At 39.4% G+C, this 1110160-nt stretch overlaps 2 protein-coding genes and 2 pseudogenes across 15 annotated transcripts; all 4 read left to right on the forward strand.

The window, feature by feature from the left end:
• Window positions 1-107365: 107365 nt before the first annotated feature.
• DLG2 (discs large MAGUK scaffold protein 2) lies at window positions 107366-920021 on the forward strand. Of its 9 annotated transcripts, none has more exons than XM_082844901.1 (23): window positions 108049-108077; window positions 163032-163085; window positions 208935-208997; window positions 241657-241707; window positions 295613-295737; window positions 332359-332528; window positions 385038-385174; window positions 399787-399931; window positions 402640-402778; window positions 434318-434473; window positions 500546-500614; window positions 551168-551324; window positions 610011-610113; window positions 773318-773432; window positions 847370-847546; window positions 858654-858729; window positions 893669-893768; window positions 905243-905293; window positions 906398-906499; window positions 910592-910764; window positions 912842-912951; window positions 917945-918036; window positions 919750-920021. In XM_082844901.1, the coding sequence occupies exons 3-23, from the start codon at window positions 208995-208997 to the stop codon at window positions 919854-919856; spliced, it is 2358 nt and encodes a 785-aa protein (XP_082701027.1). In that variant the 5' UTR covers window positions 108049-108077; window positions 163032-163085; window positions 208935-208994; the 3' UTR covers window positions 919857-920021. The 9 variants fall into 9 exon arrangements, 8 of the variants coding, with proteins under 8 accessions (XP_082701025.1, XP_082701029.1, XP_082701031.1 ...); XM_082844902.1 differs by lacking the exon at window positions 108049-108077 and adding an exon at window positions 117093-117105; XM_082844899.1 differs by lacking the exon at window positions 208935-208997 and having other exon boundaries at window positions 107366-108077.
• Window positions 327158-327773, forward strand: LOC309965918 (charged multivesicular body protein 5-like; annotated as a pseudogene). The gene has a single exon. The product of its transcript is annotated as a charged multivesicular body protein 5-like (transcript).
• On the forward strand, window positions 579768-580334 carry LOC309964866 (L-lactate dehydrogenase A-like 6B; annotated as a pseudogene). Its single transcript has one exon. The product of its transcript is annotated as an L-lactate dehydrogenase A-like 6B (transcript).
• A 129022-nt stretch (window positions 920022-1049043) lies between the features above and the next one.
• CCDC90B (coiled-coil domain containing 90B) lies at window positions 1049044-1104548 on the forward strand. Of its 4 annotated transcripts, none has more exons than XM_082844926.1 (9): window positions 1049044-1049391; window positions 1081718-1081837; window positions 1084465-1084568; window positions 1088647-1088748; window positions 1089743-1089784; window positions 1089881-1089952; window positions 1090045-1090098; window positions 1091930-1092044; window positions 1101754-1104548. In XM_082844926.1, exons 1-9 carry the CDS (start codon window positions 1049292-1049294, stop codon window positions 1101807-1101809), a joined length of 765 nt encoding a protein of 254 aa, XP_082701052.1. In that variant the 5' UTR covers window positions 1049044-1049291; the 3' UTR covers window positions 1101810-1104548. The 4 variants fall into 4 exon arrangements, with proteins under 4 accessions (XP_082701052.1, XP_082701053.1, XP_082701051.1 ...); XM_082844927.1 differs by having other exon boundaries at window positions 1090052-1090098; XM_082844925.1 differs by lacking the exon at window positions 1101754-1104548 and having other exon boundaries at window positions 1091930-1092805.
• Window positions 1104549-1110160: the final 5612 nt, after the last annotated feature.

Genomic DNA, 1110160 nt, shown 5'->3' on the forward strand with positions numbered 1-1110160 from the left:
CTCTGAAGGGTTCAGGCAAGTGAGGGAGAGAGCTATGTAAATAGACTACCATATAGCATGACAGCTGAAATTTATTCATCAAATTGTGCAATAAGAGAAATACTGTAGAATCAACTTGATTTGGAGGCATAAAGGGAGGAGCGGAGATGAATGAAGAGACCTCAGAGAGGGGAATGATGCTTAGGAAGAGTCTAACAGGATGAGAAGGATTTTGCCAAGCAGATGGGGTGAGGGAAGTCATTCTGAGCAGAGAAAACAGCTTGAGCAAAGCACAGATTCCTCAAAGAGCATAGCCTTTTCATGGAACAGCAGGAGGTTCATCGTGGCCTGAGCTCAGAGTACACATGGGTGAGTGGGAAGAAGAGACTTTGGAAAGGTCGAATGGGGCCAGATGGCTTGGCTTGCTAAGAAGTTTGTATTTTATTTGATGAGGGATGGATCACCAGTGTCACCGAAGGGTTTTAAGAAATGAGGATGGTAGGAGGGGGGCAGGGTGGGGAGGGGAGCTGTAGTGGGGAACGGAGGGAGAGGAGGGATGGAGAGAGGGAGGGAATCAGATTCAGACTTTAGGAAAACTGATCTAGTGGCAGTATGAAGAATATATTAGAGGTGGGCAAAAGTAGAGGCAAGGTGACACTTCAGGTGACTGTTGCAGTATTCTCAAACTCCAACAGACATCAGAATCACCTGGAGGTCTTGTTAAACCACAGATTACTGAGCTCTATTCTCAGAGTTTTGGATTCAGTAGGTCTGGAATGAGGAACAAGAATTTGCATTCTTAACAAGACCCTATTCTGAGGATCACGTCCATAAAAATGATAAGGGGCTAACCAGGACCTGTACTGCAGCAGTGAAATAGAAGTTGTGAATGAAATTGTCAGAGGTTGTGAATGAAATTGTCAGGGCCTCATTGATTAGAAGTACCCTTATGATACATTTTTGCATGCTGAGATTTTGCTCCGCTAGCATTTCTTTGCCTGAGGCATTTGATAATGCTGGAGGGTATTAGGGGAAATAAAGTGCACCAGCTGTTGCCTACCAAGGTCAGAGGGTATCAAAGAAACCGGGGCTCTCAGTGAATGTTAATGCAGGAAACTGACCTTGGGAATTTCTTAACTCAAATTCCTTTCTTGTGGTGGTTGTTAAATGAAGAAGTCAATTCAGGTTGCAGAGAAGAAATGTGTCCCCGGTCACAGGGCTGGTTATCTAAGGAGATGGGTCTCTGATGCAAGGCGCTGCTGCAGAAGAGACTTGCATTCTGATCCGTCCACATTCCCTGTGCTTTCAGCTGTATTATGGTCAAAGGGAAACAAATCTGGCTGCCTTTATGTTGTGTGACTATTCCAATTTTTTAAGTAAGCATATACTTTAGTAAGGTTTGTATGATCCTTGACTCTTGGTCAGATAAGATTTTTGTTTATTTGGTGCATGTGTTTGTTTTTAATCTGAACATGATCTCTCTAATGATCTTTTATTGTAACCACGGTTTCTTTTTCTCATAGTCCCATTGTTGTTCTAGGGAAATGGGCTTCATCTGCTGACTGTAGGAAAAAGGTTTCAATTGACATCTTTAACTCTGGGTGGTTACCTCGGGTTTCAAAGAGGCAGTTGATTCTTCCAGAATGTGAGGGTGTGGCCTGAAAGATCCAAGCACACTGTGTGTAATAAGGTGGCTGGGGAAAAATTTTATGCTCTTAATTAGGAATGAGATGAGGTAGCCTTCTGTCAGCAGGAGGCTCAGGACACAGGCCTGTAATTGCAATGAGTATAATGGGATTACCTCACATTGAGACGTGTTCTCACTAACGGGCTCAGAGCCTTCTCTACAAACCTGCACTAGTGTGGAGTAGAGAGTGTTGTAGTGGGATGTTTTGAAGAGAGAATTGATTGTGTAATTTGGAGGAGTTTTTCCTTCCTCCTTCCTTCTGTGTGCACGTGTGTGTCCATAGTGGAGTAGAGCATACAAATATTTGTGTCTCTCAATTATTGGGCTTCTAATGGAAGGGTTTTTGAGGGTTGTCTTGTATATGAGACAGTATATTCAGGGTGCTCCAAATAAGGTCCAGAATAAACATACTGTACTTCTGCAAGCACTTGACGTGATTGCCTAATATTACAGCTCATAAATATTTACTAAGATAAAGTATTATTACATTAGTTAGTGTAAATTTCTCCCAGGTATAGGGATAGATATTGACCAGATATTAAATGCAATGAGTGTTTTGAAAGCATATGTAGAACTTTGAATGCATTTTAATTTCAAAATAAGAGCAGGTTTGAGTTAATTAAGCACTAGGGATCTTATATGAGCCACCAATTAAGTAATCTCTCCCTCTCTCTGCCTCTGACTCCCTGCCACTTTTCCTGCTCTCTCTCTTTTCCCTCTTCTCCCCTCCTCCCCCCCGCCTTTTTTTTTACTTTATCATCCATTCACAAAACTGTGAGTACGTGTTGACTAGGGAATGTGTAAGGCACCGTGACTGTACCAAGACTGATAAGACAGAATTTTTGCCTTCAAGGAGTTTACATTTTAATGTCAGAGGTAGGCATGCCACTAATCAACCACAAAGCAGTTTGTATCTCCAGTTAAAAACCAAGGGTTTGGACACACCAAAGAAGAAACAAAGAATACCAGCCAGGCATAGACTATACTTTGCGGAGAATATTGAAAACAAAGTGATCATAAAGAACAAGGGGGACTTTAATAGGCAGAGGAAGGTAGGACAGCATTCCAGGGTGAGAAAACAGAGCAGAGAGACCGGAGCATTTTAAGGAAACTGAGTATATTTATTCTGGCTGGAGAGCTCAGTATCAGAGAGGGTACTGAGAGTTGCATCTGGAAGGAAGGGTTGGGCCAGATTGGTGAAAGCCTTGCACATATAATAAGTAGCTAGAATCTAATTCCATGAATAGAAGGAAAACATGGTATAATGAATTCAGAAACCACTTAGACAAAACAATACATAGTTTAATAATGGTTAAAAACACAGGCTGTACCAAGGTTTCAAGCCTAGGCTTTTGTTTCTTGCTTAAGTTTGAGAAATTTATTTAATGTCTCTGAGCCACAATTCCCTCATCTTTAAAAAGAATGATACCTCCTTCATGTGCTTGTTATAGAGACTAAGTTAAATGATGTATATGGAGCCCTTAGTATAGCACCCAGCTATAATTCTTAACCAGTATTGCTGTTTTTTCTTTTTCTCCTCTTTTTCCTTTGTCACTTAAGCTAAAAGAATTGTAAGCCCCTATGTCTTCATAGAAGTAGACTAGAAAGTAGCAGACATTTTATTCAGGGTCTTTTTGAGCCTTATGATCTGCTAGGGCTTATGGAATACACTGGTAACACAAAGATGAATAAGAGTCCAACAGGTAAATAAGGAATTGTACTACAATATGGTAGTGCTATAATGCAAACTGTTTATAAAGTGTTTGGAGCATGAACAAATTGATACATTCTAAGGGCTTATAGTCAAAAGAACACATTCGCATTATCTTACGATATAGTTACAAGAAACTTGGACATAACCCAACATATTAATGGACAATAAAGAATTTACATTTTGTGTAAACTAAAGGTCTAAATCAGGGTTGAGTGATACCCTAAAAGTACAAGTGGAGTGAGGGCTAAGAAAATAGGAAGTCCATTCCCAAATGATACAGGGTGCAAAAAGAAATTCAATTTTATGAGTTTAATCTAGGAAAACTTCCTGGAGGAGGTGGATTTCTAATGCTGCTTAAAACCTGGCAAATGATATATTGACAGATAAGGTAAGAAAAAAACACGTCATGACTTTATGAATTCTGGCACTGTTTTGAAGAAGGCAGAGGGTCCCAGTGAGAGGTGAAAAGGTGAGGAATATCTGTAAGACTATCTTAAAGAAGACCTGGAAAGACAAAGCTGGAGAGAAAATGGGCATGACTGGAACTGAGGCATGTGTATGGCACCCTAGTGAATGGCTTTATACTCAAAGAAAGTAATACAGAGTCTGGATTTTCAAAGTGTCTTGGAAGGCAAATAAATTATTGTCCTGGAGAAGGGGGGAAATGGTGATGATGGACCATCTATGGTAAGGAGAAGGCTGTGAGAGTTTGGGGAACTGATAGACTTCAGTTCATGGGAAAAAGGCAGGGACACTAGCATGTATTAAGCACTTGCCATGAACCAGGCATGACACTAGATACTGTTTATATTTTATCTCATTTCATTCTCACATTAATTCTGTGGGGCAGATATATTTATCCCTATTTTATAGGCAGGAAAACGGAGGATCAGATGAAACAACTGTATCAAGATCACACAGTCAGTAAGTGAGAATTAAGAAATCCAACTAGAATATTTACAATCAGAAACTTTAAATTCAGTATTAAGACAAAACCACAGCAATATCCTTCATCCATTCATTCATTCAGTAATTAATCATCCAGCCCTTACCGTGGGCAGGACACTGTGTCACTGTGTTTATCTTCTTGGTCTGCTAACTATGTAATCTTGGAAGAGCCACTATTCTGTGACTATTTTCTAAACTGTTAAATAGACTTGTGTGAGGATTAAATTCTGTAATAATCTAATGCAAAGCTCTTTCACACAGTAGCCACTCAGTCTTGTTAGTTGAATCCAAATTTATATGTCAACAATTACCAGGTAATTACAAGCCATCCTTATTTATTCCTCAAGGACACACAAAGATCAATATTTGGCATCATTTTATTAGTTTTTTTTTTCAGTTATTTCTGTTTATGTGCAGTACTATAATGGTGATGAAGCTGATGATAACAGTAATGTTAATAACAGTCGCAGCAACCTTTTATTGAGCGTGTACTGTGTGCCAGGACCTGTGTTAAGATAATGCTTTATATTGTTTAATCCTAAGCAGAAGTACATAAGTTAGAACTATTCCCATACATATTTTCTATGTGAAAACTCAGGCTTCGAAAGGTTAAGTAACTTTGCTGAGATTGCACAGCCAATAAATGGCAGACCAGGATTTCAAATCCCAGAATGTCTTGCCACAAACCACATGCTCTTAATCATTAGGTGATACAGCCTTATTATTTAACAGAATATGTTAGTGAGGCAGACCATCCTTTCTCCTGGTTAGTCAGACTTAGTGAACTTTCACTCTAACTCATGCTCTTTGCAGTTGGTTACTGGTGTTCTAAATGCTTTTACTTGCAGGAGACAGTTCCATCCTCTTCCTTAATTAGAAAGAAAAGAAAAGAAAAAATGGTTTTGCTGCACATCCATAGTTATGCCACAGCACACATCTACTGAAACACTGATTTTCTTGGACAGGAAATGTGAGATTCAGTTTCTTCTTGGTTGAGGAACACTTTTCTTAACAGCATTTAATGGTAGTCTTTCTTTTTCTCTTGCTAAACTATCCAGGAGTAATGATTGTGGGGTTGATTTTTGACATGTATCTTGGAGAGACTAAAATAGAACAAAGAACAATGAGATGAGATCAAGAAAGAAGGGATATCGGTGTCAAGGCTGGGACATAAAGTGGAAAAGGGAGAGTTGTATGAACCTTTATGTTTTAGGTTCTACACATTTCAAATTTGAGATTCAAAGTGAACAGGGAAAGAAATGGAAGGGGGTCATTTAATTTGCAGGAACCCAGAATGGTAATTAAAATCATTAGAGGAGGAGGAAAAAATAACAACAATAACAGCTAACATTTATTGATGGCTTATGATACGCTACACAAAGCATTCAACATGTTAATCATTCGGTCCTCTCAACACGTTTATGAAATAGGCACCGTGATCACTGCTTTATAGATGAGAAACTGAGTTTTAGAGCAGTGAAATGACCTGAAAGAGGTCACACAACCAGTGAAGCCAGAATGAAGCCCATCGCCGTCTGGCCTTAGTGTTGTAGCCATTAACTACCATCTCAACCATCAGAGTGAGTCAAACCCGAAGGTCCAGAAACAGGCCCTGTGACTCATGGGCCCTGGTCTCACCTGCTCCAAAACCCCACCTTGAGTTCATGGATCCTGATTTTCCCTCGTGATAACATGATCAATGATAATGAGAGAACTTGGCCTTTGGAGTTTGGCGGTCATTTCTAGTCGCATGATTTTCAGCAAGATGCTTTATTGTCTTCATCTATAAAATGGGAGAACATAATATAAAGATTATCTAAAATGAACGCTGAACTTTACACGGTGTCTTGTACTTGATTCATGTATATAAAATATAATCACAGTATATAAAATATAATAAAATGTTTTAACGCAGTACCTGGCTCCCAGAAGGTACTCAGCAAATGCTATCTATAGATTTGACATCGTGAGCCTTAGCCTCTGACTCTGGAAATATTCACAGGCACGTGCAATGACATCCATACTTCTACCCAAAGAGACAAGCCATCTGTCCTTACTAACACTAATCAACCTTCCAAGACAGGTTTTTGTATGCGACAATGCTACAGTAAATCTTCTTGGAATAACGTCTTTATTAAATAAAAGCTGTATGCCCTTAGGGAGTAGTGCACAGTGTATAATCCTCCGCTTTGCATATTGAAATTCAGCTACCAGACCTTGCAAAAGGAATTCAGAGGTATCTTAAAGTGGAGAATGACCTTCACATTTTTCATAAAATAAATGATTAATGTGGAGACTATTAATTCCACCCATACTCTATTCCCCAAACAGCTTTATCCATCCTGAAAAAGGCCTTTCATGTTCAAGGATAAATGATACATATTTTTAATACAATTTTGAAAAATCAGGTATGTCATTTATATTTGTTATGCATAATAAAATACATAATTAAACATTGCTCCATAATTAAGGCATTAAAACTTGGAAGTGGCAAGAAGCTACCCTCAAGCAGCATCCTGAGTTAGGGAGATTATATATAAATAGTTTCATAGTCTTAAGCGCTGTTTTTATTCCTGTTTCATTTTCTCCGAGTGTCATTGGATAGGTCAGTCTTGATTATATACTGCATTTGGATCCGTCCTTTAAGCAGAGGGATCAAAGGCCACTCACTTGAGCTTTTCAGATAAAAATCTAAGGAGCCAACATTTTAACCCACATATAACCCTGATCCATTTCCCAATAATCAAATAAAATGGATTTTATCATAGATATCAATAAGTTAGTCCAAGGTTGTGCCTCAATTTGTGCATCAAAACCCTATAGTGGATAAAGTAGGGAATAAGCCATTTCCTTTTGTGGTTGTGCGGCAACGGTAAAAGTAGACATTTCCGATTCGCCTACCTGCCTTTTGGATTTTTGTCAGCTGTGATGAACAAGTAGCTAAAACGGACTGTACTGAATACTTTATTAATGACGATGATCCCAATAAAGTAATAAGTAAACTTTTGCCAGATCCTGTGTGAAGCACTTTAGATATACCCACCTATTGAATCCTCACCATAGTCCTATAAGGTGAGTGTTGTTATTACGTGTTACAGATGAGGAAACAGAGGCACAGAGATAGGTAATCTGAGCATGATCTCTCTTAGAAGTTAAAAAAAAAAATAAATAATAGCAATGGCATGTGATGGTTGTTTCCTGCATGTGTAAGACATAGGTGTTCTCTTAGAACTGGCTGGGGTTTGCTTTGAACTTAGTGTTGATACCATGATAAAGAACACTCGCACATAATAGATGTTTTATACCATTGAATGGAATTGAAGGTTCCCAGCAAACTCTCAGCTAGTTTCCTCCTGGAGGGGTCATAATATCTGAGTTGATGATTATTCTGAAGGATAAAAACCTTCTGCATTACCATATCTGTCAGGGAGAACGATGGATAAGTGCAGAGGAAAGGTTCACTGAGATGCCCTCATCAGGGACAATCATATTCCTTCCTGATTTTCAAGTAATGCCTCATTTGATAGCTGATGTCAGCAGGTATTATGTCATGAAAACCTGTGACTGACCCCTGCATGGAGTTTACCAAGTGTGGAGGCTCTGCAAAACACAACAGGCAATCTGAGAACAGTGGATTGCACTTGACTGTGTAATCACATAATCCTCTGAATGCTTCATGTGTCTTGGGGATGAGTGCAATAGTGAGGGCGCATTACATTTCTGGAACTCTTTGCTGTCTATCCTTCTACTACCACGAAACTGTTCTACCTCTTTGTTTTAGTCCCTTTGGGCTGGTGACATTCTTCAAATATACTGTCTGTACTTAGAACTCTTCTGCCTTTGCTTATGTCTCTTTTTCTTCTAGAAGGCTCTTAACTATTCCTTAAGACCCAAGTCAAGTGTCACTGTGGACCTAGTAGTTCCATTTAGTCCACGCTCTCTGCCGTACTCCTTTCATATCTGCAGACCCAGGCAGTGGCGTGATGGTTACAGGTAAGCAGAGACAGAGGACTGAGCCAGGCCTAAAGGCCTTGCGTGGAAGAGTGGACCCAGGGCTGAGGCATCAGACAGCAGGAAGTAGATCCAGTTAATGAGGCAGCGACCTCTGAGCCTGATAAGGGCATTCATTCATCATGATTCAGTGTCAGGCACTGTCAGTTAGTGGAGATTAAAAGACTTGTTTCTAGTCTTCAAAGAGCCTAAACTAGGAAGAATCATAGACAGAGTGTGAGTTCCAGAAGTTATTATCTTGGGGATCTTCTGTAGACCTCACATGCTGGGCTGTGCTTCTGGCATAGAACTCCAGTCCTTAGAACAGAGGCCACTAGAGTAAGTCCTGGGAACCAGGGTGTAGGAGAATGGTTGGAAAACTAAAGCTTAAAATCATGGGGCCTTTCCTGGGGCAGGTGCTTCAGCTGGCAACAGAGCAAACTCAGAGCAGTCAGTTTGGAAGGATGGCTGGTGCCTAGCTCCATCACATGGGGCCGAAGACAGTATAAAACGCTCTTTGTTTTATGTTCCTATTGAGCTGGGATCTATTTTTTCCCCTAACTTTGTGTCAGTTAGTAGCTGTGCTACCTTGGGCAATTCTCTTAACTTCAGCAGCCTAGGTTGCTTCATTTAAAAAGAAGATTAATCATAATTGCTTCTCTGGGTTATTCTGAGTTCAATGGACATTTAACTGCCTGTGCAGTGTCTCATGTATCTAAGGTCTCAATTAATGGTAATATCATCATTATCATCGTCACTAGTACCATCACCATCACAACCATACATATTATAACCATGTGTTATGGGACAGACTTTAGCTAAGTACAGCTATAGGGTGCTAGAGATTACAGATGCAGAAGCAGGAATTCACACACTTCCCCATTATGACACTTACATCTAAACTTTATGTCAGTGCTGTGGAAATTCTATTTGTCTGTCTTATTAGATTATAGGTTCAAGTGCACAGCATCTGACATTTTCAGGTTATGTTGCACAAAAGAATGACTCAGCCAGAAAAAGAAGTCCAGAAATGTCTCCAAAATCTGTAGCAAGAACTAAAACTGGTCTACGGTTTGTTCATTGTTATTTACTGGGGCTTTTAAACTTGTATAAAGGAGGTATTAAGGAACAATTGTAGCATAATAATGATATTTGAAATATGATACTAAATGTTTTGTGTTACTATGGACACTTAGTTCAGAGCCATTGGATGTGATCTTATGCTCTCTGAACCCCTCGCCAACCCTAACTCCACCATCCATCCACCTTTTATTTATTTCTTCCACATTAATCTGAGAGAGAATAAGACAGAAATCACATCACCGGTGTTTTCTAAATTGTCTTAAATGGTGAGAGAGTCATTGTCTATTTTCTCATTATAATCAATTGAATCAGTGTATGACTAAGATCTCTGTGGTCCATTGATTTCAGTTTTATTTGTCATAACTGCTGCTGTCCATTCTTGGTAGATTTCTAGCTCTAGCAATCATAAGAAGGCACCTGCCTCCCTTGTTATTTTCTGAAAAGGTAATATATGTCCACAGAGCCAGCAAATTTGTATTCATAAACATCAGCATATAAGGAGCGGTTGTGTCAGGAACACTGAAAATGTGATAAATATTAATTTCTAAATGGGTATTTCGTCAAGGACTTTTAGAATCAGCGTTTCAGGTTTTGGAGTTTTCTAAATGATAGAAATAAAAGTTGGCGGTTTTTAATAGGGTCTTGTTTCCACCTTCAGAGGTCTGCTGATATTTTATGTTTCTACATGGTGTGATTCTACCCTTGATTATCAAAGAGCTGTGTTTTCTGCCTTTTTTACTGCATCGCTCTGGTTTTCATAGGTGTATATGGAGCAAGGGTGTGTGTTTACTTGATTTTACTCTTAGAAGTCAGTACTCACTATTTTTAAGTACAAAGATAAGAAAATGGCTTTCTATAAGTAAAATAAGTCCAATATTCTAAGAACTTTACTGTGATATACATAAGGTCTTAAAAAAATCCTTAAAGTTTAAGTGTTTAAAAGAAATGATGGTTCATACAGTGGAGTCATTGTTTGGTGTTCTGTCTTGTTTAGAGTGAGCTGCCAAAGGGTCCATCTGAATTGACTGAGCAACTTCAGTCAGGCCTCTAGCCTCTGGCAAAAACCCTTCCTTTTGGTCCATGGATATTTGACAATGGAACTTGAAATGTTCATGAGGAGCGGGGGGTTGAAGCCAGAAGCTCCCTGGTGTAGACCTGGGTTTGAATCCCTGATGCACCACCTGTAACCAGCTGTGTGACTTGGGTTGAGTCACTTAACCTCCATTTGTGAGATAGAGGTAACAATACCTACTCTACAGGTATTTTGTAAGGATTAACAGAAGCAACATGGGAGAGTGCTCAGCCATCGGGGCTCAGGAAGTGAGCTAGTCTCGCCTGGGAGCTTCCAGTCCGGTCTCTGCTGCTCATGTACTGTGTGATTTTTGTGGTCCCATTTTTCTGTTCTATAAAAAGATAGCATTTCATTAGATAGCCTCTCAAGTTACTTGAAGTTCTATAAAGTCACAATTCGAATTCTCTTGTCCAGAAAGGAAAAACTGGGACCTGCTTGTATGGGCTGTGCTCTGTCTTTGCCTCCGGACTTCCTGGTGGGGGGAGGGAGGAGGTGTAACACATCTGCAATAGGCACATTTTCAGAGAACCAGGGAAAAAAGTTGATTGCACTAAAACTAAGTTCAACATGTTTGCTTCGAATGGTTCAGAAAGCAATTTGGGGGCACGGTTACCATGTTGTGGCCCTGATAAGAAGGTAGAAAGATAAGAGATTGGTGTTGGAATCTTTACTAAGTGATCCTTACCCCTTCCTCACTAAGTGACATTGAAGAAGCAATCAGTTTGTATAAGCCTTATTTTCCTTATCTTTAAAGGAACAAAGATTGCCAATTTGTTATAATGATTAAATGTGGTACACGTAGCAAATAGAATGTGTAATGCACGAAGCACATTGTATGTACTTAAGAACTGGTATTTTCCATTTAATCATCCTGTTCATTTCCCTGTAACTGGCCCTCATGATTTCCCTGCCAACAGTTTCACTCTTACTTGATGTAAAGGTTTCAACCAAAGAGCCACAAACAAGGTTGAGATTCCACACTTGATACTGATTAGGATGGAGTGATGTTGCCAGGAAAATTCTGTGGAGGAGACAGAACCACTGGCATAGAGGGCCCTTCTAAGTCCTGCAGTGAATGTGATTCCTCCCGATTGCCAAATGGCTCGTCTGTTAACCATGCACTTTGGAGGAGGACCCAGGGAAGAATCATGGAGATATAAAGAGCGGAATGCGTTTTTTAGGGGGAGTGCGGGGAATTCAATATTACTGGAACATAATGTGCAAGGAAAGGAATAGAAGGACCTGAGCAGAAAGGGGCCAGATGAGGGAAGGCCTTGCAGAGGGTGAGTCATCGGAGGATTTTAAACTCCAGAGTGATGTGATCAGATTAGCAGTGAGATCATTCTGTCAGCAGTGTGGAGGATGAATTGAAAGAAGGTGAGACTGTAGGCTTAAGATCAGCCAGGGCCTTACTTCAGACATCTACTGAGAAATGACAAGGCCCTGAACTAAGGTAGCGGCACAGGAAAAAAGCTGGTCTGCAAGGTAGTTTAGGTATTGAAATGGACAGACTTGATGACTACCTGGATATAGGAGTTAAAGCAAAGGTGGCATCCAGGGTAGCTCTCAGGGCTTCAGTTTGGCCCATTAGGTCAGGCTACCTCTGAGATCCTAGAAGCCCTTGCCTCCATGGTATTCTTGCTAGTCCTTCTTGGTGGGAGAAGTCACTTCTTTTGCAACAGCTCCTTTGCGTTCTTGTTTATACCACACTCATTGCATGCCTTGCTTTATTCCTATTTGTGTGCACAGCCATCTCCCCCACTTGATTTTAAACTTGTGATAAAGCTCAGGTTTAATGAATCCCCAGTAAGGGCTAGTCAGTCGTCTTAATTATGTGCCGCATATCACTTGATTAGACAGATATATTTGGCATAGGTTCCATGTCTTCTTCTAGGCGAGAGATTAAATCGTTTTTAAAGGCCTTGGTCTCAGGAATGTCTCCTGTGGAATGCTACTTAGGACCCACTCGATGAGTCATTATTTACCATTTTCTGATTTCTTTCCTTTTCTTAATTGATTAATTGCTCTGGATCCCTAGACCATCTTCTCTAAGCTTATTGACACCCAGAAGAGAAATTCAAAAATGTTATTCTATTTGGAATAAATGAAAGCTGCTGTCTCTTCCTGGTTCTTTATATACTCCTGTGTCCTTGAAGGAGATTAGATTAATCAAATTCGATCTATTTAGTTTGAAAAGGTGCTGGCTGTGGGTTAGTATCAATACCTTCTTCCTAGTGCCTGCGTGTGAGTCTGTGATCCTTGTTTCACAGAACTCTGATTTGTGAAAAGCAGGACTGCCAAGGTGAAAGAGTATAGTGAAAAAGACACTTCTTGACAGTGACACCGGGAACTTGGACTTTGGCAGTGGTTCGGCCACAGGCTATCTGTGCAGCCTGGGGAAAGTCACTTCCCCTTTTGGGCTTCAGGGTCCTCATCTGTAAAATGGAAGTGTTGGACTAGAGCTTTAAATATAGCTCTCCAATATTCAAATACTGTTAGATATCTTAAAGTGGGCTTGATACCCCCAAGAGCATCTTTCACTATTAAGTGTTCCTGGTCCTACAGAGCAGAGACAGAAGCAAGGCAAACGTGGGTGGGTCCAGGATCTAGAAGCAGAAGGGAAAAAAGGAAAAGTAACCAGACCTAGGCCCAGAGGTTTTTGGGAAGCACTCCAGTTGAATAGGCAAGGTACAGAATCCGAAAGGTATAGTCTTAGAGAGCAGGTGGTCATCTAAGTAGTCAGATGGCAAGAGGGATAGGGGGGATTGTGGCCACAGCAGGCAGATAGTGAGAGGAAAGGAGGGAACCCAGGAGCATGTAATGCTCAGGAGTCAGAGTCATGGAAGTCTGTCAGGGATTAGCAGGGTCCTGGCCACCTGCCTGGGTTCATGGGCAGGGCAGAGATTAAAAAGGGAGAAAGGCGAGGGAGATAAGAGCAAGACAGAGCTCCAGGCTTGGCCAGCCTGACATATTAGGCAGGTCTCCAAAAGGGAGATTGCAGAGAGAGGCAAGACAGAAGGTGAATTCTCAGAACTGGGCCACCAGGTGGGGACTGAGTTGTAGAAGCCCAGTTATAAGAACTGGGACAAAAGGGCAGGACTAGATTGATAGAAGGAAGGTTACTGCTGAAGCCTCAAGTTTTAGAATTTGGGATACTGTGAGGTCTCTTCTAATCCACAGCTTTTAGGAAGCAGTGATTTCTCCTATCTTTTAGCTGCCCGTCTTCTACGAGTGACTGACAGTCTCCTTTCCCTTCCCTACCCTCTCCTCTCCCCTCAGTATCTCTGCCCTCGTCAGTTTCATTGAGAATTTACTAAATGCAAAGTATGTAGGAGTAAGGAATGCTCTCGGGAAAGAGAGCTAGGAACAGGAAAATGGAAAATCAAAATACAACGTGATAAATGCAGCAGAGAGATATGTGCAAGGTACAGAGAGCACTGAGGAGTTAGAAGCCAATTCCATCCAGAGGAAGTGAGGACCATGTCCCAGAGGAAGCACTCTGAACAGAGCCTTGAAGGGCAGGTGGCAATTTGCCAGGTAGAAAGGTGGGGAATGGGCAGAGGGAACTGGCTTTGTGTGTGGGCATGGAATGGACATGTTCAGAGGATATAAGGGGCTAAGTGTGGTGATAGCAGGCGGGTGGCGGGGTGTTCTTAGAGATCAGTGAGGGAAGTAGTTGGGGAATTTTCCAAAAGCAAGTGCACTAGAGTTGATGACAAGGAAGATAACATTCTTAGCAGAAAAGAGAACAAGATGGAGTATGGAGAAGGTGGTAACAGTGAGACCAAGAAGGAGGCCATTACTTACGGTCCTGGCAAGAGACAACAGGGATGGAACCATGACTGTAGCAGTGAAAATGAACAAAAACATCAGATTTACAGGAAAGAAGCAAGGAGCCCACAAAGCTGCAACTAAGCTAAGCAATTGCTAGGAGCCGGGAGCAAACAGCTAGGAAACAGGATTGAGTCTTTCCTTAAGTGTCTCTCTCCTAGTGAAACCTTCTCTGGCTACTTGTTCAATACATCCTCACCACATTCCCAGTCTCCCTTTCTGACTCTTTTTCTCCTTAGTACTTTGTAGTACCTATCATACCACATATTTTATTTATCTTGTTTGTTTTGTATCTCCTCCCATTAGAAGGCAGCTCTCTGAGGGCAAAGCTTTTGTCATTGAAGATCACTGTTTTACCCTATATCCCTAGCACTTAGAACACTCCCTGGCATATAGTAGACAGTAAACATTGAATGAAATCAAGGCACCAGCAGCCATGGACCAAAACTTAGAACGGAAAGACGTAGGATGTTTGACATTAGAGGAACACTAGAGACCAGACTAGACACTTTATTTTACAGAAGGCAGAAGTGACTGGCCCAAGGTGGCACACCGAGCGCGTCAAACAGAGAAAATGGGAAGTGGAGGGTCTGCGGGTGTGTGGCGCCTGGTCTCCCAGGGGCTGATTGACATGCAGGAGAGGAAATAAGGATGAAGGTGTCATGGCCTGGCTGGTGAAGAGACACTGAAGCTACAGGTCATTCCTGATGTCAATAAATGGAAACTTACCAACATAAAACAGATAAAGCATTAGATTTCCTTTTGTAACTGAAACATACTGAAACAATTGTTTCCTTCTTCCAAGGACTATTCTCATCCATTTTGTCCTTTGCTGTCCCTATTTGTGAATCCCCCCCCACCACACACACACACACATCAGGCATTGTTACAAGAATAAAGGATCCTCTGAATTTGGGCATCATATATCAATACTGCCTCTTTTCCATAGTATAATAGTGTTTCTGTTTCCTTTCTTTTTTCCTTTTTCCCTCAATAAACATCAGCTCTCAGTAAATACCAAGCCATTTGGCCTGTAAAATGTGAATGGCTTGGTTATTTTTCATATCTAGAAATGTTAAAAGATTCTAAAAGGTGTGAGAATTTGAAAATTTTGTCAAGAGTTAGGTTACTACTTTATTTTTCATCTGTCTGTTCATTTGTCCATTTTTTCCCTTCATTCACTTATTCTCTTGTTCAACATGTATTTCCTTTGCATTTACTAGCTATAAAGGGTTGGGTTGTTGGGAGTACAGAACTAAATCAAGGAGTTTACAGCCTGGTAAGAGAGAGAGGAAATCAGGCAAAACCACACTTTCAATAATTTAACAGATATATCTAATTTGTGTTCTACCTATTTATGTTTAAGTCAGGTAACAAATATTTGCCCAGTATCTGTGTATCCAGGCACTGTGTTAGGCAATGCGGATCCAGTAGGAAGTAAGACAAACCCAAGTCCCTGACCTTATAGAAATTACATACTAGCTGAGGGCGCAAACACTAAATGTTTGTGGTATGCACTACAATGAAAAATCACATGTGGGGTGCTTGCTTTGCCTAGGTAGTAAGAGAAGCTTCTTCAGAGAGGTGATATTTGAGTTGAACTCTAAAGGCTGAACAAAAATGAACTAGGTAAGGAGAGGTGGAGTTGGAGAGGAGAAGTCTAAGTAGAGGGAACAGCATGTTTGGAGGCCCCGAGACAGGAAGGGCATGTCTCATTAAAAGATTAAAAGAAGGCCAGCGTGGATGAGAGCAGCAAGCGGAAAGTTAGACTAGAACAGTATACAAAGGCCACATTGTGTAGAATGCTATAAACCACATCAAGGATTCTGCTCTTCTGCCTCAGAGCGGTGGAAAATCAATAAAGCTTATAAACCCAGGAAAGTATGATAAAATTTTGTATTTGGAGGATTGGAGTGAGGCAAAAGTCAGGGAGATGGGAAAAATAAAAGGGATGCATAAATAATACAAAAAAAATTCAGAAGAGTAGGATTACTTCCTCTGAGAACATTGAAGAGGTATTAATGGAAGAGGTGCCTTTGGACCTGAGCTTCGAAGAAGGAATAGGATTAAGGCATATAGGAATGGGAACTGTGAGTCATCAAGGACATTTTCCACAGAACGCCAACATTGGGAAGGTTAGGGAGATATGAAAGCACAGGTGATGATATATGGGGAATGGCAAGCCAATAATTCTGGCTGGAGTATAAGACAAACACCTGCATGACATGAGTGAGAAATAGATGGAAAAGCAGAAGTGAGGGTGGAAAGGTTTGAATATCCAGCTATTTAAATTTTATTATGTAAGTAAACAGGAGTCATTGAAGGATTCCAAGCTGACAAGTGCATGATCATATGTGTTTTCAGGGAGATTAATCACACAGCAAAGTGTAAGGGGGATTGGAAAGGATGGAGGTTGGTGGGAATGAGAACGGTTGGGAGTCTGGCACAAAAAAGACTAGGCTGGAGTCAATAAAGGCTTGAATGAGGGTGATGGTAGTGGGAATGGAAAGGATGCAAAAGATATTATGGTGGTAAAATGAACAGGACTAGGCAACTGATCGGCTGCTACAGAACGTGGAAGAGGTTTAAAGACTTCATAGCATTGCCAGCACCTCATTTTATTTGGTCTTCTCTACAAACCTTTGAGGTAGGTTATACATGTGGTGTCCTGGAATACAGACTGATAACCAAAAGATATCTTGCCCACATGCCACAAATAGCTGTGTTATTACTGTAGCAGTTTTTGGGTGACTCCCAAATGAACCGAGTTTTAAATGTTAACCTACTAACAATGATTTCCGTGTCCTATTAGCAATCAGTTGAACAATCTACTCCTACCAACAGAGGATATCTTCTGGAAAATGAATTTGAGAAATAGTAGATGTCTAAAAAAAAACAGACTGAGAACACTGTTTTGCAGCATTGCATGCTCTGGAAAAAAATAGTTACGGTGGGAAGGAATTTCTCCTTTTCTGTTATATAAAGCTTATGCTAAGACACATAAAATATATAACAAGTTCTGTGACTTATATTGCCAAGTTTTTTTTTTTAAGTGAAAGACTAATCTTAAAATGATTCAAATGAGAAGGCAGTGCCACTAGTGGAAAAAGCCCTGGACTTGTGATAAAATGAGAAAATTTTGAATTTATCTCCATTATTTATTAGAGATGTAAGCTGTATTTTCACTTAAGGTCTCTAGGTCTTAGATTTCCCAACTATAAAATGAAGATACCATTACCTGCCTTGCCTAAGTCATAGAGTTGTTAGAAGGATCAAGTGAGTTGATGTATGTGAGTGATACAATCCTAATATCATCAGACCTAGCGAGGTACTTCACTGTTAAACTTCAAACTGTCGCGGACCACATCTTTGAATCTCTAAACACATATCTAAACACAGGGAAGGGTGTTAGATAATAAAGGTTGATAGACGAAAAAGCTTGATCACAAATTTGCCAGTTCTTCATTAGAATCCCAAAATAATTGGTCATATTTTGTGTTATTTCACAGAAAGGGTGCCACATCTGCACTGTGTAAAGTGATGGTTTTTAAAAAGTGGTCCTTGGACTAGCAAAACTAGGGACTTTTTAAAAATGCAAATGATTGGGCTCATCCTGGTCATATACTGAGTCAGAAACTCTGAGGGTGATACTCAGAGTTTTGTGACTTAAAAGGCCCTTCAGGGAATTTTCATGAATGCTAAAACATGAGAACCATGGATACAGAGGAAAAAACCTGGACTCTGTGTTCAAACCCGGAGTCAAATTCAAGCTCTGACCTTTCATCATGCAATGACCTCGGACTTGTTCTTTATCAATAACTGCCCCAGAATTTCCCCACTGTGGCAGAAGATTAAGAGGGATAAGATAATATAGACACATTTTATCCTTCTTAAAACAGTAGCCTAGCCTATGGCTAGGCTGCCATAATATTTATTAGTTCTTCAACCTACAAAAAGCTTTTCTTCTTTGTCTCCTCCTCCTTTTTTTGTAAAATTTCTTTGGGTGGAAATAATGTTCAAAGAATTGAGTTTTTGGTTAAGCTGTTGGACCATAGAGAGAAATGGCTTATCTGAAAACTCCAATAATCTAGGGAAAAGCAAGGACAATTTTTTTTTTATTTTTGACCTTTAAAACATAATTTTCAAAGTGTAGAGGCTACTCCTTAGAAAAGTGCAATTTATGCTGTTAAAAATTCATATTAGTGTCTGTACCTTATGAAAGTTCATCTGCTTCAGATATACCGAACATGGAATTGAAAGACAGCTGCTATGAAAATGACTAGTTCTCTTCAAAAGTGTGTCTATAGCTCAAGTATAGTAGTTAAGTTCTTTGGGGTCACCACCTAAAATTACCCTGTTGCTAAGCATAAAGATTAAGACATGAGGCCAGGTCAGGGTCCAGTACACTTTTTTCTTCTGCTAGAAATGAGCTCCATAGATGTTTACATTGAGTCCTAACATATTAATTAAGAGTACCAAAGAAATCCTCAATGAAGCCACTTAGACACAGAGGCCAGAGGAGATTCGTCTATTCAACAGCTATTTATAGAGTACCTACCATGCATGAGGCACTCTGCTAAGCACTGGGCAAACAGAAGTAAGCTTTTAGAACAGAAGCAGTTCTCCTCATTGAAGGGACAGCGTAGCAGGAAGAAGGACATTAAACAAATGATCACAAAAATAAGTACATAATTATAAGCTGTGATAAGTCCTGTGAAAAAAACAGTACAGGGTGTTTGGAAAGCATATAAGAGGAGGATCTGTAAGTCTCTGCCCTTGAAGAGGTTACAGCTATCTTTAATGTGCTTTGCATCTTTTATGCTTGAAGTTGGTCTATGTTGCTTTTTATTGCTACTCATAGGACAGATTGACCAGAGTTTTACCTACCAAATAACTGTCCTGCTGCCTGACCTTAGGAAAATTACTTAATCTCACCAGGGTTCAGTTTTCTCAACCATAAAATGGAACAGAAATGCCAACCTGGTACGATTGTTATAAGGATTAAATGAAGGGAAAAACAGAACTGCATGTGCTTGGCATGTAGTTAAGTGCTCAAAGAATATGAAGCATGTTAGACAATAGGAGAAGGAAGAGGGTGATGGTATGGTGACAACGGTGATGATGATGAAGTAGTTGGGACAGTTAGTAATTTAAAATTCTGTACTCTTGATACTCAGGCTAATATTTGTTCCTTAGAAAAAGTTATATATAAAATAACCAAAATATTAGAGAAAATACTTAAATACACACACAAAAACAATATCTAAAATCCCCTGCCTAGTCTCTTTTTTGACTATATGTTGACAGAGTCCAGAGAGTTTTAGCATGAAAGAGTGAGAGGAAGGCACTTAATTTCAAATGCTGGTCTGCTCTTTTGGTGATAAAGCAGTGGTGATCTTCAGGTTTCTAAGATAACTGTCAGTGAAGGATTTGGAGAGGAGGGCTTTCTTGTGAGAGCGGACACAGAAGCATAAGAAGGCACATCAGACAAATTCACTACCATTGAGGTCCTGATGCATTCTCAGGATAGTGGCAAAGTGAAAAGAGGACTAAACTGAAGCCTGCAGTCCTTGCTTCCAGTCCTGTCTCTACCTTTCCAATGAGCTGTGCGGTCTAGATCATCTCTGTGAGCCTCAGTTTCTCCTTTTGTAAAATAGCAATGAAACGCAACATATTCAGCGAATGAATTTCATGCTTCCTTTATGAATTACACCTACTTTAGGTAGACCTAGTATCTTGTAAGGGATAGTGAGTATTGAATGAGATGATGTATATGAATGTTTTTTGAAATTTTAAGGTAGTAGTTAAACCTAAAATTATTTTTCATAATATTATTACCATCATTTGGACCTTATATTTTTACACGTAAATTTTCTGTCTTCCCAAAACCATTTATAAGCCCCTGGAGTATCAAGAGGTTGCCATATTTGTTTTAGTGTCTCCCAAATAAGTGACCAAAGCAAGATTTCCAAGCACATATTGACTGAGCTGTCGAGGATCTACCACATTTGAAGAAATCAGAAAAGCTGCTTGGAGAGACACAGGAGCACAACATTTCTAGTGGGTGACATGGCAACAAATCAAAGTATGTAGCTTTCTTAGATAAGCATACAGCCAAAGGTAGTGGGTGGGCCAGACCTGTTGAGCAAAGTTTTCGGGTTTGTCAATGAAGCCAGACTTCAAGCAAAGACAAGCACCTTGGACATTGGCGGAATCACAAATCAAAGAATAGTCATTCTCCACTTACTTTTATTCACTAAATAAACTTCTACTGAGTGCAAGAAAGGACAAAAATACCAGCATGGCTCCTACCCTCAAGGAGCCCACCACCTAGTGGGGGAGGAGAGATACATGCATGTAGTACAATTTGAGAAGCTCTGAGATGGAATTATCTATAAGGGACTAGGAAATTAGAAAGGAGGCCCCTGGGCAGGCCAGGGAAGGCTTCTCAGGAGGGGTAAGGCTTGAGTGTAGGAGAAGGAACACTGTCAGGGCACCGAAGGAGAGAAGGGCATTCCAGGCATTTTCAGTCCCTATTTTCATGTGAACAGCCTAAGGGAGGCTCAAGTTCTTGTTTAAGCCAAGAGATGTGTATCCCTTATGAGAGACATAATTAAGACCCCAATAAGTTAATTTGTTAGTGGTTCCTCCCTTTTCGTGCATACCAGCCCTAATTTATTCTTTACCTATAATATACATATTAAAAGGTGAAAATGTGAAACTGTAACTGAGGAAGTGTCATAGAGTTCTGAAAATGAATTCACTCTAGGAGTCTAAATACAAAATAAATATCAGCTCTTTAAGCTGCTTCTTTACTGAGTGTTTTGAGTCAGCAGTAATTCTGGGTATAGAACACATAATGTGCTTCATAAATGGGGCTGACCCAGAATATTGCAGCTGATGTTACAGCATAAATCATACAGACTCTTATTTTGCACAGTAAGAATTGTGTAAACCCACTGCCTGCTCTGTCCCTCACTGGGGTGTGAGTAATGTTTGTGGCTTATTTTGTTTGATTTACCTTTGCTCTTACCTAAAACATCTAGGAATATCAGCTACATTGCACTGCTTAACATAACCTTAAAATGAAAATATGAAAAGAAGTTTTAATCAACAAGGATAAGGTTGGGGGCCTTAAAATCCTCATTCCTACTGGTACCTGGTTTGAGGGATGGAAGCAGATACGGAACAGCAGTCCTTCCTGGCTTGCAGGTCATAATTAATCCTCCAATCTAGCATGAGCTCCACTCTCTTTCTTTATAGTACCACTAGTATCTGTCTTCTCTTTCTCCTATTCCTTGACATTTTTGTCCTCTGCTTTCCTCCCTGTTCTCCCATACCTCTGGTCCTGTCCACACACCTCTGGTCCTGTCCACACGCTCCCTTTTAAGAGCTTTCAAACATACCACCTGGCTGACACTCCCTCTACAGGTGATCTGATGAATCCACTACGATTACCGTGGCACCGTTATATTCCTTTCAATTCTTGTTATCATCTGGTTAAAAGAACTGTAGCAAAAGTGAAAGGAAAGCTTTCAGATCTGAGACATTTTAAGTAGGAGAATCACTTGGATTCTTATAGTCTGTTTTTTTCTAGATAAAATTCATTGTTATAAAAATAAAGCATTGTGAAGAAAGAATTCATGTATAATTGATTTCTGCATCAAAGCAAATTATGGTTCATTTGTCCCAGATGAAAACAGAACCATTGTTAATTTTCATATACTGACATAAGCATTTTCTCCTAAACTAGACTAGTAGTTATTACAACTTGCAAAACCTAGTAATAAGCCTGAGTCCTTAGAAGTAGAGAAGAAATTGAAAATGTCAGCATGACATTAGTGGCTCTACTGAATATTTTTTCTCATGGTTAAAAGGTAGTATATGCAGCAATGTAAGCTAACTTCTGTAACAGACGGTGGTGACTTAATGCGATGCAATCCTATAGCTCTCACATCAGAGTCCTGTGCAGTTGGTGATAGACCTCTGGACCACACAGCCCTACTCCTTCCACCTTTTTCACTGCCACTTTCATCACTTGACCTCCAAGATTGTCAAATAATAGAAAAAGAGGGCTTGGAGAATTGTATAAGAGGTTTCATGACAAGGCCTGCATTGGCCCATGTCATCTCTGCCCACATTCTACTGGACAGAACACAATCAATGTCACCAATCTCCTATCAAGCAATGCTGGGAAAAGTCATCAGCTTGTGGGTCCAGGAAAAAAGATAGCAATTTGGTGAATACATAGGAGTGTCTACGAAATAATTTTATAATTTATAATGAAGTGATTATTTTATAATTTATCAATATAATTCCCACTCCTTTTTCCTGTTTCAAAAATAAATCTCCCTCAAGAAGCTCTAATAAAGAGAGGAAGTATATATATAAAAGTATATATAAAAGTACAGACTTTGGAGTCATGTCAACTTTGGAGTCATGTCAACTTTAGTACAAATTTTTCTTTTGTTGACCTGTTGCCTTCTCTGAGGTCTTTTTCTTTATTCTTGAATTTTCTCATTCAATCGTTGGGAATCAGGATACCTAACAAGAAGATGCTGTGATGATAAAATGAGATAATGTATGCAAAATAGGAAGTTATGATAAATGATAGTTATTATTTGTATGATTAGTAAAAACAGTGTGAAGAATATTAATACAGGTGATATTTACAATTAAACCTCTTTCACTCCTTTGCATTTAGGACAGTTTCTTTCATTCAAACCACATTTTTGCTCCCAATCCCTTAAGCCACCCTCGGACAAAATGTACTGCAGTCACAAAATAAAGGAATTGGGTGAGGGAAGGAATGTCCCTAGTTGTGGTAGTTCACAGACTTTACAGATTTTTCATTTTGTTGGGGTAGGGGTTGTTAGCTGCCCAGTCCATGGGAATGTGATGACTGTCGTCCCAATGGCATTAGGACGACTCACTAGAGAGCTTGTTTTCACCAACTCTCTCGTCTCATCTGTACTGGGGAGGAGTCCCCATTGTACTTCTTAGGCAGAATGGCTTACTGAGGTTTTTCTCTCCCTAATTTCTGTGAAGTGCACTTTCTCCTTGATGTATGCCCATAAATCACAGACATTTGCAAAATAAGTAAAATATTAAATCTAAAGCTCAAGTGAATTTATCACAAATAATTTAAGTAGGAGAGTTCTCAGTCAGTGCCCATGCAGGAAAGCAACTGTCATCTGGTACAGGATGTTTCTTGCCTGGGGTTAAAAAAAAAAAAAATCAGAGTACAATTCCACCATTTATTGGTCCTAAGCATCTTTTATGAGAACTTTCTCTGAAGAGATACGGTTAAAGACTTTTGTTGCTAATGTTTTTCGTTTTGCAATGAAAACCAACTATGAAGATATTTAGCTCATGTAAACTTAGTACGTTGAATTATTCAGTCCCTCCTGGGAACTCTTCACTTAGCTGAGAGAATTTTTATGGGAAAAATGGAACTGTAAGTGAAATATATTTTCATTCTGGTTCACAAGTGGGATAATTAAAGCATTAAGTAAATTAAATATGTTGCTGACATCACATGGTAGAATGTCAGTGGCCAAGAAAAACTCAGGTCTCTTAATTTCCAGGTGCATATGCTCATATTTAAACAATTTGTCTTTTATTAGCCCTCTTATTGTTTGATATGCCATAATGATTCTATAAACATTATAGGAGAAGAATATGTGAAAGATTATTTAGCCTAGCCCAGTACCCTTGAGCAGCTGAATGATTAAACAACTCAAAACAGGGATTTGTGTTTCTGGTAATATGTTGGATTACGTTATTTGGACCACCTTCCCCCTCTGACCACAACTAAAAATGTTGTGTATAATAAATTAAAAAAACAGGGCTTCCCTGGTGGTGCAGTGGTTTAGAGTCCACCTGCCGATGCAGGGGACACGGGTTTGTGCCCCGGTCCGGGAAGATCCCACATGCTGCGGAGCGGCTGGGCCCGTGAGCCACGGATGCTGAGCCTGTGTGTCCGGAGCCTCTTGCTCTGCAACGGGAGAGGCCACAACAGTGAGAGGCCTGCTTACCGCAAAAAAAAATAAAATAAAAAAACAAACAAACAAAACTTCTTAAAAGTACCAGGCAACTAACAAGATAGTAAAGAATTATCAGGCAGAAACCTAAGTGAAGACAGGAACCCAGAGAGTTGGTGTTGCACTAAAGCTACTTCTGCCCTGAAGGCATTTGCTGAACCAAGTGAACTTGAACTTTGAAACTAATCAACAAAGACTTCAGATTGGAGTTGTAAGATATAAATTTTAAAATACTTATCCTCACTGTTTAAATTAATTAAAGACAAGCTTGAGTGAATAGTACAGAAAACTATAAAAACTGTTCCAGCAGATTTGGAAAAAAAAATTAGAGAACTTCAATAAAAGAAACAAAATTGAAATTAAAGACAAAATTGAGAAGTATAACAACAGATTAGTCAAAGCTGGAGAAACAATGAGTGAACTAGAAGATAGCTCAGAAGAAATGATCTAGAATGCAGAGAGACAAAGCATTGGAAAATATGAGAAGCTGAGAGACATTGAAGATAGTTGAGAAGGACTGATCAGTATCTAATAGGAGTTAGAGGATATATAGAATGTGGCAGAGGCAATATTTGAAAAGAGAAATGGTCAAGAAGTTTCTGGAACTGATAAAATGCACAGATATACATATTTAAGGGGATTCATAAATCCCAAACAGATTTTTAAAGTCCATGCCAGATATTGCATGGTGAAAATGCAGAACACCAAAGATAAAAGCATATCTTAATAATCGCTGGGGAGGAGAGACAGTGTATATCCCAACATATGTTGAGAAAATAAATCTCATTCTGTAATTTTATCTTTAAAAAGCAAAGGCTAAATAAAGATATTTCAGAAAAACAGTACCTGAGTTTGTCACCAGCAGACACTCACTAAAGGATTTTCTAAAAAATCCTAGGAAGAAGAAAAGTGACCCTAGATGGAAAATCTGAGCTGCTAAGAGAAGGGCAAATACAGTACTATATATGTGAGTTAATCTAAATGAATATCCATTTTATAAAAAAATATATATGTAGTAGAGTAAAAGTATTGAATAAGTTTAGATTTTGATAAGTATACATGTTATAATTTCAAGGGTCGCCAACAAAAACCCAAAAATACGTAGAGAGAAAAAATAAATCACATAATTTAGAAAATCAATGTAAAATGGCAAAAAAGTGAGAACTATAGAAATATAAAACAACTGGGACAAATCAAAAGCAAAAATAAGAATGTAGCTAGAAAGCCAAATATGTCACTCATTACGTTAAATATTAATGAAATGACTGCTATATGAACCAGATAGCTGAGTAAATGTCACAATAGAATGGTAAGAGGAATAGATAAGTCACCCAAGGAATACATTTTGTGTGATTCTGTGTATTTCAAAATAGGTAAAACTGTATTATATTGTCAAATAATGGAGGGTGGTAAACTCTGTAAAATAAGGAAATAATTATTAGAAGAGCCAGGGTAGTGGTTACCCATAAGCATTCAGAATGGGGAGTATTTGGGGAGTGGCCTTTTTTTTTTTTGCGGTACGCAGGCCTCTCACTGTTGTGGCCTCTCCCGTTGCGGAGCACAGGCTCCGGACGTGCAGGCTCAGCGGCCATGGCTCACAGGCCTAGCCGCTCCAGGGCATGTGGGATCTTCCTGGGCCGGGGCACAAACCCCCGTCCCCTGCATCGGCAGGTGGACTCTCAACCACTGCACCACCAGGGAAGCCCTGGGGAGTGGTTTTTTATGCTTGTTCCTTAAACTGTATATATATATGTTTTATATACTTTTCTACAAATGTATTTTTTATACATATTTCTTCCAATAAGAATGTTTCTAAAAGGTAGGCAAATAAATACACAAATGACTTTGTATACATCTTTGCTATGTAAGCGTTTCCTTGTGTTTCTTTATTATTTCTTTTGAACAGACTACCAGAAATGGAGATCAATGGATCAAACCATTAGCAACAGTGATTCAAAGTCAACCCTGTCTGATTTTTGGCCATTTCATCGAGTACACATTACATTCCACATACTGTTATTTTACCAAAAATTTTATGTCACCTTCTATTGCAACCAGGAATGCATGAGTACCAAAGCCTTTCTTTTGGCACCAAAACTGACCATTTAAAATATCCATTTCTAAGTTCACTTGGAATTACTTTGTATATTTTCAATGGTGCTTATGCTATGTTAAAAATAGTTTCTCATTATAAGAAGGTATAGTAGAGGAGCTAAGAATGTAGCCTCTGGACCCAAACTGCCTAAATCAATATCCTAGCTCTGCCAACAGAAGCTGTGGAAACATGGGCAAGATATTTTACCTGTTTCTCAGTTTCCTCATCTGTAAAATGAGAACAATAACAGGATCGATCCCATGGGATTGTTGAGAGGATTAAATGTAAACTGTCTAAAACAATGTCTAGCACATATTAAGTATTCAATATATGTTTACAAATACTTTATTATTACAAGCATAGAACAAAATGGATTTGACTTTAGCACAAATCACCTCCCTTGTAACGTTATACCTATAATTAGTAAAATACGGTATGGCCAACCTAAAAGACAAATATTAACCTGCTCCTTCAGGAATATTGACTAACTAATCTCCTAGACATTCTTCTTCCCTGAGGAGTTCTGGTGGTTAGTGCTGACCATGGGGAAAGAGTGTGAATCAGAGGGAGGATCAAGAATTTCTTATGGTCACTCATTTAATTCAATAATGAATAATTGAGCTATATGCCTGTCTCTGCAGTAGACACTTGGAATACTGCATTGTGCAAGGCACTGCACGCTAGCAGGAGAGAGGAAAAACAAACATTGAATCATCGGAAGAAGAGGCACAGGTGCAATGGGAGCAGGTTGACATCAGGTCCTAGTCTTATTTAAGACATCAAAAAGAACTTTCCAGAAAAAGAATTGACAATTAGCCCTTCCCAGTGTACAGATCTCTGATAGACTATCTCATCATTGATTCTTCACAAAGACCCTGTTATGAAGATAGCCAACCCCTATTTTACAAGTAGGGAAGCTGAGGTGCAGACAGGATGGCTGGCTACATGGAGTTGTTTCCCTCATTTCCAGAAATGCGCTGTGATTCTTCTGAAATGAAAAACCTACTTAGATGGCACTTAAGGTTCTCTTAGTTCTCCCTTAGCAGGCAAAGTCTGGAATCCATGGTGAGCCAAATTCTAGCATACCAAACCGTAAACAGCAAACAGCTGCTTTGACTTTTTTTAAAGCATTGACAGGAAATCCCGAGCTAAATTTAAATTGGGCTTTTAGAAAGACACAATTCAAGGAAAAATAATCAGCATCTAGTTTTGTTTGCCTTCCATTAAGAAGTCTCAGAATACAAACCAGCTATAGTTTCACTATTAAATGCTCAGAAAGTATCCAAGCAAATCCACATCTCTGGTGGCATTCCATCATTGGTCTGTCTTGGAGTTTGTTACCTTGTAATTATGCTTGAATTCATTCGTTTTTAGGTCATACTGAGACATACGTTGTTTGACATTTCTTGTTAAAATATAATGTAAACATGGTTTGTATAATAGAAAAGGTAAAATACCAAACTCATTTGTTTGAATTAGGTTATGGGTAAAAATAAAACCTAGGCTGTCTTTGAAGGGTGTTTTCACTCATTCAACCCCTTCTTTAAATAGGTAACCATTGTCATTGATTTCTTATGTATCCTTTCAGAGTTTGTTTATAATTCAATCACTTATTTCAGATTTGCTCCTTTTCACTGAAAGGTAACATAGTATAAATACTTGTCTGCACTTCATTTTTTTTTTTCACGTGATGTATTTTCAAGACCTTCCCATATTAGTACTTGTTTTTAGCACTTTCCAATGTGTGCATGTAGCATAATTTATTAACTAGCTCCCGATTGATAAGTATTTGGGTTGTTGTAATCTTTTGCTCTTACAACTAAACCTGCTGACATTAGTGTTCTCTGAATATATGAGCGCTTCTAAATTTCTAGCCTTCTGTGTGGTTAGGATGGGGATATGTGCCTCGGTTATAGCCAATGAGATAAGGGTAAAATTAATATAAGTAATTTCCAGGCCTGAACCTTAAAACTATTCTGTGTAACCCTCAAGTGCTCTCTTCTGACGTAAAGACCCCTTGGAAATCATGTGTTCCAGATGGTATAATTATAATATGAAGGAGTGCTGCCCCACTAGCATCTGACTGTGCTGTGACTGAGAGATAAGCTGTCATCATGTTAGGCCCCTGAGATGTTGTGGTTACTACAGCATCACCTATTGGGTTTTGTTTTTTTTTTTTTTTTTTTTGCGGTACGCGGGCCTCTCACTGCTGTGGCCTTTCCCGTTGTGGAGCACAGGCTCCGAACACGCAGGCTCAGCGGTCATGGCCCACGGGCCCAGCCGCTCCGCTGCATGTGGGATCTTCCCGGACCTGGGCACGAACCCGCGTCCCCTGCATCGGCAGGCGGACTCTCAACCACTGCGCCACCAGGGAAGCCCTCACCTGTTGTTTTTTAATACAAAACTATCTCTTCACATATGTACAAGTATAGTTATGAAATAAAGTCCCCAAAGTGGAATTTCAACTTTAACTTCTCATAATCTCTAAGACTAGGTTTTCATCAGACCCTCTAATTCATGCCAGTGCTTCTCATCTCCAGCCCTGGCCTCACATTCCATTGACACAGCCCTAGTTTAGACCCTTTCTGTTTACCACCTGGCAATCCCCTTGCTGCTAATCTTGAACTTTAACTGTCCATGCACATTGCTGCCAGATTAATCTTTCTCTCTGTTCCTAAAACACATTCATTTTTCCACGACCCTCTAAGAAAAAATCCTTTAAAGGTTACCAACTGCCTACAGGATCAGTTCTAGATTTTTTAGCCTGACATTCAAGCCCGCCCATACCAGCATACAGAAGATAGTTACCAGTACAATGTCTAGAGTAGGTATTCAATAAATGGTGGTAGATATTATATCCTATAGCCTCCAATGAAACATACCATGGATATAGCTGATATTCAATAGATAATTGTTGGCCCGTGGATTCTATTAGGAAGAATTCATGTAAGTTACACACTACAGGATTCCTTGATATGTTCTTTCTCTAACAGCTTGGTTTTAAGGTTCATCTGTGAGGGTGTTGCTTAATCAGAGAATTGGATGGCAAGGCTACAGAAAAGTAGCTCATATAATTTTCAGTTAAACATCCAGGGAATCATTTCTTTGTAACTGGGATGGATTGTGCAACAGTACATATGTCATCCAAGGATGGTTGTACCATTTAAGGCAATATTAAAAACAATGTATCGCACTGAATATTCATATCGAACATCTAGACCTAAATGATGCCGCTAACTCATAATGAAGTTGGAATAGCTTTTTTTAGCATTTTTAACCATAACATTCCAAGGCATAATTATTTGCATGTTGTTACCTCATGAATTTGAAGTGAGCCCATACGTAATCCTGTGTTTAAAAATGTTCATGAGTTGAATGTGATATTCGTTCAGAGCTAGCTGCATTTTTATAAAATAGGGATTTTGAAATACAATTTTATTTCTGTTGATAAAGGCTAGATGTTTATTCAAAAGAGAAACAAGTATTCAAAAATGTTGGTTATTTTTCATATTGATTTAACTAGTTTAAGTGAAGAAAATGTGTGAAATTGTTCTGGAGGATAAATCTAGTTGTCTTGGAAATTTTGAAGAGCTAAAAAATGAAAATAAGATATTGTCATGCTTAAACTGCAAGGGCTAAGAAAATAAATCAACTCTAAATTTCTTTAAATTTTGTTTCAGTGTGAACAAACTCATTATTAAGAAAGATAATATCAAGGACACAATGGATATAAAATAATACATATTATGTAATATATTTTTATTTATATTACATGTACAAAAAATCTGAATTCAGCGTTTTGTTATTGATTTGGGGCAGGTTTTTTTTGTGGTGGTTCAATTGAATGGGAATAAAACAAAAGTCAATCTCTCTCTCTCTCTCTCTCTCTCTCTCTCTCTCTCTCTCTCTCTCTCTTTCTCTTTCTCTCTTGCTTGCTAGTAATTTTATATTTGTCTCTGCTTTACAAAACTGTGCAAAGTAGCCACGTCCTAAAATCTCATTTAACAACTAGTCAGGTTACAAACTTTAAGTGACACAAAGAAATAATATACAATGAAATACTATTTCTATTGGGCTTTGCGGAGGAAACCTCAAAAATATTAGCAGGTTCTTATCAAATTAATCTTCCAGCAACATTAGTTATAGAGATGCCCATGGTGCTCTCTAATACTTTGCAAAAAGTAAAGTGCAAGTAAGGAGATGATATGTTCTTTCACAAAGGCTTTTAGAAGCAACAACGTAGTCTATGTGAAAGCTGTAGAAATTGTCACCTCCTTTCATGGATGCAAACGCTGTCTCTTAAACTAAATATTTCAGAAAAAAAAGTGGAAGCTCCGAGAGTCTAAAAATGGCATCAGGAATTTTTATGTTGTTAGCATAAATAAGGATACACATTTAAGCAGAAGCAAGAATGACTTTATTATGATTATTAATAACGATTTCTATAATGATGAAACAAATGGTTTCTACATATTTCTGTTCCCAATCCCTGACATCCTCTTTTATTTTCACCTGCTTTTCCCTCCTTGCTTCTTTCCTTTCTTTCTTATCTCACATCACACACTCCTCTATTGTGAGGTTTTCTTTCCTTTTCCGCTTTTTCTAGTAGCCACGAATGGGTTCTTCTAAACGGTGACATATCCGGAAACATAGCATATTGAAATAATTGCAATCTACAATGTATAGATTTTACATTTTAATAAATTAGGTAGCTATAAATTAAAAAGAAAAAGCTACCCTCTTTTCCATTACCTACCTCTTCTGAAAACAGCCCTCCTACTCACCCTTTCTACTTCACCAACACACACACACACACACACACACACACACACACACACACACACACACACACAGAGCAAACCAAAGAACAGTGGGAGGCATCCTGCTATTAGAACAGACTTTTAGATTTCCCCCTGAAGGCAACTTGGACTTTCTGACTGTGTTGAGGCTTCACCAGAGTATAGAAGAGCAGACTGAAGAACCATGACTGTAGCTTGAGCTGGTTTTAGGTAATACATATCCTTTGGTCTTATGAGTAAAATTAAACAGGGGAAAGATACTTGAATTGTAAGCAAGGCAAAAGGATACTGTAGAGACAGGACCTTCAAGATGGCGGAGGAGTAAGACGTGGAGATCACCTTCCTCCCCACAAATACATCAAAAATACATCTACATGTGGAACAGCTCCTACAGAACACCTACTGAACGCTGGCAGAAGACTTCAGACTTCCCAAAAGGCAAGAAACTCACCACATACCTGGGTAGGGCAAAAGAGAAAAGAAAAAACAGAGACAAAAGAATAAGGATGGGACCTGAACCTCTGAGTGGGAGCTGTGAAGGAGGAAAAGTTTCCACACGCTAGGAAGCCCCTTCACTGGTGGAGACGAGGTGGCAGGGGGGAAGCTTCGGAGCTACGGAGGAGAGACCGCAGCAAGAGGGGTGCAGAGGGCAAAGCAGAGAGATTCCCGAACAGAGGATCGGTGCCGACCAGCACTCACCAGCCTGAGAGGCTTCTCTGCTCACCCTCCGGGGCAGGTGGGGGATGGGAGCTGAGGCTTGGGCTTCGGAGGTCAGATCCCAGGGAGAGGACTGGGGTTGGCTGCATGAACACAGCCTGAAGGGGGCTAGTGTGCCATAGCTAGCCGCGAGGGAGTCCAGGAAAATGTCTGGAACTACCTAAGAGGCAAGAGACCGTTGTTTCAGTGTGCACAAGGACACGGGATTCAGAGCACTGCCTAAACGAGCTCCAGAGACTGGTGTGAGCCGTGACTATCAGCACAGACCAGAGACGGGCATGAAATGCTAACACTGCTGCTGCAGCCAGCAAGAATCCTGTGTGCAAACACAGGTCACTATCCACACCTCCCCTCCTGGGGAGCCTGTGCAGCCCACCACTGCCAGGGTCCCGGGATCCAGGGACAGCTTCCCCAGGAGAACACACGGCATGCCTCAGGTTGTTGCAACATCATGCCAGCCTGTGCCGCCACAGGCTCGCCCTGCATTCCGTACCCCTCCCTCCCCCCAGCCTGAGTGAGCCAGAGCCCCCTAATCAGCCGCTCCTTTAATCCCCTCCTGTCTGGGTAAAGAACAGTCGCCAGAGGGTGACCTAAATGCAGAGGCGGGGCCAGATCCAAAGCTGAACCCCAGGAGCTGTGAGAACAAAGAAGAGAAAGAAATCTTTCCCTGCAGCCTCAGGAGCAGCGGATTAAATCTCCACAGTCAACTTGATGTACCCTGCATCTCTGGAATAGCTGAATAGACAACGAATCATCCCAAAATTGAGGCAGTAGACTTTGGGAACAACTGTAGGCTTGGAGTTTGCTGTATGCAACTGACTAGTTTCTGATTTTTAAGTTTATGTTAGTATAGTTTTTAGCGCTTCTTATCATTGGTGGATTTCTTTATTGGTTTGGTTGCTCTCTTCATTTTTTTAAATTACATTTTTAATTTTAATATTTTTTTAATTTTAATAACTATATTTTATATTATTTTATTTTATTTTATTTTTTCTTTCTTTTCTTTCTCCCTTTTCTTCTGAGCTGTGTGGCAGACAGGGTCTTGGTGCTCTGGCCAGGTGTCAGGCCTGAGTCTCTGAGGGGGGAGAGCCGAGTTCAGGACACTGGACCATCAGAGACCTCCCAGCCCCACGTAATATCAACCAGCGAGAGCTCTCCCAGCGATCTCCATCTCAACACTAAGACCCAGCTCCACTCAACGACAAGCAAGCTACAGTGCTGGACACCCCATGCCAAACAACTAGCAAGACAAGAACACAACCCCACCCATTAGCAGGGAGGCTGCCTAAAATCATACTAAGTTCACAGACACCCCAAAACACACCACTGGATGCAGTCCTGCCCACCAGAAAGACAATAAACAGCCTCATCCACCAGAACACAGGCACTAGTCCCCTCCACCAGGAAGCCTACACAACCCACTGCACGAACCGTACCCACTGGGGGCAGACACCAAACAAAACAGGAACTACGAACCTGCAGCCTGTGAAAAGGAGACCCCAAACACAGTAAGTTAAGGAAAATGAGAAGACAGAGAAATATGCAGCAAATGAAGGAGCAAAGTAAAGACCCACCAGACCAAACAAATGAAGAGGAAATAGGCAGCCTACCTGAAAAAGAACTCAGAGTAATGATAGTAAAGATGACCCAAATTCTTGGATATAGAATGGAGAAAATATAAGAAATGTTTAACAAGGACTAAATAGCAAACAAACAATGATGAACAACACAATAAATGAAATTAAAAATTCTCTAGAAGGAATCAATAGCAGAATAACTGAGGCAGAAGAACGGATAAGTGACCTGGAAGATAAAATAGTGGAAATAACGACTGCAGAGCAGAATAAAAAAAAAAAAAGAATGAAAAGAATTGAGGACAGTCTCAGAGACCTCTGGGACAACATTAAACACATCAACATTCAAATTATAGGGGTCCCAAAAGAAGAAGAGAAAAAGCAAGGGACTGAGAAAATATTTGAAGAGATTATAGTTGAAAACTTCCCTAACATGGGAAAGGAAACAGTCAACTCCAAGAAGTGAAGAGAGTCCCATACAGGATAAATCCAAGGAGAAACACGCCAAGACACATATTAATCAAATTATCAAAAATTAAATACAAATAAAAAATAATAAAAGCAGCAAGGGAAAAGCAAAAAATAAAATACAAGGGAATCCCTATAAGGTTAATAGCTAATCTTTCAGCAGAAGCTCTGCAAGTGAGAAAGAAGTGGCAGGACGTATTTAAAGTGATGAAAGGGAAAAACCTACAATGAAGATGACTCTACCCAGCAAGGATCTCATTCAGGTTTGACAGAGAAATTAAAAACTTTACAGACAAGCAAAAGCTAAGAGAGTTCAGCACCACCAAACCAGCTTTACAACAAATGCTAAAGGAACTTCTCTAGGCAGGAAACACAAGAGAAGGAAAAGACCTACAAAAACAAACCCAAAACAATTAAGAAAATGGTAATAGGAGCATACATATCGATAATTACCTTAAATATGAATGGATTAAATGCTCCCACCAAAAGACATAGACTGGCTGAATGGATACAAAAACAAGACCCATACATATGCTATCTACAAGAGACCCAGTTCAGACCTGCGAACACATACAGACTGAAAGTGAGAGGATGGAAAAAGATATTCCATACAAATGGAAATGAAAAGAAAGCTGGAGTAGCAATTCTCCTATCAGAAAAATCGACTTTAAAATAAAGACTATTACAAGAGACAAAGAAGGACACTACATAATGATCAAGGGATCAATCCAAGAAGAAGATATAACAATTATAAATATTTATGCACCCAATATAGGAGCACCTCAATACATAAGGCAAATGCTAACAGCCATAAAAGGGGAAATCGACAGTAACACAATCATAGCAGGGGACTTTAACACCCCACTTTCACCAATGGACAGATCAACCAATATGAAAATAAATAAGGAAACTCAAGCTTTAAATGACACATTAAACAAGATGGACTTAATTGATATATATAGGACATTCCATCCAAAAATAACAGAATACACTTTCTTCTCAAGTGCTCATCGAACATTCTCTACGATAGATCATATCTTGGGCCACAAATCAAGCTTTGGTAAATTTAAGAAAATTGAGATGGTATCAAGTATCTTTTCTGACCACAGCACTATGAGACTAGATATCAATTACAGGGAAAAAACTGTAAAAATTAAAAACACATGGAGGCTAAATAATACACTACTAAATAACCATGAGATCACTGAAGAACTCAAAATCAAAAAATACTTAGAAACATATGACAATGAAAACACAATGACCCAAAACCTATAGAATGAAGCAAAGGCAGTTCTACGAAGGAAGTTTATAGCAATGCAATCCTACCTCAAGAAATAAGAAGCATCTCAAATAAACAACCTAACCTTACACCTACAGCAATTAGAGAAAGAAGAACAAAAAAACTCAAAAGTTAGCAAAAGGAAAGAAGTCATAAAATCAGATCAGAAATAAATTAAAAAGAAATGAAGGAAACAGTAGCAAAGATCAATAAAACTAAAAGCTGGTTCTTTTAGAAGATAAACAAAATTGATAAATCATTAGACTCATCAAGAAAAAAGGGAAAAGACTCAAATAAACAGAATCAGAAGTGAAAAAGAAGTAACAATGACACTAAAGAAATACAAAGGATTCTGAGAGATTACTACCAGCAACTATATGCCAATAAAATGGACAACCTGGAAGAAATGGACAAAATTCTTAGAAAAGCACCATCTTCTGGGATTGAACCAGGAAGAAATAGAAAATATAAACAGACTAATCACAAGCACTGAAATTGAGACTGTGATTAAAAATCTTCCAACAAACAAAAGCCCAGGACCAGATGGCTTCACAGGCGAATTCTATCAAACATTTAGAGAAGAGCAAACACCTATCCTCAAACTCTTCCAAAATATAGCAGAGGGAGGAACACTCCCAAACTCATTCTACGAGGCCACCGTCACCCTGATACCAAAACCAGATAAAAATGTCACAAAGAAAGAAAACTACAGGCCAATATCACTGACAAACATAGATGCAAAAATCCTCAACAAAATACTAGCAAACAGAATCCAACAGCTCTTTAAAAGTATCATACACTATTATCAAGTGGGGTTTATCCCAGGAATGCAAGGATTCTTCAATATATGCAAATCAATCAATGTGATACACCATATTAACAAATTGAAGGAAAAAACCCATATGATCATCTCAATAGATGCAGAAAAAGCTTTCAACGAAATTCAACACCCATTTATGATAAAAACCCTCCAGAAAGTAGGCATAGAGGGAACTTACCTCAACATAATAAAGGCCATATATGACAAACCCACAGCCAACATCATTCTCAATGGTGAAAAACTGAAACCATTTCCACTAAGATCAGGAACAAGATAAAGTTGCCCACTCTCACCACTATTATTCAACATAGATTTGGGAGTTTTAGCCCCAGCAATCTGAGAAGAAAAAGAAATAAAAGGAATCCAAATCAGAAAAGAAGTAAAACTGTCACTGTTTGCAGATGACGTGATACTATACACAGAGACTCCTAAAGATGTTACCAGAAAACTACTAAAGCTAATCAATAAATTTGGTAAAGTAGCAGGATACAAAATTAATACACAGAAATCTCTTGCATTCCTATACATTAATGATGAAAAATCTGAAAGATAAATTAAGGAAACACTCCCATTTACTATTGCAACAAAAAGAATAAAATGCATAGGAATAAACCTACCTAAGGAGACAGAAGACCTGTTTGCAGAAACTATAAGACACTGATGAAAGAAATTAAGGATGATACGAACAGATGAAGAGATGTACCATGTTCTTGGATTGGAAGAATCAACATTGTGGAAATGACTGTGCTACCCAAAGCAGTATCCAGATTTGATCCAATCCCTGTCGAATGGCCAATGGCGTTTTTCATGGAACTGGAACAAAAAATTTCACAATTTGTATGGAGATACGGAGGACCCTGAATGACCAGGGCAGTCTTGGGAGGGAAGAACGGAGCTGGAGGAATCAGGCTCGCTAACTACAGACTGTGCTACAAAGCTACAGTAAGCGAGACAGTATGGGACTGGCACAGAATCAGAAATATGGATCAGTAGAACAGGATAGAGAGCCCAGAGATAAACCCACGCACATATGGTCACCTTATCTTTGATAAAGGAGGCAGAAGTTTACAGTGGAGAGTAGATGACCTCTTCAATAAGTGGTGCTGGTAAAACTGGACAGCTACATGTAAAAGAATGAAATTGGAACACTCCCTAGCACCATACACAAAAATAAACTCAAAATGGATTAGAGACCTAAATGTAAGGCCAGACACTATAAAACTCTTAGAGGAAAACAGGCAGAACACTCTATGACATAAATCACAGCAAGATCCTTTTTGACCCACCTCCTAGAGAAATGGAAATAAAGACAAAATAAACAAATGGGACCTAGTGAAACTTGGGAGCTTTTGCACAGCAAAGAAAACCTTAAGATGAAAAGACAACCCTCAGAACGGGAGAAAATATTTGCAAATGAAGCAACTGACAAAGGATTAATCTCCAAAATATACAAGCAGCTCATGCAACTCAATATCAAAAAAACAAACAATCCAATCCAAAAATGGGAAGAAGACCTAAACAGACATTTCTCCAAAGAAGATATACAGATTGCCAAGAAACACATGAAAGGATGCTCAACATCACTAATCATTAGAGAAATGCAAATCGAAACTGCAATGAGGTATCACCTCACACCAGGCAGAATAGCTATCATCAAAAAATCTACAAACAATAAATTCTGGAGAGGGTGTAGAGAAAAGGAAACCCTCTTGCACTGTTGGTGGGAATGTAAATTGATATAGCCAATATGGAGAACAGTATGGAGGTTTCCTAAAAAACTAAAAATAGAACTACCATACGACCCAGCCATCCCACTACTGGGCATATACCCTGAGAAAACCATAATTCAAAAAGAGTCATGTACCACATGTTCATTGCAACACTGTTTACAATAGCCAGGACAGGAAGCAACCACAGTGTCCACTGACAGATGAATGGATAAAGAAGATGTGGCACATATATACAATGGAATATTACTCAGCCATAAAAAGAAACGAAATTGAGTTATTTGTAGTGAAGTGGATGGACCTAGAGTCTGTCATACAGAGTGAAGTAAGTCAGAAAGAGAAAATCCAATACCGTATGCTAACACATATATATGGAATCTAAAAAAAAAAAAAAAAAAGTTATCAGGAACTTAGGGACAGGACAGGAATAAAGATGTAGACGTATAAAATGGGCTTGAGGACACAGGGAAGGGTAAGGGTAAGCTGGGACAAAGAGAGTGGCATTGATATATATACACTACCAAATTTAGAACAGATAGCTAGTGGGAAGCAGCCACATAGCTGCACAGGGAGATCAGCTCAGTGCTTTGTGACCACTTAGAGGGGTGGGATAAGGAGGGTGGGAGGGAGACACAAGAGTAAGGGGATATGGGGATATATGTGTACGTATAGCTGATTCACTTTGATACACAGCAGAAATGAACACAACATTGTAAAGCAATTATACTCCAATAAAGATGTTTTAAAAAAAAGGACATTGTAGACATAAATTCATAATATGGTGTACAAATGTAATTTTGACACTTGATATTTATGGCACTTGTGTACTTTCTTGGGACAGGATTCGGGTCTTTTATTTATCTTTTGCATGTTCCACCACACCTAACCATGTCTTAGACATGGGCTTGCTATGTCTTAGTTGTGGTTCTTTGTCAAAGTACCTTAAGGGGCTAGTCAACAAAGCAAATCATTGAACATAGCTGGTTATTTATTTTCTTATGGGGGATTTGGAGTATTCTTCTTTTTCTATATAACTAATTTTTTGTTGCATTTTTGCACTTTTTGGTGTAAATGAGAAGTATCTCAAAAAGGGGGATTCATGCACAACCTGGAATAATCACTCATACAATCTAAAAATGAGTCATAGCATCATACCACTTTAGCATCACTTGGACTCAAAACTTATAGCACATAGAAGCTTACAGGTAATACCTTGTATTTCCCATATTACAATACTTTTCAATATTCAGGTGTTTTCCATATTGAATGGATATAGGAAGTATATTCTTCTAAGAATACACTTAATTTTATGTTGACAATGAAATATTAGACTAAGAAGGATACTCAGCATTTCTTGACTGGATTGAGGAAAGTTGCTACTCAAGTATTGTCAGGATTAAGATGTTCTTAATGATATTTTAATTGTAGTTCTAGTAATTTTTCTTTTGCTACTTAAAACACAATTCTTTTATTTGGAAATGTTCCTATTTTATGGTTATGCTAAGTGCTTTGCAAGGTACTGGAGGTTTGTAGGCAAAGATGTTCATTAGGTTCATAGTTAAATTAACAAAATGCCATTATTTTTAAGAAAAGAAGCTCAGCAAAGGTTAGAACTTGAGAAAGTAGGGACTGTACTCTCAAAAACTTACTGATTTTCATATTTAGCTTCCTTATCTGAAGAAATTAACCTAAATTCTAATGGTATTTAAAATGAAAGAGTCTAAAAAAAATGAAAGTCTAAGTCAAGTGAAAGGAAATGCTTTGTATTAAGCCTATATATGATTTCAACCTTGGTTGAATTCTTAAAAAAAAAAATACATTCCAGACTCAAAACTGTGGGCATGTATTGTAGGGAAAAAAAAAAAAGAGAGAGATGGGAAAATGCAAATGAAAAAATAGTTGAGAAAGAGATTAGCAATCTATAGCCAGGAATGAAATTGTTACAATAGCTTTTAACTTGAAGGAAATTCCAGGAGGTAATAGTGATGTGATAATTGATAACATTTTTTTTTAATATCTTTCCCCACACTTTTTATATTATGGTTATATTATTTAAATGATTAAAAATTTTCAACTCTATATTAGAGTTAGTATTTATAATGTTAAATTGAGATTATAGAATCTATTAATTTGTAACATTTATTTAATTCGCTTTCAGTTCTTAAAGTTAAAAAACAACATCAACAGTAGTAGACCTCATATTATGATCTTAAAACAAACTAAAACTTTTCACTGATATACCTGTGTTGTTCTTTTTTTTAATTTTTTTAACTTTTTATTTTATATTGGGGTATTAAGTTCTTACCTTTACTAGTGAGTGCTTGTATTACGTTGCTTAAAGCCACCTAACTTCTCTGTATCTCAGTTGACTTGAATGTCCTGTGACTAGTTTGGTATTTTTCAGTCTTAGAAGTTGATTATTGCTTGGGCAGCTTGGTTCCACATAACCATGATGAATGAAATTATTATATGGATATATTTATTCTATTTAATCATGTTCTGATGAGTTCAGTTATCTGAATATAAAATAGATGGACTGTGTAATATAATCATTTTCATATAAGACATCCAAAGAAATTACAGCTGTACTTGTAACACAGAGGCAGCAATAATACCTGCTTTGTAAGATAGCTGGGGGGATTAAATGAGTCAGTACATGTACGCGACTAGCGCAGTGCCTGTCATAGAATAAGCTTTCAGTACATATTGTATTTTTTAAATTATTGAGTTTATTATTATTATTTTCCTTTTTTATCTAGACAAGACTGGCAATTCTCAATTTTGATTGGAGATCATCATAGTATTTGAACTGATAAAGATGTTATGAGGAGAATTTTAATCATATATTCGAAGTGATTTGGCTTCCCTGGAAGAGAAATGAGCTAGAAATTGAAGGTTTCATTATAGAAGTATATTTCACAAACCTGTGGGTGTCGATATGGGATGGCATAAAGTTAAAGGCAGTGTGATAAGTGCATAAAACACGGAACCTACAGCAGGAAGGTGTGGAGGCCTAACTCTTATTCACTACCTGTGTGACTCTAGACACATAGATGTTTCAGAGTCAAGCCTTAGTTTCCATATTTGTAAAATACAGATCATTTTGCAGTCCACAAACTCCTTCTGAGGTTCTAATAAAGGCAGTATGTGAACATTTCAAGTACATTGTCTGGCATGCAGCAGTGGCTCACAAAGTAATTCATAATTTGTTTTTGTTAAATTAAACTTGTAATAGCTTAGTATTCTAAATGAAAGATAATGTAGTACCAAGTTTTTAAAATAAAATATATACTGGTGATGGCCCTAAATACAACCATTTCCCTATAATTATATTTTCCCTGATGAGCACATTAAAATTAATCATTGATGTTTTGTAAAATTTTTAGTTTTCATTGTAGATGATTTGTTGGCTTTATATTTTGTGTAGTTTATTTTCCTTCAAAGTTACTGCAGTTTAAAAAGCATGTGGGTCTCCAGTCCTCCATTCTCATTCCCTTCTCCCCTCAAATGAAATCTCCATCTAGACCTTGTCTATACTTACATTAGAGAGAATAAATTGTTTTAAGGAACTTATTAAAAAGCTAATCAATTTGGGCAAAGTGATTGGTGTTCTTGTTGTTAACAACTTAAATTCACTTGTGAAAGGTCCACTCATGATTACCTAGCCCCCTTTTTACTTGCAGATGTGAAATAATAACCAGACAAATCTGCCCTGGTGGCATAGTCAGCTGAACTTAGATATAGTTACAGTGCCCTCCTCCATGCCCTACACCACTCAAATTGATTATGCTGATGTTCAAGTTTAATGTCTAGATTTTAAGAGACATGCGACCACCACAGGTTGATCAAATGTCAGAAATTAAAATTAATGTGTAAAAGAGCAAGAAAACTTCTGGGTTGTTAATTCACCTAATATTTAATGAGGTCCGCTATGTAGAGGATGATAGAGCAATGCTTTCACAATCTGAGGGAAACTTTTCTTAATCTAGAATTCCATGACTAGCCAAAGTACCATAACTAGCCCAAGTACCAATCGAGTATAAGAATAAAGATATTTGTAATGGTATGAGCACTTGGAAAGTCTGCATCACATACACTCTTGCACTGGAAGTTTCATGAGCTTGTACTCAGTAAGGGAGTACACCCAGAGAGAGGAAGCCACAGGTGTAACGAACAGTGGCGTAAACTCAGAAGAGCAAGGAAGAGATAGTGGTGGGAAGTCTCAAAATGATGGAGGTACAAATGACCTGGAGAGCAGTTTAGATAAAGGTCAGAAGCTTCTAGAAGAAGCTCAGAGAAACAATGCCTTGATAGAATAAATGATATAATCAAGAGTCTGCAGATAACTGAAAGTATGATGGCAAAGGCAAATAATGTAAGAAAAAGACAAAGGCAGTTAGAAACTGTGGGGTGAGGGCTAAGGGAAGGATTATATTTTACAGGCCAACTACAAAGCAAACTATATAAGAAAGTAATAATTTTTTTTAAAATGTAATACTTTTTTTTTTTTTTTTTTTGGCGGGGGTACGCGGGCCTCTCACCGCTGTGGCCTCTCGCGTCGCGGAGCACAGCCTCCGGAGGTGCAGGCTCAGCGGCCATGGCTCACGGGCCCAGCCGCTCCGCGGGAAGCCCTAAAAAAGCACCAGGGAAGCCCTAAAAAATGTAATACATTTTTAAATGCATGATTTGTGGAAGGCATTGTTACAGTCATATGACAAAAAATAAATATCAACAATCTTGAAAATATAAACGTTCAGCTCTGACAGAAGAGAGAAAGAATAATAAAGTTGAAGGAAGAATAATGGGCAACTTGACACCTTAAAAATTGTGGAGTTGAGAAAGCCTACTAGAGTGATGAAATAAGATACCAATTTTTGAGAAATTATTTCCAGTTACAGAGATAACTGTTAAAATGACTAAAATAATATTACAAATACCAAACATCTGAAGAGAAATTGGGAGTAGGAGAGTAGTGTGACTTAAATCCTCATCTTTCGTAAGAGGAAGTCAATAGATGTTAAAATGGACAAATCAAAAATTAGAGGGCTTCCCTGGTGGCGCAGTGGTTGAGAGTCCGCCCGCCGATGCAGGGGACACGGGTTCGTGCCCCGGTCTGGGAAGATCCCACACGCCGCGGAGCGGCTGGGCCCGTGAGCCATGGCCGGTGAGCCTGCGCGTCCAGAGCCTGTGCTCCACAACGGGAGAGGCCACAACGGTGAGAAGCCCGCGTACGGCAAAAAAAAAAAAAAAAAAAAAAAAAAAAAAATTAAAGGTATATTCACATTGTATAGTAGTTCAGAGATAACCTAGGAAAGAATATAAAGTGGAAACACTTTAAATTCCTAGAAGAATGTCAGGAGTTGAAGAATGTGTTGGTGTGGGAGATTCTAAGCTTTTCTAGACAGTTTGTATGAAAATATAAATAGGTGTATTTACATGTGTTACTTTAAAATCAATAAGGATAAATGAAAAATAACACCTAAATTGGTTAAAGCAGAATGCTGCTCTTACTTAATTGCTTATTACCGCCTATGTTGCATCTCTGCCACAGTTAAATCCCTGGGGTTAGGCATTGAATTTCTTGTGGGTTACTCATAGAGTCAAACACAAGGATTACTCATTCAAAATACATACATCTTGACTACTGGAGCTTTTATATCAATTTTTTAATAACGAACACAAATTTCTGGGAGTATACAGGTCTGTTCTTTGTTAATTCAACTAACATTTATTAAGAAACTACTATTTGCATGGCTCTCCATGGACTCAAGTTACGAAAGTACTTCAATTTGTTGTGTACGTGTAAAGTTTATTATTTTGTCAGTATTCTTTGAGTGTTTATTATGTGTCAGGCACTATCTAGGCCTTGTAGATACAATGGCTACTCTAAAAGAGTCCTCGTTCTCTTAAAGTCTACTAGTTCCCCCTGAAAGGCACCGTGTACCTACTGCGTACTATGTGGTTGACTTATTATGCTGTGACAGTACTCTAAGTATCTGTAGAATGAAGGAACTTGTAGAATATTCCGGTTCAAATACTATCAAAGAGTTCATGAACCCTGGAATAGACTCTACCTTTCAGAAGAAAAGAAATGGGTTTTATGGAAGTATGTCATGCAATAGAGGTCTCTAAGGCCTGATCTTGAAGAATGAGAAAAAGCTTCCCACCCTTGTTCATAGCACTGAAATAATATTCATTTATGGTTGTGAGCTGTGGGAAGGTACAGGAATAAACATAAGGGTATTCATTTTTTATTACTAAAGCCCTATTAAGAGATCAAACAATTTTTGTTCTGTTAGATTTGGGGGATCTAAATGAGAGTTATGTATTTGTAAATTTGCACCAGTTTGTGTGGGAGGGTGAATGTTACAGGAATAATTGGAGAAGGCAGTGATCAGGATAGATAGTGGTAATTTTGGGGTCACATGCAAATTAGGAGTAGTATCCATAAATAGTTTTTCTTTAAATATACATGATTTTATATCCTGCCGTCTCCGTTTTCTAGAGCCTCCAGATAGACATCTCAGTTCCTCCATCCAATCCCTGCATCTGGCACAATGGAAACAGATGGAAGAATCCAAAGTCTCAATTAAAGCTGCCTTTGAATGTATAAAGAATTCCTGTTATGAAGTCTTGTGAATTAGAAACACTGTGCCGGCACTCTGCCACCATGTGGCTTCTGGAGTCATTGCAGCACATACAGAACTCAAAATCAGCACCTGTTCCTTAAACTTTCATTTGGGGCTATGTGTATTAGGTTAGGTTTTATGGGCAGACACTTTATTTAAAGGGATATAGTTATTCAAGATTCATGAGAATACATTAAGAATTAGCTTTCCAATATATATTTTGTGCAATGCAGATACCATATCATTGGCTGTAATTCTCTAGCTACCACAAAATAATGATTTCCAAATTGCAATTTTAAGTATCATGGAATCTTAGAACTGGAATAGTCCTCAGAGATTATCCAATCCAATGTTAGAATGCCTCTTATTATCCTTCTAATAGGAGAGGCTGCTGTCTCAGCTTAACCATCTCTAGAAGAGCTTGTTTAATTTTGCAAAGTTGACTATCCTAATCACCTTTGACAATGTTTATACAAAGAGTTACAAATCCAACTAACGCTGCTTGCATACAGCTCATATTTTTACATATAAACCACAAAAAGAATTATAAAAGGGTCTTATTTCAACTGCATTTTCCCAAATCTATTAGGTCAGCACCGAGTATATAATAGGCACTTAGTAAATAATAGCCCTATTCAGTTTTCCCATATTCAGTTTTTTAAGATGCAGGCTCAGAGTTTACAACTGTAAAGAAACTATATGCCCAATGACAAAATGCTTTCAATAGTTTATTTAATATTCTTCCAGTTTTACACTTTTACTTTAGTCCTTTATTTTATTTGTTGCAACAAAGAGTCATGGAGTACATCCTGTGTTAGATGCTGGAGATGCAAAATTAAAAAATATATAATAAGTGCTCTTACATTTTTGTCTATTGGAAAACAATTTATTTGAATATACAAATGTAAGTTGCTTGATGGAGATATGTGAAAAGTTCAGTCGGACCCCAATGAAAAGTAGCTTGAGTTGCTAATGTATTCATTTTCTATGCTGTGTAATAAATTACAAGTTTAATAACTTAAAACACTACACCTTTATTACTTCACAGTTTCCATTGGTTGAGAGTCCAAACACAGCTTATCAGGATTCTCTGCTTCCAGGTCTCATTGACTGCAGTCCAGGTGTCATTTAGGGCTGTAGCCTCATCAGAAGCTCAACTGGGAAAAGATCCACTTTCAAGATTACTCAGGTTGTTGGCAGAATTTATTTCCTTGTTGTTGTATGAATGAGGGCCCCGCCTTTTCATTGCCTGTTAGTTGGAGGCCACTTCGGGTATTAGAAGCCACTCATAGTTCGCTGCCATGTCACCCTCTCCAGAGGCAGTTTATAAAATTGCTGTTTGCTTCTTCAAGGCCAGCGTGAGAATCTCTCTGCAGTCTTCTAAGACAGAGTCTTCTATAATGTAAGGTAATCATGAGCAAAATATTCCATCATCTTTGTTATTTAATGTAACCTAACGAAGAGAATGACATCCTATCATCTTCACCGTATTCTTTTAGTTAGATACCAGTCACCACTGCTTCTACCTGAACTCAAAGGGAGGAAGGTATTACACAAAGGCCTGAACACCAGGAGACAGGAATTATTGGAGGCCATCTTAGCACGAGTCTGTCAGAGCTGAAAAAATTTATCTGGAGAGTCCGGGAAGACTTCTCAGTTAAGGGAGACTTCATCTCAAAGTGGACATTGTGATGAGATGTGTGATGTTTTCCATGTAGATTTAAAAAAACAGGAAAACAAACCACGCTGAGAGAATAGCTTTGCTGACATATGGAAGAGTGAAGGAAGATTGGACAGGTGGGCCAGGGTCAGATCACAAAGGGCCTCACTTTGTGAGTTAAGGAGTATACCAAAAGAAATGGGGAAAATGGGTGAGTACCAGACAGGAAGTACAGTGGTCAGAGGTCCATGGTATACATGATACATGCCATTCTGGCAGCAATATAGAGGACAGGTGGGAGGAGCATAAGAGGCAGGGAAATAAATTAGATGCTATATTCATTGTCACATGGCGGACAGCTGAAGCAGTAGAGTAGCATCTGGATACAGAAAATATTTAGGAAGTACAGTCACAGTATATGATATCAATAGTATAGAGTTAGTGGTAAGAGAGAATTTAAGGGTATTTTTGTGTGTATTTAAAGCCAGTAGACTTCTTTCAGGTGAAATATGACTTTTAATGTTTAACGGTTTCATAACTGAAGGGCACTGATGTGTCTGTAAATGTGCTAAATCCATTATATAAAACCGGACTGGTATTTTAAAGACAAGTGGCTATGATTAAACAAAATCTGTAGGATGAATTCTCTCACCTATAACCAGGTGCAGGGTCTACAATAGATAACCAGTCCCTACCTTGAGTGAGTAAAGGAAGACTGGAAGCTTCGTAATACTTCATCATAATGTCCTATTGGAGAGGAGCCGCTCGGTTACTTTCACTTGAGTCCAATTTTAAAATGAAGGTATAATCTTGGGTCATTTTATCATCAGCAATAAGCAAACATTATATTCTGCCATAGGACAGGGGAGGCAGCTGGAAAAGTATTCCCATTAGCAGAGATTGGCTTGATACCTTTTTCACTGTCTCTAGAGGAGTTTGATGAGAGCTACCTGGTGGCTTTACCTATATCTCTAAGCACTGAGAAAGGATCAGTTTGAGGGAAGAGATCTGGCACCCTTGTAGACATCTATATAGTGAGAAGGAGCTAAATTAGAGAGGCTTAAACTCATTTCTAGCAGAAAAGCGGATTTGTGGAAGCTGTTTCTTCTGCTCCATGTCAGGCTGCTCCTAGCTGAACATTGGAGTGGATATTTTTTGTCTTTTTGTCTGGCCAACATTCATTTTTTCTCTTTCTAATTGCACTCCACTTTCTTCTGCGGAATCACCTCTCTACCGCTGAGGGCAATTTTGTTGTGCCTCTAAGTCAAGCTACATGTCCCCATACTCCAGAAGCGGAAGCTAACCCCATACCCAGAGGCTGTAATCTGCCCCTTCTGCCAGATGGTGCCCTCTCTCAGAAGGCAGATAGACAATCTAAAATTCTGTTGGAATTTAATCATTCCAGCAGCTGCCTTTTCCATATCTTGTTCTTTTATCCTTTAGCTTTCCCACATCCTTCCAATTTCCTTTCCGATTAAGTTTGTCAGAGTTAGTTGTTTATAACCAAAGAAACCGATACAGTAGCTCATTAGCATTTCAGAAAGGAGGAGAAAATAGTGTTTATGAGCTTCTATCAGCTGTCAGACACTCTGTTAGATATTTTACATACCTTATTTTATCATCACCAAAGTGGCATGAAGTATAAACTTATCTTAATGGGTTGAATCACATTAATAAATTCTCTAATATTTAACTCAACTTGCATTTCTGGAAGAGTCAGTTTGGTCATGATGAATTTATATATTAAAATGTAGACATATATATATATATATATAGCTAGATTCAGTATGGCAAGATTTGGGTAAGGGTTTTTGTGTCTATGATTATAGTGGGATGCCTAATTTTAGTATCTATTAGTCTCAAAATTGAGTCGGTGAGTGTATCTCTTTATTCTGTAAAAAGAGTTCCTATAAGTTTGAAATGTTCTCCCTCTTGATTGGTTGATAGAGCTTATCTGTGTAAGCCTAATGTTTTCCTCATAGAAATATTTAAATTTTTTATTTGCTATCTTTAATAGTTTTAAGATTATTCGGGCTTTCTGTTTCTCTTTGAGTCAAGTTTAGTAATGATTTTCCATTTCTTTCAGATTTTTAATTTTATCGGGGAAAAGTTTTTCTTATCCTTTTAAATGTTCTGCTGCATCTATAGTTGTCTCTTTTCATTCCTAAATTGTTTATTTGTACGTTTTGTAATACCTTTTGCGTAACTTCAAGGGACATGATTAATATTGTATTATTCTATTTAAGTCAGATTCCCCTGATCATAATCCCAGGATGCATCATTTATGTAGAGTATAACATACATGTGGCCCCTGGAGTTATGCAAAGTGTTGTTCTGGTCTTTTCTTTCTTTTTTTTGAGAGCTCTTTGCAAAATTTTGTCAGTTTTATTGGCTTTGTTGATTCTCCTTATTGTATTTATTTTCTATTTTTAGTAATTCGTTCTTTTTTTAACTGTCTTCTTCCTAAATGTATGTTGGATTTATTATTTTTTCTAACTTCTTAATTTGGATACTTTGCTTATTGGTTTTCAGAGTTTCTTCTTTACTACTATGAACACCCAAGGCTCTAAATTTTTCTCTTTCAATCGTTTTAGCAGCATCCCACACATTTTGGTATGTAGTATTATTATTGCTGTTTAGTTGTCTTAACTCCTAAGTTATTTAGAAATGAACTTTTAAAATTTCCAAATATATGTGTTTTCAAAGCTATTTATTCCTGACATCTAGTTATTTAATGGTCAACAACATTGTCTTTGTGGTACAGATTATTGGACATTTGTTGAGACTTGATCTGTGGCCCAGTGAGGGATAAATATTTGTAAATGTTTCATGTTTTGAAGAATGTGTAGTCTCCTAACATATATTTACCTGGTAAATTTGAGTTAGTTTTTTCTGTGAACTCTGAAGGTATAATTCTACTCTCTTACAGCTTCCATTTTACTCCCTATCAAGTTGTGTTACTTTGTAGGTAATCCAGCTCTTCTTTCTAGCTGATTTTAAGACCTATTCTATATCTTTGGTGTTCTTTACTATGGTGAGTGTAGGTTTTTTGTTTGCTTTTGTTTTGTTGAAAATAAATACTGGTGGGGCTTATTATACTACCTAAATCTAGGGACTTGTATATTTCAATTCCAGAAAATTCACAGCCAACCTTTTTTGGAGCAATGCCTCTCTCTCCCTTCCTCACTATTGGAACTCTCATTAGAAGCATAATGGCAAGAGGCTTTGAATGCTCATACAAGTTCTGCTCTATACAAGGTGCCCAGGTGAGGGAAAAATTAAGGCCTGAATGTCATCCCATGCTCTCCTGGCCAACTTGTGTGCCTGAGGATCTGTGTTTGTCCAACTGTGCTGCCTCTTTTCTAATTTTCTCCAAGGTATTTTATGAGCTACCTGTGGTACTATATGCTGGGCCATTTTGTTCTATACTCCACTTTCTTAATTTTTCCGTCTCATTTCTCATCGTATAATCCTTAGTGATGTCTTCTAGGGAAACTTTCCCCAATCTATTTGCTAATTCTCTATTCAGTTGAGTCTAATCTGTTGTTTAGTCTTTAAAGATTTATTTTAAATGGCTATTTTTTCATTTCTGGAAACGTTATTGGACTCTTTGTTTGGATCTGCTTGTTATTTTTAGCAGTCTTTAGTGATTAACTCATACCTTTGATTTTCTCTTTTATGTCTTTGAACATATTAATGCATAGTTATTGTTTATTATTTATCCTGTGGTTTAAAGTGTTTGTATTTTAATCTGTTGTTTTCTTATGCTGACTGTCAGTCATGATGATTTTCTTAAAATTTTTATTATTGTTTAATTTTGAGCTCACGTTTTCTGGAGATTTACCTGTGCTAATTCTCTGAGGCCTAGGTTGAGGGTGATTTTGTAAAGGAAAAACATGTATGTTTTTCTTCCAGACATCTGGGGGACAATTTTTCAGTTACACGCTTACGTTGGTGCTTTTTTGTACACAGGTAGTAGGAAATTGAGCCCCAAGTCTGAAAAAAGGGCAAGGTTGTGATTACAGATTCTCAGGGGAGATTTTTCCCCCTTCCATTCACTGTCAATGCCAAGATTGATAAACATTCCTCACCATCTTTTTTTGTGGATATATTGGTATGCTTGTGTTGCTGTAACAAAATACTACGGAATGGAAATTTATTTTCTCATAGCTCTGGAGGCTGAGAAGTCCAAATCAAAGTGTCAGCAAATTTGGTTTCTGGTGAAAGCATTCCTCCTAGCTTGTAAATGGCTGACTTCTTGCTATGCTCTCACATGACCTTTCCTTGGTGATGTACATGGAGAGAGAGCTAGCCCTCTGGTGTCTCTTCTTATAAGGACACTAATTCTGTCAGATCAAGTTCCCACCCTTATGAGCTCATTTAACCTTAGTTACCTACTTAAAAGGGCCATTTCCAAATTTAGCCACACTGGGGGTTAGGGATTCAACACATAAATTTTGAGAGAACATAAACATTCGATCCGTAACAGCTGGATAGATACTTTCTTAGTAAACTCTTTCATTGAGGATATGAGCATCTGGGCTCCTAGTTTTATACAGGGATTTTTGCTCTGACCCCCTCACCTGTGTGTGCCCTAGGGTAAGTCTTCTGTTCTATGAGTTCATTAGAAGTGACTATTTAGGCAATTGGGAATGACAAATGTCTCTAGGGAAGCTAGCTGGTGGTTTCAGTACTTAGTTCTACCTCTGGATTCATTTGTGGCTTCTGAGAATTTCCTGTGGTTTCTGTTCAGATTAGTTATACAATCATCAATCAATGTATGTGTGTGTTTATATTTCATCCTATATTTTAAAACATTTTATCATAGAAGTTTTTGGACTTATGTGATGCACAAAAGTAGATAAAATAGTAGAGAAGGTATAACAAGCTCTCGTATACCTATCCCCTAGTTACAGTAAGCATCAACATTTTATCAAACTTACTATAGTATTTTTAAGCTACAATATCACACTATTTGACTAGACAATACTAATGTAACTCGACAAATAAAGATAATTTCTACATAATTAACTAAAAAGTTACCAGTAAGTCTTTAATATTATCCAATACTTAGTCTATATTCAAATGACTCTTATTATTTAAAAATATTATTCTATAGTTGCTTTGTTTAAATCTGGATCCAAACAAGGTGTACATCTTATCTTTTGTTTTTGTTGTTTCTTTAACTTCCCTTTAATCTAGAATGGTTACCCCCACTCCCACTTTTTAAAAAAAATTCCAAAGACTCATTGAAAATTAAGTCAGTAAAATTGCTTCTTATGGTGTATATAATGTTTCTCTATTTATAATTCCTATAAACTAGAAAATAGATATGAAGACTGGATTACATTTGGATTCAATTTCTTTAGCATACTTCATAGGTAGTGCTGTGTACTTTATATTGCATTAAATCAGACGGTACTGTCTGGTAATCATAATTTTAGTGTTATTGAGATGTAATTGGTGGTGTAGTTTTTGTCACTCTGACCGTTTCATTGTGAAGATTCTCATTAACATTTCATCTAATACTTTTACCATCTGTTGATGATTGTTACCATCTTCAGTTTTTTCAAGAGGTTGCCAATTGGTGATTTTCTAATTCTATAATTTTCTCTATATTTATTAGATGGAAATTTTCCAAAAAGAATTTTTGCTCACAAACTAGAGTTGTTAGTGGACTCTAAACTTAAGTTTGTATAGAAAAGAGAGGATAAATGTTTAATCTGTCTTCTTTACTTACCAATGATCATAGTAAATGGTTGCTACCCTAGTGCCTCCAGTGCTGACCAGTGATTTTGTAAATTTTGTTTAGTCTTATGTCTTCTATAATGAGGTACTTCAAGCTGCTTTTACAAGAGGGAATATAAATAGAAAATAAAAAAGCAAGAACACTTAACTACGAAATTACTACAATTTGGATTAGTGTTTCTTGGGTTCATGAAAAATTGTTGGACCTGCCATTTCTGAGATATAAGCAAAAAACTTTATATTGACAAAAAAGTAGTTCTTACTTTGATAAGCGTTCAATATTAAATTTCCCAGTCCTTTAAGTCTTTTTTTTCTAACACCTTTATTAGAGTATAATTGCTTTACAATGGTGTGTTAGTTTCTGCTTTATAACAAAGTGAATCAGCTATACATATGCATATATCCCCATATCTCCTCCCTCTTGCGTCTCCCTCCCAACCTCCCTATCCCACCCTTCTAGGTGGTCACAAAGCACCGAGCTGATCTCCCTGTGCTATGTGGCTGCTTCCCACTAGCTATCTATTTTGCATTTGGTAGTGTATATGTGTCCATAACACTCTCACTTCGTCCCAGCTTACCCTTCCCCCTCCCCGTGTCCTCAAGTCCATTCTCTATGTCTGCGTCTTTATTCCTGTCCTGCCCCTAGGTTCTTCAGAACCACTTTTTTTTTTTAGATTCCAGATATATGTGTTAGCATACAGTATTTCACTCTGTCTGACAGACTCTAGGGCCATCCACCTCACTACAAATAACTCAATTTTCTTTTTATGGCTGAGTAATATTCCATTGTATATATGTGCCACATCTTTATCCATTCATCTGTTGATGGACACTTAGGTTGCTTCCATGTCCTGGCTATTGTAAATACAGCTGCAATGAACATTGTGGTACATGTCTCTTTTTGAATTATGGTTTTCTCAGGGTATATGCCCAGTAGTGGGATTGCTGGGTCATATGGTAGTTCTATTTTTAGTTTTTTAAGGAACCTCCATACTGTTCTCCATAGTGGCTGTATCAATTTACATTCCCACCAACAGTGCAAGGCACTGTTCCCTAATGTCTGTTTAGGTCTTCTGCCCATTTTTGTATTGGGTTGTTTGTTTTTTTGATATTGAGCTGCATGAGCTGCTTGTAAATGTTGGAGATTAATCCTTCGTCAGTTGCTTCATTTGCAAGTATTTTCTCCCATTCTGAGGGTTGTCTTTTCGCATTGTTTATGGTTTCCTTTGCTGTGCAAAAGCTTTTAAGTTTCATTAGGTCCCATTTGTTTATTTTTGTTTTTATTCTCATTTCTCTAGGAGGTGGGTCAACAAGGATTTTGCTGTGATTTACATCATAGAGTGCTCTGCCTATGTTTTTCTCTAAGAGTTTTACAGTATCTGGCTTTACATTTAGGTCTTTAATTCATTTTGAGTTTATTTTTGTGTATGGTGTTAGGGAGTGTTCTAATTTCATTCTTTTACATGTAGCCGTCCAGTTTTACCAGCACCACATATTGAAGAGGTTGTCTTTTCTCCATTGTATATTCTTGCCTCCTTTATCAAAAATAAGGTGACCATATGTGCGTGGGTTGATCTCTGGGCTTTCTATCCTGTTCCATGATCTATATTTCTATTTTTGTGCCAGTACCATACTGTCTTGATTACTATAGCTTTGTAGTATAATCTGAAGTCCAGGAGCCTGATTCCTCCAGCTCTGTTTTTCTTTCTCAAGATTGCTTTGGCTATTCGGGGGTCTTATGTGTTTCCATACAAACTGTGAATTTTTTTCTTCTAGTTTTGTAAAAAATGCCATTGGTAGTTTGATAGGGATTGCATTGAATCTGTAGATTGCTTTGGGTAGTATAGTCATTTTCACAATGTTGATACTTCCAACGCAAGAGCATGGTATATCTCTCCATCTGTTTGTATCTTTTTTTTTTTTTTTTTGTGGTACGTGGGCCTCTCACTGCTGCAGCCTCTCCCACTGCGGAGCACAGGCTCCAGACGCGCAGGCCCAGCAGCCATGGCTCACAGACCCAGCCACTCCGCGGCATGTGGGATCCTCCCGGATCGGGGCACGAACCCGCGCCCCCCGCATCGGCAGGCAGACCCCCAACCACTGCGCCACCAGGGAAGCCCTGTATCATCTTTAATTTCTTTTATCAGTGTCTTATAGATTTTTGCATATAGGTCTTTTGTCTCCTTAGGTAGGTTTATTCCTAGGTATTTTTTTTCTTTTTGTTGCAATGTAAATGGGAGTGTTTCCCTAATTTCTCTTTCAGATTTTTCATCATTAGTGTACAAGAATGCAAGAGATTTCTGTGCATTAATTTTGTATCCTGCTACTTTACAAAATTCATTGATTAGCTCTAGTAGTTTTCTGGTATCTTCTTTAGGTTTCTCCATGTATAGTATCATGTCATCTGCAAAAGTGACAGCCCTACTTCTTCTTTTCCGATTTGGATTCCTTTTATTTCTTTTTCTTCTCTGATTGCTGTAGCTAAAACTTCAAAAACTATGTTGAATAAGAGTGGTGAGAGTGGACAACCTTGTCTTGTTCCTGATCTTAGAGGAAATTGTTTCAGTTTTTCACCATTGAGTACGATGTTTGCTGTGGGTTGTTCACATATGCCCTTTATTACGTTGAGGTAAGTTCCCTCTATGCCTAATTTCTTGAGGGTTTTTATCATACATGGTGCTGAATTTTGTTAAAAGCTTTTTCTGCATCTATTGAGATGATCATATGGATTTTCTCCTTCGTTTGCTAATATGATGTATCACATTGATTTTTTTGCATATATTGAAGAAACCTTGCATTCCTGGGATAAACCCCACTTGATCATGGTGTATGATCCTTTTAACGTGCTGTTGGATTCTGTTTGCTAGTATTTTGTTGAGGATTTTTGCATCTATGTGCATCAGTGATATTGGCCTGTACTTTTCTTTCATTGTGACATCTTTGTCTGGTTTTGGTATCAGGGTGATGGTGGCCTCATAGAATGAGTTGGGGAGTGTTCCTCCCTCTATATTTTGGAAAAGTTTGAGAAGGATAGGTGTTAGCTCTTCTCTAAATGTTTGATAGAGTTCACCTGTGAAGTAATCTGATCCTGGGCTTTGGTTTGTTGGAAGACTTTTCATCACAGTCTCAATTTCAGTGCTTGTGATTGGTCTGTTTATATTTTCTGTTTCTTCCTGGTTCAGTCTTGGAAGGTGGTGCTTTTCTAAGAATTTGTCCATTTTCCTGGCATATAATCACTTGTAGTAATCTCTCATGATCCTTTGTATTTCTTCAGTGTCAGTTGTTACTTCTCCTTTTTCATTTCTAATTCTATTGATTTGAGTCTTCTCCCTTTTTTTCTTGATGAGTCTGGCTAATGGTTTGTCAATTTTGTTTATTTTCTCAAAGAACCAGTTTTTAGTTTTATTGATCTTTGCTATTGTTTCCATCATATATTTTTCATTTATTTCTGATCTGATCTTTATGATTTCTTTCCTTCTGCTAACTTTGGGTTTTTTCTGTTTTTCTTTCGCTAATTGCTTTAGGTGTAAGTTTAGGTTGTTTACTTGAGATGTTTCTTGTTTCTTGAAGTAGGATTGTATTGCTATAAACTTCCCTCTTGGAACTGCTTTTGCTGCATCCCACAGGTTTTGGGTCATCGTGTTTTCATTTTCATTTGTTTGTAGGTATTTTTTGACTTCCTCTCTGATTTCTTCAGTGATCTCTTTGTTATTAAGTAGTGTATTGTTTAGTGTCCATGTGCTTGTGTTTTTTACAGATTTTTTTTCCTATAGTTGATATCTAGTCTCATAGCGTTGTGGTTGGAAAAGATATTTGATATGATTTCAATTTTCATAAATTTACCAAGGCTTGATTTGTGACCCAAGATATGATCTATCCTGTGGAATATTCAATAGCACTTGAGAAGGAAGTGTATTTTGTTCTTTTTGGATGGAATGTCCTATAAATATCAATTAAGTCCATCTTGTTTAATGTATCATTTAAAGCTTGTGTTTCCTTGTTTGTTTTCATTTTGGTTGATCTGTCCATTGGTGAAAGTGGGGTGTAAAGTCCCCTACTATGTTTGTGTAACTGTCGATTTCCCCTTTCATGGCTGTTAGCATTTGCCTTATGTATTGAGGTGCTCCTATGTTGGGTGCATAAATATTTACAATTGTTATATCTTCTTCTTGGATTGATCCCTTGATCATTATGTAGCGTCCTTCTTTATCTCTTGTAATAGTCTTTATTTTAAAGTCTATTTTGTCTGATATGAGAATTGCTACTCCAGCTTTCTTTTGATATTCCATGGAATATCTTTTTCCATCCCCTCACTTTCAGTTTGTATGTGTCCCTAGATCTGAAATGGGTCTCTTGTAGACAGCATATATGTGGGTCTTGTTTTTGTATCCATTCAGCCAGTCTGTGTCTTTTGGTGGGAGCATTTAATCCATTTACATTTAAGGTAATTATCAATATGTATGTTCCTGTTACCATTTTCTTAGTTGTTTTGGGTTTATTATTTTAGGTCTTTTCCTTCTCTTGTGTTTCCTGCCTAGAGAAGTTCCTTTAGCATTTGTTGTAAAGCTGGTTGGTGGTGCTTATCCTTAGTATTTTCATTGTTTTTGAACTTCTTGTTTATCCTTTAAGGTCAATGTGATCCTACATTTCAATGATTATTTTTCTAATATTTTTTCTAGTATTACATTCCCCCCAACCCCCCTGCCCTCATCCATAGGATTTGGGTTGAGATAAATAACAAGCCTATTCCTAATCTCCTTTACTCAACAAAGAATTAATATGTGTAATAAAGCAGTCAAATAGTGATTTGTTTTTTAAGTTATGCTAATAAGAATTAGAAAGAGAGAGAGAATTAAAGCTTCTAGAAGTGAATTTCTTAGCCTCCAAAGAAAAGATTGATGGTACTTTAAGCAAACTTAGAAAGAATACTTTATGAAAAAATTCATTAACATGCCTATTTCTCTTCCTGACCTTCATTTTATCAATATCTTATTATGTGGACAAAATGAAGATATCATCATAGTACAGAAAGCTTATTTAAAAGGTAAATGGGTCAAGTTTGTATGAAATAGCAATTATGGAAATAATCACAAACAAGTCACTGAACAAGATTTTGCTAATTAGGTTATACCCAAAGAAAGGCTCTGCATTAATGTATTTAACAACCAAGAAGGACACATTCTGGCTGGTCACAAACCATGTATGATAATCTATAATGAATATGAGTAGTCTAATGAAAAGGTAAATGTATTATGTAAATGACAAACTTGGGGCAGATATGTTGTTTTAGGTAGAAAGGATCTGGCCTCAATAATTATTAGTATTAAAATATGGGTAGCTAAGTCTATAATTTAAAAAAAAAAATTTCCATTAGTTCTTCCAAAGGTAACCTGTAGTTTAATATTAAACAAGATGAAGCTGTGTGACAGAGTTGTAATATTCAGTATATAGACAGAAAGACATGTACATAAAGTCTAATTTTAAATGCTTTATTAATAAAGTCTTGTATATCTACATAAAAGATGTAAAAATGCAATGTGTTTTTTGTAAAATGAGATTAACACAGCATATCATGTCATCAGACAAAACAGCATTGTCACTTGATAAGTTTTATGTATGCTGTTTCAAAGAACCAATTGGTAAAGAAAAACTGCCTGATAATTATGTCAGTCATTCACTCATTCATTCACTCAGCAAACATATGTCAAATATTATGTGCCAGATATAGTTTCAAGCTCTAAGAAAATAAATATTAATAAGACAAGGACCCTTCGTTTATGAGCGGACAGTCTCTTTGGAGAATTATGCACAGAAACAGTAGTAGTTGACTATGAAAAATGTTACATTGGAAATATAGAGGATGTACTTTGGATGACTTGAAAAGAATGAGGGTTCTTCTGCTGGGTAAGCTAGAAAGAGCTTTTCCAAGGAGGTAACTTTAGATTTGGATGTTGAAGGTTGAATACTAGTCCACCAACTGGAGAAATGGGGAAAATCAATTCAAAAGTAGGGAATCAATTACATTTGTAGAAATAGGAAAGTATAGAACAGCATGTGGGGTTCACAAGGAATATATAGTTCTGTGTGATTGGAGTAGAGAGTGCATGAGAGAGAATGGCAGGAGATGATACTCCATAGTATTGGGTAAAGATGGGGAAGATCAGGTGCCATGAGAAGAAGCTTGGGCTTATAAACTCCAGTGTTTATAGGCATCCAGCAAAGGTTTTGATGCAGTTTTACGTAGTCATCACTTCTGTGGTTTGTGAGGGATAGGATGAAGGTGGGGAAAGACTGTAGGCAGAAAAATGAGTTTGGAGAGTATTGCCAGAGTTGAACCCAGGTAGTGGTAGTTAGAATACCCCAAAAGGTGACAATTTCAGGAGTGCTTTACAACATAGAATCATTTAGACTAGAGGAACAGTTGAGCATCATGGGTTACAGAGAGAAATAATGAGGAATTATTCTAAAGTAGCCAAATTGGGTAGATTACAATGATATTGAATCAAGAACAGTTGGAGGAACAGATTTTAGGGAAAAGCTACCTGAGCCTCGTTTGGGGCATGTTGAGGTTTAGGGAGCTGAAGAATACCCAGGAAGGGCTGTGAGGGATGGGGGCTTAGAGATATCCTTGTCCTCATTAAACACATAATTTTAGAAGGGAAGCGTCAAACCATCTATTTGGGATTTGATTCAGCTTGGTGAACTTGTGTTGAAACAAAGGATACTTTCTCTGCTTGTGAAAAAAAGAAAACAGTAGTCAAACCTTATGAATATGGAACAAATGTGTTTTTTCTAAAGCATCAAGAAGCTCAAAGGACCTTTTGATGTAAATTTTCACAATGTTGGTATGTAAAAATTATCATCCTTGGGTTTCCATTTTGAATCCATGTTGTGAGATTAGGCCCAGGGTTACCTTTGATCTTGATTCATAGAGATTTAATGGAAGGTACACATATTTTGTTCAAACTTTAGAGAAAGACAGAAAGTTCTAAGGAGTTTTTGGGGATTTGGAGATTTTAAAGGCTTTTTAAAAACAAAAACCTCTTGAAAACAAAAACCTCCCAAAAATAAGTTTTTTTTTAAAATTTAGTGACAATATGACAATTCAACTATCGTTTACTTCTTGACAGTATGACAAACAGTTTTCCTCCATTATTGTTTCAGAATTTTTCCTCACAAGCACTTTAATAGGTATTTTTAAAATTTCCCTCTTTCTTATTTGGGATAAACAAAATTCAGAGAAATTAAGTGACATTATTGAGAACATTCAGAGTCAGTGAGACAGAATTTAAGCATTGGTCTTGCATGAGTCTCCTCCACAACTGATAACAGTTCAGTTTGAGGCCTCAGTTGCTTCAATCTCTCTCTCCCTGTCTGTCTGTCTGTCTGTCTGTCTCTCTCTCTCTCTCTCTCTCTCTGTGTGTCTTCTCTTCAGCTATTTTTCTGAAGTGTCCGCCAAAGTGGAATATGTAGTTATTAGCTCAGGTCATTGTTCAAATATGCTAGCAACTCTGTGGTTTCATCTTTTGCTACATTTTTGAGTACTCAGTAAGATTACTGATTATTTTGTAAAAGGCCAAAGTGTCTCTTCAATGAGCATTTGATAAGTGAATGTGAATGACTTAGTGCTATCAAAAGTATTCGATCAGAAACATAGTTGGAAACGAGGGAAATAAATTCTGCAGATAAATAACTGTAATAGCACAGGTCATTCAGCATAACTTTGCCTTTAGTAAAGCCTATGGAAGCTGAACACAGAAAAGGCTTTTTTATATGTGAATAAGGAATAGATTCCAAAGACGTACCACTAACAGAACTTGATTTGTACGTTTGTGACTTTTTAGAGAAACATGTATTTATAACACTATTAAACAGAATAGCCTTAAATCAAAAGCATAAAGTGTGGTTAGACTAGTAGCATCTGGAAAGAATCAATCCTTTTGCCTATAATGTTTCTAAGCAACCACAAATTGAAGCAATGCAAGGATAGTTCATGGGAAGTTAAAGCTATAATTTTCAGATTTCTACAATTTTGAATCTGCTGTAAGGCAAAGACAGTGAAAGCTAATGTACACATTCTGCTTTTATTAAATACAAATTTCATTTATTTAAATACAAAAATCACAGCTTTTTATAAGCAAAGGGACCTTTTCAGGAAGTCCTATTTAAGCCATTCTTTGTTATGAATAGTTAAAATCTGCATATGTAGTCCAGCATAATTACTTTGTGAACTATAAAGCAACACTGAAATTATGGTATTATTATTATAAAGCTATGAATTTGCTAAACATACTTCAGATACTTTCTGAACTTTTAAAATTCTAATTGGATTGAATCCAATCATTATCAAACAATACTTCAATGCACCTTTTTATAATATGAATCTAAGTGTAAGTCATTAATTTTCCCCTGTCCCCATTTGCATTTTATCAGATTAATTTAAATGTAAATATACTTTACACAAATTACCTCTTAAAATCCTTGAAGGTAAATCTCAAAGTTCTGCCACCTAAGAAGAGAGGAAAATACAGACTTTCCTATAGCATTCTCAAATAAAGCCATTTTAGAACACTGATTTCTCAAAAGGTCTTCCTTTTTTCTATGAAATAGGGTTTCTTTGTAACAGTGTAAAATGAGAGTCTAGCTGGTAGGAAATGAAATAAATCTTCCCCATATATCATGCAGGAAAGATTATTTTCTAATATGTAAAGTTATGGTACATTTACAAAAAATTTCCATATAATACAAAATTTTAATATAGGCTATCAGCACTTTTATATTAGATAACTAGGTGAGTTGACCATAAGAAGTATAGGAATATTATTTACTCTTTTTTTTTGGAGAGAGATACTGGCAAAGCATGTTCAACCATAAATTAAAAAGTAGTAATTGATCTTAGTAGTATATTGACTTTCACCAATAAATTAAGCAAAGTTTCTATGCTAGTATAAAAGATTGTGTGTGTTGCATGCAAATATATAGATACAGGTATGAATATAGATAGAATAGTTTCTTGACTAGGAGAAACATATTTTCTGATTTTTTTTTATCTATGAATAATAAAGTAGTGCCATATTATAAAAGTAATGTGATGTTTTTCTTTTTAATGATATGAACCAAGGGCTGAAAGAGACCAGTAGAAATTAATTAGCCCCACATCATTAACCTCCTTAAAGCTAAAGCCATAGACTTTGGTTCTTTGGGCATAAGGGGGCAAGTGGATTTGTGAAACAGCCAGAATGGAAAATGTGAAGATTGACTGAGGATGCAGTGGGCACATTTCTCCATCGGCTGGCCTTCCATAAAATAGACTCCCAGATATCCTCTTTCTACCACCTGCCCACACATATGATTACAGCAGCCTTCATTAGCACTTACTAGCTAAGTCAAAGTCCAATATTTTGTTTTGTGTCTTGGTTCCCTTATTCTGCTACAGGAGCCTACTTCCTATAATTTCAATTCACCAATAGTTTCTTGAACACTTATAGAGACCTAATAGTTGATTAAGGTTTAGTCACTGCATTCCAGAAACTGATACTCTTGTAGGGGAGAGTGGGATATATATATATTATTCATGCTAATAGAAAAGAACCCTGTCACCAAAGCAATCTTGAGAAAGAAGACCCCTGATTTCAAACTATATTACAAAGCTATAGTAATTAAAACATCATAGTTTTGGCATAAAAACAGACATATAGATCAATGGACCAGGGTAGAGAGCCCAGAAATAAACCCATGCATATATGGTCAATTAATTTACGACAAAGGAGCCAAGAATATACAATGGGGAAAGGACAGTCTCTTCAATAAATGGTGTCGGGAAAATCAGATAGCCACATGAAAAAGAATGAAACTGGACCATTATCTTAAACCGTATACAAAACTTAATATGAATTAAAAACTTGACTGTAAGACCTGAAGCCATACAACTCCTCGAAGAAAACGTAAGCAGTAAGCTCCATAACTAGGTCTTGCCGATGATATTTTGGATCGGACTCCAAAAGCAAAAATAAACAAGACTACATCAAAATAAAAATGTACTGCACAGAAAAGGAAACCATCACTGGAATGAAAAGGCAACCTACTGAATAGGAGAAAATATTTGTAAAGCACTTATCTTATAAGGGGCTAGTATCCAAAACATATAAAGAACTCATACAACCAACTCAATAGCAAAAAAAAAAAAAAGAAAAGAAAAGAAACAATCCAATTAAAAAATAGGCAGACTATCTGAATAGGCATTTTTCCAAAGAAGGCATATAGGTGATCAGCAGACACATGAAAAGATGCTCTACATAATTAATTATCAGGGAAATGCAAATCAAAACCACAATGAAATATCAACTCATACCTCTTAGAATGGCTATTATCAAAAAGACTAGAAACAGCAAGTGTTGGCAAGGAGAAAAGAACCCTTGCGCACTGTTGGTGGGATTGGAAATTGATGCAGCCACTATGGAAAACAGTATGGAGGTTCCTCAAAAAATTAAAAATAGAGCTACCATATGATCCAGCAATTCAACCTCTAATATTTATTCAAAGAGCACAAAGACACTAATTCAAAAAGACATATGCACCCTCATGTTCATTGCAGCATTATTCACAATAGCCAAGATAATGGAAACAACCTAAGTGTCCATCAACAGATGAATGGATAAAAAAGTGATACACACACACACACACACACACACTAGAATAATATTTAGCCATAAGAAAGAAAGAAATCTTGCCATTTTTGACAATGTAGATGGACCTGGAAGACATTATGCTTAGTGAAATAAGTCAGACAGAAAAACAAATTAGTATACAATCTCTCTCATATGTAGAATCTAAAAATTAAAAAACAAAACAGAACTAAGCTTAATAAGTAACAGAGAGCAGACTGGTGGTTGCCAGAGGCAGGGGACCGGGGTTAAGAGAAATGGGTGAACTGTTTTTGAAATTAATTAATTAATTAATTTAATTTAATGCACATGTTAAACTATTTTGACAAATTTACTCAAATTTTATTCAAATGCTATGCATATTTAATGCAAAGATACATGTGGTTCTCTTAACTATTTCCTATGCACCCCTTAGTAAAACACTAATGACTCAAAAAAAAGTAGTACGGAGGAGAAGAGGTTGTCTTCCAGGACCCCACAGCGTACCACACAATGGAGTAGGTATCCTGCCTTCTTTGTCACATCCAATTTTCCCAAAAATCTTATGTGGATAAGGGATTTCAGTAGTGTGCCAGAACTTAGACCCAGGTATGCCTGTCTGTCAATCTGACTCCACAAACACTGTACTATTACCTTGCTACTTTATTTCCAATCAGGAGAAACTGGGAAGGTTTCTCAGAGAGGGTGGATTATAAAGATGTAATTACATAGGTTTTTTTTTTCTTCTTTTAAATGAATAACAATTCAAGTTTTCGTTGGGATTCTAAGTACCTAATAAAGTTGAAAAAATACACCTCTCACCATGTGAGAGGCAACTCGGATCTATGAAATTGTTAAAAATTAAGTCTTTGAATGGATTGTGTATTTCAAGCAGCTTCAACATGCATAAGAGGAAGTGCATGCTCGCCAGGAAAGAGGAGTTTCTTCTTCCCAGTAAGAGTTTAGGTTCTTTTCTTGAAGGGAATAGACAAAACTCTCCCTTCAGCATTATCATAGTTATTTATATTGTCCATTTGAAATTTTGTTTATAGTGTTTTAGCAAAAGAATGAAAAAAATTGGCCCTATCATTTACCAGTGAGAAACTTAGAGCAAGTTAGTTTCTCTGAATTTCAGTTCCCTTATAAGTAAGGTGAGGGGATAAAGTTTGCCTCACATGTTGTTGTGAAGCTCATATGTACCTGCATATATCTGGCACGTGGTAAAGAATACATGTTCTGTTTCGTTTTATATGATTCTTAGCCTGGTAGAGTGGCCCAAGAGATGTCTTGGTACAGGGCTGTATACGGCTGTCCCATCCAGCGGTCTTTATGTGACATTATCAAATTTGGGAAAGGCGGGCTTCCCTGGTGGCGCAGTGGTTGAGAGTCCACCTGCTGATGCAGGGGACACGGGTTCGTGCTCCGGTCCGCGAAGGTCCCACATGCCGCGGAGCGGCTGCGCCCATGAGCCATGACCGCTGAGCCTGCGCGTACGGAACCTGTGCTCCGCGACGGGAGAGGCAACAACAGTGAGAGGCCCGCGTACCGCAAAAAAAAAAAAAAAAAAAAAAAAAAAATTGGGAAAGGCATGTTTCTAATGCTTCAACCATGTCTGTGGCATGAAGCCCTTTATTGCCTTGGCTAAATGCCTAATGGAAGAGAGAGACACTTTCCATAAAACAGTTAAAGGAAATGAAGCTGTTCTTTGTATTTTTTTTTCTTTAATTCCCTGAAGAAAAGCAATGTATGACCTTAGGCAAGTTCCTTTGCTTAGTTAAGCCTCAGTTTCCTCATCTGAAAAATAGAATTATCATATCTGCCTTGAAATGTCATGACTCCTTTAGAAGTGAGATGTTTTAGATGCATGAGAAATAGGAACTTTTTCTTCCCCTTCTTGTTGAAATCATTAGCAATTTGTAGGAACTTGTACTTATGAGAGATACAACAGCACAGTGGTTTAAAAAATGAAGTCCCAAACGTGTCAAACCTAAGTTTCAACCTAATTTTCCTACATGGTGGCTGGGATAACTTTTCTGGAACTTATTTTTTCTCATTTCTAAGTTAGAAAAATAGTACCTAAGTTCAAGGGTTGAATAGTTAACTACACTTATATAAGTTATATGATATATATACAAAACATCTAACATATTACAGTATAAAAATATAAATTTAAGTGGAATCAAGTTGGAGATTTCAAATGACCCTCTTAGGTAATGGAAGTGATAAATTGTTTAACAAGTCAAAGCCATTATAATGTGAGAAAAAGTATCCCATATGCAGAGACTTCATTCATTTCAATTTCAACAAACAATATTTGAGTGCCTAGTAGTTATCAGACAGAATACTAGACTCTGGAGGTTATAGAAAAAAAATTGTTAAGGCATGAGTTCTAGGTTATGTACAAGTATATTTTTCTCACTTACTTACTGAACACTTACCGTGTTTCAAGCACACAAAATAAAAATAATACTAAACATGAATTGAATGCTCATGAATAAGCTTCATTATGAAACTCTGTTCTAAGCTTTTCATGCATTACTTCATTAAATCTCCTATCACTCCTGATGAAGTATACCTTGTTTTTACCTTTAATAGATAAGAAAACAGAATCTTAAAGGCTAAATAATTTGTCTAGGCTTATACTGCAGCTAATAAAACACAGAATCAGAAATCTAAATCCTGAATTCCTAATCTGTACCTTAGACAGGCATGTTGACACCAAATGTATAATTTTCCTTTATGAATGGTACCATTTTTCCTAAATGAATAACTTGCCTTAAATAGAATTCATGTGATTTATTTGGTAAAGTGACAGTTTTGACAACATGCTTATTTTATTGACCAAATGGTCATTAATGGAACATTAAGTCTTTATTTTGTAAGAATGTTTACATAGAACACCACGAAGAGTAGGCAAACATAAAATACATCATTATTAGTAATCGTAAGATGATGAGAAAATTATCAAAAGGTAAGAAAGGAAGTTGTGACATGCTGAGCAAAAGGCCAATGCAAGGTATTTGGAAAAAACAAATTGAGCAGATTATTGCAATGTGTATTACATATCCTGAATACAATTGATCAAACCTTCAACCTCACTGAAAACACAAATTGACAGTGGTGACTTTGGACACTTTTAACAGTTTAGGATTGTTTTCAAAGTTACTAGCTGTATAGGCTGTGACAATACAATGAAAGCACAAAACAGCTTTGAAGAGCTTGGTTATAGGAAGTAAATTACCTGTCAGTGTCTGAGATCTTGTCTTTTCTATTTGCATTAACCAAGAAAAGTAGATACAGGGTAAGTAGAAGGAGATATGTGCATCTCCTACTGGCACTGATCAAAGTTTTCTAGAGTAGTGATAAGTGCCTCATTCCAGGAATAGATAACCATAGCCACAGAGACTTTGAGCAATCATCCTGTGCTTAGAATGAGACTTAGCAATCTACAGTTCATAGGCCAAATCTGGCCTACGACTGGTTTTTGTAAATAAAGTTCTATCGGAACATGGCCACATCATTCGTTTAGGTAGTGTCTATGGCTGCTTTCTTTCTACAATGTCAGAGTTGAGTAGTTGCTACAGAGAATGTATGGTTCTCAAAGCCTGAAATATTTACCATCAGGCCCTTTACAGAAAAATTTTGCTAACACCTGACTTAGAAGATTAACCAAATTCTGGAGTTTTCAGATGAAATAGATAAATTAACCATAAAACAATCAGAAATCATGCAATGTCCTCTTAAAATAAGTGTGTTTTTTTTTAAGTAGTTGTCATAAAACCCGTTTTTAAGAATCTATTAATATGGAGAAAGTGAATATTTCACCAAGGCTTTCCTGGAATTATCCTTGCATGTCTTATGAAATAAGAAGTTTTAAATACAAGCACTCTTTGAACAAATACTGTTGAGTAGATTTTGAGTACTAGTACCGAACTGGGCACTAGAAACACAAATTGAGTTAGATATAACCCATGTCCTTAAAGAGTTCACAGTTTATGGGGAGTTAATATTGTATCTTTTATTTAATTTCAGTTTCTTATAGATATCATATAGTTGGATGTTGCTTTAGTCAGTCCATTAATCTCTGCCTTTTAATTGAAGAGTTTAAACTGTTTACCTTTGATGTAATTATTTCTACAAGCTAGAGCTTCAATCTGCCATTTTGCTGTTTGCTTTCTATATTTACCCTCTGTTCTTTGCTCCTTTTTTCTCTTTCTCCTGCTGTTTTTTGGATTAGTTTTGATCATGAGGTGAATTGGTATTTTCTCTTATGTTCATTCTGCTTTGGGTTTGTTGAGCTTCTTAGATCTGAGGATTTATAGTTATCATTAAATTTGGAAAATTATTGGTCACTGTTTTTTCAAATAATTTTTCTTCCCTCTCCCACTTTCTAGACTCCATTTGCACATGTGTTAGAGCAAACTTGATATTATTCAGCATACCATTGATGCTCTGTTCATTTTTTTTCAGTCCTTTTAAATCTCTGTGTTTCACTTTGAATAGTTTCCACACTATTTCTTCATGTTCACTGGTTTTCTTCTTCTGTAGCATCTTAATTTATGGTTACTCTAATCCAGTGCATTTTCACTTCAGGTATCTAATTTTTATTTTTATATATTCTGTTTCCTTCCTCATCCTCCTCATCCTGTTCATGTTTTTCTGTACATTTTTAAGTATATGGAGCATATTTTTGTGTTAGCTTTTCAAACATTCCTCTAACTTCATAACCTCTATAATTCCGGCTCTGTATCTATTAATTTTTTTTTTTTTTTTTTTTTTTTTTTTTGCGGTACGTGGGCCTCTCCCTGCTGTGGCCTCTCCCGTTGCGGAGCACAGGCTGCAGACGCGCAGGCTCAGCAGCCATGGCTCACGGGCCCAGCCGCTCCGCGGCATGTGGGATCCTCCCGGACAGGGGCATGAACCCGTGTCCTCTGCATCGGCAGGCGGACCCTCAACCACTGAGCCACCAGGGAAGCCCTCTATTAATTTTTTATCCTGATTATGGATCATCTTTTCCTGCTTCTTTGCATGCTTGGTAATTTTTTTTTTCTTGGATGCTAGACATTTTGTACTTAATGCTGTTGGTTTCTGAGGTTGCTGTATCCTTCAGGCTATTGGATTTTCTCTGACAACTCTTAAGTTACATGGAATCGGTTTAGGGCTTTTGAGGCTTGCTTTTAATCTTTTTTTTTTTTTTTAAGGTAAGGCTTTCCTAAATCTATGGATAATTAGTGTTAATTTACCCTATAACTAGAGCAATCTCCTTCTTTTTCCTTTACCTGCTGCCCTAATAATATAAGGTCTCTCTACTCTGGCTGCTGGAAATGTGAAATATTCCCAGCTCTATGTGAGCCCTGGGAATTGTTCAGTCTATTACTTTTCAGTGATTCTTTCTCTGGTCTCATGGACCCTCAACCTATGCATGCCTAGATTATTATACAATCAGAGAATTGGCCAGAACAAGGAGGGTGCTTTTCAGATCTCTGGGGTGTTCTTTCTATCTCTCTCTCTGGTATCCTGCCGGCAGATTATACCTGCCTAGGTCACCCTAAACTCCATTTTCTATCTTCTCAATGCATGAAAGAAACCGAGCTCTGTTTGGGTTCCATATTTCTTCTCTCCTAGAAACTGCCTCCAAGCAATAAGCTGGGGACGTTGTTGAGCTTACCTCATTTATTTCCTTCCTTTTGGAGATCACAGGGATAGCTATTACCAAATGACTGAAAATTGGTAGTTTATATATTTTGTCTGATTTTCTAGTTATCTATGGTTGGAGGTAATTTCCCTAGTGACTAATTCTTCCTGGGTAGAGGTGGAAGTCACAATTATTGTAAATGAGTTGTGAGATATAATAGATAATTGTACAATATAGTCTTTAGGTCTCCAGAGGCACAAACTACTAATTCCCTAGAGAAGGTAGGGAAGAATTTATAAGGAAGATGTGACATTTGAGTTGACATTTGAGCCTGAAAGTATAGTTAGGAATTTGGCCCTTGAGCCTAATTTTTTTCATTTCTTTGTATTTAGCCAAATTAATTCTCCATTCCTTTCATTGATTGATTACTGCAAACCTTTACTTTCCAAGCCTTCTACCAAAATAGTAACACCTTACTCTTAAGAATTGGCCTTCCTTAAAATGAGATAATTTGTCTTAGAAGGTATTTTCTCCCTCATTTTCTTACCTTTCCTTAATAAGTTATCACCCTTCACAAGCATATTTACCCTCTTTCCTCCTGCTGAAAGTTCACCTGTTCACCAGTACTGTTGATTCCATCCCATTAATTGTTTTGGGTGTCAGGGAGTGGAGTATATTCCTAGGTCACCAATTATATTTTCTTTGAATATGAGTTTAGAAACCCTGATTTTTTTTCTCAGTCTTAAGAATTAACTTATCAAATATAGCAGGAAATTTACCGTGAAATATAAATTAACCAGGGCTTCCCTGGTGGCGCAGTGGCTGAGAGTCCGCCTGCCGATGCAGGGGACGTGGGTTCGTGCCCCAGTCCAGGAAGATCCCACATGCCGCAGAGCGGCTGGGCCCATGAGCCATGGCTGCTGAGCCTGCGCGTCCAGAGCCTGTGCTCCACAACGGGAGAGGCCACAACAGTGAGAGGCCTGCATACCGCAAAAAAAAAATAGTAATAAATAAATTAATTAACCAAATTTGATGGACCAAAATGCACAGATTTAAAATCAAATGTTTAATGTGGAAGAAGTGGAATAGGGTCTGTAATCTTGATGTATGGGGAGCCATGAAAAGCCCTAATAGCCCTAAGAAAAAAGGATGCCATTTTATTCCTCATTCAACCTTAGGGAAGGCTAGAGAAATTAGAGTAGGAGGCCAAAGTGTAATAAGCATTCCTTTTAACATCTTTTTAAAAAGAATCATTTGCAAGCGTCCTTGAGGATTTCATATAAGATGAAATTTCTTTTTCCTTAGTTCCATATACTCTCCAGAAACCAATGGACTTTCTCTAATTTAAAATATAAATTCCAGATGCCCTAGACAATCATTTTCAGGCAGCATAGCCTTTATTAATAAAAATAAGTATGTCTAGAAATGTATTAACTCTTTCAGATCTCCAGGACAACCTTAATGAAGTTTAAGTCAATAAATTCCTCAATAATCACTAGTAGCCTAAAAGAGTTAACACATCTAACAGAGACAGGGTATTTAGACCTTGTTCTTGAGTCTGCATCGAGATTTACTAAGCAGGAGGTTAACAGATTAGAACAATGCATAGTCGTTCATTTCTGAGTTTTGCCACTGTTTTAGAATATATATGTACCTCAGATCAACTTGGGAAAAGTTTTTAATTCTCCAAAAGAGAGTATTTTTAAAGGTTTATTCACCCTAAGGAAACATGTCACTGATTGGAAAGGGGATCATTTTGTTGGCAGTGGAAGGAACCTACAATTTGGAGTAAGCTATACCTGAGCTTAAATTATAATTCTTCTACTTATTATCATATATACTCAGATACCTATGTCTCCTAACAAAACCCCATTATGTTCTATCTCTCCTTCATGAAACAGACAAAGCAAAAAGAACAATGTAAGAGAAATTGCCTGGGTTCAAATCCCAGCTCTACTATCTTCCAGTTGTGTGGACTTGAATAAGTTGCCTGATTTACCTGGTCTTCAGTCTTTTCTTTTTTTAATGTACATAGAAGTGAGATTTAGGAGATAATAATATACATCTTATGGATTGTTTTTAGGATTAAATGAGTTATTACTGTATAGCAAAAGCAAAGCCATGTGTTTGGTGTATAGTAGTTGCCTAGTAAGTGACACTTTAAAAAGTATTATTAAACATAAATCATCCAGTTGTAAAATTGAGTATGTCCTAGTTGTCAGAGCTGGAATGGCACATTTGCTGACACTGTGCCTCGTCTCTTCACCATGTCCTAGCAGCCACTGATGGGCTGTAATGTGATAATAGCCAAGTCTTGTTGCTGGAGGGTTGGTAGAGTTATTTTTCCAAACAACCTAGAGAGAAGTTACAACTTCAGAGTTATCACTAGCTTCCCCCAGGCTTAATTTCAGAGGTGTTAGAGTTAAGAACAGCGAATCATTTTCATCTACTTAGTATCTGGCCCCCAAGAAAGAAAATGAAAGCATGGAAATTGGTATCACATACCAATGAAAAGAGAAGCTAGTTTCTAGTTCCATCTCCCAAAAAGAAAGACTGGAACTTGCTGTTTGAAGATAGAAGGTATAAGAACAAGTGCCCTTACTGAGCTCAGCATCATCTGATAGTGCTTCAAACAATGCCAAGTCTTAATGGGGGCTGAATTTAATAAAATGTCACAGTCAGCTTTTATCAAGGCCACTGTAAAGGAGATCTCTGCAGAAATGATCCAGAAAGAGTGCGTGTGTGTGTGTGCGTGTGTGTGTGTGTGTGTGTGTAAGTGATGGATGAAACGTTGAGTACCTGCTGAATGGGCAATGAGATAACGTATGCAGCAGCAGTTCTTTGGAGATTGGAAGGCACTATGCAAACATAGCAATTGCCTTTGCTAATATTATAGTAGTAATATTTTGAATTCTTTTCATTTCATTTATTGTCTGTTTCCAACACTGTAGATACACCATGGTCTTAATTCTTTGGCATGGCCAACTTTTAGAAAGTCATTAAAATAATGCTCCTGTACATTAAGAAGTTTGGGGAAAGATCTGCGTTTTGTTTAATGCCCTGATTTTTTAAAAAATGATTTAAAAAATAATTTTCAGAGTTTATATATATTGGCCTTGATTAATAAATACTTTTTAAATTTACTACTAATCATTTGAAAAATAATGCCTAGATTTTAAAAAAATGGCAGATACTCAGGTATAGTGGGTCTTTGTTGTTACTGTGTTAAATTTAATTTCTCATTTATTCATGTTGTTACCATATTTATTCGCATGCTTCTCATTGTAGTACAATTTATTCATTCATTTAACAAATAATTCTTGAGCACCTGTTCTAGGTACTAAATAGACCCTGAGGACGAACTGGTATACACTGCCACTGCTCTTAGACATGAAACAAGTATAAAATCAGACTGTGATAGGTGCTAGAAAGGTGGGGAACATGCTGCCATGAGAAAATGTAGTGGACAATCTGACCGAGTCAGGGAGGCCCAGGAAGACTTTCCTGCAGAGTGAAAAACACCCATGGGTTTAGAGTCAACATACCTGTGTGCCTTTTGATAAACTATTTCTGAACCTCATGTTGTTTACCATAAAATAGGAACATTGATGTTTATCTTGCATTCTTGATGTATGGATTAAATGTACAGCAGGAATTGCCTGCTACCACCCTCACCCCTCTGCAGTCCATTCTTTTTTTTTTTTTTTTTTTTTTTGCGGTACGCGGGCCTCTCACTGTTGTGGCCTCTCCCGTTGCGGAGCACAGGCTCCGGATGCGCAGGCTCAGCGGCCATGGCTCACGGGCCCAGCCGCTCCGCGGCATGTGGGATCTTCCCGGACCGGGGCACGAACCCGCGTCCCCTGCATCGGCAGGCGGACTGTCAACCACTGCGCCACCAGGGAAGCCCTGCAGTCTATTCTTTATACATAGTCAGAGAGATCTTTTTTAAAATGACATCCAGATATGTGGTGTCTCTGCTCACAGCAGAGTGGCTTTAAATCTCAGTAAAAATCTCAGATCTTTCCAATGGCCCGTAAGGCCCCAAATGAATTCGCCGTTTCTCCCTTCTTCTGCCTCACCGCCTACCATATCACCTTTGTTCCCTGCCTTGCTCACCACCTATTTCTAGTCACAGCAGTTTTCTTGCTACTCCTTAATCCCATCAAGCCAAACTGGTTTCTGCCCAATAGCACTTGCTCATTCTGTATTTGCCCTTCTCTCTTTGAAATGCTCCCTCCAAATCTTCACATTTCTTTCGGGTCTCTTGCTGAAATGTTATCTCCTCAGAATTACTTTTCCTGATCTCTTTATTTCAGTTATTTCCTCCTAGTCTCATTCCTACCCTTGCATTATCTGGTTCTCTTTTCCTTTACCCTGCTTTGAGTTTTCTTCATAGAACTTATTGATAAGGCTAATTGTTATAAGAAAACCACAATAATAATCTTTTCTACTAACGATATTTACTATTTGCCAGGCTGTCTTCTAAATTCTTTATACCTGTTAACTCATTTACTACTCTGCATAATATAAAGACATACATAATTACTATTAACCTTATTTTACAGGTAAGGGAATAAGACAGAGCAGTTATGTAACTTACCTAAGGTCACACAGCCACAGCCAAAGTGGTCAAGCAAGAATTTAGGGCCAGAGAGTCTTAATTCCAAATATCATGCTCTTAACAATTATGCTCTGCCGTCTCTCAGCTTGGAAGTATGCTAAATAGTTACTGTTTCCCTTGTGTGTTCTCTGTCTTCTTGTTGGCACCTAAGCTCCGTGACGGGGACTGTATCTGTGGGGCCTCAACACTGCCATACGTACAATGAACGTTTGTGCCTGAAAGCACTTCGGGTGGTGCCTAGCTACAGCTAGTCTTTATTATGTACATTTATGGTCATTACATTTACCATAACTGTACATAATGAAAATTGACATGCAGAGTTGGGAGTTATTGCCCCTAGAAAAATTATTGAGTCTGAAACATCTCAGGTGCCCTCATCCTCCCATTTCAACGTCCTTCACCCTCTGCTTTTGCCCCCACTGTCAGGTCTTCAGTGCCTAACGCCATCTCCTCCTTCCCCTGTTAACTTTCTCTTTATACATGACCTGAAATCTTTTACTTGTGGTATATAGACAGCTGAGTTATGACTTAGTGGTCTCAGTGAAACAAGCTTTTAAATGATTTCATTCAGAAAAAACATTCAATAAATATTTATCAAACACTGACTTATATTTGGCTGTGCAAGATGCTGGGGGAATAGGGTGAAAGTCCTGTTCTTCCCTTCAGGGTATCCTAACTCTTCTAGTCCATCCTCCAGCATAATTTTCATAAAGTGTCCCATTTGCTTCAAAATTTTAGAGGCTTCAGGAAAAAGACCCTTCGTGATCTTTTTTTTCTGTTTCTTTATCCAACCCCTCCCATATTCTAAATATACTACTGAGCCTCTAAAGCTATCACCACAGTGGATGCCTTTTGTGCCTTCACACCATCTCTTCTCTCCCTTTTGTTCTCCTGCATCACCTGACTCACTTACTTGCCCTTGAGGGCCTAGCTCAATCATTACCACCTCCAAGAAGACTTTGCAGGTCGAGCTTCTCTGCTGCCAGAACATCCTGCTCATGCTTGTATCATCCTTATCCTTTTTGCCAGGAGGCCCTATAGATTATGAACTAAAGCAGAGTCTATGTATTTATCACTCGTTGCCATGAAACATCACCTTGCACGGGGCAGAATTAACGCTTGCTCTATAATAGGTGCCCAAAACTTGTTTGTCAAAAGAAGGAAAAGAAAGTAAAGCCCCATTTAAATCAAATTGATGTAGTAAACCTAATGGTATAATCACCAGCTTCAGTGAAATTGGTGGGAGTAGAACTTTTCAGAGGAGTCCAGAATCTTCCCCACTGCTGGTAGGTACTGCTAGTTCCTGGGGCTGACTCTGGGTTGCAGAAGTGGGTGACAGGTCATGATGTGATAAACCTGGGGTGTTGACAGTTGGTTTTAAGGTCTGGAACTTAAATATCTGCTCCTGTTCTTCTAAAGACAACACTTCTAAGGTGTCAGTGAGAGTAATTTTCCACAGTTTATTCACTGTAATAAGAAATCTTTCTTTGCATTTCCAGCAAATAGCTTTTTTCTAATCTCGAAAGCAAAGTTATTCTGCCAGAAAGAAACTGTTTTGGGAGAAAAAGAAAAACTGTATTTCCTTCTCAAAATTAGGGAAATAAAAATAAACGTAGGAGGAGAAAAGGAGACCAATATGCCAGCAAGTATGATTTGTTTGAGTTTAATGCAATTTCATTGCCTAAAAGATTATAAGTAAGCAGGCTAATACACCTTTATAATTCACATAGTTAACAAATATTTATTGAATATCTATAATGCATTGGGAACTTTATTTTAGTGCAAAGACTTAGCTGCTAAAATCTTCCACTTTGAAACATTTTTGTATGTTTAATTTTATTTGGTATTATACTGTTTTACTTGGATATTAAAGAGGAAAGTGTTTATATTTAAATACTTTATGGAGGAATTAGAATAATGATTGAATCAGAAAGTTCATCAATTCAAAAACTTATTGAGAACTTATATTGTGCTAGTTGCTAATAATATAGTAGAGAATAAGCTGTACACAGCCTCTAACATCCTGGAAGTTATATTTGAGCTATATTTGAGATATATATATAGCCCAAATATATATATATATATATATATATATATATATATATATATATTTGGTTACTGTATCACAAAGGAGAAGTGCAATGAGTGTATGGGATCTTCTATCAGAGAAGTCTGACCTATCAGGGAGGTTGCAGAAGACAGCAAAACTTAAATGTGAGAGCTAAAGGATTAGTGGGAAGTGGTTTGTAAACTGAATAATAAAATTATGGAAGAAAGCTGTTACAAACAGGGGAATCAGCCTTAACAAGCATTCTGAGGTGGGAAAGAGCAAGGCTGTAGTGGCAGGAGAGCAGAGAGCCAAGCAGAGAGGAGAAAAATGAAGACAGAAACATATCGTATACATTTTGAGGTCTGCAATAAGGATTTGAGATTTACTCAAAGAGCAATGATTGCCATTTGAAATTTATTTTAAAAATTGTGTTTAACGAAACTATGGCTGGAAAAGTAAGCCCCATGATCTGGAGAGGAAGTAATATGGCCCATAGATGAGGAGCCTTTTAATTTTGACTAGAAACCATCGTAGAAGCTAAGAAATGGAAACAACCAATTTCTTTCTTCCACCCTCCCTCAGATTTCTGGGTTTTGCAGCTGGGTGAATAGTAGTACTAGTCACCAACAGAAGAAACACTGGGGGAAGATCAAATTTTTAGGGGGAAGAATGTGAATTTGGTTTGGGATATTTGAAGAGTGAGATATCTCTAAGGCTTTCAAAATGTATTGCTAAATAGATCCTAAAACTGTCCATTGAATTTGGTGCCATGGAAATATTCAATAGCCTTAAGGCAGGTATTGATAGTAGAAACCAGTTTGGAGTTAGTTGAGAAGCAAGTGGGAGATGACAAAATGGACAGAGTAGAGATAACTATTTTTGAGAAGTTTGGTTGTAAATAGAAGGAGGGAGACAGTGATAGCTGGAGAAAGAATGTTTTTAAAAATGGGACAGAGCTTTGAATACATTTAAATGCCCATGAAAAATATCTGGTATAATGGGAGAACTTGAATGTTCTGAAGCTAGAAAGAGGAACGATGCATATTATAAGGAAGAGGATAGAATCCAGAGTACAGGAGAAAGGAGTAAAACTCTTCTGTTTTCTCTTTAGTCATTCCTGAAATTAAAAATATTTTTGAGAACCTACTACCTACCCATCATTTTTATAAATACTTTGCTTTCCTCTTTCATAAAGTTCCATAAAATATGTTTTAAGGAACAGTTGCCAGGTGGAATATTACCCCTTCCCAGCATTTCAGGGAATATCTGAAATACTATTACCACAAAGTTATTTTGAGACATTAAAAATATCTTAACGCCTTGGTCTAGCTGATGCCTATACCAGCCAGTGAGGTGAGCCAGCAGATTTGTGTGTTACAAAATGGCTGCTGCTTCGCTTGCACCCTAAGTCTCCCACAGACTCTCTCCTGTGGTTCAGTCAACTGGAAATGTAAAAGAAATGGAATTCCGGGAAGTCTATTCAGTCTTTCCACATTAATACATTACCAAATCACTAAAACAACTTTATTGTATAACTTGGTCTCACTATGTGATTTATTTTTCTATCATTTCCCCCTTTTACACATAGGCACTTGAGCACTGTATGCCAAACAATTTGCCACATGCTTGACGTATATTTCCTCATTTAATCTTCACAGCTACCCTGTGGGGTGTGTTTATCATTACCCCTATTTATAAACAAGGAAACATCCTGTCTTTCCCAAGGTCCATGGTCTAGACTATGGTAGAGCTGTAATAGAAATCAAGGTTTCAGGACTTCTAGTTTGGTGCTTTTTAACGTAGTGGAAGAAAAACACATGTACTTCATGCTATAGGGGAAAAAAAAAAAAAAGGTCTTCATTTGGTTTGGTGGAACCCTAACCTCCATATTTTCTCAGATTGCATTGCCTCATTTGTTTAAAAAGATTCTATGAGTCAATACACCTTTCCAAAGGTAAAGTTCAGAGAGAGATGTTGTGTGGTTTAAGCACAAAGATATGCACTATCTGCCTCAAGCAATTTGTTTGATAAAACTTCATCTGAATTCAACAATCCTAATATTTTGGCCCTAAAATCTTCTTGCCTAAGAGCTGTCATTATTGAGAACTATGACTATATTTTAATTACTGTATGAATTTAGATATGAAGCACAGTGTGTCTGTTCTACTCCTCCTCCATCGTTACAGTCTGTTCTAATTAGCATTTCAACCTAAATCTGCTGAGGCAAGGTCCTTTTAAGTCTTCACCTCATGCCAAGAACCAGAATCACCACTTTCCTAGGATTACTGGCAAATTAATATTTCTGCTGACTACCAATTTGTCAAAATTGCAAGTTCTTTAGAAGGACAGTAAAAGAACAAATACTGATGGAGTGCCCACTCTGTTCCAGACTCCTAATTAAAATATATCAATAAATCAAATGTTATTATATATATTACCATCCTATGAAGTATCTATCATTAATATTTTTAAATTTAAAAGCAATGAAGTTTAGAGAGGTTAATTACTTTGCCACAGTAGATGAGTTCCATGCATTATTTATTTATTTGTATATTCTTTATGTATTTATATATGTATACATGTATGTATATCCTCTCTTAAGGAGTTTAACTTGTATTATAAATATGAATATAAAACACTAAGTAAAGTACAAATAAAATTAGGGAAACAGAAATAGGATATAATAAGTGTTTAAAATAGATGATGTCATCAGTAGCATTATATGTAGCATGTATGCCAAAGGGATCCTCTATATTTGTTAAAAGTAAATAAAAAACCTGACTCTGGGTCTTTTAGCAGCCAGTGAAAAGGAGAACAGATGATAAGAATTATTATTTACAATGCCCTAAGATTTGAAATAAACTTTTTTTTTTTCCTGGAGAAACATAATTTTTCCTGGAACTGAAAGCAAAGAGATATTTCCTGTTGTTCCTCACAAAAAGAGCTCTGTATAATAGAGTTTACAGTACCCTCAAAAACATCTTTATAACAAATACGATAATGAAATCTCTCGGGCTTAAAAAAATAAAATTCTTTAATAGATGTAGATGGGCTGATGCCAAAGCATGACTCTCTAAAAGCAATTCCTTGTCTTGAAAAGGGAGTGGGATGGGAATAGGAAAACATTGATTTCCAGATATGTTGCTCACTGATGGCCTAGAATTATCTCAAAGATAGATTTTAGAGTGTCTAGAAGACCAGATGAAGGACAAATTATTCAGTAAATATTCCACAAAAACTGTTTTGTTTAATCAAATTTTGATAAATACGAAATGGACTGAGTAAGAGATTACACCTGCAGTATGAGTATTTTGCATGGTGGTAAAAGCAAAGCTATATGGCATCAGCCAAACTAGGAGTAATAATACTAGAGAACATTTATTGAATGATTACTGTATGCTAGACTCTGTATTAAGTGTTCTACATGCATCATCTCATTCAATACTCCCCAGTCTTTTTGGAAGGTTTAGGGACCCAGTATTGACAAGGGCCTCTACCTCTGCATGGAGGTTGGCTGAAGGTGCTTCTGTGGTCAGAGGCAGGTTCTCAAGAAGTCCTAGATTCACTCTCCCACATAGATATAGGTGAGTAAGGCCTCAAGGCTGTATACTACAGAGCCGTGGTTTTTAGCCCATTTTGTGACACATACCCCTTTGCATATCTGATGAAAGTTATGGAGTCGTCCCTGGAAAAACACAAATGATTTATGAAGCCCCTGGAACACACCCATGAACTTTTTCAGGTTAAAAGCTATTGAAGAGCACAGCCCTAGTAATTTTAGCCTGGGTTTTTTTTTTTTTAAAGCCTGAATAATCAAAGATCTATCTTGGCTATATATATTTTTTAGTAAACCACCCATAGAATTTAATGTTACTTTAATAAAGCAACTACCTGGTATACTCATTGAGACAAACTGACTGGAAAAATCATACCTAGTTAAATAAATGAGAAGATATTGTGTGTAGCTCCCAAAAAATTACATGTTGGGGGAATCTCTGCCAAAGGTAACCACATTGGCTTATATTTATCATTGTGAATCCCTTCTGCAGCAATTACATAATAGGACTTTTTGTTAATTAAGTCTGATCAGAATTAATGAAGATAAAACCAAATCAGCTACCTGTGGAGGATATCTATATTTGTGGTCACTATAGCATGGCCATGTTAGAGCTGCCATGCATGCTTGTTCAGGTTGTACACTGCACAAGAGCTCCACAGCTAAGGGAGTATTACTCACAATATAGAGATCATAAATTTTTATATTTTTTGTGATAGCTTTTCAATAGCAACATTTCTTTTTCTAACAAAATATGAGTATTCAGATAATTTTTTAAAAGATAGAAATAAAATGTAAAAGAAAGGATACATTTTTCAAATTTCATAAAAAATACTTTATGGGAGGTAATGCCCCTATACCTTAAATATCCAGAACTTTATCTGGTCATTCAAGTTTGAATCAAAAAGAGGGGACTTATAATATACCTGCTTTATACACCACCCCCTTGGAAACTATTTTTTGATCCATCAATATTCTGTCTTCAATATCCCTATTCTGGCTTTATTAATAAGGTAAAGATCCTGTTTATATATTAGTAACTTGAGGTTTATAGTGAGCTCATGCATTTAGCTCATACTGCATGAGAAATGGCTATAGGAACTTGGGTTGATCAACCCGAAGAAGAAAAATTCAGAGGTAATATAATCAAAAACCTTTTCCGGAAGTTTTTTTTCCATGTATATTAATTTGCTAGTGCTGCCATAACAAAGCATCACAAACCAAGTAGCTTAAGCAACAGCAATTTATTGTCTCACAGTTCTGGAGGCTAGAAGTCCAAGATCAAGATGTCTGCAGGGCTAGTTCCCTCTGCGGCCTGTGAGAGGGAACCTGTTCCATATTTCTTTCCAAGCTTCTAGTGATTTGCTGACAATCTTTGGCATTCCTTGGGTTGTAGATACATCACTTCAATCTCTGTCTTTATCTTTACATGGCATCATCACTGTGTGTGTGTCTGTCTCTGTGTCCAAATTTCCCCTTTTTATACGGATACTAGTCATATTTGATTACAGCCTTTATTAATGACCTCTACTTTTACAAAGACACTATTTCTAAATAAGTATGTTCTACAGTACTGGGTATTAGGATTTCAACACATCTTTTTAGAGGGGCAAAATTCAACTCATAACACCATGCATACCATAAAAATTGGAAACACTCATTATTATGACCCCCCTTGAAGATTCACTACATGTGTTAGTATATTAAAGGTTCTGAGAAATTCTACATTAAATCTGAGTTAATTTTACCCCAGAGTTCTGTAAATCTTACTCTCTTCAGCATACCTATGAACATCCTGTGGAATATCTTGGATGGAAGGAAAACACAGACATGGGAGAAAAATATAGGATTTCGAATAAGGTATAGATAAAATTCCAATTCTGTCATTTCCTAGCTGTCTGATCTTTGGCAAATTACTTAACCTCTGAGATTCAGTTTTCTCACCCATTAAATGGATACAATTACTCCTACATAATAGCCATTTACCACAATTGTTTCTTTTACTAGTCTCTGTGATGATTTAGTAAAATGACTATCCTAGAACACATCAGATGCTAGAGAAGAGGTCTTGAAAGGTATAACATAACATCCTTATTTTAGAGATAAAGTCACTAGAATCCATATTCTCAATGGCAGAACCAAAATGAAAACTCCAGTCTCCTGATTAGATGCAGCTAAATAAATGGAAAAAATACTTGACTTACTTGCAGATCTGGGTTCAAATCCTAGCTTCATTACATGCTGGCTGTGTGACCTTAAGGAAGTTAATTTCTCAAGACTTCTGCTTACCTCTTTTTCTTCTTCAGCTAACTTCAACAAACATTCACTGAGCATCTACTATACAACAGGCAGTATGTAAGAGATGGATACAAAGCTTATTAAGACACTGTGCTTAATTGGGAGGAGCTTACAGGTTAGAAGGAAGGGTAGACTGTGAATAAATAAGTGAAATACTCTCTAATACTGGAATAAATGTGAGTACACATAGAAAAGAGTAGTTAGATCCATTTGTGAGTATTGAAGAAGGCTTTGCAGAATTGGATATGACTGAGCTGAGAATCTTGAAGGACAACATGACAAAATTCATCTTGGTGATTAGTTTCAAAAACAATACTCCAGCTGAGAAATAATATATAAACTCATGCAAATTTTTATAAAAAGAGATCCTATAGACATCCAATGATTGCAGTGATAAATCAATAACACCTTCAGAAATGTCATTTTCTTACCTACTTCTTAACCCACTGCTTTTTCATCTACAGCAAAGGTCAACGCATTTTTTCTATAAAGTTTCACGTGGTGCATATGTTTGGCTTTATAGACCAAACTGTCTCTGATACAAATACTCAACTCCGCTGTTGGAGCACAAAAGCAGTCATTGACAAACAAATAGCATGGCTATATTTCAGTAAATATTTACAACCCCCCCCCAAAAAAAAACAGGGGGTGAGCACGATTTGGCCCGTAAGTTGCAGTTTGCCATCTCTTATTCTGTACCATGAAGCCTCGTGGCTAATCCAGCTCTGCTAGCTCTACGGATGAATGTCTTATCACAAAGTATCAGAGAAGGACTATGAAACCTAAGGGGAAAAAGACAACAGAAATATAGATTGTGACACCATCTTTCAACATGTGATTCTCACTCTAAGAGGTAAAGTCTTCATGTGACTCTCTTGGGACATTACACAATCATGATCAAAAAATTTGATTTTTGTGTCCAAAAAAATTTTTTTAAGGTTTTTATTACAATTCTGTGGACTGTTGCAGAATCTAAAAGAATGGAAAATTATTAATTAATTATTAATTAGAAACAGGGTCGATGGCCTAAAAAGCTTAAACATCACAACTTGTATAAGAGTAAGATTTCAATGTGCTTTGTTGAGACTTAGTATTCACCTATGTATAGAACTGTTGTTTTATTCCAAAATGCTATTTTCACATTCTCCAACTATGCTTGTTTCAAAATTTCCAAATCCACGTTTCACATACAATTTCCTGCAGTAGTTTTCCAAAGTCAGCATAAAAATTGTTCCTGCTTGTCCACATTTGGAAAGATAATCTATGGGAAAACAAATGATCTGGCTGACATTTCTTTTCTTTTCCTCTCCCTTAATTGCCTAACGTTGCATTTACAGCACCTCCTTCAAGGCACTTGCTAATGCAACTGGATGCTTCAGCCAAAGTGCACTTTGGTTGGGGATCTCAAATATATACATAGCATTAGGATTGCTTTGCAAAGGATTGAAAAATAATATGATGAGGCTTGACTCTTTTTTTCCACTTTGACTTTTATTAAATTTGCAAGATTGGAATATCATATATTTCCAAATATACAAAATCTATGCATACTGTATAATCCAAATAAAAGGTTGTGTGTCCCATCCTAACCTTCCAGGAAGTGAAAGAAATAATGAATAGAAATGAAAAAATATGGCAAAATGTGATATTGTCTTTCAGCCATCAAATCATCTTTGGCTCTGAAATTTTGCTAACCTGAGTACTAATCTGGGTACCTCTCTTCTTCAGACGGACCACCTCAGGTGGAATAGAATCATTGGGAATGACTGGGAAGCCCTTTGGACAGAAAAGTTACTGTGATTAAATTAGAAGATGGAGATTTTTTTTCAGGTAGAAAGGAGTTTGAAACTGAACGTGTTCCCTTTAATAGATGAAAAAGACAAGTTTGTCAATGTCTGATTGCACTTCACTCAGCACTATCAATTCTTCAAATCCCTAAATGAGTTACCTTCTCTGCAAAGCTTTCTCCTCTCCAGACAGTTTGTTCCTCTTTATCTCAGCTCCCACAATACTTTCCATTCACTTTTCTCACTGTTGTGTAGCACTCTATTTCCATTATTTCTAGGTATGTCTTTCTCACTAGATTAAAAGGTGCTACAGGGTAGAGCATTACATTTACCCAGGTGCCTGGCATGCTGCATGTATTATCAGGAAGGGATCTAAAGCATAACATTTATTCTGAATGAGTACAAATTCTAATTCACAGGAAAGACCCAGGTTAAGCTTTTTGCGTGGCTCTGTTATTAACATGTGGCATTGTCAGTACTGGTGCCAAGTCCTATTATACTATTTTATACCAAATGAATATAGTGTTGGTGCCCCCACATTCCTTCTTTTCCTTGAGTCTGTTATCTGTAGGTGAATTGTTTTAGCAGTAAGATCTTTGTACTTACTTAAAAAGTAATCATGAACTAATGATAATAGCAACGGTTTGGAGTCATGTATTGTGCTAAGTGTTTTATATACAACTTCCTGGTTACTCTTCATTATAAAGTAGTAAATATTATCTACCCCAAGGCAGCTATGAAAGTCTTCACCTTGGACTAAACGATTAATGTGCCATTGGCCATTTCAGCAAACAGTTACTCAAAAGGCAATCCATTTAGTAGTTCTTCAACCCTCTACCCTGCCTCTGATTCACAAATTCTTAAAAATCTAACACAGAGACTCTGTAAAAGAGTGGAAATAAATAACAGTAGTTAAAAAATAAGCCCAGCTTCAAATCATAGCTTCTTTCAACAGGAGCCCTAGATCACACCTCTGCTGTATTATTACTTAATTTTAAAAGTGAAATGGACAATCCCATTCTGGCTGTGGTAAAACTGGAGCAACAAGTGAATAGAATCTACATTCATCCCTGGCCGGGATCTGGAGCTTGATCATTAGTGATACTCAGGGCACTGCCTTCAGAGTTAACAGTTGGCTTGGTGTGCCCCCAATAACAGAACACACAGCCAGCCCCTTGTGATGCACCAGGATTCTGGGCTCCAGGTGCTGGTAAGAAAGTTCAGGCTGAGACATCTGTATATGTTAGAATTTGGTAGAATGGAGGTGAACTAAGTAACTGAATGAGTAAACATGAATCCAGGTCTTTGGACCCCAAATGTCACATTTCCTCCACTAAAATGTTGTTTCTTTCAAAATCATGGCATGTTACTTTAAAAACATTGCTAATCTGCTATGATTCTTTACGCTAGTGAATCTCAACATAGATTAATAAGACAATCACTAGCCATTTTTAAAAAGGGACACAGAGATTCTGTGGCTGTATGATTCCAGATTCTGCCTGATTGACACTCCACTATCACTCGCTGCCCAAAGGCAAAACACAAGGCTGTATGGAAATGGATTTTTTCTTCAACCCTTACCTGTAGCAAGTGGGTTCACCCAGGGCTAAGATGCCTTGAGGTAGAGTCACCCTTGGACAGAGCTTTATTGTTCAACAGTGATTCTCAATCCTTTTTGCATATTGGACTTACTGAGGAGTTAAAAAAAAAAAAAAAACAACGAATGCCTGGGTACCTCCTGAGAATAATTAAATCAGAGTCACTGGAGAGGTGGGTGGAGAAGAAGCATTTTATATATATATCTTTTTTTACAAAAAAATATACTTTTTTTTTTTTTATACAAGTTTTCTGATTCTCATGTGCAGCCAGGGTTGAGTTCCACTTTACTTACAGGAACTGAATGCCAACAAAAAGAGGCATACTTACTTATTTCAGTTTATTACCTATTTCCTCTCTCCATTTTTCTCTTTTATTAGAGTAGTAGCCGTTTATATTCCAAAACCACAACTAGCACCACCACAATCATCGTCATGCACCTGTGATGCAACCAGGTTTTAATATATATCTCAGGAGCTAACAAGTCTTCAAGAATGGTATTATGGGGCTTCCCTGTTGGCGCAGTGGTTGGGAGTCCACCTGCCGATGCAGGGGACGCGGGTTCATGCCCCGGTCCGGGAGGATCCCACATGCTGCAGAGCGGCTGGGCCCGTGAGCCATGGCCACTGAGCCTGCGCGTCCTGAGCCTGTGCTCCACAATGGGAGGGGCCACAGCAGTGAGAGGCCCGCGTAGCGCAAAAAAAAAAAAAAAAAAAAAAGAATGGTATTATGATATCCAGCTTATAATGAGGAGATTGAAGCTCAGAGCAGTTTGGTAATAATCTCACAGCTACTGTGCAATGGATGGGGACCCCAAAGTCTGTGCTCCACTCTGTACTCTCCTTGCCAACCGTATGCTCCTTGAAGTTGGAGACCTGGCTTAGCAGTTGATGGATTTCCGTTTGCCTTCCTTTCCTGCTGAAAAATGTTCCTAATCGAAGATACTCTTCTTTTACCCATTTATCTGGATTGGATGCACTGTTCCTCCAGCCAGCTCGCCTTCAATCACGTGGAGCCCACTACTCCCATTCCCAAGCCTCCCCTACCTCCCATCTCCCTCAAGCAGCTGTGAAGCTTTCCACCCCATTCCAAGAGTGGTCCCTCTGATACCAGCCCCACACCTTTGATTTTCCATCTGCATCTTTTTGTCTTACACCTACCTCCTAATGTATGACTATTACCCAAAAGCTGCCTCATAGCCAGGCTTCCCTGGAGGGAACAGGAAGAGTGACAGATATCAGAGTCAAGATGCTGTTCAGGTCCCTGTTCCACTATTTACCAGCTGAGTGTCCTTGTGATATTACTTAGTTTCTCTGAACCTGTGTCCTTGTTGGTAAAATGGATCATACTACCTGCTTTTCCGGAGATCTGTGTGCAAGTTTCCTGGCACATGGTCTGATTCATAGTAGGCTCTAGGCAAGTATTTATTTCCTTTTTTCTCTCCTTTCTACCTTTTACATCCCTGTCTGAATAGTCATAATTAATGACCACAACAAATATTACTGAGGTGTTGCAGATCTACTAACATTTGTCTAGTGTTCCACTTATTTCCCTGGAGGATCTTTGAATTTAATGTAAATATACAGTGCATGCAGACCTAGGCTTTATGTATCTGTCCAGCAGAAGACTGTTCTTCTGAGGCAGTGTCAACAATGGAATTCTCGGAGATTAAGGCAACTGGTGGGACTTTGTGTTAAAAGCAATTTTAGATTATTGGCTGAGAAAATACTGCTGGTGTGGCTGCATTTTTCAGTGTTGCCTTCTTTTGTTACTACTAATTAGCAAATAAACCATACCCTCCTGAGAGATACCTCATTGTTTTCTTTACTTTTTCTCTGTGACCATATATCTGGCTGTGCTTACTGGGGGCCTTTCTATAATTGGATTCAAGCAGCTCAGTGAGTATACTAGTCCCCATGCATGCACAGACCTAATCTCTAAGTGACCAGTGTAGCTCTTCCATGAATGTATGGCCAGGAGATTTACTGATACTGAAGAAATTAAATTCCCCGTAATTATTTTTCTATACTTCATTCTCTGGAGAGCAAAAGCAAAGCTACTCACACGTTGATAAAATGTAGCTTATAATCTTCAGCTTCACGTATACCAACAATGCCATATTCATAAAAGTAAGGCCCTTCTCTAAAGGAGATTGTTTTAATGAGGGCTTCTTCCTTGAGAAGATGCTGGAACTCCAGGGTGCAGAGTTCAGCTCTGCTTTGTATAGGGTGATCTTGATGGAGAGACTGAGCAAAGAACATCACACTGAAGTCCAGCATTGGAAAAACTGTATATCGTTGCATCACATGGAGGTGGGAGAGATGATGGCATAAGACATGTGCAGTCAGCTGAAAGCAGAAGGGATCATCTTTTAAAATTCTTTGCCCCAGGATTTCCTTAAAAATAAAGAAACAAGCAAAGAGAGGAACAAATATCAACATGAATTTATTGGATGTCTGCTGTGTCCACTACAGAGGATAAAAAATGGCAGGTAGTTAACGTTTCTAGGTCTCAGCTTGGACTATAAAATGGAAATGATGAACAAGGTCCACTTCAAAAAGTTTCTTGAGGATTTAATGAAGTGATGGTTCTAATAGCAGTTGGCACATTAATACTTCATAAACACAGGTTCATTTCACGCTTTTATTTTTGCTTTTAACACAGTCCTAAGGAGTTTTATCATCTGGTTGATTATCCCATAACCCTCCTTCCTCTCAGATTGATTGAAGTAGAGATAGAGAGTTAGGGAATTCAATGCCAGCTGAAATGGTGCTGTGATATAGAGGGGGAAGGAAATACTATAACCCTCTGTAATATGTGGACATGGATGCTTAAGATGTCATAGCAGCTTTTGGATATTAAACAGAAGGGGAAATAAGCCACTATCGTCTGTGTAGATGACACTGTAATGTAATCCATTATAATAATAGATGTTTGTAATTTATGATCCTAGTTAGCAAATCCATATTAATAACTAATAAAACAATACTTCTATACATGAAGGAATATGATAGCTGCCATATATATATATATATATAAAGTTATTTAATTCTCACATGAACATTTCAAAGTATGTATTACTGACACTTTATATGTAAGGAAACCAAGGCTCATAGTTGTTAAGGAACTTGTTCAAGACTACAGTACAAAGAAAGTCACTAGGAAAATTTTAAACTATCTGGAAAATCTACTTACTGTAAATGCCTCTTTTTTGATACTCCAGAAAAAAGTGCGTTACAAAATATTAAACCAAGTGTTTAAACCCAATTACATATAAAAGATTTCAGAGAAGAGGATGATCAGGTTGCTTTCTCATATTGGAATTCATTAAGGAAATAAGGCTTGGACTGACAATCCGAGTAGATGATGAAGAGAAAGGGCATATCAGATAGAAAAACGGTCATAGACAGTTGCACCAAGGTGGGCGATTAAGATTCATGTGGGTGGAGCTTTGACCTGTACAAATTGGATACCTGGCTCAAACTTTGTTTTTGAAAAAATTACTCATGAATGAATGAATGAATAAATGAATGAACATCCCTCTTATTTACATTTTGGTTCTCAGATGCATGCTGCATATTGTGGTACTTCAGTAGACGTATGCATCCAGTGAGTTGTCCTTTTGACTTTCTATTTTCATATTTCTAAGTATGCTGCTAAAGTTTCTTCCCTTCCTGCTTGGTCTGTTGATATTTGCCCTCCATCCCTGAGGAGGTCCTATGTGGGTTTTGTACCAGATGCTGACTAAATTACCAGCTCTTAGTGAAACCCCTGGTCACTGTGCTGTAATAATATTTTACGAAGTGCTTTTTCTTTCTTGATATTTATGTAATGGAGAGAAAATCCCTTCGTTTCTGAGGTCTTAATGTGTGCTGTGGCTTCCGTCAAGTAAGTTCTTTCATGGGTCAGTGAACTGGGGAACTTGCCCATAAGCCTCAGAGGCTATTGGTAAGGCTAAAACAATACAAGGAATATGGGTTTCAAGACCACTATCAGAGATGAGAGACCTAGTCAGAGATACCAGATCATCCAGTCACTTACACCAAATTTTTCTTAGTCTATAAAATCTACTGAAAAGATATTTACTGATGTGAAACAAATATCAACAATATATTAAACATAAAAGCAGATTAAAAACAGCAAGCATAGTATGATCCTACTTTTGGAGAAAAAATTTATATCGAAAAAAGAATGGGAGGATAGTACCAAAATATTAAAAACTGTTATCTCTAAGGAAGGGACTGTGGGTAATTTTTCTTTTTGCTCATCTGAATTTTCACATTTTTCCACAGTGAATGCAATAGTTACAATAAGAGTAGTAAGGATAGCCAACTTTTATTGAGTTCTCATGATAGTGAGCTCACCATGGGCTCTGTCTGCTCTGAGGTCAGACCACATGGGTTTGGATCCTGGGTTCCCCTTTTATTAGGTGTGTTAAGAAATAGGCTAGGCTAGGTGTCTCACGTGTATTGTCTCACAATATCTTTCTGGGTTAGATACTGCTATAAAGCCCAATTTTATACGTAAGAAACTAAGGCTTATGGAGTTTAATACACTTGCCCGTGTTCACATAAAATGTGAACATATGAAAGCAATAGAATAAAGGTGAAAGAAAATTATCCTAATAAATATTGTCAGACTCAATCATGTTAATTACAGTGAAATCTCACAAATGGATTTTTATCAAGATCACAAAAAGTTTAAAGTGTCTGTGTGTGTGTGTGTGTGTGTGTGTGTGTGTGTGTAGTGAGAGGGCGGTGGGGGGGGATATGCTTTTGGAAATGAGAGGTACAAGGATAAGGACAAGAATATTCAGTTGGTATATACTCAGTTACATCTCCACTCAGCAAATTTATCTAGTCTGTCTTCTCCTCCTCCCCTCTTGCTACAGTCATCCATGCTCTGCATCTCTCCAGCCCAGAAGAGCTGCACAGCCATAGGCTTGCTCCAGGGTGGGAAGACTGGCTATCTTCCCAGACTTGGCTCCTGGTGAGCCATGCTGGTCATTTAATACGGTTGCTGACTCAGGGCTTAGCACTAGAGATGATAACCCGCCAGAGGGAGGGGAGTGATGAGAGCCAAGAAAATGGTTCAAAAATCAGAAGCCAGGAGACCAAGTCGATCCATGTGACTATCCTGGGCCTCAATGGTCTTGATAAGATCAAACTGTCTGTGAACATAAGGGAGCAAACTTTATGAGTCGTTGGTCACTCCATTGGTAGGTAGTCTTTTCTGGCATGACAAGCATGGTGTTAGGTGAGGGTTGAAAATGGTTAGAAGGAACTGAATTGAATCGAGTACAAAAGACACTGGACTTGCAGTAGAAGATTGGGGAACAGGGAGAGATGGGGCTAAAGATGTCAAATAGTTCTTCACCAAGAGGCTATAACAGCTATCCTCTGATTGAAGTAGCATTTAATCAGGGAAATCACCTTCTTTGATTTTCTTTTTTAATGTCTCCCATTGTGATGTGCAATGTTGAATGAACAGACAGGCAAACTCAGGATGTGCTTAGGGAACTAGCAAAGCATAGGCATTAAAAATTGAGAAAAGGCCCTATTGGTAAATGCACCCCAAATTTTTCAGTCAGAAAAATCTGGAAAGAAGCTATTTTAATTGCAGCATAAATATGAGTAACATTAATTAAAAGAGTTAAAATTTATTTTTAATTATATTAATGAGTCTGGTAACCTTTCCAGGGCCCAGAGTTATTAAACGTCTGAATCGAGCCCTGTCATTGCAGTGGGCTTCTTCATACTCATCTGTATCATCATCATCATCACCACCATCACCACAAAGAATCCTAAAATGTAAGCTCTTGCAATGTATCAGATAGTCAGAGCCCTCAGCGCATTACAAGCTTTCCCTCATTTAATCCTCACAACAATCCTGAAAGGTAAACATCACCCTCATATCACAGATGAGAGGACTGAGGCTGAGAGAGAGGTTAAGTGACTTGTCTGAGGTCCCACAGCTGATAGATGGTGGAGCTGAGATTCAAACCCATTTTTCTCTCCTCCAGGAGCTTTTAAGTATTCTGTGAGTCAAAGGTACATTATTAGCAACGTAAGGAATTAGAAATGACATACAAACTCCAGGTTTAAAGAGTGTGAAATGGTTGGAAAACCTAAATTTTCAGCACATCTATTTTGCTCTCAAAGGAGTGTCTCAGCTTGGATGTTTGGTACAGAATTCCTCAGATCTGTCAGTAGTGCCACCCTCTTACTGGGCAGATATTTCAGTAATTCCCACCTGGGCATGCCCTTATTATCATAATAAGAGAAGTCTTAGTTTTGTGGCTTTTTTTGTTTTTTGGTTCTTTTTGAGTTTATCCAAGCAGTACGGTGTTGCTACCAATGCAGTGGCCAACAATGCTATCAACTTCTTTGTACTGTTTTTGAACCCATGTGAAAATTGTTGTCCACCTTTTCCTCCCTCCCTTTCTTCCTCCTTCCCCTTCCTTCCTCTCTTCCTCCGTTCCTTCCTCCTTCCTTCCTTTCTTCTCTTTCTTGCTTGCTTTTTTTTTTTTTTTTTTTTTTTGCGGTACGCAGGCCTCTCACTGTTGTGGCCTCTCCCGTTGCGGAGCACAGGCTCCAGACGCGCAGGCTCAGCGGCCATGGCTCCTGGGCCCAGCCGCTCCACGGCATGTGGGATCTTCCTGGACCGGGGCACGAACCCGTGTCCCCTGCATCGGCAGGCAGACTCTCAACCACTGCGCCACCAGGGAAGCCCTCTTGCTTGCTTTTTTGCTTTATTCTTTTTTTTTTTTTTGTAGTAAAGGACTTTACTTAAAATATAAGGTTATGACTTGGTTCTGGCTAGCATCAGTTTTAAGTAATAAGGAAACATTTTGGGGGCTGTGAATTTTAGCTATTTGCGTTTTGGAATGAATTTTTTTTTTTCATGTGGAGCTGTGTTCATTTCAGATTGTAAATTAACTTAATGCATCCTGATTTGATTTGCCAAGCTGACCAAGAGCGGAACAGATTTTACTCTCATATACACCAGCTTTCTTGGTTGAGATGTTATTTCCTCAGGAAAGCTGCCCCTAAGGCCTCTCTTGCATACTCTCATAGTCTCTGAACTTCTCCTTTATCACCATTATCAAAGTTGTAGTTAAACGATCATGTATCTAGCTATTTATTCAAGGTCTCCCCGCTTAGTATGAAATCAACATGAGGGCAGGGACAATATCTACCTTATCCCCTGCTGTAAACTAAATGTCAAGCACAGTGTTGGGTTATAGTAGGCATGCAATTAATATTTATTGAGTGAATGAACAAAATTCTCCATCCCTAATTATTTCCTTATTTGATTTTTAATCTTGTGGACAAATAGGTTTCAGCTATGTCAATAGTTTGCTGCCTTTGAGAATTGAAAAGGTCAACAGGCAACGGTGGCTTGAAAGTGAACAGAGCCTGAGAAAACTATGTCACGTGTCCCTTCTCTCTGGTAAATTAACACCACTGTATCTGCTAGTGGGTGAGAATAGCAATTAAGTCGTGTGGAAGAAGCAGCAGAATGCACAGAAGCATCCCCTCAGACTTCTGTAATGTGTATGGTCACTAATGCAGGTCAGACCTCAGAAGTCCTAGGGTTTATCTCTGGAAAAATATGAGCATTGTTTACATAAAAGCCAAACATTTCAGGATTTCGACAGCTTTCCTCTATCCTGACTTTGTGTGAGATTCCAGGAGACTGAAACATAAGCTTAACATTATCTTAAGGAAGGAGATTTTGAGAATAATTTCCAATTCAAATATTGATTTTGTGAAGGTCCCAGAGTCTGTTGCTCTGGGAAACTGTGTTTAACAAATATTTCAGTACTGTGGGAGATGCCAGCCTGCAAGGCATGTGGAAGTATCCCGTGCAAAAATGTGATAGAAGATACCTCTGGGCATCACCTCTTTCTTCACCCCGGACCCCATCCTCACCCCCAACATACATACACTCACTTACACAACTCAGCTTATTTTCTCTGAACTCCACGATTCTTCTTAAAAGTGTCATTGTATTTGTGACAGTAACATCCTCAGGTACTTGTAAGCTTTAAATTATTTGTCTAAGACCTTATATGCTTAGACTAAGGTAATTCCCAGTATGTGTGATTATTAGGAGGATTAGAGATCTAAAGGCTCACAGAACTGACTTTCGGAGAATTGAAATGTAAAATTAAGTATTATGGATTTTAACGTTAAGATAACGGTGGTATCGTTACTATCATCCTCTTTTGTTTAGAGACAGATTTATTTTATCGTGAATGCTGTTCGCATGTGGCTTTCTTCATTCTCAAAGAGCTTGGCTTTAAGAGAAAAGTGTAAATAGCCTTTTACTTTCCTGTAACTGAATTGTACACATTAACTGCCAAAGTTACTAGGAAACAGAAGTGATTGCTTTAGATTACCTTTGAAAGGGGGCCAGCTCCTTTCTGGTCCGGTGGAAGGATATAGCAAAGATCAGCAATGTCACAAAGAAGAAACTGTCAACTGAATGCCAAGTCAGTCATGGACCAAACCCAAGTGTTGACACGGCCCTAGATCATAAAAGAACATATTTTAATCTGAGCCTAATTTAAAGCAAAAGCAGTTGCATTTTTCACTAGTTGGGGAACCATTTGGAATGCAGATGCTTAACAGCACAGTTTAATTTTCAGAGACCCTTTGGGCAATTTTCAGAAGACATTTTCTTGGACCAGGGCAACAGAGGAATATCAGTCCTTCCCATTTATCCTTATAGAATTCTTTGTAAAGAAACAGGGGCTTTGATGTGAATAGCCAAAAGACAGTGGTTAGGAAAAGTCATGGGGATATCTGAAAAGTGGGCAAGGATGCACATGGCATATGTAAATGATGTTCAAGTGTGCAAAACCCCTACTTAGCCACTCACGTGGATACTACTGGGTCTCATCAAGAGCCTGCATTGAAACTTTATAATCGAGACTTCCTGTTGGATCCTCCAACCTGGAACGATTTATTTTACTGCTTTTAATCCATTTTCTTTTCTACCTTAAAGGAGATTGATTTCTATCCTGAATAGTCTTGTGCTTTCTGGAGCTAAAAGGGGGCCTTCCCACGATGGCACAGTAACCGTATCAGTGGACAGGAGATGACCATTCATATGAAGGTCCTCCTTAGGTTGACTAGTAATTTGGTCCAGGTGGAATGAGGTGCTCTTTCTGATGTGCTGCCTGCCTAGTTGAAAAAGGCCACCTAGCAGATTGGATACAGGCAATAAGTTCCCTGTTGCCCTCCAGACAGATTACACATTACCTACTTAAAGGAGGGCAAGCAATACTGTTGTCTTCAATGGGGAATTGTAAAAATATGGAAGGAGAAATATCAGATAATTGGTTTTATATTTTTCTTTAGAAACAGATGATTATTTAGGAAATTGCAAAGAAAGTGATATACAATCTTTGCTGCACAAATTACACCAAAAGAACATATTCCAAGAATGAAATCAGTGACCTTTCTGCAGAAAAGAAAATATTTTATCGTTAACTGCATGCTAATAAATTTGTACCAGATGAATCCTCCCACATGTATTTTCAGTGTTGGTGCCTGGGCTCCAAGTGGGGTGTCTTAAGCCCAACACCAATTCTGCAGAACCCAACCCACAAATACTTTGCATATCGTGTTTCCTTTGTTGGCTCATGAGTGAGATCTAGAATAAGGATTTGCTCAAAAGGTCTCACAGTGGGCACTTTGGCACCAAGTGTACAAAACTACATTTCATTTAGCCCAGCAGACCTAAATGAATACTCACTGGCAGGTGTCAAAGAACTCCACCCCAAAGAAGCTGATCACTCATTTCTGCTTGGACTTCTCACCAACATGGGTTTTATATAATCAGAGTTTGCATTGTTTTCCCAAAGCCCCCCACAGCTTGATTCAGAGTTTAACCTTCAAAGTACTTATATTAGCTAAAGTAAGGTAGAAGACTCGTATCACTTTTATTCACCTTTTTTGTATGCTTTTGTGGTTTTTGTTTGTTGTTTTCGGAGAAAAGCAACATGGTGGAACAGAAAGCATCAAGATTTACAATCACACTAACTTGGGTTTGAATCATGACTTTACTATTTAATAGCTGTATGACCTTGGGCAATTACTTATGTTCTCTGAACCTCCATTTTTTCATCTATTAAAGGGAATAATATTTGCCTCTCAGGGCTGTTGAAAGAATTAGCTCTAGTTCTGTATATTTCTTGGCACATTCAGAGCAGATGATCAATAAATGGTAGCTGCAGCTGCTATGATTAAAGCTGTTCTACAGCCAGAAAGACAGGGGGTTTACATCAACTCAAGCCTCTTTCTCATGGCTGCAAGAAACCGCAGACGCTCCTGGACTTGTATGAGAAAATGTAATTAAGACAAAAACTTTATTTTCGTTTCAGCCATTCTTCAGATCTCTCAAAATCCTGATGAATCCTCTCCTTAGGATTATAAATAGGAATCGAAAAGGCAAACACACATTTTATGCTAACACCAAACTTAAAACCTTAAATTCTAGGTTCACGAAATGTTCCTTATCTTTTACCCAATTTTTGATGTCAAAGGGAGTGACAAGATGCTATGTGTACATCCTTAAAAAGGAAGTGTTGTGTGGGAAAAGAGGATGGAATAGTGGACAGATTTTGGACGGAACACTGAGTTTTGAATTGTGGTTCCAACAATATCACTTAACAGCTGTCTGACCCTTGACACACTGTTTCACAGCAATGAGCTTCTGTTTTTCTCCTGCCCTGCCTACCATATGGAGCTATTTTGAAAATTAAGAGAAATAAAGGATATAATGGTACTTCTGGAAACTGAAGTCCAACAGAAAAATGAGATGCTATTTTGCACAATTTTTTTATTCACAGGCTCCAGTGCTGTGTGAACCTTGATTTTATTCCTGGTTCCATTCCTTACTAATACTGTGACCATGGGAACATTATAGAATCTGTCTAAGCCGCTTTCTGTATTTAAATTGGCATCTCAGTGTTTACCATATAGGATTGTTAGGATCAAATGAAATACTTATGCTTGGGACACATTGTAAGTACTCAATAAATGGTAGATATGTTGCTGTTATCAATGATGTTATTTAGCACCTGGCCCAAGGGCAGAATGCCCTGACCAAAAATAGGAGTTGGAAAGAAGTTTAGGACCAATATGGGATCCTGACATTCAGTTGAAATCAGTTGACCTTTTTTGAGTGTCTCTATGTAGGCACCGCAGAATTTTTAAATGTCAGTATCTGCTACTTCTTATAATTGGAGTAGGGAGGGGGACGATGATAATGATGATTAGGAGGAAGAGGATAGATAAAGCTTGCTGGATGTTATTATGTGCCGGGCACTGTACTAAGTGCTTTACAGAAATTAATCCATCTTATTCTCACATCAATCCTATGAGATAGGAACTATTGATATTATCAATCTTATTCTTCAGATGAGGAGACTGGGACACAGAGAGGTTAAGTAACTTAATCAAGTCCTAAGCTAATAATGATCAGAGTTGGGACGTTTACTCAGAAGTCTGATTCTGGAACTCATGCTTTGTCTACTATGAATGAGGGAAAAGAAGTACATAAATGTTGTACAAAACTTTATCACATTATGTAAAAATATAGAAAAAATGTTCAAAATCCAGGGGAAAGTTCCAGCAGACTTCAGATATTTATGCAGCAATGAAAATGTGCTCAGCTGTGCCTTCAAAGGCCATGCTTCTAGCCACTATAGCATGCCATCTCCCTATTTGGCAAAATCTTATTGAAAGGGTATGAAATTGAGAAAATAAGCCAAAAAATTCACCATGCCATACCCTTTAATCATCTTGCTATGTGTTAAAAATAATAATAAACCTACATGTTTACAATAATAATATATTAAATCTGTATTTCTATAGTCAATTGGGAGGCATTATGATTAAACCTAGAGTTGTCGACAGGTCATCACTCACCAGCTCTGCTTGTCTTTCAGCAACCACTAAATATTGATGCATAGACACTTTAGTCCACCCCCTTAATTTCACAAATGGGGTCATTAAAACTTAATAAATTGTCCAAGATGAGATAGCTAGTTAGTGGCAGAGCTGGAACTAGAGCACATTTCCTAAACCCAAGTCCCATATTTTCCAAGTTTAATTCAACAAATATTTACTGAGCAATAATAATTATATTGTGAGGCAATGACAAGGAGGGTGTGAGTTTACAAATAGAAGATGGTCCTTGCTCTTCAGAAGCTTATAATCTAGTAGGAAAGGCAAACATGCCCACATATAATTATAAAACTCACCATAATGGAATGACTTCAATAGCAGGGAAGATCCCACATGCTGTCACTGTATGTCTCCCTTTCATCACTCAGCACACTTGTTTATTCAAGGAGTTCTGCCCTGCTAAATTGTTAGCTATAGTTCGCTAATTTATCCCTAGCATAGTTCCCGGTACAGCATAGGAACTCAATAAATATTTATTGAACAAAGTGAAAAGACACAAGAGCAAAATAATGTGGAATCACAGAGGAGGGAATGATTAATTAAATGTGAATTTGAAATGTACAGGCCAGAGCAAAGCCAATTAGGTAAAACTTTACTGAAATGTCAAGTCTCTAAGGAGAGGAGATCATTGAGCTGGAAGAGGGCCTGTCATTTCTATTAATCCATACCCCTGCCTTTAGGCCAATCCACAGATAAATTACCTCTGACAAGTCAGAATCTGGTTTATTTTTAACTGAGAAGTTTTGTGTATTTTTTTAAACTTTTTTTTTTTTTTTTTTTTTTTTTTTTTTTTTTTGCGGTACGCGGGCCCCTCACCGCTGTGGCCTCTCCCGTCGCGGAGCACAGGCTCCGGACGCGCAGGCCCAGCGGCCATGGCCCACGGGCCCAGCCGCTCCGCGGCACGCGGGATCCTCCCGGACCGGGGCACGAACCCGTGTCCCCTGCATCGGCAGGCGGACTCCCAACCACTGCGCCACCAGGGAAGCCCTTTTTTAACCTTTTGATAAATTTAGAAAATATTACAAATCATTCATCAGAAAAATAAGAGCATGTAAAACTTAGACCAAAGAAAGGCTGATTCCAGTTTATCATTCTTTCTCAAATTCTGAGTGTCACAGCCCCCAAAATCTAGGTAGATTGCTTCAAGGGGATCTCAGTGGTATGTGTCAGACTGTCCCACAGTCAGAGGAAGGTCCATTTTATATTTGTTCCAGTTTGATTCTGTGCATAGCATCATTCAACCTGACTCTTGTGTCTTATCTTTTCTGAGATTTATTTCCTCAGTTTGTGACTGCTTCCTCCCTCCTTTGCTTTCTTCTTTTTGCCCTTCCTTCGTTCGTTCCTTCCTTCCTCCCTTCCTTCTTCCTCCCCTTCCTCTCTCTCTCTCTTTTCCAGTCATGAGTCAATACCATAATATTAGTTTTGCACATTTTATTTTTCATACATTTCCTCTCTCATGAAACTCAGCACAGGGGATGGCACATGCCTGTGCCCTGCCTAGGAACTCCACACTCTCCCACACTACTTTGCCTGCTCCTAGAAACCAGGAAAGAGTCAGTAGAGCATCTAGCATTGGAAGAATGAGACCAGCACTTGGAAATAACACAGTCAGAATGTTACACATGTTAGACTCCCAAGAGTCTGATCAAAAGCCAAGTTTCCCCCCCCCACCCATTTAAATCAATATACTTTATTTAAATTGACTTTCAAGTTTATTAAGGCTTGGACAAGAGCACATTGTTGTCTTATATGCAATAAGCACAGTGATAAGTGCTGTAGTTACTGTATTAAGAACTAAAGAAGGTAAAGACAAGAGTATAAAAAATAACTATGAGTACAAAAATATGTTAATGGATACACACTACAAAAAGATGTAATTTGTGACATTGATGACAAAGTGTGGGAGAGAAGTAAAAATGTAGACTATTTATATACACTTGAAGTTAAATTGTTATCAGCTTATCAGGTTAAAATAGATTGTTATAACTGTAAGATATTTTATGTAAGCCACATGGTAACCACAGGGAAAATGCCTATAGAAGATACACAAAAGAAAATGAGAAAGGAATCAACTCATGTCACTACAAAAAGAAAAAAAAGTCAATGAAACACAAAGGAAGATAGCAAGAGTAGAAAAGAGGTACAAGAAAGCTACAAGACAGACAGAAAACAATGAACAAAATGACAATAGTTAGTCCTTCCCTATCAATAATTACTTTAAATGTAAATGGGTTAAACTTCACAGTCCAAAGACATAGAGTGGCTGAAAAAAAAAAGATTAAACTATGCACTGTCTATAAGAGAGTCACTTTAGACTTAAGAACACATATGGGCTGAAAGTAAAAGGATGGAAAAAGATATTCCAGGCAAATGGTAACCAAAAGCAAGCAGGGGTAACCATACTTATATCAGACAAAACAGACTAAGTCAGAAACTGTCAAGAGAGACATTATATATTCATAAAAGGGTCAATTCACCAAGAAGATATAACAATTATAAATATATATGCAACATCAGAGCATCCTAATACAAATCTTCCTTGACTTACAGTGGAATTAAGATATGTTGAAAATGTCATCAGCCAAAAATGCATTTAATATACCTGACCTACCAAACATCATGGCTTAGCCTAGCCTACCTTAAACATGCTGAGAACATTTACATTAGCCTACAGTTGGACAGAATCATCTAACACAAAGCCTATTTTATAACAAAGTGTTGAATATCTCATGTGATTTATTGAATACTGTACTGAACGTGAAAAACAGAATGGTTGTATGGGTACAGAATGTTTGTAAGTGTATTAGTTATTTACCCTTGTGATCACACGACTGACTGGGAGCTGTGGATTGCTCCTGTTGCCAAGTATCATACTGCATATCACTAGCCTGTGAAAAGATCAAAAATCAAAATTTGAGGTACAGTTCCTACTAATGTGTATCACTTTCACATCATAGTAAAGTAGAAAAATTATAAATTGAACCATTGCAAGTCAGAGATAGTCTGTATATGAAACAAACATTGACAGAACTGAAGGGAGAAAGGAACAGCAACACAGTACTAGATGATTTCAACACCCCACTTTCAACAACAGATAGAACACCCAGACGGAAGATCAATAAGGAAACAGAGGAGTCAAACAATAGTACAGTTCAAAAGAACCTAACAAACATATACAGAGCATTCCACCCAATAGCAGCAGGATACACATTCTTCTCAAGTGTTAAAGGAACATTCTACAGGATAGATCGCATGCTAGGTTACAAAATAAGGCTTAGCAGTTTTAAGAAGATGGAAATCATACCAAGTATATTTCCAAACACATGGAATGAAACTAAAAATCAGTGGCAGAAGGAAAACTAGAAAATTCACAAATATTTGGAAATTAAACAATACATTCTTGAACAATCAGTGGGTCAAAGAACAAAGCAAATGAGAAATCTTAAAATATCTTGAGAAACAAAAACACAACATACCAAAACTTGTGGAATGAGGCAAATGCAGTACTAAGAGGGTAGTTTATAGTGGTAAATGACTATATTTAAATAAGAGAAAAGGTCTGACATAAACAACCTAACTTAATACCTCAAGGAACTAGAAAAAGAAGAACAAACTAAATCCAAAGTTAGCAGAAGGAAGAAAATAGTTAAGATTAGGACAGAAGTAAATGAAGTAGAGAATAGAGAAACAATAGAAAAAAACCAACAAAATTAAGACCTATTTTTAAAAAGAAAAACAAAATTGACAAATTTTAGCTACATTAACTAAGGAAAAAAGAAAAGACTCAAATGAATAAAATAAAGAATGAAAGAGGAGAGTTACATTTGATGCCACAGAAATTAAAAGGATTGAGACTACTATGCACAATTATATACCAACAAATTGGATGACTTAGAAGAAATGGGTAAATTCTTAGAATTTACCTGCAAAGACCTACAACCTACAAAGACTGAATCATGAAGAAATAAAAAATCGGAACAGACCTATAAATAGTAAGGAGATTAAATCAATAATCAAAAACCTTCCAAAATGAAAAAGCTCAGGACCAGATGGCTTCACTGGTGATATCTACCAAACATTTAACAGGAAAAAATGCCAATCCTTCTCAAACTCTTCCAAAAAATTGAAAATTCAGAAATACTTCTCATGAGCCCACATTAATATGATACCAAAGCCAGGAAAAGACGCAACAAAAACACTTCGGGCCAATATTCCTAATGAATGAATGCAAAATCCTTCACAAAATAGCAAACTGAATTCAACAACACATTAAAAAGATCACACACCATGGCCAAGTGTGATTTATCCTTGGGATGCAAAGATGGTTCCACCTATGAAAAACAATCAATGTGATCACATCAGCAGAACAAAGGATAAACATCAGTGATCATCTCAACAGATGCAGAGACACACTGACAGATCTCAACATTCTTTCATGATAAAAATACTCAACAAACTAGGAGCAGAGGGAAATGACTTTAACCTAATAAAGGTCATAGATGAAAGGCCTATAGCTAACATCATACTCAATGGTGAAAAACTGAAAGCTTTTCTCTAGGATCAGGAACAAGATAAAGATGCCCTCTGTCACCATTTCTATTCAATGTTGTATTGCAAGTTCTAACCAGAGCAATTAGTCAAGGAAAACAAATAAACCTCTTACAAATCAGAAAGGGAGAAGTAAAATTATCTCTGTTCACAGAAAACATTATTTCATGTTTAAAAAGCCCTAAAGATTCCACACATACATGCACACACACACACGAAAATACTGTTAGAACTAATAAATGAATTCAGCAAAGTTGCAGTATGCAAAATCAATATACAAAAGTTAGTTGTCTTTCTGCATACTAACAATGAACAATTTCAATAGAAAATTAAGAAAACAAACTCGTTTACAATAACAACAAAAAGAATAAAATAGGAATAAACTTAACCAAGGGAGTGAAAGACCTGTACACTGTAAGCTACAAAACATTGATGAAAGACATGAAAAAGAGACACAAATGTTCAAAGATTGGAAGACAACATTTTAAAATATACGACTCAAAGCAATCTACAGATTCAGTGTGATCCCTGCAAATGTCCCAATGGCATTCTTTACAGAAACAGAAAAAAAAAATCCTAAAATTGTTGTGGAAACACAAAACACTCCGGATAGATAAAACGATTTTGAGAAGGGAAGATGAAGCTCACATCTGTTAGTATGACCAATATCAAAAACAATGACAGCAACAACAACAAAACCTAGAAAATGTATTAGTGAGAATGTGGAGAAAATGGGAACCCTGTGCACTGTTGGTGGTAAGTGGGAATGTAAAATGGCTCAGCTGCTGAGGAAAACAGTATGGAGGTTCCTGAAAAAATTAAAAATAAAAGTACCATATGATCCAGCAAACCTACTTCTGGGTATTTATCCAGATGAATTGAAATTGGGATCTTAAGGAGATATTTGCACTCCTGTGTTCACTGAGGCATTATTCACGTTAGCCAAGAGGTGGAAGCAGCCTAATTCTCCACTGACGGATTAACAGATAAAGAAAATGTGGTATATACATACAGTGGAATATTATTCAGCCGTAGAAAGAGGAAATCCAGTCATGTGCTATAATATGGATGAACCTTGAGGACATTATATGAAATGAAATAAGCTAGTCACAGAAAGACATACTTCATGATTCCATTTATACTATATGAGGTATGCAGAAGTAGTGAAATTCATAAAAGCAGGAAGTAGAGTGGTGGTTGGCAGGAGCTGGGAGGAGGGAAATGAAGAGTCACTGTGCATGGGAATAGAATTCTAGAATAGAATTTTAGTCATGCAAGATGGAACAGTTCTAGAGATCTGCTATGCAACATTGTGCTTTATAGTCAACAATATTGTACTGTACACTCAAACCTTCGTTTAGAGGGTAGATCTAATATTATGTATTTTTTCACCACAATTTTTTAAAAGGAACTAAAGGGGATGACTATTATGGATAATAAAGCTGTTTAATATTTTAACTTTCTAACTTGGTGGAGAGGAAGAGGAGATGTCATCGTGCCTTTCTGCTCCCTAATACATACTTGTAATATACTGTGAAATCAGTACACCTTTTGGACTATATCATTTTAAGAGGAACGTGACTTTGGTGGCTGAAGTTTGGGATTCTCTCCCTGCTTTACCACTGACTGGCCTCTGACTTGGGGAACCACTCCCCATTTTGTCCCATCTAGCCATAAAGGGAGAACAGTCTGAAAACACAGCTGTCAGGAAGAGCAGCTTTTATGAATGAAGATCTGGCTAAAATAAACAACAGCCATTTCTGTGTTTTAGTATTATAAGACCACTAGCAAATTTCTTCAAAAAGATAAATTCATACACTTACACCACTCAGCCACTGAAATGTTTCACATAATGACCTTAAGAACACATTGCTATTTTGTGTTTAAATTCAAAATGCTTATTGGTTCATTTTACACTAAGATGTAGAACATAGACCCAGATACCTATGTTGGAATAACCACTGAAGAACACTTTTATCTTCTTTCTTGCTTAATTTATTTTAATAAACACTAAACGCCTTTTGTGCTTGGTTCAGAGGATGCAACTGCAAAAAAAGAGCCATCTCCCTTCCCTAATGGCTGTTACTTACATTCTGTTTGAGGAGAATGGCACAAAACAAGTAACAGTGCAATTCTTGTTTTAATTGCAGTTGTCGTAAATTATAATAGAGGAGCACAGGTGCTAAATGAGTGTTTAATGGGAGGATGACTTAATCTGTTCTGGAAGCGGGTGGGGCAGTGTCCAGGGAATGCTCTCTTAAAAGGTGACATTTGAGTTGAGCTCTGGAATGCAGGGAGAACTCCAGAATTTCTGAATAGAAGAGGCTTTGGGATGGCAATCTGGTAGGAAGTAAGCTCTGGTAGACTTGTTTTGGAGCTGTGTTTCATAATGAGCCCACTCTTTTTAGATTGTATTCTGTGTTTCCTTGAGATGGCTTCTTGGAGGTTGTATCTTGATGCACCCTACAGAAGGGTGAGTAGAAATGAATTATGTGGAGGTGTGAAGAGGGAAAGAGAACACGATAGTTGGAGGGTTAAACAAGTTGGAGGGTTAAACAAGGTGTGAAGAGGGAAAGAGAACACGATAGTTGGAGGATAGTGAGGGATGGGTGAGACTGGGGAAAGCAGTAGAGGCTGGGTCGCACAGGGCAGGATTAAGGACCATGCAAGCCACTTTAAAGATTGTATTCTCTGTAAGGATAAAGATTCCCAGAAAACGAGACTTTATTCACCGTTATCAAGCAGGGTAGAACCTTATCAGATTCTCACTTTAGAAGAAGTCACCCTGGCCACTACATGAGCATGAATTGGAGTAAAGGTGGTGCCAGAGGCCAGTTACGAAGCTGTTTCACAAGCTTTACGGAGAAGTGAACGGTAGCTTAGACTAGGATGGTCATCATGGTGATTGAGAGGAATAGACAAAAGTAGAAGATACTTAACAGACAAATACTGTAGAGTATAACTGAATATGCCAGGTGGATCTGGAAAGAGTCACAGGAGACGTGACATTACTTTAATCTGGAAGGCTGAGAACAACTTCCTTGTAATACTGTGGTTCATCATTTAGGTTAAATTGTTAAAATATGTAAATTATAAATGATTATTACCTTTTATCAATATTCCTTTCAGATTCTCTAAGAAATGTCATATAACCTGTGTTCTTATTTCTCTAAAAGTGTTACAAAGTTGGTTAGAATAGAATAAATATGCATTTCCTGAAAACCGTTTGACAATGGCCTTTTCAATTCAGATTAATCCCCTCCCCACCAGCATCCACCCAAATCCAAGTGTATTAGTGAGAATTTGGGACCTTTAAAAATTTTTTTCTACTCCCTATTAAATCCTCTGTCCAAGTCAAATCTCTGTAGCAGTAGGGATGTGTCCTTGCACACTGTTAATTCATGCTTACTTTTGCCTCATAAGATTTATGATTAAACTGATATAAGTATTTTGGAAATAATTTTAGAACCTAAATTACCTTAACTATTCTGGGTTCTCTCTTATTTTAGAAGGTAATTGTGCTTAGTTCTGGAGATTGCCTAGGCTGAAGGTTTTAGATGTAGAAGAATATTCATTTGTTAGCATTTGTAACATCTCTAGTCTTTGCGGTCACAGGAATTCACTGTACATACTTTTCAAATCAAGAGAAATCGTGTCTAATACTTTATACCATTTTATGATTATTTAACACATTACTTGGGGCTGCTAAAGGGCTTTTCTGCTACCCAGCCGTCCTTTAGCAAGCACTTAGCTCTTCTTTCGTAATTAATATTTTCATTTCTCATATGCATAGAGTGCCTGCAGGAAATTTTATCTGGAAAAGAATCTGCATAGTGTTTTAGTGCAGTACAATTTATTTAGCAATTCATCTTTGATATTTATTTTTTATTAAACAAATTAAGCCAGGATTTTAGTTTTAAGCCCTTGCTTCAAAATGGGATTATATGAAATCATGTGTGTGAAACTTTTGAAAATGGTAAAGCACTATAGAATTTAAAGAATCTTTCATTCAATAAAAACAAATTTTAAATAAAATAAAATAAACAAAAACCTTCTAGTGGTTGTTCTATGGAGGCACTACCAGGTCAAAGAGAGGTCAATAAGATGTATCTCATCTAGGCATTGCTCTGTGCACCATATGCCCATGTTAAATCACAATGATAAGTAAGATGTGGACTTGTGCACCACTAATTCTCGTTTTGCCAGACTTTCATGTCATCCTATGGTCATTACAGTTGACCAATTACAGTTGATCGAATTGAATTATCTTTAATTAGTAGGTCTGTTTCATAGTACAGTGGGCTAGCTGGACATATTTATCTGTTTTAAGTGGTCTGTCCACAGACTTGGAAAGCCAAACGTCATTTTTGAAAAGGAAAAAATAACTGGGGGGGAGGGGGAGAGAGGAGGCTAGGATTATTTTATACGTGTTAAAGGGAAAGTACAATTTCAATAGTTTTGAAGCATGTTTAACGAAAGTTTGCTGTGGTCTTTAAGATCTTTGGAGGAAAGTCACATTAGTTAGGCAATATGTAATATTTATTTTTCTATATAGAAATGACATGCAAAGGTTATTAAAACAGCGATTCTCTTGTCTTTGTGATGGGAAGAAATAGCTGATTCCAAAGAACTCATTCATAACAGATTTAGGTCCCTATGAAGATTTATAATATCTTTGAGTAGTGCCCAGCCAGGAACTTTTCTGTCTTGCTGCAAGCTGCACACGCCATTACAAAATTATAACAAACTCACATTGACTCCTGCACAGATTGATTCTTATACTTGAGAGGCAAATGGATGAGAACAGGGCATGTATTCTCTGAAGATTCAATGGGCCTCTGAGCAATGAAATCTGCCTGAAAAACTGGAGAAGCATCTATGGTTAGATAAGATTGGAGAGAGCCAAACTTATCACTTCCTTACATTCTCATTTGGAGGGTGGTGGATTGCCATCTCACATCAAGTCCTACTGTACAGCCATGCATCATGGCGACACCAGATAAATATGAAGTTCTCTAGGGCTCTATTTGACCCAGAAGGTCATTCAGCCATTAGCCCTTGATTCAGCATAAAAAAATGAAGCGGGGCGAGGGAGGGAGGAAGAAGAAGAGAAAAAGAAAGGGAGAGAATTTTCTGCTCCTTTTCTCACTGTGTATCACGTGATGATCTATTTGCCTCAATTTTATGTTCGTAAGTATTGATAGTGATTCCTTGTTCCTCTTTCAGAAAGAAATATCATTAATGCCATTGTCATACCTACCCAACAGTTCAAGTCTTCACGTTTTTGTGGCAAATTTCCTTAATATCTCAAAATCAACAGTAAAGCCAACCTTAGAAAAATAGTTTGTTTCTGGAGCACTGCTGAATCAAATATTATTTTCTAAAAATGTTAATCAACTCCGTCATTCTTCTACTCTTTCCTTCTATTAGACATCCACCCAAGTATCTATTCATCCGTCCAAAAATGTATTTATCATAAGCCTGCTATGATGTGCTGGGCAGGCAGTGGGCTAGGAGCTTGGGAAAAAATAGTCAATAACAGACCCAGGCTTGCCCTCTGAACTGACACATATGGGTCATTATTATTTAGCAAAGGTGTTTTGAATGCTTACCGTGCCAGGCAAGGTACTTATACCAACCCCTTGCACAGAATTTGGGAAAGGTCTCTTTCATGCAGATACACGAAAAGAGAAATTCCTGCCCCTTCCTTTCAGGACTTTTATATATAACAATGATTTATCCAGCGAGTCCTAGTGCTGAATTGTAGGATATGTTGTAATCATGGCTTTTGAAACAAGCACCTTGTCGACTCAGATAGAAATGAGGTCTACACTGCCCCAGCACCTGGTTAGTCCACTGCAAAAGTGGGTCTGATAGCACCTGATGGTCTGTAACTAGAATAACTATATCATGGGATTATATCACACTTGTTTGGTGCTGCATAGGTGGCGCTGTGCTCCCCAATCAAACCAGAATTATTTCCTTAGGGATATGTGATAGGGATAGGCATTTTGGCAAGAGATATGGAAAGTTCCAAACAGAATAAAAATTTTAAGTGCTGTAGTAATTAGCCTTTCCCTTTCCTGAAAATACTATGCATGGCTTCTGCAAACATACTAAAATTTAAAATTTAAAACAATCATGTCCTCTTTGGAAGGCAATTGCTTTAAATTGGATAGATTTCACTCATTTTTTAGTGAAAGAATTTGAAAATTCTGTCTTTGGAAACCAAAATACTGGATGGCAGAATTAGATGTCTTTCACTTTAAAATGCAGACTCTCTCTGTGGTGAATGTATTTGTTGTGGTAAAGTATTTGAAAGGAAATCCTCAGAATAATTTGGGGTAAGGAAAAACACTGTGTCAAAATAAGCCAACCCATCAGTTTGGAACTTTGGGAATTGCTTTACTTTTGAATCAGAAAGAATTAATAATTGTTCATAGCATAAATAATATACGTTTGGACTATAATATATAATCATGTTCTAAAACACACTTCCAAATTTGAAAGCACTCTGGTATAATGCTGTGATCTAAGTGATTTTTCTGAATGAATCCATGTTCTTTAGAGTTAATACTGATCCTCTTATTTCGTTACCTCACGATTTGGTCTGTGTCTTGGCAAACCTCTCTCTAAATAAGTGATTCCTATAAATGTTGGAAATTGTTTCACAGGTTAACCTCCCCATCGTTTTACATTGCTTACGCTATATTGTTTCAGCCTAGATATACTCTTTCTGGAAAGAAGGGTCCTGCTAGTCCGATAAGAAGCTCTCTTTCCTGAGGTCTGTATTTTGCGTGGGGATCAGCTAGAGAGGGAAAAGCCAGAATGCCAAATTGCGAAGAGTACGCTTTACTGTGGGGCTTCATCCAAAAAGGGTTTGTAACAGTGTACAGTCCTGTAGCCCAGCTGTGTGGAGCATTGATTGCTTCTGCCTAGAGCAGGGATACTGTCAAGTTGCTCTGTGAGTTGAGTCATCTATTGACAAAGAGCTACCAGCCCGCAGATAATGCTGTGCGGAGCTGCTCCCACGATGCGCTGCTATAGCAGCTGTCAAAGATACTGAGGGAACCACGGGAGAAAAAAAAAAAAAAAAAAAGACTTTTACAACTGCCTGGAAGAAAGGGGTGTGAGGGAGGAGACATTCCTGTGCAGAGCTGACCAAAGGCAAGAGTAGGCATCAGTGCAGTATGAATGCATACCTCACCAAGCAACACAGCTGCAGCCGGGGGTCCGATGGGATGGATGCCGGCAGGAGCGCACCCACACTGCTCAGGGATGCCCACTGCGCTTGTGGCTGGCAGAGGAGTCCTCAGGGGCTCGGGTACAGTTCTCAGACTATGCCCTCCTCAGGACCTGGGGGCCCAGCTTCAAACAGGACCAAGCTGGTCACTTTGTGGGACAGTGTGCGGAAAAGCTCCCACAAGACGAGCACCAAGGGCAAAGGGACTTGTGGGGAGCATTGTGCCTGCCCACATGGCTGGTTCAGCCCAGCACAGGTGAGCCTTTTCCTTGTGACTTTCCCGTGAGTATTGGAAGAAACTGAGAGCGCGCTGGGGAAGGCTAGCACGGTTTGGAAACTTTTCTGGGTGCTCCTTGCTGACTGGGTACGCCTGTTTGGTAAATGGTAGGCCAAGAAATCCTGTAATTTTCACAGGTGTTTGTGGGCTCACACCTCTGTGTGGCCTGTGAAAGTCAAGGGATGCTGTGCTCAGTTTCTTTCAGTGACTTTTCCCCAAATTCAACTTCTCTAGTCCTCAGATGATTTTACTATTCTGCATCATAGACTTTAGCAGCACTATTACTTCTAATCATTGTTAACTTTTTCTATTCTGCCTAGCCTAGGGTTTTGTCTTGTTTTAAGGAAGAAAGAGAAAATGAACTTTAATCAGATACTTTCCATCTCTTTAAAGATAAAAAAAACATTCATTTCTTCAGCTATGGAAAGCAGCGATTTAAAGTATCCTATTCTAATTTTACTCTTACAATGCTGTATACCTTTTCAGTGATGGAGAAGAAAATGTGTTTGTACTAAATAATTCATTTTATAAACCAAAGGAATACAATTGGAAGCAAGCTAGACAATTACACTCAGAATAAAATAATGAAACATTTCATTTATTCATAGAAGCAATAAGGTTATTTATATTAAAAAGTATAACTCGTATTCCCCGTAACATATTTCTGAAGCAGATGTGCAGAGTCCCTTAATTTGATTCCTAGCTTATTCTTGCCCCAAACTACTAGCATTGTACCAGAAACCAAATTGGCTCATTTTTTCCTGTCTCCATCCAGAAGAGGGAAAACAACTTCCTGTAAATGCTATAAAATATAAATAAAAGGCACCTGTAATCATTGTCATAAATATAGAACTCTGTTCATAAAAATTCACTGAAAAGAGAAAAATCTGTGTTTGCAGAAAAAAATCCTCTCTTGATTTTAATATGATTTTAGCATAATTAAGAAGTGGGTATTGATCATGAGTAAAACGTTATGATCTGAGAGGTGTAGAGAACATTCCAATTTTAATATTAGGTTTTTTTTAAGTACTTGTAAGTATATATCACTAGATCTTAATGCTACATATACATAGCCTTATATGTGGCTTCTGATGCATTAATATCATGCATTTCAGCATCTTGATTTAAATCAAGAATATATTGTCATTTTAGAATTAAACTAGTTCACCTTGAAATGGAGCCTGATGTTTGGAAGCTCAGTTATTTTTTAAAGTTAACATGAATTCCAAACTGAATAAACAGTCAACAATTATGAAGTCCCTGTTCTTTAACAAACACATGTGTTTAAATGTCTTTAGCCTATATCTCTTTATTGATTATGTTAAATTCTCAAGGCTTACATAGGCAGAGAAGGCAAACACATCTAGCTTATGGATTTTGCACAGAGTAGAATATGCAAACATGCTTTATTTTTACAATTCTTTTTATCTAAGATGTAATAAACTTTTCCTCATTGCTCAAACCAAAATCTCTAATACTATATTATAATAACTATGCTCAAAAAATCTTGGTACATTTTTCATCAACCAAGGGAAACTTTTCCCTTCCTTGGTTTTTAACAAAGTCAGCCTCCTACTTGCTTAAATTTATAGCCATTTAATGCTTTAAAGATTGAAATAGACTCTGCACTGATAATTAAAGATCCAGTGACATATGAGAAGGCAATAAAATGAGGCAGCCACCATCTCCCATTATTCTTTTGTATACACATTTCTGTACATTTTTCTCTCTTATTCACATGTACTTTGTTACTTGCTAAGAACAGTTACTCCCCAAATAATGGAGAACCGATACCATATCTTTTAGGATCTTCAGTGTTGTGACACTCTTCTATCAACTGACTCTTCTACCCTTTTACCATCTTAGTCCTAAAAATGTGCTATACTAGATTGATCAATCTCTCTTCATTCCACTCCCGTGCCCTTTCAAATATATTATGTCGAATAATTTTTAATATGTCTGTATATGCACATGTGCATATATATATATTTAAATATCTCTATATTAATATAGAGATATATATTTAAATATATTAACATAGAGATATATATTTAAATATCTATATTAATATAGAGATATATATTTAAATATCTCTATAATATCTACTTTCCTGTATTAACACATTTTCATGTGTATATAATTATACATATATATATACATGCATATACATATACACATATAAAAATTAAAGTTCTATATTATTCTTTTCTCTCCTGGAAATTACTAGCTGTTCTTATAATGTTTTTTCTCTATATAAAGTATATTGCCTTTACTTGTGATAGGTACTCGAAAATGCTGCTCTATGTATATATATATCTGTATTCATTTACATATACATCTATAAAATATGTCTAATATTTGAAATATACAGATGTGTTTGTATTTTATGCCCATGTAAACTATCACAGAAACAAGAGTGTGTGTGTATCAATATGTGTCCATTAACACTAAGTCTGTTTTGAGAATTTTTGGATACCATTTTTATCCCTTAAATTAACTAAAGATATCCTGTGAATATTGTAAAATAAAAGATAGAGGCTAATGATAGTAAACATTAGACTCCTTGATAAAGCAGAAAGAAGGAAAGTGCATGTTTTAGAGTTGCCTAGGGACCCATATGTGGTACAGAACGTGCCTGAGGGCTATTAAGTGTCTGGGAGCTGGGATCTTGCCCTTGGAGATAGTTGCTGTGTTACGTGGAAATCAGCAGTGTGATTTCCGGCTGCTATAATACAGGGCCATGGTAATGACTTGAGTTCCTCCCAAGGCTCTTTGCCAAACTCCTGTTATTTGGGGGTGCTGTGTACTAACAGGACTTTGTCATTGTGTTATTCCTCAGCAGGAATAAAAAACAGCTCCTGCCCCTTCTCAAATAAGTTTTCATTCCATTTGGATCTGTAGAATTAATATAACCATAATAATAGGTAAGAAAATGGAAAATTATAGTGTCCAGAAGTGAGTTCTAGAATGCACATCCAAGATAATAGTATCGGCCTTGGGGAAAAAAAAAACAAAAAAAACACGTCCATCGCTGCTTATGCGGCATTTCTGCCCAGTGCAGACTGGTCTGGGGAGGCAGCACAGACAGTGAAGACTCAGAGACCAGGGTTCTATGCATTTGTTCTTTATTCATTCATTCATTCATTCTTCATTTCTTTATTCAACTATCATTTCCTGAGTACCTACTATGTGCCACTCTGTCAGGCCCTGTGGATATAATAGGAAACAAAGTAGATACCACCTCTACCATTATGGAGCTTACGACCTACAATAGTATACAATACTTAGCAAATATATCACTATATACACAGAATAATAGCGTCATAAATCAAAATTTGGAAGTGGAACAAAGTTCCACGGAGTGCTGCAAATTCCATAGTAAATGTGTATTCAGGATACAAAGGGACTACAAAGGAGAAAGACAAAAATATCCTTTTTTTTTTTTTTAAGAAAAGATACTGTATCTCTTTATGCCTACATTTCCTGTTTTGTAAAATTAGGATAAAAATAGTACTTAACTCATAGGATTATGGTGAGGAGTGATTAACATAATACATATAAAGCAGTTAGCACAGTGCTTACATATAGTGGAGACTCAATAAATATTTGTGGAATGAGTGAATCATAAATCCACAATAAATTTGGCTTCTATTAACCTATTCCTTAATTCACTATAACTGTTTTTTCTGGGAAGAGAAGAGAGGTGAATTAGTGAAGACTTCGTAGAGGTAGTGATACTTGAATGGAACTGAATTGAATCTTGAAAAAATGTGTGTTTATCAAGTCGGCAGGGAGAGATAAGCTTTGGGGGCAAAAATAACAAAAACAGAAACAGTTGTAACGCCCTGGTGTCTGTGTAGAACTGCTCTTAGTTCCGTCTGCCCACGGAGAGATGGGCAGGGGATGGGTCACAGAAAGCCTGGTGGGCCTTGGTGAGGTCTCTGCTGAGTCAGCAGCATTGAGCCACCGTAGGATTCAGGAGTTCTGCCACACCCTGTGTTAGGCTTCATGGTTAAGGAACCCTTCTAGGCCTCAGTTTCTCTGTTTCTAAGAAAACTGATTTTCCTAAATGAACCTCTGTATCCCTTCCAAAACTAATATTCTGTGGCTCTGTCACCTGACATCCATTAATGAATGAGACACACTTTGGAAAGGATTTATGCTTTAGAGCCAGATAATCCAAAGTTTGAACTTACTAGCTCTGTGTGATCTCACTTGCTTAACCTCTTTAAGACTCATCTGCCCCTCTGTAAAACTTAGAATGTTATAATCATGTTGCAGAAAAGTGTAATAAGAATTGAAAGTACTCTATCTAAAGAGCCAAGCGTGGCGCTTAGAACACAGGAATTGTCCAATTTAAAAAATGGTATTTATGATGACTAGTGATATCCAAATTATGTTTTTTAACCTGAAGAACATATCATCCATCGAATTAATTATCAGTCTTGTGGTCCTTTATTAGAGTTTCTAGTCTGTCCACTGAATTTTTTGATGCCTCGCTTATAGTGATGAAGGTTAGGCCAGGCAACTGTTCAGAAACACTTGACACAGTACCACGTTATGATGGGGTGTCATTTTGTCCTTCAGGGTTCTCAGAGGTTTACAGTGGTGTACACTAAGAAAAAAAATCATGTAAAATAGACTTGTTTTGATAAACTAGCATTTTCATAAGCTTGCATTCAGAGGTGGGTGATGTTAGATTTTCTCAGTACATACTGCTAGAAAAACTACATTTGAAGTATTTAGCCAAACTGTGTAAATCTTCCCTAACAGTCCCTCTACAGCTCCTCCAGAAATACCAGTTTACAGGAACTAGAGTGCAGAGGATTTTTTAGTCCAAGAAGTAGGGTTGCCCTAGGCTGAAATCTCAGGCTCAGCTTTTGTCTGGTTAGAAAGATCTGACAGTTTGTTTTAACTCTGTGGCTGCTTCTACTGATTCCTTCCATAGAGGGTCCCTTACTAAGGAAGAATAAGACTTTTTTAGTCTCTGGGAAAACACCAGCAGCCTCCAGGCAAGGGAAAGAACATAAGAGAATAAGAGGTATCACAGAAGGAATAAAAGCACTGAGCATGCCTTGGGCAGATCTGAAGCCAGTCAGTCAGCAGCACTCCTGGCACCCCTGCTACTGGATGCTGACATCAGCAGAGCCTTCTTCCTAGGGCAGGGCAGGAGAGACAAAGTACAGAGGGTGGAAAAGAAAAGACCAAAGGTGACGGTATTTATCGAATACTCTCAACACCCACAATGTGTAAAGCCCTGTGCTAGGGTCTTTACATTAATCATCACTTGGAATTCTTCCAACAACAGTAAAAGAGGGATTATATGATTCCCATTTTTCAGATATGGCAACTGAGGCTAAGAGTAACTTGCTCACGAGGGCACAACTGATAAAGGCAGAACTAGTTTCCAATAAAGTTCTATCGGACTCAACCTTTCCACCTCATCTTACAGAAAGGCCTGTTTGAGGTACACTGGAAGGGAGAATACCCTCAGAGACCTCTTTAATTCTTTAATTTAACAGGAAATTTCCTTAAGGAATTGGAGTGTTTTACATGGTTGGAAGGACTGACACCTCCTAGCAGAATCCCAGATTTCCCCATTCTACTTTGTTTTCTGGTCTCAGGAACCCTGAGTTGGTTGAGCCCTTAAAGAGCCCTTTACTCTGTGATCGAGGTTAAGAACTACGCTGATCTGAAGCAGTGGAGTAGATTCCCACAGCACTGATACCAGAATAAGATACCTGCTCTTAGAAAGACCCCATCATCTGTAGTTATTTGCCAATTGGATTTAATCTTGGCAATATTTATGGTAAGGAATCAGGAACCATGTATTTTAAACTTAATATAAGTACAAAATAAAAGTACATGTAGAGTTTGTCTTTCATAAGTCCGACAACATCATCTCACATTGCTGAACGAATGTGAATCTCATATGCATTGTCTACCTACCTATGCATCTATTATGCCAAGAATCAAATACCTCCCTTTAATACCACCATCTCCATTGGCCATCTTCTTAGTTTTGGGGTTTTCTTTTTGATATTGTTTGATCTGTTACAAATGTAGCATCACCTGATTTTATTCTCCATTCTCTACTTTCATTCCTTTAATTTCCCAAAGACATAGATAGATAGATAGATAGATAGATAGATAGATAGATAGATAGATAGATAGATATTTTATAATTATGTCAGAGCTGGATGGGAATTTAGAGGTCATCTAGTGTATTTTCCAAAGGAGAACGTGAAGCCTAGAAAAGTTAAAAAGACTTGCTCAAGGTCATTCAGTTTGTGGCAGAATTGGCCAGTGTCGTTGAACTCAGAATTCTTTTTACTGTTTCAGGCAGCTTTCCCTCTCTTACCTTTATGTGCTCCGCTTCACGAAGCGTAATTACTGACAAGAAAATTATTAAGCATGCAATTTGTTGATAATGCAGTGTTGGGCGTTATACAAAGAATTACATAAACCTAATTTCTACATTCTTATAATTCAGACCAGCAGTCCCCAAGAAGATAAGGAGAGAGACGAGCCATTAGAAATCATTTTACAAACGCATGGAGGGACTTATGTATTGATAATGCCTGGGAGGTGATACTGGCATTAGGAGAAGGGGGCCAGGGATGCTAAATGCACTATAATGTGCAGAGCAGTCCTGAAGAATAAAGAATGACTCCATTAATGCACAGTTTTTAACATTTCACTTCATATTCATGAAGTTTTTTTTTTTATTTTTAATTTTCTAAACCTAAAATCAAATTCAGTTTTATAAACAAAGTATTTTCTGCAAGGATTTAATAATCATTTAATATTCTAGAAATGTAACTCCTGTGTAAATCAAGGGATCATTGTACTTTGTTCTGTTAGGAATTTTATCAGGAGTTGGTTCCCAGTTTGGAAAATCCCTGTCTTGAGCAATATTGCTGATCCTGGTATTTATGTCATCGATACACCTCTCCTGTATCAGTTTACATTTGTAAATGTCACCTGCAAATACGTAATTGAAGAGACTTGAGGTCCTTTTAATAGACATAGAACCAAACATTTTAAATTGGTAACAGCACTTGAAATACAAATAGTTCACCAAATTTCAATAAGATTGTTTTAAAAAATATTTTCTTTGATTGCCATACCTTATATTTATTTTTAAAATGTTATCACACTATAAGAAATCTATTTTGTGAAAATTATGTGAAATTATTTAGAGTTTTCTGTTGTTTTCAGTATTACTCTGATATTTCTCCAAAGGTCATCTATACTCAGTTTCCCTGTAGGCTCTTAGGTGGCTGGGGTTCTCTAGTCCTCATTTTTTATCAAAGGACAGAGTCCCAAGATCTATTGAAGCACTAGAAGTCAAATCCAGTGTCTATCTTTACATGAGGGGTAATTCCAAATAGGGATAGAGAGGTGATGATGATGATAGATAGATAGATAGATAGATAGATAGATAGATAGATAGATAGATAAAGTTCCTCACCGGTCTGCCCCATATAAAGCAGAGAATTATTTTGACACTAAGTTATAAGTAATTATTTTGGCATTAAGTTATAAGTTTATTTGCAAAAATATGACACTTTTACTTTCTCCACTTTATCAGCAATCTTGTTAGATTATATTTCAACTAAAGTATTTCCTTTGCTCTCTTATTATATACAAATGAACCATTATTACTTCTTCCAACACTAATTTTCATATATGTCTACTCTTTCACTTTTCCTGTGTTTCTTGCAGATGTGATATCTGGTCTCTTTATTCCATTTAAATCTAAATTTATTCATTATAAGTACACGTAAACATGTGACTACTTTATTACATTTTCTAGTATAGTTGGGCTCACAGATTGCCATATTGAAAACATACTATCTTAACATAAAGTACTTTCTTTTTATTTCTTCTTTTACTTCAGTTAAGGCATTATTTAAAAATGTGTAGGCAGTTGTATTATCCATGAATTTCATTTCAGATGGAGAAAAGAGGGTATTACAAAACATGTACTATAAAATGGAAAGGCTGGGTAGAATTGAGAACACTGGTTAGATATTTGAAATTGTTATATGTATTGTTACGTGTGTGTATTTAGCTTGCCTTCTAACTAGACCAGGAGTCAGCAAAGTATAGCCTACAGGTCAAATCCAACTTGCTACCTGTTTTGGTATAGCCTCTGAGCCAAGAATTTTTAAAAATATTTTTGATCGTTGAAGAAAATAAGAATAATAATATAATTTTGTGAAAAATTATATGAAATCCCAATTATACTATTTATAAAGAAAGCTTTATTGGAGCACAGCCATGCTCATTTGTTTACACATTATCTATGGCTATTTTGGTACTGCAATTGCAAAGTTGAGCAGTTGTAATACAGACTGTAGGGCCAGAGAGTCCTAAAATATTTTCTATCTGGCTCTTTATAGAAAAAGTTTGCCAACCTCTGCACTAGACTCTCAGCTTTCTATTTCCTTCTGATGGAATGTCCCATTCTGCGTAACAAAGCCTATGTGTTACTTAAAGGTCTGGTTTAAGCACCCTCCTCTCTAATCCTTTCCAGTCTGTTTTAGCTCCTAAAACCTCTACTTAATGTGGTATCCTGCACAATTAGCACATTACCTGGCATTGTGGTTAGTTGTTTCCTTCTCGGTCTCCTGATTAGAGAGTGAAAGATTCCTCATATGCCTAACTCATAGTCACCAGCTGTCCATTCATCTCTTTGTGACAATTTTGTAGTATCACTATTCTGTTTTTGGACCCTGACTTCTCAGCTGCATTGGTGGCTGTGGAGAAGAAAGACTATGTCTTGTCTACCTTTATGTCTAGCTGGGCACCATGCACAATTCACCTATCACATTGTATCACAGTTATGAATAAGTATCTATCTGCTTCTCTAAGCCGAATTCAATTAGAGCACAATCTGTTTATTTACCCTTGTTCTCCCAGTAACCCAGCATGTAGCAATCAGTCAACTAGGTGTTGTTGATTTCTGAATGAATATTAGCACGGGATCTTGTACGTAAAGGTACTTAAGTTTCGAATTTGATTTATTATTATTATACTCATTATACGAGTGCCATAAGATCAAGAGTGACATCTTCTGTCCTTAAAGTAGCTCTATTTAATAACAAAGAGATTGTAATAAAAAGTTGTTAGCACAGATTTATTGCTTTGCATATTTGTCTTGTTTTTAGTTTGACTCAGATTCTTCTTTTTGGTGGTGCTGTTAAAATATAGGAATCACTGTTCAGAAATTATATTCTGCATTCAAGTGGGTCATGCTGTTCAGTGATGGAAGGTACTGAACTGCACTTTGAGTGGACAATCAGAAAAAGAAAATCTGATTCTACACAGTTTCTTTGCCTAATTTAGGAGTCACTTGCTCTCTAGAAGGTTGAAATAATGTCGTGAACTATTACTTTATAATTAGTTTCTGTACAGTCTATTGTAGATTACATGACCTTTTTTCTCCATCATTTTCGTCATTAAATATAAATGCTCAGAGTATAGTAGTTGGCAGCACCACATTAAAAATCCATAACTGAACACATTTGCACTTTATTCTGATAGGCTGTGCTATTTAGTTAGTGGTCAACATTGTTATAGTTCTTCAATAAGTAGTTTAAAAATGTACTGAGTTTAAAATTATATAAAAATTCCTAGATTTATATTACATTTTAGAGTGATTAGCAAATATATCTGCCTTTGCCAGACTGGGAAGGCAATCTTAGAAAATACTTTTTGATTCTGTTTGTATACTGATCATTCATTTCTCTGATCTATGTTATTTGTTCTCCATCACACATATTATTGCAATTCATTACAATGTTTTAGTTTTTTTTAAGACTTTATATTTTTAGAGCACTTTCACAGCAAAATTAAGAGGAAGATACTTGCAGTGTATATATTTTTCTCTGTTTTCAACTTGAAGTTTTTTAAAATAAAAATAAAGTCTAAGTGGATAATCATAAATTCTCTTAGTTTAAACGTGAGCATTTATATTACTCTTTTAAAATAATTTTATTATTTGGTTTTGATGTAGAAATAATACAAGTTTATGGTAAAAAATATTATTATAAGCTAAAGATATGTTTGAAAAATATTAAAATAGCTATAATTCCACCTAGAAGTAACCACAGTTAGTATTTTGATACCTTTTTAGTTGCTTCAATTGACTCTGCATATGTATCTTCAGAAAAAAAATGTAATATATTATAGTAACATGAGCTCACAGATGTACCTAAATATAAAGTATTGGTTATATGTGTCTGCTAGTGGGAAGTTAAGAATATAAAACCGTATTGCTTCTTTTACATTAACATTAATTATGAACATTTTTCTGTTAGTAAAATATTTTTCTTTTTGGCATAATTTTAATGACTGCCAAATATTACTGTTTCTACAAAAACTCACATTGTTGGACATTTAGGTTATATTATTATTATTAATATAAACAATACTGAAGTAAGTTTTGGCGTACATTAACCTCTAACCAGTTTTCTCATTAAGATATATTTTCAGGAAAGGAATCAGTGAGTGAAGGGTGTAAATTTTTTTAGGCTTATAACGTTGTTGTTCAGTCGATTTTTATTCAACAATTAATTATTGAACAGTTCCCAGATGCCAAAGCACTGTGTTAATCAATGGGGACATAATGGAAAACAAAAGAGATTGATTCCTGCCCCGTAGAGCTTAGAGTTAATTGCCAAATTGCTTCTAAAAGGACTTTACAAATTTATAGTCCTCCCATTCCAGGAGTGTGTGAACATGTCTTTCCTCCTGTACGCTTGATGGTTCTTTCTTTATAAAAAGCATTTATAAATTTGGTAAGCTAAAAATTGCATGCTGTTGCTTTTTTAATTTGCTTTTATTAGTTAATGAAGATGAATACTTTTCATGTGATTGCAGCCAACTTTGGACACTATTATGGCATCTTCTATAACATGTAGCATAATGATAATACCCAGTTGGTAATTTAATACATGCTTAATTTGTTGACTGGATGGATGATAGGATGGATGGAAGGAAGGAAGGATATATATGCAAATAGGCGAGTAGTTTCTGTTTAAAAGTTCTGATAAGGGACTTCACTGGTGGCGCAGTGGTTAAGAATCCGCCTGCCAATGCAGGGGACACAGGTTCGATCCCTGGTCCGGGAAGATACCACGTACTGCAGAGCAGCTAAGCCCGTGTGCCACAACTACTGACCCTGTGCTCTAGAGCCCGCAAGCCACAACTACTGAGCCCCTGTGCCACAACTACTGAAGTCTGCATGCCTAGAGCCCATGCTCCGCAACAAGACAAGCCACCGTCATGAGAAGCCCCTGCACCACAACGAAGAGTACCCTCGCTCACGGCAGCTAGAGGAAGCCTGTGCACAGCAACGAAGACCCAATGCAGCCAAAAGTAAAATTAAATTAATAAAAGTCCTGGTGAGAGAAATTTCCACCTACCCTAAATATAGCAGGGTAGTTCTTAATCATCTTCATGAGTGATTTACGCCCCTTTTTCTCCTGTCACTGTAACTCTTCCTTGTGTCTGTTCTCTAGAAGGAAAAGAGCTGAATGCTCTTGTTTTCACGTTGCTGTAGGTGAGCAAGATTGAATTGAATGACAGATGAAAAGGTAATTAGTACAACAGATAGAAGTAGGCAGACCATCTGACTGTGTAAACAGAGAATTTACTGAGGAGTGTAGTATGGTCATTAAATTGACAGGAAGAGATGTTGAAGAGGAAGAGTGATCTAACTGATCAGATGGGGAAGGGAAATATTCTGGAAATTTCCTGTCTATTTTATAGTACGTTTATATACGGTTAAGAATTTTATGAAATTTGTATGTAGACATATTCAAGGTTGAGTTGGATCCACATGTCTTAAAATGCAGGCAGTCTGCCCCTGAAAGTCAACCATAATATCTCAGAATGATTGTATGAAATTGTATCCTTTGAAACCACACCATTATTACATTGCTTATACCAATATTTAGAATTAAACTTCCATATGCAACAACTCTATGGACTCCCTTATCAAAACTAAGCACCTTCTGGCCATTCTAAAAAAAAAAAAAAAATGTGAAGCCAACATATCAGTAATGTGAGGGCAGCTGTTTTCTAGTATAAGAGAGCACATCATTTTCAAAGGACTGAATGGAAAGGTGACAGAAAAATTGGTTGAGGACTGTAGGTAGATTAAGGACAGAAACTCTTGAGTTTATGAAAGAGCCTAGCGTAACTGGAAGTTCCTTGTAGGCTTATAGTTATTATTTTTCCAATAAATGAGTCAAAAACAGGTAACAGTTGACATGATGATCCTGATCCCTTTTTGTGCAGAAGCTTCAGCCGATTTTTCATTACTCTTCTTCTTTCCTACCCCGCACTGCTCTCAAACCTGTTTTACAGTTCACTCAGTTTACCATGTTAGAATATCAGGAAGTCATCGTTAGCTTCATCACCTTCTACACCCAGGGCGATCACTAATTAATTGATGACTAGTTGATATAGAATTCTATCTTAGAGTGTCTCAAATATTTTCCCGTTTTACATTCACTCTCTCAGGGCTTGAGTATAGATGTGCGTTATCGTTCACATAAGATATTTGCAAGCATCAGTGGCCTCCCAGATTCCTTCCATCCATTCTAAGTGTTTTTGTCGCCAAATTTATCTCTACACTCAGTTCCGTTCGTAACATTCATTAATTTAAATAATTTAACAACTCCAGAGCACTTAAAGGTAGTGCTTCACTTGAAATGTACTCTAACTTCTGGAGAAGGCTAGTATGTCTGAAAATGTTAATGGGTCGTTTATATTGGATAACGTGTTAAGCAGTTGTTTATTTTTTATTATAGGATTTTTCAAAGCCTTTGGGGTTTTATATCTCCTAAAGGCAAGTAGAGTGTGCAGAGCATTTCTTAAGTGTGTGTGATGATGAAATCTCTTTTTCATGGATACATGTTTACCAGTATCTCCCTAAACATAGTTAGCCAAACACTAGTTTACAAAATAAAACTTGTTTCCCTAGCAAAGCATTAGAAGTTGTCTTCAATTTGGCCCCAACCTGCATTACCAACCCTATCCCCAGCCACTCCTATTGTATTCTGGTCACACCCCACCATTCACTGTTCCCTGATTCCCTGAAGCCACCATGCAGTCTCCTGCCAAATCTTTTCTATGTATCACTCTGTCTATAATGACTCTCCCTGTTTCTGTGTTTGGTAAAATTTCATTCATCATTCAAGGATCATCTCAAATGTTATCTTCTTTAAGCTTTTCTTTCTCTGTGGTCCTACTTTTCACTTAACAGTGTGCTTGCTTACATTTCTGCTTCATTTACCATATTGGAAGCTTTGGGAGAACACAAACCATGCCTTATTTATTTCTGCATCTTTACTGCTAGGATAGGGCCTGACATATTTTTTGAATGATTGAAAGAACGGTATCTTTAAAAATTGGTAAAGAGGAAATAGAGTGGTGTTAGGCAAGGCATTCTAGCGGGGTACTTCTTTAGGTAATACTGTGATCAGGTCCCTCTATCCTATTTTTGTCTCTCTTAAATCCCAGATAGCCATTCTGATAAGTATCCAGAGGGAATTGGGACTAAGAAGCTGACTCAGATTGGCTAAAATATACATGACATCACATTACGACAAAATCATTTATTTCAGTGAAAAATGTAATTGTCAGATGAATTGAAACACCCATGTTCATAAAATTCATCTGTTTATTCATTCACAAAGATATATTGATCATCTGTTGATGTTCAGACCTATTCTAGAAAGTTGAAAATATAGCAATAAATACAGTTGGCAAGATTTGGAGCTTATATTGAGAAATACATAAAATTAACAAACAAATAAGACTACTTCAGATGGTGACATACTATAAAAAAATAAACTAGAGCAATGTGATATGGCGGATGGGTTGGTGGAAGTGGGACTTCTTTGGATAAGACAGTAAAGTAAGAGAAGGCCTTAGTAAGGAGGAGACACTTGAATTGATATTTAAAAGATGAAGGTGGAAAGGGGACAATCTTATGACAATCTTCAGGTGATGTCACAAATAAAATACAACATGTTCAAGGACCGTAGGGTAGGAACAACTTTGATACGTTCCTGCAACAGAAGAAGCCTAGTGTGGAAAAAGAGAATATGGGGAAGAAGGACAGGAATGGAGGTTGGAGAGTGAGGTAAGGCCAGGTCATGTAGACTTTGGAGACTGTGGAAGTGAGTCTGAATTTTATTCAAAGTTCAACAAGAAGCCATTGGGTTATTTTAAATAAGGACATGACATGATCTAATGTACGTAGTGAGATGAGCTATGGAAGGAGGGGAAACTAGTTAGAATGTTATACAGCAGTACTTTCAAGGGAGAGATTATGATGACTTGACTGAGTAGCAGTGGTTGTGAAGATCCACTGTGTGACTTGAGGATATATTTTGGATATAGAGCAAGAAGATGGATTAACTAGCGTGGGTTTATTTGAGCCAGAATGTAACAAAATGAGACAGATAAGAAGTCAAGGGTAACTTCCAGGTATTGGACTTCTTTCTTTGGGGGTCAAACCATCTTCAAAATTTGTTAATTATTTTAACTCAGATGTCCAGATTCCTTCCCACCAGTAAGGTCCTAGATTGATGGACAAAAGCTTAACCATCTGACTTCCCTTTTACTTTGCTTCCCTTCTTGACCCCAAACCTCCTCCCAAACTTCTGGTTGATACAGTTTTTTCTTTAGAGAGGATAATGTAGTCATTAGTTCTGCTGGCCTGGGTGTTCTTTCATTCCTTTAAGGTGGCCTTGTGTGGCTGAGTTTTGATCTTATTAGGGAGGTCATAATTTACCTCGTGTTTAAGTTGGAAATTGGAAGGGTATCTTAATAAAGTCCCCAGATATTTACCACAAGGCAATAGATCATGGCTCACCAAATATCCGATGTTGACCCTCCTCTTCCTCTTCAGCTCTGGCCTTGACCTCTCTGTCTAATACTTTCATGAGAAAGATGTTTGAAATTTAATACAATTTAATATGTTAGATGATGAATATCATTTACCTAGGAAAGTCACCAGGTAAAGAGAGTCTGGATGGGATGTCGAGGAGGACATAAAGTAATCATTTGACCCTAAAGAAAACTATTTTAATTCCTTAGAGTATATGGTTGAAGCCTATGGTCTCCTTGCCCCCTTTTATTTCTTACTTTTCAGTTGAGCTATGAGATCATGAGTATATCCCTGGAACGCCATTTATTGGATTTATTAGAAATTGCCCCAAATATGAAGGAGAATTGATATAGGAAATTGAGACCATTTAAAATGGAATCCTCTCTCAGTTTCCTACCATTAAACTTCAAGTAACAAAATGATGCCATAGGTATGTGTCCATTGTTCGTTCTGAATCTTTTATTTTAAGAGTTGATGCTGGTTATTTTGCTGATTAAATTTCAAGAGTGTTTTTGGAAAACAAACAAACATTTTTCTAAGAGTTACTCTTTCTTTAAGCTTCAGTTTTATTTCAAGACAGTAATGAATGAGTTGTATTTTGGGGAATAAACTTCAGCCAGTGGGAACAGATAGTCCCTTCATATATTCCAGACCAATTGACTAAATTGATGTAGAAATTGATAAATCATATTTTGTAGTATCTGAAAGTATCCTCCTATTATGAGCTGCCTGTAGCTATCATGGCAGCAGCCTGTCATAATGTCCATTATCCCATCACTAAAATTACTGTATTGTCGACCCCATGGTAGCACTGGCCTTGACAGAGTGAATGAAGAGTCTGCTAAACAGTTCCTTGTTTCATATCAGTCTGTAACTGTATATTGCAAGGGCCGAGGTTTAATTCATACCTCAGCAGAAATCACATAGTGACAGGCTATGCTAAGTGATCTGTCTCTTCCGATTTGGACTCATGCTTGAATTTCATAACTCAGAGGAGAGTGAGTGAGTGAGTGAGTGTGCTGCAGTGGAAAAATACAGAACTGGAGGTCAGGAAACTTGGGTACTTGTAGCTGGGCTACTCTGGACTCTTTGAATCACCCTAGTCAAGGTTCAGAATGTTAGGGTCTACCTCTCAACTGGAGGAAGTTAGAATAGTTAAAAAAAAAAAAAAAAAACGAACACAAAAACCATGATTTATACATTTGACTGTCAACTCAGATTGCTTCATGATGGCGCTATGGACCATGGTGCTAAGAAGGATGGTGAGGCTGCATCAGGCCCCTCAGGAAAGAAGACAGTAAAAATTAGCACAGTCAGCCATGAATTAGAAAGAAAACAGTGTGACCCTAGATCTCTAATTTCTTTGATAGCCCTGGCATTCAATGTTACCATGTGCTTCATGGGAATGACATAATTGTAATAAATTATGATAGTAGCTACCATTTGTGAAGTTTTTCTTATATACCATTATCTTAATTTAATTTAACCTTCAAAATAATGCAGGAAGGTAGGTCATCTCATCCCCATTTTATAGATGAATAAATGAACTTCTAGAAGCAAAGTAACTTGCCTTAGTTCATACCTCTAACAAGGACCAGATTTATGGTTGGAACTCAGGTCTGACCCCAAAGGGCCACTCCTTTCATTGTTCTCTACAGGTTCATATGTAAGCCTGCATTTGTTGATGTTGACTTGACTTATGAGAGGCTGATAAGCATGAAGTTGTCAGAGAACTAAACTTAATTAGGTCACTACACAGTTGAAAATATAATCATTATGGATCTCTGCAAATTGAATAGGTTTGAGAATGAAGTAGGAACAATGTAGTTTTTAAAATAATTTACTTACAGATATTCTGGAAGCTCTGTTTAATTTTTTTTAACTTCTTAAGACTTCATAATTTCTTAATGGGAGTAAAGATGTCAAATTCTGGGATGAGTAAAACTTTTTAGCCTCCTTTGAAATTTGGAAGACAATTGAAGATGATTTAAGGATAACCCTCACTCCCAAGCTCAGGGTCCAGTGTGTCTGGTGTAGTTGTTCTCTCCAACAGAATGGAGGACGGATCTGTCACTTATCCCACACGATAGGTGACATTCAATAAGTCCTTCATAAATAATTGCTGAATAAAGAAATAGGATATTGGATTTCTAAGTTTCATCTCTTTATTTCTACGGTAGAGAACAAGAGATGTTCTTCAAAAAGCTAGCTCAAGTTACCCACTTTTCCTTATGCATAATAACTTTAAGATATAAACACATACTACTCAATAAATTAAAAACAGAGTGCTTGTTTAGCAGATGAACCTGGACCAGAGTTAGGCAGGCAGCTGTGACTTTTCAGTGCTGCTTTCTATCCACTAGAACTTGCCTCCTATCTGGTTACAGGATTACATCACTAGATGAATCATGTCATGTGGTATCTTTCTTGAACCCTTTATGTCCTAGTCTGTTATATAGGTGCTATTATGTGCGTATTCTTTTTCTGGTGGTGATGATGTCGGCACAGGGAAGGAGGGAGAAGCTGGTATTTTACAGGAGGTTTGTATCTTTTTTTTCTGCAGAACATCTAACTATTGCATGACTGGGAAAATTTGGCTTGTCTCTTAGACAATGCTTTTTAAATTAGGTGTGATTATTTCTGATGAGTTCTAGATTGGTCACATGGTCATCTCTTCATCTCAGCAACAGCTGAGCTTTAGCGTATCCCTCTTATTGGAACTCTCATTGTGCACCGCTTCCCCCCAGCCTCCGGCCCTGGGCCTTTATGATGTTTTAAAGTTGTGATTTCAAAGTAAGGTATGTTGGCCTTCTGTCTTATATTTCTTAGATTATAAGGGAATTTAGAAATCAATAGTGAATCAAGGACTAAATCTATTCACAAGGATCTTACCAGGAGTATTGGAACAGTCTTTAAACTGGCCTTTTGCCTCCAATGCACCACAAAACCCATCCGTTTCAAGCTGTCAGAATATTTCTAATACCCCCTCCTCCCACAAAATGTCTTGTCATTCTGCTTAAAATCCTTCAATGGCGTCACACTGCACATGGGATACAGTCCAAATTCCTTAAAGTGACAGAGAAGCCCCATAACCCACTGACTGACCAACTTTAAACCTTAAAACCAGTTTCTCCTCCATTTTCCTTCCTAAGTACATTACTCTCCTGAAAAAATAGTGTCACATTTTGAATACACTATGTGCACTCTCTTGTTTCCAAATTTCATTCTCTATCAAGTTTGAGGAGGCTTAGTAATTAGCACCTTTTAAAAATTTTAAGATTAAAACCAGATAAGACAGAGGTGCCAGATTCTGATAGAGATTTTTTTTAAATCAAATTTATTATTGCTAAAAGCGAGGTTGGAGGAAATGGCTATGGCAGGCAGTAAAATGGGTTTACCCAAAGCCTCTGAACTCTTGATTTACCCCCATACCCCAAACTGCCAACTTCTGCAGAGCCACAGTCTGCCTTGCTAAGCTTACCTTATAGCAAAAGAGAATGCAAGGCTCATGCAGCTTGGCCGGCTCCCAAGAGGAATAAGTGAGCTGAGCATCCCCAGTTCCTTTTTACAAACTTAGCCAGCAAAAAACTTCCTTCTCCTTGTGGGGATGGAGAAGGAGATCCAGAGCGTTACACTGGGGAAGTCTTTCTACTTGAAACCAATACTCTGAGCCTGGGAAACCCTTTATTCCTCTGTCTTTCTGTGGAATTCTGGCTACCCCTGCCCATCCAGCCTCAACGATATTTCTTTTTGTCTGTAGCTTTTCCTGGTCTGCGTATTCCCCATCTCCCCTAGACTCCTAACCAACTTAACTGTGTTATTTTCCATTACACTCCATTATAGTATGTGATGTCAATTTAGTGAAATGATTAGCTGGTCTGTGAAATCCTGAAGGTCAGGGGCTGTGTTATGCTTCACCAATACCTAAGAGTGAGTTTAGAACCTTGTGGGCACTTAATAAATAAAGATGTTTTCTAAACTACGTAGAAGGAAACTAAGTGAAAATTACTTACTTCGATGACCGCTTGCTAGGTGCTAGCTGGGATGGAAAGTTGTTCCTGTTAACTCACCTAATCTACACAACAACTCTGAGAAGCTGAAGGTATGACTCTCATTTTTCAGATGAAGAGAGAGGTTCACAGAACTTTGCCTAACTATCAGTGGAGCCGATATTCAAACCCAAGTTGGCCTGTTGTTCTTAGATGAACCCTTATACCTCCCTGATCCCTGGGTTATCTGTAAACTGAAATTGTTTTTCAGAATATAAATTAAACAGATATAAAAGTCATAACATAAGGACAAAAATCTCACACTCGTGTTTTTTAGCCTTTTAAAATAAGTTTTTAAATAGATAAGGGGGAGTATATATTTAGAAGTTAGCATTTCAATATTGATTTTTTAATGCTTTCACTGAGGAGACCTTGTGTCTCATATCATTGAGAAGTTATTAATGTAAGTTATACAACCTATGAATGGGTAACCCAGGTAGACTATAGGTTAGCTGTCAGTCAACACATTTAATTTTAAGATTTATGCATTGCCCATTTAGTCTTATTTGGCAATATTCCTTCTTTTTTCCTGACCTCATTCACTCTGTATTATCTTTATCTTTTTCCCATATATCTTATTGGATTTATGTCTTTAATCTGATATATCTGAGCTCACCCAGCTGACCTCCAGTCATTTTAGTCAATGTTTAGTTGTATGTGATAAAATCTACCTCATCTTCAAAATACTCGGAGTAAATTATAAGGAATTATGAGATTTTCCGGGATCATTTACTGAGCTGGTTGCTAACAAATTTTTCTTAAATGATAGAACAATAATAACTGATGTGTATTGAACGCTAACCCTGCGACGAGTATCCTGCTAAGTGCTACGTATGCATTTTTTTCTAGAAATCTTCACAACAACTGTGTGGGTTAGTCACTAGTCTTCCCCATTTTCAGATGAGACAACAAAACTTCAGAGAGAATTTAAGCAACTTACCCATGGCAGCACTGACTGAGTGGCAGCGTTAGAGTTCAAGCTTTTGCTGACTCACTCTCGATTCCTGCATTTTTACACTGTGTTACCAAAAGCATAATTCTCACTTTCTGGAAGCTGAGCATTGCCTTTAGAGAGAGACAAAATTGAACTGAATTCTGTCTTTACAAATAACAAGCTCTGCGACCCTAGCTCTGTTACTCAATCTCTCTACCTCCTTTATTTGCCTGTGGAATGGGCGCAATGCCTATATCATGGGATTACTTTATTAAAAGCCCTAGTACAGAAGGAGCTTAGTGTTGTACCTGGTATTTGGTGGATGTTCAGTAAATGCTAAATCCCTTTTTCTTTCCCTCACAGAGAAAAATAATACTCCCTATGTTTCCAAAGCTTTTCCATATTTTTTTATTTGAGCCCCTAAGATCCCTGGTTTAACAAGGATTATTATTTCTGTTTTACAGTAGAGAAAATAAGGGCTCAGAAAAGTCAAAAGGCTTAGTTTTGGTCATACACATCTTGTCAGGAACAGAGCAAGGGCTTTATGTTTCTCACTCCTTTTCAGTACACAATATTTACCTCTCGAAAAACAAGTACACTGAAGGCAGAAGGAAGGACATCGATAAAATCTAAAAGGTTCCGATATGAAAAAATGTTCTGCAAAAAGATATTTGCTCAATCTTCTAACCCTCCTTTCCCTGAGACTCAAAAATCTAGAAAGAACTCAGGAAGGAAGGGTAAGATCCATTAGGAAGATTGTTCCCTTTGCTCAGCGAAGGCCATAATTGAGTTGACATTTAATAGTATTTGCTTATTTCAGAGCTGCAGATACTCAGCTTTTAGTGAGGACTGTTTTGTAATAGGTTAGAGGCTACATTGCGTATTATCAGAATGAGTAAACTTAGTTGCCAAGAGTGATCTTGCTGATCCTTGTTAATGAAAAGCAGGGAAGTCCCCTTATAAAACGCATTGCTAAATGATGGATCTGTTTACCATTGCCTGTTGACCATCCAGCAAATGGCACTTTGAAACAGACTTTCTTCCTTTGATCACCACGTAGCACCCTAAAATTCTTAAAACATATAAACTGGAAGTAGAAATGGTTAATGCAGTCTGCTCAGAGTCCTGCAGTTTGCATTCAGGCTTTCCGAACCATTCCCATCCTCTTACTCATCATGCAAGTGAGACAGTCATGTGTGGATGGATCATCTCCCATAATTATCTAGGATTCTCTCCTTGCTTCTCCACTGGGCTCCAGAAAGTTGGAGGGTGATAGTAAAAGATTGCTTGTGAATCTGAACCTTAGGGTAAAGGCTCACTTACTTAGAATGATAATTTGCTCCTAGCTCTGGACCTCGAAAGATTACTTTTATTCATATTAAGATAGTGAGTCACATCCCATTCCCCATGAGCTGGGATGCAGAGCCCATTTTTCTCTCTCCATTGTATAGAAGACTTAAATCACAGTTTCTTTTTCAATCCCCCACTGATGGTACAATATGGGATTTTTCTGTATTAAGAAACATAGGTCAATAAAGGCCAAGGTTTGGTTGATTCTTGTAATTTTCCTAATTCCATCACAATAGCTTGGGCCAATATTCTTTCATTCCAGTTCTGTGACTTTACCGTAGAAGTAGTGTTACCTAATGGCTGTGCTTTTGTCTCCTGTCTTTGAAAGAGCAATTCTTTTGTTACATTTGAAAGGACTTAAAAATGAGAAACCTAAGGATTAACTTTTTAATTAGATATAATGATTAGAAGCTCTTCATCACAGCAGTTTTCCTTTCGTTATGAAAGGAAAGTTGACAGTTTCTGTTCAATTAATGTTCATTGAAATGTTTTTTAAATGAAATTATTGCTGAGTAAAAGGACATCGAAAAGCATATGACATGATTAAGGGCCTTGCTTTTTGACTTTTTTATGGGGAAAGACTGCTGATTTAAAAAGAATCCTGAAGACAACAAAACATTATATTTCTGCACAGGAGTAATATTTAAGTCTCAGTGCTTGTAAAACTGAATATCACAAAAGCTTCACCCCACTCTAAGTGTTTGCAATCCCCATGCTAACTGACCTTTGATCACATCAACATAGTTCAGTGAAATCAAATTTGCAAGGCTTATTTTGGTGAAACCCATTATTTGTGATGATGGTGCTGGACTTTCGACTTTGGAATAGTTTACCTGTTACTGTCTTGACTTCCTAGTATAATTTCAAATGATTTAGTTCATTTAATTGGGGGTTTTGCCATTGATGTATTAGCATTCCATATGCAACTTCATTTGGGGATGAATAGGCCAGAACCTCATGAGCGCTGAGATTAAATGCTTTCCATGACTCTGAGACTTGGATTTATCTCTTGTTCTAGCAGAAAATCACCTGGTTCTTGTAAATAAATCCTACCTGAACTCCCTGCATCTGCAGTACTTACCTCTCTAGTCTCTTAACAAATAGCTGTAAATATTCTTTCAATAAAAATTATTCTCTCCTTGTAGATTTTTATTGCCTGAAGTATCAAACAGATACTTATCATCCTTACCCTGGAAGCCTTCTGTACTTTCTCCTTCCTGATAGCATTCATGGTATTAATGATAATGATAATAATATTGATGACACCCAACATTTATTTATTATTACTTATTCTAAGAAGTGTTATGTATAAGTAATTCATTCAATCCTCACAATAATCCCAAGAGATTGATAACATTATTGTTCATTATTATGATTCCCAATTTACAAGAGGGGAAACTGAGTCTTGGCAAGGTTAACTAATTTTCCCAAATTTACTCAGTAAATAATTAATGCAGCAGACACAGACCCATTTATTGTCCCCCAGCAAGATTTTTTATTAATTGCTGTTGTTCCCTGCCTATAAGCTTTACTAGAATCAAGGACTGTCTCCTTCTTTATACTAGTTTTTCTTAATCCAAACTCTATGCCTTTGCTTTTTATTTTTTTTGCGGTACGCGGGCCTCTCACTGTTGTGGCCTCTCCCGTTGCGGAGCACAGGCTCCGGACGCGCGGGCTCAGCGGCCATGGCTCACGGGCCCAGCCGCTCCGCGGCATGTGGGATCTTCCCAGACCATGGCACGAACCCGTGTCCCCTGCATTGGCAGGCGGACTCTCAACCACTGCGCCACCGGGGAAGCCCTCCTTTGCTTTTTCATCTAATCCTTGCCCCTTGCCTGCCCTAGTAATCCAGGCTTACCTCTTATTGGCTCTCACCTGACCCCAGTTGTCTCACATAAGTTAGAAACCTCAAAGTCATTATTAATACTACCCTCTCCTTCCATGTGAAATAGACCAATAAGATATTTCTGAGTGTTTGTGCTCGTGCGCGTGTGTGTGGGAGAGGGAACGGGAGAGAAAGAGAGATGAGGGGGAGGAAAGGAGAGGTGGAGATAAGGGAGAAAGAAAAGAGAAAAAAGGGAGTGGGAGAGGTAGGGAAGGGGAGAGAGGCTGAGACAGAGAGACACTTATGCAAACAGACTAAAAGATGTTGCTACCCAGTGGAGATGTATCGATTAGAGGAAGGAAATGAGAGGGCAAACTTCCAGGGAGCTTTACTTTAGGGCCATTTTGATATCTTAAAAGAGTTGAGACAAGAAGTGAATCTGTAAAAAAAATTCTTTGGTGTTAACAGAGCAAAAGAATATTCCTAAGAAGACCAATGCTTTAGTCCTGGCCCTGCCACTATCTAATTGCATAATCATAGGTACATCAGTCTGGGTCTCAGTTTCCTATCTGTAAAATGGACACAACCATCCCAGCCTCATGGGATTGTTGTAAGAATCAAATGAAATACTTATATGATGAAGAAAAGGTCATGGAGATCAGATTCTTGAAGTGCTTATGAACTAGTGAAATGATAAATATCTGACATATGGACAGAGCTTAGCATTACACAGAAATAAAAATATGTTTAGGTAAAGAAGAAAGTTAATAGCTAATGATTATTTATTGGGTGCTTATTTTATGTTAGTCACATAAGCCGACTCATTTAATCTTCACAACAACCACACGGCATAAATACCATTCTCAAACCCATTTTACAGAAGAGAAAACTGAGGTCCAGCATGTAGAGTAACCTGATCAAGGTCAGACAGTTAGTTAAAAAGCAGTCTAGCTAGGATTCTAGCTCAGGAAATCTGACTCCAGATCTTATACTCTTAACTGTCTATCCTCTCTGCCTCTTCCATGAGCTGGGAAAGAATAGGCATTGCTTGCAGAGGAGAAGCCCTTTGCTGCCAGTAAGGAGATTGTACCACCACAAAGCCCACCAACACAGTTCCTTTCCATGGCTGAAGGGCACCTCTGTGTCAGGTTTACCTCTCAACAGTGTACCCTCCCCTCCCTCAGCTACTTCCATATTGGCTATCAAAGCACTTAGGCCATTAAAAAACGTTTGGAAAAAAAAAAATTGAGTAACTGTGCTGTATAAATCCTGCTTTTCAAAACCTTGGAAAATAGAAGTGTATTAGGCATGTTGAAAGTGCAATTTAAAAGACTTTCTATTTCCAGCTGAGATTTTTCTGCTTGGGTATGCTTAAGCAACATGGAAATAAAAGATTTCAATCAGGTATCCTTAGAAGTTCTTTCACGTTCTAGTTAATTCGGCAATGCCTACGTTAAGATCAGAGTATCTTAACCTGTCATGTGATTATTTTTCTCTAGGCCGTTTACTAGAGTGGACCACAAGGCTAAGAGTACCATAAAAGCAAATTCATTCCCGAGAGTTATTGATTTTTTTTCCCTCTCTTGCATTCCTATTACAACACGAGAAGCCCTAACCACCTCCCTCTTATATTTAATATGCCGTGATTTTTAAAAAGCATCATAGTGAGGCGTCACCGTAAGCCACTGTGAGGCCCTGAGCATTTCAGCCTTTGAGACAGTGCTAGGTCTATATTACTACTGCACATACTGCAAGGACAAAATGCAGTGGAGAATTTGGAAGGGAGAGAGGTTAAGTAATCTGAGAAGGTTAAAAAATGGTAATGGTAGTAAACTGATCTATGCTGATAAGAACTGAGAGTGTTAAAACCTAAGTTCAAGTCCCGTATCAGCCATTTATTGATAGTGTGATTTGCATGCCTGTCATTTAGCCATTCAGTGTATCTGTTACCTCAGTTTAAAGTGGCTGTGTTAATTCTGTCTATACATACACCATAAGGTTTTTGCAATAACCAGATTCATTCATTTATTCAACATACATTCATTAAACACCTATCTCATCGCTAGACACTGTACGTACAGGTGTAAAATGATAAACAAAAGAACTCTTCTCTGTCCATAATAGGGTGGTCCAACAATAATCTAGAAGTCACAGAAAAGATTTATAAACTAGCTTCTATGAAAATCTATGATGGAATATCCTGATCAAGGTCTAGGGCAGAGGTTATTAACTGGGTATGATTTTGTCCCCCCGGGGGACATTTGGCCATGTTTGGAGACCTATTCGGTTGTCACAACTCGGGGAGGGGAGTGCTACTGGCATCTAGTGGGTATAGGACAGGGATACTGCTAAGCCTCCTACAATGCACAGTAGAACTGAGATTTGAAGGATAAGTGGGAGATAATTCTGGAGAAGAGGTGGGAGAAGATTTGAGGCAGGGTAACTAGCACCGACATGAGAATGCACTTCATCATAGCCTAAGTGCTAGGAGCAGGCCTGTGGGGCTGGGGAAAGGAGGTGGGGGGAGGCAGCACAAGATGACACTGGTGAAAGGCCAAGGGGTGGGACCACGCAGGGCCGGGAGGGTCATGCTGAAGTGGATATTGTGGGTTCCTGTGCACCTGCCTTGAGCAACTGAGTGGAAGAAGCTGGGATTTACCGGATGAGGAAATGAAAGAGAAGCAGATTTGAGGGGGAGGAAGGAGGATAAGAGCTCAGAGTTTGAAGGCGTTTCCGTCTGAGATGTCTGTGAGATATTTGAGTGCAGATGACCAGCAGGCAGCAGGATATCCAATTCAGGAAAGAAATCTGGGCCAAGAATATAAATGAGGTATCCATTGGCATACTAATATTTAAATGAGTAAAAAGAGAGAGGGTAAAAAGTAAAAGGAAAGAGAATTCCTAGCTGTGAAAGTGCTTTGTCTTTCGAAATATGCTTTACACGTATAAGGAATTCCTGTTATTATAAACATCAAGTACAATGCTTTTAACATCCATCCATTTATTTAACAAACCTTTGCTCTCCTTCGTTATATGCTAGGTAATGTGCTAGGGCCTGGGGTAAAAAGATGAATAAGATTGACCTTGCTCTCAGAAGGAGTCAAGAAAGCAAGTGGGTGGAGGGGAGACAAAATTCTTTTCTTTTTTTTAACCTTTTATTTTATATTAGAGTTTAGGTGAAAAACAATGTTGTGTTAGTTTCAGGTGTACAGCAAAGTGACTCAGTTATACATACACATGTATCTATTCTTTTTCAAATTCTTTTCCTATTTATGTTGTTACATAATATTGAGCAGAGTTCCCTGTGCCTATACAGTAGGTCCTTGTTGGTTAGACGGTAAATTCTTAATACTGTCCTGTACATGAGTTTGTGTAGCTTTCCTTCTGTCAGGAGAGTCCAGAGGAGAAGGGCTGAGGTCTCTTGAAGTGGGCAAAGATGAGGAAGACAGATTTGATCTGCCCCGTAGTTCTATCCCGGGTTGGCCCTGGCTTTAACTCTGGCCTGAGGTTTACATGCTGTGACCTGGCATTCGGTAGAACTACGTTCAAAGAAGACCTGTTGCCCTGCCTGCTTCAGTCAGCTTCTCTGGGATCCTCTGCTTTCTCTCCCTTATAGAACTGGGCTTATGATTCCAGACTGCAGAGTATATGGAATAGCACTTTACCACAATGACTTGCATCTCTTAAGCACATATGAAATATACTGACTGATTGATCAAATATATAGCACACTTCTCTATTGTAAGATTTCTGGTATCCCACAGGTCATATCATGCCCTCTGGAACACTATTGCATACAGTAAAAGTTCATGCTCTCTTTTGTTTTGGTAAAGTCGCATGAGTCTTACCCCATCTAAAAAAACAAGTGTCACTCTTCTTAAATAGGAGAAAATGGGTCAGATATGAGCTTTTGATAAGAGCCATGGCCAAACTCACCAGAGATCTTTGGAAATACAGAAGATTTGGGTAAATATACTAACATATGTTTTTGAAGTTTTAATATGCTTTTATCTATTTTAGGCCCTATTAATAAAAATAATATCAAGTGAACACTGAAAGAGTCTATGATGTTCCAGGCTCTGTGCTGGCGCTGACTGTACACTGGCTTCGCTTTTCTGATCCTACAGTTTACTTGGGGAGACTAGAGATTAAAAGTAAATAAATAAATGTATTCCAAATTAAGATAGGAACCGTGAAGGAAAGAAACAGGGTTCAGGGAGAAAGAACATTAGGAGGATACACACTTAGACTGGGGTGTGGTTGTCAGGAAAGGTGAATCTGCAAGTACCTAAGTATTTTCCGATCAGTGGTCAAACGTGTGTTGAACAAAGAGCCAAAAAATATGAATTTATCTTAGGTCTTCTTTCTTTATTACTTACTTACTATTTAATTCTTACTTATTAAATAAGTTAAAATAACGTTAATTTCACAAAGAATAACAGTGATAACTGTATGCTAGGCTCTGCTCTAAAGTTTTATAAATATTAACTCATTTAATCCTCAACAGTCCTATGAGATAAGTACTGTTATCATCTCTATTTTATACATGAGCAACAGGAGCAAAGGAGAAACTAAGGAACTTGTCCAAGGTCACATGGCTGGTACATGGTGAAGCAAGTCACATTAGCCTCTGTGGACCTATTTATCTGTAAATTGAGAATAATACTTTCATGGGAATAAGATGGGTGCTGCATGGGAAAGTAATTTTTTAAGAAGTACAATGGTAGATTTCTATCTTTATAATTTTAATACCAATTACAATGTCACTATTACAATGATGTAGGCTCTGAATGTGAAATATTATGAGGAAACCAGAAATGTTAAGATGGAGGAGCCTACCCTCAAGAGTTTACTGTCTTACTAGAGAGATTATCAGCATACGCGATAATGTACAATTCAAAATTGCATGGGATATTTTTGCTAAATTTAAGGCCATAGTTGTAAATGCTTAGTTGAGAGAAAAATGGGATTGTTGAGGATTAAAATCTATCCATAGATCACTGAATTATAGCTCTGAAAGACACTTGAGAGATGATTGAATCTAACTTCTGTATTTTGTAGATGAGTAATTGAAGCTTGTCAAAGCAAAATGACTGAACCAAGATCTTACTGCTAATTAGGGCAAGAATCATAACAAAGAGTAAGGCCCCTGGATATGAAATCTCAGCCCTTTCCTCTAGTTAAACTTTTTTATATTCTTTGCTTCCCTTCCTGCGGGAAGGTCAGTGCTTTCTAACCCCCTCTCCACCTTGGGCAGATGGATCAAACTACAAGATTAAAACATTAAATGATAACAGAAATTGTCACTTTGGATCAAGTCCAGGAGATTGAGACTTTCTGATGGTTTTTCTAGGCACTTTTTAAGGAAATTTAAAAAATGACTTCAGTGAAGTCTATTGATATTCCTTCCATGAACTGCACATATTTAAGATGTACAAATTGATGTTTTGACGTATGAAACCATCCATTCACGATAATGAACATATCCTTCACCCTCAAAAGTTTCTTCATGCCTCTTTGTAATCTCTTCATCCAACTCCCTCCCCCTGCCCATTGTACCTCCCCATTCCCAGTTTCTCCTTTCTATCCCTATAGTTTAGCCTGCACTTTCTATAATTTTATATAAATGGGACCATACAGTGTATATTATTTCTCTTCTTTCATTCAGCATTATTATTTTTAGATTCATCCATGTGTTATGTGTATCAATAGGTCATTCCTTTTTAGTGCTGAATAGTATTCCATTGTTTGGATATATCACAATTCACTTATCCACTCACCTGTGGTTTCCAGTTTTTCGCTATTACAAATAAAACGGCTATAAATATTTGCATATAAGTCTTCGAACAAACATATGCTTTCATTTCTCTCGGATAAATATCTAGGAGTAGAATGGCTAAATCATGCTAGGTACATGTTTAAATTTTCAAGAACCACTGAACTGTTTCCAAAGGGAAAGTAGCATTTATATTCCCACGAGCAGTGTATGAGAAGTCCAGTCTTCCACATCGTTACCAATTCTTGATATGGTCAGTCTTTTTTAATATCATTCATTCTAATAATTAGTGTATTTTAATTTTTATTTCTCTAATAAATCACAGTGTTGATACTCTTCCACATGCTTGTTTGATACATATATATCTTCATTGATGGTGTCTGTTAAAATGTTTCGCTCATTTTTAATTGGATTGTTTTATTATTGAGTTTTGAGAGTTCTTTATATACTTTAGAAACAAATCCTGTGTTAAATATATACTTTATAAGTTTTGCTTGCATTCTATGACTTGTCTTTTCATTCTCTTAACAGTATTTCAAGAAACAAAATTTCCCATTTGTTGATGTCCAATTTTTCAATTTTTTTCTCTTATGGTTGTGCTTTTGGTGTTGTATCTAACCCTTAGATCAGAAAGATTTTCTATGTTTTCTTTTAGAAGTTTTATTTAGGCTTTACATGTAGGTCTATAATCTATTTTGAGTTTATATGTAGTAAGAGGTATACATCAAAGTTTGTTATTTTGCATATGGATAGCTAATTGTTCCAACATCATTTGTTGAAAAGATTACCTTTTCTTTATTGAACTGCCCTTGCACCTTTGTTGAAAATCAGTTTGCTGTCGATGTGTGGGTTGATTCCTGGAGTGTCTATTCTGTTCCATTTGTTCCATGCTATTCCAAGTTGTTTTGGCTACTCTAAATTCTTTGAATTTCCATATGATTTTAGAATTGGCTTGTCAGTTTCTCTAAAACAAACAAATAAGCAAACAAACAAATAACTTTGTTGGGGTTTTGACTGGGTATGCATTGCACTGAACCTATAAATTAATTTTCAGTGTATGACATCTTAAAAATAGTGAGTCTTATTACCCAAGAACTTCGTATCTCTCCATTTATATGTCTTTAATTTCACTGAGGAAGGGTTTGTGGTTTTATAAATTTATCCCTAAGTATTTTTTTTTATTTTTTATAAATTTATTTTTTTCACCTTGCATTTATTTATTGCTAGTAAAGAGAAATACAGTTGGTTCTTGTATACTGATCTTGTATTCTGCAGCCTTGCTGAACTCATTTATAAATTCTAAAGTTTACTTTAGATTCTATGAGATTTTCTACATAGACAGTTATGTCAAATATAAAGAAAGATACTTTTATTTTTTCCTTTCCAATATTTATGTCTTTTTCTTGACTTGTTAACTGTCTAGAACCTTCTAGACAATGCTGAACAGAAGTGGTGAAAAGGGACATCCTTATCTTGTCCTGAGATTTTTTCTTTTTTTCTTATCCAGGAATTGATACTGGATTTTGCAAAATGTTTTCTCTGTGCCTATTGACCATATGGTTGGTTAGTTGTTTGGTTATTTTCTTTAAATGTTTGTAATACGATGAATTATATTAAGTCATTTTCAGAGGTTAAACCTACTTGATTATGATGCGTTTACCCCCTTTATATATTGGTGGATTCAATTTGCTAAAATTTGTTTAGAACTTTTTTCATATATACTAATGAGGGCATATGAATATTTCCTTTTCTTGTAATATCTTCATCTGGCTTGGTACCAGGGTAATGCTGTCCTCAGAAAACAAGTTGTGAAGTATTTTTTCCTCTTCAGTTCTCTGAAAGAATTCGTATAGAATTATTTCTTTTTCCTTAAAGAAAATTCATGAGAAGGCATCTAGGCCTGGAGTTTCCTGGTGGTTAGGTTTTTAATTAAAAATTCCATATCTTTAATAGATATATGGTATGGCTATTTAGGGTACTTATTTTTCTTGAGTGACCTTTGGTAGTTTACATCTCTCAAGGAATTTGTCTGTTCCATATACGGTGTCAAATTTATTGGCATAAAGTGGTTTTTGAGATTTCCTTACTAGTCCGTTATTGGCTGCAGAATCCGTAGTGACGCAACCTCTCTTATTTCTGATTTTGATAATTTATTTCTTCTCTCTTTCCTCACTAGTCTTGCTAGAGGGTTATAAATTTTATTGATATTCTCAAAAAAACTAGCTGTTAGTTTTATTTATTTTCTCTATTTTCCCTTCTAATCTTTTAACTTTTCTGCTTTGTGATTTTAATTTGCTATATTTTTTTATTTTAATAAGGTGCAAGCTGAGATCATTAATTTGAGACCTTCTTTCTTTTCAAATATAGGTGTTTAGTGATATATATGTTCCCTTAACTACTGCTTTAAAGACATCTAAGAAATGTTGATATGTTGTGGCTTTATTTCATTCAGTTCAAAATGCATTCTAACTTACTTTTGATTTCTTCTTTGACCAATGGGCTATTTAAAAGTGTGTCATTTAGTTGTAAAATATTTTGGGAATTTTCAGAAATTGTTCTATTGTTGATTTCTAACTTAATTTTACTATGATCAGAGAATATGTTTTCTTTGACTTGCATCCTTTTAAATGTATTAAAATTTGACTGATGGCTCAGAATATGTTCTACCTTGGTAAATGTTCCATGAGCACTTGAAAAGAATGCTGTTGTAGGGTGAAATGTTTTTTAAAGGTATATTAGCCTAATTTGATGGATGGTTTTGTAAAGGTTTGCTATATCCTTATAGATTTTGCCTGCTTATTCTATTAATTATTCAGAGTAGGATAATAAAATCACCAACTATAATCATGAATTTCTCTATTTCTCCTTGTTGCTTTGGTTTCTCCAGAAAACCAATTTTATATCCTCAATTCATCAAGTCCACTGGGTTCCAACTGGATCCACTCTCCTGCAATGTGGCCTAGACATTCAAGGTTGTAAAAGGGGCAATCATAAGACTTACCTTGTTTGTTTCCTGTCTCTTAGAGTTCACTACTTTTTGTTCTCTGATGTCCATTTTTGAAACTCATTGTTTCATATATTTTGTTCAGTTTTTTTTTTCCAGATAGGAACGTAAATCTAAGCCCTGTTACTCCATTTTTATGGTCGTGAAGTTATATTTAAACCAATCACTAGCAGAAAGCATTCAGATGCAGACCTTTTGAGCATGACAATAGTACCAACCATATAAAAGGTACTTTCAGACACTCTGAGGCCTGTAATCTAATTTAGAGCATGGCCGTATATTTAGATATGATGGACATATGGCCTAGTGACTAAGGGTTTAACAGAAAAATGGCAGCCGTTACATATCAGACATTGTGCTGGCAGGAAAAAAAATACGTACAACATTCTACTTTGTGGGCAGAGGCAAATGCACACTGAGTGGTTCTTGAAAAGAAGCAGAGAATTGAAATTATATAATATTTATCTTTGTACTGTGTGTCTCTAGCACAGTGCTTAGCACATAGTAGAGCTCAATAAATGTTTGTTAAACTGAGCAAAATTGAATTATGTCAAATATTAGATCAGGTAAGACTCGTGGTGGACTCTATTTGAATACCAAAGGTAATAGACTTTAGAACTTATAGAAGTGATGGGACATGAGTGCAAAACACACTATATGCACCTAATAAAAACTAAATAGTTAAGCAATATGGCCTAAATGATTGAGCCACCTAAATTCTCCAAAAGTATATCAGTGTTCCTATTTTAAAGAGTGAGGAATAAATATATGAAATTTACTATCTCATGAGGTTTAGTTTCCCCGAATTTATGCACACTGATGCTCTAAGTATTAGTTAAAGCTAAGATTGATTAGCATTAGGAATAGGAAGCTACTGACTTTTTATTCAAGAGTAATAATTTTATTCAATAATTGTTACTTGGCTCCAGTAACAATCTTGAGTATTAAGCTTTCTTGGTGTCATGTTCTTTCCAAAACATCAGTAATGGTCTTTCCCACTCTGTGCCTTTGTTCTACCTTTTCTTACTCAGGAATGTCCCCTATCTATCTCTGCATTTCCAAATTTTACCCTAACTTCAAGCTCTAGCTAAGTGCTAAATCTTCTGGAAGCTGCCCTAATTTTCCCAGTTAATGTAACTTTTCTTTTTCATTGTTTTGTGAATAGTTTATACTACCTCTTTTATGGCACGTATCCTTTTTTAACTTGTCTTTTTGTTATTTGTGCCCATGTATCATCCCTTCAGTTAAACTCTTAAGTTCCTTAAAGACAAAATCAACATCTGATATCCATTTGCCCGTAATACAATGAAAAAGTATAGCACATGGGAGATGCTTGATATGCTTGTTGGACCAATAAATAAATGAATGAATGCATGACTCCAGGGGCATTTTTTATGTAGAGGTCCTACATGCAGAGACTGTGGATTCTCTACCCTTTTGTGAAAGAGTAGGAAAGAAGGACCTTTTAAAAGATGCTGCTTAAATGAAAAGCAGAAGGGATCTGTTGAACAAGAGATAGAAGTAGTCCAAGGCATGACAGAAGACCCAGAGGTTGGGGTCTGGAATAATGATGAACATTTGCTCAAGGAATTCAGAAAGAATAGATTAGAATTTTGGAGGATAACTTAGAAAACAACTTTTATTCTCCTGTTGTTTGATAAATATGGAACATCTACTAGTGAAGGAATATTTTCTGGGAGTTGTGGGCTGGCTAGTTGACAGTGCATGAGGGAGAAGCATGTGGCTGGGGCAGATGGAAGAGTATAAGGGCAGGAATGAAGGCAGAGGAGGGACTGTGGGTGTGAGTTGAACAGAACACCATGAATGAGAAAAAGAGAAGGTTGGTTGAATTGATATGGAAAAATAAACTGTCTAATGGCAATACCCTTATGGTGTGTACTCATGAAATATTAAGGAAAAACAATCTCCTTACAAATTAGCCCAGGTAGAAATTTTGAAAGATCAATTCTACTTGCAATTCCTTCAATTCCAAATTGAAAAGTAATTGAGACAAGGGGAAAACTTTGCCTTTGAGACTTTCACACCACCAAGTCATTAGTATGAACTAATCCACCATCACCAGGGTACAAATGCAGAAAAACTAGGTAACCCAAATCATGAAGCTCTTCTAAAAATAATACAGCAAAAATCCTTCATTTATGTTATCACACTGTTTCCTACAGTTTGTACCTTGTTTTACACTCCTTGGATTTTCTAGGTCAATTAAAAGCACAATTTATTCATTATGCTGTGTGTTGCCCTCAGTTTACCTCTTACCTCTAGAAATACTTGAATAAATATCCCCATTGTTGGCTGTGTAACTAGCCCTGAGAGCATAGATTCCTTTGGAACTTCAAAGTGCTCAGCACCTTACAAGGTGCATTACCACCTGCCTCAAGGATCCCACAGAGTCTGTGGGGCAGGGGGGAGGGAGGAGGTTAGTAGAGCCTTACCTTGTAGGCTTAAGTTAAGGAACACTCGGAATGTGTTGCTATATTCTGTTGTTCAGATTTTATTTAGTGCTTATACCTTTTTTGTTAAAGTGTGCAAGCAATTTCTCTGGGATTAACACGTTCCAATTATGTGTAGCCCACTCTCAGGTCCCAAGAATATGTGAAGGTTCAATTCTCCTGGCATTATTTATGTAAATTCTACCTGGAAGAAGAAATAAATGTGACTCTTACCTAATATAGAAGACAAGAGAAAGACCTTCTAATTACTCTTAAATTTTAATATAAATATTTGACTGCATTTTATGCTCACGAACTTTCTGGCTAGTCTTTAGAAATAATCCCAGATAAATAACTGTAGTTAATAAAGGCAGTAATACTCTCTAGACGGAAAATATATCACATCTAGATCATAACTAAACTGAGAGGAGAGTTGGATATATTAAATGACACTGTGAGAACGCATGTGTTTCACACAGAGCCGACAAGTGTACACACCTGCCTATGTACATATATGTGCATATGTAACCCACCCCTTCAATTTTACTACTTTTCACAAGCTGCTGAAATTCTACCTCCATGGCCTGCCACCCAGATCTTCTGGTGGAAATATTTTTTTACATCTCTCTCCCTCCTACTTCTTTCCCCCCACACACTTATGGTATGTGCAGTTTCGCCAGACCCATGTAAAGACAGGGGAACACTGATGGGATTGCTTTTCACAAGTGTGGGAACGAAAATCCTTCCCAATGAAAACATCTGTCTCTGTTCAAGTCATGCCCAGTTATCCCCCAAAAGAAATGTTCTGATTAACATTTTTTTTTAAGTCTTAAGATAGCAGTTTGTGTAGCAGATCTAATTAAGAAGTTTATGTAACAGATCTGCAGGGGTTTTTTTTTCCTCCTTCAACTGGGTTCTTTGAGCTCAGTTTGAGTGTTACTAGCTTTCGCCATGCAGCGGCAAAGTGCTTCCCGGGCTGAAAATTATCAGCTTCTGTGGGATACTATTGCTTCCTTAAAACAATGTGAACAAGCTATGCAACATGCATTTATACCGGTAAGGAAAATTTCCTTTTATTTTCCTAGGGATTCTTTTCTTTTTCTCCTATTTTTTCCTTTATAGCTATAGATAAATGGCATGTATTCTATGTATTTAAAGATGTGGTATCTTCTCTGTAGTTCTTGTTTGGGATAAACATGTCTCTTTTTGCTCTGTGTGAAATCTGAATTATTAATATGGTCAAATATTGATCAGTGAGAAAGAGTAAACAGTGGTCCAAGCAAACTTATCCCACTGAAGATAGTAGGTTCTAATCGTAACATGTACTAAAGAAAGGGCACAAGATTGATATTCTTCATATTAATATTTGAAACAGCTTACAGTGCATGTTTCCTGGTTGGTTCCCCCAAAGTACTTAGAATGGCTTGAATGTCTTTTGCAGTGGGTTTGATACATAGATCAGGAAGCCAAAAGTTAGTTCTTAGGTTTCGATTCTTTGCTTATCCAAGTAAAATCTACCATAAAACCTCTTCTGAAAAGCGATTGTTCCTTTAGTAGTAACATACTACTTAGAGATTTGTAAAAATGGCTTAGAAATTTGTTAAAAAAAAAAAAGTGCATAGATATATAAAATCAATTAATTGAGTCAATGTCATTGTGTTTTCCATTGCAGATATAATATTTGTGCTTATAATTATCCAACTAGAAGAACCAGGCTGGCTATATTTGATAGGCTGAGGTGGGGTAAATGGGACTTGGAAGAAGAATATAAAAATATTTGCTTCTTTAAATAGATCTATTTTGAAGGATTGAGATAATCTATCAGAAATAAGAGAACACTCTTAAAAATTAAGACCTGCAAAAAATTATTTGGAATTCCTTAAGAAAAACATTATTTCTGACATAGAAATAGTTGGATTCAATCTTCTTTGAAATTCAAGTTATTTTCAAGTGGCTCAAGTCACATGCCATATTTTTCTCTGTAACTGGGGAATCACCTGTTTCAAAGACTGTACTATGTTTAAAGTTCTTCTTATTGAATACTGTTCTCTAATTGGATCTCTGTAAGTTGATCTTAATTGTTAAAGACATAAAACATATAATTTTTGCAAGGATTTAAAACACTAATGGTGGGAAGCTTTCTAAATCAGATTAAGCTATAATTATTCTGCTCTGAACTGGAATCTGTTGTGTATAGTTTGCTTCTCCTATCTTTATTAAACTCTTCCTCCTTTGTTTTAACAAGAAGATTATGATACCCCTTGTGAAGCTCTTGTGTCTCCTCCTTCGGAGAGCTTGCTCTGGCTAGGCAGAATTATTTTCTTCTATCTCGGTTCCTTGCATACACCACTGATTTATCACCCAACATATTTTATTGTAAGTATTTTCTTTTCTGTCTCTCTAATTATATTGTAACTTCTTGGAGCTAAGGAGGAAAGGAAAGTAAGTTGGAGAAAGGAACTGATATTTGTTTCTTCTCTTATTTTCCTGTCTCGAACTCTTTGAATATAGGCAGCATCTATTCCTAGGGTCTAACACAGTGTTTGGCAAAACAAAGAGTGCTTGGTGAACATGTGAGGAATGAATGAAATCAACTAATGAGAGTCTCCAGTTCCAGCATTTCTAGTTACATGGCAGTTTTCATCACCAGCTTTGTCTATACTGACCTCATAAAATTATTTCTATTCAGATACATCTGGAGATAACAATAAACCTTGACTAAAGCATTGCCATGGGGTGATGGTGGGAGCGGTAGTGTGTTAGTGCAGGAGATAGACCTTTATGGGAAAAAGTAGCCTTGGATTCAATTCCCGTAGTCCATGGGCTACTCTTCTTCTATTCTCGTGTCTGTTTCCCCATACTGCAGGCATTCACAATTCAAGTTTTATTCAGGTTTGCTTCATTTTGACTGCTCTAAATCTTTTTCCAGCAGGTATTAGGAACTTGCCAGTCTCTCAACTCTTCTCAAATTTCTTCCAAGTCTTGCATTAAATGTATCATTATGTCATCATAATTTTACAAGGACTGCTTTTAGAAAACATAGACATTATTAAAATATTACTATCAGTTGAGAATAATTCTGTTTAAATTGAGCCTCAGTTTATTTCATTGTTAGAATATATAATTTAGATCTCAGGAAAAGGACTTCATTTATTCCATATTTTATGTACTTTTTAGGCCCAGTGATATGTACTTCATACACACACACACATATACATACATGAATATGTGGCGTTCTTGGCTAATGATGCCATTCATTATTTAGGATATCCAAATAAATCCTTAAAACACACATCTTTACAATGATGCATTAATAAGCATGTTAAGGAAGTGAAAAACTATATTGACTCAATCAGTTGCCTCCTTTAGAATAGACCTGGTTATCTTTTAAAATAAAGTACTTGGAAATGAATAGTATGTAGGAAGTGTAGGCATACATTGATGTAGCTGACCTGAAAACCTTCACTGACCTGAAAACTTCACAAGCTGTCTGTGCATCTCCTGTGAGTGTGGATTACTAACACATCATTAGAATACAGAGCCACCTAGATGGTCTGGACCATCTCTCACGCGTGCAATAAGCCATAGATCACAAGTGGTTTTTCGGTCAGTGCAGTTCCGTGTACTAATAATAAACCTGACATAAAATCTCAAGCTATAATACAGTCTTCCCTAGAGAACCTCCACATACAGCCTAAAATATACACTGGAGAGGGGAAACTTAAAGCAGCTGTTACCTGGATAGCGTACTGCCCAAAACACTCTGTAGAAAGAAGGAAGACAAATTATAGACTCTCGAAGTTTCAGTATTTGATTTCACATAACAGATCATGCCCTGTAATGATGAGGTGGAGATCAAATCTGGATTCTCAGGCTGGTTCATCTTCTTGACCCAAGAGCCTTGAGTATAAAACAGCAATGCAGAATTTCCCACATCTTTAGCATAAGTGCCGGCCAATGTAACCTAAATATTTATTGAATGAATGCCTAAGAAAAAGCTCTCTCATGAAGTCCTAAAAATTAGTTCCATCAATGGAACTGTAAGAGCATCCTTCTAGATAGTCAGTATCTTTGTATATCAGCAAATCAAAGGCTTTGCTGTTTTATCACTCAAATGAGCAGATACGCTTGTAAAAAACTGTCCCATGTTTAGTAGTTATTTTCATAGAGACTTGCCTGTGTTTCTATTCACTTATTAGTTTGTTCACTTCACTCAGATTTTATTGAGCCCCTACTATGTTCTAGGCATGGTCCTAGGCACAGGATAAGGACCTGAAGGTACACTTCAACCTCTTTGTGACACCATCACTTTGGAATAGAGACTGCATTACCCCTTGCCCAAATGGTACCTTACTGTCTTTTGTTGCCATGAACAAAGTTGATTTTCCCTGCGCTGGTAGTCATCATGTTTGGATTTGGTCTAATGTGAGGTTCATGCAGCTTGCCAAGCGTTGGTTCAAATACTAAAATGCATAAATCAGGAGAATCCCTGAGGATACTTACATGGAATTCTGCCCACCGGGAATTTTCAAATGGACACACAAATCACTCTAACACCAGATAAAAAGTGTTGAGTCCCTTAAGTACCCATGAATTACTGTAAGAGTTAAGAAAAGGGGTGCCGGGCTTCGTGGAAGGGTATCTCAGCTGAGTTGTGAAGATCAAATAGAATTTTGATATGTAGTCATGATGGTGGAAGAGGGCATTCCAAGTAGAAAGGAATAGTAAAGGTACTTACTAATGGTGTAATCGTGGTTCGTTTTCCATCTGATCATTCACTTAACCAATATTTATCAGATACTTTTTATGTATCAGAAACCGTGTAGCCTAGGCATATAGCAATAAATAGCACAAGTTCAAACCCTACCCTGAGGGCATTTACATTCAAATGGATGAGACAAACATTAAATGAATAGTTACATATACATCTGTACTGCACACTTGAATCCTATCCTGTGAAAGTTCTTCATAGCATTTCTCAAAATTGTAACTTAATATTGCACATATACATACACATATATATCTATGATCAGAATAGTACAACAACTGTAGATATTTTGCAAAGCCACTACAAACAAAACAAATAAATCATTCTTTCCCAAATGTTTTGTAGTCTTAAAGCACATGTTAATTTCTTTAGCAAACAGTTAGTACATCCTGTCTGACACATGCTGGACTTGATACTTCAGTATAAAAGTGATAGTATTTATTGAGCACCTATTGTGTGTCACGTACTGTTCTAAACCCTTCACATATTATTTCACTCAGTTCTGTCAACAGCTCTCTGATGTAGGCACTATCATTTCCATTTTACAAAGTTTACAGAGGTTAAGTAACTTCCTCATGATCACATAGCTAATAAATGGAAAGGCCAGGCCTTGAAACTAGTTATCTGGCTCCAGAGCCCATCTTCTTAATAGGTTCACTAGAATAAGGAGGAAACCACTGAAACCAAAACAACTGCAGCACAGCATGTTAAAAGCAGTAATCAAGGGATATACAAACCACAGTAAATGCAGCAAGGTGGGAGTGATCCATCTGCTTGGAATGGAGAGGAAAGATGACCAAGGAAGACTGAAAAGAGGAGAGAAGTCTTTGGATGGTTTTAAAATAGTGGTTTATCAGATGAAGGAGGAGAGTGAGTCTGCAACAGTAGGTGCAAAGGCACTTAGGCCTGAAAGAACAGTATGGAGTGAGGGATATTTATCAACTTTCCTCAAGTCCTGATCTTCCTCTTTGAGCATTCGGAAGGAATGTTGGGAACAACAAGGATGAGAGTGGGGTCATTTATTTAAGGTAAAGATCCTGTAGGTCAATCAGAAAGGAAGAACTGAATACTTATGGAGTCTTAGAAGAAAATCTCCGCCCACAGGTTAACACCTGTCTATGCCTAGAACTGAGGAAATATACGTGGAGAAGCAGAAAAAGCTTGTGCACAAATATGAAAGAATGAAACAAATGTAGAAAGAGAAAAGCAAATAAGAAACCAAGTGGTCCCAAAGAAGGATAATGAGAGAGATGAGTCCGCCAGAAATGGTGAGAGGTTGGGAGAGGCTGGACTGTGGCTTCCTGGGTCCCTCAGAACTCCCAGTTCTTAGTTCCTATCTATCAAGTGCCTAACTGCTGAGCTTCTTCCCCTTTTAACCAGATATGTTCACATTTTGCCTAAGCTAGTGCAAGTGGCTTTCTGTTCCCTGCAACCAGAGAACCTTCATTACAGCAGGGACTGGTTAGTGCCTAGTGGTCCAGGGACAGGATCCATCCCTACACGAACGGGCAGAACAACAGCTGGAGAAAAGGTGAGCAAATCGACAGAGTACATTAAGCCTCAAGGTGAAGTTCCATCCTTCAAGACTTAACTCACATCCCCTTCCGTGAGACTTACCTCATACTATGTAACCAAATGATATGCCTTCTCCCTCATTATTTCAACCCTGATTAACACTCCTTGAAGAAAACTAAGAGTAGGAAACCTACTTCCACATGGCTTTAGTCTATACTTTCTCCTTTAATCATCGCAGTACCAATATGAAATGGCCCCAATATTATTGTCTCCATTTTAGAGGATCAGTACCTTGTTTAAAATCATATAGATGCTAAGACCAGGAGAGAAACCAGGCCTTCTGACCCTAATCCCACCTGCCTTTCTCCTTCACACCCACCGTGGTACTTTGCCCTATTTCTCTTGTGATGTTTCTCTGCTTTGTATTAGACGCATTCGGGGGATTTCTCTTGTTTCCACAGGACACTGTAAACTCTTTGCAGAGCAAAACCATGTGTTTCCTCTTCCTAGATTCTGCAGCCCCAAGTACAGTGCCTTAAATATGATGTTTCCTAAACAAATCTGTATGGGCTGATTAATACTTAAAATGTAAGAACTTAGGCAGCAGTGAGATGATAATGAGGAAATAATTCTTCTTGTCTCAAATACATCCTTGAAACCTGTCTCCTCAGCTCAACCATCCCTTCCACAGACCCTGCCTCCAGCCCCTGAATGTCAAATTTGAACCATCATAAGCTCAGGTCAGCTCTAAATAGGATTTGTTCAATGATGAGTTTCAGTCCTAGTTCATGGTGTTCCAAGTGTGTTTTGTCCTTTCTGGATTCTAAATATTACTTGACTCATCATCCTCAATCATGCCAGATGCCTTTTTCTATTTCATTCCTCTTAGCCTCACTTTGCACTTCTGTCTAGTAATACCCCAGTTTTTAGTCTATTTCCTTCCAAAGAATATGAACAAGGCTATTAATGGAATTTCTATTAGTAAAGGAATAAAGGTGACACATAATCTATAGAGATGTTCAACCTAAAGGGGAAGGAAAGAACCGTATCTGAAGTGACCTGGATAATTGCAACAGCCTGGATCTGAATGAACATTTGCAGATTTGTGGTAAAATGGAATGAAATTGTCACTTTTGTTTTTGAACAAAAGGCAAAACTTGCCATCTTCTTATCTTCCTCTCTTGTGCAGTTTGCATTTCTTTGACTGCTGGTCTTGTGATTTCTGTGCATAGGTATCTGGAGTCCGTGAAAAATTAACGCCCAGTGCAGGATGGCTTCTCTTTGTATCAGTATCGCTCATTGTAAAATGTTTGTGTTGACTCATCAAAATGGGGTATTAGTGCAGATATATGTTATGGTACAACAGAGTAAGCCCATCCTCTGCTTCTCCCACTTTCCTCACCTACTCCAGAAATTACAAAACTAGGGCCCCAAACATATTTGTTACAGGACAGAAAAGTAGACAGTTGCTCGGGGTTAATAATAGCAGTCTTCCTACAAGTAACAAAACAAAATTAAAACACACACATATCAAACCCTCAAAACCTTTAATAAGCTAATACTAGAAAAATAGTACTCTTTTAAGCTTCGTTTAGATATTTTTATTTAGCAGGAACATGCCTAAGAACAATGGAGCTTCTAATGTTTATCTTGTGTAGACACCAGAAAATATACTGTACTAATGTTTTTACTATTGCTGCTGCTGAGACCCCCCACTACACTATTACTACTACCTTAATATTTTCCTTATCTTTTTTTATCTTACTGCAATTTTCAAAGCAGTGTAAACTAGATTCTCTCTCGTCGCAACTTTGTAAGGTAAGCAAGACAGGTTTTAATATCCCATATTGTTCATAAGGAAAGTGAAGTTCAAAAAATTGAAGTGGCTGGGGTCAGAAGTGGTTAAGTAGTAAAACATACTGTAGTAGGGCTAGAGTCTGAATCTACTGCACTTTTGCTCAGATTCAGAGTTTTAGCTTAAAAAAATCTAGGTCCAAATCCTGGCTCTACCACTTGCTATCTTGGGTAAATGCTTAACTTCTCTGTACCTCACTTTCATCCTCTGTAAAATTAGATATTATACAGATATTTTTAGGTTTGTTTGTGGTTTAAATGACATAATGTGAGTTAAACCCTTAGCAAAACAGCTAAGCAAAGAAAGTGACCAGTAAGGATTGCCATTATTAATGTTGCTGATTTTTAATAATTAGCCCAAATGTATCCTTTTACAAATTGTACAGGGTGTTTCGTTTGTTTGTTTTGCATAGGGTTTTTATATATTATCCCATCTGCTTCTTGAAGAAGCACATTAGGTTGACCAAATAATAATTTATAATCTCCATTTGTACATGAACAGATATTTCAGAAAGGCTAAATTATTTGACTAAGACCATCATAAAAGTAAGAAGAAATGTCTTAAATCTTAGATGACCCAAATCCTAAACTCTTTTTATTACTGCTTTTATGATATTAAAAATTAGGTTAGTATTAAAATCAGGAATCATCCAATTCTTATTAGTAGTTGAATGTAGCCTTAGAAATAATTTAGGGAGTTAAGTGACCTGATCAAGTTCTGCAATGGTTCAGCCGTCCCTAGATGCCTCATCTGCTGACTCCAGGTATAGGGCTGGGAGGTGCTCTTCCTATAACATAAAAGCATAACATGCAAATGATGTTTGTCAAGTTAAAATGGGCAAGGAGGGGGTCATGAGATGTAAGGTTACAAGCATTATATTCATAAGGAAGTCATCATCTCCTTTCCACTTGGTTGGGGAAATCCTTTATAAAACGAATGAAGGTTCCGAAGTATCTGAGTTTATAATTCCAGTGGACAAAGTGGTCTGAGAGAACAGAGGAGAGTCAGCCTGGGAGCCATCATTTCACTCTCCAACTTGTGACAGCGTCCCCATGTACCAGAGAACAACCTCCTCTCTGCCTTCTTTCTCTTCATTTCATTCTCTCTCACTGCTACCCTCTTTCCTCTAGCCCACTGCAACAGATAATATCCCTTCATCTTTCCTCTGATAGGCACAATTGTAGCATTATCCTAGGCCCAGGAGGAGGTAAACTGGCGAACAGAACCCTTGCTTGCAGAATAACAAAGGGTAAGAAAGCCACTGGAAAACTGAGAAACCCAAAGTAACATAGATATTGCCACTCTGGGGAGCTAAGGCAGCTGCGGGGCTAGGAACTGGGTGGCATTTTTGGACCTAGAGATTTGTAGGCTCTTGGCTGTGAAACAAAGAGTTCATTGCCTAGTCAATGACAGTATACAAACACATCTGCAAAATATATTCTTTGGCACCAGCAATTGCTGGCAGTATTTAGCCAACCTCTATTCTTCTAGTCCACATTCACTTCTCCTTTTTATCTATTCTCTCCCCCATGTTTTTCCTCATTGAAAATGATTTCAAATAAGACATTAATTTTGAAGAAAAAGTGGATAGAGGGGAGATTAATAGACGTATAGATGTTTTCAGCATTTAAAATAAGGGAAATTGATCTAAAATGTTGTCTACTCTGTTTTTTCCACAACGCGGCCCAAGTGCCATCGTTTAAAAGCAGGTATTGAAACATCTTCCAGGCCTAACATGAACATAAGAACATTATCTCTTACTAATGATGAAATAGTAAACCAAACTCACACCTCCTTTTCATCTCTCTCCCTTACATTTCCTCTCATACACACCCCAGAAAAGCATTCTAGATATGAAATATTTTAAGACTTTCTCCATGGCTGTTATGTTTTAAACTTTGAGCATATTATCTAGTATCAACTTATGATTGGTAGGGGAAAAAAATCAAGCAGACCTTAGGTGTTAAGAAACTTTTCCTGGAGTTAAGGCTTATCGAACATGGAGAAAGGCAAGAATGGAAGAAAGAGCTTGGTGATAATTCTCTGTTTCACTTCAAATCTTTTTGTCTCTTTAATATGGAAGAGAATATTTTGCCACTAATTGCATGGTCTTATGGCCAGAAAAGTAACTTATTCACAAGAAAAACAGAATACAGGCTCTAAACATGATCATACAAAATACAGATTATAAAAATGATCATAAGTGGATTTTTGAGGTGCCTTGTCTAAGACGTCAGAACCTCATCCTTTATCCAGTTCATTAGAAGCCACTTTATATTATTGATCTTTTCCCAACTAGACTTTTGTCTTTTTTCTGCATGCCTGTCTTAATGTCATGTCTTCAGACTTTCTGTATCTGAATGATAAAAGCAGAGATCATCACCATCCAGAAAGAAGACTTGTATAGCATCCCTGCCTTCTTTCCAGTATTTCCCAGCAGGTCCAAATTTATGATGAGTGAAATCAGATCCTTGATGAGACATAGACTCTTAGAGGTCATCCATCTCACTCTTTATTTCTCAAATATAAAAATAAATTGGGAGGCTCAGTGAATTGCCTTTTCACTGTGAGTTACTGAACGTGATGGGTCAAATAAATGTCCGGTTTGGGGTGGATCTTTCGGGATATATCTTCACGCTCATCTGAGAAGTTTAAGAAATTCTGAGGATGTCATTTTACTTTTTTGACAATCTTTGAGTCCTTAGCTTTTTCACCAGATCCCAGGCTTCCTCTCACCTCTCCAACTTCTGAAATATACGGCGGGGTAGTAAATTAGAGCAAGGAACATTTCCTCGCTCCACACAGGGTGGTGATACCACAGAAATATGGATTTGGAGTCAAAAAGAGTGAGCCTTGGCTCCTCTCACTTTTAGTCTAGTGACCTTGGGCAAGTTTTGTTACAGGTTCATGCCGCACTCTCCTTATCTGTATAATGAGCATAATTATAGCATGCAACTCATAGGCTTGTAATGAGAAGTAGAAAAGAATGAGTGTAAAGGAACAGCATATGGTAGACACTGAAGAATCTTTCTGTTTATAACTTTCCCTAACTTACATGCCATGGTTCCGAGTAGCATGGTCTGTAGCGCAGGGTAGCTCCAGATGCTATCAATAGCACCAGGCAGTGTGATACAACAGCTTGTCACCAAGGGGCAGCGTGCAATTACCCCTTTCTACCCATTTCACCTAATCTGTTGCCTCACAGGTTTCTCATGAATCTTCTCTCTTGTTGCTGTGGTTCTAGTTCCAAAGGTTTAAAAACTCATTAACAAACATCTTTTGAGTATACTGTATGCCAAGCACGGTTAGGAGTGTTGGTGGAAGTGGCTGGTGAAGAAATGAAGTAGGATGAGGGCCCTGCCCTCACAATGACTACAGTTTCATCAAGGAGATGCAAATGTCACACATGAACCACTTAGCCATCAACATACGTGTAAGAACAGAAAGAAACGTTCATTAAGAATGGCAGAACTTGGTGCTTTCACGTAATTCCTTTTCCTTTATATTTATAATTTAATGTGAACTGAAGTAGTACAAATAATGAATGTTTTAAAATTTGAGAGGGGCAGGATGGACAGATTGAGGCCTGCAGTGAGGATTGAGGAAGCATTCATGGAGAGTCTGGGGCTTTAGATTGTCCTTGCAGGATGGAGGGAGCTTGGTTAGGAAGATAAGAGAGGGGACCATGATTGGTTCAGGATGTGGGAGAAGGAAGAAATGTAAACAGTGACCTTATAGTAGGCATAAGCAAGGCGTTTGCTTGGAGTAGTGAGAGTCCTGGCCTGACGGAAGTAAAGGAGATGAGAGAAGGAAACTAAACAGCAATCACTGATTGATCACCCACTGTGTGCAAGGCCCTGATCCAGGTACCACAGAAGAAACAGGCCCCACCTCAGCCTGATGAACCGGCTTTGAGCAAGATTTGACAGCTTGCTCAGAATTCTGGTACCCTAAGTCTGGAAAATACAACGGGACTGCTAAGATTATAGCTCTTCAGTGGCTTTGCAAAATGGAGCAGATGGTATCCACATGGCTCTTTCCAGGAATAGCACCACGTGGAGTGAAACAGTGAATTAAGTAGGTATGGTTGTTGTGGCATGGGGCACATTGACTAAACCACATCTGAGATTTGAGCTAATGACTCCATTCTTCGTGCAAACTTCAGAGAGCATTTGCACAAATGAAGCAGTTAGATCTGTCAATGCTCAGTGTGAATCAGTGGGATTTGTGGCATCATGGACTAATAATGGGAAAAAGCAAGGGGCTCACAGTCAGAAGACCCAGGTTTGAATCTCAGCTTTGCTTTTCTCTAGATGTCTGACGTTGGGAAATACACTGGATCACTCTGGGGTTCTGTTTACTTACCTATAGACAAGGGAAAGTTCCACCAGTCCCTCTGGGGTTCTGTGAAGAGCAGATAAGAAAGCAGAGGTGAAGAGCTTAGCATATTTCCTGACACACAGCGGGTATTGGTCAATGAATGTTAGTTCCCTTTCCTCTGCCTGTGGGAATGAAATGATCTAGTGTGTGTGGACACACATCATAAATTATGAAGCATGATATAGGTGGCCAATCTAATATAATTATCTATTTGAGTTTGGGTGATGATCTACAGACCTAGTTTTGGTGAGTCTTTTATTTTAGCCTTTTACACTAACTGCAAAGAGGTATGTGGAGAGGGTGTAGGATGGAGGTCTGAAGAGTCTTCATAACAGCTCAAGCAATTTATATCTGTTTCTCCAAGTGGGATTGATTCTAGAGAAATATAGTAAGAAAAACTCGGTTTAGTTCTGGGTCTTTACTTTCTGTGCCTCATTCTCCAGGCTGCCCCATCTTTTCTGTACTAGGGATAAAGAGGTGCCCAACTCAGCCTAACTGAGGCCCTTAGGATATCATTCATATTTTGTAAAATATTACAGTACCTTGTATTTTAAGGGAGGATCAAACAGACATGTTATCACTTTAATCCAAAGGGAAGAAATACTAATGGTGTATTTTCAAAGATCAATGAAAGAACTTGTGTTGACTAAAACAGACTTCTGGCTACGTATCAAATTTTAATAGGGAGCAGAAGCAAATATTTTGTATGTAAGTGTTACCCACTTTGGAACTAGGCTGATAGGTTTGACTCTTGACCTTGCCGTTACCAGCTGGATGACCTTGAACAAATTGCTTAACATCTCTGTGCCTCAGTTTTCTGTAGAGTGAGGATATTATTTTTTTATTATTAAGAGAGTTCAGGCAAGCAGAGATGAATCAAGTTCAAGCCAAACATAAATCTGACATTCTTCCTTCCCATTTTCTGAGCCAGTCTGGTGGTAAGCTAGGTAGGTAATGATCCCTGCGTTTTATTAAGTGCTAGGGAGAGGAACCAGGGTATTAGCTTCCTCCAAAATTGCTCCCTTGAGATATCCTGCCATGACCATTAACCTGCAGTTATGCCTTGGCTAGCCAAGCCTTGGGCGCTCACATTGATCACTCACCCACTCACCTGGTATTGCCTCAGTGTCCTCACCTGTGAGGGGGGTTCCCCTATGTCACTGCAGGGTAAGGGCAAACCAGGTGACAGGCCAGAACCACTTGGCGCTGCTATTGGTGATGACTCAGATCAAATTGCACCCACCTGGCCGGTCTCGCGGAGAGGGAATATGAAAAGGGAGAGGAAATCCAGGAAAGCAAGAAATAACCACAGTAATAAATAATATAACCTTACATCTATAGAACACCTCTCTTTCTCACTTCACGTGCATTATTTCCCTAGCTAACTTCTTGGGAAATAGGTTAACTGGAAAATAGCATTGTCCCATTTTTTAAGCAGGGTTTTGAAAGAGATTAAGGGACCTAGAAACCCTCTGAGAATTGGGAATTGAATCTGAGTCAGTACGGTGAGAAATTTCTCTTCAGACTGGCAAAGAGAAACTAGCATCTTTCGGGGCAGAAAATAACTGCATTTTTCGGCCTTAACTGGAAAAACTCAGGAGAGGGAAGCAGGAGATGTTGGTGGTTACCAGCATAGGTTCTGGGGCTGGAAAGGCCTGGGTTTGACACCTGGTTGTGATACCTCTTAGATTTGTGACCTTAGGCAAGTGATTTAGCCACTTTGAGCCTCCCCTTCTTTCTTTCTTTCTTTCTTCTTTTTTTAAATGAGAGTGATAATGTTTTCCTTAGAACATCTTGGGAAGTGAATGCATTGATGTATCTTAAGTATTTATCACAACCCTGGAACATAATATTCATTCAGTAAATGCTTAATATTTTATTATTGTTATTCTTGTTGCTATTATCCTGTCTTCTGTTTTTATACTAAATAATTGTGAGCTCTGAGGCATGCCTCTCCCTTTCTCTGTCTCCATTTCATACTTGTAAAATGAAAGGTAGAATTAAATGATTCTTAAGGCCTCAGCTTCAAGTTTTATGATTCTCGAGTAGATTTGTTCTTCCTGTTTTGTTTCCTCGTCTCTCATATAACCATCAATATGTCTTTAATTTAATTTACCAAAGAGTTGGTAAATTTAAGAGTTGGTAAATTTAAGAGTTTGGTAAATTTAATTTACCAAAGAGTTTCTTTGGAGCTTACTCAAAGAAATCCTGATTGAGTCAGCCTGCATGTGCCTGTGCTTCGCCTTCTCCTAAGTCGTGGCAACTTCAGGCTTGTTCATACAATGCACTAGGGCCAGAGGGAGGAGGGGCAGGTTTTGGAACCATCCTGGATCAAGGTGGATGTCTAATTTGGCTTTCAGCTGGCCTCTGAGTTGTTGGTGAACAGTCAAAATTAGAATCTAAAGAGTTCTGGTAAAGTGTGATTCCATTCTGAAAGGCAGTAGAGTATGATTGTCAAGAGCATGGACTCGGGGTTGGGAGGAGGATAAATTAGGAGTTTGGATTAACAGATACACACTACTATATATAAAATAGATAAACAACAAGGACCTACTGTATAGCACAGGGAACTATATTCATTATCTTGTAATAACCTATAATGGAAAAGAATCTGAAAAAAATACATGAAAATGAATACATATATGTATGTGTAACTAAATCACTCTGCTGTATACCTAAAACTAACACAACATTGTAAATGAACTATACTTCAATTTAAAATATGTTAAAAAAATAAATAACATAAAAGTATATAGCTTAAAAAAAAAAAGAGCATGGACTCTGAGCCAGACTGTCAGATTGTTTGGGTTTGAAGACAATCTATTTACCAGATGTCTGACTTTGGGAAAGTTACCTAACCTCTATTTTCTCACCTGTAAATTGAGAATAACAGTGTCTCATTGGGTTATGTGAGGATTAAATAAGTTAATTGATATAAATAAGTGCCGTGTAAGTATTTGCCTTTATTATTATCCATCCCAGTGTTAACATATCAGGAGATCTGTGTATGGTGGGTCACGGTACCGTGAGATTCCAGGTAGTCATGATGCTCAGCCAGTGATGATCAACCAGGCAACTACGGATCCTTCAAGTAGGTAAATCCTGGTATCTCCTTCGAGTAAGAGTAGGACCCTACCTGCGGACAACTAGGGGTGTGTGGCTCCACCCAACAGATTGTGGGAAAGAAGGAGAAGGAAGAAAGGGTTTCAGTCCAGAAGAGAACTACAGGCAGTCAATTGAGGCAGAAGTCCCCCCAACCACATCACAGTTTTTAATTTCCAGAATGGGCCAACATGATGGAGGATTAGGGAGAAAACCTGATAAAAATAACATTGTCCTGAGTTCAGTCTTTAGCATACCAAATCAGTACTTAATGGGAGGTATCTCATTTCAGACCTGATTGGGTATGTGGGTAGTAACCCCCATGTTCTACTCCCCTGGTTAGGATCGGGACATGGTCTGATTGGGGCTCACCCTGATGACAGCCCTCTGTGGGAATTGTGAAGCTAAAAGACTGTTAATATGGTATCTTGTAGCATCCAATCTAAACCAGCTAATATTTATCTTGAGGTTCTGGGCTCTCCACCTCTCTCAGTGAAATCATATGCCCACACAAATGGACTCATTTTAAAACTGTCAGTGAGTTCCATTTTGTTTTAAGTTGTCATGCCACACTGTAGATAGAGCCTGTGTTACTTCTTGCATATTCAGGAGGCTTGTCCTTTAAGAAGATAAGCCAAAGATTCTAGGCCCGCAGAACAGCTCACAAGTTATTCTTGCCATATTTACCTCCTGTTAATTTGGCCTGCTGTCAACTACCTGCCTTCTACCTGCATGTTCCAGGTCAGCTGAAATCCTTGCACAATTCCTAGCCGCATCAACGTTACTATTCAGTTCGTGCTGTATCTGGGTCACTTGGCTGTGTGGGTTTCTCTTCTTCTCTACTTCGCTTCTTAAAAGTTTAGGTATAGGCCTGGATTCAGTCTTTTGACCCTCCCGCTGGTTAGCCTGTCCTTGTCGGACCTAAGCCTCGCAGAGTATGTTCTTTGACTGACTGGCTGCTCTACCACCCCTGCCGATACCTTGCTTGAAGGGTCTTCCTCTGGCTGGGTGACCACCCGCCCATTTATGTCAGAGGTATTTCACAGATCTGGCACTTAACAAGTATCACATCAGTTGGAATTAACGAACTTCTTTGAAAATTTGCATTCACTATATAAGATTCTTTATTAGTTACATTCTCTTAGTGGCAAGCAACAGAAATTTAGTTTCTCTTTTACTATCATAAGCAAAGTTATTGATGTAATATTCGGGTATCCCATGGAACCCAAGGACAGGAAGATGGCAGGAATTTATGAATAACTTGATCTAATAATTTAAATTGTATCAGTATCTTCTCTGCTTGCATCTGGCTTCTCTATGATTATCTTTATTCTTCCCTCTTGCTATAAACTATTTTTTTTTTCCACATGGAAGAGAATGTAATATAAGAGTCAAACCATTTACATCTTATAGCTGGGTCGTGCAAGAGAGATGCATTTTCTTAAGCCTTTATACTTACATGAAGACAAGCCTTTAAGCTTCTGGTTTAAAGGAGAGTTTTTTTGGGGGGGGGGGGGCGATTTGTATTTGATACTGAAATCTCTTTCCAGTTAATGGAAATAAGCATATTGAAGGGGGATGCTGGAATCTGCTAAGTCATCCATTTGACTTAGGGGTTCATTTAAAGAGAATATCCAATATGGAGAGAGAAGGTGTGTATGGCGAGACAGTGTGAAGTGTGGAGATGAAGCTTAGAGGGAATTATCAAAGTAACTGGGGAACTGGTTTTCAGACTCAGAAACCAAACTTGATCAAACTAGGCATGGACTCACATGATCTCAAAAGAGAGAAAAGAAACAGGAGTCAGGCTGAGCCAAGAGAAAATCTGACATTAACAGCTGGAGAGAAAAGCACATTCATGGGCCATACCTAGAACTCTACTGCACTCTGTGTTACTACAACTTGGGGCTTTTATTCTCTGCTATTATGTGCCATTGAGTACCTAAAAGATTCCAGGAAGCTTCTGGGAAAACGGTCTGGGGAGGGCTGTGGGGGTCCTGGAGCAGAGCAATGGGGAATCTTTAGAAAGTCTGATGTAGTGGGATATTGTGTTATTCAGAATAGCCCACCCTGGCATCTCCTTGGCACTTACATCAGGGAGTTGCCAATGTCAGATGTATGTGATGTATGTTTGTTCACACAATCCACACACGTTTGTTCATGCATTTTTTGTGACTTTTCTAGATGTAGGAATTAACTGTGCTTCTGGATCTTTTTAACACCAAGAAGGAGCAATGAACTTTCCACATTACATAGACTGTATTTCAGTGCATAAATGCATAAATGCTTTTACATCCTGCATTTATGAAATAATTAATTATTATTTCAAAAAACTGGATAATTAAGTGTTGGTGCCTGGTTAAAGAAAGAAGGTGATAGTGGATATTGGAAAAGTCATCACAGTTTTGTTGGTAACATAAGATATTTTGAGGTTATCTCAGAAATGCTCTCCAAAGCTTTCAGTGAGATATTACTTTCCTTTGTACTATACTTTATAGCTACATTTAGTCAGTAATCCTACGTATTTCCTGAGCTCCTTCTGTGTACCCAGATGCTGTGAAAAAATCTAGGAAAGTATACAATCCTTGTCATTGAGAGAGTCTCATTGGAAAGACCAAATTTACATACATGAAATGGAAAATAGCAATAGAAACATACAAAGTGATAAATGTCATTGTATAGGAACTGGGCCTATGCATAATATTTATTTCCAGACTACATTAATGTAATTTATAGAAGGAAAACAAGAGTAAGATGAGTTGAAAGTCCCAAATCAAATCAATGCATACTTATTGATCAAAGTGTAGTAGATAATAAGGGGAAATACAAGGATTGCATATGATACTCAGAAAGTTTGAAGTCTAATCAAGGAGACAAGACACAAATCTTTTGAGAGTCCTGGGAACCAATTAGAAAGCACAGAAGAAACATCATCAAAACTAAAAAACAAACAACAACAACAAAAACCATTAAGGAATTACCAGTTTGCTTTCAACATCTAATATGCAGGATCCTGTGGCATCTCTTACCTTCAGGGTGGTCTTTGCTTTGCCTGGGTCTTACTTGCTGCTCTTGCTAGAGATCTCAAATCACTGCAGGCCTCTTGTGGTGGAGACTCCTAGATAATGGAACCATAGAACAACTCAGTGTGGAAAACATGGATCAGAAAGGCTGGTGTGAAATCTCAGCTGTCATTTTCTCTGAGCCTCAGTTTTCTCATCTATAACATAGAGATAGTGATAATAATGCCTCATCAGTATGGTTTTGTGGAGATTAAATTAGGATATATATACATATATATATTCTTATAAATGGACAAGTAATATGTGTTTAATAAATGGTAATTTTCATGATCTAATCAGTTCTTTTTAGTGCAACTGTGCCACTAACATAGTATTGAGATCTCTGGGGCATAAACAATTCACAAACCATCCAATGGTATTTTATCCTTATGATAGTCCATCTTTAGGGGCATTAACTAATGATAGCATTTAACATTGATTCTGAAATTTATGTTTACAAAGCACATTCAAATATATCACGTCATTTATTCTTCAGACAACCTTTTTAGAAGGTGATTATTTCTATTTCCATTCTACAGAGAAGGAAAGTGAGGCAAAGAGAGTTAGTGGGCTTGACCCCAGATCAAATTACCAAGAAGTTGCTGAGCCCCCAAATCATATAATCAGGAAGTTGCTAAACCAAACTTGAGCCCAGGTCTTCTGACTCCAAACCTCATGTTCTTCTCCCTATACTACAGGCCTCTTAACAAACACTGTTTTTTGGTGAGGTCCAGTGGAAACTGTCTTTCTCCAGAGCCCCTATTTATCCACAAGGTACTTGATATTAGGAGTTAACAAATAAACCATGAATATTTAGTTGACCAACTATGCAGATACGTAGAACAGGGTCGTGTTTTCACTGGCCAGTGATTTTAGTTAAAACCTGGAATTTTGTTCTGTAAAATCTGCTGGATTGCCATTGGTTTTGCCATTAGATTAGGATTCCATAGGCACAGATTGACATTAAAAAGCTGTTAACTCTGTTAACTCCAGAGGGCATAGCTAATGAAATGTCCCAAAGTTGGGTACTTGCGCAAACTACCGTGTCGTATAGGACAGCTCTCGATTAATCATGATGAGACTATTTCCTCTATCTAAATGAAATCTGCAGTTTGGGAAGGAGATTAAAGATCCTTCAGGGCATGAAGGAAAAGTTGCTGTGAATATTCTAGAAACAGAAAATAAAGATAGATCTACTTAATATTCATGAAGTCAGATTGGTTGATGCAAATAGATTGCAATCTCTTATTTTCTCATGACTTGGCTTGTAACACTCCTGTATCAGTTTTACACAGATTCCTATTCAACTTTAAAAGGAATGGCTGTATTTTGGACAATTTTTTTAAAGAAACTTTAGCATATATAATATGATTTTCTGTCACCTTTGACAAATTTTTAATTTTCTGAGGATATCTAAAGTATATCATCAAAGGTGCATAAACGACAAAGAAAAGGTATGACACAGCATGAAAAATAAGTAAATATATGTAAGATGTCAATAAGTGAACCCTTCTATTTTGTTTTGTATACAACATACTCTCAAAAGCCAGTTTAAAGAAAAGAGTTACATTGTTTTAGGTTTAATTTTGATTCCATGAGAGAGAAATCAAAATTCTTTAGCACAGCCGTTTCATAAAGAAATTTTTAACTCCTCGCCAAATTTATTAGAAGTCCTTGCCTCTTACACTGCACAAATCCTCACTTCCTCACCTTTGAGTTCTGTTGCCTACTTCATTTCATTATGTGGTCAATGTAGCAAACATATATTTGAAGGGAGGAGGGTGAAGGGGACTCTGAGCCACTTCATTTATCCCCCCCACAACACCTGACATAGTGCCTATACAGGTTCTCAAGAAATACTGTAGAGCTCTTGGTTAAATAAGTTAACAGATCCTATCTCAGAATAGACAACTTGTTATTTAAAACTTTTTTCTATTTCTCTTTTTTAGGCCAGCCCTGCTCCTATAATTGTCAACACAGATACTTTGGACACGATTCCTTATGTAAGTAACATTTTTATTAAGACTATCTTTAAAAACCGATAGAACTCAATCAGCTGAATTTAAAATTTTGTACATATTCCGTTTTACCCAATCCAGATAATCTCGTGAAATGATGTGTAGCATGAGTTCTCTTTTGAGTTTTCTTTTGATATTTGCTAACTCACAGCTTAGGCATGCTGACATTTTCCTCTTTGATTCATTGTTTTGTAAAGCACAAGGGCCTATCATGAGAAAAATAAACCGCAGCCAATTGTGATCAAATAATGTTAGTTTCTTCAGTGGTTCCCTGAAAAGAGATTGAACAAACTTCTCTGGGTTTCTTAATAAAGGAATACTCAAATCAATTTATATGATAGAGTCTAGAACATAATAAGTGATCATTAAATATTTAATGGATTTTGCTAGGCTTCTAACAAGAATTGGAACAAAATTTTGGGAGGGTGAATTCTATCTATATATAATAAGATGTATGGTTTTATAGAAGCATGGGGCATGAGATAAAAAGCACAGGCAGATCAGTAAAGCCCCAAATTCTGTATCTGAAATATAACCACTATGATGGCCAAAATTCTTGACGACAGTCTGGCTGGGCAGGGGTGATGGGAAAGTGGTGCTGGGCCACAGTGGTATGAGTGGTTGACTTCATGGAGGTCCATAAAGTCATAAAGCTTTGTGAGTCGCCCTAGCTGACGGATAGAGGAGAGTGATTTAGGAAGATGGGACACAGATGCATGCAGACAGAAGGTTTGAAGCAAAGAGAAGGGCTGCAGGCATAATGCACAAGAACAAACAGATCCCTGGTCTTTGATTAAATGAGTACAAAGTGCTTGGTAAGTACTGGCTATTCTCAGTCTTAGACCCCAACCTCAAATGCCTACAAGGACCAAGCAAGTCACAGAAATAGATGGAGCAGGAGGCATGGGGAGAGAGGGGAATAGAGAGCATGTGATCTTCCAAAGTGAGAGCAGCTGCCACTTGGCTCCAGTGGGTGGGGACCAAAGGGAAATGGGATCAAGAGTTGCCTGATCATTCCGTTTCTCAAGAGAAATCAGAAATTTGAATTTTTATACAATTTTACAGGCAACTAATTCTCAAAAGTTCAAACCCTCTGTGCCAAAGTGTGTCTAGTCTAAAGGCTGCCCTTTGGGAGATACCTGCCTCAGAGGAACTGGAGGTCCTGAGCAGGTTCTGCAAGCCGGGACTCGGCCACAGGGGAGCAGAATGCCAGAAGTGGAGTGCAAGTTGGGACTTGATTACAGGGACAAGTGATTAAAACTGGGACGCAGGGTCAGGACAGGAATAACAGCGAGCTTGACTTTAATGCTGAATCACCTGAACTACTGAACTAGGGCTTCTTAAATCTTTCTGAACAAGAGTCATTTGGGGTCAGACTGGAAATGGGGTTAAGCTTACCGGTAGGAATCAAGTGGCCCCAGCTGTGGAAAGTAAACGACTCTGTTGGAAGGAAGCAAAGCAAATATTAAAGACACATAGTGTTCCCTATTCTATCTCTCACTCTTCCTACCCTTCTTTGTTTTTCAGACGTTTATAGTAGGATTATTGTATGCCTGACGCTGCTTTAAGCACTTATCAAATATTAACTCATTTAATCCTCGTAACAACCCTATGAGATAGGTACTGTTAATTTCTCCATTTTACAGATGAGGAAACTGAGTCATAAAGAAGTTAAGTAACTTTCTCAAAATTGCACAGTAAGAGGCAGAGCCAAGAATGAATCTAGGTATCCTGGCTGTAGAGTTTGAGATCTTACTTGACTCTGATCTTTCTGCTGCTTGTGTTTCCTCCTTCCCTCCCTCCTTCTCTGCCTCTCAGCTTGAGAACAAAGTTTTGTTACTTACTCCTCAGCAATGTGTAGCTTTGGGTGGATGACAAGTTGTCACAGAAGCTTAAATACCCTTGAGGCAGGGATCCATATATATATTAAGGGATTCTATGTCTTTAATATAATGAATCTCTTTACTATACCCATTGGCATCATCTAAAGCAGATGAGCAGTGCTTTGAAGTAGACATGGAGCAAAGAGACTTGACCGTGTTAAGTAGGACTGCTTTCTTGTGATAGACCTATATTTATTCAAAGCCTTCTATTAGGGTTTTCATGACTAACTTCCAGATGCCATCATGTACAAATAATTTATGAATAAGAATCTAAGGATTTTGAATAGACATGCTCAATTGGTAGCCCAACTGATTAGCTAGTAAAATCAGCCATGTATAACAAATTAATCAAATTGCTCTCATTCTCCTAAATATCAATTTTGTATCTGATTTTGAGTTCTTCAAAGGGATTTTTTAAAATTATCTTCAACTTTGTTGTACTTAATGCAAACCCTCTTTGAGCTTCCTTAAGGGTAGGATCTTTAGAGATGTTTGCTAAGTATGATGAAACTGTCCCAATTCTCATGGCAGTGTGTTGTTGAGCTATTCATTTACTCCTTCTGGACGTAAATTGATATATAAGATAGGAATTATAATATCTACCTCAGAGGTGTTAGTGAGGATCTCATAAGGTTATGTGTGTGAAATCATGCTTCATTAACTTCCAGTTAATGGGGGTTTATTTATTTATTATTTTATTCAATAAATACATATGCAGTAACATGTGCTAGACCCTGAGAGAATATTAAATATTAATATCTTCCCCCATGTGTGAGAAACATAACTATAATATGTATTGAAAAATGGCAGATTTAGCACACAAGCATTAATGTAGATCAATGTGCTTTGTGTCTGGACATAGGCCTAACCCTCCCTTTTGTTCCTGACTCACTGGGTGACCTTGAACAAATCACTGTTCCTTTTGCAGTCTATTTTCTCATTCCTTGGTGTTCTATACTTTGTTTTCCTCTTTTCTGTCACATGTTCTAGTTCACATAATTTCAGTTCTATTTAATGAAAAAACAAATTCAGAGTTCCCCAGAGCATTTCAGTCATGTTGCATAAGAACATTTCCTTCCTTAAAATATTACCTAAATGACAAATTTTAACTTATGCATTAAAGTCCTCCCCAAAAATAATTTCATTACAAGTAAATGTATTAATTTTGCCAAATAGCAAATTTGGTTTTAGAAATATATGGTCCTCTGTGAAGCCATCTGTTCCTGGACTTCTGTTTGTTGGAAGATTGTACTTTTTTTTTTTTTTTTTTTGGCGGTACGCGGGCCTCTCACTGTTGTGGCCTCTCCCGTTGTGGAGCACAGGCTCCGGACGCGCAGGCTCAGTGGCCATGGCTCACGGGCCCAGCTGCTCCGCGGCATGTGGGATCTTCCCAGACCGGGGCACGAACCCATGTCCCCTGCATTGGCAGGCGGACTCTCAACCGCTGAGCCACCAGGGAAGCCCCCTGTTGGAAGATTTTAAATCACAGTTTCAATTTCAGTGCTTGTGATTGGTCTGTTCATATTTTCTATTTCTTCCTGATTTAGTCTCAGATGGTTGTACATTTCTAAGAATTTGTCCATTTCTTCCAGGTTGTCCATTTTATTGGCATATAGTTTCTTGTAGTAATTTCTCATGATCCTTTGTATTTCCGCAGTGTCAGTTGTTACTTCTCCTTTTTCATTTCTAATTCTATTGATTTGAGTCTTCTCCCTTTTTTTCTTGATAAGCCTGGCTAATGGTTTATCAATTTTGTTTATCTTCTCAAAGAACCAGCTTTCAGTTTTATTGATCTTTGCTATCATTTCCTTCATTTCTTTTTCATTTATTTCTGATCTGATCTTCATGATTTCTTTCCTTCTGCTAACTTTGGGGTTCTTTTGTTCTTCTTTCTCTAATTATTTTAGGTGTAAGATTAGGTTGTTTATTTGAGATATTTCTTGTTTCTTAAGGTAGGATTGTATTGCTATAAACTTCCCTCTTAGAACTGCTTTTGCTGCATCCCGTAGATTTTGGGTTGTCGTGTTTTCATTGACATTTGTTTCTAGGTATCTTTTGACTTCCTCTTTGATTTCTTCGGTGATCTCTTGGTTATTAAGTAGTGTGTTGTTTAGCCTCCATGTGTTTGTATTTTTTACAGATTTTTTCCTGTAATTGATATCTAGTCTCATAGTGGTGTGGTCAGAAAAGATACTTGATACAATGACAATTTTCTTAAATTTACCAAGGCTTGATTTGTGACCCAAGATATGATCTATCCTGGAGAATGTTCCATGAGCACTTGAGAAGAAAGTGTATTCTGTTATTTTCAGATGGAATGTCCTATAAATATCAGTTAAGTCCATCTTGTTGAATGTATCATTTAAAGCTTTTGTTTCCTTATTTATTTTCATTTTGGATGATCTGTCCATTGGTGAAAGTGGGGTGTTAAAGTCCCCTGCTATGATTGTGTTACTGTCAATTTCCCCTTTTATGGCTGTTAGTATTTGCCTTATGTATTGAGGTGTTCCTATGTTGGGTGCATAAATATTTACAATTGTTATATCTTCTTCTTGGATTGATCCCTTGTTCATTATGTAGTGTCCTTCTTTGTCTCTTGTCATAGTCTTTGTTTTAAAAACCTTTACAGACAAGTAAAAGCTAAGAGAATTCAGCACCACCAAGCCAGCTTTACAGCAAATGCTAAAGGAACTTCTCTAGGCCAGAAACACAAGAGAAGGAAAAGACCTACAATAAAAACCCAAAACAATTAAGAAAATGGTAATAGAAACATACATACTGATAACTACCTTTAATGTAAATGGATTAAATGCTCCAACCAAAAGACATAGATTGGCTGAATGGATACAAAAACAAGACCTGTATATATGCTGTCTACAAGAGACCCACTTCAAACCTAGGGACAATACAGACTGAAAGTGAGGGGATGGAAAAAGATATTCCATGCAAATGGAAATCAAAAGAAAGCTGGAGTAGCAATTCTCATATCAGACAAAATACACTTTAATATAAAGACTATTACAAGAGACAAAGAAGGACACTACATAATGTGTCTTGGGTCACAAATCAAGCCTTGGTAAATTTAAGAAAATTGAGATTGTATCAGGTATCTTTTCTGACCACAATGCTATGAGACTAGATATCAATTACAGGAAAAAAATCTGTAAAAAATACAAACACATGGAGGCTAAATAATACTCTACTAAATAGCTAAGAGATCACTAACGAAATCAAAGAGGAAATAAAAAAATACCTAGAAACAAATGACAATGAAAACATGATGACCCAAAACCTATGGAATGCAGCAAAAACAGTTCTAAGAGGGAAGTTTATAGCAATACAATCCTACCTCAAGAAACGAGAAACATCTCAAATAAACAACCTAACCTTACACCTAAAACAATTAGAGAAAGAAGAACAAAAGAACCCCAAAGTTAGCAGAAGGAAAGAAATCATAAAGATCAGACCAGAAATAAATGAAAAAGAAATGAAGGAAACAATAGAAAAGATCAGTAAAAGTAAAAGCTCATTCTTTGAAAAGATAAAGAAAATTGATAAACCGTTAACCAGATTCATGAAGAAAAAAAGGAAGAAGATTCAAATCAATAGAATTAGAAATGAAACAGGAGAAGTAACAACTGACACTGCAGAAATACAAAAGATTATGAGAGATTACTACAAGCAACTATATGTCAATAAAATGGACCACCTGGACGAAATGGACAAATTCTTAGAAAAGCATAACCTTCCAAGACTGAACCAGGAAGAAATAGAAAATATAAGCAGACCAATCATAAGCACTAGAATTGAAACTGTGCTTAAAAATCTTCCAACAAACAAAAGCCAAGAACCAGATGGCTTCACAGGCGAATTCTATCAAACATTTAGAGAAGAGATAACATCTATCCTCAGACTCTTCCAAAATATAGCAGAGAGAGGAATACTCCCTAACTCAGGAATACTCCTAATGAGGCCACCATCACCCTGATACCAAATCCAAAGATGTCACAAAAAAGAAAACTACAGGCCAATATCAGTGATGAACATAGGTGCAGAAATCCTCAACAAAATACTAGCAAACAGAATCCAACCGTACATTAAAGGGTCATACACCATGATCAGGTGGGGTTTATCCCAGGAATGCAAGGATTCTTCAATATACGCAAATCAATCAATGTGATACACCATATTAACAAATTGAAGGAGAAAAACCATATGCTCATCTCAATAGATGGAGAAAAAGCTTTCGACAAAATTCAACACCCATTTTTGAAAAAAAACCCCAGAAAGTAGGCATAGAGGGGACTTACCTCAACATAATAAAGGCCATGTATGACAGACCCACAGCCAACATCATTCTCAGTGGTGAAAAACTGAAAGCATTTCCTCTAAGATCAGGAACAAGACAAGGTTATCCACTCTCACCACTGTTATTCAACATAGTTTTGGAAGTTTTAGCCACAGCAATCAGAGAAGAAAAAGAAATAAAAGGAATCCAAATCGGAAAAGAAGAAGTAAAGCTGTCACTGTTTGCAGGTGACATGATACTAAACAGAGATAATCCTAAGGATGCTACCAGAAAACTACTAGAGCTAATCAATGAATTTGGTAAAGTAGCAGGCACAAAATTAGTGCACAGTAATCTCTTACATTCCTATACACTAATGATGAAAAATCTGAAAGAGAAATTAAAGAAACACTCCCATTCACCATTGCAAGAAAAAGAATAAAATACCTAGGCATAAACCTACCTAAGAAGACAAAAGACATGTATGCAGAAAACTATAAGATACTGATGAAAGTAATTAAAGATGATACAAACAGATAGAGAGATATACCATGTTCTTGGATTGGTAGAATCAACATTGTGAAAATCTACAGATTCAATGCAATCCCTATCAAACTACCAATGGCAATGTTCTAGTTCACAGAACTAGAACAAAAAATTTCAGAATGTGTATGGAAACACAGAAGACCCCGAATGGCCAAAGCAATCTTGAGAAAGAAAAATGGAGCTGGAGGAATCAAACTCCCAGACTTCCGACTATACTACAAACCTATAGTAATCAAGACAGTATGGTACTGGAACAAAAACTGAAATACGGATCAATGGAACAGTATAGAAAGCCCAGACGTAAACCCACACACATATGGTGACCTTATTTTCAATAAAGGAGGCAAGAATATACAAGCCCAAGACACAAGTTGAGTTACAGCCTCTGCTCATATCCCATCTACTAACACCCCAGTGGCCAAAGTAAGTCATATTGCCAAATTCAAGGTGGAGGATGGAGTGAATATTTTCTAAACAAGAAACTAATTTACCCCACCAAAGCCTTAAATAAAAGGGCTAAGAATCTGTATATGTCCCATTGTAAGAAAAAATAGGTACAAAAGAAGGAATCTTACACTTTAAAAATATTGGTAGAAATAAACAAAGTGCCAAGGGGAACTGATTCAACTGGTATGGAGAGTGATTGTCTACATTATCAAGGATGTCTAAGGGAAAATATTGAAAATAAAAGGAACATCTAGCTAGTATTAGCAGTATAATGATTTTGCTTTCCTGTGAGCCATTTCGTTGTCTGCCACTTTATTTCCAGAGGTAGAAATAACAGTGGAGACAAGGAACTTTGTTCCAGAAATTCCAGGATTGTGTCTTTGAAAACCTCCCAAGAAAGTGAGAGAGAGAGAAAAGAGAGGAGAGTAGATGAGAGAAAAGAAGAAGGAAGAGTTAGGTTACAAAAATGTTGAGAGTCCTTAGTAGTAACACCCATTGTATTTGACTGCCAAGATCATTTATGTAAAAGCAATTTGAAAGCCACCATAATATTCTTACAATATTATCAGTGAGATTTTTATGGAGAGCTTTAAATGTGAAAGGTCACTGGATGAAAATAGAACCGTGATTCTGGGGCGGAGGACAAGAGAGTGATTTAAAGGGGATAAAACGACCCTAGGAAAGGCTGACAGTGTGAGTGAAAGATTGGTGAGAAGAGTTGGGGGTGAGAGAAAATAAAAGATAATGTGGATTCAGGGACACAGAGAAACAATCAGATTAGCAGTGAGTTTCATTTGGGAGCCAAAGAATGAGCTTGAGACCAAGAGGTGTTGTTAAAGAAGATTTAAAATGCATTTCTGATTGATCCCAGCGGCAAGAAGCTGAGAATAAGAACTCTGAGGAGGAAGTTGCCGTATTGCAGAAATGGGATGACCAAGCACTTGGTCATAGAGCTGGAGAGTTAGGCATTAATTTCTTTGAGTCACTTTGTACAAAAACAGACCCTTGTGATTTAGGCTACTCTTCACTTTTAATTGGATGGTTTTCCAGAATTATCCATGAAGGGAGAGAAAGCAGAATTGTTTGTTTCTTTGAACCATTCTGGCAGTGATTAATAATGGAGATAGTTTCGAAGAATTTGCTGATTTTAGTACATTTATTTTTCAGCAAACAAGTTTGTTTCTTTTGGTGGTGTTTCCCGTGAACACTGTTAAAACTATGTTGTTGATATTTTTATCTGTTGGATTTGTAGTATTATCCAGAAATGAAATATACTTACACGCCAGAAAACAGCTTAATATTGGCTTAACTATGCCCATGAGGCAATAGGAATTTAGCAATAGAGGCCGTGCTATCAATATTTGTTCCACAGTCAAACCTAGCCAACCTAAATCCATTTCTCAACTGCCACAGTCAGCAGATCCCTTTCCATTTGTTACTTTGCTCTAAAAGGCAAAAAGTGGAACATCTTTTAGTATTTCTCAAATATTAATGTACATAAGAATCACCTGGAGATCGTAAATGAAGATTCTGATTTAGTAGGTATAGGAAGGCTCCTGACAGTATGCATTTCTAATAAGTTTCCAGGTGAAGCTGCTGCTCAGTTGTGCATCACACATTGTGTAACAAGAGTCTAATGAGAGAGACTAGCCTTTGAATTCAGGAGCAACTGGGTTCTGAGCCCACCTCTGCCAGTTAGTACTTGCCTGAGTTAAGTCAGGCAAGTCAGGTTAAGTCAAATTATCCATCTAAGCCTGTGTTTTATTATTTGTAAAACAAGAGTAATAATATTTGCCTTTCAGGGGTTGTTATAAATATTCTTCCCAGTATGTAGAAGATGCTTAATAAATGTTCATCATAAGATTGGGGGGTGCCTTTGATAAAACAGAGCATGCCTTTGACTTAGTCATCTTGAACTGTTGAGACAAGAATGCGGAAGTCATAGCTAGTTCAGTGGTAGGGCCAATAGCAGTTATGTAGGTTCGTGGGCTGCCCTACATCTAGATCTTTACTTCTGAAAATGTGGCCCATTGACTAGCAGCATCATTATTACCTGGAAGCTTGTGAGTATAGAATCTAAGTTCTCACTCAAGGCCTACTAAATCAGAATCTGTGTTCTTAAGAAGAACCCCAGTGATTAGTATGCATATTAAATTTTGAGAAGCTTGGTCAATATGGCAGAAGCTTCTTTTTTCGGTTTGGATCCTGCTGTCTTTGTCCTTTCACCACACCTTTTGGTCTGCCCCTGGGGCAGCTGTCCTTTTCACTCGTTCACCTTAAATATATGCATACCTATAGGAAAAAGGATCAGTTCAGTTCAGCAAATAGACACATGTAGTGGCCAACTAGCATGTTGTATAAGCTTTTAGACCTGTGCTCTCCAAGGCAGTAGCTTCAAGCCTCATGTGGTTATTTAAATTTAATTAAAATAATATAAAATTTAAAATTCAGTTCCTCAGTTGTACTAGCCACATTTGAAGTGCCCAGTAGCCAGGATGGTTAGTGGGTGCCACATCCAACAATGCAGATATAGAATATGTTCATCATTTCAGGAAGTTCTATTGGACAGAGCTGTCCTAGGTAATCATAAGAGAGAAATAGAAGGGGAAGGGAGCTAATATTCATTGAAGGACCACTTTATTCTAGGTGTTTTATATATATTACCTAATTAGTCATAAACTTACCCTCCCAACTTTTGTGAGTTGGTTTCATTTCCTTCTTAGAATTAAATATTTTCAAATCTTCTAAATAGTCATCACTGTCCTAGGAAATTGTTGGGTATGTTCATGTGGAAGACATGGTCCCTGTCCTCATGGCCCTTAAGTGTTTGTCAAATTTAAAGGCTCTTATACATGACACACACGGAAGCAAATGCAAGCAATTACTAAAAGCTTTCTTAAAAGTTCACTGATTCTCCCATCAGTTTCTTTCCGTGAAATTATAAAACTCCTATTTAGACTGGAATAATTCTTTTAATTATTCCAGTAGAAGACCTGATCTACTTATTCATTCACAAACCTACCTCAATCTTTTTTCCCTGTGGTTCCCTTATAGAGGGCACTTTGCTGCCTACTCTACTCATCACTCCTCATCTGCTGGGAAACCTGTATGTAGGCTTGTCGTATTGGACCTAAGGTGGGAAGCAATGAGAAAATATAACAGTTGTCCAAGTGAAGAATGTGATTGATGGATGAGAGTCGCACACAGGCCCTTCTTTCTGTAATGGCTCCTTTGAAGGCACGTGCCCCATATACCTAGGCAAAGAAGCCACTGTTGCTCTAAGGAGCTCAGCCTGGCAGAGCAGGTTAAGAACAAGGGTAAATAATCCTGGGAAGGATTTATATAGTTTCTCTACAACATTGCTACTCAAGATGCAGTCTCTGAACTGGTAGCAGCAGATTTTACCAGGCAGATTACTAGAATTTCTGAATCTCCAGCTCCACCAGAGACCTAAAGAATCACAATCTCTGAGGGTAGGGCCAAGGAATCTATGTTTTTACAAGCACCCCAGGTGATTCTTATGCACACCAAAATTTGAGAGATGCTAGTGGACACCCAAAGAAGCTTCTGGATGCTAGACTGAAGAAGGGGTGAAGGGTAGGGTAGGAAATACTGCACACAGGAAGAATGAAATAAAGCTATAGGGACTCACTAAAGTACAATGTAACACAGAATTAATCTGAGCCAGCATTTAATCCTGGTGTTGTTGTTGTTTAATCATGTGGGATGCTTTTAGAAAGCATTGACTCTCATAGTCTAGTGGAATCTAGCAGATAATGCAGAGTGATAGCCTGGCTCACTCTTACTCATCCAAAAGGATTCAGCTTAGATAATGCTCCTTCTGGGAAGCTAAGGTTAGGCGTAGTACTCCCTGTTGCATGCTTCCACTTCAGACGCTGATTTCCCTTCATAGAATTTATCACACTACCTTATAACTGTTTCTTTAATGGCTGATACTTCTTCCTAGAGTATAAACATCATAAGCACAGAGAAAAATTGCTTCATCTTTCCCACCATTGTACCTTTATAACCTGGAACATTTTTGCTGGACTGGCTGGCTGAATAAATGAATGAATGGAGATGTGTAGAAACTGCTTTAAAGGAATATGCTGTAAGGAACCATCCCATTGGAGGAAGTCAGAGAAAGGCAGAATTTTAGCCAGCTCTTGAAGAATAAGTAAGACGTATCCAGGCAAAGTACGGAAAAACATTTCAGGGACAGGGAACTGTTTGGGCAATGATCAGACACCTGGAAACTCATATGTCCTGAGTTCTGTGTGGCTGAAGCATAGAGCAGTAGTATAACATGAGGCTGGAAAGGTAGGGCTGAGTCTGATTATGAAGACCTTGTTTGCTTGCTCTGAGTTTTGGACTTTATCTGGTCCATTAGTATCATCTAGCCATATATTGGGGAATTTGCAGACATCTTTTTTCACTACTCTACCTCTTGGACCCTGTCTGTGCCTGCTATGTGGTTGGTACTCTGAAATATATGTTGAATAAATAAAGCCAAGAAGCAATAGTGATCATTTAACAACAACGAGGGACAAGGTTTTCTTGAGCCTTTGCTATACTTCCTTATCTCCCTGCCATTGTTCACTCAGAAAGCCGTTTTCCTCCATACCCATATATTAAGATCCCATTAAATTGCCACCTGTATCAGCAAGCCCTCATCAGTCCCTCTAGGCACAATTAATGTCTCCTTCCTCCTTGATTTTATAGTATTTTACTCACAGAAGGTTGCCTGCTTTAGTGGAAAGAGGATGAACTCTGGGCTCTTTTGATCCTACCATATACTAGCCGGCTAACCTTGGAAAATTAACTTTTCTGATACTTTTCCCTCATCTTTTCCCTCAAGTAGAGAGTAGTAACTGTCTTTCCTGGTGTGTTATTTAATATATATTTTCATTTACATTTAACAGACACCAAAATAACAGTGCTTTTGCAAGACAGAAATGTATTTCTCACATATAACAGTCCATGAGTGAGTTGTCCAGAACTGAAATGTCTATTCTGCTCTGCAGGGTCTTATGTAGACTAAAGCACCTTATCTCCTTGCTCTACCACCCTTGCACATCACCTTTGTGCACATAGGCACCATGATGACCTACCAAGAAGCAGGTGAGAAGAATTACAGAGAGGTATGCACGGTTCCTCCCTTTCAAAGCACCTCTAGGAAGTTGTAAACACAATTTCCCATTGTATCCCCAGGGTTAGAACTTAGGCACAAAGGACACCTACCTGCAATGGAAGACGAAACATGTAATCTTTATTCTGAGCTGACTTGGGCCCAGGTAAAAATTGGGGATCCAATCGCTATGGAAGGAAAAGATATTGAATATTTGGGGACTACCAGTGGTCTCTGCCACACAGCATAGTTAGCTGGATTCTCCAGTGTGAGAGCTTTCTCCCAGGAAATGCTAAAGATGATCTATGAAGTACTGGATGCTTTTTCTTTATATTTTCTCATCATTTCTAATCTCAACATTTGAATATATTTTATAATAAATATAGCATAGTATCACAGTTGTACAAGTATATAGTTACTCTACAGATTAGCACATATAGGGGATGCATGGTCACAAACATTTTACAGATAGAAACAATCAATAAAAAACTATAGCAATCACTGGTTGGAAGCATTAGAGACAACAGTTAGATATTGCCTGACTCATAATAAATGTTCAACAGTGATGACCATTGTTACTGTGCAGAATTAGTATTTATGACATTCTTCCTTGTTTAATGATCATCATCATTCAATATTCGCCAAAATATTTAGCTTATCTTTAAATTTCAGGAATTATCTGAACTCAAGTCCATGCATAGAGTAGGATTTCAATAAAACTTGAGTTTGTCACTGTTACATTCTGTTGTATTATTCAAATTTAGTTGTTTTAATAAAGAATACATTTTTATTTCACAGTGTAATTTGTCAGGTAAAATTGTGTTTTAGTTTAAGCCACATGATCACATGGATTGAGATACAGGCTTCCATCCAAGAGTGGGGTGCCCAATTTATTGGCTTAATTTGCAAATGTTTAACGTGTTCATTCATAACAACTCCTTTCAAAGTAAAATGCTTTTAAAATGCTTTTTTTCTCACGTGCATTTTTGAAAGAAAATATAGGCAGTCATATATCATAAAGGAGGTCATGGTTAGTTAGGTGAGCTCAAATAGAAGAAAGAGAAAAGAATGATAGTTGAGTAAAAAGCAAAATCAGTAAAGGAAATGATAGCAGAGTAATAAAGAGAAATGGCTTAAAATCTTTACATTATCTTCCTTCAAGTTTCAGAACATTATCATGGGAATGAAGTTAGAAACCCCTACTTCAAGCTTTTTAAAAAAAAATAAAGTAGAAATACTAAAAGATTATTTCCTAGCACCTCAGGAGTTTTATGTGATGCTTAGAGTAGTTTATAATCATGCCTCTCCCTTGTTAAATTTTGTTGGACTTTTCTACACTGATATTGTTCAGGAATCAGTTCTTGGAGGGTGACTACAGTTACTTATTCTCTGGAAAATTAGGCAAACCCCGTGTTTCTTTTGTGACTATTTTAATATAAATCATTCTTTTGGTGCCCACACATCACTATTTGAATTTATGAAAATCTTCTTTCCATTGACATTCATCTCCCTTTGGTTCATCCCCAGGACACAGGCCCTTTTTAAAAAAGAACTGTCTTTTTCTTAGTGGCTAGTTGTCTTTCTGAGAACTCTACAGTATTGGCCATGGAGTTACTTTGGTTTTCTTTTCTGGCAGGCATAAATTCATATCTTTTTGGCTTACCTACTAGACCTATAACACTGAGCAAGTTACCTAAAAGTTCTGCACCTCAGTTTCCTCACCTATAAAATGGGATAATATCACCTACCTCATAGATTCATTCATTAAATGAAGTAATGAATACGAACCACCTAATATTGAACCTGGCACAGAGCAGTCAATTCCCTCAGATCTATGATTTTTTGTAGAAAAAATCCATCTTTAAAATAAGTAACATTTTGACCAAAAATATTTTTTTGAAGATTTGGTTTTTAAAAGATGCAAGTGATTCAGTCTCCTATGTCTATAACAACAGGATCTAAGTCAAAGCGGCATTGTCACACATGGATATATGCTGGAAGTCTTCTACCACACGGCTTTCAACGGTTGACTTCCCCAACTGTCTTCTCTCTTCTCAGTGTATTATATCTCAGCCTAAATTATTTCTCCTCAATTGTCGCTTAGAAGTTCCAGGTTTGTTTGAATATTTGATTAGCAAGATGAACTTTCATGAGCTTTTCCTTTGGTGAAAAAGCGTAGTTGCTGCTTCACAAGCAGCTTTAATAGCAATATGTTTTGATTATCCTGATTTCCACCAAGTGATCCAAATGATGTTTTGCCCAGAGGTGGTTGTTTTTGGAAACTCAGGAGCATAAAGCTCAAAGAATAGCATTCTAATGAGGTATTACGTGAAGGAAATGTAGTCAGGAAATAAAAAAGCCAGATCATTCAAGCAGCGTGCTGAGAGGAGCAGATAAACAATAGCCCATCATAATCAGTATCTCTTTAAAAACAATCTCAGGGAAGTTTTGTTTGTTTGTTGCTCTTAAACAAATTGCTAATACGTTTTCTGATCCCCTGAAGCAGTGATTCTCAACTTTAGCTGCACATTTTATCTGTTTGTGTGGTTTAAATATACTGATGCCTGGATTCCAGTAACAGAGAGTCCTTATCGGGCCTGAGTCTAGCTGGGTGTGAACACTGGGATATTGAAAACCTCTCCACGTGATTCCTTTGTGCAGCTAAGGTTGAGAACCACTGACTTCGAGTTGTTAAATGGAGAGTGTTGGAGGAGGGTGGAGACAAGATGGCAGAGTAGAAGGACTTGGGCTCAACTCCTCTCATGAAAACACTAAAATCACAACTAACTGCTGAACAACCATCAACAAAACAGACTGGAACCTACCAAACAAGATATTCTACATCCAACGATTCTACATCTAAAGATATTCTACATCCAATGATATGGTAGGAGGCATGCTTTCACGATATAATCAAATCCCATACCTGCCAGATAGGCAACCCACAAACTGGAAAATAATTATATCGCAGAGGTTCTCCCATAGGGGTGAGAGTTCTGAGCCCCACGTCAGGCTCCCCAGCCTGAGGGTCTGTCATCAGGAGGAGGAGCCCCCAGAACATTTGGCTTTGAAGGCCAGTGAGGCTTGAGTGCAGGAGCTTCACAGAGACTTCACTCTTGGAAGGCACACACAAGATTTCACATGCACTGGGACCCAGGGCAAAGCAGTGACTCCATAGGAGCCTGGGGAAAACCCACCTGCAGTTCTTGGAAGGTCCCCTGGGGAGATGGAGGTCAGCTCTGGCTCACTGTGGGGACATGGGGACAAGGACACTGCTGGCAGAGGCCCCATGGAATATTCATCAGTGTGAGCTCTGCTGGAGGTCACCATTTTGGCACCAAGGCCTGGCCCCACCCAACAGCCTGCAGGCTCCAGTGCTGGGACACCTCAGGCCAAACAACCAACAGGGTGAGAGCACAGCCCCATCCATCATCAGACAGGCTGCCTAAAGTCATCCTGAGTGTACAGCCTCCTCTAAACACACCCCTTGACACGACCCTGACCACCAGAGAGATAAGACCCAGCTCCACCCACAAGAGGGCAGGCACCAGTCCCTCCCACCAGGAAGCCTGCACAAGCCCCTGGACCTCACCCCCAGGGGGTAAACACCAGAAGCAAGAGGAACTACAAACCTGGAGCCTGAGAAACAGAGACCACAACACAGAAATTTAAACAAAATGAGATGGCAGAAAAATATGTTTCAGACTAAGGAACAAGATAAACCCCAGAAGAACAACTAAGTGAGGTGCAGATAGGCAATCCGCTGAAAAAGAATTCAGAATAATGAAAGTAAAGATGATCCAAGGTCTCAGAAAAAGCTTGGAGGCCCAGACCAGGAAGATATAAGAAATGTTTAACAAAGAGCTAGAAGATTTAAAGAACAAACAAACAAAGATGAGCAATACAATAACTGAAATAAAGAATACAGTAGAAGGAATCAGTAGCAGAATAAGTGAGGCAGAAGAACAAAAAACTGAGCTGGAGACAGATTGGTGGAAATCAGTGCTGTGAAACAGAATAAAGAATGAAAAGAAATGAGGAGAGTCTAAGAGACCTCAGGGACATTAAATGCACCAATATTCACATTATAGGGGTCCCAGAAGGAGAAGAGAGAAAGAAAGGGCCTGAGAAAACACTTGAAGATATAATAGCCAAAAACTTCCATAACATGGGAAAGGAAACACTCACATCCAGGAAGTGCAGAGTCCCATCCAGGATAAACCCAAGGAGGAACACACCAAGACATATTTTAACTAAATTGACAAAAATTAAAGGCGAAGAGGGGACTTCCCTGGTGGCACAGTGGTTAAGAATCTGCCTGCCAATGCAGGGGACACAGGTTCGATCCCTGTTCTGGGAAGATCCCGCATGCTGTGGAGTGGCTAGGCCCGTGCGCCGGAACCACTGTGCCCACACGCCACAACTACTGAAGCCCACACGCCTAGAACCCATGCTCTGCAACAAGGGGGGCCACCACAATGAGAGGCCCGCACACTGCCTCTAAGAGTAGCCCTCACTCGCTGCAACTAGAGAGAGCCTGCACGCAGCAAGGAAGACCCAATGCAGCCAAAAAATTTAAAAAAAAGAAAAAAAAAAGAAAGATGAAGAGAAATATTAAAAGCAAAAAGGGAAAAGCAACAAATATCATACAAGGGAATCCCCATATGGTTATCGGCTGACTTTTCAGCAGAAACTCTGCAAGCTAGAAGGGAGTGGCAGGATGTATTTACAGTGATGAAAGGGAAAAAGCTACAACCAAGAATACTCTACCCAACAAGGGTCTCATGCAGATTCGACAGAGAAATCAAAAGCTTTACAGACAAGAAAAGTTAAGAGAATTCAGCACCACCAAACCAGCATTACAATAAATGCTAAAGAAATTTCTCTAGGTGGAAAATAAAAGGCCACAACTAGAAACAAGAAAATTGCAAACGAAAAAGCTTACCAGTAAAGGCAAACATACAGTAAAGGTAGGAAATCATCCCTACACAAATATGATATCAAAACCAACAATCATGAGAAAAAGGGAGTGCAAATGCAAGATATTGGAAATGCATTTGAAATTAAGAGACCAGCAAGTTAAAACAATCTTGTATATATAGAGACTGCTATATCAAAACCTCATGGTAACCACAAACCAAAAATCTACAATAGATACACACACACAAAAGAAAAAGTAATCCAAACTCAACTCTAAAGATAGTCATCAAATCACAAGAGAAGAGTACAAAAGGGGAAGGGAAGAAAAAAGACCTACAAAAGCAATTCAAAACAATTAACAGGATAGCAATAAGAATGTACATATAAATAATTACCTTAAATGTAAATGGATGAAATGCTCCAACCAAAAGACATAGACTAGCTGAATGGATACGAAAACAAGACCCATATATATGCTGTCTACAAGAGACCCAATTCAGATCTAGGGATACATACAGACTGCAAGTGAGCGGATGGAAAAAGATACTCCATGCAAAAGGAAATCAAAAGAAAGCTGGAGTAGCAATACTCATATCAGATAAAATAGTCTTTAAAATAAAAACTGTTACAAGAGACAAAGAAGGACACTACATTAGGATCAAGGGATCAATCCAAGAGGAAGATATAACAATCGTAAATATACACCCAACATAGGAGCACCTCAATATATAAGGCAAATTCTAACAGCCAAAAAAAGAGAAATCAACAGTAACGGAGTAGTGGGGGACTTTAGCACCTTACTTACATCAAGGGACAGATCATCCATACAGAAAATCAATAAGGAAACACAGGCCTTAAATGACACAGTAGACCATATGAACTTAATTGATATTTATAGAACATTTGATCCAAAAGCAGCAGAATATACATTCTTCTCATGTGCACATGGAACATTCTCCAGCATAGATCACATGCTGGGCCACAAAGTGAACTTCAGTAAATTGAAGAAAATTGAAAATATCAAGCATCTTTTCTGACCACAATGCTGTGAGATTAGAAATCAACTACAAGAAAAACTAAAAAATACAAACACATGGAGGCTAAAATCAGAGCAGAAATAAATGAAATAGAGACACAGAAAAAAAAAAATAGAAAAGATCAATGAAACTAAAAGCTGGGTCTTTGAAAAGATAAACAAATTGATAAACCTTTAGCCAGACTCATCAAGAAAAAAGGGAAAGGGCTCAAATCAATAAAATTAGAAATGAAAAAGGAAAAGTTACAGTGGACACCACAGAAATACAAAGAATCATAAGAGACAACTACAAGCAACTGTATGCCAATAAAATGGACAACCTAGAAGAAGTGGACAAATTCTTAGAAAGGTACAATCTTCTAAGGCTGAACCAGGAAGAAATAGAAAATATGAACAGACCAATCACAAGTACTGACATTGAAACCATGATTTAAAAACTTCCAAGAAACAAAAGTCCAAGACCAGATAGCTTACAAGGGAATGCTATCAAACATTTAAAGGAGAGTTCACACCTATCCTTATGAAACTATTCCAAAAAATTGCAGAGGTAGGAACACGACCAAACTCATCCTATGAAACCACCATCACCCTGATACCAAAACCAGACAAAGATACCACAGAAAAAGAAAATTGCAGGCCAATATCACTGATGAAAATAGACGCAAAAATCCTCAACAAAATACTAGCAGATCAAAGCTGACAATACATTAAAAGGATCATACACCATGATCAAGTGGGATTTATCCCAGGTATGGAAGGATTTTTCAGTATCTGCAAATCAGTCTGTGATACACCGTGTTAACAAATTGAAGAATAAAAACCATATGATCATCTCAGTAGATGCAGAAAAAGGTTTTGACAAAATTCAACACCGATTTGTGATAAAAACTCTCCAGAAAGTGGGCATAGATGGAATCTACCTCAACATAATAAAGGCCATATTTGACAAACCCCTGCTAAACTCAACAGTGAACAGCTAAAAGCATTTCCTCTAAGATCAGGAACAAGACAAGGATGTCTACTCTCACCACTTTTATTCAACATGTTTTAGAAGTCCTAGCAATGGCAATCAGAGAAGAAAAATATAAGGAATCCAAATTGGAAAAGAAGTAAAACTGTCACTGTTTGCAGATGACATGATACTATACATAGAAAATCCTAAAGAGGCCACCAGAAAACTACTAGAGCTAATCAATGAATTTGGTAAAGTTGCAGGATACAAAATTAATACACAGAGAGACTTCCCTGGTGGTTCAGTGGTTAAGACTCCATACTCCCAATGCAGGGGGCCCAGGTTCAATCCCTGGTCAAGGAACTAGATCCCGCATGCTGCAACTAAAGATCCTGCACATGGCAATGAAGATCCTGTGTGCCACAATTAACACCCAGCGCAGCCAAATAAATAAATATTTTTTCAAAAATTAATACACAGAAATCTCTTGCACTCCTATACACTAACAACGAAAGATCACAAAGAGAAATTAAGGAAACAATCCCATTCACCATCATATCAAAAAGAATAAAATAACTAGGAATAAACCTGCCTAAGGAGACAAAAGACCTGTACTCTGAAAACTGTAAGATGCTGATGAAAGAAATCAAAGATGACACAAACAGGTGGAAAGATATACCATGTTCTTGGATTGGAAGAATCAATATTGTCAGAATGACTATACTACCCAAGGCAATCTGCAGATTCAGTGTGATCCTTATCAAATTACCAATGGCATTTTTCACAGAACTAGAACAAAAAAATTTTAAATTTGTATGGAAATACAAAAGACCACGAATAGCCAAAGTAATCCTGAGAAAGAAAACGATACTGGAGGAATCAGGCTCCCTGACTTCAGACTATACTTCATAGCTACAGTAATCAAAACACAAACAGAAATATAGGTCAGTGGAACAGGATAGAAAGCTCAGAAATAAATCCATGCACCTATGGTCAATTAATCTATGAGGAAGGAGGCAAGAGTGTACAATGGAGAAAAGACAGTCTCTTCAATAAATGGTGCTGGGAAAACTGGACAACTACATGTAAAAGAATGAAATTAGAACATTCGCTAACACCATACAGAAAAATAAACTCAAAATGGATTAAAGACCTAAATGTAAGACTGGATACTATAAAACTCTTAGCAGAAAACATAGGCAGAACACTCTTTGACATAAATTGCAGCAAGATCTTTTTTGATCCACCTCCTAGAGTAATGGAAATAAAAACAAAAATAAACAAATGGGACCTAATGAAACGTAAAAGCTTTTGCACAGCAAAGGAAATCATAAAGAAAACGAAAAGACAACCCTCAGAATGGGAGAAAATGTTTGCAAATGAAGCAACTGATAAGGCATTAATCTCCAAAATATACAAACAGCTCATGCAGCTCAATATCAAAAAAAATTTAAAAAAAAAAACCTAATCAAAAAATTGGCAGATCTAAATAGACATTTCTCCAAAGAAGGCATACAAATGGCCAGAGATCACATGAAAAGATGTTCAACATCGCTAATTATTAGAGAAATTCAAATTAAAACTACAATGAGGTATCGCCTCGCACCAGTCAGAATGGCCATCATCAAAAAGTCTACAAACAATAAATGCTGGAGAGGGTGTGGAGAAAAGAGAACCCTCTTGCACTGTTGGTGGGAATGTAAATTGGTACAACCACTGTGGAGAACAGTATGTGGGTTCCTTAAAGAAAACTAAAAATAGAACTACCATATGATCCAGTCATCCCACTCCTGGGCATAAATCTGGAGAAAAACCATGATTCGAAAAGATATATGTATGCTCCCCAGTGTTCACTGCAGCACTATTTACAATAGCCAAGACATGGAATCAACCTAAATGTCAATCAACAGATGAATGGATAAAGAAGATGTGGGGGCTTCCCTGGTGGCGCAGTGGTTGAGAGTCTGCCTGCCAATTCAGGGGACATGGGTTCGAGCCCTGGTCTGGGAAGATCCCACATGCCGCGGAGCAACTAGGCCTGTGAGCCACAAGTACTGAGCCTGCGTGTCTGGAGCTTTTGCTCCGCAACAAGAGAGGCCACGACAGTGAAAGGCCCGCGCACCACGATGAAGAGTGGCCCCCGCTCGCTGCAACTAGAGAAAGCCCACGCACAGAAACGAACACCCAACACAGCCATAAATAAATAAATAAAAATTTAAAAAAATAAAAGAAGATGAGGTACATATATACAATGTAATAGTACTCAGCCATAAAGAAGAATGAAATAATGCCATTTGCAGAAACATGGATGGACCTAGAGATTATCATACTAAGTGAAGTAAGCCAGAGAGAGAAAGACAAATGTCATATAATATCGCTTATACGTGCAATCTAAAAAGATGATACAAGCGAACTTATTTACAAAACAGAAACAGACTCACAGAGTTTGAAAACAAACTTATGGTTACCAAAGGGAAAAGGTGGGGGCAGGGATAAATCAAGAGTTTGGGATTAACATATACACAGTAATATATATAAAATAGATAATCAACAAGGACCTACTGTATAGCACAGGGAACTCTGCTCAGTATTCTGTAATAACCTATATGGGAAAAGAATCTGAAAAAGAAGATATATGTAAATATACGTAAAACTAAACCACTTTGCTGTACACCTGAAACTAACACAACATTGTAAATCAACTGTACCCCAATATAAAATAAAAATTAAATTTAAAAAAAAGAAGATACCAAAAAAAAAAAAGGAAAGCGACCTATATCGAAATGACAAAATTTGATGCCAGCACTCAACACTACTTATTATTTTGAAGGGGAAAAAAACAGTAACCACAGTGTGGACTATGTCATAAATCATCAAACATATTAAAGCATCTGGTCTGTCTAATCCATTGTGATTCTGGAAAGGCCTTCCAGTGGGAATCACTAGTTGAGTGGGCTCATTATCGGTAATAAACTCAGCTTGCCCCCTGTTAACTTGGTAACAGGCACAGCTACAGCTAACAAACCTGTCCTTGCCAGACACATGCCTCTAGGTTCAGACATGATCACATTAAGGAAATGCCCCTCCAGGGGTTGTTCTGATGACACATGTCATCATTTTCAGTTAATTAAAAAGAGAGACATGGCCTGTGGTTAAGCATTTTGACCTAAGGGCCCCCAGCAAAACTGAGAAAAGAAATTTGCAGGCCAGGTTACTGATGAAAGCTGGTCTGGGGTTGACCTTTAGGTAGGTCATTGTAGTAACCTGGGGCTAATTAGAAAGAGTCAAATATCTAGACTCTTCTCAAGTCCTCCAGAAGCTTTCCCATCTCACTGACAACCCATCTCACTGAACCTTCCTCTTATCTTAATAGCTATTGCTCTTAGTTGAAGAAGTATACTGGTCAAAAGTTTATTTAATTCAAGTTTATTTGATGGCAACTTGGGTTAATAAATGTCTGCTTTGATGGGGAAATGATCTGGTTCCTTTAAAGTGGAACATTTTGTTGACTCGGCCAAGAGCATAGACTTGGGGTTCAACAGAAGTGGCTTTTGAATTTGATTATCAACACTGTCACTTCACTACCTATGTGAACTTGAGGAATTTACTTAAACACTCAGAGCCTTGGTATTGTATGTGGTAAAATGGGGAAAATTGGAAATAATTTCACGGTACTGGTGAGAGAATTGTCTGAGCAATTTCATACGTGGTTTAATAAATGGGAAGAATAATAAACACTAATAATTTTTGAACCATATGCTGGGCACTATTAAAATTTTTTTCATGTGTTAATTTATGCAATCCCCACAATAACCCTGTGAAGTATATTGTTATCTCCACTTTACAGGTGAGGAATCTTAGGCAAGAGATAGATTCTTAACTTGTCCAAGGTCACACAGCATGTACTGAGGGGCCTGCAATAAGAATTACGTTATGCTCCCTGCATCTCAGTAGTTGTAATAAAATTTAATTTGCTGAGTTACTCACTTAAGAGACTGAGAAAGACACAAAAGCAGCGAAGGTCAGAGTATAGTTTTACACCTCATTGATAAAAGGTCAAAGAGCTACAAAGAGAGGAAAGTTGTTCTATCAATACAATGTGGTAAATAGGGGAAATTTGCACATATATAAAATATGTTGTGAAAGTTAAAACAAGCTGGGAGGAGATCATAGAAGAGGTATTAATGATGTCATTGTATGTAACAAATAATAAATAGGAATTGAGAATGAGAGATTGGGTGAAAATCCTGAACAACACACTTTCGTGTATTATTTTTTTTCATGTATTATATTTTATTTAATTCTCAAAACATTCATGAAGGAAGCAATATTTTTTAAAGCTAAGGAAACAAGATGCTTTGAGATCATGCAGTTCGTAAAGCTTGTGTCATTAGTAGATGGCAAATTGGACTTGAACTCAGGTCTTCTACCTTCTCCCACATAACTGGCTGTGTCATTTGGGGAAGGTCTTTATGGACACTGCTGGAGCTCACCTTCCTTGTCCTCCATCAGATGAGGGAGCTCGCCTATGTGATGGCTTTGGTCCCTTCAATTTTGTAATTTGTATTTATGATCTCAGGGGTCCACACTGCTGTTAGGTACCGTGATAAATTCATATAACAAACTTTTTTGAGTGCCTCCTGTATGTCAGGCACTCTTGAATTCAATTATTAGGAGCAAACAAATTTCTACTCTCTTGGAGCTTATATTCTAATCGGAGTACACAATAAACAAAAAGGAGGGCCTCCCTGATGGTGCAGTGGTTAAGAATCCACCTGCTAATGCAGGGGCACGGGTTCGAGCCCCGGTCTGGGAAGATCCCACGTGCCGTGCAGCGACTAAGCCCATGGGCCACAACTACTGAGCATGTGCTCTAGAGCCTGCGAGCCACAACTACTGAAGCCCACGTGCCACAACTACTGAGCCTACGTGCTGCAACTACTGAAGCCCACGTGCTGCCACTACTGAAGCCCCTGCGCCTAGAGCCTGTGCTCTGCAACAAGAGAAGCCACTGCAATGAGAAGCCCGCGCACCACAATGAAGAGTAGCCCCCGCTCGCCACAACTAGAAAAGCCCGCGTGCAGCAACGAAGACCCAACACATCCAAAAATAAAATAAATAAAATTAAAAAAAAAAAACAAGAAAACCATAACCACACATGGTGATTATGCCTAAAACAATTTAAAAAAAAAAAAGGATGTTGGGCTTCCCTGGTGGCGCAGTGGTTGAGAGTCCGCCTGCCGATGCAGGGGACATGGGTTCATGCCCCAGTCTGGGAAGATCCCACATGCCGCTGAGTGACTGGGCCCATGAGCCATGGCCTCTGAACCTGCGCGTCCGGAGCCTGTGCTCCGTAACGGGAGAGGCCACAACAGTGAGAGGCCCGCATACCGCAAAAAAAAAAAAAAAAAAAAAAAGGTTGTTATAAAGTAATAGTGCTCTGAAGAAAATAAAGTGATGTGATAGTGGGACTGGAGAGGGCAGTGGCTTCTTTAGAAAGAGGATTTGGAGACGGCTTCTTGGAGGAAGTGATGTTTAAGTTGTAACCTAACTACAAGAAAAAGCCAGAAATGCTTTCATTATTCCTGTTTTTCTTTTCTATTTTTCCCTCTACCTAGTCCCCAAAACCTGACTTTCATTTGCATTTTTTATTTCTCTTGCTTGCTCCTTCATTCCCTGTCTTAGTGAACATCACCTTTAACTCAACTAACCAAGCCATTTTACATTTCTAGGAGTCATCCTGACTTCCTTCTGCTTCATAGCACTTCCCTTATATGGTTACTAATTCTTACATAGTATGTTCGCTAAATATCTTGTCTCTGTCCCATATTCTTCATTGTCAAGGCCCTTAGTCCAGACCTCTTTACTGTCCAGGATTCCTGCAGTTGCCTCGGAACTTGTCTCTCGTTTCTTGCTTTTACTTCTTCTAGTCCATGTAGCTCTTTGCGTTATTATAAAAGCCAGTTATGGTCCCATCATTTAACTACCTGAAAACCTTTAATGGCCCTTAATTGCTTCATAAAATCTAAACTTTTTAGTGTGATATTTAAGGCTTTTTACTGGTGCCTGTCATCCCTTCCCAGTTCTCCCCACCTTCTTTCCCACAATATAGTCTGTGTTCCCACCTCACAGAAGTTCTCTTAGTTTCCTGAACACACTGTATTCTTGATGATTTCCATGCACATGTTGGTCCTTCTCTGGCGCCCTGTTTCCTAGTAATCTCCTTCCTTTCCTTCAGTAACTACCTCACATCTTTATTGAAGCCCTTCCATATTCCTGTATGTGTGACACTGAGAATTAGAATAAGTGGCATACAAACCCCAAATTAGAGCAGCAAAATCAGTGGGAAAAAAATCATTTTTCTCTCACATAAATGAAGTTGAAAGCTAGACAACCCATAGTTGATATGGGTTCAAGAGACCTAGAGTCATTCCATCTTAACTTTTCTAGCATTCGAGCACAAGGATCCCTGTTTCTTGAGCACCTCTTGGCTCAAATGGCTGCTCTAGCTCCAACCATTACATCACATTTCAGGCAGCAGGAAGGAACATTAAGAAGAGTGTGCTCCGGGCTTCGCTGGTGGTGCAGTGGTTGAGAGTCCGCCTGCCAATGCAGGGGACACGGGTTCGTGCCCTGGTCCGGGAAGATCCCACATGCCACGGAGCGGCTGGGCCCATGAGCCATGGCCGCTGAACCTGCGCGTCCGGAGCCTGTGCTCCACAACGGGAGAGGCCACAACAGTGAGAGGCCCGCGTACCACAAAAAAAAAAGAGTATGCTCCCTATTTTTAAGGACACTTCCAGAAATTACACGCAAGAGTCAACTCATTCACTGACCAAAGATGGTTACACAGCTACATCTAACTTAGAGAAGTTAACATTTAATTCTTTACTGTGATGACAGTTTCTAAGGAGAAGAGAATAGATATTCATAAGCAGCTAGCAGGCTCTGCTACAGTCACTCTGTATAGTAGTGTTCCTTATGAGGTTTATTCTTTTAGGGTTTATCTTTTAAGTTTTCATTCTTCTAACATAACCCATGCCTGCTATAGAATAGAAGACACCTGTTGTCATCTATTATCTGGACCTTGCCTTTGTCTACTATTAATTTCCAGGACTATTCATCCTCCTCAGTACCCATTCTATCTAAGGTTTGTCTGCTTCACACTTTTGTAAAATTGCATGATTTTTCCTTTAATTGGAATGTTCTATCCCACTCCTACCTCTAGGCTATGAGCACTCTCTGTATCTATCCCCTATCCATCTTCGGTTGATCTTATTTTCAATTATTTGTTCACCTACCTGCCCCCAACTAGACCCTGAGCTCCTTGAAAATACAGACTATGGCTTATTTATTTCTAAATCCTCAGCACCTAGAACGTGACCAGAAAAAAAAAAAAAAAAAAGTCACACTCAATGCATTCTTGAATAAATGAATGAAATGTGCAATGGAGGTATATATTCAGCCACTTGTTTCATATTTTTTCGCAAACATTTGTTTATTAATGGTATGTCTAATTTCAATCAGCAAGCTGGATACTGAGATACAGCAGTATGTAAAACAATGACTGTCCCTCCCTTAAGGAGTTTAAATTCACGATGAGGGAGATAGGCCATAAACAAGTAGCATAATTCTAGTTGTGAAAGAGATTAATACAAAGGAGAAGAAAACAAGTACCTATAATGCTGTGGGGCTACAAGCAGGATACATTTCAGTTATTCATAAACATGTTTAGTTCTTATTTTTGTTGCATTCTTCATGGAAAAAAGTAGATTAAGAAGTTTGTGTTCTGTCATGACAGATTCGTGCCTCTGAGTACGGTTATCACCAAGAGAATTGTTAATTAGCTTCTTTTTTGAGTTCAGTGACTTGAAAAATTATAACGTGCCAAGCTTTGGATATGGAGATTAATGTGACTGCTGACATTAATGGCTTAAAATAAATTATTGTGGTAAATTAAACTCAATTAAAATTTGTGGGATGTTCATTTCTGTTGACCGGCTAAATGTTTATAATGGGGAACCTTACTTATTCATAAATTATATTTATTGAATGCTCAGTACTGGGTGCTGTTTTAAATGCTTGACATTCATTCATTCATTGAGTCCTCACATCAACCATTTTAGATAATGATCTAACCGTCATCTTACAGATTAAAAAAAAAAAAACTGACACAAAGGTAGGTTAACTAATATGGCCAAGGTCATGTAGCTGGTAAGTGAAGGAGCCACAACCCAAGCCCAAGCAGGGTCTGTGCTTCACACCCTCACTGCTCAAAAGAAGAGCCCCCAGACAAGCAGCATCAGCACCACTGGGCAGCTTGTTAAAATGCAGATTCTCAGGCCCAGTCCAGAACTACTGAATCTGAATCTGTATTTTTTAATAAGATCCTCAGATAATCCAAATTCATATCAAAATTGGAGAAGCGCTGGTCTAAACCACTATTCTATACTACCTTAGACCAGCTTAAGTTTGGGTATACTCTCAAATGCCAAGTGTTTATTTAGTTCCCTTTGTATCTTCTTGTAGCCCCGGCCACATAAGTGCTTGCTCAGAGAATATGCACTTTCCATCTCTCACATTCTATATCAGAATGCTACATCCTCTCTGGGAATCTGGCTGCTTGTTGAGATTTAATTAAAATATTTGTCAAAAATACTGACACCATTGACCTCTGTTTTGCGAACTCCTTGGGTCATGTGGATTAAGAGAAATGCGGTATCATCTCATCATTAAAAGTGGTTATACTGTTACATCGGAAAAATTTGGAAGCAGGAGGTAACATGTCAACGTGAAAAGAATATTTTAAATCCTCCATTGATTTTCTCTCTCTGTGTTTGCTCTTTTTTATGACAGGGATACCTGCCAGCATCATTTTCGTCTTTCTCTGGTTTGTAACTTTTCCATTAAAAAGTAATTTGAAAGACAGTATGACCAGAGAGTTTTATCTGTACCTTTCTTATAGTACTTTATCATTTTGTCTCAGAGTTATTTGAGTGCATACCGGGGTATAGTTACAATCTCCAGCTTCTGTAGAGTATACGTGAGAAACCATGAACTGTACGAAGTGGTTTTCTTCCTTAGGTAATTCATTTGATCCTCACCACAATTTTCTCATGGAGATACGTTTATGATCCTCATTTAAGACGTGAGGAAACTGAGGCCCAGAGAGTTTAAAAGCATACCCAAGGCTCACGGCTTGTAAACAATGGAACTGGAGTTGAACTCAGGCAATCTGACTCCAGAGCCCCCCGGCTTTACCAGTGTACCAGCCAGCCAGGATTTCATCACAAGCAGCAAGTGTAGAAATGGGCATAACAGTAGTAGGATTTACACATTGTTTTTTGCTAGATCCTGAAAGGCAGTTGTTAACTTCCTTGTGTTTCTAAATTATAATTTTGGTCTCACAAAATTATACTTTTTAAATGATAAATGTTTCAAACATCTTATTGTTCAAACAACCCCCTTTTCTTTCATGCATCATATTGGATGAGAATGTGTAGCGTTGAATTAGAATAAAATGGGTGTTCGTTTTGAAGAACACTTAGCCGAAACTCAGAACCACTTGGAATTTTTTTCCCCCAGAATTGGCTGGCATGGACCACATATGAATTTGCAATACATAGTTAAGAGTAAAACTCTGATTGAAATCTGATTCCCTATTGGTAATAACTAACAATTGAGCAGTTGCCGAGAAGCATCAATTGAATAAGTGCCAATGAGGTTCAAGATAAAGGTGTCAAGGGCTAGCGTGCCAAAAACAATTAGTCTCTAAATTCTTTTGAATCATAGTAAGTTTATGACCAATGCAATTAAAAGAGGCATGACTGGATCTGACTAAAAAAGCAATAGAAGAATTCTGGAAACTGTCCCCAAATAGTCAAGTTCAATGGAAGCTGGAGGAGGAGTAAGAGACTGAGTCAAAAAAAAAAAAAGGTATTAGAGGAATACGGAAGTCCATCCTATCAATGAGGCAACCAGAAGAAGATGTCAGATACTTAGAAAAAAGCATTCAGGAAATAGTTTGTCATCTTAGTTTGAATTAAAATGAACATAAGATTTTCAAGTCTTCCCATATAGCACCATAGATTCAAGCCTTTGAGTCCAGATTTTGTGGTATGAGAAGGTGTAATTTACTCATTCAACATACTTTTTGTTGTTGTTGTTTTAATTTTTTATTGAAGTTAGTTAATTTGCAATGTTGTATTAGTTTCTTATATACAGCAAAGTGATTCAGTTATATATATATAACTTTTTCATATTCTTTTCCATTATAGTTTATTACGAGATATTGAATATAGTTCCCTGTGCAATACAGTAGGACCTTATTGTTTATCTCTTTTATGTATAGTAGTCTGTACCTGCTAATCCCAAATTCTGAATTTATCCACCACCCCCCTCTTCCCTTTGGTAATCATAAGTTTGTTTTCCATGTCTATGAGTCTGTTTAGTAAATAAGTTCATTTGTATCATATTTTAGATTCCGCATATTAGTGATATAGTATGATATTTGTCTTTCTCTGTGTGACTTACTTAGTATGATAATCTCTAGGTCCATCCATGTTGCTGCAAATGGCATTATTGCATTCTTTTTTATGGCTGAGTAGTATTCCACTGTATACACATAGCACTTCTTCTTTATCCATTCATCAGTTGATAGACATTTAGGTTGCTTCCATGTCTTGCCTATTGTGAATAGTGCTGCTATGAACATTGGGGTGCAAGTATCTTTTCAAATTAGAGTTTTCTCCAAATAAATGCTCAGGAGTGGGATTACTGGATCATATGGAAACTCTATTTTTAATTTTTTAAGGAACCTCCACAGTGTTCTCCATAGTGGCTGCACCAATTTACATTCCTGCCAACAGTGTAAGAGTGTTCCCTTTTCTCCACATCCTCTCCAGCATTTATTATTTGTAGACTTTTTGATGATGACCATTCTGACTGGTGTGAGGTCATACCTCATTGTAGTTTTGATTTGTATTTGCTTAATAATTAGCAGTGTTGAACGTCTTTTCATGTGCTTAGTGGCCAGCAGTATGTCTTGGCTTCTGCCCTCAAGATGTTTATAGTTTAATACGAGAAAATTAAACTGTGGTGGACAAATAACTATAACTCGTTATAGGTGCCATGACAGAAGCAGCTAAGTGGCTCACTGGGGACCCAAATATGGGGGTGCTCAATTCTCTTTGCAGTTTTCCATGATCTTCATGACCTGAGCAAATCTCATCCAATGCCTGGCTTCCTTTATATCCATATCGACTGTATGTTTCTCTCCCTAGGCCTCAGTCCCTCTGGTCACACAGAATTTGTTTTCCGAGTCATTCCACGATCTTTCCTAACCTGCATGCTTTTGCATATGTTCTCCTCTATGCCTGGAGTATCTTTTTTTATCTCCATCTGACAAAATCTTGTTCCTCTTTAGGGCAGAGCCTCCTGAAATGCCACCTTCTCTGTGAAGCCTTCCCCCTTCTCCTGTTAATTGCACCCTCCTCTGTGTTCCAGTGAAGTTTAAACTTAGCTCTGTTGTAGCACATGTCACATTATATTTGGTTATGCATCTGTAACTCCCAGAGGCAAAGATTCTGTCTTTATATCTGCCCCAAGATTTATCAGAGTGCCTGACGTGTATTGGGCTTCCAGGAAGTGATTTTGGTTTGGTTTGGTTTGGTTTTTGACACACAGAGGGATGAAATAAGTTGATTTAAGTCTTTCTGTAACCTATTTCCTTTTTTGGCCCATGATACAGATAGTCAGTTGATACATATTATGGTACATGTGCTCTTGGCAGTAGTACTTCTAATTGATTCTACACTGACCTATTTGAGGTTTAAAAGCGTGTTTGACTAAGGAGTCTGTGTTTGACCTATCTTCACATTGTTAGGGATTTATATGGCTTTTCCATTTCTGAATTAGAATGAAGGGTATCAGGCTGGTCCTGTATGAGTGCATTAACTTTCTTAAACATTATGCCTGATTTCAGGAGGTGCCTGTTTAAGCTAGGCAGCTCTGAAAAACTAGAGAATTTGTAATCTGCTGTTCCAAATGAATCAAAACCAATAAGCATAAGTTAAATAAATACCATCCTTAATAAGTAATAACACAAAAATATTTCTGTTAAAATATGCTTAAAACATGTTAGTATCCTAGTTGGAAGATTGCTTATAGGTCTAACAAAATTTTGAATAAAAATTGAGCAATAGGGCTTCCCTGGTGGCGCAGTGGTTAAGAATCCGCCTGCCAATGCAGGAGACATGGGTTTGAGCCCTGGTCCGGGAAGACCCCACATGCCGCAGAGCAGCTAGGCCTGTGCACCACAACTACTGAGCCTGTGCTCTAGAGCCCACAAGCCACAACTACTGAGCCCACGTGCCACAGCTACTGAAGCCCATGTGCCTAGGGCCCATGCTCTGCAACAAGAGAAGCCACCGCAATGAGAAGCCCATGCCCCACAGTGAAGAGTAGCCCCCACTCGCCACAACTAGAGAAAAGCCCGTGCAATGAAGACCCAACACAGCCAAAAATAAATAAATAAATTTATTTTTTTTTTAAATTGAGCAATAAATTTACATAGACTTATCATGGTGATCACTTTGAAATGTATAGAAATACCAAATCACTATGTTGTCTAACAGGAACTAACATAATGTTGTAGGTCAATTATACTTCAAAATCAAACAAACAAACTCATAGGAAAAGAGATCAGATTCGTGGTTATCAGAGGCAGGGATTGGTGGTAGGACACACGGGATAAAGGCAGTCAAACAATACAAACTTCCAGTTATAGGGTAAAGAAGTACTAGGGATCTAGCGTACAACATGATACATACAATTAAGACTGCTGCGTGTTATATGTGAAAGTTGTTAAGAGAGTAAATCCTGAGTTCTCATCACAAATATTTTTTCTATTTAATTTTCTATCTATATGAGATGATGGATGCTCACTAAACTTAGTGTTATAATCATTTTATGACATATGTAAGTCAAATCCTTATACTATGCACCTTAAGCTTATACAGTGCTGTATGTCAATTGTATCTCAATAAAACTGGAAGAAGAAAGCAAACAAACATGTAGTTTGCAATATAAATATGAGCAATAAGCTGACTATGCAAAGATAGTGTTTAAGTTTACATATTGATTTTATAAATATATTTTGGAGCAACTTCTCTAGGTAAAAGAGTGTGATTGATGCTGTGAGAAACATAAAGGTGAGAAATATAGAAACTTCATCCTCCAAGGAATCTCCATTGGGGGAAAGGACAAGGTTTGGAGGGAAGTGCACCTCCATGCCCCATTGCTGTGTGTGTCCCATCATGGTGACACAGAGCTGGTGGCAAAAAATGCGCAACGAAAGACAAAACTGCCTTGAATCATATTCTAGTGGAATGATCCATAGTAGAATATCCTTGGGAAAGGGAGGGAGGGATAAATTAGGAGTTTGGGGTTAACATATACACACTACTATATATAAAATAGATAACCAACAAGGACCTGCTGTGTAGCACAGGAAACTATGCTTAACATTTTGTAATAACCTATAGGGGAAAAGAATCTGAAAAACATAGATATATATGTATATGTATAACTGAATCAATCACTTTGCTGTCCACCTGAAATTAACACAAGAATGTAAATCAACTATACTTCAATTAAAATAAAATAATAGAATATCCTGCATAAAAACGAATAAGTCAGTTTGGGATGATTAAAAACCCTGACACAAGACCTTCCTTGTGTTGGGGAAATTGTCATCTCCAGATCCCCAGAGCAGGGTTTAAAATTGGAGGAACTGATGCTAATCTCTCTGAACCTAGCTTTCTCAGTTGTCAGTGAGGCTAATGATCCCTGCTGTACGGTTTGCATGAGTGTTTGTCATACGTATGTGTGTGTCTATGTAGAAAAATAAGGGAATGCATAAAAATCATACCGTAAGCTCTTAAATGCTATCCATATATTGTTGTTAATAAGTCATTCATTCATTCATTTATTACAGAAATATTTATTAAATACATTTACTATGTGCGAGACCTTATGTGATGTACCACTGCAGCAAAGAGGAGTAAGATACAGAGCCCATGTCTTCGTGGAGGTCTCAGGCTTGTAGATGATAAAGATATGTAAAAAAACAAATGAAACGCGATACGATAACTATGAAGAGGGAGTAAGAAGTACTGTGGGACACAAGCAAGGGCGTAATTAATATTGAGCTCAGTAGAGGCAAATGTTTTAATAAATAAATCTTTCTTTTAAAAAAAGATTTTATAAAAATCTTACTTATGTAAGAAATTTTTCAAATCTTAATGTATAGAAAGGAGTCCCCAAGGGAGATAAGGTTTAGGGAAGGGCAATCCATGGGGAAAGGAAAATATAAAGAAAAACTCAGGGAGATTGGGATTTACATGTATACACTAATATGTATAAAATAGATAACTAATAAGAAACTGCTGTATAAAAAAATTAATTAAATTTAAAAATTAATAATAAAATAAAAGAAAGACTCAGAGAAAGCTTAGCAAATGCAGTAAGCTGTTTCTAGTTTGGTGTAGTAGGAATAAGGTCTGCAAGCTGAGGAGTGGGGAGAGATGACAGAACAGGTGGTTGTTACTATAGCGGTATAGCATGATACAGTGGTTAAGAGCATTGGCTCATCCAGACTGCTGGGGTTTGAATTCCTGCTCTGTGGCCCACATGACCTTGAGCAGTGACCTTAGCTTCCTCCTCCATGAGATGGGGGTAACAATAGTACCTATCATAAGGTTGTTTGAGGACTACATCAGGTAATATATGTAAGATCCTGAGAAAAGTTTCTAGAACATCATATAGAGTATATGTCTTAGCTGTTACTATTATCATGATTTCCCCCAGCCTATTCCTAGGAAATAATGTATACTGCCATTGGTCCTTTATTCTGACTTTCCCATGTATTATTTTATTGAAGGACTCCCAACATAAAAGTGAGGCGGACAGTGAAAGAGCTTTGTCAGGCTTGGTCATTGAGATAGAGGCAACCCAGGATGGGGTTGCCTGACTCTTAACTGGCTGCTCCAACCTTCCTCCTGGCAACACCATTCTTCCTGGCTAAATTCCTGCACTCAGGAAATGACTACTCTTAACTTCCTCTAGCCTAGGTTAGAGCTCTCTGTTGCACCCTTCTTCAAAGTCTTTATAACCTTTCTGTTGAAATAAAGTCAGTGATGTCTGGGCAGCAGTGGGGATGGACATGTGGGAGGAGATGGGGAGATGAGTATTGTGTGGATGGAGAAGCTCTCTATCTTCCATTCTCCACTTCTTCCTGCCAAGGACCTGGACTCCTAGACCCTGACCCTTGACTAGAAAGGCAGGCCTCTGTAAAGGTGGGAAGAGACCACTCTTCTCTCACCTGGCCTTCTTGGTGGGTTGATATTAGAGTGTGCGTCAAAAAGAGGGTAGAAGGGTAGAAAAGATGATGTGACCTTTATATCCATGTATGATGAAAATTGTTGTATTTTTTTTTCCAATTAATGGCCTTAAGAGAGAGACCTATGTACCTCCAAAGCCTGTGGCAGGAGCAAGAGGCTCTATGGTGGGCTGGCTATAACATGGCCCACTGAACGCTGCACACAGGATAATAAAATGTGTGGATATCGGTGTATAGAAAAATACAGGGAAGTATCTTAAGAGAAGTTAAATTTCTAGAAATCTGTTGTTTAGACTTATCCACCCAGAAAAGCACATCTTCCACACTATTTTCTGTCTCAGGCAATTTCTTATCCAGAACAATAACATTTTGTTCAATTCTGTGGTGCTTCCTGGTCTGACCACCACTGAATCTCTCCTCATTGTTGGGTCATGTGTCCTAGTTTTACAATGCAACCTGATGTTTTCTATTGCCATCCCATCTTAGTATTGAATTAGTCCTTATAAGCTCTAATCATGCTCATCTTAATATTATTTGGGAGCTGAACAATAACAGATTCTAGAACATTTTGTCCTGTTCAGGAATCTGACCCTGCTGTACTCCTGCCACATTGGAGAAAGGTTTAATAGCAGAGAGATATGCTCAGGTTTCCCATTACACAGACCTGATGAGTTTCATAAAATATACCCAAGTATTAAACTCATTAACATCTTCATTATGCCATGCATTAGCCAAGGATTTTATTACCTTTTTTGTTCATTTGCAATCTCACCAAATTAGGCATCTGATCTTAGTATCTTTCCCATTAATAGGAATTAGAGAGGGTTTTTAGTAGTCATTTAATTAGTTTTAAACATATGTTTCTACATCCATCATTAAGCTCTAGACTGGATTTCTGTAAATTGATGAGAGTGGAGTAGGCAGAAGCTACAGCGTGGGACTTTGTACATGCCTACTGATCTCTCTGAGTGAGTGTCGGGCTCTCAGGCTGTACGACCAGAATACTGATACCCATCTCCTAAAGTTGTGGTGAGATGAGATTAGATGATATATGTGAAAATATTTTATAAACTTTAATGGACATAAGGAAAATTGGATATTGTTATTAAATAACCAAGGAAGAGAAGTCTGCTTTACAGACCTTTCTTCTCATTTGTGTCTTTCTTGCAATATGAACTGTAATTGAATTCTGAATTATACTCGTAAGTGTATTAAAACTTAAAAAAGATGTTATAGTTTGACATCTCTGTGAAATGTCATCAGAAATTAATGTATTATAAACACCAGCACTTAAAAATATTGAAATACACTGATTGCTATATTAAGACTAACATTGTATCAATGTGCCAATAGTATGTACCACTAGTTCTTTAGCCATTTATTTAACATTAATAGAATAATAACTGTAAATGTTAAGAGAAATAGAAAAATGGATATGGTTTTTTCTATGTATTTAGAATTGAATGTCATAGGAAGATCAAATTCATTCATTCATTCATTCATTCACTCAGCAAGCATTTGCTAAGTTTCTAACATGAGACAAATGTCGCACTAGTTACTAGTGATAAGCAAATGAAAAGAGAGAGAGTTTCAGCTTTCAAATGCCTAAGCTAACCCCAACTCCCAGTTCTCTTAAGAGAAAGCATTCTCTGATATTTCTTAGAAAAGTTGAAAGGAATCTTCTTGGCAAAAACAGGGCATGTAAAAGGAGTTTTCTTTAAATGTAGCATGTGAGCATCAAACTGAACAGGTATACGTAAGAAAACTTTTGATAGAAAAATATCCTGGAGGAAACTTAAAAAATTATTTGCTATTCAGCACTTTACATAAATAGCATTAATTGGGAAGATTTCCTTCCTAATATTAAATTTTAATGGTTGTACAAATACAGGCCTTTTTTTATTTCGCATAATCAGGCTGCTTCAGAGACTGCATGTGATACTATTTCAGCTAATATAAATTCTTCGTAATATAAATAGTATGCTCAATCCCCTTAACTCATTTGGTTAAGGGAATTGAGCATACATTAAAAATAATGTAATTTTTATACATTACTGGGCTTTTATTCCTCGTTCATTAGCAAAACTTCTTAAGTGTGTAATTGTTATACATGTGTTAGAAGATTGATATTATTCCCTGAGTATACTAATTTATAGATCAGCATTGCCCAAGTTATAGTTTTGTTTTATGCAACTCTATCTTAATTTTCAGTTGAGTTTGTTAACACCACAGGTGAAACATAGGAACCAATGGAATTAAGTTTTTGTGTATGTTTTGTGAATTCTCTCCTTGGGGTCACTGGGATATTTGAAAAACATATGGTTAAAAAATAGTAATAATCTCTAGCTTTTGTGTGAAGCACTGAGTATTAGAGATATATATTAAGCACTAACTATGTGCAGGTCTACATACTGTGTATAAATCAGTAATCTGTGGGCTACTCCCTTAAGGAGTCTAGTAGAAGAGATAAGAGAAGATATTACCAAAGTTCAGGGCCGAAGGTGATGAGTCTCTGCACAGAGCTTGGTACTTAATGAATATTTGCGGAATGAATAAATCAATGAAGTGAAAGAACACACAAAGAGAGATACTGACTAAGGAGATTATTTTTAGCAGCTGTCTCAGGGAAATTTTCAGGGTGAAAGCGAGACATTTGGTAGAGTGGTAGAATTTGGACATGAAGGAATTCCAGAAAGGAGGAGCAACATAAGGTTTTACCTAGATTTTTTTTGTTTATTGTTCTAATTGTTCTTTAGAATCTGAACTTATTATAAACAAACAACTAAAAATAAGAACCTAGTTACAGTACATGCAAAGGGGCAACTTTAAAACCAATACACTAAAAAGATTGAATGACTACCAAAAGAAACCCAGATGTGAGCTGACTGCAGGTCCTGAGTATTACAAAAACAAAACGTTAGCCGCAAGTCTCAATATTCCGTGCAGGCCCATGTATGTATCTCTGGGTGGAAGGAGAGTACTTGAACAATCTTAGGGATTTCTCACCGCCCTGAAGAAACTCATTGAAGGGTAAGCAAACATTTGCCTCAAGAGAGAGGAATAGCAAATAGTTCAGGGATCCTGGTACAATCTGTTTCTTTTTCCCTAATGATTTTTTATGATTTAATAAATACTTACCATGTTCCAAGTACTATATTCATTCTAAATAATAAACCCTAAATAATAAACTTAAAGTTTTCTTTATTTCTATTTTACAAATGAGGTAAAACTCAAAGATATATACTTAGTGATTTTTCAAAAATTATAATTTTAGTATCAAAACTAGGATATAAATATGTCTTTTCAATCCTCAAGTCCAAGCTCTCTCTACATTAGGCTATCTCCTACTCCAGAGAAAAAGTACAAAGGATTTAGAGGCAAAACCTTGAGTTCAAGTTCGGTTTCAGCCACTACTTAATGTTGTGACAATATCTAAGCCAACTAGAGACAGAGAACCCATTTAAGAAACTGTTATAACAGATCAGGACGGAGAAGATGTGTATGTGTAAGATATTACCAGTGAAAATAGAGATTGGAATAAATTTCAGAAATTCTCTGAGGGTAGAGTCAGCGTGTTTTGGCAACCAGTGTAATGTATTATCTTGGTATTTACAGTATTCATTATATGGTCTGTTTTTCCTGAAGTATGGTCTCTGGAACATTAGCTCTGGGAGAAACTACATAGGAGTTAAGGTAACAGTAGCTGCTGTACCAAACCCTGAGAGTTCAGGCTCTTAATACAACAGAAATACTTTTTTTTCACCTAACCGTCTAATGAAGGGTTTCTCAACCTTGGACTAGATAATTCTTTGTTGTTGGGGGCTGTTCTGTGCATCATGGAATAATAGCAGCATTCCCTGCCTATACCCAGTAATGTCATACCACCCCCTTCTCAAATGTGATAACCAAAAATATTTCCGGATATTGCCAAATGTCTCCTCAGAGACAAAAATCCCTGGTCTAATATATATTCTGGCTACTGAGAACTTTGCTCCACACAGTGATACAAAAGCCCAAGTTTCTTTCATCTTGAGGGCCTGCCATTGTCCTCAGTACCAGCTGACAGAGGAGTAAGAGATCATAGGGAAGGAATACCCATTTCTCAAAAGCCTTGTTTCGGGAAGTTACTCACATGATTTTCCCTTAAATTCCATTGGCATGAATCAGTCACATGGTCATACTTAGTAGCAAAAGGAGCCAGGAAATATACTCCTTAGCTGGAAGTTTCTTCCCATTCCACTTTCTACTATGGAAAAGAAAGCACAACTTTGAACAGCTAGCCATCTCTGCCATAGTCTGAACTAAAAGAAATTTCCCTAGTCATAGATGTTCGGAAAATCTTCAAATTATATTCCTCCATTAAAGACTCACAAAACACATTAGCACTTTAAAGTCTCTGAACAGTTCAGCATGAAATACATTTGTTCAGCTTTGTGTAACTTAATATGCCTTGAATGTATTTGATTTATAGAATCTCTTCCTTGCTTTTTGGGGTTATTTTGAGGTAATATCAGTGTTCTGCTGAACCCTGGAAAATGGTCATCATGTCTCTTACTTTTCCTCTTTTTCCTGCCAGTTTATTTCTGGTTCCTTTCAGAGGTATTAGAACCTTGACTAGACAATGGGCAGGAAGAAGCTCAAACGGGTAATGGACAGTTTGACTATATTCATTGATTTGTTAGTTTAGGAGACATTCTGCCTAGCCCCATCTATTGATTTGATATTGGCTAATAATGATCAGGCTTTTTTAGTAATTGAACTTCTTTCTACCGTTAACTCATTTTTTTAGGAGCTGAATATGAGCTAACCACTCATATACATACTGTCTCCTCCAGTTGTTACTTTATTTTGATGATTGCATAATGTCAGTTATTGAATGCAGAAATACAAAACCACTTTATTCATTATAATTCACTTATGTAGTGGGGAATCATAAAATTTTCACCATATTTAAGCTTCTTAATACCTGAACTACCACAGGCAATATCGTGTTCTCTATGCTGTTAATAACCCACTATAAAATCTCTCCACTGATTCCCTGTATCAGCCTTATTATATCCTTCATGCTTCCAATTGCACATCCCCTGCTTCTTTTATTCTCCTTACTATGTCTACACTTTGCAACATATGTCATAGTTTGCTCTGTTCCCTCTTCTTTGTCTTCATTTTCCCCCATCCCCAAATTAGACAAGTTTATTCTTTACATCTTTCTCTTTCTTAACTCATCACTCATTGGAACCCAGGTACATTGCAATTATGTCCGCTTTGTGATAACCCATTAGACAAACAAAATGCTTACATATAAAACAGAAATATTAGAGATACAGATTTCTATTACAGTGTGGTAGGCAGAGTTTTGGTACCCATGATCTCTGCCAATTGGTGTCATTCCTGTGTAGTGTCACTGCATTCCATGGCAAAAGGAAATATGCAGATGCAGCTAAGATTCCTAATAAGCTGACCTTAAGATAGATTATCTTGGATTTTCTGGATGGGTCCAATAGAATTACAGGATCCCTTAAAATCAGGAGAGGAAGTCAGAGAGGTCTGAAGCATGCAAAGTACTGGCCTGTCGTTGCTGCTTGAAGCGTTAAAAGACCACATGAAAAGTGTGAGAAAGAAATCAGTTCAACCAGTGAACCTGAACCCTAAGCTCCAGATGAAAACCACAACCCTGGATGATACCTTGATTTATCCCAGTGAGACTCTGAGTGTGGAATCTAGTCATGCCATGTCAGACTTCAGACCTAGAGAGATAGGAGGTAATAAATAACTATTGTTTTAAGCCACTAAATTTGTGGCAACTTGTTATGTAACGATAGAAAACTAAAACATAGGGAACAAGTCAGTTCTTTGCTTTCCAGAACAGCCATACTGGAATTTTTTAAGCAGTGAGCAATTGTCATACACTCAAATTATATGCTGGTTCAAAGAAATTGCCCAATACATTACTTTTCTAGATATTTCTACACTAAAAATGAGGTAATCCTGTTCATGACCAGTGATGGTGCTTCTTCTCTTTTCATGCCATACTATGCCTCTATTTATTCCCCTTCATCAGTGATTTTTTGTTTCTACTGTTGCTAGACCCTCTGTTGATATCATCAAACTTATCATGCTCACTAGTAACATTATTAGTGCTCCCCAGTATCCGGTTCTCCTCTCCTTCACGGGCATATAGAACAATACATTTCCTAGCCTTTCGGAGTTTAGGCAGGGTCTTGTGATTAATTCTAGCCAATGGGCTATGAACTGAGGTGGTGAAAAGCCCCCTCTTGACCTTCGGCTTTTAAGGAATGGCCTGGAGAACTGCTCAACTTTCAGATTTGTGTAAGAAACAAAATTTGTAGCATTAAGGTACAGAAGTTCAGGGGTTAATTTTGTTCAACAGTGTAACCTAACCTATCCTGACCAATACAGGTAGAGCAAGGATAAGTTCTACCCAGTGACAATATTTTGCTCGGTTTCTGGATTATTCTTGATTATATAGAAATCAAACCAAGACACTATGCCTAAAATCACATGAAAGTTTTCTAATTTGTGTTGAATGAAAATTCAGAATGTGATTTTTGAAAAGCAAAACTAAGTTTTGACAAGTTTTGGGCTTGTGTATTGATTAAAACAGGCACATGCTTAATTCCCCCAAGCAAAGTCTCTACTGTGATCCATACTCTTTTTCCTGTGATTTTCTTTGAAGCTGCTTCATTCATTTGAATTTCACCTTGAAGAACAGAGCATCTCCAAGACAGTCATTATTTCTTCACTGTGACATGACTAATAGCTTCTGCCATAGGTGACAGTTCTTTGCAGTCTTTCTATTTCTTTTCTTTTTTAAGATTTGCATTGAAATGTATCTTCTTCAAATGGATATGTTTATACCTATCCAGAATTAATCACATTTATATTATGTGATAACTCTTTTCAATAGATTACCTAACTGCCTGAAAAGATAGCCACTCTTAAGATAGAACGAAGATGATTTTCTCTCACAGTCAAGTTGGAAAACATCCAGACAGTTGGTGATCTGTTCAAAAAGGGGGATGAGGAGGAGAGCTGTAAATTGAATGTACTAGTTATGGTTCTTTTGTGAAATTAAAACTAGCTGAGCTTTAATTTCCAACCTGAGAATTCATAGGCACATACATTTTAAAAGCTGAGCTGAGAATGCACTCTGGCTAAATTTGATTTTATCTAACTTCCAGCATTAGTTCTCCATCTTGAGCTCCCAGAGCAGAGAAACAATGATCTACAAAGTTCGCAGTGATCAGGCTTGGGCTTTTGAAGGATTTATTTATTTAAAAAATAGGACAAGACACCAGGTTTGGATCTGAATTTATAGCTCAGCATTCATGTCAGTATTTGTAATATTCATCATCATCTCCTTTCCACCAATTCTACTATGTTTGTGCTTTTTCTCACTAAATATTAAATTTCTTTTATTTCTTGCTTGTTTTGTAAATTAGTATTTTATTTTGTTACTGACAAGAAAGAATAAGTAGAATAATAGTCTATTGGGTCATCTGACCTTTGTGTGACTAACGTAGCCAAACATATTAAGAACAAATGAAGAAATGATTGTAGTGAAATTTAAGACTATATTATTTTTGGTATGGTCCCCTCCTTTAAAGCTAGTGGAATAAAAACCACAATATTTCTCAAATTTTAATGTGCCCAGGAATCACCCGAATATCTTGTTAAAATTCACATTTTGATTCAGTAGGTCTGGGATAGTTCTGGAAATTTTGCATTTTTAAGAAGCTCTCTGATGATGCTGATGCTACTGATCTATGCTTTGGTCCTTACTCTAAGTAGCTTACCTCTAAAGCATTCATTCATTCAGTCAGTCAATGGATATTTATTAAGTCCCCAATATGAGCTAGGCCTTTTAGATTTAAAGATAGGACATTTCCTTGCTCTTAAGGAGCTTCCATTCTAGCAAAGTTAAGCTCAAACGCAAATAACTAATGAAAAATTTAAAAAGTAATGTAATTGAGATGACTACAAAGGCTGTAGAAGGTCAGATAGGGAGTGACTAATTCTTCTTGCAGTGCAGCAAGAAGGTGGGAGCAGGCAATGGAAGACTTCCTCTGACCTAAGACTTAAGAACTAGGAGTTCTTTCATTTTGAGGATTTATCTTTGCTGGAACAAGGCCTAAGGAATTCGTAAACTATGTGAGCAGCTACTCTTACAAGTAAAGAATACTAAGAATGTGGCTCACAACCTGACAGCAATTTCAGATGGGAACTATCCTCATCTCCCCACCGACCCGAAAAAATAAAAATAAAAAAGTGAAAGCAAGTACAATAGTTGAATTCAGTTAAATGACCAATTAGAAATGAGTCATTAACCGCTTATTTTCAATTCAGATTAAGAAAATTCAAATGCTTACTTGATGGTTTCTATATAGGTTTTAAGTAGACAAATGCTTTGACCTCTTGTCATCACCTCCTAAAAAAAATTATTTGCAAAGGTAGATTTATCTTTAAGTTAATATGCTTAAAGTTCATATGCTCCAGGTCATTTATTTTAACAGCCCTTTCTAAGACCCTAGGAAAACTTTTAGCAAACTTGTTCTTATAATTTTGTGTCTTTAAAAAAAAAAAAAAAAAGCTCCACGAAACCTGGCTCCATCCCTGAAAGCATACCTTCTATTGTAAGAATGATTACAGTTTTCGTGTTTGCTTTGAGGAATGTGTTCTGGCATCATATAATTGGTAAATGATATTTAATCAGTTTTCATACAGTTGAGCTCTGCAGGTAATAAACAACCCAAAGAAAGGAACTCTCCAGGGGTGATAAAAATTATCTCTTGCTCATGAATATTCCATTTACTCATTTTCTACAGATGGATGATTTCATTTGAAAGTAACAGAAAAACACAGAACAACCTGCATGAAGTGAACAGTGCTTACTGTAGATGGATCATAATGAAATCAGCACGTTGGCATAACTGTTGATGTGCAATGTAGTGAGCCCCTCTCCTTGAGGATCTATACAAATCCATCCTCTTTCCCTTATATTAGAATGGAAGTATAGCATATATTCTAAGTTTGGAAATATTGAAGCCATGTACTCTATTTAATTTTGAGTAATGTGTCTTATCTCCACAACAAACAAATGTCCGAATATAATTAGTCCTTTTCTTCCCTACACAGTTAAATTTGATTCTTATAGCCTAAGTTTCTTGTAGGTGATAAAACTGGATAACATCTTTTTTAAACATAGTCATAATATAATCCTAAGGAAGGTCTACTTGCTCTTGGTTAAAAATTTTGTTTCCTTTTTTTTAGTGTTATTTTTTGTCTAAAGCAATAGGGAAAATTTGGATAGTGGGCGTGCGCATGTAATATATACCTGTAGGCTTATCTTTTTTCCTTTTTTAACCTTTTAAAATTAAATTATTCAAAATAATTTTTGAAAGCTTCTCTTGCACAAGATGTGCCCTTCCAGAAGCAGCCAGTACTCTGATTTCTTTCTCCATAAATGAGTTTTGCCTGTCCTTAAACTCATATAAGTGGAATTATGTACATATGTGCTTTGTTCTGGTTTCTTTCACTCAACATGTTTTAAAGATTTATCCATATTGCAGTGTGTATCAGGAACTTGTCCCTTTTATTTCTAAGTAGTATTCCATTGTATGAATATATCACAACTTGTTTATCCATTTACCTATTAATAGGCATTTCAGTTTCCTATATTTTGCTATTGTGAATAAAGCTTCAATGAAGATTCTTGTACAAGTCTTTCTGTGGACATATGTTTTATTTTGGGTAAATATCTGAAAGTAGAGTTTCTAGATCGTTAAGTAGACCTGTGTTTGACCCTAACAAGAAACTGCAAGTGTTTAGTAAGGACCTGCCAGACAAATTTCTATATTGGTTGTTCCATTTTACACTCATACCAGCAATGTATGAGAGAGTAAGTAGCTCTGCATCCTCTCCAGCATTTGGTATTGTTAGTCATTTTAATTTTAGCCATTCCAGTGAGTATAGAGTGGCATCTCTATAGTTTTGATTTGCATTTCCCATATGACTAACAATTTTGAGCATCCTTTTATACATTTATTGCTCATTCAAAGTGTCAGTCTAAGTCTCTGCCCATTTTTTAAAATAGACTTCTTATTTTGGAATAATTATAGATTTACAAAATATTTGAAATGATTGCTCAGAGAGTTCCTTTATACCTCTCACCCAGTTTTTCCCATTGATAACACTTTATATTACCATGGTATATTTGTCAATATTAAGAACCCAACATTGGTACGCTACTATTAGCTAATTCCAGACTTTATTTAGATTTCATCAGTGTTTCCATGACTGTACACTTTCTCCTCCAAGATTCAGTCCAAGGTTCCACAGTGCATTTCTTCGTCACGTGATTCCATGTCCTCTAGTCTGTGACAGTTTCTCAGTCTTTCTTTCCTTGTTTCTTGTGACCTTGATGATCTTGAGGAATATTGACCAGGTATCCTGTAGAATGACCCCAATCTGGATTTGTCTGATTTTTTTCTCTTTCATGATTAGAGTTATGGATTGTTGAAAGAATACCACAGAAATCAAGTGTTCTCATCACATTATATGAGGGGATATATGATATCTACATGTCATTCCTGGCAATGTTAACCTTTATCACTTGGTTAAAGTAATGTTTCTAGGTTCTTTCAAGGGAGAGTACTAGGTAGTATTTGTATGTATATTATCGCATGTAACCATTATAATCTATAATTTGTATATCTTTTCGTTTGTGTGCTGAGTCTATATAAACAGTTCTTATTGATGTCTCTGACTCTAATCCAGTTTGATAGGATTTATTCTAGACTTCCTCTCTTTCTTATCTGTAACTTCCCACCCCCCTATCCTCTGACAGTGGGAAGCCTGCCTTCCACCATCTACCATCCTTTTGCTTACTTGTTTAATACCAGTGCACATGTACAGTAGTCTCAAACTTTTTTGCTTGAATTCTTGTGAGAAATAAATGTATCAGAATACAGTGTTTATGTACAGTATATGGGCCCTTTTCTTTTTAACCATATAGTTTCTGGTCAAAACAACATTTTCCAAAGTTACTTAGGTCTCCTCCTTTTTTCCCATTTAAAAGATAATCGTGTTGTTTACTTTTTTATTATCCATTTGTAAGGATTTTTTTATATATGCAGGATGCAGTTTGTTTGGGGATGTTTACTTTGCAAATATTCTTTCCCAGACTGTTACTTACATTTTTATTTTCTTTACAGTGACTTTTGACAAGAAGAAGTTGAAATTTTTGTGAAGTCCAGTTTATCAAATTTTCTTTTATGGTTAGTGCCTTTTGCATTCTAAAATACCTTTGCCTATCTCCAGGTCACAAAATTCTTCTTTTAAAATGATTTTTTACATGTTTTCTTCTATGAATTATATAGTTCTAGCTTTTACATATAGACCTTTAATCCATCACAAATTAGTTTTTGTGTATGATGTGAGATAGATGTTGAGGTTCAATTGTGCCTATACAGACATCTAGTTGATCTAGCATGATTTATCTACACTTTTTCACATCCGAAACCACATGCAGAATTTTCCTACCTGACTTTCCTCTACTCTGTTTATGTAAGTTCCAGTTTCCCTAATACTGATAAAGGGTTAGCGCTCCTTTCATACTGTTCAATCTTACCCCTGATTCTGATGTACCATTTATTTGACTCTTTTTACATAGTTGTCTTGGTTTTATGTCTGTTTTTGAAGAAGCTGTGCAATTTATTTACAAAAACATTCATGTTTTTTCGTATATTTTGATGTTACATTATCTATAAAATAATACTGTTGTGCCGGTTATTTGTTCCCTTGTGCTCTCTTAAAACTGGAGTAAACTGTCAGTTGTAGGCCCGTTCAGTACATTTCAGTTTCTTTAAAAATAAAATCAAGAAAAAAATCTGTTTACCTTTTCTCAAATACATTTCTCTAAAACTCTTGCTTCTTCTGAGAATTCCTAATAGACAAAAAATTTCAGTAAGGGTAGGCTCTAACTTTACTTCCTGCATTTTGCATTGAAAGCATTATGATATCATAGAAAGAGCGTCACAGGCTTTAGTTTCTGAAGAATGGGGATTAATAGACACTTGCTACCATTTTGTCCTGCATGACCTTGGGCTAGACATGTCCTCATGTATAAAATGGGAGTAATAGTATTTACTTCATACAGTGGGTGTGAAGCTTAAATTAGTTATTAAGCCAGACTATCTATACCTTTGGGTAAATAGAAGTGGTCCAGGAAGGTACTCAAACCAAAGGAAAACTATGGCTCATTTTCTTAGATCATTATGCAGAGGTTTTAGGGAGAAGTATATTAGTATCATATATATATTGTTTTAATTTTAAAGATGAAGTATGAGATAATAATTAACTTTGGATAGGGGCTAGGGAAGCAGTATGTAAGCTATACCACCAAATATTTTGTCTCCCAATTCAATCGTTTTGTAGCCATTACACAGTTTAGTGAAAATATTTGGAAACCTCTAGGTTGACCCATAAACAGTGTCCAGAATTGCTTGGCACACAGCAGGGGCTAACTAAAGCTTGGCTGTTATTTTAGTTACTTGAGTATATATCTAGCACATAATTCAGCTTTAGAAATTTTTTTAGTCAATAATGTGCCACACTTTTATTGTTGACATTTAGGTTGTTTTATTTTACCTTTGATATAGGAAATGTTATTAAAAATTTTTTTAAATCTTTTTAAGTCCCATAGTGTTGAAATATTCCCCACTTAGTGTATACATTTTTTTTAAATGTTAATAGTTTCTTGACACTTTGGAGGCTTTTTAGTGATTTACATTTGACATGACATGGGTGACATGGGAATCATTGCCCTGGTCCTGAGTTGAGCAATAGGTTATCCTTAATTTTTCTGGAGAACAAATAAAAAATGATAATGTAAATTCATTGCATTTTAACTATAATATCATAATTTTATGCATGGGAGATTTTTTGTTATGTTTTGATTATACATATAGACTACCTCACACATCATGGATCCTTCCTTTTCAAACATAACATGATAGGGGCTTCCCTGGTGGCGCAGTGGTTGAGAGTCCGCCTGCCGATGCAGGGGAGACGGGTTCGTGCCCTGGTCAGGGAGGATCCCACATGCCGCGGAGAAACTAAGCCCGTGAGCCATGGCGGCTGAGCCTGCGCGTCCGGAGCCTGTGCTCCGCAGCCGGAGAGGTCTCAACAGTGAGAGGCCCGCGTACCGCAAAAAAAAAATAAATAAATAAATAAAAAATAACATGATATAAGTCATTAGGGACCTATTCAAAGGGAAATGAGTGTATTAGGCATGTGGACCTAGAGATAATTTGGAAATCAACTTTCATTTTTCCTGTATATTTACTATACCTTAGATCACACTTAGTATCAAATTATTCAACATATGGTCCAAATCCTTCTATTTAAAAATAGATATTCATTTGAACTTCATTTTGATTTCTAACCTAGAAAACACACCATATACAGAAATAAATTTAAGTGACAGGATCAATTCCTTCCCTTTAATTTATGATAAACTACACTGGCAAATTAACTGGAAGTCAGTCTTCCTGAAACATCACTTGACTATATTATTTTAAATTCTTCAATAGTTTCCTGTTAACATCAGGATAAAATTCTGTTTCCCCAAATGGACTTAATACTTTGCAACTTATCCCCACTGTTATACTTCAGAGTTCCTCAATAGAATCTTTTTTTTTACACCTCAAACTGGCCTCATAATTATCATTCATAGTCTTTGAGAGTCATTCTGACATCTTAACACTTTTTCATGCAGCTTTCCTTGCCTAGAATTTCCTGTCTTCTCCTTTCAAATGGAGGCACAATGGAACAAAGGAGGATATTTCATAAGAAATATCTATAATATTGTAGTTCTTACCATAATTTCAACTAAGTCAGTCAGAGTCGTCTAATTTGACCTGTAAGTTACGGTATACAATTCCCTATAGAGCATAGGACCCAGAGCAAACTATGATATGTGTCTTTCCAAGATGAAATTCAAATAAAATGAAATATATGGGTTTAATCCAAAAAGGAAAAAAATTCCCAAAATATTCCATAGAAGACCGAGAGAATTAGTGGCCATTTTGCTCTGAGGATGGATGGTTCACTATATAAAAACATTTCACATTTATTCGTTATTTATTATATGCCAGCCACTGTTCTAAGTGCTCTTTTCATATGTTGACTCATTTTACCCTCACAGTCTGGTCCCGAGTTCCTCTTTTAATCACCAACATTCACTTCCTGTCCAGGTGTCTTTTCTCTGGGCTGCCTATATGTTAGTTTAGTATCTACGAATCCCAGGTCAGTCTACCGCTAGGAGATGGGGCTGGTTGTTTTTTCCTAAAATTAGTCTCCCTGAGTCACTGTTTAGATCCATGGTTGTATCAGGTGTTCCCCTCCTAAGTTCCTGCCAAATTTGGGGGCCTTGGATATTGTCTTAATTTATTTTTCTCCAGGGATGACTTTTTAACTAGATTGCATTAATTATGCTGTCATGTAGATGCCCCTCTATACCACCCATACCATAGGTGCTTAATAGATTCTTGTCAGTTAACCAATCAACTGCATTCATTGTCCACCACTTAAGAAATAGATACAAAAATCATTCTTCAGTGGATTAAAAATGATTATTTTAAAGCAAACATTCAATAAAGTAATTTATAACGTAGAATCAATTCTGATTTAATATGAGAATATTTGCTTCTTTCCCCCAAACATTTTCTGAAGAGTTGACATCACCTAAATAGCAATGTGTATTGCATTTGTCATGATTAGGAATGTTTACATTGGGGGCCTCTCAGATGTCAATACAGTTTCATTTATAAGGAATTTTTTATTAAAATTGTCTTTCTTTCCCAATTTCTTCTGATCAAAAGAGAATGTCTCTTTGGAGAAGGCCCATGTGTTCTTTATATGTGTGTCTTTTTTTAACTTATTAAACTGTTAACTTTATTCAGAAAGTATTTTAGATCTCTCTCACTTGGCAAGCCCCTAAATTATCTTACCATTACATGCAGGCCAGATTTTAAAAGTTATGCAGAAGACAATGTCATATTTATAATACTCATCCACTCTTGCTGACTTAAAATATTTCCTATTGTTTTTAACATATTAAAAACAAACTTCCTTTTTTACCCAGAGCTGGGAGGTATATGTCTCCTTTTCCCTGTTTTCTGAATCATACAGTTTCTCTACTGGTAAAGTACTAGTAAAAAGGAGTCCAAACTCCTGAACTCAGGCTCCCATGGGCAGCAATAGTACCTTAATGGCACACTTTGAACTAACCTAACCTTTTTATGTCCTTTTAAATTTTCATTTATGTTCTAGCAAATCTTCATGGTGTTATTAGAATGCCCCGTTTCTATAACAGGAACGGGCTAGTTGATAATAGTAGCTCAGGGAAATTCCAAGATGCTACTCCATGCTTGGGTTTCTTCATCCTCAGCTTGTTGGGGTTTTTTAAACTTTCAGTGGCAGATTTAACAGAAGGTTCTATGTACAAATTACAGTTTGTTCTTGAGTTGGCTGCCAGAACGGGAAGCTGAACTAAATGTCCACAGTCCTTATCCCCACTACCACCACTCTCCCTACCCACTTTGTAGATTCAAGTAAGACTATTCAGTTGTCAGTGATGAGTTATTAACTGATAATAGCCATCTGTTCCAGGATCCTTGCAAAAATTATTTAATATAAGCTACTTCTTCTAGCTAAGGATTTTCTTTAAGAAAATGCCATGAAAAGTGTGATCAAATATTTCAGAAGTTCTAACTTTGGATATTTGTAACAGCATTAACAACCAGCCTTTTTCAGTTCCCATTTATATGGCCCTTTAAAAAAAATTTCGGCCAAAGTTTTCTTAAGAAATGGGATATGTGTTATGGGGTATACGTTCTATGCAGTTTCTATTGTAATTTTTGAAAGGGGAGTAAGCCATCTTGTCCAAAGATTTGGTGGTCTTTCCTTTTATGGGGCAACCATATCCAAATTATTTTTTGCTCTTTGTTTTCCAGCTGAAATCACATACAGTAAGACTAGGAATGAAAGACTAAGACAGTCAATTTGAATAATTCTGTCTGGAGTCCTGGAGCCCTATCTTGCAAAGCTCACAAGACCGATCATTTTCCTTTCGTCTTAAAATTGAAATTTCTGATAATCGTGAATGTTTTGGATATTAAAAAACAAAAACAAAATGAAACCTTAGAGATCATTACTCAACTACCTAACATTATAGATTCAGAAACAGGCCAAGTAGAAGATTCAGCTTTCTCCAGATCGTACATTTGGTTGGCAGTAGAGTCGGGGCTAGGCTCCAGGTCTCCTGATTCCCAGACCACAAACCAGGCTGCAGTTTAAATGAACAAACTTTTAATGTTTTTACCCTCTTTTTTGCGTCTGATGTTCTTTGCCCTTCTCTTAAAATTGTTTCAAAGACTGCTCAGTAAATATTTAATTGAGCATTATCGTTATTTTAATATACATAATAATAATCGACCAGTATTTATTTTTCTCTTTATCAATAAGCCAGCGTCTCCCAAATATTTTTTGTAGGAGAGCTATTTCCTAATTGCATGAAGTCTTGAAAGGAATTTATCAATTGACAAAGAAGTGAGGGAAATCATTTTGGATGGCAAGAAATTTTTGAGTGTGAAGAAAGGCCACCTAGCTGCCCTTTCCTTTTAGCCCTAGAATATTGCAGATCATCGCAAATCTCCCAGCAAGGAATCCCTGGTAGGCTTCCAAAAAGCCCAGGCCGTTGCTGTTTCATAGAATATACTAGCCCATTTTCTTTTCTGAAAGAGGAACTTTCATGTTCTAAAAACTAATTTAAAGTGTCTGAAAATTAAAGCCCTGAATTATTTTAACAAAATTATGTGCCTTACATGCATAGTTTGAGTCGGCTTCTGGTTCCAAATCCAACTGTGTAACAATATTAAATCAGATCTATTTTTGAAACTACAAACTTAAACTTTGCTACATTTTCTAATCATGGTAAACTCCTTGTAGTCCAGAGAGTTCATCAGATACTTTCTCTTTATTTCCTCTTGGTGTTTATGTGCCTGGAGCCATTTATCTGGGCCTCTAGAGAATACTTCCCATCTCCTCAATTCTCCATTGTATTGTCTATTCATCCTTCAAGACTGTTTAAGCATTGCTACCTCTGCAAAAACTTTTCCTAGATACCTCTTGTGCTCCAGTCAGGTTATGTGTATCTTCTATAGACTCCCACAGCACCATCTCTTCACCTTTATCATGACACTTACCTTACTGTGCTGCCTGTCCTTCACACTAGTCTCTAAGATTTTAATAAAGTTCCTTAAGTCATAATACTTTAGCATTGATCATTCATTGGTCCTAACGTTAGCACTGACCCTCTTTAAACCTACATTGTTCAACATTTCCAGAACATGGTAGGCACCTAAGACATATATGAATGAATGAATAAATGAGCAAATTTTATTAATGGGCTTCATTGCACACCCTACTACATCTTGGTTCAACTTTGAACCTAGTGAAACAGATAATTCAGTGACACAAAAACTCTTTTAAGTTGGGCACTAAGGATTTTTACTGCAAGCACACTCAAGGCCTTGTTACAGTCTGTCTTTTCTTGTTTTTTTCCCCTAATAATTCTGCTTTTTGGCTTAGTGGGCTGCTCCTTTAAGGGTGTTTTTTGGCAAAAAAATAAGCAACTCTTTGCCAACACCTCCCTAATGGCGAAGTAGGAGGAGCAGAAGGGAATATTTAGGGAGAGCTGTGGCTTTGGGGTTGCAATTTTGAAGCCAGTTTTTTTTTATAAGGAATGATTCTTGTTTTAAGTTTTTACTCCAATATTAGCTCAGTGGGAAAACATTTTCTTGCAAAGCTTATGAAAATTTGTTGAAGTTCCCAAGTTTTCAGTGGGAATCCTGAACCAGGAATCAAAAAATATAAATGCTCACCCCAACTTCATAACTTGTTCACTGAACTTGGTCAAGGTACTTAACCTCTCTAAGCTTCAGTTTATTCATATGTAAAGTAGGGATAAAATCATTGCTTATCTCATAGTAAGATAATGTATGTGAGAACACCTTGAGATATTATTACGAAACAAGGATTTATTACTTAAAATGTGTCTGTAATTGAGGGATTGAAAATTTTAAAAGAATATAACTGCTTTGTTTTTCAGTCTAAGTGGCTCCCTCAAGATTCCAAAAGCTTTTTCCTGCTCTAGTAACTGAATCGTTGGTCCAAAAATTTGTTCTCACAAGACCGTTTGAATATTTGGATACTGGCAAGTTTATAGGATGCTGCATTTAAAATGAATCTGAATGTTGACCATAAACCAGCAAAGTAATTGTATCCTATTTGATATTGGGAAAGCCAAATGCTGTGGGCATTCTGCTAAGATTTTAGGCAGTAGTGGTTACACTTTAGAGTCTGTCTAAAGATCTCTTCTAAAGAATACGTGCCACGTTGCCAAGGCAATTTGCTTTATGTTGAGTACTTTCTGTTTTTTAACCCTATGTTTAAAGTGATCATATATATTACTAAAAGAATATTCCTGTTCTATCAGCTAATAGTTTTAAGTAGTCTGAAGGCCTTTACTGTGAAGCCTCCATAAAGATATCCTACATCAACTCTAACAGATAAGAGGTATAAAGCAATCAGTATTCTTTTTACCTAGAATAATGCTCATACGGGCAGATTCTGCTGATGACATACCAAGAATACTTAGCAAAAACAAGGGGAAAATTCACTTAAGGCTAGGCATAGAAAAAATGGGTTCTTGGTTTAAAATGTATTTTCTCTTTTGGTTTTAAGATGCCCAAATTCCAAAACAGCAATTGCGTGAAATAATCCTTGGTCCAGTTTGATTCGTAGCTCAAACAAGACAGAGGCATCTTTTATTCCTTGTGATGACAAGGGATAAAATCCATACGAGTACACTTCCTCTGAATCTTTATAGGCTCCTTGATTTCAAAGGAAATTGACAGACCACCCTCAAGAGACCTTTAAAACAAAACTCGTGCTCTGCAAATGGGAACTGCATTTTATCTGTCTTCTTTTGTAAGCCTAGATATCTGGGAAAGTATTATAAAGATAATGAATATAGTAGAAATACACCAGCTCTGTTCTTATCAATTTTTACTAAGAAAGAATGCTATCGTTTTATCACATTTTTTCAGTTGAAACATCGACATCTTAAGTATGTATTCTCTGTGTGTGTGTGTGTGTATATATATATATATACACACATATATATAATTTTATATGGGTATATGCATGTATACGCATATATATGTATAAATCTCCAAGGATAGATTTTGCATAAACATCAGTGTCAAGTGAAGTAAATGCCCGTAGCACTCACCATATTTCACTCCAGTTACAAGGATAAAAGCAAGTTGAAATAAACAACTGAGTGGTACTTAATTCTTTTCAGAAAGATATTTCTCAATAATTACTATTCATACTTACGGCTTTGTTACTAGCAGGTAATTTTAGCTTCCATTCACTTACTTAAGTCTTATTTATTTCTGCTTCAGAAATAATTTTCCAGCCTTAATGCAATTCAGCATAACACTGCTATTTTAATGAAACTGATGATGTTGGCAAATTTATGATATAAATATACTTTTAAAAAATTCATTCTCTATCATTTTAAATTTTATTTGGAGCCTGTAACTGCAACTGGGTATCTAGGTAGAAACAGTGTCCTCAGGCAGCATATATTCACTTACCTAGTATATATACAACTCTGTGAGCCCCTGAAGCAGATTTTAAGAACCCCTAGGTTTGGATCTGATGAAGTTCAATTTAAAATATATTTATTGAATATCTACTGTGCACCAGATACTCTGCTAGGTACAATGTATAGAAAGATGAATAAGAAATGATTCCTGCCCTTGGGGAGCTGGAAGTCTAATGGAATAGGGAAGTAGATAGACAATTGCAGTATAGTATAATTACAATAAGTGCTGCAAAGATGACAATGATGAAGATACAAATAATAGTGGAGGATTTTTACATCCATGTTCATGAGCAATATTGGTCTGTAGTTTTCTTTTTTATAATGTCTTTGTCTGGTTTCCTGGTTAGGAAATATGTATGTTCAGATTGTCTTTTTCTTCTTTTCTGAGTTTCGGCAGATTGCCTTTCAGGAAATGGTTCATTTCATTTAGCTTATCAAAGTTGGGGGCATAGAGTTTTTCATAATATTCCTCTGTTATCCTTCTAATGTCCATGGGATCCGTACTGATGTCCCCTCTCTCCTTTCTGATATTAATAATTTGTATCACCTCACATTTTTTTCTTATTTAGCCTGGCTAGAGGTTCATTGATTTTATTGATCTTTTCAGGGAACTATCTTTTGCTTTTTTTGATTTTCTCTATTGATTTCCTTTATTCAATTTCATTGATTTCTGCTGGGGTATTTTTTTCTTTCTTTCTTTCCTTTTTTTTTTTTTTTTTTGCTTGCTTTGTATTTAACTTACTCTTCTTTATCTAGTTTTCTAAGGTGGAAGCTTATATTATTGATTTTACATCATTTTTCTTTCTTTATATGCATTCAGTGCTATAGATTTCCCTCTAGTTACTGCCTTTAATGAATCCCACTAATTTTGTTAAGTTGTATTTTCATTTTCAATTAGTTCCAAATATTTTTAAATTTCTCTTGAGATTTCTTCTTTGCTCCCTGTGTTATTTAGAAGTGTGTTGTTTGATGTCCGAGTGTTCTAGAATTTTTCCAATTATCCTTCTGGTTTTGATTTCTAGTTTAATTCCACTGTGGTCTGAGAGCAGACATTGTATGATTTCTTTTTTTTTTTATTTGTTAAGGTGTGATTTATGGCCGAGAAAGTGGTCTATCTTGGTAAATGTTCCACGTGAGCTTGAGAAGAATGTGTAATCTGCTATTGTTGTGTGAAGTAGTCTACAGACGTTAATTGTATCCAGTTGATTAATGGTGCTATTGAGTTCAACTGTGTCCTTGGTGATTTTCTGCATGGTGCTGAATAGTGCATTTCTGATAGAGGGGTGTGAAAGTCTCCAACTGTAATAGTGGATTCATTTGTTTCTCCTTGAATTCTTATCATTTTTTGCCTCACTGTTGCTAGGAGCATACACAATAAAGATTGTTAGGACTTCTTGGTGTACTGACTTCTTTATAATTATATAATGCACCTCATTATCCCTAATGATTTTCCTTGCTCTAAAGTCTTTCTGAAATTAATATAGCTACTCTCAGTTTCCTGTGATTAGTGTTAGCATGGTATATTTTATCCATCTCTTTACTTTTAATCTCTCTATATATCTCTGTATTTAAAGTAGGTTTCATGTAGAAAATATGTAGTTGGGCCTTGTCTTTTTGATCCACTCTGACAGTCTCTGTATTTTAATTGTTGTATTTAGATCATTGACATTTATAGTGACTATTTATATTGTTCAATTAATATCCACCACCTTTCCTAGTTTCTGTTTGCTGCCCTTGTTATTTGTTTCTATTTTTTCCCAAACTTTTCATGCCTTTTTTAGTTTTAATGGAGCATTTTATATAATTACATTTTTTCTCATTTCTTAGCATATCAATTATTCTAATTCTTTTACTTTTTTTTAGTGGTTGTCCTAGAGTTTGCTCTATACATTTACTAATTCAAGCTACTTTCAAATAATACTATGCTGATTCATAGGTAGTGCAAGTACCTAATAATAACGAAATATTCCTAATTACTCCATACCATCCCTTGTATTATTTCTGTCATTCATTCTATGCATACCTAAATATATATATACATATATGTGTATATATATGTATATGTGTGTACACACACACATAAAAACACATAATTGAATATACTGTTGATGTTACTATTTTGACAAATCTGTTAGGTCAGTTAAGAATAAGAAAAATAAAGTGGTGTTTTTTGTTTGTTTTACTTATTTATTCTCTGATACCCTTTCTTTATGTAGATCTATTTTTCTGACCTATATAATTTTCTTTCATTCTGAAGAAATTCTTTCAGCACTTCTTGCAAAGCAGGTCTGGCAATACATTTCATCAGTTTTTCTTTTTTGTCTTAGAAAGTCTTTATTTCTCTTTCACTTTTGAAGGATAATTTTTCAGAGAACAGAATTCTGGGTTGTTTTTTGTTGTTGTTGTTGTTGTTTTCCTCTCAACGTTTAAAATATTTCATTCTATTCTCTTCTTGTTTGCATTGAGGGTAAGTCAAATGTAATTCTTATTTTTGCTCTTCTATAGATAAGGTGCTTTTTTCCTCTGGCTTCTTTCAAAATTTTTTCTTTATCTTTGATTTTCTGAAGTTTGTATATAATATGCCTAAGTGTTTCTGTTACTCACAGAGCTCCCTGGATCTGTGGTTTGATGTCTGACATTAATTTGGAAAAACTTCCCAGTCATTATTGCTTTTAATATTGTTTTCATTCCTTTCCCTGTTTCTTCTCCTTCTGGTATTACATGTATATTACATCTTTTGTAGGTGCTCCACAGTTTTTGGATATTCTGTTTGGTTGGGGTTATTTTTCAGTCTTTTTTTTTTTCTTTGCTTTTTCAGTTTTGGAAGTTTCTATTATCATATTTTCAAAGTTAGAGATTCTTTCCCCAATCATGCCCTGTCTACTAATGAGCCCACCAAAAACATTCTTCATTTCTTTTACAGTGGGTTTTGGGGGTTTTTTTTAATCTCTAGCATTTCTTTTTGGAAATTTCCAAGATTTTCCATCTCTCTACTTACATTATTTACCTGTTCTTGCATGTTGTCTACTCTGTCCATTAAACCTTTTAGAATATCAATTATTTTTTTAAAACTCCTGTTCTGATGATTCTGACATTCCTGCCATATCTGACTCTGGTTGATACTTGCCCAGTCTCTTCAAACTGTGTGTTTTGCCTTTTATTATGCTTTGTAATTTTTTGTTGAAAGGACATCATGTGCTGGGTAAAAGGAACTGCAGTAAATAGCCCTTTAGTAATGTAGTGGTAAAGTAGCAGAGGAGGGGTTAGTGTTCTATACTCATATGACTTGGTTTCAGTCTTTTAGTGAGCTTGTGTCTCTGGACTGTGAATGTCACCAGTGCTTTTCAGTTTTTCCCCCTTTCAGATGGTACTGAGTGGCTAAAGGGTGCTGAAGTTGGTATTTCCCTTCCCCGTGTAGATTAGGCTCTGGTAAAACCGCAGCAGGTTAGGCTCTGATAAAATAGTTTCTCCTGAGGATAGACCTTGTTAAGAAGAATAGAATGCTTTTACATGTTTCAAAATAGTTCCTTTTTCCCTCACCTGCTGGAAGCATGAGGAATTTTTCTCCACTCTTCACTTTGAGAACCTGATAGATTTACTAGAGGTAAAACTCACTTAAATATGGCTGTGACCCCAAAAATTGAACCTCTCTGGATCGAACCCCTGTTTAATCCTCAGATTTGTCCACACTGAGCCTCCACAATTCATCAATTACAGTTTAAGTTTTTCCTACCCTGGCACTGGTTCCTGTGGCAATTTCTGCCCTAGTAATAGTGATTCTCTCTATCTGCCCACCTGTCTCTCCAATTGGGGGGGGGGCAGCAGTTTACTCTGTGACCTCACTTCTCTGACAGAGTTGATTTTTCAGTTTGTTTAGCTTTCTATTTGTTATTAGGACAAAGTGGTGACTTGTGATTCTTAACATGCTAGACAAAAACTGGAACCTCTGGTGGATTTTTCATGTCAGTTGTCATACTTTTCAACTCCAGAATTTTTACATAATTTTATTTTATAATTTATGCATCTTTATTGATAGTCTATCTGATTATTCATTGTTGTTGTACTTTCTTTTACTTTTTTAAAGAGGATTCCTTTAGTTCTTTGCACATATTTATAGCTGCTTTGATGTTTTTTCTGTCAATTCCAACATCTAAGATGTCTCAGAAACAGTATTTTTGCTAATTATTTTCTTATGTATGGGTCATATTTTGCTTTCTTTGAATGTCTCATAATTTCTTTTTGAAAACAGGCCATTGAGATAATGTTATAGTAACTCTTAATTCTTATTTGCCATTTGCTGTTTCTTTGTGTTTGCTTGTTTGTATGTTTAGTCACAGTTCCTGTTTCTTTGTGTTTGCTTGTTTGTATATTTAGTCACATATCTGGGCTAGATCTGTAGAGTCTATCTTTCTTGAGGTGTATAGCTACTGATATCTCTTTTGAGTTTTCTTTCTTTTTTTTTTTTTTTTCTTTTTAAATTCTGGCATCCTAGTGTTGCCTCTAGATCAGCATAGCTTAGTGGTGAGCCAATGATTGGTCAGAGATTACACTGAAACACTTTGAGCCCGTAAGTCTTCCATCCTTTGCCAGTGGATTTGTGTATGGACAGGGAAATGTGTTTAAATTCAAACGGTTTACAAATATGCCTGAGATTTTATTTTATAATAGACCTATTATGACTCCCCTGCATATATGCAAGACCTCACATTCAGCTAGAGATGTGTAGATGGCCAGGACCTTCTCCAGTCTCTATGAATGACCTTGCACATGCACTCAGTCTTCCAGCCTGGCAGAGATCATTTGGAGCTATCAAGGCCTGCCATGATTCAACAGATTTTCCAGATATATTTCTAGCTAGTCTGGACAGCCTGTAGCTTTCGCCAACCAGTATTGCTAACTTAAGTTACTGCAGTGTTTACTTGTTCTAATATTTACCACCAAAATCACTATTGTTTCTAACAACATCCCTGATTATGAGGTTTGCCCACATGCTGCTCCAAGTGAAGCTGGTCCCCTGTGTCAGCAAAGCTTCTGTTTCATAGCCTTTCCTGCCCTCGTAGAATTATTGCATGCACAGAATTTGAGGGAGGGGATGTGTAAGAGCAGTCGCAGGCCTAGAACACCAGATTCCCACTGCTGTTAACTGAGGTTCTTGAATCAAAGTTTTTCAATTTTCTATATGCCCTTAGTCAGTTTTCAGAGTCCAGAAATGGCTATTTTTGGCAATTCTGTTTTAAAGTTGTTCTTTGGGGAGAGGATTTTCTGAGTACCTTACTCCACCATTCTGTAATGATAATGGATAGTGTAGTAACAGGTACACCTAGCACGTCCCAGGCTATTGTTCCAAGTATTTTACTTATTCTTTTCATTTATACTAATTCACCAATTCATCCAGTCTTCACAGTCCTATGAGATTATGAACTCTCTTTTACAGATGAGAGAACTGAGGCAGATATCTCACAGCTAGTAACTGGCAGAGTCAAACTCAGGCAATCTGGCTCTAGTGTATAAGTAACCTTACAATTTCTATATTTTATCAACTGGAGTATCGAGTGTATGTACTCTTGAGCACTGTGCTATACTTCTTATTTAATTTAAAATTCCTAACAACTTTATTGAAGTAAATAAGATTTTACTGAGGAGGAACTGAAGCCATGTAACTTCTTTAAAGTCACAACTCTTGTAAGTGGCCAATTTAGGATTAGCATCCCTGTCTGATTGAACCTAAAGCCAGAAGCTGGTAGCCAACACATTATATAATCAGGGCAAAAGATCTACACAAGTACTCTGTAAACACAGAGAAATGACATTAGCACAACCTGGCCTTTGTATAGGAGGGCTAGCGAAAGAAAGGCAGGGTTTATGGTAGCATTAGATAGCTGGAAAGGGAGAAGAATCGTGGAAGGTTTTTTGTGAAGCATAAATAGGAATTACACAGAGAAAACGTGGCAAACAAGATCATCCTAAGGTCATTAAGAAAAATGATAGTGGGGTGAAAATATGATTTTTAATTTCCCTTCATATCTTCTCCCTTCCTACAAACTGCCTTCAATCCTTGTGCTTCCCACCCAAGATTTACTGTCTGATTAATATTTGTTTACTATGCTTAAGCTATTTATGGAATTTATTTAATTTAATGTAACTGGGGATTTATGTTGGCACCCTTTTGAGTATTCCTGTTCCAAGAAGATATTAAAAAAAAAAAAAGGAGCAATGACTATGGTTAATCATGATGCACTGTTTAGAGCTTATACTATCATCTTACCAGTTAACACTGTGCCGGAACACTTAGAAGCCCTGGGGGGTGGGCAGACGAGTCCAGGGAGAGAAGGATTTGGTGCATCCAGTTTGCAGCCCAGAGGTCCCTGTTGTGACGAGCTGTTGTCAGCCACAGCGTCAGTGTGCATAACCACTTCTAAACGCCCGGATCCAGTTTAGGAAGCACTGATACAAATGTAGAGACTTGAGCTTTTAATTTTTTCTTTGAAAAATATATTATACTTTTTTTTGTCACTGTAGGTTTCTATTTGATCTAAGTTAATTGAATCTCACGGGGGAAAGAGGGGTAACTCAAGTCCTCTGTGGGAGTATTGTGCACAACTTAACAAATATATGTTAAGTTTTCCAAAATTTCCTACAAACAATAGGTATTCATCTCTATACCTGCCATTCTCCCTCTGCCCCAACACTCACATGTGCCTACACTGGTTTAGAAGAGTGAATAGGCAGGACTTAAAATATGCCAATGGCAGACCTAGGAAAAACTTTAAAATAATTGCAGTTAATATTTTTGAGGGTTCACTAGGTGCTAAACACTAAACCGTTACAAAATTGTATCATTCAGTCCTTATACAACCCAATAAGATAACTACCATCCATTTTGTAAATAAGGACACCAAGGCTCAGAGAGGTTAAGTAACTCACCCAAAGTTTTATAGCTAGAGAGTGAGAGAATCATGCTATGAACCCAGGCAATCTGACTCCAGAATTCTAGCTCCTAACCACCATGCTAAGTTGTTGAACCATGCAGAACTTACCATTTTGTAAGTCAGAAACAGTTAAACATCAGCAACTTCAAACGATTCAATCAGATTCTCTCTCACTTTTAGAGGATAAGCTATGTGTGTAGCATAAGGTAGTGGGATCAGCTCTAGATTCAGAGTCCAGAAAACCTAGATTTGTATCAAAACTCCAACATTACTAGGTGAGCAATGTTGAGCAACTTATCATCTCTTAGCTATTTATTCATCTATAAAATAGAGATATCAACCCTCATAGGACTGTTATGAGGAGCAAATAATAATGTATGTGAAAATAGTATGTTAATGATTAATGCTGCTGTTAGCATAATCTGAAAAAGATTACATATAAACAACTTGAAACCTTACAATTTCCATATTTTATCAACAGGCTAGGCGGCTGGGGACAGAAACAGCATTAATACTAGCTCCCCGTCATGATCCTAAGGGGATTCAAGAAAGGTGAAATAACATAAAGCAGCAGAATGAGCTCCCTTAGCATCTGATCCAGAAAGATTGAGCTGACCTTTTTTTTTTATAACAAGCGTACCAACGCATTTTTTCCAGAATCACAGAACTTAAAAAACTTCTTCATGTGATCTTGATGAAAGAGCAGATGAATTAGTGGAGTGATACAGCTCTCTAGCTCTTTTCCAAGGTTGTGAAGATACTGATGTACTTTTAAAATCAGGTGAAAAGAGATCATATGAGCTGGCAAAGAAGGTGGGGAAAGTCACTCAATAAATATTTGTTGATGGATGGATTGGTGTTGAAGGCTGCTGAAAGGGTGAGCTGTATTCAGATGAAAAGGGAGACAGCTTATTGTTAGCAAGTTGTGAAGTAAAATGATTAGAGAGAAATTAAGACAGTTTACTCCTTTGGAAACTGACAATGGTGAGTAGGACTTTCGAGTACAAAGGGATTTTAAAAGATTCATGACAAATAAGAATCCCTTCCCATAAGGTTCAGTTGATTTATTTCTTCAATAACTATTTATGAAATGGCTGCTATGGGCAAGTCATTATGATAGGTGCCGCAAAAGACAGTGTCTCATCTGTACAGTATATCAGGAAAGATAAAGCATGATGTAAGGAGCTGGACCGTGAGGAAGACCATAAGTACAGTGAGAGAGGGACTGTGCTATGTATGACCAGGGAGAAAGGTTAGTGTTTTAACATTAGACTTCCCTTGATTCAAACAATAGATGCTTCCATTCTTTCCTCACTCCTTATGCCACTCCTTTAATTTTCTTCCACAAATCTGGATTGAGCATATACTTCCCATCACTAAGTGATGAAAAAGATGAACAAGATAGTCCTAGTTTCATGTTACTTACAACTAGATAAACTCGGAGAAGTTGCTTAACTTAGAAACTTGGCTTTCTCAGTAGTAAAATTAAAGTTAAAATGTCTAGCTCTCAGGATTATTTTAATGTTTAGATCAACTGATCATAGTGCCTGGCACATAGTAGATACTTAAAACAAAAAAAAAGCAACAGTAGTAATAGTCGCAGTAGTAGTACTATCATTATTGTTACTATCACGGAGGGGTAATTTAGAGAATAGAGTGATGATTTTCAGAGGATTGTTAAGAAAAATCTTTTTGACTTTATAGAAGAGGCAGCCTTTGGCTGACAGAAATGGAAGCTTCCCACATCCCCAAATAGAATCTAGCTCTATGAGGGTAGGGACTGTGTTTTGTTTACTACTGTATCCCTAGGACCTAACATAGTACCTGGGAAATTCTCAGCATTCAAATATATTTTTCTAAATTAATTAGTATTTTAATAAGCATAAATTAAATATATTTAGGGTGGGGTATATGACATTAATAAAGATACCAAAGAGGATATGCTTTATTTAATTTCAGTTACTTGGCTAGAAAATGTCTTTGAAGATAAGAAGTAGGGTCTGTAGCTAGACAGGTAGACTGGGGACAGCTGGTGGATATTCTGCAATTTTCTTTAAGGATAAAGAAAAGTTACTTAAAGCTACTTGTGCAGCAAAATTATACAATGAAAATAAATGTTGCTTTTTAGAAAGATAAATCTCAAAGGATATGAAGAATAGATTGATATTGAAAAATTAGAGCGGCAGAGATATTTTTAGGAAATTATATTGATGGTCCTAAGAAAGTGATAGTTTAGGTCTTAAAATAGGATAGTGGGTATGGATAACAAATATAAAGGATATATATGAAAAAGAGGATTCCCTTAACAGGTATATAGAGTAGCCTGGAGGAAATGATAGTTATAATTAGGCAAGATGATTAGTTCTATTTTAGACTTACTGAGACTGGGGTGATACTAGGGCATTTACTTAGAAAACAAAAGTTAGGTGAGATGAAAACTCACGTAAAGATTGTATAACAATAAGGGCAGACTTTGTGAATGCCCATATCTGGCAAGAGGAAAGGAAATGGATATAAATGCATTGGATAGATCAGTAGGGAGGAGACCAGCAAGATATCAACCATGTGACAAAAGAAAAGGGGATTTTTAAGTTATGCTCCAGATTGTCAAATACTGCGTGAAAACTAGGGAGTATGAAGGCTGGGGAAAAAATCATTATATGGATACACACGGATCTTTGTTGATCCTTAAGAGCTCAGCTTTTGTGTGGTGGTGAAACAAAAACAAGATTGCAGGGGGCTAAGGAAAGAAGTCAAAGATGAAGAAATGTACGACAGTGATGTTCTGCCTCACACTATAGTTGTATTATACCCAAGTGTAAGAGAAAATATTCTTGGCTCTCTGCTGACACCATCATAATATTTGTGAAATCGTATCTTGTGGTTCAACACACACTTTGTTTCTGTTTCTCTAAATCTTTGGGGTATGTGCTTTGAGCTCTTGATTCTCTTGGACACTTTACTTGCAACTGACCAGGTGGTTTGTATATGAGGGTGGTCAAGTGAGGGAGGGGCCTTGATGGGATAAAAACCTGTATCATGATGCTTTCTTAGTTATTCGATTGTACTCTTTAACACCATTTACTGCCCTCAGAGGGCATGTTCAAATTTTGGAATATTTAACCCAAAGAATGAAACAGCCTGCAACAGGCTAGAGCCAAATGAAAGCATTCAAGCCAGCTGTTATTACACCATCCAGCAAATGGTGCAAAGTAAGGAAGCAAAGCTGGGAAGAAATGTGCCATTTCCAAACCAGAGGCAAATCCAGTTCTGAACTTAAGTGACTATATTTTTCCTTCTTTACAGAAGCCTTTAATCAAGACAAATTTGTATATATAAAATGACTTTCTTTTTATACATGTAAGAACCCTAAGCTATCTTCCTTGATTTCTCTTGACAGAAATACCAGGGAAAATTATCACAATTTTACAAGTAAGAAGCTACTTAATTTTTAAAAATCTGTGGTTTATAATTAAATTTAAAAAGATACATAGTAATTAATATTAAGTCGATGATCACTTTTCTAGCCCCAAATTTCTATGTGTTATGAAGTCTTAATGACAAAGGCAGAGGAAATAAAACCAAAAGAAAATTGTTTAAGAATGGAACAGATCATAGGATACTGATTTTTTTTTTTTTCTATATTTGCTGGAAGCTACGATTTAGCAGTTCACTGAACTCAGAAGTTTGTCTAACTAAGATTATAAGTTTAACTTGAAATCAGGGTCTACTGGTAAGAACACATTCAGGTGAACAATAAGAATAGTGTTCTTACCAAAATTAGAATCTTAACTAAGAATATCAACAGTTATTTCTGTAGTTTGTGTTTGTTAAAAACAAGAAATTCTAACTATGATTAGCTTCTTATAAAACTGTACATTTATAAACCAGTCTCATTATAATTGAATAATATTCCTAAAATAACCAGATGCATACCTCAGATTAAAATAGGTGCTCACTAAAGCTTAAACAGAAAATCTTTTGCTTACTACAGTTTAAAAAATATTGACACACAAATGTGTATAATACTTAACAAAGATGAATTCTAACAGCTTGTAAGTGACAAAACTGCTATTGGAATTCAGGCCTTTTAGATTCCAGAGTCTGAGCTTTTAATTTCTCTGTGATAATTCCTCTTAACATGAAGAGAGGACACAATTTTAGCCAGTGGAGATAGTCTAGGAGAAGGGACATTATTAAAGAAAGTGATGGACAGCTTAGTTGTGTGCTGCGAACCTCCAGGCTTCGTCTAATGATGCTCTCATCACGATTAGAGCCTCCATGCTTGTAGATTAACTTTCACTTTTTTCAGTACTTGATTGTTTTGCATCCATTCAGCAGAGACATGTAAAGTTAAATGTGATTAAAAAGATGGAGATAATGAACATCAGCCTTCAGTTCTTTCTTTTGGATTAGAGTAGAGCAAAACTCCCTTTTTGTCCCCTTTTTCAAAAAGAGCTACCTTTTATTTCTACCCAAAGATTTGAGATCTTTAAGAAGAAATAGGGAAGGTGCTGAAGGTGATGTCCTTGAGTGGAGCTAAGGAGAGCAGGTGATACTGCCCTCTAGTTTCTTCCCTGATCCTTTCAGATCAAGGAGAAGGGCCATGGCAGAGGTACATGGAGGTTAGGGAGATGCTAGCTGGTAGGATTATGGGTTGCTGATTGGGACCTTTGGAATAAAGAATAATAGAAAAGTCCTTAGTTAAGTTTGGTCGGGTGCACCTTGACCAAAGTGACAGGCAAAGTAAATATGATTTAAACAGTAGATGGGGAGAAAAACCCTGATGTGAGGAGGTCAGAGCATGGAGTGACCTCAGAGATCATCTGTCTGCATGAGAAAATTGAAGCACCATGACCTACCCAGGGTTACCCAGTCTGTTAAACCACAGAATTAAGACTACAATACAGGTCTTCTGACTCTAATGCCAGTGTTCTCTCTAGCAGTTCTCTCTAGCACTAATGCCAGTGTTCTCTCTAGCAGTTCTCTCTAGCACTCTGAAGAAGTGGTTCGTGCTGTTCCCTCGTCTCTTTCCTACTCATTCTGATGAACACCTGCCCATGAACACATTCAGTTCATACCATCTCCTCTATGAAGCCTTTTTTGACAACCGCCACGTGCAATCACCTATCCCTTTCTTTGTGTCATCTCTGCAGCTGCTGTAATCCCAGGCATCTACCACAGCAGTCATATCACTTTGTTGCATGTTTTCATTAGTCTCCCTCTGCTAGAGTGAGTTCTTTGAGGGCAGAAGCCATATCTCATTCATCCCTGTATCTCCAGGGCTTATCACCATACCTAGCACATGGTAGGTTCTAAATAAGTGTTAGGTTATGTTTTAATTCATGTATTCAGTATTTAAATTAGAAATTACCAATGCATGTGCATAAAAATTTGCCGAGATGGAAAGATAAATTCAAGTCATATATCCTAGGAAAAGACCACAGTTATTAGGGGAGGCCTAATACTTACTTGAAGTTGGAGAAGAATTCAATGACAGTGCAAATTTTGGCGTTCTCACGTGACCTGGTTCTAAAGATTCTTCTGAAGACATACTATGAACAAGGCACGGCACCAGAAGTTACAGGCGTACAAAAAATGAGTAAAATAAAGTGTGTATCCTTATGAGCATGGGGTATAAGGGATGCAATGAGAGCAACTTTTAGGAAACTGAGTACCAGTAGCAGAGAAACATGATGGTCAAACTGGGAAAGAGAATATTAAAAAGAAAATACAAGAGCGAGTGGACAAAAGATTGGGAGAAAATCCAGTTGCAGTTATATTCTGAGTGAAAGCCACACTGACCTGATTTGGGAGAGACTGCGAAGACAATTCCTGCCCATAAGGGAGTACATCTTAGATGGGTTCATGAAAGAAGTCTTTGTGTTAAAAAAGGTTTTTAGTGGATTTTGTAGAAGAAAGCAAGTTTGTTTGCTTCTTAAGTGATATTTTGTACTACTGGTGAAATTAGCAAGCATTCAACATTTGATCAAATAAATCTGTGACCCATGCAGATTTCTAATCCAGAACTCAATAGAATAGCTGTCACTATTGGATACCTACTATGTGTAAGGCAGTGAAGGCGTGTAATCTCATTTATTCTTCCCAACAATTTCATGAAGAGAATTGTGTGCTATTATAGCTAAAATTTCTATTTTTATTTTTATTTATTTAACATCTTTATTGGAGTATAATTGCTTTACAATGTTGTGTTAGTTTCTGCTGTATAACAAAGTGAATCAGCTATATGTGTACATATATCCCCATATCCCCTCCCTCTTGCTCCTACCCTCCCTATCCCACCCCTCTAAGTGGCCACAAAGCACTGAGCTGATCTCCCTGTGCTATGCAGCTGCTTCCCACTAGCTATCTAACTTACATTGGGTACTGTATATATGTCAGTGCTACTCTCTCACTTCGTCCCAGCTTACCCTTACCCTTACCCTTGTCCTCAAGTCCATTCTCTATGTCTGTGTCTTTATTCCTGTCCTGCCCCTAGGTTCATCAGAACCTTTTTTTTGTTTGTTTTAGATTCCATATAAATGTGTTAGCGTATGGTATATGTTTTTCTCTTTCTGACCTACTTCACTCTGTATGACAGACTCTAGGTCCATCCAACTCACTACAAAAAACTCAATTTCATTTCTTTTTATGGCTGAGTAATATTGCATTGTATATATGTGCCACATCTTCTTTATCCATTCATCTGTCACTGGACACCTAGGTTGCTTCCATGTCCTGTCTATTGTAAATAGAGCTGCAGTGAACATTTTGGTACATGACTCTTTTTGAATTATGCCTTTCTCAGGGTATATGCCCAGTAGTGGGATTGCTCAGTCATATGGTAGTTCTATTTTTAGTTTTTTAAGGAACCTCCATACTGTTCTCCATAGTGGCTGTATCAATTTACATTCCCACCAACAGTGCAAGAGGGTTCCCTTTTCTCCACACCCTCTCCAGCATTTATTGTTTAAAGAGTTTTTTGATGATGGCCATTCTGACTGGTGTGAGGTGATACCTCATTGTGGTTTTGATTTGCATTTCTCTAATGATTAGTGATGTTGAGCATCCTTTCATGTGTTTGTTGGCAACCTGTATATCTTCTTTGAAGAAATGTCTATTTAGGTCTTCTGCGCATTTTTGCATTGGGCTCTTTGATTCTTGACATTGAGCTGCGAGCTGCTTATATATTTTGGATATTAATCCTTTGTCAGTTGCTTCATTTGCAAATATTTTCTCCCATTCTGAGGGCTGTCTTTCCATCTTGTTTATGCTTTCCTTTGCTGTGCAAAAGCTTTTAACTTTCATTAGGTCCCATTTGTTTATTTTTGTTTTTATTTCCATTTCTCTAGGAGGTGGGTCGAAAAGGATCTTGCTGTGATTTATGTCAAAGAGTGTTCTGCCTATGTTTTCCTCTAAGAGTTTGTTAGTGTCTGGTCTTACATTTAGGTCTTTAATCCATTTTGAGTTTATTTTTGTGTATGGTGTTAGGAATTGTTCTAATTTCATTCTTTTATATGCAGCTGTCCAGTTTTCCCAGCACCACTTATTGAAGAGGCTGTCTTTTCTCCATTGTATGTTCTTGCCTCCTTTATCAAAGATAAGGTGACCATGTGTGCATGGGTTTATCTCTGGGCTTTCTATCCTGTTCCATTGATCTATGTTTGTTTTTGTGCCAGTACCATACTGTCTTGATTACTGTTGCTTTGTAGTATAGTCTGAAGTCAGGGAGCCTGATTCCTCCATCTCCATTTTTCGTTCTCAAGATTGCTTTGGCTATTCGGGGTCTTTTGCATTTCCATACAAATTGTGAGATTTTTTGTTCTAGTTCTGTGAAAAATGCCATTGGTAGTTTGATAGGGATTGCATTGAATCTTTCGATTGCTTTGGGTAGTAGAGTCATTTTCACAATGTTGATTATTCCAATCCAAGAACATGGTATATCTCTCCATCTATTTGTATCACCTTTAATTTCTTTCATCAGTGTCTTATAATTTTCTACATACAATTTTCTAAGGTCTTTTTTCTCCTTAGGTAGCTTTATTCCTAGATATTTTATTCTTTTTCTTGCAATGGTAAATGGGAGTGTTTCCTTAATTTCTCTTTCAGATTTTTCACCATTAGTGTATAGGAATGGAAGAGATTTCTGTGCATTAATTTTGTATCCTGCTACTTTACCAAATTCACTGATTGCCTCTAGTAGTTTTCTGATAGCATCTTTAGGATTCTCTATGTATAGTATCATGCCATCTGCAAACAATGACAGTTTTACTGCTTCTTTCCTGATTTGGATTCCTTTTATTTCTTTTTCTTCTCTGATTGCTGTGGCTAAAACTTCCAAAACTATGTTGAATAATAGTGGTGTAAGTGGGCAAGCTTGTCTTCTTCCTGATTTTAGAGGAAATGACTTCAGTTTTTCACCATTGAGAATGATGTTGACCGTGGGTTTGTCATATGTGGCCTTTATTATGTTGAGGTAAGCTCCCTCTGTGCCTACTTTCTGGAGGGTTTTTATCATAAATGGGTATTGAATTTTGTTGAAAGCTTTTTCTGCATCTATTGAGATGATCATATGATTTTTATCCTTCATTTTGTTAATATGGTGTATCACATTGATTGATTTGCATATACTGAAGAATCCTTGCATTTCTGGGATAAACCCCACTTGATGGTGTATGATCCTTTTAATGTGCTGTTGGATTCTGTTTGCTAGTATTTTGTTCAGGATTTTTGCATCTATGTTTATCAGTGATATTGGCCTGTAGTTTTCTTTCTTTGTGACATCCTTGTCTGGTTTTGGTATCAGGGTGATGGTGGTCTTGTAGAATGAGTTTGGGAGTGTTCCTCCCTCTGCTATATTTTGGAAGAGTTTGAGAAGGATAGGTGTTAGCTCTTCTCTAAATGTTTGATAGAATTCGCCTGTGAAGCCATCTGGTCCTGGGCTTTTGTTTGTTGGAAGATTTTTAATCACAGTTTCAATTTCAGTGTGTGTGATTTGTCTGTTTATATTTTCTATTTCTTCCTGGTTCAGTCTCAGAAGGTGATGGCTTTCTAAGAATTTGTCCATTTCTTCCAGGTTGTCCATTATATTGGCATATAGTTGCTTGTAGTAATCTCTCATGATACTTTATATTTCTGAAGTGTCAGTTGTTTCTTCTCATTTTTCATTTCTAATTCTGTTTGTTTGAGTGTTCTCCCTTTTTTTCTTGATGAGTCTGGCTAGTGGTTTATCAATTTTGTTTATGTCTCAAAGAACCAGCTTTTAGTTTTATTGATGTTTGCTATGGTTTCCTTAATTTCTTTTTCATTTATTTCTGATCTGATCTTTATGATTTCTTTCCTTCTGCTAACTTCGGGGTTTTTTGTTCTTCTTTCTCTAATTGCTTTAGGTGTAAGGTTAGGTTGTTTATTTGAGATGTTTCTTGTTTCTTAAGGTAGGATTGTATTGCTATAAACTTCACTCTTAGAACTGCTTTTGCTGCATCCCATAGGTTTTGGGTCATCGTGTTTTCATTGTCATTTATTTCTAGGTATTTTTTGATTTCCTCTTTGATTTCTTTAGTGATCTCTTGGTTACTTAGCGGGGTACTGTTTAACCTCCATGTGTTTGTGTTTTTTACAGTCTCTTTCCTCTAATTGATATCTAGTCTCATAGTGTTTTGGTCAGAAAAGATACTTGATACAATTACAATTTTCTTAAATTTACCAAGGCTTGATTTGTGACCCAAGATATGATCTATCCTGGAGAATGTTCCATGAACACTTGAGAAGAAAGTGTATTCTGTTTTTTTCGGATGGAATGTCCTATAAATATCAGTTAAGTCCATCTTGTTGAATGTATCATTTAAAGCTTTTGTTTCCTTATTTATTTTCATTTTGGATGATCTGTCCATTGGTGAAAGTGGGGTGTTAAAGTCCCCTACTATTCTTGTGTTACTGTCAATTTCCCCTTTTATGTCTGTTAGCATTTGCCTTATGCATTGAGGTGCTCCTTTGTTGGGTGCATAAATATTTACCATTTTTATATCTTCTTCTTGGATTGATCCCTTGATCATTATGTAGTGTCCTTCTTTGTCTCTTGTAATAGTCTTTATTTTAAAGTCTATTTTATCTGATATAGGAATTGCTACTCCAGCTTTCTTTTGATTTCCATTTGCATCTAATATTTTCTTCCATCTCCTCACTTTCAGTATGTATGTGTTCCCAGGTCTGAGGTGGGTCTCTTGTAGACAGCATATATACGGGTCTTGTTCCTGTATCTATTCAGACAGTCTATGTCTTTTGGTTGGAGCATTTAATCCATTTACATTTAAGGTAATTATTGATATGTATGTTCCTATTACCATTTTGTTAATTGTTTTGGATTTGTTTTTGTAGGTCTTTTCTTTCTCTTGTGTTTCTAGCCTAGAGAAGCTCCTTTAGCATTTGTTGTTAGGCTGATTTGGTGGTGCTGAATTCTTTTAAGTTTTGCTTGTCTGTAAATGTTTTAATTTCTCCATCAAATCTGAATGAGATCCTTGCTGGGTAGAGTAATCTTGGTTGTAGGCTTTCCCATTTCGTCACTTTAAATATGTCCTGCCACTCCCTTCTGGCCTGCAGAGCTTCTCCTGAAAGATTGGCTGTTAACCTTATGGGGATTCCCTTGTATGTTATTTGTTGTTTCTCCCGTGCTGCTTTTAATATTTTTTCTTTGTATTTAATTTTTGATAATTTGATTAATATGTGTCTTGGCGTATTTCTTCTTGGATTTATCCTCTATGGGACTCTCTGCACTTCCTGGACTTGATTGACTGTTTCCTTTCCCATGTTGGGGAAGTTTTCAACTATAATCTCTTCAAATATTGTCTCAGACCCTTTCTTTTTCTCTTCTTCTTCTGGGCCCCCTACAATTCTGAAGTTGGTGCATTTAATGTTGTCACAGAAGTCTCTGAGATTGTCCTCAATTCTTTTCATTCTCTTTTCTTTATTCTGCTCTGCAGTAGTTATTTCCACTATTTTTTCTTCCAGGACACCTATCCATTCTTCTGCCTCAGTTATTCTGCTACTGATTCCTTCTAGAGAATTTTTAATTTCATTTATTGTGTTGTTCATTTTTTGTTTGCTTGTTAGTTCTTCTAGGTCCCTGTTCAATGTTTCTTGTATTTTCTCCGTTCTGTTTCCAAGATTTTACATCATCTTTACTATCATTATTCTGAATTCTTTTTTAGGTAGACTACCTATTTCCTCTTCATTTGTTTGGTTTGGTGGGTTTTTACCTTGCTCCTTCATCTGCTGCATATTTCTCTGTCTTCTCCTTTTGCTTAACTTACTGTGTTTGGAGTCTCCTTTTCACAGGCTGCAGGTTCGTAGTTCCTGTTGTTTTGGGTGTCTGCCTACAGTGGGTAAGGTTGGTTCAGTGGCTTTTGTAGGCTTCCTGATGGAGAGGACTGGTGCCTGTGTTCTGTGTTCTTGTCTTTCTGGTGGGCAGGGCTGAGTCTGGTGGTGTGTTTTGGGGTGTCTCGGAACTTATGATTTTAGGCAGCCTCTCTGCTAATGTGTGGGGTTGTGTTCCTGTCTTGCTAGTTGTTTGGCGTGATGTGTCCAGCACTGGAGCTTTCTGGCCATTGGGTGGAGCTGGGTCTTAGCGCTGAGACAGAGATCTCTGGGAGAGCTCTCCCTCATTGATATTATGTGGGGCTGGGAGGTCTCTGGTGTTCCAATGTCCTGAACTCAGCTTTCCCACCTCAGAGGCACAGGCCTGACACCCAGTCGGAGCACCAAGACCCTGTCAGCCCCATGGCTCAGAAGAAAAGGGAGAAAAAAAGAAAAAAAAAACTGATAAATAAAATAAATAATGAACATAAAAAATTTTTCTTAGTAAAATAAAATTTTTTTAAGTAATAATAAAAAGAAAAAAAAGAGAGCAACTAAACCAATAAAGAAATCCACCAATGATAACAAGTGCTAAAAACTATACTAAGATAAACATAAAAATCAGAAACAATCAGTCACAGACAGCAAACCCCAAATCTGCAGTTGCTCCCAAGGTCCACAGCCTCAATTTTGGGTTGATTTGTTGTCTGTTCAGGTATTCCACAGATGGAGGGTACATCAAGTTGATTGTGGGGATTTAGTCCTCTGTTCCTGAGGCTGCTGGGAGAAGTTTCCCTTTCTCTTCTTTGTTCACATAGCTCCTGGGGTTCAGCTTTGGTTTTGGCCCCGCCTCTTCGTGTAGGTCACCCTCAGGCATCTGCTCACGTGCAGACAGGACAGTGTTAAAGCAGCAGCTGATTAGGGGGCTCTTGCTCATTCAGGCCGGGGGAAGGAGGAGTATGGTAGTTATAATTGGAATGCAGGGTGAGCCTGCGGCGGCAGAGGCTGGTGTGAGGTTGCAGCAGGCTGAGGTGTCCGGTGTGTTCTCCCGGGGAAGTTGTCCCTTGATCACGGGACCCTGGCAATGGCGGGCTGCACAGGCCCCCTTTGGAATTTAGATAGTGACTTGTGCTTGCACACAGGGTTCTTGGTGGCTGCAGCAGCAGCGTTAGCATTTCATGCCCATCTCTGGGGTTCAAGCTGATAGACTCAGCTCATGCCTACTTCTGGAGCTCATTTAAGCAGTGCTCTTTCTTCTGTGGGCAGACAGGGAAGGCATCCCCTCTCCTCGCATACCCCGAAACAATGGTCTCTTGCCTCTTAGGCAGGTCCAGACTTTTTCCTGGACTCCCTACCAGCTAGCTGTGGTGCACTAGCGCCCTTCAGGCTGTGTTCACACAGCCAATCCCAGTCCTCTCCCTGGGGTCTGACCTCCAAACCTGGAGCCTCAGCTCCCAGCCCCCGCCCACCCCAGTGGGTGAGCAGACAAGCCTCTCAGGCTGTTGAGTGTTGATCGGCACCGATCCTCTGTGTGGGAATCTCACTGCTTTGCCCTCCGCACCCCTGTTGCTGCACTCTCCTCCGTGGCTCTGAAGCTTCCCCTGCACCAACACCCTGTCTCCGCCAGTGAAGGGGCTTCCTAATCTGTGGACACTTTTCCTCCTTCACAGCTCCCTCCTAGAGGTGCAGGTCCCATCCCTATTCTTTTGTCTCTGTTTTTTCTTTTTTCTTTTGCCCTACCCATGTACATGGGGATTTTTCTAGCCTTTCGGGAAGTCTGAGGTCTTCTGCAAGCGTTCAGTAGGTGTTCTGTAGGAGTTGTTCCACACGTAGTTGTATTTTTGATGTATTTGTGGGGAGGAAGGTGATCTCCACGTTTTACTCCTCTGCCATCTTGAAGGTCCTCCCTCATTTTTTATTTTAAGACACTTGTCGCAGATATCTTTAAATATTGTTCACGTTCATCACTCTGCTTTATATGCTAAAACCATAAGATTCAGAGATAAGTCTTATTTACTATATCATAATCACTTATAATAAAGGGCAGAATTAGTACATTATCTATCATATTCTATACTACTAAGGAATCAAATATATATAGTAAAATAGTAAATAGTAAATAGATCTGTACAGATCTTGCATGTGGCAACAGTGGGGCTGTGGCTCGAGTCCACTTGTATATTTTGTGTATTGGATATCACACTTCTGTGAGGTTTTAATATGTTTGTGTTTGGTACCTCTTTAAGGACTGTATGTTTCTTGAGAATAGGGATAATGTCGTAAAATCTTTATTTTCTCACTACCTGTCACATCACTTGGTACACTATGCATGCTCAATACTTGTTCATCGGGTGGAATTGTGTTTAGTCCTAAGAAGCCAACACTTTGATATTCATGTTTTAGCATTTGTTTTCATCTGTGATATGGGAATGTATAAAAATCATCTTAGTATGCTGTTAATTTTAATGAAATTACAAATGTGGAAAAGAACAAAAGAAATCATTACTTAAGATTCCAATTAAAGAGCATTAAAACATGGACTAGTTCACATGTGTTATTCATGAAAAACCTCTTTTCAGGATGTAAAAGTAGGTCTCAAATCAAATTATATTATCACCCAGGCAGGTGGTACTATAGCACTGAAGGGGAAAAAAAGAAAATCAGGGAAATTAACCTAAAGACTGTCAGAGAGAGAAAAATATATGAAAAATATTCAAAGTTTATGAAATTAGAACCTTAAATACCAAGTTTGAATTTGAGTAAGTTATGCTCTTGTCTTAACTTCCATATGAGGCCAGGAAGGCTACATGCCCAGAACTATGCAGGACAATGTGTGGCATCAATCTGATTTTCTAGCCACCATGGAAACCTACCAGCTGTCACTACATAACCATTAGGTTCAGAAAAATCAAGTATCTGAAGAAAAACATATTTCAAAACTGGGAAATTCCATCTACTTTAGTGACCCTCCATGTCTAAAATACTGCCAATCCTCTCACTTTTCCAGGTGGAGGGGAGACTGTCAGTGATGGTCAGAGCCAGAACTGAAACAATGAGAGCCCTCACCATGCCGCTGTACAGGCTCCAAACTGTCAGGATCATAAAACATTACCAGGGTGCTTAAATATCACAGGAAGTATTACTGCTCAAGAAAAAAAAAAAAAACATATATAATTGGCAGTACTTTTCAGGAAGAGAATCCTTTGTGAATTAAAAGGCATATATTGTCAAACTAATTGGGAGTAGAGTGAGGCCACTGAGACAAGTTCAAACAATAGACTGTAAACCACGCCCCCCCCCCCCCCCGGAAGATGATGGAAGCCATTCACAACAGTTTTTCTTGGTTTTTCTGAATAAGAATACACGAAATTATGGCTAGGAGGGAATTACTGTTCATGCCTTTTGTCTCCTTACCACTCAGTAAGTAACCATTCTTCTAAGCAAATGTGAACAAAAAATATTTAAAGACTGTTGAATTGGTGTACTCCTCTGAAAAGTTAACTAAATTTTCACAAATGTCACAGCGTACTCTTATATACCTCTGTTTAGAATGGAGGTATTCTTAGTTCTTTCTATTTCATTCTTTCCCCCAAGGTCTTTGCCAAGGGACCTTGTAGGATCTCTTATCTTAGAGGTCCTTAGGCAGAACACAGATCATGCTCTCCTAATGACGAAACAATAAACACTAGATCCTCTTAAATGTCTTTCCTAAATTCCCACTCTGGCTCTTATTATTCCATGTTTTAAATGCTCCTCAATTAAAGGTTGAAATATTACTTCACCTATGCTAAAATCCTTTCAATTCTTTATAATTTCACTAAATCCTGTTGTAGTCATGGAATATTTTCTTTTAAAGGTAAGGTTACATCCTAACCTGGATGTCATCTTCCCCTCTTACAAAGAGATCCTGGTGACTACTGAATTAGGCAAATGACATAATTTTCTTGGGTTGAAAACTAAAGACCCATGGAGTAAATGTAAGCCATCAATGGTTCGCCTAGCTGACTGGGGAACTTCTGAATACAGATTAGGTTGCATATAAATAATGCTTCTAGGATCTAAAAGTCAACATATATGATCATACAAATGTTCAGCAAAGATTTTGGTAGTCCCCAGCTATGCAATGTGTGTCACTAAAATATTCTTGTCTTTTAAGCACTTCCTAACAGAATTTTCACCACTGATATTTATTATCAGAGGCTTGTTTTCTTCTCTTTGAAGTTGTCTTTTTCTCTGCAGTTTGCAACACTTTAATAACGTGAAGGGCTCCACTCTAGAGAAGCACTGAAGCAAAGAAGAGCTCCATGGAGCCACACTGCGAGAATTAAAACACATCACATTGACTCAGCCTTCCCCCTCTGCCTTCTCTCTGTCAACTAAAAAACGTTATGAATAAAAAGGATTAATATGGAAACACACATATACAGGGAGTTTTGAGTTTCCTTTTGTACTTTTACGTGTGAAGAACAAAAATATGTCTATAAAGTTGCTAAAGCTTAGTTCTAACATCATCAAGTTCTCTTCTCTGAGTCATTAAGTTGCTGAAGCCCAGAAAATCAAATTTGGTTTAGGGCTGTTTGATAATATAGTAACACTGTAAAATGTGATTCCCCAATTAGCTCATGTAATTAGAAAATCCAAAACATGTTCTAAGTGGCTGGTGGACACACATAAGTAAAGTCTATTGTCATTCTTTATTATTTGCTGATGATAGTGTTATGCCTTCAATTAATGATACCATATACAAATTCCCTATGGAAGAGAACCCACAAGCGTCTGTGTTTATAAATCAGATAAATAATTTAATTACTTAGTTCAGTCATTCATTCATTCACTTTTTTTCCCCTTCATCATTTCTTTTTTGCCAGCTTCTATTAGGTAATGGGGCTATCTGATCCTTGCCTTCTATAGAGCTCTCGGTATGCAGGAACTATATTTAAATTCTTCTAAGGAAGGGACAGTAAACTGAAGGTAGAACATTACAAAACTTATGGCTTTTTGGTTGAAAATTAGATTTTTCTGGCTGATTTCTAAATGTGAATGATTTTGCCAAGACATATATAAGAAAAAAGAAACCGCCTATTCAAGAATTTTCTTGCTCAGAGGCTTTGTCTGGCTGAGAAGGGCTCTGTGATAGATAAAAGTGGGAATTGAATATTTGTTAGATTATTTTAAAGTAGCTCTTCATATATTCTGTATTCATGTCTGTTGAAATGTAAGGCATATGTTATATGTTGCCTGGCTATATTTAAAATGTTTCTCTCTGTAAGTTTAAATAAATTTAAGGGTTGGTTGCATGGTGAAAATGCTTTCTCACTAGGAATTTCAAACATGTCCTGGTTTGTTCTTTTCTCATTGCTACTGAAGGCATGGTTACATGGTCCAGGGCTTCCCAACAAATATAACAAGAGGATAGTGGGGATAAATTACCTGAGCTTGAACCAATAAAGAAAAGGCATTTCTTATCTGACATGGTCATTCTTAATGCTGTTTAACAGCCAGAAATGTCATATGGTTGTGCTGCCCTTGCCACTGATTTCTTAAGGTCATATTTTAGTGTCTATTCATGGAAAATTTTAAAGATATTAGGAAATTTTTTCCCCTTGTAACTGTAACATTGCCCCTAGTTGGTTTATTCTTTGTAAACTCAGAGTGCACATTTTGTATTGTTTCCTCTCCCCCAAACATCACAAAATTCTAAGGGATGCAATAAGCATTTTTTTTCTAGAGTCTCACATTTTAGAATAGCTTGGATTATATTTCATTTGGATGAAAACATACAATCACAGACGTCAATAAAGTGCGGTTTATTCATAGCCAGGATGAAATTTAACCCCCTAATGCTATTTGAAATGCAGCTCTCTCCTCCTCAAAATGTATTTAATATGTCTCTCTATTTTTTTTTCCTATTTACAGGTCAATGGAACAGAAATTGAATATGAGTTTGAAGAAATTACACTGGAGAGGGTAAGTAAAAAACCCAATAATCCAAAACCCTAATCTTGCATTCCACATTCTGCATCCTAATGGGTTGTCTTGTGAAAATGTGCGATTGTGTCTTATACCCTGGAAATTTCTAACAGCACTCACAATGAGAATATTAATGAAATGCTTGCAGTGGAGGGCATGGAGACAAGCAGACCGAATCACCAGAATGTTCAGTATGTAAACTACATTGCCAGGATTTGGAGAAATGAATAGGAAAGACAAATATTCAGTGAGCTTGTATGATACTCTTTTCCTGTTGTTTTCATTATACATGTTTTTCTGTACATTTTAAGATATATTATAAAATATTTTCATTTATGTGATATTAATACTATCTTCATAACTACCATTACCATGCATTTTTTAGTTTAAAAAAACAAGTGATGGATTTTAAAACCTCCCCCATAGAGAAAAACATAGCAACCCTGCAGAGCTCTGCCAGTGTGTTGTTAAGACTTTGGCATGGGTTTGACAAATTAGGGAAATTCTGTGTACCATAACCCTAACATATAAAGATATTTTACAGAAGAACAAAAGAAAGGCCAAAGACCGCCTAGAAAAAAAAAAAAAATGACTGAAAGGTATTAACAGGACATTCATCAAAAAAGAAAAGGCCAGTAACATCCAAAAACCTGCTCAACCGTATTATTAAACAAAGAAAACAGTGGTACTAAACAGTTTTTGTCAACCCCATTGACAAAACATTTAAAAGAAATGTTAATGTTCACTGCCATTGAGTGGGCCTGGAATTGGAGTAGCCATGAAAGAGCAGTTTAGAAACATGGATCAAAAGCTTTAAAATGGACACTTTTTGACCCAAGCGTTATACTTATAGAAATACGCAAGTCTACAAAGAATGTTCACATTGGTATTGTCTATAATAGTGAAGACTGAAAAAGCCAAGTATTTAATAATACATTATTATATGTCCACATAACAGAAAATTGAGTTATATTAATAGTATTTTAGAAAAATATTCAATTACAAGGATAGGCGGTCCAACCAGACTCTATTATTAAATTAAAAATCAAGTTTAAAAATGACATTTAAATATAATCCAATAAACACAAATAAAGCTATATATGAATAATACACATTCACAACTATTTACATAAAGCCTGGAAGAATATACACCAAAATGTTAGAAGTGTTTAACTCTTCTTAAGGATTTTTGGGTAGTTTTTAGTTACTTCTTTTTGTTTATATTTATTTCCTACACTTTCCATAATAAATATGTAATACACATATATTAAAAAGTAAAAATGTAAGTATTTTTCCTAAGCTATCACTCAAGCATGAAGTCAGACTCTAGATCTACATTTACATGTATTTTTCCTTTTCAGTTTACTGATAATTCACTTTCCTGAGTCAGGGAATTTCTCACTTCCAGCGTAAATTTTATTGTGAGTGGCTTTAAAAGGAAATTTACATTAAAAGTTAAGAGTTTGACAGATGGGTTCTTTAAAACTTCCATTATGAACTTTGATAAAATTTTAAAGGCAGGTTAAATGGAGAAAAGTGAGGTTTGTGGAAAATTAGCTTCAATGAGAAAAGAGAAGACATTTCTCCTTCTAAATTACTAATCTTCTCTCTGTAATTAGCTACATAACTTGTGGGATGCAGTGCAAAATGAAAACGTGAGGCCCTTGTTTAAAAACTAGTAAGAATTAAAAGATGGCAACAGCAGGAGCCTTCCAAATGTAAGACCTTGTTCAGCTACACAGATCTCATTCTTATGGGGCCAACCTCTCTGTCTCTGAACTAAAACGCCATTTAGTTACCCTGGCTTTACAGGTCAGAAATAGTTAGAAGCTAACATAGGTGTGAGGTAGAACGTTCTCTAGGAGTCAGACAATTGTGGGTTCTAGTATGTGTTCTGATGCTTACTTGCTTCACGAGACAGCTTGCCATCTCACTGCCTTTACTTCCTGCCCTAGGGTTCCTGATCACACTCTGAACCTTGTGGTGCCCAGTAGCTGTACCCCCTCCAGGACCTCTGTGTCAAGCATCATCTTCTCAGAACGCCACCTCCTCTCTGCCCTTAACATTTATTCTACTGCCCCCACTCCAAAAATTCTTCACCCCCATTGGGACCTCGAATTATTGATTTCACCATTTACCTCCTGTTTTCACCCTTCTTTATGCCCTCCCCTTCCTCCTCCCCTATAGCGTATGTTTCCTGGTCCCATCACTCTAATTCTCCTTCTCGCACGCTCAACATTTTTTTTTCCTCTCTCTTTTTTTGTGTTCATCCAGCAAACTCTCAGCCCTTGTTAATCTACCCTGGTTAGACCTACACCTTCCTACTTACTCCATGCCAGCACCTGTGTAACTGAACATAGCTAGAGAAGCACCTAGTCATCTCACTTTAAATTTATAGCCATTGGTTTCAAATGAACGCTCAAAACACCCAAGCAATTCTTATACATTTCTTTAGAAGAATCACTTTCTCTTTCTCTGGGACAAAAGTTTCATATCTCCTTTGCTTCCCTCAAATCTCAAACACTCCCTCCCTCATCCTCACTCTTAACTATTGATCTCTCTTCATATGGCCTTGAGAAAATCCAAGCAATCAAATGAAAACCACCTTACTTTCCTACCACCAGGTCCACTAGTATGCTCTCCCCGTTACGATGAAAGAATTTTCCCTGCTGCTTTCCAAGGCCAGCTCTTCACCTGTGACCTGGTCTCCATAACCTCTTATCCATTTAAGGACTTTGCTTCTGGAGTTTTCTCCTCTCTCTCCTGCAATATCAGTTTCTCTCTTGCTTTTTCCCAGATAAATTTAATTTAGACATGATGTAATATCTCTTATCTTAAAGAAAAAGTATGTCCCTTGACCCAATGTTCCCCACCCCCATTATTGCCTCATTACTCTATTTTGCTTAACCAGAAATCTAGGGAAATTGTCTATTTGCATCAACTCCACTTTAGTATACCTCCTTTTCTTATTTTAACCTATTTCATGTTTTCATCCTCACAGTAGTCCTAAAACAGTCCCTATCAGTCACAGCAGGTTCCATCTTGCTAAATACAAGCATCAGTTCTCAGTCCTAACTGACTTCTCAGTAGCATTTGATGCAGCTGTCATTGCCTCCTTCCTCAAAGATGTTAATTTCTTAGCTTCCAGAACAAAACACTCTCCTGTTTATTTACCATGTCTTCAGTGCCCTTTCTCAGTCTCCTCACCAGCTCTTCCTCTAATTGTTGGAACACTCCAGAAACCCAGTGCACAGACCTCTTCGTAATCTCTCCTCATTCCCTTGGTGATTTCATCCAGACCCATGACTTTAAATACCGACTGTCAACTTCAGATTCCCAAATCTGAAGTCATGACCTCTTTCTCACATTCCAAATGTGTACAGCTAGCTGTCCAGCTGGCATCCCTCCCGAACATTAAGAAGATCTTCTAAACTTGATATGTTCCTAACAGGATTCATGATTTCCCTGCACTCACTATCCTTAGGGCCAAAACTGCTTCTACCCTAATATTCATCATCTTAACTAATTGGCTCTATTATTTTCCTTATAATTCAGGCCCCCCAAAACAATAATAATATCTAAGAGTCTTGTATAATTACTCTTTTCCCTCCGTATCCAGAACAAGTCCTACTGGTGCTACCGTAAAAATATATTTCAAAATCAGTTGCATCTTACCACCTGCTCTGCTGAATCCTGGTCCAAGTCAGTATCATCCCATGCCTGAACCACTGCAATAACCTCTACTTTTGCCCATTCTTCTCCACAAAGTAGCCAGAGTAACCTTTTTCAAAATATAAACCAGATCCTACCACTTTCATTCCTAAAACCCTCCGAGAGGTGATAATTACACTCATTATCATCACCTACAAGGCTTTATATAATCTGACCTCTGCTTCTGTCTCCAATATTATGCCCTAACCATCAACATCTAGAACATTTCACTTCAGCCATACTGACTTTCTCATCAGTCCTCAAATGCCAAGCTTTTCTCAACTCGAGGCCTTTATATATGGTATTCTATATGCCTGGGAAAGTCTCCTGTCAGCTCTTTATAAGGTTTGCTCATTTCATCATTTAAATGTCAACTCAAATGTCTCCTTCTCAGAAAAAATGTTTCCTTTGTACCCCATTTAAAGTAGTGCCAGCTTCCCTATCACACTTTTTTCCTTTTCATAGCTTTATTCTTTTATAATTATACTTACTAATATCTGAAATTTATAGTACTTATTATTGTTTACTTTGTTAACATCTATGCCCCCCAAATGTATACTATATATAAATATATAGTCAACTCTATATCCCATTTGCCTAGAACAGTATCTGGAATGTAGTGTGCATTCGGTGACTATTTGGTGGGTGATTGGATTATGCCTGTGCTCTGCCTCTAAGTACAGTGAAGTAGAGACACATGGCCTATGTTTGACTCCTGTCTCTATCACTTGCTGGTCAAGTTACTGTGAGTTGAATACTTAACCTTTCTGTGCCTCAGTTTCTACATCTGAAAATGAGGCTAAGGTATTTGTAACCACCTCCCAGGACTCTTGTGAGTGTTCCATGCGTTAAGATAAAGGTTTAGAATAGCATGCATCATAATTATTCTTAACATTTCCGTTATGCTAATGTGGTAGTTCTCACAAGTGTTATTTATCAGGATCAATGTGGAGCTTAAAACCTAGCTTCCCAATGTCAGTGAACAATTTACGTTAATCTAACAAGAACTCCTTTCATACCAGCTTTCCCTTTTTTTTCCTTTTTTCTTCCCCAGTTACTTGGTTAGATGTCAGACATCCAATGATGAAGTTATGGTCTTTGCTATATGTGTTTGCAGCGTACACGTTTTCTACATTCCACCTCCATAACATTTAATTTAGTAATAAACTAACCCCCTTTAGTAACATCCCTGTGAGGTGGATATTGCTAACTTCATTTAACACATTAGGACACTCATAATTTAAATGAGTTTAAATTAAACTCAGAAATTAACTCACTTGTCAAAAGTCACAGTCTTAGTAAAAATGGAAGTAGGATTCAGCCCCATACCCAACAGACATGAAAACCTAAGCTCATTGCCACTAAGTTAAACTGCACCAAATTAAGCTCAAGTGTTTTTTCTCCAAGAAACTTTTCTTGACTTCCCCTCTTAGGAACGGTGCCCCTTCATAAATTAACACAAGGAGAGAATTTCTCACACTAAGTGATGAATAAAATGTCTTTCCACTGATCTGTGAGTTCTCTGATGGAAGGAATTTTATTCTAGTGTTCTTTATATTACTATGATGATATAAAAAGAAAAGGGAAAGCCACTGGACAATTTGAGGACAAGCTGATGACTCCTCTCCTAGAGCATCACTGGTCAATGCATTGACCACTTGCCACACATGGTGAATCCCACACATGTCTTCTGTACATTTAGCTGTTGAACACTTTCTGAACAAGGGCATTGGGCACAGTCCTTGTTTCATAAAATTTCACCACCTGGGGGAGGACACAGAGGAGTAACTAGGCAGAAACCATAAAGAAGAACAGAATGCTGTGGCTACCTGGCCCAGAATGGAGTACGCCCCTGAGGCATTATACCTCAGCTTGGGTTAAGAAAGGTGGGAGGAAGCTAGCCATGGAGAAGGGAGTAGAAGAAGAGGGCCTCTCAGGAAACGGCAAGTGCAAATGTTCAAGGGTCCATGGAAGAGTAACATGCTGAAGGAACTGCAAGTAGTTCAAGATGACTGACTGCATTTCAAGGTATGAAGTAGGACTCGGAGAGAGAGAGACCAGGCTGGAGAGATGGAGAGGACTTGGAATATAGATGCCTTGGATAACATTTAAACTTAAATTTTATCTTGAAGGCAGTAGAGAGCCTTTGGAGAATTTTAAGCAGAAAAAGTGACATAATCATACTTGTGGTTTCAGAAGATCACTTTAGTTGCAATATTGGGTGTACATTTCATGGGATTCAGGAGATGATGCAGGTATGCCATTTAAGACATATAATTAATGGCTAAATTCTGTCAATGGTGATGAAAGAGGAGACGATTCAAAATATGTTAAGAATGTTAGAAGAACAGATTCTGATGTTTTGTAGGATGGGAAAATGCTAGAGAGAGCAAGGAACTCAAAGATGCCTGGACAGTAATCCAAGAAATTCATTAACACAATCTGGGCCTCTCAGCGATGGACACCTGTGATATTTCAAGCCTTTCTGACACCCTCAGCTCTTGTGACATTAATAACGGTAGCTGAGTATAAAGTTCATGCCTCTGAGTGACTTATCCATTATCCATATATGAAGTTAATAGGTTACGTACCCCTAACATGATTTGTATCAAGAGAAGCTAGTTGACCCAGCATGGATAATAGATTCATCATGCCTTCATAACCCTGACCAGCATGCATGTCTACAATTTAGCAGAGATGTTGAAGTGACTATCTGACCATCTGCCAACCCCTACCCCCAGCCTCTAAAAAAAAAGAACATTTGCAGTGCTTTCCTGACAGCTGCACAATTTATGACCATGTGACACTATACGAATGTTCTGTCTGACAAGTCAGGGATATTCTTTTGCAATTTAAAAAAAAAATCAAAGAGCTGAGCCATCTTCCCAAATATAAATCACTGACTTTTGTTACTTATTATTTGACCCATGATAAAATAAACGGATTTATAGGGCAGAGAAAAGTGACTGATTTATTGCACCCTGCAAATTCCTACAGGTGAACCGAGTTTGGGGTATAAGGTGGGTAATATGGGAATTTTTTAAACAGTATTTGTGAACCGCAGGTAAGAAGTGACCCATTAAAGTTGTCTACTGATGGACTTTCCAGACTCATCCAGGTATCAAATTAGTTAGAAATTCATTGGATGTCTGAATCACTTAGGCCAAATTTATTTATCTCACACTATTGAGTTTTCATGAAGATGAAAATTCCTAAATTCAAATGGAATTAAGGGTCTATTGCTTCAAGTAATGTAGAGGCTTTAGGGTTTCTAAATGTCTGATTTTTTTCTGGGTCTCTTTAGCTATTTCAAATTAGTAGTAACAGGAACAACAAGCCAGAGTCTTGAAGATATTTGAGGGGGTTTCATATAGTCAGCTATAGCACAGTCTTATTCTACTTTAGTTAAAGAATTTTTAATGCTAGATAATTTTCTTAAATTTTATGTATTTCCGATTATCGGTGTATATTTTAGTGTGTTTGAAATATATGCACACATATGTCTATTTAAGGACATAGATACCATCCAAACCTAAGTGTGTATTTAGATATAAAAACATTTAATATGTATGAATTTTGATCAAAGTTTTATTGGCTTTGTGGAAGGTATTGCAAGATTTGTAGAACAAAAGTAGATTCACATAAGCAGTAAAAAGAAGCACAGTGTTTGAACTCAGACCTTATTTTGACTCCAGAATCAGCCACTTTCTGTGTGACCTTGAACAAGTGACAGCCTGTGAAGCCTCAGTTTTCTTCATGATGAAAGCGACACTGATATCTATTTTATTACAGCATTGCTGTGAAAATAAAAATAACATATGTAAAATGCCTGAAATAGTTCATAGAACGGCATAGATTCTCAGTATTATTAGTTTTTATAAAGTGAATACTCACACCTTTATCTAAGCCTCATTATTTTTAAAGATGTCACTGTTGGTATAACTTCAGGCTATGATTCTAGGGCTAAGTCAAGTGGCAAATGTATGCTTTTCTTTCGTGTGGACGTGTGTATGTGTGTGTGTGTGTGTGTGTGTGAGAGAGAGAGAGAGAGAGAGAGAGAGAGACAGACAGTATTTATGGTAAATGATAAGCTTCTTAAGTAATCTCCAAAATGTATGTGTGCCCAATTATCAATGTGGTTTTTAAGCATGTTAAGTATATAAAAGGAGTCTGCCCTGAGTTTGCAGCCATAGCTTCCTCTAGAATAACCCCACACTATTCGTAGCTCTAGCTTCCCTTCTTTGTTAGCTCACAAAAATTTAGTTCCCAGCTAGACAAGCAGTCACAGTGTTTTCTTTCGTTTTCAATAGCTTCAGGCTATGATATTTGCTTCAGATGCTCTAATAACCTCCTTAAAATATTTTGTAGAGATATAGTGAGCCGCTCTTCTTTTTGTTTGCACAGTACAACTTGCAAGAAGAACATCCTCCTTTGGGGGAACTGCTCCTTGCCCCGTTCCAACCACATCATTCCGGGACCACCTGCCAGTTACGGTACCCATGGTCATACAGTTGATTGGTCTAGTGCTACTTATTGGAATTACCAGGCAAGCTAGTAAAAACTTAATAGAGATACCTGAGCCGTGCCCTAGACCACATAAATCAGAGCCTCAGGAGTGTGGAACATGAGAAATCTTGACTTTTAAAACTTTTCTTAGGGATTTGATGTACAGTTTACAGACTGATACCTGAGCCAAACTGAGCCAATAAGAGTGCTCCTCAGGATTTTTCACCCTGGAGTTTGGGGGATGAGAGGTGCTGCATTCCACCTGGGCAGTATAGCTGTGAGATGTGAGGTGTAAGAATGGCTGCCGTATGAATTTCCTGCCTCGTGGAGTAAGCTCATCTGAGAAAATGAGGCTTCCTGCTGAGAGAGCCAGAGACAGAAGATAACAAAGAGGGAGAGAGAGAGAGAGAAAGAACTGGCAGCATCCAATTTCTACGTTATATCTGTCCTAAAGACCCAACCAGACAGCCACTCTGTTTCCAGTGGCTAGATGAGCCCTTCCCTTAAATTCTTCTTAGCCAGACTAGTTCAAATCCATCATCCATAACTTGCCAACAAGTGGACTTATACAGATGTATCTTGGTGTTGTATTTTAGTTATCACTGTGTGGAAGTTGTTGAATAGGTCCTGCCCTAGGCTCGTGCTGCCATAGCCTGTCCTCAAAATAAATGTCACCTTGCTTAGCTGTATCTTCTCTAAATTCTAATTGGGCCTCTTACCGCTGAGGTAAGTTCATAAAGCAAAGCTCTCCGGTAGAGAATGTTTTTGGCAGGTTGCAATAAACCTTCATACCCCAAAGCTTACACATACCATCCCCTTTAATGTAACCCATTACTGTGCTTCAACGCCCAGAATTAAAGAACAATGTTTAAAAAGTGGCAAGTAAAGAGAATGCCTAGTGACAGGTCTATGAACTTAGGTCTCTACTGTCTAGAAACTTTTCTGGTTTGGAAACTAGCAAGTTTTTGTACATGTTTGCAGTGTTAACCATTGGCCTCAGATTTCAGAAAAAAATTGACTGTTAGAAATATGGTTTACAGACATTTGGGTGGGTCATTAATCTAACTTTTCTTTAGATGTAAGCATCAAAGTCTCAGGATTGAAGATCACCTGGTAAACATACTTCAAAGGCCTGATATAGATGAATTGGCACAAAATGCATTTAGCTGAAATTCAGCTGCTGTCTCCAGCCTTCTCCATTTTCTTTATGCCTCCCAACTGATTTATCTCCCTTCTTTCACCCCACACACTGTCACCAGAGTATTAACAAGTGCTCTCTCCAGTTCCTTAGTGTGAGCCTTAGTGCCCACACATCATCTAAACTGACCAGTATATTTTCTTCTGCAAGCCACTTGTTATACTATCACCCCTATCTTTTTTCAACATGGCTCTTGATTATTACAAGCACATCTGATGCTAGTATAATGGTACTTCTAAAACTAACAGCTTTAAGATGAAATCTACAATGGAAAGACTTGCACGGAAATGACAAAGCTCCATTGTTCCCCAATTGAGTTTTCTAATCAGAGTAGATCTATTTTCCTGACTTGTATCAACGAGGTGTGGATAGTTAAGGAGGTTTGGCAAGGAAAGCTCTAACTCAGGGATGCCCTGAGACTTCAGAATCCTGATGGAGGTACTAGATCCTGAGACTACTGGAAAGCAAAGACCCAAGAGGCAGTACAGGACGGGGGCCCAGCAATCACACCTGAGTCACTAAACACTAGCTCTTGAGAGCTGAAAAGCTGGGGATTTTATTACTTGCAACTGAACAAACTCTGAGTGATCTAGCTCTATTTTTCTGTAGGTCAGCTATCAGGCTAGTAGCAAATATAAACTGAGTCACTCTTAGTGCTTTTTTTCTCAAACACTTCAACCCCTTCCGGAATTATCCCATAGTTCTATGGCCTTATACAGTGACAAGACAACCTACACATTGTTTGGCCATGTTTCCTCAGAGGTGACTGCTGCAACACCCATAGTTCCTCTCTGAGTTGTCCCTTTCAGTCTGTCAGTTTCTGCTACACCTTTCCAGTATAGTAGACATTTGTCAGCTATCTACCCATTTCATTCCTTTCACCCCTTCCCTTTTGCTAACTGTGCCCGGATTTTAGTTCAGATGTCTGCCTTCTCCCACACAACCCATGTACTGTGATGAAAGCTAAAGTGCCTCTGAACTCAAGGGGTAGGTCCTTATCGATTTAAGCCAATGAGCACTGATAGAGGCCCTTAGCCTCCATCAGTGGTGACTATGCAACCTAATCCAGTACAATCACAGTGAATTCTGTGACTCTTGCTTAGAATTCTGAGACAGAAACCCACTCTTTTCCACGGTCATGAAGTGATGGAGCCTATAGCTCAGGTAGTAGCTTGGAGCCATTTTATGACCAGAAGAGGATTCCAGCTTTAGAATGAAGTACCATTTTAGATGGCAGAGTAGGTAAACGGGGTAGAAAACAGTCTTGGTGACATCTTGAGACCATGAAGCAAACCATCTCTGAAGCACTCCTTCTGAATTTTTGTTAATCTCCTTTATTGTGTTAGCCGGTTTAAATTGTGAGTCTTGTTACTTGCAACTAAACAAATCCTAAATTATATAAATGGGTCATGAGACTCTTTAGCAAACTGTTTAGGGCCCCATCTTCTTAGACATGCCTCAAAATCATTTATCTTTGAAAATTATTCTTTCTCCCTTCTTATTCCAGTTCAGTGAATCTGTCCCCACCCTGCCCCCCTCCCCATTGGGGAAGCCTCACGCTAATTCCCTCTGCAGAGGACTCCTCTCCCCCCTTTTACTTCCTCCAAAAACCCTTTAATTTCTTCAAAGGGCTTAGGTTTTTGGAAACAAAAGCAGGGAGATCTTTGCAGGCTGCTTCTGATTTCAACTCCCTCTTACCTCCCCCTACAATGAATAACTGCTTTAATGGGAAGAAAGGAAAAGGAAAAATACAGGGAGAAGAAAAAAACACTAGTATCTCAAAATAGAGATACATAGTAGGAAAACTGAAAGTTATTTCAAGCATTTGAGAAATGATTAGAACTAGTTGATTTAAAAGCTTATATTTTATCTACTTAGCTTGATGCATTTTTATACTTTCAAATCATCTATCCTTTGGAGAAACAAGATGTACATAATATGAAAATTTTCATAGACACCAGAACCTCCAAGATGTATTACCTAGTTTTATAGTTTAACAATGTTTGGTCTGTATAGACTCAGCATAAATTAAACAAAGCACATTTAGTCATTGAGAAGAATGTCACCTTGCATTTAATTCAGGATCACCAACTAGGTTCTATGCCTATTATTGCTCTTCACACCCTTACTAGTTTTGCCTGAGAAGCTCTTACTCAAAACCCAGCTTATGTGTTACCTCCTCTGAAAAGGGTTGTCAAGTTCCCCAGTCAGAGTTAGCTTATCCATCCTTTTCATCACCTCAGGGCTTTCTCATCGTCCCCTGTGTTCATATCCTGTCTACCTTTTATATAAATTTTGAGGCCCTTAGAAGCTAAAATCCTTTTAATTTGGCATTTTACATCTGGCTGTTTTTAATCACTAGAATAACAAAGTATATCACTAACAGAATCACTAGAAGAATATTTAAGTCTTTTGACAAGATGTAGAGATTTGATTCTCATCCTGATTGTATGTGTGTACACATACACATATATATATATATATATATACACACACAGGCACATACATGTATAAATTTTATGTACATTTTGTGATATATACATTTCTTTCACGTATTTGTATTTACATGTGTTTGTAGATGGATGGATGGATAGACAGATAGACAGATAGACAGACAGATAGGATCTTCTTTTAAGCCAGAGCCGATGTTCATGCTCTTACTAATGCCGGTGCCACACTAAGTGTATCAACATCATTTATTGAAATTTTAGCTTTGTATGTTACTTACTCTTCTTTGGTTATCTCAAATCTTAGCAATTAGTCTATTACATAAGTTGTAGGGCCTCTCTTTTACAGAGAAGCAAACTGTAGGTCAACGAAGTTAAGGCATGTGTCCATGGTCACAAAGCTAGTATACGGCAGAGCTGGTTGGTTGGTCTTCAGTCACTATGAGGTGCCATTAGTAAGCATGAAAAATATGGAAGACTTTTTGGAGTAAAATATTCTCAGACCAGCCATGATATATTCAGATTACCTTTAAGGTTTATACATTTATCAAAAGGAAACACTAAGCCGAATGGCAAAATGGCTTAGGCTAGCATCGGAAGGCTGAAAGCAGCTTCTAGCAAAAGACAAAGACAGTCCTAGGTGGCTGGAGATGCCTTTATTTCTCTGTAGGATTATTTCTTAATGTTTGAGAAATAAGCCACACCCATCTCCCCCGATTTACTTAAACTTTTACTCAAAGCTCAGTAATGCTACCCTAACTTGGGGAAAACAGCAACAAAAATGATACCACCTCTTCCAAATTTAGCACTCTTCTGCTTCAAGAAATCCAATTCAAGCAGCGTTCCAATTGTGCTTTTAAAACTTTCCTCTTGAAAATATATCCCGGTTTTACGAAGCTAAAATTGGTGAGGTTGGTGGTTCTACTATGCATACAGTATTATTATTTCATTCAATTGATACACACATTCTGATACATCTCATACTTTAAGATTACTTCATTATTTCCAATGTTTTTTTCAGATATGTCTTTTCATCCTTCAAACTACCCTGTGAATTAGGAAAAGAAAACTTGCCGCTCCTCATTTTGCAAATGAGGATGCGAAGGCTCAGAAAATGTTGCCATAGGTTTCCCAAGGTCACTCAATACAGAGCAAGGCTGGTCTAAATCACATCTTTAACTTCCAGCCTTGCTCTTTTGTCTCCATCTCTTGCTGTTTGGGTTTTGTTTTAACAGCAAACAAATCCAAATAATTGGCCTATTCAGGTAGAACAGACTAAAAATATCAAAATGTGGTCATTAATTTCTGAAACTAAGAGATCAGAAGAAAAGTTTCTCTCATGTCAAATTGGATTTTAAATCACCGCAAATCACTTAAACTTGCTTTTCTTAAAGCAACTATCATAAATGTTTAGACTGATGAGAAGCACTTCCGAATACCAGGTTTTTATCTTCCACTGCCAGTAAGTGGGAAAAACCCTTTAACCCTCTAAAGTTTGAACATCACTGTTTAATATTTCTTATATTGATTTGAATTCTCTTTTAGTAATTTCTTCCAAACTATTTTAACAACATAACAAAGTATTTCAAATGTGGGCTTTACGGCCGTTTAGCCTAAGATCAAACTGTGGCTTTACCACTTACCAACTTTGTGAATGGGACCAAGTCACTGAGCCTGTCTGTACCTCAGTATACTCATCTGTAAAATAGGGATGATAATGATACCTCTCTCATAGGGTTGTTGTGAAGACTAAATGTGTTCATAAATATAAAATGAGGTACTTAAGACAGTGCCTGGCCCTAATACGTACTATATAAGAGCTAGTTATTATTATTATTACTGGTCTAGTTCTCTTCGTGTGAGAGGCCTTGAATTTTAACAAAAAAGAAATCAACATCTACTTCGTCCCTGGACTCTTTCTTCTGCAGAATCACCACTACTCCCCTATTTCTTTAATTATTTCCTACACAGTCTTCTTCCTCTGCCAATGCTCCTGATTATTACCTTCCTTCCTAAAATTTTCTTTCTTTCTACAGATATGCATCGATTGTGATGCCTGGAATTCATGCTTTGTTCACTCAACAAGCATTAATTGAGCATCTCTTCTGTGACAGGTGTATTAGAGGCTGTGAATAAGTGAGAGGTGAGATAGTCTCTGCCCTCAGAGAGCTTAAGAGGCAGTAATGGAGACAGACAGGTGAATGAGAGTCATTACTTCAGGGAGATCTATTTACTACTGTGGAGTGTTGACCAGGCCTGTCATCTTCTTGTTTTATACAACTATCTATGACATAAGCCTGAAAAAAAGAAAAGTGCTTTTCATACTTTCCTGTGGTAAAATGAAAACCCAGGCCTTTGCACTGACTGCTTATTACAGTGAGTGTTTCTTAGTTCGTGGTATGTTTCTCTGTGTCTGCGTTCAACGATAAAATATACAAGTGGCAAAGTATTTTGTGAGGGCTGTTTATTACTGCTTCAAAATTTAACTCATGTCAGTGTCATTTAACCACCTTCTCTGCAAACATGTTACTTTAGGGACAGGCTGTTTTCAGCCTGGGCTGTTCCAACAGAAATTGCAACACATGCTTTTCAGAGCAGTCTATCATTTTGGCAGTGCCTACAAGGCTGCCCTTAGGTGAATGGACCAACTCCTGTGCCAACACTTGAGGATGTAATTGAAACTCCGTACACTGCTTTGCTTGGACCACCTATGCATCACTCAGATTTGGCTATTCTTCTGAATAAGCAGGGGGTTTCTTTTTCAAATATATAGAAAAATATCCTGGAAATCTATGGAACTATGTGATTCAATTTATTTGTGTTACTTTATGTAATCTTACTTGCAGCAACTCTGTGAAGTAATTATCATCATACTATCTTGCAAACTGAGGCACTGAGTGATAGATTGATGTGTCCAAGGTTGCACAGCTCAAAAGGGGATACAGCAGAAATCTGAACTGAGATGGGTTCAGTGCTAAAGTTTCCCAAAGAACCTCTTGCTCTATAATTTCAGTGTCTCTCCACCCATGATCCAGACTGCCTGTGCTGTTGTTTCACATGGCACGGTGATTTTCCCTTTGGAAAGCTTGGCATTTGAACAGCTGATGTGAGGATTCTTGCCTCTGGTTTCCAAAGTGATGTTTCTCAACTTGAACATAGTGTCTGCATTTGTGCTCAGTGGGGAAGGAAGAGTAATGACATTAAGTGAAGGCAGCACTGACTGTGAAATCAGTTACCTTTTAAATCTCAGGGTTCTTGAATTAATGAATTAGTCTTAGAAGGCTGTGTATCATTCTTGGAATTCTGAGAAGAGAAATTGAGTATTAACCCAGTTCAAATCCATAATGCACAATTTATAGTCACATGGAGACTCAGCCATATGGTGGAAACATTCTTTCAGATTATTTTATGTTGGTTGCCCCACATACAGCAGGTCTTCTAACTGACTTGTCTTCTGTGATCAAAATAATAAAACATCTGTTGATAATAACCTTGAGAACAAATTGGTGTTTCCCAATCTTGCTTGAGCTATAAAATGTCTACTGTAATAATGAATACAGGATGTGGAGACGACGTTTTAAATGCACACGCGCATGCGCACACACACACCCACACACACACACAATTTGATCATGTCACCTCAAAAAAAGGTTGCCCACCAGCATTGCTGAAACCTCATTCACAGAAACAGCTTCACTGTGAATACGTGGGGCTGTTTTTGTAATGGTAGAAATATGGTTGTGAGTTCTTAAAAAGTCTACAAAAGGAGATTAAATAACCATACTTAGGCAGTTTCCTATGAAGCATGTCAAAACTGCATAGTTTAAAAACCTCAAGAGAAAGTTGAGCCTTCTGAACATTTATAAGCCACCAAAGAATTACCAGGGCCCCAAACCATCACAGAATTTCCTGGCTGTCTGGTAAGTTGCCACAGCCGACGTAGTTGCAGCCAAAAACATACTCTGTGCTGGAAAATCTGCGATTCTCATCACAAGCTCCCCCTTGCACGCACTGGGCCCACAGTCTGCTTAGAATGAGAACGTGGAACATTTTGCAGTGTTTTTATTTCTATTGTGTCCCTCTCCGTTCAGTTCTGTCCTTGGGATGAAGTTTCTTTGGGCAGACCAGAATCCTTCGTAGAAATTCCAAAAGAAAAATTCAGTGAAACATTTCCACCTTCTGCTTTGGATGAGGGTAGTCAGTACAATAGACCTTTCAGCTCCCAGCAACTTTGAATCTCCTGTCTTATTGGGCCTGAGTGGAAGTGCACTGAGTTTTAACAAGTGCTGTTACCCACTTGCCTTGCCACATAGAGCCCTCCAGAGACTTCGCCTTGACCCTAAACACAAATGAACTGTTAGCCAACTGCAGAGTTCCTGACCCAGTGTTTCCTGCCATGCGTTAGCTGAAAAATCTCAGTTCGAACCAATTGTTTCCTGTTCATTATTCTGCCTCTTGAGTTCACTGTTAAAATTTTGCTCATTGCCCTTTCCCAAGTATACCAAGCCATATCCTTCACTTCTTTAGAAACTGGCCCACTAAATGAACAGAATAGTTTATAATATGCCATTTACTTTTAACATACATGTGATGATTACACTAATAATAGCTCCTAAGTATTTGAGATATACTGTTGAGGCCTCCATTATTTTATTTGAGCTCTACAACAAACAACTATTTAGCTTTTTTATCCTCATTGGGAAGATAGGACAACTGAAGATGATAGTAGTTAAGTAACTTGGATTTAAAATCATTGCTATTCTGGGGCCAGAATTTAGTCCCAGCTCATTTGATTATATCTGTGCAAGTCCTGCTTCTTGCTATAAGCCTATGTGGTAGCTGTCATTAAAAACCTTATACAGATGAAGAAACTGAGTTAAGGGATTTACCCAATGTTCAGGGTTTATTTGAAAAAGTCAGGGATAGAGAAAAATCATGCACTGTGTATCTCTAGAGCATTCTAGTATTATCCTTCTCTGGTATTCTCATCTTGGGATTACCATCTATTTAGCCAGAAAGCAGCTCTTACTGTTCACACCTAAGCAGCCACTGAGTCAATGCCACCTCTTTAATCCCTTTCGAATCCACCTATTTTTCCCCAGACACACTACCTACTTCAGGCCACTGTCGTCTCTCACCAGGATTACAGCAGCCTCCAAACTGGTGGTTATGTCCCAGTCTTTAGCCCCCTTCAGTGCATTATCCACACTGTAGCCAGTGTGATCTTCCTTACCCTAAAGCATGACTGTGGTACTCAGTACTCCACATTGACTTTTAGGTGAAATCCAACCTTCTTGGCTCGGCCTCCAAGGCCTTACATGTTCTTTCTACCTCTCACTTAAGCTCAAGTTTATCCCTTATCATTCTTTCCTTGCGTCTGTATTCCACCCACATGGTATGACTTCAAATTTCCCAAACACATAGGATTCTCTTTTTCTCACCTCCTCTTTCCTGCGAATGCTCTTCTCCACGCCCCACCCCATTTGCCTCACTAATGCCTGCTCAAACCTCCTGTGGGAGTTTAGGTATTATCTCCTTCTAGGAGCCTTCGCCAGCACATCCCTTAATTCTCAAGTACCTTCTTCTTCTATTGGTTGTTTGAATGTCCTCTAACAAGAAGACTTACAGCCCCTTTTCCAGAACTTATGAGTTGATGTCCCTTGGTAGCTGCTGAAATTAATATTAACAGCCCCAATTTTTTTATCCTTCAAAAAAGAGTACATTTAATTAAAGAGAAAAAAATAGAGTGACCTAGTTGCCTTCTCTGCCACAACTGTGCAGCCATTCATTGGTACAAATTTTCCATCCTACCAGAATCCACCTAGAGATGGAATCAGATGTTGAGTCTCTGCTGGTTTAGTGACATTCATTCAGTCAGTCAGCCTATAAATGTTTGTTGATCAACTGTCATATATTATGGACTATTTAAGTCTCAGGCCATATAACAGTAGGCAAAACAAATAAAAATTCTTACGCTTAGAGAGCTTATATTCTAGTGGTGGAGACCTTAAATACATTAAATAAATAAGTAAAATGAATATTATGTTAGATGTCAATAAGTGCTCTGGAGAAAAAACTGTGCAAATTTATATTGACCTCAGTTGCCATAAGAGATAAAAGCCATTTAATGTTTCCCCCTGAAATGGGACTTGTCATTTAAAATGGTCATTGTTCTTCATCCATTGACTAGTATGGATGAGTGATGTGATAATTACTCCCTACTGTATGGACCCCAGGCACCTCCAGAAAGGTGGAAGTATGAAATTAGCAAGTGTTGCTCTTACAGACGCATCAGGGTCATTGTACAAATATATCAGTAATACAGACTTATAAACAGTCCCAGTCTCAGATTATGTTACTTCACACAGACACACACACACAGACACACATGCACACACCCTAACAAAGGAGGTTCTTTGAGACAGGATTACATGTGATAGAACTCTACTTTTATCTCAGAAGATGGCAACTTCAGATATTTGGTACTGGAAACCAGACCTATTTCACTGGTAACTGGGTGACTGGGAATTGACTAGGTCAAAAGGCACTGTGTGTGCCCTGATGGATGTTCAGAAGATAAAAAGTTAAGCTTTGAATATGAATGGGCTTCTGAGCATTGTCAAGGCCTGAAATAAGATGTAGACCACTGGTACTTGTCCTCAGAGTCCCCATGTTTCATAAACTTTGAGAAGTAGCACCTCTCAACCCATGTTAAAATTACCTCTTTTCGGTGGAACCAAGAAAATAATTCAAGAGAGCAAAGTTTAGTTGCTGTAAAGCTATATTTGCTAAATAATTGTTTGTTCCTTCCTCCTCAGGAAAACTCTACTTCCTTAGTTGGAGCAGGCATTCCTCCTAGATGATACCATAACACCCAGGCACATATCACACTATATCACGATTGCCTGTTTCCTGGTCAGTCACCCCATTCTATCCCTCTGCCAAACTGGGCTTCCTTGAGGGCAGTATCATTTTTGCTGAATTCCAAGCGTCTACCTAGTAAGAAATACTTGAAGGAAGGAAAATGGGTTTCTTCTAAAGTAGGGAATTAATATTATGGAATCAGAAAATATTGGAGCTGGAGAAGGTTGACAGCTAATTCAAACCTATAATTTGAGTTTGAAAGATAAGGAAAATAGAGTGTCACAGAGGTTGCAAGGGCTTACCCAGAGTCAACACAGGAACCTAATATTAGGACCAAAAATATACACCCCATATCATTTCTTCCTCTGGTAGGAAATTTCTGATAATTATATATACTAATAAAACATATCCTCTTTCAAGCAATCAAAAATAAAATGATTTATTTTATTGTAAGGTATTTTTTAAATGAGAATGAACTACTTCAGTTTAGCTATATACATTTTGCAACACAGTATTTTTCATATGTGGTTTGGCTGCAACTCCAACCTAAAACAGAATGCTTAAAATAAAAAAATCCTATAAATATTTAGCAGGTACAACCTCCTCTGGCCAAAAGTGTTCATTCTGAGGTGATATTTCTACCAGTTTCTTTTTTTCTACCTGAAGAAATCATGTGACATCAGTTATGCCTCCAGAACTGAAAACATCCAAAATAGGAATAGAATATATTTCCTCCTTTATTTGCCTTGAAATGTTCATTCTGTTCCCTTGAGGATACTAGACTTTTGAATTTTTGAATTTCTTTTTTAGTGTATGTATATATATATTCTGATTCTTATGACTTCATCTTATCACTATTTCAGAGGAGAAAGATTTGAGGGAAAAATATTCCTTCAAACTTCCTGCCTGGTTGTCTGTGTCACAGAATGCCAGCCTCGGCTTAACTGTTTAAACTTTTAATTTTTTTTTTTTTTTTTTACAGCTTTTCAATATATTTGCAGTGACCTTTGGTCAAGGGCAATAATCTTCTGACCTAACTTCTGTAAACATAGCTTTCCTTTAAAGATATTCTAGTTGTTTGCTCCTGATAATTTTGTTTTATTTTTCCTGTTTCCTACTTAAGCCTTAGACACTTTCATGCCATGAAAAGCCAAGATTTAAAAAATGCTAATTCTTCAGCCAAAATGCTGTTTCATCTCCCTTTTCCTAGCAACTTTCAGCCATCCTTCAGGTCTTAGTTTAACTGTTATTTCCTCAAAGAAGCTGTCTCTGACCTTTGAATCTAAATTAGCCATCCCCTGTTATTATTCACTCCTGTAATTATTCACCCCTGTAATTATTCACTTATTATTGTGTTTGCTTATTTCTCTTTTTATTTCTTATTTCTCTTTTTAACATCTGCCTCTACCATTAGATATTAAACTCTACAAAAGAAGATACCATCCTTGTTTTTTTTCACCAGTGACTATGTAGCATCCAGCATAGTGCCTTGCACACAGTAGGCTCTCAATAAATTAAGGGGTACATTAAAAGCAATTTTTTCCAAGTATCGGGTGGTAAAAATTCTGGGTTCTGTTTTTTTTTTTTTTTTTTAATGTACCATTGTCCTGGTGCTCACTTTTATAAGCAATGTGTGTGTTTAGGAATTATTGCCAACTGGGAGAGTGAGAAGAGTACAGTAGTGTGTCAAATAATTTTATCATGCTTCCTGTGTTCTTTTCTAAGCACCTCTCCATCACCACCCCATCACATGGCAGAATTCTGCAAGCACAAACCCAAAGCCACTACGTAGCAGGTATCCTGATAACACCTTGGTGAATCTGCTCTGCTCACATCAGTATTTCAGTGCAAAACTTTTTGAAACAAACACTTAGACTAGGCTGTGCATATGCTAGGTTCTTTTATAACCACCTCCATTCAGCTGAAAGCCTTGACCTAAGCTCAAGCCAGGAAAGACTCAGTTCATATCCTGCTTTCCATATACATAAGCATCTGGGAAACAGAAAGGATTAGAAAGCTCCATGTGAGACATCATAATTAAAGAAGTAATCCTGATATATGTCAGAAGAATTTTCTTCTGTCTTCTTTTTGTTTCTTCATTCTTTACACCTCAGTCCTAATTCTTCATAGCCCAGTGTGGTCATGCCTGAGTCACCTTTCCATCTGCACGCATGACCACTCTACCTCACCCTGCTGTACTACGTGTGGATACCGTTCATCATTATAATCCTAGTGCCCTAGTACTTAACTGAGAGTAGACTCTTGACAAATAATAGGCGAATGAATGAAATTTTATGTAGTCCAAGAGAAGAAGGTACCAAAACCTCAGTGCTTAGAGTAAGCAGGTGAACAAATAGACCCCATTTATGTATGTATGTGTGTGCGCATGTGTATGTATCTGCATATATGCAGACACACACACATACACAAATCTGAAAGGGATCAGATCTACTGTAGAGGTTACGAGGGCATATTTATCCTTAAAACACTGGAATTTTATCATAGGCTGTGATCATCTAAGCTGGCTCATCTCCCTCTTCACTCAACTCTCTCTTCCCTGCTTCCCTGCTTTGGACAACTGGTCCTCAATTCCTCACTATACCTGTTTCCTAAGTTACCTCCTTCTCTCTGTAGAGGAACCTCATCCCTTTCCACTTTCAAAACCAGCTTTACCTCTTATCTCCTCCACAATGCCTTTCCAGCCTGTGTCACGGAGGACATGCCCAGGCTCTGGCTGTCATAATCGGGGACACAGGTTGTGCCATGCATACACTTGCCCACCTACAAAGTACATGTAAATGCTGGGTTTTCTGATTTCAACATCTGGATTACACTATCTTCATCCCAGTGTTTTCTGATATGTTTGTCTTCTGAATGATGACCCCCCCCCCCCCTTAGTTTTTCTGTTCTCTGTGTGATTTTGTTTCTCAGAGCAGGTAGTTCCACTTGAAATCTGAGATACTTCCCTAAAAGCATTTTGAAGAGGAGAGTCAATCTGGCCCATTTACTTCTAAGTTTACAAGTATAAATTTCATGCATTTTATCCTCTACTTGGATTTTTATCCATTTTGAGAAAAGTGGTTTACTTCTGCTCTTGTGACCATTTGGACACAAATGGGGTACTGAAGAAGCAGTGATATATGATTATTTTACCCTAGTAGTTGCTTAGGAATGATCATTCTTGTAGATATATACTGCTACTTTTCTACTTGTACATATTTGATAAGTTCTTATAGAGATTGCCCTATATTAACGTCTATGCCCTGTATTTCTTTGTGTCCTTGACAGTGCCTAAAATAAATTTTTGCCTGTTGTAGGTGTTAGTGAAGGTGTGATTTTTCTCTTGATTCCAGGAGAATTAGCAAGTATTTAACTTGTCTTCCTATGTAGAACAAAAATGTTACAATGGTATTTTTAACACTATCATAGGTTGATTCATTTTGAAATAGTTTATTAAAAACTTTTTAACTTATGTGTAGAAGATAGTTTCAGATTCATACTCCCCCTTTTCGAGGTTGTGATAGGTCAGTCTAGGCCTTCTATTTTATGTGTCATGGGATATATTCATTATGTGCTATTGCAAGAATACATATACATGTATATATATATATATATATATATATATATATATAACTTATAATTGGTAAAGCTAAGGAATAGCTTTATAAGCTAGAACTTATGTGAAATTACTAAGTACTTAGTATAGTACTAAATACTTTAGTACTTGTATTATTATCTGTGAAAGTATTAAGTATTTAATATGGTACTAAATACTATGTTACTCTATGTTAATAATATTATGAAAGTTCTAAGCTTGAGAATAAAGAAACAGTAAGTTTCTGGAATTACAGTCACTTGTAGTTTTGTTTTGTTTTTTGACATTTAAATCACAGATAACTCACTTTTTTTTGAATTTTTGAATTTTATTTTATTTATTTTTTATACAGCAGGTTCTTATTAGTCATCCATTTTATATACATCAGTGTATACATGTCAGTCCCGATCTCCCAATTCATCACACCACCACCACCATCCCCCGCCACTTTCCCCCCTTGGCGTCCATACGTTTGTTCTCTACAACTGTGTCTCTATTTCTGCCCTGCAAACCAGTTCATCTGTGCCACTTTTCTAGGTCCCATATATATGCGTTAATGTATGATACTTGTTTTTCTCTTTCTGACTTACTTCACTCTGTATGACAGTCTCTAGATCCATCCACGTCTCTACAAATGACCCAGTTTCATTCCTTTTTATGGCTGAGTAATACTCCATTGTATATATGTACCACATCTTCTTTATCCATTCATCTGTCGACGGGCATTTAGGTTACTTCCATGACCTGGCTATTGTAAATAGTGCTGCAATGAACATTGGGGTGCGTGTGTCTTTTTGAATTATGGCTTTCTCTGGGTATATGCCTAGTAGTGGGATTGCTGGGTCATATGGTAATTCTATTTTTAGTTTTTTAAGGAACCTCCATACTGTTCTCCATAGTGGCTGTATCAATTTACATTTCCATCTAACGGGTGTGAGGTGATAGCTCATTGTCGTTTTGATTTGCATTTCTCTAATCATGAGTGATGTTGAGCAGCTTTTCATGTGCTTCTTGGCCACAGATAACTCACTTTTAAGAAATTTCTTTGAGGGCGCTAAGGGGAGGTGCAGGGTGAATGCCTAAAATGCATATTTAAGACTTCATGATCACAGAATATAGATCTTATTCACTGTAAGCTTTATGATTGAGGTTCAGATTATCCCCTCAGTTTTTCCTCTAGCAGAATATTTGCAGAGTAAACGAACTTAGGGATGCATATTTTACCTTCTAAGGAAAAACAGTTATAAACTCCTTGCCCTTCCACCTGCTATGGCTGTTCTGAATCAAGATGGCAGGTGTCCCCATCAAGAACTCATTCTTAGTAATATATCATTTGCCAGTAAAATTGTGCGCAGCATTCAAATTTGAAAATTATTGGCACATGTAGCCTAGGTATTAAAATTGGGGGGATGATTGGACAGTTTACTGCATAATTAAAATTGGGATCATCATGGAAAATTCAGATTACAGGCTAAGGTTTTCACAAGTGCTCTCCCAGGCACCAGACCTTCCTGCTGCCATCCTCTTAAAGCCAAAGATCTTTAGAGAAATCACTTTACTCTTTGGGCCTATACCTTCTGCTCTGTAAATATATAGAGAGGTTCAGTTAGATAACCTCTGGGTCCTTCCCAAATTTAAAAGTTTCCTTCTAGGCCTGAAGGACTGAGCATGTTATATTACATCTAAGTATTTTCTCTTCAGTCATTCTGGAAAAAAAGAAACCTGTAAAAGAAAACCTGTGCAGGTCCCTGAAACACTTTTTCCTCGACCCAGTTGGTGTACTGTTTCACTTCATTTTCATCTGCCAGAGATTGAATGACTTTGCTTGCGTTCAGGGTCATTAAGCTAAAATAAAGAGACTGCTTTTAAGAATGCTAATTGACAGCTTAGAAGTCCCTAGCAGAAAATGCCCAAAAAAGGTGAATTATTTTATAAATTGTAGGGTGAACTCTGAAGTGAGAAGAAGTATTTTTAAAACTCACACATTTGTTCAACTTAAACTGCTGCTGCTTGTGTTGTTTCCCCTTATTTTTCCTGGTTTACCAGGTGCACAGCCTCAGTTGATTATATCAATCAAGTGGGTATGGCCCCCTAAATGCCTTATTGATCCAATTAACCAAAGATTAAAATTTGTTTAATCTTTTTTTGGTGCAACAGAGGGGTGGGAGAGTTTTGAATATATATATGTATCTCTCTCCAATGCAGGCTGACAAAATTGAGAAAGAATCTGATAGAGGGGAAAAAAAGAACAGTAAGATGTATCTGGTCATATATGTATTATCCACATCTCTATCAGGAAGAATTATTCTTGTTATAACTGAGGCCCTAAATGATGAAGGGCTGTTTTGAAATTTGTGAGTGATAGTAAATGTATAGACTATCGGTAAAATATAGAACTGCATGAGAAATCAATAATGTAAAAGTGTTTAATCACTAAAATGCAATTTAATTATTAAGCAAAATAATCCCTTAAAGTATATATTGGTAGCATTTAGCACAGCAAAGCAGGCCAATTTTTTATAAGCAGACATGGGATATAACTAACTACACAGATTCGTAAGTGTATCAAGAACACAAGGCCATCTTGATCTGGGTCTCAACTACTGGTCTAACGTCATCTTACGTCCTCCTCCTACCTTTCCAGCTCCCTGCTCCACCAAATGGCTACAGTTCATTCATTCCACACATATTTATTAAAGCACCTACTGTATGCTGGTCCGGTTTTATGCCCTGGACATATAACAGTGAACTAGCAAACTAATACGCCAAGAAATAAACATTCTTAAGGGAGAATACTTTCAACAAACAAGCAAACAAAAGTTTTACAGTATGTTAGAAGGTGTCAAGGTTATGATGGCTTGAATTGTTCCCCCCAAAAAGACAATGAAGTCCTAACCCTCAGTGCCTGTAAATGTGACCTCATTTGAAAACAGTGTCTTTGTAGATGTTCATATTAAGATGAGGTCATTAGAGTGGGCCCTAATCCAATATGACTGGCATCCTTGGCAAAAATGGAAATTTAGAAACACACACACACACACATACATACACAGGAAGGACACCATGTGAAGATGAAGACAGGATGGACATTCCTACAAGCCAAGGAACGTCCAAGGTTTCCGGCAAACCACCAGAAGCTAGAAGAAAAGCATGGAACAGATTTTTCCTCACAGTCCTCAGAAGGAATCAACCTTGCCAACACCCTGATCTCAAACTTCATATCAATCAAGTAGGTATTGCCCCCTAAATGCCCTATTGATCCAATTAGCCGAAGACCTCATGGTACAACAAAGGGGGAAATTTTGAATATATTAGAGGCAATTCCAATGCAGGCTGACAAAATTAAGAAGGAATCTGATAGAAGGGGGAAGCAATGAACAATTAGATGTATCTAGGCATATGTTATATTATCCACATCTCTAGCAGGAAGAATTGTTTTCGTTATAAGTAAGCCCTTAAATGGTAGTGAGCTGTTTTGAAATCTAGCCTCCAGAACTGTGAGATAATCGGTTTCTCTTAAGCCACCCAATTTGTGGTGCTTTGTTACGGCAGCCCTAGCAAACTAATACAAGGGTTAAGGAAAAAAAATAAGTAGGGAAAGGCAGTAGGGAGTGTCAGGAGTTGAAATTTTAAGTGATGTGGTCAGATTGCACTGAAAAGATGGCATTTGAACTTGGACTTGAAGGTGAAGGAGCAAGTCCTGCAAATAATAAGAGGCAACAGCAAGTACAAAATGAGAGACAAATGAGGCTGTCATGTTCTAATAATAGAGAGACTGAGCAAGGTGGGAAATGGTAAGAAATGAGATGAGAGAGGAATTAGGAGGTCAGCTTTTCTCAGGCAAGTCATGCTTCTCAAATGTTTGGGTCACAGGACTACTTTATACTCTTAAAATTATTGAGGACACTACAGAGCTCTTGCTTATATGACTTATATCTACTGACACTTACTATGAAACTAACAAATTTTAAAACTGTTCATTAATTCATTTAAAATTGATGATAAAAACCTATTGTTAACATTATGGCACTTTTATGAAAAAACAAGCTATATTTTCTGAAACAAAATAGTGAGAAGAGTAAGCACTCTAAGATGCTTGGGCAAGTTAATTATCCTTTCTGGGTCTTAGTTTCCTCATCTGTTACTAGCTCATAGGATCGTTGGGAAGAGTGAATGAGATAAAGCACATAAAATGCTAAGTGTGGTACATAGTACATATGAATGCCCTGTGGGCAATGCCTACTACTTTGTGGCTTTTATGACTGTTATTTATAATTACATCAGTGTCAACAGTGAGGACACTGGACACATACTACGTGCAGGCGACTCTCCTGAGTTGTTGGGAGGAGAGGACAAAGGTGATTGAGCCCCTGCTTTCCAGGTGCCCAGGATCTAATTCAAAAGGAGGGAATATGTAAAATCGTATTTTATATTATATATATTTATATTATATTATATATAATATTTATATTTATTTTATATTTATATATAATATTTATATTATATTATTATATATAATATATATTATAATATATATTATATATATTATATATATTATAATATATATAATTATATATATAATAATATATAATATATTATATTATATATATAATATTTATATTTATATATTTATTTTATATATTTATTATTTATATTAATTCTCTGTACTATTTGTAGTGTTTCTCTAAATTTTATCATATGTATGTATTTTATATTTTCTTCAAGATCATACAAGATGATGTATGTCAATTGCAAAATAAGTAGCAGGTAGAGAATTCTAGGTGTTCAGAAAAGGGAATTGTTCCACAGGATTAGGGAATTATAAGAAGGCTTTGCAGTGGTTATGGAATTTTGCTCTCTTGTATAAATAGGATAAGTAGTCAGAGAGAACAAAGGAAGGCATTCCAGGCCCTGAAATGAGGAATAATATCATCAAGACTGGTCAGTTCTGGTATACTCAAGTAGTAGTAAATAAAACAATTATTTAGAGGACCAAAAGATCACATAGAGCTTTAGCAGAAGCAGAATTGGAAAGGCTGATGGTTCAGAGCTAAATGTGAGTGGGAACCTTATGATCACTAAGGAATATTGGAATCTGTATCAGAATTGGGTACCTGCTGAGTTTAACCCCTCGACTTAAACAACTGGCTTCATCACTTGGGTTCTTCAGCAAGCTATCTGTGTAGTGATTTGAGATACTCCTGGGAATCGGGCAGTCTAGGTTCAAATTCTGGTGCAGCCATCCACTCATTCTCTGCCTCAGTTTCACCATCTCTAGAATAGGGAGAATCATACTGCTTCATACAGTTATTCTGAAAAGCAAATGAAATCACGCGTGTAAAATTCTTAACACTGAACTATTCTAACATGGGCCTGGTGTAGCCCTGTTGAGACCCAGGGAAAATTATGAGAATCTTCAGGAACTTCCACCCCATCCTTTTTCCATTACATACTGTAATTTCCCACTCCCCAAGACACGTTTGCTGCTATCCACCTACTTTTTTTTTTTTTTTTTTTTTTGCGGTACGCGGGCCTCTCACTGTTGTGGCCTCTCCCGTTGCGGAGCACAGGCTCCGGACGCGCAGGCTCAGCGACCATGGTTCACGGGCCCAGCCGCTCTGTGGCATGTGGGATCTTCCCGGACCGGGGCACAAACCCGCGTCCCCTGCATGGGCAGGCGGACTCTCAACCACTGCGCCACCAGGGAAGCCCCCACCTACTTTTAATCATCCATGAGCTAAACAAATATTTACTGTTTCCTCTATTTGTGCCGTATAACGCGAGGTGTTCAGACTAGATAGTTCCAGTACCTTCAGTGATTAAACTGCAGGCTATGTGCCTTATTATTATCCGATCCACAATATGCACGTTTTTACTTTGTTCCATAGCCTTCCAGAGCTTCTTTCTCATCTTATCACCACAGTCAGATCTAGGCCAAGAATGAGATGATGATTTGAACTAATCCCACTGCTCTCATGAATCAGCAAAGTGAGAAGAGTTGTGAGGAAACAATGTCAGAATTAAAGGAGCAGTAGACAAATGCAACCTGTCATACATTTATTGGGGAAGTGACATTTTCTAAACAAAATATCCTAGCCCTGCCTAAGAATGCTATTGCCCCTGAAAGCAGCACTATCAATGCCGAGCTAGAAATATGCATCAGAAACACCTGTGCATATAAATTAGGGCATTTGTTCTAGAAAAGAACAGGAAACAGAAATAAAAGTGGTTTATCTTCTGAACAGGGAAACTTTGTAAAGAAAGAGGCTTTATTCTAATGCAAAAAGCACAAATGAGTTACTAAAAAACCAGAATTACTCTATTAGCTAATAAAGGCCACAGGAGTCAGAAAATATACACAATTCTATTTAGAGATTGCAGTTAAATTCTATAATTAATGAGGTCATTAAATTTTCACATCTGCCTTAAATCCTTCGGATGAAGATTCTAATCTAAGTTTGGCTTAAATATGTTGTTAGACTTAAGTATTTAAGATGATTCTAAAAACAGAATTTTTTTAAAGGACAGATAAAAAAATATAGTGCTCTAAAAATAAGAAAACTCTGTGCGTGCAAATGTTTTTAAAGGTTGGAGTTAAAATTAGAGTAATTAGGAATGATTTGAAATTTATAAAAATAGGTCATCAGTTTTCTCTCTTCCAAACATGTGGGAAGAAATTTAGATTTTTCTAAGTTCTAAAGAGTCCTGGAAGAAATTCTTAAGCTATGTTTAAAATACTTTTCATGTCCTATGTAGAAATTTTGGAAGACAGAAAAAAAGCTCAAAGAAAATAAATTCTGTGTATTTTTTGTGTTTATACATCCCAAGTTGTTTTTTAGACAAAACTGAGGTTGTATCATACGTATTGTTTTAAAATGTATTTTTCTCATTTAACAATATAATTGAGCATTTTTCTATGCCATAAAAATAATTCTAAAATCTTAATTCTAATGGTTGTTTAGTTAGTATATAATTAAACTTATGTACCATAATTTATTTAATTGGATATTTATTAATGTACATTTAAATTATTTATAAATTATAATCAGAGTATAGATAACCTTTGATGAACATCCTTATCCTACATTACACAAATATTATTTATTTTGAATAAATTCCTAAAAATGTATTTGCTAGCTTGAAAAATATAACACTGACCTTTGATAGATATTTTCAAGCTTCTCTCCAAGTGAGTTGTACCACTTCATGCTCCTTCAACATAATATGCAAGGGCCTCGCTCCCTCACCAACGTTCATTCATGCATGCATTTATTCATTAGTACGTGTCTATTGAGGACCCATCATGGGCCAGACATTGCACAAGGAATTGAAAATACAAAAGTTATCTAGACAGGCATTTTATTACCTTCTCAAAATGTCCAGTTTAGTGGGCAAGTAAGAGATTAAAGTAAATGAGCAGACCAGTATATAAAATAGTTATTAAAATATTTCAAGTATTACAAAGGAAATAGACAGATGGTCTAATTTTTATCTATACCAGTTGGGTAGGCAAGATTGTTTCTTACTGTTTTAATTTGCATTTTATTACTAGTGAGGTTGGACGTAGTTTTATAAGCCTACTGATTGAATTACACTTTTTTCTTTTCTGAATTATCAGTATATGCCCCTTGTCCATTTTCTAATTCATATGCTTACACATTACCTTATTGGGTCTTTAAACCTTATTATATATTAAAGCCATCTATATTTTTTCTTTTAAATTTTTATCAGATGATTTCTGATGCATGCAAATGGTCAACTCTGTTAGTATTTCTTGTAGAATTTTCTTTCTTTGGTATTACGTTTAAAAAGATCATCCTCTCCTTCAGGTTTGACATGCCCCTGTATTTTTTTCCTACTGTACTTCTATATTCTCCATCAACTTTCTTCTTTTTCTTGAATTTTCAATCTCTCTCTTTTGATCTCTCCCATTAACATTTAAATTTCTTCAATTATTTACCAACATAAATGGAATCCTTTCTTCCATACCCCAGGTAACCATCCTAACTGTACCAGCTCTTCACAGGCACATTTCTCTTGCTCCTCTATTTCCTCATCTTCTTCTCATTCCTCAAATTACCCTACTACTGTTTCTATGACCACCGAGTCCCACTACAGCTCTTGCTAATGTCTCTAGTGACCTCCACATCAGTTCGTCGAATGGATTTGCAGATACTCAGAGATGGAAAAGTTAAAACACGGTATTCTTTATTTCAACAGATGATTCCATCCTCTTTATTTCAAAAAGAAACTCTTGATCTGTCCATTAAAGGTATCTCAGTTTTGTTTTGTTTTTAATTTAAAGCAGTTTTTTTATAGGTAAACTTGGTATAGAAGAAATCTTACATGCTCTCATGGTGATAGGAACTTGTAGCTGGTTTGCATGAGGTTCCTCAGGCTGTCGTCTGAGTCCTTGCTGAATGATGTGCCTCTTTCCATCATTCCTGGCCATTGGGCATCTTGCTGGCATCTGCCTGCAGCCTACAGCCGGAGAACTTGTGGTCTATGCTTTAGACATTGTGAGAGCCCAGTTATCCCCTTGGTGTATTTGCCCCCATCTCAGATCTTGCTGGCTCTAGAGATCCTCAGCATCATAACTACATCTTCTAAATGATCTTGACATAGGTTGTTTATCTAGAAATGCCTGCTTAGGGGTCACCTTATTCTTCAGCATGACAGTACTATGGGAAGGTCCACTGGTTGCTTTCCTTTGAAATTCTACAAGAAGCACGTGGGAACTTCTGGTTATCCTCCATATCATATAAAAGCCATGGAGAACTAGGAAACTGTGAGTGGGAGGTTGGATATATAGTATGACAAATACTGTCTCAGCTTTATTCTCCCTCTGCCTCTAAACAACCACTTCCACTTTTACTGTATTACAGACTCCAAGGAGCACTTTTCCTCAGAGTACCAAAAGGCTAGTGAGACACAATCCCCACTTTTCTGGAAGTTTGCCCCCAAATCTACACAGTCGTTTCCAACATGCCTGCACTCACTCCTACCTCCAGCATGTGGGATTTTGACCTAGAGGAAGGATCAGGGTAGTACACTTTTGATCCTTTGCCCTTGCCTTCTCCCTTTCGGAGGACTCTTTGTACTTCCTTTTCGTGTTTGGTAGGATCTTCCCTTCTATTGAATCCTAAGTTCTTCCTTCCTTTAAGGACTTCTTGTTCAAGGCCTTTCCTTCCCCTGGACTATTGTTTCAATGGACAACAAGCCCCAGGGCAGCATTCTTTAAGAAAAATTAAAAACACATCTGTTGGGCTTCCCGGGTGGCACAGTGGTTGAGAGTCCGCCTGCCGATGCAGGGGACACGGGTTCGTGCCCCGGTCTGGGAAGATCCCACATGCCGCGGAGCGGCTGGGCCCGTGAGCCATGGCCACTGAGCCTGCGCGTCCCGAGCCTGTGCTCTGCAACGGGAGAGGCCACAACAGTGAGAGGCCTGTGTACAGCAAAAAAAAAAAAAAAAATACATCTGTTGATATATAGCACAGGGAACTATTTTCAATATCCTGTGATAAACCATAATGGAAAAGAATATGAAAAAGAATTATATATAGGTATAACTGAATCAATTTGCTATACAGCAGAAATTAATACAACATTGTAAATCAACTATACTTGAATAAAGTAAATTTTTAAAAATATATCAGTTTAATATTTTAAAAATATTATGCCTCTCTTAGGCATTTTTTGTCTCTTTCTGACCTCTCAGCGGTGTTTAATACTGTTGATCACTCCCTTATCTTGAGATGATGTCTTTTGTCTTTCTTGATAGTAGCAGCTCTTGATTTACATGTCTCTCTCTGGTCAGTCTTCTCAGTCAACCTTATCAGTTTCTCTTCCACCCAACTTCTAATGACTGGGAGGCTCCAGCCTCAGTCCTGAGTCTTTTTATTCTCCACTCTCTCCTTGGATGACCTCACACATTCTGATGGCTTCAAGCCCACCTATCTGTAATTAATTTGCAAATATATACGTTCAAACCAAACATTTCCTTTGTGCTCCAGACCTGGCTACCTAATTGACTACTCTGCACTTCCAATACCATGTCATATAGGCACTCAAATTCAACATGTCAAAATTAATCTAATATTTTTTAGATTAATTAATTAATTAATTAATCTAATATTTTTGGAGAATCTGATTCTCCAAACTCACCTCTCTCAGAATTCTCTATCTTAATGCACAGGGCATCTAGTCTTATAAGCCAGAGACCTAACAATTGGAATTTCTCTTTGCTTCATTGCCATTTCCAAACAATAACCTAATCCTATCTTTTTACCTTCTAGCATCTCTCTAATATATTCACTTCCTGTGTCTTCACTGTCAGCAAACTAGTTTAAGCTACCTCATTTTCCATTAGGCATTGGCATAGTAGACTCTCAATCAATCTTGCTACTTTCTTTTTCTGTCCTATCTACCTCTCCTCCACATTGTAGCCAGGGTCACTGCAATCCCTTGAGTTACTTAATCTTTCTGTGTTTCACTTTTCTCACATGTAAGATAGAGACATTAATAGTTCCTATCTCATAGAGTGATATAAGAATTAAATGGTTTAACACATGCAAAATAGAATATTGCCTGGCATGTAGAATAGAGTTCAGAATTCTTAACATGGCTTATAAGGCCCAGCATGATCTGGCACCTATGTACTTCTCCAATCTTAGCCAGTGCCAAAGTGTACTCCTCTCCCTGTGCTTAAGACACTAGGCTATTCTTTTGTTTCATCCATTATGCTATGCTTCGTTCTACCTCAAAGACCTCACACACACTGTTTTCTCTCCTCAGAATGCTCTCCCTTGCACTCAATTAATTTAGTTGATTTCTGCTAATTCAAATACCATTTACTCAAAGAAACCTTCCTTAACTACCCAGAGCTGGGCAGGTCTTCTTGCTGTATTTTCCCATATGCTCTCTTCTCCTTTGTAGCACCTAGAGCCATCATAAATCAAATAATTTACAATATAATTAGTTGCCTAATATCTGCCCCTGATTTCTACCACTGAAAGATATGCGTGGAGGGACCAGCTCTATTTTATCATTACATTCCCAGAATTTAGTACAATGCCTTGCGCATGACAGGTAGTCAATAAATATTTATTGAATGATCATATGTACTAGTGTCTTAGTAAATTTTATAGCTTTTTATTTTCATGTGAATTCTGCATATCTTTAGGCTCATGTTGTGGATGGTGCTTTACAAGTGGTTACAATTAGTATACAGGAAAGCTTTTAAAATATATTTTGTAACCGGTGAATTTACTCAGCTCTGTCATTGGTTCCTTTTTTTTTTTTTTAGTTCAGTTGCTTCTGTTTCCAGACTCAAAGATATATTATCCACAGATTATATTGTTTCCTCAATGATAGCTATACCGCTTATTTGTTTTGCCTTATTGTGTTTGCTAGAATATTTTGAATAATTGTAAATAATTGTAATGATGGAGTTACGGTCTGTGTTAGTTCCAGACTCAGAAAGGTATTATGTACAATGTTTATGAAATGTGGGTTTTTTTAGATTAGGAATGGCTGCTGAATTTTATTAAATGTTTATATGATCTTCTAAGATGGTCATGTAGTTGATATGATGAAATATATTAATATTGACATAACTTTATATTCTTTGAATAAATTCTACTTGCTTATGGTATATTATTCTTTTACGATACTGTCCTCAAGCATACATAATAATATATATATATACACACATATACACTGCAAGTACATGTATATGTGTATGTATGCCTATGTATGTGTGTGTATATATGTGTGTGTGTAGGTGTGTATTTAGAAATATACGTATTTCTAAAAGCCTAACAGAAATTGAAATTGTATTGGAGATAAGACCACACACAACAACTAACTGAAACATCAATGGCCTTTGCTTTTGCCTCTAGTTCTGCCAACCCATTGTCGTCACGCTGGTTATCTTAGGCTAACCAGGAGCTGCGACTGGCAATTATATACATATTTCATTAATTAAAGTGAAAAAAATTATTTCTCAATAAATAAGATGTCCTAGGAGGAACAACAAAAACATGTTGGCAGTATTCAGGTACCATCTCTAGACACAATCAGTTAAGTTTGTTTGACACATTAAATCTTTCAAAATAGGATGTCCGTGGTAGGCTAGATAATCAGAGTTCCTTGGTCATGAAAGACTTAAATGTCTTCAGTACATATTGCTTGGGGCTGCTACTATCAGGTTTATGGTAAAGCTAGGGATAAGATGACAGCAGAGAGATCTGTCACTAAATATTTGTTAAGCACCTACCATGAGCAGAAACCTTTGTTCCACAATAAAAATCTATAGATGAATATAAATTATTTCCCACCCTACTAGAGAGCATAATGAGGTAAACACATTCAACAAATAATTTCTTCCCTTAATTTATATGATAGAACTTGAAGAATGAGGTTCTGTAGACTCACAGTGGAGGTGATCTTATAACCTGGGAGTTAAGGGGAACCTTCTTGGAGATAACACCATTGAGGACTTTCCCTAGGCTGCTCTTTTCCATTGTCAGGTAGAAATAACAACTCACAGGCAGATTCGTTTTATCAGAGAACATGGAGATTCTATTTTATGTCGTCTCTCTAGACCAGTCTTAGATGATATAGCTTTTAAAAAGTGCCTACACTTTAGAACCATAATTCTTTCTCTCTCCTTAGGTAAAATAAATAAATAATTTTCCCCTTCTTACTAAGTAACATGTGAGTGTGCACATGGTGCTGGGTGTTTGGTCTCTGTCTCTCCCACAAGATTATGAGATATGCTTAATTAAATTTAGGGTTAATGCCGCCTCATTTTAAGCAGTACATCTAAGAACTGCTTTGGTGAAAAGAACAGTAGTTTATTTATGTTCATAGATGCTTTTTAAGCCCTTAATACATGCTTTAAATGAGTTAACATCTCCCAAAATACGGCATTGACACCTTTTCTTATTTGCCCTAGTATGATGAAAGTTCAAAGTTAAGCCTCTCGTATGCAGTGGATTTAGAGTTGTGAGCTCATAGGCCACGTGACCCCAGGGACAAAATTAAGAACAAAAAATTGCAGTGAGGAGAGGCATCCCTGGTCTTTATGAGTCTTTATGATTTATGAGTCTCTTTATGAGTCTTTATGATTTATGAGTCTCCAGCTTTTTGGGATATTGCAATATCCTCTCCTGAGATGTTCTGCGTGCCCTGAATTCCCAGTGAGAAAATCTGGATTCTCTGGATTCAATTCAATCCAATTCTTTGGATTCAACAATTATATTTACCACTGACTGGCTGTTTTATTTTGAATAAGTCAATCTCTCTGAGTGTCTACATCTTCAGTGGGAAAATGGGGCTAACAAGCCCTGAGCTGACTATGTCACAACATTATTTAAAGATATAACATGGAAATTTGTACAAATTATCTTAAAATTAAGCAAGGGGCAAAAAATGAGCAGCTAGACAAATATAAATTGTCACAGTTACTGCTGTTATCTTCTACAACAGTGGCTACAAAGAAGAAGGAGAAACAATATTATTCATAAATATTAGCTACCATTTAATGTACACCCGCTGTTTAACTGATCTATATATTCACTGTTTGATGCATTCCTTGACTCTGTCATGAACGTATAGTTCCCACTATATGCCAAGTAATCAGGGATACGCAGCTGTGAACAACACAGGAACACAAAAGCCCAGCAAGGAAGATATTATTAACCCCATTTTACAGAGGAGGAAACTGAGACTCAGAGAGATTAAGTAACTTGCATACAATTATAACTGTGAATCCTGTTCATTCATAAAACTTTTTCGGTTAATGAGGGATCCGTGAAGTTAGGACTGTGCCTTTTTAGTTCACCCTGTACATCCAGCATGTCACTCATTACCAAGCAAAGAGTAGATGTTCAATAAATAAATAAATGAGTGAATAAATGGATAAACGAATGAATTAATTAACAAGAGTTTGTATGGAGTAGAAGAAAGACATAAGAAACTAGAGGAATGTTTGTGACTTGGAATTCATTGTTCTGCTGTGCATTTATAGATACACATTTCCCAGCCAACCACCTGCACCAACACACAGTGACCAAATGTGGGAGTGTAGTTATTTGGAAGACTAGGCACTACATACTAATACAAGGTTATATATTTACTATGCTTTTAAACACAGCTCAGAAATTTTACATTGGCACCTCCATAAATGACTATCTTAGCTTCCTTCTTATGCTTTTAGTTCTATTTTGATGACTGGGCACAATAAAAATTTGCTGAGTGGGTACAAACTGCTGAGCTACTGCAAGCCACTCAGTCTAAATTCTTAGATTAATTTTTAATGAAAGAAGCATATTTTATCTTTGCAGCCCAAGCAGTTTAAGGCTCAGTGTCTATCATACAGCATCCTTACCCTCTTCTATTGAAGACCTGTCATGTGAATCTGTCCAGACCACCACTTAATTTAACTGGGCCTTTTTTTTCCTTATCTTTGATGTAGAGATACTGATACAAACCTTTCTCAGAGCCACAATGAGGAACAGTTTTAAAAGAATAGATGTTAAATTATTATCTGTATATCACCAGTCACATAATCAAATAATTTCTGTCTTTTCCTTAGGGTTAAGAGAAATGAATGGGGTATCCAAAATTAGCAGCTTTCTTGAGTGATTGAAGTGCTCACTCTATTTCATCATCTGGGGATACTGTTTACCCATTTTCAAGTTGCATACTGACGTGTGAAATCTTTAACATAGTGAAATTCCTGGCCAGTGGGTAAGGTTTCATAGTTTACAAACAGAAGACAGAATATTAAATAAGCCTGTAGACGTTAGGCACATTTGAGAATTAGTTACTTTTTCAAGGAGTAAAAACGAACGCACCTTACCCAAAGCCTGGACAATTCTTGCTTTTGTCTTTAGATGAATTGAAATTTTCTAAGGACAAAAGCAAGTTCAGGCATCAAGCCAGTTGCCTTCCTACTCCTCTCCTCCCAGCCAAAAAAAAAAAAAAAACATAGCAGTTAGTAGAAATTTTGCTGCCTCTGTACTACTCACAAAAGGAAACAAATGTTCCAGTACAAAGTCAGTAGGATGCATTTGATACCAGATTCATTCTCTTTTCTTTCATTGCACTTGGATTTATTCATAAACACACCCACACTTTTCAAGAAATGGTCCTTTAGGTTCTAAGTAAGGCCTTGTTAATAGGTAACCTAATAAGATGTTTTAAGCAAAATACAGAAAGATTCGTGTACTGTTCCTGAGCATCTTAAGAAGTAAAATGCTTAGAGGTTTGCTCTGTTTTATAAACTTGATATATGTGCTTTTAAGAGCTAGGTAAAAATGGGGCACATTTGTTTTAAAAAAAGACGTTTTTCTGCTTAACTTTTTTAATATCTCCTGATTTAATCTAGATATGACTATCAGCTAAACAAATACAATCCTGATTTATAGTACAAGTTCAGTATTTTTAAATGAATAAGTGATTGAACAAATGGAAGAATGAATGACTGTTCTAGCCTGCGATTGGGAATCTCTTCTTCATCCAAATGCTATCCTGTACAATCTGGCTTAAAAAATGGGAGCTGTTCACTCTTCAGGCCTGCCATGAGAAGTAGTTATGGGAATTCTTTCACCTGTGCAAGAAATTCTGCTAGTGCTTTTAGGGGAAGACTTCTAAGATGTCTCAAAGTGGCCTTTCAGTGGGATATGTATAAATATAAATTCATGAAATTGTATTTCATTGTGGTTTGTGTCTATGTGTTTGCATGTGTAGGTATATAATACATATTTATGCATATATGAGCATATTTATGTGTTTATATGATGTATAAGTGAAATTTATGTACACGCATATGAATTCATATATACTCATGTGAATTTGGTGGTAGCATCCTAAAACCCTCATCTGCATAGTCTTATCGGCCCCTACTTTGCCATGTAGTTAAAATCTTTGGCCTCATCCTAGGATGAGAGAGCAATAGACCCTTTCACAGACATACTACCCACCCAACATTAAGTGCTGTGAAATGGCCATATTTGGGTAGTAAGGTTTTGTCTCTAAAATGCTGTGCCATGCTTTGCTACCAGAGATTTGTGCCCTGACCTTCTAAAGAAGCTTCTGTTTTCAAACCAGCTTTCATTTTTTCTGAGGTTGTCACTTTTGCCATCTGGTGGATGTATCTTCTGGGAGAGAAGGAGCTGCATGCACAAAAACTTTCAAGGAAGCATTATTGCATAATTTGCTTGAGGTCCGAGCCAATATTCTGGAAGCTGGTTCATCATTTATTGTGATGTGGCAGATATTAGAGGACTTTATAAACACATTGTGCTTTTGAAGTGTATTCCCAAAAGATTGAAAGTGGCAGAATGTGGCAATTCGTGTTTATGCCTCAAGGAGAATTATTAACCTGCCTAAAGTACAATGATAGACCAACGCTTTTTTGTCAGCTCTACTTACCCTTGGACTTCAGTGTCTGAAAGATATTTTAGGGAATCACAGAAGTAAACAGAAAATATCTTTTTGTTACCTGAATCATAAAAATAAAATTTATTTCCATTGAAAAATAGAAGAAAGTAAATACCCCATATTTCTGCTTCTACTTCTAAAAGGCTAAGTACAGAACCAAAGAGATTTTTTATATTCTACTTAAGTACCTTCTAAAAGAAATATATACCTCTCTGTTGCACTCCAATTTAGTTTATTTACTTTACCTTCAGATGGAGAAATAGTCTAGAGTTGATGCTGAGAATTAAATGCTTTATATTGTATTCTTAAATCCTTTGTCAAATATGTGCTCTTTAAAGAAAAATGATATAGGCAGAATTTCACTCCAGTAGATGAGAGAAGACTCTAAGAGGAATATAAAGTAGATTTCAAGCCTCATTTTCTTTTAAAGTCTGATTGGATTCTGCCTGTGATTAGGGAATTAAGGGGAAACCGTAGAGGTGAATTAGTTCCTTCAGGCTTCTATTGGGCAAACTATTATTCTATTGTACCTCTTGATACAGCAGGAGACTGAACGAGTTTCTTTTTTTTTTCTTCTTCAAAAGGTAAACTGCTTAGTTTTTGGTAACTGGTAGAAGCAAAAATAAATAGAAAGAAACAGATATTTAAATATACTATATTAAGGAATAACTAAGATAAAGCCCATAAAGTGCTTAACATAGTAATAATCAATAAAAGTAAAGTTCTCATTCATTCATTTATTCAACAGATACTTATTACAGATTTATGATGTGCCCAAAAGTAAAATTAACACGGTTTCTTCCCTATGAATACAACTTTTATAATGTAATCTGATAACTGTTGGCAGCAGAAGCAAGATCAGTGTACACTGGGAGCACAAAAGAAAGCCTATTTAAGCCCAACTAGTGAGTCACATAAGATTCGCAGGACAGATGATGCTTGAGCTGAGTTTAGATAAATGGGAGCGGGGGGAGTTGGCATGGAAATGGAAATGTCATGATTGTATTCAAGAGACTATAAGTAGGAGTGGAGAGGAGGAATGGAGGGAGATGGGATGGGACAGAATATGAAGGGCTTTTGTGGGCTGAGCAAAGGTTAGACAGTATCCAAAAGCTAAGAAGAGACGTGTTTAGCACACTGTGAGACAGGATCATGAAAGAAGAGTTGATTAAACATGGTCTTGATTCTCAAAAAGCTCTGATAGATTCCGTATATATGTGTTAGCATATGGTATTTGTTTTTCTCTTTCTGACTTACTTCACTCTGTATGACAGAGTCTAGGTGCATCCACCTCACTACAAATAACTCAATTTCGTTTCTTTTTATGGCTGAGTAATATTCCATTGTATATATGTGCCACATCTTCTTTATCCATTCATCTGTCAATGGATACTTGGGTTGATTCCATGTCCTGGTTATTGTAAATAGTGCTGCAATGAACATTGTGGTACATGACACTTTTTGAATTATGGTTTTCTTAGGGTATATGCCCGGTAGTGGGATTGCTGGGTCGTATGGTAGTTCTATTTGTAGTTTTTTAAGGAACCTCCATACTGTTCTCCATAGTGGCTGTATCAATTTACATTCCCACCAGCAGTGCAAGAGTGTTCCCTTTTCTCCACACCCTCTCCAGCATTTAATGTTTGTAGATTTTTTGATGATGGCCATTCTGACTGGTGTGAGGTGATACCTCATTGCAGTTTTGATTTGCATTTGTGTAATGATTAGTGATGTTGAGCATCCTTTCATGTGTTTGTTGGCAATCTGTATATCTTCTTTGGAGAAATGTCTATCTAGGTCTTCTGCCCATTTTTGGATTACTCCACGTTAAGTGCTTTGTAAGAATTATCTCATAGACTATTTATGACTGCATTTCTTAAACATTTTGGCCTCAGGACCCCTTTTCACTCAAAATTATTGAGAACTCCTATATTGTTTATATGTGTTTTATCTGTCAGTATATATTGTAGTAATGATTAAAACTGAGCACTTAAAAGTATTTATTCATTAATTTATAAGTAACAATAATAAATTCATTACATGCTAACATAAGTAACTTTTTATTAAAAATAACAATATTTTTCAAAGCAAAAAAAGATTAGCAAGGAGACTGGCATTATTTTATATTTTTCAAATCTCTTAACTCTGGCTTAATATAATAAATCTGAATTCTCTTATCTTCATCTATATTTAATCTGCTGTGCAAGTTGTTTTAGTCAAAGTTAATGAGGAAAATGTGGTTACTTCACCAATATGAATGCAGAAAGGTGAAATGTTTCTATAATCTTTTCAGGTAACTGTGGGTGTTCTTCTTTGATACTACATCAAAACTTGACAAATCATAGTTTTTTAAAGATTAGTTTCAAGGTAGAATCTGAAACCATATCAATGAACTTTTTGTACTATGTTATAAAAAAATTATCTATCTTAAGCTTTATATGGACCTTTTACTCATGTGTGTGTGGGCTTGTAAAATCATGTATTAGTTAAATGGAAAATAATGGTTCACTGAATTATAGAGATCACTCAAATGTTGACTTATTTCATTATACAATACCAAAAAATCCTATTTGTCAGTATTATGACCCATCCCATCAGAAAAGTCTTCTGTGTCTTGGGAAGCTGTCATGCTCATGGTGGTGGATACTTGAAAACTCAAACTTTACAATTGACAAATACTATCAGCTGTTTCCTTGAAAAAACAAACTCACTTCATCAATTTTCCGGAAAGTTTTTGCCAAATACCCAAGACTGAATAATTGAAGTTTGTATTTCAGTCATTTTTTCTCAAGTAAAAATGACAATCAATGAAAATGTGGTTAGTTTAGCTTGCAACTCAAATGATTGCACTTTTTTTTCCTTGGGAAAACCATATGCAATATACAAAAGTACTTTAGGCATACCTCTCATTTCATCAAACAATACTATAATGTTATGGACTCGAAAGTAATGATTTTATAAAATTAATAATCTTCACTGCTTCATCAAAGATAATTCTTAAGTAAAACTGACATTTCTTTGTTTTTGTTGTGAATATATGTTTAGTAAAGAATCCAATGATTACCAGTCCACTTTGGTACCGCTGCCTTGTTTTATTCTAAGGCACCAACAGTTTTACCCACCATTGCTTTTGCACCATCAGTGCAAAGGTAAACATGGTAGGAAAGACAAATAATATCTTGTTATTATGAAAACACTTTTGATCTGGAAGACATTTTGAGCACTGCTAGTTTATAACCAACACAAAAGCTGTTATTATTCCTTTTTTTCAGATGAGGAAGCTATACTTCAGAGAACTGAAAAGAACTGTTGAGGATCACAAGCCAAGAAGTGGTAGAGCTAGGATCTGAACACAGCAGGAATGACTCTGGAGCTCGGTTTCTTAATCCGTTCCAAGAGAGTGGTGCCTGATAGGTTATAGCAAGTGCCCATCTCCATCCCTCTTGGCCTAGTCAAGATTGATAGAGATAGGGGTATGGGTTGAAGGCTTGTTAAATCAGAGCCACAGTTAGTTATTCCCAAGTTACCACTTCAAAGGAAAGTTACTTTTAAGGGACATAAGTTTTTAGTTGTAGGTTGTAACAAATAAGCACCTAGGGTACTGCCAAGGAGTAGTAAAAAGAAAGAACAAGTGTACACTGCCAGAAAAAGAAAAAAAAAAGAAACTCTAGGAATCAGCCTTTTTAAAAACTCCTCATGGTTCAGTAGAGAGTGAAAAGATTGTTTTGTTCAAAGGTTGGTGGTTTTCAAAGATTTGGGATAGAATACAGAAGAAGATCTAAATTGTTGATATGAGAGAAATTGGGAAAAATTATACTTTTGAAATACAGTGAATCAAAAGAAATGGTGTATAAAGTGACCATTCCCAGACACTGGGATTTTGCAGTATCCTGGGCAATAGGAAATGAGGAAATTAGCTAGGCTAGAGGAAGTGGGAATAGAAATCAGAGGATGAAAACAAGAGGTACTCAATAGATAGAATGAACAAAACTTAGCAAATGATGGAGGAGAAGGCCTAGGGAGAGGAAGAGCCAAAGATAAATTTGAACTGTCGTGCCACCCCCCACCCTGTTCCCATGTATATAGCACACCTCCCCAACTAGATTTAAGCTCCTTCAGAAATAGAACGACGTCTTTTCTTTTCTTTTGTTCACAGAATTTGATACAATGTTGAGCACATAGTAGGTACTCAAATACATAAAGATAGAATTAATTAGGTGATTTAACCTTTAGCCCTCTTATATTAAAATCAAGTAACCCCCCTTTAACCCCTTCACCTGACCTTTCCTTATTAGCTCATTCATACAAATTATTTAGAGTATTCTTCAGGGTTTTTAAAAAATTTTTATTGAAATACAATGTTGTTGATTACAATGTTGTTTTCAATGATTTACAATGTTGATTTACAATGTTGTTTCAGGTGTACAGCAAAGTGATTCAGTTACATATATATATATATATATATATATATTCTTTTTTTACATTCTCTTCCATTATAGGTTATTACAAGATATTTAGTATAGTTCTCTGTGCTATACAGTAGGTCCTTGTTGGTTATCTATTTTATATATAGTACCTTCAGTTTATTTTAACTCAGCAAACATTTACTGAACATTTGCTCTTACCAGGAATTGGATGGCAAATATAGTGTATCCCCTGTCCTCCAGATGCTAAGAATCTAGAGGAAGAGGGACACATATACAAATAACTTTGTGGTCTTAATCACATTATGAATGAAATTGTGTGGAATCACAGAAGGAAGGGCAATCATGTATGCCTGAGCAGTTGGAGAAAACATTGCAGATAGCATTTGAGGTAAATTTTGGTGTCTGATCAGGAATTCAACAAGAGAAGAAGTATTTCAGGCAGAAGAAGCCCTTCAATTTAGTTCATGCAAGAATGCATTCAGTTCTTTTCATGCATAGGTACTACATGATTCGGGCACAGAAAATGTATAACTCAGTTTTGATGCTTTGGACTGATGCTCACAATAGAATAGGGAAGATAAGCAAGTAAACAATACAATACAATGTGCTGCGTGTAATAGTAAAGTTGTGAACCAAGCACAAAATAATATAGAGAAGAAAATGAAGGAGAAAGTGAGGATCTCCTCTGGGTCAGGCATTTTTTCTTTACATGCTACCAAGGGGCATATAAAGCTACACAGAAGAAAATACAACTTAGTCAAATAGTGAGCAAGTTACAAAATACTGATGCTTAGATCATATCTCTGGCTTGGGGACATATTTTCTTTGGTCTTCACGATGTTGCACGATGTTGCAGTCATGGAATGTGCCTCTCATACTGCCAGTTTCAGGGAGCATAGTTGACTAAGAACATATATATATTTCAATTTAATAATTTTCTAACATCTAAAATTGGTATTTTACTTAAGAAAATTTGATTCCTAGCTTCCCTCAGCGGAGAAAAACAGTCTCCCAACATTAGGCCCGCATTCTAGAGTGCCCACCATCCATAAGAGCTGAATAGTACCTCTTCCCTTTAGATGAGATATATGCTCGATCCCCCCTCTTCCCTATTTTATTCCCAACACGAAGACCAGTTGCCACTTAACCACACTCTTGCTGTGTTGTTTTACCTCCCCTGGGTCCATTTTACCATCCTATATGTCTTGTCTGCCTTCATTGTCATTTGAGTTTGATATCCGTTATTTTGATCACATTCTGCCATGAGAAGGATAGAGTGAAGTGACACAGGCCCGGAAGCCACAGGATCAATGAGGAGAACTAATGAAGTTCTAAGCCGGGCAGTGATAATTGAAATTGAGAGGAGCTGGATGGATTTGAGGGATCTTTCAAAGAGAGAATTGACAAGTCATGATGTTTAAGAAAATGCGGGGACTGGTAGGCAGGTAGGAGTCAAGGATGGCTATCAGATTCCTTGATGTGGTAACTGAGTATTTCATATGCTTCCCCATTTCTTTCTTATTTTCTATATATAAACTGTCCTAAACAGATATATGCTTTAATCCTTCATATGCCAGGAAGTTTTCAGAAAACACAAGAAGAGATGTCATTGGAAATAGAAGGCTTAATGGGCATGCAAGAGAGGGACTCCATTGTTAACAGCTTACATTGAAAAAATGATCAAGACGTTAAGAGACTATGGAGGTAGCTGTTGAGAAGTATATATTAGCTTCTAGTGGCATTCAGTTAAATACTATGGCAGGGTACAAGATGGATGTTCCTTAAACGTTTTGCAGTTGGAGTGTCATTGACAATGTCCTAAATCAGATCTTAAGAACTCACAGCTCAAACACTATATTGGATCCCAAATTACCCTCCTTGCTTTCTGACTCAATCCATCAAGCCTATTCTTAATTCATCCTATACAAAGTCTTTGAATTAATTGTAGTAAAATGCCACATTTATCATGTCATGCCTTATGAAGAAAACCTAGTTTCTCCAGGAACCTATACTCCTAGGTCTGGTATTCAGAACACTTTGACGTACACCCTCAAGGAGATGTTATGGGGGGTTGGCACATCTTGCTCCTCTGCTTGGAACCCTTTCAACTGCCACGCTGCCTCACATCCTAGTCCTTTTCTCATCTTTACCCTGGGTCTTTCCTCACTCTCACCCAACAATTTTGGCCCTTTTTTTTTCTTTTGTCTATTTTGTCTCTTTCTTTCTTCCAAGGAAACTTCAGTGTCGGCTACAACTGTGACTTGCCCATCACTTTAATACATTCACATGATTTGACATTTATGCACTCCCATGACTATCAATGAGTGTTGCTCCGTCTCTGAAATCTTGAACCCTAAAATCCCATCGTGTCCACAGCTTGCCACCCTCTCTTCTGTTCCCAGTTCCCCATAAATCCATCATTTGACCTTGCTATGACCTCAGTCTATCCATCCAGTCTCTGAGCATCCTCCTTGCTTCTCTTCCTTTCCTATCCTTTGTGATTTATATATTCATTCCTTTGAGAGTCAACCACATTTGCTTTTCAAACCTCAGCCCTAAGGCAATCAAACCTTCCCTTTTTGCTGTTCAAGATTACTAAACTCTGTGGGAGAAAATCTCATAATGACGCTGACGATGTCCCACCTCAGTGCTGCTCACCAGACCCCTACCGATCCCAACATGTCTCTCTTGCCTCACAGCTGCAATTCCAACCCTTTACTGCTTTACTTAAGTCTCCACATTCATTCTAGATTTTTCCCTCTAATGTCCTGACATCTAAATATATAGAGCAAAGACATGTCATCAGTTAAGAACTCCTTCAGTTTCCTTCTCCTCTATCTTAAAAGGACCCCATCACTTCTTCCCCCTTAAAATAACACTATAATTTTATCTAAAGGGTGAGACAAAATGGACTTGGTAAAGAAAAGGTATCCCCCTCCCAAGCCTAGGCTGAGTTACGCTGTCTTAAAGCAAAGTTTCCTTTGTTCTTTTGCTAGACAAGTTTTACAAATATAATGTGTGTGTGTTTATAATTTATAAGGAGAAATTAATGATGGACTTGTTCAAAATGACAAAAGAAAAAAAGGTCTATAATTCTGATATCTATGAGCAATATTAACATGTCGGTGAACATACTTCCAAATTTTTTCTATGCATATATATTACAAAGCGAGAGCAAAGTTTAAATCCTATACTGTTTTCTGTTTTCTTTATCTGAAGATGTACTGTAAAGATGTTTTCATCTCATGATACCATTGTATTCCTTGGTATGGCTATAGCACATGTATTTAACCAGTGCCTATGGTAGGACTCAGAGAATCTGTACTCTAGACCCTCTTCTCACTCCTCCTTTGTCAGGATTTGTTTCCCACGCGCTCTCCTTGTCGCCTGTACCTTCAGTCTCCCTTTCCATGGGCTTCTTCCCCCTACGCCACAGACATGCTGAGTCCCCTCCCTGCCATCCTCTAAAATCTTTCTGCTACCCTGCCCCCTTCTCATCAGATACTACCATGTATCCCCCCTAAGAACAGAACTCTTTCACAGAAGCAGGAATCTGCCTTCACTATGTCACCCATTTCCTTCTCATAAATTTTTTGGTCTACTGTAATCTGGCATTCTCTGTCCACCTGTTTTTGAAACTGCTTCCTCTCCGCCATCCCCTTAAAACACTTTCCCCTAAGCAGTTACCGGTCCCCGAATGCAGATCTCCTGATGGCTCCTCTACTCAGCAGCTTCCAGAAAAACACAGTTTAATAAAGCAAACTTTGGGACATCCTAAATGCAACTCCTAGAAGTTGTAACTGAGTGAAAACAGGCATCTCTTATTCCTGGGCTAAGACCTTTAGTCAAAGATACATGGATTGTTAGCATGTTAAGAAGAAAAAAGAAAAAAGGAAAATTTTTTGTTGTTGTTAATCGTAAGCAACAGTAGTTAGGAATGTCTGTGTTACATTCATATGTTTATACCCTAATAGAGGGCCTGGGGCCATTCATCTTTTAATATTGCAGTATGTTGTAGAATATGGATGAGAGAAAGACTTTGAATGATTTTCAACAGGTAATAACTATGAAAAAGATATCTTTTTATTCTCTGTGACATTCTAGATATACTGTCTAAAATAAAATTACTTTCAGGAAAATTTAGAAGATTATTTGCCAGCTAATAGACCTTTCTATCGAGTGATGTTTTTATCCTGGCCTGTAGCCTACAGAATTCTTTAATATGCTATTATCTGTTTTAACTTTTTAAAAAATATCTTTATTCTACCTACTTATATTGGTCACCTTTCTATAGTATTTGTTGATCAATTGTCAAGTTGTGCACTAATAATTTTCAATCTCAGTGCATGTCAGAAATTTACAGATGGGAGGCTAAGGTATAATTATATACTTGAAAATAACATATATATTATTTTGTAGTATAAATTATAGTAAATAAAAATAAATGTCTTGCTGGAGCAGATATGGAGACAATAGGCTTGTTTGACAGTCTTGGCAGGGAGTGAAAAGAAAATATAGATCCTGCTGAAATGAGGGGAATGCACCAGAATCTTGGGGTTGGTAACAGTATATACAAAAATTCAGTGTATCAAAACAGGCCATAGGTGTTGAAAGTTTAAAAAATAGTGTTTGAGTCTTCCCTTATCTAGCTTTTATTTACCTAACAATTCTCAATACTACCTACCTAACCATCCCTTCTCCCATATTTAGAATGTGTAATTAAATTATCTTCACCAAGTGAAATAACATATAGTAAAATTGTAGGTTAAAATTCATCAACAAATACTTGTTGGAGGTATGAATGAAAGAATACATTGTCTAACTTCTATTTGCCTTTATTGTCCTCCTATTTGTAAGGACCCTTTTAACAGTGCTGTGTCAAACCAAAGGAAGTGAACTAACATTGACTGATCATCACCCATGTGCCAGGATCTATGCTCTGCTAGCACATATGTCATTTACTTTAATCTTTCTAACAATTCTGTGAAGTAGTTACTATTATGTACATTTTACAGACAAGGAAACTAGACTCAAAATTAAGAAAGGTACCTAGGGCTTCCATGGTGGCGCAGTGGTTGAGAGTCCGCCTGCCGATGCAGGGGACACAGGTTCGTGCCCCGGTCCGGGAAGATCCCACATGCCGCGGAGCGGCTAGGCCCATGAGCCATGGCCGCTGAGCCTGTGCGTCCGGAGCCTGTGCTCCGCAACAGGAGAGGCCACAACAGTGAGACGCCCGCGTACCACCAAAAACAAAAAGAAAGAAGGGTACCTAATGTCAAACATCCAGCAAGGGCAAAGCTGGCACTCAAACCCAGGTCTGAATGGTCCCAGTACCTGCTTTTCCATTACAAATTTTTTGAATATTTTTATGATACTGATAGGAGCGGTTTAGACTCTTTTCAAAAACAAAGTTTAATGGTTTATTATTGCTATTGTTTTTATTATTTCCTTACCGTCAAATTATTTGTTTAACCCAAAAGAGGCAGTATGATGTAACAGGGAAAAAATTAGTATTTGGAGCCTAAAAAGTCCTGTTTGAATCTGAATTCCACTATTTACTCACTTTCTGTCTTTATGTAAGTTACTTCACTCTTCTCAGCCTCAGGGTTTTTCTTTTCTTTTTATTTGTTTTTGTGTTTTGTTTTTTAATATATAAAAAGGGGAAAATACTGTCTACCAGATAGAGGATTGTAAGAAGCCTAGCTCAGTGTTTAGCATAAAAAGAAAAATGCACTAAACGTTAGTTCCCTTGAGGACATTTTTAGTATTTTACTAAGAACTTTATAACTTAAAAAAAGTCTCCCTTTTAGGTAGTTTAAATTATTACTTAATATTATAATAATAGTAATTATTATAGTTTTACTATTACTAATTAGTAAGTAATAATGTTCTTACTAAAAACAAGTCATTTTTAATATTTTAGTGGTGATCATACTTTAATTAAAATTTCATACACTTTTTATTCCTCTCACATTTGTATAATGAACATTTTCTATTGTCATTAAATATCACTACAGTTTTAATGGCTCCAAAATGTTCCCACATTCAAATAGACATACCACAGTATTTTTAACCATTTCTCCATTGTTTGGATATTTCCATTTACGAGTTGTTTTCTGTTTTGTTTTGTTTTTAGAAGAAGCATGATACTGCCACAAAGCTTTGAACTTAAATCATTGTACACATCTTTGGTTATTTCTTTAGGATAAATTCCTAGAATTGAATTACCAGATAAAATAGTATTTTAAAGTAGAAATTTCTGACAGTCAAAGAAATTCTTTGTCAGTAGGACATTCTATAAATATATATGATTATGATATCACTTTATTTTCCTCTTCTTTTCTACAACCCCATTTTGGGGGTGATTTTCTGTTAGAGAATAATTTTTTAATGAAAGAGGAGTTTCTGAGGATATTGTATATATATTTGCAACCATCAATTAAATGGTAAATTGTCTTTTCTTTTTGCTAATTATTTTTTTCTTTCTGAGAGGAGATAGAGTGTAGTACATGAAGGAGAAAGTACAACTTGGCTAGACAATAGGCTTGTGCTCCTGGGGGAGAGTCAGCCAGTGTGGAGGACTGGGAACCAGGAGAAAGAATGGTCCCTGCCAGCCACATTCTCAGGCATGGAATCTGCCCAACAACGAAACAGCATCCTACCTGGAACTCTATACAGAGGCTGCCCTCACCAGCATGGCACCTTGCAGTTTCCATTGACTGTGTCAGGTACCAGCACTCAGTTAATTAGTCACAATTTTCAGGATCTAAGGGTGTCAGCCAGGGGTCTGCCTGTTCACATGGAAAGATGGGTGCTCAGAGAGAGAGGTTCTGGGGTCTGCCCTTGCGGCTGTCTGGCTCTGGGATAGTTGTCAGGGGACTGGAGAGATTCAGCCATGGAGAACAGCAGGCAGTAATTTCACTGCTGCTTTTTATCTCTCCCTCTGCACTGAATGCTGCTGCTGGTAGCAAAGGCCTGAAAGGGACGGCTGGGAGAGAATAATAAGGGGAAGAAGGGAAAGCACTTTAAATAATTTCCTTAGCTGAATTCAGATGAGCCTCTTCTAAGGAACCATGGCGACTGGATAGGCCCAACTTGCAGACTGGTTTTAACTGAAATACAAAAGCTTTTGGGAATCTATGGGACTGGAAACACAGGTCCAGTTATACTCTGTCTCTACCTACCTCTTTTTTTCTTTTTTCTTTTTTTTTTTTTTTTTTTTTTTGGCCGTGCTGCCTGGCTTGCAGGATCTTAGTTCCGCAACCAGGGTTTGAACCTTGGCCCCTGGCAGTGAAAGCACCAAGTCCTAACCACTGGGCTGCCAGAGAATTCTACCTACCTCTTTTTATTGTGGATTCTCTGATTCATCCATTCCTTTTTCATTCATTCCTTTCCTCAGAGTGGATTTGAGGGCAGGGGCATGTATGTTAGTAAATACCAGAGCCACCATATTCTCCATATGAGAGTCAATTCAAAAACGATGGTTACATACTGCTAGGTTGTCATCAAAGCTGTTCAATGGTCTGTGAATTCATACAATAAGTTTTAAAAAATACAGCAGTGACTTACATCCCCCTCTAAAGTTTCCTCTAGCATTCCCTTTTTTTCCTGCTGGCAAGAACCGTTTTCCTGCAAATCTAGCCAGAGATCCAGAAGAATCCTTTGAAGTCATCCAGTTTAACCTCTCAGTAGATGTTTGGATCCCTCATGTTCAGTGTCTAGCCAGCTGCCCTCTGAGTGAAGGATCCTCCCTCCCTTGCAAAGCAGCCTATTCTCAATTTGAACAGCTCTTGTCTCATCATTCGTCCTTCAGCTAAGCCACAATTTGAATTTCTGGGCTTTCCATTTTTATTCTTGGAGCCACAAAGAAAAAAATGGCTTCTACTTCTGTATTATATTCCTTAACACATTGTGGACTTTTGTTGTGTCCTTTGAGTCTTCCCTTTATAACTTGAATATTCTTAATAAATTCGTCTGTTCATTCATTCATCAAATATTTAATGAACAATACTATGTGCCACAAAAGGCACCAAGAAACAAAGATGAATATTGTACAGTTCCTGCCTACTATAAGGTCAGTTTGAAGGAAAGATAGACTCATAAATATATAATGTCAAAATACCACAGTATATGACATAGCTAGGCAGAGAAATTTACAAAAACTCAAAAGAGGAGTGACTTACCCAATGAAGAGGAGTTGTGGTGGTCATTTAATATTTCCTGGAGCAGATGCCATCTAAACCATCAAGGGGGAGGTGGGAGATTTCTTGTAGCGAATGCAGAATGAGTAAAGGCCAAGAGATGGGCTATCATGTGTACTGTGCAGGAAAGAGACAGCAGTTCAGTTCAGTGTTCCTGGGGGCTAAAGTATGAAGCTAGAAATAAAGGAGACAGGGTTAAGAGCTAGATCATGAATATTTTTCTCAAATGACAAAGTATTCAGTGCCCTCTCCAAAAATTTTGATATTATCAGGAGAAATCATTGGGATATCTCCCAATCTCTGCTTGCCTCCTTCCCTACCCATATGAATGAAGAAATTGTTATCCCTGAGGTGTCAGCTCTGGTAAGACCAATATACTCTAGTTGATGTTTTTGGAGCTAACCCAAATTACATTGAAAATACTCACCTTCCCCTCATTTCCTTCTAAAACCCAAGATCTTATTCTATAATTTTCTACTGCCTCATAAGTCACCTAAATACTGTCTTGGTGGCTATAGACCTGACACTGTGGTTGAGGTTATACAGTGAAAATGTACTGGTCACCAAACACCAAACTATCACTGTCTTTTCTGCTCTGCCTTGAATTCCATGAAGGCAGAAATCACCTGGTCTTAATCCCTAAAGCCTTAGCTTCGAGGCAGTCATGTAGAAGATATTCATATAACACCAATGCAGTCATCTGGTGTCAATAGGTAATTAAAACCAAAAATGGATTCACATACATACTGCTCTGAAGAACCTAATGATCAAGGCACATCTCATCCAATTTTCCTTCTTGCTTTCTTCATTCTAGCCTCATCGTCTGTTTCTTGGACCTGGCATACCCGTTCTTACTTCAAGGGATTTTACATATGTTCTTCCCTCTTCCTGGAACATTCTGTCCTCCTCTCCAACTCCCACCTTGACCCACTTAAAAGTAACTAAGTGCTCGTCACCTTCAGGAAGAGTCCCTGTGTGTGGCTTTCCTGTTAGCCACTCTTACACTCTGCACTTGCCTTTCGTATGACTCATAAACTGAAAGGTTCACCGCTGTAGCTCCAGGGCTTAGTCCAGTGCCAGGTACAAAGCTGGTGTTTAATAAATATTAAATAAATTCATTATTTGACTACTGCTAAGTAATACCTCTGTTCAAAGAACACTGGAATTTTTCAAAGAAAACAGAATTAGAGAGAAGTCAGAAGTACAAAGACGAGATTTTAGTGGCTGTGGTTGAATTATTAACTTCAATCTTTCAATGTATAATTGTGAAACCAACCCTCTGAAATTCAGTTTTATTAATTCAGTCAATAAAAATTGCTAAGCATTACCTTGACATTTGCAGTGGTGGTATAACTGTCAAGTTATACTTGATCTTATCTTAACATTGAACTTTTCTGACTGAGTGCCCTAATTAATTTTTCTGGATTAACTACTAAATTCTTATTCCTCATCTCTTTTTACCCAAGAGCAAAATTTAATCAAATGATCATAAATTTAGTAAGCTATATTTGTTGTAAGAGTATAGAAAGAAATTAGATATCCAGTGACAAGGGACTGGTTAAACAAATGACCTGAGTGAAATATTATTTAGTCACTTAAATGGATAATTATAAAGACTATCTAGCTGTGTGGAAATGGCTTAAAATATACTGTGAATTAGAAAAAAAATAGAATATAGTATGGAAACATAATGTAGCCATGGAGATGGAGATTTTAAAAGCATATGAAAATAAAAAATAAGACGGTTTGTGAATTTGGGAGAGATGTTTAATTATGTATTACATACAAATTTTAGAGGGCTATATGTACATTGGATGTCAATTACTATAGTCTACAGGAGTAAGTATGAAAGCTATATTAGAGTATAAACTGTTCAAATTTACATGCTGCAACAATAATGCATTCCTTGTCTGTATCTACAGCAAATTAAAACCTGTTTATTACTGAAAAGTGTCTCACATTTGCTATGACTCTAGAAGAGGTCCCTGCCTTCTGAAGTCAAAGTTCCTTATTAATAGGAAAACACGTTTCTTTGCTGGATAAATAGTATTAGAGCAACAATACCAGAAATAGCAGAATGAAAACACCTAAATGTCACTACTCTATCAAATCAAATGTTTTTCACGTGACTCATTTCCTTCCTTTCTTTTTCGTATGTGTGTATAATTTTTACAATGGACACTAATGATTTTTTACATTTTCTCATATTACACAGTTTGTAAGCATTTATTTCCTACTTCATAATGATCATTTTAATTGCTAATAAAGGAAGCATTTCTTAGAATCAAAAATCAAAAAGGCCCTTGAATTGTTGCAATGCAGGGACAAACCTGAGTATTGTTCCTGACCTTCCTTTGTCTGCTGACAGTGCACTTTATAGCTTTGCATACAAGGCTGTTATCACCTGATTTCCATTTGAGTAGTAAGATGATAACGCAGAGTACAAGGGGAACTAGGTTTAGGTGACAGCCACATCATTTAATGTCTGCTTATTGTTTCTACAGGGGAATTCTGGCCTGGGATTCAGTATTGCTGGAGGGACAGATAATCCCCACATTGGAGATGACCCTGGCATATTTATTACGAAGATTATACCTGGAGGTGCTGCAGCAGAGGATGGCAGACTCAGGTAAAGATCTGAAATGTTAGAATTATTTGGAAAGTAAATCTGCCACGTCAATGAGACGTACTTGTGCCTTTGCAGAGTAATAATTCTCCAAAAGTTCTGTACTTGAAAGAGAAGACTGTCAAAGCAAGCTTTCTGTAATGACTTTCCCGATCTCTTATTACTTACTGAATTTCAGCTAGTATTTAATTTGTGTTTGTTGATGGCTACCACATTCAACATTGAGCCAGGCAGTGTGAGGAAGGGATACAGATGTATCTTCTGTTCCATGAGGCCTTCAGTCTGATTGGAAAGAAGAATGCTATGAGCTGATGAGCAAATAATAAAATGTGTAGAGAACAATATATTGTAACTATTGTAGTGTTAGCAAAGAAATTCCATGTCATGCACCGTGTGTGTGTTCATGGATTTGGCAAACATTTATAAGGGCTTTCTGTAGGAGTTTGGATGGAAAGATTCTGAAAAGCTATTCTGTAAGAAGATTCCAGTCTGAGTCTGAAAAAAATAATTTATTAACCCCACAAACCTGAATGAGAGCACAGAGGGAGAAGAAGCAAGTGGTCCCAGGAAAGAAGGAAATCACGTGTCTTGGATGAAAAACACCAGGTGAGGTTCTGTAGCTGGAGTGGAGCCAGATCTTGCTCAGGATAGAATAGTGGTGGCTTGAGCCAGGGACCCTCTCTTTAAAGAACTAAAGATTATTTGACAAAATAAAAGAGTCATCTACATGGGGCTCTTGGTAAATAATATAAAATTCTATCAGAGATCAAAACAGTAGCTAGGGGCTTCCCTGGTGGCACAGTGGTTGAGAATCTGCCTGCCAACGCAGGGGACACAGGTTTGAGCCCTCGACCGGGAAGATCCCACATGCCGCGGAGCAACTAAGCCCATGCGCCACAACTACTGAGCCTGTGCTCTAGAGCCTGCAAGCCACAACTACTGAGCCCACGTGCCACAACTAGTGAAGCCCGCGCACCTAGAGTCTGTGCTCCACAACAAGAGAAGCCACCGCAGTAAGTCCATGCACCACAGTGGAGAGTAGCCCCCACTCGCCGCAACTAGAGAAAGCCCGCGCGCAGCAACAAAGACCCAACACAGCCAAAAATAAATAAATAAAACACTAGCTAAAGGAATTGTAGATTGAACAATTAGGAGAGATTTCCTTGGGGAGAAAAGCATGTCCCAATGTTATTTTAGCACCTCTACTAGATTGTAGATCTCCTCAGGCCAAGCAGTTATATTATAGATGTGAATCCATAAATTCTTGCTGAATGAATGAGTTTTGAATGAATGAATGAATGAGTGAATAAAATGAGAAGAGAAAGGAGGGTAAATTAATGAGTGGGGAGAGAGGGTAGCACAGGCCAAGGCCTGTAGGTAAGAATGGTTTTAGCTTGCATGGAGCCGCACTGAAAACTGTGACCTAAGTGGCAGAAATGTAAGCTTTGTAGCCCTTCCTCAGTCTGCTTTTTTAAGCATAAAGAAGCTAGCTTACTGGTTTTTTATAAAGCAGCCAAGGACACTTTTTCCCTATCCAACTGTTCTGATGCAGTGATTACTTTGGACAGCTGCATCATTGCAGCTTGTGGAGGAAAATCACGCTTTTTTTTCAGGTACGTCGGCATCCCCTATCAACAAGAAAAGAAATAAGTGACATTCCCGCAGGAAACACATGCTTTTTGAATAGAATTTTCAGGCTGAATTGACTAAATTAATTTCTGGGTGAGGGAATGTCCATGCTGCAGAGTGAGAGATTAGAACTAGATGCTGTGTAATTCTAGGACTCACGGTGGGGATAGTGATTGCTAATACTGGACCCTGGAGAAGCTCCATTTTAAAAGTTTAGAAATAAAGTTGTTAAAGGAAACTTCAGAAAAGTGGGCCACAATCATTATTTCATAATGATTTCGCCTCAGCCAAACTTTGGCCCTAAGCTTCAGATAAAATAAACTTCATGTTATGTGCTTATTCTACAATTAAGAATGAAAAATGGCATCTCTTAGAGTACCACCACTCTTTGCTCATGCCTACGGAGATAAAAGGAAGTTCTGCTGTGTTGGGAGCGTCATTCAGTAGTTGTAAAGAGAATAATCATGATGACAGCTAACATTTTTTGAGCTTTCATCATGTGTGGAGCATTGGGCTAAGATAGGTAGGTAGGTAGGTAGGTTGGTAGGTGGGTGGATGGTTGGATGGATGGATACATAGATTGATTGACAGATAGGTTGATAATATAAATAGAGATGTGGGTACACACAGACACACAATCTTCTGTACACTTAGCGCAGCCATATGAGGCAGGTACAGTTATTATGGCCATAATAATACGGACTCAGGAAATTAAGAATTAAACATTTTAAGAAGATCACCCATCTAACTTTGAATACATTCCAAAATCGAGTCCTGTATATCGCTTAAGTACTCTCTAAACTCTAATTCAATAGGAGAATCCCCTACCTCATGTGGTCCTGGCCTGAAAAGTCCCGAAGATAAAGTTTTTCACAACAGTAATGCGCAACTCTGAACAATTACAAAGTTTGCTATTTTTCTACTGAGCCACAGTTGTTTTTATTATGAACTCTACCCACTGGTCTTCGTTCTGGCTTCCTGGAGCCAGGGCCGTGGCCTATGACTGTATATGTGAATTTTGCCTGGTGAGGTTGTGCAGTGAATGACCTGAAAAGCTCTGAACAGTGGTCCTAACAGGAGCAACCCTATACCAACTCCCCAATCCGCATCACAGCCTTGTGCCTATGTGAAGACAGCTCTGGTGTGGGTCTCCAGTTCTTTGTGATAGATCCTTGCTACTACCACTGAGACTGTTTCCCACCCTACTCCTTCCTGCCATGAACTTGAATGGTTTGGGGACATCTAAGAGTTCAAGAATAACACTCAGTCGAAAATCTGGCAGCGTGACATTAAGATAGATTTCAGAATTTAGCAGTTTATCTGATTCAAAGCCTACTTTTTACAGATGGGAAAGCTGAGGCTCAGACGAGTGATTTATCCTGAGGCATAAGTCATTTGGGAGGTCTGTTTTAACTAGACTCCAAATGTCTTTTTTTTTAACTTTTTATTTTATATTGGAGTATAGTTGATTAGCAATGCTGTGATAGTTTCAGGTGGACCTCAAAGTGATTCAGTTATACATGTACATGTTTTTATTCTTTTTCAAATTCTTTCCCATTTAGGTTGTTACAAAATATTGAGCAGAGTTCCCTGTGCCATACAGTAGGTCCTTGTTGGTTATCCATTTTAAACATAGCAGTGTATACCTGTCAATCCTAAACTCCCTAAATATCCGTTCTCCTGACCCTTCCCACCTGGTAACCATAAGTTCGTTCTCTAAGTCTGTGAGTCTGTTTCTGTTTTGTAAATAAGTTCATTTGTATCATTTCTTTTTCGATTCCACATATAAGCGATACCATACAATACCATACGATATTTCTCTTTCTCTGTCTGACTTGCATCACTCAGTATGACAATCTCTAGGTCCGTCCATGTTGCTGCAAGCATTATTTCATTCTTTTTAGTGTCTGAGTAATATTGCACTGTATATATGTGCCACATCTTCTTTATCCATTCCTCTGTCGATGGACATTTAGGTTGCTTCCATGTCTTGGCTATTGTAAACAGTGCTGCAATGAACAGTGGGGTGCATGTATCCTTTCGGACCCTTAGACTCCAAATGTCTTGACTCAAGTAATTAATGATCTAAGGTAGTGTTAAGTGGCAGTAACACCTAAGCCCACCTAAGTCTTTTCTCAGTGTAACGGGAACACTCTTTGAAGCTGGACTAACAATGTGTGAGGAGTGCTTTCTGTTTCACCATTAGTCCTTGTGAACGTGGAATCAGCAAATAACAATGAACTCTGGAAAGATGTAGGTTCTGATGCCTGTATACTAACATAGTTGATTTTGGAAAGATTAAACTCTTTTGGTTGCTGTTTTCTTATCTATAAAGTGATGACAGTTATACCTTTTCTGAGGATTCAGTGAGATAACCTAAGTCCCTAGCTATGCCAAGAATATAGTACATGCTCAGTAAAGTTTAGTAATGTTTCCCCCTTTTCTTTACCAGCCCTCTCTACCTCTCAGTGGTCTTTCCTCTTCTATTGCTTCCATTCCTTCTTCTTTTTCTCTCCTCTCATCCCTTCCACCTTTCTTTCAGTTCCCGTTCATCCTCTAGGGCCTTCCCTAAGCTTCCTGTTCCTATCTTTTCACATGCCCTATTCTCTTGATCCATGAATTTAAAACCCATTTAGAAACAGGTATGGTACTAAAAAAGGTTCTGTGTTTCTATTCTCAAGTTTATAATACAGTCAACTGAATCTGCTATGTTTCCCTTACTTAAAAACTAAGCCCACAAACTAAACATAGTTTTGTTTTGTTTTGTTTTAACTTGACAAATTCTTTGGTGCTGTGAGTTAGGAAATTGTAAAAATTTTTCTGATGTATCCGTCACATTATAAATTATACTTTTGACAGTTAAATAATACTAAAATTGAAAGAGAAGCTGAGGCCCAGAAAAGTGAGATGTTGGGTCTGCTCCAAGGAGAGTAGTAATCTGGACTTTTCAGTGGATATATAATAATCAGGTCAATAATAATAATAGCAAGGACAACATAGTACTTCAGTGTGCCAAGTACTTTTCTGACACATTAACTCATTTAAAGTGTATAACAACTTGACGAGACCTATACTTTTATTACTCCCTCTTTTCAGGTAAGAAAATCAAGGAACTGAGATAAGAGGTTAAGTAACTTAGCAAGATTGTACGGCTAGTAAATGTTAGAGCAGACTTTGAACATAGGCAGTCTGCGTCTAATGTCCATGTATTTATGTTCTAAGTTACACTGCAGGGGGAAAAAGAATGACATTTAAAAGACACATTGTGGTAAGCAGTATTCTAAAAATGCCACACCTCATGATTCCACACCCTAATCCACAGAACCTGTGACTTTAATGAGCTATCACTCCTGTGATTTTGTTACAGTGCATGGCATAGTTGACCTAAGATAGGGAGAATATTCAGGTGAGCCTGATCTAATCACATGAGCCCTAAAAGTAGAGAGCTTTCTCTGGCTGGTGGCGGAAGCGGAAGTCAAAGAGATTCCAAATCTGTGACGTACTCGGCACTGTTCCTGGTTTGAAGATGGAGGAGGCCATGTGAGAAAGTACAAGGTTGGACTCTAGGAGCACACAGAGGCCTCTGGCTGATAGCTATCAAGGAAGCAGGGACCTCCATCTCACAACTGCAAGGACCTGTGTCTTACCACAACCTTATAAGCTGGGAAGAAGACCCACAGCTCCAGATGAGAATGTAGTTGGTTGACACTTGGATTTCAGCCTTGTGAGAACCTGAGCAGAGATTCTAGCCACACTGTGTCAGACTTCTGACTTATACAGATAGTGAGCTAATAAATAGGTCTTGTTTTTGGTTTTGGGGTTTTTTTTTTTAATGTATTTATTTTATTTATTTTTGGCTGTTTTTTACTTTATTTATTTTATTTATTATTTATTTTTGGCTGCATTGGGTCTTCATTGCTGCGCGCGAGCTCTCTCTAGTTGCGGTGAGCAGGGGCCACTCTTCGTTGCGGTGTGTGAGCTTCAGTAGTTGTGGCTCGCAGGCTCCAGAGCACAGGCTCGGTAGTTGTGGTGCACGGGCTTAGTTGCTCCGCGGCATGTGGGATCCTCCCGGACCAGGGCTCGAACCCGTGTCCCCTGCATTGGCAGGCGGACTCTCAACCACTGCACCACCAGGGGAGTCCCTAGGTCTTGTTTTAAGCTGCTAAATTTGTGGTAATTTTGTAAGGAGCAACAAAACATTAATATCTGCATTATTCGAGGAGTTCTGAGTTCATTATGAAAAGTCTTCCTGTATGTGCTCCATCACACCCAATATAAAGCAAGTGTGTAGGTTTAAGACACAGATAAGGTGAGAGGTGACTTTCTCCTTAATTAGATCAGACTCCAAACTGAACTCAAGTCCCAGTGTTTGCTCCAGAAGAGAGATATAGGAGAAAGAACATACTATTTGGAGCAGAGGACCTGGGTTTCAAGTTCTCCTTTCTAGCTAAGTGACCTTGGACCTCTTTTTTTTTTTTTTTTTTTTTTTCCTTGGACCTCTTTTTAAGCTCTCTGTGCTCCAGTTACCTTACTGGTAAATTGTAAGTAGGAGCATATATATCAGGAAGCCGTAATGCGTTGCTTTAAACTGCAACTGCTGTGGTAACTTGTCAGGGAGCAATAAAAAGCTAATATGGACTCTATGGCATTTTGGACCATAATATTCACTTAGGCTGAGGTGCAGACTGGCTTGTCTCTGCCAGCACTACCACACTCTGATCTTCAGAAACACTGATCAGGCCTCATGGCTGGGCTCAGGCCCTTCACACACCTGGAGGCAAGATGTGAAAAGCAATCAGAAACAAGGGGTGGATCAAGGTCAGAAATAGGGAAGAAACCAGTCCCTCAAGGTGAGGGACAGCAGATACAGAGATTAGCTGAAATACACTGTTACATCTGACTGGGCCGGAGGGAGGGTGAGAACCCGAAGCTATAAGGAAAATGTGAGATGAAGGCTAAGTTAAAAGGCAAGGCAAGGGCTTCCCTGGTGGTGCAGCGGTTGAGGGTCCGCCTGCAGGGGACATGGGTTCGTGCCCTGGTCCGGGAAGATCCCACATGCCGTGGAGCGGCTAGGCCCGTGAGCCATGACCGCTGAGCCTGTGCGTCTGGAGCCTGTGCTCCGCAGCAGGAGAGGCCACAACAGTGAAAGGCCCGCGTACCGCAAAACAAACAAACAAACAAACAAACAAAAGGCAAGAGAGCATATGAGGGTTTAAATGAATTCCTTTGCATAGTGATCCTTTTCCTGTGCAACTTCTTTTTCTTGTGTATATATTTTTATAGATACGATCATTGTCCTTTGCGGAATATATATAAAATTCAGAAACGTAGATAAAAATTAAACAAAACACAACACATTCATGTTTACACTAAATAAGAGTCAATAAGTATTAACATTTTTGTACACTTATTTCTGGAAATTTTTTTGCTATTTTACTTATTTTTATTTAGTTTAGATCATACTGTATATAATATTTAGCATTTGTTTAATTTCACATAACTTTATTTCATAAACCTTTCCCCATATCATTTTTTTAAAAGCCTTATACATATTTTAATTGCTGTTTAATAATACATTTACTGTTTACATTGTTAGGAGTTTAGGTTGTTTTCAGTTTTTCCACATTTTAAATAACTGGCAGTCTATTGGAAGACATTGCTGACTCTCTCATAAATTCCTTAGGATATATTTGTAGCAGTAGAACTTCTGCACCAAAAGGTATGAACATTCTAAACAATTTTGATACATATTGCTAAATTTCCTTCCAGAAGGACTGTACCAAATTTTACTTCTACCACTGATGTTAGGGAGGGACTATTTTACAATATGTCATCAGCATTTCATGTGCTTGAATGAATATGATTTTAGGCTGTTTACCAAGGCAAACAATGGTATATTTCCTTGCTTTGCTTTGCATTTATTTGATTAACAGACAGATTGAACTTTTAAAAAACTGTAACAAGTCATTTGTATTATTTCTTCTAGAAGTTGTCATTAAAATTTGATAACATTGCCTATCTTTAAAGTTAGAACATTTTTGAAAGAACATTAGGTTTTCTTCCAGAACAAAATAGGTATATGTCCATGCTTTGAAGAATGGTTTCTATTTCGACTTTTGTATCTGAACCATAAAAATGCCCTCTGTGTGGCTTCAAGTCTCAGGATTGCTGAGGACCAATATTGATCTGTCATCCTGGGGAAGAGCTATCCCATGACAGCCTCCGCTTGGCAAAGCAGCAATGACATTTTACACAACAGTGCGTTTATTAAACCCATCCACAGCACAAAAGCAGCATGTAGTGGCAGGCAGAAGAGATGGCTACTTGCCAGTTTCCTGACAAGTGACACAATTTAATCTCTTAGCCCTCAGCACAATCATCTCTACTCCCAGACAAGATGGAAAAAAAACCCAAAAAACAAGTTTTCTTTAAGTTCATTACTTCATTTGTTCCTTCTGTGTCTGTTTACAAGTAAGGTTGGCTTCGTCCTTATAAAAGCCATATATGTTGATTTCAAATAAGAATGCTATTGTTCATACTGAGGCTTGACTATACTGACTGAAGTCGAGAGGTAAAGGACAAATGTTTCAAGAACACAACCTCTGTGTATAAATTACAACATCATCCTTTGGCTGTCATACAGCGATTCATCCTTTTGATTTTTCATTAATTCATACCCATTAACTCACTAGTAGTTTTTAAATAATAACATGAGGAAAAGAGAGGCAAAGGGGAAGAACAGAGGGAGAAAAAGGAAAAGGAAGAAGAAGAAGAAACACTGGTGATCATCAGAAGGTGAAGACATCATATAACTTAGAAATGGAGAAGGCAAACCTAAATTAAAATTTTTTCTGTGCCAATGAGAAGCACTGAGCAGTGGAAGGGGAGCAACTTTCAAGCATCACAGTCTGAAACTTACTCCCAAGACTCACTTTCAGACTGTTTAAGGAAATAAAAGATTTCCAGTAAGTGAAACAGCGTAAGAGATTGCTAATTCCATAGAATACCTCTCCACATTGAACTTGCATTAGTTTGGATGGTGGGAAACAAAAACCTTGAGTTACCAAGTCCAGCATGTCAACTTCCACCAAATGTGTGACTCTTGCACCAAATGACTACAATAATGCTAAATCTTTCATTCAAAGGCAAAGACTCTCCATGTCTTCAAAGCCGTGTGAACTTTTCTCTCATTATCGTTATGAGGCAAAAGTAGCACAAAAGCCCAACCGTTGCCCTGAACAAGAGCATTTTCATGACAAGGGAGATTTCATTATGCAGTGCAAATTATACCAGCACTCTCCTTAGAAAAAAAGTATGATTGGGATCTCAGTGGACTCATAGATGATTTCCTTCCATCTCTGCCCACAGAATGAAAAGGGGCACGACAGAACAGTCCTCTGTCCTTTGATTTCCTCTATCGATATTATCAGCCCAAGAGAAAAAAAATTATCAGCCCTAAATATGCTGACAACCTGTTTAGACAAGAAAAAAATCAATTAGCAAGTAGTTCCATAGTGCCTGGTAATAACAAGTCCTCGACAATTTAGAACTACACAGGAAAATTTCTAAACAGGAATAATAATTTCAGCTACATATCTGGTAGTATGCCAAGTATACAGGTGCAGTCTTTCACAGCTAGAAAGGCATATCCAACAGTTTTCTGATTTTCGTCAACTGTTACATAATCTAATCAAATAAATCTCTCTATGGGTTAAATGAAATAGCTTTTTAGCAAACATGCCCCCTCTTTTTTAACAAATTGTGCCAAGACTCCTGAATATCCACACTCAAAAGAATTAAGTTGGGCTTTACCTCATACCATACACAAAAATTAACTAAATATGAATCATAGACCTAAATGTAAGAGCTAAACTTACAAACTCTTAGAAGAAAATATAGGAGTAATTCTTCATGACCTTGGATTAAGCAGTGCTTTCTTATAACATTAAAAGCAACAACAGGGGGCTTCCCTGGTGGCGCAGTGGTTGAGAGTCCGCCTGCCGATGCAGGGGACACGGGTTCGTGCCCCGGTCCGGGAAGGTCCCACATGCCGTGGAGCGGCTGGGCCCGTGAGCCATGGCCGCTGAGCCTGCGCGTCCGGAGCCCGTGCTCCGCAACGGGAGAGGCCACAACAGTGAGAGGCCCGCGTACTGCGAAAAAAAAAACAGATAAATTAGACTTCATCAAAATTAAAAGCTTTTCTGCTTCAAAGGCCACCATTAAGGAAGTTAGAAAACAACCCACAGAATGGGAGAAAATATTTGCAATAATATATCTGATAAGGGACTTGTATTCAGAATATGTAAAGAACTTTTACAGCTCAACAATAAAAAGACAACCTAATTAAAAAATTGACAAAGGACTTGCAGTCATTTCCTATTGATACTGTAACACATTGTAAAAAGCTTGGTGGCTTAAAATAACACAAATTTATTATCTTGTAGTTCTGGACGTCAGGAATCCAAAATCAGACTCATTGAAATAAACTCAAGATGTTCATAGGGCAGCTCCAGAGAATCTATGGGACAATCTATTTCCTTGCCTTTTCCCAGCTTCTTGAGGCCACCTGAATTCCTTGACTCATAACCTTCTTTTCCATCTTCAAAGAGCATCAGTTCAACCTTTGCTTCTGTCAAATCTCTCCTCTGACTATAACTCGACTGCCTCCTTCTTTAAACTCCTGTGATTATATTTAACTCATCCACATAATTTAGGATAATCTCCCTATCTCAAAATTCTTAATTTAACCACATCTGTGAAGTCTCTTTGGCTTATAACATATTCACAGGTCAGAAATGAGGACTTGGACTTTTTAAAAGGACATTATTCAGCCTACCACATATTTGAATAAATATTTCTTTAAAGAAGATATAGAAATGGCCAGTAGCGCATAAAAAGATGTTCAATATTATTTATTAGGGAACTGTAAATCGAAACTACAAAATGATACTACTTCACACCCAGTAGGATGGCTATAATCAAAAAGATAGATAATAAATGTTAGCCAGGATGTGGAGAAATCATCACCTGCCGTGCACTGCTGGTGAGAAAGTAAAATGGTGCAGCCACTTTGGAAAACAGTCTGGCAATTTCTCAAAAGTTAAAAGAGTTACTGCATGAACAATTCTGCTCCTAAGTGTATACCCAAAGAGAATTGAAAACATGTATTCGTATAAAAAACTTGTACATGAACTTCATAGTAACATTATTTATAATAGCCATAAAGTAGAACCAATCCAAATGTCCATCAACAGATGAATGGCTAAATTGTGATGTATTCATACAATGGAATATTATTCTGCCATGAAAAGGAATGAACTTCTTATGCATGCTACATCATCGGTAAACCTTGAAACAATATTCTAAATGAAAGAAGACAGATACAAAAGGCTACATATTGTACAATTTTTTTTCTATGAGATTCCAGAATAGGGAAAACCATAGAGATAAAAAAGTAAATTTATGGTTGAAAGGGGCTGGTAATGAGTATGGAATTTCTTTTGGACACAGTGAAAGTGTTCTAAAATTAGATAGAGCTAATAATTGCACAAGCCTGTGAATACACTAAAAATCACTAAATTGTACACTTTGAAAGGGCACATTTTAAAGTACATGAATTATATCTCAATACATCCGCTATAAAAAATATCCAGTCATTCTTTTCTTGCGTAAAATATTCACTCTTATTTACAAATCTTTCTAGTTTCAGAAAGCTCATGACTTCTTCATATTGCTGTCAAGTTATAGATTTAATTCATCTGAAGTTCCGTCATTTAGGAAAGTTCTTGAATCTGTTCACCAAGTAGAGAATACCTTTGGTTTGGGCTCCATGCCTATATGGTCTAAGTAATCTTTAAAGTAGGCAAATATCATACAGTGCTCCTATTTCCTAGATAAACTAGCAGAGATTTGACCTTGTGTGCTAGCTGCTAAAGTATCAATAATTTACAAAAATGATCTGATAAGTAAAGTTTATATTTTCAAAAGCCAAAAACAAATCAGTGAAGTGCATTAAAATTTAGGAGAATTAATTCAGAGTTTTTCAAGGTCCAGTTATCCAAATATACTTAAGGAAGAAAAGAACATATCGATTTTTCACAAAGGAACCATAGGATTATTGAAACATAGATGTGGTGATTCATACCCCTTAAGATTGATTCCATGAGGCTCTAAATATTCTGATTTAATTCTAGTCCCTGCTTTGTGTATAGGGAGCAATTTCTGACATTATTTGTAGGTCTAGACCCAAACTTCTAGTTCACACTGAAAGTTAACAAGATGCACTGCTCTAGTGAAGGTAAGAGAGATACCTGAGCACCTCTGCCGCTAACTAGCTCTGAGAGCTTGAGAAGGTTCCACAGCCTTCTTAACCTTAGCATCTTTCTCCATAAAATGAGTATAATAGAGGAGCTTTGGGAATTTTCAGTTTCAAAATCAAATTTTGATCATTTATTTGACTTTCGTTGACCGTCTGAGACATTCAGAATACTATTATCATGGCCAGGAGATCAGTCCTTTGTTTTGATTAAATCTGTAACTCTGAGAAGATGTAATCTTCATCACATTCCTATAGCAAAGAGCTGATCACAACTTTAAGTGCTGAGAAGGCATTTGTTATTATTTATTTCTAATAGTTTCCCAGAAGGAATGTTGTTATTCTAATATTCTAAAACTGTATTTGATATTGATGTTAGCAAATAGCTCCTCGGGATCTTTACCAAAAACGAAATGGTTTGGGGGAAGGAGGGAAAGACACGCAAATTATCTCCTGGTTTCTAGTTCAATGGTAATCCCAGTTATTTTCAAGAATGGTTTTTCTGAACGGTTATAAATTATGTCATTATTTAGAAAGGCCCAATAATGTGGTAAGCTCTGTGCAAGCATCGTGTCATTGCAGATTGGCTTAACAGATGCCAAAATCATAAATGTATTATATATATATTAGAGCTACTTTCTATTCATTCAGTTTCTACACAGCGGGTGTGGCCACAGCAAAATGGAGACTTACATACCATCTTCCACCTCCCAAGTGAGGTTTCTCTTCACACTGCCCAATCCAAGCCAGGCAACCTTTGCTCACAAGATATCCCTCCACCCTGCCACATCCCCTTCCCACCCACCTCTGTACGTTGCACTTTAGTTTCCTAGAGGAAGCTGAGACTGGAAAACCTGGTTAGAACTTAGAATTGTTAGAGTGGTGCACTGGAAATTTCAGCACAGGGAGAGCAGGCCTCAGTCCCCAGCTCTCAGTCCCTCCCCCCACTTCCCTTCCTAGTTCCAGCTCCTCCCAGCACTGTGAGGGCCCTGGGGGCACGCCTGTGACTCTCAAGGTTGCACATCCAAGCTTCATCCACATCCTCCAGGAATAGCTGTTCTTTGACCTCTTTGAGCCTCTGGCTGTGCCTAAAGCCTGCACCATCAACCCTTAGGAACTTGAACTTGGGAAAGAGGTCCTTACAGCCACTAAAGTGGGCTGCAGTCAGGGAATTCCAGAATATGTCTGTAGTGGGAGAGGGGAGGTAGACCCCATATATTTGCCTCCCCTGGGCTTTGTAGATTCCTATGAAGTGATCATTAGTGAACATTAATCCCTTAAAGGCTAATTGGCAGGTACAATGAGGGATATTACATTCACTGAGTTTTAGGGCCTAGTAAAAATAAAATGAACAGGATATGTATGTTATTGGTAGAGTTCTTGGCTTTTAGGATTTCTCATATTAAGTTTTGTTGCCTTCATCCCAATTTATAGAGAATAAGTCTTCCTTTGCCTTCATGATAACTTATTTATTTGCTTTAGATGACTTATTTTCTTGACTACTATATCTGAAGAGAGGGAACATAGGAATCTCTAAGCCCTCTTAATATGCCACCATTCTGTGGGTCTGAAATCTCATGTTATTTATTCTTTATTCTATTTCCTATGACATCCCTGTCCCTTACTAGCACTGTCCCTTACAATAGACACTTGGAAAATACGAGCTGCCACCTATTAAGCTTACTTCCATAAGCTCATGGAGGCTCAAAGAGGTTAAGCTATAAGCAGCTGAGCCAAAATTCTAATCGAGTCTGTTTGATTCCAGAATCCATGTTCTTCCCACCACAGCACATGGCTGCAAATAACTGCAGATGAATAACTGAACATATATTTAAGAATCTATAAACACAGATCCCTGCCAACCTCCCATGTCATAGTGTTAAAAATTGAAAACACAGACACACCTAAGTGACACCCAAATTTTTGGTTCTTCAGGAAATGACTGATTGGCATGATCTGGAGGTCTAGGCAACTTTATATGAAAGGAAGATAATAAAGATCAAATAATATTGGTTTTGAAGATGATGTAGTTCTCTGATGAGAAAGTAATGAATGTTCGTTATATAAAATATGGGAAATATAGATATTTATAAAGTAAATTAGAATTGCTCACAATCCCATCACCAAAATGATCTGTTTATTATGCTCCTTCATATTCAGTGCATGGTTTTATATAGTTGAACTCTTCATTCTATCTTTTTCATTTAATATCACAACATAGGCATTTTCTTACCTTAAAAAAGTACGGGGCTTCCCTGGTGGCACAGTGGTTGAGAGTCCACCTGCCGATGCAGGTGACACGGGTTCGTGCCCCGGTCCGGGAAGATCCCACATGCCGTGGAGCGGCTGGGCCCGTGAGCCATGGCTGCTGGGCCTGCGCGTCCGGAGCCTGTGCTCCACAACGGGAGAGGCCACAGCAGTGAGAGGCCCGCGTACCGCCAAAAAAAAAAGTACGTTTTTCTTACATTAAACTGTAAACAGTTTAAATAGCTGCATAATTTCACGTTATATGAGTATAACATTATTTAACTTTTACCCTACTTTGTTTATTACATTACAATGAATATCTTTGTGGAAGGGATTTAAAAATTTGATAGCTATTAGAGAAAACCAGGTTAACTTATCCCTAGATCAGTTGTTACACATTTCTTGGTTTAAAATGCTTGAAAATGGGCTCCAGTGCTCCTTATTACAAACTTTTTTCTTTTTTTTAAATTATAGATCAGAAGTTTTCATTTACATTCCAGTGGACTGAATTAAGAACAACAGTTTTTACCAAGCACCTGGAGAGGTGTTAACATTCAGTATCATTGTTACTCCACACCCTGAGTTAAGATAATTTACAAGTCAGCCTCAGGCAAGTGACCTAGAATTTGTCTGTAAAGACCCAGGTGTTATCTGAATTCAGCCCAAATCATTTTTAGTTATGCAGGTTAGTCCTGTATTTCAGGACCACAATTTAAATTACCATCCCCTGCTACTAATTAAAATGTTGGTCTAATTTCCCTTCTACTCCTACCCTCCATTAACTCCTTTGAATATTACAGTCTAATTTTCTAGTAAATTACTAAAGAGAAAAGCAGAAGATTAAGGGGAAAGAAAGCAATGCTTCCTTTCAGAAAACAATGAATTAAAGAATGAATTAGTAGCTGCTTTCTTTGTTCATGTCTGTATTAAAGCATGAATGAACTCTTTAATATTCATTATCCCAGATATATATTATTGTAAAAATACTTTTATTTTAGAGCTTCACTTAAAGGCATTCTACTGCCGAACAATTGTGCTGGGTGTGAGAGCGCCAGAGCTGCCTTATGTACCATGAACTCATCTCCCCTGTATTTCCCCTTCTCTGACATTCAGACTGGGGCATCACACATGCAAATCTGAGTTAGAAAAAGGAATGGGCAGAGCCACTTTTGTATGAGTGTGGGGAGTGACAGAGTTTTCAATGTAGTGGGGTAAAAAATCTCGAGTGGGCTGAGGTCACTGTCATATCTGCTCCTGTGGCAAGTCACTGAAGTTGAGAAATCTAGTGAAGTGACAAGCAAGAAGTAATGCAAGTATTTATTAAACTGACACTGAGTCTTCTATTTTACTCCCAGACTTTCGTTACCCATTAGTCCTATAAATATTTACTGAGTGTTCTGCTATTGATCAGACAGTTGGAGCTGGGAATAGAGCAGGAAACAAACAAACAAAAAAAAACAGAATCTGTGCTCTGGTGGAGCGTTCAGTCCAGTGTAGTAATAAACAAATTTAGAGTTGAAATGAAAGGAAAGTACATAAGCTGTGAAAAGCTGTAATAGCATGACCTGATCTCATCTGGGGATCCAAGGGAAGCCTTGTAGGGAGGAGGTATTTAAGCTGAAACATAAAGGGTAAGCATTAGCCAAGTGTCAAGGGCTGGAGGAATCTTCAGACAGAGAAAACATGTCCAAAGGCCAGAGGAGAAATAAGGAAGAGGTCCCCGGGACTAGAATTAGTGAGAAAGGGATAACAGGGACAAGATGAGAATGCAGAGGTGGACGTGAGAAATCAGGCAGAGCCTTAGATGTCATAGTGAGTAATTTGTTCTTTATCCTTCTAAAAGCAACATGAAACTTTGGATTTTCAATGAAAAAATGGCTGAACCAAATTGTTATCTATAAAGACCACTCTGATGGCTGTGGGAGTCTGGCTTGGCTGACCAGAATACATGCAGGGAGAGCAGCTTAAGAAGCTATTGCGGTAATTCAGGTGATAAATGATGGAAGCTGGGACTAAGATGCTGATGAAAAGACTGAGAGAAGTGGATACATTTTGAAATATACTTAAGGGGTAAACTTGAGGAGGCTTAATGACTAATTGGAGTGGGGTGTGAGAAGTAGTATTCCTTCAAATAAAGCATCAGTGCCTTCTCTGCCCTGGGCCCCATGGCAGGTGCTAAGTGTACAATATCCTTGACTTTCATAGAGTTTGCCATCTAGTAGAATTATCAGAGGATGACTTTGAGCTATGGATCAGAACAATTGACAAAGACTGGTGGAGAGGCAGTTGGAAGATAAGTTCCAATTTGGACAATGTTAAGTTTAAGGTCCTGATGAGGAATTCAAGTGGAGATATCAAATAGGCAATTGAACATACAGATTCGGAACTCTGACAGATCTGTCTAGGGACAAAATTGTGAATGTTTAAAGCCAAGAAAGTTAAGGGATTGCTTTGAAAATGTATACAATAAAAAGAGAAAAGGACCTAGGACTGTCTTGAATTATTCTAAACTTTTTGATGTAAATTAGACCAGAGATTTTTAATCTGAAAAATGCATACCCCTAGGAGTATCTTTATGTGACTCAATTTCCGGATCTTTAATTTGATCTGCCCACGAAGTAGGCTGCAGCTTCATACTGGTTCTTTTTTCTCACTTTTCCATTTATCATTGCTCTTCTCGCATTTTACAAATGAAAGCTATATGACCTACCCATCCCAAATCCTGCTGTGGCTCTGTTTACCACTTACTATTATTTACTATTTAGGACTGTTGTACTACTTAGTTAACAGTACAATTTTACCACTAGGTGAAAATAACAATCTGAAACATTGTTGCCCAGGATGAGCTAGTCAGTGTCTCTAGTGATTGAGTAGTTAATCCTTTTCTAAAGTCATGTGGTTTCCCATTCTTTGCTTTAGCAAAATTAGAAAGCAATTGTCACCTGATAGATAATTAAAATAATTTTTTATGATAGGTCACAGGATTTGGGGCATTTAACTTGGAAGGAATTCAAAGTTCTCTTCCCATTCCCATCTCCTTGTTTATGTGAACAAAGTTATCTTAGCACTTAAACATTTGTAGAAATGAAAAATAGGAATTCTGAATCTTGTCTTACTCTACCCTTAATTCATATTCATCCATGGAAACGTGAGCTAATTTTAAAAAGCTCTGCTTTCCCCATTGAGAAACAAATCCCCAATACAATTACATTTTCATTGTTTTAGATTTATACATTGAAATTCATAGTTTATTTAGGTTATTTTGATCAATGTATAATATTAATAATCATCATGATAACTCAGTCCAGAATAACTTTTTTTTTTAACATTGGAGTCTTATATTGCAGGAAATTTTTTTTTTAATTCATAGGATTTATATTTGTACCTACATTTCTGATTCAAATAAGTATATTACAGTGATCCATATAAGATGTTCTAACATAAAATATATTAGGATAAAACTCTGTGGAAGTAAAACGAAAACATAAATTCAAGGAGAAAAAAAAATGTAAAATGTCCAACTGCTCAAAAATATCTTAATTTATATCTTAAATTGGTGATCATGGATTTCAAATTGGTTTATACTTGCATTGCGCTGTATACATTTGAAATAATGATGTGACAGTTAAAAAATAAAAGTTTACAATTCACAACAGGCCAGAAATTATATCCTTTGTTACTATTTAAACCTATGAGGAAAACATTACATGTCAACTTAAAGCATACAAAACAAAGGGTAGTTTTGTTTTGCTTTCTTTTTCCTTGCTTCTGTTTTGTAAGCATGAAGATCAATAAATTGGAGAACAACTAAAATGAGAATTTCAAAAGGAGTGACCAGAGTGGTAGGAAGAAAAGCAGAAGGGTCCCAGAAGCCAAGAGAAGAGTGATTCACGGAGGAAGTGAGCAATTGGCCTTAACATTATTGTGAGATCAACTAGGATGAGGACTAAATAGATGGCATTAGATTTGGCCAAACCTAATTTGTGGTGAATTTATTTATTTATTATTATTTTTTAAGTCTTTATTGAATTTGTTACAATATCGCTCCTGTTTTATGTTTTGGTTTTTTGGCCACAAGGCATGTGGGATCATAGCTCCCTGGCCAGGGATGGAACCTGCACTCCCTGCATTGGAAGGTGAAGTCTTAACCACTGGACTGCCAGGGAAGTCCCTAGTGGTGAATTTAGTAGGAATATTTTCTGTGTTTTTCTTGGTAGGGGCATTGGGAGGGGGACTCTGATTACAATGGGATAAAGAGAGATTAAGGAGGAAGAAATGAAAGTTATGTGTAAACAGCTCTTTATAACTTGGTCTGTAAAAAGCAAAAAGATAGGACAAGGGGAGATACCAGGTCAATGGAAGGCTTTTCAAGTGATGGGAGATACCAGAGTATGTTTGAACGTTCAGAGAGTGAGTTAACTAGAGAGACTGAGTTTGAAGATGCAGGATGTTAAGAGATTAAATGATTAAGTGAGGTCTTTAAGAAAATGTGAATGGATGGACCTTGGTGTCAGAAGAGACACTTCCTCCACTGTAATAGGAAGAGAGAGAACAGCGTGGGTTTGCACGTAGTCAGGTAGATATGTGCTGGAAGTGATGTAGGAAAGGGGTTTGGAGACTGTCATTGCAGAAGAAAGGATAGCAAACTGACCAGGGTGTTTGGAGATCATGAATTTACAGGGACACCCACTATTCGTGGGTTTTCTCCAGCCCTTCAGTGCTCAGCTGCTCTGGAAGAAGCAATGAGGAAGATGGAGAGCTGGGTTCAATCAGGATTGAAGTTTTGCAGACAGTTGTAACAGAAGGACTACGTGACAACAGCATAAACAGGAGTGATAAATGGCAAGGAGACAGGACCAGGAGCTGTTAAGACTCATGTATAATTTTTATTTCTCTCTCTTCCCTGCTGTGTGAATTTGAGTAAGTTATTTAACTTGTCTAATCCTCAGTTCTTCCATTTAAAAAGGTAGAGTATCTGCCCAGCATATTTTTAGGCTTTAAGAACGAAACAAAATATTGTTGGGGTGTTATATAAACACTTACTGTTCCCAAAGGTTACTACCTTTGCTGTGACAGGAGTCCTGGGAAATGTGTGGTTTTACTTTGGGGGTCTCTTTCTGATCTCCTTTATCTTCTGAAAGCTTCTTTCCTCTCTCCCCTGGTGCCTATGGCTTCTTCTAATAAGTTCTTCAATGAAATTGCCCCTCGAAGAGTCCCCTGATCTACCCGTGCTGTAAAATGAAGTCCCATAGCCCATATGGACAATTATGTATAACATGTGGGTGGTTGACACCAATGGGTTTCTCTGTATTTTGAAAGAGAAATTTATTAATTCAAATAAAACCGATTTATTGAAAGCAAGAAGGTATTTTTGAGCAAAGGTGCCCTTCATGGTGCCTAATCCTCCTGGCTACCATCCCCAGGCCTCTGAAATTTATCTCCACAGCTGAGAACAACTGTAAGGGACTGAGCCTACCACTGCAAACACCAGTTCAAGCACTAAATCAGGGAGCTCCAGTTCTGGTTTTATGAAATCACAAAATATCACCAGTAATTTCAAAATATGTCATGAGTTTTCAACACAAAATTTATTTGAATTTATTTTATGAAATGTGATTTAACTTAGGAAAAAATAAGGAGTGTAGATATTATGAAATCACATAAACAATAACAGCTGATTATGGTAGCTCAGAAAAAGGTCAGGAAACAGCATCACTAATCATCTACCCTCGAAAATTAGTATCTCCAGGCAATTTAGCATTTTCTGCTATATAGAGAATTGTTCACAGTTTTTGTCAATGCTAAGTAATTCCAATAATTATGGGTTTGGATTTAAGAAGGTCTTCAAGCTAGAGCTATCAGAATTCAAATTTGGGCAGCAAGACTGTATATACTTTGTAGTTGACAAACCCACTTCAAATTAGGTAGAACTACCATTCATTCATCCCTTCATTCATTCATTAATTTTATATTCAACTATTTATTGAGTTTCTGCTATGGACCTGGCACTGTCCGAGGCACTAAGCATAAAATGGTCAACAAGACAGGCAAGTTTCCTGCTCTAAGGAAATTACATTTTTGTCTACTGGGCAGAAGATAAACAAACATACAAAATATCATCAGTAATAAAAGCTATGGAGAAAATGAAGCAGAGAGATGTAGATGAGTGGCTGGTTCTACTCTGATACTGAGTGATCAAGGAAGGCTTCTCTAATGAAGTGGCATTTAAGGCAAGATCTCAATGACTAAAAGAAGCTGGCCAAACAAAGGTAAGGGAAAAGACTTACAAAGCTGAGGGAACAGTAAGTACAAGTGCCCTAAAGCAGGAGTGAGCTAGGCACACACTAGAATTAAAAGTAGGGCCAATGCAGCTGGCATGAAGGGGACAAAGGGAAGAGTGGTAGAAGATGACAGCATGGGAAGAAGTGGGAGCCAGGGCTTTGTGAGGTGGGGGGAGGGGCTTGGGTTTTATTTTACATAATGTAGGAAGAGCTTGGACGGCTTAAGCAAGGGGTAAGTGACGGCATCTGATTTAAATTTTAAAATTATGTACTCTGGCTTAGAGTAGAGAATATAGAGAATGTATTGTAGAGAACAGGAGAAGAACCAGTGAGCCAATGTGTCCAGGTAGAAGTGGTGGTGACTTGGACTGCATGGTGGTACCAGAAATGGAGTGAAATTGATGGATTGGGATACATTATGGAGTTAGAAGTAATTGATGTGGCTAATGGCATGGATATGGAGGGTGAGGAAAGTAAAGGAATATGGAAAATTGGGTGGATGGTGGTACTTTATTGCGCGAAGAGCTATGCTAACCACTGGTGATAAAACAGAGAAAATTACAGGTAAGATTTCTTCATTCACAGAGCTCCATTCTAGTGGGGAGAGATGTAATAAATAAGAAAACAAATAAATCAAGTTATACTGGTATCTTATTTGTTATTGAACTGTACAAATGTTGAAAATTGTTTCCCTGTAACAACCAATGAATTTACTCACCATGAGATTAAACATTTATAATTTTAAGAATTTTAAAGGTGTTGAAAATTTTCTCTTAAATATTTTATACATCTCATAAACTGTTGAAATCACTTACCATCAAATAATCTGTATTTGCTCTGCGTAAGTAAAAGCACACAGAATATCAGTTGGCTCATAAGATAGTGCACACTTCCCATGGTGAGGGGCACTGAGGCAAACCTCTTATGTCAATACATGGTAAGTGAAGAGCAATTCAAAATAAGGGAAAAGATTACAAGCATCTTGCCACATGGTATACTTGAATTCTTGCTTATGGTTCAGTTCTTTCTTTCTATGAAAATTGAGCTCCAAGAACTAAAATAATCATATGACTAATAAAAACTTGAAATTAATACCTAAACTCTTAAGGTTAAAAGGTGTGCTTAAACTAGAATTAGTCTTGTATGTAAGTAATAAAGGCTGCCGTCCTTGTGATGTGATTCGGGATCTTCTTGTAAATCTCTTCCTCCCCACGTCTCGCATCTGGGGCCATCAGTATCTTTCTCATTCACCACTGTGTCCTCAGTGCCTACACAATACCTGGCACTATATAGTACATGCTCAATAAATATTGGTTGAATATGTGTGTGTGTAATTATATCTTTCAACTAATATTTGATATCATCATTGGTGATCAATTTTGTTTAGACCTTGCCTTCTTACTGGTGTTCTTTTTTTTTTTTTAATACAAATATGCCTGTGAATGACAGGCTGTTTCTTAGGCTGATTAAATTTGAATTGATTATATTTATTGCAGGAGAAATGAGAGGACATGGGAAGACACAGAATTCTCATGGGACAAGATCACTGGAAAGAATGAGGGAAAAGTATGGATACTGACAGCAGAGGTGTCATTATCAACTTTCCCACTTCTAAAATTCATTGGTTTATTTATCAAACATATATTAAGTGCCAACTCTTCCTGGCACCATAGTAGGCAGTAAAGATACAAAAATGAGTAAGATAGGATTTCTCCCATCAAGTGATTCATGACTTGTAGATAGAAATAAACATGTAAACAAAATATTTCTTCCTTTTCCTCACTTTCCACAACCAATCCATCAGTATATCTAGTAGATTCTAATTAGCCCTTTCATCTGTCCCTTTCTCTTTATCCTGATTGCCACTGCCACTGGTCTAATCCAGGCCACCATGCCTTTTATCAAGATTATGTAATAGCCTCTAACAATAATCCTTGCTTGCTTTTTTCCAGACTCCCCTGCACCCCAAATCTATCCATGTCTGCACATCTCTACACTGTACCTTGAGAACTCTTTCTAAAACATTATTCTAGTTTTGAATACTACAATGGCTTTCCATTGTCTTTAGGTTCAAGTCCAGTTCCTTAACATGCCTTGCAAGGGCCTTCAGTCAAGGCTTGATCTCCACTCCTCGCCTCACCAGCAGTTAAACTGTTCCTGGAACACTTCTCCCTCTCTTTATTCACCTGGCTACCTTCTATTTGACCTTCAGATCTCAGCTACCTCAGTTGCTCCAAGTTTTCCTCAGCCTCCCTAGCCCCAACATGATTCTCCCATTATGTACTGCTGCAACACCCTATATTTCACTTGCCATAGGACTTACTATACTGAATTTTACTAGTTTGTTTTACTATCTCCCCCCGTTAAACTGTAAAGCTACCTCAGAATGGACGTTAGTCTTAAAAAATGGGTAAGGCACTCAGACAAATGTGACATCTGGAGGTGGCTATTGCAGGCAGGGAGAGAGGCCTGAGTCATGAACTTGCATGGGGTTTGAAGAAACTATAATGTTATAGCAAGAGACACGGCTGGGGAGGTGAATAACAACCAGTTGTGGAAAGACTTATATGTTATGTGAAAGTCTTTGAGCTTTATCATAAAAGGCAAGTGGACTCAATCTGTATTCCATAGAACCCTGTGAATAGTGCTACCACTAGACCACAGAAGCCTTTATGTGATTTTAATGTGATTTAGAAAAAGATACTTCAGCAGACACTGGTCAATGCCAGGGCACTTGGCCTGGAGAAAGGGCATGCCCTGGATTTCTTACAGTAATCACTGGCCCCTGCTCAGTCATATACGATGCCCTGACTCTGGATTCCTCAGAGCCCTCTGTGGAGTCACAAACAAGGGCCTTCCAACAGGCTCTGCTGTGATTCCCTTCCCTCCCCACTGCAGAAATCACAGAAAGTCTGCCTTTGTTATATACAGACAATTATAAATGTACATTATGTAGCTTCTGAGTAAGATTTCCCTCCCCACCACAGAAATTACAGAAAGTCTGCCTTTGTTATATACAGACAATTATAAATGTACATTATGTAGCTTCTGAGTAAGATTTCATTTGAAGAAAGGGTTTCTTCGCTTATACTTTTTTTTTATTTTTTAACATCTTTATTAGAGTATAATTGCTTTACAATGGTGTGTCAGTTTCTGCTTCATAACAAAGTGAATCAGTTATACATATACATATGTCCCCATATCTCTTCCCTCTTGCATCTCCCTCCCACCTTCCCTATCCCATCCCTCAAGGTGGTCACAAAGCACCAAGCTGATCTCCCTGTGCTATGTGGCTGCTTCCCACTAGCTATCAATTTTACGTTTAGTAGTGTATATATGTCCATGCCACTTTCTCACTTTGTCCCAGCTTACCCTTCCCCCTCCCCGTATCCTCAAGTCCATTTTCTACATCTGCATCTTTATTCCTGTCCTGCCCCTAGGTTCTTCAGAACCTTTTTTTTTTAGATTCCATATATATGTGTTAGCATATGGTATTTGTTTTCCTCTTTCTGACCTACTTCACTCTGTATGACAGTCTCCAAGTCCATCCACTGCACTGCAAATAACTCAGTTTCATTCCTTTCTATGGCTGAGTAATATTCCATTGTATATATATGCCACATCTTCTTTATCCAATCATCTGTTGATGGACACTTAGATTGCCTCCATGTCCTGGCTATTGTAAGTAGAACTGCAATGAACATTTTGGTGCATGACTCTTTGAATTATGGTTTTCTCAGGGTATATGCCCAGTAGTGGGATTGCTGGGTCATATGGTAGCTCTATTTGTAGTTTTTTAAGGAACCTCCATACTGTTCTCCATAGTGGCTGTATCAATTTACATTCCCACCAACAGTGCAAGAGGGTTCCCTTTTCTCCACACCCTCTCCAGCATTTATTGTTTCTAGATTTTTTGATGATGGCCATTCTGACTGGTGTGAGGTGATACCTCATTGTGGTTTTGATTTGCATTTCTCTAATAATTAGTGATGTTGAGCATCCTTTCATGTGTATGTTGGCAACCTGTATATCTTCTTTGGAGAAATGTCTATTTAGGACTTCTGCCCATTTTTGGATTGGGTTGTTTGGTTTTCTTGATATTGAGCTGTGTGAGTTGCTTGTATGTTTTGGAGATTATTCCTTTGTCAGTTGCTTCTTTGGCAAATATTTTCTCCCATTCTGAGGGTTGTCTTTTCATCTTGTTTATGGTTTCCTTTGCTGTGCAAAACCTTTTAAGTTTCATTAGGTCCCATTTGTTTATTTTTGGTTTTATTTCCATTTCTCTAGGAGGTGGGTCAAAAAGGATCTTGCTATGATTTATGTCATAGAGTGTTCTGCCTATGTTTTCCTCTAAGAGTTTGATGGTGTCTGGCCTTACATTTAGGTCTTTAGTCCATTTTGAGTTTATTTTTGTGTATGGTGGTAGGGAGTGTTCTAATTTCATTATTTTACATGTAGCTGTCCAGTTTTCCCAGCACCACTTATTGAAGAGGCTGTCTTTTCTCCACTGTACATTCCTGCCTCCTTTATCAAAGATAAGGTGACCATATGTGCGTAGGTTTATCTCTGGGCTTTCTATCCTGTTCCATTGATCTATGTTTGTTTTTGTGCCAGTACCATACTGTCTTGATTACTGTAGCTTTGTAGTATAGTCTGAAGTCAGGGAGCCTGATTCCTCCATCTCCATTTTTCGTTCTCAAGATTGCTTTGGCTATTCGGGGTCTTTTGCGTTTCCATACAAATTGTGAGATTTTTTGTTCTAGTTCTGTGAAAAATGCCATTGGTAGTTTGATAGGGATTGCATTGAATCTGTCGATTGCTTTGGGTAGTAGAGTCATTTTCACAATGTTGATTATTCCAATCCAAGAACATGGTATATCTCTCCATCTATTTGTATCATCTTTAGTTTCTTTCATCAGTGTCTTATAATTTTCTACATACAGGTCTTTTTTCTCCTTAGGTAGCTTTATTCCTAGATATTTTATTCTTTTTGTTACAATGGTAAATGGGAGTGTTTTCTTAATTTCACTTCCAGATTTTTCATCAGCAGTGTATAGGAATGCAGGAGATTTCTGTGCATTAATTTTGTATCCTGCTACTTTACCAAATTCATTGATTAGCTCTAGTAGTTTTCTGGTAGCATCTTTAGGATTCTCTATGTAGAGTATCATGTCATCTGGAAGCAGTGACTGCTTTACTTCTTCTTTTCCAGTTTGGGTTCCTTTTATTTCTTTTTCTTCTCTGATTGCTGTGGCTAAAACTTCCAAAACTATATTGAATAAGAGTGGTGAGAGTGGGCAACCTTGTCTTGTTCCTGATCTTAGTGGAAATGGTTTCAGTTTTTCACTGTTGAGGATGATGTTGGCTGTGGGTTTGTCATATATGGACTTTATTATGTTGAGGTAGTTTCCCTCTATGCCCACTTTCTGGAGAAATTTTATCATAAATGTGTGTTGAATTTTGTCAAAAGCTTTCTCTGCATCTATTGAGATGACCATATGGTTTTTCTCCTTCAGTTTGTTAATATGGTTTATCACATTGATTGATTTGCAAATATTGAAGGATCCTGGCATTCCTGGGATAAATCCCACTTGATCATACTGTATGATCCTTTTAATGTACTGTTGGATTGGCTAGTATTTTGTTGAGGATTTTTGCATCTATGTTCATCGGTGATATTGGCCTGTAGTTTTCTTTCTTTGTGACATATTTGTCTGGCTTTGGTATCAGAGTGATGGCTTATGTTTTTTAAATGTTTGAAAATCTGCTGTAGGCAGTGAAAAGCAGTCAAAGACTATTAAATAGGGGAATAAAGCAATCAGGTGTGTTTTCAATAACCCCATTCTGGCAATAAATTGGAAGATGGATTGTAAAAGACAAAACTAGAAACAAGGAGACTGGTTACAAATTTTTTTTCCAGAATCTGGGTGATTGACAATAAGAGCCACAGTAGGATAAATGAGTATAAAGAAAAGTTTAAATCTAAAAAACTGTGTGACAGATTGGACGTGTGTCTGAGAGAGAAGGAGAACTCCCCATTTTTGGAGATGGAATGATTTACTTTGATAGAGAATAAAAAGTAAAGTACATAGTTGTCCATGGAGAGAGAATAAGCATAATTTGGCATTCTGCTGCATTTGAAGTACATTCCAGACTTCCAAGTGGAGCTAGGTGGCAGGCTGAGTTAGCCTTGAGTTTAGATTTATAGAACACCAGAGTTAGAAAAGAATTGTAAAATCGTTGAACTCAATTTAAAGAGAGACAAGAAAAAAAATGCCTTACTTAAATGGAAAGTGTGAGGATTAGAATTCCAATCTGGTTTATAACTCACTATTCTTCCCACCATACCATGCTCCTTGTGCTTCTCAACTTTTCACTAAAATGTTCATCGATATCACATAGTCAAATCAAATTAGAATCAGAAAATGTAAAATTATCGATTTCACATATGCTGATCCATATCAATTTCTGGGATTGGAGTAAATCTTAGTAGAGGAAAATAGAAAATCAAATCCAACATTTGAAAATGCATTTCTTAATGTATAGTACTTAATTATAGGTTCTGCAGGGGTACCAGATCAATCTGTAGCTTTTTCATGAGAATCTACCATGCATTTGCATTTCAGGCATCATAGGCAATGAGGACTTGTGTGATTAGGAAACATTTCATGAGGCTGGAGAGTGTGAGCTTGCCTTTAAATGAGGCTGGTTTGAACTAGGCATTTGGGAGGCAGAAAGCACCATGAAATAAAATGTAGAGACAGGAATGAGCTTGTTATATTTTCAGGACAATGAGGATGTGGATTGACTGAAGCAGGAGTTTGAGAGGTATAAGAAGAGGCTAGATTTAGAGACCCTTCAATGACACTCATTCATTCTTAAGTGACAAGTGTATAGCAGACACTAGGAATACAAGGATAAATTAACCACAGCTTTGATTTTATATAGGTTAAGTGACTCGACGAATTTTGAGGGAGAGGAAATAATGATAGGGTTGCTTTAGGAAATTGTAGCTGAGCTGGGCTTGCCTGTGGGATGACGTAAAGAGGGACTAGGTAACCTGGCATCAGGAAAACTAGCTAGAAAGCTACTTCATTAATCCAGATGGGAGGTACCGGGACCTCGTTTCTTGAAAGTTGGTATGTAGTCCTGTCTGTGGACAGAGTATTGGACTGAGTGGACTAAGTAATCTCCAGTCCTACGATCCTTTCCCTTTGAAGTCCCTAGTTAGTGCCTCTTTTCCATGTTGCATTCACCGAGTTACCTGGACTGAGATTTGTTACTGGACTCTCTCCTTTTCCGGGAAAGTGCCGAAAGACCGATCACTGACTCTAAAATAGCAATTTCTTCCCCCATCGTGGGAAAGCTGTGATTTTTCCCAGATGACAGCTGCAGAGAATCCTGGAAGGGTTTTATATATGGGAAATGAAGTGGCAAATGGAGAGAGAAAAACAGTATATTCACTGTAGGAGACGGCTTCTACGGACCATAAACTCCAGTTACTCTCACCCAGAGCCAGAGACGAGAGCAGGAGCCCTATTTTTAAAATGTAGAATGGAGTGGCTATCTGTTGACCTTTGCTGTAGGAAAACAGTAGGGAAAAGAGTCTCATATAAAATGAGTGCTGGAAAATGGCTCTCACACACAATTTCACGTGGTGTGGCCGCTGTGGTCTCCTGGTCCATAGTCCCTTAGAGACTTCATTCCAAAGAATGAAGAGCTGCAACATTGAAGGGATTGGGTTCAGAGTCAGAGCTCAGAAATTCCAGCACAGTCACCTGGGTCTACATAAGACTGAGTAGTCCTGTTCATTTTAGAATGAACCACACACTAGCCAAGTAGAGTGACCCTTCAGAACCTTGAGCAGTGGTTTTCAGAGTATGTCCCAGACCAACGACACCAGCATTATCTAGAAACTTGTTAGAGAAGTGAATCCTCTTTCCTGCTCCAGACGTACTGAATCAGAAACTCTATGGCAGTGGAGCCCAGCAATCTATGACTTAAATCCTTCAAGTAACTCTAATGCACGCTCAAGTTTGAGAACCCTTTCTAAATCTAGTTTTAAAGTATAGAAATCTGATTCTAAAGTTGAGAACTAGATTTTCTTTAAGAAAAAAATTTAGGTTTTGCTATTTGGCTCGGCTTTACCACTTTCTAGTATGATCCTTAATCCTACTGATGGTTAGCAGTTGAGATTGGTCCTTAATTATGTCCCCAAATTATTTTTAACAAACTAGAGATATGGATGGTGCAGTGCATAAGCTTTGAGATTACCTCGACAACACTTACTGTCATTATAGACTTCTTTTAGCTTCAGTTTTTGTTGTAAAATGAAAGAAGCAATATCTACCTTTCAAGGTTTCTGTTTAGGTTAAACAGATTAAAGAATATATACGTAGTACATAGTGTAAATATCTCCCATTATGTACCAAGGATTATACCGTTTGAATAAACCAGAGACCACAGTTCAGTATAATAAGCACAGTTTAGTGCTTTTATAAATACTGTACTTTTATAAACACAGTATGTACGCCTAATTAAGTTTGAATAGCAGATAAACACAAGTAATTTTTGAGTATGTCCCAAACATGGTACATACTTAAACTAAAAAGTGTTCATCTGAATAATAATTAGTATTGTTTTTATCTGAAATCCAAATTTAACTGAATGTCCTATACTTTGATTTGCTAGGTCTGGTAACTTCATTAATATTTTGTACTGGCTACCTAGTAGAGGGACACTGGACCAGCCAGTTGAGCCAAGGATGACTTCCCAGAAGACAAGATAAACTTGAATTAAGTATTAAAAGGAAAATAGGAATGAGGTAAGGGATATAGTGCATGCAAAGTGCTGGTCACAAAGTCTGACTGTATTAGTTAGAAATTTTTGTTGATGAGTAACAAAGATCCACCTGAGCTTACTTAATCAAAAAGGGGAATGAATTAGAAGGACACTTGGAATATCTTCTGAAATTCAAGGCTGGATTGGACAACCATGGACTGAAGCCCTTACTTCTTTCCAAAAATTTGCTTTATTCCCATCTTCTTGCAAATAAGCTTTTGCTACTTTTCAGTCAGTGTGGAAGAAAAAGGCCCCGATATGAAGCTTTCAAACTTCTATTTCTTCTGTTTAGCTAGAACCTCTGAATCTCGTCGTTTCGATTCCAGATTCCCCAAAACAGGGACTGTCAAACTTGACAAGTGATCCATGATAAGCTGTATGAACTGTCACTCTTCCTGCAACCCTGTGAATGTTTGGTAGAGAAAAAGTCCTAGTAGATATTACTACCTCAACTCATATCTGATGCTTCCAAAACATCAGTCCTTTACCTTTCCTAGAAAACTGTTAAATTGTGCTGATTTTTATTATTTTATTCTCAATTTTCATGGACTAATAGCACCTAGTGAGGTCAATGAAATAAATGGTTTTTTAAGGTGAGAAGTTTCGATAAGGAGGAACCTTAGCTGGTGGAACTTTAAATATACCCGGTGAACCCACATGTGCTTCATGAGAGGATACTGGAAGACAGCAGACAGACACAATTAAGTAGATTTAGAAAAGGTCATAATGATTTGAAGCCATTTGGGTCAATCTGTGTGTGTGTGTGTTGTGTTTTTTCCTTTTCTCTGGTAACGTAAAGCATCTGTCTTTTCTTAAATAAACTTTTGAGTGTCTATTATTTGTTCTTAACCTACCTTTAGTGACTCTAAGAATAAAAGAAAAGTAAGGCATTTTTGCAGCCTTAACCTTGAGAGCCTTTCTGGTATCCTTATAGTTCACATAAAATCTATGCAATTATTCTTTTTAAACAGATTCTGATTGTTATAAATCACTGATCTCTTTAAGCACAGACAGTGTAATTCCCAGCCAGTGTTTTCCATTTGATAATGTAGTATTGCATTTCATCCAGCACATTAAACATTGATCAGCTTTCTCCATGATGTGGCCCTTTGGTCTGTAATTAATTCATCTCTTTGACCAAAGAGAGTAGGACTGAGTGGAGACAATAAAGAACAAGCCAATCAAGACACCAACCCACCCCGTCTTAATAACCATTAAGTTTCAAAATTAAGCTTCAGACCTGTGACCTAAAGCCTCCTTTTGAATCAAGCCTTGAGCAGTCTGAGTGGCTGGATGTGTTTACAGGTATGGAGTGGGGCAAGGACAGAGTAGTCACGAGCTGGTGGGAATTCTGCCAAGTGTGCTGATCTTTAGAAGCTTTCTCTACGGCTACCATAAAGCTATAGTTTATATTAGAACTGACTATTTTCTTGATGGTAGGGGAGAGGGAAGATGAAAGGGGAATAAAGCTATACTCCACAAAACAAGACTTACTTAAAAGCCTTATTTTTACATTTTTCTTCCCCCAAGTCCCATTCATTGCATCTCTTTCTCTCTTCTCCATATAAAATTTCAAAAATACTTTCAGTACCTGATGGTAGCCCTCTCTTCCTTTCTGTCCCTTTAGAATTTTTTTCCCCTCCACTGTAGTCTTTTCACATCCTTTCTCATGCAAAATTGTTCTTGTTTTTTTCATGACTATAATAGCTTACCATTTTTCAGGCACTGTGCTAAATATTTCACATATATTATTTAATCCGTACAGCAATCTTATTATCCCTATTTTCACATGCAAAAGCTGAAGCTTTGAGATGTCAAAGGACTTGCCCAAAGTCACACAGCTCCTGAGTTCTAGAGCTGGGACAAGATCCCAGTCGTGTCTAGGTGTGGCCAAGGCTCCCAGGCCCATGTTCTTAGGTTCTCTGTGATGATGTATGTCCATTATAGAACTTTTGGAAGAAACAAATATCGAAATATGCTTTTTAAAACATCCGAATAGGCACATTGCGCTTGTGCGTGGAGGGCCGGAAGTCAAGTCGGAGGCGGAGGTGACTCTGCTTCCGTTTCTGGTTTTGCTCAAACGTTTTGGTTTTCTTCGTGGCCACCCAAGATGAACCGATTCTTCGGGAAAGCGAAACCCAAGGCTCCGCCGCCCAGCTTGACTGACTGACTGCATTGGCACGGAGGACAGCAGGGCAGAATCCATTGACAAGAAGATTTCTCGTCTGGATGCTGAACTAGTGAAGTATAAGGATCAGATCAAGACGATGAGAGAGGGTCCTGGAAAGGTATGAGCAGCAGCGGGACAGTCTTGCCCAACAGTCATTTAACATGGAACAAGCCAATTACATCATCCAGTCATTGAAGGACACCAAGACCACGGTTGATGCTACGAAACTGGGTGTAAAGGAAATGAAGAAAGCATACAAGCAAGTAAAAATTGACCAGACTGAGGATGTACAAGACCAGCTAGAGGATATGATGGAAGATGCAAATGAAATCCAAGAAGCACTGAGTCGTAGTTACGGCACCCCAGAATTAGATGAAGATGACCTAGAAGCAGAGTTGGATGCACTGGGCGATGAGCTTCTGGCTGATAAAGACAGTTCTTATTTGGATGAAGCAGCAGCTGCCCTGCAATTCCAGAAGGTGTTCCCACTGACACAAAGAATAAGGATGGAGTCCTGGTGGGTGAATTTGGATTGCCACAGATCCCTGCTTCATAGACTTGCATCATTCAAGTACATCATGTAAAATAAACACATATTCTGGGACTAGGAAATATTTATCTTTCCAAGTTTGCCGTAACAGATTTAGGTTTCTTTCCTTTCTGTGGAGGAAAAGTTGATTACATTGCTTTCATTTTTTTTTTCCGTTAAGAGATTCATTGCTTGAAGGAAGCTTTCTTCATACTAAATTTTTATTCCTTTTCTTTTATCAAAGACTAACTTACTTAAAATTATCATTGGGTATGTATAACTTCATTCCTTAATAGTTATTTTGAAATAAAACCAAGGAAATGGGAATCTTTAAGTTCTATGACAGCATATCTCCGCAATCTCAAATTGACCTGATAAATTGATGACAAAAACGAGATTAGTGGGACTGTCCATATTATGATTCAAAACCATTTTCTCTTGTGGTATTATAGGTTGGTTAAAGTGACGGCCTTTTTTGGTGAGTTTTGTTGTGTCTTGTGAGTAAATCATTACTGTGTCCAATACTGGAATGGAATTATCACTACTGTATCATGGGTGGCTATTTTGATTCTGTGGTTCCTTCAGTGTTACAGCGGACTTGTAATCAATAATGAATATTTCTTGATATTTAATGTATAGAACATTTCTTTATACTCAATAAATATTTTTCAAAAGGAAAAAAAGGAAATCCATAATCTCCACATCCACAAAGAACCAGAGCTGAAACTTTATCTTTCCTCCCACTATTTTTTAAGACATAATAAACAGGTTTTTTTAAAAAAATTAATACAAGCATTTAGTGATTATTTTTAATGAATTAACATCCTTACAAATGTATAAAATCACAAATCTTGTTTTACAATAGAACATACTTTAATACCTATGAATGAGAGTAGACATTACATGTTATTTTAGATATCTTCAGAGTAGAACAAATAATTTTTAAGTATTAGTTGACTTTTCAGTGATACTGTATCATATTCCAGAATATTTGTTTAGTGCAAATTTTTTCTTTTGGCCGCATCACACGGCTTGCAGAATCTTCATTCCCTGACCAGGTGTTGAACCCGTGCCTTCAGCAGTGAACGCGCTGAGTCCTAACCACTGGACAGCCAGGGAATTCCCTGCTTAGTGCAAATTTTAGATGTGATTCTGTGGACATGTTAGTGATGAAATGTACTTTTTGTTTCAAAGATATTTTCTGCAAGGAAATGTACCAAAATGTCCAAAGGAACTGAGACTAGGAAGATTAAAATTAACCTTTTAATTTCATGGACAATACTGGTCCACAAAAAGGATATTGTAGACTTATATCCAAAACAGCAAGCCCTGAAAGAGTGAAACCATCAACTTAATTATGTGGGTACAGTAGGGAGAAAGTTTGTATGTAAATGGCTTTCTAATACAATGTCTCAGAAATACGATAAAGACTTCACTTTTCACTGACACAGTGTTATTTGAGTTTGAAGCTAGTGGTATATTTATATGTTTCAGAATGAATTCCAGTGCTGCCTTTACTCATGGAGATTATCTACTAGTAGGAAAAGCAAATTAATTCTAACTAGCCATGACCCTCTCGCCAAATGCTATTTCAAGTGATTGGGAGGAAGGAAAGTTGAGTTCCCTAGTTTGGCTTGATATCCTTTCTTTTCTGTTTTAAGAATTTGAATATAAACTTCTCTCCTCACATTCCCTTTTTTTTTTATTTTAAACAATCAACTCTGAGTAACTTTGTATCGGCATAGGCTCCACGAAAGGACAAAACTAGATTGGAATCGTTTTGCTGCCCTCACCAACACTGTGACCTTGTCAGTAAAATTTCATTGTCTGTAAAATAAGAATCTGTGTCTTATAAATGGTTTGATTTAAACACGAGCAAATAAATGAAGTCACCAAAATGATATCTGGCACATAGTAGACCCTTTAGAAATTTCAATTTCCATCCTATTTACCTTTCAACAAATTCTGAGCACAGCATCTTTGATTCACCTATCAATAGCTGCAACTCTCTCATATACGGTACGTTACAGTTTACGCATACCTCCGTATATTTATCTGTCTGGTTACTCCTGTCATTAACTCTAGGCATGCTTACTCTCTTTTCATGGGAAACTGAAGTTCAAAAAGATGAAGTGACTCGACCATGGTCGCACAGCTGATACACAGCTGGGACTCAAATCCAAACCTCCTGACTGCTAGTCCGGTGGGGTTTTTTTAGTGCACTAAAGCTGCCTACTTTGTCCACATGTTCAGAAAAAAACATCTGATTTAGGCTGTGATTTCCTCACCCCAGCATTTGACAATTAAGGATTCCAGTGTATACAAAAGGAAAAAATTTAGTAGAGTTTGAATAGATAGAGCATCCAGAATTTTCTCTTTAATGTCAGCCACTCCCTTCTATGGAAAGCAGTGTTTTAATATATGATTAGTATGCTGAGCATAGGGTGATGGTAAACATTATGTTTTTGCATTATCATGAGATGACAAAATTACCCACTCTCAAAGGACCAGCTGCTGCAGGGCGGCTGGCACCCGTGATGCCTACATTCTCAAAACTATTTTAATTGGTAGTTTTCCATGATTTTTTTTAGTCAGTCAGAGAGGAAATGTCTGTATAAACCTATTAAAGCCATAGCATCTGTTATGATGAAATGACACCACTGAATCTTAGTAAGTGAAATTGTTCTAGCTCAAGAATTTGAAGCTAATCAGGGTTCTCATTGAGCCAAGAGTTCCTATCACTCAGTTCCGCAAATACGTATAGAAAAGTTATGAACAAAAAAGATAGGAAAATTCTTCCCATACTTTTTATATATTTCCACTACCGTGTTATAATTTTAAATTGATGCGCACAACATCCATGAAACTATTCATCACATTAGATGTATGTGTCCTAAGAGGAAAGAACAAATTTTGAAATAAGACCTAGGATCATATCCAATCTCTAATCAAATTGCTGACAGCTTTAGACAAAGAACTTAACCACTTGGAACAACTCTTATCTGTGTAGTATGGGTAATAGATCCTATTCCACAAGACTATGGAAGGAATCCAATAGTTAAGAATATTGCAAATCAACAAATTGTGCACTGCTACCAATAACAACCATTTATTAGGTGCTTATTACATACTGGGGTCTGTGCTAAGGACTTATATGTACATTACCACATTTAATCTTCCCCAAAGTCTTTATCGTAGGCATTACTATTATATCTATTTTATAGATGAGACTGTGGAGGCTTAGAGAAGTTAAAAAAAATTATCAGTGTTTACAAACTTAGGAAATAGAGGGCCCAATAATTGAACTTAGACTTGCTCTTTCGTTCATTTAACAAAAATTTGCTGAAGAATAGATCATCTGAACAAAATCAGGCACTGTTTGGAAGAAGGAAGTGGGGAATGGAATGGAAGGGGGTTAAGCAACCAAGCATGTCCACTTTATCCTGGGCATTGTGGAGAATGAGTTGGAAGGTGACAAGAGAGGATCGGAGAGACTAGGTAGGAGGCTGTGGAAGTAGTTCAGGTGAGAGATGATGTTGACTTCAGCCAACAGGGTAGCACTGGAGATGAGGAACCTGGATGGACTGTAGATATACTTTGCAGGTGGAGCCGAATGGGTGGTGGGAGGAGGGGTGAAGCAGGGGTAGCCCCTTATTTCTTACTCCGAGCAACACAGCGAACTGGGATGGGGAACACGAGAATGGATCTGTGGAGTGAGGGGAAGAACTCCTTCTAATCTCAAGTCTGACACCCTTAACCATTATTAATATTCTCACTAATTATTATTGTGAATATAAAAGAGATTTACAGTTCATGGCCACTGTGAACTATAAAGTATCTAGAAAGCTTAATGGAAAAGTCAGCTTGTTCCTTCCCATGAAAAAAAAGGCAAAAAGGAAAAGTCTAATGTAGGCCGTGTCATAATTCTTAGTTTTGAAAGAAAGTACCTAGGGCAAGGATTGAGATTTTATTTGAATTTTGTGAGATCTGGACTTTAATCCCTATAATATCGTGAAATGAATTTGAGGGGAAAAAAAAAAACACTGGAAGATAATTTGCCAGAAAGCTAACATTATTTCAGATGATTGAATCATGTATATATTTTTTTCTTTCTGCGTGTTATATTTTTCAGATTTTCTAAAATGATTATATATTACTTTTATAGCTAGTAAATTAAAAATTCAAGAAAAACTAATTTATAAAGTTACATTTGCTATGTCTATATAGTCTGTGGGAGTAAGTTCTGAGAACCACTCAAATTGTAACCCTCAGTCAAGGCAATTAAAACCAATCAAAATGTTGATGTGACTGACAGAGACCTTAAAATATGTGTCCTTCTAACTGCCCCCTATGTGATGCAGTCCCAGTCAGAGTGGACTGGAGTTCAGTATGGGACCTGACCAGTAGGGTGGTCAATGTTGGGAAAACTGTGAAGGCTGAGGAGTTCAAGGTTTTCTCGATTTCCTTCATTTGAAGTATTTCTTCCAAGTATAAATATTTTTAAATTGCCTATACCTTTTGCCTCCCCACATCTTGAGGTTAGATACTCATAAGATTCTTTCAGAAATTCTCTTAGCCACTCCTGACCTTTGCCTCTTTTCCTTTCTTTCAGGGTCAATGATTGTATCTTACGGGTGAACGAGGTGGATGTGTCAGAGGTTTCCCACAGTAAAGCAGTGGAAGCGCTCAAAGAAGCAGGGTCTATCGTTCGGCTGTACGTGCGTAGAAGACGACCCATTTTGGAGACTGTTGTGGAAATCAAGCTGTTCAAAGGGCCTAAAGGTAATAGACACATAAATAACTCACAATAGAACACCAGTGACAACCTATTTGGCTAAAGATTATGCCATAACCCATCTATGTAGTCCATTCTTTTATTGTCTGGTATTCAGCGCTTACCATGAGTTTTGAAATCCTATGATAATGGTAGGTTTTTACGTAGAGTAAAAGAAACCACTACTGTAAATATGAACTCAGAGAAGGAAAGGATAGATTTCTGAGGAAATTTTCTTATAAACAATAACAACAACAACCATCTACATTTTTCTATAAATTTTTAATCTTACCGGATCATCATGACTTAGCCGGCACGTTAATACTGTCTAACTTTTCAAATGTAAATGGTAACCTCCCTCCTTTAGTAAAATAGTAATGTGAAAAATAATAATTGAAATAGCCTATCCTGAAATAACAATTATTATATTTTTATGACACTTGTGATTCGTTTTGATTTTATAATACTCTTATCTGTTGTATTCAAGTACTACATAGCATTTTATACTTGCAAGAGTCAAAATAAGTTAAAATTTATTTTTCTGAAATGTTCACAAATCTCTTGAGGTAATTGCAGTTACCCTGGGGAATCACATAAACAGTAAGATGAATCATTATATTAATTTTTAAGAATAGTCCTTTGAGCTCTGCTCTTCAGACTGATGACAGTTAATATTAACAGTATTTCAAATGTTTTAGAAAAATCAAATAATTGGCTTGAGTATTTTAAAAGATTTTGAATACAGAGTCACTATACTCTTTTAGTAAATTATTTCTCTTTCCCTTAAAAATCTATGTAATCTCTAATACTATATGTGATTTACAAATAAGCACACCACCTTCTCTGCAAGGTAGTGGTGGGTGGTATTTAAGATCTCAGACCCAAGACTCAGGCAAGACTGAGTTTAAAAGCCTGGTTCAGCCACTTACTAGCAGAGTGACGTTGGTTAGACCAACCCCCTTATTAAATGGGGATCATAATGGTAGCATCCCATTGGGCTTATGAGAATTAAACATTTAACTAATAGCTGGCAAGTGGTGAGCAGAAAAGCTTTCTGGTTGAGTGCAGACTCCAGAGCCAAAGTGCCTAAGTTGGAATCCTAGCTCTGCAGCTCACTAGCTGTTTGACCTTGGGCAAATTGCTTAACCTCTCTGAGCCTTAATTTTCTTATCTAGAAAATGCAGGTAATAATAGCACTTGCCCCTAGAAATCTTGTGAGGATCAGACGAGTCAATATACATAAGGTGCTTAGAATAATGGCTGGCACAAATTGACAACAAGTATTAACTATATAGTATATACATGTTATTTGTAGTTTGCTCCATATACTTTGAGCCTTTGCTACAGTTGTTTGGTAACCTAATAAAGTCATCAAGGATCCCTTGTGAGTTAAATTCAAATGCATTAAAATCACATAATTAATTCTGGGGGAGGTAGGCGGGAAGAAAAGAAGTAAAGCATTTCCCTACCACAATGTCTGGTGATATGAAAGAAAAGACCTTCTATCCTACACATGTACTAAAATCATATTTGCCATGTGCTTTAAAGTTAAACCAAATGAGCATCCCACTACTTTGATTAGAAAGATATACTATATATAAATAACGTAGATATTTCTACAATTCAATTAACAGTAATTATTCAGCACAGCCTTAAGGCACGTACTAGTTGAAAGCACTCAGCAAAGCATTACCATCCATTAGGAGGTGATCAGTGCTGAGTCACTCGATGACCTCCAGCTGCTCAGCAGAGCACTTAAAGGTTCTGGGGAATCGATAGCCAAAACTCCTTAATTTTATCAGGAACACATTTTCGGGGGATCTCTGTCTTTGGTATTAGGGCCCTAGCTGGTTTACTTCTGTCTGAATTATATTCTCCTTGGAGCCAGGAGTGGGGCAGGAATTTCCCTGGGACAAAGAGAGTGAGACGTGGGGACCGGTGAGCATTAGTCGACCAGGAATACCCAGACAATAACCCAATGAAAGTATGCAGCATATGGGTGACGGGCTTTTCTTTTGGTTTATTTATTTATTTATTTTTTAACATCTTTATTGGAGTATAATTGCTTTACAATGGTGTGCTAGTTTCTGCTTTGTAACAAAGTGAGTCAGTTATACATACGCATATGTTCCCATATCTCTTCCCTCTTGCGTCTCCCTCCCTCCCACCCTCCCTATACCACCCTTCTAGGTGGTCACAAAGCACCGAGCTGATGGGTGATGGGCTTTTTCTACTGGGGAAAGGAGAACCAGGAAACTGGTAGAGCTAATTTTACATCCCTGAAAGCAGGCTCCTGCCAAATTCCTGTAGAGGGCTGTGGGCCTGTTGGTCCTGTTGGGTTTATGTTGAGTCAGTCATACTTTTTTGTACTGTCACCATACAAAGATCACTGATGGGGATTTGTTTCTCTATATAGAGCTTACTGATTTACAGAGAAAGAAACTGTTTTAGTCATTGTTTAAATCCTTGATGCCTTTCCCTGTGCCTTGAATGCAGGACGTGCTGAATCAGAGTAAATTGGATTCTACGCTAAATCTGATGATACCTTGCAGTCTTAACCTCCCTTGGCACCTTTATTCTTTATTTTTGAATGATGATATATATATTTTTTAATTTCTGTCAATGTTTAACTCATGCCATGGAAACTGTTATGCAGTGGAGACAATGAAGATGAATCAGATGTGCTTCTAATGGGAGAATCGGAAAGTTCTAATGGGAGAGAGAGACATAAAGCCAACTCACTTTAATGCTAGACAGAATGAAATCAGCTCTGTGGTTGACCCTGAGCCATGATTCCAATTGAACAAAGAGGAAGATGTGATTCATCTTAATCAGGAGATCCAAAATGCTCCAGAGAATTTAAAATTTAATATGTGCTTTCAGACCCTCATCTTCCCTTCACTGAGCATGTGGGCATTCTCAATAGTAAATATCAACACTCTCGCCAACTGGGCTAACTAGCCTCAATTATGAGTACATAATACAGAGCTAACTGAATGTGGTCATTAATTTAGTTCTTCAGTGATTCAGCAAATATTTATGAAGTATTTATTGTGGACTTGACACAGACCCAGACAATGAGGATTCACAAAGAAAACAGAGAGAATTCTCGCTCAAGAAGATTATGGTCTGATGTAGAAAACACCTATAATCTAAATTGGGAACCATGCTATGAATGAGCATAAATGATTAAGGAGGCACGAATTAAATAGCGGGTCAAAGAAGACTTCCCTGAGGAAGTGCCACTTAAGCTAAACTTTGAAATACAAATAAAATTAGAAGTTAGCTGGACAAAGGGTGGAGGAGAGCATCCAGACAGAAGTGAAAAGCATGTGTGTATGAAGGCCCCAGTGTAGGAAAGATCTTCGTACCTTCCAGGAACTGAAAGAAGTCAGTTGTGATTGAAGTTTAATGACAAGATAGTGAATGACACGAAATGATATTGTCAAGGTGAGCAGGGGCCAGATCATGTACAGCTTCGTTGACCGTATTTACAGATTTGTTATTTTATTTCAAATGCAATGGGAAGTTCTTGAAACATGTTCAGCATGTGATATGGTCAAATTTGTTGTTTTTAGAAGATCACTCAGCTGCTGTAAAGAAAATGCATTGAAGGGGGGCAAGAGTGGGAACAGAGATCAGTTAGGGGACACTTGGAGAAGGTAGAGAAAAATGGATGGTGAAGATGTAAGTGATGCCACTTATTGGTAATCTAGATGTGGGGTATGTCCAAGGTTGAGGCCCTTGGACATACTCTAATTGGTCCTTCTAACAGAGCAATCTAATGGATTGGGGTGCCATTTGTGAGATGTGGAAGGCTGTGGAGGAACCCGTATGGGGACTCTACTGGCCATGTTGAGAAGACTGTGCAGATTCTGAAAAGGAGGCAGAAGTGGAAAACATCTGTCTGAAAACCCTGTTAATACTCTGAATTTTTCGCATTTTTTTATCAAATATCTGGAGTTGGGGAAATACCTGAATGATTGACTTTCTCACTTTTACCAATAGTCTTTAATATAAAAATCATGAATATGGCTACTTTAGCTATTTTGAACAGTTATAAACATTTAGTAGATCTATTTGACAGACATTCTTAATGCCCCAGGCCATTTTTGTTTGGGGATTATTTTTGGTTTTGTTTATTTGTTTTTACATGGGACAGAAGGTAAACAGTGTTATTCCTTTTTGTTATATAGATGCAATGTTAAGGGATTCCTTGAAAAAATCATTTGTGGTAGAATTAAATTTACAGTTCTCCAATTTACACCCTTATGTTTATTCCACCTATTGTACAAATCACGAATTCTGAGATGATCTTTGATGTATGTGATTCGTCTGTATAGCAGTACTAGCCTTCCCAATATTCAATTACAATCATCTGGCTAATGGTTTATAGCCATGTATTTCAGTAAGGGATATTTGGGTAATATGCACTACTGATTTAAAATGTCTCTTCTTAACAATATATAAAAATTTCCCTAACCTCACGGTTACAGATTTGGTCATTGCAAGCAGCTGGGGTGTCTGTGTGCAGGCAGTCAGTTGAGGAAAAATGGCTAATCATGTATAGGAAGTTGTGATTAGGCAAATCCATTTAGACTTGCCAAACAACCAAAAATATGCGAGGAAGAGAATCTGAAGTGTGCATGTGGTTTCCCAGGAAATAGGTTTATAATAAAAGTCTTTCCAGTGACTTTCCCAAGGACACTCGAAGTCATAATTTCTCAGGAACTAGATAAGTAAACACTTGTAGACTGTTGGTTTCTGTGGCCTAAGCCAAAGAAGCCTAAACCTATATAAGAAATGCGATGCCTTCTAAGATGTTCTTGCTGCTTACAGATAATATAGCTAGTTGAAGGCCAGGTTCTAGAACGGAAATATTAAGGCCATAACACTGTTAAATCCAAAGGTAGACTTTATTTAACCACCTTATTTTTTATTTTACTTTATTTATTTATTTATTTTTGCAGTACGCGGGCCTCTCCCATTGTGGAGCACAGGCTCTGGACACGCAGGCTCAGTGGCCATGGCTCACGGGCCTAGCCGCTCCACGGCATGTGGAATCTTCCCGAACCGGGGCACGAACCCGTGTCCCCTGCGTCGGCAGGCGGACCCTCAACCACTGCGCCACCAGGGAAGCCCTAACCACCTTATTTTTTAATAAAAACTGAAAGAGTGGTAAATTTTGTCTAGCAAAAAATTTCACCAATTCTACATTATTTTTGAAAATGTTTTTAAACATCTTCAGTTTTAATTTCTTCATAGTTATATACATTTTTGCAGTTATAAAAGTCTGTAACAGTGGGAACTGCAAATGCAGTGAAGAATGCTCTCAGCTTTGCACAAGAAGTAAAAATAACTATAAAACACACTGACTGTAAAAGTCACTACACTAATGGCCATTTATAATGTGTATAGTTCAACCGCTAGAGAAGCCACATATGTAGTGATGAAGTTCCTGGACGTCTCTCTAAGTAGGTATGAAAACTAGAGTAAGTGTCTTAACCTCGTTGTGCCTCACCTTCCTTGTTTGCAAAATAGATGTAATTTGAGTATCTAATTCATAAGGTTATTTTCAGGATACTAATTGTAAATTCTCAATATGTATTTAATTATTTTTACTCTTTTTATTATCATAATTGACTAAAAGTTGAATAAAGAAAAGCAGCAAAGCACATACTCATTCTGGTGCTTTAAAGTGCTTCCCATAGTATTTTACACAATCTAGTCCTTTAGTAAGTATTAATATTTCTTGGATTAAAGACTCGAAAGTTAATTAAAAGTTTTTACTATTAAGCAATTTCAGAGGAAGCCAATATATATTTTCATGCATTGACTCAGATTTCTGCATGTATATACACACACACATATATTTTTAATATATTGGTGCTGGCATCTGTATGTGCACATATATAGTATGTTCAGCTGTGTTGTCCTCTCTAGCTCTATATAAATTTGTTTCTAACAGGTCTGAGTTATGATGTGATATATGAATCTGTGTTTTATGAAAATGTGCATATATGTCTGTTTGTATTTTTCCTTAGCTTTCCTAGTTTGGGCATAGATTTCAGTAGCCTCCATGTGCAGAAGTATCTCCAAGCATGTTGAAAACTGACCTCATGATGTCTCCTCAGGGTCAGCGTCCACCGCCTGTCCTCCACCAGTACAATCTGCTCTTCCTTCTGTCCTCTCCATTTATGTTAAAGATTGTCCCACTCATCCAAATTAAAAAGTTCAAAGTCCTTTTCTTTTGATTCTTCTTTGCCACCTTTATTAAATCAGGCATCATGTCCTTCGGAAACTACCTCCAACATAACTAGTCTTCTCTTTAAAATCTCCACCGCCATTACTATGGTGTTCATATCTTCATTATGTCTTGTCTGATCTACTGTAATAGAATCCATTGCCAATCCCTCCCTTCCATTCCCACACACCTCTAGATCAATCTTCCAAAAATCGCAGCTCTGTTAATTGTTCTGCCCTGCTCAAAAGTCTCTAGTGGTTCTTCCCTGGTGCTAGGTAAAAATCTAAATTTCTTGTTACTGTATTTCACACCCTCTATGATCTCCCTCTCCAGCAACAAAATTTGGTTTCAGCCTTTTCTTCTCTCTTCTCTCATTCATCTGTCTTCTTATCCAGGTAAGCTGGACTATGCACAATTTCTTAAACACATGCCATACTTTCCTGCCTCTAAGCCTTTGTTTGTCCTGTTCCCACCTTTGGAATGCGTTTCCTTACCACTGTGATCACTACCTTTTGGCATCATATCCATCCCCAAGAGCCAAGCCAGTTCAATTCTATCTCCTCCACAAAGCTATTACTAATCAATCCAATCAGAAGCAGCCTTTCACTTCTAAGAGCTTCTAAAATACTTCATTTCTTCCTCTTCTGTTCATTTTCTTGTTACCGGACCATCCAAGTAACCTTAGCACATAGAAAAGATAGATATCAACAGCCCAAATTAAGGAGATAAACAAGCTGCAAAGTCTAACACTTAAGACACTGAGTTTATGATCTCTACCCTGGCCTGTGCTAAATTTGAAGCATTTAATGAACACTTAAAAGGGAAGTACAAGCCCTAGGTTTAGTCTGCAACCAAACTCTGTGTCGCAAGTGGGAGGAATTGGGGTGGAGAGATGGAGTAGAGTCCAAGACAGATCATGCTCATCACTCATCAGCTCATCAGCTCATCACTCATCAGCAAGGGCCAAGATGGAAGCTGAATGATTTTACTGCCAAGAGGAGTTCCTTATGAGGCAAACCCTTGCATGGACCCCTTACAGAAACTATCCATTCAAAAGATTGGGATAAACAGTATTTGAAGCATCTAGCACTTTGCTTAACAGGCCAAGTAATCAAAAACCAACTTCTAGATTATTGAGGATTTTTATTTTATTTTTTCTTAATAGCCTACATAACAGATTTATTGTCCAGCCTGGTTAAATATCAACTTAGCATGCCTCTGATATTACAGACAATTTCTCAAATATCTAACTGGAATGAAGTTTACGACTTGTCTCGATATCTGCATACTCAACTCTTTTCTCTCATCTGTCCTTCTTCTTCCATCTGTTCTGGTCTTTTTTCTCTCTGACACTAACGTGCCCAGGGTAAACTTTCTCAGAGTTGATATGAGAAACTCAACTGGCAGTTTTCAGAGATGGTCATTTGGTAAATTAACCATTTCACAACTTGATTTTTGGTATATAGACCTAGAGCTACAGGTATTGAGTATATAACAAGTGCTCGATCAACATTTGAATGAGCTAAGATTTTAATTGAAAATTGAGTGTACCATCCTTACAGCATAGTACAGAGACTGCCTGCACTGAAATTCTTCTTTTTATCCCATCTGTCCATGGATAATTTTGCTGACGGCATTCTATAACAAGTTGAACAACTACCACCTGACCATGATAACTTGGGAATGTTTAGGTTAGCAAAGTTTTCAGTTGTCCAGAATTCAGCTCTTCATACCCAAATGGATCACCAGACCACTGGGTAAAAACTGAACACAACAGTTATGCAGTGATTTTGATCGCTGGCATCCAACCATTTACTGCATCAAGGGACGCCATACGTTTCCCCTTTCTTGCCATGGGGTAAATTATAATGTATATTCATTTTTCAATGCACATATAAATGTGTCTCTGAATGCAAGGCACTGTTTACTCTTTATTCAGTCCCCTGTCCCAGGCTCTGAGTTCTGTGTGGTAGGTAGACCTCTTTGTGGTGAAGGGCCTTTCTGAATAATGGTTTGACACTTTTTCTTTTCCTTTTTAAACCAGAGGGAGTTTTATTATTTATTTATTTATTTATTTTTGGCTGCATTGGGTCTTCACTGCTGTGCGCAGGGCTTTCTCTAGTTGCCGTAAGTGGGGACTACTCTTCCTTGCAGTGCATGGCCGTCTCATTGCGGTGGCTTCTCTCATTGCGGAGCACAGGCTCTGGGCGCGCGGGCTTCAGTGGTTGTGGCTCACGGGCTCAGTTGTTGTGGCGCACGGGCTCAGTTGCTCTGCAGCATGTGGCATCCTCCTGGACCAGGGATTGAACCCGTGTGCCCTGCATCAGCAGGCAGATTCTTAACCACTGTGCCACCAGGGAGGTCCCAATGATTCTTAATAAGCACAAATAGCAATTCAGCTGTTTGGCATGAGATCTCAAAATACTACATTTTCCTTTTAGTGATAAATTTTTTTCAGTCCTTTTGAATTACCCAAATTGTTCTCTTGGAGGAAACAGGGATATGCTTGAGTGCATGTGTAGTGCAACATTTTACTGAAATATAATATTCAGAGTCTAAAAGAAAATGCCTAACTACGTGTTAAGCCAGGGAAATAGTCTTCTTGGAAATAAATTGTGACTAAATCACCACTCTCTGATCTCCCAAAGAACAAATACTTTTTTTTTTAATAATTGGACAAAGGACAACATATTTGATGAGTTCACCTTGTTCCCAGGCACTTTCTGTAGAATTTCTTTAATATGTACATGGTTAGTTTCTGATCATTTCTGGATAAATGATATGTACTTGTGGGTTGGGAGGCTCTTTCTCTAAGCTGATATTTAGTCCGTCTTTGTAATGACATCCGTAAAAAAAAAAAAACCTCTCTCCTGAGCCTTGTAGCAAGTGCTTTATTCATGAAGAAACAAACTACAAATATTTCTACTATCGTCCCCACTGTTCTGTACATTATAACATCACAGGAGTGTAAAAACAACTAATTATATTTACTAAATCATTTTGGAAATTAAGGAACGATGCCCCACCTCTCATTTGCCCTTTGAGGTTAACACTTGGCCGTTGTTTCTTTTCTTACTTCTTTTTTGTTTAAAGCTAGTTCAGGAATTTTAACAGAATTTATGATCAATCGCTTTTTGAAAGTCAAAATTATTTTTTACCATGAAAACTTCAGATATAAAAAAATGCCTTGTACTAGATGTAGTTTGGTTTATTGACATTCAAAAGTTTTATAATTCACATAGAAAACACTGTTTACCTAGCTGTGAATATTTGCTCAGGTAAATACTTAACTTGTATAGCATTTTTTTCAATTTTTTTTATTAAAGTATACTTGACTTATAATATTTTGTTAGATTCAGGTATACAGCAAAGTGATTCAGTTACTTTTTTCTGATTATATTCCATTATAGGTTATTACACAATATTGAATATAATTCCCAGGGCTACACAGTAAATCTTTGTTGCTTGTCTATTTTATGATATCTGTTTATCCCATACTCCTAATTTATCCCCCTTCCACCTCCCCTTTGGAAACCATAAATTTGTTTTCTATGTCTGTGAGACTGTTTCTGTTTTGTATGTAGATGCATTTGTATGTATACTATTTTTAAAAGTTTTAAAAGTAAATGTGTTGCTGTGGTAAATACTATGACTATAAATCTTTCCAATTTAGGATCAGCAACAAAGCAATTCCATGAAAAGATTTTAGGAGATGGACAGCATCTAAGTGTTTCAACCCTTGTTTTACCTAACTGTTAAATGGGCATATTAAGTAGCCTTGGTTATGGTGAGCATTTAATGAGATACCTGGTACATCTCAGTGCCCAATAATTTTAAAGTGTTCTCCTTCCTTGTTTATATTTTTAAGAAGCAAATATGTGCAGAAAATAATCCTCCATTCACTCAAGAAATATTTTATTTCAAAAACATTTATTAAACCAGGCATTCTAAGTGCTAAATCAAAGGAGTGACAATAAATAAAGATTTTTGGCTTTTCTCTCAAGTACCTTCCTAGAAAATTGTCATTCACCTAGACTGAAATAATGCAGTCCTTTTCTGCTAGCTGGCACTGACTTCATGCTAAATTCATCACGGTCCCCTAACTAAATCCATTTTGGTTCCCAAGCTCATCAACCAGTGTACATTAAATTCTTCTTCTTCTCTGGAACATTGAGATCCAATAAAACTAAAGATTGCAGTATTTTTTATTCATGGACCATGACTCTGAATGCCATTACCTGTCAGTCAGAAGTCTTGTACTACTACATGGACTTTGTCTCTGAGAGTAATTCAATTGCAGCGAGATAGACGCATCATCCCTTACAGAAAAGTTAATAGGAAAGATTAAACAAAAAAATCTCCGCTTTTAATACCCATAGAGAAAGCCAACTTAGGAATTTTTAAACATGGAATATGCTATGGGCTAGCCAATTATGAGATCCCACCAAAAATCCACTATAAGTAGGAAATTTTCATAATAAAGATGATATTAGGAAAGGTTGAGAATTTTCAGTCAAGGCTAAACAGAGAGCAGATGAAAAGACAATGCTCAGAATGGGAGAAAATATTTGCAAATGAAGCAACTGACAAAGGATTAATCTCCAAAATTTACAAGCAGCTCAATATCAAAAAAACAAACAACCCAATCCAAAAATGGGCAGAAGACCTAAATAGACATTTCTCCAAAGAAGATATACAGATTGCCAACAACCACATGAAAGGATGCTCAACATCACTAATTATTAGAGAAATGCAAATCAAAACTACAATGAGGTATCACCTCATACCAGTCAGAATGGCCATCATCAAAAATATCTTTAAACAATAAATGCTGGAGAGGGTGTGGAGAAAAGGGAACCCTCTTGCACTGTTGGGGGGAATGTAAATTGATACAGCCACTATGGAGAACAGTATAGAGGTTCCTTAAAAAACTAAAAATAGAACTACCAGATGACCCAGCAATCCCACTACTGGCCATATACCCTGAGAAAACCATAATTCAAAAAGAGTCATGTACCACAATGTTCATTGCAGCTCTAGTTGCAATAGCCAGGACATGGAAGCAACCTAAGTGTCCATCAACAGATGAATGGATAAAGAGGGTGTGGCACATATATACAATGGAATATTACTCAGCCACAAAAAAAAACAAAATTGAGTTATTTGTAGTGAGGTGGATGGACCTGGAGACTGTCATACAGAGTGAAGTCAGAAAGAGGAAAACAAATACCGTATGCTAACACATATATATGGAATCTAAAAAAAAAATAAAAGGTTCTGATGAACCTAGGGGCAGGACAGGAATAAAGATGCAAACGTAGAGAATGGACTTGAGGACATTGAGGGAGGGGGAAGGGTAAGCTGGGATGAAGTGAGAGAGTGGCATGGACATATATACACTACCAAATGTACAATAGATAGCTAGTGGGAAGCAGCCACATAGCACAGGGAGATCAGTTCGGTGCTTTGTGACCACCTAGAGGGGTGGGATAGGGAGGGTGGGAGGGAGACGCAAGACGGAGGAGATATGGGGATGTATGTATATGTATAGCTGATTCACTTTGTTATACAGCAGAAACTGACACACCATTGTAAAGCAATTATACTCCAATAAAGATGTTAAATAATAATAAAAAATAAATAAAAAGAGAACAGTTACGAAGAGGGAAGAGTAAAAATAACAAAGGAAACAAACGAGGCACATTTTTCTAGGCGAGTCAGTGCCTTACAGTCCTGAATGAAGACGTACATAGTTTGTTCAGTCTAGTACATTAGTCTTAGGAAGAAAGAGTTCAACAGTTGCTTCCCACGAACCTAAAATATTCATTGAATATTCATGAGTAGTTGAATCATATGGGAAAATTTAGCCTTCACAGATCAATTCATTTGAATAAACTGTGGTACCAGTTTTTAAAAATCATGATAATTTTGATGTCCAAGCATTCCTATTTATCAAATATTCTAATCTCTCAAAATACACACATTCACTCATGTGTTTAGTAAAATATTAATTGACTACCTCCTGACTGTGGGACTAAAAGTTGGAGATAGAGACCCAGTGTGCCCTTGAGGGAGACAGTGGTCCCAGCCTAGTGTGTGAAATGTACATATACATAGATAATAACAAATACCATCTGATAATTATATATATAGGCTTTTGTGAGGAAGTCTTGACCAAGACTTCAACTTCTACTTTAATGCTCTGGGAAGAAATAGCTTTTTAGCACTGGTGATAGCTATTCACTTGGGAGACTGCCCCAGTCATTGGATTTTTTTCCCTATAATTGAGCTGAAAGTTGGAGGTTTTTGAAATTGTCCATCAGTTTTATTTCTGCCCTTTCCAGCTATGATGACAACTCTTCATAGAAGAGCCCTTCATACATTTGTAGGCTACTGTCAATTCTCCTTTTAGGCCTCTCTCCTTTAGACTAAGGAATCCCAGTTTATTAACCATTCTGGATACAGTGTGATTTTCAGACCCTTTATTTTACTGTTTCCATACTATTAATTTTTTCAAGTTTGGCAATATCCTACCCAAATAACAATACACGGAGTTACGTAGAGAGATCCATTGATATGCTTGTAAGTGCAGACCATGGTGAATAGAGTTCTTTATGTGAACTCCATACTCTGATTATTTAATGTAATATAAAATTGTGTTAACGTTGCTTTTAAGACTCTTTTTGTTGGTTCATATCAAGATTATAGACAGTTAAATACTTCATATGAATCACTGGCCATCAGATATATTACACTCTATTTTAGAATAACTGACTTTTAATGTAAATTTATAAATTGATATTTATCTCTGTTAAATATAATATTGTTAAACTGAGCTTAACATCCAGAGCTATTGATATCATTCTTTTTTTTTTATTAAGAACATTCACATTGTGGTTTTTTTTAATTTTTCTTTTTTTAATTTATTTTTGGCTGTGTTGGGTCTTCGTTGCTGCACGCAGGCTTTCTCTAGTTGTGGCAAGCGGGGGGTTACTCTTCATTGCGGTGCACGGGCTTCTCATTGTGGTGGCTTCTCTTCTTGTGGAGCATGGGCTTCTAGGCGCACAGGCTTCAGTAGTTGTGGCACATGGGCTCAGTAGTTGTGGCTCGCAGGCTGTAGAGCGCAGTCTCAGTAGTTGTGGCGCACGGGCCTAGTTGCTCCATGGCATGTGGGATCTTCCCGGACCAGGGCTCGAACCCGTGTACCCTGCATTGGCAGACAGATTCCTAACCACTGTGCCACCAGGGAAGTCCCGATATCATTCTTAATAGTAATTCAACCGTTCCTCATATTAGCCACCCTTTCCTCATTTGTGTCGATTACAGATGACCTGAAGGTAAACAGATGGAATTCTTAGAAACAGGATTTGGCAGGGATGCATGTTGCCCAGCACACATAGATATGAAATGAATCCCACAGTTATAAGGAAAGACTAAATACTGAACCAATAGAAAGATGAAGATAAAAATAACGCTTATAGGCAAAGTTTTCCACCAAGCAGACTATATGCTGCTAAAGAACTGGTTTCCAGGTTATGAGAGCAGATTAATCTTATCTGCTTATAGGAATTCTCTCCTTCAATAACTCACAAAATAAACATAAGGAAAATCAGGAACAACAACAAAAGTATGCTAACAGTGATGAAAGAAGGCATGAAGCACAACTCAATGCAATATACTCAAAAACTGTGATGAAGGAAAGAAACAGTAGCAGAGAGGTTTAGAAAGGCTCAGGTGCTACCCCACTCCCATTCCCCTCCTGAAACTGTGTTGGTAATTGGCAAAATCCTGAGACTTCTTTCTCACTGATACCACTAAATCTTGGAAAAGAGGACACTGAGCTGGTAGTCTTACCTTTTTCAGAGTAGTTGAACTTGCTGTTGGGAGAATCCAACATGGAGAAAGTAAGCAGCAGTGTTGATCTTCTCTAATGGAAATTAAGGCTCTGTAGCTGCATCTTGAATTAGAGAAATTACCCAACTAGATGCATCTTGATTTAGGACATTAAACAAGATTCTCAAAAGACAGCAGAATTTGGGTGTTCTAAGAAAAATGGCACACTTGACTACAGCCTCTACTGACCTCTCCCCCAACTCATTCCCTCAGCTGTTGCCTCAGGTGCAGAAAGTCATTAGAATACAAAATACCCAGACCCCCATACTATAACTTAAAGGAAAAGCAAAGTGAGTATATGTACAAAGGAAAAGAGTAAACTAGTCATGGGTACTATATCAGAGCAAAGTGTCTGATTGAGCTGCCCAAGATGAGCAGGATGAAAAAACTTCAGTAACCTCTAAACATACCACAATCAAATAGTTTTAAATCATATAGTTTTAAGCCAAAGGTAGTCATCCAAAAATTATTTCAAGCAATAAAAGAATTGAGAAAGGTAGCTAGGTATAAAATTAATATATAGAAATCAATAGCATAATGAATATATATATGCACGTATATGAACACAGTAACCAATTAAAATATATAATAAAAGAAAGTATATCATTTATAGTAGCAATAAAAATGATAAACACTTAAGAATAAATGAGTGAGATTTATATAAAAGTAACTAAAAGACCATTAAAGGGCATACAAGAAGGGAACTCTATAATATGTCATTGGAAGGAAAGATGTGGCATCAAAAATTGTCAATTTTCACTTTTTCACTAAAGATTTAAAACAAAACTACCACTGAAAAAAAATTTAAGCAAGAAAAGTTTATTCTAAAGTTTATATGGAAAAAATTAATAAGCGAGAATAGCCAAGAAAATTCAGAAAAATAATGTAAATGAGATAGGTCTTAGCCTATCAGACATTAAAATATTATGAAGCTATAATGAAAAAATGAAAAGATACATCAAAGTAAAGTACTAAAAAAATCATAAATAGACAAGAAACAGAGAGAAATTTAGTATATGATAAAGATGGCATTTTGAATAAATGGGAAAAGATAAATGGTTTAATAAGTCATATGTGGAAATTTGTGCATCTGTCTATCTTAAAAAAGTCTCTACATAACCTAAACCCAAATAAGTTAACAATCAAATTTGTATTTTATTTTGTTTAAGAAATAAAAATATACAGCTATAAAGATAGAGATGGGTAAATTGAACTATATTAAAATTCAGAACTTTTGTTCATTAAAAGAGAATAGAAAAGGAAGCCATAGAGTGGAGATGTTCCCAATAAACCTATCAGACAGTTGTATAATGCTTTACCTTACTCATAATGAAAGACTGCAAATTGAAAGTACAAGATACATTTTTCACCTATCAGATTGTCCACATTCAAAAAATGTGACAATGCACTGTGTTGGCAAGTGTGGTTAAAAAGGCTTCCTCATATATTGCTCCTTTATATTGGAGAGCAATGTTAAAATACCTCTACCTTTTTAAATGCTCAAACTATATTGATTCAACTTCAAATGCCACTATCGTGATTCTACTTCTAGGAATTCAACCTGTAAATGAACTTGCATAGGTGTGAAATAAAGTTAATTGCATAAATGTGTCTAGAATTTTTAAAAAATGACAAAGGAAGAATGGCTACAAAAATTTCAGTATATCCATGTAATACTATTCCACTGTTAAAAAAATAATAATAAGGAGTTCTATATGTACTAATAGGGAACAGAATCTCATATATGTTGTAAAACCATATACATGATGCAGACAATATACATAATGTTTTATCATTTGTTTAAAGGAGAGATGAATATAAATAATATGCTTGTATACACAAAAAATCATTTCTAGAAAAATAACTGGTAACAGTGGTTGCTCCAGAGAGAAAAACTGTGTGAGAGGAAAACTTATTTTTTTGCTGTGTATTCTTTGTACCTTTCGGATTTCCTGTCATATACATATAGCATATTTTTAAATAACCAAAAAAAAAGTTTTTTAAGAAAACACAGAAAGTTGAGAAATGGAAGGATGATCAAAAATACAAAAAGGAAAATAGGTTTGGCAATATTAATACCAGCAAAATAGAATTCACACTTTAGAAAGTGCACATTTTTCTGGTTATAAAAAGTAAATAATACTCTGTACAATGAAATGATAACCAGTCATAAAAATAACTTAATATTAACATTTATAAATCCAGGAGTGTTAAAATGCATCAAGAAATGGAAAGAAACACCACTTGATATATACCGTGAAAGATGCTTGACTAGGAAGAGAAATGCTGAGTAGATTTAGCTCAATTCATTCAACGAACATCTAATTTAATATCTGTCACCATGGACCACGGAATGTAGAAAGGTGTAAGACTTTCCTCTCTCCTTCAATTTCCATGATATATTTATTAGAGCCTTTAAAAGTACAATCCTTCAGTCAGAACTGTCTTGAACTGAGTTTTTCCACATTTAAATCAGTATGCCAAATAAACAATCTGAACATCTCACTTGAACCAGGGTGGATCAAAACTATTGTTTTCCCTGTCTGTCAAACCTACTCTTTTCTCATAAAAAGAAAGTAGGCTTTTTTTTTTTATGGAACTTGTCTTCAGAAGCTTCAACTGTTTTTTCTTTGATATGCTATTTTTTCCCAGGTGTTTGCACTTTGATTTTCTAATGAATTGAAGCAGCGTACGGCTCTTTGTTTAAGGAGAGAGATGTTAGAACAAAAGGTACATCATTTTCAGAAGTTTCTTTCCCCTATGCCTAAATTTAAAATCAAATTGGTATTTTTCTTTTTTGCTGAAGAGGAAGCTAACCCTTTGAGACTCTGCACTGACATTAACTAATAAAAGAATCTTTTAGGTCTACTATCACATGGATTTCCTCACTGCTCTAAATAGCACAGCAGTGTATTCATTTGCTTGATTATCTGTCACATACATTTCCATCCTAGATTGTCACTGGCAGCAAGCATTTTAGATGGCCCCAGCAAGACTGGTAGTGATCATTTCCTCATGGTTCCATTAGATCTGGCTTCAGAAGGGTTATACTTTGGATGAGTGCTTGCAAAAACAAAATATGACAGTTGAGTGTTTGGCAACTCACCAACTGGTTGATGAAATTGAATTGCTCCCTTCTACATTTTTCCTTCGGCACTTGGAAATTTGTCTCTATTCATTCACAGAAGGAGCTGTGACCTTCACAATGAGGAATCACGCCTGGTTACTTTGCTCATTGACTTAGTTGGTACAGTTCCTCATTGTTGTAATTCACAACTTTTAAAAATTAGCTGGGACTTTCTTTTGGAACTTTTCTCAAGAAAACTCTTGCAATTTAAGAAAACTTAAGAAAAAACAAAAATTATTCTAGACATTAGTTATAAATTCAATACAATTTCTCAGGAATAAAACCCAACTGTTAAGAAGAGTACCAGGGAGGATGGAATAGTAAATTGTGAAAGCTTCAGCTTTTCTCCTGCCATTTGTATTCATAATGGCTTTGAGTTAATATCAGTAACAGGATTAGATGGGACGTCTGTTAGAGTGGAACATTTGAGCCATTAGACAATGTTTTAAAAAATAATTTGAGGTTTCTGGCTTATTTTTTCTACCTTGGTTCTCAAATCCTAGCAATAATATTTCATTTTCATGAGGGATATCAGATATTTTCCCAGGAAAAAGCTACTTTGGTTTTCCAATAATATCTTCTCAAAATGTATCTGTGAAGATATATAAGTTTAGGGAAGGAAATTATAGAGGTTTTCAAACCTTTTCTTTCTTTAACCTCTAAAGCCTAAAGTTCCCTACGACTCAGTGCTGACACCTCCTTGGTGGTCCAGCAACCTGTCCTCCTAGGTTTTCTCATCTGGTCTTATGACTTTAAGTTTCATCCCTGTACTATATATGTAATATAGTTATCCTCATGCTATACATCTAATAGGTATTTCAAGATTGACATATATAAAACACAACTCTTTATTTTCAAAGCTAGCTCTTCCTAGAGTCTTCCCTAGCTTATTAAATGGCACTCAGTTGCTTACAAAAATGTAGGAGTTATCCTTGATTTCTCTTTCTTCCTCATACCCTACACCTCATTCATTAGCAAATCCTGTACTCTCAAAATAAATCATAAATTAAGTCACTTTTCACCAACTCTGCTCTTGCTGCTATCGTCTGAACCACCATCACCTCTTGCCCAGGTTGCTCTAATAGTATTGAAACTAGTCTCCGTTTCTACTTTGCCTCTTCTACAATCTATTCTCCATACAACAGATAGAGTGATTTTTTTTTTAATTAACCAGATTATATCCATTCATCCTTCTGCTTCAAACTATCCACTAGCCTCTTCTTCCACTTAATCAAAATTAAGGGCCTTACCATGGTCTACAAGTCCCTGGCTACCTCTTAGACTTCATCCCCTGTGAATCTCCCTTTGCCCATGAGGCTTCAGTCAGTCTGGCTTTCTTGCTATTGCTCCAAAGTTCTAAGCATGTTTCTGCCCAGGGCTTTGTACCTGCTATTCTTTCTGCCTAAAACACTCTTCCCCTTGATGTTCACATGGCTTTTCCCCTCACTTTACTGAGGGCTTTATTTTTCCTCATAGCATGATCACCAGCAGGTATTATATTAAAAATTTATTCACTTGTTTATGCTAGGATATAAGCCCAGGAGGGCAAAGAACTCTGTTTTTTTCATTGCTGTATCCCTAAGTAACCTATAACAGGAGCTCTCACAGGGCAAGTGCTCAATATATGTTTGTCGAATAAATGAGACAAGTATTAAAGAGTTGTAATACGAAAGAATTTTGTCCATCTAGAGGGCAGAACTAGGAAAAGTAGGTGTTATTGGGTAGCAGACCTTGGCTTTGGGAGAAGAAAAGCATGAGAACTACCTGACGCTAGAGCACAGAGCCTTGCAACACGCATGGTGAGCTCTTTGTTGCCACAAGGGTTCAGGCAGAAGCTGTAAGCGTCCTTTTACGGGGGCGATCCAACTGTGTCATCTCTTAAGCTCTGTTCATCTATGAAAATCTATGTCCAAGGATGGTAAGCAGAGAAGGAAAAGCTTGCATTTGATTACTTGGAGAATATGAGCGTGAGGCAATTATTCACAGATGCAACCACTTTAGGTCACTGCAGAAAGTTCCCCAGAAAAGACATAAGGTGGTCTCCCACCTCATCCACACTCTGTTCCAGGGTGCCAGATAGGCTGTCACTGCATCTGTGAGGAGCCTTTCTGATTTATGGAGGGCAACAAGCCTCTAACGCTCTTGCTGCTCTCTGGCTACTTGCTGTCTCCTGTTGGATTGTGGATATAGCCCACCAAGTACAAATTCACAGGCTCTTGCATTTTAACTTTTAGATGAGGAAGCTTCCCAGAACCTCATTGCTCTTTCATCCTAAATCATATTGAGGAAAGACTGACCCGCCTTTCACTAACTTTCACTAAGTCCTTTACAGAATAGAAAAACCCAGACCAGGGGTTGGGGGGTGGTCTGGGTTTTTATTCTGTAAAGGACTTAGTGAAAGTTATTATGGTGTGAAATAGTGAAATATTCAAGGAACAGCTTCCAACATATTCAAAAGTTGATGCTCTATTTTGGGGAGAATTTGTCATTGGAAAGAGGGAACAGAGAAATAATATATATCAAGCACCTACTGTGTACCAAATGTTTAGATCCTCGCCATTCATTGAACTTCAATGCTGTGTGAAGTATTTTGTATACAGTCATACCTAGTTTGTTGAATGAACTAGATTTAGTAAGGTAAAAGCAGAAACCAACTTTATTTTTTCTCTCTGACCTCCCACAAAACCCTCTGAGGATAAATGTACCCCTGCTTTTGATACAATCTCAGGTCATTTACAATAATAATTAAAAGTTCCTTTGGTCTGATGATCCCATAAGTTTAACACAGTTAAATGTAAAAACTTCTGAGCTCTTATCTGATTTTAAATGACTTTACCTCCCCAGCCCCATCTTGCTTCAGACCAAAAAAATCTGCAATGATGAGCCTTTTTGCTCAACATGGGAAGCAGGAGATCATGGGGAAAGGACATAGTTTTACAGGGTGAGATCATTGTAATCTGGTTTCAGTACCCTTAGAATGGCACATGTATAATCTCTGATGCTTTCTCCTTCCTGGGGCTTCTGTGGGTTCCTCTGAGGTTCTCCTGATGGCAGACTCAAAACTGTGGTTCTCTGAATGGAAGTAAAACTTCCTTTGATGGCCATATTTAACTCTTTCTCAGCCCTGGGTGTACAGTGGTCCACCCCTCCATTGAGCCGCAGGCAGTCCCCTTAATGAGGAAACCTGACTAGCTTCCCCCCTCTGGACCCACATCTAGTCCGTGGGAAATAGGCACTTTTTCCTTTTGTCAGAGGAATTTCAGCTCTCTCCCACTGCAGCACCCAAGCTTCACTCTGCTCCCAGTTGAAGTAACTCTAGCTACAGTCTCTCACTTTACATTCTTCTGGTGGAGGCAACATCCAGATTTTTGACTCTTACAATCTAGGAGACATATGTCAAGAGCTCTAAGTCAATCCAGAGAGAGCCTGTCTTTCTAAACTTAAGTTGAAGGGAAAGCATCGCTAAGACTGACAAAACCAGTTTAGGATCACCTCCTTTTCAAGTCACATGTGGTACTCTAGCACCTTAATTCTGAATGTGAGGTTATTTTAGAGTTCTTCCAAAATAATAGGAAGAGTTGTACTTAAGATTCTATTTCATGTTAATTTTTTCCAAACAATCCTGTAAGTTAGATACTATTATTCCCTATTTTATAATTTAAGAAACTAAATCTTCAGAAAGTTTAAATTAGTTACCCAAGAACACACAGCCAACATTAGTGAGTATAAAGGACATTGTCTCTGTTCTCACAGCACTTATTTCTTTGAGGGAGACAGAATATAAGCTAATATACAGGGAAATAAATGCATGCCTGTTCATATATACATGCATACAAATTACGAAGTGCTGTGAAGGATAAGAACAGTGTGCAATGATGGAAATTGACAGGGAGGTCAGAGAAGACCTTTTCAAGAGGTGAATCATTAAGTATAAGGTTTCCTTAAAAATATAGTTTCTTTATGAAGCATAAGAAAAGAACACTCCAGGCAGAAAGACTAGCAGATGCAAAAGGTAGAAAAGAGCTTAGCAGGTAAAGAACAGAACACTGGCTGGAACACAGCGAGTGTGGGAGAAGTTGCATAGGGCAAGGTTGGACAGGTAGGTGTGGCTCAGAAGACTTAGGTGAGAGTCCTGGGAGGTAAAAGCCTTTGCTCCCTTCCCCTTCATTGTACTCTAATAGAAGTTGTAAGATCAATGTCAGCAGGGCTCAATTCTTATACTTTGTGACACCCTTGCTTTTTGTCCCTACCATTTCCCTCCCTCTGAATTGTGTCTTCTCTTTTTAGTTCTCTCCATGCCAGCATATCTTCATATATTCATGTAGCTCACCCCTCAAACCAGCTCCCATTTCAATTTCCTCTGGAAATCCTTTGGTTAAATTTAAGAAATAGAAAAAACAAAAAAAAATCTGGTCTTGACTCCATTGTTTCGTTTTGTTTATGTCTCCTCCCCTATTCAACCCTCTCCTCCCTTCTCTTCCCTTTGAAACATGCTGTCAAAATGAGAGGGCTCACCCAGAGAAGCTTAATTTGCAACCACCAACCAATCCACCAACGAAGCTACAACTAAATGTTCGTGTGAATGACAGACCAGTTGAATACTCTTTACTTACTTGCTTCTGATGCTGCTAGGTTGGAAGCAGCTTCTGATGCCGCTAGGCTCTACCTTTTCTGTTGCCCCTCAGTCTGAGCTAAAGTTGAATAAGGGCCTTTAGTTAGATGTGCATTTCTAAAAATTTTAACGACAGTTCAGAGATTTTGCTTCATTTTTAGCATTTGTGTTGGAAATACAAATCTGTCTCACGACTTAAGATCTCTAGAATTTTTCCCTCTGTCGTAAAGGATACGCTATCACATAGAAGTTGAAAACCTCGGTTTTCTTTTATAAACAGAGAAAATAGAATCTACCTTATTTAGTGGTTTATTATGAGGACTCAGTGAAGCAATTGTTGCTCAATATTTGTCTTTCTTACTATTATTGCCAAATAATACCATAATGATTTAGGGAGACCTTTCAATATGATGGCTAAGAAAGGGTTAACAGTTAATCTCCTTTAGAAAAATGTTCAGGCAGTAACTGATTGACCATAAATTTAGAAAGCCATCCTCTTTCTTGGTGGTCCAGTATCTTGAAGCATTTTACTTAGTTTTCAGCAGACTCTTGACAATTTTACTAGTCATAAAGTATCCCATTGAACCTTCTAGTTTTTACCCCCTAAAGACCATAGATACCTGCAGATTGCATTTGTAGTAGTTTAAAGAAAGAGAAAGAGAAACAACATTTTTATTGTGTTCCCACTGCTTATATACATTCACTCCTTTAATTCTCAAAACAACTTTAAAGATGAAGATTCCTCTTCAAGTAACAGCTGTTGCTTCCACATCATTTCCCTTAATTGCATCTTGGATTGCACCAACAAAAAGCAACAAGAGAGTTATTTACTATTGCCCCATGGAGACTTGCATTAACATTTTGGTCACCACCTTTGAAAGCTGTTTGTCCAATAAACTATCTTTAACTCCCAGATGTGTTTTTTAAAAGCACGTTGGGCAACCTACTTCCCATCACGCACCAGCCCCCCCCAAAAAAACATGTTTCTGATGTTTCCTCTTCAGCTTGTTATTCTACTTTTTCATTTTCTAAAATATTATTTCAACAAGGACCATCATTTCAGTATTAAAAAGATACTTCTGCTTTTGCTCAGAAGTCAGACTATAAGGCAAAATGATTTCTGCTTCACTTAGGTTTCTTTGTTTCCTTTGGAGAAAAGGAGGATGAAGAAGAGGTTTTTAAAAAAAATTCTCTCCTGCTAAGCAGCTGAGTCCTTTTATTTGCCTGGCCCAGTGGGACTTTTGTTTCTCTCGTGAAGAGCCCTGTTGTTTTTTCAAAGGCTTCTGTGTACAACAATCCTTCCTGTGGTTCTGTTCACCCAGCACATTTTACAGGAGTTAATGTCAAGAAGACTAAGTGCTGTTGAGTTTGGGTGTGTTTTAAGATGTTATTGTTCTCCCTCCAAATCTTTCATGAACAGGGACTTTATTCTGTTGCTAAAGAGTGGATGTGTTGGCCATTTTGGTTGCCTGTTTGATTTGGTGGTTTGGGGTGAGGGAAAAGGATGCCCTGAATCTTTTTAACAAGCTTCACCTGTGAGTATTGCTATTTTTTCAGATACTATCTGTAATCTGACAGAAGAGCATCCCTGGGTATAATAGTGGTGAATCTTGAAAGTATATCTCACCTGAAATTTTGCCTATATTCAAGGTTACCTCTACACGGATGTGTTTGGTAAGAAGTAGATGTGAACATAGTTAAGAGCAAACAATAATGAAAAGAAAGTGAAAGTACATATTAATAGTTAGAAAGCTTTTCTCTAAGTATTTAACTTATGCCAACAAATTGATGTTACCAGATATCTGGATGGCAGAGATTTCTCTACCTGGAATTCCACCCACAGGTACTGTCAGGAACTCATGCTTCCTAAGCCGTTGCTGCTGACAGACTTAGGGAAGACTATCCTCCCATTAGCAGTGGCTTAAGGATCAGACGGGTGGAAGTTCCAAACCTGTCAGCTCTTTCTTTTGAGACCTACTGCAGCAGAACAACCAGGGTCAGCTCTTATGTCAAGAATAAGTTGAAACATGAGCTCTTGGACAGAAAAGATTCTATCTCATAGCAGACTGTAGTCCCTTTTTGCTTTGTCAGCATGGCAACTTGGAAAGAGCACAGGCTTGGATGTCAGACTAAGTTCAGTTCCTGTATATGATTCTTGTTAGTAGATGTCCATAAACACAGTGATTTTCTGAGTCTCAGCCACCTTTGCTGTAAGTTGAGAATAATAATACCAACGTCAGAGTGTGGTTTTCCACTTTAAGTCAGGGAATAGCAGATGTAAAGGGGCTAGCACACAGTAGACGTTCCACAAATGGCAGCTCTTATAATTTGTGTTCTAGAATTAAATAAATACTCATCTCTTTTGGTCCCTCTCTCTGTTGGTCAAGTGATTCTCAGTACCCATTTGCTGATTGATAACAACAAGCTACCCAGAGCCTACTGATTTCCAAAGAAAGCGCGGAGGTTCCATTCTTGACATTAGGGACCCTGGAAGTGGTACCCATTGTGAGAAGTCACCCTCTAATTGCCCTTGTAATTGGCTCTAGTACATTCAAGCTTTGAAAATGTAACCAGCAGAGCTGCCCACACAGTCACTTAATGACAACAGTTATAATTTATGGTCTTTATATGCAGAGAAGCTGCCCAGAGAGGGTTGAAATGGGAGACGTTTTGGGGGGGAGGGGTGGTGCTATGCAGATAGCGATACGAACGTCCTTGCCCACAAGGCATGAAAGACAAACACTGGAAATGAAGAAAAGGAAAATAGCCAAGAAGTACAGTGGCAGAAATAACTCTCGTGACTTCAAAACATTAAAAATAAAACCGCTTTCCTTGTGTGCCTGTCCTTGACAGTGATTTCATCTTTTTAGTTGCCTTTCAGCTTGTTTTATTTCCGGCTGTGAGGGATAGAAGCCTCTGAATGAAGAGGACTTTTTCTCTTTCTCACACTGAGACATGTACATCTTCATGTGCTCTCTGTATACATGTTAATATGCAAAGAGATAAGCAAATAAAAAATAGGTTTGTTATAGGTTTAATATACGTAGATATATACTTCTTCGGTAACACACACACATAGCTTACCTGTATAAACGCAGTTGTTCCTCATGTATATATTAATAAATATACATAGCACCTAAGCACGTGCTATCCTCAATAGATGTCTAGATTTATAACCTTTATGTCACAAACTTCTCTGCCCTCTGGAAGCACCCTTTCCTTTGGTATCTCAGTCAGCCTTCAAGCCCTCAGCCTGTGTGTTGCAGGCTGCAAATTGTTTCCTGGCCATCTCTAGTCTCAAAGTTCTTCAACAATCTCACCACAGGGAATTTCTCCCTGGTACCTTTCCCTTAAGTCCAGAATTTGCCCTCATTTTGCCCTAGCCTGTTCTTTCCCTGTATTTGTTTACCAGGGCTGCTGTAACAAAGTACCTCAAATGGGGAGACTTAACTGAAGTTTATTGTTTCTCAGTCCTGGAGGCTGGTTTAAGACCAAGGTGTCACTCAGTGGGGTTGATTACTTCTGAGGGCTGTGAGGGAGAATCTGGTCCATGCCTCTCTCTTAGATTCTAGTAGTTTGCTGGCAATCTTTGGCATTCCTTGGCTTAGAGATATATCACCTCACCCCACCTTCATCTTCACACGCTGTTCTCCCTGTGTATGTGACTGTTTCCATGTTCAAATTTCCCCTTTTTATAAATACACAGTTATATTGGATTCGGGTCCACTCTAATGACCCCATATTAACCCAGTCACATACAAAGTCCCTATTTCCAAACAAGGTCACAGATACTGGGGTTAGAGCTTAAACATCTTCTTGGGGACACAATTCAACCCACGACACACCCTCTCTCAAGAAAGAAATCCTCCTTACATCTTTCTCTCTACACCTGCAAGGGAAACATTCTAAAATTCCTGATCTTTTATTTTGTAGAAAATGTAGCTCTCTTTTGGTTTCATCCTCTCCCAACCAGTTCATTCTTGAGACCAATTTTGACAAAATTAAAAGTCCACCCAGGAATTTTCTCTAACCAGAAAGCTATTATTGGCTGAACAGGAAATTTTATATTCTCCTAGAACAACTAGTTCAAACTAAAGTCAGCTTTTAAAGCACTTCTTTTTTCTTCCTCCTTCCTAACCTGTATATAATCTCTACAAATACATACACATATAGAGGATAGTGAACAATGTATTGTGTGTGTCTGTTTTACCATATTATTGTGAAACAAAACACAGATACAGAAAAACCCCACACAAAATAAATGTGTAGCTTACTGAATTATTTCTATATAATTATTATAAGGCAAACATCCTGTAACCACCACCTGGAACAAGGCAAGAACTTTGCCAGACAACAGAAACCTTTCTATGGGCCCCATTGTAATCACGACTCCTTTCCTCCTTGCAAACGTAACCACTAATCTGACTTTTATAGTAATCACTTCCTTCCCTTTCTTTATATCATCCATTTCTTTGTTTTTATGTACGCCTGGATACTCTATTTTAGTCTTGTCCAATTTTTTTTTTTTTTTAGCTTTATGTGTCTTTTAAGTCTGGGGTTTACAGAATCCCACTCGATCACTTTATTTTCCTTATAGTTTATCTGCTGAAGAACCCAAGCCGTTTGACCTGTAGAGTTTCCCAGTCTACACATCTTGAATAACTCATGATATAGTTCAACATGTCTCTCTCTCCTCTATATTTCCCACAAATCGGCAGCTGGATCCAGAGGTATAATCAGACTCATGTGTGATCCTTTTGACAAGACTGTAAGTGGTGGTATGCTCTTTTATAAAGAAACAAGTAGTACTAATTTTCACTCTTTTTTAATGTTAGCCAATACTGGTGTTTAATTCTTAATTGTATTATTTCATTAAGAGGTGAGAATGGCACTATTGTAGTTCTACCAGTATGTTTTCATTTATTATCTGGAATTTTTTATTAAGGATTACTTCCCCTCATCTATTATAGTTATAGAGGTAATACAGGAAAGTCAGGATAAGTGATTAATTCTTTCCTATTATTTCCCAAGTTCATAAGGTTATGAATTAGTTCCCTGTCACCCTCAAAAGGTGACCAATTAGTTGTATTATTATCATTTTTATTATTATCAATACTAGTAGTATTGTGAACTTACGGATTTAAACATGACTGAAACAAAGAGAAAAAAGACTGAAAAAAAAAAGGAAAAGAGGCTCAGTGGCCTGTAGATCACTGAGTATTAAGCAGTTTAACATATGTGCAACTGGAGTTCCATAAAACAAGAGGGAAAATGAGTAAGAAAAGAAAAATATTGGCTAGAATTTTTTGCAAATTTAATAAAAGACATCAACACAGAAATCCAAGAAGTTCAGTAAACTCCAAACAGGAAATACAAACAAATAAAATAGACTACTGTAATAACAGATCACAGACACTGCAGAAAACCAAAGATAAGGTAATAAAATCAGCCAGAGAAATCAAATACTTGACATATAGGAGAATCATGACAAGAATTATTAATGACTTCTCATCAGAAACAATAGAAGTCAGAGGCCAATGAATGACATGTTTAAAGTGCTGAAATATAGTATGTAAAGTGCTTAGACCAGTGCTTGACACATAGTAAGCACTAAATAAATTGTTGCTATTGTTATTACCTTAATTGTCCATTTTCTCCTTTAAGGTGGTGGTGACCACTGAATGAATGTGGAATTCTTTTTTCAGTACCTAAAGGAACAATTCAAAGGCTTACTATCTGGTAGAAAATGTAACCTTCATGTGAACTACTAGGCCACCTGGGGCTGTGGTAGTCATTCCATTGATATTATTCAAAAGTAGCTAGTTGGATAAATGAAATAAAAAGATCTGCATGAGAATTGCTGCTCTTTTTATTGACAGCTTGGATTTAGAACCTCCACTTTGGTTAGGTACATAATATAGAAGACGTTTTTCAAATATTTGACCTTAGAGTGATAATTAGAAAAGGGGAAAAATAAATGGACTTTCACTTTAAAATGTAGTAGAGAACCTCTTTCTAATTGTGACTGGTTTCATTTATATGTAATGTGGCTTTAAAATTCCCTGTGAATTTATCCTTGCTCATTTCCTTTATTTGTTTATAATCTTCTGTGATGTGAACTTATAGGAGAGACTGTGCTTTATTAAATGAATGCATTATTCAAATAGACTAATATTTGAGAAAGCTATGCTTATTTACAAATTTTTTTAAATGCCTCTCTTTAAAATCTGTTGGTTCGGGGCTTCCCTGGTGGCGCAGTGGCTGAGGGTCCACCTGCCGATGCAGGGGACGCGGGTTCGTGCCCCGGTCCGGGAGGATCCCACGTGCCTCGGAGCGGCTGGGCCCATGGGCCATGGCTGCTGAGCCTGCGCGTGCGGAGCCTGTGCGCCGCGGCGGTAGAGGCCACAGCAGTGAGAGGCCCGCGTACCGCAAAAAAAAAAAAAAAAAAAAATCTGTTGGTTCGATGTTCTCACTGCTTCTCCCAGTTTGAAATTATAATTCTCTACAATGATAAATTGACATCCTTGTTTCCCCAAAGTGCCATTCTCTCTCTTTTTTCTCTCCTTGGGACGGTACCCTTACCTGGTTAGCTTCTAATCTTCCTTCAAAATCCAGTAGAAAAAGTTACTTCCATCGGGGAATATCCTCCTAGATGTTTTCTGAGCACAGAATACTTCTATGAATCTCTCTGCTTATATAGGCAGTAGAGTGTATTGATTAAGTCTCCAAGCACTGGATTCAGATTATATGAGTATGAATCTGGCTCCACTACATTCTTGCTACATGACCTTGGGAAGGTTTCACTTGATCTCTTGTGCCTCTGTTTCCTCATCAACAAAATGAGGATAATAATCGCATCTATCTCAGAGAGTAATGTGACAATTTTAAAAAGATTAATACATACAAAGTTCTTAGAACAGTGCCTGACACATGGTAAATGCTAAATTAATAAGCACTAATAGAGCTGTCACATTTAATAATCATTCTGCTTGGCCCATGCCTCACATACTAGGTGATCATGAATAATTGTAATATGAATGAATGGAACCATAGTAGCCTCTGCTTCTGAATTTTTGTCTTGTAAAATCAATCTATTTAGTATTTATTGAGTACCTAGAGCATGGCTTGACTCTTCGATATTTATTGAATGGATGAATAGGTAGGTGAATGATTGAATAGATAAGATTCCATGTTGGATGCTATTCTATAAAAGTTAAAAGTAGAAGGAAATCAATGTGAATTGGTTTCCTTTGTAACAACTTCTCGCAAAAATTAATGAGGAGCTAGATCTGAGAGTATATGTATTCAAATAGGTAAAGAGAGGAAGGGGGTCCTTCCAGAATGGGAAATAAAAACTGTGAAGGTGGAAATAGATGGTGCAGAAAATGTCAGCCTTTCTCACCTCAAAATTAAATGAAGAGAAAGAAGCCTGTGTCAGGAGTAGGGTGCACATATGCCAAAAAATATGGTTGCTTTACATCGGATGGCGAAAGAAAAAGTATATTTTGTAATTGCGTATTTTGCAAGACCTGATTAGAAAGCCATCTTTCCCATTTATCAGCTGTGAGATTGTGAGCACTTTATCAAACATCTCTAAGACTCCCAATCTGTTAAATTAGAGTAACAGTTGGTCTAAGGATTAAGTAAAATAATGCATGCAAAGCTTTCAGAACTGTGCCTAGCACATGGTACACAGTCAACAAGAACCCACATATCTAATAGGAGCAAGATCATTGGCTGGTCAGTTATTGAAAAAACTCTTTAGACATTTTATTTTCATTTAAAATATGAATGTATATTAAACGGCCAATTTTTCTTTTAAGTGGTCCCCATTTCTAGAGGTCCCCATCATTTTGTGTGTGTGTGTGGTGGTCGATTTCTATGCCACTGCTGCCAATCACATCTGATAAAAGGACAATAAATATGATGCAAACTATGCAACAGAAGTATTATGTTTTAAGAAATTATTAAAGAAAATAATTCTCTGAAATACAGGCTCTCCGTCATCAGTTCAGTTATTCACATAGCAGAGGACTTAAAATAGTCCAAACAATTTTGTAGAAGGGAAACAACCCACCTTTCTTCATGTATAAAATATACCAATAATCAAAGACATTGGGGATATAATCTAAGTGTCAAAATACTTCTAGACTTTGTGGGGGTTTTTCGCAATCTTTTACAGTTGCCTTGCCCACATTAATTTGATAGCATTTGTAAAAACAACCTGCTTTTAAGTTTTCCAAAACGATCACCTTACACTTTATAGAAACAACTCTTGCAGACTAGTATTTCATCAATTCACAGAATAGTTAATCAAATTACATAATTACAGCAACAAGTGACGTGATTAACAAGTAAAAGGGAGGTAAATGAGCTTGGTAACAAACTCAGATGAATCTCGGTAAGTCAGTCCCCTACATACGAACCTTCAAGTTGCGAGCTTTCAAAGATGCCAAAGGGCGTTCACATGTCCGATCACGTAAGCTAGTTCACATGTCTGACGTACATTGTCACGTGTGTGCATCCTCTGCAAGTGGTTGTGTTTTTGTGTACTTCACAGTACTGAATAGAGTACAGTAGTACAGTATTTTTATTTCAAGCCCAGGATGTTTGGGAGCAAGTGTAAGAGCAGCAGTGATGTAGCTGGTTCTACCGTACTTTTCAAGGTACTGTACTGTAAGATTAAAAATGTGTTTTTTATTTTTTGTGTTTGTTTGTTCTTTATGTATTATTTGTGTGAAAAGTATTATAAACCTATTACAGTACAGTGCTATATAGCTGATTGCATTAGTTGGGTACCTAGGCTAACTTTGTTGGCCTTGTGAACAAATTGGACTTATGAACGAGCTCTCAGAACAGAACTCATTTGTATGTAGGGGACTTACTGTAGACAACTCTACTAGGTCAGTATACAGCTCTACTTGGTAAGTGTACAGCTCTACTTTGTGAGGAACACTGTGAAGGTACGTTCAAGAGTAGCTTCCTAACCATAAACATCTAGCATGCCCTGGTCCAGTCAATAGAATGATGGGTTTTGGTTAATTCGTCAAGTCCTTAACTAAAGTATGGAGACTTCTACTATACTATTGCTGCTGTTGAAGGGATTACATTAGCTCTTTTCACTGAAATAGCACTTCAGTAACACTCTGCAATCATTCTGACATCCATGTTCCCAATAGAAATTTAGATGTACTACTTAGACATATTACTTCATACCTTGTGTCACAGTTAATTTTTTTTATTATCTTCCACTCTAGAATCATTTGATTGTCTATCAGTTCCTCAATATTAGGTACTTGTCCTCATTGTGAAGCGCAGTCTCTAGCCCATAGTAGGAACTGGAAGATATCCAGAATACTCTGTAGTCTAGAAGCCATGTCTCAAGATAAAAATCAGAAGAAACTGGTTTGCTTAGCTCAGAACAAAGAAGACAAGGGTGGCTGTGACAGCTGGCTTCAAAACTCCTGCTTTTGGAGTAACCCAGCCTGGCTTCTATTTCAGGTTTTATGATTAAACAGTTTTGTGACTCTGAAAATCACTTCATTTTTAGAAGTCTTGGTTTACCTAATTGTAAAATTAAGGAGAAAGAACAGATGACTTGGAGAATCCCTTCTAAGTTAGTTCCGCTGTTTGAAGGGCCATTATCCATATTCATGGGTGATCCAACTTTTACTCTCCTTTCCTTCAGAAGACAGAACTGGAATGGGTAGGTAGAAGCTGTAGCATTACCGCTGTTTGATTCACATAGCAAAAAGTTTTAATGGCTCCATCTTGGTTACAGAGTATTCAAGGAAAGGCTTAGACCATGGGTCCCCAACCCCTGGGCCACAGACTGGCAGCAGTCCACAGCTTGTTAGGAACCAGGCCGCACAGCAGGAGGTGAGCGGCAGGCGAGCAAGCAAAGCTTCATCTGCCGCTCCCCATCGCTCCCCATCACTCACATTATCGCCTGAGCCGTCTCCCTCCCGACCCCCCGTCCATGGAAAAATTGTCTTCCATGAAACCAGTCCCTGGTGCCAAAAGGGTTGGGGACCACTGGCTTACACAACCACATGCGTAAACCCAAAGCGGAGGTTGGATTAATTTAACTCCAAGGTCCCTTTCAATGATAAGATTCTTTGATTATATAGGTCAATGGGCCAAATGAAGCAAGACACTCAACGTCTTTTCTGCTTAACTTTTCTGGCTGATCCTGCTTTCCTACCCTTTGTTCCTATGTAGTGTTTTACTGAGAGTAATTTTAAATTTACTATTCTCCCCTTCAACCTAACCACAGGCCCTGTTTTGAGACACTTACTATTTTGACAGAAACTGAGACAAACCACAGCTACATAATCTCCTTGATAGGCCGGGGGTGAATCTCAAGTGCGTTGGCCACCTGTATTCCAAAGCTTCCAGTAGTCATGCCTCCATGCAGTCTATAAATGCCACAAAGTGCAGCCATTGAATGAATCAGTGGCAGTCAAGGTTCGTGATATTGGAAGCCTCACAAAGTTTTCCAGAGAAAACAGGAACCTAAGATTAGTTTGACTCCCTGTTTTTCTCCTACTCTGTACATTTCTTGGGAAAAAATGAGTCTATATTTCTGCTCTTTTACAACTATTGCGCAATGGCCTGGACTACATGAGGATATTTGCAAATGGCTGAGAACAGAGCAACAATAACTAAATTGTTTGATGGCAGCTACTATATTGGGGAAATTATTTATTCTTAGATGCAAGTTAATCACCTTCAAAAAATACCCTTAGCAGATTTTGTTAGCCCTGAAAAGCAAGTGAACTGTCCATTTAAAAGCTAAACAATATGTTTTATTGTTTTTTTATAAGTCTTACAGAAAATATCTTATCCTTAGACTTTAATCAGCATAAGGAATAAGTTCCATCCAGCAAATTACTGCTCCAAAATCCAATTAATTGAAACATTTGGTGAAAATACAATCCGTGTTATATTTTACTTGTTTTCAATTAAACCATATGTGCTATGGACATGCACTTTATTTGACAAACAGAAAACATTAATGCTAATGGTTGGCAGTATTTTTTAGTGTCAAGGTTTTAATAACTATCTCTTGCATTCATAGAGCACATCCAAATGTATTTGACCACATTCATCGCCTCATTTGGTAATGAGCTCTGCTGTCACTGAAGGACTGAGGTTTTTTTTCTCACTCTCTCAACAGTTTAGAATCAAATTGTTTTTATTCCTAGATACAAAGCCTTGTCCTAGCCCTGGAAAATATCCTGAGATATCACTGATTCAAATGACTGAAAATGCTAAATGACAGTAAAGAATCTTCTCAAAGAGGGAGAAGAGAAAAATTGTTTTCATTGGCTTACTGTATTCTCTAAATGCATATTTAAATGAATATTACCAAAATCAAACAACATTTTTTAGGTTCACTCACCTTGTTTTATTTTTTGTTACAGTGACCATAAATATTCTTCATGCTTTTCAAAGTAAATAAAATAGTGAAAGAATATAAGACAGGAACAAGAAGAAGATTACACAGTTTTATGATTAGCAATAATTTGAAAGTAATTACTTGGAATTTAAAGTCAATTTTTAATGTGATCAAGTACACGACTTGATAATGTAAGAACTGTATACCCAGTTACACATTAAAATTAATTGATTGAAACAAAACTTCCGTAACCACTAAGTACAAAGACACAGTGTATAATTAACAATAACATTCAAGTGTTTATACTGAGTCAATAGGTATTTTGATTTCTCTCATTTTAGTATTCATGCCAAATGAAAAATACATTATTTTGAAATTATGTCGGCATATTTCACTTGGTGCAGTATTTAAGAAAGGAGGTAGGACTTTTCCTAGCACATCAACTTTCAGTTCTATTGAAATGCACGTCACAGATTGCTTCACACGAAATAAATGTCAGTGGTCGTAATCATTGATGTCATTGCCTGAAATCTTTAAATAAGTTAAAAATTTAACAACGAACATTACAGTTAAAACTGAGCTTCAGCTAATGTCCAGTGTGAGAAAGATGAGTATTTTCATACCTTTCTCTTTAGATTTATCGCTACTCTCGCTAAGAGTGGTGCGTATATGTAGAACGTTTTAGAGTTTGCCAAAGTGGAACACGATGCACAGGCTGGGAGGCAGACTAGAACAGTAGTTAAGAGCAAAGGCTTTGCTGCCACAGTCTTGGGTTCATGTCCTGGTCCCCTGGTTATTAAATTTCTGACCTCGAGAAAATTACTTGACCTCTTTAATCTTTATTTTCTCATTTGAAAAAATGGCATAATACCTTCCTCATTCTTTTTTTCTTTTTTTAATGAGGTTAAATGATATATTCATAGTATATGAAATATGCTTACCATAGTGCCTGGCATAAAGTAAATACTAAATACAAATATCATTATCGTTCCTCACAAATTTATCTTATTTAATATTCATTTTCTGAAAGGAGTAGTCTTTTAAAATGCTGCTGCTGTTTAGTGTCCAACTGGAGAGCACAGCTGACTTGGTCACCCACCCAAGGACCCTCCACTTTAGCTGCTAACTGCTGAGCCCTGTAGGAATCAGATGAAAATGCATTCTTGGTGAAACTAGTAGGCAGCTTAGATTTCATTGCTAAATTAGTCCTTCCAGTTATACAGCCCCAAAACAGAATAGATCAGAAAGAAAAATATACTATATAAATGACAGAATAAGAAGTACCCAGTATGCTCCTTTCAGGATGAGAGACTTGGGAGCTTTAGTTAATAATTTCATGGATATATTTTTATACTTTCACCTCTAGAATCATCACTTTTGTCTTTTTTTTGCCTCTGTAATACCAAAATATCGTGACAAATGTAGAAGGAGATATTGAAATAAAATGGAAAGATCACCATGATGCAGATGGACATCCTTCTCACAATCTTAATAAGCAGTGCTTATATCTTAACATTTCTGATCTTCTAGGCATATTTTACCACAAAATTCCCAAATCAGGGCCAATAGGATACAGCATGTGTCCTAGTAACATGAATTAAGATATAAAAAACTGTAGTTAAGGGGTAAAAGAATCAGACATCTCTTAAGACAACTTGTTTAATTAGAAATTGACAGTTATGAATGTTTATTCATTTAGTCATATATTAAATATCCAATATTTTCTGGGCACAGAATATCAAAAAGAGAAGTCATTTGGGTACTGCCTGATTGATTCTCACTTTAAGCAGAAAAACTGTCTATTAAGACAGGACCACTAGATGTGGCTGCACAAAAATTAAAAATTAAAAAGGGAGAGGGATATACCTTAATAACAACCTGTCCATTTGTTTGAATGGATCTCCATTCATCTTAAATCTATATTACTCCTTGTTTGTTTTGTTTGTTTTTCTGGTACGCGGGCCTCTCACTGTTGTGGCCTCTCTCGTTTCGGAGCACGGGCTCCGGACGCGCAGGCTCAGCGGCCATGGCTCACGGGCCCAGCCGCTCCGCGGCATGTGGGATCTTCTCGGGCCAGGGCACGAACTGACGTCCCTTGCATCAGCAGGCGGACTCTCAACCACTGCGCCACCAGGGAAGCCCTATATTACCCCTCGTTTTGTCCTACCCAGTGTGTAAACTTCATGCTGGAAAACAGAACCATCATTCAAATTTAATTTTGGTAGTATAGTATGAATTCACCTGACTTCCTTTGTCAAGCTTTTTAAAAAGTATTTTTCTTTCTTCTATTTCTCTTAAAACACTTAAAGCTTTTCTGCATTACCTGTTGTGTCATAGGTATTATTGTGAAGCTGTTTCTTTAATCTTCTCCAATATACTTATAAAAAGTCTTTGGTGATCTTTTGGAGAGTGAGGAATGTTCTAGAGCAGTGATTAAACCAAATCCTCATTAAATCTCCATCTACCCACAGCTGTCTGAAATAGACTCATATCCCAAAATTGCTGAACACATATCTCTGAAAGATACGTGCTAGTTGTGTCAATTATTGATATATATTCATAGTTTCTGAACATTTGGAATTGTGTTACCAATGCCAGCACAATTGCAAATGTATAGACATCATTAAACTTTATATCATGTACATGTAGAACAAGTTAAGGAACTCACAACTTAAGCAAAGTGTAGAGTAACTGGAGATGATTCACTAAGAAGATGATATGAGGAAGGGATTGAACCCAGATCTGTATTTAATCTCACTGTCTTACATGGGATAAACCAATTGTCATTATGAATAACAGCATTTTAAGAGAGTTTGGGAAATAAATGATCTCACAGTTGTGTGTCTGATAACTCACTTTATATTCTAGTATTTTATCATACTTTATACATTAATAATACCTAAAGTTTATATAAATATAAGCGATTTACAGTTTATAAAGAGTTATTATCACATTTGACTCTCATTACAATCTGGAGAAGGAAGGCAAAGAGAATGGATATTCTTTGAATACCACTACTTAACACTGTGCGGTTCCTTCTCATACATTATCATAATCAATTCTTGCTGTGATATTATGCGGTAACTGTTATCCTCCTGATAAAACTGATGCTGAGAGAAGCTAAACAACTTTTTACAAAGTCACACAGATTCTAAATGACAGAACCAAGGTTAATGCCGGTAGGCACACAGTGGTCATGGCATATATTATTATATCCATCTTATATATTAGAGAATAGACCTATTGAGAGTAAGTGACTTCTTCCAAAGGTCCATTTATTATTTTGTCATGTAAATTATGGCATATCTTTTTTTCCAGTTTTATTGAGATATAATTGACATATACAAGTTTAAGGTATACAGCATAACAGTTTGATTTATATATACTGTGAAATGATTACCTCAATAAGTTTAGTTAGCATCCATCATTTCTTATAGGCACAATAAAAAGAAAAAGAAAAAAATGTTTTCCTTGTGATGAAAACTTTTAGGGTTTACTCTCTTAGTAACTTTCCTGGGTATCATAGAGCAATGTTACCTGTAGTTATCATGCTGTACATTACATCCCCAGCACTTACTTATCTAACTGGAAGTTTGTACCTTTTGACCACCTTCTTCCAATTCCTCCTCCCCCTAAGCCCCACCTCTGGTAACCACAAATCTGCTCTGATTTTCTGTGAGTTTGTTGTTGTTTTTGTTGTTCTTGGTTTCCACATTTAAGTAAGACCATACAGTATCTGTCTTTCTCTCTCTGATTTACTTCACTCGGCATAATTCCCTCAAGGCCCATCCATGTTGTCACAAATGGCAGAGTTTCCTCATTTTTTTATGGCTGAAAAATATTCCATTGTGTATATATATATCACAACTTCTTTATCTATTCATCTGTCACAGACACTTAGGTTGTTTCTTGGCTCTTGTAAATAATGCTGCTACAAACATGGGGGTGCATGTATCTTTTCCAGTTAGTGTTTTTGTTTTCTTCAGATATATCCCCAGAAGTGGAATTGCTGGATCATATGATAGTTCTACTTTTAATTTTTTGAGAATCCTTTATGCTGTTTTTCACAGTGGCTATACCAGTTTACAATTCCATCAAGCATGTGCAAAGTTTCCCTTTTCTTCACATCCTCGCCAACATTTATCTCTTATCTTTTTGTTGGTGGCTTTTCTAAGAGGTACGAGGTGATATCTCATATATCTCATTGTGGTTTTGATTTGCATTTCCCTAATGACTAGTAATATGAGCATCTTTTTTTTTTTTTTTTTTTTTTTTTGCGGTACGCAGGCCTCTCACTGTTGTGGCCTCTCCCGTTGCGGAGCACAGGCTCCGGACTCACAGGCTCAATGTCCATGGCTCACAGGCCTAGCCGCTCCACGGCATGTGGGATCTTCCCGGACCAGGGCACGAACCCATGTCCCCTGCATCGGCAGGCGGCCTCTCAACCACTGTGCCACCAGGGAAGCCCTGCCTGTTTTTTAATTGGATTATTTTTTGTAGGTTTGTTGTTTGGGGGGGTCTTTTTTTGTTTGTTTTGTCTTTTTGTTTTATTTTATTTTGTTTTTGCTATTGAGTTGTATGAGTTCTTTATATATTTTAGATATTAGCTCCTTTTCAGATATATGGTTTGCAAATATTTTTTCTATTCTGTAGGTTATCTTTTCACTTTGCGGATTGTTTCTTTTGCCATGCAGAAGATTTTTAGTTGGATGTAATCCCACCTGTTCATTTTTTATTTTGTTGCATATGCTTTGGGTGTCATATCCAAAATTTAATTGCCAAGACCCATACCAAGGAGGGGTTATTTCCTAAACTTTTTCTAGGAGTTTCATGGTTTGGGGTCTTACATTTAAATATTTAATCAATTTCAAGTTAATTTTTATGAGTGGTGTAAAATAGCAATCTACTTTTACTCTTTTGCATGTGGATATCCAATTTTCCCAGCACCTTTTATTGAAGAGACTGACTTTTCTCCATCGAGTAGTCTTGGATTCCTTGTCAAATTCGTTAACTATATATGCTTGTGTTTATTTCTGGGCTCTCAGTTCTGTTCCATTGATCTGTTTGTCTCTCTTTATGCCAGTGCCATACTGTTTTAATTACTATACCTTTATAGCTTGCAGTCAGGACATGTGATGCTTCCTGCTTTGTTCTTTCTCGGATTTGTTAAGCAATCCTTAAGGAGATTCAAATCTATACCAGGATTTCTTTGTGAAAAATTAAACCTATTTAGGTGAAGGTATAAAATTAAAGCCAAAGGCGCATGCTGTTTGCTTTGTGCAACTAGATATGCAACATAGAATAATTCGTTGTACAAATTAACAGCCGATAAAAAAGATTTTTAGTCCCAATGAAACAGTTTTTATGGCAAAGCAAAAGTGCTTTAGTTCAATTGTTGTATAATTGAAGATACTAGCACTTGTCATACATAATGTAATAAGGGAGCCTCTGTTACTCAATAGTTTCAGACATCTTCTTTGGCGTATCTGAAATCATACAACAAATACTGGAAATATTGGTTAGCCACTTCATACATCTGAGCCATAGTGTGTAAGTCCTTCATTGTTTCACAGTGAGCAAAATGTCCTTGCAGAAAGAGGTACTTGTGTAATTATTTCAATTACATAACTCTCACTCTTTCCTAGGACCTAAGATGAATCCAGATTTTCCAATTATCTCTTTTACAAAGAGCCCCCATAAGGGTGATTAAGTGAAGTAGTGAAGTCAGACATCTGCTGAAAATGCCCATTTGAAATCTTTGGTGGATTAAAACAAGCTTATAAATGAATTTATGAATTTGGGGTTAGCTGTTTAGATTCTTAGCAGATTACAGATGCCTGTTGATGTTATATTGTATCTTTTGAAGTTTGGTTTTTATGAGTAAGCTATGACAAATGGAACGGGGGAGGGGGAGAAGCCAGGAAAAGCTAATATTTCAAACTAAATCACGAACATGGGATTGAGAGATAAAAAGTTTCCCCAAGTGAGTTTTGTGTTGTTTTTTTTTGTTGTTGTTGTTGTTGTTGTTGTTGTTGTTGTTGTTTTTTTGCGGTATGTGGGCCTCTCACTGTTGTGGCCTCTCCCGTTGCGGAGCACAGGCTCCAGACGCGCAGGCCCAGCGGCCATGGCTCACGGGCCCAGCCGCTCTGCGGCATGTGGGATCTTCCCGGACCGGGGCACGAACCCGTGTCCCCTGCATCGGCAGGCAGACTCTCAACCAGTGTGCCACCAGGGAAGCCCCCCAAGTGAGTTTTAATGAGTGATAACTGGATATAATGAAGAAAAGACAAAAATGTAGGAAGGAAAAAATTATGCTTTATCACAAAATATAGAACATCATCCCTCACAGAATATAATTTCATGTATTTTTAAAACAACAGCAAACACTAATGAGGAAAACTGGTGTGGACCAAATCTTATCATGTCATGCCCCTGCTTAAAACTCTTCAAAGGCTACCCATTGCCACTAATACAAGATCCAAACTCCTTAACAGAGCACCTCGGGACCTTCACGAGCCTCTGTTTCTCCAGCTTCCATTCTCAGTATTTCCTCCTAACCCCATTCACTCCTTTGACTATAATGATCAAGGCCATATCACCTCTCTACAAGCTACTCCCTCACTCTGCTTAGAGTTCCTAACTGTCTTTCTTCTAGCCATTCAACAGGGCTCAGCTCAGTTGTCACTATCTCCAAGGAGTTTTCTCTGACTCTGCTATCTGCCTTTTCTTGAAAGCATTTGCTTATGTTCTGTTTACTTCTCGTTTCCTCCACTCTGGTCTGTGAGCTCCTAGAGGACAAGAACTGTGTCCTCTTCATAGTAATCTTTCCCAGCGCCAGTGTCATGAGTTGAATTGTGTCCCCCCCAAAAGATGTTGAGGTCTTAACTCCCAGTACCCTTGAATGTGACCTTAATTGAAAGTAGGAAATTTGCTGATGATCCAGGTTAAGATGAGATCATTTTGGTGGGCCTTAATCCAATATAACTGGTATCCTTATAAAACGAAGAAAGTTGGATACAGAGACAGACACATACATAGGGAGAATGTCACGTGAAGATGAAAGCAGAGATGGGGGTGTTGCCTCTATAAGCCAAGGAATGCCAAAGATTGTCAGCCAAACACCAGAATCTAGGAGAGAGGCATGGAACAGATTTTCCTCCAGCCCTCAGGCAGAACCAGATGCCTTGATCTGGACTTCTAGCCTCCAGAATTGTCAGACAAAAATTTTCTGTTGTTTAAGTCACCCAGTTTTGTGTAACTTTGTTCCAACAGCCATAGAAAACTAACATAGCCTGGAACTTAAATGTTTTTTAAAGAATGAATGAAGTAACTCACCACATTATTTTACCAGCCTGAGCCCTTTCCTTCACAGTTCATTAAAGTATACTTATGGAAAAAGGATTCAGTGATTTTTATTTGATTCATTCATTTTAAAAATCAGTTTTGGAGTATCGACTTTGTTCATAATGCTCCTGGGGAACATAAATAAAAGAGTTATTGGGCTTCCCTGGTGGCGCAGTGGTTAAGAATCCGCCTGCCAATGCAGGGGACACGGGTTCGAGCCTGGTCCGGGAAGATCCCACATAACGCGGAGCAGCTAAGCCCGTGTGCCACAACTACTGAGCCCACGTGCCGCAACTACTGAAGCCCAGGCGCCTAGAGCCTGTGCTCTGCAAGAAGAGAAGCTACCGTAATGAGAAGCCTGCGCACGGCAACGAACAGTAGCCCCTGCTCACCGCAACTAGAGAAAGCCCACGCGCAGCAATGAAGACCCAACGCAGGCAAAAATGAAATGAATACATTTTAAAAAAAGAGTTATTATTCCCTCTACATTCAAAGTGCTAACTGTCCAACATGGGGGACATTAAACTTTTCCAGAACAGAGCTGACAGTTAGGTGCTGCATACCACAGTAGTGGTTTATGGCAGGCGCCTGTTCTGATTGGTTGGTGTCCATGCTATACAAGCTATTAAATGTTTTCAATATCAACCCTTCCTATAAGTAACTCATTTAATATAGAAAATGATGTCTCATTAAAAGTGAGAGAGAGAAATAGCATTAAATGTGGTCACGGACACATTACTTTTAATTTAAAAGATGGGTATTAGGGAGGACTTTGCCGAAGAGGTGTTACTGGATAACAGCCTTTGTGGATGGAAATTTATCAAGACCCATCCAATTACCCTTCAGACTTTCTGCTCTGATTTCCCCAGCAGCAACCCTGCCAATTGGAACATTCCTATCAAGACTTCAAACTATGAGTTGATTTTTATCTCTCTCAAATAATCTGTTACTTTTGATAACTTTATGTGTTGGGATCTAGATGCCTCCAAACAGCCTGGACTGTATCCAGAGTCAATATTAATGACTTTGGTTTACATTGGCAACTAGAGTCAACTTAGGAAAAAGCATTCAGGCAGACGTGGTTGATAGGTAAAGGCAGCGCCTATCACTTTTAAATGCTGGAAGCTTGGAGGATATTCCATTTCAAGTACAATAAAATAGACGGTAAATCAGTAAGAGAACATCTGATCACACTTTGTCATACTGTCCCGTGAGCAGTCAGCTGTGGTCAGAGCAGGTTACTTCCTTTGTAAGGATGCAGGCAAGGAAGTGCTGATCATTCTTAGATTTAATAAAGAGTAAATACATTTCTCATTGGTAATCTCTATTGTTTCTTTAGATACAATAGACACTTCATTAATTCCCAAGCACACGAGGCAGTAGTTGGCACATTAAAATGCTCAGTATGAGTTATTCTGGTCACTTTTTTTTCTTGAGCTAAAGCAGTCTGTTAAAGTGTACACATCTGTTAATGTGAGATGCTTGACACTTAAAAGTATACCTATGCCATTTGATCATTTGGTCTTTGAACAATTCAATCATTAATTCATCCTGTAAATATTTATTGAACAATTACCATATGCCAGCAGTGTGCACAAGATGATCTATTTTATGCAACCCCTACTTTCTAGGATCTTATGATTTAGTTGAAGAGAGAAGATCAATGCACACAAAAGATTAATTTCAAAAGTGATTTAATCTAACTTCTTACACTTTCTGTGCTTATACCTAGACTGCTGAGAATTGCTGAAGGAAAAAAAGTTACTAGAATAGTGCTATCATTAATTCATAGTCACTAAACCCTAACGAGACAATCAACAGTTCCTTGCAATTTTTCTGCGTTTCTCTAATCAATTATTTCTTCCATCTTCCCTAAGAGCTATTTCAAAACTTCTGTACTTTCTCAAATCTCTGACCTCACTACTTCCCTCATCTTAGCCAGTACCACACTTTCTTGTTATCAGAGTAAATTGAAGATGAGAACGACTTTAGTGTACTGCCATTAAGCCAATAATCTTAACCTTTATCTACACCATCCTCTCCTTCCCTCTTAATTCAGTGGAGAAAGAGTCCTCCTGTCTCCATTTATTCCAAACTATTTATTATGCATAGTATCAGGGGCTAAGTGTACATTGGTGAGTATAAGGGGTATGGTTCCTCTCCTCCTGCAGCCTGTATTCTAACTAAGACTACTTGTTGCTTTCACATGAAATATTTCTCAAATAAGTTTCTCAAATAAGCCATGTTATCTCCCAACTCTGAGTCTTTAAGTGCATGTTTCCTTCTACAGGGATGTTCTCTACCCATTCCCTTTCTCCTGGCTCACTTTCATCTTCTAGGCCTCAGATTGGCTATCAGGACTTATAGTTAGCACCTGTTCCTCTCCTATCAACACTTACCACACCGGGTTTTCATTGCCTCTTTACTTGCCTTACTCTCCATTAGAAAAGAACCATAAACACTGATTCACTGATATAACCACAATATATATAGGGCAGTCCTTGGCCCATGAGTAGTTATCAATTAGTGTTTGTTGAATGAGTTAACTCATTCTATTTAAATAGATGTAAAAAAGCTGATACGTATAATTGGTTCTACTGGGGTTCAACTTAGAAATGAACTACTTTGAGTTGGCAAAGACTTGAGTGGTCTTGAAAATTAAAGTGGTGAAGGCATTTCAGATGGGAACCAGGAGTAACAGTAGAAAAACAGCAAGCTCATCTTGCTTGGGGGGAAGCTTAGTAGCAGAGAAGTAAGGAATAGTGAGAAGAGGGGATATAGCATTCCTGTAGAAAATGAACAGTGACGGACAATTTCAGGAAACAGAGCAACACAATGGATGTAGAATTTTAGGGAAAGAATAACCTGGAAAATCTTTGCTGAATGGATTGGAGAATCAGGCAGGGAAAGACTGGAATCAGGGAATGTGGTCATGAGCCTTTTACACTAAAGCAAGCATGATTGGATAAGCACTTGATTTAGTGAAGTAGCAATAGAGAAGACATATGTACATATATATAATACGTTTACACATTTTGTGCCGTCCCCTCCTATTATGGGAATGAGTGAGGTAACTATAAACTAGCAGTTCCACCAGGCAAGGAGCCCAGCCAGTCATCCAGAATCTTCCTCCAAAAGGACTGGAAATTTCAGTCCTTTGATGGGTTTTTGTTCTTTCTGCATTACATAGAACTCTACTGATTTCTTTTACATTCCTACCCTCATCACGTTATACGGCCCCGTTTCTTCTCATATTTCTTTTACTACTTCTCACTTCATTTTATCTTTTTCTATTGCTCTGAAACAGTGGTTCTCAGAATGTGGTCCTCACACCAGTAGCATTAGCATCACGTGGGAGCTTGTTAGAAATGCAAATTTGGGGGCACATGCCAGATATTCTGAATCAGAAACTCTGGGCATACAGGCTAAATTCACTTCTCTCAGATAATAGTTATTCCCCAAGGCACATACTATAGAATCCTATTCTCTCTGTAATCTCTTTCTTGTTGGAGAATCCATTTTCATAGTTTCAATGACCACTGCTATGTTGATAAGTGCCCAAACTTGTGTGTGTGTGTGTATGATTTCATTATAAAGAGATAGATATACATACCACCACTTAGACCATTAGAATTAGATGATGTATTAATTTCCTACTTTAACAAATAACCACAACTTGGGTGGTTTAAAACAATCGAAATTTATTCTCTTGCAGTTCTGGAGCCTGGAGGTCTGAGATCAAGAGGCCAGCATGATTGATTCCTTCTGGAGAGCTCTGAGGGAGTTTGTTCCATGGCATTTCTTGGCTTATACATGTACCATCCTGCTCTCTGCCTCTGTCATCACATGCATTCTTCTCTGTGTGTTTCTGTGTTTCTGGGTCCACATTTCCTCTTCTTACGAGGACACCAATCATTGGATTGGGGCTCACACGAATCCAGTTTAACTTCATCTTAAATTGATTGCATCTGCAAAAACCCTGTTTCCAAATAAGGTCACATTCACAGGTAACAGGGCTTAGGACTTCAGTCTGTCTTTTGAAAGGCGTAATTCAACCTATAACCACTGCCATTTGAGTAGATTGTGGTATACGGAGTCAGATGGAGGAGACTGAGGAAAGTATGTGTGATACGGAAATGCAGTTAGTAACTAGAGATCACTGTTTACAAACTCCAGCTCTTACAGTAAATGAGGCAGCAAGTTCAAGAGAAGATTTTTTTTATTAATTTATTTTTTAAAATTAATTCATTTACTGGCTGCACTGGGTCTTCGTTGCTGTGTGCGGGCGTTCTCTAGTTGCAGTGAGCGGGGGCTACTCTTCGTTGTGGTGCACGGGCTTCTCATTGTGGTGGCTTCTCTTGTGGAACACGGGTTCTAGGCAGGCGGGCTTCAGTAGTTGTGGCTCACAGGCTCTAGAGCGCAGGCTCAGTAGTTGTGGTGCACGGGCTTTATTGCTTTGCAGTATGTGGGATCTTCCTGGACCAGGGCTCGAACCCGTGCCCCCTGCATAGGCAGGCGGATTCTTAACCACTGCACCATCAGGGAAGTCCCAAGAGAAGGTCTTTCTAGGATAGGGCAGAAGCATGGTCAAAGCCAGAATAGAAGAAAAGCATTGATGGTAAGGGACTGAATATTCTAGAAGGGAAAAAAAAGGAATAATGAGTAAAATTCAATGGTGAAGGGGAAGATTTAGGTTTAGAAAAGAGGAATGATACTCATTCCTTTGAGAAAGGGTAGGTATAGACATGGAGACTTTTCACAATAAAATAGGCATTGAGTGATGCCTCTTTTTAGGCAAAAAGTATAAGTGGGTTTTCTGTTGTTGTTGTTGTTTTTGTGGTACGCGGGCCTCTCAGTGTTGTGGCCTCTCCCGCTGTGGGGCACAGGCTCTGGATGCGCAAGCTCAGTGGCCATGGCTCACGGGCCCAGCCGCTCCGCAGCATGTGGGATCTTCCCGGACCGTGGTACGAACCCGTGTCCCCTGCATCGGCAGGCGGACTCTCAACCACTGCGCCACCAGGGAAGCCCCCTAAGTGGGTATTTTGAGGTACATAGTCAGGAGAAAATCTTGGAACATTGACTGTGGAAGTGAATTAGGTGATCTGTGAGAGATCCTTAAGCAGGATTGAGCCTGCCTAGCCAGTGCCAAAGGCATTTTGAACAGAACCACCTCTTTCAACTCCAGACTTTGTCGTTTGAACCCAGGGAGAATCCAGAGAGTAAGAACATACAGCTTTGGTCTTTAGTCTCATCGGGCACTGTAGATATGATTAATTAATTATTCTCTCAAATTAAAATGAAAGACACATTTTTGGTATTTTTTTAAACAATGATTTTTTTCTAAAGGAGAAGAGATGTAAAGTAGTCTGTTACCTGTGTAGACCAGACCCGCAGGTGAAGTTTTTGTTTTGTTTGTCAAATGAAATGTATGCACATTCAGCAGTTAGGTTGCCTGTATTTCCTAAAACAAAGCCTGCCAGGCTTCAGGATGGATTCCGTGTTTCCTTTAATAAAATAGGATCGTATAGTCAGAACGTACAGAATACCACTATAGTATTTTTTTTTTTTTTTGTAAAGCACTAAACACCCTACCTTGCAGACCCTAGATGAACTGTGACAGAAGCAGTCTGCTTAATAATATTAAAATTTTGGAGGCGCCCCAGAGTGCCCTCCTAGTAAAGTCACATAAAATGAAGTTGAACCATGTTGGTGAATGATTGATTATAAGACATCATGGGGATTCGTTCTTTACACCCATAAAGACTAAATGGGTACATTGTAGTCACATGACTCTTTCAGGTACTGGGGTTTTTATTCTAAGCTTCCCACACACAGAATCGGCCCGTTTTCCCAAGACTTCCTCCTTCAGGCCTCCACCTTCCACTGGCACCTGCTCCTCAGGCACCCAGGGGAAAGGGTGAACTGGGATCGTTCCTCGTGTTCTTTTTTCACAGGAGAAGGAAAAGATTTTGCATGGGAAAAGGTTAAGTTAAAGGCTTTAAACAACGTTCAGACATTCCTTTCCCTACGCCCGCACCTCCTGTGTTAACATGAGGATATACAATCTGGGGATATGCAGGAAATATGGAAAGAAGAACCCAGCTTTATGCACTAGATGTAATCCTGAAATTGTTTGCACATCAGGTTTGTCAAACAGATCCGTTTTTAATTGTTTGGGGAATTAGGTGTTTAAATTTCACTTGCTTTTTTCCTTTGCCAGAGTACTGAAATATCCACTGATTTTACTTCCTTTTGTGATTTTAATACTTATATTGTTCTGTGTCAGCTTTGTTTATTACTGACACATGTATAGGCAGGTTTAGTATTATTCTCAGTAGCCAAACTTTCCACAGTCGATAGTGTTAGGGTCACGATTTTAGGATGAGACCTACTAACTCTTGTCACTGAGTTTATTTTATAATTGATTAGTCAATTTCTTTATCATGGACACATCTTTTCAATATTGTAACCAATTCTCTAAATTGGTCACTTACCAAAAATCAGTGTTCCTTGCTCAAATCGTTATAATACTCATTGTATTTGTCTTGTTAGGGGCCGCTCTAGCTTATCTTACTGTAAATACAGGTTTTGAGTGTTCGCTAGGCATTTTGGTCTCAATTTCCAGCACAGGGGAGCTGGGATTTTATGAGCACTGTATGATCTAAGTCAGGGCAGCTGACTCTTTAGTTACTTAGTCTGATGTATTGGTTTTAAAGATGCGTTCTCGGGCTTCCCTGGTGGCGCAGTGGTTGAGAGTCAGGGGACACGGATTCGTGCCCCGGTCTGGGAAGATCCCACATGCCGCGGAGCGGCTGGGCCCGTGAGCCATGGCCGCTGAGCCTGCACGCCCGGAGCCTGTGCTCTGCAACGGGAGAGGCCACAACAGTGAGAGGCCCGCGTACCGCAAAATAAAATAAAATAAAGATGCGTTCTCTTTTATCAATTCTGACTTAATACTTTATTCAAGATCCGGCCCAAATGCTAAACCTTTTGTTGATTCTCCTCCTGCTCTTCTAAGAAGTCATGATCCCCTCCATACTCACATATCATAGTACCATTACAGAACTTATCCTAGCCTGTTCAGTTATGTCAAGATCTTTAGGTATCTGTTTTCCAGACAACTTGAGAGCTTATTGAAAGCAGAGAGTTTTTATTTATCAAGAATCTATTTTTGTAATAACTGTAAATGGAAAGTAACCTTTCAAAATTATATAAAAATTTTAAAAGAAATTTGAAAAATGAATCTATTATGTGCCAATTACTAAAGAACATAGATACGGTTTTTTGTTTGTTTGTTTTGAGGTGCGCGGGCCTCTCCCGTTGCGGAGCACAGGCTCCGGACGCGCGGGCTCAGCGGCCATGGCTCACGGGCCCAGCCGCTCCACGGCATGTGGAATCTTCCCGGACCGGGGCACGAACCCGTGTCCCCTGCATCGGCAGGCGGACTCTCAACCACTGCGCCACCAGGGAAGCCCCATAGATACGTTTATTCCCTTATTACACATGAGGAGATTGGGACTCCAGTTTACACAGCTAGTAGATGGAAGAATCAGGATACGAAGCTGGCTCTGCTGTTGTACCACTGCCTGCACAGTGGTTGCCATAAACTTTGTATAGACTAAGATGGAGAGGTAACCGGAGTTCAATGAGGAAATGTAACATATACATTTATCAACTCCAACTAACGGCGCTCACTTTTTCAGCTGTTCCTCTCTCTCTAAAGCCACCAGCTTCATATTAAAGGGGAGTCGTTCTCAGAGACAAGTGATTTTCCTTGTCCTCTTCTATTCATATGTTTATCCATTCTTTCATTTAATGCATATTTATGAGGTAACTATGTATCTGCCCTGGTTCTACTGCATAGCATGAAATAGTTAAAAATCCCTGTCGGGCTTCCCTGGTGGCGTAGTGGTTGAGAGTCCGCCTGCCGATGCAGGGGACGCGGATTCGTGCCCCGAACCGGGAGGATCCCGCATGCCGCGGAGCGGCTGGGCCCGTGAGCCATGGCCGCTGAGCCTGTGCATCCAGAGCCTGTGCTCCGCAACGGGAGAGGCCACTACAGTGAGAGGCCCACGTACTGCAAAAAAATAAAAATAAAATCCCTGTCATCTGGAGTTTATATTTTCACCAAGGAGATAGGCAATAAAAAATTAAATAAAATACATAGATAATTTATATCGTATATCACAAGGTAATAAGTGCTAAGGGACACTGAAAATAGAGCAGGATAAGGAAGTGGGATGGATTGTTAGGGAACAGTATTAAATAGGGAGGTCAGGGTCAGGCTCCCAGAGAAATTGAAATTTTAACAACAGGCTGAAGGCAGGGTGTTCCAGGCAGCAGAAACAGCTAGAGCAAATGCCCTAAGGTGGGAGTGTGTCTGGCATGTTCTAGAAATATCAAGGCAGTGTGTCTAGAGTGGATTGAAGGAAGGAAGTATGAGCAAATGAGGGTAGAGAATGATCCTATAATGTAGACAGACTACCCCTGCTTTCACAGAGTGTGTGCAAGGAAACCAGTACCTCCAAACTGATCATTTGGATTTGGTCTTATGGCTTGGTGGACCTAGACCACATTTGTCTTCATAGAGCAGTCCTCCAAAAAGCCAAGACGTCATCTGGATTTAGACCATTGCTTCAGCCAGGTTCAGCCACAGTCACTCATATGAACTCATGGATCATTATTTCTGTAGTGTTTCTGGTCAATCCATTTCTTTACATTTATGTTGGCTACAGTTGATAGCAGCTGTTATGCAATGCATGGTATGTACTCAGGAGATTCTTGTTGAATGAGTGGATATATGAGTGAGTGAATGAATGAATAAATGAATGAATGGATGGATGGATGGATGGATGGATGGATAGATAGGACCAGATTCGATTTTATAACACAGATGGATACTTCCACGTGTAAATAACCTTGTATTCTGGATGTAGACATAAGCTATACGTTTACCTATCATGTTGAATTGAATATCTGGAATGTGGTTGAATGTTGACCAAATATTGATTATTTTTAAATGTATCCATGTTCCACCAAAGTAAGAGAAATTAAGGGAAATGTTTAGTTCTGTACCTTTAGAGCCATTCTCTGGCTCTTACTAAAAATACTTTAGCTTAAGCAGAGTCACCAGTTAAGAAGTTCTTAAGCCTAATCTTAGCCGAAAAAACGTTGTTTCCTTTTTAGCTGATATATTTATGTCTACGGTATCCACAGTGATTTCATTGTCTTGGTAAAATCTTCAACTTCAAATCTCAACTACATAGTTACTCCCTTTGTTGGACTTAACCTTGTTTATAGTGGTAATTTGTTTCCTTAGCTCTTCTGTAACTCAGACCGGCTGTGGCATGTACTGTTGGCATAGTAGATGTAAATCAGAGTCCCTGAATTTTCTTTAACCTTTTGTCCACAGTTCGGAATGACTTCTGTACTATTGTAAATGCAGTAGATTGATCCTAGCATGTGGCTATGAAACTTTTGTAAATATGTTTTTTAAGCTTTCCTATAATCATATATAAATATAAAGTAACAGTTTTAGAAAACATGAGCTGATATGTATTTTTAATTTCATAGGAAAAGCCAGTTGGGGACATTTTATCTACCCTTGGTCATCTTTCACTTGGTAAACAAATTCTTTAAATATGAGGGAAACAAATATGTTTATAGATCTATGCAATGTCAAAGCATCAATAAAGAAGAATTACCCACTCTAGTAGGAAATTAAATAACACTTATTTTAATTGCCCTATCAATTTAAATCCATTTTCCATTTATTGTTAACAACTAATTTAACAAAAAAATCACTTCCTTTCAGGTATCATTCCAGAGGTGTTACTTTATAATTTAGCATGCCATTATTTTTCCATTAACTAATCACTTATGCTATCTTAAGAGCAGCACATAGCCCTACTCAATATTTATTCAATACAAGGATAGTGAAATGGAGTATTTCTAAAGTGTTTTTCATTGTATAAAGTGCCAAAAATTTTTATGATTGTCTTATCATAAAAGAAGTGTGTGGTTTTTTAAAACTAGGCAACTAGGGGTGTGTGTGTGAGGGGGCGTTAAATTTCTTAAGCAAGTTACAGAAATGTTCTGTCTTTAGTTACAGATGTCTGTGACTTATATCTATCTTTCTGAGTAATTTGCATGTTAATTATTATCATTTCAAAATACAATGAAAATATATGCTATGAGTATTGTACTGAATGTGTATTCAATTATATTCTGAGAAAGATTTTTTTTGTTCTTATACTTTTAAAGAGTCTATCAGTCATTCTTTTAAAATGGCCTCATAATGATTTTTAATAACTATTCTTGTTATCATTCCATAGTTTAATATAAATAAAAGTTTATGACAATATGTATAGACCTTGAGGATGTTATGCTAAGTGAAATAAGTCAGACCGAGAAAGGCAAATACTGTATAATTTCACTTATATGTGGAAATCTAAAAAACAAAACAAAAGAACAAACATAAAATGGAAACAGAGTGATAAATACAGAGAACAAGTAAGTCGTTGCCAGAGGAGAGACGGGTGGAGAGGAGAGAAGATATAGGTGAGGAAGATTAAGAAATACAAACTTCCAGTTACAAAATAAATGAGTCAGTGGTTGTGAAATGTGCAATGTGGGGAATATAGTCAATAACCATGTAATATGTTTGTACGGTGACATATTGTAACTAGACTTATCATGGTGATTATTTCGAAATGTGTAGAAATATCTAATCACTGTGTTGTGTAATAGGAACTAACATAGTATTATAGGGCAATTATACTTCAAAAACAAGCTCAGTCACAGAAAAAGAGATCAGATCTGTGATTACCAAGAGGTGGGGGAAGAGGAGAGGGGGAGTTAGATGAAGGCAGTCAAAAGGTACAGACTTCCACTTAGAAGGTAAATAATACGAGGGATATAATATACAACATGAGAAATGTAATTAACACTGCTGTATGTTATACATGAAAGTTAAGAGAGTAAATCCTAAGAGTTCTCATCACAAGGAAAATTTTTTTCTATTTCTTTAATTTTGTATCTATATGACATGATGGATGTTCACTAAACTTACTGTGATAATCATTTCATGATGTATATAAGTCAAATCATCATGCTGTACACCTTAAACTTATACAGTACTGCGTGTCAATTATATCTCAATAAAACTGAAAGAAAAAAATTATAAGCCATAGCATAGTAGAATTCTTCTCTCAAGATGGAAAATTTCCAAAAGACAAAATTTTTTTTTTAAAAAAGGAAATTTTCCATGTTTAAAATGATTTCATATTTCATGGTTTGTTACAAACATAATACAAAGTCTATAATCTATTTGTTTATTCTTTAGACTGTGTGCAGGGATGATTCGTTTGTGTTCATTCTTTATTAACTATAAGTTAATAACAGGAAGTGCCAGGAAGTGTGAAAATATGACAAGGTACCCAGAGAAGGAAACATGAAGGGCAAGCATTGAGCTTCTTTTCCTTGTCTTCTCTCTGAAATTATTACACCGATATCCAATGTATCTTCCTCATGGCTCTTATCTCAGAATTTGTGGAATGTTCGAATTGCTGTTCTTTTCATTCTAAAATGTCAGAAATATCTAGGTCTCTACCCAAATGACTGGCAGGACTTCTGTTCTCTATGCTAGAGTAACAACAGCAGCAACGAAGTTAAGCCCATAGACTAAACGTGGGCAGGATTGCACTTGTGTTTTGCCTCATTAGCATTAATCAACAGCTTTCAAATGTTTAAAGGACACAGTTGATTGAAGTAGAATTTATTGTTATTTATACTGTTGTAATAAATTGAGGATTAATTTTTTTTCGACTGTTGAAATGTGACTAATAGCACTTTCTTAAACAAATACAATGCTTTTCTTTTTGTTTCTTTTCCATAGGTTTAGGCTTCAGTATTGCAGGAGGTGTGGGGAACCAACACATTCCTGGAGACAACAGCATTTATGTAACTAAAATTATAGATGGAGGAGCTGCACAGAAAGATGGAAGGTTGCAAGTAGGAGACAGACTACTAATGGTGAGTGTGACTGAAGCAGAACTATGTGTATATTTATAAAGCTCTTGTTTCCCAGTGTATGACTGTCTTAGTCATTTCAGGCTGCCATAACAAAATACCATAGGTTAGGTGGCTTAAACAACAGAAATTTTATTTTCTCACAATTCTGGAAGCAGGGAAATTTAAGAGCAAAGTTCTGACCCATTCAGTTTCTAGTGAGGTCTCTCTTCTTGGCTTGCAGACAACTGTCTTGCTGCTGCATCCTCACATGGCCTTTCCTCTGGGCTTGTGCTGAGGGAAAGCTCTCTCTCTCTTTCTCTTTTTATAAAGCCATTAGTCCTATCAGATTAGGACTTAAGTCATGTAATTAATAACCTTAATTGCCTCCTAAAGACCCTATCTCCAAATACAGCCATATTTGGAGTTAGAACTTCAACATAAGAATTTGGGGGGAGGAAGCAGTGACCTTGGGTGGAAATAGAAAAGGGAGAGCAGATTTTGTGGTAAAAGATATCAGAAGTACAGGTATAATTGGAGATGATTTGTTGATATTCTAAAAACAGAAATCCAAATTTTCACCAGTTTTCATAGGCACAGAGATTATGTTGCTCTTCCAGTATCATCCATCTCCTATCAGCCAGAGAGACTGCTAAATCCAGACTGGTAGAGAGATGGGCTTTGCATAGCAAAGTGAAAAACACTATCTGGTTTATTGATCTGTACGTTTCTATGCCTGTGTTCTTTGGTTCAACCCGTGTAGACACAGTTCCTGACTTCCAAGAGTTCTGTCACGTGTGCAAATGGATCCCTTCCCCCTCTCCTTTCAGACAGGGTTTCTACTATTTTATTTGCCAGTTACTCACATGCTTCAGGAGTCTTGGGCAACGACTGACACCAACACGCAGCCACCCTTTCTGAGCCATGGAGTTATACGATAAACGAAAGCAAAATGTAGGCAATTATAAGCAGTAAAAAATTGGTGATTGCACCTAAAAACTGTTTCATCTCCATTTACTGTTTTATATTAAATCTACAGGATAATAATCAAATACTGAAAATTAATAGAAGATAGTTGTCAAGTAAGAGAAGTATATCTAGTCGTATCGAGTCATATGTCTCCCTTTGTAAAACAGGACCTTGAATCTTTGTCACAAGGAGCCATTATCTCCAATACTTTCATGAGAAGTGTTTGGGAAGGATCAACCTATACAATTTTCAACAGAATAGTAATTTCTAGGACATGTGCAAGTTTTGGGGGTTGAACCTCAAAGTTCATTGTACCCATGTCCCTGGACTCTAGACAGGTTGTTTGTAGTCACACTGGCCTAATTTCATAGTTGTCAATGATTTTTGTATTGAATTATCTGGATAAGAGCTTTATAATAATCTTGATAACTAACATTTATTTGGCATTTACTGTGCTCCATGTATTTTTTTTAAATGTTTTTCTGTAATGTAGTATGTATTTCTCACAACAGCCTCTTTTATATAAGCAAAGGGAAACTGAGGTATAGAGAGAGGTGTACTAACTTGGCCATGGTCATATAGTTAACAATGGACAGAATTGGATTTCAAATGCTTGTAACCACCAAACATGGTCTTTGCATTTGTTTCCTAAAATCTGTCAGTCAGTTCTTTCCTTCCTTCCTTTAGTTATCATTCAGTCATCATTTAGTTATCATTCAGTTATCATTCATTAATTCCTTTATTTAACAAGTAATATATTGAGCACCTACCGTGTCCCAGGCAATAGGCACTTCTCAGGAAGGAACTGTCAGCAGAAAAAGTATGGTCAAACTGAATGGGCAAAAAATGTGGCATTAATGACTTCAGTCAAAGTTGCAACTAAGAGTTTTTGGCTTCTTTACTACTTGAGGTCACTACAATTTTATTTTTATTTTTTAAACCATTTTATTGAGGTATGATTGACCTGTAAAAAGCTGTACATATTTAATATATACAACTCCATGACTTTGGGGATAAGTACATACCCATGAAACCATCACCACCATCGAGGCTATAAAGTTATCCATCACTTCCCAAAGTTTCCTCTCACTATCATTATTATCATTATTATTTTGTGTGTGTATGGGGTAAGAACACTTAACATAAGATCTACCTTCTTAGCAAATTTTAAGTATACAGTACAGTATTGTTAGCTATAGGCACTAGGCTGTATAGTAGAACTACCATTTTCATTCTCAGGACATTCTGAATTTTGTTTGCTTGTTGTTTTTGCCTTTGACGTGAATGTTGGTTCTTTTTTTTAAAAAAAACTTAAAGCTCTTTTGTGTGTTTTTTAATTTTATTTATTTATTTTTGGCTGCATTGGGTGTTTGTTGCTGTGCACAGGCTTTCTCTAGCTGTGGCGAGTGGGGGGCTACTCTTCATTGCACTGAACTGGCTTCTCTTTTTGTGGAGCACAGGCTCTAGGTGCGCGGGCTTCAGTAGTTGTGGCACATGGGCTCAGTAGTTGTGGCTCGCGAGCCCTAGAGAGCTGGCTCAGTAGTTGTGGCGCACGGGCTTAGTTGCTCCGTGGCATGTGGGATCTTCCCAGACCAGGGCTCGAACCCATGTCCCCTGCATTGGCAGGCAGACACTTGATCACTGCGCCACCAGGGAAGTCCTAAAAGTTGGTTCTTATGATGTTGTGTCTTCTGAAACAGGAAAGTGTTATTGGGATATGAGACAACTTCTCTCTAACAACTTCTCTCAAGAAGACAAACTTTATAGTTTGTGGACTTAGGGATAAAATAAACTGTGATATCCATTTTCTACATAGTGCTAAATTGAAAAATGAAGAGGACAGTTTCATTCTAAAGTAGTGCGTCATAGCGACTGATTTGACCTTTGGCTCATTGTTCTGTAAGAGTTTGGATGTAGACAACTCTTCTGGACTGCTTCTGTTATTTCTTCAACTGCTGCTATTATCATATCATGCTAGATGTCATGTGCTGATTTCTTGAAGTTCTGTTTAAATTTTTAGCCTTATATTCAAATTCTTAAAAAAAAAACTCAAAGTCTAAATAATTCTGTCAAAGGATTTTCCAGGCACCGTGCTACTTTTCCATTATCATTTTCTTGATATTCATTGTAGACAAAATGATTTCAAAACTAGCTGTGACATAATCCTTAACATAATCCTTAATCCTCCTTTGAGTTTTAAAGCATAGTTTAAAAAAAAAATGAAGCTTCAACAACCATAGGTCTCTCTCCTCTTACGTAAGGAAAACATAATTAGTACTTTCAAGGCAACTGCCAAGCTGAATCTGGAAATGAAAGAAAATGATTCATTTTATAAAATTCTGAAAGAAAAATGAGCCTGAGGGAAAGCATAAATTAAAAATCCCAGAAGCCACCCCAAAAGGTCAATTATCTTGCTTCAACCAAAAATATTTATTAATGCTCTCCTTCTGTCATTCCTTTCCACCTCCTCTTCCCTTTACTACCCTACATTCATGTCTTCTTCATCTTTCTCCTCTTCTACTCTCCTCCCCCAAAGGAAGTATGAATAATTTAGATTCTGTGATTTACCAGCTGTACCACACTCTATTTTTCTATAAATAGGTTTTTTCTAAAACAATTTGTACCACTCCCTTCGCTCACTTCTTAGGAAAAATTCCTTCATATGTTATTCATTCATAGTTCTGTAAGTAAGTTGATCGAGAATAAAATTCCATTAATTTCTTTAGACTTTTGTGTATAGATCACCATAATTCAGGAAGTCTCCCAGCATCTACCCTGCAGTGAGAGCACAATCTTTTTTTTTTTGGGGGGGGGGGGCAGGGTGGGAGTGGGGGTGGGGATCTTTAGTAATAAACCTTTCAGTTTCTCAACTGAAATAACTTTAATGTTGGACACCATCTGAATCATACCATATATACTGGGTACTTTTTTTTCCCTAAATACTTCTTATATATCAGAATTGAAAAGTATCTATCTTAGATATTATCTTATTCCAACTCTCATTTAGTACATCAGAATCCCACAGAAAAGCAACCAAGTGAAATAGTCCCTCACCTCTGCTAGAACTCTCTAAGGATGGAGAACGGAATGCCTCGTCGAAGCTATCCATTAGATACTAACCATCAGTAAAAATGTTTTCCTTAAAATTATATCAAAATATACTTCCCTATACAGCTCTCCCTTTAGTAAAGCTCTCTCCGTTGGAAACACAATGATGAATATGAATTCCTCTTCCACATTTGTTTAAAAAGCTATGTCTTGCCAGTTCTCCAGTTCTCAGTCTTTTAAGATGTTTTACACTTTTCCTCTCACTCTTGCACTAAATTTTATCATACATCCATTTATCCTCTGGAAATAGATTACCCTTTTAACAAAACTTCTTTTGATTCTTTAACATGTTATTCCCCAACTTAAAAGAAAAAAAAAAAACAGGCAATATTATTGCATCTGACCTTTACATTTATTCTACTGTAAGAAAACATTATCCTGCCTAAAACCTTTGCGATAACCCCCTTAGTGTTTCAAATAAGATGACTTTAATGTCAGACCTCTCTGATGTTTCATGGGTCACCCAGATGCATGGTATATGTTCTCTTTATCAAAATAACAATTTTTTAAATTTTCCCTGCTACTGGCACTTCTTATCATTCACTAGAATTTTGTTTTGTTTTGTTTTTTATTTTTTCAAGTGACAGTGACATCTGATTTTAATGGATTCTACCAGTAGCTTAGTGTTGCAGTCTCAGACTGAATAGATTCTCTCTTGGCCTTGAACTTCATGGAACAGATGGTCAGAGGTTAACAGTATTGATAATTTTCTAATTCTTTCATATATTTTTACACACTCATTTTTATTAAGCCCTACCGTGGTGATACATAGAGCCACATATATTACAGAAATGTGATCTTCTTCATCTTTTTTCTACACGATACCAGAAACTTTGAATCTAGGGTCATCTAATCGTCTTCTCTAAAGGGACAACATGAACTGTTAATTGGCAAAGGCCCTGTCGCATTGTGATTTAAAGTTTATAATCTTAGTCTCTTTTTTCCATAACCCTTGCTTGACGTTTGAAGAAAAAATTGTCAGTGAGAGACCTTTTACATCTTTTACAGAAAATAAGTCTGTATGTTTTCTTTGCTTAAAGGGAAGCTGAAGACAAGAGGAAAGGTAAATGAGGCATTGAAATAATATGGAAAGACAATGGACTCAGAGATAGGATATCTGGATTCAAGTCCCAGGCAGCCAGCATTAACTCTACTTAACTGACCTTGGGCAAGTCATGTTCATCTTTGGTCTTTTGTTATGTCCTCAATACCATGACAGCATTGCCTTAGATCAGTGTTTCCCAAGTGTGTTTTAAAATATTAGTCTCATGTCTGTGTCACGTGAAAAGACTCTACAGTCAAATTGAAATTCTACAACCTGTATCTCACCTCTTTTGTAGATTCTCAACAAACTTTAGCATATATAAGGGTCTATGAAGTCCTCCAGTCAAGGAACTAATTTAACTTTGGTACCCTAACTTTCAAATATATTTTACTGTGGAACTTTTTTTCTTAAGTAATGTTTATGAAATACCCAGAACTAGTGTTCACTGGAGTCACTCTGGGATATGCTGTGTGTGAGCATCTCCTATTTTTCTTCCAAAATGTGCATCCTATGGTAAGGACATTAGATAGATTTGGGGAAGATGAGTAGAAACAAGATAATTTTCTGAATGAGTATTAGTTGTGAGGACCCACTATCACCTTGTTTCATCCAAATATCAATAAGAAAATCACCTTGAAGACCATGCAAATATGTAGGAGTTATCTGAATAATGAAGAGGATTTTAAAACACTTTCATTGTTTAGGCCAACCTTAAATAGGAACCAAAAGCTATAACTGTCCCTGCACATGGCTCTTTCCTACCACCAGCACACTGCTTCCTCCTTAAGAAGATCTTTCACCCACAGCACCTCCTCACTCCAACACTTGAGAGATGGATAGGGCAGTCATTACTGCTATTCTTATTTTCCGGAAGAGAAAGTTAGAACTCAAAGATGCAAACTCTTTTCCAATATTAACATAACTAATAAATTGTGAGATTGGATTCAGACCTAGACATCAATTTTCTAAAGCCACATTCCTTTCAGCTGTTTACTCAACCCCCCTGGTTGTCGATCTTGGTTACACATTTGAATCTCATGGTAAGTTCTTGAACGCTATGGATGCCCAGGCCTCAATCAACCCTGAATAATCAATTCAGAATCTCTGGAGTAGGAGCCATGCCTCGTTTTCATTTTTTTTTTTAAGTTTTCCAAACAATTCTAATGTGCAGCCAGGTTAAGAACCATAATTCTACCTTGACCTAATCACATCCTACCCCACTCTGCTGCCGCTCCACTGCTTCTCCTGTGGGTGACTTCTGAGGTAATGCTCATTCCATCAAGCTGGTATAGCATCATTTAGCAATTTCCAGTCATGGGCTAAAAGGCATTAGAAATAGTTCACCCTTCAGACTCTGTCTCCAGTAGTTAGATTACCTTCTGAAACACCAGGGGGAAAAAATTTTGGATAATTATTTCTTGAACTCCCTTTTAATTTGTCTCAAATACAATAAAATTACAATATAATGCAAATGCAATGATATATTTTATTTAAGGGTTTAAGGGCTTTATTTATAAAGGGATTTTATATAAAGGGTTAAAGCTTTCCATTATATTGTTTATTTCTTTTGCTTGTATTCAGTTTAATACCCCTGTTTATAGAACTTACTCTATAGTCATCATATATCGGTACCTAGTATAAAGCGGTGGTTTTAAAATTCTTTAACAGCACACCCCACCAGTAAAACACAAAAAGTTGTCTTTTTTTTTTTTTTAACATCTTTATTGGGGTATAATTGCTTTACAATGGTGTGTTAGTTTCTGCTTTATAACAAAGTGAATCAGTTATACATATACATATGTTCCCATATGTCTTCCCTCTTGCGTCTCCCACCCTCCCTATCCCACCCCTCCAGGCTGTCACAAAGCACCGAGCCAATATCCCTGTGCCATGCGGCTGCTTCCCACTAGCTATCTACCTTACTACGTTTGTTAGTGTGTATATGTCCATGACTGTCTTTAATATATGTATATTTCTCTACTTTAGATTGCATTCATATATTGTTATGGTAATAGATACATTTTATTTTAAACCATACACAAGAAATAGAAAGATGAAGATCGATGTGATAAATATTAATAGAAGTTCAAATATTTCTTCCTGTACCCAGCTGATTGCCCTGGGGTTCCTATCATACGGTCCATTTGGTGACCACTGCTATAGAGGAAGCTGGAGTCAATCAAGACGTCAGTGGCACTTGCGCGCGCGCGCTCTCTCTCTCTCTCTCTCTCTCTCTCTCTCTCTCTCTGCAATGAAAGGTGAAGAAATGCATTAATGGGACTTCCCTGATGGCGCAGTGGTTGGGAGTCCGCTTGCCGATGCAGGGGACATGGGTTCGTGCCCTGGTCTGGGAGGATCCCGCGTGCCACGGAGCGGCTGGGCCCGTGGGCCATGGCCACTGGGCCTGCGCGTCTGGAGCCTGTGCTCCGCGACGGGAGGGGCCGCAGCGGTGATAGGCCGGCGTACCGCAAAAAAAAAAAAAAAAAAGAATCCATCTGCCAATGCAGGGGCCATGGGTTCCATCCCTGGTCCTTCAAGGTCCCACATGCCGCGGAGCAACTAAACCCGTGCACCACAACTACTGAGCCTGCCCTCTAGAGCCCACGAGCCACAACTACTGAGCTCGTGTGCCACAACTACTGAAGCCCGCTCACCTAGAGCCCATGCTCTGCAACCAAGAGAAGCCACCGCAATGAGAAGCCCATGTACCGCAATGAAGAGTAGCCCCTGCTCGCCGCAACTAGAGAAAGCCCACACGTAGCAACGAAGACCCAACGCAGCCAAAGATAAATTAATAAATTAATTAATTTTAAAAACTAAATGCTACATAAATAGTTTTAAAAAAAAGAAATGCATTAATGATTAATGGAGGAGGAAGAAATTTGCCCTGTTGGAGCTCTGATTATGTCCCTTATAAGCTGATGTGAGCCGGTGTTCACATTTTGTACCAGCCTTTCATTCTTCTATCCCATGCCTGACACAGAGTGAGTGTCCAGTAAATGTGTATTGTTGGTTGAATGACCTTCATTCCTTATCCTTTCCTCTCTGACTCAACACAACTGTAAAATAGAAGCTCAACACAAATGTCTCATTCTTCGTATAACATAGGGAATTTTGGTTGCTTTTCCTTTGATATGCCACATTGTTTTTGTTTGTTTGTTTGTTTTTTTGCGGTAGGCGGGCCTCTCACTCTTGCGGCCTCTCCCGTTGCGGAGCACAGGCTCCGGACACGCAGGCCCAGCGGCCATGGCTCACGGGCCCAGCCGTTCCGTGGCACGTGGGATCCTCCCGGACCGGGGCACGAACCCGCATCCCCTGCACCGGCAGGCGGACTCCCAACCACTGCGCCACCAGGGAAGTCCCCACATTGTTTTTTTAACTTATTTAGCGGATTGTTTCAACATTTGTTAAGTGCCTACTGTTTACCCTGTGTCAGCTGGGGGAATACAAAGATGAAAACATCTAATCATTGCCCTTGAGAAGGTCAGCCTTTGAGATGGAAAGAGGCACTGCAGGAGTAAGTGTTGTACGAGATCAGTTTCACAGGAAGAACCCTGAACAGGAAGAAACTATTTCCAGCATTAGGATCAGCAAAAGCACTATGTCTGATTTTGATGTTTGATCGTTCTTCGTATGCTGCTCTATGTTATACAGTGTCTTTTCAGGTTCATGGTATCATTTCTTTCTCATAAACACAAGTAAATCAACAAATAAATCAATATTATCCCCATTTTACATATAAGAAAATTAAAACTCAGTAAATATGTTAACTGGCCAAAATTCATAAAACTAGAAATTGATAGCAGATCTGAGTCTACTTTCAAAATTAGTCTCATTGTAAAAATTACTCTCAGGCGGCCTTCATTTCTAAAAAACACCTAGGTTTAAAATATGGCTATTGGGCTTCCCTGGTGGCGCAGTGGTTGAGAGTCCGCCTGCCGATGCAGGGGACGCAGGTTCATGCCTCAGTCTGGGAAGATCCCGCATGCCGCGGAGCAGCTAGGCCCGTGAGCCATGGCCGCTGAGCCTGCGCGTCTGGAGCCTGGGCTCCGCAATGGGAGAGGCCACAACAGTGAGAGGCCCGCGTACCACAAAAAAAATATATATATGTAAAATATGGCTATTATTTCTCATAAATTTAAGTAAAGTCACTGGGCATGAGAAATCAACTTCGTTCTTTCCTATTCCAATTTTCCATTACTCATGAGGTCTTCCTATGTGTGTCTCATAAAGAGGTCACCACACTTAGTTTCTGTTCTCCCTTACTTAAGGTTTTTGTTCCTATTCATTTGAAAAATAGAGTTAATTTTGTTCTAACCATCACTAATTTTGTTCTAACCGTAATTAACCATAGTTAATTTTGTTCTAACCATCTCATGGCTGAAAAGATGAAAAATAAGAAAATATTTATTATTCAGAGATAACCATTATTAACGTTTCTCATGTATTCATAGTTATTTGTAAAACAAATTTTATTATAGCAGTTCACTGCAATGGACTGCAGAGATTTCAGTCTTTGGTTTATGCATATTTCTTTTCATACCATTGACGTTACTACATTAGATTGGCCCCCTTTTTAAGTTATTTTACAATATGGTGATCATCTACTTTGTCTTCTCTTTTAAAGTTAACTTTGGAGTTTGTGATGTTTTTTTCCAGTGTTTCTAGCGTCTCACATTTCCTTGTACTATGTCTTAGTACAATTTTTATGTCCCTAATACCTCCCAGTTTGTCTCACTACATTGCTATTCCTGAATGAATATGGAAAGGTCAGTATGTTGCCATCTGTACATTGCTCATTTCTCCTTATCACACCCTCTCATGCCCGCACACCTCCCACCTTTGTACCATCACATATGTATTTGCTAACACTTATTTGAATTCCCACAACACTTGCCATGTTCCCTTCTTGCAAGTCTCCTGGCACCTCTTTCTTCAACTGGTTTGCCCTCTTCTGTCGGCATCATGCTCCAATTCAGTGCTCCCTCTTCCATTCGAGAGAATGAGTCATCTCACCTCCAACCTCTCTCTCTTGGCCTCAGTCCTCTGTCCTATTGAAATACATGGCCAGGCTGCACACATGTCCCCCGCTCTGTGTAGCACACCCCACAGAAACACTTCATTCAAATGCACATGATTTTTTTTTTCTGAAACCAGGCCAGTTGCTCAGTGTTCACCATTATAGGCAGATACTTGATGCAAAAGAAAAAAGGAAAAGGAAAAGACAATGGAAAACAATGACAAGAGCAACCAGCCAATCAGTATAATGTCCCTTCTCTCTGTGTACAATCAGCTCCAGCTGTAGGCCCTTTATCTTGAGAGTTCAGAGGATAATGCACACATATAATTACCCCAAATAAACCCACTTTCGTGAAAAACATTTTGAAGACTTCAGCACAAAAGAGCACTTTTGGGTCCAGATCCTATACTATTCTGAATTTTTAAAAAGACCACACAGAAGCCTCATCAACAGTTCTCTAATTAAACTCATCAGTTCACAGATGTTTACAGGAAAATGCTCAGCGAAAATTTTCACCAAGAATTCCTGTTTCCTGAGAAGAGAGATGGATGATGACAATAGTAATAGTAACAAGAGCTCACGTTAATAAGTAATGAGCCTGCCACTTTACATAGGTCAATACATTTAAATCAATAACCCTTTTGAGGCAGTGATTATTCTCATACCTATTTTACAGAAGCCAAAACTGAGGCTAAGTAGTTTAAATAAGTTTCCCAAAGTCACACAGCTAGGTAGTGCCAGGAACAGGATGAGTCCTGGTTTGCATGACTCAAAAGCATGTGCTCTTAATCACTACATATTGCTGCCACCACCTCTTCCATGACAAAAATCAGTGTAAATTTTCCAACATTTCATAGTCACCAAACAAAAACTGACTGAACGACCACTATTTTAAATTACCAACATTTTCCCCAATATCCTCTCTTTCCTCACTCCTCACCTCCAACTTTTCCTCAACTTCTGTTTTCTGCTCTAAAGATTGTCCTGGTGGTCTGAGAGTCTGTTAAGGCAGTCATTCTCAGAAAACACACTTAAAGATAATATCTTCGGGCTTCCCTGGTGGCGCAGTGGTTGAGAGTCCGCCTGCCGATGCAGGGGACACGGGTTCGTGCCCCGATCTGGGAAGATCCCACATGCCGCGGAGCGGCTGGGCCCCTGAGCCATGGCCACTGAGCCTGCGCGTCCGGAGCCTGTGCTCCGCAACAGGAGAGGCCACAACAGTGAGAGGCCTGCGCACCGCAAAAAAAGTTAACATCTTCTAGACTGTTTCAAGGCCCAACTTAAAAATGGAAAAAGTGCAGTTGAATATACACTGGCCACATCTCTTTTTCACTGATAATCTAATGAGCTGTGTGCTTTCTGTACCCTGGAGAGAGAGACAATGAGCCCTGTCAGAAACAGAGCTTTTGTGCCACGTGTAGTCTAATCCGGTTGTTTTCTAGCCTTTAGGGTCTTTATATGTTGGCTTCTGATCCTCACTGTTTATGCCAACAAATACCTCCTCTCTTCTCTTTTTTCAATATAGATGTTTCTGGGGTGCATGGTCACAATATTCAGAGCCACCTTAGGCAACCATTGTTTAAGAGAAAACACCCACTTCCATACACATTTTAAACCATTGTATATGAGCATTATTTGTAAATATTCATTATCTAGGTACAAGTGGTACCGCCCTTAAAAAAGTGATTAATCGGGCTTCCCTGGTGGCGCAGTGGTTGAGAGTCCGCCTGCCGATGCAGGCGACGCGGGTTGGTGGCCCGGTCCGGGAAGATCCCACATGCCGCGGAGCAGCTGGGCCCGTGAGCCATGGCCGCTGGGCCTGCGTGTCCGGAGCCTGTGCTCCGCAACGGGAGGGGCCGCAAAAGTGAGGGGCCTGCGTACCGAAAAGAAAAAAAAAAAGTGATTAATCAAATATACAAGAAGGTTTTGAAGAAACATATATATATATCAAACTACTTTCCATTTTACTTATTTATTTTTTGACTTTGTCAGTGTATTTGGCTGATGCACTATATTGTCACCACTAGATTAAGCGAGAAGAGTAATGATTACTCAGGCTTTTATAACACTTAGGAATTCACATTACTTCTATATGTAAACTTGGAAAGAGCCTCTTCTCCTAAAGGGAGAAAGAATAGGTTATGTAAGCCCTAGGTTTCAATGAACCAACACTCAAGGGCCGTCTCATTTTCATCTTTTCAGGAGGACGGTGATCCAACTGATGGCTTTGCCACTTGGGGTCTGTGTGACCTATTTGTTGCAAGTTAACTGCTTCAAATGTCAGTTTTTCTCACCAGTAAAATGGGCCTAATTATTCATGTCTACCTCATGGAGCTATAACCAGGACCAATTATATGACTTATGTCAAAATATATACATGGTACTTCCAAGATATATGACATATAAGTGTTAAATAAATGTTAACTCTTATTATTATTACTGTCATTTTTGTTATTTCTTCGTCTATAACTAAAGGCTGCCATCATCAACTGTGTTCCCCATGCCTGTAGTCCCTCTACATTCCCACTCTATATGGGTCTATTTTTCTATCCATTCATTCTGTAAACAGCTATGTTCTATTAGAATGTGAGTCTCATGGGAGCAGGCACTGTGTCCATCTGGAGGAAGCAGTATAGATGAGTGGTTAAGAGCATGGTCCCTGGAGCCAAACTGCTTGGCTTTGAATTCTGCCTCTACTACAAATTTGATCAATGACTTTGGGCAAGTTTCTTAACCTCTTGGAGGCATGCTTTTCTCATCTGTAAAATGAAAGTGATTATAATAGCCAGCACATAGGTTATTGTGGGGCTTTATCGTGTTAATATACGTAAAATAATTTAGAGTAGTGCCTGACATGTAATAAGGCTGTATGTGTCTGCTATGATTATGATTATCATTCTTATTTTTTATCACTATATCTCTAACATGTAGAACAGTGACTGACACATAATAGGTATGCAATAAATATTTGATCAATGAATAAACAAGTGCTAGACATTGGAAATACAAAAGATTTACAAGAATGTCACTTGTCTAGAAGAGAACGGTAGGAACCAGTAGAGAGGCTTACAGCTTACTGGAGAGCTCATGGTCAGCAGTCAGGTTCAGTTCCCTCCTGTTCCAGGGTCCCTAACCTGGGCTACACCACCAAAGGATTAACTGACACATGGAATTTATATAGCAACGTGAAGCAAAACTAAAAAGCAATGCTACGAGGTATTAAACGACTAAAGTGCTGATTAGATAGTACAGAGAATATGTAGGAATCCAATCTATTTTATTTATTTACATTTATATTACATTTATTTGAATTCCACATCATTTCAGCAGGAACCAACTAAAGAATTGCTTCATAAAAAAATAGGAGCCAAATAAGGATAACCTAGGTGTGCAAAATATTTCCTAAATATTTGAAAACCATTTAAGAGAAGTGTTGCAAAGACCCACTGTAAGCCACTGCCATGAAGTAGTAATTGCTCAGGTATCACAGGCTTTTCTGTCCAATAACAAAAGAGGAGTTGCTGTTAAAGCCGATAGCATTAAGGTACTCTTGAACTTGTTCACCTGAAAAGTTCTGTGTTCCAACATTAGCACTCTTTCCTTAGAAAATAGACTCATGTTAAATGACATTTTGATGCGAACAGTTTTTAAAGTGAGAAAAGCCAAGTTTGATGAAGCTGTGGGAAATGGGGGCTCTCGTATAATTGTGGTCTAAGAGTAAACTGGTTCATGTTTCCAAAGGGCACTTTGGACATAGGTATCAGAGCCCTTATAATATTCATATACTTTGTGCAGTGTTCGTTTGTGTGAGTTATCCTGAAGAAGTCATCAAAGTGGTGTACAAATATAGAAAAAAGTTTATTGCAACATCATTTATAATAGAATAAAATTAGAACCAACATAAACATGCTTTAGTAAGAGATTAGTTAAATCGTTATGTTATAGCCATGCAGCACAGTGCTTTGTAGGAAATAAAACTCATGTTGTTGAAGTACATTCATGTTAGAGGCAAATGTTCACTCGAAGTTAAAAAGCAGGTTCTAAAACAGTGTGTGTAATATGGTCACAGTCGTTTAAAGAAATATATCCATATAGGGAGATTAGGGATAATATTTATTTTCTTCTGTTGTTTTTGTTTGTTTTCTTCAATGGATGTGTATTACTTCTGTAATCACAATCACTATAGCATAAGAAGGACATTTGACCCCTTTGTTCCTTTTTCCACAAAGAGTATTCCGATTTCTATTATAAAATATCGTTTCCTCTTAGAAAAAGGCAGAAGCAACCTTGTTTTTTAGCATCAACAACTGTACCTTACCTGCTTTGGCTAATGCCTTTAATCTATCTGTTCTGTCAAAGTGTGATATAGATACTGGACTGTAATGATTGCAATTTAATCTTTACATAAGTCATAATTTTGTGTATCTTCTTGCCTGAATAGTTCTCTTCACCTGCATAGATTTGGCTCTAATAATGAATGTTTTCCCCTTTCAGGTAAACAATTACAGTTTAGAGGAAGTAACACATGAAGAGGCGGTAGCAATATTGAAGAACACATCAGATGTAGTTTATCTAAAAGTTGGCAAAGCCACCACCATTTATATGACTGATCCTTACGGCCCACCTGATATTACTCACTGTAAGTACCACGCTCAGTGTCATCTTTGAACAGCATGCCAGGTTTGCAAAACCGGAATTCTACAAAGCTTGGCAAAGTCCTCCACTTGCACCTTCACTCTTTGTAGCCTGCGGAAGTACTTCACGGGGATCCTGCACTTGACTCCCCAGTTGCCTTGGAGGCCTTACCTGATGAGTTGTCAGATTCACCCTTATGGAAAGGCTCGATGATGTGTGTTATGGACGGTGTGATTACAATAGCATAGGGGCAACACATTTTTTAAATTTATTTTATTGAGGTATAGTTGATTTACAATGTTGTGTTAATTGCTGCTGTACAGCAAAGTGATTCAGTTATACATTTATATATATATACACATTATTTTCATATTCTTTTTTACATGGTTTATCACAGGATATTGAATATAGTTCTCTGTGCTATACAGTAGGACCTCATTGCTTGTGCATTCTATATATAATAGTTTGCATCTGCTAATCCCAAACTCCCAACCCCTCCCCCCTTGGCAATCACACGTCTATTTGCTATGTCTGTGAGTCTGTTTCTGTTTCATAGATAGGTTCATTTGTGTCATATTTTAGATTCCACATATAAGTGATATCATATGGTATTTGTCTTTCCCTTTCTGACTTACTTCACTTAGTATGATGATCTCTAGGTCCATCCATGTTGCTGCAAATGGCATTTCATTCTTTTACATGGCTGAGTAGTATTCCAAGGGGCAGTGCATTTTTAAAGTCTGTTTCTCAAGCCCCTGAAGGATGATAGCTCTCATGTCCTAATAGTCTGTCTTCCTAGTTCAAATCTATATAGCCGCAGAGTGGAAAAGAGGGACAGGCAAAATAAACCAGAGATAGCACTGTGCTTCTTCCTGGGGGAAAGGATCTTGCCGTCAATTGGTGAAATCATAATCCTTAATAACTATCATTATAGTTACCTTTACCAGAGTTTGATATATTGGCAGGGAAGCCAGAGAAAATTGTTGATCACTATGGCAGTGGAGATGGGGTGGAGGTGCGTGCTTCTAGGGCAACAAATAACAATAAGATGCTCTACTGCGTCCTCACAAAGTCCACTGCTGCATAAGCCCCATGTTTTCCCCTCTTCTTAATAGGTCAACAAGAAGATTCTGTCCTTGCGGACTAGATTTAGAAGCAATTCATTTCTTTGATGTAAGTTTAAGGGATAGTTTTGTCAGCATGAGTAAATGTGCTCATTCTGAAATTTTGAGAAACCAATTGTGAGGCTGGGAACTCAGAATGTCTTCAGGACCTGTCATTAATTAGTACTATGGTCTTAAGCAAGTTGTTTGACCTCTCTCAGATTTGGACGTTTCTCTTGAAATTTAAATGTTGAATGATTTTGTTATCTGCCCATTACATTAGCTATTGCTTTTCTTAATGGTGATTCTAAAATGACTTGCCCCACAATATGTCTTTTTGTCAAGCAAGCAGTAAGATGAGATCAGCCTTACCTCAGGATATGAAAGAGTGTTAAGTTTCAGAGTTTTTCAAACTGGATAAATTTAGAAAAATCTGTCTTGAGCCTCTGTGAGCCTCTTCTTGAAGGGCATATAAGATCAACGTCAAAGAGAAAAAGGAGAAAACAAAACTTGCTATTCAGTTCAAGAAATGTGTATTGAGTAATTTCAATACATGCAAGACACCTTGTAAGGTAATATGTGTGATACAAAGGAGATAAAATCATGGCCTTCATTGAAAGGAAGGCTAATGCAGATATATAAATAGTAGCAATATTTGGCAAACTGAGAGGGATGTACATGCTATGAGACAGGTAAAAATATATGTCCTTTGGGCACTCAAAGGAAAGGGATATCACCTGTCTTCGGAAGATCAGAAAAATCTTTATGCAAAGGGTGGCGTTTGAATTTTATCTTGAAAAATTGGATGAGATTTCGGTATCAGAGATGAGATAGGAGAGGGAAGTTGCAGGTAGCTGGTAGAGTGGAGCAAAGGTACAGATATTGGGGAGAACAGGCCTTATTTAAGGACCATAGGAGATTCATAAGGGGGGATATTAAAATGAGTCAATCTTGTAAGCATGGTGAAAGGGAGAATTTATATTCAGTACAGTAGTGGCAATGGAGAGTGTGTAAGCAAGAGAACAGCATGATCAGACCTGGATTTCTCAATGTATAAAATGGATTTTGGGAGAGAACAGCAGCAGGAGACCCAGTTAGGAGGCTTTTCAGTCACCCAAAAGGGAGTTGAATTAGGGTGCAGGAGCAGAAGAGAAAGGCCAGAGTTAGCCTGTCTGGCATGGGAGTAGAGCATATTTAGGGATTAAAGTCTTATACAAGAACTTGCTCCTAAGAGCCTTCTGCTTTTGATGGTTTGATATTAATTACATGAAAAGAATGCGAGCTTTGCAATTAAAAAGCTAACATTTTTATTTAAAGAGAAAATTAATCATTGTTCTGAAAATATGAGTGCTGGGTCTCTCCTCCAGTTTTTCTCTTCACCTAATTATACGAACTGGGCTTACAGATATAACTGTTATTACATCTTTCCAATCCTAAAGGTCACCATGTGCTTGTACATATTAAATGCAAACAAACAGCAACTCCCTCCTCTTGAAGGATCAGAAAATTCTTAGCGGGTAGCAAAGCCTTTCTATTTTTAACAGAACTGTAGCATGACACATTGAATCAGCCACATAACAGATTTCTTTTCTTTTCTTTCACCCCTTAGCTTATTCTCCACCAATGGGAAACCATCTTCTCTCTGGCAACAATGGCACTTTAGAATACAAAACCTCCCTGCCGCCCATCTCTCCAGGAAGGTACTCACCAATTCCAAAGCACATGCTTGTTGAAGACGATTATACCAGGTCAGATATGCTTTTGGTTAATTGGGTTTGCGATCATTACAAGGAAGAAATTGCATTTGCCTAACATGGCAGCTGTTGCTTCTCAGCCCCATTCAAACTTATGATAGTCTCACCTCAAGTGGAAATCTGCCAAGACTTATAAACATGTGTCATTGTCATCTGTTGGAAGCAAAAACCACAAATTCTTTGTGGAGAAGTAGTAATAGATACACAACCATCACTTTGCAATCTGTTAGGACTTTCGATATCTAACAACATTTGAGCTTTACAGCTATACTGTAAGATAGGTATCATTACTCAAAGACAGAAGATGGTGCTGAGGTTCAGAAAGAAGGAAGTAGCATAGCAGTATGTATGAGTCCCCTTGTAACCACATATCTGGTTCGTAGAAGAGTCAGAACTGAAAAACTCTGGGGTTTTTTTTAACTCTAAATTCCATGTTCTTGCCACCAACAGCTACACACAATTCACTGGAACTGAGGCTTCAGTCAGTCCTCCCTCGAGTGCAGTAACTACAGGTGGAAAGGAAAGGAGTGAAATTAACTCCAAATGGTTTGAATTTAATATATCTCAGTCTCAAAGGGGAACAGCACAGGATTTTAGGACACAGCACAGAACCACATGGCTAACCCCACAAAATAAAACTACATTTAGGGCTTCCCTGGTTGCGCAGTGGTTAAGAATCCGCCTGTCAATGCCAGGGCCACGGGTTCGAGCCCTGGTCAGGGAAGATCCCGCATACCGCGAGCAACTAAGCCTGTACACCACAACTACAGAGCCTGTGCTCTAGAGCCCGTGCTCCGCAACAAGAGAAGCCACCACAATGAATAGCCCACACACCCCAACGAAGAGTAGCCCCCGCTCGCCGCAACTACAGAAAGCCCACACGCAGCAACAATGACCCAACACAGCCAAAAATAAATAAATTAAATAAATAAATTTATTTTTTAAAAAAAAACTAAATTTAGCTGGCATGCCTCTGAAAAAGTCAGGTCTGACAGTTCAGAGAAGACCAACTTAGTTTACATCATGGTCACTGGTCAGGATTAAGTAACTTTTGGATGATGAACAAATGAATGAATGAAGGGGTGGATGAATAATAGGAAAGGTACATTTTTTCTTTTTTATCTTTAAATGTTTTTGTTCCAAAGTAATGCGTGCTCACTGCATTTGGTGAGGTAATGCAAAGATTTTCAAGAAACAAAAATCTCCCTCAAGCCCGGCAAGTTTCCCAGTGTGGCATTCTGGCTTGAACCGTGCATACCTTTTCTGTGTTCATACAGACGTGTACAAAGCATACTCAGATGTAACTGGGGCTTGACATTGTTTTTACAAAATAAGTTTGTATTTTACACATTGCTTTGCAACTTGCTTTTCTCATTGAGAAAAACTTTTACCCAAAATGAGATTGCATATGGATACGTACACTTTTTTTCTGAAACTGTTTGTGTGGAAAAGCGATACAGATGGATCCTTTAGTTTTATATCCTGCCTGTCTACTGAAGTCATTTGTCAGCCTTTAAAAAAATTGAGGAGACTTCCTGCTGCTTAACTTTCCTTGCTGGTGCCCGTGTGTGCTTTGGTCTTTTCATTCCTTTCCTATTTCTTTTTAAATGATTAAGCATTTTCCATTTATTTTGCAATTTCAGGTTTGCTGAAGTGGCTTGTTACATCTTTAGCCAAGGAATGGAATGTTTAGATGCTGCAAATGTGCATCTGTGGTTTAAATCAAATATAAACCTCTTCCTACGCTGATATGTCTAATCTCTCTGCTCTTAATTAAAATGAAGGCTGCAGCAAAGATAATCCTCATGTTTCTCTAAAGATTGTATAAATATAGCCACCTTTATTCACCAGAGCAATAATCTATTTGCTCTCATCCTATCGCCACTATTTGATAGGATTTTAATTTGAAGATGGCATTTTATCTTACTAGGCCCCATAGTGAATTAAAATTTATTAAACCCCATTCATAATCCAGGCCCTTTGCTAGCTGTTTTACTTACACTATCCTTTTAATCCTCCCCAAAACACAGAAAGAAGGGCTGTCATCCCATTTTAGAGATGCAGAAATTGAAGCTCAAGGAAGTTAGGGAATTTGCTTGTGGGCACACAGCTTTTAAGTAGGAAAACTGGGTGCCCTGCCAGCTTTAAAATTCTGGCTAGGAAGAAACATGTTAATTTTCTCCTTATTTTTAAAATGAAAACCAAGTCATGTAAAACTGTTCTCATCGTAAAAAAAAAATATGTGGCTAGAAAGGGACCCAAGAGTTTTGATGAGCTCTGAAGACAATTAGATGCAGTCTAAGACATACTTCTACCACTGGCTGACTGTGTGAGCTTGGGCAAATCTTTTTTTTTTTTTTTTTTTTTTGCGGTACGCGGACCTCTCACAGTTGTGGCCTCTCCCGCTGCGGAGCACAGTCTCCGGACGCGCAGGCTCAGCGGCCATGGCTCACGGGCCCAGCCTCTCAGTGGCATGTGGGATCTTCCCGGACCGGGTCAGAAACCCGTGTCCCCTGCATTGGCAGGCGGACTCTCAACAACTGCGCCACCAGGGAAGCCCTTGGGCAAATCTTTTAACCACTGCAAGCCTCAGTTTCTTCATCTCTACAAAGGGGAGAGTAATCAAATCTTTCTCAATAGGTTGTTGTAATGATTAAATGAGATAATACCTGCAAAGAACTTATAACAGTGCCTGATACATAATGAATATTAAATGAATGTTATCTGTTTGCTGTAGGTATACTCATTATAATTCTCAATCTACCTATTCGCATGGAATATTTCAGATGGTGTCTGGGGAAGAGATTTCATTTCTTCCTACGGTGATATGCCTCAGTGTCTTACTTCTTGCCTGCTTCCTTCCTTGCTCTCTGACAGGACAATCTCATAACTTTGCATAAAATCTTCTGAATGTCTGGTGCCTGGGAAAGTTGTGAAATAAATTATATCAGCTTACACACACAAACACACAGACACCTCCCTCACATCCTCACCACCGCTGTATACTCTCACAGGTGCTCTGTGCTATAAGGCATTACCACAGGTCTCAGAGATAAATATTTTCTGAGGCATATTCATCGCATTATTCATGAATATTCACTGAATACGTCCTGCTAGACAGTGGGTACTGCAGTAGAGATGCAAAATGGAGTAAGAAACAACATCTCTAAGAACTATCAAATTGGGAAAAAAATATACATGGAACCAGTGGATCCCCCAGTACCTATTCCCTGATGATGCAGACCCCCTCCATGAAGTTTCCCATAAAGCCTATATGTATATTTTTAGTCCTGAGATTTTATACTTTGGTGTCAAAATGGCCTTTCTTTTATGGTAGTCAATGGCAGTTACTTATTATATCCTAACCTAGAAGATGAAAAGTTGGCAACTTTATATTAGTCCTCATTTTTTAAATGTAAAACTACTGTAAAATCCCGAAGTGTGGGAACTACTAACAGAAACGAACAAAATTAGATCAGTTCAGTGAAGTGCTCTCGTGTTGCCCTGGCAGAGTTCCCCAGCACCAGAGAGGCACTTAGTAAATATTTATAAATAATCTTTTTGAGTTTTCCGTGAATGCCACAGGAAAAGCCTATGGCATCAAATAAAGTTTTAAAGAGGAGATAACTCTTGTGTTTGAGCTTGAAAAAATGTGTAGGCATTCATCAGGGAGTCAAGAGATCAAGAAGGGGACTCGTGGTAGGGGATAGCACATGCGTACTCAAGGAAGAATGTGAAATAGAATAAAATGAACACAACTGTTATAGTTTGAATACAAGGCTCATAAAGAAAAATGGTACCTACCTTTAAGTTGTCTATTTCTATCCTTTCATCTGCAACCTCGTCATAAGATTGGAAATACATGGAGTAGTAAAAAAAAGATCACTGCTGTGTGCTATTACGCTAAGTGCTTTCATATACATTATTGCTCCGATATTATTTATATAATATTCTTAGTGTTGATTTTTACAGCTAACAAAAATGAGTTTAAATAATTTTCTCATATCATACAGCAAGCAAATAGAAGAATCAAAATTTGAATTCGGGTCTATCTTCAAAGTCCTCCCCCCCATCCCTCCAACCCACCATCTCATACAGTCTCTTTCTATGTAGAGATGTTGGGTAAAGGGGATTGGGCTTGTATCAGGAGGCTGGTACTACCGCTTACCACCCAGATAACCCTGAACAAGTCATTCAGTCTCCTGAGTCTTGATTTTCTCATCTGTAAATTTGGGTCCTCAAATTTCCTCATGGAATTGTGAGGTTTTAATGTGATAATATGTGTGAAAGGTGTCATCTTTAGAGAGCTATATAAAATTATTATTATCCTAAGGTGCTATAGTAGCTTATCTTTGGGGCCTACTTTACATTTTCCTAAAATAGTAAATCAAGGGAATGAATCTTTAATGATGGGACTGGGGCTGACAGGGAAACATTTCTGTGAAATGGGTACCTTCCAACAACCTATAAAATTATATCAAATTGGCAGTCTTTTGTTCCAAATGTTCATAATATTTTCCTATCTTCCTGATTTATATTCATTTTTGTTGGGAAATACAGTAAGAATTTTAAAAAGAGTCTTGATTAGAAGAATGCTACAACGGCTTACCTGGAATTGTTTTAAATCTCTTTTACTATTTAAGGAAATGTGTACCGAGTAAGCTGGGAAATTTTGTTTTTCCTCAGTTTAGAGAAAGGAAGCCTAAACAAAAAAGCCTTGGATGAAATTCTCTTAGTAGAAACTCTACTGAGGCCCTTATAAATCAAAATTATTATTATGTAAATACTCTGGTCATCAATTTTGGGGAAACAAAGTTGTTACAATGATGCTGAGATGGTTTTTTGGCTCATAGAATTATGGACTATCAAATTTGGAAGGGCCATAAATGACTATAGAGTCTAATCTTCCTCCATTTGATGGGGAAGAAACACGAGGCCTAACATGATTTGTTGGCTATCCCTGGGTCTCACAACTTGTAAGTAGTAGAATCAGATTTAGAACCCGTGTCTTCAAACACCCAGTCCAGTGCTCTTTCTATTTCTCTAAGCTGATGTTCATTGTTTTGTGATGGAGTAAGAAGGTATAATCAGTCAGTGATCACCTGTGAGCAGTGCCCACTTTGTACATTAGCTGCAACTGTGGATCCCCTCTCTTCTGAGCCAAGTCTTCCCTGGTCACCTAGAAGAGATGCAAACCACACACCCTCGCTATCTGGTTAAGTATTCTCAGGATACACAAATCATTGATACTAAAATGAAACAAAAAAAAATTGAGGATGCAAAGTACAATTTCTCTTTCAAGATGTGGGGACTTAATTTCCCAAATTATGAATGCGATGAATGCTGTTATGAAAGCCAAGGGCCATAACTATCACCGTGAGCAATATATTTCCCAGTTTTAGAAACCAAGTTCACCTGGCCCTGAACTTATTGTACCCAGATGTCTTTCTAACTGGCTCTGTATAATGTTCCCTCTCATAATTTGGTTGAGCAAAAAGCAAAAGCCGAATAAAGTCTCAAGAAAGATTTCTTGTCTCCAGAAACTTTCAAGGACCACTCTAAACTGTGACTCTGATATTCAGTTTGACTCCCTTATTACTAAATAGATATGAACCCATCAGACTAGAGTCTGCCTCCCCTCTTCTCTCCCCAAATTATAGAACATTAGTTTACTGGACATAGTATCTAAAATGTATTCTAGTTCTTTTCTCTTTCTCCCATTCATTCATTCATTTACCCATTCAGTGAATATTCAAGCTTCTGCCATGTGTCAAGCACAGTTATTAGCCACAAAATTACAATGGTGGACAAACCAGACAAGGCTCTGGCCCTTAGGGACTTTACATTCTAGTGTATTGAATAGGAGATATATAGATAAATGAGTTATAGATAAAAAGTGCTATAAGGAAAATAAAATTGTATGATATGCCATAGACAGAGTTTGGGGAAGAGAACAGCGTAAAGGAGGACAACCAGGGAATGTCCCTCTGAGGAGATAGGATATGAGCTGAGACCTGAATAAAAAGAAAAAAATTGGTGATATAAAGATCAGAGAGAGGACATTCCAGGAAGAGGAAATAGCAAAGCCAAAGTCCCAGAGGCAGAAATAAGTTTTGTGGGTTCCAGGAATATAAGGAAGTCAGGCTTGGCTGGAAGAGATGAGCTAATGGGAGCATAGCAACAAATTAGGTTGGAAGAGTCAGCAGCCAGAAGATGTGGGACTTTGGAGGTAATGATGAAGAAGTGTAGGTTGAATTTTAAGTGCATTGAGAATCTATTAAAGAGAAGCAACCAGGAGAATGAAATTATCTGATTTATGTTTTATGGAAAAAAAAAAAAAACCCTCCTGACTGGTATATGGAGCAGGTCAGGGACCATTTGAAGAAACAAAGGAAGAGATCATGACAGCTGGGGCTGGGGGAACAGGTGGCAGTGGAGGAGAAGAGGGGCACAGGAATCTGAGCTAGATTTTAGAGCTAGATTCAACAGCCGTCTTCCACAGGAGGGACAGGCCTGCTTCAGTCAGGCTGATCTACCACTGGCCATTTCTACGCTTTTTATTCGCTGTCGAGTAAGCTTTCAGAAACACCGTAAGTGTTTGCCACTGTTGTTGTTGTTTTCCTTGGTGTTTAACTTTGTGGATCAGAACTGGTTAGAAGCTAAATCACTGTTTCGCAAATATTGCTACCCACATGCCCTTAGGCTTTGAAAAAGGAATTTGTTCTCCTCAGGATCTGGGGTAGAACATGAAGCTTTCTGTGCAAGCATGAAACATACAAAGTCTTATGTTTTATCATAAAATTTTGGGAGATATCCTTGTTTGCTTTAATGTGGAAATATTTTGATTAGAAATTTAATCGTTTTTATTCGAAGTCTTAATGTAAAGTTAACATACCAGATGGGTTTTCTGGGGATACTAAGTCCCTGGCAAATACCATAAGCCCCAAGTTGCGGGTGAATATCCAACTCTGAGAAGCACTGAGCTAAATTACACAAACATGTCAGTTATTAAATCTGTGCTATAGAAACCACCTCTTAATTATATCTCAAGTTTTGTGGTCTCCGTTAGGGACAGGTTCTCAAAGGATCAGTCAGCGCTTTCCATCAGTGAAGTCTGGTCCTGTTCTAGGCTCTCTTCTTTTTAACTTATATTTAATGACTTAAAACCATTTCTGGATGAACTGGAGGGTCCTTCTTTTGACACAGGGAAGAAATCTTTTCTTACCTGCCATTAACCAAGTATAGGAAGAAAGAACTGGGTGTGCCCTAAGCAGACAACTGTGCCTGCTTTAGAATCGGGATCTGGACAGCAGAGTGTTCAGGTGGGTGTGCCCTGGAGCCACCCTGCTCAGGGTCCTGCCTCGACCGCTTCCTGGCTGTGTGACCTTGGGCAAGTTATGTAACTGTGCTTTGCCTCCGTTTTCTCATGTTTAAAAGGAGCAGAGTAATACTTCCCACCTCATAGGCTTATTGTGACAAGAAACTGAGTTAACACATGTAAAGTTCTTAGAAAACAAGTAAGCACTTGATAAATGTTACCTCTTGTTAATACCATTTAAAACAAGGATTTAAGATGAACTACTCCACAAATAAAATCATTTTTTGGTGGAATGGAACTGTAGCCAACAAGGGTATGCAGACGCTCAGACAAAATGTACATATAAGTTTTTTTCAACTAATTTATCTCCCAGCACACCTCAGAATATTGTATTACAGGAAGTCTTATAGTCTTAATGCTCTATTAAGGATCTTTATTTTTATTAACACAATGAGTATCCATTACCCTCTTCATTGAAAATACAATATAGGATTCAGTGGAACCAAATATGATAAAAACTAGTCTATCAGTCTGGCTTCTGTGGCCAGATACAATTATCCTCTGGATAATTTCTTGATTTGGCCATATATTATTCAGAGTAGCACTCAACAACCAACACCATGTAGCTTTTCCCTCAAAGAAATTCTGCCAGGTATGGCATCAGACTCCTCACAGCGTTTGTAAAGGGCATTATTGAACTTAACCAAGTCAAAGATTCATCAACAGTGTATCTCAGTTATCTGTTTTGCTCTGTGCTGCATGCCTGATTTCTGCAGTGGGGATCCCGCCTGGCATTATAATACCTGTCTTGAAGCAAAGGATAGTAATGAGAAGGGGTGACTGGGACAAAAGGGGTGAGACAGATGGAGGATAACCCACTTAGTGGAAGCCTCCAGGGGAGTTTTGTCTTTATTGATGGCGGCTCCCCATAACCATTTAGGTTTACTTACATAAACTGTGAGGCTTGATTGATAGAGCTATCCTGCTAGAAACAGAGAGAGTGGGTATGCTAATGGGGATGAATCTTAATCAAAGGAAGATATCCAAAGATGTATGGGAAAACATGTTAAGCTGCTGTTTGTTGTCAGGGAAATTAATTTAATGATAGGAAAAATGAAACAGTAATGGGAATTTTAAGACAGCCTTTTATAGGTGTTTATCATTTTGTATGTACCTAATAAATTAACCAGACATAAACATACAACACTAGGCCTTATAGTTTTATGGAAGATGGTTATTGCACATCTATGACTGTTGTTATTATAGATGTAAAATTCAAATAGATAGTTGTTTAATCAATGCTGTATTACATTTTAATAGAATGAATTTATCCTTGGCCTCCAGGGCTGGTTGAGACAAAAAAAAGGGTTAATGGTGGGCAATGGAAAATTTTGGAGGCATCACGTGTAGAAGCAATCGACTATTAATTGACTCCAGGCCCCTTAAACTGCAAGTTAACTACTACCACAGCACAATGTGTAACTTATATCTGGCCCTTATCTTGTGACATTGAAACAGGGTGTATATTATGATTCAAAACAAGTAGACAAAGCCTCTTCCTCTAGGAGTTTGTTTTCACATCCAGGTGTCAATAAAGTAATAGTAGACAGAAGACAGCTGGTTCTTAATTGTCCACATGTGGTGTGTGCTGTGAAAATTATCCAGGACAGCACTGCCATCCCTGAGGGACTCCTTCCACCTCCTGTGGCGTTTGCTACTGTGGGGAAGGCTACCATGTTAATGGGAATGTTTGCTTTAAGAAAATGTAAGAAAATCGTGGCACACAATCATTGCATTTCAAAGACTTATATTCTTATATAATATAGACATAAATTTCATAAGTTTTGGGTTGCATCATTCACTTTTTCTTCTAGGTAATTTCTTTAATCTAGATAATGAAGCAAGCTATATCTGAGTAAACACATCTTAAAAATACTGCCTTCATACATTTTCTCCAGACATCCTTTTCAATCTTTAATCTATTTCTTGCCCCTTTTATTGCTTTATACCCCTCTTCAACTGTTTCTCTCCAAAAAGTGTTAATATTTTCCCTAATTGTAAAGGTAATATGTATTTGTAGAAAAGTTACAAAGTAACAAAAATATAAAGAAAAACTCACACCACAGAGGGATGATCATTATTATTATATGATACATTTCCACTAAGTTGTTTTTCTACATATAGTAGGTAGCAAAGTTGAGACCTGAATACAGTTCAGTCTGGCTGCAGAATCCATATCCTTGACCCCTCTAGCAAGGGTCACGCAGTTGGTGTAGAACAGGATCAGGATTCAAACTGACTCCAACGTCTGGCTCTTTTTGCTGTACTGCATGGGTAGCAGTATTAGTTTTAAGATTTCTAGAATCTTCTCTGTGCTTCAAATTAGTCTCTCTCTGGTTTTTTTTTTTTTTTGTCCATAAAGGTAAAACTAAAGTTTTATGTCATTGCTTCCTCCCAGCAACACTTACAACCTGTTCAGGGGAGGCAATCTGTTTTGCTCAGAAAGAAGGGAGGCCTTCTGCATGGTGCACTACCAGGTGGGGGGTCAGTGAGTCCTTAATGCCTTTCATTCCAGCTGTAACACCAGACCCCCTATGGCTGCTTTAATGAACATTTTAAGTCCTCCCTGAAAGAACTTAGCTGTCCCCGTGAGTATATGTGTCTCTGGGTATAAACATCTAAATATCAACCCTCATCCTAGATCTCGTTTTAAATTAGATTGACCTTGAAGTAGAACCATGTGAGTCCTTTATTATGCAGACTGTGTCCTACATGGAAACTCACTCTGTCCGCTGAGCCAGTATTGCTCGATATTTTGTTTTATGTTTTTTTCCCCCTAATCTTTTTCTAAAGTCTCATTTACCAGGTTCAGACAGGGGAAGAAGGCAGAATGAAAGAGCTGAAATAAATGTGATAGCCAGAGATTTCAAAGCCAATTATGTGAGGCCTTGCTCTGCATGTAGAGCAGAACTGGTAAACCCTGATAGCTGTCCAGTACTGCCCAGATACTTTCCTGTTTCTCATTTAGTTCCTATAACACCATACAAAATGAGCAGAGAGATGTTACTATACTTGTTTAACAGATTGAGAATCTGAGATGATAGAGATGCCAAATTTCCCCTGTAACAATAGAGAGTAAGTGGCAAATCCAAAACCCAGAGTCCAGAAGCAGGGTGGCATCTTGGTTAAGAGCTCAGATTTTGGATTCATAATAACTTTGGGTTCACCACTTACTAGCTGTTTGACATTGGATGAGTTATGTAACTTCTCTGTGCTTGTTTCCCCACCTATGCCTATACCATGGGTTATTATTAGGATTCAATGAAGTAATCTATGTAAAACAATTGGAACAGAGCTTGGCACAAAATAAGCTGCATTCAGGTTAACCGTTATTACTATTATTATTATTATTAGTCTTGACTTCTAGTCCAGGACACCATGGTGATTATAGGACCGGTTGCAGTTATTGATAGCAGTGCTGGTTGGAGATGGGGCAATGAGATTAGGAAGTGAACCAAAGGGAAATATGCTTCCAGCTAGCCTAATAATACTTAGACTTATACTATATTTACACTTGCCTTAAAAGGGCAGATTTTGAGACTTTATGTTGATTTAGTGATGTTTCCTTTATATTTCAATTTCTTTTAAAATATATACATATAGAGAGAGAGAGATCCTAATTAAGAAGACTTTATTCAAAACCAAGCCTAACTATTAAAGTTATATAAAAAGAAAAGTCTGTGTTAAAGAAACTGATTTTTATTTATTTATTTTGGCCGTGCCACACGGCTTGCGGGATCTTAGTTCCCCAACCAGGGATTGAACCCATGCCCCCTGCAGTGGAAGTGCAGAGTCTTAACCACTGGACTGCCAGGGAAGTCCCTGATTTTTAATTTGAAAACTCTAAAATTAAAAATTCTAGAATGTTAAGTAAACACAAATATATACTTTTCCAAATACTCAGATTTACTATACAGGCATCCTAAAACTTTTTAAGTAAATGGAGTGATTGCTTTTGCATAGCTTCATGATTTGAGCACAGAAATCAAGTATATGCAGAGCAACACCTATGATGAGACTTCCCACTTCCCAAGGGTAGTGTTAATTCCACGGCTTTACTGTACAACACCAGTCCCCAACTTTTTTGGCACCAGGGACCAGTTTCATGGAAGACCATTTTTCCACACACATGGGGTGGGGGGATGGTTTCAGGATGATTTGAGTGCATTACATTTATTGTGCACTTTATTATTATTACATTGTAATATATAATGAAATAATTATACAACTCACCTTAATGCAGAATCAGTGGGAGCCCTGAGCTTGTTTTCCTGAAACTAGATGGTCCCATCTGGGGGTGATGGGAGACAGTGACACCCGAAGTGTGTTGCTTATGTCCAGTCTACTCCGTAAGATGCAGCTTCATTGTCACTTGCCACTCACTGATAGGGTTTTGATATGAGTCTGCAAGCAGTTAATTTATTATGGTCTCTATGTAGTCAAACCTCTCTGCTAATGATAATCTGTATTTGCAGCCACTCCCCAGCACTAGCATCACTGCCTCAGCTCCACCTCAGGTCATCAGGTATTAGATTCTCATAAGTAGCGCTCAGCCTAGATCCCTTGCACGTGCAGTTCACAGTAGGGTTCGCGTTCCTATGAGAGTCTCATGCCACCGCTGATCTGACAGGAGGCGGGGCTCAGGCAGTAGTGCGAGCGATGGGGAGCGGCTGTAAATACAGATGAAGCTTTGCTCGCTCGCCGGCCGCTCAGCTCCTGCCGTGCGGCCCGGTTCCTACCCCGGGGGTTGGGGACCCCTGCTGTATAACATTAAATTGGACCATAGATGGTTGGATGAAGTTTCACATACAGTATGTATGCAAATCCATGTAATGCTGAGTGTAGCTCTGATGATGTTATGCTGAGTTTAAAATCATGAGGACTAAAGGGAGATAGGAGGAGTTACAAGTGAGGAGGCGCTCATAGGGAGAAGGTGGTCTCCCCAGTTAAATCAAAGTAGGATCTTCCCAAGAACCACTGTGCTCTGTAGCTGAGAGAAAAATATTTGGTTAAATTCTGCTTACAAAAATTAAATTTTATGTATCTCACTGGTGAAATAAAGAGTAGAACTCCTTACCGTCCCTTGGAAAAAGAACTTAATACTTACACTCTACAGATACTAATATTTATCAGCTGAATATTACCAAGTCAAAAAAATTTAAAGCAATACCTGTATTGTATAGTACTGAAAGAGACGATGCAATTCAAAATGTGACTACTTCATAACTCTCTCAGAAAGAAAAGGTCTACTGTCTAAAACTAGTTCCAAACTCTCACAACAAATCAGTCACCTGCGAAACCTTTGTAAACACAGAGTCTTGAGTCCTACTCCGGATTTACCGAATCTGTGTGTCCAGGGATAGAACTGGGATATTAATATTAAAAAAAAAAAAAACAAAAAAAAGCGGCCAGAAAGCTAGCTGACTGTTTTTCTGCCTTATGAGGATGCAGCAAAAAGACAGCTCTCTGTAAACCGGGAAGAGGTCACTTGCTAAGAATATGACCATGCTGGCACCCTGATCTCAAACTTCCAACCTGCAGAACTGTGAGGAAAAAAAAATGTCGGTTGAGGCATCCAGTCTATAGTAGTTTGTTCTAGCAACCCAAAATGACTCAGACATTCACAATGAAATATAGACAAGCATTCTATGTGCAAATCGGAGGCAAAATATCCTTATAGGATCTATATTTTGAAATTCTGTCAGTAACTGGCTTTTTTTAAATGCATGTAGCATTGCAAAAATTAAATGTTTCCATAATTTAAAAAATAAAAAGTAAAATAAAAATAGAACAAAAGCCCTCACAGATGATTCTGATGCAGGCAAGTTTGAGAACCACTGACTTAAATTCATTATGTCTTTGACTTCAGAAAAATCATATTACCAAAAATAGAAGCAAAATGGAGCACATTAGAAGAAAACATGGTCAGGCGTTTCTCCCATAGGATGGGTTTTTATAAAAACATTGGGTGACACTAAATCACTGACAATACTAGTGATAATAGGCCCAAGAAAGGGCATTGCCCCCGAGCAAGAGTTAACCAATCACAGAACTTGTTCAATGATGCTTAGATTTTACAATTAAAATTTTAGAATTTTTATTTAAATACACCTATAGCAGATATGCATTTTACTTTACAAACACATGTTTTTTAAATGGCACATGACTTTATTTTCTTTAAATCAAATTACACCTGATAGTAGGGCCCTATATTGCCTACTTCTCCTCTTAAAGTTCTTCCTTGGACATCAATCCTTTAGGAGCTCAGACTTTTGAAGAACAAAAACTTGGAAGAGCATTTCTTTGGGAAAATTCTGCTTTCCCTCCGGTATCACAAGTCTCCAGTGAGCCAAGGGAATATAGTCAAATATAAGTTCATTGCACTGACAGAATAGCTGCTTCAAACTTGGGGAAGAAAAAACATAGTAAGTTCCAAACACAAATTAATATTTCAATAAGTTATCCTACCCCTCTCCTTTATTATTTACATTGCTTTAGAAAAAACAGGTTATGTCAGTCAAATTCAGATATGCCACTACGCCCTTTTATTATGAAACAAATGTTATATGTCATAAATGTTAAATGTTACAAAGGAATCTTTGGTACTTCTACGTCCCTTAAGTACATAGCTACCATCTTACAGCAGACCAGACAATGTCCTTATGGCTAAATGCATATCTGAGTCAGGAGTAGCTGTTGATCATCTCATGGACCTATCACAGACGCCAATGGCAAGAAATTAGAGGCTGTGGGGAGGTGAATTGAGATTTCTAATCCAATTTCCGTACCCCCATTAGGCTGCCACCTAAATACCTTGAGTCTCTTGTGTGTAACTACAAGCTTCTTATAGGAACCCATTGATCTAGGTGCTTCAGTAAACACAAGAGATTCAACAATGCAGACAACTACCACATACACTGTTGGCAATTCTTATTTTGCTTTACATTTTCCCACTTAGTATCCTTCAGTGAAATATTGCATAGTGAACACCGGAGTCAGAGAGACCTGCCTTCAAATCACGTTTTGACCACTCCCTCATTGGTACCACCTTATCCTCTCTGAGCTTCAGTTTCCTTATCCAAAAACTATAGGTAATATCCACTGTGAAAGTCTGTTGCTATGCGGATTAAAGGTGGTGATGTATGTGACCAAACAGTGACTGAGAAATAGGGATTCTCTGCTATTCATAATAAACTTATATTCAACCATTTTCCTTCCCTACCCCACTATCCCCAAAATTCAATTCCAAAGCTCAAAATTCAATTCCAAAGCTCAGGAAAGTCATGTAGATTTATCAAAATATTTCATATGAAGACAAAAGAGAAGATTATGGAATGACTTTTAAGCTCTATATTCTGCATTCCACCTTGCTGGCACTGAGGTGTCCTGAACTAAACTGAAAACCTATGAAGTCCACTGGCTCTTTGATGCTCTGACCATTACTTTTCACTGTCTCTTTCTTTATTATGACCCTCGTGTAGTTTTGCTGCATGATATCCATCTTAGTTGTGATCGGAATGTATCATTCTAAATTTTCTCCCTTCTGCTGAATCTCTTCCAGATTGGTTAGATATGGTAGATGGAAGCCTCCACTCTATTGATAATCTTAAAAAGAAACAGAAAAATCTCCTCCATCCGGTTTCACTGCTGTATCTTCATTTCAGTAGTTCATTTAAAAGCAGCTTTTGCTTCCATTGGATGTACTGGTCTAGTTGGGATTTCCCAAAAGAAGCAGTCTTCTCTAGATCCTCCTAATTGACCAGGAGTCCTCTTTGTAGATGGACTTCAGTGCCAATTATCTCATCCCTCTGGGTGTTTTGTGCTCTTACTCAGTCTGCTGGAAATACCTTGGACAACAGCATACAAGGAGAGATCTCTTATTTAAAATTCCTCAGAGCATGAACAAGAGGTCCGTCGGTATGATTATCCCACAAATGTGTTTGGCAGGGAGGGTGGGGAGGTTTGGGAAATGATGAGAATAGTCTGGTGACTGTGGGGAATTCAATTAATATTGGCTGAGTTCTGCCAATGTCAAGCATTCTGATAAGTCATTTGGATACCCTTTTTTCTGTTTATTTTCACAATAGTCCTGTCATGTACTATCTATCACAATTGTGCAGAACTGAAAATCAGAAAGATGAGGTAACTTGACTAAATCTGCACAGCTGATAGGCAGGAGCGTTGGGACTCAAACTTGGTTTGTTTCACTAAAATGTGTTACCACCTAGAATATTAAATATTCATAAAATTCTTCAAATATACCTAATCCCAAGATTTGAGGGAGTTTATTCTGTCTATTAAAATAGAAACTCTGCTATAAATGGGTTCATATGCTCTGCATTGCCATATTTTCAGACATATCTTCCACTTTTCCCCTTCGTGCCCCCATGCTCCGACCAGCTTAACCAGATAACTAGGTTTACCAGCCTCCCTGACTACTCTTGCAACACTCGACCAAACATATGCTTCCCTTAGCCATCGCCATCCTTATTTTCACATGTCCAAATACTATCCATTTTTCTCGTCCCAGCTCCAATGATGCCTCCTCATAAGATTGTTCCTACTTCTTTCTGCAGGATATCATTTCCTCTTCATTTGAATTCCCAAGACAGTCTATCCTTCCCCGCCATCACACGTAGCTGGTTTTAGCCTTATTTGATTAACACACACACACACACACACACACACACACACACACACACACACGCATACGCACATCATCTCTCTAAGACAAAGTGATGCTTGAGAGAAGAATCTGTGTTGGATCGGATTTTTATCTTCCACATCATCTAGATTCATACATAAAAATAGAACACAAATATAGTTATTTATTGAGCTCCTACCATATGGCAGTGATTATTTAAGGCTTTGTATATTGCATCTCATTTAATCTCCTAGCAATCCTATAAGGTAGGGCTTAAGATAAAGCATTTTCTAGATAAGGCAGCCAAGATTCAATTTAAGTAATTTCCCCAGAGTCACACAGCTAAGTAAGTGGAAGAACAGAATTCAAACCCAGATTTTGTAGTCTGAAAGCTCATGTTCTTTCCACCATGTCCATAGCCTCCCTGTATGGTTTCTAAGTGTGTAAGTATATGTTAAATGAATGAGTAGATGCATTAGTAAAAAGACTACAGTTGCTGTAAATGTGTTTTAATTGTCATCATTTCTATAAAAGGATCCTAGTTAACACATAATTTCCCTGAAGTAGACTAAACCTTAACTGTAATCTTCTTTTTTTTTAAGTGTTTTTATTTTTTATTTTTTCAAATGACCAGAAATTGAGTTTGTTCAGGAATAGTGGAGGAACTGCAATTAAGAACCACATGCTGTGAACCAGCTCCAGTGAGTCCCTTGAGGATTAGGGATGGGCTGTATTTATGGACAAGGAGTGCAAAGCAGGGGGAGGTCCAGCCAGAGTCCCAGCAGCAAGTTCATTGGCTTGAGGATGGGGATGGATTCTCGGTGTAATCGTCTTAATATTGAATATATTTGTATAACTCAAGACATATGAGATTCTGACAAATTTAAATAACAAATATGGTGATATCCATTAAGCCATGCTGTTAGTCATAACCAGTTTTCATAATGCTACATTACCACTCTTATAATAACTTGTTAGTACCTATACATCATACAGAAATAAAAGTTACTCATTATTAAATAAAAATTAGCCCTATAATGGGAAAATGTATATTTTCCATTTCTGTTGTTTGAGAATATGTAGATCTTTGGGGCTGAATTGAACAAGACCCAATACAAATCTCTAATAGTCCTCTGGAATAAAAGAAAAATTTTTTAATAATTTTAAAATATGGGAAAATAAGAAAATCAACATTGCCTATAATTCCACCACTCAGAGAAAGCACTGTTAACATTTCAGTGACTTTTCCAATCTTACATATAGGCATAGAGATATACCTCTCACAGAATTGGCCTCATACTACATATGCAGATTTATGGCTTTTTATCTCTCAGCTTATACGATAAACACTTTTTAATATCATTTAAAAGTTATTTAGAAAACATGCAATATTGAGAGAAAATAAAAATTTTATGTAGATGTATTTCCCAGACATGATATTCAGTAAATTCCCTGACATATGCTTTCAGATTCTTTTTTTCTCAGTATCTATTATATAAAATTGAGATCATACTTTGTTTTTTATTATTTACAAAAATTGGATTAAACTGCATATATACTATTTTAACCTGCATTCTTCATTTAATAATATGTTGTGAGTATCTTTTCATGTCACCAAATCTGTTTCCATGGCAATGTTTTTAATACTTACATGTCCGTTCAATACTGATGACCATACATGTTTTTTCCAGTGTTTTGCTTTTACGACTTTGCAACCATGACATTCTGTGTATACCTATTGTACTCAATTTTGTAGGACACATTCCTGGAAGTGGGATTTCTGGGTCATAAGTTCAGCAGTTTATACCACTGCCACTGATGTATAAAGAAGGTCTTTGCAGCTATTAGAGAAAAGGTAGATGGTGCTATGTGTACTGACTTGGAAGGATGTCTAATATACAATTTAAAATTTTTAAATAAAAACAGCTGCATAATAATATATATATTATGATCTAGATCAATTTTTATTTAAATATTATCTGTCTCCAGCTTATGTGTAGATTTGAGTATAGATATGAATTCGGGCATAGGTATAGAGATATAGCATTGAATACTGGGAATACAAAAATAAATTAAGAACATTTGCTGACTTAAAAGAATGCACCAAACCAAAATGGGACTCAGAGTAAACAATTAAATTATGCCACAGTGTGAATGTATATGCTGGAAGGCGGAATACTGGCGACACAGTGGAGAGCTTGCAAGGCAGAGGGCCATCTGGCTGCCAGATAAAATAATGATGCCCATTTAAATTTGAATTTAAACACTGGATTTCAACTATGATAAACAATGAGCAGTTTTCAGTATAAATATGTCCTATGCAATATTAGCACATTTATATTAAAAATGATTCATTGTTTACCTGAGATTCACATTTAACTGAGCATCCTGTATCTTTATGTGCTAAATCTGGCAATCTTAAGCATGGCCAGAAACATGGTTTTGTCGTCATAAGAGGAAATCAACTCTTAAGAATGAATTCACATCCACAAAAGGGACTAAAGATGGATGTATAAACTGGGTACCCGACTGCCAGATTTCTTGTTTAAATGTCTGTGGCAGGGCTTCCCTGGTGGCGCAGTGGTTGAGAGTCCGCCTGCCAATGCAGGGGACACGGGTTCGTGCCCTGGTCCGGGAAGATCCCACATGCCGCGGAGCGGCTGGGCCCGTGAGCCATGGCCGCTGAGCCTGCGCGTCCGGAGCCTGTGCTCCGCAACGGGAGAGGCCACAACAGTGAGAGGCCCGCGTACCGCTAAAAAAAAAAAAAAAAAAAAAAAAATGTCTATGGCAATCATGACATTTACTAAGTGCCAGTTAGGCGCTGTGCTAAGTGCTATGCAAGCATCATTCCGTTTAATACTCATCAGGCCTTAAGAGGTAGGCACTATTCCTGATCACAAGAGAAGAAACTGAGGCACAGAGCTAAACAAATTGCCCAAGATCACATGGTTTCTAAGTAATGAGGCTGGAACTTGAATCTAGACAGTCAGACTCACAGCTTGCTCTCTTTGTTCTATTCTCTACTGCCTTTAAAATAGGAGCTATAATTGCCAGGATGACCGAGAAATATAATTAGACCCTTGAGGGAAAGTATATGCTAGACAGAATTTTTTAAAATAAAACATAATGGTTACATACCCAGGCTTTGCAGCTGGGCGACCTGGATTCAAAGCCCATCCCTACCACTAACAGGTCAGCTCTGTGAGGAGAGGCAAGGTACTGCTAAGTCGTGCAGATAATAGTATTATATATGCCTTAGAATTGATGGGTAAATTACATAATATATGATATATAAAGCATATGTAGCACAATGCCTGCCTCACAGTAAGTTCCCGAGGTATTTGTAAGTAGATGTTGATGATGTTGTTGTTGTTATTATTATTTAAAATACTCAGAGTACAAAACCAAGTGGCAATCATAAAGAATACACTATATAGGAGTTTTGAAGAGAGAAAAATCTGCAATCCGCCTCCATAAACTTCAGAGACTTCATGGAGAAAGTAGAATTGAGACCCTGCTAGAAACCAGGAACAAGTTATACATACATTCACAGGAACTTCCTAAAAGATATGGTTGGAAGAAAGGACCAATCAATGTAAATTTTAGTTGCATGTGAACCATCAACTCAAGATAACTTATGACCTCAGGCTATCTCTTTATCCGATTTTAGAAGTGCAGTCCTCTGGAAAGAGGGCAAGGCAGTGTGACAGCAATCTTTTGTTCTTATGGATGTCTTATCCTTCCTTCCTGGCTACCAGACAGTCTTCATAACCTGCCGGCAATAACAGACCCAAAAGAGTAAATGACAACAGCTGCATGAAATAGAGGAAAATGTACCATTTCCTAAAGGACGGAAAAGAAACCCATTTAAGGGATTCGGTTAAAGCCAGTTCATCCTTCCTGTTGATTAGTAGAGCATATGTTTGAACATTATCTTTCCTCCAAGGGAGCTGCTCTTACACTCCACTTGAGCTTTCATTCAGTTAAAGGCATAAGGGGTTTTCTCCCCTAGAGTCAGTATTAATAATGTAAACTCGACATACAGAAGTATATAGTTGAATTAACATATTGCATTCTGTTTTAGAAGATATGATTTAGCTAAACATATTCAGAAATTCGTACGTAGGTGTGAATTTTAAAATTCAAGACCTAATCTGATTTAGAAACCTTTAGTTGCAGCGTTACAGATAGAAATCATCTTGGAGCCTCTGAGGAAAGAAAATTATTGTTGTAGAGGTAGAGTTTTTGTTTTGCAATATTATGTTTTAATACCATGATAAACGGAGAGAAACCCTAGTGAGATAGTAAGCTTTGGACCTTATTGGAGGCGGGGGGGATTGTGATGTTCCCCATATTTTTCTATTGTTCAAACTCTTTTGTTGTTTCCAAATTTTTCTCCCAAAGGAATGGTTTTGCTTTCTTTATACCATCTTTGAACAGACCTGGCTGAGAATATGAACATGTGGGTAGTTACTCCACAGGCCAAACCTTAGAATACCTGTGGGATGCCCAGCTTACCTCAAATGGTTGTGCCCCGCCTACAGCTCTGCCAAAAGGGCAAACCCAAAAGGATCGGGTGGCTCACCCCCCAGCCAGACCCGAAAGGACTGAGTGTGTACTTGACCCAAAGGAGGCCAATTTAGAAGCTAGCCAGTGACCAATAATGTGCTTTACTCAAAAAAGTGAACTAGGTCTGTCAAATTCTCTCTTAAGAATTTTTCATTAAAAAGTAGGCCAAGTGAGCAACTATAAGTGAAAGGAGAAGCTAATAGTTAGTGATGTAAAGGAGGCCAGAGGGTCCATCATGAGTCATGTGCAGGTTGATGTTATTAGGAGGCATAAGCTAAGAGCAAGCAGAAACTGTGAGGTAGAGAGTATCTCATTTCTAAACTGTCAGTTAACAAAGGTGGTGAATAGAGAGAGAAGAAAGAAATAGCACAGAGAGGAAAGGTGTCCTCTTGAAGGGAAAGCTCTGGAATAAAGATCCAGCTCCTCGGATCTCACCCTTCCTCATCTCCGCCAGTTCAGCTTTTTCTGAGTTCCCATGTGCATATGTCCTACTACTTGAAGTAGCTCAAATAAGTCATTGTTCCTTGCAATCAAATTTCCTTGCCAAAAAAAAGTTTGCTCAATGACAGAGGGAACATTTTATCTTATTCACTAATCTATATATATATATCTAGTACCTCTCTCTGGGCCTGGTACAGAGGAGGCCTTTGGTAAATATTTATGAAATGAATGAATGAATATGCAAATGAACAGTCAAAATGATTAAACTCATTTAATTGCATTCAGTGCCCACTAATCTCCATGGCTTCCCATCGCCTTTGAATATTACAGTTGTACGCAAGACCTGCCCATCTTCTCAAGTCTGTCTCCTACTCAAGCCTTTAAAAAACTCCCTAAATGGGGCTTGTTTTCAGATTCCCCTTTAACTTTGCACGTGCTGTGTATTACCACTTCCTAGAAAGCCCTCTTTCATCCCACCCCCGCCCTGCACCTGAATCCTACTTTCCCCTGTGGTTTCTTTCACATCTTAGTTCAAATCTCTTTCCCAAGTGGTAAGAGAATTAGGTGTTCTCACTTCCCACTCCCCGACAACCCCATATATAATTTTGTACTCCAATAAAATATTTTCCTGTATCGTTAACATTTTTCATGAATATTAACTTTAATAACTAAACATGGGGACGTATCTTAGATTCTGTACCTTTATCTCTTTGTTGGACATTTTGATTGTTTCCTTTTGTTCTGTTTTGCTCTTATAACAGACCACAAAGACTTTCTGTGGAAGCCTTTATTCACTTTTTTTTTTCTCTTCTTAAGATTGCACACAGGAGGTAGAATTGCTGAAACAAAGGGCAGGATTATTTCCAAAACTCCTGAAATATGTTGCCAAATTGCTTTCTTGAGATGTTTTAAGGGGGCTTTACACTTCATAGCACCAGCAATATGAGTGTCTGTCTTACCATACCACAACTAAATAATGACTTATCGATTTGAAAATCCTTTGTTATTTTTAAACAGGCAAAGGGCGAGTATCATTTAATTTGTATTTTTATTCCTGCTGAGGTTAAACATTTATATGTGTGTGTCTATTTGTCATTTTTATTTCCTCTTTTGTGATGGGGCACTAGCAGCCTCTATTTTCTATTGAAAGTTTGTGTTTTTTCTTATTGAGTTGTAGGGACATCTTTAAAATATTGATAAATATATTTGAGTAGATGTTTCCCCAGCTTGTTGCTTGTTCATAAGGTTTTTTACTTCCGTAGTTTTACATTTTATGTAGTCAAATCTCTCATCTTTTATGTGATTTCTTCTGTTTATCCTATGCTTAATATTTTCTTTTCCATCAAGATGCTGTGTAACTATTAACCTGATTTTTTTCTGTAGCTTTATATTTTATCCCATGAGGTCAGTTTAAAAAAATTTTTTTTTTAATCTTTAAAAGTAGGTTTACAAAGAATAAAAGAGTTTAAACACTACAACAGGACATATTAAACGTTGCTCCAACAATTCAAATCCATGTCTCAAAGGCCTTGGTCTGGCCGTACTGATCTGGTGTCTTAGATTATATTTGTTTCAACATCTTTCAGAATGCCACAAAAATACTATTGGAGCTGGACACATTCACCCAATACCACAGTACTGTGATTCCTACACTCATCATTGTCAAGGTCATCGACTTTCAACATCTTATTCCAATAAAACACTCATGAACCATTTATAACCCACTGTCATAAAAGGGGCCAATTTTGCTGAAACCCAAACATTCTTTTGAGGAAATAAAACACTTAATAATGCAAAACTTTTAAAATGACTTTAAATGGTCTGCCATTTCTCTCCTCAATAAGCAAACATAGTAAAATATAACTGAGAGTGATGTTTATAGAGAGAAAATGGGGAATCCATCCTAATTTCTTTTTTTAAAAAGTAAATATTTATAGATTATGGTACATGACTATTATTAATAACAAATTACTTATGGCCCAACAGTTTGCTATGACACCACAGCTGCGAGCCACACAGGAAAGCAAATCATTATGAAGGTGCAGGCATAAATTTGGGGTTAGAGTTGGGGATGATGTCTTGTTAAAGGCAAAGAAAATAATTGAGGAGCTCAGAGAAAGTGAGCATCACCCTCACGTGGCTCTGATACAGGATCAATTGCCTTTAGAATCAGGAGCAAAAGTGAGCCTTTAGAAGGCACCATTAGCCAGTGCCTTTTGTGATACTGAAAACCACTGATTGTTACTTCCCTCCACATTATAATAAAGTGAGAGCAGCATTCTCAGAGGCTTTGCTTCTCTGCAGTGTGAGTGCCTGAGGGTAATAATCGAGATAACATGGCTGCTGTTTGCTGAGGTCGCAGTGAGTGCCATGCACTGAGCTCGGTGCTTTAGGTGCATTCTTCCTCTATTTCTCACAGCTACCCTCAGGCTGGTATTGCTGTGCCCACTTTACAGATGAGGATGCTGAGGCTGAGAGAAGTGAAGAAACAGCAGTTCACACAGGGTAGAATTTGGAGAACCAGAATCCAAACCTAGCTCTGTTTCTTTGCACTCACCACACTGCTTCATAATAATTTACTTCTGTGTAGAATTTTACAATTCACAGCTTTGCTGGTCTACAAAGGTTTTTTAGTATCATTAAAATGAGGAGGGTAAGTTTTGTAAAAGTAACATGAGTGTGGTACCAATAGGTGTCTACTCCAAGGGCCCCAGTGGTAAGAGTCTTTGGGGACCCAATCTGATGATGCTAGAATTAAGGGGATGAATGGGCTCTTACAAATCATCTAGACCAATCTGTTCTCCAGATCTCTCTATATCAGACTTTAAGTTCCTGATAGTACCTTCGCCAAATGGCTAACACTTTTCTGCCTCAAGTGTAAGAGAAATCAGCCTCTTCCTTAATCCTTATCATTATAATGTCAAATTCATGTGTTGAGCCACATAGTTCACTCCTTGATCCGATATTCTCTTTTATCCCCTAATTACTTTTAGGCTTCCCAAAATTCTGTGCTTAAGACCTATTAGCCCAGACCTGAAATTCAATCCTCTTATGCTTCCTTCTCCAAATCCTTTGCTCAAAAAGCAATGTATTATTTATAAAGAAGAGTCTGAGGCACGCTCTTAAGGTTTAAACATCTTTTTCTCCAAATTACATCAGGCAGTGTTCTAGATGCTTAGGCATCCAAGCCCTTGGCCAACCAACTGCCACCATTAAGGCAGTTTGGGTCTATGTCCTGCTAAGGTAGTGCATGGGGCTGGATGCTCCCTGCCCATTTAGGGCAGCCAAGGAAGGTCACAGCAGGATGAGGGTTGGAGAAACTGAATGGTATACAGATTTATCCATCTCAGTCTGTATGACAGAGAGATTTATGGTCAAAGGCGTACAAATACATAACCCAAATCCTTCCTACTGCAATTTTAGGCTCTTCCTTTTAGTTCTAGCTCAGGAAGAGAGAATTAAAAGTACTGATCATGTTTTTTTTATTACAGCTCTAGTCCTTTTCTATGACAGTGCTTCATTCATACCTTCTTATGCTCATGGAAGCTATGGGGAAACAAAGATAGATGAGATTTGGTCCTGATCCTCTATGAGCTAATAGTCTAGAGAAGGAAAGAGCCCAGTGCACCAAATATGACAGTAGAATGAGGTGAAAACCCTGCCTGGGATGGCCTGAGGACTTTGAGAGCAGTACCTTTAATGCAGGCATGGAAAACTCAGTAAAGTGAGTCACTCTTCCTGTACCTCTAAGAGAAATGAGTCATATTCCTTTGACCTCCTATCTTCAGGTGCCATACAGATGAGTATTTACAATCACCATCACTGTCATCATCATCACTGTATTTAACTCGTCTCTGGTACAGGGCTGGGAGTTAGGGTGTGGCAAGTGAAACACACAGGTCAAGTGCAACATTTAAGGGGGGTACCAGAAAACTCAGTAATTTAGATAATAATATTTTAATACAGTATTTTAGAAAATAAAAGTAATGCAAAGTGAACAAAATTTTAAAGACAGGATCAGCATGGTATTGGTCTCAGGTTCAAGCATTTGTCTTTTATTTTTGAGTGGCATAGTCTAACTGAGGTGATCTGAAAAGGACAATGAAAACAAAGTACCTGTTTCATTTTCACTCTTTTGATTGCAAACAAAAGATCTGACCTAAGCTCCAGTAAGGAAATACGGTAGGATGTGATAGTTGATTTTCATTATACAACTGATGTCATATGGGAACCAACAGAGAAGTTCAGTAGCATGAACCTTAATAGCCCCCTTAAAAAATGAACCCAGACCGTTATTTTGGATTCGAGAAACTGCTAGATACTTTTCACAACAAAACTTGGTGCTCTATAATTAATGGACACAGCTACAGCTACCCTATACCTGTCTGCATCTTTCCCTTCTGCTACCAGTTTACAATTATTTCCTGCTCCTTTATTCACTTTCCATAGGAGTATCTAATTGGCGTTGGCTTTTTTGAGCACTACCGTACAGGCCATGGTTGCAGAGTGAGGGGTCCAGTCCTGGTCCAAGCAGCTTTGGCTAGGGAGGGGACTGAGTTGGGTTGGAGTCAAGTGGAGCAAATGGGAAGGAGCAGTTGCAGGCAAGGTAATTTTCCTTAGAATAGGGTTAGGTGAAGCACCTGCCTCTAATACACCAGCATTGTGGACTAGCAATTGAAACTGCCCCCAGAAAGCAGAACAAATAGCAAGCGCTAATGGTGTTCCAAGAAAAGAAAGATCACCAAGGGCCAGGGTGTGCTAATTATATGCTATAAGAGCCTGCAATTATAAACCCATAGATATGCAAATAAATGCTGATGGCTCAGCACGGGCGACTACAAAGCCATTTATCCATGGCCCCTGATAAGTGGACAGCAAGATAAATGATTTGTTTATAAATTCACTTAGAGATTACACTAATATCTCTAACTACCTTTCCCCCCTTCTGGGGGCATCCACAAAATGAAGAGAGCCAATAGGTACCTTGGATTGGATTTCCATATTCATTACCTTCTGACCTAGGCTACTCTGGAGGTTTGCAGTGGGATAAACAGGCCCTTTCAATTGTGTCTGGCTTTCCCTGTGACACTTCTTTACTGCATACATTGGAAGTGATGGTGACATCTGTTCTTGCCACCCAGATCCCCGTGACAGCTCATAAGTTGGCGTTTCTTGTCTGTCTGGCAGAGAGGTCACAAAGAATATAACTGCAGGGAAATACTAAGGATGCTGTCTGCTGGCATTAGGCTTTATGGAACTCAAGGCTGAGAAGCCTTTGAGGGGCCCTGAGCTTGTGGGGTGGCTCTCACAGGAAGTGAAAGCAGGCATTGCTGTGGCTAGATTTGCACATACATGAAGCCCATCCCTCTGAGAGTTGATAAACTGTGCACACCAAGTATTTAAATCTGTCAGTTCCTAGTATTGAAATAAAGAAGTAATTTGAGATCATTAAAAAAATTTTTAAAAAGAAAAAAACCTGTCAGTTCCTGACGATTTTGGAGTTTCTGTCCTTCTGTCATCTAACCTGTAGTTAATGATGGTCTAAAAATTTTAAACCTAGTTAGGCGATTCAGAATAACTTAGGGCTTCTTGAAAATGCCAGAAGTCTTTCTTCATTTCTCTCAGTGGAGAATGTTTATAAAAAAATCTATATCTATACCTATAGATATACATCTCCATCCATTCATTCAAAGAGACATTTCTAAAGTACCTACTATGTGCCATTTCCTATGTTCAGACAGTAGTAGTAGTTACTGGATATTTTACTGTGGCTGGTATAGTACGTAACACATAATAGAATTCTAGGACTGTAATAAAGCTAGCAGACAGAAACCTTCAAATGTGAACCTCATTTTTATGTCACGTAAAAGGAGATTCTCGCTGATATTTTTAATTTAGTTGTTTGGTTGCATGAGGACTTTGTCAGTGTTTCAAGAAGTCTTTGTCAAGCCTGTCAAGTGTTTTGTCATGTTTTGGTGTTTTTTCATCTACCCATCTTCTGAGATATCAAGTGTTCTCACAATCAAGAAAAGAAACTGGATTTGATATGTCTACTCTTTAGCCAGTGACTGTACAAAATAACATGCAAAAAAAACAGAAAAGGAATCAAAGCTGAGTGATAGGTAAAAATAAGCCTGCAATACGAGTAGCTGTATCTCTTTTGATTGACTTTGATAAAACTTTGAATCAAGAGTAATTAAGCTTAGGCAAAGAATCAATCCACTATGAAATAATCTGGAAGTGACTTTCTAAAATCCAAGATATTTAAGCCTGCCCCAAACACCAAATCTTCTAAATATGTGAGTTGTGAAATAATATTATGGTCATAAAATGGTTCCAAAAAATATAGGTAAAAGGCTCACAAGTTCAGCACTGAATAGTGTGCTGGACATCATTTTTTTTTTTTTTGTCTTGAATTTACTGTAGAGTTCAGAGACTAAAACGTTTTCCCTAATTTAGATGAGTACAATACAGGTAGGATTTTTTTTTTTCTTAAGGTATGTATGTATTAGCCAGCTTTGATTCTGATAATTTGTCTCAAAATATAGTGCTACCAAGGTAAGAAGACTAGAAGAAAATTGGTAACATCATTTTCTTGGTCTGTGGAGACAACATCAGACTGAGAAAATTGAATAAGCTCTTTAGGCAGAAAGTGCAACGTTACTGAAATGACATCACCATGACAATGTTCTATGGCCTCAAGGAAGTCATTGATTCCTTTATTCTTAGGCCCTGGGCTGGCAGTTTAGATCAGCTACCATTTTTTTTTTTAACATCTTTATTGGAGTATAATTGCTTTACAGTGGTGTGTTAATTTCTGCTTTGTAACGAAGCACATCAGCTATACGTATACATCTATCCCCATATCTCCTCCCTCTTGTGTCTCCCTCCCACCCTCCCTATCCCACCCCTGTAGGGGGTCACAAAGCACTGAGCTGATCTCCTGTGCTATGCGGCTACCTATTTTACATTTGGTAGTGTATATAAGTCCATACCACTCTGTCACTTCCCGTCCCAGCTTACCCTTCCCCCTCCCCGTGTCCTCAAGTCCATTCTCTACATCTGCGTCTTTATTCCTGTCCTGCCCCTAGGTTCTTCAGAACCATTTTTTTTTTCAGATTCCATATATATGTGTTAGCATACAATATTTGTTATTCTCTTTCTGACTTACTTCACTCTGTATGACAGACTCTAGGTCCATCCACCTCACTACAAATAACTCAATTTCATTTCTTTTTATGGCTGAGTAATATTCCACAGATATGTGCCACATCTTCTTTATCCATTCATCTGTCGATGGACACTTCAGCTACCATTTTATATATGTATTTTTTTAATAAAGATTCAGTGGGTTCTCTAAACAGCCAGGGGTTCTAAATTATATAGTCAGAAAATAACATTCTTTAAATTTTTCTCTGTACAAAGAGAGTGTTATTTGGACTTCTGATAGAGTTAAATGTATTAGTACCTTATGGTAGGCCCTATCTGTAGTTATTTCTTTGTATTAGATGATCAGTCTTACATTTTGTAGGAGTATATCTGTTAATATTAAGTCCTATTTATATAACAAAAAATTACACTCGCTTAAACAAGATAGTTTATTTTTGTACAAAGAAGATATCCAGAGTAGGTAGTCCAGAGTTGGTATAGTATCACTCCATGTCATCAGTGACACAAGCTGTACCATTATGCTCTACAATCTGTATCGTTTGCCTTCATTCTCAAGGTTGCTTCATGGTCCAGTGTGACTGTTGAAGCTCCAACCATCATATCTGGGTTCCAGGTCAGCAGAGGGAGGACGTGGGAGAGAATACAATTGCAGGGGTCTCAGCTAAAGTAGCTTCCGTTTAAGCAGCCGTCTCAGGAATCCCACAACCACATCCATCTACAAGGCTGAGAAATAAAGTCTTTATTACAGGAAAAGTGCCCAATGAAAAAGTTGATATCTATTAATAAGAAAAAAGGATAATAAATAAGAAATAGGAAAAATTAATGTTTGGGAAGCAATCCAGCCATCTCTGCCACAGTGACTCTATTTCAGTGTGGAAAAATTGGAGAATAATAGCAGGTCCTCTTGTGATAACCTACCCAGAATCATTCCCATAGAGCTCATGCATGCCTCTTCATTTCTTATTTAATTCATATTTATGCAGCCTATTAATACAAAGCTTTTTCCAAGCTGAATTTTTGTGTAGACAACACATTTTAGGTACAAATAAGACTGTGATCTCCCAAGGCAACTTTAACCAGAATCATGAGTCTTTCTGTCTCTAAAACTATGGGAAATGTACATTAATCTTCATAAAGCTGATTATATCAACAAAGCAAAAACAGACCCCCTCCCCCCACATCAAACAATAGTCAATCTGACTATTTTAAAAGATGTGTTTCAGTGGCTAACTAAAAGTATCTTTCCTTTTACATTACTTCCCACAGTGTGAATTACTTATAAAAACTGATTTAAAAACAAAAAACTTTTTAAGAATGATTGTGCAGCTGCCTTTTTTAAGGGCTGGTGTTTACCATTATAAATTATGTGCGTGTATCATTGATAAACAGAAATTTACAAGCTTACTAGATTTTTTTAAAAATGGAGCACTTGTCTTCCCTAAGAATAGATTCCCTAATGTAAGAAAAGAGTCTGGCTCTTTTATTTTAAAAACCTTTAATTCTTCTTGTAAATGTTACAGGGTTAGCCACTGGGATAGAACAAGCCAAAGTACTTCATTTTACCACTGAGATAGTTATTCTGGGGGACAAAATAGGCCTCCAGATTCCTCCTGCCTACTCCTCAGCCCTTCTACTGTGTTATACAAAATAAACAGATCAAGGAATCTCTTTCCATGTGGTGGAAAGCTTTGTGTTAGAGAAGAATCCAAGTCTCTAGACAGTATGTCTAAGCCATGATTGGCCACAGTAATATTATAAACTAGGTAGTTTGTTTTTAATGCTTTGTTTATCCTCCTTTCTTCCCTGTTCTCCATCCTCAGTCAGTTCAGGAAGCATTGACTGAGCACCTGTTATTACATTAGAGGCCATGTTGGGGGCTAGGGCTACGGAAACACAGACTGTGCCCTCACTGAGTTCACCACCTACGCTTCCTGTGCCTTTGTTCAGGCACGTGGCCACCAACATGGCCTCTGGTGTCTTGTGGCCCTTAGGGGCGCTATCTGCCTCCCCTGGGTATGACCTCATGGGAATCGCCCGGTTTCCTGACACGCTCCTTACCTTCCCGGCTAAGCCTACCCTTCCTGGGTCCATGGCCCAGACTGCCAGTAGTACTTCCATTTAAGTTCCGATCTTTCCATTCTTACCTTATTGGAAAGGTATTGGTAGTAATTGCAGACCATGTGTTTAAAAAGTGGCGAATAGAGTTGTGAAAAAACTGTTTTAATAACCAAGAACTTTGTTTTTACATGGATCTGTGACCAAAAATTGTAGAAAAGTTTACCCAGTCATACTATGCATGTTTGTAAATAGCAGCTATAACAATGTTGCTATTTTAGATAATGTTACAGTATCCCTAGATGAATTCACTTAATAGAAATTTTACTAAAATGATTATCCTCTTTGTAGAAAACTTTCTGAAGTCAATTATTGGGGGACAAACTCTGAATAAATATATGGAGGAACCACTCAGGTCATATAACCTATTAGATTTCTGGGTAAGACCAACCCCCCAAAGGCACCAAAAAAAAAAAAAAAAAAAAAAAAACGCAATATAAATGTGGGAAGTTGTATTCATTTATTCATTCATACATACAGTCAACAAATAGTTAATAGAATATGTACCGTGTGCCAGACTGTATTTTAAGTGGTTAACAAAATAAACGTAGTCTCTCTCCTCATAGAATTTATGGTGTAGTGAGAGTGACAATAAAAATTTAAAATAAACAAAAAAATTATTTCATGCCGAGAAAAAACATTATGAAGTATGAATAGGTGCTGTGAAAAGTAACAGGGTGTCCCGGCCAAAGTGGTCGGGGAAGGTCTCCGAAGTTCACATTTAAGATGAGATTCAACAAGGGGGGAAAGTGGAGGGTGTGTGTGTGTGACGAATTGGGAGATTGGGATTGACATGTATACACTAATATGTATAAAATGGATAACTAATAAGAACCTGCTGTATAAAAAATAAATAAAATGAAGAAAAGAAAAAAAAAAAAAAGATGAGATTCAAGTTTAAGAAGGAGCCGTGCCAGAGAATCCCGAAGTCTGGCATTTCAGACTGGCTTATCCAAAAGGATATAGCATTTAAAGGATGATTATGACTCTCCTGAGGTGTCTGACACATGGATTTTAGTCCTGCCACATGTCAGCCAAAGTTCTAATTCCTAAGCCGAGAACCTGTTTCCTGAAGAGACTCTTAACTCAGGCCTGATGAAGCCCATGGCATTGTCTGGGTTGTTCACTTTGGAGTATGGTGAAATGCTGCTAGTTGCACAGTTGTTTAGTGTGTGTGCTAACCATGCATCTCTTTGTCTGCCTCTTGTATCACCAGGCCTCCGGAACCTGTTTACAGCACTGTGAACAAACTGTGCGATAAGCCTGCTTCTCCCAGGCACTATTCCCCTGTTGAGTGTGACAAAAGCTTCCTTCTCTCAGCTCCCTACCCCCACTACCACCTAGGCCTGCTCCCTGACTCTGAGATGACCAGGTACTGCATGCACTTCCTCACTTCATCTTCTCAAATTGCATGTGCTTCCAAAAGGATGAATGGGTAGAATCCACCTCTGCTTACTTCTCTTGCACTCTACATCTTCCTCAGGGTGGAAAGATGTTCTGCTTCCTTGGGGCAATGGGAGAAATTAAGAACATTGACTTTTTTTTTCTAGTGTGATCACAGAGCACTTACACACGATCACATGACGCTCTAAATGTTCTTGATTCCCATGCATTTTTAATAAGGTATTATATTTTTCCAGAAGAATTAATTCTGAAATTTAATTAGCACTATTTTCCTCATACAGAAGGATGAAAGAGAACATTTACTGAATACATTTTTGATTAATACATTTTGAATAATAATACTGTGCTCCATGCATAACAGCCTAAGAAGTAGATACTATTACTGCCGTTTAATATTTTAACTAAATTATTAAATTAATACCACCATTTAACTGACTCCTTGAGGTATTAAACAACTCATCCAAAACTACAGAACTAGTTGGTTCTAACTAACCACAAAGAACAGAATCTTCACCTTTACAGTATGTTAACATCTGTTATCTTATTTAGTTACTCCCATTTTATATAAGAAAACTGAAGTTCAGAGAAGTTAAGGCAGTTCCCTCAGTATGATATTGCCAATAGCTGTGGAGTCCAGATTTGATCTTAGAATGTTTTGAGTTTTTCCACAATTTGTAAACAGATTGTTCTAAGTCTGAAGGTTGGACATAATTCTGCATTATAATGCTAAAGCATATGTATGACAGATAATAAAACCCTATCTTCCTGTAGCAGCCAGAGAGAGAGAAAGAAAAAGAATACAATGTTCCATAAGGTAGTTCCAATTTAGTTTAAAGTGGGGAGATCTCAACTGTGATGTCTCTACCTGTAATGGGGTGCTTATATTGTTATGTTTTCAGACAGCATATCTTCATATGTCTTCATAATATTATTAGGACTGAGAAAATACAGATTTTAGAGTGATTCATAGTGAAGAGGGTCTCCTTAGAACATCATCTCTGTCTTTGGAGATTTTCAAAGAATAAGTTTAGAAGTCAATTATTTGCCTCTCTAGGGGAGAGTTCAATAACAAATTTTAAGTTATATCTAACATTTCTAGAAATAGATGAGAAACATAGTTTTGGCTATGTAATCAGCTGGGGCATTTTCACTAATTTGCAACAGGTAAAGCCTAATAGCTTTGCTTGTTTTAAAATTCTTTATAAATATTAATTAAATCCTCCTATACTTTTAACAAATTATAAAAACTTTTTCTTGGTACAGTGAACAATACAATTTTGAAGCTAAGAGGGCAAAGTCACCATAGCCATAGGGAAGGGAGAAGGAACACACACACCTACAATAACGACTTTCTAGTAATTATGCATCTATAAATAGTCAGCTACATAAAGGCAGCTAACATTTATTGAGCTCTTCCTGTGTGCCAGGCGTGTTGTTGAGCACTTCTTACAAATTATTTCTCCTAACCCTGACAATCACCTTATGAGGTAGATGTTATCATTATCTTTGCTTTACAAATACAAAAGTCGGGGCTTGAGAAGTTACCTGACATGCCCACGATCAGCCACCACTAAGTGGCAGGGCTGGGATTCAAACCCAGGTGACCACTAGCACCTGCATAGGCATAGGCATGACGGCCCAGACGTCTTTGCTTGCTGGAAAAATTCTCCACCCATTTCTCTTTGTCTTTCCTTTCTCTATTTTTATCCTGCCTGCTCATCTCCCTTCATCTGGCTCAGTGTCAATGAATCTTTTTTTTTTTTTTAACCCGTGTTCTTTTTTGATGAACACAAGAATTACACTCCTTGCCTCCCACTGGGGATTGTGATGTATCCCTTCCTAAAAACTCACCAATAAGTGGATGACAGAATCTACCTTTTGTATGGACCCACCAGATATGATTCTTCTCCATTTACTTTCTGTAATCTGTATTATGAAAACCACAGGGTTTTTACCCCCAATTTTTTTTTAAAAATTGCAGTATAATGTTGAATATGTGTTTTTCGTATTACACACCCTCAGCAGTCCTGATATGCACTAGTCCCCACCCTCACCCTTCATCTTCCCTTTGGGAATTCTATTTTCTATTTATTCTCATTCTGTCCCTATCCTTTTCCCTATTCTTTCCTTTCCTTTTCCATACTTTTTCATATTTATTTCTAGAAAAATGTCACACACACACAGACACACCCATTTAGTGGCATTGCCACCAATACACTGATACTGAAATTCTTGATTTCTCCCCCACTTTGTTGCCCTTCCACACTTGTCCAACTCAGTAAATGGCACATATATTTACTCCACTGCCCAAGCCAAAACTTGAAAATCACACTTCGCACTTTGTTTTCCCTCACACGCATCATTCAGTCTATCTTCAAGTCCTGTTGATTCTACCTCTGAAATATATCTCAAATCTATTAATTCTCCTCTACTTGTTTTTCCACCGCTTTAATCCAAGCCTCCATCATCTTCCACCTATAATAGTCTCCTAATTGGTCTCACCCCTTCCACTTTTGTCCTCCTCTTTTAGTCTCAGTGCAGCCAAAGTGATCTGTTAAAAATACAGATCAGATCGCTCTCTCTCCTTTGCATTAGGATAAAATGCAAAGTCATTAACATGGCATCCAGGCTGTGCATGATCAAGCCGCTGCCTGCCTCTTAAACATCTCATGTCACTCTTCCCTTTGCTGAACACACTGTTCACACCAGCCTTCCTTTTCTTCACAAAATGCACTGAATCTCTTCCTGTCTCAAGCGCTTCACACATGCTCATTCCTCAAACTGAAAAGCCCTCCCTACACTTTGCCTGATTAACTTCTGGTCATCTTAGGTCTAAGTTTAACTTGTACTTCCACAGAGAAGCTCCTTGAAAAAGGAAATCAGGTCCTCTACTCTATTCTCTCTCTCTCTTTTTTCCCATATGACTCAAGCAATTTATAATTGTACATTTATGTGATTTTTAAACCAAATGCCTATCTCACGCTCTGTGCTGCAAGGTCAATGAGTGAAACGCTGTCTATTTTGTTCACCGCTAACACTTAGCCCAGTGCTGGCACAGCAGGAGCTGAGAATTACTGCGTGCCTAATTAACGTGGAAATAAGATCTGAAGACAAGCAAACAGATACCTGTTTCAGGAACAGGTCATGGATCAAGCTGTGCTTTACCCATTTTTTTTACCTCCATGAATGAATGAATCCATGCATGGAAACAAATAACAGACTAGAACTAATTTTGTGTATTTCACTTTCACCTTCAATTTTCTTGACGGTCAGTGTCTACATTACAGATTGATTAGGTAGCTCTCAGCTCTTCATGAAGACTGGGCAATTCCTTTCAGAGATTATTTACTTCCTCTCCAATGGGAAATACCTCTCTAAGCAGATGTTTCTTGAAATACAGCCAGTAATTCAGGGGACAAGTTCAAAGATTCTAGTTCCATTTATGACACCATCACTTGCTTTTTCCACTGTGACCTTGAATAACTTAAAGAATATCAGAGGTAGGTGAGAACTGAGAGTTAGATAGACAAGCCCTTATCCAACTCTGTTAATGATGAGGAACCCAATCCATTGTCTTCATGGGTCCACATCTTACTTCTGCTCATGGTAAAATAAAAGTATTTAGGGATCTTCTGCCCTACAAAGAATATTATAAGAAAATATCAATTCATTCAATCAAGATTTATCAAGCACTGACGAAGTGCAAAATATTATACTAAGGACAACCTTTTACAAATATGTAAATTGAAGAGGGCAACCAAAAATTGTGAAGAAATGCCTAATCTTTAAGTTGCAATATGTGCTAATATATATTTTTCAGGGCATTTGAGAAATTCCCCCAGTCTATTTCAGAAGTATGCCCATATTGATATAGTAATTACAGTCTCAGATGATGATGTAAGCTAGTTCTGTGAAAGTTAGCCCGTGAACCACGCTTCCCTGTGTACCAGTTAATCTCTAATTAGCATTCATACAAATGGAGGCAAGTCAGCAAAAGCAGGGAGTCAGTCGTCTGTATTCTCTGCCTTTTGAATACCCAAGTTCTCAGCTCTTTGAACTGATAGCAAATATTCAGGGATGAATTAATTGTATACACAATTTACTTCTATAACATCATCTAAAAGAAAACAGAGAAGTTATAAGTTTTCCTTAGCAAAGCATTTTAAATTACTTGGCAAAGTGTCAGCTCCTAAGGCTGCAGATTATGTTTAGAGTAATTGACTTTTCAGATCTTGCAAAAGCAAGAAATGGGCAGAGCCTGGAATAAAACTAAAATCTGGAGCTCTATGAAAAACAAATGGGATTGCTGTGAGGCTCCTGCTTATCCAGTATATCTTTTTCTTTAAGAAAAAGAAAAAAAGATGTAGTTTTTGATGTTGTAATTGGTTTTTCTACTTTGGGAAAATGGTAAGTTATTCAGCTTTTAATATTCCTGGGGCAAGAAAAATCATATTCTTGCCTGTTTTCTCGACAGACGGCATATTTTCATTTGTCCTTTTACATAATTGGTCCTAATTATTGTTTTGTCGTTGATAAACAGAGACTGAGATAAACCAGATGAAGGCTAATTAAAATATGTGGGCAGATTTGGGATAGGAAATGGACTCTGAAGTATTAGGTGATCATAAAACATCTTTACTCCTTGAAGAGATGTATTCATGGGACTTCTACTAGGTCACCAGAGATTAACCTGGATGCTAGGGATTTAAAGGTGAATAAGACATGGTCCTTCCCCTTAAGCAGTTCAACATGTAAGTGAAGAATTCATTACTGTGCATTGTGATGTATATCTGCCAAAGGCCCTTGGTTTCTCCAGTGTACTTAGTCTCTAGGTAACTAAAAGAAGACTATTATAAGAGGTACTGATGGGAGCAAACATGCACTCAGACTGTCCCTTCTGCGAAGGTGTGAACTTACACATATACACAGGAATCCTCCCCACTCACACCTTATGTTATTAATTCCTAGTCACTTAGAAGAACCATTCTTCCTGGGAAACTTAACCTTATCTTTTCATAGGTCCATCTGCTAGATTAGTTTCTAACAATTTTCTACAGGGCTCAGAATCCATGTCTATAATTCACTCCTTGTGTAGAAATCAAAGTTGGCAGCCTCAAGCCATTCCTAGTTTGGGAACACAGAGCAAGATCTTTTCTCTTACAAGATTTCAGCCATATGGCAAAGTTATGGTGGCCTGTCTTTGGCAAGCATTCTCTTCTTATAAAATATTAGAAAATGTATCTATTAATGTTTTAACTGTCTCAAAGTCTATAAACCCAAAATCAAATATAACTTCTAGCCATAATAATGCTATCATAAAAGTACACACGAGTCTCTAAAGGTAAACAGAGAAGGAATCATCTAACTCAGCCTCTGCTTTTCTTAAAGTTTTCTCAAAGACACTGAGCTCATCAGTCAGATGAGGGAAGAAGTATGTTGCAGGTAAAGGAATAGCACAGAGTTAAGCCTCATGATGTGTGAAAGCACAGGGCACTCTGGAACAACCAGTAGTTCTGTGTGGCTAAGGGTTATTGGGTGGGTGATAAAGTTGGAGCTGCAGGCAGCTACAGTTCATAGAGGGTGTTACTTGCCAAGCTGAAGATTTTGAACTTCATCCTGTAAGCAGCGAGGAGTTTGAATGCTGAGCAGAGACATAATTCAATTTGTGTTTTTAGAAAGATCACTCTGTCTGCTGTGTGAGAAGAGTTTGAAGACAGGGAGACTAGTTAGCATATCAAGTAGGGTTGAAATCATGAAGAACTAAACTGAAGCTATAGCGATGGAGAGATATAAATAGATACAGAATTAATTATCAAATAGATTGGGTGGTACTTAGTGATTGACTGATTCAAGGGGAAGACTTCTCTGGCTTGGAGTATTCATGAGATGGTGATTGCATCATCTCCCCTTGGAGACAGGGGGCACTGTTGTCCACAATAAATATATTTAAACATAAAACTCTGTAGAGGGAAACTCAGTGGACAGAAAGGGAGGCAAAGTATATGAGGAGGTCTCTTGTTTGAAATGAAGGCAACCTGATGTTGTAGAGGAGCCAGGGATTGTGTCCAGACTGTCTAGGTTTGAGGCCTTCTTCTGGGCATTAACTCACCAGAAAAGGGGGAAATTAATCATAGCTGTGCTATTCTCCTCTTAGGGTTGTTGTGAGGATCCAGGGAAATGGAGCAAGTGAATTTTCGTCTAGGCACTACCTACATTAGTCATTATTAATTGTTTTCATATGCTTATTCTGTTTTAAAGCCTTGAGCTCATGCATATTTATTTTTGGTGTTATCACAAATCAGGTGAAGAATATTTACCAACACAGGTATATCCCCAGGGGCCAAAAGGAAGCTGTGGATGCTAATTTCTTCTGTCATTCTTAGTGGCAGCATCCTTGTCACCACAGGCAAAGTCGTATATTTTCCCTTTTATTATTGCATTTATAGTCTCCCCGTAAAAGGTGGCATATTTCTAAAGCCACGTGCGACTTCACGCACGTATAATTTTCTTTTTTTAATCTACTCACATAGCAGTATTTCTAAACCGCACGTACCTTTTTAGGAACGTAGACAAAATGACAGCTAGAGCACAGATTAGTAGCCAGGCACTTTCCGTATGCACCTTCTTGTTTCTAACAATCCCGACAACTCTGTAGAGGGTGAGTTTTGATGTAGCAAACGGAAGAGCCAGGACTCCAGCCAGGGCTTTCCCACGGCCAGGCGCCTGCTCTCAGGGAGCCTTAATCCCTCTCGCACTCACCGCAGCTTCTCACTCAGGCCCCCACGTCTTATGTCCACAGTGCCACAAATCTGTGGAACCTGAAAGCAATTCAAGCCTTGTTCACACGATGTAATCTGGGAAATGCACCATTAAAAGAAGAAAGAAGATGCTTAACAAATCATTGACCTTCTTATGCCCTTAAAAGGCTGAGATAATTTGAAAGAGTTCTTAATTTCATTTTTAATTAAAACCAGGAGAGGAAACCCTCCGGGCATGGCTCCTAAAGCCCGACTCCTTCCGGAGTTTCTGCAGCAGCTTCTTCTTCAAAGGCCTTCGCTGCCTTTTTGAAGTAGGTGATCACTAAACCCAACTGGAATTAAGCAAACTAAGGAGAGATTAATGACTCCCACAAAGTCACAGAGGCAGCTCTTGCCACATTCCGTTTTACAGCCTCTTCTCTGTGCAGTGTGATATATGCAAGGATTCACACCAAAAGAAACACCCCTTGCTTTAAAAGTAATGCATTTTCTATGTAGATCCTTTTTAAAAAACATGCCATTTACTGTTTCCCTTCACTTTTGTTCTTATATTAGGGAGGAGGTGTTCTTTCATTAAGATTTCAAGAATTTTTTTTAAAGCACATTTCAAATTACATCATATAGTGTAAAGGAAGAAGGCAGGCCAGGGTACTTACCCTCTTCCTAAAACTCTCAATTACTCTTCACAACAACCCTAGTAGGTCCAGAGAGGGAGTCTCAGGAGAGCTGGGAAATGCACCCAGATTGATCTTATTCCAAAATTCCTGTTCTGAGACATTCAAATAACTCTCTGTGATGCAACAATCTAAACTGACTCGACTTGCTGTTTCTAAAAAGCCAGATTACTTATCTACCTGAGACGTTATGAATATTTTCCCTCAGTTTTAGTATATTCTTTTTGTTTTGGGAGCAATCTTTGTATCTACTTTAGTAAATCATTGTATTATTGGGCAGCAGTAAGAAACTGAAGAATAAGCATAATTTCAAAAGCATTTCTTTATGGAGGCAAAGTTGCTGTGAGAAAATGCTATGCAAAATCACTATAGCAACAAATTATAGGAACTCAGAAAGAATCAAGACAGTAACATTAAACCATAACACCCACAGCATAGATACAAATTAAAACTGCTAAGTGTACTGAGTGCTTTTATATGCCAGGCACTTTTCCAAACTTTTATATGTACTAACTAATTTTATCCTCATGACAGTCTCTGGGGTAGGTATGATTATTCCAATTTTATAGAAAACTATGGTTACGTATTTAACTAACAAATGGAAACAATGGGGTGAGATTGTTGAAACAATATATCAGGACATACTTAGACTATTAATTTCATTAGAGCGAGGGTTTTGTTGTTTTATTTACTGTTGGATTCCCTGTGCCAAAAATGATTTCTGGCATGTAGTCCTAACAGTAATAGTGGTGATGATGGTGATGAAGCGGAAGGAGGAGAAGAAAACAATCACCGTCAGTTATATAATCTTATTACCTGCCAGGCTGCACTTTCTACAAATTAGCTCATTAATCCACACAGCAATCCAAGAAGGCATGTGTTATCATTATCCCCATTTTGCAAGTGAAGAAACTGAGGTCTGGAGAGGTTAAGTGACCTAAGGTCACTTAGGATTAGGATAGGATTTGAATCTAGCAGGCTGGCACCAGAATCTGTTCTTTTCACATGTGCTCAGTAAATATTTATTGAATGTTATTCTCATCACACATAATACTCCTCAAGCATTAAATTCTGAGAAAAAAAAAAAGGATACATCATTTAACAATAGTCAAATTTTAATAGATAGGTGGATGGATAGATAATGAATATATGGTTAAGAATCTAGACTCTAGAATCAAAGTGTTAGAGTTTGAATCTTGCCTCCACAAATCCCTAATTATGTAAACTTGAGCAATTGACAACCACTCTGAGCTTCTGTATCCTCAATCTGTATGATAGCAATAATCGTGGTATCCATTTCATGGGTTGCCGTAAGGATTTAATGAAGTGATACGTAAAGTGTGAAGAGCAGTGCCTGATAAATATGAACTTCCTGTTAATGTTAGCTATTTATATGTGTGTGTGTGTGTGTGTGTGTGTGTGTGTGTGTGTGTGTGTGTGTGTAAAATGACATATTATGACCCCCTAAGTAGATACCTCAGGCTGAGGTGGGAATGAATTTTTATTAAAAGACAATTACGAGAGGCTGTTTTCATTCCTAGCCTGATGGTGAGTCCAGTGAATTGTAAAGGGAGATAAATGCTAGAGTTGGCAGTATAGGAGGAAGGGCTGTGCAAGACTGCTTATATTTATACAGAGATCTAAATATTTCAGAATGCAGAATTTTGTTTTCATTAAAGGATCAAAATTTACCTCTCAATGCAGAGAAGGTAAGTCTTCCATTTCCACTCTTTAATTCAGTTCTGTAGACCTTAAGCTCATATGAAGTTTAAAGGATCCCTTGAACAAGGTTTTTAAAGTCAGCAGGGATGTGTGTTCCACACTGAATGCTAAAACCTAAGATCACTATATTCCAGAGAAAGTGAGTACATTAGAAAGTCAAGAGGAATTTTATGGTTCGCTTTAAGTGGGGGGAGGGTCTACTGGGCTTAGCTAACCCAGCTAGAGCTTTTGTCTAAATTTAAGAAATGCTCCCCTTCTGCGTTGGGTCTTCGTTGCTGCGTGCGGGCTTTCCCTAGTTGTGGTGCTTGGGAGCTACTCTTCGTTGCAGTGCGCGGGCTTCTCATTGTGGTGGCTTCTCTTGTTGTGGAGCATGGACTCTAGGCGCGTGGGCTTCAGTAGTTGTGGCGCACGGGCTTAGTTGCTCCACAGCATGTGGGATCTGCCCGGACCAGAGATCAAACCCGTGTCCCCTGCACTGGCAGGTGGACTCTTAACCACTGTACCACCAGGGAAATCCCGAAATGCTCCCCTTCTGGATGAAGGACAAAATGTACAGGGCCCCAGCGTGACATGTAAAAGGAGTTCAGATCAGGTTTCAGCCCTAGCTCATTCCCTTGGTCAAGCGTTCTTGTGAACAACCTGCCTAACAGAATGGATTGGCCCAGACTGAAGACGGGGATGAGAGTCTATTTCTCTTTGTTATTTCCATCTCTCTCAAATTTATTCTAATGTTCTGCTTCCTTTCTTATGCCTCTGGCATCATTATGAGGATATCACTCTGTCAACCCTATAGGTTTAAAAATAACTAGAGGCTAATACAAGTTCAGAGATGGAAGACACCCTAGAAACAATTTAGTCAAACTTGATATGCTCCAGATGAGGAAACTGCCACTCAGCCCACAAATATGTATTAAATGCCTATTATACGGCTAGTACTTCTGGGGATACACAGTCCAGGCATGGTCAAACACTAGTCTCAGGAGGTTTAGGGACCACTGGGCCCAGAGGGTTTATTTTGTGTATATAATTGACAGCCATTGGTAATGTAAAAAATAATTATTACAGATTGTATTTTTCAAATATATGTGAATTTTACTTAGCTTTCAGCCTTATTTATTCTGGATCCATTCTGATTTCTCCTAGATACTATATTTATAGGTTTGTGTTCATCGGTTTCTAGGCATTCAGACCTTTTTCATGTGGAATCTGAAGGTCAAGTGACAGACCAGATTTCCTTCCAGCTCTCCCCACTCTCACATGATAAGCTACTGGATAAATTCTTACTGTCTTGCTAACACTGGAATCTATGTTCCTTGTAGGGGGGCCTTAGGCTACACTGGGCATGAGGAAAGGGGCTGTGAGTAAAAACAAAAGTCTCTGACCAGATGCCCACCAGTATAATTGCTGGAATTCTGAGACTCTCCCTTCCTTCTTTGCAGGGCCCTTGGTGACTCATGCGTTGTCCTGAACAACCATTTCCACACTCTTACAAGGCAACCTTTCCCATTGTTTCCCCATAGGATGCCCCTCACTTATGACAAATCACTTAGTCTTCTCACCTTTGTCACTGTCCCAACCCCTTAGAATGATGTCATTTCAGATGTACATCTACTTTTCCACTGCTGTCCGCACTGGTGCTCCACACCGAGGCCAGACTTCTAGGAGCTGGGCAGTGTCTGGCAGGGGCGAGATGAGAAGCCTTTCATTTCTACCCTGTACCGGTGCTCCACAACTGGGCGTCTTGTGTTACAACACTGAGATCCACGCTTCTGCCTCTTGACAGGTACCACGTGGGACCTCTTGTCACCTGGGGCTTTTGCCCTCAGGCAGGGACTGTTGCCTTCCCTGTTTTTCTTGCCATCTTCCATAGCAGCTCTGTTTCTGTCCCAGCCAGATTCCTTGTCCTGATTTTCATGTTGGAGCCTTTTCCTCTGGGATCCTTGTGACCCATAAAAACAGCTTCTAATCCAGACTCTTTCCCAGCAGAGAAACAAAAAAGACAGACAGACTTTTCTTTGTTGAGCAACTTTAATATTCATTTTCCAGAGCATCAACCCTTTCTCAGAAGATGATCTACTTTTTAAAACCCTGAAGTTAAAAGAAATTACAACAGGAGGGATGGGGATAGTGACTGTGGGAAATCAGGTTGGGGTGGGTGGATGGCTTGTCCAATGAGGCTTCAGGCAGCTACTGGCATCCAATTGGTCAAGAGTTCCTAGTAATCTTTGGTCAAAGACTTCCTATAAATCACGGCTCCACAATGCAAGTTGCCTTTCCTGAATCCTCATCTGCGCATGTACTGTTGGTTTCTTCCCTCCCTTCTCTCTAAAAGGCCTCCTAATGTATCCCATGTTCTTGCTGTACCCCTCAATGAGACCTCTCTCACGGAATGTCACGAGACCCCCCTCTGTTTCCTTAGGTCAGCAAGTGGAAATTGACACTTGCTGAATTCACTCAAGATTCAGGCTCTTTCTAACCCCACGTCTGCCATCTTAAGTTGTCACAATATTTAGACCCTTCCTTTTTTCTTTTTAGGTCCAAAGTTAGCTACTGAGGGAGCAGGCAAACAATCTTTAGTTCTTCGTGCACTTCCATCCCATAATACCCAGGGGAATAGTGAATGTCAAGAGCAAACCAAGTCTATTTGCAAATTTTCCACTAGTAATAATTCTGTATAAATGAAAACAGGGTGACTCTCTGTCACCTCTTTATGGGTAGGAACAATGCTGTATGTTGTCCATGTGACACATGAGCACACAGTGGCACTCAATGGAATGACAAATGGTAGGTGTCCACCTGAAACAGTGACTCACAGCCCAAAGGGTGGGTTTACATTTAGTGGAAGCTCTTCTCCTGGCTGAAGGCGGTGCATGGAAGAGTAGGTATATGAGAGGAATCCTTCTCTCTGGGCCATAGTTCACCCTTATTGTCTTGGGAGAAGGTGATATATACTGTTTTCCCTGAGATTTCTGAGTTAGGCCACAGAAACAGATTTTCTTCATCCTATCTACTGGGCGTTGTAACAGGTGATGTCTACTTTTTGTTAAAGTCTGTTTTATTTGTATTCTACATGTGTCAATGCCAGATGCTCTGGAGAAGTCATGTCATACGTGGATTCCTCCAACATGTCTTAGAGGGTTAGGTCATTGTAATGTGCACTGCTAGGCTTTCAAAGGTGGGATCAAGGTCCAGAGCAAGCAAACCTCTCAGCAACTCTGATTGACACTGTGAAGGGTAATAAAACAAAAATCAATTCAACAAACTTAGAAGATTGAAAAGGAACAGATTAAGACATGCAAAAGGACTTGATTTGCAGCACCAGTCACTCTGTAAGTTTGCTCAGCATGCTAAGTAAATGTCAGTGCTTGGCAAGGTGAGGGTAATTGCCATTCCCTTCCTCTAATGTTCATTCTACAAAGAAAAAGTTCCAACTATAAAGGAAAAGGAACAGAAAGAAATACGTGTTGCAAATAAGCCTAAAGCTAATCGTATATCCAGAGGGCCCTAAGTATCATTTAATCAGAGAATGCTTGATCAGAAAGGGTTAGAGAAGATTGCATCCCAACACTTTTTTCAAAAATTGAGAAAATAAGTCCAGCAAAATTAAGAAACTTAACCAAGATCACACAGTCATAGGACTGTGGCAGATATAAGACTGGGGTCAGGGATGTCAGGTGCCAGTGCATTTCCTCCCATGCCAGTTAGTAATTAAACTAAACACAATCTTTTAGAATGTTTCATGCTAAGAAAGGTTACATATCATAGACTAAGCCTGGAAGGAAACAGAAATGTTACTTCAGGATAGCAGTGTTTACCTCAGATGAGTATGATTTGATGAGGGAAAGAAATTATCTTTTACTTTATACAATTTTTAATTATTTTAATTGTTCATAATAAGTATGTTTAAGTTTTGTTAGTAAAAACTAAATTTAAGAATCCCGCATTTAGGGGCTTCCCTGGTGGCGCAGTGGTTGAGAGTCCGCCTGCTGATGCAGGGGACACGGGTTCGTGCCCCGGTCCGGGAAGATCCCACATGCCGCGGAGCGGCTGGGCCCGTGAGCCATGGCCGCTGAGCCTGCGCGTCCGGAGCCTGTGCTCCGTAACGGGAGAGGCCACAACAGTGAGAGGCCCACGTACCGCAAAAAAAAAAAAAAAAAAAAAAGAATCCCCCATTTAGACTCAGCAATTCCTCTGGTAGACCTAAACCCAAGAAAAATGAAAACATATCTCCATACAAGACGTATACAAATGTTCATAGTAGCATTATTCATAATAGCCAAAAGGTGGAAATAATCCAAGTATCCATCAACTGATAAATGGATAAATAGCATGTGGTATATCCATACTATGTAATATTACTCAGCCAGGAAAAGGAATGAAGTACTAATACATGCTACAGCATGTAAGAACCTTGAAAAACATGCTGAGTGAAAAAAGCCAGTCACCAAGGACCACATATTATATGATTCCATTTATATGAAGTGTCCACAATAGGCAAATCTACAGAGCCAGAAAGTAAATTAGTGAATGCCTAGGGCTAGATAGGGAGGTGGCGGGAATTGAGAGTGATTGATGATGGGTATGGGATTCCTTTGGGGGGGTTTTGAAAATCTTTTAAAATGAGATTTTAATGATGATTGCACAACTCTGTTAATATACTAAAAGCCACTGAATGATATACTTTAAATGAGTGAATTTATGGTATATGAATTATAACTCAGTAATGCTGTAAAAATTTTCCATTTAAAAGTTAAATAATTCATATAGCAACAAAGCTAAGATTATGTCCTTATGACATAAAATATTCAGATAAAAATAATTTTAAAAACTGATTTAAAAACCTAGATGATTTTCCTACTCTCTGACAGATTATTCAAATAGTTAATTATTCAGAGGATTTAGAGGTCTTCAGATTTTCCTATTTTTAATAAGACTATAGCTCTCATTCACTAAGTACCAACTTTTTGTTAGGTGTTCTACAAACATAATCACTACTCCTCATAATACATCTATAAAGTAGATATATTTATCCTTACTTTACTGAGAAAACTAATAGCTGGCAGAGCTGAGCTTTAAATCCAGTTCCATTTGCTTTTATTATACAACAATCGCCATCCCATTATATAAAAATAATCCTTAAAACTCTCCTTCCCAACTAGAAAAATTGTCTACACTCTCTCCCTTCCTTTTCTCCTGTTCACTCTTCAGAGCCACCCCGAGCTCTCCACTGAAATTGTTTTCACCAAAGTCACCAAGAGTCTTTGCTCCTAAATTCAGTGGAAACTTCTTAGTCTTTATCAAATTTTACCTTTCTGTACACTTGCCTCTGTTGCTTGCACCTTCCTGAAACCTTTTTTTTTTAACTTCCATAATCCCTCTTCTAGGCTCATGATTCTCCTTGCAACTTCGACTTTCTCTTCCCCATCTCCTTAGACATCTCCTCTTCTCCTCATCCCTTTTGTCCATTTCACTCAGTGATGCCTTCTCTTTCTCCTCTGCACACCCTCCCTAGTAGAAGGCATCCATGTCCACGGATTTGGTTCCCAGATATGTGCTTATGTCTCCCATCTCTATATCTGCAACCAGATCTTTCCTTGACTCCAGACTCATACATGTAGATTCCTACTGGACATCTTTCCTCAAATGCCCTAAGACACATCAGAAAGCACACTCATCATCTTACCTTTCAGATTGTTGTCTCTGGTTATATCCACTGTCTTAATGACCAATAATAGTATGGTTTAGTATTTGGGAGCATGTGCTTGGGTTCAAATTCCAGCTCTACTTCTTAAGTACCTGTGTGATCTCTCTGTGCCTTCATTTCCTTATCCATAATATGGAAATAATAAAAGTATCCATCTCACAGAGTCTTTATGAGGATTGAATTTATATGTGAAAAATGCCTGCCAGACAGTAAGCTTAGCATTTCCATGTACTGGTTATGTACAGGTTATGACACTAAGACGTTTTCCCGGATTCCTTCTACTGGTTCACCTTAAGTTGATATCTAAGTGTCCTACCAATCCATATGTCTTTAACATCTCTGGAATAATTCCTCTGCAGTCTTTCCACATTATATCCACCCTAGATTCGGCTAGAATCATTGCCCATCTGAAACACTTACCAACTGCTCTCTACCAAAAGCTCTACGTACCTTCAATTCATTCTTCACATTATAGCACACATAGAGCCTTCTAAAATACGCATCTGATTTTGTCTCTGCCCTAACTAATCCTCTGCCCTCCCGCCGTCACCTGCCTTTCATTCAAAGCAGTTCTCCTTGTAGTTCCCAGGGAAAAACACTGTGTCCCTTACTTACAAGTTTTTGCTCCTGCGTCTCCCATTCTTTTTTTTGTTTTTTTTTTTGCGGTACGCGGGCCTCTCACTGCCATGGCCTCCCCCGTCGCGGAACACAGGCTCCAGACGCACAGGCCCAGCGGCCATGGCCCACGGGCCCAGCCGCTCCACGGCACGCGGGATCCTCCCGGACCGGGGCACGAACCCACGTCCCCTGCACCGGTAGGCGGACTCCCAACCACTGCGCCACCAGGGAAGCCCCCATTCTTAAATGCCTCCTCTCTAAACAAGTAGACATAGAATCTACTCGTCCGTCTCAGTGCCAGCCCCCACTCACAGATCTCTTCACCTAGGTAACTGCTAGTAAGCCCAGGTAGTGCGACTTCTGGGGTACCAATAGAAACCCCTCCCTGATGCTTTCAGCCTGGGAGGGGGGCCCTCATCCATCCTTCTAAAGTTATAGAACTTAGCCTACTGTATTGTTATTTGATTGCCGTATCTATCTCATCAACTACACTGAACCTCTTGAGCTTGGGAACTGTGTTGTAATCATTTCCTCTATCCCTGGTGCCCAGCAATGTACCTGACAAATATTAATGATTTTTTTAAAGACAATAAGAATTATTTAAATTATTATAAATTTATTTATTCCAATAAATATGTAGTGACCTCTATACTTAGTGAGCCTGTGACAGAGACTGTGCTCTGCATTGGGAATACAAAGACAAATTAGATGTAGCCCTTTCCCAAAGGGACTCATTCTAATAGAAGAGACCACAGCAGAAGGAAAACAATTAGAATCCCATAGAATAGGTGCTGTAATAGAGGGCATATGCTGAGAGGATATCAAGAAGGAATTTATTAGCATGATTAAAATGGGAGAGAAGGGCTTCCCTGGTGGCACAGTGGTTGAGAGTCCGCCTGCCGATGCAGGGGATACGAGTTCGTGCCCCGGTCTGGGAAGATCCCACATGCCGCGGAGCCGCTGGGCCCATGAGCCATGGCCACTGAGCCTGCGCGTCCGGAGCCTGTGCTCCGCAGTGGGAGAAGCCACAACAGTGAGAGGCCCGTGTACTGCAAAAAGAAGAAAAAAAAAAAAAAAAAAAGGGAGAGAAGTTACGGAATGTACACACACACACACACACACACACACACACACACACATATACACATAGTGATGCTCAGAAGTCTGCAAGATATTAACTAATGGGGGGTCAGTGATTACACTTAATTTGAAATGAAATAGAGAGGTCTTTTTTGAATATAACCATAGCCCTCCCTATCTTATTCTTTCCACTATTTAAATTGCCTGGTTAAGCTATACCCCAACCATTGACAAAGCCACAGACATACTATAAAACATTCTATTCTACATAATTCCAGCACTTCTGGGTGTGCTTTAAGTCAGTGTTTTCACAAATTCAAGTTCATAGACTGGTGATGGTTCACGGCCTAACTTCTACTGGTTTGGGGCAAAATGAAGGAAAAGAAGGACTTTGCAAGATACATATACATACATCAATGTTAGATTGCCCTCTGTCCTTCCTTAGGAAGAATCCTTCCTGAGATTATGATCTCCTTCTAACTTCGGTGTCAAATATATTTTATTTTATGAAATTATGGTGATAATAGATAGTAGCTATTGTATTCATAGCCTTAATTTGAAAAATTAAGAGGTGGGTTTGTCTCCAGAATTGTGTATTTATTTAAATTGCTCTTGTCACTGTGTGCTGTTGACACAGCTCCCAAACACCCACCCTCTCAAATCAGGGAGCACTCTCTTTGTTGTGCCTTTGTTCGGTACTCCCGTCCACAACCTCTGGTAAGCACTGTGTTTGGACATCTGGTTGGTTCTGGCCTACAGTTTTGACTGTGGACTCTCCCTTTCCAAAAGCCCTTAGAGCTAGGCTCCGTAGTCCATAAGCCAGACACATTGAATGCCTAAATAAGATAGATCTTAAATACAACGACTCAGTCATAAATCTGGTAATTGCCGTACATATAAGTCATCATCAATAATGTTACTTTAATATACCTTTTTGGGTTTTGTGATATGTCATTGACAACTTTTCACATCTCTCAGTTTAACAAAGTAAAATTCACATAGTTAGAGACTTCCTTGGTGGTCCAGTGGTTAAGACTCTACGCTTCCACTGCAGGGAGTGCAGGTTCGATCCCTGGTCAGGGAGCTATGATCCCACATGCCATGTGGCATGGCCGAAAAGAAAAAAGAAAAACAAATTCACATAGTTAAATGACGGTTTTCATTTTTCCAATTTTTTTTTTTTTTAGTATAGCTGTGATACATAATCGCCTTGATCTGTGGTCAGCCCCCCAGCAAGTGACATTATATGAATGCAAAATATGATTGTCATTTTTGCTTTTGTGCTTTATTTGTTGCTATTTTTATAATTCTTTCCAGTATTCTAAACTGCTCATATTATACCCTTTGGGGTAGAAATTAACAAGTTCTCTATAAAACTTTTAAAGCCCAAAATAAGGAAACACATATTATAATTGTACAGCCCAAAGAAACCTTTTGCTTTTCCCTTTTATTCTCTAAGATGTTTTGCTCTAAGTTCATCCTTTGGTATTTTAGTTGATTCATTACACAATGCTGGCCTTATGAGAGAATATTTTTTTTGTGGCTTTATCCTTCTAGATAGAAAAGTAAAGTGATTTAATAGCTCTATATTATTAAACATTATGAGGTTCACATGTTGGAAAGTAGACTTGAGAATTACAGTGGCAACAGAGGCCAGCAGTAACACATGGAGTGGATAATTGTGCTGTAAAACCAGCATTCTTAAATGTCACCCATTAATACTGTGTATACAGAGGAGCTGGTCTGAAATACAAAGGAAAAATCCCACATATTAAAAAAAAATGAAAGAGAAAAACCTTAGTTCACAAAAACATTCAATCTAAGACAAGGTGCTGAGGGTAGAAAATTATAGGTTTAGCCTCTGAATTCTGCTAGTAGGAAGCTGTAACCTGGAGAAAAAATAACCATGGTAAAATCCATACAGAATTATAAGAGAATTCTTTTTTTTTAACACTAAGCCTGCATATTTGTTTTGAATTATCATTAATCAACTCTCAATTCAGGCAGGTTTCTCTGGTGTCACTTTCATTCCCCTGCTCCTTTTTTCTGTACCTCTGCCCATCCTAAACTGGGCCTTCTCCATCCTTCTCTGATTTTCCAGATTCTACTCTTATACCAAAATCTAGCTCAGATATTTACCACTTCCATGAATCCTTCCCTGAAAACTCCCACCTATATGCCTTCTCTGAAGTTATATCATGTTTTCCCCACTGTAGGTCAAATTACCATCACTTGATTAAAGATTGTCTTGTGTTATTCACAAATCATTCATTCTGTAGTCTTGTCTCACTAACTATATTGTATACTTCTTGAATATAGAGGCCCTTGATATTAATATTTTAATATTTCCCAAACCCTAGAATAGTGGTAAGCACAGAGTAGGGACTCAAATATTCAATGTTTTGTCAGTAATCACTGCTGCAATGATAGCCAGCCAGCAGATCAACAGCAACTGAAGTGTATTATCTAAGTATCTGTATGAAAACCAGATTTTGCTTTAAGTTAAAATCATTGTACTTTTCTCCTGAACGATTTTTTGGTAGCACAAATTGAAACAACAAAGAAAACAAGTTCCCCATGATGTTTCCAGGATCTGTTGACTTGATGTTAATATCTCATAGGACTTTAACCCCTTCAGTAGTAGAAAAGTTAAACCTTAGTGAAAACACTGGCTAACTATTAACCAAACATTTTCTTAGTTCCAGAGTTGTCAGCTTTGAGGTGGTGGTGTGTCACTTTGACAACTCTAAAATTCTTCTGCCTTAGAACCAGACTCCTCTTCTTGTGTGACAGCATAGCGTGTGTGCCCTTTTGCAATGCACATTAAGTTCTCAAACGTCCATTGCAATGCTCAACAGCTGCAATTCTGTAGGTTCGACACCTTTTCAATCCAACTTCTCAATGTAGCCTGCATTCCACTTCACTCAGTTGACTTACTCTGTTGCGTTTATTACCAAACTGTTCATTTAATTTCATGACTAACAAAGGACTCAGAAAAATTTCTTTGTCCTGCTTTTAGAGCCTAGCATAATTAGTCACATCTCCCTCATCTTCAGATAGCAAATTTAATTAGAATCTCCAGTGGATCACTTTCTAGGGCACAAACAGTACATGGAGACATTGAGTGAGGTTGCTTCCCTGGAACAGAGGAAGAGTCTTCCCAGGTTTTCATGGTATTGACCTGTATCACATGTTTCAGAGGAAGGTTAGACTAAAAGATAAACCTGTGATATATTAAAAAGCTTGGGCAATATTATCCCCAGGGATCAAAGTCCTTTTCGCTTAACTGGGAATCTTTTGATGAAACATAACAATTAACGATCCTTGTAATTTCTGAGTTGGCCCAGCCTAAGTCTCTCCTTGCTGAAATATTTATTTCCTTGTTTCTGTTCATCTTAAATTTGAAACTGACATTAGTAAATTTGACAAGCTGGTTAAACTTTTCTTTGTTTTACAGCCAACAATTTAGGGAAATTCTCTTCTCACTTTTTACTTCCCCATAATGTGATCTCGTAGCTTTCCCCAAAAGGACTGTGCTTTCTTCCTCTTCACCATAATGAATGTAAGCAAGGCCTTGGGTAATTGCTAACACCGTCAATCTCAGTACTACAGTCTGGCTTGGGATGGTACTCAGCTGACTACCAGGAGTTATTATCCTCATTCCTCTGATTAATTACTATTCTTGAGCACCTTGCAGCTGAATAGAATCATAGAGGTTTAGCACTGAAAGGAGTCCCAGAAATTGGGTTTCAGGACTCCTCACTGTATAAATGGGAAAACAGTCCCAGAAAAGGGAAAATGGCTTGCCCAAGGTTGTGTAACAACGCAGTAATAGATGTCCTGCTGGAAAAAAGATCTTATTTTTACTCCAATTGTCATTCTAGTACTCTACTCTGGAATCTCTTGAATATTGTATGACATAAAACCCTATATTTCCGTTAGTTCCTTTATGTTGATAACTCAGGTGAGGCAAGAAAGCAAAGTCTGCAAAGGCTGAGAAGCTGCATGTTGGGTTCCTTTCTCCAGCTAATGGCCAACTCCCAAGGGTCAGTCAGGTGCAGTAATCTTCAACGAATGTTTGTTGAGCAAATCTGTATTTAGTATGCTAGGAATGGCTCAGTTAGATGATTATGGAACCTTGAAGAAGGACACTATCTTTGACCTCCAGGACAAATTCTGAGTATGAAGCGGTGTGTGTGTTCATATGAGCATGTGTGGAGAGAGAAGGGACAGACATATAATCAAGAGACAGTGCTATGGGAGGCTCTGAGGAGAGAGAGAGCTCACAAGTGGTTAGGAGATCGGAGAAGTTCGCGTGGAAGGGTTAACTTAGTAGGAAGACAAAGGTGTGGTGTCCAAGGCTGATGGAAAAAATCAAAAGGGTGAAATGACTTGAATAAAAGGAGTGGAGATAAGAAAGCATGTTTGAACTCATTCACTTATTCGTACATTCACTAAATGATAATTTAGGAAATGCTACTCTGCCAGATGTATATAGATGAAAACATATGTTTCCTGACCTCAGAGAATTCATACTCTAGACCAAACTTCTCAAGCTTTAATGTTTCTCAAACTTTAACAGGCGTAAGAATCACCATTTCCAACAAGCTCCAGGAAGATGCTGGTGCAGCTGCTACTTGAGCCATGCTTTAAGTATCAGTAAACTTGCTTCTAAAGAGATCATTATAATCTAATATGACAGTTGCCATCATGCAGGCAAGTCCAGGTGCCTTGGGAACATAAGATTGGAGATGCTAGCAGCAGTTGTGTAGGTGGGCTTAGAGATTAGGGTATGTGAACGGCAGTAGCAGACAAGTCTGAAGCCACAGGCTGGAACTGTGTATATATGGAGGACCTTAAAAGTCAGGAGGGGGCTTCCCTGGTGGCGCAGTGGTTGAGAGTCTGCCTGCCGATGCAGGGGACACGGGTTCGTGCGCCGGTCCGGGAAGATCCCACATGCCGCAGAGCGGCTGGGCCCGTGAGCCATGGCCGCTGAGCCTGCGCGTCCGGAGCCTGTGCTCTGCAACGGGAGAGGCCACAGTAGTGAGAGGCCCGCGTACCACAAAAAAAAAAAAAAGTCAGGAAGGAATTCAAAACTTGCTTGTGATTTTCTTATCACTGCTCTGGAGCATGACTTTCTTCCTTTTATCAGTAGTTGCGGGCAATGAAGATAATATTAAAAACTGATCATTATCAAGCACTTGTAATGGGCCAGCACTATACTAAGTATGTTTTATGTGTTTGCCCATTTGATCCTCACAAGCATCCTATGAAATAGGTGCTTTTATTTATTTTTTTTTTCATTTTGAGAATTAAGAAACAAGAATACTGAAGCTTAGAGAGGGTATCTGAGTATTTAGAAGTCATTCTTATCCACTTCAGGGCTGCTATCATCTTAATTAATTCAGTGTGAACCAAAGAGAGACCCCATGATCACACGTTCTCTGTTCTATCCCCCATTACTTCTGCATCTTGTATACACTTCCGTTATCTCACTAAATTATAATATGCTTGCTCCCCTTTATCCCTCAGTACATTATGTTTTACTCATATTTTATTCCCAAGTGTCTAGGATGTAGTAGGTGTTTGGTGAATGACTATATTTTCTACTTCTCTTCTAGAATAATCCTCCCACTATCTTTCATGCCTTGTTTCTCCCACACTAAATGTTCTCTCACAATCTCTGCATCTAAAATCTCAGTCCAAGATCTTTAAATGCCATCTCCTCTATGTAGCTTTTTCTGCTTCTTCCTCTGCAGACCTTGAGGGGAACAAGCTCTTCGTTCCTGGCGATTTCATAGCTTTTCTTTCCCGTACCTCTGCTATCTCACTTTTAATTCTCTACCTCATATATGCAGTTATTTGCTCACCTTATGTCGCCACTGGACTCTAAAACCCCTGGTAGGAGTGATGAGCCCCTATTGTGTGGTTAAATTTCGCAGCCAGACTGAATGGGGATTTTTTTTGTGGGTGTGGAGGTGGCTAGTTTGAGTTTGGTTTAGTTGGTTTGGGTTTGTTTGTTACAGCATCTCTGCTCATTGACCCAATGATGTTGGACTTAACCTCCATGGGTTTCGTGGGCAAAATGGGGAAAGCAACATCTAAAACTCTAAACACCTCTAAAACTATCTGGAGGATTAAGTGGCTACATGTAAAGGTTTCGTTTTGCCTACACGGTAAGCAGCTACTACAAGGCCGCCATTGTTGTTACCATCTGTGTTCTACCCACACCACACTACCCTCTCCAAAAGTAAATGCCAATAGTATTTTTGAATGAATGAATAAATGTTCAACTTTTTTTTTACAAACTCACCCCCTCTACAATACTGTAAGCAGTTCTATTGTATTTTTCCTCTACTCCTCTCTCTCCCAAATTGTGCACATGAGACGCGACTTGATCAAATATTGTCATCTTATATGGCACCCTTCCCATTAGCAACCTGGAAACTTTAACTGACTTCTAACAAAATACAGCTATTCCTGAAACTATTTCCAATTCCTATTTTGTGAGCTCTCAAAGTGCAAAACAATATAATTTTATTAAAATTGCTTCATGGAGAGGGAAATTTGCATATCGGAATTTATTGGGCCCACCCTATCTATCATACAGATGCATAACAATGTTGATAATGTACAAATGGCTTCTGGCAAAGATGAATTAAACCATTAAAATGTAAAAAGCAACAACACCTCGAAAGATGATAATGAAAGCTCAGTAGGGCATTTTGGACATTTAGTGAGTATTAACAATCAATTAGGATAAAATATTTCAAATGATGCAGTTCTGAATAAGTGGTCCATAAAATGTATGTGACCAGGAACGTCCATGATCAACATGTCTCCCTGCCTACTACATTCTTTTTTTTTTTAATATCTTTATTGGAGTATAATTGCTTTACAATGGTGTGTTAGATTCTGCTTTATAACAGAGTGAATCAGTTATACATATACGTATGTTCCCATATCTCTTCCCTCTTGTGTCTTCCTCCCTATCCCACCCCTCTGGGTGGTCACAAACCACCTATCTCATCTCCCTGTGCTATGCGGCGACTTCCCACTAGCTATCTATTTTACGTTTGGTAGTGTATATATGTCCATGCCACTCTCTCACTTTGTCACAGCTTACCCTTCCCCCTCCCCATATCCTCAAGTCCATGCTGTAGTAGGTCTGTGTCTTTGTTCCTGTCTTACCCCTAGGTTCTTCATGACATTTTTTTTCTTAAATACCATATATATGTGTTAGCATATGGTATTTGTCTTTCTCTTTCTGACTTACTTCACTCTGTATGACAGACTCTAGGTCCAACCACCTCACTACAAATAACTCAATTTCGTTTCGTTTTATGGCTGAGTAATATCCCATTGTATATATGTGCCACATCTTCTTTATCCATTCATCTGTCGATGGACACTTAGGTTGCTTCCATGTCCTGGCTATTGTAAATAGAACTGCAATGAACATTTTGGTACATGACTCTTTTTGAATTATGGTTTTCTCAGGGTATATGCCCAGTAGTGGGATTGCTGGGTTGTATGGTAGTTCTATTTTTAGTGTTTTAAGGAACCTCCATACTGTTCTTCATAGTGGCTCTGTCAATTTACATTCCCACCAAGTGCAAGAGTGTTCCCTTTTCTCCACATGCTCTCCAGCATTTATTGTTTCTAGATTTTTTGATGATGGCCATTCTGACCGGTGTGAGATGATATCTCATTGTAGTTTTGATTTGCATTTCTCTAATGATTAATGATGTTGAGCATTCTTTCATGTGTTTGTTGGCAATCTGTATATCTTCTTTGGAGAAATGTCTATTTAGGTCTTCTGCCCATTTTTGGATTGGGCTGTGTGTTTTTTTGTTATTGAGCTGCATGAGCTGCTTGTAAATTTTGGAGATTAATCCTTTGTCAGTTGCTTCATTTGCAAATATTTTCCCCCATTCTGAGGGTTGTCTTTTGGTCTTGTTTATGCTTTCCTTTGCTGTGCAAAGGCTTTTAAGTTTCATTAGGTCCCATTTGTTTAGTTTTGTTTTTATTTCCATATCTGTAGGAGGTGGGTCTAAAAGGATCTTGCTGTGATTTATGTCATAGAGTGTTCTGCCTATGTTTTCCTCTAAGAGTTTCATAGTGTCTGCCCTTACATTTAGGTCTTTAATCTGAGTTTATTTTTGTGTATGGTGTTAGGGAGTGTTCTAATTTCATCCTTTTACATGCACCTGTCCAGTTTTCCCAGCACCACTTATTGAAGAGGCTGTCTTTTCTCCACTGTATATTCTTGCCTCCTTTATCAAAGATAAGGTGACCATATGTGCATGGGTTTATCTCTGGGCTTTCTATCCTGTTCCATTGATCTATATTTCTGTTTTTGTGCCAGTACCATACCGTCTTGATTACTGTAGCTTTGTAGTATAGTCTGAAGTCAGGGAGCCCGATTCCTCCAGCTCCATTTTTCGTTCTCAAGATTGCTTTGGCTATTCGGGGTCTTTTGTGTTTCCATACAAATTGTGAAATTTTTTGTTCTACTTCTGTGAAAAATGCCAGTGGTAGTTTGATAGGGATTGCATTGAATCTGTAGATTGCTTTGGGGAGTAGAGTCATTTTCACAATGTTGATTCTTCCAATCCAAGAACTTGGTATATCTCTCCATCTATTTGTATCATCTATAATTTCTTTCATCAGTGTCTTATAATTTTCGGCATACAGGTCTTTTGTCTACTTAGGTAGGTTTATTCCTACATATTTTATTATTTTTGTTGCAGTGGTAAATGGGAGTATTTTCTTAATTTCACTTTCAGATTTTTCATCATTAGTGTATAAGAAAGCCAGAGATTTCTGTGCATTAATTTTGTTTCCTGCTACTTTACCAAATTCATTGATTAACTCTAGTAGTTTTCTGGTAGCATCTTTAGGATTCTCTATGTAGAGTATCATGTCATCTGCAAACAGTGACAGCTTTACTTCTTCTTTTCCGATTTGGATTCCTTTTATTTCTTTTTCTTCTCTGATTGCTGTGGCTAAAACTTCCAAAACTATGTTGAATAAGAGTGGTGAGAGTGGCAACCTCGTCTTTTTCCTGATCTTAGTGGGAATGGTTTCAGTTTTTCACCATTGAGGACGATGTTGGCTGTGCGTTTGTCATATATGGCCTTTATTATGTTGAGGAAAGTTCCCTCTATGCCTCCTTTCTGCAGGGTTTTTATCATAAATGGGTGTTGGATTTTGTAGAAAGCTTTCTCTGCATCTATTGAGATGATCATATGGTTTTTCTCCTTCAATTTGTTAATATGGTATATCATGTTGATTGATTTGCGTATATTGAAGAATCCTTGTATTCCTGTAACAAACCCCACTTGATCATGGTGTATGATCCTTTTAATGTGCTGTTAGATTCTGTTTGCTAGTATTTTGTTGAGGATTTTTGCATCTATGTTCATCAGTGATATTGGCCTGTAGTTTTCTTTCTTTGTGACATCTTTGTCTCATTTTGTTATCAGGGTGATGGTGGCCTCATAGAATGAGGTTGGGAGTGTTCCTCCCTCTGCTATATTTTGGAAAAGTTTGAGAAGGATAGATGTTAGCTCTTCTCTAAGTGTTTGATAGAATTCGGCTGGGAAGCCATCTGGTCCTGGGGTTTTCTTTGTTGGAAGATTTTTAATCACAGTTTCAATTTCAGGGCTTGTGATTGGTCTGTTCATATTTTCTATTTCTTCCTGGTTCAGTCTCAGCAGGTTGTGCATTTCTAAGGATTTGTCCATTTCTTCCAGGTTGTCCATTTTATTGGCATAGAGTTGCTTGCAGTAATCTCTCATGATCCTTTGTATTTCTGCAGTGTCAGTTATTACTTCTCCTTTTTCCTTTCTAGCTATTGATTTGAGTCTTCTCCCTATTTTTCTTGATGAGTCTGGCTAATGATTTATCAATTTTGTCTTCTCTAAGAACGAGCTTTTAGTTTTATTGCTCTTTGCTATCGTTTTCTTCATTTCTTTTTCATTTATTTCTGATCTGATCTTTATGATTTCTTTCCTTCTGCTAACTTTGGGGTTTTTTTGTTCTTCTTTCTCTAATTGCTTTAGGTACAAGGTTAGGTTGTTTATTTGAAATGTTTCCTGTTTCTAAGATAGGATTGTATTGCTGTAAGCTTCCCTCTTAGAACTGCTTTTGCTGCATCCATAGGTTTTGGGTCGTCATGTCTCCATTGTCATTTGTTTCTAGGTATTTTTTGATTTCCTCTTTGATTTCTTCAGTGATCACTTCGTTATTAAGTAGTGTATTGTTTAGCCTCCATGTGTTTGTATTTTTTACAGATCTTTTCCTGTAATTGATATCTAGTCTCATAGCATTGTGGTTGGAAAAGATACTTGATACGATTTCTTAATCTTAAATTTACCAAGGCTAGATTTGTGACCCAAGATATGATCTCTCTTGGAGAATGTTCCATGAGCATTTGAGAAAAATTTTTATTCCATTGTTTCTGGATGGAATGTCCTATAAATATCAATTAAGTCCATCTTGTTTAATGTATCATTTAAAGCTTGTGTTTCCTTATTTATTTTCATTTTGGATGATCTGTCCATTGATGAAAGTGGGGTGTTATAGTCCCCTACTATGATTGCGTTACTGTCGATTTCCCCTTTTATGGCTGTTAATATTTGCCTTATGTATTGAGGTGCTCCTATGTTGTGTGCATAAATATTTACAATTGTTATATCTTCTTCTTGGATTGATCCCTTGATCATTATGTAGTGTCCTTCTTTGTCTCTTGTAATAGTCTTTATTTTAAAGCCTATTTTGTCTGATATGAGAATTGCTACTCCAGCTTTCTTCTGATTTCCACTTGCATGGAATATCTTTTTCCATCCCCTCGCTTTCAGTCTGTATGTGTCCCTAGGTATGAAGTGGGTCTCTTGTAGACAGCATATATACAGGTCTTGTTTTTGTATCCATTCATCCAGTCTGTGTCTTTTGGTGGGAGCATTTAATCCATTTACACTTAAGGTAATCATCGATATGTATGTTCCTATTCCCATTTTCTTAATTGTTTTGGGTTTGTTATTGTAGGTCTTTTCCTTCTCTTGTGTTTCTTGCCTAGAGAAGTTCCTTTAGCATTTGTTGTAAAGCTGGTTTGGTGGTGCTGAACTCTCTCAGCTTTTGCTTGTCTGTAAAGGTTTTAATTTCTCCATCAAATCTGAATGAGATCCTTGCTGGGTAGAGTTATCTTGGTTGTAGGTTCTTCTCCTTCATCACTTTAAATATGTCCTGCCAGTCCCTTCTGGCTTGTAGAGTTTCTGCTGAAAGATCAGCTGTTAACCTTATGGGGATTCCCTTGTGTGTTATTTGTTGTTTGTCCCTTGCTGCTATTTTTTTTTTGTTTCTTGCTATACGCGGGCCTCTCACTGTTGTGACCTCTCCCATTGCAGAGCACAGGCTCCGGACATGCAGGCCCAGTGGCCATGGCTCATGGGCCCAGCCACTCCGCAGCATGTGGGATCCTCCCGGACCGGGGCACGAACCCTTGTCCCCTGCATCGGCAGGCGGACTCCCCACCACTGCGCCACCAGGGAAGCCCCCCTTGCTGCTTTTAATATGTGTTCTTTGTATTTAATTTTTGATAGTTTGATTAATATGTCTTGGTGTGTTTCTCCTTGGATTTATCCTGTATGGGACTCTCTGTGCTTCCTGGACTTGATTAACTATTTCCTTTCCCATATAGTTTTCCCATATAGTTTTCAACTATAATCTCTTCAAATATTTTCTCAGTCCCTTTCTTTTTCTCTTCTTCTGTGACCACTATAATTCGAATTTTGGTGTGTTTAATGTTGCCCCTGAGGTCTCTGAGACTGTCCTCAGTTCTCTTCATTCTTTATTCTGCTCTGCAGTAGTTATTTCCACTATTTTATTTTCCATGTCACTTATCCATTCTTCTGCCTCAGTTATTCTACTATTGATCCCTTCTAGAGTATTTTTAATTTCATTTATTGTGTTGTTCATCATTGCTTGTTTCCTCTTTAGTTTTTCTAGGTCCTTGTTAAATGTTTCTTGCATTTTCTCTATTCTATTTCCAAGATTTTGGATCATCTTTACCATCATTATTCTGAAGTCTTTTTCAGGTAGACTGCCTATTTCCTCTTCATTTGTTACGTCTGGTGGGTTTTTACCTTGCTCCTTCATCTGCTGTGTGTTTTTCTGTCTTTTCATTTTGCTTATCTTACTGTGTTTGGGGTCTCCTTTTCGCAGGCTGCAGGTTCGTAGTTCCCATTGTCTTTGGTGTCTGTCCCCAGTGGCTAAGGTTGGTTCAGTGGGTTGTGTAGGTTTCCTGGTGGAGGGGACTAGTGCCTGTGTTCTGGTGGATGAGGCTGGATCGTGTCTTTCTGGTGGGCAGGTCCACGTCTGGTGGTGTGTTTTGGGGTGCCTGTGGCCTTATGATTTTAGGCAGCCTCTGTGCTAATGCATGGGGCTGTGTTCCTGTCTTGCTAGTTGTTTGGCGTAGGGTGTCCAGCACTGTAGCGTGCTGGTCGTTGAGTGAAGCTGGGTGTTGGTGTTGAGATGGAGATCTCTGGGAGATTTTCCCCGTTTGATATTACGTGGAGCTGGGAGGTCTCTTGTGGACCAGTGTCCTGAAGTTGGCTCTCCCACCTCAAAGGCACAGCCCTGATGCCTGGCTGGAGCACCAAGAGACTGTCCTCCACACAGCTCATAATAAAAGCAAGAAAAAATAGAAAGAAAGAAAGAAAGAGAGAGAGAGAGAATAAAATAAAATAAAGTTATTAAAATAAAAATTTTTTAAGAAAAAAAATTTTTAAGTAAAAAAAAAAAAAAAATGGATGTACAGAACCCTAGGACAAATGGTGAAAGCAAAGCTATACAGACAAAATCTCACACAGAAGCGTACACATACACACTCACAAAAAGAGGAAAAGGGGAAAAAATAATCTATCTTGCTCCCAAGGTCCACCTCCTCAATTTGGGATGATTCGTTGTCTATTCAGGTGTTCCACAGAGGCAGGGTACATCAAGTTGATCGTGGAGCTTTAATCCGCTGCTCCTGAGGCTGCTGGGAGAGATTTCCCTTTCTCTTCTTTGTTCTCACAGCTCCCAGGGGCTCAGCTTTGGATTTGGCCCCGCCACTGCGTGTAGGTCGCCGGAGGGCGTCTGTTCTTCGCTCAGACAGGACGGGGTTAAAGGAGCCGCTGATTCGGGGGCTCTGGCTCACTCAGGCCGGGGGGGAGGGAGGGGTATGGGGTGAGCCTGTGGAGGCAGAGGCCAGCAGGACGTTGCACCAGCCTGAGGCACGCCGTGTGTTCTCCCGGGGGAGTTGTCCCTGGTTCCCGGGACCCTGGCAGTGGCGGGCTGCACGGGCTCCCGGGAGGGGAGGTGTGGAGAGTGACCTGTGCTCTCTCACAGGCTTCTTGGTGGCGGCAGCAGCAGCCTTAGCGTCTCATGCCCTCCTCTGGGGTCCGTGCTGTTAGCCGCGGCTCGCGCGCGTCTCTGGAGCTCCCTTAAGCGGCGCTCTTAATCCCCTCTTCTCGCGCACCAGGAAACAAAAGAGGCATGAAAAAGTCTCTTGCCTCTTCGGTAGCTCCAGACTTTTCCCGGACTCCCTCCCGGCTAGCCGTGGCGCACTAGCCCCTTCAGGCTGTGTTCACGCCACCAGTCCTCTCCCTGGGATCTGACCCCCGAAGCCCGAGCCTCAGCTCCCAGCCCCCGCCCGCCCCGGCAGGTGAGCAGACAAGCCTCTCGGGCTGGTGAGTGCTGGTCGGCACCGATCCTCTGTGCGGGAATCTCTCTGCTTTGCCCTCCACACCCCTGTGGCTGTGCTCTCCTCCCTGGCTCCGAAGCTTCTCCCCTCCGCCACACCCCTCTCCGCCAGCGAAGGGGCTACCTAGTGTGTGGAAACCTTTCCTCCTTCACAGCTCCCTCCCACTGGTGCAGGTCCCATCCCTATCTTGTGTCTCTGTTTTTTTCTTTTTTCTTTTGCCCTACCCAGGTACGTGGGGAGTTTCTTGCCTTTTGGGAGGTCTGAGGTCTTCTGCCAGCGTTCAGTGGGTGTTCTATAGGAGCAGTTCCACGTGTAGATGTATTTCTGATGCATCTGTGGGGAGGAAGGTGATCTCCGTGTCCTACTCTTCCACCATCTTCTCCTGTCTCCCCTACTACATTCTTTATTCCCCACTCCACACTTTCTGTTTTCTGCAATTCTACCTGCAGTCCACAGACTCTGAAAATGCCTCTGAAATTTCTCACGAGGACAAGGCCTTTGGGTTTTATTTATTTGAATAATATAAATATACTGTTTTCACATTATGGCAAAATAGCTATTTTGCAGACTATGGAAATAATAAAATTTGTGCCATACAAGTAGAATTTGAGGTTATCTGCAGGCCCTTATCATTTACAAATCACTGATCCATGTATTCATTCAGCATATACGTTGAGCACTTGTCATGCTCAAAACTTTGGAAGACAAGGTAAACTCATCCCTACACCCAGGCGTCTGTGTAGGGTGGAAGACAGAGGGTATATAAGCAATATATATAAGCAATTACAGGGTCCCCCAATTAATCAATAAACTGTAGAAAGTGCTACAAAGGAAAAGAGCAGAATTCCATGAGATAAGACTAAAGTGTAGACCAAGGGAAGGCTTTTCTAAGGAAGTTCTGGTTAGGCGGAGACCCAAAGGATGGGTAAGAATGAGATCCAGAATGAGGGAAACTGCTTAACAGACGGACTAGGCTGTGTGGTGACCCGGGGTTCTTGTGAAAAACTGAGCCTCTGCCTCAGCTTCCTTACCTCTTAAGTGGTGATACCAATTATATTTACCCCTTAGGGTGGTTGTGAGGATTACATGACAAGTAACACGCTTAGCACAATGTTTAGTACTCATTCCACGTTAGCCATTATTGTTTCTGATGTTGTTCTTAGCCATTTTACCCTAAATGCACGTGGGATGTCACTGAAAGCAGGTGAGGCAGGTTTAAGCAAGGGAACCAATGTTGAGAACTGTGAAGGATCTGAGATTTTGTTTCTTACCTGCAAGCTAGCAAGTTATCCTGCTGTGCTGTCATGGATACTGGCAGAGGATCTGAGATTCCTGGATAAGAAACTTCATAGCCTCATACTAATAGTTGTAGCCAGAGAATCAGCATTTTCACTGGTTCCGAGTCTCAGTTTCCACAGAGCAAAACAAGGGAGGCCATGTGATGCCTACACACACGGTGGGTTCCATGACAGGAGAAAAATCCCGAGCCAGGGGAAACTGACTCTTTTACAGTGAGCCTAAGCCTGCCTGCGCTGTGTCTCAGAGAAGAACATTATTATGCTGGACAGTAAACAAACTTACTGATTGCTCCCGAGAGAGACACTGTATCTTTCAAGGCTGTTCACTATACAAATATCCCTGAAAATACAGTCCAGAACAAAGGAAATCAGTATTTCTGTTTGCAAGATTTATAGAAATGCAGGGGACTCAGAGAATTGTCTCCCAAGAATTTTATGATCAGATCTGATTTTTTATAAAACCATTCTGGCAGCTGCTGAACTCATAAGTATTCATACAATTTTATATCCCGTACTTCGTTTTTTACATCATAAGCATTTTTTTCAAACTGCCACATCATGTATGTAACACTAATTTTTAATGATTGCATAATATATCAATAATACAATCCATAGGAATGTGCTTAGCTGTTCTCTTAATACAGGAGATTTAGTTTGCTCCTAATTTTTGGCCATTATCAAGGAACATTTCTTTTAAGACGTGGATTGGTTGCAAATGTAAAGCACAACACTCTGAAGTAACAATATAGATGACTTAGGAAGTATTATAAGAAGGCTAGATGCCGATGTTGCCAGTTTGCCCAAGCCGGCACTTTCCAATAAGGAGTGGTGCTAGTAACAGAACCTCTTCAGCCTAATTGCACGGGTTTACAATCTATTTCAATGAAATGGTCAGTATGTGCATAAAATGGACTTTACTTCCACCAGAAACATTTTCTGAGACTGAGAATCAATGAATACTATTGATAAAACCATAAGAACTTTCTTCTATGAAATTCTTACCCAGAGAGGGAGTGAGGAACAACAGAGTATTTAACATCGGGTGAAGCCGTATGCATCTCCAGCTCCAGATATTCTCCATGTAAAAAGGATCCAATGGGCTCTTTCCAACTCATTTCAAGAGTCAATTTTTAGACTGGTTTTCATATTTTTTAATTATTAGAAAGTAATCATATTTTTTAATTATTAGAAAGTTTACTATAGAGATCATCAAATTTAAAACTCTTGTTTCCTGCTAGATCATCAAATGTAAAACTTTTGTTTACTGCTAAGGAAACTCATTAAAAGGATGAATGAGTTGCCCATGGGCATAAAATTAAATCAGTCCCCCTTACTGAGTATCTTCTGTGTGAAAGGAGCAGTGGTTGGTACTATGAGAAACAAGAAGCATATGACACATTTCCCATCCAGAAATAGCTTGCATTATAGTGGGTGAAGCAGAGATGCAATTTGTTATGCGGAAAGTGCTCTGATAATGGTCACAAGTGCAAAGGAACATAAGAAATGTACATGAATCACCCTGACTGACAAGGCAAGAAAAAGTCTCATGGAAGATGAGGCTCTTGAGTCATAGCAGCTAAGATCACAGCTCATCTCATGAAACTAGCTACTTGGAGCTGTAAGACCTTCTTCAATGTCTCTTCTAGTCCCCCAGACCCTGCTTTCTTATCATCGGAGGCCAGAAACTCAATCTCTTCACACAGTCCAGTCTGCCTTCCAAACTCCTGATGATTAAAAAGGGCTTCTTTGGGATGAGTTCCTGTTTGACTCTACAACTTTACCTGTTGGTTTCAGTGCTACCCACTGAGGCCACCCAGTGGAAGTACGCTGCCCATTCCATATGAGGGGACTGCACATGTTTATAATTTGTTTAGAGCCCTCTCTGCTCCAAGTTAAATGTTGCCAGTGCCTTCCATAGCCCCTCCTGTTGCGTGATTTAAAACCAGTCATCATCCTGGTCCTTTTGGATCGAGCACTTCACTTTGTCTCTGTCTTTTTTAAATGTGGTTTCCAAATTCAAAATGGTACTCCTAGTGTGGCCTGATTAGTAGAGTAAAAAACTAGAGTGACTGTTCCCTTCCCTGCTCTTGATGCTGCTATTATCAATGTAGCCCAAGACTAGTTTTTATATCCGCATGACATTCTTGATTTATTTCAAGCTTATTATGAAATGAACCCTCCAAACATTTATTTTCCAGTGAAGGCTGGTAATTCATGGTGGGTACTGCAGAATGAAGATTATACCTATGACAAGAAATAGGAGATGGGAGGAAGGCATTCTAGGATGAAGAGAACCATATGTAAATGCCTAGTGAAATAACATGACATGACATGATTGAGAAAGGCCGAGTAACCCAGAATGAATATATCATGGAGTATGTATGCAGAGGCAGAGGGGGCTAAAAAAGTGGGTCATGTAAGACTTTTGAATCGTATCGTTGAGTTAGTGTTTTGCAAGATTACCTTGATAGAAGTCTAAGGAATGAATTGGAGGAAAAAAAGACCTCGAGGAGTAAGAAGTTACTTAATAATCTTGAAATAATAGTAGTATTTAGAAATTAATTGAGTACCTACTATACCTTACATAAAATATTCTATATACATCATCTCTGATATCACAAAAATCCTGTGAAGTACTATTATTCCCATTTTATGAATGAGGAAATTGAGGCTTAGTTAAATGGACTTACCAAGGCACCCAGTTATATGGTGATGGGGCCTGAATTTAATCCAGGTCTTCTGACATTGTCCTTTGCTACACTGTGGTGATAGCAGGGGTACTGTGAGATAGAGACCAATGTGAAAATATTCTAGAAGTAGAACCAATATGACTTTACAACTAGGGAAATGAAGGGGAGAGAGTAATCCAGCACAACTGAGTTTTCCAGCCTAGGAGGCCAAGAGGGTAGGACAGTGGTCAGAGACAAGCTCAAAGTACACTACTCAGCACCAGAAAAATCCTTTTTAGGAACTGAGACTGGCGACTCCAGCCAGGAGTACAAAGTTATTGAGAAAGTCTAAGGCATGATGAATATGCCCTTGCTGACAATTTTCCCTGGCCCTAAGTTGGCAGTAAGAGTCAGCCAAGTATTCTAAGACTGTTACCTTTGGCACTACTTTATCAAATGTTCAACCTGAAAATACCCTCATTTATTGTATATTAGAAATACTCCACTCAGTGTAGAAATTCAACTATCCGACAATTGGCAATGGAAGCTGTGCTTTTTAATCCTCACCTATCAGAACAGAAATGTTCTCTCATGTATTTATGAGACTTGGTAAGGTTGTTAAAATAAAAAGTTAGACCATATTATCCATAATATACTATGTTCATATTTCTTCTGACTTACACAGGGATATGAAAAGAAGTACGTAAGTACAGCTTGATGAAATAGCGAAATTGATAGGCACTCGTCATTAGTCTATAAAGATTTAAAAGGTGTTAGCATCAGGGAAGACAAGATTTCTTCAACCAAGATAGAAGTGGATAAGTCATGTTACAAGAATGTAAAAGTAATTGGAGAAAATCAGGTCAGACAAAATTGAAGTTGATTTTTGGAAAAAATATTCCTGCCTATGAGATATATTTTTTTAAATAATATCTTATGGAAAGTGGTGATTTAAAAAAATGAAAAGAGAAAAGAAGAAACATGTTCTTCAATTCATTTGATCAATATTAGCACAAGCTCCTGAAAGGTTTTTAAAGGAAAATCCTCATCATCTATAGGCATAAAACAAATAACACAAATTATTATGACCTTTTTATCTTATGAGTGTGTATAAAACGAAATCACAACTTACCATCTTAGACACAAAATATTAACTGAAACCTCTGTAGCCTGAGGAAATCACTCATTTTTAGCGTTCTTAAGTATTTATATTAATCTAAATGTAAGAGATACATTTTATATTTATACATACAGTATATATTTATACATATATATCCATATATAGATGTATATGTGTATATATATCAATACATACAAATATATTTATAAATCTATATTTATGTATAATGTACAATTTGTGATTATGATTCAATCAAAAATTCTCAAATGTAAGCACAGATCTCCATTATTTCTTGTAATATCTAAAGAGTACTTTCATCTGCAAGTTCTGAAGGCAGTCATTATTCAACTACTGATAGTTTGCAAGGCCCTTTGTATAAGGCAGTATTTGTATCCAAAAATACAAAGGCACAGACTTTGAACTTTGAGAGACTGGAGGAGGATCCTCTCTCTTACTTGTTTTTGTGTCTGGAGACAAAGAATTTTACCTCTCTGAGCCTCAGTGTCTTCATCTGCAAAATGGAGATAATACAGCCTTCAAGAGGAAGAAATGAGATAATACACACAAAGCAGTTAGCAAAGTGCCTTGGACACAGTAAATTCGAAATAAGTAGTAGCTGTTTTTCAGTACAATTTTGGTTTTGACTCCCTACCCACTCCTACCATGAGAGTGTTAAGCTGAACGAGGGAGGGGATTTTTTTTTTCACTTTATTCAGTGCTTTTGCTCTAGGTCCTAGAGTATACTTGGCACATGTTAGGCACAGAGTCAAAGCTTGTGGAAGAAATCAATAAATGAATAATTATTTTTTTATAAATTTATTTATTTATTTTTCGCTGCATTGGGTCATCGTTGTTGCTCGCAGGCTTTCTCTAGGTGCGGCGAGCCGGGGCCACTCTTCGTTGCGGCGCGTGGGCTTCTCATTGCGGTGGCTTTTCTTGTTGCGGAGCACGGGCTCTAGGCACGTGGGCTTCAGTAGTTGTGGGACGCGGGTTCAGTAGTTTTGGTTCACAGGCTTAGTTGCTCTGCGGCATGTGGCATCTTCCTGGACCAGGGCTTGAACCTGTGTACCCTGCATTGGCAGGTGGATTCTTAACCACTGTGCCACCAGAGAAGTCCAATAAATGAATAATTTAATGAATAATTCAGCCTCTCCTTCATCCTGGATGGCCTGAAGAAACAGGTTACTCCTTTTGCTCTCTATAATGACAAATAGTATTTTAATATTCAAGTAAATTTTAAAGACTGATTTGAAGAGTAGAGACTCAAAGAAATAGAAGTTCAAAAAGAAATCAGCATTTTAGATATGAGCATTTTTATTGAAGACACAACTTGGGGCCTGGTAGTTTTACTTAAATATCAGTTTATATTCAAAGAGGTAGTTAAAGGAGTTAAATATCTCCTTAGGGACAGTTGATGACCTTCACTTTGAATCTATGCTTTTCAATTTTGTTTTCTCCTTTGCTTGTTTGTTAATATTTTCCCATGCCACAAAGCTTCAAATACATCTGTGGCCCAAATACAAGGAATTTACCAAAGGCCAGTCAGCAGCTAAAATCACTACATGTTGGTAGATGCCCCATTGTAGTGAACTCGGTCCTATTAACCTGCAGTTTGTGAATCCTCTGAACAATCACTCCTCTGATTTTAAGGCCAGAGAGGAAAGTGTGACTAAACATGAATGTCATTGTCAGGTGGCCAGCCGTCTGTAAAAGGTAATGCTTTCTGCTTATGTGGGATCAGATGAAAAGTTTGGTAAAGAGCCTAGAAATTGACAATTTAAAATCACAAGTGCTTAATGACACATCATTTTTTTTAAATCTTCTGCTATATTTTTCAAGCGTTATAGTTTGCCCTAAACTTCTTTTTAACAATTTCATGAGGCATATTTTACATATCATAAACTTCACCTCTTTCAAGTATATAATTCAGCGATTTTTGGTGACTCTGTCCAGTGGTGTAACCACCCCCATAACTCAGTTTTAGAACGTTTTCATGTCCCTAATGAGATCCCTTGTGCCCGTTTACAATTAATTTCTCTTTTGACCTTAGCCCCAGACAACCACTAATCTATTTTCTGCCTATAAATTTGCCTTTTCTGGAACAACTTTTGTATTTTTAAATGTTCATTAATCCATTTTAAAAATACCAGTAGTTAGAGGTTGTTGTTTATGGGGTCACATTATTTTCTTTATGTTTCTTCTTTGTTTAACCAAAGCACATATGGCCATTCCATCTTTTGCAAAGCTAACTTCAAAATGACGTTTAACTGGAATCACAGTGAGCATCTCCACGTGGGCAGATGAGGATTCTGTAATTTCATGCCCAGCTGCATTGATGACTTTCAGCCCGTTTAAGCAGCACTGACCACGGACAGCAGTAAACCCGGCAACGCCCTGCCACGGCTGATTACTTCGGTCTTATATCTCTGTAATTTTTATAGCTGACATTTCAACTCAATGTTTCCAATAAGACACAAGTTTATTGGAGCAGAGCAGAATTCATTTACTGTCATTTTCATATATTAAACTTCATCACATATTTTATTCCAAAATTAAGATTCACCACTGTGTTCTTTAAGTGGCAGTAGACAGATTCCTCCCTTATTTGCATCATCCTTTTTCATGAATTTGAGATGAAATATACGAGAAAGTATATTTTCATTTTCCACTTTAGTCAAGGGTGTTCTATACATCGAAGGTTCCTGGTATATTTATTTGGTTTCATTAAATGCAAGCATAAATATTTTTGCTTGACAAAATTGAATATTTTTGCCTTGGAATCCCAGTGGAAATGGCATAAAAAGCATCCCACTGCTCAGTTCAACACGTGGGAACTGTGTTGGCGTGGAGTAAGGGGGTACAGTGGTTAATTCGCCATGGTTGCTGCCTTCAAGGAGCCTATGGTCTAGCTGGGGAAACAGCCATTTTTAAAACAGTGCTTTACAACAGTGTGGGAAATGCCTTGATAAATGTATGCCCTGGTGCAGGGAGAACAAAGCTGAGAGGTTAGAGAGTCATGGACATATACACACTAACAAACGTAAGGTAGATAGCTAGTGGGAAGCAGCCGCATGGCACAGGGATATTGGCTCGGTGCTTTGTGACAGCCTGGAGGGGTGGGATAGGGAGGGTGGGAGGGAGGGAGACGCAAGAGGGAAGACATATGGGAACATATGTATATGTATACTTGATTCACTTTGTTATAAAGCAGAAACTAACACACCATTGTAAAGCAATTATACCCCAATAAAGATGTTTAAAAAAATAAAAATTAAAAAAAAAAGCTGAGAGGTTAGAAAAGGTATCCAATCTGGGTATGCATGAGATGAGCCCTGAGAATAAATAGCAGCGGACTAGGCAAAGAACTTTTCTCAAAATAAAAGACATTTGGTTTATCACATTGACTGATTTGCGTATACTGAAGAATCCTTGAGTTCCTGGGATAAACCCCACTTGATCATGGTGTATAATCCTTTTAATGTGCTGTTGGATTCTGTTTGCTAGTATTTTGTTGAGGATTTTTGCATCTATGTTCATCAGTGATATTGGCCTGTAGTTTTCTTTCTCTGTGACATCTTTGTCTGGTTTTGGAATCAGGGTGATGGTGGCCTCATAGAATGAGTTAGGGAGTATTCCTCTCTCTGCTATATTTTGGAAGAGTTTGAGAAGGATAGATGTTAACTTTTCTCTAAGTGTTTGATAGAATTCGCCTATGAAGCCATCTGGTCCTGGGCTTTTGTTTGTTGGAAGATTTTTAATCACCGTTTCAATTTCAGTGCTTGTGATTGGTCTGTTCATATTTTCTATTTCTTCCTGGTTCAGTCTCGAAAGGTTGTGCTTTTCTAAGAATTTGTCCATTTCTTCCAGGTTGTCCATTTTATTGGCATAGAGTTGCTTGCAGTAATCTCTCATGATCCTTTGTATTTCTGCAGTGTCAGTTGTTGCTTCTCCTTTTTCATTTCTAACTATGGATTTGAGTCTTCTCCCTTTATTTCTTGATGAGTCTGGCTAATGGTTTATCAATTTTACCTTCTCAAAGAACCAGCTTTTAGTTTCATTGCTCTTTGCTATTGTTTCCTTCATTTATTTCTGATCTGATCTTTATGATTTCTTTCCTTCTGCTAACTTTGGGGTTCTTTTGTTCATCTTTCTCTAATTGCTTTAGGTGTAAGGTTAGCCTGTTTATTTGAGTTGTTTCTTGTTTCTTGAGGTACGCTTGTATTGCTATAAACTTCCCTGTTAGAACTGATTTTGCTGCATCCCGTAGGTTTTGGGTCATCGTGTTTTCATTGTCCTTTGTTTCTAGGTATTTTTTGATTTCCTCTTTGATTTCTTCAGTGATCTCTTGGTTATTTAGTAGTTTAGCCTCCATGTGTTTGTATTTTTTACAAATTGTTTCCCGTAACTGATATCTAGTCTCATAGCATTGTGGTCGGAAAAGATACTTGTATGATTTCAATTTTCTTAAATTTACCAAGGCTTGAACAAATGGGACTTAATGAAACTTAAAAGCTTTTGCACAGCAAAGGAAACCATAAACAAGACGAAAAGACAACCCTCAGAATGGCAGAAAATATTTGCAAATGAAGCAACTGACAAAGGATTAATCTCCATAATTTACAAGCAGCTCATGCAGCTCAATATCTAAAAAACAAACAACCCAATCCAAAAATGGGCAGAAGACCTAAATAGATATTTCTCCAAAGAAGGTATTACAGATTGCCAACAAACACATGAAAGGATGCTCAACATCACTAATCATTAGAGAAATGCAAATCAAAACTACAATGAGGTATCACCTCATACCAGTCAGAATAGCCATCATCAAAAAATCTAGAAACAATAAATGCTGGAGAGGGTGTGGAGAAAAGGGAACCCTCTTGCACTGTTGGTGGGAATGTAAATTGATACAGCCACTATGGAGAACAGTATGGAGGTTCCTTTAAAAAACTAAAAATAGAACTACCATATGACCCAACAACCCCACTGGGTATATACCCTGAGTAAACCATAATTCAGAAAAAGTCATGTACCACAATGTTCATTGCATCACTATTAACAATAGCCAACACATGGAAGCAACCTAAGTGTCTATCGACAGATGAATGGATAAAGAAGATGTGGCACATATATATAAGATGGAATATTACTCAGCCATAAAAAGAAACGAAATTGAGTTATTTATAGTGAGGTGGACGGACCTAGAGTCTGTCATACAGAGTGAAGTAAGTCAGAAAGAGGAAAACAAATACCATATGCTAACACATATACATGGAATCTAAAAAACAAAAAAATGGTTCTAAAGAACCTAGGGGCAGGACAGGAATAAAGACGCAGACGTAGAGAATGGACTTGAGGACACAGGGAAGGGAAGGTAAGCTGGGACAAAGTGAGAGAGTGGCATGGACATATATATATACACTACCAAATGTAAAATAGATAGCTAGTGGGAAGCAGCTGCATAGCACAGGGAGATCAGCTTGGTGCTTTGTGACCACCTAGAGGGGTGAGATAGGGAGGGTGAGAGGGAGACGTAAGAGGGAGGAGATATGGGGATATATGTATATGTATGGCTGATGTGCTTTGTTATAAAGCAGAAACTAACACACCATTGTAAAGCAATTATACTCCATTGAAGATGTTTTAAAAAATTTAAAAAGAAGAAGACATTTGGAAAAGACTCCTGGTTCTAAAGTTCCATTTACCTAATGAATATTTCCACTACTGTGATAGACAGTAACTCTTAGTAGCGTGATGTTTCATAATACAGGTGTGTATGCATTATTTATAATTTATTTTATTCCTAAAATAACCCTATTGGGATATTTGGAAATTTACAACCCCAGAAGAAAAATACCAAAAATTCAAAGGAAATGCTTTCTCAAAATGTTAAGGTAAACAAACAAAAATCCTTTTAAAAAAGTGTCATTTACTATTTTTCTTCCTGGACCTCTATAAACTTCTAGGCTAGCATGAGATCTCCTCTGTTATGGTAATCAGTTTATTTTTGCATCTCCTCCCACCCCCTTTTTTTTTGGTTAGTTGATCCCTTACTTATCTCTCTGTATAGACTATGAGATCCTTTATAGAAGGAATTGAGCTTGTTTCCTATTTGTATCTCTCATCTCATAGTGCCCAACACAGTACTGACTTTCAGTAGACACGGAAATGTTTGACGACTGAATGTGGGATGTTACCAGAAAGCAATAAAGGGAAAATTTTGTAAATATAAGGTGGTGGGTTAAGTAAATTGCGGGACAGGTTGTCGCCGGGCACATACACAATACTCCATAAATGTTGGCTGAATGCGTGTGCGGATGATTGAGGATATGCCTTGATAAAATTGGGAGGTGGATTTGGAGCATTTACAAGCCAATGGCATGTTCAGTACAAGATGTGATATGAATTTGGGGAACACAGTAATCCCCAAAAGGGTTTGGCTGGGTGCTCCCTCTAAAATTAAGTCAAAAAAATGCTCTTAGGTATTTCAAAAAGCCAAGGTAGGGAAAAAATGGAGTCTAAGAAAGCATTACTTCAGCAAAATCTACAGTGTACATTAGGTGATGTTAAAATAATGACCTTTGATTTAAATTGTGGCATTAAAGACCCTGAATGAATTTACCCTGTCCCAATAGAGCTGGGCTAAGTGTGATTTCACAGGCCTTTCTTGCTCTTTCATTCAGTATTATAGAGATGGGGGGTGGTGACAGGAGAGAGAGAGAGATTTTATATGTATTTCTTGTTCCTGCTCATGGAAGCAATACTCTGGAAGGGAAGGGAAGTCCGTGAACACAAAAACAAATCAATAAACAGATAATTTAAGTGAATAATAAGTGCAAGTGCTATGGAAGAAATAAAACAGTGTTAAGAGACTGTGTAATACCTGGGATGGGAGTGGAGTGCCTTTAGCTGGAAAAGCAGGGAAGGCCTCTCTAGAGAGGTAACATTTTAGTTAAGACCTGACTGAGAGGGAGGTATCCAGGAGAAGACCTAGACACAAAGCAAGCAGTTAATGAAGGTGCCCTTAGAGAGGAGCTAGTGAGAATATCTGAGAGTCAGGAAGAAGGCCAGGGTGGCTGAGTCTTGGGGAGTGATTGACAGAGTGGTGAGCCATGGACACCAAAAGGCAGACGGCGACCACAGGATATTACAGCCCTGGAAGTGGCTGTGAATTTTATTCTAACTCTGATGGGAAGTCTTTGCAAACTTTTCTTTAAGCAGAGGACAAGATGATCTGATTTCATGCTTTAAAACAAGCTGTTCTCGCGCCATTGTGAGAAGTGACTAGAAAGACAGGAAGAAAACTAGTTGGGAAGCTGCTGTGAAAGTGTACCAGGAAAGGTGTTTCTCCATTAGGGTGGTAGCACTGGAGAAGCAAAAGAGCTTGTTAATAAATTGTTTGTGGAATAAGACGGGAAGTGAAGAATCAGTGAAAATGCCTAGATTTTTGGATTTAACAACCGGCAATGCTGTTGTTTACCAAAAGGAAGAATGAAAGGGAATGAACTGGAATGATCAAGTGAGTGCATAGAGGTCCTTTCTCCCGAATTACATTGTAAATGCTTGAAGATCATAGCCCTTGTTTTAGCCTTTATTGTTTTCTTCATTACATCAGCCACAGTACGTTGCATATTGTGGGTGTTAATGACTGGGTACTGGCAGATAAGGCGACTGGGAAATCAAAGTATGGAGAGTCGATGTCTGAGCCTTCTAATATGTTAATGAACTATACTAAAACTTTTGGCATCTTAAAAAGAGATGATTTTTAAAATTCGTTGTAAACCTTAAGAAATGTGAAGAAGAAAGCTATCAGAGATTCACAATTTTTACCCTTATGCCCTTTCAAATCCTTTCACTTGCATCTTCATGGAGTTGTAACTTACATCTGATTTAGTGGCTAAGGGGTAATCATTTTTCATTAATGAGGAAATTCAGTCTTCTTTATTTGCAAGCTTGTCGTTAGGATACAAAGACAAAGCATTTTAGTGTTTTGATACTTTCCTAACATTGATATTTTACATTTGACATTTTTCTTACGTTGATTGTCAAATGGCTATGAATACTAAATATTATCAAGCTGTTCATAGCCCCAAAAACTTTTTTAAAAGAGGTGCTTTGTGTTGGAAAATTAATCCCCAAGGAAACCGAGAATTTATTTAAAAAGAAAGGGTTTGCTGCTGGGGTCTAGTTTCACTTCACTGGACTGAATTAAAAATCTACATTAAGGGATTTAGAAAGCATTGTATTTCATCATGTTGGGTTTTATGTCCCAATTTTCATCTCTTCAATACTAGAATTCTGGTAATATGTAGAGGCTTAGCTGAACAAATAACCTCATGGCTACCGTGAACATATTCAACCAAGGGAAAATACCAGAGGAGGAAACAATTCCTACTTTGGGGGTGTGAATAGTGAAGAGCGGAGGGAAACGAACTGGCCTTTTCCGCATGTCACTTGTTACTGCAGTGATGGTGATGACTTCTCTATGGTAACCATTGTGTGGAAGACTCAAGACTACAGATGTCAAGTGAAACAATTTCCCTTTCACTAAACATGTGGAGCTTTTCCACAACACTAATACATACAAACTAATATCTTCTACCAACCAAGTGGCCCACATTTATTTGGATGTTCCAGCTGTCTGCATGAAAATCAATATAGAAAATAAATGATAGAATAAGAACAATTCTTCATTGAAAATAGAACCCAACAGTATGATAGGAGGCAAGAGTTTCCATTCGTTGCCTTGGTGCCTACACTGGTTTGCCAGGGGAAAGGTGATTATTCCATTTGCGCTACAGAAAGGGTTTCTGAGGACTGGCCCCTAGTAATGCTATGACAGAAAGCTTTGGTATTCATACCTAGTCTTCTTAAGACAAGCTTCCTCTTACAGCTACTTGGCTTTCTCTATCTCTTCTCTAGCTGTTTTATTTAGCTGGGGATCATAGAAGGCTCTCTCTAAACTGCAGAAGTGGCTGTGTTTTAATATTGCTTAAAATTGTGCATGACCTCCTCTTTGCCTACAGAATATAATTCAAACTCCAATGATCAGTTTTCCCTCTGCTGTAAACTCTCTAAGGTCTTTGGAAATTGTTGACCAAACTCTCTTTCTTGAAACTATCTCTCTGCTCCCATTGTTAGCTGACATTACCTCATATTCTCTTGGTTTTCCTCCTATTTCTCCACTCATTTTTTTCTTAGTCTTTTTTCTAGGTTTATCTTCTTCTACACATCTTATAATGTTGGTTATCTCCAGGTCTCCATCTCAGCTTTCAGTTCTTTTCATCACAATCACTTTAGGAATACTCATGCTTTCCAATGTACTTATATATACTATGTTGACTCCAAAATGGATCTTTTCATACCAGAATAGTCTACTGAGATCAGGCTACAAAATGTATCTTATAAGATATCTGTACCTTAATGTCATAAGGGTTCCCCAAACTCACCATGTATATCAAAATAATTATATTCTCCCCAAATCTATTATTATTCTCACACTCTTTTCTCAGTATGAAGTACCAGCACTGACCCAATCACTTCAACCAGAAACATGGAAGTTGTCCTAGACTCCTCACTCACCCACCACATGAAATCGCCAAATCCTGTAATTCTATTTCCTGATGCTTCTTAGCTCAAGCCCTATTTTCCTTCCTTGTGCCCATTGGTTAGCTCAGGTCTCTATGTTCAGACATCTTGTGACCAAATTGCACTGCCTCCCTAGAAAGTAATTTCCACTTACTATTTCCCATACCTCACACTTTACAAAATTTCTTTCTCATACATAGCTTTATTTTCCCCCTCAGAGCAGTCTGTGAGAAGGCACTATTATCTACATTATTACTGATGACAGGATTGGAGATGAGAGTGTTCCGTCTGAGGTTGACGAGTACCTAATTAAGAAGAGTAAGAAATCCCTAATTCAAGGCCATTGACTCCCAAGCCCATGCTCCTTTCCCATCACAGTACTGTTTCCCATCTATACCCACTAAAGTAGATGGGGAGGGCGGGAACAATTGTTTCCTATTCAAACTGAAGAAAAAAATCAAAACAAGGCAAGTGAAGTGACCTATCTAAGGCTATTGAGCTCGTAAGAGAACCCACATTCCTCACTTCTAGAATTCTGCCGTTTTTTTCACACAACTTTCCTTCCCAGATATTGTCAAAGACTAAAAACCAGACAGTGTTATCCTGAAAAATTTGCTTCCTGTGTGAAATAAAGGGATATCCAGGGTCGTATTAATTAAATGCCTAAAATCCCAACTGGTATACAAAAACCTTCCCATTTCTAATTCTCTGATTGTTGGTGCATTCTGTAGTAGTCGTCAATATTTTATGTAAAATTCCTAACTAAACTCGGTTTTCCTTTTTGAAGTAGCTGCATTCATGGAGCTATCTGACACTTGATTTAAGCTATTGTAAATTCAATGTTTCACTTCCCTTGTGAAAAATAACCTGCACGGAAAGGAGCTTTTTGATACATGTTCATACATTACCTCCTGAGATGCAGCTTGTATACTACAAAAGCAAAGAAAAATGATGTATGGTCAGTCAGCCATCTAAAAAAAAAATGAATAAAGGCAGGAATATGCCTGCTGTATTAAAACACTACATTTTGCTCCTGACGTTTTAGGTTTTGAGACCAGTCATACACCATTTGGTTCAGTCCAGAGGGCAAAATACTGGGATTTCTCATTCTTGCTTTAAGCAAAGAATTTGTCATGGAGATTGAATCAGCATTTGAAGTGCACCTTCAGAGTCTTCCAGCTACTTAACAGTGATGAGCAGGATTTTTTTAAATGGCCAATATTTTGGCTACCATGTTCATCACTGAACTGTTGCCACAGAGAAGAATATGAAGAAATCCCAGTGGCACAGGACAGAGAAAACCATGGGCTAGGAGTTGACTCTGTGTTCTAATTTCACCTTAACCACATTCTGACCATGAAATGTAGTCTATGTCTCCTCTTTAAGAAGACTCTAAGGTCTCCCGTGATACTCTTTAAGGATAAGGAGAGAACAAATATCTGGGTGATAATCTGCTAGACATTCATACAGTAGAACTTCTTGTAACCCACAAAACCAGAACCAGGTTTTATTTGTTAGTCAAAATATTGAATACAATAGTCATCATTTAGTGGAAAAAAATACTTGCATGCACTAATTATTTCAACTTAACTTTTAAAAATATAACTGTATGGTGGCAAAATAAAACCAGTGGTTTGACGGTATTTAAAAAAAGAAATGGAATATCTCCAGTAAGGCCCCTCCAATTTTTCTGAGTCACCATGTTATTACTGACTGTTGATTGAGTCTGTTCAGCATAAAGTAAAACCACATTTCTAGCTTCTCTGGCTATGGCATGAGAAATTTAGGGCCCTGAACTTAATCCAGTATTTTTCTTCATATTTAGATCCATCCGTTTGTCCTGGAATGCATGATTTCTTTTTGTCCGCAATTTCAATTTTCAACAAATCATCGTCATTAATCCAATGTCATACATTGTTTTGCTATAAATTATCAGAACTTTTGGTTTGTCTGAGATGAGTTAACACATTTTGTTCTTCATCATTTTTTTATATGTGAGGGTCAAGATTTTCTTTAGCATTGTCAGTCCCTGGCCAGAGTTTTTATGATGTTACTTCCCAACATCTGAATTGTCTGTTAATTGCTTTAAAATGTTTGGCACACCAAATTGATTCAAAAGACCTGAAACCTGAGGCCCATTTTTTTATGAAGTCCTACTTTATTTTTCTTGCATACCTTAATCCATTATCCGTGCCTTCCAGTTTGGATTTCTTTAAATTAGCATGAGAATCAAAAGTAAACTATGTGAAAAATTCTCAATTTATAATTATTTTCTGACCTTTACCGTTTTTTCTCTCACACCTAATTTGGCAGCAAAGTTTTTAACTACATGTGAGTATTAAGTCTTTCTAGATCAATACAACTTACTCTTGATAGAAACAATTCTTTTTCACCTACTCGTATTTTATTTTTGTAACATTTAATTAAACTGCATGAATATAAAAATGAGTACGAATAAACAGATTTGAGAACAATTACAACTGATCCTTAGTAAGAATACAAGTACATGGAAGGCATGGAAATATAAGGGTCATGAGCATTCCACCTGCTATGGACATTGGTCAGCTCGAGGACTGGTTAATTTCCAGAAAGATGCTGATTAAAAGAGCTCAAACATGAAACTCGTGGACTAACTATTAAGCTGGAGGAAGATCTGTGATGATTTGCCACAATGCACAGTCCTTGTCTCTATTTGTAATTAATAGTTTGCATGAAAATATAAAAGTCATATTCAAAGATGATACGAAACTAGATGAAAGAGTGAAGTCCTATAATGGCTGGCACATCTTAGATGCTTAATAAATATTAACTGAGTTAAATTGATCATCTAATGCTAGCTTAACAAACTATAAAAATATATCATGATCAATACCATTCAATTTGACAAGGGTGGGATGGATATTAATAACTATATTGAGTTTCCCAAAACCCAATATACAAGTACATGATAGATTTGATTTTGAATCAAATCTATCGTGTTACAAATATATGAGAAGTTAACCCTAAATTTATCAATACAATTTAGCAAATTTTTTTCATGTTTATTTACATGTTTATTTATAAAATTTTATCAGCAAGTTAATTTTTGAGAATCAGTCTATCTACAATTACACCACTGTTTGTAGAATGTGATTTTATCCTCTTCATGCCTTTTAATTTTTTTTTAATTTTTATGTACTGTTACTGTCAGTCCCAGAATACACGTGAACTCCTAGAAGATAGATAGGAACTAAGCCTTATATTCCTTTTTCCATTCAGTTTAGCACATTTTTAAAGTCCATGGTATCTTAGCCAGCTCTGGCAGGCGTCTGGAATCCAGGTGGAGGAAAGTCAGCATCTAGTGGCACTTAGCCCTGGCCTAAACACATCTGGAACTCTGAATTCATTTCTAGGTTCTGCAGTTTAAGTAGAAATCAAAAGGAAAAATTAAGAGTATACAGGCAAAGATGGCTAGGAATCTTGAAAACCATCTCATAAAAAACCAAAAATGTTTATTTGAAGGAGCAGAAGATGCAAGGAATATCTCAGTAATTCAGTGCCAATTATGGGTAAGTAGGTGTTACACCAAGAGAAGGAAGAACTTTCCAGTAATTTTGGTTGTTCCATTGCAAATCTTATCTCCCACACATGTAAATAGGCACATCAAGCTAATCTTGTACAAAACCAAACTCAATTATATTTTCCCATCCACAAATGTACTTTCTCATACACACAATACTATTTGATTCTGTTAACAGTGTGCTCATCCTCTCAACCAATGGCAGAACTCAATTCATTCTCACCACCACCCTCCTTCTAACACCAAAGTCAATCTACTTTTGAAGGTTCATTTGGAAGTTCATGAAGAGGGCACAACTACTCCTATACCCTGGGAAGGGCAAGCCCCTTCTCTCTAGGAGATGTTAACTTTCAGGAGAAATGCCCGCCCATCCAGATCACTAGGATCAATTCTAGAGATCAATGTGCCCTCTCTATAACCTCCTCTTATTCATTCCTGGATATTTTACTTCCACATGTGTTCAGTGTATCCCCGTTTCTTAATTCCAATCGCCATCATCAAAGTTTAGGCATTTATTAGTTTTCTCTACTATGATGATTTCCCTTTAGTCTCCCTACCTGTAGATTTCCTCCTCTTTCTTCCACTTTTCAGAGTATTTTCAACCTTACCCTTCTGAGTCATAGATATTATTCTGACCCCTTCGTACCCCTGCTTAATAACCTTGGAGAGCTCACCACTACCATCAGAATGAAGTCCAGACCTCACTGCCCCTCATGATCCACCCCCAGCCAGGTTCCAGGCCTCATCCATGGCCAGTCTGCTCTGGTTAAGCCAAACCACTCCAGGTTGCCAGAGCACAACACATACTTTTGGCCCTCCATGACCTTGAACATGCTCTCCTAGCTTCTCAGAAAGTCTTTCCCTTCTCCAACATTTAAAATACTTATACACCTGTTCAGTTCCAGCTTATATGGTTTGTCTATCAACTATACCTGGAGATGTATTGTAAAATGTTACCCGTACGAAAAGAAGCCAAGTGGTTTATTTGATTTCACCATCTTCTTTATTATCAGTATTTATTGAGGACTACAGTATTAAGGAATCCAAAAATCATCCCAAGCACCTAACACAATCCTTGGTGTGGAGTAAGTGCCCAATTAATATTTGTTAGATGTAAACAGAACATATAAATAATGATAAAACTACCTCATGTTAAGTATCAATGAAGCAACAGGAGGAATAATCGAGCTTTATGGAGGAAGGTGCTGGTGCTTTGATTATGTTGCATTTGAGACAGCGGTAGGATAACCAAGAAGATATATTCTTATTTTTAAGAATAGTGGCAACTTAATGCAAGTAAATGAAGGGAGGGAAAGTAGACTAAAAACAAGAGAAGAAAATAATATTAAGGAAGCAGAAAATGATAGATACAGGTATATAAGAGAAAGGTGGAGAGTTAAATATGACAAGGAGAGATGTGAGTTCTTCAGAAAAGTGAGTGAAGAATGAAATAGAATATTGAAAATACATCAGGAGGTATTTTAGTTGATGGATGGGACCTTACAAGTCACATTAAATAAGTTTACCAGTTTGTTAATTAAAGACACAAAAAACTTTGTGCTCTCCATTAAAATAACATAGTTTTAATATTACAACATTTTGGAAAGACCACTTATCTTGCCTCTCATTGCTTCAGAGAAGGAGAAAATTAAAAAGCCATTTATCACCACTAGCTAGGTCCTTGGTGTTCCATGTGTTACAAAACAATTTCAATTCAGATACTCAAATTGTTTTTAATTTTACGCAGCAATAGGAATGCATTTTTCAGCTCCATTCAAATGCCATTTTCTTAGGGAACAGCTAAGGAGTCTTTCACTGGAAAATCATGCAGTTCTCAGAAAAGAGACCCTACTATTTTCTGGCTCAATTTTATTCAATGACAGCATGATTTAGAAAGGCAATAGAACTATTATCGTTTTCTGAGTCTTAAAAAGTTTTGGTAAGAGTTACCTCCACAGTCCCCTTATTTGGCACCTCAGGCAAGCCACCTAAGTACAGTGCCACAGGTTTCCTACCAGGTGACAGGGACTTCTTCCCCCAGCATCAGTGCTGTGACATGATATTAAGCCTTCCTCATTCTCACCCTACTCACCCACCATGTGTTATCACTTAAATGCTCATAAATGTCCTTGGGCTCACTAATGAGGTGGTGTGGATAGGGCAGAGAAGTCCCTCTGTTAAATGATCGTCATCTTTAAAATGATCTTCAAAAGCCACTGGCATGCAAGTTGGGTATACATGGTGAAAATAATGGGTAGTATTTTATGCAAAAAAATGCTATCAATGATCTTTAGTATGAGTTTAGTATAATGGTTCGTAACACAATGTGTTGGGTCATCTGCATGGACTAATCACAGAGCTTTGATTTCACTTTTCTGAAAGGTAACATGGTTTGTCTTAGAGGAGACTATGGAGCTGACAAACCTGTCTTCTACTTTTGCTACCTACTACCTGTGAGACCTTGAGACTTGATTTACTTTCTCTCAAAAATGGGCATAATATCTAGTTCTCAATGTTGTTAGATAGTTCAAATGAGATAAAGCATCAGCCTTACAGATAGATGGAACTCAATCCTTGGTATTCCTCATTCAAAAAGATATTTATGAAGCATCTTCTATGGGCCAGCCCTGGGCTGAGAATGTACAGATGAATAAGCCCTACTCCTTCCTCTGAAAGCACACGCAATATAATAGGAAAAACAGGCATGTATAATAAGTGGTGGTGATTCTCAGCCATGGGTGCTATTCTGGATATGTGGGAAGCTTGGGTGGGGCACAGAGAGCATGGCAGCTGCACTGGGGAGGTAGGTAGGCATATCATAGAAAGCTTCACAGAAGAGGTGTTTGACACTGTGTAGAAAAATGATAGATACAATAAGGAGAATGGCCATTTGTGGGTAGGTCTGTGTTTTTTTTCAGACAAAGAACATTCCAAGCACTTAGCCCTCCAATGCTGAAAGCTTTAAGGGTTTTGTTGTTGTTGTTTTTTGTTTTAATTTAAAAATATATATATTATATACTATTTTTAATTGAAGTATAGTTGATTTACAATGTTGTGTTAGTTTTGGGTCTACAGCAGAGTAATTTAGTTACATATGTGTGTGTGTGTGTGTGTGTGTGTGTGTGTGTGTGTGTATGTATATATATAAATACACTTTTTCACACTCTTTTCCATTATAGTTCATTACACAATATTGAATATACTTCCCTGTGCAATACAGTAGCACCTTGTTGTTTATCTATTTTATGTACAGTAGTTTATATCTGCCTATCCCAAACTTTCAATTTATCCCTCTCCACCCCGTTTTCCCTTTGGTAACCATAAGTTTGTTTTCTATTTCTGTGAATCTGTTTCTGTTTTGTAAATAAGTTCATTTGTATCATTTTTTAGATTCCACATCTAAGTGATATCATATGATATTTGTCTTTCTCTGTCCAACTTACTTCACTTAGTATGAAAATCTCTAGGTCCATCCTTCTTGCTGCAAATGACATATTTCATCCTTTTCTATGGATGAGTAATATTCCATTATGTATACATACCACATCTTCTTTATCCATTCATCTGTTGATGGACATTTAGGTTGCTTCCATGTCTTGGCTATTGTAAATAGTGCTGCTGTGAACACTGGGGTGTGTGTATCTTTTCAAATTAGAGTTTTGGCTTTTCCAGATATAGGACCAGGAGTGGGATTGATGGGTCATATGGCAACTCTATTTTTAGTTTTTAAGGAACCTCCATACTGTTTTCCATAGTGGCTGCACCAGTTTATATTCTCACCAACAGTGTAAGAGGGTTCCCTTTTCTCCACACCCTCTCCAGCATTTATTGTTTATAGACTTTTTCATGACCAACGTGACGTTGGTACCTCATTGTAGTTTTGATTTGCATTTCTGTAATAATTAGCCATGTTGAGCATCTTTTCATGTGCCTGTTGGACGTCTATGTGTCTTCTTTGGAGAGATGTCTATTTAGATCTTCTGCCCATTTTTTTTAATGTATTTTTAATATATTCAGCTGTATGAGCTATTCGTATATTTTGGAGATTAATCCCTTGTCAGTCTCAGTGTTTGCAAATATTTTCTCCCATTCTGTAGGTTGTCTTTTCATTTTGCTGATGGTTTCCTTTGCTATGGAAAAGCTTTTCAGTTTAATTAGGTCCCATTTGTTTATTTTTGCTTTTGTTTCCATTACTCTAGGAGACAAATCCAAAAAACAATGTCACTGCAATTTAAGTCAAAGAGTGTTCTGCCTATATTTTCCTCTAGAAGTTTTATAGTATCTGGTCTTTCATTTAGATCTTTAATCCATTTTGAGTTTATTTTTATATATGGAGTTAGAAAATATTCTCATATCATTATTTTTTACATGTAGCTGTCCAGTTTTCCCAGCACCACCTATTAAAGAGACTGTCTTTTCTCCACTGTATATTCTGGCCTCCTTTGTTGTAGAGTAATTGATTATAAGTGTGTGGGTTTATTTCTGGGCTTTTGATCCTATTCCATTGATCTTTGTGTCTGCATTTGTGCCAGTACCATATGGTTTTGGTTGCTGTAGCTTTGTAGAATAGTCTGAAGTGAGGCAGCATGAATCTTCAAGCTCTGTTCTTCCTTCTCAAGATTATTTTGGCTATTAGAGGTCTTTTGTATTTCCATACATATTTTAAATTTTTTTGGTTTTTGGTGAAAAATGCCATTGGTAATTTGATAGGGATTGCATTCAATCTGTAGATTGCCTTGGGTAGTGTGGTCATTTTCACAATACATATTCTTCCAATCCAAGAACACAGTATATCTTTCTGTTTGTGTTGTCTTCAATTTCTTTCATCAGTGTCATAGTTTTCTGAGTACAGGTCTGTTGCCTCCTTAGGTAGGTTTATTGCTAGGTATTTTATTCTTTTTGCTGCAGTGCTAAATGAGATTGCTTCCTTAATTTCTCTCTCTTATCTTTCGTTCTTAGTGTATAGAATTGCAACAGATTTCTATATATTAATTTTGTATCCTGCAACTTTGCTGAATTCATTGATGCCCTCTGGTAGTTTTCTCTTGGCATCTTTAGGATTTTCTCTGTATAGTTTCATGTCATCTACAAACAATCACAGTTTTACTTCTTCCTTTCCAATTTGGATTCCTCTTATTTCTTTTTCCTCCCTGATTGCTATGGCTAGCACTTCCAAAACTGTGTTGAATAAAATGGTGAGAGTAGGCATCCTTGTCTTGTTCCGGATCATAGACAGAATTCTTTCACCTTTTCACCATTGAGTATGATGTTAGCTGTGGGTCTGTCATATATAGCCTTTATTATGTTGAGATATGGTCCATCTATGCCCACTTTCTGAAGAGTTTTTATCATAAATGGGTGTTGAATTTTGTCCAAAGCTTTTTCTGCATCTACTGAGATGACCATATTGTTTTTATTCTTTAATTTGTTAATGTGGTGTATCACACTGATTGATTTGAGGATATTGAATTATCCTTTCATCCCTAGGATAAATCCCACTTGGTCATGGTGTATGCTCCTATTAGTGTATTGTTGGATTCAGTTTGCTAGTATTTTGTCGACAATTTCTGCATCTATTTTCATCAGTGATATTGGCCTATAACTTTCTTTTTTGTGGTATCTTTTCTGGTTTTGATATCAGGGTGACAGTGACCTCGTAGAATGAGTTTGGGAGTGTTCATTCCTCTGCAATTTTTTGGAAGAGTTTCGGAAGCATAAGTGTTAACTCTTCTCTAAATGTTTGATAGAACTGACCTGTGAAGCCATCTGGTTCTGGACTTTTGTGTGTTGGGAACTTTTTAATTATTGATTCAATATCATTTCTGTTAATTGGTCTGTTCATATTTTGTATTTCTTCCTGGTTCAGTCTTGGAAGATTGTACCTTTCTAAGAATTTCTTCATTTCTTCTAGGTTGTCCATATTATTGGTGTATAGGTGCTTGTAGTAGTCTCTTATGATCCTTTTTATTCTGTGGTGTCAGTTGTAATTTCTCCTTTTTCACTTCTGAATTTATTGACTTGGATCCTCTCCCCTTTTTCCTTGATGAGTCTGGCTAAAGGTTTATCAATTTCGTTTATGTTTTCAAAGAACCAGCTTTTAGTCTCATTGATCTTTTCTAATTTTCTTTTTAGTCTCTACTTTTTTAATTTTAGAATTTTATTTTTTATACAGCAAGTTCTTACTAGTTATCCATTTTGTACATATTAGTGTATATAAGTCAATCCCAACCTCCCAATTCATCCCATCACCACCCCCCACCACTATCCCCGCTTGGTGTCCGTATGTTTGTTCTCTATATCTATGTCTCTATTTCTGCCCTGCAAACCGGTTCATCTGTACCATTTTCTTAGGTTCCACATATATGCATTAATATACGATATTTGTTTTTCTCTTTCTGACTTACTTCACTCTGTATGACAGTCTCTAGATCCATCCACGTCTCTACAAATGACCCAATTTCATTCCCTTTTATGGCTGAGTAATATTCCAATGTGTATATGTACCACATCTTCTTTATCCATTCGTCTGTAGATGGACACTTAGGTTGCTTCCATGACCTGGCTATTGTAAATAGTGCTGCAATGGATATTGGGGTGCATGTGTCTTTTTGATTTATGGTTTCCTCTAGGTATATGCCCAGTAGTGGGATTGCTGGATCATACGGTAATTCTATTTTTAGTTTTTTAAGGAACCTCCATACTGTTCTCCAAGTGGCTGTATCAATTTACATTCCCACCAACAGTGCAAGAGGGATCCTTTACTCCACACCCTTTCCAGCATTTGTTGTTTGTAGATTTTCTGATGATGCCCATTCTACCTGGTGTGAGGTGATACCTCACTGTAGTTTTGATTTGCATTTCTCTAATCATTAGTGATGCTGAGCAGCTTTTCATGTGCTTCTTGGCCATCTGTATGTCTTTGGAGAAATGTCTATTTAGGTCTTCTGCCCATTTTTGGATTGGGTTGTTTGTTTCTTTCAGGTGGAGCTGCATGAGCTGTTTATATATTTTGGAGATTAATCCTTTGTCCATTGGTTGATTTGCAAATATTTTCTCCCATTCTGAGGGTTGTCTTTTCATCCTGTTTGTAGTTTCCTTTGCTTTGCAAAAGCTTTTAAGTTTCATTAGGTCCCATCTGTTTATTTTTGTTTTTATTTCCATTATTCTAGGAGGTGGATCAAAAAAGATCTTGCTGTGATTTATGTCAAAGAGTGTTCTTCCTATGTTTTCCTCTAAGAGTTTTATAGTGTCCAGTCTTACATTTAGGGCTCTAATCCATTTTGAGTTTATTTTTGTGTGTGGTGTTAGGGAGTGTTCTAAATTCATTCTTTTACATGTAACTGTCCAGTTTTCCCAGCAACACCTATTGAAGAGGCTGTCTTTTCCCCATTATATATCCTTGCCTCCTTTGTCATAAATTAGTTGACCATAGGTGCATGGGTTTATCTCTGTGCTTTCTATCCTGTTCCATTGATCTATATTTCTGTTTTTGTGCCATTACCATATTGTCTTGATTACTGTAGCTTTGTAGTATAGTCTGAAGTCAGGGAGTCTGATTCCTCCAGCTCCATTTTTTTCCCTCAAGACTGCTTTGGCTATTCGGGCTCTTTTGTGTCTCCATACAAATTTTAAGATTTTTTGTTCTAGTTCTGTAAAAAAATGCCATTAGTAATTTGATAGGGATTGCAATGAATCTTTAGATTGCTTTGGGTAGTATAGTCATTTTCACAATATTGATTCTTCCAATCCAAGAACATGGTACCTCTCTCTGTCTGTATCATCTTTAATTTCCTTCATCAGTGTCTTATAGTTTTCTGCATACAGGTCTTTTGTCTCCCAGATAGGTTTATTCCTAGGTATTTTAGTCTTTTTGTTGCAGTGATAAATGGGAGTGTTTCCTTAATTTCTCTTTCAGATTTTTCATCATTAGTGTGTAGGAATGCAAGAGATTTCTGTGCATTAATTAAATATACTGCAGCTTTACCAAATTCATTGATTAGCTCTAGTAGTTTTCTGGTGGCATATTTAAGATTCTCTATGTATAGTATCATGTCATTTGCAGTGATAATTTTACTTCTTCTTTTCCAATTTGTATTCCTTTCATTTCTTTTTCTTCTCTGATTGCCGTGGCTAGGACTTCCAAAACTATGTTGAATAATAGTGGCAAGAGTGGACATCCTTGTTTTGTTTCTAATCTTAGAGGAAATATTTTCAGCTTTTCACCATTGAGAATGATGTTTGCTGTGGGTTTGTTATATATGGCCTTTATTATGTTGAGGTAGGTTCCCTCTATGCCCACTTTCTGGAGAGTTTTTATCATAAATGGGTGTTGAATTTTGTCAAAAGCTTTTTCTGCATCTATTGAGATGATCATATGGTTTTTCTTCTTCAGTTTGTTAATCTGGTATATCACATTGATTTATTTGCATATATGAAAGAATCCTTGCATCCCTGGGATAAATCCCACTTGAACATGGTGCATGATCCTTTTAATGTATTGTTGGATTCTGTTTGCTAGTATTTTGTTGAGGATTTTTGCATCTATATTCATCAGTGATATTGGTCTGTAATTTTCTTTTCTTGTAGTATCTTTGTCTGGTTTTGGTATCAGGGTGATGGTGGCCTTGTAGAATGAGTTTGGGAGTGTTCCTTCCTCTGCAGTTGTTTGGAAGAGTTTGAGAAGGATGGGTGGTAACTCTCTTCTAAATGTTTGATAGAATTCACCTGTGAAGCCATCTGGTCCTGGACTTTTGTTTGTTGGAAGATTTTTAATCACAGTTTCAATTTCATTACTTGTGATTGGTCTGTTCATATTTTCTGTTTCTTCCTGGTTCAATCTTGGAAGGTTACTCCTTTCTAAGAATTTTTCCATTTCTTCCAGGTTTTCCATTTTATTGGCATAGAGTTGCTTGTAGTAGTCTCTTAGGATGCTTTGTATTTCTGCAGCATCTATTGTAACTTCTCCTTTTTCATTTCTAATTTTATTGATTTGAGTCCTCTCCCTCTTTTTCTTGATGAGTCTGGCTAATGGTTTATCAATTTTGTTTATCTTCTCAAAGAACCAGCTTTTAGTTTTATTGATCTTTGCTCGTTTTGTTTCTATTTCATTTCTTTCTGCGCTGATCTTTATGATTTCTTTCCTTCTACTAACTTGGGATTTTGTTTCTTCTTCTTTCTGCAGTTGCTTTAGGTGTAAAGTTAAGCTATTTGAGATTTTTCTTATTTCCTGAGGTAAGCTTGTATTGCTCTAAACATCCCTCTTAGAACTGGTTTTGCTATGTCCATAGGTTTTGGATCACAGTGCTTTTGTTGTCATTTGTCTCTAGGTATTTTTTGATTTCCTCTTTGATTTCTTCAGTGATCCATTGGTTGTTTAGTAACATATTGTTTAGCCTCCATGTGTTTGTGTTTTTTGCAGTTTTTTTCTTGTAGTTGATCTCTCGTCTCATAGAATGTGGTTGGAAAAGATGCTTGACATGACTTCAGTTTTCTTAAATTTATTGAGCCTTGTTTGTGGTCTAGCATGTGATCTATCCTGGAGAATATTCCATGTGCACTTGAAAAGAATGTGTATTCAGCTGCTTTCAGGTTGAATGCTCTATAAATATCAATTAACTCCTCACAGTCTAGTGTTAATTAAGGCCTATGTTTTCTTATTGATTTTCTATCTGAATGATCCATCCATTGATGTAAGTGGGGTGTTAAAGTCCCCCACTATTATTGTGTTACTGTCAATTTTCTCTTTTATAGCTGTTAGCATTCGCCTTATGTATTGAGGTGCTCCTATGTTGGGTGCACATATATTTTCAATTGTTATATCTTCTTGGATTGATGCCTTGATCATTATGTAGTGTCCTTGTCTCTTGTAACAGTCTTTAAAGTCTATTTTGTCTGATATAAAAGTATTACTACTCCAGCTTTCTTTTATTTCCATTTGCATGGAATATCTTTTCCCATCCCCTCACTTTCAGTCTGTATGTCTCTCTAGATCTAAGGTGAATCTCTAAATAAATAAATAAAGTGAATCTCTTGTAGTTGGCATATATACGGGTCTTGTTTTTGTAGCCATTCAGCCAGTCTTTGTCTTTTGGTTGGAACATTTAGTCCATTTACATTTAAGGTAATCACTAATATGTATGTTCTTATTGCCATTTTATTAATTGTTTTGTATTTCTTTTTGTACACCTTTTTTTTTCTTTTGTTCTCTTATGGTTTGATGACTATCTTTAGTGTTATCCTTGGATTCCTTTTTCTTTGTATCTATTATAGATTTCTGGTTTGCCGTTACCATGAGGTTTTTTTTTACAGTGGTCTGTATATATATGCAGCTGTTTTCAATTGCTGATCTCTTCATTTCAAATGCATTTTAAACACCCTTGATTTGTACTCTCCTCCCCTCATGCTGTTTTTGATACCATACTTTACATCTAGTTGTTTTGTGTATCCTTTAACCACTTATTGTGGATACAGATGACTGTACTACTTTTCTCTTTTAACCTCCCTACTAGCTTTGTGTGTGGATGATTTCCTACGTTTACTGTATGTTTGCCTTTACAAGTGAGCTCTTTCCTTCTGTACTTTTCTTGTTTCTAGTTGTGGCCTTTTCTTTCTTGCCCAGAGAATTTCCTTTAACATTTGCTGTAAAGCTGGTTTGGCTTTACAACAATTCTTTTAGCTTTTGAAAGCTTTAAGTTTTAGCTGTGCTTTCTTTCCTTGGTTCTTTCCACTACACTTCTCAGAATTCCATCCGGCTGGCCTCTCTGCCTCAAGAAGTGAAAGAGCCAGGCAGATGTCACCTATAATTTCTTAGTCATGGTAGAACTAGCAGCATGCTATGTATTTAGCCAATGATACAGAAAGGATGAAACCTACTCGGTCCCAAGGGGAAGATATTTGATTTTTTTTTTTTTAAATACCACTTAGAAGCTATCAGGTAGCTTCTAATACCGACTGCAATTACTGCTTAAATGTTAGTATCAGGGTATAACAAAAATTCCCGTGCATCTGTAGGTCTTGACTGTCAGGTAATTCACCATATATGTCTTAGTAGAGTAAAAGGGTAATTACATGTTGTAAAAAGCTCTGTTTGTTCCAGATTTACATGCTAGGAGAAATTAGCTGACTTTGTGTAACACAAAAGGAGTCAATTTCTGTGAGCACTTCATTGGTACCTTTTGCACTTAATCTAAGTGTCACTAAAACTTTTAAAGGGACATTTTTGGAATAATTTGGGGCAGAATATTAAAGTAATTAGTTTAAGGTAGTGAAAAGTGAGATTACTGAATATTTCTTTGTTTTCATTATATGGGCCAGGTTATTGGTGAGGAAGCTATCAGTGATTCCAGTTACTCATTAATCTTGCTTAGTAAGCATCATTGATCTTTATCCAAGAAATGTTGGTACTCTCTAAACCAGTGGAAGATAAATGGTAAAGGAAAAGCCTGAACAGTTTAAACAAAAAAATACAATTCGCAAATAAGCACATAGAAAAGAAAAGGTCATTCTCATAAATAAAGAAATACTCATAAATCTGAGGCATCATTTTGTTGTACCTAGTATCAATTTTTTTTTAATTATAACAGCTGGGCTTATAAGATTGTGGTGAAACTGGCACATATACCTATGTTTTTAGAAGCAATAAAATGGTAGAAACTTTTGAAAAGTAATTAATAACATAAGTCATAAAACATAACCAAATAAATATTTCCATTTGGGGGAATACATTCAAAGGAGATTGTCAAGTAAAAAAAAAGTAATTGATCTCACTATGTTCATTGCAGCATTGTTTATAATATTAAAACAACAGAAATAACCCAAATATCCATTTGTAAAAGGATGATTAAATAAATTACATCTTCAGAGTAAGTAACATTATATAACACCAAAATAATAATTATGGAAACCTTGCCAGGAGTGATTAAATTATAATGTAAGGGGGGGAGGAGGAATGCAGATATGAAGTTATATATGGTCTGTGTATATTTAAAATGATATGAAACACATGTGGAAATACAGAGAATCAGTAGCATAGAGTTTAAAGTACATACACTTGGCAACAAGAGGGGCTTTAGTTTGAATTTTGGCTCCATATTTGCAAGCTGTTGTTTTCTGACATGTTAAGTTCTTTGTGTTTTCTTAAATATAAAATGGGGATTCTCATACCTTCCTTATAGGACAGCTCTGAGAATTACATTAGATGATTCTGTAAAGTCTGAGACAAGGCAGTGGAATTATATGTGAATTTTTTTTACTCTCTTATTTTGATTTCCATTAATTTAATTTTTTTAATTGAAGTATAGTTGATTTACAATGTTGTGTTAGTTTTGGGTCTACAACAAAGTGATTCAGTTACGTATATGTATATGTGAATATATATATATTCTTTTTCATATTCTTTTCCATTATAGTTTATTACACAATATTGAATATACTTCCCTGTGCAATATAGGGACATTGTTGTCTACCTATTTTATGTATAGTAGTTTATATCTGCTAATCCCAAAGTCCTAATTTATCCCTCTCTGCCCCCTTTTCCCTTTGGTAACCATAAGTTTGTTTTCTATTTCTGTGAATCTGTTTCTGTTTTGTAAATAAGTTCATTTGTATTTTTTAGATTCCACATCTAAGTTATATCATATGATATTTGTCTTTCCCTGTCTGACTTACTTCACTTAGTATGATAATCTCTAGGTCCATGTGGCAAATGGCATTATTTCATCCTTTTTTATGGATGAGTAATATTCCATTATGTATATATACCACACGTTCTTTATCCATTCATCTGTTGATGGACATTTAGGTTGCTTCTATGTCTCCGCTGTTGTAAATAGTGCTGCTATCAACACTGGAATGCATTTATCTTTTCGAATTAGAGTTTTCTCCAGATATACGCCTGGGAGTGGGATTGCTGAATCATATGGTAACTCTATTTTCGGGTTCTTAAGGAACTCCATACTGTTTACCATAGGGGCTGCACCAGTTTACATTCTCACCAACAGTGTAGGAGGGTTCCTTTTTCCCCACACCCTTTCCAGCATTTATTATTTGTAGACTTTTTGATGATGGTCATTCTGACTGGTGTGAGGTGATACCTCATTGTAGTTTTGATTTGCATTTCTGTAATAATTAGCGATGTTGAGCATCTTTTCATGTGCCTGTTGGCCAACCCAATATGTGTCTTCTTCGGAGACGTCTATTTAGGTCTTCTGCTCATTTTTTGATGGATTGTTTGTTTTTTTTGTTATTGAGTTTTATGAGCTGTTTGTATATTTTGGGAATTAATTGACCCTTGTCGGTCACATCATTTGCAATATTTTCTCCTGTTCCCTAGGTTGTCTTTTGGTTTCCTTTGCTATGCAAAAGCTTGTAAATTTGATTAGGTCCCATTTGTTTGTTTTTGCTTTTATTTCTGTTGCCTGTGGGGAGTGACCTAAGAAAACATTGCTACGATTTATGTCAGAGAATTTTTTTTATTGAAGTATAGTTGATTTACGATGTTGTGTTAATTTCTGCTGTACAGCAAAGTGATTCAGTTATACATATATACATTTTTTATATTCTTTTCCATATGGTTTATCACAGGATATTGAATATAGCTCCGTGTGCTATACAGTAGGACCTTGTTGTTTATCCATTCTATATATAATAGTTTGCATCTGCAAACCCCAAACTCCCAATCCATCCCACTCCCCTCCCCCTCAGCAACCACCAGTCTGTTCTTTGTTAATCTATTTCTGTTTTGTAAATAAGTCCATTTGTATCATTTTAGATTCCACATCTAAGTGATATCATATTACTTGTCTGTCTCTGATTTACTTCACTTAGTATGATAATCTCTGTCCATCCATGTTGCTGAAAATGGAATTATTTCATTCTTTTTATGATTAATATTCCAGTGTTGTGTACATGTGTGTGTGTGTATATATATATATATATATATATATGTGTGTGTGTGTGTATATACACCACATCTTTATCCATTCATCTGCCTTTGGACATTAGTTGCTTCCATGTCTTGGCTATTGTGAATAGTGCTGCTATAAACACTGGGGTACATGTATCTTTTCAAGTTACAGTTTTCCTCTTTTCCAGGTATATGACCAGGAGTGGGATTGCTGTATCATATTGCCAACTCTATTTTTAGATTTTAGTTTTTGAGGAACCTCCATACTGTTTTCCATAATGGCTGTACCCATTTACATTCTCACCAACAGTATAGGGGTGTTCCCTTTTCTCCACACCCTCTCCAGCATTTGTTATTTGTACACTTTTTAATGATAGCCATTCTAACCAGCATGAGATGATACCTCACTGTAGTTTTAATTTGCATTTCTCTAGTAATTAGCCATGTTGAGCAACTTTTTATGTGCCTGTTGGCTGTCTATGTGTCTTCTTTGGAGATATGTCTATTTAGGTCTCCTGCCCATTTTCTGATTGGGTCTTTTTTTTTTTTTTTGATATTGAGCTGCATAATTGTATATTTTGGAGATTAATCCCTTGTCGGTTGCATCATATGCAAATATATTCTCCCATTCCATAGACTGTCTTTTCATTTTGTTTCCTTTGCTATGCAAAAGCTTGTAAGTTTGACTGGGTCCCATTTGTTTATTTTTGCTTTTATTTATATTGCTTTGGGAGACTGACCTAAGAAAACATTGCTACAATTTATGTCAGAGAGAGAATGTTTTGCGTGTGTTCTCTTCTAGGAGTTTTACAGATCCAGTCTTAAATATTTAGGTCTTTGATCCGTTTGGGGTTTATTTTTGTGTATGGTGTTAGAGAGTGTTCTAATTTCATTTTTTTTACATGCAGCTGTCCAGTTTACCCAGCACCACTTATTGAAGAGACTGTTTTTTCTCCATTGTATATTCTTGCCTTCTTGTTGTAGATTAATTTTGACCATAAATGCATGGGTTAATTTCTGGGTTTTCTGTCCTGTTCCATTGATCCATATGTCTTTTTGTGCCAGCACCATACTGTTTTTATTACTGTAACTTTGTACTATTGTCTGAAGTCTGGGAGGGTTATACCTCCAGCTTTTTTCTTTTTCCTCAGGATTGCTTTGGCAATTCTGGGTCTTCTGTGGTTCCATATAAATTTTAGAGTTATTTGTTCAAGTTCTGTGGAAAATGCCATGGGTAATTTGATAGGGATCACATTAAATCTGTAGATTGCTTTGGATAGTATGGTCATTTAAACAATATGAATTCTTCCAATCCAAGAGCATGGGTTATCTATCTTTCCATTTCTTTGCCTCATCTTCAGTTTCCTTTATCAGTGTTTTATAGTTCTCAGCATATGTCTCATCTCCTTGGTCAGGCTTATTCCTAAGTATTTTTTTATGCAATTTTAAAGGGGATTTTTTTTTTTTTTACTTTCCCTTTTTGATATTTCATTGCTAGTGTAAAGAAATGCAACAGATTTCTGTATATTAATTTTGTATCCTGCAACTTTACCAAATTCATTGATGAGCTCTAGTAGTTTTCTGGTGGTGCGCCTTTAGGATTTTTCTCTGTATAGTATCATGTCATCTGCATATAATGACAATTTTTCCTCTTCCCTTCCAATCTGGATACATTTTATTTCTTCTTTCTTGATTGCTATGGCTGATTTCTATTAATTTTATAATGTTGTTTTTACAACAGAAAACATTTTAATAATTTGATATTGACCACCAAAGTTATAATATACTCACAAATCTACACCTTGTGGCATTGACTATATGGCTAATTGAAGTGATCTAAATAATTAATTATGCTTATTTAGTACTAAAGAAAGATCTCAAAGTGCACACTCTGCTAAATCATATGTTTATTTAACACTTATGTAGCTTTTACCATGTAAGACAGACAGACACTGTTCTAAACACTGTATTCATTGAATACCCTATGAGGAAGGTACTGTTACAGAGAACTTTAAGAAACTCAATCAAGGTCACATTGGTCTGTGTGGCAGAGCTGAAATTTGTACTCAGGCAGCCTGGCTACATGGTCCAGCTCCTCAATGCTATGCTGCCTTTCAGTTGGCCAATCAAAACACACTTAGTGGACATAAGTGATGATCGGCACTATGAGGGATGCCAGGAAACAAAGGATACTATCCTTAATTTGAAGAAGACCATTCTCTAGGCCTTAGCCATAGTCCCCAAATTCTGCTCTCTCAACCTCAGATAAATGTCATCCATGTCACAGCTAAATGCTAGTCACAGAGAAACACCTCCTCTCACCCATAATAACAAAAGTTCTGAATGAAAATCTGCAGCCTATTTGCTTGGCTCTCTATGGCAATGTCAGTGTTTTCAAAGTATGTGCTGAGAAGTCTTAGAATTGTGTGAAGTTGCCTCATGTTCTGCAAATATTTTACTCAAGTTTCTCTCTATACATATATTTGTATATACACACCTTTACACACTACATGTATATGTAACTAATGTTACAAATAAGTTTTTAAACTAATACTACAAACTAAAATTACACACTGAAATACCATTTATTGTATACTTTAATAATAGGAAACTCACAATTCATTACAGTATGCTTTTGGATTGTCATTGTGCATATCTCAGATGAAAGAGTCTCCCTCTATCTCTAATTGAAGAGTATTCTGAGATTGTAAGACAAATTCTTTCAAAGCCAAAAAAACTGTTACCATTTGGAAGGTAATATGATGGTTAAGAAGAATGGCACGTCTAGATACCATTTCGAGCACAGGTATTTACCACGTGAATTTGGGCAAATTTTAAACCTTCCTTACCTTAATTTCCTCATCTGTCAAATGGGACAGTACATACCTCATAGAGTTGTAAGAAATAATATACCTAGAAAAGTAACTCAGGCAATAAGTACTAGATACTACTATACATACAATTTCTAGTGCAAAGATACAATATAATTTCTAGTGCAAATACTTATCTATAAAATCAGTCTTACCTTGTTATCATGCAACCAAATATGGAATAACCTTAAGTTCTAACTAATGTTGATATGCAACTGGAAATCCCATTTTTCAAGTTTCTGTGTTCCTTCAACAGTTGAATTATTGTTATTTTTACAAGTATGCAAATAGAAACTAATAAATTTATACTAATTAAATACTACTACAATTTTCAAATTTGCTGTTTTAAAATTTTGTTAGAAAAAAATGTTCTGCCTTAAAAAAATAATATATTGCATCATAGTGAAATTTGTTTTTATGTTACCTTATTCCAAGGGGAAAATAATTACCTCTTCCAAATATATGTATTTATTTTCACGGCTACCCTTCATTTAAAGCTTGCTTTTGAATAATACATGTTGAAATCAAATTATAACGAAATATTAGCCCCTTATCTGGTAGAGTGTTATACTGTGGTGGACGCTTCTGCTTATCACCAAAGAACAGTCAGTTAATGTCTCCTGTATTTCTTCCAAGATTGATTCTTTTCATGACAATAAGACTATTAGAATGTGCAAAGATATTTTAAATAAATGATTGTGTTTGTTTTTCCTTTCTTTTCTTGCAGTCATTCCCAACACAGCACTACAACCCGCCAGCCTTCAGTGACTCTCCAACGGGCCATCTCCCTGGAAGGGTAAGACGATAAGAATAATATGGAGCCTTCTCTTAAACCAAACCGAGCACCCTTGTCACTTTGAGCATAAATTCTTTCCTTCCTTCCTCCCTCCCTCCCCACGTTACCCCTTTTTTTTCTTTCTGTTAGCAAATCTCTATGAAGCTTATGTTATATATATGCCAAGCACCGTGCGAGGTACTACACTGAACAAGTCAAATCAGATCTTTTCCTTCAGAGGACTCATTATCTATTGAGAGTGACAGAACTATAAACACACACCTGCACATAACAGTGTAAGCATCACACAGGAAATACGTATGAGGGATTAGTGAAGGATCCAGAAAGGATATCTGACCAAGAATGGGTATCAAAGAGGGAGGGGGGAAGAGGTCAGGATGGTTTCAGAGAAGATATAACTCTCAAGCTGAGAACTGAAGCATCTGTGGATATTTGCCTGACTGACAGATATTGGAAGGAAGGGTACTCCCTGCAGGAGAAAGAGCACATGCAAAAACATGAACATCTAAGCAGATTTCAGCAGTGATTTGGCGCAAGGTGTGCAAGGCAGGAAATGAGAATGGTGATGTTGGCTGGCCAGGCTTACGTGTAGAGGACTTAGTATTTCGTATTTCTAAATTCCCCAATCAGATAGAAGCTGAAGGGGCTGAGAAGAAGGAGTTAATATTTCCATCCACTTGCTTTATAATCGCAACTGATTTAATTGACAACACTTAATTGGTTACTGTATAAAAATTAAATCACTATTTTTCCAATATCTGTTACCAACTATGCTTTGTTCAACCCTATTTCTCAATGACAAGTAGACTTCCTTAATGGCATTTCAGTTAAAATCTCTATTATTTAGTCTATTTTAAAATCTTGTGTTTTCAGTCAAACCTCTGTCTCTCTTTCCAACATAATTAAGACTTGGGGTCCACCAAAGTGCTCTGGAGTTGATAGAGGAGTGATCTGCTCTCTCTCTCTCATACCACCCTCTAGATCTTCCTTTCTCTTAGATTTCTTCTCTGGTAGAAGTGAAGTTGTTTAAAAAAAAAAATGGGAAATGGCATTCCTCACAATCTCCTGTGGCAGTCCTCCTTTCTGTTGGCTATCACGGGTGGTGTAGCCTGGATGGGTAGAGAACCAAACACGCACCAATGCTAAGAAACTCAACTCCCCCAGCACGTGGTCCCCTGGGGGCATCAGCGATCTTTTCTACAAAACCCCCTGGCAGTAGCACACTGTAGTCCTCTGATGCACTCACCCACTTTGCCCCAGCTGCGTCAGTCCCTCCTCACAAGCACGTAGTCACCCTTTCTCATCTGTCCTCAGCAGCTTCAAATGTGAGCTTGCCGACATGAGCAGCATGCATCTTTCCTACCCCTCAGGTGGAACTTACTAGGGCTAGTTCTTGCCTCCTTTCTTTCTCCCTGCCTGACATTCTCATCTTCTCTCCCCAGGGCAAGTCAGCAAACTCCATGACCTAGTGGACATCCACTTGGGAGGGAGATGTTAGCCTTTCCTTCCTGGAACAGCATAAATCTTATAAACACCTCATGGGGTGCCCTTTCTTGCCTTTAGCGAAGGAAATCCACTGCATGTCCGCAAACCCATGGGAACGTGAGTGAAAGGAATGTGACCTCTGCATGAACACTGCCCTCCCCTCAAAAGGATACCTCCTTCTCTTCCTAGTCCTACTCTCCTGTTTTTAGCAGTAAAGAACATCAAACAATTTTAGCTCCTCTATTAAAAAAGAAAACAAAAACTGAGCTAGAAGTGGGGGAGGAGTCAAGATGGCAGAATAGGAGGACATGGAGGTCACCTCTCCCCATAAGTACATCAAGAATGGAACAATTCTGACAGAGCACCTGCTGAACACTAGCAGAGGACCTCGGACACCTAAAAGGACGAGAACAATCCCCATGCAACTGGGTAGGACAAAAGAAATTTTAAAAAGACAAGAGGAAACAGGACACGACCTGCACCCCTGGGGGGGGGGAACTGAAAGAGGAGAGGTTCCCACACCCAGGGAAGCCCCCTCGCTAGTAGGGAGACCAGCTGGGGAGCTTCAGGGGCTCAGAGGATAGCACAGCGACCAGCCTGTGGCAGGCAGGACAGAGTAAGACCTACATGAATGTTTGGTGCCACAGCCCGGCACGTCCCAGCCTGAGACATGTGTCTGCTGGTGCGGACAGAGGCTGGGTGCTAGAACCTGGGGTTTGGAGAGCAGACCCAGGGAGGGGACTGCTGTTAGCTGCAAAGAGAGAGCCTGAAGGTATGGGAGTACAGAGCTCTACACGCGGGAATGTTTGTGGAAGAAGCCCTGGCCGCCATTGCAGCCCCCTTCCCCACGTGCCAGCCCCTGCCTCCCCGGGCACTAGAAGGGGCTCCTGCCTGAGCAGGCTTGCAGGCCTCACCCTCCTTGGCCACCGCCTGCAAGAGCAGGCTCACTCACCCCCACAGCCCAAGCAGGCTCATGTGCCCCACCCATTGCGGCTGCGTCCTTCCCCCTGCCCACCCCAGCAGGCTGGCATTTGCCCCACCTGTTGGTGCCTCTGACCCCATCCACCTAGGCAGGCTCTGGGGCAAGCCTCGGGAACAGACACTGGTGGAAGGCCCACATGCAGAGGTGGGGCTGAAACCACAGCTGAGCCTCATGGGCCATGCAACTAAGGAAGAAGAGCGGAAATCTCTCCTCACAGCTGTGGGAACTGCGGATTTACACCCCAGCTGCCAGCTTTGTAAACTCAGCACCTGCAGAATATCCAAATGAATGAGTGCTCCCCCAGCTGAGATGGGTCTAGCTTTAGCAACTGTGGGTTTGTGGGCACATACACATGGGGACTAGACCGGGCCAGAATCTGAGCTGCCTCCATAACTCCCACAGCAGGTCCTGGTGCACAATTACTGCAGTCCTGGGACCTGACTGCAGTGGATCTGTGCTGGTAGTCTGGTGAAAACAGCGCCTGAAAGACACCAGGGCCAATTGCCGGCATACCCTTTGTTAAGGTGGGTCTGAGAGCAGTTCCAGCAATAGTATAATTTATGAGCCAGCACAACAGGTGAAAAGTGATGCAACAGAGCACACTCACGGTTGAACAGCTCTGGAGGAGGAAAACCCAGTGGCTTCTCTCCCAGAGAGAGTGCTCCAATCCTGCCTATGTCACACTGCAGGTCAGAAACACAGCTCAGAAACAGATCTCGGGGCCTCTACTCCAACTGGAGAGCAGACCCTGCCCCTGACAGGGCAGTGACAACCTCAGAGCAAGGGGAAGCCCCCCATTCAATATCCAGTGCAGGCTCAGGTCACCACAACATCAGTCACTCCTCTTACCAAGGGGATAATGGCCAGCATACACTGAGGAAAGAGGTGGCAGACAAGCATATTAAAAACAGCTCTAGCACCAAAAAATATTAAACCCACTTAGGCTATACAGGGACGTTCCCACATAAAAATAGCCCTACAAGACAGTCTGAGGGTCAGGCATCGGGAGAAAGAACCGCCCCCCCAGAGCATTTGGCTTTCAAGGCCAGTGGGTCCTGAGTGCAGGAGCTCCACAGGACTGGGAGAAACAGAGACTCCACTCTTGGAGGGCACACACAAGTTCTCGCATGCACTGGGACCCAGCACAAAGCAATACCTCCATAGGAACCAGGGCTAGACCTAACTAGGGGTCTTGGAGGGTCTCCTGAGGAGGCAAAGGTCAGCGGTAGCTCACTCTGGGGGCAAGGAAACTGGTGGCAGAGGCCCCAGGGAACACTGATCAGCATGATCTCTCCCAGAGGTCCCATTTTTGGCACCAAGACCTGGCCCCACCCAAAATCCTACAAGTTCCAGAGCTGGAATGCCTCAGGCCAAACAACCAGCAAAACAGGAATACAGCTCCACCCATCAGCAGACAGGCTGCCTAAAGTCATACTGAGCTCACAGCTACCTCAAAACGCACCCCTTGGCACGGCCCTGCCCACCAGAGAGACAAGACCCAGCTCCACCCACCAGACAGCAGGCACCAGTCCCTTCCACCAGGAAGCCTGCACAAACCCCAGGACCAACCTCACCCACAGGGGGCAGACAACAGAACTAAGAGAAACTATGATCCTGCAGCCTGTGGAAAGGAGACCACAAACACAGAAAGGTAGACAAAAGGAGATGACAGAGAAATATGTTGCAAATGAAGGAACAAGATAAAAACTCACAAGAACTAAATCAAGAGGAGATAGGCAATCTACCTGAAGAATAATTCAGAGTAATGATAGTAAAGATGATCCAAAAGTTCAGAAAAAGAATGGAGGCACAGACTGAGAAGATACAAAAAAAATGTTTAACAAGGAGCTAGAAGATTTAAAGAACAAACAGAGATGAACAACACATTAACTAGAAGGAATCAATAGCAGAATAACTGAGGCAGAAGTGAGCTAGAAGACAGAGTGGTGGAAATCACTGCCACAGAACAAAATAAAGAACAAAAAATGAAAAGAAATGAGGACAGTCTCAGAGACATCTGGGACAACATTAAACGCATCAACATTCACATTACAGGTGTCAACAAAGGAGAAGAGAAAGAGAAAGGGCCTGAGAAAATATTTGAAGATATTATAGCCAAAAACTTCCCTAATATGAGAAAGGAAACACTCAAGTCCAGGGATTGCAGAGAGTCCCATACAGGATGAACCCAAGGAGGAACACAGACATATATTAATCAAACTGGAAAAAATTAAAGAGAAAAAATATTAAAGACAACAAGGGAAAAGCAACAAATAACATACAAGGGAATCTCCATAAAGTTTTCAGCAGAAACTCTGCAGGCCAGAAGGGAGTGGTAAAATATATTTAAAGTGATGAAATGGAAAAAGCTACAACCAAGAATACTCTACCCAGCAAGGCTTTAATTCAGATTTGACAGAGAAATCAAAAGCTTTACAGACAAGCAAAGGCTAAGAGAATTCACCACCAAACCACGTTTACAACAAATGCTAAAGGAACTTCTTTAGGTGGAAAGAGACCAGCAACTTAATACAACCTTGTGTGTATATAGACTGCTATATCAAAACCTCATGGGGGGACTTCCCTGGTGGCACAGTGGTTAAGAATCCACCTGCCGGGCTTCCCTGGTGGTGCAATGGTTGGGAGTCCACCTGCTGATGCAGGGGATGTGGGTTCGTGCCCCGGTCCGGGAAGATCCCACATGCTGCGGAGTGGCTGGGCCCATGAGCCACGGCCGCTGGGCCCATGAGCCACGGCCGCTGGGCCTGGACGTCTGGAGCCTGTGCTCCACAACAGGAGAGGCCACGGCAGTGAGAGGCCCGCGTACCACAAAAAAAAAAAAAAAAGAATCCACCTGCCAATGCAGGGGACATGGGTTCGAGCCCTGGTCTGGGAAGATCCCACATGTGGCAGAGCAACTAAGCCTGTGTGCCACAACTACTGAGCCTGCGAGCCACAAGTACTGAGTCCACGTGCTGCAACTACTGAAGCCCGCATGCCTAGAGCCCACGCTCCACAACAAGAAGCCACCGCAATGAGAAGCCCACACACTGCAACAGAGTAGCCCCCACTTGCCGCAACTAGAGAAAGCCCATGCGCAGCAACAAAGACCCAGCACAGCCATAAACAAACAAACAAGTAAACAAACAATTTTTTAAAAAAAAGAATAAAACTTAAAAATTTTAAAAACCTCATGGGAACTGCAAACCAAAAAACTACAATAGATACACACACATACACACACACACACACAAGCAACCCAAACACACACTAAAGATAGTCATCAAATCACAAGAGAACAAAAGAGGAAGGGAAGGAAAAAAAGCTACAAAAACAAATTCAAAGCAATTTTTTTAAATGTCAATAGGAACACACATATTGATAATTACCTTAAATGTAATAGGAACATACATATTGACAATTACCTTAAATGTAGTTGGATTAAACGCTCCAACAAAAAGACATAGACTGGCTGAGTGGATACAAAAACAACACCCGTATATATACTGTCTACAAGAGACCCACTAGGGACACATACAGATTGAAAGTAAGAGGATGGAAAAAGGTATTCCATGCAAAAGGAAACCAAAAGAAAGATGGAGTAGCAATACTCATATCAGACGAAATAGACTTCAAAATAAAGACTGTTACAAGAGACAAGGAAGAACACTACATGATCAATCCAAGAAGAAGATAAAACAATTGTAAATATGTATGCATCCAACATAGTAGCACCTCAATATATAAGCCAAATGCTAACAGCCATAAAAGGGGAAATCGAGAGTAACACAATAATAGTGGGGGACTTTAACACCCCACTTACACCAATGGACAGATCATCCAGACAGAAAATCAGTAAGTCAACACAGGCCTTAAATGACACATTAGACCAGATGGACTTAATTTTTCCATCCAAAAGCAGAAGAATATACTTTCTTCTCAAATGCACATGGAACATTCTCCAGGATAGATCATATATTGGGCCACAAATCAAGCCTCAGTAAATTTAAGAAAAATGAAATCATATCAAGCATCTTTTCATACCACAAGGCTATGAAATTAGAAATCAATTATAGAAAAAAACTGTAAAAAAACACAAACACGTACAGATTAAACAATATGTTACTAAACAACCAGTGGATCACCAAAGAAATCAAAGAGGAAATCAAAAAATACCTAGAGACAAATGACAACAAAAACACTATGATCCAAAACCTATGGGACACAGCAAAAGCAGTTCTAAGAGGTAAGTTTTTAGCAATACAATCTTAGGAAACAAAATCTCAAATAAACAACCTAACATTACAACTAAAGGAACTAGAGAAAGAAGAAGAAACAAAACCCAAAGTTAGTAGAAGGAAAGAAATCATAAAGGTCAGCGCAGAAATAAATGAAATAGAGACTAAAAAATAAAAAAGATCAGTGAAACTGAAAGCTGGTTCTTTTTCCTTTTTCTTTGAAAAGATAAACAAAATTGATAAACCATTAGCCAGACTCATCAAGAAAAAAAGGGAGACGGCCCAAGTCAATAAAATCAGAAATGAAAAAGGAGAAATTACAACTGACACCACAGAAATAAAAAGGATCATAAGAGACTACTACAAGCAACTATACACCAATAATATGGACAACCTAGGAGAAAAGGACAAATTCTTAGAAAGGTACAATGTTCCAAGACTGAACCAGGAAGAAACAGAAAATATGAACAGACCAATCACAAGTACTGAAATTGAAAATCTGATGTAAAAACTTCCAACAAACAGAAGTCCAAGACCGGATGGCTTCACAGGTGAATTCTATCAAACATTTAGAGAAGAGTTAACACCTATCCTTATGAAACTATTCGCAAAAAACTGAGAGGAATTAACACTCCCAAACTCATTCTATGAGGCCGCCATCACCCTGATACCAACCAGGCAAAGACCACAAAAAAAAAAAATTACAGGCCAATATCACTGAAGAACATAGTTGCAAACATCCTCAACAAAATCCCAGCAAACTGAATCCAACAACACATTGAAAGAGTCGTACACCATGATCAAGTGGGATTTATCAATATCCACAAATCAATCACTGTGATACACCACATCAACAAATTGAAGAATAAAAACCATGGGATCATCTCAATAGATGCAGAAAAAGCTTTGGACAAAATTCAACAGCCATTTATGATAAAAAGAAAGTGGGCATAGAGGGAACCTACATCAATATAATAAAGGCCATATATGACAAACCCACAGCTAGCATCATTCTTTTTTTTTTGCTGTACGCGGGCCTCTCACTGTTGTGGCCTCTCCCGTTGCAGAGCACAGACTCCGGACGCACAGGCTCAGCAGCCATGGCTCACGGGCCCAGCCGCTCTGCGGCATGTGGGATCTTCCCAGACCAGGGCACGAACCCATGTCCCCTGCATCGGCAGGCAGACTCTCAACCACTGCGCCACAAGGGAAGCCCTAACATCATTCTTGATGGTGAAAAACTGAAAGCATTTCATCCAAGATCAGGAAAAAGACTTTCATTCAACATAGTATTGGAAGTCCTAGCCATGGCAATCAGAGAAGAAATCAAAGGAATCCAAATTTGAAAAGAAGAAGTAAAACTGTCACTATTTGCAGATGTCATGACACTATACATAGAAAATCCTAAAGACGACACTAGAAAACCACTAGAGCTCATCAATGAATTTGGTATAGTTGCAAGATACAAAATTAATGCACAGAAATCTCTGGCATACTTATACACTAACAACAAAAGATCAGAAAGAGAAATTAAGGAAACAATCCCATTTACCATCATATCAAAAAGAATAAAACACCTGGGAATAAACCTACATAAGGAGGCAAAAGACCTGTATGCAGAAAACAATAGGATGCTGATAAAAGAAATCAAAGATGACACAAAGAGATGGAGAGATATACCATGTTCTTGGATTGGAAGAATCAACATTGTCAAAATGACTATACGGCCCAAAGCAATCTACAGATTCAATGCAATCCCTATCAAATTACCAATGGCATTTTTCACAGACTAGAACAAAAAAATTCACAATTTGTTTGGAAATACAAAAGACCCCGAATAGCCAAAGCAATGTTGAGAGAAAAAAACAGAGCTGGAGGAATCAGGCTCCCTGAGTTCAGACTGTACTACAAAGCTACAGTCATCAAAACAGTATGGTACTGGCACAAAAACAGAAATATAGATCAATGGAACAAAATAGAAAGTCCAGAGATAAACCCACGCACTTATGGTCAACTAATCTATGACAAAGGAGGCAAGAATATACAATGGAGGACAGTCTTTTCAATAAGTGGTGCTGGGAAAACTGCACAACTACATGTAAAAGAATGAAATTAGAACACTCCCTTACACCATACACAAAAATACTCAAAATGGATTAAAGACCTTAATGTAAAACTGGATACTATAAAACTCTTAGGGGAAAACATAGGCAGAACACTCTCTGACATAAATATCTTTTTTGATCTTCTCCTAGAGTAATGAAAATAAAAACAAAAATAAACAGATTAAATTAAATTAAACGTAAAAGCTTTTTCACAGCAAAGGAAACCATAAACAAGATGAAAAGACAACCCACAGGATAGGAGAAAATATTTGCAAATGATGCAACCAACAAGGGATTAATCTCCAAACTAAAAAAAAAAAAAAAATCCCAAAATGGGCAGAAGACCTAAATAGACATTTCTCCAAAGAAGACATACAGATGGCCAAAAAGCACATGAAAAGATGCTCAACATCACGAATTATTAGAGAAATGCAAATCAAAACTATGAGGTACCACCTCACACCAGTCAGAATGGCCATAATCAAAAAAAAAAAAACACTACAAACAATAAATGCTGGAGAGGGTGTGGAGAAAAGGGAACCCTCTCCTACACTGTGGGTGGTCATGTAAATTGGTACAACCATTAAGGAGAATAGTATGGAGGTTCCTTAAAAAACTAACTATAGAACTACCGTATGATTCTGCAATCCCACAGCTGTGCATATATTTGGAGAAAACCATAATTCAAAAAGATACATGCACCCCTGTGTTCACTGCAGCACTATTTACAATAGCCAAGACATGGAAGCAACCTAAATGTCCATCAACAGATGAATGGATAAAGAAGATGTGGTACATATAATACAGTGGAATAGTACTCAGCCATTAAAAGGAATGAAATTGAGTCATTTGTAGACACATGGATAAATGAGATGTGGTACATATATACAATGGAATACTACTCAGCCATAAAAAAGAACGAAATAATGCCATTTGCAGCAACATGGGTGGACCTAGAGATTATCATACTAAGTGAAGTAAGCCAGACAGAGAAAGACAAATATCATATGATATCACTTACATGCGGAATCTAGTAAAAAAGAAATCATACAAATAAACTTATTTACAAAACAGAAACTCACAGATCTCGAAATCAAACTTATGGTTACCAAAGGGGAAATATGGGGGGAAGTGATAAATTAGGAGATTGGGATTAGCATATACACACAACTATATATAAAATAGATAACTAATAAGGACCTACTGTATAGCATAGGCAACTCTACTCAACATTCTGTAATAACCTATATGGGAGGTGAATCTGAAAAAGGATGGAGACATATATATATATATAAAACTGATTCACTTTGCTGTACACCTGAAACTAACACAGCACTGTAAATCAACTATACTCCAATAAAAGAAAACAGAGATAGGAGTGGATGACTAAACAGAAACTTTGCTCTGGAAGAATTAAGTAACTCTTTTCTCAACAGTAAGTAACTCATTTCTCAACAGTAAACTACTATCTCCATCGCGACATTTGTTATTTTCCATTAAAAAAAAAAAAAGACACAGAAGTTCTCAGTCAATACTTCAGACCATTTGGTTCCGTAATAATGTACAAGATGGTCTAGATCATGGATCTTCACCAGACTCCCAGAATTTAAACCAGGGCTAAGGAAGTTGCTAGCTATGTGATAGCAAGTTACTTGATTTCATTGTGCCTCAGTTTCCTAATTAATGTAAAATGGAAATACTGATGATGATTCCTTGTAGAGTTCTTTCAAGAATTAAAATTATATATACATACAATTTAATTTTTTATAATAGAACTGGCATTATATGTGTGTGACAGTTGTTGCTGTTGTTGTTATACATAATATATACTTAATAAGGCATGAGAGTTTCTAATATATATTAAATAAGGATTTGTTAAAAGTCAGGGACGGGTATCTTTGCTATCTATATACTGGAGAGGCATTTTCCTATATATATGGGTAATAATCGTTTGTGGAAGCAATTCAAATCATTGTTTGAGTTTGCCTCATTGCTGAGTTCATATTTATATTAAAAATACTTTAATTACCAAGATTATATTTAAGTGCTTATTAAACAAGGAAAGAATAACCTAAGCTGTTTTCTACACATCAGCTTATCCTCAGTGCCAAAAGAAGAATTTAGGACTAGAGTAAGAAATGTTCTTACATTTCTAGTATATATATCTTAAAAAGTTAAAGAGACCACTTCAAAACATGAGAGGAAATAATCTTTGCCACCTGTGAGCATTCTCCAGTTGGACTTGAGAACATCCACCAGTCATCACCTGCAGTGCAAGTTCGTGCAGGCTTGTGACTGTACCCTCCATACTACCCTCCTTGGTTTTCTCCTTCTAGAAAGTGCTATAGTTTAGACAAAACTCTTCCACAAAACACAGTTGCTTGTCATATCCTCCAAAGGATGTGACTGGTTTTGAATTCTGCATGTAAAATTGGATATGTGGAAAGGACCAAGGAAAAGACAACCAGAGTTAACAAAGGGATGAGACAGCATTTTATCAAGAAAACACTAACAGGATTAGGATGCTTTGGTTTCAAGAAGAAAGCTTCATTAGACGCTTAATGAGATCATATTCAAAATGTGCAATTTACTGGGAACAAAAATAGTACAAATTCATGGCTATTTCTTCGAGGGAAGAGAAAAGAAACTAACATTTATCCGGTGCTTATTAGATGCCAGGCCATCTATCTATCCATCCATTCATCCATCCATCCATCTATGTATCTTATCCGATTTTATTTCCAAAACAGTCTTGTAAAATAGGCATCTTTTTTTTCTAAAAATGGAGTCTCAGACACATTAAGTAATTTTCCCAAAGACCTTTACATAGAAAATAGCAAGCCTAGATTGGAAATCAAATATGACTTCACTGTCCAACTCCATCCCCTATACTGTGGCATGAAAAATCTTTATTGAGGGCTTCCCTGGTGGTGCAGTGGTTGAGAGTCCGCCTGCCAATGCAGGGGACACGGGTTCGTGCCCCGGTCCGGGAAGATCCCACATGCCGCGGAGCGGCTGGGCCCGTGAGCCATGGCCACTGAGCCTGTGCATCCGGAGCCTGTGCTCCGCAACGGGAGAGGCCACAACAGTGACAGGCCCACGTACCGCAAAAAAAAAAAAAAAAAAAAAAAGTCTTTATTGAGTGGGAAAGCACTGGTCCCACCATTTATAAGCCACATTCAGGCTAAGTTAGACATAGTGAAGAAGTTCCTAGGATAAGAAATGATAAAGAAGTAGAACTGACTCTCAGCCTAGAAATCACTAAGTAGAATGACTAGCCCAGCATCTGGGGAGGCACTGGAGGCCCACACGCACACTAAGTGCCTAAGGTGTTAGTTGTGGTAGAGACGAGGGTGTGGAGGCTGAGCTTACCACTGGTCTCCAGCTCACCTTCCTAGTTCTTTATAAAGACCTCCTTTGGCAGCGTGCAGGGTGGCTATCATCCCACAGTTCAGTCATTACACAAAGAAGCCTTCCTTCAGCTATGCTAAATAATGGCATTTCCTTCTAGAGCTATTTCCAAACCTTTTCCTTCTTTCTTCTTATTCACAAAAGCTTATTAGCAGTTTGCCAATAAGCAGTCTTTCAGCATTTTGCACTGTTTTCCACTTGAGTGAAATGACCTCTGTGATACATGCAGTCACTAACTCTAATTCTCTGTTAAGATGAAAACAAAAATGTGAAGGCCTTCCCCTGATGTCATAACACAGAGTGATCCCATTTCTAAAAAACAGGAAACGGTATTCTCAGCTATGGCCCATCGTTCCAAGTGGTATAAAGCAGTTTGCCTCATATCTAGTTAATAATGAACTATGAAAAATATTCTGTTCCCTGCAATCATGGAAGAAAACTGACTCTGGAATCAAAGAATTCGTTTCGGATCCTGACCTCTCTGCTGTCTGTTGTTAATCTTAAACAGGACCCATCCCCTCCCTAAGCATGAGCTGCCTCCCCAAAAGGGAGAAAAGCATAGCACTCACCAACTTCCTGTAAAAGCAGCAGGTACCTGTAGGGCCCTCAATAAGTACTAGCTGAATATATGCTTCGTCCAAGTATTGTGAGAAAACAAACAAAACTTTCATTTTTAAAGCTTAGGTTAGTTTGAAGACCCACGTTGAAACTTGTTATTAAATACATATATAGGTACCTATGTATGTAAACCATTTCTTGATATAAAATATTTGAGGTAGAATTAATCTTGCATTGCTGGAATATTTAGAAGGGGAAACCTCAGTAATCCTCTACAAAGCCCAGAGCACTAAAGTTTATGCTATATATCCCAGCTGGCCATCAAATACATAGATAATGTGGCATACAGTCACTGTCACTGAATGCATAGTGGGAGAGGTATTTTTCATTTTGCATAGGCCAATGGGTCTTTAGCAGGCTTCCCATTAAGGTGTTATACTGCTGAACGTGGGCAATCAGCTGAAATTGGAAATTTCATTATTTCAGAATTCTCCTTGCTAATGCTTTCGTGAAAAGCAGCTACTTAGAATATTTATTAAAATGAAGGTGCTTTAAAAGGCCATAGGTTTATATATTTTTCACTGAAGTTGCTATTTACTTGACATAAAATAAGTGGAAATATTTCAGATTTCCAGTTAATTCGATCCATAGAGACAATAAAACTGTCTGAGCCTCTACCTAGTTACTGCTGTTTTTTAAATTGATATCTGAATCGTCTATAACTATGCCAGACATAACGAGGCAGAATAACATTCCCATTAACAGTATGAGCTCCTTGCTTCAGGTTCAAGTTGACAGATGCAGCCCATATCTTAATCTCCTCTTCCTCCTGAGACCCCATTAAAAAGAAGCTAATGGAATAAAAAAAAAAAAAGGGACAGTCCCATAACAGTAAAGGAGAAGGGAGCGTCAAAGGCCAAAAGATTTCAGCATACTTCTGCATGACAGAAAGCAGATGGAAGGGTAATAATTGAAGAAACAGAACAAAGCAGTCCCTGCCTTAGATCACCTACAGAGGAAAGGCATGTGCTGTACCTTACACAGCTCTGGGGGCACCTTACACATGGTATTCTATGTGACTGCCATCTCCTGGAGATGTGTTTCCAGGGATGCCACCCACAAAACAGCCCACCACAGTGAAGCTGCAAAGTATAGAGGAGCCCACAGCTCAGGAGAAAGCAGATCCGCCTAACAGAACCCAGGAAACTCGGAGACTTCAGAATAGTGACAACAGATGGGATTGAGAGCAGAGCCTGAGAATAGAAGATGCCCCCACTCAGCGTGCACACCCCTACACGCAGAACAGCTGCCAGGCAAGCACTTAGCACCAGTCAGAAAATGAACTTTCCGCTCTGAAGAAATAGGATGACTTCTGAGGAACCCAGATAAGCTCATTTGAATAGTGCCCCACACCAAAACCCTGCACTATGTGCTAGTTAGGGGGACAGTTTAGGGTTTGCTCCCCTAACCTGAAGCCTTTCAGTGGAAAAGTTTTGCCCTTATATGCAATACTTCCTGAGACCTTTCTACTACCATTCTTAAATAGGAACAGACAACCACGGGTTACCGAATATCTTAACAAACCTACCAAGTGACAGAAACAAGATTAAAACACACGTAACAAAAACTATCCTCAGGAAGCCAGAGGGATTTCGTTTGTTCTGGGAACAAAATAGAATTTAATGAAATGAAGTTGACCTTTGAACAATGTGATTTGAACTGTGCAAGTCCACTTATATGCTGATAGTTTTCAATAATGTGATTTGAACTGTGCAAGTCCACTTATATGCTGATAGTTTTCAATAATAAATACACATCCTCTGGATGTGGAGGAAACTCAGATACGGAGGGCTGACGATAAATTATACTCAGGTTAACCCCCGCCCTTTGTTCAAGCGTCAACGGCTCTAGTATAAGCATATGTTTAGCAATAGGGAAGTAACCACTAGAATTAAAACCGAAGTGGTTAAAAGTGATTGCCTCTGGGAAGGTAGGTAGGATTCTCAGGAGAGGTGACGCAAATTACATTTTGCAGAATGTATTTGGAACTAGGCAGGGGTTTAAAAAAAAAAGAAGAAGAAGAAGAAAATCATGTGCAAAAAAATCTAGAAGTACTTTGCTAATACTGCATAGACTAAGAAGTACCTTCAGCTACTCAAATATCTTCCTTTTGTCCAGTAGAGGACATATACTGTTTTATCTTACCTTAGAAGATCATTTTAGCAACAATACAGAGGCAGAATTTTCTAGAAACTAGCATTTTCCCGTCCATAAAATACCTGCCCTGAAAGATGTTAACCACCCTCTATGAATAGAAGGAATTCATATGGAGTGGATATTCTGTCTAATTGACCCCAAGCAAAAATTTCTCCCAAATCCAGATGTTGGTAAATATCCCAAGGAGAAAGTGGTCTTGCCTATAAACAAATGCATCTAAGGGAACCCACGCTCTCAGGTTGACTGGTCTGTGGTGGTATCACTGTCATTCTTGCTCAGTGGAACAGTCCTGTTGCTGTAGCGATAGCCATGTACTACCTCTGTTTGGCACAAGAGACTCCCTCTCCACGCTCTAAGACCACGACAGGCCCTTGAGACCATGCATTGGTGGAGCCAGGGAGCCTCTGGTGTTCCCATATTGGGCCTGAACAGCTGTTCTTTCCAATGACACTCTGGGAACAGGACCTCAACTGGAATCATTTGCTCTTTTGCTCTCTATCCAGCTCCTTTTGCCTTAATAGAGAAGCTTTCTTACAGCTAACATACTTCCAGTTCCCCAGAACGATGCTGATTTAAAGTACTCAGTCAGGGCTTCCCTGGTGGCGCAGTGGTTGGGAGTCCGCCTGCCGATGCAGGGGACACGGGTTTGTGCCCCGGTCCGATTCTGCGTGCCGCGGAGCGGCTGGGCCTGTGGGCCATGGCTGCTGGGCCTGTGCGTCCGGAGCCTGTGCTCTGCAACGGGAGAGGCCACAACGGTGAGAGGCCCGCGTACCGCAAAAAAACCCAAAAAAAACAAAAATAAAGTACTCAGTCAGTCTTCTTAGTCTAAGTGCCTACATATTTAGTTCCAAAATATACGGTCACTGTCGAAAGTGGAAGTATTATTGACCTGAGAATCAGAAGACCTGGATTCTGCGTTCAGGTCAGCCACCTCTTACTCTGTAATTTTGAGTGCATCTCAGTTACCTCATATGCAAAGTGATGAGGTTGAGTTAAACAGTGTGTTAGATTCCTTCCCACTCTTAACATTTTATAATTTCATGAGTTTTGAAGGATATAAAAGTTTGGCTTCCAGACTTATAGAACTATTTCCACAAATGAAACCTTAGGGACCACTGGACTCTAAACAGCTGGCCCTCAGGGGTAGTTGGCTTGAGTTATCTCTACCCACCCACTCGCAGACCCAGCCACCTTTCCCGAATCTAATCAGCGTGAATGCTCAACTTCCTCCAACACATTTCTGCACCCTGACCCTCAAAAGCAGTGCTAAGCAGTGTTTCCCAAAGTAACTAAGGAGGCCGGATGTGCTGAGAAATACACTGAATTACTTGCAGATCTAAAGGAGAAACTTCATTCAGGTTGTATAGTTGCTGGGGTCAGTGGTCAAAAATCGTTATTTGCCACAGAAATATAACTGACCTCACCAAAACAGAGGGGCAAGTTAGGTTACTGAAGAGGATTTTTTTTTTGTGTGTGTGTGTGTGTGTGTGTGTATATATATATATATTTTTTTTTTTTTTTTTGCGGTACGCAGCCCTCTCACTGTTGTGGCCTCTCCCATTGCGGAGCACAGGCTCCGGACGCGCAGGCTCAGCGGCCATGGCTCACGGGCCCAGCCGCTCCGCGGCATGTGGGATCCTCCCGGACCGGGGCACGAACCCGTGGTCCCCTGCATCGGCAGGTGGACTCTCAACCACTACGCCACCAGGGAAGCCCTGTATATTTTTAGAATATACAAAAATATATATAGTTGTTACCTCCTTTATTTTGCCCTCCGGCCCGCTGAAGAGTTTATTTAGGGAGAATATAGGAAAATTAAAGAGACAAACAGCTAGTTGATTTTTATAAGTGCCTGAAAGAAATCAAACTCCCTCCACCAAAAAAAAAAAATTTTTTTTTCTTCTGATTTATAGTCCAATAAAGACAGACCATCTTCTTGGGTGAGATTCCCACCTTTACTTTTGCCTCCAGGTCACCTGCGGAAGGACCTTAGCTGCGTGAAAAGACTAAGAAAGTTTATGCCCCCTCCTTCCATCCCAGAAGGGGAGAGTGAACTTCGGAGCTTAAACCTCAGGGGATTTATTAGGAATTAATCAGAGCAACGGGTAACCCCTGATCATCTCTGTTTCTCCCAATTCACAATCACGTGTTTTCATTTCTCCTCGTGTCCCTGCAGTTTCCACCTCTGCTCCTATTTGAGTTGTCAGCTCATTTTTCTTAGCCCCGTTTCTACTGGCCTACTGCTTCTTTTTTCCATTTTTTACTCCAAAAGACATCCTTTCCTAGGCCTTATAATCTTTCTTCCTTACATGTGTAGAGCTGAAATATAAAAGGTGTCATCACAGCAAACTTTAAGGATTGCCAAAAATTTATCAGTGTTGAAAACATGCTGAGGCTGCAGAGAACTGGGAAATATTTAAGGGCTACCAGTACATGGGATTCTAATTCTCTCATAGGGCTTGGATTTCTATCACCAACTGCTGTTGAAATAACAACTGTGTTTCAAAAAAAAAAAAAAATTGTCCAATTTTTTATATAGGACAGACAGAAGGTTCCAAATTTGGAATTTCTAGTAAAATATCAAAAAAGATTTTCGAAGATGACATTGAGAATCTAGATTTATATTTTCCCAGGTAAAGACTTTTATATTATCGTATGCTAACACATATATATGGAATTTAAGAAAAAAAAAATGTCATGAAGAACCTAGGGGTAAGGCAGGAATAAAGACGCAGACCTCCTAGAGAACAGACTTGAGGTTATGGGGAGGGGGAAGGGTGAGTTGTGACAGGGCGAGAGAGAGTCATGGGCATATACACACTAACAAACCTAGTAAGGTAGATAGCTAGTGGGAAGCAGCCGCATGGCACAGGGACATTGGCTCGGTGCTTTGTGACAGCCTGGAGGGGTGGGATAAGGAGGGTGGGAGGGAGGGAGACGCAAGAGGGAAGACATATGGGAACATATGTTTATGTATGACTGATTCACTTTGTTATAAAGCAGAAACTAACACACCATTGTAAAGCAATTATACCCCAATAAAGATGTTAAAAAAAAAAAGACTTTTATAAACATTAACCATTGTCATCATTATTCCACTGAGGAAAGGCTTCCTTAAAACCATGAAAACAGGAAAGATGTAAAATAAGGAATGTAGAACACTCCATCATAAAAGCAGGCAGTTCAGAAACATAGACAGGAAAGTTCAAAAAGGATATTTTCTATATTCAAATGCTAAAAATACAACATTAAATACTACATATTTAATACTAGCTGATATGTTGTAAGTGCTTTATGTGGATCTCATTTGGTTCCAATGACAATTATCATCATTATGAATGAGAATACTAACCCACTTTATGGATGGGGACACTGAGGCTTAGAGAAGTTAAGGGTGGTGCCCAAGGTCACAGCCAGTAAGAGGCAGAATTGAGACTGAAACCCACATTTCTAAGTCACCACCCTCTCTTGCCTCCTCAGAATTACATGTGTTTTGTTATTCCAAGTTGGCCAATTTGGAGGCCTAAGTAAGACACTGAAATACGATGTGGAGCTCAATGTGATTTCCGGGGTTTTGGAAGTTTTTAGTCATTGTCAAAAATCCAGTTTCATATAAGAACATTAACAAAAGTAGAATGACCACCTAACGTGATTTCGCTAGCTTGAAACGTGCTGAATTAGAAGAAATGGAGGAATAATATTTCCCCACTGTTGGCATGTTTTACCCTGCAGAACTAGGAAGAAACCTGGAAGTGACAGATGAGGAGTCTGGTTATGCAGAGCTGCTGGGCTATCCTGTTCAGTGGCCTTGCACACGGAGGGCGCCCAATGCCAAGCAGCTGGAATTTATCTTAGAGGGATGCCGCAGAGTCCACTGGGGAGTTTGGTTTAGGGGTTTTCTATAAATAGTCCTTATTTTCTGTGCATAGTTCAATGCCAACATGATTACTTAACCCTGCATATATTCCTTGGAAAGCTTTTTATTTTTAATAAATTCGTTTTATAAAGGACTCAAAGTAAATTGTAAATAAACTTCCTCCTCGTTATTATATAATTAAACATTTGAAAGAGTGTGCTGCAGAACATTCAACTAGAAAATTGCTGCTCTTAATCAGTACTCATAATAATTAATGCTAATAATAATATGATCACCCATGACACTGACTGATATGGCATTGGAAAGCTAGTTAATACACTGAGTGAACCAAGGAGGAATCAAGAAAACACCCAGTTGTATGTTTGTTAGACCAGTAAAAATGAATACAGGAAACATTATTCCATGACAGGATTTAGCTGCCCAAACTGTCAGAAAGTTATATCAATCACAAGACTCCTAATTGTTGTTCTGGCTCCAACCTGCTCTTTATATTTGCACTATTATCCCTCTTTGAATACTGTCCTTTTCTTAGCATCTTTCCAGTATTAAGGCTGCCCTTGCTGACTTGAGTCTGTAATAACCAATCAATAAATTCAATTGGGATTATAATGATGAGCCATGCAGACACTAACTCTGGCCCTCAGTCTGGTGGGAAGAAGCAGACATTAATCAAATAATTGCACAAACAAATGCAAACCTATACGTGGGCCAAGTGCTATGAAAAAGTGACCTGTGCTGCTCTGAGTGTCTGGAATAGGGGATCTGACCTCCTCAGGAAGGTCAGGGAGGTCTTGGAAGCCTCTGAACAATGAGTAGGCATTAACTAGGCAAAGAGAAAGAAAGGGCTATCATCAGCGGCTGCACAAGCAATGATTAAGAATGTGTCTGAGTGTATTTCTGAGCTGAGCACCGACTAGAACATGAATGCAGTAGAGCTTGCTATTTAGAAATTTATAATGAGGAGGCTGACTCATGGTTGACTGTCTCCTCCAGAGAGGCCGTTTGATGGAGATTTCCAGTGCCTATCAGAAATGTGTGATCTGTGCAAAGATGCAATTCTCTAAATTCCATCTCTGAGCCGTTCTGCTCTTCCATTGTTTTTTTGTTTGATGTATTTGTTTGCTTGTTTATCTGTGTGCCAGAACGTAGAGATCCTTCCTCGCTGCTGCTGCTGCTACTCTCCTACTCTCCCAACTCTTTTTCCTGGCCCCTATTTCCTGTCTTTTCTCCCTCTCCCCTCCCTTTTCCCTAGAAACTTTCTCCTCCTCCTCTTCTTTTACTTTTTATTCTCCATTCATTCCTTTCTTTTTCCTTTCATTCTTCTCTTTTGCTGTTCACCCTGAAGGTACTAGGCTTATGTTTGTATAGTGCAATGCAATTTACAAAGGCATCTCAAGGACATCACTCCATTTGGCCCCAATAACAAATTTATTTAAAGGGAGGCTGAGTAAGAATCACTTATCCTGTTTACAGATGTGTCAGAAGGTAAGTGGCTTTTTCAAGATCGTGTATCTGTGAAGGGGAAAAGCCTTGACTGTAACCCATATGCCTATCTCCCAGCCCCATACTCTCACCACTAGACCATCTTGTCTTAACAGAAATGTCAAAGACATACAACCGCATCTTTTAGTCTGATGGACAGAGTAGGTCCTTCTCTGTCCTGTTATTCACAAACATGTGTCTAATCAGAAGTCATGGTCAGAGGGTTTATGGTTGTTCATCATCACGTGAGTAGAAACAGCCTCATTCTCATCTGATGAATATTTACTGGACATCATATGTGACCTTGACCTGAACCACTTATAAAGAATGATTTTCGTTATATTTTTACCTTGCCCGCCTATGACCCAGGAGGTGGCATGGCTGTGGAGAGCAGGAAATGAAGAGGATTGCTTTGAGTATCATTTGTCAGCCTTCATTAGATTACTCCTCTTGAAACATCCATCTTTATATATCCAAACTGAATCTGGTGTTTTTCTCTGCATGTATTGCTAATCCCTCAGACACCCTCAAATTTCATTAGGATTTCTGTTTACTTCCTTCTCCTGGCCAGTTACAAAAGAGTTTAAAGAAAGAGCACATCCATATCCTATGCCATAAGCCAGATGTCCCTCTATTACAGAAAAACAGTCAGTAGTCTTTATCCTTTATTTAATCTCTCTGCTTTACTTAATCTCTCTGATTTCCAGTCCTGGTAAATGTTTACTCCACTGAAGTATGCTTTTAAGATGTGGGTCAGCAATCTTTGACTGATGGATCACAGTCAGTTAAAGGTTCCTGCTTGTTACATGGAAAAATTAGACTGCTCAAGAAGACTTGTATAGGAGACAAGCACTATCCATCCATTCATGCAATCAGTGATCTGCCTGATGAATCTCTCATTCATTCTTTCATTCAACTAGTGTTTTCTGGGTGCCCAGTATATGCCAGACACTCTAGTGAGGCATTTGAGAAAATCAAGAAGAAAAAGGCCCAATTCCTGCCTTTGAGGGGCACACAGTCTAGTGAGAGTGACAGAATGTTGAAAACTGCAAAAATTCACTGAGCTTACATCTATGTAATTTCAGGATAAAAGAAAACACAGCTAATTTGGAGGAAACTAGTAGCACTATTCAGATGTGGGTTCAGTGATTTTTATTAAGTGACAACCAAACCCAAAGGGAAGAGAGCACCCTCTTCAGACTGAGGAATTTTCATGCTCACATGGGCTGGTATCAAGAGTTGGGAATTTTCCCATCTCCAGGTCTATAAAAGCTACATGGAAGTGTAGAATAAAGCCATGCTTTTCACAGCCTATTCAATTTTTGCAAATAGAGAATTCTCCTGTGGTGGAGCATGAATTATGCACATTAATGGGAAAAGTGCCTTTCAATATCAACGTTGCATAATATTAAAATATGTAAACAACTCTCCCCTTGCAGTGCTCTTCCTGCACCTCTGAAATTCTTGCTTGTCCTCAAGTCCCTCTCCTCAGTAGAGCAGCCTGGTATAATTTAAAGAACACAGCCTTTTGATTTATCTCTACCTTCATTTAAAAACTGGCTCTTACTAGCTGCATCACCTTGAGCTGTTACTGAAACTTCTCTGTTTCTTTCATCTATAGAGAAGGGATTAATATCTACTTCATAAGATTGTTTTGAGAATTTAGTTTTTAAAAATATGTAAATATCCTAGCACAGTAGGAATTAGCTCTCTCTCTCCTCTCTCCCTATATTTCATCTGCTCCTTTTCTTTCTGATGTGCTAGAACCTCATCCCTCTTCCTCCATACCAGGAATCCATTAACAAGCAAATGAAACCTCCATTCATTGTTCATTTAACAGACATTTCCTGTGCACCTCTCATGTGCCCTTGGGGAGATATACTCAAGAGTGTGGAAGACAGAACACAGCACACAGTAGAGAAGCAAAGGAAGAAGAGAGAGTATGCCCATTTAGAAAGTGACACCAAGGGTTCAAACGCCCTTCTAGACCCAAAGAAATGCAATGGCAGACTTTCAGAAAGAGTCGCAGATGTGAAAAGGATATTTTTGGGTAAAGTGTCACCTCAGATCACCTCCTTATTTTACACATGACAGAATAAGTCCAGAGCCCGTGCAACTGTGTGCTAGCTCACATACATGCACACACAGGTGCTCTTTCCATACCCCTGGGTCTCCATTGATTACCATTATATTAAAAGGGTTTATAAGAAACTTGTACGTATGTATCCCTAGGAGCCTTTCTGATTGCCGAAATAACAGATTAAATTTCTGCCACACAACTTAATGCTTGTAGTTTCTATCTTGTTTCGTGTACAGGAGTTTCTCCCCGCTTTAGGTGCAGAACTCCTAAGGGTGGCTCCTAGGTTTTATCCTATCATGTAGTTATGAAGCGATCTCCCAAGCATGGACTATGTTTAACAAATTATGATTTGTTAAAGTTCCTTCTCCTATTATGACCTAAGGAATCAGGGATTCACTTTCCCTGAGTGACTGATTTTCTCCACTTCCAGTCTTTTTTTTTTTTTTTTACTAGAGGAGATAAGCCAATTGATCATACAAGGTATAAGGTAGTGGAAGCAGCAAAGGCTTCTGTAGGCAATTAGGAGTATGAATGCTGCTGCTACCACTTTTAACTGGTCAACCTTGAACAAGAACCCTAACCTTTCTTTTCTCATCTTTAAATGAGAAAAATAATATAATAATATAAGGATTAAATATCCATAGCTCTTAATAAACACTGGTGATTATAATTAAAACTAAAGCTCGGGCTTCCCTGGTGGCGCAGTGGTTGAGAGTCCGCCTGCCGATACAGGGGATGCGGGTTCGTGACCCGGTCCAGGAAGATCCCACATGCCGCGGAGCGGGTAGGCCCGTGAGCCATGGCCGCTGAGCCTGCGCGTCCGGAGCCTGTGCTCCGCGACGGGAGAGGCCACAACAGTGAGGGGCCCGCATACCGCAAAAAAAAAAAAAAAAACTAAAGCTCTTCTCACTAACCAAAAAATAAATTTGTATTATGTTCAGTAATGAAAAAGACTAGGGTTGATGGTAGTAGTTTTATTCCCTTACCAGTCCTGTTGTACGATTCCTGGAATATTTAAGTGGGTTGAGAGTGCTACAGTTTACAAAACTACAGGAGTGCCAGATCACTATATGTATATATCTATCTCTCTATGTATCTCTACATATAGATATGTACATATGCTAACAAATGATGATTGGGCCACAAGGAAATACTAAAAGCTACATCAACACCTTTCATCTTTGGCATAGAATAGAGCCACAGCTATCAAAGGTCAAGCCTTGTATTTAATAATACATGTGATTTTTGCAGAAGGAGATATCATTATGATTACCTGGGCTTGCCTGTCAAGAAAACACACATCTCTGTGAGGAGCTGCCTTGTAATATTCTCCTAATTTTAACTTATTTAGTTTCCATCCATAATTTGCGAAAAGGGGGTTAATATGAGAATTAGATATCTAAAATATTGTCATGTCCAATCATCTACTTTCTATATGGAGAAACTATTCTGAGGCCAGAGACAGGCAGAAGATATTTTTCAAGGCCACACCGAAGTTAAGACCAAAATTCAGCTCCTAATATCCTAGCCAAGGACTCCTCTCTTTCCAGAGAAGGATGAGGATGAACAAGAGTCTTCATTCCTGTGGTTATTCTTTTTTCCATTTCTCATGTCTTATCTGCTTTTATCCTCCACCTAAGACTTAGATGAGGTACATTGGCTCTTCTAGAAATATATGACTTTAGCACTAAGCGGTAAGGTTTATGGCTTAAGTGACACATCCAAGCACCAGGAAACCCAGATCAAATTGAGCTACAGTGTGGCACCACAGTGAGTCATACACAGGGTTTGTGAGTTAAGCTCCTATAATACCCTACTGTAGAAGTAGATGTACCAAGATGAAAGAGACAAATTCTTAGAGCTTTTACATGGCTGTTGTTTTTGTTTGTTTGAGTAGGACTTCTTTCGCCTGTAGAAGGAATGATAATGGGGAAACAGGGCTTCTTTTAGGGGAAAGATGGTGGGAAGAGATGTAAAATACCAGAAAGCATCTTGCCCTCTATTGGGCTTACCCTGTGACACACCCATGAAGCCATTTCTTGTCTGACAACTAGAATTTCTTACACATAATCTCTAGTAGCAATTCAGGCTTGGGAAGACTCCTAGGTTAGCCTTCATAGAACAGAAATCAAATTCAGCAAATGGACATGTGGCGTGTTTTGGGTGCCTCATCTCCACTCCGCCTAGACCAAATCCTCTCATCCCTTAGCCACCCTCCCTCTGTTTTTTGTTCCCAGTGTTGCAATCTGCCTTTTATCGCTACCAGCTCTCAGGATCAGCTTATTCACGTGGAGACATGGGTGTCTGCTAGATTTTTACTCCATAGTCATTCATTGAGCATGTTCTTTGGGCCAGGTATTTTACCAGATATTGGGGACGCAAGAGCAGAGAAAAGAGAGCCTGCACTTTTTAGATGTCAGACACTGAATCACAAAGTGACTATGACACTCAAGAATCTCAGAGTCAGGTGGAAAACACAAACATACAAGGAAATTATCATCATTGTAGAAGATTACAATCTTAGCTTACTGATTTATAACTGCCAGTTTACCCTTCTGATCTACCACTATATTGTAAACTCCTGGGAGGTAGAGTCTGTCTGCTTCATGGTTGTAGCCCTAGCCCCAGAAGAGCCTTCCTGAAGTATAGTGGACTCTCAGCAGATACTTGTTAAATGGATAAAGAGAGAAAGTAGGAAGATTATGACAGTCCGTATGAGTCTGGTGCACTGGAATCCTACGAGAGCTAGTGTCAGACAGAGCTAAGGAGAGCAAATATTCAAACAGTCATGAAGAAAGGGGGGGATCTTCCCGATCTTCAGATTGGGTGGCTTAAAACAACAGAAATGTATTGTCTCACAATACTGGAGGCTAGAAGCCTGAAATTAAGGTGGTGGCAGAGCCATGTTCCCTCTGAAACCTGTATGGGAATTCCTCCTAGTTCCTGGTGGTTAACTGACAAGCTGGGGCATTCCTTGGCTTGCAGTTCACACACAACTCTCCTCTCTTCCTTCACCTTTAAATGACATTCTTCCTGTGTGTCTCTGTGTCTTCACGTGGCTGTTTACTTCTCAGAAGACCAGTCAGGCTGGAGAAGTGGCCCACCCTACTCCAGTATTAACCTAATCTTAATCTAACCAATACATCCACAATGACCCTCTTTCCGAATAATGTCACATTCTGAGGTACTGACAGTTAGGACTTCAGCATATCTTTAGGGGGGGAAATATTCAACCCATAACACAGAGTGTAAACCTCTCAGGGACAGAGACTGTGTCTTGCATAGCTTTGTACGTCCAAGGCCCAGTGGCTGCTGGGTAAGTTTTTGTTACATGAATGGAAGTATATGCAAATACTCTGCCCTGCTCTCCTGAGAACTGAGAATTGAGTCTCTTTACCTAACAAAGAACATCTTCCAGGTCTGTCCTCTGCTTCCAGGTCTCCACTGCAGCCCTACTAGGACCCTATATTCCTGTCAAGCAAGAATACTTGCTTTTCTCCAAAAACCACGTATTCTCTCACTTCCCTCATTCATGCTTTTCCTTATGCACTAAACATCCTCCTAATCCCCACATCTCTGTATCAGATCAGTGCTCTCCTACCAGTTATAAAACTTATCCCAAGTGTTTGTGGATGTATGAATATTATTATAATTAATTATTTCTACATACTTCCTGTCCCACTAAGATGAGAGCTCCATGAAGTCAGGAACTAAGTTGTGTTCATAATTATATTCCCAGCACCAAGCATGACACCAGAAGTGAATTTGCCTTGAAACTCTAGGGCCCCTCAATTACATGGGCCACTTCAAGGTCCTACATCTTGTGCCATGCACTTTGCTGGGTATTGGGCACACAGAAGCCAGGAGAAAGGGAGCTCTTCTTTATTAAGCACTTTTTAGATGTCAGGTACTAGCACTCTGGGTGAATAAGAAACTCAAGGTGTATAACGTTATACACGTGATTTTATATTCTTTTTTTAAAAAAGGGCCCAAATTGTAAAACCATCAGACCCCCACAAAACCTGCATCTGCCCCTGCCCAGCACCTATCATGCTGAGTGATGTGAGTCTAGCCATATATTTATGTATAATTTAAATGGAATGTCCTTCATCAAACCTTCCCTAGACCACATCCAGAAATGATTTTTCTCCATTCTAGAACTTCATAGCACTTTTTATGTATCTGTTATTACCTACTGTATTTTGTATCAAAGTATAGTTTTATGTATTTGTCATATTTCCTCCACTAGATTATAAATTCTCTGAGGACCAGGTCTATATGATAATAGTTTTCAACTATACCACAGTACTCTGAAAATAGTGTGTGCTCAATAAATATTTGTTGAGTGAAAAGTAAGAGCTACCAGCAACTTATTTATTAGTATGGTCTGGGCATTTACATTCATTATTCCATTTGATCTCATTTAATACTTTAAAAAGCTACGTGGTTTAAGTACCACACTATTCCCATTTTAAGGATAAGAAAACCGAGGCTCAGCAAGATGAAGTGAATTGACAGATCTCATAGTTAATAAGTGGAAATCCGGGTTTCAAATGTAGGTGTGTGTCTGAAGCCAAAGCCAGGCTTTTAACCACTGCAGAGAAATAAATCATTCTTCAAGAAGTTGAACAAGAAATACTTCTTGTGCTTAAAGAATTTCTACTTGGTGGAAGAGTCAGACAAATCATATATATTTTAAGTGATGAATGCTGTAATGCCCCCAAAACAAAATGCTGTGGGAAAACTACCCAGAAGATGGATAAGTTTGTCTGGGAGAATTGTTGAAGGATAAGCCATTCAGCTGGAGATGGGTATTCCAAACAGAGGAAGAACGTTTGAAAAAGGCCTGAAGAAGGACCTGGCTATCAGGCACACAGGAAGTTCTGTTTGATAGGAAGGTATGGGCCATAATTAATGTGCCAAGGGTTGAGGGTGAAAGAATCCACAGAACCCAAATCATGAAGGCCTCACGTGCAAAAAAAGCTAAGGAGGATCTTATCCCTTAGGTAGTGAAGAAGTAATGGGAGCTTTCAAATGAAGGGGGATGGAATGATTGTATTTGTTTTTTAAGAAAATTTCTCTGAAAGCCATATGAAGGAGAAAGTGCAGGGGTGAGTGACCGTCAGGAAGAGCCTAGTTAGGAATTCCTGGCAGGTTCAGGTGTGCAACTCTGCATGTTGCCAAAGCAACATGCTAGGATGATTTGAGAGACATTTCTGAAGTAAAACTGACTGCATCTGTTACATGATTAGAAGTGCTACATGAGCAGTAGAGAGGCAATGCAGAAGTTTCTGATTGCAAAGTTGGGCAGATAGCATTAACCATGATAAGGAATTAAAAAAAAAAAGTCTAGGGAAGATAATGAGTTCATTCTTAGGCAGTGAAATAAAAATTTGGAGTAGAGACTGCAATCTGGTCTGGAGATATGGATTAGTGAATCATCAATAAGGGAAAGGATAAGACCACCCATTTACTAATTTATTCAACAAATATCAAGTCCTTAATATGTGTCAGGCACTATGCTAGGTGCTAGGGGCACAAGATTACATTCTAGTGGAAGACAAGCAACAACAAAACAAAAAATATATATAATTTCATTGTAAGATAAGTATAATGAAGAAGAGATACAAGGGTTGTGATAGAAAATAATGGGGGGGGACTTAGTTTGGACGGAGTGATCAGACAGAAACATTTAAACTGAAACCTAAATGTAGAAAAGTTGCCCCGTAGGGAAGAGCTAGAGGGAAATAGTGAGAATCAAAGGCAGCCAGGGATACGATTTTTAGAAACACCATTTATGAACATCAAGCAGATATGGGGAGCCCTTCAAGAAGACTAAGAAGGAACAGAGAGAGAGGTAAGAGAAAAAAAAGAATTATCTTTAATGAGAGAAAGAGATTCTAGAACCATGCTGTCCACTACAGTAGCCACTAGACTCATGTGACTATTTAAATATAAATTACTTAGAATTAAATAAAATGAAAAATTAAGTTGCTCAGTCTCACTATCCACATTGCAAGTGCTTAATAACACATATGGCTAAGTGCTGCCATATTGGACAACACAAACAAGGAGCACTTCCTTCTCACTGAAAGTTCTGTTGGCAGTGCTAATCTAGAGAAAAGTGTATAAAGCTGAAGAAAGGTCAACTTGGAGAGGAACTAAAAATAAAGCTATTCCTGTCCTCTCTACTCTCCTCAAGGTGACTACTAAATATGTATTAAATAATCAAATGGCATTGTGCTTTTAGAAATGTGAAACTCCATTTCTGATTTTCATTAACCAAATATATGTAATGCTAGAGTTGGAAGGGGTCACTGCAGTTCTGGTTTGCTGTCCTCACCGCTCACTCTATCACACAAGATGGAAAATGGAAAGAAGCTATTTTCAAAGACAATGGGGGTTAATGTTGGAGTCAGGACTTAGGAAACAGGTTTCAAATTCTTCTACAGTAAAATGGATGCATCCAAATTAGAGTCAACATAAGACCTATAAAACTTGAATCCAAATATTTTTGTTTAATTAACCCAAACCACTCACCCCATATCAGTCTAACTGCTGAGGGTTTGAGCATTTGGTAATTAATTGGAATTTCATAATACCATAGAGTACTAACTCAAAAGACAATTGTAAAAATCTTTCCTGAGGGGCTTCCCTGGTGGTGCAGTGGTTGAGAGTCCGCCTGATGATGCAGGGGACATGGGGTCGTGCCCCAGTCTGGGAAGATCCCACATGCCGCGGAGCAGCTGGGCCCGTGAGCCATGGCCGCTGAACCTGCACATCTGGAACCTGTGCTCCGCAACAGTGAGAGGACCGCGTACCACAAAAAAAAAAAATCTTTCATGAGAAACACGCCAAGACACATATTAATCAAACTATCAAAAATTAAATACAAATTAAATACAAAAATATATATATTAAAAGCAGCAAGGGAAAAGCAAAAAATAATATACAAGGGAATCCCTATAAGGTTAACAGCTGATATTTCAGCAGAAACTCTGCAAGCCAGAAGGGAGTGGCAGGATATATTTAAAGCAATGAAAGGGAAAAACCTACAACCAAGATTACTCTAACCAGCAAGGATCTCATTCAGACTTGATGGAGAAATTAAAGCTTTACAGACAAGCAAAAGCTAAGAGAAGTCAGCACAACCAAATGGCTTTACAACAAATGCTAAAGGAACTTTTCTAGGCAGGAAACACAAAAGAAGGAAAAGACCTACAATAACAAACCCAAAACAATTAAGAAAATGGGAATAGGAACATACATATCAATAATTCCCTTAAATGTAAATGGATTAAATGTTCTAACCAAAACACAGACTAGCTGAATGGATACAAAAACAAGACCCAGGCTTCCCAGGTGGTGCAGTGGTTGAGAGTCCGCCTGCTGATGCAGGGGACGCGGGTTCATGCCCCAGTCTGGGAAGATCCCACATGCCGTGGAGCAGCTAGACCCGTGAGCAATGGCCGCTGAGCCTGCGTGTCCAGAGCCTGTGCTCCGCAATGGGAGAGGCCACAACAGTGAGAGGCCCACGTACAACCAAAAAACAAACAAACAAACAAGACCTGTATATATGCTGTCTACAAGTGACCCACTTCATATCTAAGGACACATACAGACTGAAAGTGAGGAGATAGAAAAAGATATTCAATGCAAGTGGAAATCAAAAGAAAGCTGGAGTAGCAACTCTCATATCAGACAAAATGGACTTTAAAATAAAGACTATTACAAGAGACAAAAAAGGACACTATATAATGATCAAGGGATCAATCCAAGAAGAAGATATAACAATTGTAAATATTTATGCACCCAACACAGGAGCACCTCAATACATAAGGCAAATGCTAACAGCCATAAGAGGGGAAATCAACAGTTACAAAATGATGATAGGTGACTTTAACACCCCACTTTCACCAATGGACACATCATCCAAAATGAAAATAAATAAGAAAACACAAGCTTTAAATGACACATTAGACAAGATGGACTTAATGGATTTTTATACGACATTCCATCCAAAAACAACAGAATACACTTTCTTCTCAAATGCTCATGGAACATTCTCCAGGACAGACCATAACTTGGGTCAGAAATCAAGCCTTGGTAAATTCAAGAAAACTAAAAACGTATCAAGTATCTTTTCCAACCACAGCACAATGAGACTAGAGATCAATTACAGGAATAAAAACTGTAAAAAATACAAACACATGGAGGCTAAACAATACACTACAAAATAACCAAGAGATCACTGAAGAAATCAAAGAGGAAATCAAAAAATAAAGTACAAACAAATGACAATGAAAACACGACAACCTAAAAGCTATGGGATGCAGCAAAAGCAGTTCTAAGAGGGATGTTTATAGCAATACAGTCCTACCTTAAGAAACAAGAAAAATCTCAAATAAACAACCTAACCTTATACCTAAAGCAATTAGAGAAAGAGAACAACAACAAAAAAAAAACCCCAAAGTTAGCAGAAGGAAAGAAATCATAAAGATCAGATCAGAAATCAATGAAAAAGAAATGAAGGAAAAAATAGCAAAGACCAATAAAAATAAAAGCTGGTTCTCTGAGAAGATAAACAAAATTAATAAACCACTAGTCAGACTCATCAAGAAAAAAATGGAGAACACTCAAATGAACAGAATTAGAAATGAAAAAGGAGAAGTAACAACTGACACTGCAGAAATACAAAGGACCATGAGAGATTACTACAAGCAACTTTATGCCAATAAAATGGATAACCTGGAAGAAATGGACAAATTCTTAGAAAAGCACAACCTTCCGAGACTGAACCAGGAAGAATAGAAAATATAAACAGACTAATCACAAACACTGAAATTGAAACAGTGATTTAAAATCTTCCAACAAATAAAAGCCCAGGACCAGATGGCTTCACAGGTCAATTCTATCAAACATTTGGAGAAGAGCTAACACCTATCCTTCTCAAACTCTTCCAAAATATAGCAGAGGGAGGAATACTCCCAAATTCATTCTACAAGGACACCATCACCCTGATACCAAAACAAGACAAAGATGTCACAAAGAAAGACAACTACAGGCCAATATCACTGATGTACATAGATGCAAAAATCCTCAACAAAATACTAGCAAACAGAATCCAATAGCACATTAAAAGGATCATACACCATGATCAAGTGGGGTTTATCCCAGGAATGCAAGGATTCTTCAATATATGCAAATCAATCAATGTGATACACCATATTAACAAACTGAAGGAGAAAAACCATATGATCATCTCAATAGATGCAGAAAAAACTTTCGACAAAATTCAACACTGATTTATGATCAAAACTCTCCAGAAAGTAGGCATAGAGGGAACCTACCTCAACATAATAAAGGCCATATATGACAGACCCACAGCCAACATCGTTCTCAGTGGTGAAAAACTAAAAGCATTTCCTCTAAGATCAGGAAGAAGACAAGGTTACCCACTCTCACCACTATTATTCAACATAGTTTTAGAAGTTTTAGCCATGGCAATCAGAGAAGAAAAAGAAATAAAAGGAATCCAAATTGGAAAAGAAGAAGTAAAACTGTCACTATTTGCAAATGACATGATACTATACATAGAGAATCCTAAAGATGCCACCAAAAAACTACTAGAGCTAACCAATGAATCTGGTAAAGTTGCAGGATACAAAATTAAGGCACAGAAATCTCTTCCATTCCTGTACACTAACAACAAAAAGTCTGAAAGAGAAATTAAGGAAGCACTCCCATTTACCAATGCAACACAAAGAATAAAAAACCTAGGAATAAACCTACCTAAGGAGACAAAAAACCTGTATGCAGAAAACTATAAGACACTGATGAAAGAAATTAAAGATGATACAAACAGATGGAGAGATATACCATATTCTTGGACTGGAAGAATCAACATTATGAAAATGACTATACTACCCAAAGCAATCTACAGATTCAATGTAATCCCTGTCAAACTACCAATGGCGGGGCTTCCCTGGTGGCACAGTGGTTAAGAATCTGTCTGCCAATGCAGGGGACACAGGTTCGAGCCCTAGTCTAGGAAGATACCACATGCCGTGGAACAAGTAAACCCGTGCGCCACAATTACTGACCCTGCACTCTAGAGTCCAAGTGCCACAACTACTGAAGCCCACACGCCTAGAGCCCATGCTCCACAACAAGCGAAGCCACTGCAATGAGCAGCCTGTGCACCACAACAAAGAGTAGCCCCTCCTCTCTGCAACTAGAGAAAGCCAGAGCGCAGCAAAGAAGACCCAACACAGTCAAAAAAAAAAAAAAAAAAAACTACCAATGGCATTTTTCACAGAGCTAGAACAAAAAATTTCCCAATTTGTATGGAAATAAAGAAGATCCCGAATACCCAAAGCAGTCTTGAGGGAAAAAAACAGAGCTGGAGGAATCAGACTCCCTGACTTCAGACTATACTACAAAGCTACAGTAATCAAGACAATATGGTACTGGCACAAAAACAGAAATATAGATCAATGGAAGAGGACAGAAAGTCCAGAGGTAAACCCACACACCTATGGTCAACTAATCTTTGATAAAGGAGGCAAGAATATACAGTGGAGAAATGACAGCCTCTTCAACAAGTGGTGCTGGGAAAACTGGACAGCTACATGTAAAAGAATGAAATTAGAACACTCCCTAACACCACACACAAAAATAAACTCAAAATGGATTAAAGACCTAAATGTAAGGCCAGACACTATAAAACTCTTAGAGGAAAATGTAGACAGAACACTCTGTGACATAAATCACAGAAAGATCTTTTATGACCCACCTCGTAGAGAAATGGAAATAAAAACAAAAATCAATTAATGGGACCTAATGAAACTTCAAAGCTTTTGCACAGCAAAGAAAACCATAAACAAGACGAAAAAACAACCCACAGAATGGGAGAAAATATTTGCAAATGAATCAGCAGACAAAGGATTAATCTCCAAAATATATAAACAGCTCATGCAGCTCAATATTAAAAAAATAAACACCCCAATCCAAAAATGGGCAGAAGACCTAAATAGACATTTCTCCAAAGAAGACATACAGATAGCCAAGAAGCATATGAAAAGCTGCTCAACATCACTAATTATTAGAGAGATGCAAATCAAAACTACAGTGAGGGGCTTCCCTGGTGGCGCAGTGGTTGAGAGTCCACCTGCCGATGCAGGGGATACGGGTTTGTGCCCCGGTCCGGGAGGATCCCACATGCTGCGGAGCGGCTGGGCCCATGAGCCATGGCCGCTGATCCTGTGCTCCGCAACGGGAGAGGCCCGCATACCGCAAAAACAAAAAAAACAAAAAAAAACTACAGTGAGGTATCACCTCACACCTGTTACAATGGGCATCATCAGAAAATTTACAAACAACAAATGCTGGAGAGGGTGTGGAGAAAATGGAACCCTCTTGCACTGTTGATGGGAATGTAAATTGATACAGCCACTATGGAGAACAGTATGGAGGTTCCTTAAAAAACTAAAAATAGAATTACCATATGCCCCAGCAATCCCACTACTGAGCATATACCCAGAGAAAACCATAATTCAAAAAGACACATGCACCCCAATGTTCATTGCAGCACTATTTACAATAGCCAGGTCATGGAAGCAACCTAAATGCCCACTGACAGACAAATGGATAAGGAAGACGTGGTACATATATACAATGGAATATTACTCAGCCATAAAAAGGAATGAAATTGGGTCATTTGTAGAGACTGTCATACAGAGTGAAGTAAGTCAGAAAGAGAAAAACAAATATTGTATATTATCACATAGATGTGGAATCCAGAAAAATGGTACAGATGAACTGGTTTGCAGGGCAGAAATTGAGACACAGAAGTAGAGAACAAACGTATGGACACCAAGGGGGGAAAGCGGGGACGGGGGGTGGGGTGGGATGAACTGGGAGACTGAGATTGACTGATGTGTATAAAATGGATAACAAGAACCTGTTGTATAAAAAAATACATTAAATTTTTTTAAAAAGATGTTAAAAAAAAATAAAAATCTTTCCTAAAATGTGCTTTGCCTTTAAGGAAAATATGCAGAATGATTTTTCTAATCTGTTTATAAAATATTACTTTTGCTTATACCCCAGCTTTCAAAATGTTTTTAAACAATATTTCACCAGTCATGAAAGCTTATGGGCAAATGGTGCAACTATAAAAATTAACTCTGTACAATGGTTATGGTTTTCTTTTATTTAACAGAATTGCTAAAAGTATTCCTTTTGTAAGTAACTGCTCTTTAAAAATCAAAGTGCAACAGGAAGCAGAAGCAAATACCTGTCATCATGGATGGTATATACAACTTAACAGGAAAGTTTTCTGCAAAAATATTATGAAATAAAGGAACACAAGAGGAGTAATTTATTTTCTTTTACTTTGGAGATGAGATGATGATTAGAAGGCATGAATATGAAAAGTGAGAGCATATGTGAGAGCAAAATTTGCTTCCTTGTTTGTCTTTTTGAGAAATTCAGACAAAAGCAAATTGAGTAACATGGTTATTACATTATTATATTTGATATATGAATAAGAAAAAACTCCAAATATTTCAAGCTAACCAAGATTAGAGGGCTTCCCTGGTGGCGCAGTGGTTGAGAATCCGCCTGCCAATGCAGGGGACACGGGTTCGAGCCCTGGTCTGGGAGGATCCCACATGCCGCGGGGCAACTAGGCCCGTGAGCCACAACTACTGAGCCTGCGCGTCTGGAGCCTGTGCGCCGCAACAAGAGAGGTCGCGACAGTGAGAGGCCCACGCACCGCGATGAAGAGTGGCCGCTGCTTGCCGCAACTGGAGAAAGCCCTCGCACAGAAACGAAGACCCAACGCAGCCAAAAATAAATAAATAAATAGAAATTCATAAAAATACATTAATATTTTTTAAAAAAAGATTAGATTGAAACTAACCTATAGCTGATTTATGTTTGTGGGAAGAAAATTATTTCATTGGTCTGTTTGATTCCTTTTATCACGGATATTAATATTATATAGGGATCTCAGATGTGTAACTAATTCCACGATTTTTTCTCCAGAGAAGAGAGCTAAGAGAGAGTTTTACAAAGAATACACACTAGATGCTGGCAATTAAATCCAAGGCCGTATGTTACAGCCTCAAACCAAGTCCCTCACTTTGCAAGCCAGATTATTTTTAGAGACCTTTAGAATGTTCAGTTAAGCTCCTTGCAGGCAATCTTGGGAGGTTGTAGACGCAGCATAACATAACATAAACATTTGAGGCTTACCAAGAGCAGTTACTGCGTCCACAGAGTCTCTGCTGAGTAAAGAAATATTCAATGCCTTCGCTTATCCTGTATAAAATCTGAATTCCTTAGCCTGGCATCCATGTTCCTTCACAATCTGCCTCAGTCTTCTAGTTTTCCTTGACACAGATCCTACACTCCATTCAAGCTGTGTCCTCCCTGTTCTCCAAGCACATCTTGCATATGCGCCCCTCTGGCCCCGGGCTCATGCCATGTACTGAAATACCATCTACTTTCCTTGCCACTTAATTAGTTTCTACCCATCCATCAAGGTCTAGTGCAGAGTCTATCTTCTCCATGACTTAATCATTTTTTCTTTAATGGGAGATTTCTCATTATCCACAATACTCAGTTGATACTTAACATATGTGGCCTTGCATTGTTGATTTATTATTTTATGTATATCTGCTTCCAGAAATGGTAACTCCCTGGGAAAAGAAGTGAGTTAGCATTTACTGAGCACTTGCTGTGTGATCCTAATATATATTTATATTCGTCCTTAAACTGCCATAAAATAGATATTATTGTTCAAAATTTACAGCTGAGAAAATAAGACAACAAAAAATTCTACCAAGGTGATCAGCTGTTAATTGATAGGACTGCCTTCAACCCTCCATCTCTCTAGCCCCCAAGCCCATATAGTTTTTTCCAGTATCACAGCATACCGTACTATCCCCATCCAATAAAATTCTTTTTATCTCACACAGTACCAACCACAGTATATTTATTTAGTATATACTCAATATCTGCGTGGTAACTATTTTGCTGAAGTCAGCCTACCCTCTGCTGCAGAAAGTCTAGAGCATAGACCCTCCTCTTTAATGCCAGAATTCTTGTGTGTTATCTTAATATCATGTCCTCATAATAGCAGTTCAACAAAACCCCTTTATCTTTGTGTATCTATATGATGTCCAGTAATCTGCTTAACTGATTGACTAGTTAACCAAATTAACTAATTACTTGAATGAGGCATACACTGCACTACAGTCTTCTGAGGAGCTAGATCATTTATATATAAGACATCAGTCCTAATCAGCCAGCAGCTTTGAAGCCTTGTGTGGTTGACCTCCAGTGGTCACCTTCACTATGCCCCCCTCTTCACACTTAGGCTAATACACTTCTTCCCGTGCTGCTGAAAAGTCTCTTTCATCCTCATCACTATTTTTTCCTTAACAACATTGCTCACATGAATACAGTTGCATTTATAGAGAAATAAAGAAGAGAGGGCTTGGGGAGACTAGCTGGCTCTTTATGCATGACCTCAGAGGGTAACAGTCCCTTACTGGATTATCACGATAGGAAATCTGAGACTTAACGTCTACGTGCTCTGAAACTCAATTTTTGTCAGTGTATCCAGGGGTGATCAAGCTTATATGCCATAATGCCAAGTTATGAATGTACAATAAGAAATGGATCTGCTCAAGATACCAGAACGTGCTGTTTAGTACATTCACTCCTATTAGGAAAAACACTATGGAAAGACATATTTTAATGAGCATGTGGCTTGGTGAGCCTGGACTCTTAGAGAAGGAAATCAGCCAGCCAGATGACCTTAATGGCTGCTGTCACTGAGCTAGATGGCCAAATGAGCCCATCTTGTGGGTTACTCCCACCAGACAGCACATTTAATTTTTTTTTTTTTTTGGCTGCGCCATTCCAGCACGTTTACATCAGCAACCTGGAGCCAGAGCTGGAGGGTGCCTCTGCCCCATAACGCTGGAGCTACATTGCCGAGGTCCTTCTCCCAGCACACAGGAAGACTCTCCCTCTCTTCTTCTCCCAATTTATTCAGTTTTGTGAACTCTATTCCTAAAGTACAACTTCTTCCACATTCAAACATGCCTTGATTAACATGCCTTGAAAAAACAGGCCCTTTGAGCCAAGGTGAGGTCAGATATGTATCCTTGACATCGTTGAGGAGCTAATATTTTGTGCCTTATCCTTTTGTTTAGGGTATAGCCTTTCAGGGTCCTGATTCTTTGCAAGGGTCTCTGATCGAACGCCCACCTCAGGGCCCACACAGTCCTACCCTCCAGGCAGCAATCAACTCTGGACACTGGAAACCTGCAAAAGCTGTTCAGTCCACTGCTCGTCTCAGTACTTGCCTTCTTCTCTGAACTTGTAGCCCTTTGCTTTTGGCCTCTAAGGATTTCTCTTACTTGCAAGCTTTGTCAGTCATTTAAAACTATTTTATAAGCATTCTATTCAGAATTTTTAGCTGCTTTGTAATGAGAGGGGTTTTTAGGACATCCAATCTGCCAAATGGCTGGAAATAGGATCTCAATGTATACTTTTCTTTAATACTTTTCTCCTTTCTAGATGTTTCTAGCGCATTGCCTACTCTGAATTTTATCACTCCTCCTTGACGCAAACATTATTTCCTGCCAGGTTATTACTCAAGCAAGGAACCTGCCCCACAGAAGGCATGCCCAAGTTCTCCCACATCCCTAGAGAGGTGAAACTAGAATTCAATATCATTTCATCCTACCCCTCACTTGTTTTTTCTTTGTTCATGCAATATATTTTGTGTGTGTGTGTGTGTGTGTGTGTGTGTGTGTGTGTGTGTGTGTGTGTGTGTGTGTCTATCTTACAGGCTCAGTCCATACTAGTTCCCAACATTACAAAAACAAATAAACCATGGTCTTTATCCTTCAGGACCATACACATTCACAGAATAGATAAGTAAGCAAAGTAGTTTCATGACAGTAAAGGTAACAATAGTGGTACGATCAATGAAAAATAATGTGGTTTCAAAAAAGGAGAAGTGGTCAGTTTTTCTAGAGGCAAGGGGGATAAGGAAACAGAGAGAAGACAGCACCAGGCCTCAGTCTTGAAGGCCAAGTGGAAGTAGAAGTTCATTATACAGATGAGGATGCAGGAGAAGGCATCTTTCTAGCCAAAGAGAACAGCCCACTGTTGGAGAACAGTCTGGACACAGACAATAAGACATGGAACAACCTGGTGTGAGGAACAACTCTCACCTGGAGAGTTGGAACTGGGGTGCAAGGCTGGAACACGGGGTGCAAGGAAGCATGGTAGAGTTAAGCATTAGAGAGGTAGTTGAAAGGTCAAATGATGGGGAACTTTGGATATCATGCTTAGAAGTTTAGGCTTTATCCTGAAGGCATACGGATCCCGGGAAGGCTTTTGAGCAAAGGAGTAATATGGTCAGATACGTATTTTATTAGAAAGATGACTGGAAACATTTTCACAGCTTACTTCCCACCGCACCACACAGCCTCTCACTATGGTGGATATTTTGGGAGTTGACTGGAGTGACTTCACACACCTCAGATGTTCAAAGCTCAAGGAACATCCTACTACTGGCCATGAGAAAGCCTTCAGGTTTAAGTAGTCACCTCTTTTTTTTTTTTTTTTAATCCTGTACCCTCTTAAGCCATCTGGTTTAAGGAGAAAAAATTAGCCCATAGCACCCTGCTTCCCTCTGCATGAAAACATCCCAGCTGGCTGAGAGCATCCTCTGAGACTCCAGCTACACAAGACGATGCTGCTACTGCTCAGCCACAGCTGGGAGCAAATCAGGTGGCATCTCCCCAGCTGCTCCGCATCCGAAGGTGTTTATAATTAAAAGGCTTTTTATATCACATTCCAAGAAAAATAAAACTGCACAAGTGAATGTAGCACATCTCATCCAGGTGATGATAAAAAGACAAAACCTTTTTAGAAGAAGACTGGTCCCTCTTTGCCCTTGGCTACTTTAGCTTACTGTGCACGTTCCTGACCAAGCACTCGTCCCGTTCCTGGGCTCTTATAACTGTTTGTTTACATGTGGCTCCTCCCACCCCAGGCTCTTTCATGTTTGTATTCACAGTGCCTGACACAATGTCGGTACTCCACAGATGTTTGTTTATTGAAAGTTTGGATACATAAATAAAATAAATACTTTTAAGTGGATAGGTAAGTTTTTTTTTTAATATGGATATAGCTATTATGAGTAACCAGGTTCCATCTTTACTATAGATTCCAATTTAAAATCTAATGTGAAAGCTGAAATTAGTAGACAGCACCTAGTATGTACCAGGTATTGGGGACAAAAATCAAATGACATGTTCCCTGCTCTCAAGCTGATCATTCTAGCTGGACAGGGGGACAGTCTGCCAACTCAGTGTCATAAGCATTATGATAGATACGTGGAGGAAATGCTAGGGGAGGTGCCCATCACAGCCTCGAATGGGGAGGTTGAAGACAGTGTCAGGGACAGCTCCTAGAAGATCATGATTCTTGAGCTCAATCCCGAATGAGGAACAAGAGTTAGAATTGTGTTCCACTGTTCACATTTAATAATGTAGAATAATGACTACTAATGGGTTCCTAGGCCATCCGAACTCTAGATGACGAATGACAAGAAAATTAGAGCTCCAATTACTTTAGTATGAAAAGTATTCACTTCTTTATAAATTGGCGGTGTGTGCTCATTTATTCAATCATCAGGTGTTTATTGAGCATTCTTCTAGGTATACCGGGGATACCTAGAAATATAAACCACGACACCACACCTTCAATAGATTATAATCTCTCTGGAGGCCACAATGCCCTCATGCACAGAGAAGCTCATGAAAATACAAGGCGTTATGTTCATCAGACCCGAAGTCATTGGCCTGGGCAATAAATATGCAGAAATGAGAGCTGTGGCTCCACATCTGGGGGAATGGGCCATCGTGACGAAGGTAGACCGTGATCAAGTCTAATATAAAAGGAAAAGTTAAGACAAAAGGGAAATATAAGATACATATACATAGGATATTTCAGCATGAGACAACTTGGAGGGACAGAGAGGGGACTGAGTGTGGAATATTAAATCAGCTTAAAGTTACAGAGAATTACTATGAGCCAAGTGCCACGCTGAGCATCGGGGAGAAGACAAACATGGAGCAGACACCGAACGTGCCGCCAAACTGCGAACAGTACAGAGTCTCGCTGGCAGCCCGTAGCTGATCCGCAACAGAGACATGTGGGTGTGACCTGCACCGTACTTTTATTTATGTTTTATCACTGGCAGCTTAAAATTCTGGAAATTCACATAAAATCTAGATTCTTGTCTTTAGAAACTGGAGAATCTGGCCATGCTAGTCGGTGTTCCTGCTTGGAACACCTGTCCAGAGCTGAGCAGAAGCTACCCTTAGAGGGAACATACCCGCAGTTTGTTACAGTCCCTGCTCAGCCTGCTTCACTCATTTATGTATAGATTTTTCCATCCCAATTAAAATCTAGCACAAAAGAAAGATATTTGCAAAAAAATTATAACTTGAAGTAGAAGGTAAAGTGAGGTCTAAATCACTGTGGGAGTTGAGTCGTTCATTCAGTAACTATTTCCTGAGTTCCTGCTACTGCTGGAGAATTGCTGGTGCCTGAACTCCTGGAGTTCACAGTCTATTGAGGAAGAAGGATATACGAGCAAACAATCACTGCACAATGTAATAAATGCTACAATGTTATGTGTACAAGACACAGTGTGGACCCACAGAGCAAGTGATCGCCTGTGTCTGGAGGGTCAGAGAGTTTGAACTGGGTTTTGAGATGGCCTGAGCCAAGAAATGGAGATATGAAGCAACATGTCAAACTCAAGGAAGCACAGGAGTTTGATATGACTGGAGCATAGGATGGCTGGAGCCAATTAAGCAAGGAACTAAGCGAATCAGGTGTCATTCTAGTGGAAAGAAAGTGTTTGGAACATTGAAACTAGAATCAAAGAATCTTCAAATTAGGAGACTATCCTAAAAGTCCAAGCCTGAACTAGAGAGAATGGAGAGGTTGCGTGGAAACCATGACGTTCAGAGAGAGCAGAGTGCAAGGCAACGTATAATGAAGGACTGAAGTTTGTGGTTCAAATGATAGAAGCCAAGGGCAGTTAAAGTGAATCTTTGAGTGTCGATAATTCTGGAAACTATATTCTGTAAATATACTGTGATACCTTTTTAAAATTCAGGTCCTCCTCTGGCTTATACAAAGTATATTTTAGTTTAGTGTTTTAAATTTCCATTGTGTAAGTTCTCTCTCCATTTAATGGACAAAATATTTAACTTGTAAGTAAATTGACTGGCTCTATCAAAGCAATGAGATACCAATACATACCCATTATTTAGCAAAAATCTAGAACACCATCAACACCAAATGCTGGTGAAGAATTCTCATTCATTGCTGCCGAGAATGCAAAATAGTGCAGCCACTTTGGAAGACAGTTTAGCAGTTTCTCACAAAATTAAACATACTCTTACTGTATGATCCAACCATCATGCTTCTAGTATTTACCCAAATGAACTGAAAATGTATGTCCACACAAAAACTTGCACATGGATGTTTATAGCAGCTGTATTTATAATTGCCAAAACTTGGAAGAAACCAAGATGCCCTTCAGTAGGTGAGTGAATCAATAAACTGTGGTATAGCCAGACCATGGACTATTATTCAGCACTCAAAAGAAATGAGCTATCAAGCCGTGAAAAGACATGGAGGAATCTTAAATGCCTATTACCAAGTGAAAGAAGCCAATCTGAAAAGGCTACATACTGTAGGACTCCAACCATATGACATTCTAGAAAAGGCAAAACTATGGAGACAGTACAGAGATCAATATTGCCAGAGGTTGTGTGGAGAGTGGGATGAATAGGTGGAACACAGGGGATTTTAAGGTCAGTGAAACTACTTTGTATGATACTATAATGATGGATACATGTCATTATACATTTGTGCAAAGCCACAGAATGCACACCACCAAGAGTGAAGCCTAATGTAAACCATGGACTTTGAGTGATAAGGATGTGTCAGTGTAGGTTCATCAACTGTAACAAACGTAGCCCTCTGGTGGGGGATATTGGGAGTGAGGAAGGCTATGCATGTGTGGCGGCAGGATGCTTATGGGAAATCTCTGTACCTTCCTCCTAATTTTGTTTGAACCTAAACTGCGCTTAAAAAACTGTCTCAGAAAAAGAGAACTACAATACGACCCAGCAGTCCCACTACTGGGCATATACCCTGAGAAAACCATAATTCAAAAAGAGTCATGTACCACAATGTTCACTGCAGCTCTATTTACAATAGCCAGGACATGAAAGCAACCTAAGTGTCCATCAACAGATGAATGGATAAAGAAGAGGTGGTACATATATACAATGGAATATTACTCAGCCATAAAAAGAAACAAAATTGAGTTATTTGTAGTGAGGTGGATGGACCTAGAGTCTGTCACACAGCATGAAGTAAGTCAGAAAGAGAAAAACAAATACCGTATGCTAACACATATATATGGAATCTAAAAAAAAAAAAAAAAAAAAGATTCTGAAGAACCTTAGGGCAGGACAGGAATAAAGACTCAGACGTAGAGAATGGACTTGAGGACACGGGGAAGGGGAAAGGGAAGCTGGGATGAAGTGAGAGAGTGGCATTGATATATATACACTACCAAACGTAAAATAGATAGCTAGTGGGAAGCAGCCACATAGCACAGGGAGATCAGCTCCGTGCTTTGTGACCACCTAGAGGGGTGGGATAGGGAGGGTGGGAGGGAGACACAAGAGGGAGGAGATATGGGGATGTATGTATATGTATAGCTGATTCACTTTGTTATGAAGCAGAGACTAACACACCATTGTAAAGCAATTATACTCCAATAAAGATGTTAAAAAAAAAGTCTCAGTCATAGAAAAAGAGATCAGATTTGTGGTTATCAGAGGTGAAGGGTGGGAAGGAGGGGGAACTGGATGAAGACAATCAAAAGGTACAAACTTCCAGTTATAAGATAAATAAGTACTAGGGATCTAATGTTCAACATGATAATTAACACTGCTGTATGTTATATATGAAAGTTGTTAAAGAGACTGAATCCTAAGAGCTCTTATTGCAAGGAAAAACTATTTTTTATTTCTTTAATTTGGTATCTATATAAGATGATGGATGTTTACTAAACTTATTGTGATAATCACTTCATGAGGTATGTGACTCAAATCATTGTGGTGCACACCTTAAACTTATACAGTATTGTATGCCAATTATACCGCAATTAAACTGGAAGAAAAAAATCTGTCTTGAAAAAGAAGACTAGCTCTGGTGTTTACTAGCTGTGTGAACAATAAGCTAGCTTAACAACTACCTTAAACATGTTGACTTACCTAAGCATCAGAAAAACAGAACTTCTCACGCTACTATACATAAAACAGATAATCAGCAAGGACCTACTGTATAACACGAGGAACTCTACTCAATATTCTGTAATAATCTATATGGGAAAAGAATCTGAAAAAGAATGGATTATATGTATAACTGAATCCTTTAGCTGTACACCTATAACTAACAAAACAATGTAAATCAACTATACTCCAATATAAAATAAAAATTAAAAAAAGTAGAACTTCTAATTTTCCACAGGGTTTTAATCCTCTGACAAGAAAAATATACATTAAAACAGTTTTTTTTTAATTGAAGTATAGTTGATTTACAGTATTATATTAGTTTCAGGTATACAACATAGTTATCCAATGTTTTTATAGATTATACTCCATTTCAAGTTTTTTATAAAATATTGGCTATATTCCCTGTGCTGTACAATATATCCTCGTAGCTTGTTTATTTTCTACATAGTAGTTTGTATCTCTTAATCCCATATTCCTATTTTCCACCACCCCCACCCCCCGCTTCCCTCTCCCCACTGGTAACCACTAGTTTGCTCTCTATATCTGTGAGTCTGTTTCTGTGTTGTTATCTTCATTTGTTTGTTTCATCTTTACATGAAAACTCTTTAAAATCTTCCATATAATGTAATGGGTTATTAGTATAAGAAGTTTAAATTAGAAAAAGTACATCATTTGCAGTGTGCTTCGGACATTTTATTTGCATACCATCTTACAGATTTATTTCTTTGCATTTCTCCCTTTTATTAAACATCCTAATTTACTTTGATATAAAATTCTATTTTTAAAAAGACATTTAAATCTCAAGAGTTGAGAAGTTTCCAAGTAATTTGGTTTAAAAGACTTGTCCAAGGAAAATAAATAAAAACTACCATCACTTAAGAATGATGTGCTTTATGCAAAGGGTCACTAACAAAATGCCCCTGAATGGGTTACATAGATATGTAATGGGGTCTGATGTTTCATAATAATCTTTAAAGCTGTATTCTTTCTGCAGAGAGCATTCTGCATATTAAACATGTAAGGATAATCCTTACTTCCAAAGAAATTTTGTTCTCTCCCATTTTTCTATTAAAATATCAGGCTCCCTCCGTAAAGTTTTCATTTTCTCATTTTTGATAGAACCTTGAGTACAATACTTTCCTCTTAACTTTGCAAGAAGTGCAAATATGATGCAACTTATAGATTTTTGTCTGAGAAACGTGAGGGAAAGGTAAGACTAGAGAATGCAAGGCAAGCTAGAGAATGAATGCCCCATCTAAAGAGGGCCATGTTCTAGACAACTGTTGCTATGCAATGAGATTAAGAGCCAGTATTCACAGAATGTCTGGGTTTTTTTCATGTAAAGCCATAAATCCACATTTTATGCAAATTTTCCTAATTTTAAATATGAGCAACTAATTCAAACATTTGTAAACACTGTGGGTCAAATTAAGCCTCCAACTTATCAATTGACAATCTCTGGAATATATCGTACTTTGGACTCTGAGATTTTGAAACAGAAAATGTGTCTTAATTCTGCCTTTGCTACTTACTAAACTCAGCAGAAACTTGGGCAGGCAGTCTTATTTCACTAATCTAAAAAGTTGTCAAAATAATTTCTTCATCAGGTTGTTTACTTTTCCCAATATTTTGTTATAAAATTTTTCACATATAAAGAAATTTAAAGAATGTTATAATGGACATCCATATACTTGCCATCTAGATTCTGCTTTTAACATTTTACTATACTTGGTCTATTCAATCTATCCAGTCATCAATCCACCTTCCCTTTAGTATCGGTTTCAAAGTAGTTGCAGACATCAGTATACATCCTTCATTAGACTGTTTTGAGGAATAGATGGAATGATGCACAGAAAGCATCAAGCACAATATTTAATGTATAGATAAAGAGTCATAATAGCCCCCTTCCTTCCCTCTGTTTATTATCTGTAGCTTGAATGTCATTGGTCCCACTAAGAGTGTGTGTTTTATATTGGGGAAGAAGGATATTTTTATAATAACTTTTTTTGTCAAAAATCCTCTTGGCCCCTACCTTCACAAATGTATCTAGAACCTGGACTTCCAGTATCAGCCAAAATAGAATATCCCCATTCCTCTCTAATCCTCCCTCTCTTGTTATAAAAGCAAAACCACCTTTAGACATAATAAACATAGCAACACTCTAACAAGTTGGAAAGAAGTCAGACTGGCTTGGAGAGGAATGACACTGATGTCAGTTATCTGGATTTCCTTTCTGCTTCCCATGTATCCTGGATGGGGCAGTAGAGAAGCCTATACCCTGAAACCACCAACAGACACAGATAAAGGAGCCTCAAGAAAAGCCTGCTTCCTGTAACCAAAGGACTGGGTAAAGGGTAGACGAATAGAACTGGGAACATTTTAGTAATTCTGGCCCTACTTCTAGCCAAATACCAAAGAAAAAACTGTCCACTCACCATTGTGGTACCAGTAGACCATGCAGATAGCTCGATTTCTGACCCCACCGGAGACAGTTAGGAGAAGCAATTATGAGATGGCCCTTCATTTCCTCCACTGGGCTGGTGTCAGTGGTCCAAACAAGAGCTGAACTTCCATCCCCACTCTGCAGCAAAAAGGCAGAATAAGATGGTATGAGGTGTAGCTGGTTGAGACTCCACTTTCAGTGGAAAGCTGAAGTTACATCTTTACCCAGCAGCAACAAGCTGGAATGAGGTTAGCATTCTATTCCCCTACTCCTGGTATTGGCAGGGACCAGCTGGAAGCTGTACCTCCACCCCCTGGCAGTGGCAACAGATAGAAGGAAGAAGAAGGAAGGAGCACTCAGTGGCAAACCACTTTACCTACCAGGGTAGTGTCAGTGGGACTCAGTGGGGGGCTGAACTTCTAGCCCCACCCAGAGGCAAAGAGGCAAAACAAGGTGGTTCAAGGTGGTGCTAGTCAACATGCTACTTTCTCTCCACCACTGGTGTCAGTGGGTCCAATGGGACCTGAGCCTCTACCCCCACCAAGTGACAGGCAGGTAGAATAAGTCAAATGTTAGCTGGTACCCCACTTTCTCTCCTCCCTGGTGTCACCAGGGCCAAATAGGGAGCTGAATATCCATCTCACCTGGATCTACATGCTACACCTAAACCAATCCACTATGCAGAAAAGACTAAGATTAGATAGGATCCAGTGCCTCACAACATAACAGCCAAAATGTCCAGTATACAATAAAAAAACTGCTTCTCATACCAAAAACTAGGAAAATCTCAACTTGGATGAGAAAAGACAATCAACAGATACAAACACTGAGATAACACAGATGTTGGAATTATCTGTCAAGGATTTTAAAGTAGCCAGCATGCTTCAGTGAGCAATTGCAAACACACTTGAAATAAATTTTTTTTAAAAAAGAAAGCCTCAGCAAAGGGATAAAAGATATAAAGAAAAACCAAATAGAATGTTAAAGCTTTAAAATAAAATAAACAAAATTTTAAAACTCACTGAATGGGCTCAATAGCAGAATTAATATGACAGAAGAAAGAATCAGTGAATCTGAAGATAGAAAAATGGGAATTACTCAGTCTGAACAGAAAAAGAAAATAGATGGAAATGTATCCACTGTTCTCCACTTCCTCTAATACCACCCTGGTCCAAGGGACTATTATATTTTGCCTAAATATAGCAATAGCCACCTAACTGGTCTCACTTCTTTAAACTTTGCCCCTCAAATCTATTTTATACCAAAGTAATCACTTAAAAATGTAAATCAAAAAAAAAAAGTAAATCAGATCAAGTAATTCTTCTTCTCAGTGGATCCCCATTTCTCTCAGAGTAAAAGTTAAAGTTTTAAAATGGTCTACAAGGCGCTTCAGGATTTATCCCCTGTTGCCTCTCTGCCTGTTGTAGGCAAAATTATGAAATGGCCCCATGATCTCCACCTCCTGGTGTTACTCCTACAGTTAAGTTACCTTACATGGAAAAGGAATTTTGCAAATGTAATTAATATTACTAATCAGTTGATCTTAAGGTGAAGAATTATCTGGGTGGGCCTAACCTAATCACATGACCCTTTGAAAGCAGAGAGTTAAATCCAGCTAATTGCAGAAGAACAAGACAGAGAGATTCCAGATATGAAAAGGATTAAATGTACCATTTCTGGCTTGAAGATAGAGAGGGCCACATGGGAAGGAAAATGCGTGGCCTCTAGAAGATGAGAGAGACCTCCAACTGGCAGCCAGCAAGAAAACAGGGACCTCAGTCTTTGTTAAGACTAATGGTTAATTTTATATGTCAACTTGACTGGGCCACAGGGTGCCCAGATATTTAGTTAAACATTATTCTAGGTATGTCTGTGAGGAACTTTCTGGATGAGACTAACATTTGAATTAGTGTACTGAGTAAAGCTGATTGTCCTCTCTCGTATGGGTAGCCACATCCAACCCATCCAAGGCCTGAATAAAACCAAAGGTTGGGTAAGAGAGAATCTGCTCTTTCTTTCTTTCTTTGAGCTGGGTCATTGGTCTTCTGCTAACTTTGGACTCAAACTTTAGCTAGAAGTTATACCATTGGCCCTCCTGGGTCTCCAGTTTGCCAACTATAGATCCTGGAACTTCTCAGCATTCATGACTGCATGAGCCAATTCCTTATGATAAAATATATGTAATACAACCACAAGAAACTGAATTCTGCCAACAACCTAACTAAATATGGACCTGGATTTTTCCCCAGAGCTTCCCAATAAAGTTTGGCCTGGCTGACACCTTGATACCAACCTTAAGAAATCCTAGGCAGACAACCTAGACAAGCCCACCCAGACTTCTGACCTACAGAACTGTGAGATAATAGTGGGTGTTGTAGTTTAAACTACTAAGTTTGTGGCAATTTGCTACTCATTAATAGAAAACGAGTACACTGAGTTCATCTTTTACCATTCTCATTCCCTTGTTCACTCATTCAGCCACACTGGCCTCCTAGCTCTTCCTTGACGACACCAGGCACCCTCCCACCTTAGGGCCTCTATTCTTTCTGGCTGGAATGTTTCCTTCAGATATCATATGACTAGTTTTCTCACCCCTTCAGTCTTTCCTCAACTGTCGCCTTCTCAATAAATCCTGCCCAGGCCCATCCCTGAAAGCACCGATCCTTTTTACACTGCTCTGCTTTTTCTTTTTCTTAAAATATTTATTGCTTTCTAACACGCTATATAACAAACTTATTTATTGCATCTATTTCTTTTTAGTGGTCTACCCCCATCAGAATGTATGCTTATAATAGTAGGGATTTTTGTTTTGCTTACAAACTTTCCGAGTAGCTGGAACAGTTCCTGACATAGTAGGTGCTTACAAAGTATTTGCAGAAGAAAATGAATTAACTCTTAATACATAGCATTATTACATATTACTTATAGTCCAAGCTCTGATGTGCATTGTAAATCCTTCCTCATAATAAGGTTAAATATAGATATAATGCATCTCTTTGTGCAAGGAAATGTGATAGCAAATAACAAAATCTGTGTAATCATTAGTATAAAAATATATTGGATGGCTCTTTGCCATTCTTACATCATTAAGAGCAGGAAAATAGAAGAGGAACCTTTAATGATTGGAACTGAGATATCTGGGAGAGGAGGGTGGGTGATACAAAAAGCACCTTGGTCAAACCTAAGGCTTGCAGAATACATTTTTTGAAACTACTGGTAGAGAAAATTCAACTAGATGACTTCTAAGGTCCTTTACAATGCCACATTCCATATTTCTCCAGCTTCTACACAAACTCAATGAACTGTTGCCTTAAGATTTCATCTCTCATCCTTTTATTGATGACCGTCAAATCTGAATTTGCAGTCCTCTCTGAGAACCTAAATTCCTATCCTTTGTCTCTAACTGCTTCTGCACATCTCCACAAGGATGTCCCACTAGTACCTGGAACTGAGCATTTCAAAATCATACTCATCCTCATGACCCACCTACCCCTCTTTTGCCAATTACTTAGATGTTCTTCCTTCCTCCTCCAATACCTGAATCAATCTCTGGACCCTCTGTTCCTCCCTTCAAATTACCTCTCTCATGTTACCCTTTCTTTTCATTATCACTGCCATCACTTTAGGGCAGGCTGTCACTTCCTCAAACATGGATTACTTGGACAACATCCTCACTGGTTTTCCTGTCTCCCATCATATCTGCGCTTCCAACTCCATCAGTCCTATTATGGTCATTTGTTGATCTTCCTAAAATGGATTTAAATATTCTTCGTGCCTCAAAAACTTCCAGTGAGTCCCCACTGCCTACAGAGTAAATTTTAATTAACAATCAAACAGACAACAAACCCACAGGCTGGCATGTAAGATCTTTCATGGTCTGACCTATTCAGTCTAGTCTCTTGTCCCCCAAATTCTCTCCCTCTTTTTGGATACATCCATCCTACTGAATACTACTCTAGTGCTCATTACAAGAACAGATGTTTTAAACAAAGGAAACTTGTAAGTCTAGTTTAAGTAAATGTTTTGGAATTAAGGAATAAATTTGCATGGTATTTTGGCATTTCTTACAGTGAGGAGTTCAGACATCTGCCCTGATATTAGCATCTTTTTGATATGCAAATTTATCATAATTGGGGAAGCCATTTTCACAGGTAATGAATTGCTGGTGTCATATATCCTGGTGAAAGTAAAAGCAATGTAAATCTTTAGTGGGCCACCCTATGAACTGTGCTCTCCACTTGTTTCTACAGGGAGCCGCGCAAGGTGGTCCTGCACAAAGGCTCCACTGGCCTGGGCTTCAACATCGTGGGTGGGGAAGATGGAGAAGGTATTTTTGTATCCTTCATTCTGGCTGGTGGACCAGCAGACCTGAGTGGGGAGCTCCAGAGAGGAGACCAGATCCTATCTGTGAGTATTTCTTCTTAATCTTTATTCCCTCCATGTCTGACACCATTTGAGAGAGAAAGTCACTCCCAGTTATAACTCCAAAAGCACCTTAATTACAAAGGAAAAGTGGAGGAGAGCATTATGGCTTCAGGTGCATGTTGTAATTTAAATGGTGTTCAGGTGTTTGAAGCGTGTTACTTCCCTCAGATACGGGTAAAGGTGTTAGTGTTTTCATTTAGATTTTCTGAGACATATTTGCATCCAATAGAACACTGAGAAGCATGCATTCTTTAGGTATATTACTTATTTTTCAAAATGCCAAATTTCTTTCAAAATCCATCACTATACTCTAAAAACCGTATCTTTATGTATATAGTTTGTTGCACATAACTATGTAAGAATAATGTATAAAATAGTGCTATATACAATTTGGTGACATTGATAAGTGGTAGCAGCATGACCATTTACCTAAATACAAAAATTACTAGAAATCAGTTAATAAGCACTTATTTACCAGGCATTTTATAAAAGTAATTTTTAATGCCCACAATCACCCTGAAAGGTACTGCCCCATGTCCAGATGAAAAGAATAAGGTTCAGAGAGGTTAAATAACTTGTCAGAGTTAACCTAACTAAAGAGTCAGAGCTGGGATTTAAATATTCAGTTTTAATGCCCACCACATACCACCCCTCATCCCTCCCTACTTCCTTCCTGCCATCCATCCTTCCTTCCATCTTGCTTTCCCTCCTCCTTTCTTCTCCAAGTCCTTTCTTCTATTTGAATATCTATTGAGTGCTTCTTTCTACCACATCAAACTACCTCCCTGGGATAAACTCTATGATAAGTAGTTAAATCCATTGTGAGTGTTCATGCCCATACTGCAATTTTGGCAAACATGCAAATAATAATAGAGAATTACATAAGGAGCCCAGTTCTATGGCTGAGGTTGTCGTTCACAACTCAGTGAAGCATTTAGTTTGTGGTTTCCATTGTATACTTAGAAAAATTTGCTTTTGCTTTATAGCTATGGTTTGTAGCTAGAATTTTCCAAGTGACCTTATGTTTGTTAACCATCACTCCAACTCCTACCCATGCACACATGATTTACCTGTATAATGTAGTCAGTGGACCTAAGCAAAGTGTCCAGTGGTCTGCATGCATGGCCCTGCCTTATGTGTTTCTGTGGTTCTCCCACACATGCAGGTTCCTTCTCACTCATCAACTAGCAGATGTCTGGAAAGACTGAGTATAGGATAAATAGGGTAAGGTCCCATGCCAGGCCTTTGTTCTGTCACCCAATGTCATGTCTTCAACTACTTCGCCCCACCTACTTCTTCTATACTTAAATCATATATATAAGATATAACTTTAGGGCTTCCCTGGTGGCGCAGTGGTTGAGAGTCCGCCTGCCGATGCAGGGGACACGGGTTTGTGCCCCGGTCCGGGAAGATCCCACATGCTGTGGAGCGGCTGGGCCCGTGAGCCATGGCCACTGAGCCTGCGCGTCCAGAGCCTGTGCTCCACAACGGGAGAGGCCACAACAGTGAGAGGCCCGCGTACCGCAAAAAAAAAAAAAAAAAAAAAAAAAAGATATAACTTAAAAGGTTTAATAAGCTATTAAACCTCATCACCCATATTTATTTACACACCTGTGTTTCCCTACAAAGTTACAAAAAACTCCCTGAAAGCAAATTCTGTATCGTTTTAATGATTTTGTATCCTCAACATTTAGCACAGTGCCTGACACATAGCAGTCTCTCAAAAATGTTTATTGATGAAAAAGTATTGAATTAAAAATAGTGATGCCTTAAAAAGTCACTATAGGGACTTCCTGGTGGTCCAGTGGTTAAGACTTCGGCTTCCAACGCAGGGGGTGCAGGTTCAATCCCTGGTCAGGGAGCTAAGATCCCACATGCCTCAAGGCCAAAAACCAAAACATAAAGCAGAAGCAATATTGTAACAAATTCAATAAAAGACTTTAAAAATGGTCCACATCAAAAGAAAAAAAAAACTTTAAAAAAAAAAGAAAGTCACTATAACCTGGGAGACTGACTCTAAAATACTTTCCAGAACATACTTCCTCCTCCTGGCTCAAAATCTGTAGACTGGGGACATCCCTGGCCGTCCAGCGGTTAAGACTCCACACTTCCACAGCAGGGGGTGCAGATTCGATACCTGGTCCAGGAACTAAGATCCCGCACACCGCACCGTGCAGCCAAAAAAAAAAAAATGTAGACTGGGGGACCACTCTGTCATTTCATCACAATCAGCATTCACATTGTCATAGCACTTTCCCAGACACAAAGCACTTTCACATGCATTGATTCTGGGAATCTTCAAAGAAATCTTAAGTGTCAGGATATGTTATTATTACTCCCACTTTTCCTATCAGTGGAAGGGGATTCAGAATGGCTAAATGATTTGTCCAAAGCTCCACATCTACTGACTATGACTTTGGGCTCAAAAGCAGGTCTCTTGGGGCTTCCCTGGTGGCGCAGTGGTTGAGAGTCCGCCTGCCAATGCAGGCGACACGGGTTCGTGCCCCGGTCCGGGAAGATCCCACATGCCGCAGAGCGGCTGGGCCCTTGAGCCATGGCCGCTGAGCCTGCGCGTTCGGAGCCTGTGCTCCGCAACGGGAGAGGCCACAACAGTGAGAGGCCCGCGTACCACAAAAAAAAAAAAAAAAAAAAAAATGTCTCTTTACCCAAAATAAGTGTTCTTTCTCCTCACAGCACAATCTCTCTTCCAAACCTTGACAACGGTCTCATTCAGCACCGTCTTTGTACACATTGCTCTGTGTGCACACCACACTCTGGAACACACAGAACTGTAACAAGCTAATATTTACATGGTGCTTTGAGTCAGACACAGTTATAGCTGATTTAATCTTATAACAACCCTGTGCCTTATTATGCTCATTTGAAGGATGCACAAACTGAGGCACAGAGAGGATATTAGACTTTTTAACTCTGTTTAAATGAGAAATCTACTAAGTCATGGGTTTTATTTGTTTTAACCTCTCTGTGTGTGGTAGAAAAAGAGATGAGCCAATAACCTTCTTATGGCTCAACAAAGAAAACTCCCAAGTATTTCTGCTTTTAGAAGTAGATGTATCCATTTAAATATTATTGCCAGGACCACAGAGTAAGCAAGGCAAACAATCAGAATTACAGTCTTCTTAGAGATTACAATTCATAGAACATAAAAATCTCTGAAGTTCAAATATCATATCCGTCTTTTATGTAAAACATTTGCAAGAATTGTTCAACAATGAAAATATCATCTGCTTTTTGCAACTGAAAAGAAAAAGGGAACATTTCTCCTCTTTAGCTTGTAAAAATTTATAAAAACTGTGGCTAGAAAGTGTCTAGTTTAAAGGCTCAGTATTGGAATTTCATTGGTTTAACACTGCAGGGAAATAATAAACAGGCTTAAGAAGCTCAAACATTATTACAATATGGAAAGAAAAATGACAGAATAGAATTATTAACAATGGAATATGGAGGATAATATTTTGCACCTACAGCCTGCACTGGACATGTAAGGACAAGTTATAACTTCCTGGAAAACACAAGAACAAAAACTCTAAACAAAAATTGAATACAGGGACTTCCCTGGCAGCACAGTGGTTAAGAATCTGCCTGCCAATGCAGGGGACACGGGTTCAAGTCCTGGTCTGGGAAGATCCCACATGCCGCGGAGCAACTAAGCCCGTGCACCACAACTACTGAGCCTGCGCTTTAGAGCCCGCAAGCCACAACTGCTGAGCCCACGTGCCATAACTACTGAAGCCCACATGCCTAGAGCCCGTGCTCCACAACAAGAGAAGCCGCCACAATAAGAAGACCGTACACCGCCACAAAGAGTAGCCCTCACTCGCCACAACTAGAGGACGCCCGCGTGCAGCAACGAAGACCCAATGCAACCAAAATAAATTTTAAAATACCTTTAAAAAAAAAATTCAATACATAGGGCTTCCCTGGTGGCACAGTGGTTAAGAATCTGCCTGCCAATGCAGGGGACACGGGTTCGAGCCCTGGTCCAGGAAGATCCCACATGCCACAGAGCAACTAAGCCCGTGCGCCACAACTACTGATGCCCATACACTGTAGGGGCCGCACGCCGCAACTGCTGAGCCCACGTGCTGCAACTACTGAAGCCCATGCACCTAGAGCCCGTGCTCCGCAACAAGAGAAGCCACCACAATGAGAAGCCCATGCACCACAATGCAGAGTAGCCCCCTCTCGCAGCAACTAAAAAAAAAAACGAAAGCCCGTGCACAGCAACGAAGACCCAACATAACCATAAATAAGTAAATTAATTTAAATAAATAAATAAGTTCAATACATAGATTTCTAAGTCATGTAAGATTAATTTGCAAATAAGTTATGCTATGCTAACAATAACATAGTAAGTTTAGAGAAGAGAAATAGAATCCCCAGGAAAGAGAGCTGGAGGGTAGATCGCTGCTCTCAATTGGTCTCCATAAAGAAGGAAATTGTATAATAGATAGTTACCTTTCTAATTAGGGATATAATGTTCATCCCTATTTCCCAGAATTTTTCTCCCATATAGATTATAGAACCTTTTTAGATATTTTATTAATGGCTTACTATGTGCCAGGTTCTGTACTAGGAATTGAAATCTCAAAGATGAATGAGATAAATGGACTAATCTCAAAATGCTTACTGCCTAAAAGCAGATCCACTTGTCCTTCGGTATCCACGAGGGATTGGTTCCAGGACACCCCACTGATAACAAAATCCACTCTGCTCAAGTCCCTTATATAAAATGGCATAGCACAATGTATACAGTCGGCCCTCCGTATCAACAGGTTTTGCATCTGTGCATTCAACCAACCACAAATCCACGCCAACTGTGTATCAATGCATCTAACATAGGTAGAGATAGAGATGGCAAACTGAGGAAAGAGAAGAAAGCACTTAGAACAGAGCATGTCACACTCTAAGTACTCAATCAATACTATTACTACTAACTACTCTGCCTTAAGAATGTGTGTGATGTTTTTTAAAGTGTGTCAGATAACCATGTCTAAGGAAAGCCTCTTTTAGATAGTTTGAGCCATTCCTTCTTTGGGGGCAGGGCTTGGACTAGATGAGCATTTCCCAAAGTGAGTTCACAGGATATTGGAACAGCAGGATTGCATTAGGTTGCTACTGAGAGAAAGGGTTCCCTAGTGAGCAGGTTTCTTCCCTGAAGAGCTTTTCAAAAACATCTGTTTACCAGTGTACACTGGGAATCTCCTTAGAGGCAGATAAAGTATATGGTTTTTCCCAAACGTATTTGACCACGAAACCATTACATAAGGAGCACCTCATAGGACCCCAGTAGTGGGAAATGCTTGAGTAGATATGTTTATAGTTCCCATAATTGACTGTTTTCTGACAAGATAGTCACACTCGCCTATACAGAAAAGGCAACTAGCCTTTTACTATGTTTTAAGATTATGGGCGCCATCTAGTGTTCATATATTGTCTAAACACTTTGCATGGCAACCTGAAGATGGAGGATTCCCAGGCGCCATTGCAAGGATTTATCCTGCACTTCCCCCTCCCCACCAGAGCTACAGAACTAAAGTAGTTAAGATGCTGAAAAAAATCGTCACCTGAGGCCACATTCCATACACGTATTGTGAGTGATCTTTTCTCTCCAGTTTCTCCTTTATGTATTCTATCTCTCAGGGATTTATTATAGAAAGTCTTATCCAATAATTGAACCATCTCCTTGAGGTATTTGCGGAGAAGAATTTAGGGCATTCAGCATGCAATCACGTTAACTAGTACAGTAGCCTCCTCAGGCATTCTTTCTGCAGAGGGAAAGATAGAAATGCTTCTGTTATTATTTGTTTCAGTGCTTTGTTCTGAAAAAAATGTATATATATGGAGCAGAGCACGCAGAAGCAATACCACTATAAAGAGATCCTTTTCTGTCTCACCAAGCAATTTTAGTCTGTTCAATCCTCAGGAGTCTAAAAAAGATCACCCTAGCTGACCCTGCAAACTCCAAAACTCACTCTTGATGGACTTTAAGTATTTAACTCACTCTGTTCCAAGATACGTAGTTGGGAATATGTGTGGCCAGAAGTGAAACGTTGCAGCCGTTGCAGTGAAGGTAGAATAGGTAACTGGGAATTTTCAAACTGAAATTGAAATTGCATTGTGATTTTGAAGGAGTGAAAATGAGTCACAGTTCATCCGGGTGTTTCACTAATTCGCAGGTTTCCTTCCTATCTTCATGTTTAGAGCCATGCAGAAGGGAAGGGCTTTCTTTGTTAGATCCTTACTGTCAAGTTACTCAACTGGAATTCGAGCATTATATACACTCTTCACCATCCTGGGGTACTGGTAAAGTCACCCTTATATTGTTACCTCAAATGACAACTCTTAATCGCTTCCAGTGAAATCCAGCCCTCCTCCTGCCCACCCCGCCCCACAAAGTCCCAAATTATTTCTTTTTTTTTTTTTAATTTATTTATTTTTATTTTTGGCTGTGTTGGGTCTTTGTTTCTGTGCAAGGGCTTTCTCTAGTTGTGGCGAGAGGGGGCCACTCTTCATTGCGGTGTGCGGGCCACTGTCACGGCCTCTCTTGTTGCAGAGCACAGGCTCCAGATGTGCAGGCTCAGTAGTTGTGGCTCACGGGCCCAGTTGCTCCGCGGCATGTGGGATCCTCCCAGACGAGGGCTCGAACCCGTGTCCCCTGCATTAGCAGGCAGATTCTCAACCACTGAGCCACCAGGGAAGCCCCCAAAATTATTTCTTTAATTCCCTGAAGTGGTCCTCTTAAAAGCTTACCAACCCCATCCCTTCCAGTGACCATGCCATATGAGCCATGTCCTTCCTCTCCAGCTCTGTCCCCAGCCCCATGGAGGATTCTTGTTTTCATTGTTTTCAGTGCTCAAGGGTTTCTGTTTAAGGGATTGTTTCTCAGTGTTCCTGAAACCTGCCTTCCAGAGAGGCTCTGAGGACTGTGCAGAGGTGAGGACGAGAGCCATCTCCCCACTCTGTGTTGCTTTGTCACCTTGTTTCCAAAAGCACAACAGCTTAAACTAGAAATCTTACGAAGTCTCTTACCTAATCAGCACATTTAGTTTCTCTCCTCTCATCCTCAACACTTGGAGTCACTCAAACCCCAGCAAAACCTCCACCCTTCCCCCAGGGACAAGCATCAGTCCCAGCTCTGGTTATCCTGGCCCGAGAATGGTTTTTTTGTTCTTTTGTTGTTGTTGTTTTTCCGGTTGAGCTCCACCTACTCCACCTCTCCCAATAAAAGAAGGGCAACGAGACTCACAGACCAACACAAGTTTAAACACAACAGTATATATTTCCAAACTGAGATGATTTAACATCTGCATTTGGGTTAACGGGGATTCTACAGCTTCCCCCAAGAAAATGGGTAGACCTGTCCTTTGTAACCAAGGGCCTGTCTTATAATTTTGCTCAAAGAAACAGTATTTGCTGAAGGGAATACTGAACACCTTTCGCTTAAAAGACATTAGACAGGTCAGGGGTTGGGGGGGGTAATAAATTGGGAATTTGGAATTAACAGATACACACTACTAAATATAAAATAGATAAACAAAGACCTATTGTAGAGCACAGGGAACTATATTCAATATCTTGTAATAACCTATAACAGAAAAGAATCTGAAAAAAATATATATGTATACATAAAATTGAATCACTGCTGTACACCTGAAACATTGTAAATCAACTATAGTTCAATTAAAAAAAAAAGACATTAGACAATATACAATTTTTGTGTGTCCCCACATTGCCCCCTGCTTCTCATCAAGGTTTCGGAAAATTCAGAGTCCTGTATCAGCCAGGGCACCCTATTAAACAACTTGTAAGTGAATTCTAACCAAGTGGAATTGATGATGTTTTTGAAAAGATGAAGACTTCTTGCCTTAACCCTGACCAGTTAAATTCAGGTTGCTGGCCCAGAAACCAGGCGGAGGCTGCCTCCCCAAACCTCTGTGCCTGGTCCAGGCATTGCTCTCTCCGCTGACCCCCATTCTGTCTAGATTCGCTGACTCTCTGACTCTGGCACTCGCCTCTCAATTTTGAAGCCCACTCAGACGTCTCCCCACCTTACTGGATTTGTCTTCCCGCCCAACTCAGAGCCCACACCTCAAATAAACACAGTGAAGTATGGCCAGTGAAGAGACTTTTCCTCAGCCTCAGCTTCAGAGCCCCACCATCGAGGCTGACCCCTGGCCCGCTCACCAGAGGGCAGGGATTCAGCAGGGCCTACTGCAGCCCTATAAATCCTTTCTTCATATAGACTGTCCAGGATACACACACACATCCCCCATCACATACAAACTTCCAGACTTTGGGAAGAGTGAGCCTTTCAGAAAGCATATGTGATCATGTTGTTTCTCCCCTTAAACTTTCAGTGGCTTTCTGTTGTTGTAAGATAAAATCCAAAATTCTTGATATGGCCTACAAAATTTCACAGGGTCTGGCCCTTGCTTATCTCGCTGGCCTCTTCCCTACTCTCACTTTCATCCCGACCACCCTGGCTTTTTCTTTCCCTCCCATCATGGTCAAAATATTTAGCCACTTGGCACATACAACTTCACAGCAGCCCATACGATGAAGGACCACAGTGCCCCAGCTGCCGGACTGTGGGGAGATGGGGTCCTCTAGGCATCACAGTTGTGGGTCACTCAAGAGGACTCAGGATAGCACTTCTCTACAGACAATCCACACAGAAGTGTTTCCTTGTTTTAACAAAAGGAATGGACAGGTTGATACATGTGGGACTTTTTCCACGGGCCTGTGCATGTACTGAATTTTCTCTGCAGAGGAACTCAGAGGGAACCCAAGGCCTTCTAGTACCTAAAAGGGACCAGAGAACTCATGGAGTGCCCCAGGCTACACTTAAGAAGCATCCCTATTTTCTGACATAGAATCTGGCTGGTAATACCTGTCAAATGAATAAATTCAATAAACTTTATGGAAATAGAAGGGAAGCAAATGTAACATGCTATTTTCTGGTACATTCCTTAAGTACTGCTTATTCAATGTCATTAGCACTATATATATATATATATATATATATATATTTCACAACTTGTAGACATGCTGCAAAAATAGTACATCGGGAAACGTAAAGTCAGACCTCTAATAGATAACCCACAGGACAACTACTCAAGGACTCAGCTTTAAGCAGCCTTCAAAAGTCTGAAATTCAGTTCAGTGATACCAATTCCAGCTTTTCTCAAAGTGATATTTCTATATAATACCAGATCTGTGAAATGCTCTATGAAAAAAGAAAGGTTCATGATCAAATAAAGGATCTGAGAATCTCTACAGCAATAAAGAAATGCTGTCAAAGCATTTTCTAACCTTACTTAACTAAACAATCTTTTTCCCCCTGGAATATGAGTTACTACCTAACTGGACATACTTTTAGAAATTCTGCCTTAAACTAAACTCCGGAAAAACGCACGCAGGTGTTTTATTTGGGAGAAGTAACATTTTCACATTAAGATATCATTTGCAGAGCTCAGGGGATGGGGTAGGAAGAGCACAAACCAAAAACCTAAGACAGAGGAACTATCCTCCTCAATCTAGAAGGATCTTCCTCAAACAGTAGTGCAAATCAGAGGGGGCACGTGGAACATTAGATAAGGAGTATCCTGTACATACAATTTATTAACCTATTTGCATAAAACCAATCCACAGACATTTCCTAAGCATCCACTAAGCAGCAAAAACTACTAGGCAAAAAAAAATAATTGTGACCTTAGCGAACATATAGGCTCACAAGGGGAGACAGGCACATAAATAGGTTATTTCCACAATAATATGGAAAGTGTTAATGGTAAATTCAGGGGATCACATGGGCACCAAGGAGAGGCTGTCATTAGCCCAGCCTGGGAAATGTGGGAAGGCTTCTGGAGGAAAAGCTTCCCAAAAAAGACTCCGAGGAAGCAGGAACAGTGGAGAATTAGGAAGAAAATGCTTCATGTTTTTGAGTATCTGCTTAGCACCAAGTATTATGATTTCACTGAATCCTAACAATAACCTTGTTGGGTTGAAGGCTCAGAGAAATTCAGTAATTTGCCCAAAATCACACAGATAATCAGCAATGACAGTGGCATTTGAACGACCATTGCTTCTGATTTCAAAGCTATGCTCTTTCTGCAATGCCAGCCTTCAGAAAGAAAATTTAACTTGGCAGTTTGCTTATGTCTAAGGCTGTCCGCACTCTGTAAGTCCAGTTAGTGAGAAAAATATAAATGCCTGAAATAATAAACTGTTTACAAGGAGAAATGTGAGCCACCATAGGAAGCCATCATACACAGAGATTCTAAAATTGAGGAGACTTAAAAGCAACATCTAGATCCTCCAAAGCTTCCCCTGAGGGCAGGGACTGTGTTTTAGCATCTCTGCATCCCATTGATTAATACAGAACCCAGCTACCGGGCACATGTTAATGAATGAATGAAAGAAGACATTCATTCATTAACTTCTCTGAAGGCAGCTAGGAATCCTAGGGCTCCTCTCAGTTGTATTCATCTGAACTCTTGGCCTAAAGAACCGCTCTCTCCTGAAGACTCAGAATATCTTAGTGCTTTTAGCCTTCCGGCCAACAGAACGTATTTTCCAAATCAGACAGATTCTTTCCTAATTGACTAGTAGGAACTCCCACAGATGAGACAAATATTAAATATTGTATTACATACTAAATGCTAAATACATGATGTTTGCTTAAAACTCTGTTTATAATATGTACTCTTCTTCCCAAAAGATGTTTAGGTGATAAAGAGTCCCTATACAAGTCTCAAAGGGTGAACTAAAACGCGATCCTGAGTCTTTCCACATAAACATTGAAAATGCTCTATCACAGGCGACCCCTGACAAAGGGGAATCCTTGCAGAGACATCTCAGGTTGTGAGGAAGGAGTAATCCTCGTCTGCAAGCAGACTGATTTTTTAACTCCTATTTGGTTTTGCCTCTAACCTATTTTGCTAGCTAAGCCCTGATAACCCTTGCATTTGCATCACCATTTCTATGTATCAAGTCCCTTCCTATGAACGTTATCTCATTTGATTCTCATAGCATCCAGGATAGGTAGGAAGATGACCACCTTGCCATTTTATACAGGAGGAAACTGAAGAGATCAGTGATTTTCTAACTTAAAGCCTGTTAGCCACCAGGCAGAGGTCTCCTTCTATCACAATCAGCTTCCTTGCTTATCATGCTAACTCTTCTAGCGATGTGCCTGATGGGAGCTCGGATGCTGGATTTACCTGCCAGAGTTCTGAACTCCAGACGACAGATATCTGGGTGACTTAAATGAAAAGGAATTTATTAGAGAAATAACAGATAGCTCACTGAATCCCAGGAAGGCTGGGGGACCCAGCTCAGAAGCCAGGAAGGAAATTCTGCTGACGTCAGTCTTTTAAGGATGCTGCTCTCGAGGTCATTACCACAGGCCACTTACAACCAGGCCACACTGCTGGAGGTGCTGTGAAAAAATCTCCCTCTCCATGGATCTTACACTTTAATGTGGTGATTCTAAGTTCCCAGCAGGAATATCTGCTTGGCCTGCCGTCACTCTCCCTGTGCCCTTCCACCTTTCTAATGGGGGATAAGGCTGTGCCTCCCGCCTGTCTTGGATTGCCCCCCAAAAAAGAAGGCTATTTGGGCACTGAGCAGCTAAATGATAAACGTCCATTAGAGATCGTTTGGCTCGTTTCTATACGAGGAATTGTTTAGATCTAAGATCTTGAGACTCATAATAGTTGCTTAAACAGTAGAAATGATTTCCAGAGAGAGGCCTCCTTTGGGAAGGGCCTCGGCCTGCATTTGTGCAGCTGGCAGTGCCTTCCCTAACTGTGCTCATCTAAGCACGCCAACAAGAGATTCAGGCAAGGACAGGATATCATGAAGACTTCTTTCTAATGGTGATTTTCTGTTTCCAGCACATTGTGTCCCAAAGTAATTAAAAATGTCTTCCTGAGATTAAGGGATTTACAGACCAATGTACTTTGTCTTAAAAAGTCCCTGTTGCTCTATTAAAGAGCTACAGACACCTTCCAATAAATGAAGAAATAAATCATCCGTTCTTTTGTAGTGAATCCACATTTTGGTCTTTGAGAAAAATGAGGATCAAATCAAATGGAGCATGGTGCCCAGTTCGATGATTCTTACTTTGGTTGGGAAACAAAAAACAGAGAAAATTATAGAGAAAATATATAAGGAAAATATATGTAGTCCTACCCTGGACAAGACACAGCGCCATGGGTTAGAGGTATAGTGGTGAATATGATAGGCCCCATTCTTACCCTCGTGGAGTTTGCAAATTTGAGTTCTAAATGTGCTACCGAAGGGGAGCCACAGGTGCTGGGGAGCGCACACGGGGGACCTCACCTAGATCAGGGGACCAGAAAGATGTCTCTGAAGAAGTGATATCTTACCTCAGCCTTGAAAGATGTAGAAAGGATAGCCAGACCAGGCGGGCTGGGCGAGGAAGGAAAAGTGAAGCCGGAGATCAGCCTGTCCACTGGCCCAGAAGCCAGGGAAAGCGCACTGTGTGTAAGGTGGGTCGGATATAGAGAGTGAGAGGGAATTTAAAGAGAGGTGAGATTAGAGAGGAAGGAGGCCCCTCATACACCTTCTAAAGCCTTAAAAGGGAATGAAGATTAAAGGGCAGCAGAAAACTGTGGAAAGGTTTTAAGCAGGGTAAAGGTTCTGGTCACCGATTTCCACCTGCAGATATGTGTATGGGTGGGAGGGGGCGTTCCCCACCCCACAAGCAATTTTTTTACACCAACCCCACTCTATTACTTCAGAAGCAAGTTACAAGTCCAGGTCGTCACCTGTGTTTCTGACCATCTGATGGCTCACCTGTAGATTGAAGATTCCAACGACCCCTTCCTTGGGTTCAATTAATTTGCTAGAACAGCTCAAAGAACTCAGAGAAACATTGTACTGACTAGATCGCCAGTTTATTATAAAAGGCTATAGCGCAGGGAAAGCTAGATGGAAGAGATGCACAGGGCAAGGCGTGGGGAAACATACAGAGCTTCCATGACCTCTCCAGGCACAGCACTCCCCACATGTTCAACCACCCTGAACTCTCCAAACCCTCTCTTTTTAACTTTTCACGGAGGTCCCATTACATAGGCATAATTGACTGTATCTCCAGCCGTGGGTGATTAACTCATCCTCTAGTTCCTCTCCTCTCCCAGGAGGACTTGGGGGGTAGGACTGAAAGTTCCAACAGGGTTGGTTCTCCTGGCAACCAGCCCCCACCCTTAGGTGGACTCCTAAAGTCGCCTCATTAACATAACAAAAGACACCTTTGTCTCTCTGCCCTCACTTTGGGAAATTCCAAGGGTTTTAGGAGCTCCGTGCCAGAAACAGGAACAAAGACCAAATGTATATTTCTTATAATAAATCACAGTATCACACAGGGAAATAGCACGACTAGAGTTGATAGAATTTGTAAGGCTGGTGTGGAAGGTGAAAAAAAATAACTAACTTAGAAGTCAGGCAGACCTAGGGTCCAGCCCTAGTGTCACCTTTTACTAACTGTGGCCTTGATCAAGTTATTTAAGTTGTCTGAGTCTCAGAATTTTACCCTGTAGGATAATAGAAATCAGAACGGGTGAAGTACTTCCCACCTAGGAAGTGCACAATAAATCTCTCTTACCCCTTCTCCCTTCTCACACTAAATTCAAAGTCATTTCTTCAGGACTGACCACAAGAGGCCTGCTGAATTAGTCTCTTGGGAAAATCCAGGAAAGATTTCCAGGAAAATTAATAGTGGGTTGTATTTTGAAGACAAAGAGGAATTAGTCATTTGAAGAGAAAACCATCTATTCCCAATTACAAGCAAACCTAGCTGTAGTTAAGCTGAGGGGTTCCACTGCAATGCCCAGGCCACATTCTTCCTACCCCGACTTGCTCTACTTAATATCATCTCCTCATCATAATTTTCTATGTTGAAAAGCTCTAAAGGCACAAGGGAGAGAATTCTATTTACTTTTCTGCCAATTAAGATGCACTTATGAAAAAAAAAGATGCACTTATGCATGGCCTTCTGTGGGCCTAGGGTTGTACAGAACATACACGAGCATGAGTACACACATGCATGCACACACACATACACATGCATCCCTACTTCACAGCTTTAGAAAGTGGTTATGTAACGATTCGTGTGATCCACTCTAAAAGAAGTGCAGAATCAGCTCTACAAAGAGGACGCTCATGGAGGACTATGGCAGAGGGGCCTGCAGTTAGGCAGATGGGAAGGGATTCAAGGACAGGATTTCCTGGGCGAGCTCCTCCTTTCAGAGCTTTCCCTCTCTCTCCTTCCTCTACCATAAACAGGCATAGGTCCTAAAGGTGTTGGTGCCCCACTGTACTGTGGTTCTTCCGCTAATGAAGTCCCTAGCACAGAGTAGGTAAATTATTTATTCTCATGTCGATTTCTTCCAAACAAATCCCAAGAACTTCTTCAGGGCAGGGGCTATGGCCCCAGTGCCCAAAACCCCAGGCTGCTCAAGAACGTTTGTTACCATGAATTAAGGAAGCAGGCATTTCCGTTGGAAGGAACAGTATAGGCAAAGGCACAGAGGCTGGGTGTGTGCTCTTCCAGTGGGTGTTTGGAAGGGGGCTGGGCATGGAAAAACAGGAAAAGCCTTTCCTTCTCATTGTTTTGGGGTGTGAGCAGCTATGCATGGTTCTTAAACAGGTAACCACGGCTTGGAAGTGGCAAGCTGTAGATGGGAGAACAGGGCACAATTAAGACCAAAGTAAACACATAAAAATGAGAACAGGCACATATTTACTGACGTACAGCCATTTGCACAAGATGGAGTTGAGAAAGGATGACCTTGAAAATCAGGCAGGCTTGAATTCAAATCTCAAATCCACTACTTCCCAGCTTTGTGAGTTTGATAAGGTTAATCTCTTAGGACACTAACTTCCTTATCTGTTAATTGGGGATGATGACACCTATCAGCCTTATTGTGAGCGTTAAATAAAATAGTATATATAAGCCATTGGCACAGTGCCTAATGAGGACTAACCATTCATTTATTCATTCATGCAACAACAGTTTTTACAGCAGCCATTACACGCAAGGCACTAGGAATATAAGTGCCAAAAAAAAAAAAAAGAAAGAAAGAAAGAACTGCTGCTTCATGGTGCTTACATTCTAGTGGGAAAAACAAACAATATATATATTTTTAAGTAATGGATAATGAAATTATATAATTTATTAGGAGGTGACAGTGTGATGAAAAACCAATAGAGTAATGCAATGTAAATTTGAGGTGCTAGGAGAGGAGTTGAACATTTAAATAAGGTGGTCAGTGTAGATCTCACTGAGAAGGTGACATTTTAGCAAAGAGTAAAGGAAAGGAAAGTGGGCCATGCAGAGCTCTGAGGTAGTTCCAGAGGGAAGAGCTCTGAGTCAGGTGCGTGCCTTGTGTATTTGAGGGAGAGGAGGGAAGTGGGAGGTGAGGACAGAGAAGTGATGGGTGGGTCACAGACAGCACAGCCTCGTAGGCCTCTGTCAGAGCTTTGCTTTCCTCCGAGAGAAGGAAGAGCCAAGGGAGGATTATAAGCAGAGTGATAGGACATGATTTCACTTACATTGTAAGAGGATCACTCTGGCCGCAGTGTTGACAAGACACTATCAAGGGACAAAGCTGGAAGCAGGAGGCAAGCTTGGAATCTACCTGGATAATCTGCATTAGAGAATATGAAGGATGGGACAGCTGTGGTGGAAATGGAGGGAGCGAGGGATGGTTCTGGATATGTTTAGAAGGGGCAGTTAACAGATTTCCTAAAAGATTGGATGTGGGGTAAAAGAGAAAGGAAGAGGTGAAGGATGACTCCAAGGTTTTCTACCTGAAAATCAGATAAGCAGAGACACTATTAGTTGAGACAGGGATGATCCTACAGGTGAAGCAGGCAACAAAGGCAGACAGACTGAGCCCTGGAGTGTGTTAAGGTCCTCCTCAGGGAGAAGAGGAAGAACCAACAAAGGGAACTAAGAGAAGCAACCAGTAAGGTAGGAGGAAAGCAAGTAGGACCCCGGGAGCTAAAAAGAGAAAGTATTTCCAGAGAGTGGCATCAACTGCTTTAAATGTTGCTAAGTCCTGTAAGATGGGAACTGAAAATTAACTGCTGAATTTAATAACATGGAACTTACTGATCAAATGAAAAAGCAGTTCCTATAGTGTAATGGGGTGAGATCTGTATAAAGTGGATTTCTAAGATAATGAAAGGAGAGAAATTAATGACAATGAGTACAGATATCTCCTTTGAGTTTTGCTAAAAAGGGGAATGAGATAGGATGGCCACTAGAGGGTAGAGTTTGGTTTTATCAATAGAACAATGTCTATATGTTGGTGGAAATGATCTACTAGAGGGGGAAAACTAGTGTTTTATTTATCAATTATTTATTTATTTATTTAGAGAAAGATGGAGGGAGGGGAAGAGGTGGAAAATACTTCACGTACATGACTGCAATTCTTATTTTTTAATTCTTTGATTTATTAAATATCTCCTATTGATCCATTTTATTTATTGCTACGTTCCCAGAGCAAGAACAGGGCCTGGCACATCGTAGGTGCTCAATAATGACAGCATGACTATCAAGTAGTATGCTAGGTGCTCTAGGGAAGAGAGAGACGAATAAGACATTGATCCCACCCTCACGGGGTTATAACCTAGTGGAGAAATAGGACATGAACGTGGTTATAATGCATGACCAATGTGATAGAAAAGATCACATTATTTTAGTCTTCTCACCCTGCTATTTTGTTATTTTATTTCAATAATAATAAGTTCTGGGGCTTCCCTGGTGGCGCAGTGGTTGAGAGTCCACCTGCCGATGCAGGCGACGCGGGTTCGTGCCCCGGTCCGGGAAGATCCCACATGCCGCAGAGCGGCTGGGCCCGTGAGCCATGGCCGCTGAGCCTGCGCGTCCAGAGCCTGTGCTCCGCAACGGGAGAGGCCGCAACAGTGAGAGGCCCGCGTACCGCAAATAATAATAATAATAATAAGTTCCTTGATATCAGGTATCACCTTGTCTTATTTCCAATCATCATGAGCACCACTCCCACGACCACCACAATTCACTTCACCACATACAATGACCATCCTCAATGACAAATGAAAAGAGTCAGTGAGCACCCCATCAGCCGCATTCTGCCCGGGTATAAGCTACTTCTCTCTTTCTACCACCCCAAATCCCCAAGGGAGGCTTTGGCCCTTGCTTTTCCTCCTAACTTCTGCCCAGGTTCAGAGCAACTACACTACTTGAAGCAGAAGAAATCATAGGTCAAATCACTAACCCCCAAGCTAGTGTGTAGGTCAGGGGACCCACCTGACTCATGCAGGGTGCTGGAAGGGAAAGGAGAGGCACATGCAGCACAGGGATAGGACCCCTCTGAGACCCATATAAAGATCATGACATGCCCAGCTTTAGGAATAAAGAGTTAAATAGCAGGATCTTCGCCCTCCAGGGAGATCAGAGCAAGGAAGATGAAGACAGATCCTTAAATAAGACCATATTAAGGAGCATAAGGAACTTGGATAAGTATACAGGGGAAATGAAGAGACTCTTGGGCTGGAGAAAGGAATAAAACCAGACAGATGCGACAACAGTTCCACATGATAAAAACTGTTTACCTGCAGAAATCCTATCTCACATTATCCCCATGAAAATTCCCATTTGGGAAGAGGGGGAACCCCTTCAGAGTATTCATCCTCTGAAATTATGTCTAAAAACTGAATGCTGGGCTTCCCTGGTGGCGCAGTGGTTGAGAGTCCGCCTGCTGATGCAGGGGACATGGGTTCGTGCCCCGGTCCGGGAAGATCCCACATGCCGCGGAGCGGGTAGGCCCGTGAGCCATGGCCGCTGAGCCTGCGCATCCGGAGCCTGTGCTCTGCAACGGGAGAGGCCAGAACAGTGAGAGGCCCGTGTACCGCAAAAAAATTTAAAAAATTAAAAAACTGAATGCTGAGAATTGCTAAAACCAAAATTTCTAACATATATAGTAGATGCTTAGAGCATGTTTTTAATTATATATATAAATATTATAAATATTATATATTCTGATATATATATATACATCAGAAAGGAAAGAATGAGGATTATATTTGAAGCCATAGCCTGATTATCCTTTCTAAATGACACTTTAATTATTAAGATCAAATTGCAAGTAGAGAAGTGGGATAGAGACTGGTCTAGTGAAAACTAACCGGGCAAGGTGCCTGAGATGATCACCAGGTGAACTAGTTATTCCAATTAAGAGCTTCAAGAGTTCAGAGGAGGGAGAAATTTATTGAATATGGAGGAAGCTGAATGAAAGGGCCTACAGAAGGCCCTTAGGTAGGACTCAGATACAGGGAGAGCAGGCCTCCCACCTCCTCCCAACCCTTGTATCTCCACAGCTCTTCAATGACACCCTGTGTTCTCCTTTTGATCTTGGATTGTTTTCATGAATATTTTCCCCAACAGATTGTGAGTTCCTTGAGGACAGAGGTGTGGCTGGATTATAACTGCCTCCCAGGGCCTAACCCAGTGCTAGGCACTCAGAGGTGTTTGTAAGTGGTGAATAAATTAGCAAATGAAAGAACTTGAAGAAGTCTTCCCTAAGCGGAAGGGAAAGCCTTTAAAGGTTTATTCCAAAATTTTCCCTGAAAGGCTCAGATGATTTTTTTAAGTTGCCTATGCTATCCATGATCCAACATATTACCTCAGTTTTCCAGTTGAAGTGTTTTTTGAGAACAAGAAAGCCAAGATGCAAAGCTTACAAGAGAATGACTGAAGTGTGGATCGGCGGATGGTATCCCAGGAGTAGCATTTTTTTTTCTGGAAGAAGCTCTTCCTATACTGTATATTTGCTGTGCTTTTGGAATGTCAGGACCCACCTGCACATCAGCAAGCCAATAAAAAAAGAAAATACCCCCTTCTTCAGTCCCCAGGTTTACATAAGTATCTGCTCCTGGAGAAATGACCTCCAGGGACTCCTCTCATTGGGAACATCCACTCTCTTGTCCTGAGAGCCTCAAAAGACAAGACAAATCACTCTGAAAGCCAGAGAAGTTAAATACTGCCTTCAAAGTGATAAAGTTAAATGGAAAATTGGGTATTTAGCTGCTCTTTTCTTATACATTCTCCCAGTTATTTTCATATACTGTGCCATACGAACTTAGTACTCCAAGACAGAGTAAACAGAACATTGCAACTGGCGTTATTCCCTGAGAATCCACAAGATGGCAGTAATAGATTTTGCATAGAACTAACTGTATACAGTGGTGTCTGGCCTGTGTGCCGAGTTTTCGTACTGTGAATTGTATTTGGATTAAAACTGGTTGTCATCCTAATGCTAGGCTTTTAAAATATAATTCAGAAAATAAACAGTAAATTAAGATCTGAAAGAAAAATTTTTTGCTTCGTTGCCTTTTTTTTCTATTTTTTTATATTATGAGAGTCCCCTTTTTTTTTAAGTTACAGAGCTAAGAATCAGCCAGGAGCCCTAAGAGCTAAGACTGCTTGAGAAAAGTTCAAAATGAAAAATGTTGCTCCTTCCTGAACATAGACTGACTGATGATTCTCTTGCTTGAAGGAAAGAAAAAGAGGGGTCAGTGAAGGGCCTAGTTAATCTTCCATATAATTTAATTGCTTGTTATTTCTCTGTTCAAAATCTACCCTGGAGGGAACAGTGCCTGATGGACCATGCTGAAAATGATGTTGTGATCCAAACTACAAAACCATTTATTGCCTATATCTCTTGTGTTTTGTGTGCAACAGAAACTGCACTAAACTATGACCTTTTTTTTCATGTATTTTTATTATTCTACTCACAGATTTGTGATAGAATTCAGGAGAGTGGAAACTACATTTTTGTTTCATTTCTTTAATCTGCCTCCATGTTCAGCATATATGGACATGAGGTAGTTGTCCCAGAATTGCAAACCTCACAGGAAAGCACACTTTCTGTATCAAGCATAAATGACATGCTGTAGCGTAAACAACATCTCCTTTGTGTAGCAGACAGTACCACTAAGTTCAAAAAGATGGCAGTGAGTTCACATCAAACATGAAGCATTTTTAAATGGGCATCAGATATCTCTGGTTTAAAGTCCTTTGGGCATTCTCCCATGCTGCCCAGATTTCTCTTTTTCCCCCCTTCCTGACCTCTCTTCTCTAATCTCTTATTACCTTCTGATTCATGGTCATTTCTCATTAAAAATACAGCTATTATTTTTCCTTGCTTGTAAGAGACTCTCATTTCACCTCAGGTAGCTCATCATTGCATTTTCTAAACTTCTTTTTTTCCCTGAGAAAAAAATCTGCTAACAAGCTATTAAGGTAATATATTTTTCATTCCCTTACCAACATTTACTTAAATCTTCTGTTAGGAAATAGGATATCCCACTCTGTTCATTTATATACCCATCCCTGTCTACAACAAACTTGATAGAGGTTTTCAGGGCCTGCATTCTCTTGCTATGCAGGATGTAGTGATGACTAAGCCATGTGTCATGTCCTCAAGATGCATGTAGTCTAGAAGAAGTGAGTAGGTCCACACAGAGTTATGCCATAAGAAAAGTACAGAGAGACAATGGAGTTCAAGAGAAGAGGCTAAACCTGACCCAGTGATCTGGGGAGGATTCGTGCTCTCCTCAGAAATGAGAAGACCGCCCAGATCCTCCCCACAAGTCAAAGATAAACCATCTTTTCATTAGGCCACAAACGAAGAGCATGAAGTCTGATGAAGAAGTGAAAAGCTAGGGGTGCTCAGGAATTCTGAACAATCCGAGTCAACAAGACAGGAGATAACAGGAGACTCGTCAGGTCTCTGACCCGGGCTAAGGAATTTGAACACTGGACTATGGTGGGAAAAGCAAACAGTTCCCAGAGGTAACCACACGATGCAACCTGACCAATTCCTGACCTGACCACCCACTCCCTCAAAGCTCTGTGAAGTGAAAGGAGGGAAATTCGTGATGTCTGAAGTCCCTTCCACCTCCAACATTTTAGGAACATATGTGTTTGAGAAACTTTGGATGATAAGAAGAGGCACTGAAGGTTTCAAACAATTTATGACTAATAACTAAACATTTCCCTTTAAATAATAAAATGTTTCTTAAAACTAAAATAAAAATTGAAGGCATGGATCAGGAAACTTGCACAAGCCTCTTAAATAGCCTCATCCACCAGAGGTCAGACAGCAGAAGCAAGAAGAACTACAACCCTGCAGCCTGTGGAACAAAAACCACATTCACAGAAAGATAGACAAGATGAAAAGGCAGAGGGCTATGTACCAGATGAAGGAACAAGATAAAACCCCAGAAAAACAACTAAATGAAGTGGAGATAGGCAACCTTCCAGAAAAAGAATTTAGAAAAATGAGAGTGAAGATGATCCAGGACCTCGGAAAAACAATGAAGGTAAAGATCAAGAAGATGCAAGAAATGTTTAACAAAGACCTAGAAGAATTAAAGAACAAACAAACAGAGATGAACAATACAATAACTGAATTGAAAAATACACTAGAAGGAATCAATAGCATAATAACTAAGGCAGAAGAACGGATAAGTGACCTGGAAGACAGAATGGTGGAATGCACTGCTGCGGAACAGAATAAAGAAAAAAGAATGAAAAGAAATGAAGACAGCCTAAGAGACCTCTGAGACAACATTAAACACAAAAACATTCGGACTGTAGGAGTCCCAGATGGAGGAGAAAGAGAGAAAGGACCCAAGAAAATATGTGAAGAGATTATAGTCAAAAACTTCCCTAACATGGGAAAAGAAACAGCCACCCAAGTCCAGGAAGCACAGAGAGTCCCATACAGGATAAATCCAAGGAGAAACACACTGAGACACATAGGAATCAAATTGGCAAAAATTAAAGACAAAGAAAAATTATTGAAAGCAGCAAGGGAAAAACAACAAATAACATACAAGGGAACTCCCATAAGGTTAACAGCTGATTTCTCAGGAGAAACTCTGCAAGCCAGAAGGGAGTGGCATGATATACTTAAAGTGATGAAAGGGAAGAAACGACAACCAAGATTACTCTACCCTGCAAGGATCTCATTCAGATTTGACGGAGAAATCAAAAGCTTTACAGACCAGCAAAAGCTAAGAGAATTCAGCACCATCAAACCAGCTCTAAAACAAATGTTAAAGGAACTTCTCTAAGTGGGAAACACAAGAGAAGAAAAGGACCTACAAAAGCAAACCCAAAACAATTAAGAAAATGGTAATAAGAACATACGTATCAGTAATTACCTTAAACGTGAATGGATTAAATGCTCCAACCAAAAGACACTGGCTTGCTGAATGGATACAAAAACAAGACCCATATATATGTTGTCTACAAGAGACCCACTTCAGACCTACGGACACATACAGACTGAAAGTGAGGGAATGGAAAAAGATATTCCATGCAAATGGAAACCAAAAGAAAGCTGGAGTAGCAATACTCATATCAGATAAAACAGACTTTAAAATAAAGAATGTCACAAGAGACAAGGAAGGACACGACATAATGATCAAGGGATCAATCCAAGAAGAAGATACAACAATTATAAATATATATGCACCCAACACAGGAGCACCTCAATACATAAGGCAACTGCTAACAGCTATAAAAGAGGAAATCTACAGTAACACAATAATAGTGGGGGACTTTAACACCTCATATACACCAATGGACAGATCATCCAAACAGAAAATTAATAAGGAAACACAAGCTTTAAATGGCACAACAGACCAGATAGATTTAATTGATATTTATAGGACATTCCATCCAAAAACAGATTACACTTGCTTCTCAAGTGCACACAGAACATTCTCCAGGATAGATCACATCTTGGGCCACAAATCAAGCCTCAGTAAATTTAAGAAAACTGAAATCTTATCAGGCATCTTTTCTGACCACAACACTATGAGACCAGAAATGAATTACAGGGAAAAACACGTAAAAAACACAAACACATGGAGGCTAAACAATATGTTACTAAACAACCAAGAGATCACTGAAGAAATCAAAGAGGAAATCAAAAAATACCTAGAGACAAATGACAATGGAAACATGACGATCCAAAACCTGTGGGATGCAGCAAAAGCAGTTCTAAGAGGAAACCTTATAGCTACACAAGCCTACCTCAAGAAACAAGAAAAATTTCAAATAAACAATCTAACGTTACACCTAAAGGAACTAGAGAAAGAAGAACAAACAAAACCCAAAGTTAGTAGAAGGAAAGAAATCATAAAGATCAGAGCAGAAAGAAATGAAATAGAAACAAAGAAAACAATAGCAAAAATCAATAAAACTAAAAACTAGTTCTTTTTGAAGAAAAACAAAATTGATAAACCATTAGCCAGACTCATCAAGAAAAAGAGGAAGAGGACTGAAATCAATAAAATTAGAAATGAAAAAGGAGAAGTTACAACAGACACCGCAGAAATACAAAGCATCCTAAGAGACTAATACAAGCAACTCTATGCCAATAAAATGGACAACCTGGAAGAAATGGACAAATTCTTAGAAAGGTATAACCTTCCAAGACTGAACTAGGAAGAAATAGAATATATGAACAGACCAATCACAAACACTGAAATTGAAACTGTGATTTAAAATCTTCCAACAAACAGAAGTCCAGGACCAGATGGCTTCACAGGTGAATTCTATCAAACGTTTAGAGAAGAGCTACCACCCATCCTTCTCAAACTCTTCCAAACAATTGCAAAGGAAGGAGCACTCCCAAACTCATTGTATGAGGCCACCATCACCCTGATACCAAAACCAGACAAAGATGTCACAAAAAAAGAAAATTACAGACCAATATCACTAATGAATAATAGATGCAAAAATCCTCAACAAAATACTAGCAAACAGAATCCAACAACATATTAAAAGAATCATACACCATGATCAAGTGGGATTTATCCCAGGGATGCAAGGATTCTTCAATATATGCAAATCAATCGATGTGATACACCATATTAACAAATTGAAGAATAAAAACCATATGATCATCTCAATAGATGCAGAAAAAGCTTCTGACAAAATTCAACACCCATTTATGATAAAAACTCTCCAGAAAGTGGGCATAGAGGGAACCTACCGCAACATAATAAAGGCCATATATGACAAACCCACAGCAAACATCATTCTTAATGGTGAAAAACTGAAAGCATTCCCTCTAAGATCAGGAACAAGACAAGAATGTCCACTCTCACCACTATTATTCAACATAGTTTTGGAAGTCCTAGCCATGGCAATCAGAGAAGAAAAAGAAATAAAAGGAATACAAATTGGAAAAGAAGAAGTAAAACTGTCACTGTTTGCAGATAACAGGATACTATATATAGAGAATCCTAAAGATGCCACCAGAAAACTACTAGAGCTAATCAATGAATTTGGTAAAGTTACAGGATACAAAATTAATGCACAGAAATCTCTTGCATTCCTATACACTAATGATGAAAAATCCGAAAGAGAAATTAAGGAAACACTCCCATTTACCACTGCAACAAAAAGAATAAAATACCTAGGAATAAACCTACCTAGGGAGACAAAAGACCTGTATGCAGAAAACTATAAGACACTGATGAAAGAAATTAAAGATGATACCAACAGATGGAGAGATATACCATGTTCTTGGATTGGAAGAATCAATATTGTGAAAATGACTATACTACCCAAAGCAATCTACAGATTCAATGCAATCCCTATCAAATTACCAATGGCATTTTTTTTACAGAACTAGAACAAAAAATCTTAAAATTTGTATGGAGACACAAAAGACCCCGAATAGCCAAAGCAGTCTTGAGGAAAAAAAGCGGAGCTGGAGGGATCAGACTCCCTGACTTCAGACTATACTACAAAGCTATAGTAATCAAGACAATATGGTACTGGCACAAAAACAGAAATATAGAACAGGATAGAAAGCCCAGAGATAAACCCACACACCTATGGTCAACTAATCTATGACAAAGGAGGCAACAATATACAATGGAGAAAAGACAGTCTCTTCAATAAATGGTGCTGGGAAAACTGGACAGCTACACGTAAAAGAATGAAATTAGAACACTCCCTAACATCATACACAAAAATAAACTCAAAATGGATTAGAGACCTAAATGTAAAACCAGACACTATAAAACTCTTAGAGGAAAACATAGGAAGAACACTCTTTGACATAAATCACAGCAAGATCTTTTTTGATCCACCTCCTAGAGTAATGGAAATAAAAACAAAAATCAACTAATGGGACCTAATGAAACTTCAAAGCTTTTGCACAGCAAAGGAAACCATAAACAAGATGAAAAGACAACGCAGAGAATGGGAGAAAATATTTGCAAATGAATCAACGGACAAAGGATTAATCCCCAAAATATATAAGCAGCTTATGCAGCTCAATATTAAAAAAATAAACAACCCAATCCAAAAATGGGCCGAAGACCTAAATAGACATTTCTCCAAAGAAGACATACAGATGGTCAAGAAGCACATGAAAAGCTGCTCAACATCACTAATTATTAGAGAAATACAAATCAAAACTACAGTGAGGTATCACCTCACACCTGTTAGAATGGGCATCATCAGAAAATCTACAAACAACAAATGCTGGAGAGGGTGTGGAGAAAAGGGAACCCTCTTGCACTGCTGGTGGGAATGTAATTCAGCCACTATGGAGAACAGTATGGAGGTTCCTTAAAAAACTAAAAATAGAATTACCATATGATCCAGCAATCCCACTACTGAGCATATACCCAGAGAAAACCATAATTCAAAAAGACACATGCACCCCAATGTTCATTGCAGCACTATGTACAATAGCCAGGTCATGGAAGCAACCTATATGCCCATCGACAGACGAATGGATAAAGAAGATGTGGTACACCGTGCACCGTGAAGAGTGGCCCCTTCTCTCCGCAACTAGAGAAAGCCCATGCACAGGAACGAACACCCAACACAGCCAAAAATAAATAAATAAATAAATGAGAATATGTGGTACATATATACAATGGAATATTACTCAGCCATAAAAAGGAATGAAATTGGGTCATTTGTAGAGACATGGATGGATCTAGAGACTGTCATGCAGAGTGAAGTAAGTCAGAAAGAGAAAAACAAATGTCATATATTTATGCATACATGTGGAACCTAGAAAAAATGGTACAGATGAACCGGTTTGCAGGACAGAAATTGAGACACAGATGTAGAGAACAAACATATGGACACCTAGGGGGGAAGTGGCAGGGGGGTGAGGGTGGTGGAGTGATGAATCGGGCGATTGGGATTGACATGTATACCCTGCTGTGCATAAAATGGATTACTAATAAGAACCTGCTGTATAAAAAATAAATAATATAAAATTCAAAACAAAATCAAAAAATAGCAGGTTAAAAAAAAAGAAATTGAAGGCATGCACTCATGCTTTTTCAGTCTGTTGGTTATAATTTAATCACCAGAAAAAAGTTAAAATTCCTTAATACAGCTTTTTTTACCTTGTCCGGCCTCATCTCTAAAGCTCCCTTCTTCCCATTATCTACCTACATTTAATCCGTCAAACACTCTCCCCTCCCCAGCCCCTTCTCCTGAATAAGTCTCTTCTATTCATCCTTTAGATCTCAGGCCACTTGTTACACTCTCTAAACACCCTCTTTCATGAATCCCACCCCACCCTCTCAACACACACAGAGATGCCCCCAGGTTAGGTACCCCTTTTAATAGACTCATATACCCAGTACTTTCCCTATCACATCATTCACCACACTAATTTGTACCGACATATTTAATACTCCATTTTCTCACTAGATTGTAAGCCAGGACAACGTCTATCTTGTTTGCCTGACACATAATAGATATCCTACAAATATTTAATGAATGAATAAATAAAGTTAATTATTTTAAGTCAGTAGATCCTAAGTGAAGACCTAGTAAAATAATACATGATACTGTATACCTATATTGTGCTGGGCAAGATGTTAGAAACTGTGCCTATAGGTTGACTCTTTAAGGATTACAACTGACAGGAATGTATGTAACCTAAAAGTATCTGAAGCATGTTTTACGACTGCCTGACATCTTAAAAAATAAAAATGTAAATATGAGTTATGTCTTCCATATAACAACCACTAGAGGGCAATGAAAGCCAACTTGGAACATCTTTAAATGGGGAAAAAAGAATAGTAAAAATGTTTTCCTTGTTAAAATCTAGATAGATGATCTTATGTTTGGGATAGTTAAAGGACCTGTGGGCTACAGTTTCTGTGATTATGGGTTTAGCAGTTATAATTACCTTTCTGGTGTGGTATTAAAACCTAGATTATCTGTGATAATAACATCACCTTACATTTTGTGCATTATCTCATTTGAACCTCCCACGACATTAGCAGGGAATATATTCTTTTCCCATTTTCCAATAAAAAAAAAAAAAAAAACTGAGGTTCAAGAGGTATTAATCTAATAAGTAGCCATAAAAAAACCAAACTACTGGCACAGACCCTATAAATACCTGTTGGCTGCTTAGTTTACCACACATACAAAATCCCTTACTAAGGAAGACAGTCTGGGAGAATACAGTTCCCAAAATTAATTGCACCAATTTAGAATGGAGACATATGGCAGCATCTCCTTAGCAAAAGATCTTGTGGTTTTAGGTGACCCCAAGGTAGCCATCTGATGATGATGTCAAAATATTTACCTGGAACCTATTTACAGAAATACGGTACTGGTGCCTAGAAAGGGGACAAGCTTCCGGCCTTCACACTGGTTAGACCCTTCCTAGGGTTATATGTTCCATTCTAGTTGCTGCATTTTTATAAAGGAATCAAGAAGCAACAGACTAGGATTAGTGTACAAGATATATTAGAGGGTGAAAGAGAAATTAGGATGTCCTGAAGAAGGTGAGATCAAGGGAGATGGGATTAGCTATAGTGATGCTTAAGCTTGTTGGCTCTGGAGTCAGAAAGTATGGGTTTGACTTGGTATCCACACTAAAAAATAGAAAATAAATAATTCCAGGGACCTGGGTTAGGTTTATTATGCATGTCAAATATGGAAGCCAACACGGGTTTGTAAAAGGGTCACTCCAGGATCCACATGCTAGAGAAGAAGCTCCTTGACTGCCTTAGTCTGAGCACATGCGGGAAGTCCTTTCTGGAGGCCTGGGCAAAGCCCCGGGGAGGCCCCTGCGTGATGGGTGTGACCTTGCTCAGTAACAAGATGAGGGGGGTGGTAAACCTTCAGAGGCTTCCTCCAATCTCTTCCTCCACCTCATGCATGAGCAGACATGAACTGGGCCCAGGGAGCCCCAAGGGTCAGCTGGAGAGCAGTGAGTGCGGGAGTTTTTCTTCACCTGGGGGTGGCTTAGTGTCCCCTGCAGGCGACAGGCATTCTGCTGGCCCTTCACCCCTGTCGCCCATGAATTTATGATGCATTTCACTTCCAAGAAGGTCATTCTTCACAATGAGGTCTCCACTACAGGAAGTGGATCAGTTGGCATGGCCCGTGCTATCACCATTTTTTAGAAGGCTTGAATGATGAACTTGCCTTTGTGGATGCTGATGAAGGCAAATTGAAGGGTGAGACACTAGATCTTGAACTTGGCAGTCCTTTTATGAAAATGCCAAATATTGTTTCCAGCAAAGATTATCTTGTCACTGCAATCTCCAATTTAGTGATTTTCACAGCAGATGCACACCAGGAAAAAGGAGAAATACACCTTAATTTAATCCACTGGAATGTAACTATCTTTAATGATTTCCCATATTATCCCATCCAGTCCCTGTGGCAAAATGATTATTGTTTCTAATCCAGTGGCTATCTTATGTAGCTTGGAAGTTGAATGAATTTCCCAAACTGTGTTATTGGAAGTGGCTATAATCTGGACACTCCCCGTTTCCCTCCCTTGATGGGCAGAAGCTTGATATCCACCCTGAAAGCTGTCATGGGTGGATCCTTGGAAGCTTGGAGACTCAAGTGTTTCTGTGTGGAGTTAACTTTGCTGATTGCTTTGAAGAATCTGAACCCAGATTTAGGAGCTGATAAAGATCATGTGCAGTGGAAAAATACCTGCAAAGAAGTGATAGCTAATGCCTGTGAGGCTACTGAAACGAAAGGCAATACAGGTGACGCTTGAACAACACAGGTTTAAACTTTTTTTTTTTAATTTTCTATGTCCTCTCTTCACCTACCATTCTTGACTCAAGCTATTGCAATGCATCTTCTATATTCACAACTCCAGTTAAACTGTTCTCATTAAGATCATTCGTGACTTTCTTAATCAATAAATCTAATGAATGTTTTTAGCCTCCAATTTTTTGTCTTCTCCCCTTAGAAGTAACTGACATTGTTGACTACACCCTCTTTAAAACAGTCACTTTTTTTTTTTTGGCTGCTTTGGGTCTTCATTGCTGCGCGCCCGCTTTCTCTAGTTGTGGCGAGCGGGAGTGACTCTTCGTTGTGGTGAGCAGGCTTCTCATTGCGGTGGCTTCTCTTGTTGCAGAGCACGAACTCTAAGCACATGGGCTTCAGTAGTTGTGGCACGTGGACTCAGTAGTTGTGGCCCACGGGCTCAGTAGTTGTGGCCCACGGGCTCAGTATTTGCAGCTCGCGGGCTCTAGAGCACAGGCTCAGTAGTTGTGGCGCATGGGCTTAGTTGCTCCATGGCATGTGGGATCTTCCTGGGCCAGGGATCAAACCCGTGTCCCCTGCATTGGCAGGCAGATTCTTAACCACTACGCCACCAGGGAAGCCCCCAGGTTTAAACTTTGCCAGTCTACTTATATGTGGATTTTTTTCTACAGTAAATACTACGGTACTACACTATCTACACAGGATTGGTTGAATTCCTGGATACAAAACCATGGACGCGGTGGAACCACATATATGGAGGGCCCGACTGTTGGTTGTAGGTGGATTTTAAACGTCACAGAGTGCTAGGGCCCCTAACTCCTCCCTCACCCCATGTTGTTCAAGGGTTAACTACTTCTTGGGCCACTGGCCTATCTGTAGCTGATTTAGCACAAGGTATTTTAACACAGAGTATTTTGAGACCCATCCAGTTTCTACCAATTGTGGACCTCTATGGAATAAATGAAGAAGTATTCCTCAGTGTTCCTTGTACCATGGGAGAGAATAGTATTATAGAACTTATAAAAGTAAAGGTGAACCCTGACAAGGAGGCCCATTTGAAAAAAAAAAAGTGCAGAAACACTTGGGAAATTCAGAAGGAGATCAAGCTTTCAAGTTTTTTTAACGCTACCATCCAGAAGTTCTTGAAGAAGAAATAGTAGGTATGGGACTGTATATGTTAAACCTACAAATAAACTTGCAACCCTAAAAGCTGGAAACAGGAAAGTGGGTAGAGTGACTCCCCCATTTATTTAGCCCTCCAACTCTTTTATTGAACATCCAGATATCGGATGATACTTATTTTTTTACAATCCTAAGTGATTTCATCAAAGGAGGTGTTTTCGGTACCTCTAATGCATCGGTACTTGTCTTCTATATATATATATATATATATATATATATATGTAGTTGCCATTTGGTTCGAAAGAATCTATGATGTAGGTGATTATTGTGTTATAGAAATTCTTATTCTAAGCTGGAAAAGAAGAAAAAATCTAATTCCTTTAAATACATACTAATTATTTTGTTCTGGCTGGCTTATACCTATGTTCATTTATATACTACTTAAAAAGTTATAACTACCTCTACAAGATAAAAAATAAAAGTACTGATATATACACAAAGGAAAAAAAGTGGATCTGGATTCTGACTCTGGACTTACAATTGTCAACTTGGGCAATTTACTTCTCTTTCTCAGTTTCCTCATCGACAAAATGGTGGCCGTGCCTACTTATAGAGCTGTTAGGGAAAAGAACCAAAATAATGCATGTATGTTTAGTGTCACATTTGGCACATGGAAGGATTTGATAAATGCTGGCTCCTTGTTGTTGTTGTGTTGTTAAAGCATTTGCAAGGCCTTTCTGTAGAAATGAATGTAGACTTATTTGTGTTGCCCCAGAAAATGTATCAGAACTCAAAGAGGCACTAGCTAAAAGCAAGAGTTTGTGAACTTAACAGGTTTGTTTTCAAATCCTGTTTCTACCACATAACACCTAAGTAATCTTGAACAAATCACTCAGTCTCATCGAGTCTCCACTTTCTCATGTTATGAAACATTTACTGCAGGTCTTCACTGTGCTAAGTAGGTGGGCAGAGTGATAGGGTGTCATTTCACTCCATTGTAGTTAGTCATAGTTAGTCAGCAGGAGGTCAGCTGACCACCCACAGGGCTTGGGAGAGAGTATCCCTGCAGAGGATATCCGATTGAGAGTATTTGTTTCTACTCTTGAAAATGTTGGAAATAAAATTGGTTCTCACATTCAAGTTGTCTTCATCTGGTGTGTCATAAGCTGGTCCTCAAGTGGTCATTCGTTCAAAACTATTTCCCTTGGAATAGCATTTGGCCTTTAAAGTTGACTAGATGCCTTTATTTCCCAAAGAGCAAACTGAAGGAAAAATGTTGGCTTTGGAATCTGAGAGATAGTTGAACCCTGCTTTACTGCTAACTGGGTCTGAGACCTTTGGACAATTACTTAGCCTCCCTGAACTAAATCTTCTCATCTACAAAATAGGGCAGATTCGTACATCAAAGAATTGTAATGGGGCTTAAATTGTGCCAGGGATAGAACACCCAGCATGCTGCCTGACACAGAGGGGGGTAGTAGGTGGTTCTGCCTTCTTTGACAGTGCCATCAGCAGTCCTAGTGTTCACAGCTCTGTGAGCCAGCCTTGAACACTGGCTTTCTGGTGATCAACACATCTCAGCCCAGTGACATTGCTCCGGCCAGGCGGAAGCTAACCTCTGGTCCATTTCCCACACTTCTGGTCCATGAACTCTCCCTGCTCACACGCTGTGTGTACCTAGGATTCTAGTGTCCTCATGCTCTTTCTGTCACCCCCTCAGTGAAAACCTACTTCTATTTCTTGAAAGAAATCAGATGCAGCAGTTCACATTGAAGTTGAATGTCAGGAAAACGGCAAAGTGTTATTGCAACTATATTGAGATTTTAATAGTATAACAAGCTTAAAGCTAGAGCAATGACTCTTACATGGTAGAATTAAAGGATTCCCAATACTCCCTATGAGGAAAGAATTTCAGAAACATGGTAGAGTCCTTCATAGCATGAGTACATTTTTACATTTCAAAGGTGTAGATCACAGCATAAGGCTGTGATCTCTCTGGTAGCAAATCCAAATCTTCTTTTTATTGATTCCAGTAGAGGGCACAGCCTCTGGCAAGTTATAGACATTCTATAAATGTAGACTAGATGGTCTTAAGGCCATGTCAGATGTATAAATATATTTCCTAGCCCACACATTGCTACTAGACACAAGCATAAACCATTTACAGAACACTTGGGAAGAGAGAATTAGAAGAAATAGAAGTACTTTTCTTTGCTTTAGTTTTGATGATAGAGGATGTAAATTCCCTTTACTTGCTAGGGAGAATTTCTTAGAAGAAGGAGGATTTGAATTGGGCTTCCCAAGGCCAGGGTGACAGGATCACCTGTGACTGTCGAGCAGACAGAGTACTCCCAGCCCAGCAGACAGCACAGATGGAAGTTCAAAAGGTACTAGTGCTGATGAAAGTACTGGAAGCACTTGTCTGAGTAGCTGCTCTTGGAAACCCGTACCCCAGCGTACATTTTCCTATCTTCATTTTAGTTCCCTTTGAACATTTTAAACAATTCTTCTCCCACATATCCTCTCAACACTTCTCCTACACACTCCCAATCCTCCGTCTCTCCCACATATGTAGCAAAAGAAAAAAAAAAGGATCTCTCTTTCTCTGTTATACTAATTTCCTCTAATTTTGCTTAGTAATGTATCACAGTCAGAACAAGTTTCAGCTCATTAGCTGACAATCTTAATGTTGTTCTCTTAAAATAGTCAAAGATTTGCTCTTTTCCTTAACATCCAACAACACATATGGATTTTCATGTCCCTTCCCCCAATGCCTGAGGCTGAAATTTTCACAAACTCAAAATTTGAACCTTCTAAAACTACTCTGGAAAAGAGAACCAAGCAGACTTATTCTACCATTTCTTCCTTAATCTAAAAAACAAATGACATGAATTTTAGTCATTAAATATTTTTAACCAGGAAATAACCCAATTTAAAAATTTTATGTGACATTCACATTAAAAAGTACAAAACTGAAATGTGCTTTTAATGGTATCAGTAGTGGTATTAGGTTGAACCATACTAAATTGCCATTTTTGTAGGTCATGTCAATACTGGCAGTTTTGTATGGTTCAGACTATGTGGATTCATATTTCTCTAGTACCCATAGAATCCTCACAGAGGTCTTGGTCCTACAACTCTTGAGTAGAGGTTACAGCCATAGATAATATTATGTAAAGAGTCTTCAGAAGGTTCAGACCAAAAAAGCTACCTCTGTTGGTTTATTCTTTAAAAGGATGTTAAACAAAGCAGGTATACTTTCCAAGTTTCCATATTAAAAGTAAGTTCCACCATCCACTGAGTAGGTTTTTATATGTATCATCTTATTCAACCAATATGATTCTACAACTCTTTTGTAGTAGATATTCCTATCATCACTTTGTAGATGTGAAAATGGAGTCTCAGAGCAGGTCACTTGCCCAGGATGACACAGTGGTAAGAAACAGTGCCAAAATTCCAAACCTAAATCTGCTGGACAAAACCCATACTCTTTCCCCTCTATTACACTGCCCCCATTGATATGGGAAGGAAGGAAGGAAGGAAGAGGGAGGGAGGGGGGAGAAAGGAAAACAATTCCTCAAAATGAAATACTGGGACTTCCCTGGTGGTCCAGTGGTAAAGAATCGCCTTACAACGCAGGGGATGCGGGTTCGATCTCTGGTCAGGGAGCTAAGATCCCACATGCCGCGGGGCAACTAAGTCTGCGTGCCACAACTACTGAGCTCGTGCACCTCAGCTAGAGCCTGTGTGCCGCAAACTACAGAGCCCACACACTCTGGAGCCCACGCACCACAACTACAGAGCCCACAGGCCTTGGAGCCCACGCGCCACAACTAGAGAGAAGCCTGTGCACCAAAACGAAGAGCCTGGGCGCCGCAACTAACACCCGACGCAGCCAAAAATAAAAATAAAATAAATAAACGATAAAGACAATTTAAGAAAAACACTCATGGTTTAAAAACAAATGAAATACCAATTATTATCAGCACTTAATAGTATAGATACATGTTGAGTTCTTTGCATGGAAACTTTAACTTTTGGGCTTCCCTGGTGGCGCAGTGGTTGGGAGTCTACCTGCCAATGCGGGGGACGCAGGTTCGTGCCCCGGTCCGGGAGGATCCCACATGCCGCGGAGCGGCTGGGCCCGTGAGCCATGGCCGCTGAGCTTGCGCGTCCGGAGCCTGTGCTCCGCAACGGGAGAGGCTGCAGCGGTGAGAGGCCCGCGTATCGCAAAAAACAAAACAAAACAAAAAAAACTTTAACTTTCTACAATTAGGCCTTTGAGATGAAATCCTATAAAGCAGGAAATCTTCTTATAGACCCTGAGCTCCTCAAGAACAGAGGTTGTATCTAAATAATCTTGGTATCTGTGGGACATGGGATGGGACCTGAAACGTACTAAGTCCCAAATAAGTGCTTCTAGAATGAATGTTTGAGTGAGTAAATAAATGAATGACTTTTACAATGCAGGGAGGCAGAATAGGTACATAGTTCTTTGCAGAATCAAACATCTTACTATATATGTATGTATATATATATATATATTTTTTTTTTTTAACCACATGATTGAGTCACAGAGTCATAACTCTGAATGGGACTTCATGGACTCCCTTGAACAGTATGTTTGTTCATTTGTTTGTTTAATAAATGAAGGAAGATGTTCCCTTTGAACATTTGAACAGTTGTAAATAAATGAAGCTACAGCCACATCCACTGAGTATTCTTGAAAATATACTATCCCTGGATTTTGCCACCTATCAGAACGTAAAAGCACTAATCTGAAATAGTGAATTATCCTAACCTATCTATATTTTGATACATAGGATATATATGTGAATATACATACATTATGTGATTATATATATATACACACATATAAATAAGTGCAGAACAATTTACTTTAAGGAAATATGAAAGTTAACTGGATTTGTTTTTGTGTTTTTTTGCACACAGCAATTAATAAAAATCAAGATTAGGCAGGAATTTCTAGGTGGCAGAAAGCCAAATACAAGCTTTTTGCTTTGCGAACCCCACCCATTTACTAATCCTAAAGTGGATTAGTGCTGCAGAAAGGAAGTTTACACGGCCAGACACCCACAAGCCAGCAGAAAACAAAAAGGTCACTTTTCATACATACAACAGATACTTCTACATGCATTATCCTGAAAGCACATTGTACAATTCCACATACTTTTTCTTAGTGATTTATGCTTTTATGCACATTTATTTTGTCTCCTATTCATCAAAAAAGAAAAAACCACACCTTTTTCCTAGTTTACCTGACTTTCTCATTATACCTGACTTTGAGGACAAGCAATATTTAGAACAGATACATTCCCTGCAAATGGGTGGTGTGCAAGCGTAATCTAATCTAATTTTCATAGTTTTCGATCCGTCATTTCACATGTCTCCAGTGTGACTTTTCCCCAAGTACTTTTCAACCCTGTATTTTGTATCTGAGGTTCATACTAAAATTATATCGACGCAGTGATGTTTTCATGCTTGTTGACAAAGGATGGGTAAGAAATGAAGGTTACCATGGAGGTGATGTAAACCTTGAGCTATGCACATGCTCAAAAGCTCAAAGTTGGGTTTCCCTGGTGGCGCAGTGGTTGAGAGTCCGCCTGCCGATGCAGGGGACACGGGTTCGTGCCCCGGTCCGGGAGAATCCCGCGTGCTGCGGAGCGGCTGGGCCCGTGAGCCATGGCCGCTGAGCCTGCGCGTCCGGAGCCTGTGCTCCGCAACGGGAGAGGCCGCAACGGTGAGAGGCCCGCGTACCGCAAAAAAAAAAAAAAAGCTCAAAGTTAAGCTGTTGACTGGCTGGTACCACGTAAGGAACAAGGGGCAAATGAGGAGGCAAACTTGGAATCTAGAACATTCAGCTTGTAACAACAATTTTAAGAAGGAGTGTGAGCATTCAATCAGTTCCTTGATATATAGCAGGGCTCTACACTAAACAAGAACAAATAGGTTTTAAAAAAAATATTTTACAGCAGCTCCATGGCCCTATAAATCCTAGGGAGCTTCCCCAGAAGCCCAATGTAGAAAAACCCTAACTTAAGCTTTGTCTTTGACTTAAGAGTCACAGAGCATTAAACATAAACAAGACAGCCTGAGATGGCCTTTCAAAATGGGAGCAAAGAATTTTATTTCAGTTAAAGAGCAAGTTCCTCTGGCTCGCCTGCATTTGACAGCTAACTCAATGTTTCAGTTTATTAATGTTGGAATGAGAAAAAAAAATTTTAATAGCCTAATTATAGGCTCTTGAAGCAAGTCAGTTTGGACTTCAAAGGGGCAACCAATTCCAGCAACTCTGCATTAGGTGGTAGACACAATAAGTTGTAGGCTGTCCTCCCAAAGGAGCAGGAGAAATCAACCAGAGAAGCAAGCGAAAGAAGGATGTAGTAACAAAGCAGATCAGTCAGGGGGAGGGGGTAGGAGAAAGGCGAGAGGGATCAGCAGCAGGAGGGACTAGAGACAGCCACCGAGGAAAGGTGAGGAGGCGGGAAGCAAAGGGAACGTAGTCACAGATGCAGCTGCAGAGCTGGAGAGGATCACGGAGGTGAGACCCTGATGGGGGAGGAAGGAAAAGGAAGAGGGGGGAGAGCGAGAAACGGAGAATCAAGGGATTCCACCTCTGCTGGGCAGTGGATGTGGTAACATTTCCAGGTGGCTAGGTATTTGGCCAAAGAGAAAACTGCAGTAGAAAACTGCATGCAATACTAAATGGTGAAGGAAAAAGATAGAGGAAGGAGACTTTAAAGCATCTGGAATTACATGTCTGGGTTCTGCGGAACTCCCAGTGCCAAGAACAGCAAAGGCTAGTTTTGTACATGTTACTCGGATGCTGGCAACTCCTAGGGCAGGGGATGGAGTTTGAGAGTTCGGGTCTCAGACAGCTCCATTGCTGCTTCCCCTTCCCCCACCTCCCACACCCCTTACGGAGTTAATGCTGGTCGTCCTCTCAAGCTGTGGCTGAGCCTGCAGCGGGCAGCCTGCAGCCAGCCTTTCATGGTACCAGCCCAAATGTAGAGTACAGTTCAAGGAGTGAGCTGGGTGGGGAGGTGCTCAACTTGGCCGCAGGAACATAAAAGGCTCTGACATTGATTGAGATGCTGGGGGGGCAGTGGGAGGAGTCAAGCGCTCCTTAATGCCCAAAGTGGGGGAGCTGCTAAGGGGGGCTGGCCCCTGCACTGACCCATGGGAGATGAAGGAGCGACCCCTAGAAAGCAGGCCTGTGACAACATGCCTAGAGGGGGCGGTTTAAGGAGATGGAAAGGCAAAGTGGCCCACAGGTACTTGCCGGAGCTGGGGCGGCTGTTAGAAGGCATCCTTTTGTGGTACGTGGTGTAGGGGATGGCAGGGAGGGCGGGGGAGGCATCCACTGAGCAGTGCTCTGGCATGGGTGCCTTGTCAGAGAGTGTCGCCTGCAGCCTGAGGCTAGAGGCAGCCAGTATGTATTACAGGAGGAGAAGGCAGCTCAAGTGTAGGGGAGAAAGCATGCAGTTAGTATATCACAGACTGGAGCTCTTATCCCAGCTCTGCTGGCTTGGAAGCTTTTAACCTCTCTGTGCCTCAGTTTCCTCCTGTAAAAGTTAAGCTCAGCAAAGTTCTTGGGAGAATTTGCAATAACAAGCCCAGGACAGTACCCAGTACCCTCCTGCTCAATATTCCAGTACTAGTATTATCTTTATTAGTAAGCTCCTTCCACATTTAAATTTCTGGTCACAGTTTAAGGAAAGCCGATTTCACTGGATTTCTTCCCTCTTTAGTCCCTCCCTCTTTTCTGTCTCATCTCCTGATTCTTTCTCCCTCCTTCCCATTATTTACTGAGCATTTACATTGTGCTAGGAGCTGCACCATGGCGGTGAAACCTGATTTCTTGGTGATTTTTCTCTAACTATGGGAGTGTGGCTTTTCGGCTCTGTTCACATCCAGAGCTCTGGCAACTAACCATGGAAACTTAGACTTTGCTGGGGAGTTGTTTTCTGTAGGGAGCTGGGTTCTGTGCGCTAAATTGGGAGGGTTGGAAGGAGGGAATTGGTTAGTAATTAGAAAAGATTTAAATGACTGAAAATACCTCCCTGACTGTGTAAATGGAAAATTTTCTGATGCTTACAATATTCACTTGGGATTGATGGTAAAAGACTGCACACAGCCTTGGCTAATTTATGAAGCCCTGATATATGCTTAAAGGAACAAAGGAAGTGAGGAAGGAGAGGTAATTACAGAAGCCGCCAGTCTTCCTCACTCCTTTGATTTTATGCAGTTTGTCTTTTCAGAAGAGTTTTGAACTGATTCTGTTGCTTCTTCCAGTTCTCCAAATGACCAGAAAGAAACTTTTTAAGAAAATCACTGACTCAGAGTTAAGGCTATATTTTGTGTGGTCCAGCTACCACTTCCCAAAAGAGGGCACATTCAAGATGGCAGCTCCAGCATAGAAAAACCCCACCCTACAAGGAAAGCTGATTGCCTCCTTGTCAGGGTCCTGTGTATCTCCTCTACTCATTCTCATCTCATCACTTTCTTTTCTAGTTTGTCTTCTTTCCATTATTAGCCACTGGAATTGGCCACCAATTTTTTGGTAAGCTGGTTAATAATGCTTTTTTTAGAGGAATAGGACTCTCAAGTCCTCTTCAGAGAAAAGGAAGAAATTCATCAGGCACATGTAATTGCAATCACCTTCCATAATAGTTTGTGAGGAAGGGAATTTGTGCCACATCCTAGGAATACATGTGGACTAAAACAATGGCTGGAACTGCCCTCATGAGGCTTAGAGTCTAGTTGGTGACATTTATTCATAAAAAGGTAATTTAAATGGAAAAAGAAAGCAAATTATACAATACAGTGTCAGTTGATTTATTTTTAAAAATAATAACTATATTTGGAGATAAATATACGTGCTTGTGTACTTATATACAGTCAACCCTTGAACAACATGGATTTGGACTACACAGGTCCACTTATACACAGATTTTTTTCCAATAAATACAGTATATTCCATCATTTGGATGTGCCAGCTACTATTCTAGACATCAGGAATATAGCTGGGGATATTATTTATATATGTGTGGAAAAAAATGTGTAGAAGTCATATATTTAATTTATTATCAGTGGTTACCTAAAAGTTAGAGTAGAAAGGAGATACTTATTTGTTTTTCTTCTGTGTTGTTTTAATTATTTGAAATGAGCCTGAGTTATTTCTATGCCTTAAAAAATAATAATAAAACATTAAAGGACGATGAAAATTAAAACAACACACAAGAGTAAGTAAATTGAATTATCTCCTTCTTTTTATTTAGATAATCTTTCTACTGGTAATCATTAGATTACCAGCTAATGATTCTAGAAAAAACAGAGAATTAGAAAATTACCATTTTCCAACCCTCAATAAAATAATTGTTTCAGGCAAGCATAGTCAGTAGATGCTAAAAAAAAAAATTGAGATGAAAGTTTATTGGAAAAAGGATATTCACGTGGTTTCAAAAATCACCCCACAGATTTGTGTTTACAAAGGTGCCTTTAGAATGGAGAGATCTGGTGGTCCTTAACCAAGGGGCCAAACTTTGTATCACCAATAGTGAGACAATCTCACATTTTGTCCTCGGAATGTGATACAGTGAGAAGTAGACAATATTACTCACAAGATTTTGTGACAAAATATTTGACCTGATTCAGATCAGGAAGAAACAATTAGATAAATCTAGAATGTGAAACAGTCTATAAGCATCTGGCCTGAACTCAAAAAAAAAAAAGGAAGGAAAGAAGGAAGCGAGGGAGGAAGGGAGGAAGGGAAGGAAGGGAGAAAGGAAAGGAGAAAAAAGGAAGAAAGAGAGGGAGGGAAGAAGAGGGAGAGAAAAAGAGAGAGAAGAAAAAGAGACAGAGAAAGGAAGGAAGGAAGGAAGAAAGAAAACCTTGCTTTGATCTTCAGTTGAAGAGAAAAAAACTATAGAAGACATTTTGAGGACAGTTAAGGAAATTTGAATAGGTACAGTATATTGGATCATATAGAATTATCATTAGCTTTCTTAGGTGTAACAATGGTAATGTGGTTATATAGCAAATATCTTTACATTGAGGAGTTGTTTTGCTGTATGTTAGGTTGGAAGTGGCCTGATGTCTGCCACATGTTTCAAATGGCTCAGAAAAAAAGGTGTGTGTGTTTATGTGTGTGTCTCTTCTCTCTCCTGAGCCAGATAGACAGATATCAATCGAGAGAGACAGAGAGGTAGGCAGAGAAAGAGAGAGAGAAGGAGGGAGAGAGAGTAAACATACCAAAATATTAGCAACTGTTAAATCTTGATGAAAATATGGAGTTTCATTGTTCTGTTCTTTCAATTTTTCTGTAGTTTGAATTTTTCAAAACAAATAGTCGGGAGGGAGTTTGCTGCAATAGTCTAGATCAAGACTTAGGGCTAAGGTAGTAAATTAGAAAAGAAAGAACAAAAGTAAAAGATATTTTGAAGGGAAAATAGATTAATAAATATCATTTCTCAGTGAAAGTGGTAAATACAGTTCAATTTTCAATATTTTTGTCTGTGCAGATCTCCTCCTTTTGATTTGGCTGGTGAAACAATTGGAAAGAAGATTTAAGAGCCCTTGACACAGTTTGCTTGAACTCAGAAAATCTGTTTCTGGGAGGTTTTAGACAGTGACATGATGAACTTATTTTTAGGTGAGGAATAAGTAAGATAAACGCTAAGATGTAATTATGGACAACAGTCAGATGCCAAGATACACATAAGCCAAAACACAAAAGAATATCATTATCCTGAGGAGCCATAGTGAAACAAACATCAGAGGAGTCCTGCCTGCAGCAGCCAGAATTTGAGTTTTGTGTTAATGGATTTTGACCAAGATAATTCCATTAGCACCTTATTCCTACTCAAGCCTTTCAGATGCTTTAGAAATGTACCATTTGACAGGGGTGTCTCTGGAGACAGTTTTTTCCTTCCTTTAAAACTGATTTTAGTGCTTATTAATGAGGTCGACAGAGCGGGGGCGGGGGGGGGGGAGGAGACCAAGAACCCCTTTCACATACCCTATAATCTCATTAAGGTTCATTTGGAATTAGCATATTTATGTGAAAAATGGTGTTGATCCAGTATTTCTTATTGCAGGTGCTATTGCATGTTTGGAAGGACAGTTTTTCACTGTGTATGACTGTGCCAGAGTTTGCAGGACTTAACACGCCTGAGCCTTGCATGATTAACACCAAAGCTGATCCCAAACTCTGACTTTTTAAGAACAAAAAATACCTCACTTTTCCCCACATTTCCATACCCAGTTGAGAATTTCTGGTAGATTCTAGGTCACTGAGGGCAGAAGCATTGCTTTTTCCCCCAATGCATCCCCAAAACTTAGTACAATGAAGACACTCAGTAAATACCGAATGGATTTATATAATGTTTGAAAATTTGATTATTCAAATTTATTCGGTTTTCCTATAAACATTACTATATTTTTAATCTTCCTTAGTAGCTCTTTTTGTTTTTTATTGTCGAAGTAACACAAACCTCAAATTCAATAGTTAAAACTTCTTCAATAACTTTAAAACTGTTCTTACAATATGTGTTCACTTAAAAATTATTCAGATTCTACCTTAAAAAACTAAAAATAGAACTACCACATGACCCAGCAATCCCACTACTGGGCATATACCCTGAGAAAACCATAATTCAAAAAGATACATGTGGGGCTTCCCTGGTGGCGCAGTGGTTGAGAGTCCACCTGCCGATGCAGGGGACACGGGTTCATGCCCCGGTCCAGGAAGATGCCGCGGAGTGGCTAGGCCCATGAGCCATGGCCGCTGAGCCTGCACGTCTGGAGCTGGAGCCTGTGCTCCGCAACGGGAAAGGCCACAACAGTGAGAGGCCTGCGTACCGCAAAAAAAAAAAAAAAAAAGATACATACACCCCAATGTTCACTGCAGCACTGTTTACAATAGCCAGGACATGGAAGCAGCCTTAATGTCCATCGGCAGATGAATGGAGAAAGATGTGGTACATATATACAATGGAATATTACTCAGCCATAAAAAGGAATGAAATTTGGTCATTTGTAGAGATGTGGATGGACCTCGAGTCTGTCATACAGAGTGTAGTCAGAAAGAGAAAAACAAATATCGTATATTAATGCATACATGTGGAATCTAGAAAATGGTACAGATAAACCTATTTGCAGGGCAGGAATACAGACGCAGACATAAAGAACGGATGTGTGGACTCGGAGTGGGGGAAGGGAGGGTGGGGTGAACTGGGAGACTGGGACTGACATATATACACTACCATGTGTAAAACAGATAGCTAGTGGGAACTTTCTGTATAGCACAAGGAGCTCAGCTTGGTGCTCTATGGTGACCTAGATGGGTGGGATGGATTGGGGGAGGTCCAAGAGGGAGGGGACATGTGTATACATACAGCTGATTCACTTCACTCTACAGCAGAAACTAACACAGCATTGTAAAGCAACTATATCCCAATAAAGAAAAAAAAGAGACCCAGAAAACTAAGTTTTTTTTAAATAATTGAATACTTGCAATCAGTGCACTGATTTCAAAGGGGAGGATATGCTGAGCAAACTATTACCACCATTCATCAGAGAAAGACCTCAGCTTCAAATCTGACCCCAACCTAAGGGAATCTGTCAGTCTGGAATCACACACACATCTATCTCAGAACAGAGAGCTTAGAGCGTGAGGTGAGAAGCAGATCTTGAGGGCAAGAATTTAGCCTCGTGCCCCAGAGTTTGACCCTTTGCCTGAGCACTTTTGGCACTTGTGTGATGTGGAGGTGAGTGATTCTTCAGCAACAATGTTTTCAAGGGCATTGAGACAGGGGGTGCGGGCTTCAAAGACACCTCCAGCGTGATACCTACAGCCCAACACGGTTCTGAGACACTAGTATCGACAGAGACCTGTGCATAAAGTGCAGTATGGTGGACAGAGCCCTGGAATGAAGAGAACGGGTCAGTAGGAAGTAGGCTTCCAGCCTATCTTTAACATCCTGTTTTAATTTCTTATAGAACGTAGGCCCACCTGCTATTTTCCTCGTTTATCATCTGACCCACTCTAAGAAGAGCTTCCTGTGAGTAGGGACTTTGTCTCTTTTACATCCATACCTCTAATACCTGCAGCACTACATAGATACCTAATGATGCTTCTTGAATTACTAAATGATTATAACTATTAGAACACGTCGATTTTTATTTAAATCATTAAAATTTATTTGACAACCATTTATTACATGATTATTATAAGCCAGGTTATAATCAGAATCCTTTTCAGAAGGAATTTGTGAGTGAGAATGGATGATTAAACTGGACTCACTGAATCAGAATCTTTGAGAGTGAGACCCAAGAATTTTTATTTTAAAAAAAGCTGTGTACACCTAGAGGGGTGGGATAGGGAGGGTGGGAGGGAGACACAAGAGGGAGGAGATATGGGGATATATGTGTATATATATATATATATATATATGTATAGCTGATTCACTTTGTTATACAGCAGAAACTAACACACCATTGTAAAGCAATTATACTCCAATAAAGATATTTTAAAAAAAAGCTGTCCAGTGACAGATGATCAGTCAGATGTGGGCGCCTCTCATGGAAATGCAGCTCATAGTAGTCAGCAAAGAGCTCTCTGAGGAACTGCGCTTTAAGCTGAGAATTGTGAAAATGAGGGATCAAATGTGAGAAGAGCTAGGGAAAAGCACCACAGTCAGAAAGACAGCGGATACACAAGGGCCCAAAGGCTGGAGGGAGCTGGCTTTAAGTGAAGTAGAATGAAGGTCCTTGTGCCTGTAGGGCAGAGAAGGCGGCAAAGAGTGGAATGAGATGGAATCAGAAGGATGGGTGGAAGCCATGGCTAGGCGTTTGGATTTTACCCAAAGTACAGCAAGAAGCCAATGGAAAAAAATTAGCAGGAGAGAGCCATGATCTAAAATACCTTTTGAAAAGATCATTTTGTCTGTTGGGTTGAAAATGGGTAGAGAAGAATGGGGGAGCCAGAGTGAGAGCAGGGAGTCCAATCAAGAGACTATTGCAGTATCCCCAGGAGAAATGGTGGCTTGGCCAGGGGGATAGGGGTGGAGTTAGAGAAAAGTGAGTGAAATTGAAATACTGCTTGGAGCTAGAAACAGACATGCTGATGGACTATATGCAGGAGGTGGGAGGGAAAGAGAATTAAGGTTGGTTGGCACATAGGTTCTTGGTTGAGTGGTTTGATTGCTGGATGGTGGTATTACTATTTACTGAAAGTGGAAAAACTCCCCAGAAACAGGTTTTGAGGAAAAAATTAAGAGTTTGATTTTGAGCCTGATGAGTTAGAAAAATCTTGGACATTCAACTGGAGATATCAGGTAAGCAAATAGATTTATAAGTCTAGGCTGAAGGGCAAAGCCAGAGCTGGAGATACTAATATCATATATAAGGTTTCAACTATTTTTGCTTACATATTCATATAAAGATAGTTACTTTGTTACTCAAAACACATGAATCCTAAAAGTTATTGTGTTTTGGCCTGTAGTAAGTTGGGTTTGGATGGCCAAATTACACCTTATCATTTTCAGTTAAAGACTCCCAAGATGATCCGTCCTCTACAAATGTCCTGGTAAACCAAAACATTTTTAAAGGTTTTTTTTTTTTAATAGATGCCTACTTTTGCATCAGCAAGCCAAATTTAAAAGGGATGTTAATTTTAACTGCTAAGACATGTAAATATCCAATATCAGTTTTTCATTTTGCCTCTGCTCCAGGAGGATTCTGGTCTTGAGCTTTTATGCAACAACTGTCAGAAATGTTTTCCCTCGAAACCAAGTACAACAGCCTCCAGGAGGAGAACGAGACTTAACTAGAAATTTCCACTTCAAATACAATGTATAGTTCATTCACTCTGGGACGTGCTGGAGGGTGTTTGAAAAGTTTAATGCTGAATGAATGTTTTTCTCAAGCTGTCAACAAAATACATATTAAGCATAGAATATATTTGTTTATTAATCACTAGAAGGGACCTCAGGTTTTTAGCGTGAGGCTCTCTTTCTAGATGAAGAAACTGAGTCCCGGTGAGGAAAAGGTACTTCCCAAAGTGAAACAAGCTAACAGCAGGATGGGATAAACACTCGGGTCTTTAACTCCTAGGACTGTGCTTTCCAGAGTACCAGGCTCCCTCTTTCAATGTCTATAATCTTAGCACTTCTCCTTGGCCTGCTGAGTCTTTATTGATATAATTTTACACTAGTCCAGGTCAGCCTCTTACTTTGTGAGTGTCAGGGGAAGGGGTCAGTAATAGTTAATAATTATACATCCTTACTACATACCAGACACTGCCGTAAGTATTTTATATGTATTAACTAATCTATCCTATACCAACTCTGTGAAGTGGGTACTGTTTTTTTGCGGTACGCGGGCCTCTCACTGTTGCGGCCTCTCCCGTTGTGGAGCACAGGCTCCGGACGCGCAGGCTCAGCGGCCATGGCTCACGGGCCCAGCCGCTCCGCGGCATGTGGGATCTTCCCAGACCAGGGCACGAACCCGTATCCCCTGCATTGGCAGGCGGACTCTCAACCACTGCGCCACCAGGGAAGCCCAAAGCGGGTACTCTTATTAGCCATATTTTGTACAGCAAGCCTCTTCTATATCTGGGTCTAGTCAGATCAGGGTACTGACCTTAGAAATACCAAGAATAAAATGATTATTAAAATTAACTATTTCTCGGGACTTCCCCGGTGGTCCAGTGGTTAAGACTCCACACTGCCAGTGCAGGGCGCACGGTTCGGTCCCTGGTCAGGGAAAAAGGATCCCACATGCTGCACCACGTGGCCAAAAAAAAAAAAAAAAGAGAGCAAAATTAACTATTTCTCTAAGCTTCAGATAAATATTTCCCAACGGCCTGTAAAATTGCAGACACCCAATAGACACAGCAAACTCTACATATCCAAAACAAAATGCACTATCCTCGCGTCCAGACCCATTTTCCACCCTGTGTTCCCATTTTGATTAACAGTATCATCACCCCTCTAACCACCTTCTCATCTCCCATTTCTCATCCACTCAACACTATAAATACTATTTAAATTCTATTTGGTTCCCAGAAGTATTTGAGAAGAATAGCTGTATAGAACCTCCCTCTGTGTCCTCTCTCAAGTCTACACTTATTTCCCACCCTCCATTCCATTCTTATTTTTCTCATTCAGGCCTTTATCATCTACTATGTTTAATATTGCAATAGTCTCCCATCTTCTTATCCTATTTTTGATTACTTAGTTCTCCAACCCCAACTTTTCACTGTTGCCATACTTATCCTTCCCCAAACACAAATCAAACTGTTAAATTCCTTTGTAAAACCCTCCCCCGGCCACTTATTGACAAAACTTCTTAAACTCCAAGAGGCATTCTGCGGGCACCATTTTCCCCTTCTCTCTCTCATGCTCCATGCCAGCCACGCCAGCCTGCCCACGGGTCAAGATTGAATGGGATAGTTATAGTTTCCTTGCTTCCTTCACAAGTATGTGATAAAGATCACTTAATACATGTAAATGCTTTTATTACATTTGTTTGTTTATATCTCACCTTGTTCAGTTAAAAAAAAAGCGAGGTGAGAAAACAGTTTACTAACTGTAAAATACTTTGAGATGTTATTTTTAAGCCATGGAAATCATTGAATTTTGAACTACCAGGGACCCTAGAAATGGTGGGGTCCAGCACCTTCTATTTTCTTCAGCGGCTCATTAGCTGGCCTGAGTTAAGTTAGTGACAGAGTTAGCAACAGAACCCAAATTTCCATCTCACTATATCGCATCACTTCAGGAAATTAAAAAATAGATTTTTTTTTTCCCTCTTGAGAAAAGATGGAGCCTTCTACATTGATTTAATTCACTGGTAATATATCTGGTCACTTTACTATCCCTGTTCTCTCTAAATAAAGTGGAAATTGTTTGGATTCTGCACCAGTTTCTTCCCAGCTGCCCCCTGCTACATACCAGCAAGACCCCCAACCGTGAAGTAATTTGCTTGAAACAGTCCCCAGTGTTCTGCACCTGACTAATTTTAATTGAAATCCGGTGCCAATTATCTAGCCCTTTCCCACTGGGTCAGCCCTTTGTATATTTCTCACAATTAACAATTCAGTTAAATGTGTAGTTCTTAGCTACTCTTATCCCAAGACAGTCTTATACCAAGTCTATCCTTTGGTTTTATTATTGCTGATAAAAGCCATTTGGAAGTCCTCATTTAATAGATAATGGATATGTACCTACCCAACGTGCCAGGTGTGTTGAGTACTTTATTTGCATTACCTTAATCATCCTTACAGCAACCCAGCAAAATAAGGGTTACTATCTTAGTTGCATAATGAGGAGACTGAAGCTCAAAGGGGTTAAGTAATTTACCCAAGGTCATAGAGTTGATAAATCATGGCGCCAAAATTTGAATTGTGGCCTTCTCAAGTCTAAACCCAGTGTTCGTCCCGTGACAGTTTTCAGAGCAGGTGGATGACATGAGCTGGGATGGAAAACTTCAGCAACCATGAGCAGTGTGCTGCCTTCTGAGAACCATCTCCAAAGGGATCGATTCAACTTGGGAGGCTGTTAGTGAGGCTGGCAATAGCACATGCATCTTGCATATTATTTGTATTCTCTCTAGCTGTACGCACTCCTGGGGTACAGGAGTGATGGTGAAACAATATTCCTCAATTCAAAGCTGAGGAATGGCTCCCCATTTCAGTGAAGATAAACCGTAAATTCACTTAATACGTCATGGTTAGGAATGCTGACCCTTAAACCAGATTGTCTGGGTTTAATTCCTGGCTTTGCCATATATTAGCAGTGGAACCTTGGACAAGTATTGAATCTGCCTTTGCCCCAGTGTTCTCTATAAAATGGGCATGTATGTGTTCTTACCTCATAGAGCTGTTGTGAGGGTTAAGGAAATTGATATGATTGGTATGTAGGAAATGCTTAGAACAGTGCCTGCCACAGAGTAAATATGTACATGTGAGTTACCACCACTACCATCATCTTCATCATCATCACCATCATCACCTTCATTTCTCCTGCCTCACCTCTCATCTCTTTCCCACTCTCTTCTCCCCTTTCTGCCTTTTAGTAACAACTACTTTCTTTTCTTCATGTGTGCCAGACTCCCTCTCACCTCCAGACCTTCATATCTGCCTCCCTCTCTGCCTGGAATACTCTTGCTACTCCTCTTGCCCACAGCCCTGCGTGGACACCCCGCAACCATCCTCACCTGGATGACTCATTCAGATGTCATTTCTGATGTCACTTCCTCCAGAAAACCTTCTGATACCGCCTCATACCTAGTATGGGCCCTGCCTTTGGGTCTCAGAGCACTCTGACCTTATCCTGTCATAGCACTTAACCACGAGGTGCTTAATTGTGTGTTTACCATTCAGTGTCCACTGAATGGTAAACTGCTTGACAATGGCTATGTGTCACTCTAGTTCACTCCTTCCCTTAAGTTGGAAAAGGAAATGACAAAAATGGATATTTTAAAGAAATGGATTTTTTTTTGTCAGCACTGCATTTAGCTCTAGATACTACACCAGGTGCGCCTTAAAGAATAATTGTGTAAGAGAGCTTCCAATTTGCCGTAACTGACCTCACATGCACTCATCTGAGTCTCTGATGAGGCATTAAATAATAACAAGATGCTAGAAATAACGCTCATAAGAGCCATCCCAAAATGAAACAGACTAGAAAAAGAGAGAGTTCCGTGTCACTGGAGGTATGCAAGTAGAAACAAATGGTCACTTGGGGGGAATGATAGGGAGGGAAAGGGAAGGGAATGAGGTCGTTTAACCTAGAAAAGGGAAAACCATCTTCAAATGTTAGATAGAGGACCATAGAAAAGAAGCAGTCCTAGAAAAGAAAAAATATTCTGTCAGCCCTCAGAGGGCAAAACTAGAACCAGGAAGTGGAAAGTACCAGGAAGATTATTTAGATTCTACACAAAGAACTTTTTTTTTGATCACTAGAGCTGACCCCAAGTGGATTTTCCTGAAAGACAGTGAGTTCTTCATCAGGTGAAGCCAATGTCAAATCAGCTTGGATGACCATTTGCCTGGGATAATGTAGTGAGATTATTCACTCACTCACTCACTTATTCGGTCACTCGCCTCTTCAGTTACCAGGCACTATGCTAGAGACTCAAGCTCCAATAAAACAAGCTCCTATCTTTAGGAGCTCACAAGTAAGCACATTCCACAAGTCCTCTAGAGGAGAGCGGCCAAGGGGATGGAGTAGAAAAGCCCCCAAGCTCACCTCCTTTCATGAGCACACCAAAGTCACAGCTATCTGCAGAAAAACCATCAGTGAAAAAGACTGAAACCTACCAGAAAAGACCTTCTACAGCTACAGATATGAAGAAACCACAACGAGACGGGTAGGAGCGCGGGGTGGGGGTAGGGGGGCGGAAACTGGTGATATAATCAAATCCTCTATCCCCCGGGGTAGGCAACCCAAAAGCTGGAGAATAATTATATTGCAGTTGTCCTTTCACAGGAGTGATAGTTCTGAGCCCCCCGTCAGGCTCCCCAGCCCAAGGGTCTGGCACCAGGAGGGTGAGCTCCCAGAGCATTTGGCTTTGAAGACCAGCGGGGCTTAATTGCAGGAGCCCCACAAGACTGGGGGAAATAGAGACTTCACTCTCAAAGGACGCACACAAAATCTCCCACGCGCCAGGAACAAGGGCAAAAGCAGTCATCTGATAGGAACTTGGGTCAGACCTACCTGCTGGTCTTGGAGAGTCTCCCGGAGAATCAGAAGGGCGACTGCCGGGGGCCCCGGGCAGCCATATTTGAGAGCGCATTCTCCGCAGCGTCAGCCGGCGCCAGGTGGGACCCTCCCACTACCTCGTTAGCCCAAGATCTGGCCCCGCCCAACAGCCTGCAGGTGTTGGTGCTGAGACGCCTCAGGCCAAACAACTTATCAGATAGGGGACACAGCCCCACCCATCAGCAGACAGGCTGCTAAAGACTCAAAGAGTCCACAGTTGCCTCTGGACGTGCCTCTAGACACAGCCCAGCCCACCAGAGAGTCAAGACCCAGTTCCAGCCAGCAGTGGACAGGCACCGGCCCCTCCTGCCAGGAAGCCTGCACAAGCCTCTAGACCCACCAGGGGGCAGACACCAGAAGCAGGAAAACCTCCACCTCACAACGCAGGCCAGATCCTACCTTGGGTCCAGCTGGGCCCTGGCCCTGCCCACTAGCAGGCCTACACAACCTTCCAGACACCTGGACCCCATACCCAACTGTGTCAGGAGCCAGCCCCCCTCAACCAATGATCTGAAACGAGTTTGGGGATCCCTGGGCCCTGCAGCCGGACTCCAGGAACCAGCTCTGCCTGCCAGCAGTCCAGCACTAACCCCAGGATCTGGCGTCACTTGTGGGTGGGCAACAGCCCCAGAGTCTTTAGGACCCTGACTCCACCACCAGTGAGGCAGCACTAGCCCCAAGGCCCCCTAAGTTTCTGCAACCAGCCACCTTGTGACCAGGCCCCACTAAACGGCAGCCAGCAGCGTACATACAAGGCAGGTCCTGGCAGCCAACCAGGCCTACCAGACCACCCACATAGCCTGCTGCAACAGAAGGACCCATGCAGCCTCCTTAGGGCTAGAGCATATAGCTCGGGTGACAAGAGGGGAGTGCACTGCTAGGATGCACAGGGTGCCTCCTACCGGGGGCCACTTCTCCAACCTACCACAGACGTAAAAATACCAACAGCAACTTAGACAAAATGAGGCAAGAGAGGACTATTCCAGACGAAAGGACAAGATAAAACCCCAGAAGAACTAAGTGAAGTGGAGATGGGCAATCAAGATGATCAAAGAACTCGGTAGGAAAGTGGATGCACAGAGCAAGAAGTTAGTTTTTAACAGAGTTAGAAAATACAGAGAACAACCAAAGAGAGATGAAGAATACAATAACTGAAATGAAAAATATACTAGAAGGAATCAATAGTAGACTAAATGATTCAGAAGAGTGGATCAGTGAGCTGGAAGGCAGAGTAGTCGAAATCATGGCCACTGAACAGAAAAAAAAAAAGAAAGAAAAAGGAATGAAAAGAAGTGAAGACAGTTGAAGAGACCTCTGGGACAACATTAAGTACACTAATATTCACATTATAGGGGTTCTGAAAGAAGAAGAAACAGAGAAAGTGCCTGAGAAAATATCTGAAGAGATAACAGCTGAAAACCTCCCTAACCTGGGGAAGGAAACAGTCACCCAAGTCCAGGAAGCACAGAATGTCCCATACAGGATTAATCCAAAGACGAACACACCAAGACACACTGTAATCAAAATGACAAATATTAAAGATAAAAGAGAGAATACTAAAAGCAACAAGGGAAAAGCAACAAATAACATACAAGGGAATCCCCATAAGGTTATCAGCTGATTTTTCAGCAAACTCTGCAGGTCAGAAGGGAGTGGCATGATATATTTAAAGTGATGAAAGGGAAAAACCTACAACCAAGAATACCCAGCAAGGCTCTATTCAGATTTGATGGAGAAATCAAAAGCTCTACAGACTGAATCTTTGAGGACTAGAAGTTTTTCAGGTGAGGAAGAGATGAAAAATTATGTTCTAAGTAGGGAAAATAGCATGTGCAGAGATGCAGAAATGCCTGAATCAGAGAAATGAAAAAGGTCAGCGTGGTGGGAGAACAATGTGGTTGAATCAGCTTAAAGGTACACATCATACATCGGGAGTTGAAGAGGGTCACAAAGGCTCTCTCCATTTCCAAAATTCTGATTCTGATATCATCCTTTCTATAATACTAAGAAATAGTCAAATATTTATGGAGAACATTGAATCATTTATTCAGGGACTCCCTGGAGCCCCAGGCCAGGGGCCTTAGTGGCTGAAGTAGCAAATAGTTCTCATCTTTTAAAAACAAAAAGAAAATGTGTTGACTCTGGACATGGTCCTCCATTCACATTAGCATCTGAAAAAACCCTACAACTGATTGAATCAACTAGAAGTGCTAAATTTCTATCTATCAGCAACATGGTTGTGAAAAGGATGTTATAACAAATAGAATTTAATTTTTTCTATGATCTAATGACATTGTATATATAAGGAGATAGCAATAGATGGAATTTTCTAGCCTACTCAAAGCCTTTCGCTTCAGCCCTATACCATCTGATCACCATAGGCTGGGCCATAATGTCTAAACCAGGTTGTTTGGGCTGTGGTAGAGTGGACCAGCCACACCCAATTGTGTGCTGCAGTCTCAGGGAGCTTGAAAGTCAAGTTTCTCCTCAGAACTGGGTAGGTTATTAAAGGGAGAACAGTGGGAATTGGTAGTTAAGAGCTCAAGCGTTTTAGTTAGACTGTTTCGAATCCTTAACCTCTTCCAACTACTTAACTTTGAACAAGTTAGTGATTCTCTGAGCTCTGTTTTCTTTTTTTTTTATATAATGATACCTTTCTTTTTTATTATTATTTTTGGCTGCGTTGGGTCTTCGTTGCTGCACGCGGGCTCTCTCTAGTTGCGGCAAGCGGGGGCTACTCTTCATTGCAGTGCATGGGCTTCTCATTGCGGTGGCTTCTCTTGTTGCGGAGCACAGGCTCTAGGCGGGCGGGCTTCAGTAGTTGTGGCTCGTGGGCTCTAGAGCGCAGGCTCACTAGTTGTGGCACACAGGCTTAATTGCTCCATGGCATGTGGGATCTTCCCAGCCCAGGGATAGAACCCGTGTCCCCTGCATTGGCAGGTGGATTCCCTGCACCACCAGGGAAGTCCTGAGCTCTGTTTTCTTATTTGTAAAGTCAGAAAAATAATCCCAGCCTCCTGAGAATTAAACAAGATAATGTATAAAAATCCCCTATATATATGAGCATGCCTCATGCTGTTATCAATAATTATCATTGTTAATCTCAACAGTAATGAATGGCATCCAATCTCCCAGTCCATGCTTTAAGAAGAGAAAATTAAAGCTGAAGTAGAAAAATAGAAATAATAAATATGTGAGGCTGTGTCATACTTGGTATTTTAAAATGTCATATTAATAATGTAAACTGTTTTTGAATGCCTCTGAAATGTTATTTGAGCAAAGATTACTGATAAAAACTCAAACCTCAGAGATAGAAATAAGAATCAAAGTGACCTTGAAAAGTTTGAAAGACTGGAGAAAAGCATGTTTGCTAAAACCTGGAGGAAAATCAACGGGGCCACGGACAATGTAGTATTGTTCAGGATAACAGCAGCATCAAATGTGGAGACCCATGTAGAATTGGGTCCAAGATGAGCAGGATTTGATTAATACTGGCCCAGTGGAAAACAAACACACATAATAGGGCACATCTGCTACAGTGGAAAGAAGCCTGGGCTGGGCAAAAGAAACTCTGGGCTGGTGCTAACCCTGTGCTAACTCTGATATTACTTTGGGCAGGTCCATTCCCCTATGGAAACCATCTCTAATGTGTAAGCACTGGATGAACAGCTCTTCCAGTGCTGAAATTGTTCCTAAAAAGGAAAAAAAAAAAAAAAAAGAAGGAAGAAAAGAAAACCATGAAGTAACGCATACATTATATTCGGTGTTCGTTAATTTCCATTAGATTTTATTTCATCAGTTATAATCACAGCTCTTTGAAGAAATACTCACAGCATAATAGATATCATTTCCTGAATGCCTATTTGCACCAGGCTCTGTGTTAAGGGCTTTACAGTTATTGTCTCATCTATTTCATGCAACAGCCCTGATAGGCAGGTAGATATTATACCCATTTTACAGGTAAGGAAGCTGAGGTTTGAAGAAGTTAAATGACTTTCCCAAGTTACTTAGGTATAACTGGTGGACTCAGGGTTCAAATCTAGTTCTCTCTGACTCCAAATCTTTTGTTCCTTCCCACTTTTTCGTGGCCCCTTAGTGCACTGAGAAAAATTCAGAGGATGGTTAAAATATTGAAAGACGTAGAAGTCTGACGCTATAAAGGAAAGGTCCAAGAAAGGGTGTGTTTACCTGGTTCTCACATCAAACACCAAAATATATTCCAGTACAACAAAGATTAAATGGCTAAAAATTAAACCAGGGTTGTACTAGAAGAAAGCATGGGTAATTTCTTTAGTATGTATCAGAGAAGGGAATATATAATACAAAACTCAAAAGCTAAAAAGAAAAAAGAAATGTGACTATATAAAACATTTTAAACTTCTGTATGGCAAGAAATAACATACAAAGGAAAAGTTTAAATACTTTAAATACAATAATAAAAAATACAAATACCAAACTAGTAAGAATATTTGCAATAGTTATCTGAGATGAAGAACCAATATTCTTAATATGCAGATAAATTTTTAAAAGAGCAAACTACCCAAACCAAAAAAAAAAAAAAGGCAAAATAAGTGAACAGGCGTTTTATATAAAAACAAATTTAAATATCCAACAAACATATAAAAAGCTGTTTAACCTCATAATTGAAGACATGCAAAATTTAAAAATATAATTGTCTACCTATCAGAACGGCCAAGGTCAAATATTAGGGTATGAGCAATTTTTACAAGAGTGTGAGGAAGTAGCCTATCATATTATGTGTGGGAGTATAAATTAATGCTATATTTTTGGAAGCAACTTGGCAATAGCTACCAAAATTTAACACTCATACCCTTTATCCAACAACTTACTGTTAGATGATATTTATTATAAAATTGTTTGTAATAGCAAAATACCAAAATAAGCTAAGCGCCCATCACCTGTGCCCTGGTAAAATAGCTTTACATTGACTAATAGAACCTTCCATGGCTATTAAAAAGAATAAGATAATGTATAAGAATATGTGAATGAAGAATGCTCTCGGGATTAAGAGAAAGAAACTACTATGTATAAAATAGATAAGCAGCAAGGATATATTGTACAGCACAGGCAAATATAGCCATTATTTTGTAATAACTTTAAATGGAGTATGATCTATGAAAGTATTGAATCTCTGTGCAGTACACTGAAACTAATATAATATTGTAAATCAACTATACTTCAATAAAAAAAGAATGCTCTCTAAGATGTGTTAGTAAATGAAAGAAAATCAAAGTATAAAGCAATATTTAAAATCTTTCTGTGTAAAAATTTTAAATTATTTATAATTTTATAAACCTGCTTATATTCATAACAGAAATAATTGGTAGTATATACAAGAAGCCATTAACACGGTTACCTTTGGAGAGAATAATTAGAGGTAGGGGAAGCCTTTTACTTTTATACCTTTTTATATGGCTTTAATTTTCACATATGTGCATTATGTACATTCAGTTGTCCCTCAGTTGTCCCCAGGGACAACCCACACACACCCCACAGATATCAAAATCCACAGATACTCATGTCCCTTATATAAAATGGTGTAGTATTTGCAAATAATCTATTCATATCCTTCCATATACTTTAAATCATCTCTAGATTACTTATAATACTTAATACATTGTAAATGCTATGTAAATAGTTGCCAGGTATGTAGCAAATTCAAGTTGTGCTTTTTGGAACTTCCTGGAAATTTTTTTGAATATTTTCAATCCGAGGTTGGCTGAATTTGCCAATACAGAACCTGCAGATATAAAGGGCTGACTGTATATTAATTATATTTTTTATATCAATACATTATCTGGGCAATGAGATTATGGCCTGTTTTTGTTCTCTTCATTATTAGTTTCTGTTTGTTCAGGAAATAAATATTTTTTAAATGTACAATAGCAAACTAAAAGAAACATAATGCAGGGGCTTCCCTGGTGGCGCAGTGGTTGAGAGTCCGCCTGCCAATGCACGGGACACGGGTTCATGCCCCTGTCCGGGAAAATCCCACATGCCGTGGAGCGGCTAGGCCCGTGAGCCATGGCCGCTGAGCCTACGCGTCCGGAGCCTGTGCTCTGCAACGGGAGAGATCACAACAGTGAGAGGCCCACGTACCACAAAAAAAAAAAAAAGAAAAAAGAAACATAATGCATATACTTTTTAACTTAAGAAGTGTATGTCCAGGGAACTTATCCTTCAGAAACACCTTCATAAGAATTTTTTTTTAATAAATTTATTTATTTATTTATTTTTGGCTGTGTTGGGTCTTTGCTGCTGTGCACGGGCTTTCTCTAGTTGCGGCGAGCGGGGGTTACTCTTTGTTGGGGTGCGCAGGCTTCTCATCGTGGTGGCTTCTCTTGTTGCGGAACACGGCGGGCTTTAGGTGTGCGGACTTCAGTAGTTGCAGCATGCAGCCTCAGTAGTTGTGGCACACGGGCTTAGTTGCTCCATGGTATGTGGTATCTTCCTGGACCAGGGCTCGAACCCGTGTCCCCTGCATTGGCAGGTGGATTCTTAACCACTGCGCCACCAGGGAAGTCCCCATAAGTATTTTTAATAGTAAGAAGCTAGACACAGCCTCGACCTCATCAGAAGGGATCCTACAGAAAAAGTACTGGTACATCCATACCATGGGATACTAGGCTCCTGTTAAACGTTTGAATGATATGAGCTGAATTGGATGATGACCACAATAGATTGTTAAATGAAAAGCTAAACAAAAACAAGTTATACAACTATATATATGATATGATCTTATCTGTTTAAAGAAAAAGTCAATAATATATTAAAATATAAAATAGAAAGAAACAAATCGAGATAAAGCGACCTGCTTGCACCTGCATATAGCAGATTTCTAAAAAGCATACACTAGAAACTGCTAATGGTGGTTACTTCTGGGAGTGAAGATGGTGAGGGGACTTTTTACTTTTCTTTTTACACCTTTCTGAAACATAAGAATTAATTACCATGATCACATATTATTTTTTAATAAAAAGTTAAGTCTAATTGTTTGACAAAAGAAGAGATCTTTCGGCCCATGACGTTTGTGCATTCAGCTTCCTGTAGGCAGAAACCTAGATCAAATTACTTTTCCTGTCTCTTCTAGCTCTCTGAGTCATACTTCTGACTCATCGACACCTAGACAGTCTCTGAAATGACTGTCATTTAATAAGGATTAAATCTGGGATTTTATAGTTCAAAGAGGTTTTAGACTCAAAGAGCCTAACAGTCCCTTCTAACTGAGGCAGGAGAGAACTGAGGCTCAGAGAGGTGATATGACCGTCACTCAGCTAGTAAGGAGTGGCCCAGCCAGACCCAGGTTCACTCAGTGGACTTCCCAGTGTTACCGTGTAATCAAAGCTCTCAGTAAAATAGAAAGCCAATCAATGCTTTCACCAGAATAGAAAGCCATGAAATTAGTAAAAGTGAATAAGGAGACTTTAACAAAGTTATTATAAGAGGACCAGCTTGTGGGATTAAATATTACAGATGTTCCAGGCCTGACAGGGAAAACTCAGTGGCAACCCCCATCCACCACTCAATATCGTTGTCAAAGAAGACTGATGAGAAGTGAAATAAGATTCTATATATTATGTGTAGATAAGCTGATCAGTTCTTTTATTCTTTTTCATGTTTCATAGCCATCTTCCCTGGAAGTGAAAGGAAACAGAATTCAGATATCAGCTGTGTCGTTTGGAAAACTGGACTCTGTGTGTTCAGTTGAAACTGAAACAAAGCTTCTTAGAGGCTTGTCTTGTTCACCTTTGTTCCCCATCCACCATCCCTCTCCTGGGCATGCACAGAGCCCTGTCATTGGAAAGCACTTAGTAATTACATTGTGTTGGTTTAGACTGAATTGATTTGAGAAAGATTTTAGCCTTTGTGTCTCATTAAATTTGACTTCAGGGTGATTTTTCCCTCTCGGCAGAGTTTTGTGCTTATTTTTTAGATGCTCTGTTTCTCTTTTGGCAAGGGCCCCAAAATGGGAGTTAGCAAGAGCAACATAAACTCCTGGCATTCTCTGTTTCATTTTGTCACAATTCATTCTGGAATTGTACATAAGAAATGAGGCAGTCAAATTAATTTTGGTAACAAGGCTCAGGGCTGTCTAACCAAGCTCAGGATGACAGGACCAGGCATATGACCAAAGAGAGGGATTTGGCGGGCAGCCAGCCCCATTCCATACAGTCTCCCCAGAATCTCATATGAATATATTATTCTGTCGGCACATACTTGTCTACATACATTACATGTGTCTTTCTTTATTATCCTGTTTTCCTTCTAATTTTGAAGGCTCCTATCTAACCCAGAAATCTAGGAAACTCATAGAAGCATATTAAATGCACACACACTAAAATCTTACTGGACATGGGTAGACAAAACTTTCAACCCATTCAGACCATGGCACAAACGTCCGAGGTGAAATTTCATCTTTCTGCTAACTAAAGTTATCAAGAGCATGAAATCTGATAGGTTAACACTCAAATGCCTGGGTAGGACATGAAGGGTTTTGAGGCAGGTAACATAATCTTAGCCTTTCAGTTTTGGGAAACTTTTTCCCTCTGTCTATCAGAATAATATGCCTTATGAAATACCAGAATTCTCCGGCTTCCTCTCTTTCAGGTGAATGGCATTGACCTTCGAGGAGCATCCCATGAACAGGCTGCTGCAGCGCTAAAGGGGGCTGGACAGACGGTGACGATTATAGCACAATACCAACCTGAAGGTCAGTGAGAACTCAAACTTACAATGTTCTGATGTGTTTCTGTGTGAATGGGTGCCTGTATTTCTGATCACCGGTATTAACCAGTCACCACCAACAAGATTTTTTAAAACAATCTATGGTGAAAAATTTGTGGTTTATGTCCAAAGAACACGAGACTTTGTTACCCTTAATTCCAAGGAAAACATCCAATAGTTAGAAAGGCCTGTTTGAAAATATGAATTTAAACAAATAACAAGTAGCATCAGCTTTATTTCATTTATATTCTTGTCTGGTATACACTTTTGGTCAGCAATGGATACTATAAAAGCAATTAAGATTTAGGAAGCAAGGGGGAGAGATCTCATCTACAGAAATAGACCATGATCAGTAGACCAGTTGACTTACTCTTATTCACACTAAAGTGGTTTTTGGATGTCCTTGACGTGGAATTTATATTTTATTTTATTTTATTTTACTTTATTTTATTTTATTTTTGCCTCTTCTGCCACACTATCCCTTGTTTGGAATACATCACTGTAAACCCTGAGACTTGGTGAGATGTCATAAGTTGAATTAGCCAATTGAGATTTGATGAGATATTCTAAATTAGATTAGCCAAACCTGCGTTTTGATTGGTTTCAACATCTGTTTCTGTGATCAGAATGAGGATCAGTGAGACAACTGGGCTGTTACCTACTGTGGAATTGAGTTCTTAGCAAATTTATATATATAAATTGCTCTTTTGTTAAAGAAATGTAGTCATGTATATCACTGTGGACTAGACTTTACAAAAAAATAAAGAGGAATATGGTTCTGTCTTCAAGAAATGTAGTTAATTGTTTTTGGTCTACATGGCTAGCAGAGGGGAGAATTTAACAGATGAATATGAAAGTACAAGGGACCTTCAAGGAAGAGCCTTTGTGCATCCACATGCATAAAGAGCTTCTCTGGCCTTTTCAAATGATTCCTTCTTAGCAACATTTGGTCTATTGATGTTTGGAAAATTGAGGTTTGTGTCTTTCCTGTGACATCTTAGGTTTTACCATTAACGGTGGCCAACCACATGTTTTACGAGAGAATAAAGAAAACATTCTGCCATTATGTGTTTTGGTATGTCACTTTCACTTTGCTGACTTTAGAATTAGAATTTGCAATTAAGTTATACCAAAAAAAAAAAAGTATTAATTGCTTTCTTCTATTGACCTAGCCCAGATATGGCCAGAGAGCCATCTGGGAAGAGGGGATTTGTGTTTGTCAAAGGTGGACGATGACAGCACCAAGGAACCATGCTCTTCCCAGACAGTTTTGACAAGTCTTTCTACTTCTTAAAAATTAGTAGATATGTCTTCTAATAGGAATAAACAGCTCCAAAGTACCCATTGTAAAACAGAAAATGAAAAAGATCTGGGTTAACACAATTTGATGAACAAATTCTACTTCATATAGAGTAAGAACTTGTTCATGGGATTCTTCCATTTTATTGATAGCTGTTATCTTTGGGTCTCAAACTCTATGCCCTACACCATAATCTGATGCAAGGCATAAATATCGCTGACTGTTTTCCCATTTCTGAAGACTTTCATCTCAAACAATTCTGGAGACTGATAAGATGGTCAGAACCATAGTTACACCAATTAGAAGCTCTTGATAGTGAAGACAGCCGTTCAAATAACCTTGAACAGAATGATTACAAGCTTTAAAAGTTACAATAAAGGATAAGCATGTCCTAGTTCTATCAGCATAAATCTTCATCTTAAACTTCCTTACAGCTTTGTTTCCTTTAAGCAATATACTCACTTTGGATACTATGCTGTACTTTATCAAGATGCCTGTTCAAAGCATGACTTATAAATCAAATAAATTGATGTTTAAAGTGCTTCTAAAGATACCTGCAAATAACAACAACAAGCTTAGTATTTCAAAATGCCAAAGTACAAATCAGACTCACGGAATGACTTCCCCATTTTAATAGCCTAACTGCATTCTAATTTGCCATGGCTTTAAATCAGTTGGAAATGTGGTAATGCAACATCAAGCAATCATTCTTCTCCCTTTGCAAAGGGAGAAGAATTTAACTATTCTTAATTTAACTTAATTTAGCTTAATATAGCTTAATTTAACTATTGTTTGAAATGGAAAACTGATTGGATTGTTGTTTAGGTCATTTAGGGACATGTAAATTATATGACATATTTAAGAAATAATGATCAATTTGCCTTTAAAATAACAAGTTAAAAGAAGAGTATACCATAAGATTCCATTAGGAAATTCTCACCAAGTCCCCTTAATTTGCACCAGTATTGTGAGGTATCCATGCTAAGACAAATTTTATTGACATCTCTTGTAACATGGTCAAGAACCAGGCTTTCTGCAAAAATGTTTTTCACTTACATTCAAATACTTTTATCAGGAATATTCTAGATGCCTTGTTCAATATTACTAGATATTCAGAAAATTCCACTTTTACCCCTATCCCAGGTCTTTGTCTTTAAGGAATTTTTTATCTCCTTCAGGAAAAGAGACTTAGATACATTTAATAGAGATCAGTTCCTGATGACATATAACCAAAATTGTATGTTAATGGCACCATCTCTAAGAATTATGGAATGTCAGAGAAGGAATAAACCTGCAGGAGGCAGAACAGTACGAGAGTACTTCATGGAAATGGGAAAATGCAACCAGACTTTGAAAAATGGGTGAGAATTCTATTCCAGAGAGCAGGGAGAAAGAATATCTTGATAAGCTACGTAAGATCGTGAGTTTCAAGCATGCAGACACCAAAACCTATGTTTTGTTCACTGATAAATTTACCTTCAGTGTTGTACATATAACTGGTATTTCTTAAAAAGTTGTTGAACTAATGAAGAAAAGTTTATGATTCTTCAATACTTGATTTTCCACTTGACAGTAATTGAAGGCTGAAGGGATTCATTTTTACTACTTGCACTTTTTCATTTTTGCTTCAAAGCAGAAAATAAGTGGTAAATAAGTGTATATTGCAAAATACAAAACTTTTTCCAACTGTATTTTTCATAGTACTTAGCACATTTTTTGAAATAATGATAAATAATTTATAATTATCATAATATAACAATAAGTGTCTTCCTTGGCAAGTTTCACCGCACAGGGTAAGGCCAAAGTTGTTATACTCACTTCTGCCTAAAATGAACTTGGCCCCAGTTGTCTGAATTACTCTATCCATCATCAGTCTTATTCAATGCCTAGTGCTAGGTGGCAGAATTGAAGCCAAATTTAGAGTCACATACAAACAAATGTTTCTTTCTCCTGGTGTGATTGTGATTCATTTTTACCATCATTTTTTATCCAATGTGCGTCACATGCTTACTTTGAAGTTAACATGTATTACATTAATAATAGAAAGAAAATAATAATGTTATTTTCTTTCTTTTTTTAAAAAAGGATCATGTACCTGATACTACAGAATAAATTCTACTTAAGCAATATGAGAAATTAATTCTTGTAAAAATTTCAATTACCTATATTCAATTAGTGAAATTACTCCAACATTACTTGGAAAAAAGGAAACATAATGCCCACCCACCTCCGCTACACACACACACATATATATACCCATTTCCTTACCCCTCCCAGTCATCTTCCTCATTGCTTTCAGAATTACCATTCTAGAAGATATCACCCCAAGATGCCTGTACACAAACTCCTTGCTTTTCACAGTATGGTCCCAGCCAACCTTCATGCCCCCTCCTGCAACCACCACCCACCAGCATCATCCTTTTTCACTGTGGCTCTGCTTCACAGGACTGCTCCCTGCCCCTGCCCTTCGTCCTGAACTGCCGTGTTTCTGGGCCTTTGCTTATGTGGGTTCCTCTGCCTGGAATTCCCTTCTCTCCCTTTCCACCAGTAGTATTCCTGCTCATCTTGAAGGCCCTCAGATGCCAATTCCACTACAAAGTCATCTTTAATCTGCTGAATCAATGTTGATTGATTCTTTCTCTGAGCTCCCTACACCTATATTCAGACACTTGGTGTGTCCCTTTTTGTGATTTGCACATTCCTCCACTTAAGTAAGCTTCTAGAGGGCAAGGACCCTTCTACCACTCATTTTATCTCCCATGTTAATGTGCTCAATATGAATTTGACTATGCTTTATTAAAGAGTTATCAAATGTGTCTCACCTTGTTTCAGAAGTGCAATATAATATATTTAGTGTGTTGGCAAATATTAATAGTAGATGTTTAAGAAATATTTGCTGAGTGAATATTAAATGAGTGCCCTGGCGTTTTGATATTAGATGCAGAAATGGTAAATGAATCCCTATATTGGACATTTGGTGTTGATGCTCTTTTTAGGTGGTGCCTTTTTTGCTGTTGTTGTTACAAAGCCTTTAGCAACCCTAATAGGTAAACTCCCTTTCTCCTGCATTGCAGAAAATCTACAGCTCTTGCTCTGTAATATAGAGCAAAGAAAAGACTATTAAAGGTCTCACATTTCATTTTTTAAATCTCTGTAACTCAACTTTAACATCATTGATGAATAAAAAGGCATTGATTACAACCTAATTATACATTTGTCAAAAAGAGTCTAACACAGCATTCCCCTGGGTCAGATTGGGGCAAATCTACAGCATTTGTTGCCTTCTCACTAATACAATAGCACCTATATTTAGTGTGAGGTTACTGCCTGAGGTTGAAATAACAAACCGTCAGATATTCACTAGGAGAATCAAGTGAACAGTATAAGTTGTTGGATAGAGCACAAAATGGAGACAATCAATTGCCAAGCTGTCCCCATGAAAGCCACCAATATCCCCTGGCCTTTAATCTGGCTACTCAGGGCACTGCTGGGGACATTGCAAGGGCTTCAGAAGTGCCTGCAGGTAGGAAGGAGAAAGTCGCTGTTGGTCCCCATCAGCAAGCAGGGACTTGAGTAGACCGTGGAGGGGCCTGATTTCCTCCACCTTTTATTCTTTCAAAGAATGCTTGAGTTCCTAAAGGAAAATCCCAAAGGACAGAGTTGATCACTGCCTGGAGACTCATAAGTGTGGTCTGGTTTATGGAATGGAATTGTGGCAGAGTGGCCATGTTCATTCAATTAATAGTTTTTTTGCTGAACATTTACTATGCCTCAGTCAACATTCTAGGAAAATGATAAAGCAGCAAACTAACGAGCTGTCAACACCATTGTCAAATGGTGATAAGTAGTATAATTAAATAGGAAGAAGAATAAAGATGATAGTGACAGAGAAATATATGGTGGGTAGGGAAGGTCTTGCTAATAAGGTGGTATTTCAGCAGAGACTTAAAAGAAGTGATGGAATGAGCCATGTAGGAAACTGGGGGAAGAGATGACTTATTCTACAGTCTTGGTCTGCCAAGGGTGGTCGGTGAACCAGCAGCATAGATAGCAACTGAGAACTTGTTAGAAAGGCACAATCTTGAACCCCAACCCAGGCTAACTAAATCAGAATCTGCATTTTATCGAGATCCACAGGTTATTTGTACGTACATTAAAGTTTGAGAAACACTGCTCTAGAATACTTAGGGACCCTGCAAAAATTGCCGTTTGACACTATTGGGTGGGACTCCCTCTACCTGGAGTACTGGGCAAAGTCACATGAGGCTATATCACAAGGTTTGATTTCTGACATGTGTCACTCAGTGGTTAGTCATAGCTCAGTGGTTTTACTAGGAACAGATCAAGCTGCAGGGGGTCTAAGAAGTTCACGTGTCATTCACCTCTACTTTGCCTATCCCTCCCCTCTAAATACAGATTATCAAGCTAATTCATAAATCTTGTTAGAACTCCTCAGCTATTGACACAGTGAACCTATTCAGGCTTCATTCTCTTTCATTATGGCCTCTCCTGCAAGTGAGTTAAAGAAACTAGAGTCTGTCATACAGAGTGAAGTAAGTCAGAAAGAGAAAGACAAATACCGTATGCTAACACATATATATGGAATTTAAGGGGAAAAAATGTCATGAAGAACCTAGGGGTAAGACAGGAATAAAGACACAGACCTACTAGAGAATGGACTTGAGGATATGGGGAGGGGGAAGGGTAAGCTGTGACAAAGTGAGAGAGTGGCATGGACATATATACACTACCAAACGTAAAATAGATAGCTAGTGGGAAGCAGCCGCATAGCACAGGGAGATCAGCTCGGTGCTTTGTGACCACCTAGAGGGGTGGGATAGGTAGGGTGCGAGAGAGGGAGATACGAGAGGGAAGAGATATGGGAACATATGTATATGTATAACTGATTCACTGTTATAAAGCAGAAAATAACACACCATTGTAAAGCAATTATACTCCAATAAAGATGTAAAAAAAAGAAGCAGTGAGTTGGGATGAAGTAAGATTGAACCCCATCCTAATGGATGGCTCTGTGAATTTAAAAAAGTCATTCAGTCATCACTATAAATTTTATTTGAGTAACTTACTATGTTTTAAAGCAGAAATTAATTTAAATAATCTTTTTTACTTCTTTTAAATTGTGTAGCTAATTCAGGGGGGAAAGAGTATATATTCCTTTTAGCGTGAAGTGAAACTCTGATCTTCAGAGTAACCACTCTGAATTAAGTTATTGAGCTTAAACCAGAGCTGGAGACCAAGGTGCATTTCTCTATAGAGTAAAAGATACAATGAAAGCTTGAAATTAATATGCAACTTAACCTTGGAAGAATATTGACACCTTCTGAAAGTTCTCGGAAAGGAGAGTATTTACAACATCCAAGAAACCTACTTGCAATGCAAGCTATATTTCTTTATTTAAATCAATGTCTACATAGATTTATGCATACGAATGAGCAGCTGTGGCATGTTGAAATATTTTCTCAGTACAAATAACTGCCTCTTAAATGCCCAGGCAAGATTCATAAAGTCCAGCTGTGGGTCTTGATCGGAAATTGCATCAGCATCATCAGGAAACATTTAAGATGAGCACTGGAGTGGAAAGTACTGGGCAGGACTCTGGACTTTGACGAGACCAGTATTTTAATGCCAACTCTAACTCTAGCTGTGTGACCTTGTGGTAGTTATTCATCTTTCTGAGTCTCAGTTTTCTTACCTACAAAAAGGAAAGGTTAGAATGGGTAAGGTATTATCAGAATAACCCTTCAGTTATTAAATTCTAGATAAAAAACATGACCCCTGACCTCAGATGGTATAGAAGCATAAATTCCATTACTTGAAAGTTTTGTCACTAATATGACATCCTTTTTCTTTGCATTTTTTTGCATGATTTAAGAAGAAGTGAATGAACAATCTAGCTAACTTGATGCATTCTGTGTAGTTTAACCAGAATCATTGAGAAATAGAAATTAAGAGTTGGAGGAATCCTTTTAATACCATCTTGTCCAGCTTCTTCATTTCACAGGTGGGGGAGCTGAAGCTCAGTCAGCCTCTAGATAGGAAAGCAGTTCAATATCTTAAAAGTTGTCATAGCTACTAAAGTTGAGCAGCTAATAAATTTCTTAATCCTTTTAATTCGCTATAATAGCTCATGAGAGCAGATGGCTTAAATAGCCCAAGGAATCATCTAATAATATTGTTCTGATCAAAAGGACATTAAGGAGTTAAAAAGAAATTCTCATGGCATCTCAGGGCTTTCTCATGTACAAAACTTCACTCTCCTTTCTAGCTTACTGTTGTTAATTGCTGTTGTTCATGTATCAGAGTTAAATGATATATATGAGAGCTCTAAAAGTATAAACAATTATTGTTAATTTAAAAAACCTACCAATCTGGATATATTGATAGTTCAATAAACAGTTCAAATATATTATGATTTTCCTCTTCCTCATCCTAAATTCTTCCTGTAGAACCCTTTATTCACCCATCCATCCACTCATCCATCCATCATCAGTCAGTTCATCCTCAGTGATAGTCTATATTGCCACATATCAGATTTCTCCAAATATGTTGCATTAAATCTGTTTTAATTAATCTAGTTGGTATATTCTAATTTTTACCAAAATATTAGGAAGGAAACAAATAAAACTTCATATGACTCTAGAATTTGTACTGCTTAGCCATGTCTTTCTCTACAACTCTCTCTCTCACATACATACACCTCCACCAGCAGATACTGCCGCCTCCTGCAACTAGAAATCTCCCAGGGCGTCTCCTCAGTGCTTCCTTTTCCTAGCCTTCTCCCAGTTGCTTTTGTTTTCTCCTCAGCCTCCATCTAACACATAGCACTATAAAATATGACCAAAAGGATGATTCCTGCAAATAGAGTATATAGATTCATTGGGAGGTTCCTTCCAGATACTTTAATGATGAATGATGCTGCATCCCTCTCTCCATGCCCACACCCCATTTTGGACCTAGAAAAATGTAATGACTACAAAGGGAGGTACCATTTCCTGACTCTTAGAAAACTCTCTTGACCTCATTATCTATCCTGGGAATACAACATCCCAAGCTCATATCAAAGGGATTAAAAATATTTACAAATGTAATTATAAGTCATGCCTCCTCCCACTGTATCATCCCTCTTCCCATCTCCATAGCAACTCTCATTCCATAATTAAATATATTGATCTTTGTGTATTTCATCTATATATTAAGTTTATATTATTTGGGGGATCTCTTGGTATCCAGTAACATAAAACATTCACTCCTTAGTACTGAAAGAGGCTAAGTAAATCCTCGTGCTAGAGATATTTTGGTAACCAAGAACATTTCTTGGATCCTTACTCGTCTTTAGCAACATCCAGATCAACTACATGGAAATAAAGAGTCTTAATTCTATTCTTGAGTATACAAGGATCGCAAAGTGAACACAAATCCTTGTTAGATAACCCTCCCATTTGATACGAAATTTCAGGATGTTAGATAACTGTCTCTACAGAGACAAAAAGAAGAATATAAACCAAGACAGATTTAAAATACCTACTAACTTAACACCATATTCTGGGTTCCCATCTAGTTTATCCCTGCATCTGTTTGCTTATCCCCCTATTTAAGCCAATCCTCAAATGTAAAAATACATCTTCTCCTTTCCCTGACTCTGCAGCCAATGCTTTATTGACCGTGTTTTAAGCCACATCACTTTTCTGAACATTGATTCCCTTGTTTGTTAATTAAGATAGACAGATTTATTTATTTGTTTGTTTGTTTATTTATTTTTGGCTGCGTTGGGTCTTCGTTGCTGCGTGAGGGCTTTCTCTAGTTGTGGCGAGCGGGGGCTACTCTTCGTTGTGGCGTGCAGGCTTCTCAGTGCGGTGGCTTCTCTTTGCAGAGCACAGGCTCTAGGTGCGCAGGCTCAGTAGTTGTGGCGCACAGGCTCAGTTGCTAAACGGGTTCAGTTGCTCTGCGGCATGTGGGATCTTCCCGGACCAGGGATCGAATCTGTGTCCCCTGCACTGGCAAGCGGATTCTTAACCACTGAGCCACCAGGGAAGTCCCTAGAGAGATTATTTTTAAGGCTCTTTCCAGCTGACATTCTGTGAAATTTAGTTTACTGTGTCTTCTAATTAAAGCTTGTCATCAAACAATAATAATCACAAGCAGGTAATTTCTAAATGTTCTCTTTTTATTCCACACATTTTAAAACATGGAAATTCTGCTTTCACCCACTTGTGGGAAGGGGAAAGCTCTATATCTGTGGAAATTTTCTCTTTCTGTGTTTAATAGGATTTGAACCCTGCAATAATAGTTTTAAATGTAATTCAAGTGGAAGCACTTATTGCTTGTGGGGGCTTTCAAGATTAACAACTTACTGTACATGGTCTCTTTGTTTGTAGACCCACTGTAACCTAAATCTTATCCATTTAATAAATTAAATTGTAATTACCATGCTTACAACTAGATTTATTGAGGTTGAAAGAAAGCAATATGAAAAAATCAATTTCAAGAAATCAAGTGCACAGAAAACTGAAATAGGACAATATCTTAAATTCTCAGAATCACAAGTAGTAGCAATTTCAGGATGGAAAAACCAAGCCTAGGAAATATAAAGTATACATCTTTAATGTGCTTTATAATACGGTTCCTGGTAGACTCTTTGACTAAGTCTATAAAAAGCAAAAGTATCCAAATTGTACTTTGGTTCAAGATAGTCTACTCTTATTCCCTCTTTCCATTTCCTCATATTCATGTTCCCACTGCCAAGGATAATTTGCTTTCTTAGTAAAGAGCCACTGATGCATTACAAAAATTAAGGAGTAACAGAACAGATAAGAGGAAGGAAATTTGGACGGAGAGACACAGACACACACAGAGAGAACACTATGTGACTAAGGCAGAGACTGGAGTGATGTATCTACAAGCCAAAGAATGCCAAGGACCGCTGGCAACCACCAGAATCTAGGAGAGGGGCATGGAACAAATTTTCCCTCTGAAACTTCAGAAGGAACCAACCTTTCTAACACCTTGATTTTGGATTTCTGGACTCCAGAGCTACGACTGAGTCAAAGACCAACACCAGAAGAACTAGAACAAATAAACATACTACAACCTAAAAATGAAGCTGATCATCAAACAGAAAAACGAGAGATGAAACGTCAGCTCACGAGAAAACTCAGGCTGAACTACTTGCCAGGAATATTCTGAGGTTTAATGAATATGTGGGGGTAACAGAGGCTCATGATTATGACCAGCAAGCTGACAAACCTTGGGCCAAACTGACCCCTGCTGACAAGGCTGCCATAAGAAAAGAGTTAAATGAATTGAAAAGCTCAGAGATGGAGGTTCATGAGGAGAGCAAACATTTTACACACTACCGCCGTCCATGATGCTGAAGTTTGAGAGAGGATCTAAACACCCCCTAAGGCAGGGCTGCTTCGCTGCTTCAGTCTCCAGAGCGACATGGAGGGAACTTCAGCACTTCTCGGCGCAGCCAGAATTGAGTCCTCTGGGATATAGTTCTGGGGTGAACAGCACTTCTAGGAATGTAGCATTTCACTGGAATGGATTCTCATGTGCTACCTTGGGCAAAACTGAACACTTTTTGTCAGTACTTTTGAACCTTTTAATATTGCAGCATACCTGAGGGCTCTTCCCTCACCAGCCACCAATGTTCTGAGTGACTTGCAGGTTCCAAGTTTTATGGGTTGCACCTCACCCTCACCCAAGATGACTGCCTGTGCTGAGGCACAGTTTGCACCATTAGCCTCACCTGCCCTGTCCTGTTGTGAGACCCACCTGTGTAGGTGTTAAATTCTAACCATCACATCCAGTTGGTGATGGGGGAAACCTTCTGGAGGCCCCCAACCTTCTGGAAAAAAGGGGCCCCCACCTCCAGGGGAAGCCTTCATACCACATCAGCATGTCAGCTGAAAGCATTGCACTATACCTCTGGTAACACAGCAGGACAGTCCTCTTCAGGCAGTCCAGCCCAAGAGAAGCTCAGAATCTGACATGTTCTTCCTTTTGGCACAAGTAATTCTGACGTTTATTTATATAAAAAAAGAAAGAAATCTTGAAGAAATGTTGGGAACATATGTTTTTCCTATCTGTTCAACAATCTGAGCTGCAACCAGATTCCAAGTTGGGAACATGAGAAAGCATATATATTTTCTATATATAAAAACAAAACCAAAAAAAGGCCTTTACATTGAGGCCAACTTGGCAGAAAACTGACTCATGGCTTAACTTGTATAGGCTATTGTACTTTTGTTGTACCAAATGTACTCTAAGTCATTCTAACCAAGAGATGTATTCTCCTCCATAAAGCAGAGTTGCAGCAACTCTGTGGGAGCACTTGTATGCTGTCAGCCGCCCCACTTCCAGCCAGAGTCACAGCAGCGTCCTGTGGATGTGGAGTGCTAGATAGAAAAAGGTCTTTGGAGAAGCAGTTATGACCCACTGCTCCTCTCTTTTCCTCAGTACCGTTTGCCTTCTCCTGCCACGCTCTTTGCCTTAACTACCAACACTGATCTTCCTGCTGACCCTCTCTGGGAGCTTCCACCTCACTCACCCCTCCTCTTTCAAGATGTAGCCAGTGCAGCTGGTGCCTGGGCATTGACTCAGGCCCCACTCCTTTTTGTATGTGTAATATATATTAATATGATTTCCTAAAACAGAAGATTCAGTCGCTTTCTTTGAATTTTTATTGAAAACCATACAGCCTTACTATTTCCCTCTAATTCCTATACATTCTAAATGGAAGGGAAAAAATAGTTTCTACTTAACTGATGAATGTGGCTTTTTCCCTTTAACGTTCAGAAAATTGTGGCTATTTTATATATTTCTTCTGATTTCCTCTGCAGTCCCTGTTGTTCTGTATGTGATCTTTGAGAAGATTTTTCTCTCTTCCTCCTTTCATGCCCATGTAAGGTTTGCTGAACAATCAGGTTAAAGCAAAGCTAAAGTGACCTTAAAAGGTAGTGTCTTCCCTCCATATGGGGAATAGGGAGGTATTTGGATTTCTCAGTAAATGTCAAGTGCTTTATGACTGTGGAGATACACTGGGCCCACATCTCCTTCAAGATCATTAACATTTAATATGACCGAGGGAATATAAGTGACAATTCTACAAATTTGTTAGAAGTTTGTATATAAGGTGGCCACACATTAAGGGTTAACTTCTTCGAACCTTTCTATCTTGTTGGTTTGGAAATTATTTGGCTTATGCCAGCATCCTCTGTGGCTTCAGATGACATTTTTCAAACCCCTTTCACCGCCTTCCTTTCCCTTAATGTGCCAAGCTTGAAACAGGATTTGATTTCCCGAACTACTTGTCTGCTTTCTATGTGCCACCAAGGAATCTAGTTCATCTTTCATCTCATTCATGTTCTTCTGAAACAAGATACTTTGGGAGTCAAGTCTTTTCAGGTGTTTATATAAATGTATATATAAAGTGGATTTTGTGTTCTCTTTCCATGTAAGTAACAATTCACAATCATCATGTAAAGAAGAAATAAAAGCCCGTTGTATTGTACTTCAAGATGCTTCCCTGATGTACAGAATCTCCTTGTAAAATAAATAATTGCATAGTCTATCAGTCTTCCTATCAATATTAATTATAAATGTATTTTAGAATTAAAAAAAACAAATTATACTAAACAACAAAAAAAAGGAATATGGGCTTCCCTGATGGCGCAGTGGTTGAGAGTCTGCCTGCTGATGCAGGGGACACGGGTTCGTGTCCCAGTCCGGGAAGATCCCACATGCCGCAGAGCGGCTGGGCCCGTGAGCCATGGCCGCTGAGCCTGCGCGTCCAGAGCCTGTGCTCCGCAACGGGAGAGGCCACAACAGTGAGACCCGCGTACCGCAAAAAAAAAAAAAAAAAAAAAAAAAAGATGGATCTGGCTGCTGAATAGAAACAGGCTAGAGAGCTCCGAAGGGGCTAGGGAAGGACTGGCTGAAAAGCATTCATCGAGGGGGTGGGATCAGTGTAGTGGCAGAATAGAAGTAGACAGACTCAGGGGGGGAAGTAGGTGACAAAACCAATTGACATCCATGTGGGCTTATTAAAATGCATACATTCATCCGTTTCATTAAAGTATGGCAAAGAATTCTGACTAGTTACAAAACAAATATACCCCTCAAGGAAAAGCGTATTTTATTCACTGTTGTATCCCTGGTCTCTAGCACAGTGCCTAGCTCATAGTAGGCATTTAATAAATGTAGACCAAATGAAAAAATAAATGAATGATGCCAATGAATTACTGTATCTATTTTACAGAAACTCTCTGTTCACTTTTTAATTTTAACTAAAGCATAAGGAACTATTGATGAGAAAAACTGGAAGAGAGAGAGAAAGGGAGATGATTGCAAGAAAGAATAATTAAGACTAGCCTATATGGAGCACTCACTACGTGCATGATGACATTCTGAAAGCTTTAAATACTTTAACAATTCTAACTATGTTAACTTATTTACACTTCTCAAGAACCTATGACATAGTTTCTATTGCTTTGCCCATTTGCTCATTTACAACTGAGCAAACTGAGACTCAGAAAGCATAAGTGGTTCTTCCAAGGTCAGACAACTAACGAGTAGAGTAAAACCAGAACTCAGGCTTAGAAAGACTCCAGCACAACCAGCACAACCACTGCACTAGACTGCTTCTCATAGAAGAGAGGAAAAGGAACCAGATTCACATGGTGATAAGAGGGTTGGAGAGAAAAATGGGAAGGGATGTAAAGGATATGGAGAATCCGAAGAAGGAAAGATGCCAAATACCCAGAGAGAGAAAGGAGAGAGGAAGAGAGGGGACAAAAATGAGCCGGATGGGGAAACAGAGCTGGCAATGTTCTGGTTAGGGAGGGCCAGAGGCAGGTGGGATCGTGGAGTCTAGAACTAGACGTGACTGAGAACAGAGACAGGCAGGACTGGCTTGGAGTAGACCCTGGGCCAGAGAGCAGATCCAGGCTGAAATAAAAAGGGTTCTCTTTTTTAATTTGTTTTTGTTGTTTTCAGGATATTGGAGTTTGGGGCCTGTGGTTCAGCTCTGAGAATAGCTGTGGCCCCAAACTGGCATAAAGGCAGGCAGAGGGCTCATCACGTACTACCTGTGAGGCCTTACGTGATTGACAACCTCTCTGAACCTGAAATTCTTCACCTATTACAAAGGGGTGATCATACTCACCTTCCAAATTTGCTGGAAGAAATGGAGGAAGTGGATATAGAATGTCTGGAATGTAGAAGGCCATCATAAGTGATAGCTAAGATCATAGCCCTCAACAACAGGTTTGTTATAGTAGACACTGTACCCCTCTGCTTTAATCAGAGCTTGGCATTGATTCTTAGAATTATCCCTGAGAGGGCCAGAGGCTCCCAGAATATGGGAAGCATTAGTGGTTAAGAGTTTCTACTGTGAAATAGATATGGTTCAAATTCCAACTCTACCATTAGCTGCTGTGTGATCTGGAACAAATTACTTCACCTCTCAGAATATCATTCTTTATCTGTAAAATGGGGATTCACATCCATGACATAGGATGATGTAGACAATAAAGAGAACCAATGCATGTAAAATGCTAAGCACAGTTCCTGACAAATAGCACATCTCCATTAAGTAATAACTCTCATTATTATGGCAATTATCAGAAAGACTAGAAAGCCTATAATGTGATTATTATGTGGAAAGAGAGAGAAATGTAGACCCAGAGAGGGAAAGGAACTTGGAAGACTGTGGAGACAGGCTTTTGAGGGATTTCTTCAGGTAATAGAATTGATGTGGAAATAACCCTGTGTGGGAGTGTCAAACTGCTCTCTGAAGACTCCTAGAGTCCACTGAAGGAAATGCAGGAGCAAAGGTCAGGGAGTATGGGTGGACACAGCCTGGGTCCTGGCCTCACTCCCACTCCAACCAGAGCGGACTTTATTTGTTGTTCATGTTTGGTCTTGGACACATGAAGGATTATGCCACTAAAAAACAGTTTTAAGCTGTTTTAGCAGAAGGCAAGAAAAGCCATTCAAATTAAGGTGTGTGTGTGGTTAGGATAAAAAAAAAAGCTGAAGGCTCAGTTATTTTTCCACCAGAATGTAAACTCCGTGAAAGCATCAAGTTTTGAGTATTTTAATCACTGCTGTGTCCTCAAGGCCTAGAACAGTGCCTGGCACACAGTGGGAGGTCAATAAATATTTGTAGAATGAATGAATCAGCTAAACAAATGTTCATGCCTTGCAGTTTCTGTTGAACCATAAGTGTCAGAGCAAATCCATCCCTGTTGAAAAGCCAGTTAAGAGTCATGTTAGTTAACAAGAGCTCCAAAACACTGGTTTTCCTTGCTGAAAAAAAATAGTCGATCTATGAGAGTAGGTTATGTGGTCCCCAGATTGATTGTGGCATTGCTGCTGACCAGGCTGCCAAAAACAAAGACACTCTTAGTTTTACTTTCATTGTTTGGTGTGTGAAAACAAAAAATTAAGCAAACCAAACAGACCAAATAGTGAACAACCAAACAGTGAACCAAATAGTGGCTTTGTACATTTCTGTAAGTCTTAGACACATTAAATAAAATATAAAATGTTAACTATCACAAGTATAAGACTTTGCAATTTTTCACATGATGTACAAAACAACTCCAAGAGGTAAACAGACAGGTGATATTATCATCAATCTAATTCATAGATAAGGAAAGTGAAGCTTAGTGAAGTTATGTGACTTGCCCAAGGTCATGCTAGTAAGTGCTGTGAACTGAACTTACCCCCAGATCCTCTGATTCTATTTCTTGTGCTTCATACTGTTCTTCAAATGTTCTTTAGCATTATACTGTTTTATAATTCTTTTATTGACATAAGGATAGCTGAATCAATCTAGAATGATCAGGCTTTCCATAAATTTGCTAAATAAATATATTCTGAGAAAACGTATTTATGTATTTTTAGTGGGTGAATGTTTGATGATGAATGGTATATCATTTTAACCTTATTTTTTAATGATAGTATAATTACATGCTTTCAAAAATCAAAATAATATTAAAACTTGTATACTGAGAAGTCTCATTTCTACTTCATCTCCATCAACCTCATTTCCTTTTGCCCTTATAGGCAGCCATGTAATAAATGAGTAACTTATTTAAGTGAAAACTGAAACTAAGACCATAGAGGAATATCAATGAGTTTTATGTGCAGTGTTTTAGAGGGGAAAAAAATGTTTAATAGGAGAATGCTTAATAGCCTGGAGAATTAAGGAATAAAAATTGTTGTTTCTTAGTTGGGTTACCATTTACATATGCTCCTCATATATTAAGATATTTTTCTCAAATCAGAAATAATTAGTATTATATTTTCTTTCAATGTGACTGTCATAATATCCAATATACTGTGTAAATTGCCAAGGGATCACAATTTCTAAAAGAATCCTTCATGCAATTGTTCTTCATTAAGTAGTATGGTTTTTTTTTCTAGACAAATTTGGAACACTTAATATCCCCTAAAGAGGTCACTGGAGACTAAAGGGATCTTAAATCAGGGTTAAAGCCAATCCATTCCCTTGGAAATATGTGCAAGAGTTACCTAGTTTCATATAATAGATATCTTCATATAAAGATATTTAATAATCTTTATTATGGGATAGTGAATATATAAATTCCTCTTTGTTTAAGGTCATGCAAAAGAGTCTTTATAAGTGATTAACTTCTTTGTAACATAATCACACCCTATCTTATCCAAATTTTTAATATTTTCATTTTCTTTTAAATATTTAAATTTCCTAAAAATAGGTATCATTCATTGTGGGAGACTTTTGCAGGAAGCAAAAGGAGGAATGTTAGAGTTTTAGTGATAACTCTTAGCTATGGTGGTTTAGCAATGAGCAGCAAAAACACAAAGCCTATTTTTTTAAAGAAACACAATGACCCATAAAATTGCAGATGAATAGTTGCTTTGGGTAACTATTAGCGAGAAATAATGAAAGTAGAGTGTCTACACAATCATCAAAACATAGCTGACACAGTCCAAAGAAATGAAGATGTGAAGATTGTTGGGGTTGGGAAGAGGGTAGCAGGGAGGACATGCTGAGAAAACTGCTGAGGAGAGGCTTCCCTGGTGGCACAGTGGTTAAGAATCCGCCTGCCAATGCAGGGGACACGGGTTCGAGCGCTGGTCCGGGAAGATCCCACATGCCACGAAGCAACTAAGCCCGTGCACCACAACTACTGAGCCTGCGCTCTAGAGCCTGCAAGCCATAACTACTGAGCCCACGTGCCACAACTACTGAAGCCCATTCGCCTAGAGCCTGTGCTTCACAACAAGAGAAGCCACTGCAATGAGAAGCCTGCGCATCGCAACAAAGAGTAGCCCCGCTCGCCGCAACTAGAGAAAGCCCGCACGCAGCAACGAAGACCCAATGCAGCCTAAATAAATAAATAAATATTTTTTTTTAAAAAAAAGAAAGAAAACTGCTGAGGAAAATCACAGTTAGGAACACATTTTCCCCTCATTCTAGGAGATTTATGCATATTTAATTGTCTTATTGGAAGCAAAGAAAGCGGATTTTCTTGTTGATCTTTTATTTGATCACTGTGTGGTTGTTGATGATATTAAAATATTATGTATGCATTATCATAAGGTTTACCCCTGAGCTGTTAAATTTCTCTCACAATTTGTGTTTCCTCATTGCAATTCTATCTTTGCCTTTCCTAATTATAAACCCCTCAAAAAAATTTACAGAGAGCTTGAGACTGTAGAACAAGCTATAAAGAAGATGCAAATATAATATCTGAATATAAAATATAATCTATTTATTTTATAAAATAAATAAAAATGAGAGTTGGTCTTTCGAATAAAATTTAAATGCACTTATTGAGCCTTATATGCTTTCATCTTCTGTGACTTAGCAGTTATTAGTCTCTCTGCCCAGAATTCCCTTCTTCCTTTGTCCACTTGACAAATTCTTTTTCTTTTGAAAAACAAGCTAGAAATCATCTCCTCCAGGAAGTCTTCCTGGCTTTCACTCCACTGCCAGTAGAGTAACTCTGCTTCCTACATGCTACCTCACTTTCTTGTATTGTTGCATTTCTCTCTCAGTCTTGCAATTCCTACAAAGAACTGTCCAGTCTCTCTACAGACTATGAGCTTCATGGGGAAAGAGAGATACCACAGTAGGTAGTCAGTAAATGTTTAATGAATGACTCAATCAATCAACCAATGAAGATTTGAGAGCTGGTGATTTTTTTAAGCCTAAGCATCTTGAAAATGGGTTGGACCATGTGGAGAAGCTGATACTGGCTCTAAAGATAATAATAAAAATAAATGGTTGTGAGTTTCTGCTTTATACGACCATGAATTGTCCACATATTAAGAAGTGAACCAGGTTCAAGAACTCAAAAAAATCACAAATGAACGAGGAGAGAGTAGGTAACAACTAATAATGATAATTGTTATCATTATGGCTAGTGCGTCTCAATATTTACATGTTATGCCATTTAATCTTCACAAACACTGTTACATTATTATCTCTGTTTTTCATATGAGGGAATAAAATCCCAGAGAATTTACATAATTAAGTGGCAGAAGCAAAATTCCAACAGTGGTCTCCCTGATTCAGGAGTCCATTTGGAACACCATGTTTCCAAGAGGGGCCAACAGTCAGATTTCAACTACCACACTTTGTGTCCTCACCTATTCCTCACTTCTTTAGAAAGGAGAAAAGGTCCATGGTCACATAACTAGTATAGGACGGGTTCATAGATTTGATAGCACTTCTCTTCAAAGCCTCATTAAACATGTTGTATGCATGGTCTTAAAATGTGCAAAGCTACATTGTACTGCTGAGCCCTGGGGCTTTAGAACTCCCTTTTGCTCTAAGAGAGCACTTTTCTTAAGTCTGGCAAGATGTTGCTTAATAAAATACACACCAAGCATCTGAGCAATTGAAGGAAGAGAGTAGTGATAATGGTTTAGAACTGGATATAAAAAGACAGCAGATTACCACTGAAATGAGGATTTCTGCATATCATTTGGTTTAAATGGCACTGTGATTAGGAAAAGAAAAAAGACATCTGAAAGGTCATGAAAAGAAAAATAGTAGCAATATTGAATTTCAACTAAGTGGATAAAATCTGGGGCATTACAAATGGAAATACTTTCTAAAGCTCTCTACACTAAAGCATTTAATCTAAAAAGTACAAATGCCATAGGAAACTATATCTAACCTCTAAGGGACAACATATTTTGTTGATAATTAATGAATTCTATTTGAATAAAATGACATCAAATGTATATAAATATATTGCTACGATAATGAACAGCTGAACTTTAGGCAGCAGCAAAACAAAGACGTATAAAAGGGAGAAAAAATCAGAGTCAGAAAAGGAAAAACCTGAGAAGGATGACAAGCAGGATGAATTTTATGGTCAGAAAATATGTATTATCTTTCTAGCCACAAACATGAGATTAGAGATATAATGGGTTTAATTACTGAGCTGCTAGAAAGTAAATATTTGGAAAAAACCCCAAAACTTCTATAAAGAGAGACAGAAAGATGTTTGAGGACAGAACAGAAGTCAAAGACAGTACTTCTGCTACTTTCTAGCTGCGTGAACTTGGGAAAATTATTGAGCCTCTCTAACTCTCTCATCTGTGAAAAAGTGTTGATAACACCTTCGGTACGTGGGCCTCTCACTGTTGTGGCCTCTCCCGTTGCAGAGCACAGGCTCCAGACGCGCAGGCTCAGCGGCCATGGCTCGCGGGCTCAGCCGCTCCGCGGCATGTGGGATCTTCCCGGACCGGGACACGAACCCGTGTCCCCTGCATCGGCAGGTGGACTCTCAACCACTGAGCCACCAGGGAAGCCCCATAAGGTTATTTTGATGAGCAAGTCATAATTAGAACTCCTGGCTCGAAGAAAATGCTCAGTAACTGCTAAGATAATGAAAGCCAATACTGCGAAGGGCCTATAATGCCAGAGACTGTTCTGAGTGCTTTCCATATATAACCATGTAACCCTTAAAGCAAGTCCCTGAGATAGAGGCTATGGTTGTCCCCATTTTAGAGATGAAGAAACTAAGGCACAGAAAGCCTAAATAACTTGTCCAAGATCACACAGCAGGGTAGTGGTGGGGCTCCAGTGTCCTTGACCATCATAGCATGCTACCTATTCATACTAAGATGATAGCCTGTTTCAATTTCTCCATGGCAGTTATCACTACATATAATTATCTTCTTTATTTGCTTACGGTCTTCCTTCTATTTGAAAGTAAGCTCTGTGAGAGCAAGAATTTAGACTACTTTATTTATTAGTTTATCTTCAGCAACTAAAATACTGTTAAGCGCAAAGTAGGTATTCGATAAAATTATTTGTGATATGTTGAACTATAATTGTATTTACTAAGAAGAATGTTGAAAAATCATAAAAGATGAGAGAATTGCATAAAAAATTTAAAAATATATGTATATTTTATATATATATATATATATATAAATTAAAATTCTAAGAGATAATAATATGCAAAATCATTGTTAGTAATGAATCAGAAACACTCCCCAGAATTAACAATGACAGTTTATTTACAAAAGATAGCCTTGGCAAAATACAAGGCACATATGTTTTCCCTCAACTGTTGGTAACAGAATTAAAGACAGGCAAACAGTCTCATTTTTCCTCATTTTCCAAACTGATAAGAAGAAGGAACACAGTAGAATCCAGCATTGCCAGGGAGCACAAAGAAGAAATACCAGTCTCAAATAGTCTGACCTCTTAACATTGTGAAAGAAAGCATTCAGTGAAATACCCCCAAATTAATCTTACCCACATTGTTTACAAGAAGAAAATATGATAATAGCATTTACCAACATCCAAGTTGCCCAGCAAAGCACAATGTCAAGGAAGTAAAGTGGACATTATACGTTGCCAGTACGCTCAGGATTACACATGGGCCTGCTTTTCTTTTATTATCCACGTCTACAGCCCAGGCGAGCGTACCCAGTCGCTTCATTGTACGTATTTGAGTCGTGATTCTGATGCCTTTGCTTTCCATGTTAGGATCAGGCAACACTTTCCTACAGTAATACATGTATTATGCCTCCTTCATCCCAGCCCTTTGCTAGACACTGGGAACAAAGACTTCCCACTCTCAAAGGCTGAAAAAGCGAGTTCTATTTGACTACCATATTTGCCTGAGGTATCTGTCTACATAATGGATCCTAATCCTATATTTGGGAAACTTCTTCTAACCTCTCTGTTAGAACTGAAGGCATGTTGGTAGTGGCAGATACCAGGGCCCAGATTCAGGCTCCTGTGCACAGACAGTTTTGTGATTTCTGTTCAAAGCCAAGCCCAAATTCAAGGACTTTTTCCTCTCTGGATATAAAATAACAATGCAGGACCCGGCACTTTAAATCAATGTAATGTAGTAATAGTATGGAAATTAAAAAGAGAAATCACCTTTTCAAGACAGAAACTAAGCTATCAGGAGAATTAACAAAGCAAATCTGCTACCTCTAAGTGTTTCAATTAATTCCTCTGACAGTAATTTAAAAGAAAAAGAATTTGCTGTTGATTCTGTGTCCTGCTAAGATGTTTAATTTCAATCCCAGAAGTTTGCGAGAAGATGGAGACAGTTTAAAAATTGTCTTAAACACTGATAAAAGAAATAGGTTAACACGTAACTATGAAAATTTCCCTAGAGCTTTCTTTTTTTTTTTTTTGCGGTACACGAGCCTCTCACCCTTGTGGCCTCTCCCGTTGTGGAGCACAGGCTCCAGACGCTCAGGCTCAGCGGCCATGGCTCACGGGCCCAGCCGCTCCGCGGCATGTGGGATCTTCCCGGACCGGGGCACGAACCCGTGTCCCCTGCATCGGCAAGCGGACTCTCAACCACTGAGCCACCAGGGAAGCCCCCTAGGGCTTTCTTTAGGCTACATTTTTACAACACCAGAGACCAAAAAAAGAGGAAAAAAGGAACAAAGAAAGTCAACTCATTTTCCCCAATATTAGCCTAGAAAAGGGACAACAGGAGAGGGAAATGTCATTTTAATACTATAATGGAGCATGCAGTTTGGGGTAAAGTTGTGAATGGTCTTCCAAGAAACCTGGATCATCTCCAGGTCAAATCCAGGTTGTGTGCTTTCCTATCTGCCAACACCTACAGGGCAGGCTTACTGGCCTAACTTCTGCAGCCTGAGAGCTGACTTTTCCTCTTCCTGAGACTGGGACAGACTGCAGACATCTGGCCTCAAAGGAGCTATGATTATAGTGGCTAAAATATTTAGAGAACACCTGCTGGGTGAATAAAGAGTCATTGTAGTGAAGGAATCAAAGCAGAGATTCTGGAGCCAGACTTCCTGTGTTCCAATCCTAAATCTGTCACTTTTTAGCTATAAGAGGACCTTGGGCAAAAGGTCCTTAACCTCTTGGTGCGTCAGTATCCTCATTAGTAAAATGGGGTTAATAATAGTAGATATTTTATAATATTATTATGAAGATGAAATGAGTTCGTATTTGGAAAGCTCTTAGAATGGTGCCTTGAAGATCGTAAGTCCTAAGTATTGATAAAGAGAGTGACTCCCATCTAACATCCAGATCAAAGCAAGGTCCATGACGTTAGGCTTCTACCTGCCCTACACACTCTTCTAGGGCCACTGGCATTTGTGATTTCCGCTTCTCTTAGCACCACTCATTCAAATTGCTCTAATCTGATTTTGCTTTCCCAGATGTGGTCATTGATGCCACAACCATATATTGAACATCTGTTACACATCAGCACTCTCTAGGTCCAGGAGCTGGGGGTGGTAGGGCCGCAGAGGGCTCCCCCAACCATCACCCCCACCACCATGACCCCCACTCTGATTTTCCCAGCTCTGTCTGGTAGCCAGTGCCTGTACATGCTTCTGGCCATGTGACAGTGTTACTAGGATTTTGGATAAACTCGTGTGAGGCACTCTCCTATTCATTTAGAAATGGCCTCTCATTCCTAAACAACTCCTCTACAGTTAGGAATCCACCAAAACAGACCCTTGGCCAAGTTGGCTTTTACCTCCTGTTCTGAATCCCCAGACTAGATGCAATGCCTGTTTCATAAATGGAAATACTTTACAAGAATTTGAGATCTGGCACAAAATAGACACTCAATATTTTTTAAATGAGTTGTTAATATGAAAGAACTAGAGAGAGAGGGAGAGTATAACTCTGAGGGCGGTACTGGAGGGACCAATGAGCCTGTCTAGAGAGAAATTTCAAAGTAAGGAGTGGGATGTGGGTCCTGGAGTAATTAACCTTGAATCCAAAATGCAACTAATGTAAGATGTCGTGTTATTTTTTGCTCCATTAAAAAAGAAAAGAAATAACCCCACTATTACAACAAGACACCATTGACTCTAAGATGCATTCCTTATTCAGAGACGTTAAAATGTGAAAAAATTTGCATTTTTCAGTTGATAAAATATGGTGATCATTCACATTTTCCCTGCAACTCACACAGTGAACAGTCACTTGACAGACCCTGGACTTTGGCATAAGTGAGATGGATTGTGATTCTGTGGGCCTCTCTAAATACTCATGATAACTTTACTCTGTGCATTCCTAATCAAGGAAGCAATTTGAATGCAAGTAATTCAAAGAATGAAGTTACTACAAAAACAATCTTAATTCACACTAATTTAAAAATCAGACCCAAATTTCAATTGTTTAAGTAAATTACTAAAATGTTACTTTTGATACATCTCACTACCAATGGTGACATATCAGTATGTAACCATACCATGAAGGAGAACTGATGTCCCAAACTAGAAAGAGGGTATTATTGGAAGCCCTTTATAGGGGGCTTTGCCTTCAGGATTAGACAGGAAGTTTGCTTCTCAAAAGCCTTGATGTATGGGAAGAGCAAAAATAAAACCTACTTGTTCTAAACCATATCACAACCCTGACCCAGATTTTCAAAGTCTCTAAGAAGCTGCCCCATGACAATACTTAATCTCTGTACTTAAGTTCAGCATCATCATTATCATGAAAAGTACTACTGAACTCCTGAACTTATGGCACAGTCTAGCATGTATAGTCAATGAAATCTTCTGAACAAAATGTTAGGTAATGTAACTGGAGTGCCACATCCTCCATAATTTTGCTGGAAAGCTATTGACATTTGAGTAATATGACCCAACTGCAGCATGGTCTTCCCTGTTCTGCTGGGTATTGTCAGACAACTACCCTCAAGGACCAGAGGCTTATTAAGAAGGTCTTAAAATTGCTTTTTGAGTCAGCAAAAGCTAACAGATTTTTGGTAATGGGCAGGAATAAAGGATCAGACATTGATTCGCCAGGGAAATCTTATACTTAAGTTAAAGGAGTCCATCTTCCTCAAAATAATACCTCATATTTGGATCTGTCTCTGATCTTACTCGAGCCCTTAAATAGTCTGTGAGTTAGACTGTGGACTGTGAACTTCTCAAAGATTAAAGGACTGTCCTTTCCACAGGTTTTTGATACTTGCTCAGTGCCCAGCACCTGTAGTTACAATAACTCCCTGGTGGATTCCAAGAAACGTTTCAAGCCAAAGGAAAAAGCTCCACATGCAAATAAAAATAATTTTATTGAAACAAGATTGTTGAGCAGCTGCCATGTCCTAAGCTCTGTGCTAGGTGGTAAGTTTACAAGGATGAATGAAACATAGCCCCTGGACTTCAAAGGCCATGTCCAGTAGGGATCACACATCAATGCATTGTTAGGGATGGTTCAATAGGAGGCAGCGCAGGGGGCTAAGAGACCTTTAGCACAGTCGTTTGCATTCAACTGGAAGGAGTCTGGGAGCAGTCAGTAATTGAAGTTGAAACCTGAAGGTTGACGCTGGGAGCAACAGGAACATGGGGAGAAGGAATGCAATTTAGACAGATGGCACAACATGTATAAAGCCTCAGAAAAGAGTGAGCAGGGCACATCTGTTCCAGAGACTACTACTATTCAATATAATTATAATCTCAGGTGTAAGCTGAGGATTGACCAAAGATCACTTGAGGTCCTGGCAGGAAATATCTGGTAGACTCAAAGTGAATCATTTGAAGAGAGTTTAACACAGGGATGATTTACAAAGGAGTAGACAAGATATATTAAAACCTAAGAGAGACTCCAGGACTATTAACTGCAGGGAACTGTTACCCTTACTAGTCTAGAAGGGACAAGAGTTACCTGAACTCTTGGGGAAGCAGTTACCTGAACCCACAGAGAAAGGTTCACCTGATAGAACTGGCACCCGGAAGTGAGAAACCCAGCAGAATAAATGCCCACTCTCACTGTCTTCCCTCCCTCTGATTTCCTATTAGTGTTTTCCACTTGCCAAACCTAAGCAGAAGCCATGTGTGGTCCATGTTTATCAGCTTCCAGGCACAACGCAGAGTGAAGAAGGGTGAAGATTTGAGAGATCAACAAACAAAACGTATACAGCCTAAGTCTGAATTGGAAAAAATTGGCTAAACCTTGAAGGGTCTTATACCCATGTTAAGAAGTTTATCCTTTATTCTTATAAGACAATGAGGAATATTCCAAAGGTGTTAAAAGACTACAGTGCATTTTACGTGAACAGAGATTTTGGGGGGACACTAGAGATAGGTAGAGCAGTTAGTAAGCTGCTACAGTTGTCTAACAAAGAGATTGTGGCCGTGGAAATGGAGAGAAGGGACTGGATTTGTAACTGATTTATTTGGATAGGATAGATAGATAGAGAGAGTGAATTAGAGAAGAGAGTAAGCAGGCATTGAACTGGAAGTCTAGATAAAAGAAAGAGCATGGGTTTGGAATTTGGGTCTCACCTTTTGCCCTTATGCACCTAAAAGACCCAGGCCCCTCAACCTCTTTGAGCCTCAGTTTTGTCATCTGTTGCTAATGAGAATTATAGCTGGGCTTCTCAAATTTGGCATTCTGTTCTTCTTCATTCACCTTAAACCTGGAGACAGTTTCTGCCCGCCAGGTACAGAGATTTTAGTGAACTGAGCGTGTCCACAAGCTCACATCAACATGTGAACTTCAGGAACTGGCAAGAAAGTCCCAATGATATTGGCCAGGCAAGAGGTTTGGGGGTATTGACTTTGTTTATTAAGCAATTCAAAACAAACAAACAGAAAAGCAATTCCACTGTCAATGCCTTAGTGTTTATGGCAGTGAATAGAAACGTCCTAAGCAGGGAGAGTGAGTAGGTCCTCTCTGCCCTCCAAAAATCACAGACCAAGCTTGATATCATCCATGCTGGGATGATTTAATAGAACATCTTCAGGAACTTCAAGACCCTCTTTCTGATGCCCTACTTGTGAGTTCTGGGATCTGGGAGCTGGACTGAGCTGGTAATTATTATCAGTGTTGTAATTACTAATTTGGGTTCCTGGGTGTTCTTTACAGAACCTTCCCTAGTGAAGAACAACAGGTTGGCTGGTCCACTTCAACTGCTGGTATAAATCTTATTGCTGAGATACGCATTTTAAACAACTATAAACACAAAACCCTCCAAAGTCCTCTCTAATATTCTATAATATGGGAGCAAGAGGACCCTCTCTAAGAGAGGGAAGTCACTTCTCAAAGAAACATGTGGTGTGGCAGTACAGCAGCATGAGTGTAACTAGTTGAACAATGAATTCAGGGAGGACCCACTGAAAATTGAAGTCCTACCACCAAAAATCAATAAAACAGCTGGAAAGCAAAGGCATTTACTCAAGTCTCCAAGGTCACAGTTGTGTTAATTAAAAGAAAGCCTAGGGGGTCGACTGAATTTTGAAAAGAGCTTTTAGATGCCCCCATCTGATTGATGTTCCCTTGCTGTTCACCATGGGTGTTGGCACTCTCCAATCCCAAGCCTGTGCTGATGCATGCACCTCGATTGGAATGTGCCCTCTGCCACTCAGCCACCCCCTTCTCACCAATTAGTTTCTAATCACCTCCTACAACCTGTCCTCCAAAAGCAGCTCTTCCTCAGTAAAACTTCCCAGTTGCCATCTTTCTATCCAAATATCTTTGGAACCATCACTGTGCTTTATCCATACAGATAGACACTTGTGACTTTTTACCTTGCGTCATAGTAATATATGCAACTTCTTTTTCTCTCCTTTAAGGCAGAATCTTTCTGATTCATTTCTATGAATCAATCATTAAATACTCAAAGCATGTCTATTGAATAAATGAATGAAGCAATCAGTTAACCACTTAATCAATCAATGGAAATAATGGACACATCTTTTGAAGTGTACTTTCTCTGTGGCCATTGAAAGCATCTATTTTATGGTTTCTTCTCCACCAAAAGGTCGGCGCCCATATCCATAAAGATATCATGTTGCAAAATGATAAACAGCCTAAGACATTATATAAATGGAATGGTACAATTGCAGGCAGTATTACGAGTAAAGAAGAGGGAGATATAATCAAACCCAGAGTGATCAGCATAGGAAGTAGGATTGAAACTGTGATACTTAATTTTTTTAAGTTACTTTTATTAAGCCCTTACTATATGCCAAGCACTGGGCTAGGCAGATTCAGGGAATTGTTTTATATAATCTTCAAAGCAAGCCTATGAGGTGCATACTTGTATTCTCTCCATTCTATGGATTAGGAAACTGTGAGACTTGAAGAGACCAAGTAATCTGCCCCAGATCACCAGCTATTAAGTGGCAGAGGTGGGCTTCATGTGTGACTCATGCATGACTTCATCGGTGCTGTCCGGGAGTCCAATAGGATTAGGATAAATGTGACTACAGACAGTAGGAGAGAGCAGCCTAAGTCAAATCTGCAAAGCTGTGAAATGGGAGCATGCCTGGTAAACTTAAGGATCAAGGACTCCAGGCCACCAGTGGACTGGCCGGGGTGGGGGACATATATCTGTGGGGGTAATAAAATATGATGTATGTGATATTGCGGTTTATAATAAGAAATATAAATTTGGTCTTCGTCCCCATTTCTGGTGCAGGGCTCCTAAAACCCTTGGAATTCCCTCTTTCGTTAGTTAATGAAGTGGCTTTTGGACTGGATGGAAGAACGGGGGCTGGGGAAGTATAAGTAACAACCCGGACTTGACTTGCGGTTGGCATTTGAAGTGGAGGGCAACCTTGTGGGACTGAGCCCTTTAACCTGTGGAATCTGATCCTATCTCCAGGTATAGTTGAATTGTAGGACACCCACCTGGTATTTGAGAATTGTTTGGTGGTGTGGGAAAAAAGCCCACACATTGGAATTGGTGACCAGAATCTTCACGTAGAAAGGAGTATGGGCCTTGAAAGTGAACAGCATTAAATGATAAACTAAGAAGCCTGGACTAGATGCTGATGAAAATGAGTGGGAAACTAACAAACAGAAGTGGCAGGTTTGGAAGATTAGTCTGGCAGCTGTAGGCAGAGTTGATGAGAAGCAAAGAGATCAACATGAGGCATAGAAGCCCTGGTTCTGATACCCACAAATTACGTAAAGGGTCTGCACCCTCGTCCCCAGTGTCTGAAAGGCTCCACCTACTCATCTCAGCCTCTATTTAAGGACACTTTGCTTTCAAACACAGTAGGTCGTCCCTACCATTATGCTTTCAGTGGCTATCTTGGATCCCACTGAGTCCCTAGCTCGCCTCTGTAACAATTCTAGGGCCACTTTGAGCCATAAAGTAGTCATTTGTTCAGTGATGACGTTCTAGCTTTAAAAAGTTTCAGAATGTGAAAACATTTATATTCAATCCAAATTGTTTGAAATATGTAAATTCATTGGAATTCAGTCAGGAAGAACCAAGAAAATATCAGGAAGTTTAAGAGCCCCCAGCTTTGGAATCAGACTGGCCTGGGTTTGAATTTCAGCTCCACCACCTACTGTACAGACCTTGGGAAAATTGCTTAACCTTTCTGAGTCTCAGATTCCTCAGGATGAAAATGGGGATCATATAAGTACCACAGAAGTAAGCTATGTAAGTGAAACAATGCAGACAGAACCTCCTGATAGATAACCAAGCACAAAATAAGCACTCGGTGAATGGGAGAGATGATAACTATTATCATTTGGCACACGTGCACTTTATATAGAGATAGTTAATACAAAAGCTATGACATATTTCCATATTAATTCTTTATATATCTGTAGTGCCTAAAACATAGTCTGACACATAGTATATGCTCAATAAATATTTGCTGAACAAGACTGAAAGGCTAAATATAATGGTTACTTTGTCATACAAATGTTATATTTTATGGTTAAGAATAAACTCTAAGACTCCCTAAGGATGCTCTTTATGATGGTCCCCAGTATTAGATTATAAAGATAGAAACTTTTTGTGTTTGTTTACATATTTCTTCAAAGCTATTTTGGATTACATTTATTGAGTGTCATACACTTCTATGGTGTCAGACACTGTTCTAATGCTTTGCATGTATTAGCTCATTTAATCCTCACAAGAACCTGGAGAGGTTATTATCTCCTTTCGCAAATGAGGAATCTAAGACATCAAGATTTAAAGCAATACGCTCAGGCTTACAACTTTAAAGAGGGAGATCCAGGACTCAAACCAGGAAGTCTAGCTTCAGGTCCTGGACTTGAAACTACTGTAGTATCTCTCCATATGGTTTATTGTTGTTTTGATTGTTCATTTTTTTTTAACATAAAAACTCTCAAAGTTGGCAACATATCTTAGTCTTCCAAAGTATGGTAAAAATAAATGCATTTGGCAGTATTATGTACTTAGCTACTATATAATTACCCTGGGTGAATAGCTATTTGCCCACTTCAGCTCAGGAAACATTGTAAGTTCATACTTGAGAAAGAAACCTGTGGCCCACCAGGCAGTGACAGGCCCCAGTGAATCATGGTTCTGAAGCAAGTTGTGCTTTCTGGATTTCACTCTGGGCACTTGAAGTGAGGGTTGTCTCAGCTAACTGTAGGTGGATGGTGCCCCTCCATAATGACACTTGGAGATATTCCTTCGGCTCTAGGGTTTATATAGTTAACCAAAGAATTCGTTGAAAAGAACTATACATGCTGAGGAATGAATAACACATAGTTTAATCTTTTACTGAAGCAAAACTATATACAGTAGAACTTTGATATTTTCAAAATTCATTTTCAGATCTTTAAGTGTGACTCTGAAGGTCCATGGCTTGTAGTAATTTGTAATTTTGTTATAAGGATATGGAGGTACTCTTAATTAAGGGTAAGTCTATTTACTTCTTACTAAGAGTAAGTCTACAGTAAGAGAGTCTACTGACCACCCAAATCCACTTTAAAAAAAAATGTTCATTGCAGTAGAGTTGACTTATAATGTTGTGTTAGTTTCAGGTGTACAGCAAAATGAATGAGTTATACATGTACATATATCCACTCTTTTTTAGATTCTTTCCCCATATAGGCCATTACAGAGTATTGAATAGAGTTCCCTGTGCTATACAGTAGGTCCTTATTAGCTATCTACTTTACATATAGTAGTGTGTATATGTCAGTCCCAATCTTCCAATTTATCCCTCCCCCACCCTTACCCACTGTTAACCATAGGTTTGTTTTCTACATCTGTAACTCTATTTCTGTTTTGTAGATAAGTTCACTTGTATCATTTTTTTAGATTCCAGATATAAGTGATATCATATGATATTTGTCTTTTCTGTCTAACTTACTTCACTTAGTATGATAATTTCTAGGTCCATCTATGTTGCTGCAAAAGGCATTATTTCATTCCTTTTTGTGGCTAACATTTCATTGTATATTTGTACCACATCTCCTTTATCCATTCATCTGTCTATGGACACTTAGGTTGCTTCCATGTCCTGGCTATTGTAAATAGTGCTGCAGTGAACATTGGGGTGCATCCACTTTTTAGAATCATCTTGTTCTCTTCTCATCCTAATTACTTGGTGACTCCCATACTTCTTTGTGAAACAACACCACCACCAAAAAAAAATAATAATAAAGGCTTAGGAAAGAAATTCAGGGAAGAGAACAGAAAGAGACAGAAAATTCTTTTCCTTTGTCAGAAAGTAGAACTCCTATGGTGAGAAGAGTGGGCAGGACAACTGTTATGGGCTAAAAATGTTATCTGCTCATTTGGAGATCGTGGATGATCTGGGGATGGCTGGCTGAGGAATGCCAAAGGTCCACTCTAGCAAAATGCAAAATCTCTGGCTCCTCTAGAACTGTAACCGCAGTGCAGTTCTGGTGTTCACTACTATACCCTCTTCTGCTGATTGCTGACACGACTTGCCATTATGATCTAGGAGTCAGTCATCTTTGTCTTGGTCCTGGTCCGGGGCTGCCTCTCCATTATCTGCCTACTTCTCTTCTGTGTCTGGTCTGTTTCCCAGACACACACACTACAGAGAATTCTCAGCCTTCATGTATAAGATCAGAGGATACGCTGACTGAGTTGGCCTTCACTGCCATGTTTGCACAGTACTGACCATTAGTGTTTCTATTTGCTATCCCACAAACGGTGCAATCTAGAGAACTGAGTAGTTGTGGCCTTCTCTGCTCTAGTTCTGCTGATATTTCTGTTGTAGCTGTTCACAGCAAAACACTTTTTTTTTTTCCTCTGCGGAGACTATGGGAGCATATGCTGTGTAGATAATCCCAACTTCAACTAGGAAGACAGTCAGTTCCCATCCGCCACCAGAAAAGTCTCTCCTCTACACCTCTTCCTCACCTGGAAGACTTTTCTCTATAGTCATTTCCCGTGCCTCACTGCTCTCTCTTTTCCCTTCCTCTCAGAAGCAGAGTTGTATTTTAAATGGTCTAATAACTGACCCCTGGGGTTGTGTGGTTAACCATTTCATGTCACTTACACATTTATTGCAATAGCTCAGGTTCCTGGCCAGTAGAAATGTGTGCCCTTTAAACTGTTTAATCAGTGACCATTGAATTTTGGGGACTTAGAAATCAAAGCAATATTTGTTGAGTCTGGAGAAGTAACAGAATATCCTTACGTTTACCCTTTGTTAATAAATCTAACTATATTTTGTAGATGTTTAGAGTCTATTATATTTAAAATGCTGTATATATATCTGTGTATGTACATTTATATTTATATAATGAGAATATTAAGTTGAAAGCACAGTTGTTATCAAAATCATACCTACTGTTCACCGTTTGCTTATAGACATCATCTACAATCATATCGCGTATTCTCAGCATCAGATTGGACTTGATTTTGAGTAGTTTAAAACAGTTTTACAGTCACTCATCCAATGCATAATTTATGTTGGATATGTAAAAAATAATTAATTGGTAAAAAATATTAGCTTGTATTCTTTTTTAGTTTTTTATTGTATTTATTTTAGCAATCTATATTAAATAAAATATTGCTTTATTTACATAATCTTCTTTGAAATAAGGTAAAAGTAGATAATACCTTGCAACACACAATTTACCTTTTGAATATTAACCATAGGCAATATTCATTTAAATATTCTCATAAACAAATGGATCTGACATTTAAACTCTCCTGGTACTTAGCAGCTAGAAATATGTTCCAAAGCTCACCTAAAGTAATATTCATTTTTCCGGAAGCAAGTTAACTTTTTTCCCTTTTTTAATTGAAAACCATTACAGCAATTAGAAGAGAATATAATTATAGATTAAATTATCATTGATGTTAATTATATCTTTTCCATCCTGGATCTTATGTTTGTAAACATTGTCCCTATAACTACCTTTCATCATTCTCTATGGTTTCTCATTAGTACTTCTTTTTCACATGGCGAATTATTTTCCTGTATCTTGTATTTCAGTGAAATGCTCATATCTCTTGCTTGACATATTTTAGCAGTCACAGATAAGGACCTTAATCATTGGTTCCCCCCCAGGATTCTCTAATCATCAGATCAGAGGCCAGGAAAGCAGGCACTGAAGTGAGGAATATGATGTGATCATGAGCAATAGATCCTTAGTTTATTTAACATCAGTGAGGACAAGAGCCCACTGCCTTCTCAATGCAAATGATAAATGTTCTTGCAATTAACCCACTTTAATTAGTAGGTGCACTGCTTCTCCATAAGGCATGTCCTGAACATGGGCAATTTCAACACAATAAATTGAACAGAACTAGGCAAGACAGAAATCAAATTCATTATTTGTAATCCCAATCCTCTTATTGAATATATTTGACACTTAATGTAAAGTAGGAACTCCAATGAGTATTTATAAATGAGTATTTATAACATAGTAGATACTCTGAACCCATTTACAAAACAGAAATAGAGTCACAGACATAGAAAACAAACTTATGGTTACCACGGGGGAAAGTGGGGAGGGAGGGATAAACTGGGAGATTGGAACTGACATATACACACTACTATATATAAAATAGATAACTGTAGGATAGATAGATAATAAGGACCTACTGTATAGCACAGGGAACTCTACTCAATACTCTGTAATGACCTATATGGGAATAGAATCTAAAAATGAGTGAATATATGTATATGTATAACTGATACACTTTGCTGTACAGCAGAAACTAATACAACATTGTAAATCAATTAAACTCCAATAAAAATTAATTTTAAAAAGAGTTAATGTTAGAAACTCTACCCCCCTCCATGCAAAGTAAGTCAGCATTGATTTTAATAAATATTTTTTCTACCAGAAGATAATCTACTAGTAGAGAATTAATATAGTTATTTGAATAATTCAGGATAAATTTCCCCCAATTATAAACCCAACATTTTTTTAAACATCTTTATTGGAGTATAATTTCTTTACAATGGTGTGTTAGTTTCTGCTTTATAACAAAGTGAATCAGCTGTACATATACATATATCCCCATATCTCTTCCCTCTTGCGTCTCCCTCCCACCCTCCCTATCCCACCCCTCTAGGTGGTCACAAAGCACCGAGCTGATCTCCCTGTGCTCTGCGGCTGCTTCCCACTAGCTATCTATTTTACGTTTGGTAGTGTATATATGTCCATGCCACTCTCTCACTCCGTCCCAGCTTACCCTTCCCCTCCCCGTGTCCTCAAGTGCATTCTCTACATCTGCGTCTTTATTCCTGTCCTGCCCCTAGGTTCTTCAGAACGACTTTTTTTTTTTTTTAGATTCCATATATCTGTGTTAGCATAAGGTATTTGTTTTTCTCTCTGACTTACTTCACTCTGTATGACAGGCTCTAGGTCCACCCATATCACTACAAATAACTCAATTTCATTTCTTTTTATGACTGAGTAATATTCCTTTGTGTATATGTGCCACATCTTCTTTATCCATTCATCTGTCGATGGACATTTAGGTTGCTTCCATGTCCTGGCTGTTGTAAATAGAGCTGCAATGAATAAACCCAACATTTTTAACTAAGCCACTTCCATGTTTAGGACAAAGACGTATTTAGTAAGGAGAGGGCAGAAAGGGGAAGAAAGGGGTAGAGGCAGGATTCAGTTGAATTTTCTGTTATTGTCTTCTTTCTCTATTTCACTTTGCACATAACTCCATAACTTAAAGCTGAGAAACAGGCTCTAGATTTATAAAAAAACATTGATGACTGTCCCCTAGATGACTCTTTTATCTTTCTCCACTTACTTCAAACCTTTAAGAACTCCTTTCTCACTCTCACTCTCAGCTGAGCTTGTTTTCTGTTTTCTTGAAAAAAAAACTTTGTTTAATCAAAAGAGAATTTCCACAAGCTGCCACCACCTTATCTGCCTACTTACCCGCATCTGTGACTTCTCTCCTGGTACTGTGGATGGACTACCTATGTTTCTGGCCAAGGCTTTCTCCTTTCTCTTAATCAATGAGACATTGATTCAGTAATTCTGTCTCTCTTTTGCATTATCAACATTTCCCTCTTCATTGGATCAATCCCTCCAGAGAAAAATCACACTATTTCTCCCATCTTAAAACAACCAAACGAACTTGCTTTACAGCAGGTCTCGTTGGAAAAGTTCTCTTTGTGTGTTCTCTTCTTCCACTCTTTTGAATCCATTCCATCAGGTTTTCACCCCCACCACTCCCCAAAGCTGCTTTGTCTTCTCAATGTCACAAATGACCTCTACTGTCACTTCTGTGGGTCACCTTCTCTATCAGCAGCATTTGATATAGTTATCCACTCTTTTCTCCTAGAGATACTTGTATCACTTGGCTTATATGACCCACACTTGTATGATTTTTCTTTCTGATTTTCAATTCCCCACCTTGTTTGTGGATTTGCCCTCATTTCCAAGACCTATGATTTGGGGTGCTCCCAGGCTTTGTTCTCTCTTTAATATCTATACCTCGTCCCACATTGATCTCATCCTGTCGCATGATTTTAAACTCCATGTCTATGCTAAGTCTCACTGCTGGCTGAAGTCTGGACACTGGAACTCCCCTAAGAGCTCCAGATCCATGTTCAACTTGCCATTTAACTTCTCTACTTTGTTTTTAATAGGATCTCAAATGTAACGTGTCCAAAATGAGGCTCTTAATCTTTTATATCCTACTACCAGCAACTCCTACAATCTTTCCCACTGGCATGGAAAAACTTCATTTTTTTTGGTTGCTCAGGTCAAAAAACTTGGTGTCATCCTTGACTTCTCTCCGTCTCTTATACTTCACATCTGGTCCATAAGCAAATTCTCTCAGCCACAGGTTAAATCTATATCCAGACCATGACCACTTGTTAGAGTCCTCTTCTTTTCCTCCTAGTCCCTAGGATGATCATTGCCTGAATTATTGCAATTGACTCCTAAGGGTCTCCTTAACTATGTCCTTCCCCCCTTCAATCTATTTTCAGCACAAATGTAAGTTCGATCATGCCACTGATCTGCTCTAAACCCCTCTTATCCCACTAAGAGTAAAAGCCAAATTCTTACTCTTGACCTCTGAGATGCTGCATGTTAACTCTCTTTGTTTCTAGCTACTCTCCCTCTGATCTCTCTGGTCTTGTCTGACTGGCCTCCTTGCTGTTCCTCTAACACACCAGGCACATGTCCATATCAGGTCCTTGCTGGTCCCAGCAAAGAGGGTTAGCTAGGAAGATTCTTTCCCGAAGTATCTGCATGGCCCCCTTTCCTCAACTCTTTATTAAAAAGTTAGCTTCTCGACATACAGATGGCCAAGAAAAGCACAAGAAAAGCTGCTCAACATCACTAATTATTAGAGAAATGCAAATCAAAACTACAGTGAGGTATCACCTCACACGAGTCAGAAGGGGCGTCATCAGAAAATCTATAAACAACAAATGTTGGAGAGGGTGTGGAGAAAAGGGAACCCTCCGGCGCTGTTGGTGGGAATGTAAATTGATACAGCCACTATGGAGAACAGTATGGAGGTTCCTTAAAAAACTAAAAATAGAATTACCAATTACCATATGACCCAGCAATCCCACTACTGGGCATATACCCAGAGAAAACCATAATTCAAAAAGACACATGCACCCCAATGTTCACTGCAGCACTATTTACAATAGCCAGGTCATGGAGGCAACCTAAATTCATCGACAGATGAATAGATAAAGAAGATGTGGTACATATGTACAATGGAATATTAGCCATAAAAAGGAACGAAATTGGGTCATTTGTAGAGACATGGATGGAACTAGAGACTGTCATACAGAGTAAAGTAAGTCAGAAAGAGAAAAACAAATATCGTATATTAACGCATATATGTGGAACCTAGAAAAATGGTACAGATGAACCGGTTTGCAGGGCAGAAATTGAGACACATATGTAGAGAATAAACGTATGGACACCAAGGGGGAAAGTGGCGGAGGGGTGGGGTGGGATGAATTGGGATATTGGGATTGACATGTATCCACTAATATGTATAAAATAGATAACTAATAAGAACCTACTGTATAAAAAAATAAATTAAATTAAATTCAAAAATTCAAAATAAATAAAAAGTTATCATCTCACTGAGAATTTTCCTCCCTCCACAGTATACAGACACTTTATATTCCACTTTTTGTTATTTTCCTTTACATTTATTATCCTTTTTTTGTTATTATCCTCTACATTTATCACTATCAAACATATATTTTATTTATCTAAATGTTTTTCTGCTCCCTCATTAGAATATAAGTTCATTGGGGGAAGGGAGTTTATCTGTTTTCCTCATTGTTAAATCTCTAGTGCCTAGTAAAGTACCTGGTATATGAGGAAGGGAGTAATCAATTAAGCTTATTAAATGCATAAAGGAATACATGAACTCTTTCCACTTCATACCTGGACTATAAGCTAGAAGTTATATGACGCCAGGATACAATAAGTCCCAAAGTACCTTTTGAATCATTATTGAAAAATAAAGCATATTTAGTATATTCTCTAGTTTTAATGTTATTTTTTAAGGTCAATGTTGGAAATCTAACTTTTATGGGACCCTCAGTTTTCTCCTGAGGAGACAGCACAGTGTATATATAGATGTCATAAAATTATTTGTTCAAATGAAAATTTTTTGACAACCATATTATGTAAAACAGATGAAAATAGAGATGATTGTAGGGTACAGGAGGGAATGGAGCCTCTCTCAATTGCTTCTGTGACACCTCAGACCAGATTTTACAAGTAAGGGAGTCTATGATCATTTATTCAGAAAGACCTATTATTCTACAGATAACAATTCTTATTGGTCTGAATAATTGATTAACCAGATGAAGCCATTCTTTAACTGTCCTAGATGTCACTGTTACTAGGAATGTTAAGGAAATACTGCTCATAATTGTTAATAAAATTATAAGTGGTCAGTGGTGCCAGCTGCAGAATACCTACTAGATTTCCAGAGGGACTTCCCATAGGGACCAGTAGGCAAAGTCACATTCTTTATTCCTAAATGAGTTTTAGCCTTAAATCCTAGGGATAGTGAGCTGGGTAATAAGAAAATCTGAGAGGTCTGTCTTGATGCTTTGACTTAAAAACCAGAGCAAAAACAAGCCTGAGCATTTTTTCTGGTGACCTCTTTTGGACTTTGTCCATGATTTTTCCTTAGCACAAATCAGACTTCTCCCTTCCTGAGAGTGAAAGGGAACATGGGTCTAATTAGTTCGTGACAATCTGATCCCAGAGAATCGTGTTTATTCAGTAACACAGGTGGTCCTAAGTAGGGCGGTCTTTGTGATTGATAGCAACATAAATCTTACTAGGAAGCAAAGAAATGCTTCACTTATTTCATCTCATGAGGTCAGGCTTTATGGCCATTCTCTCTCTGGAATAAAACTGCAATATTTACAAGACATGCCTGTATTAGACAATTTAAAAGTGTCTGCCAGTTTCCTCCATATTTGTCCCTACATACACATTGATAAGAAATAATCCTGTTTCACTATGCACAGCTAGATATGAACCAAAATTAAAGTATCAGCATCCTTCCTGGGATTTGAAATTGGGTCTTAGAGGTATTCATCTCTCTCTGTTATGCTCGTGCATAAACTCAAAGATGACATAAAGCTGAGACAGGGACCAGAGCTGGAGCTGTTGTGTCGGGCCATGTGTGTGGAGAATGTGGGTCCTCAGAGGGAAAGAAGAATGGAACTGACACAGGAGAGAAACAAGAGGAGACCATACAGCAGGAGAGAGAGACAAATGGTGGAGACGATAACTGAAAACTCCATTTCTAGACTCTTTCAAGGTCAGATTCCACATCTTTCCCTTGGGTTCTTAGAGCTGACACCTATATCCTGACAGCAAAATTCCCACTTTAGCTTAAGTAGTTTGAATGAGTATCTGTTTTCAGATACTTAGGAGCAATAAAATTGTTCCTAAAACAGATACTATCATGACTACACCTTCAAGAAGAAAGGCAAAATTTTTACCTTTCTGGCAGCTATGACTTGATCCTATGGCCTTCCAGGCTAATCATCACTGCTACCTCTCATCATAGTTGTGCTACTAGAATTTCAATGTGGTAGCCGCACATGTCTGAAACGATCTCTCTCCTGTGATGGCCAGCCCCACAAAAGCCATATATGGAGCCATGACCAGTGATGAACTGGTCTACAGCTGCTGCAGAGTCAGTCAAAACTTCATGATTGACCAAAATCTATGTAATATATTTTCCATAAAACGTTAGAGTTAGAAAATATTTTAGGACTTCCCTGGTGGCGCAGTGGTTAAGAATCCACCTGCCAATGCAGGGGACACGGGTTCGAGCCCTGGTCCGGGAAGATCCCACTTGCCGTGGAGCAACTAAGCCCGCGTGCCACAACTACTGAAGCCTGTGCACCTAGAGTCCGTGCTCTGCAGCAAAGAGAAGCCACCGCAATGAGAAGCTGTCACACGGCAACGAAGAGTAACCTCCGCCCGCCGCAACTAGAAAAAGCCCGCGTGCAGCAACAAAGACCCAACCCAGCCAATAAATAAATAAATAAATTTATATATACAAAAAGACAGAAGAAAAAAGAAAATGCTTTAAAGATAAATACATCTGATGTTTTCAAAGCATAAAGATAACATTTTCTTTCATTTCAAATGAAAAACAAAAACCAAAAACTCTGCACAATTGCTAGTTCTTATTTGGGTTGCGGGTTGGGGGGAATGAAGAGGGAACAAAGTTGTAGAAATTATATTTTGGAAGTAAAATGAAGAATTAACATACATTGTCTAACGCCAATATAAATAGTACACCTAAAAGTTACCCTTAAACTATATGCAAAAGGAAGGAGAAATATGCAAGCAGTCATTTTGAGAGATTTAAACATCACCTTCTTGTTATAAACTTTTAAGAAAGAAAATACTTGAACACATTTAATTGTTGAAAACTAAATTAATCTAGGAGAGGGGGAGAGGTTAAAGATAAAGTGAGTGAATAATAGGGAGAGTAAGATCTTGGAAGAGACAGGAGGTTTTGGAATCAAATGCAGAAGTGGAAGGATTGGGGTAGAACAGGAAAGCTAAATCCAATGCAAGTTTGTAAATTTGGTTTAGAGATAGTGTTACACACCTTTCTCCCCCATCCCCCAAATTTGAACACTTCTTGCTATGTAAAGAATACAACCAATAGAATCTATTTTGACAGCATCTAGCCAGGCTTTTGTTCTACAGTATGCCTCACAAGCACTGAGAATATATGTAGCGTTAAATCCTGTAAAAAGAGCCTCAGGATTAGTAGATTAGTTGATCAAGATACATGGGAAGCAGACTCGAATGTTGATATCCAGAGCGTTTGGGAACTGATCAGTATTTTCAGTTGTTTTTGCTAATTGCTAATGACAGGTGTGTATATTATAGCATCCTAAGAAGACTAGCTGGCATGGAGCCAGCCTGGATTAAAATTCTCAGCAAGGAAAGTGAGTTATTCTTTCCCTCAACATAAAAGATTCCGGAAATTAATCATTTTACTTCAGAATGAAATCTGATGGCTACAGGGCAGGCCTGGGCAGCTAACTTAACATAGTTCTAGCTGCTGTGTAGGTGGAATAAAAAACTTCCTGAAACCCTTGTTTATAACCAAAGCCTGGTGCCAAAAAGTTGTCCCAGACTCCCAGGGGTGCTGAATCATAAACATTCATGAGGCATTTTCTATGTCAGTATTTTCAGCTATCAAATTATAGTGGTAATGGATCCAGAGACTGAAAGGCTGCTTAGGATTTTCAGAATTCTAAAAGCAGATGATCTCTGGGTCAGGATTAAACCATCTGGGTCTAGAACACGCTGTAAAACCACTCTCTGCTATGTGAGAATGACTGTGCCTAGGGGAAATGTATACATGTGAGTCGGTCATTTCTTGATACAGAGGGTGGTGAGGTTGACTTCCACATTCAACATCAGAAATGAGTTCACATGTTTGCCAAAAAGTGATCCCTTACAAGTCGAATTCCTTATAAAGCACAGTGCTTGAATTGTATCCCAGCCCTGTACTCATGTGTAGAACCACAGGTCGCCATGCGATTCAGTCAGAGTTCATACGGAAAATAAAAACCATCCTGTGACGTTTATAAGGGAAGAAATGTAATGCAGGGAATTAAATGTAGTATCACTGACGAATTGGAAGAGTAAGAATTAGGAGGCTGTAGATGGATTGAAGTCAAGAACATACCACTATACTTGTGACCTAGAGACAAGGGAAGAAGGATTAGGAAGCAGTTGCTGTATTCTCCACCACCACAAAACTGCCTCTTAACACTCAATTCTGGATGACCTTGCTGACAGCAGAAAGACAACAGAAAGGCCTCTTTCTTACTTCAGCCTTCTAAAAAAATACAAGAGAAGAGCATCTAACAGTGGGAACTCAACTTGTATCATGAACCCTAGCTGGAAGGGAGTCTAGAAAATGTTGTATTTAGCTTTCCAGCCTCTGTAGTAACAAAATTCCATAGAAAGAAATAAGAATAGATGCTGAGGGCCGACTGATCCTACCCACTACCTCATAATAAATATAGCCAACCTTTACTGAACATCCACTATTTCCTGAATACTTTACCTATTTTCACTCATGTAATCCCCATAGCAACATTATGAGGTACATGCTGTTTTTATCTCCAATTTACAGATAAGGAAACAAGCATTGAGAACATAAGCTAGCTTGTCCAGGGTCATATACCTTGTAAGTGGAAGTTCCAGGATTCAAGCCAGGCAATCTAGCTCCATTAACACCTAACCCTCCATGGAATTGCCATTTATATAATAGCTGACATTTTGCCTTTCATGTAACATCTAACACTTTTCTACTCCTTTATAGACTTAAAAGCACAAAACAATGTAAGTCCCCTACATACGAACGGGTTCCATTCCAAGGTCGTGTTCATAAGTCCAATTTGTTTGCAAGTCCAACAAAGTTAGCCTAGGTACCCAATACAATTGGCTATATAGTACTGTACTGTAATAGGTTTATAATACTTTTCACACAAATAATACATAAAAAGCAAACACAAAAAATAAAACATTTTTAATCTTACAGTACAGTACCTTGAAAACTACAGTAGTGCAGTACAACAGCTGGCATACAGGGGCTGGCATCGAGTGAACAGGCACGAAGAGTTACTGACTGGAGGAGGGAGAGGAGGTGGGCAATGGTAGAGCTAAAGGATCGTCAGCAACAGGAGACGGAGGGCAAGCTGCAATTTCACTCACGCCTGATGTGGATGGCACAGGTTCTGGTTCGTGCTGGATTCAATTCTGTCTAGCCTCTTGGAAAAACGATCCAGTGATGTCTGGGTAGTGGCTCTTCTTTCCTCGTCATAGATGACACGGTAGCACTGGATTGCATCCTGAACGGCTGCTGCAACCGTCGTGTACTGTTCTACGTTCGGGTCCTGTGCTTCAAAAAACTAACAGTGCCTCCTCAAATAAAGAAAATCCCCTTGCCATTTCCTGCATCGTGAATTTCTTTGGTTCTTCAGTTACTTCTTCCTCTTGTCACTCCACTCTCTCAATTATTTTCACTTTTGTTTCCATCGTTATCGCTTGGTGCTTCTTAGCAGTAGCAGCTTACATCACTGCTGCTTTTATGCTTGCTTGCAGACATCCTGGGCTTGAAATAAAGATACCATACTACTCTACTCTATACAATACTGTACAGTAAAGTACACAAAAGCACAACCACTTGTAGAGGATGCATGCACCTGACAATATACGCCAGACATGTAAACTAGCTTATGTGATCTGACATGCGAACACACGTTCTCATCTTTGAAAGTTCGCAACTTGAAAGTTTGTATGTAGGGAATTTACTGTACAGAAAAATCTTATCTCCCAAGCAGATGGGAAATCTTCATAGGAAACTAAGATATTGTCAGAAAAATTTAGGGTGAGCATGGAGTTAATATAGGAGGGTTTATAGGGACCTAATGAAACCTAAAAACTTTTGCACAGCAAAGGAAACTATAAACAAGATGAAAAGACAACCGTCAGAATGGGAGAAAATATTTGCAAATGAATCAATGGACAAAAGATTAATCTCCAAAATATATAAACAGCTCATGCAGCTCAATATTAAAAAAACAAGCAACCCGGGCTTCCCTGGTGGTGCAGTGGTTGGGAGTCCACCTGCCGATGAAAGGGACATGGGTTCATGCCCCGGTCTGGGAAGATCCCACATGCCGCGGAGCAGCTGGGCCCGTGAGCCATGGCTGCTGAGCCTGCGCGTCCAGAGCCTGTGCTCTGCAATGGGAGAGGCCACAACAGTGAGAGGCCCGCGTACCGCAAGAAAAAAAAAAAAAAGCAACCCAATCCAAAAACGGGCAGAAGACATAAATAGACATTTCTCCAAAGAAGACATACAGATGGCCAAGAGGCACATGAAAAGCTGCCCAACATCACTAATTATTAGAGAAATGCAAATCAAAACTACAATGAGGTATCACCTCACACCTGTTAGAATGGGCATCATCAGAAAATCTACAAACAACAAATGCTATAGAGGGTGTGGAGAAAAGGGAACCCTCTTGCACTGTTGGTGGGAATGTAAATTGATACAGCCACTATGGAGAACAGTATGGAGGTTCCTTAAAAAACTAAAAATAGAATTACTATATGACCCAGCAATCCCACTACTGGGGACATACCCAGAGAAAACCATAATTCAAAAAGACGCATGCACCCCAATGTTCATTGCAGCACTATTTACAATGGCCAGGTCATGGAAGCGACAAAAAATGCCCATCGACAGATGAATGGATAAAGAAGATGTGGTACATATATATGATGGAATATTACGCAGCCATAAAAAGGAATGAAATTGGGTCATTTGTAGAGACATGGATGGAACTAGAGACTGTCATACAGAGTGAAGTAAGTCAGAAAGAGAAAAACAAATATCGTATATTATCGCATAGATGTGGAGTCTAGAAAAATAGTACAGATGAACCGGTTTGCAGGGCAAAAATAGAGACACAGATGTAGAGGAGAAACGTATGGACACCAAGGGGGGAAAGCAGGGGGTGGGGGAGGTGGGGGTGTGGTGGTGAGATGAATGGGGAGATTGGGATTGACATATATTCACTAATTTGTATAAAATAGATAACTAATAAGAACCTACTGTATTAAAAAAAAAAGGAAAGCTTTAGGGTGAGCATGGAGTTAATATAGGAGGATTTAATCAGATTATCTTATGAGCTTGCATCATTCATTTGTAATAACTTGATAGATAACCTCATCTTTACTAGAGAGCTGGACGTACCATGAGGTCATAAATGGGTGTGGGTTGGCCAGGCAGGGAATGTAGAACTATTAACAGCAACAAATTTTTATTATCCAGGGTTACTTCTTATGTACAACTTGTGAATCATAGTTCTTTTACTAGGGCTTCAGACTGTCAGGTTATAATGCAATCAACTGGGTTACAGTTTGGAATAGAGATCTGGGGTTTCTTGATTGAAATTGCATGTAAAAGGGATGGATCTCCCTTGATTATAAAAGAGCAGAACCCTATGATCTTGGCAAGGAAATACTCTTAAGATCAGCTCCTACATCAAGAGAAAACAACAAATTAAAACAAAACAAAACAAAAATTTCAAGGGCTCTTTAACTGAGAATCTAACACCACTCCTAGGGTGTATATATTTTCAAAGCTTCCTACCAATTTCTCCACCACTACCAAATACCACTCTAACCTTCTTGGTCTCCTTAACACACGTACACTCACTCTCTTACTTGCTGCATCCCCCTCCCTCACCTCATTCATTCTCTCTCTCCCTCTCTCTCTCTCTCTCTCTCTCTCTCTCTCTCTCTCACACACACACACACACACACACACACACACACACACACACACACGAAGGTGCATTCACTACTGGGACAATAATTGGGAAATAAAAATTGATGTGAGTAAAAGGGTAGAAGTTTGGTGGAGAAGCTTGGGGGTGGGGGCATCCCAGGCAGAAGAAAGAGCATGATAAAACGTGCCAGAGTCCTAAAGGAGCATGACATCTTCAAGGCATGGCATAGGACTCCAGGTGACTATAGGATTAAGGACAAGAGAGGCAAGCAAGGAGAAATGAGGAGGAAGAAGGTGGTCAATTTAACAAAGAACACTACCACATAAAGGGGTCTCAACTTAATCACGAAGGCAACTAGAAGCCAGTGAATAGCTTTATGCAGGGGACAAACCTGTCCTGATATGAGTTAGAAAAAATAAAACTGGATGCTCTTTCTATAGTTCAGGAGAGAGAGAGATTGAGACCTGATATAAAATAGGATACTTAAGGTAGAGAAAAGGCAATGGATTGGAGAGAGATTTCTGAAATGGAACTGAAAGAATTTGAGGACCTATTGAATGCAGCAGTTATGAAAAGAGAAAAGAGTATTAGAGACTTCTAGGTTAGAAGATTGTGGACAGCAGTTCCATCAGCAGAGACAGATAAAACCACATCATCTTTTGATACAATAAAAAGGAGAGACAGTGTGTGTGTGTGAGAGACAGTTTATAGAATTGATATTTAATTTCTTGTTTGCAAATAGGTTATAAAACAAAATTAGTTTGAGACATCCATATTGAACCTAATCATCTTGATTATTAAAAATACCCATATCTACTTAAATGTTTTTTCATTATTTGCTTTGTTTTTATTTTATAGCTTTAAACACATCAATATAAAATTAAGAAAAAGACAGTTTTGAATAAAATCACAATCTGCTTTACTCAACTAGATATAAAATTTTAGCATTTTATAAATTGTTTTGGCATTTAAGAGCAAGCGTTCTTCACAAAATGCTATTCATTTAAAGAATAATAGCCAATGGGAAAAATCTGTAAAGCCAGCTTCTTCTCATTTTTTACATATGGGGCTGCATTTTATTTTTGTCGTTTATTTTGTTTTCTGTTTCATGCTTTTGTTTCTTTCTGGTTTTCATTTCTCTGTTTACTTTCTCCTGCCTTCCTGTGGTTACCTGAACATGTTTTAGAATTCCATTTTGATTTATCTATAGTGTTTTGGAGTGTATCACTTTGTATAGCTTTTCATTGTTTGCCCTAGGTATTATACTTGATATATAACCCAAATATATACATATATATCATCAAAGTCTACTAGTGTTGACACATTTCTAGTCTGAGAAGTGGAGGAACTTTACCTCCCTTTATAACCCTTCCAATTTATAGTATAGTTGTCTTAGCTTTATTCCACGTACATTGAGAGCTACATTAAGAATTGTTATAATTTTTCTTCAAATGTCAAACTGAAGTTGGGAAACTCAGGAGAAGGAAAGTGTATCATATTTATCCATAATTTGTTCTTATCATGTTCAGGATTACTTCTTTTATCATTACCTCCTATTTGTAGAACTTTGTCATTCTTTTAGGGTAGATCTACGGGACTTTTTTCATCTCCACTCGCTTTCTCTTCTTCTGGCACTCAGATGCCGTGAATGTTAGGTCTTTTGTTATAGGCCACATATCTCCAAGGCTCTGTTTTTCGTTTTTTATTTTGTTTTGTTTTTCTGGTCTATTTATCTCTGTTGTTCAGATTGGATAGTTTCTATTGTTTTTTTTAAACCACTTTATTGGGTTATGATTGACATACAAAAAGCTGTAGATAGTTAATATATACAACGTGATGTGAATTTCTATTGTATTATCTTCCAGTTTACCTTGAGTCTCTCCATTCTGTGATTGAGCTCATCTATTGAGTTTTTAAATTTCAGTCACTGTGTTTTTTAGTTCTAAAATTGTCACTTAGTTTTTCTATCTTCTGTTTCTTTGCTGAGACTTCCTATTTTTTCATTTGTTTCAAGCATGTTTATAATTGCTTAATGAAACAATGCAGCTCAATGAAGTTCAGTGGCTACTTTAAATCCTGGCCAGAAACGTCCAACACCTGTATCATCTCAACCTCAGTGTGTGTTAATGATCTTTTCTCATTCATTTCAAGATCTTCCTGGTTCTTGGTAAGAGAAGTGATTTTGTCTTCATGTGATTGAAACTTGGTTATCTGGGGATATTATAAGACTCTGGATCTTATTTAAATCTTGTGTTTCAGTAAGCCTCCTCTGACACTGCTCTGGTAGGTGAAGGGGGACCTTTGAACTTCCAGAAGAGGATGGAGTCTAGCTGTACGTGGGCCTCCCAGAGTGTGGGCATGTGGAAGGGCTTCTTGTTACTCCTGGGTGGGAATGGGATCTCAGGACTCTCCAGTAGGCCTCTTCTGTTACCCCCCCTCCACAGTCAGGGGGAGGGGTACTTCATTACTGCCTGGTGAGGGTGAAAGTCCAGTCGACCCACGTGGTCCCCACGGACACCATGGTTTCCACTTAAACACCAGTGGGGATGAAAAGCCTGGCTTCCCATTCAGCCTTTGTTGCTGATGGTGGAGATGGGGCTGCAGGTTTTTCTGCAGTGTTTGGCTGGAGTAGAGCTGTTCTTGCTAGACTGCTCCTTTCCTGGTCCTCTGATGAGGGAGGGCAAGCTTTTGAGGGGGGCTTTGGTTTGTTTGTTTGTTTGCTTTTGTTGGCATTCCTGGGTTGCTGGCTTTTCCAGCACCCAGTTCTGGAATATACAAGGCAGTAACAGAACCCAGGGAATTCAGCTCTGTGCTGAGTCCCGAGGTCCCTAGCCAGTCTGCTGCTTTCTCTCTACCTTTCAGAGTCTTCTTATATTTTCTTTATATATAATATCCAGAGTTATTAGTTGTAATTAGAGGGAAGAATAAGAAAAAAATGTCTACTCCACCTTGCTGGAGAAACCTCATTTTTGTTTAAAATGCAATTTCCCTAATGACTTATGAGGTTGAGGCTGAACCTTTTTCATATGTTTATCAGCTATTGAATATCCTTGATTGTTTCTACTGAGTTCTCTCTCTTTTTCCTTATTGATTTGTAAGTGTAGGTTATAAATTCTGGATCAGCTCTTTGTTGGTTATATGTTGCTATGGCTTTCCCTTTAACTCTCCTGGTGATATATTTTGAGAAACAGAAATTCCTAATTTTAATATAATCAAATTTACCAATCTTTTTGTTTATGGTTAGTGGTTTTATATCTCATTTTATAAGCATCTACATTAACATTATGAAGCTATTACATTATCTTCTACAAGCTAACCCTAAACCCGAGTGTTTTTATACTAGGTTTGATGAAAAGTAGAAGTTGGGGAATGGATAAGACAAAGGGTATGAGCTAACTGTAGTAAATTAGGGGAAACCTGACAATGCTTGTTCATTCACATTCCTCTTGGCATCCGTCTGTCTTCAGAGATAAGGGTGCTCCAGGTACAGGGAAGGCACCTCTCACATGAGGGTCTCTAGACCTGCCTCAAGGAAAGGTCAGAGTCCTTCCTGCCCCTGCCATTTCCTAAACCCCATCATTTGGTATGTGGCATATTTCTGATAACAACTTATCATACACAGAAAATAAAAGCAAAATTTGGATGCTAATTAAAAAATTAAAATGTATAATTTATTAGGTTTAACACCTCATAAGTACTTTGAACAATATAACCAGTGACTCTCTGTTTAGTACACAAATTCTTATGCCTACTTTCTAGCTCTTTGCAAAATACTATAAAGATTCTCTAATTCAGATCCTTTTGACTCGGCATACAATAACCAATGCGGCACACTCTGGCCCTTCTACTTTGTGAAACTCCCTCTCTTTCTTCAAGTTTCCTTCAGTCCTTAAACATAAGAGAGATGCACTGACAGAAGGACTGAGTGAAAGCACCAGCAGCAATCCATATATTGAATATAACACAGCTGAATTTCTGATTTTTAAGAGAAAACGTTAATATGAATAGAAGCGCTGCTACTTCTTCCCTGACAAGTACATTATCTTATGTACTCCCTGAGCTGTGCTCACCTCCAACACTTTGGAACTTACACTTCAAACAGTAGGCAACTTTTAAAGGATTTTGAGCAAGACTTGTATATTAAGAGTCTACCCCGAGCTTCCCTGGTGGCGCAGTGGTTGAGAGTCCGCCTGCCGATGCAGGGCACACGGGTTCGTGCCCCGGTCCGGGAAGATCCCACATGCTGCAGAGCGGCTGGGCCCGTGATCCATGGCCGCTGAGCCTGCGCATCCGGAGCCTGTGCTCTGCAACGGGAGAGGCCACAACAGTGAGAGGCCCGCGTACTGCAAAAAATAAATAAATAAATAAACGTCTACCCCAAGAGCAATAAAGAGAATGGATAGAGTAAAGCAAGGAAGTTACTATCATGGTCCAGTTGAGAGACAATGAAGACACATTATAGTGCAGCTAGACACATTCCCAGGAAGTAGGCTTGACAGGACTTGGTAAATAAGATGGAATGTTCAAGCATTTGGGTGGATGGAGAACCTTTGAGCAGAGCAGATTTCATAGGGATGAGAAAAGTGATGACAACTTTAGTGATAGCTGATGACTTAGAATTCTGTCCTTCTTTGTACAAAGCATAGCTTCCCAGTCTGACTGTATCTCTTTCTGCTTTGAGACAGGGGGAAATTTCAAAGCTTTTCTGCCTAATGCATTTAAGAAAACACAGCCAACCCTGCTGGACTGTCCTACACAGGTACACTTTGTGTGGACAATAATGCCAGTGGCCCACATGTGACTAATGTGTGCCTTTAGGGAACAACCCCCAAAGATAAGCCTGCCCTCCTTTAAAATGTAACAACTAGGAAAAAGAAGTCTTAGCTTTATACTGCCTATCACACCATTCCCAGGCAGCCTAAATCGCTAAATTATAGCATTAATGTTGGCAGTAAATAGTTTGCTAATGTAGGTTTTGGTTAACATTGTAATGGGAGCTGGCTGGGGTTATAGCTCAGTAGTATATAATTTGTGATGGTGTATGTTTAAACCCCCCAGAAAACACAGACTCTCTGGAATCTGAACTTGATATGAACCTCCTTTTCTCACAGAAAAATCAGAAGGAAGAGAATTGGTATTATCACTAACTTCTTCATAAGTTATTCAATGCCATCCACTCACTCCCTTTACTATCAACTCCTGGGGGCCCTTAATATGGAGCTGGGAACGGAGGGAATAGAGCAAATGGGGACAGACATGGAAGTGAAGAAGAAAAAAGGAAGGTTTTGTAGGACAGCATCACTGGAAGAATAAGAGAAGATGGGAAAATTGTAAGTCAACAAGAATATCTCAAGAAGTAGTTCAGTTCACTTAGACCTTTTAAGAGATTTACTATGTGTCCAACAGCGTAATACAGAAGATAAATTTAGGACCAGTGTGTAGGCATTATGGAAGTAGATGTCAACTCAAAATAAAGAAGAATTTTCTGTCTATGGAATTGTTCAAAAACAGAAAGAACTGTCCTGTATCATAGTGAGGCTCCCATAACTTAAGTATGAAAACAAAACTGGGACTTCCCTGGTGGTCCAGTGGTTAAGACTCCATGCTTCCATTGCAGGGGGCAGGGGTTCGATCCCTGGTCAGGGATGTTCCACATGACACGTGTTGCAATCAAAAAAAAGAAAAGAAAACAGTTTCAGAGGAGACCGTTGTATTGGCTGCAGGTTGACCATTTGACCTCTAGGTAGGAAACCATTTCAAATAGAAGACGCTGAGCATAGTTTTTGTTTAAAATAGAGCTTCTATCAATAACCGTGGCCTTCGGTGGTTAAGGAGCTGAGGTTAGAGACACTAGCCTCACCATTTCTCCTACTCTCCTCTGCTCAAACCATCAACACAGAAAGTGGAACAAAGACGGAAGAGGTGCAGAATGTTCCAGAGAGGGGAGAAGGTTTCATAGATGAGCCAGCTGGAGTCCTGAAAAGACAACTGTGAAAAGTTAAGGGACAAAAAAGAAGGAAAGACCTCTCCAAGGTCCCTTGACTTATTGCTTAATCAGTTGTGTGGATGTATTTGAGAATGCCCTTATATAGAATACCCAGAGCTTAAAGATCACTGAGTTTGGTCTCTAGTATCTTCTATAAACAGTATTATTAAACAATCTGCTTTGTAAATTAAATGGCTGCCCTCTTTATTCACTTGGCTCCAGAAATAACAACAGCAAACATTTATTGAGAATTCACTAAGTGAATCTGTTTGAAGTGCTTCAAACAGATTAATATACATAATTCTCATAATAACCCTATGACGTCAAGCCAAGGAGTGAACTGTGTCCTCCCGAAATCCATATATTGTAGCCCTAACCCCTAATGTGACAGTAGTTGGAGACGGGGCCTTTGGGAGGTGATTAAGTTTAGATGAGGTCATGAGGATAGAGGCCTCATCATGGGATTAGTGCCTTTATAAAATGAGATACCAGAGAGTTTTCTCTCTCTCTGTACACACACACTGAGGAAAAGGCTGGTGAGCACAGAGTAAGAAGGCGGCTGACTGTCTACAAGCCAGGAAGAGAACTCTCAGCAGAAACCAGCCATGCCGGCACCCTGATCTCAAACCTCTAGCCTCCAGAACCGTGAGAAAATACATATCTGTTGTTTAAGCACCCAGTTTACGGCATTTTGTATGGCAGCCTGAGCTGACAAATACAGGTCAGTGCTATTACTATTCCCTTTTCGCAGGAGGAAACTGAGGGATGGAGAGGTATCTTGCCCAAGACAGCATGCTAGTGACAGGAAGAACTAAGATTCAGATCCAAGCAGGCTGCACGCAGAGCCTTTGCGCTTTACCGCAGGGATCTACTACCAACCTGTAATACATGTGTACTTACTACCTTTAGTTTCCCTAGTGTTTCCCAAGTTATTTCATGAACTAGTTTGTTTTTTGGTTTTTTTTGCGGTACGCGGGCCTCTCACCATTGTGGCTTCTCCTGTTGCGGAGCACAGGCTCGGGACGCGCAGGCTCAGCGGCCATGGCTCACGGGCCCAGCCTCTCAGCGGCATGTGGGATCTTCCCGGACCGGGGCACAAACCCGTGTCCCCTGCATCGGCAGGCGGACTCTCAACCACTGCGCCACCAGGGAAGCCCTCATGAACTAGTTTAATCGTTCTTCACAACACTGTCCTAATTTTGTAGATGAGAAAATTGACAGATTAAGTGAAATGGCCAAGGAGAAAACTCCAGGGATCAAGAAAACGAAGAGTAGATTAAAGGCAGCTAGTAGTTTTCTGAGCTGAGATTGCATGAATGTCATGAGATCATGTATATCCACCACCTAGAATGATGCCTGATATAAAGAAGGTACTAAATCCATTATTGAATGTCAAATAAATGGATCAAAATGTGATTTGAAACCCCAAAGTCATAGCAGTGCTAAGTAAAAGAAACTCTTTTCCTAATCATGAGTTTATTAATTTATTCATTGTTTTATTAATCATTTATTTAACAATTATGTAGAGGGGTTGACTATGGACCAAGCATACAGTTCTATTTGTTTTCCTTTTACAATCAGTGTTCTCTGAGACAGTGCACTTTGAAATACCTTGCCACTGAATATGTTGGTACTTGAAATGCATCTTAAGTAGGTAATACATCTTTTAGATTCAAGAGAATGGGAGAGAAAAGCATAGATCCAAGAGAGGAGAAAGACTTATACCATTAATAAAAGCATGGTTTAAAATAACAGAATCAATCAATATGAAAGTTCATTTCTCAATAAACCCTCTCATCTTTTTTTTGTCTGATTATTTTCTTCTGCTCCATCCACTTTTTCTTCATGAGAATTAGTATTTTCGTAAGAAATTGTAGGAGTACAGTGAAAGTAGTTCCATATATAATTCTTCTCATAAAAGTGTTGTATTAACTTTATTCCATCCCCAGACCTAAATCTGGGAAGTAATGAATCATTCCCAGCATCACTGTAGCATCTCTCTTCTAAATCTTGTTCTAAATTCCATTCTGAAGAGGCATTGCTTCCACGGCCTGATCTGTTTACTTACTTTTATCCAAGCAGGACTGGTTTCGGGGACCCTACAATGTGGTCCACCACTTAACTGCAAAATGAGATTTTGCACTTGAATTTTATTTCATTTAATAAAATGATGCTTGTAGATGGACTGTTCTGCTTTTTGAGTTATGTAGATATCATGGACTCGTACCACCCACAGTGTCCCAAATTCCGACATGCACAGATGCTTAGTAAATTGAACACCACCATCTATAGAGAAATAATTAGTCAACATCAGGTCTCATTGGAATCACTTTACTGCACTCTGATCTACCCTTAAATTGTTGTCTTTTCTCTATATCATGAGCTAACCAAAGCCGTTTTTCAAATTTGGATACTTCTTTTTTCTTCTTCTTCTTTAGAGCAATACTTCAGCTTAACTGCCTGGAGAAGAAATGGGCACTTAAAAGAGCAACCATATTTTCAAAAATAGATGAAGTAAAAACAGAGCAACAAATCACACACACAGTTGATTTCTGTTGCTAGGATGTTTCAGCCTCTCTGTTTTACTTATTAACCAATGCTGTCTGCAGAGAGAAATAGGACCTTTGAGAGAAACGTTGGAAACTATAAGGCCAAATGCCAGTCAAACAAATAAATAGCCAACCTTGCTAAGTAAAGAGGGTCCAAAATCTCTGTCTCTAGAAAAGCTTTCACGTCTGAAAACACCTTTCAGAACAGGTGCATAAAGCTGCCCAAACTTGGTCAGACCATTTGGCTAACTAGCAAGTATGTTGAGTTTTAGGAATAATAATAAAAACAACAATATAATAATAATAGCATCATATAGTATTCTGTTCCTCTTTGAGGACACTGAGAGGCAGAAAATCTGTCATCTGGCTCAGGGCACGTGGCCAGGCAGTGGAAGATCTGAGTCTTGAACTAGGGCAGTTTGGCTCAAGTCTTTGATCTTAACAAATGCACTATGCTGCTCCTTCTGTGAAAATCAAGATCTCAGAGTGGCAGAGGCTGGAGTTATTAAAATAACACTGTTTAGCTTGAACCATATGAAAGTGCCAATATCTGACAGTTTTTGACCTAACAAATCTGTAATTTTATATTGTTCAACCTCACAGTAAGTAAAACAAGTGACTAAGCACATACTTTGTAAAACTTTTGCTCTGGATCAGGCTCTGTGTTCTGGGTTGTACCTGGAGTCTGAGTGATTTGAAGGCAGAGGGAGAGATTCTGGAGAGCTGAGTTGTTGTCCAAGTACCTTTGCTAACATTGATTTGTCAATTCATATGCCTAGACCTCAGTCTTTTCATCTGTAAAATGGGTGAATCTCACATTTTTAGACTTCAGGCCACTTAGTCCAAAAACAATGTATGTCTCATTTATCCCCATCACTCTCAATTTCCAGTGGCAAACAAACCTGCTGGCAATGAAGAATGTGACTGTGAAAACAAATCGTGGGTGTGGGGAGGATTATGTTTACATAGGCTTTAGTAATAGGGATATGTTTATCCCTATGTAGAGATGATTTATCTTTGAGTATATATATATATATATATATATATATATATCCTGCAGCCTAATTATTAGAAAATGTTAAGACAAAATATATTTAATGTAAATTATGTATTTGCATTAAATATGTTTTGTATATGCAAAGGGTTGACAAAATTATTAATAGCAAATAGAAGAGTTAATGATAAAACTAAATTTATAATTAAAAGCAAGAATAGACAGTGATGACAGACTCAAGAAAAACATGGAAGATGCAGTGGATTTTTAAAAAACAACTTGCCCTCAAATTTCAGAATTTCCACCTCCCTGCCTGTACAGTAGAAGATGTGTAACATAGCCAAGCACCATATGGCAGCTAGCTCCCCTGGAGGAATGCCAAATTAAAGTGCTTAATAAATTCTCATAATGCACTAATTTGAGTACCAAATTAATGATCCTTCATAATTCACTCAGCAGTTACTGGTCAGCAGCTCTTGGTTGAATGTGAAAATGAGTACGTATGAAATTGCAAAATAGCCGGTGCTTATGTGGCATGATTGTGATACCCTCACCTTCCGTTCCTAATTCTCTCCAGTCGGCCAATGTTTATATTCAACTTTTGTTGTTGTTGTAAGCCCCAGCTTACAACAAGAAATACATTTACTCTAAAACTCAAGGACGCACGTACACAAAGTTGCCTCTTATATTGGTGCAGTTCAAGCCCTACACAAAGGTACTAGGACAAACAGGGGAAAAGGGGCTAATACCTAGGCCAAATTCTGTGTACCTTGTAGGATGCCCTAGTGTGTATGTATGACAAATATGCATAGATATATTAATATATATACATAACTGCACACAGGCACCCACAATTAGACAACTGAAATTTAGATTTTCTAACACTCTTACTATGTGCAATACCCTCTGATACTTTCTACTCTATTTTTTTATAAAGAAAATATGGATCATGATATACTAAGTTGATTTCACAACTCTCTTATAGGTTGTGATTTGTAATTTGAAAACCACTGCCCTTAAAGAATGCTGTCCAGATATGAGTTCACCATGACCGCCACAGAGAGCGTAAGAGCTTCTTCTTTTCTGTCTTAGAGACCCAGAAGTGAGATCTTCCCTCTTTAAAAACTAACAAACAAAAGCACATTTGGAATTTCCTTGGATGACTGGGTTTGAAGTTGTGGACTGTAAGAAGAGATGGTGGGTACTGGGATAGCCTGGAGGAAAGAAGTGATGGCAGTGGACGAGGAGGAAGGAGCTGAGAGAGTAAGTGGCAGTCCTCCAATGTCTGAGTAGCTACCAGGGTAACCAGATGTTGGAGGGACTAGACATTTGTCTATGACCCTTAGGGACAGATAGTCATTCAATCAGCCTGAGTATTTATTGAATAGCAGCTACTTGCCAGCTTCTGTGCTAAAGACTGCAAAGTAGAAAAATAATAGCAACTGCAGTCAGGTAATCTTCATGCAAAGAAACTCTGCTTTTCTAATAACGTGACAGTTAAGCATGCCTGATGGCTAAAACAGATCTGTAGAGATACGGTCCACAGTATCGAGAGATGATGAATTTTGTTAAGTTCTGTTGAGTGGCTTTTGTGACTCATATAGCCCCTTGTTTACCAAGGTTGTCATTTGATATCCATTTCTAAATACTTCTAAGCATTCACTTCTGTGTAGAAAGTGGTTCAGTTATGGAGAAGCAGATGCCATCAGAAGGTGAGCGGCAAGCTTACCAACCCAGCCAAAACTTGTCCCAAGGCTGACCTTCCCCCATTCTGCTCCCCAGATGAAACATGAAACTATACAGGAGCTTCCATATGAACTTTTTTTTCATATGAACTTTTAAAAAGCCTTTTTAGAATTCTAGCTTTAGAAATTTCTTTCCCAAGAAAAATCATTAAGCTTTCCTTTTATTTTAGATTATTCAATTTGCAGGAAAGCACACATGATAATGAACACATAAATCTTCTCAGTTTTTCACTAAGTCTGAGTAATGCAGTCTTGGTTTTACTACATTTGGGCTCTCACCAATCTCTTTCAAACTCCAAAATAAATCCATTAGAAGTTGTGATCCCCATCAATTCACTATATTGAAAATTCAATGTTAAAGCTTGTTGGAGGTGATCTGTGGGTTTATTATTAATATGTTGAAGCTACAGAGAAACATATTTTGGCTCAATATAAGATGAATTTTCTAAGTGTAAGAGCTACCTTGGTAGGTAAGAAGTTCCCCAGTGTATGAGATGTTCAAGAATAGTTGAAGGTCACCTGGTTTAGTTGGAGTGAGGGGAGAGATGTGACACAAAATTATCTTTGAACTCTTTACCAGTCTTGAGATAGAATGTTTCAATTAAACAATGACTTCACCAAGCCTTAAATGGGTTCTTTTCCAGAAAAGAGCTTTCTGTACCTGCCTTCTGAAATCACATCCCAAAATGCAAAATGACTTTCTCCTTAAATGACGTATTTTAAAAGAATTGTTTAGATCTAAATTAATCAGTAAGTGCCATTTGGTCTCTTCTGACAACATTGCCGCAGCCCAGCAAAATCGAATGATTAGCAATAAGTTACTAATCATAGAAATAATTACTGCTAATAATATCAAATAATGTACTAATAACATCAATGATCGTTCTTAAATAGTTAACATCCATTGACTATTGTGTGGCAAACACTGCACTAAGTGCTTTAATGACACTAATTTAGTGATAACCTATCAGGTGGTACAACTCTTATTCTCATTTAGGGGATAAGAAAACTTCATACGTTAGGAAGATTACATAACACAGAGGGTCACTCGGTTGAAGCAGAACCAGAATGTGAAGCCAGTGAGTATGCTAACTCCAGAGAATAAACTCATAACCACTAGTCGACATATAATGACTATTATTTAGGTGTTTCTGACCCTTGCTAATATGTTTAGTCCTCTAAATTACTTGGGAATATCATATACATTGTTAAATATCCAATCTTAAAATCTGAAATATTGTATCACAAATTTTCTACAATGCGGCAACGTTAAGGAATTTACAATACATCTACTAATTTTGTTTTTCTTTTTTCTTGGCCACCCCACATGGCTTGTGGGATCTTAGTTCCCTGACCAGAGATCGAACCCACATCCCCTGCATTGGAAGCACAGAGACCTAACCACTGGATCACCAGGGAATTCACTCAGAAAGATTTTAAAGAATCATTAAGGAATTTCCCTGGCAGTCCAGTGGTTAAGACTCCAAGGTTCCACTGCAGGGGGCGCAGGTTCAATCCCTGGTGTTGGGAACTAAGATTCCACATGCTCTGCAGCATGCCCCCCCCCCCAAAAAAAGAACCATTAAAATGTTCTGGACAAGGAGCTGTTAAAACACAGGAAAATGTGTACAGTATACAGCATACGAAATAGTAAAGTGCAAATTTTTTTGTGCAGTGTGATCTCAACTTTGTTAAAAAAAAATTCATAGAAGGAACTAAACAAAGCACTCTCAATGATTGACCTGGGTGTTAATATCTATTTTGTCCTAATATTTTTTCTTTAAATAAAACTCATGTTTTTTTCCATCATGAATTTGTATTGTATCTGCAATTAAAAAAAAAGTTGTTTTTTTTTTATAGTTTATTTATTTTTGGCTGCGTTTGGGTCTTCGTTATCGCGCGTGAGCTTTCTCTAGTTGCGGTAGCAGGGGCTGCTCTTCATTGCAGTGCGTGGGCTTCTCACTACAGTGGCTTCTCTTGTTGCGGAGCACGAGCTCTAGGCACACGGGCTCCAGTAGTTGTGGCATGTGGGCTCAGTAGTTGTGGCTCGCAGGCTAGTCCAGGCTTAGTAGTTGTGGCACATGGGCTTTGTTGCTCCACAGCAAGTGGGATCCTCCCAGACCAGGGATCGAACCCGTGTCCCCTTCATTGGCAGGTGGATTCTTAACCACTGCGCCACCAGGGAAGCCCTGTTTTGTTTTACTTTTGGTTTTAAAAAGCAATTTAATTCTCAGATACAAGTTGCATGGTTTCTGATCTGACATTATGGTATATAAAGTATCATGCTCTCTCTTCTTAAATGAAGACATATTTAAATGGTCATATGTTCATTTAGCAGTAAGTGAATCTGTATAGAAATGGACAACTCAGCTTCACTGTAAAACACCCAATTATTAAGGTACATAAATATTTTTTTAAATTAATTAATTAATTTATTTTTGGCTGTGTTGAATCTTCGTTTCTGTGCGAGGGCTTTCTCCAGTTGCAGCAAGCGGGGGCCACTCTTCATCGTGGTGCGCGGGCCTCTCACTGTCGCGGCCTCTCTTGTGGCGGAGCACAGGCTCAAGACGCACAGGCTCAGTAGTTGTGGCTCACGGGCCTAGTTGCTCCGTGGCATGTGGGATCTTCCCAGACCAGGGCTCGAACCCGTGTGCCCTGCATTGGCAGGCAGATCCTCAACCACTGCGCCACCAGGGAAGCCCAAGGTGCGTAAAATTTGCTGATTCTACTTTGCCCAGAATGTAGTCTAAAGGCTCCGAAGCTGCACTGAATTGACTATTGCTGAGTTCCTTATCAGTAGCACCGAAAAGGATGATCCTGTGTTTTTCAGCTCAAGACTGGTCAGGCTGGTTTGGAGGACTTAATGCAAAGTTATGTACTGTGTAGTCAATTTTGGCAAGTCCTTCTAAGTGTAAACTGTCCCCAGGCCCCGGGGTGTCATGCCCAGCTTCAGGGGCTAAGGAAATGTAATTCCTGTATGAGTAAGCATAATTAACCTGGGGAGGATTGGGGTGTTTCTTTTTCAGGAAGGCTTGGGCTGTCCCACACAGACGTTGTTATCGTTTGACGTATGATTTTGGAAAACTCTACCTTCCTTGGAGTTTTCATTAATTGTCACTTAAGTGCCTCCTGAAACTTATGCCTAGTAAGTCACCTTTCCTTTTCTGGCTTTGGATTTGAATGGAAGTCACCCAGCATTAGACTTTGTATTTAGAGACATTTTCAGAATAACTGTTAATACTACCCTTTATAGCAATGAGTGAATAAGACTAGGGCAAAACATCAGGAGAATTCAAGCCTTCTACCTTTGCCTGCTAAACAGCTGATGCACAAGAAAGATATGCTTGTACACCCCTCTCCTGGGTGGAACTGTTTCTAACCTAGCACTGTCTAGAATAATTTATTAAGAGATCTTCACAGTACAGTAACCTGGAAGCTACCTAGCTAGAAGTTACGATTATCCTTACATTGTAGAAGGAAAGAACCAAAACCAGGGCAACAGTGTTCTACTGACCTTAACTTACGTCTGGGCAAAGTAACTATGTGGTACTACTTTGCCACCACTGATATACACACTCTGAAGTTCCTGTTCAGTTCAGTTTTAAAGTGGAGGAACCAGACGTGTTCCCCGAAACTAAATCTGTTTCGTGGAGGAGGAGTCTGTGATTCAGGCTTAAGCCAAGGGTGTTGCCATTATGACATAGGCCATTACCGAAAGTAAGGTAGGGATGGTTCCTTGCCTCAGAGCTGTCAGATGCGTCCAGGGATCTGTGCTGAGTTTTTCATGATTCAGTAAAACCAGGCCATCGGAAATGCTACACTGGGTATTACCAGTTGTACCTTCAGCAAAGCAACGATCCAAAACATTTCAGGATCATGTGAGAAATACTGGAATACGAGGTATGTAGAAGGTGCTGTGGGAATAGCAGGGTGGTCATTAACCCAGTCTGAGAAGGTCAGGAGGATTCCCAGTGGCAGCAGTGTCTGAACGTGTGTTAGAAGAATGAACAGAGTCAATGGACAAAAAGGAAGAAAGAGCTATCTGTGCAAAGCCACCAGTTCTCCAGGAAGAAGACAGTGAGAAGAGAGGCTATCAATCAGGAGAGCAAGTTTGTGGAAGGAGTAATGTGCTTCACTGAGAAAATAGGCTTTATGCTGTAGTTGATGAGGTGTCAGCAAAAGATTTTAATGGAGGAGAGACGACATCAGTTGACCATTTTAGAAAGAGATTTCTGACTGCTGCTGTGGCTAATGCATTGAGAGAAGGTAAGATTAGAGGGAGGGAACCAATTTTGAGAGAGCCTCATTCATGGCAATGACAGTGGTAACAAAGAGGGACTACATACAGACTAGAGAGACGGTTTGGAGGTAGAATTGATGGGATTGATTAATACCTCACTAGATGTGGAGTCAAGGTTTGAGGCTGAAGTTTCTAACTTAGATCACTAGGAGGGTTGTGATGGCATGAAGTAAAGGCTATATGCCTTCTGAAATCCGTGATTTTGTCTGAAATCTTCTCAAAACTATAGTATGAGTTCTACTGTATAATAGTTCCGTTGCATCTGACATTTGTACCAAAGTTTTAACTTTCCAGAGCACTTCCTCTTGTTTGATCTCATTAAATATGCATTTTGACAGATGAGAAAACTAAGTGTAAGTGATTTGACTGAAAGCATCCAGTTGGATTTGGCTGAGGTGGGACTAGAATCAAGTCTCCAGACCCCGTAGCCTTAAGCTTTATATCAAATCCCAAATCTGTTAGTCTTACATTCTGTGCCCCTCACCCTTTTTTCTATTTTGCACGGAAGATACTAGAATTGGAAAGACTTTTGAATAGAAGAGGAAGCTGGAAGCTTTGGAAAAGCCACAAAGAAACCTTGGGAGCTTTTGGGGAGGATGAGGCAGCCAGCAGATGGGCAAAGGGAAGCAAATGACAATGAGCATTCCAGGCCTTCCTGATGTCAGAGTTTGGCATCACTCACAGTACAAAGGCGTCCTGTTGTACTAGTTTCCCTATAAACCTCATTCCTGCAAACCATATGAGCCCTGGGAGGTGGGGAATGGAAGGTGGGTGGGACCAGCTGGTAATGGCTGTGAATGACATTTACAGTGGTCTCTACTCAGGATGGTCCCTGGGTCCCTGAAGTCTGTTCAGAGGGTCCAGTGCGGCTTACTAATAGCATTACACTCAAAATTTGTCCCCAGGCAGTCTCAACCAGGGAATAAGTAGATTTGTTGATCACGTTGGGTGAGATTTTCTATGCAGAGGCTCTAAAATAAACCCGTTCCGTTTGAAAGTGAAATCTCAACCTCAGTGAGCAGAGGAAATGGAGAGCCTTGGTCCCTGCAAACCAGAATTTCTCTGTTAGAAATAATAATTTGGTGATGGTGGGAGAGTCATTTTGCAATTATCTCCCGTCCATGTTGGTGATTGGGAAGATGCAAAACACCTGTCTTAGACAAGGTAGACATTTGTGGGCAGGAAGAGAGTTTTCATCTGTAGGGGTCTTACTGTCTGTTTCTAGGAGCCAAAAGGGGCAACGTTTCAGGATGCCTGGAGAGAGAAAGAAAGAGAAAGAGGATTCTTGATGAAAACTCCTCAATGCACTGTGTTTTTAGGCGGATGTGGTCTCCCACAGGATGTGCAACAACTGACTTGCCTCAGTGATAGACTCCCACTTGTGGGTGACTGCCTTGGAAATGGTGGTCAAATAGTGGTGCTTAATAGAGACACGCTCTGTGATTGAACAGCCCCCATCCTTCTGGGGGTTTCATTGATTATCTGTCTCCCTGCCCAGACTCCTAGTTCCAGCCTCAGGGATTCATCTGATTTCAGCCTGCTCCCTTGCATCTAGAACTATGATCAACAGTCAATATTAATTGTTTACAAATGAGCAAAGTACTGCTTTTAAGGAAAATGTTTTTTACTTTTTCTCTAATGTTTTTGTGTGGGGAGGGAGAGAAATTTATACAGAAAAATACACTTTTACACCCATAGGTGTGGTTTAAACAGACCTTGTTTCATTTTATGACCCAACCTACAAACTCTGAGACTCCCACAGCTTTCAAGCCCATCAAGGCAGCCATTCCATTAAGACCAGTTAGAAGTGTCAGTGATAATCCCACTTTATCCCTGAAAACCACTTTGAACATTTTAAAAAATCTCCAAACAATTGAGACAATTCAACCCCTCAGTTCTGTTTTCCTAGTGATGATTTGTTTCTGATGAACGTTTTCAACTGATTTTTTAAATAAAACATTTACACTGAAATGACTCCCTGTCTTAGGTGAGCTTGATTGATTCCTATTAGAGTTTTTTTTTTTAAAAATCATAATATTTTCTAGCCTGTGCACTTTAAGTTTAATGAATGAAATAACAGGGAGAAAGAGTAGGTGGTTACCATGGTGACCATAACATCTGATTTGAGTAGCAACAGAGAGGGCAGGGAAACAGTGCCCTATTCAACTGAATTGTAATGATGATCAACAGTTGAGAGAGGAAATTTAAATGTCTGGGCTCCACTTAGCAACTGATCCATCAATCAACACATGAATAGCAGTATCTGCACCTTAGCTTCACATGCATATATCGTACAGATCAAAACAGAAAGAAAATTGCAGCCTACATGAAAATTAAGAATCCTTAAGTATATTTGGAAAATGCTTTTAGGTAAGAATAAAAATCATCCTAATTTCCAAATTTTAGCTATTCATCCTCGGATTATCAAGATGCGTTTAAACTACAAGGTCTTGATGTTGACAGTAGGGGATTTCCAAGTTTAATAGAAATGAAAACAGGGGTTGATTTCTCAGACTTAGGGAACATAGTTTCTGGACACTTGGTGTTGCCACCCAAAAGGTGAAATTAAAAGTTCTACATCCCTAAACTATCCTTTTTTGAATACTCTTCCTGCCTGAAGGCTGATGTAAGCAGGCATTTCCTGGCCTGGGGGAACTGGCAGATTCCAGCCAGCCAGCTGAAGAATTAACTCTACAGTGTGAATAACTTTGTTTACTCTCTTCTACATTTTAAAAGAAGATACAGGACTAACACTTCACTGTTGGAATTTCAAACACCCGGGGCAAAGCTGGAGGGTGGGATGGGACTTGGGGGGAAGAAGTCTTCCTGGATCCTTTCAGCAGACTCCCCAGGCAGGCGTCCAGGTCCAACACCTTTCCAGTGCTAAGGCGTTTTTAGCTGAGAAGAGAAAGAGAGAGAGGTGAGTGAAACAGTCATCTGGAAAGTGATTTGTTCCTGCTTTTAAAAGGGTGGAATGGAGAAAGTAATCCCCTCTCTTAAACTGGCCCTTTTGTGTGGCAAAGCATCTCAAACTAGCTCTGCCACTAGCCTGAGAAGGTGGCCCCACCTGCTTCACTCCTCGGAGACTTTGGCCCCGACTCAAGAGCACTGGGACTGTGTGCTGGCAGGCGGAGTTGATACACTGTAAACTCAACCAGGAAGAGGGGAGCAGAGCTGAATTTGGGAAGCAGCTGCCTGCTATGCTGAAAACCTCTGTAAACTGGCTAAGGAGCTGTGGTGAGAATCATGCTGCTTTTCTCAGACCCATTTCTCTTGACAGACCAGTGGGGAATTGTGGCCAAGAAAATGGAAAGAGGACGGCAGAGTCCCCTCCCCTTCCCTCCCTAGAACTGCAATGCCGGCCTTTTCTTAGCGCCCACAGCTTGCAGGCATCTTAAGGCGGCTCTGTTTTCTTGTCTCTTGCTGTCTATGCTCTGGGGGAATAAGAATCGGTGAATTTTTCTCTTCCGCCGCCTCAGTTCCTCCCTCAAACCACACTCCAAGAGTTCGATTCACCATTAGCCTCTTCATAATAAACCTGCCTCATGTGAGCTGCTGGACTGTTGCTGCTGTATATCACAGAGAGAAATTTAAGAATGTGAAATTCTTGCCGCTGACTTAAATGGGTTCCGGAAATGCCTGGATCCATATTGATTTCAGATCAGATATTTGATGTATGCAGGTTCTGTTCAAATAGCCAGAGCCTGCTGAGGGACAGGATAGTTCTATGCAGGGAGGCAGGTTTATGGGTCTGAAAGAACCGATAGACTGTCCCACTCTCACCAATTATAAGCTATGTAACCTTGGGAAGCCACTGAACTTTGTGCCTTTAGTTTCCTCATTTGCAAAATGGAAATTATTTCACTTACCTCGTAAAGTTGTTTACAAATTAGTAGTTGTATATGGAAAGCTGGACTCTGAAGTCCTCTAGGGGACGGGGACCATGATTACCTTATTTGGGGGCATATGATTAATTATCCAGAAAAGGTCATTTATTAACAGTCTTAGCTTAGTGGTTAAGAATGTCAGCTCAGATCATTCTACCTGATTTCAGATCGCAGCTCCCTCATGGTTAGCTTAAGTTAGCTGAATAACATAAGCCTGTTTCCACATTATAAAATGGTAATACTAACAGCAACTATTTCACGGATCTGTGAGGATTTAAAGAGGCAACGCTTCCTATATAAGGCTCTCAGCACTGTGCCTAGCACACAGTACTCAGTAAATGTTGGCTGTTGTTATTGTGAGGCAGAAATCTGACTGTGGAGCTAGACAGCTGGCCTCTCTAGACTAAATTCACCCCATTTTAAAAAATTTAACTGCAGAGGTTGGACGAGATGAATCCCAAGGAGCCGTCCACCTCTTACCAGCTGTGTTCCTGGGAGCATCCACGTGCCTATCACACAGCTGTAATCTTCCTCGGTAGCAGCAATAAATTGAAAGTTCAAACATTTTATGATGGACAAAACAACCCAACATAATATACATTGTGGACTTAAAAATCACAGCCACTGCCTAAAACCAGATGTATCATTTCATACACTCCCGTGACTTGATTTCCTGAAGAGCGTATTTTCGCAGCCCCAGATGCTACTTTGCATGTCCATAGCTTTGGAGATCTGCATCCAAACACTTTGTACTGGTTTTAAGAAAGTTTATTCACACAAGTTGGCTGAGAGTGGCATTTGGTAGCATTTTCAGTTTCTGGATTATTTTGAGAAGGAACCTTAACCTGTATCTCTGTATTCTGATGTCAGTTAACATGTGTCTGACATTACCAGTTGAACTGTTGGCAGCCAGTTTAAAAACCAGCTCAGAGTCACTCCTCACTGGGCCTGTGGGACAGGAAGTAGACTTGCTGGGCTGGGGGATTTGCATTCTCCTCAGACTGGGAGCACCCCCTCCCAACATTTCCTTTGCTATTTTATTCTCTCCATAGCCAACCCCCTACTAATTACCTTCCCACAATTCCTCTCTAAATCCCTTATGGATAGTCTGAGCTAAGCTAACACTCCCGTTAAACAGAACAATTGATCACAGATTTATAGAATTAATTTGTTTGATGTAAGACCAGCAAAGGGCAGGGACTGTGTTTTTTTGTTTGTGTTTTTCTTTTTATTCATGTCTATTATTATTTTTTTAACATCTTTATTAGAGTATAATTGCTTTACAATGGTGTGTTAGTTTCTGCTTTATAACAAAGTGAATCAGTTATACATATACATATATCCTGATGTCTCTTCCCTCTTGCATCTCCCTCCCTCACACCCTACCTATCCCACCCCTCTAGGTGGTCACAAAGCACTGAGCTGATCTCCCTGTGCTATGCGGCTGCTTCCCACTAGCTATCTATTTTAATGTTTGGTACTGTATATATGTTCATGCCACTCTCTCACTTTGTCACAGCTTACTCTTCCCCCTCACCGTATCCTCAAGTCCATTCTCTAGTAGGTCTTCGTCTTTATTCCCCTCTTGCCCCTAGGTTCTTCAAGACCATTTTTTTTTTTTTTTAGATTCCATATATATGTGTTAGCATACGGTATTTGTTTTTCTCTTTCTGACTTACATCACTCTGTATGACAGACTCTAGGTCCATCCACCTCACTACAGATAACTCAATTTAGTTTCTTTTTATGGCTGAGTGATATTCCATTGTATATATGTGGCACATCTTCTTTATCCATTCATCTGTCAATGGACACATAGGTTGCTTCCATGTCCTGGCTATTGTAAATAGAGCTGTAATGAACATGGTGGTACTACGTGACGCTTTTTGAATTATGGTTTTCTCAGGATGTATGCCCCATAGTGGGATTGCTGGGTTGTATGGTAGCTCTATAGTTAGTTTTTTAAGGAACCTCCATACTGTTCTCCGTAGTGGCTGTATCAATTTACACTCCCACCAACAGTGCAAGAGTGTTCCCTTTTCTCCACACCCTCTCCAGCATTTATTGTTTGTAGATTTTTTGATGATGGCCATCCTGACTGGTGTGAGATGATATCTCATTGTAGTATTGATTTGCATTTCTCTAATGATTAACGATGTTGAGCATTATTTCATGTGTTTCTTGGCAATCGGTATATCTTCTTTGGAGAAACGTCTATCTAGGTGTTCTGCCCATTTTTGGATTGGGTTGTTTGTTTTTTTGATATTGAGCTACATGAGCTGCTTATAAATTTTGGAGATTAATCCTCTGACAGTTTCTTCATTTGCAAATATTTTCTCCCAGTCTGAGGGCTGTCTTTTCGTCTTGTTTATGGTTTCCTTTGCTGTGCAAAAGCTTTGAAGTTTCATTAGGTCCCATTTGTTTGTTTTTGTTTTTATTTCCATTTCTCTAAGAGGTAGGTCAAAATGGATCTTGCTGTGATTTATGTCATAGAGTGTTCTGCCTATGTTTTCCTCTAAGAGTTTCATAATGTCTGGCCTTACATTTAGGTCTTTAATCGATTTTGAGTTTATTTTTCTGTATGGTGTTAGGGAGTGTTCTAATTTCATTATTTTACATGTAGCTGTCCAGTTTCCCCAGCACCACTTATTGAAGAGACTGTCTTTTCTCCACTGTATATTCTGGCCTCCTTTATCAAAGATAAGGTGCCCATATATGCGTGGGTTTATCTCTGGGCTTTCTATCCTGTTCCATTGAGCTACATTTCTGTTTTTTGTGCCAGTACCATACTGTCTTGATTACTGTAGCTTTGTAGTATAGTCTGAAGTCAGGGAGTCTGATTCCTCCAGCTCCGGTTTCCTTTCTCAAGATTGCTTTGGCTATTTGGGGTCTTTTGTGTTTTCATACAAATTGTGAAATTTTTTGTTCTAGTTCTGTGAAAAATGCCAGTGGTAGTTTGATAGGGATTGCATTGAATCTGTAGATTGCTTTGGGTAGTATAGTCATTTTACAATGTTGATTCTTCCAATCCAAGAACATAGTATATAGTTCCACCTATTTGTATAATCTATAATTTCTTTCATCAGTGTCTTATAATTTTCTGCATACATGTCTTTTATCTCCTTAGGTAGGGTTATTCCTACATATTTTATTCTTTTTGTTGCAATGGTAAATGGGAGTGTTTTCTTAATTTTACTTTCAGATTTTCCATCATTAGTGTATAGGCATGCCAGAGATTTCTGTGCATTAATTTTGTATCCTGCTACTTTACCAGATTCATTGATTAGCTCTAGTAGTTTTCTGGTAGCATCTTTAGGATTCTCTATGTAGAGTATCATGTCATCTGCAAACAGTGACAGCTTTACTTCTTCTTTTCCGATTTGGATTCCTTTTATTTCTTTTTCTTCTCTGATTGCCATGGCTAGGACTTCCAAAACTATGTTGAATAATAGTGGTGAGAGTGGGCAACCTTGTCTTGCTCCTGATCTTAGTGGAAATGGTTTCAGTTTTTCACCACTGAGGATGATGTTGGCTGTGGGTTTGTCATATATGGCCTTTATTATGTTGAGGAAAATTCCCTCTGTGCCTACCTTCTGGAGGGTTTTTATCATAAATGGGTGTTGAATTTTGTTGAAAGCTTTCTCTGCATCTATTGAGACGATCATGTGGTTTTTCTCCTTCAGTTTGTTAATATGGTGTATCACATTGATTGCTTTGCGTGTATTGAAGTATCCTTGCCTTCCTGGGATAAACCCCACTTGATCATGGTGTATGATCCTTTTAATGTGCCGTTGGATTCTGTTTGCTAGTATTTTGTTGAGGATTTTTGCATTTATGTTCATCAGTGATATTGGTCTGCAGTTTTCTTTTCTTCTGACATGTTTGTCTCATTTTGGTACCAGGGTGATGGTGGCCTCGTAGAATGAGTTTGGGAGTGTTCCTCCCTCTGGTATATTTTGGAAGAGTTTGAGAAGGATAGGTGTTAGCTCTTCTCTAAATGTTTGATAGAATTCATCTGTGAAGGCATCTGGTCCTGGGCTTTTGTTTGTTGGAAGATTTTTTTAAAATTATTTATTTATTTATGGCTGCATTGGGTCTTTGTTGTTGCTTGCAGTCTTTCTCTAGTTGCAGAGAGGGGAGGCTACTCTTCATTGTGGTACGCAGGCTTCTCATTGTGGTGGCTTCTCTTGTTGCAGAGCATGGGCTCTAGTTGCGTGGGCTCTAGTAGTTGTGCCCACGGGCTTAGTTGCTCCACAGCATGTGGGATCTTCCTGGACCAGGGATTGAACCTGTGTCCCCTGCATTGGCGGGCGGATTCTTAACCACGGCACCACCAGGGAAGCCCTGCTGGAATATTTTTAATCACAGTTTCAATTTCAGTTCTTGTGATTCGTCTGTTCATATTTTCTATTTCTTCCTGGTTCATTCTCAGAAGGTTGTGCATTTCTAAGAATTTGTCCATTTCTTCCAGGTTGTCCATTTTATTGGCATATAGTTGCTTGTAGTAATCTCTCATGATCCTTTGTATTTCTGCAGTGTCAGTTGTTACTTCTTTTTCATTTCTAATGCTATTGATTTGAGTCTTCTCCCTTTTTTTCTTGATGAGTCTGGCTAATGGTTTATCAATTTTGTTTATCTTCTCAAAGAACCAGCTTTTAGTTTTATTGATCTTTGCTATCGTTTCCTTCATTTCTTTTTCATTTATTTCTGATCTGATCTTTATGATTCCTTTCCTTCTGCTAATTTTGGGGTATTTTTGTTCTTCTTTCTCTAATTGCTTTAGTTGTAAGGTTAGGTTGTTTATTTGAAATGTTTCTTGTTTCTTAAGGTAGGATTGTATTGCTATAAACTTCCCTCTTAGAACTGCTTTTGCTGAATCCCATAGGTTTGGGGTCATCTTGTTTTCACTGTCATTTGTTTCTAGGTATTTTTTGATTTCCTCTTTGATTTCTTCAGTGATCTCTTGCTTATAAAGTAGTGTATTGTTTAGCCTCCATGTGTTTGTATTTTTTACAGATTTTTTCCTGTAATTGATATCTAGTCTCATAGCGTTTTGGCTGGAAAAGATACTTGATACGATTTCAATTTTCTTAAATTTACCAAGGCTTGATTTGTGACCCAAGGTATGATCTATTCTGGAGAATGTTCCATGAGCACTTGAGAAGAGTGTGTATTCTGTTGTTTTTGGATGGAATGTCCTATAAATATCCATTAAGTCCATCTTGTTTAATGTGTCATTTAAAGCTTGTGTTTCCTTATTTATTTTCATTTTGGATGATCTGTCCATTGGTTAAAGTGGGGTGTTAAAGTCCCCTACTATGATTGTGTTACTGTCGATTTCCCCTTTTATGGCTGTTAGTATTTGCCTTCTGTATTGACGTGCTCCTATGTTGGGTGCATAAATATTTACAATTGTTATATCTTCTTCTTGGATTGATTCCTTGATCATTATGTAGTGTCCTTCTTTGTCTCTTGTAATAGTCTTTCTTTTAAAGTCTATTTTGTCTGATATGAGAATTGCTACTCCAGCTTTCTTTTGATATCCATTTGCATGGAATATCTTTTTCCATCCCTTCACATTCAGTCTGTATGTGTTCCTAGATCTGAAGTGAGTCTCCTGTAGACGGCATATATATGGGTCTTGTTTTTGTATCCATTCAGCCCATCTATGTCTTTTGGTTGGAGCATTTAATCCATTTACATTCAAGGTAATTATATGTATGTTCCTATTGCCATTTTCTTAATTGTTTTGGGTTTGTTATTGTAGGTCTTTTCCTTCTCTTGTGTTTCCTGCCTAGAGAAGTTCCTTTAGCATTTGTTGTAAAGCTGGTTTGGTGGTGCTGAATTCTCTTAGCTTTTGCTTCTCTGTAAAGGTTTTAATTTCTCTGTCAAATCTTAATGAGATCCTTGCTGGTAGAGTAATCTTGGTTGTAGGTTGTTCCCTTTCATCACTTTAAATATGTCCTGCCACTCCCTTCTAACTTGCAGAGTTTCTGCTGAAAGATCAGCTGTTAACCTTATAGGGATTCCCTTGTATGTTATTTGTTGTTTTTCCCTTGCTGTTTTTGTATTTTTTGTTTGCACTTAATTTTTGAGAGTTTGATTAATATGTGTCTTGGTGTGTTTCTCCTTGGTTTATCCTGTATGGGACTCTGTGCTTCCTGGACTTGATTAACTATTTCTTTTCCCATATTAGGGAAGTTTTCAACTATAATCTCTTCAAATATTTCCTCAGTCCCTTTCTTTTTCTCTTCTTCTCTGGGACCCCAATAATTTGAATGTTGTTGTGTTTAATGTTGTCCCAGAGGTCTCTGAGACTGTCCTCAATTCTTTTCATTCTTTTTTCTTTATTCTGCTCTGCAGTAGTTATTTTCACTATATTATTTTCCAGGTCACTTATCCGTTCTTCTGCTCAGTTATTCTGCTATTTTTCCCTTCTAGAGAATTTTTAATTTCATTTATTGTGTTGTTCATCACTGTTTGTTTGCTCTTTACTTCTTCTAGGTCCTTGTTAAACGTTTCTTGTATTTTCTCCATTCTATTTCCAAGATTTTGGATCATCTTTACTATCATTTCTCTGAATTCTTTTTCAGGTAGACTGCCTATTTCCTCTTCATTTGTTAGGTCTGGTGCATTTTTACCTTGCTCCTTTATCTGCTGTGTGTTTCTCTGTCTTCTCATTTTGCTTAACTTACTGGGTTTGGGGTCTCCTTTTCACAGGCTGCAGGTTCGTAGTTCCTGTTGTTTTTGGTGTCTGTCCCCAGTGGCTATGGTTGGTTCAGTGGGTTGTGTCAGCTTCCTGGTGGAGGGGACTAGTGCCTGTGTTCTGGTGGATGAGGCTGGATCTTGTCTTTCTGTTGGGCAGGTCCATGTCTGGTAGTGTGTTTTGGGGTGTCTGTGGCCTTATTATGATTTTAGGCAACCTCTCTGCTAATGGGTGGGGTTGTGTTCCTGTCTTGCTAGTTGTTTGGCATAGGGTGTCCAGCACTGTAGCTTGTTGGTCGTTGAGTGGAGCTGGGTCTTGGCATTGAGATGGAGATCTCTGGGAGATTTTTGCCGTTTGATACTACGTGGAGCTGGGAGGTCTCTTGTGGACCAGTGTCCTGAACTTGGCTTTCCCACCTCAGAGGCACAACCCTGATGCCTGGCTGGAGCACCAAGAGCCTGTCATCCACACGACTCAGCATAAAAGGGAGAAAAGAAAGAAAGAAAGAAAGAGAGAGAGAGAGGAAGAAAGAAAGAAAGAAAGGAAGGAAATAAAGTAAAATAAAGTTATTAAAATAAAAAAGAATTTTAGAAAAGTAATAAAAAAAAAGAAAGAGGAGACTAACCAAACCTAAAATCAAATCCATCAATGATAACAAGGGCTAAAAACTATACTAAAAAAAGAAAAGAAGAAAAATAAAATGGACAGACAGAACCCTAGGACAAATGGTAAAAGCAAAGTTATACAGACAAAATCACACACAGAAGCATACACATACACACTCACATAAGGAGAAAAAGGGGAAAAAATAATATATCTTTGCTCCTTAAGTCCACCTCCTCAATTTGGGATGATTCGTTGTCTATTCAGGTACTCCACAGATGCAGGGTACATCAAGTTGTTTTGTAGATTTAATCTGCTGCTCCTGAGCTGCTGGGAGAAATTTCCCTTTCTCTTTTCTGTTCGCACAGCTCCTGGGGCTCAGCTTTGGATTTGGCCCCGCCTCTGCGTGTAGGTTGCCTGAGGGCATCTGTTGTTCACTCAGACAGGATGGGGTTAAAGGAGCCGCTGATTCGGGGGCTCTGGCTCGCTCAGGCCGAGGGGAGGAAGGGGTACGGAGTGTGGGGCGAGCCTGCGGCGGCAGAGACCGGCATGACGTTGCAGGAGCCTGAGGCGCGCCGTGCGTTCTCCCGGGGAAGTTGTCCCTGGATCACGGGACCCTGGTAGTGGCGGCCTGCACAGGCTCCCGGGAGGGGCGGTGTAGATAGTGACCTGTGCTCGCACACAGGCTTCTTAGTGGCGGCGGCAGCAGCCTTAGCGTCTCATGCCCGCCTCTGGGGTCCGCACTGATAGCCGCGGCTCGCGCCCATCTCTGGAGCTCGTTTAGGTGGTGCTCTGAATCCCTTCTCCTCGCGCACCTGAAACAATGGTCTCTTGCCTCTTCGCCAGCTCCAGACTTGTTCCTGGACTCCCTCCCGGCTAGCTGTGGCACACTAGCCCCCTTCAGGCTGTGTTCACGCCACCAACCCCAGTCCTCTCCCTGCATCCGACCGAAGCCCGAGCCTCAGCTGCCAACCCCCGCCCGCCTGGGCGCGTGAGCAGACAAGCCTCTCGGGCTGGTGAGTGCTGGTCAGCACCGATCCTCTGTGCGGGAACCTCTCCACATTGCCCTCCACACCCCTGTTGCTGTGCTCTCCTCCGTGGCTCTGAAGCTCCCCGTGTCCGCTACCCGCCATCTCCGCCCGCGAAGGGGCTTCATAGTTTGTGGAAACCTTTCCTCCTTCACAGCTCCCTCCCACTGGTGCAGGTCCTGTCCCTATTCTTTTGTCTCTGTTTTTCCTTTTTTTCTTTTGCCCTACCACGTGGGGATATTCTTGCCTTTTGGGAAGTCTGAGGTCTTCTGCCAGCATTCAGTAGGTGTTCTGTAGGGGTTGTTCCACATGTAGATGTATTTTTGATGTATTTGTGGGGAGGAAGGTGATCTGCATGTCTTACTCTTCCACCATCTTGAAGCTCCTCAGGGACTGTGTTTTCTGATGCCTGACACTTAATACAAGCAGTCCTTGCTTTTGCATCATAGGGAGAGGTCATAAAGATGACATCTGAATAATCAGTGGGGAAAAAATACCATTGTCTAAGATATTGAACTTTCCTATGCCTTAGTGAATTGTCACTCCTTTCTAGGTTTGGATCAGCTTCCAACCTTTTATCCATTTCAATGTTATGAAAGATGTCAGAGTTCTTTTAATGTGCACTTTTTTGCCAGTGTGATTTCCTCTGGGACATCTTCATCCCTTTCATCCCAACCTCTTTCTTCATTCATGTTCCTACGTTTGCCTTTAGTAAGTTCCCCTGGCTGCATATCTGGTCTTTCTCAAAGGGTGGCAGTGTCAACATTCCCCCAATCAGCTATGTCTTCTGAAATTCCACTGTTCCATTTGAATTTCACTTACAGCATTGTCACTTTTTGTTTCTATGCTGCACTTTCATCGTCGCTGGCAAATTCCTTCTTTGGATTATCCGTTTCTGTAAAACGGCATGTGGGCTTACCACTAGGAGATGAGGCAGCAAAAGAGCTACATGCTTTGCTGTCTGTGTGTGAACTGAACAACAGGTCTGCAGTGACCCGTTCCCAACAGACTTTGAAAGAAGTGACCGTGATGAGTTGTTGATCATGATGTGCATCTGTTACTATGCAGTGATTTGTGGAACAAAGAGCTAAGAGCAAGTTTATGATGTACTCACTCACTCACAGTTAATATATTGTGGTCACCAAAATTTGAATCGTATTGTCAGGGAGCTGGTGTTCCTTAATTAAACCATAGCAGTGGAAATTCATGCATGTTGGAACCACACAAATAAAAAACTGCCCACAGTTAGTTGCTCAATCATAAATATCTGTTGAATGAATGAACTCATGCATTGACACGGATCTCAGTTTTGCAGTCTCAGTGTTTTTATAGCCTTGCCCATACCTATTCCCTTTCTCTTCCTTCCTGGACATAATAAAATACCCAAAATAGTAGGTAAAAATATGTCTACTAAAAGCTGGCTTTGAACAAGTCATTGAACTCTGAGTCTCATGTGCTAAAGGCCCGGCTACTCCTTTCTTATCAAAATTCTCCCTGAGTGTCCAACTTCACTTCTAAAAGTAACTAATATGCTCAATAGATTTATACACTAAATGCAGAAAGGACTCTCAGGCTCCCAGTGTAGTTTGTTTTCTTCCCTGAGAGAACAGGATCTGCACTTGGCAGAGGTAGCCTCTTGAATGCTGCCTCCACTAAGGATGCTCAGACCCAGTGGGCAGCAGGAGGGAGGGGCCTTATATTGACAGAATTTCCCTGACCTTATTCTCTCAAAAAATCCAGTAATTCAAAAAACAAAAGTAGAGGAGGTCTAAGGGAGAGACTCAAAGATAATCCTAAATTTTACTTAGCCTTTGGTCTCAAGGAGTTTACATTCCAAAATGGGCTACGAATCCTGGAGACATGTAAGCAGAAAGAGTGGCGTTTACCATACGGGTTTGATCTGATCTGGGTTCAGGGTTGGATCTGTCACTTCCTAGCTCGGTAAGCTTTCCCAAGTTACTTGGGCTTTCAGAATCTCATTTCTCCATCTGTAGAATCTAAGAATTCTCTCCTAGGGTTGTTTTTTTTTTCGCGGTACGCGGGCCTCTCACTGTTGTGGCCTCTCCCGCTGCGGAGCACAGGCTCCGGACACGCAGGCTCAGCGGCCATGGCTCACGGGCCCAGCCGCTCCGCGGCATGTGGGATCCTCCCGGACCGGGGCACGAACCCGTGTCCCCTGCATCGGCAGGCGGACTCTCAACCACTGCACCACCAGGGAAGCCCTAGGGTTTTGAATCTAAGAATTCTCTCCTAGGGTTTTGGAGAGTCTTGAACAGGATAAGGAATGCAATGTACTTAGCGTAGTATCTTCTGTAGATTAAGAGCTTGGGAAACTGAAACGATTTTATTTACTGAGACATAATTCAGATGGATGTCATTCTTTTCACTATGATTGTCTTGTCTCCAGTGTGCAGAGTTCTGGTTGCAGAGTCAGAGTGTACCATACAGGTGAAACTTATGGAAGTTACCCAGTCCGATCATGGGGGACCAAGGCTAAGATCTTTGTTTTCTCCTGCATCATTATTGATGGTCACTGGGTAACTGAGAATCTATATTCTATTCTGCCTTTGTGGAGTCAGCCCCCTAAATTCTTTTGGAACCCCTCATTTGGGTGTGTTCATAGGCATTTTCAAAGCTTTCAAGAGCGAGACACTCAAGTCACGTAGTGGTAGGGCCTCGCTTCCTTCCCTAGAATGATCAGCCTGGTGCAGGGGCATCCCCATCCAGCTACCATGTGTCCCCACAGCCAGGCACACACAAGTGGAGACTTTTTGAGAAAGGCACTGAATAAGAGTCACTGTTGTGCCTGACTGCTGAGCCGTGGTTCTCAGTTCTGGCTGTGTGGGGCACTTAATAAGTGGAGATCTGCCCAGGGATTGATTCAGTAGGTCTGGAGTGGAGCTGAGGCACCTCCATTATAAAAGTGGTTCCCAGGTGAGGTGCAGGCAGAGCTGAGAACTGCTGCTCTAGCATCTATAGGTGCCAGAGACTAAGAACTAAACCAGCCCTGGTTGCAGGTGTCTGGACATGAATGTGACGGAGACTGGCCTGGCCCGGGAGGCACAAGCTGGCCTTGCAATGTGTTAGAACCTGGTTGCTGCTGATTCTTCTTACCCCAGGGCAACGTTTCCTCGTACTGTCCCCTCAGAGGGTAGTCCCATTCATCCTGACTGAACTTCTTCTAGCAGCTGCCTAATTGGTCTCCTGACTCCATCTCCCTCTCTTAACCTATCAATCCACTCTCCACTCTGCCAACAAAGTCATCTCGCTAAACCGAGAATTCCATTGTCACTCCCCTCCTCTTCTAGCCACAAAGAACTGTTCCTTGTTCCAGCATGGGATGTTTCCTTTTTTTTTTTAATTTTAAAAAATGTATTTATTTATTTATTTATTTTTATTTTTTTTTATTAATTTATTTTTTTGCTGTACGCGGGCTTCTCACTGTTGCGACCTCTCCCGTTGTGGAGCACAGGCTCCAGGCGCACAGGCTCAGCGGCCATGGCTCACGGGCCCAGCCGCTCCGCAGCACGTGGGATCTTCCCGGACCGGGGCACGAACCCGCGTCCCCTGCATCATCAGGCAGACTCCCAACCACTGCGCCACCAGGGAAGCCCTATTTATTTTTATTTATTGTTTTTTGGCTGCGTTGGGTCTTCATTGCTGTGTGCGGGCTTTTCTCTAGTTGAGGCGAGCGGGAGCTACTCTTCATTGCAGTGCACGGGCTTCTCATCGTAGTGGCTTCTCTCGTTGCAGAGCATGGGCCCTAGGTGCGCAGGCTTCAGTAGGTGTGGCACGTGGGCTCAGTAGTTGTGGCGCACGGGCTTAGTTGCTCCGCGGCATGTGGGATCTTCCCGGACCAGGGCTCGAACCCGTGTCCCCTGCATTGGCAGGTGGATTCTTAACCACTGCGCCACCAGGGAAGTCCGTATCCAGCATGGGATGTTTCTTATTGCCTTCATGCGTGTTGTTTCCCTGCCAAAACACTCTCCCTCCCAATTAATAGTAATAGTATTACTTTCATAAATAACAAAATATTTCTTTATTTGAAAATTTCATCTTTGTTAGATCCAGTGCTATGTGTTTTACATATGTCTGAAAAACTCTTACTGACTTTAGAAGCCCAGTTCTAGACCTGCTCTGAGAAGTCTTCTCTACCCCCAATTGCCCAACAGCAAAAGTGTGTGCCTCCTTTGGGCCCCAAGAGCACCATCAAAGAATTCAGCGCACTGCATTGTAATTTGCTGTAATTGTAATTTATGATCTATCGTTCCTCCCAAGGGCATGTGCTACATTTGTCTTTGTAATTGCTTGAGCAGAATGGGCCACTAGCAGTCATGGGCCATCAGGGGGAGTGGAGAGCAGGCTTGAGGGCAAATTATCTTCAATCCTAAAGAAACACCTAGATGCAGATGGTTTGCCTGACAGTGGATCTGTAGCCCTAATAGTGTCATCGCTTCTAAGTCACTTCGGCACAGAAAAGAAGTATCCCAGAGGTCTGCCTGACAGTGGATCTGTAGCCCTAATAGTGTCATCGCTTCTAAGTCACTTCGGCACAGAAAAGAAGTATCCCAGAGGTCTGCCTTTATACACAGAAGTGTGACTGATGTAGCACTTAGCTCCCAAGACAATCCAAGCCACAGTCGGCAAGGCTGCTCAGCTGATGAGACCTCCCACCATGAAACATCATTGGGTTCACTTTATTACCCAAGAAGGGCTGGATTGCACTGCATCATCTATTTGGAGGGAATTTTACCATTGAGCCAATGAAAGGCAGCCAAATGGAGCTGTGCATTTTTTTTTTTTTTTTTTTTTTTGGCCCTGTGTTTTTACGGGCAGACACTGTAATCAGCTGTCATGATAGCTATAATCAATTAGCTTATGGGCTGTTTTTCTCCATCTGGACTAATTGAATGGTTGCTTTTGTTTTTATTTTTGTTTTTCTTCTCTACTCATTCCCTACTGTTACTATTGAACTATGTGACTAAGCCCCTACAAAACCTTCAGCTGCTCCTCTCTCTCTGGCAGCCTCCTTTAAGATGTGGCAGGAACCCATTAATCTCCAGAGAGATTTACATCTATCTGCATTAATATCTAGGAGTTACGTATTTGAAAAATATATTTAAGTAGGTCCTCTATTGTTAAAGTGAAAATCAAAAAATCAGGAAATACTTTTTCTTTTGAAACTAAGGTTTTTCTTTGATAAAGACAGAGTTGCTTACCTGACAGCCTAAGAACACAGTTAGCAGAGAACTTTTAAGAGTTGGGGAAACATTTCAGCAAACATTGTTTGCATGTCTGCACAAGTCTGGAACCTAAGCTAGGGACAAAAAAAAAGTAGGGACAAAAAGAAAAGTAACACCTAGCGTCTGCCTGCAAGGAGCTTAAAGTTTAGAAGAAGAAAGATTTATAAAACAAACAAAAACAAACAAACAAACAAAAATCCAAGCACAATAAAGCATTAAAGATGGTATGAGAGGGACTTCCCTGGTGGCACAGTGGTTAAGAATCCACCTGCCAATGCAGGGGACACGGGTTTGATTCCTGGTCCGGGAAGATCCCACATGCCACGGAACAACGAAGCCTGTGCACCACAACTACTGAGCCTGCGCTCTAGAGCCTGTGAGCAACAACTACTGAGCCTCAACTACGTGCCTCAATGACTGAAGCCGGCGCGCCTAGAGCCCGTGCTCCGCAACGAGAAGCCACCGCAGTGAGAAGCCTGCCCACCATAATGAAGAGTAGCCCCTGCTCGCCGCAACTAGAGAAAGCCCGTGCGCAGTAACAAAGGCCCAACGCAGCCGAAGAAAGAAAGAAAGAAATAAAATTAAATTTTAAAAAAAATTATAAAAAAAAGATGGTATGAGAGAAGTCTGTATGATGGCAAAAGGGAAGAAGTGGGATTAGAGAAAGAAAATATCCCTTTTTCAAAACCTTCTTTTATGTGTTCAAAAGAAAACTATCCCTGACCTCTCTGTCTTCTGGTTTCCACCTGCAAAATGGTTATAATCCATGCCATAACCTAATTCTTTTTGGAATGCATTTTGAAGAGAAGTTGAAAGGGTTTTGAAAGCTTGTATACCCTTAGGGATAGGTATTATACAGATTCCACGTTAAAATCATAGTACATTTAAAGCAATGCCCATTGAACTATTAATTAATTTTTGTCACCTGCTCCATGCAAAGCTTACTGAGGGACCTTGAAGTTCTTACAGGAATGAAAAATTGAGCAACTAGAATTAATTCCACTGGTTAGGTAGGGAAAGCCCGGAGGTGAGGGTAAGAGACCTGGCCAAGGACGCTGGAACTTGCTGGGGCTATTGACTCTTTGAGGTCACTTTTAATGACCCTGCTCTCTTCACTTCCTTGTCTGTGGCTTGGGGCTCTGCCTATAGATTTGTTGATGCGTGGTTTTCTTCAACAGGGAATTAAAATTTAACAAAAGCAAAAAATCAGAACAAATAACAACCAAAAACTGTGCTTTGAGCACGGAAAAATAGGATATTTTTCATGGAGTTTTAAAATGTATTCAGCAGATGTTTATTCAGTGCTTGCTATGTGCCGTGTATGGTAGTAAGCACTGGAGGACAAATCAAAGATGTTCTCCATCCTCGTGGAGCTTAGAATCTAATTATGGGGCAATTGTGATGCAATGTAAGCAATGCTATGGGGGTCTCATAGGCTGCCCAGGGAGGAACCTTTAATGCACCTTCACTAGAGGATCAGAGATGCCTCCACGCAGAAAAAAATATCAAAGCCAGGATGTGAAATTCTGAGAAATTAGCCCTGAAGAGTGGAAAGGAGGAAGAACAGGAAGTAGAAAAGTAGGAAAGCAAGAAGGAGCTCTTGTCCTTGGAAGTGAAAGCAGTTCAATATGTTGGAGTTTAGACCCGTGTCTGGTGGAGCCTGGATGGCTAAGGAGGGCCCAGATCATACAAGGATCTTTATGCCCAGCTGGGGTTTGATCTTTGGTCTGAAGGCAGTAGGGCCAGTTAAATGGTTTTAAGTAGGAAAGTGACAGGATCAATATTGCCATTAGGAAAAAATCTCTTATCTCTGCTGTGAAAAGAATGGATAGGAGGGAGGATAATCATTAAGGAGACGGAGGTGAGGATCCTCAGTCTAAGGGGTAGAAAGGTCACATGTAGGTCTCACTGGCTGCTCTCACTCCCTTCCTCTGTGTGGAATACTGTAAGGATTACACTCCTGGTCCTTCCCAGGCTTTTTGAATACAAAGACTCCCTTTGTAGTTTTTAGGATTTGTTGATAGAGATAATACTTACTGATACAATGATACATGAAATTAAACTTGATGTATATTTAATTAGTCACAGTGTAACCTATGTACATTTAACATTTAGTAGGACGTATATGTAGGAGACATTGTTGATTCAGTCTAGGGAATATTTGGTGCCTGGTAGATTTGAGGATTCTTTGCCAAAACATCTAGGATTCCCGAGAGAGAGTTTTTTTTGTTTTTTGTTTTTGTTTTTGTTTTTTTGCAGTACGTGGGCCTCTCACTGTTGTGGCCTCCTCCGCTGTGGAGCACAGGCTTCGGAGGCCATGGCTCACGGGCCCAGCCGCTCCGCGGCATCCTCCCGGACCGGGGCACGAACCCACGTCCCCTGCATCGGCAGGCAGACTCTCAACCACTGTGCCACCAGAGAAGCCCGAGAGTTTTTGATTCTCAAACTTGGACCCAGAGGCAAGGAGGCTTTAGAACTGTAGTTATCAGTAGTCTGTTAACTAATCCTTTTCAAAGGGTTGATAGCTATTATTTGTTGAGCTTACTGTATCCAGTAGCTTTACAGGTACTAGCTCATTTTACAGATGAGGAAACAGATGTTAGAGAAGTCAGTAACATGGTTTGGCTTCAGTGCCTCCCAGGGGTTAAGTGGATTCAATATTTGTATTTCAGTTCTACCACTTACCATCAATGTAATTTCGGGCAAATTACTCAATCTCTAGTAGTATCAGTTTCTTTTTCTGTGAAATGGGTATAATATCTACCACATGGAGTTAGAATATTATTATAGTAGATAGTGGATATTAAAAACCTAAATAACTTTCAATAAATCATCTTCCCATTGTACCATCTCCTCCTCTTATTCCTTCTTTATCTTTTCTCCCCATTTCCTTGGCATCTACTTACATTTTAGTCCCTTCTCTTCTTTCTCAGTTTTCCTTCTTAATCTTCACATTTTATTAAACTACTTTTCTTTTTAGTGTATATACAGTTAACTTATGTGTTTCCTGTTCTTAATTTAAACAGCAACCATCTATGTTTTGTTAAATTGCTCAAGAACCAACTTGCTCTGTATATGTGACCCTTCATAGAAAAACATTCTCACTCGCACATCATTGACCTAATAGTATATTTTCAGGTCCACTCTGACAACATTACTTACTCCACATTCTTTTGATATGCTAGAGATGAATCATCCACGCAGTGCCCTACTTAAAAGACATCTGTGTTCCTAGCCAATGCTCTCTTCATCCTCACACATTCTCAAGTGCTCTGGCAAATCCTCTGTGCCCCTGTCAGAAAACAGTGATGTCAGGTCTCTTGGGATATAGCCAACAGTTGATGAAACAGGTGCAGAATTACAGAAGGGGCAATTGCCATGTGCAGTAGTGTAGAGTTTTCCAATGTGTTTCTTGGAATGTATCCATCTCATTTTTAAAGTATATTTACCATTGCATACTAAAAGCTACAAGAAAAGCCTAATGGATAAAACTGGAATAACTTATCTTCTGAAATTTCATTCCTTATGTTGAGTTACCAAATAGCCACACCCTTTGGCCTAGCTTTTAAGGCCCTCCATGGTCTGGTTTCTCTCATTTCATTCTTTCTTCCTCTTTCTCTTGTGGGGACATGACCCCTACATTTAAATATTTTCTACAGCCTTCTCCTTTCACATGGCAGTCTCCAAGTGCTCATGTGCTTGCTGTTTCTCTGCTCTGGAAATCCTTCTTTTCTGCAAACCTCACCCATTCTTCAAGTATCAGTTCAAGTCCTACTTTTTCTGACCATTCTGAGTGATCTTCTGAATTCATTGAGTGAGGTACTGTGATTTACAGGGAAAGTTTGGGGATCTAGAGCCAGAGTGCCAGGTTCAAATCCTGCCCTAGAGATGTGGATCTTTTTACCTTCTTTGGACCATACCTCTATCAGTAAGAAGATAGGGGAGATAAAGGTTGTTAAAGGGATTAAAGTAGAAAAACCATGTGAAAGCATTGTGAAACGAGTATGATAATCTTGCCTAGTATATTCAATTATCGTTTCCTTTTTATGCAGTAATTTAGTTTGCAATTAAACATTTAGTAAACACTAAATTCTTAAAAGTAAGAATGTGCACGTTTTTAATATCAGAGCTTCTGAAATATTAATGTGCATATGAATCACCAGGGGATCATTTCAAAATGCAGATTCCTATTCTGTAACTCTGGGAGGGGGCTTGAGTTTTCTGTTGCTAACAAGCTCCCAGGTGATTTGCTGCTGCTGCTTGCCCATGGAGCATACTTTCATTAGCAAGGCTCCCTGTAAACCCAAATACAAAGGCGGCAATGGAAACACCCCAAGCTCATAGTTTGCCCTCTCTGCCTGAAGTTGAGACATGGTACTTGTACAGTGACCTTCTTTTCATTGTCCATTTGTGTTTTTCTGCCTTCACAACTGCAAAAGCTGGCTAGCTCGGTACTTAACTTGGTCACACACTGATATTAGTCAGCCTGGGGTGTTAAACACAATTACTTCAGAAGAAATAGAAAATTCATCAGGAAACTTTCAGGGCTCCCACAGGGTGAACTTGATCTATACTGAGGTGCCTGCTACATGATGACAGTGAAGTGACTCATTTGATGTCAGGTCACAGACAGACATCATCTCGTTACCTGGGAAGACCTCCTTCTGAAGCAAATGTTGCAACAGGGGTATCTAAATGAGAAGAAGGAACACTGGGAGGCTGGTTATCTGACTAACCCTCAGCAGTACAGAGCCTCTACCAACCAGAGTGGTCACAGCATCTATAGACCCTGTCCTTTAAACAGTTTATCAGTGACTTCATTTTGACCTTTGGTGAGTTGTCATCTTTATCTAGTTCTCCATGTGTGCATGAGACAAGAAGGAATGTGTATCTGATTTTGAATTGCATACTTCAATTGCACAGTTCAGTACAGGAGAGTTGGTGTGGGAAGTGACTGTTGAGGCCATGGTTTTACAGTCAGGCCAGCTCACACTCTAGCTGTGTGGGACCTTAGGCATGTTACCTAATCTAAACTTTGGATTTGTCAAAAAGAGCTGTTAGAATAAGTGAGATAGTCCACGTTAAATGTTTAACACAGCTCCTGGCATGCAGTTAGGGCTCTATACATATCAGTTATATTTATTATATTATCGATGACAGTTATTGGCATACTTACGTTATGATAACACTTTATTAATGTTATAATTAGTGTTATAATTATTAGTATAATATTACATTTTAGGGTTTTTTTTTTTTGTTTTGGTTTTTTTGTTGTTTTGTTTTTGTTTTTTTTTGCGGTACGCGGGCCTCTCACTGTTGTGGCCTCTCCCGTTGCGGAGCACAGGCTCCGGCCGCGCAGGCCCAGCTGTCATGGCCCACGGGCCCAGCTGCTCCGCGGCATGTGGGATCTTCCCGGACCGGGGCACAAACCCGTGTCCCCTGCATTGGCAGGCGGACTCTCAACCACTGCGCCACCAGGGAAGCCCTTAGGGGTTTTTTATTGTGGTGAAAACACATAACATTAATTTAGCACCTTAGCTATTTTTTAAATGTACAGTTCAGTAATGTTAAGTATACTTACATTGTTGTGCAACAGATTTCTAGAACTTTTTCATCTTGTAACATAGAAATTCATATACTCACTAAAAACAAATTCCCCCACCCTCCTCCTGCCAGCCCTTTACATTTTAGTTCCATTTCTGTAGCATATTGATATGAAACCACTCTGCATGCCCTTGGCTTCCTGTCACTACTGGGAAAACACACAGGATTTGAAGTCAGAAAATTTAGATACAAGACTAAGTCCTGAATTATACTAACTGTATGAATGTCCTTGTACCAGCTTCAGGCTTTGATTATATCATCCGTATCTGCAAATAGGCCCATATTATATGAACTGTATATTATTGTTAATTAGTCTCTGATTACCCCCTTCTTCCAATATTCCTCCTCTATGTTCCTAAAAATTGTTCATCTTAGCACTTTGCATGTCACAATGAAATGTGCTGTCCCCTTGAGTAGATGGAAAGCACCTTGTGGGCTGGGGTTAGGTGTTAATTCAAACCTGATTTCGCATGTGTTAAACAGAACAGTGTATTCACTTTGTATTCCTCTCTCATTTGCTTCCATGTGCTCCTAGGGGCCCCATTTTCATCATGTTACATTTCTCTTTGGTTAACACCCTTCTCTAAAACCCTTGGCAAAATGCCTACCCACAACAGTGACTGGTAACAGGGAGCAGATCAGTCCAGTGGGGTGTGGACAGCATCACGGTAAAGTTAGAAAGAGTTTGAAAAAAGAAAGCCTAGCCTGATTTCTAGGCTGTACCTCTTCTTTTAATGACTACCTAGTTATGCTTAGAATGTTCTTTCTCCTGCTTCTTCTGCCAAGCATCTAAAGAGGTCAAGAGCCATCTTGTTACCTTCCAAGTGATTTGGGGGGAAACTGCTTCCAGGTACAACAAGCTCTGCTCCTGAGGATCTGTATCGACAGTTAATTTAGAGAGTCAAGGTTCACCTTCTGAAGCAGAAGCCAAGACAGTTATGTAACCTGAAGTTCTCTGTTGAAAACAAAACCTGCAGATGCTCAGAAAGCTAAATTAAACTCTTGACTTGCAGCTTAGCCACCAAGCATCATGGGCAGTCCAAAGAATATTACCAGCACCAGGGTGGTATTTGTAATGATGCCGAATGAAACACTATATTCATCTTCCAGCCAACATGACTTAAAAGTCTGCCCAGATTAGCTAGCCAGAAAGCACGGTGAGGTTGAGCTGAACTTTACACTGTGGTTTGTTGCCTAATGAGCTGTCTTGTTAAAAAAATTTTTTTTTGTAAAATTTGGTCATATGCACTTCTGATTTGAGAAAAAGGTTTCTTCCTCTCAGGAAGTCTCTTTCTTGATGAAGGATTGCATACCCTAGATTGAGAGGGGAGCCTAAGAGAATGAATATTATTGGCAGCTACCACAGGTGTCATGTTCATCTCTTACCTTTAAAAGAGGATGGGAACTGGCAGTGATTGAATACGTGCCACACGCCAGGAACTCTGCATATGTCCTTCCAATAAATTATCAGGTGAAGTCAGGGAAATGGGCAACAGCCACCTCATATTAGAAATTGCAAAAAACAGACCCAGAGATAGGAAATAATTTGTCCAAGGTCACTCAAGTAATATGTGGAAGAGCCAGGATGCGAACTGGGTCTTTCTGTCATGACCTGGAGAGAGTGTCTACTATCACCATACCACCTTGGGCATTGACCTTCGATCATCTAATTTCTCCCGCAGAATCTGAGGTCCAAATCCCATCAAATAACGTCTCTAAAATAGATCCCAAAGTCTTCAGAATCTAAACTCAAATTATAATTAACTAAGCAGTACTTTAAAAAAATATATATAGTTCTTTAATAAAAACATGACAGGAAATTTTGCAAAGTTAGCAATTTTTTGACCATAAAATACAAGTGATATTTAATTTGGAGGGATATACAAGGCCAAATATTAAAAGAAATTTGTGATCATATTGTCTTGAGAATAAGTCCCCAGTTTTTGGCCTTGTTTTATGGCTTCATACCTTCTGTAGGTTATATAGCTGTTCCTCCTCTATGTTTATAGTCAGAACTTGGAACACTTGACATTTTCTCCCTGTTGGATGTTAGTTAGTTAGCAACCTTTAATGCTTTTACTCATTTTCAGTGTGTGGGCTGATGATTATCGCCAAAAGCATATGTGGCTCACTCTTTTATTTAATATTCAACAAATATTTCTTGAACACCACCTATGTGCCAGATATTGTCCATCTACTAGGTTCTTTGTGTTCTAGAACTTTTCCCATATATGCCATAATGGATATTCCAAAGGTCCTTGAATCTAATAGTTTAGGAACTCCAAATGTAGTGTAAACACTAACAGTATAGCATTTATAGTAATGATGACAATAGTTAATGTTTATTGCATGTTGGCCATTTGCCAGGCTCTACTGATGAATGTTTTTGTATGCATCTCATGTAATCATCACAATAACCCTGTGATGAGAATGCAATTTAGTATCATGCCTTTTTACAGATGAGAGCACTGTCCTAGAGAGATTATTACATAGTTTGTTCAAGATCGTAAGCTATTAAGTATCAAAGGTGGGGCTCTAATCCAGGCCCATCTGACAGAAAGTCCACATATTCTTAACCACAATGTGTTCTGCCTTTCAGTTAATTCCTTTCTGTTAGAGTCAACAAACATGCGCTGGGTGCCGGGAAATAAAGATGAATAAGACAATGGTTTCTGCTCTCAAGAAGCACCAGTCCACTGTAGGGAACAGACACTCAACTAGGCTCAACAAGCATTGGGCCTTGTTATATTTCATGCACTGCTGGGTACTGGAGAGAAGCATAAGTCAGGCACAATCTCTGCCCTCAAGGAACTCGCAGTGGTCAGAGACAGATATAGAAACAGGAACTGTGAAGGGCAACTGATTCCTACTTCCGCTTTCCAGTCTTGGAGCCGTTTGGATGCTCACAGGCACGGAGAGGCAGTATTATACTGGGGCTCTGCAGCAGGTGCTTCGGCCTCATCTTCAGTCCACCATTTATTGGATGACCTCAGGCAGACTGCTTAGCTTCTTCTCGAAACCTGTTTCCTCCGTGTTTAAAAAAGAGGTGAGGTTCTTCTGTTTTAAATCGCTGGTGGTTAGGGGTGCTCAGAACGGAAGGCCTGTGGTGAGAGTTAGCTCTTTAGAGAAGGTGTGAACCCGTCCCAAGATTGGCAGCTGCGGAACTTGAACGGAGAGTTGGGCTGTCTGAACTCTGATTTGATAGGTACCTCGCCAGCTCCACTACGCGCACCTGAGCATTTTCGATGGTCGCGGTCTCTCCTCGCACTCCCCGCGCCCAGCTTCTCGCGGGATTCCGCGCTCTTCCGGCTCCGGCGCGGACTTCCTCCGGGGGTTCGGCGCGCGGGCTTCCAGACTCGACCTGGAAGGTGACGGAGATGGGTGCTTCTGATTCGTCGCCGCGGGCAAGTCCGTTCGCTTCAGCCCACGCCTCCCATGGCTCGTTTGTTGAGAAAAGTTGGTGGGTTTTAGTCGGTAGAAAAGTCTTCAAGTTTCTGCGCTGTCAAGGTAATTTTACTAGCATTTACTTCCACTCCTCTTCCCCGCCCGCCCCCGCCCCCCCCCGCTACAAGTTTTCGACCTGGTGACCCACAGCTCTGGATCCGGGATTCAGATTGTTCGGTGCTCTTTCTGTTATTCATGAAAAATTAGCTGATGGTGCCGTTTTGTGGGTGTGCTTCTTGCTTCCCTTCCCCGAGTCACGGTAGGAGAGCAGCTTCACAGTTTCATAGCAAGACTGTAAATGAATTGTGTGTTCAAGAAAGATGGCCGGTTAAGAAGTCATTTGGTGGAAAGGGAAATGCCAGGGTTCCCTTTCCGGTTAATGATAAACTGCTGGCCAAGGCCTTAACCTCTCCAGGCCTGTCTCTCTCAAATCAGGTTCGTAACTTGGCCCCAGATTAGGTTTGTAAATGACCAAGGCATGCCAGTGGTAGAGGAAATGTATAAATAAAGAACCCTTTTGGGTATTGATATTTGTTTTTCCCATCGTTTATTTCTTGCCTTCACGAATTCAACAGGAACTTCGTTTTGTGGTCCCTAGCCAGTAAGAAGTTTAACACATAAAAGTGAGGAGAAATTTCAAGTGGCAGCCCTCAGGGATCTGTTAGATTTCTGAGTAAAGAATGGTATCCTTTAGGTTTCTGGTCAGCTAATGTGGCCTTTCTATTGAAAAATGTTAAATTCACTATGCTAGATGTTTTGAAGATATTTTGGAATTAATATATAGTAACTACCTATATATCTACATAGGTAGGATATTACCTGTGTGCCTATATAGGTACTGAAGCATAATATTTCCTGAACACCTAGGGATGCAAGGTTCTCTGCAGCCCCTACTAATATCAGATATGGTGGTAAAATTACTTGAATGTAGAATCCTCTGGGTAAATGTGTTTGTGTCCTATATATCATAAATGAAAGAGTGCGCAGGTACCTCTGATTCTGGATAAGAAGGGAAGGCTTGTTTTCTCCCAAGATAGTGGGCCATTATGGCATAAATATCCAGCACCTGCTACTGTTTCTTGCCCATAATCAATTCAGTTCAGTAAATAATTGTTTTATTAAAAGTTGAACCAGATGTCCCTCTGAAAAAAAGAATAAGTGAGCCATAGAAGACAGAAAGGAAAGGAGTGTAGTAAAACATGAGAGAATGAACCAGATTCAGAAGCTGAAAAAGATGTATATAAACATCTTGGAGAGCTAGGCACATGGGTCCAGGAACAAAATTAAGTGCTGTGGAATAGTCAGGGTGGACTGGAGACACTTCCCAAAGAAACCAGTAAGAACTGATCCCCAACCTGAATTCTTTATGTATCTGTAATTGTCTGAGTTATCACTGACTGCACATGGCAGGAGTACTAATGCATCTTCATTGCCGCGGTGTTTGGGACTCCTCTGATGGGCAGCTTTGGCTGAAGGATTACCATCAGCCTAACTTGAACTTTTCAAACTGTGCTGCAGGCTGAAATGCTGTCTACTTAGTCTTCTCCCTCTCCTTCATAGGCGTCGGGTCCTGTGTCACCGTTTTCAGACTAACTATCCCACCTTCCCTTGCTCCCTTTTATCTTTCACAGATATTTCCCCTAGTAAATCTCTTGCATGTTGTTATGGGCTGAATTGTGTCCTCCCCAAAATTTGTATGCTGAAGCCCTAAAGTCCCAGTACCTCAGAATGTGACTGTATTTGGAGATGAGTCCTTTAAAGATGTGGCTGAGGTAAAATGAAGCTGTAAGTGTGAACCCTAATCCAGTCTGACTCGTGTGCTAATAAGAAGATGAAATTCTGACACACAAAGAGACCCCAGGGGTGTGTGTGCAGAGGAAGGTCCTTGTGAGGACACTGTGAGCAGGTGGCCATCTGCAAGGCAAAGACAGAGGCCGCAGAAGAAGCCAAACCTGTTGACACCTTGATCTTGGACCTCTAGCCCCCAGAACTGTGAGAAATAAATTTCTATTGTTTAAGCCAAAAAAAAAAAAAAAGAGATGAAAGTAGAATTTACTTTTTGGAGGAGTTTATTTGGAGGATTAAATGATAACATACAGGCAAAATGTCTATATGTTCAGTGTATGTTAGTCACTATTATTATTATGCCCTCGTATGGCTTATAGGAACATTACAGGTGGTGCCTTCTGTATGCTTAGCCTCATGTCTGTTTGGCTGCAGCCACCACCTTCACACACGTGTAACCTGACACCACCTTGCCTCAGCTGCCACACCTATCTCTGCTTTCTGCCCAGGAGTTCACTCACCACTCTAGCATACACAAAACTGGAAGTGCAAGGAAGTTGACACCCCATGTGGCAACTCTTGGCAGTTGGAGGTCTGGGGGTGGGAGGAACTGGTGGATAGAGGCTCCCCTCCTCACCCCTTGGAGAGAGAGTTCTGCATGGCATGATGGATGCTCCTCAAAAGGTCCCAGAGGATTGAATCCCAGTTACCCACAACAGTGAATAGCCCGATGCCACATCCTGGTATTGCCTTTCCCTCCTTCTCTCTTCACTCTCCCTGATTCCTCCTCTTCCCTGAGATCACTGCTCAAAATGAACTATTACATGCCAACCTTTGAATCAGGCTCTGCTTTCTAAGGGATTATAGAAGTGGGCAGAGGGAGGGAGGGAGAATGGGTAGTGGGAATGAGAGGTTTCCAGACTAAAAAATGGGTCATCTAGATCATTGCCACCTCACACAATTGGATCCCCTGTATGACATGACATGTTTGCCAACTGGTCATCTGGCCATTGCTTTAATATGTCCTGTGAAAGGAATGCATGGTCTCTAATCTCATTTGTAGACATCCTTATATCCCTGGCACCTAGAACAATACCTAACATGGAATAAGAGCTTAATAAAAATTACTGAAGGAATTTTTAAGGGAAGAAAATTTTGTTGGTTTGTATAATGACTGCAAATCTACTTTCCTTTGCCTTTAAAGCATTAGATCTAGTTTTCCATATAAAATAAGCTTTTATATGCTTTTGAGTCTGTTTTTGTTATTGTTTTTTTTTCGCAAAGAGAATTAATTACCAGGGGATTTGTAGGTCTTTTAATGACGCACTTTTTTTTTTTTTTTTTTTGCGGTACGCGGGCCTCTCACTGCTGCGGCTTCTCCCGTTGCGGAGCACAGGCTCCGGACGTGCAGGCTCCGGACGTGCAGGCTCAGCGGCCATGGCTCACGGGCCCAGCCGCTCCGCGGCACGTGGGATCCTCCCGGACCGGGTCACGAACCCGTGTCCCCTGCATCGGCAGGCGGACTCTCAACCACTGCGCCACCAGGGAAGCCCTAATGACGCACTTTAAAAAATAACAATGGAGTTAAGTAGAGACTGAATGTTTCTACCTTATTTAATTGATGTAGGCATTTTTTTTCTTAGATTTACGTAGTTTTTTTTATATGTTAGCAGTATGGAAAGTAAAATAGATTTGGAGTCAGGGTCAGAAGTTTATTCTATATAACTTAATATTTTAGTGACTTTAAGGTTAGGTTAATTTTTTTTCCTGCTAAGTTATAACTTTTTTTAAAAAGTAACTTTTCTGATTATAATGGCATTACATGTTCATGGTTAAAAATTTGGAAGAGACAGAAAGAAGCATGTTAAAAAAAGAAAGAAAGGACAAAAGAAATTATAATTTTTACTCCTCAGAGACACCACTGTTTGACATTTTGGCTCATTTTATTTCAGTCCTGTTTCTGTCCATGAAATGTGTAGGGTGGGTTGTATTATATGTAAACCTTCCTATCCTGGTTCATTTTAGTTACATTATAGATAAGTACTTAACAATGTTATTTGACATGTGTTACAAACATTTTTAGTGTCAGCAAAATTTTTCATGTTTTCAGATGCATTCTTTTCCACACCTCCACCTCCCACCAAAGTTTTACTTAGAAGATTAAATATGTTAAAAGAATTTTAATTGGGCTTTTCTAATTATAACAATAAATAAGAAAAAAACAGAAAATAATACCTATTGACTTTGTTGTGGTCTTTACAATTTTTTTCTATATTCTATGAAATTGGATTCATACGTATATAGTAAGATGATAACCTCTTTTCTTTTTTTTTAATAAATTCATTGTAGGCTGTGTTGGGTCTTCCTTGCTGCACGAGGGCTTTCTCTAGTTGTGGCGGGCGAGCGGGGGCTACTCTTGGTTGTGGTGCATGTGCTTCTTATTGCGGTGGTTTCTCTTGTTGCAGAGCACTGGCTGTAGGCACGCTGGCTCGTGGGCTTTAGCACAGGCTCAGTAGTTGTGGCGCACGGGCTTAGTTGCTCTGCGGCATGTGGGATGTTCCCGGCCGAGGGCTCAAACCCTTGTTCCCTGCCTTGGCAGGCGGATTCCTAACCACTGTGCCACTAGGGGAGTCCCCCTCTTTTTTCTTTTAACAGTGTTTTGTGATCATTTCTTCATGTCCTTACTTTTTAATTTTTTTGGTAAAAGTGAATTTTAAAGAAATCTAGGATTCCATTGTGTGGAATTGACACTATTGGTTTAGCCAATTTGCCATTATTAAACTTTCCGGTTGTTTCTGATTTTTTTTTTCACTATAATATTGTCAGGATGAGTATTAGATGTTATGGGTCATTTATGTGGGATGATAACATTTGTCACTCCTCTAAAAATCAAGTCTTTTCAAGATAGTTGGCATGGAAATGATAGATTATTTGGAATCTAATTTTTTTCTGAGATTTTCATGTGTATTATTTCATTAAATATTGCAGTTCAAGTACCTAGGTTAAAAAAGTACCATTTTGTTTTTTGGTTACTATTTGTTTTCATCAGTGGGTTTACAGGATCCAGATTATGGGATTTCTATGATGTGTTGTTTTTGTTTTTTGTTTTTAGGAAGCTCCCTGTTAGCTAAGTCACTTTTTAAAGTCTTTTTTGAATTTGTTACAGTATTGCTTCTGTTTTACGTTTTGATTTTTTTGGCCACGAGGCATGTGGGATCTTAGCTCCCAGACCAGGGATTGAACCCACACCCCTGCATCGGAAGGCGAAGTCTTAACCGCTGGACTGCCAGGGAAGTCACTGTGATATGTTGTTAGGGGAGATTCCCTTTATAGTCCATCATAAGTGACCTTCATTAAAAACACATTTATAGGCTACAGAGGTAATAAGTTTTACCAGTTAAAGATACTGGATTAAAGGTTAGAGCATGTGATTTTCCTAGGGCTTGATGAGAGTTCAGTCATGTCTGTGAAACGCTTGAACAGCACAAATGTACTATAGAAGATAATGTATTTTCCCCACTGGGGTCTGGATTGGTGCATCATTATGTTATCATTTATAGTGCATTTGGGAAGAACTGCAATTTCTTACCAACAGAGTGCATTTGCTCTCTTTCCATCACATACTCTCCTAAGTACATTTGTATGGACTACAGAAAAATTGCTTGTATTTAACAAGCCTCATCTGTTAACTCTTCCTACTGCTTCAGCTCTGGAGACCTGAAGTAACTTGAAAACTTCTGAAAGAAAATACTTTGGTTAACCTTTATTGGTCCGTGAAGCTTCATTGAGAGAGAGAGAGAGAGATCAGAGTGTGTCCAACCTGTGTTCAACACACAGGAAGTAGAGCTTTCACTGGGTCCTGCCCAGCCAGAGCATGGTACAGTTTAGAGGTGCAAGTTGACCTGGCTTCCTCCACCTCCACCCACATCTTCTGCCTTAACAGACTCAGATTTCTGTCTTGCAAGGCTGCTGTCCAAATCACCTACTTTACTTTTATAGGCAGTAATGATAGCCACCAGCTGCAGAGCTGTGTCAGGCTTGGTAGTAGATACTTGGCATTAATTATTCCACTTCATGAGATGGGTTGAATTCTACCTCTTTATAGATAAAGAAATTGAGATTCCCAAAGGTTAAAAAAATTCCCAACTTTACATCATTGTTAAGTAGCGGAAGATATTTGAAATTTTCTGTGTCTCCATCCCTTCCATTTCACAACATCCCCTTTCAAAAAATATATATTTTTAACCAATACTGACACTTAAATTCTTCTATACTGAAGTAAACTACCTATTTAAGAGAAGATTTGTAAGCAAAATAAAAGTGGGGGGAGGGGCGATTTGCTGACAAGTTCTTATCTCAAGCCAACACTGAGTTTGCAAAGAAGGATAAGTTCCTGGCAAGATCAGGCAAGCTGCTCTTTGAGCAGATAAATTCTAAGGTTGGCAAAGGTAGTACAAAATTATCTTCTCACCATAATAATATGGAGCACTCCTGAGATACTCCCCTGACAGGACAGTGCTGACTACCTCTCGACTTCTAATTAAAGAAGAGTTGTCAAACACACCAAATTACAGAAACTTTTTTATATACTCAGCCCTGTGTGATGGTGATGAACCTTCTGGCCCTCTCTGACCTTACCTCAGCCTGCCTTATTTATTCCCTGGGACCTGTTCACACCTTTCTTCTTGCCCCTCCCTACCAGTGTCTGTGCCTTTCTGTTGCCTTTGTCCCAAAGGGCTTGTATGTATACATGCTTGAAGCCCTATATCAAGCATCAACTCCTCCTTGAAGCCCCTTCCTCATCCTTGTAGTGCTTACTCTTTATGCCTCAGTTGCCTAGTGCTGACTTCTATCATAAAATTCCCTAGGCCTTAGTGCCTTCTTTTGTTCCTCTCCCCATGCTGCGCTGAGAACTTCCTGTGTTCAGGGACTTTGTCTTATTCTTCCTGGATTTCCTTTGCCTAACCCAAAGCTTGACCTGAAATGGTCCCTCATCAATAATAGTTTAGTGGATGGATGAATGAATGAAAAGATAATGATAAGGGCTAACATTTACTGATCATCTGCTGTCTAGTAAATGCCAGGCACTGTGCTAAGCGTCTTAAATACTTTATCTCTTTTGATCCCCAGAACATCCCTGTAAGGTAGAAGTTGTATTTATCTCTATATTACTGATGGGAAAATTGAACTTCAGCAAGGTTAAGTAACTTGCCTGAAGTTATTCAACTAATGATTGATAGAATTAGGATTTGTGCTCAAATCTGTCTACTTTCTGAGCTGGAATTCTTAACTACCATAGCTAACAATATGGCAGCTTCACAAGGGGTGCCTCATCACCATCTCCTGGACCCCTGCCTTCTTGCTCCTTTTATAGAACCTACTTAAAGGAAGCATCTAACAAAATCAAGACATCCTGTTGTGTGCTATTTCCCCAACAAGTGCTTAAAATGGTACTTTTTTATGTTCCAAATACTATGTGTTTTAATCCTAAAGGAAGTAAGATTTAGAGTCTTTATTTTGTCAGCCACTTAGCATAACCCTAGGTAAAACAGGCAACACTAGAACAATTGTTTAGGTTACGATACCTGAGTACTTGTGATTCATGATAATTTCTTATGTTTTGTATCTGATGATTAAATCTTTTTTCAGTGCAGATGGGAATAAAAGAAATGTAGATTATTAATTTTGTGACTGTATAAAGGACCTATTCAGAGTCAGTTTTTTACTTTTATTCTCATTCCATTGTGGCATTTCCAATTAATCCACTGAGATTTATGCCTTAAGGACATAGAAACCTTTTTTAGCAGCACAGTGGAAGAAAGTGACATTTCATTGACAACTGTGCATCTTTTCTCATGTTTTGTTCTGAGGCATGCCTGTTTTTAAATAATTTCTAACCCTTGGAGTCATGCACAGATCTGGTCTATGTTGGAATTGTAGTTCTGTCTTTCCATACTTTAGTCTACTGTGTTATAGTTCCTGGGTAAGAGCTCCATCTTTATTTCTGGGTGAGCCTTTTCCCCTGAACCCCAGGGAACAGGGCTGGATGACCAGGGAGGAAGCCAGGTCATTGGAGCCTTTCTGCTCCTTAAGCCCCAGTGAGAGCCCCAGTAACCAGGCTCCTGCAACTTGTCTCCAACTCTTTTGACCTTTGAGCTGAAAGTAGAGGCCAAGGAAGAGCTCCCTCCTCCTTTCTCAAAAAGAGATGATAATCCCCACTAATGTGTATTTAATGCTTCCTATGTGTTAGGCGTCACGCTGAGCTCTTTAAATACATGAGTTCATCTACTTTTTAAAACAGTGTTATGATATATATACTAATTGCTATCTTCAATTTATTATTTAAAATAATTTAAATTTTTGATTTTTCTAAAGTACTTGTTGAAAAGTTTTTTCCTCCCCTTTTATCATCCACATACTTAACCACTATTTTTAGTTTTTTGTGTATTTTTTTGAGCTTCCTTTACAAATACAGCAAATTATATATACACACACACTTTTTTTTAAAAGAATCTCAGGATTTTCCCTCCTGTGTGTTTTTTTATTAATTTTAATTAATTAATTTTATTTTTATTTATTTTTGGCTTTGTTGGGTCTTCATTGCTGTGCACGGGCTTTCTCTAGTTGCGGCGAGCGGGGGGTACTCTTCATTGCAGTGCACGTGCTTCATTGTGGTGGCTTCTTTTGTTGTGGAGCGCCGGCTCTAGGCATGTGGCTTCAGTAATTGTGGCACGCAGGCTCAGTAGTTGCAGGCTCAGTAGTTGTTGCTCACAGGCTCTAGAGCGCAGGCTCAGTAGTTGTGGCGCACGGGCTTAGTTGCTCCGCGGCATGTGGGATCTTCCCGGACCAGGGCTCGAACCAGTGTCCCCTGCATTGGCAGGCAGATTCTTAACCACTGTGCCACCAGGGAAGCCCACATATTTTTTTTTTCTTTTACCTCCTTTCTTTCACACCAAAGGAAGCATCCTATACACTCTCTTCTGCACTATTTTTTTTTTTTTTTTTTTACTTATTGATGTGTCTTGGAGAGCTTTTTATGTCAGTACATAGAAAGCTTCTCTATTTTTTACAAGTACATAATAACCCAATGTAAATTGTACCATAATTTTATTATACCAATTTTCAAGATGAAACCAGAGCCCAGAAGGTTAAATAACTTTCTTAAAGTGAAGAGAAAGATAGAATTCCCCTATGCCACCTGCCTCTGACCGCAAGGGTCACAGAAATCTGAAGATCATTTGACAAAGAAATAAAGGCCACAGTGCTTCCCCAGTTCATCAGCCCCCTACTTCTGCTCCCTTTCATACTTCCTCCCTAATGCCCTGCTCTGAGTCTTGTGAGTACTGTTTAGAGTGGAGCAAGTTGATGTGCTTTGTTTTTTTCTCTTCAGCCTTTTCATCCTGTTTGACATATTTGGGGTCGTATCCCTCTGCTCATGTCTGCCTTTATTGGGACCCCTTTAGATGTCTGCTCTAGACATCTTTGGGAGTAGTTATTTGTGATAAGCCTTGGAAACTTGAGGTTTGACTGCAGATCCCAAAGTGTCTGATGTTTGTGTACATTCAGAACTATTTTCCCTGCCCAACTTGACCTCTGTCTGCAACCCACTACCTACCTGTCAAAGACCTGGCTATCCTCTAAAGCAGCGAGAGCTACTGATATTTTTGGTCATCATTTAGCAGCCTCTGCCTGTCAACTGAACTGTTCCCATCTGGCTGGTTCTGAACTCTTGGCTGCAGACCCTGACTTTACAATCACACTTCTGGAAGGCAACATGGGTGAGGGTGAGATAATTTAGTAAAGGCTGCCAGAACTTGGCGCATAGCAAAAACTCAGTAAAGATGATCAGATGATGATGATGATGGTGGCGGTGATGATGGTGGTTTGGTGATGATGATCTCATGTAATTCTTTAAAAGGCGTGCAAACTATGATTATCTTTATTTTATAGATGTGGTAACTTAGAAAGGTTTTTGTTTTGCTAGAGCTCACATAGTCATTGAGTGACAGAGGTGAGATTCAAATCAAGGTCCTTCTAGGCTGTTCTTTGTATTATATCATTAAATAGCATTCAGAGGAGACCCGTGTTACCAAATGGCACATTTAAGTACATAGTTAATAAGACACTGTGCATACATCCAGGTTCATGCATGAAGTAGTGTTACTATGATAAAAGGTTTGTGATTGGCACAAGATTCTGCTGTGTTCTTCAGTACATTACAATTACATTAAAATGAAATGCCTACTCTCATTTCTGCAAATTCATCACCCATATATTTTATTTCAGTCTCAGAAATGTTTGAAACACATTTTTTAGCCAATTTTGGAAAGAAAATTTCCCTTTCAGTAATTCTAATACTAATAGTTAACTATAATATAAAATTATAATACTAATAAAAGTTACCATTCTTGTTATATACCAGCCACTGTACTAAGCTGTTTACATCTGTTATCTCATGTACTCTCCATAACAGCCCTATGTGATAGGCATTATTGTTTTCATTTACAGATGGGGATTGAGGCTTAAGTGAAGTTAAGTGACTTGTCCAAGGTCTTTATTTATTTATTTTTATTATTTGCTTGTGCCGGGTCTTAGTTGTAGCAGGTGGGTTCCTTAGTTGTGGCTCGCCAGCTCCTTAGTTGTGGCCAGCAGGCTCCTTAGTTGTAGCTCGCAGGCTCCTTAGTTTTGGTATGTGAACTCTTAGTTGCAGCATGCATGTGGGGTCTAGTTCCCTCACGAGGGATCGAATCCGGGCCCCCTGCATTGGGAGTGCGGAGTCTTAACCACTGCGCCACCAGGGAAGTCCCTCGTCCAAGGTCTTAACAGCTTAGTAAGTGGCAGAAGCCAGATGTCAACCCAAGCGAAAAGTGACCAAAAGCCCTTAGGTGAAATCACTGTGCTTCACCATAGCTTTCTCTCCCCAATGGTAAGCAACAGGGTCGCCACCTCTGCACCTATAGGAGAGTGCAGAGTCCATGAGCCAAGCCTATTGTGAGTCCTTTAGAATCATTTCTTACTGGTCAGAGATTTTAAATTACATGTCGTAATTTTCTCCAGATGGATCTCAGTGTTCTGCGTCTCTCTGTTTAGGAAAAAATATCACAGTGTGGTGCATGTTCTTTTTTAATCCCACCTGCACTGTTAGCACCTTTACTTTTTTTCAAAGCTTTTTACATATGTTATCTCATTTGTCAAGTCACCAACTATTCTTAGCCAGGCTACTGGTGGAATTCTCCTTCCATACCCCTAATACACACCATTTCTTTCTAAACAAGACCATTCCCAAGTATGGTCTTTCCAGATTAGATATTTAGAAACCACTTATTTTATTTAAGGGCTTAGGAGTTAATTTCTCTCTTAATTTTTTGAGAGCTTCAGAAACTGAACTCATCCTGGCTGAAAGCACCAAGTGTGGTCAAAGGCTCTTAAAACAAATTAGATGCCATTTGCTTCCCAACACTTTGAGAATGTAGACCTGTTTGAATTAGTATTACAACAAGCCAGTTGCATGTGGTTTGATTAATTACTCGTGAGTTCTTACATAAAAGTAATTTTTCCTAAGTGAATTCTTTAGATAATTAAATGTCAAGTATGTGTTATTTTAGAGTCAACTTCATTTTCTTTCTTTAAGTAGCAAATTTGATATTGTTCACTTTAGTTGAACCTTTACTGAGCACCTACTGTATGCTAGGTGCTATTCAAGGCATTTTGGATTGCTTGAAAGAGTAGAATCCAACCTTCTGCTTCCTCCTCCTTCAATACAAAATGTTACGTACACTGATCTGTAATTTCTTTGAGGGCAAAGAGCGTGTCTTATTGCTCTCATATGGAACACCTCACATAGGACCTCACCTGTGGAAAGATCTTCTTTATTTAAAGTGAATGACTTCTTGTTTCATCTGCTTTCATGAAGGGAGCTATTAGCAGTCTTGGATCATAGAAAGGGGCATTCGTACTTCTGTTTTCTGTGACAAAGATCAAAGATGGACTTAGTACAGATTCTCTTCTCTGGGCTCCCAGAGTGCTTTGCAACTGTCTAATAGCAATAGCACTTCTTCCACTTGTGACTGTGAGTTCCATGTCAGGTACTGTGTCTTATTCCTCTATATATAGGCATAATCCTCTGCACATAGGCATTCAGTCAGTATTTGTTGAATTGAGTTAATCACAGGCTGCTTCATTTCCCTCCCAAAGAGCAGAGACCATGTCTTCATCATTTCCATTTACATCTTATCTATAGCACATGGTGATGCACATTTTGCACGTAATTCGCGATCAGCAAGTGCTTACGGATTTCAAGTCTCATCTTTCCCTTGTTTGAGTTCATTGTGCTACCACTTTTCTTTTTCATAGCAAGACCCCAAATTTGAATCAAGGAATGAGTGTCTTCCCTGACTGACTTTACCCAATGAATAAATGATAACCAAACACACGAATAAGGTGCCTTCTCCTACAGCCACAAAAATGTCTCCCTCTCACCTGACAGGTTGGTAAACAGGATCCTGAAAAGGAAGGACTTGTGTAAGGTCCCTAGAGAGATTGTAGTGACACTGCAACTAGAATCCAGATTTCATTATTTCCAGCCCAGATTTCTACCTTCTTGGCATCTGCCCTCTTTCCCTTTCTTTACATCCCCACTGCTGCCGCCTGAGATCAGGCCCTATCCCTCCCACCTGGACTGCTGCTCTAGGCTCCTGACTGTTCTCTCCACTGCCATCCTCTACATCTCCAGCTTGTCTTTCACGTGGTTGCCACGGTGATCTTCTAAAGTGCAAATCGGATCATGCTTACTCTGTTGTTTAAGTCTAGAGTCTACACTCCTTCACATGACCCACAGGGCAGCAAAGGCTCTGCCCCAACCCCCAGGCCTGCCTCTCATTTCTCTCCCTCAAAGCCCATTTCCCAGCCAGGTTCAAGTGTCTCCAGTGACCCCTAATCTTTAATTGTTTCATGACACTGTGCACGGCTGCCCTTATTTTTCCTGCTTTCTCTACCACTGTTTCACCTTGTCTCCTTCGTAGACAGCAGCTTCTAGGGTCTTCTTGGTGGACAGATGGGTCTCTCTTTTATCGAATCATAATCCCTGTCCTCTGCACCTCCCCACACATACTTCTTCCCTCATTAGAGCTGATGACTAAACACTTCATACACTTTTTTCTACCTTAATACCTGTAACACTTCTTTCGCTTACTTTTTGAACACTTCTGTCTCTGAGGAGGCCATGAACTTTTTAAGGACAGAGACTGGACCCTATTCATATTTGTGTTCCAGAACCTGGCAGTAGGTTAGGCATATATTAGACACCCTGTTACACAGCTGCTGACTCTCTGAAATAAATATAACTTCCATAACCCTTCACAGTGAATTAACTCAACGTATGGTTTCCTTTAAATTAAGCCTCACATGGGATGATAGTTGGATTATGTAAGACTTGAAGGAGAGTGTATTTAAAGAAAAGCAGCACTTGAAAATGTCTTGCTTTTATAGGCGGTGAATGAATATTTCACAGCAACCGTGGGATACTGTGTCAGCATGTTGGTAACACAGAGTGGCCAGAGGCTCACTGGATGTTTTTGTGGAGCCCTCTGTAACTGCCTCCCCACTGCTGCGTGCTCTCTAGCCCCTGATTCACTGAAAGAAGGCAGTGTGGTTACCTGTTGAGTGGAGAGGACTTGGGGCACATTCAGATCTTTCATCAAGGAGTAGATTTTCAGCTACTTTTCCAGTTCAGTTGTTTAACTCATTCCTGCCTGACCTACCAATTGCTGAATTGTTCATTTGTTTATTTATTTATGATGCGTGTCCCCTGGGCTTCAGAACTAGCTTCAAAATGCTACTGCTCCATCTGGTTTAAATAGAGCATGCTAAGAAGAAATGAGAGAAACAATGGGACCTTGCGGTTGAAGCGAAAAAGAAACCTCCTGGCAAACAGGAAGCAGAGAGGAATTCAGATTCTTTTCTCTTTCTTTATGAGTTTGTCCTGGGGGAGGGAAGCGATTTTTAGCAAGAAGACATGCTTTATAACTGGAAGTTCACATTTCTACCTGCAGTGATCTGATATTCAACATCTGTGAGGTCTGAGTTCATGGAAAACTTTTTGAATCATGTTTAGGCAGGCTAGTCTCTGGGGCCCAGGACAATGGCCTTTGTTCTTCACTTTTCCCATCTGTTTCATTATTCTCTTAGGCACTTCATACGCCTGAATGCAAGCAGCCTTATGAACATTTTGCCTATGCAATAAGCAGGGGTCGGCCTCTTGACTTTGGGCATCCTGGATTCTCCAGTAAAAGAGCCATTCACCTTGATAATACATTTGTTCAGAGTCAGGAAAGGTATGGTGATTAGAGATGTGGGCTCTCGGTGTCTATCAGGTACCCGTTAGAGTCCGGGCTCTGCTGCTCACCACATGGGTGATCATGGGAATGCTATGTTAACCTCTCTGAGCCTCAGTTTCCTTATCTCATAAGTGGAGCTTATTACTCATGTAACAAGCTTGTTGAGAAGATTAAACAAGCTATGTAAAAGGACTTCACGGTAAATACTTGGGAATCATCACCTAGTTTTATAAGATCTGAATGCGCTTTCACTTTCATTGCCACTGGTCCTCACTGTGTGCCTGGAAAGGCATTGTTGGCCCCATCTGACAGAGGGAAGGGGCTCGTAAACCTGAGAGCCCCTTGCCCCAGTGAGTGTCCTCTCTTCACTCTGCCACCTTTGGTTGTGGATGCATATCCTCTGTTCACCTTTTCTAAGGCATGACTCAGAGCTCTTCCTTCTGACAGCGAATCTTCTGAATGAGAGACAATAACAATCAAATATTTTGGCGTTATTCACCAGGAGAGCCAAAAGCTCTCTGCCTTCCACATTTAAGCATGAAGAATACTGCTTTAAAAAGCACTGTGGGGCTTCCCTGGTGGCGCAGTGGTTGAGAGTCTGCCTGACGATGCAGGGGACACGGGTTCGTGCCCTGGTCCAGGAAGATCCCACATGCCGCGGAGCGGCTGGGCCTGTGAGCCATGGCCGCTGGGCCTGCGCGTCCGGAGCCTGTGCTCCACAACGGGAGAGGCCACAACAGTGAGAGGCCTGCGTACCGCAAAAAAAAAAAAAAAAAGCAGTGTGCAAGGGTGGTACATGATCTGCTTTGGGTCACATCTTTGATTTGTATTGTTTTTCCCTTCTATTAAAGGAGAAGAGGGTGGGATACATGTCCTCCATGAAGGAGAGCAGGAGAGCAGTGCAGAGTGCAGAGTGGCAGGCTCACCTGCCCTCCTGCCGCTCCTGCCCTCCTGCCGCTCATGGTCTGATCGCATGTTGCCTGCTGTTCACGAAGGGACTGGAGGGCAGAGCAAGGACTCAGCTTCCCCAAGTTGGAAAAGCTAATTAGAAGCTATGTACCCTTCTCCAGACTGTCCAGTGATTGTTTGACAGTATTAAAGGCATGGATGTTTTTGCCAGACAGCCTTTCCTGTGTGCCCTCAGGACCCCAGACCCAACACGGTCAGCCAATCCATAGTCAATTTATTTCAGACAATTTGGAAGAATACATGTAACAATAATGCACTGGTTACGATAATACAAGCTCTTGTTACAGTCAACTCTTAAAATGAATAATGGTTTAAACACAATAGAAGTTTATTTTCTTTCTCATGAAGTTCAAAACTTGTCTTAACTCTCCTCTAGGCAATGATTCAGGGACTTTTTCCATGCTGTGGCCCCTCCATTTTCAACGTGTGGCTTCCAGGGTCAAAGGATTCATTTGCATCAAGCTGGTGGGAGGGAAAGAGAAGTTGAAGGCTTGCTGGGGAAATGTTGTTATAGGCCAGGCCCATTCCATTTCATTGGCCAGAACTCACATTCCCTTGGCCAGAGCTCAGACAGATGGCCGCACCTAATTTCTAGGGTGGAGTCTAGTTTTGTGCTCCAGAAGAGGAAATGAGTTGGGTGAACCAACCAGTTTCTGCCTCGGAACAATTATGACCAACTAACATTTATAAAGCATTTACTTTGTGTCAGGCCTTGTGCTAATAAGCTCTTTATCTACATTATTTTTAAATTCATATACTATGTTTTTCACCCATTTAAAGTATACAATTCATTGGTTTTCGGTATATTCACAGAATCATGACACCATCACCACCATCAATTTTAGAACATTTTCATTATCGCCTCCCAAACCCCATACCCATTAACAATCACTCCCCATTTCCTCGCATCTCCCCGCCCCCACTGCAACCCTACGCAACCACCAATCTCTTTTCTGTATGGATGGATTTGCCTATTCTGAACATTTCATATATAATAGAATGCTTATATTCTTTTATATAATCCTCACAACAACCGTACAAGGTAGACAGGTTGTTATTCCCATTTTACAGATTTACAGAGGATCTGGTTGCTTAAATGACTTGCCAGTAAATTTAAACCGTGCCTCTCACTGAACTCTATCATACTGTTCTGTGTCCCAATTATAAAGAATAATCACACCATGATTTGGGAAAGAGATTTGGGGAAAGACGTGGAAGGGATATTTGTTTGCTTGCTTTTAAATGAATATCATGGCAAAAAAACCTAACTTTTTCATGGAGGGCTCCTTTACTAAAGTGACATGCACTTAGAAGTCAGAGATATCAAGGTTTAAAGCCCAAACCTACCACTTACCAGGTGCATACAAAGTATGCACTGCTTAATCCCTCTTGAGTCTTAGTGTCTTTATCTATAAAATGGGAATAATGAATCTGTTTGCTGGGATGATTGAATGAGATTAGCCTATGTGAAAGCTGTTCCCACAGCTTTACATAGTTGATGCCTTGCCAGTGTTAGTTGTTCTTGCTTGAAAGTGAAATTCTGGCTGTAATTGGGCAGCCACAGAAATTATGTTAATGTATCTGGCTCTCCGGGATACTGTCCGGGAAGAAATTATTGTGACTTGGTGTTTTACAGTATCCAGATTATAACCCAGGAGTGGCTGAGATCCTAGGAGGATTTCCAACAATGAGGGTTAGGAAAAAGGGACATAGGCTCCAGGATAGAAAAGTATATGCAGATTCTGGTCTGTTGACTTCTGATCTCATCTGGGCAGAACAGTTTGTTAAAGCCACCTGGAAAGAACCAGCTGAGCCAGTGTAAGTTTGAAGTTCCTTGGGAAAGAAGATAAGCTGGCTGAGTTTCTGTAGGCAAAGAGCCAGTAATGAGGTTTCCAGCATTCCATCACATGTCCTTTTCATCACTTTCAGCTCAGCCAGAGACGGCAAAGTCTCAAGACTCAGAGGCCAAGAGTGCCTTTGAGAGACTCATGAAGGTAGCTATGAAGGAGTGAATTGTGCTTTTGTTCCATTGACCCATTCCCCACTCTACCCTGTCGTTAGCCATAAAGATATTGAAATCTGGGCATGAGAGCACAGAGAAGACCGAGGAGACAGTGGGGAAGTTGTATTGGCAGTGGCTCATAATCATATAGCCAGAAGAGACCATCAGAAAAAAAGGGTCTGAACTCTATGTAGAATCAGGGGCTCATTTCAGCCTTAAAAATCTGCCCTAAAAGCCTCTGGTTCTGCCATTTCCTAATAGCGTGGACAAATGACTTAATCTCTCTGAGCCTCCATTTCCATATAGGATTGTTACCTGGACCGTGACTTACAATCCTGCACTCCCAACCTGCATAATTCCAGGGGGCTCCATTCACATACACTGGGGGTCAGCATACTGTAAACCTGTAATGGGTCAGACACTAAATATATTAGGTTTTATGGGCCATTTGTTCTCTACTGCAACTAATCGAGTCTGCTATTGTCGTGCAAAATCAGCTATAGATAATACATAAATGAATGGGTATAGCTGTGTTCCAATAAAACTTCATTTATGGGCACTGAAATTTGAATATTATATAATTTTCATTTGCTACAAAGCATTTTTCTTCCTTTGATTTTTTTTCTACCAATTATAAATGTAAAAATCATTCTTGGCTTACAGACTCTACAGAATCAGAGAGTGGGCCAGATGTGATCTGCAGGCCATGATTTATAGGCCCCTAACATACACTAAAATATGTTCAATGTCCTCTAGAGAGATGCAGTGCAGTGCCATGATTACTGCAAGGACCAAATAAGAAAAAACATGTAAAGTGATTAGCATAGTGTCTGCCTGTTATTAAGTACTCGGCAAATGGTTGTTATTACTATTTGCTCAGTAAAAAAGAAATATATTATCAACTATACTTCAGTAAAAAAATATTAAAACTAAAAAAAATACATTAGCTACTTGCCACAAACATCTGGAAAGGGAGACAGTTACATTTTGGTTACTTAACATTTCTACTATATTAAGTTTTTATTATTATTAAAATATATATTAAAATTAAAACTATAAAACCTGGTTTGGACAGGTAGTGACATTTTGAGGCCACCAGTTTTGTAATTTTTTTCCTAATATCCCAGTATTGTCTCTTCAATTTGTAGACATTTTTTAGTATAGTTGTTGGTTGGTTGGGGGATTGGGTTCAGGAATCCTGTGGATACCAAAATTCGAGTATGCTCAAGTCACTTACATAAAGTGACATCTTATAAAAACTATATAAAATAACATCCTACGGAAGAACCTGAACGAACCTTTTGGCCAACCCAATACTTGCATATAACCTATGCACATTCTCCCATATACTTTAAACCATCTCTAGATTACTTATAATACCTAATACAATGTAAATGCTATGTAAATAGTTGTAAATACAAGGTAAATGCTATGTAAATAGTTGCTGGTGTGGTAATTTCTAGTCTTGCTTTTTGGAACTTTTCTGGAACTTTTTTTTCCAAATATTTTCGATCCACCGTTGGTTGAATCATGGATGTGGAACCCACAGATACAAAGGGGCTGACTGTACTTGGTCTGTGCTGCTAGGTGCTACATGTATAAATGAGTTTAGGTCTTTTCTGTCTAGGAGCTCATGTTCTTCTCCAAAGTGGGTATATGCATCCTAAGGGTATGCAAGATGATAGTCTTTCTCTTTATAGTAACTTTTCATCTCAGCCTTTAAATTTCTGTTTTGGTATAGGATTTATAATGTACATACTGTGCCATAGTAATATGGTTGTACATCCTACAATTTATAAATATATAAATATTCAGATAATGGAAGGTGTGCTTACGTTTTCTTTAAATGATGTTGGCAAAGTTTTGAGAAAACTGGTTGAGAAGGATTTGGTTTGAGTGATGTAGGTTCTTATTCAGAACGAGGCAACTGTTTTTAGAACATGAATTAACAGTTACAGTTACTCTGGTGTCTATTTTGTGGCAGGTGGGAAGCAAGATATTTCACATTTTAAGTTTCAGAATAACACTTATAACAGCTGTATGTTAAGTACAATTATCTCCATTTTATAGATGAGGAACCAAGTTCAATTCAGAGGAGATAAACAACTTGTAAAGGTCAGCTTGAATGAATCAGGACTGTCTAACTATAAAGCATGACATTTACCACTTCAAGCTTCATTGAATTGAAGAAGTCCATGAGAAAGGAATGATTATTCTCTGGTATTCCTAAACTCTGAAATTAGTCTTTTTTCCATCACGTGTACTTAGTTTATTGAGTGGTAAATGGATAAAATTCCACTCCCCCAGAGATCCATGATCAACCCCTTACCCGCTGACCTCTGCACATCACATGCTTCTCACTCTGATTAGAAATCTTCTTAATTAGATATCTCCTAGTCAGTCATCCATCAAGACTCAGCTTAGACCTCACCTCCTCCAGGAAGCCTTCTTGACTTCACCTCCCAGACTAGGTGAGATGCCCTTCCTCTAGGTATCTATAGCACCCTAATGAGTCCTTATAAAATATGCTAGCTGTGTAGTTAGTTGTTACCTGCTTGTTACTCCCTGGACTGAAAGCCCCTTAGGGGACAGAAAATCTGACCTTGATTGTATTGACCTCCTGCCATCCAACATGGTAATAAGGTGCCTGAGACATAACAGACCCTCCATGAATATTTATGGAATGAAGAAATTCCTCCATCATTGATTTGCAGTCTGAGATAACTTCGGCAAAGAGATGGGTTGAAGTTTGTCTTTATTAAGGTTTCCCAGGATAGGGCAAATTGGTGGACATGAATTAGATTATAGGGGACCAGATAATGGTAAAACAAAGGAAGTAAACTTTTATATGTATGAAGGCTTTTTCTTTCTGGGTTTCTCCTTCTGAAGAGGGTACCTACTCTCACACCAATCAAATTTATATTAGTGATGTATATGATTTATCAGTATATTCCAGTTTCTCTCTATGTTTATATGAGCATATATATAAGCCCACACCTAGTCATGAACATGAGTTCATAAAAATAGATGGCCACAATTTCTGTAAACTATCTCATGATCACTGAAAGCTCAACAAAAGGATAGAGTTCATTAACACTCTTCATGTTGGCCCATCTTGCCAAGTCATTCAGTTGCTCTAAATCTCCTTTGGTCCTAAAGCTATTTCCCTCCTGGATGCATAAAGCTTTACCTCTTTCTTTAAAGGGAACTAGCATTTACTGAAAGCTTTTGCAATATTCCAGATATTTAACCGAGGTGATCTCATTTAATCCTCAGACGTTTGCACAAATCCACAGGTCCTGAACCCAAAAGAAAATGGATCAAGTCAAAAGCAAGTCAAGAATTTAGTGAAATAGAAAATCTTCACTAAGAAGGAAGAAGGAGAGGGCAAGACTAAGAAAAAGTCTGAATTTTGTTGAATTCAGTTATGAATGAATATTGTTAAATTCTTACACAAATTTGTTGCATAGCATTATACCAAATTAATTTGTTGGTAATAGATGAGAGTTTATGACCATTAGCACAGACAGTTTATATATGAGCAGGGAGGGACCTTTTCAGCTGATTGGGAGAAAAGCTTTCTTCTTCCTATCACCAAATATGGCTACATATGAAGGGTTTTCTTGCTTGCTGAAAAAGGACAGCATTTGAACAGTTGTTCCCAGATTTTTACATTTCATAGACCAGAAATGCTTCAGAACAAACTTTTATAGGCCAACAGAGTTGCCAGATTTTTATCTTGCCAATAAAATGAAGGACATTAAAAAAAAGACAAAAAACCCACGATCTATTTTCATCATCATTTCAGAAATAAAAAGACAACTTTTAACAGCAAAAACAATAAGAAAAAACAAGAGTAGAAAAGACATAATCTCATAATAAAGAAAGGTCATTTTATCTTGATGAAAAATCACTGCATTCTATTTACTTTTCTCATTCTTTCTAGACCAACAAGGGTTGGGGACCAGCCTCTAAGAACCAGTGCTACTGCTATGAGCAGGCTTTAAAGTCACACGGCTCTCAATTTAAATCCAGGCCCTACTTGATTACTAGCTGTGAAACTTGGGGCAAGTTATTCAACTTTTCTGAGCTGCAATTTCTTCATGTGTCAGATGAGGATAATATCTGACCGTATTAATCTCCTAGGGTTGCCATAACAAAGTACCACAAACTAGGTTGCTTAGAACACCAGAAATTTTTTGTCTCACAGTTATGGAGCCCAGAAGTCTGAAATCCAAGTGTCTGCAGGGCCATGCTACACCTGATGGTGCTAGGGAATGATCTGTTTCAGACCTCTGTCCTAGCTTCTGGTAGTTCCTTGGCTTTTGGCAGCATATCTCCAGTCTTTTCATGCCTTTCTCCCTGTTGCATATCTGTGTCCCAATGACCCCCTTTTATAAGGACACCAGTCAGTCACATTGGATTAGGGACCCACCATACTCCAGTATGACTTCTTAACTAATGACACCTGAGACAATTCTGTTTCCAAATAAGGTCACATTCTGAGGTATTGGGGGGTTAAGACTTCAACATATGAGTTTGTGGGGGGGGGAATACAGGTTAACCCATAACACTAACCAAACTCATGGAATTCTTGTATCAGAGTCATTCAGGAGAGGTTGAATACATTAAAAATACAGTAAAGGGCTTCCCTGGTGGCCCTTTGAGGAATTTATGACTTAGGGACAGTAAGTAATTTATGCAAGGATATATAACTAAGAAGTAGTGAAGGACTTCCCTGGTGGCGCAGTGGTTAAGAATGCGCCTGCCAATGCAGGGGACCACGGGTTCAAGCCCTGGTCCGGGAAGATCCCACATGTCGTGGAGCAACTAAGCCTGTGCACCACAACTACTGAGCCTGCGCTCTAGAACCCGTGAGCCACAACTACTGAAGCCCGTGTGCTACAACTACTGAAGCCCGCGCACCTAGAGCCCGTGCTCTGCAACAAGAGAAGCCACCGCGATGTGAAGCCCACACACTGCAACGAAGAGTAGCCCCCGCTTGCTGCAACTAGAGAAAGCCCGTGTGCAGCAATAAAGACCCAACGCAGCAATAATAAAATATAAAATGAATAAATCTTAAAAAAAAAAGTAGTGAAGATGTGACTTTGAACACATTTACTTAATAAATATTTAAAATATGTGTTTTGTGGCTGACTCTGTTCTAGTGCTGGAGACTCAGCCATGAATGAACTAGACAAGGCCCCTGGTTTTACATTCCAGTGGAGGGAAGCAAAAGTTAATAAAATAAACAAATAAATATATAATATAAATTTAAGTAGAGATAAGTATTATAAATAAAAACAAAGTCCATTAAGAGAGTAGAGAATAATGGAGGGATAGAAGATGATGTTCTACACAGGATGTCAGGGGGTTATATCTTGCATGAGGAGCCATGTGAGCAGAATCCTGACTGTAGTGAAGGAGTAAATCCTAAGTGAAACGGGAGCCACAGAATGGAACTGAGTAGGGAGTGATGGGGTCTGATTTTTGTTTTAAGAGAACCTGCTTGCTATGTAGTCAGTGATTTGTAGCAAGGCAATAGTCAAAGGAAGGAAACGAATTAGGTGAGGGCAGAAATCCATGTGAGAGATTATTGTGATATAGAGTGGGGAGCAGAGGTGGAGATGGAGAAAAGATTGGGGATATATTTTGAAGACAGAATTAACAGCAGTTGCTGATGAATAAGATGTGGGATATAAGATTTTTTTTAAAAGAGCCAAGAATGACTCCCAGGTTTTTGACCAGAGCAACTTGGTGAACAATTATGCCATTTTTTGAAATGGTATATATTAGGAGTACAGTAAATATGGGAAGGGTGTGGGGACCACAGGTTTAGTTTTGATGGTCAAATGGAGATGCTCAGATGTGGGATGCAGCTGGATATGAAAGTCTGGCATTCAGGGCACAGGCTAGGACTAGAGATCTACATGTGGTAGTCTTTAATCCATAGATGGCATGTAAGCCTTGATACTGGTTGTTGTGGCCTAGGGAGTGAGTATAATGAGAAAGGCCTAATGATGAGCCCTGGGACACAAGAAACTTGAAAGATCAGGAAGTGGAGAAGGACTCAGCAAAGGAGACTGAGAAGGATGAATTAGTGAGGTAGGAGGGAAACCAGGGGGGTCTCAGGAACCAAGTTTAAAAAGTGGTTGACTTGGGCTTCCCTGGTGGCGCAGTGGTTAAGAGTCTGCCTGCCGATGCAGGGGACACGGGTTCATGCCCCGGTCCGGGAAGATCCCACATGCCGCGAAGCGGCTAGGCCCGTGAGCCATGGGCGCTGAGCCTGTGCACCCGGAGCCTGTGCTCTGCAACGGGAGAGGCCACAACAGTGAGAGGCCCAGTTACCGCAAAAAAAATAAATAAAGAAAAGGTGGTTGACTCAAGGAAGATATAAGTCATTGTGTCAAAGAGCTGTGGAGAGATTGAGTAAACTGAGGACTCCACTCTGGCCATTGCTTTTGTTGGTGGAACATGTCATTATTTACCTTAATAAAAGCAACTCTAGTGGAATGGTGAAGGTGAAACCTGACTGAAGTCAGTTAAGGCGAGAATGGGATGTGAAGAGGTAAAAACACCGAGAGTGGACACTTACATTTTTTGTTCTCTGTTATCTCAATTTCTTAGAAGCAGTGAATATAATAGTTAAGAGAGTGGGCTCTGCAGTCTTAGAACTTCAGTCATTTTTCTGATTGTGCCAGTCAGCTAACCTCTCTAGTCACCGAGTCCTCATCTACAAAGTAGAGATAATAGTACAGCTCACTTCAAAATGTCATGAGGGTTGAGGGCTTCCCTGGTGGTGCAGTGGTTAAGAACTTGCCTGCCAATGCAGGGGACACGGTGCAGAGTTTGAGCCTTGGTCTGGGAAGATCCCACATGCTGCGGAGCAGCCAAGCCCGTGCGCCACAACTACTGAGCCTGTGCTCTACAGCCCGCGAGCCACAACTACTGAAGCCCACGCGCCTAGAGCCCGTGCTCCGCAACAAGAGAAGCCACGGCAATGAGAAGCCTGCACACCGCAATGAAGAGTAGCCCCGCTTGCCGCAACTAGAGACAGCCCACAAATAAATAAATAAATAAATCTATTAAAAAAAATGTTGTGAGGGTTGAATGAGAGATGCAAGTAAAGTTTTAACACATTGCCAGCCCATAATAAGTGTCAGTAAATACCAGCACTGTCACTAATATAAGCAAAGTACTGGTGCAGCTTCCAGGCTCCACATAGTTCATTACGTCTGGGAGCAGTTGGTGGCGTGAGGTGGTAATTATGACAGAATATGTGTTATGATGATCCTTGATGGGGACAGAACAGTGTGTTATAATACAAAAACTATATGAAGACTCATCCACAATAATTTTTCATGGGGTGTTTCATAATGGTGGAATAGCCAGGCAGCAGGGGGAGAATGGCTCTGAAGGGGATTTTGGGGGATCATGGTAGATCAAGAAGCTGGAAGTCATGGAAGGACTTAGAGTAGACCAAGCCACATCAAGCCATACGTGGATAACCCACATACTGATATTGGAAGTAACCCTTTATCTTGTAATCAGTTATTTATTATTTACTCTTTGCTACACACAGTGTTTACACCTGGCTTTTCTTACCAGTTTAGAAACCCAAGTCCCTCTTCCCCTGACCCTCTAATTATGTTGCATACCTCTGCTTCTACAGTGTCTAGTGTTACGGTCATGAAAGAGGGGGCACCTCATCTACATATATTCCATATCCCCTAGTAAGATGCTTAGAGGAAAAAATAAACAAGGAGAAAGTAGTCCATATGTGAGCAAATTAAGTTGCCCACTCGGTCATTCTCTAGAAACACAGAGCTAAGAAAGTCTCTCATACTTAATCCTGCATAGCCTGGAAAATTATAGCATCACCTTGTCCCACAGAGGGCTACTGCTGATGTCTCTCAAGGAACATTGATTGCATACCTCGGAGATAGCAGTCTCTTATATGGATGAACTCACCTGGTTGGAACCTGTCAGGTGGCCAAATCCTGGTTTATATTGAGTTAGGACAGGAGTTTGCGGTGGAACTTTTGAGACAGAGTACCTGTTTCCTTGCTTGGCACACCTTGACTTAGTGGCAGTAGGCAGCTGTGTGCAAAATTTCATTGTTGTTATGTGGCAGGCGCTTGTTTCAAACAGGTGAAGGAAGCCAAGTTAGTCTCACTGTGGATAGCCAACAAGCTGTTAAGTATGCTTTCCTGGGCTGGTGAGTTCATTTGACTAACAGCAGAAGTGGAGAGCTGGGGACCTGAACAGGCAGCCTCGAGCAGAGCCCCCGGGCCTGCCATTCTCTGGCAGAAAGTCCCCATATTCCTGGTGATGGTCTTCAGTCTGGGTGATAGACCTCTCTGGGGTTGTTTCCCTTTTTCCACCGGCTGGCAGATTCACAGTCTTAGCAGAATCCTTGGCAAATAGTAGTTGACATGGAAAAAGACACTTTAAGGAGAAGGTGAGGCAGAAATCCATTTTCCAGAAAGAAGTGTGGTAAGAATAATAGCCAATAGTTTTGGGAGTATGCATTATAAACCAGGCACTACATTTTCTTGATGTACTTAATCTTGCAAGGTAAAAATTATCATGCCCATTTTATAGATAAAGCAACCCATGTTACTGTAAATCAGTGACAAGGCTAGGGTTTAAACACAAGGCTGTTTGGTTCCTAAACCTGTGCTCTTCCTGTAATTTCTACAAAAGGCCATAGTAAATAAATCTGCTTGCATCGCTCATCTGCCCCTACAGTTGAATGTGAAACACTGCTTGGGATAGGATGATACGTTTAAGAGTGTGGGCTCTGAAACCAGGTTGCCTGGAGTTGATTCCAGCCCTGCCACTTAGCAGCTGGGATCCTACTTGGATGTGTTAACCTCTATGAATCTCAGTTTTTTCATCTGCAATATGTTGTTTATGCTAATACCTACCTCGTAGGAATGTTTTGAAGATTAAATAAAGACTAAATGAGGCTGAGCACCTAAAACACTGCCTGGCATATGAGAAGTGCCCAATAATAGCTATTATCATCAAAAACATGATTTCTAGTGTTGATATTCAGTGAACCTAAAGAGGTTATATTGACCTTGTCAGAGAGGAAACAAAAAGCTCAGGCACTGCTCCTCCATGCTACCTGCCTGTTAATGATTTCTGGCCAATCAATGGTACTGTTCCTGATATCTGCATGTCTCTCGATTTTCAGGGCTTCCTTGCTCTAGAGGTAGCACAGTAGGATAGGATAGAAAGACACTGTTTTGACATCAGAAGACCTGGGGTTTGGGGTCAAGCTCAAATCGTATTTGGAAACTGTGACCTGTGCAGGTCATTTTGTCTCTCTTGCTACGGGTTCCTCATCTGCACAGCTAGCGGGTTGAACTCCCGAACCTCTAGGGCTCCTTGCATCCTCCATTTCTGTGAACATTGGACAAAGTCACTTAACTTCTCGGGTGGCTCATTTATACTGTAGCACTGCTGAACCTTTCCTGGTTGCTGAGGGGCTCAGGGAGAGTGAAGTGTTTGGTACACTGTGACAGGCTATGCAAATATGAGGGCTGATCTTTACAGAATTATTAATGAGAATTAAACCTGAGTAGTATGCCTCGCTATGTGTGCGTTGGAGACTCGGGCTTTCATCCACGTTTTGCCATCTTTGCCTACCCCCCACTGGGTTGGGTGGATCCACCTTAACAAGGTGTGGGGGAACACCAGTGGAGGATGGGGTGCGGTACTGATGGTGGGAAAGCGTCTTATTGGTTAATGCTGGTACATCCCAAACACCGATTACTGTCACTGCTTCTCAGGCTGATATATTTATCAGGATGAGTTACAAGGAAATATATGTACCCAGGGAGAGAAGACGCTGCATGGTCACCCCCTGTGATGTAAAGTATGAGAGCCTAGGAGGGGCTGTTTTATAATTCATCAGGTTTTGCTAGTGAGTTCTGCCGGAGTCTTAGTTATAAAGGCAAGTGTGAACTGGACGGCAGACAGGAGAACCTGGCACCAAGGAGACGGAGAAGCTGCCTTTGGTGCCTCCTGCCTCCTCCCTGCTTTGTTCCAATAATTTTGTGCTCGGTAAGTTCCCTGGCTTTGCAGCTAATCGTTGTTGAATAAGCTTGGCAAATGAATCTGTAGTTTGGAATATGCACTTGCTGTCAGAAGTGTGTGTCAGTGTTTGGGCTTCTGACAAATTCCACAATTCAATTAAATGAGCAAAATAGCTTAAAAGATGAAACAAAAGCCGACAAATCAATTATTCACCTTGATCCTTGGAAGGCTGCTTTCTTTGGTTGCTAAAGTTTCTCTGGTTTCATTCTGTCAGTTTCATCTGTTGGGTGAGCTTTGAAAAGAACAAGTCTCTTTGTCACGAAATTGTTTTTCCTAGCTGCCAAAAGGAGGTATGTACAGGGCGGTTTGTCCATCCCCACCCCCCCCCCCCCAGCTTACCCTCCCCAGCAATCGGTAAATTCTAAAACAGACTGTTTGCCTGGTAACCAGCTCCGACAGAGCTGAACCTATGCAAGGCAAGATTCAAATTGTAATCTTTTGTGTGAACAGAACTGAGGGACTCTGAATAATTGTCATTGTGGAGATTATTGTGAGACTCGGTATGGTGGTAGTCCCTGCGTTTTGCCGGAATGGGATCAGAATGTGAGCAGATTTGCATTTGGCATGCCTGTTGGTGGTGTGGGAGAAGGAGGAAAAGAAAAGACTGGATCGTTATGGAAAGAGCTGTACATCCCACCCGCAGGACAGACAAATGCAGAAAGCATGGCAGTTGTATTTGCGTAACTTGGGGCTGTTTTCTCTAGTTTCCTATTCCTGTTAATAATTACCTGAAGCTGTGTTTTGGTCCACATCTGGGTATGCTCCAGGTCCTGGCTCCAAGCAGAGTGAGCGCTAACTCCTGATCAGCTAGCTGTAGGAAGTCATTTCCTCCTCAGAAGGAAAGAAGCGAAAGCTGTACCTTCCTGGACTCCTTTCTGCCGTGTTGTTTGCCTCTGTCCAAATCTCATGGAAACCAACAGATTGACGTACTTTTTTTTTTTTTGCAGTAGCAGATTTAACTGTGGTGTCATATGGCATATTATGTATGGAAAGGAATAGCAAGACATTTTTCTGAATGTTTCAAGTGTGTCTGGCTTGTTGACATTTGCTTTATTTCACTGGCAAGGAGCTACTGTCTTCTGAACCCATAACTGTCTGTCCAAAGCATTTACTTTATGCATAATTGCACTTTTTCTTTAGATGTGCAGTCTGTAGATCTGACAAGAACATCCTCTTTATCCTCAAGGAAAGCAACTCGTTTTAACATCTCCTTGAAAAAAATATGCATTTTTTCCCCCCACCAGCTTGCTCTTTGCTTTTTCTTGATAAATATTTTGGTCATCAGTACCACTATACTTCCAATAAAGTTGTTTCTTCTTTCCTAGTACACTTTCTGATTGCACCAAAACTTGGCAAATTTGGAATATGGAATGTATCTTTTTTTTCAGGAACACATTTTCCAGGCATTCTTCTTTTGTCCATAAATAGCTTTTCCATATTTTCCATTTCTCTGAATAAGTTCTGCTTAAAGAGCAGAGGAGTGATGTATTATGGTTGGCACTTAGGGGTGTGTAACCTGAGACTTGGTTTCTGATCTACAAACTGGCTGCCCCACAAGGGGTCTGTAAAATGTCTTTTTGTCTTGCTCAGCTCAAAGCCTCCGGGCTACAGCAGTAATTATTAAGATAGGAAATTCAGCAAACCATTGCAGGTATAAACCAACATCTGCGTTTGATGGTCTGGTCAGCACGTGATGCTTGTAAAGCTCAGGACACACAGCTGAAGGTTCCTAAAAGTGTTAATATATCTTAATGCCAAGAACAATACAGTTGTAAAGTACCTTTGCGATGTATTGCACGTTGAATTTTACTGTACTACGTTTAAAAAAATCTCCTGCTAGAGCCCCTGGTTTATTTTGCAGCAGTACCTGGGTCTTGATTCAGTGTGGTTTTATGGAGAAATAAGCCTAATTTCCATAAACTGAGTTTCTTCTCATTTGGTGGTGGTTTTTCCATCTTCCATCTTCTCCACCCACCAAGAATAAGCTCTTTCAATAGCAACAAAAGAAAATTTAGCATGAGTTATTCTCAGTTAAATTTACAGCAAGACAAATACGAACTGTGACAAGAGAACACGTACACACCAAAAAGCATGTCTCTTAAAAAAGGGTTATAAGCCAAAGAGGCATGAACATTTTACCTACATGACACATATGATTTTCTTTGAGAGAGGTTGGCGGGGGTAGAAGGGGGCGAGGTTTACAGGAGCTGTTCTAAGACCTGGCTTCAGCAGTCAGCAGATGGAAAGGGCAGGGGCTTTGTGTCTCCATGGTCCCCACCTCACTCTCCTTATCTGTAAAATTGGGGAGGGGAAGTTAGGAAGATTACACCACATAGATGATGTATGTATGTATAACCAATGGTGCACTGATTGACACAAAGGGGACCCAGTAAAAGGTAGTCATTATGGTTAGAAGTTGAATTTTGTAGAATATATTAGCTCATTTTGATGTTGGTTTTGAAAGAAATATGCACATTAAATAGGAAGATTATAAAAAATTTTCTTGTTAGCAAGATACACTTCTGTCAGATGATTTTGTTTTTGTAAACACAGAATGATTACCTTTCAGTTCACATTTCACTAATTCTTAGAATGGTATCTAATGTCTACATAATTATTTAAAGAATAAACTTGATGTCAGATGGGGAGCATGGAGATAAACTGATACCAAATAATATTTCATAGCCTTCTAAGTTATTTGCTAAACAATGAATAGGCCATAATTCCAGTCCTGACATTGCATTAAAGTACCTAATTATAAATATCATTACGCCCCAGGCACTGTACTGTCTGTTTTACCCACATTTTCTCATTTACTCCTCATTACAACCCTACCCGGTAGGTGCTATTTTGCTTCTCATTATCAAATTAGGAAATGAGATTAGAGAAAAGTTTATTTAAATACTACTAATTTAAATTGGCATATGGCAGTGCTAGAATCTGAACTCAAACCTGTCTGATTCTAGAATCTATACTGTAACCACCGTGGTGGAATGATTCAATAGGATTTGCCCAGCTCTACATGGCTCCATTTTGGAATCTTGGCCCTATAGTTGCCTTGATTCTTCTCCCCACATATTTAACCTCTATCAGAGTTTAGGGAGTATAAAAAAATGAAGTAGGAGACTTTCATTGATCTCATTTTTGGTCTGTGCCAATCAAGATCACTTTTTCCTGAGTCATCTTTACAATTCTCACCGAAGTATAAAATTTAGTATTAAAAAGCATGAAATTTTAAAAGGTCATAAATCTACCAAATTCAAGATAAGATCTAAAAGTTACCCTGAATTAGTATTGTCCTTTCACCTGGGCAGCATTCCTCTGGCTTTAGAGGAGTCTCTGGGCCAAGAGGATGGGCCCATTTGGAGCTTGCTTTCTAGACCACATTCAGGGTAAACAGGATCCCAGAATTTCTTCGCCAGACAATCCTGAGCCCACTTCCAAGGGTTGTACTCTGTGCCCACCCCGGGGCATGAGGAAATCCAAGGGGTTGCTATTTGCATGGGGTTAGGGGTGAGGCCAGGGAATGGGACTTTGTTGATCATAGCTTGGACTTGTGAGTTGGAATATCCACACGTCTGCATGAAAGGCCTTTTGCGGTGCAGGAAGGAACTATGGAAGAGAAGAGGGGCTGGCCCAGGTCTGGGGACCTCTATTTGTGTTCTTACCTTGGGCCCCCAAAATGTTAGGCACAGCCATACTCTGCACTGAAGAATGTTTACCTGTACTTCAGAGTAATGAAGCTAAAATTCCAGTGGGCTGGTTTTGTGGGGCTGTTGTTTGTTTTTGCTTTTGACCTCTTCCCCATTAAACCAAAGGAAATCACTTGAACAAGAAGGTGGTCAAAGCTATGAAGATCTCAGACTAGAAGCTTTTTAAGTTCCATTTTGGAATTGACAGCAACCTGATCCATCAAGGCTAGGTATTGGTCTTTTTTCTAGTTCAGAGGCATAGACTGACTTTGGAAGGTGACTTTAGGGTCAGCTGGATTAAAACGCTGTCATTTGTCCTTTATGCCATTTGAAAATGTAGTTGCTCAGAGTTCAATGGTAATTTAAGGTGCCCTTTTCTTATCTCTAGTTTTAAATTGCCGTTGTAACCCTTGGTGCTGGGGGCTGATGAAGGCTGCCTGAAGGAACTCTGTGGAACCCTGCCCTACAGGCTGGTATGAAAAGCAGAGGTGATGATCAATGGCTTTGTGTGGCCTTCTATCACTATTACAGCCCTTTCTTCTGCCCAGCGTCTTATTCTCCCAGAAGATGGCTTCTTTCCATCTTCTGTTGTATTGGAGACAAAGACCCACGTGAGGAGAACTAGCAGTCCAGGAGTTCCAGGCAGCAAAATCCCTGTAATTATTAAGAATCTTGAGGGCTTTTTTTTTTCTTTTTTTGGCGGTACGCGGGCCTCTCACTGTTGTGGCCTGTCCCGTTGCGGAGCACAGGCTCCGTATGCGCAGGCTCAGCGGCCATGGCTCACGGGCCCAGTCGCTCCGCAGCATGTGGGATCTTCCCGGACCGGGGCACGAACCCGTGTCCCCTGCATCAGCAGGCAGACTCTCAACCACTGCGCCACCAGGGAAGCCCTGTTTTGTTTTGTTCTTAATGCAATGAAAGCTATTATGCAGTTACCAGAGTGATCTTTTTGTCTGTTTGTTTTGTTTTTGTTTCTGTTACTCTCACCTTCATAAAGTAGTTTTCTAGATGAAAAGGTAGAATGCATCTTGGGACATATTTTCTACTACCAAATCTTGCAACCTTGCTTTCCTTAGCTATAAAGCAAGTAAAGTAATTCCTGTCTCAAGGCTGTTGGGAAAACATAAATGCGGTAACTCATGTCCCAGTAAATAGCTATTCCCTCATCCACATGAAAGCATCTGGCACAGTTAAAACTTAGCACATAGTGTGCCTATATCAAACGTTCCCCCAGTCTGAAAATACAGCAGTTAAACTGATGACTCTGTGATGACTAAGGTGTGTGCCACACTTGGCAAGCAGAAACAGGACAAAACAAAATTTATCATTTAACCTCTGAATTGAAAACTTTTCATAGTGTATGCCTTGGCTGGTGGTAGTCCCATCGACTTTTACTTTCTTTTTTATGTTTTATGTATCATTTGAACTTTTATAATGTGCATGCATTATTTACGTAATTAAGAGGAAAAAGGAGAAGAAACATTTTTAGAGAATTGAATTAGAATAGGAAATGGTTATGGATATGTTGTGGATATCTAACTCGATAGGAGGACTCCTGTCAAAATTTTTTTAAATATAAAATACTTGGGAAAGATATTTTCTGGCTGGAATAATTCCTATTAGCTTACTTCATATGCTTGTTTGCTTGTTTATTTGTCTATTATGAATCATTTATTAAGCATAGACTAGTGCCAGATGTTCTGCTAGGTGCTGAGATTTAAAAAATGAACACTCATAATCCTTGAACTCAACGCATTTGTAATCCAAGAGAAATGGACACGTGAGCCCACAGTTCTAACACAGAGTGATCCCCACTGTGCCCTAACAGGGGCAGGTGAGATTGCTTTCTATTGCAAGGAACTGGCTTGATCAATAAAGAAAATGTTGGTGATTGTAACTTAAAAGTACGGCAGTGAAGCCAGCTTCAGAGGTCTGATCCTGTGGCACACCGATTTCTTTTGTCAAGAAATCTGTTTCTTTTAGTTTTGGCATGCTGCCTGTTTTGGTATTAGCTGTATCCTAACACTAACTGCCCTCATGGTCCCAGAATGATTGTCAGTCGCTCATGGACAACTTATTTTCTTAGTCATATCCAGCCAGAAAGCAATGGCTTTGAGAATGGTCCTTAAAATTCACTTTTAAACGTACTGGCTTACCCTTGAACATAAAGCCAAATCACCAGCCCATTCTGAAGCTTAGACAGGATAAAGACAGCCTCCCCATAACCTTATGAGCCCGTAAACAAAGTCTGGCAGCTGTTACTGTTAGGAAGAGATAGTGGGGAATTCTATGGCGGTCCACTGGTTAGGACTCTGCGCTTCCACTGCGGGAGCCCGGGGTTCAATCACTGGTTGGAGAACTAAGATCCTGAAAGCCTCGCAGAGTGGCCAAAAAAAAAAAAAGGAAAGGGTGGTGGTGGTGATGGAATGGATGCTGTGGTCTTCAACTTGCTATATGTACAACGCACAGTGTACAAATGTCCACTAGAATTAGTACATAACAGAATGGAAAGAAGGCCAAGCATACTATGGTGCATGCCTTTAAATACTGACTCACCCTACAATGAGCAGGAGTTTGCCAAAAGATAAGAAAGAGGGAAAGGCTTTGAGGCAGAGAAAAAAAGCTTTTTGCAGTCACAAAAACTAACCAGGTAATTGTTTAACTCTCTGTTTATCTTCACATTGGCACTATTGCAGAAGTTACCAGCCAGAAGCTACCTGACTAGTGGTGTAATTAACAGAAAACCTAATGTATGTTTCACCAAAACCTGCTATTGGATGATAGCATTTGGGTTTTAAGCTAAACCAGTCATGTCTTTATCTTTTTATTTTACAGTGTGAGTACAGATATGGAGTCAATTCAATATGAACCTTAAAATTTCTGTCCCCTGGTTCAAAATTATAGAATTTTAGTGCTAGACAATACCATTGTCATCCTTTTTTTCTCCTTTTTTGCTTCTGTGAAACCTATTCAAGAAGTTTAATGATTCACTCAATGCCTCAAATGTATTTAGATTGTGATGTCATGAAATTTCTGATGCTAAAAAATAGTATAAGACAAACAAAAACAAAACCAAAAAAGGTATAAGACAAATGAGGCTACCTTTGAATAGATGTGCTTACTTGCTAATTGTGTAGTATATATCACATTGAGAATGAGATAGACTAGAATAAAATATTTGTTAGCCAAATATCAATGCTCTATAGCAAAATTAGATTAAACTTTGGTGTCTGTGTGATTCACAGTTTATATAATTTATCTGTTCTTTAGTTCTTCAGCCTTAGGCAGTACTCACTTTTTCTTTCCATTGAAAAAGTAAAATACTTCCTGGATAAAATTGTACTGGGTGGGCTTGGTAACAGTTTCTATTAAAACTCTTGACTCCAAATTTAATTAGCTGTGTTTTGGATTGTTTTTCCAGTTTTGCAGCATAGAAGAAGTGACAGGACTATTATTTACTTTCCGTAGGAAGTCTGCTCATACTGTTCACAATTTTGTGGCATCTAAATGCAATCATAGCATATTATTTTTTTATTCATGAAGGTCATTAAATGCTGTCAACCTACCTACCTAATGAGTGTGGTGCTAGATACGCATTCATCTACCTTCTTCCCAAAGAACACTCAATAATGTCAACAAATGGAAGCAAAGTATATTTTCTCTTGCCATTTGCTTCTGGTGCAACAAATCTGTTCAGAAAACATGAAGCCAAGCATGGCACTGGTCACAGCCCAGCTGTGTCAGTGAGGAACCAGAGACTTACTCAGAAAACATGCTTGAGTGAGAGAAGGCAGCAGTGATCATGTAGGAAATGCTCCCCAGGGCACTGGTTTCTTCTTCAAATTAGACAGCTCTTCAGTGCAGAGATAGAAGCAACTAAAAATAGTGGAAGGGTGATGGATAATGTTGATTTAAAAGCACATATGTCATCCCAGAATTAAAAGGTGCCATTATCCCGTGACACAACTTTACTTCCTATAGCACAAACCAGATAAACTCTTCTTTGTTTAGTTTTGAGGTTTCCTTTCACAGGTTTCCTTTGCCCTCCCCCTTCCCAACTGCTTTATATCACCCCCAACTCCAGTTGCTTTCCCAGGCCTTTCACAGAGCTAATTGGTTAACTAAAGATTAACTAAAGAGTTAACGCCTGGCACAGCCAGTTGTTAAATATTGTGACATCGCTTCTGTGTAAGACCCATCTTATTTTTAAAAAACTTGTGGCTACAGTGGAGGAGAATAATATTCAGATGCAGAAACAATGTATAATTAAGACCTAAAATGTTTAGAAACAGCCCTGTGTAATTTTTTAAAGAGTGATAAAGGAGATATTATTTGAGATTGTCTGGAAAGATTGGCCAGGAATTTGGATAGGACAGGAATGAAGGACAGGGCAGAATATGCACTTTTTTTCATTCATTTATTTAACAAATAATAACTAAATCTCCCATGTGTTTATTGCCACTTTGTACACATTACCTCTTTACCTTTACCTCTCATAACAGCACTGTGAGAAGAGAGGAGAATATAAGTCTTGATCACACAGCTAGAAAGTGGCAGGAAAGCCCATGTGTTATCCAGTCTTGCCCATTATATGCAAGGCTTTTTATTAGGTGCTGGCATGGTGAATATGAAGATGCATTTTTTTTTTTACTTGTAAAGGCCAAAATTTGCAAACCCAAGGAAATATTGATAGCCTTTACGTGAATGAAAAAGTGTTCTTGGGCCTTCCCAAGATCATCAAGAGCATCATTTAAAAATATGATTGGGTGATACATTTTTATATTGCTTGTTGCTTCAGTTGCTTCAACAGCAATATAAAAAGTGGAAATGTGAGCCATAGGGAACTAGCTAAATCATTATAATTTGATTATCTAATCTTCCAGTATTAGTCTTCTTACAACCTTTGCATAACATAGGAACATTAGAAAAAAGCAAGAAAGCACACATTCTAAGCATTTAGCCTGTTGACAAAGTCAAACTTTCTATCTTTAAATGGAAACTGAAAGAGCAAGACTATTTATTAATGATTTTATAGCAAATCTAACTTTTTCTGACTGCTTTCCAGATTATGCCTTACACAACAATGAGTGTATACTTGCTATGACTAAATTATATGGGGAAATGTACATTTATGGGCCAGAGTATCGCATCACCTCAGTTCTTGCCAAAAATACCCCCCAGTGAGTTTCTTGAGGGCAGGGGTTTGATTTCATTTATCCTTGCATGCCTGGCATCTAACATGGTTAATTGATAGACACCAGATAATACATCCTTTTAGGCAGGGTGGAGACAATGTAAGATTGAGAAGTTGGGGAATAATTTCTGGAGTTAACCCTGAAGGTGATGTAGGAATTTACTAGCTACACGGAGAAGGGCATTGTAAGGAGATAGTTTATACTGGGCAATGTTTTTGAAATAAAAATGATCACAGAATTTGTATTTTTAAGGAAAGCAAGGAAGACCTCAATGCCTTTGCAGTATTTTTTGTTCTTGGCAACCCATTTTTCTAAACTTCTTTCCCTACTCCCTTCTCCTTTATTTTATCCCCCACTCATTGTTTAAAATTCGGACTTCAACAAATAAGTAACAAGGAGAAAAGAAACATAGGGGAAGCACTTAAAAGGCAAATCAACTAATTGTAATCAATGAACCTATCGGGTCCAGGTAAACTTCAAAAAAAAAAATGCATGACATTTATGAGACAATTGGAAATTTGAATACCAACTGGATATTTATTTGGTGATGTTATTGGTAATATTTTAGATGTGATAATGGTATTGTGGTAATGTTAAAAATAGGTCCTTATCTTTTAGAGATACACATTGATGTATTCACAGATGAAATGATTTACATCAAAATAATACAAGAGAGGGAAAATGAGTAGGGATATAGATAAACAATAAATAAAATAATAATTAAACAAATAAGCATGAGTTTGTTTGTCTGTTATCTTCCCAGAAGATGTCCCTCCCACCACACCCGCCCACCAGTGGGTTCCATCTCCTTGTTATATCCCAAATGTTCTGGGCATGTTTCATAATTATCTGTTTACGTGGGTCGCCATCACCAGAGGGAGCTCATTAAGAAGGACAGATTTTTCTTTGTCCTCCCATTGACTGGCTCATAGGAGGCACTCAATAATGTCAGATAGAAGGATGAAAAGGTAAATGAGTGGCTACAGACCTCTAAGTTCTACATCAGGGTGTGTGATTCAAGCAGTGGGCTTCCTTTCATTTCCCCTAGTTTTATCTAATTCCTAAAAAACAAATCTCAATTCATGTTCTATATACAAAACAGTGTTTGCTCATAACTGAAAGCCAGGAATGCAGCCGCCTAATTGAAACTAGATAATTCACACATTTGCATTTAATATTCATAGAAGGCCAAGTTGTGAGGCCATGTTCTTAATTAGTGTAAGATAGCATTTTTCCAAACCTATTTGGTTGTCATAGAGATAAAATATGAAGAAAAATAGTTCCTTCTATTTAAAAAAAATTAAATTATGGTTATCGGAACCTAATTTTTGCATGTAAATCTACAAAACTTTCACATTTCAGCCCTATGAACACTCTTTTGGTCCTTTGCAGGGGCTTATTTTATATCAATAGAAATTACACCTCTAAAAAGTATGGAACAGAAAGACTGAAGGGGGCTTTGGCAGGTGATCTAGTCAACACTCTTGCCTTTGATCCACATTATAGTGAAGCAGCCAAGACAAACGGAAATCTGCTTCCTTTTTATTGTATTAAGGAGAAGATTTTAATCAAATCACTCCTTGGTAGTATACTATTATTGGAAATATTAATTTGCTTATAGTGCTGATTTTTTTCTCATAAATTTCTGGGAATATATGTGTTAACAATAGAAAGGAATCCATTTGTCCCTCAGAATTCTTAGATAATTAGTTATCCACCCAGGAGCAAGCCAATGAGTTGAATTTGTAAAAACATGCATGATATCCCCTAGAGAACCTGTTTCACAGACCAGGTGGAATTTGCTGGGTTTTTTAATGAAATTTCTTCATCAGCGCGAATTTAGGATTTCATGAATATGTGCATGTAAGAGAGCCCAAAGGGATTTGTTTCCTTCTGTGGTGTAGATACACTTTCTGATACTAAATTACAAATAAGGAATATGTATTCCCAAACCATTATGGTTCCAATAGTAAGTATTGAGTATTCAGTTACAGAACCTTCAGTGGAGTGTTTTACTTTTCTTTCTGTGTGTTCAGAACCTAGCACAGGATCTGGAAAATGTAAAAGCACAGTACAAATTAATAATTGGGTGTTTCTGTGCATGAGTCAGAAGGCCCTCCATCCACTCTTTCTGTGAAACTTCTACCCTGCTTCAATGCCCACCACGTCTGTGATGCCAGAGCTGACCAGTGCTGTCCATTTAAATCTCTTCTTCAATGGACTTCAGCTTGAGCTTCATCATTCTGTTTTTTTACTTCATTTCCTTAGGAGATTGTAAAGTGAGTGGGAGGCAGGGACCATGCTTCCTCCTCTTTCTTTAATTTCTGCACATGCTTAGCAGACCCTGAACCAAGTAGAAGGAAGTTAGCTACTTCTGGAGAAAGTAACACTAATTTCTCCGGCATAGACCCTACAAATTTTGGACAAGTTGGTTGCAGTTTTGGACCAACTGCCATGTGGTCAACTTCATATTCGGGATAAGTATTTGTAAAGATCACTTAGATATGCCCCTTTGTGTCCTGGGGACTAGGAAACAAATTCAGTCCAAATCTCAGGACTGACAGAAATGAAAACAGAATCCTGTTTACAAGTGAATTAGAGAATGTATTAACATTATACCAGCTCCATGTCCACCATCCTCCAGCAATGTACGTCTGCCTGAATGTCATATACTTAGATAGCTGTAATAAGAGGAGGGATGACAGACCTTTAAATGGCAATAATTCCATTTCAAAGGGCAAATAAGTGAAAAATGCACTTGAAAATTCATTGGATGCACTGAGAAGAGGTTATCTCATCTTTAATGTAGAAAAAAGACAAAAGCTTATTTTAAGAAATCTTTTCTTAAAATAAGTCTCCTTTATTTGTTTTGTTTATATTTTATTCTCTTGATTTATTCCTATAAATACATGCAGCTTTAATTATTAAAAGGCAACTGTGCCTAAGGAATTATAGAAGGGTGACCATACATCCCAGGTTGCTCTGGTCAGTTCCAGTGTATGTCTGGATTTGGAAGAAGATTATTGAAAGTGAGGCAAATGGGGCTGGAATGAGATTATTGTGTTAAGGTCCAGTTGGAGAGGGAATGAAAGGGACTTTATTCTTCATTGATACTTACAGATTGGATGGGAACAGGCATAGAAGGCTGAAGCCCTGGCTTTGAATTGTGCCCATTCCACTTAACCAGCAGTGTGACTTTGGGAAAGTCATGATCCTCTCTTGGGTATCGGTTCTTCTCAGCCCATGGGAGAGTTTTGTGCTGTGTACAGGGGTCACTTGTTAGATAGTTATAATTAAGTTGTTCCTAGAGGTAACCACTTGGAGAACAGAAGTCTGGAAACCTTACCTGATAAAGATTACTTGAAGAAACCAGGGATGCTTAGGTTCACAAATTAGAACAGCAAATACACTGATAACATTATTCAAACAAGAGAGCCTTTTGAAGAGATGAGAGACTATAAACTTATATAATTGCAGAGGGCAGAAGTAGGTCTCATGGGGTGGGGGAGAATTAAAAGCAAGAGATTTCAGTTCTCTATAAAGAACTTTTTGATAATGACATAGGTCTAGCAATGATCTAAAAGGCAGTGCTAGTGAAAGCATGAAGCAGAGAATATGACACATAAATGTTTATAAAAATCATGGGGGAGGTGGTGGGTCAAGCTGGCAGAAGCCTGAGAAAAATCCCAGTGGAATGCAGTTGTACTTGACTTGTCTCCCAACACATGCACCCCTGTGTATGCCCCATCCTTGTCTTTTTCACTCCGAAGATCTACACAGCTGTAAGAGAACTCCAACCCATGTTTCTATGGCAGTGCACTCTTCATTCTCTAAAAAATATCCAGAGAACTGCCAAAAGGGCAATAGAGAGTACTCATTTTCTTTTAGGCAGGTTACCTAATGGTTGAACAAAGGCACTCTAGGTCTGGGTTTCTTTTGTCTAGGACACAAGGTGGTTTGAATTTTTATTATTGTAGTTTAACCAACACATGCATTAAAAAAGATAAAAGAAAATGGTAAACTCTTTAGTCTTGAAATTCTCTCTTACCTCTCTTTCTTCAAGCTTATTTAACCCCCAAATCATGATGTCTGTCACATCTCTCAGGTCATCCTTGGCAGAGACAGAGCACCCAAGAACTATTCTGATCTTTAACAAGTGTACCCCTTTTGGTACCCTCCTTTGCTCCAAGCTGTGTGTTATGTTGTAGCTGTATCCTTGTTTTATTCCTGCACCGTAAAGTCCGGAAGACCTGATACTGTGCTTTATTTATTGTTGTATCTGGATTGCCGAGCACAGTACTTGACATAAGAAGGTAACCCAGGAACAGTTGAGGAATGAAGAGGAGCCCATCTCTTCTCTTTTAGAACTAACTCTGCCGGCCTCTTCCATGCAAGATTCTCCCTCGCACGCCAGTTCTACTTTTACCAGTAGCTCAGTGCCCTCTTTCTGGTTCCTTAGGTCTTTTATTCTCCAAGCTGAACATCATTTATGTGCACACATTTTATTTTTCAACACTTCTAAGGTTCCAAAGAAATCCATTTATTTCTTCCTTCTCTGACAGTACTTTAAAAACTAGTTGATTGATCAAGCACTAAGTCCCTATTTATTGAGAGCTTGGTGGCCAAACACCCTGCTGGACACGGAGGAATTTCAAGTTATGTTAAATAAAAAAAATGTTTTCTGTCCTCAGTCTAGTTGGAGCTTAGACTATGTAAGTAGGATGGGAAAACTCATGGTGCCTGCCAGGTCTCGGTAAAGTAAGAAATACATATCAGTGCTGATTGATGGGCTTTCAGAAGACATTTTCAAACTGAGAGACTCGGAATATTCAGGAAGTACACATTCTCCGTTAGCTTTTCAAAGATAAGTTGAATCTAGATCATACAAGAAGTGAGGGACACAGGCATTTTAAGGAAGATTGATATACTTTCCAATCTGATATTTATTTACTAATTCAACAAATATTCACTGAGAATCTGCTGTGTGCCAAGCACCAGGCTAGAGACTGCTACTGTGAGTTTTCTGAGATCAAGTATGGTTTGGTCTTCCCTCATTTAATCCCAAACTATCCATGACCTCATTCATTCCTACAGTTTTAACTACTACCTCGAGGCATGCAAAAGGCACCCAATTCTACCTGTCCACCCCCAGAATCTTCTAGCAAGTCTAATCTTGGGTCTCACTTTAAGGGAAAGTGAGGTGTGACAATTCTGCTCCACCCACTCTGTGCCAGCCGTTCCCACTCTCCCCCACCCAAAGTCACCAGACACCATGATACCTACAAAAGTTATAATAGGGCTTCCCTGGTGGCGCAGTGGTTGAGAGTCCGCCTGCCAATGCAGGGGACACAGGTTCGTGCCCCGGTCTGGGAGGATCCCACGTGCCGCAGAGCGGCTGGGCCCGTGAGCCATGGCCGCTGAGCCTGCGCGTCCGGAGTCTGTGCTCCGCAACGGGAGAGGCCACAACAGTGAGAGGCCCGCGTACCGCAAAAAAAAAAAAAAGTTATAATATACAGACACTCAATTCTTTGCAATTATATAACCTTTCTAGGTAGTACAGTTGTAAATGTGAAAAACATGTTTTTAAGTGTTCCTTCACATCACTGCTGCCAGTTTGGAACTGGAGAGCCTTGTGGACTAATATGGACCAGCCTGCCTATGTATCAACAGACCCTTCCTCAGTATTGATGATGGCAATACTATATTCACTCACTGAATCATTATCATGGGCCAGATGCTGTGCTAGGTGCTTTCTGTCTGTAATAGATCTTCCTTCCAGTAGCTCTAGAGATACCATGACTGCTATTATGTAAATGAGAATATTGAGGTCACAGAAACATCTTGTCCAAGATTTCAGGTCTAGTAAGTGACAGGAGTCAGTATGAGAACCCAGATCTGTTTGGTTCTAAATGCAATGCAGTTTTCTATTACATTACAACAGAAGTAGGTTAATAGTTTGCGGTGCCTCAGTCTTTCATTGGGATGTTTCATTTGGAAAGTAGGTATAGATTCTTATCTCCATCTGCCTCAGAATTACAATGCTCTTGACAACTGAGGTTTCTCAAGGAAAACCAACAGCCTAGGAGGTATTGTTCCCAGTGCTGAACAGTGGGAGGGATCCAGGCATTAAGGTTAATGGAATTACCAGCCCGCAAGTGGTTTATGACCCAAGCGACACCAGAGCATACAATCTGCAAAGGAACTTCTGGCTAAGCAAAACCAGTGAACCTTCATTCATTTATTCACTCAATTAATACTTTACAAGCTTCTTCTGTGTGCCACACACACACATGGTATCTGCACTGATAAGGCAGATACAATGTACACTTTTAACAGGGTATCCTACTGGGTCTCATATATATTTAATAGACAGCTTGCCTTGGGAATTAATGTACCCTTCCAATTTATAGTGAGCTTTCTAGCCACAGTAGTGCACTAGCCGTAGGAGCAGTGAAAACAGCAGCTCTTAATCTCTGAAATAAGATTTTGGTGGCAACATGGTACGTTATACCTATTGAGGGCAGCGTCTGAATGGAAAAAGCAAAAGCACTTTGGCATCAGACAGTCTAGGGCTCAGCTCTCAGCTCTGACATTTAATAGTTGCTGTGTAATCTTAAGTTATTTCATCTCTAGTAGCTTCAATTCTACAACTGCACGTAGGGATACTACTGCCCATTGAGTTGGTTGTTTTTTCACTCAGTTGTTTAATTTTTATGGAACATTAAGTTGGTCAGGAAAACAGACAGCACCTTATGTATTTTAAGCAAAAAAGAGTTGTAATTTAGGGTATTAATGTGATTAGAAATTGTTGGAAGGGCTGGAGGAGTGATAGTCAGGGGTAAGGGCAGATACACCCAAACTGGGATATTTCAGGAAGCCATTGCCTGAGCCATAGATTTTTTGCAGCCCTGAAGCTGGAGACCAACAGTGCACCGTGGAATCTGAGGAAACTGTAAGAAGCCATAGCACCACAGACTTCTGTGCCATCCTGCCACCACCTTTCCACGTCCCCAAACTCATGAAAGTTACTCTGATTGAAACAATATTGACTGTAATCCTGCTAACAAGAGATTCTGGGAATAGGGTTCTCAGGCTTCTAGCCCCTGTGATATAGTGGAGAGCATTGGGGTAGGGGTTTAAGGATTGGTGCTGAGGACCAATATATGATAGCCAAAACAAGCATGTCCTATGTGCAGGAATTGTTCTGCAAGTACGGGGTGAGTGAATAAAGAGACAAAATATGCCCCTCATGTGGCTCACATTTAATGGTGGGAGATTAAATTAGTAAATGTGTTGATACATTTAATAGAGCAAGGCACAGAATAGGTATCTTAGAAATAATCATTCCCTTCTTTTAATTCCCACACTGGCCCAGTCTGTCTCCTTTCCATGAAATTTCTGACAAGGTAGATAATTCAAAGATTAGAAAGGGAAGAGCTGAGGGTGTGCCTTTAGTGAGCTTTTAATTGACAGTGCTTGCCTTTTTTTAAAAATAAATTTATTTATTTGTTTTTATTTTTGGCTGTGTTGAGTCTTCGTTGCTGCGTGTGGGCTTTCTCTAGTTGCGGTGAGTGGGGGCTACTCTTTGTTGTGGTGTGTGGGCTTCTCATTGCTGTGGCATCTCTTGTAGCGGAGCGTGGGCTCTAGGCACGAAAGCTTTAGGAGCTGTGGTGCGTGGACTCAGTAGTTGTGGCGCACGGGCTTGGTTGTTCCATGGCATGTGGGATCTTCCCAGACCAGGGCTCGAACCCGTGTCCCCTGTATTGGCAGGCGGATTCTTAACCACTGCACCACCAGGGAAGCCCCAACAGTGCTTGCCTTTTGCATATAGAGCCTCATTTTAGTTTGTATTGACTTTGAAGGCCACTTAGACATGCTTCACAGCAAATATTCTCTCCATAGACAATATAGGCCATCTTCAAAGACATTTATCAGTGCGGTTTAAATTAACTCAGTCCAGATATATTGAAATACAGATGTCCCGTAGGCATGTAAACATTGCCTCCTCACAGTAGGCTTGAGAATGAGAGATGAACATGTCAGGGCATGCACTGATGTGTTCATTTACATGAAAGATTCATTTACTCTGTCTTGAGGATTTGCCAGTCTTCATATCTGTCCCCTGCTGGAGGTCACTATGCTTTGTACCCTGTCTTGATGCAGGAAAGTAAGGTAGAGTTGATTCACTTAACCCCCCATTGAGGCAGCCCTGCAGTGCCCTGCACAGTCTGGGGTGGGAGCTGTCTCAAGTACTTGCAGTTGCCTTTGTTCTTAATCCAAGGTGTGAACCACAGGGGGAAGGACATGCTCTCTGGAGAAGTCCTGAGGAGTGTATGCATAGGGAGAGATGGAGGGAGGGAGGTCAAATAGTATAATTTTATCACCATTCTCTCTGTCTTCCCATCATTGCTCTCCATCTGCACCCCCCCCACACACACACAATTAACGTACCTCAGTCCTTTCTCTTCCTGTCAATACTGCCTTGATAATTTTTATGTATGCCGCCTTAAATGTCAGTGGGTGACTTTATCTAGGGTCACGTGAGCAGTGTCACCAAGGTGAAATATTACAGCAAATGTGCTCCTGGTAGAAAATGTCTATAGGTAACTCTCCTGTAAATTGTTAAAGAAACATGAGTCCTTATATACAAATAATATGTGCACACCACCCTTAGAGGTAGCAGCTACTGGGCTCAAGTTGATGGTGCACAAACAGGAATCAGAACTCAGTGTCATTAGACTTTTCACTTTTTGGGTAGCCACAGATGTGAAATTTCTCAATTTTTAACTGTTAACCCTTGATTCGTATTTCTGAAAACATCACAGAGTCAAAGAAGACATGATTGTGGGTCACACATGGTTTGCGTGGTGCTGATTTGTGACCTGCTTCATAACATCTTCTGTCATAGAACCTGAACAATGTTCTTACACATTATTATTTTTATGTGTTCTCTCCACTGGGCTAAGAGCTCCTTAAGGGCTAGGTTGTGTCTTATTTCTCCAAGACTGTTGACTACCATGGTTCCCAGAACATAGCAAGTGTTCAAAAGACAAAACAAAACTCTATGCGTTTGCAGGGTTTTGGGGGGTTTTTTGTTGTTGTTTTTTTACAAGTGTTAGCCTCTATTCACTCTCTAGAATAATCTTTTTGTGTCTTAGTTTTCTCAGATATACAGTATCTATTTTGTAAAGTCCCAATATGAGTCATCTTAAGTTATAATAGTAATAACTAATACTTGCATAAGTAGTTTAGTTTGGAAACTTGATAGTTAACACTTTTAAGGAACTTATAGTCTACCTGATGTAAGAAAAATAAAACTCATTATCACATTTTTTTGGTCCTGCTTTCACATTTGGTTTATTTGGAGACAGTATGGTGTAAAAAGTGCTTTTAGGCTCTGGGGGCAAATGTGGGTTTAAATACTGTCACTGTCATTTGTCAGACACATGAACTTGAGCAACTCATTTCATTTGTCTGGGCCTCGCTTTGGTAATAATAATAATACCCACCTCATAGGATAGCTGTAAGGATTACATTAAGTAATACACATGTGACCTTATACACAGTAGAAATTAAATGTTTATTCTTTGGGGGGGAAAAGGGCATCTCACTTTCTCACGTCTTTGACTCATTAAAGCCTATATGCACATAGGAAGGAGGACTGTATATTATTTTTGTTTGTTTTCATAATATTGTGTAAGTTTTTTTTTTAATTAATTTATTTGTTTTTAATTTTGGCTGTGTTGGGTATTCGTTGCTGTGCGCGGGCTTTCTCCAGTTGCAGTGAGCTGGGGCTATTCTTCGTTGCAGTGCGCGGGTTTCTCATTGTCGTGGCTTCTCGTTGCAGAGCATGGGCTCTAGGCACGCAGGCTTTAGTAGTTGGTGGCACGCGGGCTCGGTAGTTGTGGCGCACAGGCTTAGTTGCTCCGCGGCATGTGGGATCTTCCTGGACTAGGGATCAAACCCATGTCCCCTGTATTGGCAGGTGGATTCTTTTTTTTTTTTCCCTCGGTACACAGGCCTCTCACTGTTGTGGCCTCTCCTGTTGCGGAGCGCAGGCTCAGCGGCCATGGCTCACGGGCTCAGCGGCCATGGCTCACGGGCCCAGCCGCTCTGCGGCATGTGGGATCTTCCCAGACCGGGGCATTTAAAAAAAAAAAGAAAGAAAGAAAAAAAAATTAATCCCTGTGAACCTCAGTTTCATCATCTGTAAAATGAGCCTCAGAGACTTGTTAAGATTAAACGCGTTTACACATGTAAAGCTCTTAGAATGTGGTGTAGCACAAGTAAATACTACATGTTGACTGTCATCATAACTATTATCCCATAATTTATTGTGTTCCTAATATGTACCATGAACTGTGACAGGCACTGAGATGAGGCAGTGAAGAAAGTTATGGGCAGCCAAGGCAATGTAGGGTGGCAGTTGAGATTGTAGCATCTGGGCACATGGACCTGGTTTCAAATCCGAGATCCATCATTTAGTTTCCACTGTGTCACCTGGAGCAAGTGTCTACTTCTGTAAACTATGGGTGATGCTAACACCTACCACAGGGCTGTTGGGGTAAGAAATTAGATTGATCTGTGTAGAAAGCATTCATTATAGTTCCTGGCATGTAGTAAATTCTCAGTCCTGGAAGGATTGATGAAAACATCAGAGAGAAGTTTAGCGAAACTCAAACGTGCACAAAATGTGGAGAGCTGGAGAAGGTAGGCGATACCAGGGCTTGCCAAGGGAGAAGATATTTTTCAACGTCCTTTGTTACATTTGTTAATGTTCTCAAGCCTTAGGGCAAATTGTAAATGAGAAGGTGGCTCACAATGGGCAAAGGTGAATTTCACTAGCTAAAGGATCTATTGTTTCAAACAAGAATATATATTGCAAGTCATTTAGCTTACCAGAAATGAAAGTCAAATGGTTTCAGTTACAATGGCAATATATACTTTGGCTACTAAGAATAGCTATGTTTATTACCATTACCATCCTGTGAAGCCGAGAACAGACTTAACCTTTGATCTCCTTGCTGTCAGTTGGATAGAATTAACATAATTATGGTTGGTTGGACCGATCATTTTTAGCAAGAACTTTATGCTTATCTCATGTGTCTATAGGAAATTTAGATTATCATAGTACAGCTGCATTTTTCAGAAATAATAAGATATCTCTATGTGTTTGTCCCCACCCTTCTCAAGAAAACGGGAACCATAAAAATAATCTTTGAAAAAAGCCCTTTAGACACAGAAAGTGTCCAGTTTAAAATCTGTTGGGGATTCACTATCAACAAACAAGAATAAGGAAACACGATGCAGCTGGATTATAATCATACAGAATTACTAGAAATAGGTAACATTTGGAGGCTACTTCCTGCTACATGTTTTCCAGACCTTAGCTCTGGTAGCCTGTGATCATGCAATCCTGGCAGGTATGGCTGTTAGGCTTATTTCACAAGCTTTAGGAACTTGCCCAAGGTTATACGGCACAGCCACATCTTCTTTCCTCTGCAGCCATGACTTCACAGGTATGTGTGTTCATGAAAGAAATCTGAGTTTATTTTCTGTAGGCAGCTGGGGGTGTTCTCTTGGCCTAATGTCTTTGGTAGTGAGAAAAAGATTGTAAGGGTAGAGTATTTATGAAAACATGGATACTATTGGTAAACAACAGTGTAACAAAGGCAAAGTTTACTGATAAGATTTACCAAGTAAATGATGAACCAAAGGTTAAACATGGTGTGAGCTTGGGGAAAAGTGTTAATGGCAGAGTGAAATTAGAACCCAGATCTCTTAGATCCCAGGCTAAAATCCAACTAATGGATTTCAGCCTTTCATCTGTACAGGGTCAGGTGTCTCGCTCATGTGATATCTCACTTCACCTGTGATAATGGGTTAGTGAATTAAGGAAATCAGTTCAAGAGTTCTGTCCTTTTGTTAAGCCATCTAATTCACTTACCATGCCAGGCACTAACTATAATGTTTAATTCCTTTTCATTGGAGCTGTAGCAGCAAGAAATCACAGACAGAATGCGACAAATCCCAATCTAAATGTTGTAACAAAGAGCTATGGGAACACAGGTGAAAGAGCAACTCTTGCTGACTTCATGAAATGTTGAGGCTTCATGAAATGTTGACGAGAAGAGCTGACATTTTTACTGGGTCTTGGAGCATGAGTAGGAAGGACTTCAGGAGGTGCTTATGGGAGAGTGGAAGAGGCCTTGTAGAAAGGAGACTTGGAGGTATGAAAATCCGTGAATATTGGGGGTTCTGCATCTTGGGGCAGGGACTGGGGGAACAAGTGCTGAAGGGAACATTCTGGCTTCTATGTCAGTGAGTGCACAACAGTCTGGAATTGGCCACCTAAGAATCATTATCCAGGGTTGAGGTTGTGTTCATCTGACCTTAGTTTCATGTGTCAATATTTTAATTCACTGATGGCATCTGAAGTACAAGTAAATGTAGTTTTACAGCCTGCATTGGGGTCATTGTATTCCACTGGAAAGGAGGAGAGGGAGGAAGGGAATGATTTTCCTTGAGAAACAAATTAGGAGTATACTTGAAAAAATTTCCTCTGGGGAACAAATTCTAACCTGCAGAATAACAAGTTCCTCCATGCATTCTTCTCTACCTTCTCCTCCCAACCCTTTCTGCTGGGGAGGGAAAGTAAGGCAGGGTGATGAGTGTCAGGGTAGGGAGGGAAATTCCGAGTGCTAAGTGGCTTCCGGTCCCATCTACAGAGGCAAAGAAGGCTAGAGGGAAGATGTGATCAGGACCTATCCCGGAGGAAATGGTGGATGGAAAATCCCTGAGGCTTGGAGAGAGTCTTCGTTGTCTGCAGAGCTTCGTTCAGGCCTGGCATTATAGTACCCTGTAGTCACTTTTGTTCAAGCAGATTGATGGTTTTGGGAAAGTGGTATTTCATTGGAATGGGATTTTACTGGAAGTGGACTCAGTGGTGACTCTTAATGAGTGTCACCCTGCTGACTGTTCAGGGTTGTGTTTTTCATGCCATCTGTTAACATTTCTGAGTTCTCTGCACAGCCAGCAAGTGCTGCAAGTTGTTCCCTGATGTGTACAGTCTCTAGAAGGTTCTAACCAGATGAGCTGGGTGCTGACCAGGATGCCTTTGTGGCAGAACCTCTCCTAGAAGACTCAGATCTCATCTGCAGAATGCCTGTGGCACTATTTAGGCATCTGTGAGGAGATGCCAGGACTTGGATGAGCACAGCTTCCCCAGAGCACTACGATGCCAGAAGCTCACTGCTGGGACAGTAAAATCGTATGTGGTGGCCATTTAGGAAAAAAATATATATTGAAGCAATGGACTATATCCTTTTGGATCTGAATTTAGGCAATGAAACTTGGACCATCTATGTTGGAGACGAGTAGTAGGCAAGAGTATAGAGATGTGGGGAGCTGCTGCGTGGTCTTAATTAACCTAGGCCTTCTCAGTTTTCTCTTGTAACGGATTGAATGTGAATTACAGAATCAAATCTCTCAAGACTGTTTTTGAGAATTTATATTTTTGCTTCATTTAAATCTGCACACACGTGCATGCTCCCTAGGCAGAGTGTGGGGCTCATCATCTGCTCCCAAAGCATGTCCCAGTTGACCCAATAGGAGCACTCTGGCAAAGCCCCTCAGGGGCAGCTTAGCGTTTTCTGAACAGGAAATGCTGGGCACGTTGTGGTGAAGCCAGGAACACTGTCTGTCCCACCAAGTTCATGATTTCTACCACTTTTCCTGAAAAACTGAATTGAAAACGTCCATGTGCATGTCTATTGTCTTTCCCTCTTTTCTTCTTACATTTTTTCCTTCATTTATTCAACAGACTTTTATCTATTTATCTAGGACTGGTTATGGGCTAAGCCCTGAACTAGGTGCTGAGGACCTGTTTGTAGATGGTCATGTCCTACCTAGGTCCCTAGTGGTGAAGAACAGAGTAGCCACCCATTACAATGCAGTTTGGTGGTGAGTTCCGAGATGAAGCAGCACTGGGTGGCTGTGTGGGAGCACAGAGGGCACCTTATTTATTAAGCAGCTACTCTATGCCAGGCCACCTAGGCATGATGACACCGTCCACGGTCACGTGGACTGGGATCTCACAACAGCTTGCTACAGAATGCAGGTGCACTTGTCTGGGTTAATGCTTCCCCTTGTTCTGAGATCTCACCCATACCTCCTGTCTCTCGGTGCTCCCAAGCTGATCACACAAACCAGATTCTGGTACTGGGTTCTTATCCCCTTATGTATGTATTAAGTAGCCACCAGCAATATCCTGAGGAAATGCCGCCATACATTAAAATAAAATGACTTCTCTCATTTCAGTTTCTGCAGATATTTTAAGGTATCCATTAGATACAAAGCTCTGCTGGGTAGGGGCATTAATTGTTAGAGGGGTAGCTGGGGCATCTCTCCTATTCTTGTGAAGTGTGTCCTCCAGGAGGGAAGAGAACAGACATATAACTGTTGCAGGAAGGGGGACCCCTTCCAGGGCCCGAGAGTGGGCTCTTGTCTAACACTCAGAAATGAATTGTCCGAGGAGACACACATGCTGACAAAGCAAGAGACTTTATTGGGAAGGGGCACCTGGGTGAAGAGCAGGAGGGTAAGGGAGCCCAGGTGAACTGCTCTGCCACGTGGCTCGCAGTCTCGGGTTTTATGGGAATCGGGTTAGTTTCTGGGTTGTCTCTGGCCAATCGTTCTGACTCAGGGCCCTTCCTGGTGGCACACGCATCACTCAGCCAAGATGTATTCCAGAGAGAAGGATTCTGGGAGGTTGGTAGGACATATGGACGGGCGTCTCCTCTCTCCTTTTGACCCTTCTCGAATTCTTCCTGTTGGTGGTAGCTTGTTAGCTCCTTGTTCCTTACCAGGACCCCCTGTTGTAAGATAACTCATGCAAGTGGCTACTGTCTTGCCTAGCCAGGGCGGGCGGCTTCAGTCAGTGTTTCCCCTAACATAACCAGCAGAATACAAAGCCAGGGCATGGATATCATGATGGTGTGTTCTGTGAGTAAAGCAGTTTCATTTTGACCAGGAGAGTTATGAAATATTTAGATGAGGAAGTGGTAATTTTTCTGGGTCACGAAGATTGGTAAGAATGTCAGCAAAGAGAGAAGAAGCATCATGTTAAAGAATTAAAAGAAATAAGAATGGGAAAGTACAAAGTATGTTCTGAAAACACTGGGGCACTTGGAATCTTGTAACGGAGGGTTGTCATTAAGAAAAAAGGGAGGCCGAGGGCAGATCACAAGAGCCTTGAGTGCCAGGCTAAAGCATTTGAGGTCCATTCTCTGCTAGTCTAAATCTCATCTACAGACAGAGCCCCAAACTCAGTTGGTAAAAATTGCGTCACATAAAGGTGAGAGGTGGCAGTAAGGATGGAAAACCCTCAATCGCTGCTTTAGGGACTCCCAGTCTGATGGACACCCAGCCTTCCTTATCCACAGAACAGTATAAATTCAGCCTTCTAAACTTTAATATTCACCAATTAAAAAAAGTTTCTCAGCCTCCCCCCTCAGTGTGGTTTATTTTCCTACTCCTTGAATGTGCACAGTCACTTTCACTGACAGGTAAAATATATTTATTTCTTTGTGAAAATGGCCCCCCAGAGAAATTCCTCCTGTGATGGAGGAATGAAAAGAAGTGACTAATATTTTACTGGGTTTCATGAGTGGATAGGACACGTATAGTGATAGTCACAAATCTGGGAATTTTCAGGTGGCCCAAGGTGTAGCCTTCCTGGATTTATGGGCAAAATATATTTAATTCAGGACAAGGAAAAAGTAGTGGTAACATGCATAGGAAAGATTTATGCTTATTAAGGGAATTGTGCATGGACACTTGGGAGACGGGAGGAGAGGCTGCCACTGACAGTGAAAGGTGGTTCATTTGTGAGTTGTGTCTTCTTTCTCTGGAGAAGATGAGAGCAAGGGAGATCGACTGCAAACCCACTGATGTTATCGGCCCCATTTCAGGTTTGTTCAGTTTGTGGTTACTGCTTTGGAATATGATGTAGCCCACAACGAATGTTAAATCATTATAACTGGGCTTGTGATAGAAAAGTTATTGTCTTCTCTTTGTTCAGCTGTTTCCTCATATTGACAATTATTCCGTGTCCACAACTAAAGCAACATACGCAGCTGGGAAGTTACTTGATTGGGGTTCCACTTCTGCCACTACTGCTTTCAAGTTGTGTGACTTTGGGTACATTCCAGGACTTCTCTGAGCCTCAGTTTTCACATATGTACATTGTGATAAGAATATCTTTCACACAGAGCTTCTGAAAGGATTAAAAGAAAGCAAATATAAAAGCTCACAGGTGTTGGGCTAGTCATGCACAACTTTGGTGGGCTATGAAACTCAAAAAGAAGGGTCTGAAGAAGGAAAACTAAAATATAGTTTATTAATTCTTATCAAAGAGAGGTCACCCTGGAAGAAAGTGACAACTCACCCATGATATGATACGACACACACAAGGGCTGCGGTCGGGTGGCATTAATCTTTACTCAGACCACGATAATATTAAGACAACACACTTAAAAAGCACACAGCCAAATTTCAAGTGTGCACTTGAGCACTCTTCATCTTAATAATCATGTTTCAAAGTGAATAATTAGCTTTTAAATCTTGGTCCTCTCCCTCTTTTCCATAGCAGGTGGAGAAATGAAACAAGTACAGGCTGTTGCCAGATAGATACCCTCCTACATCATCTGCAATCACTGCTTTGTGGCTCTAAGCCTAGGGAGCAGTAGCACTGCAAAGATTTGGAAAAGAACATAACACCACCTCTCTGATGAGTCTGCATTTCATTTGAGGAGAAACTATGCTCTTCTACCATGAAGAATTCAGTTCTGTAAAAGGGCCAGATTTGATTGGGCCAGCACAGGCTGGCTTTACTAATATGTGTAGATTTCAGGTGGTTGGTTTCCTGCTTTCTGCAAAGGTGCCAGTACCCGCATGATAGTTCACTACAGCTTTCTCCAGCCAGAAGCCATGTCTTTAGACTGTCAGTGTGACCTTGGTAACTCTGAGCCAGGTGGGGAGCCAGGTTTGGTCATTAGACCAAACATGACCTAATCCTTGAAGTGTGTTTTGGAAACAGGATTTACATGTCTCCCTGTTAGGTGCTCTTTATTTAGAACCAAACAGCATTATAAATTAGACTTCCTGGGGCATTCTCCTTCTGGTTAGTAATTTAATTAGAATAAATTGAGTACACTGGGTGCTTTCCTTTTTCTCCTTCTCCTCCAGCTCCTTATCTTTCTTTTTCTTCATCATCACCTCCATTAACAGATATTGGTAACAAAGAAACTCTACAAAAGGGTTACTCCAGATACTATGTTGTCCCGAATTAGCTTAGAAGGCTGTGTTAAGCCCTTAAGTACATAAAAGCATGAACAATTTGGTCACAAATGAATTGTCAGTTTAATATGAGGAGAATGGGCATTTCCTGGGCCCCACTTTGTGCAGCTCTTTCACATGTGTCATCTTTTTTATCCTCACCATAGTCTTGTAATTGTAGTTGGCATTATTTCCAACTCAGAGAGGTTAAGTAATTTGTTCCTGGTCACCCTGGCAATAAGTATGTATATCTGGGGTTCCTTCTGAGACTTTTTTTTTTTTTTTTTTTGGCGGTACGCGGACCTCTCACTGTTGTGGCCTCTCCCGTTGCGGAGCACAGGCTCTGGATGCGCAGGCTCAGCGGCCATGGCTCACGCGCCCAGCCGCTCCGCGGCATGTGGGATCTTCCCGGACCGGGGCATGAACCCGTGTCCCCTGCATCGGCAGGCTGGCTCTCAACCACTGCGCCACCAGGGAAGCCCCTTCTGAGACTTTTTTTGACCTCAAACTCTGTTCTTAGTTCAGTGGGCACTTGTTGGGCCCCTATTATATGTTAAGTACTCTAGTAAGAGCTGAGTGCACAGAGTTAAAGTAAGACATAATGCCTTGCTCCATGGAGGGCTACCCTAGCAGGGGAGGCCACTACAACAATCATACAAGCAATTACAAAGGTGTCATAAATGCAATAATGAATATATGTGTGAGATATATAGAGCAAGTTGAGAAGGGGCATGATTAATTCCATTTAAGGGAGCAAGATTAGAGAAGACTTGCTATTAAAAGGAGCAAAGAATTTGAATTTTAAAGAAAGAGGCGTTGGCCATGCAGATAAGGATAAAAGATGTATGTTGCAGGCAGGCCATTTACCTACTAAAAGAAATAGAAGGGGCTTTCCTGGTGGCGCAGTGGTTGAGAGTCCGCCTGCCGAAGCAGGGGACACGGGTTCGTGCCCCGGTCCGGGAGGATCCCACATGCCGTGGAGCGGCTGGGCCCGTGAGCCATGGCCGCTGAGCCTGCGCGTCCGGAGCCTGTGCTCCGCAACGGGAGAGGCCACAACAGTGAGAGGCCCACGTACCGCAAAAAAAAAAAAAAAGAAATAGAAATGTGAAAAACTGAGTGTTTCTAGAGAACTTTAAGCAATAAATACATATTATGACAAATAATTTTATGCTGTTTTGGGGAGGTTCAACTGTTTCTAAGTCAACTCTCCTTCAGGTTTCAGTTCAGTGTGGAAATTTTGATTCATTCGTAAGTAACTACAATACTGGGGATCTGATGTGATAACCCTCAGAGAAGTAATAGAGATACTAAATACTATAGACATTTGGAGGCAGGAGACACGGTTTCTGTTTGGGGCGATCAAAGAAGGCTCAAAGGAGACAGCGTTTCAGCTGGACCTGGAAGGAAAGGTGGAACAGGAAGAAAGCATTCCAGGTGGAGGGCAAAAGCACTGAGGTGGGAAAGCTCCTCACAGAATCCAGAAAAGAGAAAGCCCAGGAGAGTGTTAGCATGCCTGAGGGAGAAGATCAAGTGCTGCCCAAGTTCCTGGGAATTGGAGGGTTGGTTCCTCCTGTGTGTTCAGCAGCAGCATATCCTCACCTGCACAGACTTCCCCCAGGGATCTTCTTCAGGAGGTAATAGAGAAACACTCCTTATACTATCTCCCTTACCTCTGTCAGAACAATTCTTACTCCTGATAGCAGGGAAAGACATGGTCACTGTATTCAAACAATGCTGCACTCAATTCTGGGCTCAACTCTTCTCCAGCTGTATTAGTTAACCTCTTTGAGCCCCAGATTCCCCACTTGTAAAACTGAGGTAACATCTGTCTCAGAGGGCCATAGTGAGAACGAAACATTAGCACATCCCTCATCCTTATATAACTCCTTAATAAGTGTCAGTGCTTGACATGCCAGTCTTCATCCCTTTCCTGCTGCTTTCTTCCATCCTCACTCCCTAACACACTGCACCTAAGCCCTCAGCTGAGGGAGATTTGTAAATGGTCCTATTCTCTTTTGTGAGAGTCTTGCATTCTTTTATTTTTTTTAGTTTGATGTATTATAGGAGAGTGGGTTGATAATTATCATCAAATATAAAGAGAAATTAACTAAGTAGGTAGTGCTTTTGACTAAATATAGATAAAGCAATTTTCCTGGTTGGGTCCCTGGGAGAGCTCCACTCAGGTGGAAATTGGCAGATGGCAAATTTATTGGGAGTGCTTCAGAATCAAAATGCAGAGGAAGGGAGTAGGATTGGGCAGAAGGAAAAGTTGGATGTTGATGTAATTTCAACAGAGACTCCTGAAGGTATGGCCCTGTAAAGTTGTCCTGAGTTGGGATAAAGGGGCTGGGCCTTGTCACCCCTTCATTGACCAGGAACTCCATGTAGGCTGCCCCAGAAAGGAGGAGTTACTGAGGGTGATGCCGCTTTCTTCATCTAGGGACAGCTGGGGGAGTAAGTGCTTCAATCTTGAAGGGACATCTGAGGGGCACATCATGACATCTACTGCGATATCTGAAGCAAAGAAGTTTTATATACCTCTCAAGGATTTTTATAGCAGGCTAGAATTCATGTATGGTTGGAATTATTTTGCTAATAGCCAAGATGTGGCATTTTTAAAGCAATATATAGATCTGTATATATTCAGAGCATTGTATTAGTTTCCCATTGGCGCTATAACAAATTGCCACAAATTTAGTGGCTTAAAACAACACAAATGTACTGTCTTACAGTTCTGGAGGCCAGAAATCGGGAATGTTTCACTAAGCTGAAGTCGAGGTGTTGGCAGGGCCGGTTCCCTCTGTAGGCTCTACAGGGAATCCTTGCCTTTTCCCGCTTCTGAAAGCCACCTGCACTCTTTGACTTGTGATCCCTTCCTCACATCACTCCAGCCTCTTGCTTCTGTTGTCTCATCTACTTCCTCCTTTGATGTTCTTGCCTACCTCTTAATCACCCTTGTGATTGCATTTAGGGCTCCCCAGATAATCCAGGATAATCTCCCCATCTCAAGTTCCTTAACACAATCACACACCTTCAAAGTCCTTTTTGCCATAGACAGTAACATTCACAGGTTCTGCAGATTAGTATATGGATATTTGGAGAGGGGGCCATTATTCAGCCTACCACAAGCATTATAATTAAAATTTGGTGCACTGGTGCTACCTACTGAGTGTGTTTTCTAGTGGGTTTTTTTTTTTTTTTTTTTTTGCAGTATGCGGGCCTCTCACTGTTGTGGCCTCTCCCGTTGCGGAGCAACAGGCTCCAGACTTGCAGGCTCAGCGGCCATGGCTCACGGGCCCAGCCGCTCCGCGGCATGTGGGATCTTCCTGGACCGGGGCATGAACCCGTGTCCCCTGTATAGGCAGGCGGACACTCTCAACCACTGCGCCACCAGGGAAGCCCTCTAGTGGTTTTAGGATGGCAGTGTTAACAGTCTTGTCTGGGTCTGCTTCCTTAACAGACAATCAAGATCACTGGAGCCAAATAATATATTCTCTAGCAAACCACTAACATGTTTAAATGAAGTCAGAAAACTCTTCTCTGTTCTGATGAAAGATAGCCAGAGCAAGATCACACTGAGAAACCTTCAAGTCTGTGCTAACAGAGCCCTGAAATAACATCTGTAGAAATCATGGAGGAAAAATAGACATTCTTGAAATGCCCCCTGAAACAGAGAGAAGAGAGAGACACCCTGGCTTCTCCCTTCCTCCAGCCCTCCAGTCTTCCGTCAGTGTCTCCCATTGGCCTAGGAAGGGAGCCTAGGCAATATAACTTGCATGGAGTCAACCCTTTTGATATATAAAACAGAGCAGGAAAAGTGTGGGAATCAAATACAAGAGAAAATGACCAGCATACAAATTGAATCTCTGAAAAATGAGGACTGAAGTTCTTGCCAAATAAGTTTGTACTGGTTATTCCTGCCTCCTCACTTTAGTTTTGTCCAAATATCCAGATAATCTTTTGCATAAAAACAGTTTCTCACTCCACAGGTTCTTTATGTCCTGAGTCATTAATGATGGCATTATTCATTGTGTATGATTTCAAGACTGCGTTCCCAACCATGCCTTAGAATTTCTTACCATCTACCTTCCAGCACCAAGGACGCATAGGAGCTGGGAGAAGCTGGGGGCTGGTGGGACATGTTTACCTGCTAGTGATTGAGCCAGGTAGCAGAACTAGAAATAGAATGTCCAGCAGGGAAGACACCTTGCCTCACAGTGGATTTTGATTAAATGCTAACTATCCAAAGTACATTTAAAAATTGTTACTGTGGTTTCTATGCTTAGAGGCTGATGCTTTACATTCCCCAATCAGCCTCCTGCCACTGAGCCCCAGGGTTGTGCCAGCGCTCTAATCTACCCTTTTGCCAGGCCCATGGCACCGTCCTAATTGGATTCTAAGTTTCTAGTAATCTGCAGCAGTACAGTGAGTTCAGTTTATTGCAGGCCTGAATAGAGATGCAGAGAAAATGCTCTCCATCTTTGGTCTTAAAAAGTTGCTGTTCTCCTTCTTCCTCTTTTCCTCTCCTTCTTCTCCTCCTTCTTTCTCTTTCTTTAACTTTTAAAAGTTGCAAATGAAGCTGCAAAGAAATGTACAGGGAAGTCCTGTTCAGCCATCACCCTGCTGACATCTTACATGACTGTAGTGTAATCTCGAAAACAGGAGGTTGCCATTGCTCCAAACCACAGAGAAGATGCTTCACTTTATAAGTTGTAGAGGGCGCCTCAAGCCTGGCGATGGTGGTGGTTGGCAATGTGGTAGTAATAAGAATAATTTCGTGTATTCACATGGTGCTTTTATACTTATCAAAGCTCTTTTAATCCCTTCCCACTAATGCAGGGGTTCTATTAGCAAGCTTCTTACTCAGCCAAGAGTTGCTGATACGTCAGTTTTACTTGGTAATTCAAGAGCCAAAGAGCTCATTATAAATGGGCTGCTTTTCATTTTCTCCTGGAAGGACACGGACATCAAGTTAGCTCATCAAAAGGTGACTCAGTCCCCTTTGTCCTGCACTTCCTGTTGATTGAGAGAAATTTCTCCTCTTTAGCGGCAAAAGAGGCATGAGCCTTTGCCTTTACACAGCTGCTCCCTTTGCTTTCATCTGCCTTCTGCCACCCCTACATCTAGTCTTCTCTGCCTACCCAGTGCTTCCTCATCCTCTAAGATTAAGTCTTGATGTTACCATCTCTCAAACACCATCCTCTTTGTACTTCCTCTCAAGCTGGGTTAGGAACCTCTCCTCTGTACTGATACAGTTCCTTGTTTATGCCTTAACAAGCTTATTAGTATTATCTATTTTCTTGCCTATATTCCATAATAAATAGTGAGTTCTTTGAAGTCAGGGATGAGATTGTTTAATCCTTTATTTCTATCCCCAGCACATTTTTTAAGTGGGTGGATAGGTGGATTCATGCAATAATTCTATGTCAATCTGGAAAGACAGAAAAACTTTAATAACAGCTGAATGAAAGATATGAAAATAAATGAATCCTAGCTTATCTCCTCTTGAGGTCTTCTGTACTTTTTGCATATGTCGCAAGGTTCAGAAATACAGAACATGTAATAATGACAGAGCTGGGGTCTATGTGATCTTGGGACGATAGACTGATGGCAAGAAAACACTAAGATTATACTTAATAGAGTTGGGCTTCCCTGGTGGCACAGTGGTTAAGCATCTGCCTGCCAGTGCAGGGGACACAGATTTGAGCCCTGGTCCGGGAAGATCCCACATGCCGCGGAGCAACTAAGCCTGCCACAACTACTGAGCCTGCGCTCTAGAGCCTGTGAGCCACAACTACTGAGCCTGCATGCCACAACTACTGAAGCCTGCATGCCTAGAGCCCGTGCTCCTCAACAAGAGAAGCCACCGCAGTGAGAAGCCTGTGCACCACAATGAAGAGTAGCCCCCGCTCGCTGCAACTAGAGAATGCCTGCCGCATGCAGCAACAAAGACCCAACACAGCCAAAAATAAATAAATAAATTTATTTAAAAAAAATTTAATAGAGTTGAACATAAATTTTGAGCTTCCTTTTAAACCTGGCAGTTTGAATACCTGCATATATTTCTGTTCCTTTCCAAAATTCCATCAAAGTAACAAGTAATTTAAACAGGTATAAATCTATGAGATAAAAAAAGAAGTAAGTCTTGACAACACATGTAAGAAATATGAACAAGATTTTGGGAGCTGGAAAGATGGGTTAGTGAAAAATGACTTAGCAGAGCTAGAAAAGCATGAATTCAAGTCTCTACAGGAGTGTAAGATAACAGAAAAAAACGTGTACTGGTCTCTGCTCCCAGTTCCTGGCACAGAGCTCCTAAACCCTTATAATTTCCTAAGTGCTAAGAATACTGGGAGCATCTCTTGTTCTAATATTGGTCTTTGACCTCTGTTCTTGACCTAGAGCTCCATGAAACCCTTATAATTTCCTGGGTGAAAGGAGTCTCTTTTGTTCTAATGAGGTGACTCTGGATGGGCTCCTAGATGGCTCCTGGATGAAGGCTGGTTACCAGGAAGAACCAGCCATGAGTAGAAGCTTGGAATTTTCAGCCCCACCCACCTTTCTTTTGAGAAAAGGTAAGGGCTGAAAATGGAGTTAATGATCCATCATGCTTTTGTAATGAAGCTTCCATAAAATCCCAAAAGAATGGGGTTTGGAGAGCTTCCAGGTTGGTGAACACATGGAGGTGCTAGGAGAGTGGCTTATCTAGAGAAAGTATGGAAGCCCCACACCCCTTCCCACGTAGCTTTCTGTACTCATCTCTTCCATCTAGATGTTCAGCTGTATCTTTTATCATATACTTTTATAATAAATGGTAAAAGTTGGGAAGATGTTTCTTTGAGTTCTCTGAACCACTCTAGCAAATTAATTGAACCTGAGGAAGGAGTCGTTGGACCCTCCAATCATAGCCAATTGGTCAAAACCAGCTTCTGTGTAAAAGGTGTTCTATTCACACCTTCTTGTGTCCTGATGAATCCGGAAGGGGCCAGCTAGGACCTGCTGGCCTGTTGCAGTTCTCTGTGGGCCAGAGTGGGCTTGCGAGTTTCTGTATCTGTTGATTCATTCTAAAGTAGCGCAAACATAACTCGATTGTATTAAAAAGGGCAGTTTCTTGGATTGATCCATAGAGACCAGCTCTGTTTGAGTTTACATAAAAAGGAAAGTTGTTGGAGTGCATTGATTTCTGTTTCTTGAATTGGAAGCATAAAAATTCCACCCCAGGGCTTCCCTGGTGGCGCAGTGGTTGAGAGTCCGCCTGCCGATGCAGGGGACACGGGTTCGTGCCCCGGTCCAGGAAGATCCCACATGCCGCGGAGCAGCGGCGCCCGTGAGCTATGGCCGCTGAGCCTGCGCGTCCGGAGCCTGTTGCCCCGCAACGGGAGAGGCCACAACAGTGAGAGACCCGAGTACCGCAAAAAAAAAAAAAAAAAAAAAAAATTCCACCCCAAAGCAAGTCCCAGAGATATTTTCCGGGCCCAGACTAAAGGAGATAGAGAATAAATTTGCCAGTAAATACTAATTGAAAGAAATTTGCCAGTAAATACTTATCATGTGACTGCGCTGAAGCAACCCCCAGAATTGGACTTCAGTCATCCTACATCTTCCAAATTTTTAGCCTTTCACTGTGCAAGCTGCAAATAATTGACACCGGGCTGAGTCAGCTTTCTGATCCTCACCCTCACGGTTCAGATGAGAGTCTAATTATAAGAGTTACTCCTACATCTCCAGAGGCAGCAGCCTTGGGATTTCTTTTTAAATTATTAATCAAGAGGAAGATAAATTTGCCTGATTCAGTTCTACAGGGATCAGTTTTCCCATAGCATATTTTTATTTATTTGTGCATAAAAGTCACTTTTAATGGTTACTTACTTTTATTATTTTCTCATTTTTCCATAGGTCTAGAGGATAGAATGATCAGCTTAATATGTGTTTCACACAACTGTCTCACTGTAGTTGTAGCACAGTCTTCATCTATAACAGTTCCATAGACCCAGGAAAGTTATCTAATTTATATAAAATTACTTCACTTGTTAAAGATGTTACCTCCCTGTACTCCCGGTCAGTGGCATTAAGAAAGTGTGGCACGAGAACACTGAGCTGTAATGATGCCCCCTCAAAATTAGTGTGAACTCTATGTCATTTTCTTTGCCTCTCTCAAGGGCATCTCCTCTTCTGTTCTCAGTCAGTTGCTCCAGCTAAAACCCTAGACACTTCCACTTTCTTTCTTTCTTTCTTTTTTTTTTTTTGCGGTACACCGGCCTCTCACCACCGCGGCCTCTCCCGCTGCGGAGCACAGGCTCCGGACGCACAGGCCCAGCGGCCATGGCTCACGGGCCCAGCCGCTCCGCGGCATGCGGGATCCTCCTGGTTCGGGGCACGAACCCACGTCCCCTGCATCGGCTGGCGGACTCTCAACCACTGTGCCACCAGGGAAGCCCTCTTTTTTATATGCCACATTGAGTTAAGCAGCCAAGCCTCTTCTTTACACCTCCCAAATGTCTGTCCCCTCTTCTCCACTCCCACTATCCTCACCATCTCTCACCTGGACCATTGAAATAGGCCCCTAAATGACCTCCAGGATTGTGATCTCTCTACTGTCACTGTCCCATCTCTTCATCAGAACGCTGCTGGCTAAGTGACAAATATAATACATCCCTTAAGCTACCCAGTGGTTCCATATTGTCTTTGTTTTAGAGTTCCCATTTCTTAGCAAACAATATTGTGCAGAGGACAGTTTAGGGTAACACTTTGTCCTTTCTTAAGTGACAATTTCAATTTCCTCTACACCCAGGGAGACCTTCACTTTCTCATAGATATTTTGCCAAAAATCAGGGGAACAATTTTATAGGGAAAAAATAGTGAAATAAGCAAAATAATTTTTTTCTGCACCGTAAAAATAACTAAACTGAGGATGAAATTGTTACCATAAATTGGTAACAATTGAAGTTCTGTTCAGCTCCTGTTTGTGTGTTTGGGGGCTGTGGGTAATTTCCCATTATGTGATTTTTCTGGTTGCATGCCATAAAATACTTATAATAAATAGAAACACACATAGCATCTCAAGAAGTTAAAGGTAATCAGGATTGGAGACGAATCTAGCTAGGTGGTTTTAGGATTCAGAAATAGATAATTATGATGAGAAAGAAGTGGAGGATAAATAGTTCTCTCAATCCATATCTTTGGCGATTCTTCCTTTTACCTCAGTTGGAAAATGAAAATTCTTTTAGTAGGAGAGTCATGGAGGGCTAGAACATATTTATCAAAGTTTCAACATTTTCAAAATGGCTAGATCACTTTTTTTGCCAGGATGAAGAAGGAATAGTCACACCAGCAGCTCCACTCCGTCAGTTATCAAACATTTCTCAGGCATCTACCGTGTGCCTCACAAATAATAAGTCTTTACAGATAGTTAGTTTCATGTATGTGAAGTACTGCAAAGGAGTAATATCAGTTGCATGTGAAGGACCTATCATAGGTCAGCGAGCTGAGGACATGATGTTGAAGACAGATGGGAAAGACAAGAAGCCAGATGGAGACCGATAGGAAAGGTGTTCCAGGCAGAAGGAACAGCATGGAAGAGAATGGAACTGAGGAAATCTCGAAAGCTAGAATCTGAAGAAACCAAAAGAGAGGGGACGTTAAGAAAAAGATGAGCTGGGGAGTTAAGCAGGGACCTTCTTGCCTTTATTAAGAATTGTAGACAGTATTCAAACTAGAAGCTAGAGCTAGTTGTGGAATTGCCATCACTGTGGAAATCAGTGTAGACATTAGATAGCAGTAATGAAAAGTCTTTGGGTGCAGAGACCACATTTTAATCATCTTATCACTGGTGTCTAGCACAGAGCCTCGCCATGGTTGATGCTAAGGAAATGTTTGCTGACCGAACAGTAGCATTTGAGCAGCATAGCACTTTCATGCCTATTACCTCAGTGAAGTTTCAAATCGCTGCTAGGTCTAGGTGTACTATACCTGTTGTACTATGAGCAAACTAGGGCTCAGAGCAACACATGCAGGGGTGCCCAGGGGCAGGAGCCAGAGGAACCAGGCCCTGTCATTCCCTTCCCACTATACTAGTGAGGAGGACTGACGTGATGTTGCCAGCTTTTTAACTTCATTCAATTAGGATGTTTAATCTTTTTAAATAATCAATTTAAATGTTTCTGTTATGAACAGTTTTAAGCATATGCAAAATTAGAATTTTACAAAGAATGCTCACGTACTTCTCACCCATATTCAATAATGGCCAAGTTTGCCAATTTGCATCATATAGCACCTAAAGTATTTTCTTTGCTGATGTATTTTAAAACAAATCCAACATTTATCTCTTTTCATCCCTACAGTATTCAGAAACTATAAAGAAAAAAGAGAGAACATGTTCTTATATTACCACAATGCTATTATCACACCCAACAGAATTTAAAATAATTCTGGGTATGATCTAATACGCAGTTTATAATGACTTAAATTTTTCTTTTTCCTAATCAGGATTCAAACAAGCACTATACATTACATTTGGTGGTTATGCCTCTTAAGTATAAAAAGGACAGTTTAACAACAAAAAAGTAAGAAAGAAATACTTTTAAAGACAAAAACCCCCACAGTCTATTATGTAAGTTTAGATTTATGAAGTGCTCCTACCCTCAGCCTTATTTTTCATGCGGTGACATGGCCCTGTTCTCTGCAGCCGCTCCTGGGAATCCATGCCCGAAATCGTTGCAGATTCTGCAGTATCGGAGGCAGGGCTGATTGCTGTCTCTCCTGAGCATCTCCTGCCTCCCCACAGCCCTGTAAGTGCTCCTTAGACAGAGGGCAGCAAGTGAACCTGGCAGTCAGCCCCAAGTCTGGTGAACCTGCACCAACAGGAGCCATGGTTTGCAGTTGACTTCGAGTCTTAAACCCAGAATCACAGTAATGACATATTGAGAAACTTTCGTTTGGGAAGTGTATCGGAGAGCGAACAAAGCCTTTTCGTTTTGATCTTACCAGCCTGCCTTATAGAATTCACTATAGGTATGAATGTATAGCTGTATCAGTAATTGGTTATTAACTGGTTACTTAGGGTGACCAAGCCAGATAGCCACGGACCTGTACATGTCAGGAGCAAAAGAGGGAATAGCACTGTCGCTTGCAGGGCAAAGTGTAGTATCAGTGTAGTGAAAAAAGCTGGTTGAGGCTGGAACTAGACTTGGATTCAAATCCCAGCTCTGCTGTGTGACCTTGGGTGAATTGTCTAGCCTCTCTAAGCCTCCATTTTCTCTTAGTATTCTTCCTGTTGTGCTTCTATTTATCTAGGAATGGTGGGTTATCCTCCAAGATAATATGTATATGTATTTCTCAAGATGCTATTAAAGGATAAATCCGATAGGAATGTTGTGGAAGCAAGACAGATATTTGTACTCCTTATGTCATATCCAGGGGGTCTGCCAACCTGCCTACCTCTAGAGCCAGACTGCTTTATCTTCTTTCTCTGCCCTGGTCTATAATTAGGCAAGAATATCATCCTTTTCACTGGGCAAGATCTAACTGATTATTACTGCAGAAGAACACAGGAAGCTTGAACATTATTATGTTAGCTTCTAGCTCCATGATTTTAATACAAAAGAAGGAACAGGACAAATCCAGCAAAGATTTAACATTTGTATTTGCCAAGGAAGCCTTTCTTATCTGGTTGGATGTAGTCTTAAGCACTTTGCCTTAAATTAGAAGGCACAGCTCCTTGATCCTTCTTCTGATGTACCATTAGCTATGAATCACATCAATTAAACTACAGCCTGTGCATCCCAGCTCTGAGCCTTTCACCCAACCTGCCAGCAAAACCTTCAGGGAGAATTGCCATTGTCAGCTAGGCCCTAATGATACCAGAAGTTTCCATTTTCCCCTCAGAGTTTCACATCTCCTCTCTTAAGCATGATGCCCTATGTGGCTTTATTTCCATGGCCAAGACAGAAATCAAATTTCACAGCTTTGGGGACAAATTTCAGATACTGAGGAAATACTCCAGGCAGAATGGAAATTTTTTAAAGGCTATATTGTTATGAATTGTTATCATCACTTTATATGGTATTCAGTTTATCAAACATCTTTATATCTGTTTCTTCATTTGATCCTACAACAACCTTGTGATGTAAGCAGGGTGTGAACATTATCCCCATTTTATAAATTAGGAATATAAAGCTTCAAGAGACCTTAGTCTTTTTTCTTTTCCATTTACAAATGCTATCACATTTAATTTTCAAGCAATCTGATGAGACTGGTGGTGTTTTTCTGTTGTACATATGAGAAAACCAGGTATTTTCTGGGTTGAATAACTTGCACAAAATCCACCCTGTGAAACTTAAGATTTAAAGTTGAAACCTGTTTATTTCAGAGCTTTAAAAAGAAAAAAATTACACCAGGCTACTCCCAGTTGCCTGAAGACACAGGCTTTGCCAAATTCAAAAAGTTTCTGTGCTGACTCCACTTTGCAATAATCCTGATAATCAAAGAAAATCTGCCTTTATGAATCCATAAAACAAAGCTGGCATGAAGCCAAATTGAAATTTGATGTATCTGATTTTCAGAGTTACACACATATTGTACGAAATAGCTGGTTGGGGATTCAGACTGTTGTTTGTCTATAAAACTTACTTCATCTCACACGTTAAAGAATTCCTGAGCATTTCCTGAAACCTCTTTAAAGGGTCTCAGGCCAGGATGTGCAAAAACTTGTTCTAGTTTTGGGGTCTAGAATGACCCCAATTCTACTGAGAAAGAGAGAAACAACATGTCTTAATTCAGTATATTATTAAAAATTATTCTAAAAGGTCTGATCTACATTGTAGTAGATTTAGCAAACAAAAGGATAATTTTTTTCCCCTGAAGTCTTTATTTAGCTTGCCCAATTTAGCAAACATTTATATTAGCATTTACTAATTGTTAACTATGTGTCACACTCTGTTCCAAACATTGGGGATATAGAAAAAGCATGACAATGTCTTGCCCTCATGGCATCTATAACTAAGTTCTTAATGCTCAGTGCTGGAGATCTCTTACTTTGTGGAGTTCAGAAAAGATAACGGACTTACCGTATTGTCTAGGTTTCCCAGTTATAGTTGGATTCTAGGGAATTTAGTTTTGAATCTGTTTATCTCTTTCTCTTCGTCTCTCTGTCTCCCTGTCTCTCTCTGTGTGTCGCACACAGCGCGCGCGTGCACACACACACGTACACACACACAGTAGTTTGGATAAGAAGTAAGCCAAACATCTGTAAATCTTCGGCAGTGGAAAATTCCATGTCACCACTTTAACACAGAAGCAGGATGGCAACCTGAGAGATAAGTCAGGAGTTGGCGTAAAAGGCTAATTAAATCCTTAGGCAGAATTGTGGAGATCCACAGGCTGAAAATCCTTCCAGTGGCCAGAGGTTAGCTCTCTTGATGGCAGGTGGGCATGCCAATACACATATGGGAGGGAAGCTAGTCTTCTATAGCCGTCTATAAAAACAGCAGCCCTTCCCAGCATGACTACCTGAAAAACAGCTGGAGTCTGAAAGCTCTAAAGCTGTCTCTAAAGTTTGATGTAACATGGTGGGGCCTCTTTTTTTTTTTAATGTATTTATTTTATTTTATTTATTTTTTTGGCTGTGTTGGGTCTTCGTTGCTGCGCACGGGCTTTCTCTAATTGCGGCAAGTGCGGGCTACTCTTCACTGTGGTGCGCAGGCTTCTCATAAAGGTGGCTTCTCTTGTTGCAGAGCACGGGCTCTAGCCATGCACGCTTCGGTAGTTGTGGCACACGGGCTCAGTAATTGTGGCTTATGGGCCCTAGAGTGCAGGCTCAGTAGTTGTGGCGCACGGGCTTAGTTGCTCCGCGGCATGTGGGTCTATCCCAGACCAGGGCTTGAACTTGTGTCCCCTGCATTGGCAGGCGGATTCTTAACTACTGTGCCACCAGGGAAGTCTGCATGGTGGGGCCTCTTCTGTGCCTCTCTGACTCTGAAGTTTCGGGGCAAAGAAAAAAGAAGAGGTGGTGAAATGGGAACTTTTGATTCTTTTCTGAGCTCCAAGTAAATAGAATTATTTTTGTATCATTCATTATACAAAAGAATTTTGACACAGTATTGCTTCTTGGGCTTGAGACATAACCAGTATTCTTTGGCCATCCTCCTATACATGCCTATTTGGTTAAGAGTCTAGTGGAGAATAACATATCTCATATTTTTCTGAAGAATGTACTTTTCAGTATGGTCTCACAGTTTTTAATTTTTAAAGTACAGTTGTCTATAATCTTTTGCAAAAACAAAGAGTAGTGGAGAAAGAGCAGTAATATATATGTTTGGAATTTTCTAGTTTTAAGCACTTTTATTTATCATATTACATTGATTATAAGGCTAACATTTTCCCCCTTTTACACCCATACATGTCAGCTTGTGAAATCTGAGTGAGTCTTGAGTCCACCCTCTCCAAAAACAGGACTATTATTATTATTTTTTTTTTTTTTGCGGTACACGAGCCTCTCACTGTTGTGGCCTCTCCCACTGCGGAGCACGGGCTCTGGACGCGCAGGCTCAGCGGCCATGGCTCACGGGCCCAGCCGCTCCGTGGCATGTGGGATCTTCCTGGACCAGGGCATGAACCCGTGTCCCCTGCATCGGCAGGCGGACTCCCAAGCACTGCGCCACCAGGGAAGCCCAGGACTATTATTAATTGGCACTGCTTTTTGAAATCAATACTGCTTAAAAAGATGAACATGAAGTACATTGTATTAGATATTCAGAATAACTTTGTATAGGTGCAGAAAAGATTTCCCCATTTTACAAAGGAGTACTCAGCATCTCTGAGAGGTTGAGGAATTTTCCCAACATCACTCAGAGCCAAGACTCAAATCCAGAACATTGATTCCAGGGTACGGCTTTGAGACCCTAGTTGCTCTTCTCACTCTACCAGTAACCGTACAGTCTTTCACAAAGATTTAACCTGCCTCAGTTTCTCCATTGTAACATGTATTTGACTGTATTGGCTTCTTGGAAGGTATCTCATTACTGTTTAGAAAGTGCTTGATACACATATAGGAGCGGAAATCTAAGTGGCAGATGCTCTTTTTATACTCACCCCAAAGAACCAGAAAATTAAAGGCTATGTACGAGCCTGTGTATGAGCTCCTTAAGGCAAAGAACTGCCCAGTGGATTCAGTATCCCTAGCAATTAGCATTGTGCCTGGCATGTAATAAACCCTGAAGAAATGTTTGCTGAATAAATGAAGGAAGGTATTTCCCCCAAAGAAATGGAAACATTTACAATTGCTCACCTGTATCTCATTGCTGGAACAGTGAGCAGGTGCTATGCTAATAATAGGTATAAACTATTCTACCTGGCCCTGGTGACAACAGCGGTCATGTCCAGGTAAACAATATTGTGATTCCAATAGACTGCACACCATTGATATTTGCCCCAACCCTATTGGAAGGTGCCCCAAAGCTCAGGCTTCCTTAGCTTATAAGCCACCAAGAACTTCTAGCTCAGGTTTGTCTAGTAAAAGCATCACTTCTTGGGTGAGCAGCAGGTGATCTCTTCAGACTGCTTCCCTGGAGTGTGGAAGTGGATAACTTGGCAGGAAAGCAGCCTGTTCTGCTTGGATGTACAGAATCCTGCTTACAGCCCAGTGATTTACCAGTTGTTGTTAAAGCTGCACACATATCCGTAATGAGCAAATAGGAATAGGATGCTACTGTCCCCATTAGTGTGACTAAGGACTGGATATGCATTTGTCTTAAGAGGGGTAACATCACAGTAACAACAGAAACAACTATCTTACATTTACAAAATGCTTCATGTCAAATCTCATTTTGATTCTCACACCACTTTGTGAGAGGAATCACAATTGACAGATGAGCAAACTGAAGCTCAGAAACTTTCCATGGCCGTGTTGGTAGTAAATGACAGGATTAAGGTTTAAAGCTGGCCGCCCAGCCTAAAGTTCCCTGTCCTACTCTGCTCACTGCTTCCTCTGGTAGCTGACAATCATGAGTCAGTTGGATGAGGTCACAACTGTGGAGGGGTATGCCACTCACCAGCTCACTTCGAGGATGACATGCCCATGGCTTCATGCTATAGTCTAACGCAGTGAGCTTATTATTTTCTTCTCTCAGGCACAAGGCTGGCATCCGAGCCTTGAAGATGCGAGCAGTTGTTCAGCTTTAATCTATGCAGATTAATCCTATTGCATTAAACAACCCCAGTCTCCTCACAGGAGGCAGTGCCTCCTTTCCTGTGTGGATGATGGGGTGAATTTGCTTCTGGGTCTCCTTGTTCACACTTGACAAATTGTGTAGGAAGCAGATATATGGCAGAGACCCCTCTCATGTGTAGCACATGGCATTCACACCCTTGCCCTTGCTCCATCCAAGTGTCCATCAGTAGCTAAAGCCTTGAGATGATACCGATGGATGAGGTCACTAATATTCCTGAAAAAGGCAGCAGCTTTGGTATTGGGCATCATTCTCCTGACCTCCAGATCACTGTGGATTTGTGAGAGGTCCCTGAGGAGCCATTTAGTGGTTGCCCAGTAGGTGAGTAGTTCCACACTGGTGCCAGGTGTCCCCAAGTACGGCCATCATTGCTCTTTGGCCTGGTAGAGACATCAGTTCATAACAGGCAGAGTAAGGCTGTATTAGGGGATACTGGGAGCAGACACAGCTTTCCATTTTACCTGGTACAGAAAGGGGTTATGACTTCTGCAAGCAGTGAACAAGAATAGGTGTTGAATTACATGTGAAAATTAACAGGAGGAATTGTCAGTAATTACCAAGAGCCAACCCTTTAGGTCCATCAGCTCTCTGTTGTAACCTTCCCAGCATGTCTTGAAGTAGGTACAGTTATTATTCCTGTTCTACTTATGAGGAAATTGAGCCCAACTTTCACAGTAATGCACAGCTAATAAATGGCAGAGCCAGGATTCTGACCATATCTACATAATCCGAATCTTCTACCCTGTCTACTATCATTACTCATCATGTCTAAGTGAAAGCAAATGATGTAATTCTAATATGAATATGTCTAGTCAGGAACAACTAGATTTCGATACCCAAGAATGTGACATTTAAAAAAATATGGCTTATCATTTATAGAGGGGAAAAAAGAACTAACCAGAGGTAATATTTCTTTTTTTTCCCAGTGGGTTTGTACTTTTAAAAATTGAAGTATAGTTGATTTACAGTGTTGGGTTAATTTCTGCTGTACAGCAAACTGATTCAATTATACATATATACATTCTTTTTTTTATATTCTTTTCCATTATGGTTTAGCGCAAGATATTGAATATAGTTCCCCATGCTGTATGTTAGGACCTTGTTGTTTATCCCTTCTATCCCTATATAAAAGCTTATGTCTGCTAACCTCAACCTCCCACTCCATTCCTCCCCTAACCTTCTCCCCCTTGGCAACCACAAGTCTGTTCTCTGTCTGTGAGTCAGTTTCTGTTTCATTTGTGTTATATTTTAGATTCCACATATAAGTGATATATGGTATTTGTCTTTCTCTTTCTGACTTACTTAGTATGATAATCTCTAGTTGCATCCATGTTGCTGCAAACGGCATTATTTCATTCTTTTTATGGCTGAGTAGTATTCCATTGTATATATGTACCACATCTTCTTTATCCATTCATCTGTTGATGGACATTTAGGTTGTTTCCATGTCTTGGCTATTGTGAATAGTGCTGCTATGAACATACAGGTGCATGTATCTTTTTGAATTAGAGTTTTGTCCAGATATATGCCCAGGAGTGGGATTGCTGGATCATATGGCAATTCTTTTTCTAATTAATTAATTAATTAACTTATTTATTTATTTTTGGCTGTGCTAGGTCTTCGTTGCTGTGCATGGACTTTCTTTAGTTGCGGTGAGCGGGGGCTACTCTTTGTTGTGGTGTGTGGGCTTCTCACTGCAGTGGCTTCTCTTGTGGAGCACAGGCTCTAGGCACGCGGGCTTCAGTAGTTGCGGTGTGCAGGCTCAGTAGTTGTGGCTTGCAGGCTCTAGAGTGCAGGCTCAGTAGTTGCGGCGCACGGGCTTAGTTGCTTCACAGCATGTGGGATCTTCCTGGACCAGAGCTCGAACCCTTGTCCCTTGCATTAGCAGGTGGATTCTTAATCACTGCGCCACGAGGGAAGTCCCGGCAATTCTATTTTTAATTTTTTTGAGGAACCTCCATACTGTTTTCCATAGTGGCTTAAGGTCCTGCTTCTTTAATGCAGTTTCCCACCTCAGCATTATCCTGCTTAATTTCCTTGTCAGTGTCCCATTCAAGAAGTAAACTCCTTTAGGTTCTTTTTCAAAACTATATGCCATGCACCTAGTACAATCCCATGTGTAGGGAAGGAGGAATGATAGACCTTGAGGTTGGAGAAACAGAGATGAGTGAGGCATACCCACTCTCTAAGGAGTTTATGGGACAATAAAGGAGAGGACCAGCATGCACATAATACAGTAGGTGAAAGGAAGGAGAGTGAAATTTTAGGAGGGAGGGATAGAGAATTGAGGAGGCCTTAGGTTCTAAGGGAAGATTGTGGTGTTTTAATAGGTACTAAGATGTGATGGAGACAGACTGACCTCACAGAGATCCAGGGTTGAATGCTAGCTCCATGTCCAATGAGCTCTGTTACCTAGAAGCTTTGTGACTTTGGTGAAGTTAGTTAATCTCTCTGAACCTGTTTCCTCATCTCTAAAGTAATATGCTTACCTCAGAGCTTTGTTAGGAGAAATAACATAATTTTTAAGTATGTAGCACAGAAAGTAGTCTATTGCAGGTGCACAGTTCAGTAAACATGAATTTTCCTTTAGAATATATAAAGATTGAGCACTTTAAAATCTCGTTAGAATGTTCTCCTGAGTGTTAGGAATTTATTGGAAAATATCCCAAAGGGGAGGGCATGGATGTGAATGAAACATTTGGGGAAAGAAGAGGGAATTAAGATTAAATGGACGTGGTAGTGTTAGATTTTTAACTTGTTGAAAATGTAGTTTTCAATACTGTTGTAAAGCATAAAGAAGACATACTTCACAATTTATGTATCTACTTTCTTGTTTATTTCTAGAGCATTTCTAACTTTAAACTTGTTTAACTATGAGAGGCTGGAGACATAGCCCCTCTCCTCTCTCTCTCTCTCTCTCACACATGCATACACACACACCATTTATATTTGTAAACTCAGATCTTATTGTTTTTGCTTTGATGAAATTACTTGTAAAACTTTATTTTTCAAAAAGGAGCGAAGAGGGATAAACACTTTTGAATACAGGATTTGTGTTTAACATGATTGTCAAAGTGGAGAAGTTGAGAACAAGATGGATTCCAGTTAAGACAAATACAATACAGTACAACACACAATATAATACCTCCCCATCCACAGTGGAGAATGTAAACACCATAGAATACGATGCAGAATAAACATTTCAAAAGGATGGTAGAAAACATTTTGGGGATCTGATGAGCCATACAGTAAGGAGAACACAGGAAGAGCCTAATAAAGTGCTGATGGCATACAAGTTAAGTATCAGAGAACTGTTTCCAAAATGTATGACATGGCTGAGATGGGGAGAGCATAGAGACTGCCAAGAGAATAGTAAAAACAACAGTGGGATTTGGGAGTGGCCATAATTAGACAGGAGTAAAGCCTTGAAATTAGGCAGAATAATTAGCCTTGAAACCAAAGTCCTAGAGGAGAAGCATCTTGTCTTTCTTCATTTAAAAAAAAACCTTAATATTGAAAACAGGCAATTTCAGTCCTACAGGCATTTTAGAACTGAATTCATTTCAGTTCCTCTCACTTCCTCATTCATTATTTATTCATTCATTCAGAAAATGTTTATTGAGCACCTGTTATTAAATGCCTCCTGCATACCAGACACTAGGTTAGGAACAGGGAAAGGCTTGGTGAACTCAATCTAATGGGGAAGGTGAGCAACGGCGCAAATGACTGCAGTTTGGTGTGATGAGTACAGTAAAGTAGCAAAGTGGCGGTATGTAGTCGAGGATTGGCACTGAATTAGGTGTTTCGGTGGGCGGGGGGAGATGGTTGGGGGTGGGAGTTCAGGTTTTTGTCATGATAATAAAGTCATCAAATGGTAAAGGGGTTGTCCTGGGAACAGATGGCAGATTGAGTGATTCTTAGGGGCGATGCATGGTGTTTATCTAGTGACAGTGTGGAGCATGGCTCAGAAGGAACAGAGAGTTCCAGCTCTGTGTTCCAGGCTAGATTATTTTCTCCAAAAAATGCTGATGGGGGCTGTGTGACTCTGTGCAAAGCTTTGATACTCATGCTGTGGTGCTGTACAGACCTGCCATGGATGTGCTCACGTACACCAAGATCCCTGTCTGACACCAAAGGCTGTCATATGGGAATTGTTAAATAAATTATAGTCTAAACTGTGGAATGTAATTAAGGGTATTAAGAAACATGATACTTATTATTTGAGAGAGGGTAGGAAAAGATCCAAGTTACACTGTTAAAAAGGGAGGGAAAAACATTAGCATAATATATAATTAAGATCTCATATGTGTGTGGGAGTATGTATATATTCAAATGAATTGAGAAATGTCTGCGGAAGTCCAGTACCCGCCAGCTATGTACCTATAGGCTACGCTATAGGGAAGGACAGCAGTGAGAGAGAAGAAGGGGGGATGGGGACCTCTCATTTTTTGTTCTGTGTTTTTCTGTATGGTTCACATTTTTACAACATCCATGGACTTCGTTTTGTAATTTAAATAAGAAATGAAATAATGCTTATGAAGCCCTGAGCACAGCATCTGCCATGTGGCTGGCAATAATATTAATTGGATATTAATAGGATGGCAAGAAAATATGACTTGCTCAGAATGATTTAAATCTGCATATAGCATCATATTTATGGCTGTAAATAAGTGTTTTCTCTCTCTGCTAAAATGAAATGAAATAAATATCTTAAATTATGGTTAATAGATTTTAGGTTAAATAGGTATTCTGCTTATTTAAACATTTAGGATTTAATTATTCAAAGAGAAGTTGTGAACAGGAAGTCTTCCAAATCTAGGTAATATCAGACTTCGCCTAAGCACCAGAAATTTCCTGTCAGTTAGGGTTGTCTGTAGAGCACTAAACTTTAAAAATATTTAACATTCAGAATTCATTGTTGTCTGTCATTGAAAACTAAGGTCAAATCGTTTTCTTTATGAAATTCCACGCCACAACAGCCAACAGATATTCAGTAAATTGAATTTAAATTTAATTTTGTGGAACTTTTTATTATAAAAAATTTGAAGTACACTGTAAGTAGATCATCTTGTATTATACTCATTTAGTCATTCCTGTTTTTGTGAAAAGTTACGGATAAATTGAATTGAAAATCACACTGTTTTCTGAAATGTACTGAGGACCTCTGTGAAAATTCTTCATGCTTTAAATTCTCTGAAAGCAAGACACAGTTGTGCCAGGGAGGTGACAGACCAAGTTGGGATCAAGAACATGGAAACTTCAAAAGCCATTTCTTTTTCTATGCTCATTGTTTTACGGAGTGTCTTAAAACCTATTTTCTTTTTATTGGATTGATATGGTGAAAAAATTTTTCCTGTGATGAAATAGCATATTTTAATAATTATATTTCCTTGATTTTTTTAGACCCATATGTTTTTTCTTTGAATATTTCTAAAATAGATTTACTATTTTCGAACCCTGATCTCCTGAGAAGCTGATTTAAATATATTGTATGTATTAGAATTGATGAAGTTTGGCATGTGATGTTTTATATTAAAGCTATAAGGCAAAGTTAAGGTATGATCCCAAGTTATCAGCTTCTAGGAGCCCCCCAGGGGGGAAAAAACTTAGCAAAATTAAATGGCGTTTTTTTGTTTGTTTTGTTTTTTTTGTGGTACGCGGGCCTCTCACCGCTGAAGCCTCTCCCGTCACAGAGCACAGGCTCTGGACGCGCAGGCCCAGTGGCCATGGCCCACAGACCCAGCCGCTCCATGGCATGTGGGATCCCCCCGGGCCGGGGCACGAACCCATGTCCCTCGCATCGGCAGGCGGACTCCCAACCACTGCGCCACCAGGGAAGCCCTAAATGGCGTTCTTTACACAGTTCATCACCAAACACTTGATACTCTGGTCTGTCTGGCTGAGGGTAACTAGAGACTCACCTCAGCCCCTATACTATTGGTGATCCTATGAACTTTTGGGGTTTTTTACCCTCTCATTTCTAAATTAATCCTATTATTTAGAGATAATTATAGATTCACATGCAGTTGTAAGAAGCAATACAGGGAAATCCTATGTACTTTTACTCTGTTTTTCCCAGTGGTAACATTTTAGAAATCTGTAGCATGCTATGACAAGCAGGATGTTGACATAGACATAATCCATCAAATTTATTCCAGTTTTCGCAGCTTTACTTGTAATCATGTGTGTGTGTGTGTGTGTGTGTGTGTGTGTGTGTGTGTGTGTAGTGAGTTCTGTGTCATTTTATCACATGTGCAAGTACTTGTATCCACGACCACAGTCAAGACAGGAAACATTTCCATCACCAACAAGGATACCTTGTATAGCCCGTTTATAAAAACACCCACCTCCTCCCCATGGACTTTTCACATATTGGGGATTTGGTGGTGGTATGTTTTTGAGTTACGTTTTGGGAAGTAACTGGTTTGTTCTTTCCCTCTGGTGAATGTCTTCAAATAAATAATATGAAAGTAAACCTTCTGTGTTCCTCCATTCTTGCATTGTGCATCTCCCCGTGGCTTGGCAAAGGGACCAACAGCAGGGACGAAGGGTTGCCTTGAGTGTGCAGTATTTCTAACTTGCTGAAGGCACAGAACCAAATTTGCCACCTCCGTTTCCATTCCCAGATTACGCTCGATTTGAGGCCAAAATCCATGACCTACGAGAGCAGATGATGAACCACAGCATGAGCTCCGGGTCCGGGTCCCTGCGAACCAATCAGAAACGCTCTCTCTATGTCAGGTAGGCAACAGTGTATTTCTTACTGTGATCTGTACTTGTGAGCCATCAGCTTGGGGAGACAAAGGCGACACCTTATAGCAACGGGACACGTGTTCTTGACTAACCTACACTTGTCAGTACACCACTGTAAGACCTTAAGTTTAACCATTTTGAAGAAATTTTTGAAATGTTATTAATTATGTTAAATTACTTAAAGGCCCCTGCTTTTAACAAGTTCTTTGACCATGTTGTGATCCAGGGTAAAGTTCTTAGCATAGGTTGTAGTAAAAATAATAAATATTTTCAGTTCTGATACATCTTAAATTGAATATGTGGACCAAAGCCCTAGACATTGGCTTACCATCAATATGGGAAGAAAATATTCTCATATTGCTTCCTGGCCTGCTTGACATCTATGCATTAACTTTGGTGTATTGATTGGAAATCAGAAGTACTCTCTCAAAGAGCTATGTGGTTTTTTTCTTAAAGTCTTGGTAGAATGACTTTCTTCTGTGGCATCTCATTACCAGTTGATTCTCAAACCACAAAAGTTACTTGTTCCTTGCCTGTCAAAACTCATTAATTTACCAGAAAAAAAGATGATTGATTGAACTTGAAATGCCCTGTGGTCTTTCATCCCCATAGTTAACTCTTGAGTAAGATCCATCATCACTCAACTATAACATTCACCTCTAAGCATAAGCCTTCTATATTCTTCCCAAAATATACGTCATCAGTGCTGACTCCACTTGAAAAAAACCCCAGAAAACTGTACACTTGCAAACTGTAAAAACTCAGTGAATTTGAAGTATCCAGTTGTTTCTTAAAAATAATTCACCATATTTCTTTAAGGATTTTATGTCATATTAAAGGATTAATTCCTAGTTTTTCATAAAATCTAGGAAAATCTTCCTAATTCCAATTGGAAACTATTCCTCATTCCACTATCATTCAATTAAAAAGAATGATAACTTACAGTAATAATAATATAAGTATTAACAGCCAGAGGGGGAGAGTGATGTCCAGTTAATGGTGCAGATGAATCCAGGTATCAGTGGAGGACCCATGCCCATCCTCACTGTATTCTCTCTCCCTCAGGATCTAGTCTGATTCCCACCTAGGGCCATATCCTCCTGATCTGAAATTTCACTGTCTTTTCTTGACATGAGGTGCATGTTATAGACATTATTTGATGTACTTGGATTGACTTGTCCTGTTGGTTCCTCTTTGGCTATAAAGTTATCTTTTGTGTGTATTAGGTAGGCACAGCAGGGCCAAGAAGGGAGCAGGATTCCAGAAGGCGGCAGGTTCTCGAAGGCCTTGATTTGCTGGCCTCTCTGACAAGCATAGAGTCCCTTCTTATTCCAGGGAGTTCCAGTACCTCAGAAGTCCTGAGATTTAAAATTAAAAAAACCCAGAATATCAATGTCCCAAATTTGTTCAACTGCGTTTTGGAAGATTATTTTGATACATTTCTGTGTAATCTGTGAAAGGAACTATTGAGGACCACCCTAGAACATGTCTTGTAGTGACATCACAAATATGATGGAAAGTAGCTGTTTCTGTTCTCCTTACTTGTGTTGTATTGCTATTCTTTGTGATATAAAATATTTTCTAATCTTGAAATGTTTTAGTCTTGGGTAGCAAATTAGGAAAAGCCAGTTAGGTTAGTAGGTTAGAGATAAATCAGCTAATAAAAATGGAATGGTTATATAGAATAAAACTGGAAGGAAACATTACCATATTGTTGGTATCTTGTTAAAAAAATAGAATGCATAAACATGTCAATGTACTAGAAGGAGTTTGCCAAAAATATACTGGTAATAGCTTACTCCTGTTAATTAAGTTGTGGAGGATTAGGAAAATTAAATGAAGTGCTATGATGCTATTATGTAAGACTAATAGACTTATTTGAAATAATAGTGTTACTCAGAATCAGACCTTTATTCTCTAAAATGGTAAATAAAACTATAACATACAAAAGAGATGAAGACTTAAGGTAATAAAGAATGTTACCTTGTTAACATTCTAATAGTTGGAGGTCATATTGAAAGGAGGAACTACTTTTAAATGAGGCTCAAAAATAGCTGACACTAAATGGGAAATTTCCCAAACTATTTCTTCACAAGATACGAAAAGTGTGTTGTAGAGGGCTGACCTCAGTATCTAAATGACTTTTAGAGGCATAGAATTGGAAAAAGATATGAACCATGAATAGAGTAAAATCAGAGGGAAAGAACTTACAAGATCCCCTGGCCTTGTTCTCATGCAATGTGATAAATTTTATTAATTAATAAAATGAAATGAAATGGCAAGGCCTAAAGGGGATTCTTACTAAAAATGATTAAGTATGTTTGTTTGTTTTACACCAGTTTTAGCTATAGGATTTTCATAGATATGCTTGTTTCATCCAGATCGCTTGAATAGAACTAGTGCCAGTTGATTGTGCTTATTTTAGAAAGTCAACTAGTTGCTGTCTCAAAATAAATCAGTAACAGAATTTCTCTGATTATATAAACATCAGATGATGAGCATGTCTCTTTAATCTGAGAATGACACCCTGGAGTACTATTCTCTTTATTCTGCTCAGCTTTATGTAATTCTAGGGCTGGAACCTTAGCTATCACCAGGCCCACTGTTTAATTTGCAGAAGGGGAAACTGAGGCCCCAGGAGGGAAGGGATTTGCCCGGGACCCCACAGCCATTTGGTGGCAGAGTTAGATGTCCTGCCTCCTAGTGCCACCTCACTCCACCTGCTCAGGGCACAGCTTGTGCGTCTCAGCTGTTGAATGCACTTTGGCCATGAATCCCAGTGTGCTTCCATCAGCACAGTGGCCGACTCTTGGATTAAGGAGTAGATTAGCTGAGAGGAGAAATTCAAACAGAAACCTCTTTGGGGTTTTTACACAGGATAAACTGTACTATAGGGATTTCATAGGGGATTTCTTTAGTACTATTCGTATTTTTCCATGAAGCCGAAACCTAAACCAGAAAGCAAGCAGCTTCTTTGTTCTGTAATAAACAATTTAGCTGACTTAGTAGAACATTTGTTTGCACCACAAAACCACCCTTCCCCTTGGAGTCACCTCCTCTTCCCTATATGCACAACACATACACACGCACACACTCTCTCTCACACCTCACACTCCCAGCATTAGCCCTGCGCTGACCGTGTCCAAGATAGTGCATTTCCTCAGGATATTGCAGTTGGCCTCATTCCCCTACTAGAAATGGTCCTCCCTGGTGGTGGCGATTTATTTGCCTGACAGTGTGGAAGAGAGAGGGAGGGAACTAGCACATCTGAGCCAGGCGGTGTTGTAAACTTGAGCCAGCCCTCTCTATTTTCCAATCTAGTTGTAATCATTTTCCTTCTTTTAATCTTTTTTGTAAGGTGCTTGAAGTGCTTTGGTAGTGCCATGCAAATGGAGTTGATTGTCGCTAATGATAATACTGTACGTGTTGTATGCCAGTGATTTGCATCTATTTGATTTAATGGGCTATGCGTATTGTGTATTTCCTGCATTGTGAAACATGTAGTTGTAGAACCTTAAAAGTAAATAAAATATTAAAAATTTGAATAAAGTATTTTTCAAAATGCTCCACAAGTACATTATCAGTTCTTCAGCCATAGATTCACTTGGGCTCCTGAACCACTGGAATATGGGGTTTTGGGTTTCATTGCATGTACTTTGGGTCTCTCCATATGGGCAGGTTGAGGTCTCCCTACCTCTAAAATATGCACTCCCTGTCTTCTTATCAGTTGTTAAATGCATCCCTGTAGCAGAACAAGGCTTTTCCTGCTACTAATAGGAATGCACCTTTATATCTAAAAGCTGTGAAGAAAGGTCAGAGATACAGGGGATTAAATTCACACAGAAGTGCAAATGGCTAAGGAGAGATCCTTTCTTCTGATAAAAGAGAGCAAGAGCACCCAGGACACTGGGAGAATGGAGAGGGGAAGAAAGAAAAGCAGGTAAGTCCACCAATGGGGAGTGAAAGGTCACAGGAAAGAATATAAAAGAGAAACTTGGCTCATGTTCGTTTGTTAATAAAAGGTACCGATTTTGAGAGTTCAAGTGAATAAGCTTTCTGTTGTGAATTTAGGTTTTGTTTGTTTGTTTGTTTGCTTCATATTTGGAGCATTTTGTGAATTTATGTTTAGTCAGTTACTATAATTTATTTATGCATTCATCAAGCATTTTTTGAGTGTATATTCTGTGCCAGGACCTATAATGGACATTGAGGACCCAGCAGTAGAAGTCATGTTTCCTGTCCCCAAGGAACTCACATCTAGTGGGGGGGACAGATGAGGGGAAGACAATCACAATGCAGTGTGGTGTGAAAAGTTACCTCTAGAAAGGCCGAGAATCTTTACTGCTGCCTTATATAAGGATATCTGAATTGATTCTTGAAGATTTTGTATGAGTTAATCCAGAGGCCTTCAAACCTTTTTACTCAAAGTAAGAAATACATTATTCATCATGGCCCAGTAAATACATATGCACATAAAGCTGAAAGAAGAATTTCATCAAAGTGTACCTTTAATGTACAGTAAACTTTGCTATTTTCCATTCTATTTGTCTTCCTCTTTTTTTAAAAAAAAGTGAAGGTCACAACTCATTAACTTGATTTAATAACTCACTAATGGGTTGTGATCTACAGCTTGCAGATGGAGTAAACAGGGAGGAGCATTCCAGGCAGATGACACAGTACATAGGCAGGAGAACACATCTTCACTACGTTACAGTTAGCATCTCTGGAGTCCCCAGACCCTTGGTGTTCTAGCCAACTGGGAAGGCAGTTCTCCCTGGCATAGATGAGGAAGTAGAAATGGAGGGAAACGTTTGTCAGGCATCTTCTGTGGGTCACCCATTATGTTAGTGTTTGGCATATATTTCCCCGTATGATTCTCGCAACACCTCGAAGAATCAGGGGATATTTCCTCTATTTTACAGGTGAAGAAAGTGAGACTCGGAGAAGGTAAATATTTGCCCCCAAGCTCACAGAATGGGACTGGACGTGAGCCAGACATTCAGGTCCTGTGTGTGAGGCAGTAGAGAACAATGCTTATTTAAGAGCACGGTTGCTGGATTGTGCCAGACAGACAAACATTTGAATCTTGGTTCTGCCACTTACTAGCTCAGTGATCTTGGACAAGTCAGTCTCTCTGTCCTTAGCGTCTTTATCCGTGAAATTAGTAATAAGATACCACAAAGTGGTTGTGAGGATAAAGTAAAATGGTGAATTTAAATACCTGGCACATGCGAAGCAATTGATTAATGTCAGTGGTGTTTATCATTTATTAGAAAGGCAGCCTGTCCCCTGCAGGACAGAGAGACTGTAGAATTGTTTGTGAATGGAGACACTTTTCTCAGCAGCGGTGAGTCTCCCTGTGCCTTGGCTTTCCTTCATCAAGGGAAGCAGGATAGACTTCCTGGAGACCTTTGATGTTTTCAGTCCTCTAGACCCCATGAAAGCCAACGGGAAAGGCCAGGATTCTATGGCTCCAGAGTGCCCAGCTGTGCCAACTCATCAGGCATTTCTCAATCCCCACAAGGGTCTGTCCAGAGACAGAATCTAAAAAGAATTCAGTTGGAGACACAGCTAAGAAGAAAGGGTTGCTTTGCTAACACCTGGCCCTTCCAGTTCCTCATGGGTGTTATCAGCGTCCCTATCCTCACAATTTCTTCCATTTTTCCTCTGCATTCTTCAGCTACTCTAAGCCCTCTGCTCATGGTTTTCTGTTCTGAATTTGAAGGATTTTCTTCTTTTTACAGTGGTTCAAAGTCCACATTTTAAACTGGTAACTCAAACTTTCTACTTACCTTGACAGTTTTTGCTTCAAAGGCTATATAATATAACAAATGCTGAGGTCTGCCTCCTGCCCCATTGTTTAACATAATGTTTTTACACATAGATTCATTAGGGCATCGATTCTTTCATTCAGCAAACATGGTTTCACGTAGTTACCTGCAATATACCAGTCTGCCGTAGATGCTAAGGATACAGAGATGAGTAAGAGCACAGACCTCTTTCCCTCAGGATTCTCATTGTACATATCTGCAGGCAATTCAAGTAGTATGTAGATCATTATTGTAACTGTCCTTTTATGATACCTCATGTGTTATATGCCTTGCAATTATTAACCTATTTTAATCTTTACATTATGCCTATAAGGCTTCCTACAATGAAATCTACCCAGAAGACCACTGGTATTTAAAACTCAGCTATGAAAATAGTGATCACTCTGGTCTTTATTAAAGCTTCATGGGAAAGCTCCTTGAAATGGCAATACCATCAATACTGGACCTGCAAATCCCAGTTAATGTCTTAATTTTACTATATCCTTAGTGCCTTATGCCACAGTGCTTGGCATAAGAAAGTCTCCTTAGTAAATATTTGTTGGATGAATTAATTCCTAGACTCTCTTTCCTATACAAATGTGAAAGAAAAAAATTAGAAGATAAGCCAAGACCTTTGAGCAGTCAGTCCTACGGAAACCCAATACCAAGTGTGTGGAGTCTGGCTGTGTCCTGAGGACGCAGGAACTACCTACTGGTACTGGGATTTCCAGGACACATTGGGCTCTGCAGGGCCTTTCAGGCTGCTTCATTTGCCTGCTGAACTCTGTGACCCTCTTTCAACTGAGGTCTAATTCAATGATACATTTAGACCATGACACACAGCCTGTACCCTCTTAGCAGGAGGACTTGGGGTAGGGGCTGGGTTCAGGGTGAACTTCATCCATTTTCTCGTTCTCGGCACCCTTAATCTTCCTGTTCTAGGGACATAGGGCTGGGAGTTACATTGAAGCAAGTCTTGAGCAAACATATCTCACCCAGGATTCTTTATCCTGATGGGTTTTCATTCTAGAGGAAAGATGTTCTTACCTGATTGATTTTGGTGGGAGGGGAAAGCAACCTCATCATATAAGCAAGAGACCCTGGTATTTTTTCTTCTTCTTCTTTAAACAATAACATATCCTTCCACTCTACTTCCTTCCCCCACTGTACGGCTGGTCAGTAACCTGGGGATGCAAAGGAAGAATGTGGAATGAAGCCAGTCAGGGGACTTTGCTCCAGTGCAAAGCTGCTTCCGACTTCACCTGGCTATGGATTTCTCCAGGTCGTTTAAGGCAAAGCCATGAAATCTGTGAACTTTATTATAAGTCAGGTTTTTACCTTCTTCCCTTCCAACCTTGGACCAACATGCTGTCAGCAGCCATCCCCATAGGACATGTCTCAATCCTGTGTGCATCCCCTGCCCAGTGCTTGGCACAGCGCTGGCCTACAATGGCATTTTTACTGCCTGTCATTCATTCAGCCACTCATATATTCTTATTTGGCAAAATTATCATTTATTCTTTCAGAAATACAATGTATTATAGCACCTTGGATTCAGAGTTTCTTACCTCTCTTAAAATCTTATTGGGGGAGACATGACCAGGTACCTGAAACAGTTTAACAAAATGAGGCAGAGAGTCTGGAGATAGTCTAGACTTGGGAAGCCAGAGAGATCTGGAGAGGGCAGTGCAAAGTCAGGGTAGGCAGCTGGAACGACACTGAGAGGCCAGAGCTTGTGTACCAGTGCTTTACTCCTGACTTTGTTTAAGCCTTAAAACAGTGCTATGACATAATTATGATTATTATCCCCATTCTACAGAGGAGGAACCTTGTAGAAGGAAAAATAACCTATACGTGGTGCTACATGGCCAAGCCATATTCTCTACCCGGGTGTGTCTCTCACTGGAGCCCATGGCCACTGTACTGCAGTACAGTGAGGAGGAAGTTAATCCTGTAGGGGCAGAGGTTACATTCATATTGATAGACCTTCTGTTTGGTTTATGCTTTATACTGACTTCCTCAGGGTAGACCTGGCATCTGATCCAGACTTCACAGTTGCTCAGTTGCTGAAACTTGAGTTTCTCATTTGTAAAATGGACATAATACCTGGTTCACAGACTTGTTGTTAGGATTAAGTTAAACTAAGTCTATGAAAGAGCCTGCCAGATGGGCCCATTAAGTAAAGGGGAGGACCTTTACCCCTTCCATTATTCAGAGCCTGCCTCCTAAGCTGGTGCCTCCTTTAAAGCGGAATAGATTTTGATTCTTCATGTATACTTTGAGACTCATTAGAACTATGTGCACTCTTTCAGGCATTTGCATTTTTAATTGCATCCTTAATTGTGGAACAAAAGGCTTTGTCTTCGGGCAGCTAATTTTGTGCCAGAAATAGAATGGAGGGATTCACTGGGGATCTGGAGGAGGTTTCTCCTTCACCTAAAATCATAGGCTGGCCCCGATTTTAGAAGGTTTTTAATTTTTAGATTTCTAGAGAAAGAGGGACAGTAGTACCATGGATGACCCTACCATTGACCATCACATTTTTTTTATCTATCCCTCTATCCCAAGATCTAGAATCAGATATCATTTTTATTAATGGCAGACCCTCATTCATTCACTTGCTCACTCATTCATCCAGAAAACTGTTTCAGAGCCACAACCATCTACCTTATGCTATTACTATGCCCTGGGGAATAAAAAGATTAATAGGGCATCTTTTCTGCCCTGAAGGCACTGAAGAATCACTCTACCAGCCTGGGTTCTGATCCTCACCCCCGCCCCATGGTAATCATACTTCCAGACATTTCACATCTCCAGAGGAGGTACTGTAGCCTGTTAGCCCAAAATTACTACTTCCAAGAACAATTTGAACAGTTCTAGCTACAAAAGAGGGCAGAACAATAAAAGGCACAACACAGAATGTTCACAGGAGAGAACAGGTGAGAGATGAGGGCATGGAAAAATTGAGGGAATCTCCACCCTAAATCATGTGATTCGGTTAGGAACAAGGGAATAAACTCAGGACATTGGTCCTTTCATCTCAGCATTTGAAACAGAGCCAGACACATTATAGGAAATCTTTAAGTACTTATTGAACAAACTTTTTGAATATCAATTCAAATTGATATTTGAATTGATATCAATTGAACATGAAGGTTAAACATGATGGTACTGGGAGAATCACCAGTGACTCATAGATGCTGGTTGAGTTAAGCACGTTCTCCTCTGTGTTCCTCTGCCCCATGTAAACTCTCTTCTAACCTTCACACCCTCTCCACTGCCCGCCTCTTTTTTTTTTTTTTAACACTTTTATTGGGGTATAATTGCTTTACAATGGTGTGTTAGTTTCTGCTTTATAACAAAGTGAATCAGTTATACATATACATATGTTCCCATATCTCTTCCCTCTTTGCGTCTCCCTCCCTCCCACCCTCCATATTCCACCCCTCCAGGCAGTCACAAAGCACCGAGCCGATATCCCTGTGCCATGCGGCTGCTTCCCACTAGCTATCTACCTTACGTTTGTTAGTGTATATATGTCCATGCCTCTCTTTCGCCCTGTCACAGCTCACCCTTCCCCCGCCCCACATCCTCAAGTCCGTTCTCCAGTAGGTCAGTGTCTTTATTCCTGTCTTACCCCTAGGTTCTTCATGACATTTTTTTTCTTAAATTCCATATATATGTGTTATATATATGTATTTGTCTTTCTCTTTCTGACTTACTTCACTCTGTATGATAGACTCTAGGTCTATCCACCTCATTACAAAGAGTTCAATTTCGTTTCTTTTTATGGCTGAGTAATATTCCATTGTATATATGTGCCACACCTTCTTTATCCATTCATCTGATGATGGGCACTTAGGTTGTTTCCATCTCCGGGCTATTGTAAAGAGAGCTACTGCCCGCCTCTTGACTCACCTGTCCCCTCCACCGGTGGTGAGCACCTCTCAAATGGAGATTTGCCCAGTTACAGTCTGTATCTGCATGGTCTGGCCTACGGTAACTGCTGAATCCATCAAGTGAATGAATTATGGATGTTGCTAGATTGGAGAGCATTTAACTTTTAATTAAAATTTTACTTAATTACCTCATGGCTTGCAAATGGTTCCCTGCCTAACAGAGGTCCTTGTCTCTTCTTGATCGGATGAATAAACCGTCCTGTTCAGTAGTGATAATTGTCTCAAACTATGTTTTTTTAAAAAACTCATTTAGCCAGACAAATGCCATATTTAGTATAGGTTAAGACTTCAAACCCATTTTCCTTTTTATTGGGAATCAATAAGAACAGAAACAATAATAAACATCCACAAGTTCCTCTAAAATACTTCCTAGTAATAAACAGCTAAGTATAATTGCATCCTATTCTATGCCAGGCAGTTTGCTAAGCACCTTATACGGATTATCTTATATAATTCTCACAGCCCCTGCCCCCCTAAGAGATAGGTGCTAGTTTTAGCCCCACTGTAAAGAAGAGAAGATGGAGGCCAGGTTTGAAGTTTACCCATAAGAGGCTAAGCTGGGCTTAGAACCTAAGCCAGCTGTCCTCTGCCCCTACCTATGGTGCCATGTGGCTTTATTGAAAGGCTTTCATAAATTTGATTTGATTTGATTTAAAATATCTGTTAAGTGGGTATTGTTTTCCCACAGTTTTCAGATAAGAAATCTGTGGCTCAAAGTATTGAACTACCTACTCTTTTCTCCACGCATAGAGTAGTACCAAGCCCCTGCCTCAGTCCAGTCTCTTTAAAGGTGTGTGAAGCCACAGCTCACATGTATCTTTGTCTAACGTTTGCCTCCTGTTTCATTTACTGCCACGTAACACACCGCGTGATTTCTGTAGAACTACTTATGCATTGTTAAATGTCGAATGGGCAGCTGAATGAATATCATAGTCACCTTAGATCCCGTACTCTAGTTTGAAGATGCCCAGAGCATGGGGATTTGTGGTTAAATTGAGCGAGACCCCCTGAGCTGTGGCCATGACAACAGTGTGAACAAATTCTCCACCCCTCTTCTGCCAGCAGATTCTGCAGCCTGCGTAGCCCTAGCCAGGTAAAGCCCCACATCAAAGAACACAATTGAAGTGCCTGTCATACGTTGTGCCCCGAACATGGGGGAACATGCAGCCTGAGACCCACAGTCAGCTACACAATTTGTGGGGCCCAGTGCAAAGTGAAAATGGGGCTCCACATTCAAAAATTAGAATGTAAAGACAGTGAGAGCAGAGCATAATACTAAGTGCGGGACTCTGCAGCCACACACCCATGATGCCAGTCCTGCTAACACCTGGCTTAGGACAGTTTGCTCAAAGCTGAAGGCATGTGTGTTTCCCTTAGTAAATAGTGCAGCAAGTGTAAGAAACACGATATCAGCATTGGGAACATTTTCAAGGAGCCAAGCTTTGTCTTTTACCTAAAAGAATACTTTGTATAAAGTATCCATACCTCTGCTTTTGGGATCTGTGGAAAAGCTATCTTTCATCCCTCTTAGTGCTTGAGGACCTTGAAATTCCACTTGCTCTGAGCTTTCAACGGCCTGCTTTCAGTCATCACTCTCCACTGTAGGAAATCTTTCAAAAGTTAAGTGGTGTCATTTTTTTCACATTTAGTTAGCACCTGCAGTACACTGTTCTGCAAAACAGTCTTCCTGTTCTGCAAAAGTTACTACTCCTTCTCCTTGCTCCTCAGGTCTAAATTCTTAAGAAAATGTTATAAAAGTGCCTCAGAACTTCCCTGGTGGTGCAGTGGTTGAGAGTCCGCCTCCCGATGCAGGGGACAAGGGTTTGTGTCCTGGTCCGTGAGGATCCCACATGCCACAGACCGGTTGGGCCTGTGAGCCATGGCCGCTGAGCCTTCGCGTCCGGAGCCTGTGCTCCGCAACGGGAGAGGCCACAACAGTGAGAGGCCCGCATAGCGCAAAAAAACAAAAACAAAAACAAAAGTGCCTCAGAGGACTTTGGAAATCACTGGAACCTTTTGGGTGTTGGTGTCCTTTCCATGTGTGATTTCCTACATGCAGAGGCTGTAAGACTTATAGATTTCCCTGACCAACAGCATTAGAATTTAAAAAATCAGGACTTCCCTGGTGGCGCAGTGGTTGAGAGTCCGCCTGCCGATGCAGGGGACGCGGGTTCGTGTCCTGGTCCGGGAAGATCCCACATGCCGCTGAGCGGCTAGGCCCGTGAGCCATGGCCGCTGAGCCTGCGCGTCCAGAGCCTGTGCTCCACAACAGGAGAGGCCGTAACAGTGAGAGGCCCGCATACCGCAAAAAAAAAAAAAAAAGAAAAAGAATTAAAAAAATCAGGGGCCTGACATGGGATTGACAACTTAATTTCACCAAGTAAGAAGTCTAAAAATAATAAACCCACATACAAATTATATTTTAAATTGATCGCTCTTTATTATTGCCATCATTTTATATAAGAAAGGCCATTTTAAGGTCAGAAAAATAGGAACAAAATATAAGCATCAGGAAGAGTACTCCAAATTTTAAAATTTATAATTTTATAAACCCCACTAGATGCATCTCCATCTTTCTACTATCCACATAATCCTACCTTGTAGCTAAGAAAATTAAGGCAAACATTGTGACAGCTAACTTGTTTAAATTCTTAATCCTGAATTTTCTGGTTTTAAATGATTATAAAATGCCTGAGATGGCTTTTTACTTTTGTCCTTTCTTGATGAAGAAAGCCGTCTTTTAGATTTTCTTATTCCTCATGTATTTTCTTCATTTTTTATACCATTTTCTCAATAAGTAGGAAGCCCAGACTATTGCTGGTGAACATCCTCTTTGGTAAACTGATGCTTTTTGGTGATGCTTGTTAAGAGGTAAGAAGGAATTTCCATTATCAAAATAGGATTTTTATTATTTTTTAAATTGTACTTTCATGTATTTTACATTATGGCATCCTTTATTTTATTTTATTTATTTATTTATTATTATTATTAATTTTTTTTGCGGTACACGGGCCTCTCACTGTCATGGCCTCTCCCGTTGAGGAGCACAGGCTCTGGACATGCAGGCTCAGCAGCCATGGCTCACGGGCCTAGCCGCTCTGCAGCATGTGGGATCTTCCCGGGCCGGGGCACAAACCCGTGTCCCCTGCATCGGCAAGCGGACTCTCAACCACTGTGCCACCAGGGAAGCCGTGGCATCCTTTATTTTAAAAACGGACTCTTAAAAGGTATCATCACATTCTGGTGTCTTCCACTGTATTTTAAAACATTGTATAACTGTATTGTTTCAGAACAGATGGGTTACTTCATATACTTTTCCCCCTTAAGTTTCTTCAGATTACATCTTGTACATGCTTCTATTTTTATTTTTTAATTTTTTTTGGCCATGCGGTGTGGTTTGTGGGATGGGATCTCAGTTCCCCAACCAGGGATTGAACCCGGGCCACGGCAGTGAAAGCGCCGAATCCTACCCAGTAGACCACCAGGGAACTCCCCCTTAATTTTCTTAAAAACGCGGATTTGGCCTTTCAGATGATGGCTCCCACACTTAAAAAAAAAAAAGTCTGATTCATGTGTAAAATAATGAGAAAATGCAATGTGAACTGAATAGAACTTTACAACAAACAGGATATTTGGTAGCTTCTAGTGACCTCTGTCACATAAATATATATTCTCAGGTAAATTAACTTTGTAGTTCTTACTCTCCAGACAAAGCTCTTAACCAGTTCCTGTGGCTTCTCAACTGTTTCATCGCTCTCTTCCTGTTAAAGAGGGCTCTGAGTTAGTCATCAGGAAGGGGTTTCTGTGTTTCTGGTTGCTGTGAATCCAGGTCAGCAGAGAGTTTCCCTATCTCTAAAAGGCCTGTGTTGAATGAACCCCAGTGTTGGCCCTTTATAAGATTATAACACTTTGCTCTTTTCCTAAAATTCCCTATTTCTGCCCCTTCTCTCATAAATGGATGCCTCCATCCTATGCCCACCTCCACAACACACTCAGATCTTCTTATGAGTCCTTGATTATATAATGCATTCAGGTATCCTGAGGACAAGAAGATGGTGATGAGAATTTAGATCTCATAATATCTATGAGGGAGTATCATTATTACCCCCATTTCACAGTTATTGAAACCAAGGTTAGATAGTTCATGTTATTGCCCAAAGTTGGACAGCAAAGAAGGAGAACAAATATAAATTAGTTCTGTCTGTTGCCAAATCCCTGGTCTTAACCTTAATGTCCAGGGTTTCTGGAAATACCACATTTTCTTGGATATGCTTGATTTCCTTTATGCTCCCTCACTCCCGTTGGTACTTATAATTGTTACAGGAAGTCATATTTACTCTAGAAAATAGTAATTTAATGTATAGTACATCTCCCTCAATAATAAATGAGTACCTTGAAGACGGTTGGTGAGTGGATCTTTGACATGGAGTTATGATGGCTCAGATTTAAACCATAGGGTCATACCCTTCGTCGACCAAGCGTCCTCATCAAAGAGGCATGAACTTACCTGCTGCATACAGGATGAGAAGATTGCAAGACCTTTTGATTAACCTACAGCAAATATGGTATAGTGGAAAGGATATGGGTTTAAGTTTTTCTTGGGTGACTACTATTTACAAAAAACTATGTAGAATGCTGCCAAGGAGTGAAAAGGTGGATCACATATGCCTCAGGATGCAGTTAAAGCTAGTTAGTATTATTTTCATCTGTTTTTTTCTATGTTATTCTTAATCCAGACTCTGCTCCGGGATCTGACAGTGTGTGTGTTGGTGGGGGTGAGGGGGCACTAGGAAATAGATATTTGAAAGGTCAGATATGAGAGGTTCCAAAAGCAAAGCTGTATTTTTTTTGGGGGGGGGAGTCATCTTTGGCAGTGTGTTTCCTCTCTGCAGGAAGTAATTAGGAACTGTCATAGAATGAAACACTAACTCCTTAGAATACCAACTCACTCAGCCATTCATGCATGAGTCCACAGCGGAATGGAATGGGCAAAAAGCCTGAGTTTTAGAGTCACAAGTACCTGGATTTGAATCCTGGCTTTGCCACCTATTTCTTGTGTCATGACCCTGGCAGTTCATTTCCTCTCCGTCTGGGCCTCAGCTTCTTCTATGAAATGAGGATAATAAGTACACAACTCAAAAGGTGTTATGAAGAATAATGTCTGTAAATCACCTAGCATCTTACACAAACCCTTCCATAAATTAGGAAAGAGAGAAGACTTCTTAGCTTTTACAATATTAACATCTCCTTGATAGCAAAACATGATATGGTAACTATAAGAAGAGAAATTTACAGTCCAGTCTCTCTTACAAAACACAAGATCAAAAATCCAAAATAAAATATTTATTACCAAAGTGAATCCAGTGATACATAGGGAGGATACTATATAAGATGCCCTAATCCTAAAGGACATTTATCATATTGATAAATTGAACTACATTAAAATAAAAACTTTGTTCAACAAAAGATACCATGAATAAAATAAAAGTGTAAACAGAGCATGGGAAAACATTTGTAAGGCAGAGATCTGGAAAAGCATTTATAATCAGAGTATGTAAATAACTGCCACAAGTTATTAAGAAAAAGAGACCAAATTGTTTTAAATGGTCAAAAGACTTGAATAGGTATCTCATGAAAGAGGATATGTAAATGGTGAGTTCACATGTGAAATGGTGTTCAGTTCATTGGTCATCAGGAAAATGCAAATTCAAGCCCTAATGCCACTATCTACCCACCAGGATTATTGAAAAGATATGTTGGTAAATGTTTGAGACTCTCATGGCAGTGTCTCATACATTGCTCATGGGAGGTAAGTTGGTATGACCACACTGGAAGACTGTCTGTCAATGTTTACTATTGTTGAACATATTATACCCTATGGTTCATTCTGAGGTATATACACAATAGAAATATTGATGTATTTTCAACAAAAATACATACAACAATGTTCATAGTAGCGTTGTTTGTGATAGCCTTAATCTAGAAATAGCCCAAATGTCTATCAGCAATAGAATAGGTAAATAAATTGTAGTATATTTACACAAGGGGATACTAAACAGCAATGAGAATGAGTGGCTGCTACAAGTAACAGCAGGTAGGAGTATTATAAATATAATATTGAGTGAAAGAAGCCAGCCACACACATAAACTACAGGCGTGTTAGTTTTCTGTGCTGTCATAACAAATTACCACACAAATTCATTTTCTTACCGTTCTGTCGGTTAGAAGTCCATCAGTCTCACCAGACTAACAGCAGTGTATGAGCAGGCTGCGTTGCTTTCTGGAGGTTCTAAGTGAAGATCTAATTCTTGCTTATTTGGATTGTTGGCAAAATTCATTTCTTTACAGTTGTAGGACCTAAGTTCTTGCTTTCTTGCTGGCTGTCATCTGAGAGGCATTCCCATCTTCTAGAGGCTGCCACATTCCATGGCTAGTGGCCTTTTCCTTCACATTAAAAGCTGAGTACTGCGAGTTCTCTCCTCACTTGCGTCTCTCTCATCTACCCAGGAAAGGTTCTGTACTTTTAACACTTATAAAGACTCATGGGATTAGATTAGGTCCACCCAGCTAATCCAAGATAGTTTCTTGGCACTTTAGTGTCCTTAACCTTCATCACATCTACAGGGTCTCTTTTGCCGTGTAAATAACATATTCACAGATTTTAGGGATTAGGGCTTGGACATCTTTGGGTGAGCCATTATTCTGTCTACCGCGGTATGATTCCATTTGTATAACATTCAAAAACAGGCAAAATTAACCTATAGAAGAGAGTACCTTTGGGATCACATTTCTAATGTAGAAAGGAATAATAATATCCACTTAAAGGGTTGTTATAAGTATTAAATCCAACAAAAGTATCAGTTGTTTCAGAAAGTGTCTGCCATGAAACAGACACAGTATTTGTTATGTCCTAGTTCCTTTTCTTTCCCCTCCCCCGACTTTATCGTTTCACCTGTAAAAATGCTGCCGTCAGCACTTTGCAGGATAAGGTATTCTGAAGATTTACAGACCCTCTGTGACAGTGTTTGCCTATCCCCTAGAAATCAGGATTTAAGCAAGAATTCCATGTGCTACTTGGGATAAAGCAAATTTGGGAAATAATGCTCTTTGGGATTTATTTGAAACACTGCGGAAAACATAGGAAGTGCTGAATGATCTGCTTCAGCCCCATCCAAAATACTACTCGCTGCACTTTTTAAGCCACACAAACCCGAATCAGCCATATTATACCAATGAAAACGTCATTAAAGTAAGGAATTCTTAAAATAGTGAACCACAGATCGATGTAGAACCAGCAGTCATTGCTTCTAGAACTTACTCTTTTGCTAGATGGCTCAGTCTGTGGCTCTTAGAGTGTAGCACAGAATCTAAGGAGAAAAAAGTTCAGTAAATATTCATTAAATTCAACGGAAATTACAAAGGGTGTCCAGTTGTTTATTTTCTGTATTATTTTGTTTTTCATTAAAGCTGCTGTTGCCCATGCCCATGACTTATTGAACGTGCTAAGAAGGAAGTCTGGTGAGAATTAGGTCTAACATTCATTTCGTTCACTTGTGCCTCCTCCTGCTTTCCATTCATTTTATAAACAACTGTTGATAGTCCATGTGCCAGACACTAAGGTGGGTTCAAGGAACACAAGGATAAATACTCTCAGTCCTTGCTGTAGGGTACTCCTGATCTAGTGGGGAGACCAGCAATAAAAGCATGTCCAAATCTGATGGCCAAACCCACCTCCACCTCCTACATGGAATTTAGATTGGTCTGTCTTGAGCGCCTGCCAGGGTAGGTCATGTCCCAGTGTGACCAGTTCACACCGGCTTTCTCTCCTGGGAAGGGCCAAGAAGAGTCTCTAAAGTAGGTTTGTTTTACTAGTTGGTTCTTCCTGCTTTATCTCAGTGTTTGCCAACCTTGGCTACGTGTTAGAATCACCTGGGGAGCTGAAAGAAATAACTTTCGTTTTCCTTTATACTACTCACTGAATACTTCACTTCCGACACCAGATGTCTGGGTTTTTCCCCACACCGACCAGTTCTCCAACACCAGCTGGGTGTCCTACAATTTAAGTCAATTCTGGCACTGTCTGCATGGAGACAGTGTCAGATCCTACAGGTTAAGGGTTCAGCCCTACAAGACTGCCCCTACTTCAGATGCCAGTCACAAGTCCAGATTGTTAACCTGTGTTTCTGACCAGCTGGCTGTAAATCAGAGGTTCGGACAGTCCTCTCTTCGGATTCAGTAATTTCCTAGAGCAGCTCATCGAACTGAGGAAAATAGTTTACTTTGTAGGTTACTGTTTTATTATAAAAGAATAAGACTCAGGAACAACCCGGTGAAAGAGATACCTAGGGCAAGATATGGGGGCAGAGGTACCGAGCTTCCATGCTCTCTCCAGGAGTGCCACCCTCCCAGCGAGGGCCACGCTGTCAGCATCTCCATGTTTTCAGCAACCCAGAAAGCTCCCTCAACTCCATCGTTTAGGATTTTTATAGAAGCTTCATTACTAGGTATCATTGATTAAATCACTGACCATTGACGATTAATTCAACCTGCAGCCTCTCTTCCTTCTTCAGAGGTTAGGAGTGCAGCTGAAAGCTCCAGCCCTCTAGTTGCATGGTTCCCTGGGTAAGCAGCTTCCATCCTTAGGGGCTTTCTAAAAGCTCATTAACAGAAACTGAGGTGTGGTAGAAAGGGGCTTGTTACGAATAACAGGAGGCACCTTTATGGCTCTTAGCACTTAGGACATTCCAAGCGTTTTAGGAGCTCTGTGCCAGGAATGGGACAAAGACCAAATCTCACTGTAAATCACAATATCACAAGTGCTTTTAAAAACCCTGATGCCCAGGCCGCAGCCCAAACCTATTGAGTCAGAATTTCTGAGAATGTGTCCTGGGCATCATTATTTTTTTTAAAGGTCCTCTAGTGATTCCAGTATGCAATACCATTAAGAACCATTATTTAATCTTTTTCTTTTTCTTTTCTTTCTTTCTTTTTTTTTTTTTTAACTTTATTTACTTCCTCCTCAACCTGAGAACAATAGCTTAAAAAGTCTTAGATTGCTTGCATAGAAGTCTCATTAATGCCAACCTGCAGCTAATGGGAGGGCCAGTTCCTGGGATTGCTTTCAATTTTGATCACATCCAGATTCAGAATTTGGAAACCATCCTTGAACCTGATGCTATAATTTGCTAACACTTAGCAAAAATAAGATTTCCTAGTTCAAAGCTAAGTAACTTTGGAAAGCAGGTTGAAAAGAGTGGTGAGATTTCTTGGGAATCAGAGTTCTAACATTCCTATTTTGATTTCCAGTGAATAAGAAATGAACTGGTTAGAATTTCGTAAGTTGCATGAGGTTCCTTTGAAAATGTTCAGAGTATAGGTGAGCTCAAAAAAACCCTGGTTTGAATGCTGCATGTGTGTGTGGAGGGGGTGGGGCAGGTAATGACCAGGCTTTGCAATAAATTTAAGTACGACTAGGTTTACCAAATCCTCGTTTCTGGTGCTTACTGATCCCCCCTTCCTCCTCTGTAGTGCACTGCCCCCGCCCCCATTCTTTTTACAGCCCACCCCCACAGTTTGAGCCTGGCCTTTCCCCTGCTCTCTCTTCTTTCTCTGTCTTCTTTCCCTGCACCACTCCCTGCCTTAGGGCTTAGCCTATCTGCAATCGGTTGGCATGGAAACACTAGATGAGCCTGCCTGGTGGGAGAGATGTTCTGTTTCCAAGTGAAAATGGAAAAGATTCAAGTGTGATTCACTTCCAGCCATTTTAACTCTTAATTTCATCCATCTATTTAAACTGTATCTGTGGCTCCTGATCACACCTACAAGGTAAAGGAGATTATCTTGGTCTGGACTCTGCCCCCAGCTCCCCCACTGGTTCCCCTAACAGACCCTGGGCTACAGCCTCAGAGAGCACCCTGCTCTTTCATTTCTCCCTGCCTCTGCACAGGCCCTTTCTTCAATCTGAGTATAGTCTCCTCCTTAGGATTTCTGTCTAAGAGATGCTCAAAGGCCTTTCAAGAACCAGTGCAGGCACATCTTCCTGGGAGTTTTCCTGGCCCACACCTCTCTGCCCCCTCCTATCATAACACTTCAGTTACAGGGATTGTGGGACACTCCAAGTTTAGGTGACTGTTTTCCTCCCCAGACCGTGAGCTCATTAAAAGAGAAGCATGGTGCTGTGAGGAGCCTGTGTTTTTCACACGCCTAGCGTGCAGTCCTGGCTCCATCACTACTAGATCTGAGATCTTGTACAAGCCGCTTACCTCTTCTGAGCTTCACTTTTCTCACACCTAAACTGGGAATGATGCTACCTAATAAGTCTCCTGTTTATCAGATGCTGGTTATGTGTCAGGTACTTTATCTTATTTAATCACCACACTAATTCAATGAGAGATAAGGCAATATCATTGAGTCCCTTTTACAGTTAGGAAACTAAGACTCAGGAGTCAAGAACCCTGCCCTAAATCTACACAGCTCCTACATGGTGGAGCCAATATTAAAGCCCAGGTCTGACTCTTTACTACTCTGCTCTAGTGCCTGTGTATGTACCTAAAGCACCTAGCCCGGTGCTTGCTCTTGGGAGTAGGTAGGGGATGGGTGGACAGATGGATGGGTCGGTGATAAACTGCCTTGGAACAAGCACAATCCTATGCTCTCTTTGGGGATCCAAATGGAAAATTAAACCTTCTGTTGTTTTCTAATGTGCACAGTTTCTACAAACTTGTGGCTAAAGTCAAGAATATAAAGGCATCTATCACCTTTGTTTATACCTGTGTACTACTACAAAAACATGCTTCCTACCCATTTGAACCACTGCCCCGCAAGAGAAGCTGAAGGTAAATTAGATCCCTGAGAACTGGAAAGCAAAAAATGGCCTTTGAATAGGTATTAAATCACCTTGACAGCTGCCACTGCCACTGGGAAAGAAGCCCTTCAGTGTCCCATGTTGCCGTCCTTCAGCACAGAGTCATAGCGCCTTACTGCTTGGGGGGAATGGGGGGCTGGCAAAGAAGAAGATGGTCAAGTGATTGCTGCTCAAGGAGACATAGTTAAGTTTTAGTGTAGATCATTCGGTAGCATTCAGAGAATTTCTGTGGTTTTCTTTTCTCACCAGTAATTTAGTACAAGAAAAAAATATGTGGTCTTATTCAACTATTTTTATTTTCACATACAGATAAGTAAAAATCTCTTTCAGTGAAGGGATTCTGTGTTACAGCGGAGTGTATGTAAATAATGCCTTTGGTTTCAAAAAGATAGAACAAAGCTTGTCAGTTTGTCTAGGACCAGCCACCACACAATGTTTCTTTTTTTATAGCATGCTTCAGTCATAGACTTCATTACCAGAGCTACTGACTTTTAAAATTATAGTGGTGAAATTATTAAACAGCATGGTCTCCTACAGAATCCTAGAAGCAGTGAATAAATAGTACCTCCTTCCATCATATTCCCCTCTCCCTTCTCTCTCTCTTCCCTCTCGTCTCGATATACATGCATTAAACCCACCTCCCTTTACACTCAAAAGGGCTATGAAATTGTTTCCCATGTTAAAACATAGGATTTTTTGAATGACCACAGCCAGTAGTAGTTCTAGATATAATGCCAAAATTGTGATTCACTATAGTTTGCAACATAAATAGATTAGACAATTAGAATATTCTTTGTAAAATAATGGCTTTTATTTTGGATCTGGTTTATTCTTGAGGAAAATTAAAAAGACCAGCAGTGTTGATACAGGAAGGGTTTTGTGTTAATTTTTAACCAACCTGTTTTTGAGAATCAGAATAGTGGTGCGCTTAGAAGCTTAAGTTCTTTGATCAGATGACCTGGATTTTACTGTGGTTCCTACATTTACTGGTTGTATGACCTTGGACATGTGATTTATGTGCTCTAAGTCTCAGCTTGTTCATTTTTATGCTGTGGAGAACAAGCTCATTATCATGTTGTATAACTAAAATCAGATACTGTCTATAAAATGCTTAACACAGTGTTCAGCCCATATGAAGAGATGCTTAATAAATGGTAGCCACTGTTATTATTATCATCATCATCATCATTATCATTATCATCACTGGATTGTTGTAAGTAGTAAATAATGCATTACTTCTAGGAAGATGGGATGTACTTAATAAACACTAGATATCATTACGGTTACCCTTGGTTTGTTATCCTGTCACTGTTCCATAGATGGTAGCTATACTGCTATTCCCCAAGTTCTCTTCTTTTCTCTCCTTGCTTTATTTGCTTCCGTGCCAAGAAAATAGCAGGGCTCCGTAAATGCTTAATTAGCTTCCCATTTTTCTTTTGCTCTGTTTCCAGTCATACCCATAGATAGGGACATTCCTTTTCCCACCTTGAGATCCATGAAGCCTGGGGAAAATTGGAGGACCTAGGTTCAAGTTGTTGTATGACCTTGTACAAAGAGCTCTCATGTCTGGTCCTCAAATTTTTAGATGTAAAACAAGGTCATCTCTGAGATCTGTTCCTGTCTGATATCCATTGGCTCTCAGATTCTGTTTTAATCAGAGTCTTTGGGGGAGCTACAGAGTATAGATGTTCAGATCTTGGAGAACTGCTATTTGCAGTGAATTTAAGGATTGGACATGAAAAGAGGAGACTCTGAACAATGTTATTTCAGTTCTTTAACCTAGTATGTTATTTGAGGAGTATGACCCTGGGGTTACACTCAAAATTTGATGGCATGAAAATAATCCCCATTTTTGCCATAAGTACAAGCATGTGAGTTCAAGAACCAAGCATTTAAAACTTGACCAAATTTCCTACAGAGTGGTGTCCAACCTGTGCTCATTTGACAGTCTTTGCCCCCAAAAGGTTAATTCTTTTGCACATAAAGAGGTAATTCTGGATTAATAGAGAAAATTGAATACGAAACCATAGGGCTTCAACATGGCTACTTTAGAAACAAACTTTTCCAATAGGATTTTCTTTGCTTGGGCATAGAAAGAGACTGCATTTTATAAATTTCAGTTTTTAGCTTATTTCAACTTCAGGGTGGGAGTAGGGAGGTAGGGTGTGGGGAGAAGGGAGTGTGTTCATGCAAAGACCTACATGTGCTTTTATACACAACCTATGTTATCAGTAGTGGGAAAAAATAGTTTTTTATTTTGGGGTTTAAAATCAGTTGTTAGATAATTTCCTGAAATCTGATTCTTCTAATTTTTTTTTTAATGTGTGGGCATAAAAATCAAGCCAGCTTAATGGGAAATTTCAAAATTCTGCCACCTCTATCTCCCAGGGCCCCTCCATCTGTCCTAGTTGTGCTTGGAGCCAGAAAAGAGCGCAGAGCCAGGTTTCTCATTGGCAGTAAATGTGTTGGACTCTGAGGATGAGGGCACACGGAGCCCTGCTGGGGCATGTTGGGTGCACGGCTGGCCGTGGTTCTCTCAGGGCTCTGAAGCCCATTAAGTCTTCGCAAAGACTGGGTGTTGAGGTAGCAGGGCATGTCTGAGGTTAAGGGATTGCCTGGCTTAGGGTATTTTCTAAGTTCATCACCATGTAGGCACTTTGTGCCCCTGGTGGAAGAACTTGGCCTAGAGGAAATACTCCTACTCTTACCAGCTCCTTTTTGGTCATTTTCACCTCTGATTTAACTCATCCTATGATTTGATGTAAATATTAGATTGAACCATATGAAATTGTCAGTGTTTCATATGGTTTCACCTAATATTTTACTTTAAAAGGGGACTTCTGTGTGAATATGCTGGCTGCTTGTTGTCACTTTGTTGGCAGGAAGGAAGGTTCCTGGACAGCAGGGGATTCAAAGTGGGAACGTGTACATAATTCCTGTCTGTGATTCTGTGAAGTCTGTTGTGTTGAAGGCCTTGATTGTGGAATAGAACACCGCCACGGTTTGTTGGATTTTAAATCTTAATAATGGAGTTATAAATAAAGGAGAAACACTTCCTCCATTAGCCTGGCACCTAACAAACAGCATAACCAACTCTGCTTTTATCTTATGTTAGAATCAGCTGTGGTGTCTGAAAGATTCTGTGACGTCAGGTTGACCCAAAGACTACTAAATCAATTCTATTGCTCAGAGAGATAGAAGCCAAGTGCACTGTTTTAAAAAATGCTATAAAATCTATGCGAGGAGGTGCTTGCATATAAATGCATGGGAAGGAGAAAGGAGAGAGATAGCCTCCTTGTGTACCCACCTTTCCTGGGAGGGGTTGGCAGCGGCTGCTCGCCTGTCACGTGTTCTCTCTTGCCTTCTGAATTGAAGGTATCAGAGGTACTGTGAATTAAAGAGTAATTTTATTTAGTAATAAATATATTGTAGGTACTTTGAACTTTTTGTGTACAGGGCAAGATACAACTAAATGAATTAAATGCTAAAGTCAAACTTGTACACACTGAATCACTTTCTTGAAATACAGATCTCATCTTCCTAGGAGAATAATAGTTGCTAGAACTTGTTGAGTGTGTATTACATTCTAAAGCCTCTTCATGCATCCACTCGGCCAATATTCTTAACAACACTATGAGTCAAGCATTATAACCCCGTTCTTCAGGTGAGGAAACAGTCTCAGAGTCCATGAACTTGGCCAAGTTCACACAGAGGCAGAGTCAAGAATTAAACAGGAGTAATTCTGACTCCCAAGTTTGTACCATTCTGGTGAGTGCACAGATTCTCCTTCCAAATTATTAGAGAATTTCGAGGTTATTGTTGACATTTGGTTATACCCAGACAGATTAACCACTCATTTTAACCCTCGATTGACTTTTTTTTGTTTTCCAGCTGACATCCTGCTGGTATATGCCAGACACAAATAAATAATTTAAATGAGAAACATATCATAACTAGGGAGGAAGCACACATCCCACCTTTTAGCCTTGGTAATTTAAGAACTGGTTGCCTTGAAAGTGTAACATATTTGGTATTGGTTTCAAATACTACAGGGAGGGTTTCAGGTTGTGCCATGGATTGGCACTCCCAGGGTGTCTGTCTGTCTGTCTGTCTCCTCTCTCTCCCTCCCTCCCTCTCCCCCTCCTGGTCTACCTATCTGAAATATAATTATACACAATAAAAGGCACAGATCAATGAATTTTAATGACAGTATACATCTTTGTAGCCATCACCCATACCAAGATATGGAACTTTCCAGCACCCTAGGTTTCCTCATGCTCCATTCCAGTCAGTACTGGGCTTCAACCCCCACCCTTAGAGATATCCGCTATTCTGAATTCTATCTGAATCTAATCTCATCTAGATTAGATTAGCATATTCTTGAACTTCGTATAAATGTAACCGTGTAGTCTGTGGTCTTTCATGTCTGGCTTCTTTGGCTCAACATAATGTTTTTAAGAGTCATCCATATTGTTCTGTGTTTCAGTAGTCTGCTACTTTTTATTGCTTTATGCATTATTCTATTGTATGAATATAATACAATTTGTTTATCCATTCTTCTGTTGAAGGATGTTCGGGTTGTTTCTAATTTGGGGATGTTATGAATAAAGCTGCTATAAACATTCTTTTACAAGTCTTTTAAAGAAAATAGGCACTCGTTTCTCTTGGATTTATATACAGGAGTGAAACTGCAAGGTCTTAGGTAGGCAAATACTTCAAAATAAATTGTTAAAAGTTTTCTAAAGTGATTGTAGGAAATATAGTCTTTACCTGGGTATGCCTTCCTAAAACTCCATTGTGGGTGGGAGGGAGGTGTTGTATTCCTTAAAAGGAAGAGGGGAAAAATAGATACTGAAGAGTAATTTAGTAGTCTCTGCCATAGAACCCATTACTATATTTCATGAATACATTAGCCGAGATGGTTCCTTCTGTGAATTTTGAGAGTATGAGATTCAAAACACTTCAGTTTTCAAGTGACAGTACCTCTCTTTCTTAAAATGGAGGTACAGTCAACTCCATGGAGACACTAACAACTGTGGTGGGCTAATGCTTCTAAAGGGCAGCTAAAGTGGATTCTTTGATTTCAAAAATGATGAGAGGACTTCCCTGGTGGCGCAGTGGTTAAGAATCTGCCTGCCAGTGCAGGAGACATCGGTTTGATCCCTGGTCCGGGAAGATCCCACATGCTGCGGGTGCCACAACTACTAAGCCCGTGTGCCACAACTACTGAGCCCACGCACCGCAACTACTGAAACCCACACACCTAGAGCCCAAGCTCCGAAACAAGAGAAGCCACTGCAATGAGAAGCCCACGCGCCACAACGAAGAGAAACCCCCGCTCCATGCAACTAGAGAAAGCCCACGCGCAGCAACAAGGACCCAACACAGCCAAAACTAAATAAGTAAATTTTTTTTAAAAAAAGGATGAGAAATGCTAGTGGAGATGTTAAAGGATTTCTCAGTAAAATAGAAAATGCCGACAGATTTAGATAGGTGGATATGGATTAGCTTTTTCCTGTTCATTATACTGTCTTTAAATTTCTCTCCTGACTATGAGTTATCTGGTTCTTAACAAAGAGGTTAATTCCTTTGTGGATACCAAGTTGGAGTAATTCTCTTCGTACACGAAGGTAACTAAGTTATGTTTTAATATGGCAGCATCTCTGTTTCTTGAAATGAAGTTAAACACCACAGAGATACTGATGACTGGAGAATGACATTTCCAAAGGGCTGCATAAAATCTAGCATAGAAAAGACACACGACAAATGTGTGCCCCCTTCCCCAAGAATCTCCAGTCAAGCGATGTGCACAGATAAGTAGGTCATAATGACAGTCTAGGGTGGGAAATGCTATGCATAACACAGATGCAAGTGTTTTTATTACTACCTTGCATGGCTTGGTATCAGAAAAATGCCGACAGCCATGTGTTGACCTAAAACAAATAGCCTGCCAGATATTTCTCCAGCCAAGATGGGTTTATTAGGGATCAGCAGAGCATTACAATTCGGAGTCTGCAACCACGGTGAGCCACATGCAATTCCCTCCACAGCAAGGGAAGGAGAACTCTTTTATAGAAGGAAAAAGGAAGTTGGGAGGGCTAGAGTAAACATTGGGTCCATGGCTTTTCATTAGCTGAGTCCTTGCCAGGAAAGAAGAGTCTCTTTCTTCCTGTTAGGCTCTGCTGTTGTCCAAGGGCATGAGCGCCCCCCACTTCTGGTCTCCCGACTCTATTTAATCAAGGTTTGTTTATTACTTTTTACACGTGAAATGCAAGAAACATGAAGTTCTCACATTAATGGACCATAGTGGAACCCTGAACTTTAAATTATGTTATAACATTCAATACCTGCCTGCATACAGCTCTGTGGAAGTACCCTTGGGTGTATTGTTCTGTGATCCATTCACTAGCCTGGTTCTGCACTCCTCTTGAAGGTGAGTGGTGATCTGTGAGGTGATTGTGCTCTCAGTAGAGCAGCCCAATGAAATCTCCCAACGCTTAGAGCTGCTCCACCTTTAATTGGTTAAGTGATGTTGAAATTATTCTTAAACTCTGATTTTCAGTTACTTCATCTTTAAAAGGAGTGTAGTAACAGTTCTTATCCGATAGGGTTTTTGTGAAGATTAACTCAGTTTATTGGGGTAAAACTCTTTAGATGATTGCCTGGCACTCAGTAAACATTTGTTGTTGCTGTTACCATTGTTGTCTTCTCTGCAGTCATTATTTCCCTGGTGCCATTGCTTTAGAAACTAGTTGGGACATTTATGTTTGTTTGCTTGCTTTTTTTTCCCCCCTGAATTATCCAATACTACTTCTTAGTAGTCTTAAAAAGCTCATTTCTCCCTGCATTAAAAATTTTTTTAATTATTTAATTTTTAATGGACTTTATTTTTAGAGCAGTTCTAAGTTCACAGCAAAATTGAGCAGGAGGTACAGAAAGTTCCCATGTGTATGCAATCTCCCCCACTATCAAACTCCTACATCAAAGTTGTACATTTGTTAGAATCGATGAATTTATATTGACACAAAGTCCATAGTTTACATTACAGCTCACTCTTGGTGTTGTACATTCTATGGGTTTTGACAAATATATAATGACATATCCATCACTGTAGTATCATACAGAGTGTTTCACTATCCTAAAAATACTTGGATTTTTGATAGAGTGTATTCTTAAGTTCCTCATAAACCCAAAGATGAGTTGACTAAAGATATGACTCCAAGACAATTGTATCAAAGGAAAAAATTACTCTTAGAAGTTTTACACTAAGACCACACTTGAAATTCAGTGGTCAACTTGGTAAGGTTTGTCTGTGCTGGCTGGGTTATAAATATACTAGTAATAGACAGAATGCCTTATGAGTAAAAGAAGCCATTTGAAGTATTATCATTGTGAATATATAAACCACTGTCATTGTGAATATATAAAATTTTAGTGTATTTGGAGTCTTGACATGACAGCCTTCTTCATCACAGTGCTGCCTTGTAGTTTTTAAGTTAGTTTGGTATATTTTTTTTTTTTTTTTTTTTGCTGTACGCGGGCCTCTCACTGCTGTGGCCTCTCCCATTGCGGAGCACAGGCTCCGGACGCGCAGGCCCAGCGGCCACGGCTCACGGGCCCAGCAGCTCCGCGGCACGCGGGACCCTCCCGGACCGGGGCACGAACCCGCGTCCCCTGCATCGGCAGGCGGACTCTCAACCACTGCGCCACCAGGGAAGCCCAGTTTGGTATATTTTAATAAGCTCTTAAAGCACCTTCTGCAAGCTTGAGCAAAGATATTCATGAATGTATTTCTTTTAAACCATACTAATGAATTATTTATCTTGAAATCTGTCTATATTTGTAGCTATCGATATCAGCAGTTTTAGAGAAATGAAAACCTTTGGATCCTATATCTGATTTTTCTGAGGTGAAATGTGATATGAATTGAAAATTGAAGGAACATGTCTTTGCAACATGTATAGCTGATAAAAGATCACTATCTAGAATACCATATATGGAGAACTATAACGCAATGAGAAAGGTGCAAACAGCCCTGTAGAAAATGGGTAAGGACTTAAAACACACACAAATGACAAGTTACTTAAAATCATTAGTAGTCAAGGAATTGCAAATTAAAGTATATTAAGGAACCACTTCATATTCGGCAAATTGGCAAAAATTAAGTCTAGTCAATCCCAAGTGTTGGAGGGAATCTAGAACTACTGGAACTCTCATCCACTGTGTCAGCAGGAACACCTGCTTTGGAAAACAATTTAACATTATATAGTAAAGTTGAAAATATAACCTGACAGCTCATTTGTTCAGTATGTACCTTAGGGAGAATTTGCACATATACATAGGAGACATGTATAATATATATTTATACCAATACTATTAATAAAATCTAAAGATAATCCAATGTCTAGCAGTCAGGTGGATATGTGAATTATGTTATAATCATACAGTGAATATAATATGGGCTCTAAGGGGCAAGTCATAGGAAAACATATACAATGTGATTACATATCTATATCCATATTCCATATATTATTTAGGGATACATATATGTGATAACACTATAAAGATAGTTAGGGGATGATTTGCCGTAAATTCAGGAGAGTTACCTATGGGCAGAGAGTGTTTAGGAGGGACATGCTGTTGTTAAGAAGGGCAACCGGAGGGAGTCTTAAGTTATTGTTAATGTTCTTTGCCTTGGTGGATTATACGTAATAGCCATTTTATTTCTTTTTAAATTCTCTAGAGAGATTTTATAAAATTTCTTGAATGTGTGATATTTCTCTCTCTCTCTCTCGCTCGCTCGCTCGCTCGCTCTTGCGCGCGCGCGCTCACACACACTGTTTTTTTTCCACTAAAGAAAAGCAGAGTATGGGCCTAAATAGACCATATGGTCGTAGAAAATAGAAGCGTGAAAGGAATAATAAGAATGTTCTTCAAAATGTGATCATGTTGCCTTAATTTTTTCTTTAAATATACAAGATTACATTATATATGTCAAAAAAATTGGAAACAAAAAGTGGCAAACTAATTTTGTGACTTGGTTAGCAACATTGCATCCTTGCCAGTATTCACTGAGCACTTAATAATACATTTCAGGCACTCTTTTCACTTTTGCGCTTCCTCAGGGTAGCACTGTGGGGTAGGTAATAATGTGCCCAAATTTATAGACAAGTACACTATGAATGAAAAAGGTTGAGGAATTTGCCCAGTCCTAAGGCTGGAAAGTGGCAATTCACTTTCAGTCTCCCAGGCCCAGGTCCTGCTCTCTCCACTCTGCCCTGCTCCCTCTCTTAGTTTAGCTTTTTCCCCTGCAGAAGGGCAGTGTTGGATATAAATAGATTCTTAGTCCAAGTCTTAGGACAAATGATATCCTTATTGGACTTCCATCTACCCTTTCCATGCTGTAACTTTCCACAGAAATAAGGAGCTCATATTTTCGTGATATTACTGCATTGTCCACTGCCAACGTGGTTCTCTGCTTTACTGAAAAATAATAGCCCAGCAGGACTAATCAACATGAAGGCACATGCATTTTGCAAAGTGTTGTGTCAGAGCACGGATCAAATCAATTATGTTTTTGGTAATGACCAGATTTTCATACTGGAACACGTTAGATAATTGGCTGCAATGAAGAATGCTAGGGAGAGTTCATAAGAAAACTAATTGAACTGGGAAAGGAGAACGACTCTTTCATTTCCAGAAATGCTATTTGAAATCCAGAAACATACTATTCATTCATTTCCTCATCCATGATTTATTCCCACTACGGTATATTAATCTCTCCGCTGTTCTGCAAAACTTGTGCTCAGTCCTTATCTTCCTTAGAAAGAGGGCACTGTGGCAAAGCTCTTTGGGATTGGAAACTGACTCACCAGGACAAGGTCTGGCAGGTCCAGGATCTCAGCAAAGGCAGGGACAGGCCTGGTCTCGATGGGCAGACAGGAATCAGAGTTGAGGGAACTGGAAACAAAGATATCTGATGGGAGTAAGTCGTTCCTGTCCTTAAGAACTTCAGTGGTACCATATTGCCTTGCAGCTGTAGTTCCCAAATTTGGCTATCATACAAACTGCCTGGGAAGCTAGCAAATAGTTAAAACAAACAGACAAAAACAAGAGAATCCTTGACTTCACCCTAAACTTATCCAATCAGAACATCACAAGGGATTCTGTTTATACATAGCATCTTGGAGAATTCAGCTAAGTTTGGGAACTACTGGCTCGTATAGTATAGTGCCCTCAACTCTCAGCGTTCAGGACTCTTTGCAAAGTGACCCCGGTGTGCCCACTTCCCTCGATTATTGGGGGCAGGGGGAAGAACTGTATCCTTCTGCTAACATAAAGCCGTAGAATTTTGCATTCATTCCTTCAGTAAACATTTATTGACCACCTATGATGTGCCAGACCTGACTGACAGATTGTATCTTACTCTGTCTGTATGCTTTCTGCTGAGTTCAGGAACTAGAACAGACTTCTAAATTAAGTAGCATCACAAGCTGGCTTATGCTAAATGACAGTTGAAACTTCTATCAATGATGGTAGATACAGGATATCCTTCTCTTGATCTCAGAACAGACATTGTTGTTTGTTCCCAGCATTCTTCCCTCTGAGTCTGGAAACAACTTCAGAATCCTTCTCAGTAGCCACTGTAATGCTCTCTGCTTTGGCACATGAGACAAAGCCTGTTTGCAGTCTCTGCTGTAGACCACATTTGAGAAGCCCAGTTCCCCCATCTCCATCCTCCAAGGTGATTGAACTTGTGCTCAGACTTTAAGAAAGGTAGGATTTTCCAGAGGTAGCAATTACTTCTGGGTTGGGTCAGTGGGCAGTACTGAGCCCCAGGACAAATGCCCCAGTCCACTTCCATTCCTTTACTAGTAGAAGGCCATATACTTGCTGAACTGAGAACGTGAATGGCTTTTGACATTCAGACTCTACTTTCTCTCCCCTGTCTGCAGCTACCATAATAAGTCATAACATCAGAACAAGTTTTCTGAAAGTCCCATTAACTTCAGGTTATCTAACTTTGTGATTTGATTTTATACATTCAGGAATGAAAAGTTGAGTTGTGATAGGAGGAAAGGCGATGTAGAAAATTTCCCAAGAGGAACATTGCATTCTTGTAACCAGAGGTTAGTTCCAATAGGAACGGGAGATAGTGAAATGACAGCACAGCCGAAGTCAGACAGACCTGGGTTTGAGTACCGACCCCCTCCCCCACCATAGCTAGTTGCGCACTCATCTTTTCAAAAAATAGAGTGTGTTTGTTAATAATATCTATGTCATAAGCTTGTTTTAAATGATGTAAATAATCCACGAGTCTCTTTTTTTAAATTTTATTTATTATTTTTGGCTGCGTTGGGTCTTCGTTGCTGCGTGCAGGCTTTCTCTAGTTGCAGCGAGCGGGGGCTACTCTTCGTTGCGGTGCACAGGCTTCATTACGGTGGCTTCTCTTGAGGAGCACGGGCTCTAGAGCGCGAGGGCTTCAGTAGATGAGGCCCTTGGGCTCAGTAGTTGTGGCTTACGGGCTCTACAGCTCAGGCTCAGTACTTGTGGCACACGGGCTTAGTTGCTCCACGGCATGTGGGATCTTCCCGGACCAGGGTTCGAACCTGTGTCCCCTGCATTGGCAGGCGGATTCTTAACCACTGTGCCACCAGGGAAGCCCCACATGAGTCGCTTAAATGCCTTGCTGACCAGGACTTTCTATCCTCAGTTTCTGACTCAGAACCTGGCATATTAGGAAAGGTTTCAATAAGTGGCTGTCACCATATTACACTCCATTTCTCTGTGGACAATTTGTCTGTCAACCTCAAAAATCCAGAACACCACTAAGAACTAGCTAACAGCCAAAATAAAGGTCGGTAGGAGCATGAACTTCCCAAGCTCATAGATTTGCCTTAAAAAAAAATCTCTACAGGCCCTCATGCAAACCTATGTAGCAATAGATTAGTTCTGACTGTAGATTACAAGTAGAATAATGTGAGGAACTGATGGGGATATCAGCTAAAAATTAACCTGATAGAAGGAGAGACAGAAAACTAAAGACTCAAAAAGATACTCACCCAGTGATTGTAGAGTACTTAACCCTGTGCCTGGGGAGACAGCACAAAGTCTAATGGGGGTGGGAGGTACACAGGTAATCCCACAACATTGGGGTGTGATGAGTATCTGCCCAGGGCTCCATGCTATCACAAAGGAAGGGGGTAAGTGGTCACTTCTTCCAGTCAGAGAATTGGGGAAGGAAGGGCAAGACAGGTTGCCTAAAACCTAAGATGCTTTAGGTACCTTTTGAAAGATTTATAAGTGTTTATCAGAAAACCAGGGGTAGTTTTCCAATCAGAGAGAGCAACAGGATCAAGAGCAAGAAGGTGTGAAAAGGGCCAGGAATTTGCCCTCAGGAATCTGCTGCACAAGGCCCAGCTCAGCATGACTGGAGCTGAGGTTGTGAGGGGTTAGGTACGGGAGGCAGGAGGCGAGAGGCGAGGTGAGGTGAGGCTAGAGAGGTGATAGGTCAGCTCACAGAGGTATCCGTGTACACACCATGCTAATGTGGACCTTTTAGGCTATAGTCCAGGGAGAGCCATTGGAGCTTTTGTGGTTAGGTGGTGGTGGTGGGGGTTGTTTGTTTTGTTTTGTTTTTTAAACAAGCAAGTGAAGTAGTCGGGTTTAGTTTTCAAACTCTTGTTGAGTGCAGAGGAAGGACTTGGGGATGATGAGACTGGAAATAGGGAAACTGGTTACGCTGTGGTAGTAAATCCAAGCTAGAAATTGTGAGGCCCTAAGAGAAGGCCAAAGCAGTGGAGAAAACAGGGCAGATACAAACCAGTCCAAGGAGGTAACACAACAGGACTTAAATGTGTGGCAGATTCAGGGCAAAGGCAACTGTATACAACTCAGTAGCAGCCTTGAAGACATCACTGCATTATGCACAGTGCCATAAATGATGTGTTGAATGAAAGTCATGAGTCTAAAGGGGAGTTTAAATTATGTTTATTGTATTTTATTTGCTAAGCAAGGAAGTATAACATCTATTTTAGAAAGAGTTCTATTTGAATAATTCATTTATGTTTAATGTTTGCTTCCCCAGTGATTCTAATAAATGAGTTTTACTATACATAAAGATCTAACATTTATTATGTAACCATTATTTGAGTGTCTCTATAGGTATATTGCTTCATTTAAATCTCAAAGTTACCCTGTTGGGAAAGTATTCAATCCAAATGCAGATGAACAGTCTAAAGCTCATACAGAGGAAGTAAATGTTGGAGGGTTACACAGCTAGAACTGTTAGGGTCATTTTGATTCCGAAGCCCAGGCTTTTTCTACTACACTGTCGCTAGCCTGATCTAATTCAATAAGCAGTCATATTCTGATTGAAATGAGGAGCTATTACATATCATACGAACTCAGATATGTGTTTGGAGTTTGCTGTCCCATCTTTCACTATAAGATGATGCTCAGGAGTTTCTGAGATGTTTTTCATGGGACTAAGTAGAAGATGATAACTTCTCTGAAAGAACAGCCAAGGAAAACAGATAGTACACGAATGGAGCTGAGAAAATCATGGCAGTAACAGTTGATCTAATTTTTTCCCCTTCTCAGAAATGCGGAATTAAACATGCACCATCTTGCCCATGTAAAAAACATATCCTCTGAAATGATTTTGAGATGTAAATTAATTCCCACCCTGGAGCAAATATCAAATCATTACAGACAACCTACTCTTCTAGGCTCAAATAAAGAGCATCAAACCGTAGCCCCAGTCTCTCTCAAGCTCTGGGCTAACTTTATGAGCCTAGTCAAGCCATTTAATTGTTCTGTGCCTCAGTCTCTTTAGATGGAAAAGGAAAATGACAATATTTGCCTTTTCCAGGATGTTATAAAGACAAGCCTAAGAAATGTCAGTACTTTTAAAGGTCAAATATTCTGTACAAGTGCAGAGTTTATTTTTATTCTGTCAGTCTCCTGGATAAAAGTGGAAATTTTATCATGTTCCTTTTATTTTCTTCAGCAAACATTCAATGAACACATACTGTGTGCTGGTAGAGGGGAGGCACAGAGGTAAATTAGGCGTGTTTCCACTCTCAGAGAGCTCGTGATCCTGCTGCCCAATACGTGACAAGCCTATAATGCTCTCATTTATGTTATCTAATTTAATCTTATTTAATCTTTATATGTCCATCCACATTTTCGAGATGTGACTGTTGAGCTTAGGAAGTGACCAAAATGGAACTAACCCCAGGTATTCTGACTCCTCAAACTCAGCTCTCTCTCCATCATCACAGAATTGCTTCACTATCTCAGCAGAGAAAACAGGTATAGTCATAATAAGTTTCTGTATAAATCTGATTAGTACAAACTAAGAGTTATGGGACTTAGAGAGGAGAGCAGTTCATTTTAGATTAGGTCCATCCTCAGAGTGTATTCTCAGAAGAAGAAACATTGGAACTAGACTTGAGAGAATAACCAGAACAAGTAGGAAAAGAGGTCATTCTCGATAGCAGGATGAACATGAACAAAAATGTGGAGTTGGGCAAGTACGTGGTATATTTGGAACAATGAATATACTGTGATTAAAATATGGAAACCATAGATTGAAAAAAATTTTAAAGGCAGGTTGGGCTCAGGTGGGAAGGATAACATGTTAAATAATTTGGGACTCACTCTAAACAGTGAGGGCCGGGTTAAAGATGGGCCAGATTTTGAGCAGAGGGTCAGGTTAAAGATGGGCCAGGTTTCGGGAAAGAAATTAAGTGGGCTCCATGCAGCTGAGGTGAATTTAAATTGAAAGGTAGCTCTGCCCCTTCCTGAACCACAGTAACTGATAAAATTCATAATGCCTTTATATAGCAATGGTATTGAGTTTCTCAGCTTTTCATGCTATGTAGGTATTTAGGCAAATTCTTTTATTGAGGTATATTGGATAAGGGCTCCTTGCTGCTATAGAAGATGTAATCATATCAGTGATTTAGAAATTACCCTAATGCAATGGGGAGGATGGATTATAGGTGGCTGAGATCAAAGGTTGGGAAAACAACTGGGGACTATTCAGTAGCATAGGCAAAAATTTAAAAGAACCTGTATAAGGGAAAGACGATGGGTGAGGAAGATTGGAACAACATTTTAAATTAGAATCAACACTAGTAGCATGTTAGATTTGAAGGAAAGGGAGAGATCAAAGATGAGCCTGAGGTTTCTGGCTTGGGCAACTGGCTAAATGGTGGTGCCATTAACTGGGAAAAAGAATACAGGAAGAGAAACTGGTGCAATGGAAGGAAAATTATTTTTTATTATGTTGACTTTAAGGGAGAGATTGAGGGAGAAAGGGAATCTCCACTAATATCAGATCATCAGAGACAACTTTGGTGATTCATATGGTAACCAAAGAACCATAGTCACACTCCCTAAATCTTTACTGTTCAGCAATTTTTTAAACTTTTTTTTATAGCTTAAGCTTATTTTAGGGTTAACATAAGAGAGCTGTTGGGCTGCTAGACTTCTGTGTATTAGATCATGTTCTTGTCAATATGCAAAACAAAGGAATAAATGCATTTAAAGAGTGTCATAAAATTCCTACCTTGATACCTGCAAATTTCTTTCCACCTGAATAACATTTTGATATATTCTCTTACAATGTGCCTATTACAGCATTATCTCTACCCCATCAAAGGCATAACTGTGAGATTAAGGGCCAACAAATTGATAATGGCAGACTTCATTTTTTGGAACTTCTGTCATTCATTTTTTTTCATTAAGTTCTTCTCAACAGCATTTTATGTGCTGATGGGACTTGCATTTCAGTTAGATAGTGAAGAAGTGGAGAAGAAGCAAGCGATCAGATAAAGGCTGGGAAAATGTGAGTAATTCAACTGGCTGTAGATCGGCCTTCGACCACATTAGTAATAGCTCTTCCTAGTTCCCTGCAAAGTAACTTGGTTGTGGAAAAGAGCCACAGCAAATCTGACTGAAGAGTTCAATTTTAATTATAGTCACAGAGCCACCTGTGCAGTAACATTAATTAAAATGCATGTCTTACTCACAGATATGGAGAGCAGACTTGTGGTTGCCAAGGGGGAAGGAGGGTGGGGGAGGGAAGGATTGGGAGTTGGGGATTAGCAGATGCAAACTATTATATATAGGATGGATAAACAACAAGGTCCATATAAACAAGGTCCAATAACAAGGTCCAATATAAACAAGGTCCATATAAACAAGGTCCAATAAACCATTGGATAAACCAAGGTCCAATATAAACAAGGTCCAATATAAACAAGGTCCATGTAAACAAAAATGGAAAGGAATATGAAAAAGAATACATATATATGTATAACATATATGTATAACTGGATCACTTTGCTGTACAGAAGAAATTAACACATTATAAATCAACTATACTTCAATACAATCTTTTAAAAAATGCATGTCTTATGGCCGCTGAACCTGCGCGTCCGGAGCCGGTGCTCCGCAATGGGAGAGGCCACAACAGTGAGAGGCCCGCGTACCGCAAAAAAAAAAAAGCATGTCTTAGCCATGAGTTTGAATCCTTAGATGGATTCTTAAAGAGAAGAAAAATGAGGAAGACATCCAGTTCATGTCACTTAGTGCTCAGAACTTAGTAAGTTATCAACAACTGTCCTCAGTTTCCTCATCTGAAAAACGTGAATGATGATAGTCCTTACACAATAGGATTTTGAGAATTGTAAGAGAAAAGCACAAAAAATAGTGTTTAGCACAAAAGCACTTAATACTTTGACTAATAGTTGAAAACCAAGCCCAACAATGCTTTACTTCTTTTAGTACACCAGAGCTGAGAGGAAACTTACTGCCATTTACACTTGAGAAATCAGAGAACCTAAAGAAAAGTGATTGTTTCCGCAGGTAATTAGATTTATTGCTTCTCAAGTTTTCTTGCTCTGAGGGAATTGTTAATATATTAAGTAATTTATTGATATTCGAAAACTTCGTAGTCCAAAGGAGCCCTTATCCAATATACCTCAGTAAAAGAATACTCCTAAATACCTGTGTAGTATGAAAAGCTAAGACAATACTATCACTTTATAAAGGCACTGTGCATTTCATCAGTTACCATGGCTCAGGAAGCAGCTCTACCTTATAATTTAAAACCAGCTCAGCTGTGTGGAGCCCACCTAAAATTTCTTTGCTGAACTCTGGCCCATCTTTAAAGTAGGAACAACTTATGAAAAATCACACTAGAAGCCCACATGCTTTGACTGAGAAACCCCATACAAACCTTCTGAGACCAAGTATTGCAATTTTTCCAGGAATGGATATCCCACAATTCCCTCAATAGCAGCTCAAGAGTTAGAAGCAATCCAAAGACCATCTCTTCTTGTGCGAGCCTTCCTTCCCATCCAGTTCATAAATACTTCCCTAAGTGTCCTTTACAGTTGGCTTCTCTTTAACAACCCCTTTTCTTAGGGAGTTTACACCATATCTAATATAAACCTTGATTGCTTCAATCTAAGACAATATAGCCTCTAATTTTATGCTCTTTGGACCAACAAAATGTTTCTAGGCATTTTTTCAGCTTAAACGAGATCATGCATTTGAAATGCCTATGTAAATTGTAGAGTGCTATATAAAATTACTTATTTGAGACTGCATTAACCAGGCTAAGACTATGTTGCCATAATAAATAATCCTTAAATTAACTTAGCACAACAAAAGTTTATTTCTCACTCACACTGCACATCAAATGGGGCCTGAGGCACAGCTCTGCTCCATGTAAGTCACTCAGTACCCAGGATGATAGAGATGCCACCATCCTGTAGCTGCACCATTGGGAATAAATTCCTTAATAGCCATGCTGAAGAAGAGAGAGAATTGCATACTGTCACATTCACTCATAGACCATGGACCAGAAGAGGCCACAGGGCCCTGCCAAGGGACCTGGGAAATAGGAGGAGCATGTGAATATTTTGTGAGCTGTGAATGTCTTTTTTGTAGTATTGCATTCAGACTAATGGGATCAAAGAGCCTTAAATTTTTTCACTTCCTTCTTAATCCTTTAATTACTGTTACACTTATCTAGGTTTTCTTTTGGTTTATAATATATGTATCATATTTTATTTGTCTTTTTTAATGGAAAGTATCTAATTTTATTTCTAATGTGTATACCTCTTTTCTGTCTTTCCCCAGCTTTATTGGGATATAATTGACATATAACATTGTGTGAGTTTAAGGTGTACAGTATGATGATTTGATACACATATATTGTGAAATGATAACCACAATAAGGTTAGTTAACACCACCATCACATCACATAATTACCTTTGTTGGTGTGTGTGGTGAGAACTTTAAAGATGTACTCTCTTAGCAATACACTATTACTATTACAGTACACTATTATTAACTATAGTCACCATGCTGTACATTAGGTCCCCAGAACTTATACATCTTATAACTGGAAGTTTATGTTCTTTGACCACCTTCACCCATTTCCCTCACCCCACCCCCCTGGGCAACCACTAATCTACTCTCTGTTTCTATGAGTTCACACAGAAGTGAACTGAATCCACATGGTACCACATATGAGTCCACAAATAAGTGAGATTGTACAGTATTTGTCTTTCTCTATCTGACTTATTTTACTTAGCATAATGCCCTCGAGTTTCATTCATGTTGTCACAAATGGCAGGATTTCCATTTTTATGGCTGAATAATATTCCATTGTATGTATGTACCACATTTTCTTTAACCATTCGTCTGTTGATGGACACTTAGGTTGTTTCCATATCTTGGCTATTATAAATAGTGCTGCGGTGAACATGAGGATGCAGGTATCTATCTCCTATTAAAGGCAGCAAATTTATCTTAGAGGATGAGAGACTATTAGAGCTTAAGTGGCTGCTTACAGCCAAACAGAGAACTTTTTTTAAACTATAAGCAACAGATTTTTTTTTTTTAGCAACAGATTTTTAAAAAATCCAAAGCATAACAATAATAGCAACTACGTTCTGGAATGGCCGCTATGTGTCAGCCTTTTTAGAGATGATTTTGTGTAATCTTCACAACGCTTTGGTGAATAGGTGTAATTGTTCAGAGCCCTATAGCTATAATAGAAGTAGAGGAGCCAGAATTTGAAATCAGGCCATTCTTCTAAAGTCTAATTTACTAGGGGCAAGGAAAATAGCTCCTGTGGGCATTGCCATGTTGCCACCTTCGATATTCACAGCCCTGGTGTGAATTCAGGATAACAACACTGACTGTGGGTTAGAGAGGCATCACAGGGCAGCGGTTAAGAGCACCAGCTTTGGAGCTAGATTGCCTGCGCTTGTGGATTTGAGTCCTAGCGCTGCAGTTTCCTAGCGATGAGAGCTTGGGCAAGTTGCTTTTAACCTCTCTCTGCCTGAAAAAATGTGACTAAAAATAGTATCTGCCCTATAGGGCTGCAGTGCAAATTAAGTAGCTACTACAAGTAAAGCACTTAGAATAGTATCTGAAAGTCAATAAATATTGGCTGCTAATTTTGAATTATGGTCAGGCACTTTGAGGATATAGGTGAAATGAAGGAAAGAAATAATATTTTTAGAGAACCTAATATGCCAACATTATATACATACAATTATCTCATTTAGTCCACACAACAACCCTATTGAAGTGGGTTGTCCTCATTGCATAGAAGAGCAAAACCTGAGGCTCAGAGAAGTAAAATAATTTATCCCAGTGACCCAGCTCGTAAGTGGCAAAACAAGGACGGGTCTGTCTGTGCTGCAGCAGGAAGAAAATATTGAAGTATATTTATTGTTCTGTTTTTAATACAACATGAAAATATTTCCCTTAAATTGGCAAGCATAATGGACACAGAGTTAAACTTAAGTTTAATCAACACAAATACTAAGAGGCTGGCAAAGCCCTTTTTGCTGGCTCCTGACCCTGCTGTGTCCCTGGCCCAGTCAATGTCAGTGTCCCACTCTTGACTGAAGCAGAAGGGCTTGCATCCATCCCCCAGGCTCTCCAGCTGTCCTCGGGTCCCTGTTGTGATCTGCTCCTCCACCTAATGCTGAGCACTAACAGGTCACCTTGGACTGAACGGCATGCCCACTCTTGAACTCTTATTTCTTTTTTTTTTTTGCGGTACGCGGACCTCTCACTGTTGTGGCCTCTCCTGTTGGCAGAGCACAGGCTCCGGACGCGCAGGCTCAGCGGTCATGGCTCACGGGCCCAGCCGCTCCACAGCATGTGGGATCTTCCTGGACCGGGGCACGAACCCGTGTCCCCTGCATCAGCAGGCGGACTCTCAACCACTGCACCACCAGGGAAGCCCTTGAACTCTTATTTCTTAAAGAGCCCCTTCTCTGGCCTTTCTAGGGGGAGGTTGGTCTTAATTTATCTCAGTTTCTTTCTTTACCTCTTGACATTTTCTCATTTCTTCTCTCTCCTCCCTTTTCTCTTCAGGTACTGCCAGGCTTCCAAAGCCCCGCTTCCATGGTACATAACTATACCATGGTCACGAGCTACCTTATTCTCTTGAATTTTCAAGCCTTGAATGTTGACTTTCTGTTTCTTTTAGTTTGATTTGATAGCAGTATTTGAAGCTTCAGAATTCTTAAAACATAGCTAATAATCAATGATTAGAAATTCTCCTTGGGGAGTGGGCATCACCACTTTCCTTTGCAGAATTCAGTAGAAAAATACTGTCCAAGTAATGTTTTCAATCAGAAAAATAACCAAATGTTGTTTCTTAATTCAACCCAACTTGTATTTCTTTGGCCTTGAGTCCCAGCTCCATGTCACAAGAGAAGCTTGATAAGTAAAATAGGCAATAAGTAAATAGAAACTAGTTCATATTAAACCACAGGGTAACAGCAATATACCCAGCTGAGATGTGGAGAGAGAGAAGTCACAAAAAGTGCAAGTATGTGGCTGCATCTAGGTACAATTATAGTTAAACTGATAAAGCTATCTGTAAACAGGCCAAAAATAGAAAGGATTATGGGTTGTTCCAGTGGTACCTCCTCTGGTCTTGGTGGGGGGGGGGGGCGGGGGGGGTTGTTAGTTACACCCAGATCAATGTCTTCATCCTGTTAGGAAACCAATTTTAGTCATTACTCTTTTTAAAACAGGTTTCAACTGTTATTTTTTCTTTTAAAATTCTTGCTTTATTCTTTACTACTGCTGTTGTCATCATATGGTAGTTGAAGGAGAATCCACTATTTCCATATAATGTTTTATGGTTATACAGCGTCTTTACAATAATGTGACCATTTTCTCTCCAAACTCTACTTAGGTGGGTTGGTCAGAGAGTAGTATCTTCACATTACAAATGAAAAATTTGAAGCAGGTACATGATGTTCTTGTTATTTCAGTCCTGAAAAGTAGAGAAGCCACTTCACTATAAACTACTTAAAGGCAAGAATCATATCTAACTTGCATTTATTTTACTTCTTATAACATCCAGTTCTGTGCCCAGCACCTATTTTGACTGAATAAAGGAACAAAGTATTGTAACTTGACATTGCCTGAATTAGTGGTTTTGACACTATCCCTTGCCCTCCACCTCCATTCTCAAACTCAACTTTCTATCAGCGGTTAGTCTAAGACAGGACATATTCTCTGGGATGGCTCAGACTGAGGACTGTCCCATCCTGCTATTTCATTTCCACACAGCATATTCCTCAAAAATCCTCTGTCTTCAGAGTTTCATTTCCACTGTCTCTAACCTTTGCTTCCATTTGCAACTGGGATCTATTTATTTTGTATGATATTCTCTTATTCATCACACAAGCCTCATTTCTCCATGAATGTTATTCCAGTTTGATGGCTCCTCTTCAACTGAGGAAACTTCCAGTATGTATATAACCTGATTTTTGATCTACTTCAGTAACTCTTTGCATCCTCAGAGTTGCGACTTGAGCCTTAAGGTATTCACTGAGGAAAATGCCAAATAAATATATACGTTGATGCAAATGAAATTTTGCAGAAATGATACTCAAAAATAACAACAAACATTGAGAAGTTCTATATATTGTCACTTTAAAAGTATGTAAGTTGTATCTTTCTCCTTCAGTAGCATGTGCTGGCCATATTTATTTTCTTTTAAATTATTTTATTGTTTCTTATAAAATGACCATTTTTCAAACCTCTAAATGCTTTTACTTTACATAGGCTTATAAGATGTTTTCATATCTAATACAACAAATAAAAAGTACAGAAAATCTGCAAAATAATAATAAGTTGTATTATTTGTGTCTTTTTTCTTTTTGGTCAAAATCTGGGTACAGCCACGGGAATGTGGCATATTTCTGAACATTATCCATTATATTAGTTTTGTCAGGAGGAAAATTGCCACAACTACATAGTGTAAGGAAAGGATTATGTCAGAAAGAGGTAGTTTTAGAAAGATCAAATGGCAAGTGAGAAAAGCTGAGCAAATAGTGCAGAAATATGATATAATTGCAGCAGCTTTATAAGTGGAGTCATTCTAGACTTGAAATTAATGTATAGAAAAAGTATGACTTTTTTTTTCTAAGGTATCTACTGGCATACCTCATTTTATTGAGCTTCACAGATATTGTAGTTTTTACAATTGAAGGTTTGTGGCAAGCCTACGTTGTCAGATGATGGTTAGCATTTTTTAGCAATAAAGTGTTTTAATTAAGTATGTACATTTTTTAGATATAATGCTATTGCACACTAAATAGACTACAGTATAGTGTAAATATAACTTTTATATGCACTGGGAAAACAAAAAATTCTTGTGACTCACTTTATTGCGATATTTGATTTATTGAGATGGTCTGGAACTGAACCTGGAGTATTTTTGAATTATGCTTGTACTGTCCTAAAGTCCAAATGTGTTACATGAAGAATTTTGCTTGCCGCACCACATTACTTCATTAACTGATCATTAAGAAAGTGCTTATTCTTGAAGTTTTGTGGAAGAGAGGCATGAAAGCCTCTTTCCTATCAGGTCGTTGTTATAGTTGAGGCAGGAAAAGAAGCCCATAGCCATGTTGGTCAGAGAAAAATCAAAACGCACAGGAGGCAGCAGGAAGGAACACACAGATTTTGGGTGCCAGGCAGGCCTCCTTGACAAATACTAACTGTACTGCTAACTGCTTGCATGGTCCAACAATGTTCTTTGTATAACCCGAATCCTTTAGACTTGTTTTATGACCAGATTGTGATCTTTCTTGGCAATGTTTCATACGCACTTGAAAAGAATGTATAGGTGCCCCTTGAACAACATGGGTTGAACTGCGCAGTCCATTTATACGTGGATTTTTTCAATGAATATAGTACCTGTATTTTCATTTTCAGATCTTTAAATTAACTAAGTGAGGGGAAAGTTTGTGTTCAATTAGAGATAACAATATGTGGAATCGAAAGAACTAGGGTTTGAGTACTGATTCTATGCAGACTGCTTCAGTTTCCTGTCCATTGGAGAGTCATTTATCAGTTCCTTTGTTTTTGAGGCAGAGATAGCAGTACATGGATTTTTGACTGCACGGGGGGTCAGCACCACAACCCGCGCATTGTTCAAAGGTCAACAGTATTATGCTGTTGTTGGATGGAGTATTCTATAAATGTATATTAAATCAAGTTGATCGTGTTCTAGTTCTGTTTTATGTGTTTTAAAGCTCTGTTATATGCATATTTAGGATTGCTATGTCTTCTTTATGAATCTGAATCACGATCATTATAAAATTACATTCTTTATTGCTGGTTATATTCTTTGCTCTGAAATCTACTTTTTCTGATATTAATATAGCCACTCCAGCTTTTTTTTTTTGTCTTGTGTTAGCATGGTATACCTTTTCTTATCCATTTAATTTTAACCTATTTATGTCTTTAGATTTAAAATATGTTCCTTATAAATGACATATAGCTGGATTTTGCTTTTGTATCCACTCTGATAATCTCTGTCTTTTAACTGAGATATTTAGAACTTAACTTTTAATGTAATTATTAATATGGTTAGGTTTTTCTAATCATCTTGGTACTGTTTTTTTGTTTTCTTTTTCCTTTTTCTGCCTGTTATGTATATACATTATATGTAGAATTTTAAACTCCATGATACATTGTTAGTATTTTGGTTTAACCAGAGGTTTAAATAATAAGAAAAGAACTTACATGTCTATCCACACAGTTACCCTTCCCAATGCACTTCTTTTGTGAAGTCACAGACTTCCATTTCATTTTCCTTCTGCCTGAAGGACTTCCTTTTACCATTTCTTATAGTGTGCATCTGCCGCTAATGAATTCTTTCAGCTTTCTTATATTTGAAAACATCTTTATTTTGCCTTTTTTTTTAAAGGCACTGCTTAAACGTTTTGTTTTTGTTTTTAATTTATTTATTTTTGGCTATGTTGGGTCTTCATTGCTGTGCGCGGGCTTTCTCTAGTTGTGGTTAGCGGGGGCTACTCTTTGTTGCCGTGTGCAGGCTTCTCATTGTGGTGGCTTCTCTTGTTGCGGAGCACGAGCTCTAGGTGCGCAGGCTTCAGTAGTTGTGGCTCACGGGCTCAGTAGCTGTGGCTCGTGGGCTCTAGAGCGCAGGCTCAGTAGTTGTGGTGCCCGGGCTTAGTTGCTCTGCGGCATGTGGGATCTTCCTGGACCAGGGCTTGAACCCGTGTCCCCTTCATTGGCAGGTGGATTCTTAACCACTGCACCACCAGGGAAGCCCTTGCCTTTATTTTTGAAAGATATTTTCTCTGCTTACAGAATTCTAAGTTGACTCTTTCTTGTACTTTGAAGATGTTATTCCACTGTTTCCCTACTTGTATTATTTTCGTTGAGAGGTCCGTTGTCATCCTTATTTTCTTTGCTCTCTCTAAATAAATGTCTCTTTTTTTCTGACACAAAGATTTTCTCTTTATTACTGGTTTTGAGCTATTTGATTATGATGTATCTTCGTGTATTTCTTTTCCTGATTCTGATGCTTATATGGTATTGAGCTTCTTAGATCTGTGGGTTTATAGTTTTCAAAGAAATTTGGAAAATTATTGGCCATAATTTCTGCAAATATATTTTTTTCCCTCTCTCTCTCCTGTCTTTCACAGATTCCAATCATACATGCATTAGGCCTCTTGGAATTGTCCCATTGCTCACTGATACTCTTTTCACTTTTTAAAATCCTTTTTCTCTCTGTTTCCTTTGGATAACTTCTTTTGCTATATATTTATATTCATTGATCTTTTCTTCTGCAGTGTTTAAGTTGCTGTTAATAATATCCAGTGTATTTTTTATCTCACGCATTGTTGTTTTTAGCTTTAGAAATTCAATTTGGGTCTTTTTAAAAATATCTTTCATGTCTCTTTAACTTTTTGACCATCTGGAACATAGTTATAGTAACTGCTTTCATGTTCTTTTCTGTAAATCCTGACATTTATGTCAGTTCTGGTTTGGTTTTGATTCGTTAATTTTCCTCCTCGGTGTGGGTTATATTTTCCTACTTCTTTGCATGCTTGGCAATCTTTGATCAGATGCCAGACATTGTGAATTTTACCTTTTGGGGGCCAGATATTTTTGTATTCCTGTAAATATTGAGCTGTGTTCTGGGATGCAGTTCAACTATCTGATCCTTTTAAGTCTTGTTTTTAAGATTTTCAGGAGCAACATTTGGTCTAGGGCTAATTACATCCCACTACTGAGGCAGGACCCTTCTGAGTATGCTGCTCAATGCCCCATGAATTGTGAGATTCTCTAGTTTGGCTGGTGACCACTGGCACTGTTTCCAGACCTTTGTGATTGCTGAGTACACATCACTCCAGTTCTTTCAGATGGTTCTCTCCATGGCCTCTGGTCACTTCCTCACACTCAATACTCTGGTGAATACTCAAGGGTGACTATTTCCAGAATTTTCTTTTTATGTAGCTTTCTTCTCTCTGGTACCCTGTCCAGCAAACTCTAGCCATGTTGTTCTCCACAGATTCTCAGTTCCATCTCGTCAACTGATAGTGTCTGCCAGGCTCCTCCTGGATTCTTTTCTCCTTGCTTGGTGGCCTGGAAGCTCTCTCAGGGCAGCAAGCTGGGGCAATTATAGGGCTTATCTTGTTTGTTTCCCATGTCTTAAGGATCACTGTCCTTCATTGCCTGATCCAGTGTCTGGGAAAACTGTATTTCATATAGTTGGTCCGATATTATTTCCTTTTGGTTATTTGAGGCAGGAGGTAAAATCTGATTTCTCTTATTCTATTCATCTTTCATGGAAATGAAAGTCCCTTCTTATATCTCTAGAGCTGAAAGCTGCACACTGTTTATCGCATATGCCCTTGCAGATGCCGTGTGTCTCTAGGCTATCAGATGTAATTTAGGCTCAGCCAGTTATGTGCACTCAGTCAAGTCTTGGAATATGGAAATGAGTTGGAAGCTTTACTTTCTTTTGCGTATGATTTTTTTTTTTCTGGCAGGCACAGTTTTTATAGAGATAATTTGGGTTTTGTAAACTATGTTACCAGAATTTCCATGGTTTTGTCCATAACTTAACAAGTATCAAGTGGCTAGATTCAGGGCATCCACTTTTCACTTGTGCTGATCTAGGAGCTATATCATGTCCCTGCAGCCAAGAGCTTCAGTGGTGATCTGATTCCTGGAGTATAGCCAAAATAGTGTGTTCTTGGCGACAACAGTTCTGGTGGTGGGTTCCTATGGCAGAGGTAGCAACTTGTCCATCAGCTTTGGAATCACGACAGTTTGACTCAGTTCAGGGTAAACTGAATCTATAATATCTTGATTTTTCTGCTGTTCAGGGCAACATGAAAACGTATAGGCACTTATAAACGTGACTGGAGAAACTGTCAGACCATAGCAAATAAAAATCAGCCAATACCGTTATATTGTGTGATCATTTCTCCAAATTATCACATATATTTTAGAAATATGACCTTTTAAAATGGGTACTTGATACCAATAAAAACTGAACAAGATATATGAATGTGTTAAGATCAACACATCAGGCGATCATTTTGATGACATTAGTCATTAAAATTCTCCTATGATCCCGTACCAGTCTCTATCATCCTTCTGACTGCAGTCAGCTTTTCACTTAGAATTTTCTACAGAAAAAGGATGCAACAAAGAGCCTCAGTCCACTCATGAGTAATACTTCTCACTATATATAATAAACCACCATTCTAGTTTATTAATGGACACTTCTGCCAAAGAATAGTACCTTACATCAGTATGGTCTATTATTTTATTTAATCCTCACAAATTCCCTTGAGTAGGCAGAGTGGGTAGTTCAATTTCTGTTTCAAAAATGAAGAAAAGGAGACGCAGAAGGATACATACATTGTTCAAGGTCATCTTTTAACAGGGGTGGACAACCGTTGCTGGAGATGGGGGTTTGAAAGTTCCTAAGTAGAAGAGGTAGAATTCAGACCAGATTTTTTGTTTTCAAATTCCAGTGCTCTTAATATGTTACTCTGTGGCCTTGTGCATGCTAACTTGGTTTAATAAATATTTATTGATGAAATTACTTGAATTAAATAAAATAATTGAATAAACAAAAACAAGTTTGATTTACTTAAAAAGTAAAACCAACAAATATTTATTTAAATATAACTCATCTGTCATTTAATCTAAGCATAGGTTCCTCCATTGTCTCCATTACTATATACCTATTGGTAGAAGTTTCTCAGAATAAAATGAAAAAAAAAATTGACCTAAACCATTTCAGAAGTGTTTTAGTGAGAATATGTGTTTTCCTGACTATTCTAAAAATAGCAATAAAGCAGTATTACTAATAACAGTATTGATATTCCTTCACATTTGGATAGCCATTTGTAGTTTGCAGAGTGTTTATATTATATTATATCCATCACAGGCATCCTGGGAATTAATAGGAATTTCTATCCTCATTTTGTAGGTTAATAAACAGTGTGTCTGTGGGTTTTACTTGTGCACTTCTCATGCTCCCAGATTTTTGTAATTGGCATATGAGTTTGGGGTGGTGCAGGTTAAGGTGTTAGACTGGTGGGACCCATGTGCAGTGTGCTTGACAGTTACAGGTCTTTAGAACAATAGTAGCAAGTAGGTATTAAGCAATTACCATGTTACAGACACTGTGCTAAGTGCTTGAACAACAACAAAAAAAGGCCACAGGTAGTAAGCGTCCATAGATTTAACTTCTTTTTTACAGATAAGGGAAAATAAGCTCAGGTCAGTTTCATCTTTCACAGAGGAACATGGCTTGAAAGTCTGGATCTTATTTAACATATCCTCACGAAGCTGTTCCCACAGAGCTGTCCTGTTTAAACAGATGGCCCTGCTCTCCTGCAGCTTGAAGAATTTTTCAGACAGGATGAATTCCCCTGACTGGCTTCGCCGAGTCCTTCCATGTGAGCAGAGATCTTCCTAACATCCCACTTTGTTAAGCCAGCCCCTTCTCTAGGCAGTGTTTTCTCCTTTTGGGGTGATGTATCCTCCATTCACCCCAAATCTCCATTTTCCCCTCTCTTTCTGCCTGGCTCATAAGGATGAAAGGAAGTATCCCTGGATTTGACCCTCTCTGCCCTCTACATTGCATTGTATCCTGGGAAAAAAATCATTATATAACGGAGTTTGCATCCCCGATCAGCATCTCATCCAGTCTCATCCAGAGTTGTATGACCTAGTCAAGTCACTTCACCACTCTGACCCTCAACTTCTTCATTTGTAAAATAGGGATAAAAACATTGAAGGGATAAAATAAGGTGGTAATATATGTAAAGGACCTCACATATAGCAGACACACAATAAGGTGGCCATTATTGTTTAGATTTTTATTCTGATACCTAATCCATACTCTTTCTACTTTTCTGTACTCTTCCACCTGCCGTATACCCCCTCATTTAAGATTTCTAACATAAATGTCAGAAAAATCACATTATGATTTATAATGGTTTTCAGAGACTGTATTAAGAATTTAGATGTACCTCATTCTTTAAACAAATCAAATTCACAACAATAAGTAGGGAATAGAAATCTTTCAATAGCAACCTGTTTTACTGTACTTAAAATAGATTTTTTAAAAAGAATTTATCAATGACTTTTCAGGAATATTACTGCTCAAAGATAGAAAAACCTGTATTTCAGATCTTTGAATGAGTCTGATGATCACACTTGAAACTAGGATATTGTGAAAACCAGCATTACTCTTTTGTGACAATGGCAAGTAATTTAACTTTTTCTGTTTTTTCTCATGAATAAAGGAAACATGAAAGGAAGATGATGATAGAAGCAGGGCTTCTGCTTAAATCTCTCAAGTCCTCCAATCATCAGTTTACTTTTTTGTCTTCCCCATTAAACTCTACCTTACTTATCCTCTTATCCTCAGGACCCCAGCACCTAGAACAGTGAATACTTAGAACATAGAAGATACTTAATGTTCTTTGGATGAAATAACATTTATAGTTGAGAAAATCTTCCCATTAATACATGGTAGAGACTAAAGCAGGTTCCCAGTCTTCCAACTCTTCCTCTAACATTTTTTTCACTCTGTTGCTGCTTCTAAAAGAGTTAAAGAATGGTCTCAGATGGAAGGTTAAAAAGGACTTCTGTAAAAACTTTAGCTTTAAGTCCCTGGGGCCACTGCAAGGAAAACCAATGACTTGGTGAAGTCGAGTTACTAAATATTCTACTCTGGAATCCACTTAGATGTGACTCATCCTTGTGCGTCCCTTCTGAGGTTGTACATATGGAGTTTTGTCATACGTGTTTACTCCAGGCTGACAATGAGTCACCCAAGACTTAAGAATCAGATGGCTTCTTCCGGTTTATGTTGCCCTGTTTCCATCTCTAGGAGGTAATAGTTTTTCAACTGGATTTGCTGTTCCTGGGTAAAAATCACTAGCCCTTGAGATAGAGTCAAGATAAATAACTCTTCCTAAGTTTTAGCGCAGCACTAAAACAGATGTTCTTACTTTAGAGTGGTGCTAATAATGGCACTTACTAGTTGCTTAGGCACTGTTTTCAGGAATCTGCATACTCATTTGACTTACTCTTACATAAGCTGCACTGTATTATAGAATAAATTGTCAACACCTACTGTGAGATGTTCATCAGTTACTAGGAGGCATTGTTTTTTGATGAAAGAATTCCTAGCATTGTGGAGAGTAAAAGAAAAAGAGAAAAAATGTAGGATATGCCCTCTGCCCTTAACAGTTAGTCTCCTTTGGCAGATTGGTCTAATATACAAGCAATTAGAAAGAAAGAGAATTATTTCTTAACATTTTTGTGGCAGGCACTATGTTAAGCATCATATTTAAGTGTGTGTGTGAATGTGTGTGTGTAGCTTCTCACTATGTGTGTAGCTTCTCACTAACCTCACTATGAGGTTCTTTAGATCAGGGTCCCCAACCCCTGGGCCTGTTAGGAACTGGGCCGCACAGCAGGAGGTGAGCGGCAGGTGAGCAGGCGAAGCTTCATCTGTATTTACAGCCGCTCCCCATCGCTCACACTACCACCGGAACCATTCCCCACCTCCCCCATCTGTGGAAAAACCGTCTTCCACAAAACCGATCCCTGATGCCAAAAAGGTTGGGGACCGCTGGTACAGTGTAGGCAGAGCTAGGATTTAAGAAGAACTTAGCTCTTCCGATTCCATCACATGGCAGTTCAGCCAACTGAGATCAGTAAAGACTATGGAGGGTGGAGGGGTGGGGTGGGGGTGGGGGTGAAATTATCAGAAAACACTCAGTAGAAAAAAATGTGAGTTTTTTTCTAAAAAACAGTAGATCAAACATGAGTTGGACCTTGAAAAATGCGATTGGGATTAGATGGGCAGAAAGAAAAGGATTCTGGACAAGTCATCTGGGGCCTAGGCTTCCGGACAGGCACCCATAGACAGGACAGAACCTGTTGACTGTTTTGAAAATGACCTCTATCCTCTGTGCCCAGCACTCTATGTTTTTTGTTTTCTACCAGGTATTTCTGTTCAACAGCTAAGCAGGTAGCCCTAAATTATTATAGAACACCCAAAAGGTGAATTTTAAGCCATACTTCTCTTGTGTACTCTTCCTCTGCAAAATTATATTTCTAGGAAAGTCATTTTGTACTAAAAATCAAAAGTATCTTAGAGATTGCAACCTACACTAAAAATGCCATTAATTATTGGGCAACAAACAGGGCTTCATGAGACAGAAGAGACAGTGTTGCTACTGCAGAAAGTTCTCTCATTGGCTAGTAGAGGCTCGCAGCATGGCCTGATGGAAACAGGTATACTTTTCTGGACTGGAAACCAGACTACCCTGAAATCCACTCCTACTTTACGCTAAGGAAATTGAATACTCTCGAATAAGTCTTCTTACTTGGTAAACCATTTGATGGTACTCCTATCTATGAAATGTTCAAGTTGAACTAAACCAACGTTTTCTAAGATGTGCTCTTCCAAATCATTTATTACAAGTGTATATGAAACAATTGCATATTATATATTCTTCTTGTAGATTCACAGTGTAAATGATTACATTAACGGCTCTGAAGGACTCTGTAGTAAGCAAACATTGTTTAATCCAGCATTTAAATAGTTATTCAGTGACAGAATACACTCTGTGAACTGCTCCACTGTGTACTCTGCATTGAGCAGAGATTCCTACCACTTGTGAGAAAATGCGGTTTGCTTTAAATCTGATTTATAGGTTGTATCTATCATATTCTCAACCTAAATTGCTGAATATTTAAAATTGCACAAGGACTTCATAAAGACTCTGTTGTATTATACTGTCTGTCTTTTTCTCCTTCTCAATTTTCTGGATGCAAATCAAAGTGTTTTATATAACTCCAAAGGCAGTGAGGTAGGGAGAAGAGGAGGTATAATGTTTTGGTCCACTTGCTGAGTAGCCAATTTGAGAGGTGAGTTAAGGATGCAGCTATCAATGCTTCTGAAGGCTTCAGATTACAATCTGAACTGATTCCTCAGCACAGTCGTAGTAATATAACCTCTGATGTAACCAAATGCTGAAGATGACCTCTGGGTTTGTAGTCTCAAGATCAAATAATAGTTAGAAATGGTTAATTTAATTATTCTATAATGAGGGGTCTGTGTCAGAGACTGTGTTAGTCAGTGGTGATACCATAGTCATTAAGATGGGTCTCTGCCCTCAAGGAGCTCCTAGGCCAATGGGGGAGATCGGTAACTGTACAGTTATGTTAGTTCCTTGGATTAGAGTATGTATGAAGAACAATGGCAACTTGAAGTGAAATTCCTTGTGGACTGTGACTAAAAGATATTGAGTCAAGTCCCTTTCCTTGATACAGTCAGTTCAGAAGCAGATAAATTGTTCTTGTGTTTGTGGCCAAATACCTTTCTGTCTTGGCTACATAATGATGATGATGGTGTGGAAAGGGAGGCATTATTAGTCATTATGAGAGATGGAGCTGTTTTATTTAATCCCTATGGACAGAAAATCAGTCCTCTCAAAACAGGTAGATAACCCACTAGTAATTAATGTAAACAACCTTTCACTTACATCACTTAAAAATTTTTTTTTTATCAGTGGATGAGAGGTTAGGTGCCTCAGTAAGGTCCAGGTACTAGGTACCAAGCACAGATACCAGGCTTCTTTCCTTTCTAGCCCTAACATTACCTGCCAAATAGCAGAATTTCCATTCTGGTTTATTATGTCAGGCTAAAGAAAAAAGGGAACTTAGCTACCAGAATACAGTGTCCTCTATTTACAAGTGACGACCTTGAGAAGCAACTAGGGGAGGAGTGGCTTGAGCAAGGCCACCCAGGTTATCAGGGAGAGAGTTGTGACTGAGGTTAAGGGCTTCTGAACCCCATTCCAGGGCACTCTGTCTTACTCCTGCCTATAGCGTCTCAGGACATTTTTGCCTGTTTACAGTTTTCAGTTATTGAATTTCATATTTTGCTGAAATAAATGGTTGGGTGGAAGTTAAAAAGAGAATCACAAACTAACAACTCATCTTGTCACTAGTGGACAGTCATACATTTTAAGATTACGATTCCTAACATGGATATATCTGCTGATGATTTTAGCATAGAAAACCCCCAAGCATACACATAATTACTGTCATCTTGCGAATTTCCAAACAGTTTCCAAAAATATGCTAGAACTGGTCCATGGTGAGCAACCAGCAAATTATGGCCAGCAGACCAAATATCTTCTGTTTGATAAATTAAATCAAAACAGTGAATCATGTCACTGTCATTTTCTCTCAGACAGAAGTATTTCAAGAACTCAAATGCTAAGGAGACAGTGCAGTGCTTGAGACTAATATTGAAAAGGGGTATCAAGATAAGATGAGTATTGATTTAAACAGCAACCCTGCACTGTGTCAAGCACTATCTCATTTAATCCTCACAATGGCTCTGTAAGATAAGCTCTCATTTTTGATCAGATGAGTCTTGACTGAAGATGGACAACCTCTCTAGACTTTAATTTCCTCATCTACAAAACAAGGGTAAAAATTAAAAAACTACTTCCTTGTAGGGTTCTTATGAGAATTCAAATAATGGCTATGAACTGCTTAGCAGAGAGCCCATCACACAGTAGTTGCCAAAAAAAACGTAGCTCTTAATATGATTGTTACCCGCCAGTCCCCTCATCAAGTTTTACAAAAGGTTTTATTTTAGAATTTCTTCTGCAACTCTTAGAATACAGAGAGCAGGTAAAATGAAGCAAGAACTTTCAAAATCCTCACTTAATGCTATGTTAACACTTTAAATGGCTTTTCTTTATTAAGAAACTATGTCAGACGCATCGTAAACTCCTTTTGGTTTTACTTAAAAGACTTTTCACCTTTTCAGTGTGGAGCATGATCGAAGACCATTTAATTTAAAAGTTTCAAAGTTAAACCCAGGAGTAAAGAATTGGGGAAAAATATTACTGCCAACTCCCCACGTGCAGGGAACAACCCATTAATGGGATCCTACAGACCGAATGTGGATTAATAAGATGCACAAGAAGTGTGAAGAACTAGAGTTTGCTGTACACATTTGGTCCATGTTAGTTCACCTTTGATTTCTAATTAGAGTAAAAAAAAACATGAAAGAAAATCAGTTTTTGGAAAAAAGGAAAAACCTACTTAAACCTTACCAAATGGTTCTCTTGTTATCCTTATTTATTCTTTCAATACACAGAAAGCACAGATTGAACTAAATTGTGCATCCATTTGCATAAAAACGATGTAAAATAATTCTGTTGGCATAATAATAATGAAATAAACTAATTAAATCCCATCATTTGCCCATCATTTACTCTTTAAACATTCTTCTCATTATTCAAATAAAAGCCTTAATAGTGATTGCCAGTTATAGCCTTGTGTTTCTAGCTCAGGCTTCTTTCAGTGATCTCAATGAACTGAGTTCTTATTAGTATCTTCAGCCCCTAACAATTCCCCAAGGCGCAGAAGGGTAAATGACAGCTTCCTGGGGCATCACAGGGTCAGCTACGATGTTTATGTGAAGAAAAATCCTGGCAAGGGGTATGTCTCAGTGTACCATGAATGCTCGCTCCCTAGTGCCACGTTCACTGTGGTGTAGCGGAGAGACCCAAGGATTTGCAGCCAGAAGATGTTAGAGTATTGACTCAACCAGTTACTAGTGTGTGACCTTTAAGTCACTTCAACTCTTAGAATCTCAATTTTATTATCTATAGAATGGATCTACTAAATCCAGCTTTGCTGAATTGCTGCGAATGTTAAAAAAATTTATGTTCCTAACACTCTGCATTGTACTTGGTAGTAATTCAGTAAACAATAGCTATTTATATTATTATTATCATCTTCATCATCTACCTTCTCTTCATCATCTTCTCTGGGTCTCATTATGAATCAAAGAGAATAAAATAGCTTATTCCATGGGGTTACCATGAGGACTGAATAACATATGTGAAGGTGCTTTGTCATCAACTTGTCAGCACTCTGAAAATAATAATTAACAAACAGACTTGAGCATCAGGGAAACCCTTACTCCTAAGCTACAGTACAAATAATAGGGCTTTTAATCTTTGAGGAAAATTGGAATTACCTTTTTTTTTTTTTTGGTACGCAGGCCTCTCACTGTTGTGGCCTCTCCTGTTGCAGAGCACAGGCTCCGGACGCACAGGCTCAGCAGCCATGGCCCACGGGCCCAACAGCTCCGTGGCATGTGGGATCTTCCCAAACCGGGGCACTGAACCTGTGTCCCCTTCATCGGCAGGCGGACTCTCAACCACTGCACCACCAGGGAAGCCCTGGAATTACCTTTTATCTGCAGAACCTGGCGAAGTCTCCTTACAAATGGCTGCCAGTGCTTGGATCTGAAGGTCTGCAGGATGCAGAGCCATAGATAGAGCGCAGGGGAGAGCGGGCAGGGGCCACTTCTTCACCACTCACCCCTTGCAGTCACCAATAGGCAGGTTTGGGACTTCATATAGCCTTTAGTAGAACAGAGAAGGGGCATTCATTTATGGTACCAAATGCAGGGCAAAGAATGATTTAAGGTAGACTTATTCTCAAGTATAGCTGTAATCAAAGGTCCTGTTTTATTTGTGGTGGAATGCTTTTCCCCCACTTGACCTTCTGGAAATTCCTTAGACATTCCTGTCCTTCCTGATCATTCTACCCCAGGGGAGATGGAGTGAATTAAATGATTGGAAAGTTAGGAACAGAAATTGGCCTTGCATAATCCAGCCCTCTGTCGTGGAAGTAGCCTGGATCACCCTAGTTTTTAGTGGCTCCACCATCAGCCCTTTGTTTTTTATTTCTGGAAACAGACTTTTAGACTGGGTAGAAACTTCCACCACCATCTCTCACCCACCACCCCACACAAACTCACATACACTTTCCACCTTTAATCTGGCTTTGACTGTGAACTCTCCAGGTTCTTGAACTTCTTCAAATGTAGATGCTCTCCAAGGTTCAGTCCTCAGGCTTCTCCTGTCTCCCATTACACTCTCACTTGGCAATTTCTTCTCATTTCGTTATATATCAGAAATGATGAAGTTTGACTACATATAAAAAACAAAAAAACAGTGACTTAAACAGGAAGCTGCTATCTATCTCATGTATATATCATAAGCATCACAGTAGGCTGTTCAGGGCTCATATGGCAGTCCACAAATTTTTCAGGAACCTCCAGACTCCTTCCGGTATACTGATCTGCCATTCCTAGGGTAAGATCCTTGTCCTCAATGTCCAATGTGGCAGCTAGAGCACCAGCTATCACATGTGCCTTGCTAAAAGCAGGAAGGGCAGAAGAATATGATCTCTTCCTTTTAAGTAGATTTTCCGGAAGTACCATATACCACTACTGGTTACGTTTTGTTTGTTGGATCATAGTTTCATGGATTAGCAAGGAAATATGAAAAATGTTGTCTTTTAGCTACATAGCAATGTATTTGGCTAAAACTTGGGGTTCTCTATTAATTTGAGAGAGAAGGGTAGAGGGCCAAACATGACTTCAGTGATCAACTCTGGGCTAATAACTTAAATCTGTCTCTAGAGTTGACTTCCTCATAAGTGTAAATTCTCATTTCCAACCATCTGCTTCATTTCTCAAAATTCACTCATTGGGACTTCCCTGGTGGCGCAGTGGTTGAGAGTCCGCCTGCCGATGCAGGGGACACGGGTTTGTGCCCTGGTCCGGGAAGATCCCACATGCCGCGGAGCGGCTGGGCCCGTGAGCCATGGCCGCTGAGCCTGCGCGTCCGGAGACTGTGCTCTGCAACAGGAGAGGCCACAACAGTGAGAGGCCCGCGTACTGCAAAAAAAAAAAAAAAATTCACTCATTGAATCCATGCATAAAAGAATAAATGGCTACTATTGCCCTCGAGTCTAACCATATGCACGATGGGATTATGAGATTACAAGAGTAGGGTTCTCTACATACAGAATGGCACTTAACCTCATCAGGGCTTTCAAATTCCTTCATACACTGTCCTCCATCTACTTTTCCAACCTAATTTCCCACCACACACCCAAGCAAACTCAGTAATTTCCAGGGGTTCTGGACAATAGATAATTCTCTACACCCAAACCATTCTTTTGTAACTTGATGCTTTTGTTTATTCTTTTTCCTCAGCCTCTAACACTCTTTATTTTCATCTTTCTTTGGCCAAGTCATATGCATTCCTCAATGCATATGCAAAACACCACCTTTTCCTTGAAACCTTGTCTGGTCATTGGAACTAATGTTAATCTTTCTTCAATTTATTCAGTAGCATGTTGTTTGTCATCCTTTCATGCACGCTTGACATTATGCCTTGTCTTATAATTATTTGTGCACATAACTATTTCTCACTCTAGTCGAGACTCTCACTGAGGGAAAGGACCACGTTTTACACACACACACACACACACACACACACACACACACACACACACACACACACACACACACCATCCAGCACTGGTTTTTTGCATGTAGTATGTGGTTAACTCATGTAAGTTGAATAAATGGATGTTAATATGAAAGTAGGTGTTTTAATTAATCAATCATGTCCTGAGCTCTAAGGACGTGATCCTTTTCTCTGGGAGAGAAGATGCCGTACAGAGGCAGATGTACAGGGGACAGTCCAGACACAAGAGACAGACAGATCTGGGTTCAATTCCTAGGTCTGCCACTTGCCTACTAGGTAACCATGGTCAAATTACTTAATATCTCTGAACCTCATTTATTTCAGTTTGTAAAATGGAGAGATTAATAACAAATACATAATGCTCTTAGTATTTAATGCCAACATATGTAAAGTGCCTACTCTAATGTCTAGCCAATGGCAGGTGCTCAGTAACCATTAGTTTCCTTCCTCATTTCCTCCTCCTCTTGAACCCCATGCTATCAGATAATAGATAGACTAAGACATCTTTTACCTGGAAAAAGGATGCATAACTGGTATTTTCATGTCATATGTCAAAAAAGACTGACAGAAGACACCAATAAAATTTAAAAAATTTTAAACTTCTAACAGTTTTATCAAGACAACATTATATGGCTTAAAGCCACAAAAGAGTTATTTATCAGATGTATCAGATTTTGAAATCAACAAAAGGAGAGACAGAGCAGTGAAACATAAGAAATACCAGTGGGAGACGTTGGACTAAGTAAGGGACTACCTCTAGAGCCAATTTAGAGAAATCATGAACTTTGTGACTTTACTATGAAATTACAAAAGCCCACATCTCTGTGGATTATCAGACAAATTACTTCACTCGAATACACATTTCTTTCTCTACTTTATAGATTTCATATCCTTCTCCCACTTGATGCCGGTAACTCCATCTTTCCTAACTGATTAAATGAAATTGAAAACAGCCTCTTGTGGATATTCCTTCCTGCCAGAATTGATCTAAATCTGTCCTAGGCAATGAGCCTCTTTCTTGCCAAACAGTCTGCCTTGATTAACTTCACAACAAGCTGGTCCCCTTAGGATGCTCACCCATCTGTCAAACAGGAAATCTTGCTCCCTACTACCCCAAATTACCGGTCTGCACGGCATTTCTTTAAAACCCAATACCTTCTTTCTGTTGGCAATTCTGATGCATATCGAGCATTCATCTTGCCTAATTATTCCACTGCCAGTTGCTGTTATGCCTAAAACTCAGTGATGAAATACCTATGAGCAACGTAAGCCTGTTTATGGGTTTCGTTTATCATTTCCAACCTTTCATTCAAGGCAAAAAGCACACCAGCCAAATGTATGGCCATGATGCAGAGCCTAGACATTACTATTTCTTTGACGCTTGTATCAAATATCCCTGCTGAAATCAGAGGTGATGGGGAAGTTCCTAAAGACAGATGAAATTCCAGCCTTAAAAGTTATTGCCAAGAGCTTAGGTTACAAAACGTTTCCTTTTGCTCTGTGGCTCAACCCCTGGCACCATCAAAAATAGCTTGCGTTCTTACAGAGCGTGAGATCCAGCCAGTCCATTAGAAGTGGGTGACTGCAGGAGAGTCACACTCATCATTCAGCATGGGCAGCGCTTGGTTTCCTCCACAAATTGTACTGCTTCTACTGTTGCATTTAGTAAACTAAATATAATTGATTTGCTGACAGTATTGTCTAACCTACTAGACTCATACATTGTGTGAGGGCAAGGGTACCATCTTACTCATTTTTCACCTTCGGCACTGAGCACAGTATTGGGGACATCTAAGAAGCACTTAATAAATAACGGGACCCAGGTGAGAAGAGAGAGCAGACAGAGAACAAGTAAAGGAACAGGGGGCTGTTTCCAGGGTGGTCCGCAGGCAGTGTAATAATCACTGAAAATGGGACTGTGGGATGGGAAAGGGCAGTCATGGCTTCACATTACGGGCTGATGATTAGAACTGTGGATCTCGCTAGCTCAAAGGGCCACTCTCCAAGGCTCAGCCTGGCAGCCTGAATGGTTCTCCCCTCTGGCTTCTCATCCAGACATCTTCCCCAAGCTTACCTTAAGCATCATCCCAGCTTACCTTCCACTGGGTGCTGACTATTCTAGGAATAACTATCGTGGCCGAGTTCCCCTCATGCTTTCCTGCCCAATTACACACTTCGATCAGACCTGATTGGCCAACTTCAGGGTTTCCCGTTGGCTTCTTTATCAAAGCCCAGCCTTGGCTAACATGCAAAATGGTATTAAGCAGCAGTTTCTCATTCCTTCCTCCTCTCATTAGAAGAAATGTTTCTCTACCTGTCAGATTCCTCTCAGTCCATACACACGCTCCACTGAATGTGCCCCACAGCTTTCTCTTGTTCGCTTAGAAAGTGTTGACATTCTAACAAGAAGACTTTCTTCTTCTAAGGAACTGTCTGTAGCTTGTCAATATAAACAACCTCTGAGAACAGAAAAGGATCTTCTCAAAACACATGCAATAAATATCTGTTGAAATGCATTCTGAGTGATGCTCTTTACTCTTTGAGAGAAAACTAATCACAATTCCATCCTGCAGAGTTCTGTAATTAGAGTTTGAAACACCCTGGTGTATCTCTAGTTATTTCAAGGAGGCCTTGCTAACCTGTCCCAAAATGCTCCAAGGAGAATTTTCATCGAGCTTCCGCTTTGAAAGCAAACAGGCATTGTAGGAATTGGAGGTGGGTTTGGAGGTGTCATAACATCAATAAAAGAAGAGAGAGGTTTCTTCATTTTAAAGTGCTTGGGAGTAATGTACTAGGTTGGAGATTTTCACGCTCTGATTTAAGGAGTCCCAGCGTTCTTCTCAGGGGCCTTTGGGCTGCTGTGCAGTTGGAGTGGAAGAGAGGCCAAAAGTTCTCTTTTGCCTCCCTGTTTTCTTTCTTTCTTTTTGTTTTTTAATTAATTTATTTTATTTTATTATTTATTTTTGGCTGTGTTGGGTCTTCATTGCTGCGTGTGGGCTTTCTCTAGTTGTGGCGAGCAGAGGCTACTCTTCGTTGCAGTGCACGGGCTTCTCATTGCTATGGCTTATCTTTGTTGTGGAGAACAGGCTCTAGGCGATGGGCTTCAGTAGTTGTGGCACATGGGCTCAATAGTTGCGGCTCACGGGCTCTAGAGCACAGGCTCAGTAGTTGTGGTGCACGGGCTTAGTTGCTCTGCGGCATGTGGGATCTTCCCGGACCGGGGCTCGAACCCGTGTCCCCTGCATTGGCAGGCGGATTCTTAACCACTGCGCCACCAGAGAAGTCACACCTCCCTGTTTTCAATCAGAGGTGTAATTGTTATGTTTCCAGAAGCCTTCTTTTAAAGAAAAAAAAAAACACGTTTATTCTGGTAATAAAACTTTGAAAACATTGCCCTTAGATTATGGTGGGAGAGAGGGACAGAGACAGATAGATACTGGCCAAAGTAAATATCTGGAACCTCTGTCCACCCTGTTGCCACCACCCTGGTCAAGCCATCATCATTTGTATTACTACCTCAGCCTGCTACCTGAGGTCTCGGCATCAGAAGTGCCCAGTGCACTTCTGTCCAATCCATTTTACACTTTCCATCCAGAAAGATGTTTTCAATGCAGATCTGATCAACTCACTATCCTGTTTAAAATTCTCTAATGGCCTCCCAACACTGTGAGGAGGAGAAAGTGTTTCACAAGGTCCCTCTGGGATCCGGCCTCTCCTTTGTTCTCTGGTCTTATCTTGGGCCATCCAGGACATTGGTCTTCCTTCAAGTTCACTGCCTGCTATTTCTTCCTTCAGAGCCTCTGAATGCATATTGCCTCTGCCTACATCTACTCATCCTGCAGATCTCAGATTAAATAGCTCCTCCTCCTGGAAGCCTCCCTAACCCATTCTTCCCAGAGCAGGTTCTGTTTCTCTCCACTGAATATTCTCATGGGTTATTTCCCCATCTGCTTTTTAAGATATATTGTACTGGTAATTATTTCTTCTACATCTGTCTTTCCTCAGTTCCAAAAGTGGCGTCTTGCTTTTCTTGTTCACCACTAAAACTCCAATATTTAGCATAATGCCTGGCATATAATAGGTGTTCATTAACTACGGCTGAAAGAATGAATGCATGGCGTCAGGCACCTAAAAGTTATGTGTATTGGCTGTTTTAGAGCAGTCCCACAGGACTATCTGATCGTTTCACCAAATGGAATGAGAACAGCATTAGGGAAAGCGAGCCATTGCCCAGCACTCCAGCCCACAGGAAACATCTCTACTCCAACCTCTCCTTCCATTTACTGCCAATAGAATCACTAGCCCCAAGCCTGGCACTTAGGAAGAGCCAGCCAGATAAATGTTAAATAGATTGATACTAAAAATGAAAATTGGGACTAAATCATTCCTACACCCCATAAAAGTTGAGTTGTAACATAGTTTTCTGTGCCAGTGCATATTATTCTTGCAGTTTTCCAAGTGTCTATACACTAGACACTGTGCCGTAGGAGTTTTACATGTGTTACCTCATTTCATCCCAGCAACATCTATTAGACAGTGTCTTTAGTCAGTTCAAGCTGCTGCAACAAAGAGCCGTAGACTGGGTGGCTTATTAACATCAGAAATTTATTTCTCGCAGTTCCAGAGGCTGGAAGTGTGAGATCAGGGTGCCAGCACAGTTGAGTGCCAGTGAAGGCCTCTTCTGAGTTGCAGACTGCCAACTTGTCGTTGTATCTTCACATGGTAGAGAGAGAAAGAAAAAGCAAGCTCTCTGATGACGTTTAAGAGGGCTAATCCACCCTCATGACCACATCTAATTCTAATTACCCCCAAAGGACCCACATTGGAGGGTAGAGTTTCAACATACGAATTTTGTGGGGGACACAGGCCTTTAGTACACAGCAGGCAGAAATTAGTCTTTACACATTGAGAAACAGAATTTAAGGACCGTGCCTACAGCCGCAGAGCAAGTAGATGGCACAGCTGAGGAGTCTCCCAGGTCTGGCTGACACTTTCCATTATCCTGGTGCCTGGCATGTAGTAGGTGTTCAATAGATGAATGAATGAATGACTTAACACTAGGTGTATGGAAAATGCTCTGGCATGAAAACTTTAGTGCTAAAGTTAAAAGATTGTGCTGATGGAATAAGATACTAACAAGATTCACAGAATCTATAAACACTGATATTCCGGATATTATTAGTCCCTTTTTCTTTCCCTAAATTCCTGAACTACTGGCCAAACCTGGGACATTCCCTACAGGCACTTCATTCAATTAAGCAAAACTGCTAAACAGAGCTCTTCCTGAACAAGTCAGGCTATGTAGCACAGCGTTTGGCCTGTGAGCACTTTCTGAACAGTCATTGAGCAGAGAGTACCACAGGGGTTTGCATATGTGTACAGAAGAAGGAGAGAAAGATAGCGTGACCCTACATGACCCACAATAAATAACAACACAAGAGCAGCTACACACACACACACACACACATATATGCATATACTGATCTGAGGGCCTTTCATCCATAATTAATCAATCTTCACAACAACTGTGAGATGGTTCCTAACATGTTTCAGTGAATCTAGGTTGTCATTGACTATAAGATGCACTCTGTGTGTCACCAAGAAAAGAAAAATGCTGTCCATTGAATTACAAGATGGCGTTGATGGTAAGATGCATCCTAACTTTTGAAATATGAGGATGAAAAAAGGGTGATAAAATATAGTATTTTAAATTCCATTTTACACATGAGGCAACCGCAAGAGACCCAAAGAGGTGAAGTCATGTTCCAAAGTCACAGAGCATGGGTTTTGATTCGATTCACTTCAGTTTAGCCTTGTGTTGTGTGCGCCTCCTCTGTGCCCTGTGGGAGAGATGCAGAGACGAACGAGACACTACCCTAACCCCAAGGAGCTGAGCTGTTGAGCAGGGAAGTAGACCCATAGGCAAATCAACTAAAATGCCACCTGCTAAGTGCAAGAATAAGGCCAGATACAAGGTTGCAGCCTGGCACGGAGAGGGGAATGGATAGGCTCTCTGGATAGGCTCAGAGGGTTCCCAGAGAATGTCACGAGTTTCAAAGAATGGATTGAAATTTGCTGAATGATTTTATGCTTATTTTTTAATATCCAGTCAGTGCGTCAGCTTGTTCAACAATGTTAAGAAAAATTCTTGGCTGAAAAATTCCACCTACACTGTGTGAGTTGTGGTAGAGAGTGTCCAAGAGAAGAGGGGAAGGTCTTCCATGGCTCAGCTCATGTGCATGCTTCCAAGGAGAGGTAGGAAGGGGAAGAGGCTGAGGGAAGAAAGCTGAGTCCTCAGGATGTGAGATCACTATTATTACAGAAGGGGTTCCCTTTAGGACAAAGCCTGAAGGACATGTCTAGTCAATTGGGTGGGGTGGGAGGGGTGCTACCACCTCTCAGCTAGTGGAGCTGGGAGAATTGTCCCTTCATTCGTCAACTCCTTTCTGAGCACCTAATGGGGGATCCTGCTGTGCCATCCTGTGGCACCCCACACTAATTCTTAGTATATTACACGTCATGCTCGATTTTAACTATATTTAGGGCCTTTGCACTGGCTGTTCCCTCTTCTTAGAACGCTTTCCTCAGATGCCAGCATGACTAATTCCCTCGCCTCCTTCAAGCCTCGGCTCAGATGTCTTTCTCAGTGAGCCCTACTTTGACCAGCCTATTTACAAATGCAACCTTCACCACCACAACTCTACCCCATCTCAAAATCCTGATGCCTCTTATTCTGCTCTATTTTTAACTTGTTCTATACCAACTAGCTACTCCTAACCTAATATACTGTTTGCTTATTTATTAGGTTTATTGTTTTTTGCCCATCTTTTCTCACTAGAACATAAGCTCCATGAAGGCATGAAATTTCGTCTGTTTTCATTCACTGATAAGCTCCAGAATCATCATTGGTATGTGCTCAATAAATATTTGATGAATGAATAATTGAGTAGCTGAACGGATATATCCCTTACCAGTATCCTCAACCAAATGTTAAGCTCCATGAGGACAAGAAGCAAGCCTCTTGTGTATTTCTGAGCCCTCAGCACATCATAATGATTGGCACATAATAGGCACTCTGTAAATAATGTTGCATTTAATATTTAAATAACTGTTATCTCATTTCCATGCATGTAAGTTAAATCACATCCTGAACTCAGTGTTTTACCTGGGTGAGTAAGGAACCATCTCTTGTCTTCTCTGTCTGCCCTCATTCAACAGGTGATAATGGGAGCCTTTATGGACATATATGAGATTTTGAGGTGAAGTTTTCCCTAATTCCAGATTTTCTCTTGCCTCAGTCTAGTCCTGTAGTTTCCACCCAGTTTTCTGAAATTCATAAACAAACAGACAAACAAGACAAACTCAATATTGAGAGAGCTGAAGTGATTATCCAATAGTCAGGTTTTGTGGTATGTGAATTTCATCACCAACCCTGATAAACTACCACTGAGGATTTGGGGTAGTTGTGTGGACTATTCTTGGATGTCTTTCTCCCCTTTTTTATTTGTTCATGAGAGAAATGAACTTTCTCCAACACCTTCTAGGCCTGGCACGTGTCAGCTGATATCACTAGTCATTCAGTAAATACTTAAAAGAAAGTGTTATTGGAAAGCAGAGGTAGGGTTGCTTTGTTTATGCTCCAGTGAGCAACACTAGAAAAAAGGGATGGAATTTACAGGGAAGAAATTTAGATTCTAGACTCAATGAACAAACACTGAGGACTTACTGGGTTTTAAAAGCTCTGGTATATGTAATTCTTATAAGGACTCTGTTGGACAGGGATTCTTGCCCCTCATTTTATCCCTTGGGAGGCCTAGGTACAGAGATGAAAATCACACAGCTGCTTAAATGGCAGAGCAGCTGTTTGAACCCAGGACTATCTAATGTTCATGTCTCATGATCTTGACCTGAGTCTTCTGTGTATAAATTTAAATATTTAGATGGTAATTGTGTATCAGCAATAATGAAATTCCAAATCAGGATATTCTTTTTCTCCACTGCAAGCTTACTAATTTGTGACAGTAAGACCCTAAAAAGTAGATACCAAAGTTTGCTGTACATTTTTAGCTCAAATCAGAAATAAAAGGCTACGGTCAGGGCTTTGTCAGCCTTTCTGAAATATCTTGATTAATATATCTTGATTGTCTGACAAACAAGGCCAGAACATAAGAGCTTTTAGAACTGTCATAAAACCTGGGCTATTCATCCTGGCCATGTTCCTCTTTCCCATATTTCATTTTCTGAGTAGCCAGCTGATGGCATCTGGGGGAGAAGACAATGATTTTTTTTTTTTTTTTTTTTTTGCGGTACGAGGGCCTCTCACTGTTGTGGCCTCTCCCGTTGCGGAGCACAGGCTCCGCACGCGCAGGCTCAGCGGCCATGGCTCACGGGCCTAGCCACTCCACGGCATGTGGGATCTTCCTGGACCGGGGCACGAACCCATGTCCCCTGCATCGGCAGGCGGACTCTCAACCACTGCGCCACCAGGGAAGCCCAAAAGACAATGATTTTAAGATTAATCTTTACAGCCTTACCCAGCCCTGAAACCTGTAGTACCATTCATTGTGGTCTGTCAAGCCTGCCTTTGGCCAGGTTCAGATTTGCCTCTCCTTCCCTCAGATGGGGGGCCTGTCAGTCGGCGCTGCAGTGTAAACCAACCTGACAGATGCTAGGACACCCCGGGAGAGAGGGAGGGCAGCCTGGAATGGGCCCCATCCCTGGAGACCCTGATGATGAGTTGTCTGCAATGATCAACACGCAGACCTCTAGACATGTGAAGTCAGCTCATGCCATGTCCCTCAGGGAATTGTCCCTAGAGAGTCAGGAGAGACTGAGAGAGACAGGGAGTTGTTGCCCCCAGAAATGATGCTTCTTCCCTGATTATAATCAAAATGCCACTGCTGTGCAGAGGCCTAGGCTGTGAGGATCTCTGGTCGGTGCCCGATTAGTTCCACCTTCAGTCATGATAGTGACTGCCTGGTTCCTTGCGTCCAGTAGAAATGGACATTTTCCCAATAACCTTGTAACATAAAAGGAAACACTTGTGTGCTGAGAAGGGTGTCTTTAAAGAGCACAAACCTGCCTTATTAGGTTACTAATGATTACAAGGTACAACCCATGGGATACCACAGTCCATGGCATATAGTGTATTTTCCGTTCTGTAAAATGGGAATGATGCCTGCATTATAAGGGCTATCTTTTTTTTTTTTTTTTTTTTTTTTTGCGGTACGCAGGCCTCTCACTGCTGCAGCCTCTCCCGCTGCAGAGCACAGGCTCCGGACGCGCAGGCCCAGCGGCCATGGCCCACGGGCCCAGCCGCTCCGCGGAACCCGGGATCCTCCCGGACCGGGGCACGAACCCGCATCCCCTGCATCGGCAGGCGGACCCCCAACCACTGCACCACCAGGGAAGCCCCTAAGGGCTATCTTTTGAATCACAGATAATAAATACCCAGAACAGTGCCTGACATGTATGTTGTAGGCCTACCACGTGCTCAGCAGTCACTCAATAAACAATGGCATCGTGGTCAATGACCTCTGACAAGGATTGACAGAGGCTAACGTGTTCCCATCCACTCAGACTGATTTGGTGACGGCTTTAGCCACCACTCTCACCGAAGGCAATTCATTATTGAGGTGAGTGGGGAAATAAGTGGCCTTGATAGAGCTCAGTAAGTTTGGACACGATGACTCATCCACAGGGGTGTGGGTGGCTCCTCAGAGAGATGTGAGGAGTAATCCGTACAGAGCTGCGTGTATCCCTCTACCTGGGATGGATATGTTCTGACTTGAGAGACACAATCACACATATGGCACATATGTTCATCATTTCCTAAGAAAGACAGGAAGGCCTATGCTGGGTGTCACTCAGTCCTTCCTTACCTGCTATTTCCAACTGCCCAGGCCTTATAGGAAAGAAAACAAACTGTTGAATTCCAGGGATTGCCCTGTGACAAGCATAGGTGATAGACTGAATAACAGAAAATCACTTTTATTGGGCATCTGTTATGGGGTAGATTCTGGGGATAGGAGGAATATGAACCTTCCCCACCCTCCATGCTCATGCAAACTAGAATTTGCAAATGTTAAAAAACACAATACAGGATGAGATAAGAGTATATGAGAGGGGCACTTAACTCCCAGTGAATGAGTTTTTGGATTGATGAGGGAGATGACACAGAATGACCTTCACAACACAAACAGTCCTATGAGGCACATAAATGTCAGCCACGTGGAAAGTTACCTCATTTCCCCAAAGTGTCTTAAAGAACAAAGGCATAGAACATGACAGCTGAAACACACCTTGATAGCTGGTGTGACACTGGACATGTTGCTTAATTTATCCAAGTTTGTGTTTCCTCATCTGCAACACAAGGCTAAAATATGCACTGCAGGGCAGTGTGAGAACTGAATGTGGGCTCAGTAAAGTACATGTGCCTCTCTCCTGAAGTCTAGTCCACGGTGTCATCATCAATGCAACCATCCAATCATGAAATCTTTGGGGATGAGATCTAAGTACAACATTCTTTATCGGGAGTTCCAAGCTGGGTTCTTACAGTCAGGAGCACGGGCTTCTTGATTCAGACACATCTGTCTGTTTGAATTCTGGTTCTGCCACTTACTAGCTTTTTTCATTTCGGCTCTCATTTCCTTTATGAGATCAAAAATGCTTACGTGGCAGGGGCTTCCCTGGTGGCGCAGTAGTTGAGAGTCCGCCTGCTGATGCAGAGGACACGGGTTCGTGCCCCGGTCCGGGAAGATCCCACCCACATGCCGCGGAGTGGCTAGGCCCGTGAGCCATGGCCACTGAGCCTGCGCGTCCAGAGCCTGTGCTCCGCAACGGGAGAGGCCACAACAGTGAGAGGCTCGCGTACCGCAAAAAAAAAAAAAAAAAAAAAAAAAAATTGCTTACGTGGCAGGATCGTAATCTGACAAAGTGGAATTCATCCTGTGCTGGTCTTGTGTACTTTACAGGCCCCGTCCCGTTGTTGTATCTCCATAACAATCTTGTGAGTCAATGCCATCGTTACCTGAGCTTCACTGATGAGGGAGTAGTCATCTATGGTTAAGAGGTCAGCTAAGAGGTTAAGTCACAGGCCCCAAATTCACAACTAGTGATGACAGAGTTGGGAATTAAATCCAGAACTTTTCTCTCTCCAAAGCTTGGCATATAACCCGTATGCTGGCTTGCCTACCCAGTAAATTGAGGGAGACAATGAATATAAGGTCTAGCATATTGTGGGACACTTAAAAAGCACAATTTTGGTCTGGTACCTAGGTCTCCACAGCCAGGTTGCACAGCCATGAGGATAAGCAGCTGCTTCACCCCCCCACCCCCCCCCGCCCCGCACTTCCTTTCCTAGACTTCCCCTGTTGGCAAGGGGCTGCCACATGTTGAAATGCAGGAGGGGCAGGAGGGATGGGAGAGTTGTTGCATTATTCATGTCTAATTCTACTTGTCTAATGGACTTGTTAAAGCACCCTGGGTGAAAAGTGTGAGTCTTAATGGCATTTTATAAAAGTTGCTGTGATGAATTAGCACATAAAGCAAATTAAAAACAGCTTATCGCTTTTTAAAATAGGTGATGGGACACTGTAGCGTTTTTCCCAGATGTGACGATCCATTAATATCCAAAGGAGCTAAAAGCTGCTGAAATGTGTCAGCTGCTTGCTTTTAGGGACCTGACAAGTCTGAATCAGTGTAATCCTAGAGGGGCAGATTGTCCAAGATTGTCCAAGAGAAATAGAACTCATGGAAAGAGCATGTTGCTGATCCCAAGGGTGGGAAATCTCCCCTCAAGAATACTTGGGACTAGAATGAAGCCCAGTAGAATTAATGTCTGACCTGGTGGGGACCTTCGAGATTGGTCTCTATTCCCCTCCCCTTGCACACAGGGTCGCTGAGGCTTGAAAGAAGTGGGGCTTTCAAAGGTCATCTGAAATATTTCCACAGACCTTCCTGAGGGTCTGCTTTGTGCCCAGCACTGTACTTGGTCCTGAGGATAGTAAGGTGTTTTAGACGTCTTTGTACACAGTCCATAAGACAGCTACTAAGTGGCACAATTGGGACCCAGATCCCCTGATTCAAATCCCAGTGCGTTTTTCAGAGTAATAATTATCATAGTAATAATAGCTAGCATTTACTGAGCACTTGCTACTGCCAGGCTGGTGTTACAACACTTTACATATCTTATTTCATTTAATCCTCACTGCAACTCTTTGAGGTGGCTGGTGTTATTACTATGCCAGTTTTACAGTTAAGAAAGCTTGAGGGACTTCCCTGGGGGTGCAGTGGTTAAGAATCCGCCTGCTAATGCAGGGGACACGGGTTCAATCCCTACTCCAGGAAGATCCCACATGCCGCGGAGCACATAAGCCCGTGCATCACAACTACAGAGCCTGCACTCTAGAGCCGCGAGCCACAACTACTGAACCCACATGCCACAACTACTGAAGCCCACGTACCTAGAGCCTGCGCTCCACAACAAGAGAAGCCTCCGCAATGAGAAGCCCACACAACGAAGAGTAGCCCCCACTGGCCGCAGCTAGAGAAAGCCCGCGTGCAGCAACAGAGACCCAGTGCAGCCAAAAATAAATAAATAAATAAATAAATAATAAATTTGCTTTTAAGAAAAGAAAAGAAAGCTTGAAACCCAGAGAGGTTAAGTAACTTGTTCAAGATCACACACGTTAAAAAGTTGCAAACCCAGGCAGTCTGACCCTATAGCCTGCCTTCTTGGCCACCATCTGCCAGCTTTCCTGATGGCTTTTCTACCTCCACTCCCCACGCTTTACAATCCAGAAGGAGCCTGGAGCCACACTAGAGGTTTGGGGACCTTAGGATAGGAATACTGGGGCAAGAACTGAGCAGTAAGGGAACTGCAGGGATTTGGGGGAGAAGAGGTGGTCAGCTCTGAAGGGAAGATTAAAAGTTCCTGGTACTGCTAAGTCGTGAGCACAACCAGAGGGCGACAGGCTGGGAAATTGAGCCTGATAATGAAATGGCCACGAATGTGGGTTTTGGAGTCAGACAAACCTTATTCTAGATTCAGTGTCTACCATGTGTGTACTTGTGACCTAAGGCAGGTTCCTTAACTTCCTGAACCTCCTCCGCCATCTGTAAAACAGGGGTACTAATTTTTACCTTTCAGGTTGTTACAATGTCAAATAAGACAATGAATACAAAGTGCCAGGCCCCTAATATGGGCATAAGTAGTGGTTGTCATCATCATTATCATCCTTGCCACCCTGTCACCACCTTCACCACCTCCCAGATTGAGGCGGGGGGGGGGGGGGGGAACAAGGTGAAGAGCACCGAACTAGGACTTAGCGTCGGGAGACACACGCTCCAGCCCCAGCTTGCTGCCTCTAAGCCATGTGTCCTGGGGTTAGTTAGGGGTCCTTGCTAGGTTTGCCCCTCATCTGTAAAATGGGGATAGGAAGTACTATATCCATTGTGCCTTCTTTGTAGGAATGTATTGAGTCACAAATGAGGAAGTGTATATGAATATGCCTTCCAATCTACAGAGCGAGTGTTGGGGGTCCCAAAGACAACTGTCAAGGTCGATGATGTACTAGGAGGGCTCATTGGACTCAGCATAGTCATCCTCATGACTGTGATTTATTATAGGAAATGGATCCAAAGCAAACTCAGTGAAGGGAAAGGTGCATGGGACAAAGTCCAGAGGAAACTAGGTGAAGCTTCCAGGAGTCTCCTCCCAGTGGAGTCACACAGGATATGCCTGATTCCTCCAGCAACAAATCGTGACAATGGGTGTAAAACCCTGTCTACCAGGGAAGCTCCTTACAGACTCAGTGTCCAGAGATTTTATTGCAGGCTGGTCACGTAGGCACCCTCACTGCCTGGCACCTGCTGCAATTCCAGACTCCCAAGGGAAAAGCAGGTATTCAGCTTAAATGGTATTGTTTATATAAACAGCTTCGGCACAGTGAGCCGTTCTTAATAGGAAATGGTAAGAACCCTCCCCAAAACTAAGTTCCCAGATGTCAGCCAAGGGCTGTCCTTGTAAGCAGGCCTTTTTAAGGATGTAATCTCAGGATTGCTGTGTTAACTCTTTTTTGCACAGAATAGAATCCATAGAAAGGATTTTTATAAGTATACACTCAAAGGGGGAAAAGGAGGTAATAATTATAATAATAACAGTTCATACTTAAAGATTGTCACTATGTGTAGGCACTTTTGTGTATGTGTTACATATATTACCTTAGGTAGCATTTCATCCATACAACAATTCCATGATAGGGGTACCGTTATCATCACTGTTGTTGTCATCACTGTGTTATGTATGAGGGAACTGAGGCCTAAGAGGGGCTAGAGCGCTTTTGTTGTCATCAATGTGTTATATATGAGGGAACTGAGGCCTAAGAGGGGTTTCCTGGGTTACCAGCTATGTGACTAGTAAGAAGAGAAGTAGTAGGACCAGGACATGGCCCCTAACAGTGTGGCCCCTGAGTCGTTTCTTAGCCACTATTATACCGCACTATGCTACACAGCACCTACCATGGACCGGGTGCGTCCGATGTGTTATGTCATTAATGCTCGCCGCAGCTCCACGTGAATATAGTTATTGGACTAATTTTACATTTAAAAACCTGTGGTTCAGGAATGTAAATTTGTGTCACATCAGCCAGCCAGAGAAGTGACAGAGTCAGAAGTGGGTCTCTGCCTTCTCTCAGTCCCCTTTTCCTGGCTGGGGTTTTGTGAAGTCTTTGGTAGAGAAGATGCAGATGGTCGGGTGGAAATGAGTCATTCTAGGAGCTGAGACCTCGCCCCCACCCAGCCCGTATTCCTTCACCTGGGGACATAATTAATGGAAAAAGGGGCTGTGTTGCAAGTAATTCAACTTTCCCTGCAGTATTTGAGAGCTGTAGATGCTGCCTTCAGCTCTTTTGGGTTGCCATGACAGCAGATGTGACATTTCTTTCGTGAGGAAAAAAAAGAAAGAAAAAGAATCATACTTGGTCCTCAGTGATTTTAGACAGACCTGTTCATCAGATCTAGCTAGTTTTGCTTGCATAGTGGCTACACTCTAAGGAAATTCTTAGAATCGAATCAAAGGGGAATAAACAGGGATGTGGCAAAATCTGCTTCTCCGGGGAAATCTCATGTTGTATGTGTGTGCTGATGGTTTGTGGGAGATACAGGAGGAGGCGGACAATGTAAAACTTGAGACAGATTGTCAGCTGCTTGGGACAACAGCTCGTCACTGAGGTCTCAATCATCGTAATTCTGCTTCCAACTCCCTCACCCCATCAGTCATATATATTACAGCGTGTTGGGCTCGGCAAAGGCTCAGCAAAGACTCTTTAGTGGGGAAAACATGCTACATAAAGGAAGAATTACAATTCAGCGTGATAAATGCAATGATGAGATAGGCTTGGTATACTATGGAAGCAATTTATCTTGTTCATATCATTTTTTGTTCTTTGCCCGCACCGTGCGGCATGTGGGATCTTAGTTCCCCAACCAGGGATCAAAGCCTCCCCTCCTGCATTGGAAGCATGGAGTCTTAACCACTGGACAGACAGGGAAGTCCCTTGTTCATATTTTGATCTATGTGTCTATATACATACACATAAACATAGGTGTATTTTCATTATTGCTTTGTGAGCATTTAGTAATGTCATTAAATTAACCTCTACAACCATCCAATTTTAGTGATAGTCCAATACTCCAGTGAGTGGAAGGGTCCCAGTCCCCTGTGGGAGGACATGGAAGTTGTTACCATGCTGCATTCAGAAAGATGCCATGGTTCTCTTCATTCTTCCTTTCTAGTGATTTGTAAAATTTGATTGTAGTGAGAGGGTACTAACCTGCCTCGCAACCTCCTGGGAGAAGTAAGAACTAATCGTGATTTGTGACCAAAGCAGTAGGAATGTTGACTGCGATTCCAGGGGTTAGTCCTGGGAGTTGGTATCCAATGGGCAATGGGTTCTCAGGGCAGGAATGAACAGTCAGAATGGTGAATCCTAGATCTGTGCTGCCAGAGATTCCTAACAATGTTCCCTCTCTTGTCATTTCCTCCAGAGCCATGTTTGACTACGACAAGAGCAAGGACAGTGGGCTGCCAAGTCAAGGACTTAGTTTTAAATATGGAGACATTCTCCACGTTATCAACGCCTCTGATGATGAGTGGTGGCAAGCCAGGAGAGTCACGCTGGAGGGCGACAGTGAGGAGATGGGGGTCATCCCCAGCAAGCGGAGGTAAGAATGCCTTTTTTGTTTCAGAGGATTTGCTGCTCAGCTCTCCAGGGAGTGGAGGTGAGGGAAGATGAAGATGTGGCAGACTGTTCACAAAATATCTCTTTGAGTAGGATAGTCAGTCCGCGGGGAAATTGTCAGTGATGGCAGGTGACACAAATGAAATGCTCTCACGCTGCTCATGTTAGGGTTTTACCAAAACTGCCAACTGTGATAAAGGAAGAAAGAGGATCTGCTTATTCTGCCTTCCTAAAACTTAGCAGCTTTCATGTGTTCAAGATTACGCTTATCAGCTTGTATACTGACAAACTCAGAGGGGTTACTTCAGAGGTTCATAGTTTACTAGATAAGTTTATAGAGAGGCCAGGTGAAAGCCAAGTAAAGTAGACTGTTTACAAAGCTCATGTCCTGGCTGTGTAGTACTTCCAGATATTGATGGGAAAAGACTAAAAACCTCCATTCCAAAATCAGATACTTGGGGATAAACAACAAGGTCCTGCTGCATAGCACAGAGAACTTTATTCAGTATCCTATGATAAACCATAATGGAAAAGAATATAAAAAAAGAATATATGTATATATAACTGAATTACTTTGCTGTACGGCAGAAATTAACACAACATTGTAAATCAGGTATGCTTGAATTAAAAAAAATAAAATGACAGTTCCATTGGGGAAATAAACAAAATCAGATACTCGGGATAAGAGCTGTCAAACATCTGGTGAGGTCCAAAGAGTGGGTTTACAGCTGTTTTTTATAGCGTTAGTTACTCTTGTCCCCCACCCCACCTAGCACTCCCTCCTTTCACTCAGATAATTAGTTCTGTATGTAATTCCCAAGTAAAGACTATCATGTTCTTTCTCTTCTAAGCATTTCTTCGACTCTGCTTTTGAAAGGCGGGAATAGGCTGCAGAACAGCCACGTCCTTCATCTGTCCCAGCGGTTTCTGACCATTACCACTAGAAAGGAACTTTCCTTCCCATGACTGTCCTTCTGGCACTAAGATATTGTCTGAGAAACAAATTATCTGCACCCTAGAAAAGAGATATGGTATGAAGTCAAAGTCAGGAATAATGCTTATTCAAAGCAGTCACTAACTTTTCTCGAGCTACAGAGGGCTCCCCTCCTCATATGCAAACACCCCAAATACCTATGTAAAAAATCCTCATGGGGCTTCCCTGGTGGCGCAGTGGTTGAGAGTCCGCCTGCCCATGCAGGGGACACGGGTTCGTGCCCCGGTCCGGGAAGATCCCACATGCCGCGGAGCGGCTGGGCCCGTGAGCCACGGCCGCTGAGCCTGCGCATCCGGAGCCTGTGCTCCGCAACGGGAGAGGCCACAACAGTGAGAGAGGCCCGTGTACTGGGGAAAAAAAAAAAAAAAATCCTCATGAAGCTGAGTATTCAAGTGCTGCCGCACCCACAGTGACCCAGTGACTGAGCTAGCACCAGCCATAGTGGGAAGATGAAATTAGCCAGAAATAACTCTGTGGGGCATTTGCACCCCAGAGAAGACCGGTCCCCCATTTTTCTCTGCCTGGGGCCACATAGCCTAGGGTGAATGTAGGGCGAGGGCAGCAGGCCGACTCTTCTGCAGCTGCTCCCTCCCACCCTCTAAGCCTATGCCTGTGAATCTCCCAGCAGCAGACAGTTCTTTAAACCTCTGGGCTCCTGCATAGTTGCCTGACATTGCTTTGAGAGGATGTTCTGAGTTTGTAGTTTGCAGTGTTTTCTGAATTCAAAGCAGTAACTCTCAGGACTAGTATATATTCTGTGTTTCTCCATTTCCATTTATTTAAAAAGAAAACGTCAAGGCAATATGCATTTCGGTTTGCTTTCATGTGATTAATCAGAGCTGTCTGAGGAGCTGTTCTGTAGAAGAAGGTTCCATCTTATCAAATATGGCCCCAAGGGTAGAAATGCGGTGGAGAAGGAAAGCTGTGTGGGAATAGATTTCAACTCACTTTTTAAAAAATCCTTTTAGTAGTTGGAGCTGACTAGAGATGATATGGATTACCTGGGAAGACAGTGACCTAGAACAATGGTTTTCATACCAAAGGTACATTGTGAAGACTTAGATATGCCCCTCCCCCACACACACAGTGATTCTGATTTGGTCCATCTGGAGTGGGTCCTGGAGATCTGTATTGGTATGTAAGTTCCTCCAGGTGATTCTGATAATAGAAGATTCAGTGGCAGGAAGTATTATAAAAGGGAATCAAACGTTGGCTGGGACAGTTGAACTATAGGATTTACAGCCACTTTCCAACCCTGAGGTTCAATGATTCTAGTCAGTCTTGTCAATTGTCCTTCATTTGTTCAATTGCACGTCATTTCCCCGCTAAGGAACATTCTCAGTGCTAGTCCTCCTGGGGTAATTTTCTGCCTGCTGGTGGTCATTCTTGAACTGGCTCTCTCTCCTATTTTGGATGAAGGCCATCCTAACAGCCATGCTACAGCTGGCCTGGAGAAGAAGTTTGTCTAGTGACTCTAATGTTGATATTTGTATTCTCTCTCATGAAGGGTAGAGTAGCCCACCCGCCATCTCGTGTGTGTGTGTGTGTGTGTGTGTGTGTGTGTGTGTGTGTGTATGGCTGTAAATCAATCTCTGTCAGATTTTCTCCTCAGGATTTTAACTCTTTCCAAAAATGTTAACTATTATTGTTTTATGTGTTTATAAAAGTAACACATTTCATTGAAAAAAAAAGGAAACATTTAGAAAAGTATAAAGAAGAAATAAAAATCACTAATAGGGCTTCCCTGGTGGCACAGTGGTTGAGAGTCCGCCTGCCGATGCAGGGGACACGGGTTCGTGCCCTGGTCCAGGAAGATCCCACATGCCGTGGAGCGGCTGGGCCCGTGAGCCATGGCCGCTGAGCCTGCATGTCTAGAGCCTGTGCTCCGCAGCGGGAGAGGCCACAATAGTGAGAGGCCCGCGTACCGCAAAAAAAAAAAAAAAAAAAAAATCACTTATAATCATACCCCACAAAGCGTTCTTCTGTGCTTATTTTAGTGCAGTTTAAAATCTGTCATGAGGGCTTCCCTGGTGGCGCAGTGGTTAAGAATACGCATGCTAATATAGGGGACATGGGTTTGAGCCCTGGTCCGGGAGGATCCCACATGCTGTGGAGCAACTAAGGTCGTGTGCCACAACTACTGAGCCTGTGCTCTAGAGCCCGCGAGCCACAGCTACTGAGCCTGCGTGCCACAGCTACTGAAGCCCGTGTGCCTAGAGCCTGTGCTCCGCAACAAGAAAAGCCACTGCAATGAGAAGCCCACACACCACAATGAAGAGTAGCCCCCGCTCGCCACAACTAGAGAAAAGCCCGCGCACAACAACAAAGACCCAAGGCAGCCAAAAATTAATTAATTAATTTTAAAAAAAGAATCTGCCTGCCAGTGCAGGGGACACGGGTTCAATCCCTTGTCTGGGAAACTCCCACATGCCACAGAACAACTAAGCCCGTGCACCACAACTACTGAGCCTGCGCTCTAGAGCACATGAGCCGACGTGCCACAAATACTGAAGCCCACGCACCTAGAGCCTGTGCTCCACAAGAGAAGCCACAGCAGTGTGAAGCCCGTGCACCACAACAAAGAGTAGCCCCTGCTCTCCACAACTGGAGAAAGTCAGAGTGCAGCAACGAAGACCCAAAAACAAAGACCCAATGCAGCCAAAAATTATTAAATATTAAAAAAGAAAAAATTCCTTTAAAAAAATTACGAAAAATAAAATAAAATATATCATGAGCCTTCCCTAGGGCTGCTCTTTAATGTTTAACTGCTAAAGGAGGCACTCTTATTTTATACTGCATTCAGCATCTTATAACTATAGCTCAGAATAAATGGTTACTGGTATCAATATGACTTATTATTAGATTAGGGTTATCCTTAATTCCTCTCTACCCCCTTTTATAAGTATAGTTCAGCTCATAGAGCTGGTCTGGAAAAATCTCATAATGGATAACATCCTTTATGACTTCACCCTTTACAAAAATGTTTCTCTCTTGATGATTCTATTTAATCATCCCTATGAAGTCGTAAGATGAGTATGAAAGTCATTGCCTTTTCCCTCCTTCTTTTTAGAAGTTGGTAAATAAATTTTATTTAAATAAATGCTCCTAGAGCATGCTAGACACTGTTCTAAGCCCTTTACAATTAACTTATTTAAACCTCATTACAACCCTGTGGGGAAGGTAATATAATTAGCCTCATTTTACAAACCAGGAGTTTGAAGCAGAGAGAGATTAATTTACTTGCCTATACTGCCCAGCTAATAAATGGCATAACTGGGATTTTATTCCAGGCTATAACGCTCTTAACTCATATGCAATCCTGCCTCCCACCATTATAAAAATAAGAATTGACAAAATTCAATTCATCAAGCACTGCTTGAGCAGCTTCTGTGTGCCAGGTGCTATCATCCAGTCACTGCCTGGAGCCCAATATTTGCAGGACCAACATGTAACTATGGCACAGCTACACTGTGGTGAGGGCTATATTGTAAATAAAGGTGCTGTCTTAGTTCGGGCAGCTATTACAGAATACCATTCACTGGGTGACTTATACAACAGACATTTATTTTTTGCAGTTCTGGAGTCCAAAATCAAGGCACTGGCTGATCGAGTTCTCAGAGAGGGCCCTCTTCCTGGTTTGCAGATGGCCTTATTGCTGTGTCCTCATATGGCAGAGAGAGAAAGATCCTTTCTCTCATATTTCTTCATTTTGGACACTAATTTGATTGATGAGGACTCCACCTTCATAACCTAATTACCTCCCAATACCTCACCACCAGAGACCACCACACTAGGGATTAGGGCTTCAACATATGAATTTTATGTGGACACAAACATTCAGTCCATAGCAGGTATCAAGGGAAGTGAAAGGGCAGCAAAGGAATGAATTCTATCTGATGATAGAGTATATATTGTGCCAGTTGCTTTCAAATACAAGATTTTCTTTAATCTTTACAAAAGCTTCATAAGGAAACTGAAGATCAGAGAAGTCAAGTAACTTGCCCAAGGATGCAGTCAGCCACTGGCTGAACCCAGTTCTCTCTGTAGCCAGACCAGATGGCTTTTCACTACCCCAAGGGTATACTGGAGGAAGCCCTTGACAATTAAGGAGTTCTTACTACATTTTAAATACTATGCTAACCAATTTTTTGTATTATTTAATATTCACCATAGGGACTTCCCTGGTGACGCAGTGGTTAAGAATCTGCCTGCCAATGCAGGGGACACGGGTTCGATCCCTGGTCCCAGGAAGATCCCACATGTTGCGGAGCATCTAAGCCCGTGTGCCACAACTACTGAGCCTGCGTGCCACAAATACTGAAGCCCGCGCACCTAGAGCCCATGCTCTGCAACAAGAAAAGCCACCACAATGAGAAGTCTGCACACCGCAACAAACAGTAGCACCCACACACAGCAACGAAGACCCAACACAGCCAAAAATAAATTAATTAAATTTAAAAAAAAAAAGAATCTTTAAAAATAAATTCACCATAATTTTTCAAGTCTGTGTTAATATCCTAATTTCACTAACATGAAACCTGAGATCCTAAGAGGTTGAGTGACCTGCCCTGTCATACAGCTAATAAGTGGCAGATGCAGAATTCCAACCCAGACTTGTGAGACTTCAAAACCTGGGCTTTTAGCACAGAATCTCTCTTTTCTGAGATTACATAGTTTCTGAGGGGCCAAACTAGGATTTGTTCCACTGTCTCTTAATCCAAGTCTCTATTCATTACCCCACAGTGACTGTCACCTGGGCTGTCGGATGACAGCTTGCACCTAGCATTGCATAAGGGTTTACTCACTTAGCTTCCCTGCAAGCCTGTGGCCGGTAACCTATATGGCATTTCAATTCTCCTTGCAACAGGGCCTTATGGAGCACAGGCAAAGGGATACCCAGCACCAAATGATATTCCCACCATCCATTGCTCCAAGCCTGCCCTCATTGTTTGTTTGGCGGGAACCTGAAAATGCCAGATGGGAGATGGGTGAGAAGGCAGAGGAAGACAGTTGGGCTCATTAAAGCATGACCATGTGGTATTCTCTGGAGACGCTAGGTGTCAGAATTGATTGCTCAAGTTTTGCCATCCAGTTTATGTTTTCAGTATTTTGGTCAGTGACCAAACCAGGGCGGAGAGGATTATTTCTGCTTAAATAATCTAATTAATTGCTTGCCTCTTGAGTGTGAGAGAAGTGTGTCAGTCCTTTCATCGCAATTCAGTCTTTCTACACAGGTGACCCACCATTCCCTTAGGTAAAGATCTATGGGTCTTAACATCATGTATTTCTGCTAAAGGAGTCTCAGTAAAATAACTAGATAAGGTGATGCTAAACTTTTACATAGATTCCTACCAAGTACAATAAAAAAGTCGTAAAATGGTCAACAACTTTTTAATCAGAAACACTGGTTGTTTGGGCAAGTCACTTCAACTCTCTGAGCCTTGGTTTTCACACCCAGGTCAAGAACCAGTAGCCTCCTTGATGATTCATTCATTCATTTACCAACAAAGATTAAGCACCTACTATATGCCCAGCTCCATCTTAAGCCCTGGATCACTGTACAGATTATAGATAATACAGGTAAAGTTTAGCATAGCTTCTAATACTTCTGTGCTTACTCAAATGATACATGTTTTCCTTTCTTCAGAGTTTGAGCTTTTGATGCTCAAAACAACATAGCATTATGTAGGGCCCTATTTCTCCACCCTAACTGATCTTGGCAATAAACTATCCACATGTATCCCAAGAAGCACTAGGAGAAAGGACAGGGTTGAGGCAAGTGAAGAAAAAAGATAAGCCACATCCCCTGCTACCCATGAGAAGGGTTTGCAGAGATCCCCAAGAGGCAATCAACATGAGCCTCTGGGATAGAAAAACACAACTATTGTTGGGGATGCAGTGAATGTAAAGACTGTTGAGAAGAGAGATCAGTCCAATGTTTCTGATGTAACATTACAAATAGACATCTAGCTAACCTGAATTTCAGTGTTAAAAGCAAATTTATTTTGAGTTTTGAGGCGAGCCTGTCATAACAGGTATTATCTCAGTGACCCTTTGCTTGAGTTTGGTTATGGTTTATTTAATTCAGGACATTTGGGATTTGGGATGCAAGGAAGGGGGATGGCTGTCATTTGTGAGAAACTCAGTCCAGATGTCTGAGGAACTATATTGGTCTTAAAATTGTGGGTGACCATCTAAAATCTCATGTTTGTTGTAACCCATTGGATATGGGAGGCATGGATGGTCCTTAAGTATTGCTTCCCAAACAGAGTGGATGTGGCCAGACACTGAAGTTAGCTGTTAAAAGATGTGTGCTCAGGCCCTATTTCTACCACTTCCTAATTTGGCAAGCTTCAAGTCTTAGCTTTCCCAGCCATAAAATGGGGTTGAGAATACCACACTTGCTTATGTCGGGGCCAAATGAGATGATGTAAATGTGAAGGAATTTTTCATTAATAATTATATGTTAAAACTTCAGCTACCACTTATATCATCATCATCATTATCATTCAAGAACTTTCAACCCAAGTAGAAGTCACAACTTTCTGACTTCCTTTTTTTTTATACATCTTTATTGGAGTATAATTGCTTTACAATGTTGTGTTAGTTTCACTGTACAACAAAGTGAATCAGCCATATGCATACATATATTCCCATATCCCCTCTCTCTTGAGCCTCCCTCCCACCCTCCCTATCCCACCCCTCTAGGTCGTCACAAAGCACCGAGCTGATCTCCCTGTGCTATGTGGCTGCTTCCCACTAGCTATCTATTTTACGTTTGGTGGTGTATATATGTCAGTGCTACTCTCTCACTACATCCCAGCCTCGCCTTCCCCTGTTGTGTCCTCAAGTCCGTTCTCAACATCTGCATCTTTATTCCTGCCCTACTACTGGGTTCATCAGTACCAGTTTTCTAGGTTCCATATATATGCGTTAGCATACGGTATTTATTTTTCTCTTTCTGACTTGCTTCACTCTGTATGACAGACTCTAGGTCCTTCCACCTCACTACAAATAACTCAATTTCGTTCCTTTTTAGAGCTGAGTGATATTCCATTGTATATATGTGCTACATCTTCTTTATCCATTCATCTGTCAGTGGACATTTAGGTTGTTTCCATATCCTGGCTATTGTAAATAGTGCTGCAGTGAACATTGTGGTACATATATCTTTTTGAATTAAGGTTTTCTCAGGGTATATGCCCAGTAGTGGGATTGCTGGGTCATATGGTAGTTCTGTTTTTAGTTTTCTAAGGAACTTCCATGCTGTTCTCCATAGTGGCTATATCAATTTACATTCCCACCAACAGTGCAAGAGGGTTCCCTTTTCTTCACACACTCTCGAGCATTTATTGCTTGTAGATTTTTTGATGATGGCCATTCTGACCGGTGTGAAGTGATACCTCATTGTGGGTTTGATTTGCATTTCTCTGATTATTAGTGATATTGAGCATCTTTTCATGTGTTTGTTGGCCATCTGTATGTCTTCTTTGGAGAAATGTCTATTTAGGTCTTCTGCACATTTTTGGATTGGGTTGTTTATTCTTTTGATATTGAGCTGCATGAGCTGCTTGTATATTTTGGAGATTAATCCTTTGTCTGACTTCCTTCTTGAGTGAACCAAAATCTGTCACCTATACAATAAGACTTAATTTTTTTTTTACTTTTTTTATTGCTTGTTTGAAGATTAGTAATAAACCATAGCAAATATTAGGTTTGTTTGTGTGTGTCTGTCTGTCCATCTGACTTAGTCTTTGCAACCCGTTTGAGATTTAAGTGATGAACCACTAAAATGGCCTAATAGAAACATTTCTTAAGAAATATGAAAGGGATGAACTTAGAAACCAGGGGGGAAAAGTTAGAATGCTCTAAGCACTTCTTAGAATAGAATATTGAGTTCAGCCTAATATTACTTATGGTTGGGGCCCATGTGAGTTCTGTCACTTTATGCAGAATTTATTTGCATAGCCTAATCAAATAACCATATATTCTCTGCATGTTACAGTCATTTTGGCGTCATCTGATGTACTAGTGTTCCCATAATTAGGCTGGTTAATGCAAAGAAGCCAGGATAAAGTCAGGGCAGAGATGAATATGAATTAGCATTTGCACTTGGATTAAAACTGAGAAAAGCTGAAGTAGCTCGGAGTAGGCATTTTCTCAGTGAGCATCTTTCCACTTGGCAGTCCACCTTATCTGAAGTCTTCCTTGATCTCCTCCCAACTGTTGTATGTTGGGTGCAAGTAGAAACTCTTAGTGGAGCATATTGCTTTCATATCTGAGGTTAGATTTGAAGAATTTTCTTCATCTGTTGCCACTCAAATATTCTACTCTCACACTGAAATAAATATATTCTGAAACTCCATTCTGTAACTATAGAAACCCTGATCTTCAGTGCATTTCAGCCGGAAACACAAAAGAACGCTAAGTTAAAGAGGAGTATGTTGTTCATTATTGATCTATGAACAGCTTAGATTTCATAAGCCATTAAGTTTCTGTAGATTCAGGATTTTTACCTCTCCTTTTTCTTTCCCCATTTTTGAAATTAGAGCTAGCCATATTTAAACAAAAAAAATGATGCTAAAACAATGCAATGAATATGATTTTAGTTCAACTGTTATTTATTGAGGACTTGCTATAATACACTGAGTGATATGTGGACTTGCCCTCAAGGAACATACAGCCTTGTATGCACAACTCAAAAATAAACAAGACACAAGGAAACTAGATAACACCAATATAGACATACAAATAAATGTCATGGGGCTTAGAGGAAAGAATGATCATGTCTAGAGAGGCTCAAAAAAGAATCAGAAGTATTTAACTTCTCTTACCTCTTTTCAGCCCCATCCTTCAAATAGGCACAAGTGCTGCCAACTTTATGTTATTAATATTTCTCCAGACCTTCCCTCTCCTCCACCTCATTATCACTTCTCATCATTTCTTGCCTGGATTATGGCAGTAGCTTCTAAATAGGCCTCCTGCTTCCCACTGTTCTTTCCCTCCTCCAATCTATCTTCCTCCTCCGGCAGAGTCATGTATTTAAAATGCTAATGTCTATCACTTCTCAGATTTATAGCCTCTAGTAAATCATGAGGATTCCCCAAAGGAAAACCCCATGTCCTCAGAGTAGACAGATACTCTTTATAAGGAGGTCTCACCACCTCTTCAGCCTCATGTCCCTGTGCTGTATGTGCCCTGTACCAGAATCTTCCTGCAGTCTTTAGCTTGATCATATCCTCAGGTCATGGTACATGTTGTTCCTCCTGTCTGGGAGATTCTCCCTAAACTTTTCCCACTGACAAGCTCTTTCTCACCATTTAAGTCTCACATAAATTGACACCTCCTCCAGGAAGCCCACCCCATTGCTTTCCACCCCCTCTTTATCTTCCTCCAATGAGATAAATGTGCCCATATTGCTATCAGCAATCTTTTGTGCAGCAATATCTGTCATTTTATCCCTCTGTCCCTGCCAAGAACACATTACTGTGTGTTCATTAAAGTCGTGCTTTTTAATTTTTTTTTTCTTTGTTCCCCAGCACCTTACTTGATACAGTGTAGGCATTCAGTAAGTGTTTGGTGAATGAATGAAGGTGAAATAATGAAAACTGCAGAGATGGCAGTGGAAGGACATTGGGGCAAAAGAAAAGTTCAAGATTATCTGTAACATGTTTGGTTTTGAGGTGAAGGTAAATAAATACCCCAGTATTCCTAAAGGGAAGGGAACAAAAAGGAAACAAAAAGAGAGGAGATATTAGGAGATGAGAGCTTACTTAGCTTCCTAGGTATTCATCTATGTGGACTGTGATTTCTTGAAATAGATTTTGATTGATTCAGGCATTTAAATAACAAATATTGGGGTTTTGTTGCTTCCAAATACGTGACTCTCAGTACATGTAACACAAAAATTGCAAGGAATGTGTTAGCAGCTTAGAGATATCATACCAAGACTTTTTATACTGAACAAAGAAGAGAAATATTTTAAAACACATTTTATTTGAGCTGTAGGATAAGAAGAGGTGTTCTTCATTTGATAAGAAACTTAATCATAAATGCCTTGCCATGTGATAGACTCTTTATTTTCCATTTTCTTTAGGGTGGAAAGAAAGGAACGTGCCCGATTGAAGACAGTGAAGTTTAATGCAAAACCTGGAGTGATTGATTCAAAAGGGGTAGGTACAAAATAATCGAAACATTAAATTCTCTCGTTTGCCATGGATTTAACTATAATTGACATTTAAGCTGTCGCTAACAAACAGATTATGGAGCTACTGGACAGTAGAGCACTGTTATAAATGTATTGCTATGCAGTGATGTAATTTCTGATGAAGTAGATTTATGATAAATAAATTTTGGGAGTAAAGCTGCTAGTGGTCAGCAGAAATGATGGGTTATGAAGGTGATGTAATGACTATAGTGAGGAAGAAAAAAATAGTTTCGATGTTATTTCTTTAATTTTTTTCTTTTAAATTAAATATTCTAAAAGGATAGATTCCATAAAAGATACCTGCTCATCATAAAATATGTCTAGTCCTTTACGTATTATAAAGTCAGGATAGTCGTGGAAATATACATATGGATCACCTAAGTGAATACATGGATTGTTGTGACAGACATAGAAAAGAAGAAAGTAAACAAATGAAATTTAGAGTTATGCAACCATCACCACAGTCAATTTTAGAACATTTCATCACCCCATAAAGAAATCTGTAGCTGTCACTTCCCTCTCCCTCAACCCCAGCCCCTCCCCACCCAGCCTAGGCAACTACTAATCTACTTTGTCTCTATATATTTGCCCATTCTGGATAGTTCATATAAATGGAATTGTACACTATGTGGTCTTTTGTGACTTTTTTTCACTTTACATAATGTTCTCCAAGTGCCTCTGTGTTGTAGCATAAATAAATACTTTTTTTCTTTTCATTGCCAAACAATATTCCATTGTATGGATATACCTCATCTAATTTATCCACTCATCAGGTGATGGACATTTGCATTGTTTTCACTTTGGGACTGTTATGGATAATGTTGCTATAAATATTTGTGCACAAATTTTTGTGTAGACATATAGTCTTATTTCCATTGGGAATATACCTAGGAGTGGAATTTCTGGGTCATAATGATAGCTCTATATTTAACATTTTGGGGAACTGCCAGACTGTTTTCCAAGGTGGCTATAACATTCTACATTCCCACCATCAGTGTATGAGGGTTCCAGTTTCTCTACATCCTCACCAACACTTGTTATTATATGTCTTTCTGCTTATAGTCATCCTGTTTGGTCTGATGTGGTATCTCATTGTGGTTATGATTTTTATTTCCCTAATGACCATTGGTATAGAACATCTTTTCATGTGCTTATTGACCATTTGTGTATCTTCCTTGGAGAAATGTCTATTCAGATCCTTTGCCCATTTTTAAAATTGGGTTCCTTTGTTGTTGTTGAGTTGTAGAAGTTCTTTGTATATTCCAGATATTAATCGCTTATCAAATATATGCTTTCCAAATATTTTCTCCCATTCTATGAGTTGTCTCTCTTGACAGTGTCATTTGATTCACAAAAGTTTTTAATTTTGACAAAGACCAATTTATCTTATTTTTTCTTTTGTTACTTGTGTTTTTGTTATTATATCTAAAAAACCAAGGCCATGAAGATTTATGCCCATATTTTCTTCTAAGAATTTTGTAGTTTTAGCTCTTACATTTAGGTGGTTGATCCATTTTGAATTAGTTTTTGTATACGATATGAAGTAGGGTTGCAATTTCATTCTTTTGCACATGAATTGTTTTCTGTTCATTTTTGGATTGTTCACTGCAAGTGTATAGAAATACAGTTATTGTGTATATCAATCTTTTATCCTGTTACCTTGCTGAATCCATTTATTAATTGTAGTAGCTTTTTGGTAGATTCCTCAGGATTTTCTATCTACAAGATCATGTCATATGTAAAAAGAGAGAGTTTTACTTCTTTCTTTCCAATCTGGATGACTTTTATTTCTTTATCATAACTGATTGCCTTGTCTAGAACTTCCAGTGTTGGATGGAAGTCGCAAAAACATTCATCCTTGTCTTGTTCCTGACCTTAAGGGGAAAGCATTTAATCTTTCCTATTAAGTATGATGTTAGCTGTGGGTTGTAAAGCTTTTTAAATTTAGTATTTTTAAGTCATAGTACTAGTATCTCATTGCTATATCGTAAAATACCTTTCCCCACCTTCTGCCTTCCTGTTCTCTTTCTCTTCATCTCCTTTCCTTTACTTTTCTGTTCTAATAATTTTGGCTGTGAACATCACACTGAACCACAAGTTTAGGTCAATAGATGTCACCATGAAAAATGAGAAGAAAAGCTCACAAGTTTTGAGCCCTAAACCACAACACTGCCCTTTGTATTTTGAAGTAGAAGTGTCACTGGGCAGCCCAGTCATTGACGTAATAATTTACTTTCCCCTAAAACATTCAGGTGAAATGGGAATTTATTTAAACATGGTGTCACTCTTAAAAAAAAAAAAAGTGAGGCTGTATGTCATCATGCATGGAGTCCTTTCAAACAAATACTGCTTCCGTACAAAGGGGTAGGATTTTTCATTGATTCTTGGTGAGAATTTAAGGATAGATTTCCTGTTTGTTTCATATATATAGTTGGATATACATCAGAGAATTTTTGTTGAATACCTACCATGTGCCAGACTCAGGATTAGAACTTGTAAAAGATACAAAGTATAACACAGGCCCTTCCCCTCAAGAGCTCCTAACATCAGTTAGAGCCCAGATGTCTTTTTGTTAAGGCCAAAACTTGTGTTGTGTTTTTTTTAAATCATATTGCTAAATACCGTTAGGTATGAGCCAATGAATAGAATATAAATTCAAGGACTTGCATGACTGTTGAAGGAGAGGCAGTGATCATGTGAAAAGGGAAACCCTGGACTGAAAGTCATGAGAGTCAGGTAGCCTGGGTTCTGGTTTCAGTTCATTACTAAGTCACCACTGCTCTTTGGACCTCATTAGCAAAATAGCAGCTTTGAGCTACATCAGGAATGTCAAACAAGTTTCATCTCCTATGGGAACCGATGAATTGACGGTTTCTAACTAGAATATTGTGTTGAAAATGACTCCGAGGCCATATGTAACTTCAGCAGGAAAAGTGTTATGATTGATTAGTCATGCCTAGCGCAACATTGGGAATTGTCCTCTATTTGAGGTCCCCGGATTCAATGATTTTTTAAGGTGCCTTCCAGCAATAATTCTCCATGAGCCTGTGAATTAAGAAATAATAAACCAAAGTTTTCTAAGTCCCCATGAGAACAATATATCAATGAGAAGACTCTTGCCCTGAAGTAGAAAGCAAAGGACAATTAAGAGAAAGTGCACTGAAGAAAGGCCAACTCTGTGGAGAGTTGGGAAAGTCAGGAGATGCCACTCACTCTGAGCCTTGGACAAGGACTACAGAAATAAGTCATTGTTACAAAGGCCTCAGTCTCTGGGACCCTGGGGTAAATTCAGCATAATCTGAAGAGGAAAGCTGTTTGGAATGAGAAGGAGAATGGGATATTTTAAGTAACTTTATCATTAGATGGCATTCACAGAGCATTGTGAGATGTTGGGGATTCAGAGTGAAAGCCATGGTTACTACCCTGGAGGATCTTAGAATCAATTAGTATGTATAAAGCAGGCTGTGACAAGAGCCTTATCAGTAGTGTGTACAAGAGCTATGGGGATTCAAATGAATGGATATGGGAATGACCAGAGAGCACTTCATAGAAGGACTTGGGCTTTAATTAGCCTATCAGTGCTTGAGTTACTTTTCCAGAACTATTCATTAATTTTTAAAAATTGAGTGCTGCACAACACCAGGTACCGTGCTAGGTGCCTTGTAGGGCAGCAAAGTGATTAAAAAGGCAAAGACTTTTTATACTTTTATAAAAAGTATACTTTTTATACTTTCATACCATGGAGCTCACAAAGAGAAATATAAGCAGGCAAACAATGGTGATACAATATCACTGATGATCCCCATAAATTTAGGGAATTAGTCTCTATTTTAAATATCAGGAGATTGCACCTCAGGAAGATTAACTAATTTACCTAAGATCACACAGCTAGTATGTACAAAAGTCAGTTTTAAATTCAAATCCTTTTGACAGTAGAACATTTGCCCTTTTCATTCCTTCACACTATCCCTTATTCTGTTGGAGGTCAGAAGAAGAAGAGAGTTACTAATTATGCCTTGGATAAGAGAGAAGACTTCAAAGAGAAGGTGATACTTCAGCAAGATCTTGAAGTTTGAGTAAGAGTTTGCCACACATAAGAAACAGCATGTACATGAAGGTGGAAACCGTAGGCATATTGGAGTAAGGCCAAGCAGGTCAGGGACACCAGATGGAAGGTGTGGATGTGTGGTGGGAGTTGTAGCTAATGGGGCTGACTGGGAAGATCTGGAAGGTTGGGAAGCTTGTATGGAAAGCCTGACTATGAGCTTTGAAGCTTCCTGGGTTTGGAGAGTATCTATGAGGAAATCTGAGGCTCTCTATTACAAAGTGCCCATTTGCTACAAATGAAATGCCCAGGCTTTCTGTCCACCTCATGTGCCTTCACAAAGTCTGTGTCTACACACGCAAAGACAAGTGGACAGTTGTGTCAGTAACCCAGATAATTCCAGCCTACCCAGACCCAAGTGGCCATCTGTTTGGATGGATCTCCTTGAGAACTGTCTCAGTGCCCCAGATCTCAATGCACCCAAGCTTTCTTGAGAATGTCAGCTAAATTTCTAATGAATCTCCATTCAAACTAGCTTCTGGTGAAAACTTAATCACCACCTTAATTTCTTTCCTTGTTCTTCTACCTTTTTTATCAGTTTTCTAATCAGCCATTCTATTTTATTTATTGAGACATTTAAGAATTTGTATACTCTTCAGAATCAACCTGTTTTCCATTGAAAAATCAGTGGTATTTAGTGATTTATGCTAAATTTTGTTTTATTTTTATTTAAAAGTCCCTATAATTTAAGGAAGGGAAATATATGTCTGAAAGAATATGAGAGAACTATTAATATTCTTACTAAATGTCAGCAACGTGCAATGTATAAGGGTTCCCTTTGCATTGTAAATCCTTTCTAAAGTAAGGTAGGCTATAAATAACTAGTCCTATTTAGCCACAGGCTGGTACAAAACAGAAGTGATAGGTATTACTCAAAGTAGTAGGAGTATGCATTGTAGAAACCTAGACAGCTTACACACTTCTCTTAATCACCACAACAAGACTTGAAGGGAAATCATTTGTTCCCTCTTTATAGATTTAAAGAAACTGAGGCTTGGAGAGGTGAAGAAATCTGAACCCATGTCTGATTGATTCCAAAACCCATAATCTGTTTACTATAGCATACTCTCTCCCTTGTTAAAACCATGTCGCATTTGTGAATTTTAAGAAAAATGAAGAAATAAATTGAATTGGGTTTAGCTTTGTCAAAAACTAACTTCGGCTTAAACTTAAATTCTAAAAGGGGGAAGCTGGGGTTTTCTCGATGATGTGCATCTTTCTGTATTGAGAACATTTCTGAAGGGAGCTTGGGGGCCGCACACTTTCTCTGTTGTGGTATGCCAGAGTAAAATGAAGTCTTGGAAAACATGTTTCAGTCATTTAATAAACTTTTATTAGGTGCCAATACAAGGCAGCTTGCGCAATGTGGACCGAGGTGAGTAAGTCATGGTCACTGCCCTGAAGGAGCAGGGATACTAGGGGAGAAAATGGGTCTCCACAGGGAGGAAGCGATTCACACTAAATAAGAGGGACAGGAAGCTTGCTCTGAAGTTCAGGCTCCCCTAAACTTGATTCTAGCTTGGAAGCTGGAGGGATTTGAATTGGGGAGCCTTGAAAGATTAGTAAAGCTTGCAAGGAATGGGCAGTGGCGTAGGAATAAGATACTGGACACATAGGAAGTAAAACACGGTTTGCTTTCACTTCAAGCAACAGTTGATGAAGAATGGAAACTCAGAACTGGAAAGTAATACTCAAGTCAGTTCTGGTGCTTTAAATTTTCCAGGAAACTTGTACTTAATCCTGTAGACAGTGAAGAATTTTAACAGTTGTGACCAAACCCAACCTAGTAATTTCCTCTGGGCTCCACCCTTAATGTATCTGGATTGCTGCCCAAATGTCACTCCCAGGCAGAGCTCCAAACTTACTCATCTTTGTGCCCCTAGCACTTAGCACAGTGTCTACCAGACACATATTGGCTACTCAGTCCACCCTTTTTAGAGGAAAGGTGAGTGAATGATCAAAAGTAGGTTTCTAAGAGGTCAATCTGGCAACCATGGGAAAGACAGATTGGAGGGGAGAGAGACCGACATTGGGGGATGTTGGGATAGCCAAAGCAGTATTGTGGGTACAAGATTCTGAAAATCTGAATTTCAAACAGTGGCAACGGAAAGGAAAATAGGAAGCTGTCTCTAAAGAGATCAGAGAGGACCATCATCCTTGGACATCTGACCTCATATTCTGTTTCCTTTTCTAAAGCCTTGAGCTCCCTTTCAGAGGGCATGTCGACTGGGAGAAGGGGACATGGGGCAGATGCAGGTATTGGTGATAGGATCATGGCAGTCTCCCTGAATCAAACTGGAGCTAGCATTAAGAAGCCTCAGTTCTGTTTCATATACTCTTGGGAATTCCCATATGGTCATTGGATCCTACTATGTCATTTACAGATGAAGAAACTGAGAATCATTTTTCTGGAACACATGGAGAGTTAGTAGCAGAGCCTGCCATTGAATCATTTATCAAAAAAGTGACTTGACAGTCAGTGTTTTGTTAGCAAGATAGGAATTATGTTTGCTTCACCAGGGTGAGTTATGAGGATTGCTTTTGTAACAGCTTCAAAGTGACATTTTGAGTTTCAAAGGAAAGTTCATTACTGCCCTCAAAAAAAGGGAAACCTTCTTAATAGAGCTAGTTTTTGGGTGGCCAGAGCCCAGTGAAGAGCTCAGATGTCCAGAGTGACCTAGAGATTCAGGAAGGATGGGGTGAAAGGAGAGCCATACTGCCTCAGTCCACAGCCATCAGGAAGGTAGCATTTCTGCTCAAAGTTCATAAACTCAGGAAAGGCTACCCCTCAGGTTCTTTATTATCACTTTCCTGTTCCAGGCCTTCTACGAGTTTCCCAATTGTTCTTCCTGACTCTAGCCTTTCTCCTCTGATTCTTTCCCCATACTGCATGCAGGGTGGCTTTAACCAGTCTAACATTTTTACGTAAAAAGCCAAGACAGGGTTGTGTCCGGGGAATTCTGCAGTGTCACCAGTGCAGCATGGGAAGAGCTGCTAACTCACTATATTTTCTTTTGAAAGTGATAATCACATTTTTACAAACCTTGAGCTCCCATGTCCACTGAGAGCCATGTGAGCAGCACACAGATAATTCTCTGGTTAAAGAAATGCTAGTGGCTTCTCTGCAGATGGTTCTCAAAGGGGCCTACAGTTGAGTTTCCTTCTCTGATACATGTAAGGAGGGGTCCCTATCTCAACCTTGAAAGCCAGCTGAACTCAACGAACATTTTTTACTGAATAAATACATGTGATTTTACTTACTCCTCATGGGGTATTTGTCAAGTTACTAATGAGGGAACTGCTAGTCTGTGGAATGGAATGGAGAATAAATCATATTCCTTGTGTGTTTCCATGCATATTTATTTCTTGGGTCACTTCCCTTGTAGGTCCAAAAACTACCATTGTTGAAACAACCAAGTTAATCTGCAGCCTTATATACTAAATTTAGTATAATTAATAACTGACAAAATCTGTCCACTACACACATACACATTCGTTTTTACAGTATGTTTTAGTTGGTTCAGTTCTTCCACCTTAATAATATTGTTAAAACACTTTGTTGTTGTTGTTTTGTACATTTTGACTCGAATGTGTTTGAATAACCTCATCGCCAGGAGGAAAAAAGTACAAAAGTTGTAAATTTTTTAAAGTACCTTTGAAATTCAGTGTTATCTTCATTGCCTAATTAGGCTAAAGCTTTCACTTCATGAATCTTAGATAGAATATGGTAAATTGAAACATAATAGATTCACTTGCTCATAGTGTTTCCTCCCCTCTAATGTTTTCAGCTTTTTAACAGACATTTGTTGAGGCCATACTATGTGCCACATACCAATTTAAGCAATGGGAAGTACACCATGAATAAGACAGGGTTCCAGCCTGTAGGAATCATAAAATGTTCTGTGGAGATAAACATGTCAGCAAATGACAAATAGAATCCGCTAAGCGCTGAGTGGGAAGTGAGGCCAAAATACTATTTGAGCTCAGACCTGGAATACTTAAGCCTCTCTTGGAGTTCATAGGCAAGTTCCTAGACGATACAATGTCCCAAATGAGCCTTGAAGGATCAGTAGAATCTAGTGTGAAAGGCTGGAAAGACCTCTGTATTTTGTAGGCAGAGGGGAGGGCATGTAAAGACAGGAAGCAGCCCAGTGTGTGCAGGGAAGCCAAAGAAGCCTCGTGTTACTTAAATACAAGAGCTTAAGTACAAAGCTGCAAGTGTCAGCCAAGAAGGCAGAGGGGAAGTCAGGACCCAGATCTCGAGGGCAGTGGGGAGGCTTTGGAGGATTTTAGCAAGATTAGATTAGAACTTTAGCAGATCGCTCTCCTGCTGTGTGGAATAAATTTCCAAAAGGAGGCAACCCTAGAAAGCTGGAGTCCATTTTAACAATGCAGGTGAGACATGGAGTTAGCCTAACCTAGGACGACAGAGTAGCGACAGAGAGGAAAGAAGAGACCAGAAAATATTTAGCCTGAGGCACCTATATCAGCATCAGCTGAGGCTCTTTATTAGAAATGGAGATGCCCAGGCTCAAACCCAGCCCTGTGGAATCAGAATCTCTGGGGATGGAGATAGGAAAGTTGCATTTTAATAAGCTCCCAGGAAAACTCTATAGGCTTGCTAAAATTCGAGATACACAGGTGTAGCAGAAAGGTTTGATATCACACAGAATGACCAGTTTCTATCAGAATTATCATAATATATCTAAGCCTTAATCACCTGATAGGTAAAAATGGAAATCATATTAAAAGAGCTAATATATGTAAAGTACCTAGAAATATTAGTCCCCTACCCCACCCCCACCCCCACCCCGCCGCGCGCACACACACACACGCGCGCGCACACACACACACTGTGCTATGGGCGGAGAGGGAGGGAGAGTTGGCCCTACAGCCTTGCCGTACACCTACTGGCACAGGGGTGTTCCTGACTATGTGCTTGCTGACTTTATGACTAGGCAGGAAGGTAGAGGTGGCAGCAGACTAATCTCAGTCTTCCACTCCTGTCCCTGCTGTTGGCTGCTATCAGGATTGTTTCTGAGTTCTCTACCATGTTGTGTAATTACCTGTGGAAAATTCCAGAACAGATTTGATCAGTGCTTACTACATTGGAGAACTGCTGCCTTCTCTTCAGTATGCCAGTTACTCTGAACATCCATAGACTGCCTTATGTTCTACAGGTTATTTTTATAGGCATTGCTCATTTGCATCTTACGAAAATTCTTAATATGCCCATTTTATGGATGAGAAAACTGAAACTTAGAAAGGATGAATAACTTACCCAAGTTCACGGAGCCAATAAGTGACAGAGCTGGGCCCTGCATGATGACATATTGTGTGAGCAGAGTAGAATAATTGATTCTTTAAGGCATTTTATATATGAACTCATTCTAGATGTTATTAGCATAGCTAATTCTATCTATTTAATTAGTGATGCTAAGGCTAAAGTAATATAAATAGGAGATGTATAATTTGTAGTTATATGAATAACAAGTATAGTTTCATCAGATGAGAACACTGACTTTTTGTTCAATTTTCTTCCCGCTATTAATTCAGGGTGTTAAGTATTATGCAGAAAATTTGGCTCAAACCCATTTCTACTTTGGGAGTTATTCATGAATCAATTCTGACTCACTACAGGGCTTCCTTTAACCTGACTCTTTAAGGTAAAAGAGCCAGAGTCACACCTCAGAGCTTGCATGTTTCACTTTGCAAAAGTTTTTTTTTTTTTTTTTAGTGTATTTATTTGGCTGCGTTGGGTCTTCATTGCTGCACGCGGGCTCTCTCTAGTTAACAGCGAGTGGAGGCTACTCTGTTACGGTGCACGGGCTTCTTATTGCAGTGGCTTCTCTCGTTGCAGAGCATGGGCTCTAGGCGCGTGGGCTTCAGTAGTTATGGCACACAGGCTCAGTAGTTATGGCTCGCGGGCTCTTGAGCGCAGGCTCAGTAGTTGTGGTGCACGGGCTTAGTTGCTCCGCGGCATGTGGGATCTTCCTGCACCAGGGTTCGAACCCATGTCCCCTGCTTTGGCAGGCGGATTCTTAACTACTGCGCCACCAGGGAAGCCCCTGCAAAAGTTTTTAACTCCTTAAAAGCTCAAACATCAGTACTGAAAGATAAAGATGCAGAAGCTACTGTCCAGTCATCTGACTTCCTCACTATAGTAATTATAGGCAGAGTCTCAACAAGCCAAAACAGTATATCTTGCCTCTTTTCAACTGTACACTGTGTCTATATGTGGGTAGAAAGTCTTTTTTATTTAATGACAGATCATGTAATATCTGAAAAACTTTCAGCAACAGCTTCCAGTATGTTCCTAATACTCATTAAAAAATACCTAATTACTTTGCCCTTTTATTTGAAAAAATAGCCTCTGAAATTAGACTGCCTTGGGTTCTATTCTTAGCTATTTGATCTGGAACTAGTAACTTCTCTTTCTGAGACTCTGATTTTTCAACTGTAATAAAATCTAGAAAGTAGGTTGCAAGTTCCTTGAAGGCAGGGAATGTGATTTATTTAAGGCCTAAAATAGTTCATGGCACTGAACCAATAATTACTGAATTAAATAATGTGAGAGTAAAGAAGGTGATATATTAGGAGAAAAGTATATAAATTAGAGTGTACAGTCTACATGTTTTTTGCTGTAGGTTGTGAATGGAGAACTAGACAATTTACTGTTGGCATTAAAGGAAGTTTCTCTTAATCTGAGTGTTATTTCCTTTCTTTCCAATAAATAGGTTTTGAGTATCCCTTATGTGCAGGGAACTGCTCTGACCACTGAGTGGGGACATGGATAAGTAAGGCCCCGCCTCTGCCATTCCAGAGCTTACCTTCTAGTACACACACACACACACACACACACACACACACACACACCAATATAGCATAAGGTGAAAAAGTTTAGTGAGGGATGTACAGAGTCTTAATGGAGATTCAAAGGAGAGAAGAGAAGTCCACTCTGAGTGAGAGCAATTAAGAAATGGTTCCAAGAAGAGGTAGCATTTTAGCTAAGTCTGTGAGGATTGAGTAAGATTTCAACAACTGTAGAATAATTGAAATTTTCACATTTAGAAAATAGTAGAAGCAAAAGTAAAGGAATAGAGGGTATGTGATAACCGGCAAGTACTATATTTGACTGGAACAAAGAACACACACACACACAGAGGTATTGGGGGAAGTAAGGTTGGAAATGTAGCTTGAGGTCCAGTGATGGAGGTATTGAGTATTCCATTGAAAAGTTCAAGGCGGCTGTTCTTTGGCTCTGGGACAGAATAGTGACAGGATTTGTTTGTGAATAAAGACATTGACTGTTGTTGCTGGGAGGATGGGTGGTGGGTACCTGGGAGAGACTGGAGTAGTGGGGCACCTTGGGGGAAGGTGCTGGAAGGACTCAGGTCACAGAGGCCTCAGAGATTGAAAGGTCACAAATAGCAATGGTGGTTAGCAGAGAATGTTGAAAATGTTACCCATGAGGACCCCGAATGAGTTACTAATTGGTAGAGAAAGGGGTAAAGGCAAATCATGCAAAGTAACTGTGCCCACGAGGATGACAATGGAGGGGAGCATGAACTTGATAGAACCCAGACTAGAAATTAAAATTGTACACATGCTTTTAGGCCTAGCCTCAAGCAGATATCTTCCTAACACCCCACCTCAAGATGGTTGCCTTATCTTCCAGTGCAAGTCTCCAGCACTAAATAGTTGCTGTGTGCTATTAAAAATCGGCACAGTTTATGATACCGAAATAACCACTGAATTGAACTGAAAACTAACCAGGGCAGATTCAATAAAACTGTCACTAAAGTACTTTTTTTAAAAAAATGAAACCAATTTTAGACTGATTGCCAGGTTAAAAGCAGAAATGTGTTGTAATGGATCCACTCCAGTGGGATTAAGAAATTCTTCATGGATACTAGTGGTAATAAGTCTTCATATTTACAGAACTCTTTGGTATATTATCCATGTCATAGATGAAGAGGCAGGGACCGAGGATTAAGTGACCTGTCCATAGTCACACAGCCAAGTGCTATCCTTTGGAGGCACATGAAGATCATTTCAGTTATTTAGCAAAAGTTTACAAGGTGTCTTTCACGCCCAGCACTGTGCTAGGGCTTGGGGGAAACAAAGATGCATTAGCCTTTGCTTGCTCTTGGCAAACATTGGATGGTCTGGGAAGGACTGGGATTTCCTTGGAAGTTGGCACTCTTAGTATATAATATTCCTCTGTAAAATGGGCTAGTAAGAGGGGTGCAGTAAACTTGCTTCATTAAGATGTGAGATAAACTAACAAAAAGAGACATAGTATGAAGGATATTTAGTCAAATCAAAATTACACTTTTCAAGAAAAACATCTGTGTGTAGCCCACTTGTTATCTATCTATCATAATGTAATAAGCGCCATGAATCTCCCACCTAACATGAAGGTATGAAACAATGAAAAGCATTTCATGGCCAAGGATTATGATGTATCAGATTGTGTGCACTTGGGGTCCATTTAGAGAAGAGGGGGAAAAATAACTCTTTCCATGAAGCAAGTGCAATTGGTATACGTAGGTACCAGTGACAAAGCTCAGGGAAACATCCTTTATTTGTTAGTAGTGATAAGGTGTAATGCAAAGAGTTGCCATTCATTTACAGAGTTCTGGGCAATTTGGCAACTACCAGGTGAGAGTTTTCCCAGTCTCAAATTTATTGCAGGCACTTGTCAGTCTGAGTTAGAGCCCTCCTCACTTGAAAAGAAGCAAAAAGCTTGCAGAGTGCTATTTGCCTTTCATGTTTTGACAACTTCATGAATATTTGTAAAGATTTTGTTACCACTTGTTGAAACTGGTATTTGGGCATTCTTGATGTGAATGGTTGTTTTTCCTGGAAGGCCCCAAGAAGCCACCGTTTCTCTCTGTAATTGGCTTGTACTCACCTGTCACGAAGAATTAACACCTTAATGAATTTAGAGCACGTGTTCAATGTGAATGACAGAGCTTGTCATTCTTCGTTTATGGAGAAAGCGTTCTGTGAACACCTCCCATGGCTGCAGGCTGTAGTGGAGGTGGTGTGCTGAGACACTAGCCCAGATTACAGTCAGAAAATAAACACATGAATTCATGATTGCTACTCAGTGCTATTTATGATTGCTTTCATTACTTTGTTAAAGGTAAGGAGTTCTTTCCCCCAGCGGACCCCCAAGAGTGGATAGAACTTTTGTGTTTACCCCCTTCTCAGTAACAGGCAGAGTTCACATTTGGTAAATAAAGGATTTGGCTTTGATCAGTAAATGTGATAACTATATAGCTAACATTTACTGAAGGTTATTTATGAGCCAAAAGTTTTGCTAAATAGATTATAAGAATTTTTTTCATTAAATCTTCACAAAAACCCTATGAGGTGAAAACTACATAGTGGCATTTTTTAAAGAAAATAATCCTTCTTGTCCCTGCCCAACCCCAAAGTGTTGACCAAATCCTCCATGATGATGTTCCCTAAATATATAAGCATAAAATTAAGTGCAAATTTCTTACACTGATAGCTCTTATCATCTATAAAGTTAAAATAAAATTACAAATTAAATGCCATATATATTTAGCATTTATTTATATATTATAGCAACAAAATTCAAAATCACAACATAAATGTGATTGATGTTGTTTTAGTACTACTAAATCTTCACCTACGATGTAAACATGGTAGTGGCTGCCGTGTGGAAGTTTCTTTTGAGTTGTACCTGCTACGTGTTAGGTGAAGACTCAATTCTCTCACCACTACATTCACCGGAAAACCACTGCGGAGGTCCCAGGCTGGCTGTCACTCCTCCCCGTTTACCCAGCCCCTAGCTCTGACCCCTTGGGAGTTGTTGAATGAATTATTATGGACCTCATTTATCATAATACAGATGCCTTCCGTGGCTGAATGCAAACTTGACAGTTTTACTTGCCTGCCTTTCTGCAGAACTCAGCTGTACTCCCTTGGCACTGTCTGCACGTATGTGTACGGGGCAGCACCTCTGCCCAGCCCCCATAGCTGAGCTATGCTATTTTTAATCTACTGTGGGCTGAGAAACCCAAGGAATATGCTTTTTTTTTCTTTCTTTCATTTAATAGAAGTAGGCTCTTCTCTGTGATGAAAGTGCATAAGACTTTGTTGGGTAGATTTTGTGACTTCTCTGTCAGTCGCAAAATTCTCCTCCTGCAGAATTTATAATCCAAGTACTTGAAGTGGTTGATTAAATGACAAAAGAATGGTTTCTTGACTCTATTTGTGATTTCTGCAGAAAAATGTGTACTGTGCATTTAGTGCTCAATTATTCCTTCAATAGAAGTAAACGTTCAATAGTATGATGTGTAACAGAGAGGTGCACAGTGCAGGTGAACTGTCTCTTTGTCTTTCCTGCCACTTCTCTGAGTTCCATCCTCCATGGAGTAGAGTAAATCCTCTACTCCATCCACAAAGCTTCTTACCATTCCTTAGTCCCACAGAACTGGGGAAGGGTGAAGGGGAGAAGAGGTGGCCTTGCGTCCCCTGTTGCGGCCTTTCATCTGCGCAAACCGACTTTTGCTACTTCCCCACTGGATAATCTCCTACTCATTAAAACCCCTAAAACAGTGCCCCAGAGCCTTCTCCAGCCTCCCCAGTGGCCTTGCTCCCTCCATGGTGCCCCCACAGCTTGTTGTAAGTAACTCCATCATAACGATTATAACAGTGTAGTAATGATTTGCTTAAACTGTGAGCTCCTCGTTTTGTGTTCGCAATGTTTATTATAGCCACATTATTGCCGAGGGGACACACATGGCGGGTGAAACATCCCACATAACATTGAGCAAGAGCCAGCCTGAGAGTGTGAGCTTTTGCAATTCCTTTTCCCAGAGCGGGGTGCCATTTTCTAATTTGCCCCAGGCACTTTTTGCCATTGGAGCCCTGGATATAAAGTTTGGCAAAAACAATAAATGCTTATGGCATAAAAATAATTACGATTTATTGAGTACTTACCATGGCTAAGCTCATACCTGCCTGGTTGCATTTACCACTGCAATAGCCTGTGATGGAGGCATTAGTTATGCCACTCCTTTGGAATCTTCAAGTAATGGATATTGCTGTCAAATGTAGTATCTTCTACTAGAGTGTGCAGTCTTCAGCCCCTGAAATGAGGATTGAGAATGGGGAAAAAGTAATAATGTTGTTTATTAGATGCTAGCTATTTCCTAGGCACTGTGCTAAGTGATGCAAGTATATTTTCTCACAAGTGAAACACAATTGTTACATGAACAGTATGTCCAGACAAGGTGCAAAGATGCCTCCCCTCGAACCAGGTTAGTGGCAGGACGGAAGGAGAAAAAAAATGACAGAAATGCACAAGGAAGGGATTAAGGATGATGGCAAAGTTTCTGGTGGATACTTGGGGAAAAAATTCCTCCCCATGCTCAAGAAACATTCTCTTTGGCTTTAAAGTGACAATCAGTTATAGTGACAGACTCACTCAGTGATCCCTGGTGTCTAACACAGAAATAACAATAAACTTGCTGGGATGTGACATGAACATGAATAGGAAAGGGGTGTGTGTATGTGTAAGAGAGAGAGAAAAAGAGAGAAAAGGATGGAGGGAGGGAGGGAGAGGGAGAGAGAGAAAGAGATTGTTCTTAAAAGGAAGTGCTGGGGGTTTTGAAGGTGTTTTTATTCCCTTGAGGTGTGTATGTATGTTTTCATGGTTTTTATCTCTGCACTCTAAAATCTTAGAGGATTTCAAATCTTAGTCAAGTGAAAAATCTGTACTTTTATCAGCTGCCGTTCAAAGTTTAGCAAGCAATGTCCGATTTTTCTCTCCCCAAAGAATGAACCATTGAGAAACCTTTAAGCCACTCACATCCTCTCACATTAGAACTACAATCTGCTCTCTTGACGAGCTCTGCTTGTCTTAGAAAACACAGTCTGCTAGCATATAGCATATGAAATGCACCTTAAAGGAAATATGTAGATGGAAGGCACAGTGTGGGCTAGACAGAAATGCCCAAGATACAGACCACCTCTCCACTCTCCTGCCACAAGACTGAACTCCCAGTGAGAGTCCTAATCCCTGTGGCTCATCCTGCTAAAATGAGGCTACAGGCCTAGGGCCCAGCAGTCTCAGCTATAATGGACTTGCCTTCATTTGTAAGGTGTACCCCTTCTTCCATTCAAGCATGAAGTAAGAATTGTTCAATCAGGCACAGCCTTACAAAAAATACTATTTATTATTTGTACTTATTGGTTTGCCTGCAGTTACTCCTGAGACATGAATGCTGCAAGTGACCTTGTGCTCTGGGTCTGGAGGTGACATCAGATTGTGGGAGACAAAGAGCAAACCATCAGTTCCTGAAACTCAGTCATCATCCAAGAGAATGAAGCTGAGTACCTCTCCTAGTTGAAGGAGGGAAGAAAAGGAGGGAACAGGCAAGGGGAGGAAGAGGAAAAATCCTCATTGCATAAAGGACCTTCGAGGTCATCTCATTTATCTCCCTGATTGACAGAAGAGGAAGGTGCTCAGGGAGGGAAAGTGACTTTCCTAAGCTCATATGGACAGGAGGGGCCGAGGCCAGGAGTCTCTCCTTGGAGTTTCCGTAGTGAGTATAGCCTGAATATTTGCCTGTTGTCTGCCACTAGACAGTAAGCCCCACAAGCAAAGCAAGTTACCTCTCTGAGCCTCATATGTTACCATTGGTGATAATGATGATGGTGATGGTGATGGTGATGGTGATGGTGATGGGATGGTACAGATGAGGAAAATAAATCTTAGAAAGGTTCAGTAACTTGCCCCAAGGCCACACAGCTAGTGAGTTGGATCAAACATATTAGCAAAGAAGACTCTTGAAAAGAAAATGTGTCTAGCAGAGAAGTGGTGTGCCTGGGCCCATCTGATGCCAGGACTGGGCTCTTCTTTTTTTTTTTTTTTAACATATTTATTAGAGTATAATTGCTTTACAATGTTGTGTCAGTTTCTGCTGTATAACAAAGTGAATCAGCTATATGTATACATATATCCCCTTATCCCCTCCCTCTTGCGTCTCCCTCGCACCCTCCCTATCCCACCCCTCTAGGTGGTCACAAAGCACCAAGCTGATCTCCCTGTGCTATGCGGCTGCTTCCCACTAGCTATTTTACATTTGATAGTGTATATATATCAATGCCACTCTCTCACTTTGTCCCAGCTTACCCTTCCCCCTCTCCGTTTCCTCAAGTCCATTCTCTACGTCTGTATCTTTATTCCTGTCCTGCCCCTAGGTTCATCAGAACCTTTTTTTTTTTTTTAGATTCCATATATATGTGTTAGCATACAGTATTTGTTTTTCTCTTTCTGACTTACTTCACTGTGTATGACGGACTCTAGGTCCATCCACCTCACTACAAATAACTCAATTTCGTTTCTTTTTATGGCTGAGTAATATTCCATTGTATATGTGTGCCACATCTTCTTTATCCATTCATCTGTTGATGGACACTTAGGTTGCTTCCATTTCCTGGCTATTGTAAATAGTGCTGCAATAAACATTGTGGTACATGACTCTTTTTGAATTATGGTTTTCTCAGGGTATATGCCCAGTAGTGGGATTGCTGGGTCGTATGGTAGTTCTATTTTTAGTGTTTTAAGGAACCTCCATTCTGTTCTTCATAGTGGCTGTATCAATTTACATTCCCACCAGCAGTGCAAGAGGGTTCCCTTTTCTCCACACCCTCTCCAGCATTTATTGTTTGTAGATTTTTTGATGATGGCCATTCTGACTGGTGTGAGATGATACCTCATTGTAGTTTTGATTTGCATTTCTCTAATGATTAATGATGTTGAGCACCCTTTCATGTGTATGTTGGCAATCTGTATATCTTCTTTGGAGAAATGTCTATTTAGGTCTTCTGCCCATTTTTGGATTGGGCTGTTTGTTTTTTTGATATTGAGCTGCTTGTATATTTTGGAGATTAATCCTTTGTCAGTTGCAAATATTTTCTCCCATTCTGAGGGTTGTCTTTAGGACTGGGCTCTTATCTCTTCCCCTTGCACACTCCTCACTGAACAAATACCTGGGAGTCTCTAGTGATGTTGGCCTCGCCCTGTAGCATCACACGCCTCCAAACAACAAACAAGGTTGTGAAACAAACCAGACTGTGAAATGAAGTAATTGGTCCCTCCCTTCCTGCCTTCAGTAGGACATAGTACGGATCCCCCTGCCGTGGACAACTAGCTCTCAACCAACTCTTCCCTCAACCAGCACTGCTTGGGCAACTAATGTACTCAGCCCTAGAAAAGTGCAAACAGGAAACAAGCTAGTAGTGAAATTTTGGCTCTGGAGTACGAGAGCTGAGTTTGAATACAGTTCTGCCACTTACCAGCTGGGCAAATGATGTTACCTCTCTAAGCCTCAGTTCTCTCATTTGTATATGTGTAATAGTATAGACAGAGGGGTGTGTGTGTGCGCACGCGCGCGAGTGTGTGATGGAATTGTGGGGAGGATTCAATGAGGTAATTAGTACAGAATATTTGACAAGATTATACTGACAAGGGCACAGAGAAAGAGCTCAATAAATCTTGGTTGCTATTATTGTTATCGATGAGTTTATTTGGAGAAAAGACGCACTTTGAGTGAGCGGAGAACAGTCAAGAACTCTGCCTAACTCCTTTTGCTGGTGGAATAACCTCCCCACCTGCTCTGTTCCACATGGTGAATGATGATCATTCTTCAATATCTAGTTCACAGTTCACCTCTTGCTCCCTTCCAGAGCAGAACTTACTCTGCCTTCCCGATGCCTCTTCAGTACCGTGCACACACTGTCACACTGTATTAGTAACTTAGGAATCTCTCTCTGTCACTGAATTGTGAGGTCCTTGAGAGTTTATTGCAGCTGCAGTTCCTGACTCAGCACCTGGCTTATACATGTGCTCAGCATATATTTGGTGCATGAATAAGTGGATGTAACTAAGGTAAAGGAACCTGGAGTAGTTAGGAAAGCCTTCTCTCAGGAAAGGTTCATGAGAGATGAATAACTTCAGAAGTGCTTGGACAGACAGCAGTGGAAACAGGAGGAAAGACAGTGTTCTATTACTTTCTATTAGTGTAAATCAATATATTGATTTGAGTGAGGGTCTTCTCCTCACACAGTTAACGGTAAATCAGCTTACAGCTTCCCTGCTGGTCTCATGGTGTTACATCACCTCCAGGGTAGGTGTATAGAATCAGCCAGTGAGGACTGGCCTGAGGGATTACAAAAAGAAGAGGAGCCCTTGGGAAAGTTTCAGAACTGGCATTCGTAGGAATGAAGAAATGAAATTGAGGAGTGGCCGTCCTCCCTGCAAATGAGCATATTATTTTCATAATAGTAGAAAACATTCAGTGTTATCACTGACCCTAGGGGACCCATCACAGAAATCTCATTGCATAAACCATATGAAAAGAATAAAGTACCAGAGATTATGTTTCAGAGATAAAGTATAAAATTCCGCAGAAAGTAATTTGCCTGGAGAAGTTCTCAGCAATGGCTAAAGTGCCTATATGCTAAAAGCAGGGTGGAATGCATACTTGGAATCTTGGCAAGCAATCACAGAAAGGCAGTATTGCATAGTGGTTAAGGGCGCAACTCTGGAACCAACTGCTTGGGTATGAAACCTGGCTGATGACTCACAGTCGTGTAAACCCTGAGCAAGTGACCAACTGCTCTGTACCTCGGTTTCCTTGTATGTAAAATGTGGACACAAAATAGTTGATAATTAGTGAAAAGCACTTAGAATAGTTAACCCATGTAAGTCACTTAGAAAAGTACTTCCCCTGTGGGTAAGCATTTAACAAATATCAGGGAGGAAAATGCTATTATGATTAGCAAGTCCCTGTTACCGATTTTGTTCCACATGTTGTTCTGGGGCACTGGGGGAAGTGCAAAAGAAAACTTTAAGACAAGATCCTCATCCTTACAGAGTTAGACTAAAGATGAAACATAAAACTAACTTCAATAAGGCAGTTAGAGAACTCAGATTGCAAACTGGATGAATCTGTGTGACGAGGAGGGAGAGGAGTATAATAGAGAATAAGCCGAACAACCTTGTGGGTGCTCAGGTAAGGTTCATTGAATATAATTAAATGGGATTTCATTCAGGTTAGGACGTTATCAGCTATTTTGTAAAACTCCAGATTTTGGAGAACAAAAAAATCATAGGAATAGAAGAACCCTCTCAATTATCAGTGTATTTAGAGAATGCTAAAACAGAAAGAAGAAAAACGGAATTTCTTTAACTTGACCTTGAATGAGGTTTCAGATTCTCTGAATGATAGAGATGAAAGAAACCTCAGCGATCAGCTGGTCCAAGCACCTTGTTCTTCAGATGGAGAAACAGGCCCAGAGATATGAGGTGACTTACCCAAGTCACAGTGGAAACCCAGGTCGTCTCCTGCTTCTCAGTCTGATTCTCAACTCCGCATGGATGCTTGTTGGCTTCTCTGGCTCCTGAAGGGCATTCTTCCCATCCAACACCAGTCAGCTGATTGGACCCCCGTCTGACTCCTAGAGCTTTTCCAGTGGGCAGTTGCTTGTGGTCAGTTACGTCCTGACAGCCACATCTTGTAGGCTTAACCCTCTAGGCTTTGACTAGAACCTTCGGGTTGTAGCAAATAGCAATCAAAGGAAAGGAAGGGAAGGAGGGAGGAAAGGAGGGAGGAAAGAAAGAGCAAAAAACCGTTAATGGAGAAATCAAGAAATTAACAGTGTGACCAACATATCTGATCCATTCAACTATTCTGTTCCCCATTTTTCTGTCTAACACATGAGATGTAAAAATCATTCCAATGTGTCCCATTGATGAGAACATCGTGAAAATGAGTAAAGTTGGAAATGCAAGTTTTGGGGTTTTTTGCTTAGTTTTGCTTTGGTTTCAGATCCTGTGGGTTGTTGCATAAGCCATTAGTATTGTGTGGCTTAATGCCAAAATGCTGGACAATTCTAGAATTCTGAAGCAACTAATCGGAATCACATAGCTTGGCAATTTCCTATGGAGTCTACTACACAAAATGATGCAGGAATTGACAAAATGCCACATTGTCAGAATGCATTACTGAATGTTATCATCCTTTGCACTAGTCACAAATATCAATATCTATTTAAGTGAAGACCAAATTGCTAAGGGCTCAGCAGAGGGCTTGGCACATAAAAGGACATAGTAGCCATTCACTAAATAAATTTATTAATGAATAAAGTGAATAGTGAAAATCAGAAATGTATTAATAAATAAAGTGAATAAATAAATGAATGAGTGACCCCCTAACAGCAGCATGAAGGTTCCATCAGCTACAATGAACTTGAAGAAAGCCATTTTTACTTTTTCCAACAACTGTAGCTATGGCCCAGTGACCACAAAAAGTTTCAAGTTTGCAAGATGGGATGGACTGTGGAAGAAGCTCCGTTGTAGACAACTCAGTACAACAGCACCGTCTCTGATGTTTGATTCTCTGATACTTTGATTCTCCCAGTTTGAGGTCATGTCCACATCCATGCTGGAATACTTTGAATCTTAACAAATAGATTTATACTAAAACTAGCACCAGAGCTCTATATCCAGAATGATAACCTCCTTGCCCCAACCTCGCAAAAAAAAAAAATCAGGAGCAAGTTTGAAAGAGTCTTCAGGTCATTTAGAGAATACTGTCTACAGTAATAGATCAAAGTCTTACTTTTCGTTTGATTGTAGTAGTACTGGTACAATACTCATGAACTACTCAAGAATAATAGTTTGACCAATTATTTCAGTATGTCTCTGGGTATGATGCCCTGAATTGTAAATATATTATTTTCATAGTAATTTTTATTGTCTGGTAGCTTCAGATTTTAATGTAAAGTTTACACTTCTGTGACAAATAATTTCTCTTAGAAAAGCTACTCTTCAAGCAGAGAATTTGATAATAAAAAAAAACAGAGCTTAATTTCCCAGTTGTGGGATGTATCAGGGTTCTCTTTCAACTTGATTAAATAAATCTTGCCCTTGGCTAACAAACTTAAAATGTACCTTTCTCATAGAAGCTTTACATTGCAATGGGGTAATTAGGATTGTGTAGGGGGTGTTAGAAGGGGAGGAAAAAAAGCAGACAGGACACATCATTGGGACCAATTATAAATTAAGAATAAATGGTTGCTAGAGGAGATGTCAGTTAGTACATATCATTTTGAAAGTAGTTTGACACGTGTCAGGTTTTTTTAGCTATCCATAATTTTTAACTCAATAATTCAACTTCTAGAAATCTATCCCAAGGAAATAATTTGAAATACAGAAAATGTTGTATTCATTGCAACTAAGAGTACTTAAAAATGGGAAACTACAGAAGTATCCAATAATACAGGAATGTTTAAGCCAATTGTGGTAAATCCATTTGATGAAATATTAAGTTGTTATTATGCTTATAAGATGTATTGGTTTGTAGTTTTTATTTATTGTGATATATTTTCTAATTTTGGTGTCTGGTAATGGTGCCGTATAGAATGAGTTCTGTCTTTTGGAAGTTTGAGAAGAATTGATATTTATTCTTTTTTAAATGTTTAGTAGAATTCACCAGTGAAGCCAGCTAGGCCTGGGCTTTTCTTTGTGGCTAGTTTTTCAAATTACTAATTTAATCTATTTATTTGTTATAAATCTGTTCAGAGTTATTTTTCTCCTTGAGTCAGTTTTGGTAATTTGTGTCTTTCTAGGAATTTGTTCATTTCATTTGTCCATCTAAATTGTCTAATTTACTGGTATACAACTGATCATGGTATTTCTTGATAATTCTTTTTATTTCTGTAGGGTCAGTAATGATATCTCCTCTTTTATTCCTTATTTTAGTAATGAGTCTTCTCTCTTTTTTTCTTAGCCAATCTAACAGTTATCAATTTGTTAATCTTTTCAAAGAACTAACTTTTGGTTTTGTTGATTTCTCTCTGTTGTTTTTCTCTTCTCTATAGTTCATTAATTTCTGCTCTAATCTTTATTATTTGCCTTTTTCTGCTTGCTTTAGGCTTAGCTTGGTCTTTTTTCCAGTGCCTTAAGGTGGAAGGTTAGACTTTTGATTTGAGATCTTTTTTAATAATATAGCTATAATATTTAATATTATAGCTATAAGTTTTCCTCTAAATATTGCTTTAGCTGCCATAAGTTTTGGTATCTGTGTCTTTATTCTTATTCATATCAAAGTCTTTTCTAGTTTCCTTATAATTTCTTCTTTGACCCATTGGTTAGTTAGGATAGTGTTTTCATTTCTTTTAATGTCCACATATTTGGGGATTTTCTAAATTTCTGTTTCGTTATAGATTTCTAATTTCATTCCATTGTTAAGCATTCATTAAAACTGATGCTTCCAAATACTCTCTAATGATATGTCACCATTAAAATAATTGGCTCCTATTTATTGAGCTTTAATAAATGCCAGGCACTATGATAATAGCTTTTTATACATTATCACATTTAAATATTCAGAACCAAGGCTCAGAGATTAAACAAGCAAATAGCTGAGCCAGCACATTTTTATTACTAATAATAAACAGCAACTAGATCAGATCATTGAGCATAGAATTATGAGAAAAACAGATTCTGAGAGATAACTGCCAAGAAATGCAATTAAAAAAGACAAACATTATTCATTTGGCCATGGTTCTTTTTTTTCCATTACTTCTCCCCCTTTTCTCCAGATGTTTGTTATATTCCTTCTCTTCCTTCTTTTTCTTCTCCTTTTTTGCCAAAAGTTTCTCCCCATATTCCCAGTGGGAATCATCCCTTAGCATTTCAGTTCATGCATTCATTTGATGAATATTTGAGTACCTACCTTCTCTAGATCCTACATACAGAAATGAAAGGGATGTGGTGCCTGCTCTGAGATCATCATGTAGTAGGAGAGAGCTATGTAAAAAGGAGTAGATGCACTGTGACAGCCTTGGGTAGAACATCTGAGCATATAACCTTAAAAATGAGTCAGTGTTCATGAGATGGACAAAGGGGGAAGGGTTTCTATAACCAGCACCCAAGTCAAGATATAGAATATATACCTATAAGTCAACTATACTTCAATTAAAAAAGAAGAAGATATACCTATATATATTTAGGAGAGTAGCCTAGGTTAGAAATATATTTGGGGGAAGTGTCGTGGTTCTAGCCATGATAAAGGCACAGTTTCTCACTTTTCAACCACGAATTTGATTTCTACCACCATATCTTAGTTTTGCCTGTTCTAGAACTTCTTACAATTGAAATCATACGTACATACTCTTTTGTGTCTGCCTTTTATGACTCAGCATAATGCTTTTGAGATTCATCCATGTTGTTGCTTATATTGGTAGTTCAATGCTTTTTATTGCTGAGTAGCAATAGCAATATATTGTGTGTATCAGTGTATCACAGTTTATCAATTTACCTGTTGATGGACATCAGAATTCCCATTTGGGGAATTATGAACATTCTTATACACACCTTTTTGTGGACATATTTTTCTCTTGAGTAAACATCTCAGGGTGAATTGCTGAATCATAGGTTAGCTGTATGATAAACTTTACAAGAAACTGTCAAAGTGTTTTCAAAGTGGCTATACCATTTTGCATTCCCACTAACAATTCATATGAGAGTTCCAATTGCTTCACATCCTTACCAACACCTTATATTGCAAGTCTTTTTACTTTCAGCCCCTCTAGTGGGTGTGGAGTGGTATCTTGCTTTGGCTTTAATTTCTCTGATGATTAATGATGTTTTTCACATGCTTACTGACCATTTGCATATCTTATGTTAAATATCCAGTTGAGTCTTTTGCCCATTTTTTATTATATGTTTTTGCTTTTTATTGTTCAGTTGTAGGAGTTTTTAAATATTCTGAATAAAACTCCTTTATCAGATATATGTATTTTAAACATTGTTTCCCAGTTTGTGGCTTGGTTTTTTATTTTCTTAATGACCTCTTTTGAAAAGCAAAAGTTTTTAATGATGAAATCCAGTTTACCATTTTTTTAAATTTACCATTAGTGCTTTTATGTTTTATCCACAAAATCTTTGCCTTCCTCAGATTACAAGTATATTCTGTTTTCTTCTAGAAATTGTATACTTCAAGCTTTTAGAATTAGGTCTGCAATCTATCTCTAGAAAATTTTCATATATGGTATAAGTTAAGAGACGAAGTTCATTATTATGAAAATTTTCAAGCTTACAAAAATGTAGAAAGAATAGAATTATGAACCTCTGTACCTATTAGCTTCAACAGTTACCAACTCATGGTCAATCTTGTTTTGTATATTCTGAAATATATGAGATATTTATAGATAGATAGATAGATAATCTCCCCTGAACTATTTCAAGAGGACATTGTAGAAATTATGGCCTGTTGTTGTTGTTGTTCTAATTCAGAATTCAATCCAGGATCGCACATTGCAATTCATTTGTCCTATTTCCTTAATCTCCTTTAATCTAGAATGGTTCTTTAGCCTTTTCTGTTTTTTATGACAGTGACATAAGAGGATTAAGAGGATGTTTCTTAATTTTAATTTGCTGATTATCTCTTCATGGTTAGCTTCATCTAATGCATTGTTGGCAAGGATATTATATCAGTGATATTGTATTACTACTCAGTGCTTTCCATCAGGAGGCACATGGTTTCAGGTTATCCCACTATATTGTGATGCTAAGTTTGATCACTTGGTTAAGGTGGTATCTGCCAGATTACTCCACCATAAAGGCACTTTTACCCACTTTTTTTTTTTTTTTTTGGCTGTGTTGGGTCTTCGTTGCTCCACGCGAGCTTTCTCCAGCTGCAGTGGGCGGGGGCTACTCCTCATTGCAGTGCGCAGGCTTCTCATTGTGGTGGCTTCTCTTGTTGCGGAGCACAGGCTCTAGGTGCACAGGCTTCGGTAGTTGTGGCGCGCAGGCTTGGTAGTTGTGGCACACGGGCTTAGTTGCTCCGTGACATGTGGGATCTTCCTGGACCAGGGCTCGAACCCGTGTCCCCTGCATTGGCAGGTGGATTCTTAACCACTGCTCCACCAGGGAAGCCCCTACCCACCTTTTTAATGATTAATCTGTTAGAATATAAGTGTCCCGAGAGGGCGTAGAGCAGAAGCAAGAAGAACTGCAGTCCTGCAGCCTGTGGAATGAAAACCACATTCACAGAAAGATAGACAAAATGAAAAGGTAGAGGACTATGTACCAGATAAAGGAACAAGATAAAACCCCAGAAAGACAACTAAATGAAGTGGAAGTAGGCAACCTTCCAGAAAAAGAATTCAGAATAATGATAGTGAAGATGATCCAGGACCTCGGGAAAAGAATGGAGCCAAAGATCGAGAAGATGCAAGAAATGTTTAACAAAGACCTAGAAAAATTAAAGAACAAACAAACAGAGATGAACAATACAATAACTGAAATGCAAACTACACTAGAAGGAATCGATAGCAGAATAACTGAGGCAGAAGAACGGATAAGTGACCTGGAAGACAGAATGGTGGAGTTCACTGCTGCAGAATAGAACAACGAAAAAAGAATGAAAAGAAATGAAGACAGCCTAAGGGATCTCTGGGACAACATTAAAGACACCCACATTCGCATTATAGGGGTCCCAGAAGGAGAAGAGAGAGAGAAGGGACCCGAGAAAATATTTGAAGAGATTATAGTCGAAAACTTCCCTAACATGGGAAAGGAAATAGCCAGCCAAGTCCAGGAAGCACAGAGAGCCCCAGGCAGGATAAACCCAAGGAGAAACGTGACGAGACATATAGTAGTCAAATTGACAAAAATTAAAGACAAAGAAAAATTATTAAAAACAACAAGGGAAAAATGACAGATAACATACAAGGGAACTCCCATAAGGTTAACAGCTGATTTCTCAGCAGAAACTCTACAAGCCAGAAGGGAGTGGCACGATATATTTAAAGTGAGGAAAGGGAAGAACCTACAACCAAGATTACTCTACCGAGCAAGGATCTCATTCAGATTCGACAGAGAAATCAAAAGCTTTACAGACAAGCAAAAGCTAAGAGAATTCAGCACCACCAAACCAGCTCTACAACAAATGCTAAAGGAACTTCTCCAAGTGGGAAACACAAGAGAAGGAAAGGACCTACAAAAACAAACCCAAAACAGTTAAGAAAATGCTAATAGGAACATACATATCGATAATTACCTTAAATGTGAATGGATTTAATGCTCCAGCCAAAAGTCACAGGCTCATTGAATGGATACAAAAACAAGACCCGTATATATGCTGTCTACAAGAGACCCACTTCAGACCTAGGGACACATACAGACTGAAAGTGAGGGGATGGAAAAAGATTTTTCATGCAAATGGAAATGAAAAGAAAGCTGGAGTAGCAATACTCATATCAGGTAAAATAGACTTTAAAATAAAGAATGTTACAAGAGACAAGACGAACACTACATAATGATCAAGGGTTCAATCCAAGAAGAAGATATAACAATTACAAATACATATGCACCCAACATAGGAGCACCTCAGTATATAAGGCAAATGCTAACAGCTATAAAAGAAGAAATCGAGGGCTTCCCTGGTGGCGCGATGGTTGGGAGTCCGCCTGCCGATGAGGGGGGCGCGGGTTCGTGCCCCGGTCCGGGAGGATCCCGCATGCCGCGGGGCGGCTGGGCCCGTGGGCCATGGCCGCTGAGCCTGCGCGTCCGGAGCCTGTGCTCCGCAGTGGGAGAGGCCACAGCAGTGGGAGGCCCGCATACCGCAAAAAAAAAAAAAAAAAAAAAAGAAGAAATCGACAGTAACACACTAATAGTGGGGGGCTTTAACATCTCCCTTACAAACCAATGGACAGATCATCTAGACAGAAAATTAATAAGGAAACACAAGCTTTAGATGACACAACAGACCAGATAGATTTAATTGATATTTATAGGACATTCCATACAAAAACAACAGATTACACTTTCTTCTCAAATGCACATGGAACATTCTCCAGGATAGATCATATCTTGGGTCACAAATCAAGCCTTGGTAAATTTAAGAAAGTTGAAATCATATCAAGCATCTTTTCTGACCACAACACTAATGAGATTAGAAATAAATTACAGGGTAAAAAACATAAAAAACACAAACACATGGAGGCTAAACAATACGTTACTAAATAACCAAGAGATCACTGAAGAAATCAAAGAGGCAATCAAAAAATACATAGAGACAAATGACAACAAAAACACGATGACCCAAAACCTATGGGATGCAGCAAAAGCAGTTCTAAGAGGAAAGTTTATAGCAATACAATCCTACCTCAAGAAACAAAAGAAATCTCAAATAAACTATCTAACCTTACACCTAAAGGAACTAGAGAAAGAAAAACAAACAAAACCTAAAGTTAGTAGAAGGAAAGAAATCATAAGGATCAGAGCAGAAATAAATGAAATAGAAACAAAGAAAACAATAGCAAAGATCAGTAAAACTAAAAGCTGGTTCTTTGAGAAGATAAACGAAATTGATAAACCTTTAGCCAGACCCATCAAGAAAAAGAGGGAGAGGACTCAAATCAATAAAATTAGAAATGAAAAAAAAAAGAAAATAATGTATGCTGTACCCCAACAAATTTTTAATCAATAGTTTTATTAACCACTGATGATACTTGCCTGAATTAATTATTATTATGGTAGTCAAAAAATGGTGATTTCCTAACTTTATTATTTCTTCTATAGTTATTAGCATTCTACATAAGAGAACTTTCTCTTTTTCCCCATTATTAATTATTTAATTTAGGTATTTTGGATGATCTTTATGGACTTATGATTTTCTTTTTTAATTCAATGTGTTATACTCCATTTCTGTCATTATTCATTTTAGTAATCAACTTGTCTAGATTTGACTGGTGTGATCACTTTTAAACTGGCTTTGGTGTCCTTTTGACATGCCATCATTAGTTCTAGGTTTTCTAAATTTTGTGTTATTGTTGTGTTTATGTTTAGTACTTTTTACTTTCCAGTCCAACAAAATGTTTCAGACTTACCTTTTACTTTACCTGCTCATGGAATCAGCCATTTCTCAAAAAAAAAACCCACAAAAACCTAGCTCTTTTTTGTAGGAAATGGCATTTAGAAAACAAAGTCTGAGCACCAGGTGTGCTTTTTGCTTCTGGGATATCATTACATCTAGCCTCCTTTAATGGGCAGAGAAAGAAAAATAAATTTGTTTACAAAAATCATAAATTTATATCAGATGCTTCTAATTACTATTTACCATCATAAGATTTTTCCTCTCCTTACCTCATTCCATGATTGTACCTTACCCTTCTTTCACAAGGATAACGTTGTTTCACAACATCAGTGTGTTTTACTCACTTGCTCATTACTCACACACCAAATAGTTTCAGAATTCAACCGACAATAAGCCTCCTAAGTGAAGTTCAAAATTTCTTTACAATTCTATCTTTAGAATATATTCTGAGGGTAAGTAGTCAGAGTACTATGTTTCTCCCATATTTTTTTGAAGCAAATTCAATGCATTAAATCATTTCAACTGTAACTACTTAAATATGGCATGACCACAATGCCATTTATCACACTTAAAAATTAATAATTATTGGATTAATATTCCATCTATTTCAGGTCTTAAATTGACTCATAAATATCATGAATGCTTTTTTGTTTCTTTATTATACAATTTCTTTGCTTGAACCAGAAGTGAAATCTATTGCAATTGGTTGATCCCTCTTAGTTCTCTTCTGATTTATATGTTTTCCCCCATTTTTTGTTTGTTTTGTTTCCATTTTTATATTTAAGAAACCAGGTCATTTGTCTTATAGAGTTTGCTCCAGATTTTCTTTGTAGTATAATTTAGCAGGTTTCTCTGTCCTCTTTATTTCTGTAAACTGGTAGTTGGATTTAGAGGTTTGGTTAGATTCAGACTCATTGGCAAAGGAGGGTTTTCTTTCCTTTTCTTTTGAGAGTAGAGGTTTACAGAACTACTTTGTGGTAATATTTTGTTTTCCCATCAGGAAGCACATTCATCTGATTGTCTTTTTGTGTGTGTGATGTTACCAGCCATTGATGCTCAATGCCTAGATGCATTAATTCATTAGCCTTGCAAACAGAACCCTGGGACACTGTTACAGACACATTTATAGGGACACTGTTACAGACACACATCCATTCAGACACGTTTCTAAAACAGACATATTTCAGGCCAACTCCTGTCTTTCCTTTAACAACCTCTTTGTTTCATTGTTACTTGTTTTTGGACCTCTTTTGTTTTAAACTTCTCTTTTTTTCTGTATGAAAACATGATGTGTATAATACAAAGTGGTGGCCCAAACTTATAGTAACAACCTTCCAAAGGGAGCACAATTATTTTAGAGGAGGAGAGACAAGAATGAAGAGGGAAGAAACATTTATAAGAGATAAAAGAGGTCACAGAAAAAGGTGTATATGAGCTCAGTATACATTTAAATCAAATTCTGCCCAGAGAACATTCATATCTTGAATGTGACTTTTTAGAACTATGAAACATTCGAAGCTTTAAAAATTAGAACACGAAGAAGAAAAACTTTAAAATGCCCCTCGTTTTAAAGTTTTCTGAATGAAAAGGATAAAAACACATCAAGATTCCCTCATGTGTCTTTAAAAACATGGGATTTGAGTGGGAGAAGGAGCAATTTGAGTTTTTTGTTTTGTTTCTTTTCTTCATGAAGCGTGTATTTCACCTTAAACCAGTTCACCAATGTCATTACATTCTGGGGTCAGGCTGCACAATTTCGTGCCATTTGACCTAACAACTTGGCGACTTCTGAGTGACAGTAATATGCTGACTCCTGGAATGAGTTTTCTAATGTCTGTCACAACATGAAAGGTATTCATTTAACAGAGACACAACAGAATCAGATAAACAAGGCATGTGTATCTGATTGATTGCAAGGGTTGTGGAGGGAGGTTTCCTCTCATTCAATTAAAGATAAAAAATATTTACACCAAGTAAAATTTAAAACATGCTGTGATTGTTTGCTTTCATCCCATAGTGTGGAGGTTAGGGAGAGGGGTATTTTTGTTTTTTAAGACCTTATTGAGATATAGTTCACATAGTATACAATTCACAGACTTAAAGTGTCCAGTTCAGTGTTGCTTAGTATATTGGTAGGGTTATGCAACGATCACCACAATCTAATTTTAGAACATTTTCATCTCTCCTAAAACTAACACTATACCCATTAGCTGTCACTTCCCATTCTCTGTACCCCCTACCCTCACTCAGCCCCAACCAACTACTAATCTACTTTGTCTATAGATTTTGCCCCTCATGGGCACTTACCTTTTAAAAGCCATTCATAACCTGTCACACTGAAATTTTTTTACTTTATTTTTGTACATTATTTAAAAACAAGTACAATCAAATAGAACCCTCAAAAACATGAAAGGGTCTCAAAAAATTGTAGCAGGATATCCCACAAAAATATTGTTGAAGCCAATAGCATCTGATGGCTTAAATAAATAATTGCCAAGCAGTGAAGCTGTGGGAAAGAAGACAGATTACAGTGTCACTTAAGAAAGTCAGATGCTAATGATTTTAAATATAAACTTGAAACAGGCTTGAGTTACGGAAACTTTTCTTGCTCTAAGAACAGCAATATTTGCAACCAGGAATATTTGCAAATTCAGATTCTAACTTCACTGCTCACCAACTGTGTGACTCTGGGCAAGTAACAGAAGATTTATAAACTTTAGTTTCCTCATCTGTAATATGAGAATAATGATGGTACCAACCTCATGAAGTTAGTGTGGAGATTCACATATGCAGAGCCTTTAGAACCAAGCCTGGCACATAATAAGTGCTCAGCAAATGTTACTTGTTGTCTTTACCATTTTTGTTCATAAGAACTCAATAATCCAGGTCAGATTCCACAATGGAATTCTTAGATATGCCAACTTTCCACTTGCCACGTGTGATTGGTATTTTCAAAATCTCTGCTCAAAGAAATTTTCTGCCATGAAGACAATGGATTGGAATTTAAGATACTGTAATGTAGAGGAAAATAGCACTGATCAAGTACGATTAATAGAGCTGTAGGTTAGCCTTCAGTTGCTTTAGAACGATGTGTGTTCCATGAATAGTAAAAGTGCTGATTTATTATTCTCACCTAACACTCATGTAACAGATTTTTCTTTTCTAAATTAAAAGAAAAAATTAACAGCAATGAAAACAAAAGCTTATATAATGGTATTACACATGTCTAACAAAATAAAGAATAGATTAGAGCACCATAAACCACATATAACCTCTTCTAGTTGAAATGTTTAACTAAGACCTTAAATGTGTGACTTTTAAATCTGTGCGTATGAAGGGAAGTTGTGATTTGGTTTTGTGTCCATAAATGTAAGGCAATGTGACCACCAACGAATGATTCCATTACCTTTTCTTTAACTCCAGTACAAAGTGGCTTTCGGTAATAGACTGATATGTTAGATAATTTTATTTTTGAGGAATTATTATGCATTTTCTGTTCTTTTAAAAAGTGTGGTGCTAAATATTATGATGTCCCAATCAGATGACTCATGATACACAACATTTTCATAGTCGGGAAATGTTAACACATTACAGTCCTTGCTTTGAAAAGATAAAAGAATGAATCACAAACAACACATTTTCATTTTCCTTTGACCCCAAGAGACAATTTAAACGATGTGGTTTGCATGCAGCTCCATATGGCTCTCAAAGGCCTCCACATTGTGCATTCATGTCTACATTTTAACCCCAGGCTTTATTCCTCCTGGCATTGTTTTGTATTTGCATGAAAATATGTAAGTGGTTTTTTTTTTTTGCATGACAAGCCATCCGTAACGTTGAAGTTAAATGTCTAACATATCTTGCAGTATCACGTGTCATTAATTCTTACATGATATTTTTTTTCTTTTATTTTCAGTTACTGAAGTTAAATATGCTTGAAATGTAAAAGTGGCATGAAACTGGAGTGATGCAAGAATATTTAATGTTCCTTTAAGGACTTACCATTTTTTAACTGGGAAAATTTGGGGGGTAGTTCCCAGCCTTGTCTTTGGACACCAATCCCTCAATTACAAATTATGATAAAACTATATTGAACACAAGTGCTGTCAGCAGAGTAATAAATTCTGAAGTGATACTTCTTTTTTTCCCTGAGAATGTGTTTCTAGTTCTTGAATATGAAATACAAAATGTGTCCCCTAATTTCAGGATTTATTAAATATTTGATTTATTGGTTTTCTTAAAGTCTTCTTAATGGTACATAAAATTAAGCTCAACTGACTTTGGTGAAATTTCCTAGTAACTAAAAAAGTAATGAATTACTGAATGACAGCGCCAATATTTTAATACTTTAATATTTCCTAAATGAACATGACTACCAAAATGGATATTAGATATAGGAGTGCGTGAGTATACAAAGAAAATAAGTTATTTATACCATTTTGTCAAGCATCAAATTCATAAGAGCACATAACTGATTCCCGCCAATGGGCCAAAATATCCAAACAAGTGCTGTTTTTTCCAAGTAGTCACCTTGCTCTCTCTGCATTTACTCCTATCAGCTGTCATTGCTAAAACCGTTTTAGAATACCCCTTGTCAAATTACCTTCAGTCTTTGGCACACTAATACCTGTGTGGTAACAAATCTTCTTTCTTGGAGAGAGACCCTCAGAGCCAAGTCAGTCAAGTAAGCTGGCAAAACATGTTTTTAAAATGATACGTCAGTATGAAATTACCGAGACTTGCAGGGCTTATAGCCTATAAAATGATTAAGAACGGGTTTCCCAAAGAAGAACCCCAGATAGCATTTACATAACATCAACAGTGGGAATAAATGATTTTTTCTTAAGAAGTCTTTTAGGCAAGCATCTGATATTCACTTGAATGAATAAGTTCTGATACAGGTATTCTGTTATGTCTATCTGTATTATTTTAAATTCCACCTCATTTAAGCTAATGGAGTGGTTTACATTTTTAAGGACAGCGCTTCTTCCATTATTTCTTGTCATATCAGAATATAGATAAATGGCCGTTATATCTCCCTTGCTTGAGTGAATATCAAGTTAATACCTCTTTAGCAGCAATTTTAATAGATTTTGGTTGATGGTGCCTTGACTGTCACCAGCTAGCTCTGTGATATTGGCAAGGGACTCAGCCTCTCTGTGCCTCTGGCCCCCTGTCTACAAGTGAGGGCTTAGAGCTCAATTATCTTTAAAATCTCTTTTGAATGAAAATATAATACTGTAATTATCATATATCTGTGTGGGAACTAAATCATCATATATCATAAATCCACACACATCTCTGAGGTTTTAATTAAATTCAAGCTGAAGTAACTCAAATTCCAGTTTTTTAAAAAGACATCTAGACACTGATGTGTCTAGCATCTCTAGTAAAGTCTTTTCTACCTGATGATAATGATGATTATAAAGATGACATTTGTATAGCACTTTATGTTTATACTGCCTTACATGAGTCTCACAACCTAAGAGCTGTTGTCATCATCCTCAGTATGCAGATGAAGTAGATACTGAGGTTCAAAGAGATTCAGTTACCTGTCTAAGGTGATGAACTAGCAAGTTACATAGCCGGACAGAGGGTCTTCTACTTCCAATTTAATATTCATTTCCCCCGTCGTCATTTACCTGCCTTTAAATTAGGAGACAGTTTTTCCAAGGTGTCATTTTTCAGAATTTACACTCCTGGAAACTAAAATCTGCCTTTAGGGACCCTCCCGCACCCCTTTAGACTATCTACTTGCGTCACTACAGCTCTCTCTGCTTTTACAAACTAGTTGTTTTGTCAGCATGAGTGTGACAACAATTAGACGTCCCCTGTTTTTGCCCCATGCCTTTTCTCCTTCACAGTCATTCAATGACAAGCGTAAAAAGAGCTTCATCTTTTCACGAAAATTCCCATTCTACAAGAACAAGGAGCAGAGTGAGCAGGAAACCAGTGATCCTGAACGTAAGTAGATTCTCGAAGAGAATGTCACCTGCAACACAAGAGAAAAAAATCCTTCACGGGCAACACGCATGATGTAGGCTCCCCCACGCCACACGCCTAGGCAAACAAACACAGCAGGCAGGCAGGTCAGGGCTTACTACTGTGACCAGTGTTTGGCTGCAGTCTGGATCCTTCCCTGGATGGAGCTCTTCTTTGCAGAACGCATTGGAGAGGGACCTGAGGAAGCAGGGACTTTGCTTCCAAACAGCATTTATCTGTGACCAGGACTGGGTCTGGTTCGCGTTTTCTATCATGCAACTCTCCAAGGGCTCGAGACAAATTCTTTTCTGGGCAGAAATATTAGATTCCATTGCCACGTATATTGTTTTGGAATGCTAGCTAACTGGGAGTGATTAAATTCCCTTTATCGATTACTAGCATTTGTTCACTCTTTCCCTCCCAGCAAACATTAAGCACTTCCTTACTGAGCAGTGAGCTTGTATTGGGTGGATGCTCAGACTAAGAATTGGCCATGAAACTTGGAGGGGATCATCGCTCTCAGTGGTACGTTGCTGTGGCAGTACTGACAGTGGGCCAAAATGACATCTGCTGACTCTTTCTCTTTTTCATAACAATCTTCTGCTTAAACCTTTCGAGTTGCTTTACAAATCCTTGAGTCTCAGTCCAGGGAGTTGGGGATGAAAGTTGTTTCAGAAGAAGAGAGCATGGGATCCAGATTGCTCAGGCAACACGGTCTGTCATGGTAGTATCCATTTCAACTCCACTGACTTCTTCCTTCCTCTTCCGTGGCTGTTCTCCCTCTCTCATTGCTCTCTCTGGGGACTTCCATGCAGGACATCCCCGGATTAGGTGACGACGGTTATGGAACAAAGACTCTGAGTAAGTTCCCAGGAATGGTCACTGTAACTTTTCTTTTCTTTTTCTTTCCTTTTGAGTTTCGCTTTTGTTCCTTTTCTCGAGGGCCTTTCACTCCTAGCATGCACAAGATACTGAGTTTTATTTGTTACCTAGCTGTGAATGCTCCTACAAAGCAATTTTCAGCCGTTTTGTTCTGCATGTCAGCATTTAAAAGCAAAGTGTCTCAGGCACTGTAACTTCCGTTGCAGTTCACACCTTCCCTTTCTGACCGCGTGCTGTGACCAGCATGGTCCTGGTGCCGCCATGGCATCCCTTGCTCTGCCGCCTGATACCTCCCAGGGAGCAAGAAACCATGTTGAAAGAAAGGGCGAGTTAAATGCTGTAGAACAGGAAAGCAGAAATGTATTTTATATTCTTTCTTCTGGCTTTTCCCCCAGACATACTTAATGACCTTGCCAAATTCCATAATTGGGTTGTACTTTGCTATTGGTAAAGGAGCTGTGTTATAGTCAAAAGGAACATGCATTCTCAAAAAGTAAATATTAAGCTATTTGATCTTCCATGAATAATTCTTTGCTATTAACTTTGACTGATTTTTTTTTCTGACTTGCGGTGATCCTGCTTGAAATGTTTGTATGATAAAGTTTTAGAAATGTATATTAATATGTTTTTCTATCAGTGATTTATTAGCTGCATTGCATAACCAGATCTTCATTTTACGGTTTAGAGTGGAAAGAAAAATATATTAAACTTTAAAATTTTCTAGTTATTAATGCCTTTACTCTGTGTCCCATTGCACTAATAAAAAATAATAATTCTGTGTATTAATATACTATACTATGATTTTTCTTTCTTTAATATTAACTCCATTGTGTAGGCATCAATGAACTAAGAACAGTTTTGTGTCTTTTGCAGCTGTATCACATGTTCATTTTTGTTTGTTTTCTTTTTGTTTTAATTTAACAGCTATGGGCAATATTTTTACAAGCTGGTTCATTTCATTTCTATAAAACAAAATAACATTGAGCTGGACTTTGTTTTCAAGAGCTGGTTATATAACCCTGCGTAATGATACCTGTCATCCTTCAAATTGTTAATTTGGACTCTTTTTTTAGATATGTATGTTTAGAAAACAAAATCTGATCAAGAGTAACTACTGATCTCCTTAAAGATGAAAACTTTATCTTTGAGTCTCTGTATGGAATATGTCATGAAATTTTTCCTGAATTGGTGGCTGAAATTCAAATGTTGATTTCAAAAGTATCTGGATAGCATCAAGTACCACCCGAGAGAATTTCTTAAATTTTCAGTGGGGGTGGGGAGCATTTTAATATATTGTTAATATGAACATCACTAAAAAGTAGTTGCTATTGGAGAGTCAAAAATATGTTATGCCTTTTTATATCTAGAATGATGCCCTTTTAAATCCAAAGGTTTGTTTACTCTTTAAAAATTGAACAGACTTCACTAGGTAAAGTTATTTGCCAGTTAACACTACTGGTAGCCATAATTTGGACTTTAGCTGGAACATACTTTTAATTTCTTTTTACCTACAAAATAGAAAAATTCTGTTAAACACTATCTTGATGTTAAGAGAGATTGGTCGTTAAATAAAACACTGCATGGTTCTAAATTTCTATAGTGTAGCTTCACTCTAAATTATATTAAAAGTAAAAACAAAACAAAAATAAACCTGTCATCTTCAAGTCAAGGTACTTGTGATAATCACACACGTGAAGATATGCCATTGTTGGGTATGTGCTTAGACTTTCTCTTCAGTAACAAAACACAAATATGCACTAATTCATCCACACTTCTTTCCCTAGTGCCGCTTTGCACTTGTAACATATGTACCTAAATTAATAATGCAGTTCTGGTCAAACACCCACACAAAGAGAAATGATTCAGGTGAATTTAACCCATGCTTTGATTTTCATTAGTTTCATGCTCTGAAATTAATCCATCTAAGATGTGTTAACTAACACGATTGTGGGAGTCCTTTCACAATGTTCACATGTATCACATCATCACACAGTACACTTTAAAATATATTACAATTTTATTTGTCAGTTATATCTTAATAAAGCTAAAAAATGAAAACTAATCTATCCAAGAATCTATAATAGCAAATACATTTTAAAGCACTTTTTTTAACTGTTAGAGAATAATGTTCTATATTCTTTTCCTTTTTTCTAAAGATGTACAACAGTTGTCACTTTTTAAAAAGCTGGATTTATTGCTAATGAGCTTCAGAAATCAAATAGTCATATATTCTTCATTCAATTAGCCTGATATGCAAAGAAGTTAGTAAGTTGATGAATTTATCTTCTATAGCTTAGTAAATAGTACAGATGAAACGAAGTGATTTTGGAAATAAAGCCCTAATTCTGGCACATAACCAATACGTCCCTGTTATGCTAGTTAAACTGTGTTTTTATGAAAAAAAGTTTCAAAATATCACCGTATACTTGTGCAGTCATTCAACATGAATTAAAAACATACTTTGTGGCAGAACCTGTGCTTAGTATCAGACCGTTTATCTTCTGCCTGTTCCACTCCTCCAGAACCTAATAGCTATCCAAGCAAGAATCTTAAAATAAAAACAAGGAAATATTGAACTGACTCATAAAACATTTTTCAGTGACTCATTTCTTCCTCCAGGATTTCCTACACACTCACTGAAGCAGGAAAGTTCTTCAATAATCCCTTTCATCTTGTGAATTAGTTTAGGACGTATTTAAATAGAAATAAAATTCAAGGGATTCCAGGGATCAATTGGCAATTTGAAATGCAATATTCCTGCAAGATACCTAAAGGCAAAATAGAGCAACAAAAAGCCTGCAGAAAACAGTCCCTGCATACCAGAATCTCTTGAATTTATAGTCAAGAACATCCAGTTGAGAGACGTTGACCTTTGTAACAAGAATCTGGAAAATCAGAGCAACATGAATGGGTCAAAGTATTCATAAAAAGAAAAGTGCTTAGATGGACATTATGCATTTTTTATAATTAAACGTAGTTTACTGCTTGCTACAAAAGAAGATACAGCAATCAAGTAGTAGCTTCCTGGAAAAGAGAGATAAAGTTTTCATCTTCATCTTATCTGAGTTTTCTCAATGCGTCTCCTCTACGGCCTCTTACTTGCCTTTCACTCACATTTCTAGTAGCCTTGCATGGTATTCCTTTAAGTTCTGGCTGCTCTCCAATGCTTGGTATCTCTTTAATTTGCTGTGCTGTTCTTGCAGAACATGTTTCTTCTAATGCCAGCGATAGCGAAAGTAGCTACCGTAAGTTATTGCTTTGGTTTGTGATTCTTTTCTTTGCAGTTGCCCCTTTGCCTGTGGTGTGCATTTCAGATTTTTGCTGTTGTTGTTTTTCAATTGCTGCCCTTTATCATCCTCATCCAAAGCAAATGGCTTGAAATGAAATCATCATCTGATGTGGAAAGATACCAAAGACACTAGGGCGGTGGGTGGACTCATGTGATTTGTGCGAGAGGTAGCAGTCTTGCTAATAAATGACTCCAGCCTCAGTTGGCTGTGGCCTGATGATGCAATTTTCCTAGAGAAGGTGGGGGTAAAGTTCAACTTGGTGGATTCTGACATTCTGCCCTCCAAAATAATTTAAACTCCCTGCAGGAAGGTTGAAAAGTTGTCATGGTTTTATTTTCCTTCTCATTTTGCCTTTTCCTTTCTGTTCCTGGCTCCCCTTTACAAGAGAAATCCTGATAAATTACAGTGTTCCTTTTAAATGGAGCATGAACCTTATATATCTCTTCTCTCCTTGATTAATATTTTGAGGTAGATACTTTGTTATATCTAACTTTAAATTTTGATGGTTGGGGAGAGATGAAAAAGTTTCATCCTCTAATGTTGAAGGAGCTCACATTTTGTTTAAAAGTGAACAAATCTTGGATCAGAAAGCTTAAGTGAAAAGGTAGGTAATTATTTAAAACTTATTTCTGGTGTTTGTTTGGTCACCTCAAGCCATTTGCTTAGTGATATAAAAATATTCACCAAATGCCAAGCACATCCTTTTTATCTGTTCTTGTGGTTTCTTACCACTTATAGGTTTTTGGTGACTAACATAGGTACATGTTATTACTGGGATCCTTACAATTTCTGTAATGTTTATTTATACGCCTTAATGAAATGGGTTACTCAAAAAGCAATTGCTGAGGATATTAGAAAACGGCAGGCCCAATACATATGACCCTCAGCTACCAAGATAGAAATTGGTTGGAGGTTTCTGTTTTGGGGTTTTTTAGTTTTCTTTTGGTTTTTTGTCTTTTTGCTTGTATTAATTGAAAACAAGAGAAGAATAGAATAGCTTTTATTTTTATTTTTTTCCATTACAGCATGGTAATTTACAAAACCATGCCTTTTTTGAGGTAGAACGTCAAATAGTGTTCTTGAAGTGTGACAAATTCAATCTGGATCTTGAGAAAGGCTTTGGATAATCAGATTGGTAGAAAAATAGAAAAAAAAGCACAAAAGAGGAAAGATGACAGATGGAGGAGGAAGATGAAACACACCACAGAACGAAATGAAGAAGAGTTGTAATGAGATGCCTTTGATCAACCAAATAACGTTAGAACCCCCTCATTTCCTTCCTCAACAGAATAAGTCCTGCTGATGAAAGGAATTAAAGTATTCTCGTTCTTAATGTGATCTTTAACATTTGTACATTCTTCCTACTTTTATGATTATCCCAAGTTGGGAAATATTTGCCTTCCCCCATCTCTTCATTTGGTTTTAAAACAAAGAAACCTGGCTGGTTAAGAAGTGACCAAAGATTATCTTCCCTGCGCCTGAAGTACCCTCAATTTAGTATAAGGAAAATATAACTTATTTGTTGGGATTCATGGAGACCCTTGGCCCTAATTTCTTTGGCATCAGTTTTCAGTTTTTAAGTGTTGTGCTTCCATCCTGTAGATACAGGTAGAGAAAGGAAAAGCATCAAATCTTGTTCTTTCAATCCCTTTTATGGAAAGTATATAGGAACTACCTTTTCCTTCAGAAATCTTTTTTTAGAGTATTTCAGAAGCCCCTCTCTTCTCCTTCAGAGATGGGAATGTTCTTCCCAGAATCATTAAGTTATAAAAATTGCACCAGGGCTTTCAGCTGTTTGACAGGTTTTTGATTGCAATGCTCCGAGATGAAATCAATAATTCTTTTCACCCTCAAATAGTAAGTACACATAAATGTTTATTGAGTGAATAAAGGAAACACTTGCAAACAGCTTGAATTATCTATGAGAAGAGAGAAGAGTTGGAACTGGACTCTAGGATATTACTAGAGAAAATGTGGAGTCTAATAATCTATATTGGCCTGGGTCTCATCTGAGAATACAGAAGGTTAGCCATTCAAATTGTTTCCTTTACAAATGAACAAAAGTAGGAAGAGCCTTTGTCATAGCTTAGAAGGGAAAAAAGAATATTTCTTTCTCCAGGATAGAAATATGAGGAATAACACAGGAATATTCTTTAGTTCATTCATCATCCGCTCTAGGTCATGCTCTCTCACAGGCACCTTAAGACCCAATATGAATCTCAATGAACTCTGGAACTCAGCACACGTATAGGGAGAGAGAGAGAGAGATCAATACATTAAAAAAGCACAGAGTGTGGCTGTTTCTAGAATAAAAGTCTGGCCCAAGAATAGTGGGGCTTCAGAGATGATTTCAAAGACGAAGGGGCCTTTGAGCTGAGCTTTGGAAAGATGAGGCACTTGCCAGCTCAGTAAGTTGAAGAAGAAACGTTCTAGGAAGGGCAGTGGCCTGACAAAAGACAGAGGCTTGGGACAGACACGGTTTCATGAAAGTGCCATTTTGAAATCAAACCAGGCTGGATTTTTCTACTGAATTCCTGGCTTTTGCTGTAATTATGACTAACTTCTGTGTTTTGTGGATAGCAGTATAGACAAATACAAAAAAAGACCTCTTTTCACTAATGTTCAGGTGTTATTTTTTACTCTTAGAACCATTCCATGTCCACTCAGGGACAAAATGGCTAAAATAATAGTCAGTGGTTAGAAAGAAGAGCCTAGGCCCGTGTGTTTCACAGCTCCAGAGGGCACCATTCACACTGCATTCTGGAGTTACAGATTGTGCCAACCTTACTTGAAAGCCTCATTTATTTTCTGAGATACACACACATACACATGAATTTACACTAACCTCAGTTTCTAATAAGTAGCTCAGACCTTTGCTGCACCATCTCAAGAATTATAGAATAATTATTTTTTCCGAAGTCCAAGTATATTGAGCACCAGCTAAAATGCAGTTAGTTACAATGCACATTGTCTAATTATGCAAGATGCCATCTCAAACCTTGCAAATCTCTACAAGCTGAAGACCTGCCTTCCTTAAAGCCCAGTGAAGCTCTTTATGTCATTATGGGTATGGGGGAGCTGATGATTATCCTCCTAACCCATTGGTGCTCATCGGTTAAGTAGGATTTTCAAAACAAGGATCTTGAAGAAATGATCTGAGTGAAATTGAGATACTGAAATGAGGAGACCCCAGACTTTCCCTCTGGAATCAGTCAAAATGGTGCCCGTATTCTTCTCCTTTCTCCACTCTTCTCAAGTTTTGCCCTTATATTTCCTCTAGTTCTTTAGTCCTTACAAAGCAATTTTATTACATCTATTATTATCTCATTTGATTTCTGCAACAAAATTATGAGATACACCTTATATTAATACCCCCTTTTACAGATGAGGAAGCTGAAGTTCCAAAGCGCTCTACACCTCACTAATACGATGGCACTGCAAGTCCAGTCAGGATAGTTTAATTCTGAAACTTACACATTTTCACTCTTCCCTATAGTTTGTAATCCAAGCCTCTTCATGTTTTATCTAGTACATTTCAACCATTTCATACTGCCTATCAAGTTAATACAAGCAGCAATATTTATATAGCATCAACTATGTACTAAGCCTGACTTTAAGGGCACTGTGTATAGTAACAGATCTTCTGAAGATCCTTTGAAGACACTGAATCACTAATTCACCATGTGACCTTGAAGAAATCCCTGAACGTTTTTGAACCTCAGTTCTCTCCTATGTAAAATGACTAGCTTGGATTAGAACAGCGATATAAGAAACAGATTTTAATCAAGATTGCCCTTTGACCAACTGGTAGTAGCTGCCTGAAGAATTGTATTGAAAAGTATTGAGGCCAAGTGAGGCTCAGCAGTAATTCGGGCAATGATCGATTTGTAATGCATGTCGAGCGTTCGGAAGGGGGAGTGACATCATCATGTGCTGCAGACTTTCCATCTGTAAACCACATGAACTCCAAACCCTTTCCTAGCGCTAACATTCTGTGGCTCTAGGAACCCAATTAGTTCTTCATAATTTATCCAGTGCAGACACTAAACACTACATTTAGAACATTTAATGTCCTGCCACTGGTCTTCACTTCCCTCCTCTCTCTTTTCTAGTTTTGAAAAAGTTCTAAAAAAGAGCAACTTGTTTTTCCTTATCATGAGGGCATATTTGGGTCTTACTCCAAATCCCTCTTACTGTGACTTGCTTCCAGTTTAAAGATGGTGTTCATGGAGTTGGTTACAACGGTGTCTGCCAAGTCTCTGCCAACCACAGGCGTCCACCCCCAGTACTGTGCCGCTCTCCCCTTTCCAGCCATGCAGTTGCCAAAACAAGACCAAGTAATTGTTCATACCCTTGTGTCGGCTGTTATTTCTGAGTGCCGACACCTCCTGAGCAAAAGATAGAAAAACTACTAAGGATGACTATTTTATGGAGATGACACAGCAGCATTTAAAAAAAAAAAAGAGTTGGCGTTTGCAGATGGAGCACCTTATGCCCTGTCAGTGACTGTGACCCAGGTTCAGCTCCTTTCTCTGCCACCCACCGTTTGTTCACTTGTAAGTTCTGCCCCTATATCCCAGCCTCCACAGAGAATTCTACATCTCTGGCCTTTCTGAGACAGTGCCATATACTCAACAAGGCATCAAAAAAGGTGTAGTTTTGAATGTTGACTCTACTACTTACTAACTGAGGAAACAGGCCCCGTCTCTGAGCCTCAGCTTCTTCATCTGTAAGGTGGAGATCATCAGAGCACCTACCTCAAAATAAATGGCTGTGAAAAATAGGAGGCAATGGCTGTGAAAGCCTTTTATAGCCTGTAAAGTGCTATGCAGACATGAATTATCTTTCTTTCATTGCTGTGGCTTTTTTATTTCTCCCCCTCGTAACCTCCCTCCCACTACCCCTAGGGCTTTTCATTCTTGAACATGAAAGTGAAAATTGGTTTCAGGTGCTGAGTTCACAGTTGTTATGTAATACCAGCTGCCGTAGCATCCCTGCAGGCTTCCTTACATAGTGCCTGATTGTCACAGGGTCTTCAGAATTGGGATGGGCCTTGACATAAGGGATGCTGTCACTGCTGTCTGCCAGTCTTACTGCTCTGAACAAGAACCAGTGCTTTTTGTGGGTTAGAAGTAAACCAAAAAGCAATGGATAAATGAAGAACTACAGAACTCTGTTCTAACAAAGTCAATCAAAGCTATGTTGCTTTGTCCTAGTTTTCTGAATCACACATTGTAGTTACTGACACCAAATATTTTATTTAAGGTTTGCCTTTAGAATGTCCCATCAGAATGATTTGCAAGGCCATTGTAAAGAGATTCCCATGGGAACACGAGGTGTTCTATTTATTTAGAGAAAACCACACTTCCCAGAATGAAAGCATATAGACAGAAACACAAAGTAGAACCTGTCTTTGGCTTCTTTTCTCATCCTGTCTCCTACCACTAGAATCAGAATGCAAATTCATTGTCCTCTTTCTTTATGTTAAGTACTGGGGACACAGTGGTGACTGTGGTATGGGATTCCCAGTCTGGTGCAGAGGCATAAGTATCACCCGATATTTAAAACCTCTGTTATCTGTCCCATGGTCAGGATTCTCCTACCACATATTAATCGTTCCATGGAGATTTCTCTGGACGTTAGTCTAACATTGCAGTGTTAGTCTACCATGCTTCTGTCTCTAAAGCTATGCTTTTTTTCCCCAACCATTTTTACACTTATCCTCTGAATTCCTATGACCTCTGCATATCTCAGCCTTTACATAACTAGAGCTTAGCAATCAATCACCTTTATTATTTTTTGGCCCAGCCTCTGTAAATTTTAGTCGTTTCTTTTTTTTTTTTTTTAAGGGAATCACTTTTTCCTGAATAAAAAAAAAAAATCATGAATCTGATTCCTCACATACCAAACCCCTGCCCTGATGTGGGAAGGTCCCCTGAACACTTTTGGAGCAGCCATGAGTAGGTTCCACTTAGAAGAAGCACCAATGCCTGTTCTCCGTGACTTTAGGAAGTAGCCTAGTGGTGCCATTCTGAGAGTGGGCCCTGCTTGAGGTGAGATGTGGCGCAGGCCCGGGGCCACTTCTCACACTTGAAAAAGTGACACCCTCACTCCCCCCCCAACCCCACCCCAGGGAAGACAGCTGTAATTCACAGCTTTACCCATATATCGCTTAATTTCCCAAAATCAGTTGTCATTATCAAAACTGTCTGTAATACTAACTCCTTTTATGAAATTAACTCACCCGAGGCTGTGACTTCTGAAAGCACATGGCTTTGACAGACTGTGAATGTGTTTCAGGGGCTATGAGGAGATAAAGCAGTGAGACTCATTGCCCTTTGGTTTCAGGAAACAGTACCTCGTATTACACTCCTCCTCTATAGAAAAGCATACAAAAAGCCCTTTTCAACAGCCCTGAACAATTTCCCCACCAAAAGATAATTGGTCCTGGGCCTATGCAAATAAAAGAATAGAGCCTTCGGGGTTTGCAGCTGAATCAGACTAATCCCGTGCCTAGTTCATCAACCGGGCAAAATAGATGATTAAAAAAATAATTGCCTGAAACCAATTTACTTTTCATGGTTATGTGTTGACTTGAGGCTCATCGTGAATCAGAAGGCTTAAAGCAAATGACACTGGAGGGGGCCGACCCTTATGCTACATTGTCTTCCTTCCTTCTCTTTTCAAAGTTTCAAGGCTAGATTTAGCAGCAATTAGAACCAGTGATATAGGGTCCTCCTCAATTTTTTTATCTTCTTAATTGACCCAGCGTTTTCTTGATGAATTAACAGAGTAAAATCCTCCGAGCCCTGTAGTGTGTGCTGATGAAGTTCTTGTCTCGTAAATGAAACAAGCAGACATTTGCTTTTGAACGTTGTTCTTTGGGAAATAAAATGGAAGATGAAATAAAAGGTCCAGGAATTCTGGTAATGTAGCAGTAAACTATTGGAAGGACCCTCTCCTTGAACTCCGTGGGTTCCTTTTAAGTAGGAATGCTGGATGTGAGGCCATAGTGCTGCATTTCTCAGTGTCAGACGGAAGGCGGTCTCTTAGACGGCCAGCCTCCAGTTGTTCCTTAGACTTATGACCTTCGATCACCTGACACTGTAATACTGCTAAACAGCTTTATGGGGGTGAAGGGATTTGGGGAATAGTTCAGGGAGGGAGAGAGCAGGGAAATTAACCCTGAAGTGGGTCTGTTTCCTGGGTTGCAGAGCAGGACTTGTAGCTGTGCTTTGTGATTGGTTGTTAGTCCACCGTAATTTTCCTTTTTTCTCTTCTCAGGAGGACAGGAAGACTTCATTCTTTCTTATGAGCCTGTCACGAGACAGGAAAGTAAGTTTCCCAGCATGCTTTGGTTCCTGATTGACACCATTACAGAAGGGAAAGAGTGAAGGACTAAGGAAAATAAACTCCTTAATAGTCAGCAGTTCCCAGGCCAGACCGTGCTCTCTCTTTGGCCCTGTGACCAAGCAAACAGCTTCCCTGCTGAGTGTGGGCAATGACAGCTCCCAAGAGAATGGAACTACCCTCCAGATGGGAAAGAGCACATCCAAATCATAAAGAGCCCCACCTGCAGGATCGAAGCATAAAATCTCCATGCAGATTGACATCCACTCAGTATTAAGAAGGGCTTTTTAACAGACCTGTTGTAAGGTATAAGCTACCTTCTAGGCTGCTCCGAAGCCTGGGTGGAATTTATACAGAGGCTAATGGCATCAGAGGAGGAATTGTACCAAATGAACTTTAGAGTTCCTTGTAACCCCATGATCACAAAGGAATTGGGAAAATCCAAGCAGAGCATGGAGAGTATTTTGAGCTAAGGAAAAGAAATTATAAAAACATAAGGTGTGGGCTTCCCTGGTGGCGCAGTGGTTGAGAGTCGCCTGCCGATGCAGGGGACACCGGATCGTGCCCTGGTTCCCACATGCCGCGGAGCGGCTGGGCCCGTGAGCCATGGCCGCTGAGCCTGTGCGTCCGGAGCCTGTGCTCCGCAACGGGAGAGGCCACAACAGTGAGAGGCCCGCGTACCACAAAAAACCCCAAAAAATCAAAACATAAGGTGTCATTACTGCAGATGATTACTTTTTAAAGTCATTGCCTAAACAATGGTCAAACAGCTACTTTTTCTCCCATTCAGTTGACTAAATTCAGTAGTTGTTTTGACATTGTGTAGGCATAACTGTAGAGTAAGCAAAACCTCTCCAAATGTTTCTTGTCATTGACAGACACTGCAGTTGTTTTTCCCTGCAGAAAGTAGACTCAGCCATCAGCCGACACACTGTGTTAAACATCAATTTCCCTATGCAGGGTTGTATGGGCAGTTTATCCACCGAAGTGTTACCCTTACCAGTTCTTGGTGTTTGGCAGTTTTGCCTTAAGACCACAGTGGTTTCCAAGTCTTTCTCCTCATCTGCATCTTCCTTTCCATTTCTGCAGTAAACTATACCCGGCCAGTGATTATCCTGGGCCCCATGAAGGATCGGATCAATGATGACTTGATATCTGAATTCCCTGACAAATTTGGCTCCTGTGTGCCTCGTAAGTATCTAAACAAAGCTTGTCTCCTTTTGAGATGATAAAATGTAATTCTGTTCCTCCAGTAGTCTCTCCAGTGATTCAGATACCATCAGTTACCTAGTTTCCAGGCATCTCATTTAATTTTCCCCGCCGAACACGTTTCATCTACGCTGCCATGTGTTGTTCTCTATTTAGTGAGTAAATGATGTGGTCCCCTAGAGGGCAGGATGAATCCTTTCTTTGTATCTCCCATAGCATTTAAAATAGCATAGGTTTGTTTGTTTTATTTTTAAAAAGGGACCTCCCTGGTGGTCCAGTGGTAATGAATCCGCCTTACGATGCAGGGGATGCGGGTTCCATCCCTGGTCAGGGAACTAAGATCCCACATGCCACGGGGCAACTAAGCCTGCGTGCCTCAGCTAGAGCCCGCGTGCCACAAACTACAGAGCCCACGCACCCTGGAGCCTGCACACCACAACCAGAGAAGAGAAAAACCTGCAGGCCACAACTAGAGAGAAGCCCACGCACTACAGCAAAGAGCCCACGCGCTGCAACGAAAGATCCCGCATGCTGCAGCTAAGACCCGATGCAGCCAAAAATAAATAAATAAATAATATAGATTTTTTAATAAATAAAATAGCATAGGATTATTGATAGGCATCGGTATGTTCTTACTGATTGATGGAAATGCCACTGAAGCATCTTTTCCCATAGAATAACATTACCGAACCAGGTTCGCTGAGATGCCGAGGTTTGCAAGTTTGCAACAAAGAAAGGGTTAATTCACGAGGGAGCCAAGTGAGGAGACTGGAGAACGAATCTCAGACTCTCAGACTCGCTGCCTCCTCGAAGGCGAGAAACGGGATATTTGTGGGACGAAGGAGCAGGGCGGTCTGAGGTGTGGGGAGCATGGGGAAGGGTGATTGGAAATAAGAAAAAGGTGAGGTAAATGTCATTCTGTGCAGGTGCAAGTAAGCTACAGGCTTCCTCATGGCAAGCATGTTCAGAAAATCACAGCATTAGCATGTTCTGAGGGTGGAGTTTGGGACCCCCTGATGTCAGGTCACCAAGTGGACATTGGCACTTGCCCAGTTGGAGGGTCGGTGGTCTTAACCAGCTCAAGCTCGAACTGGACGCAGCTGACTCTGAGTTCCTGAAAAACAGCTCAGGCAAACACATCGTTTGGGTTGTGTGACGCTTGGAGGACCTGCACGGTTTTTTTGTAACAACAAAGTGAGCTCAATCAGTGAAGGCAGGTTACAGGTTTAATGGATCTAACTGGTGATCACCCTCAGTTACAAGAAAAGAGATCAGAAACAAAGCCATCTATTAAAATCACATCTATTAAAATCTCAGGATGACTTAGGGCCGTGTGTCATTGCAAAACAAAATAGCCTTTCCCAAGTGTTTCACAGCCTCAGGAGTTGGGAAGATGCAGACAAGGATTATAAAATTTTAACCCACCCTCCTGGCCACTGCAAACTTTAATCTGCTTTCTTGTCATTATGGACAATCATCAGGTCTGCTGGTCCCTCTGGTACACTCAGGGCTACATGCCTGTAAGAGGCTATCTGCTCTCCTTCCTCCCATTTGCCACCCACCCACTCACCACTTCCATCTCTACTCCCACTGTGTCACATAAAAATACATAGAGGCCTTCTGTGTACATGGACAAACCCACCAGGGAATTTTAATTTATTAGATCATCGAGCTCTTAAATCTGATCTCAACAGATATTTCTTTCTCACTCTGCAGTTTTTAAGCTTTATGCTCTGAAGTGTCTCTTACATTTCAAGACTGCAAATGTCTCCCGGAATACAGAAGAATAGCAAGAATTGCATGTGTGCAGTACATGGGCAGGAGGGAACTAGGATGACTGTGCTATCTCATGAAACTGTTCCCAGCAAGGATTCTGGGGAGCGACTTTGCCACAGAGCATACCCTGAGAGAGACTCCAGATAGAAATGATCAGGTCAAACCCGAGGCCATTCGTCACAGCTCCCAGCTTGTTCCTCCACTTTTGAAAGAAAAAAAAATCCTTTAACACCATTTTTACTTCCCCTCCACCTTGCATAGTCTCCTCTTTCTCTTTTTTTAATTAATAGCACTATTTTATGAAAATCAATACATGTTCATTGTACAAAACATGGAAAATGATAAAAAGTTAAACAAGAAAATAAAAATACAGAATCCCACAAGGTACCCAGAAGTAACATCACTGCTAATATTTTCATAGATTTCTACCTATTCTTTCTTTTCATGCATTTTCTCCCATGATTAGGCACATATTAGATAGATAGATAGATAGATAGATATTTTTTGCTTAATATCATTTAAAATTTTATAACTTTTAAATGATTATTATATCATAATTAATACTTTCTCACTTATGGGTATTTTGGGTTTCCTCTACTTTTCAATATTATGAATTATAACTCAAATACAATTATAATTATGTGTAATAATTATTTATAATTTATAAATTAATGTAGTGAATATCTTTAAGGATAAAACTTCATCCAAAGTTTTTTTTTTTTTTTTTTTTTTTTTTTTTTTTTTGCGCGGTACACGGGCCTCTCACTGTTGTGGCCTCCCCCGTTGCGGAGCACAGGCTCCGGACGCGCAGGCTCATCGGCCATGGCTCACGGGCCCAGCCGCTCCGCGGCATGTGGGATCTTCCCGGACCGGGGCACGAACCTGTGTCCCCTGCATCGGCAGGCGGACTCTCAACCACTGCGCCACCAGGGAAGCCCCAAAGTTTTGATAATTTTTAAAGATGGATTTCTAGGAAGAATATCTGGGTAAAAGATGAAAAATATTTTAACATTTTTTTAATGTTAAGGATAAATTATATTTAACCCAATATATCCAGAACAATACCATTTCAATTGTAATCAGTATAAAAATTATTGAGGTATTTCATAATTTTTGGTAGTAAGTCTTGGAAATCCAGTGTGTATTGTATATGTATGGACCAGCCCCATTTTAAGTGCTCTTGAATGGGGCTGCTGGTGACCACACTGAGCAAGGCAGGTATAGAATGTATCTTACTCCCTCCTGTATTCTTTCTTTTTAATACAATTTTTAAAGATTACTTTCCATTTACAGTTATTACAAAATTATTGGCTATATTCCCAGCGTTGTACAATACATCCTTGAGCCTATCTTACACCCAGTAGTTTGTACCTCCCACCCCCTCACCCCTAATATTGCCCCTCCCCCCCATAACCACTAGTTTGTTCTCTGTATCTGTGAGTTTGCTTCTTTTTTGTTACATTCACTAGTTTGTTGTATTTCTTAGATTCCACATATAAGTGATATCATGCGACATTTATCTTAACGTTCTTTTTTTATTTATAACGTTAAATTATTTTCCCTTCTCTTCTTACCAAAAAGTTTAACCATTTCTATCTATGGTTAGAGTTGATGACTTTTAGTCCCTCCTTAACTGTGACCGTCTCATTTTACATCTTTTAAAATCCCCGGATATATTTATACTGCATGTCCATTTTTTAATATGAGACATTTTTTTACTTCTTTGCTTGTCCCATAATCTTTTATCATGTGCTAGACATAGTGATGCTACATTATTGGGCATCTGGATTTTGTTATCTTCCTTTATAGAATATTAAGTTTTTGTTCTGGCAGGTAATAATTTACTGACAAATCTGCTTCTTCCAGTTTTGACTTGGTTTTAGGGTTTGTGAAGGTGGGTCTAGAGTAAGTCGAGAGTAACCTCATAACATGCGGCCCTTCTGGCGTCTCAACCAAATGCACAGTCTGGCTGAACTTCAGAGTCTCCTAGCACTGCATGACCTCTAGACACTCTCCATTTGGAAGTGAAAATGGAGTAAATGTGGAGTCCCTTCGTGTTGCTCTTAAGTATTACAGCCCAACACTGCCTGTTGTCTGATGCCTGAAAATATATTTCCATATATTTTATCTAGTTTTATAGTCTTTACAGTGGGAGGCTAAGCCTGGGACCTGCTACTATGTCATGGTCCTTCATATTACATATTTTTATATATCTATGCTGAGGGTGTAAAAATATATGTATAAAGGCAGTTTATGAGTATAAAGTTACCTTATTTTCATCTTTTTTGTTTTATAAAGATACTACGAGGCCAAAGCGTGACTACGAGGTGGATGGCAGAGACTATCACTTTGTCATTTCCAGAGAACAGATGGAGAAAGACATCCAAGAGCACAAGTTTATAGAAGCCGGCCAGTACAATGACAACTTGTATGGAACCAGTGTGCAGTCTGTGAGATTTGTAGCAGAAAGGGTATGTTCCCCAATCATCTTACGTCTCCCCTGAAGAAGGTTCCCAAGTGGCAAACTGCATTGTTTTGGTCATTACTCCTTCCTGATTTCAGCTGTAAATTTTGATTAAATATTCCTTTTAAGACCTCTAAGCAGAGATTCCCTTTAGAGCAAGATCATTAATCTTTATTCTAATCTCAATAAAGACTGACCTGGCGGGGAGAGGAGGAAAGGGAGCTATAAACCTAAAGGCAATTAACAGCTTGAAGCTTATGGAGATTCACTTTATCCTTGACTCACTTCTCTTTGGCCACAACATTGAATTTACTTTAAAAACTTTGTCAGTCTTCGTTGTTTAGATCAGGGTCCTCAATTCTTTTTGTTAGCAGGAGTTAACTTTTCATCTCCCTGAACACTCGAGATCCTCCTGGTGGAGGGGTAGATAGATGGGGAGGACTGCCTGGCCTGTTGCTGGCAGACATTTTAACTCAGAGAAGGTGTAGATGCTGTGATTCCCCTCCTCCTGATGATTTCAAGGGCGTGGAAATGAGAAGAACGTTCAAGAGAGAATAGGATAGGAACGCACTTCAGTGTACCTTTAAGATTTGCCTAAGGAAAGATCCTAATCTCCTGTGAACACAGAGAACCAATTTCATAGAAGAAAAAAAAGAGTTAAGAGGCAATCATATTTGTTGGATTGATTGGATTTGACACAACCTTCCCCCCCCCCTTTTAATGTATTGGTTTAAAAGATTAAACAAGAAATGTTCCTGTCTGTCTGAGAATACAGTAAAAAGGTGGGTCTGCTTTCTTCTCTCTGGAAAGCTGGCTTCTTTGAGCTGTATCATACTGTTTCGAATCAGCTTCCCGGATAATGGCATCTATTCTCGTAGACACAACCTTTGTTACCTCGAACTGTTCTGTGAATAATCTGGCCAGTGAATAATCAAACTGCATTTAGACATTTTATATAACTGCTGCATTTCACACATAGCAAACTTGGAATTTATGTAAGTGGTAAAGGCTTGAGCCACCTTAGTGTGTTTCTCCTATAAAAGCTCAAGTACTCACTGGACTCTCTTCATTTTTACACGGATATTATGGATGAGTTTTTATCCCTTTTATTGATTTAGGACTATTTCTATTTGCATAGTATGCTTTTTCTCTTCTTTTGTAAAGCTCTTTAGCCTCGGGGTAATGAAGCCATTTCCCTCCAGGAGGCAGAATATGATGTGAGGCAAATGTGTCTGTTTTTCCAGAAATACTTTATAAAGCAGCTCCTTGCTCTGAGCACTCATTGCAGTGGAAAGCAAGTTAAATGAGGTGTGCTATAGTGTAATAGGGTTTTTATTTGTTAAGAAACAAGATATTTAAACACTATGCAAGCCTATCTCTCAACATTTAAGATAAAATATTTAAGGTAACTCTTTGTGTCTGTCCTTGCTTTATACTAGACTGAGCATATCGAAGGCAGGATACATATAAACACTCAGCAGATGTTTATGGGATTGTTCTAAACTCACATTACCATTCTTCCAGATTTAACGTTGGTCAGGGTGAGACAATAAGGTATCTATTTATTTCAACCAATAAGACTTGGGTTTGAGACTTTGGGCAAGTTAGTATTTTTAAGCCTTAGTCTTTTCTTCTGTAAAATGCAGTTGATAATATGTACCTCATAGGTAGGGATTTCTTCTTTGACAATTTGGGAATTTCTTTTTGACAGTTGTTTTCAGATATGGTTTATGAGCGTTTCATGAGGGTGGACTCAGTCATATTACATATGGCTACACAGCTTCCTTGTGCAGAGCATCAGGTATTTATTTAAGGAAATAAAGTTAACTGAGATAACACAAGTAAAATATCTATCTCAGTGACAGACGCTTAGTAAAGGAGTAAGAAATATAAATTATTGCAAACATTTGGTTATGACCCTGTATATCAACTTTTGTTTATGCTTTGCAGTGATTCTTTTTCAAAATTTGAAATCCAGTATCTTTTACCTCCCTCTAAAACATACTTACTTTTTTTTTTCCTTTTGGTTTGATTATGATCATTCTTCCTGGATTAACTCCATATTTTTCTTCTCTTTCTTCCAGGGCAAACACTGTATACTTGACGTATCAGGAAATGCTATCAAGCGGTTACAAGTTGCCCAGCTCTATCCCATTGCCATCTTCATTAAACCCAAGTCTCTGGAACCTCTGATGTAAGTGGAGGACAGCGGCGGCCTTCATCCAGCCCCCTGTTCCGTACGACAGAGCAAATTGTTAACAGCTCTTTGTCATAAATGCTTACAAATGGGAACTGCCATTGTTGATTTTTTTGTTTTTTAAGAATTCCCTTTTTTAATGATAGGTGAAAGTTCTTTTGAAAGACTAGAGACATAATGTCAATAATTCCTTAAAATGTCTTCACTAATGTTTCTTGATTTTTGTTTTCATTGCACAAGTTGTTTTTGTGTGTGTGATATTTTCATTTTGTCTTGCAGTTTTGAAGGTAGGTTGGTTTGGTTTGTTTTTGTTTTATCTTGCTTTGCTTTCCAAATGATAGGAAGCAATCATCTTTAAATTATCTCTTACTTTGGAGAGCAGTTCCACTAGTAAATTTTTTTAAATGTGTGGGTTTTCATAGAAGGAGCAAACAATATTTTAGACTCTTTGCATTGGCATTTCACGTTGTTATAGCATAGAATTCTCATGTTTCTTAATTAAAACCTCATGTTATATAGACCGCTGTCCTTAATAGGGCGTTTTCTTAGTGGTCTTTCAGTAAAACATCTACAAGCTTAACCAAAAGCTCCAGACCTGTGTACGTTTATAAACAAGGGGAAAATGCATGACTTGGATTTTTTTGTTCTTTTTATCTTTAAGCGAATGTGTAAAATATCTTCCTGCAAAAATCAGTAAACAAAATGGGCAGATATTCATGATCTGGCTGTAAAGTAACAATATTTTTTGTGCCAATTTGATACAAATTGGTGGCATTATTTTGTAGACCACTCTCATGCAAAAGTGACGCTGCAGTAGCCATAAAAGTAGCAGAGCAAAAAGGCTAAGAGCAGGGACTTGAAAATTAATCAGGCTAGGTTTGGTTCTTTCCTTTGCCACTGTTCAGTTATGTGAGCTCAGGCAATTTGCTTAACATCTGTAAGATTTAGTTCCTCACCTCTAAACTAAGCACATTGATGATGCAGACCTCATAGAGCTAGTGTCAAGGTTAAACAGCATCTTGAATGTAGAGTTCTCCATATGGTCTTTGGCATATAATAAGCACTCACTAAATGGTAGCTATTATTACTATAAAAGATTTCAAGTTACTTTATTGTAAGAGGAATAAGACTATTTTATCATTACAAACCATGTAAACAGTGCCATTTCCAAGAGGCCACAAGAGATGACACCAGTGTGTCCATTGTAAGAGCTTTGCCCAAATATGCCTCCATTTGGGCCTCAAGACATTAGAGCATTTGGCAGGGTTCAGAAGTGAACCACGAAGTACTAGAAAACAGTGTTTATGGAAAGACCAAAGAAAATGAAATCATTCATCCCAGAGGAGAAAGCAGTTACTTGTAGAGGATATCGACCAATTATTCGGCACCTTCTCTAGAAGGAAGAAGCGACAGTAGCTGGAATTGCAGTCTAAGAGAATTAAGTTAAATACATAGTCGATCTCTAGGGAAATTGCCAGAGATATATCTTAAAAGCAGAATAGACTCCCATAAATAAAAGATGGACAAAGTTCTTACCAGGATGAAAAAATAAAGTCAGGAGGTCACTCTTAGTACCTTCTGCCCCATGAATTTAGGTATTAATACCTAAATTAGGTACTAATTAGGTACTAATACCTCTTTATATATCATAAAGAGCTTTGCCCACAGCTAGCACTGTGGAAAAATATGTGTTGAAGATAAAATAATGGTTGTTGATAGTATTATCCCTAATGGTACATATTAAATTCCTCCTCTTGTAAGCTACTGTGTTGGGCATTGAGCAAAGTGAATTAAGCAACCGCAAATTTCCTTGAGTAAAAGTGATTTATAATCTGCGAAGGGCCTCGTAAATGTTATTAGTACTGCTAACATTAATAAGAAGCATAGAAATATGGCCCCCACCTCCTGGGAACTGCATCTTAAAGGCCCGTTTCAGAAATAGAAAAATAAGTTTTCACATCATAAACATGCAATGGGATAAGTGGCTTCCGGGGAAAGGGAGGCCTGAGGGAGAAACCGCAGCTGCACATTTGGTTCAGTGCAACACTGGGGGATGTTCTCAGCAGGAGAAGGTCTACTGCTTTCCACAACTATGAGATGCCTTGTTTAGTTTTGCCTTAGGGCCCTGTCACGGCCATGTATCATCAAGGAAAATCAAGCCTGCTGAAGGCTGGACTCCACAATGAGACAGTGACTCTGACATCATTTGCTGCAGCCATATGTGTAGTACCGTAACGGTGACATTCAAACCAATGTGATCTTATTAGGAAATGCTAGACGCTTCCTTTCTAGCTCACTCTTTTTCTGAGGGTTTTACTTGAGGAGCAAAGCTGGCATGAATTGCCCATTCCGCAGGGAGGGGTGAAGGCTAGGTCACCTGGAACAAAAGCATGGCAGCTGCCACATTTAGGCACTGATAGATCATCACACACATTATTCTCAAGTGCATCATCCACATCAAACCACAGCACTTATTAGCACATACGTAGCTGACTCTTCAGAGGAGCATAAAATCAAGGGCGTATATGAAACAGGTGTTTTTTTACATTGTACCTGCCGTGTGACTTCTATTCCCCACCCCCATCCCATGGCGATAAGAAGCTTTCCTGTGGCTCCCCACACTTCCACCCCAATCTGCTTTTACCTTCTTGCTCCCATGATGGCCTGTGTTTACTTCTGTCTTCAACTGTATCATAATTATGTTTGTCTAGCTCTCCAGTCGTTCATTGTTTCATTTCTTCGTTCACTTATTCATTCAGTAAGTTAAGTGTTGACTCAGCTCCATGCCACATGCTAGTGAACAAGCCATGGTCTCCGCCCTCAAAGAACTAGCAGATTGGGCAGGGAGACAAAACAAGTTCATGTATTAGAGGATAAAACCCTAAATTCAGTATTGCTACAGTAAACGCAAAGGGAATTCAGAGAAGACAGACCAGTATGGACCAGGGAAGTCAAAGAAGAACCAGACCTACATGATTTCTTGACATCTGGAGCAAAACACTTTCTTTCTGTGAGAAGATACCTTGGTTTAGCCCAGCATCTCCTGCCACCCAAGAGTGACAGCCACTCAAAGCTTCTAGGGCTAGTGCTGTTTAGGAAGAGAATTATAGATACCATCCCTCAGTTGAAGATGAGTTTACTTCAACAACAAGACTTCAGGAAACTCCCACTTCTGTATATTGCAGCCATCAACATCAAGTCCAGAATTGTGTTAGTGTCAGACTTCAGTTTTGTTTTGTGTTTTTCTAAATAAGGGCCTCTTTTGAAAGAAAGTCTTGGCATACTGGAAAGTCTATTTCACTAAAAATTGGTTTCAAAAAAAAAAAAAAACCTTTGAGTTCTTACATCAAATTCACTCTTTTACCTTAGGCAAGTTCCTTTACTACTTCTGACCTCAGTTACTTGCTCTGAAAAAGGAATTAACCTGAGACTACATGCTCAAGACCCAGATATCTGGCATCCTAAAGTGACATGCGAAAGCAGCAATGCCTTCAAAATTGTACCTGTACCTGCGATGCCTCCCGATGGACCAACCAAACTGTCTTTGCTCTTAGCTGAACTTTTATCAGTACAGTCACACTGGTATTCTTATGATGATCAGAGGCAATGATTGTCAGTCTTTGATTAAGAAAAATGGGAAGATAAAATAATTCTTACTTAATAAGTACACTTTGGTTGGCAAAAAATGTTAACACCTAGAGGACATGAGAGGATAAAGCTGACACTGGTTGGGAATCAATAGATTAGGTTATTCTCCCTTTTCCTCCCTCCTCAATTTGTCCTTGAGACTAGATTGGATTTAAATAATCTTACGATTGATTAAGCAGCACTAACATACAGTTAATGATACACCAGTGGCTGACAGACTAACAGAAAGAAGGACAGAGAATGCCCAGGGTAATTCCTTTACCGCCCGTTCTTTTGTCCAAACAAAAATAAACAAAATAAGCATCGGAGATTCCTTCTTGCCAAGCTCCTCTCTCTGGCTCGCTATTTGATATGACTTGCTTAGAGTCTGTTTGAAAATATTTTGGTCCCAGCGCTTTTGATTGTTCCTTTCTCTCTGTATCTTTAATTCAAGCCATCTTTAGCAGCTCCTTGAAATTCCACTGATTATAAAAACAGAGGAAGTTCAGGGCTCTTGTTGCTATAGGCATGCCTCACTGTTTGCAGAAGTTGAGCCGTGCAAGCTACAGAATGCTTTTTCGGCCTGAAAGATACACACGCCTGAGGGGCCTGTCACATTTTCTATAATTCGTTGGAAGCACTGTCTCTTTCTCCACTCCACATGTCTCCTGCCCACATTGAAGATGAACAGCAGCCCTTGGGGAGGATGGGAGAGTCGAGAGATCAAAGCTTTCTGCGAGGTCAGGACCTGAGAACAGTCAAGTCTTGTTCTCTTAGATATAATGAGCTCTGAAAGGCTGTGATGTGTCTTCCCTTCTCTCCATCTCCTCTCCTCTCCTCCCTCTGGCCACCCTAGAAGATTGCTTTCAATTCTACATCCCATGTTTAAAAGAGGTTGAGATAGATGAAAACAAAGTCTAAGGAAGGGTGGCCAGGAAGGTTAGGATTTGGAAATTATATCCAATGAGAGAATAGATGAAGGAAGCAGGACAGTTTTTGCTGGAAGAGCGGAAGCCTCGAGGGACACATCAGCACTTGACTTAAAGACCCAAGGGCCTGGCATGGAGGAAGGAAGTTCAGTCCTACTCTGCGGGGCTGCAGAGGACAGAACCAGTGACTGGAAATCATGACGGAACAGATCCTGCTTCAGTCCCATATGGGACCAAGAGACTGCCCTCCGAGAGAGTGAGCCCCCGGGAGGGAGTCTTAGTGGCTGAAAATATTCCAGCAAAGAGGAATAGGAGACTGCTGCTGCTAAGATTACACTAGGCTTCCTGCAGGACTCATTTTCTCCATGCATTGTAGTGTTTCAGGATTTGGTATGTTCCCTTTGTGTTCTAATAGCAAACTGTCATTTTCCCAGGGAGATGAATAAGCGTTTAACAGAGGAACAAGCCAAGAAAACCTATGACCGTGCAATTAAGCTAGAACAAGAATTTGGAGAATATTTTACAGGTAAAACTTCATTTACATTTGTGCTGTGAGAAAGGAGATTAATTGTCTGACATTTGGTATAGAGAGGGCTCTGGGCCTGGTGTACCTGGGCCCTAAGACCTTCCTGCTAAAAACCCCTTATTTCCTTCTACTTCCATTTGATCCAAAACTCTGGTTTCTTTCTTCTCTGGATTCAGCTTCCAGGTTCCCACTGGCCCTACCCGAAACTGTGAGTGGCAGATGCCACTGAGCTATCTCCTGCTATTAAGGAGATTTTAAGCATTAATACCTCATTCAGCTTCTCTCCCTGAGATCATCAGAAAATTTGAAAAAGAAACTTTTAAGGCTCAAAATGTGTACCATCCAAAGCAGTTACTCTTGGGAAGCAAGCCCAGGGCCTCTGTCCTTTGCTTCAGGGACCTATGGGTCTGTCTCCCCATTAGCAGCACTTGAAGAAAATGTTGAAACACTTTCTGTATTTCAATTAATTCCATGTCAAGTCTCAATGCAAAACTTTTTTTTTCCTTTTTAAATATTTCCTTGGAAACATGAATTTGGGGGGATATTTTGTCCTGGGTATCACGTCCTGGGTTCTTTATCCTTAACATGCGTTCATGAAACACTTATGGAATTTGCCTTACCACTGATGGTTTAAAAACAAGAACTTTCCTCCTGAGTTACCGTGCATGAAGTTTGGTGTTTCCTTTTTTCTCTCACTCAGAATATGAAAATGCCATGGGCTTAGCAGTTTGCAAATATGTTGAATTGGGTAAATCTTAAGTAAAATTTTGGTTAATAACAAAGATATGAGTTATGTTTCATCCTAAAAGAACATCCAAGATGTTCTTTTAAATGAAAACAATGTACATTTTGACCAGTGGTTTATATCCAGGAATAAAATAATCATAATCAATACATTCTGAGGATTGTTTTTGCAGATCTAAACCATGTTTCAGTCACAGTTTATTTTTAAGCCCTAGTGTCATACGGATAGGACTGATGTGTTTGGGATATCTATCTACAAGATAGCTGCTGTTCAAAGGAGACAATAAAATGTATTTAAATCTACTGTAAGTGACTTGGTGTTTTAGGTAATACACAGTTTGTTTGTTTCCTCCTATTTTTATGTGTTTTACAAGTAGTTGCCCATAAGGTATTCTCACTACAAACAGCCCTGTAAGGTAAAATCTCGATTTACCAGATTACTTGGAGAATGAATGGGGTTTTCTTTTAAAGGTTTTGGGGGTTGAGGAGATTAACTAAAGTTTCTTCTAAAATCTTTATTATTTCCTCTGTGTCTAAAATATTTGAATTTCTGCCCCTTACAAAATAAGTACAGTACGGAGAATATAAGTCTGGCTTTCTTTGATAACAGGGAGCTCTCAATCTGAAAATTGATCAATGCCTAGCTCAGTGCCTGGCCCAGAGTACACGCCCATAAAATTTAAATAAATGAATGATTCATTATGCAGAACTACAGAGCGACATGTAGAAAGTTAGGAAGCCCATGGTGCATTTATTACCAATCTAGGACGTGCCTTGTAAGGATTTTTTTTAAATCATTGTCGTGACTTTGCGTAAGTGAATTTCTGCTTTTTCTTACTAATAAAAAGTAATATTAAGCTTCCTGATGAGTTTGTCTGTCACTCTTTGAGCTTCTGCTGCGTGATTGATGGTGGTTCTTCACCAGCCAGCGAGTGATTCCTAACTCCAGTGTGTTTGCTTTTGTTCTAGCTATTGTCCAAGGTGACACCTTAGAAGATATCTATAACCAATGCAAGCTTGTTATTGAAGAGCAATCTGGGCCTTTCATCTGGATTCCCTCAAAGGAGAAGTTATAAATTAGCCACTGCACCTCCAACAATGACAGAAGAGCATTTAGAAGAACAAAATATATATAATACACTACTTGGAGGCTTTTATGTTTCTGTTGCATTTATGTTTTTGCAGTCAATGTGAATTCTTATGAATGTACAACACAAACTGTGTGAAGCCATGAAGGAGAAGGAGGGGCCAAAGGGTGGGACAGAAAAGACAGTGCAGTACGCGGGAAGGCTTTGCTTTGCTCAGAGTGCCAGGGGTAGGGATGAACCTCTGACGGGCTTTGTGCCCAAGAGATGGGCAGCCTCCTCACCCAGCAGATGTCCAGAGCTGATTTAGCTGCTGAGCTCCCTGTGTTTTTTGCTTTAAAGAAAAGTTGCCAGCACTTGAACTTCACCAACCTTCCCATTACCCACATCTGTAATTGGTACACTTCGAATTTTATAACTATGCACCTCCTTTGATTTCTTAACAAGCAAAAGAAAGAACGAAGGGTAAAAAAGAAAGGAGTCCCTTTGGAGACGGCATAATATCAGGGAAGGATAAGTGTGTAGTTTCTTTTCCTGGCATCTGCAAAGACGAGCATTTCATAAAATTTGCGAGTGTGTGGAGGACTGACCTCACTGAGAGGAGGGGATTCCACCTGGGGTTAGCTTTATGATTGTTTATCGTCTATTTTGCCATTTATAAACTTAAAGAAGGCACTAAAGATGAGAATAATTTATATAATAAAAATATATTAAATGTATAGAAATGAATTTCTATAGGTTAAAGAAGTTTTGTGAAATATTTTGTAAAGATTAATTCATTGAAAGACTAAATGTATGCACTATCTGCAGATGGTCCAATTCAACACCAGAAAGCTGCACTCTCCCTTTTGTTGCCAATGATCCATTGAGAGCATCTGAGTTCCTTCTGAAGCCTGACAAAGACTTCTCCCTCACTTACCTCCCATGATCTCCCTTCCACGTTAGTGATACACTCCCATGGAGCACATCCCTTAATGAGTTACCCTCATGAATATTTTTGGAGGACATTTGGTTAATGCATTTTTTTAAGCTGATGGCTTTCAGGGACAAACTCATGCAAATGATGTAAAGGGAAGTTTTTGCTTTTGCTTTTCTCTTGTTAAACAACCTGGGCCTGCCATGCAAATAGTTGAATAATGTTGTTCCTAGTTAACTTACATACAGTTCTTAAAGGATCATTTAGTATTTTGGCCATCATGAATAATTAGGACTTTTTTTTTGTCTGTTTCACAAGTAACTGAGGGTTTTGTAATAGCCAGAGAAGGTATAGAGCCATGGAGAGATCTGCCCCAAAATGCACTATTTCTCTGAGGAAGAGAGAGAGAAGGGAAGCATCTGGTTGGGGGGGGCGTGAGGGGTACAGACTTTTTTTTCTGTGTACCGGACAAAGAGATAGAACCATCAGGAAAGACCATTAATGACTTTGAGCTCAACCAACTGAACTGCCTTTCTTGGGGGATGCGCCTGGACCAAGTTTATTTTTTAGCAATTATAATAATGATGATTTACAAAAAGAAACCTCCCGAAGCCTATATCCCACTTTAGAGCCATTGGTGACATCAGCATTGCTTGTGCCCAGGGCGTTTAGAGAGAGACTTTTCAGTGATCTCAATAACTACTCAACTCTGGGTTGTATACATGCCCAAACTAAGCCCCATCGCCTTATCTCTGGGGTACATCAGACCTGGCAGGGATTCTGCCACACTGTGCAGCAAACCAGCATGCAGGCTGCGATGGGAGAGCAAGAGACAGCCATCAGCAGTGATGGGGCTTCTTCACAGTAAGAACATCAGAGCTCAGAATGAGGGTCTCTTTCCAAAAGCAAGCATTATTCGTCTTACACTAAACTACCACTGTCTGCCCGGCTGCAGTCACCAAAACAAACACAAAAATGCAAAGTCATGCATCTACCTATAGTCTTGAGGCTACCTTTACCAATGGAAGGGCTAGCAGTGCATTTTTCCCTCTGATGAAAGTTAAATTTCCCAAGACTTCCTTGGAGCGCTCAAAATGTCAAAAATGTGTCCATGTCTGCAATTCGCCAGTTTCAGGTCAAGGCCTGCTTTCATCAGTCTTACTCGCAGAAGTTTTCTGCCACCAGAATGCCATTCCTGATCCCAGCTCGACTTTTAGGCCGCCATGATGACTTCTTTGGTTTCTCAACTAAGCATGCAACCATTTATGTAAAGGACTGTCACTAATGAATAGATGTTTCCATGGGTCATGTGATGTGCTTTCCATTTAATCTTAAGTATTGCTGTGGCTGAGTACAATCAGATTGAACCCACCAACCCTTGGTTTTGTAGTAATATAATTATTTATTTTCCTAGTGTAGATGCTTCTGATTAGAATTGGCATTTGCACTGATTTTTTTATGTAGATTTATATAAATATATATATACATATATATTTGCTTGAAGAATCACCAAGCCAATTGGTGAGAGAGGGTCTTTTCCTGTAGAATTTACACCTCCATTTGTTGTGTTGTCTTGCGCTTCCCAATGTTGAGGTCTCTACGGCTCCAGTGAACCAGTGTGTTTTGCAGCAAATCTGACGACTTGTGTGGAAATGGCATGAAAGTTACCCAGATTACAACTGGTGCAAATGCACTTGGAGCCTGGGGCCAGACTGGTGCTAACACTGCAAACTTTGTCGAGAGCTCTCTCCAATCTGAAGGCTTGCTGGGGGCGCAACGTCACCTTCACATGCTGGGCCCTTTCGGAAAAGTGCCAGATCGTCTCACTGGTGCTATTTTTCATGCTCTGGTACAATGTGTAGCACCACGGGGGTCTCAGCTTTACCAAAATCAAAATCCCATTTGTCAGCTAATTGCAGGGGCATTTGTTTTTCTGCTCTCCTCCCACAGAATTTGTTGGCCACTTCTTTGCAGGCTTTTTCTCCCGGCTCCAAGCTTTTGGGTTCGCTCTGTTGAGTGCGCCCATCTTTACAAAGCCTGCACTCAGGTGCCTCTGAGCTGTCTTAGATCCTACTGCCAGCCCTTCAGGACTCCGAGCCAGGGAAAAGCTCCCCGCTCCTATGGCTCTTGCCTCTTTTTTCTCCTCATTTTTTCCCTCTGCTCTTCCCCTCCTAGTTCTGTCTCATTCCAGCTCTCTTCTGTGTACCTCTCCTTTTATCCTTCCTTCCCGTCTTCTCTGAGTTGTTGGCTTTCTCCCGCATTCCTTCTTTTCTCCCTCCCCTTTGATCCCCAGTCTCTTTGTCTATCTCTCCTTTACTCTCAGTCTCTCCCCTTCCTCTTCCTCTTCCTCCACCTTTCCTGTCCTTTCTCTTCTCACATCTCTGATCATCTCCTCTCCCATAACCCACTCCTTAGTATTTCCGTCCTAAAAGGGCTCATGGCTGATTCAGACAGCAAGTCCATACACTGGACTAACGACACAAATTCTTTGGGTCGCTGTCTCACCCAGGCAGCCCAGAAGGCAAAGCTGAGCCTGAATGAGGTCCTGCACTGGAGCCAGCTCCATCACACCTCACTGAGCCAGCCTGCACCGCTGCCCTGGCAGTGATGATGCACGTGCTCTGGGCCCTGCCGGCACCTGGGTGCCTCTGCCTGAAGCCTGGTCCAAAGTGAGCCTGCTCCCAGCACCATCCCACGGCTCTGAGGACACTTCCTTTCAATAAAGGCAGACTCTGGCCCCAGCAATTATTCTGACACCAAACCTCTTCCTTCTCATGGAAGCCATGCCATCACCTTGGTTTGGAGAGAGACTTTTTCTCCATTCATAAGCTTTCTTTTTCCTATTTTCATGTGAAGCTCCCTCTGCTTTTCAGCTGGTGATTGCTCTGGTGAGATTGAATGGACTTGCTGGTGAAATTACATCTCTTTTTTCCTGTCTTGGTCCTGCCTAAATTCCTACAAAAATATTTAAGTCAAAGACTCAGGCTACTTCCTAAGTTTATCATAGTAATCTGTCGCTCCTAAAGAGGACAAAAGGGGACATTTCCCTTAGAGTATGTGGAGTACCTCCCATGACAACTGATTTGAAAGAGGACTCCCTACAGAATTCTGTGGATATACATTTTACTTCTCTGTACGTATGGTATATGTGGTATGTCTATCATGTATACACATACTACATTGGGTACAAATGAATGTGGATGGAAACCCACACACACACTTTAGTCTGTAAATATCCTTCCTCACTGAAAACTGTGCTTCGGAAATCATTTCTTGTACAGCTGTGCAGTTTCTTGTAGCAGCTGAGGATAAACTAAGGTGAATGATTTAGACAAAGATCATCTAAAAGATAGACTACAGAAGCTCCCTAGCAACTCAGGAGGACAGACAACCAAATGACAAGGTTGACTCCCAATGAGATGGCAAACTTTTCTTCTCTCCTTTTTGAATCTGTTTCCTAAATGCGTCTTAACTTCTGAGTGCACCAGGCTGTATGCGTGAGATTTCGATATGACAGTTTTGTGCTTCTCTCTGACAGGATGCTTCTCCATTGAGCTGTAATGCCGGATGGGAGGGAGGGAAACATACTCCTTGCCTGGGCTGGAGTTTACAGAGACACTGCACAGCTTACACTCCTGTTAAGTGTAAATATTCGACACTTCCATTCCATTTGTGTAAAAAATAAAGCACACACGATTATAAAATCAAGATGTATATTTCATACTCAGTGTGTCTTTGCATATTTATTGCGTTTCTAGTTGTCAGCGGTGGCCCCATTGTAAAGATGCTTGATAGAGTGTTTATAAACATGTCATGGTTTTATTATAAGATATAAATATTAAAACATTTTATACTTTATAGCAAATTATTTTCTCCCAAAGCATAATTTGTCTTATTTCACGAAGAATAGAATCATTCATTTCTATTTTTATCAGACCTGTCTGATTTTAGAGCTAAAGTGTAGTTAGAGTAGATTTGCTCTGAGAAATATTGGCACTGCCTAGAGCAGCTGAAAGTGCTGCTTTTGAATATTTTTAAATATTCGATTGCCATCTTGCCTGCTTTTAATCAGGATTTTGCCAAGGGTGAACAAGGTATTAAATGATAGGTTTTGGGGGGGGGTAATTTATTTTATTTATTTATTTTTGGCTGCGTTGGGTCTTTGTTGCTGCGCGCGGGCTTTCTCTAGTTGCAGCGAGCGAGGGCTATTCTTCACTGCGGTGCTCGGGCTTCTCATTGCGGTGGCTTCCGTTGTTGTGGAGCACAGGCTCTAGGCGTGCGGGCTCAGTAGTTGTGGCACGCGGGCTCAGTAGCTGTGGTTCGTGGGCTCTAGAGCCCAGGCTCAGTAGTTGTGGTGCACGGGCTTAGTTGCTCCACGGCATATGGCATCATCCCGGACCAGGGATCGAACCCATGTCCCCTGCATTGGCAGGCAGATTCTTAACCACTGCACCACCAGGGAAGCCCAAATGATAGGTTTTTTTTAAAGACCCTCACATCTACCTGAAAAAAAAATCAATTCTCCAGTTTCAAAATTGTGAGATTCCAGAAGGTCCTAAGAATAGAAATAGTTTTTTCTTGTCTGATACTAATGATGCCAAGAAAGGCATAAATGGGAAAGAAGGTGTCAATTTTCCATATGTAGTGGGGCCAAAAAACATACCAGCTCCAAAGAGCTGAGCATACCAAAAATGTCAGGCTTGAGAACCTGAATCTGCCAGATGATTCTTCCCTCCAGGTTAAACATATTCCTTGGCATGTAGACATTCGGACAGCACAGGTCTGACAGCTGGGGGGCCAAAACAAATTCCTCCCCTGGAAGGGTTGAAATTTCACCATTGAAGTGATCACTTTGAAGTACATTTTGCTTCACGATAAACTATCACATAATTGGATTAGCCACTGGGGAAGCCAGACTGGGTCATACGGCCCTGGCCAGCACAGTGTGCCGGCGGGGGTCTCCACCAGGTGCCCCGCCTCTGTCCATGGTCCTTGGCGGCAGTGAGCCGAGCAGATCAGAGGCAGCAGAAGACATTGACTGAGGCTGCAAGCCCAATGCAGGCCTCACATTCCAACAATTACTCAATTTTTAACATTTGCACAGTCTCATCAGGTTTAATATTAGTGGTAACACTACACAAAAAGCCAGATTCTCTCAATAATGGGTGTGTTTATTCAAGGGGGAAAAAAGCTAGAAGAGCTTTTGACTTTTCTTTGGGTCCTATTTCGTTTCTTTGTAACTATTTTTAAAACACGATCATTCTGGAAGTCTCAAAAGTTAGAAAAGACTGCACATCTTTGAACCTAAGAGGGCCTAGCTATGCAACCATGGACGTTTTGTAGATACTCTGAGACTAAACATCCAGCGACAGAATTTCAAAGCCTCAGTGGGGCACAAAGATAAGGAACATTTTAGAGGGGTCACCAGCTTTCTCGGCACAAACCAGACCCAGAGTCTCTGAAGTTGTCAGGGGACAATGTCTTCTACGCCCCAGGGCCGCTGGGTCTCATAACCCCAGTCGTGGTCCTCTGTGACTCACCTTTCCCTTAGGGACATCTCAGGAGGCACTACTGCAATCATAAAACTGATCCTTTCCCCCTTCCAATGTTACAGCCAATTGTCAAGTCCAGACCTTGTCCCTAATCCCCCTTGGCACAGTTGGGACAAAACTGGAATACTTAGGCAAACTTTGCTAAAGATTGGCTATAACAAAAGGGAAATAACAGATAACTTGATTTATGGGATGGGCTTAGTAGTGCCCAGCCCCTGGCCACCTGCCATGTGACACAGGGCCATTTTCTCTCACCTCCCAGGGGTCCCTCAGGCACAGCTGGACCTGAGGTCAAAACGTTTACTCTACCGTAGCCCGCTTGAGAGACACGGAATCCATGCCTGACTCAGCACTGCTTTCCCACGATGTCAGCTACCGGTGAAAAGTGCCTGCACTCTCCATCCCCTTTACTCCCGCATGCTGGAATACAAATAGGGTTGAATCACGGTGGTTACCTTTGATTCCTCTTTCACTGTAAGATCGCCTTAGATGCAGATTCTGATTCTAACAAGCTCCCAGGTGATATTGACACTGGAGTCACCAGGCTCTAATTCAGTCTCATTTTTCACACTGCTACTGACCACCCACCAGTGGGTCATAAACCAGCACTTTTTTTCAACGAAATAGAAACTCTATAGAGTGCCACACGTGTAGTAAGGATGAATATTGTTTCATGTTGTGTCAGGTGTAAAATGTATTCCTTACTGTCAGTCACAGTCACACTTTGAGAAACAGTGCCATGACCCACACTCAGCCAGCTCCCAGGGGCCTCCTCTCCTGCTGAAGATGGGGTGCCACCGCGGAGAACGCAAACCACTAAGTCCTTTTCTCTGCCACCTCCTAGCTTTTCCTCACTGGTCCTACTTTCAGAGCCACACAAACCAATGCATAGACCCTCTTCACCCAACTGAGACTGGGAATGAAATTGGAAACATCCACCTAAACCTACTAAAAAATGACCACTATCTAAGTCAAGGCCTAAATCAGAGTAAAGAAACTGAAGAACTGATGGCTTTTTCCAAATGTGAACATACACCTTTTCCGTTTCCAAAGCCCTGGTCCACATCCTTCATGAGAGAAATCTAAATCTTGAATTTAATTTTTCAGTCTTTTATTGGATTATTTTCAAGATTCTAGGTAAAACAACTATCCTCCAATAAAAATTAATTTAAAAAATTTTAAAACAACATTGTATGGGCTTCCCTTTGAAGTCCCAGACTCCTATATCCTTCTCCTTAAGTCCAAAATGACATATATGCTTTGTCTTGCCTTACTGTCTTTGGTATCCTTCATGCTTATGTGAATTCCCCATGTGTAGGTGATACAATTTGATTTTCTCCTGTTAATCTGCCTTATGTCCTTTTAATTATTCTATTCAACCAGCCAAAAGGCACCAGAGGGCTTGGTGGGGGACGGAGGAAGAGTCCCCTTCTCCACAGATGCTAATTGGATTGTTTGATTTTTCATGGGCCACTCCTGTTTCTTTACTAGTCTTAGTAGTAACCTTTCAGCAGAAATACTGTGTGCGACGCGCTCCCTCATCTAGCAGCTCCGGTATGAATAACCCCCCAGTGAAGGAAATCTCTCCCTTTGGTCTTTCCAAGCCAATTTCTTTTTATATTACTCATTCTAATTGACTACAGCCACCAAATCTGGCTTCAAATCCACAATCCTTTTCCTTAACAACTGGTGGTTTGATTTTGACTACCTGAAATTCTTCAGGGTATAAAGTAATAAGGATATAGGCCATGTTTTAAACCTAGGGTCAGTCAACATTAAAATCTGGAGTATTTAAGTGAACATTTCAGGCAAGGAAGAGCTAGCAGTTGCTTAATTTAAAATGCCCCACAAGAAAAATGTTTGCAAAGAAGCTGGCATTTTTTATTAGTTATTTATCTTGCCGTCATTCCTTACACATTTGGTCAGCAAACAGTAACCACCTGCTTGGAGCCAGGCTCTATTTAGACGATGAAATAAAAAACAAATGCACAGGGCACAACCTGTCTTCTAAAGGAATGCAGGCCTGGGAGCAGAGACATTTTTAAAAAGAGAAGGAGAGGGAATTAAAACACAGAAGCTCTAAAACAGACCAGTGAGTGCATAAAGACTTTGGGAGAGAGACCTTGACATCTAGGAGTCAAACGTACACCTGCTCACGATTTGCCCTTGTTGCTCACACCCTGGGAAGAACCTTTTTGTCAAAATTGAATCTCTTCGGGCTTCCCTGGTGGCACAGTGGTTGAGAGTCCGCCTGCCGATGCACGGGACACGGGTTCGTGCCCCGGTCTGGGAAGATCCCACATGCCGCGGAGCGGCTGGGCCCATGAGCCATGGCCGCTGAGCCTGTGCGTCCAGAGCCTGTGCTCCGCAACGGTAGAGGCCACAACAGTGAGAAGCCTGCGTACCGCAAAAAAAAACAAAACAAAACTGAGTCTCTTCACTAGCATTCCTGAATCTGTCAACCCCCAGATATTTCATCCTGTGGTGTAAACCCTGAGAGTTTTTTTTTTTTAATTGTAATGCAAGTGCCTAACATTAAGCTTTTGATTACCCAGGCATCCAGCTATCTCCAATAAACACACTGCCAGCGACTCAACTAGAGGAAGAGCCAGGCCGCCTACCCCTGAAGTTTCCTTCGTTTTAGACTTCTCTGGCTGACTCTGATAACTAACCCTTTGACTGCTTGTTTTTCTCTTTCCTCACTTTAATTCGGGCTCTTAGGTATTAAATTCACCAATAAAGAGTGAACCTGTGGAACACTAGCTCTCCCCCCCTCGACTCCAATAAAAGCAGAACGCCAGGTTCTCTCTCTCTGCCCCCCTCCCCCACCCCCACCCGCTCTCTCCCTTTTCCCATCGCCACACCCCACATCCACAGCCTCTCTGTGTGGCCCCAGGCATGCCATGTGTTTTCCAGGATCTGTGAGTAAGAAATCTTGTCCTTTCAAAGGGGTTATTGCTAAGGGTGTTTTCCAATCACAGTAAAAGCCACAAGGGCCAGTCCAATCGCAGCATTGGCTCTGGAAAGGAAGACATCTGTAGGGGCTCCCTGTGAGCCCAGGTGAGTGCCCAGAGGCATTTCGAGCCAACAGTATCACTATCCACAGGCTGAGATGCACACAAAACACCTCCCCATCCAATCACATTGGCCACCTGATTGGCTTACCTATATCCAGTTAAGATGACAATGAGCACAGGCTAGCTGGCCAGGTGGGAGACGAGGGGCAGGTAAGATTAGTGTGAGATATGGAGGTTGGTATTCCAGAACTGGTATGCCTAATAGGTGGCAAAAATTTCGGGAAGCAAGAAACAACTTGGACAAGTAGTCAAGACATAGGACAATCCCCTCGCTCATTAGGGAAATCTGTAGAGCTGGAGAGCTTCCGTTTTCTTTGTAACGCTGAGTATTTGAGGCATCAAAGACCTGCTTCAAAGTAAAATGGTGCAATGAGGCCTTCTTTTCTGTTACTACAACTTGGGGCATTAAAACACTTTCCTTAGAACCACATGCAAGGTTTTATTCCCTTGGAAGTGGTAGTTTCCTGACCTGGAGACTTAAATCAAAAATATTCTAAAAAATATATATATATATTCTATAAAAACTAAAAGCAAGTTAAACTCAAATTTTTTTTTAAAAAAAAGAGTAAATATGCAGCCTAAACCTATGAGATAAATAAGTCCTGTTTCTGCTATTACCTTTTTTTTTTTTTCAGATTTGCATGATTATTTTAATGTTACCACAGGATACAAACACCCAGAAATTCGAATCAGAATGCTTGTTTCTCATAGCTGCAAGTGAAACAAAGCAGCACCTTTTGGGGCCCTCCTGGGCACAAAAGCCTTTCCAGGTTCTCCATTTCTTATTTGCAGGATGAAGCCTTCAGCCTCCTAGACCTTCCCTGAGTTCCAAAGGGCAGATCCAGACAGCTACTAATCAGGGCAATAGGGAATGCAGAAACCAAGGAGGAATGGTCAAGAAACCATAGTGCAGCAATTAAAGCAGGATCCTGGTGCCTCCTCAAGGGATATATATAACAATATCTTTGAGTTCTTCTGCAAGAACGAAGACCCCCAACCAGGTGGAGGATGGTAACTTCAGGCTGAGCACAAGATTCCTGGAGCACCACCTTATTACCTCACCACTGACCAATCAGAAGAAAGTCACACATCCTGCAGCCCTCACCCCAAATTTTGCCTATAAAAATTTCTCCCTGAAAACCATCAGGGAGTTCTGGGGGTTGTGAGCAGGAGCCACCCGTTCTCTTTGCTTCGCCATCCCATAAAAATTTCTCTGCTCCAAACTCCGACGTTGCAGTTTGTTTGGCCTCACTGTTCATTGCTGAATCTCTCTTATTATGTTGCAGGAAGGGTGACCCCTTCCAGGGCCTGAGAGTGGGCTCTTGTCTAACACTCAGAAATGAATTGTCCGAGGAGACAAACATGCTGACAAAGCAAGAGACTTTATTGAGAAGGGGCAGCTGGGTGAAGAGCAGGAGAGTAAGGGAGCCCAGGTGAACTGCTCTGCCACGTGGTTCGCAATCTCGGGTTTTATGGGAATAGGGTTAGTTTCCGGGTTGTCGGGTTAGTTTCCGGGTTGTCTCTGGCCAATCGTTCTGACTCAGGGCCCTTCCTGGTGGCACACGCATCACTCAGCCAAGTTGTATTCCAGAGAGAAGGATTCTGGTAGGTTGGTAGAATATATGGACTGGCATCTCCTCTCTCCTTGTTTTTTTTTGTTTTTTTTTTTGCGGTACGCGGGCCTCTCACTGTTGTGACCTCTCCCGTTGCGGAGCACAGGCTCCGGACGCGCAGGCTCAGCGGCCATGGCTCACGGGCCCAGTCGCCCCGCGGCATGCGGGATCCCCCCGGACCGGAGCGCGAACCCGCGTCCCCTGCATCAGCAGGCGGACTCTCAACCACTGCGCCACCAGGGAAGCCCTCCTCTCTCCTTTGGACCTTTCCCTCATTCTTCCGGTCGGTGGTTACTTGTTAGTTCCGCGTTCCTTACCAGGACCCCCTGTTGTAACATTACTCATGCAAGTGGTTACCATCTTGCCTGGCTAGTGGGGGGCGGTTTCAGTCAGTGGTTCCCCCAACAATGATGTGGCCAAGTATCACCCTGTGCTATCAGCAAATCCTACTGATAGAAATTTGACGCTGTTAGACATTTGAGAGTCTGTTTATTCATTGGTCCTCATACCCTGTGAAAGAGACAAGGCCATTTGCTTCTCCATCTTAGAGGCGAATAAATCAGGGTTGCAGGAAGAAGAGACTCCCCCAAGGTCGCACGGCTGGTGGCAGAGCTGGGTCTCGAGCTCAGGCTTTAGCCTCCCTCATTCAGTGTCCTTTACTGCTACACCAGACAAGCTTCATTAATGTTAATTAAGGATCTGCTTTGGAGCAGTGATTACCAAGTAAAGGCCCAGAAGGCTGGCCTGATGGACAAGCAGACAGCCATCTGCTTCCTACCTGGGTCACCGGCCCCTGAGCTCCAAGCTCGGAATGAGTCACTGTCAAAAGGCAAAGAAACATCCCTGGTTATCACATGAGAAAGACAAAAAATTATTCCAGTTTAGCAGTGATTTTTTCCCACCCTGCCACATGTTGCAATGCCAGTCATTTTAAAATAAACTCTTTATTTTAGAATAGTTTTAGATTTACAGGAAAATTCCAAATATAGTACAGAGAATTCCCATATACTCTCCAGCCAATTCCCTCTATTAACTACTCTATGGTCAGGCCACTCAGGATGGCTGTTTGCTTGCTCTCTGTCCATTCCCTGCTTCACCAGTCCCTGCTTCACCTACAGCCTATGCACCTGACTCACCTTGCTACAAGCTTGCCCCTGCCTCAGCTGATGCTTGTTCCTATCAAAGGGGCGGTGAGGGGCGTGCCCCTCTGCTAGTTTCCCTGGTAACTAATGAGCCAACCTATAACTGGCAACCTCCCCTTCCCCCACCCCCAGGAGCAAAGCCTGCCGCCATGTCCTCCCCGCTGATAGCTGCACACAGTTGGGTGTCACTCCAGGGCCTTTCTCCAGGCAGGTAAGCACCCTATCCATTAACCATTGATATCTCTGTTGCTGACTCTGGGCTCTTTCTTTGGTCTTAAAGCTGGGCAAGTGCAGGCTGTGTAGGCCTGCAGGGCGCAGCCCATAACTACTTGTCACAATTAATGGGCTGATGTTGATATGTTGTTAACTGAAGACCATACTGTATTCAGATTGCCTTAGTTTTTACCTTTTCCTCTTCCTGGATTCCATCCAGGACACCATATTAACATTTCATCATCGTGTCTCCTTAGTCTTCTTGGCTGTGACAGTTCCTCAGACTTATCTTGTTTTTGTGACAGTTTTGAGGAGTGATCAGGTATTTTATAGAATGTCCCTCACTTGGGATTCATCTGATGTTTTCTCATGATTCGACTGGGATTATGAGTTTTTGGAAGGATGCTCACAGAGCTGAAGAGCCATTCTCATTACAGTGGATTAAGGGTGCATGACTTAATCACTGTTGATGTTGACCTTGTCCACCTGGCTGAGGTAGGCTTTTTCAAGTTTTTCTGCTGTGAAGTTACTTTCATCCCCCTTTTCATGCTGCATTCTTTGGAAGGAAGTCACTGGGCACAGCCTGCCCTTAATTAGAAGGGAGTTATGCTTCAAGTCCTTGAGGGCTAAGGAGCACGGGAGATTTGTCTATTCTCCCCCGTTTATTTATTCAATAATTTGTTTCTATCAGCAGGGACTAGCAGATATTCTAAATTTTCGGTTATAATCCAATAACACTTTGTTTTGTTACTCAGATTGCTTCAGGTTTGGCCCTTGGGAGCGCGTTCATTTGGCTCCTGCGTTCCTTTGGCATACCCACGTCACTGTGGATGTTTTTTGAGCACTTTCTTACTTTCTGGCTCTACAAGAGATTCAGGCTCATTTTGTAGATTTCCTGCCTGAATCCTAGAATGAGCCATTTCTCCAAGGCACCCTGGTTCCTTTCACTGGAGGATGGTATTAGGAACTGAGATCTCGCCAGGAGGTGTTGCCGGCGCCTGGTGAGGATCCGAGAGTGACGGGGGGGTGGTTTCTAGGCCTAATCTCAAGATACTGGCGAGAAAGGCATCAGGAGTGAAAGGTGAGAGAAGTGCTGAGCCATCGGAGAGAGGAAGCCTCAGGGAGCCTCGGGGGCATCACCAGGGTCTGCCAAAGCCCCCAGGCCACTGGCTGGGACCTGGAGAGGTGAGGAAACACTGTGAGGCCTAGTACCGGCTTTGTGTCTGAGGCAGTGTTGGTGGGGGGAGGGGGGAGCCGGAGCCAGGGCAGCCTGGGGAAGGCCTCTCCTCTGCCCCCGCCTTTGGGCCTTGCGGCGGCTCTGCTCGTGGCCTCTGTGGAGTATTCCGCGTGCCTGATGCACAATCAGATCAAAGAAACCGAAACATCAGAGTTTGGAGCAGACTCTGGTTTATTGCAGAGCCAAGCAAGGATACAGGATGGCTCGTGCTCGGAAACCCCAAACTCCCTGATGGTTTTTTGGGGAAAATTTTTATAGGAAAAGTTTGGGGTGAGTGCTGCAAGGGGTGTGACTTTCTTCTGCCCGTTGGCGGATTCTCGCCTTCCCTCTTCTCTGCCCTCATCTGCCTTCTCCCGCGTGAATCAGTTCTGAATATGGGAGGGGGAGGGCATCTGGCTTACTGTTTTTATGAACCCCTGCTTGCGGTTGGGGGTGTATTTAATCTGAGGCCTTAGGGTCCTTTGGTGTCTCTGAGTGTTTTGTGTGTGTACATATTTTGCTCTTAATTTCATAAATAAGCATATATTGAAGGTGGGGGAAAGAAACCTGAGATCTAGGGGTTAGATGCTCTCATGGCTACTGAGGTGTCATTTCCCAGGCTGCCAGAACAAGGACATAAATGTATATGTATTAACTTGTATAATATACATACCTAAAATGTTTCTAAATGTAATCACCTCTATATTAAGCTAAACATGAGTTCATACTGATGTCTCCACTCTAATCCATTACCACATAGATCATTCTAGCCTCCTCCCCTTGCTTGTCTGTAACCTCCTACCCCCACAGTGGGAAACCCAATGCCAGTCATTTTTCCAATCTTTATTTCATTTGGACTAACTGATCCAGGGTGGGACCCTCTGCTTGGGGGAAGTCCTAAAGAACCTTCAGATCTTTCACATTTTGGCTTTTAATAGTCTCTTAATTACCTTAGGCTCCTACTTCTTCCCAAACTTGATGATAAACATCTTCATTATAATTCTTCCAGTATTTCCCACATCCAAAGCATGGAAACATAGTGAGTAACTGATTGAAAGGGCAACAAATCCAACCTCATATGAGAGAGATAATTTTCACAGTCAAAAATGTGAGGATTCAGATTGTTTCTTTCTTTGCTTATCTATTACCATTTTAATGTATTAACTCTGAGCCCTCAACTTGCCTCACATCCTAATCATGTTTAAGCTCAGTCAAATGCAGTGATTTATCCAGTGGTTTAGAATTGTCAAATCTCTTGCCCCTGCTTCCCACAGTCTCCACAGTTGGCATCTGGGTTCCAGGGTGGTTTGCATCACTTCATGGAATCAGAAGAGATTAGCTTATGCTCACCAAACCTGGCTTGAGTCTCCTGCTCCCAGTGTGATGGTCCCATCTGTTTCTCCTTATACTCTTGATCAACTCTCTTTTGGGTAATTCTTGGAAAGGCCTTAGCAAAAAGGAAAGATTAAATTATCCACAGGCAAATTGTGAATTGTGTATCACGCTGCTTGTATCAGCTAGGGTTCTTTAGTCAAAGGTATAAAGGAAATATCTGAGAAATACAGACGTAGATTTACATGCACATGACCTGATCTTCTCCATAGTCAGCCAAGTTACTCACCTTTCTTGGCAGCAGGTGAGGGGTGGGGTAGACAGAGGGAAAATTGAACCCTTAAAGAAGGAATGCAGAGAAAGGTAACAGTCAGCTGCTGACATTATAAGGCAAGGCAATAAAGTCTAAATTTATTCTGTTCCCTTTGTTTTATATAAATTTCTTTTATGTATTTATTTTTGGCTGCATTGGGTCTTCGTTGCTGCATGCAGGCTTTCTCTAGTTGCAGTGAGCGGGAGCTACTCTTCGTTGAGGTGTGCAGGCTTCTCGCTGTGGTGGCTTCTCTTGTTGCGGACCACGGGCTCTAGACATGCAGGCTTCAGTAGTTGTGGCATGCAGGCTAAATAGTTGTGGGCTGTAGAGCACAGGCTCAGTAGTTGTGGCACACGGGCTTAGTTGCTCTGCCGCATGTGGGATCTTCCCGGACCAGCGCTCAAACCTGTGTCCCCTGCGTTAGCGGGCAATTCTTAACCACTATACCACCAGGGAAGCCCCTGTCCCCATTTCACATGTCAGCTTGATATAGAATTTTTCCCATGGTGTAAATAAGATAACCATAAAACTACAAGCAGAAAAGACAGGCTATAAGATAGAAGCAAAAGTGAAGCCCATCCTTTATAATCCAAGGTTATATTGAAGACAGAGGGTGGGCTGAAGGCAGAAGAGAAGAAAGAGTTGGAGAGGTAGACAAACTGTGTTCCATTCCTCTCCCTGGGCTGCAACCCTGACAAGTTGAAGAGAATAATTAGGGCAGAGGGGTCCTGGCCCACTCCCTATTTGGGACCCTGGGCGGAGGTTGCCTGGTGGGCCAGGTTCCCTGACATGTCCATAAGAATTTGGGGATTGGCCACATGAAAGAAGCTCAATGCTACAGCCTTTCTCTAGCTGCTCTCTCTTCCCATGGGATTTGTTGGGACACAGGAGCTTCCACTGAACCCTGAAATGGGGAAGCAGGAGGTAGCTGAGTCTGAGAGCCAGCTTTCCAACCAACTGTGGTCAGGGGTGATTCAGCAGAGAAAGATGAACCCCACCCCACATCCGATCTCACCCCAACCAGAAGCCAATGGAGGACATGCGAAGGTTTTAGAGCCATCAGTGATGAGGTGAGTGTGGCAACTAGGAAGTACTGCAGCCTCTGCCAAGCCTTGCAAAACCAGATTACAAGCAATGCCAGCTTTGGCTTCAGACACAGATGCCAGCAGGGCAAGCATCCCTCTAATGGGCAAGGAACACTGTCATGGAAACGAGATGCTGCTGTGGAGACCAGGGAGGCCAGAGAATATCACGTGAACCCAAAGAACCCTTTCCTTCTACCTGCAAAGAGGACAGAGTAAGCCACAACCCACTCACCTGAGAGCCATCTTGGAGCGGAGCAGGACTGTGGTCAGAAGTCTGAGCAACAGATTTTTTTACCTAAGAAGAGTAAGCCTTATTTAAAGGGAATTGTTGAAAGTATTGCAAGGGACTAACTCTTCAATATTGTCCTAAAATAAAGTTATATTTCATGTGGTCTCTCTGACCCATAAATTCCAGCCAACTTAGCCAAGAAAAGAAGTGTTAATGGAAGACCCCTGGGCAGCTCACAGAGGAGCCGCAGCAGGAGCCTGGGGTGGGGGTGGGGAGAGGACTCCAGCTGGTGGGAATGGAAGAGCTGCAGGCTCTCAAGGAAGGAAGGATACTGTTAATAGAAAGAGAGAAGGGATGCTCAACAGGCAACACAACAGATGTTCACAGCTTTCCTCTTAGTAAACAGGGAGGCTTGGTCCAGAAAGCAATCATTCATTCAACAAATATTTATTGAGCAGAATGGAGAGGAGCAAGACTACAAAGATGAATCAGGAGGAGGAGCATCAAGATGGCGGAAGAGTAAGACGCGGAGATCACCTTCCTCCCCACAGATACATCAGAAATACATCTACATGTGGAACAACCTACAGAACGCTACTACAGGTGTTCTGTAGGTGTCCTACAGAACACCTACTGAACGCTGGCAGAAGACCTCAGACCTCCCAAAAGGCAAGAAACCCCCCACGTACCTGGGTAGGGCAAAAGAAAAAAGAAAAAACAGAAACAAAAGAATAGGGACAGGGGCTTCCCTGGTGGCGCAGTGGTTGAGCGTCCGCCTGCTGATGCAGGGGATGCGGGTTCGTGCCCCGGTCCGGGAGGATCCCACATGCCGCGGAGCGGCAGGGCCCGTGAGCCATGGCCGCTGAGTCTGCACATCCGGAGCCTGTGCTCCGCAATGGGAGAGGCCACAACAGTGAGAGGCCCGCGTACCGCAAAAAAAAAAAAAAAAGAATAGGGACGGGACCTGCACCAGTGGGACGGAGCTGTGAAGCCCCCGAATCAGTGGCTCCTTTAACCCCGTCCTGTCTGAGCAAACAACAGCCGCCCTCAGGCGACCTACACGCAGAGGCGGGTCCAAATCCCAAGCTGAACCCTGGGAGGTGTGCGAACAAAGGAGAGAAAGGGAAATCTCTCCCAGCAGCCTCAGGAGCAGCGGATTAAATCTCCACAATCAACTTCATGTACCCTGCATCTGTGGAGTACCTGAATAGACGACGAATCATCCCAAATTGAGGAGATGGACTTTGGGAGCAATGACATATATATATTTTTTTCCCTTTTTCTCTTTTTGTGAGTGTGTATGTGTATCCTTCTCTGTGTGATTTTGTCTATATAGCTTTGCTTTTACCATTTGTCCTAGGGTTCTGTCTGTCCGGTTTTTTTTTTTTTTTTGGTATAGTTTTCAGTGCTTGTTATCATTGGTGAATTTGTTTTTTGGTTTGGTTGTTCTTTCTTTCTTTCTTTTTAAATTACTTTAAAAAATTTTTAATAATGATTTTTTGTTTTTTATTTTAATAACTTTAAAAAAATTTAGTACTATTTTATTTTTCTTCCTTCCTTCCTTCCTTCCTTCCTTCCTTCCTTCCTTCCTTCCTTCCTTCCTTCCTTCCTTCCTTTTCTTCCTTTCATTCTGAGCCATGTGGATGACAGGCTCTTGGTGCTCCAGCCAGGCATAAGGGCTGTTCCTCTGAGGTGGGAGAGCCAAGTTCAGGACATTGGTCCACCAGAGACCTCCCAGCTCCACGTAATATCAAAAAGGCGAAAATCTCCCAGTGATCTCCATCTCAATGCCAAGACCCAGCTCCACTCAACGACCAGCAAGCTACAGTGCTGGACATCCTATGCCAAACAACTAGCAAGACAGGAACACAATCCCACCCATTAGCAGAGAGGCTGCCTAAAATCATAATAAAGTCACAGAAACCCCAAAACACACCACCGGACGTGGACCTGCCCATCAGAAAGACAAGATCCAGCCTCATCCACCAGAACACAGGCACTAGTCCCCTCCACCAAAAGCCTACACAATCCACTGAACCAACCTTAGCTACTGGGAGCAGACACCAAAAACAATGGGAACTACGAACCTGCAGCCTGCGAAAAGGAGACCCCAAACACAGTAAGTTAAGTAAAATGAGAAGACAAAGAAACACACAGCAGATAAAGGAGCAAGGTAAAAACCCACCAGACCTAACAAATGAATAAGAAATATGCAGTCTACCTAAAAAAGAATTCAGAAAAATGATAGTAAAGATGATCCAAATTCTTGGAAATAGAATGGAGAAAATACAAGAAACATTTAACAAGGACCTAGAAGAAGAAAAGAGCAAACAAACAGTCATGAACATCACAATAAATGAAATTAAAAATTCTCTAGAAGCGATCAATAGCAGACTAACTGAGGCAGAAGAACAGATAAGTGACCTGGAAGATAAAATAGTGGAAATAACTACTGCAGAGCAGAATAAAGAAAAAAGAATGAAAAGAATTGAGGACAGTCTCAGAGACCTCTGGGATAATATTAAACACACCAACATTTGAATTATAGGGGTATGAGAAGAAGAAGAGAAAAAGAAAGGGACTGAGAAAATATTTGAAGAGATTATAGTTGAAAACGTCCCTAATATGGGAAAGGAAATAGTTAATCAAGTCCAGGAAGAATGGAGAGTCCCATACAGGACAAATCCAAGGAGAAACATGCCAGACACATATTAATCAAACTATCAAAAATTAAATACAAAGAAAACATATTAAAAGCAGCAAGGGAAAAACAACAAATAACATATAAGAGAATCCCGATAACATTAACAGCTGATCTTTCAGAAGAAACTCTGCAAACCAGAAGGAACTGGCAGGACATATTTAAAGTGATGAAAGGGAAAAACCAAGATTACTCTATCCAGCAAGGCTCTCATTCAGATTTGACAGAGAAATTAAAACCTTTACAGACAAGCAAAAGCCAAGAAAATTCAGCACCACCAAACCAGCTTTGCAACAAATGCTAAAGGAACTTCTTTAGGCAGGAAACACAAGAGAAGGAAAAGACCTACAGTAACAAACCCAAAACAGTTAAGAAAATGATAATAGGAACATACATATCGATAATTACCTTAAATGTAAATGGATTAAATGCTCCAACCAAAAGACATACACTGGCTGAAAGGATACAAAAACAAGACCTGTATATATGCTGTCTACAAGAGACCCACTTCAGACCTAAGGACACATACAGACTGAAAGTGAGAGGATAGAAAAAGATATTCCATGCAAATGGAAATCAAAAGAAAGCTGGAGTAGCAATTCTTATATCAGACAAAATAGACTTTAAAGACTATTACAAGAGAAAAAGAAGGACACTACATAATGATCAAGGGATCAATCCAAGAAGAAGATATAACAACTGTAAATATTTATGCACCCAACATAGGAGCACCTCAATACATAAGACAAATACTAACAGCCATAAAAGGGGAAATTTACAGTAACACAATCATAGTAGGGGACTTTTAGGGGACTTTAACATCCCACTTTCACCAATGGACAAATCATCGAAAATGAAAATAAATAAGGAAACACAAGCTTTAAATGATACGTTAAACAAGATGGACTTAATTTATATTTAAAAGACATTCCATCCAAAAACAACAGAATACACATTCTTCTCAAGTCCTCATGGAACATTCTCCAGGATAAATCATATCTTGGGTCACAAATCAAGCCTTGGTAAATTTAAGAAAATTGAAACCATATCAGATAGCTTTTCTGACCACAACGCTATGAGACTAGGTATCAATTACAGGAAAAAAATCTGTAATAATTACAAACACGTGGAACCTAAACAATACACTACTTAATAACCAAGAGATTACTGAAAAATTCAAAGGGGAAATCAAAAAATACCTAGAAACAAATGACAATGAAAACACGATGATGCAAAACTTATGGGATGCAGCAAAAGCAGCTCTAAGAGGGAAGTTTATAGCAATACAATCCTACCTTAAGAAACAAGAAACGTCTCAAACAACCTAACCTTACACCTAAAGCAATTAGAGAAAGAAGAACAAAAAAATCCCAAAGTTAGCAGAAGAAAAGAAATCATAAAGATCAGATCAGAAATAAATGAAAAAGAAATGAAGGAAACGAGAGCAAAGATCATCAAAATTAAAAGCTGGTTCTTTGAGAAGATATACATAATTGATAAACCATTAGCCAGGCTCATCATGAAGAAAATGGAGAAGACTCAAATCAATAGAATTAGAAATGAAAAAGGGGAAGTAACAACTGACACTGCAGAAATACAAAGGATCATGAGAAATTACTACAAGCAACTATATGCCAATTAAGTGGACAACCTGGAAGAAATGGACAAATAGTTAGAAATTCATAACCTTCCGAGACTGGACCAGGAAGAAATAGAAAATATGAACGGACCAATCACAAGTACTGAAATTGAAACTGTGATTAAAAATCTTCCAACAAACAGAAGCCCAGGACCAGGTGGTTTCACAGGCAAATTCTTTCAAACATTTAGAGAAGAGCTAACAACTATCCTTCTCAAACTCTTCCAAAATATAGCAGAGGGAGGAACACTCCAAAACTCATTCTACAAGGCCACCATCACCCTGATACCAAAACGAGACAAAGATGTCACAAATAAAGACAACTGCAGACCAATATCACTGATGAACATAGATGCAAAAATCCTCAACAAAATACTAGCAAACAGAATCTAACAGCACATTAAAGGATCATACATCATGATCAAGTGGGGTTTATCCCAGGAATGCAAGGATTCTTCAATATATGCAAATCAATCAATGTGATACACAGTATTAACAAATTGAAGGATATAAACCATATGATCATCTCAATAGATGCAGAGAAAGCTTTTGACAAAATTCAACACTGATTTATGGTAAAAACCCTCCAGAAAGTAGGCAGAGAGGGAACTTTCCTCGACATGATAAAGGCCATATATGACAAACCCACAGCCAACATCATCCTCAATGGTGAAAAACTGAAACCATTTCCACTAAGATCAGGAACAAGACAAGGTTACCCACTCTCACCACTATTATTCAACATAGTTTTGGAAGTTTTAGCCACAGCAATCAGAGAAGAAAAAGAAATAAAAGAATACAAATCAGAAAAGAAGAAGTAAAGCTGTCATTGTTTGCAAATGACATGATACTATACATAGAGAATCCTAAAGACTCCACCAGGAAAGTACTAGAGCTAATCAATGAATTTGGTAAAGTAGCAGGATACAAGATTAATGCACAGAAATCTCTTGCATTCTTATACACTAATGATGAAAAATCTGAAAGAGAAATTAAGGAAACACTCCCTTTTATCACTGCAAGAAAAAGAATAAAATACCTAGGAATAAACCTACCTAAGGAGACAAAAGACCTGTATGCAGAAAACTATAAGACACTGATCAAAGAAATTAAAGAGGTACAAGCAGATGGAGAGGTATACCATGTTCTTGGATTGGAAGAATGAATATTGTGAAAATGACTATACTACCCAAAGTAAACTACAGATTCAATGCAATCCCTATGAAACTACCAATGACATTTTTCACAGAGCTAGAACAAAAAATTTCACAATTTGTATGGAAACACAAAAAACCCTGAATAGCCAAAACAATCTTGAGAAAGAAACACAGAGCTAGAGGAATGAGGCTCCCGGACTTCAGACTATACTACAAAACTACAGTAATCCAGACAGTGTGGTACTGGCACAAAAACAGAAATATAGATCAATGGAACAAGACAGAAGCCCAGAGATAAACCCACGCACATATGGTCACTCTATCTTTGATAAAGGAGGCAAGAATATACAGTGGAGAATGGACAGCCTTTTCAGTAAGTGGTGCTGAGAAAACTGGACAGCTACATGTAAAAGAATGAAATTACAACACTCCCTAACCCCATACGCAAAAATAAACTCAAAATGGATAAAAGATCTAAATGTAAGGCAAGACACTATAAAACGCTTAGAGGAAAACATAGAACACTCTATGACATAAATCATAGCAAGATCCTTTTTGACCCACCTCCTAGAGAAATGGAAGTAAAAATGAAAATAAACGGGACCTAATGAAACTTAAAAGCTTTTGCACAGCAAAGGAAACCATAAACAAGACGAAAAGACAACCCTCAGAATGGGAGACAATATTTGCAAAGGAAGCAACTGACAAAATATACAAGCAGCTCAACATCAAAAAAACAAACAACCCAATCGAAAAATGGGCAGAAGACCTAAATAGACATTTCTCCAAAGAAGATATACAGATTGCCAACAAACACATGAAAGAATGCTCAACATCACTAATCATTAGAGAAATGCAGATCAAAACTACAATGAGGTATCACCTCGCACCAGTCAGAACGGCCATCATCAAAAAATCTACAAGCAATAAATGCTGGAGAGGGTGTGGAGAAAAGGGAACCCTCTTGCACTCTTGGTGGGAATGTAAATTGATACAGCCACTATGGAGAACAGTACGGAGGTTCCTCAAAAAACTAAAAATAGAACTACCATGTGACCCAGCAATCCCACTATTGGGCATATACCCTGAGAAAACCATAATTCAAAAAGAGTCATGTACCACAATGTTCATTGCAGCACATGGAAGCAACCTAAGTGTTCGTCGACAGATGAATGGATAAAGATGTGGCACACATATACAATGGAATATTACTCAGCCAAAAAAAAGAAATGAAATTGAGTTATTTGTAATAAGGTGGATGGACCTAGAGTCTGTCCTACAGAGTGAAGTAAGTCAGAAAGAAAAACAAATCCAGTATGCTAACACAGATATATGGAACAACAACAACAACTATATATATATATATATATATATATATATATATATATATATATATATATATATATATATATGGTTCTGAAGAATGTAGGAGCAGGACAGGAATAAAGATGCAGATGTAGAGAATGGACTTGAGGACACAGGGAGGGGGAAGGGTAAGCTGGGACGAAGTGAGAGAGTGGCATGGACATATATACACTACCAAACGTAAGGTAGATAGCTAGTGGGAAGCAGCTGCATAGCACAGGGAGATCAGCTCGGTGCTTTGTGACCACCTAGAGGGGTGGGATAGGGAGGGTGGGAGGGAGGTAGACGCAAAAGCGAAGAGATATGGGGATATTTGTATATGTATAACTGATTCACTTTGTTATAAAGCAGAAACTAACACATCATTGTAAAGCAATTTTACTCCAATAAAAATGTTAAAAAAAAAAAATGAATCAGTCAGGGCCTCTAGCCTCAAGAGCTTACAATCCAGTGGGAGGGGGCCAACAGGAAAAGCTATATCACCAGTCTGAAGGGCAGAGGAGGACAGCTGCTCTTGCAAGAATGAGAGGAAAGAACAACTAATTTCCTCTGGACACATCACAGCTGGCATTTGAGCTGTGCCTTGAAACTACGTAAGTGAAAGAGAAAGGAAGAAGGATATCAGTAAAGGGAGAAAGCATGAAGAAAGGTATAGATGTGGGAAAGATAATGCACCGTTAGGGAAATGCCAATAACCAGGCATTGTTGGTACTCAGAGTGGTTAATGAAATGTTGAAGATAGGAAGCTGGAAAGAAGAGCCAGAAAGAGAATGACTTTTTTTTTTTTAATTGAAGTATAGTGGATTTACAATGTTGTGTTAATTTCTGCTGTATATCTGTGGCTCAGTTATACATATATATACATTCTTTTTTATATTCTTTTCCATTATGGTATATCACAGGATATTGAATATAGTTCCCTGTGCTATACAGTAGGACCTTGTTGTTTAACCATTCTATATATAATCTTTTGCCTCTGCTAATCCCAAACTCCCAATCCATCCCTCCCCTACCTTCCTCCCCCTTGGCAACCACAAGTCTGTTCCCTATGTCTGCGAGTCTGTTTCTCTTTCGTAGATACGTTCATTTGTGTCATATTTTAGATCCCACATATAAATGAAATCATATGGTATTTGTCTTAGAAAGAGAATGTCTTAAATGTGAGGCAAGTGAGTACAGCTTCATCCTGTGGATGACAAGGAGCTACACAGTCTTCTAAAGTCATATTTGCAGTTTGGAATATTCACTCTGGCAGCAGCATGGGGAATGAATTTAGGAAGGAAGAGACAGGTGACTCTAGTCCATAGGGAAAAGGATGAAGGATGGAAAGAGCAATGGAATGTCAGAGTTGCTGGAGAAAGTTTCCTCAGGAAAGAACGTTGGGAGGTGTCCTAAACCCTCTGCAGAAGCCTATCAAAGGCCAATTCATCAACAGACACCCACGCTCACTCTATGCATGCCTTTTTAAGAGCTGCAGTCCTGTCATTATCCCCTGGGCTCTTCTCCACCCATCTCTCTCCTCGATGGCTCATACCAGCATGCAAGCATACCCTGGTATCTCTCAGATCCGAAAATATTCTTGATGCCGCAGTCTGCTGCCCCATCTAGCTGTTCCACTTCCTTAACAGGGGTTTCTATTTTCAGGTTCTTCTCATGGTTGCAAAATGGCCAGTGTAGTTCCCACCCTCTTATCTGCCACCTAAGGAGAAGGGGGAAAGGTAGCTGAGTCAGTCCCTTATGTTTCTTGGCTCCCCACATAGCAAGGGAGGAAACACTGTTTGTTAACTAAAGAGTTTACTGCCCCAAGAAAAAGTTAACAAGGAGGGAGAGAATGGGTGTGAGGTAGACAAGAAGAAAACTCTGCTATGCTTCCTTTGATGTCTTTCTAGAACACCTTCATTTCTGTTTTTTAACATAATTTCACAAAAGAGATATCAACATACACCATCTCCACTCCCACCCTTCGTGTTCTTTCTTCCATCAATCTGGGTTCTATCCACATTACGCCATGTTACTAAATCCAATGGACAGAACTCTCTTTCTCATACTCAGCTTCCCAGTAGCATTCAAATATTTCTCCATGAAACAGTAACTTTTCTCTCTTAGCTTCCTCAGCATCATCCTACTGTTTGTTCTCCCACTCCACTTGCCTTTCTCCATTCTCTCACTGACTCCTTCTTCCTTATTAAATCGTATTCAATTCAAGGCTTCCCCCTGCCTTTCTTCTTGTCTCTAGCTACAATTTCCTCACAGGGGATCTCATCCAGTCCCATGGCTTTAAATTCTATCTGTATGCTGATGACTCCCAAATTCATACCTCCAACCAAGACCTCATCTCTGATCTCGTCTCATACATTTAGTTACCTGCCTGGCATCTCAAACTGGTTCTCTCAGAAACCTGGCATGTCCAAACTGAAAGTCTTAAGATCCTCCGATCCCCTCTCCAAACCTGTTCCTCCTCCAGTTTCCCCTTTCTCAGTAAATGGAATCTCTGCCCATCTAGTTTCTATACCAAAACCCAGAAAAATCCATTCTGACCCCTTTGTCTCTCTCACCTTCCATATCCCATCTATCACCAAGTCCTGCCAGTTCCACTACAAATATTTTGTCAATTTATTTTTATTGCCAGTGCCACCAGCCCAGCACATACCACCATTATCTCTCTTCTGGACTACCATAATGTCTTAATTGTTTCTCTTTTCTCCACGCTTGCCCCCCTTCAATCCAATCTACAGAGGGACCCAGAGTGATCTTTTAGTATTTTAAACTGGATCATGTTTTCTCTCTTCAGAATTCTACAATGCCTCCCTACTGCAATTAGAATAAAGTTTAAACTCCTTACTGACATCCTACATGATGCTTCCTTTGCTGAGCTCTCCAGCCTTCCCCTCCCTTTATGCTCCAGCCAAACTGGTCTTCTGTCAGTTCACATAAATTCAAACTCATTAAATTCTTTTTTTTTTTTTTTTTTTTTTGCGGTACACAGGCCTCTCACTGTTGCGGCCTCTCCCGTTGCGTAGCACAGGCTCCGATGCCCAGGCTCAGCGGCCATGGCTCATGGGCCCAGCTGCTCCCCGGCATGTGGGATCTTCCCGGACCGGGGCACGAACCCGCGTCCCCTGCATCGGCAGACGGACTCCCATCCACTGTGCCACCAGGGAAGCCCCCCATTAAATTCTTGATCATGTTAGAAATTTGCCATTTGCGGTTTCTTCTGCCTGGAATGTTCCTCTCTCTGCTGCTCACATTGCTGACCCTTCTCATCCCAACCTTATCAATTCAGAGAGACATTCCTTTGTAACCGTATCTAAGATAAGACACTGCTTCCCACCTTAAACAATCACAGCATCCTGCTCATTTCTGATTATGGCATTGACCTGACTATGCAATACTTGGCAAAAATCTTTAGTTGCAAATTTATTATTTATTAATTTACTTGCATATGGTTTACTTCCCTTCCAAGCTATATATTTTGTCCATGGTATACTGCCTGCCACTTATTAAGTACAATAACTAAATATTTGTTGAATGAGTGGAAGGAACAGATAGATAAGCAAACAATATCACATTTAATCTCTCCAAAAACCTTATAATTTAGTAAACTGAGGATCAGAGGACTTAACACAACTTCCTTAAGGATGTCCAAGGAGTAACAGGAATAGGAGTAGAGAAGCGGAAATTCAAAGCCAGATCAGTTTCCAGAGTTTCTTCTCTTCTTCCACACCAAGCTACTTTCACAAATACCATGTGTCCAAGGCATCAGTCACCCCAGTGGGTCATTTCTGTGCTTTGCAGTTGACCAGATAGCCAAGAAAACAATACCAGTTGCTTATGAGACAAAGAATTGAAAAGTCACCCCTGACTTTTATTATCTTCCCAGAATTAATTGGAACTCATTAAAAGACCTGATTCTAAAGGCAGGAAGAGGGGCTTCCCTGGTGGTGCAGTGATTAAGAATCCGCCTGCCAGTGCAGGGGACACAGACTCCAGCCCTGGTCTGGGAAGATCCCACATGCCGTAGAGCAACTGAGCCCCTGTGCCACAACTGCTGAGCCTGCACTCTAGAGCCCACGAGCCACAATTACTGAGCCCACGTGCCGCAACTACTGAATCCCGCATGCCTTGAGCCCGTGCTCCTCAACAAGAGAGGCCACCGCAATGAGAAGCCCGCGCACCGCAACCAAGAGTAGACCCTGCTCGCAACAACTAGAGAAAGCCTGCACACAGCAACGAAGACCCAACCAGCCAAAAATAAATAAATAAATTTTAAAAATGAAAGGCAGGAAGAAATCATTTTAATGAGCAATAGGACTGACTTTTTCTCAGCAACTAGAAGTCCAGAATCTCAATTTATGCTGAAGGAGGCTTTACTTAGCAAGAAAAGTGGCTGTTTCCACAAAGGATGGAGAAAATACTGAAGTTGAGCCAGGTCCTTTGCAACTTCCTGAAGACATTCTGTATCTTTCAAAGACTGTGACTGTCTGTGGTAGCCAGTTTAACCGTAAATATTTCCTGTTAGATTGGTTACATTTTTATCCTCTTCTTTCATATTGATCTGTGTAAGAAGGTCAGGAAGGACAAAGTTAGGCTAGAAAGCAATAATTAAACTTTATTTCTTTGTATACTTGCTACTTTATATCATTCTTGGCACTTCAATTAGCATTTTAACAAGTCTAAGAAGTCTTGCTGTTAAGAAACCTTTTTAATTGTGTTTAGTCCAGATTTCCCAAACTTATTTGACCATGGACATCTGTTCATAATGTGTGTAGTAGACAGTCTCCATAGGTGGCCACCAACAATTCCTTCCATCCCTGTATGCACCTGCTGCTCTTCCCATCAACAGATGGTTTGTCTCCTCTCTCCTTGAATCTAAGCTGGTCTTGTGATTTACTTTGTTGAATAGAATGTGGCTAGAGTATGCTGTGCCCATTCTGGATTTAGCCCTTAAGAGTCCTGCAGGGAGGACTTCCCTGGTGATCCAGTGGGTAAGACTCCACACTCCCAATGCCGGGGGCCTGGGTTCGATCCCTGGTCAGGGAACTAGATCCCGCATGCATGCCACAACTAAGAAGACTGCATGCCACAACTAAGAAGCCTACATGCCGCAACTAAAGATCCTGCATGCCACAACGAAGATCCTGCGTGCCGCAACTAAGACCTGGCGCAGCCAAAATAAATAAATAAATATTTTTTAAAAAGGGTCCTGGTGGATTCTTCTTCTTCTCCTTTTTTAAATAAATTTATGTATTTGTTTGTTTGTTTTTATTTTTGGCTGTTTTGGGTCTTCGTTGTGGTGTGCGGGCTTCTCATTGTCATGGCTTCTCTTGTTGTGGAGCATGGGTTCTAAGTGCGTTGGCTTCAGTAGTTGTGGCACGTGGGCTCAGTAGTTGTGGCTCAAAGTCTCTAGAGTACAGGCTCAGTAGTTGTGGCGCATGGGCTTAGTTGCTCTGCAGCATGTGGAATCTTCCCAGACAAGGGCTGGAACCTGTGTCCCCTGCACTGGCAGACAGATTCCTAACCACTGTGCCACCAGGGAAGCCCATGGAGGATTCTTCTTTTGCTCTCTGGGAAACTGGCTACCCTGAAAGAAGTCCAGCTATTCTACTGGAGAGAGAGGTCCAGCCAGATGTCCAGTTGGGAGGTGACTTTCCCAAGATCATCTAGTTATTTGGGCCAGAACCCTGCTCTCCTGATACCCTGTCCAGTGCTCTGTCCACAACACTTGCTACCACTGATGTGCCTGTAAGAGTGATTGTTCCTGATCTCATGGATTGTTTAATTTAACACATCGGGATTTTAACTTATTAGAGACTCTTAGAAACTTGAAACTATCTAGTTCAATCTAACACATCATTGTAGTTTTATTTATTTTTCTAACTTTTACCATTGAGGGTCTCCCCTTATTTCTGTGGTTTATGTAGAAGCACCCCCCCACCCATGATAACAGTTAGATAACACTAAACAGTTCAGAATCTGTCATCAATCATTCAGAGTTTAAGTCCTAACTCCACTAACTGGCTTAGACAAGTTCATGCATCTCTCTGAGTCTCAATTCCCTCATCAATAAAATGAGGATTTAAAAAGGCCTACCCATTGGGCTTCCCTGGTGGCGCAGTGGTTGAGAGTTCGCCTGCCGATGCAGGGGACACGGGTTCGTGTCCCGGTCCGGGAAGATCCCACATGCCGCAGAGTGGCTGGGCCCGTGAGCCATGGCCGCTGAGCCTGTGCGTCTGGAGCCTGTGCTCCGCAACGGGAGAGGCCACAGCAGTGAGAGGCCCGCATACCACAAAAAAAAAAAAAAAAAGCATACCCATTAATTAATTACTAGTATTTTTTATTTTGTTCTGACTTATTTTATCACGATTTTTTTCATTTTTTATTAACCAAAATCAAACCACCAATCAGGACTTCTGATCATCACAGGATAACTGGTGTTACCACTGTGAGCTAAAATAACTTTTGCTGAAAGACAAGAAGATTAATGTCTTGGTTAACCTGAGTGGACTTCTGTAGGAAGATGGTTAATGTTAATGGTTAAGGTTTTCTGGGTTTGGGAGATATTAAAAAGGACTTGAGGTCTCCTATCTTTATTTACAGTGACCCCCTAAGGAGGCACTGGACAGAGAACACCCCTTCCAGCTTTGATATTCTCAAATTCCATAGACATCCTCCCTCCCCCAAAAATCCTCTGCCAAAGGGACTGCAGCTTCCAGAGGACTCCTGTGGGCCCCCATCTCTCCTTAGGCTGCATAGGACTCTCCCCAGTGAGATGACCCCTGTGAGAATGGAGAATGAAGGGCAGCCTGCAGGTCTGTGGCTCAGTTTCCAGGTATAAATGCATGTGATCAGTCTGCCACTTGAATCCATCCAGTGCTGTTTCTACCAGAGCTGATCTTTGATAGGTAAATACCAGCCAAGGAAAACACAGTATCTCAAGGGTATGGGGTGAGTAAACTCCCTGGTTGCTAAATGTCCAATCAGAAAAAAAAGTTTTAAAAATTCCATTAACAATCACAGCCATTTAGAATAAACTTTTAAAATGAAAGTTCACCCATCAACATCTCCATGCCTATATTTTTTCAGGAAGTAATTAATTTTTTTTCTTCCTTTGGGACTCAAATGCCAGAGTGAAGCGCTCTCTGACATTTGTGGTTTGAAACAGCATTTCCTGTTTCAGAGATGTTTTCTGTATGAGTTTGATGAGTCTGTTTTTTTTCCTGCAATTTCAAATTAAACTGAAAAAACCTGATAACTTCAGTAAATAACTAGGAGTGGAATAGTAGCATCACATGATAAATGCACTTTTTAAGAAACTGTCAAATCCTTTTCCAAAGTGACTGCACCACTTTACATTCCCACCAGCAGTGTATGAGAATTCTAGTTGCTCCACACCTTTGCCAATAGATAGTATCAGCCTTGCTCAGTTTAGCCATTCTAATTAGTCTCAAATAGTCCCTAATGACTAATGATACTGTGCTTCTTTTCAAATACTCATTTGCCAAGTGTATCTTCTTTGGTGAAGTATCTATGCAAATCTTTTGCCCATTTTTCATTGGGTTGTTTGCTTTCTTAATACCGTGTTTGAAGGGTTATTTTTTGTTGTGACTACAATTACATTATCAGATAAGTGATTTACAAATGGTTTCCCCTAGTCTTTGGCATAACAGAATCTTCTGAAGACCAGAAGTTTCTATTTTAGATGAAACATAATGTATAATTTTTTCTTTCATAGATTGTGCATTTCGTGTTACATTTCTAAAAGGCTCTGTTTAATACACTGTCATGAAGATTTTCTCCTATGTCATCTTCTGAAAGATTTATGGTTTTAGGCTTTACATTTAGATCTATGATTCTCTTTGAATTTTCTTTGCATATGGCATGAGGAGTAGATCAAGTTTTATTTATTTTAATTTTTGGATACAGATATTCAATGGTTAAAACACCATTTGTTTAAAAGATTAGCTTTTCTCCATTGGATTATCTTTGTACTTTTTTTTTTTTTTTTTTTTTTGCTGTACACGGGCCTCTCACTGTTGTCGCCTCTCCCATTGCGGAGCACAGGCTCCAGACGCGCAGGCTCAGCGGCCATGGCTCACGGGCCCAGCCGCTCTGCGGCATGTGGGATCTTCCCGGACCGGGGCACGAACCCGTGTCCCCTGCATCGGCAGGCGGACTCTCAACCACTGTGCCACCAGGGAAGCCCCTATCTTTGTACTTTTGTTGAAAATCATTTGACCATATATGTGTAAGACCTATTTCTGGACTCTCTATTGATCTATTTATTTATTTTTATGCCAATACCACACTATCTTGATTATTGCTGCTTTATGTTGAATCTTGAAATCAAGTAGTGTAAGTCCTATCCAGGATAATTTTCATATTAGACATTGTAACGTTCATTTCTAAAATTTTCATTTTGGTTTTTTTATATCTGCATGTTACTACTTAGCTATGTTCAGTCTTCCTTTTTGAATATATGGAATATAAATAGATAACTTTTTAAATGTTCTTTTCTACGAATTCTATCATCTATGTAATTTCTGGGTCTGTTTCTACTGATTGATTTCGTTATCCTCATCGTGGGTATTAGTTTTGCTTCTTTGCATTCCTGGCAACTTTTGATTGAATATCAACCATTGTGAAATTTACTTTGTTTGGTGCTAGATATTTTGTATACCTATAGATACGCTTGAGCTTTGTTCAGGACACAGTTAAGTAACTTGAAGACAGGTTGATCCTTTCAAGACTTGCTTTTAAACTTCATTAAGTGGGATCAGAGCAGCCTGTAGTTTAGGACTGATTTTTCCCTATTGCTGAGGCAATTACCTGAGTGCTCTGCTGTGTCCCATCTATCCATTTCTGACTCATGAGAACATAAACTGTTTTAAGCTTTGTGTGATCACCATGGATTTTTCCCTCTATTCTTTCAGGTGGTTCTTATTCCAACCTAACTTTGTTTCTTTAGTTTCCTTACACACATGTGCTGATTAGTATTCAGCTGAAGACTGAGGGGGACCCTATGTGGATCTCAGGAGTTCTTTTGCTGGACAGGTCTGTCCTCTCTGATTGTCTGACCTTCAAACTCTAGCCACATTGGTCTCCCTGGATTCCCTACTCTGTTTCCTTTACTTGGGAAGCCTCTGGTTTTCCCTGGATTCCACCCCCTGCCCCACCACATTGCTGCCTGGAAACTCTCCAGAAAGAAAGCTTGGGGCAATCATAGGCTCATCTTATTTGTTTTCTCTTTCTCATATATTTTACTAAGTCCCTGCTAATCCTCCATTCCTGTAAAACAAACTTTGCTACATATCCACCTAGCCTTAACCATTCTTCTTTATCATATTTGGAAATAAGTCTCTCACTTCACAAGGATCAAGGATGAATGCTTTTAGAAAAGCTGCAGGACAGAAATTGTGAAAGCATTAGACGTGATAGAGAAAATGTTCTTCCCTAAATTAGAGGGCTTTTTAACTCTCTGCAAGCACATATGTGTAGTAGCAGCTTTGTAACTTTTCTCTGTTTTCTGTAGTTCCCAGACTTCTTAGTGGAATATTGGAGTCCTAAATAAACTCTGGTTTAATGTCTGATTTTAACTTATGTTTAATAGCCCTTTAAAACTCAGGCAGTAAGTTAATAGTTGTACATAAAAAAGGAAGTCTATGGAATTTAGTGTCACTCATCCATTAGGAGTGGCATGTTTGATCAGTTTGGGACCATTTGGGAGAGGTTTTTGACCATGCTTTGGGAATTATTGCTCTGGGGCACTAGCTCTCAAGCACATTGATGTAATTCAGAGGCATGAGGTATAGCAGAAATAATTTGATGTCATGATTGTAATTGTCAAAGAACAAAACTTTGTGAAACATTGACTTCTTATAAATTTGAGTAGATTTTAAGGTATAACTATAAAAATACTATCACTTTCTCTTGCTTGCCTTCATGTCTTTATGCTTTTATGAGTAGAGAAAAGGGGTTGCCTCGGGTAGTGGAAATTTCCTGCCCCAGGAAGTACTTTGGAAAGCATACTTCCTGTGTCTAAGCCTTCTCTACCAAGTCAGAGCCAAGGAAAGGATGGGCAGTACCACTCCAGAAGATAGCATACTATGTCATTGTTATACCATGATGGAAAGAGCAAGGACTTGCCTGCATGAACTCCCAGCTCTAACATTTACTACTTGTACAATCTACCTTGGCAATCTAATTCCTCTGTGAGAGCTAAAGTCACCTTTCTGAATGTCTGTGTTTGCATTGGCAAAATGAAAATAATATTTACTTTGAAGGTTATCGCCTTGAGAGTTATTGAGGATGAGGAATAATATTTGCAAATGTCAATACATGTAGCATATTAAATAAATTTTGGTTAAGTGAATGGAGAAACAAATTAACTCTGGCTCAGGACAAGTCAAAATAATTGTAAACTTTTTTTGAAATTATGATTCTTTTAAGCTTCCCAAGTTCCTTCTTCATGCCTCACCTCTTTTTTTTTTTTTTTTTTTTTTTGCGGTACGCGGGCCTCTCACCACTGTGGCCTCTCCCGTTGCGGAGCACAGGCTCCGGATGCACAGGCTCCGGACGCACAGGCTCAGCGGCCATGGCTCACGGGCCCAGCCGCTCCGCAGCATGTGGGATCTTCCCGGACCGGGGCACGAGCCCGTGTCCCCTGCATCAGCAGGCGAACTCTCAACCACTGCGCCACCAGGGAAGCCCCTCACCTCTTTTTTTTTAATTTTATTTTTTTTATTGAAGTATAGTTGATTTACAGTGCTGTGCCAATCTCTGCTGTACAGCAAAGTGACTTAGTTATACACATACATACATTCTTTTTTTCATATTCTTTTCCATTATGGTTTATCACAGGATATTGAATGTAATTCCCTGTGCTATACAGTAGGACCTGGTTGTTTATCCATCCTATTTATACCAGTTTCCATCTGCTAATCCCAAACTCCCTGTCCTTCCCTTCCCCTCCCTCCTCCCCCTTGGCAAGCGCAAGTCTGTTCTCTATGTCTGTGAGTCTGTTTCTGTTTTGTAGATAGGTTCATTTGTGCCATATTTTAGATTCCACATATAAGTGATATCATATGGTATTTGTCTTTCTCTTTCTGACTTACTTCACTTAGTATGATAGTCTCTAGTTGCATCCATGTTGCTGCGAATGGCATTATTTCATTCTTTTGTATGGCTGAGTAGCATTCCATTGTATATATGTACCACATCTTCTTTATCCATTCATCTGTCAGTGGACATTTAGTTGTTTCCATGTTTTGGCTATTGTGAACAGTGCTGCTATGAACATAGGGATGCATGTATCTTTTTGAGTTATAGTTTTGTCTGGATATATGCCCAGGAGTGGGATTGCTGGATCATATGATAATTCTATTTTTAGTTTTCTAAGGAACCTCCACACTGTTTTCCACAGTGACTGCACCAACTTACATTCCCACCAACCGTGTAGGAGGGTCCCCTTTTCTCCACACCCTCTGCAGCATTTATTATTTGTAGACTTTTTAATGAGGGCCATTCAGACCAGTGTGAGGTGGTACCTGGTTGTAGTTTTAATTTGCATTTCTCTAATAATTAGTGATGCTGAGCATGTTTTCATGTGCCTTTTGGCCATCTGTATGTCTTCTTTGGAGAAATGTCTATTAAGGTCTTCTGCCCATTTTTCGATTGGGCTGTTTTTTGGTTGTTGTTGAGTTGTATAAGCTGTTTGTATATTTTGGAGATTAAGCCTTTGTCTGTCACATCATTTGCAAATATTTTCTCCCATTCCATAGGTGTTTTGTGTGTGTGTGTGTGTGTGTGTGTGTGTGTGTGTGTGTGTGTGTGTGTTTTCCTCTGCTGTGCAAAAGCTTGTAAGTTTGATTAGGTGCCATTTGTTTATTTTTGTTTTTATTCCTATTGCCTTGGGAGACTGACCCAAGTCTCATGGTGTCATGTCTTATGTTTAAGGCTTTAAGCAGTTTTGAGTTTAATTCTGTGCATGATGTGAGGGTGCATATCTCACCTCTTTTGATAGGAACTTACTGGATAGAAGGAACAAGTTGCCCAGTTATGAATAAAGTGAGCTGACTACTTACAAAAATAACTGTAATTGAGAAATGAACTTAAAAGAAGACAGCTTTTCTCCTTGATGTATTTTATAGTTGATTTTTTTTCAAAAAATAATTCACACTCTAACACCTAGTATTCCAAAATCAGTATAATCCTATAGATCAAAGAAATCTTAATTTGACCTCTTACAAATGGTACAAACACACACACACACACACACACACGGACACACACACAAAGTTAAAACCTTCATAAGCATTCAAAATTAAGCGAGCCTAAATTTTGTGGCATTTGCTATATTTTGTTAACTTGTCCATCTGTATTGCCAGACTGAAAACTCCCTAAAGGTTAGAACTATTTTTTATTCATCTTCCCTGAGAAGTCCGGCTTATTTGTTAAATTGTGTGTGCCCCTCCTGGTGCACAGGGACTACGGGATCTGTGATAGAATATAATAGTGTGAACACAATCGCTGGAGTCACACCAAACTGTATTCTCCCCAACCCAGCCCGTGAAGCTCTGTGGCCCTGAAAATACTGCGTGTTTGTATGTCTCTGTATCTGCATCATGAGAATAATCATCATCTCTGCTGAACAAGGTTGCTGTAAGAATACGGTTTGATAAGATGTGAAAACCAGCTTTTAAACTGTACCTATCTAAAACCTCTAATAAGATCTTTATATGATGTTCACAGTAACGTTGTTTTCTTTGTGGACAGATTGTGTTGTTGTTGTTGAAGTATAGTTTGGTTTACAATGTGTTAGTTTCAGGTGTACAGCACAGTGATTCAGTTATAAATATACATCTATAGATAGAGATACTCTTTTTCAGATTCATTTCCCTTATAGGTTATTACAAACTAATGAGTAGAGTTCCCTGTGGTATACAGTAGGTCCTTGTTTATCTATTTTATATATAGTAGTATATATAGCAGTGCTTATCTGTTAATCCCAACTTCCTAATTTATCTCTTTGCCCCCCTTTCCCCTTTTGGTAACCATAAGTTTGTTTTCTATGTCTATGCATCTCTTTCTGTTTTGTAAATAAGTTCATTTGTATCTTTTTTATATACTAGTATAAAATTAGAAAAAAGCAAAGTTCAAAAGTGGCAGAAATGGTTATACAAACTATAGCATATCTGTATAACTGAGGGTCCGTTCTCTACACACACAGGTGCATGCACACACACACGCACGTGCACATCCCTCCCATTCTTTTCTCTTCTGAATGCCCACTATGGTATGTACTCATTTACCCCTTGATACAATTAATGACCAGGATCCCCAGTCACTAGGGAGTCATTTGGTTCCCAGTACTAAGGAGTGGAGTCTTGCTGAATAAAATTAAAATATAGTTACATTAGAGGTCTTTAAGACAGTTCAACTTGTTGCTGTTATCTAGAAATCAGATCAGTTATTATTCACGAGGACTTGCTGCTGTCCCCAAGTTCTAATTTTATGCCAACTATTTTCCTTCTTGAAACCATCAAACCATATACTGTGCTGACACTGAAAACATCTATCTCTGATGTTTCATTGGGCCTGTTCTTGAATATTGTATTGAGAAACAATAGGTCAGTTTAGTTTAGAGAGATATAAATTCATTTTCTGAGACCTAACCAGGAATGTTTCCGCCTCACCACACCCCATTTCCTTTTCTCTGTTTCTTGCATTGTCTTGCCCAGACAGCATTAGTACCACATCAGGGTCAGCTTTGGACATACTCATCAGAGAGTCATAAATACAGATTCTGATTATTGCTGTGAGGGAAGGAGTCTCACTAATAAGAAAGTTATGAAAGTGGGGTCATGGGTCAAGCCATCATGAAGTCAAGGGTCTTATCTCGTAGCACTTCTCTATCCAGCAAATATACCCATTCCTATAGTCCAACCAAAGGCAGAATATAAGTATTGGGTACCCTGGTTCTGAAAATTTTATTACCTTTCTCCTAGGCCTCCCCCAACAGTATCAAAGTAGACAGTCCCAAATCTCACCTGATTTTGAGCTCCACTTATCTGACTGGTCACAGACTTCCCTGCCCCTCCTTATTTCCTAGGGTGGTATTTATAAAATGTCATGATTCACTCCTAGTGAAATGTTGTGAGGAAACAGTCCACGCTACTAAAAGTAATTTTAAAATAACACAAGCTTCTTACTTGTATATCTCAAACACCGTGAAGGGAACACAATGTTGGAATCTCTTAATTCTGTTTTAAAATCCACTTTCATTCTCTCCTATCCAGAGCCCACCCATCCTGAGGCTGGTCCCTTTTATTTCCTTTAACCCTTTCCTCCCATTCCAATCAGCCTCCTTGCCACATACCTCTTATAATCCCCTCTTCCTCTTTTCTCCAGATTTTCATTAGAAAGGCCAAGAACTGGTATGGCAAGTAGAACCCTGCTCCACAGTGTAGAAGACAGCAAGTGGGAGTTTTCGTACTATAATAGATGTATCTCATCACAGCAAGTAGTGTAGTGTTATCCAGTTTGGCCAATGGGTGGGGGCAGTAGCCATCTTGAATAGCAGTTCTTAGCACAGCAGAAACTATGGAACAGAATCGCTTACGTGTCACTTGGAGTTGCCTAGTTGAGAGAATAGGGTTTCACGTTGCCCATCAATGTGATACTCACTTTCCACTTCCTTCTTGGACCGCAATTCAGGAGGGAGGACAGAGGGCTGTGGAAGTGATGGGAAGGAGGGAGGCTGAAGTAGGCTGGGGGTGCCCAGCAAAGCCACGCAGATGACTGCTTTGGTGACAACTTACCCCTAGCTAGTGTGTTTATTGTGTCAATCCTTGGAAATTTTTTTCTTTTCCCTCTGCAGACAAAGAGGTTGGAATTTTAGTTTATTTCTGAGAACCATAATGGAAGAGGACTAACAGGTCTCGGCAGGGATGGGAGAGTAAGTCTTTTTTTTTTTTTTATTGGAGTATAATTGCTTTACAATGGTGTGTTAGTTTCTGCTTCACAACAAAATGAATCAGTTATATATATACATATGTTCCCATATCTCTTCCCGCTTGTGTCTCCCTCCCTCCCACCCTCCCTATCCCACCCCTCCAGGCGGTCACAAAGCACCGAACTGATCTCCCTGTGCTATGTGGCTGCTTCCCACTAGCTATCTACCTTATGTTTGGTAGTGTATATATGTCCATGCATCTCTCTCGCTTTGTCACAGCTTACCCTTCCCCCTCCCCATATCCTCAAGTCCATTCTCTAGTAAGTCTGTGTCTTTATTCCTGTTTTACCCCTAGGTTCTTCATGACATTTTTTTTTTCTTAAATTCCATATATATGTGTTAGCATACGGCATTTGTCTCTCTCTTTCTGACTTACTTCACTCTGTATGACAGACTCTAGGTCTATCCACCTCATTACAAATAGCTCAATTTCGTTTCTTTTTATGGCTGAGTAATATTCAGAAAATTATAAGACACTAATGAAAGAAATTAAAGATGATACAAATAGATGGAGAGATTGGATTGGAAGAATCAACACTGTGAAAATGACTCTACTACCCAAAGCAATCTACAGATTCAATGCAATCCCTATCAAACTACCAATGGCATTTTTCACAGAACTAGAACAAAAAATTTCACAATTTGTATGGAAACACAAAAGACTCCGAATAGCCAAAGCAATCTTGAGAACGAAAAATGGAGCTGGAGGAATCAGGCTCCCTGACTTCAGACTATACTACAAAGCTACAGTAATCAAGACAGTATGGTACTGGCACAAAAACAGAAATATAGATCAATGGAACAGGATAGAAAGCCCAGAGATAAACCCATGCACATATGGTCGCCTTATCTTTGATAAAGGAGGCAGGAATGTACAGTGGAGAAAGGACAGCCTCTTCAATAAGTGGTGCTGGGAAAACTGGACAGCTACATGTAAAAGTATGACATTAGATCACTCCCTAACACCATAACAAAAATAAGCTCAAAATGGATTAAAGACCTAAATGTAAGGCCAGAAACTATCAAACTCTTAGAGGAAAACATAGGCAGGACAGTCTATGACTTAAATCACAGCAAGGTCCTTTTTGACCCACCTCCTAGAGAAATGGAAATAAAAACAAAAGTAAACAAATGGGACCTAATGAGGTAAGTCTTTTGAATAGTGGTCCTCCAAATAGGTGACACAAAATCACATATACAGCCACTTAAAATGGTGTTTTGAAGACTATTGAATGACATAGGGAAACAAAATAAGCAGGATGCAAATTGTCTAGAATGTGGCAGCATAATCCTGCTTGTTTAGAGAGAAAGAACATTCACCTGGAAAAAAAAAACTAGCCATATTTATCTCTGGAGCCCAGTGATTTTTTAATTTTTATTTGTTCCTTTCTGTGCTTCCTAACATATTACTATTTTAAGGAAAAGTTTCTAAAATTAAGAAAAATCAGTAAAACATAACCCAGATAGTGAGCATCCCTCCAGTGGCTCACAGGTACCCCAGAACATCACCATTCAAGCTAACCTGTGCCCTGAGCTGTTCCTTTGGTTCCTGAAGCTTCGCCGTGGGGTCCTCACCAGCTCACCTCATGAGGCCCATCCTCCTTTCTAGCCCGCACCTGTTCCCACAGTTAACTCGGACTACACGCTGCACCTGTGGTGAAGTGGTTGAGAGGAGCAACAGCTATGTGGAGGACAAGGGAAGGAAAGTGAGAAAAAGCAAGTGACTGCATTCATTTTAGGTAGGAAATGACAGCAAGATGTTCTAGGTCACATCTCCCTCTTGAAGGAGGTAGAACAGAGCATCTGAAGAAGCCTCCTCAGACATAAACTCAAGGGCATCTCTGTACAAATCTAAATCTGGCTGCTGTATCTCCATGGGAACAAATATAGTCCTTACCTTAAAGCCTTTTTTAATGATGGGCACTTTGTGGGCAATGTGATCATCTTCAGTATGTCTGTGAAAGTTTTCAGAAAACAAGGCTGGTGGCCAGGAGAACTTGGTGACTCTAGTCTTACAGGTTTCCAGCATGCTTTTGTCAGCTCACCAGATAGCACCATCACTCTGGTAGGAACTCATACAAGTAAGCTCATGAGAGATTGATAGCTAACGAGAATGTCAGCTCATTCATTGAAAAGTAAAATGACATTAGAGATATGACCATATGACCCAGCAATTCCACTCCTAGGTATATTACCCAAGAGGACTGGAAATATATGTCCACACTAAAATTTGTACATGAAATTTCATAGCAGCATTATTCATAACAATCAGAAAGCAAACACAACTCAAATGTCCATCAACCAATGAATGGATAAATAAATGTGATATATCCATACAATGGGAAATTATTAGGCAATTAAAAAAAAGAATGGAGGGCTTCCCTGGTGGCGCAGTGGTTGAGAGTGTCCGCCTGCCAATGCAGGGGACACGGGTTCGTTCCCCGGTCCGGGAAGATCCCGCATGCTGCGGAGCGGCTGGGCCCGTGAGCCATGGCCGCTGAGCCTGCGCGTCCGGAGCCTGTGCTCCGCAACGGGAGAGGCCACAACAGTGAGAGGCCCGCGCACTGCAAAAAAAAAAAAAAAGAATGGAGTACTGATGTGTGCTACAGCATGGATGAACCTTGAAAACTTTATGCAAAGTGAAAGAAGCCAGACACAGAAGGCCGCATATTGTATGATTGCATCTATGTGAAATGTACAGAATAGACAAATTCATAGAGACAGAAAGTAGATGTGTGGTTGTCAGACGCTGGGAGAAAGGAGGAGTTGGGTGTGGCAGCTAACAGGTACAAGGTGGCTTTGTGAGTTGATAGAAATGTGCTGGAATTAGATAGTGGTGATGTCTGCACAACCTTGTGAATAAAAACTCCTGAATTATACACTTTAAAATGGTGATTCTTCTTCTGTTGTCTGAAAATTTATGCTCTGTGCATTTTATCACAATTTTTTTTTTCTTTTGCCGCACGGCACGTGGGATCTTAGTTCCCCCAACCAGGGATCGAACTCGTGCCCCCTGCAGTGGAAGTGCGGAGTCCTTACCACTGGACCACCAGGGAAGTCCCTCCATTTTATTTTTTTTAATTTAAATGATGGCTGCTTAGAGGACAAGGTCATTTGACCAGTTCACCCTCCAGATGTGAACTGAATCATAACCAGAATAACTGACAAGTGTGGATTTTGAGCAAGGGGGAGTTTGTATGGTTTAACTGTTTTGTGGTAACTGATCTGATGCCTGTCCCGTGGAGAGAAGTACTTGGTGAGCGCAGAGGTGCCCATGGCTCCCCCCACCAGCCACCTGGATAGGTACCAGCTTGAGCAGAATGAGCAATTCTAGACCTTCCCTGCTTCTATTTGGTGAGGATTTAATGTATTATAGCATGGGCTGGGGTTGTTCAGGCCTTGAGCATGGTAGAACCTGCAGGTAATGTCATTCTTCTCTGTATCAGACAGGAATGAGGGAGCAGGCCTAACAGAAATGTAGTGATAAAATATGGTCATTGTTACAGCCATCCAGCGGGAGACTGGTGGCCGGTCTGTGGCCTGATAGTCCCAGTCAGTGTAGTCAACATTCTGTGGACACCTGGGACCCATCTGGAACTATTCCAAGCCCTGGAATGTCATCATGAACAGCCAAGACTTGTGAGTGAGCATCTGGCTGAGTCAGGGGCAGCTCTCGGGCGGGAGGGGGAGCAGGGAAACAACCATCCTGTTGCCTGGTGCACTCATGCACAGCTGGCCCCAATGAGCCATTTATTTGTTGACCTTGGACTAGTTGCTGAAGAATGATGGTTGGAGAAGGATGCACTGGAGTGGCTAGGAAGGCAGTTTTCTCTCCTGAGGAATGATCTGTCCTTTCAACACAGCTGTGTGCTTTCAAGCCAGGTCTCTGACCCAAGTAGCAGCATCAGCAGCAATAAATACATTAAGAAGCTAAGCCCAGGCCAGATGTGTGACTTTCTCCACGAGATATCCCTTCCCACTTGATGAAAGCCATCTTTTCATTTTTCTCTCCTTTTAAAAACTTTAAGACTTATGGAAATGGTATCTGTCAATTTAGATGCCCCTCTTACAGAGTGCTTTCGTACTAATTTGGTTTATATCATCTGGCTTAATTCATGTTTCCCACCCTGTATCTGCACTCCCACCTGGCTGCAGCTCTCCATCTTCTCGACCTCTTCTGGGCCTCTTTCAACAAAGGATGCCTACAAGATTAACTGCATCTACATGATCTTGAGGGCTTTTAAAAGTTTCACTTTGTTTTCTTATCAATTAAGGAAATAAATTTCTTAAACTATAAGAAGAAATATTTTTAAATTCTTCACTTTAAAATATTGGTGAGGGACTTCCCTGGGGGCACAGTGGTTAAGAATCCACCTGCCAATGCAGGGAGACAGGTTCAATCCCTGGTCCAGGAAGATCCTGCATGCCATAGAGCAACTAAGCCAGCACACCACAACTCCTGAGCATGTGCTCTAGAGCCCACAAGCCACAACTACTGAGCCCGCATGCCACAACTACTGAAGCCCACACACCTAGAGGCCGTGCTCCACAAGAGAAGCCACCACAGTGAGAAACCTGTGCACCACAACCAAGAGTAGCCCCCGCTCACCACAACTAGAGAAAGCCTGTGTGCAGCAATGAAGACCCAGCTCAGCCAAAAAATAAAATAAATAATAAAAGTAAACAAATAAATAAAATATTGGTGAAACTTAATATTGCCTCCAGAGCCAATTGCAAGTAGAGATAAAAAAATTTTTAAATGTGTCATTGTTTTCCCCCACCAACTTCTATGCCTCTGTTTCCATCTCTGTTCAATGGTGATTTAAGTTAAGAAATTTATTTTGCTCTACAAAAATCAACAGCCACCTTGGAGTAGTCATGGTGCCATTTTAGGCCAGTTATAGAGAATTAAAACATTGTATATATTTCATGATTGAATCCCTATCCGTATTAAAGTATTTTCAGCAGTCCCTTCTCAATTCAGACACAGCTTGCATCACTAGTAACAATTTATATCCCATAATAGTCAAAATCATTAGATGAATGAGAGGAGAGGCCAGTTTCTCTTTTGGGGGGTTGAGGATTGAGGGGGATGGAAATCAGTTCAATACACTGACATGACACTTGAAGATCAAGTCCCCCTTATCCAATCACCTAGCATTTCTCCATCAAAGATCATGGAAGGGTAACATTTCTTATTTTAATCAGCACAGCCTTCCCTGGCACTCTACATATGTTCTGACAGCAACTTGAACATTTTTCTATGTTCTACTTCACTATATTCTAATGATCTATTTACTTAATTACCTCTCCTCCTAGACTGAAATACTGGGAGGACAGGAACCAGATCTTATTTCTTGCTTTAGTCCCTATGCCTAGAAGAGAGCAGGTGCACAGTAAATAACTATTGCCTGGAACAGAGGAATTACTGGAGTTAGAAGGCATAGGTTCTTAGAGTATCAGAGGTAACTCAAGTTAAAAATAACTGTGAACTGGTCACATCATTTGTTTGTTGTTTGTTTGTTTTTACTGAAGTATAGTTGATATATAATATTATATAAGTTACAGGTGTACAATACAGTGATTCACAATTTTTAAAGTTTATACTCCATTTATAGTTACTATAAAATACTGGCTATATTCCCTGTGTTGAACAATATATCCGTGTAGCTTATTTTGTACCTAATAGTTTGTACTTCTTAATCCCCTACCTCTATATTGCCCTTCCCCACTTCCCTCTCCTACTGATAACCAGTCGTTGGTTCTCTGTGAGTCTGTTTCTTTTTTGCTATATTCACTAGTTTGTTGCAAGTTTTAGATTCCACATATACATCACACAGTATTTGTCTTTTTATCTCTGACTTATTTCACTTAGAATAGTACCCTCCAAGTCCATCCATGTTGTTGCAAAGGGCAAAATTTCATTCTTTTTTATGGCTGAGTAGTACTCTAGTGTGTGTGTGTGTGTGCACATTTTCTTATTCCATTTATCTGTTGATGGACACTTAGGTTGCTTCCGTATCTTGGCAATTGTAAATAATGCTGCTATGAACATTGGGGAGCATGCATCTTTTCAAATTAGTGTTTTTGGATATATACCCAGGAGTGGAATTGCAGGATCATATGGTAGTTCTATTTTTAGCTTTTTGAGAAACCTCCGTACTGTTTTCCATAGTGGCTGTACTGATTTACATTCTCACCAACAGTTTTCTCCACATCCTTGCCAACATTTGTTATTTGTGTTCTTTTTGTTGATGGCCATTCTGACAGGTGTAAGGTGATAGCTCGTAGTTTTGATTTGCATTCCCCTGACGATTAGTGATGTTGAACATCTTTCCATATGCCTGTTTGGACACATTATTTGTAAAAATTAGGCACAGAGTACCTGTGCATTGACTGACTAACTGGCCCAAGCAATTCAAGGGCATGGCAGAGCAACAACAGTCATTTTTTTTTCCTAAAACTTTTTATTATTAAAAAAATTCATACATTAAGAAATGGTACACCAAAATAGTATAATGAACATCTGTATACCTATGAGCTAACAAAATGTTGACAATTGTTAATATTTAGCCATATTTGTTTTATCTATATCTGTAAAGATTTGTAGACTTTTTAAATAGCTGTCATGTTTAATAAAAAAGACAATCTTTTATAAAGAGAGTATCTAAAGAAAGGCCATTAAAAAAAAAAAAAAGAAAGGCCGTTAAAAGTTCATTCCATTGCCTAGGGAATGAAGACCAGATCCCTTATGGAAGCTTTCAAGGCCTTTCATGATCTGGATCTTGTTAACTTTCTTCCTGGATTCATCTGTTGCTGCCCCTTGACTTCATCGTCTTCTCCAGCCAGGATGAACTGCTTTAAATTCAGCATCTAGCTTTCTCTATCCTTCCTCTAGGTCTTTTCACATGCTCTTGCCTTTGCCTGGTACATCTTACCTCCTCCATCCACCTTCTGGCTAACTCTTACTTTGCCTCTAAACTTAAATGTCTTCTCCCTCCTCCTTCCCAGCACATTCAGGCTACCTAGGAGCTTCTACCACATGCTTTCCCAGTACCCCTATCAGAGCTCTTAAAACATGATGTGACATAATAAGAAATATATATTTGGCCTCTGTGCAACCCCCTGCCCCTTAACCTGGCGCACAGCTCCTAAAACCCTTGGAATCTCTGTAGTGACAAGTGTCTTTTTGTTTACTAATGAGATGGCTGTGTATGGCTGTGTATGGCTCCTGTATGGAAGCTGGTTGCCCGGAAAATGGACCATGTCATTAGAGGTTTGGAACTTTTAGCTTCACCCTGCCCCAACCTCCAGGGTGGGGAGAAGGTCTAGGGGTTGAGTCAGTTAACTAATGGCCAATGATGTAATCAGTCATGCCTATGTAATGAAGCCTCCATAAAAAAACACTAACTGAAGGGGTTCAGAATGCTTCCAGGGTTGAGGAACACATGAATGTACTGGGAGGGTGGTACGCCTAGAGAGTGCATGGAAACTGCACACCCCTTTCCACGTACTTTGCCCACTGCATCTCTTCCATCTGGCTGTTCCTGTTCCTTTTATGATAAACTGGTAATCTAGTAAGTAAACTGTTTTTCTGAGTTCTATGAGCTGTGCTTCCAAATTATCAAACCTGAGGAGGGGTCATGGGGACTTGCAATTTATAGCCAGTCGGTCAGAAGTACAGGTAAAGCTTTAGGACTTGCAACTGGTGTCTGAAGTTGGGGGTAGGTTTGGGGATACGGTCTTGTAGGACTGAGACCTTAACCTGTGGGATCTAATGCTACCTACAGTTAGATAGTATCAGAATGGAGTTAAATTGTAGGACACCCAGTCAATGTCCACGGAGAACTGGAGAATTGCTTGGTGTGAAAAATCCGCACATCTGATGTCAGAGTGTTGAGAGTAGTAGAAGAAAACACTGTTTTCCTTTAGTTGGTGAATAGAAGAAACAAGGGAGTTTTTTCCTTTGTATGCCATATGTTTCTCTCCACCATTAGACCTGACCTAGATGATAAGGATCTTCTTTCATTTGTCTATGCAGCCTCCATTCCTAACCAGGTCTTTCCACATAGTAAGTGCTCAACGAATATTTATTGAAAGAATAAGTTCGTGAAGAGGCACTAAACTAGGTAGGCATTATAGAACTTGAGGAACTGAATGCCCTTGGCAAACCTTTCCCTCTTTTGGCCTTAGTTTCCCCATTTGTGCTCAATGTGCTCCAGACCTCAAACTCCATTATTCCATTGTGCTGAAAGGAATAGCTTTTAGAGCTACTAAATGCCAAGCAGTTCCTATGGCAACCACAGGTTTTATTGGCCGAGACCTGCAGCGTTTCAATCCGATTGCACCAGGCACTAGGAGACTCCGGAGGCCCTCCCTTCTCCCAGAGGGCACCCAGAGGCAGATTATCTGATCTGTCTTCTCTGTTTTTGCCAATTCCTCTAGCCCTGGCCTGTTTCTGAGGTCCCGAGAGATTTAACAGATGGTTGCTATAGAAACAGCATCCTCCTGAAAGTCCTTTCCCTCTCTGTGCAGACTACTCCTGACTATGCAGGTTAACTCCCAGTGAATGCATGACAGGGTCCTAATAAAAGCTGACTCGAGGGGAAATAAGGAAATAACATTAAGTATAACATATGGCATTTGTAGTGAGATTTCACTTAAATACCAGCTCATCTAATTCTCATGTCAACTGGGGAAGTGATTGTTACTATCCTTATTTCATAGATGAGGAAACTGAAGCTCTGCTCAGAGAATTAAGAGGCTTTCGTGTGGTCACAAAGTTAGAATGTGAAAGCAGCTATTTAAAGCCAAGTCCGATTTCAAAGCCTGTATTCTTAACCATTAGGTGTTATTGCCTGATAATTCAAGCAGGTGACGGTGAGACCTTAGCACTATGTTTGGAGAAAATGAGATCCCTGGAACTGACCAGGTACCAGGGCCTCACCAGCAGTCCAGTCTCCCAAATCTGGAAGATAGTTTAAGACTGTCTGGAGCTGGTGCCAATGTTCAGTTGGATGGATAAGGCAGGATATACCAGGCACTGGCAGAATTCAAGGTCTCACGATTGTGAAGGAAGCCATACCTTCCCAAAGCCTTACTTCTCACCTTTCGTTTATTTAGTTCTCATAAAAGACTCATGAAAAGCAGGTTGTCATGCCCATTTTACAGATAGGGACACTGAGGCTCAAAAAGGTGACTTGTCCAAAGCTAAGTAGCAAGTAAGCTGTTGCAAAGGGGATATTCTAGATCTTCCGATTATAATGTCAGAGGAGAGAGCTGTAAGTACAGTGCTCCAAGTACTAAAAATTTAATCATCTCTTGTCACAGAAGGCATGGCCACAATAGATGATAATGATAATGGACAACATTTATTCAAACTTATGTGTCCAAGAAGCTGGAAAGTTAAGGGACTTGCCTAAGGTTTAATATTCTCTCCCATCCTCACAATAACCCCATAGAGTAGATATTACTATCCCTTTTTATAGGTTAGGAAACTGAACTCAGGTAAAGTGTGAAATATAATAAGAATTACATATTTGGTCTTCACCCTAGCTTCTGGCACAAAACTAAAATAAGTTTCCTAAGAGATTATAATAATACGGTGTTTTTGTTATGTTAATGAGGTGACTTTTGGACTAGACCTAAAGGTGGGGGCCGGCTGCCAGGGGAGCCAACCATGTGCTTAGAGTTGGAACTTTCAGTTCCACCCCTGACCTCCACGGAGGGCAGAGGGGCTTGAGATGGAGTTCAGTCCCCAGTGGTTTATGACTTAATCAGCTATGCCTACGTAATGAAGCCTCCTAAAAACCCAAAAGGAGAGGGTTCATAGACCTTCGAGGTTGGTGAACATGTGAAGATTTGGGAGAAGATGGTGTGCTTGGAGAGGGCTTGGAAGTTCCAGACCTTTTCGCATACCTTGCCCTATGTATCTCTTCATCTCCCTGTTGATTTGTATCCTTTAATATCCTCTATAATAAATCAGTAATCTGTGGAGTAAACCATCTTCCTGAGTTCTGTGAGCCACTCTAACAAATGAATCAAACTCAGGGAGGAGGTGTTGGGAACTTGTGATTTATAGCTAGTTGGTCAGAAGTACACGTAAAAACCTGAGCTTGTGATGCATCGGAAGTGCAGGGTGGTTGTCTGGGATTGAGTTCTCAACTTGTGGAATCTGATGCTATCTCCAGCCACACAGCATCAGAATTGAGGTGAATTGTAGGACACCCAATTGGTGTCAAAAAAAATTGCTTGTCGGTGTGGGAAAACCTCCCCCCAGCCCCGCCAACACACACACATTAGCATGGGTGCGCAGGACTTTTATGAAGGGACTTTCCCAAGTTCATCAAGTAAGTTTCTTGGTAGAAGCTGAATTTCAGCTCAGGTATATCTGATTATAATCTCCTCCACAATTAAAGCAGATCTAGAAGGACCTGGCAAAAATTTAGTTTCTCTTTACCTTGCTCACATTCTGATAGATTCCTCAGCTTAGTAAGCCCTCACCTATCAAATCCAAGCTCTCCCCTCTGTATCTGTGTTTTGGCTGCATGTAACCCAAAATAACAATAGTTTAATGATTGGACATTATTTTTCTTTCGCATAAGAAAGCCCCAGAGGTAGGTAGCCTCAGGCTGGACTGGCAATTTCAGAATGATCAGGAAGCCAGGTCCCCACCAGCTCTCTCCTCTGCCATTCTTATGGTATGGCCCTCATCCTCAAGGTCCAAGTGGTTGCTAGAATTCCAGCCTTCATGCCCAACTTCCAAGCAACAAGATGGAGGAAGGGATAAAAAGTAATGTACTTCCTTCCATTAAGAGACTTCCTGGAATTACTATATAACATGTTCATTTACATATCCCTGGCCAAACTTAGTCACATCTAGCTGCCACCCCTAGCTGCAAGGGAGGCTGTAACCATATCATTCAACAGGGCATTCTGTTACTGAGGAGCCAGGGAAGAATGGAGGACATAGTGAGCAATCAACAGTGCTGGTCACACCATCCTACAAGGCTCAGCTTTAGTTTCATCTCTTTCCTGAAGCACTGCTGACCACCAAAGTCCAATGTGATCTCCCTCCTCTGAACTCTTATCACATTTACCAATGTGGCTTTTGGCATGCACTGTACTAGCTTCTGTGTGACTTATGTGGCAGATATGATAGGTAGGCAGATGATGTGAGACAGATATATCTGAGACATAAAAATGTATATAAGTATCTGTATAATAGATGTAGATGTAAACAAAGATATAAACTTTCAGATGGGTATAGCACAGTGGTTCAGAAAAAGTACAGAGTTTGGAGTTAAACAGATCCGTGTTCAAGCCCTATCTCCACCCATAATTTCTGTGCAAATTTTTAGGTGAATTAACCTAAGCCTCAATTTCTTAATCTGCAAAATGAAGACCATAACTGAACCCACCTAATAAGGTTGTGGTGATAGCTAAATAAGATGATGCGTGTAAAGGACTCAGCATATTGCCAGGCACGTAGTAAGTGCTCATTAAATATTAGCCACTCTTATTTCTCCTTCATTCCTCACAATGGCCCTGTGAGATTGATGACGTCATTCTCACTTTTAAAAAGAGGAAACTGAAGTTCAAAGAACTTAAAGAACTTGCCTAAGGTAACAATGCTAATGGTGGTACCAGTGAGACAGAAACTCAAACCTGACCTCAAATCCTGAGCTCTTAGTTCAAGACCCCTGTCTCCTGTCTCTTTTCACCCCTGGCATGTCAAATACATAACCTGCTGTAACAAATTCAAATGAATCAGCTGTCACTCTGTCTTTTGCTTTAAGGTCTTCTAGGTGTTATCTCTACCGCACATTGATATACAGGGAAAAATATTTTTAATTTTCAGGATAAGGATCATTTTCATATGAAATCCATATAGGGTGGAAAATCTGATTAGAAAGATTTTATTTAGAAAGAAATTAGCTCAAGGCAGCCTTTTTGACTAGCAGAGGAATAATGAGGAAAAGCAGATGCATGTAAGTAAAACATGAAGCTGCTCTCCCTCGGAGATGAAATTTAGCATTTCAAGTTGTGTCCTTCATTTGCTTCAAGTCCGAAACCATTTGAGTCTCTTTCTCACTAAGAATCAAGATATTTTCATAAGCAATAACTCGATTTAGAGATTATTATCCCTGGGAAGGGAGGATTTGGTACACTCACATACATTTCTAGAAACTAAGAGATATGCATAGTCCATTGTAGCCGACAACCAAAGCAGAGGACACTTGTACAGTATGTCTTAAGCTGTGATAGTGAGCAGATCAGCTTCTTTTTACAGTCCTCTGAAGTGAATCCTTCTTAACGTGAAGAGGCTCAGATTCAGTGTCAAAACTCCTGGGCTGTAGTTCTGGACACTACTGTGAGGTAGCTGCCTTTACACACAAGCACCCCTTCTCTCTGCCTTTCCATTTCAGCTTCAATAAAATAAGAGAGTTTGGCTATCTGACCATTTAGGAACCATCTGGCTGAAACAATATTTTATAGGTCTGGGATTAATTCTGGACATTTGCAAAGAATTAAGTAAAGCATATTAAATGTTACAGGCCTCATTCTAATTTGTTTTGTCTGCTGATTTTGATTTTTATGAGGCATCTTTTCCTCTTCATTTTTTGTTGTTGTTGTTACCTTTGAGGGGGTGATTCTCCTTAGGATTTGTACTCTGTACAGAATATTGCATATTGCTGACATGTTGATGAATAATTTTTAAAAATCTAACATCTATATAGCATTTCACACACTCCAAAGCAATTTCACTGTCATTATCTCTCTCAGTTTTTTTTACAATTAACCCCTGAGACTGGAACAGTATTGTTGATGCACTGGAAAAAGCATGGATTTGGGTCTCAAAGAGCCTGGGGCTAAATTTCAGCTCAACCCTTTATAAGTCAAAAGAACCTGGGAAAATTTCTTAACTTTTCTGAACTTTTCAGTTTCCTTATCTTAGAAACTGGGAAGATGGTAACAATAAAATGAGGTTTTTGCGGAAAACACCTAGCAACCTAATAGTTGGTCTCTCCTTTTATCTTGGGAAAGAAAGCTAGAAAGCTAGATGGTTGAGACTCTCCTAAGGTTAAGAGCTGCCCAAGGCAAAATCTAAAAAGAAGGAGTCAAGAGATTAACCAAATTTAAGACTCCTGCAAAAAGCGTACTTTGTTCTTCTCATATTTTGTTAGAAAGATGAGTGGGTGAGTATAATAAGTGGGAAGGGTCTGAGGAAGTGTTGGTCTGCATTGGGAGTTCAGGCATTTTGGGACCTCCAGGCAGCCCAGTCATTCATCCTTGCATCCAAGAAACATTGACTGAGCAGTTACTGTTTGCAAAAAGACCTCTCAAGTGGGAAAAAAGGGAGGGATCTGGAGGTTAGTGTGAGACTCTGAAGGCACAGGGTTTTTTGGTTTTCTTTTTTGTTTTTGTACCTCATTGAGGTGATGGAATCCCGGGGCTGATGGTGGCCTCTGGGAGGGTTCTGAAGTCACTGGTTTATTCTAACACTATGCTGGGTACTGGAGACTCCAGTACTTCTCTTCTTCAAGTTGCTTATGGTCTAGTGGGGACACAGCAATGACCCCAGGAAAGGTATGAGCACTCAAATAGGTGTCACAGAAGGGAAGGTGCTTCTGTGTGGGAAGGTCACGTAGGCTTCCCAGAGAAGATAGTTTTAGAGCTGAATCTTTGAGGTAAGGCTTAAGAGGAGTTTACCAGACTGACTGATAAGAAGAAGAAATCTTTCCAGGCAGAGGTGAGACAAAGCCCAGAGCATTTTGGAAACCGCAGATAGTTAAGGATTTACAGGGGAGCAGAAGAGGCAAGACTAAAGAGATAGGTGGTCAGGGGAGATCCTAAAGCCTGTTAAGGAACAAAATTCAACTGAGTAAATTTTAAAGATCTTATTGGCTTTATTCAGCAATTTATGAATCAGGGAGCATCCAATATAGCTGATAGAAGGAGCTCGGAAGAGCTTTATAAGGCAAGGGATTTTTATAGACCAAAGTGAGCAGGAAAAAGGAAGTTATACCAGGCATTTGCTGATTGGTTAAAGCAGGGTAACTTTCCTTATATGGAGCGCACGGAAGTCTTGGAGTCTGGCTAGGTAACGTGCTGAGCAGGCAAGCATTGATTGGCTGACCTAGACCTTTCTTCCTTTTCTGGGAACACTGAGCATAGAAACTTAAGTCTTGTTTGCTAGCATGGGGCTAAGCATGAGTGACACTATCTTGGGCCTAATGTGGTTACTTAACAAGGCTTTGACTAGAATCAAAAGTGACAAGATCCTATAGACAGTGAGAAACCAATAAGGATAAGTGTGCAAGTAACACATCCACTTGGTCTCTGAGAGATCCTACAGGCCCACATTCAGAGATGCACTCAGGTGGGTGGAAGAGAGGGTAAGGTTCAGGTGGACTGACTGGAAGGAAACTTATGGAAGGAAACTTATGGTTTTGGCACCATTCACCAGAATGGTGCCAAAACTTTAGTAATTTTCTGTAAAAATTTAGAGGAAAATTATTCACTTTTCAAAAATATTCTCATTTCAAGGCAGCTGTAGTTTAGTAGACTGGACTTAAAGCCAGTTTAAATTCTGTTTTATCACTTATTGTCTCTGTGACAATGGACAAGTTTCTTACACTCTTTGCTTCCATTTCATCTTCTGTAAAGCAGAAATAATATCTCCTATCCTGCGGGGTTATTGCAAGATAAGGATAATGTATACACAAAGGATCTCAGTTTCAGTAGTTAACTTGATAAATGCAATCTATTATTATACAAATGTTTCTATTTTAATTTGCTGCAGAGTCAGCTCTCTGAGTATATTTAAATATGACTTAATTTAGAGTGTTCAATCTATAAAAATGGAATTACACCTGATATACCAGGAGCACATTTATTTTTTAAAAGGAGGTCTTCCAGCATCTTCTTTGTAGTTCTCCCTCTGTCCCTGAAGGTCAGATTCTTAAAATATTAGGTGGGAGAATAGAATAGAGGGAAAATAGGCAGCAAACTGTTAAATCATTTAATTATATATGTTTCACCTAAATCATTTGAATCCTATGATGACACCTAACCTTTTCCAGTTTTCCTTTGGTTTTTTCTCTTTATAGCTTTAGTCACCTCAGACAAACCAGTTAAATTTCAGAAACCCTTGAAGGATTGTGTGTTCCCAGCTCAGCCTCACTTAGAATTTCAAATGAGATGCCACCTTCTCTGAGAACACTCAATTGTTCTTTTATCAATTCCTGGAATTTCCTAATGTCAGTCATTCAGCCAGCCTTTATTAGGTAATTTCTATTCTTGGTGGGTAGTACAAAAAAGAGAAAAAGACAAATCATTCTGATGCAGAATTAATGGTTTGGGCCTTCTGCAAAACTTGCAGCAAAAAGGGCTTTGTATACCTTGCAGTTTACAAGGCACTTCACAGTTTATAAGGTGCTCTCACGGACACTATAGTTTTTAATCCTCCCAAGAACGTTCATGTGCATTATAATCAGCATTTTGCAAATGAGGACATGTCCTTCAGAAAATATTTGCAGCCTACTCAGAAAATGCACAATTAGTCCGAGGGTAGCATTGGTGCTTCAACCCAGGTCTCTCTGACTCCAGGTCCAGGTCTGCTAAGACACAGAGGCCTGACAGCTAAGCCTGAGAAACCTTAATGAAAACGCAAATTATCCTAAGCTTGGGTGATGCATGTATATTGTTCAGATTCTTTTCCCTTGTAGGTTATTCCAAATATTGAGCATAGTTCCCTCTGCTATACAGTAGTTCCTTGTTGGTTATCTATTTTATATATAGTAGTGTGTATATGTTAATCCCAAACTCCTAATTTATCCCTCTCCCCACTCCACCTTTCCTCTTTGGTAGCCATAAATTTATTTTCTATGTCTGTGAGTCTATCTGTTTTATAAATAAGTTCATTTGTATTGTTTTTTTAGATTCCATACATAAGTGATATCATATGATATTTGTCTTTTCTCTGTCTGCCTTACTTAGTATGACAACTTCTAGGTCCATCCATGTTGCTGCAAATGGCATTATTTCATTCTTTTTAATGGCTGAGTTGTATTCCTATATCTACCACATCTTGGACATTTAGGATGCTTCCATGTCTTGGCTATTGTAAATAGTGCTGCAATAAACATTGGGGTGCATGTGTATTTTCCAGTTATGGTTTTCTACGGGTATATGCCCAGGAGTGGGATTACAGGATCATATGGTAGCTCTATTTTTAGGATTTTAAGGAACCTCCATACTGTTTTCCATAGTAGCTATACCAATTTACAGTCCCACCAACAGTGCAGGAGGGTTCCCTTTTCTCCACACACTCTCCAGCATTTATTGTTTGTAGACTTTTTGAGGATGACCGTTCTGACTGGTGTGAAGTGATACCTCATTGTAGTTTTGATTTGCATTTCTCTAATAATTAATGATGTTAAGCATCTTTTCATGTGCCTTTTGGCCATTAGTTTGTTTTCTCTGGAGAAATGTCTACTCAGATCTTCTGCCCATTTTTTGATTGGGTTATTTTTTTTTATATTGAGTTGTATGAGCTGTTTGTATATTTTGCAGATTAATCCCTTTAGAAATCAATTTTTCTTTCAAAAATGCCTGATTTTCAAAACTAGTCTCCTCCTAAGGATTCATCAAAGAATTCCGGTCTGAAACTGAAACCAAATAATAGGTAATTTGCTCTAGGTGGTGTCTGCCCTCCCAATGCTTTTGCCCTGGGTCCCGGTGAGTGCAAGATCTTGTGTGCGACCTCCAAGGGTGGAGTCTCTGTTTTCCCCCAGCGCTGTGGGGCTCCTACAATCAAGCCCCTCTGGCCTTCAAAGCCAAATGCTCTGGGTCCTCCTCCTCCCGATGCCAGACCCTAGGGCTCTCACTCCTGTAGGGGAACTTCTGCAATATAATTATTCTCCAGTTTGTGGGTCGTCAACCTGTGTGGTATGGGACTTGATTATATCTTGAGTATGGCCCTCCTACCATCTCCTGGTTTTTTGCTTTATGTCTTTTAATGTAGAATGTCTATTTTTGGTAGATTCCAGTCTTCTTTATCGATGGTTGTTCAGCAGTTAGTTGTGATTTTGGTGTGCTCATGAGACGAGGTGAGTTCAAGGTCATTTTGCTCTGCCATGTTGTCTCCTTCCTCCAAGAGCATAATTTTAACCCATTTTACTGTGGGTAAACTCCCTCTAACAGGTGAGTTTGAAATATCTTAAGTAGTCATTTTTAGTGGGTGATGCTCACTGCAATGAAACTCAATTTTAGGAAAAAATGATTCTGCATTCAGAAAGAGACAGAAAACATGGGGGAAAGTCATTAGGAAGACATTAGCTAATAAAGCAAAGACTTAAAAATGCTAGTGATATTACTTTATGATTTTATATTTTCTTTTCCATGTTTTAAAGCAGATTAAATAAATTAAATCAATTAATTTATTTTTTTAACTTTATTGCAGTATAGTTGATTTACAATGCTGTGTTAGTTTCAGGTGTACAGCAAAATGATTTAGTTATACATATACACATATTCATTCTTTTTCAGATTCTTTTCTCATATAGGTTATCCCAGAATTCTGAGTAGAGTTCCCTGTGCTATACAGTAGGTCCTTGTTGGTTATCTATCTTATATATATTAGTGTGTGTATGTTAATCCCAAACTCCTGATTTATCCCTCCCCACCATGTTTCCCCTTTGGTAACCATAAATTTGTTTTTGATAATCTGTAAGTCTGTTTCTGTTTTGTAAATAAGTTCATTTGTATCATTTTTTTAAATTAGATTCCACACATGAGTGATATCATATGATATTTGTCTTTCTCTGACTTCATTTAGTATGATAATCTCTAGGTCCATCCATGTTACTGCAAATGGCATTATTTCATTTTTTATGGCTGAGTAATATTCCACTGTATATATGCACCACATCTTCTTTATCCATTCCTCTGTCGATGGACATTTGGTTGCTTCCATGTCTTGGCTATTGTAAAGAGTGCTGCAATGAACATTGGGGTGCATGTATCTTTTCGAATCATGGTTGTCTCCAGATATAGGTCCAGCAGTGAGATTGCTGGATCATATGGTAGTTCTATTTTTAGTTTTGAATTGAGCAGGTTTTTATCTGATAGCCTTATCTTTTTCTTAGGGAAAAGACCCAGATCTCTGAAAGCAAAGACATTTCTTAGATTTGCTTAGTTTGAAATTTCCTCCATTTAAAAAAATATATATACAATAGAATTGGGCAAAATAGATGGGGTTAACAAGAAAAAACATGGAAAATTTAAAATAAAAGTCAAGTTGGTACCATGGGCACTGGTGCTAGACCCTGGCTGCTAAGGCTGACACTGAGGCTGCTAAACACTATATAATTCGGATGCCCCTGCCTCCACCACCCCAGGCTGAACTCAACTACCTGATTCTTTCTATCACTTACTTCAGACTCACAGTCCCCAGGCCACATCCTCTCTCTGGCTGCCAGGGAGCTGAGAGCAGAAAACCTGCCGCTTCAGCTTCTAGTCTAGGGATTAAAGAAAGGAGGGTTTGGATGTGAGACAGCATAAATGTCAGAAATATGCACTGTAAGGACTTAACCTACACATTTTTAGCAATGGTCACAGGACCATAGACCAAATATTGCTTCTATAGGCACCCCACAAAGGAAGAAGGATGCCAGGTTTGATCTTGGTAAATGACACCAGGTATGTTGCTGGAAATCAGAGCATGAACACATGGGCTACAACCCTGGGAGGAGAATGTGATGTGGAGGCCAGTGTGCCTGCATATGGAATTTGTATTCTCCAGTCTGTACACCTATCTGATCTAACACTCCAGAAATGTTTGTCTTGGAAGCTATGTATAATACCATGAAAAGTGCAATTTGTCTTAAAGAAGCAGAAACTCATTCATCAATTGACAAGCATTTATTCAACATGTAGTCTAGGCAGCAGGAATAAAAATATCAGCATAACATAGCCTTTGATGAGGAATTGACCACAGTCTGATGAGGGAGGGGACTGTGATTAGAGGTGAAGGTTACAGATGAGGTCCTGTGAAAGGGTGGAAAGGTCACCAGGGGTAGAGGACTTACGAGTGGCACGGGGTTGCAGAAGGCAGTTACTGAATTGGTCTTTAACTCTGGTATGTAGAACGGACCCTTGAACAACAAGGGTTTGAACTGCACGTGGACACTTACATGCAGATTCTTTTCACTAAATACATCTTACATTACTACACGATCTGTGGTTGGTTGTATCTGTGAATGTGGGACCAGGGATGTGGAGGGCTGACTGTAAAGTTACACGTGGATCTTTGCATGGGGGTCAGCACCGCTAACCTCCACATTGTTCAAGGGTCAACTGTACTGGCAAGAGAGCCAGTTTGCCTCTCTTCGTTCGTGAAAATTTTTAGAATATTTCCCCTCACTCTTCTCTGATACTTTGGACAGTGAATCATGGACTGTCGGTTCTCTGAAGGCTGGAAACAGATCTAACCCAAACACCTCCAAGCAGCTAGCACATAATTGGTGCTCAGAAAACATTTTTCCAACCAAATGAAACTACAGTTACAAGTTAAACCTCTTCCCAGCTTTGGAGCTCAGTTTTCTTCACTATAAAATACAAGGTATAGACTAGACCAGGTGATTTCTGAGGTCCCTGCTACTGTATACGGTCTAGGACTCCACCTTGCATACTTTTTCAGGATATTCAATTTCCCGGTTCAATTCAAACCATTCATTTTTTATTTATTTATTTATATTTATTTTTGAATGCGGTGGGTCTTTGTTGCTGCATGCAGGCTTTCTCTAGTTGTGGCGAGCGGGGAGCTACTCTTCGTTGTGGTGCGTGGGCTTTTCATTGCAGTGGCTTCTCTTGTTGCGGAGCAGGGGCTCTAAACGCGCGGGCTTCAGTAGTTGTGGCACGTGGGCTTCCGTAGTTGTGGCTCGCGGGCTCTAGAGCGCAGGCTCAGCAGTTGTGGCACACAGGCTTAGTTGCTTCGCAGCATGTGGGATCTTCCCAGCCCAGGGCTCAAACCCGTGTCCCCTGCATTGGCAGGAGTATTCTTAACCACTGTGCTACCAGGGAAGTCCAATTCAAGCCATTTAAATCTTTGCAAATTAATATATTAAAATCCTGTGGATCCCAGCTGTTGAGAATTTGGTAGATGGCTGACTTCTTCTGTCTGCAGCAGCTGAGGCTGTGCCTATAAAATGTCAAAACAACCATTGAGCTCTGTCAGACAGCTCAACAGGGCTGATTGAAGAGAGGGCAGCCACTCTCCAGTCTGAAGGGAACAGTCAGTTCGGTTAAAATGTTCACTCCTATGACCTCAGGCAGATGCAAATCTCATTCACCAGATCTTGAGTGTCCTCAGTGGCTCAGGCTCAGCATCCACTCTAATCATAGGAAAAGGAACTTATGATAGACATGTGTGCCTTGAGATCATTTCTGTAAATGGACTTTGCAACAATAGCATGCTATCACAATGTGACTTACTACATTATTGTTAGTAGTGATAATGCTATTAAAAAGTCTGGAAAAATATATGGCAATCTGTTAGCAGCATTTGTACCCGAAAGGTGAGATTAAAAGATACGTTTTTAGATTTATGTTTCTAACGAGTTTGGATTTAAAACAATCAACTCACATTAAACCAATTAAGAGAAAAAGAAAAACCAATTAAGAGAAAAAGATAAATAATGTGACCTCCTCTGTGTGCAGTATTGTTTTGTAATAATTTTAACCCCATGTCCCTGGGCAGGGAGTCACTTGGAATCCTGATGTTGCCATGTACTTACTAGCTGGGTGGCAATAGCCCAGCCACCTAACATCTCAAAGCTTATTCCTTTATGTGTTAAATGCGGATAAAACTGTCCTCCTCCCAGAATCAGTGAGAGGACTTCAGAGGTGAATCTAAAAATACAACAGTGTAAATGAAATAAAGGAAGCATTATTATCTCACTGGATCTTTCCTGTAACCATGTTGTTTCATCCGGCCAGATTTCTCATCTCCCAATTTATGAAGGATGCAACAAAGGCCCAGATAGGTTAAGTAAATGGTTTTGGATAAGAAGGCTAGTTAGCTCCAAGGTTTATTTCCTATTTGCATATTTTTATGCATATGTTTTTAATGTATCTGTTTGCCTAGGGCTAGGTTATCACTTGCATATCATTTTCTTATACAATCCAAAAAAGAATACAAGTATAAAAGAAGAATATCGCAGTTAACAAATCTACCGTTAACAAAATAGTTGTCACCATCTTGGGCAGCCGTGAAGAAAGAAACCCGAAACCAAGCCCAATTGAAGGCTGCCAAATGTAATTTTCTCCAGGTTTATTTATCTCTATAAAGCAATTAAACAAAAGGCAGAAAAGATAAGAGAGGAAAAAAATAGCTCAAACTAAGGCAACCTAATATTCTTTGTGCTGTCTCTTTCCGTCCCCCAAGCCCCACTTCAGCTGCAGCCTCTAGAAACGCCTGTGAATTAACACATTGAGGCTCTGTCTCATATTTCACAGTTCCTGAAACAACAGATAGTGCACAGGTGTCACTGTGAATGGCATATCCAAAGACTGGGGGCTCAGCTGCCTCCATCGTTCAGAAGGGAATTGCTGAGAGTCACTTCTTTACCATTCCAGGCAGGCATGGTTGGCTCTGCCACCGGTCAACGGTTTGACCTCAGACATAGCATTTAACTTTTTCAAGCCTCTGTTTTTTTCATCTGTAGAATAGGTATATTTATATCTACTTCACAGAGTTATTGCAATCATTAAATGAGATACACATAGGATTAAATGAAATTAATAGTAAAGTGCCTAGCATGGGGCTTGGCATTTGATAGGTGCTCAAAAACTGCTCACTGGGCTTCCCTGGTGGCGCAGTGGTTGAGAGTCCGCCTGCCGATGCAGGGGACACGGGTTCGTGCCCAGGTCTGGGAAGATCCCACGTGCCGCGGAGCGGCTGGGCCCGTGAGCCATGGCCGCTGAGCCTGCGCGTCGGGAGCCTGTGCTCCGCAGCGGGAGAGGCCACGGCAGTGAGAGGCCCGCGTACCGCAAAAACAAAAACAAAAACAAAAACTGCTTACTATCTCTAAGAGACATTGTGGTGAGTCCAGGCAGCCTGGGTTTGAATCCTGGCTCTGACGTTTACGCGTGTGTACTGGACAGTCATTTATCCTGTCGGCTCCTCCTCTATAGAATGGGGATAATGACAGTGCCTAGTATAAGGATTCTAAAGTGCTTAGAGAAGAAAAATAAATAAATAAATAAATAAAGTGCTTAGAACAGGAAGTGTTTGTTAAGTAAATTGCAGAGGGCTCATGCATTATCTAAACTGCCACGTGGGAGGTAAGGAAGCAGAGGGAGCCAACTCAGCCGCAGTCACTCATGGCACCGCAAGTGTTCTAGCGACCCAAGGGCACCCGCTCACTCCTCCCTGAATCTGTTTCTAGCGCTCCTGACAGCTTCTCACTCTCCACTCTCTCCTCTATCAGTGGCTTCTGTCCTTGAGCTTCTCCACTTGCTGCACCCTGCCTACAGATTCCTCATCTGACTGGTGTAGTTACTCACCCATGATTCCCCTCCCCTAAGGCACAGATCTCAGGCCAGGCCACCTCAGAGGCCGCTGGCCTCCTTCACATCCATCCAGTCTCCAGTCTTCAGTTGTGACCACAGCTGCAAAGTGATTCAAAGACCAGCGGCGTCTGTTCTAGGAAGGCAGCTGTAAGAGGGGTGAACATTTTAAATTATGGTTGCATAACCATCACAGCAATTAACGAAATCCAATCCTCCTTTATACATGGGGAACTGAGCTTCAAACTGAGAAGGTGAGCTGTCGAACGGCATGTGGTAGGTTGAAAGGCAGAGCCGAAACAAGACTTCTGACTCCCAGTCCAGTGGTCATTCTACTCCTCCAAGTTCCTGAATCTTCCTCAAACATTGCTGAGCCCCTACTAAAGACTCTGCACTGGAGTAAGTGGACAACAGTAAAGCACATGACGGCCCCCGAGGGGCTCTCATTCTGCTGGGGGAGGCAGACAAGCAAATGAAACAGTAAGACAGGCAATATTTTAGAGGCATCAATAAAGTGCTAGGAAAACCCAAAGGCAAGAGAGGTTACCCCTGTGGGCAGAGTCAGGGGAACATGCCCAGAGGGAGGCTTATTTGAGCCAGACCTGGCAGGATGAGTAGAAGACAGTCAGCATGATAAGACGGGGAAAGCAATCTAGACAGGGAGACAAGGGTGGGCAGAGGGCATGGAAAGTAAGGGGGCATGCCTAGTCAGAAGATGGTGTGGCAAGGCTGGAAGGAAGCCAAACTGCACCTGGGGAAGGGGACAGGAGAGGAAGCAGGGGCCAGTGAGTGCTAACTTCCAAATTAGTGTTCAGCATGATCACAGCCATAATATTCGTTCATCTCACTGCCCCCTCATTCCCACCACTCACCTAACTGACACTGCCTGGGAGTTTTCCCTAACCCTTATCCCCTTCTGTGCGTTCTTACAGGACTCTGTACACGTCCCTGCCATAGCACTTGCACAGCGTCCCTGAGCTCTGTCTCCCTGACTAGGCAGGGACACTGCGTCCCTTGCCTGTCGCGGTTTCCTCAGTGCTGATGTCTTGCACAACAGTAAACATCTAGGGACTAAATAAACAGATGCATGAAAGAAACAGTGAATGAACAAAGGCTGAATAGGACTTAGGCAGGGGGAGAGTATGGTGAGAGAGTCCCAAGAAGGTAAGTTATACTGTAACTGTCCTCTTATTTGAGGATAGCTGGTCTAAGAATCTGTCAGTTACCCGCCCTCCCCCAAAAACAGATTGGTTAAGTCAGAGAATTATAGAAAAACAAAAGCCTTACATATACTGTGGCAGAGATTGCCAGTTATCCCCAATAACCCTTCTCCTAATTTCTCTTGAAGTGCTAGAAACCCAGATTTTAGCTGGGTATGTGGCTTCCTAGAATAAAGACTACATTTCCCAACCTGCATCACCCAGGCCTGGCCATGTGACCAAGTTCTGGCCAGTGAGATGTGAGCAAAAGTGACATGTGCAATGACCATCACATCAACATCCAGTCATTTCACCTGTACCTTTGACAGTACTTTTGTAAACTCCTTCAACTCTATGGAAGCTTTTCCAAGAAATACAACTCAGCTTTTATGGAAGTAAGTTCTATTTCATCAATCTATAAAATATTTTATTGAACCACAGCAGGAATAAACAGTTGAGGATCACACTGAACTGACTCTTGATAAGTAGGGACTAATAACCAGAAATTCAGTTAGTGGGAGTGGACAGGGCTGGACAAAGAAGTGCTTCTGCGGGGGGTGGTTGGTCTCCTCTGGACACCTTCTTGGACCACTGGTGGTCAGTGGGCAGTCTCACTGCTTGTCACCACCAGTCTGGCCTTTCCCGTAAGCTCAAGTGTTCTTAAAGAGGCAGTTCCTCTGATCTCCTGCAGGCTTGCTTCCTGCCATCTGGTAGGAGCCACCAGGCTGGGCCAGTGCATAGCTCTTTATATACCTGGCAGATAGAAGGGAGCTTTGCGGTTCACGGTGGGAGAGGGAGAGATGAGATCTCTGGGCTCCTTTGCCATGCATGCCATGCCGTCAATAATAATATATATGCAAAGAAGCATGTTAGGCTTGGAAGACCTCTGGCCCCTGAGGCCACATGCACACAAGAACAGCCTGTACTTCCTGGGAAGCTGGCCCTACTCCCTCTATGGGATGTTTGCCCAAGAAAGAACAGCAGACCTGGTCTGTTCTGTGGCTTGGAAAGAAGGGCATGCCAAAACAGTTCAGGCAACAGGAGACAGAGAGAACAAACAATGACATAGGAGCCAGGAAGGCTCAGGCCTGAACCAGGAGAGAGAGACACATGTACTGAGCAGGAATTCTAGAAATGTTTGGTGACTGGATAAATGTATCACTTTCCTGTTGGGTGTATGCATCAGTGTGTGTGTCGACCTGCATTTGGGCGCCACCAAGTCTTCTGTGTTCTCATAGCGTGGTAACCTGTAATTGCTGTTAGGATGAGTCGCAGTAGCTTAATTATGTGCTTACTTGTTGATACCCACCTCAAACTGAAAGCCCCACAAGGGCAGGGACTCTATCTTATCCTGATATTCTCAGGAACCAACACAGACATAGATGCTTATAATCATTTGATGACCGAATGACATGCTATACACTTTATAGAACATTTTTACAGTCATTTTCCCACTTGATCTTCTCCCTAAAGCCCTGTGAGTTAGCAAGAGCAGCTTTTTCATCCTCATTTTAGAGATGAGCGCACAGACTCAGAGAGGCCAAGGCAGCAGCTGAAGTAAGTGACAAAGCCTTTTCTCAAAGTAGATCTTCAATCTCAGATCTCCTTTCCAGGGAAAAATAAAATGAGAGAGCATCACCTCCCGATGGGGAAGAGGAAACAGAGATCTCTGGTCTGACTCCCTGACTTTGTGGACAAGGACAGCAAGGCCTAGAGAGCCAGTCAGTGGGAGAACGGAGGCTTGAACCCAGGTCCCCCACCTCCAAGCCCAGTGCACCGTCCTGTGCAGCAGGCAGAGTCTCTCTCTGCCTGGGGGCTGTCGGTCCAGTTGTTGTGGATGCCGGTATTGACAGAGTGACAGGGACGAAATCCTGATAAAAGACCGGAGGACAGACAGCATGGCGTCTAAGTTGCTGTCAGCTGTGCCCTGAGCAGGGAGGCCAAGCACCACCCAGCCAGCTGTGCTGGTGACCGTTTTGGCCCCAGCAGCAGAGGGATATACATTGAATCCAAAGGAACCAGATTCCTCCATCTTGCTTTTTCCTTTGGGGTCTTAGCAGCCTTTCCTTCACTTAAGAAAGAGATTCAAGTTTATCCTCCCACCACCCAACGCATGTCATGGTAGCAGATATGTGTCTCAACAGTAGGAAAACCATGCCCGTCATTAGTGCTTTGGCAGGAGTAGCTCTCATCCCCTCTTTTCTAATGGGCTTCCCCATGGATATCCGTCCATCTGTACGGGACACCATTGCTTGACACGAAGTTGCCGTTGGTGAAGGGCTCATCTCAGCTGGAAAGTTTCCTGCAGCCTGAAGTGCCCAGCTGGCCACCTATGGATGGGGACTAAAGAGCCCACGCCCAGAACTGCTCACAGAGCGAGTGGGCTCTGGGCACAGGCATGGGGGGGGGGCGGGGGGCGGGGCTGCTGTCAGCCCTGGCTCAAGAGCCACTGTCCAGAGTTTGGGGGGGTCCCAATTCTAGTGGGACGAAACTCACCCATTCCCTCATCACCCCTTCCAGTGCCTGAAGAGGCCACAGAAGCTCTGTGTATGGAAGCCAGATGCCCCATAGGACCTAGTCGCCCCACCCTTGGAAGCAGATGAGGCTCCCCTTAGGGTCTGGCCTATTCCTGAGGCCTGTGCTCTCATGATCCAGTGCCAGGGACTGTGCAACTGCCTCTGTTTTGCCCCGCATCACCCCAGATGCACGCCTCAATCCCTTCACTTGTTTCTCCAAAAAGATTTTGTGAGTTTCAGAGAGGTGAGAGGGACAGGGAGACAGCCCAGCACAGAGTGCTGACTTATGCCATCTCCCTGGCTCCAATATGGACCATGCCAGGTAACGGACCCCAGCCTGCATACCCTTCATCCACTTCTGAGTCCCCGACAGCTACAGTACGTTGTTTCCGCAACACTGCAGCTTTCCACCTGTGTCTACTCCTCCAACTGTGGGCTTTCTCCAGCACCTAAAATTTATTCAACCCATCCAGGGCAGCCCCGAGGTGCCGGCCAGGAGTAATCTTCAACCAAGGAGGGACAAGAGCCCGGAGAAATACTCCAGCCTCCTTGACTCCAGATGGGACAACTCTGACGGACATTCAATCCAGTCCTTCAGTCTCTTTGGGACTGAGCCCCCGTTGCCCACATGCGACCTCCTCAGTAAAGTACCTCTAGGGCTTTCTTTCTTCCCTGCCCCTCCCCTCCTTCCCTCACCTGTGCTCCCTGGGCTCACCTCTCAGATAAACAGCCTACATCCTACCCCTTGTCTCTGGCTTGGGTTTGGAGGGACCCAAAGTCAGACACTCCCTTTGGCGCTCCAGCAGTTCCCTTCTCGGCTAGTCAGATGGTTCATCCCCCTTCTCTGGTGACAGCAGATACTCATGAGGACTCAGCTCTCCTAAAGAGCCCAGTGCGGTTTCTTCCCACAACAGTTGCTCTCTCGCTGAGGGGAATTCTGTACCTACTTTTAGAAAAATTTTCTCTCTCTCTCTCTCTCTTTCTCTCTCTCTTCTCTCTCATACGTCTGGTTGTTTCATTTGTGTTTCCTCTGTGAGAAACATGTGCTTAAGCTAAACAGGGTAACAATGGGCAGTAGAAAAGCCCATTTTGGCCTCACCCAGCTAGTACTCAACTGCTGAAACTGGGAGCTAGAAGGCCTGGCCTCTGGTCCATTTGTATCACTCACTTGTTGGCCTTGGGCAAGTCACATACTTTTCTGGCATCTCTTTCATTACCTCTTAAAAGAAGGAGGTGGTGTAACTAGAGATTATCATACTAAGTGAAGTAAGTCAGAAAGACAAAGACAAATACCATATGATATCACTTATATGTGGAATCTAAAATATGACACAAATGAACCTATCTATGAAACAGAAACAGAATCACAGACATAGAGAATAGATAGGTGGTTGCCAAGGGGGAGAGGGGTGGGAGAGGGATGGATTGGGACTTTGGGATTAGCAGATGAAAACTGGTATATATAGGATGGATAAACAACAGGGTCCTACTGTATAGCACAGGGAACTATATTCAATATCCTGTGACAAACAATAATGAAAAGGAATATGAAAAAGAATGTATATATATGTATAACTGAGTCACTTTGCTATACAGCAGTAATTAACACAATGTTGTAAATAAATTGAACTTCAATTTAAAAAGAAAGAAGAAAGAGGTGGGCTAGGAGTGTTACTGCACACAAGTTCCCATGCCCGACGCACAGTGAGGCCAAACAGAAACATCAGAGCTGGGAGCAGAGAAAAGTCTGTTGCAGGGCGGAGCAGGAATAGGTGGCTTATGCCCCAAAAACCTTGAACTCCCTGAAGGGTTTCAGCAAAGCACTTTTAAAGGCTCGGTGAGGGAGGAGAATCCCAGGGTATGTGATCAGCTCATGCACAATTCTCTGGTTGGTTGATGTTGAGGTAACAGGGTGGTAAACATTATCCCTCCTTAGGCCCCAGCAGGTCTGGGGGCTACGTGCTCATGATCATCAAGTAGTTAATTCCTTCCATTTGGTGGTGGTTTTTAGCATCCAAAAAACTCAGGAAATATGCATGAGATACTATTATCTGGGTACGTCAGAGAGGAGCTACCTCAGAGGATACGGGGGTGGAGGTCTGTCCCAGGAAGGCCCAATAGGTTCCTGCTTGCTTACAGGAGAGCTGTGAGGTGTGTAGGTAGCAAAAAGAGAGCCAAGAGGTGACACTACTCACCAGAGGAGCAAATCATGTCAGCCCCCGCAGTCCCTCATATCCCCAGTTTCCTCTCCAACAAAGGAGTTGGTCCAAATGACCTCTGACCTCTTCCAGCGTTATAAGCCACAGAATCAAGTCCCTGTTGCTGGTAACATTCAGAGATAATTAGCAAACTGCAGAAAGAGAAAAAAGTGAGTGCTCGGGTCCAAATGATGTTGTTTTCAAAGTAGAGCAACCTGCCCTAAGATGAGTGGATAATTGAGAAGGAAAAGCACATCCTGCCTCTGAGATTCCCACAAACCCCCCCGGCACACAGAAAGAAAGGCATCCGAGAGCGACCCCTGACTAGAAATGCTGGGGTGGTTCTTGATGCCGCTAGAAACACAATTCACACAATTCACATTCTGAACTTGTTAAGGAGAAAAATGTAAGAGTACCTTGTTCCCCCAGGTGGCACGATCACAAAGTACCATGGTTGCTGCATCCTAAATACAGGTTGCCCTCACAGCTCAGAGCTAACCATGGGAAACATAAAGGAGGAAAAGCCACTTTCTCTGCTTCAATACTGTTTTTACGGTCATAAAAGAATACCTGTTCACTGCAAAGAAATTTTCAAATACACACAAAGGAGATGCTAAGCCTGGGTCCTGCGGTGGGTGCCAGGCCAGGCTCTGGACTCTAACCTGCTGGGCAAATGCCTTCATCTGCCCAAGTCACAGATCCCTCACTCGTAAAATGGTGGTGACAACACACCCCTCGTAGAACTACTGTGAGCCTCAAATGGGGCAGTGTGTGTGCGAGGGCTTTACACACTGCAGCCACCTCTTCGGACTCCAGAAGGGCGGTGCTTAGCAGCTGAGCGCACCGGTGCTGCAGGCTGAACGCTCCCAGATGCCACTGATTGATCCTAAAGCCTGAGGACGTTCTTTACTCCTGTGCCGGTCTTCTTGCCTGCAAAATGAAGATGATAATAATAATAGCTGCCTCCTAGAGGATATTGGGGGAATTAAATGTGATCATTTACATGACATTCTCAGATCAGTACCTGGCCAAGATAAGCCCTCAAAAAAAAAAGCAAGTTATTATAGTATTATAGTATTTCTCATTTAGCATAGGCTCCTTGAAGGCAAGAATGTAGCTCTTTTTCCAGACCCTCGTACAGTGCCTGACACATATGAATAGTAAATCAATATTTATTTTCACCACCTCCTTCCTCATCCACCCATATGTTCTCTTGTCCAGGCAAAACCTCCCTGGTATCAATTACATCTCAGCCGACATGGACTCTGAGATGTGTCCCCACTCAGTTGGTTTCTGTTCATTTGTGCCTCTCTTCAAACATGGTGCCTATCCCTGGAGAAGGACTGTGGGTTGAATGAAGGACCCCCAAATTATGGTCCTAGTAGCTGAGCTTATTTTCTACACCATAAATGTGGATACAAGTTGAGTTGGATTAGAGGCATGTCCAAAATGCTGTGAACTTGATGAGAGGCAGTGACAGCCTGAGCCCTTTACCACTGCGTGGGTTATGAGGCACCAGCCCAGAGCCTCTGTCTACAACCTGGAAACAGCCAGAGTGGGCCTCAGCCCAGCAATATCTTGGGCAGACCTGCCTGTGCCTACAAAGGGCAGAGGAAAGTGAAAACTGCCATTGAAGCGACTTGGCATCGCACAGAAAAACAAGTGAACAAAAGATTTATTAGCTGAATTCAGCAGTAATTATGCTTTCCTACTGAATGCAGGAGGCTGCCTTGTGTAATATAGGAGCATCCGACATGGCCTGGGAAGACGCAAGTTTTGCTACGTATCTTTCTGAGCCTCAGCTTCCTTATCTGGGAGATGGGGACAATACCATCTGCACTATTTCCTCTCTCTCTCATTGTGAAGATCAAAAAAAGGTAAGGAGGGCTTCCCTGGTGGCGCAGTGCTTGAGAGTCCGCCTGCCGATGCAGGGGACGCGGGTTCGTGCCCCGGTCCGGGAAGATCCCACATGCCGCGGAGCGGCTGGGCCCGTGAGCCATGGCCGCTGAGCCTGCGCGTCCGGAGCCTGTGCTCCGCAACGGGAGAGGCCACAACAGTGAGAGGCTCGCGTACCGCAAAAAAAAAAAAAAAAAAAAAAAAAAAAAAAAAAATGGTAAGGAACCTGAAGAGCCTGGAAATGATAATGGCTGTATCAATTTAAGAAAGATCAAAATCTATTTTTGCATTTCTTCTTTAGCCACGAAGAAGAGCAGTAACAATAATGCCTTCAATCTTTGTAGGATGGGTAGTCATATGGGTGTTCCCACTGTATTTCTACCTCCTAGCACAGGGTCTGGCAACTGTAGGTACTTAATAAATATCTGAAAAATGACAGAATTAATGACTGCCACCAGCATTTCCATTTTCCCAACCGTGAGGACCCAAGGAATATTTTCTTTAAGTGAAAAAAGCATGACTTAGTGACTCCTACACATCTGGGTTCAAATCCAGATTGGACCACTTAATAGCTATCTAAGGCTAATCAGTTAATGACTTTGAAACTTCGTGTCCTCTTCAGGAAAGTGTGGAGGATGGGCCCTTATCATAACAAGTTGCTGTGAAGAAAAAGAATGATATAACCTACGTAGAGCTCTTAGTTATCATTATTCTGCCTCTGATGTCCTTATCAATTCAAGAAAAATTAGGTTCATATGAGCTCAGAACCATGAGAATTCTTAAAAATTCTTTATTCCAATTTCATCAGTGGAAACCTAAGGCCCAGGAGTTAAGGTGACTCCCAAGGTCACAAAGCTCTCGTATGTGCTCCTTTAAGTTGCCTTCCATCTGGACACCTGGGTGTTTTAAGAGCACCGACAGGGACCCTAGACAGTGCAAAGAGCCCCATCTTCCTGCTGCCTCCCTCTGTGAGGGCATAGAAAAGCATCATTTGGGATGATAGCTGAGGTTTTTGTGTAGTTTTTCTTACTTGAGCTCCTCTGATCTGTACATTTCTACATAGATATTTGTATCTGATAAAAGAAATTTCAAAGCTTTAAGATTGAGCATAAAACCAGAAAGTATGACCATTGTCCTTGATGGGTTTTTTTTTTTGGCTTTGTTTTTTTAATGATTCTACATTTTAATTACCATAATCTCCATCTGCTTTTTCTTTTTTTTTAATTAGAGAGACAGTACTGGAGCACATATCTTACAACGCTTTTCTAAAGCTGCCAAGCACTCGGGCTCTGCATAGTTTATTCAGTTTTCCTTAGGAATGCGCTAATTGCATTTACCCAAGCCATGTGCTCCCATTCCAGTCGGGAACATCTATGCTGTAAAGCTTCTGCTGCAGAGAAGAGCAGATGGAGAAATGGCTGATAAAAGAAGCGTTCTTTTGGGGAAAGGAGCCTGGGTGCCAACCAGCAAAATGCCTCCTTTTCCTGTCACTGCAGGGAAGTATGCCAGTGACAGAATTTGAGATCAATCAAGGTGGCAACTTATCTAAATTATGGCACGAGCATCTTTGGGCAGGATGTATACAACTTCTTGATTCTGGGAGCTATGCGAGACATTTTAAGTGGTTCCTCATTTAAGTGATTTTTCCTCTCTGAAGGTCCAAGCAGAACCTAATGACTATTGGGGGGACATAGTAATCCTAATGATGTAATCCTATTATATGCCAGGTATTCTTCTGCATTTCACATCTCTAAGTCTCACAATAGCCCTGTAATAAAGATACTATCATTCTTCCATATTATAAATTGAAAACTGAGATTTGGAGAAATTAAATTCACTTAAAATTAACTTGTCCAGGGCTTCCCTGGTGGCGCAGTGGTTGAGAGTCCGCCTGCCAATGCAGGGACATGGGTTCGTGCCCCGGTCCGGGAAGATCCCACATGCCACGGAGCGGCTGGGCCCGTGAACCATGGCCGCTGAGCCTGCGTGTTCGGAGCCTGTGCTCCGCAATGGCAGAGGCCACAACGGTGAGAGGCCCGCGTGCCACAAAAAAAAAAAAGAAAGAAAAAGAAAAACTTGTCCAAGGTCCTACAGCTGATAAGCAGTAGAGCCAGAATATAAACTTGTGTCTGCCTGGCTTTGAGTGAAGTCTGTGTGTTCTGTCTCTTAGGGCCTGGATCATGTTCCTTCCCACTCTGCATTCCACAGAGAAAGGCAGGTGCAAATAGGAACAGGGAGTTCAGCTTCAATTAAAGAGTCTGATCAGCAATGTCTAAGGATCCTTCCTATTCTGATGTTCAAAGACTACAAGAGGACGTTTCCATGTATGTGCTTGCAATCATAAAAGTCCTCTACAAAGACAAGTTGCTATTAAACCTTGAAACCTTCTCTGGTTCTCAGCTTGTAGTGGCCTCCGATAGTCTGTTCCTATTTTTTTGCTCCCTCCTAACCCCTCTGTACCTAATCTCCAATGAAAAGAAGAGGCAAAATGTGCAATCATCATAAACTTTCTAAAAGAGGTGCCTGGGTATTCTCTGCTTTGTTGGGGGAAGGGGAGGATGAAGCTTCCTAGCCTGGAGAAATGGAGCAATAGGTGATTCCTGCCTGGACCTGACTGTAGTAATGTTTGCTTAAGAAAAGTTAACGTACGGGGGATTCCCTGGTAGTGCAGTGGTTAAGAATCTGCCTGCCAATGCAGGGAACACGGGTTCGATCCCTGGTCTGGGAAGATCCCACATGCCGCAGAGCAACTAAGCCCACGAGCCACAGCTACTGAGCCCACATGCCACTGCTACTGAAGCCCATGCTCCTAGAGCCCGTGCTCTGCAGCAAGAGAAGCCACCGCAATGAGAAGCCCACTCACCGCAACTGTAGAAAGGCTGTGCACAGCAACAAAGACCCAACGCAGCCAAAAATAAATAAATAAATTTATTTATTTATTTATTTTTGCGGTACATGGGCCTCTCACTGCTGTGGCCTCTCCCGTTGCGGAGCACAGGCTCTGGACGCGCAGGCTCAGCCCATGGCTCACGGGCCCAGCCGCTCCGCGGCATGTGGGATCTTCCCGGACCGGGGCACGAACCCATGTCCCCTGCATCGGCAGGCGGACTCTCAACCACTGCGCCACCAGGGAAGCCCAATAAATTAATTTTTTTAAAAAAAGTTAATGTATGTATTCCTCACAAAATCCTATAAGAAAAGTACTATTACTAACCCCCTTTTTACAAACCTCCATCTATAAATGAGGGAATATCAGGTACAAAGAGATGAAATAAATTGTCTGAGCTGGTAAGCTGGTGGAGAAATATATATATATATATATACAGTCTTAGTCCATCTGGGCTGCTATAAAAAAATTACCATAGGCTGGGTGGTTTACAAACAACAGAAATTTATTTCTCATCGTTTTGGAGGCTGGGAAGTGCAAGATCTATGCATCTGGTGAGAACCTGCTTCCTGGTTCATAAATGGTCGTCCTCTTACTGTATCCTCACGTGGCAGGAGGGACAAGGGTCCTCTCTGGGGTCTCTCTTATAAGGGCATTCATCCCATTCAGGAAGGTTCTACCCTCATAACTTAATCACATCCCAAAGGCCCACCTCCAAATATCATCACTTTGGGGATTAAGTTTCAACGTATGAATTTTGGGAAACACAAACATTCAGTCTATAGCACATATATATATTATATTTATTTATAAAATATAGGAGAATGTCTTATTTTTATGACCTTGGGGTAGGGAAGGATTTCTCTTTCTTTTTAATTTATGTTATTGAAGTATAGTGGATTTATAATATTGTGTTAATTTCTGCTGTACAGCAAAGCGATTCAGTTATACATGTATATACATTCTTTTCCATATTCTTTTCCATTATGGTTTATTACAGGATATTGAATATACTGTAGTTCCCTGTGCTATACAGTAGGACTTCGTTGTTCATCCATTCTATATAAATATAATGGTTTACATCTTCTAATTCCAGACTCCCAATCCTTCCCTCTCCCACCATCCCTCCCCTTTGGCAACCACAAGTCTGTTCTCTATGTCTGTGAGTTTGTTTCTGTTTCATAGATAAGCTCATTTGTGTCATATTTTAGATTCCACATACAAATGATATAATATGGTATTTGTCTTTCTCTTTCTGACTTACTTCACTGTATGATAATCTCTAGTTGCATCCATTTTGCTGCAAATGGCATTATTTCATTCTTTTTTATGGTGAGTAGTATTCCATTGTATATATATATACCACATCTTCTTCATCCATTCATCTCTCTGTCAATGGACATTTAGGTTGTTTCTATGTCTTGGCTACTGTGAATAGTGCAGGGCAGGGAAGGATTTCTTAAGACATACACACAAAGAAGAAAGACTGATAATTTCAACAACTTAAAATTTTTTCATGATTATTTCTCAAAAGTTACTATTTAAAAAAAATTAAGATAAAGCCACAGACTTGGAGAACATGATTTGCCACACATATAATCTCTGTAGAATGGACAAATGTTTTCAGTCTAAGAGATGTAGTCATGATTTAGTAAACAGGAAAAGTCCCATTTTAATATCCCTTCCCATAATATCCATAAATAATAATATTCATAAACAATATCTGCGTGCTTTAAAATTTATATAAATGGTATTATATTTATTATTCTAGAGCTTGCTTTTCTCATTATTTTTTTGAACCATTTAAATTCACACCAGTTATTTTACCTGTTGTATAATATCCCATTGTATGACTATATCATAATTTTCCTTTTCTATCCATTCTTCTATTGATGGGCATTTAAGTTGTCCTAAGTCTTTCGCTACTATGAATTATGCTGTTAAAACAGAGTAGTGTGACCGTTCTGTTTAGGAGTACATTTCAAAATATATTTTTATACTCCTATTGTTTATTTCTAGTTTAATTATATTGAGATCAGAGAAATAGTCATTGGTTATTGACTCTGAAATTTGATGAAGCTTTCTTTGTTTCTCTTGTATGATAATTTTTTTAAATGGCCCAGGGGTACTTGATTAAAATTAAAATTAAAATTATTGTTGGGTAGAAGACTTTATCAATTAGGTCAGAGGGTCTGGAAGTTATAGCCTTAGGGCCAGATCTGGCCTGCAGCCTGTTTTTTTAAAGTTTAATTTGAACATAGTCACCTTCTTTCATTTAGCTACTATCTATGGTTGCTTCTATGCTACAGAGGTGAGGGAACCGTATGTGACCATAAAATATTTACTATTATCTGATCCTTTACAGAAAAAGTTTGCCACTCTTGCATTAGGTAAAGCTTTTAATTTTGTTGTTCAAAATGTTCAGCTCCTGCTAATTTTATATCCGTTTAATCTGCTAGTTCCTGATAATGGTGTGTTAAAATCTCCTACTGTAACTGTAGATTTGTCAATTTCTTTTTGTAATTCTATCAGATTTTATTTTATGTTTTTGACACAGAGGAAAGCCCTGGAGGTCCAGGACCTTCAGACTCTCCATCCTGCTGGCCCCCCAGCCACCCTCTTGCACTTGAGATTATTTTTGGACTTAAGTCAGGTATCAGCTTCTGTGGCCACAATCTCTTTGAGACAAATGTTGTTTTCAGAATGTTTCTCTTTTATTTGACTTGAGGAAGATGTTCAGTAAATGATAGCTGTCAAAGAAAGGCAAAATAGAACATGTCTATGTCCTGAGGGCAAGCTATTAATTTCACTCTGCAAGTCCAGCCTTTTTCTCTGGCCCCAAACAAAAATCTCCCTGTCCTCTAAAAAATGTCTAGCAAAGCCAGTTGTAAGCATGGTTGTGGGGAGAGGTCCAAAGCCGAGAAATCTCAACAATGGGTCCCACAAGGTGTAGAGCAAGCACATTTGGAGAGGACTGACAGGACTTATTGGAGGGAAGATAATTGGCCAGCCAGAGAGACTGACTGCATTTTGTACACTGCTTGACTTTTCGCAGCTGCCAGAGACAAACCAGAGATTAGGGGACATTACAAGTCCTACCACAGATGTTGCAGCATTACTGAGGACATCAGCTGTGACCCAGATAACATGGTGAATAATGTGACCCCTTGCCCAGCACTGCTCATGTGGAAAAGTATAGATTTGTATCTGAAAGAAGCAGGTTAAAATGGAATTTTAAAAATTTCAAATCAGGTCAGCATGTGTGTATGATCCAATCACTATATGCCAGGCAATGAGCAAGGCTCTTACATACTTTACTTAATTTAAACCTTACAGAAGTTCCCATTTCCAGATGAGTAAACTGAGGCCACAGAGCTGGTAACTGAGTGCCATGATGTGAACCAGTTTTGTCCGGCTTCGAATCCCATGCTCTCTCCCCTTCAGAAGTAAGTACACTCATACCTGGTTGAGGGTCACACCAGGACACATAGAGCCATGATGCAAAACAGCGTGGGGCAAAGGCCTCAGGAAGCGGGGAAGGGTGGCAGTGCTTCTTGTACAAAGACTAGAGAGGAGAGAGCCAGCACTCACTGCGCGCTTACTCAGTGTTAACTCAGGGTTGACTGTGTTCTACTAAGAGCCTCAGGGGTGCATCAGTGTTCTGATTCTACAGATAAGGAGACCAAGCCACCTAACCTGACTAGGTCACAAAGCTATTAAGGTTAGAACCAGGATTTGCGCTCAGCTCATTCTAATTCTAATTCCTTCCCATTATGAAATTTTTTGAGCCATCATATCAGACTTAGGGAGGTAGGAAGGGACTTTCATAAATCTTTAGTGAGACTATGTTACTTAAGAGGATCCATGGAGGGCTTGCCTGGTGGCGCAGTGGTTGAGAGTCCGCCTGCCGATGCAGGGGACACGGGTTCGTGCCCCGGTCTGGTAAGATCCTACATGCCGCAGAGCGGCTGGGCCCATGAGCCATGGCCACTGAGCCTGCGCGTCTGGAGCCTGTGCTCTGCAACGGGAGAGGCCACAACAGTGAGAGGCCCATGTACAGCAAAAAAAATAAAAGTAAAAATAAAAAAAGCTATCAGTGTTTGAAGATGACATGATACTATACATAGAGAATCCTAAAGACTCCACCAGAAAACTACTAGAGCTAATCAATGAATTTTGTTAAGTAGCAGGATACAAAGTTAATGCACAGAAATCTCTTGCATTCCTATACACTAATAATGAAAAATCTGAAAGAGAAATTAAGGAAACACTTCCATTTACCACTGCAAGGTAAAGAATAAAATACATAGGAATAAACCTACCTAAGGAGACAAAAGACCTGTATGCAGAAAACTATAAGACACTGATGAAAGAAATTAAAGAGGTACAAACAGATGGAGAGATATACCATGTTCTTGGATTGGAAGAATGAATATTGTGAAAATGACTATACTACCCAGAGCAAACTACAGATTCAATGCAATCCCTATCAAACTACCAATGGCATTTTTCACAGAGCTAGAACAAAAAAATTCACAATTTGTATGGAAACACAAAAAACCCTGAATAGCCAAAGCAATCTTGAGAAAGAAAAACAGAGCTGGAGGAATCAGGCTTCCAGACTTCAGACTATACTACAAAACTACAGTAATCCAGACAGTGTGGTACTGGCACAAAAACAGAAATATAGGTCAATGGAACAAGATAGAAACCCAGAGATAAACCCACACATATATGGTCACCTTATGTTTGATAAAGGAGGCAAGAATATACAATGGAGAAAAGACAGCCTCTTCAATAAGTGGTGCTGGGACAACTGGACAGGTACATGTAAAAGAATGAAATTACAACACTCCCTAACACCATACACAAAAATAAACTCAAAATGGCTTAAAGACCTAAATATAAGGCCAGATACTATAAAACTCTTAGAGGAAAACATAGAACACTCTATGACATAAATCACAGCAAGATCCTTTTTGACCCACCTCCTAGAGAAATGGAAATAAAAACGACAATAAACAGATGGGACCTAATGAAACTTCAAAGCTTTTGCACAGCAAAGGAAACCCTAAACAAGACGAAACGACAACCCTCAGAATGGGAGAAAATATTTGCAAAGGAAGCAACTGACAAAGGATTAATCTCCAAAATACAAGCAACTCAACATCAGAAAAACAAACAACCCAATCCAAAAATGGGCATAAGACCCAAATAGACATTTCTCCAAAGAAGATATACAGATCGCCAACAAACACATGAAAGGATGCTCAACATCACGAATCATTAGAGAAATGCAAATCAAAACTACAATGAGGTATCACCTCACACCAGTCAGAATGGCCATCATCAAAAAATCTACAAACAATAAATGCTGGAGAGGGTGTGGAGAAAAGGGAACCCTCTTGCACTGTTGGTGGGAATGTAAATTGATACAGCCACTATGGAGAACAGTATGGAGGTTCCTCAAAAAACTAAAACTAGAACTACCATATGACCCAGCAATCCCACTATTGGGCATATACCCTGAGAAAACCATAATTCAAAAAGAGTCATGTACCACAATGTTCATTGCAGCACATGGAAGCAACCTAAGTGTTCATTGACAGATGAATGGATAAAGAAGATGTGGCACATATATACAATGGAATATTACTCAGCCAAAAAAAGAAACGAAATTGAGTTATTTGTAGTGAGGTGGACGGACCTAGAGTTTGTCATACAGAGTGAAGTAAGTCAGAAAGAGAAAAACAAATCCAGTATGTTAACACATATATATGGAACAACAACAACAAAATGTTTCTGAAGAACATAGGGCAGGACAGGAATAAAGACGTAGACGTAGAGAATGGACTTGAGGACACAGGGAGGGGTAAGGGTAAGCTGGGATGAAGTGAGAGTGGCACTGACATATATACACTACCAAATATCAAATAGATAGCTAGTGGGAGCAGCTGCATAGCACAGAGAGATCAGCTTGGTGCTTTGTGACCACCTAGAGGGGTGGGATAGGGAGGGTGGGAGGGAGACACAAGAGGGAAGTGATAAGGGGATATATGTACACGTATGGCTGATTCATTTTGTTATACAGCAACAACTAACACAATAAAGCAGTTATACTCCAATAAAGATGCTAAAAAAAACATAAAACAAAAAAGAGTAAGGGAGAAAAGGAATGAAGTATTACTACCACATTAGTTACTACCGTACCTCAGTCTGCTGTAACAAAATACCATAGGCTGGGTGGCTTAAACCTTGGGCATTTATTTCTCACAGTTCTGGAATGCTGGGAAATCTGGGATCATCAAGGTGCTAGCAAATTTGACTCCTGGTGAGAGCCCTCTTTCTGTCTTGCAGATGGCCCCCTTTTTACTGTATTCTAGAATGGTGGGGAAAGAGAGTTCTGGTATCTCTTTCTCTCCCTGTAAGGGCACTAATCCCATCGTGGGGGCTCCACCCCCATGACTTCATCTAAACCAAATACCCAAAGACCTCACCTTCTAATGCCATTACATTGGGGGTTAGAGTTTCAACGTAACGAATTTTGGGGGGACAGAAACTTTCCCTCCGTAATAGTTACTACATTAGAAGTAACATGCTACAATATGATTGAATCTTGAAAAGATTATAAGTGAAAGAAGCCAGACACAAAAGCCTACAATATTGTATGATTCCATTTCTATGAAATGTCCAGAATAGGCAAATCCAAAGGGACACAAAGCAGATTAGTGATTGTCAGGGGCTGGAAGGAAATTAATGGATACAGGGTTGTCTTTTGAGGTGATGAAAACATTCTTGAAATAGAGAGTGGAGATGATTGCACAACATTATGAGTGTATTAAACGTCACTGGATTATATACTTTAAAATTGTTAAAATGGTAAATTTTATGCTATGTGTATTTTATCACAGTAAAAAATACTATTATTCGTTTTTTAAAAGGTGACTATGTACTCCAGAGAAAATTTTTGCAAACGTGCACAAGAGGACATGTTTATAATTGCAGACTTTAGTTAGCTGGGGGAAAGAGGAAATTTATGTGTCCCTCAGCAGTGTAATAGATAAACTGTCGTTTATTCATATCCTGGAATACTAAGCAACAATACATGAAGGTTCGTATTATAACAGGCGCAGGTGGAAACAGCTCAAATACCTATCAACTTATGACTGGATAAACAAAAAGTGGTCCACCCCTATATCCCTCCTGCTTCTGTGCCCACCGCCAAGCCAACCCTCTCTGTCTTCCCAACCCCAGCTCAGGTCAACACTCTGAGGGGCTTCTCACAAGAGTATGGACATCTCCATTGCTTGTCCAAGCTCTGTGTATCCTCTACTCCCTGAAAACGGCCTGTCTTAGCCAGTCCTCAGGCCTGGGGGAGGACACAGTCTTGTGCAGTCCTCCAGAGAAAGGGTCTGGGAACAGGACTGTGCAGGCTCTGAAAACAGGAGTGGGGCCATTTGGACAGGAAATTCTGGGATCCTGGGTTTCCAAAAATGGGTCTAGAAAAATATTCTCCCTGTGAGGAGGGACTTGGCCAGAGGAGAACTAGAGTGGGGTACTCTAAATCATGGGGTCCAGGGCAGACCCTTGCAACCTTTGGTTGCTCAGGTCTTTAGGTGATACTAGATTTAGATAGCCATGGTCTATTGCTTCCAGAATCTGACAGTTAAGGCAATATTATAACACTTTGGAATCAGCATTTCAGCCCTGCAAACATTAGTGAACTTAACACACTCCCTCTGAAAGACTTTGTAGGTTGATTTGGGGCACAAGAATGACAAAGTTTTTTTTTACTTGAAGTATAGTTGATTTACAATGTTGTGTTAGTTTCAGGTGTACAGAAAAGTGATTGAGATATATATATTCTTTTTCAGATTCTCTTCCATTATAGGTTATTATAAGATATTGAATATAGTTCCTTGTGCTATACAGTAAATCCTTGTTGTTTATCTACTTTATATATAGTATTGTGTGTATGTTAATCCCATACTCCTAATTTATCCCTCCCCACCCCTTCACCCTTTGGTAACTGTAAGTTTGTTTTCTATGTCTGTGAGCCCATTTCTGTTTTGTAAATTAAGTTCATTTGTATCACTTTTTTAGATTCCACATATAAGTGGTATCATGTAATATTTGTCTTTCTCTGTCTGACTTACTTCACTTAGTTTGATTATTTCTAGGTCCATCCATTTTGCTGCAAATGGCAGTATTTCATTCTTTTTTATGGCTGAGTAATATTCCATTGTATATATCAATATATACCACATCTTTATCCATTCATCTAGCAATGGACACTTAGGTTGCTTCCATGTTTGGCTATTGTAAATAGTGCTTCTATGGACATTGGGGTGCATATATCTTTTCGAATTAGAGTTTTCATCTTTTCCGGATACATGCCCGGGAGTGGAATTGCTGGATCGTATGGTACAAAGATGTTTTTTTAACAGCTGCCAGCCAGTGCCACCTCTTGTTTTGCTGCAGCAGTGGCCCATGAGCAGAATTCTGAAAGCTGGACTTCCATGTGAGTCCTGGTGTATAAAGTGGCTCTTTTTCTGGAAGCAGCCACATCACTTCTGCCAACACCCAGGCCACCAATCTGCTACACTCTCATACCCCTGGATGAAGCCGACTTTGCAGGAACCATGATGTTATTTCTCAGCTCCTCAGCTTTCTGGGAGTCCTTTTTCTATTCACAGAATGGCTTTTAAGCTGCAGTTTTCCATCAACAAGGACTAGCCATGACCTTGTGCATCAAAAGTTACAGTTGGTCAACTTTTCCATCAGCACTCAGCTCACCCCATTTCAAAAGAGAAGTTCCTAGAAAAGCACATTGCAAATATCCTCTTTTCATTGTTGATGTAATGAACTTTATTACCTCCTTTCTACTAATGACGTGGGGACCTAAACATTTAATCCAAGGTCCTCATTTTGAACTCTCTACCATTTCTAGTACATTGGGTTTCTGGGGCTTTTGTGAAAAGGCTGGGGATGAAAGACAGTGTCTCCATCTGAATGGAAATTAAGCATGAAAAGTTAATACAGACCCAGGTGAACTGGAAATGAAATAAACAGTCACTATACCCCAAACAGGAAACCACTAATTAGATTTTTGAGCTCAGCATAAATGCCTCCTAAGCTGCATGTTAATACAGGAACTCACTGTATATTGATTCAACTTGCTTGAATCAAAGGATGCACTGGCTGGATGTGTCTCCAGCGGTTTATTTGTGCTAAGCATCCCACAGCAACGGTTATATTGAAATGTAAATAACACCATGAGCCATCATTTGTGTCTACAGTGTTTGGAAGCTGGTCATTTTAGGAGGAACAGAAGAGAGCTCAACAAGGGCGTGGATAAAGAAAAAGGGACAGAGGAAAGTAAATGCAAAGTGGGGAACTATTTGCTTGGTAGAATGCAACAGAGGACATTATAGCACTTGAAGACAGAAGCCTAACTTTTCATCCTGACACAGGGGAACTCATTCCACCACCAGCATAAACTGAGAGCCAATTAGACATACACTCAGAGTTCAGAGGGCAGGGCAACTATTTATATACAGTTCTCCTTGGGTTAGCCTTCTCTCAGAACAGTCTGCCTCCCAGGATCTTCTGGGTTGGGAGAAGAGTGGTGGCTGCCTGACTTTGAATTTCTTCCACCCTGCCTCCCTCCAAAAGAAAACAAAATCAACAATGAAAACAAAATCAACAATGGAACAAGGAGGAGACCCTGAAACGAATAAGAGGCTGAGAGTAGGGAGTAGGAAGAAAGAAATCTACCCAAAATGAATGAAGTCAATCAAGCTTCTCCTCAATCAATGATTCTAAAGAGTGGTCCCTGCATTCTCAGCATCAACATCACCTGGGAACTTGTTAGAGATGCAAAGTCTCAGGCCCACCACAGATTTACTAAATTGAGAACTCTGGGGGTTGGTCCAGCAATCTGTTTTTATAAGCCTTCCAGGTGATTCTGAGGCAAGCCAGAGATGGAGAACCAAACTGTCTTAAATCATTATCTCCCCAAGACCGTGCACCTTCCGTAGCCTAGCCGAGGAAGCCCCAGCAGCTTTCAAGTCAGCTGCTTCCATTTCTAACAGAATATTGTGAAAATAATGCTTATCTGACACTGAACACCACACCGGGAGCTTCAGGAAAGAAAATCAAATAGATGTCTCCCAGCAACCCTCACCCTGTGACATCTACCCCTTTCCTCAGTTTGTTTGTGAGCCGTATTCTTCCTCTAAGCTTGGGGTTTCTAATTTCATTTGTCTTCCTAATTTTATTGTCTTGCCTTAGAGCAAGGATCTGCAAAGGATCTTTCCAGGGAATAACCAGGTTAACTCCATGCAGATTTCAAGTTTGAATTAAGAAGCATATTGATGTGGCCGCCAGAAAATTAAATTATCACTGTGTCATCCCATATTTGTAGCCATGGACACCATTCTTTCATAATTTATAAACACCATTTTCTTAAATCTCTTAAAATCTGCTTCTCATAACTATTTTTCCAGAGGATTCCTGGTAATGCATATATAATTTTATATGTATATAAATGTAACTTTTCCCCAGGATTCCTGGCTATTATAAAGACCCTTGGTTTCCTCACCTTTAAAACTAAACAGTAATACTAAACTTTCAAGGTCATTGTGAAGACCAGATACAATGTAGTGTTTGTCAGCAGTACACGCTTAATAAATGGCATCTAGTTTTACTGATATTTTCTGCTTAGTCTATTGTATCTAAACTTCCTAAAGGGTCCAAAATAAAATTCTTCACTCTAATAAGACGATGAATAACCTGGGAGAATAATGGGAACTTAAATTTTTAATTTTAAGAAACTTTAAATTCCGGAGAGAATAAACACAGTAAAAGAAACTTTCTGTTTCTTTTTCTTATCCATAATACACCAAGTAGGAAGGTTCTTAAGGGCCTGTAGATTGTCACTACCTAAGTGGGCTTGGAAGAGAAGAAATAGCTAACAGAATGGCCCAAGTAGATGGTGCTCATAGAGTGAAGGACTTGAGGATTAATAGGAAGTTCAGTGATTTCCACCTGACCTCTTCTCTACCAAGCAGATGGCGAAGAGTGTGTGTGGTCTGTGAGCTCAGGCTGCCTGCTTTGGAATCTGGCTCTATCATTTCCTAGCTGTGTGTTCGTGTGCAAGTCACTTCATATCTCTGCACCTCTGTTTCCTCATCTGTAAAATGGGGACAAAAACAGCACTCGAATTGCCTGGCATATAAGTCAAAAGTCAAAATGTTTTCAAGTGTTTAGTGTGAGCCCAGTACCAGTCTACATTCTTTATATGTATTAGTTGATTTGGTGCTTATAACAGTCCTAGGAACTATCATCACTTTACAGCTAAAGGGAAAGAGAGGTTGAGTGATTCCTCCCACAGCTAGTCAATTGCAGGCCCAGCATACAAACCCAGGTAGTCAGGATCCAGAATTTTCTCTCCATCTACTACCCTGCATGGCCCCCTTATAACAAACAGGAGCAATTATTATTACCACCACCACTGCTTCTGCAGATGAAGATGTAATTTACTTGTTCAAACTCTGCAGAGCTGACAACATTGATGAAGCACCCACTGTATTCAAAACACAACTTCTAATCTATCTGTGGAGACAAGATATACAGAATTTGCTCACTACTTATCAGATGTGCAAAGGAAGAAGGGGGGGAAGGGAGGAGGAAGAGAGGAAAAAAACCTTAACTCTCATTTCCTATAACCTATCTCACCTTGCTTTCAAGCACTCATCCAACTAAGGTAGTGGGGAGATGTGGGAGAGAAGGAGTTGGAAAACTTAAAACCTCGGGGAAGCTATGCTTCTTCCCCTTGTTTCCTTCCATCTCCTGCTGCCTCTGCTGTTGATGGGTCTGTGACTGGCCTCCTCTGGGTCTTTCTCTCACTAAAGTTTAAGACTTTAAACTGCAGGGGACGCGGGATTAGTGTAGCCATACCCTGGATCTCACTGGAACCACTGGTCTTCTAAGGCATCTGCAACTGCTTTGAGGTCCCCAGCGTGGGTGGCCTGCCCTGCCCTCTGCCGTAGTATCTCTTCACTTCTATTAAGAACAACGTCCCTGGCCTTCTGAGCTCAATAGCCAGCATCTTCCAAGTGCCCCAGTGCCTGAGGACCACATATAACTTCTGCATCCCCTTAGTAGAGAACTAAGGCCCATCTCTTAGGCAATTCTTTTAGCAATTCTTACCCTACCATCTGGATACCTCACAGGCTGGGGTGCCATGCCAAATTCTGGGCTGCCCCATGGGGGTTACAGTGTCTTTGCGGCATGTGTGAAGAAAGCAGGACACCGGCTCATATATTTTCTATCTTTATGCTTCTATCATCCTGTCTACTGGTCCACGACCATCCTCAATATCTGATCCCAGAGAGAGGAAGGGAAAGTCATTTGCATCTGAACTCTCTCACCTCTCTTCCACCCGGTACCAGAAGGTCTTCCAATTTTCTCTTCCCTCCAGGAAGGGACATTCCTTAGGTATAGCCTCCTCCTTTCTTCATTTTAGCCTTTTGGTCTTATCCTGTTAGAGAAAACATTATGGAAAAATACACAGAATTAACAAGAAGTGAAATTGCAACAGGAGTTATTTTTAAAATATCTAGTTATAGGCACAAAACATTAAGTTGTCTGAGTGGGTTGTATTAAACACTTGATAAGAGGCTACAGGAGTTCAGAGGAGTTCAAGGGGGCAGCAATCATCAAAGCTAAGATAGTGTAGGAAGGCTTCATGAAAACGATGGGATTCAGGCTGAGTTTGAAAGCTTTGTACTTCTTGGACAAGCAGAAGAAAACTGGAATTGACATTGCGGGAAGAGAAAACCAAGTGAGCAGGACATGGCATGTGTAAGATCTCCTGGGCACACCAGTTTAAATAGAGCAAAGGGTTTGTTTTGGGAAATGATGCAAGACAAGACAGGCCACTAATGGTTGGGTTATCATGGACTTTGAATGCCTCAAAACAACCCCATTAGGTAGGCAATTTCTGTATCCCTGTTTTACAGATGAGGACCCAGAAGCTCCAAGAAATTAAGGGGCTTGTCTAAGACCAAACAACCAGTTAGTTGCAAAACCTTCAGTCATCAAGCCTTAATCTTCACATGGATAAAACAAAGTTATATTTGATGATCCATATACTTTCATGTTCCTCCATGATGCCTTGATGAGGAGAGGTTGGTATCCATATACCAGAGTCATTTGCAACCTCACCAGCACACACACAGTTACTCTAAGGTCAGCGTGGACTCTTTGTGCAGCTTGAGCTTTCAAATGTGTGCTGTGGGCATGATAGATACCGTTGGCGCTGACAACTGAAGGCAAATTGAATTTTCTCCTTGACATCTCCACAGGATGTAGTTTACCAAGTAAAGCCCTTTTCTATATGCCATGGGCTCTGAAAACATGACCACAAAAGGTACAATCATGTAATGTTGCTGTTACAAGCTCCATTCAATTTACTTCGAAATGTCATTAAAAATTGCTTCTGTCAGAGCGCAGGCCTTGGAAAGGAGAAAGGTCTGTTGGGGTGTTACTGGAGATGACGGGCGATCAGTGCTGTAGACCATGGATGGAAACCAGGCAAGGCAGAGAGTCCGGCACAGGGAGGGCCTTGCACAGGAGGTAAATATAAGGACTAGGGGGAGCTAACGGGCGCAGGAGTGGTGCATAAGGTGCTCAGAAGGGACCATGCTAAGACAAAACACTCCTCCCAGGCTCTCAATTATCCTCATGATGAATAAGACTCTTAGAGCAGTGCTCACTCTCTGCTTAACATCTCCACTTGGAAACTGATACAAGTCTAGGTATCCTTGAAATGTTTACACTCTAAATTTCCCTTAACCTAATTACAGTCACTTCATCATAATTGGGTTGAGTGACTCTACTTTCAATTCTAATCAAGCTCTAGCCTAGAGGTGTGGAGCCTAGAGAGGTGGATCTTCTGATTCGCATTTCTGTCATTTCCTTCTCAGTATCTATTTTCAGCTTTTTCTCCTTGGCTTCCCTCAGAAAATGGGGCAGAATTGTCAACTGGCTCTGTAGCTTAATAGTCTGCAGTTTCCCTCTCCTTTTCTTCTTCTTTTCTTTTTAAAGCCTATTTACTTACATTACATAATCACAGCTGGAAGAATAAGCCCTTGCTTCACTAAACCATGCACCAGTGGCTTTGAGACAATGAGCAAAGTGTATTAAATGTCAGTGCCTCTTAACAAATATTCGCAGTGAGATTCTGCCCCGGAGTGTCACACAGAGAAGGCCACTCTAGTCATAGGTGCTTTTGGCAGGGCCACTGCGTGTACTCATCTCTCCCTCCGGCTCTGGAATTCTCTAAGGCGGGCCAGTTTCCTCTGGGTCTGACAGGACTGATGTCTTGGCATTTGTTTGCCTTGTTTTTGGCATGAGACTCTACTGCACAGTGAGCTCCTTTCCAGTCCTTGTCCCCAAGGAGCATCTGTGTGTCCACAGATGTGCATAGTCATGTTATTGCTTCTTCTTAACTTTTGAGCATTTTGCTCAGTTGCCACACCTTGGATCTCTAGTTTGCACCACTTCCTCCAGCATAGATGGTCCTCAGAACACAGTGTTTTCTCACCCCTTTGGTCTTTACATATTGATCTCTCTGTCTCAGATATTGCTCTCCTAGAAAATATCCACTAGAAAGCTTTCCCAAAGCATCCCTAGAGAAATGCAAACACTTCTTTGTACTCTCATTACGCTTTGTACATGCGACCAACCTTTAAGGCAGTCTTCACACCAGATTAGAATTACTTGTTTGCATGTCTGTTTCAAGAGACAGGGAGGTATTTAAGAACAGCTGCTGTGTTAGGGTCTCCAAAGAAACAGGACCAATAGTGTGTGCATACAGAGAGAGAAAGTGATTTATTTGAAGGAATTGGCTCATGTGGTGGTGGAGGCTTGGTGAATCCAAAATCTAATAGGGGAGGTTATAGGCTGGAGACTCAAGAAAGAGTTGCAGTTTGAGGCAGTCTGCTGCAGAACCAGAAAGAGTCACTGTTGCAGATGAAGTCTGAAGGTGGTGTGCTAGCAAATTCCCCTTGCTTTGGGGAGGAGATCAGTCTTTTATTCTATTCAGGCCTTCAACTGATTGCATGAAGCCCACCCATATTATGGGGGGCTATCTGCTTCACTAAAAGTCCATTGATTTAAACGTAAATCTCATTCAGAAACACTCTTATAAAAATACCCAGAATAATGTTTGACCAAATATCTGGGCACAGTGGCCCAGACCGGCTGACACATAAAATTAACCATCACAGGGACTTGGTCTCATTTGTCTTTGACATTCTTAGCACCCAGCAAAAGCTTAATATACAGGGTGTTTGCTGAATAAATGATGTCCAATGAAGAGAGAACAAATGTTCTTGAAACACCCAGTTCAGTATGACCTGACATTTTCTTTTTGACTTATCTGTGTAATTACAAAACCCCTTAAAACAGTGGCAGTGTTCCATTTAGAGATTGATAGACAAGCTGGCCTTACAGGCAAAAATGGTAGGAGCAAATCCTGGGAAGAGAAAAATAAGCCTGTGCCCAGAAATGAGAAAGGCTATGTCATGCCCATTCTTAAAGCTGAGACCATGTAATATTTCCATTTATGGCTCTTCTCTTTTACTGGGCCTCTGAGTTGGAATGGAAATACATCCAACAAGGACTTTCAGACTAATCCCTGGGCACACCCTGCACCTTCTCTTCCATCCCTGTTGCTCTTAAGCCACATGAGTCACAGGTAGAGATTGTAATAGATGGAATGCAAGGTTTCATCTCATAAATTCAGAGAGGCCACTTCCCTACTTTCCCATCCTTTGGTCTGTATTTGTCTCTTCAATCTTTCTATATGCCCCCCTGAAGCCAGGGTGAGAAAAGAAGGGTGTTGGAGGTGCCAGTATGAATTGTACTAAGATTATTTTTTAAAGTAATAGAATGTCCTTGAAAGACCTGTAACTATAATGATATAACAGAGAGACACATGAGGGCATTCTATCTAACCAGCAATAGAGGAAAAGGAACCTGCAGTTGCTTGGGGATTTTCTTTGTTTGATTTATTGCAGCCCTTTTTAAATGACACGGGTGAATTTAGCTCCTACCTTGGGACTCATTTTTGTGGTTTTGATAGGCTCCATAATTTTCAAGAAGAGCGAAGTGTCCGAGCACTTATTCATTCATTCAAAGCACATTTATTGAGGCCTCGTGCTAAGCCATGAAGATGACTAAGACCCAGCCCCTGCCTCAAAGAGCCCAGTGCGGGGAGGCAGCCATATACAGATGGTTTAAGTAGCGTTACTTTCTATGCTTTCTTTGATGGAGACATTTGGTTGGTTTCCAGTCTTTGGGGGATAAAAATAAAGGCTGGCGTTGTATGGGGACCTCTGATGAGAAAGGATGCAATTAAAAATCTCCAGTCAACAGGAAGTCAAGGTATAAGTGATTCATTCTAAATTTGCAATCCTGACTTTATGAGCATTTCAAACAATTTATGAGAATTGCTAATGAGAATACAAACCAACCTGATATTCTGAACGGTTATCCTCATTAAAAGCTAATCACAATTTCTACACATGGTCCCCCTACCTCATCCTACTTTTGCACACAGAAGCTGCCTTATTGAATCCGACTGTGATGGGAGGAGCCTGAGGTCGGAATTGCAGAATTCTTAAGTGTCATAAATTTTACAGTCAGATGGCAGTGCCCTCAGTAGTACTTGGGGGAGATATAGACACAATTGGACAGTCAGTGGTGGGAAATTATATTTATCACATGGTCCTGATTGTAATTCAGTGCGTATTTTCATGCATCCATCCATCCACTCATTCTTTCCTTAGACAATGTTCTAGGCACTGTGCCAGACACTGGAGGTAGGAAGTTGAATATGGTCCATGCCCTTAAAAGAGCTCCCTGTTAGAAAGAGATACAAAAAAGAGAAAAGGTGGTTATAAGCAAGGTGATAGGTGTTGTTATAGAGTAAACACAAGGGCCACCCGTTGTTATTTATTTATAGAATAAAATTGCACTGCTACTCCCTAGAGATGTGCATTAGGAAGACCTAGGAGGCTGCTGAAATACAAGAGCTAGGCAAGGACAGAAAAGGCTCCATTAGAAGGTGGTATTGGGCTTCCCTGGTGGCACAGTGGTTAAGAATCGCCTGCCAATGCAGGGGACACAGGTTCCAGCCTTGGTCTGGGAAGATCCCACATGCCTTGGGGCAACTAAGCCCGTGTGCCACAACTACTGAGTCCTTGCGCCACAACTACTGAAGCCTGTGCCCCTAAAGCCTGTGCTCCGCAACAAGAGAAGCCACGACAGTGAGAAGCTCGCACACCGCAACAGAGTAGCCCCCGCTCGCTGCAACTAGGGAAAGCCCACACGCAGCAATGAAGGCCCAGCACAGCCAAAAATAAATAAATAAATTAATTAATTAATTAAAAGAAGGTGGTATTGACCTGAGTCTTGAAGAATGAGTAGAAGCTGGCCATGTGAAAGAGGGAAAAGGGAGATATGCATGAAGGTTCAGTTTTGTTCCTCATGAAATAAGATTTATTCTTCACCTTGAATCATTTAACCATGAAGATGTCATGTCTACTTCCTGTCAGGTCCGTTCATTCTTGAGAAATTTTTAGGTGTTGAGAATCTACTAATTCCATTTGGACAGGAGAAAATTCCGCAAAGTCCAACAGATCAAGTACATGTAACTATCCTGGAGAATCTGGAATTTGAAAGCCTATGAGGGAACAAATAAATTTAAAGAATAATAAAAACAGTTTCTATTACTTGAGTGTAACTCTGCACCAGGCCCTGGACAGGGTACTTAGTAAATAACGTCTCAGTGAATCCTTGCAAAAGCCGTAAGTGGTATGTTTTATAGACATTGCAGCTGGGGCTTGAAACAGTAAATTTACCTGCCCAAAGTCACGAAGATAGCAAGTGGAGGACCTAGTTTTGTTTGAACCCACATCTTTGCTCTTGAGAAAATAAAATGAATTAAGAAATAGTGAAGATTTAAGAAGTCATATAAAGTTCTCCCTGTCCCACATCTCTCCAATTACAGTTTTGTAGGAGAATCTAATCTACTCTCCCACCTCCCATAACCCACTGAAGGACCCACTTCTCCCCCCAAGAGAGGTAATAAGAGTAAAGTAATAGTCTTGAACTTGTATCTTTTTCGACACAACCCAAATGATACACATTTTGGAGAAGCATTTCCAACCTTTTATTACAGATAAAAATCATCTGTATAACTTCCAAAGAAACCATCAGACAACTCTGGCTTCACTAAAATCATTAGAAGTTATTGTGTGTAGTGGATTTTATTACTGGTGAGAATTACACAAGTATATCCCACTTCCTCTAATATACAACAGCCTAGAAGGGACATATTGTCCAACAACTCAAAGGAAGAAGTAACAACATTGATATTGAACCACAATATCCCCTGGCAGAAACAACAAAAATAAGCATTTCACTTTCTCTTTCAAAAATCCTGAACCCTTGTTTCAGTAAAGCATTTCTGAGTCACAGACTTACATAAAAAGACATCTTCCTGTATTAGTCAAGGTTCTCCAGAGAAACAGAACCAACAGGATGTATATATAGGGAAAGAGGGACTTATTTTAAGGAATTGGCTCATGAAGTTGTGGAGGCTGAAAGGCCAAAATCTGTAGGACAGGCTGGTGGGCTGGAGTCTGAGGGAAGTTTAGGTTGCAATCTTGAGTCTGAAGGCCATCTGAAGGTCTCCTTCCTCATGGGGTCTGTCTCCTTCCTTAAGGTTTTTAGTTGATTGAATGAGGCCCATCCACCTCAATCATGGAGAGTGATCTTCTGTACTCAAAGTCTACTGATTTAAATGTTAATCATATCTAAAAAATACATTCACAGCAGCATCCAGATTGGTGTTTGACCAAAAAAATGAGTGCCACAGCCTAGCCAAGCTGCCACATAAAATTAACCATCACATCTTCCAAACTCCAAATCTCAGAAAATGGCAGCACCATGCACCTGACTGCCCAAGTGAGAAGCATGGAATCATCTAGATTCTTTCTCTTCCTTCACCCCACAACCCAAGTCCCGAAAATACTAACTCCCAAATATTTCTAGACTTGGTGCCTTCCTCTTCAACCCCATGCCTACTGCCAAACCATTGTCTCTTATCTGATTTATTAAAATTGTCCCCTAATCTCCTTGCCTCAAGTTCATCCTCCTCTTACATTTCAAAACCATTAAACTCATGTTGCATCTTAAAATGCTTCAGTGATTCTTCATTGTGATCTAGATAAAATCCAAGCTCCCTAACACATGGCCTTTGGGGCCTTCATGACCTGGCCCCTTCCTCTCTGCTTTCATGTCCCTCCACTCATCCTTACCCCAAACCTGGACAGCTCCTTGCAGGGGCCAAACACCCCATAAATTTTTCATATTGCAGTAATAGTCCACACACTGCTCCCTCTGTAAATAATGTCTTGTCCATCTGGAAAATGCCTACTCCTCCATCTTCACGTCCCAAATTTCCCTTCTTCCCAACCAGGTTCACTTTTGCTACAGACGCTTTATACAATACAAGGTTACATTTTCCTTTTTCTGAGTTCCCATGGTATTCAGTTCATACTTCTATCAACCACATTTCATAGACACATGAAAAATATATCTAGTTACATGCTTTTCATCACCATTAGTATGTAACCTGGTTAAAGGATTAGATTTTTGTCTTTATCCATCTTGGTAGCCTCAGTTCAAAAGAGAAAACCCCGTTTAGTGCCCATCACTTAGCAAACATCCAGTAAATGTTTGCAATGGTCTTTTTACTTACTTGTAAACATCTCCTTCTAGATATATGCTCTTCAAGGAAAATAGTTGCGTGTCTGGTTTACCGGTGCCTGCCATAGTGTCTGGCATATAGTAGACATCTAGTAAGGATTTGTCCAATGAATGAGCACTTTAGCCATTAAGTTTGATCATATCAACCTCAAATATTTTCTCTGTTTTTCTTGTCCTGAAGTCTTCAGCTAGGTAGAAAGGCTCTCGTTGGCATGGACTAGTCTTCTACATTTTTGTTGTCCTTTCTCCTCTCTGCCCCCACCCATCCCAGGGCCTAGCACAGAACCGGCTACATGCTGGAGACTCAATATTTGCTGATTAAATAACGAATAGGTTTTACACCTGTGTATTCATTTCTCTGAATCAGAGCTTCCTCATATCAAAATTTATCCCTGAACCTGTTATAACGAACTGGGGAAAATCAGGCTGAGTATCAAAGGTCAACTCTGCCCAGGAGAGATGGAATGCATGTCTCTTGTGATTAATCTGTACACACCTCAGAAAGGCACACACCCATACTCTCCAAGAGCATTGTATTTCATCCTGATGCTCAGATGAAGGATGAGGGAAGGAACAGTCAGAGGGGGGAAAGCTGCTGAAAGAAGAGAGCTCCATGTAGGTACCTTGGGACTAAAATGAAGCCAGAGCCAACTGGAGTCAGTTAAGTCAAGGGAAGTTGTGGCTTCATCTTGAACCAAAAAGCAACAAGCTCACCCTGAGCCACGCAACTCACCCGTACCTCTTACGCAAGCAGCATCTGGAAGGTGACAGTCTCTTTATACACCAGTCTTTGCTCAGAGTTCTGGGCATCCTCCCAACCACATTCATAGCCAAAGCCCTGGACTCCAACATCTCATTCCCACCTTGACTCCTCACTTCTTCTCTGTTCCTCCTGACTGTGTCTTCTGTTTCTAGGTCAGAGGCCAAACCTCCAGGACCTAAAAACAAATATGACTTCTCCAACGTGACCCTCCTGAACATGCTTTTACAGGATAAGCAGTGTATCAGAATGGAAAGAGCAGGTGCTTTGGCGTTATCAGAGTTGGGGCGTTATCAGACTTGGATTTGAATCCCACTCACAAGCCGACATACCTTAACCCCCCAGAGCCTCTATTTCTTAATGGGTTAAAGCAGATTTAATAATACCTACCCCATAAAGAGTGTCTTAGTCCATTCGGGCTGCTATAACAAAACACCATAAATGGAGTGGCTTATAAACAACATTTATTTCTTATAGTTCTGGAGGCTAGGAAGTACAAGATCAAAGCACTGATAGATTCAATGCCTGGTGAAGGTCCACTTCCTGGTTCACAGACGGTGCCTCCCTTCTGTGTCCTCACATGGTAGAGGAGTTAGAGAGCTGTCTGAGGTCTCTATAAGTCAGAAGGGCTCCACCCTTATGACTTAGGCACCAAAGGCCTCACCTCCAAATACCGTCACACTGGGCATTAGGTTTCAACATATGAATTTTGGGGGACACAAACATTCAGACCATAAATGGGTAGTTTTGTATATTAAAGGAGATAAACAAGAGTAGCTATTATCACCACCATTCATTCACCCAGCCCCTTTCTCTATCTGCATCTGTTGGTCCTCCAACCTAGGGGCAGATGGACATATAACCAGACACAGCCAATTGTTCCATTCTTTCCTTCTGGCCATGGTAATTACTTGACAAATGGGCATGTGGCCCAAACATAACAAATTAGCTCAATGTCTATGAGGTTTGAAAATGGAAGATGGGAGATGAGATCTCACTTCAGAATCACAGCTCTAAGAATGACATAAGACTCTAAGAGCAAACTGTATAGCCACCTTTACCACCACATAGAAAGACCCTGCCTGAACAAATATCCAGAGAAAACTCTAATTTGAAAAGATGCGTGCACCCCAATATTCATAGCAACACTGTTTATAATAGCCAAGACATGGAAGCAACCTAAATGTCCACTGACAGATGAATGTGTAAAGAAGATGTGGTGTGTATGTATACACAGCGGAATACTACTCAGTCATAAAAAAGAATGAAATAATGCCATTTGAGGCAACATGGATGGACCTAGAGACTATCATACTAAGTAAAGTAAGTCAGACAGAGAAAGACAAATGCCATATGACATCACTTATATGTGAAATCTAAAGTATGATACAAATGAACTTATTTACAAACTAGGAACGGACTCAGACATGGAAAACAAACATGGTTATCAAAGGGGAAAGGGGGTGGGGAGGGATAAATTAGGAATCTGGGATTAGCAGATACAAACTACTATATATAAAATAGACAAACATCAAAGTCCTACTGTATAGTACAGGGAACTATATTCAATATCTTTTAATAAACCATAATGGAAAAGAATATGAAAAAAAAGATATATATATATATATATATATATAATTGAATCACTTTGCTGTGATTGAATCACACCAGAAACTAATACAACATTGTAAATCAACTATACCTGTAAACCAACTATACTTCATTTAAAAAAGAAAGAAAGAAAGACCCTGACTGAAAATTAAGCCAATAGAGGAAATCTAACCCAGACATGCAAAAACTGTGTCTTAATATGTCTGGATGCCAGAATCCAGCAGTACCTGGAGCTAGCTCTGTTCTCAGATTTTCCAGTACATGAACAATACATTGCTCCTTTTTGCTTACTCTAATTTGAATTGGGTTTTCATTCACATGCAACAGAGTATAGAACTATATAGAAGGAACACATTCCCTCAGATTCCAGTGGCCAGATTCCAAAGGTGAGCAGTAAGGGAAAGGGGTCAATATCCCTCCTTATTACTGTTTTTTCTCAGACCAGGTAACATCTGGCCTTTCTGAAAAACTAGATATTCTAAAAGTTACTAAATCATGTGTTATATATCAAAAGTGAGAGAAGGATAAGAAGTTTATCCAGAAGGATCACACAGCACTTCTCAGCTATCTGATAAGAAAACCAGATCGTGTCTACAGATCCATTTTTACTTCAGTCTGTGTATCTGTCAGGAAAACAGAAACCACTCTAAGCATTTCAGCAGAGGGAACTTGATATAAGGAATTGGTTAGACAGATGTTGGGAGGTTGAAACAGCAAAAAGGGAACTTTGAGGTACCCAGAGATTGTAACTGCAATTAGAAGCTACCACCCCTAAGGCTGAGGGAACAAAGAGAGAGACTAAAGGAGGCACTTCACGGAGCTAGGTTCAGACCTCCGGGAGAGGCAAACCTGGCTGCTGCTGCTACCACTGATGGAACAAGATGAGGTTAGGGCAGGGAGTTCCGAAAGAAGCTGGAGGCTAGAACCAACTACTCCCACTGGGGCAAAGAGCTATGACTGGGATGATAGTTACAAGAACCACAAGCAAACGGGAAGTCACTTCTCCCCTCCTCCTGCATTCCAACTTCCTTCTAGTGCCCCCTAGTGGCGGAACCTAAAAAGATGCCAACCTACAAAGGAGAAAAATGTTTTGCCGAGATCCAGCCCCAGCATCACAAAGCAGAGTATAGAAATTTGGATTTGGAGCTGAGTGACAATAATTGAATAACCAACACAGCCCGCACTCTTAAATCATATTTCTACTTGATGTATCTCCCTTCTCTTGTCAAGGGAATCTTGATAGGACAATAAGACAATTCTTTTATCAAGGGAACCTTCCCAGCTCCTTTTGCCTTGGCTGTCAAAGATAGAGCTCAAATAATCCCTAAAAGTTTTTGCTTGTTTGCTTGCTTGCTTGTTTGTTTGTTTGTTTTTTAAGACTGAACTACATCTTTGCAAGTCATTTCTCAAGTAGAAGTCCAAATAGAGAACCTGGGCTTGTTTAGCCTGACAGAATGTTATAAGGATAGTTATGAGTGTCCCAGGATCTCCTCTTCAGACAGTATCCCAGTAACCACTGTAAGATAGCAAGAGAAGAAAAATCAATCCAAGGAAAACTGCTATGCCCACTTTGCTCTGTACAGGACACGGAAGTAGGGTGTATTACTACTCACTCCTAAAAACTTGACACATCATTATAAACCCTTTAAGTCCAACTTTCAATGATGTATGCCGGTGTCATGGTACTTATTACAGTCCATATGTCTCTTCCAGCCAATGGACTGTTATGAATATGCATATTTTAATATCTCCATTCTTGTCCATTTATCCCACAGTACACATAAATGTGACCTGCAGCTAGGGTCCTGACTACTCTGCTTAACTTGGCTAATTGCCAGAGTACAGTGACTCCAGAGAACAGTGGAATAGAAAATAAATGGGCCCCCAAAATTGACCTCTTACAATTGGAGTTCTGAAATTCCATGATAAAATGCCTGGGGTAGGGGTTTTTTAATTCATTTTTCTGAGCACTCATTGAATTATTTATATCTGCAAACATCCTTCAATTTTAGAATTTTTATTTTATCTCTTGAGTAATTTTCTTCCCTCTCCTTCTCATTTCTTACGGAAACATCAGTTACTCAGCTATTGGACCTGTTGACTCATCCTCTAATTTCATCTCTTTTCTCCTCTACACTCCATCTTTGTCTGACAGTCTGCTTTCTAGTAGCCCAGTGGGAGTAAGAGGGTTTGTGCCTCATTGTCCAACATGTAGACTTTCACTTAATTCCACTGCTTTCAGTAAGATGCCTGTCCTCTACTGCCCTTGCTGTCTTGAATGCAGAACGAGTATGATTCAATTTCTCCAAAGAATAAACTGCTTCCCCTTGCCTGCTGGGATGTGAGAGGTGATTGCCTAGTTGATTAAGGTGCAGAAGAGAATATGGTGGTTTTCCTTGTTCTCATATAATCCTGTCTTTAGCCTCATCCCTCACTTCTACCTTTTGAGGCCTCTGGTATTTCCAATTCCTGAGCCTTTCTGGAGTTATTGAAAGAGCTTTCCTTATTGTCATCTCCCTCTGCAGGATTCCAAAAGTTGTCTAAATAATATAGTAAAGCATTTAAGAGCACAGGACCTGTGTCCAGATTGCCAAGGTTTGAATCCTAGCCCCTCCACCTACTAGCCATTTGACCATGGGCAAGTTAAAACCTGTGCTTTAGTATTCTCATTTATAAATGGAGATTGTAACAGTCCTACCTCTTTAGGGTGTTATAAAGATTAAGTAATACCTTTAAAATATTTAGACAGGTGAAAGATTTGTACATTGAAAACAACAAAACATTGCTTAAACAAATTAAAAAGGACACAAATGAATTGAAAGACATCCTGTGTTCATGGATTGGAAGACTTAATGTTGTTAAGATGTGAATACTACACAAAGCAAGCTACAGATTTAATGCAAACCCTATCAAAATCCCAATGGCTTTTTTTTTTTTTTTTTTTTTTTTTGCGGTACGCGGGCCTCTCACTGTTGTGGCCTCTCCCGTTGCGGAGCACAGGCTCTGGACGCACAGGCTCAGCGTCCATGGCTCACGGGCCCAGCCTCTCTGCAGCATGTGAGATCTTCCCGGACTGGGGCACGAACCCGTGTCCCCTGCAGCGGCAGGCGGACTCTCAACCACTGCGCCACCGGGGAAACATGGCATTTTTTTAAAGAAATAGAAAACTCCACCATAAAATTTATTTGGTATATCAAGGGGCCCCAAATAGCCAAAGCAACCTTGAAAAAAACAAAGTTGGAGGTCTCATGCTTCCTGATTTCAAAACTTATTGCAAATTTACGGTAATCAAAACAGTGTGGTACTGACATAAAGACAGACATACAGGCCAATTGAACAGAATAGAGAGTCCAGAAATTTTCAACAAAGGTGCCAAACCATTCAGTAAGGGAAAGGGCAGATTTTTCAATACATGGTAGTGGGATAACTGATACAAACATGCAAAAGAATGGCATTAATTCAAAATGGATCAAAGATCTAGACCTATAAAACTTTATGATATTGGGTTTGGCAATGATTTTTTTTTTTTGATATGACGCCAAAAGTATAGGCAACAAAAGTGAAAAGAGATAAATTGGACTATATTAGAATTAAAAATCTCCGTGCATCAAAGGACACAGTCAGCAGAGTAAAAAAGCAACCCATGAAATGGGAGAAAATATTTGCCAATCGTATATCTGAAAAGTTGTTAATACCCAGAATATGTAAAGAACCCCTACAATTCAAAATAACCTAACTAAAAATTGGGCAAAACACTTAGACACTTCTCCAAAGAAGATATACAAATGGCCTCTCCCCATCTGGCTCCAGTCCCAGAGAGTCAAGCCTGCCCTCCCAAGTATCCCTAATGAGGAATGAATCACACAGGAAATTTCTCTGTTTGGGTCATTTTCAGTTCCTTAAACACACTCTCTAGCTCTCCACAAGAGTTTTGAAAACTTGAGCATTTGCTGTATACCTCAGTGAGCAGAGCCTTGGGGCTCCTGGATGTGAGATGAGGCACCCTGTCCTCAGATGGTAGGAGAAGGAAATCTCCACATCCCCAGGTAGGACTAAAAGCCCAGGACAGCCTGCAGGCCATACAGATTGACAGAGATCCAGCCGCTGCTCCCTCCCTACTGGTTAAATGACATCCTGGAGAGTCTGACCTTCCAGCTCCCCAGGTTTCTGGTACTAAATCACAGTCCCTTAGAAAATCAGCACACTGGGAGGCATTAATCATTTCTCTTTCTCACAGATGAAATGTTTTTTCTACCGATCCTGAGTAGGAAGCTCACCAGAAATGGTGTGTATTCTAAAGTGATTCCTTTCAATCTTCCCGTTTTAGGGAAAGATCTTTCCACCCAGGGTTCCAGCCTGCACCCCAGGCACTTCTCTTCATGATTCGCCCTGGTACTCAGAGAGCTTAGAAGTCATGTAATTCACCCTTAACTCTGTACAGAGAGAGAAACTGAGGTTCAGAGGGGAGATAGGCATGACCAAGAGGCCTGAGCTGTCAGAGCCAGATTCAAGTCTAGATGTCTGTCTAGCCGCCTGTCCCACCAGACAAAGGGCAACCATGTCTTTTCAATACTACCAATACCACACCTTCGAAGCCACCAGAGAGTGTTAAGAGACTAGGCTTTAAGGATTTCCTTCTTTTGTGCTATGTCAGCATGAGCAGGTTACCTACCTTGCTCCTCAAGGTGTGGTCCCCTGACCCGCAACCTCGGCAATACCTGGGAGCTTTTTGAAAATGCAGACTCTCAAGCTGCAAGCCAGACCTACTGAATCAGAATCTGATTTTAACAAGATCCCCATGTGATTTATATACACATTAAAGTTTGAGAAACACTGACTTAAATTGCCTGACCCTCAATTTCTTTATCTGTTAAATGGGATAATAGTACCTACATTGTGAGATTGTTCCAAAAATTAGCAGCAAGTTTATCTTGCAACCAATAAGATTCCTTGATTTGAAAGCTTAGAGATTCTCTTCAGGGAGGTTTAAAACTCAGTCATCTGGCAGCATTAAAAGAAAGGAAATCTCCATACACTGCTTCAATTTAATTCAAATATCTTATAACTTACAGTGATGATTAGAGCAGGAGCTAGAATATAATTCAAATTAAGAAACAACATATTTAGTTGTTGGCTCTTGGGTGAGACTGCCTGGGTTCGCTCGTTTCCTAGAAAGGCATCCTTGAGCGACGTATTTACCTTACCTAACCTCAGTTTCTGAACCTGTAAAGTGAGGCCAAGAACGCGTCATGTGGTGATAAGAATTCAGTGAGGCCCTCCACGTGAAGCACTTAGCACAGGGCCTGGCACATGGTACATTTCCAGAGAAGGTCAGCTCCCATCACCACCATCATCATCTGCGTCATTATCAACCATAATTATGTTCTCTGTGATGTCACTCAATGACTGTGACTTGGGAAGGTCTCAGCACCAATGCTCCTGATGAGAGAGACAAGACAGGAGCCTCTCCCTCTTTGATGTGAATAATCAATGGAAACCGGCAATAGACATGCTTTCTCATATGTAAGCATACTTCTCTAACTCTTACTAGTTCCCTTTGTCCTGAATGATTAAGTAAAATTTTCTTTTTACCAAACATTTTGTGGGGAAAAGCTCAAGATGGTTATATGCAGCGTGTTAAAAGTCATTTTTATGTCCTCCAACCGAGCACAAATGAGAGCATTTCAGCAGTTCAACAGTTATATTCAGTTCAGAATCACTAACTAGTTCTTTACCAAGTTTTTGTACTATCTGCAATGTGAATTCTCCAGAGGGGCTTTGCAGGATACTAGGATTCTAGTTACCTAACTTATCTCCTACCCCACAATTAAATTAAACCCCACAATTAAATTAAACATCTTTCATATCAGAACAAGTTTCTGAAAAGGAGATTCAATTCAGCCCTCATTTGGGCCTTAAGAAGTAACCGAGGCCCAGAAACCCCTGGTAATTTAGTAAATGGCAACTTACCCAAAGTCACACAGTAGGTCAGAAGGGGAAATACCTAGGTCTTAGAAAGTTCAAAGGTTGCAGAGTCCAGTGTCTCCCAGCCCTTAAAACCAGTTTATTTGTCCCAGTGTTTGAGCTAATCTCTCCTGCTATAGCTCAAGTGTAATTACTCTTATCCTGCCATCTACATAGAAATCTTCAGGGATTCCTTTTTAAGTCCCACTCAACTTGCCCTTCACACAGGTATCTTCTAGGGAGAAATTAGTTCAACCCCGTTAGCCTCAGATCCCACCATCTTTGAATGGGAGGAGGTGAACCAAAGTGTGGTATGTCCACTCCCTTGTGAGTTGGGGTAAAGAACGGGGTGGCCTGTGAATTGTGAGCCCCCTGCAGTAACAATCTAGGTCTCTGTCGCTGAGCAACAGAGAGCACAGGGAGTCATCACAGGCTTTTGCTTTTGGTTTTTTTTGTTGTTGTTTTTTTTTTGCGGTACGCGGGCCTCTCACTGTTGTGGCCTCTCCCGTTGCGGAGCACAGGCTCCGGACGCACAGGCTCAGCGGCCATGGCGCACGGACCTAGCCGCTCCGTGGCATGTGGGATCTTCCCGGACCGGGGCACGAACCCATGTCCCCTGCATCGGCAGGCGGACTCCCAACCACTGCGCCACCAGGGAAGCCCAGGCTTTTGCTTTTGTATCGCATTCAACAATTTTCAAAGCACATTCACATCCTACTAAGCCTTCCAACCAACCCATGAGGAGAGCAGAGCAGGAATTATGAAGCTTCATACTTTCAGGTAAATAAAATGAGCCTCAGAAAAGCTAAATGATTTTTCCAAAGTCACAAGGCTAATAAGCAGTCAGGCCGGGACCAGCCAGAACCAAGATCAACTATTTTTCCCAGGGTTTCTCTCACACACATTGGAAAAGAAAGCTCAGGATGGATCCTGCCTTAAGCTATAATTAGAAATGCTCTGATCATCATTTGACGCACTAATGAGCACCAGCTGGCAGCCAACCAAGAACAAGGATGATACAAACCCACTACCATGGGGAAGCCTGGGGTGGAGAAAAGGAGAAGAGAGAAGGGTTCCCAGGACAAACATCTCAAACTCCATTGTCTTACTGAAGATGAGATCTGACCAGGCCAGACCAACCCATTCATAAGCACTTTGGGCTCTGGTCCTAGACCAAGTCCCTGGGGGACAGAGATTTTGTGTCTCCAATGGCCAGCACTCTGCTGTGCACAGAGTAAATTCTTATACAGGTTGATAATGAATGAATGAGTCCATGCTAATTCCTGGTTTTGTCTTTCACAAGGCCATTGCCCTCACCTTTGGTTTTCTCCACTTGTATCCTCTCCAATCTCTCTAGCCGGGGTCAGTGTCAGGGCTCGTAATCAAGAAGGGAATTATAGACAAATAAAGGCCTCACCTTGGCCCATCACAGAGTGCAAGCAGCTCTGGGCCTGAGACAGCAATTTTCAGTTGGCCAAGCTAGCAGTTTCATTGCTCATTCCACTTGGACACATCAGATTTGACATTTGTCCCAGCAGAAGGATTGCTTACTGCAAAGCAAAATGAAATCAGTACAGTTTTATTAGCCATCCAGTGTAATAAATTTGCCCCAGATGACAGCCTCTAGGCCCAATTCTTACCAATCCAGGCTGAGTCTAAGATCGGAGGAATATGTCCAAACATTCCCCATTCCTCCTGCCCTCTCCTCTCTGTCCTGTGTACAATCCGTGATGCCAGCCTCAGTCAGTCTCAGTCTCTTAATCACTCTTTCTGACTCCAGGCTCTCTGCCCTCTAGCCTTTCTCCACCTGACCTGAACATTCTCTCCTTCCTGTGGCAACATGGCTCACCTCTCTCAACTGATTTCTCACCACTGTTCCCAAACATCCCACAGGTCAATGGAACCATTCCCCAGTCAGCACATGAGCATCCCCACCTTTGCTCATACTATTCCCTCTGCGTAGAATGCCCTTCCCTACTTCTTTACCAGGAGAACGCCTACTCATCTTTCAAGACCAACTTCCTCTGGGAAGCCTTCCCCAAAGGCCCCCCAGAAAGAGGCAGTTACTCATTTCTCCACACTCTCTCAGTATTTATTCATATCCTGATGCCTGGCACATTATCTTTTAATTTTCACTTACTTGTCTCTTCTCCTACTTGTAAAATCCTCTAAGATTGGTATGGAGTGTGATTCAATGTTCAGACAACCTTGAATACCCATGCCTATCATAACATCCATACCAGGCACACAGAAAAGTGTGTTGACATGCACTGAAAGAGTTACTGAGAATTGTCCAAATCTCTAGAGAACTCAGGAGCTATTGATTCAAGCAGTTCACAGATTGCATGCTGGTAAGAGCTATTGAAAGTTAAGGAACACCCTCTTAAAAGTATGCAAATTAATGAAATTTTTTAGAGTGCAATATCGTGATATAGTTCAACATTTTAAACGTGTAAACTCTTTGACTTGGCCATCCCACTTCTAGGAATTCTTCCTGTAGGTATTCTCACATATGTGCACTAAGAAATATCTACAGGAATGGTTGGTGCAGCTGTGTTTATCACAACAATAACAACAACAAAAGGATACAAATCAAGTATCCATTAATAGGAACACCAGCTAAAAGGAGAATGTTTTACCTAAACCATGTAGTACTATTCAGTTAGAAGGAGGAATGAAATAGACCTATATGTACTGATTTGGAAAGATGTCTGAGGTATAACCATAAGTGAGAAAAGCATTGCAGCACAATGAAAAAAAAAATACACCAAACAGTTAACAGTGGTTATCTTCAGGACATGGCATTAGAGAATAATTTCATTCTAAACTCTGGAGATTCCCATACTTTTTTATCTCCAAACAAGCAATGCATTTATAATAAATGCATGCTTTTTTTTTTTTTTTTTAAGCAGAAGGCTCCCCTCGTCTCCTCCCTAGCTTCCCAACTGAGTGCTCTAGAGAATAAGCAGCCTAGCACTGTTCACAGGCTAGAAAAGCTAGAACCTGCTTCTTTGCAGGTGCTCCATGAGGGAGACACAGCTCTGAGTGCTGCTTCCTCCCAGCTGGCAATCACGCCCCCCTCTTCTTCTGCTTATGCTGGGGGTGTGGGGAGGGCTCAGCAGGATGGGTGGAGTGGGAGGCAGGTAGGTGGGAGAACTCTGGCATCAAAAGCTGCCTCTGCCTCTCTCTCTTAGCCCTCAAAGCTGCCTTGTTGAGACCAAGAGAACAGAAATAAACTGCAGGTACATCAGTTAACTGCAGAAACAGCCCTCTACCTTGACTTCCAGTGGCATCCTAGGTGCTGGGCAGGGTCTCCCACAGCAGGAAATTCTGCAGACAGGAAGGCTGGCCTGCCCAGACACTGTCTGCAGAAGGCAGATGGGGACATATCTCTTTGGAAAGGAAAAGGACAGAAGAGTTGATGAATTCCATGAATTGGCAAATTGCCTTATCTAATCTTTCTCTTTGGGTGAGTGTCCTTTGTCTCTGCTTTAAAGGATGGAAAATGTCGCAGGGGTGACACTGCTGCCAGCTTTCTTCCTATTAAATGACAGGATCCAGGTCTGGCCTCACCAATATTCCAGAAGCCCAGGAAAGGCCATTAAGCCAAATGAGCCTCTCCCACCCTCCCGCTGTGTAAGCTCTAGGATCTGACCTGGGCTGGGAGGGCCCGAAAGATGCATATATAGTAAATAGAAATAATTCTAGTCATGCTATATTATTAGTTCTAATAATGCTATTATTATTAGCTAAATAATAGCTCAATAAATATTACTTTTTTATTTTGTGTCAAGCACTGTGCAAATGCTTTATATGCATTTATTTCACTTTAAAACAGTCATATAGAAAATACTATTATTATGCCCATTTTACAAATAAGAACACTGATATTGTATTAAGTAACTTTCACAGCTAGGAAGTAGCCATACTAGGACTGGTTTAGCCCCACTCTCAACCACTATACTACAGTGGTTTGTACAGAAGAATCTTAGCATTCATGAGAGATACACCAAGATGAGCCCCAAATTTAAGACTAAGCACACATATTTACCTCCCCCTTAAAATTCTATAATACTGCGGGGGGAAAAAATAATAAACCAATTAACATGAGAGTCAGTATAGCATATTGGTCAGGCACACAAGCACTGGAGTCAGACTACCTAGGTTCATATCTCAGCTCTACCATGTATCAGCTGTATGACCTTGGGCAAATAGTTTAACCTCTCTGAGCCTACTTATTATAAACCTTACCTTCTGTGTGAATGCATAAGGTATATATTATCTCATGTAATTCACAAAACCCTGTGTAAGACATCTTCAGTTATAAGAAGTACCATTGATTTATGGACCACTAAGAAAGAAAAATTCCCACCATTTAATCTATACATCCCAATTTCAGAGCCGATAAAATTAAAAAGAAAACGTGTCTTAGAATCAATGAAGGATGGTATTATCCCCAAGGTACAGATAAGAAAACTGAAGCTCATTCAGATGTAAACAACTTCTCAGTTAGTCTCCTCTGTGCTCTGCTTGGGTTGTGTTTCTGCTCTCTGTCCCACACTTAGAGCTGGTTTTGTTTGTTCGTTTGTTTTTAATTAAGCATGGCATAAAAACCACATCACACTTTTCCTGCTAGAAGCATCCAGTTTACTTGAACAACTCCAGAAAGGCCATGACAGTTTGGAGGATTGGGTTCTCTGTGTTTAAAGGCAATTCTGATGTTTCATATGACCTAAAGACAGGACCCCTCACTCAGACTATTTCATGTACAAAATAGGGCTTTCCCTTGTTCCCTTTTATGGCAAACGCCTCAGGGTTTGTAGGAAGTTGAATGGGAACACTTGAAAAGAAAAGCAGCATTTCTTAGTAGAAAGAGCATTTAATAGAAATCCAGATGCCTTGTTTTCTTAGTAGAAAGCACTTAGTAGAAAGCACTTAAAAGATATTTCGTTCTCTTTCTGACCTTCTCTTTGGTCCATCTGGTCCATCAGGATTGGGGAGAGCCAGTGAGGAACAGCAGCTACAGACCTCCAGCATTTCCTCCTTCCCCCACTCAAGTTGGAAAGGATCCTGGAGGGCATCTGCTCCAGCCCTCATGTTATAATGAGGAGAGTGAGGCCCTCCTGGAGGAAGGGACCAGCCTCCATCACACAGTCCGTGGAAAGAGCATGGGCTCTGGGCTCCATCTCCGACCTGGACTCGAGCCCAGCTCTGCCACTGTGTCCATATGACCTTGGGCAGGTCTCATAAGCTCCCTGGAAAAGAGCTGTACTAGTTCTTCCCTTAAAGTGTTAAGGATTAATGGATACCTGACAAAGTCTGGCATAAAGAACACAATCAATATCACTTATTATTTACTACCTACAACTTCCCATCATTTACTCTGGTTATACCTTCTCCAACTGTGCAGAGTAAGTTTGATTCCTCTTTAATACAGCAGCCCTTCACATAAGTGAAGAACGCGGTCCTGTTCCCCGGGTCTTATCCAAGTTATGCTACATAGTCTCTTCAGTCCTGTTTTTTGTGACATGATTTTTTGATACCTCATGGACCCAGCTATCCTTGTTGAAAAATTCCATTTGTAGTTGTTTCTTTTAAAATGATACACACTATTAAAGAGTCAACATGGAAAGAAAAAATGACAGATCGTGAAAAACTATTCACAGCATATATTAGAGGAAGGATTACTATCTCTCTAGTAGATAAATGAAAAAATCCTATACCATATACTACATACATAATTTGAGCCCAGTTAATAACTGGACAAAGTGCATGAGCCCAAAATTCACAAAAAAAGATTTACAACTAGTAAACAAACACCTAGGAAAGTAACCAACCTCATTAATAATCAAAGAAATAAAGACTAAAAATGATTGTGAGGTGCTATTTTATACGTAAAATTAGTGAAGAAAAAAAAAGGTTTTTGTCATGATAATATCTGGTGCTTGTGAGGGTACAGAGAAACTGTGCTTTCAAAAGTACAACTGGCTAAATAAATTTATACAGCTTATTTATGAAACAATTTGGCAATATATCTAAAGAGCAATAATAAATGTTTATACTCTCATCCAATAAAGTCAATTCTGGAAGGTTATCTTAAAAAAATGAAAACATTTTGTATTGTTTATAAAACAAGACTCGAATGGCCAACAATAAGATATTGGTTTAAACAATTCAGTCTACATTGTCTAACATAATGGTTTAAAAGTCTCGTACCCACATGAGAAAATGGTGATCATGAACCATTTATATTAAAGAGTAAATAAATAGTTAATATTACATTTTTTTAAAGTAGGCTATAAGATGGTATATACACTGTTATTTATGGCAACTATGCTTTAAAGAAAGAATTCATAAGAAAAAAGATTGCAAATAAATACACCAAGATGTACATAATTGTTTTCTTGAGATAGTGGAATTATTTTTACTTTTTTTTCACCTCAGCTGGGAAAATACATGGTGATTGTACTCTGAGAGGCTGCAACTGCAGAAATATCTAACACTTCTGCAGGAAAATTCAGTTAAGTAAATCTCTGACTAAGGACTTTTATGAAAAGGATTTTAAAAATAACAATAATACATTTATTTCAAAAGCAAGTGCTGCCCAAACCAATTTTCCTAAAACCACTTCACTCCAGTATTTGCAGGCTGGTAAAAACGTATCAGTTCATGAGGGATGCATATATATTTGTATAAAAAGATGTCATGGCTATTTCCATTTGGAAACAGATCTTTCAGTTGAAATTATAAACCTGTGCTGTTTTTACCTGAAGAGGATAAAAATATTAAAAGGACAACCAGGGTAATATCTTATTAGGAATAACTTCCCAACCAGCTCCTTGAAAACATTTTGCTTTACTTATTTCATTTGCTGGTTACGGTGGAGAGGGTCTGAGAAACCAGTTGGGACTCTGATTCTAATTATGACAGTAATTAGCTATAAAACCTTGAGCAAGTTATTTAACTTCATCATGCCTCAGTTCTCTCATCTGTAAAATGGGAATGAGAATACTTAGTTATAGAAGTATTATAAGGAATAAATGAAAAGGGGTGTGTATTTTCAACAACCTATCAAAGCAGATGGTTGGACATAGTATCCCATCCTCCTACCAGCCCACGAGGTTTCTGAGGGAAATACAAGTGTGGGGCAAAGTCTGGCTAAAGAACACCCTCTACTGCTATGAGGCCGTGAATACTAATGAAGACTGGGCCACATGGAGCACTCCTTTGTCTACGCGACCTGGATCCTGGGTTCAAAGTGAAACCAAGCAGGACCTCATGGAGCTTTCCCGGGGACAGAACTCCCATGTTCCCCACCTCTTGTTTGTAGAAAAGCTTTAGCCTCCTAGGCCTTCCCCAAGTTCCAAAGAGCAAATTTAATCAGAGAAGTGAGAAAAAAGCAGAAACAAAACAGTCAAGCAAGACAAAATAATAAGAGTTTAGCCATAAAGCAAAGTCAAGGACTTTTAGTTCCTCCTCAAGGGCTATAGATAATGTCCTGAGCCATATCCTTGAGTTGTTTTGCAGATACTAAAACCCTTACCAGGAGGAAGAAGTTAACTGCATGCAGACCACCAGCATGTAGACCCCAGATGTGTTGGAACCAGAAGATTGATGATGTTGACTACGGAAATACTACCCAGTTACCTCACCACCAACCAATAAGAAGAACGTCCATGAGCTGATCAAGCACCCTGCAACCCTCTCCCTCACTTTGTTTTTTTTTTTTTTTTTTTTTTGCGGTACGCGGGCCTCTCACTGTTGTGGCCTCTCCCATTGTGGAGCACAGGCTCCGGACGCGCAGGCTCAGCGGCCATGGCTCACGGGCCCAGCCGCTCCGCGGCATGTGGGATCCTCCAGGACCGGGGCACGAACCCGCGTCCCCTGCATCGGCAGGCGGACTCTCAGCCACTGCGCCACCAGGGAAGCCCCCTCACTTTGTTTTTAAAAACTCTTCCCTGAAAGCCATCAGGGAGTTTGGGTCTTTTGAGCCTGAGCTGCCTGTTCTCTTTGCTTGGACCCACGCTGAATGCCTTGCAATAAATACCGCGCTTTCCTTTGCCACAACCTGGTATTAGTAGATTGGCTCTACTGCACATCAGGTGAGCAGACCCAAGTTTGACTTGGTAACAAAAGCTGACTGAGTGGCCTCCTTTGCCCCTTCCTTGTCAGCCCACCTGAGAATCCCAGATCTTACATCTCAGGTAGGGAGGAAAGACCAATGCAGAAAGAAGCCAGGCGAACAAAAGAGCCCACATGCTCAGGAGCAGAGCAGGAGGGCCTCTGCAGGCCTGCCCATGGTAGAGCTGGTCTGGGCTTCACAGACAGGGGCAGTAAAAACAGCCCCTGGCCTGTCCCACCTTTACACAGCAAGGAATAAGAGGCTGAAGGAGCATAAGAGAGCAAGAGAGAGATGGCTGCAGTGTTCCCTGAACAAGAGAAACCCAACCCTCTGGAAGGAAGACGATCCCAAGAGACCAGCTGTCTATCAGCTCTGACTTATAACTGGTTCAACCCAGTGGATTCCCCTCTCCCTGTCCAATGAAATGTGCTCAGACACCAGTGATCTGTAGCAGTGGTCTCCCTACATGAGGTGGAGAGAATGAGGCAGCCTCGAGGAGTGGGTGAGTCTCCCCCGGGACTTACACGAAGGACCAGTGCATGATCCATCACACCAATGACGTTTCCCTTCCCCTTCCGGGCTCCTGGCATTGTTGATGTGGAAGGGACAGTAGAGCTGATCCATTCCAGAAAGGCGGGCTGGGTTTCAGCTACTTAGGAATAGAGAGGGGATCAGAAGCTAGCCCTCACCAGCTCTCAGCTGGAACTGGCTCCTAACAGCCTGATAGCTAATCTCTCCCCCTGATCGTGTTCCCCTCATCTTCATTGTCTGCACTGTAGTCACAGAAATCTCTCCAAATTGCTCATCTGACCAGGCAACTCCTCTGCTGAAAGTGCTTCAGCATCCTCACTGCGTACAGAATAAAGTTCAAGTTTCTTGGCATGGCATTCAAGGCCCTTGCCTTCCTTGTCATGCTGTGCTACTGACCAGCTCGTAGACCTTCAGTGAGTTCATTGATTATTCTGTTTTCGCTTCCTCTTTGTAAAATTAAAATAATTTAGTTCCTATCTTATAGGGATTTTGCAAGGATTAAGTGACATAATACATGTGTAGTTCTCAGAACACAGCCTGGTACATGGGAAGCCCTCAAGACATTTAGCTCCTATTACCATCATCATCATCATCACTGTCTATTATTTATACCTCTGTTCATGTTTTCCCTTTTGCCTAAAATACCCTGCCTGACCTTTTACACCTGCCAGCTCCTACTCATCCATCAAGATTCAGTCCATCATTGCCTTCCCCAGCACGCCTTCTCCGAATCCCTAGGCTTTTCTGTGATGCAGAGATCCTATTGCGTAGCTCCATCATAGCCCTTAGCACACTGTGCTTGTCTATGCTCTGTCTCCCTCTGCAGACTGGGAGCTCCTCAAGGACGGGGAGGAGAGCTCCAAGAGCACATAAATGATACACAGTCAGTAGTCAGTAAATTGTTTACATTGAAATGCCCCTGAAGGTATCATGCACCCAACATTACATGAGAAACTGTGAGGAAGACAAAAGGTGAAAAGGATAAATCCTTGGACTTGAAGAGTATATATGCTGATTGACTAATTCCAAACAGTACATGGATTGGGTTATATATGCAAGAGCCCCAAGGGAGTTCTGATATGAGGTAAATTCTTGAGGTCCTTGGATACCCACTCTGGGTCAGACACCAGGTCAGCCCATCCAGCCCAGGTTCTGGCCTTTACAGCCAGAAACATTTCCAAGAGGGCCCTGAAATGGGCCAGCTGTAACCACACAAACTTGGAACCTTCTGGGAGGGCTGTGTGGATGTAAGTCTGGCCCTTATGCACTGCTGGTGGCTCTGCAGAGTTGGCACAGCGAGTGGACAAGTCCAGTTTACTGCAGCCAATTCTGAGGGAAACTGCCCTGACCACACTCCCCACTGAGGGAAAAGGTCATGCTCTGAGCCGCCAGACCTGTGCTTCCTCCTCTGGCCAGAACTGTTTGGAAGCCAGGGTCCAAATACTCCAGGGCAACCAACCCAAGGTTGGCCAGCAACCTGTAGAAAAAAGTGTTACCCAAGCAGGGCCAACAGTAATTAACTGAGTCAGCCTCACTCTCTGGAACTTGGTTAGAGAGTTAAGGAAGGAACCAGATATCTGTTAGAGGAAGAAGCAGCAAGAACGCTGGGCTGGTTATTCTCTCCTTGCCCTCATCCCACCCTGGAGGCATTCTCTACTCGTCTCTGCCCTGGTCTCCTGGGTACCTCCATGAGTACATTACCAGGCTCCTTTTCCCTCTGGCTTCTAGCTGGGTTCAAGTTCAGCCAATGGGGCAACTGGCAGGAGATTGGAGACTGGAGGAGAGAGAGGTCACAGTATTTAATCATCCCACTCCCTCCCTCCCACACCCCAGGTCTGGCGATGTCTGCCTTCGCTTGTGGCCACAGTTCCCGCCAGGCAGTCCTTAGAAGACAGCAACTTCTAACCAGGCTCCAAGACCACCATCTCCTCTCCTTACTCCTGTAGCCCCGGGAGTGACAATGGCTTCCTACGCTTGCTAGTTTCTGGGGTCTTCTTGTGGGTTCCTTATCTCTGCCTACATTTTTGCAAAAAATTCCTTCATTTAAAAGTTGTTCAAAAATCCCAGCTGAGGAATGCCAGCCATTTCCTGCAGAGGCCTGAACTGATACGAAGAGAAATGGAATAGAGGGAGGACTTGCTCCGGAGGTCCTGGATTCTGAAGTCTCCCCCTTTTCAGCCTCCTTTATGCCCAACTACTAAGGATCCCCCTCTTCTCCTGAGGTGTGGCCTTGCCTTTCAACTTTCCAGGGCTGGGCTCACGCATCTATTTTCCTTCTTATCACATGTCTCTACAATAAACGCCCTGTTCTCTTGTTCTTACACCACTGCCAATGCCTAGGTGGCTGGAGGGTGGTACCTCATGCACTGCTGGTGGCCCATAGAGCTGGCACAGCATCTGAGAAAGTCCATCTGGCTGCAGCCACCATTAGCTTAGCTCTTGGATCCATCAGAAGGAGAAGAGGACCACTCAGAGCCTAGATATGGACTCAGATTTGAACCCACGAACTCCTCACTGTTATCAAAGAGATAAAATAAATGAAGTAGGAGCACGTTACTACAAAGGAATCTCGTTTACACACATTCTCCTCTGATTTTAACAGTATCCCCTTTGGCTTTTCTTTCTGTGATGATAATTTTCCCATCTTATGTCCTTCACAGAGAACCAAGCTCACAGCCTCAACTGTGACGCATGAACTCAGGTGCGGTGGGAACCAAGCTCTTATGATTCCTTTGTACCATGATTTCATTAACATTTTCTTTTTCTTTTTTAATTAATTTATTTATTTTTGGCTGTGTTGGGTCTTTGTTGCTGCATGCTGGCTTTCTCTAGTTGCAGCTAACGGGGGCTACTCTTCGTTGCGGTGTGCAGGCTTCTCATTGCAGTGGCTTCTCTTGTTGCGAAGCCCAGGCTCTAGGCATGCAGACTTCAGTAGTTGTGGCACGCGGGCTCAGTAGTTGTGCCACGTGGGCTTAGTTGCTCCGTGGCATGTGGGATCTTCCCAGGCCAGGGTTCAAACCCGTGTCCCCTGCATTGGCAGGCAGATTCTTAACCACTGCGCCACCAGGGATGTCCCCCTTAACATTTTAAAACTCACTGTTACTTGATTTTCTATTCCCATATTTTATCTGGGAGGCAGCCTGCCACATACTCACCCATAAAATGCAAACCTGAAAACTAAACAATAAACCAAGGGTCTGGATAAAACTAAAAATAATTGCAATTACTCTTAGAGACACTGGAGAGGAGGAAGTGTGGGTAACCACCACCGCTGGACTAGCTAACCTCCAAATGCCCTTCCAGCTCGGAGAATCTTTGCAAGAGTAGCCTTTGTCTGGACGGTTAAGTTTCATGCTGGTAGGCCCAGCCTCATTCATTGCCAGGATCTGTACCCCTTGTCCTCCAGCGGGTGAGGTCTGGGGATGCTACTTGACTCCTACCTGCAGCACCACCCTCATGCAGTCTCTGGAGCTGGTCCTGTCCAGAGGCAGGCATGAGAGTTTCCTCCTGACCATCTCTGCATTATTGCTTCCAATGGTCAGTACCCCAAGGGCAAGAACAATACTTCTGCACGGCTCCTGCCTGCGGCCCTAAACACAGTAGTTTCTCAGAGAATGTTCACTGAATGAATGAGGGAGTGTTGTTCCCTGTGCGTAATCCCCAACCTGGCAGCCTTTCCCGCAGCCCCGCTACGGCAGCCGTGGTGAACTCGCTTGCGCAGCCCCTCCACTGTGCTCTTGGTAGAGGCTGCATAACTAGAAACACAATTTTCCAACCTTCCTTTCACCTACATTCTGAATGTGATTTAGTTTCTCTAATCAGAGGCACTGGTCTGAGACTTAAATACATGGCGAAAGAGACACAGCATGAAGCATCAGTTTGGAGGGTAGAACAGAGTCGAACTGGCTTGGGCCCAGCTGTGGCCCCAGCTTTCTGATTCTGCACTTCCTGATTTCGGCAAAAGCAGCAACCCTGCGGAGTGATTTTGGGGAGTCATTCCTGGAAGCTCAATTTAGATTCTGTTTCTTCGACCTTCCCAGCAATTCTGTGAACCATAAAAGCTTTTTCATAAACCCCTTTCTGCTAACCAGGTGAAGAGGTTCTGTTATTTCTAACTATGAACCCTGACTGACCCCTTCCACGCTCTCAAACTCTTCCCAGGCTTCCACCTGCCAAAACTGTTCCCCAGACTCAAACTCCCACACGCATCATCACAGCTCAGTTTACCTAAGCTGTATTAAGAAATTGCTTTGCTCAGGGCCCTGGGTGAGACGCTGGAATTATTGACAAAAATGGGACCTAGTCCCTGCCCTCCTGGAGTTTATAGTCTAGTGAAGCAACTAATTGTGTCATCAAATAATTTATCCATCAGAGACCGGGAATCCGATGCAAGGTACTTCTCTTCTGGGAAGCTCTCTTGTAAGGCAGCTCATCTTCCTTTCACAAGTGTTGACGGAGCCCTGCTCGGAGCATCTTCTAGAAAGTGAAACAAGGATGAGTAAACGTTTTGTGAGGTGAGGGATTTTTAAATCTACCGTGAGGTGACAATACTCGCACACCACAGTCAGCTTGACTTCCACGAGGACAGCACACACACATGTCCCACCAACTCTACCCTGTTTCTTCACAGTAAAGGCTCCCTCTCATTGCTTATAACAGTGTAAGGGACACACAAAAACTTACCCACATGCAGCTGTGGGGAAGAGAATGCTGCTTGTCTTGGAGATTCCAAGGACTTGGTGCCATTCCAGCCATATCTCCTATTAATCTCTCCATTCGCCCTGAGGCTCTGACACATCTAACTTTCACCGGCTCCAAAACATGACCTGCCCTGTCTCCCTGCACCTTCCTCCCTCTGACCGTCCACACTGCTCTCCTGCTGTGTCAAAATCAGCTGAATGCCACCTGCATCAAAAAACCTTCAATTGATGCCTGGACTTCTCCATATCTGTACTGTAGACTCTTGTCATTTACAGATTTTAACACTCTTCATTTTGAACAGTTTCAAACTACCTTAAGGTCCAAGACAGGGCTAATTTGGAGTTTTGTTGAGGAGAGAATTTGAATCACAGCTGCTATGAGGCTGGGGTACAGGAAAGTGTCACTGAACCAAGGGGGTGGTGATAAGGTTTCATGTAAACAAGGTCCTGGAGGAGAAAGGGGACAGAGAATGGTGGTGCTTGCTGGTCCACTTTCACCTTTATCCCACTCTCTTAGAGAAGAAGGGGTTGGTAAGGGATTGGAACCTAGCCCCTGAACGCTAGCAAAAGGGTCTGGGGGCATCAGGAGATGCAGGCCAGGTCCTCTAATAAGAGAAAGAGGAAGGCAGTGTAGGGGGGATGGCCAAGGACCAAGGGGGCAGGACTGAGCACTGATGACTAGAAACCAGGGCTCAGGCACCAGCTGTCAGGTAGGAACTAGAGACCTTAGGGCCAGAGAGCCGACCAGCCACCCAGGAGCCAAGTGCCGTGTTTCCATATTCCTTTGTCACATCTACCAATTGAGCCTGATATTTCTGTTGTATTTTTTCTGAATTCTGTGGGAGAGTATGAAGCTATAGAAGATTCCCCAAGTTCAGAGGTCCTAAAGGCCTTGGTATACGCCCTCTGAAATGAGAAAGTGTACTGGATTTGGTAAGCACCTCCATCACCATACTGTCACCTGGGGGTCTTTTCCTCCACTAGACGGGCCAGGGACTTTGTCTTGGTGGTCCTTGTAGCTATCTGTGAGACCACGGATCGAAGTGAAGCCATCAGGGCACTTGTGTACTGGACCAGGTTGATTGGTTCAGGAGTAAAATCATAGTCAAGCTGGCTCGTGGATCTCTCCCCTTCAGTGTTTGGACTTGGCATCAGAGAAAACTCAGTCAGTCTCTCTCTGGTGGCCAAAGCCAGATGCAAAACTTAAAGCCATCAGAGGCTGTTTTTCTTTCCCTTTTGAAAAAAGCCAGACTGCAATCAAATGATAGTAATAACAGCTAATACTTTTTAAGTCACATCTATGTACCAGGCACTATGCCAAGCCCTTTATGTGCCTTTAATCCATTTAGTCCATAATCCATTTAGTCCTTGCAACAACCCCAGGAGGTAAATAATGTAATTATATTTGTTTACAAATAAGGAAACTGAGACAAAGCAAGGTTGAGTAACTTGCTCAATATCATACAGCTAGTAAGTAACAAAGCCTAAGGTGATCTGGCTCCAGAGTCCATTATAACCTCTACTCCACCTTGCAGAGTTGGTCGGCAGAATGTTAGAGAAGGACGTGTGTGCAACCAGCACACAGCTGATTCTCTAGGTGAATTTCTGTCACTAGCAACCAAAAAATTCCTAGCGAAGATAATATACACCCAGAATGGAGCATGGTGCCCACCAACAACCTTGGTACTCGACATCTTACTCTTCCCATCTCAACTGGGCAGCCAAAGTGAGATCCCAGTTCCAAATGAAATCATATCCTTAAAACCCTCCAACCTCCTCCTAGTGCCCTAGGAGAAAGTTGAGACCTCTCTGTGTAACATACAAGATGTTTCGAGGTCCTGCTCCTGCTTCATTTCTCACCATTCCCCTGCCCCCTTCCCATGATGATCTACAATCAGGAGGAGAAAAATGAGTTCCTGGGCTCCCATGCACTGTCTCAACCCTGCCCCATTTTATCTAAGCTCACCCCAGTTGCTCACAAGCAGTTCTCGGGATTGGTGTCTGATTTGGGTCCTCATCCCCCAACTGGTTTTTGCTACTCGCTTCTCCAGAGAGAGAAAGCCAAAAACAGAACTCAAGACCTTAGCACTGCCAGATGAGGAGTGCTCGCCTGGCTGACTCCCAAACACTGTATCCACATCATTTCTGTCCACTGTATTTCACCTACCTGGGATTCTGCTGCCTAACTGAAATGACATATGAGCAAAAGCACCCCGCACGGTGCCTAGAACACAGTAGTTGCTCAGTATGTGATATTTTCCTTCCTTCCTTCCTCTCTTCCTCTCTGGGGAACACTATTATTGTCCTCATCCTGCCCCCATGACAGCATCTCAGGACAGAGGCCCCACTTTGTCTGCGGTGCAGTATATCTGAGAACTATCAGGTCTACTATCCAAGTCCTAGGATCTGACAAGAATAGTTCAAGTCCTAATGCCTTAGGTCAATGTGGGCGCTACTCTGGGGGCTGGGTCTGTGGCTGCAGGTGGGTATCAAAGGGCTTAGCTGTGAAGAGGAAAGAGCTTCAGAAGCTGACACCCCAGCAGCCCCGATGGTGCTGGTCCCACAGCACTTTTCCCTGACACTGGATTCACTATAAAAAGAACAAGCTCAAAGCAAATTATTCTGGAAGCACCTTTCCTCTTCAGAGCAATTCTCTTTGTGTCAGCAGAAGAGGGCTGGAGCATCTCATTCTCGTACAATTGGAACAATTACCCCTTAAATGTGATAATTACAACTTGATCATTTGTAGGCAACAACAAGATTTATTCCAAGATTTTCTCCTCCTTGTTGGAACTTTCTGTGAAGAAACTACTTATTTTCCAGATCCACAGGCTCTGTGTTTCTGATCCAGATGTGAATGCCTTCCAGTGCCTATCTTCCCAAGAGGACATAAATTCTGATATTTCTCTTTTGTGCTGTTCTGCTAAATTTAAGGATGACCATGACAACTGCCTGGATAACTTAAACCAGAAGAGGACTAGACCTTTAGCATGTGCCCATGTACTTAAGAGCCAGCTGTCTTGTCAGATGCCATACTGACATCTTGGCAACCATTTGACCAAGGTGGCAACATAAATAGTGTTTCTCTCAAGGCCATGAATACAGAAAAAAGCTATATTCAGATTGCATTTTGTATCTGGAAGCTGCATGGTTGATCTGCCCATTCTGGACATCAGAACCTTATCTGCATGATTCCAGGTTTGGAACATTATCATGGCTGCAAAAAGTCGAGAATAAACAAACCTAACCTATGAAATAAACTATATACAAATTATTATGCAAATTACTTAAGCATAAGTGTACATAAAATCAATTATAACCACCACCATGGAATGTGAATGTAACTTCAGGAATCGTGAAGCCTTTTGATGCTTAGCCAGGTATGTCTAAAGAACATTTCTGCCCTCTTCCTGTCTAGAAGGTCTTCATTTGTCATCCTGATCTGCATTATAATCCTTTTCTGGTCCCACAGGGCACATGTTCCACATATACATCTCTGTAATGGCCACCTCCTAGTCTTGAGGTTTGGGGAATTCTCAGTCTCTCTCTTTTTTTGAGATGTTAAACTTTTTTTTTTTTTTTGCATTTTAATCTTTTAAATTGAAGTATAGTTGGTGTGCAATATTACATGTTATAATATAGTGATTCACAATTATTAAACGTTATACTCCATTTATAGTTATAAAATATTGTCTATTACCCATGTGTTGTACAACATATCCTTGTAGCTTATTTTATACATCTCCCTTTTCTTTTTTTTTTAACATCTTTATTGGAGTATAATTGTTTTACAATGATGTGTTAGTTTCTGCTTTATAACAAAGTGAATCAGTTATACATATACATATATCCCCATATATCCTCCCTCTTACATCTCCCTCCCACCCTCCCTATCCCCCCCTTCTAAGTGGTCACAAAGCTCTGAGCTGATCTCCCTGTGCTATGCAGCTGATTCCCACTAGCTATCTATTTTACATTTGGTAGTATATATAAGTCCTTGCCACTTACTCACTTCGTCCCAGCTTACCCTTTCCTCTCCCCGTGTCCTCAAGTCCATTCTCTACGTCTGCGTCTTTATTCCTGTCCTGCCCCTAGGTTCTTCAGAAACTTTTTTTTTTTTTTTGGTTCCATATATATATGTCAGCATACGGTATTTGTTTTTCTCTTTCTGACTTACTTCATTCTGTATGACAGACTCTAGGTCTGTCCACCTCATTACAAATAACTCAATTTTGTTTCTTTTTATGGATGAGTAATATTCCATTGTATATATGTGCCACATGTTCTTTACCCATTCATCTGTCGATGGACACTTAGGTTGCTTCCATGTCCTGGCTTTTGTAAATAGAGCTGCAATGAACATTGTGGTACATGACTCTTTTTGAATTATGGTTTTCTCAGGGTATATGCCCAGTAGTGGGATTGCTGGGTCGTATGGTAGTTCTATTTTCAGTTTCTTAGGGAACCTCCATACTGTTCTCCATAGTGGCTGTATCAATTTACATTCCCACCAACAGTGCAAGAGGGTTCCCTTTTCTCCACACCCTCTCCAGCATTTATTGTTTGTAGATTTTTTGATAATGTCCATTCTGACTGGTGTGAGTTGATATCTCATTGTAGTTTTGATTTGCATTTTTCTAATGATTAATGATGTTGAGCATCCTTTCATGTGTTTCTTGGTAATCTGTATATCTTCTATGGAGATATTTCGATTTTGGTCTTCTGCCCATTTTTGGATGGGGTTGTTTGTTTTTTGATATTGAGTTGCATGAGCTGCTTGTAAATTTTGGAGATTAATCCTTTGTCAGTTGCTTCATCTGAAAGTATTTTCTCCCATTCTGAGGGTTATCTTTTCGTCTTGTTTATGGTTTCCTTCGCTGTGCAAAAGCTTTTAAGTTTCATTATGTCCCATTTGTTTATTTATTTTTTTATTTCCATTTCTCTAGGAGGTGGGTCAAAAAGGGTCTTGCTGTGATTTGTGTTATAGAGTGTTCTGCCTATGTTTTCCTCTAAGAGTTTTATAGTGTCTGGCCTTACATTTAGGTCTTTAATCCATTTTGAGTTTATTTTTGTGTATGGTGTTAGGGAGTGTTCTAATTTCATTCTTTTACATGTAGCTGTTCACTTTTCCCAGAAACACTTATTGAAGAGGCTGCCTTTTCTCCATTATATGTTCTTGCCTCCTTTGTCATAAATAAGGTGCCCATATGTGTGTGGGTTTATCTCTGGGCATTCTATCTTGTACCACTGATCTATATTTCTGTTTCTGTGCCAGTACCATACTGTCTTGATTACTGTAGCTTTGTAGTATAGTCTGAAGTCTGGGAGCCTGCTTCCTCCAGCTCCGTTTCTCTTTCTCAAGATTGCTTTGGCTATTTGGGATCTTTTGTGTCTCCATATAAATTGTGAAATTTTTTGTTCTAGTTCTGTGAAAAATGCCATTGATAGTTTGATAGGGATTGCACTGAATCTGTAGATTGCTTTGGGTTGTATATTCATTTTCACAGTGTTGATTCTTCCAATCCAAGAACATGGTATATCTCTCCATCTGTTTGTATTATCTTTAATTTCTTTCATCAGTGTGTTATACTTTTCTGAATACAGGTGTTTTGTCTCCTTACGTAGGTTTATTCCTAGATATTTTATTCCTTTTGTTGTAATGGTAAATGGGAGTGTTTCCTTAACTTCTTTTTCAGGTTTTTCATCATTAGTGTATAGGAATGCAAGAGATTTCTGTGCATAATTTTGTATCCTGCTACTTTATCAAATTCATTGATTAGCTCTAGTAGTTTTCTGGTGGAGTCTTTAGGATTCTCTATGTATAGTATCATGTCATCTGCAAACAGTGACAGCTTTACTTCTTCTTTTCTGATTTGGATTTCTTTTATTTCTTTTTCTTCTCTGATTGCTGTGGCTAAAACTTCCAAAACTATGTTGAATAATAGTGGTGGGAGTGGGCAACCTTGTTTTGTTCCTGATCTTAGTGGAAATGGTTTCAGTTTTTCACCATTGAGAACGATGTTGGCTGTGGGTTTGTCATATATGGCCTTTATTATGTTGAGGTAAGTTCCCAACATTTTCTGGAGGGTTTTATCATAAATGGGTTTTGAATTTTTTCAAAAGCTTTTTCTGCATCTATTGAAATGATCATATGGTTTTATCCTTCAGTTTGTAAATATGGTGTATCACATTGCTTGATTTGTGTATATTGAAGAATCCTTGCATTCCTGGAATAAACCCCACTTGATCATGGTGTATGATCCTTTAATGTGCTGTTGGATTCTGCTTGCTAGTATTTTGTTGAGGATTTTGCATCTATGTTCATCAGTGACATTGGCCTGTAGTTTTCTTTCTTTGTGACATCTTTGTCTGGTTTTGGTACGAGGGTGATGGTGGTCTCATAGAATGAGTTTGGCAGTGTTCCTTCCACTGCTATATTTTGAAAGAGTTTGAGAAGGATAGGTGTTAGCTCTTCACTAAATATTTGTTAGAATTCGCCTGTGCTTTTCTAAGAATTTGTCCATTTCTTCCAGGTTGTCCAATTTATTGGCATATAGTTGCTTGCAGTAATGTCTCATGATCCTTTGTATTTCTGCAGTGTCAGTTGTTATTTCTCCTTTTTCATTTCTTATTTGAGTCTTCTCCCTTTCTTTTCTTCATGAGTCTGGCTAATGGTTTATCAATTTTGTTTATCTTCTTAAAGGACCAGATTTTAGTTTTATTGATCTTTGCTATTGTTTCCGTCATTTCTTTTTCATTTATTTCTGATCTGATCTTTATGATTTCTTTCCTTCTGCTAACTTTGCAGGGGTTTTTTGTTCTGCTTTCTCTAATTGCTTTAGGTGTAAGGTTAGGTTGTTTATTTGAAATTTTTCTTGTTTCTTTAGGCAGGATTTTATTGCTATAAACTTCCCTCTTAGAACTGCTTTTGCTGCATCCCATAGGTTTTGGGTCATCATGTTTTCATTGTCATTTGTTTCTAGGTATTTTTTTATTTCCTCTTTGATTTCTTCAGTGATCTCTTGGTTATTTAGTAGTGTATTGTTTAGCCTCCATGTGTTTGCCATTTTTTACATATTTTTTCCTGTAATTGACATCTAGTCTCATAACGTTGTGGTCAGAAAAGATACTTGATACGATTTCAATTTTCTTAAATTTAGCAAGGTTTGATTTGTGACCCAAGATATGATCTATCCTGGAGAATGTTTCATGAGCACTTGAGAAGAAGGAGTATTCTGTTGTTTATGGATGGAATGTCCTATAAATATCGACTAAGTCCATCTTGTTTAATGTATCATTTAAAGCTTGTGTTTCCTTATTTATTTTTATTTTGGATGATCTGTCCATTCGTGAAAGTGCAGTGTTAAAGTCCCCTTCTATGATTGTGTTACTGTTGCTTTCCCCTTTTATGGCTGTTAGCATTTGCCTTATGCATTGATGTGTTCCTACATTGGGTGCATAAATATTTACAATTGTTATATCTTCCTCTTGGATTGATCCCTTGATTATTATGTAGTGTCCCTCTTCGTCTCTTGTAATAGTCTTTATTTTAAAGTCTCTTTTGTCTGATATGAGAATTGCTACTCCAGCTTTCTTTTGATTTCCATTTGCATGGAATATCTTTTTCCAACCCCTCACTTTCAGTCTGTATGTGTCCCTAGGTCTGAAGTGGGTCTCTTGTAGACAGCATATATACAGGTGTTGGTTTTCTATCCATTCAACCAGTCTATGCCTTTTGGTTGGAACATTTAATCCATTTACATTTAAGGTTATTATTGATTTGTATGTTCCTATTACCATTTCTTAATTGTTCTGGGTTTATTATTGTAGGTCTTTTCCTTCTCTTGTGTTTCCTCCCTAGAGAAGTTCCTTTAGCATTTGGTGGTGCTGAATTCTCTAAACTTTTGCTTGTCTGTAAAGGTTTTAATTTCTCCATCGAATCTGAATGAGATTCTTGCTGGGTAAAGTAATCTTGGTTGTAGGTTTCCCCCTTTCATTACTTTAAATATGTCCTTCCACTCTCTTCTGGCTTGCAGAGTTTCTGCTGAAAGATCAGCTCTTAACCTTATGGGAGTTCCCTTGTATGTTTTTGTTGCTTTTCCCCTGCTGCTTTTAATATTTTTTCTTTGTATTTAATTTGTGATAGTTTGAATAATATGTGTCTTGGCATGTTTCTCCTGTATGGGACTCTATGTGCCTCCTGGACTTGATTATTTTCTTTCCCATATTAGGGAAGTTTTCAACTATAATCTCTTCAAATATTTTCTCAGTCCCTTTCTTTTTCTCTTCTTCTTCTGGGACCCCTGTAATTCGAATGTTGGTTTATTTAATGTTGTCCCAGAGGTCTCTGAGACTGTCCTCAATTCTTTACATTCTTTTTTCTTTATTCTGCTCTGTGGTAGTCATTTCCACTATTTTATCTTCCAGGTCACTTATGCGTTTTTCTGCCTCAGGTATTCTGCTATTTATTCCTTCTAGAGAATTTTTAATTTCATTTATTGTGTTGTTCATCTTTGTTTGTTTGCTCTTTAGTTCTTCTAGATCCTTGTTAAGTGTTTCTTGTATTTTCTCCATTTTATTTCCAAGATTTTGGATATTCTTTACTATCATTAATCTGAATTCTTTTTCAGGTACACTGCCTATTTCCTCTTCATTTGTTTGGTCTTGTGGGTTTTTGCCCTGCTCCTTCATCTGCTGTGTGTTTCTGTGTCTTCTCATTTGGCTTAACTTACTGTGTTTGGGTCTCCTTTTCACAGGCTGCATGTTCGTAGTTCCCATTGTTTTTGGTGTCTGCTCCCAGTGGCTAAGGTGGGTTCAGTGGATTGTGTAGGCTTCCTGGTGGAGGGGACTAGTGCCTATGTTCTGGTGGACGAGGTTGGATCTTGTCTTTCTGGTGGGCAGGACCACATTCGGTGGTGTGTTTTGGGGTGTCTGTGAACTTATTATGATTTTATGCATCCTCTCTGCTAATGGGTGGTGTTGTGTTCCTGTCTTGCTAGTTGTTTGGCATAGGGTGTCCAGCACGGTAGCTTGCTGGTTTTGAGTGGAGCTGGGTCTTAGTGTTGAGATGGAGATGTCTGGAAGAGCTTTCGCCATTTGATATTATGTGGAGCCAGAAGGTCTCTGGTGGAACGATATCCTGAACTCAGCTCTCTTACCTCAGGGGCACAGGCCTGACACCCGGCCGGAGCACCAAGACCCTGTCAGCCACACAGGTCAGAGGAAAAGGGAGAAAAAAAGACAGAAAGAGAGAAAAGTAATAAAATAAAATAAAGTTATTAGAATAAAAATTAATTATTACAAATAAAAAAATTAAAAAGTAATGAAAAAAATTATAAAAAAAGAAAGTTAGAAAGAAGAGAGCAACCAAACCAAAAAACAAATCCACCAATAATAAGAGGTGCTAAAAACTATACTAAAAAAATTTTTTAAAAAAAGGACAGAACCCTAGAACAAATGGTAAAAGCAAAGCTATACAGACAAAATCACACAAAGAAGCATACACATACACACTCACAAAAAGAGGAAAAGGAAAAAATATATATATATCGTTGCTCCCAAAGTCGACCGCCTCAATTTGGGGATGATTCAGTGTCTCTTAAGGTATTCCAGAGATGCAGGGTACATCAAGTTGACTGTAGAGATTTAATCCGCTGCTCCTGAGGCTGCTGGGAGAGATTTCCCTTTCTCTTCTTTGTTCCACAGCTCCTGGGGCTCAGCTTTGGATTTAGCCCCGCCTCTGCGTGTAGGTCGCCTGAGGGCGTCTGTTCTTCGCTCGGACAGGACGGGATTAAAGGAGCAGCTGATTCGGGGGCTCTGGCTCACTCAGGCCAGGGGGAGGGAGGGGTACGGTTGTGGGGTGAGCTTGCGGTGGCAGAGGCCGGCGTGACGCCTGAGGCGCGCCGTGCGTTCTCCCGGGGAAGTTTTCCCTGGATCACAGGACCCTGGCAGTGGCGGGCTGCACAGGCTCCCCGGAAGGGAGGTATGGATAGTGACCTGTGCTTGCACACAGGCTTCTCGGTGGCGGCAGCAGCAGCCTTAGCGTCTCATGCCCGTCTCTGGGGTCTGCGCTGATAGCAGCGGCTCACGCCCGTCTCTGGAGCTTGTTTAGGTGGTGCTCTGAATCCCCTCTCCTCGCGTACCACGAAACAGTGGTCTCTTGCCTCTTAGGCAGTTCCAGACTTTCTCCCGGACTCCCTCCCGGCTAGCTGTGGTGCACTAGCCCCCTTCAGGCTGTGTTCACACTGCCAACCCCAGTCCTCTCCCTGGGGTCCGACCTCCGAAGCCCGAGCCTCAGCTCCCAGCCCCTGCCCGCCCCGGCGGGTGAGCAAACAAGCCTCTCGGGCTGGTGAGTGCTGGCCAGCATCGATCCTCTGTGCGGGAATCTCTCCACTTTGCCCTCCTCACCCCTGTTGCTGTGGTTTCCTCCGTGACTCCGCAGCTTCCCCCCACCCATCCCCCCATCTCCACCAGTGAAGGGGCTTCCTCACGTGTGGAAACCTTTCCTCCTTCACAGCTCCCTCCCAGAGATGCAGGTCCTGTCCCTATTCTTTTGTCTCTGTTTTTTCTTTTTTCTTTTGCCCTACCCAGGTACGTGGAGGAGTTTCTTGCCTTTTGGGAAGTCTGAGGTCTTCTGTCAGTGTTCAGTAGGTGTTCTGTAGGAGTTGTTCCACATGTAGATGTATTTTTGATGTATTTGTGGGAAGGAAGGTGATCTCCACGTCTTACTCTTCCACCATCTTGAATGTCTACCACGTCTCCCTTTCTGTAGTTCCAAGTTCATGCCTTAAGTGCTGATAGAATCATGAAACCAATATTTTTATGGTTCTAGTGGCCATTATTCCTCATATATCAATGCAAGTATCTACAAAATGCTCCAACTTAAAGAGGCTTGCAATCCTGCTTGCCTTTCTGCAGCTGCTTGCAGCTGAGCAGTGTTACATGTGTATCCCTCGGCCTTTCGAGGGAAGAGCACCACCTCCAAACGAAGTGCCATCTTCAGGGGTCCCCCACCACCTAGAGGTCCTCTACCCCAGGCTACTTCTCATGTCTTACAAACGTTCCCTCCTGCCCATAGCAGTGTGGAGTGTTGCTGTTTCTCCATTTCAAATTCTCTCATATCCAACCTACACATATTCTGTTAATCTGTAGAGGATACCTTTGTCACCTCCGGTCCTCTGGTTCTTCCACAGGAAAACATACACCTCATTCATATATATATATATATATATATATATATATATATATATATATGCCACAATTTGTTTATCCATTCATCCTTTGATAGACACATTTGGGCTGTTTCTACCTTTTGATTAATATGACTAGTGCTGCTATTAACATATGTGTATATGTACTTACTTGAGTATCTGCTTTAATTCTTTGGATAGACATCTAGGAGTGGGATTGCAGGGTCATATGATAATTCTATGTTTAACCTTTTGAGAGAAGACCCATTTCTTTTTGCAGTGGATGGGGAATTCTTTGTGAAAGGGGATGGATGTTTTCCTGTGGAAGACCCAGAGATGACTGGGTATCTTCTACAGAGGGCTGTGTCTTATGTCTGGATTCTCATGGCTTAGCACCATGCCTGGCACCATAAATACTGCTCAAGGATTAGTTGAAGGAATAAATGAAAACTCAGTGAGAGACACTATCAAATACAGTGTAACATTGCAAGGTATATAATGTTTTAACAGTTTTTTTTTTCTTTTCTTTCAATCATTCTTTCCTTTGATTCCTTGTAACTAGCAAACTTGTAATGGGGTGTCATTGCCAGGCCCCTAATACAATCAGGAAAAATTTCTCCCCATATTTGTGGGGGACAGGGGTTGGTGGTCCCTTTCAAGCCATGAAAAATGTGATGTTAATATAAAGTAACACAAAGCTTTTGTGACAATGGGCCCCTCTGACTCAAAGATTACAGAAAAACTGTAAAATTCGTTGCAGAAATAGGGCAAAGGATTGTCTTCGGTTCAGTCCACATACGCCCTCTAGTGTCAAAAACTTCAAGTAAGCTAAGGAAGGAAATGGAGTCCTTTGGGTCCCAACGGTCTCTCTCTCAATGCCTCACTCACCTGCCTTAAAAAATACACTGGGATTCCTTCATATCACCTATTCTAAGAGAAAATAACTGACCGATGTGAGTGGCCCAGGCTGCATCCACTCTCCTTGAAGTCACCAGAGCGACATTCACAGAGCTGGAGGACATCTGGCTATCTCATGCAATTATGTCCAACCTGGGTCCCCAGACCTCTGGGCATCAGAGGAAAGAGTATGGGGGTCCTCGAGAGGGTCCTGAGATTTCAAAATGCCTAAGGAAATCGTACTGTAGCTGGAGATGAAATTGGAAACCACCAAAGAAATTGGCAAGTACCTTTTCCTTCAGCTGGAATTAATCAGCTTGGTGTTGGATCGTCACTGCTTCTCTCCCACTTGCTAAGTGGTAGTTACCTATGCCTTGAATTAATTGCAAATAGGAAAATAAGTAATGATTTTACGTATGTGGTGGGTAAAGAGTACAAGATATGTTTAAACTGGGGACTCATAAGGGTAAAAACATAATAAAAGTGGTCCTTCACAGTGAAAACTTCAGGACCCACTTCCCTGCTACCGTATTGGCTGGCCTCTGAGGTATGGATTAACTAGGTTGCTTTCAAGAGGGAACATGTCTCATGGCCAGGTCCCCTCATCAGACATTGGGAGTGGCAAAGATTCTTCAGCCTGCACTAGTGAATGGCACATAGTGTTTTCTGGAAAGGTGCTCACACTCGCTTTTATCTGTTTGGGCTCAAAAACTTTTGAAATCTCCTGAGAGTCTACTCAAAATTCTACCCAAATTATTTAGTCCTTTTTTCTTCTTCTTTTTTCAGTTTTATCTCCCCAAATTCCACCCAATCTTCCAAATAACTCCTATGCCCCAATCTGTCAGGTCTTCTCACCAAACTATGATTATATTTTGAACGTTTATTCACTCATTCAACACATGTTTACCAAAGGCTCATTATGGGCCAGGCTTTATGCTAGGTGTTGGTGAAAACAGTGACAGACGTGCCTCTACCATCATGCAGGATACAAGTAAGAAGTGTCGTGACATGGGAAAGTTGGGTTGCTACAGGAGTCCATAACAAATAGACGAAATCTACATGTGGGGAGAGGAGGGACCCCCCCGCAAACGGGTGTGATTTAAACTAAGATCTGAAGGATAGGAAGGAATGAACCAGGTAAAGAGGAGGAGAAAGGGCTCCAACTTGAGAGAACACCATGCACAGAGGCCCCAAAGTGGGAAGGAGCATGGAGATTAATTTAATTAATTAATGAATTAAATGTCTTTATTTACTCCAATCCTCTCTCCTAGACCTTGTCCCTACAATCTCTGCCCACGAAAACCCTTAAAAAACCCTCAAATCTTATCTTCTCTTGCTAACCATGACCGAAAAGTATCATCCTCGACTGAACCAAAGGATTTTTTTTTCTGTAACATTTAAATGACACCAATCCATTACTGCCTTGTGTGGAAGCTATTAGCACACTTGTTCTATCCTCCCAGTTATATTACAAGTTCTGGGAGAGCAGAAGTCTTTGCATATAGTAGGACCCAAATAGTTGGACTGAGTTATGTTTCTTTACATTCCTCACACATCTAGCCTTAAACTAACTAGCTGGCATACAGATATTTCTGTGAGTGAAATTAAAAGAATGAAAAATGGTTTAAAGTCCAATGAAAGGCAATGATTGTTAAGAACTGTGAAGGATCTAAGATCTTACCTATTTGCAAGACGACAAGTTAGCCTGCCACAGTTGCCTGGATGTTGGCAGAAGACATGAGGCTCCTGGGCCAGAGACAAAGGATGTAATTACAGCACAGCAAGCTGCCTGATCATCAGCATATTTGCATCAGTTCCCCTTCCCCTGAGTCCCATGTTGTGATGCAGATAGGCCCAGGTGTGTGCCTGAGTGTGAGTGGATTGCATTACAGAGAGGAACCCTGAGCTAGAAAAACCCAAAGTTTTTATAATAGGCAGTAAGCATGAGGCTCCATTTGGCTCCAGAGGGAGACACTATACTTCCCAAGGCTGTTCATTATACAAACTTCCTTAAAAAGAGAGTCCATAACAAAAGGCAAAGAGAGCCTCTGCTAACGAGCCATGCGGAAGCATGAGAGACCCATGGAGAATTACTTCTGAACATTGGGCAAAGTCAACAGGCATTAGTAATAAAAATAGCCACTGCTCGTTAGGTGTTCATATGTGCCATGTACCGAGCTGAGTATTTTATATGCATCAGCTCCTTTATTCCTCTCAACACACGAGAAAATATTAACACATTTATGGGAAAATATTTTTATCAATTAAGACTTTCAGCATACAAATGATAGCAACAATGGAGAATTTGGAAACACAGGAGCCTTAGGAAGGTCTCAGGAAGTGGCTAAATCTATTAGCTGAATACCACCTGGACTCTCACTCCATCTGCTATCTCTGCTTCTGCCTTTCTGTACTTCTCTGGCAAAATTGTGACTGTGCCAGCTCCCAAATTCACTTGCTGTAGTGCCAGCGAACTTCAGAAGATGATTAAGAATCCCTGAATCCAATCGCCAATTCCATATTCAATTCCAAAGAATATGATTGGCCTATCATCAACACTGTTTATTTGTGTTGGGGAGAGAATTTTACAGTAATATAAATAACAAGAGGTATAAAAGAGGTACACTTTTTTTCATAATCATTACTGAATTTAAGGTAATTTGTGTTCCCACTTACTGATCTGTATTTCCCAGGCTGTGAGCAGCTGCAGCTGTTTTTATTAACAATGCCTGTTGACTTTACTCATATCGTTTAACAGAATTATAGTCACATTGGGGATATATATGTATATATTCAATTTTTCGAGTTTTATGTATATTATTAAAATTGTTTTCCAAATATGTTATACTAACATAAATTCCTGCCAGCAGCTTGAGTGACCCTATCTGATGGCTTATTTGGTAGAATTGATCATTATTTTTCAGAAAATCTTTAACAGGTAAGAATGGTCTAAGAATGGTCTATCTTTAGATGTTACTTTTTTTTTAACTGGTGAGATTAAACTTTTTTTTTTTTAAGGCATTTATATTTCCTCTCTATTTATTTTTCTGTTAAAGCCCTGGCAGGAATCAAGCGTTCTTTTAATGTGCCTCAGTGCTTAGAATAGTGCTTGTCAAGAAGCTGACGCTCACAAAGCTTTAAAAGCAAACTCATAGATTGGCCAACCCAGTGGTAACTGTTTTACATCCTTGTAAGAATAATTAAGCCACTAAAACCTAATAATTGTTTACCATTTTAGAATTTACACAGAATATATTGGCACATTTGAACCCCACAACTACTGTGTGTTGTTATTTTCAACATTTTACCATGTGGGGAAAAGTCTGGAGTACTGAGATCTGAGAGGGATAAAGATTTAAAATCTTGTCTACCGTAGAAACGAAGGAATTCAGCTTCCCTGAAGAAAGCGACTAAACCAAATACATTTCGTCCTCCTGTGCACAAGAGGGCGAAGCAGCAGGATATGAAGCAGCAAGAATGAGGGGCCCGCGGGACTACACTTCCCAGAAGGTCTCTGCGCGATCCCCCGGGATGCTCAGCGGCCGAGGACTGCACTTCCCAGGTTGCCGTGGGGCTAGACGTGACTCTGTCTCCCACTGAGCCAAACTGAAAATGGGCACTGGCTCTTCGTTGGGAGTTGGCTGTTGAGCTGTACATCTCATTGCCTGGAAACGGGAGTCGGAAGGTTCTCAAACAAGATTCCGCTTTCTTAGGGCGGTAACAGCGTGCACGGGTTAGGGAGGGGCGGAGGGAAAAGCGGAGCCGCTCTGAACCATGCTAGGGAACTGTGGGTCCCTCTGTGAAGAGGCCCAGCTTTGCGGGGCATTGGTGTGAGCCTGCGCCGAGAGACGCTCGTGTGACAGGCCGAAAACTACACTTCCCAGCATCCTCGCGGTACCAGAACTACCTTACCCAAAAGCCTGAGCACGATTTATCCAGCTTTTCGCCCTCCCCCGCCAGCTGGAAAGCCGAAGACATGTGGGGTCGCTGGTTAGGGCGGCTACTGCGTTCTGAAGGCAGCGGGGCCCGCCGGGTTTCAACTCCCCGCGGGCGTTTTTCCCCGGCCCTGAGGAGAGGTGAGAAAAGGCACCGCATCACCGATGCCTGCGTGCTCTGTAGAAAGACGGTGCCCGTGGTTCGTGCATGCTCGGGCGAGCGTGAGGCGAGGGTGCCACGCCTTCCAGCCCGCTCCGGGTCCTGGCGACCCTGCTTCCGGGCCTCGCCCCGAGGGATTGAGGCGGGAGGGTCGAGGACGGAGAAGAGGACCGCCTTCCTCTTCGATGGGCTTGCCTCTGAAGGCCTGGCTTCCCGCCTGGCTCCGCCACTAGAGCCCCGCCAGGCGTCTTTCTGAACCCTTCTCCTTATTATTATCAAATGGGGCTGATAATCCCCGCCCTCTCGTAGGTGTGTCGGGAGCAACCGTAAGGTAATCTGTGTTCGGAGAGGCGGTATATTTTTCGCGGCCTGTTCAGACTTAGACTGTGTTGCTTAGGTGCAGTCCTCGAACCCAGGTCTCTGGTAAACTACAGAGTACATTTCAGGTCAGGTCCGCTTTATTTTCGCTGATTTTCGGTACTCTGTAATCACCTAGTAGCCTTTCAAAAAAAAAAAAAAATCAGGAAAAGAAAACGGGAATGCCGTAACTACAAGGGTTGACTGGGAGGCGCAGCTGTTAGCAGTGTGTCCTGGACGTCTGACTTTGAGAGACGTTTCCAGAATCTTTTTTCCCCTAATTTTAAAACTCTTTAAGGTTGTCCGCAGAGTAGGCACTTCGTAATAACCATTGTCTATTCACCTTAAATCTTCAGTGCCGGGTGAACTGAGTCGCCCAGTACCACTACTTTGTGCTGTTTTGCTCATTGTTTCGTTTTACTCACCCAAGCAAGACTGCAGTTGTAGATCCCCCATCTATAAGACCGCTGTTTAGTTCCCAGGGTCCTTGGCAAGGTATTTTTACATATTTAGGTGTTTAGTATACACGCACATCATGATGGGCTTTACAAAATGGACGTAGCATTTTTTTGAACCCTAGAAAATCGCCGCAGCCTCAATCCTTTGTAAACTTTTAGAGCTAATATGATTTGTGTCCCTCTTCATTAAACAAATATTTATTGAATGTTTACTGGGTACAAGTAGTTGAAGCTTGCCTCATAATGTCAGTAATCAAGGAATTTGAAAACCTTGACCTCTGACCAAGGGAAGGGTCTCAGTTAACTATCATCTAGTCCCATTCCCTATTTAAAGATAAAGGAAGGCACAGGAAGGTTTGTCTAAGTTTTGTGACCAATAGTGCTGGATTCCTAGTTCATTACTACTTCCCAAACTTAGCAGAACATCAAAAACACTGGGGGTGCTTTAAAAAACACAGATTTTTTGGCCCTCCTGCAGAACTACTGAGTCAGTCTGGAGAGGTGGAGCCCATAGATCTCTGTGTTAGTTTATTATTTAATATATTAATCCTGATAATTCTCATGCATCTAGCAAAGCATACGTCTACAGACCAGCATGTAAAAATATATATTAATGATCACCCACGTCACTGAAGTGTTGCACCTCTGAAGTTAGCAGTAAATTTTTAAAATTCTTTAAGTATAGTTGATTTACAATGTTGTGTTAGTTTCAGCAGAGTGACTCAGTTATATATATATATACACACACACACACACATATATATTTTTCAGATTATTTTCCATACTTTATTTTTGTCTTTTTAAAAAGTTTTTATTGAAATATAGTTGATTTACAATGTTGTGTTAGTTCCAAATGTATAGGAGAGTGATTCAGTTATACATATATATATTCTTTTTTTACATTATCTTCCATTATAGGTTATTACAAGATATTGAGTATATCCATTATACTTTATTACAAGATATTAAATATAGTTCCCTGTGCTATATAGTAGGACCTTGTTTTTTTAATCTATTTTATTGATATATATAGTAGTTTGTATCTGGTTTGTAGTAGTTTGTATCTGGTTTGGGTTTAGTTTGCTAAACCCAAACCTCTAATTTATCCCTCCTCCCACCCTTTCCCCTTTGGTAACCAAAAGTTTGTTTTCTATGTCTGTGAGCCTGTCTCTGTTTTGTAAATAAGTTCATTTGTATTATATTAGATGCCACATGTAAGTGATATCATATGATATTTGTCATTCTCTCTCTGACTTCATTTAGTATGATAGTCTCTAGGTCCATCCATCTTGCTGCAAACAGCATTATTTCGTTCTTTTTTATGGCTGAGTAATAGTCCGTTGTACCACATCTTCTTTATCCATTCATCCATCAGTGGACATTTATGTTGCTTCCATGTCCTGGCTATTGTAAATAGTGCCACAGTGAACATTGGGGTGCATGTATCTTTTCAAATTATGGCTTTCTCTGGATATATGCTCAGGAGTAGGATTGATGGATGATGTGGCAGCTCTGTTTTTATTTTATTTTGTTTTTGTTTTTGTTTTTTTTGCAGTACACGGGCCTCTCACTATTGTGGCCTCTCCCGTTGCGGAGCACAGGCTCCGGATGCGCAGGCTCAGCGGCCATGGCTCACGGGCCCAGCCGCTCCATGGCACGTGGGATCTTCCCAGACTGGGGCACGAACCTGTGTCCCCTGTATCGGCAGGCAGACTCTCAACCACTGTGCCACCTGGGAAGCCTTGTTTTTATTTTTTTTAAGGAACCTTCATACTGTTCTCCACAGTGGCTGTACCAATTGATATTTCCACCAACAGTGTAGGAAGGTTCCCTTCTCTCCACACCCTCTCCAGCATTTATTGTGTGTAGATTTTTTCATGATGGCCATTCTGACTGGTGTGAGGTGATACCTCATTGTAGTTTTGATTTGCATTTCTCTAATAATTAGTGATGTTGAGCATCTTTTCATGTGCTTTTGGCCATCTGTATGTCTTCTTTGGAGAAATGTCTATTTAGATCTTCTGCCCATTTTTTGATTGGATTGTTTGTTTTTTTGATATTGAGCTGCATGAGTTGTTTGTATATTTTGGAGATTAATCCCTTGTCAGTCACTTCATTTGCAAATATTTTCTCTAATTCTAAGGGTGGTCTTCGTTTTGTTTATGGTTTCCTTTGCTGTGCAGAAGCTTTTAAGTTTAATTAGGTCCCACTTGTTTATTTTTGCTTTTACTTCTATTGCCTTGGGAGACAGACCAAAGAAAACATTGATATGATTTATGGCAGAGAATGTTTTGTCTATGTTCTCTTCTAGGAGTTTTATTGTGTCACGTCTTACATTTAAGTCTTTAAGCGATTTTGAGTTTATTTTTGTGTATGGTGTGAGGGAGTGGGTTTTTTTTGTTTTGGGGGGTTTTTTTTTTGGTTGCGCCACACGACATGTGGGGTCCTTAGTTCCCCAACCAGGGATGGAACCCATGCCCCCTGCAGTGGAAGCACAGAGTCTTAACCATTGGACCACCAGGGAAGTCCTGGGAGTGCCCTAACTTCATTGATTTACCTGCAGCTGTCCAGCTTTCCCAGCACCACTTGCTAAAGAGACTGTCTTTTCTCTGTTGTGTATTCTTGCCTCAGTTGTCAAAGATTAATTCATCATAGGTGTGTGGGTTTATTTCTGGGCTCTCTGTTCTGTTCCATTGATCCATATGTCTCTTTTTGTGCAATACCATGCTGTTAGGATTACTGTAAGCTTTATAGTATTGTCTGAAGTCTTGGAGGGTTATGCCTCCAGCTTTGTTCTTTTTCCTCAGGATTACTTTGTCAGTTGTGGGTGTGTTTTTTTTGTGGTTCCATATAAATTTTAGGATTGTTTGTTCTAGTTCTTTGAAAAATGTCATGGGTAATTTGATAGGGATCGCATTAAATCTTGTACATTGCTTTGGGTAGTATGGCCATTTTAACAATATTAATTCTTCCGATCCAAGAGCATGGGATAGCTTTCCATTTCTTTGAATCACCTTCAGTTTCCTTTATCAGTGTTTTATAGTTCTCAGCATATAAGTGTTTCACCTCCTTGGTCAGGTTTATTCCTAAGTTTTTGTTTTGTTTTGTTTTGTTTTGATGCAGTTTTAAAAGAGATTGTTGTCTTACTTTCCCTTTCTGATATTTCATTGTTAGTGTAAAGAAGTGCAACCAATTTCTGTACATTAATCTTGTATCCTGCTACCTTGCTGAATTCATTTATCAGTTCTGGTAGTTATTGTGTGGAGTCTTTAGGGTTTTATGTATATAGTGTCATGTCATTTGCATATAATGACAACTTTATCTCTTCTAATTTGGATACCTTTTCTTTTTCTTGTCTGATTGCTGTGGCTGGGACTTCTAATACTATGTTGAATAGAAGTGGTGAGAGTGGGCATCCTTGTCTTATTCCAGATTTTATCGGGAAGGCTTTTAGCTTTTCACCATTGAGTTATGTCGGTTGTGGGATTGTCATAAATAGCTTTTATTATGTTGAGATATGTTTCCTTTATAGCCACTGTGGCAAGAGTTTTTATCATGAATGGATGTTGAATTTATCAAGTGCATTTTCTGCATCTGTTGAGACAATCATGTGGGGTTTTTTTGTATTTTCTTTTGTTGGTGTGGTTTATCACATTGATTAATATGCATATGTTGAACCATCTTTATGATCCTGGGATGAATCCAACTTGATCGTGGTGTATGATCCTTTTTATGTGTTGTTGGATTCGGTTTGCTGTTATTTTGTTGAGAATTTTTTCATCTATATTCATCAAAGATATTTGGCCTATAATTTTCTTTTTTGGTAGTGTCTTTGTGTCATTTTGGTATCAGGGTGATGGTGGCTTCAGAGGATGACTTTGGAAGTGTTCCCTCCTCTTCAATCTTTTGGAAGAGTTTGAGAAGGATCAGTATAAGTTCTTCTTTGTACGTTTGGTAGAATTCTCCAGTGAAGCCATCCCAGTCCAGGACTTTTGTTTGCAGGGAGTTTTTAAATTATACATTCTAATTCACTTCTAGCAATTGGTTTGTTCGTATTCTCTCTTCTTGATTCAGTTTTGGTGGGCTCTATGTTTCTAGAAACTTGTCCATTTCTTCTAGGTTGACGAATTTATTGGCATATAATTATTCATAGTATTCTCTTACAGTTTTTTGTATTTCTGCAGTTTCAGTTGTTATTTCTCCTCTTTCATTTCTTATTTTGTTTATCTGGGTCCTCTCCCTTTTCTTCTTGGTGAGCCTGGCCAGATTTATAGATATTGTTTATCCTTTCAAAAAACCAGCTCTTGGTTTTTTGTTTGTTTGTTTTTAAGATTATTCTTTTTGTTTTGTTTTGGCCACACCATGCAGTTTGCAAGATCTTAGTTCCCTGACCAGGGATTGAACCCTTGCCCTCTGCAGTGGAAGCGCGGAGCCCTAACCATTGGACCATCAGGGAATTCCCCAGCTCTTGGTTTTATTGATTTTTTTTCCTACTTTCTTTTATTTGTTTGATTGTTTTTTGCAGTATGCGGGCCTCTCACCGTTGTGGCCTCTCCCGTTGCGGAGCACAGGCTCCAGACGCTCAGGCTCAGCGGCCATGGCTCATGGGCCCAGCCGCTCCGCGGCATGTGGGACCTTCCCGGACCAGGGCACGAACCCGTGTCCCCTGCATCGGCAGGCGGACTCTCAACCACTGCGCCACCAGGGAAGCCCCCTACTTTCTTTTAATCTGTTTATTTTCTCTTTCTCCCTCTTTTTTTTTTTTGCACCATGCCACATGGCTTGTGGGATCTTAGTTCCCCAACCAGGGATCAAACCCAGGCCCTCGGCAGTGAAAGCACAGAGTCCTAACCACTGGATCAACAGGGAATCCCTTTTTTTTAAAATTAATTCTTTATTTTGTTTACTTATTTATTTTGGCCATGCTGTGACTTGTGGGATCTTAGTTCTCCGACCAGGAATTGAACCCAGGCCAAGGCAGTGAAAGTGCCAAGTCCTAACCACTGCACCACCAGGGAACTCCTTATTTTCTCTTTAATCTTTATTATTTGCTTCCTCTGCTGACTTCAAGTTTTGTTCTTTTTCTAATTCTTTTAGCTGGTAGGTTAGATTATTTGAGATTTTTCTTGTTTTTTTTGAGGAAGGCCTGTATCGCTATTAACTTCCCTGTTAGAACTGCTTTTGCTGTATCTATAGATTTTTTATGGTTGTGTTTTCATTGTCATTTGTCTCAAGGTATTTTAAAATTTCCTCTTTGATTTTGTCATTGACCCATTGGTTTTTTAGTAGCACATTGTTTACCCACCATGTAATGTTTCTTTTTCTGTGGTTGATTTCTAATTTCTTGCCATTGTAGTCAAAAAAGATGCTTGGGGCTTCCCTGGTGGCGCAGTGGTTGAGAGTCCGCCTGCCGATGCAGGGGACGCGGGTTCGTGCCCCGGTCCAGGAAGATCCCACATGCTGCGGAGCAGCTAGGCCCGTGAGCCATGGCTGCTGAACCTGCGCGTCCGGAGCCTGTGCTCCGCAACGGGAGAGGCCACAACAGTGAGAGGCCCACGTACCGCAAAAAAAAAAAAAAAAAAAAAAGCTTGAAATAATTTCTATCCTCTTAAATTTTTGGAGGTTTGTTTCGTGTCCTAGTATATTGTCTGTCCTAGAGTATATTCCATGTGTGCTTGAAAAGAATGTGTATTCTGGGTTTTTTTTTGATGTAATGTCCTAAAGATATCAGTTAAGTCTAATTGTTCTATTGTGTCCTTTAGGATCTCTGTTGCCTCACTGATCTTCTGTCTGGATGATCTGTCCACTGATGTCAATGCAGTGTTAAAGTCTCCCACTATTATTGTATTTCCATCAATTTTTCCCTTTATGACTGTTAGTATTTGTTTTATGTATTTAGGTGCTCCTATATTGGGTGTGTATATGTTAACGAGTGTAATATCCTTTTCTTGTATTGATCCTTTTATCATTATACAGTGTCCTTCTTTATTTTCCTTTAAGAGCTTTGTTTTACAGTCTATATTGTCTGATATGAGTATTGCTACCCCTGCTGTCTTTTCATTTCCATTTGTATGAAGTGTCTTTTTCCCCTCACTTTCAGTCTATGTGTGTCTTTGCCCTAAAGTGGGTTTCTTGTAGGCAGCATAATGTAGGTTCTTCTTTTATTACCCAGTCTACCACTCGTGGTTGGAGCATTTAGTTCATTGACATTTAAGGTAATTATTGAATAAATAAATATGTATTTATTGCCATTTTAAACCTTGTTTTCCAGTTCATTTTGTACTTCTTCTTTGTTTCTTTTGCTTTTTGTATTTCTATTTGTGGCTTGATGGTTTTCTTTTGGATTATGCTTGAGTACCTTTCTTTTTGGTGTCTTTGAATTTATTGTATGTTTTTGATTTGTGGTTACCTGGTTTCCAAATATGTTAACCCATTACTATGTCTACTTGCTTTAGACTGGTAGTTATATAAGCTCAAACGCAGTCTAAAAGATCAACATTTTCGTACTCCCTTTGCCCACATTTTGTGATTTTGATGTCCTATTTTACATTTTCATGTTTATCCTTTTCTGTGCATTGTAGTTATAATCGCTTTCATAAAATTTTTTTCTTAATATCTGTAGTGGTTTATTTAAGTGATTTACTTTCCTATTGTGATTTTCTTCTCTTTCCTATAGATTCTTGCTTCTCTATTTAGAGAACACTTTTCAATATTTCTTTTAGGATATGTCTAGTATTACTGTATTCTTTTAGTTTTTGCTTGTCTGAGAAATTTTTTATCTCTTCTTCTATTCTAAATGGTAATATTGCTGGGTAGAGTATCCTAGGTTGCAGGGTTTTCCCTTACTTTGAATATATCTTGCCACTCCAGGCCTGTAACGTTTCTGTAGAGAAATCAGCCTTATGGGGGTTCCCTTGTAACTAATTCTTTATTTTTCTCTTGCTGCCTTTAGAATCCTCTCTTTTTAACTTTTGCCATTTTAACTATAAAATATCTTGGTGTAGGTCTGTTTTGGTTTATCTTGTTTGGGACCCTCTTGTTTCCTGTACCTGGATATCTGTTTCCTTCTTTAGGCTTGGGAAGTTTTCAACCATAATTTTTTCAAATACATTTTCAATCCCCTTTTCTGTTTCTTCTCCTTCTGGGATCCCTATTACGCATAGATTGGCACACTTTATATTATCCCATAGGTCTTTTATGTTGCTTTCATCTTTTTTTTTTTCATTTGTCTTTCTGTCTGCTGTTCTGATTGGGTGATTTCCATTACTCTGTCTTCCAGATCACTTCTTTATTCTTCTCATTATTAATTTCCTGTTTATTGCCTTTAGTTTGGTTTTCATCTCAGCAAATGAGTTTTCTAGTTTAATTAGCTCCCCTTTATAGTTTCTATTTCCTTGTTACAATGATCTGTATTTCTATCAATAGCTATTCTTAATTCCTTAAGTATTTTTATTACCTCCTTTTTGAACTCATTGGGTCTTCTTTCAAGCTAGTTCTCTTGATCCTCTAATTTGGGGTGGTTCTTCTGCTGCTTAATTTTACTTATATTTCTCTGACTGAATTTAGGAAAAACAGTTATCTACTGTGGTCTTGAAGGGCTGTTTTTATGTTGGTGTGTCCCTGCATAGCTTCCATGAGTCTAATATTTTTGCTGTGAGGACACTTTTTAGTATGGATGCCTGCCACGTATCCCCTCAGTGTGTTCTGGTCGTTATCCTCTTGATAGGGGGGTGTGATTGGTGTTGTGGTAACCAGAGCCTGCACTGGATGTTGAGCATCATCTCACCTTTGGTCTGGTTGCCACAGCCCTGTCAGGGGTAGGGTTTGTTTGCTCCCCAGTTGTTGGAGTAGAAGCCCCTAGATCCATGTCTGAGCTGTGGTGTAAGGTAGGCAGGACTGGAGCACTTCTTCTGGTAAAGGAGCCACTGAATATGCCTCCGCAGGAGCTGTCCACCAGGAAGTGCACTCTGTCATGTTGCCTGTCATCCGTGTGTGCTCACAGAGTACACTGTTGTTGTCACTCTGTCATGTTGCCTGTCACCCGTGTGTGCTCACAGAGTACACTGTTTTTGGCACTGTGCTTGGCCCCACCTCAGCTGTCGGAATGCAGCAATCAGCCCAAATGTCCCTCAGGTGCTATGCTCACAAAGCCACCAGCACAGGTCCCTAGTCCATTTCCATTGCAATCACACAGGCACCACAGTACTGCTGTGGGAGCCACAGAATTAGCCCAGACCCCAGCCCCACCTCTGTGTGCATGCTAATGCCAGACCTGCCCCAGCCATGGGAACACCAGTAAACAGCTCGGATGACCCACAGGCGCTGAGCTTACAAAGGCACCAGCATCATAAATCTGCCAAACTCTCACATCCTTGGAGATATGGCTCAGGTTTCAGCCCCACTTCTGGGTATGGGCAAGCCACTGGCACTTGCACGTTCCCAGAGCTAATAGAGTCAGAGCCATACCAGCTGTGAGCATGCTGATAATCAGGCTGCTATGGTGGGGTATCGCCTCTCCCTTCACACATGCGTTAACAGTGGGGCTTCTGTGGCAGACCCAGGCTCCGTTCTGCACACACTCCCAGTTGCAGCCTGGTCCACACTCCAGCCACTTTGTGCTATCTCTTCTCGGACAACATCAGTCCTCTCCCCGGGTCTGTCTGCTGAAGCTCGAGTTTCAGCCCCCAGCCCCCAGGTGCACTAGCAGATGCGCATCTCAGGATGGGGAGTGCAGTGAGGTGGCCAGGACTGGCTATGCTGGTCTCTGTTCTGCATGCTGCAAGCCAGTTGCTGCACTATTCCCTAAGTCTCTGAAGCGCCCTATCTATTCCAGCTGATCTCCCAGCCAGTGAAGGGGGTTCCCAGAGTGAGAGAAGCTTTTTTCTTTCACAGCTTCCTCCCAGGGGCATAGGTCCTGTCCCAATTCTTTTTTTTTTTCCTTTAGTCCTACTGCATTACATGGTGATCTTTCTTGAAGCTTTGATTGTATCAGATCTGCCAGTGTTCACTGGGTATTCTGTGAGAATTGTTCCACATGTAGATGGATTTTTGATGTATTTGTGGGAGGAGGTGAGCTCCACGCCCTTCTATTTTGCCATCTTGATCTCTCCCCTGAGACAAATATTCTTCACTTGGGCCGTCTGAGAAATGATTCTTAGTTTCTCTGCATGTGATTTACATAAAAATCACATGCCTACACAAAGTATTACCAGCTGCCTCTGCAGTTCTCCTACTCAGGAAAGAAAGCAGACCACTATCAGAGTGAGGGAGGTGAGGAATGAAGAGCAGCAGCTATGTGTGGACTCCATAGTTCGCTTCAGTTTTACATTTTTTCTCAACTTTGATTCTTTGAAGAGCCAAAAAAGGCACAGAGTACAAATGTTGAAGAATATATTTATTATCGTTATTGTTTTCATAGAACTTTGGCCTATAGTGGCTGCTTTGACTTAGAAATCTGACTGTGCATCAGAGCTACCTGTTAAGATTTTAAAGCATTATAGGCTTGGACTGTACCTCAGAACTACTACACAAATAACTCTAACAGTTATGTTTAGGTATATTTATTCTTCAAAATCCTTACGGTTGAGTCTGATATACAGATAGGGTTGAGAACCACTGGCCTACAGGATAAACTTTAAATACCATTGCATTGCAAGCCATGATCTTCACAGTCTGGGCCAGTCTGTCTTTCTAGTCCATTCTCCCTATTCCCTGTATCTACTCTCCTACCTTTGTAGCAGTATTATAGAACTTGCCATTCTCCAGACACCAGATTTTTTTTTAATCTTCCTGAATGTTTCATTTGTTTGTTTGTTTTTAGCAGAATCTGACTTGTATTTCTTCTTTTGGGGCACGGTATAGAAACTAGCCTGGTTGTTATACTCTGCTTCTCTTTAGGAAGTCCAACCAGGATATACGTTACATGAACTTTTTTTTTTTTATGCAGCAGGTTTACATTTCCCTTATCATCTCCATTTCCAGTGTTACTCATTTAGAATAAATCCTGTTTCAGACCCCATGAATTTACAGAAATCCCCAACCTATTGCTAAAATTGCAAATTAGCTATTTTACAACTCATGAAGTGATTTTTATTGATTAATTTTAAAGGTATGAAGCATAAATATCCTTGTTAAGAGTTGGGTACTGTGAAGAGTGCTGAAGAAGTATCTGTGTAAGGAAGGCTACCTAGTTTTTGGCTTCCTTCTAAGACGGATTTTCAGGCACCATATTTATCTTCTAAGGAAACTGTTATTACCCTCGCTTGTTACCTTCAGTTTCTGGCTGTGGTTCAGGGAGGGGGAACTCAGAGAAAACCTAGTGATAGGGTGACAAATATAGTCTGATTTGCCCTGGACTATCCATCCCTCAGTTCCAGGCCAAGTAAGATGATTGGTTATTATACCTGGCACATTCTTAGAGTTGAAGAGATGGAACTGACAGTATGGGAGACTAAAATGACTTGACTTCACAGAACAGATACCATAGAGGAGAATGTGCACAGAGAGAGAACTTCAGAGATTAGCAAAGGATCCACTTAGAGTACTTAATGGAGTAGTGAACAGTGTGTACATATGAGAAGACTGCCTGAGACTAGAGAAAGAACCACCATATATATATATATATATATATATACATATATATATATATATATATATATATATATATACCATATATGTACATACACGCACATATATGTATAGTTACATGTATTTAAGGAGAACAGTAGCCTACACACCTACAGGACCAGGAACAATGTCTGTTTCCATCAGCCAGATGGGAAAAGACTCATGATTCATAGGACATTGGGTAGGATACATTTAAGGGTTTTACCTCATTAGTTGGGGATAAATAACCCTAGACTGACCACTACTCTGGGCCTGAATAATGTATATTAAAATCCAGACCTAAAAAAATCAAACCATTTCTGAGTAATTTCAGTGCATTCCAGAATGAAGGTCAAGAATACTTATAAATATATCCACCACCAAACAAGATAACAAACTTATTATTTAGCATCCAATCAAAAATCACCAAGCATGAAAAAATCAGGAACACACAACCTATAATGAAGAGAAAAAAATCAATAATTTGAAACCAAGCTAGAACTGACAGATGTAAGAATTATCAGACATAAACATGTTTAAAAACTTAGAAGATATAGGAAAGGTAAATCTATCAAGTTGAGTTTCTAGATATCAAAACTAGAAGGTTTTATATGAAAACTGCATTAGATAGAATTCCCAACAAATTTGCCTTGCAGTATAACTTGTCCTATGTGTCTCTTCCATCTGGTTGTTCCTGAGTTTGGTAGTCTTGATGTTGTCACAAAATAATGTTCCTTTCCTATGAATAAATTTTTAAAAAGTAAATAAAATTCTGCTGAGCTCAGAAAAAAAAATTAGTCTTTCAGAAGAGAAGATTGGAACATTTGAAAATATAGCAATAAAAACCTATCCAAAGTGTAAAAGAATGTGGGAGGAGGAGGTAGAAAAAAGGTTCCAGTGAGCTCGGAGACATCTTCAGTTGGCCTAATATATGTGTAACTTGAGGCCCAAAAATAGAAGGTAGCAAAAAGATTTTGAAGAAATGATGGGTGAAAGTTTTCAAATTTGAGGGAAACTATAAAATGACGAAGCTCAACAAACACTCAAGTACAAGGAACATGAAGAAAATAACCAAGGCACATCATTATAGAATTTGTTTAAAAAGCAAAGATCAAAAAATAATAAAAACATCCAGGAAAAAAAATGAAATAGGCATACTAAATACAGAGCAACAAAGATAAGACTGACATCAGATTTCTTCTTGAAAAAAATGCAATTGAGAAAACATTGAGGCACCATCTATAAATTACTAAAAGATAGAAAGCTGTTAAGCCAAGAATTTATTTAGGTCTTCTGCCCAAATTTTGATTGTATTATTTTTTGATATTTAGCTGTATAAACTGTATATTTTGGAAATTAATCCCTTGTCAGTTGCATCCTTTGCAAATATTTTCTCCCATTCCATAGTTTGTCTTTTTGTTTTTGTTTGTGGTTGCCTTTGCTGTGCAAAAGCTTTTACGTTTAATTAGGTCTCATTTGTTTATTTTTGTTTTTATTTCTATTACTCTAGGAGACAGATCCGTAAAGATATTGCTGTGATTTATGTCAAAGAGTGTTCTATGTTTTCCTCTAGGAGTTTTATAGTATCTGGTCTCATATTTAGGTCTTTAATCCATTTTGAGTTTATTCTTGTGTATGGTGTTAGAGAATGTTCTAATTTAATTCTTTTACGTGTAGCTGTCCAGTTTTCCCAGCACCACTTATTGAAGAGACTGTCCTTTCTCCATTGTATATTCTTGCCTTCTTTGTCATAGATTAATTGATCATAAGTGCATGGGTTTATTTCTGGGCTTTGTATCCTGTTTCATTGATCGATGTGTTTGTTTTTGTGCTGGTACCATACTATTTTGATTGTTATAGCTCTTTAGTACAGTCTGAAGTCAGGGAGCATGATTCCTCCAGCTCTGTTTTTTCTCAAGATTGTTTTGGCTATTGTGTCGTCCTCAGTTTCTTTAATCAGTGTCTTACAATTTTCAGCATACAGGTCTTCTTGCTTCCTCAGGTTTATTCCTAGGTATTTTATTCTTTTGGATGTGATGGTAAATGGGATTGTTTCCTTAAATTTCTCTTTCTGATTTTCGTTGTATTGTGTAGAATTACAACAGATTTCTGTATATTAATATTGTATCCTGCAACTTTACCAAATTCATTGATGAGCTCTAATAGTTTCCTGGTGGCATCTTTAGGATTTTCTATGTATAGTATCATGTTTGTTTTCTACATCTGTTTCTCAGTTTCTGTCCTGCAGACCAGTTTATCTGTACCATTTTTCTAGGTTCCACATATATGCGTTAATATGTGACATTTGTTTTTCTCTTTCTGACTTACTTCACTCTGTATCTGTATGACAGTCTCTAAATCCATCCACGTGTCTACAAATGACCCAATTTCGTTCCTTTTTATGGCTGAGTAATATTCCATTGTATATATGTACCACATCTTCCTTATCCATTCGTCTGTTGATGGGCATTTAGGTTGCTTCCATGACCTGGCGATTGTAAATAGTGCTGCAGTGAACATTGGGGTGCATGTGTCTTTTTGAATTATGGTTTTCTCTGGGTGTATGCCCAGTAGTGGGATTGCTGGGTCATATGGTAATTCTATTTTTAGTTTTTTAAGGAACCTCCATACTGTTCTCCATAGTGCTTGTATCAATTTACATTCCCACCAACAGTGCAAGAGGGTTCTCTTTTCTCCGCACCCTCTCCAGCATTTGTTGCTTGTAGATTTTCTGATGATGCCCATTCTAACTGGTGTGAGGTGATACCTCATTGTAGTTTTGATTTGCATTTCTCTAATAATTAGTGATGTTGAGCAGCTTTTCATGTGCTTCTTGGCCATCAGTATGTCTTCTTTGGAGAAATGTCTATTTAGGTCTTCTGCCCATTTTTGGATTGGGTTGTTTGTTTCTTTAATATTGAGCTGCATGAGCTGTTTATATATTTTGGAGATTAATCCTTTGTCCGTTGATTCGTTTGCAAATATTTTCTCCCATTTTGAGGGTTGTTTTTTCGTCTTGTTTATGGTTTCCTTTGCTGTGCAAAAGCTTTTAAGTTTCATTAGGTCCCATTTGTTTATTTTTCTTTTTATTTCCATTATTCTAGGAGGTGGATCAAAAAATATCTTGCTGTGATTTAAGTCAAAGAGTGTTCTTCCTATGTTTACCTCTAAGAGTTTTATACGGTCCAGTCTTGCATTTAGGTCTCTAATCCATTTTGAGTTTATTTTTGTGTATGGTGTCAGGGAGTGTTTTAATTTCATTCCTTTAAATGTAGCTGTCCAGTTTTCCCAGCACCACTTATTGAAGAGGCTGTCTTTTCTCCATTGTATATCCTTGCCTCCTTTGACATAGATTAGTTGACCATAGGTGCATGGGCTTATCTCTGGGCTTTCTATCCAGTTCCATTGATCTATATTTCTGTTTTTGTGCCAGTACCATATTGTTTTGATTACTGTAGCTTTGTAGTATAGTCTGAAGTCAGGGACTCTAATTCCTCCAGCTCTGTTTTTTTCCCTCAAGACTACTTTGGCTATTCGGGGTCTTTTGAATCTCCATACAAATTTTAAGATTTTTTGTTCTAGTTCCGTAAAAAATGCCATTGGTAAATTGATAGGGATTGCATTGAATCTGTAGATTGCTTTGGGTAGTATAGTCATTTTCACAGTATTGATTCTTCCAATCCAAGAACATGGTATCTCTCTCCATCTGTTGGTATCATCTTTAATTTCTTTCATCAGTGTCTTATAGTTTTCTGCATACAGGTCTTTTGTCTCCCTAGGTAGGTTTATTCCTAGTTATTTTATTCTTTTTGTTGCAATGGTAAATAGGAGTGTTTCCTTAATTTCTCTTCCAGATTTTTCATCATTAGTGTATAGGAATGCAAGAGATTTCTGTGCATTAATTTTGTATCCTGCAACTTTACCAAATTCATTGATTAGCTCTAGTAGTTTTCTGGTGACATCTTTAGGATTCTCTATGTACAGTATCATGTCATCTGCAAACAGTGATAATTTTACTTCTTCTTTTCCAATTTGTATTCCTTTTATTTCTTTTTCTTTGATTGCCATGGCTAGGAATTCCAAAACTATGTTGAATAATAGTGGTGAGAGTGGACATCCTTGTCTTGTTCCTGATCTTAGAGGAAATGCTTTCAGTTTTTCACCATTGAGAATGATGTTTGCTGTGGGTTTATCGTATATGGCTTTTATTATGTTGAGGTAGCTTCCCTCTATGCCCACTTTCTGGAGAGTTTTTATCATAAATCGGTGTTGAATTTTGTCAAAAGCTTTTTCTGCATCTCTTGAGATGATCATATGGTTTTTATTCTTCAGTTTGTTATTATGGTGTATTACATTGATTGATTTGTGTATATTGAAGAATCCTTGCATCCCTAGGATAAATCCCACTTGATCATGGTGTATGATCCTTTTAATGTGTTGTTGGATTCTGTTTGCTAGTATTTTGTTGAGGATTTTTGCATCTATATTCATCAATGATATCGGTCTGTAATTTTCTTTTTTTATATAGTATCTTTGTCTGGTTTTGGTATCAGGGCGATGGTGGCCTCATAGAATGAGTTTGGGAGTGTTCTTTCCTCCGCAATATTTTGGAAAAGTTTGAGAAGGATGGGTGTTAGCTCTTCTCTAAATTTTTGATAGAATTCACCTGTGAAGCCATCTGGTCCTGAGTTTTGTTTGTTGGAAGATTTTTAATCACAGTTTCAATTTCATTACTTGTGATTGGTCTGTTCATATTTTCTATTTCTTCCTGGTTCAGTCTTAGGAGGTTATACCTTTCTAAGAATTTGTCCATTTCTTCCAGGTTGTCCATTTTATTGGCATAGAGTTGCTTGTAGTAGTCTCAGGATGCTTTGTATTTCTGCAGTGTCTGTTGTAACTTCTTTTTCATTTCTAATTTTATTGATTTGAGTCCTCTCCCTCTTTTTCTTGATGAGTCTGGCCAGTGGTTTATCAATTTTGTTTATCTTCTCAAAGAACCAGCTTTTAGTTTCATTACTCTTTGCTATTGTTTTCTTTGTTTTTATTTCATTTATCTCTGCTCTGATCTTTATCATTTCTTTCCTTCTGCTAACTTTGGGTTTTGTTTTTTCTTCTTTTTGTAGTTCCATTAGGTGTAAGGTTAGATTGTTTACTTGAGATTTTTCTTGTTTCTTGAGGTAGGCTTGTATAGCTATAAACTTCCCTCTTAGAATTGCTTTTGCTGCATTCCATAGGTTTTGGATCGTCGTGTTTTCATTGTCATTTGTCTCTAGGTATTTTTTGATTTCCTCTTTATTTCTCCAGTGATTGCTTGGTTATTTAGTAACGTATTGTTTAGCCTCCATATGTTCGTGTTTTTTACGTTTTTTTTTCCCTGTAATTGACTTCTAATCTCATAGAGTTGTGGTCAGAAAAGATGATTGATATGATTTCAATTTTCTTAAATTTACTGAGGCTTGATTTATGACCCAAGATGTGTTCTACCCTGGAGAATGTTCCATGCACACTTGAGAAGAAAGTGTAATCTGCTGTTTTTGGATGGAATGTCCTATAAATATCAATTAAATCTATTTGGTCTATTGTGTCATTTAAAGCTTGTGTTTCTTTATTAATTTTCTGTTTGGATGATCTGTCCATTTGTGTAAGTGAGGTGTTAAAGTCCCCCACTATTATTGTGTCACTGTCGATTTCCTCTTTTATAGCTGTTAGCAGTTGCCTTATGTATTGAGGTGCTCCTATGTGGGTGCATATATATTTATAATTGTTATATCTTCTTCTTGGATTGATCCCTTGATCATTATGTCATGTCCTTCCTTGTCTCTTGTAACATTCTTTATTTTAAAGTCTATTTTATCTGATATAAGTATTGCTACTCCAGCTTTCTTTTGATTTCCATTTGCATGGAATATCTTTTTCCATCCCCTCACTTTCAGTCTGTGTCTGTCTCTAGGTCTGAAGTGGGTCTCTTGTAGACAGTATATATATGGGTCTTGTTTTTGTGTCCATTAAGCAAGCCTGTTTCTTTTGGTTGGAGCATTTAATCCATTCACGTTTAAGGTAATTATCGATATGTGTGTTCCTATGACCATTTTCTTTATTGTTTTGGGTTTGTTTTTGTAGGTCCTTTTCTTCTCTTGTGTTTCCCACTTAGAGAAGTTCCTTTAGTATTTGTTGTAGAGCTGGTTGGTGGTGCTGAATTCTCTTAGCTTTTGCTTGTCTATAAAGCTTTTGATTTCTCCATCGAATCTGAATGAGATCCTTGCTGGGTAGAGTAATCTTGGTTGTAGGTTTTTCCCTTTCATCACTTTAAGTATATCATGCTACTCCCTTCTGGCTTGTAGAGTTTCTGCTGAGAAATCAGCTGTTAACCTTATGGGAGTTCTTGTGTATTTTATTTGTCGTTTTTCCCTTGCTGCTTTCAATAATTTTTCCTTGTCTTTAATTTTTGCCAATTTGATTACTGTGTGTTTTGGCGTGTTTCTTCTTGGGTTTATCCTGTATGGGACTCTCTGTGCTTCCTGCACTTCGGTGGCTATTTCCTTTCCCACGTTAGGAAGTTTTCGACTATAATCTCTTGAAATATTTTCTCGGGTCCTTTCTCTCTTCTTCTGAGACTCCTATATTGTGAATGTTGTTGCGTTTAATGTCCCAGGGGTCTCTTAGATTGTCTTCATTTCTTTTCATTCTCTTTTCTTTATTCTCTTCTGCAGCAGTGAATTCCACCATTCTGTCTTCCAGGTCACTTATCTGTTCTTCTGCCTCAGTTATTCTGCTATTGATTCCTTCTAGTGTATTTTTCATTTTGGTTATTGTATTGTTTGTCTCCGTTCTTTAATTCTTCTAGGTCTTTGTTAAGCATTTCTTGCATATTCTCGATCTTTGCCTCCATTCTTTTTCCGAGGTCCTGGATCATCTTCACTATCATTATTCTGAATTATTTTTCTGGAAGGTTGCCTATCTCCACTTCATTTAGTTATTTTTCTGAGGTTTTATCTTGTTCCTTCATCTGGTACATAGCCTTCTGCCTTTTCATCTTGTTTATCTTTCTGTGAATGTGGTTTTTGTCTTTGTGATAGCTTTGTCTGATTTTGGTTTCAGGGTGATGGTGGCCTCATAAAAGGAGGTCAGAAGTGTTCCTTCCTCTGCAATTTTTTGAAATAGTTTCAGAAGGGTAGGTGTTAACTCTTCTCCAAATGTTTGGTAGATTTCACCTGTAAAGCCATCTGGTCCTGGACTTCTGTTTGTTGGGAGTTTTTTGTTTGTCTTTTTGCAGTACAGGGCTTCTCACTGCTGTGGCCTCTCCCGTTGCAGAGCACAGGCTCCGGACACGCAGGCTCAGCGGCCATGGCTCACGGGCCGAGCCGTTCTGCGGCATGTGGGATCTTCCCGGACCGGGGCATGAACCTGTGTCCCCTGCATTGGCAGGCAGACTCTCAACCACTGCGCCACCAGGGAAGCCCGGGAGTTTTTTAATTAAGTATTTTCAGTACTGGTACTTGGTCTGCTCATATTTTCTATTCCTGGTTTTGTCTTGGGAGTGTGCACCTTTCTAAGAATTTGTCCATTTCTTTCAGGTTGTGCACTTTATTGGCATATAGTTCCCTGTAGTAGTCTCTTATGGTCCTTTGTATCTCTGTGGTGTTGGTTGTAACTTCTTCTAATTCATTTCTGATTTTATTGATTTGGGCCCTCTCCTTTTTTTTCTTGATGAGTCTGGCTAAAGGTTTATCAATATTGCTTATATTTTCAAAGAACCCGATTCATTGATCTTTTCTATTATTTTCTTCATCTCTATTTCATTTATTTCTCCTCTGATCTTTATGATTTCTTTCCTCCTATTAACTTTGAGTTTTGTTTATTTTTTCTCTAGTTGCTTTCGACATAAGGTTATTTGAGATTTTTCTTGTTTCCTGAGGTAAACTTGTATCGCTTAGAATTGCTTTTGCTGCATCCATAGGTTTTGGATCATCATGTTGTCATTTTCCTTTTTTCAGGTATTTTTTTATTTCCTCTTTGATTTCTTCAGTGACTCATTGGTTGTTTAGTAGCGTATTGTTTAGCCTTGACGTGTTTGTGTGTTTTGCAGTTTTTTTCTTGTAGTTGATTTCTAGTCTCATAGTGTTGTGGTCAGAAAAAAATGCTTGATATGATTTCAGTTTTTTAAATTTATCGAGGCTTGTTTTGTGGCCTAGAATGTGATCTATCCTGGAGAATGTTCCATGTGCATGAGAAAAGGATGTTTATTCTACTTCTTTCAGGTGAAATGCTCAATAAATATCAATTAAGCCCATTCCATCCAGTGTGTTATTTAAGGCCTGTATTTCTGTCTGTATGATCTGTCCATTGATGTAACATGTAAGTTAAAGTCCCCCTGTTATTATTGTGTTACTGTCAGTTTCTCCTTTGTCTGTTAATATTTGTCTTATATTTTGAGGTGCTCCTATGTTGGGTGTATATATATTTTCAGTTGTTATATCTTCCTCTTGGATTGATCCTTTGATCATTTTGTAGTGTCTTTCTTTGTCTCTTGTGACAGTCATTATTTTTAAAGTCTATTTTGTCTGATATAAGTATTGCTACTCCGGCTTTCTTTTGATTACCATTTGCATGGAATACTTTTTCCATCACTTTCAGTCTGTATGTTTCTCTAGATCTAAAGTGAGTCTTTGTAGTTAGCATACGTGCGGGTCTTGTTTTTGTATCCATTCAGCCAGTCTGTGTCTTTTGGTTGGAGCATTTAGTCCATTTACATTTAAGGTAATTAACTATATATATGTTCTTATTGCCATTTTGTTAACTGTTCTGGATTTTTGTAAGTCTTTTATTTCCCCCTTCTTTTGTTCACTTCTCTTGTGATTTGATGACTATATTTAGTGTTGTGTTTGGATTCCTTTTTCTTTTCTTTTTTTAAAAAATAAATTTATTTATTTATTTATTTTTGGCTGTACTGGGTCTTCGTTGCTGTGTGTGGCCTTTCTCTAGTTGTGGCTAGTGCGGGCTGCTCTTTGTCTTGGTGTGTGGGCTTCTCATTGCGGTGGCTTCTCTTGTTGTGGAGCACAGGCTCTAGGTGCATGGGCTTCAGTAGTTGTGGCTTGTGGGCTCTAGAGTGCAGGCTCAGTAGTTGTGGCACATGGGTTTAGTTGCTCCACAGTATGTGGGATCTTCCCGGACCAGGGCTGGAACCTGTGTCCCCTACATTGGCTGGCACATTTTTAACCACTGCGCCGCTAGGGAAGTCCCCTTTTTCTTTCTTGTGTGTAGATCCATTGTAAGTTTTTGGTTGGCAGATACCATGAGGGTTTTGTATAGCAGTCTATGTATATAGATGATTGTTTTAAGTTGCTGCTCTCTTAATTTCAAATGCATTTTAAATACCCTTCATTTGTACTCTCTTCCCCTCACAATTACTGGGAGATTTTTCGTTTGTTTTGGTTTTGCTTTTGTTTTTTTTTGGCCGCACTGCACAGCATGCAGGATCTTAGTTCCCTGACCAAGGATCGACCCCATGCTCCCTGCATTGGGAGCTCAGAGTCTTAACTGCTAGACTGCCAGGGAAGTCCCCACAATTACTGTTTTTGATATCATATTTTACATTTAATTGTTTTGTGTATCCCTTAACTGCTTGTTGTGGATAAACATGATTTTACCACTTTTGTCTTTTAAACTCCCTACTGGCTTTGTGTGTGGGTGATCGCCTACCTTTACTGTATGTTTGCCTTTACTGGTGAGCTTTTTCATTTTGTAATTTTCTTGTTTCTAGTTGTTTTCTTGCTTCTAGCTTCTAGGTGGTCTTTATCATCTAGAGAAATTCCTTTATCATTTGTTGTAAAGCTGGTTTGGTGGTACTCAATTCTTTCAGCTTTTGCTTGTCTGTAAAGCTTTTGATTTCTCCATCGAGTCTGAATGAGAGCCTTGCTGGGTAGAGTATTCTTGGTTGTTAAGTTTTCCCCTTTCATCACTTTAAATGTATTGTGCCACTCCCTTCCGGCCTGCAGAGGTCTGCTGAAAAATCAGCTGATAGCCTTATGGGAGTTCCTTTGTATGTTTTTTGTTGATTTTCCCTTGCTGCTTTTAGTATTCTCTCTTTATTTTTAACTTTGTCATTATGATTACAGTATGTCTTGGTGTGTTCCTCTTTGGGTTAATCCTCTATGGGAATCTCTGCACTTCCTGGACTTGGATGACTGTTTCCTTTCCCAGGTTAGGGAGGTTTTCAGCTACTGTCTCTTCAAATATTTTCTCAGGCCCTCTCTGTCTTCTCCTTCTGGGACCCCTATAATGCAATATTATTGTGCTGATGTTTTCCAGAGGTCTCTGAAACTGTCCTCATTTCTTTTCATTCTTTTTTCTGTTCAGCTATAGTGATTTACACTGTCTTCTAGCTCACTGATCTGTTCTTCTGAATCATTTAGTCTACTATTAATTCATTCTAGTGTAATTTTCATTTCAGTTATTGTATTCTTCATCTCTGCTTGGTTGTCCTTTGTATTTTCTACCTCTTCATTAAAAACTTTTAACTTCTCGCTCTGTTTATCCATTCTCCTCCCGAGTTCTTTGATTATCTTTACAATCGTTACCCTGAACTCTTTCTTGCGTAGATTGCCTATTTCCACATCAGTTACTTCTTCTGTGGTTTTATCTTGTTCCTTCATCAGGCATGTATTCCTCTGCTATCTCATTTTGTCTGATTTGCTATTTGTATTTTTATGTATGTGGCAGGTTAGTTACCTTGGAAATGGCCCTCTGTAGGCGGCATCCTGTGCATCGCAGCGGTGCACTCCTCTCTTGTCACCCAAGCTGTATGCTCTAGGGGTTCCCCCTAAGAGGGCTGTGTGGGCAGTCTGGTAGGTTTGGTTGGCCCCTAATCTAGTTGGTTGCCACAGCCTGCCTTGTGTGGATGCTGCTAGCTGCTATTTAGTGGGGCCTGGTCATGACATGGATGGTCGCGGAATCCTAAGGGGTCCCAAGGCTAGTGCTCACTCACTGGTAGGTGGAGTCAGGGTCCCAAAGTCTCCTGAGCTGTTGCCCACCCACTGGCAAGTGAAGCCAGATCCTGGTGTTAGTGCCAGGCTACTGTCAGGCAGAGCTGGTTCTGGAGTCTGGCTGCAGGGCCCAGGGATCCCAGAGTTCATTTCAGATTGTTGGTGTGGGGCCAGCTCCTGACACTGTTGGATCTGGGGTCCAGGGTGTTCCAAAGTTTGCATTGGCCTGCTAGTGGCTAGGGCCAGGACCCACCTGGCCCCAGGGTAGGGTCTGGCCTCCACTGCAGGATCATAGGTTTGTTGCTTCTAGTGTCTTGCCTCCTGGTGTGTGAGGCTGGTCTAAGGGCCTGTGCAGGCTTCTTGGCAGGAGGGACCGGTGCCTGCCCACTAGTGGTTGGAGCTGGGAGTTGGCCCTCCTGTTGGCTGGGCTTTGTCTAGGGGTGTGTCCAGAGATGGCTGTGGGCTTTTTAGTCTTTAGGCAGCTTCAGTGCTTATGGGTGGAGCCGTGTCCCTGCCCAGTTAGTTGTTTGTCCTGAGGCTTCCCAGCCCTGGTGCCTGCAGGCTGTTGGGTGGTACTAGGTCTTGGCTAATGAGCCAAGATAGCAGCTGCCAGCAGCAGCAGTGCTCACACAGCTGAATGTTCCCCAGTTTCTGCCACCTGTGTCTATGTCCCTAGGGTGAGCCACAGCCATCTGCCTCACCGCCTCTCCAGGAGACTCTCCAAGACCAGCAGGCAGGTCTGGCCCACACGCCTATCAAGTGACTGCTTTGTCCTGGGTCCTGGTGTGCGTGAGATTTTTGTGTGGGCCTTTAAGAGTGAAGTCTCTTATTCCCCCAAGTCCTGTGGGGCTCCTGCAGTTAAGCCCCATTAGCCTCCAAAGTCAAACGCTCTGGGGGCTCATCTTACAGGTGTCAGACCGCTGGGCTGGAGAGCCTGACGTGGGGCTCAGAAATCTCACTCCTGTGAGATTACCTCTGCAACACAATTATTCTCCAGTTTGTGGAGATGGGATTTGATTATATCATGTGTTCACCCCTCCTCTCCATCTTGCTGTGGTTCCTTCTTTATGACTTTAGTTGTAGAAGATCTTTTCTGGTAGGTTCCAGTCTTTTTCATCAATGGTTGCTCTGCAGATAGTTGTGATTTTGCTATGCTTGTGTGAAGAGATGAGCTCAGGGTCTTTCTACTCCACCATCTTGGCCACTCTCTCCCAAGATGGAGCTCTTTTTTTGTGTACACAGTTAAGTTAGAAAAAGCCAGCCTGATAAAAATGTCTTTTCAGAATTCTGACCTTAAACAAAAACCCTTCTAGGGGGAACTTGCATTTCTCTTCCTTTGTCTTTTAAATGTAAATGTACTCCCTGATCTTCGTGTGTGTGTGTGTGTGTGTGTGTGTGTGTGTGTGTGTGTGTGTGTGTGTGTGTGTGTGTGTGTGTGTGTGTGTTTTGAGAACTTGGTCTCTGCCATCCAAAAGGTGCACATATGGTATACATTTGGCAACCTATCGAATAGCCTGGGATTCTGAGCAGTCTTTTGTGTGACTGTACCACCTCTCAGGGGCTTTTTGCCATCTTAACCTTTGTTGAGTCAACCTGTACAGTGAAGTCTTGTACTTTCTTAACTGTTTTGGGGAGTAAACTTTCTGGATCTTGTTTAGGCTCCATCTTTTGCACTCTCTTACGGGGAAGCCTCTTGCATCTTACTGGTTTGAGTCACTATTAAGGTACATCTCATTAATGACTAGATGATGGATCCTTCAAATTTGAGAAACTTCAATTGGTAAATTTTTAGAGAGCTCATTATAAACAGCTGTTTTATTGGTACCTATGGGGGGGAAAACAAAAGGTGGGAAATACATATAATGGTGTTGACTGAAAAAAACATGCACAACATGAGAGCTGTGAATTAAGTTTTATTTGGGGCATAATGAGGACTATAACCCAGGAGACAGCCTCTCAGATAGCTCTGAGGAACTGCTCCAAAGAGATAGAGGGAAAGGTCAGTATATATATGATTTTAGTGAAGCGGGAGGGGATATGTGCAGTCTGGCACACATTTTTGCAGAAGGTTACTGCTGGTCATGAGAAGCAGATGTCTCCCTTGATGATTTTAGTGCTTTTCTAAATATGAAAAGATACAAGAATTTGGGCTCATAAAACCTTCTCCTGAAAATATCTAACTATCTGAAGGCCTGTTCTGTCAATTTTTCCCAGAGCACAGAGTGCCTCATTCCTGATCTCCGCCCTGAACTCCTTTCAGGGTGTGTTGAAGGTCAGTGACTGCAGTGGCTAGTGACTTAATCCTTAGAGAGGCAGATGGCAAATGCCAGTTTTTAGTTGGCAGTGGTTAACCTAAAAACTCCCTTAGTTTAAAACAAACCAAAAATACAAATGGTTTGGGAAGCCTTGTTTGTGGTCTCCACTTGCCCTCAGTGGGTCTTACAGATGCTACTAAAAACATTAGAATAATTCATGTTAACTAGGTTGATTAACAGGGGGAAAAAAAACTGAAGGGAAATTCTAGAGACTTTTTCCCAACCAGGTGGAAATTTTAAAGGGAAGTGTCCCAAATTAATAAAGAAATCTTTAGATGGTTATTTTTAAATGGAGTAAATAAAATGGAAATTAATGGGATTAAATCAAAGGTTTGATACAGCACTACCTGAGGTTGGATGGGCCAAAGGGATCCCTTGCTGTCCCCAACATTACAGGGCCCCAGACAAGTCCACTGTGTTTACCTCAGTGTTTTATTTATTTGTTTATATTTATGTATTTATATATTTAAAAGGCTGGAAGAAAATTACACTCAGATACCTGACCAACAGTTACTTGGGGCAACAGGCCAATAAAGTTAAAAGATTGAGAAAAGGGCTTGAAACCCTTGGCTCAACCCTCCACTGGGGATCCCAGAGCGTTTTATACAAAAATAGATATAATGGTCAGGATAAAAAGAAAGGCTTCTAGGACTCCTTGTAAGACCTATACTTGTTGATTGAGTCCTCATGGAAACTAAAGTTAACAGAATAAAAGTTGATAGAATTGAGATGAAAATTTATAAAAATGTACCCATTTTAAGTGGGCTTTATATAAGATGGTTACATCTCTTTTGCTTAATTATATCGTGGAATAGACATGTTTTACTGGTGAATGCTTCCCCTGCTTGGTATTATAAGGCAGGGCATATGAATTTGCCCCTCAGGAAATATTAATTAAACATGCTAAAGGAAACCAGTAGCATTACCTGAGCCCACACAGTATAAAGTAAAACTGAGAAAGAGGGCCTTTGTTGAATGCCTTATGCAAGCTTTTGAAGGCATGATAAATTAAGCCCTGATATCCTAGAACACAGAACTCCCGAATTGCAGTTTAGTTGGAAATCTTCTCACTGATATAAAAAAGGAAATTAAAGAAAACATAGTTGGGCAAATTAATCTTCTAATATCATTTAGGTGACAGACCCGTTCTTTGTGGAATAAAAAGCAACATCTTTGTCTTGCAAATCTCTATAAATCAGAAATGTAAATACAGCCCACAATGATCTGAGACTGAACCTAATTAGCTCAGTCAGGTTTCAGAACCTGAAACCAACGAGGGAAAAAGGAAAAAAGTGGCTTTTTTAAACTCAAACCACTGGAAAGGCTCCCTCAGCCAAAATCTAATTCATAGCCTCCTTAAGGGTTTATCAAGGACAACTACAAATATTAAAAGTCTTTTCCACAAATAGTAAAGCCTTTGTCATCTGAGCAAAGAAATTTAACTTACTCCAACTGTTATAAATAACTAGTAAATTTACATTGTAGTACAAGAATCATAATTAAGTTTTTAAAGTGAAGCTATGAGATCTCTAAATTTGTCTATTTACGTGTCTGTGTAGACATTATATGTATGAAATATCTCTACCTCTGGGAAATATTATCAAAATTAAATTTATAAAGAGCTCTATTTAATTGACTTAAAAGTAAGTGCTTACAAATTAAATATTTCTAAATATGAAAGAAACTGGCCGGAAGGAATTTCAGGGTCACATGATCTAGGAAATATTCAATATTAAATTAACGTCTGGTATTAAAGCTAGCTTAAGTTTGCTGGTTTAATCAATGTAGACATATCTTACTTTTATAATAAAAGTAAGTTTACCGAAGGTCAACATGTTCATGTTATTTCTGTTACAGAGTCTGTCAGAAAAAAAAAAAAAAAATTTTTTTTAACTTGGTATGGTAGTATTTTCATAAGTTATAAAATAAAGGGGAATGGGATGAGAGTTTTTAGGTGAACCCTTTAGGACTAATTATGTTTGGGATATGTTTATTTAAAATAGTTTCTCCAGATTTTTGGTAAGTTGAGTTTTGCTAAGTTAAATGATGGCAGTTCACTGAATATCCAGGTCATATCAAATAAGATAAAATACTGGAACAGTAATTGCTAAACAGATCTAAATTTACCTACTTTTGTCTCCTTACGAGAGGGAAACTAAAGATGTTTGGGTTTATTAGACCCATATCTTATACCACATTGACGAAAGAAATTATGTTATATGTTTCTAAAGGTTATAGGATATTCCAATAAGGAAATGCTGGTATGACAGTTTACAGTTACTTGCTGATTGTCGATTTTTGGTAGAGAGTAAGGTTTTTAAGGGTTAAAGGTGGAATATGTAATTAAAGTTACTAAAAATAATAAGGGAAACATTTCAATATGCAAGGAAAGTAGGATGGGTGTTTTCAGCAAAAGAAGGTGTGAGGAATGAAAGTACATTTTGTTAAGGGGAAAAAATGATTGTCCTAGAACTGGTTATTTTTGGATGGAAAAATATAGGATAAACTAATACGTATACAAAAAGTCTTAGAAGGTATGTAGAAAGGGAGCCCTGAAAAAGGAGTTTTGTACATAGTCAGGCTGGGATTAGATTAAATTTAATTAAATTTAGGTAAATTTACCTAATTAGGTAAATTACCTAATTACCTAATTTACCTAATTAGGTAAATAGATTTTGTTATTAAAAGTAGGCTGGTGCAAAACTGGATTTGGTTCCTCTGTTCGTTAAGAGAACAAAGTTTTCTTGGAGTATTGCTATTGGAAACAGATTGTGTGAGTTTCTTTGCCTTTAAGTGATCTGTATTTGTTTTTTGAAGTACTGTTTCACAATAACCTATGATCCTATTTGACCAAGTGTTTTGAAACCTTTTTGATGTTTTTGACAAACTTCCCAAATATGAAATTCTTTTTTTTTTTTTAATAGTTCCGCTAACATCCTTTTTTTTTTTTTTTGGCTGCGTTGGGTCTCCGTTGCTGTGCACGGGCTTCTCTAGTTGAGAAGGTGGGGGCTACTCTTCGTTGTGGTGTGCGGGCTTCTCACTGAGGTGGTTCTCTTGTTGTGGAACAGGGCTCTAGGCACACGGGCTTCAGTAGTTGTGGCACGTGGGCTCAGTAGTTGTGGCTCACAGGCTGTAGAGTGTAGGCTCAGTAGTGGTGGCGCATGGGCTTAGTTGCTCCACGGCACGTGGGATCTTCCCAGACCAGGGATCTAACCTGTGTCCCCTGCATTGGCAGGTGGATTCCTCACCACTGCACCACCAGGGAAGTCCCCCAAATATGAAATTCTAACTAAAGTTCTTTTGACCTCCAGCTAACTCTGGGATGCTTTGAATGAACCCTGAGACATCTCAGAGAAGAATATTAAACTAACTAGGCTTATTTGGTATGTTAAATTACTTGAGAAGCATCATCAAGTGATTGGAGATGAACCATAGGTTAGAGTGTGTAGATAAATGTCATTAATACAGATATTCCAAAATTTATATGGAATACCTAAAAATCTGATGTGCCCTGGTATAAGTTATCAGTCATAAGTCTAATTATCTTAAAATGTGTGTCACATAAGTATCCAAGCTTCTTGTCAATTGCATTGTAATCAGATCTTTAACCGTGCCATTTTAAGTCTTGTCGTTTGTAAACAATCATTGTTTTACTCTGATGCTTTTATAAAATGAAGGTCTTAAAGAAGATTCGTAAAAATGACTTTTTGACAAATATAAGTTTCTGATAATTTTCAGATCATACCACTGAACTGGGTAAGATATTACAGAATTCGAATGGAGACCTGATGACTGCATTCAAATCTTCAGGAATTAATTACATGAGACTAAATGAACTGATGAATATGATTTATAATTTTACCACTTTTTCTGAAATATACTGGATTTTAATCCTTGTTTTCCAGGAAAACAGGAAAAGCTTTCCTCTTATGCTATGACCTACAACAAGTTGATAAAGTATACCTTTGTAAACAAAGATGAAATATATATCATTTTCTCTCTGCCTGATCCTTCCAGAATTTGGCTTCTCCAGCTGGCTCCCCTGTGAACTTGATGGTTTATTGCAGATTACAACCAGATTACAACTAGTTATACTAATCATTGCTTTAATTTGTTCTTGTTTTCAATTTGTTTATACTTTCTGTCTCTGCTGTACTATGACTTTATTAATGTATAAAGCTGTATTAGTTGTGTTACCTACATCCTGTCTGTTTTATAAGATTACTGTCTACTGGGGAATTCCCTGGTGGTCTAGTGGTTAGGACTCCAAGCTTTTACTGCTGAGGTTGCAGGTTCAATCCCTGGTCGGGGAAGATCCCACAAGCTGCACAGCGTGGCCAGGAAAAAAAAAATTGTTGTCTTTTGCATTACCCAATGTGTAACCAGGTCTCCAGCAAAATTAATGATGGCTAAAAGTCTTCAGACTGTTGATTATATATACATAACCTACATAAAATAACTGTAATAGTACAACTCTAGTTATGGGAAGAAGCAACAAGGGAAAACATTTCCTGGATCAAAAGAGACTAGTAAGACAGGTGATCCAGAGAAGTTCAGATTATCAACAGGGCCTAATCCAAAAATTAACACATTGAGTATAGCCTATCAACAGAATCTTCACCTGATCTAGGAATGAGCCTTCCTAGCACCATGGGACAAAATTGGTCATGAAATGCTTCCCAAATGATGGTTGATTTATGAGCAAGGCGAGGCACTGTGGATGAAAAATGTTGCCTGCCATATCAGTAAACGAAGGATGCTGCAGCCACCAGCCACTGCAGCCACCCTCAGCTATGCACTCTGAGGGGATTCAGGGTAGAGAAAAGCAGGACACCAGTCCTAGATAGTTAAGGTGCATATCAAAGGAATGATTTCAGTGAGCCCAGACCCTTGCATCTTCCCATACATAGTAAAGCGCTAAATTCATTAACTTGAGATGTCTGGTTTTCTTTAACAGTAATCTTTTGATGTTGCAACTACCTGGTTTTTGTTGCAAAACTCCTGTATATCTTGGCTCCTCCCTTACCTCTTCAGAGCAGCCTCTCGATCTGAGAGGCTGTCCTCCAGGCTTAAGTCCTCAGAAAATCCACTGAATAAAACATAATTCTCAACTTTTAGGTTGCACTTTTTTTTTTTCAGTCAACAAGTAGGAAGCTTCTCTTTGTGGAAGGTATTCAGAGTTTGTTGACTGAAGTCAGAGGAACTGTGTACTAATATAAATATGCCTTGCTCTGAGACCATAAGATCTCAAATTACTTAGCTCCTCTGAGCCTCAGTTTTCCTCATCCACAACATGAGAATTTTAAGGATAAAGTAATAGGTGTGAAAATAGTAACATGTTGTATAAATATTATTACTGATTTGTTCCCCTAAACCCCAAATAAAAGACTGAACTTCTAATCAACTGAATGAACTTCTAATCAAGGATAGGTAACTAAGGGTACCAATCATTGTTCCTAATGCAGTTGTTATAGAAATCTGCCCCTCTTTTTCCTCTAATTTTCTTTTTCTCTCCCTCCTTAGGTTTAATATTGACCCACAGGCACACTGCTTAACTCTTCTAGGTGCCACTCAAAGCCAAAAAGATTGCCGACCTCTGTGCTAATGAGTGTGTGTGTGTTCAAAATTGATCCACCTTTACATCTGCTTCCTTTTATTTCTGGTTAACCAGAATTCATCTGAGTACTTGAATGAATTAATATAAAGGACTAGACATTACTCTTTCATTATTTGAATTTAGAGGTTATGTTTAGATTTTTTTAAAAAAACATGTTTCCTGTTTATTAGTCTATAAAGTCAATGAAGACATCTGTTATGTCTGGTTTTGCTCATCATCCCCTGTGCCTAACACAGTGCCTGGCACTCAGATGTTTCTTGACTAGAAAGTTATATAGGAAGGAATCACATTTGCCTTACACTATACTAGCAGAAAAGTAATACCTGAGGTTGCAGCTTTGTCTTTTAAGTACCTAGATGTCTTAAGTGGCTTAGGATAAAAAAGACAGCATGGGGTAAGACAGCATGAGATTTGGAGTCAGAAGACCTGGATCTGAATCCTGATTCTGCCAGAGACTCTATGACCTTAGGCAAGACCTTAGGCAAAACCTTAGGCTTTACCTTTCCTAGGCTTGATTTTCTTATCTAAAAAGGTGAATAATACCACGATGCCTTGGTAGTATATAAAGTATCTAGTATAGTACCTTGTGTTTGATTAGTAGTTTATACTAATTAGCAGTTATTTCACATAATACATAGTAATGGCAATAAAGTTGTATATAGACAGAGTTCTCCCCCAAAGAAAATACTTCTTAATAAATTCATCAGCAGTAGATAGAAAAGAACCATTCTGTGTCTAGGTTAAAAATTGGGAATTTATTGAAATAGGACATTTATTTCAAAAATGAGAACAACGTCCTAGGTCTTTTGTGTTGATACCACTAAATACTTCTGGATTTAAAATCCGATTCACTGATTGATTCAACAATAAAATACTGTGAGCCAACTATTTGCCAAGCACTGTTTTAGGTACTAAAGATACAGATGAAAGACACAGTCCAGGCCTCATGGCACTTACATTCTGGTTCAGAGAGACAAGCAGTAAACAAGATAATTTCAGATTAGAACTGAGAACTGTGTAGGAAATAAACTGTGGATATATAAGAGTGGGAGGACAGAAAGCTACTTTAGACGGGGGTATATGTCTAAAAATTATCACAGCTCTGTGGAAAGACTTCTGAGCAAGAAGGAGAGTTGCTGGACAGTTTCTGCTCTCCAGTAATTAGAGATGTGCCAGCAATACCCAAAGCTTTTTTCTTTTTTAATAAATTTATTTATTTACTTTGGGCTACATTGGGTCTTTGTTGCTGTGCGCAGGCTTTCTCTAGTTGAGGCAAGCGGTGTCTACTCTTCGTTGCGGTGTGCGGGCTTCTCATTGTGGTGGCTTCTCTTTGTTGCGGAACACGGGCTCTAGGCGCGTGGGCTTCAGTAGTTGTGGCATGCGGGCTCAGTATCTGTGGCTCACGGGCTCTAGAGCGCAGGCTCAGTAGCTGTGGCGTACGGGCTTAGTTGTTCCGCGGCATGTGGGATCATCCCAGACCAGGGCTCGAACCCGTGTCCCCTTCATTGGCAGGCGGATTCTTAACCACTGCACCACCAGGGAAGTACCCCCCAAAGCTTTTGATGTATATTATGTTATGATGTTAGACTGACTCTTAAAATTTTGGAATACTAAAAGACAGCAAACATTTACTGAATGTTTACTACGTACAGAATAATGTTAGAGACTTTTCAAATAAAAGAATCAGGGGCTCAGGGACTTCCCTGGCAGTCCAGTGGTTAAGACTACCCTCCCAATGCAGCGGGTATGGGTTTGATCCCTAGTCGGGGAATTAAGATCCTGCATGCTGCACAGCGTGGCGAAAAAAAAAAAGAATCAGGGGCTCAGATAAATCCTTTATCTTGCTTGAAATTACGGAATTCCCAAGTAGAAGAGCTGGAACTGTATTACAAATAGATGGGGGGAAATGCTTTAGAAGCTAAAATGTGACGCTTCTATTAGTTACTACAAAAAAAACTGCCTTCTCTTTTCAGATTTCTTCACCACCACAACCAAGGAAGGATATGATATGAGGCCAGTGGACATAACTCCTTTAGAACAAAGGAAATTAACGTTTGATACGCATGCATTGGTTCAGGACTTGGAAACTCATGGTGAGAAACATGGGTCCCTTTTGAAAGAATATCAACAGCACTCAAAACAAATTACCTAGTCAAGACAACATCACCATTATGAACAATTAAGAGTCACTGTTTAGGTTGCTTCCATGTCCTGGCTATTGTAAATAGAGCTGCAATGAACATTGTGGTATATGACTTTTTGAATTATGGTTTTCTCAGAGTATATGCCCAGTAGTGGGATTGCTGGGTCGTATGGTAGTTCTATTTTTAGTTTTTTAAGGAACCTCCATACTGTTCTCCATAGTGGCTGTATCAGTTTACACTCCCACCAACAGTGCAAGAGGGTTCCCTTTTCTCCACACCCTCTCCAGCATTTATTGTTTGTAGATTTGTTGATGATGGCCATTCTGACCGGTGTGAGATGATATCTCATTGTAGTTTTGATTTGCATTTTTCTAATGATTAATGATGTTGAGCATTCTTTCATGTGTTTGTTGGCAATCTGTATATCTTCTTTGGAGAAATGTCTGTTTAGGTCTTCTGCCCATTTTTGGATTGGGTTGTTTGTGTTTTTGATATTGAGCTGCATGAATGGATAAAGATGTGGCATATATATACAATGGAATATTACTCAACCATAAAAAGAAACGAAATTGAGTTATTTGTAGTGAGGTGGATGGACCTGGAGTCAGTCATACAGAGTGAAGTAAGTCAGAAAGAGAAAAACATATACCGTATGCTAACACATGTATATGGAATCTAAAAAAAGAATGGTCATGAAGAACCTAGGGGCAAGACGGGAATAAAGACGTAGACCTACTAGAGAATGGACTTACAGACATGGGGAGGGGGAAGGGTAAGCTGGGGCAAAGTGAGAGAGTGGCATGGACATATATACACTAACAAATGTAAAACCGCTAGCTAGTGGGAAGCAGCCGCATAGTACAGGGAGATCAGCTCCGTGCTTTGTGACCACCTAGAGGGGTGGGATAGGGAGAGTGGGAGGGAGGGAGATGCAAGAGGGAAGAGATATGGGGATATATGTATAACTGATTCACTTTGTTATAAAGCAGAAACTAACACACCATTGTAAAGCAATTATACTCCAATAAAGATGTTAAAAAAAGTCACTATTTAAATATGAGCCATCCATAAAATAGAATATTTTAGTCACGAAAATGGTATAGTTTGAAGAGTATTTACTGATGTGAGAAATGCTCAAGATACATGTGCAGAATGATTCCAATTATGTTAAAAAAACAACTGTAGTTTCTAGGCTGATACTAAAGTTTATGTGGAAGTACAAGCACAATGTTTAAGAATAGAAAAAAAAGAAAATCAAAGAATGTCACAAAAAATTACCAAATGTCAAAACAGTTATTTAAAGTATATGAAGAGCTTCCCTGGTGGCGCAGTGGTTGAGAGTCCGCCTGCCGATGCAGGGGACATGGGTTCGTGCCCCAGTCCGGGAAGATCCCATGTGCTGCGGAGCGGCTGGGCCGTGAGCCATGGCCACTGAGCCTGCGCGTCCGGAGCCTGTGCTCCGCAACGGGAGAGGCCACAACAGTGAGAGCCCCACGTACCGCAAAAATAAATAAATAATGTATATGAAACTATAGGAATAGAAGAGTTGATTTAATGGAATAGAATGGTATTCAGAAACGTGTGTCTTAGAAAGCAATAAAGAAGGCATTACAAATTAGGGAAAGGAAAGACTGTTTAATAAATGAGCTATGATAAATGACTAGCCATTGGAAAAAAATAGATTCCCTTACTGAAAAATAAAATTCCAGATTGATTAAAAGCTAAATGTAAAAAAAAGACTACAAAAAATATTATAATATAGAAATATTTTTTGACTTTTAGAGTAAGGAAGCAAGACAAAACTCAAAAGCAATGAAAGTAAAAGTAAAGACTGACAGATGTGACTACAGAAATATTTATTTAAATCTGTGTATCGAAGGATATGATCCGTAAGGTTAAAAATGTTAGCAACACATATGACAGTGAGCCTATTACTTTAATATACAAAGAATTCATATGAATCAATAAGAAAAGTTAAGCAGTTTTATAGAAAAATGGACAAAGGCCATAAACAGTTCACAGAAAAATAAATTACCAATAAGTGTATGTAAAGATGCTTAATCAAGGAAATGCAAATTTTAAGTATAAAAATAATAATGCAATACCATTTTAATGCCAATTATACACTCAAAAAAGACTAGTCATACCCATGTTGATGTAAATGTGGGGAAATGGATCATTGGAATTAAAATTGGAGAATGCTTTTTAGAGAGTAATTTAGCATAATCTGTCGATTTTTAATTATAACCATTTTTTTAAAAGACTGCAGTTGACCCTTGAACAACACGGGGGTTGGGGCACCGACCGCCTGTGTAGTCAAAAATCTGCATGTAACTTTATAGTGGCCCTCTGTATCCGCAATTCCACATCCACAGCTTCAAGCAACCACAGATTGTGTGGTATGGTAGTATTTACTGTTGAGAAAAATCTGCATCTAAGTGGACCCACTCAGTTCAAATCCATGTGTTCAAGAGTCAACTGCATGAAAATTTAAATGATAGAAGTTATTCTAGCTGTCTATTTTGAGAAGGATGTGCACTTTTAAAAAAATATAAATACCTGTTTGCCGCTTGTAGGATTTGACAAAGCACAAGCAGAAACAATTGTATCAGCATTAACCATTTTATCGAATGTCAGCCTCGATACTATCTATAAGGAGATGGTCACTCAAGCTCAACAGGTAATGTTTTCATTTTTATCACTTCTGACAGTTTCATTAGACAATCTTTTTCATAACTGCATCTCTGTTTAGCCACCCACCTTCTAAACACACCTGCATCTTCCTTATTATTCTCTCTAAAGGAACCAAAAACGAAAAACGTGTAGCAAAGTCAGTATCCAGAGAGACTGAGGAGTTAGAATAGTCATCACAAAATTATGGTAACACAAAGAGTAAAATTTTGTCAGATCTTCCATTGTGTAAGATAATTATATTATTTGAGTCATGGGATGGTGGTAGGCTGTTAGTGAAACAACTTTTTCCACATAGAAAGCCCACCACAGTAGAAGAGCTGACCAGTTTACTGCAGTCATGTGTATGTTCTGGTTAATTTTCACAAAGTTGGAAAGCTGGAAGGGACTTACATACATGGCTGGGAAGGAGTTCATAAATCACCTAAGATGCTTTAATCTGACCAGATACCTGAATCCTTAAACGCCAAGTAATACCATTTACGAAGAACTTAAGAAGTGAGAGGCAGTGTTGGGGACTGCTCATATATGATCTTATTTAATCTCTCTAACAACCTTGAAAAGTAGGTAGAATTATTCTATTTTACCACTGAAAAAAGGATCAGAGAGGTTCAGTAATTTGCAAGAGTTGTCATTGTGGTGCTGTGGACAAAAAGCAATAATTTTATATGAAGGATAGAATAAGCTAAATGAACTTAACTGTAGAATAATAATTCATAATCTGTCAATCATGAATTAATTACTGTGTTTAAGAATCTGTTTTCTTTCTCTGGTTATATTTTTTTAATTTTTTAAATTTAGGCTTTCTTCTTCAGATAAATATTTCACAGCAGAGAAATATTAGGATTTCTTTTTTACATAAAATTAGGAGCTCTTGCATAAAATGTCATTACTTCAAAGGTCATGAAAGAGCGAAATTTTTAAAAGATTTTTTCTGTAATATCCAATTAATTATGTATTTAGAATTAAAAGCATTCAGCCCCTAGATTTAACTTAACTTTAAATTTGTATGTGTATTATTTTAGCTAAATTTATTCAGGATCATAACAGACTATTAATATTAAATCCACCAAAGAAAAAGCCACTCATTTAATCCCTCCCAAACCTTTGAGCTATCCTGAAAGAGCTAATGGTACTCTTAAATCAGATTTTTAAGTTTCTCTGCAATATAATCAGTGAATTAAAACTTTTTTGAGGAATTTTTATGCTGCCAGGGCCATTTAATCTTACATTTAAAATGTAGGATTGGGGGCTTCCCTGGTGGCGCAGTGGTTGAGAGTCCGCCTGCCGATGCAGAGGACACGGGCTCGTGCCCCGGTCTGGGAGGATCCCACATGACGCGGAGCGGCTGGGCCCGTGAGCCACGGCCGCTGAGCCTGCGCATCAACGGGAGAGGCCACAACAGTGAGAGGCCCGTGTACCACACACACACACACACACACACACACACACACACACACAAAATGTAGGATTGGATGTAGGAACACTACTACTGAACTTTTGGGTTTTTTATTACTGGTGTATGAAATCAAAATCCCATTCCATCCTTGGGCCATAGGCCATGAGGCAAACAAGCTTCATACCTGATCACTTCAGAAAGAGCCATGCTAAGTCAAGTGTGCTCAGTCTGAGAATTCGGTTATATTCTGAATTTGCTTATAGTCTGAATAACATTCATATTCTCTGGTGGCGCCACAATAGTTACAATGATCACACTTTTAATAGATTTGACTGTATTAAATTTTTCCACTTAAAGTTTTTGAAGATGCACATACGTGCTATCTTATAGGCTTTTTGAGTCCCAAACTATTTAGAGGCGGAAAGGGAGATAGAAAGAGTTTAGAGTCACAGTACAGTAATTCCTTATTCTCAGGTTCAGAGTCTATAAGTATGTAGTTACATTTTCTACTCTTCTGTATGTAGTTCTGGTAAGAAAATAACATTTTATTAAAGACTTAAACAAAAATAATATTATAGTTAATGTCTTCGAACTCCTTCATAATGATATTTGGGGGGAACAAGACCGACAACCCCTAGAGGCCACTTCTGTATGACTTCTGAGGTAATTCTCATGAATATTTCAAGCAGAACTGCATAAAAGAAAATGAACCTCCCTCCCCAATAATATAGATGAGAGATAGGGAAAGCATTAGAGTCAGGGATGTCTATTGTACACAGTAAAAAATACTTTTTCATTTTATGATAGGAATAATATTTAAAGCAAAACTCCCTCCACATCAAAACATTGGAGTCACACTGTCCTGCTTCAGCCATTAGACACCTGTCTCATCACATTCATCGAATGCTAACTGTGCACCAAGTATTACTGTAAGCATTTTACATGCATTATATCATTTAGTCCTCAAAACAACTCTATAAGATATAGGTAGTTTTTATTCCCATTTCAGCAAAGAGGAGGTCAAAGAAGCTAAATAACGTGCCCAAAGGCCCATAGTAAATGGCAGCGTTTGGATTCAAACCCAGGCAGCCTGACTCCAGAACTCACATTTTTAACCTCCAGTCTATGTGGCTGTGCCATCTGACCGCTGTTCTTAGAGAATATGTGTGCATTCCAGACCCTTTTGAAGACTGAGTCATTCCGTAGCCATGCATCTGGAACTACTGTAGCCTCTGTTTTCTAAACGTCAAGGCAGTTTTGAAATAGTCTTTCTCACCCATATTGTGGTCAGTGGAGGACTGTAACCCCAACAATGCACTCCTAGCCACAAACTATGACAAAATGGGAGTTCCACTAGTCATTCTGTTCTTGTTTGGGTTTTTCTGTTTTGTTTATAAACCGTTATAGAGGGTCTTTTTCAAGGTTACACCTTCATCTACTTTTTCTTTTGATTAAAAAGAGATAAAAGATGAGTCAGCAAGCTACATGATTTTGAGAAGTTTAGTGGTTAACGTTATATTTGCCTTGTAAGACTGCTTTAAATCATTTCTACAAAAATGTCCCTCCCTAGCAAAGTAAAAGTTTATAAGTCTATCAGATAGGGCTTCCCTGGTGGTGCAGTGGTTAAGAATCTGCCTGCCAATGCAGGGGACCCAGGTTCGATCCCTAGTCTGGGAAGATCCCACATGCCACGGAGCAACTAAGCCCGTGCACCACAGCTACTGAGCCTGTGCTCTAGAGCCCGCTAACTCCTGAAGCCCGCGCACCACAACTCCTGAAGCCTGCGCACCTAGAGCCCGTGCTCCGCAACAAGAGAAGCCACTGCAATGAGAAGCCTGTGCAACACAACAAAGAGTAGCCCCCGCTCATTGCAACTAGAGAAAGCCCACACGCAGCAATGAAGACCCAACACAGCCAAAAATAAATAAAATAAATTTTAAAAAAAGAAAGAACTTGTGTGGTGATGGAGGTGTTAACTAAAAACTTAAAAAAATAAATCTATCAGATAGGGGCCACCTTTTCTTTCACAAATTCTTTGTAGTGCCAAATATAGGAAAGATACTCAGGAATTTAAACCAAACTATGTTATACTGACAATTATTTAAACCATACTTCTATTTTATTACCTGACTTCTAAGTCTTATTCAGTATCCTAGAAATTTCTGATGGTAGAAGATCCTTCAAAATCAACTTCCCTGGCGGTCCAGTGGTTAAGACTCCGTGCTTCCACTGTCTGGGGTGCAGGTTCGATCCCTGGTCGGGAACCAAGATCCCGCAAGCCGCGCAGCCAAAAAATAAAAATTAAAAAAAAAAAAGCAAAGCAATGAAAGATAAAAACTTTCCCATGTAGATATTTTAAAAATAAATAAACAACAGAAAAAGAGTATTTGCTGAGGAGCTCTTGGAGGTTAAGTAAGCATTTAATTGGGATTCTTTCATTGAAAAGACCTAGACATGTGTTTCTCTTCACTGGGAAATACTTTTTCTTCCTTGAATCTCCTACTTCTTTTAATTTTGATATTTCAGATATATAGGTTTCATTTGTTTTGTTTTTTACTTAGCCAAGCAACATTATACCTTGTAGCAAGACAATAATTTTTTTTAATTTTCATGAACAATTCCATGCAAGGGGATGGCATTACTCAGTTATTTTAATTTTTCATTTTAGGAAATAACAGTACAGCAGTTAATGGCTCATTTGGACTCCATTAGGAAAGACATGGTCATCCTAGAGAAAAGTGAATTTGCAAATCTGCGAGCAGAGAACCAGGTGATACAAGTCTCAATTTATTACTAATAAAATAACTGATTTCATAAGTATCCTACTTGGTGAAGAGTAGGACCCCAAAACAATTTCATGTGGTTATTAAATAATTATTAGCAAGTTTTTAGATAAAAGTATACATGTTTAACCATACCTAATCTATGTATACATCATAGTTTCTTGCATACTAAAGAATGACAGTTGTATCTTAAACAGGTCACATAAAAGGAAATCTTTGATCTACATATATTTTATTAAATTTCTAGTGTAGTTCAGAATAATGTTCTCAGAACTGACAGTAATGTAGCATTTTCCATTTTTTTGGTTCTGTAATAATTATTTTGTCACTTAAGAGAAAAATGTTTTTGTAATTCAGTCAGAACTTTGTTAGCTTAAAATATTTTAAAATTTAGAATATCAATCTTTTTTTATTTTTAAGTAGAATACAGTAGGTCCCCCCTTATCTGCATTTTCGCTTTCCACAGTTTTAGTTACTTGTGGTCAACTGCAGTCTGAAAATATTAAGTGGAAAATTCCAGAAATAAACAGTTCATATGTTTATGTCACACTGATCTGAGTAGCATGATGAAATCTTTCACCATCCCACTCCATTCCCCCCAGGACATGAATCATCTCTTTGTCCAGTGTATCCACACTGTATATGCTACCTACCCATTAGTATAAGAAAAAACATAGTACATATAGGGTTCAGTACTATTCGAGGTTTCATCCACTTGGGGTCTTGGAACATATCCCCAGTGGATCAGGCGGGACTACTGTATTGAAACATAAATACATTGTCTAATGTTATGTTCATAATTATTTTCTGAATACGATGAACTATTAGTTCTTTTTTTGTCTTTATTCTTTATCAGATAATGTATTAGAAATCCACAGAATGTCCAATTTTTGCTTATGCAAGGTTTCAGATTTTTTTTAATAAATCATAATATGGACTTTGATTTAACACCAATTGTGTGTGATCTTTCTTTATACCTAGAAAATGAAAATTGAATTAGAACAAGTTAAGCAACAACTGATAGTAAGTGAAATTTTTTCCCCACTTCAGAATAGTTCATTAATTTCAGAACAAATATTCATTACAAGATCACTTTCTTAATTTTTTTTTTCTTTAAAGAATGAAACCAGTCGAATCAGAGCAGATAATAAACTGGATATCAACCTAGAAAGGAGCAGAGTAACAGATATGGTAATGTGCTTTTAAATGTACTTTTTTGCACTTACTCCTTTTTAATTCCTTTTAGTCTTTTTTTTAACCTCTTGATAAACCATATCGTTTAGTTTACAGATCAAGAAAAGAAACTTATGGAGGCAACCACAGAATTTACCAAAAATGTAAGCTGCTATGTAAAAGTTTCTCTTCTGTATAGCTCTCATGCCTTATGTAACTGCCTTTATATGTATCATTTTATAAGTTTGGACTTCAACAAGCTAGCCCTATAGATTCCATGATTTCCTCATAGCTGTTATAGTTAACCAGTACTTTGGGGGAAGCTGCTACCAGGTGGAGGGGAGTACCTGAGCTGTGACTTCTGAGTCAGAATCAAGCTTTCCAGGTAGCATACTTTTATTTAACTAAATTATTTTTATATGGAAGAGAACTATTTTTTTAAAAAGACAAGGATTCATAATTAGTATTTAATGAATGCCTAGGTTCAGTCAAATAAAAAATTTTTATGTTAGATACTGTTTTACTTAACTTTTTTGTCTATTAATTTATTTAATCCTCATATCAGCCTCTGTGTGAGGTAGGCACTCTATTCCCATTCTACCAATTTGGAAAGTGAGGCAGAAGGAAGTTAAGGTCACACAACTAAAAAGTGGTAGAGCCAGATGTCAACCCGGATTCTAAATTCCATACTCATAACTACTGTTTACCTCTCAGTAATCCTAAATTGTGATCATTAATTAATCTCTGTGGCTGAGTAAAACCTAGCTTTCTGACTCAGCCTAGTCCTTTTCTTAAAAGTGAAGAAGTCACTCCGTCTACAGTCTAACATAAGAGACATCACTCTTTATTATAATTCAGTAGATGCGAAGGTCCCATTTGCCGTTCTAAGCAGCCTATATTCCCTTCTCTAACTTCTTGGCCAGATAAAGGAGATAAACAAGGAAATCAACAAATTCTCTCCCAGCTAATTTCTGAGCTATAAATATCATCTCATTTCTCTTTCTACCCCTTAGTCCCTATGCATATAGCATTCAGTGTTACCCAACAAGCATTTCTGCCATCTCCTTTAATATTGGTGCCAGTTCATATTATAAACCCAGTTGGTTTTTCCTTTTGCAAAATATATTTAAAGTTTTAACTATGATATCCTAAGGACTTTATACAAATAAGGTGATAGTTCTGTGACTAACATTTTTGCTTCTTAGTTTATCCTCATATATTTAGGTCTCAAATACAGGCATACCTCAGAGGTATTGCAGGTCCATTTCCAGACAACAGCAATAAAGCAAATACTGAAATAAAGTGAGTCACACAAATTTTTTGGTTTCCCAGTGCATGTAAAAGTTATGTTTACAATATACTGTAGTTTATTAAGTGTGCAGTAGCACTATATCTAAATAAACAATATCTATACCTTAATTTAAAAATAACTGCTACAGAGATGCTAACCATCTTCTGAGCTGTCAGTGCGTGGTAATCTTTTGCAATAGTAACATCAGAGATCAGTGGTCACAGATCACCATAATAAATATAGTAATAATGAAAAAGTTTGAAGTATTGCAAGAATCACCAAAATGTGACACAGAGACATGAAGTGAGCAAATGCTCATGGAAAAATGGCGCCGATACACTTGTTTGACTCAGGGTTGCCACAAAGCTTCAATTTGTTTAAAAACAGCATGCAGCATCTTCGAAGCACAATAAAATGAGGTATGCCTGTATCTTCCTGTGAGGTTTTTAGTAGAAGGTGCCCAGAATGTGATAATCCTAAGAAATAGTCTCCAAATATCAAAGTGGAAGGAATACTTTTTGTCAATTTGTAATATTCTTGTAGTGTTATTTTTTCTTCTTAATATCACTGTGCTTTTTTACTGTTTCCCCACTTAAAACTTTTGTTACACAAAATTAGCCCATAAGTGAGGATTTCTAAAGTAAACATTTTTCTCCATGATACACAGGGACAAAATTTAATTGTCTTATTCTTAATTACTACAGGATACCAAAACCAGAGGTATTATTTCAGAGACCGGTAACAAAATTGACACTGAAATTGCTTCTTTAAAAACCCTAATGGAGTCTAACAAGCTTGAGACAATTCGTTACCTTGCAGGTAAGGCTGTGTTTGTCAGAGAAAGGAATTACTGTCATTTGATTTTCGGACTTATTAGCTCCTACCTCCCAAGGTAGCCATGGGGCACAGAAGAAAAAAGGAGGAGCTGTAACAGATCTCCTTTATTGTTTGGTTCCCTGGAGTACTTGGAAAATGTAAGTTTAATAGGCAGTAAATTTAGGATATAAGTTTAACAGGCAACTCTGCATCCTCCTAATGGGAAAAAGCATATGGATGTCAAAGATAAACATAAACACAAGTACAAAACGATGCAAAGATACACTGGGTATTCCACAATGAAAAAACCGAAAATTTTTAGATAAAGATCACCAAAATAGATATAGACCATTAAAAACCACAGCAAGCAAAGGGGCAAAAACTACCTCCTATCTTGAATCCAACTGACAGAGCAGGGATACTACCCAAAATTAGATTATTTGTCACATACTGAGTTCCTCAAGTACCATGTGACCTGACCAATTTACAGAGCCCCAAGGAGTTAGAAAGAATGCCCTAGTCGAGTAGTACATTTTTCTTTGTATAAAAAAGTAATACATTTTCATCCTAAATTGTTCATATAATTCAAAAGCAATATAGTAAAAGTGAAAGTTTTCTCCCTCCCCATGTGTATTTACTATTAGTAGTATATATCTTTCTAGGCTTTTCCTTCTATATGTGAACATTGCAGATTTTTTAAACAGTAATTAGATGATACTGTACAGAGTACAACTTCTAAAAATTTAACCAAATGTTTTGATTATCTTTCCACATGAATACATATATAGACTTTTTTTTTTTTTACTAGGAAACATACTATTCCATTGTATGAAAATACCATAATTTATTTATCCAAACCTCTATTAACAGACATTCTGCTCCCAACTGTTTTTATTAAAAACAATATTGCGGGCTTCCCTGGTGGTGCCAGTGGTTAAGAATCCACCTGCCAACACAGGGGACACAGGTTCAAGCCCTGGTCCGGGAAGATCCCACATGCCGCGGAGCAATGAAGCCCATGTGCCTAGAGCCTGTGCTCCGCAACAAGAGAAGCCCCTGCTCGCCACAACTAGAGAAAGCCCACGTGCAGCAACGAAGACCCAATGCAGCCAAAAATAAATAAATTTATTTTAAAAAATATTGGACCAAATAGCCCTATATATGTGTGAGTAAATACACACACACCCCTTTATGCCATCATGCTAGTATTTCTATATAATAAATTGCTTATGCACATCTAAAAATTGGGGTCAAAAAGATAGGCACATTTAAAATTTTTATGTTATTGAATTGTCCAAAATAAAATTGCTGCTTTATACCATCAGTGATTTTCTGGGTAGGCACTAATTATGTTGAAGCGGCAGCAGGAGTAGAGATGGAGCCCCTAGCCCTCAGCTGATGCACACCCCGACTCCCCCTTCCTCTCTTCAACTTGAATGACTTAGCATCTAAGATCCATTTGAAGAAAGGGTTCTAAGGCTAAAAGAAGATTTGAAAACCCCTATTCTAGCAAAGTCTCTGGAACCAGAGATCATCTGTCCAATAGGAATGCTAACAGGAAATGCCAAATCAGCGCAGTTTGCAGTGTTCATTCCCACTTTCAAAATAGACCTCAAAGCACCCCAGGTTAGGAAGAGCTTTGTATTCCACTCAGCTTCTTCTAGTGTATTTACCTAAAGAGTTATCTTCCTTTCCTTTTTTCACTGAGGATTTACAACTAACAGTTCTGAAGGCACCACCCTTTATTTTTAAGAGCAAGAGCAACTACCTTGGAGACAGGTACACATAGTGTTGAGTCCTGCTTCCACCACTTGCTAGCAGTAAAACTTTGGGCTTGTTGCCTCGTCTGTATGATGGGAATACTATCACCAACCTCATAGGGTTTTAATTATGGATAAATACGGTGATACATGAAATTCTTTAGCACGCTATCTGGAACATGGTAAGTAGTAGCATGGTAAGTAGTAGGATCAAATGAGAGAATGTATAATTGACCAGTGGCAACAAGACAAGAAACTGTTTAAGTGTTATTCTTTCTCCTCAACTGTCCAGCTTCTTCCTGTCTGAGAGAGACCTAATCCCATTTCTTAAAGGGAATGATCTTGTCATTAATCAAGTTTCAGTAAGTAGTGACCAAATGGGATAATGTATAATTAGATTTACACATTAAAAATAGGATAGCCTTAACTATGAAAGGCTGTTTCTCGTGTCTTTTTTTTTTTTTTTTTTTGTTTGGCTGCGTGCAGGCTTTCTCTAGTTGCGGCACGCGGGGGCTACTCTTCGTTGCAGTGCACGGGCTTCTCATTGCAGTAGCTTGTCTTGTTGCGGAGCACGGGCTCTAGGTGCATGGGCTCAGTAGTTGTGGTGCACGGGCTTAGTTGCTCCGCGGCATGTGGGATCTTGCCGGACCAGGGCTCAAACCCGTGTCCCCTGCATCAGCAGGTGGATTCTTAACCACTGTGCCACTAGGGAAGTCCCTCTTGTGTCTTTAATCATAGAAGTTTGCTCTTCATCTCAGAGTCTCTATTTTAAAATCATGGCTGTTTAAACAGACTAGAATCTAGGGAGTCCCTAAAAGCCTCACCCAAATTCACCTTCTTAAGGAGAACAGAAAGGTTTTCTATCCAGTATGATGTAACATAGAGAACAGGTGGTATATTAACTGTTTAAAAAGCCTGATGCGGGCCTTCCCTGGTGGCACAGTGGTTAAGAATCCGCCTGCCAGTGCGGTAGACACGGGTTCTAGCCCTGGTCCGGGAAGATCCCACATGCCGCGGAGCAGCTAAGCCGGGGCGCCACAACTACTGAGCCTGCACTCTAGAGCCCGTGAGCCACAACTACTGAGCCCATGTGCCACAACTACTGAAGCCTGTGCTCCTAGAGCCCATGCTCTGCAACGAGAAGCCACCACAGTGAGAAGCCCACGCACCGCAACAAAGAGTAGCCCCCCCGCTTGCCACAACCAGAGAAAGCCCACAGGCAGCAATGAAGACCCAACAGAGCCAAACACAAATATATTAATAAATAAATAAATTTAAAAAAAAATAAAAAGGCTGATGCTTTCTCTGCCTTTTCTTCTACCTCATTGAGTTTTTTTTTTAAAGGGCTTCCATTAAAATTTCATTTTTTATTTATAAATTTTTAATAATTATGAAATCACTTTTTCTTTTTGCCTTTTTTTTTAATAATTGCCTCACCATACCGTGTTAGTTTTCTGTTGCACAACAAAGCGAATCAGCCATATGCATACATATGTCCCCATATCCCCTCCCTCTTGAGCCTCCCTTCCATCCTCCCTTTCCCACCCCTCTAGGTCATCGCAAAGCACCAAGCCGATCTCCCCGTGCTATGCTGCTGCTTGCCACCAGCCAACTATTTTACATTCAGTAGTGTATATATGTCGATGCTCCTCTCACTTTCTCCCAGCTTTGCCCTGCCACCCCATGTCCTCAAGTCCATTCTCTATGCCTACCTCTATTCCTGCGCTGCAACTAGGTTCATCAGTACCATTTTTTTTTTTTTTTAGATTCCATATATATGTGTTAGTATAATGGTATTTTTCTCTTTCTGACTTACTCTGTATGACAGACTCTAGGTCCATCCACCTCACTACAAATAACTCAGTTTCATTTCTTTTTATGGCTGAATAATATTCCATTGTATATATGTCCCACATCATCTTTATCCATTCATCTGTTGATGGACATTTAGGTTGGTTCCATGTCCTGGCTATTGTAAATAGTGCTGCAATGAATATTGTGGTGCGTGTCTCTTTTTGAATTATTGTTTTCTCAGGGTATATGCCCAGTAGTGGGATTGCTGGGTCGTATAGTAGTTCTATTTTTAGTTTTTTAAGGAACCTCCATACTGTTTTCCATAGTGGTTGTATCAATTTACGTTCCCACCAACAGTGTAGGAGGGTTCCCTTTTCACCACACTCTTTCCAGCATTTATTGTTTCTAACTTTTTTGATACTGGCCATTCTGACTGGCATGAGGTGATATACCTCACTGTAGTTTTGATTTTCATTTCTCTACTAATTAGTGATGTTGAGCATCTTTTCATGTGCTTCTTGGCCATCTGTATGTCTTCCTTGGTGAAATGTCTGTTTAGGTCTTCTGCCCATTTTATAACTGGATTGTTTTTTTTTTTTGATATTGAGCTCCATGAACTGTTGGTATAGTTTGGAGACTATTCCTTGGTCTGTTGTTTAATTTGCAAATGTTTTCTCCCATTCTGAGGGTTGTCTTTTTGTCTTGTTTATGGTTTCCTTTGCTGTATAAAAGCTTTTAAGTTTAATTAAGTCCCATGTGTTTGTTTTTATTTCTGTTACTCTAGGAGGTGGTTCAAAAAGATCTTGCTGTGGTTTATGTCAAAGAGTGTTTTTCCTATGTTTTCCTCTAAAAGTTTTATAGTGTCTGGTCTTACATTTAAGTCTTTAATCCATTTGGAGTTTATTTTTGTGTACGGTGTTAGGTAATGTTCTAATTTCATTCTTTTACATGAGGCTGTCCAGTTTTCCCAGCACCACTTATTGAAGAGGCTGTCTTTTCTCCATTGTATGTTCTTGCCTCCTTTGTCATAAATTAGGTGCCCATATGTGCATGGGTTTATCTCTGAGCATTCTAACCTGTACCCTTGATCTATATTTCTGTTTTTGTGCCAGTACCATACTGTCTTGATTACTGTAGCTTTGTGGTATAGTTTGAAGTCAGGGAGCCAGATTCCTCCAACTCCGTTTTTCTTTCTCATGATAGCTTTGGCTATTCGGGGTCTTTTGTGTTTCTATACGAATTGTAAGATTTTTTTGTTCTAATTTTGTGAATAATGCCATTGGTAGTTTGATAGGGATTGCACTGAATCTGTAGATTGCTTTGGGTAGTATAGTCATTTTCACAATACTGATTCTTTCAGTCAGAGAACATGGTATATTTCTCCGTCTGTTTATGTCATCTTTGATTTCTTTCATCAGTGTTTTATAGTTTTCTGAGTACAAGTCTTTCACCTCCTTAGGCAGATTTATTCCTAGGTATTTTATTCTTTTTGTTGCAATGGTAAATGGGAGTGTTTCCTTAATTTCTCTTTCTGATTTTTCGTTGTTGGTGTATAGGAATGCCAGAGATTTCTGTGCATTTTGTATCCTGCAACCTTACCAAATTCATTGATTAGTTCTAGTAGTTTTCTGGTGGCATCTTTAGGATTTTCTATGTATAGTATCATGTCATTGGCAAATAGTGACAGTTTTACTTCTTCTTTTCCAATTTGTATTCCTTTTATTTCTTTTTCTTCTCTGATTGCTGTGGCTAGGACTTCCAAAACTGTTGAATAAGAGTGGCGAGAGTGGACATCCTTGTCTTGTTCCTGATCTTAGAGGAAATGCTTTGAGTTTTTCAGCATTGAATATGATGCTTGCTGTGGGTTTGTCATAATATGGCCTTTATTATGTTGAGGTAGGTTCCCTCTATGCCCGTTTTCTGGAGAGTTTTTATCATAAATGGGTGCTGAATTTTGTCAAAAGCATTTTCTGCATCTATTGAGATGATCATATGGTTTTTATTCCTTAATTTGTTAACGTGGTATATCACATTGATTGATTTGCGTATATTGAAGAATTCTTCCATCCCTGGGATAAACCCCACTTGATCATGGTGTATGATCCTTTTAATGTGCTGTTGGATTCCTGTTTGTTAGTATTTTGTTCAGGATTTTTGCATGTATATTCATCAGTGATATTGGTCTGCAATTTTCTTTTTTTGTGATATCTTTTTCTGGTTTTGGAATCAGGGTGATGGTGGCTTCGTAGAATGAATTTGGGAGTGTTTCTCCCTCTGCAGTTTTTTGGAAGAGTTTGAGAAGGATTGGTGTTAGCTCTTTTCTAAACGTTTGATAGAATTCGCCTGTGAAGCTATCTGGTCCTGGACTTCTGTTTCTTGGAAGATTTTTAATTACGCTTTCAGTTTCATTACTTGTGATACGTCTGTTTATATTTTCTAATTCTTCCTGTTTCAGTCTTGTAAAATTGTACCTTTCCAAGAATTTGTCCATTTCTTCATGGTTGTCCATTTTATTGGCATATAGTTGTTTGTAGTAGTCTCTTATAATCCTTTGTATTTCTGCAGTGTCCGTTGTGATTTCTCCTTTTTCATTTCTAATTTTATTGATTTGAACCCTCTCCCTTTTTATCTTGATGAGTCTGGCTAATGGTTTATCAATTTTGTTTATCTTCTCAAAGAACCAGCTTTTAGTTTTATTGATCTTTGCTATTGTTTTCTTTGTTTCTATTTCATTTATTTCTGCTTTGATCTTTATGATTTCTTTCCTTCTACTGAATTTGGGTTTTCTTTGGTCATCGTTCTCTAGTTGTTTTAAGCGTAGGGTTAGATTGTTTATTTGAGATTTTTCTTGTTTCTTGAGGTGAGATTGAACTGCTGTAAACTTCCCTTTTAGAACTGCTTTTGCTGCGTCCCATAGGTTTTGGGTCATCGTGTTTTTGCTGTCATTTGTTTCTATGTATTTTTTAATTTCTTCTTTGATTTCTTCAGTGATCTCTTGGTTTTTTTGTAGTGCACTGTTTAGCCTCCATGTATTGTGTTTTTCACGGTTTTTTTCCTCTTAATTGATTTCTAGTCTCACGGCATTTTGGTCAGAAAAGATGCTTGATATGATTTCAATTTTCTTAAATTTTCCGAGGCTTGATCTGCAACCCAAGATGTGATCTATCCTGGAGAATGTTCCATGTGCACCTGAGGAGAAAGTGTATTCTGCCACTTTTGGGTGGAATGTTCTGTAAATATCAATTAGATCTATCTAGTCTATTGTGTCATTTAAAGCTTGTGTTTCTTATTTATTTTCTGTTTGGATGATCTGTCCTTTGGTGTAAGTGGGGTGTTAAAGTCCCCTACTATTATTGTTACTGTCGATTTCTCCTTTCATGGTTGTTAGCATTTGCCTTATGTATTGAGGCACTCCTATGTTGGGTGCATAAACATTTATAATTATTATATCTTCTTGGACTGATCCTTTGATCATTATGTAGTGTCCCTCCTTATCTCTTGTAACAGTCTTTATTTTAAAGTCTCTTTTATCTGATATAAGTATTGGTACTCCAGCTTTCTTTTGATTTCCTTTTGCATGGAATATCTTTTTCCATCCCTTCACTTTCAGTCTGTATATGTTTCTAGGTCTGAAGTGGGTCTCCTGTAGAAAGCATATATATGGGTCCTGTTTTTGTATCCATTCAGCCAGTCTGTGTCTTTTGGTTGGAGCATTTAATCCATTTACATTCAAGGTTATTATTGATATGTATGTTCCTATTACCATTTTCTTAATTGTTTTGGGTTTGTTTTTGTGGGTCTTTTTCTTGTCTTGTGTTTCCCACTTAGAGAAGTTTCTTTAGCATTTGGTGTTAATGAATTCTCTTAGCTTTCGTTTGTCTGAAAAGCTTTTGACTTCTCCATCGAATCTGAATGAGATCCTTGCTGGGTACAGTAATCTTGGTTGTAGGTTTTTCTCTTTCATCACTTTTAAGTATATCCTGCCACTGCCTTCTGGCCTGCTAGTTTCCACTGAAAAATCAGCTGATAATCTTATGGGGATTCCTTTGTATGTTATTTTTTGTTTTTCCCCTGCTGCTTTTAATATTTTTCCTTTGAATTTAGTTTTTGTTAGTTTGATTAATATGTGTCTTGGGGGGTTTTTCCTAGGGTTTATCCTGTATGGGACTCTCTGTGCTTCCTGGACTTGGGTGACTATTTCCTTTCCCACATTAGGGAAGTTTTCCACTATAATCTCTTCACATTATTTTCTCAGACCCTTTCTTTTTCTCTTCTTCTTCTGGGACCCCTGTAATTCAAATGTTGGTGCATTTAGTATTGTCCCAGAGGTCTCTGAGATTGTCTTCAATTCTTTTCATTCTTTTTTCTTCATTCTGCTCCTCAGCAGTTATTTCTACCATTCTGTCTTCCAGCTTACTTATTTGTTCTTCTGCCTCTGTTATTGTTATTGATTCCTTCTGGTGTATTTTTCATTTCAGTTATTGTGTTGTTCATCTCTGTTTGTTCTTTAGTTCTTCTAGATCTTTGTTAAACATTTCTTGTATTTTCTCAATCCGTGCTTCCATTCTGAGATTCTGGATCATCTTTAATATCATTACTCTGAATTATTTTTCAGGTTGATTGCCTATTTCCTCTTCGTTTATTTGGTCCTGTAGGTTTTTACCTTGCTCCTTCATCTGTGACATATTTTTTTTGCCATCTCTTTTTTTGTTTTCTCTTATGAGTGGGATTGTGTTCCTGTTTTACTGGTTGTTTGGCTTGAGGCTTCCAACACGTGTTTGTAGGCTGTTGGGTAGAGCTGGGTCTTGGTGCTGAGATGAGGAACTCTGTGAGACCTCACTCCGATAAATATTCCCTGAGGTCTGAGGTTCTCTGTTAGTCCAGTGGTTTGGACTTGGAGCTCCCACCACAGGAGCTTCCTCCTAACCCTGGGCTCACAAATCAAAATCCTGCAAGCTGCATGGGGTGGCAAAAAAAAAAATAACAAAGTAAAAATAAAATTAGACTAGGAAACTAACAGATATGTTAGAAATAATGTAAAAATAAAAATATAGATGAATCAACAACCGGAAGGGACATCAGTACCACAATAGTAAAAATGAGGAGGAGGAGGAAAAAGAAAAAAGATGGGGGGGAGGGCGTTGGCTGTGGAGAGCAGGACCTTAGCAAGGGTGAGGTTTGGGCGATGGGCAGGGCCAATGCTCAGGACCCACAGGGCTGGAAAAGGCCCCAGGGGCTCCAGGGGGAAGGGCTTAGGCTCAAGCAACAGAAGGGACCCAGGTGTGCCCCCCACCCCTCGTTTCAGAGGGCAGGGGACCTCACCTTGGAGCCCAGCAGGCTTCCTGGGCTCGAGTGGGCAGGGCAAACGCCCTCCTCTCCTGCTCCTCCAGTCTGGGGTCTGGGAGTGCCCCTCCTGCCTGCCACTCCTGATCTCCCCAGCCTCCTTCCTATGCCCCCAGTACCAGTGCAGCTGGGTGGGAGGGTGGCGAAGGGGGAGCCTTGGAGGGCAGGGGACTGGCCTGGGAGCTCAGCAGGCACGAAATCATTTTTAAATGTACTGAAAAGGCAATTAAAATTTTCTTTTGGATGATACGGATGTCTATTTTACTGGCTTAACTACGTAATTTTTCAGTACATGTAAGAAAGGTGGTTTTTTACTTATAAATTATTTCTAAAATTAGAGTTTGTAATTATTTAAAGTAGTCATTGTTAATAGTGCTAATGTTAATAATGACTTTAAACACTTTATAGATTCTAACTGACATAATGTACACTTTTAAATTACTGTCATCCTTATTCTGGTTTAAAATACAGGAAGATTTTAAGAAGAATTGATATTAATCCAGCCCTAATGGATATCCTTTATCCTTAGCTTAATTTTCTAGGGAATTAAAAACCTAAAGTAGAAAATTGGTTGGATTGGGAATTCCTTGGTGGTCCAGTGGTTAAGACTCCATGCTTCCAATGCAGGAGGCGTGGGTTTGATCCCTCGCTGGGAAACTAAGATCCCACATGCCGCGCAATGCAGGCAAAGAAAAGAAAACTGGTTGGATTTCCTGATTTTGCTTTCAATTTAAATTGAAGATGACATTATTCTCTTTGTCTCTGCAAGATAATCACAAATGCATTACCTATAACATGTTTTCTTCTTTTCACAGCCTCAGTGTTTACTTGCCTGGCAATAGCGTTGGGATTTTATAGACTCTGGAAATAACAGTGAAACTACTATATTATGCTCCTACTCCTGCTGCTGTTGACTTCTTAGAACAAACACTGTGCCAGGATGGATTTACTCTGAACATTGAAAGTTGCAGTAGAAACTTAATACAAGATTATTTAAAGTACATATGGACTAAAGGAAATGTTTTAGAATGGGAAGGTGTATTTTGTCTTTGTTTTTTATATATGTCTTTATTTCATTATGTTGAAAAGATGCCATTCAAAACCTGATTGATTTGAGATAGACAGGCATTTTGTCTTTATCCTTTTGATAGCTCATAGAAACTGAACCAGAGTTTTCTTGTTTGCTTGAACAACTGTAAATCATACAGGATTTCTTTGGTATGTGTTGCAAACTTGTTTAGTTATAAATAGGGAATCTAACGTATAGAGCAATCAAAAGACTGACCTTGTATGGTCCAGCAAGTGAGAATCAGAGGCTCTCCAACTAAGTTTTTTTCAAAGAGCTAACAGCTGGCTTGTTTTCAAAACAAAACTTTCTGTATTTTGATTCAAAATACCTCAGAATCCTCTTGCCTAAGAAAATTCTTGGCACACTGTAGATAAATTTGTGTTGGATTAATAAATAAAGACCATATAGGTTCCATTGTAATAAACTCTACAGTACATTTGCTCACTCATTAAATAAGAATGCCTGCTATGGGCCAGACAACATGCTGGTACCCATGTGCACAGAGCTGAACATGGCTTCCTTATCATGGAACTGACAATCTTAGTTGGAGAAGACAGACAGTAAACAGGTAAATTATTCATTTGTTACAATTTAAAATATGCTAAAATATTGAGAGGGAGTATTTCTTTCCTCCATGTGAAGGAAGCTCCAATAGCATAATATTGTAATCACTCTTCCTTCAACCACCCTGCCCTAGGTGATTAAGTAAGGTGAAAGGAGAAACAAGGCCCAAGTAGCCCAGCCACTTCTCCCCATTCCTGTTTGGGACCAGCCTGTCTACAGAGAACATTCATTCTGTTCTGCTCCTGTAGGATCAAGTTCACCTCTACAGGGTGAGGCCTGCTCTAGTACAGTGATACTTGGGACAAGGTAAGTCCGATTCGGGGGTCAGTGATAAGTTTACTGGACTGAAGATATTAACCACATTCTCCAATATCCGTTTTATCAGTAAATAAAGGTATTATTTAGGTCCTTATATCAGTTCATTTTTTTGAGTTTATTTTTGTATATGGGGTTAGAGAATGTTCTCATTTCATTCTTTTACATGTAGCTGTCCAGTTTTCCCAACACCACTTATCGAAGAGATTGTCTTTTCTCCATGGTATATTCTTGCCTCCTTTGCCGAAGATTAATTGGCCATAGGTGTGTGTGTTTCTCAGCTCTCTATTCTGTCCCATTGATCCAGATGTCTGTTTTTGTGCTAATACAACATTGTATTGATTACTGTAGCTTTGTAGTATTGTCTGAAGTCTGGGAAGGTTATGCCTCTAGATTTGTTCTTTTTCCTCAGAATTGCTTTGGCAATTCTGGGTCTTTTGTGGTTCCGTATAAATTTTAGGATTATTTGTTCTAGTTCTGTGAAAAATGTCATGGGTTGTGGTCAGAAAAGATTCTTGAAATAATGTCTATCCTCTGAAATTTGTTGAGGCTTGTTTTGTGTCCTAGTATGTGGTCTATACTAGAGAATGTCCCATGTGCACTTGAAAAGAATGTGTATACTGGTTTTTTGGGGTGTTGTGTTCTGAAGATATCAATTAAGTCTAACTGTTCTATTGCGCTATTTAGGATCTCTGTTGCCTTATTGATTTTCTCTCTGGAAGATCTGTGTCCATTAATGACAGTGCAGTGTTAAAGTCTCCTACTTTTATTGTACTCCTGTCAATTTCTCCCTTTATGCTTGGTAGCATTTGTTTTATGTATTTAGGTACTCCTATATTGAGTGCATATATGTTAATGAGTGTACTACCCTCTTCTTGTATTGATCCTTTTATCATTATACAGTGTCCTTTATCTTTCTTTAAGGCCTTTGTTTTTTAAAGTCTATTTTGTCTTATATGAGTATTGCTACCCCCACTTTCTTGTCATTTCCATTGGCATGAAATATCTTTTTCCATCCCCTCATTTTCAATCTATGTGTGTCCTTCACCCTAAAGTGGATCTCCTGTAGGCAGTATATTGTAGGTTCTTGTTTTATTATCCAGTCTGCCATTCTGCGTCTTTTGATCAGAGCATTCAGTGCATTGACATTTAAAGTAATTATTGATAAATATATATTTATTGCCATTTTAAACCTTGTTTTCCAGTTGATTTTGTATTTCTTCTTTGTTCCTTTCTTCTTTTTGTGTTTCCTTTTGTGATTTGATAGTTTTCTTTTGTATTATGCCTGAGTTCCTTTCTTTTGGGTTTTTGGGAATCTATTGTATGTTTTTTTGATTTGTGGTTACTCTGGTTTTCAACTATGTTAACTGTCACTATATCTACTTGCTTTAGACTGGTAGTCATATGAGCTCAAACACATTCTAAAAGATCTACATTTCTTACTCCCCTTCCCTACATTTTGTGATTTTCATGTCCTATTTTACATCTTCATGTTTATCCTTTTCTGTTCAATCATTTTCACAGAATTTTTTGGATTGTTTTTTAACTGTGTACTGTCTTATTTAAATGATCTTCAATCCTTTTATATATTTACCTTTTCTATTGTGATTTTTCCCTTTCCTATAGATTGTTGCTTCTTTTCAATTTAGAGAAGAGCTTTCAATATTTAAGATAGGTTTACTATTGCTGTTTACTCTCTTAGTTTTTGCTTGTCTGAGAAATTCTTTTTGTCTCCTTCTATTCTAAATGATAATCTTGCTGGGTAGAATATCCTAGGTTGCAGGTTTTTCCCTTCCAGGACTTTGAATATGTCTTGCCATTTCCTTCTGGCCAGCAAAGTTTCTGTAGAGAAATCAGCTGATAACCTTATGGGGTTCCTTTATAACTGTTTTTCTCTTGCTGCCTTTAGAATGCTCTCTTTTACTATTTTAATTATGATATATCTTGGAGTAGATCTGTTTGAGTTCATCTTGTTTGGGACCCTCTGTGCTTCCTGGACCTGGATATCTAATACCTTCTTTAGGTTTGGGAACTTTTCAGCCATAATTTATTTGAATACATTTTCAATCCCCTTTTCTCTTTCTTCTTCTTCTGGGAACCCTATTAGACGTAGTAGATTAGTGTGCTTTATATTATCCCATAGATAGCATACGTTCTGTCTGCTGTTTTGACTGGGTGATCTCCATTATTCTATCTTCCAGATCACTTATTTGTCCTTCTGCATTATTTACTTTGCTGTTTATTGCCTTTAGCTTCGGTTTTCATCTCGGCAATTGAGTTGTCTAATTTTGATTGGCTCCTCTTTACAGTTTCTAGTTCCTTGTTACAGTGATTTACATTTCTATCAATAGCATTTCTTAATTCCTTCAGCATTTTTATTACCTCCTTTTTGAACTCAGGGTCTGGTAGACTGTAGAGGTTTGTTTCACTGTTTGTTTGTCCTTTCAGGGGATTTCTCTTGTTCTTTTAATTGGGAGTAATTCCTTTGCTTCTTTTTTCTTATATTTCTCTGACTATGAATTTAGGAGAAGCAGTTATCTACTGTGGTCTGGAAGGGCTGTTTTTATGTGGGAGCATCCCAGTGTAGCCTGCCTGAGTCCAATATCTTTGGTGCAAGGGCTGTTTTTGGTATCGATGCTTGCCACGTCTTTCCTGTGTGTGTGCCAGCCATTATCCCCTTGATAGGGAAGTGTGATTAGTGTCATGGTGACCAGAGCCCATAATGGATGTTGAGCAAGTCCTGCTCTTTGCTCTCTGGGTGTCACAGCCCTGTCAGGGGCAGGGTCTGCTCCCCAGTTGTTGTAGTGCAGATCCCTAGATCTGGTTCTCAGCTGTGGTGTGAAGTAGGCAGGACTGGAGTGCTCCCTCTGGGAGAGGAGCCACTGCATGTTCCTCTCCAGGAGCTGCCTGCCAGGACGTGGGATTCTGTGATGCCGCCTGCCACCTGGTGTGTGCACCCACAAAGATCAGTGTTGCTGGCGCTGCCCTTTGGGCCCACCTCCTGGTAATAAGTTCAGAGCATACGCGCTCACCAAGCCACCAGCGCATAAACCCACTGGAGCTGCATCCCCTGAACCCGCAGTCAGCCCAGGGTGCCCTCAGGCACGCATGTGTGGTTCCAGTGAAAAGTCCGCCAGAGCAGGAACCTGCCAGAGCTGCATCCCAGCAACCACAGTGGGATGGCCAGCTATCAGTTCAGCTTTCAGCCCCACCTCCACATGCACACGCCCCCAGTTATGGTCTGGACCATGCTCCAGACCCTTTGGTCTGTCTCCATGCAACCAAACAGAGTCCTCTCCTTGGGTCTGTCTGCTGAAGCCTGAGTTTCAGCACCCAGTCGCTCTGCACACCAGCAGGCGCACATCTTGGGCTGGGAAGTGTGGTGATGTGGTCAGGACCATCTGTGTTGGTCTCTCCGTACCCTGCAGTGCCTCAGGCCAACTCCCATACCCTCCTCTTCAGCCTCTGAAGTTCCCTATCTGTCTGGCATACCTCCCAGCTGGTGAAGGAGGTTCCCACGGTGAGGTTAGCATTCTTCCTTCACAGCTCCCTCCCAGGGGTGCAGGTCCCATCCCACTTCCTCCTCTTCTCCCTTTTCCCTTCATCCTACCCAGTTACATGGGGATCTTTCTTGAAGCTTTGGTTGTATGAGGTCTGAAAGCATTCAGTGGGTGTTCTGTGAGAACTATTCCACATGTGGCTGGATTTTTTGATGTATTTGTGGGAGGAGGTGAGCTCCACATCCCTCTACTTATAAAGGGGAAAAAAATGAGGCAGTGGAAAGCACTGTGGTCATCACCAACACTAAAATTAGTGATTGTCATTTTGTAGAATAGCTACATTGACTATATATAACAGTGAATATACTAAATGATATATATCAACTCATCTGTTTTTCATCACAGTCCTCTTAGGTAAGTGGTATTATCCTCATTTTACAGCTAAAGAAACCAGGTAAGTGAAGTTAAGGTCACACAGTTGTAACTTCACACAGGTGAAGTTGCCAAGATCACATGGCAGATAAGTCACAAGACTTTAACTCAAGATTTTATGTTCTTACTGGATAGTAAGAGTAATCTCCAAGTTGAGTTCTCTGAGAACTCACTGTAGTTGTGATTTGCATTTTGCTAATACTTTACTTAGCAATACTGTCCAGGCTCTTCTTTCCATGTGTCCTGGCTCCTTTTTGTCTTATGCTCCATCACCCCTGGTAGTGCTTTCATTTGCAAAGTTCAGTGACTCGCTACCACCCCACATTCCAGAAGAAGAAAGGGGAAGGTGTGGGAAAGCCCTTTCCCTTTAGGGACATGACCCCTAGGGTTTTACACACCATTTTCGCTCACACTCTGTTGGCCACACTTGGTATCTTAGCTGCAAAGACGACTGGGAAGTCAGTCCTTATCCTGAGCAGCCACAAGCCCAGGTAAACCCTAATACTATAGAAAAAGGGGAGAAAGAGGTATTGGGAGACATCCAGGGAACCTCTGCCACAAGGGTGCATGCTTCTATTACAACACTCTTCTGGTATTTCCTACCTCACTTGTACAGAGACTAGAGATGTGGCCTTGAGAAAACAGGAGGAAGTGTAACAAACTATTTCCAGGGTTGGGATTAGAGTCCTCAGGCTAGAAGGAAAAGGTAAGGCTGTGTGTAGTCCCAGAAAGTGAGAGAAATGTTGGCTTTGGGAATTCCAGAATGCAGACTCTGAAATTCCCCTCCTAAGGTCAGAATCCCAGCTCCACATTGCTGTGTGACTCTGGGTGACTTTCTTAATCCCCATGTATGAAATGCTGTACCTCTTTTCATACAGCTGTGGTGAGAATTAAGCAGTAATACATGTAAAGGACTTGGTACAGATCACACACATAGTAAGTGGCCAATAAATGTTGACAAATGTTTTTACTACAGATTGAAAGCCTATTGGAAACCACAGAGACACTAACAATAATGACTATAAAGGTTATGAAAAGGATAGGTAAACCATTTTTGAACACTTCCTTACAGGCCTTTGACCAGCCTAAACTGGTCTTAGCAATCAAATGCACTCGTGTCAGGGCAAACTGGTCCTGATGATACTGGGCCAAAATGGCCTGTCCATGTAAGGTACTTGCCAGGGCCTAGAGATGGGCAGTCTGGGGTATGGTAGGAAGGCTGATGCCAGTGAAGCAAGCTCAAAGCCAGCAATCAGATCTTCAGAGGGAGGCAGAAACTAGACAAGTGCCCCAAGAGAGTCACACGTCTTTGCTAGCTCAAGGAAGAAAAGGGTGGGGTAGGAAAAGTGAGGGAATTGAAGTCAGAACTGAAATGAAATGCCATGGTGGTTCTTTGGTCAGCAAAGTCAAGGGAAAAGAGAAGAAAGAATAATAAAGCCACATATTTTTCATCCTGTCCAGTCAACCTCATCTCTGTTATTCCTTTCTTATAAGGCTTGCAAGACAAAACAATGGTTGAATTCTAAAGCAGATTATTTAAATGTATATTTTTGGCAAACATGCGTTACGGTTTTTTTTCTTTTTACGAAAGCTGATTTTCATTTTATGTAAACCTCCCTGGAGATATTCGGTTGTTATTGTAAAAAGTTGTCCTTTTCTAAAACTTACTTGTCTTTGTCTCCTAAGTTCAGATTTTTTAAAACTCAAGTCATTTGACATACACATGGCCAATAGGCACATGAAAAGATGCTCAACATCGCTAATCATTAGAGAAATGCAAATCAACACTGCAATGAGGTACCACCTCACACCCGTCAGAATGGCAACATTTGTAGTGAGGTGGATGGACCTAGAGACTGTCATAGAGTAAAGTAAGTCAGAAAGAGAAAAACAAATAATCATATGCTAACACATATATATGGACTCTAAAAAAAAAAATGGTCATGAAGAACCTAGGGGCAGGACAGGAATAAAGACGCAGACCTACTAGAGAAGGGACTTGAGGACACGGGGAGGTGGAAGGGTAAGCTGTGACAAAGTGAGAGAGTGGCATGGACATATATAGACTACCAAACGTAAAACAGATAGTGGGAAGCAGCCGCATAGCACAGGGAGATCAGCTTGGTGCTTTGTGACCACCTAGAGGGGTGGGATAGGGAGGGTGGGAGGGAGACCCAAGAGGGAGGCGATATGGGGATGTATGTATATGTATAGCTGATTCACTTTGTTATACAGCAGAAACTAACACAACACTCACTGTAAAGCAATTATACTCCAATAAAGATGTTAAAAAAAATGTAGACAAAATAAAAATCTACAAATAACAAATGCTGGAGAGGGTCTGGAGAAAAGTGAACTGTCCTACACTGTTAGTTGGAATGTAAATTGGTGCAGCCACTGTGGTAAACAGTATGGAGGTGCCTTCAAAAAACTACAAATAGAGCTACCATATGATCCAGCAGTCCCACTCCTGGGCATATTCCCAGACAAAACTATAATTCAAAAAGAGTCATGTACCCCTATGTTCATAGCACTATTCACAATAGCCAAGACATGGAAACAACCTAAGTGTCCATCAAGAACTGAATGGATAGGGCTTCCCTGGTGGCGCAGTGGTTGGGAGTTTGCCTGCCGATGCAGGGGACATGGGTTCGTGCCCCGGTTTGCGAGGATCCCACGTGCCGCAGAGTGGCTGGGCCTGTGAACCATGGCTGCTGAGCCTGCACGTCTGGAGCCTGTGCTCTGCAACGGGAGAGGCCACAACAGTGAGAGGCCTGCATACCGTTAAAAAAAAAAGAACTGAATGGATAAAGAAGATGTGGTATAAATACACAATGGAATACTACTCGGCCATAAAAAAGAATGAAATAATGCCATTCGCAGCAACATTTACTTCATACTAAATGAAGTAAATCAGAGAAAGACATATATGATACCACTTATATGTGGTATCTAAAATATGACACAAATGAACTTATTTACCAAACAAATACAGACTCACTAACACAGAACAAACTTGTGGTTGCCAAGGGAGGAGAAAGGTGGAGGAGGGATGGATTGGGATGCAAACTATTAAATATAGAATGGATAAACAAATAAGATACTAGTGTATAGCACAGGGAACTATATTCAATATCCTGTGATAAACCATAATGGAAAAGAATGTGTGTGTGTGTATAGCTGAATCACTTTGCTGTACAGCAGAAATTAACATTATATATCTATACTTCAATAAAATAAATTTTTTTTAAAAAATAAAGTCATTTGAAAAGTTGGGAGAAAAGCTATACCTACACTAGTAAAAGGGTACTCTCTACAGAAAGTAAAAGAAATATAATTCTA

The sequence above is a fragment of the Leucopleurus acutus genome (assembly GCF_964270905.1).
Source record: "Leucopleurus acutus genome assembly, chromosome: 8".
NCBI lineage: Eukaryota > Metazoa > Chordata > Mammalia > Artiodactyla > Delphinidae > Leucopleurus > Leucopleurus acutus.

What these genes read in the sequence shown, in the direction of transcription:
- DLG2 (XM_082844899.1), top strand. Translation starts at nt 107,769, where the DNA reads ATGAATGCATACCTCACCAAGCAACACAGCTGCAGCCGGGGGTCCGAT. An exon ending in CCCACCTGATATTACTCACT is followed by an intron (nt 399,932 to 402,639) that starts GTAAGTACCACG and finishes TTCACCCCTTAG; the next exon opens with CTTATTCTCCACCAATGGGA. An exon ending in GAGGAGACCAGATCCTATCT is followed by an intron (nt 551,325 to 610,010) that starts GTGAGTATTTCT and finishes CCTCTCTTTCAG; the next exon opens with GTGAATGGCATTGACCTTCG.
- CCDC90B (XM_082844925.1), top strand. Translation starts at nt 1,049,292, where the DNA reads ATGTGGGGTCGCTGGTTAGGGCGGCTACTGCGTTCTGAAGGCAGCGGG. An exon ending in ATCTGCGAGCAGAGAACCAG is followed by an intron (nt 1,088,749 to 1,089,742) that starts GTGATACAAGTC and finishes CTTTATACCTAG; the next exon opens with AAAATGAAAATTGAATTAGA. An exon ending in GGAGCAGAGTAACAGATATG is followed by an intron (nt 1,089,953 to 1,090,044) that starts GTAATGTGCTTT and finishes CATATCGTTTAG; the next exon opens with TTTACAGATCAAGAAAAGAA.